Raw genomic sequence first — 1,143,617 nt, forward strand, 5'->3', positions numbered from 1 at the left:
TTTTATTGACTGGTTGACTACTCTTTTCCCTATTCTTGGTGGTCTGGCATTGACTTGATTTACTTCATATACAAAAGGAAGAAAAGTATTTATATGATTCAAATATTATAAATATTAGTGATTTGATTAATGTTTGCAAGTTAAATGTGCTGTTTTAATGCTTTGAAAAAGAAACCAAAAAATGCCTAAAACAACAAGATAATATACATTTTTTTCTAACTAAAAACACTTGCAATTTTCGATCCAGGACATAAAACAATATTCTTGTTCAAGTCAATCCAGAGGTTCAACAATTTTTTAAGGAGGCAGAAGTACAAGTGTTTAGGATACTATCCAGACATCAAGATGACTACTTAGACATCTTGAGGGCAAGCATTGTGGTGCAGCACACTGAGTTGCCACAAGGGGCACCTGCATTCCAAGTTTAAGTGCCTTTTTTGAATTCCAGATTATGTGCTTCAAAACCAGTTAGCTGCTAATTCATCTGGGATGCATCAGATGATGGCTCAAATATTTGAGACCATACACATCACTTTGGAGATCCACATGGGAATTTTTGTCCCTTGCATTCAATCTGCCCTGAGACTGTCATTTGGAAAATGAAACAGCATGTAAAAAATCTCACTCTCCTTCTCTTCCTCTCTCTCTCTCTTTTCTCACTTTTCCTCTCTTTCCCATCTTCCTATACTTCTCTCTCACGCTCTCTCTCCCTCTACTTTCCGAACAAAATTATTTAACCAAAAAAAAAAGGCAATTCCATTAGTCTATTGCCTTCCCTTAAATCTTGTATATTAGATTTCATGCAGTCTGATCTGAAGCCAACCTTCAACTGCTTGCAATAGTGTTGACTTTCATCCCCCTCACCATTTACTGTCTTTCATTTGGCTTTCTGAAACTCAATGAAGGGCTTATTCTATCTACATTGAATAAGTAATTGATTAGTGTATAGTAGAATGGGTATTGGTGAGTAATTAAAAAGCATTCACACCATTTCTACCCCTAAATAAATATAATATATAAATATATTTATATAAAGGATAGATATCCTTCATTAATATATGAAATTTCATAACAGTACTAAGGTATGCAGAATTTATAGGGACCTTTATGTATTCCTAAGCTATTATACATAAATCATATTCTCCACAAAAGGAGCCAATCCAAAAAGTTTCAAAGAACTATGCATATACAGTGTGCACAGAGTCCTCAGGGATCTCATACGTTCATTAGCAGATCCTTTCCATGAGTTTTTTTTTTGAGTGATAGTACTTGAATAAATGTTTTCCAATATTTACACTAATCCCTAGTGGTCATCACACAAACATTAGCTCATGTCTAGAGATAGGAAGCAGCACAGAGACCCTTATACATATTATTATAAGACAACAAAAATGAATGACTCTGCCCTTACAATGTAGTGACATATATGTTCACTGAATCTGAAAGTTTTTCAAGTATTTCTTTTGGGAGAATTTCCCTTGTTTGTTCTTCTTCACAGCCATAACTGGAACAGGCATAGGTAAATTTTTTATGGGAATTAGAATGACTTAGTAACCATCCTTTTCAGAGAATTCTAGAGCCTACAGGTTTGCATAATCATCCAGCTTCTTATCATTCCTACTTAAAGATACACTAGCAATGTGATATGCTATCATAGGCTATTATTTTCCCATTTCTTCGTCCTTTTATCCATGCCATTTCTCATGTATCTGCAGTTCTTTTTGTGGATTATGTTCTCATAAACATGGTACTGCCATGTAATTTCATTGAATTTTGTTGGCCAGTGATGTATTGGTGTATACAACCTACAACCTGGACAGAAGATTAGAACATCTGTGCCTGTTTGAGCTTTTTTTTTAATGCATTCTTGAACTTCATAAAAAGATTGTGTCCCAAAAAGGCTACTAATCACAGAAGAATAACTGAAAGAGAAAGCTGTGGCTTGAAGGCAACTTAATTGAGCCCAGTTTATGATGTCATAAGCCATTGATATGTGAATGAGAAATAAAAGGTAGTTTGGCCATTTCTATGAATACAAGTAGAGCATAGTGCTTTGGGGTCTAGTTCAACCAGGAAAAGGATATGAGTCAAAGAATCAGATGTAAGTGATTTACCAAGGCAGTGCTTCCACGATAAAGTGGCAATGGATTATAGGAAGCTCAGAGTGAACTGGACTAGCAAGACTCAGACACAAACAGAAACCATGAAGAGACCTTTACATATAACAGCATTTCATTTTTTTATGTAACAGAATAAGTTACCTTAGTTTTCCATATCTTTGAAGTTTGAGACAATCTATTATACCAAATCATCTTAGATAAATTTGTTGATATATGTACTTCAAAATTTTGTAGTATTAGGTATTAGTTTTATGTTGTAATACCCTGTCAATGCCAAAGTTCATATTTGTTTATTTTCCCTGAATCTCCTACTAGTAACTTTCATTATTCAGACAGTCCTACATTCATTTTAATCTTCAATGAAGCATTTCAAGGAAATACAGTATTACAGATAAATATAGACAATTGTATTGTCCTAGATATTAATTTCTGCCACTTGTATTGTCCTATTCTATGTTTCCATTTTTCCTGCTTAGGCAGAGACTGCTCTAACCCTACTTACACCAGAAATCTGGGCTTGAGGCCAGGTACTTATTTTGGCTCTCAACACTGAGAACGCTCTTAGTGCTGTTAGAAAACGCTGCTTAGTGTGAGTCTAAATACACTTCTTTATTTAACAATCTAACATTTCACTGAAATCTAAATGAAATTAACCCCAAAACTTAATATTCTGAATTTTTTTGATTTCTGGTTGCTATGGGATCATATAATGCATCAAAACACAGTTTGTGATATTTTTACATCCTACAAGTTATCATTGTTACATCTATGTACTGGTCCATCAAATACATCATTTAATATATTTATGATATTTGATTTGCTCAATATCAGAATTTTAAGTCATGTGGCAAATTTTGAATATTATAATTCAAATATCAAGTTCTGGTGATATGTAATAGGATTATAAATATGTCAGTAGTGCTAATTAATGTGATTCTGCATTTATTTTAAAAAATAGTATAGACATGGTATACTAATTGATACGATATAAAAGAAAAGACACATGTATTCCTTTTTTTCCTCTTTTTCCAACAAGAAAGGAGTTTCCATAAACTGAGACAGAAAAGATTTAAGAAGAAACAAGTTTGATGGGGAATAAAAAATAGCTCTCTTTTAAATTCGAGAAAATCTGTAAGAAGAAACATCAAAAGTAGGTAGAAATGGAATTAAAAGGTAAGTTTATGTTTTAAATCCACACACACATGAAATCTTCATGGGAAAAAAGTTTATAGAAATTTCTATTATATAAAAGTTATACATGCATTTCAAAATTTCTGCAACAAATTAATGTTGTGTCTTAAATCTATTTTCACAAGCTTTTGAAGTAGCTGACATGCTTTCAAAAAAGATGATGAATACATAACAATCTGAAAGGGCAAACACTAAGGAAACAAAAAGTTTGCAATAGTTTGCATGAAATTAATTTTGATCATACTTGTAAGTATTTTGGCATTTAAAACCAGTCATTTTGGGTCAGCAATGATCTCAGTCATATCAAAATTTGCTAAGTTGTAGTTGTTGGTCAAATAATCCAAGATGATTTAGTTTAAGGAAAATGTTTTTTCCATGTCAAGACAAAACCCTAGTTGAGATTACTCTAAGTCTTCAATAAGGGAGGGTTAGTATCATCAGAACATTGATATAAAAAGCTTCTGGCAATTTATAAGTTGTCTCTGAAAAAAAACAAAATCAGTGCCTAGGAAACAGCAAGTCTATCAAAATTGATCACCCTAAGATCTCTTTAATATGTATTATCTTTCATAAAGTGAACTTCAAGAAGCATTGATTTTTCCTTAAATTCTTTGATGCTCTGCTTATGCATTCTAAACACAATGACTCCTTTTAGAGTAGATAAAATATCAATAGTTTAAGCTGTCATTTTAATAAAAATTTCAACTGAGCTTGAAGGATTTGCAGTTTCATACCCTGAAAACTATGATCACTCTGTAATTTTTAAACTAGATCTGAACAGCTCTCATTTTATTACATTTTCACATATCAAAGAGCAGGAAATAACCTGAACTTCTAATTGTATCAGTAAAACCCCAAACTTCTTAAGTAGTTTAGATATCAAATAGATCAATAATATTATAGCCAATTCATATAGCCCTTCTGAGCCAAAATAAAATATTCAATAAAGTATTGATTAAGTATCTCTAAAACAGTCTTAACCGTGTAGAAGTTTTGAAACATAGGGACAGAAACTTTCATTTTTGGCAGTTGTCTTCAAGGTCTTCATGACCTTGAGGTCTTCAAGACAATTGTTCTCAACATCTTCAATTTTCTTTATGAACCTGAAACTACTATGGTATTTATTAGGATATTACATTTAGCATATATTCAGCAGCTGAAACTTTAGGTGTCTAATGGCGAATTGTATTTTGGAAGCATATAATCAACATAAAATTACAAACCCAATAGCTGACAGAAGTCATACTTTTAAAGTCTTATTTATTTATTTGAAACGGTAAGTTACAATGATAGGCATAAAGAGAGATCTTCAATCATCTGATCCATTCCCCAGATGACCTGGAAATGATTTGGATCATAAGTGGAGCCACTAGGATTCACACTGGTGTCCATATGAGATGCTGACAACACACATGGAGGCTCAGCCTTCTAAAACCACTGTGCCAGTGCCAGAAAGTCATCTTTTAATACAGCCATCTATTCTTCATACTGAAATTCAGATATACAAAGAGTCAAGACTAAGTGAATGCGTACATAAGTAGAAATACAGCTACAAATATATAGATATGCTAATTTGTTAATATAATAGTTTAATCATAGTCAAAGCTTAGGTTATGATGACTTCATAAAGAAGAACCTTTCTGTGCCTGGCACAACGGCTCGGTGGCTAAATCCTCATCTTGAATGTGCTGGAATCTTACACAGGCACCAGTACATGTCTCGGCGGCTGTTCCACTTCCCATCAAGCTCCCTGGTTTGTGACCTGGGAAAGCAGCAGAGAATGGTCAAAGGCCTTGGGACCCTGCACACATGTGGGATACCTGAAAGAAGCTCCTGGCTCCTGGTTTCAGATTGGCTCAGCACCAGCTTGGAGCTGACGCTTAGGTACTGGGGCACAGCATGGAGACTTCTTAGAGATGTTTAAGCAGATCTTCTATATGACCCAGTCATCCCACTTCTGGGAATACACTCAAGTGAAATGAAAATCAGCAAATGATAGAGTCATCTGTACCTCCACATATTTGCAGTGCAATTTAGAATAGCTAAGATATGGAATCAACCCATATGTAAATGAATGGAGGCCTGAATAAAGAAAACATGCTATTTATGCATTATCTCAAATTGCTCAGTAATAGGAAGGAATGAAATCTTGTCTTTTGCAACTAATGCATACAACTGTAATCCATTTTGCTCAGTAAATAAACCAGTCCCATAAGACAAATATATATTGCACCAGGCCTGTAGTAATCAATGCACAGAGTAAAAAAAAAATGTAATAGATGTGAACAAGAGTGATATTTTGAGATGTGATTGCTATTTACACCTCTTTTTCATTCTCTTTGAGAATTGTTTTTTTTTTTTTCCTATTTGATATATATTGAGATCTTTACTAGTGGAGCTGCAAGTTTGTCATTATAAAGTGAAATGATAGTATGTTATTTTTTTAAATCCTGTAAAAATAGAAAAAAGAAATAAAAAAGAGGAGTAAGCACATGGAAATGCAAGCAGGAGGGAGGGTAGAGTGGAAAGTATTGCTGTGCTCTATGTCCATATTATACATATTATATATTATACATGAAATTGATCCACTTTATGTAAATAAAGAACGAACGAAATTGTCAGCATGTGAATCTACTAGCAGAACTCATTTATTTAGAAATTGGTGTAAGCAAATCAAAAAGAAAGAAATAAAGGAAGAAAAGAAAAGAAAAAGAAAAGAAAAGAAAAGAAAAGAGAAGAGAAGAAAAGAAAAGAAAGAAGGAAGGAAGGATTGATTGATTTTACTGGGGCCAGTATAGGGACACAGAAAGTTAAGGCACATTTTAAGATGCTGACATCCCCTATGGGTGCATGGATTCAAGTTTCATCTGTCCTGTTCCTTATTAAATCTCCTGCTAATCCATCTGGAGAGGAAACTGAAGATGATCAGCATGCCTTGACCCCCATCACTAATGTGAGTTCCCTAATGAAGTTAGTGGACGGAAGATATATGTCTGTGCAGTGGACAGCATGCCCAGATGCACACAGAAGACATGACAGCCAGATGATCTAGGCCAATGGAGTTGAGTGTCTTGACAGAGAATGGAAAACAGAACAAGTTGGACAACATTCCTTGCCAAGCTTTGCAGCAAGTGTTGGAGTCTGTGGACACAATAAGGTAGATTTGTCAGCTAACAGATCTGGGAAAGATTTTCTCAACCCTGATGCGACAAAGCTTACAATATCCCAGAACTATCAAGATCACTCAAATAACACCCTCAGAATATTCTTTCCCACACTGCAGACTGTAAGGTATCATTAAATGACCATCTCACACCCCCAGGTGCCAATGCAGTTTGGTAGCAAAGAAAGGACCACTTCCTCTGCTCTTCCTTTGTACACAGAAGGAAAAAAAGAGGAAAAAAGAACTGAAACATTTGTGCCATCCATCTTGCTTCATACCTCGATCCTTCCTCCCCTAATTGGAGGTCAATATAGATATGCATATCTGTCAACTATGTAACCTATATACAAGATAAAAATTTAAGAAAAGAAATAGTACACATTTTCTGTCAAAAGTCTCTAAATTTAGGAATGGGTGTTTAGCCTGGTGTTTAAGAAGCCAAAATGTCACATTGCAATGCCTCAGTTCAATGCCTAGCCCTGAAACCTAATTCCAGTTTTTCAACCAATATGGATCCTGAGCAGTAATAGCTCAATTAATTGGGCTTTTTCCCACACAAATTTGAATGGTGTTCCTGGCAAATGGTGCTGATCCTGGTGCAAACCCAGCTATTGCAACCATTAGAGAGTGAACTAGAGAATGAAAGTTCTTTATCCCTGTATTTTCCTTCTTAATCATCCTCTTCCTTTCAAATAAATATATGTGTAAAAAGACTCAAATCACTCCCTAAATTCTTGGCATATATTAGAAAAAAATTTAAACCTAAAAACCTTTGTAAGAAAACAAGAATATAATCTTGATATAGATAAATAGTACAAAATTCATGATTGACACATATGAAATAGAAATTAAAAGTAACAGTGATTGACATGAAACACTCTGAGGTTTCATGTTTCCTGTAGATAAAAGAAGCAAGAGCGGTCACATTTTGGACTGATCAAAGGGGATGGGAACTGTGGAAATGGAAATGAGTAGTTCCAATACGCATTAAACATCTGGCACAAAGTAGAAACAAATTATCTCTAGCATAATCAACGCTGACAGCATGGGATAAAACCTTTGGTCTTGGAACAGGGTAGTGTGATTTTGGCCAAAATCAAATCTAAAACCAATAATTTTGACATCAGCAACATGATGGACAAAGGCCACACCATTTTCCTTTCTTGTACAATTTTCTAGGGCTGGTAGCTGTGCACATACTGGCTAGGCATTAAAGTATTCTAACAAGACAAATTTCAATGAAGTTTTATAGCACTTGTATAGCTGAAAATTAAAGTTTTAATGTTTATAAGAGCAATTTATGAATACAGTTTTTGTAATATCAGGCAGTTGATCAGCTAGGTATCTATTAAGTTCAAGTTGAGAAAGATACTTTTCCTAAGAAATGCATTAAAATGCATATAATTTGATTAACTTAGAAAGCTTATCTAAAACATCTGAACATTTTACAAGACAGTACTCTTCACAAGACTTCTTCATGTTCTCTTATTAAATAATTATTTTATAAGGAAAAGCATTTTATCTCCACCAATACCATGAGATAGTCATGAAATGATTCCTGTCTTGATTTTATAAAGGATTATTTTTTAATTCTATAACTGATCAAAATTTGGCAATTAGACATAATGCTTCTATTTTGCACCCAAAAAACTTGCATCAAAAAAATTGAAAGCTATACAACATACATATTATAAATGTTAGTTTTAAAGTGTATTTGGCAAATCTCATCATAGTCATTACAATAGAAATATCTTAAACATAACATATGCGAGTATAATAGGATCTCTTAAAATATTACAAAACTAGGCCACCTTCATTGCTATCTCACAAAAAAGGAAAAAAGAATGTACCCAGATGCACATGAAAGGCGAGAAAATCAGATCCTCTAACCCAAGAAAAGACCTCAAGTATTCACTACCGCCTTTGCACTCCTCCACCTTCCCCTAGGTACCCCTCCCAAAGCAGGTTTAACTCTTCCACCCCTTCTCTCTTCCCAACCCTCTCCATCCCTACAAGAGGCTCACATATGTCTGTAATACTCATCCTCTCACCTCTGTAACAAAAATATTTTTAATTAATGGTTTTGTTATGAAAAAAGTAAAACTAAAAAAGATTTAGATGTATAAACTGAAAAAACTAGTCTAATACCTACATATTTTTATAGTTTACATAAACTATTATTCTATAAATATTAAGACCAAGTCATACAGACTGACAATGTTCCAGGATGCTAATAGAGATCGCAGGAGACAAGTCTAGGATGTATTAAGGAGTCTTTATTAACCAAACTTGGTGATAACAGAGCCCACTAGAAATTAGCAAATTAAAATTCACCACGGTAATCCAGTCTGGATTAAAACCCGAACAGGAACAAATGGTCATTACTCTGAAATCTGTCCGTGAAACTGAAAACCCAGCAATATGAATTCTCCTAAAAGACATGCAGCAAACAAGCTGGATACATTTCCAAAGCTGAAAATGTCACCTTTTCCTGGCTTCTTTGTCTACATTGTTTACTACTAGGCCTCGCCTCTCCTGGAACTCTTGAAAGTACAAAACTTAAAAATACAAAGCATTGGTATTTTCAACTTCACTGACGTGCCCAAGCAGTGAACAGAGGGTAAGCAACATGGACATCCGTGGGCCATGTCCACGGGCTACATCTGTCCTAGGATTCTGCCCATAAGAAACTCACAGCAAGTGAGAACATGGGAGGCCTAGAGTTAGAGTGCAAATATGATCGAAGCACAAAACTTTGAGAACTAGCCCCTCCATATCATGGGACTTTGATAGGGGCTTGTCAAAACAGCAGTTATGCAACAAAACAATACTGTGCCACTGCCTCAGCAAATAGAAAACCCATAACAACAAAACAAACAAACTAGTTAAGAAATGGGCAAAGGAAATGAGCAGACATTTTTCAAAGGAACGAATCCAAATAGCTAATAGACATATGAAAAAAATGCTCATGCTCTTTAGAAATAAAGGGAATTCAAATAAAAACAACACTGAAGTTCCACTTAAATCCAATGAGAATACCCTACATACAGAAAACTGCCAACAGCACAGACTGGCAAGGATATAGAGGAAAAGGAACCCTACTCCAATGCTGGTAGGACTGCAGGCTGATATAGCCACTAGAAGTATGTGGTATGGAGAATACTCAAGCAACTGAAAATTCACCTACTATATGACCCAGCAATCCAACTTTTGGAAATATATCCAAAATATCTGATGCATATACATAAAAAAGCAACTTGTTCCCCTGTATTCATTACAGCACAATCAACAATTGCAAAAACATAGAAACAACCTAGATTCACACTGAAAGAGTGGTGGATAAAGAAACTATGGCATATCTATGCTATGGAATACTACTCAGCTATTAAAAAGAATGAAATTCTGGGCATGGGACAGTAGCCTTGCTGCTAAAGTCCTTGCCTTGCAAGCTCCAGGATCCCATATGGGCATTAGTTCGTGTTCCAGCAGCCCTGCTTCCCATCCTGCTCCCTGCTTGTGACCTGGGAAAGCAGTCGTGGACGGCCCAAAGCCTTAGTATCCTGCACCAAGGGGAGATCCGGAAGAAGATCTTGGCCCCTGTCTTCAGATTAGCACAGTCCTGGCCATTGCAGCCACCTGGGGAGTGAATCATCAGAAGATTTTTCTCTTTATCTCTCCTCCTCTCTGTATATCTGACTTTCCAAAACTAAATGAATAAATCTTAAAAAAAAAAAAAAAAGCAGAATGAAATTCTATCACTTACATCCAAATGGGTTCAACTGAATACCATTATGCTAAGTGAAAAGAGCCGTTCTCAAAAGGACATACATTATATTTTCAATCTAATATAAGGCAACTTCCATTGAAAATACAAAACAGAAAAAATAAAAGTGAGTAAATACACACATATAACCCCACAAATGAAGGATATAATGGAGACAATAGTACCAGGAATCAAAGAAAATCAAGAAAATGCATCTCTATCAAGCAATGAAGGTAGACTCCCAATGAAACTTCCAAATATATCTAGACCACAAAAAATTAGAATCATTACTATTGCCATGCCAACAGTGTCATGACCCACATAAAGAGCAGTAAGTTGGAACCATTTCTCTTTCATCTATTTTAAGGGGTTGTTCTCTCAAGATGCTCTTTGGTAGTATGACTGAGGAGTTCTTTGCTCCTCTTCTTAGAGAATGACTGTTTCTTGTTTCAATTTTTAGTCGTAGTTTCAAATCCAATTATTTTTGCTGTGAGTTTTACCTTTTCATACTTCCTATTCCTCAGCGTCTTTTTCAATACGTCATTATGATTCATTAATGGATCATTTATGTGAGACATGTTGATCGTAAGCACTTGATGTTGTACATGTCCCTTTCAACATTCCTTTTGATACATCTCATGGACATTGATATTCTTATTTTTATTGTTATTTCTTAAAAGCAAATTTCTCTTAGCGATTTCTTCAGTGCCAAATGGCTCATGCAGTAGTGTTTTTTTATTTAAGAAGGTTTGGATTGGTCATTCTGTAGCATGTTGTTTAACTTCATGTTGATGTAAATTTTCTGTTTTTCTCCCTGTCGTGGACTATGTTTTCTGGCTTTGTATTTAAGGGGATGTATAATAGCACAGACTGACGTGTACAGATGTAGAGACATAGGGCAATATGCATCTCTGCATCCAGACCAAAGATGGACTCCTAATGAAACTGCTGAATATATCCTGGAGCTAGGATGCTGACTCTCTGCCATTGTCTGTACCTATAACATTGGGAAACATTTCAATAGCAGAATGATGGACTTGTGACTGCTCATGATGGGCTATCCATTGTAATACTACAAGGGAAATCAGTGGCAGGAGGAGGGGTAAAGGACAAGGGGAGGATATGAGGAAAGCCAAGAACCTATGGAATTTATTATCATAAAATAAACATTAAAATGAAAAATAATAAAGGTAGTTTGTTCCAAAAAATTTGGATCACTACAATGCTTTTTCTCTATAGAAATAAGAAAATTTTTCTTGAGGCAGATGCTAAAACTCAAGTCATGTTCTACAAAGAAAAAAAATCCTTAAGAAACTTATTCTTAACAGTAGGGAGCTAATGTTACATTCTTTTATATGACATTACCCAAGTTCAAAGATTGTTGTAAATGTCAATAATCAAATCCACAAAGGAAGTCTCAGAGGATGGGATTAGGAAGTAAATCCATCATGAAGTCAAATGTTAACTTCACAGTGTATCTCTCCACACACCAGAAAAATATCAAGGAGATTAAAAAGAAGAAGAAAAAAACCACACTAATTGATAACTTACTAACAAAGGTTATCCACAGTGAGTAATTAAATCTGCATATAGTACCCAGAAGGCCTAATTCTCCCCTTGTGTCATAATATTGAGGAAAAAGATGCTCTGGAAGATCTTGCCTCCTTGTGAATTAGTGGTACCTACTATTTGTTATAATATGGAAATGTGGAAGATTGACAAAAGCAAGCACTAGCACTTTTAAGCTATGGTCAGAGTTAAAATTACAACTTGATGGCACAATCAGATTGGTACAGGTAAAACCAAGTGACTCAGTTGGAGAAACGAATTCTCAGTTTATGTCCTCAGTCACATAATTGTGGGACAAAATACTAAAACAAACAAGCTTGGGCACTGAGCAACAAGAATAACCTGTAGTGTTAGAAGTTGAGAATATGTCCCCCAACTCCTCTTATGCCCATCACCTATGGCACATCTCTTCTGAAGGTCTAATCTAGCATGTTGTGATTACCAATTTCTTTAGAAACAGTCTGACTTTGGGAAGCACAATATTTGGTCTTCAAGCATAGGGTTTTCATAAGTTTATAACTTCTGAGGTGACATTTAAATTTGAAAATTGCTTACTTTCCTCACATATCTGGGCATTAGGAATTTAGTAGTGCCTACACAGTGTGCTTTAATTGGCCTTCATGTGTTTGCATTTCAGTGAAGCAGTATAGATCTTTGCACTTCTTTTATTTGTCTATCCCAAGACAATTGACAAAGACCTACAATGCAGCAAGAATGTTACTGTCTATATTTTAGGAAAACAAATATAAATAAGAAGAGTCCCACATTTAAGAGCTGAGATTTTAGAAAATATTGAGAGTTGGAAGGAGATTATAGCAAAGCATTTCAAGATGTACTTATGAGTGTATTAAGGCATTGGAGATCTGTGCCTTTAAAGATTACACAGGGTTTCAGGGTTCTTTTCATCATCTGAGGACACAGTAAGAAGGTAATTTAGGCCTGTTAGGAAGTTGGTACTCACCAGATTCATGATCTTGAAAATGAATTGTGAAAAATAAATTCCTGGGGGTTGGCATTGTAGCATAGCCTATTAAATTGGAACCCGTTATGCTGGCATTTAATATAGGAACCAGTTCATGGCCCAGCTGATCCACTTCAAAGTCAACTACATACTAATGGTCTATAGGGGGGTGGTGAAAAGCAAAAGACGGCTTAAGGAGTTGGATTCCTTGCACTCATATGCAAGATTCGGATAAAACTCCTGGGTCCTGGGGCAGGCCTCTCCATTGTTGCTATCTGGGACAATGAACTAGGAAATTCCATGCACTCTCTCTGTGTTTCTATTCCTTTCAAATAAACAAATCCATAAAAATAAATCTCTGTTGTTTATAAACAAACCAGCTTATTTTATTCTGTTATGGAAGTCCAAACAGTCTAAGACGCTGATAATGCTATCTATATTCAGAGAAATCTGTTTTGAAGAGTAAAAATGAAAATTAAGTCTTGATTAGATGGCATTCATTTTATTAAATAGTGTAAAATTGTATCTCTAGCATCAAAGTGGGCCTCAAACATAAAAGGAAACTATACATTTGGCCTTAAGGTAAAACTGTCATCATTGATTGGTATTCAAACTTACCCCTTTTAAGAAAACCATTCTTTTTGATGAGGGGTGTATGCCTAAGATCAGCATGATCATAATCACAAGTTACTCAAGCATCTTTCAATCATTTGATTCAACCAAAGACGACATCAATACATAATTATTGGAATTTTACATGATACCCTTTTTTACTGATACCCTCTTATGGAAGACAAAGAATTTTATGTTTTTTCAGCAGCATTTCACTCAAATTTTAAAATATTGCCTCATGTCACTTATTTTGCATAGCTGATATTTGTAATAAGTCATAGTGCTATTTTAAAGTAGCCTTTCCAAAAGAACATCCATTTTTCAAACTATCAATACATTTAACTAAATAGAAATAATCTGACAGGAGATATTTGGACAGGGTTAAAATTATAAAAATGGTGTGAAAAAGATTGGAATGTGGGAAATAAAATTGGAAGTCCAGGTAAATAAAGTTAAGTTATTATTTATTGTGATACATAAGGCAGAAAACAAGACCTTGACCTGGTTTTAGGATAAAGAGTGTCTGCAAAGTGGTGTACAAGGCTCACAGTCAGGATTATAAATTCCATTCCTTCTACCTGCACAACTCATACTGCTTGCCCAAATAACCAGCTCATTACCTTCACTCTTTTTAAAAAATTCTTCTTCTTTTTTTAAAAATTCTGAATTACTTGCTTATTCTAATCTACAAAATCTGTAGGCTTTTTACTTCTGATTGTCTTTCCAGGTTTGTTTTGTGGCCATTCTGTCACTGGTAACAGCACATTCCTATTTGCTTCTGCGCTCCAAGTTTACCCAGATGAATTTCCACAGTTTTGTCTGACTTTGAATTAATTTTCTCCATTAATTCATATAGCTCCTGGGTTTCTGAAAATACACCATTCTTCATGGTTTGAGCTCTTGGACCTACATTTATAAAGTTGCAACACAGGACAACAACTCTATTTTTCTGTATTTCCTTCCCTTTCAGTAATGAATTGGCCTGAGGCTAATAAAGTATAAGTAATCAATGGTGAATCATTTATTCAAGGTCATATATCAAGTTAATTTCCATAATTTTATATTCTTTGTCTATAAGAGAAACTGAAAAATTATGTAACATTTGGATCTCAGAGAATGTAGAAAACATTGGTTTCAACTATAAAAATAATTCAGTCATGGTAGAAAAATATTTGTAAGGAAATATAGATATGCAAATTAATACAGTCATCATGAAAAACAATATATGGATAGCTCCATAATTTTTTCTAAATCTAAATCATATTTTTTTCTAAATCTTGATCATAATTTCTAAATGAGTGACGCAACTATCCCACTTCTGAGAATATATTCAAAGGAGAAAAGTCAGCAAATGAGATACTCACGGTTGTCACCACCACTCTGGCTGCGGCGACACTAAAAACGCCAAGTCATACTCTTGGAGGTCCGTGGAAAGCTGGCAAAAGCGGCTGCACTTTAAAACCTTTTCTCTGCTGCGCCTGCACAGTTTGTCTAAGCTTTCCTACCCACTTCTTCGACACTCTTCCTCCCGTTTTTCACCACCCTTCTTCCCAATTCTTCCCGTTTCTGTATTCCTCGTTAAGGGCCACCAGAATGTCACGAGCCAAAAGAGAGAGCGAACCAAAAGAGAGATTATTGCTGAAAGCAGACTGCTTATATCCAGTTCTTTCACCAATCACTTCTGCATGTGGTCCACGGGGCGCTATCTGACAGGCCAGCAATCAGCGAGGGAGAATTAGCCTATCCTTGCGACTTCCTGCCTGCCCACTGGCGGGACAAGTCCCGCCTCCTGGCACTCGGCCAGCCGCCATCTTGAAGCCCCTCATCCATGTGAGGTCGGCCGCTCCCCACACACGGTACCATGTTTATTAAAGCCAAATGCACAATTGCGAAGACCGAGAATCAACCTGGATATCCACCAAAAGGTAAATAGGTAAAACAAATTTTATATATATGTATATATATATATACACACACACATATGAAACAAATTATATATTAATAATTATATAGGTGAAACAAATTTTATACACACACACACACACACACACATATTAAACAGAATTTTACTCAGCCGTCAAAACTGTCCAGCACAGCTTTGATGGGGGTTGATGAGAGGACAACAAGAAATGATAAAGAAAAGCCAGACAGAATTTTTTTTTAAAGATTTATTCATTTTATTACAGCCAGATATACACAGAGGAGGAGAGACAGAGAGGAAGATCTTCTGTCCGATGATTCACTCCCCAAGTGAGCCGCAACGGGCCAATGCGCACGCCGATCCGAAGCCGGGAACCTGGAACCTCTTCCGGGTCTCCCACGTGGGTGCAGGGTCCCAAAGCATTGGGCCATCCTCAACTGCTTTCCCAGGCCACAAGCAGGGAGCTGGATGGGAAGTGGAGCTGCCGGGATTAGAACCGGCGTCCATATGGGATCCCGGGGCTTTCAAGGTGAGGACTTTAGCCGCCTAGGCCACGCCGCCAGGCCCCAGACAGAATTTTTGAATGAAGCTTAAGAAAGGGGAGCAACTAAATGCTTGCTCCAGCAGTTTTCATTCACTTGAGGAAACCTGTTGCATGCTGACTTGATTTGCCAGGGGGCAAATTCCCTCTTTTACTGACTCATCACTATTCCAGCCTGGAGGTCCTCAGGAGGATCATCTCATTCCCAGGAATGAGAAGAGTAGCATCTTTGCCCTTCCCAGGCTTTCCCTGGTGAATAACCTGTGGCATTTTAAGAACCACACCTGTACCTGAGGGCTTCTGCTTTTCGCCAAACACACAGAGAACACCCTAGAAGAGTCTGTTTAAAAATGCTCAGTTCAGCCTGTCTCATTCCTTCTCATTCTGTCCCAAACTGGGTAGTTCTTTTTCTCCATAGTTCAACTTCCACCAATCATGCCATGTTCCATAATAGTTCTTACTCAATCTTAATTGATCTTTTCCATTGTTCTTTTCTCGCCCACATTAAAATATTCACATTAAAAATATTCACATTAAAATAAACATTAAATTTTCAATAAAAGTTGAATCTTGGTTTTCATTTCCAATGCCTTTCTTAAATTTCTGTTGAGGTAATTTTTATCCAACTGTTAAAAATAGTAAACTCATAACTCATAACTATCTTACTAACAGATAATACTGAGGAAATATTGAAAGCCAGTATGTAACAACTTATAAGCCCTTTTACATATCTACATACCTAAAAATCAATCCGTTGCAAACTTCTCTAGATTATGATCACACTCAAAAATTAAGAGGCTATCAGATTCCAAGCTCTACTTTTTGTTGTTTGTCTATTTATTTTAGGTTTTTTTAGTTTGTATGATTGTTTGCTATGAGGGGTTTTCGGAGCGATCCCGATGGTCATTGCGAGGTAGGGTGGGGGTCCAGAGGTGGAGCCAGGCTCGGACCAGAGAAAGCTCTCCTCCCTGGTCCCGAAGGACGTTTATTGTTCTTCTGTTTCTGCAGACCGCTCAGGGCTTCTGGTTGTCTTTCCGATGACGTTGGTTTCTGCATGGTAGTGTTTGGACTTCTTCCATCCCCAGCGGAAGCTCCGGTTGGGGGTGGGTGACCTCAGAGTACTCGGCCTCCGAGGGCATCCAATTCCCTGTGGCCTCCTTGAGCTTGGAATCTGACAGGAAAGAGCTGGCATGGATTTGCTCATGCCTCGCTGGGTGGGACACGAAGATTAGTCACTCTTCACCGTGGTGTTGGGGACTTTCCTGCACACCCCCCCCCCCAAAAAAAAATGTTCTGCACCTTAATTGTTGACAAATGTCTTGTTAGAGTTACAAACCAGTCTAGATTATCCTAAAATCTGCCAAGATCAGTAAAATTATACTTTAACACAACAAATGGCTAAATACTAAAATGAAATAGACACGAGACAGCTGAATGGTACCTTATAGGCATTTTAAGGTATATAGCAGCCGGTCCTGTATACAAACTAAAATTGAAATGTCAATGAGCAAATCATAGGTTGTGGTTAAGAACTTGTTTTTTGTTTTTTTTTTAACATACTGGTTACGCAAAACCATGTCAATTCCATAATGTTACAAATTGCTGTTAATGTTATATTGGGACTCTTAATTTACTGGGATGATATTCTACCAGCTCTAACTTTGGACCAGAAATGGTCTCCCCAAGAAATTGTTCAACCCACCTGGACAATAAGTAGCTGGACTCTATGTTTGTTATATGTTTGCAAGGAAAGAATCTTGATTGAATTTGAACTGTAATACTGCACCAAGGTGGAGGAATCCACCAGGGGGGAGGGGCGTGGGGAGGGGTGGGGGGATTCCCAGAGCCTATGAAACTGTCACATAATGCATAATAATTAATAAAAAAAGTCAAAAAAAACAAAAAAAAAATAAGAGGCTATCATTTGGTAACATGTCAACAAATGAGTCCATCACAATGATGTTCATAGTTATCTTCATTAATTTTATCTCAAAACTTTAATAATATTTCAGACTCTGATGCTTAAACACTGAATCTGAAGGGTTTTTTTTTACAAGCAATATTTAGTCATCTTTTATGGGAAATAAGTGGAGTAGAGTGAATTCTTACAGCTGATTATATGTAGAATTTACTTTACTTTAACCAGATTTTAATAAGAAAATTTAACCACCAAGTCTTATTTCAAAAGACAGGAGAAACATCCAAGCAAAGAATGGCCCGTACTCTATTTTTTAAAAAAATCATTCAATGTATTTCATAGTATTTGTGATAATTTCTGATTTATCTATCAATTGCAGCACTAAAGCAAGACACTGAATGGGCAGAGATTTTGATCTGCATGAGAGAAAAGATAGCATGACAATACTGCAAACATAGCTACTATTTGAGAATATTCACCCATCTTTTTTTTCCACTGAGGTAAGCAGACCACCTCCACACACATTTGCTGTAATAATCACACACCCAACATGTCCTTTCTCCATTCTGTTGCCCCTGATATTCGTTCACAGTGATTTCATTTGTATAACAATGTGTTTGATAATAACGTGGAAAGGGAACACAGAGGATGAATGAATATGATGTACTCACAGAACAAGGACCTGTATTCAACTGTGATGGACTGTGATAGTAATAGATTTAGTAATGGCTTCTATTTGTGGAATTTGCTTTCAAGATTAGAAGTAACATATTGCCAGAAAAGTAGGAAGAAACTAGAGATAAAAGGCAAGGATTAATTCATTGGGACAAAATGAGGAATGTGTAGGTTTTCAGGTCAGGTCAAGAATTATGTCTTGAGTGCTCTATCAGCAGCAATTTTTGACTTAACCATTTATTTCTGATTTTTTCTGAAAAAAGAAATGTAATCTTTGTTTAAAGAAACTTGGTTATAGGATACAAAAGCAGTAGTATATTTTCCGTTATTGTTCTGTAGTATTCCTGCCTGACAGCCTACAATGACAATAAGCAGTCTAAAAGAGAAATAAATAATAATTCCATCTGCAATAATGTCAAAGACAAATAATACTTAAGAGTAAAAGTAGGCAAGGAAAAATTACAGAAAAACCTGTAATTTTCAACAACATGACTGAACCTTGATGACATTAATATTAAGTGAAATAAGCCAGACAAAGAGAAACAAATACACCTTATGTCATTTCTGTGGAATCTGAAAATGTTCAACTCCTAGAAGTGGTGAGTTGGATGGCAATTACACGAGATAGGACAGTAATCTGTGTGGACAGCAAAAGGGAAGTTGTTTGGCAACGAGCAACAAAGGCAGAATTAGGTAGTAGGGGGTCCCTGAATGACAGGTTATTTAGTGCAATGATGCATATGTTAAAATGGCTGAAAGATAATTTTATGTGTTCTCATCTCAAGTAATAAGTATTTGAGGTCAATATATATTAATTATCCGTGTTACAAACTGAACAGCATACATCTGATGAAATACCATGCTTTATTATCACAGCTAAAAATAAAATTTACAAAAAGGAAATGGCCAGGCATAACAGCCAACTGGCTGAATCCACACCTTGCATCTGCCAGAATCTCAAATGGGCACCAGTTTCTGTCCCAGCTGCTCCACTCCCCTTCCAGCTTCCTACTTGTGGCCTGGGAAAAGCAGTACAGGATGGTCCAAAGCCTTAGGACCTTGTACATGCATGGGAGACCCGAAAGGAGCTCCTGACTTCTGGCTTCAGATCAGGTCAGCACCAGCCATTGTGGCCACTTGGGAAGTGAACCAGCCGACAGAGATCTTTCTCTCTGTCTTTTCTTCTTTCCATATATTTCTTTCCAATAAAGATTGAAATAAAATAAAATTTAAAAATGGAAATAGAATTCTTTATAGCAAAATTCTAAAATAAAAAGTAAAAATAATCTGTAATATTCCCCAAAAGGGTAAAATATAGAGGGAAGTGATCTTTCTGGAATTTTCAAGAGAAATATGGTATATATTTAGTGAATATACCCACAGATTGCTATAATGATATTACACAATAATTATAATCAATGTGAAATGTCAGGTGAAGAATATTAATATAAATTACATGCTGCTATGTCAGTGTTTTTAGTAATTCTAAACCTTGCTTTTATATGAGTTTGTAAAGCCTATCTCAGCAAAGTAGTCTGTTTAAATTGAAAGTTTTTCCTCCTCTAGAAGATGACATGCAACTTGTTCAGAAGTTACATTGTGTGGCCCCCACACAGTTGCTTAGTGGCTAAAGTCCTCACCTTGAACAAACTGGGATCCCATATGGGTGCCAGATCTAATCCCAGATGCTCTGCTTCCCATCCAGCTCCCTGCTTGTGGCCTGGGAAAGCAGTGAAGGGCAGTCCAAAACCTTGGGACCCTGCACCCGCATGGGAGACCCAAAAGAACCTCCTGGCTCCTGGCTTCGGATTGGCTCAACTCCAGGGGCTGTGGTCACTTGAAAAGCGAATCATCAGATGGAAGATCTTCCTTTCTGTCTCTCCTCCTCTCTGTATATCTGACTTCCCAATAAATAAATAAATCTTAAAAAAATAAGTTATACTGTGGTATCCTTTCTGTTAGCAAAGAATGTGTGTGGCATCACTAGCATCTGAGAAAATGGATGCTGTTGGGTTACGATTTACAGTCTAAGAACCACTTACTCATTGTTTCCACTGGAGTCCACGTTAGACCATAGGGGAGGAAAAGTACAACTAAGATTATATATTCTCTGAGATGTTAACTCATTTCTGGAGAGATTAGGTCATTTCTGTAACAATAATAATAATAATAATAATTCTCTCCTGTTTAAATGACAGATGTGAAATTGTTACTTTTCTTTTAGGAAATTCATTAAGGTAAGAAAAAAATATAGTCCCACTTCCTAGAGCAAGGACAATAATTCAAATTAAAAAAAATAACTCTTTGGCAATCACATGTCTATTTTAAGTGCATTAATCAATTTCATTCTTTCAATATCTTATTTGGAAAGCATCAACTACAAGAGAACCCTCTTGATAAATTTCAAAGGAATAATATAGGAAAAATAGAACAAATTATCAGTCAGATCTCAATTCTATGCAAAGTAGAAATAGATCCTGACATGCTGATTTGTCCAGCACAACGCAAGTGAGATTGTTACCAACTTGGGAAGAAACTCAACTTATGTTTCTGCTGCTGGCTATAGCACCACAGTATGACTTAACAATTTCTCATATTCTGCCACTTTGATTTCAATGTACATGACTGTTACTTAAAGGTACATAGCAGTTGAGCAGTAGACTGGATGTCCACCTTTTCTAGGTCTCCAAAGAGTTTCCACTATGCTATTAACAAACAGCAGTAGCCTAGTGTCTTAAACTCTGGCCTTGCATGCTTCAGGATCCCATATATGTGCCAGTTTGTATCCCAGCAGCTCCATTTGCTGCGGGTAGATCATTCTCTCTGTCCCTCATCCTCTCTGCAAATCTGACTTTACAATAAAATATAAATAATATTTAAAAACCACAAAAGCATTCATGATAGCTCTTTTCAGAAATGTCTGAATAGACTACATGCAGCTGAGTGACAATTAATTGATCCAATCAATAATCACCTAGAAAAGCATGTGTTAATGATTATGGTTCCAGTCAAAAATACTCTTCCACAAAAATTGGTGTGGTGTCATTTTTTCTTTCCAGACCATATATGACCAAAAAAAGCAAGAACGTAATTTTTCTTTCACTTTCTTAAACAAATAAATTCATTTTTCTTAGCAGAAATGCACTGTATGCATCAGAAATAAAAAATGATTTCTCTGAAGCAATGCACAACAGATTCACTTGACCTTAAGAACAGAATCATTCATTCTTCACATATCTGATGTTGTTAAACCAACAGGAGATTTTGAATGTCTTAAGAAAGATGTTCTATCTGCCTTGCTGTCCTAAGATCTTCAAAGGTCTGGACAGCCATTAGTTTATCTCCTCTGATGTGCTGAGTAACAATGAGTTCCTATGGTGGCTAATATGTGCTAGCTGGAATTATTCTTGTGTGTGATTCCACTGTGTTTGAAAAACATAAGTAAATAAAGAAAACAATTGCAATTTCAAAACAGTGTAGGATAGAAAGAGCCATCTCACAGGAAGTGGAACTGATGGAAATGGCAGATGAGATAAACAGAGTTACGTGATCTGCGAAGAAAATCAAGCATAAAGTAACTGGGGAAAGCCAGAAGAAAACAAAGTTTTTGGTTTTGTAAAGTTAAACTAAGAGTGAAAAATTATAGCAGAGAGTTCAACTGACCAGAAAGATACTGAAAGAAGCACAAACCACAGAGGAAACAGGATAACTGTTGCCAATCACTAGTGCAAAGATGCATTATTGAGAGCAGAGGTAGGAGAGTGTTCATGTGTGTTAAAGGATATACTGAAATAAAATAAAGGAAGTGATAAAGGAAAGATAATGTTTAAGCAAATAAAGAAAATTTCTTTTATTTGGAGAAGGATGTGTGCCTTAAGATTGACAAGATTCTCTAAGCAGTTTGGAGTCTGTGGAGAGGATTAATAAAAAAAAAAAAAAGGTCATTTACTTAGATACCCTGGTGAAATTTTAAATTCCATCAGCTTCTATAAGAGCACATAACTTTCAAAGGCAGGAAAAATCTAACTCCTACCTGACTTATTCATAATATTAAAGCTTAGCAATCAATAAAGTATTATTGACTGAGGCAGAAAGAAAAAGACTCAAGGTACAAGTTCCATGTCAGAGAAGAGGAATTTTTTTTTTCAGATATACGTAAATGCCATGTTTTCTGAAAAAAAAAATTCTTTAAAATACAATATTCAAATGATTAATTAGAACTAATATATTGTAAACTATCAGGATCATACTGAAAAAAGACTGGTAATGACTTCTAATTAACGTGATTATCTCTAAGTGAAATTATATTATGATTGGGAATTTTGATCTTGCTGCAAAATTGTTCTTAAAATAAATTTACTTAGAAATGAGCCAAACTGTGAGGGTAAATTTAAAATAGTCTCAACAAAATCCAGAAGTTTGAAGTTACAACGAATGGAAAAATGAGTAAAAGTATTTAATATGTCACCACCAAGAGGATAGGATGTAGCAGAAACTGTTAATAAATATACATATCTATTTCATTTCATTTCTTAAGTAATATTTCATTTTTTATCACAACACAGCATTAAATGAAGCATAATATTTTATGCTCTGTCTTGCAGATGATCATGTGACCATGCATTAGGCAATGTGGAGGTTTTTCATGGTATGAATGGAAAGTTATGAAATACTGCTACTTGGTTCAAGAGGTGTGTCTAACATGCATTTTTATTTCTTTGCATTGGTGCCTGGGATGTTAACTTTTTTTTAAGATTTATTTATTTTTATTGCAAAGGCGGATATACAAAAAGGAGGAGAAACAGAGGGGAAGCTCTCCCATCCGATGGTTCACTCCCCATGCGGCCACAACGGCTGGTGCTGCGCCAATCCAAAGCCAGGAGCCAGAAACTTTCTCCAGGTCTCCCATGCGAGTGCAGGGTCCCAAGGCTTTGGGCTGACCTCAACTGCTTTCCCAGGTCACAGGCAGGAAGCTGGATGGGAAGTGGGGCTACCGGGATTAGAACCGGTGCCCATCTGGGATTCTGGCGCGTCCAAGGTGAGGAGTTTAACCACTATGCTATTGCACAAGGCCCCGGGATATTAACTTAATGGCTGGAAGTCCATGAGACAATGCAGTAAGTTAAATGAAAAAGATAAGCAAAATTAAAATAGAAGAAATTAATAAAGTCTAATGCTGAAGAATATCTTAACAGAAAGCTGGATAGACAGACACCATTTTTTTTTTTTATTTAAAAATCAGCAACAAGGGGCCAGCAGTGTCATGGGCAAAGCTGCCACCTGCAGTGCCAGGATCCCATATTGGTACTATTTGGAGTCTTATCCACTTCACTTCTGATCTAGCTTCCTGCTAATGTGCCTAGAAGAGCAATGGAGAAAGTTCCCAAGTACTTGAACCCCTGCAACTTAGCTGAAATTCCTTGTTCATGGGTTCAGTCTGGTCCTACACTGGCCACTGCAGCCATCTGGGGAATGAACCAGGTAATGAAAGACCTCTCTCTCCATTTTTTCTCCCTCTGTCTCTTCATTTTTTTCTGTCTGTAATTCTTTCTAGTAGATAATAAATTGTAAAAGCTTTAACAACAAATAATTTTCTAGCACGTTGATGAAAGGAAAGAAAATTCACATGTACACAAATGCCCTCTTGTATGTATTGTGTGTTTGCATGAGAACATAGAAGGAGAAAGGAGATATTACTGGTATATGGAACAGTAGCTTGTATAGATCATGAAACAATAAATCAAATCATTCTTAGTCACAAAGAAGAGAACCTGGGCCAGGCATTCATTGCAGTGGCTCAGATGCCAATTGGGATGCCTACAGCCCTTGGTTAAGCCCTGATTCTGCTTCTAATCCAACTTTATACTAATGCAAACTCCACAAGTCAGTACATGACGTCTCATGTACTTTGACCTCTGCCATCAACGTAAAGGACTTGAACTGGGTGGGGCCTTGCACAGTAGCTCAACTGGCTATTCCTACCCTTGCAAAAGACCAAGATATCATATGGGCTCCACTTTGTGTCCTGGTTGCTTCACTTTCAATCCAGCTTCCTGATTATATCCTGGGAAAGCAAGAGAGGTATGGCTCAAAGCCTTGGACTTTGCATCTGTGTGGCAGACTCAAAAGAGATTCCAGGCTCCTCGATTCAGCCCGGCTCAGCTCTGACCATTGCAGTCATTTGGGAAGTGAACCAGCAGGTGGAAGATCTCTCTTGTCTGTCCTTCTCTCTATAAATCTGCCTTTCCAATAAAAATAAATTAATTTTTAAAATCAATAAATAAGAGCCACAGATTGAGTGTCTTATTCCTGACTTCACCGGGGCCTAAAACCTGGTTGTTTGGATATTAGGAAATTAAACCAGAGGATTTCCCTTTTCTCTCTCTCTCCCTCTCTCTTTCAAATTGACAAAATATGGCATAAACATTGTAAAGGAGTCTCTTTTCTGACCAAAAAAAAACCTTTGTATAATACACTCTATAGAAAAATTGTTTTCTTAATGCATTATATATTCCAAGTTTATGGAAGTATACTTGATAATTAATTATTGCATATATTTAAGGTATACAACATGATTTAGTCAATATTTGTAGTCAAATGAAGGAGGAACAACCTAAATGGCATGAAACTCATCCCACATAATGAAATTTGTGTGTGTGTATGTGATTAGAATACATAAGCCCAACTATGTTGGCTAATTTTGTCTACACATTCTCATTAACTATAGTCTCCAAACCGAGCATTGAGTCTCCGGAATTTTATTCATTTTTGAATAACATCTCCCATTTCTCTAACCCCATGATTAGTTCTAGCCCTTCTTCTGTTTTTCTGACATTTTTGGATTCCACATACAGGTGAGAACATGTGTTTTATCTATGTCCAGCTGGTTACTGTCCACTTGTCCTCCAGAGTCATTGATATTGTCACAGATAATAGAATTTTTTTAAAAACCTAATTGATGTTCCATTACATATATATATGTATATATAGTACGTATGTATATATATGTGTATATATATATATAATATTTCTCCATATTCATTCGTTGTTGAGGAACTAAAAGGTTTGTTAAGGTAGATAGATAGCTGTTAGCCTAAATGTAAGAGGGACGGTAAAATAGGAGGAAAATGACAATTTTTAAAGAAATTAAATATATTGTAATGGAACAAGGAAACAAGTAGACAAACATGCATACCTAAAGTAAATGCTCTTGGTCTACAATTCTGTTAAATTAATTTCATCCTACTGCCCAGGGACAGCTCAGAGATAACACCACTCCACCCCACCTGCAACATGGCAAGAAGCTGGGATAAAATTCTGGGAGGATTTTTGGGAACTGAAATTGGGTGCCGTACTTGTGTCTATAGAATCTCCAGTCTGAGTGCAGACTGGACTCTCGGCTCTTCCCTGACAATTCTAACTTGCCAGTCAGGTGTTCTCAGCTTATTGCTTGCTTTTATTGAACTTGGCTAGCTATCTTGGCTGATAGTTCTGAGTTAAACATATAAACACGGATATTTCTCCAGCATACTGGATTAATGTATAGAGTATAAATATCAAGTAAAATGACTGCTAGAGGAAAAAGTAGCTCTATTTTTAATTCATGAGGAAACTATAAAGTTTCTCATAATGGTGTCAATTACCTGAAAAGAAGTCTGTTAAAGGGAGATGAATAAATGCAAGAAAATAGTTTTTATCCATTTATCTATGAGATGCTGAAATACTAAATCTGGAAAGTATTGCTGGTGTTTTCACTATAATACATTTTCCTTACATATTTCTTACTGATGCTTCTGAAAGACACTTCTGATAATACAAGTCCCCCTAGTGGCATCTGATGTGAACTTTGCAACATAAATGAAAACTTCATTTTTTCTTACTTCTTAGAGAACACTTTGATACATTTAAAATGTACAAAAACAAAATTGATGTTCAGCTGTAAAAATATGTATACATTCTAGTACATAATATGTGCGGCATATTAGTGGTATACTTTATAATTTCTGAATAAGTATAAATTTTTCAACTTTAAAAAGACAATTTGATAGTAAGAGAGATGGTTTCTAAAGAAGTTCTAATTTATGTGAGTTTTTTTAAAGAATTTTACTTTTATTGGAAAGTCAGATTTTACAAAGAGCAGAAGAGACAGAAAGATCTTCTGTCCACTGGTTTACTCCCCAGGTTGGCACAATGGCTACATCTAAGCCAATTGAAGCCAGGAGCTAGGAACCAAGTGCAAGAAGCATCCTCCGGGTTTCCCACGGGAGTGCCAGGTTCCAAAAGCCATCCTCGAATGCTTTCCCAGGCCACAAGCAGGGAGCTAAAAGGGGAGTGGAGCAGCTGGGACAGAAATCTCTGCCCATATAGGATCCTAGTGTGTGGAAGGTGAGGACTTAGCCACTAGGCTACCATGCCAGGCCCCTATGTTATGTGTTTTATCAGTAATTACTTCAATGTGATAAACCACAGAATTTCAAGCGGATACTATAATTTGAAAAAACCTAAGAAGATTATAAAACTCTCTAAATCACATGTCTAATTCATGACAAAGCAAATGATTTATACACAGAAAACTGAATATATTAGCCTGTTTTACCGCACATTTCACAAAACAGTTTAAATTGAAGAATGAGACTGCTTAAAAAAAAAGAAATAAATAATTATCATATGACTGTCCTGATAGATTCAGAAAAAGCATTTGACAAAGTACATCAGTTAATGATTAAAAAAAAAATTAAGCGCCAGGCACGATGGCCAAGCGACTAAAAGTCCTCGCTTTGAACACACCAAGATCCCATATGGGCGCCAGTTCTAATCCCTGTGGCCTGCTTCCCATTCAGCTCTCTGCTTGTGGCCTGGGAAAGCAGTCAAGAACGGCCCAAAGCCTTGGCACCTGAACCCACGTTGGAGACCCGGAAGAGCTCCTGGCTCCTGGCTTCAGACTGGCGCAGCACCAGCCATTGCATCACTTGGAAAGTGAATCATTGGATGGAAGATCTTCCTCTCTGTCTCTCCTCCTCTAGATGGATAGATAGATAGATAGATATCTGATATATAGATATATATATAGGTATCTCTCCTCTACTTCCTCTCTGTCTCTCTGTCTTTGTCTCTCTATATATATCTAACTTTGCAATAAAAATAAATAAATCTTTTAAAAAACTTAAGTAAGCTGGGTACAGAAGGAATATACCTGAACACAATCAAACCGATATATGACTATCCCACAGCCAGCATCAGATTCATAAGGAAAAGTTTGAAGCATTTCCACTAACACCACAACCAGAGAATGAGGTCCATTCTAACTGATCACGTAGTATAATTCTGAAAGTTTTAGCCAGAGGTATTAGGCAAGAAAAAAATAAATCAAAGGTAAACAAATCAAAAAGGAGGTAACCAGTTATAGCAGTTAAACCAGATGCACATAGGAGAACCACAAGACCCTTCTAAGAGATTATTGGAAGTTGACAAAGTTGTAGGATACAAAAATCAATGCACAGATGTCAGTAGTCAGTAATGCTATTGCTGAGAAAGAACTTGTAAGATCAGTATCATTCACGATAGCTACAAAAATATAAATACTTTGGAGAACAAAAGACATACAAGATCTTTACAAAGAACATTAGAAAACATAAAGGCAAGAAATAGAAGAAAGCACTAACATTGGAAAAATCTACCATGTTCATGGATTGAATGAACTAGTATACCAACATGTCCATACTTTTCAAAGTAACTTGCAGATTCAATGCACTCCAAATCAAAATTCCAGAGATATGCTTCTCTGTTGTAGAAAATAACACTGAAATACATGTGGAATCACAACAGACTCTGAATAACTAAGGTGATCGTAAGCCATAAAATCAAAGCTGCAGGCATCACAATACCAGATGCCATGACACAGTACAAGGGCAACGATAATCAAAGCAGCTTAGTACTGGCACAAGAATAACATGTCAACATCAATTAAACAGATTAGAGATCCCAGAAATTATTTTACGCATCAACAAATAACTAATTTATGACAAAAATATTAAACTATGAACTAAACTAAGCTAAACTAAACTAAAATCTGTCCCTGAAAAAGGACAGTGTTATCTGTTATCTGGATAATCTGCCTGCAGAAATATAAAACAAGATGGTGACCTTACAGCCTATACAAAAATCAAGTAACAGTGAGTCAGGGTTCTAGAGCTAAGGTCTAAAACCATTGAAGTACCAGAGAAAAATATAGGTGAAACCCTGTAAAACATTGGCACAGGCAAAGACTTCTTTGATAAGACCCCAGAAGCAGAGGTAATAAATGCAAAAACAGACAATTGGGATTATATCAAGCTAAGAAGCTTCTACACAGAAAGGAAATACTTAAACTAAGGATCCAACTACTAGAAAAGGAAAAAGTATTTGCCAATGAGACCTTTGATAAAGGATTAATATTGAGAATTTGTAGCAGCTCAAAGACTCAGCAACAAAAATAACAATCCAGTTAAACGATGGACTAAAGATATGAACAGAGTTTTTTCAAATGGCCAAAGAACGCACGAGTACAGGGTCACCAGTCACTGGTGAAATGCAAGTATAAGTCATGATGTCTCAGCTCACCTGTTAGATTGATTTCATTCGAAGGTTCAAAACACAGCAAATGCTGGCATGTGTAGAAACAGGCCTTTACGTATTGTTGGTAGTAATGTAAACTGAAACAACTATTATAGAAGAAAGTGTGGAGAATTCACAAAAATCTGAAAAAAGATCTGCCATATAGCCTGCCCATTCTACTCCTGGGAGTTTATTCAAAATAAATAAGCCAGCATATGAATGAGTTATCTTTACCTGTGTTACAGCCATTCAAACTGTGATAGCTAAAACATAAAATCATTCTAGATGTCCATCAGCTGATAACTGAATGAAGAGTTGTGGTATTTATACACTAAATGATAATACTACTTAGCCATAAAAAGAAATGAATTTTGTGTTTTGCAACCAAAGAAAATGGAGACCATTGTGATTACTGAAAAAGGCAGTCCCCAAAAGACTAATGTCATTTTCCCTGATTTGTGGAAATCAATACACAGAGTGACAAAAAGAGTCATCTATGTGCACTAAATTGACATTCTGAGATTATTCTTTATAGTCCTTGTCTGTATTCTTGAGGAGCAATAGTTTCTCTATTTCTTGATTTTTTATTTATTGAAGAGTTAAACTTGTGAGTATAAAGTTAACTGAAAGAATAATAAATATATAAATGAACTTAGTTAATGGTTTAAAATAATGTTAATGGGACAAATGTTTGTGATTGCATTCTATGTTGCAAGTTTAGTATGTTGATTTTTTTTAATTCATTAATTACATTGTATTATGTGACACAGTTTCATAGGTACTTGGGTTCTCCCCACCCTTCCCCAAACCCTCCCACCATGGTGGATTCCTCCACCTTGTTGCATAACCACAGTTCAAGTTCAGTTGAGATTCCCCCATTGCAAGCATATGCCAAACATAGACTCCAGCATCTTATTGTCCAGTCAAGTTCAACGGCTTCTTAGGTAGACCCTCTCTGGTCTGAAGACAGAGCCAGCAGAGTATCATCCCGATCAATTAAAAGCTCCAACATACCATCAGCAAAATTTACATCATTATGGAATTAATTGACATAGTAATGAGTAACCTATATGTTAAAAGTAAATGCGAGTTCTTAACCACCTTCTGTGACCACCTCATTGACATTTCATTTGACATCCTTATGAAAACATTTTTTTTTCCTTTCAAAGACTTACATTTCAGGGAATTCATACTACCTTCTGAAAAGTAGAGGTACCTCTTCCCCCCATGCCAGAGACACAGGCTTATTAATAGCCGGTCCAACACAGACTTTGGCTGCCATCCACTCTCTCAGCTGGACACCCATGGAGCAGTGTACATCTACACAAAGCTTTAAAGCTGAAAAAATTCTAATATAGTTGGGAATACAGACATGGAATGAATAAACAGAAACTTTGGATATATTGTTGAAGACACTTTACTGCACTGTAACTGGAGAGTCAAATGAATTCCATGAATGCAGAAGAAACATCAATATGAATATGTGTATAATTTAACATGATGTTTAAAATTTTATCAACTATAGGCAAGTATAAAGGCAATTATACTCATTTCAATTGTTGCTAAAAATTGAATTCTGGTATATTTGGCTTAAATTACATGAACATACTTTCCCAAGCATTAAGAAACTTATTGACAGATCTGCCTAGTTAAATATTCTATACCCATTATCTATAAGGGATTTGTTTACTCCACTAATGAGCACAGAGTGCCAACAGATGTCTAGAATCAATTTGGCAACTTCTAAACTGTACATCCATATTCCAAGAATCCATTAGTTCAAAATAAGTTTTAGAAATTTAAATGTCAGAACTATACCAATACTTCATGAGCAAATCTAGAATTAAAGCATCATGTTGCAATATATTTTCCCCTAAATATACTGGCTAATCACTATCTGAAATATTTGTGTAGTATCATCTGTATTAAAGATAAAACCTTTACCTTTAATCATCATTCCTAAATTTTAAGTATTAAAGATTTCAGCTAGGCCCATATCTTCCAGTGGCTGAGGCAGAATATGCTGCAAAGGATGACTGGAAAATACATAATATTGTTTGTAGACTTTATCATTGTTTTCTACAGAAGCTGCTGTTTAACTACCTATGGCCAATAAATGACACTGATCTTTAACTTACTGTTTGTAATCCAAATTTATCTTAACCCAGTATTTTTAAAGTGCTCTTTAAATTATTTTCCTAGGAAAAACTCTGCTTTAAGAGTTCTTCTGATCCAAAATGATAAAGATAGGTATTCATGAGCCTGGCGCGGTAGCCTAGTGGCTAAAGCCTTTGCTTCGCATGCCCAGCATCTCATATGGGTGCCGGTTCATATCCCAATTGTTCCACTTCCCTTCCAGCTCTTGGCTTGTAGCCTGGGAAAGCAGTAGAGGATGGTCCAAAGCATTGGGACTCTATACCTCCGTGGGAAACCCAGAAGAAGCTCCTGGCTCCTAGCTCCTGGCTTCTGTTTGGCTCAGCATTGACTGTTGTGGCTACTTGGGGAGTGAACCAATGGATGGAAAATCTTTCTCTCTGTCTCTCATTCACTCTGTATATCTGACTTTCCAATAAAAATAAATAAACCCTTTTTTAGAAGATAGGTATTCATTCAAGAAATAATATAACCCAGGCTCCCAAGTTCAGGTAAGATTTTAACACCTAATTTTGAGTTACAGTCAAGGATGTAAACTATCAATCTCCAATTACTAGCGTCAACTATAGCATTAGACATATTGAAATTCTGTACTTGTTCTAAATTAATGACTCATTCGTTATTGGGAAAATGATCTTAAGGAGATATAATATATATATGTATGTATATATATGTATATATATATATAATCATATTGTGATAGATTTTTCATACAGTCACTAAATTAGCCAGCTCCAAACCACTACCTGACTATATTACCTGACAGACATAACGCTCCTAAATTGCAATTAATTATATAGATTTGGTGCCATTTGTGCTGTGAAATAAGAACTACCTAGTCACACATTGGTTCTGTACATCTTAAGTCTGCAAAAACTTACCGAGAACCTATACAATGCTCCATATATCATACAAAGGTGAATAATAAAATTTCAAATACAATTCCAGATGAGTTATATCTCCAAATTTAAACTCGGATAAATGCATACATAAAATGCAAGTATATATGGTAATTATAAAAGTGGGCTTAGTCTTAATATGTGCCATTTCCATAGGGCTGTGAAAGTGAAGAGAAGGTTAAATATTTATACTTTCAATAATTTTATTCAGTATCACTAAGTTAAGAAATTCTAATTATGCTGCAAAGTTTATTTCCATAGAGAAGTTTTAAATTTCTTCTGTTGTATTACGAGAACTGGATAAATGAAAGTAGTTTTCCCTTTCATTCTGACTAGTTCATTGAAATAAGTAACTCATATTAAGAACCTGATAATACATTTTTTATATCTTTTCCAAATTAGTTTCTGATGTTTACCTTATAATTGTCTTGTCTCAAATGTGTTTTGGATTGTCTAATTTTAAAGCAGCAACCACTAGAAAGATAATCTTTTTTAATCCCTGAAAGATTCAGAGGGATTAATTTAGACCTTAAAATTGTAAATGATCTAAGATGACATATCTAGTCAACCTCCAAAATTTAGATTAGAAACCAATTCAGCTGAATTCCACTACTTTATTTGATATTTAAAATTGTTCTAAGAGATGAAATAGAGATGGTAATGAATCAATAAAATAGAAAAGACTGGATAGAAAAAAATAAAGGAAAGGGAGGGAAAATCATGTGGGTAATTCAGAAGGTTTTAAAATGAAGATTTCCTGGACCCAGCCTAGTGGCCTAGTGCCTAAGGTCCTCACCTTGCACAAGCTGGGGTCCCATATGGTCACCAGTTCTAACCCCGGATGCCTCACTTCCCATCCAGCTCCCTGCTTGTGGTCTGGGAAAGCAGTCACGGATTGCCCAAAGGCTTGGGACCCTGCACCCATGTGGGAGACCTGGAAGAGGATTCGTGCTCCTGGCTTTGGATCAGAGCAGCTCTGGCCATTGTGACTGTTTGGGGAGTGAATCAACGGATGGAAGATCTTCCTCTCTGTCTCTCCTCTTCTTTGTATATGTGACTTTCCAATAAAAAATAATAATAATGATAAAATAACTCTTTAAAAAGTATAGATTTCCTGAAGTTTATATGTATAATTCTAAATAATATAATGGGAAAAGCCTTACCTTACAGTGAAACTATTACCCTTTTGGAAAATTTCTTCAGATGAATAACCATAACTCCAAAATAAAAAACAAAAAGTTTAAAATGCAACAACATATATCTTTCTTCAGGATGATTTACGATAGATATATTTTAAGTTATAAAGAAAAATAAATTGATTTGTTCAGACACTGGAAGAACAATGAAAATTTTGTTCCTGCATTTTTAAAAAGCCATTTATTTTTGTTGGAAAGTCAGATAAACAGAGAGGAGGAGTGATAGAGAGGAAGATCTTCCATCTGGTGATTCAGTCCCCAAGAGGTCGCAATGGCCAAGGCTATGCTGATTCAAAGCCAGGAGCCCAGAGCCTCTTCCAGGTTTCCCATGTGTGTGCAGTGTCTGAAGGATTTGGGCCATCCTAGATTGCTTTCCCAGGCTACAGGCAGGGAGCTGGATGGGAAGCAGCGCAGCCGGGATTAGAACTGGCGCCCATCTGGGATCCTGGTGCGTTCAAGGTGAGCACTTTAGCTACTAGGCTACCGCACTGGACCCACTTCTGCATTTTTACTGTGTTTTATGAATGGACTCATGTGTTAAGAATTAAGTATGATTATCAAAGTCAGAGCATCCACACAAGCAATTCTACTAATGTCTAACAGTATGTGTGCTTAAGACATGACAGCTCTTTTATTAATAACTGTGATTTTATTGTGTTCCTCAAATATCCATAAACTTTAACTGTGTGCTTTTTTCTGTGATCTGAAAAACTACCAAAACAGCATTATTTTCTCATACCCGACTAGTATTGAACTTGCAACTCATCATATTTGTTTGCTAAGAAACATCTCAATTTTATATCCATTTTTAAGACCAAAATCACAGGTCATAGCCACAAAGCAATTCTCACAGAAAATTGTTCCTGTTTTGCATTGCTGCTTAACAAATCACCAGATATTAGTGACTTAAATCAACATTTCTCAATGTGAAGCTATCACATGACTAGCCGAACAACATGCTTAGTCCATTCATACAGCAGGTCCTGCTGTTAATTCAGAGTTTAGCTAGAGCCATCCACAGAGCACCTGCAAAGGTTTCTGCCTGCGGTCTAACTTGGAACATGCTTAGGAGCTAAGAAGCCCAACTGTAAGGATTCTAAGGTTACTAGGCCAAAACTTAGAATATGCTGTGTGAAAAAGTTCCCCCAGATGAAAACTTATCCTACAGTTTCATGAATAGGAGTGTCAGGGTGCAAATCAAATCAAAATATTTTCAAGACATAATTTGAATCTGTTTAAGTATACAAACAAAATCATGATTCAGATATAGCACCACTTAGAAATTTTTGCCTATTAAATTCCATATATAAAGGTTCATTATTATACCTTACAAATCAATTATTACAGGCCACTTAGTTTCACTTAACATGTCTCAATACACTTTTTTTTTTTATAAAATTGGAATGAAACTTCAACTAATCACTATTTTTGTTCTGTTGTTACATTTTTTTAAATCATCTTTTCCTTTCACTACTCACAGGTTATTCTCAATTAAAATAAGTTTCTCAAGAAAATTATTAGGGGCTATAACTTTTTCATTGAACAGTATTTGGACACCAGTTTTGAAATCTGCATCTTGTATCAGGGAGCCTGAGTTCTAATCCTGGTTCCACCCCAAACTCCAGTTTCCTACTTATGGGCACCCTAGGAGTTGACGGAAACCTGGGAGGCAGTGAGGGTGGATAAAGTACATGGGACACTGCCACCTAGAGAAAGAATCACAGGAAGTCCCTCCCCATCTTTTTGACCTGGCCAAAGCCTGTCGCTCCAGGCATTTGGGAAGTGAACTGGTGGAGCTTCACTGTCTCCAACTACCTGTAATTCTTGCTCTTGCTTCGCGTTTCTAGTAACTAAATATACTTTAATAAAACTGCAGAATAGTCTGACTCTAGATATTCCTTTGTCTCTATTTTAGGTTTAAGTGTTTAAAATTTCTTCAGTGAAGGAAATATTCCAATTTACTGGGTATAAAGTTGGGTATATTCCATGACCAGTCTGTTCAGAGAATGGCTACTCAACCTAATAATGATAAGCTTAATTTGGAGTAAAAAAAACCTATCAAAATATTAAGCATTATTCCATAGGCATAATTTCTTTTAAAATATAATTATTGTAACTCTATTTAGCTCTAAACCCCGAAAGAGGTTATCATCACTTAGTTTTAGGCAAATGTGTGATCTTGCTTCTTTTTTCTTATTCATGCCTCCTAGGTGGTTTTGTCCATGAGATAAAGAAGAGCCTAGTGCCTAAGTCCTCACCTCACATGCACAAGGATTCCACATGGGTGCAGCGCTTGTCCTGGCTGCTCCACTTGCTGTCCAGCTCCCTGCTTGTCACCTGGGATAGCAGAAGAGGATGGTCCAAGGTCCTGGGACCATGCACCCATGTGGGAGACCAGAAAGAAGCTCCTGGCTGATTTTGGTTTGGCTTAGCTCCGGCATTGCAGCCACTTGGGGAGTGACTTGGCAGATGGAAGATCATTCTGTCTCTTCTCTCTGAATATCTGCCTTTCCAGTAAAAATAAAGTCTTTCAAAGAAACAATAAAAAAAATAACCCATTTTCTTTCTTGAACAGTTGTCATAAATGTTTCATGCTTTTGTCTCTGGCCATCTTTCTTAGACTGTTTCCATGAACTGAGAAAGGGTATTTTTACTTAATGGACCCAAAGGACTCATTCCATATTCCCCACAGATTCTTCCTTTGTTTTTCCTGGTGGATTTTTTCAGACTTTTGGCATCCCTAGAGTTTATCTGAAAATGATCTAGTTGAAATTCTTTCTCATGTGTGTCACTCATTTCCTGTCTTCCTAAGGCTCACCTTTCCAGATACATATCTTTGCTATTGTTATCATTGCATTGTGAGCAGTTGACAGAATGCTGCTGCCTAAATGGTTCAGCTCCTATTACATCTGTTTCGTGTAACCTAAAGAAAAATATTCTTGGGGGCTGGTGCCACCGAATAGTAGGTTAAGCTTCTCCCTGTGATGTCAGCATCCTTTTGAGTGCCAGTTTGAGTCTTGGCTGTTCCATTTCCAACTCAGCTCTTTGCTAATGTACCTGACAAAGCAACAGATGGCCCAAGTTTTTGGGACCATGCACCTATGTGAGAAACTCAATGGAAGCCCCTGGCTCCTGGTTTCAGACTGGCTCAGCTTTGGCTATTGCAGCCATTTGGGGAATGAAATAATAGATGGAGTATTTTCTCTCTCTCTGTCTTTCTCTTTCTCCCTGTAAATTGTCACTTCATATAAAAGCACACCTTAAAAAAAGTCACAAAAATTCATTTCAATAGTTTATCATGTCGTTGTCCACCCTACAATTGGCTGTTAGCTGTCTTTCTGCTTTCAGGAATTGTACTTAAAATAAACTATTTCCACCAATTTTTGAGTTTTTATCTCTTAAAACCCTCCCACCCTGACCACTTAGCAGGAAGTTTCTGTGTTAATACATCTGTTTACTCACTGAAACTGTCTACATGAAAATTCTTTCATATGAGAAAAGACCTGGGGCTTCCTCTGTCCTTCGTGTCAATTTCCCTGTAACTCTATTATATATATTGCTAATATTGAAGCATTTTTGGCTTACAAAAATTCTATTTGGCCTCTAACATTTGGATCATTGTTCTAAAATCGATGTTTTCCTTTACAGCTTTGTCGTAGCCTTTTACCTATTTCACATGCTAAGAACGTCTGTAAAATAAAGTACCTGATACCGTTTAAACTCTAGTAGTAGAAAAATTGAAATTTAATATAAATTGGAGGACATGATATAGTTTCATTCCAAGCAAATATATATACATATATATTTGATTAGAATATATGTGTGCATTATGTATATATATGCACACACATATACACATATATATATTCACACAAGGTTATATTAAGATGTCTGAAATGCAATATACTAAAATAATAACAGGGATAATTTTAGAACAGTACAATAAAAAAGCATTTATTTTCCTTTTCAGTTTTCCACAGACTCCATGATATTGTTATGCTACTTTTAAATTTAAAAGGATAACCTAAAGAGAAAATAGGTTCTAAATTTGGAACACAGTGTGTCAACCTACAGATTTTCAGGAAACGCATCATTTTTATAATGGCAAGAGAGTAAAACTAATAAGTATTTTGTCTGGGTGTTTTATTTTTAAAGCTTGTTAGCTATATACAGTATATTTGTGGAAAAGATTTTATATTCACACACACAGCGGTAAGCATTTCAGTATAATCCTTCGGCTTGTTCTCTCTGGCTGAGAAATTTTTCATTCAAGTACCTTATTTTTGGTCCTGTATTAATTATACTGTATATAGACCATTTAGTCTAGACCTAATTGAGAAACATGAGAAATTCAATTCAGCCTTTAAACATGATTATTCTTTAATAAGAGAGTAGATATTTCCCCAAATGGACACAATTAGATGGAAAATATGTTTTCACTACTCTTACAAGATAAATGACTAGGTTGTATAAAGTTCAAAGTTAATTTTCCTACTTTAATGAAAATAAAACCTATACTCTATTTCTTGAGTTTCAAAATTTATTATGGCTCTGTTATAGGACAAAGAACAAACTGATACTTCCTCAATTTAAGGATTCTGAATGATTTGAGTTGATTTTCTATAAATTTATTTTACCTTTTTGAAAGATGCAGGCACAGCGCCTGAGGAGCATAGAGCAGACAGGAAGAGAGAGATAAACTTCCGCCCACTGGTTAACTCTTCCAAGGGCCTCAGTGTCTGGGGCTGCACCAGGTAAAAGACAGAAGTCAGGAGCCTTTGCCTGTTCTCCTATATTGGTGTAGAGGTTCAAGCACTTGAGCCATTTTCTACTGCTTTCCCAGGCAAATTAGCAAGGAGTTGTATTTGTAGTGAAGTAGCCGGGAAACAAACCTACACCCACATGCAATGGTAATGTTATAGGTGACAGTTTTGTATGCTATACCATAACAGTATCATTGAGATGAGTTGATTTTAACAAAAAGAAGATTAGAAACAGAATTCAAGTATTCTGATTTGCAAGTAAATAAGACAGCCTTCCCTTCTGAAATTAAGTATTTTCAAAATTAGAAATGTTGCTTCAACACCCTCACAATGTCTCAAATGTATGATTCGAGCAGACTTTTCTTTATTTTTTCTGTAAGATACATTAATTTTTTTATTAAAAAAAGGCAATTTTCCAGAGAGAAAGAGAGACAGAAAGAAAGATTTTCCATTTGCTGGTTCATGCCCCAAATTACTGCAATGGATGGAGCTGAGTTAATCTGAAGCCAGGAGAAAGAAGCCTCTTCCAGTTCTCTCACGTGAATGTAAGGTCCCAAAGATTTGGACTGTCCTCTAGCATTTTCCCAGCCCACAAGCAGAGAGCTGAATGGGAGGCTGGGTGGCTTGGACATGAACCGGCGTCCATATGCAATGCTGACACTTGCAGGTGGAGGATTAGTCCATTAAGCCACAGTGCTGGTTCTTTACAGAGGGTTTTTAAAAACATAATTTGTTGGGGCCAGCATAGCTAATCCCCCTCCCTGTGGCACAAATATTCCACAGGGCACTGGTTTCTGTCCCAGCTGTTACATTCATTATTAGCTCATTTCAGAATGTTCCCCAAACTTCCCTGTTTCCTCTCTTTGGTTATATACTTCCCGACTTACAAATAGAGAAGGTTTTCAACACAAGAGTGACTGCTCTGCCCCATCAGTAGATAATCTAAATGCTTTGGTTTCATGTTCTGTGAAACAAGCACAACAAATGTACTTACCTCATAAGGCTATGAATATTATGTAAGCCAGCATGTACAATGCACTTGTAACAGTGTTGCAGTGAGGTGGGCAGCTAATTTAGGGTCACGGGTTTGGAAGCCACTCCACCCCCACCACCTGGTTGTTCCCTCCTGCCCACTTGTGTATTGCACTGTTGTGTAACCATGCCCCTCACAATCCCCTTTAAGTCCATTGATAAGGAGGGGCTTGCTCTCTTGGTCATGTGCTTCCATCTCTCTGGCACTCTGACTCTTGCCCTCCCAAGTACCTGCTTGATCTCTGGCTTGTTGTGGACAGACTCTGAGGGCAGGTATCCCTTCAGCATGGGCCCTATATGTCTGTATTCCTCACCCTACATTTACTGTCTGGGCAGGACAGTAAAGCTGTTAATGCTAAGATGCTTTGTGTTTCTTATATGAGTACTTTCTAGGGTTCCAGGAGATGTGAAGCCTAGCAGTAATGGAATGTGGGCAGAGAAGCCAGGGAAGGTGAATATCTGCAGCTTTGTAAATGTGCGCAGGTTATTCATTGCCATGTCTCTTAGTATAATGTGTATTGTTAGGGAAGCCGGGACATAGGTCTTCAGCAAAACAGATGGACTTCAAGGTAATGACCATTTGTTCCTCTTGGGGTTTCAATGGACTGGATTGCTATATGGATTTGTGATTTGCTATTTCTAGTGGACCCTGTTATCACCAAACTTGGTTAAAAAACATCCTGCAACAGCGACTATATCATCAGCACTTCATATATATTAATCTCCAAATGTAAGTGCTAAGTGAGCAGGCCTTTATCTGTTATTTCACCACTTCAATATGGTGTATCTTTAAAGTGCTATCTGGAACACAAAATGTAAAAGATGAATAAATATGAGCTACTTACTTAAGGAGACAGATATAATTTAAAAAAATAATTTTAAGGACATGAAAGAGTTCCCTACAAGAATCATGATTGTGTGAATGTTAGAGAGAAAGAAGAGTAAGGTCATTTGAAAACCTTAGGTACAATTTATAGCACGTTTATTGAAAATAGGCCACACTTTGTTTAATTCCTTAGAATTACAATTAATTATCTATCTACCTACCAAGAAATAAGTCCAAATGTGTTCGCTGTCCAACAGCGATGGATTAAGGTGCACAGAGTTGATCATAACAGGCATGAACCACTAACTGACGGTCAATGGCTGAAGTTCATTAGTGGCATCAGACATTTTGAAGGAAGGTGGTCATGCAGGCACCCAGGAGCAAGGTTTGAGGAATTCACATTTCATCAGCCAGAAGGAGTCTCCTTTCCTTGGTCTGTTAATTTCTGTTCCCCTGCCTGGGGCGGTGGGGGTGGGGAGACACCTTTATTTGTTTTGCATATCCAATCAAGAGCTCTCATACAAATGATATCCAGACTATTGTCCTCTTACACAAATGTATTTTGGTGTAAAAAGGTTTCCATGAACACATTTGGCAGAGGTCTTCAAAAAGTTGGTGGAAAATGTTGTGAAAACTAGAGATAAATTTCAAAAATGTTTATACCAAAGTAAACTTACATTTTGATTCCACTTTCTCAAAGGCTTTTTGAAGCATCATATATCTCCACGCTTGTATACATTTATGTGACCATTTCAGGGATCTGAGCCGGCAGGATAGTAATGAAAAGCATACTATGCAGCCAAACTTCCTGTAGTTTTACCATTTAGTGACTGGATGACTGTGTTTCAGCTTTCTAAATAATGTAAATAATAGCAACTACTTCAGAGTTCAGTTTTGAGGATTAATTGAATTCATATTTGTACTGTAATTATTTGTAATTAGGATCTGAAATTCATATTTTGCTGAGAACAACGTCAGCCACACAGTAAGTAAAAATCATTTGCTAAATAATATAAAAGCATTTTGAAAATAAGTTAGTACATGTTAGCAAGTGGCATTTTTATTGAATTCTGTTGTTATTGCTGACTTTGGTATTTGTGACAAACTACAGACACTGAAGGGTATTATAAGATTCGTCCACCACCAGGGAAGGAACACATCAGCTGCATATTGAAAATAATTTAGAAGGCCTTTATTCCAGGGAACCACAGTCACAGATTTTCCTTCCCCACGTAGCAGAAAGACAGATGTGAAGCAGGGAGCTACAGAGGAAAGAAAAAAGCCAGGAAGAGAAGTGCAAGGGAGGTTTAAAACCTCCTTAACAAGGAAGCTGAAGTTGAAGCAGAGGTCACTTCAGCCGGTTTTTTGGTGGAGAATATTGGTCCACCACTGGTGCAGCGGTGACCTGCCGGATGACCCTGTTGCCTGAGGGTATACCTGAGGTTAGAGCTAGGAGCAAGTCAAACAAAGAAATAATGCCAAATGCTAGCATTTAAATGGAAGCTTTATACTGCTTCTTTAAGTGTCTCTCAAGAAGTATAGTAACATTGGAAAACTTCACTACTGTTATTGAGTCACTTCATGTACTATAGTTTAGGGGGTGCCCAGAGCAGTGCAACAGACATAACAGGTAGAGCAGAGATGAGCTGCCTCCTGAACAGTTTTTAAAAAGTGTAACAAGCATTCGGCCTAATGGTTAAGATGCTGTTTGGGCCATGGAGCTGAGCTCAGGTCCTGCTCTTCAGGCTAAGTGTTGTAAATATGCACCATGGGAGGTGCATGTATGGTTCAAGTATCTGGGTCTCTCATCTATGTGAAAGATCTGGATGGAGTTTCCAGTTCTTAACTTTGGTTTGGCTCTCCCCTGGATTTTGAGGACATCGGGGTAGTGAACCAGCATTTAAAAACAGGTATATTAGGCAAGTACTTGTATTTATAATTGAATTTGTTCTTAAAGGTTAATGAATAGCTAGCAGTGTGGATCTATTAATGTCTTCTGAGCAATTCATAAAATATGCAAAGAATATATCAAATTAGTGTTGATGACATTGTGAACACACATGGTAACATTACTGTGTGTGTTCATGATGAGTATTGAATATGATCAGCATTGAGTATGCATTACTGTTTGTGTTCAATATGAGTATTGAAATTTCTGTGTGACAGAATTTCTGCATTAAGAATTAGCCGTTCTTTTAAAAATCACTGTGTATTTTTAATATTTACAGTTTTCAAATCCATTTGCTATTTTCCCCATTATAAACTTAATGTTTTATTTGAAAATTATACATATTTCCAAAAATCAAGAAACTTAAATTTCCCCACTATATGAAAAAATTTTAAAATATACATGAATAAACTTCCTATCCTTTATGTAATTCAAACCATAATACAAAGTCAGGAGCAAACAAATATTGAGCACTCTTAGCTGTAAGTCCATAAATAAACAAAATAAATATCAGTACATAGCACATAAATTTATAAATTTATAACTCTTTATTATTTTTCATCACTTACTTAGAGCATGTTATTTTCATTTAGAAAAGCTGCAAAGAAGTCACAGCCTAATTCCGAATACTGTGAACTTACATGTACTTGTAATATAATGACCTAGGAGTGGAATTTGACAATGAAACACAAAGTGAATCTCACATAAGTTCTATAATTGGATTTAGTTTGGTAAGTAGGCAAAGAACATTTTCAGTACAAGTCAGCTTAGGTACAAGTGATCTGCAACACATTCCTGAACTCACAAAGCTATATCAGAGCAAATATTAGTTATAGAAATGTTGAGTAATTTTTTTAAGAAGAAGGAATTGCATATTTTTAGCTTACATGTGTTACTAGTAATTTGCCCTTCATGAAAAAAATAAAGATGGACACTTTGAGAATAAGGTAAGAGTAACTGTAAAAACACATTTTCACTTAGCAAACACATTAAGTCTTGTGATAATTACAATTTGCTATTGATAAATGTTTCTTTTTCCTAAAAACATTTTTACAGTCACAGCAAAAGAAAAAGTTCCATGATTAAATTGTTACAGAATCCCTTACAATAAAAGGTAAATATTGGGCATATTAAGTTTATATTGACTTGTCAGAGATCATTTAGAATATAATCAGGTGTCTCTCAGGATTTGCTCTTTAAAGTTTAATATACAACAAAAACACAGAATCTCAAAAAGACAAACATAGTTACCTGATTTTAAATTAAACTGAAACATAAGAAATATTTTATAAAAAATTTCACCTACATAAGTCCCACTTTAATGAGTGATGTCTCCTCCTGTGACACTTTGAATCTACTCCAGTCTGAGTAAAAAAGCAAGCTTTGCATTATTGATATTAAGTGACTAAAAATGTTAAACTGATATTATTACTCACATGTATAGCATTTCTAATAAATGTATCATTTGACTATTTAACATACCCAAGGGATCTTCTGTAAAATCTAGCTTTGTCTTTTCCTGAAGTAGGACATAAAGTGTTTTCATGCAAACATAATGAAAGAAAAATGTGAAGTGTATTTGGAGTAGACTTTTGAATATTTGAGAAAATAATAGTATTCATGTGATATTTATTATGAAAATAATGATATTTTAATATAGCACTTACAAAGGTAGTATTAATTCCACCGTAGATTGTTGACTGATATTTAGATATGCTATGCTCTTCAATGGCATTTATTATAATTCAATGAAATAAAATAAAGTTGTTTTGAAAAAGTGGTCATTCCGTGTCAAAAGATAAACTGAAGCATATGTTTTTAATAAATCTTTAATAAAGTTTTTATTAAAAGGTCCTGCTTATAGGTAGAAATATTTTTGGGGGGAGTACCTGATGCCACATATGCTATTCATTAACAATGGAAGTTACATTAATCTAGCTATATTCTTTGGCCATTGTGCATGACCTTTAGTGTTGTATTTTATATTAATAAAATTCATGCATTGGCCTTCAGATTATGAACCAATCTAAACTAAAATCTAACCCAAGCTAAAGCAGCAACAGTACAAACTATATCTTCAAAGGTTAGGATACAGTTCCTTTTTCATACACAACGATAGTTTGAAACTTTCATAAGATCACACAAATGATCTGCAATGCAGTGATCTGTATTATACTATACAATGCAACAGAGGAATAATGCAACCTGAGACAGAGGAATAATAAGAACCAAGTAATATCTGTACCGTTGCTCTATCGTTCAACAAAATGCATATGCAAATTTTGCTTGGTAAAGTGTCTGTAATTTTAAAAGTACTAGAGAGAAAGTTTTCATTGAATTATATAAATACACACACAGGCACATACATGCACACACCTACATCCATATATATGCTATAAATACATACTCATGCATCTATGATGATACATTTTCCAAACCTTAACAATGCATTTCCATAAGATATGCAAGATTTGAAATGCTAACAATAAAATGATCTGTTGAACATTATTTTGAATGCCCTCTTTCACAAAAAATACTACTTATGACCTAATATCAAAGCAAAATTTCTGAAATATATACACGTTTCTCCTAATTGCACATTTTCTAAAAGAAAAGATTCTAAAAATTTTATTTAACTTAATGGAGTTTTTCTTTTCGCATAAAAGTTAATCACTTACTTTTAAGGGTAACGACATGACAGTATTAATACCTCAAGTATTTCTCTTAATTTTATGTTATCCATAAAAACATAAGCAATTGTTTCGATTCAAAATATTAACTAAATCTTTTAAGACCATTTTTTCAAACTATTACTATTTAAGTCTCTTGTACTTTTGCCTACAGAATGCAAAGTAATCAGCAGATGACTTAGTCTACACTTCTACCACCATAACACACGTAAGACTTTCTCAAGGCATAGGATATATGCTGAGTGTTAATCATTACAGCACTGTCTATTCCCAAAAAAATTAACTACAGACTAAGTCTCTATTCCTAAATAAACTCTTATTTTTTTCAATACTACGAGTTTTATTTTAAAGGCAAACTTGGGGTACTTTGTAGTTCATACTTTACTTACCTGAATTCAGATCATATATACAAAATGAAGAACAACAGTCTGAAAGTACACAAAAGAATCCTGAACAATGAGACAGGAAATTTTTTTTGAATATGGGTATTATTTAAACAGCAAGTGTAGATAAGTCTGCGTGAATATTGCACATGGTTCATTGAGTGGCTTATAATTTTGAAACTATGACATGTCAGCAAATACATCAATATTTCTAGAAGAATGGCTGTTAAGTATAAATTGCTTCTGGCTCACAAAATATAATGACTATTTTTTAAAGTAAAATGTTAGCTTTATAATTTTTAACTCATATAAAAGAATTTATTATTATCTTTTTTAGTGAAGAGAATTAAACATAAAGAACCCAAGAAATATTTTAGATGAGATGGAACACACATATGCATACTTTGTATATATGTATTATACATGAACAAATTTTTGTATGGTACAAGTGGTCAAATGACCTGTTAATTCCTTTTCAATGTTTTGAAACTAGTAAATCATGTCAAACTTATGAAATATTGCCAATTATTCAAAGGCACATGACAATTCCTAAATACATCGAAAAATACCTAAACATATAAAGTGTTTTAATGAGAAAAAATCTTTAATTATTTTTCTTATGGTTCCGGCTTCACTATCACTTACTTAAACAAAAATGGCGACTTGCAGGTGGGTGACCCTTAGATATTCTGGGTAATTCAAGCTGCTGTTGTTATTTGGATGTAACAGCACACATTTGAGGCATATGCTATGATTTGTAGCTAAACATGAGTTTGGGAAATGAACCTTAGCTTTTATTTTCCACTTTCTCCCTTTCTTTTAGTCCTTCCAGTGCTCGCTTCATTATAACATTCTTTTTTTATAACATTCTTAATTAGCCTAATTTTGAGGGAAATGTTTTATACTTGGTGTTCCATAGACACAATATATTCTCCCACAAGAAAAACATAACTTTAGAGTTTGATTTAAAAATGTGTTTCACGCAAAGAATTATTTTGAAATAACTCAATTTTGGTTATCTCTCATTAAAATGTGCCAATTGTAGTTGATTTGAAAAATAAGGTTCACAAATTAACATGGTTCACAGTTTTAAATTTATATTACCAATTCCTCAGACTAACATGGCATATTTTAGGCATTTACAAAATAAGCACCTTGACGAATAACTTTTTCTGAGTTTTTAAAAAACTTTCATAATTATTACAAAAAAAATTTAAAAGAAACGTTTAACTGCAAAAATGCCAAGGAAATATATGCTTTGACAGTATATCAAACAATTTACGTCAAAACATCAAAATAACGAATCATGAAATATTTCTAAAACGTTACTTATTGAAGCGTAAGTGTTTATATCATAATGATCAAAACAAAGACTTTTTTCTTCGTCTGTAAACTGAATTTGCTTATGCCCATGTGGATCTATCTATCGGTAAGGATGGTAAAGTGAATTGCAAAATTGGGTTTTATTCTTGATTCCTATACACAAGCTCCTCCGTGTAGGGTTATCTTGTTATAGGTGATTTGCATGCATTTAAAATGGCTGTGGGAGAAGAGAGAGAGAGGGAGGGGGAGAGAGAGAGATTGAATCCATAACGGGAGGGAGAATACTGTCGCCAATCAGAAAGCTTCCTCATGCTCTCGAAACCACTTGGATTTCACGTTCCTCTCCACGCAATGGGTTTTAGACGCGGGGTTCTCTCGCTCCCCGTTTCCCTCCAATGGCATATTAATGCGTTAGAGAGAGTGCTTCAATTACAGAGCATGACAAACATCAAAACGCGTCCCGCCAGAGCTTCCCTCACTCCCACAATTGTGTTAACACCAAAGGCTGGATGACCCTTTGTTTCAGCTTTACTCTTCAGCGGTTCCCGCCACCTTGAACCTTCCATAGTCTTCTACCCACCTTTAAATACCATCCACCCTTTGCACGACCCCTGCGTGCTCCTCTCAGTTTACTTTTCTACATGACCATAAACATTCTTAAAGACGTTATATGCGCTTGTGGTGGCTCTAATGTGACGCCCTAAATCCCCTGAAGAGAGGGAGTGATAAAGAGCACCGCCACCGCGTTCCAGTAACCCCGACACAGCTCCTCCCGCGCTCCTCGCAGGGCGTTCTAAGTTTAGCCAGAGAACATTCCACCCGCCCTTCAGTTCCTTTCACGGACCGCGGCTTCCACCGCGCGTGGCGGAGGGATTTTTATTGTCGAATAACCCCCTCTAGCGCCGAGCTGGTGGCATCCGAACCGCCGCTGCCGGGCGGGGAGAACGCAGGGCTTAGTGGAGCTGTGTAGCGCTCGCGGCTGCGGCCGTGCCCTCTGCGCCCACCTCGACCACCGCGGGGCGAGGGAGCGGGGACAGGGGACCCCAAGAACCCCTCGCGCTCCGCCGCCGCGTCGACCCGGTCCTCAGGGGGAGGCCTCCGTGTCCCACCAAGTAGCTCTCTCGGCTTCGCGGCTTCCAGCGACCCGAGCCCTGGGAGGGGGCGGGCGCTGAGAGGGGGCGGCGCGGGCGGGCGGGGGCGAGCAGTCCGCCTGAGCGCCGCCGTGGATGTGGCCCCGAGCGAGCGGCCCGACGACGCCGTCACGCCGCGGGCGCTCGGGGCCCGGGAATCGCAGCGCCACGGCTGCGACGATGCTCGTGACCTCCGCCGCCAAGTCACCGCCTCACGGCGCCGCCGAGACCTCGGCGAGCCTAGGCGCCGGGTACCCGCCCGCTTCCAGCTGGATGTGACTCCTTCGCTGCCGCTTCCTGCCTCTTTCCGCTCTCGGGACTCAAAGCAGCCGAGGCGGCCGCCGAGCTTGAACCTTTCGCCCCAGTGGGCAAGTTTGGACGACCCGCGCTGAGGAGCCGCTGGGTGGACGGCCGCCGGCCCTCAGCACGCACCCCTCCGGCAGCGGAAATGTGAAGTGGGCGGGTGGCGATGTCGGGAACTGACTGGTCTTAGGACGGCGGGCTCTGCAGCCGTGCAGTGGGGGGGCTAAGTGCTTGGGGGACTAAGTGAGACCTCAGAGATGTCCGGGCAGCGGCTAGCACGGTTGGGATACGGCGCGGACGCGGCCGACGTGGATGTGTCTTCGGTGCAAGCCGCTGCCGACGCCACTCCGCCGAGGGGCTGAGGGCTCGGACCGCAGCTCCTGGGGACCGCTGCACCCTCAGACTGCTCGAGGCCGCCCCAAATCGCCTCGTGCGCCCCCGCCCCCCGCTTTCACGCAACCGGTCGGAGGAAAGTTGCGGTGGTCTCCCCAAGCCGGGTCACAGCTGCCGCGCCTCCCCCGCTTTGGGACGCCCCGAACTGCCCGCCCCACCTGGCGCTCCCTCCTCCCGTCGCCGCCGAGCGGCGCCCTCCCCCGGCCCCTCCCCCGCGCCCCAGCCCGAGCTCGCTCCTGTGCGCGCGCTCTCTCCCGGGCCCAAGTGAATAGTCCTCGCGCGAGCGGGACACGGTGGTGGATGCAATTCCGCTCGCCTCCAGCCGCCAGGAGCTTCCCGGCGCTGCGGGCGGCGGCGGCGGCATCGTCCTCCCAAGCAGCTGCACCTGTACCTGGGCAGCCTGGACTCTCGTGCCCTGTGCTGGGGGCCTGGCACGGGGGCAGCCCCGGGACACCCCCTGCGGGCCGGGTGGAGGAGGAGGCGGAGGAGGAGGAAGAAGACGTGGCCCAGGACCCCCACGCCCGTCCACAACGCCTGGTTGCGCGGCTGCCACTTCTTTCCGAGGAGGGAGAAGAGAGCCCCAGAGCGCCATGGGGGGCTGTGAGGTCCGGGAATTCCTCGTGCAGTTTGGTCTCTTCTTGCCTCTGCTGACCGCTTGGCCGAGCGACTGCAGTCACGTCTCCAACAACCAGGGTAAGGCAAGGGACACGCAAGGAGGGGGCGTGAAGGGGAGCGAGGGCTGGAGACTGGTCGCCTCCTGCGGGCAACTTTCTGCCTAGGTCGTTTTCTCAGGTCTCCTCGCGGGAGAGCGTCCTGAGTGTCCCCTCTTTAGTGCCCCCAGTGTGCGTCGTTTGGGACGGGTGGCCCTGCAAGTGATGGTTCCTTTTACGTCTAGAATTCTTGAGCACCCACCGCACGTGGGTCCCACTGCCGGTGGCCGCCAGAGTGCTCCCTCCTTCGCTCTTTCTCCGAAGGTCAGGCTCCATGACACAGACTTAGTGGAAAATTCGGGCAGTCACTCGCGGGGTAAAGCGTGGATTTTCCCACATGCCTTGGGAGGCAGAGCACTCCGGCAGTGTCGTTTTACATAGCAGCCTTTCAGGTTGGGTAACTGTGCCCCCCTGCCCTGCCCTTGCTTTAGCTTCAGCCTCAGCATCCGTACCACACAGACAACTTCCTGTAGATTTGTTCAGAATTTTTGTTAGAGTTGATGGCCCGCAGGTCTGTGCGGTGGTTCCTTTTCAGCTTGCAGTCAGGACATAGATGAGCCTGACGTGTGACTTTCCAAGTTGTGACTGTTTTCTGAAGTCAACTCACTGACAGATTTTTGGAATTCAGTTTTGGTAGGTAGGTGAGCACAAAGTGAGTGGTTTGTGAAGCGTTGAAAAGCACTTAGAATATTTGAGTATCCCCCCCTCCCCCTTTTTACTCAGTCTTTGTAAAACAGAATTTCTGGTACAAAACAGGAATTTCTGATCTGCAATATATCCCTCGCATATTCTAAATCTTACTAAACTGTGGTGAATAGGCATAAAAGTTTTAGGGCAGTGCACCTGGTTGGATGCTGTTGCTGGTGCTGTGAAGACCATCAGCCTGTCCCCGGTTAAATCACATGGTTAAAACCTCAAATACGAAATAAAAACTGAATTTAACATGATTCAAACCTCAAACATAAAACCTCAAGTATAAAACCTCAAATATGAAACCTCAAGTATTAGCAGGGTTAATTGTCGTTACTGTTTAATATGTAGGATTTGTTTCAGGATCTTGAAATAATTTGCAGATAGAAAAACGGAGGTGAGGTGACTTGAAAGTAAATATTTTGTGTGTGAGAATGTTAAAAGAGAAAACAAGTAGATGGTATAGAGCTTTTTTGTCATAATCACATGATGTTTTAGAAATATAACTATTCAGGATTAGCATTTAAGTGTTCTCAGACAACTGATAATTTCAGCAGGTTTTCCTAATAGTAATTGTATTTGACCCAGCAGAGTGTAATCACAAATGCATATGTGAATTTGGAAACCATGTGCAACCCTAATGACTTTGAAGCATTATCACATGAGAAATGACAGCTGTAGTGCTCTACGTCCTTATGACCATGTAGCCATCACATCACATCCCTCATTTGTTTTCAAAACTAAGCTTTGAAATATCAAAGAGTTAGTTACTTTACATTTGTGAATATAGAGTAGTTGTTTAAAAGTGGTTTTTCATTGTAAGGTGAGAACAGAGTTTTAATAATGGGGAAGATAAACTGTGCTTTATCTTCACACCTAAAGATGCTAAAAAGAAGTATGTACCTTGAGGGACAAGTTTACTGCAAGTTTCCAACACTTATTCCCAAGTAGTCGTTTTCCTAAATCATTATTTATTTTTAATTTTTGTGGTACAACCACTTCTATAAGCTCTATAAACATTAACATATAAGACACACATGTGAATATCTAAAGAATTGAAGTAATATGCTACAGAATGTATTGTGTTAGCTTGATTTCTCAAATCTTACATTTGAGAACACAGGTGTATTTGTTAGCTTCTTGCAATAATTTTTATTTGCTTAGCAATTTTAAAGAGCTTATAGTATTGAGAAATGTTTTATGTGAAACAATAAGTACATGGCTTATTATTTTTTTCAGTTAACACAGTTATGTTAGTTAATAAGTATTGCCCAGTTTACTATCAGTGAAATAGTAGTGTCTATTAAAATATGAATACATGGTAATATATGAGGACATCTTCAAAAAATCATGGGATATATATCATTAAAACCTATACCTGGAGTTGAAAACATTTTATAGCAAAATAAATTTATTTTTAAATTCTATTTTCCATAAACTTTTTGAAATGCCATGTTAATAAAAATGTAGACTGTGTCTAATAATATACTCAGATATAAGAGTACCTAAAAGTTTAAATTGAGTGTGATGGGGGGGAGCCTTTTAAACAAGATTATGGAGAAAATATGATCAGGTTTATTATTATCAGAAATGAATGAATAATTGCATATTAAATACTTTTACACCATAAAGTTGCAGTGATTATAATTTTCCCAGTAATAAGTTGCAGTAATTTTTAAAATTCTGAAATCATTACACTGAAGAATGTTTTAGCGTTATTTTAATTTATAGTTTTATGGATAGATAATATAAATAGAAACATTTTGTCAGGTTTGAACATTGAAAACATAGACCATGACTTGAGTGTCTATGCAATCTATGGAAAGATTAGTATGAAGTATAAATGTGATTTTTATATGCATAAAAATAAATATCAGAATATGACTAATGTTTAGCTTTCAAGAGATTTAGTAATTTTAACTTAAGGGAAGAAAGGATTATTGCTTTATTTTTGGAACTTGTTATTTTATAGGGAATCAAATTTCCTCTTTACATAACTTAAGTATGATCACAATATTTTTAATGCTATGTATCTAGCTTGACTGAATTATATTAAATCCTGCTAGCCCCATCATCGGTTTATTGTAAACAGGAACAGTTTAAAATGGGAATAATGACAAAAGGATTTTTCTCTTGCCTTTTTAACTGACTATAAAGGTGAGCTCTCTAAAAACAGCATAAATCTGTTTCATTCCATATTCTTATTTCCAGACCACCTTGAATTCACCAATAAAGTAAAGATACTTCCTAGATCACTTTATCTGATTAAGTATTTGGAAATATTTTTTTGTGTTCAAATTCTATCAAACTCCACCAATTTTCCCTGTTTTAGAATCACGGTGTAGGTTAGATGCTGGTAAATGGTGTTTTAGATGCCATGCTTTATGTTTGTATGGAGTACAAGTTTTCATTCCTGTGCTAAACATTCACTGGAATTTTAAAAAGTGGATTTGCTTCATATACAAGTTAAATGTGTGTGTGTGTGTGTGAGAGAGAGAGAGTGTGTGTGTGTGCGCGAGTGCATGTCCGTGTGTGTATGTCTGTGTGTGTGTATTTGTAGCCACCAGGGTTCTGTTTGCTCCAGCAATTCTCTACTTTAGCAAATAGTTTGTAGCCTGAATGAGTCAATACATCTCTCAGGGTGGGGCTCAAGTTTCTATAAAGAATTACTGGCATACTCAGGTAATTCATTAAGTTTAGGCATATAGTTTAGGCATATGTGTCTGGTAAACTTATTCCAGTACTGAAACTGTGTGAATTGGTTTTTTGCAGGCAATTATGGATAAATGAAATAAACAATAATAGCATGCTTTGTTTCACTGAAATTATTAAATGCTTTTAAAAAAATCCATTGAGTCATAAGTAAATATCAGAAGTAATATAAATCAAGCAGAAAAATGACTGCTTACCAGTTATCCCCTAAAATAATTGAACTGCCATAAGTATTGTTCACAAACTAAAAAATTGAATTTTTTAATTGTTTTAGATATGGAGAAAATGAGGAAGCTTCTTGGAATATTAGGTGAACTTTTACCAAATTGTGAATTTTTACCAAATTAACTTATATTTACCAAAATGTACTATATATATACATAAATATAACTTATATTTACGAAAATGTAAGTGAACTTTTATCAAAATAGTAATATAATATGAAGTTGGAAAACTGGAAGATTAGTTAAAATATTTCAGTACCATTGATTTAGAAAATTACTTTCTAGAGATAAAAAAAATCATGACTCTATGTAAAATAAATTGTTATATTAATTTTATGAAAAGTATAATTTTATTATACATTTACAAGTTTAAGTAAGTCACTGCATACTTAATTATGAACAGCATCAAAAGCAAAAAAGTAAAATTTTGTGCGGATTTAGTAGTGACTATTTAAAAATTTCTTGTGCTCGAGTTGGAATTAGACTATCTAAACCATTTTCCTGCGCAGAAATTAATTATACCATGGTTGTTAAGGATCTTTTTCTTCACACTTAAAGTTGCTTAGAAGAATATCATGAAAACTAATGTACTATATATTTACAAATCACATTCATATGGATTTCATGAGGGAGGAAAATATGTTATATATAACAATAAAGAGAATTTATATATTTATACTGTTGAGTGACTGTTTAAAATATTAGGACACAAAGCCATACTTTCTTTGATTTTTCAGTATTCATTGCTAGTATAAATACCTAACTACAAGCATAAAATGCGTCATTGATTTGTCATATTTCCCTCTAACTACCATCATAACATATCACATAATCTCAATGTTATTTTTTTCTTCCCTCTTCTTCCTTTTCGTAAGTATAAGTATTTCATACTGTATGCTCCATTTGTCCCAAATGGTGAAATAATAGATTCTACTTCACATTGTGTATCTACTCAATCTCAACAGGAACAGACAGTTTTGAATCCTTGAATGAACATTTCATGAGATTAAAAACAGGGAGATCGATCTAAGTAATCCAAATAGTTTTACTTTTTTCTATGTGCATTTTCAACTGTATTATCAAAGTTACAGAAGAAATAACTTAATGCAATTCCATTATCCTTAAAATATGTATTTAAAATTTGGAAGTAAAGTATTTCTGCTCTTGCGTTATTGTATTGAGTTTGTTCCCTGGAATCTAAAATGCGATAATGGAATGAAAAGGGTAAGTTAAGGCTGTCATTAATCTATGATTTGTGGAGCTTGATTGAGTAAATAATATTTTCCTTGTGCAGGAAGCCATGAAAGCTCTGAGGTAGAAAAAAACTAGAAAAGATACGTTATTCTATAGAATTTTAAAACCTTTATTTGGATGACAGAAAGATCTCCCGTTTGCTTATTAACTCCCTAAATGCCTGCACCGGGCTGAAGCCAGGAGCTGCAAGTTCTCTCATCTTTGCGATGGGGACTCCCTGCTGCAAACTTTTATCTCCAACTGTGTACATTAGCAGCAAGCTGAAATCAGGAGTGGAGTTGGAATTCCAGGCAGGCCTTCCCATAGAAGATGTGGGCGTGCCAAGCAGTATCTTAGCTGTTGTGCCAAATTCTAGGCTGTAGCTGTGCTTTTAGAAACAGGAAGGTTTGAAAAGCCTATCTGTAAAAGTGACATTTAAGCTCCATTTTTATAAAGGATAAATAGCTAATTCTACAGAGTAGGAAGAAGCATCTTGTAAGAGATCTGTGAGAGCATGGCCTTGATGGAAAGTGAGCTTGACACATGTGAAGGCTGATTCCAGTGTGACTGAAACTTACCTAGTAAAAGGGAGAGTATTGTTCGGAGGGAGATTTGAAAGTCAGTAATGAGTTCTATGGACTAGAAACCATGGAATAGAAAACAAGCCATGGTAAAAACTGAGGTTTTGTTTATTGTAATGAAATATTTCATGTATTTCATATAATTTTAAGAACATAATGATCCTTCCCACCATCACTCCTCCTTTCTTTGTTGTTTTTCTGTTTTTACAATGACATACTTCCCACTTACGTTATAATCACTGGCTTAATACTCCACTGAATAAAGAGTGAAATGAGTAGTGAGTAGGTAAAACCACTGTTGCTCAGGGGTACAGATAGCATCTGTACACAGTCATGCATTTCACTCAGATACAGTATACTTTTGTCTTCATATTTTACTTAGCACAGATCAGAGAAACATGTTTTTTGTCTTTTGTGGACTGACTTATTTCATTACACATAATAGTCTCCAAAGGAGGTTTTTATATTATCCCAGGTAAAATGTAAGATTTTAACAGAGCAAAGTAAACTGAGTTAGAGTTTAAGAATACTATTGCTAATGAACAGAGGTACAATCAGATGTGGAGGCCAACACTGTGTTGTAGTGTGTGAAGGTGTTGCCTATGCTCACCATCCCATGTGGCACTGGTTTGAGTAGCTGTTCTGCTTCTGATCCAGTTTTCTGCTTCCAATGCCAGGGAAAGCTGTAGCAGATGGTTCAAGTTCAACTTAGGCTCCTGCTCCCTCATGGCAGATCTGTAGGAAGCTCCTGACTTCTGACTGACCCAACTTTGGCCATTGAGACCATTTTGAGAGTGAACTAGTAGATACAAAATCTCTTTGTCTCTCCCCCTCTTTGTAACTCTGCCTTTCGAATAAAAAAAAATCTTAAAAACGAAATAAAATAAAAAACAAATCTGAAGATGGCAAGATGTAGATTTAGGGCTCTGTTGCTTGTAGTCCAGGATAAGAGTTATAATGGCCTGGCTTAGAGTTCTGGCAAAAGATGCAGAGAAGACAATAGATTTTAGAAGTATTTTGGAGTGGAATTTATGGCACCATTTTGTCTTTACACAGTATCAGAAGTAGATATTCAGTGTTGTTATTGTATTTTAAAGGACTCCAGATAAATGCTCACTTACCTGCATTAACATGACCTTGCTATATAATTATCAATCAGTGACAAGCTAATAAGGAACAAGGGGATAATTTAGAGAACAAAATAGTAAGGATACAATGCCAGTTTAACTTTGTAAGTGTTAAACTGTGATTGAAAATATCCTAATATTCCAATTTTGTTCTTTCAAACCTTTATACATAAAGTTTATTCATGTTAGACCAACATACTGTTTTAGAATGCAATTTTGACATACATGTTATATGTAGTTTTTGTTGTTGTTAGACTGGGTGATGGCATAGGTAGGTAGAGGGTAGAGGAATTTTTAAAAATTAGATTTATTTTTATTAGAAAGGTAGATTTGTGAAAGATCTCCCATTTGTTGTTTCATTCCCCAAATGGCTTCCATGGCCTCAATAGCAGGAGTGTATCTGATCTGAAGGTGGGAGCCAGGAGCTTCTTCCTGATTGCCCATGTGAGTGCAGAGTCCCAAGGCTTTGTGCCATCCTCCACTGCTTTCCCTGTTGGTAAAAAGGAAGCTGGATGGGAAGCGTAGCAGCTAGGACTTGAATCAGTGCCTACGGGATTCCAGTGTTGCAAGGTAAAAGATTAGCTAATTGAATTATTGCACTGATCACGTAGGTAGAGACATCTTTACAGGACAATACAGAAATATAAGGTAGTCTAGTTTTTAGTGAATATTAAAGAGTGTTTTGTGTTTGACACACATATATATATAGTTTTATTCATATCTGTTATGATCAGATTATTCTTATTGAAAACAGAAACCTAAGAGATGCTGTATATAAGATTAGGATGCTTTAAAATGTCACATCTTTTTTCCTCTTCGAACTTTGTTTTAATTGGTCTCAACATTCTGTGACAGATTTTTGGTCAAGTTATATTTTCACTAAAAAGTATTGATTTGAAAAAGTAGTAACTTGAAACTGCCCTCCCCAGACAGACACACACACACACACACACACACACAACCAAATGGTCCACAAAACATTCTTCTTTGCTTCGGCAGGTTTTATGATGCATTGTTTTTCTTAAAGATGTATTTTATTTTTTTTTATTGCAAAGTCAGATATACAGAGAGGAGGAGAGACAGAGAGGTAGATCTTCTGTCCATTGATTCACTCCCAAGCGGCCACAGTGGCTGAAGAGGAGCCAGTCTGAAGCCAGGAGCCCAGAGCCTCTTCCAGGTCTCCCACGTGTGTGCAGGGACCCAAGACTTTGGGTCGTCCTCAACTGCTTTCTCAGGTCACAGGCAGGGAGTTGAATGGGCAGTGGGGCCGCCGGGATCAGAACAATGGCCCGTATGGGATTCCGGTGTGTTCAAGGCGAGGACCTTAGCCGCTAGGCTACTGCGCGGGGTCCTCATGATACATTCTTATCATTAGCCAGTCTTTTACTGTTAAATTTAAATGGCCAATTGAGACAAACGTTATGACTACTCTTCCACCACTGATTAAGTCTGGGTGGTATTACGGATAATATTCATTTAGCCTCTGAGCTTTCTGAGCAGACTTGGTGATCTTGCCAGCTCCAGCAGCCTTTCTTATCCACTTTCATGATCTCCACAGCAACTGTCTGTTCCGGATTTCAGGACTTTAGGGCCATCATTCAGTTTCTTTTTAGATGAAGATCAATCTTTCCTTCAGCTCAGCAATCTTGCAAGCAACGTGAGCTGTGTGACAATTCAACACACGGGTATACCTAGCACTGACCTGACCTGGATGGTTCAGGATGATCACCAGCAGCTTCCATCGATGGGTCATTTTTGCTGTCACTAGCAACGTTGCCACGATGACATCTTTGACACGTTCTTTACATTGAAGCTCCCATTGTCACTAGGGGAGTTTTCACTCAAAGCTTTATGGGTGCATTTCAGTGCACTTAACTTTAGTTGTGATGTTGGTAGGAGCAAAAGGCTGTCACCATGCCAGATTTCAGAACACCAGTTCCACTCAGTCAATAATGTCAATAATGTAGACATGTCAGGGTGTCAGTCGGGATGTCAACAATGCAGACATCCTGCAGGGGCAGACACAGAGGCACTTCAGTTGGTCGGAGGATGCCATCCGGGGCTTCCAGGAGTGTGGTTCCACTGGCATTGCTGTCTTGCAGGTGACTTTGCATCCCTTGAGCCATGGCATATTAGCACTTTGCTCTGACATGTTGTTAACCTTTCTAACCAGAAATTGATACAAATGTTACTGTGTTAGGGTTGTAGCCAATTTTCTTAATATAGGTGATTACTTCCTTAACAATTTCCTCATATCTCGTCTGGCAATAGGGTGGTTTAGTGGAATCTGTTTTGTTAATGCCCACCATTAATTGTTTAACACCAGGGTGTTAGCCAGAAGGGCATTCTTACACATCTGCCCATTCTTGGAGATACCAGCTTCAAATTCTCTGACATCAGGAGCAACAATCAGGACAGCACAGTCAGCTTGGGATGTGCCAATAATCATGTTGTTAATGAGATCTTTGTGTCCTGGATCACCAATGATTGTCACATAATACTTACTGCTCTCAAATTTCCACAGAGATGTCAATGGTGATACCCTGCTCATACTAGGCTTTCAGTTTATCCAGGACTCAGGCATACTGGAAGGAGCCCTTTCCCATCTCAGCAGTCTCCTTCTGGAATTTCTCAGTGGTTCTTTTGCAGTGCCACCACAGTGTACATCAGATGGCCAGTAGTGGTGCACTTGCCCAAACTGACATGTCCAGTGATGATGATGATGATATTGATGTGGGTCTTTTCCTTTCCCATTTTAGCTTTAATTTAGTGGTAGTTTTCACGGTGTCTGTGTTCTGGGTGCAAACCTATTGCAAAAAAGGCTAAAATATCACATTTTAATCATTAATTTGATCTCAGTTTTAAAAAATGACATGTTGAACTTTAAGAGTGCTTAAAGACATAAGACATATGATAGTTTAGGGTATTAATAAATGAAAGCTTAGGATATTCTTGGGAATAGGTGCAAGGGATGTAACAGTTAAAATTTCAACTAAATGACCGTAAATTTCACATACTTAAAATTATTTTCTGGGCAGTCTCCTATTATTTTGAATTGCCTTTTAATAGTGCTGAGTATAACTATCAAATATGTGGAATTATGAAAATTTGTAAACAACATTCCTGTATATTTGAAGTACATTTAGAAAATATATAGTCTAGAGATGCTTCATGTAAATGTTTGTGAATGTTTTAAAATGAATTTTCAAATATAGTAAATCTTAAATTTTGCTTTAGTACTTCTGAATGTGCTGATAATACTATCTTTTATATTCAGTTTCCATTATGGTCTTTATTGAAGTTTGCAATTTTAAGTTTTTAGTTATAAATATTGTAAGACTAGATAATTCTTAAAACAGTTTCAGAAAGCCTGCTATATGTTATGCATTGCACTTGCCCTGTGTAAGAAGGTTTACAAAGAGCTTCTCTGGATTATGTGATTAGCATAGAATTTCCAGTCTGCTTTTATGATGCTGCAGGAAGTATTTCTGCTTTCTAAAAATTAAATACACCATCAAGAAGAGAAACCTTAAAAATGTTTGTTACATGTTAATGTGCCAGCAGATCGTAAGATCAGCCCTTAAAATATTCATTAACTATTTGTTTGGAGGCATATCTATTGTTTTACTGCATTTCATGTGAAAATTAACAAAATAAATCACTTAGAAGCTATACAATAGCATTGGTCATCCTAAGTAGGTACTGAGGCTGTGACAATTTTGCATAGTCCGTTTCTGGAGGCTTGGTCTTCTGCTGATTTGGATTATATCACTTATGAATATTTATCTTTTAATTACTTGAAGACTTCTATAGGACGACAAATTTTGGAGGAGATTTTTGAAAATTTGTTTGTAAGTCAGAGTTACAGAGAGTGAGCAAGAGACGGAGAGATCTTCCACTGGTGTATTCACCAGATGGCCACAATAGCCAGTGCTGGACCAAGCCAAAGACAGGAGCTGCATTGTGGTCCCCTGTAGAGTGACATTGTGAATCTTCTCCCATGCAAAACCACAGCTCCGGGCAGTTCCTCCAGAAGGCGCCCGGAGCAGTCCATATGGAGATGAATGGACAGGAAACCTCCTGGATCACAGGTTTAGATAAAGTACCTGCTAGATAAACAAGTTGTTTTTTGGGGAACTGTCTTTTGCTGCTGAAATGTAAATTTCTCAAGCTCCCACCCTGGATGCCTACCTGGCAACCTTTTTTTTAAAAGTCTGGTGCTATTAATATATTTTGGCCATTGACCATCAGTCAGTAGTCCACACACGTTATTTCAGGCTCTATGCACCAAGTCCATCACTGCAGGACAGCAAACAGTCCCCCAGATGGGCATAGTGGCATAAGTACTTGGGCTGTCTCCAGCTGCTTTCCCAGATGCGTTAGCAGGGAGATAAGTTAGAAGTGAAGCAGTTGGACCCTTCACAGTGGCTCAGTGGCTGAGGTCCTTGCCCTGCATTCACCCAGAACACATATGGGCCTCAGTTCTAATTCTGGCTGCCCTGCTTCCAGTCCAGCTCCGTGCTTGTGGCCTTGGAAAGCAATTGAGGATGGTTTAAGGCTTTGGGACCCTGCACCCACATGGGAGACCTGGAGGAGGCTTCTGGCTCCTGGCTTTGGATCAGCTTAGCTCTGGCCATTGCAGCTGCTTGGAGAGTAAATCATAGGATGGAAAATCTTCTCTCTTCTCCTTTCCTGTATATCTGAATTTGCAATAAAAATAAATAAGTCTTTAAAAAAAGTGGAGCGATCAGGACACAAACAAGAATCCATGTAGAATGCTGAAATTGCAGGTGCTGATTTTACCCACTGAATCACAACAGCGACTCTGAAGAATTTGACAGTCAAAGAAATTATGTGGGAAAAAAAATCAAAGAGAGTAAATCAATACTACTGCTTTTTAAAATATATTTGATTTGGGCCCGGCAGCGTGGCCTAGCAGCTAAAGTCCTTGCCTTGAATGCCCCGGGATCCCATATGGGCGCTGGTTCTGATCCCGGCGGCTCCACTTCCCATCCAGCTCCCTGCCTGTGGCCTGGGAAAGCAGTTGAGGACGGCCCAATGCATTGGGACCCTGCACCTGCGTGGGAGACCCGGAAGAGGTTCCAGGTTCCCGGCTTTGGCTCGGCGCGCAGTACCAGCCCGTTGCGGCTCACTTGGGGAGTGAATCATCGGATGGAAAATCTTCCTCTCTGTCTCTCCTCCTCTGTGTATATCTGGCTGTAATAAAATGAATAAATCTTTAAAAAAAAATATGTTTGATTTGTAAATATGAATATAAATTTGTAGTACAAATGCAGATTTGTAATACAAATCCAAGAATTTCTCGATACAATTAATTACGTTAAAATAAACATGAATCTACATTTTGTAAACTGGTTTGTGGGGTCAAAATTAAATAGTTCACATATTTAATGACTGGATAGATTTGTAATGAAATTTTTAAGCACATTAAAACGTTTATTATTGATTTAAAGTCAGACTTAGAGAAGGAGAGAAAAAGAAAGACACCTTCGAAAGTGAAGTAGCCAGGACTCAATTTAAGCCCATATGGGATGTTGACACACATGATGTTTTAATCCGTTACGCCATTGCATTGACCCATTTTCAGAAAACTTTAGACTGACCTATTCTGATATGTATATAGTTTAGGAAGATTAGTTATTAAAAATTGAAATTCATGATGAAGATTTTGTTTCTGATTTTAAGTAACTGAGCACATTTTTAAATTAGTCTTTGAAACAAGAATTGGGATGAGAGTTTACATTTTTAGTCCATGTCCTAAAAAATATATTCAGATGCTTTCCCATGATACTGCTGCTTTATTTAGCTGTTGTCCTATTTGGTGACTTGTAGCTGGTCAATATAATTAAAAACATGTTATCTATTTCATTTTAGAACTTCCTGTTTCATTTAGAACTAAATGTAACATTAAACATTTTGATCATAGATACAAGATAATACTTTCTTACAAAATTATGAATTAAGGTGTCTGGAACTGAGAAAAAGTAAGATCTCTATCTCTATATATATCACTTAGATATATACACTTATATATGTGTGTATATATGTGCATATATATTATATGTATTTTCCAGATAAGAATTTCCCAAGAATACTTGCAATGATTGCTATCTAATTGGATTGCATTTTCTTAATTGGACCAAAATTTTTAAAGGACACACTTCCCCATACGTTGCTTTAAGGTGATATGTTAATGTTGCTGAAGATAATTGAAGTTAAATGTGTGATGAGAGAATTCTGTGTAGAGGCCAATAGTTATTTAAGAATTGATAGTTCTGGGCCCGGCAGCGTGGCCTAGCGGCTAAGGTCCTCTCTTTGAACGCCCCGGGATCCCATATGGGCACAGGTTCTAATCCCGGAAGCTCCACTTCCCATTCAGCTCCCTGCTTGTGGCCTGGGAAAGCAGTCGAGGACAGCCCAAAGCTTTGGGACTCTGCACCCGCATGGGAGACCTGGAAGAGGTTGCTGGTTCCTGGCTTCGGATTGGCGCAGCACCGGCCCGTTGCACTCACTTGGGGACTGAATCATCAGATGGAAGATGTTCCTCTCTGTCTCTCCTCCTCTCTGTATATCCGGCTTTCCAACAATAATAAATCTTAAAAAAAAAAAAATAATTGATAGTTCCCACATCTTAAATTGATTTTTTTAAGATTTATTTGTTTGGTTTTGAAAGTCCAATTTACAGAGAGAGAAGAGATGGAAAGGGGTATTTTCCATCCTCTGGTTCACTCCTCAAATGGCCACAGTGACCAGAGCTGGTCTGGTCCAAAGCTGGGAGCCTGGAGCTTTTTGTAGGTTTCCTACAAGTGTGCAGGGGATCGAGGACTCGAGCCATCGGCACCCCGCTTTCCTAAGTGCATTAGCAGGAAGCCTGATTGAAAGTGGAGCAGCCAGGACTCATACTGGCACCTGTATGGTATCTGGCACCGTACCATACGCAGGTGCTAAGCCTTAGATTTATTTTTAAACCTGGATATGAAATACCTAAGTATCACTCAACGTACCAACGATGAAAGGAAAGTGAAAGTAGAAAAAAAATACTGGTCATTAGTTTAAAACTTCATTTGTGAAAATCTCTAGTTATGTGTATTTAATAATCACTTAAGTCTTTGATCCTCTTTACATATAGAAGTGCTGATGATAACCTTGGCAAATACTTTTTGAAATATGAGAATTTATTTTACCATTTCTGTAGCTAAAGTATACTTCAGTAATAGTTATCTTTTGAATACAAGTGAAAATAATTATCAGTCATCATTAAATGTGCCAAGAAATAATTGAATAGATTGTTGGATTTCATTGCACAAAATAATACAGCAAATGGTATCAATTTCTGAAATAAAATTAAACCTCTATTATAGGCATTTTGTTAGCAATCAGCACAGTTCTTCAACAACAAAACAAAGACATACACCAAGGAAATATTTAGAGTACTGAAGCATTTAGTGAGAGGAATTCATTGTAACCCTGGTTATGCTGTTTGTATAGTTTAATGAGGAAGTAGTTGGAAAGAGAGCTTAATTTTTTTTTTATTACAAAGTCAGATATACAGAGAGGAGGAGAGACAGAGAGGAAGATCTTCCATCCGATGATTCACTCCCCAAGTGAGCACAATGGCCAGTGCTGTGCCTATCCGGAGCCAGGAGCCAGGAGCTTCCTCCAGGTCTCCCATGCGGGTGCAGGGTCCCAAGACCTTGGGCCGCCTTTGACTGCTTTCCCAGGCCACAAGCACGGAGCTGGATGTGAATCGGAGCAGCTGGGATTAGAACCTGTGCCTGTATGGTATCCAAAGGCGAGAACTTTAGCAGCTAGGCCACGCTGCCAGGCCCAAGAGAACTTAATTTTTATCTTTGGAAAAAAACAAAGCCTTTGGAAATGTATACTGTTGAAGCATATTGCTTAACGTGGCTTAGAAATAAATAAACGTGCTTTAATTTTATTGTTATTTTTATGGCATCAAAGTAAGAAGGTACTTAGAGCAAAACTTATTGTCTTGTGTAGTGTTACAATAACTTCCTTTTATGGAATAGAAAAAGTGTAGTTCATCCAGGTTATTAAAATAATGGTTTGCTGGCCTATTTAATAAAAATTACATAAAAGCTTGTGTAATCTCATTTATGACCAAAGACCTATTAACGCTAACATTTTTTTTAAGATTTTGTAAGAACCTTAATTATTGAATAGGATAAAGTTTAAGAATTTATTTTAAGGATTTGTATTCTAGAGATGATTGTTTTTACTAGCAGTTAAGTCACTCTTTGGAATGCCTGTATCCCATATGGGGGTGCCTAGGTTTGAGTGTCAGCTCTGCTTCTGATTCCAGCTTTCTGCTAATGTGCGCTGTAGAAAACAGCAGGAAATGGCTCAAAGAGTAAGATCCCTGGTGCCCAAGGGAATCGAGTTCTGGACCCTGAATCTATACTGGCCCAGGCTAGCTGGTGCAGGCATCTGAAGGATGAATCAGGAGATGGGAAATACCTCCTCCTGTCTCTTCACCTCAAATTAATGAACTTTTTTAAAATGTAGCTTCTAACGTTTAGTAGGCCTTTTGAAGCAAAACGATGTTTTTCTAATATTTACCAAGCCTTGAAATCAGATAAAATGATACTGTTTTTTAATTATAGCATATTATTCTCATTTATCACAATGCATGGAGGGTTTATTTATTCTTTCATATTATCACTTAAAAATCAAAACCTAAATTTTTAAGTTCTGTTTTTCCAAAATTCTCAAATTAGTTCTACAATAAGCTTAAGAGAACTCTTGAAAGTTTGTGAATACATGGACTTAAAGCACTTTTTTGTTAATGCATTGTATACATAGTTTTGTCACAGTGCTAATTATCCATTGAAATTTTTTTAGGTACTTTCATTGTTAATCCAATTTTAAAATATATTTACACAAGTTATATTTTCCATGGGGCTGGAAATAAGTGATACATAGACACATTAGTGCCTTCAGCTTCTGAAAGTTTTATGGTTTGGCCAGTGAGGCTATTTATACATCAATAAACTATTTAAAAATAAATTATATGTCAACATGTGTTTTACCCTTGTATAGATTTTTAATCTATGAAGCATTGTTTAAAGATATATTGTTATTGAAAGGAGGCATTACAGAGAGAAGGAGAGATAGAGAAGGAGAGAGAGACATAGCATGCTGTTTCATCTGCTAATTCACTCCTCTAATGGCCTTTGTGGCCAGAGCTGAGCCCAATGAAGTCAGGACCCAGGAGCTTCCTGTTGGTTGCCTACCTCAGACATGAGGTATTGAGCCATGTGTTGCTTTCCCAGACCAAATACAAGGAACTGGAATGGAAGTGAAGTAACTTGGACTTTCAACTGCTGCAAGTAAAAGCTTATCCTTCTGTGGCATTGGGGTCAGCCCTTAATTTGTTATTTTTGAAGATCTGTTTATTTTGAAAAAGTTGCAGAGAGGCAGAGATAATGATCTTTCATGTGCTGATTCACTCTTCAGATGGCCACAGAGGCTTGCAGCATGCCAGGTGAAAGCTGGGAGCCAGAAGCTCCATCCAGATCTTCCACAGGTTGGGAGGGGAAGGCTTTTTCCTAGAAGGAAACTTTTAGATCCGAAGTTGAGCAGCTGGTACTGGAAATGGTGCCACGATGGAATACTGATGTCACAGGTGTTGGCATAACTGCTGTGCCCAGTGCTGATCCCCAGCACTCAGAATTCTAAAACAAAATAACAATAGTAAATTATCCTTTGATAACTGTTGACATTTACATTTATACATCTGGAATATCAAAAATATGGAAAACTACTAGTTTAGTTTCTAAATTATAATATTCCTTTTTCAAAATTGCATGAATCTCCCCATATAAAGAATATATCAAAGAATAGCATTGTTTGGATATAATAAATTGCTGGTACTATGATAAGCTTGATGAACTTTAAATTCATTTTTAAAATATGGATTTTTTCGATAAGCTGATGTATTGGTCATCAGCTTGCATGTATTCAGGTTTGTTATCTTCAATATCCTAGAGCAGATATTATTTCCTAGTTATGAAAATAAATGTTTTGTAAGGTAATGTTAATAATATTCTTTTTCTGTAATCATTATTCAGTATGTGGTTATTTGTTGCTGTTTTCTAAAAATTGTTTTAATTCTATACTGGAGTATGCATATCATAACTTTTTAGAAAGTGTTGTTTTCTAATGTTAGATTATTTGCCCGTCTGAATCTGATTTATAATGAGACTATAGAATTGAAGATATATTCAGAATTTTAGTTCTAAGAGTTTATAATTTGACATGTTCTCTGTGTACATAACACTCATTAAAATATGAAGCTCCTTTTCCAAGTGCACCATGTGCTTGATTAGAAGTTTTCCTGTTGATGTGGCCTCAGAATCCTGGGGTCATCAGTGGCACTGGTTATCAGTCTAAGGAATACTCGCTGGTCTCCACTGTACTCGTGTTTCTCAGGGATTTGTCTATTGTCCAGGTGCAAGACTATACTATTAAATGGAGGTGTTTTCAATTTCTAATTAAAAAAGATTAATACCATGAAGATAGGAAATGTTTTATGTCAACTGGCTATTTTTTAAATATATATGCTCGTCTTAAATGAGAGTGAATATAGTTTTTGCTTTTATTAGATCTAAATTCTTCATATCCTGTCTGTATGTATCATGTTCATTTCAGACATTGTCCCCAGGTTGTCTTTTATGTATTGTTTGCATCAATTTTTGTTTGGTTTTATTCATCAGTTTTTTTCCTGGTACTTGCATATGAAGACTCAAACACTCACTGATCAATAGGCAGCTGAGAAATGAAACATCCATTTATCCGTGATTAGGCAAGTGCTTCATGTATTGATAATAACCTTCTGGGCAAAAAGTCAGTCGAAGAATTACAGTTAATAGAACTTATCCTTAATTGTGGTTTGTTATGTTCCAATTTAAATCTAATCAACTCAAACCAGTTTAATAGCCATAGGAGCAAGAAGATCTGACCTGTTAATTTAAAGGTGAAAAATGGAGATTGAGAAATTTAGGCTTAAGCCTTGGAAGCGTGTTGTTACACAGAGTGAGGCCAACACAAAAACTGATAAAAGTGGCTTTCCACAGGTGTGCACTGATTTTTATATAATATATAAAATACGTAACATATATCATATTCATGATCAAGACTATTATTTACATCTGAAAAAGTTCTTGAAAAGGAAAAGCTATAAAGCATTTCCAGCCAGCTCTTCCCTCTCTCTCCGGGTTGCTTTTCTTTCCCACCCCAGTTTATTTTTGCTGCCCTCCACCCCACCCCCACCTCAGAAGCCATTTTATGAACTGTCATGTGCCACCTGAGCCTCCAGTAAAACAAAAACAGGCAAAAAAAAAAAAAAAAAAAAAAAGGCTTCCTTTGGACTTCCTGCTAGGCTCCAGCCTGGACTCAACCTCTCCACAAACTAAAAGTATCAAGCCGAATTTCATGACCATTCCAAGGAAGCTACTGCCATGATCTTCACTCATGATGAGCCCAGGCACTGATGGACCACATTGCTTCCCTAGTAACCCTTGGCTGCATGGTACTGACTGTACAGTCTCCAGGATCATCCAGAAGGACTTCAGCTCAGAAATCTATGAAAATATATCACCACATAAACTGGGAAAGAGTTCTACTCTGTAAGGTTTGATCATCAAGAAGCACAAGTGAAACTGGTACAGAGATGAAGACTAACAGGAAGCAACAAAATTACCAAGAACTTTAAGCAATAATTTAGTAGACAATGATTTAAACCATTTTCTAATCGATTTTTTAAAAATATTTTTCTTCTTGAAACAATTTATAAGCCTTATAAAACTATTTCAGTTTGGCCTATACGGTGCTACCTGATTGCACCTCTTAGCCTTCACATGGAAACCCAGAATGCAGTGCCTGGTTCCTGCCTTCCATCTGACCTACTCTTAGCTCATTGCAGCTATCTGTAGTGAACCAATATGTGGCAGGTGTAGCTCTCACTGCCTCCCTGCCTCCCTCCTCTCTGTCATTTTGCCTTTCAAATAAATAAATTAAAAAAAAAAAAAATTAGATTAAGAATTTAGGTTGGGCCCGGCACGGTGGTCTAGCTGCTAAAGTCCTCGCCCTGAATGTGTCAGGATCCCGAATGGGCGCTGGTTCTAATCCTGGCAGCCCCACTTCCCATCCAGCTCCCTACTTGTAGCCTGGGAAAGCAGTCGAGGGCAGCCCAAAGCCTTGGGACTCTGCACCCGAGTGGGAGACCTGGAGGAAGCTCCAGGCTGTTGGCTTCAGATTGGCTCAGCTCCAGCTGCTGTGGTCACCTGGGGAGTGGATCCTCAGAAGGAAGATCTTCCTCTGTTTCTCCTTTCTATATATCTGATGTTGCAATAAAAATAAATAAATCTTAAAAGAATTTAGGATGATTTTGCATGTGAAAATATGAAAGTTTTCTAGATCTTATTTTTTTTAACTCAGTCGCAGGAGTCTAGAGTTTTTTTTTTTTCAAGATTTATTTATTATTATTAGAAAGTCAGATATACAGAGAGGAGGAGAGACAGAGAAGATCTTTGTGTGCTGATTCACTCCCCAAGCAGCCGCAGTGGCCAGAACTGAGCCGATCCTGGTGAATGCAAGGAGAAGACTATAGCTGCTAGGCTATGGGTCCGGGCCCAGGAGTTTAGAGTTTCATGCTGATATGCATATTGGTATTTTCCCCATGTAATATTATTTTTTTTCATTATTTTTCAAAATTTTGCACATTCCTTTTAGGTGTATTGTGGCATGAGAGTAGTATTTTGTGTTTCAATGGAATCTGATAGGAAATACTTCATTCTTATATATTCAGTATTCTAGAAAGCCGTTAAGCATTATGTTGAAAATTTTAAGTTTATTTCATTAATTCCACTTTTATGAATTTAAATTCACGGAGTATTGTTGGGGAAAAATGGGCTAAGACTTCCATACACTGCCTCACTAATGCTTGTGTCTTGCAGAGTGCTTACTGTGTTTTCCTCTAATAGTTTGATGACTTAAAAAAAAAATAGAGGTTAGAATCAAAGTAAGTATGGGTAAATAGAGTGATCTTACAGAAGTAATTTCTTATCTGCAAAAAATATTGAATGTATTGTACAAATCAATGAGTCCTAGACTTTTCTGTATGAGTTAGTTGGACACTTTTGTTTAAAGCATAAGAATATGACAATAACAGACTCCCCAGAGTAATAAGCCGATGAAAATTCTAGAATTATTTTAAAACATTTGAGAGGCTGAGAAAGATTTAGAGAAAACTCCTCCTCCTGTTGTGCATTCTCCATATGCTTCCAGTAGCTGTGGAAGGGTTCTGAAGTGGCTGGAATGAATATAATTAATTGAGCCATTACTGCCACCAGGCAAGAAGCAAGTCAGGAGGAACTGAAACTGGATGTCAGAGCCATGTGCTCCGATATGACATGCAGGCATCTGAACAGCTAAGCAGTATGACTACCCAGGGAACCTTTTTTGAGAACCTTCAGTGACTGGGCTGTTAATTTGTGTCCCGAGCAACTTCAGCTTGAAAATTTCACTAGTCTGTGGGAATGTGCAAAAAACGAATATAGATTCTGAGGAGAGAATGATTATTAGCATGTTTAGAGCAATTGGGGGATGAAAAGAAGAGAAGGAAGAGGGTGAAAAAAGGAAAGCAAAATAAGAAAACTGAAAGAAAAAACATCTTGGTGATATCTGAGCTTAGGTAAGTGCAGTTGCACACATAGTGGGCCCTGTCCTTATTAACTGCTCAGAATGACAGCTACATTAGAAATTCTGTTCCTATCTGTACCTTTCTACTTTCCTAATTCCTTTAGAAGAGGTAACATAAATTCACTTAACATGACATCATCCCCACAGAATATTTACAAAGGACAGAGAACTTACAAAAGCAAAGCCACATGTATCCACTGCATGTGCTCTGTGTCACTTAACAGGAAACATGGATCAAATGTAGCTGTAGATTTTACACATTAAAAAAAGTAAGCTTAACAGTATGAAACTGTTTCATATGCATCAGACACACTTGATTTTACTTTATTGTTAAGAATGCACTGAAAAACTTATACATGTGTCCTTTGCTCCGTGAAAGATCCCTGAAGTCAGGGACTTGACTGCTGCTGTGAAAGTGAAAAGAGAAATATAGTGTTGGCCAAAATGAAGGATTGATACCTTCAAAAGGAAAGAAACCTACCTCAAGCTCCATTTTCCTGAATAATTGACACTGTGTTATTCCCCAACACCTCCATGTTTCCAACTTGTTGAACTTACCAATATATTTTATAGTAACAGCTACTGGTTCTAGACTCTCCTTGCTGCCTAGACTATCCTAGCTTGGAACCCAATCACAACTGATTTTTAGCAAGCATAGATTTGATTAAAATCACAGCTTTGAGATCTGTATATACAAAGAATAGTAAGTTGGTTGTGGTCAGAGGTCAAGAAATAGACCCCTAGATCATTACATTGTAAAACAAACAAACAAACAAACAAACAAACAAAACAAAGCTCCAGATTCAAGATTGCATTTATCCTCTCTGTTTTGGAGGTAGGGATCTCCTAGGGCAGTTCTGTGCTAATTGTAGAAGTGGGCACCCTGTGGCATGCAGACCAAGCGTTATGTGCTTCACTGTAGACCGATGAGTGTCAGACTTATTCAATATGTCTGCCTGAAAAATGTAAGATTATTTTGTAAAAATTGATAAGGTTGGAGGAGGAATCACTGACTTTATTGCTGGTAAACTTGCAAAAATATAATTCCTCCATATATTACATAAGAGAGGTATGCAGTTAAATGCAATTGGTGTTTTCTGCATATGCAGCTGAAGTATAGAGAGTAAGTCATTGCTGAAGGGCCACATAGTCAGAAATGGAGTCAGGATTTCAACTCTAGGCAGTTAAATTTCTATCAGATATTTGAAGCATTAAGCCTTTGATGATAATTCAAATGAAAAATGTTGTTTTAAAAATGAAAAATGAGGGAGGGAAGAAGAGAATATCATATTTTAGAATTGTAACTATGAACTGAATTGTTCTTGTATTAATATCAATATGAGAAGTATCAGACGGTACCATATTTTTTAAAAGTGTTTTCAACCACATATATAATATCACTCTTTCACTATTGGTTGCTGGGTAATCAGTATATACTTTTTGTAGGGTTAATTTAACTTCATTTTAAATTATTTTCCTTTATTATTTTACATGATGCAATTTTGTAGGTATAGGGATTCTCCTTTCTCTGTCTCTGTTTTCCACTCCCATATTATCACAGTATTTATTTCCATCTCTCATATTATCATAGTAGAATAGTTCTTTAGTAACAGTTACAAGTTTATTTAACTGTTTCATTTAGAGTCTAACTTTTAATCAGGAATAGGGATGTGTATTGCAATGTATCTTCACTTCCTGTTTTTCATAAGAAATGCCTGATTTGGAGTCCTAGTCTTGCTCCCAATTATAGCTTGTTTTCAAGGCACCTCCTGGGACACAGAAGGTGATGGCTCTATTAAGTGGCTTCCTGCCACCCTTGTAGGAGTTCCAGGTTGGGTTCCTGGCTCCTTACTTTCACACATCCATCCCTGGATATTGGTTACTTGTGGGGAGTGAACCAGGAGACAGAAGACCTCTATCCTTCTTTGACTTGCTAATGCCTTTCAAAAAATTCTTAAAATCTGTATTGAATGTTTGTGTCATATTTAACACATAGGGATACATTTTAAATACATTTTTCTGTTAAGCTAGGGTTACTGAATTTTCAGAATTTCAAAATTAAAATTTTATTAACTAAATCATAATGGCTGCTGTAAGTATAATAACCTTTCAGGCAGTTGTTTACTGTATCAGTATTGGCTGCCTCTGTGTGTGTGTGTGTGTGTGCATACACACACATATGCACGTTCATTCTCTGCAGTGTTGTGTTATTTTCTTTATGAGCTTTAGCTTTTTCTTCACCAGGGTGCAATGGTTCATAGAATCCTCAGTATCTGTTTGAAGTGTTATAATGAAACAGCTATACATTTAAAGCATGTGTGCATTTTTACATTTCGGAGTATTTCAGGTCATATTACATTAAGATTTCTAAATATAACTTGTTTTAAGCTATATTTATTAGGTAATAAATTCTAATTTAAGTTCAAAATAAATGGATAATGTTGTGCTCATGTGGTCTTTGTGCTCACGGAAGATATTTCTCTCAAAGTCATGAATATATTTTATACTCAGCAGTCTCTCCCATTAAATGCATATGTGAAATGTATCTCCATTAATGTAGGATTTGACACACTAGGAAAAATAAAGAAAAGACTAAATTATTTTCAACAGTGTGAATTAATTTAATTATATCACTTTGTCTTTTTTTATTCTACTTCTCTAAGGTAAATAAATAGCATAAATTACTGTACTTATTTTACTAATGGAATTTATATAGATGTTAAGTTACTCAGATAAGATGACAGGGCAAATTAGTTACCACAGAGGCAAAAGAAAAAAGATTTATATTCTATTAGATTTTGTACATTCTAAATAGGAAGAATTTAAAGCAACTCCTGGAATAATAAAATGCAAAAGTTTTATATTCAAACTTTATTTCTGTGTGTCTTGAAGACAATCTTGTATCTCTTAAGATTGACATCTCTTTTAAAAAAATATATACAAATTCTTTGAAAAATACTATATAGAATTGATTTCACTTGGATTGTTCTTTGTTTTATTTAAAATCAAAAGTTAATAGTAGTTAATATTACACTTTTCAAGTCTCACTTTCCTTTTTAAAAGTTAATACAATTTTAAATTGTTACTAATATTTGACAGATTAGATACAATTCTGAAATCACTGTATATTCCCTAGCACCTCTTCCATTTTTTTAAACAGTTATGGTACCATACCCTAGACTTATGCTATAGTTAAAGGAGTAATGCTTCACCAAATAAGAAGTTTAAAAGTAAAATAAAAAAAGACCTTTCCATTTATTGGGAACACAGACAATGGATATACACAATTTAATACAAAAGTAACCACCTCCCTCATAGAAATTATAAAACATTCATATCATTAAAATTGTAAAAGTATAGCATACTTAATAATTGGTTTAACAGAGATATAAAACATGATCTTATAAAGCAGTATTTGCAGTGATACTGATACAGGCATTTCTTTTTTCTTATTTTTTTTTAATCTTAACTCTCACATAAAAGAAAATATAATAGCTGTCTTTCTGGGTCAGGCTTATTTCACTCAATATGTTTTTCAATTCATTTCATTTTGCTACAAATGGCAAGTAGAATTTCATTCTTTTTTAATAAAAATTGTATATATACATATATGTATAAATATGGCGCATATATATATATATATATGTGTATATATATATATATGCGCCACATTTTCCCTTATTCATTCATCTGATGATGGATACCTTGATTGGTTCCAGATTTGGCTATTGTGAACACTATTCGTACAAACATGATAGTTAAGGCAACTGTTTGATTCATTGTGTTTTTTTCAAATCCCTTGGGTATATATCCAGTAGTGGAATTGCTGGATGATAGGGCAAACCTTTTTCTAGGTCTTAAAGAAATATCCACACTGTTTTCCACTGTGACTGTGCTAATTTACATAGTGTAAGTGTTCCACTTTGTGTATGTACTAACCACCATTTGTTACTTTGTAACAAATTTGATTTAGTTCCATTTTCCTAATTTTAATGTTGCTGGCTGTGCTTTGGGGGCGTTATCCAACATTAGTGTCTTAGAGAGTTTTCTTTGTATTTTCTTTTTACAGCTTCATAGGTCCAGTTCTAGATTTAGGTTTTTGATCCATCTTGAGTTGATTCTTACATATTACGAGAGAGATGATGTAATTTTGTTCTTCTACATCTGTATATTCAGTTTTTTTTTTCCAGCACAATCCTTCAGTGTATTACATGAACACTTTTTAAAAGACAGCTGGCTGTGTGTGGATCAAATGCTTGGCTCTGTATTGTGTTTAACTAATCCATGTGTTGGCTTTTATGCTAGTATCATTCTGTTTTAATTACTGTAGCTTTGTTGTGTGCTTTGAAGTCAGGTATTGTGATGCCTCCAGCCTGACCTTTCTTGTTCAGGATTACTTTGGCTATTCTGGTCCTTTTGTGATTCCATGTTAATTTTTAAACTACTTGTTTTTAATTCTGTAAAGGATGTCTTTGGTATTTTGGTAGGGATTGCATTGAACCTGTGGTTTGGTTTAGGTAGTATATCCATTTTAATGATATTGATTCTTCCACTTAATGAGCAAGGAATATCTGTCTTAATTGTGTCCTTGATGATTTCTTTCACCAATGTTTGATAATTTTCAGCATAGAGACTTTTCACTACTTTGGTTAAAGTTTTTCCTAAATATTTGATTTTCAGCAGGAGGTAAGAAATAATAAGAATCAGAACATACATAAATGAAATTGAAACTTGAAAATGTACAAAACATCAACAAAACAAAAAGTGGGGTCTTATTGAAAGGATAAATGAAATAAAACTCTAGGCAGACTAACAAAAAGAAAAAAATACATGCAATTAAAGATGGAAAAGAAAGCATGACAATACCACTGAAATAAAAATGATCATAAGTAACTATTTTAAAGAACTATAATAAATTGGAAATCCTTGAGGAAATGAAAAAAGCCTAGATTTATATAACCTACCAAGATTAGATCAAGGAGATATTTGACAGCCTGAACAGCCCCTCAGCAAACAGTGAAAATTAAGTAATAATTATAAAATCTTCCATCATGGAAAAAAATACTTGACCTCATGGCTTTACTGCTGAATTCTATAAAGCATTTAAAGAAGTAACTCCAAACTCTTCCAGCTATTCAGGATGGAACTTTGTAAATTTGTTTATCAAGCCATTGTTATTTGATACCAAAAATCAACAACATGACATGAAAAGAAAACTACAGAACCCTGTCCCTAGTGAACACAGACACAGAGATTCGTGTCAAGATGCTAGGAAATCAGACCCAGAAGCACACAAAAAATATACATTATACATTATGATCAGTTAATTTATCACAGAAACATAAGGGTAGTTCAACATTCAAAAATCATAAATTGCATCAATAGAATGAAGAACAAAAAATATGGTCATTTCAGTAGATGCAGAAAGTGTTGTGTAAGTTTCAATACCCTTCTATAATGAAATCCTTTACAAATTAGGTATAGAAGAAACATGGCTCAAATCAAAAAGGCTCTCCACCACAAAACAAAAACCAATATACCAAATGGGGGAAAAGTTGGGAGTATTTCCTCTCAGATCTGGAACAATACAAGGATACCCATTTTCTCTTGTTAAATGTAGTATTAAAATTTTAACGAGAGTGATTAGGGAGGAGAAAGAAAGGGAATCAAATTTGGAAAAGAGAAAGATTATCCATGTTTGTATATTAAATTATGGAAAAAAATGAAACATTCCCCCCAAAAGCTATTGGAATTGATAAGTCATTTTCATACATTTTCAAGTTACCAAATAAATTTACAACTTTTTGTATGCTAAAGGTAAACTCATAGAAAATATCCAATTTATAATACTTAGCTCTCATTTTCTTTAAATACCATTCTTATGCCCCCTGGCCATTTAGCATGTGCTTTTCTTCTCTATGATTGCCTGTTTACTGATTTGTCAAAGATATATTTAAACAATCTAATCTTAGTATCTGTAAGAATTGTTGCTGAGCTTTTTCAAATGCCAGATTCTTTCTTTTTTTCCTCTTGAAAGAGTTAGAGAGAGAGGGAGAGACAGAGAAATCTTTCATGTTTTCCATCAACTGATTAACTCTTCAGAGCTGAGCAGCTGCAAAACTTCTGGGTCTCATACATGGATGCAGGGGCCCAAGGCTTTGGGACATCCTCTACTACTTTCCCATTAATAGGGAGCTGGATCAGAAGTGGAGTAGTTGGCACTCCCCAACTTACGTCCAAATGAGTTCTCCTGGTACAGATAGATTAGCTTACTAAGGCACCATGCCAGTCCCTAGACCAACTCCAGTTGGATTAAGTGTATCTGACATTAGTATTGTTCATTTTTTTAAATATTTATTTTTATTGGAAAGTCAGATATACAGATAGGAGGGAAGATGGAGAGAAAGATCTTTCAATCCTCTGATGCACTCTCCAGGGGGCTGCAACGGCTGGAGCTTAGCTGATCTGAAGTCAGGAGACCTAAGCCTCTTCCATGTCTCCAATGCGGGTACAGGGTCCCAAGGCTTTGAGCTGTTCTTGACTGCTTTCCCAGGCCACAAGCAGGGAGCTGGACGGGAAGTGGGGCTGCTGGGATACAAACCAGCACCCATATGGGATCCTGGTGATTGCAAGGCAGGCACTGTAGCTACTAGACTACCATGTTAGGCCCAGTATTATTCATTTTTAATAACCCTTTTACATGATTTACAGACTAGTAACTTGAGAAACCCTGACTTGGACATCCATCTATATTCAGTTCTTTGCAAGCAGTAGCAGTTGAAGCTGGTTTATATAAATAGAAAAATTCACTTGTAAGATATTGGATATTCCACAGAATTAAAATGAATTTTATTCTCAAGAATCAACTGCAGAAAGGAAGTAAGCCAATGAAGGACCTGTGATCTAGGCATTACAATATGACTAGTAATCACATTGGTTTGGTTTTTATCAATTTGGAGTTGCTCAACTAGAAATCACAGTCTTTCAATGGAAATGTCTGATTGGATCATGAATCCCTGTATCATATAAAAAATGGGGCTCCTAGAATGACGTCCGTATACTCACTGTATTCTATATGAAACAATAATTTACTAGAAATGCTGTCAGTGCAGTATTACGAGTAGAATGGTTGGTAGCCAAAACCTAGTCCTTATCAAATTGCTGGTTGTGTAATGTAATCATGAAAATAGCTATTAATGTTTTAGTCTTTCTCTTAAAACCTCAAGACCTGAATATGAGTTTTGCCTAATTAAGGATATGGAATTTTCCAGTTCAATTTAATAGTTAGGCATCTTTTTGCTATTACCACAATGAAAAATCAATGACTAGGATGCTTATTATAGTAGTGGAATCATCAAATCAATTTTCCATAGAAGTAACATGTATTTAGTTTTCCCTGATGATTATCTGAAACATTCTTTTTTAAAAGATTTATTTTATTATATTTTTATCAAAGGCAAAGTTACAGAGATAAAATGAGAGACAGATTTTTAATCTGCTGGTTCACTCTCCAAATGGTGCAGTGGCTGGAGCTGGGCTACTCCAAAGCCAGGAACCCGCTTCCAGGTCTTCCATGTGAGTGCAGTGGCCCAAGAAATTGAACCATTCTCCACTGCTTTCACCGACCGTTAGCATGGGGCTGGATCAGAAGTATAACAGCCAGGACACCACCACGGATGAAGACCTAGGTGATTTTGCCAGCTGCTGTACTAATTCCTGAAACATTCTTTGTAATGATACAATTCATATTTTCTTGTGTAGAGGATGACCTCAACTACTAACCTTCATTTTAAAGAAACTTGACTTTTAACTGATATCTTATGCTATATCTAAAATTTCAGCACAGTCAAAATAGTGTGCAGTAATCTGGTTATTACCATTTACCAACTTACACGAGAAAATTTGTGCCAGAAAACATGTTGTCCGAACTGACTCAACTTCCATAGACAATTATTACTTAAAATATAGTTCTGAGGTATAGAACAAAATATCCTTCTACGCCTTATATTTTAAAATATCCGGTGACATTTTAAGGGGTACTTTAGAGGACATTTTATGATTTTCCATATTTTTTCCAAAAAAAAATCTTTTAAGGATTTCTATAATCAAGACTTGAGAATGAAAAACATTTTATTATTTTTTCTGGAGCTTGATTGAATTTTGTACACAAATGGTATTTATCCATCTGGGAATTTATCCAAATGAAATGAAATTATCATATGAAAGAGTTATCTGTACCCCCTGTGTTTATTGAAGTTCATTTTATGATAGCTAAGATATGGGGACAACAAAGATGTCAATCAACTGGTGAGTGGAGAAAGAAAGTGTGATACATATATGCAGTGCGGAATACTACTCAGCCATAAAAGGAATGACATACTGTGTGTACCAATTGCAAAGCCAGTCTCAGAAGCACACTTTTCCTGACATATAATAACTAATGCCTAGAGTACAAACATGTAATTTATGTGAGATTGACATCCTGGGATTTGATTGTTTATTATCTTTGTATTGATGAGGAAAAGTAGATTGTGTTTTTTTTCCTACTTATGTTACATTGACAATTTTACATAATGGAGTGGAAAGCCTGTGATTACAAAGTGACATGAATATATACCATTGTAAAAGTTGGGAAAAAAAGAAATAGCAAAGAAGGCTGAGTGGTGGGTAATGCAGACAGTGGGGAAGGTAGCATGGGAGATATTACTGTGCTCCTAAATCTGTATCATGAAATAGAAATTTGTTCCCTTTATATATTTTTTCAAAAGAGGAGAAAAAGCAAAAATAAAAACAGAGACTAATTATATTTAACAAGGTATACTTGGAGAAGGAAAAGGCAGCAGAACTGGACGGTATCCCAGACCAAAACGGTTTACAGTACCTTTTTCTCTCCCTGTGTGATGAGCTACTTTTATAAATACAAAGAACAAAATTCCATCTGTGATAGCCTGAATGGTGAAATCTACATCTCCTGTTTTTGAACATAGTTTGGAAGCCTTCAACCTCTGTTTAGCTGAAAATCCAGTTGTTACGATTGGCTGAAACTCATTTGCTTGGTTATAAGGACATACTAGATTACAGTCTGTTTATGCAGCTAAGTTATAGTTCACTATATAAGGTTGTCCTTTTGGGCCAAATCATTGTTCAAATATGGAGGCTGCTTTAGCCAACAAATTTCATTTCAAAACTGCTTACCAAATGGCAACAAATGAATAAAGTAACTAAAAATATGATATGAAAAATTGAAATTTGAGAGTTTTACTAGCAACTATAAATATGTGTAATCGCTTTATTTAGATGTCATAAAAATGTATCCCTTAAAAAAAACTGTAGGAGGATGAAAATCGTAGGGAAGATCTCTGTGGCTTCTATTTGGATGATAACTTTACATAAGCCTGAATTCACAGAGGAAGTGACGCTTTTCATTAACCCAAAGCTACAGTGGTAAAGCATTAAATGGAAAAAAAAAAAAATGGAAGGCCATTTCAACAGTGGCCTTAATGGAGAGTCTTCCTGGCCTTCTGTCTTTGGCTTTTTGTTTTTCAGATGGACAGCAGTAGAATAAAGGAAAAGTCATTTGTAACCTAAGACTGTTCAGTAATAAAGTGAAAGATAGAATAAGAAAGGAGAAGTACAAAGTATGCACCAGGTATATTGGCAGCACAACTCCAACTACCAGAAGCAATAATGAAAGGCTGAAGATGTCATAATTCCTCTAAGTTGTCAATAACCAAGAGGTAAATGTTTAGTCATCCAGAATTTTACCTTTAGAATCGAGTAAAGTGAGATAAGGCGACTTTTCTGCTTAGACTGACTAGAAGAGATGGTGATTTATTTAGTTGTGTTACCTAAGTTTGGTCATAAGGGACTTGAATTGAATCTTCTTACATTTCTTTATATTGCTCTTCTGTTCAGAGATGTATAATCAAGTAGGCCTGGGACTGAATTCCAGTCCTGTGCTTTATTAAGAATTAGTTTCTTGGAAAAAAAAAAAAGAATTAGTTTCTTGGAAAACGACTTAATATCTGGGCCTCATTTTAAATATCTATAAAATAGAAAATGACATTTGCTTTTGTTTTGAGGATTTATAGATTGAGTGCATGTGGCTACACAATGAGAGTCACAAAGATAAAAATAAATGCTGCTCAAGTTATATAGTGTTTTCAGCTGTTAGTGTGCTATTTCATGGAATCCTTTTGTTGGAATTAAAAAGGTGAACTATATATTTATTCTGTTTCAACAACTAAAAAAATTTAAGCTGTAGATACATTGAGTAATTTACTCAGATGTAGATTGGAGATTAGATCCGGGCCATAATGTATCAAATTAACTACACAAAGCATTTATTAAATATAGTAATATTGTTCATAGAATGTGATCACACATGAGTGAATTTTTCTTATGTTCTCTAAAATGGGATTATCAGGAGAGACAGTTAAAAGGGTAGATATGGCTGCTATGGGTGCAATGATGTACAGGCTACCACAAGTTGCAAAAAAGAGCCATTTTCATTTGTTTAGGCACGCATACGCAAGTGTATAGAAAAAGATTTTTGATTGCTAAGCCCTAAATATGACATATAATTCCTAACCATTAAGAAAAAAAATAGTCAAATACAGAGAATAGGGATAGATGTTTGGCATGGCTGGTGTGGTGCCACACGGGACACAGACATCCCATATTGGAGTTACTTGTTTAAGTGAAGATATTTCCACGTCCATTCTAGTTTATTATTAATGTGTACCCTGAGAGGGAACAAATGATGTTTCAAGGAGTTGGGTCTCTGCCAATCATGTGGGAAGCCCAAAATGATTTCTTGGCTCTTGCCTTTGGCCTACCACAGCTGTGGCAATAGCACTTGCGGAGTGAACCAGCAGATTGAAGATATTTATTAATTTCTCCCTCTCCCCTTTCCCTCACCTCTGTTTCTCGCCTCCTTATCTCTTTTTCTGCCTTGTAAATAAAAATTAAGTTTTATAAAACATAGGCATCTGAACACATATAATAGCATTATTGTGGGGGACTGGTTAGAAGTTGGGAATAGTTAGAGAATGTATGAAAAAGTGAGGTCAAACATGAAGGAAGAGACCAGCATATGAACAGTGTTTTATGTTTATTACAAGTAGCTACAAGTCCTCAACTCTGCATGCATGTCAAAATCACTTGGGCAATTTTTAGAAGACTTTGAATCTTCTTTGCCATGAATTTTTAAACATCTTTCTGAGAATCTTAAATATTTGGGATGAAGTACTCACAGTAAACATTAATTAGCTCCTGTTTGCTCCAGTAATGATCCCAGAATTTCATTTATATCAGTGATGTGAAGATGAACATTTCTAATTATTAAAATATTACATTTTTTGAGGAGCCTCAGTTCTCCCAAAATGTCAGATATGTTGATACTTTTATTCATGATTTACTGATAAATGTCCACAGAATGCATTACTTGATGAGCCGCACAACTGTATGTTTTTCTGTTTCTACATGTCAGCTTTAATGTTAAGCATTCCTACTTTATTTTTCCAGAACTGTATTCCTGACAGTATAGTTGTTTTGCTATTTCAGCTTCTAATATAGAATAGACTATATTTTTATTTATTTTCTATGTTTTTTATGCTTCATGTTGATTTTAGACATATTATTTTTGAAATGCAGACAAGAATGAAATGAACTAAAATAACTTTCTGGAATAATTTAAGATTTCAAATTACATGTTCCTTTTTTATATACATCTATTTTATTTTTGATGATGTTTGTGGGGAGCGGGGTGCTAAAGCTGCTCCTGGGACTGGGAAGGGCTGTTGCAAGATGGCGGCTGGCCCAGGGCCAGGAGGTGGAGCTGGTCTCGCAGGTAAACAGGACAGGCTAGTTCCCTCCCCCACTCCCTCCTGTGATTACTGGCCTATCACGTAGCGCCAAGTGGACCCATGGGGGGAAGTGATTGGTGGAGAACTATATAAAAGTAGCAGGTAAAAGCTAGTGGCAGGACAGATGGATGAAGACGGACAGAGGACAGATGGACGGACGGATGGAACAGATGATGACGACGAAGAAAGACTGGGGGGCGATGAGGAGACAGACTGGGGGATGACAAGAAGACTGGGGAATGAAGCCGAGAGTAAGGGAAGAAATGTGGGAAGAAGGGTGGCAGAAAACGGGAGGAAGGGTGGTGAAAGAAGTGGGTAGGAAAGCTTAGACCAATGGGTACAGGCTCAGTGGAGAGAAGGTTTTAAACGCAGCCGCTTTTGGCAGTGAGAGGTCCGGTTGCCAGCTTTTCCTGGACCCTGAAGAGTTTGTTGCGTCCTTTTAGTGTCCCCGCTGCTGTGTGGTGGTGACAGATGTTTACATAGTTGAGAAGGACGTATGCCCATGTGGACCACTGATCTTTGTGGGACGGTTCGAGGCATAGGGGAAAGTGGATGAGACAATGGCTTCCAATTTTTTTTTCTTCCTGTGTCTGGAAGAAAGGGGATGGGGAGAAGAGATGGCCACTCCAAGCAGCCTAATAGTATCAGCACCCAGTAATGGAAGATGGTCACTCGATGTTTTCCTAGGATCCCCAATGTGGGGTATGTTCCAAGGGTATTGATTAAATGGTTTTGGTAGTTCTAAGATGCTATTACTTTCATCGCTCCAAGGTTGAGGAAATCCCTCCAAAGCCCATTGTCTGACATAGTCCATGTTAGAATCTCCACTCATCCAGATACTTGCTGTCAAAGCCTGGCTGGGAGGGCTGTCCAATTGGTTCTTTCCTCTATCTTCTGCCGTGGTACTAGACATCTGCTTGCTGCCTACGTGATCTGGCATGTTCCATGTGTATTTGGGCATGCTGTCTACTTCACCAGCTTCAGCAACCAAGAATGCTCAGTTCTGACACATACACTCCATGGTCAGAGCATAGATCCTGTGGTTTTCCCCATGGCTGGAGTTTTGAGTCCAATTGTCCAGTTGAGGTAGGGAGGTCCGCAAAGAAATCTCCCCTGAGGTAACCGCAGACCTGACTCGTGTGTGCCAGCTAGTGCAGGGTCTGGCTTAAACCATCACCTGTATCAGCTAGCAGACACACTGGTGGTTGCAGTCACCCAGGCAGTTCTGTCTCCAGCTGCACCTCATACACAAACTGTTGGAGATTTTGGCCCAGGCTAGCCCTGCACACCACACACTCAACCCTTACCAACACCAGTTGAAACTGCAACCTGGTCAGAATAATGGTCAGTAACCCTCACCATGCCCATTCCCAGTCCCAGTTCCTGCACATGCTGGTACAACAGACTGGTTCATTCTATCCTGCATCCCATTCAGCTCTTATATACATGGTTGGGTACTGAAGCCTAGCTCAACCCAAATGACCCCAGTATCCAGCCCACACATATGCCAGTGGATGATAATGCCTGTCTAGCCAGGCCCATCTCCATCCCTGGTTCTTAGACTCACTGTTAGGAGCTACAGCCCATCAGAAGGATGCCCACAGTTTCTCTACTAGGTCCACTCTCAGCTCTGCTTCTTGCACTTTCCATTTGGTACTGTGGTCTAGCCTGATAGGTCTTGCTTCCTGTCTTAGCACTTGCCAGTTGATACTGCAGCAAAACCTGACCATCCTGCACTTCGCACGTACTGGCGGATATGGTCACTTAGCCTAGCCATGCTATCCCCCTAATTCAACTCACATGTAGCCAGTGGTTGTTGTAGCCCTGCACGATCTGGTCTGCCCCAAGTCCCAGCTGTCACATTCACCAGCAGGAACAGTGGCACAGCAATGCAGCCCCCACAGTCCTGTTCCAGGATCTTCCCCTGCCCCCTTGGGGTCTTTTGTGTGTTGGTGGGTGTTACAGTCCAGTGTGCCCTTGCCCGCCTCACCTTGGCATTCACCAGCAGGTACTATTGCCTGGCTCAGCCTGGCCCAGCCTGGTCTGCCCCCAGTTCCAGCTCACGCTGACAGGAGCTACGATCTGCCCAACCCACCAAGCATCTATTCCTGGCACTTTATGTGGACTGGCTGGTGCTGGCAGCCCAAACTGGCCTGTCCCACAGCACGTCCTTGTTCTCACACCTGCCAGTGGGTGCTGTGAACTGGCCCAGCCTGACTTTCACATAAGCCAGTCAGTACTGTAGTCTGGACTGATGTGAGTTTCTCCCATACTTGTGCTCACCTGCAGGGACTGCATGCTGACAGGAGCATTCCCCAAGCTCCTCTGTCAGGCCACCTCTCAGTTGCAGAGCTTGTGCATGCTGGTGGGTATTTCGCCCAGTCTGACTTGCCCTACCTCCTGTCCTGGCATTTGCCAGGTATAGCAGCCTTGCTTGACCCACCCACATCCATTGCAGCTCTTAGTGGTGTGTGCTCCAGACCAGCTTTCCCAGGCCTACCCCAGTCTTGGTTCATCAAGTGTCAAAGCCTAATTACCCGTCTGATTCTCATGAACACCAGTGGGTAATGGGTGTTAGCACAGTTGGCCACACCTCACACCCAGTCCACACCCATGCTGAGTGCTGCTGTGGCCATGTCCAGCCCATTTTGTCTCCCTTGCACTCATCAATAGGAAGCATAGCCTAGCAGGGCTGTCCCTTTTTGTTCCCTAACCAGGCCCACTGCCAGATACAGGTCTTGCACGTTCTGGTTTGCCACCAGTTGCTTCAGCCTGGCCTGTCCCAGCCCGCCCCATCTCCTGTGCCAACATTTGGTGGTGAGTACTGCAGCAAGACTTTTCATGATCATGAAGGATCAGGTGCCTGATGGGCCAGCACACCCTGAGTAGATTACAGTAAGCAAACTGCTTCCTAGTGAACTGGTCCCTCCCTAGTTCTTCTATGAGTAATAAAAGGGTTACTGTTTTACCACAATTTGCTCCAGCTATTCTGGCCACTAGCATTACTTTTACCTACCATTACTTTTACCTAAATGTCATGCTGGCTAGTTGTCTCCTCACAGCTGAACATATTACTTTGAAAATGAACCAAATATTTTGTTTCCTTTAGCACAGACATGCTAATTTGGAATATATTTGTATTTTAATTTTTACTAAAAAGCATTTCTGAGTCAGAGTTTGGATTTAATTTAAAACTTTTAGTGTTAAAATATGAAAGTTATAACATTTACTTCTATAGATAAGTTTTAAAATTTTATTTATTTTATGATACAGTTCTGTAGACTTAGGGATTTCCCCTCCTCCCTCCAATTCCTCTCCTCCGCAGTATTTCTCCTATATTGTTACAATAATATAGTCTTTCAAAAGCAGTCGTAAGTACATCATCCTGCTATTTAATTGTATACTGACACAGTAGGTACAAACAATGGCAGAAAATCCAACATTCTATTGTCAAGATACATTTAACAGTTTCATTGAGAGTCCATCTTTGATTGGGAAGTAGAGATGCATACTGCATTGTATCTCTACATCTCGATATGATAGTCTCTTTTATATCATTTCACTGGATAACTGTGTGTATATGCATGTATATGTATGTATATTAGGCATGTATTTTGCATGAAGGTTACCAGTTAATAACACCTGTTGGCATGGATGTGGGGAGAAATATGGGCGATTACCCCTAGATCTCTGCCTGCTTAGTCTGTGTGGGAGGTCATAGGTTCATGGTACACTGTGTCTTCGGGGGAACCCCCTGACAATGGTTTTAGCTAATTGAGACCTCAGCCAGGTCTGTTCACTGGTTGCGCAGGTGAGAGTGGTGGGCTGCACCTTAGTCTCTCTTCTCTGTCCTTGGATGAGTTGTGCTGGGACTTAGAAACAGCTGGAAGAAGTCAAATGCAACCCACAGCTAGCCACACATGGTGCATGTGACCTGAGGCATACCTTCCAGCCTATGCATTGTATATGACTCCCTGTCTGCCTGCCTGTGACCTGAAGGCATACCTGCCAGCCATGCATGTTGAACATGACCAGTGACTTGATTGGACAGTCCAGGGAGATTGGCATGCCTTCTAGCCAGTTACAGTGTTGTTGTTGGGTGGGAGGACCATCAGGAAATGCCTTCCTACCTTTCCCTTTCCTAGTCTATATAAGTTTGTGCTCATTTTACAATAAATAGACATGCTCGATCAGACTTTCCAGTGATTATTGCAGCTGCAGAATACTGTTGCCTTGTCCCCTCGGTGGTGGTTTCAGGGGCCTGCAGGCAGGAAAATCCCTAAGAGAGAAAGGTACCCTATTTCATTGTTGGTGGATGTGTAAGCTAGTACAGCCACTATGAAAGAATTTGGAGAGTGCTAAGAGAAAGAGATATTCACCTACTGTGTGACCCAGCTATCCCACTGCTGGGAATATATCCAGAGGAAATGAAAACTGCATAGGAGAAAAAGATCTGCAATCCTGCATTTAGAGCAGCACAATCTGTAATGGTGAAGACATGGAAAGAACCCAGATGCCCATCAAAAGAGGAGTATGGTGCATCTACTGTATGGAATACTACTCAGTTTTTTAGAATAAAATTCTACCATCTGCAGCAAAATTGTCCCAATTAGAGACCAATAAGCCAATCCCAAAAGGACAGATATCATGTATTCTCTCTGATATTTCTGCAGATTTTTTTTAAAAAATTTACTTTTTGATATTTTTTCTGGAAAGGTGAAATTAGGGGAATTTGGTATGTATCATCTGAATGTGGAAGTAGCGTAAAGCCATAAATTATCAGAAGAACTCAAATTTTTAATTGAAATGAAATATAAACATTAAATTTATTTTCAAATCACTTATCTGTTGCTTTGAAAACAAATGATTTCTGCCACACACTTTTATATAATTTCATTTGTCTATATTGCAAATCCACCTATGATAGAAAATTGATTTTCATTAAAGTCAATGAATTTGTTTATTTTTGCAATTAATGACCATGGGAAAATCACTGAGCACTTCTTGGTCTTATTTTTCTTCACGTATGTGGTTAAAGAAATAATTTCTAAATACAGAAGCGTAATAATGAACATTGATAAAAAACCATGATATTGCCGTGGGGCTAGTATTGTGACACATAATGTCATTTCCTGTGATATTAGCATCCCATTTGTGAAGGCTTGTTTGAATCCAGGGTACTGTGAATTCCATCCAACTTCTTGTGAATATACCTGAGAAAGCAACATAAAATGATACAAATAGTTGGTTCCCTGCCATGCATGTGGGGTATCTGGATGGTATTCTAGGTTTCTGGCTTTAGCATTGTATGGCTATGGCTGTTATGGTCATTTAGGGAATGAACCACTTTTTGGAGGATGTCTCTTTGTTTCTCTTTCTCTGTTATTTGGCCTATAAAATAACAACTGGATAAATAAATCAGAAGGAACAAAGCAAGAAGCAAGCAAACAATAGCGAGGATATTGCCATAAATTCCACATTATTGGGGATAATCATGGTCATTGTTCCTCACATTTGTATGAACTACATCTTATGATCTGTGGGGTAAAATAATTTACAGAGGAAGAAATGAAAGTATAATCTAAAGATAAACTGTTACTGAGTTAAGCAACACTTGACAAATAACATTCATTTTTTGAATTTTTTATAATGAGGGTACTTCTGTATTCCTTTCTGTTATCTCTTCATATCACAAATCACATTGTTCAGTCATGGCATTGATGCATGAAATCATTTAGGACATTAATATTTAACACTAGTTTTCCTAATTTATTGAAATCGTGGGAAACATGAAAAAGCTTAGATTAGTAATAACATTTTTCTGAGGTAGGAACCAGGCAGACTAATTAGGTTGGCTGGCTGACACTGGTCTTTTAGTAGTGGCCTCTGGCAAATATTTTAGATAGTTTGAGCCACAGTTTCCTCCTTGGTTCTTAATATTCCTTGAAGATTCTATTTATAGAGTTGTTTTAGCAGTGGAATATTGTTTGATAAAATGTCTTGAAATTGTAACCTGCCACAAAATTGTTATTCTGTTTATTTCACAGCAATGATAGGCTATCTTTAAATGCTGTTGACAAATACCTTTCATCACTCATTCTACATTTATTGCACCAACATTAATTGAATTCTATAATCTTCGAGACATGGTTATATTTAACAGATGAACAGCGCTACTTCCTTCTGGAGTACAAAAGGAAAAAAGAATGGGAGACCAAAGACAGGCCAAGCAGAAGTGTCAAAGTACTCCTGTGATTGTGCACAGTGCAGCTGCATCATCAGTGTGCCTTGGTCTGGCCCGCCAAGAGAAGTGGTCTGGTCTTGTGTTATCAAATTAAATGAAATAGGGCAGAAAGAGAAAAAGGAAGTTTGTATTTGCATAGATTACTTAATTCCCTTTCCAGTTTTGGGAGATATATACTGTTATTATGACCCATTTTACAAGTGGATAAATGAAAGAATGGAGAAGTTAAGTAACTTGCACAAGAACATATGGCTTGGGCTCGGCAGCGTGGCCTAGTGGCTAAGATCCTCACCTTGATCCCATATGGCCGCTGGTTCTAATCCCGGCAGCTCCACCTCCTCTCTATCTCTCCTCCTCTTAGTATATCTGACTTTGTAATAAAAATAAAATAAATCTTTAAAAAAAAAGATGTATTTAAAAAAGAAAAGAACATATGGCTAGGACAAAAGAATAAAATCTCAGTGTTGTGATTCTATCTGTACTATACATTAAATTGAGGAAGCCAAGAATAGCCACAGCATAATCTGGAGATAACTGTCTCATTCATTGCCATGTAGAAACTTGTAGTAAGTTAGAAAATTATAGTGTTGTTCTGGAAACATGTAACTGGCTCCTCAGTCAAGCCAATTTGATGTTGTTAGGCACTTACTAAGCATGTATTAGTGCATCAGTTATGACTGCTTTGTGAGGCACGGGGTGGGTGGGTGGATATCAGGATTGATTAATCTAATTTATTTTTTGTAATTATTAGTCAAGTCCCAGTATTAATCATAGATAGCAGAAGAAGTTGATAATGGGAGACCAATTAGATATTATTGTTTTTATTTGTGGAAAAAACTAGAGTGATAAGCCCTGGTTAGTATTAATGAGTACGGAAAAAGTGACTATAATGGACAAATTCCTTCACTGTCCCTTAAATGTTGTAGTTTGAGAGTGACATGTAACACCTATTCACAACTTGCTCTCTAGAGTTGATCGCATGCCTGAGCCCAAACACAGAGATTAGAGTTAGATCAGTAAGTTTGTAGTTGAAGCGTGGTATATGTTACCTGTAATACTAGTAGTGTGTATTCTGTGATGACCAGCAGTGATTAGGTTGGTGGCTCCTCATTCAGCCCAGAGAGGAGAGAGAGTTTTTAAGAAAGAAGTCAGTATTTTTTTAAGCCAGTGCATTATTTTTGCTATGACATACTTTGAATATTTATGTGTATCTAATGACAGCATATATTTGCAAACCTTAAAAAAAGAAGAGTTATGTAGATGAAAGGCAGAGCATCAGTTAAAAGAGGGAGATCTCCCATCCATTGGTTCACTTTTCAAATGGATGCAGATCAGGTCTGCAGCAGGCCAATATCCAGAGCCAAGAATACTGTCCTGGTCTCTCATAAAGCATACAGAAGCCCAGATACATGAAACATCCTTCATGACCTTTCTGAGTATGTTAGCAGGAATATGGATCAGAAACACAGAGCAAGAGGGCCTTGAACTGATTGATAAAAGTCTTCCAGCGTTGTAACTAGCAGTTTTACTGACCATGCCACAGCAGTAGCACCTATTTCCCAAATTTTGATGTTTTTAGTATTATAGGTTAAAGTTAGCATTAGAATTAGTTAATTTGAATTTCTTTATGAGGAATGTTTGGCACTGGACTCTGGCAACACTGGAATTAGAACCCTGAAGGCATTGCTTTTGCTGCCACCCTTGAGATCAATTTTATCTGTGCTATTACCAGTACTCCAGATTAAAAGTTTTAGGCTAGGCATTCTCTTGAGCACTGTTACATAACCTATCTTTATCATAGCTACTGAGAAGCGGAGAGAGAAATATCTGCCTTCCTTTAGATTCTGCTGTGTGAGATGGCTTTCTGTGCATCTTATGATACCTTCCTAAAGGAACATAAGAGTTAGCTGAGGTTACTGCCCCAGGTCTGAGGTCATGGGCATGAAAATGTCATCTCTGAAAAATCTGTTTTCTGAATTTTTGTTTTTAATAGACAATATTTAAAATAATTATAAAATATAAAGTTATGCTTGCATACACACATGTTGTAAGGTCATCAAACCAGGCTAATTAGCATAGCACTAAAATATTTGTCTTTTTTTTCCTGTGGGTGAGAACACTAAAATACTGTTAGCTATTTTCAAACATAAGCTGCATTGTTAACTATAAACACTTATTCTATAGCTGATATGTCATACCTTTTTAAACAATTGTCTCCTCTTGTTTTCTGAACTTGGAAATCACCCTTCTGCTCTATTTCTCTCAGTTCAGACTTCTGATTCCACATAAGAGCACACCCATTAATTGTTCTTCGGTGCCTGGCTTGTTTCAGAAGCATAATAATCTTTATGTTCATCAGTGTTGTCACAAAATACAAGATTTTCTGTTTCTTAAGGATGAATTATATACCATTGTGTAAAGATGCCATGCTTTAAAATCTGTTAATCAGTGTATAAACATGAATTGTTTGCATATTTTGACTGTTGTGAGTAATGCTGCAATGAATATGAGAATTCAGGAATGTTTTAGATATGCATGTTTCAGTTTCTTGTGGTGTATCTCCAATTAGTGGGATGGCGGCAAATCCTCGTGGACGCATGGTAGAGAAAAAGCTGCATACAGAAAAACAGGAAACCTGAGCCCAGGCCTTATCATGGTTTGCACTGGCAAGAATCAGGATGGTGCCTCTTAAACTGATGGTGTTAACTGTCCTTTGGGTGGTCTTTTACAAAGTTTTTCAGAAAGTTATGGAAAGCTATATATTATGAAAAAAACGCAAGGGTTTCAAAAATTGTGTGAAAATAAACTTATCACTTAATTTCTTTTGTACAAATATCTGAGTACACTCATGTTTGTGGTTGGCATGGGAGTACAAGTAATGGAGCTGTCTTTTATAATGAGAGAAATTATCGGTGATATTAATCTCCTGGTGATTATATCTGAAAGGCTTGGTTCCTGCAAAGTATTACCCCCCTCCATAACCTCTAATTATTTCTTTTCTACTACATTTTAACTCCAATCTTATGAGAGGTTTTAGGTTGGATTCATAATAAAACGCATCATAAATTTTCAGCTTCCTGTTAACATTTTCCAAGTAAGTGATCCAATTTCTTTGGTGACAAATATTAAGGCTGTTAGTGCCAGATATAAAATGGATCACTGGGGGTTTATTATAACTTAACTAGTTTTACTTTTTACCCTTAGAAAATTATTTCTAACACAGGCAGGAAATATAAATATCCTTTCAACATAAATATCTTTTCATGATATAAATATCTTTTCAACATAAATGAGAAAAATTCTGCAAGAAGTGAAATCTGGAACATCAGCTTATTGAGGTTGGAATGCTTTAGTGCAAATATTTTTGTTTATTGTCTTGGGTGAAGAATAAGTGGTATGAGGTGAATATTTATTCTTGATATGTATCTAAAATATTTTTTGTTTTCTCTCCACATTGCAATTTTCAACTCAATGTCTAAAAATTTATACAATCAGAAAATTTATAGTGATATTCTATTACAGTGCCAGTTTAGAAAAAAATACAAGTTCTTTCATCATAGTAGAATGTAGCTTTCACCAAGGATTTGTGTATATTGATATCCACATTGCCAGTTGTTTAAGAGTGTTGGAGTAAAGGTGTTAGTTACCATGCATTATTATTGGCCTTATAAACTTGTTGATAGAACTGCAGCCTAGAGGTTTAATTTGAATTAGATACAGTTTTTTTTTTCTTATTAACAAGTTAAGTCAGCAAGGGTGATTCTTTTTAAAGATTTGTTTATTTATTTTTACTGGAAAAGCAGATTTAGAGAGACAGAGAAAGATCTTCCATCTGTAGATTCACTTCCCAAATGGCTGCAATGGCCAGAGCTCATCCAATCCAAAGCCAGGAACCAAGAGCTTCTTCTGGGTCTCCTGCTTGGGTGAAGGGTCCAAAGACTTTGGACCATCCTCGACTGCTTCCCCAGCCAAAATCAGGGATATGATGGCAAGTAGAGCAGTTGGATATGAGCTGACATTCATATGGGTTTCCATATTTTTCCAGATGGAGGATTAGCCAGTTAAGCCAATAGAATAGTCTCAGATAAAGTGTTTTTAATTGAGCTGCTCACTCTATTAACTGGATAATTTTATTTTGCTTTGTTTTAAATCATGGAAGAATAACAATTCAAAATTGGATTTCAGCAGAAAACAAATTTGGATAAAAGCCTGTTGAGATTTGATGACTAAGAGAGAATGTAAAGACATATGAAAACATATTACAATATATATTGTTTGAAATGCATGCTTATTTGAATAATACTCTTAAAGATTGATAATATTTCTAGAACTCTATAAAATTTTATTATTATTGTTATTATTTTCCATGATACAATAACAAGCTTAACTTTATACTATTTTTTTTAAAGATTTATTTATTTTATTACAAAGTCAGATATACAGAGAGGAGGAGAGATAGATAGGAAGATCTTCTGTCCAATGATTCACTCCCCAAGTGAGCCGCAACGGGCCGGTGCGTGCCGAGCCGATGCTGGGAACCAGGAATCTCTTCCAGGTCTTCCAGCAGGTGCAGGGTCCCAAATCTTTGGGCCGTCCTCGACTGCTTTCCCAGGCCACAAGCAGGGAGCTGGATGGGAAGTGGGGCAGCTGGGATTAGAACCGGCGCCCATATGGGATCCCGGGGCGTTCAAGGCGAGGACTTCAGCCGCTAGGCTACGCCGCTGGGCCCAACTTTATACTATTGAAGTGTTTCATGGTGTTGTAGGTATAGACAAAGGTAGAACTTCTAGTATCATATTACCAAGGTATATTTAACTGTTTCATTGGGAGTTCTCCTTTTATTTGGGAGTAGAGACATATAATGTAACTTGTCTTCATTTCCCAATTAGCTAGTCTCCATTATACAGTTCATAATGAGAATATATGTGTAGGCCTGATTACTTGTGTATATTTGTTTTGTATATTGTGGATAGTCATCCCTGGATCCGGGTCTTCCTGGCCTGTTGTGGAGGTAAAGAGGGTGCAGCGCACTGCGCCTTGCAAAACCGGCAGGTGGCATGACAAAGTGAGACCCCGCTTTGACCTGATGCTGACAGGTGGCCCGTGTCCGGATGTACATATCCTGTTTTCCTCTTCTTTGAAGGTCCCCACCTTGCAGTGGGGAAATGAGGGAACAAATTAAGGGCTGCTGTGGTCATGTCAGGTTTGCAGATTGCTCTTGTCTGGAGGGTTGTATCTAAAACTGACTTTTAAGTTGATTGGTGGCTGTGGAGTGTGGGGAAGCCAGTCAGGTTAGTGTTGTAATGCTCTAGCCTTCTTGTTTATCACCCTGTGTATAAGCTTCACTATTGGACTCAATGAATGGCTAGGATGGTTGACTCCTAGTTGTCTCCTTTCTGCAGTGGTCTTCCTCAGGGCCTCCATTGCCTCACCTTGGGATCTTCCAGGAGGACTGTGGAAAGAAGCCTCAGTACTCAGCGTGAAGAGTATCAGACAGAACATAAGCTATTTGTCTTTTTTTTGAACTGGCTTATTCCTAAGCAGAATGGTCTTCAGTTGGGATCAGTTTGTTGCAAATTGCAGCCCAATCTTCCACAGTCTGTTCAAAAGAATAGAAAGGAAGGCAATCTTTCCAAACTCTATGACCCCAACATCACCTTAACACCCAAACCATGTAGAGACCCAGCAGAGAAAGAGAACTGCGAAACAGTGTCCCTGATGAATTTAGATGCAAAAATCTTCTGTAGAACTCTCTAAATCAGTCAGCTTTAGTTTAGGTTAGTTGGGAAGAGAAGTTTTTTGTGAATTTTATAAGACTAGTCTTTTGAAAGACCTTGAGATGGCAGTGAATAGGTAGTCATCAGAGACATGAAATTAAGTATTAGTCTTAGTAATTCATAAAATGCTTTTCCTAACAAGAGTAATTCAGCTGTATTCAGAATAGAGGGAGGTTTTAGACTGAGGAGCAATGAATGCTGCTGAGTATAATTGTCACTTTAACCAACAACCAAAATTAGGATAATCTGAGGGCATGGGGATTAATGGTGTGACCATGCCCTGGAACACTCATTGTTTATACAATACCTTAAAATAAAGTTTATTTAAACAATGCTAATGTATAACAATAATAAAAACTTTTATTGTCTAATTGTGTTATCTTTTGTAATTTAAAAAAAAGACTTGTTTGAAAGGCAAGGAGAGTGGAGAACAGGTGCAGAAAGATGGAGCTCTTCCACTCTCTGAAGTTTGAAAGAGGTAGTGATGGGATGGACCAAAGTCAAGAGTATGAAAAACTCAATCTGCGTGTCCCGTGTAAATGGCAGTAACGCAGAAACTTTAACCATTATCTGCTGCCTCCCAGGATATATGATAATAAGAAGTGAAGTTGTCATCTCTTTCCAGAACCTGGATACTCCAATAAGATCATCCTAAGAGGCTTCTTTACCACAGCTCCAAATGCTCAAGGGGGTCTTTACTTTAAAACTACCACAGAGAGCATTGATTTTCCAGTGATTATATGAGGTTGACCTTGTATTTCATTCTAATCTGTGGGTTTTCTGTCATTTTCCTAATAGCAAATATTAGGAATTTCCTCAGACCCTCTGCCTGACTCTTTAATTTGACTCTCTGTAAACTTCATTGCAAATCACCTGCATTAATGGAGTTTTTTGTCTACTTCAATTTCCAGTGCTTGTCATCTGCTCAAACATTCCACTGTCTCTTTTTGCGCTTCCAAGTTGTTTGTGTTTCAGATATGATTATTCTCTGGTTGTGTGTGCTCTCTCTAACCATACTCTGATCTTCATTCTTCAGTCCCTGAAACTAAAGGTATTCTGGTGTCAGGTTTCTTACAGAGATGTTAAATGTGATGAGGCATTTATGAGATTATGCAGATTAAATTTGTGGCTAATCAAAATGTGTGTAGAAAAAAATCTTCGAAAACTTTTGCTTAATGAGTTAAATTTGTTGAAATACTCATTCTCAATACTCATTCTGAGTAATCCTGACGTGTCAGTATTTAAAGCTATTTTGTGTTACTTTTTTCAATTTTTTTATTTTTAAAAGATTTACTTATTTTTTTTTTTAGATTTAAAACAATTTATTTTTGTTGAAAAGTCAGATATACGAAAAGGAGGAGAGACAGAGAGGAAGATCTTCTGTCCGATGATTCACTCCCCAAATGGCTGCAATGGCCAGTGCTGTACCGATCCGAAGTCCAGGAGCCAGGAACTTCCTCCTGGTCTCCCAAGTGGATGCAGGGTCCCAAGGTTTTGGGCCATCCTGGACTCTTTTCCCAGGCCACAAGCAGGGAGCTGGTTGGAAAGCAGGACTGCTGAGATCCTGGTACATGCAAGGTGAAGACTTTAGCTGCTAGGCTACTATGCTGGGCCCTCACTTTTACATTTTAGAGTTTAAATATGTAGCATGTTTGAGTTTGGTCTTGCTAAGATAGAGTTGTGGCATACTTTTTTTGAGAACAGTGAAATTTTTATGAATTATAAGAATGCCAGATCACCTGGTGAACAATTAGTAAGAGTGAATATTTTTTATAATCAGTTGTGGGATATAACAATTTCCAAAGAACTAGACTTGTAAAGAATCAGGACACAAAAACAGGGTAGTACTTGGGGGGGGGGGGAAGTAGAGAAGGTTACTGAGAATAAAGGAATATGAGAGGAAATAAAAATCCCTACTTTATGTGCCCGGTAGACATAATCACTTTGAGAAGCAGATTCCCTATTTCTTCTAGTTGTGGGAGACCAAATAATCAAATAAGATGTAAGAAATAGGCTAATTAAGCCCAACTTTAAATGGATGCTGGTAAAAAATTAAAACATGCTATGCATTTTATGAAGGTACATTTATTTGTGAAAGTCACTGTTGTCACCCCAGAACACAGATTAATATGCATATAGCTTTTGGGGGGATTTGTGGGTGTGTTTTTCACCCCTTAATGAGAAAAGAATGGCTTTAAGAAAAAAATTTTTGTGAACAAAGAAAAAAAAATATTTGCCAATTCTGATGGATTTTCCCTCTTTGAATTGTAAATTACCACATAAAAACAGTAAGTTTGTCTGTAAAAGTATGGTAGGGACTTTAACAGTTATATGTGTCTTGATCAGTTGTGATGCAGTTAGATTCATCCTGTGCCTTATTAACTGTCAGGCAAAATAGATTGCTAAGGGAGTTTTTTTCTTATTGCTTCCCTATTGTTCTGAATGCTTTAATTTTGTGGCAGACATCAGTAAGTTCCAATGATGAATTTATGATCTTATTCTGAATGAAGGCAAAAATACTAAATCATCACTTTATCAGGTCTTCTTTGAGTTACTAAGTGCAGGGAACCTGGCATATTTCTGTATCCTCATTAGAACATGTTAGGGAATGTGTTGGGAAGAGGATTAATTGATTTTGTAGCATCTATCCTATGGATTTAGAAATGGCTCAAGTCTGCAGTTATGTATTCAATATATATTTTGATATACAATGATTGCAATTGTATCAGAAGCAGAGTAAAGGCTTTTGTTAGAATATCTGCTTAAACTAAGAGTGATAGATTTATAAAACCTTTTGTGATATTTGAGACTTAACAATATAGAAGGTACTAGACCAATGAGTACTTGTAAAGACATAATCAGAAGCTTATATAACCTTTGTTGTCATTGTTGAAGCATTCATTGTTAGAATTATACATTATCAAATAAAGACATCTGTTTACTTCACACAGCACACTGTGGAACCACCTGTAGGACTTTATACACACTTGTACTCTTTAGGGTTTTAAGGCCTTGTTCATTGGGATAACAATTGTGACTAGTAATGCAACAAGATCATTAGACTTTAGTGACATTTTGACATTTGTGCCAATAGCAGGCTGTTATGTTAACATTTCATTATTATAACATAAAGTTTGTACCATTACATCTTGATAGTATCTTTTAATAGAAATTTTTGAGTTTTTAAATGACTCTCAAGAATGCCAAGTAGACTTAAAATATTTGGTTGGAATAGACATAATATAGATAAATTAATTGTTGACACAGAGATCATTCAGATACTTCCAGTGAGTATACAACTTTGGCTGTTTTTAAACAAAGAGAACGCAATGAAAGATACAAGAACTCAATGAAAGACACAAAAATTACCTCAATAGAACAAATGTCACTAAAACAAACAAAAACACTTGGTTTAGAGCTGGCACGTGGTTTGTCTCAACCTTGAAGCAACTTAACAGTCAGAGTTAAAACTTACTGGAATGGGCTAACAGATTTAGTCACCAATAAGATGAAAATAACTTAAAAGTGGATGTTAAAAAACTGTTGTTTTGCCAATGAATCATTTTTTTAAAGATTTATTTATTTTAATTGCAAAGTTAGGTATACAGAGAGGAGGAGAGACAGGGAAGAAGGTCTTACATCCAATGTTTCACTCCCTAGGCGGCCACAATGGCTGGAGCTGAGCCAATCCAAAGCCAGCAGCCTAGAGTCTCTTCCAGGTCTCCCAAGTGGGTGCAGCATCTCAAGGCTTTGGGCCGTCCTCCACTGCTTTCCCAGGCCACAAGCAGGGAGCTGGATGGGAAGCAGGGCCGCTGGGATTAGAACCGAAACCCATTTGGGATCTTGGCACATTCAAGGTGAAGACTTCAGCCCCTAGGCCACCGCACTGGACCCCAAATGGATCAGATTTAAATTCCATTGTACCAAAGATAAATGTTTAGAAAATGCTGTACAAAATATGATCAATTATACCACACATCCTTTAAACATTTGCTGTCTTGCTGTAAGACAAAATCTCACACACAGTGCTTGTTGCAAATAAGAACACAAGTAATCCACAGTGCAAGAACACAATGATCTCACAACTTGGAACAACTTCACACTTAGAAGACATCTTGACCAATAAACATAAGCACCAGTACACATTAGCCACTTTTGAAACTTTACCAAAAGTCTTTGTAACCATATAAATTCATTCACTCTGATAGAACATACAGACTCACATGCAGAATTTGCTTCTCTTTGTAACACAGCTCTAGGTATTCATAGTGACACCAGGGCAACAAATCTGGCATATTTTTATAACCTCACAGTGTACTTTGCATGGCCTAAATTATCCAAAGTGACAATCATGACATCTAAGTTGTGTCTCATTCTTTGAGAGTTCCAGGGATCCTGATGGAAGTGTCGGTGTCAGGAGACTTGGTTCAGAACTTTGAAAAATTCAGAGGTCCAAATGATTTGATCAAAAAAAGTACATTTAGCACGCTAACAAACACTGTAGGCAGATCTGATCTGGATAACATTCGAAGCGGGTGGATAGTTAAATTTGAAGACCAAACAGCAACAAGAAAATGAACAAAAACAGAGAGCATTGCAAGAAACCCAAGAGCTCATCACTGAAGCCAGTTATAGTAACACAGAAAAACCTTGATTCAGCACATGAACCCATCCTTTATAACAGTGAAGTACACTGTGAAACAAAAAAATGCGTAGAATCACATACTCCTAGTTGGGGTCAGAGGGAACTGCAGCAAAGAGAAAAAATCTCCCAGGCTAGAAAGAGTTAATGAATTTAGGCCTCTGCCCAGTTGGGGTGGGGAATCATCTCTATGCAGAGTGTCCTCTAGTCTAATTCTCTCCATTCTAAAGCTCAAGGCAGGCAGCCTGGCTGTGGTGTAGGGAAAAAAGGAAGACACTTTTCTCTAAGTTCTGGTGCTCAGAAGAATGCTAGTATCTAAGGTGGCACTCCAAGGGGGGGTCTCTGTTTAGCCCCTCATTTCCTGTGCCATTCTAGTTCTGGGATTCCTGGCAGTGCAGATATGTCCTGGTTTGTACTGGGACATACACATCAGAATAGCATGTGCTGGGAATGTTGTAGGGTTTTTTTGACCCCGAATATGGCAGCAACCTCAATTCTTGTCTCGCAGGAAAGAAGAAGTTTTGTGTGGACACAGTTTAGTTTTAAAGCCAGATTTTTTAGAAAAGTTGAGAAAGGAGATTCCCGTTCTAGTGTCGGGAGGGGGCTCTGAAATAGAAAGGACCCTTACCCCCTGCCATTGTGGCAGGAGAAGTGGAAAAAAAAGAGACCCAGGTCCTCTGTCCTAGTGGCAGGAGGAAAAGCAAGAGAGAAAAACCCTTATTAATAATGGGGAAAGCACCTTTTAAAGGTTTACTTCAAAGGGGGACAAAAGGAATTCCTGGTCCCCCTGGCATCTGGCTTTGGGGCAAAAGACCAGACAGGTGTCAGACATTGGATATTCCTGGCCTTGGGAATATGAGTTCAGTCCCCTTATTCAATGATAAGGAGATCAGCCTGAGGCCCTCCCACACAATGGCTGGAGATAATGGTAGATACTTCAGGTGGGGAATTGATATGTTAATGTCGGCCTTGTCTCTTGGGGAAGAGTGTTCCTCTTCCCCAATGTTAAAATATGCACTTGTCTTGGAAGAGAAGTGCTCTGGTGAATCCAAGACATGGTGGGAAAATACCCCTTTTTATTAGAGAAAAAAAATGATGACTTGGGGACCCAGAGTACCCTAACTGCCTACTACCCAGTCTAACTCCTCTCTCAGGAACACTGAAATGAGGATAAAAACAGAAGCGTCCTCAGTTCCAATCCCTCCTGAGTTTAAGATGTATCTTAAGACTCCTGTGGCCAGCCTGTGGCATCCAGATGTGCACTGAAGCCCACAGGGTAGGGAGGAAGGTGAGAGTGAGATCAGTGTCACTCACGGTTGCTCAGCCTTCCTGCCTTTGGGATGTCTGGGTTAGGATAGCCTGTGCCAGGAGTGAGTGATCTGCTCCTGTTCCCTGTGCCATGCTAGACCCAGGCCTTTGCCTGATCAGATATGTTCCAGTTTTGTTCTGGATGTCATACAAGTCAAACAGTATGTTCTAGAAATATATCCATCTCCTGCACCATGCTGGATCTGGTACTGCTGCCATACATAAATATGCTCTTTCTTTGCCTCTGAAATTTGTTCTAAGCTTGAATTGACAAGCCTGATTGCAATGAAAGAGAAAAGTAAGGGTTAATGCTTTTTCTGCTTCTGTATCCTGCTTGGCGAGATCAGATTAAAGGTAGAGGAATGGCCATGCTGGGCCTGACAATGGGAAGAGGGCCTAAGTTTCTATCTCCTGATAAGTAAATTCCTTAGTCCGGGGAAATGAGGCTGGAGGGCCCTGAGCTGGTGCCAGACTAAGGTCATAAAATTTGTAACAAACCCAGCAAGTGTGCTGAGCTCGCAGTATAAAATGCCTGTACCCCTGGACATCGGGGCTTCTTCTCCTTGCGGAGTGGGAGCCGGTTCGCGAACGTCAATAAAATCCCTCTTGCTTTTGCAGCCTCTGACCTGGTTATTGGGAGCTTTCCGGCGGCGACTCCTGGGGCCCATACCTGTTAAACCCCCGCGGTTTAACAGCAACAATGGGCCTGGTTCTATAAGTCTGCACAATGATGTTCTGATTGGAGCTGCAGAGTGTGTTGACCCTGGCTGTCTGCTTATATTAGTGACTACACCTGGTAGAAGGAATTGAAGGGCATAACAAGATAACCCCATAAACTAGCTCATCAAAGAAAACCTAAGAGAAACCTATGCAGGAAAGGGGACAATAAGAACCTTACTGGAGGGCCTGTCTCTGCCGCATGGATCTCATTTATGGTGGGGCGGAGAGAAAAACGCTGCATGCCTTTTTCCTTTTCCCTATCATAGACCCAATATTTAGCAGTGTTGGCCAGGAAAGAAAAACCAAAAGTTGAATCCATAGAAATTGAGGAGATTTAGTTAGAAACTGCTTTTAGAAGTACTTAACAGAGAAAAAGCAGCAGAGGACTTGTCAGTTTCTGGGGCAGTTTGGGAATTGAGGCTCGCAATACAGGGTTTGTGGCCTTGCTGTGGGTTGCGCCCATTCTTACTGAAAAATGGATCTTCCCACAAAGGAAGGGCAGAGTGCAGATTTTAGCCCAACATGCGGACAGGTTGTCAGAGTCTTGGATTTAGTCAAGGAACCTTCTGAAAACGCCAGGAAGTAGCCCTGGCCTGAATATCTGAAGCTGTCCAAGACCACCTGCCAGCCTCACACAGTGGGCTTAGTTCACAACGGGAAACTGAGTTTGAACAAGACCAACATTCCTGGAGCTCAGAAGAGAAATATGAAAGGTCGGAAGGAGAGGTACTGAGCACCCGAAGTCCAAGACTCAGGTGCCATTCCCTGTAGGAAATGTTTTTGAGGAACCTCAGAATTAGGATCCCAACCATTTGCCGTTTGCTCCTTGCTAACTGTGGTGTTTTCTGCTTTTGTGGTTTCTGCTGTGCTTGCTTGGCTAAGAGGCTATGTGAGGCTGCAGGCCTGACAGCCAACGTGACATGTGGGCAGGTCACATAGGCAGAACATTCCTCAGGAAGGAGGCTCCTTGTGTGCTTTTTAGATAAGACTTGCTCACTACCCCATGGTCCGCCAGTTTGTACTATTTGAAAGTTGCTTGCTTCAAACCACCAATAGAAACCTGCCAACTTGCTCTTTTTAAAAGTTAATATTTAAACTAACCAGTCATGACTGTGGAATTGTGTGGAATTGGCCTGAAGTTTATAAAAACCCTGTGCTGTCCAACTTTGCGGCTGCTCAGTCCCAACTTGCTGTGCAGAGGACGGCTGGGATCCCAGGCTAGCCTGAATAAACCTCCCTTAAGCGTTTGCATCGACTTCAGACTCCTAATGATTTCTGAGGATCTCAAAATCTGGGTTTAACACTTCATAGCCCTCTGCCCATGTGTGCTTGTGAGGGACTGGGTCCAGTTGAGAGACATTAAGAAAATGCCAAGGAATGCCCTGGCCATATCCCCTACTCATCCCAGCCTTCTCCCACGTCCTTCACAAAAGGCCAGTCCACCAGAGCGGCGTTTCACAGCGCCTTGCCTACCATGCAGTTTTGGGGACCGGGGTCAGCCAAAGGCCTTTCGAGAAGGACCAGGGAGTGCCCTGGCCAGAATCTCTACTGGTCAAGGCCTCCTCCCTGTCCTTCCAAAGGCACTGATCCACCGAAGCAAATGAAGTGTTTCATAGCACCTTGCCTACTGCGCATTTTGGTGGGTTAGGGTTTCTCTGTTATTCCCAAGGTGCTGATCCATGGGAGGAGAGAAGATCAGATAAGTGCCCCAGCTCCAGGGGATTAATCTAGTTGAACCCAGAAAGCCAGCTCCTAAATCTTAAAGACTTGCAGCCGCTAGCCCCATTTAACTGGCTGAAAGGAGTTGTGTTTCTTTTTACAAGAGTTACTAATTGTGGAGAACTTGTGTCTGCAAAAAACAGAAGATGGAGAGAATAGTCCACGGGGCTCACTGATGAGATGGTAATGGGCTACAATCTAGCACCTGGTCCAGAATCAAAGCCTGAGGCTGGTAGCTGTGGGGCTGGTAGCTTCCTGCTCTCATTCTGATGGTAAAAGAAGCTTATATTACTCAAACAGTGTCTTTTTTCTTTAGATTGTTAGCACATGGAAATTCATTCTGAAATGAATTCTGAAATGAAATGGAATGGGAGATATGTTGCCTTAGGAAATCTTGCTTAATATTATTTATTTAGCTTTCAGAGCTTCCTTTTTTTTAAGATTTATTATTTATTTTTATTGGAAAGTCAGATACACAGGAAGGAGGAGAGACAGGAAGATCTTCTGTCCGCTGATTAACTCCCCAAGTGACTGCAAAAGTCAGAGCTGAGCTGATCCAAAGCCAGAAGCCAGGAGGTTCTTCCTGGTCTTCCTTGCAGGTGCAGGGTCCCAAGGTTTTGGGCCGTCCTTTACTGTTTTCCCAGGACACAAGCATGGAGCTGGATGGAAGTGGAGTAACCGGGATTAGAATTCGCGCCCATATGGGATCCAAGAACTTTAGCTGATAGGCTACCACGCTGGACCCTATTTTCTGCTTTTTAAAAAATTTGTTCTTAATGTATTTTGAGATTGTGTGTAGTTAACGATGTTGAAAACCACTGACGAATAACAGTAATTCTCTAAATGTATTTCAGATAAAGATTTCCTGAAATGCTTGTTTCTGCATAAGTAAATTAGTTGAAAAGGAAAACTGTATATTGTCTGTCTCTATTCTGTGAGATGCTGACCTAAGAAGACTGATAGAAGGCCAGGAACACACTCCATTAACAGATATCCCTGATGATTCGATTATGGGACTTATTTATATGTCATGTTATAAAAACTAGTTTCTCTTAAAAATACAGGAAATACACAGCAACTTCGCTATCTAAAAGTAATGGAAAATACACTCTCTATTGTTTACTCAGGGAGAGATTAAATGTCATCAATGTAGACTTTTCAAGTTGCTTCAAACAAAAATTTGAACATTAGAAAAAATGAAATTAAGGTTACTTATTGAACACTAAGAATGAAATTATACTAGTAGTTCTAGTAACATAATATTTTGTTCCATATCTTTTAATGGTACCAGTGGACATTCTAGACAGAAATCAGGAAATGTGTACTTGCCCCTAAAACTGCTAGCCAGCATCAATGAAGCAGGATTGTGACAATACAGATGAAACAAACCATATTGAATATGCTGTCTCAAAAACCAAAAAAGAAAAATGTATCGTTATAATCCTAGAATTACATCTACAAACTTTATATCTAGTTTTTCTAGTAATATCATATTAAAATGAAAATTCATGAGAAACAAGTTGCTAATTTAAAAATAAGGAAAGAAATCGTATTCATCAAGTAGAAAAAAGAAAAACATTACTGAAAAAAGCAAAAATATAATAGACTTCCACTGAACTTGGTTTCACCTCTAAGAAATATAGCTTGATTCTCATTTGTGTCCCCAATCCCAACTATTACAGCGAAGGTCTATTTTCATTTTGCTTCTGCTACAAGGGTACTTTACAAAGTATGTGGAAAATGGAAGTAGAATATTCATTTATTTTGGTGTAAATTTTTTGAAATTCATGCATTAAAGTTGGTTTCAAAAGTTCCTAAAATGCATATAATTAAAAACTATAAATGGATTTCAGAATTGTGCACAAAAATATAGTTTTAAGTATGTTCTGTTCCTGATATTTTATGCCATTGTTTTTTCTCATTTAAGAAAACAGTACTTGAACCTGTTGATAAATAAAATTTAATTCTAACAAGATTGCATAAATCAAAAAGTGATTTTATTCTATTTTAGGAATACTCGGGTTAATTCCTAAGTTGTCAGTAATTTCAGTTTTTAAACTTATTCATTTTTATCTGCTTGAAAGGCAGAGAGGAAGAAAGGGAGGGAGGGAGGAGGAAGAGAGCAAAGAGGAGGGACCTGAAGAGGCGGAGATGTCTTCATCTGCTGTATCACTCCCCAAATGCCTGGGAAGCTGGGACTGGGCTAGGCCAAATCTAGGTGTTTGAAACTTGCTCTCAGTCTCCTATAGTCATGACAGGGGCACAAGTAGTTCAGCCAGTATATGATGCCTTCCAGGACACAAGACTAGGAAGGTGAATTGGAAGCAGAACCAGGGTTTTGCTTAGGTACTCCAGTAAGAGAAATGGATACTCCCAGTGGTGAGTTAATCTACCTCATAACAACAGCAACCACAGTAATTTCTAATATGTGTTATCCCTCACATCCTGATCCTTAAGAGAGATAATAATAAAATAATGTTGTACAGTCTTCAAAATAAATTTGACATGTTAGTTTTTCTCTTTTCCAAATTAATCCAGTGATATAAAAGACCTCTAAAGGATCCCATAGAACAAAGGCACTATTTAATATTTTTCATTAGTGTTTTACAAATTAGAATAATACTTCTGTTAAGAAGAAAGAGAATATAATTCTTTTTAAAAGATTTGTTTGTTTATTTCATTGAAAAGTCGGATTTACCAAGAAAGAGACAGACAGAAGGATCCTGCATCCACTGGCTCACTCTGCCAGTAGCCGCAATGGCCATAGTTGAGCTGTTCTGAAGCCAAGAGCCAGCATGCTCTTCCAGATCTTCTGTGTGAATGCGGGTTCCCAAGTCTTTGTGCCATCCTTAGCTGCTTTCCCAGGCAACAAGCAGCGAGATGCATCGGAAACAGAGCAGCCTGACTCCAACTGGTGCCCATATGGGATCCTGGTTCATGCAAGGTGTCAACTTTAGCCGCTATGCTACCATGCCATGCCCTAGAATACAACTCTTAGGGAATCATTTAGACATGCCATGCTTAAATAAATAGATATATAAATCTGAATTGTTATTCATGCAATAACGACATGCTTAAACAAAATATTCTTGAAATCATAATCCTACAATCTTTAAGGAGAGAATTCTGTAAAAAAGTTATTTTTACTAAATAAATTCATGGATAAATTAGATGGAAAAAAGGAATTACTTGTATACTTTAGAATAACTAAGAATTGTATAATCTTGTGAAAAGCCAGCATTCACCCCCCTTCTTGAGATACATGTTAAACTCATCACTCTGTATCTCTCTCACGTTTTTTTTCTTGTTTGGTTGGTAATGCAGGTTTAGATAGAGTAAAAAGGATAATGTTTGTCCTTATACCATAAAGTCAATGTTACAAAGGGGGAAATTTTTTGTTATGTTTTCTAATATAGCTCAGTTTTCTTGGACATAGCAAATAGTAGTTTCATATAGTACTATTATCAGTGAGAAATGCCTTTATCAGATGAACATGTAATGAAAGGAAAACTATCAGGATGGTTTTGTGTTTACATGAGTATGGGGACGCATTTGTATTGGCAAGGTGAAGATTTAGCCACTAAGCTATCACACTTGGCCCTGGTCAATTTTTTTCTAAGAAAACTCAAGAAACATTAAGAACTTACTAAAAGAAATAGAACTTTTGAAAAGTACTTGTGAGCAGAAATCATGATAAAATACTGAAGCATTAATATTTTATGAAAAATTTTGAAAAAAAATTCAGTATATGGTAGTCAGTCATTCTTATAATTGTTCAAGAATTCCTTGGGCCCCGCATGGTAGTGTAGTGGCTAAACCTTGCGTTGCAACCACTGGGATTCATTATGAGTTCCAGGTCATGTCCTGGTTGCTCTATTTCCCATCTAGCTCCCCTGCTTGTGGCTTAGGAAAGCAATAGAGGATGGCCCAAAGCGTTGGGACACTGCACCCGTGCAGGAGACCTGGAAGAAGCACTTGGCTCCTGCTTTCAGATCAGCTTGGGTCTGACCATTGTGGCCACTTAGGGAAAGAACCAGAGGATGGAAGATCTATCTGCCTCTTCCTCTCTCTCTAAATCTGCCCTTCCACTTAAAAAAAAATAATCTTTTAAAAAATAAGAAAGAAAATTCCTTGACACACGATAAATTGGCCTTGTCCATGCACTTAAAAATAAAATTTATTTCATTATTGCTCTAGGTTTACATTCAATATCCTTAGTTTTGTATATAATTTTATAAAAATGTCTAAGGGTTGTAATGAAAATACAGGGGCCAATAAATTCTTTAGTAGCATAGCTGTACTTTTTACCTGTTATTATACACAGCATACAGTAACCATATTTCCCAGAGCAATTTTTAAAAAATGTCCTAAGGGAAAATGTGTGCTTATCAAAAATTTGGAGCTGTCTTCTTCAGCAGTCTTCAAAGATGAGTAAGACATGAATTTGAGCTCCCCAGCCAACTTTAATTCAGAAATCACTGAATACAAATGTCCGAAGCCCTATATCATAGATATATTTAATATTTTGGTCATGTTGAGTGTATTTGCTGTGAAATGTTATAAAATTTGAAAGTAATAGCTTAAAAAGATGCCAGATAATATGCTGTGTTGCTCAATAAAAATAGGGGTGATTATGGTTAAGTATTTATTTCTTGCTATGGAAGACTAGCAGCAGAACAACTTACAAAATCAGCTTAAGTCAAATTTTATGATATTTTTGTAGGAAACATCCTAAATATATAGTTATTTTTTGTTTGTATCATGTCCAAAAAGTATATAAAATCAGATAAAATCTTAAATCTTGTTATGTTGGTTTCTGATACATGCCTACTAGAAGCTTTTAATAATAATAATAAAAAACCAAGGGCATAGGCTCCCTCTATAATCTCACTATCATCTTACCTCTTAGAAACTGCCTTATTCTTTGCAGTGTTCTCACATTCTAAACTGCTGTACTTCCCACCCTCTTAAACTTTTCTATCCCCTTATCATTTTTAGACCTAGAAAGGCAGTCCCATGCATAACATTCAGAAGAGCTGAACCAGGGCCTGCACTGGCATGGGAGTTGTGGATTCCTGGGAAGGAGTTTTGGGGATGTGTAGAAATGGGGAACTGTTTAGGGAATAATTCCCATATATGGAATGACTCCTGGGGGATTCCATGGACTGGGTTATTGCACTCACAAATAATCACAGTGACTTGAGGGAGGAAACCTGAGGGCAAGTCAGTGTTAGACCACTGCACCTGCTTAGTTGGGAAACCTCCTGGGATGGGCTACATGGTATTGCTTGCTGGTCCCCACCCCTGTGAGCACAAAAGCCAGGGCTGGTGGGCCTTCCTGACAGGACTAAGCCACAGTGCATACCAGGAAATATTAGGGTGGGAGATGGGCCATGTCACCCACTTGTACTTGAGAGAACTGGGTTTGGGGGCATGTTCTGTAGGGGAATTGCCGGCTCACCCTTGTGTGTGCCATAGCTTCTAGTTTATGTGAGAGCTGGAGGTAGTTATGGGCTGAGCTATCGCAACACTCACTGACAGTCATACAAACTGGGATTGGGAACAGGGTGGACTACCTAGGTTGCAGCACCTATGGGCACACTGGAGAATTGGATCTTGGGATGGACCAGGCTGCAGCGTCCACCAGCATACACAAAGTTTGGGACTGTGGGAGGACTGTGCTGGCATGTGTGAGTTCCTGGTCTGGGAGCAGGCCTGATGGATGAACTTGGGGAAATTCACTACTAGGCCTCAGTTCTCTCTGGTTAGCATGAAAGCCAGAGTGGGGTATGAACAAGGCTAGGCAAAGCTGGACCACTTATTGGCATGTGTGTGGGCTAGCTTGGGCAGAGGGTAGGGGGGAGGCTGGGCAGGGTTGGACCAGATTACCCACTGCATATGCAGGAGCCAGGATGGGCTATGGACTACCATGGACTAGGCTACCATACCCACTGGTTCACATGGAGGTCAGGAATGTGGGCAGGTTATGCAAGCCTAGGCTGCAGCAACCACTGGCAAGAGTTGAGACTGTGGCAGGCCATTCCAGTTTGGGTCACAGCAACCACCACCATGCACAAGATCCAAGGCTAAGAGCAAGCCTAATGGAGGTAGGGGGATTCCCCAGCTAGGCTGCACTTCCCCCTGCTGTGCACGATACCCGGGCCTGGAGGCAGATGATTTTGAACACAGCTGCAGCATCCTTCAGCATATATGTTGGCTGCATCCAGGAACATGCCAAACTGGGCTAGGCTGCAGCGCTTACTGGAACTTATAAGAGCCAGAGTTCGTAGACTGGACTAGTTTGCAGCACCCACTGATCCACACGAGAGCTGGTCATGGGAGTGGGCCAGGTGAGGCTGGGCTGTAACACCTGCTTGTGAGAGCCACAATGGGTGTTGGATGACCAGGGAGGACCATAGTACCTTCTGGTGAATGCCAGCACTGGAGGCAGAACATGTAAGGCTGGGTTAAGCACACACCAGTGTGTCCAAGATTTGCAACTGTAAGCTCATTTCATAGGGGAACTCTGGATGCAGCTCCCATTGGTGAATGCGAAACCTGAGGTTGGAGGCAGCCCAGACTGGGTTACAGTACCTGTCGGGATATTTGTGGGCTGGCTCTGGAGGCAGACTAGGCTGGGCCATTACAGCAGTGGTAGGTAGGTGTTAGAACCAGGAAAGAGATGCAGGCCCGGGTGGGTTGGGCTGCAATATAAGGGCTGGGACTAGGGATTAGCCAAGCTGGACTGGGCCACCAGCATGTACAAGACAAAGGGTTGGGGGTCTGCCTGGTGGGGGTTGCTGAGGGATCACTTCTAGGCTGTAGTTCCTGCTGATGTCATAAGGTTTGTGGCAGGGACAGGGTTGGGCTAGGCTACGGGACCTGATAGTTTATGTAGGAGGTGGGATTGATAACAGAACTGACGAGGCAGTTACATTCACCAGTGTGTACATAGGCTGGTGCTGGTGACAGACTGAACCAGATTCTGCACTAGCTTGCACACACAAAAGTAAGGTCACTCCAGGTGAGATTACTTCTCACCTGAATCCAGAGACTCCCCAACTGAACTGCTGGCTCAAATTCTGGCCCTAGGGAAAATGGACAAAATGTCAGGTCTGACCCTGGAGTGCACGTATTGGTACTGGGCCTCCTCAGTTGCTTTTGCCTGTGCAGTAGATAGCCTGCTCAGATGCACATAGGGGATATGACAGCTGCCTCATTTAGCCCAACAGAAGGTGCCAATTGCCACCTCGGAGGATGGAAAGCAGAACAGGTTGGATAACTCTTCTGGCCATACTTTGGCAGCAAGGGTCTGGTGTGTGGATGCACTAAGGTGGACTTGGAAAGATTTTCTTAACCATGGTGCAAGGCAGCTGATGATGTCTCGGGATTATCAGAAACACTGAAGCGATACCCTTGGAACATTCTTCCGCACATCAGGGTCTCTAAGATGACATCAGGTGGCTATTCCACATCCCCAGGTGCTAGTGTAGTTTGGCATTAAAGAGCCTCCCCCTACCCTTCCAATGTCAACTCTCTCCCCATACAGATACAAGATAAGAAGAAAAAAATATTGAAAACATTCGTCCTACCCCACTACCCATTTTCTTCATGCCTTGACCCTTCCCACCCTAATCAGTGACCCACATGGGCATACATCCTTCTTAACTATGTAAGCAATATTTAGAAAGCTTTTTTTCTTCAAAAAACAAAGGCAAAACAGAAACCAGAGAGGTATTCAGCATAGATATTAGAAAGTTCATCTTTAAAGCAAAACCAGCTTGCATTAAATTTAACTTTACTTCCTGAAATGTCTTAATCTGTTAAAGGAATTTAAAAGTAATTTTCAAAGGAATTTTAAAGCAGAACTTTTAAAAGTAATTTCAAAATAAAATATAATTGAGGAATCACATTCATTCAAAACATGTTTAGCAAGGTACTTGATATACAGGAATCATTTAATACTGTCAGCTGTAATTACTATGTATTATAATTACTGTAATACTGATTTTCAAGATGATACTCTTAAATTCAGCTGAAATTACACACGCAAGAACAATATGTTAGTACCATCACTTACAGATCCGGAAGTGAGATATTGTACAGCTCATCATTAAAAGCCTTCAAAAATCTTATCAGACACTTCCAGTTCCAACTGCTGTGAGTGCTTGGCTGGGGATGTTGAAATGAATTGTTTTCTGTGGAGGAGAAGCGATGTTTTAGTTCAGGGAACAACTCAAAGGTTACTCTGTGTTTGTGTTATAAATTGGGTGGGGGGGCATCATAAAGGTGGTTAAAGAGACTGATTAGGTGCTTGAGGTGAATTGCTGGATGCAGAAGCAGGGCTGTGCTTGGCGGGAGTTCCGTAAACTTAGGAGTAAGGTGTGACCTGTTTCCCAACAAGTTTGTATTGTAAAGAAAGGAACTGCCGTAGAACCCTCTAGAAAGAGAAGTCTCAAGAGCCTAAGGAGCTTCTTGCTGGGATGATGTGATGATCTGGGACCTGATGACAAAGTTGAAAATAAGTAGCTGGAAGAGATAGTGTTTTATCAGCATGAAGACTTTGCCAACAAGAGAATTTTCTTTAAATTCCCATATGAGAAAGGGCCGTAGCTTTGGTTGTCTTAATTTCAGAGAGCACCCAAGCCACATCAAAACTAACTAGTCTTGAAAAATTCTATCCCTACATTTTTATCACTCACCCATCACCTTGATCTTGTTGAATTAGCAGCAATAGTCAGCAAATGGCGGATTATGACAAGATTCTAAGCTCATACTCATTCCACACTTTCAAGCTTCCAGACATTAAAAAAAATCAGATGTGGGGTAGATGTCACATTGTAGCAAGCTAATCTTCCACCTGCTGTGGGCATTGGTTTGAGTCCCAGCTGCAGCACTTCAGTCTAGCTAGCTGCTAATGTGCCTGTGAAAACAGCCAAAGGCAGGGAGGTGGAGGGCTGAGTTGTAGGTCCTGTACCCACCTGAGATTGCTGGAAGAAGCTCCTGGCTCCCAGCTTGAGACAAGCACAGCTCTGGTCACTGAGGCTATTTCTGTTGTGACCCAGTGGATGGAAGATATTCTCTCTCTCTCTCTCCTTTCTTCTAAAGAAAACTTTCAAATAAAAATAAATGAACATTTTTACAGATCAAATTCATGGGAAAGAAAAGAGGAAAATTGCATGAATTTTATTTACATTTCAACATTTAACATTGAACAGTTTTGGAATGTGACATTTTATGATGAAAAATGCAAAGTAGCTTCAGGTTCCTTTGGTAGATGGAATAAAAATAGTTCATAGAGATATTTTGAGAAAAAAGGCAGAAAAACACACTTTAAAATTACCTAAAATATATTATTGTTTTTTTTTAAAAGATTTTATTATTATTGGAAAGCCGGATATACGAGAGGAGGAGAGACAGAGAGGAAGATCTTCCATCCAATGTCTTACTCCCCAACTGAACTGCAACGGCCAGTGCGTGCCGAGCCGAAGCCGGGAACCAGGAACCTCTTCCGGGTCTCTCACGCGGGTGCAGGGTCCCAATGCATTGGGCCGTCCTCAACTGCTTTCCCAGGCCACAAGCAGGGAGCTGGATGGGAAGTGGAGCTGCCGGGATTAGAACCGGAGCCCATACGGGATCCCGGGGCTTTCAAGGTGAGGACTTTAGCTGCTAGGCCACGCTGCCGGGCCCTACATTATTGTTTTATATAAATAAAATAGAGCATTTCAGAAAGTCCCCATGGAAAAATGGAATTAAATGACAGGTTTCTGTTAGTCTTAAAAGATGAAGTTTATGCATATTTTTAATAATATACATTTTTGTGACCGTTTTGAAGACTCCATGCTAGTACATGGTTGCTACAGATGCCATCCCATGGTCAGAGTAACTTGTGTCTTGCTGATTTTCATCGTTGACTGCCCTTCTTAGCATATGACTCTTATTCCCATAATAATGTGAAATCGTGGATCTGTAGGTGCTTTCGTGTGTTTGTGTATTAACAGTTTATTCCTATAGGGCACAGAATGTTATAAAAATTTATTGTAGAGCAATAATAGGTCTGGATTTTTTTAATGTTTATCTTCTGATGTTTACGGCTAATCTCTAATAAAAATGACTTTACTGAAAGTTTGAAATTTATATAGAAATTCAGCCAAATAGGAGCTGTGAAAAGGTATCATTCTGGCCACTGCAAGATGAAAGTGTCAGACTGTAGGATCCCTATATTTAACTTGAAAGATTCTGTAGCTACTTCTATAGCTCTTTTTAAATATCATTCCATGTTCCTTTTGTTAGCTATTCTTTCACCTAGGTGGCCATAATGCATTGGCTATTATGTGTGCTGTACTTGTCACCTGATTTATTTTATTCTGGGTAGATGATCCACCTTATTCATACTTATTTTTCCCGTTTTTGAAATAGTCTTAAGGGGATTCTTTCGGACACATGTATCTCTAAGGCATTCCCATTGACATTTATTTTGCTTAAATTGTTGAACCTCCTGCATCAAGTAAGACTTTCTTTCAATAGCTCCTATGTACACACCTTACATTAGCTGAATTTCAAGATTGTTATTGTGGCTTTGCTCTAGTAATTTCCTTCGCCACAATCTCATACAGAAGTACAAGTTCTTTTACTATTTATTGCTGGATTTATAATCACAGTGCCTTAGTTTGCTCCCTTTCCAGTGTACTCTATAGTTTGCAGCTACTTAAATTATGCTGTATTTTCTATTTGTTTGTATACTCTAAGTTACAATTCTGTTTCACTTTTCCATTCTATTCAAGCATTCTTTTAAAAAGACACATTTTTTAATAGCAGTGTTAATTCAGAAGAGAATTGGGAAGCTATCCATTTTTTTAAGTTTGTTCATTTTTGAATTAAATTGGAAGATGAATCTTGGGCAAGAGAGTAGATTCAAACAATTGAGTTACTCCCCCAAATGCCAGGAGCGGGTTACTCTGAACCCACTACCCAGGTTGTCCTTCTAGGTCTCCCACCTGAGTGGCAGAGACTCAACTGCTGAAGTCATCATTGGTTGCTTTCCAGCTGCATTAGCAGAAAGCCGAATGGAAAGATGGAGTTAGGACTCAGTCTCAGTACTCAAAAGCATATGGGCATCCCAAGGGGCATTTTAACCTGCTGTACCATAACACTAACCCCTATTACTCATTTTTTCAGCCATCATGGTTAATAATATGTGGTTTGAAAAACACAGTTCTGACCCTCAAAGGATTTAGTCTATGGAAAATAAGTTGTCCTGAGTGAATACATCACAATAAAATAAGGTAATTACTGTTAGTGGAGCATGTACAAATTTCAATGAGTTACAAGAGTAAGAGGCCTCTGTAGTTGGAGGATGTGTAAATTAAGTAATGTTAAAAAATATATCACATTTTGCCAGAGGCACAAATCATGAATAAGATCTTGATTGAAAATCCAGTATATTTAGAGAATTCCAAGTACAAAGGAAAAGTGCAGGTGAAAATGGGAAAAAGTGAGAGAAAATGGTAAATTTGAAGATTTCAGATATATAAGAACAACATAGGGTGGGGGTGAAAGAGCTCATGATACAACAGAAAAGGAGGGAGATGGAATAGGAAGATGGCACCAAGGCAGAATCGTCTGGAATGAAATGCTAAGGAGTAGAGTGTAGCTGACCCTGCATGCACACAGGTTCTTTACCATACAGATCAATTGAGATTCAGCCATTTAAGATCTACTGACTGTGGCATGGTATGTGGGCTCCATTGTTAGGGCTTCCATTCGCTTCACTTTCAATCCAGCTTCCTGCTAATGGATCTGGCAGAGCAACTGAAGATAGCCTGAGTGCTTAGGTCCCTTCTGCTCACATGGGACACTGGCTAGTCTCTTGGTTTAGCAGCCTTTTGGTTTTCAGCTTGGCATCTGGGGTGAAGGTATCATTTGGACAGTGAACCAGAAGATGATGTCTAAATTGTCTTCTCACTCTGTAACTGCCTGTCAAGATTATATATATATATATATATTTTTTAAATATATATTTGTTAAGTATATATTTATATATAGTATATAGCACATTTATTATAATATATAATGTTTATAATTTATAATAGAAATATAATATATTTATAACATAATATAATATATATAAAAAAGCTAATATAAAAATATAATAAATATAATAAATATGTACTATATACTATGTACTATATACTATATACTATATATTTAACAAATATATATTTAAGTATATGTATTTAAAAGTAATAACCTAGAGGTGCTTTACAGTATGTTAGTAAAAGTACATAGGATGCAGACAAATCATAGACCATTATATATATGAGGATGAGCATCTGTGATTGTTCGATCCTTAGGGTACCTGGATGAATGAATACTCACCAATATCTAGGAACCACTGTATATCTTTTAAGACATTTTCTAAAACATATTCTCTTGTATGTTTTACTATAAAATGTTAGTGCACACAAAATGCAAACGAAGTTTTAGTGTTAAAAAATGAGGGGAGGACCTGGCTAGGTAGCATAGCAACTAAAGTTCTTGCCTTGCACGTACCAGGATTCCATATGGGCACTGGTTCTAATTCCAGCAGCCCCGCTTTCCATCCAGCTCCCTGCTTGTGGCCTGGAAAAGCAGTTGAAGACAACCCAAAGCCTTGGGACCCTGCACCTCTGGAGGAGGCTCCTGGTTCCTGGCTTTGGATTGGCATAGCTCCAGCTGTTGTGGCCGCTTGGGGAGTGAATTTTCAGACCGAAGATCCTCCTCTCAGTCTCTCCTCCTCACTGTATATCTGACTTTACAATAAAAATAAAATAAATCTTAAAAAAAATGAGGGGAGGGCCCAGCGGCGTGGCCTAGCAGCTAAAGTCCTCGCCTTGAAAGCCCCGGGATCCCATATGGGCGCCGGTTCTAATCCCAGCTGCCCCACTTCCCTACCAGCAACCTGCTTGTGGCCTGGGAAAGCAGTCGAGGACGGCCCAATGTATTGGGACCCTGCACCCGCGTGGGAGACCCGGAAGAGGTTCCAGGTTCCTGGCATCGGATCGGCGCGCATCGGCCCGTTGCGGCTCACTTGGGGAGTAAACCAGTGGACAAAAGATCCTCCTCTCTGTTTCCCTTCCTCGCTGTATATCTGAGTTTCTGATAAAAATAAGTAAATATTTAAAAAATCAAATCAAAAAAGAACATTAGAGAGGATACATAGTATAAAATAAATGTATAATTGCATATTATTAGTATAATGAATCTAATTTAACTCCATATTACTACGGCTGAGTTGAATTCTTTACATGCATAGTATGAATTGTATAATTGGGCAAAATGAAGAAACACATTTTTAACTCATTACTCCCCTCATTTTTTTTAAAGATTTATTCATTTTATTACAGCCAGATATACAGAGAGGAGGAGAGACAGAGAGGAAGATCTTCCGTCCGATGGTTCACTCCCCAAGTGGCTGCAAGGGCAGGAGCTGAGCTAATCCAAAGCCAGGAGCCCAGAGCTTCTTCTGGGTTTCCCATGCAGGTGCAGAGTCCCAAGCTGTTGGGCCATCCTTGACTGCTTTCCCAGTGCATAAGCAGGGAGTTGAATGGGAAGCAGGACTGCTGAGATTACAACTGGAGTCCATATGGGATCCTGATGCATGCAAGAGGAGAACTTTAGCTGCTGGACTACCATGATTGGCCATAATTTTTATATTTCACGATACATTCCATAGGCTCATGGATTTCCCCTTTTACTCTGCCCTCTTTATCTCATTTTTTATACCTTGAATAGGATGTTAGGGATTTATGTTGCTACTGATTTAAGTTTATACAAACCCGGGGGAAAATATGTAAAAATTGGTAGAAAATAATATATTTTATATGTCTATTTCAGTCTATCTGAAGGTATATACGTGTATGTCATGATAATAACATTGGGACATTTTTATAAATGACACAGAAGAATTTAGCAGATTTTGAATAGAGATGGAACAATTCTATTTTCTCTCAAGCAGATTACTAAAAGCTGTCTTGAATACTAAACGCTGTCTTGAATTTAAATAGAAGAACACAGTAAAAACTCCAGTCTAGATGAGAGAATATACAAAGGATATAAAAACTTGGATTTGAAGGTGATTTAGAAACAAATGCTGCTCTAACAACAACGACAAACAGAATTTTAGCAGGTTACAGACCAGTCTTCACAGTTGTGTAGAAGTTTGATGTTGGTCTCTTTTGGCTGAAATCAAGGTATCAATGGGAGTCTTCCTTTCTGGAGGCTGCAGAGGAACATCTGTTTCTGGCTGTTGGAGCCTGCCCCTGTTCCTGGGATCCTATCTCGCTTTTTATCTTCTAAGCCAGCAATGTTGCATTTCCCCATCTTTTCTCTGGAGTAGCATCTTACTGTAATTTTCAAGCTCTTTCTCTTTCACTGTATACAACTCTTGGTATTACAACATTTACCTATCTAGGTAATATAGGATAATCTCTCTATTTTAAGGTTGGCTGATTAACAATCTTAATTCTCTCTCCCATGGCAAATCTCCTGAGTGAGTGGTGAGTGGCGTTAGGACACACAGACTTTGAGGAACCATTATGGTGGAGAGGTTTGGCATGGGGTTTGCTCTTGAGCATTAAGATTTGGAGGAACTGGAAGATTTGCTAGAATCAGCACACAAGAAAATTCATTTTCTAAACTGCTACATTTTGACATGAACTATTCTTTTGTATTCACTTTTTAAAAGAAACAATGTGTACCAAAGTTCTAGATTTCAGTTTAAGTATCTTCAAATATTCCTCTTTTAGATGGATATATTTTTATTGTGGGTTCTATCTTAAGAGGTTGGAGTACAGTATTATGTTCCCTTGTAACTAAGAGGGTTTATTTAATTTGAATAAAGGATGATTTTTTTAAAATCTAGGATGGTGCTATGGTTTGAATCTGTTCTTTCCAAAATTCAGATCTTGCCAATGTGATAGTATTGAAATAGCACTTTTAAGTGGTAATTACTGTCATGATGGGGCTCTCCATCACGAATGAAGTGGAGTACTCTTTTGAAGGGAATTAACAGAGTGAGTTGTTTTTGACATGCCATTCTACAGTTTGTCATATGAAAATGCGAGAAGATGACCTTCACCAAATACCAGTTGGTCTTACACATCTAGCTTTCAGAACAGTTTGAAATAAATTTGTAATCTTTGTGACTTACCCAGTCTCCAGTACAGTGCTTTTGTAGTACAAAAAAGAATAACATGGATGAGATCCTGCTTTTAATTTGAGTATTTGTGAAATTGTGTGTGTCAGTAACTGAAATAGAAAAAGAATATAGTGTCTATATGAAGGAAAATAATGAGCTTAGCTGTGGACATTTTGAATTTTGAGTCTGAAACATAATGGAAAGAATTATGCTAGAAATTGACAGCATTGGATATTTTTAATCCCCAAACTGATAACTCTTCTCTGAAAATGATAAAGGTAGGGGAACATTAAAAATAGACCCTTCAAGAATGTCCATACTGGACATTTGCTTACTGCAAAATATGATATTAAAATGTTCGCTTTAATAGAAGTCATTGAAGTAAAAGTGAATTACAACTTAAAATTTTTAGCTTTAGGGCCCGGCGGCGTGGCCTGGCGGGTAAAGTCCTCGCCTTGAAAAGCCCCGGGATCCCATGTGGGCGCTGGTTCTGGTCCCGGCAGCTCCACTTCCCATCCAGCTCCCTGCTTGTGGCCTGGGAAAGCAGTTGAGGACGGCCCAAGGCTTTGGGACCCTGCACCCGCGTGGGAGACCCGGGGAGGTTCCAGGTTCCAGGCATCGGATCGGCGTGCGCCGGCCGTTGCGGCTCACTTGGGGTATGAATCATTGGACGGAGGGTCTTCCTCTCTGTCTCTCCTCCTCTCTGTATATCTGACTTTGTGATAAAATAAATAATCTTAAAAAAAATATCAAAATTTTTAGTTTTAGTTTTTAAGAGGTTTGATAATTGTCTGTTTCTGTATTCATATGCAGAAATTATGCAGATAATGTATTTGTTTATATTTGCGTATTATAACACTTAAAAATCAACATGGCTATTACATATTTATTTGGTTATAATCAATTCTCAAATTTTGTTTTATAAGGTAGAACTCATAATTGCTTCTCTTATACATAGTAAACTTTTAAAAATCTTGATTCAGGAATGAGAAACTACTTAAACTTTTTAAAACTTTTCTGCCTGAGTCATAAAATCAGAGAAGTGGGCCCGTGTTGTTTCATTGTGGGGTTAAGTGGTAACAGCATCTGATATTAGTGCTGGTTTGAATCTGCACTGCTGAATTTGCTGTTGAGTTCTTTGCTAATGTACCTGGGAAAACAGCAGCAGATGATCTGAGTCTCTGGTCCCCTGCACCATGTTGGAGGATCAAGTGGAGTGGTCCTGTCAGAATGATTCCCAAGAACCCCTACTGAGCTTCTCCCCAGACCTAGCTCTCCCATGTACAGTGGGTGGTGTAGCCAATCCATCTTAGCTGGTTCATCCCCAGATCCATTCTCCATGTAAGTTGGCAGGTGCTGTGGCCTAGTCAAGGAGGACCTCTAAGAGCATCAGCCAGAGCAGTGATCAGATCTGGCCCACACATGTACTTGTGGCTACTATGGCTTGGACTAGCCCTCTCGCAGACCTAGAGCTTGCTTCTACTTGAAAATAGTGAGACCTCGTCTCTGAGACCCCTAAAAACTCCTTCTAGGCCTGCCCCCATTTCTGGCTGTTATATGCACTGGGGATGGGTGCTGCAACCTGTCCTGGCCCAGCCCACCCCCAGCCCTAGATCTTGTTTGTATCTACAGGTTCTGTGAACTCATTAGGGAGATTCATATGAGTTCCCAGCTGTCTCAGCTTTTTCACTTGCCAGCAGGTGCTGCTGCCTAGCCCAGTCATGTTCACCCCCAAGACTCAGCTCTCGTGTATGCTGGCAGCTGCTACTGCCAAGTCCAGAAGACCTCCAAGAACCCCACCAGGCCTACCACAGATCTCACGTGGTTGATCCTGGCCTGCCCTTATCCCTAATGTTCATGAATGCCTGTGTTTATAACAACCTAGGCCATGAAGGTTTCCTCAAGTCTGCCTATCAGGCTTGCCATCAGACCCAGCCCTATCTGTGCGTGCAACTGCCCATCCTTCCCACAGTACCATTCCCATTGCTTCTTTCAGAGTACAGTGGTCTGGTCAGGGAGATGCTCAGACTGCTCCTCATACAAACTCTGCCCCAGCTATCTCTGTGCCCTACAGGTACACTGGCCTGGCATGTATATGCACTCTCCCCACATCCCCAGCATTCTTTGCTAATATTGCAAAAATAAGCCCTGGTGGCCTCCATTCCAGTCTATCCCCAGTCTAATGAGCTGTGGCCAGTGTTTCAGCAGGACTCCTGTGGATAGGCCGGGACTGACAGATCCTCTGATGATGGTCTGCCTTGTGCCTCGGATGAAAAACAATTTAAATAAAAAACCTTTCTGTGTTTCCTGAGTATTATTTAAAATTGAAACCTTTAAAATAGATAACAAAATTCATTATTCCTTACAAAAATATATATTTACAGCATTTTTTTCTTTGCTTTTAAGTAAAACAAGGTCATTCCTCTCCAGGACAATGCATGAAATATTTGGTTTATAATATGGTCTTTCAAGTGTACTTAATTTCATGGAAGGATATTCCCTAAGGAGATAAATCTTTAGTGAATAAATCACACTTCTCATTTATAAATTAGTAACCTATATGCTTGATTAGGAAGTAAATCAGTCTCCTAAAATCTGATCACTCCTCTTTGGAAGAATTGAAATTGAATTCATCTGCCATGCAAGCCAAGGACAAAATTTGAACCTCAATGACTTCATCAGAAGTGTCTCAACATTATGCATTTCTTACTGTAGTTCGTGTCTTGGGTAATCAGTAAATTAAGAAAATGAATCCATGTTTATAAAATATGCTTAATTATACTGATAAAACCCATGTTGAATAAAATATTCTCCTTTTGCCTAAGTGTTTGCCTGTATGTTTGCCTAAATGCTTTTATTGTTTCTATTATGTTTCCTTTATTGCATAAGATTACAGCATTAAACAGTTTGACGATAATACTTAATGACTTACTTTCCCTACATGGTGTTGATAATAATAATGTCTTTTTGAATTTTTCATGCCAACAGTAAAGCTTCCATCTGTCATTCTTTTCTATATTCTGAAGTCATGCTGCTCTTGGCATGGGTCAGATTTGTAAATGCTTCATTTATGCAGTATTCCTCTTTCCAGTTCTTCAGTGCAGAAATATGCTGGAAAAGATCAGCTGTCTTGTAGTCCATGTGCCTCTAAATCTGGTAAGACATTCACACCAACACCTCTAAATACTTTCCAGTAGGAAGTTTTGCTACATGATTCTTATGACCTTTTTTATTACATAATTCTTCTAAAGCTATTTAATTTGTAAATAGGTCAACAAACAACTGGTTGACTTAATATTGCATTTAATTCTCTACATTTTTTCTGCCCATTACTGTTTTTATAAACTACTGCAGAGGCAACATTACTGAATATTACATGGTTTAACTCAATGTAGTCAGTCAGAAGACAACATATATTCTTTGGCCACCAAGAATGCTTAATTATAGTTATGGACTTAACAATTACATCAATATCTAGATTAGGTTTGTATCCTCTTCTCTGTATCTTTTGTGAGCAGCTGACCTGGAAATCTAAGTGTGCATAAATAAATTTTAGTTAGCTGCTTTAGAAGAGTCTTTGGTATTACTTTTTGAATTTACCTTTTGTAGAGATGTAAGAAGCTGGGAGTATGGAAAATATGTTTGAAGCAAGCTGAACGGAGACAATGGTCAATGGAAAATCAAAAACAGTGTTGTTCTTGTATCTCTCATGAAGACTTCTTGAATGTTCAAGTAACAAGAGAAACCCAGTGGGTGAAGTGAGGCAGTTATGACCATGACATAAGTGAAGTTGTTTTTTTAATTTAATTTATTAGAAGGTCAGTGAGAGAAAGAGAGAGAATGAATTGTACATATGCTGCTTCCTTTCCCAAATGCCTGAAACTGGGATGCTGTGGCAGTATACCAGAACTCTGGAGTTTCCACATCCGCGTTGGTGACAAAACCCATTTACATGGCCCATAATTCATTACTTTCCCATTCAAATTAGCATTAATCTGGATCAGAAGTGGAGGAACTAAGGCTTGAATGAACACTCCAGTATGGATTGTGGACGGCCTAGCAGGGGCTTAACCCTACCTGCAACAACGCCCATTCACACCACTGCCTGCTATTCTTGTGTTTATATGTTAACCTGTGCTCTACTGAACCCACAGGGGCTTGAGAGCCACATTGTGGTGGATACTAAGCTTTAGAGAATGACATGGTTTAAGACAAAATAGATCTGATCAATGATAGGAATAAGAAATAAGGATAGGCTAGGAATAAGGAATAAGGGATTGGCTGAGAATAGATATGCATTCTGTACTACAAGGAATGATTGCACTTAGGAAGTCTCCTTCCTGATGACTACTAGGACATATTTCTACAATTTATTTAATCCTTGGCATTTCTATAGAAACTGAGATAAGTCGTCCAATTATGACAGTTTGATGGTGATGATGGTGATGTTCATGGTGTGATACTGAACATGTGCCCTTTTAGAATGGCAATTTAATTCTACATAGTCTGCTAAACAGCTGCACAATTTCCTTGCCTGCACCTTCTAAATAAGGAAATTTAATCTGTTTTGCTATTTGCTTGTTTGAATATACTGTGACATTGTTGACATAAAATCTTTCTAGTGTAGTGCTGAAAGACACCCAGTACTGCTTCAAGGTAGACACTGTATGTTACAGAATGCTTAATTTTTTGGCACTTAGTATGAAGTGTGTAATATAACAGATTTTGTAAACATTAAAATAGCAGGGGGATATATAAGCATAGGTAACATACAAGCATAGGTAAATCAAGTAACATTTTTACATGTCCATGTGTTTGTGTGAAAGAAGTAAATTACCTTACTGCACCATTATATCTCTGTATATATAATACCGGATTTTTAAAAAAAAGGTTATAAAAATTTCTTCCATTTTTTTTTAAAGATTTATTATTATTGGAAAGCCGGATATACAGAGAGGAGGAGAGACAGAGAGGAAGATCTTCGGTCCGATGGTTCACTCCCCAAGTGAGCCACAACGGCTGGTGCGCGCCAATCCGATGCCAGGAACCTGGAACCTCTTCCAGGTCTCCCACGCGGATGCAGGGTCCCAAGTGTTTGGGCCGCCCTCTACTGCTTTCCCAGGCCACAAGCAGGGAGCTGGATGGGAAGTGGAGCTGCCGGGATTAGAACCAGCGCCCATATGGGATCCCGGGGCGTTCAAGGTGAGGACTTTAGCTGCTAGGCCACGCCGCCGGGCCCATCATCACATATCTTAAAAGAAAAAAGGAGTAACAGCAGAGACAGCAGACACACAAAGTAAAGTTCTATAAACACACCTAACAAATGTTTATGTCAGGTTCTAGGTAAAAAATAGTTTATTTTTAAAATGGACAAATCCTGTTTGAAAGGTGTTGCATTAAAAATGGAATAATGTACAGAGGGACATGCTGGTGGTAGACAGTAATAATCCTGTGATTATTTAAGGCAATTTATTTTTAAATTAAATATTTATTCCAATCTGTTGTGGTAGATACTCATATTGTCATACTGATTCAGAAGTCAAAAAGTTTGGATTTTAATGAATCAGAAAAAACAAAGTTTTTGTCTATGTGGGATTTAATTTATTACCTGAATGACAGTTTGTAACAATAGTATGATATTCAAATAGAATTATTTCTAAAATTTAATGTATAAAAATTCATATTTGTTTACATGTCTGTAGTTTGAAATATCTATAATAATTTGTGCTCATGATGTCACAGTTATTTTCCTTGATTAATATTTCTGACATTATAGAAGACAATACATTGTTACTTTTAGGTATCCACAATATTATCATAAGCCTTTATTGCTTTGTTATTATCAAGTAGCTTATTAACTTATTTTACTGAGCTGTTAGGGTTCTGAATGGAATTACTCTAATTTAAACAAATGTTTTGCTTTCTTTTATATGCAATATGTTAGAGAAGGTTCTTAGACCTGTACATATGCATGAAATTTCAAAAATAGTGGCAAATGTTAGACCTCAACGTGTTTACCGTTATCTTGGATTTTACAAAAGCAAATATTTATTTGAAAGGCAGAGTCACAGAGAAGAGAGAGAGGAAGAGAGGAGAGATTAAGAAAGGAAAAAAAAATGGTGAAGAGAAAATAAGAGGTGAGGGGAGAGGAAGGGAAGAGAGCAGAGCATAAGACCATCCATCCATCTACCTATCAACCTACCCAGTTGGTACTGAGACTGGGCAAGGTTGAAACCAGGAACAAGAAACCCCATCAGTGTCTCCCCTGTGAGTGGTAGGAACTCAAGTACTTAAAACACCCTTTACTGCTTTGCTAGACACATTAGCACAGAGCTGGATTAGGTACAGGATCTAGAATTTGAACCAATACTCTGAAAAGGAATAAAGGCTTTCCCAGTGGTAATTTCACATGCTTCATTAAATCTCATCTGGAACTTTTATAATAAAGTTGCCCTAAAAGAATAAAGGTATCGGTTATTATAAGCAACAAATTATGACTCTCGTTATGAAGCTTACATAGTGTAGAGCGACTCCTGGTTTGGGTCGTTGATACTTTGTTTTTGAGCTAACTGACACATACCCTAAAAGTAGCAGATGATGGCTCAAATGCTTGGGTCCCAGCCACCCACTAGGGAGTTGGGATTTGAGATTTGAGTCTGAGGTTCTAGTTTCAGCCTGGGGCAGCAGTGGGTTTTGTAGGCATTTGGGGAGTGAACCAGCAGTCTATTATCTAAAAAAAAAAAAAGAATGACTACTTAAGGGGTTGATTTACCTCTTTCTTATTTAATTTTTTCAAAATTATATGTAAGTGAAATCTCATTTTTCATTATACTCTCTGAAGAAAGAAGGACATTCATGAAGTTTGTGAAATTATGCATGTATGGGAGAAGTTTATTTTGATGTAAAAATTTGAAATACTTGTGCATTACTTTCCATAATATGCATTTTTAATCAAATGTTTTAAACTTGTTTAAATAAACATGCTAATTATGTAAAAAGTAATATTCTTTAAATTTCCTAGAGGGACTATAATGTAAGACTTGATAAATTATACAAAGGCAAAAAACTAATATTGAGCTCTTTCATCTTGGGTATTCATTACTTCCATATTAAATTCACTACTGTTCTACTTGTCTTTATCACTTGAGCTTATTTTTTGCAACAATGAAATTTTCTTGAAATTTCCAAAAGTTGAATAAAGGAAATACTATCAAATTAAATGATTTTCAGAAAGAAAGATCTTGTTGCAATGTATAACTCAATTGAAATCTTAATTTTAGAGCTGTAAGTTATGTTACTTATTAAGCAAAATACATATTTTATAACTTCATATTCATGTCATCAGTCTTTTATTGTGATTTATCTAATTTCTCAAGAACTGACATGAATAATTATATATTCATTTGTATTATTTAAATAACTGTTAATGTTAATACTTAAGACATTGCTGTTAAATTCTAAATTAAAAAGTATTGACTTTTTACTGAAGTTAATGTTGATAATTTCCCCCTTTACTGGGTTTAACATGTTTTCTGACTGGTAACAACTGGATAACTTTTTTTGAAAACCAGCAGGAGGAGCTCTCACCTTGTCAGGTTCAATGCCAATTAGTGTATCCAGAAAATTTAAATTTGTAGGGTCTTTATGTGAAACAAATGGTAAGTTTAAACATTACAACATAAAACAGCATGAAACTCTCAGAAATCCTTTTTTATCTAATATTAATGTATCATTTTTCCTGTGTGAGATGCGAATTTGAAATTTTATTGTTCTTTAGAATTTGTAAGAGATACGATTGCAATTTAATGAACATAAGCCAATACAGTGAGTCTTGTTTCTCAGTTACTAAGACAAAAGAAACATAATTTGTAAATTTCTACATTGTTGCAATTGCATGCATATTTCCCTTTTTCAGTTATTTTCAAATGAACATGGATCAGAGTTCATCAATGTCCAAACAAAGTGAAGTGAATGTTTTAGAATAACACTTATATCAATTACATAATTGGCCACAATTTCTACATATAATTTATAAGAAGAAAATAAATATTGAACTTGATTAGGCACTTTTCCAAAGAAGACTTAAAACTAGCCAACAGAAATGGAAAAACCCCCAGCTATAGGCTCGTGTAGGTTGCCTCGTTACCTGTCTTGGCCAGTGTTACACTGCTGGAGCAAAGCAGCCAATAGCTGGTGGGCAGCGTGGGCCTGGTTAATGCCAAATTTGTGTTAACTTTACTAGTATTTCAGCATACTAGTTGCTTATTCTTTCTATTATTATTGTTACTGATACTATTATTATTTTTATTATTTAAAGATAGGTGGAGAAGCTGGGGAACTCTGGCTTCCAGGCCCGGGAGTGGGGAGGATGGGCTACAGATTGCCTGGGTAAGGGGTCAGGTACTATATTGGAATGGGTGCAGCTGAGGGCATGTAGAACAGGTATGCAAATGATTTCTGGGGTCTTTCAAAGACCAGACCACTGGACTTGCAGATAGGTGAGGAAGCTGAGATGGAGTGGTTTAGATGGGGAAACATGAGAACATGTCTGGGTCAGGCTGAGAAACTTGACTACATGGGGACCTAGGGTTGGCTAATAGCATCAGTTACTGTCTGCTGAAGCTCACGAAAGCTCTTTCTGGGAGACATGCCTGGCTGAGGTAGGCCACAGTAACTGCTGTGAGTGACAGAGCAAGGGGTAGGCTACATTGCACTGGGCCACAGCATCCAATGTGAGAGAACTGGATCTGGGGATAGATTGTGTAGGGGGCTGTGGCCTTGCCTCTGTGGGGCTATAGCACTGATTGGTAGGCCCAGAGAGTTGGGGGGTAGTGACATGCTAAGCAAGGCTAGACAACAGAACTCACCTGGCAGGAATTCACCTGACAACTCTCAGTAACCAGGGCTGGGAGAATGCCTTGGACAAGGTTGCAGCACCCATGCAAGTGCTGGGACTGAGTGCAGATCATGTTAAGCATTGCCGGTGTTCTCTTTGTCACACATGAAATCTGGGTTTGGAGCAGGGGAAATTGGACAACTCCCCCACTAGGCCACAGCTTCCTTTGATCTCGTGCATACCGGTGGGTCCTTGGCACAGACTGATTTAGTCCACCTCCTGTCCTATCCAGAGCAGTGGCCTTGCCTAACTGACCCACGCCTGTTCTGGTTCCTACTGCTGGTTGATACAGCCAGCCACACACAGACATAGCTCTTGCATGGTCCAGTGGGTGCCAAGACCTAGCTCAGCCCATCCTACACACAAGCACCAGTAGGCTCTTATAAGCATCAGTAGGCTCTTACAAGCACCACTAGGTGCTGCAGTCTAGCGCAGTCTGGTACACCCCACACCCAGTCTGCACTCATGTCTGGGGACACTGCAGTCATGTCACCACCACCCAGCTGGGTTGTCTCCTTAGCTCTCCAACCATGCCTGTTCACATCCATAGATCTTGTATGCGTCAGTGATTTCTCTGACCCAACTCAGCATAGCCCATTCCTTGTTTCTTAGCCTTTGCCACTGGATACTGCACCCTGACCTGTCCTGGCCTAACCCTGTCCAGTCTGCTCCCATCCCTGTCTCATGTAAAACAATAGGTGTGATATTTTTTCCCGTCATGACCCACACTCCAGCCTCGCTCCTACACGTGCTAGTCTGCTAAGGTTTGGCTTAGTTCTTTCAGGTCCACCTTGCTTCATAACCAGTATATGTACTTGCCGACAGGTATCGCTACCTTGCCTGGCCTGACCAACACTAAGGCCTGATTCACATGCTCACCAGTGGGAGTTACATCCAATCAGGGGCACTACATCCTATCAGGGGAGTTCCCACGTTTCCCCACCAGGCCACTTCCAGACTCAGATCTCACATGTGTCGGTGGGTACTAAGCTCTTACCCAACATACCCCACTCTGTCCCTGCTTTTGTATTAGGTGGGCCTACTTATACCCCACAGAATCTGCCCCCGGAAATGGTTCTCTCACATGCTGGCTAGTGTCATGGCCTAGCCTAACATTACCTATCCCTTGTTCGATCCTCACTGGCAGCTACTGTGATGTAGCCCTGCCAGGTAGACCCCAGCCCTATTTCAGTATGTGCTGGTGAGTGGTGGTTAACAATGATCCATGCTAAATAGCCCAGCTCGGGTCTCCCAAGTGAGTGAGTGCATTGATTTAACCCATAAAGGTCCTCCTCCTTCCCTCCTCCAAACAGCTTTTTTCTCAGTCCCTCACTTCCTTCAACTACAGTGGCCTTACTGATAGTAAGTCCCTCAGAAATTATTCCTCACCTGCAGCATACTCTCTCAGTTGTCCTCCCTCTCTCACATCCCCTTATCCTGATCTATCCGTAGTCCATGTTCCTGGGAACGCATGGATTCCCCAGCCCCACCTTCCAAAGCCTAGTCTTCTGATGGGGTGGTGTGCTGATCTGGAGCTCTGCCTTCTCACTGGGGTCCCATGTTCCTGGCTAATGTGCTGGCTTGGGGCTTTATCCCTCCACACACCCAAGATCAAGGCCCACTCAAAGTTACCCATGAGTGGTCCACCAGTACTCCAGGCCAGTATGCTAACTTAAGGTTGTCCCCTTCTCTCCCTGCACCCGCCTGGGACTAAGCATTTGGTGAAATCCCAGGCTCACTCCACCTGCCTGGACGTGAGCCCCCAGGTACCCACATGCCCCCACAGGTCCCATCCCCCAGGTCCCCTGCAAGCCTGCCTGGCAAGGTGCTGCCTCTGCAAAGCACAAAGGCCTTCTGGCGAGATTTCTTGGGGAACTCCACACATAGACTTCTAGTCTCAGACCCTGGTCACAAGAAAACCCACAGCGTGTATGGTCCGAACTTGGAGTACATGTGTTGGTACTGGTCCTTCTGCATCGCTGATGCCTGTGTAATGGACAGCATGTCCAAATGTGCACTGGGACATAATGGTCACCTTATCTATGACAGTAGGGATATCCATTGCCAATTCAGAGGATGCAGAGCAGAACAGGTTGGACAACTCTCCTGGCCAAGCTTTGGCAGCAAGTGTCTGGGTGTATGGATATGTGTGGACTTTGTCAAGGAATGGACCTTGAGAAGATTTTCTCAATCCTGAAATAATGAAACTGAAAATCTCTTGGGACTATGAAGACCATTCAGGTAACACCCTCAGAACACTCTTCCTCATACTGGAGGTCTCTGGGGCATCATCAATGAACATTTCCCATGTGTTCCACCCACAAACTTCCATACCTGGCCCTCTTCCCTCACTATGGCCTCAGGGGTGTTAATTCTGAGGATGTTAAATATCTTCTATTGTAGAAATTTACATACTATGCTTTTATTACTGTTTACATTTATGCCTTTTTGACAAGATGGTGAATTCCCTTCCATAAGGGAATACACATGAAGTTTTTATTTGGTTTTTCTCTTTTAGCAGTAAGTATGCTATTTTAATATGTAATGGTATAGACTTAACTTTGAGAGTAGTAGCTATTTAAAATAAATTATTCCATATTAATTAAAGAAACTTAATATAATAAAATATTAAAGGCATTATAACAGTGTTTTCTTTAATGTGACGTGAATATTGGGGGAAATGTTTTAAAATCAAACTGTACATTTAGCATAGTGGTTAAGATACTAAGTCCCATGTCAGAGTAAGTGAGTAGTAATCCCAGCTCTGATTCCTAATTCCTTCCTGCTAATGCCGACCCTTTAAGACATCAGTGGTTGAGCCTTGGCCAGTAAGCTACTGGCATGTGAATCAGTAAACCAAAGTTCTGTTGTCTTTCTCTGTTGCAAGTGAATGTATTTTTCTTAAATGACTTAGAAAATTCTGTTTTTCAGCTGTTTCATCTATCATTGTTGTACACAAATTATATTTTATGAAATTATTTTTGAATTGACCTTCATAATTCTTTTATTTGATTGTTTCATTTAGCAGTTACACACAATATCCTGCAGTTTTTATTTAATATTACTTAATGTTATAATTACATGTTCATATTAAGTATGAAAATAATTTTAAAATAATACTGTTAAAACTGTCATAGTGAATACCAGGTTGGACTACGTTTGTCTTAAATTGATATATGTTTGCATTAATTGAGATATTTATGCAAGTTATTTTATCTATTTAATTTCAGTTGTGTTACTTGATACAACAACTATTTTGGGAGAACTGGGGTGGAAGACGTATCCGTTAAATGGGGTAAGTTGAACACCTTGTTGCCCTACTTAGTGACATTTGTTTAGAAAATTTTATAGTAGTTAAGAGTGAATTTTTGCCTTCATTTGAAATGAATTTTGGTATACAACTTAAACCCTACGGACAAAATTAAATTTACTTAGAATTGGTAATCATTGAAAATTTTATTTAAATGCCCAGTAGTTATTTTTTAATAATGTATGCTGTTGTAACTTTAGATTACCTCAGTATTATTTTCTTTAGCAAAAAAGTTTGTATATGTAATGCCAAGACAGTTTATCTGTGTATGTTAAATGTAGCAGTATCAATGAATATTGTATATGAACTTTGGAATATCATAAATGATTCATACAAATATTCACCATTTTATTTTTGGTATAAAATGCTAAATCTAGTAAATTGGTATTTTGGATTTGTCAAAATGATACATTATGATTAGGCTTTTGTAATCTAGAAATAATTGCTTTTAAAGGATTATAAGTGTGCAATTCACAATTTTCTATGTATGGATATTTAACCATGGTTGTGCTTGGATTTTACATGGTTTTTATTTGTATTTTGTATTATTTTCGACGTTGTAGCATTATTTCTACTTTCATATGACAGTGAATAAAAAAGTTTGTGAAGCTATTAGATTTTTTTCTATCTAAAAAAAGTCAGATGTTTTCAGATTTAATGAGTTACCTTTTTAGTTTCTTAAAATCTGCATTTTTCTCATTCATTACATTCTTAGTTAATATTTGTAAATTAATTTTTGTTATAAATGCCACAGATTTAAGTCCCAAAAAGTTGTCTTAAGTGATTATTTATTTTTTAGAACCATTGGATACTGCTGTTTGAATTTGACATTTTTGTATTTATGTCTGAGGTTATTCATGAAACATATATTTCCAACCAAAAATCTTATAAATAGTTAAATCATCCCCTTTGCTTCATAACCTGCTTATTTCTGCAGGATTTAAACAATTTTTCTAATTTGGGTTTTCTTTTAATTCATTTTATTTTGCTAGAATTTTAACCAAATCATCAATTTTGAGAAAAACATATTTTAAAGTAAGTTTGTGCTTTTATCTTTGTTATCGTATATCCGTTGAAATGAATAGGCATCCATATTAATTCCATTAAGTGGGTAAAGCTTATTACACTTATTTCTAAGAAGTAAAACTTTTTAAAATTTCTCTTTCAGGTTATAAAATGTATAAAATGTGTCATATATATATATATATTTCCTCTCAGCATACAGAATAACTTGTAAGCATTTGTGAATAAGTTATTTAGAACTCCTTTATTTTCATTTTTTTGAAAAAGAATGTGGTGATTTTTTAGACCTATTATCAGTTGTCTCACACAGACATAGGTGAAGAGTCATGGAAAGAATGGAAAATGTTCTGTCCTGCTTTACTGATTTGGTTCAGTTTGATCACAGTGAATTTCAGTCAGCTGGAGACAAGCCGGGAGAGAGACAGAGTCACAAGTGTACTGACTGCTCTCTTGTGATGATTTTTTTCATGGATGTTATGAAATGGAGATTTTTTTCATAAATTTTTCTATTTGTTACTCAGAATAATATTAACTGAAAAATATTGCTTATCTCAGTTTTCTATTTTCTATTTTCCAGACTGTACATTGAATATTAGAATTATATTTTGTTATATTAGAATGTTATTTTAATGTATGTGTTACTTCTGTTTCCTAATTGTAGAGTCCTAAAGATGCCAATAGTTGTAAGTCAAAATAGACATAATTATTTCATTCAAACTAAGATATTTATAACTCTGAAGAATATTCTTTTTCCATATGTCTCTTTCTGTTTGCTGATGCCCAAACAGAATACCTTAGACTGGGTAATTTATTTGTAAAATAATGTATTGCTTACTGATACGGGGGCCAGAATGTCCAAAATCAAGACATCAGTGTCTGGTGTGTGTAAATCAGAAGGATAGGGCAGTGTGAGTGAGGGTATAAGAGAAGGCTGAATTTGCTCTTGAAAAGTGCTTATTCCTTCAGTAGCTACCTGTTCCCTTCGTAGCAACAGTCACTTCTTGTTGAGGTTATAGCTTCCATGATCTCTTAACATCCTATTAGATATTATCTCCCACCACTGTTACATTGGAAATTAAATTTCTAACCTATGGATGTAGAGTATTGTGTAAATAATATTCCTCTGTGACACTGCTAACAGGAGCATTGAAAACTTGATGGAAGGACAGTTACTTAAATTCAATATTTGCCTAGCAGACTCAGACTTATTCTCCCTAGTTGAAAATTATAATGTTGGACTAAGTTGTACATTTTGGAAACCAGACAAAAGTTGGTAAGAGGAAGCAAAGAAAGAATTAAGGAAACAGAATATGGTAGAAAATAGAATAAGGCAGAAAGGAAAAGTTCATTAAAATTTGTGGAACATTTACCACATACTAATCTCTCTAGACTTTACTGATTTCATTATATAGTTTATCTTTATTGATGGATGTGGATAAGATTCAGGTATAGTGTGTAACTTTTATTACAGAATCACAGAGTGTGGAACATAAGACAGCAAAAGTTCTAGGCCAAACATACCCTTATCTGGACACCTACAAAAGATCATTTCATAAATATTTACTTTTATTTGTTGGAAAATTCTACTATGTAAACATATAAGCTGATGACTAACATGTAGACTACATAGGGAAAAAGCAGTACTTGGATTCAGACATTAAAACTTAAATTGAATACTTACATCACAGTTGGTATGGATTTTATTTTTAGACTTGTTAGCAATGAAAAATGAGCATGTTAATTTTCTGAAACACTTGTCAGTTTTGCTCAACACTCAATGTACAGTATGTTTATTTTAGTGTTATCCAGAAGTCAGGTAAAAGAACTTATATTTTACATTTCATAGTTCCAAGTATTTTGTTACTCTGGTAAAGAGATTTGTCTCATACTTCACATAATTTATAAGATAAAACAAAAGCTCTTCACTCTCTTTGAGCAGTGTTTTTTGAAAGAATAGTAAAGGGGTGGATTCAATAATAAGAGTGATAAAAGGATGTTCATAGTGATAAGTGATTAATCAGTTCATTTTAATAAACTGAAATTGGTGATCTGAAAGAGGAGACAGACGATCCTTATTTTAAAAGGCAAATAGAACAACTTGAGCAAAGACTCAGATTATCGGAATTATGTATTCATTAAGTCTTAAGAATATTGAGAATCATATGAATGAAGTGTAGGTATTCAGGGGTATTTATTTATAGGGAATGCTGTGTTTTTGACATATAAAACTTATAATTCAGTTTCTTAGTTTATCAACATAGTGTATCTGTTCAAATAATTAAGAGTAATAATGAAAGCTTTCTGAATGTACTTGTACATACATTGATGAAGCTTTTTTGTTTAAGATGATAATATAGGTCTTTAAAAAGGAAAAACAGCATGAAAAGTTGAAAGAAATATGTGTCCAAATATAGATGGCATGGTATTATTGATTTATTGAGAATAGAGTGGAATTGAAAAATCATGTTTGTATAGAAGATGAAGTTTGGTGTCAGAAGAGATTGAATGCATTAGGGAATTTGGGAACCCATGGTTGTAATTCTTAACACTGTGCTCTCTCTGCTTAATAACAAAATTTTATGTCTACATAATTCAAAACTCATAACAACTTTATCCTGTAAGGATCCCCTCCATCTTTTATCTGTCAGTGTAATACACTAAGGTAATAAAATAGTGGTGATCTAGCAAAGCAGCTAACAGAGTGCCTTGGTAATCATTGGAAGAATGTAGAGGAAATAAAATGTTTTGTATGACACTGTGGATGTTGTAAGTGAATTACGAAGAAGTGTTTCATAAACATTAAGTGTTAGAGAGGCTGTGGCTTTTCTGTTTGCTATGAAAAACTTATCTCAGTCTTACTTTTTCAGAACTCATTTTAAATTCTGAAAATCTTAAAGAGATATCTGTTATTTAAGAAAGTATACATGTTAATGCTAATGAGACATGAAAAAGGAAAAATGCTGCTTAGGTTGTAACTTTGAACAACAAAAGGATGTTAAAAATGTGTATGTCCTGGGTTTATTGTCACTTTAGGGAAGAGAAATTATGTTTTTGTGAGATGGTGTAATATTTATTTCTTTCCTTTGATTTCTTTCCTTTGATTATTGCATTATTTAATTTATTTAAAACAATAACCAACATTGTAAATTAAGGGGAGTACAACTGTAATAAGAGAGCTTCTAATTAAATTTATTATTTAAAATATTTATACATGTAATTGGGTCCAATTCAGTACAACACAGCAGAATATGTGTCATTATTGAGACATCTTGGATTAATAGTAACTCACTACTAGTAACAGCTACTAATGAGAAAAATAAAAGGTTTTTCAAAGTATAAAATATAGAAAGTATAAAATTTCATGACTGAAAGCCTTGTCTGCCTTTGAACTTGAAATATGTATTATGTACTTATATTATTTAATAACTTTTATGTTTAAAAAGTTTTATGTTATAATTGAAAAGACAAATTATTTGTTTGAGTTACCATGTACTGATTATTAAAAATATTTACCTCTGAATAAAAATTGGTATTTAAAGTGTAGCATATCATAATGAAAATTTTATGAGCCATTATTTAATTTGTACTTAAAATATTGTATACTTAATTTGATTGAAATAGCTTGATTTTGAAGTACTCTGTGAACTTTATGAAATGGGGCATTCATCATATATTGTTTTAAGCAACACTTTGAGCAAGACATTGAAATGTTTTCAAGTGTTTGCTTTTTCTACACTTTTGCACACAATGAGGTGGTTAAATTTTAAAAGCCCATCTTTAATGTATATGTGGTAGATCAAATCCTTGATACAGGTGTACTGAATATAGAAATAGGCATTTTTAATATAAAAACATCAGATTTCTTTTTCAGCAATAGTGTAACCAGAGTTGAAATCAAGAAAAAGATGGAATGTTCAGAGAAAACACAGGATATTGAATATTAAGATGCATTTTTCTGATAATGCAAATTAGAGATAGGAAATATTATATTTCTCAGATATAAAATGCTGAATTAAATATGTATTTTTTGCATTTTGTGATTTAGATGACCATTGGGATCTGAATATATTATCTGTTATTTCCTCTTTTATAGGTATATATAACTGTATATGCATGTCTGTCTTGTTGGTTAAGTAAATATATATACATATATATATATATTTGCACATATACATATAAACATAAGCAAACCACAGTGAGATGAAAATTCATTATGGAAATTGGTTCACATGGTTATATAGCACAAGAATTTCCTTGATCTTCTGTCAGAAAAGTAGGAAATTAAAGAAACTGAAGGTATAGTTAAGTCGTATTCCAAAGGCCTGTGTCTTAGTTTAGGTCTGAGAGTGAGGTGAAGGTCTGGTCTGAGAATCTAACAACCATTGGGTACAATGTTTGAAGGCAAGAAAGAGTATGTAGAATTTATCTTTCCTCTACCTTTTGCTGTAGTTGAACCATCAATGTATTGATTGAGACACACATTGTCTTGAGGACTTTTTAAATTATTACTATTATTTTCCATTTTATTGTTTTGTAGTTACAGGGATTCCTCCCTCCCTCACCCTGTCTTCTCTTCCCATTTCCTCCTCCTGTCATTTTCTCCTATAACATCACATTACATAGTTCTTTAGTAACAATTGCAAGTTAAATATTCTGCCATTTAAACAAATGTATTAGAGCATTGTAGGACAAATCTTCTTTTTCATTCTACTGATGCAAATACTTGGCTCTTCAAAAACAGCCTTACATACAACCAGGAATGATTTGCTACTAGCTACCTTGGTATTCCTTAGCTCTGTCAAGATGATACATAAAATGAACCATAACATTTTCAAAAAGAAACATGTTATTCATGTCTCAATAAAAGCTATAAATGAAGCATGAATGTTGATTTTCATAGCAAAATAACCATAAGTTAAAATTAAACAGTATAGAAAGTTATTTTACTCAGTAAAGCAGAGCCCCAAATTCCCTAATATGATTGCTCCAAAAATTTAAAAAAATCATTATGGTATATGATGGGATATTTCCTGTTAAATATTTTACACATTTATATGATTTTCATATTTATATATTGAAGCTAATTTCATAGTGTAACATTTTAGTATTACATTTTTATTCATTCTATAAGACATTGAAATTATGCAGAATTACTATGTATACATGTATGTTAGTGGCATGTAAATATCAGTGGTAATCTTCATCATTAAAAATTGTTATTGTTTTCAAAACTGGTGTCTAAGGATTATTTCTTGTAAGAAACTTCACAGCATCTGTGGTGGTGTTCTAAATATCCATCATGCTAATTTCAGTTATACTGTTTGATATTTCAAATACATGTGTTAAGGTTTTTGAATTAATGATTAATTTTTAAATATGTATTTATTTAATAATGATTAGACATAAAACTTACATCTCCCTGTATGCTTTAAACTATCTCCAGATTACTTCTAAGAAAAGGTAAATTTTCATAAGTTATTTTCATAATGTATATCTTAGGAAATAATGACAAAAATATTCTGTACATGTTCAGTACAGCTACTGTTTTTTTCTGAACATTTTAAAATCAGAAGTTTAGTTGGACACATGGAGGCAGAATCCATGGATACAACTGGACAACTGTATATTTTGATTATATATGTAAATAAATTAGCCTCATAATCAAGGATTACCGAGTCAGCTAGTGAAGGTAATAACTTCAGGTGTTAAACTCCAGAGTGATAACAGCCACATAAAAGCTGCTGAGTTGAAACTACCTGAGAGTCTTGAGGCCAGTTTATTCATCTTCATGTGTTCCGTGAAAGCAGTCCCTAGGAAATAAAAGAGATCTGGGATGTTCACATGGAGTGGGTAGATGAACAAGGTGTGATATAATACCTGTATATTTGTTGACTCTCAAATATTTTAAAGGAGTGATATCAGAATCTCCCCTCCACCACACACAAAGCAATATCATGGTGAGTTCCCATGTTCTTATTAGAGAATAGAGGACTACAGTCTAAAAATCTAGTGTTTGTTCCTTGTGATCACTTCTTTCAGGCACTTGTCCCAGTTGAGGTTCCTGCCAGTGGAGAACTCTTGATTGCCTGGATTTCGTGTGGCCTCTCTAAGGAGGCAGAGAGCAACATATGGCAATCTAAGAGAGTAGGCCAGCTGTGTTCCCAGTGAGTGACTACTAAGGTTCCTCTGCACGATGGTATTCATTTTATGCAGACCCAAATTAATGACCTCTATAATTTGCTTTCTCTCTGAAGAACTTCTTTTGACATGTCTTACAAGTAATTTCTACTACTAACAAATTTGTGCAACTCTTGTTTGTATGAAAAAGGCTTTATTTATTGTCCATGTCCCTTCCCCCAATCACAGCCTTCTCTTCTGCTACATGGCTTTTCATCTCTGGTACTTAAAAATTCTTATGAGTTTTCATTTCCTGTGACTACTTCATTGACATTTGGATTTTAGTTTATATACAACCAGCTTCTATACATCTTAAAATGGCTATAGGGTACTATTCAGCTGTCTCGTGTCTATCCTTATTTTAGTATTTAGCAGTCCATAGCATTAAGGCATAATTCTACTGAACCTGGCAGATTTAAGAACTTGCATCTTGTAACATATTGATTACTCAACACCATGACAGTTAATTCCATAATGTTGTAAATTGTCGTTGATATTAAGTTGGGGCTTTTAATTGATCAGGATGATATTCTGCCGGCTCTACCTTCAGACCAGAGATGATCTCCCCAAGAAACCATTGAATGTACCTGGACAGTTAGATGCTGGACTCTTTGCTTGGTATATGCTTGCAATGAAAGAATCTCAACTGAATTTGATCTGTAATACTGCAACAAGGTGGAGGAATCAATCATGGGGGGAGGGCACAGGGAGGGGTTGGAGGAATCCCAGAGCCTATGAAACTGTGTCACATAATACAATGTAATTTTCATTTCCACATACCTTATCATCTGTTCTTATATGCCGTCTACTGTTCAAATTGAATTCTTGAGATTATTAACCATAGTAGTTTTTGTTTAAATTTTGATCTGATGATTTTAGTATCCCTGCAATTTCTGATTCTGATTTTGAAGTGTGAGTTACTTTTTATTTTGCTTTTGCCTTTTAGTATACCTGGACATTTTTTGCTCAAAGGTGTACCTTGTGTACTACTCCTGAAGAATTTTGATAAATCACCCATTAGACAGGTGTGGAGAAGGATGATGCTCTAGCATCCTGTGGGTAGCTCTCATTCTTGTGAGTCTGTACACCTAGACAGTGAATGTCACGTGTACTTCTGCTAACACTTGCCTTCTGTGGAGTATGACAGCTGGAGGGAATTGGGACTCAGTATTTTCTCTTCCCTCTTGTGGATAACTAGAACTGACCGGATTTGAGTATTTACCTTCCTGTAAGTCGGTTAGAATGTGACAAAATCTTGATTCTAGTGAAGTAGTGTTTTTCATTGTTTGTTTTTTCCGAGTGCAGCCCTTTGTTAAGAATAGGATGCTCTGGAATATTTCAGTTGGATCCGTTGGCCCTCTGTCTGCCAGAAATGGAAGGGGATTATGATTCCAGTGTTCGCTCTGAGGACCTGATAGAGGTCCTGCAGGGGAAGCTCATAAGACTGTAGAGGCTCCTCGGTTAGCTGCAGCTGTCTGTAGTTTTTAAATCTCAGAATTTTCCGTACTGATTCTGCCAGAACTCATTAGTTAATATGTTAATCTCTGCCCTGGGCTGGTCTCATGTGGGATAATACTGGTGGATTTCTGCTTTTTCAAGTTGTGATTCTCTGTGTTCACCTATATATCTCCTCAGTCTGGGGGCTGGTGGTTTGTGCTGTTACCCTATTTCTCTGATTGATCATTGAAGAGTTCATATTTTTCAGTCTAGAGACCAGCTTTTTACTTGTTAGAACTAGAGATGATAATTAAGCACTTACCTGCTGGAGTAGACAAGTACTAATATTCTTTAAACTTCTTTTTTTTTAAATTGGAAAGTCAGATATACAGAGCAGACTAATTTTTTTAAATGAGCTGTCTGAAGTTCTTTTGACTGCATCACCATTTCACTATCAGAAGCAATTGGCTTTATTTTTAAGTTCATTCAGTATAAAAATAAAATCAAATGTCTATATCTTAGTTCACTTGATGTTGTTGCTATTTACTTTTTTGTCTTTGTTTGCTTGATGTTTTTGCTGCCATTTTAAAAAATCCATAAAGGAAGACTTTAGATATGACTTTCCTGTGATATGCAGGTTGAGCAGTAAAGCTTGATGCTCTCAGGAATGCTTATAAATTTAATTCCACACATATGACTGTAGAAGATGAACCGTTTAAATATCTGCCCCCAAATATTCAAGTACTTATGTGATGAGTTTGCAAGAACTACATTTATGTATTTTATGTATTTTTTGCTTAATCCTAGTAATATCTGTGTGAAGTAAATATTTTTCAACACCATACTACAGATGGGAAGTTGAATCTGAAACAATAGAAGAAAGCAGCAGAATCAGAGACGAAGATATGAGTGAAGAGCGAGGAAGGATAGTGATTGCCAGCAGCTTAGAACTGTGTTCATGCTGCATTTCCATTTCCAGGTCTTAGTTAATCTGAATTCCCTTTAGTTGGGCTACCGTGATGTAACGCAATAGCTGGAAGATTGTAAACCCTGTAGTGACAATAGCAACAAGAGCAATGGAAGCAGTGAGACACTGGCACTGTTTTTGAGAGAGGCCAGGAAACATGAAAAGATCATAGGTTGGTAGAAGTTTTGTGAAATTGCAGGAACTTAGAACTACTAGCTTTCCTTGATCATGTCATGCATGGCGAAGTGAACTGTCCTCCCTGCAGGTGTTGTGGGCGGATAGGTGAAGGAACATGAGAGTCCTTAAATTGATTACTATTTAATACCTAAAGCAATTATGTGTCAGTTCTCTCTCCACTGTCTCAAAATTTTTCTTTCTCATATACCATGCTTTGTAAATAAAATGGATTATTTTTTACTGAAAGAATACATATTAGAGAATAATGAAACTAATTCTGTGACAAGGAATAGAGGTAATAGCAAAGCAGAGTACTGATGATTTAGAAGATGAGATGTGAAATGTTTAATATCTATGCTGGAAATATAATTAGCCTCATTCATTATCTGGGTAGCTAGAATATGTGTGGAATGTGTTTTTTTTCTTCCATATCTCCCGTGTTTTAGTGTATAGTTTTCATGATGTATTCTTATAAGTCTCTGTGTGTGTGTATTTTAAGGATGGACTTTATTAGTTTTCTGTTGCTATAACAAAATAAGACTGATCTCTTTATAAAGAATAACGATTGTTTGTATAATAGTGCTGTGGCCTGGGAAGTTAGGTGCATGTCATCAGCATCTGCTTGGCACCTGGAAATGCTGCCTTGTTCTATTATAACAACTCATAGGCATAACATACCAAGACTGGCGTGGTGGTCTTTTGCTCTTACAAAGCTGCTGGTACCACTGTGGGACACTCACCTTTCAGACCTCATCTAACTCTATTCCCAAAGGCCTACCCTCCAGATACCGTTAAAATATGAATTTGTTGATCAAGATTCCTGCCCAAGAACATTGGTGGACCTATTAATAATGTCTTTCTTTTTAAAAAATTGCATATTCATACTTATTCATGTTTATACACACAATACATATGCATATAAAATATGGGCTTCTTTATATCAAATTCCTTGTTCTGAATAGTTCTTTCTTACTAATTTTCCCATTGAAAACTTCAGTTCTATTCTTCTAACAGAAATTTCCAGTTTTTCTTTAATAATCCTGTGTTTTTAGAAATCTATTAAAGTTCCTTTTTTTAAGTTTTAATTCTTTCAATTAAGAACTAAACAAAAATACAATAAAATATTCATGAATCATTTACTTTATAAGTGAAAGGGTATATAAAGTGCAACACAACATTATCCAAAGGCAAATTTTCTTAAGAAACCTTAAGAGAATTAGTGTAAAATATTTAACAGTTGGCTGAAACATGCTAAACATTTTTATAATTTTTCTGCATTTTTAGTGACCAGTTTGCCCTTGGAGCCATAACCTACTACCAGATCCTGTTTATTTTACCTAATAAACTACTTTAAACCAGTCTGTGTCATCCTGCCCTCAGTTTGACTCACAAATTTCCAAGATTAGTGTTAGCTTCTCTCACTTCGGGATTTCTCAGTTTCCACTTCTAATGAATGCTTTGTCATATTACCAGAAATCACATTCTGAATTGAAGATCTAATCATGTCCTTGGTCTTAACCATATTAAAAAAGACACTCTTTCCCCTACCTGTTCTTTAGTCTGTCTTTGTCTTCTAACAGCCACCATCTTCCAGCTTTTTCCTAACAGGCTTTTTTGGTGTTTTCTTCTATGTGGTTTGATTCCTTTCATCTTTGTATTATGAACCTATGTGATTTAGTCCGTCTGGAAAGTTTTTTTTTTCCTCTCATTTCCTGCCCCACACTCTATCTTGCCACTGCCTAGTGGTCTTTTAAAAAATGTTTATTCAAGGGCCCGGCGGTGTGGCCTAGCGGCTAAAGTCCTCGCCTTGAAAGCCCCGGGATCCCATATGGGCGCCGGTTCTAATCCCGGCAGCTCCACTTCCCATCCAGCTCCCTGCTTGTGGCCTGGGAAAGCAGTTGAGGATGGCCCAATGCATTGGGACACTGCACCTGCGTGGGAGACCCGGAAGAGGTTCCAGGTTCCAGGCTTCAGATCGGCGTGCACCGGCCTGTTGCAGCTCACTTGGGGAGTGAATCATCGGATGGAAGATCTTCCTCTCTGTCTCTCCTCCTCTGTGTATATCTGGCTGTAATAAAATCAATAAATCTTTTAAAAAAATGTTTATTCATTTATGTATATGAAAGAGTTTCAGGAGGACAGTGGGAGAGAGACAAAGAGAGAAAGAGAGAAAAGATTTCTATCAACTGGTTCAGTACCCAAATGACCACAATTGCCATGACTGGACCAGGTGAAAACCAGGAACCAAGAGTGTCATCTGGCTCTGCCATGTAAGTGCAGGGGCCAAAATACCTGTGCGTCATCCATTGCTTTCTCAGACAAATAGCAAGGACTGGTAGTGGAGTAGCCAGGACTTATATTGGAACCCATATGGGATGCTGATCTGCTAATGTTAGCTTAACCTCTGTCCTGCAGTACTGGCTGTACTGATGGGCTTTGGAGTCACAAAACATCCTCCGTATTTTCTGGAAGACTTGCACTGTTTGGACTGAATTAGAAAATCTCTTTTTCCTGGATGTCTGCAAATTAGTACATGCTGTCATTAATTTCACGATATTTATGCATCCTTATTAGTTCCAAACTATTGATATAATACATTGGACGTTGTGTTCCATTTTTATGTAAGTTGGCAACATAGTGGCTGTCAAAAATACATATTTGACTAAAGTTTGTTAAATAACTGAATAAGCAAGCAACAAATTGTTTTAGATACTGGTAAAGCGCTGGCTGTATTTTGAAGTTGTCCTTTGTAATGAAATCATATGGGGAATAAATTTAGGAAGTTCAGCTGTGGAAAAAAAAAGACTAAATGTGAAAATAGAACCGTGATATATTTCATCACATAAGTATCCAGTACAGGTAGAAAAATTATATAATTGTTTTTGTGTTTTAGACCATTTATTTCATCTTCTTATTGCCTTTTGAACTGAAATAGAAGTTTAAAGGTGAATTAGACTATTAAAATGCTCATAAGCTATTTATGCAACACCAATCAGGACATAATACACTTTCAAAGAATTAATGAGCAATTTAGAACGTTTGATGAACTAAATCACATCTGGTAAATATTAACCCAAGGTGGTTGTTAATCCTGCACCTCGTTATTAAGATGAGAATAAAAAGCAAATCATATGGATTTTTAATGTCTGATAGCTGGTCTGCAAATTTTAGAAAATTTTTACAAAATGGTCAAGCTTTTGAAAAGCATGGTTCAGCATTAATTGTAAATAGGTTTTTGTAATCTGTATTCCATGAAATTAGTATTTTGAATTAATGTACCATAATAACAAGTGAGATAGGTTTCTAAATGGTTTGACTTTTTAAAATTTTAGCACTGAAAACTTATTGGCGTTACACTTAACTTATTCCTCATTAGCCCCATAATCATGAAACTATACATACAGAAGTATTTAATTAAAATCGTCTTTCAAGTGAAAGCATGAAATTAGAATGTGTTGTATATGTATATGTGTGTGTTTACCTTTTGTCTTTGAATATTTGTGCATCTTCCAGACTGAAGGTATCTTTAAATAAAAATTAAGCTTATTTTGATGGCTCAATTTAATAACCTTAATAGCCTAAAAAATTATGTGCTTACTTTGAATGTAATACTTTCTGGTTCATGATAGAAGGGATTTCTTTATGGTTATCAGTGAGAATTATTTAAGACTTTTGCACATTGTAAATTTATACTGAAGAAATATATATAAATATTTTACATTTAGTTATTTTTATTTTTTTATCTATTTGATAAAGACTGTCAACTATATACAGTAATATATCATTTGGATGACCATTAGTGCTGAGTTGGCTGGAACACGTAGCTTTTATTTCTGTTGTCCTGAAATAATTATTTATGGTGTTACCTTCATTTTTAAATTGTTGTATTTTATAGGATAAATTCTTTGATTCCTCTGTTAGTTCAGGTGATGCTAACTGCAAGTATAAATAAGCTCCGAATGTATAAAAATTCAAGCATGATAGAGAATTAGCTTTATTCCCATAACAATTGATTTTTTTTTTTTTACTGTTGACAGTAGCATGTTTTGCTCTTACAGAGATATTAGCCTTCTAATACTTCTGCAACTGTTAAACACGCTGCGTGTCACTTATATCACTACACTAGACCATCTGGAAGGCTGAAAAACATAAAATAACCTGAGAAGATAAAACAGATTATATTTCAATAGAAGAAATTACTAGATGTCAGCCTGAACTAATTACCCCTTTTTCTCTTATTAGTGAAACTTTAATAGCAACTTTTAAAAAAAGAACAGCATTGAATCAAATATGGATATCTAATCTTTCTTTCTAAAATGAAGAAGGTAGAACAAAGAAAGGTGAAAAAAGCAAAGCTACTTTTTGGGAATGTTTTCCTTGGGGCAGGTGTTGTGGTGTAGTGGGTTAATCCACTAGAACATGGAATGCCTGCATCCCATATCAGGTTGCTTGGGATTGACCCCGTCTCCATTTATGATCCAACTTTATTGATGCACCTTGAAGTAAACAGATGAAGGGCTAAGAACCTGGGTCCCAATCATACATACAGGAAATCTGGATTAAGAGGCTCCTTGATTTGGTTTGATCTTACGCTGGCCATTGTGGGCATTTGGGGAGTGAATCAGTCTTTATCACTTTGCCTTTAATATAAGAATGTAAATGAATCATTTTTAAAAAGGGTTTTTATTTGGTTCATTCTTATTTATATTTTCTATTTTTTTCATAACCATCTATAGTAGTTATATTTTAATTATTACCATGTAATCTATCATATGTTTACGTAATGAAGAAGATTGTGGCTTTATAAATACATGAGATAATTCCTGTAAGTTCCAAAAAATCCTGAAGTAGGCAGGTTTTATTTCAAATGTGGAATTGTATTTCTAAGAGTCAGTATTTCTTGTTATTCGTATAATCAGATACATTAATTGGTCCTTTTTGTATTTATCCAATCTTGCCTTCCTCTCATTCATTTAGCAATTATTTATTAAAAGTCAATGCTCTTTTTTTATGATTTACTTCTTTTTCTTTTGAAAAGTAGATTTGCAGAGGGAGAAGGAAAGATAGGAGCAAAGCCAGGACTGGGGCTAGAGCTTCTTCTGGGTCTTCTGTGCTTTCCTGTATAGGTTAGAAGAAGGCTGCAATTTTCCATTCACTTTTGAAGACTCCTCACATGTTTCAATTTCAGAATTTTTACAGAAAATTAGCTTATCATTTATTTCTATTTCCTTTGAATTTGTTCATACCACTTTTTTTCTTTTTTATTTGCACATTAGAACCAGTTGACATACTAGGTAACATTGCTTACATTCTAGTGGTGCTGTTATGCCCATGAGTCTGAGTTCTCCAAGTGAATCATCATGAGTCTGACGTCCATACAAGTGCACAAAGGTGGTTTATTCAAGCTTGACATGCCAAAACCTGGGTCCCAACTGTCATTGTCATGAAGTGATTCTAGGCTGAGACCCTGAGACAATGTACCGCAGGGTTTTTATACAATTCAGGGGATTCCTCACAGTTACACTGTCAACTGTCAAAAAGTACAAGTTGGCAGGTTTCTATTGGTGCAGCAAACAGATTTCAAACAAGCAAATTGGCAGGTTAAGTAAAGTGAAGGGCAATGGCTATGGGGCACCCAAGTCATCTTTATAAGGCACACTATGAGTAAGTAAGTCTTATTTAAAAGACACACTAGGGACCTTGCTTTGAGGAATGTTCTGTCGTTGTGACTCGCCATGTCACTTAGGCTGCTAGGTTTGTGAGCTTACAGTTTGTTAGCTAAGGAAGCAAAAACAGAAGTGCAAAAACAGAAAATATTCTAATTAGCAATGAGCAAACGGTTGGGATTCTGATTTTGAGGTTCTTCACTGCCTGTTCAATGACCAGGTCATGTATGATTGAAAAAATCACATAATGATCGTTGCATTCCCTACAGACTGTCCCACTGTACATTTTCTAAAGGAGAGGACAGGACAGAGCGTGGAACACGGGAAGAGGGGGAATGAGGCCAGGAGAGCAGCACATAGGGAGAAGGGGAGGAAACATATTGGTTTTCTTCCTCCAGCTTCTGGGTTGGAAAATACCGGGTATTTCAAAATGAGAAAATAGATGACACAGTTGAGGTAGAAAGCTGCCTCAGCTAACTTCATCATCATTCATCTAAAGTATGATTAGCTTCTCGAAAATGTAAGTATTTTATTTCTTCCTAAAATTTACTAAGATTTACTCTTTTTGTAAAATGTAAAGAATGGACTGGTATCATGGGCACATTGGCACTTACAAAACCAGACAGTAAGAGAGACATAAGCACAGCTAACACAATTTTCCAGGATACACAGTGAAAAGTTAAACATGTGCAAGGTATGTTGCCTTGTTGCAGGACCTTTTGACACAAATCGTGGCAGCAACCTCAATTCTTGTCTCGCAGGAAATAAGACTTTTTTGTGGACAAAGTTTAGTTTTAAAGCAAGATTTATTTGAAGAAAGGAGGAAAGTAGCTCCCATCCTACTGACAGGAGGGAGCTTCAAGAGAGAAGAGACCTTAGGCCTCCTGCCATAGTGGCAGGAGGAAGAAAGGAAAACCCAAGTTAATGGTGTGGATAATGTCTTTTTAAAACTTCACTTCAAAAGAGTTTCTCCATAAATAAAGGAAAAATCCTGGTTTCCCTGGTACCTGGTTCTGAGACAGAAAGCTCAGAAAGGTATTATGGGTTAACTTCCTCAGCCCCTTTTTAGTGATAAATGGACCAGTCAGACACTACTGCCTTGGCGATGGCCCAGAGATGAAATAGGATGCTTTAGGTGGGGAGCTGGTATGTTAATTTTGCCCTTGTCTCTTGGGGGAAACATGTTCTGGTGAATGAGACATGGAAGATAAAATGCCATTTTTATATTTGAGAAAAATGACTTGGGGACCCAGAAAACTCTTAACTGCCTACTATCCCATATGACTCCTCCACAGTCTTACATGCTGTTTACCGTAAGGATTTTCACACACATTTAGAGTTCACACAGTAAAAATCTAACAGTAAGGGCAACCACTTCCTTGGGAAAGCATAGAAAATGAGTGTGAGATAGTTCAGTTAAAAAATGAGATTATTTTATAAGCCATTGTGAGACTAGAATATTGTGCAAAACTAATATACGGGTAAAATTTCTCATACATTTCAGTAACTAAGAGAATCGAAACCTGAAATGGCCAGAGATTGTTACTCTTACTAGACTCTCCTTAATAGGACTTAACCATGAGCAGTTGACCCTGGGTCTTTGCTTGCTACCTGGTGGGCATGGCTTACAGTTTACCAGCAGGTGACCTGAGGCACAGCTTCCAGCCTTGCCTGGGGAATGTGATCTCTGACATGACTGGAGTGTCAAGGGGAATAGACAATAGATGTATCCTGTAGCCAATTACAGTGTCATTGTTGTTGGGGAAAGTGAGGAGAGTATGTGAGAAGACAGCCTCCTGCCCTCCCCTTCCTTAACCTTTATGAATTTGAAGTTTGCTGAATACAAAGACATCCCTTTCTAGTTATTCTCCACTGGTTCTGTGGCCTCACCCTTGGTGGGCTGGGGCCTGCTGGCAGGAATAAACCCTGAGGTTTAACCAAGAGCAGTTAGTTTGAAATTAATAAGGACTTTTGTTTTCTAATCTTAACCCAAACAACACCTTTCTGCTTTACATCCTCACCTTTCTTGCTGTTAAGGAAAAAATTGTTTTCTTTGATTCAGGAAAAACCTAAGGAAGATCAGTAGAAACAGTATGCACTGAAATGCAACAGGTAATGGAGGGGTAGCTTTGAAGAGGCCTGCTAGGCACAGCATGGTGGTGTGTGGAATGAGACGCTTATCATGGACACAGGATTCCATACATCTACTCCTCAGCAAGGGTGTGACTAACAGAATCACAAACAAAATGCACCAGTATTGTTGAAAGCAGACTGTGTTTTTACCTGGGAAACATTGTGTAATGTTTCACTGTGCCTAGCCAACGGCGAAATCAAGTCCTCGTTTGTCTAACAGATTATGGCCAACAGAGTAACCAAGTCTTAACTGTCACCATGAGCCCACTGTGGTGGCCTGGTGCTCACACTAGTGAGACACTGCTATCCCTGTTGTCTTTGTAGATCACACAGCAGGATTAGCAAAGAACACAACAACAAGAAGGTTTGTTGCTTGAGGTACACACAAGCTTCTCTGTATTCAGGGCTGTGTGGTAGCCTTTTCATTCAAAAGGTGGGCATTTCACTTAGGATTTTTTGAAACACACATTAACAGTTTGAAAGTATCACTATATATTATTCACATTTTTTATTGTGATTTCAAGAAATACCTCAGCTGTTTTTTCATTGTTTTTCCCATTTTCTAAAATAATTTAGGTATGACTGACATAAATGAAATCTAATATTCTAGGAGGTCAGTGGCTTATCCATTAGGTCATTGGGGTTTCTAAATTTAATATTTTAAAGTGAACATTTCAGTCACATTTAATACATTCACCATATTGTATAATCACCATCCCTGTCTGGTTCTCAAGTGTTTTTATTACTTCAATGGGAAACCCTGAACCCAGTAAATAGTCATTTCCAAGTATCCCTTTTTACTAGAATCTGACAATGACGAATTTATTTTCTATATGTAGGAATGCACATATATCTTAAGTAGCATATTATTCAGCTTTTTATTATTACAACAGTTACTTGAGGATCTGTTTATGAAGTGGTAAGATGTATTAAACTGACGTTTATGGAGGTTCAAGCTTGAGTTTGAGAAGTGTGGTCATATAAAGAACCACATGGTCAACTGAGAAGCATAGTGAAGGTGTGGTGTTGTGAGGGGGGAAAAGCTGGATTCTACTCAGAATTGCTTTGCAAGGTCATGACCCATTGACCTGAGTACTGCCCACTAGATCTAGGCAGTGTAATTGGATTGACTTTCTCTTCTAGTATCATTAGATTAAGACTTTGGGATGTAAATATCTGCATGAGTTTGGAGCCAAATGTCACATTTCAGCCATAGCAAATGAAATCATGTGGCATGTGACCCTTTGTCTCTAGTGCCTTTAATTTTCACTCATTTATAGAATCTATCAAATGACATTCTGTTTCTTAAGTAGATACATTTGTTTTATTTAAAAGGTAGAGTTACAGATAGGAAAGAGGAAGGATGGAGAGAGTGAGAGCTAGGAAGAGTGAGAGGGAGGAAAAAAGAGAGATTTTCGATTTGGTGATTCATTCCTCAATGTGATCAGGGTTGGGTCAGACTAAAATCAAGAGCCAGAACCTACGGTCTCCTTTTCATGCTTTCCTAGGAGAATCAACAGGGAGCTGCATTTGAAGTGGAGCAGTCAGTAATCCAATGGCTGCCCACATATGGGATGCTTCCATTGTAGGTAATGGCTTAACCTATTATGCCACAGTGCCAGCCCTCAATTGTTTATGTATATGTATAGACCACACTTTTACTCATTAATGTTTTGATGGACATTTGGGTTGTTTGTACCATTTGTTTACTGTTAATAGTGTTGCTGTGAACGTACAAGTGTATTACTTGTTTGATAACCTGTTTTCAATTCTGTTGATTATATGCTTACATGCAATACATATAATTCTATGTTTATTTTTGTATAGCCACAAAATTGTCTTATAGTTTACAGTTTCACTAGCAAAATGTGAGGGTTTCAGCCCTATCTCATGCTTGTTGTTTTGTGTTTAAACTTTGTGTATATAGCAAATTTTTAGTGAAGTCTAAAATTTGACACACTTTCAAAGAATAGCCAAGGAAATACAGAAAAAAGAACAATAGTGATGTATTTATACCACAGAATATTCTACCGCTATAATGATTAACACAGTATAATACTTGTACAAGAGTGGACAGGTCAGCTATTAAAGAAGACTATAGAATTTAATAACCGATTTTTTAGGTGACCTTATTTACAACAAAATTGTATTATAATGTGAAAAATTACTTTTTCTAGTAACTGTTTATGCAGCAAGCAGTAATCTCTGTAACAAGTAGATCATGATCCCTAACCCATACACAAAAATTTATGGCAAACAGATCCACTGTAATTGCTTAATAAAAAATTATAAAACTTTCAAAGAAGCCTTTGTTAATTTCAAATAGACTAGTAATTATTAAGTAGTATTTTTAAAATAGAAAGGAACAAGCAAAAACCATATATCTATATTTAACCACTTATAGTAATTATTTTCTTGTGTTAAGTTTTGTTTTTGAAAGAGATGCACAGAAAAAACAAGGGATATGCAAAAAGATGAACAGATATCAGTTTTTCATCCACTAATTCACTCCCTAAATGGTCATAACAGCCAAGGCTAGAACATGTCAAAGCCAGAAGTCTAGAGTGTCCTTGTCTCCTATGTGGTTGGCACTTGGGCCATCTGCTGCTTTTTCTAGGCCATTAACTAGAAGCTAGATTGGAAGCAGAGTAGCCAGGATTCCCAACTTCCGTATAGGATACCAGTGTTACAGGCAACAATTTTACCTGCTGTGGCCCAAACTAGGTCATATATTAAGTATTTTCAGTTACTGAAAGAAACTATTTTCTCTGAAAAAAGGTTCTTATGCACAATGTATAAAAAAATCCTGAAAACCAACAAGAAGACATGACAAAATATAGAGGGAGGGGAAAAACAAAAAGACTGTTATTAAAGAAATGAAGATAGCCAAATGGTCAACTGACATTTGAAAATGAAACCCAACTCATTTCCAATGAATCAAATACCAAATCTGATTATTGAACAAAGCATTTACACATATTTGATATTTTTAAAATAGTAGAGTGTTACAGTAACCAGTTATGCAGTTGATTATACATTGTTTGAGTTCATGTTTCAAATTTTACAATTTTTTACAGAATAGCTGAAATAAAAATAGAAGATACTAAGTTTCAAACAGAATATAGATCAAATAGTGCCAGTTTATACAACTACCTTGGGGAATGAGTAATATCTAGTAAATCTTAGCACATACATTCCCTACCACCAGCAAGTTTACCTGTCTATAATATAAGCATAAGTATATAAATTGACCAAGAGAAAAATGCCAATCAGCAGGAAAATAGAAACAAGTAATACAAGTATAAGAACAAATGCATCTAAAAAAAGCAAATAAATTTAAAAGATATTTTTTAGAATGGTAGATGTATTGTGTAAACATAATGTTGAACAAAATAATTGAAACTGCAAGGAGAACATGCCGCATATCTCATTCAAAATAGGATGGAGAGTTTACCCTAATGATCAAGACATTGGTAAAGACGTCAGTGTTCCATAGTAGGTTCAATACTCCGTATCTGGCTTCTGAATCCGGCTTCTAGCTTTTTGCAGAATGGCAGGAAGTAGTGATGCCATTAATAGTTGCATTCTTACAATCCGTGTTGGAGATTGTGTTTAAGATTTTTTACATGCTGCTTTGACTTATCTCAGCCTTGGCTGACAAAATTATTTATGGAATAAACCGGAGAATGGGAGTACTTTTCTATCTCTTCCTCACTCTTGATCTCTTTAACTGTCAAATTTTTAAAAAACATTCACTATTACAATATCTGTAAGATTAAAATCCACGGTATTAATGGCTTGAAAAGAACACCCAGTAGGGCCTCTTTTTTGTTTTTGTTTATTTTTATTGGAAAGTCATATTCACAGAGAGGAGAGACAAGAGAGAAATATCTTCTATCTGCTGGGTCTCTCCCCACGTGACTGCAATGGCCAGAGCTGAATGGAGCTGATTAGAACCCAGAAGTCAGAGCTTCGTCTGGGTCTCCCTCATGGGTGTGGGGTCCCAAGGTTTTGGGATGTCCTCGACTTCTTTCCCAGGCCACAAGAAGGGAACTGGAAGAGATATGGTGCAGCCAGGATACGAACTGATACCTATATGGGATCTTGACACATGCAGGGTGAGGACTTTAGCCACCAAGATGTTTTGCCAGGCCCCAGTAGGATTTCTAACACACTGGTCGTATGCTGGTTTTGGTGTAAATGATGGTCACCCAATTCTATTCCTTGATCTTTATATCTATCCATACAATTGTTCTGTTCTCTGGGTTGTGTGGTGGGGGTGGGTGTCTTTGTGTGTGTGTGTGTGTGTGTGTGTGTGTGTGTGTGTATTTTGACTTCTGCTTATGACTAGGAGAAAAGTTCTTCTCAAATATAACCATACTTGAGATAGATATGAAAGAAAGGGAGAGTTATTTTTATGAGATCATACAGTTTATAACTCGCATAGAGTTGAAAATATTTGCAGCACAATATAAATTTTGTCTCAAGTTTCATTTTGCTCAGTACCTTGTGTGTTTTAGTATCATTTCATTTACATACATGTACACAGTTTAGTATCCGATCAGTGTACATGTATATTTATCCCTTTAAACATTTAGTTTTCTTTATATGCATCTACTTATTTTGTATTTGCGTGAATATTGTCATATCAGAGAGAACTTATACTTGTTCTTTTGGGATTGGCTTATTTCATTGAGCAATATAGTCTCTAATGGGGACATTTTGTTGCAAATGGTAGAATTTCATTCTTATAAGTTGCTGAGTAGTGTATCAAGGAGTAGGTGTACCACTATTATTTTATCCATTCCTCTTTTGGCAAGCATCTGGGTTGTTTCCATGTCTTTGCTTTTGTGGCGTGTGATACTATAAATATAGGGTTGTATATGAAGATTTTTACATATGTAGATTTCATGGATTTTTCACATACGCGAATTTCATTTCTTTTGGATATATTCCCAGGAATAGGATAGTTGTGTCATAGGTAGAGGTCTATTTTCAGTTGTCTTAGCACTTTCCATAGTGACTTTCATAGAGACTGTACTAGCTGACATGTAACCAACAGTGGAGTAGTGCACTTTCCCCCCATGTCCATGTCAGCAGGTGTTAATAGATTTCATAGTGGAACTAAATCTCACTGGAGTTAGGTGGAATCTATGTGGTTTTAACTTATGTTTCCATGATAACAAGGAAGCTGAGCATTTTTTTTCATAGTCTATTTGCCATTTACCTTTGTTCTTTTGAGGAATACCTGTTCCTTTTCCTCTCTCTTATTTTTGCTGTTATTGAGTTTCTGAAGCTCTTTGTAATCCTGGCTGTTAGCTGTCTGTTGTGTAGTGTGCAAAGATTTTCTCCCATTCTGTTGGTTGGTTGTTCACTTTCTGATCATTTCATTTGCTGTACAAAAGCTTCTTAGCTTGATGTACTCCCATGTGTTTATTTTTGTTTTTACTGCCTGTGCTTTTAGTGACTTTTCTAGGAAGTCTTTACCAATGTCTTTATCTTGTGCAGTATTTCTATGTTTTCCTCTAATGGTTTGATAGTTTCTGGATACATATTTAGATCCCTGACCTATTTAGAGATGAATTTTGTAATGAAACATTCTGGGGTCTTGTTTCTCACTTCTGCAGGCTGCTCTCTAGTTGTCCCAACAGTAGTTGTTGAAGATACCAATTTTTTCCATGGGTAATTTTTAATTCTCTTGTCGAAGTTTAGTTGGCTGTACATGTGTGGGCTCACTTCTGGGACTTCTATTCTGTTCCATTGACATTCCTGTCTATTTTTTTGTCAGTAGCAGACTGTTTTAATTACCCCTGCAGATAAACAGGTAGGAGCTAGAAAAACAGCAGCAAAATAATCCCAGTAATAACAGAAAAAAGAAAGAAGGGAGTACATAAACCAAATAGAGAACAAAAGAACAATACATTAGATCAACAAATCAAAGAGCTGGTTCTTTGAGAAAATCAGCAAAATAGATTCCCAGTAGCCCAACCAATTAAAAATAAAAAAGGAGAGAATCAGTAGAATAAGAGACCAAAAGGAAATGTAACAACCAATAGCTCAGATATACATAGAATGATCAAAAACTACAAGTGACTATACACCAACAAATCTGAAGACCTAGGCATAATGCATAGATTTATGGACACATACAATCTATCAAAACTGAATCATGAGGCAATTAAAATCTCCATATACCTTTAGCCAGGACAAAGATTGAATCCATAATTAAATTCTTCCCAACAAAGAAAGAGCCAGGACTAAATGGCTTCACTATTGAATCCTACCAAATGTTTCAATAATTTATCTCAATCTTCCAAAAGCTAAACAAAGTAATAATGGAGGCAGTTCTTCCAAATTGTTTCTCATGAAGCCAATATTACGTTAATACCAAAGCCAGAGAGAAACCAAACAATTATTTACACATGATTTTTTTAAAAGATTTATTGCAAAGTCAGATACACAGAGAGGAGGAGAGACAGAGAGGAAGATCTTCGATGACTCACTCCCCAAGTGACCACAACAGTTGGTGCTGCACCAGTTCGAAGCCAGGAGCAAAGAACTTCCTCCAGGTTTCCCATGTGGGTGCAGGGTCCCAAGGCATTGGGCCGTCCTCGACTGCTTTCCCAGGCCACAAGCAGGGAGCTGAATGGGAAGCGGGGCTGCCGGTGTTAGAACTGTCGCCCATATGGGATCCCAGTTCCTTCAAGGCGAGGACTTTAACCACTAGGCTAGGCCACTGCGCTGGGCCCTACACATGATTTTATTTGCTTGGTTGGTTTTAGCATTGTACACCGTGGATAAAGACCTAAGCCAAGCCACTTTTCTGTTCTAGCTCTTTAGGTTTACTGTGTGAGACAAGAACATGTTATTTAGTCCTGAATGCAGCTTTATGTATTCACTTCCTTGTGTTGATTTTTGTTCACTGTTTACAATCTACATTGAATAGATGTTAAAAATTTGAGCAAGCTCTAATGAAGTTACCTTTTGAGAGAAAACAGCAAAATACAGCGAATGCAGTGTTAATTTACATTAACCTAACTATTCAGTTACTTTGTCATGTGAAACATTTCCTATAAAATTCCCAAAATTCAAAAGTACTTGCAATGTAATCTTTGATAGTATTAATGATGCAGTGGAAATTTTTACAGTTATTGCAGAGGTCTCAGGATGTATGACTTCATTAATTTCTACCTTGATCTTGAAAGAACAGCAATTAGAAATGATCTAGTTCTTACTGGAAAACTAGTTCATACTACTGTTTAGTTCCATGAAAAGCAAGCATTTTATCCCTCAGCTTAATATTTTAAATCCTAAATCTTAAACCTTTTGCATCTAAATGGAATAGGAATGGAAGTATTGATTTTACATATATTTTAAATTACTTGAATTTTAAGAAATAAATGTTGTAGCAGACCTCTTTTGAAATACATATTTCTAACCAAGAAAGAAGACATTTGTTGAAACTAATGCTGCATAGTTGAAACTTAACCACTAATTGGAGCAATAACTAAAAAAGAAAATACACCTTAATGTTAATTTTATAATTTAGTATTCATTACTCAAAGTATATTAAACATACTGAAGCAATGAACTCTTCCTATATATTTGTTTTGCTATTTACATAGTTACTTGAGTATTTTATGAAGAGTCAAGCTAACAGTAAGAAATAGATTAAAACAGGGAAATAGTTGATCAAAGAAATCTGTTTTGGATATGTATTATAGTTTTGAAATTCCACAATATCCTCCTGCCTTTATTCTCACAACTGTTTACCACATTTGTGGAGTCATGAGTTTTCTCAGCATTACTGAGAATTCTTCTGTTCCATATACTTTCCCATTCATACCTAGCTTTAATAATATATGTGGTCTCTGTGTGCATGTGTAAGAAATCTGTTTTTAGTTACATCGTTCTATTTTTTGCCTTTATCTTCTTGTGGCCATCTTTAAGTTTCTCTGTGTCTTCCTATTGTCTTCTTGTAGGGACACCTGTCATTGAATTTGGGGCCGTTCTAATTCGTGAAGATTTGGTATTTGGTTAGTTACATCTGCAAAAGCCCTTTCGTGCACCTGAAATTTGAGGGATGTGGGTGGCTATTCAACTGCTGTATGTCAGCATGTTGGTTTTGATAATGATATAAGATTTACAGCCATGATTTAAATTAAGAACAATGTGACATTTATTGATTTATGTGAAGTCTCTACTTTTGTGCAATGACTGTCTCCTTCAGGGACAGCACTTGACATTCTGATTGAGCTTATTTTCTTTAAGGAGTACTTTCAGAACCAAGAGGAGTTAATCGTGCAAACATTAATAAAGAATTTTTGATTGTTATATTCTGGCAAAAAACCTCATGGATCTGCATCTTCTGTTCTTGTATTTCATTATTAACTGTAGTACAGTTGTGTGGAACATGATACTTTTATGCAATGAAAGTGATTTGTGAAATTTATTCCTTTTCTCTTCTAATTTAGGGAAGTCGTTTAAATTCATAATTTAAGTGTGGCATGTAGTATGCCTTCATGTAAATTCTACTAATGTTTTGAAATTATAAAAGATACAAGTATTTTCTGTTAATTCCAAGTGGTATGATGGGAGCTTCCCGCTGTGATACTCTATCTGTTCTAACCTGGGAATGATGGAAAAGTTCTTAGACTTCTACCACTTGCCAAAACTTAGCCCAGAGGCAACAAACGACCTGAACAAACCCATAACTGAAGTAGAGATTGAATCAGTGATTAAAGACCTCCCAACAAGGAAAAGCCCAGGCCCAGACGGCTTCACTCCAGAATTCTACAAAACATTCCGAACAGAGCTGACCCCAATCCTCTACAAACTCTTCAAAACAATAGAAAAAGAGGCAACCCTTCCAAACTCATTCTATGAAGCCAACATTACCTTAATCCCAAAACCAGACAGAGAACTAACAGAGAAGGAAAACTACAGACCTATCTCTTTGATGAACATTGATGCTAAGATTCTCAACAAAATCCTAGCCAACAGAATTCAAAAACACATCAGACAGATCATTCATCCAGATCAAGTAGGATTCATCCCTGGAATGCAGGGATGGTTCAACTTTCGAAAATCTATAAATGTGATACACCACATCCAAAAACTGAAAAACAAGAATCACATGATAGTATCAATAGATGCAGAAAAAGCTTTCGACAAAATCCAACATCACTTCCTACTAAAAACCCTAACCAAGGTAGGCATAGATGGAAAAATCCACAACATAATTAAAGCCATATATGAAAAACCCAACGCCAGCATCATACTGAATGGAGAAAAGCTGGAACCCTTCCCACTGAGATCTGGAACAAAACAGGGATGTCCACTTTCTCCACTACTATTCAACATAGTCCTAGAGGTACTCGCTGAGGCCATAAGACAAGAAAAAGAAATCAGAGGAATCCAAATGGGAAACGAAGAAGTTAAACTCTCACTATACGCAGATGATATGATTCTTTATGTAGAAGAGCCAAGAGACTCAATACAGAGACTGCTAGAACTTGTACGAGAGTTTGGTAGAGTGGCAGGGTACAAAATTAATGAACAAAAATCAACAGCCATAGTGTATGCGAACAGCCCCAAGATGGAAAAAGACTTAACCAGCAAGATACCATTCAAAATAACAGAGAAAAGTATGAAATATCTGGGAATAAATCTAACCAAAAATGTAGAAGACTTATTTGAAAAAAACTACAAACTACTTAAAAAAGAAATTGAACAAGACCTCAAAAGATGGAGTAACATCCCATGCTCCTGGATAGGTAAAATCAATATCATTAAAATGTCTATACTGCCAAAAGCAATATATACATTCAACGCAATCCCAATCAAATTGCCCAAAACATTCTTCATGGAACTGGAAACAATGATCCAAAGGTTCATCTGGAAGCACAAAAAACCACGGATAGCTAGAACTATCCTGAAGAACAGGAAGTTAGCAGGGGGAATCACAGTTCCGGACCTCTGGACATACTATAGGGCAGTGGTTATCAAAACAGCGTGGTACTGGCACAAAGATAGAGAGGAAGATCAATGGAGCAGAATAGAAACGCCAGAAGGAAACCCACACAGATACAGCCAAATAATCTTTGACAAAAAGACAAACAACAACCCAGGCAAATGGGAAGGTCTGTTCAATAAATGCTGTTGGGACAACTGGTTGATAGCCTGCAGAAACAAAAAAATAGATCCACATCTCTCACCATACACTAAGATCAGATCTAAATGGATAACAGATCTAAACCTACATCCAGAAACCTTCAAACTTTTGGAAGAAAATGTTGGAAACACACTGGAACACTTAGGGGTAGGCCCTCACTTCCTAAAAAAGACTCCAGATGCAGTAGAAATCAAGACCAAAATAAACAATTGGGACCTCATCAAACTAAGAAGCTTCTGTACAGCTAGAGAAACAATCAACAAAGTAAAAAGGCAACCCACAGAATGGGAGAAGATCTTCGCACACGACATAGGTGATAGAGGGCTGATCTCCAGAATATACAAAGAGCTACAAAACAACCAAAATGTCAAAACAAACAAGCCACTCAAGAAATGGGCACGGGAAATGGGCAAACACTTCACAAAGGAACAAACCCAAATGGCAAATAAACATATGAAAAAATGCTCAAGTTCCCTGGCAATAAGGGAAATCCAAATTAAAACATCAATGAGGTACCACCTAACGCCAGTAAGACTGGCCCACATGAATAAAAGCACCAACGACACTTGTTGGCGAGGTTGCGGGAAAAGGGAACCCTACTCCACTGCTGGTGGGGCTGCAGGCTGGTACAGCCTCTATGGAAATCAGTATGGAGAATATTCAAACAACTCAAATTCAACATACCGTATGATCCAGCAATAGCACTCCTAGGAATATATCCAGAACACTTGTTCTATGAGAAACCAACATGCACTCCTATGTTCATAGCAGCACAATCAGTAATTGCAAAAACATGGAAACAACCAAAATGCCCATCAACAGAGGATTGGATAAGAAAGCTATGGTTCATCTACTCCATGGAATACTACTCAGGTATTAAAAAAAACAAAATGCAGTTCTTTGTGGCCAAATGGGCCAAACTGGAAACCGTAATGCTAAGGGAAATGAGCCAATCCCAAAAGGTTAAATACCACATGTTTGCCTTAATTTAAGATGATATGATGTTATGTATAACATGTTATGTTTTGAATGTTATATGTTGTGTATAAACTAAAATTGAAGTATAGGTGAGGTGGTCACAGAAGGTGGCTGGGAACTCGCATTTACTTTTAACATATTGGTTACTCATTACTATGTCAATTAATTCCACAATGATGTAAATTTTTGCTGATGGTATGTTGGAGCTTTCAATTGACTGGGATGATACTCTGCTGGCTCTGTCTTCAGACCAGAGAGGGTATACCTAAGAAGCCGTTGAACCTGACGGGACAATAAGATGCTGGACTCTATGTTTGGTATACGCTTGCAATGGGGAAATCTCAACTGAACTTGAGCTGTGGTTATACAACAAGGTGGAGGAATCCACCATGGTGGGAGGGTTTGGGGAGGGGTGGGAGAACCCAAGTATCTATGTAACTGTGTCACATAATACAATGTAATTACTGAAGTTAAATAATAAATAATTAAAAAAAAACCAAGCTGTTACACAATATAGTTACTTTTTGTGAATGTCCAGAATATTGCAAGTAATAAATTAGGGACAGTAGATATAAACAGGGCATTTATGCTGCAATTTTATAAACTAATTTGTCTTTCTGTGGGTCATGGGAATGATTGTGCTTCTCACATGCCTCAACAGAAAAACATAGTCATCAGATATAACTTCTCAGTTGTAGTCATGTTTTGTAGTCATTGAACTAAGATGAAAGAACTTCTGATTGAGTGGGATGCCTGTGTAAACTGGTGTTACATGTTTTGGAAAGTATCAGAGAGATGGAGAAACTGCATATGTGATTTGGGTGGAAATGGAAAGGTATTGCTTGTTAAATGTAAAATTCATATTTTTATGAATTTAATTTTATTGTTACATTTTCCATATTCTCCCAGTTGTGTAGATGTCCACAGATAAAATTCACTTATTCTGAAAATATTGGAAGCATTCTCAAAAAAGATTTTCTTTTTTAAAAAAAGTTCATTTTCAGAACCAACATTTTGGCATGGGGGATTAAGCATGTGCCTGACATATTGGCATTACATATCAGATTGCTGGTTCAAATCCTGCTGCTCCATTTTCAGTCAAACTCCCTACTAATCCACCTGGGTAAGCAGCAATTATTCAATTGTTTGTACCCCTGCCATGCAAGTGGGAGACCATGATGAAACTTTAGGCTCTTGGATTTGGCCTTCCTTAGCTCCAACCATTGTGACCTTTTTGGAGTGTCCCAGAGGATGGAGGTTCTTGTTCCTCTCTTCTATCATGCCTGCCGTATGAATAATTTTTTTTAAAAATAAAGCAAACATTTATTAAAGTATAATTAAAAACATTCCATCAAATTACAAAACCTGAGCAAGAAAAACAAACGGCACATGCTTAACTGTAGTTGACGTTCAAATAAAATTTGCATTCGCAAAATATTATACAGTAATTAGAAAATACCAGCCAAAGTAATATTAGGATACTTTTACGTGCGATCTCAACAAATTTGAACAGAAGCAAATTTTAACAAATGTAAATTTTACAGTGAAACATAGCAGTAGATTAAGGATCTTAACATGTTTATTTTACTGTTATTTGACACTATGATACAAAAATAAGAGGATTTACTTGGCATTTTTAATAAATATCTCATGGACTGTTGAGTGCCTTACTGGTGAAAAGGTTTAACTGGCTAATCTCATCAGTCCATTTTGTACATTTAGTAAGCATCATCTCTGCCCTACATAACTCTTAATGCAATTCACAGCACACAAATGGTTATCATATTAAATACATAATCAACTCGGACTTCTCAACAACGAGGAAATTAGTAAACCATCAAATGGAGTGCTTACCATATATTTTCCTCATAATTAAATAACACAAAAAAATAAAAATAAGATTTGTCATCACTCTAAACTATTGCCAGCAACTGACGGAAACTGCCAATTTGCCATATTCATGTTCACAACATGCTAAATATACTCTGCTGTTACTTCATCCATGGAATGCCTACATGCCTAGAACAGAGAATTTTCACCTTCTCTTGCCGTGGGACCTGACTTGCAGCAATCTATATTTAGATCAGAACTCCATGGGCACTTGATGAACTCCACCTTTCCATGTTGGCTTCCTTATATGAGAGAGAATATATGGTATTTATTCTTTTGTGATTGACTCATTTCGCTGAGCATAATAGTTTCTAGTTGGGACCACCTGGTTTTGAATAGAATAATATCGCTCTTCTTGACAGCTGAATAATATTCCATTGAATAGATGTACCACAGTTTTTTTAACCATTCTTCCTTAGACGCACATCTGGTTTGTTTCCATGATATTGTTATTGTGGATTGTGCTGCTGTGAATATAGGATTACAGATCCCCTTCTCGTATGCAGATTTCACTTCTGTTGGGTATATTCCTAAGAGCGGGATTGCTGGGTCATATGGCAGGTTTATTTGCAATTTTCCAAGCACTCTCCATATGGATTTCCACAATGATTGTACTAGCCTACACTCCCACCAGCAGTGAAGGAGGGTACCTTTTTCCCCACATCCACGCCAGCATGTGTTGTTTTTCGAATTCTGAATGTAGGCCAGTCTCACAGGAGTTAGGTGGTACCTCAAGGTGGTTTTCGTTTGTATCTCTCTGATGGCTAGAGAGACTGAGCATCTTTTCATATGTTTATTAGCTATTTGTATCTGTTCTTTTGAGAAACGTCTGTTCATTTCCTTTGCCCATTTTGCTACAGGGTTTATTTTTTCACTATCCTTGGGTTTCTGAAGCGCTTTGTAGATCCTAGATATTGGTCCCCTGTCACTTGTGTAGAATGCAAAAATTTTTTCCCATTCTGTAGGTTGTTTCTTCGCTTTTTTAATTGTTTCTTTTGCTGTACAGAAACTTTTTAGTTTGATATAGTCCCATTTGTTCATTTTGGATTTGATCGCCGTTGCTTTAGGCCTCTTTTCTAAAAAGTCTTTCCCTGTTCCTATATCTTGGAGTGTGCTTCCTATGTTTTCCTTTAGTAGTTTAATGGTTTCTGGGTGTAGATTTAAATCCTTGAGCCAATTAGAGCTGATTTTTGTATAGTGTGACAGGTACGGGTCCTGCTTCTTTATTCTGCAAGCTGCTATCCAGTTGTCCCAACAGCTTTTATTGAATAGACCAGGTTTTTTACCTGGATTGTTTTCTGTTTTTCTGTTTTTCACTTTAATACCAAAGCCAGAGAGAGAAACAACAGAAAAAGAGAACTACAGACCGATATCCTTGATGAACATAGATGCAAAGATCTTCAATAAAATATTAGCTAACAGGATCCAACAATACATTAGGCAGATTATTCACCCGGACCAGGTGGGATTCATCCCAGGTATGCAAGGATGGTTCAACATTCGCAAAACAATAAATGTGATACATCACATCAACAAGTTGACTCATAAAAACCATATGATGCTCTCAATAGATGCAGAGAAGGCATTTGATAAAATCCAACACCACTTCATGTTAAAAACCCTAAATAAGATAGGCATAGAAGGAACATTCTACAACATAATCAAAGCAATTTATGATAAACCCAGTGCCAATATCATACTAAATGGGGAAAGACTAGAAGCCTTCCCGTTAAAATCTGGAACTAGACAGGGATGTCCACTCTCACCGCTACTCTTCAATATAGTTTTGGAAGTTCTTGCCAGAGCTATTAGACAAGAAAAAGCAATTAAAGGAATACAAATTGGAAATGAGGAATTGAAATTATCGCTATTCGCAGATGACATGATTCTCTATATAGGAGAACCAAAAGACTCAGTCAAAAGACTATTGGAACTCATAAGAGACTTTGGCAAAGTAGCAGGATACAAAATTAATGATCACAAATCAATGGCATTCGTGTATACAAATAATTCCCCCACTGAGGAAGAAATTGTAAATACAGTTCCCTTTAAAATAGAGGAAAGGAATCTTAAATACCTAGGAATTAAGTTAACTAAAGATGTGAAAGACCTCTACGATGAAAACTATAAGTCATTTAAAAAAGAAATAGAAGATCTTGAAAAATGGAGAACCTTACCATGTTCTTGGATCGGCAGGACCAACATTATCAAAATGGCCATATTACCGAAAGCAATATATAGATTCAACGCAATCCCAATCAAAATCCCAGCAATATTCTTCTCAGAAATAGAAAAGATGATACAGAAGTTCATCTGGAACCACAAAAGACCACGAATAGCTAAAGCTGTCTTGAAAAATAGAAATCAAACCAGAGGAATCACAATTCCAGACCTCAAGACATACTATAGAGCAGTGGTTATCAAAACAGTCTGGTACTGGTACAGAAACAGAGAAGAAGATCAGTGGAACAGAATAGAAACACCAGAAGGCGATCCACACATGTATAGTCAACTAATTTTTGACAAGAAAACAAAAAAACAATCCAGGCCATATGAATAATTTTTAAAAAGTTTATTAAATATTGCTGACACCTTTTTGAGAGAAAAATGTCATCATTTTCTTTTTAAGAATTTTAATTGCAGAAATACAAATTTAGTTTCATAGAATGAACCATTGAGTCTTGTATGTAATAAAGGATGTATGGAGATATAAATATTTAACAAATATGCTTTCCAGTCTTCATTAATGGAAAAGTGGAAAAAAAGCCCAAATAGAGAAGGAAGAAGTGAATACAGTGAATTAAAAAGAAAATTGGAAAGAAATGAGAGTGGCTCTTGAGGATCTGAGGATATGGTTGTGACAGAAGCCATAGAAAGAGATGCTTTATTTTGGAAATTCATCAGTATTTACAGAGTGTTACTAAATAAGAAGTTTTACATAGAGTTTTGTGCCACAGAAATAGGCCCTGGCATATGTGGATGCGATTAAGGATTCTATTTATATCTGTCAGTCATAGCCCTTGACTGATTTCAGAGAATTGCTTGTTATGAGAAGGGGGGCATTAGGAAACATTTGAAAGAACAGATGATTAATGGCATCATTACTGAATGCTGTAGATATTATGCAAGCTCTGCAGTGTGTGAAAAAATGGAAACAATTGGAATACCCATAAATGGCCTTATTCTGACGCATTGACCCCAAATCTATTACTATAACAGGCCAAACGTGGTAGATAAACTTGAGTTGCTCACCAGAAAGGAAGTGTGCTGATCACTGTTGTTCAGAGCTACACATTTCACTGCAGTGGTAGCAGACAGTTGAGCATGCTAATGCGGAAACAGTACCTTTACTGGCTGTCAAAACGAGGAAAATGAGGTAGTTACTTGCGCAGGTTTGTGAGATTAGCAATGATAGATGAGTGCATATATGTATCTACATGAAAAAAATTGTTTCCAAACTGCATTTCTAGCGTAACCTTGTTTTTATAAAAATAATACCAGTAAATATTATTGGACCTTATGTATGTCTAACATACATGCAATCATAGAATATATGATTACATCTGTATTATGGTAATCCTGAATTCAGGGTTAGATTTGAACTGTAAATGAAGATGATTTTTATTTTTTAATTGTATTTTTAATTGTAATCTTAAAAGCAGTAATAAAGTTTTATAAAGGACATATATATTCATGTACACCAATAAACATAGGATTATCAAAATCTTTTTGCCTTAACAGGAAAAAAAGGAAATTTTGCCTAAAGTAGTAAAATGACTGGAGAACTACATAAAAAACAGCAAATATAAATAAAATGGTTTATTGCAGGGAGCCACTTTCATCCTCTAGGGCTGGAATGGCAAAAGGAACATGATTACCCAGAGACTAGTATGGAAATGCTACAGTGAATGCTTCTGATGTTGTAATTGTCGACTCTCCATTTTTCAGCAAACCAGGAGCCATACTCCTAAGGATTTGGTGATAATTTTGGAGCCTACTACTGACTATAACTCTTAGACATATTTAAGCCATTTCTGGAATCCATATTTTGCTTACTGTATGAACATTATGATTCCAAGATTGCAGTAGTACTCCTGCTTCTGCTGGCAGAGCCAAAATCGGTCTTTTCCTATTTCTCTCAATACTGTCTCTTGCTCGCAGGAACTAACTGGAAGTTAGCACTGAGCTCTTTAAAATTCTAGCTACCAATTTTATGTATTTGTGTGTTTATCTGCAGTTCATTTTAAGCTTTGGAAACTCAAAGTGAACAAAACAGAAAAAAGCTTCTGCCTCTGTGGTACTGATACTCCAGAAGTGAGATAAAGGCAATAATTATATATTTATAAATTGTTATATAGTGATAATCAATAAGATATAAGGAAATAAGAGAGATTGGCTAATGATGAAATGTTGCTGAAGTTGGTGGAAATAATGCTGATAGGGTAACATTTATGCTGAACTACCAAAAATAATAAATGGTTGCCAACCCATGTGTGTATTTGCAGAAGAGTATTCTTGTGAGAGTGATCACTTTAGTTAAAACCCCTCAAATCCAGATGATTGGCAAGTGTAAGAGAAAACATGTAATCCAATATGGCTTATGTATAAGGAGTAAGGGTAAGAAATGATTAAGTTTGGGACAGAGATGTCATGTCTCTTCCTGTGAACTGGGAAGTAATTTAATTTTTTTATGGGTGACTTTACTTACAATGTTAATAATTCTTATTGGAAAATTTTTCTTAAAACATACTTTTTATTTCAAATAAATTAATTAGTATTTGATGGTTGATGCTGATTTAAATATCAGAAAAGTTATTCTGAATTTCAGTGCTTAGAATATTTTAAAATAGTAAAATTTATGTATTTTACAGTAATGAAAAAATCTTCAAAATGTGATAAAGTTTATGTTATATATCTGACAAGAGGTTAATTATCAGAATATATAAGAAACTCAGTTAAGTAGCAGAAAAACAATTTAAAAATGAGTAATAGAGGTGAATATTTTTCAAGAGGAAACACGCATATAGGCAACAAGTAAGCAAAAAAATGCCCAACAATACCAAGTAGCAGGATGACATAATTTTATATACAAGTAACCCCTCCTTCTAGTTAGATTGGCTGCTTTCAAAAAGACACAAACTATATATATATATATATATATATATATATATATATATATATATATATATATATATATATATGTAAAGGGAGTACTTGCACACTTTTGGGATACAAATTAATTCAGCCATTGTGTAAAGCAGTATGGGTTGTTTGTAAGAAAAGCACTGCTATAAACCACTACATGATCCAGCAAACCCATTACTGTTTATGCATATATATGTATATATACCGAAACACACACACGTATATATGTATCTCCAGGGAAAATGAAGTCACTGTTGATGAGAAATGTATTCTTCCATATTTATTGCAGCACTATTCCCAATAGCTAAGAATGGAAATAATCTAATTGTCAATTGGCTGATGAGTAGACAAAGAAAATGTCTGTACATATATCATTGACTATAGTCCAGCTACAAAAATGATGCAGTCTTGTCGTTTGTAATGACATGAATAGAACCTAGATATAAATATGTTAAGTGAAATGTCATATGCATAAAAAAATTACTGTTTAATGTAACTGACTCAGACTGTCATGGAAATTAAGTATAAAATGATGATTATCAGGCGGGGAAGGGGAGTGTTAAAAGAATGGAAAAGGTTGAATTAATTGATGCTAAGTTGAAATTTGATAAAGGTAAGAATTTCTATTTTGTTACACAGAAGATTGATTTTTAAAATTTTAGCTATATGTCTCTGTGAAAAACAACCTGGAATAAATAATTTTATATATTTTCAACATAAATGCTTAATGTTTGAAAAGTTAGATTTTGTTAACCTCAGTATTATACAATGTATATCAACATTACATGGTTACCCATAAGTGAGTACAATTTATACATGTCAGTGTAAAATTTGAGATTCTTAAACAAAAGATAAATGCAATTTTGAGAGAAATTTGTTTACTTAATTTTTGCTATGGCAAATAAATTAGGAAATGTTTTCTCTTAGCAAGTGTATTTTCAGAAATTAACTCTGAATATGTCTAAAAGCCTTTTTTATAATTCTAAAAAATATAAAACATGTATTAAATTTTCATAATTCTTTTTAGTATTATATCATTTTCTTATATTAACTTTGTTAAATTATTTATATGGTTTCAACATAATAATCCCTCTGTGATAAGAGAAATTTCAGATTTTTTGAAAAATAGAGATTTCCTGTACAGTTTATTATTCATACATCCAAAATGGGGCACTTTAAATTTGTAAGGAAAAAAAAAATCTTTGGTTTACAACAAAGTGCCCCAGGAGTATTTGGAGATAAGTATTTGTAATGCATACTTTTTTTAATAAACAGATATCAATTCATTTTGTACATGCAGGTAATTATCTCACATGGAAGACAGAATGTAGCCAATGAGCAAGCTTCTCTAGCATTTGGGAGAATCATGCAATGTGTATAATTAGGAAAAATAATATATAACTTTACTGTCTGCTATAATAGGAGACTTGGGAAACAAAACTTTAAACTGATCCCTCAAGAGAATCGACAGTTTGGCTTAAATGGAGCAAACAGTACAGTTTATGGGCATACAAAATTTTCTCTTAGGGTAAGCCATATGAAAAGCTAGACATAAATTTAAGGGACCAACTTAATAACAACCCTTTATAAAAATCCTATAGATTTCTCTTTTAAAAATACCATTTTAAAGGTATAGCAGATATTTCTTAGAACTATCAAAACCACTTAAACAGTATCCTCAGAACATGCTCCACACTGGGGACCCTGGAATGACACTGGGTGACCTTCACTCATTTCTGGATACTGATGCGGTTGGGCTGCTGGAAGCAGCCCTCTCCCCTTCTCCCTTCACTTTTTTCTAGATATCAGAAGAAAAAATCAGACTGGAGACAGCTTCTCATCCAGTTTCCCCCATTACTCAGTCCTCACCACCCTAATTGGTGGTCCATATAGGCATGCATCCCTTTCAACTATGTAAGCATCATCAAAAAGAAAGTGAATTATTACTTTTTAAAAAGATATAGCAGATGTTTGTGAGTGGCCAAACATTTTTTCAGGACTTCTAAATTAGATATAGTAAATTATATGCATGAAGTATCAACAAATAAGACATATTGAAGAAATGAAACATTTCAATTGTCCAATTAAAATTGTAATCAGAGAGTACTGACAAAAAATATTCATCTAATATCCTTGTTCGTGGACTTAACCATTATACATATTGGGAAGCAAATTATACCCTAGAAATGCTAAAACTAACGATAGTAGCCATTACTGTTTAGCACAGTTTTACCAAGAAATGTAAAAGCGCTTTAATATATCAGTTGATGAAAGAGAACAAAATGGCAGCTATGGTAAGATGCCCCAGTGTTCATCTCTCCAAAGAGACACCAATGAACTAAAGAATCTAGATGAGAGATTTTGCTGAGTTTTAACATAACAGTAACAAGAAAAATTACATGGAAGAGGACAGGAAGAAGTTGTCAACATCACCCCTGCACAGCTTCAAGTAGTGCAGTCGGGGAAGAGAAGCTTAGTCTCCTGCTTTGGAGAGGAAGAAGGAGATTAAGTCCAGACTGCAAACTGGCTTCATACTGCTTGGTCTGCTGTTGTGAAACCTAGAGCTGAACAGCGCCCTCTGCTCCTGCCTTCAGATCAGCACCTGCAGATCAGACTGGTCCTTATTAGCTAGACTAGTGGATTATCTCCAGTATCCTTCCCAAATTGGACACACAGTACAGCAGGATGCTGACTGTTGAGCAGTTGGGTGAGAAGATAAGTGTAGAGTTTTGCCTTGACATTTGGGTTAGACCTGCTGTAATGAAACCCAGTGTTTTTCTCTTGATGCCTGTCCACTATTACCAGGCCTGTGGTCACAGATGCAGTTACTAGAGCTATGCTGGTGTTAAACGGAGACCTGTGTCTTTGTGTAATGCATTGACTTTGGCATTTAACATTGCCAACTTCTTGCATGCCTGGAATGCATGTCCATGATTTAGCAGAGCCCAGCATATGTGAAACTCAGTGTACAGCCCAGAAATAGCACTCTGAGCAGCCAAGTACTACCTTCAGCAGCCCTCATTATTGGGAAGATATTGAGGACTAAAATACTGAGGTGAAATAATGCAGAAAAATGAGCTTCAAACTTTGTAGTGCAGTAATAGCCCTGTTTCTGTAAGACCCAATGCCAAATAGACCACACATACCTCTTCTGTAGCCAGAAGTCACAGAGATTGCCTGCCCTGGCATCAGAGGAGAACCTACTCCAGCATGAAATGAGTGTTTCAGCTTGTGTCACTTCCACCTTTCTGTGGCCGTGGTTTGCATCTTCAAGAGAGCTCAAAACTCAGCACTTGTAGCTGCAGAACTCAGGTAGAACTCAGCTAGTTCATCCTGGGCATCTGTGGACTTGCCTTCATTACCCCCACTCTATCCAGAGGCAGACAACGAGCAGCAAGACTAACCTCCGGTGTGTAGGATGACAGAGTGAAACTGGTAAAATGCTACTTAGAAGATACCAATAGTTCCTGTATAGGAGCATACCTACTTACCTCTGGACTTGTTCCAGTCCCAAGCAGAGACCTCTGGTTCAGGTCAGTTGGACTTGAACTCTGGCTAGTATATCTACCTCACCAGCATGTACCGTACAGCCAGCAGGGCCTTGTACCCTGTTCTGTAGTGATCTTTGCAGTGTGTGGAATCCATATGTCACCCTGAATTGTGATGTAGGTAGGCAGAACATCCCTTTATTTTTCTTCCATAACCCAGGAAGCATAACACAAAGGTGAAGAACCCACAAATCCCTAATCTTTTGACTGGACTATCCCTTGACCCAAAATGTTACTGCCGCACCCATTGGTTACAGAGAAAGAAGGTAGAGGAACAGTACGCTAAAGCATCCCAGCTTGAGCAAAAGCTAAAATAGCCTACCAACAAAAGACTGGAAGCCTTCTTTAGGAATAAATCTTCTTTCATGAAACTGTCTGTTAAAATATAAACAGCTGTAACAGAGACACCCAGGAATTATAAGAACGAAACAGGATATGGTACCCTTAAAGGAATACAATCATACCTTAGTAATAGACGCCAAAGAAAAGGAGACTGATGAAAAGCTTAGTCAAGAGCTCAAAAGAATGACTTTTAAGGATGCTAAACCAGTTACAAGGGAATGCAAATACGCAGCGGTATTGTGATGTAGTGCTTAATGCCTTTGCTAGCCACACAGGCATACCACTTGGGCACCTGTTCATGTTCCAGCTGCTCTACTTCTGCTCCATTTCTCTGCTGAGAACAGCAACAGAAGATGCCACAGGTGTTTGGACCCTGTCATTCACATGGGAGACCTGGATGAAATTCATGCTTTCTGCCTTGCCCAAGAATGGCCAATAGATCTGGGGAGTGAAGCAATGGATTCTTGTCTCTAGCTATCTATGACTCTAACTCTTTCAAATAAATAAATCTTTTATTTTAGAAAAGGATATACAGACAATTGACTGAAACAGAGAAAATAATACACACTACAAATGAGGAATTCAGCAAAGATACAGATTTTGAATATAAGCAAATTATGAAATAAAAAATGTAAGGAAGTTGCAAATTTCAGTGGTTTATTAGATGAAGCAAAGATGGAATATCTTAATTTGAAGATAACATCTTTTAAAATATCCCAATCAAAAAGTAGAGATTATATAGGCAGACTCCAAGAACATTGGGTCTTGAACAATATTCAAATTGTGGGAATGCCCAAGGGAGGAGAGATAGTGAAAATGTAGAAATCCTATGCCAAGAAATAACAGGTGAAGATTTTCTCAGTCTTCAGAAACAGGCATTCTAGTGCAGGAGACTTAGAGGTCCTAAAATAAGCAAAATTACAAAAGAGTTAGGGCCCAGCCCCTTGGTGTAGCCAAGTTGTGCCAGGATCCTATATGGGTACAGGTTCATATCCCAGTTGCTCAGCTCTCTGCGTAAGGCCTGGCAAAGTAGGAAAAGATGGCCCATGTCCTTGGTCCATGCACCCATGTGTTAGACCTCCTGGCTCCTGGCTTTGGAGCAAGTTACCTCAAGCCTTTATGGCTGTTTGGAGAGTGAACCAGCAGATGAAAGATCTCTTTCTCTGTTTCTTGTCTCTGTGACTCTGCCTTTCAAACGAACTAATATATATTTATACACACGTATTTTTATGCACACTCTATAGACGCACACAGACACACACATACACACACGTATATATTTTTCTAGGATTCCCTTCCCTTCTCCCCAAATCCCTGCCCTCACACTTATTTCCCCCATGTCATTACAAAAGTTTAGTCCTTCACAGTCATGAGTCTATTACTATGCTATTTAAGTGTATATATTATTTGAAGAATTTGAAGAGCAGACTTATTATTATATCAGTTTATACTGCATATATACGTTGAGATATCACATGGTGTAAAATGTCAGATGTTGCACATTAATAACAAATTGTTAAAATATGAAAGAAAATGTATTAATTGGCCAAGTTTCTAGCCAAACTGAGAATTTATTTAAAATTCAGAGTACACACTTCATGTAATAGATTTAAGATGCTACAAACAGAGTGTCACTCAATTATTTATGTTTTCTGGTATGGATCTATTATAAGCTGAAAGTTCTTAAGTTTTACTGTTCTGAATAAATGTTTGATTTTATATACATATTTTATGATTATGTTAAATAAGATGTAAGATGTTATTCCTTAGGCTATTACTGGTCATAATTTTAATGTTTAAATTATTTTGACACTTGGCTTAATCATCCAGCATCCTGGATTTCTCTAATTACATGCAAAAATACATATAGTTTTGGATAATATTTATATTTTATGCAATAAAATTAATACAATTAATATAAAAGCTATAGGTATTTTGTATAATAAACTAAATATTTCATAATTCCATAACACCAACTTCTGGAATGGCAAATATGCTTGAATAGAGATAGTTCATGGGAGATAGGTATATATACACCTGAGATAAATCATTTGTGGAAAAAAATTTAATTTTTAGGAAACCATAGTAATTTTAGGGTAGTTTACTTATTGCCAAAAGTAACAATGTGTTAAACTGCTGGAGCAAGAGATACTAGTATTAATTTACCAAATATAGTTCTTTTAAACTTTGCAAATTTATAAGCTAGTAGTGAATTTTCTCATTGACTTCGTATACTTCCCAGCCTCTCATAATTTGTGATCTTTGCAGTGAAGTTCTTTTTAAAGTACATAGTATAAAATGTAAGAATGTGTGAATGCACACATGTGCCATCATTTAAATATATGAATTTCTATTTCAGAACTCCAAACAACTTTATCTTTAAAAATTATCTTGTGTTTATAAAATCTGAATAGGATATGTCTCAGTATAGATCACTTAGAAATCACTGGAAATTTCAGCGAAGTTAAAAAAAATTTTGAAAACCAGAAATATCTGTATTTGATTTATCAGGATATCAAAAGTATACTTGGAAGAGAGAGGTGATAGTCAAGATAATTTCCATCCCCTCTTCTGTCCCTTTCTCTCTCTCCTGTCTCTCTGTCTCTCTTACTTTCTCTCCCTCCCTCTCTCTGTTTTTACTTGTCTTTCTGCAGATCCTGAAGTCTCAGATTTCTACTCTGTTCTGAGACCAACTATGTATGTGAATTTGGTGAATTATCAGCCAGCTTTGGTAAGTTTCATTTAAGACCAGGCTTTTGCCCTCCTTGATTTTTAGTTTTCTTTTCCCCTGTAATTCTATTCACTTTGTTTTGATATGTAGTACACAATGCTTCAGGAAGCTCATCTCACTTGAGTTTCTGGAGCACTTTGCCAATAAGGGAACACATTATGTCATAACTTTTTTTCCATTTAAGATATCTTGATATTTTAACTGCCCTTGTGCCCTATCATATGCTAAAATAATTTTGTGCAAATATAGGATTACAGATCTGCTTCTCCATATGCAGATTTCATTTCAATTGGGTATATTACTAGGAGCGGGATAACTGGGTCACATGGCAGAATTATTTGCAGTTCTACAAGCACTCTCCATACTGATTTCCACAGTGGTTGTACTATGCCATAATCCCACCAGCAGTGAAGGAGGGTAACTTTGTCCCCACATCCATGCCAGCAAGTGGTGTTAGATGAGTTCTGAATTAGGCTAGTCTCACTCGAGTTAGGTGGTACCTCAATGTGGTTTTCATTTGTGTCTTTGATGGCTAGGGAGCCTCAGCATCTTTTCATACGTCTGTCAGCCATTTGAATCTGTTCTTTGAAAAAATGTTCACTTCTGTTGCCCATTTTGTTACAGGTTTTTTTTAAAAATTAATTAATTAATTAATTAATTAATTTGCTGTCCCTGGGTTTCTCAAGATCTTTGTAAATCCTGGTTATTAGTCCCCTATCACTTGTGCAGTGTGTAAAGATTTTCTTCCATTCTGTTGGTTGCTTTTTCACTTTGTTAATTGTTTCCTTTGCTGTACAAAAGCTTTTTAGTTTGATATAGTCCCATTTGTTTATTTTAGCTTTGGTTGCCCTGGCTTTTGGCATCTTTAAGTCTTTCCCTGTTCCTATATCTTGGAGTGTGTTTCCTATGTTTTTCTTTAATAGTTTGATGGTTTCTGGGTATAGATTTAAGTCCTTGATACATTTAAAGCTGATTTTCGTATACTGTGACAGGTGTGGGTGTTGCTTCTTAATTCTGGAAGCTGCTATCCAGTTGTCACAACAGCATCTGCTGAATAAACCAGGATTTTTGCCCGGATTGTTTTCAGTTTTCTTGTCTAAGATTAGTTGACTATACATGTGTGGGCTCCCTTCTGGTGTTTCTATTCTGTTCCACTGATCTTATTCTCTGTTTCTGTACCAGTACCAGACTGTTTTGATAACCACTGCTCTGTAGTGTGTCTTGAGGTCTGGAATTGTAATTCCTCCAGCTTGATTTGAAATGAAATCTGCATATGAGAAGGGGATCTGTAATCCTGTATTTGCAGCAGCACAATCTACGATAGCAAAGACATGGAAACAATCCAGATGTGCATCCAAAGAAGAGTGGTTAAAGAAGCCATGGTACATCTACTCCATGGAATATTATTCAGCTATTAAGAACGAAAATGTGCTATGTACAACTGGGTGGTCCCAACTAGAGACCATTATGCTCAGTGAAATGAGTCAATCACAAAAGAACAAATGCCATATGTTCTCTCTTGTATAAGAAAATCAGCATGGAAAGAGTAACTTCAACAATCCGATCCGTGCGTTTTTTTGGGGGGGGAGAGAGGGAGGGCTGCATCCCACGTGTTTTGATGTTTTTTATCTCAGGTTTATTTATTCCAAAGACTTTATTTTCTCTTGTTGAATTCCTTGCTGGATCATGGATTACTTGGTGACATCATTTTTCCCAAGAGACTTTAGTGTTTCCTTTTTGTCACTCATGTGTTGGTTACTCAGTGGCGCGTTTTTCCATGGTGCTGTAATTTGTTGTTGTTGTTGATGATGTTGTTGCGGTTGTTCTAACTCATACCAGTTGTTGACCTTGTTTCATGGCTTCTCAATTATGGGAATGTATATAGTAGTGGAGTACTGGGTTCCACCATATCCAGATGTGGGGGTATAATGCTACATTCATTCCTGCTTCCAAAAAATGAATTCCCAATGAAACTGTTGGAAATCTGTAGACAATGGGATGCAGGACTGTCTGACATCGTCTGTACCAGCAGTGTTGGGGTACACTTAAATAAGAGACTGATGGAATTGTGATTCCTTATGAAGGACTATACCATTGTAGTAAAATGGGGAAAATCTGTCAGGGGATGGGAGTTTGAGGGGGAATCCCAGTCTATACCAAATTGTACCACATAATCCAAAAATTATATATATATATAAATAATACATATATAAATAATATATAATATGTATAAATAACATATATCAATTATATATATATATATGTATATATATATATATATATATATATATATATATATATATATAGTTCTGTGCCATTGCACCTTTTGCCACAACTTCCACTCTCATGATTTTTGTTTCTTTGACTTAATTTAATGTGTTTCTTGTTTCTTGTTGTGTCCATGAGAGTACATAGCATCAGCTGAATCCAATACAAGGTACTTTACAGCAGTCATTGAAATAAGACATAAAACATTTTCAAGATCATCACCTTATTCTCGTAAGACTATTAAAGATAGTACAATATTTGAGTTACTGGAAATAAGTAGAATCAAGATATGGGGAAAATGGAGACAGAGGAGGGAATACAAAGTTTTGTAGGGAAAATATTATTGAGCTGAGGTTTCTAATCACTGATTTCCAGATAAATGACATCTGGAATCTGAGAAGCAGTGACTAAGAAGAAAGGAATTGGGTACAAATAAAATATAAATGGCCCAGAGTTGACCCTAAGTTGGTATCTATTAAATATGAATTTCTGCAGCTTATCCTACTCCCCTGATGAGATACTGTGGAGGACTATAATGACAGGGCCTGCAGAGAGTTTTAAAAATTTTAAGTAATTGGCATTATTTTGATTAATATAGAGTTCAATAAGACAGGTTTAGCACTTTCTTAAAATTTTCATTAAAATATGAATAAATTATTTGCTGGAATGTAAGCATATTAAAAGAGGTTATATTAAGAGAGGTTTCGCCTCCTGTCCTAGCAGGAACAGTGGCTTTTCTTTGCTGGCTTTCAACCCATTCTGGTTCTTGCTGTTGGATGTTTCAGCCCGGCCATGGCTTGTAGGGCTGGCTCTTGGACCCCTTGGCATGCGCAAAATCTGGCATTGGGAGGGTTTCTGATGGAGGATCCTGGGCAACTCCTCTGACAGGACACAGTACCTGCAGGTAAGCGCAAGAAGTATGATAGGAAACAGCCCAGAATAGGCCATGGAAAGTTTCCCACTGGCAGACATTTGGCATGGGTCGGGGGCAGACCAGGCTGAATCAGTTCATGTCATCCACTGGCAAATCTGCACACCAGAACAGAGTGTGGGGTCGAGCCAGGTTTGGTTGCAACAAAAACCAGTGCACAATATGGAATGCCAGGGTGAGGTTGCGTGTACTGGATGTGACTGCAGCACCCAACCAGCACGTGTGAGAACCAGGAAGGGAGGGGGTAGAGCTGGCAGGGGGAACAAGAGGCTGGTCCCCTCACCGGACAGCTACTCCCACTGGAGAGCGTGGGCTGGGATGGGGACAGACCAGACTAAGCAGGGCTACAACACCTTTGCGCCTAATGTGGACTAGATCAGGGAAAAGCCAGGCTGGGCGTATTATTCCTACTGGTGCAAGCATAAATTAGAGTGGGTGAGGGTTGTTTAGGCTTAGCCACAGCATCAGCTGGCAGAAGCTGGCACTGGGAGCTAATTCTGTCAAGTCAAACCACAGAACCACCCGAAGAGTGCATAAACTGGGATTGAGAGAGACCTGGGAGGGAAATAGTGGGCTCCTCCCTCTTGGGTTACTACTTCCGCGGGAGGGCATGAAAACTAGGACAGGGGCAGGGGTGGCTAGACAGAGAGGCACTCAACAACATCCATGAGGGCTGGATGGCTGAGCTGGTTAGATGGAACTAAGCTTCAATACCTATTGACATGTATGAGAGCCAAATGGGATGTGGGACAGACTGGACTGGTCTGCTACACATACTGGCAAACCAGGGTAGGGGGCGGGCCTGGTGGGGGTTATTGTGGGTCGCCCCAACTAGGCTGCAGCTCCCACTAGTTTATGTGAGGGCCGAGTATGTGCTGGGCAGAACCAGGCTGGACTGCAACACCCATTGGTTCCAGTGGAAGTTGGGACTGAAAACAGAACCAACCCAGCAATTGCAACCACCAGCTGATTGTGGCAATGGACTGTGCCGAGTCCTGTGCTTGTTAGAACATACATGAACCTGGTCTGGGAACACCTCAAAGTTTCTTTGGTGATCTACCCAATCAAAATGGTGGACTCAGAACCCTAGCCAAGAAAAGAGAGAAGAACAAACAAGTCAAGCAAGCACCTCAGCTATATGTTGGCAGCGAAATACTGGGCAAATGGAGACTCTATGATGGACTATGTCAATCAGTGGATTCTTCAACGACTTCATCGTACCTGGAGTGGTAAAAGTGGCAGTGATTTGTAGCTGGTGAACATTCAGAACCACTTGAGCAAGGATCTCAGAGTGTGCCCTACATCTGGGACTTGGGGTGGGTGGGAAACTGTGTGGGGCTTCTCCCTTAATATCCCCTTTTACCTCAGATATATGAAGGAAACAATAGGGAAAGAATAGTCTTACCCACTTCCCTATAGCCTTTGACCCTTTTTACCATAATTAACTATGTAAAGATTGTCAGCAATATAATAAAAAAAAGTAAAGTAAAAAAAATGGTTTCATATTTCTCACGCTTAATTTTCAGGGAACTCTCAAAACTTTCATCATATAATCCTGTGGAATAAAAGCTTACCTTTGTTTTTGTTATTGTGTTTGTTCACTAGATTCAAGGCTTTTAAGTTTTGGTGTCTTTTTAGCTATTTCTAGATCTTAATCTGTTGATGATCTGGAAAAATATACTTTATTGTTTCTCTTATTTTATAATTGTCATAGTCTTTCACTTTTTGTCTTTTGTATGAGTTTTGGTTTACATGAATGCTCTTACTGTTGGTTTCCTTTCTGTTTAATAAAGGTTGTCACATTATAAAAATGGTTTAGGGAAATTCTTATTTTTAATTTCAGTGTCTGTAAACTCATGGATATTTAATGATTGACTTTAAGTTATCCAGTAATTCACCACAATTCATGTTATATTTACTTAAACCTAACACCTTGAAATATTACCAGAGTTCATGGTAACATTCATACAAATGGATTTAAATCTACTTTTTGGTACATTGTCTGATTTATGATCTAATACTTGTGCTTATATGTAGTTTTACTTGACGAATCCATATAATCCTGCTTTTTCAATTGCTTTCTTTCTTTTTTGTTAGACTTATGGGAATAAAACTGAATAACTACAGAGTTTTGAAAAATGTTGCAGATATTTCACCATACATTTGCCCTCTCATTGATAGTCATGTATGATAAAATGGAAATACTGAATTCTGTATCTTTTCCTAAGCATAAATTTTGTATTGTTCATTTCTCATTTTAAAGGTTGGATGGTTCATTATTCTCAACTGATCTCAGTAGGGTAAAATAATATTTCTTTGTTCTTTTAAAATTTCATATTTTAGTAATTTTTATTTCATATTCCAAGATGTCTTCTATGCAGTGAGCAATATCTGGCTGTTGTACTGAAGCATTCAGTGAGTTGCAGTGGAATCTAAGGACAACTGAGTGTGACAGTTGGTTCGCTATAAAGAAAGTTATGTACTTTATCTCCTTCTAAGAATCTTCAATAAAGAAAGTAATTTCCTCCATGTTCCTGTTATTGAAAACTGTTGAGACTTTAAAAGCAAAAGCTGCTTGGATTTATTTGGAGGTACTGTGAGTGTAGTCATCCTAATCTGGTTTTAAGTGGGTGGCTTTGTTGGAGCTAATCTACGATCTTGAAATAGTTTTCAAAGATTTGTGAAGTAATTGAAGTGATTGGGAAAACAAAATAAAGAATAGGAACAAAAAGTTTTCTTCGCTTTTCATCGATTTCATTAGAATTAAAGTATTTAGGCTTACAACAATAGATGTGGAGAGATTTAACACAAAGAAGTTTGAGGGAACATATGTTTCTTCATGTTAATGTGATCGATTGTTTTGGTTGTATCCTTATCTTGAAAATAAAATGGCTTGGAGAGATTTCTTAAGCCAGAGGTAAGTGTTAGTTCTTTGTAAAATTAGTTTTCCAACTCATGTTTAGAGTAGCAGAGGATTATTACAAAGATTATTAGCTTAAATTAGTCCAGTGGTTCCATAACTTTATAGATTGTTGAAAATGAATACCGATAATTTCGGGCATAAATTAATAACTTTGAGCTTTGTTTCACTAATGTCTTAATATTACCTGATTGATTTTGGTTTTGTTGCCTTTTTTCTTGTTTACATTTGATAGTGAAAATACTCATGTGAAATTTTAGATTGACTTATAATATGTTCATGTTCACAGACAGGAAAGTCAGCTGGCCTGTAGTTGCTCAGCCTGTACCTTACTGGTCAGGCTCCTGACTTGGCGTTTCTTAGACCTCACTAAGTAGGATACAGAGTACAGTTATTCCTCACTTGCTAAGTTATTGGAGATTTCTCTGCACATCCACCTAAGACTGTTCTAATCTTCAATCGTTAATATATGGCTTGTTAGAATTATAATTCTGTTTTGAGTATCCTAAAATGAATGAAGTTCTGGAAAATATCACTTGAATACCATAAAGTGCTAAAAGTAAATATAATTTAAAATGTGTTCATGTTAATAATATCACCATACATGTAGTGGTTTACTTAGTAGGTTTTATCTATTTGAAAATTGTCATATAACTAATCATAACATTGTGTATATGATAACTTATACTATGAAAATTGTCAACTGATCATAATATTGCATTTTATTTATTAAATAAAATATTTGTTATATGAGTTAATAAAATGTGAAAAATTTCAGTAAGTTACGTACCTCTACAGTCACATAAGCCACTAGAAAATCTTTCTCTGAAACGTTAACTTTTTAAAAAGATTTAATTATTTTTATTGGAAAATCAGAGTTACAGAGAGAGAGAGAGAGAAGCAAAGATCTTCTATTCACTGGTACACTCATGGCTGCATGGCCATACACTCAGTGGCTGCACGGCCAGGAGCTTCTTCTAGGTCTCCCACCAAAGTACAGGGTCTCAAGGCTTTGTGCTTTCCTTCCACTTTGTTTCTGTGTATCTTTGTTGATGAGATATGTCTCCTGTAGGAAACATACAGATGGATCCTGTTTTTTATCCAGTCCTCTATTCTGTGTCTTTTGATTGAGGACCATTTTTATTCGTGGTTAGATTCAACAGGTAGTGATTTGGTCCTGTCATTTTGGCCATTGGTTTCTCATTGTTTGATTTAGTTTTGGGTTGTTTCATTGAAATTTTTCCATGTTTGGCTTTGGATTGGCTATTCAATAGATGCTATTCTTTTTCCTTATTTGTGGTACATCTTTATTCAACATTTGTAGGGTAGATCTATTGAGGCATTTGTTGAAGTATTTTGCACTTTCAAAGACTAAAGCAACATTTGCTGGATATGTAATTCTGGGTTTAGAATTTTTATTTATTTATTTATGACTTTAATATCTGGAATATGTCACTTCATTTTCTTGTGGACTGTAAGATTTCCGCTGAGAGGTCAGCTATTAGTCTGATTGGGGTTCCTCTATAGATCAGCTGACTTTTCTGATGAACATATTTAAGTGTCTTTATGTCCAGCTAAAATTTACTTGAGTATGATATCTCATGGAAAAAATTACTTTTGGAATAGAGACACAAACATTCTCAAAAAATACTAGCCAGCAGAATCCAATACATCAGACAGATCATTCAAGTGGACCAAGCACCAATGGTTTAATATACACATATCAATAAATGTACACCACATCACCAAATTAAAAAATAAAAATCATATCTCCAAAGATGCACAGAAGGAATTTCATAAAGTTGAACATCACTTCATGCTAAAAACCCTAAGCTATAAAGGCATAGAAGGAACATTCTGCAAGACAATCAAAACCATAAATGGAAAAACCAAGGGGTGGCATCATTCTGAATGGGAAAGCCTAAATTTTTTTACCACTAAGATCTGGAACTAGACAAGGATTTCCACTTTCACAAGTGGTATTCAACATAATAATAGAAGTCCTCACTAGAGATATTAAGCAAGAAAAAGAAAATAAATTGGTTTGAATTGGAAACTAGGGATTAAAATATCTCTGTTCCGAGATAATAGAGGTGATCCTGCACATTGGAGAAACAAGAGACTCAATAAAGAAACTGTTAGAATTCATTACAGAGTTTGGCAGTGTAACACACTACAGAATTAATGAATATAAATTGCTCCCTCCCCCAAATTAAAAAAAAATGATTTGATGCCCCTATTATACACAAGTAGCTCCATGGATGTGATAAAACTTGTAAGTACAGACCGATTTTAAATAGTAAAGAATTTTAAATACTTTGGAATAAACTTAACTAAGAAACGGAAGCCCTCTATAATGAGAATTAGAAAACATCAGAAAAGCCAGGCACTCAACAACATCCATGAGGGCTGGATGGCTGAGCTGGTTAGATGGAACTAAGCCCTTCGACATTTATGAGAGCCAAATGGGATATGGGGCAGCCTGGACTGGTCTGCTACACATACTGGCAAACCAGGGTAGGGGGCGGGCCTGGTGGGGGTTATTGTGGGTCGCCCCGACTAGGCTGCAGCCACTGGTTTATGTGAGGGCCGAGTATGTGCTGGGCAGAACCAGGCTGGACTGCAACACCCATTGGTTCCAGTGGAGGTCGGGGCTGAGAACAGAACCAACCCAGCAATTGCAACCACCAGCTGATTGTGGTGATGAACTGTGGCGGGACCTGTGCTTGCTAGAACATATAGGAATCTGGTCTGGGAACACCTCAAAGTTTCTTTGGTGATCTACCCAATCAAAATGGTGGACTCAGACCCTAGCCAAGAAAAGAGAGAAGAACAAACAAGTCAAGCAAGCACCACAGCTATATGTTGGCAGCGAAATACTGGGCAAATGGAGACTCTATGATGGACTATGTCAATCAGTGGATTCTTCAACGACCTCATCGTACCTGGAGTGGTAAAAGTGGCAGTGATTTGTAGCTGGTGAACATTCAGAACCACTTGAGCAAGGATCTCAGAGTGTGCCCTACATCCGGGACTTGGGGTGGGTGGGAGACTGTGTGGGGCTTCTCCCTTAATATCCCCTTTACCTCAGATATATGAAGGAAACAATAGGGAAACAGTGGACTTACCCACTTTCCCATAGCCCTTGTACCACTTTACCCTAATTAACAATGTAAAGATTGCCAAAATATAATAATAAAAAAGAGCGAGAGACTTACCATATTCCCAATTGGAATTAACATCATCAGACTATCTACATTACCAGAAGTTATAGATTCATTGCAATTCCAATGAAAATCCCAACAACATTCTTCTCCTAGCTGGAAAAGATATAAAAGAAATTTGTCTGGAAACACAAGAGAACACAAATAGCCAAAAGCTATGCTGAAGAATAACAGTAAAGCTGGAAGAATCGTAATTCCTGAATTAAAGACATACAGACTACAGGGCAGTGGTCATCAAAAATGTCAAGTTCTAATACAGAAACAGAGAAAATCAGTAGAATAGGATAGAACCCCAAAAGGGATCCAACACATGCAAAGCCAAATAATCTTCAAAAAGAGAACTGAAAATAACTCAAGGGAAAAGGTTGGTCCTTTTGAACAAATATCTTAGAAAAATTGGATAGCAACCTACCAAAGTAAGAAGCAAGGTTTCCACCTGTCAGCTTATACAAAAGTCAGCTCTAAAAATGGATCAGTGACCTAAATGTGCTCCAAGAAACCACCACAGCATTAGAGGATAGAATAATGGATAAAGAAACAGTGGCATATCTACTTTGTAGAATAGTAATTGACCATTAAAAATAATGAAACCCTGCCATTTGCCAACAAAATGGTCCCAACTGCAGACAATTATGCTTAATGAAATAAGCCATTTCCAAAAGGACAAATATAGTTCGTTCTTATATAAGGCAGCCTCCATGCAAAATACAAGATACATAGGTAAATATGAATGTAATATATTCTCATAAATGAACTGTATAATGGAGATTAACATACCAGGAAAAGAAGATACATTGCAATATGTATTTCTACTGAATAAAAGAACTCCCAATAAAACTGCTAAAATACCTTAACAATAGAAAACTAGGCTATCTGCCATTCTCTGTTCCTACAGTGCCATGATGCACTAAATAGCAGAATGTTGGATAATAATGTTTCTGAAGTACTATGCTATTTTAATGAAATCAGTTGGTGGGGAAGTGGGGAATGGAAGTGGGAATTCCTGTGACTGTGGAACTGTATCAAGAAAATAATGAAAAAAATAATAAAGACGTACAGAAATTAGTGATGAGAGTAATAACCTGTATTGTAGAAGGCACTGTTTTATGGCTAACTTATTTTTCTAGCAACATGGAAACTATGCGAGTAAATGCTTAGCCAACAAATCTTGTGGTCAGCCTTGATTACTGTCTGAGCGTGAATATAACTTCAGTTTGAGTATTCCTAACATCTTAGCCACTGATATGTTGGTTCTGTCTTAATATTGAGCTAATTCGTTTTTTTTCTTTTTCTGTTTCTTGTCCTACAGTCCTGTTGTAGCTGCAGTTTTCCTTTAAAATTAGATTGGTTACATTGCTGGTTTGCTTAAACTTGTTTTTCTTAACTCTTCGATTAGTAATTCCGGGAAGCATCCAAAGTGATTAGGTCTAGCCTCCCTCTCCAGTCCCATTGTCAGTTATTCGTTGCTTTGTTCCCATCGTATTAATCTTCTATTCTTTGATTTCCTTTAAACTAGTTATTTTCTTTGCTTTAAATGTTTTCTCTTAAGTTTGGCATGCGGGTCTTTCTTGTGTCATTTGATTTTTTTTGTTCAAGTGTCAACTTTTCAGGAAACGTACATAGCCTGACTAAAAAAGACCCTTTATAATCTCTTTCTTTCTTGTGCTTGTATTTGAACTAGGATGGTTTAGTTGCTTAGCACCCCATAACAATGTAAGCATTATGAAGGTTACTACTGTAAAATTGCTTGGCCAAATTTAAGAACTTAAAAATGATTTCCAATGGAAACATTTTTATCCTTCTCTTAAACAGTGTTCTATTTCCATTGTGTTTTTGGTAAGTTGTGCTTCTGAATGCTTATAAATTGTTTCACTTCAGTGTGCTTGCTTAAAATGTAGTAATCATGTTGTGACCTTACCTTAAATTGAAGATGTATGTAAAAGAAAATGGTACTGGCTATTATATTAAATTATTAGCCTGATACACATTGGACATATATAGTTTGAAATATTATATATTAACTGTAACATACAAGTTTTTAAAATATATCCAGTGAATTTATGGTCATCATGAAAAGCAATCAGATGAATTATCTTATTAAAACTCATATGATTATAAATTAGAAAATGAATACTGTTTCTGTTCATTCAAATTAAATGTTTTTATTCAAGAGCATTAACATGTGATCATCATATTTTTCAAGTTAATCTCACTTTAATGAAATCATGAGTTTTTAAAATGTAGATGGTTTTAACTTCTTGAGAAAACTTACTGAACTGAAAAAATTACACATATATTTAGTAAAATATTAAAAAATACAGATAAACTTTAAAATATCAGTTCATGACCTTTAGTGGTATTTGTAAAATTTATTATTTGAAGCAAAAAATACAGAATTAATAAAATCAAAGTTTAACATTTACTCAAACATAGCACTTAGAAATAAGTTTTGCTTTATATTACTACTTAAGCACTTTGATGTATTTTAAAACTCTTCATCAAAAAGCTGATATTCTAAAAATAAGATGCTTGATAATACCATGTCATTTTAATCAGTCTTTTGCTTTGTAATTGTTGGCTTTATATGTTACTTGAATTGATTTTGTTAAGACAATTGCATTTTTAAAAACTTAATAAAATAATTTGTTTTAATTTAGATTTAGGTTCCATTTTCACTTTTATTAATTTTTAATGTATGTACATAAAATTAATACATTTTATGTGTTTCACAATACATATTTAGGAAAATAATGATGCTTCTCACTCTTCTGCCAATCTTCCCTACACACCCACCTGCTTTCTTATTTAGGTCTTTTTTAAAAAAAAACGACCATGACATCCATCCATTTCACATTCCATCAGGTAAATTAATCAAGTATAGAGTAGAAAAAAACAAAACGAAACAATAACTGCTGTTCCTCGGGAGTGCAGGCAAAGTCTGTGAACAGTAATGTAATTTCAGAATGTCAGTCGTGTTCATATAGATTGCATCTTTTTTTGTTTGGTACCTATCTGTTAGTTACCACAAATCATAGAAAACATACGACGTTTGTATTTTTCGAACTGGTTTATTTGACTAAGCATTGTGGTTTCCAGTTTACATTCATTTTGTTGTAGAATACAGGATGTTGTTCTTTATGGCTTTTTTACTTTCTTTTATCTTTTTCTAAAATCATATTTTTCCACCTTCTGTTATCTTTCTTTAGTGAACATGGGTGTCACAATTTGATTATGAATGAGGGAAGATAGGTAATCTGTTATTTTTTAAAAAGATTTATTTGTTTTTATTGCAAAGTCAGATTATATATAGAGGAGGAGAGACAGAGAGGAAGGTCTTCTGTCTGATGATTCACCCCCCCAAGTGACTGCAGCGACTGGAGCTGAGCCTATCCGAAGCCAGGACTCAGAAGCTTTTTTATGTCTCCCACGTGGGTGCAGGGTCCCAAGGCTTTGGACTGTCCTCGACTGACTTCCCAGGCCACAAGCAGGGTGCTGTATGGGAAGCGGGGCTACGAGGGTTAGAACTAGCGCCCATATGGGATCTTGGCGCATTCAAGGCGAGGACTTTAGCCAGTAGGCCACTGAGCTGGGCCCAGTAATCTGTTATTGAACACCCCTCTCTGAAGTAAAGTGAAATAATTTGGGAGATGGGGATTGAAATAAAGCAGTGAACTGCATTTGTAAAAAAAAGTTCATTTTCTAAAAAAATTTTTTTAACTGCAACATTGCTGTCAGTAATATCAATGTTTTCTGAAGATTGTTTCTCCTGACCTTAGTGCAGGTGTGCACACACAGACTCCCTCCCTCCCTCCCTCTCTGTGTTTGTGTGTATCTATATCTATATCTATATCTATATAGATATAGATATGAATAAAATGCTATATGTATGAGCTAAAATTTGATCATTCTAGTAGATTCCTGTCAGATGGGAGTGAATGTTATGAGTGTAGTGGAAGTTTGATATCAGGAATCATTTGTTCATTAATGGTGAAAGTAAAAGTTACATCAGCATGAAATCTGCACTGAGAATATTTTTAAAATAATTAGTTCTATTATCAGATATACACAGTGATGTCAAAATACTGGGCATTGAGAAATATAAATGCCAGCATCTCTACCAAATATAGAGATTAAAATCTTTGTAGGTGTCATCCAATCACTAAGTTCTGGGATTTGCCTGCCCCTCTGTCCAAGTCCCTTCCCCACTGATTTCTCCTGTGTTATTACAATAGTATAATCCTTCATAAGCAGTCATAAATCCATCATTCTGCTGTTCAAGTGTATTCTGACATTGTGGGTATGCACAGTTGTGCAGAGTCCAGCATCCTATTGTTCAAGATAAGTTTAACAGTTTCATTGCGAGTCCATTTTGGATTTGGAAGTAGAGACACATACTGCATTGTATCTTCACATCTGGATTTGATAGTTTTGTTGCACAGTTCCTATACATTCTCTTAAATGAAAAGCCATGTATACTTGATTTAGCATTTGTAATTTGTTCTTTTTTTTTAAAAAAAGATTTTATTTATTTTTTATTGGAATGGCAGATATACAGAGAAGAGGAGAGACAGAAAGGAAGATTTTCTGTCCAATGATTCACTCTCCAAATGACCACAACAGCTGAAGCTGAGCCAATCTGAAGCCAGGAGCCAGGAGCTTCTTCCTGGTCTCCCAGGTGGATGCAGGGTCCCAAGGCTTTGGGCCGTCCTCGACTGCTTTCCTAGGCCACAAGCAGGGAGCTGGATGGGAAGTGGGGCTGCCAGGATTAGAACCGGCACCCATATGGGATCCCAGCACTTTCAAGGCGAGGGCTTTTACCGCTATGCTATTGCGCTGGGCCCTATTTTTTCTTTTTAAAAGTTGTTGTTGTTGTTTTTTAAAGCCGAATAATAGAGAAGGAAGTATGGGGACAGAAGGTTAGAAGAAAAAAGGGATGAGAGAGGGATAGAGGGTCAGAGAGAAAGGCAGAAAGACAGATATTGATCTTCCATGTGCTGGTTCACTCCCCAAGAGACTGCGACAGGTGCAATTTGTCAGGATGAAGCTAATAACCTAGAGTCCCTTCCAAAGTGGGAGCAGTCTGACTTAAACTGGTTCTTGGATATGGAATGTTGCAATTGGTAGTAGAAGTAGAGCTCACTGTCCTGTAACATTGGCATCTGTAGATTGCTTTTCGAAACAAGGGGAAACCATGTAATTTAGAGCCAGAGAATATCCAAGAGGAAAAGAATGTGGATTTTACTCTAGGGACTAGATATGCTCCTGTTTATTTTTAAGAGAGATCTCTCTGGTTTTTTTTTTTTTTAAGATTTATTTTATTTTTATTACAAAGTCAGATGTACTGAGAGGAGGAGAGATAGAGAGGAAGTGATGCTGCCGGGATTAGAACCAGCGGCCATATGGGATCAAGGCGAGGACCTTAGCCACTAGACCACACTGCCGAGCCCAAGAGATCTCTCTGGTTTTAGACCCAGGCTCATATTACTGTAATTTTCAACACTGTAATTTTTTTATCAGAGATATCACCAACTTTCCAAAACATGGTCATATGCTATATTTCACTTTCAAATGTTTGTTGTGATTATAATAAAATAATAAATCATGAGCTTAGATGATCAATGACAGTTCCAACTTGTTCAACAAAATCTGCAATGTAGTAGAAGCCAAGCTGCCTGGTTGATTACTATATTGTTAATAAGCAACTGATTGCCGTTATATACTAGATGCTCCGTGTGTATGTACTGAATGAATACTCTATAAAGGTCTAAGTATTATAAACAAGATGGGTTTCAAGATTGAGTATTAATTTTTAAGTATAGATTAAACTATTTAATTTTAAGCCCTTCTAAGTCTCATTTTCGCTCCATGAATATAATGAACAAATGTGTATTCTCTTTCTATGCCCGGTATGATGATAAGTAATTTTATATTGACGGTAATTGCTCTTCACTGTGGTTTAAGCAAAGCGCAATGAGCAATACCAAACGTGCATCTAAAGATATTTCTTAATTGCAACTTTTAAAACATATTTTATGGATCCCTACTTCTATAGCTGTACTTCAGCTTTCAAAAGCTTTTTATAGTGCCATCACATCAATAATTGTGTTCCCTAATTTTTTACTGTATTACTGCAGATCACTGTTGATGATTTCTTAGAGTAGATAAAATAGTGTGCACAAAGATTAGTACTGAATGAATCTTCAGAGAGTTTGCATTTTTGCTGTTCTTAAATATCTACAAATTTTTTGCACTAGTTATAAGCAACTACTTCTTTATTTAAGAAACTCTTAAGTCATTAACTGAATTGTGTTTTAGATGCAGGCATAGATACTATTTAGTGAAATATTAGTAGTCATTTAAATTAAAAAAAAAACCAACAATTTTGTAGAGGATTTTTTTTCTTCCTGTTGGTAACTCCGGGTTCCATATCAGGGTGCCTGAGTTTGGCACTCAGCTTTAGCTCTTAACTCCAGCCTCCTGAAAATGCACACCCTGGAAGGTAGCAATGGTGACTCCCGTAGTGGGGTTCTTGCCACCCTAATGCAAGACCTATATTGAGTTTAGAGCTCTGGTTGTCATAGAGATTTGGGAAGTGAAGCAGGTTACAGGCCCTCACACTGTCTTAACAGTAGAAGTAGCAGCAGTAACAACAACAACAACAACAACAACAACAACAACAATAATAAATGCCATTCTAATCAGAATAAAATCTAGAAATGGGCTCTAGAAATCTAGAAATTTAACTCTTTGATAGAGCTAAATTATGACATGGCAGCATTAGTCAGAAAACAAAACTGTAAAATTCTTATTTATTTTAAAAAGTTAAAGATGTGTCCATATTTTAAAGCACAAATGTTTACTTAGATTTTTTTTTTTTTTTTTTTTTTTTTTTATTGTTAATTATTTTGCATTATGTGACAGTTTCATAGGCTCTGGGAATCCCCCCCTCCCTCCCCCTCCCCTCCCCCCGGTGGATTCCTCCACCTTGATGCAGTATTACAGTTCAAATTCAATCAAGATTCTTTCATTGCAAACATATACCAAGCATAGAGTCCAGCTACTTATTGTCCAGATTGGTTGAACAGTTTCTTGGGGAGACCTTTTCTGGTCTGAAGTTTGAGCTGGCAGAATATCATCACAGTCAATTAAGAGTCCCAATATAACATCAACAGCAATTTGCAATGTTATGGAATTGACATGGTTTTGAGTAACCAGTGTATTAAAAAGAAAAAAAAAAAAAATAAGGAAAACAAGTCCTAGCCACAACCTATGATTAGCTCATTGACATTTATGCTTTTTGCTTTAAAAGGAATTAAGGGTGCCACAGAGGTTATTTATATGTTTTTTCTGAGAGAAGAAGAAGACTGTGAGATAAAAAATAAAATTTTACCTGGTACTAATAAGAATCAAAATTTGGAAAATTAGTTTTTGTACCAGCAGTATCTAAATATTAAAGACAGGCAGTAAGAATCTGCCAGCTTGTTAAAAATTGTGAGCATAGTGAGGCATGGGCAGTTAAAAAAATGAAAGTACTGTGATCAAATACAATGTAATCTTTCACAGAAAATAACGGAAAGTAAATTAAAGTGAAAATAAAAATACCTAACAGTAAAAGTTTCATGCAAGGAAAATTTATTTCTTTAAGTTTTTAATTCCTGTTTTCATATGTATTAATTATTCACAGTTTAATTTTGATAACAGATTTTATTTCTGTAAATGTTCCATAAGGTAGTCTAGGTTATTCATTTGTATCTGAAAAAAATCATGTTTCCTTAATGGAATCTATAGAATACTGATATAATACATAAAAATGGTTAAGATTGCTGTTACTTGGCTTGAATGCAAGGTGATAAGCAAAGTAAATAACCTATATATATTTTGACATTTTTATAGAATTATGCCATTTATTTATTATAATTTTCACTTTATAAATAATAAAGCTTATGAAATGAGAGAAATTATTTTTGCATTACTGATATTTTTATTTGAGTGAATCAGCACTGAAATAATTTTTTTCCATTGGGGTTAGTATGGCTGAAGACATAGGAGTTTGTCCTTCCTTTTAAGCAGCACACTGAATTATTGTGGGAAATATTTTAGGCTTCTGAAACAGGAGTACAAGTTCAGAATACCACAAAGGCCAAAGGCCTCATTTGGATAATTAGATTAATGAAATTTGCAGAATGAGAAATGAGTGTGCTTAATGAACTGACTTGAATCCTAAAACCTAATAATCTCCAACAGCGTAAGAGTTGGTATTTATGAATGATTGAAGAGTTTTCAGTAGTTTTACATTTTATAATCGCAGCTAATGAAATTTGTTTCCTGTAGAATTCTTTCATTCCTCACTATAGTATTTTTTTAGTTTTTAGCCCATATGCAAAATATTGTTGATAACCAAGCATACATGTATGCACATACAAACACATAAAACACATAGAAACACACTTATACATTTTAATTTTTAAAATAAGGCTCACCTTTTTATGTAAGGTTTCCATTTTTCTAGTCTCTTCTCTTTTCTAATCCATATCTTGGAGGTCATGTGGAACTACATTATTTTGATGACAAAATCACTGTTGATATTTATAATGCATGGAGATTAAACTACCAGTGTTTAAGTTTATGAATAATTATTACTAAATGTGTGCACATACTATAGTTAAGTATATTTTTGAAGGGAGAAAGCAACTAATGACATAGTTTTCCAGCTAGAAAAAAATGTATTTTAAATATTTGTAGTCCATAGTTACTGAAATATAAAATTATAAAACCTGCAAGATTTATACAACTTTTCTATGATACATTATGAAAAGTTTTAGTATCCAGGATATCAAATATGCAAAGACATCCTTTTATGGCTAAAATTGCTTCATGTATATAGAACCAATGGACATAAATTCTCACCATGTAATTTCATTTCTATTAGGAAAAATATTTACAGCCATAAAGCTTTAATATCTTATTACATTATGAAGACTTTTCTGTTTCTTTAAATATATAGCAGTGAAAGCAGAAAATTCAATATTTTGATCTGAAAGTTATGATTGTGTATTTTAGAGTGGTAAGCATAAGTTGTCTCAATTTTATGAAAGGATACTTTCAAATGTATGTGCTGTTTTCACATATGTATAAATTTGATCAGTTTGCCAATTTTTGTCTTAACTATGTACGTAGACAACTGGTAATATTTCTTTTTTAAATATATCGACATTGCAGATTAACTTATGAAGGATGACAAAAATAAATATTTTAGTCATTCAAAAGCATCATGTATGACTTTTGAGTCACTATTTAAAATTCTTACATGCTGTAGTTTCTGAGAGATAAAATGATTGAATTTAATGTGTTCCTGAATCAGTTTCTTAAGTAAATCTAAACACAGAAATAAATAATTACTTTCATGAAATATTCATGTCATAATTTCTTAATATAAAAGAATTGTTATAGTTACCATAAAACAAAATCTTACTGTTTGGCACAACATTTTTCAGAAATAAAATATGGGCAACAATAGAATATAACAATTTTAATGACTGTGAAATTGTAAAAGTCCTTAGTTGAAGAATGGAATACATTTTTTTTCAACATTAAGAGCAGTAAGTTATATCACTCAATAGAAGATCACTGTGCAAATCAGGGAATATGTAAAATATCATGAGCTAATGTTTTTGGGAATAGCAAATCAGTGGTTCAGGTTTGATAGAAAGGATTAAATTTATATATGTACATAAATATATAATGAAAGAAGGCTTAGGAAGAATTCAATTAAATCTGGTGACATGGTAAATGATTGAATAAAAATTCTTAAAAGTACAATAATTTTTAAGTAAGGAATGTCATAACTTACATAAAATTGGCTCTTTTGGCTACTTCATTTAATTTAGCTTTAGGAGGTTTGTAAAATATTTATGCCTGTGTCTGGTAGAGAAACCTATTTTTTTAGTCTGCAGAGGCAGGAATTATAATTGAGCGTAATAACTTTTTGATATTGGATACTATTTAAAGTTTCATAGATATAAAAATGTATGCCTTTGGCCAAAGTAAAAGTATATGTCCATCTCTAATAATACTTTTCTTAATAGTTCTTCATTTGAAAAATAAGTTTGCTGTAAGCTTTTTGTGTTAATAAGTGCACTTTCAATTTCTTTTTCTACCAATATGATCCAAGCATTATCTTTTTTGACTTTATAGAAGATAAAAAGAAGTACATAAAATTTATAGTACATTTTTAAAAAAGATTATTTAGTTTCATTGGAAAGACAGATCTACAGAGAAGGAGAGATAGAAAGAAAGATCTTCCATCCACTAGTTCACTGCCTAAGCAGCCACAGTGCCAGAACTGAGCTGATCTAAACGAGGAACCAGAATTTTCCTCCAGGTCTGCAGTGCAGTTGCAGGGTCCCAAGGCTTGGGAGCAACCTCCTCTTTCTCAAGCTAGAAGCAGGGAACTGGAATGGAAGTGGAGCAGCCTGGATATGAACCGCTGCCTATAGGGATCCTGGGACATGCAAGGCAAGGATTTAGCCACTGAGTCCTTTTGCTGGGCCTGTAGTTCATTCTTGACAGTTTGTTGGGAAACTATGATATTCTCCTTTGGTAATTGCCTACCTATTTCACTGAAATGGTCATTTGGCAACCAATTTTGTGGCTGAACACTTTAACCTGCCCCTTGCAGTACTATAATGGTGTACCAGTTCAAGTTTTACCTTCGCCACTTGCAATCCAAATCCTTACTAACCTTCTGGGAAAATATCAAACACTGTTAAGTACTAGGACTCCTGCCTTCATGTAGGAGACCAAGATTACTTTGGCGCAGGATCCAGTTGGAGAGTCATTCGCAACTGATGACTCTTTATATTACTGTTCTTTTCTCCCTAGTATGCAGCCTTTTGAAAAACTCTTTAAAAAATAGTTTTCAAGTAATAAAATAAAACATAAAGCCATCTAGTAGCTTGGAGATTTTAAGACAATAGGGAGAATACAGGACATTAAAACAGGTGAAAAAATTTTAGTTCTACTCAAAATATTGACAGTCTAGGTCAAGTTAAATAAACAGGGAAAAGGCAACCTAACTCAAAGTTAGTTTGTGTTTCTTGCCATGATAAATTATTGATTTGGTATAATATTAAAGATATTAAATAAAATTCTTTAAAACTTAAACAGGTTTTGTCAGTATCATCTCTTACAAAAAAATAAAGCTTAATTTTATAATCTGATCAAATTAAAAGAAAAATCAAGTAATAGAAAGCCAAAAGAATTTAACATAATCCTATATATCTTTCAGACAAATTTGCTCTTATCACATTGTACTGAAGAAATAAGAGCCAAAAATATTTAACAAAATGCAAATTTGCCTTGGTTTCGTCATTCACCATGTATTTGCTGAATGTGTACCTACTGGCAGAGAACTGGTTTCCAGAGGTTCTTATAAGGTAGTATTGAATTTCAGATGCTAGATAAGTTATATTTTCCAATGTAGAACTCTACCAAAAGGTTAGTGCAACAATAGAATTAAGCAAAGTTTCACGATACAATATCAACAAATAAAAATCAGTAACATTTTATAGTTCAGCAGTGGTACTTCTGAGAAATGACCTTTAAGAACAATCCTTGCTCTTAAAAACTATATAAATTAAATACTTTGGGATAAGCTTAAGTAAGCATGTAAATGATTTTACAATGAAAATTACAAAACGCAGAAGAAACAAAGAAACAAAAAAGATATCCCCCACTTCTACGTTAATGGATTGGGAGAATATTACAAGATATTTCTTTTACTCAAACCAGTTTACAGATTCAAAATAATCCCACAAAAACTGATAATATTCTCTACTGAATTAGAAAAAGCAATCCAGAATTCACAGGGAAATTCAAAAGAGTATAAGTATCAAATATGAACTTGAAAAATAAAAACAAATATTCAGTTACCACAATGCAGATTTTAAGACATTCTGTAAAGGGGCTGGTACAACCCAGTAACTTAATAAAACCAATAATTAGACCCTAGACTGATGAACAGAATACAAAGTTAAATAAAAAGGCATGTTTCTACAACTAATTTACCCTTGATGAAAGTGCTTAGAAATATTTTTGGAGGAAGTACAATCTCTTTAATAAACAGTAATGGGGAAAAATGTTTCAAAATAAAGTTGATAACTCCTCCAACCTTATACCTAGACAAAAAAAATCAACTCAAAATTGATCAAGTATCTAAATTTAACACCTAAAACTCTGGAACTCCCAGATAACAACAACAAAATGTGAGCCAGGACATTGGCATAGGCAAAATATTTCAAATAAAACCCCGAAAGCACAATTATAGAATTTATCCAACTGAGAAGTTTCTGCATAGCAGAGGAAACAGTGTATAGAGAACAGAGGTCATTGATAGAATAGAACAAAAATTTCCTAAGTATGCATCTGATAAAGGATTAATATTTAGAATATACACTGCAAATTCAACAACAGTACAATCTAAGAAATGGGTAAAGGATCTGAACAGAAATTTTTCAAAAGAAGAAATACAATGCTAAACAAAGTTTTAAAATGCTCAGTACTAGCAGTTGTCAAGGAAAAGCACATAAAGGCATAGTGAGGTACGATTTCATTCTAGTTAGAATAGCTGTTTTCAAAAGTAAAAAGGAATTACAGTAGGCTGAGAATGTGATACAGCAGGCTAAACTCCAAGTGCTATGCTGGTATCCATTGTTGAAGTGCTGATATATGTCCCAGCTTTTGGCAGTAACTGTTAACTTGAGAGGAAGAGAAGTAGAAGTTAGCCCAAGTGGTTGAGTCCATGCCACCCATGCAGTTAACACTATACAATTTATAATACAATTAATAAATCATTTACATGCTTGCTTAAGCTTACCCCAGAGTATTTAATTTATATAGTTTTTAAGAGCAGGATTGTTCTTAAAGGTCATTTCTCCGAAACACCACTGCTGAACTATATAGGTTTCCGATGACACTATGTTTAGACATACTGGGTTTCATTACCATATCCATAAAAATAAAAACAGAAGGATTGAGTTAGTCAGAGGGAGAGTGAAGGATTTATGGTTTTCTTCTTAGAACCATGAAATACTGGGACTATTTTCTGTTTTATTAATAAAAGAATAAAGATAATTTATAAAATTATTTAAAAACTGTTCAAAAATATATTCAGCTATGACAGTGTTATATATACTTTTCTTTTTTCCTTCTTGATAAAGTGACAGAACTCAGTTTTGCAAAACTGTATTTTCAGCAATACTGATATGCACAGGCTCTTTTTCTCTTTTTTTTCAAACATGTATGAAAGAGAATATTCAATATTTATCTTTGTATGTTCAGTCAGCCAGTTCTTAAGAATGTTATACTGGGGCCAGACAAGATATAGCCAAGTGGCTAAAATCCTTGCCTTGCACACCCAGGATCCCTTCTGGGCACAGATTTGTGTCCATGCTGCTCCACTTCCCATCCATCTCCTCGCTTGTGGCCAGGGAAAGCAGTTGAGGACAGCCCCAAGCCTTGGGAAACTGCACCCACATGGAGGCCCAGAGTAAGTTCCTGACTCCTAGCTTCCAATAAGCTCGGCTCTGGTCATTGAGGCCACTTGGGGGAGTGAACCAACAGATGGAAGATGTTTCTGTTTGTGTCTCTTTCTCTCTTTTTATCTTCCTTTCCAATGAAAATAAATAAATCTTTTTTTAAAGTTATATTACTATTGTCATAATCATCTGTGATTACTTTAAAATTCACTGTATATGAGTGAATGATCTGCTTTCTTTTCCAGTATTGTTTTTGGCAGTTTGTTTTCCCACTAATCTAAGGTCTTCTGCTTCTTACCTGTTAAAGTTCTTGGTTGTATATAGTGAAGTATTAAGCTGCTTTACTGTAATGTAAATTTAAAATATGATCCCAAAAGATAAAGGCAAAACGTGATAAAAAAGGAGGCTGAGAGACAGAGGGGGAGGAATCATGGGAGGAAGGGAACATTGTGTTTTTATTATATCTACATCGCTTCTTGGGTATCATTTTACATTTGATCTTAGCCAAAAGGCCGAGATCAAGTGTAGAATGATATCTACAAACTGTTTTGACTCTTAAAGCTAGTTAAAAGCAAATAAACAATAGATTAAAATCGTGATATTTGAAAAATCAGTACTTCTTTTTCTTTTCTATTCTGTATACAGAATGTAAAGATCACGTCCTAATGACATTTGAATCATTTTGTGTTTACTTTTTCTGTTTTATTAATATTCTTTGAACAGCGTTTTTAATCTGTCACTTGCAGTACCTGCATGCAATTCTTGCATTCTCTATTAGAGCTCCGGATACTGTGCTTATGATCCAGTTCCCTGCTAATGTGCATGAGAAACACTGGGTAAAGGCTGTAGTATACATATTTAAAGAATGATATAAAAAGGAAACACAAAGAGCAATCTTCCAACTACTGGATGGAATGTATCTGGGTCTTCCAAATGGGTGGCAGGATCCCAAGTAATGTGCAGGATCTTCTGCTCATCACATGCATTAGCAGGAATCTGGATTGGAGGCACAGAGAAGAGTTTATTTGAATCAGGCATCCCCATTTGGGATAAGGTGTAACAAGTGCCAGATTAACCCACTACACCTGTTCCTATACACGTACAGTGTCTCTAATGGAAAAATAAAATTCCACATGGATATGTTGTCCCTGATATAATGGGAGCATAACTAACTAACTAACTAAATAAATAAATAAAGCCCATATTTGTCAGTGTTACTGTAAACACTTCATTTTCTCAAACTTTATTAAACAAATTGGTAAAATTCTATACAATGTTGTTGTAATGATTTTGTAGTTATTTTAATATTAGTGAAGTTAAACTTCATTTTTTATTATTATTTATAGCCCCTACCTATTTTCCTAGTGGACTGTGATCTTTTAGCATTTTATTTGTTGAACTGTTTTTAGTAGAGCTAATGTCTATAACATAAATTTAAAATGTGTTACCTCAAAATAAAATAAATAAAATATGAAAAAGTCAATCAAGTTTGGGCCAGGGTTGTGGTATACCAGGATAAGCAGTTGCTTGTGACTCTGACATTCCATATTAGATTGCTAGTTCAAGCCCTGGCTGTTCTGCTTCTAATTTAGTTCCCTACTAATGTGCCTGAAAGGCAGCAAGAGATGATCAAATAGCCGGGACCCTGACACTCAAGCATATGGGAGACCAGAATGGAGTTTCTGTCTTCTGGCTTTGACATGGTTCAGCCCTGGGTATTGGTGACATTGGGAAGGGAAACAAGGAATTTAAGATTGCTTTCTCTTTGTGTTTCCCTCTCTTTGTCAGTCTGACAAAATAATAAAACTTTTCAAAAAGTTATCCGGAAAATTGAATTTATCTGTTGAACATAATATATTTTAATGATTGCTTTTTCTTGTTAATTATGCTATGAAAATATTCATTATTGTAATGAATTAGCAATAACATGTCTATGCATTCATAATATTTGAGGAGTACCCAATAAATTAATGTTCAGATGTGGTTTTGAAATTCATTTACAAGTCATGACTTGCAGTGCTCTGTTTATTTGTGATAGCAAGAAGTCAGATTTATAATCCTTCTATCAGCCAGACTTTGATAATTTAAACATTGAAATGAAGGGGAACTGAATGAATGGCATATTAAAACTCACGATTCTATCTTGATGTTCAGAAGCAAGGAGGAAAAGGAGGAAGAAATCAGAACAAAGGCCATATTTCTTAAAGTTGACTATTACAAAAAATTTTTACCCTGATTACTTTTTATTAACGTAAATAATTAACTGTGCTTGCTTATTTTCTAGTAGGTGTTCTTTTGTATCCCAATCATTCCAATTGATGAAGGACAAGCTTTTCATTATAAAAGGATTCCCATTATAAATGCAGAATGAATGGATATTATGATTCACTAATTTTTACTGATTAATGAATTGGTTAAAATAGCAATTAAAATATGATATCACTAGTTGAAATATTTTTGGAAGAGAAATATTTTGATTTTTTAAAAAAGATGGTCAGACATTTAGCCTACTAGCTAATCTTCATGTATCTGAGTATATTATGTACATATGTTATATAATGTTACATATACATACATGTGCATATATTATTTATATGTGTGTATATATGCACACATATGTATGCATATGTGTAACAGCATTAGTTACTTGCCTGTAACTCCTGGCTTTAGCTTCTTACCAGTGCAAACCCTCAAAGGTAGAATAGGTGGATAAAATAACTGGGTTTCTGATATCTTATTTAACACATATTTTGCATTCCAGAACTCTACTGCTGGACTCATTCCTCCCAGTTACCTATATTTAGGTAGTTAACCAGCCAATGAGTTTGCTGGCTGTGTCGCAATGTCATTCTCTGTCTCTTCTCTGTTTATTTAAGATATATATGTATATATATGAATATATGAAATATATATTTAAGTGCAGATAGATATAACCAAATGTAAGACATATACTTCAGTTTGTTATGAAGATTCATTGTTTTACTAGATACTAAAATCATGATTATCTAGGATTTTTCAAAAAGACTAAGGTATTTCAAGTTGAAATATTATATCTAAAATTTATAAAAACTTTAAATTGTGAAAACATGATGTATTTATAACTGTTCACTATCTAATCAATGCAGTTTGTGTTTAAGATTTCTTTCTTTTTTATTGCAAAGTCAAATATACAGAGAAAGAGAGACAGGAAGATCTTCCATCCTATGATTCACTCCCCAAGTGACTGCAATGGCTGGACCGGAGCCAATGCGAAGTCAGGAGCCTGGAACCTCCTCTAGGTCTCCCACGCAGGTGCAGGGTCCCAAGGCCTTGGGCCGTGAATGCCTTCCCAGGGCACGAAGAAGGGAGCTGGTTGGGAGGTGGAGCTGCCGGGTTTAGAACCAGCGCCCATATGCGATCCTGGTGCATTCAAGGCGAGGACTTTAGTTGCTATGCCGCTGCACTGGGCCCAGCAATGCAGTTCTTTTAGCTTTATGTTCTGCATCTTAATATTTGGGGAAAAAGTTTCAAGGTAAAATATTGCAGAACACTACTATATTGTTGATAGAATGTATTCAATTATCCCACTTACCTTTAACAGTGTTTTTTTATTGTTTGAAAAGCAGCTATGAAAAGGTAACCTTCTAACTAGTATTTAACATACTTTTATGTTACTTAAGCCACACAAATTAAAATAATGAAGAAGATCAATGCTCACTGAAAAGAATATTTGTTTTTTAGAATTCCTTATAATAATTAATTTCTGAATTCCATAGTGTGGACCTTTTCTTTTACTCACCAGGTATGATTTTTTTTCTAGCAAAATGTTTTTTAAATCCTTAGGGAAAATACTTTCATTTTTTGAGAATATAGCCCTTGCCATGGGCATATGTCTAGAAAACAAGTAGCTCTTAAGATAGCCCTGAAACTGCAGTTGCCTTCTGCTAATGAAATTAGTTATTCAAAAAACTCTAGTAACTGGCCTGTTTTATTAACTTCGTGTAAGATGTGGGAAAGTAGGATTGAGAATGAAGGTGTAAAGTGGTGTGAAAGTATAAAGCAACTTAGCACTCATACAGTTTCTTAGAGTAGGAAAAATTGATGATGACTTTTTAGGGTAATCAAGTAAGTTTAAGAGTATACATTTTGGGGCTGATGTGTTGGTGTAACAGGTTAATTCTCTACATGCTGGTGGCATCCTCTGTGGGTGCCAGTTCATGATCCAACTGCCTGCTTGTGGCCTGGGAAAGGAGCAAAGTATATTCCAAGTCCTTGAGCCCCTGAACCCGTGTGGGAGACCTGGGATCAGTCTTCCGGCTCCCATATTCAATTGTCCCAGCTTTGGCCATTATAGTCATCTGGGGAGTGAACCAATAGATGGAAGACCTCTCTCACTGTTTTTCTCTCTCTAATTCTGACTTTCCAAGTAAAAATAAGTATTTTAAAATGTATGTGTTTTATTCTGACATAGCAGCAATGTTGAGTATAGGAAACAAAATCAGTTGTTAGTTCAAAGAGTCAAAAAGGATGAGTATAGATATTTGCAGTGCTTTGGGTGCCATAATAACACTGTGATGTTCATACTATCTGGCAAAAAGGAAATGTTCAGAAAATGGCTCTAATTTTTATAAGAAAGATCTTTGTTACTATCATGTTTCATAACACAAAAAGGCAGCAATCAGTGACAATTCTGAAGTCATTTAAGATAATGTATTATTTTAAAGCACAAATAGCTTAAAGTTTACTTCCTCAAAAATCATTTTTACTTCCTAATATTTTGACAAATATCTCAAAATTACGACATTTTCTTTCCCAAATATCCCAACATGGACACACACACACACATACACACACACACAATCATGTAGACATAAACCTTGCCTAATAGTTTGGTGTTATTGAAGCAGCAGGATCAGTGTAAGTAATTTTTTTTTTAAGACCTGACTTTTGTAAAAAAAAAAAAAAAGACTATCTGTGATAGCCACATAAACTCTGTAACAATTATAATTACAACAGATTTCTCAATAAGTCTTATTTACGATTAAGTAATTTGCTAATTGTAAACTTTTGTTCCAAGATCCTGGCAAAAATAAGTTACATAGGGCTGAGGGTTTTTTGTTCTGCTTTCAGTACACACTGACCCAAAATTACTTTACCAATAATGAACATGAAATTAATAGCGATATGAATACTTCCAACAACAACAACATTGTACTGTGGAAATAGTAGTACTTTTATTTTAGTAGTATGAAATCCTTCACTAGATTGCTTGAAATAATATGCATAGTAGCCATTTGAGGAATGTTTCCCATTGTATGCAGAAAGTACTCTGTTAATATGATAAATATGTCAATGATATATCTCCACATTTCACTTCATAAAATTTTAATACCTTGCTATTATCATATTATATGATACAACTCCATAAGCACGGGGATTCCCCCTGCTATCCTCTTCATCCCCCCACAGTTTTCCCCATATTATTACAATAGGATAGCCCTTCAGCAAGGGTCACAAGTTCATTCTTCTGCTCTTTAACTGTAATAAATTGTATGTGTAGGCAATGGTAGAAAGTTTATTATCCTGTTATATGTACATAACTGTTTTATTTGGAATCCTCATTTTTTCAGGAGTGCAGATTCATACTGTAACATATCTTCCTTTCCCAGTGTTCTAGTGTCCAGTGTTTCCTGTGTCTCACTGTTCTAGTCTCCATTAAACAATTCATTCATGAGAATATATATATATATCATGAAGATTCCCTTGTATCATTGAGAAAATGTGAGTTTTGCTCTTTGGTGATTGGCCTATTTCATTGAGCATAATGGTCTCTTACGTTAGCTAATATTGCAGGCTAGCAGATAAGTTGTTAGTTGATAATTGTAATTTATCTTTGGTGTTTTTTTTCCGTAAGATTTATGACATAGTTTTTATTGATTTTCAAACCTTCTCAGGAATCTTTACCTTTTGGATGTTTCTCATGTGGTTTTGAATTTCAGTATTTATATTTGATTATCTTAAGCTTTCTAAAATTTGTTTCATGAAGGTATTTTTCTCATTTACTTTTCTTGCGCTAAATTATTCTCTAGCCACTATTAAGTTCAGTTTGGTTTCAGTCCCTTCTTGTGTTGATGTTTCCCTTCTTAGCAGATGTTGTTTATTGAATCTTTTTGGTCCTCCACTCTTGCTTAGAACGCTTAAGTATCTTTTTGTTAAAAAAATTTTTGTTACTCTATTTTATTTTATAGTAACTTTATATTTAATAGTGCTCATGAGATTATTATATTTCTCTTCATTTGCTTATTCACATTTATACTTGAAAATCCAGGATAGTTAGAAAATTCTGCCTTCCTTTTTTTAAAACATAAAATCATATTTTCATAGGCTGATGCCTTATATCGTGTAAAGTCAATATATAATATATTCTGAGATATGTTATATATCACAATATGTAAATTGTTTACATACCATGCACTATGTATGAAATGTATAACAAAGTATGTATTAACAAATATATAATCAAGGTGTATGTTGATTTCAATACACATCAAGATATATATCAATTTGCTATATAAAATTTAAATATTTGCTAGTATTGATATATACATATATGTGTCATATCTATATAATTGATGTAATATCGAAATCAAAAGATAATATGATAATAGTCCATTTTCTATTCTTCGAACTCTAGATTTTTGTCTACTAGACCAGGTTAATACTGCTATAAAATGGCTGGTTTATAAATTGCAGGAATTTATTCCTCATTGTCAGAGAAACTTGAATTTAAGGTCAAATCATTGATAAATTGAATATCTTATGAGGGCCTAGTTCATGATGGTTGTTTTTACACTTTGTCCTTGTGTTGTGCAAAAGGCAAGGGAATTTCTGGAGTCTACATTGTACGCACAATAATTCCACCCATGAGAGTTCTGTCTTTCTAATATAATTACCTTCCAAGAGGCCTATCTGCAAAATATTGTATTTCGGTTTGAATCAACATACAATGTTTGTGGAAAGACAGACTTTCGGTCCTTTGTGGTATCTTCAGCTTATGGAACCTATAGTGAAAGACTAGTTCATGGAAAATGGAATTTTGACCAATTTTAGCTGTAGAATATACTTGGTTTATCCATAATCTCTCTCCAAAAGTTTCTGGTGAACTGTACTTTTGTTCAGCAATGTTTTTCTAGCTTTCCCTCTTACCCCAACCTTCAAAATTCTGCTCTTTCCAGTCTTAAATTTTACTTCCTTGTGAATGGTGATACTTTGATAAGAAAATTATGAGACTTTGTATATAAAATCACAATACTATTTTTTGTTGTTTATTTAACTTCGAGCAAACACTGAGTCCTTTATGAAGTTTGTAACTATATTTGAAAAACTTTCATTTATTCATATTACAACAGCTATTTACATGTTACCTTCAATTCCCAGATGTTTTGTTACCACCACCTATCTCTTTCAAGGCATCAAATTTTCTGATTGTTCAATGCTAGATTCTTCTCTTCTCTTTAAAAAACAAACAAGCAAAAACCCAAATATACGTATATTAAAATGTCAAGTTTCAGAGAGAGAAGGAGAGAGAGATCTGCCATTCCCATGGTTAACTCTCCAAATGGCCGCAATGGCCAGAGCTGGGTAGGTCTCACGTTGGGAACCAGGAGTTTCTATGGGTCTCCCACAATGGGTGCAGGGATCCAAACACTTGTCCATCTTCTACTGCTTCCTAGGCACATTAACGGGAGCTGGATGGCAGTGGAGCAGCTGAGGCTTGAACTGGTGTCCATAAGGGACACTAGCCACAATGAGAAAATCAGCCTATGAAACCATGGTGCTGGTCCCTAGATTATTTTCTTTAATTTCTGCATAGAACATTCATGAGGAATTTCAACTTAGAAGCTTCTGTTGCTATACCATAGCATTTGCCCCCATAATATTGTGTTATCTATATTAGAATAAACTGTTAATATAGTTTTCTCCCAAATGTGCAATCTGTTTTTCTGTCTTAATAATTTTTACATTAGAGAAGAAATAAATTTGCATCTGTTTAATCACGAAGAAGGTTGCTTGTTTAGATAATTTGACTTTGAGTGTTCCACTTTGTTTTTAATGGCCCTGAGTTAGTGTTAATTTCTATTAAATGTTCCTTCATTGTGGCTTAAACATTCATTTGTGTTTTGAAAGTTATTTTAAAGATTTATTTATTTTTATTTGAAATGCAAAGTTACACAGGGAGAAGGAGAAGCAGAAAGAGATCTTCCATATGTTGGTTCAGTCCCCAAATGGACAAAAAGGCTAGAGTTGCGCTGGTCTGAGGCCAGAAACCAGGATCTTCTGGCTCCCCTCCTGCTACCTTCCAAGGGAAAAGAAGGTAGCTGAGCTGGAAGTGGAGCCTGGAGCCACCAGGACTCAAGCTGGTGCCAGTGTGGGATGCTGGATCTCCAAATGGAGTCCTAGTATGCTACGCCATGGCAGTGGACCTGAAGATTTGTTGTTAATTTTCAATTCTGGTTTAATTTTACTCTTCCATCATTAGTGCAGAAATTGCGCTAACACCTTTGAAATTTCTAATTGTTGTAGTTTATTATCACTTCCGTAAGTGATAATTCATTTTTCAAAATTAAGTTTCAAAATACCTGATCATTTTGTTAACTCTGACTTTTAAGTCATCAAATATAGAATAATCAGGCAAAATATATTAAACAGAAAAAATTTTCAACTGGTTTTATGTTTGTTCAACATATTGAGTACTTCTAACTTTACTGTTTATAATTTTGTCAAAATCATTTGATGAATGTATGAACATTTGCAAAGTTTGTCTTATTTTATATTTTCCAATATGAGTGAAGTTTACATAAAATTATAAATAATTAGAGAATATTAGTAAGCAAATAGAGATAAATATTATCAAATTAAGTACCTTAAAATCATAACATTGACTGTTCTTTTCTTAAATATGAAAAGGTACATAAGCGAAAAATGTCTGTTAAGCATGGTAGGTTTACATATTAACTGGTAGAATCACAAAATTTAGCATTTTTATTTTCACAAAGTAGCACCAGAAAGAATTGGGGAAGCAATATCAATTGTGCTTTATATATACTTTCAATCATAACATAAAGATTTAGCTAACATTGGTTCTCTGTGTCTGTTAATGCCGCCTACAAGTTCGAATGATCTAGCACTAGGAGCGTTTAGATTGCTGGTGACCACTTTAGCAACCTCTCCTTTTAACATTTCTTATTGTGAGTGTTTTCAGTAAGCTTGCAGACATTATTCATACTAACAGTATTTTTATGTGCTTTAGAAAACAAAATAAAATATTCAGTAGTTAGGAGAAAATCTAGATAGCACTTTATAATGCAATCTGTCACACTGATCATTTGGTTAAATTATGGGTGATGTGCAGTCCCCAAATACACTATTACCTTTTTCATTCAGGGTTAAACTTTGTTAAAGATATTATAATTTTTGGCTGAGATTTACATAGATGTAACTGTACTGTATATATTTTTGTATATGTGACATATACAGTTATTCTATGTATATATACTAAAGTAATTCTTGTTAGACAATGTATTTCATAATTTAATGTTACATAAGAGTATATGTTATTTGAATATTTTTGAAAATGCATAATAGGACATACGAAATGTCCCGTATTGTCCTGAAACATATTTTATTTTGTATGTGGAAGCATTCTAATAATTTTCATGTAAGTATATATACTTCTGATGTAAGGCATACATGCATATTTTCAAATATATCCTAACCTGTGTTAATGCAATGCATTTGTATTTATGTAGAGGTTATTATCAGTTTGACATGGGAGGATTCATTCTGAAAAATGATTATTTAATATCAAACCTAATAGCACTTTCTCTGTACAAAGTTGCTAAGCAATGTGGGAAAAAAAACCTCCTAAGGAAAATTTGATATAGCTTTCCTATGCTTTTCCAGACCTATTTCCAACACTGCTAAAAGGGGGGAAAATTCAAGAAGGCACTGAAGAGACCTCCTCACCAGACCCCGCTGTTACTGCTGCTCTGGAAGTACATGCTGCAGCTCCATATGAGCCAGGTTGGGAAAGTTTCCAGGAAAAGAACATGTGCATTTATAACATGTTTTTAAAGTAGAAATAATCTTTTTCTATAGAAGTTTGAGTTTTTTGGCCCCACAAGAAAACAGTAAAAATTCTACATTTAACATTGAATTCATTTTTAAATGTTTTTTTTTTTTAATATAACTGACCAGCATATCTTTCATTTTATGGAACTACATTTGAAACGTAATAGTTTTAAATCATGAAAAAAATGGAAATATGTATATATTTTATATAAACTTTAAAATAATCCATTTTGAAATCCATTATAATGATAGAGTATGACGTTAAATTATAAAAAATATATATTGGACATGGGCAGTTAGCCTGGTGATTATGGTGTTCACATCCTGCTTCTGAGTACCTGACCTCAATTGCCGGCACCAGCTCCTGAATCCCGGCCTTGGCCCTAATCCGGGCCTTGCCATTGTGGGCCTCTGAGAGTCAACAAAGATGGGAGTTCTTTCTGTGTATGTCTGTGTCCCTTTTTTAAAAAGTCTGCACTATCTATTTACATCAAAATATGAAAACATGTATGTACATGGCAATGAGTGATCTCTGTAATAATCTTGTTTTTACATACGTGAAAATTGATAATATCATTGCTTATAAGTAAAAATTATAAAATACTAAGTTTTCATATAATGTTCATTTCCTGATCAGGGAAGTTTCTGGAAACATAGGCCAGGGATTTAGTCAAATACCTAGAAAGGTTATTTTTCCTCCATGATTAATCTTAAATTTAAATTATAGATCTTATATACCTTTCTTTTTTTTTTATTTTATTTATTTATTTATTTATTTATTTTTTTTCAGATTTAAAACTGCTTTAATTGACAAGTAAAATGGAATGTATTTTTCTTTCTTTTTTTTTTTAAATTTTATTTTAAATTCATTAATTACATTGTATTATGTGACACAGTTTCATAGGTACTGGGATTCTCCCCACCCCTCCCCAAACCCTCCCACCATGGTGGACTCCTCCACCCTGCTGCATAACCACAGTTCAAGTTCAGCTGAGATTCCCCCATTGCAAGCATATACCAAACATAGAGTCCAGCATCTTATTGTCTAGTCAAGTTCAACGGCTTCTTAGGTATACCCTCTCTGGTCTGAAGACAGAGCCAGCAGAGTATCATCCCGATCAATTAAAAGCTCCAACATACCATCAGCAAAAATTTACATCATTATGGAATTAATTGACATAGTAATGAGTAACCAATATGGTAAAAGTAAATGCGATTTCTTATCCACCTTCTGTGACCACCTCATTGACATTTCAATTTTGGTTTATACACAACATATAACATTCATAACATAACTTGTTATACATAACATCATATCAAATTAAGGCAAACATGTGGTATTTAACCTTTTGGGATCTTATATACCTTTCAAAGTGTAAAATTTTTATTCATAGATTTGAAATGCATTGCAGTGATGAGAGGAACAGTCTGAGGTCAGGAGGTAATTTAGCTGAATTCTATAATTTAAAGTTTTACCCATATCGATAGATATGCAAATAAATGTATGTCTACGCAAATTTATGTATGTGCACACTCAGAGATGAGATACATGCACATAATATAGTAAATGAGTATATTATGATATTAAAATTATAGATGTACAGCTTAGCAACTCATTTTTGCAGCAAAAGAAGCAAAAAAGTTATCTATGATATGAAATTAAGGGTGAAGAGCAAATTTTAGATTTTAAAGAATTTTGGAATGCAAAAAATGAATTATGCAGAGATATATTCTGACTTTAGTTCTGTTATTTGAATTCAGATTTTTTGTAACATCAACTTATAAACATGCTATAATGTATTTGTCTCTTTCCTGTTACCACACCTTTGTAAAACTTGTTGAAAATGTATCTCTATGTTGTCTTTACTACCATGAAAGAACTATCTATTCACAGTGTTCTCTCAAAAATTAGACTTCTGTCTAACTTCTGTGCCTCAGAGATTCAAGACAACCTTTAAGGCTCAATTGTAAAATTCAGAATTCAATTTTTAGCTATTGATTTGGTTTATGGGCATCCTTGATTGCATACAATAACTACCTCTTTTTTAAAGATATCAATTGGTTACTCTCAAGAGTATTTTGTTTCTCTTCCTTTTTAATTTATTTTCCTTGTTTTTCCAGGGATGAGAACTCTCTTCTATTACCTTTTTTGCTCACTATGCTCTAATTCTAAAGAGTTCAAAATGTTTAAATAAGTTATTGAATTCTGAATTTACACTCCTACCCTAGAATTCTCTGAGCTCAGAGATGAATATCCAAATTTGTACTTGTTTAGATGTCTGTTACACAACTTAGCCAACACATTCAAACCTGAATTATCTACCTCCTTCAGTGTCTTCTTTGCATGCTACCTACTGTTGACTAAGTGGAAGTTTTAACATCCAGTTACTCTAGAGAAAAATTTGATGCATTCTCTGAATGAAAAAGTCTTCAGTGAACCTGTTCTTTGAGTTTAATAGGTAGGAAAATTAATGATTATATCATATGTATATGACCAAAGTACTATTTTTTAGTAATTTTATTGGTATTACTATAGGATCGTGCCTCTCAGGACCACTCACGGGTACAATGGTTCAAGCATTGAGTCCTCTGAATCCCTACTAGACTGTTCCCCAGGTCTGGTTCCTGTGCATTCTGGCAAGTGCTGCCACTTGGCCTGCCCCCAGTCCCAGTTTTTTGTTCACTAATGGATGCTGTGGTCAGATCCTTCCCACCCCCAGTCCTGGGTTTGGTGCTTGACAGCAGGTATAGCTGTCTAGTTAGGTGAATCCTTGCCAACCCCTTTTAGGCAAGTCTCCAGGCTTCGTTCTTAAGTGCATGGCAGTTGCAGGGTTGAATGCCTCATGTCCCCATCCTCATCCCAGTTTTCACTTATACCAGTGGGTACAGCAGCAAGGCCTGGTCCAGCAAGGCCTGGTCCCCAGACACAGCTCTTAAACTGGCAAGTACTTTTGTGTGGAAAGGGTGGATCTGCAGAATCCTTGTTATGCTGGCTTCCTAATTTGGCAGTTTGTGCTGCATCCTGGGATGGCCACTCTCTTACATGCATATTCAGTAGCCTGTTCTGTGAAGATGCATAGCAGGGTTTTTAGCTACCTGACGTAGCCCTCAATGCTCTGGCTTATCCCAATTTTGTTGCACAGCTATAAAGGCAGAAAGGAGAGCTTGGGGACCCTTCACAGCCCTTAGTCCTTACCCTGTAACATGCCCAGCTACAGCAGGTTCCCCTGTTCCTGCCTGCACAATGCAAAGGATGTACATAGAATTTTAAAGATGGAAGCCTCAACAGACATTTTGTATTTTTTTTTTAGCCATTTTTAAGTAGGTATAAGGGATTTTTGGATTTTTGGATTTTTGTTTTTATTTTTATTTTTATTTTGGTGAAATTCATCTTTGTATGGCTATTAAAATGAATAGATTACTTATTTTAGGATAAACTCTTTTATAGATAAGTTATACTTAATAGTGCTATACATGTTACAAATATTTCAAAAATACATTCTAGTATTCTGAGGAGAATCAAGATGGCGGAATAGGGTAACGATACATTTAAATGGGTGGAGAAACATTTAATCAGGATGAAGCAGAGAGGACACATTTCAGGAAATAGGAGAGGACAGAACAACAGCAGAGGGGTACCTGGAAACTGACAGACATAGGAAAGCAGCGGACACAATGGTGAGGTGTTGCAGTGACTGATACTCCAGCAGCATTCAGCAAACAGCGATCTGAACTCCACCAGCACCCGGAACTCCACCAACAACTAAGTGGGAAAGGACTTTCACTGGGAGCTTGGGAGGTAAACCCAGATAAACAACTGTCCTTCCTGCTGGTCCGTTTGATTTGACCAAGAGCAGAGACAGAGCAGCAGATCCCAGACAGGCAGTGTGAGAACAGGGTAGATTTCACAGCCCAGTCAGCCCCCTGGAGCTGAATTGGACGCCATTTTGCATAAGGAGGCAAAAGTAAGGAAAAGGACTAAGCATACTCTGAGCTAGGAATGAACTCATTTCTGACTCAGTGAACTGCATCAACGTGGCATTCTACAGGTTCCACCCAAGACAGGTCTGGGTAGCCTCAGAGCTGATGGCCAGCAGATCAAGGACTCTAGTAATGGTATATCAGGTGCCATTTTGTACACTGTGGCAAAACCTTCAGGACCACAGGGGGCAACAGTGAACTGTGCATGTTCTGAGCTCATGAGAATTTACTGAGGTCCATGGATTGCACTGGTCCCACAGGAAAATAATACCGACTGTGGCATCATATGGGTCAAAATAGGTCCGTGTGGCACCCAGACCTAATGTCCAATAGGTTCCAGAAAGATCAGCACCAACAACAACCTAGCTATATAGGACACCTGGTGTCTCCCTAATCCTGGGACCTGCTCCAACCAGAAGTGGGAGAAAGGTTGCAGAGACAACAATGCAGCCTCAGCATGGTATCACAGGAGGTAGAGATTGGTGAGCCAGGAGCTGGGGCTACATAGACCATGGTTGAAATCTAACAGAAGAACCCAGACCTGGAACTTGCTGGAGGATGTGGCACAATTGGCTGCAAGCAAAGAGTTGTGTACCAATTGCATTAAGTAAAATTGCATTGTAGCCCTGTGGGTGACACAGCTTAGAAACCTGCCCCAAGGAGAAGACTCCTAACCAGAAGTCCAATGATCAAGAACAAAAGAAGAGACAAAGACACAATGAATATTGCTGAAAACTCCCCTGCAAAGGAGCAAAACTCTTTGCCAACCTCAGAGTTAACTGAGGAAGACATCGAGAGTATGGGGGACACAGAATTCAGAAAACTCATTTTAAAGCTTCTGATCAACAATGAGAAGCACAAACAAGAGTTAAAAGAACTAAAGGAATATTTTGCACAAGCAATAGCAGCAATAAAGCAAATCATGGCTGGTCTATCAGAAATTAAGAACACAGTAGAGCAAATTAAAAGTACAATGGAGAGTCTCCAAAGTAGAATGAAGCAAGCAGAAGAAAGAATCTCAGAATTGGAAGATATTTTCTGTCATCAGGGGGAAACAAACAAAAATATGGAATCAGAGCATGATCAGGACAAGAAAAGTATTCAAGAATTGAAAGACACTATTAGAAGGCTGACTGTAAGAGTTATGGGAGTCCCAGAAGGTGCAGAAAGAGAAACTAGTTTTACAAATATATTTAATGAAATAATAAAGGAAAATTTCCCTAAGCTAGAGAAAGAATTGGGAAACAAGATCCAGGAGGTACACCGAACTCCCAACAGGCCTGATCAAAGGCGATCTTCACCAAGACACATGATCATCAAGCTTTCTTCAGTTGAACATAAGGAAAAGATCCTTAAATGAGCACATGAAAAAAATCAATTGACATAAAAAGGAATGCGAATTAAACTAACAAGAGATCTCTCACAGGAAACTCTACAGGCAAGAAGAGAATGGAGTGACATATTCCAGATTCTAAAAGAAAAATATTGTCGGCCTAGGGTAGCATATCCAGCAAAGTTTTCTTTCGTCTTTGAAAATGAAATGAAATTCTTCCACAGTAAAGAAAAGTTACAAGAATTTGCCTCCCAAATTTAACTTACAAATGATACTTCAAGATGTTCTCTTCACAGAGAAAAGGAATAGCACCCACCAAAACCAAAGGCAAATGGGAGGAACATCCCAGTAAAATGACAACAGAAGACTAAACCAATGAACAACCCATTCCTAGAATGACAGGACCACAGTACCATCCATACATATTAACCCTGAATGTAAATGGCTAAAGCTCAATCAAACATCATAGATTAGTAGACTGGATTAAAAAACAAAGCCCATCCATTTGTTGTCTAGAAGAGACACACTTCACCAACAAAAATCAGCGGAAACTATATAGCATGAGTTTTTTGTTTTCTGTTTCATCTCTCCAAAACACTTCTGATTAAATTCTTCAGTGACTCATAGATCATAGAGTAGCATCATTTTCTGCAAGAAGGTTCTTGATTTTCATTTCTTTAGTTAAACGTCAGTCATTTGGTTGCATGTTATTTAACTTCATGGTGTTGTTAATTTCTTTTTTCTTCCTGATGTTGATTTTGTTTTGTGGCTTTTCATTTAAGGGGATGTGTAGTAGGTGTGTAATGGAGACGGTCATATCCAGTAACGTGTTATTTACCTTCATGGCATTGTAAACTCCTATTTTTCTTTCTATTGTTGACTTTGTATTATGACTTTTCATTTGAGGGGATGTACAGTAGCTGTGGAATAGAGACTGACATATCCAGATGTGCTGATACAATTTCTACTTCCAGACAAAGATGGACTTACATTGAAACTGTTCACTGTATCTTGACAATAGGATTCTGGACCCTCTGCCATTGTCCATGTCCGCAATGATGGACATATGACTATGTATGAGGAACTATACTTTAGTAATTATATGGAGGAACTAGGTGGGGGGGGGATTGGGGCAGGTATAAGAGTAATCCCACAGCCTATGGAACTGTATCATAAAATGATAATAATAATAATAACTTCAAAAATATATTCTAGTATTTTTGTGAACTACCACTAAAGTTCTGTGATTTGCTTAAATCATTCGGTTATAGTTCAAACCTAACTATGCTGTAATTTTGGAAAGTTTACATTTAAACATATAGATCAGTGCCTTATCTATAATGTAAGAAAATGTCATAGTAAATCTTATGTATGCAACTTTGTTTCTTGAAAGTTAGACAGTGAAATTTCAGGTACATTTGAATAAAAATGAGTACTCTTCATATGATAGATTTATGATGGGAGGAAAGTGTTAAGATATAATCTTTCATTTGTATAAGAGATATGATATTCTGTGAATTCAAGACATTTTGATTGTGTTTCAAATCAGCGAAAGAAAAATCTGACAGGTTATCTTTATTGACTCAAATGTGGGACCTTATTTATCGATGGTTTGCTAAGTAATAATTGGCCCGTATGAAGGTAGCAGAGAATTGAGATGGAATGTTTAGGGGTTCCAGGGAAAGTGGGTTTACCTGAGTTGAAGTTGTCTTCTCTGTATCTGCATTCCCTCTTTGTGTACATGAGATCTTGGTGAATGGAAAATTTGATGTCATATCCCATATTGAGGTCTATTACCACTCAAGACATTTTGATGTATATCTTTTGTCCCTTTTTCTTGCACTTGATCTTAGCCAAAAGGCCGCAAAACAATGTCCCTTTTTCTTAATACTAAATAAGCATCACACCAGATGAAGTCACTTCCTTTGCTGTTGAACTTCATTACTAAATCAAAACCAACAACTGATAGGTGTACAGCAAGTCCAAGAACAATGTGAATCTTGCTCATTTACTCAGTGATATAATAGGGACCATAAAAAGTGTTTTTTCTTTCTGCTGAATTGTTTGGCATTACAGATAGAGAATGAAATTAATAAATTGGAAATGATAACGCGGAAGCAAATAATGCTAATGCACAGAATAGAAAAGAAATACAATGTAGTCATTAAGAAACTGTGTTGAGATTAAACTCTTTGCTTTATTATTTATTAGCTCTGCAATTTTGAACATATTACCTAACTACTCAACAGTTTTAGTTCTTTTTAATATTACATTAGTAATAATTAGTGAGTTAATAAGATTGTTTTAAGTATTAAGTGGTTTATTCTATGAAAAGTGTAGAAAATGTAATGACATGTAAGGTTATCTAATAGCATGCAAAATTAACTTCTATAATTAGTAGTAACTGCAAACAAATAATAAACAATTAAATATATAGTGATTTCACTGAATAGAAAATATGAGGAAGAGGAGAAAAGAAATATGGGAAAGGTATTTTGTTGCTGAAATATGCATTCCTGAAAATTTTAAATATAATTTTAAATATAACTAAATCATTTATTCCTTGTTTGTCAATGCTTATTTCATTTTCTCTAGTATTTTTCATCTACTGTTTAAAGTTAGTGTCTTTGACATCGCATGTATCGTTATCTTACTCATAGACAAGTAAATGTTTATTAAAATGTTTTCTATTACTATTTTTCATGATACGTTTCCATAGGCATGGGGCTTTCCCCTTTGCCTCATTCCTTCTCCCAAATGGTTTTTCCCGGTGTTATTGAAATAGTATAATCCTTCAACAACAGTCAGATGCAACATTCTGCTATTCCAATGTATCATGGCATTACTGGTATAAACAATGCTAGAAAATGTGGAATCCTATTATCAAGGTATATTTAACAATAACTGGGATTTCTCCTTTTATGTTAAGTAGAGATGCATGCTGCAACAAATCTTTACTTCCTAGTATGCTAGACTTCATTATATAGTTCATCTGTGAGAATATAGGCATATGAATATTTACCCATATATCTATTTAATTTATATTTTGCATGAAGGTTATTTTAATCAGCGAGAATAATTTTTCTTTTCCATTTTGCATTGGTCTCCAGCTAGGACCATTTTGTTGTAAATGCTAGGATTTCTTTCCTTCTTTCTTTCTTTTTCTTTCTTTCTTTCTTTCTTTTTCCTTTTTTTTTTTTTAAGTGTCTGAGTAGCATTCCATAGAGTAAGTATACCACAGTGTTTTATTCATTCCTCTTTGAACAGGCATCCAGGTTTTTTCCATGCCTTCAGTATTGTGGATTGTGCTGCTATAAATATAGAGAAACAGGTCACTGTCATATACAAATTTTGCTTCCTTTGGATATATTTCCAGGAGTGGGGATAGCTGGTTCATACGGTAGACTCAATAAAGAGACTTGTACAACTCATCAGATATGGTCTTTATTAGTAATTCCGTAATAGCTGGGGAGGATGAGCATTTTTTCATGTCAGCCATTTGAATTTGTTCTTCTGAGGAATGTTTGCTGATTTTCTTCACAGGTTTTTTCTAAATTGCAGTTTCTTAAACTTTGTAAATCATGAATATTAGTTACCTATCTCACGTAGTGTGCAAAGATTTTCTCCAGTACTGTTTATTACTTCCTCATTTTGTTGAACATTTCCTTGGCTGTTCAAAAGCTTCCTAGTTTGTAGCCCCACTTGTTTATTTTGGCTTTGACTGCCTGTGCTATTGGCGATTAAAATTTAGTCTTCATTAATGCTTATCTTTTAGAGTGATTCCTAAATTTTCCACAAAAATTTTGACGGTTTCTGGGTGCAGATTCAGGTCACTGATCCATGTAGAGCTGACTTTGGAATCAGGTGACATGATAGAGGTCTTGATTCTTGCTTCTGTGGGCTGCTATCCCGTTGTCCTAACAGCATTTGTTGGAGAGATCAAACTCTTTCCCTGGGTTATGTTTAGTTCCATTGTTGAAAATAGTTGATTATACATTTGTGGGCAAATTTCTGGGGTTTGTATTCTGTTCCATTGATCTTCTCTATTCCTGTACCAACTGATCCAAGAACTTGGTAGGTTTTTCTAACTTTTAATGTCTCCTATTTCTTTTTAAATGTTTTTTTTTAATTCTCATCATAGAAATCTTTAACATCTCTGGTTAGGTTTATTCCAACATATTTAAGAGTCTTTTAAAGGGTCTTGTTCTTGCAAGTTCTTCCTCAGTCATGGAGTCATTTATGTATACTAGAGATACTAATTTATGTTCATTATGCTACCCTACAAAACTCTCCAGTGAGTTGTAGCGGACTCTTTATTGAGTCTTTTGGTTTTCCTATGTGTAGAATCATATAATCTGTGAACAGAGGTAATTTTAATTCATCATTTCCAGTTTGAATGTCTTTCATTTCTTTTTCTCACCTAATAGCTCCAAGAGAGGGCTTCAAATACTGTGCTAGAGAGCAGTAGTAAACACGGACATCCTCTCTTAGTTCCAGATCTTAGCAGAAAATATTTCAGCCTTAGCCTGTACAGTATGATGCTGGTATAGGGTTTTTTATATTTTGCGTTGATTGTATTGAAGAATGTTCTTTCTATTCCTATTCCTATCTTGCTTTGGATTTTTAGCATGAAGTGGTGTTGGATTTTCTTAAATTCCTTCTGTGTCTACTGATATGATCGCATGTTTTTTATTCTTCAGTTTGTTTATGTGAAATATCACATGTAATAATTTTTATATGTTAAACTGTCCCTGTATGTAAAGGATAAATTCCACCTGGTCCAGGTAAATGACCAGTTTCATTCTTTTGGCTAGTAACTTGTTTCGTCTGTTTATCAGGGATCTCAGTCTGCAGTTCTATTTTTCTTTTGTATCTCTATCTGGGCTTGGGATTAAGGTGATAATGTCTTCATAGAAAGGGCTGGGAAATATTGCCTCCTTTTCTATTGGTTTGAATAGCATGTGGAGGATTGATGTAAATTCTTGAAAGGTTTGGTAGAATTTAGCAGTGAAGCTTTCTAGTCCAGGGCTTTTCTTAGGGGAGATATAGTTCCTATTTTTATCTCTCTCCTGGTTATCTATTGAGATTTGTAATTACCTCTTGATTCAGTTTGGTAAATGGTATGTGTCCAGAAATCTATCCATTTCTTCTAAGTCTTCTGATTTCATGGCATATAGTTGCTCATAAGGGCTAATGGTTATTTTATGTATGCCTGACATTTTGCTTGTTCCATTCCCATTTTCCCATTTTTTTTGTCTGAGTCCATTGATTTTTTTTGGGGGGGGGGCTTTTGGAGAATAAATTTTGTTGATTTTCTCAAAGAAGCTGCTTTTTGATTCATTGATCTTCGGTATCATTCTTTTGTTCTCTATTTGGTATTTCCTCCCTTACTTTATTTCTTTTTTTCTACCAATCTTTGGATTATTTTGCTGTTGTTTTTCTAGCCATATATAGTTTCTTGACATGGGTATTAATTGAAATTTTCTTTCCTCTTAATTGACTGTGTCTCATAAAATTTGATATATTGTGTTGATTCCTTCATTCAATCCAAGCATTTTTTTCCTTTCCTCTTTGATTTCTTCTGTGATCCACTGTTCTTTTATCAGCATGTAGTGCAGTATCCAAGTATTTGTCAGTTTCTGGAGTATATTGACATGTTCGTCTCGTGTTTCAATCCATGATGGTCTGAGAAGATGGATGGTATGATTTCATTTTTTTTTTTAATTTGCTGATCGTTGTTCTGTGGACTATGATGTGGACAGTCCTGGAAAAGGTTCCATGTACTGATTTTTAAAAAAGGGGTACTCTGGGTCTATAGGACGAAAAGTTCTATAGATATGAAGTTAATCCGTTTGTTCTGTTGTCTGGGTGAACTCTGTTTTCTTGATGAGTTTCTGTCTGTGAATATGCCTATAGAAGTTAGTTATATGTTAAGGTTCCCCAATATTGTTGTATTGGAGTCTATTTCTTCCTTTAAATTCATTCATATTTGTTTCATGTTACTGGGGGCTCTGGAATTTGGTGCTTTTACATTTATTTTTCTGGTTTATTATTGGTGATTGAATCTCTAGATAATTATGTGGTATCCTTCTTCATGTAATTTAATCTTTTTCATACTGAAGTCTATATTACCTGATATTAAAATGGCTACATCAATCAGCTAATTTTTCTTTTTATTTGCCTGAAATATCCTTTGACTTTCAGTTTTTGTGCATCTTTGTCAGCGAGATGTGTCTCTTTTAGGCAACAGATAAATGGGTCCCATTTTTTTATTTAGTTCTATAATCCATATCTTTATTTTTTTATTTTTTAAAAATTATTTATTAATTACGTTGTATTATGTGACACAGCCTTATAGGTACTGGGATTCCCCAAACCCTCCCCCCTGGTGGATTCCTCCACCTTGTTGCATAACCACAATTCAAGTTCAGTTGAGATTCCTTCACTGCAAGCATATACCAAGGATAGAGTCCAGCATCTTATAGTCCAGATAAGTTCAATGGCTTCTTGGGGAGACCATTTCTGGTCTGAAGGTGGAGCCAGCAGAGTATCATCCCGATCAATTAAAAGCTCGAACATACCATCAGCAACAATTATAGCATTATGGAGTTAATTAACATAGTATTGAGTAACCAATATGTTAAAAGTAAATGCAAGTTCTTAACCACATCCTGTGCTACTTCATTGATATTTCAATTTTAGTTTATATACAACAGGCTCTGTACATCTTAAAATAGCTAGAGATTATTGCTCAGCTGTCTTGTGTCTATTTTCATTATAATATTTAGCCTTTTATAGCATTGAAGCATAATTTTGCTGAACCTGGCTGTTTTTTTTTTTTTCGGGTAGTCTAGATTGGCTTATAGCTCCAACAAGACATATGTCAACAGTTTAGGTGCTGAACAGTTTTAGGAGGGGTGTGCAGAGAAATCCTCAATACCCTAGTGAGGAGTAACTAATATTTCATGTCTCCCTCACACCTTCTAGGGAGATGAAAGATTTCTCCGCTCTTCCACCCCCTTACGGAATAACATACGGTATTAAAAGTATATTAGGTTTTACAATTCTTTGATTAGATCATAAGCAGTCTAACTCACATTTATTGTTGGTTCCTTGGTTGCTTCACAATATCTGATTGCATGTGAGATAGACTGAGGTTGAGATAATACTACATTTTACAGGTGCTATTTTTCATATTGACATCATTTCATCTTAAATTAAGGCAAACAAGTGGTATCTAACCTTTTGGGATTGGCTCATTTCCCTTAGCATTTTGGTTTCCAGTTGGGCCCATTTGGCCACAAAGAACTGCATTTTATTTTTTTTAATAGCTGAGTAGTATTCCATGGAGTAGATGAACCGTAGCTTTCTTATCCAGTCTTTTGCTGATGGGCATTTTGGTTGTTTCCAAGTTTTTGCAATTACTGATTGTGCTGCTATGAACATAGGGGTGCATGTTGGTTTCTCGTGAAACAGGTGTTTTGGATATATTCCTAGGAGTGCTATGGTATGCAGATTTTGAGTTGTTTGAGTGTTCTGCATACTGATTTCCATAGAGGCTGTACCAGCCTGCAGCCCCACCAGCAGTGAAGTAGGGTTCCCTTTTCCCCGCAACCTCGCCAGCAAGTGTTGTTGGTGCTTTTTTTCATGTGGACCTGTCTTACCGGCGTCAGGTGGTACCTCATCGATGGCTTAATTTGGATTTCCCTTACTGCCAGGGAACTTGAGCATTTTTTTCATATGTTTATTTGCCATTTGGGTTTGTTCCTTTGTTAAATGTCTGCCCATTTCCCGTGCCCATTTCTTTTTGATTGATGTGTTTAAGCCATTTTCATTCAGGGTTAAAACTGAGATATAGTACTTTGTTCTTATAATTTTAATAATGAATTTCTCATTGTTGATTTAGATTTCTTTTGTGCTTTTACTAAAATGTTCATATTTGCCTTTGGATTTGTTAAGTACTGTTCAGTTTCTCTGTTTATACATCAGCATTTGTTGGGCAACTCTGTTAGAGGCAGTCTTTCAGCATTTTTTGCTTTGGAAGTATTTTACTTCATTTTCAAATACAAAGCTGGATGTGTTGTTCTGGAGTGCCTTTTTCTTTCTTTTTTAACTTGGCTCACAGGGCTGTTAGTGTTACCTATTGTGTGAATTTTTACTTTTTTTTTTTCCTCTTCTTGCCAGAACCTTCTGTCAATTAGGTTTTTGGACATTGCGGACCTATTTTTGGATGGTTCCCTCAAGATGCCTAGCTAGTATTATTTTCCCAGTGGGACTAGTGAAATGCATTGGACTCTCCTCTGGCTTAGTACTTGTGCAGCTCTGGTTGTCCCCCCAAGACCTTCTGTCATTGAACGCAAATGGTGCTTATTGTGGCACTGGTGGTCTGGGCCTCAAAAGCCACTCTGTTCCCACACCAGTACACTGGAGCTCTGTCACTCTGCTTCTGCTGTTGGTCTGATTAAATCAGCAAGCCCCACAGTTTTATGGCTGGATACACCTCCTAAGTTCCTGCTGCTCTCCCCTTCTCACCTCACTTCGGGTGGAGTTCCTGTTGCTGCTGGTTTTTCTGTTCACTGAAGCGTTGCTGTGCAATTTCTGTTGCTTTCCCGTGTCCAAACATCTCCAAGTACCCCTCTGCCATTGGCCTGTCATCTCCTACATCCCGAGATTGTGCCCGCACTGCTTCTCTTCAGCAAATCTGCCTCTGTTTTATTCTGTCCTTACTCTATCACACCATCTTGCTCTCTCTGTACCACATTTTCTTTTTTTTTTTTTTTAAGATTTTATTATTATTGGAAAGCTGATATACAGAGAGGAGGAGAGACAGAGAGGAAGATCTTCCATCCGATGTTTCACTCCCCAAGTGAGCCGCAACGGGCCAGTGCGTGCCGATCCAAAGCCGGGACCAGGAACCTCTTCTGGGTCTCCCACGCGGGTGCAGTGTCCCAAAGCTTTGGGCCGTCCTCGACTGCTTTCCTAGGACACAAGCAGGGAGCTGGATGGGAAGTGGAGCTGCTGGGATTAGAACCGGCGCCCATATGGGATCCCGGGGCTTTCAAGGTGAGGACTTTGGCCTCTAGGCCAAGCTGCCGGGCCCCACATTTTCTTTTTTGTTTCTTTCTTTTTTTTTTTAAAGATTTATTCATTTTTTTTTTATTACAGCCAGATATACACAGAGGAGGAAAGACAGAGAGGAAGATCTTCCATCCGATGATTCACTCCCCAAGTGAGGGCAACCGGCCGGTACGCGCCAATCCAAAGCCGGGAACCAGGAAACTCTTCCGGGTCTCCCACGCGGGTGCAGTGTGCCAATGCATTGGGCCGTCCTCAACTGCTTTCCCAGGCCACAAGCAGGGAGCTGGATGGGAAGTGGAGCTGCTGGGATTAGAACCGGCGCCCATATGGGATCCCGGGACGTTCAAGGCGAGGACTTTAGCTGCTAGGCCACGCCGCTGGGCCCCCCACATTTTCTTTATCAAGTCAACATTTGTTGGGCATGCTGTGAAGATTCAACAAGAAAATGGTTGTTTTAAAAAAAAGGAAGTAAGTCCTAACCAGAGGCTGGATATGGCAGCTCCTTCACTTTGAATTTTTGAGCCTTCAAAATTCTTTCCACATTGACCCTTTGCATACCACTGTGTGGCACCTGGGGTCCAGTCTAGAGTTCTACCAAGCACTATAGGACCTGTCATTGGGGAGTTATCTCAAAACAAAATTACAACTACGGTTATTATTTCTTATGTGTTCTTCTCATACTTTTATGAATTTTCTCATCTTCTAGTGTCTGGTCTTAGAAAAATTGTTCATCCTGTTGGGCCTGGTGCAGTAGCCTAGCAGCTAACGTCCTCGCTTTGCAAGCACCAGGATCCCATATTGGAACCGGTTCTAATCCTAGCAGCCCCGCATCCCGACCAGCTCCCTACTTCTGGCCTGGGAAAGCAGTTGAGGACGGCCCAAACCCTTGAGACCCAGTACCTGTGTGGGAGACCTGGAGGAAGTTCCTGGCTCCTGGCTTCAGATTGGTGCAGCTTTGGCTGTTGCAGCCACATGGCAGGTGAATCAGTGAATGGAAGTTCTTCTTATCTGTCTTTCCCTCTCTGAATGTCTGACTCAAATAAAAATGAATAAATCTTTTAAAAAAAAGTTCATCCTGTAGTTCAAATAGGGAAGACATGCTGTCATTTGTGGAGCCAGGATTCCTAAATAATAGCTCACTGTTTTCCCTGAGCTCCTGTAGCACCCGTGCATAATGCTGATCACATTTTTGCCTTATGTGCCAAGGTCTGAGAACTTGTGACTCTTGTCATTTGTGAGATTGTCACTTTGTAAAGTCAATGGAGGTGTCTTTTTTTCTCAAATTTAATGTATTAGTTCATGGAAAAATTGCTGTGGTAATTAGATTTTTAAAATTAAAATGACTGAATAGTGGACTTTAATAACAAATCATCATTATTCATAAAAAGTAATCTTCTGAAAATACCCTTACTACTTAATAACTATTTGTCAATTCTTGAATGTCTCTTCATTCTGTACTATAATTTTTGAGTATTAATTGTTTTAGCATATATATACCAAGTTCAGCTTTATGCATGTTTAATTATGATAGATTTCTGACAGATAGATATCCATTATTAAACATTAAAATAACTTCTGGTAGAATTATGTGTTTAAGAGATGTGATAATAGCTAAAAAGAATTATGTAATAATTTAGCCAGGCTTATTTTAAGAATAATTTATGGGCCTGGCACGATAGCTTCCGGGTTCAAGTCCTTGCCTTGAATGGGCCGGGATCCCATATGGGTGCCGAGTCTTGTACTGTCAGCCTTGCTTTCTATCCAGCTCCCTGCTTGTGGCCTGGGGAAGCAGTGGAAGACGGCCCAAGGCCTTGGGACCTTGCACCCACATGGGAGACCCAGAAGAGCTCCTGGCTCCTGGCTTCAGATTGGCTCCTCTCCAGCCGTTGTGGTCACTTGGGGAGTGAAACATCAGATGGAAGATCTTCCTCTCTGTCTCTCCTCCTCTCTGTATATCTGACTTTGCAATAAAAAAAAATAAATGTAAAAAAAATAATTTATGTTAACTGTTATGACATATTTTTTTAAAAGATTTATTTTATTTTTATTACAAAGTCAGATATACTGAGAGGAGGAGAGATAGAGAGGAAGTGGAGCTGCTGGGATTAGAACCAGCAGCCATATGGGATCAAGGCGAGGACCTTAGCCACTAGGCCACACTGCCGAGCCCCATGACATATTTTTAATTTACATTGTATTTCAAGGCTTGTTTGCCCCATTAAATAACAAGCTCATCAAATTGAAAATTTTAAGACCATAGTATAGCAGGAAAATAAACAAGAACTATAAACAACAATCAAAGTAAAGTATGTTCATCTAGAGTTGTCCTCTGACCTGAGATAAAAATGATCTCATGCCGAGGGAGACAGCAGCTGTGTCCTGCCCAGACCATACCCCCATTCCAGCCCCTGTGCTCACCAGTGAGAACCACAAGCTATCTTGGATGTCTTCTTATCTCCCCAAGTAAGCCTGTTGCCAGCAGATTCTATGCATGTCAGCAAAGATTGCAGTTCCACAGGGGTGAGCACACAACTTCGAGCCTCCCAACAGGCTCTGCCCCCAGATCTGATTCTCTCACGTGCTGGTCAGTGTCATGGGCCAGCCTGACATTATCCATCCCCTGCTTTAAACCTCACCTGTGGTTACTGTGATCTAACTCACCAGGTAGGCCCCGGCCCTAGCTTTGGTGTGTACCAGTGAGTGGTAATCAGGGGTGATCAGTGCTAATTAGCTTAGCTTAAGGTTCCAATGAGTACTGGTGCTTTGGTCTGACCTTTAAATGTCCTCTCAATCCCTCTTTCAAACCACTCAATTTCAATCCCCTCACCTGCAAATACAATGGCCTTGTCTATGAATGTCCCTCAGTAGTTAATCCTCTCATGGATCTGTACCCCCAGGTCCTTCTCACCCCAACTTGCGCCATCCCCAGCCCTCCTGTAAACCTATCCTCCAAGTTTGCCAGAGCATGCCACCAGGTAGCTTAAGGAATTCGCCCAACATATTGGCACCTGGGTTGCAAAAGCACTCCACTCCCCTGGAGAGTTACACTACAAAGCTGCCAGCACCTATGACAGTCCAAAAAGTACCCAGAACTCTCCTCATGTACCTGACAATCTTAAATGGTTTCCTCTTCTTTTAAAGCCTTTGTACCAGATTTTTTTTGTGGTTTCCACTCAAGTAGGCATCAAATATCACTAAACCAAAGACATGTTCCATGATTATCTTATATAGACTACCTTTCTCATTAACTTACTCACCATACCTGTTAGCTGTCTTGCAGCCGTTTGGTGCACGGAGACGATTATAACATGGGTGGACTACTGACTGATAGTCAATAGCCAATGTTTATTAGTGGCATCAGACTTTTATAGACCGAGGGTCACATAGAATAAGGGAGGAGGTATTGAACTTACCTACGGAACCCATCAATTGTTTCTATACCCTTTTATTTAGGATTTATTTTATTTTTATTGTAAAACCAGATATACAGAAAGGAAGAGAGACAGAGAGGAATATCTTCGGTCTGTCAATTCACTCCCCAGGTGACTGCAATGGCTGGTGCTGTGCCAGTCCGAAGCTAGGAACCAGGAACTTCTTTCAGGTCTCTCATGTGGGTGCAGGGTCCCGAGGTTTTGGGCTGTCACTGACTACTTTCCCAGGCCAGAAGCAGGGAGTTGAATGGGGAGTGGGTCTGCCGGGATTTGAACCAGTGGCCATATGGGATCCCAGTGTGTTCAAGGCGAGGACTTTAGCTGCTAGGCTACCTTGCAGGGTATATTCTATATTCTTGATTGGAACGTTTTTCTTTTGTATGTCCCACCAAGTGTTCGCATTCACATGCTATCCACTCAGTTGTTCTCATATAAATGATATCCATCTAGTTATAAATTGGTATCCATTTAGTTGTTCTCATACAAATGATATCCAATGAGTTATAAAAAAGTCTCCCAAATAGAAATGTTATCTTATCAGTTGCAATCCAATGCTCGCTGACCTTCTAGAGTCACAATATCCTTCTACAAGCACCTTTATGTTCTGCGTAACTGTATCAATTATGCTTTGTTCATATTTATTTTGTTTTAAAGAAGCTTTTACCAAATAAAAATTCCCTGTTAGAGAATTTGTCTTCTGTTTTCAGTAATATACAGTTGTATTCTAGAACATTTCTAAAGAACTACTGCTTAGTAATTATTAACTGAATTAATTACAAAACTGTCTGAATGATTACTAAGCTGCTTTAATATATGTATCTGTTAACAAAATGGTATAATTTACCTGTTCACATTTTCTATGTATTTATTTTCTAATTTTTCAGTTGTAATAACTTTACAGAAAATTCTTGTAACATTTCTGTAGAAGATATTTCCAAAGATTAGAAGAAATTGAAACTTGGTATGCTCTGACAGGATAGCCTCAAAAAGAAGGGTCTTTCTATATAATAGTTACTATTTTCATTCATGGGCATGTTTTTATCTTTTATTTATTTAGACTTTTATGTCATTTAATATGAACTATGTGTATATGTATAGACATGCCATACATTTGCACTGCTTATGACTTTTCCATTGTCCTATTACTATTTATAGTACTCAGTGCATATCTTTTAAAAAAACATTTATTTGGAATGCAGAGTGTGAGGGAGTGAGATCAGAAGAAAGAGAGAGAGGGAGAGAGAGAAAGTAGATCTTCTATTACTGGTCACTCCCCCATATAATTGTGGCAGAGTGGGTCAGACCAAAGCAAGAATTCCGTTCCAGTCTCCCACAGAGGTGGCAGGAGCCTGATGACACTGGTCTTCTGTTGCTCTCCCAGGCATTTCATCAGGGAGCATTGCCAGTGGAGCAGGTAGGACATGAACTCCCGTAGGGAATGCCTGGGTCATAGCTGGTAGATTGGCTTGCTATGTCACAACACAATCCCAACTTATGTATATCTTTCACAGAAGCAAAAGAAAAAAACCAGTTTTGGTACGTAACAAACTTCTGCTACAGTTAATGGAAGTTAGGTTTTTTGTTGTTGTTGTTGTTGCTGTTGTTGTTCAATGCTTGTGTCATTACTTCTGTAACATTCTTTTCTGATACATGTTATTATTTGCAAAGAAAATGTATGACCTTAGAAAGATATTGTCTTAACATATTACAGACGTGAACAAAAATATTTTTAAGAAATAAGGAATTGAGATGGATACTTTTCAATGAATTTTTAAATTTTTATCACATAGAATCTAATGATTTAAAATATGAACAAAAACTTATTTTCCACCTTCTCATGTATTATGCTAATGATTTTTCAGATGAATGCAGTTTAATTAAAAAACAATTGTCAGTGGAGAAGCATTACTCAAGTAGGATCAAATGCAAATCATGATCCGTGTAGTATAAAAAATGTTTTCAAAAAATCTGCTGAAGAATCATTTGCTCCAGCTAGGAGAGATATATATGTTTAAGATGTATGTTTTTTTCACTAGTAATGAGAATCGGTATTCAGTAGGAAATAGAATAAACCTACCCTCTGCATTCCTTATCAAGTATTCGACAGGCTGGTGTCAAAAGGTTGCTGAATTGAAAACTCTTTCCTATATAAAAGAACATAAATAGAAATTTTAGAACATTATTCACTAAACATGAGTCTGTTCGCAAGCATCTTCCCATGGCTTCTGCAGAAGTTAAATTTCACACACAGGAGAAGGGATTTAGAGATGAATAATTGGAAGAAAATCCTCTCTTTACATTTTACCTTGTCTCCAAAACTTCTTGACAAATCTTTAGTAAGGCATACATAGGTGAGACTGACTAGCCAGTCCTGATTAATTATGACCCACTAAACTGACTGAAATTGTATAACTCTTCCCAATGTTGGAATATAGCCAGGAGTTTTATTGAGTTTGAGTGGGAAAAATGCTGGAATCAGTGAGCACTTTCTTCCACTTTAATTAAAGGTTCCAACTTTGAAATTAAGGAGAGTTGATGTAAACAACACATTATAGAGCTTAGAATTCTGTAATTACTTGTCTGTGGCAAGTAGACGAAACATTTAAAATAAATTATTTGGAAGGAAAACTGTACTTTTTAAAAGGAGAATATTAAAAGAATGTAATAAAAAGGTAAGGAAAAGTTGTCTAGCTACAAAACTCCAAAACAGGAGAGAAGAAAAACAAATAAAAAGTCTGAATTACGAATAGAAAGTCTGAATTACATTGAAGAGAAAAATAAAATTTTAAAAAATGGATAAAATAGAAATACCTATGGAATTTGCCATGAGCGCATTGACCAGAGAAGCAGTAATGTGCAGACTAGGAAATATTTAACAATGAATGAGAAGGACACATTAGAAGAAATTTAATGACATATAAAAAAAAGATATCAGTGAATCCAAATATGATGCCCAAGTGAGGGAAATGACTGTAGGTCCCAGCATGGTGGCTCCTCGCCATGCATGCACTGGGATCCCATATGGGCGTCAGTTCTAATCCCGGCACCCCGCTTCCCATCCAGCTCCCTGCTTGTGGCCTGAGAAAGCAGTGGAGGATGGTCCAAAGCCTTGGGACCCTGCACCTGTGTGGGAGATCTGGAGGAAGTTCCTGGCTCCTGGCTTTGGAATGGCACAGGCTCCAGCCATTATGGTCACTTTGGGAGTGAATCATTAGATGGAAGATCTTCCTCTCTGTCTCTCCTTCTCTATATATGTCTAACTTTGCAATAAAAATAAATCTTTAAAAAATCGTTTGATTAAATAAAACAAGTGTTGACAATATAGATGGCTAATGATATTCCAATGTTATACCCAAAGGTAAAATTTGGAAATGAGAAATTAAGTGATTATATAACATACAAGTAGTATCTGAAAATCCTTTCCTGTATATATAAGCCCTAATTTTCTTAGTTTTGATAAAATTCCCATTTTTTACCATAACATAGAGAATTGATATAAATACAGCAAATGCTTTTGTAACTGAAAAGTACAATGGGAATGACCAAATTTAGTTAGCTGTTCTTAGCCACATTACACTTAGTGGTATGAAAAGAATGGAATAATTGTAAAGTAAACAAATTACATTGGGATTCTGAGAGGTCAATAAAATGAAAGGCCTGGAATAAATAATAATTTATTTCTGTTAAGTTAATAATCACAAGTGCTTGTCCTGTCGTTTATATTCTTTCACAATGCTTTGGTGTGATTCCAGCTAAGGTCTTCCCCACACATTTTCGGTGTTTTATCTTTTGCAGTTAAGTTTTTTCCTCTTCCATTATATTCTTATGCTTTTTCTTCCCTTAGTTCTGACAGAGACAATTAATAAACGAATGCCCTCACGTACCTGCAAGCTTTCTCATCTCTTCCTTTGCACATTCCTTGATGTGTACTGAAGACTGACTTCCAAACAAACAAAAAAAGTCACTTCATTATATTGATAGAGGTTCTGTTTCCCTCCTTCTCTCCCTCCATCCCTCCTCCCTCTTTCACACTCTCTCTCATCCCTCCTCCCTCCCTCTCTTCTCCTTTTCCCTCCTGCTCCCCCTCTGTTTGTTAAGTTCAAATTTCTGGGAAAAGGGTTTTTCACATTCATTTCATTCAAAACATGTCTCTCATAGTCGGTGTATTTTGAGGCTTGAATAGCAGGAAGATATTTGCAGTTCTCTGGTGTGATTTAATTTCTATAGCATTTGAGTGTCCATACAGATAAAATCTGTGTAACAACATTGCCTCATGGGATTTCTATGGTAAATCACAGTGATATTGCATATGATTCGTTAGCATACTAGTCCTAATTATCCAGTAAATACCATTAATAATATTTATCAGGGGCAATGTCTGTGTTCAGTGAGTTAAGAAATTGCTTGGGATAGCTGCATTCCATATTGGAGTGTTGCTTTTATTGTTTATTTGTTTGAAATACAAGCTGATAGAGGGGAAACTAAGAGAATGATCTTCTATCTGTTCACTCCACAAATGCCAGTGCCAATGAGGTCTGTGCCAGGCTGAAGCCAAAGGTCAGGAACTCCATCTTGTTTTCCCACCTGAGTGGCCAAAGCCCAGTGCTTGGGCTATCTTCTGCTGCCTTCCTATACAGACTAGCGGGGAAATGCTAAAATTCTCTGGAAGCAGAGTCACCAGTACCTAATCCAACTCTCAAATATGGGATGATGGCATCCTAAGTGGTGGTTTAATTTGTATCAATGAAACTTCCAGAAGGCTAGTTTAAGTTTGGCTGCACTGATAATGATCATGATAATGCATTTGGGAGACAGCAGATAAAAGCTCAAGTGCTTGAGTCCCTGCCATGTGCGTGGATCACCAAGATGAAATTCCTGGCTCCTGGCTTCCGGCTATCTCAGTAGCCACTGAGTGAGTTAAACAGTGGGTGGAAGCTCTTTTCTCACTCTCCCCACCTCTCTTTCTTTGCCATTAATATCACTTAATATAATGTATTGATGAGACTTATTAACAATACTAACAGTATTTATTGAACAGTCTCAGGTTTTGCACTGGCTTTTTTTGCATCCCATTCTTTTTTTTTTGGAAAGAGAGCTAGATGGCAGTGATCCATTGCTGTGAAATATGTTTGTTGATTGTTCTTTTTGCTAAAAATCATATTTATCTTACTGTGAGTCTTTTCCATTAATTGTGTTAAGATTAACTTTCTTTTAATTTTAGTTTTCTGGGAATTTTAGGAACCCCCTGCATGTTTAACGGTCACTTTTGTTTTATTACGATTGTTAATTGAATTATGAGGCAGTAAGAGACAAACTAAGAGAATACTTGGATAACAACAGAATGATACAAGTAACACAGAATGATTGAATAAATTATTAACTACTTAAGTTAATAGCACATGATGAATATGGTCAGGAAATAAAGCTTAACATGATTAACTATTAATTATTTCTTACACATGAGAGAGAAACCATGAAGGAAAATTTATAGTTTATTTGATAGCCCTTTGCCTTGGCTTTCTGGTAGATTTACTAAGAAAGGTAAACTTAGCAAAGAAGGGCCTGGTGCAGTAGCCTAGCAGCTAACGTACTCGCCTTGCATGCACTAGGATCCCACATGGGTACTGGTTCAAGTCATGACAGCCTGGCTTCCCATCCAGCTCCCTGTTTGGGAAGGCTGTTGAGAACAGTCGAAATACTTGGGACCCTGCACCTGCATAGGAGACCTGGAAGAAGCTTCTGGCTTGGGATCAGCTCCGCTCCAGATGTTGCGGCTACTGGGGGAGTGAAGCAGCAGACCGAACATCTTCCTGTTTGTCTCTCCTTGTCTCTGTATATTTGAGTTTCCAATAAAAATAAGTAAACATTTAAAAAAGATTAGCAAAGAAGCAGAAATATAGAGAGAAAGACTCTAGAATTCTGTTTAAGCCACATTTGGTGATTTGTTTATACAATGCAGTTCCACATATGGTAAGGGAAATAAAAGTCAAAAAAAAAAAAAAGGTGTTTGACACACTGGAAAAGTCACTAGTTCGGGTATTCACGTGTCTTGTTGGAATTCCTGGATTCAGGTGTTAGTGCTGCTTTTGATTCTAGCTTCCTGCTAATGCATACCTTGAGAGGCAACAGATAGTGCAGAAATTGGGTCCTTGCCATTGGGACACAGGGGTTTAGTTCTAGGCTCCTGATGTTGGTGTGGCCCAGCCCTGTGGGTTTTTTTTTTTTTCAAACTTGTGACTGAATATTTCTGTTAGTATATTTTCAAGATTTATCCATCAGAAGATGGATTCTTTTTTATTGCCATATAGTATTCTATTGTGTGATCATATCATGGTATTTACCCATTCATCAGTCCTTGGCTATTTGATTTTTTTCTTATCTAAACATTAATGAACAATTTTTTTTGAAAATGCATTCTAATTCCCTTGATGATGTTATAGGAGATGGAGGATTTCTGGTTACAGAATGTATTTTATATTGTGAAAAATTGTTAAAAATGTCTAAAGCCATCACAGAGGTTTATATTCCTACCAGCACTCTCTGAGTGTTGCAGTTTGCCTGTGTCTCTGCACATATGTGATATTGTGTGTCATTTTATTTGTGGTATTTAGTTGGTGTGGAGTGATTTCAGCTTAATTTTTTGATTTGTCTTTTCCTACTTACTGGCTGATGATGTGTAGAGCTAATTATATGATTATTGTCTGTCTGTTTATTTTCACTGGAAAAATGTCTGTTCAAGACCTTTATTTTTTTCCAGTTGTTTTATTTGTCATTTTGTTTTCAGGTTTCAAGAATGCTTAAATATTTGGAATACAGTTCTCTTGTTAGATATATGCCTTGCAAACACTTCCTTTCTTTCTGTACATTGCTGCTCTGCTTGTGGTATCATTGTAGTATAGAAGCTTCTAATTTTGAATGTCAATTTTTTTCTTCTCAGATTTGTGTCTTTTTGGTGTCATATGTAAGAATATATTGGCTGCTAGCCGCAAACATTTACTGTTGAATTTTCTTTTAATATTTCTCTAAATTTAGCTCTGAACATTTTAACTCAGAGCTGTTTTGTCTTAGTATTATGTATGATGTGTCAAAGTGGTACATTTTAGTTTTTATGGCTATTCAGTTTTGTATTTCAGTTATAAATACATTGATCATTATGCAGAAAAACAGAAGTAGCCACAGTAATCAGAGCACTTTTACTTGATGGGATTGGGCAAGAGTTGTCTAGTGTGTGGTATTTGAGGGCCTGGCATGGAGGCCAAGCAGGTAAAGTCCTCGCTTTGCACTGTGATCCCATAATGGCGCCTGTTCAAATCCTGGCAGCTCTGCTTCCCACCCAGTTCCCTGCTTGTTGCCTGGGAAAGCATTCATGGATGGCCCAAATCCTTGGGACCCTGCACCCATGTGGGAAACCTGGAAAAGGCTTCAGATCAGTGCAGCTCCAGCCATTGTGGCCATTTGAAGAGTGAATCAGCGGATGGAAGATCTTCCTCTCTGTCCCTCCTGCTCTGTGTCTGTGACTTTCCAGTAAAAAATAAGATAAATAAAAATCTTTTAATGTATGGTAGTTACGAGATTACTAACATGTAAAGAGAATTTGATGGATATAGATGGAAAAGAAGATATAGCAAAAGAAGTTAGAATAATGATTTCATATCAGCTGTAACAGGCTTAGCAGAGAACCAGAAACCTAGTGCCGATGAAGATTTATAAGACAGTCATTCGGAGACTCATGCTGTTCCACCCTTGAGTCAAACAATCTGTCATGTCTGAGACAATTCTCTAGTGTCCCTTCACCAAGGGATATTTTGAAATATGTCTTAATTCATCTAGGCGACTTGACCTCCTCTTCAGTTGTTGGATTAGGAGTTGAAGATATGACATGATGAAGAAAATAGAATAAGAAAGCATTTTTTAGTTGTCATAGATAAGAACCTCATCTTGAAATCCTTTGGCTTCTTAGGTTCAGGAGTACCCTTACTGTCTTCCCATTTATCAAATTTCTGTGAATGTCAGGTTTATTAAGGTTACAGATCCAGGAGTTAGCGCCCCCTGGTTTCCATTCAAGCAGAGTGGCTAGTGCAATATGTATATTCCATTTCGCTCCTTCTGGTTAGTTTTGTACTCTTGTCTGTGATGTTAAAGCCCTGTGATTACTATAAACTAGGGAAGCAATTTTACAAGACAACTCACAGTGCAACCTTTATATCTGATCTATGAAAAAGAAAATGAGAACTTAGTTTTTCAGGATGTGGATGTTCCTATTGGCACACACCTTTTTTTTTTTTTTTCTTGACAAAATGGTTTGTTTTTAAGGCATTACAAAAGCATAGTTAGCTGGTAGGTTCTCCAGGATTAATTAATAAATTTCTTAGTTTTAAAAATTCAGTTGTTTCAAGATCATTCCCAATATGTTTTCAGAGTCCTTGCCTGTATACATTATCTAGATTCCATAGTTCTCTTAATAAACAACACCTTTCATTTTCATTAAGGGAAAATGCACATATAGTGATATTATATTGAGAACTGATCATAGTAGTTAGACTAAACATCTTAACTGGTGAGGAAAAGGAGAGCTTTAGGAGAGCAGGCTTCATCTTGCACAGTATCTTACTGAGGTGAGTGTTAGGCTTGTCCTCCAGGCAAACTCTCTGCAAGGATAAGTGATTTTTGCAGGCTCACAGGCTTGAGAGAAAACGTGGGTTGCAGGCTTTCTAATGTATCTATATGCATCCATTCTAAAATCTAGATAATTCCCTTTCTGTCCTTGACCTTAATATAAGATAGGCAGTGGGTAGTTTGAGTGCTTGCATACAAAGATCCCGATCTCAATCTGCATGACTTTCTATCTTGGCCTTTTTCTACTCAGAATGAATGTCTTCTAACTATTGTTATAAATCTGTTATTTTTCAAAGTATTTTCTGACCTAGAGGCTAACTGGTTTTGAGTATGTCTTTTTCCCCCTTTTATGCATTGATACTGTTTAACAATAGCTTCTATTCTTTTTTTAAAGATGTATTTGTTTTTATTTCAAAGACAGAGTTAGAAAGAGTAGGGAAGACAGGGTTAGAATTCACATCTGTAATTCGCTTCCCAAATTGCCACAATTGCCAGAGCTGAGCTGAGAGTAGGAAGCAGGAACTTCTGAGTCTCCCACGTGGCCGGGGCCCAAGGACCTGAGCCAGTCTCTACTGCTTTCAAAGGCCATAGCAAGGAAGCTGGATTGGTAGTGGAGCAGCTGGGATAAATCAGCAGCCATATGGGATGCCGGCACTGCAGGAAGATGCTTAGTTTACTATGCCATCATTATATTCCCACCACCCCCAGGTATTATTCTTACAATTTCGTATGCTATGTATTTGTAGTTTTTAAACTCTGAAAGTATTTCATCATGAAGTGAAATCCCATCTACCTAGTCTCCGCTAGAGACTGTTATGCTCAGTGAAGTAAGCTAATCCCAAAAGGAAAAATCTCATACATTCTCTGATATAAAGAAACCTTCTTGAAAAATAAAAAATAAGTAGATATGTAGCTAAGCAAGCATATGCATATAATCTCACAGATGAATAGCAAAATGGAGACTAGCATTCCAGGAAGTGAGATATGACTCTCTACTAAGAAATCACAGGAAAAATGCTAGTGAAACTTTTAAATGTGTCTTGACAATAATGTACTAGACTTTCTACGGTTGTCTGTACCTACAATACCACGATACGCTTAAATAACAGAATGTCAGACTTGTGACTGTTGCCAAGGGACTATACCATTGTAATAATATAAAATATGGAAGAGAACAGTTAGGGTCAAAGAATGGGAGAATGGAAAGGGGAATCCCTGTACATTTAGAATTGTATCATGAAAAATATATAAAATATTTAAATAGACTTTAAATATGATCATATTTTTGAGCAAAATATTTTTAAATAGATGTATCCATGCATAGATGTTATGTTAAATGCGTTTTCCATTATCAGATCTTCAAACTATTTCACTTACCACCAGCAGTGGAGTCTTGTTTCCGTTTGGGAGAGTTTTTCTTTCCTAGAATCATTTTAGTACAAACTTTCTTAGTTGCAGTTTTCTTATATGATTATACCGAGTAAAGAATTTGTGAATAGTTATTAGGGAGATGTTGTAAGCATGTGTTAGGAAAGGCAAGTATACAAAAGAAGGATGGCAGGGACTTGTGGGGTAGCAGGTAAGTCACTTACTTGCAACTCTGGTATCACATGTGAATGCTGAATAATGGCTGATATACTTATAGTCCAACTCCATGGTATTGTGCCTGAGAAAGCAACAGAAGATATTCCAAGTTCTTGTATCCACATGGGAGACCTGGAAGAAACTCCTGGTCCTAGATTTGATCCATGCCTACTCTCTCTCTGTAACTTTGACTTCAAATAAATAAACAAATTTTTAAAGAATACCAGAAAACATTATTTATCAAGTTACTTACTAGCATGAATATCTGGAAACAGAATAAGACATAACTCACATGCTAAATTCCTTGAGTTATTTGATGAGGACTCTACCATAGGGATGTTTATTCCTGTGTTCCTTGCCATTATTGAGCTGACATGCAAATATGCAGAGAAGTCTTCTTCAGCATAAAAAAAGTAAAAATTAAAAAAGCCTTCATCCACAGCTTTTGAATTAAGGCATTTTGAAAGATTTTTAGGAATTGGAGAGAGAGCTATGACAACATGTGCTGTAATGAAGAAGTAAAAATTAAAGTTAAGTGATATTAGACCATGGAGAACATTGAATGGCAGTATTTGACTTTAACAATGACAATTCTGCTTCAGGAAAGTTACACTAAAGAGGTATATATGATATACCGGAGGAAAGAGATTGAATAGAAAAAAAACATAATGAATGATCATTCTTACATTTTCAGTTCTAACTGGAACTTGCTCCCAGTCCTAATGTGAGAGATACTTTCAGAAGGCTTTACTAGATAGGATTGAACATATTTTTGTAATAATATTTCAGATAAAGAAAGAAATGTTACTTTCTTGAGAATTGAAAACTTGTCAGAATGGGGAGGTATGTTGGGGGTTACTTTTGTCTATTGTGAAGAATCAAGAAAAATTTCAGCCTCTCATTTAAATTCAAATGTGTGTATTCTTACAGTCATTTAGCTGTATTAAGCATGAAGGAACACCGACCTTGCCTGCATGCCCTAGTCTAGTTCAGTGTCCTCTCTGTGTCCTTTGAATACCGCATAGTAATTCATCATTTAGGGTTGTGGGTTACCAAAGACAAAAGGATAGAAATTAGATGAATAAGAGAAGAGCAGTGATAAAAGAAGCACTGAGGAACATACCTTCTCAATAATCTAAAAGTAAATTAGAAGAAGAATAAAAACTAAGGAAATAATTTTTAAAATATATTCAGCAGTAATCTAGTAAAGCTACTCTATTTTGTCCTTCCCACACACAGAATCAAAAAGCAAATTTCAAATTAGGATTACTCAGCTCTTTATATCCTGAAATAATCTTTAATCCCTTGCAAATCCGCAACCATTTTCAACTCATTTGGTGAAGTACAGTCAAAAATCCCTTTCTTTTCCCAAGTTTCCAATCTTGAAGAATTTGCTGTTGTGTCAACTTGAGTAGACTGTCATCTTTTTTTGCAGAAAACGTGTCTAGCAGTATTTATATTGTATTGTAGCACAACCTAGGGTTAAGAAGTCTGCCGAGCACTACATTTAGCCTTATCTGCAAGGGTACTTCTGAAGTAAACTTGAGTACATTTCCAGAAAATACATCATCTTTCATGCAGCTTGAGTTCTTTCAATAGCATGTTGTAGTACTGAGAAGTACTATGATCTCTACTGTGCAGGTTTCTATGGTTAAAAACAACTGATGCAGTAATTAGTATACTCAGAACTCTGGTCTTGGGTACTATTATACCTTTCTACCTTTAGGATATTTTATTTAAAAGTTGGCAGTGAGAACCAGTTTTAGCTATTTCTGGAAAAGAGATGTTCCCTGAATCTGGAAGACCCTGTTCTGTTTGCCTCTCAATGCTGGGTACCTAATCCAACACCATGTCAACTCCATAGGTTATGTTGCTTATATAAAAATTGACTTACTCAAAGTATTTAATTATTCCTTCAATATTAGTTTTTATAGTAACCCATTCAGAAATATCAGTTTCTCTCAGGTTTTGTGAGTCATTTGAGTTTACTAGGAGATTTGGAATATTTGTTTATCTCCCCCTACACTATTCCCCCGCATATTATTGCAATGGTATATATAGTCCTTCAACAGCAGTAGATATGCATACTGCAATGTATCTTCAGTTCCTGGTATGCTAATCTCCATTCTGCAGTTCATCTGTGAGAATATACACATATACAGATATATACACACATACAGATTTTATATGTTATGTATTTTTCATGAAGCTTGCTTTATGTCAGATAGGACATATGATATTTGTTCCTTTTGGATTGACTTATTTCACTGAGCATAATGGTCTCTAGCTGGGAGCATTTTATTGCAAATGGTAGAAAACCCTAATTTGTGGTAACACTACTTAGATTTTCTTGGTAGCACATTAGATTAGTGAGTGCATAAATAATTAAATTCCTGTTATGATTAATAAAATTCTGTCTTGAAGCAGAAAATTATTTGTTAATATAAACTTTGTGCTTGGAGAATTCATGTTTTTATCTCTTAGTTAATTGAAATACACAGAAACACATTTTCATGTATTTCAAGAATGTCTTCGTAAAAAAGCTATTTCAGTACTATGGTGCACTACTGGATGGGGTTCTTGCCTCATAGCTCAGTGTTTCAGTCTCTTCTTCTCCACCTCCCTCTTCCTGTGTTGTTCTTTCTTTTAAATAAAGAAGTGCATGGGGTAAAATGATATATTAGTAAGAATTAAAAGATATGTTGGTTCAGTATAATGCATTTCAGAGCTGAAGGATTTATATTCCTGGAATGACCTTAAAATTTTGTGTGATGAATCATAAGGATTTTCACTGCTATACTAATAGCAGTTTTATTCTGTTAAATATAACGCGAAATACTCGAGGATAACTTTTTTCCTCGGCTTGCAGACTCTGAATAATGAGCATTGATATTTAACCATTCCTATTCCGTTAGCCTCAAATATATACATATATAGATTTGCCTGTAAGAAAAGATTAATGAAGCTTTTTCTGTAGGTTATTTAAGATAACAAAATATGTTTATAATTTTGTCTGGTTTATTGCACAGTGATGGTGTTTCCTATTCAATATAAAGGCGTAGAATACTTATTAACAATTTGCAGACAGAATAAGATATGTCTAAACTGCTCAACTACACTCAAGGTACTTAATAATTTGTGAGTTTACAAAAAGGGTAAGAGAAAACCTCATGTTTGGTCAGCTTTGTGAAACTTATGTTGTAGTTTTAGTAATTTGATATTCTTGTTTTTTTAAAATTATTTATTTATGTACAACTTACTTATTTGTTTGAAAGGCAGAGTGACAGAGAGGATGAGACAGATATACAGATTTTCCATCTGCTGCTTTATTTCCCAAATGCCCACAGGAACCTGGGTTGGGCTGGATTGAATCAGGGAGCCTTGGACTCCACCGTGTTTTGTTTGTGGGAATTAGGAGATTAAGCCGTTGGCCATCTTTCATTGTTTTCCCAGGTGTGTTAAACGGAAGGTGGAAAAATTATGTAGGAAAAAAAAGGGAGGTGGACCTGGCTCAGAAGGACAGCAGTTGGTGCTTGAGCCAGTGTTCATGTGGGATACTACTATCAAAATGGTAGCTTTTTCTTTGCTTTTAATTTATTTAGTTTTATTGGAAAGGCAAATTTACTGAGAAAAGGAGAGACAGGGTAGGAAAGATGTTCCATTCTTTGGTTTATTTCCGAAATGGCTATAACAGCTAGACCTGAGGCCTTCCAATGCCCAGAGTCAGAGTTTTTTTCTGATTCTCCTACATGGGTGTAAGGTCCAAAGGCTTTGCACCGTCCTCCATTGTTTTCACAGAGAGCTGACTTAGAAGTGGAACATTCAGAACATGAACCAGTGCCTATATGGGATGGCAACACATGCAGGTGGAGAATTAGCATGTTAAGCCATGGCAGTGACACCACAAAATTGTAGCTTAACTTGCTGTGCCATAACACCAGAGCCATAACATACATACTTTTTAAAAAATGATTGGAAATGTACACCCCAGAATTATTTAAAGGATAGCTATCATCTCTTCACAATTTTCTAATAATATACATTGAGCTATGTTCTAGAGTTACTGAATAGAAGTACAGTATACTAAATTAGTTTAACCTGTCTTTTTTTTTTTTTTTTACTTTACACTTTCATATTTGGCACATAAGATTTCCGTCTTTAATTAATGGAGACATACTGCAATTGAAGCCATTGAAGTGGCTGATGAACATTTAAATAGTTTTAAGGATTTTTATATCAAGCATTTAAAAATAGAGTCTTAAATCATCCGTCTTATGAATTCATTTAGTTTTCTGAAAAGCATTGTTACAGAGAAAGAGAGAAATCTTCCACCCACTCTTTAACTCCTCAGATAAGTAAAGCATCTGGGATGGGCAGGCAGGCCAGGGTTTGCAGCAGCTTCCTGATGTAGGTTGTTGGTATTGCAGGGGTGCCTTGCAGTGCTATGCCACAAAGCAGGACCCATAATCATATTCTACTGTGATCTGCATAGACAATATTCTACTTGCATTAACATGTATAGTTTGAATGTTTGTATAATATCTTATGTTTACAAGAATTATAAATATATAAGTTAATAAGCATAAATATGCTTATTGAAATAATTATTCAGAGCAGGAACTATAGATTTTTGTTAGTAATTAGAACAAAAATAGATAATTTGAGTGTATCTGTAAATAGTCATTTTTTGTTATTAATATTTTTTCTACTAAGGCCTTTATAAGCATTCTGAGTATTATATCACATGCTAAGTTTATTGTTTTTCTTGATGCATACACATATTTTAAAAAGCAGTTTCCTCTCCTCCTCCTCTTTTTTTTGAGAGAGAGAGAGAGAGAGAGAGAGAGAGAGAGAGAGAGAGACAGAGCGAGCGCAGAAAACCTGTTAGTTCTAAACGAGAGTTCTGATCCTTGCTTATAATTTTGAGCACTAGGAAAATCCTGGTGACTCTTCCAGTGTTTTTAGATTTTAGTTTAGTAATCTGGTAGATGTGTGTTCAGCTAATGATAAGGTGACACCTCTGAAATAGAATCCTTCATTTACTGCAGAGTTTTAAGTTGAAACTTTTCACAGGCAGAGCTGCTGAGATAGAGGAAAAGAGGGGAAAACAGAGTAAGAGGGATCTTAAATCTGCTGTTTCACCCAAAATGATCTCAGGTTAAGGCAAGGTGTCAGGAACTCCATCCTGGCTTCCACATTGGGGTCAGGGACCCAGTACTTGATCTACATTCCACTGAATTAGAAAGGAGCTGGTTCAGAACTGAAACAGCCAGTACTCCAACGAGCCTGGCAGGCATTGGTTTAACTCACTGTGCTACAACTTTGACCCCTTTGCATCTTTTTGTTTTTAAGATTTATTATTTTTTTTTATTGCAAAGTCAGATATAGAGAGTAGGTGAGACAGAGAGGAAGATCTTCCATCTGATGATTCACTCCCCAAGTGACCACAACGGCCAGAGTTGAGCCACACCAAAGCCAGGAGCCAGGAACTTCCTCCAGGTCTCCCACGCAGGTGCAGGATCCCAAGGCCTTGGGGCCATCCTCCACTGCTTTCCCAGGCCACAAGCAGGGAGCTGGATTGGAAGCAGGATCTCGGGTATTAGAATCGGTGCCCATCTGGGATCCCAGCGCATTTAAGATAAGGATGTTAGCCGCCAGGCCATGGCTCTGGGACTCCTCCCCCACCCTTTGCATTTCTTAATAATATGTGGTGTGAAAAGCCTGACTTTAGGAGTAGTAGTTCTCCCATTAGTGAAGACAATGAGAATTGTTTTAGCTAGAAGTCAAGTCTTTTATTATGTATTTATATGAATGAAATATACACTGTATATTATATATAAGTGTGTGTGTGTATGTATAAATATCAAGTATTTCAAACTTGATGTTCTACTCACTCTACAAAGATAGAGACCAAGCCCCTGGCCTCACAGAGTTTGATTTCTACTTAAATTTATTTTAGACCAAATGCTTGCTATGGAATACTGTAATGTTTCATATACTTGTGCTGATGTGTCATGTGAATCTGATTATCTTTAAGTCAGTTTCTCACAATGCTTGAGCAATATGTTTTATCCTTGCCAAAGTACAATATGTAAAATAAATTCAGTTTACAAGATCATTTTTGTATGGATTTCCATTTTCAAAGTCCTAAGGAAACTGGCTCAGAAATCATGTTGTTGAAGATAATATTAGTGTGCTTAAGATGGGTACTTCCCATCTTTGTATTGTAGATGTCTTGTAAATATTCTCATTTGATATTTTTAACATTTATTGCTTGTGTTAAAAAATTCCAAAATTTTTACGTTATTGATTAAGGTCTTTGAAGTCACTAAAGATTTATTCTTAAGATTTATTCTTAAGACTATTCTTCGTGAATATACGAAGTTTTTATGAGACAACTGATTCTGTCTTAGTCAAAATTATCCTATAATGTTACAGTCATGTTAATAGGACAAATCTGCCCGCTTTAATAAATTTATTTGTAAAATTTACTTAGTCTCAGTACTTATATTTCATTTATGCTCCTGAATTCTTACTTTTTTTATTAAGTATTTTTATAGTGCTAATAAAAAAGTTTTATGTCTGCTCAACCTGAAATAGAAATGTATCCACAATGATGCATTTCTTTCATGTTTTATTCTCTAAGTCTTGTTACCATTTAAATGCAGAGCCTTCACTTTTCTGCTGCAAAAACAGATTTATGTTATTAACTACATGCCTAGCAGCAAAATTCAGGGCACTAATTTTCTAACTTTATGTCAGTATATTGACTTAAATTGAATATTTAAGCGGTTCTGAGGAAAATACCACATTAGAATAAGAAGATTCTTTAAGAAGCTTTTCTTTATAGAATCCATCAAATGCATATGCTTTAAAAATTAAACCACTACAGAGTTAACACAATGAGATTGTTGTGTACGACTTTAATCTATTGGCCTTATGAAAGGTAAGAGGAAAAAATGTTTGGAACACATTAAACATGTGCAGTTTTACCAAATGAATGCATCTCTTCACTGTCAATCTTGATTTATCATTCTTAGAATGAAGTTAGAAATTTTCTTCCTTTCTTTGGCTCATTTCTACCATTGACACATACTAGAAAACACTTGAAAATAAGCTATGCAGAAAGCCTCACTAGAAATTATAGAATTATCCTTAGTGTTTGTTGTCTCATTACTGAAGAAAATAATAGGAGTAATTATGCAATGTCTCATAGTTATATTAATCACCTATGTAATGCTAGGTATGCATTTGGTCTTTTTGAGTCTTTTAAATGATCATGTTACCTTCCATCTTCTTTAGTGTTTATTTCTTTTTATTCATTTACCATAGCTGTATTTTGAAGGAAAAATGAAAGTATCACCCCTCATTTTCTCTTCCTTCTAGCTGATGCCTGAAATCTGTTACAAATGAAGACAGGTGTAAATTTGTAACTTAATAAATGTAACATGTTTACAAGTTGGGAAAAGAGGTTACACATGCACATACATGCAAACTTAGGAAGCATAGGTAGAGGTGGAAATAAATTTCTGCACTGTCTAGTTCTTCAACATTATCAAAATGGTCCTTCCCTCTTCTCTGCTATGAGTTTACTTCTCAGTTGTTTTTAACTGCCTAATGCCAGCCTAGAAGCTGTTTAGGTTTTTAATGTATCTGGGATGAGGTTTCCTCATCTTTTTTCTCTATGGGGATGTAAAGATGAGGCTGTTTAGGCAGCAGGGTACTATTTTCTTTGGTTATGTACTTTGAGTAAACTATCAGCACATGTTATCAATACACTTTTAAAATATAATCAGATTTTCTGACAGTACGCCGAGGAAGCTAATATTTTATTTTTAAAGTTCAAAGTTTATTTTGGAAGTACAAGTTTATATTGAATTCTAAAGTTTCTCAGAGGGAAGAAAGTGTAACTTGAGAGGTTTATGTTAGAACTTTGGATGTATGGATCAATTCACCAGCATATTATTTGAATATTCTTTGCCTACAAAGGGTATTTGATTGCCTTATTTTGTTCCCTGAGGAAATAAAGGAATCTGATTCTTCAATGACTGCCAGTTCCTTTAAAAATTAATTTACTTGTTCTAACTTCCTCTGCTCAAAGGAATTCAGTTTTTTTGGCCTACTTGTTTTGCTTGCTAAGGAAATGAAAATTGTTCCGTGAGTTGTGAGTGGATTGTAGAGAAGCCTCAGGCATAAATTGTATTTCCCTTCACTTCTAGCAACCATTCAGTTCAAATAGGAATGTCCAAGAAATTATCATGAGAGAAATATTCTTAGATTCTGTGAATCACAAAGCTGTATGCACTCATGAGGGCAACTTTAAACTGTACCATGTATATCTAGAGGGTGAAAGCTCTTGTCTTCTTTAGAATGAATATTTGTAATTTATTCTCCAGCCATGTAACATTTAGATGTGCATAAACCTGATAATAATATATAGGATGAAAATAATTAAACATATCATTAGTTTTGCTATTATATTCATTCTGTCAACTGGTTGAACCAAATATCTCTGTTCTCTGCTTTACGTTTTTCATTTCACTGATTTTTTTTCTTAGAGCACTTGAAATATAAATATATAAAATAATTTCTAATGTACAATGTCATAATGAGCTCAGTAAAGCAAAAATCAAATCATCCCTGCTAGTGAGAGTAGAATATTTTGTAACTTCTTTTCTTATTAACTGAATTAATAAAATGACTAATTTCTGTGTGGTCCTGAGTTCTTTTCTTTGGATACATGAGGTGATATGATGGTGTTAATGTATGAGGAGTGGAAGTTTTGTGACTTCACATTTATTGTTCAATGAAATATTTTGGTTAATCAAGAATCATTTATTCTTCAAAGTATTGCCAGGTAGGGAGTCTCAAAACCAATGCAGCGTTTATTCTTAGAATGCACAGGCTGCTTGTGCTATAATCAAATGGGTGTGGTCACAGGAGGAAATAGTGAGGTTTGCAAAAAGTCCGGAAAAAAACAAAGACCAAAAAACCAAGCATGCCATACATGACCACAGAAGCACCAGGTTTTCATCAAGTGCAGGAAGACTATTCCTTTATCATGATTTCTACTAGACAGAGTACACACTTTAGGATTGAGTGGCTGGCGTGAGTAATTCCTGTGGATTCCACGTGGTATAGGATTGCCTACCAGGAGAATTTGGTAAAGATTTTTGGGTGACAATTTATCTGATTTTTGGTGGGTTTGCATACGAAAGGTTTCTCCAGGCTCAGGATCTCTAACAATGATGAGCTAGCCTTGAGAATTGCAGCCACTCCACACCCATCTTCTTGCCAGCCTTTTTATAATGTCCTCAAGGTATTATAGAACCCATAAAAGAAAGTTAGTAGGCCTTAATCTATGTATCATGGGGCAATCACTTCAACTCATATGTCTTAGACTCCTTATTAATATAGTGAAAATGAAACTAGCTATTATACTTTGGGCTGATGAAGACCACATGTGTGAACATCTACGGAAAAAGCTTTGATGCACATAAATTCAGTAAAATAGTTGTTGTATCAGGTTACCCTGCGGTTCAGGAAGAAAAGACTCTTTAAAATACAAACTTAAAACCTCTGAGCTGGACACTTCAAGTTTCTAAACTTCCCCATCTACCATGTAATTCATCTAGCAATACCTTGATCCAAAGAAAGAGCTCATGAAGTGATCCTGAGAGAGAAGCAGCTCTGTGTTCTGCTTAACCAGGTTCTAAAAACAAAGTTGGCAAAATTTTGTCCTCACTCAAAGTATATTATAATTTCATTTGACTTACTGAGCTCATTTCTACATAATAACTTAATGAATTGTTATTTATTACTATTTTAATACTTACATAAAATAATTTTTCAAACAGACAGGATGTTGATGTTGGATAGTTTGGAGTAGTTGTTAGTTTGTGGTGAGTGGAAGTGAGTCCACAGCCCTGGAAAACTCAAACCCGTACTCCATGTAGAAATGTTTGGAAGGCAGGATCAACCTAAGCTTCTCCCTAAGCAAAAGGTCAACACCCACCATGATTGGCGCCTGCTACAAAATACCTACATGTGTAAACTAAGGAGCTGCTGCTTCTCCCATCCCTCATGCCTGGTATGTATAAAAACTAATGTTGTATTCCCTGGGTAGCCATTTCCCTCAAGTGGTTAAATTGCCACTTGGAAGTGGTCATGGGCCATCTCCCATCAGGCAGTGAGCGATCCATCAGACTCTCTCCTTTGACTAATATTACTGCATGAACTTAAAGCTTCTCTCGTTCACTCTCAGTGGCTCCACAAAATCTCAGTCTGTCTTCACAATCTATCCCAACAATGGTCAGAGGCAAACTCTTAGAAACTCAGGAGTCTATTCACCAGCTGGCGCTGACTGGTGGACTGTCCTGTTGCATCACACATGGAAGGGAGGAGCAGCTCCAATCAGCCTGATCAGGAGTTCTTAAGCAAGGATTATCCAGTAAACGGAGAGCACTGGCACGTGATACAAACCGATCAGTCAACCAAACTTACATCATTGAACAATGAACAACACAAATGATCCAATCAACTGCAGTGGCAACACAGATACCCAGTTTAAGCATCATGCATTTTAAACTATCCAGTCAACAAGAGTCACATCCCAAGTAATAATGAACAGCAGAACCAGGCAAACAGGAACTTTCCATTCTGTTTGCAGAAAATAATTTGGGTCAGGAAGATTACTGCTTACTGCCTCAACAGTAAAAGAAAAGCAAGATCTCAACCTGAATGAGATAAGTGCTCTTACTTCTCTTCCGGGACTTTCCAGAAACCCAAGGCTATGGCAGAGGTCAGGTTATGGACATGTCCCAGAGGTGCTTCCGGAGAGCTACCCTTACTGTCAGCATTTTCTGTTGTCTGGGCTCTCACAAGATGTGACCAAGGTAATAACCAAATTAAAGACAAGTTTGCTAACATTTTTATTCCATTATTTCTGTATTTACGAAATTACAAACACTGATTTACTTCATAACTGAAAAATAAATTATATTTTTGTTTTAAATGGAATTCAGAACTTTGATCTACGGAGTATATGTTATATATGACTAGATTGCCTTAAATAAGTGCATGTAACTTAGTTGTTTATATTTATTTCTAGTCCATTTTCTGCTGCTGCCTTATTGATTCTTTGAAATTTTTATGCAAGTGCTTCTTTCTTGTTGAAGCCCTCCAAACATCTTTAATTCATAAATGTTTCTGTCCTCTGAATATTTGCTATCTTTATTATATACACTCTTAAATCATAACTCATGAATAAATATGTGCTATTAGTTTTTCATAATATTTGAATATTATAACACTTAACATATTAAGTATAGTAGAGTATTATACTTAGCATGAAAGCAAACCTTCTGTCTTCATCCTTTATTTTCCTTTTGCAACTTAAAATAATATATAAATTCCTCAGATAATGTTGATTGCTTATTTATACATGAACTGGTAAGATTTAAAAGATACAATAAAGTCAATTTGAAGTAAATGTTTATGAAAATAACCCAGTTGTGAGTTAGAACATAGATTTTTCAGAATATAATTAGTTCAACTTGAATTGCAAAGAGAAAAAAGGAGAGAGACAGACAGAACTTTTAATCTTGAGTTCCGCACAACAGCTGCTATTGGGCTGTGCTAAAGCCAGGAACCTGGAATTCCTTTCAGGTCTCCTCAGCGTGTGACAGGGAGACATCTCGTACAATAAGAAGTCGGATGCATGTTCATATTTTAGGTTAGAATCTGAATTGAAAATAGCTGGAGTGAAATGCTGGCACTCTGATAGTGGATGCAAGCAACTCAAGCAGCGCCAATTGTTGCACCCAATACAGATGCTTAGAATTTTCTGTGTACCGCTTTGCTATCCAAGAGTAATTGTGATGTTTTACACTCCAAATTTGATTATTAGAAACCATTGCCTTCTTAAGGAGGAGGAAAGAAAGGACTGCTCTGTTCCAGTGGGCCATGTCTGTTGACTCTGTGTGAAATTAACACCATTAGGGCTAAGGGGATGACCTTTTAGGTCATATGCTTCCTATTTCATTCTGTGGATACCGAATGCTCCAGAAATTCTTGCTCACATAGCTCCATATGAACTTTTAGAAACTATTTCTTGTAAGCATAAACAGCATATGTCTGAGACTGATATGCTGTGACTGGAGGACTGAAGTTAGCAGCTTTTGTGTAGCAAGGGAGGGAAACAGCTTGTACTTGGGGGCTGGCATGCTCATCTATAGTACATATGTAAAGCTTAACAGGGCAGGGGCTAAATTCAGGAAAAGAAATTCAAGTGGGGGCCAGGCATGATAGCATAGTGGTTAAAGTCCTCACCTTGCACGTACCAGGATCCTATATGGGCGCCGGTTCTAATCCCAGCAGTCCCACTTCCCATCCAGCTCCCTGCTTGTGGCCTGGGAATGCATTGGATGATCACCCTAAGCCTTGGGACCCTGCACCCGTGTGGGAGACCTGGAAGAGCTCCTGGCTCCTGGCTCCGGATTGGCTCCACTCCGGCCATTGCGGCTTCTTGGGGAATGAAACATCGGATGGAAGATCTTTCTCTCTGTCTCTCTTCCTCTCTGTATATCTGCCTTTCCAATAAAAATAAATAAATCTTAAAAATAAAAAGAAATTGAAGTGGGATTGACTAAGGTTTGGGGTTGGCTTTGTGTTGATCATTCCATGGTCCCTGGAATTCAGACTTCACATATTTTAAATGTTAGCCATGCCTCCTAGGTTGCTATGAAGTTATCTTTACAGAGTAGACAAACCATTTAAATGAACTCATATTTAAATAATGATTTATCATGTTAAGATATTTAGGAATGGGTATGTGAATTCATATTTTTGTCTTGGATTTCTGATTTTTATGCCCTATTTAATACTTGAAAATTATAACTAGCAGTTATCTAACAATCCCAAACAGTATATGCGGTAGCTATTCTTGTTGGAAGCTACTATGAAATTCAGGTCCTTTTGATTAAGTGACTCTATAGCCAATTTCAAGGGGAACTACAAAAAGATTATGCTAAATAATCTTATTAGAATCAGTGAAGTACAAAATTAAGTAGAATATATTTACCATTTTTTTGTCACTTGCAGAATAACACATTATGTTGTATGTAATATTAGATGTGTAAATACTGATTATATCAAGTGACTTCAAAACAATTAAGGTATTTGGCTGTGAGTAGAAGTCAAACTGTTTAACATAATTGAAAAATTGTTTGGCCCTTGACTGTCTCTCCTTATTAGCTCATGTTACTTCCAGTGCCACCTGGGTTGTTCCTAAAATGTACTTGTAGCCTCTTGCCCAAGGGTTTTATGTTTACTGCTTCCTCTTTGTATGATTCATGGGAAAGCCTGCTAACCACCCTAATTATAATTGTAATCCTTTTTTTTGTTTGTTTTTGTTTTTTTTAATTAAATTTATTCATTAATTACATTGTGTTATAATTACATAGAATCTGGTATTCTCCCCCCACTCTCCCCCCATGGTGGGTTCCTCCACCTTGTTGCAAAACCATAGTTCAAGTTCAGTTGAAATTCCCTCTTTGCAAGTATATGCCAAGCATAGAGTCCAACATCTTATAGTCCAGTCAAGTCCAACTACTTATTGGGTAGACCCTCTCTGGTCTGAGGGCAGAGACAGCAGAGTATCATCCCAGTCAAATAAAAGCACTAACATACCATCTGCAACAATTAACATCGTTATGGAATTAATTGACATAGTATTGAGCAGTCAACATGTAAAAATAAATGCGATTTCTTTAATAGCTGAGTAGTATTCCACAGAGTAGATGAACCATAGCTTTCTTATCCAATCCTCTGCTGATGGGCATTTCGGCTGCTTCCATGTTTTTGCAATTACTGATTGTGCTACTATGAACATAGATGTGTATGTTGGTTTCTCATAAAACAAGTGTTCTGGATATATTCCTAGGAGTGCTATTGCTGGATCATACGGTATGTTGAATTTGAGTTGTTTGAATATTCTCCATACAGTTCTTTGTGGCCAAATGGGCCAAACTGGAAACCATAATGCTAAGGGAAATGAGCCAATCCCAAAAGGTTAAATACCACATGTTTGCGTTAATTTAAGATGATATGATGTTATGTATAACATGTAATGTTATGTATGTTATATGTTGTGTATAAACTAAAATTGAAATGTCAATGAGGTGGTCACAGAAGGTGGTTAAGAACTCACATTTACTTTTAACATATTGGTTACTCATTACTATGTCAATTAATTCCATAATGATGCAAATTTTTGCTGATGGTATGTTGGAGCTTTTAATTGATCGGGATGATAGTCTGCTGGTTCTTTCTTCAGCCAGAGAGGGTATACCTAAGAAGTCGTTGAACTTGACTGGACAATAAGATGCTGGACTCTATGTTTGGTATAAGCTTGCAGTGAAAGAATCTCAACTGAACTTGAACTGTGGTTATGCAACAAGGTGGAGGAATCCACATGGTGGGAGGGTTTGGGGAGGGGTGGAGAGAACCCAAGTACCTATGAAACTGTGTCACATAATACAATGTAATTAATGAATTAAAAAAAATAAAAAAATAAATGCGATTTCTTAACCACTTTCTGTGACCCCCATTCACATTTCAATTTTAGTTTATATATGACATATGACATAACATCCATAATATAACATGTTATATATAACATCATATCATCTTTGGGGCCCGGCGGCATGGCCTAGCCGCTAAAGTCCTCACCTTGAAAGCTCCGGGATCCCATATGGGCGCCGGTTCTAATCCCGGCAGCTCCACTTCCCATCCAGCTCCCTGCTTGTGGCCTGGGAAAGCAGTCGAGGACGGCCCAAAGCTTTGGGACCCTGCACTCGCATGGGAGACCTGGAGGAAGAGGTTCCAGGTTCCCGGCATCGGATCGGCGCGCACCGGCCCGTTGCGGCTCACTTGGGGAGTGAATCATCGGATGGAAGATCTTCCTCTCTGTCTCTCCTCCTCTGTGTATATCTGACTTTGTAATAAATAAATAAATCTTTAAAAAAAAAACATCATATCATCTTAAATTAAGGCAAACATGTGGTATCTAACCTTTTGGGATTGGTTCATTTCCCTTAGCATTATGTTTTCTAGTTTGGCCCATTTGGCCACAAAGGACTGCATTTTGTTTTTTTCAGTAGCTGAGTAGTATTCCTTGGAGTAGATGAACCATAGCTTTCTTATCCAGTCCTCTACTGATGGGCATTTTGGTTGTTTCCATGTTTTTGCAATTACTGATTGTGCTGCTATGAACATAGGAGTACATGTTGGTTTCTCGTAAAACAAGTTTTTTGGATATATTCCTAGGAGTGCTATTGCTGGGTCGATTTTGAGTTGTTTGAATATTCTCCATACTGATTTCTATAGAGGCTGTACCAATCTGCAGCCCCACTAGCAATGGAGTAGGGTTCCCTTTTCCCCGCATCCTAGCCAGCACGTGTTGTTGGTGCTTTTTTTCATGTGGGCACTCTTACTGGCGTTAGGTGGTATCTCATTGATGTTTTAATTTGGATTTCCCTTATTGCCAGGAGCTTGAGCATTTTTTCATATGTTTATTTGCTATTTGGGTTTGTTCCTTTGTGAAGTGTTTGCCCATTTCCCATGCCCATTTCTTGAGTGGCTTATTTGTTTTGGTATTTTGGTTGTTTTGTAGTTCTTTGTATATTCTGGAGATTAGTCCTCTATCCTCTATGTAGTGCGCAAAGATCTTCTCCCATTCTGTGGGCTGCTTTTTTACTTTGTTGATTATTTCCCTTGCTGTACAGAAGCTTCTTAGTTTGATGAGGTCCCATTTGTTTATTCTGGTCTTGATTGCCATTTCTTTTGGTGTCCTTCTTAGGAAGTAGGGACCTACCCCTAGATCTTGCAGAGTATTTTCAACATTTTCTTCCAAAAGTTTGAAGGTTTCTGGATGTAGGTTTAGATCTTTTATCCATTTAGATTTGATCTTAGTGTATGGTGAGAGATGTGGGTCTATCTTTTGGTTTCTACAGGCTATCAACCAGTTGTCCCAACAGCATTTATATAATTGTAATCCTTTACTTCACTTTCTTCCTGTCTTGTGTTCCCCATAGTGCTTTCCATTTTATTCACTTTTTCTATTTAATGGCTTTTATTATCTCTCCTTACTCTAAGGTAAGTTCCAAAAAGGCAGTGAGGTTTGGTTCAGCTGGCTAACTGTTGAATTCTGCCTGGTTAATGTTTCTTGAATACACCTAAAGCTTTATCTATCTGCTGCTTTTTATGTGAAAGTAGCCATGTCATTATGGGATACTTGTAAACACATCTCAATGTGGCAAATCAGATATGAGGACAGATGACTGGATTTGTCAGGGGTTTAGCAATCTTAATGTAGGCCAAGAACTACTTCTAAGTGCTTTGCAGGTTTTGATTTGTACCGTAAGACTAACTTATCAAATAGGTGCTATTAACAGTTCTGTTTTACAGAAGAAACAAGGTTAAATAAATTTATGCTTGTTTATACTAGTCAATTAACGTTCAGGAAGGCAAGCTTCGTACCAAGACAGCTGATTCTAGAACACATGTTCTTAACCAGAGGTTTACAGTTTATGCTCCTGTATTGGAATAGCTTCACTTGTATTCTTTATAATCATTATTCATTCTGTAAGACAGTAATTTGAAAGTAATGATTTTTATTTTGCTACTGTGGTTTTATAACAGTTATTTTTTTCTTTCTTTTTTTCCAGTGGGATGCCATCACTGAAATGGATGAACACAATAGACCCATTCACACGTACCAAGTATGTAATGTAATGGAACCAAATCAAAACAACTGGCTTCGTACAAACTGGATTTCCCGTGATGCAGCTCAGAAAATTTATGTGGAAATGAAGTTCACACTGAGGGATTGTAATAGCATCCCATGGGTCTTGGGGACTTGTAAAGAAACATTCAATTTGTATTATATGGAATCTGATGAGTCCCATGGAGTTAAATTCAGGCCAAACCAGTATACAAAGATTGATACAATTGCTGCTGATGAGAGTTTTACCCAGATGGATTTGGGTGATCGCATCCTCAAACTCAACACTGAAATTCGTGAAGTAGGGCCTATAGAAAGGAAAGGATTTTATCTGGCTTTTCAAGACATCGGTGCATGTATTGCCCTGGTCTCAGTCCGCGTTTTTTATAAAAAGTGTCCCTTCACTGTTCGAAACTTGGCCATGTTTCCTGACACCATTCCAAGGGTTGATTCTTCATCCTTGGTTGAAGTAAGGGGCTCTTGTGTGAAGAGTGCTGAAGAGCGTGACACTCCTAAACTGTATTGTGGAGCTGATGGCGATTGGCTGGTTCCTCTTGGAAGGTGTATCTGCAGTACAGGATATGAAGAAATTGAAGGTTCTTGCCATGGTAAGAAACATTTAAGTAATTTAACTTGTATTTAGCATATGATTTTAAAAAGTCAATGGGTTTTGCATTTATTTTCAAATAATAAATCTTTGAAAGATAGTACTGACAATCATGGAAAAACTGGGTTTCAGTAGCTTAAGAAAATTTGTACATATGATAGTTTTTTTTTCCTGGGAAAGATATATAAAAACATGCCATGTTACTTTTAACAAAATAATTAAGTGGCATGAAATGTTGTATTCAAGAGCCTGTGGAGACTATAACAATGTATTAAAATAAGTGAAATGCATTTAGTAATCATTTAACTTTTACATATCTTAAACTAGGTAGATACCAACCAGAAATAGGTAATAATGATAAAGTTACAAAATTATTAAAGAGTAATTTAATAATCTAAGGATTTATATTAGCCATTGCTAAGTGTTTTATTTAAGAAATAAGTTTGATAGCTAGATTATTTTTGCTTGATGTGTGAAATTTTGTTGCCATTGGTGTACCTTTGGCAAAAATGGTTTTGGATGCATGATTGATAACATAAGTTTTACTTTGGAATTTTTGCTTGTCTGGTTTTATGGATTGTTATACCTGATTGCAACAAGATGAAAGAGTAGCTTCATTATAAGTGTTACAAATATGTATGTAGTAGATGGTAGAAATTAGAATAATTACACTTGAAGTCTGTGTTTGTGGTTTAGTAACTTTGACACCATTTTTGGAGCGGTTTCTCTAAATAATACTTATGATCAGCTAAAGATACAGTAGATGTAATGCCATTGCAAATAAGTGAATTTGATTAGATGCAGGAAGTTACTGTTTACAAACAGAAAAATATGGTGGATGTGAGGACCTCATTTTCACATATCAATATCTTGAATTATTCTCCACTTTACAGTACTCATTTATATTTGTGCTTCATGCTTAATGTTGCCCCTTCCTTTTCTGTGGTTGTTTTTTGTTGCCTAAGTTGTCATCTGTCAAGAACTTATCTCATAACCCAGTCTCTATATTACATATTTATACAGCCTAAATGCAAAATTAATTGAAATTTACATGAATTAACCATAGCGCATTTAGCAGTATGTCTACATAGTTAATTAGAAAATAAGAAAACAGTGTCAGTAAGTCAGCGTTTTCATATCTTCCAAACTTAAAAATCTAATTTAAACTATAGAACTGTCTAATCACCAATTATTTCTTGAATATGGTAGATGATAGAGATAAATGTAAATAAGGAATATGTTTGTTAATAATATGAGATAAAATGACTGAAAACTTCTTATTCTCATAAAACCACAAAGTTTTATTATTTATTCTGGCTCACTGAAGTGTTTCTTCTATTATTGTTAAATGAACATGGGTCAGTCATGTAGCTGTATTCTACTGGCAACGTGAATGGAGTTGGAATTTAAATATGAGATATAGTCCCCTAGTGCCTCTTGTTCTGTGGCCTCTAGTCATTTATGAGTGAAACCAGCATTTTCTACAATATAGTGACTGCATTAAAATGATATTTTTTTGTCTACTCAGGTATAAGATCAGGGGCTGCATTTGAAATGTTGCATTTGAGATTGTACTTTTAAGTGGCGTTTTTAGAGGGGATTCCCCCTGGCAAAGTATATCATAGTCCATTCTCTGGATTTTGCTGATTAATATCCCACTATCATAAATGAAATCTCATTCTCCCGAAAACTTAGCCCAAATCATGTGTAAATACAAAATAGTACCATTGAAGTCAGTTGCAGATGAGAATGAAGACTCACAGCAAAAACCCTTCTTGAAGTAGCTAATTTCTGAACTCTTTTATACACACACACACACACACACACACACACACACCCCTAAACTATTTTAAATACATACAAACACACACTCCCACCCTTCCACCTCCCAAGAGTCTTCCATTCCAAAAGACAGGGAAGCTAGCAATTCCTAGTCTGTTGTGATTTTGAAATTCAACTGGGTTTTGTTAGGATCCATTACCACAGAGGACAAGAAAGCGTCTCTAATTAAGGCCAATTTATTTTGCCTGAGAGTTTTTTCTCTGGCCTTGGCTCCATCACTCGTTTTATGACTACCTTTTGAGTTTTCAGCCTCGCTCACAATAATTGCACATGTGCCAGTTGCTAGTTTCTCAACAGCTCTCCGGAAACCTAAATTTGATCAACATTAGAAAGATCTTTTTCCTTGTGTTCTAGTTTTGTTTTTATTTTTCCCTCTGTTACAAGTGATAACAGATAATAATCTCACCAGTAGTGCCCTTGATTAATTTTCCTTATTGTGAATGGCATTTCTTTACTGATATTCTAACCTCTGGACTTAGACTTCTTGGTATCCATTTATTCTCTATAATCTGTTCTGTCCAAAAGGAGAAGGGACAGAATTTAACCTCTGTAACAGCACAACCTCATGTTTGCTGTAAGTGTTTTACTTAACGATTTCTGCACTCTGGAAACCTGAACTGAATTCACCAGGTGGTTCCTCTCTGGTCCTATCTCATGAAGTTGTGATTCTTTGGAGGGTTAACACATTTGAATATGTAAGATTTCACTTGGTTCATGGAACATCTGAGGCCATGATTGCTTACTGTCTAAATCCCCATAACAGTATTAGTTACTTCACCTCAAGAAGTCATCTCTCCCTGCCTCTCTTCCTTCCCAGCTCCTATTGTTAGATTTTTCCTTCTTTTCTTTCTTACTCTCTGCCTTCTTCACCACTGCGTTCACAGCTTGTTCTGTAAGTTATTTTTTTTTTTTAAGATTTATTATTATTGGAAAGCCGGATATACAGAGAGGAGGAGAGACAGAGAGGAAGATCTTCCATCCGATGATTCACTCCCCAAGTGAGTGCAACGGGCCGGTGCACGCCGATCAGAAGCCGGGAACCAGGAACCTCTTCCAGGTTTCCCACACGGGTGCAGGGTCCCAAAGGTTTGGGCCGTCCTCGACTGCTTTCCCAGGCCACAAGCAGGGAGCTGGATGGGAAGTGGAGCTGCCGGGTTTAGAACCGGTGCCCATATGGGATCCCGGTGCGTTCAAGGCGAGGACTTTAGCCACTAGGCCACGCCACCGGGCCCTCTGTAAGTTATTTTTTAATCATGACAATTTTTCTGCTGTTCCAGCTTTTAAAGAATAATTTATAATAACCCATGTGCTTGTAATATTTCTTAATTTATTCATTTTCTAGGAGTTTGGTACCCCTCTGTGTTCTTTTTTCCATAACCAAATATTATTCATCCATCAGGATCATATATATATATACACACACACACACACATATGCATATATATAAATGATTCCTCATAAAGTTAATCACACTGTTTTTAATCTTCAATAATTAATACAATTTGTACTAATTATTTATCTGTTTCAATGTGACTTTCATATAATAGAAGAGAAATGCAAAATTCTCATGTAATAAAGAGTAAGAAATGTACAGACATGACTGATCCCAGGACCCCGAAAATTGAATATATGGAGTAAAGGTAAAGCCTAATGGAGCTTCTGTGCAGTGCTGTTACTTGTCTTTTCTGTAAAACAGGAATGTTTTTCCTTAGTGAATATTGCATAATGTTTTAATGTTAGATAGGGAAGACCTTAGAAAAACTCTCATCTGGCACTTTATGATTCAGAACAATAAATCACTAATAACAGAATTTAATATTCCATTGTCACACACTACTCAGTATCTAATATTAGATATATACCTAAAGCTCAGTTTCTCTCCTCTCCTCTCCTCTCCTCTCCTCTCTTCCCTTCCTCCTTCCCTCCCTGGCTGCCTTCCTTCCTTCTCTCTCTCTTTCTCTCTTTTTCTCTGTGTTTAAAGATTGTTTGCGAGATGGAACACCAGAGAAAGAGAGAGAGAAAAGCAGAATGAGAGAGAGAGAGAGAGATCTTACCTACTGATTTGCTCCGCAAATGACTACAACAGACTGGTCTTCATTAGGTTGAAGCCAGGAGCCAAAAAAATCCACCCTGTTGTCCCATACATTCTATTGTCTTTCCTGATCCATTGGCAGGAAGCTGGATCAGAAGCAGAGTAGCAGATACTTGAAGCCACATTCTGGTATGAGATGCTAACTTCACAAGGGCAGCTTAACCAACTGTATTCCAACTCTCAAATCCAGGTTGTTTCTTAATCTGGCTTTTGTGTATAATGCTCCCTCCTCTCTTCCTTTCTATCTGCCCCTTTTTTCTCTCCTCGACGTCTTCCTTCCAGGCATTTATGCCCTTACCCTGATATTGTAACTTTTTCTGTCTGTGAAACCCAAAAAGAGGAGACCTAAATTCATCAGTAGTATTTAGGTCCTTTTTGCCATACATTTATTTTCTGGAGTTTGAAAGGAACACTGTTTGAACAAGATTTACATTTTTGAGCTTTGCATGGTAGTCTAAAGGCTAACATCCTCGACTTGGCACGCACCACGATCCCATATGGGCACTGGTTCTAGTCATAGTGGCCCGGCTTCCCACCCAGCTCCTTGCTTGTAGACTGGGAAAGCAGTTGAGGACAAAACAAAGCCTTGGAACCCTGTGCCCTAGGGGAGACCTTGAGGGGTATCCTGGCTTCTGGCTTTGGATTGGCTCATTTCTAGCCATTTTGTCTGCTTGGGAGATGAATCAGCGGACAGAATACCTTCCTCCCTGTCTCTCCTCTCTGTGTATCTGACTTTGCAATGACAACAACAAAAAATAAATCTTTAAAAAAGAAAAGAGTTACATTTCTGCTCTGAAATTCAGACTCTGCAGAATGATGGGAAACAATGGTAATTTTATCTGAAACTTAAGCTATGAAACTTAAAAGTTAAAGCTTTAGGGATATGCATAATTGACTATTGAATTTGAGAATATCTGGTTAACTATTCAGAAAAGACCATTAAGTTGGTTGAAAATAGAATAAATTCACATCTGTTCGTATATCCAATGGATAATGAATATTTGTTCATAATTTATGATATTGTCTGCTGAAAGTTATATTACTGAACGATTGAGTTCGGGATGCTTTTCTTCATCATACTGTAAATGCTTATCTAAATCACATTCTTTTTATTTTCTATATCAAACACGTTTTAAAATTTGATTTATTAAGCGTATATGCAACAATTAAAAACCAAATGCAAACAATGTAGGTTACTCAATTATGCGCAATAACAAATACTTATTCATTTTTCATGACTATTTTATTTTATGGGATTGTAATTGAATCTTTTACACTGCATTTGTTGATATTACAAATTAAATTTTTATTTTGTTCTTTTTTTCTCCCTATTCTTGCTTTTTTAATCAACTAAGATATAACATTGATTTTAAAAAATATCGATTTACAACAAATAGCCCTTCACATTATATAACTGAGATTATTTTAACACTGTTGAAGAAATAATTGGAAGCAATTAACATGAAAAATTGGATGCAGTTTTTGTTCAGTTGTATAAATTCTGAAGCGACCATGAATCCCTAGTAAGTTCCCCTTAACATTAATTTAGACTAAATCTCATTAAGATAATTGCAGGTATTCTAGTTTTTGTTTCTTTTGCTTTACAGTTTTAGAACTACTATTGCTTCTCAGCCTTTTGGCTAAGATTAAGTGTAGAACTGCTAGAGATAGGGCCTAATGTGGTAGCCTTGTAGCTAAAGTCCTCCCCTTGCTTGCACTGGGATTCTACATGGACATTGGTTCATGTCCTGATTGCCCTGCTTCCCATCCAGCTTCTCCTTGTGGCCTGGGAAAGCAGTCAAGGACGGCCCAAAGCCTTGGGACTCTGCACCCATAGGGAGACCTGGAAGACGTTCCTGGATCCTGGCTTTGGATACATTCAGCTCTGGCCATTGCGACCACTTGGGAAGTGAGCCAGCAGATGGAGGATCTTCCTCTCTGTCTTTCTTCCTCTCTGTAAATCTTACTTTCCAATAAAAATAAATAAAGCTTAAAAAGAAAAAGAACTACTAGGGATAGGTACATGTCTATGACACTTTCTTTTTTTTATTATTAATTACATTGCATTATGTGACACAGTTTTATAGGTACTGGGATTCCCCCCCACCCTGCCGGAGTCCAGCTCCAGCCGAGAGTTCGGAGCTCGAGAAGGGTGCGTGAGATAGGCGTAGAAAGAAGAAGAGAGAAAGAAAGGAGAGACGGACCACTAGGATTCCTTGACCATTGTGGACCTCGCGAGAAAGCTGTCCGCTTTATTTATACAGAAGCAGTACAAAGTTTTCTTTTAGGGGCATTTTGACATAGCTTCAAGGGGGCACAATTTACAACTTCTTGAGAAATGATTGAGGAAGGATTCCACATTCCTTGCTTATCTTGGTTTTCCAGTCTTCATCCGCTCTCCTCAGGTCTGGGCTCTAACCTTGGCGCCATCTGTGACAACCAGGCCCCTACCTTGAATTATGTATGGGTTAGTAAGTCCGGGGTCTTGGTCTATGGGGATTATGGGCCATTGGCACTAAAGGCCATTAGGTCAGCAAGCTCACAGTTTGTTAATTGAACAAGTAAAGCAAGAGTTATAGCGGCGGAAAGAATTGTAATTAGCAATGAGCCAAGTTTACTCCATTTAAGTTTCAATTCTGCAATGGACAAGTGAGTGTTTCCAAAGACAATTCTGCAAATTGTTTCACCTCAAGACAGGGCATTATCCATTCCAACGTTGCAGCCAAGAATTTCTCAGTAGACAACACATCTTATTCAGTAATACACTCTTACTACAATTCTTATTCTACAACTATCCATCACTTAATGTGAGGAATACATCAAAAGAGAAAAAAACAAAGATCTAAGAGAAAAGGTTCCAACATTAAGTTCCTCTACAACTGCAGGTTCTACAACCTCATAAATGATCAAATAATAATCAAAAGTATATCTTTGTGATGTTAGTGAAATCAGCCTATATTTCCTCTAGTTAGAAATTATGAAAGCAGCTAAAGCAACTACATTTTCTATGTTCTAAAGAGTTGCAAGGACAGGCTAACCCTTAAGGTCACAGTAACTATATTTTTTGCTTTAGCAGGATAGCCTTTAGGGTCCCAGTAACAGGATAGCCTTTAGGGTCACAGTAACAAAATAACTTTTAGGGTCCCAGTAACAAGATAGCTTTTAGGGTCCCAGTAGCTATATTTTTTGTCCTGACAGTCTTAACCCATACTCCCATTATTTCCATTAGTTTGTAAAATTCTTATCAAGCCATTTCCCAGGAAGCATGCTAAATGTCCAGGCCAGATTTTATGGCAATGGGTAGGTACACAATAAGGTGTCTGGAGACAGCATGGGCTTGATTGTACTCCTGTGTGCAGTTAAAGGCCCGCTCACCAAGACATTATCAGTAACATTAACTCTTTTTTTTTTTTAATTATTTAACTTCATTAATTACATTGTATTATGTGACACAATTACATAGATACTTGGGTTCTCCCCACCCCTCCCCAAACCCTCCCACCATGGTGGATTCCTCCACCTTGTTGCATAACCACAGCTCAAGTTCAGTTGAGATTCCCCCATTGCAAGAGTATACCAAACATAGAGTCCAGCATCTTATTGTCCAGTCAAGTTCAACGGCTTCTTAGGTATACCCTCTCTGATCTGAAGACAGAGCCAGCAGAGTATCATCCCAGTCAATTGAAAGCTCCAACATACCATCAGCAAAAATTTACATCATTATGGAATTAATTGACATAGTAATGAGTAACCAATATGTTAAAAGTAAATGCGGGTTCCCAGTCACCTTCTGTGACCACCTCATTGACATTTCAATTTTAGTTTATACACAACATATAACATTAAAACATAACATGTTATACATAACATCATATCATCTTAAATTAAGGCAAACATGTGGTATTTAACCTTTTGGGATTGGCTCATTTCCCTTAGCATTATGGTTTCCAGTTTGGCCCATTTGGCCACAAAGAACTGCATTTTGTTTTTTTTAATAGCTGAGTAGTATTCCATGGAGTAGATGAACCATAGCTTTCTTATCCAATCCTCTGTTGATGGGCATTTTGGTTGCTTCCATGTTTTTGCAATTACTGATTGTGCTGCTATGAGCATAGGAGTGCATGTTGGTTTCTCATAAAACAAGTGTTCTGGATATATTCCTAGGAGTGCTATTGCTGGATCATACGGTATGTTGAATTTGAGTTGTTTGAATATTCTCCATACTGATTTCCATAGAGGCTGTACCAGCCTGCAGCCCCACCAGCAGTGGAGTAGGGTTCCCTTTTCCCCGCAACCTCGCCAACAAGTGTTGTTGGTGCTTTTATTCATGTGGGCCAGTCTTACTGGCGTTAGGTGGTACCTCATTGATGTTTTAATTTGGATTTCCCTTATTGCCAGGGAACTTGAGCATTTTTTCATGTGTTTGCTTGCCATTTGGGTTTGTTCCTTTGTGAAGTGTTTGCCCATTTCCCGTGCCCATTTCTTGAGTGGCTTGTTTGTTTTGACATTTTGGTTGTTTTGTAGCTCTGTGTATATTCTGGAGATCAGCCCTCTATCACCTATGTCGTGTGCGAAGATCTCCCATTCTGTGGGTTGCCTTTTTACTTTGTTGATTGTTTCTCTAGCTGTACAGAAGCTTCTTAGTTTGATGAGGTCCCAATTGTTTATTTTGGTCTCGATTTCTACTGCATTTGGAGTCTTTTTTAGGAAGTGAGGGCCATAAGACAAGAAAAAGAAATCAGAGGAATCCAAATGGGAAACGAAGAAGTTAAACTCTCACTATACGCAGATGATATGATTCTTTATGTAGAAGAGCCAAGAGACTCAATACAGAGACTGCTAGAACTTGTACGAGAGTTTGGTAGAGTGGCAGGGTACAAAATTAATGAACAAAAATCAACAGCCATAGTGTATGCGAACAGCCCCAAGATGGAAAAAGACTTAACCAGCAAGATACCATTCAAAATAACAGAGAAAAGTATGAAATATCTGGGAATAAATTTAACCAAAAATGTAGGAGACTTATTTGAAGAAAACTACAAACTACTTAAAAAAGAAATTGAACAAGACCTCAAAAGATGGAGTAACATCCCATGCTCCTGGATAGGTAAAATCAATATCATTAAAATGTCTATACTGCCAAAAGCAATATATACATTCAACGCAATCCCAATCAAATTGCCCAAAACATTCTTCATGGAACTGGAAACAATGATCCAAAGGTTCATCTGGAAGCACAAAAAACCACGGATAGCTAGAACCATCCTGAAGAACAGGAAGTTAGCAGGGGGAATCACAGTTCCGGACCTCTGGACATACTATAGGGCAGTGGTTATCAAAACAGCGTGGTACTGGCACAAAGATAGAGAGGAAGATCAATGGAGCAGAATAGAAACACCAGAAGGAAACCCACACAGATACAGCCAAATAATCTTTGACAAAAAGACAAACGACAACCCAGGCAAATGGGAAGGTCTGTTCAATAAATGCTGTTGGGACAACTGGTTGATAGCCTGCAGAAACAAAAAAATAGATCCACATCTCTCACCATACACTAAGATCAGATCTAAATGGATAACAGATCTAAACCTACATCCAGAAACCTTCAAACTTTTGGAAGAAAATGTTGGAAACACACAGTAACATTAACTCTTAAGCTCATGTTGGTTGTAAAAGCCATCTCACAGGGGCAGACAATGCCTCAATACAAAATTCTTAGTGGGGTGATTGAGTGCCCATTGGAAAGAGGGTGAAAACTGCGTCAAGGTGGTCAGAGATGAATCCGCTAGGCCCTGCCAAGTAGCTGGAAGCTCCGTGGGCCCTGCCATGCAGGGAGCTGTTCTCTTCACACCTCTGTGTCATTCACACCTACTGCACGGACCCTGGCACCACCCCTTCTTAAAACCTTCCCCCATGGTGGATTCCTCCACCTTGTTGCATTACCACAGTTCAAGTTAAGTTGAGATTCTTTCATTGCAAGTATATACCAAGCATAGAGTCCAGCATCTTATTGTCCAGATAAGTTCAACGACTTCCTGGGGAGACCATCTCTGGTCTGAAGGTAGAGCCAGCAGAGTATTCGTCCCGATCAATTATAAGCCCCAACATAACAGCAGCAACAATTTATAACATTATGGAGTTAATTAACATAGTATTGAGTAACCAATATGTTAAAAAAAATGCAAGTTCTTAATATGACACTTTCTTTAAGCTCGTTAAATATCATACGATAATTGCCAAAATGGCATTTGGCTGTAGATATGGAAAGTTCTGAAACATTGTGAATTTTTAAAAATAAAAGTTTTCTGGACACATTTTTATGTATTTGTTTATATAAAACTGCTTTATAGTTCAGGAGGAATGGATGGTGACAACTCTCAGACCATTGTATTATTGTTCACACGGTGAACGGCATGTACGAGGCTTTCAGTGACACAGCTATTGATTTGATCTGCTGAATAGTGTCATTATTAAGGCTTCATGGCTCCGTCCTCTACTGCTGTTCAGAAATATTGGCACTCTGTGTTTATAATCTTCTGTCTAATCATGTTATCAGAAATGGCTGTTGAAGCAGAAAGCACAAAGAAATTTCAAATGCCAGGTTTTGCTGGCATTAAATAAGGGGGTTTGAGGATGTAATGAAAAATAGAAAGGTGAGATTGGGATCAGAATAAAAGGAAAACATTATTGGTCCATGTAGCACTTTTCATTCTCTGAAGGTTCTTACTCAGAAAATATAAACTCTTACAATATAGCTTTCAGTTCACAACAAAGTTGCTTTTCCATGCAATTCTAGATTCATCCTGCTTGAAAAGAAAATTAAATCAAGAAGCTTGAAGGAGTTTGAAATATAAGTCGTTTCTAACCAGATAGAGTTGAATAGTTGAATTACAGTTTATTCTTTGTCTTTGTTTTAAAAAGTGTTTTGAAAATGATCATTTGTAATACATTGTTTTAATTTCATTAAATATCAATTTTAGTCTATTTTACTATCTTTGGCTGAAAACTTAGGAATATTTTATAGGGACTATCCTTAACAATTTTAGCTATCTTTCTTTTAACAGTCTCTACAAATTGTACATTTTTTTAGTGTTTTTGTTCTTTTAAGAAGTTTGACCTACTGTGCAAGATATTTCCTTTGAATATTGTCTATACTTTTAATCTACCATGTAAAGAAAAAGTGCTAATTGATTATAAATGTAATACCTAGATACATCTGATCTACTAATAGTTTTAGCACTTGCCATCTTTTCCATCATAGCTCCTTTCATAAATGTTTGAAAACTGAAGTGTTTTCCAGTGGTTGTTCTCTGAAGTTTCTGTTAAGCTCTTTATTTTAGGGATTGCTAATAATATTATTTTGTTTTCTTTCTTTGGTTATTGTTTATTAGGATATGGAATGCTAGGTAACTATTATTTTTCCTCAACACCTTGCAAATATTTTCTTTAAGTATTGTTGCTAATAATCTACTGACAATGTAATTGTCATTATTTGGGAGATTATCTTCAGTTTCATATTTTTGGTGTTCATTGACATAGTTATAGAGGTAAGAGAATATGAATAGTGCTTTGTTCTGTACATTCCGGAATTCTTATATATTTTTCTGTCTTTTGAACTGTGATTTTAATGAGTAGTTTAAATTAATAATTTAATTAATTTTAAAGCCAGAGAGGAAAGAGGGGAGGAGGGTTAGGGAAATAGAGGTTAATTTCAATTATTCTCCAAACAACCATAACACACAACAGCCAGAGCTGGGTGAATGCCTAATGGGGGAGTTACAACTCAATTAGATCCTTCATGTGGTTCGCATGTCAGTGTCCAGGGCTTGAGGTGTGTATCAGCTGATGCAAAACCATTTTAAATATTTTTTTTCATTTAATTCAAATATATGTGATTATTTCATGTAAGTAAAGTATTCTTGATTATGTTTATTATAATTACAATTTCCTGAGAATAATATAGACAAGAGATACACTCATTATGGTAAGATTAGAGAGCATTTTTAATGTTTTTCAGCCCTTTTCAATAATGGGTTACAATAAAATCTAAGAAAGTAACTGTAGGGTGGGCTCCAGGATGGGGCGTCCTGCTCGGATCCCGACACCAGCCACCATGTGCACATGGTGAGCTGGCCCCGGGCCTGCCTGGGTTTGGGGGCTGCTTCCTTCGGGGTGAGTACACCGAGGGGGGAAGTCTCCATGACTGGGTAGGTCCCACCCACCGCCCTCATTGGGCAGTGAATGGAATTAGGGAGGGACACGACCTTCGGCCTGGGGATTTAAACTTCCAGCAGCCGGGAGGCTGTTGGTGGGCTCCAGGATGGGGCGTCCTGCTCGGATCCCGACTCCAGCCACCATGTGCAGGTGGTGAGCTGGCCCTGGGCAGCCAGTGCACCATTTGGTGCCAGGCTCTGCCTGCTGTCTGCCCAGCTGGGTAGCTCTGGTGTATAGGTTTGAATCGCTGCTTAGGTAGCTCCAGGTTGATCCCACTGTGCTTCTGGGATCTGAGTCAATGCTAAAGAGTCCCAATGGCAGTAACTCTTCCTTTGAAGAACTTGTAATCACTTAACAATCCTCAGTGCTGAACACCAGTTCATACAAAAGCTTACGCTCGGGGCTTGTCCAACAGGATATCCTCTTACCTGACATGATGATGGATCAGGAGACTGGTCACATTAGGCAGGGCCATAACATTAACTAGCACTTGAGAACTGTATCCTGAGGTAGATTCTCTGGGGGGTGTGTGGGCCACACCCTGTGGAAATTCTAGCCCCACTGGTAAGCCCAAGAGTTTGGGTGGTTTTGGATTAAGGGGCCTGCCATCAATCACAGGTAAAGGAACCCGCAGCAGTCTGGACTTATCAAGGCAGCAGCACCCGAATGTGCATCCTGAATAGGGTGTGGAAATGGAAGGCCAGACTGCGCCGGACACTGGCCTAAAACACATTGGCATGTATGAGAACTGAGTCTGGGAGTGGATCAAGTGGAGGAACTTGGAAAACTCTCCGGGGGAGTGATAGCTCCCGCTGGTGAACATGTGGTCCAGCCCTGGGGGTCGGACAAGCTGGGCAAAGTAGCTCCAACAGTTGGCTAATGTGTGAATTGGTAATGGAACGGGATATACTAGGCAGGACTGATCAAACCTTAGCCTACAAGCGAAACTAGAAGCCAGGATGGAGCACAGGTTATGCCGAGCTAGGCTCTTACACCTACTGGTCTATGTGAGTCAAGCAAACTAAGCCACAGTGTCTAAGGCAGAGGCCAGGAAAAGTGAGGGACTGAGCCAAGCTGAGTCAGAGCAGCCACTGGCATGTGCGTGATCTATGGCTGGGAACAGGCCCAGTTGGGAAGGTAAGGGGACACCCTAACTGGGTTGAGGTTCCCACCAAGGGGCGGGTGTGCTGAAATGGGAGCTGTGTTCTAACTAGGAAATAGTTGTAGTCTCCCGCGGCACTAGTGTGGACTGGGATTGGATGCACCAGGCCAGCCAAACCCCAACACTGTCTGGTGTACTAGAGAACCAGGATAGATGTGGGACTGACTAGGCTAGGTCTCAACCACCTGCTGAGCCATGTGTGAGCTGTATGTGGGTATGGACGAGCCATGGCTGGGCTGAAACATCCAACAGCAAGAACCAGAATGGGTTGGAAGCCAGCCAGGAAAAGCCACTGTTTCTGCTAGGACAGGAGGTGAACTGAGTAGGGCTGGCTCATGGACCCCCTGGCATGCGCAAAATCTGGCACTGGGAGGGGTTCTGATGGAGGAGCCTGGGCAACTCCTCTGGCAGGACACAATCCCTGCAGGTAAGCGCAAGAAGCATGATATGATAGGCCATGGAAAGTGTCCCACTGGCATACATTTGGCATGGGTCGGGGGCAGAGCAGGTTGAATCAGTTCATGTCATCCACTGGCAAGTCTGAACACCAGAACAGAATGTGGGTCGAGCCAAGTTTGGTCACGACAAAACCAGTGCACAATATGGAATGCCAGGGTGAGGTTGCGTGTACTGGATGTGACTGCAGCACCCAACCAGCACGTGTGAGAACCAGGAAGGGACGGGGTAGAGCCGGCAGGGGGAACAAGGGGCTGGTCCCGTTGCCGGACAGCTACTCCCACTGGAGAGCGTGGGCTGGGATGGGGACAGACCAGACTAAGCAGGGCTACAACACCTGTGGACCGCACGTGGACTAGATAAGGGAAAAGCCAGGCTGGGCGTATTGTTCCTACTGGTGCAAGCATAAATTAGAGTGGGTGAGGGTTTTAGGGCTTAGCCACAGCATCAGCTGGCAGAAGCTGGCACTGGGAGCTAATTCTGTCAAGTCAAAACACAGAACCACCCGAAGAGTGCATAAACTGGGATTGAGAGAGACGGGAGGGAAATAGTGGGTTCCCCCCTCTTGGGTTACTTACTACTCCCGCGGGAGGGCATGAAAACTAGGATGGGGGCTGGAGTGGCTAGACAGAGAGGCACTCAACAACATCCATGAGGGCTGAATAGTTGAGCTGGTTAGTTGGAACTAAGCTTTAATACCCGTTGACAAGTACAAGAGCCAAATGGGATGTGGGACAGACTGGACTAGTCTGCTATACATATTGGCAAACCAGGGTCGGGGGCAGGCCTGGTGGGTCGCTCTGACTTGGCTGCGGCTCCCACTGGTTTATGTGAGGGCCGAGTATGTGCTGGGCAGAACCAGGCTGGACTGCAACACCCATTGGTTCCAGTGGAAGTTGGGACTGAAAACAGAACCAACCCAGCAATTGCAACCACCAGCGGATTGTGGAGATGAACTGAGCTGGGCCCTGTGCTTGCTAGAACATACAAGAATCTGGTCTGGGAATACCAAAACGTTTCTTTGGGGATCTCCCCAATCAAAATGGTGGACTCAGAACCCTAGCCAAGAAAAGACAGAAGAAAGAACAAGTCAATGAACCGCCTCAGCTATATGTTGGCAGCGAAATACTGGACAAATGGAGACTCTATGACGGACTATGTCAATCAGTGGATTCTTTAAAGACCTCACCAAGCTGGGAGTGGCGAAAATGGCAGCAATTCATAACTGGTGAACTATTTTTTTATTAATTATTTTGCATTATGTGACAGTTTCATAGGCTCTGGGAATCCCCCCACCTCTCCCCACGCCCCTCCCCCCTGGTGGATTCCTCCACCTTGATGCAGTATTACAGTTCAAATTCAATCAAGATTCTTTCCTTGCAAACGTAGACCAAGCATAGAGTCCAGCTACTTATTGTCCAGATGGGTTGAACAGTTTCTTGGGGAGACCATTTCTGGTCTGAAGTTAGAGCTGGTAGAATGTCATCCCAGTCAATTAAGAGTCCCAATATAACATCAACAGCAATTTGCAATATTATGGAATTGACATGGTTTTGAGTAATAGTCTTACCCACTTCCCTATACCCCTGAACCTTTTTACCGTAATTAACTATGTAAAGATTGTCAACAATATAATTAAAAAAATAATGAAAACAAACAAACAAACAAAAAAGAATGTAATTGTATACTCAGTTACACATGTGGTCTATTTAGAAATTATCTTTTGTATTTTATTGTTTTTCAGTACACAATAAAACAATTGAAATCTTTACTGCTATGCATGTTTCTCCATCATGATTCTGTGAGAAAATTAATTGTAATAGCTGCATACTATTTTCAGTCTGAGTTCAGTACTATTTTTAGAACGAGTCTAAATCAATATGTAGTATCATTGGAAATAGTAGTCTCAGTTTTGCAGAATTTTTAGAGTGGTGATAAATTTAGTTAAATGGAGATTTCTAGTTGTCACTCATGCTATACATGTAAGATCACCATATAAAGCAAGATGCAGTACCAACAATTGATGTTTACTTTGGTAGCATAAAAACAATTCTGATTTTTTTTTAACAGTAGACAAGGAATAAAGCCTTATTTATTTGCATTATTTGGAGATTGTCAGAAATAACTGGTATAAAAAAATCATGAAAATCTCTTGAAATACGCAAATCTTATTCTTTTGGGCATGGATAAACGGTAGTGGTCTTAAAATTCTTTAACTAGAATCACAATATTTTTGTTCTTATTTTGAAATGACTACTATCCTCTATTCATCGTTTTGTTACTATTTTTTTTGAAAACTTAATTACATTACAGATAGATTATTTTTTTCCTAACATCAGAGTGAAAAGCCTATTTTCTTTCTCTCTATGTAGACTATTTAAATATTTTAATAACTATAGAAATAAAATGAATTAATTTGTAATACTTTGAAATGGAAAAAGATGGATTATGCAAGAGCTTTTCTAAAGACTAATAATTTAATAATTACATTATGACCAAGGCATATCTTCTTATAATATAACTGTATGTAGGTGTATTCACCTATAATTATGGATTGCTAATGTGAATTAAATTGTCATGCATTATGAAATGGTATGCTTAATTATCTAATTTTCAAAATTACTATCATAAAATAAATAGTTCACATTACTTAGGTAAATATTTTATTCATGGTAGTTGTTATGCTTTTTCCGATGTTCTCTGCATGAATTGAGGTGACCAACAATTTTCCCTAGTTAGCCAATCATAAAACAGAATTGTTAATGTCCTTAGGTGTCTTTGATTCAACAAAATAATATTAATTGATCTTGATGGATTGTTTCATGTTGGGTGACTTATTTTTCTTAAATTTACTAAAAATTGAAATGATCAGGTTCTATTAAATGTGATAAATTGCAAATTTGACTTCATCACCATAAAGAATAGAATATTTATTCCAAAAGGACAAATATCATATGTTGTTTCTGATATAAGGCAACTATCATGCAAAATATGAGATCAGTAGAGCATTCATTATTGGTTTTGCTACTCAGGGGGTTTGCTGTTTTTGTTTTTATTTTCATTCATCCTAAACAGAACTTTTGTTTTTCTGATTAATTTTCTCACTGACTCATAGGTTATGTAATACCATAGTCTGCTTCAGGAAGGTCTTTGATTTTCTTTTTCATTTCTTCAATAACACATTGGTCATTTGGTAGGATGTTATTTAATTTCATGTTGTAAATTTTCAGTTTTGATTTATGGCTTTTCATTTAAGGGTAACTATGCTAACTATAGTAGACTATTGCATCCAGATGTGAAGAGTCAATGCAGTGTGCCTCTCCACTTCCAAGAGTTTTCCAATGATGCTGTGGAATATATCTTGACAACAGGGTGCTTGACCCTCTTTAATTGTTCATGCCTAAAATGTCAGGAGACACTTAAATAGCAGAATGATGGATTTATGACTGGTTTTGAAGGACTATACTATGGGGATGGGGAAATGGTGTTTTGGAGGGGAGGGTAAATCTCAGAGTCTACGGAACTATACCATGGAATAATAAAATAAATATAGAATATTTAGACAAGTGTACTGTATTCTTGGGCAAGAAGTTGAAATATGTGAAAGATATAAATGCTAATTTACAGTAAAGACTAAATCACATTTAAAGTTCTTACATTTTTTTACCACTTAGAATTCTTCAGAAGTGATACTAAATTTTACGTAACACGTACAAAGAAATATGGCTAAAAATTGAAAAGCAATAAAAGGATCCAATACAAAAGTTCTTAAAAAGGTCATGAAAATGCATGCTATGCAGAAACTGCATGGATTCCAATTTCTTCACCAAAATGAGCATATATTTTAAAACTATCTTTCACCAACTTTAAAAGCATCTTCATATCTTGCAGATATTTAAAACAGACATTTAAAACACTTAATAATAACTCCTAGCAACATGTACTTAGCAATGGTACTAAGTTGACTAAGGAAACATAGATTAACTAAATGAAACAAACTTTAATAAAATAGAAGCATTAATTAATGAGAAGCAAAGATGGAATGCTTAATACAGCAGTGTTTTCTACGGGAATTGAAAGTTGGGAGATGAAACAATGCTGATTTTGATGTAGGTGTAGCACTGCTATCTTTTGCTAATCTCATGGAATTATCTTCATAATTGTAGGCAACTTTCTATATATCAGTAGGACTGAGCATCTATTGCATTTCAGTTCAGGGATTATGTATAGGGAGTCAAATCAATTCCACAGAAAATTCCTTGTTGCAGCACAATGAAGTTGAGGCCAAAACTATAACAGAAATTTGCTGGCATGTGAAGTACAAATTGGTATTTTCATGGATATTTATATTATGTTTAATTAGAAATTTGGGAGATATAAAAGTAAAAGCAGAAGAAAAACATTTCTGAATGGCCGAAGGTTCTATTATATCTTTGTTTCTGTTTTTTATTTTATTAGGGGATTATAGATATTACATATAGATTCTTATAACTCAAAGGAAAATCTTACATTATTTTGTTGCATGGAAAATCTGTGGTGGGGGGAGGAATTTACAGAAGCCTGATTGCCAATTTTGTAAATGAAAGTTGTTTTGGAACACAGCCAGATCCTTTGTTGTTGTGGTTACTGATTTGTTTGTTGCTGTTTGTTCTTAACATTTTGTCCATCATTGCTATTAAGACATTGTAGCACAGTTGAATGGTTTTCTCAGAGATGGTATGACTCACACAGCCTAAAACATTTACTCCATGTTCCTTGATAAAAAATATTTCTTGGGCCCGGTGCAATAACATAGTGTTTAATGTCCTCCCCTTGCATGTCCGGGATCCCATATGGGCACCAGTTCTAATCCCAGCAACTCTACTTCCCATGCTGCTCCCTGCTTGTGGCCTGGGAAAGCAGTCGAGAAAGGCCCAAAGCCTTGGGACCCTGAACCCATGGGGAGACCTGGAAGAAGCTCCTGGATCCTGTCTTCGGATTGGCTCAGTTCCAGCCGTTGCGCCTGCTTGCGGTGTGGATCATCAGATGGAGGATCTTCCTCTCCGTCTTTCCTCCTCTCTGTATATCTGACTTTCCAATAAAAATAAATAAATCTTTAAAAAAATATTTTCCTACCCCTGTCATATAAGCAAATTATTTGTCTGAGAAAATATATAAATAAGATGAAAGTGGTAAATCTTGTCAAAATGATGCCATAAGTAGCTCTGTTAAATTTCCCAAGGATAAGTAAGTTAAGTGGAATATTACTAGTAATACACTTATTAGTAGAGAAGAAAATAATTATCAAATCACTGATTTATAACGCCAACATTTTTACTCCATTTTCATGGGAAATTGTAAATAAGATTTTGGAATAAATATGGTCAAAATACAGCAACATTATTCTTCAAGGGTATTAGAGAAGAAAGTCTTACTGGTTGTTAAAACCACACACACTATAGGAAATGCAATGGAAATGTGTATCTTATTGCAGAAATCAAAAGGAAAGTGTCATAACTTAAAATGACTTTTTCCACCTCTATCATTAATTAGAATCTGAAAACAACAACAGTTTAAACAGCTAGTTTGTTTTTGTAGAGAAAAATAATCAAGATATGTCTGGACTATCTTTTCAATGCCAAATAAAGATTTTCAGAATAAGAGTAAAAGATTTAGGAAGGGGAAAATAAAATCTGTAAAACTGTTTGTGGGGCAGTCATTTGACATGAGGATGCTAAGTTAATGCAATGGAAGATTTTTCTTTCTCTCTACTTTTGCAATAAATAATATTAAAACAATTGAAATGCTTTTCCCATATCTAGTTTCATGGTATAAGGGAAACATTTACATACATTATTTAAAACAAGATGTGTCTGTGAAGGGCTTTCATCATATAATAACAATCAAAAATGTGAAATTAAAATGTCCCAACCATTAAGGGATTGGGAGAGGACTGGATACACTGGTGAGCATGATGCTGGAGACCATGGCCCTGATAAAAGCTGGCACTACTTACTTTTCTTTGTTTTTAATTAGAATCAGGAAATCTTTACTGACATAAGGTGAGAGCTTGACATATTTCTTTTTTTTTGATGTTTAATATTTTATGAGAATATTTATTCTTCTTGGAGTCTTGTCATTATTTATTTTTTATCTTTTTTTTATTGGTTACATTGCATTATGTGACATAGTTTAATAGGCAGTGGGATTCCCCCCACCCCCCCAAACCCCCCAGCCCCCCCCATGGTGGACTCCTCCACCCCGCTGCGTTACCACAGTTCAAATTCAGCTGAGGTTCTCTCATTGGAAGCATCTACCAGGCATAAAGTCCAGCATCCTATTGTCCAGATAATTTCATCTGTTGAATGCCTGATTGTTAAGAATCAGCCACTTATTAACAAGGTTGTAGTTGCCTTTCTGTATCTTCATTTATTCATCTGCTCAAGTGGTTGTACTAGTTCTCCAGTTGTGAATCGCTGCCAATCTCGCCACTTTCAGCTCGATGAGGTCATTGAAGAATCCATTGATTGTCATAGACCATCATAGAGTCTTTATAAGCCCAGTATTTCGCTGCCAACATACAGTTGAAGTGGTTGATTGACTTGTTCTGTCCTCTGTCTTTTCTTGGTTAGGGTTCTGATTCCGGCATTTTGATTGCGGAGATCCCCAAAGAAACTTTGAGGTATTCCCAGATCAGATTCCCGTATGTTCTAGTAAGCACAGGGCCCGGCACAGTCCATCTCCATGATCAGCTGGTGGTTGCAGTTGCTGGGTTGGTTCTGCTCTCAGTCCCGACTTGCACTGGAACCAATGGGTGTTGCAGTCAAACATATTTCTTAGTTATCATAATTCACGTAGTAAACACAGTAAACTGACAGAAGATTCTGTGAATCCACTGATGCTGAATAAGCCACATTTCAACATGTGAATAAAGCATATTAGCATTACCAGTTTTGATAATTTATTTATATTGGGATCCTACCACCTTGTGTCTTCCATTTCTTTATTTAGTATGTATGCATCATTCTGTTTTGAAATACTGGAGCTCCCTTGCTACCTGTTCTCCAGCATCTCTGTTTTCCCTTCCTCTACTCTTCCTAACCTGTGCTAAGCACTGTTCACTTTAATAAAAATTCAATGAAAGAAAGTCCCTGAGCATAGACACCTAAAACTTGTGGTAAGTAATACTTTCTTCATTGTTGTCTGCAATTTCTGTAGATTCTATCTTCAATATTTATCTCAGATATGCCTCATTTTCTCACTGTTAGCTTCATAGACTAAGCCTGGACCAAACAGCCTAATGGTTCCACATTCCAACTGAAGCAGTTCATTTTGTAAGGAGCAATCAATCTTGTTGCTCATTGTCCATTGCCTTCATGTGATCTATGAAATGGAATCTGGTTGCATGGCTTAGTATGAATTCCCATACTAGCCTCACGCAGACTAGCCCTTGCCTGCCTCTGCAACTTCGACTACATCTGCCTCACATTCTGTGACTATACTCTTCGATATCTCAGTGTTTAGAATTCTTCAAACATGTTCCCTCTTTAGGGATTTTGCATTCATTTCTTTCTCTATCTTAAGTGTCTCTTCTGTATTAATCTGTTAGGGCTGCCATAGTAAAATGCTGTAGGATGTGTGGCCTCCACATATTTTCTCTGTGTTCACAAACTAGGAATCCCAAATCATAGTATCTGACAGCTACCTTTTCATTATGTATTCTCATGGCCTTTCCTTAGGTTTATACACTGGAATGTATCTTCCTGTTCTGAAGATTCTGTTAGACTTAGACCCTGTACTTATGATCACATTTATATTAATTACTTCCTTAAAGACTCATATCCTCTTCTTTCTTCCATTTTTAGATGCCAGCTCTGTCAGTGGGTTGACCAGAACATACAAAAAATCTTCTCTGACAATAATTAATATATATATATACAAATATATATACATATATATATGTATTTGAGTTATTGTTTCTCAGGCTAAAACTACAATTTTCTTTATGTGGCTGCTTTTCTCAATGCCTATATCTCTTCTGTGTAGTACTTATGTACTTTAATTTTAAAGTTATAATGGAAGTGAACCATTTAATGTATCACCAAAGAATCAGATCAAATCTCAACACCACTTATTTCTCTCTTTATTCTTCACTAAAAACCAGCTGGTATTTGATGTGGTAGGAACTTTTTTTCATAGTTACATACTTATATAAATACGAATACATTTTTTACTTAAATGTGCCATCTTAATCACATCCATCCTACCTCCACACATTGCATAGTCTTGCTGCATCAAATAGACACACACATTATTTACTAGAGCTTCCTATCCATGCAACTAAGGTTTTCATTTTGTTCATTGTTTTTCTCCTTGAGTAGTAATAACATTCTGTGTCTTTGTATTCAATGGCAAAGGCTCAACAGTTTTTAGGAGAAAAGATTTAATTTAAAAATTAGAGGAGATATTTCAGGCAATTCAAAATTTATGAGATATTAGCTTAACCAAACCTCTTTTAATGCTAACTGGAGTTCTTTTCTTTCTTTGTCATTATTGCTGTATTGACTGTGGGATTAAAACTGAAAAATTTAAAAGCCACTCCCTTGACGTAGCTGGTCCAAACTGGTAAAGTTTGTGAGCTAGGAATATGAAGTCCCAAAATATTTAAATTCAACTTTGGTCTTTGTTGCAATTTTCAGGTAATGACAAAATTCCTACTCACTATTCAATTATAGTTTCATTTTATGGCATAACATGTTAGAGTATATGAAATGAGCATTTTATACGAAAACATTTTCTATCTATTTTTTTTACTATTCTTACTTAACTAGTACTTTGTTATTTGTATTTTCAAGTGTTGTGAAACTTTCATAACTTTTTTCTAATTTTTGTATTATTTTCAAGTATTTTAGTTTACACTATGTTTTTTATTTTGTGGTTGCTATTTTTTCATTTTGAATTTCTTTTCCACAAATGGTGCCACCTAACTGGAACCCAACTCAGGTTTTGTTATTTACTTATGTGCTTGTCCGTTTATTTATATTTTAATTTGAGAGTGAGGTAGAGAGAGGTTGTGTGTGTGTGTGTGCCTTGTGTATTTATATATATATATATATGGAGACAAAGCATATACATATATGCATACATACATATATATGGAGAGAAAACATATGTTTATACGTGGTATATATGTATACATATATACATACACATATATGATATATATATACATATATATGGAGATAGAGAGAGAGAGAAAGAGAGAGAAATTCCTTTCATTGATGCACGCTTTATGTGCCTCTAAAGATTGGGGCTGTGCTGAGCAATCATGTCCTCTTGAAGATGTCAAGAATTCAGTTACTGGAGCTATGCTCACTGACTCTAAGGGTATTGGTTTGTAGGAAGATGTGGTTCATGGACATCACAACCTCATATTTAAAATCTGCCCCCACCTTATTTTAATATTACTTATTTTAGTCACTATAGTTGATCTCTGCAATTTATTTTACATATTATAATTTTACTTATATGTACACTTTTTGGGTGACTTATGTATCAGCTGTATAATAAAAACTAAGTTATTTTTAGTGTGAAATATTAGATGTAAGCAGTAAAGGCTCAAATATTTTTAGGGTAAATACTTTTACACTTTTATGTTACAGAAAATTAGAAGAAAAAATAGCTTATTTTTGACTAATTTTAGTGTTTTCCTTAGTTATTTTCTAGTTTTTATGCATTTATATATAGATAGTCAAAAAGGAAATTATTGCATTTTCTCTGTTAAGCAGTTACAAAAGCAGTTCTACGTGAAGATAAATATCTCCCTCAGTAAAGAATCATCTGTAAGATTAGCACAATCAATCTATTGCGACATTTATACTTCATACCCTAACTTGATCTTTTTATGTTTTCAAGTGGAATCAATATTTTTCATTTGCACAAGTAGCATCTGAAAGTAAAATATCAATGTTTATCCTTGTTAAGAGTTCACAAGTCTGTCTCTTATTCTTGTCAGAGGAATTATAAAACTTGGTGATCAATTAATTTATCCTACTTTTAGACAAATAATTTGCATATAGAGTCCAGATATAACTAAACATGGTTTATGGTTATTTCATCAGGTCTGATTTTATTGCAAACCAGTACAGGGATAGAGTTGTAGTCTAGACAAATACCTTTGGCTCATCAATATATGCTGGTTTATATCAAGTGACAGTGTTTACCATCATTTGCCATGGTTTTATGTAGTTACTTATTTGAAACTATGAATGCAAAAAATTTTTTTCTCAGTCATGAGAAAGAGGTGGTAAGGTGTGATTAACAGTTCCTTATTGCAGCTGGTTATGATTTTACATGAAGCACATTGTCATTTTATGACCATTCATGCGAAGCCTCAAGAATGCAAAATTTTTCAAGTTTTAAGGTTAGCATGAAGACTCTTAATCTTCAATATCTAATTGACTTGAAAGAAATTCTAAAAATAGTCAAATAGCATGCCTTCTCCTAATGAAGAAGTTGAAAAGAACGTGAACTAACACCGGTATGTGTATTATTTAATTTGTCTTTGAGAAGCTAAAATTTGTAATCTAAAACATAAAGGAAAGTCTAGTCCAAAGTTTCAACATCAGTAAATGAATGATCTTTTTTTCATTAATCATAACTCATGTCTTGTAGCACCCTATTTGTATTCAGACACTATACTGAGTGTAGCACAGTCTGCCTGTCAATAGTGCAGCACATCGGGACATGCTGCATTCTCAGTGTGGCCTCTGCAAGGATAGCACTCTGTCCAGTGGTTTAGGTACCCAACAGGGGCAAGGAAAATCAGGCCTACACTCCATTCCTGCATCTCATGGAGATCTCACTCCTCTTAGCTTGTGTCCCTACACAGGATTAGTGGATCCCATGGTACTCTGTATCACGAAATGTCATTCGCTGTTCAGGTGATTGCCCCTCCCTGTCACAGGTAGTGAGGTGTCGGATCCCACAGGTTTGGGCCATACTCCGATTGCTTTCCCTTTGTATCATTCCCCTGATACAAGGAGATAGTTGAATGGGAAATTCAGTGAGCACCCAGCACATCAGTCAGCACCCATATGGGATCCTTATGCGTACAAGGTGGAGGATTAGCCACTTGAACTTTTGTGTTGGTCCCTAAGTATCTTTTCTTTATTTTGAACCAAGGACAGCTTGGTTATGATATCTCATGGCATTTGACCTTTGTTCAAATCTATTTGTAATTCTGTGTGCCTTCTGTATTTTGTTTCACAATTCTTTCTCCATGTTAGGAAATTCTTAATTATTATTTCATTGAATATTCCTTTTGACCTAGCTTCTGTTAGCATACCTTTAAGAACTCCCATAACTCATATGTGTGACTTTTTGATTGTGTTCCTTGATTTTTCCAAGCTTTACATAGCTTGACTCGTTCCTCTTCCAGGTTTTTTATTGTTTCAGCATTATTGAATGAGGCATCTTCCAATCCGGAGAGCCTGTCTTCTGCCTCGCTCATTCTGTTATTGAGGTTTTTCAATGAGTTTTAAATTTTTCAGTATTGTGTTTTTATTTCTAATAATTTGGCTTGATTTTGTTTCTGTGTAATGAATTACTTTGATTGGAAGTTCTTTGGGATACTGTATGTGCTTTTTATTTGTTTTAGCAGCTTTATAACCATTTTTGTAATTCTTTGTCCAGCAGTTAGTTCCTCAGTATCTTCCTCAGTTAACCCTGAGGTTGACATATGCTTTTGCTCCTTGTGGGTAAGCATAAGTAACCTCAATCATTTTGCCTATGCATCTTCTTTTGCCTTTGGCCATTACAACTCTGATTAGCAGATTCTTCCTCTTGGGGCTGGTTGTTAAGCTGTGTTTTCCACAGTCTACAGGTCAACTTTTCTAATCCTGTTCAGTGTCTGATTCTTCATATGCTGTCATTTGTGCCACTTTCTCAAATGCATTTTAGCCCTGTGCTCCCATGCTGTGCTTTTTCCACAGCCTCCGCAGCCCCAGTTAGTGGGTCACCGGTCTCCACACACACCTTGCGATCCCATGTGATGAACACACCATTGGCTACTCAGCCTTTCTCCTACTCTTGGTTCCAGCAGTACCTTGGATTAGTGAGACACTGAGCTGTCTGTGGTACCTTCTGCATGGATTTTATTTTTCTTTCTTCTTCTTTCCAGCCTGCTGACCAATAGGTATATTTTGTTTGGAACATGTTAGATGCCAGAAGTAAGTTCTCCCCTGGCTTATTGCATGTGAGGTTCACTGTTGTCCTGCAGAGCTTTCGCCTCAAGACAGAATGGCAGTGGTGTGGGTCTGGGCCATGAAAAATACAGTTCCCTCACCTGACCATTAAGGCCCTGCCGCTCTATTTTTGCTTGATTGAAAAAAAATATCAGGACCCATAATTCTGTGGATGGGTTCTCCTCCTGAGTTCCTGGTGAACTCCTTCCCTCCTGGCTGCTGGTGGCGTGCTCATTGCCACTGGATTTTCTGTTGACTGCATCACTGCTCAACCGTCTGCTGTTTTCCCATGTCTGTGTGTCTGCAGCAGTCCCTGCCATTAGTCTTTCCTTTCATATTTGTCAGCATCACACCTTCTCTGCTTCTCTTTAGCTAATCCTTCTATGTCAGTTTTAGTATTTCTCAGCCTATTCCACCACCTTTCATTCTATCTGGTATCAGTTTTATGTATTGTTTTTTTCCCAAAAAGTCAGTTCTTCAATTCAGGGATCATTTTTAACATTTTTTTTGCTTTTTTATTATTTTATATATTTCTTCTAAATTTTAACTATTTGTTTCTACTAGCTCAGGATTCACTTCTTGTTCTTCTAAATTTATTTCTTGCCTTTTTTGGTATAGTCACTAGTAGTTGCTATGAACTGATCTCTTGATACTGCTTTCATTGTATCCCTTAAATTTTGATATATTGTCCGGTCATCTTCATTACTTGGTAGAAATTTTTGATTTCCCTTTTAATTTCTGCTTGACCCACATTTCTTTCAGTATTGTATTGTACATTTACCCCACGTGTTTTCACATTTTATAGTTATGGACAAGTGTACTTATTCCCTTATGATGATTATTGATATTGATATCAGTGATATAGATGACATCAATATTGATAATAATGCATTACTTTGCTCTGCCAACCCGTGGGGAAGCCATAGCCACTGACATGATGTTTTAAAAGACCTGACATCTTCACTGCACGAAGGCAAATCTCCATGGATTATTTTTCTCCCATAGTTTCTCCTGGGGTACACCTAAAGCTAGACTCTTTACTTAGACCATGTCCTGTTTACCTTCTCTGCCCTATCTTAATTTTTTTTCATTTTCTTTTAAAAATATTCTTACTATCTGAATTCTGTATTGGGCTTCATTTCTGAAACAGACATATATTTAGATATATGTGAAGTGGGTTTGCTACAAGAAAATGTTTTATGTAAGTAACATAGATCTTAAATCATCAAATAGTTTTAATTAATACCTGTAACATTGAGATTTTTAGCTTATTTTTTTTACAATTTTTAAATGTTTATTTTTATCAGAAAGTCAGATTTTTTAAAGATTTATTTTTCTATTACAAAGTCAGTTAGATATATATACAGGAGAAGAGACAGAGAGGAAGGTCTTCTGTCCGATGATTCACTCCCCAAGTGGCCCACAATGGCTGAAGATGCGCCGATCCAAACCTAGGAGTCAGGAGCTCTTCTGGGTCTCCCACGCAGGTGCAGGTCCCAAGCTTTTGGGCTGTCCTCCACTGCTTTCCCAGGTTACAAGCAGGGAGCTGGATGGGAAGTGGAGGTGCCGGGATTAGAACCGGTACCCATATGGTATCCTGGCGCATTTCAAAATTGAAACAGGTGACTGAGAGATAATAGATTCTTAACTGCATGAGACATTAGCAAAAAGTATAGAGACTTACAGTGGGATCCAAGAGCAACCCTGACAGCCTCTTTACAGGAGGTCATATGCACAGAACAGGAGGGGATCCCAGAGTGGAGCAGGAGGATAAGAGGAGGTCTGTGTCCTAGTCCTGGAGACCCCTGGAGGTCTCCCAAGTGCTTTCACCACAGAAGCAGTAGCTACTTCTTCAAGGATGGTCAGTATGGGCACCAAAGACTGTAACCTGACTGGCAATGATAACACAGGGAATTTGAATGCCCTCGTAGGACGAGAACTCTGAGGTCAGTCATTTCCTATTGCATTTCCCACATTGGATTGAAGCAGCCCAGAATTCTCCTCATGGGGTCTGGTGACATCAGAACAACATCCAGGAGCCCTAGATGGTCCTCAGAGATCAAAGAATTTGTAAGTTTCCTTCTGGAGTCAGGAGCGGAACTTTCTCTGGTTCTTTCTCAGTTCCAAATTTGGCTCCCCATCCTCTTTGCACTGACCATCAGGGTCGCTCAGGACCCCCAAAATTAACTCAGAAAGACAGAGAGAGACTAATATAGAAAAATTTGAACAGACAGGAAAAAGTCAGCTGGCGTATAATTGCTCAGCCTGTACCTTACTTGTCATGCTCCCAATTTGGCTTTTCCTAGAACTCACTAGATAGCATGCACAGTTGTTATTCCTCACTTGCTAAGTTATTAGGGATTTCTCTCCCCACCTGCCTAAGACTGTTATACTCTTCAATTGTTAATATATGGCTTGTTAGAGTTATAAGTCTGTTTTGGATGCCCTAAATGCACAAAATTCTGTAAAATCTTGCTTAAATACTATAACCTGCTAAATTTAAATATAGTAATAATAAAAAAATATGTTGAAATTGGGCCTGGCACAGTAGCCTAGTGGCTAAATCCTCATCTTGCACGTGCTGGGATCCTATATAGGGACCAATTCATATCCCAGCTGCTCCACTTCACATCCAGCTCCTTCCTTGTAGCATGGGAAAGCAGAAGAGGCTATCCCAAAGCCTTGGGATTCTGCACCCATGTTGGAGACCTAGAAGAAGCCCCTGGCTCCTTTCTTTGAATCAGCTCAGCTCTTGTCATTGTAGCCACTTGAGAAGTGAACCGGCAGACACAAGATCTTTCTGTTTCTTTCGTAAAATCTGACGTTCCAGGCCTGGCTCAGTGACCTAGTGGCTAAAGTCTTCACCTAGCTTATGTTTTTAATTGACATGTAAAAAATGCATGTTACTTGGTATTGAGTGAAATTTTAAAATATGTATATATTACAGACTGGCTAAATTAACCTGATTTACATAGATATTATTTTACTAATTTTGTAAATTGTCCTTTTGTTTGAAAGAGGGAGAGGGATAGAGTTTCTCCCTCTACTGGCTCACTCTCTAGGACCAGGTTTCAATGTGGTCTCCCATGGGTGTGAGGGAACGCCAGCTGCACCATCTCCTGCTTCCTCCCAGTATACACATTAATAGGATGCTGAAATTGTAATAGTTACCAATACTTAAGCCCAAGCAGATGAGTATGAGACTGGGATATTCCAGAAGTAACTTAATTGATGTGTCAGGGTCTCACCTGTTATCTTTATTATTGATGATAACATTTAATATGTGTTTTTTAACCATTTTAATAATGCTAACTAGACAAAATATTTGTTAATGAGAAATTAAAACTGAAACAGAATTTAAAGAATAGAAGAGAGATAAGAGAAGCGAGAAGAGACAAGACTACAAAAGTCAATGAAGTGGGACTATCAGAAAAATAAAGTCAACTGAAACACTCAAAATGTGATCCATAAACTTGTTATTAAGTAAGTGCTATAGACTCTTAGAAAGAATGCTATTTATGATAATGATATTAATTGAATAATAGTTCTATTAAAAATGTGTAAATTTATTTTTTAATTATTAAATCTCCGTTTTGAGTAGAAGATTTAGACATTCTACATACTGCTAATTTTTTAAGCAGTTTTAAAATACTGTCTTTTTGAGTCTCATGTCTCATTATGGGAAAATTTGATCTGTGTGCAGGCCAAGCCAGGCCACAGCATCCATCAGTATGTACTACAGTTGGGTTTGGGGACAAGCCTGATAGGTGGTCTGGAAGGTCACCTTGATCTGGCCCACACATTGGTGGGCATGAGAGTTCGGTCTGGGGGCAACCCATATTGGGCCTTTGCACCCACTTGTGCACATGAGAGCTTGGTTTGGGGAACATCGTAGCTTGGATCGGGGGTCATCCCAACTGGGCCACTGTGCCTTTTGGTATATACGAGACACAGAGCAGGGTATAAATTAAGTTAGACCTTGTCATCTTCCAGCACTTGGGAACTCAGGCTCTGGGCTTCAGTGGTAAGAATTTTCAACTTCCCTCGCTATACTAGGTTGATACCTACAGATATGTGCAGGATATAGGGCAAATGGCATTCCATACCAGGATGCAGCACTGGCCAATCAGTTAGTGTTGACCTAGTTGGTAGTTAACCTGTTGAACTGCATGAGTACATTAGAGCAATAAGATCCCATGGAGGCATATTCTGACTACAGAGCACACATGTTGGAACCAGGCAACCCCAGTTGGTGATTCCAGAGAAGGAATGTAGCACACACCCAGTTGCATATAAAAGACAAGACAATGAGATCCACTAATCCAAAAGCACACCTCAAGTATTTCTTCAAAGGATGGAAAGAAGAGCAAGTTTCACAACATTTCAGATCACTGAAGTTTGTTTTTTTTTTTTTTTTAATTGGAAAGGCAGATATACAGAGAGGAGGAGAGACAGAAAGAGAGGAAGATCTTCCATCCGATGGCTCACTCCCCAAGTGACTTCAGTGACTGGTGCTGCCAATCTCTGCCAGGAGCCAGGAGCTCTTCTGGGTCTCCCACGCGGGTGCAGGGTCCCAAGGCTTTGGGCCGTCCTCGACTGCTTTCCCAGGCTACCAGCAGGGAGCTTGATAGGAAGCAGGGCTGTCTGGATTAGATCGGTGCCCATATGGGATCCCGGCACGTGCAAGGTGAGGACATTAACCACTACACTATTGCGCCAGGACCAGACCACTGAAGTTTTGTGGAAAATGTCTAGGTCTATGGACTAGGGAAAGAAGGAAAACCAACAGACCTTAGAATTTATACAGAAAGAACAATGAAGAGTCTCTCTGAGGGAAGATGGAGTAGGTCACCTCTCACATCATGATCACTCAAGTAACAACCTCAGAACGGCAGAAGATGCCTCAAGTGCTTAGGTCCCTGCACTCAAATGGGAGAGCTGGAAGAAGCTCCAGGTTCCTGGCTTCAGATCAGTCCAGCTGTGACTTCACTGTCAATGGAGAGGGAACCCAGAAGATGAAAAAATCTCTCAGATTTGCTCTCACTCTGACTCTTGCTCTCAGTCTCTCTCTTAATCTCTCTCTTCTCTCTTTCTTTTTCCTTGCTTTTTGCTTCCCTCCCTCCTTCATTCCCTCGTGCCTCTATAACTGCCTACTCTGATCTACTGAGAAGTCACTAGATTGTTCGTACTACCACTCTTGTAAGATATTACTTAATTCTACTGGAAGCCCAGTTCTTGCAAGAAGTCTTCCCTGCCCTGCCCTCTGGTTTTAATTTGCCAAATTCTCTCCCTTAGTGCTCTCATCAGATTCTAAATGTTAGCACCATGGTTTTGAACCTGCAAAAGTGTGCAATTAATGCCCTGCCTCAAGCATTTTGTTATAACAATTGAAATGGACTGTTATAGCATCCATCTTGCAAAGAAACAAGCTTTAATGGTCCTAAAACATTAAATAATTTTCACCTAGGGTATAATCATGTAAGATATAAGTCATTTTTTTGAGTTGTGTATTCATTGTTCTACTTTTCAGGAATTCTTAATATTATGTACCACTTCTACCCACCATTGAAGAGTTTACCTGTTGCTGTAACTTGCTAAACATCTGTATTTGTCAGAGTACTCTGTATGACTAGAAAACTAGCATTATGTACTTGCTTCCCATTAATGTAAGCCTGATTCTGTCCCTCAGAAAATTCACCGGCTTGCAAGCATGCAAGGTTACTCTGCATTAAAGAGTATGGACTTTTCATATCTTAAACTAGGTTCTCAATAGAAAAATGCACTGTTAGCTACATCCAAATCACAGTGATAAGATCAGGTGTACTTCCTGGTATACAATCAGATCAAATTAAAATCTGGACAACCCCTCTTACCACTTACAATCTCTGCAGCAGGCGGTCTAGGGCCTAGTATGATGACTTTATCTAGCAAAGTGAAGCTCCCTGCCAGCTCTATCTCAGCAGGTAAGCCCTTACAGAAGATAGGTGGTAGCAATAATAGTGGAGTGGCAAAGTGATGTAACTTCACATATGTACCACTGTGACCGTCTTTCATCTTATTTTTGTTTAATCTCATAATTCAACTCCCATTCTCCAGGAAAGTCAAACTGGACTTTTACTTTTTCTGAAATTCCCAAATATGTGGAATTGAACCAATAATTTTAGCTTCTATGATTTATGAACCTAGTTGTGTAAAGGTTTTAATCATAATGCAGGATTGGATTGTAATATGAATGGTAATATCTTATAGCAGCTCCACAGACATTCTGTACCTTGGCTAGGACAGCTAGTCAGCTTAATGTACCCAAGCCAGAGCAATTTGTTCTTCCCTTTTGGAATTGTGTTAACTCATATGTGCTAGAGGAATATCTATCCTCTGAACTGAACTATAGCAGATAATTGCAAAACATAACCAGCTCATTCTATGCATCAGTAATCTTGGAAAACCTTTCCAAGAACACGGGTATCTTAGTTTTTATAACATCATATTTTTTATTATTTTCCACAATAAAACTTTTAAATATAACTAAAATATGATACTAAGTTTTCTACTTTTTTCTGTACTTATATCATGGTATATTTAAATGTCAGAAAGTTAAACTTGTAGTAAGGTACTGTATTATTATGAATATATGAGCACTACGAGTGTATTTTTATGCTTATCATTTTCAGGAATTTTAAGATAACATTAAATGATGAGAAAAAACTCAGAAATTATAGTGTGATGTTCCTTTTCAAAACAGGCTACACTGCTAAAACACTTCAGTTCTGCACTCCAACCCAGAATTAGTTAGTTAATCATTTATTACAACTTTTTACTTTTTTGACTCCTCATTGAAAATTGTTTTTTTTCCCCCCAATATCTAGTTTGGGTATGAAGCATCTGAACTTTTACAGGCATAAAATCAAAATATTCTCTTCCTGTATGCATGCATATAGGAAATTGATATGTGTTTTCTTTTTCTTTTTGTTGTGGGTGTGACTCACTGTCCCCCCAACCCTGAATGTCTAAAAGGGCTCCAGCCCAGGCCAGCCTTGGCACCAAAGACAAGTGATATAAAGCCATTTTTGGTCTCCACATGATAGCAGGAGCCCAGCAATTTCAGCTATCTCTATTGCTTAGGAAGGTCTACATCCAAGCTGGGATCAGAACTCAATCTCAACTGCTCATGATTAATCAGTTTCTGCATCCTAAATGTAATGCTTTTTATTTTAAAGCACATGATTTCATGTAACTCTCTAAGTTGTGTAAGTCAGTCTCAAAATCATTGGTGGGTAACAAAGTAGATATTTAGAATTATCTAGGTCTTGGTTGGGGGGTTCTTCTATCCAGAAGGCCTAGAGACCACTGGGAGGTGAGGCTACAGTGCTTCTCTGCAGCAGAAACACCAGAGACAAACTGGTGATGAGGGATGTCTGTTTTTTTAAAAGAAGTCACGAGCTTATATAGGGTAAGAAAACTGGGCAGGCACAAGGACAGTCCTGACAACAGTGCTTCCACCCAACAACATTTTGTGGCTGGCTAGTAGGTATGTCTGTCCCTCTGGACTCTCCAATCATGTTATGGATCATGAAGTACAGGAAGCATAGGAAGCTGTGTCTCCGGGCAAACTTGTTACTTGCTGAGAAACAGGATGAATGTTAACATTTGACTTCCTAGAATTGTTTACTGAGGAAGTCCTAGCATAGCTCATTAAAGAGGCAGAGAAGAGAGATTAGGTAGAAGCCCACCACTCTTGCTGCATGCCCGATGTACAGGCCACACTGGGGTCTCAGCTGAGACTCCCTTCAGGGGTTCCCCTGGGAACATGGTATGCCTTGTGCCAATGGTCTCTCACATAGGTTGGGCAGAGAGAGATCCAAGGGTGTTCTCCCATATCTGGGAAGTGGTAAAGAATGATTTATATGCTGCTCTGACTTCCCTAGCTGCATCCTTCTCTCACGAGCTCATTCTTTTTGAAATTTATTTTAGCATGAAGATAAGATACTTATAATAATGTTTAATAAATGAAAGGAGGAGGAAATAGAAGAACAGAGATAGAATGAAGACATGAGTGAAAGAGTAAAATAAGAAAGGGCTAATTTAACCAAATAAATTACATCCTGCAGGAAAAGTCATTGCATTTATAAATTGGCTTTTGACTTTCAGATAATCATCAGGCTATACATTAGAGATTAGAGGTGTAATAGAAAAAGGGAGTAAACTATAAAAATTTGATTTTCCTCTTTTTAAACTTAAATATTAAACTCCAGAATCTTTGTCTATTTCAAATGAGAATTAGTGCTTACTTTTTCTTCTATGAAAAACAAGCATATAGTTGTTGATGTCTTAATATCCAGTGTCCCGTGAATCACCTTTTCTTGGTGTTGTAGTTAAATTTGGATTTAATAAATCATACTTTTAGAAGAGGAGACTGGAGAGCATATGTGGGTCAAGCCAAGGCAGCCACCCACATGGGAGAACTGGACTGGGCTAAATAGCATCACCTACCCCCAACCAGCACATGCAAGAGCTGTGACTGCGGGCATGCTTGGTTAAGCTAAGATATAATAACCACCCACAAGTGTTAGAGCAGGGGATGGACCATGGAATGCAAGAGAACTTGATTTGGGGACAGATTCTGGGGGGAATTGTGGGCTTGCCTCCATGGAACTGCAGTACTTGCTGGTTTATGCATGAGTTTGGAGTGGTTACAGGCTGGAGCAAGCTTGACCATGGAACTCACCTGAAAGAAACCCACTGACACTCATAGGAACTGCAGCTAGAAGGTGGTAGACTGAGCCAGGCTGTAGCACCTGCTGGCACATACAAAGACTGGTACAAGCAAAGTGTGCCAGGCAAGACTGCAGCATATAGTGGCATTCGTAAGATCCAGAAATGGGAGCAAGCATAGTAAGAGAACTTGGGAAACTCACTAGACCACAGTTCCTACTGGGGAGCACAGGACCTGAGCTGTGGATGAGCCAGACAAGGCTGAAATACTCTTCAGCATCAGTATGTACTGGGTCTGGAGACAGACCAGGTTGGGCCAGACTGTAGCACCTTCCAGTGAGGGCTGAGAATGCATATGGGCTGTGTTTGAAGCACTTAAAAGCATGCCCAAGATCCAGGGTTGAGAAAGGGCCTGATAGGGGAACTTTGGGTTCTCTCTTGCAGGGCTTCAACTCCCGCTGGTGAGGGTGAGAGCCAGGGTTGTGGATAAGAGCTGCTGGATAAGGCTGTAGCACATACCAGCATATATGAAAGCTAGGTCTGTGTGCAGGCCAGACTGGGATAGCTTCCAGCACCTGTTGGTGCTGATGAGAGCCAGAATGAGTGTAGGCTGGTGAGGCTAGGCCCCAGACCTGCTGGTGAGTACTAGGACTGGGAGTTAGCCATGCCATGCTGGGTTGTAGCACTGTCGACACTCAGGAGATTTGGGGCTGTGGCAGACCTGATAGAGAAACGTAGATAGCTCCCTGGCTAGGCTGCAAATCCCACTGGTAAGTGTGAGAGACAATGGCTAGGGGCAGGTCAGCACAGGCCTGGCTACAGTGCCCATCAGCCTATGTATGACCAATGTCTGAGGGTAGGTCAGGCTGTGGGAGTTCACAGCATATATGTGAGAGCCAGAATGGGGTGCAGATTGGGAGAAAAACAGGCTGAATCAGGTTGCAGCACCTGCTGGCGAATGTCAAGACTTGGGGCAGGACATCTCAAAGGGCCACAGTAGCTACTGACACATAAATGACGCAGGGTTGGGAGCATGCACGAAAACCTGGGATTGGTGGCATGCCTGGTGGGGGTTATTGAGGATCACCTTGACTAAACCATGGCACCCACTGGTGTGTTTAATGACCAGTTTGGCCTGGGTTAGGCCTGAACACCTATTAGTTCATGTGAGAGTTCGGGCTGGAGATAAAATTGACGAGGCATTGACAGTCACTGATGTGTGCCTTGGCTGGTGCAGACAACAGCCCAAAGTAGTCATTGCACGTCTGAAGTCTCCAGAGGGGGGGTTTCTTGGGAAAGTCCATGCCAGAAGCACTGTACTCAGACCTTGGCCACAGAGAAAAATCACAGGATGTATGGTTTGACCTTGGAGTACATGTATTGGGACTAGGCCTCCTCAGTTGCTGATGCTAGCATGGTGCACAGCATACCCAGATGCTTATGGGGGACATGAAAGCCAGCTCATCTAGGCCAGCAAAGCATTTCGACCACCCCATCAGAGAAAGGAAAACAGAACATTTTCGGTAACTCTCCTGGTCAAGCTTTGCACTGGATGCACTGAGGTGGACTTGAAAATATTTTTTCAACCCTAGTGGAACAAAGCTGATCATGTCTCAGAACTCTGAAAACTACTCAGGTAACATCCTTAGAATGCCCTTCTCCACATCAGGGTCTCTAAGGTATCATCAAATGACCATCTGTTCCTCATTACCAGTTCGCATGTAGCTTGACAGTAAGCCTTCCTCCCCTCCTCTCTATCAGACCAGGAGATTAAAAAGAACTGAAACAGTTGTCTCACATAACCTGACCCTCTCCAATCCTAATCAGAAGTCCCCATAGCCCTCTATCCCTCTCTATTATGTAAATGCTATTAAAAATAAACTGAAAAATAAATTATTCTGGTTTAAAAATCGCAAGAAATGTTAGGCTTCCTGCAGTGCAGATAAAATTCGATAGTCTGTGATTTAAAAAGTGCATTCTCTTTCTCAAACGCCATATTTTATACAAAAATATCTGATGTTAATATTTCATATCATAGAGTTAAATCGAGATTATTTTGTAACATATGACAACATGAAGCTACTTTTAGTTTGGTACTAAGGTTTGAGATGTCATACAAAATGATAAATTACCACAGATAGTATCACAGAGTAAAAATGCTATAGTCAACTTTCGTCTGATAATCTTTGAAATTTTTGTTAATTATTCATTTTACTCGAAAGACAGAAGTACAAAGAGAAACAGAAAGAAGATGAAAATAATTTTGTCTGCTGGCTCATTCCCAGTTAGGGCTGCCTTTCAAGGTGTGCATTAGTGTGAAGTTGGATCAGAAGTGGGGAACCCAGGACCCAAATTAACCCCTGTCATCTCCAAGTGCTGACTTTAATACAGCATTGAAAAAAAAAAGATAATAGAATGCTGCTTTGAATATTTGGTTCTAACGCAGACTCTTTATGAGAGGTACAAACACTAATATACTTTGTAAATTTCATTTTTTTAACTTTTTAGAGTCATAATTTTTAGTTTAAACTTAATTCTTCACTCCATTTATAATATAGTATGGTACATTTAAAATCATTTCAGTAAAAATTCCTTTAATATATCTGTCACTTCACACAGGTGTCATTTTTTTGTGTGTGATTAATGCACGAAAGAAATGTTCCTTTCCAAATAGTAAGGCTCTTCAAAAATGTCATGGAAAATGAAACATCTATTCATACTTTTAAAAAATGCTCCCAAACAGATACTATTTAATTTTATATTCTCACAAAGGCTCTGTTTTCTTTTTAAAAAAAATTTATTTTGACTGGAAAGCAAGAAGAAGATATGAAGAGAATGTTCTTCTCTCCACTGGTTCACTTCCCAAGTGTCCACAATGGTCAAGGTTGAGCTGATCCAAAGCCAAGAGCTTCTTCTGAGTCTCCCATGTTGGTACAGTGTCCCATGGCTTTGGGCCATCCTCTACTGCTTTCCCTGGCCAGAGGCAGGGAATTGGATGGGAAATGTAATAGCTGGGACATGAACCAGCACCCATCTGTGATCCCAGTGCAAGGCAAGAATTTAGCCACTGAGCTGTCATGCCCAGACCCCCACAAATGTTTTGAAGTAGTACCATTTAAGTCTTATTTTCTTTATCCATTCAATCACTGATTAACACCTAACATTATTTTCATGTCATTTTGTTGTCATTTAGCGTTACATCATAACATGGTTAAAACTGGAGCCTTAATAGATTTAGAAGTAATAAAGAAAAACTGGAACCCAAAGGACCGTAGACTATTTCAGGCAGATGGAAAGGAGGAGTTTTCTCCTGAGCTAAAGAATTTTCTGGTGTTTAAGATAAAGCACAAACCAGATACTGTATGTGCCAGTGACATAGCAAGTAAAGCCACTGCCTGTGTCAGCATCTTATATAAGTGGTATAGATTCCAGATTGTGTCCTAGTTGTTCCATTTCTGATCCAGCTGTTTAATAATGGCCTGGAAAGAGCAGAGGAAATGGTTTCAAGTGTTTGGTCCCTTGCCACAAAACTGGGAAATCCAAACGAAGATTCTATCTTCTGGCCTCAGCCTGAACCAGTACTGGCCATAGTAGCCATCTAGTGGATGGAAGATCTTTTTGTCTCCCTCTGTTACATAATAGGTAAATCTTAAAACGCACACGCACACATATATCATGATGCATTAGAACTTAACGACATTTGGCAACAATATTCTTGAACAATATTCTTCTTTTTTTCATTTATTTTAATTTTTAAGGAGAAATGCAGTGATACAGAGGGGAGACTGTGTGTGTGTGTGTATGCGTGTTTGAGTGTCATAGAGCGACAGAGAGAGAAATGTCTTCCATTCACTGTTTCTTTTTTCTTTCTTTCTTTTGGTGAAAAATATGTATTTGGAGTTAAAAAGTTGCATGCAGTTTACATGATCCCAATTTTGTTGGCAAAGTCCTGAGAGTCACAACCAGGAGCCAGCTACATGTATGCCTTTTTTCTCCATCAGGTCTTATCAAGGATTTGACTTTGGCCACATCAATGTCTTACAGCTTCTTCACAGCTTGTTTTGTCTGAGCCTCTTCAAAACAGCTTGTTTCATCTGGTGCCTGTTGGCCTTGACATCCACAATGAACACAAGTGTTTCATTAGGTTCTGTTTCTTCATAGCAGACTGTGTGGTCAGTGGATACTTGATGACCTACTAGTCAAGCTTGATTTTCCTGGGGGCTCTCTGGCGGGTATTGAGCTGCAGCCTCAGGCTTTGTGTCTAGAGCCGCGGGAAGGTGGGTGGCATATGGATCTTCTTATGCCTTTCAGCATCATATCTTTAGCCTTCAGAACCTTTGCTTTGGCTTTGACAGAGAAAGGAGCTTTGTTCTCCTCAATCTGGAACCATCTTAATGAGAAGGATTTCTCCCATTTACTGTTTCATTGCCCACATAGTCACAGTGGCTAGACTACGCTAATCTGGAACAAGGAGAGTCTTCCAGTCAAAAGAGATTCTCCCACATGGGTTCAGGGTCCCAAGACCTTAAAGTCATCTACTGTTTTCCCAGGGCACAAGCAGGCAGCTGGGTAGGAACTGGAGCAGCCACAATAAAAATTGGCACCTATAGGGCCTGGCATGGTGGCCTCGTGGCTAAAGGCCTCACCTTGCATGCACCGGGATCCCATATGGGCACTGTTTCTAATCATGGCTGCCCTGTTTCTCATCCAGCTCCCTGCCTGTGGCCTGGGAAAGTGGTTGGGGATGGTTCAAAGCCTTGGGACCCTGAACATGCATAGGAGACCCTGAAGAGGCTCCAGGCCCCTGACTTTGGATCAGTGCAGCTCTGGTTGTTATGGCTACTTGGGGAGTGAATCAGTGGATGAAAGATCTTTGTCTCTGTCTCACCTCTCTGTATATCTGCCCTTCCAATTAAAAAAAAAATGGCACCCATATGGGATCCTGGCAGTAGATGCAAGACAAGGATTTCGCCACTAAGGTGTCGCACCAGCCCCTCAGATACATTTTTCTTCATCAGGTCTCTGGGCAAAGATTGCATGCTACAACCATGCATTTTAGGTTTCATTCCTTTGTTGTTGCTGTTGTTCACTATCTTTGCTTTCTGAAATCTCACAAAAATGTTAGTGTAAAGAATATTCTAGGGCCCGGCGGCGTGGCTAGCAGCTAAAGTCCTCGCCTTGAAAGCCCCGGGATTCCATATGGGTGCCAGTTCTAATCCCGGAAGCTCCACTTCCCATCCAGCTCCCTGCTTGTGGCCTGGGAAAACAGTTGAGGACGGCCCAATGCATTGGGACCCTGCACCCACGTGGGAGACCCAGAAGAGGTTCCAGGTTCCCAGCTTCGGATCGGCACGCACTGGCCCGTTGCGGCTCACTTGGGGAGTGAATCATCGGATGGAAGATCTTCCTCTCTGTCTCTCCTCCTCTGTGTATATCTGGCTGTAATAAAATGAATAAATCTTTAAAAAAAAAAGAATATTCTAAAAGGATCACAAACCATAGAAAAATTTAATCTGAAATTCTAAAATATCTACCTTCAATATTTTCAACCTTAAAAATAATATCTAAGCCTTCTATAAATTTAATTAAGCATAATTTAAAAACATTACCCCAAAAACATTACCCCTTGTCCTAGCACACAGTGTGCTTTGTCTATTTGTGGAAGAGTTATACTTTTTAAATTGCCATATTTTTGTCAGCACTTTTTTCTCGAAACTGGTGCAGACGCAGGTGTGTGGGCATTTGAGATGATGGGAGACTGTGAGTATTCTCTTTTGATTGATTTCACCTTCAGAAAACAATAAGAAACTCGGAGCAAGGAAACTAGCTTTAGGCGATAGAAAGTAGAAAATAGAGACTCTAAAACAAGATGGGAATGATTGAACTGGGAAAGCACCATGTCATTTGTGTTAATCATTAAAATCTCCCTGACATAGACAGATTTTACTTTATGTATGCTTCTCCACTAATTAGGAAAAGAGTGAGTTTTCCAAACTTACATAGTCAATATAACTTTAATGCCACATCTACCATGGGTAGTATAAAAAAAAAAAAAGAGAAAAGTCACAAAGAACAAAGAATCTACAGTCTGAGTACAATGGTGTCAAAGTGTATCATGACAAAGTTGTACAATGATGTTAAAATGTATGGCCAAGTTGTAGAATGATATTAAAAGGTAACATGACAAAGTTTGTTTTATCTCCAGGATTCAAGGGTATTTTATCATATCTATTAACATGATTCATTACCTTATCAGATTAAAGGAATAACATCTCAATAGGAATTACATTGATAAGTTTCAATATCTATTCATGATAAAGATTGCCAGCAAGATGGAAGTAGAATGGATTACTCTTTTTATTTAAGCTTATACTTTATTTTCCATTTTATTTTGAAAACAGGGAAAGGGGGGGATGAAATGGAGAGGAGAGCTTTTATTTGTTAATTCACTCCCACAGTGCCCACAGCAGCCAAGGCTGAGCCTAGCCAAAGGCAGAATCCCAGAACTCAGTCTGACAAGCACTCTGGTACATACAGTTTTCTCAGAATGCACATTATTAGAAAGCTGCTTTGCAGTCGCACACCCAGGATGCAAATCAGGCATTGCAATATGGGGTTGTGGTTTAATAGTTGTGTTAAATGTTGCTCCCAGAATGGATTATTCTGAATAGTGGATGATTTCTACAAATTTACACACACGTGCACGCACAGACACACATCACACACAGAGTAGAAGTTTGGCTGAATCAAGGGTCTTGACAAAATACCCACTATTATTACATTGTTAAACATTTTCAGTAATCTCATTCTAAGGCTACACAACTTTATAATGGAAAGGTTATGAAATTCTCATTCTGAGATGATATTCATATACAAATTCAAAGAAAATCAACCATAAGCTGTATAAGTCAATGTGACAGATTATTGTTATTAACTGAGTATAATGAATTTACAAAAGCCAGTAGTATTTCTACCTACCAATGATAGGAAACAATTTGATATTTTATATTCTTTCTTTAACCAAAAAGATACAAAATATATTTTATATCTTTATCCATGATATCAAACAAAGCTATGATAATGTTAAGAGTATACTCTATAACCTACATTAGATAATTCTGGTTAAGCAGGCATAAATCTCATTATTTGACAGTAGTAGGGGCTAATTTATTGATAGTTTTGTTGTGAATTACGTAGTTTAGAGCCTTCAATATGCAAAATGTGTCTATATAAAAAATTTTGTTGACAAACTGACATGCTAAATCTATGTGGATATTTTAAAATTTGTATTTATAAGTCCCGTGCTCTGTTTTGTTGGAGAAATCCATATGTAACCCATGCTCATAGATAATTCTATTTCTTTAAGTGTTCTTACATATTTCATATTGGGTTTTAAAATTTTTTATTCCAAAAGTAATAAAGTTTATGTATTTCACAGCATTCTATCAATTTGGCTGTGAATTTATACATGTTATAGTAGGGTACATATGGGTTTATGAATTTCTTTTTTTGTTTTTAGAACTCTCTCTTGACTTTCTTCCAAGAGTTTTATTGCTTTAAGTTTTTTTTATTTTTATTTTTTTATTAATTATTTTGCATTATGTGACAGTTTCATAGGCTCTGGGAATCCCCCACCCCTCCCCACGCCCCTCCCCCCTGGTGGATTCCTCCACCTTGATGCAGTATTATAGTTCAAATTCAATCAAGATTCTTTCCTTGCAAACGTAGACCAAGCATAGAGTCCAGCTACTTATTGTCCAGATGGGTTGAACAGTTTCTTGGGGAGACCATTTCTGGTCCGAAGTTAGAGCTGGTAGAATATCATCCCAGTCAATTAAGAGTCCCAATATAACATCAACAGCAATTTGCAACATTATGGAATTGACATGGTTTTGAGCAACCAGTATGTTAAAAAAAAAAAAAAAGCAAGTTCTTAACCACAACCTCTGATTAGCTCATTGACATTTCAATTTTAGTTTATATACAGGACCGGCTGCTACATACCTTAAAATGGCTATAAGGTACCATTCAGCTGTCTCGTGTCTATTTCATTTTAGTATTTAGCCATTTGTTGTGTTGAAGTATAATTTTGCTGATCTTGGCAGCTTTTATATAATCTAGACTGGCTTGTAACTCTAAGACGACATTTGTCGACAATTAAGGTGTAGAACATTTTTTTTGGGCGGGGGTGTGCAGGAAAATCCTCAACACTATGGTGAAGAGTGACTAATCTTTGTTTGCTACCCAGCGAGGCATGAGCCAATCCATGCCAGCCCTTTCCTGTCAGATTCCAAGCTCTACTTTTTGTTGTTTGTCTATTTATTTTATGTTTTTTTTAGTTTATATGATTGATTGTTTGCTATGAGGGGTTTTCGGAGCGATCCCGATGGTCATTGCGAGGGAGAGTGGGGGTCCAGATGTGAGCCAGGCTTGGACCAGAGAAAGCTCTCCTCCCTGGTCCCGAAGGACGTTTATTGTTCTTCTGTTTCTGCGGACCGCTCAGGGCTTCTGGTTGTCTTTCCGATGATGTTGGTTTCTGTACAGTAGTGTTTGGACTTCTTCCATCCCTAGCGGAAGCTCCAGTTGGGGGTGGGTGACCTCAGAGTACTCGGCCTCCGAGGGCATCCAATTCCCTGTGGCCTCCTTGGCAGTTGGGATATAGTCCTTGTTGCTCGTATTAATAGTTTGTGGTGAAGGTCTGGGAGTCTTCATGGTTGGGATCCAAGCTTCCTCCTTACCACCTGCTCCACTCTGGAGTGCCCCCTGCTCCACGCACATGACCTCCTGTTAAGAGGTTGTCAGGATAGCACCCGATTCTCCCCTCATGCATTGGTATAGTGATTTTACTATTGTTTGGTGCCGCTTTGAGTCTGTTGTCTATGAAATACCAGATTTGATCTTGATAGGCTATATTGTACTTTTTCCTCACTCTTTTTATGGTCCTGAAAGACTTCCCTGCACTCCCTCCCCATTACGGATTAACATAGTGTATTGAGGGTATAGTAGGTTTTACAGTTTTTCGATGTAGATCTTGAGTATTCTGACATTAATTGTTGGTTTATAGATTATATCGCATTATCTTATTGCATTGAATACAGGTTGTTAGAGATTGCATTAATATTACAATATACAGGTACTATCTTCCAAGTTGTCATCTTTTCCTCTCAGATTAAGGCAAACATGTGGTATTTAACCTTTTGGGATTGGTTCATTTCTCTTAGCATGATGGATTCCAGTCGGGCCCATTTGACCACAAAGAACTGCATTTTGTTTTTTTTAATAGCTGAGTAGTATTCCATAGAGTAGATGAACCATAGCTTTCTTATCCAGTCTTCTATTGATGGGCATTTTGGTTGCTTCCGGGTTTTTGTGATTGTAGATTGTGCTGCTATGAACATAGGCGTGCATGTTGGTTTCTTGTGTAGGAGATGTTTTGGATATATTCCTAGGAGTGCTATTGCTGGATCATATGGTATGTTGATTTTCAGTTGTTTGTTTGAGTATTCGCCAAACTAATTGTTTTATATTTACATCTTTAATCCATTTTGAGTTGACATTTGCATATGATAATAAAATTAAATGCCAATGTTATTGTTTGCATGTAGCTATCAGATTTTCTGAACATGAGTTATTGAAGGGAAACTTTCCCCCTTAGTAAAATATGATGGATTGTAAACATGATCTTCTGAGACAAATTCACAAAAATACTTAATACATTGACTTGGTTTATTTCAAAATACTATAAGATGTAATCAGATAAAAAAATTGTCCACATTCTGATTTAAGTAATTTATAGCACATATTTTTTAACCAAAATCTAGATATATCACAACTGTATAAATTAAAAAAAAAACTCTGCAGGGCCGTGTGCTTGAAATTGGATGTTTTAATAGTACTTGTAGGATGGATTATATAATAATTGGTTTGCATAGCTTGAGCTAGATGAAATCAAACAGGGTATCGGGAGCATAATTTCATCAAAACAAACCTTATGAAGGTTGATTTTTCCTTCTGAAGGAGTTAAAAAAGGCAGTAGTTTATTGTCAATTTTAGTAATACGTTTGGCCGTCATTCACGATGCTATTATTGACACATGACCCTCCGGGATTTTTGAATTACAAACCAATGTCTGTTTTAATGGAATTATCTGATGCAGATTATAGAGCTGTACTCAGAAATATCATACTTTTGCTTGATAGATATGGTTAATACAAATATATTTTTCTTAAAATCCAGAATACAAATATAAGACAAAAAACATAAGTAAGCAAATTGGTTGACTGTGTAAGATGAGAATTTATTTTCACATTGTTGAGAGCTTATAAACTAATAGGAGAAGTATGCATGCAAATCTAGCTATAGTATGGTCAAATATTGTAAGAAGAGAAAATGACTTTTGGCTAGGAGAATAACTCACTGAAGTGCAATAATTGAGTAAAAGCTTGATGGAGGGGTAGAATTTAATAAGGAAAAATTGTAAGAGAGCTGAAGGTGGAAGAAGTGAGGCAGAGGCAGGGAAATGAGAAATTGTAAGACCTTCATAAACAACTGGAATGGGACATCTAGGACTGATATTTTAAAAAAATGTTGAATGTAATGTGATCAATTTTGGCCTTTTTTTGTTAAACAATGGCATTGGATGTAATTGAAAATATTAAAGATTAAGGAGAGACTTCACAAGGAAGGTAGCGTTTCCAGTAAAATGTATTATTCCATCTGTGACATTAGTATCGGATGGCATTTAAGGAAACAAGCAAACCTGTACAGATCAGATCATTAGTACTCTAATATTTGTCCATAAAAGAATACTAAGTTTGATGAATATCCATTCTTCACTGGGTACTGGAGATAAAACAATGAATGGAATTGTTCAAAGAAGGCTTACTGTATAGGAGCTGGCTTGTACTAGAACAGAGAAACAGAAGAAGCAAAGTGGAAGCAGGAAGGAGGCCCCTAAAGGAAGTGGCTGGGAACAGTGCAACACTGTCCTGGTGGTTTAATCCACAGCAAACATGGCTGAGGTTACATATGAAAATTAGAAAAAATAGCAAATTTGTGATAAAGGTAATTAATCTTCTATTAGATCATATTGAATTTTAACAGTGTTTTTGAGTGAATTTAATAATCTAGGTTTACAAGTATTTTGCATCGAGAGTTTTTATGCTAATATAAAAATGTTTGATATGTCAAAGGAATTAAAATAGTGTTGGAAATAAAAAAGGATAACTATTCTTAATCAGTCGAATATTTTGACAAAAGAGAAATTAAATGTTTTCTTCTGCTAATGCCCCATGCACTGACCAGTCCTGTAAGATACTGGAGTCAGCTATAGGTGATGTTGTATGCAGGTCTCCTTGTCACATTTGGTTCCTGGCATCACTAAGATGTTCAAATGGAGAACTCCCTCAAAGAAGTGTTAGGTCTAAATGAGACCAGAAAGAAAGAAACCCTAGACATAAATATAAATATTTTATCCCATGAATTTTGGGAGAATATTTGAAAAATCAAGAGGAGAAACTGGCATGCCAGCAATAAGTAAGCTACAGGATAGTTGAGCGACCCAGTGGCTTATTTATATGGTGCTGAGCTGCATGTTACTATTAGGCTGACAAATGTGTCAGAAGGCACAGCCAGGTATAAGTATAATAGAAATTTCGAAATTTCAGTTGCCTTCTTGGAATGGCATGTTTCCCAAAAATGGATGTACTGTTCTGAGAGGCATTAAAATTTTCTGATGAGCTAAAATGGAAAGATTTTTCTTTTTAAGTGAATAAACAAAGGAAATAGTTTTTGATCTTTATTTTATTCCTTGATTCTAAAAATGTGTGATTATGTTCCCACTATTTCTTGTATTGAGCACAAAGAAACTCTTTGAAATAATGCTCCTACTTTTACATTACTCCCTTTATTTATTTGTTCTTAACTTTGCATAGACATGGAGAAGAAACTAAAAGATTGCTGTTTATTTGTTGACTACTACCCTTACATGGAACTTTAATATGAAAGCATCAACACCCCATAGTTTAGTCTGTTTTTTTTTTAGGATTAAAAAGACTTAAAAGTGTGATTCTCAGCATAACCTTAAAATTTACTGAATGGATTTATGTGCTATTACAGGACTTGAATTTACTTACTGCCGGTATGAAGAATCCTTTCAAGTGATGCTTCTATTGATTGAAAATATGGATCTTGTCAGAAAGAATAAGTTTATATAGAAAACATGTCCTATGATACTGCTTCAGACAGGCTTGTCAGGGCCCTCAGAGAATGTGAAAATTGAGGGTGACAATACCTACTAGAGATGGTCTGTGAGACAATTTATAAACTATGTATCACTCATTTGTTTCTTACTAAAAATATTGTTTCTTACTAAATATTAAACAGTCTTATTTCTGCTTGTAGAATAATTTAAAAACAACCACTAGGACATACAGTTTGAAAGTGTAACAGAGCCCCTTTTGTTTTCTAATAACTACATAAAGAAACATTATTAAATCTCAGAAAGGAACTATTATAAATATGTTTATGCTAAATATAGGATTTCTCATGCTTAAGATATAGTTCCTGCCTATTTTAGATTGAACATAAAAATATTATTAAGTAATCATAATGAAAGATACTGTATGCTACATGTCACGTGAAATATATGCAATACTATGGCTTTTATTTACATAAAATAACTTTGAATACTATGTAAAATTACATTCCAACAAAAAACTACATATCCATATTTCTTGATGCTACCTGATGTAGAGGAATCAAACTATAGACCTTATGAATAGATTCAGAAGTCTATTTTAAAAGCTTATTTGATATCAATTATATATGTACATGGCAAGTGCCACAGAAGTTTCTAGGAAGATGATGATCTTTTACTAATTCAGTGGTCTCAATTTCAACTCACAATAAAATTAACTGGAAAGATTTGTTGGCATTTAGGTCTCTTACAGATTCTGATACACATTCTAAACTACAGTCTGTGCATTAGGATTATTAACAATGAAATATAAATAACATATCACAAATTATATTCATGATACCATAATCTAGTTCTCTATCAACCAGCCACAGTACACTACTTGCAGGCACAAATATAATGATTATTATAAATAAAATATCAATAAGCCCTTACTTGTGCCAAAATATAAACTTGTTTAATCCTCATGAAAGATCTGTAATGTTAATGTTATTGGTATTCCCACTTTATAAAATAATAGAACTAAAGTGATTTTTCTAAGAGTGCAGGGCCAGTATATTGCAAAATTGGGGTTTAGATCCAATTATTCCAGCCCTTTAGTATTTACTGTGACATTGTCTCAACTACACATATGCTATGTCCTCTATGTCCCCTTTATATCATTCTCTTGTGCTATATTTGCAGGTGACTAGGTTAAAATACCTTCTTCCAACCTCTTGTGTAGTGAATTTTTACCCATTTTCTATTAACTGCTAAAATGTCACCTCCTTACAGAAAAGTTGTCCTACTTCCCTGCTCCTGGAAGCAATGTTTCCATCATTAAAAGTTATCGAAGACTTTTTGATATGGTTTGGTGTGAGTTTTTTGAGGGACGTCCTTGTGCTGCATTGATTTTTATATCTATATTAATGATGTCTGCAATTTACTACCCACTCAGAATATGTTAACTAAATGAATAATTAATGGAAGAATGTATCACTGAATGTACTCAGTGATAAAAGTAAAGATGTGTTTTACTTTTCTAAGGAAATTGATTTTGTTGATTAACAGTTAAAGTCAAAAACATTTCAGAAGCCATTGTAACACTGCTTCAATTCCAAACAAGTGTTTTGATTTCCCTTGGCACTAGTAAGTGTTAATGAAGATTTTAAATAAAGAAGCCATGGAATACATCCTATTTTCATCAGTAGGATTTAGTGTACTGAAGGAGAATCCTTGGGAAATACTAGAAACACGTTTTCAGAAACCAAACTATCACAGATTCAATGCATCTCTTTCCAGGGAGGTCTGCTTGCATCTAGCCAAAGACACACTGTGAACTGTGGAGAGGCTAGCAAATTAGGAAGCTGTGTGGGATGAAAGAGTGGCTGTACCTGAATAAGTGAAAGATGAGATAGACATGTATTGAATTATAAATAAGGCAGCCAAAAAAAATCTGTGTGTGTGTGTGTGTGTGTGTGTGTGTGATAAGTGTATTCAGGCTGGAAGCTGATAAAACTGCCCAGGAAGGTGATCCTTTCTAGAAGATACAGGGTGGATAGTTAGAGAATAATATCTGGAAGTTTAAAGAATCGCTTGTAAAAAAGAGAACAGTGTTTTCAGAGGTAAGCCTAGCAGCAGTGTGCAAGAGAACATGGAGTAAGCGTTGGCAAACTGAAAAGCTAATAATGATGTGAAAACTTTTAAAAGGCTGGGGGAAATGTCATGATATCTGACTAATTTGAAGTTACACAAAGTCAAAACTTAAGTACCTCTAAATAAGAATTTTGAATTCAATCATTCTTATCCATGAACTATTGTTTAAGGTTCTTTTCATTTTGTGGCAATAGCAGGGATGGGAATTGCAATAAAGACATATGGAGTCTGAAAACATTACATGTTATCTGGCCCCTTACAGAAGTAATTTGACAAGAATGAAGAAATTAAAAGCGTAGGAATTAATTATAAGCCTTACAAAGGGCACAATAATTTCTGAATCTAGTATTAGAGTTATTTCATCATGAAATATTTTAAGTTGAATTTGTCAAAGTTAATGTCATCTCAGGGAGTAAGCCACAAGGGATATGAAACACAAATGAAGAAAAAAAAATGGATTGTTGTAACCAGGGCAAAGGTTCTAAAAGAACACCCAGGTGGAGAATCCCATCTGCAGGATTAGCAAGCTGAATTTGAGTAGAGCTTTGGGACCAAAACTGGAAGTGGGAACATGTGCTGGTGTAAAGGTAGCAACAGCGAGTGAAATGGACAGAATGGCTGTTGACAATGGGCACTTAATAAATGGTGACTACGTTGAATATACTAGAACTAACAGAGCAATCAAGTAACGTCAAAGCAACCACAGAGGATTAGGAACAAGATCTCCACATGTCTTTGCAATAATGGACACACAGCCTGGGTTCAGGGTAGTGGCAGCACTCACCCTTAAAATATGCCACTATCACTTAAGCAGCTTTTATTTGCAAGTCAGTGAATACATTTCCTCAGTTTTTAAAATGTAGAGCTCTTGCACAAATGTGATAATACGGGTTTATTAGGCTTTTTTTGCCATTTGTTTGTGTTTATCAGATTGCTGCATCATGAATACCATTCCAGAATCTGATTTACCACATAGCTCATAAAACCGAAGCCCCAGGCTCCCATATTTTATAAGATCCTTACAAGGCCTTTTATCTCTATCTTAAAGAAGGCACCACAGGGCAGGTGTTTAACACAGTGTTTAAATTGCAGCTTTGGATGTCCGCATCCCTTATTAAAGTGTCTGGTTCTAGTCCTGTCTACTCTGTTTTGATTCAGCTTTCTGATAATGCATACCCTGCACGGTCATGGATGATGCCTCAAAGGACATCGCGCCCTGCCAATGTCTGTGGGAGACTGAGATAGAATTCTGGGCCCCTGCTGTTGGCTTGGCTCAACTCAGGCTATTGCTGACATTTGAAAACTGAACCAACAGATGACAGCTCTATTCCTTTCCTTTTGTCTATATGCTTTTCAAATGAAAATGAAAATGATGACCAGCAAAAACTTAACTCTTTGTTTCACATTGTAGGAATTGAATGGGGCTGGAACTTCAAACCATTAGTGTTTTTATTTCACCACCAAGTACACTGGATAAAGCATACAACTAATTCTTATAGATTTTATTGTATAAATAAGTTGAATAAGTTAAATCCAGGTGGCAGAAGGAAAAATTATATGGACAAAAGGAGCAGCATTCATGATATAAATAATTAACAAAAACAGATTAGGAAAAGTGTGTGAGTATGAAAAATGAACACTGCATCAAGACCTGAAACTTTTTTTAAAAAAATTTATTTATTTTTATTGGAAAGTCAGATATATAGAAAGGAGGAGAGACAGAGAGGAAAATCTTCCATATGGTGATTCACTGTCCAAGTGACCACATCGGCCAGAACTGAGCCGATCTGAAGCCAGGAGCCTCTTCTGAGTCCCACATGGGTGCAGGGTCCCAAGGCTTTGGGCCGTCCTCAACTGCTTTCCCAGGCCACAAGCAGGGAGCTGGATGGGAAGCAGGGCCGCTGAGATAAGAACGGGCACCCATATGGGATACCAGTGTGTTCAAGGCTAGGTTATCATGCAGGGCCTAGAATACACATTTTTAAAATATTCCCACATGATTCTTACATCAAATTTTGTGGACATGGGCTTAAATATAGACTACTTTTTATAACTTTTAGAAGTTAAAATGAAAAAAAAAAAGTGAGTATTTAAGGTTTTGAGTAGAAATGATTTGTTTACCAGAGAGTTTTGCATGGGTTGCTGATTTTTAGGATTAGTATTCTTTCATGCATTAGTTTCATCTGGAAATGCACAAAGGTTTCCTGACTGACAGTAACATGATCAGCTGAATGCTTGAGTATGTTAAGAGACGTTCAGAAACAGAATGGTTGTTAGAAAAAAATGTAATGTTGGGGAAAAACTATCCTCTAGGCAACTGGTTCCTGATAAAGCACTTGATATGTTCTTTGTGGCCAAATGGGCCAAACTGGAAACCATAATGCTAAGGGAAATGAGCCAATCCCAAAAGGTTAAATACCACATGTTTGCCTTAATTTAAGATGATATGATGTTATGTATAACATGTTATGTTTTGAATGTTATATGTTGTGTATAAACTAAAATTGAAGTATAGGTGAGGTGGTCACAGAAGGTGGCTGGGAACCCGCATTTACTTTTAACATATTGGTCACTCATTACTATGTCAATTAATTCCATAATGATGTAAATTTTTGCTGATGGTATGTTGGAGCTTTCAATTGACTGGGATGATACTCTGCTGGCTCTGTCATCAGACCAGAGAGGGTATACCTAAGAAGCCGTTGAACTTGACTGGACAATAAGATGCTGGACTCTATGTTTGGTATACGCTTGCAATGGGGAAATCTCAACTGAACTTGAGCTGTGGTTATGCAACAAGGTGGAGGAATCCACCATGGTGGGAGGGTTTGGGGAGGGGTGGGGAGAACCCAAGTATCTATGTAACTGTGTCACATAATACAATGTAATTACTGAAGTTAAATAATAAATAATTAAAAAAAAAAAAGTAAAATATATTTCATAAAGGATGTAATGATGGAATGTCTGCTAAAATATAGCAAAGTTATTGAAAACAAAGGCTTTGATTTTTAACTTGGGAAGGTTTTAAGTTGATATAATAAAATGCCACATTTTAATTTTGCAATATTTAATTTCCTATGCAACTTAAAATGTAGTTTATACGTTTATATTGCATGCATGTCATTTATTTTCATGTTATATACTTGTTACATGCTTTCTTTTGTATAACATTGGGTATTACTATAACCAGAATACCAACATTCAAGAATGCCATTTAGAGAAAATTGATAATGGATTATTACATTATTCTTCACATGTTGAGTGACATTCCCAGTGGCGTAGGCAAAGCAGCATCACAAACCAATCCCCAGTGTCGTGGAGGTCACAACACTCATGGAAAATGCATACGTTTTATGTATTTAGTTAAAAACAGTGCATGTATTTCAAATGCTTTTACTAAAATAAATAATATTTTTTAACTCTATGAAGTATCTTCATTTAATACAATGTTACTGAGATAGTCACAATTTGTAACTTTTGTCCCAATATGCTATAGACATAATTATATTATAAATAGTACATATTGTAAATGTTATATATATATGCAGATAGATAGATATATTAACTTTCACTCTTCAGAATCTTGGCTTAGATAACAAACTATGTGCTGAATTTAAATTTGAAAACTTTAGGTTCTTGAAAATACAACCCATTCTCTACTTTAAGTATTTTCCCAGCTGTTTCTTCTACCACCATCTTGTGACATGTAGCAGAAGCACTATCACAGAACACAGGATGTATGAACGTTCCAGTTACATCACATCTTCTCTCAGATGTCTGTGCTCACAGTTCTCCTCAGCTCCTGTTTGTGGTTAGCTTTGTGTGTTGTCTAAAATTGTCTCTGAAGTTGAAAAGGATCTAGATAGCTCTGTGCTTCCACCTTCTTGGAAAGGGAGTGTTGCTTGTGTCTGAACCCATTATTTAGAGCCCTCTATCAATAAAGATGCATATTAAATGGTCAGAATCTTTTGGGTACGGTGGTTGAGACCTTAGCATATAATATTTGCAACCTGAAATGCTCATCAAACACAGAATAGCTTATGAAATGGGCATATTGAATGTTGTTTGTTTCTTTTTCTGTGAGCTTGTGGTGAATTATGAGTGAGTCACGGTGTATTTCACATTTTAACTATGCTCTAAATGGTTTCACCCCAGTACAACTACTGGTGCCACTACTGTTGCTTCTAAAGCAACAATACATTTGGGGGGAAAAAAAGTCATTTTAGTACCTGTGAATCGATTCTACTGGTTTAAAGAATTGTCTAATAGAGGTAAGTCTTCTGTAGGACTTCTGTTATCTCAGTGAGATTGTCTTTATATTTTCATATATGAAATGGTTATTCAAAAACACAAAAAGCTCAGAATAATGCTGAAGTAGAAATGTCTTTCCAAGAGCTGAAAGCTCACCTCAGGTTTGCCTGTTTCTCTCTGTAACTGCTGTGGCAGTAGTAGGGGAGATTATCTGACAAATCAGTAGAGCCTTTAGATCAAACATAAACAACAGGAGATAAGGAAAATACAAGCTTTAAGTAAAATGTATAAAGAAAATCAAATTGGGAATAAGACATCTTTGTTTTCATGGCTGTAGGTGCAAAAAGAGTAGCCCCTGAAGAAAGGAAAGCATATCTAGATACCTGATCTTCAGAGTCATTGAATCTGATATCTCAGCATCAGATTTTTTCTTTTCCAATGACTTTTCTGTATAATAGTAGCATATACAAAACAAAAGCAACTGTCTCACAGGACAACATTTCTTGCATTCCAAATGCTTCAGTTGAAAAGCAAATTTCAAACCTCTTAGGCCAGTTCTATCTCGTATGAAAGATAAGCATTGAAAGATTTCATTAGTGTAAAACAGGTCACTTTTCATATAGATGGTTGACTATTATGGGGTTTTATGTTCCCCATCATTAAGATGAATAAAAATATCTCAGATATTTTCTCATCAGGAGAATTTTTATGTTGGACACAGGAGTATCTCATTTTTTTACTTCATGCATTTGTGGTAAGTATAAAATAAATTAGGGTATGTGAAAAGGGGCTTTTATTTTTGCCCAACAGTGCAATGGTCATTTATTCCAGGTAAAGAATGTAGCACTAATTCATTAAAAATGTAAGAAAAATCTATAATAGAATTATAGTAAAATAAGTATTAACAATTATCAATTCTCTTGTCAAACGCCAGTAATTAATGATATATATTGGCCATATCCATTGCTGAATAACAAGGACTAATATTTTTTGAACCCTTTCTACATTTACAATATTACTTCTAGTGTTCTCATTGAAACTTTTCATCCTCTACTGGATATTATTATCCCATTATAGACAAGAAAGATGAAATAACCGGTTTGACATTTATAAGAATACTTGAATTACGGAGTCTGTTCATCTCATTATACACTGTGACTAAAATTTAAGGAAGTAAGATATTAAAGAATTATTGTCTCTATGACTTCTTGGCTTTTTTGGCTAAAATCAAATGTAGAATATACTGACTGTATTGGGATTTAAAAAAGGAAAGAATGACTAACAGGGAGTAAAGAGAACTACAAATAATAAATGAACAGCAAAAGGTATAGCCACTACCCTTGAGTTTAAGACAGATCTCTTTGCCTCTCATACCTCCTATACTGTTGATGCTAAGGTCCAGATCATGCTGGAAGAGGGACGTCTGTGATCACTACATTGCAGATGTGTGAGTTGCTTAACTTCTCAAACTTGGCAGAATTTGTCTACACAATGCGCCACACGCTACCACCAGAGATTACACAACTATCCAGAGGTCTCTGGAGTGGCAAGGAGAATTGTGGAAGATCCTGTATGCTACTGGCCATTGTGTGCTGTGAAACCAGTTGCTAGAAAATTCTGCATAAGTATTTGGAACTAGAATATCCACTGGTGCTGCAGGAACCAAATACCAGGCAAAAACCCTGCCACATTCATAGCCAGTGCTTGAGCAGGTGCTGGATAAACTGTACACTTTAAAGGAAAGCCAGCCTAGTTCTCTAGACCAGGATAATCCTCTCCCTTTCTCTGACTCTACAGCGCCCTCTAGTCACAATACTTAGCCACATGCCCATTGATTTGTGCTGATTGGTCAATCAATAAAGGTTTCTTAGTATCAGGCTTTCAAAGCTTATCATTATTCAACAATGCTAAAATGATTCATTTTTTGCAATTTTTTTTCAGAATCAGCTTTTATTTCCTTTTTTAGCACTCATCTAAAATTGTAGTGATTTTAATGTATAATATTTGATTAAACTTTTATTTTCCACTAAATACTTCAAAATGGATAGACTACTTCTGCACTGTGTTATTTTCTGATTATATGTCCCATTACCAGGCACATAGTAATATATCAATAATACATTTCTTCTGAAGGAACAGCTGAACAAATCATTTTAGATTTTGCTAGGATGGTCTTCATATCCCAGAAGATGAGCTCTCTCTTGGTGTCACTCACCGTGTTTATTTATCTGTTTTAAGTCAAGAATCCTTCAGATACCTACAAATCCTGCTTGTCAACAGTTACCTAATTTATATTTTCTAATTACTTATTAGACACCCTTGCCCATTTTCCTCAGGATTGCTATAACGGAAACTGTAGAAATGCACAGACTCATTTTCCTGTTTGTTTTTACCATTATGGTTGTTTTAGGGTTCCTTCTTTACTGATGGCTTCCCTCTCGAGAAGCAAAAAAAATGGGAAGAAAAAAAACCTGATGAAATATTTCATGTTTCTTTGCTACTCTAACCTATTCAAAATGTATATACTTACAATTTAGAAAGGCATAATTTAGTTTTGAAAAAAATGTTGCTAATACAAATATGTTTCTGGTATGGAAATTAATACCTTGAGCTTTGACTGTCAAAATGCTTTGAATTAATATGCCTTTAAAATGGGGTACATTATACAGAGTAGTTTAAAGCATGCAAACAATGCTTAGGTAGATTCATAAAGCTGTAAAATTTTTCTAAGCCAGGACGAAATTTTCCTGATCCTTAAAGGGATTTAGCTATTAATTTTTAAATACTGAACATAGTTGACATTTCAAATTGAATTGTTACTAAAGTAATCACATTGAATCTCTTGGTTAAATGTTTAAAGCTGAGCCTATGAAATATGCATGTTTCAAAACCAAAGCAAAGTGACTTCCTTTGGAATGCATGATTTTGTTTGGATAAAATGTTAGATGTCTTTTGTTTGCAAAATAATATCTGTTAGTAGGAATGTGTATTTTTCAAAGAAGGTTGGGCTCTGTACAATTTCAGGGATTTTTGCCGTGTGTTCTATAACTGAACTTTGTGTATATTCAATGTAAGAATATTATATTAAAACTTAATACTCAGTTTCTGATGACAAGATAATTCATCTCTGATAGTAGGCGTATGGAAAGTGCTTTATTATAAAGTAGGATGACACACCATAAATATTTCCCAAAACCAAATCTCCTGAAGTGTTTTATTCATACCTTTGCAGTTATACTGATTGAGTTTGCGATACTTGGGCCAGCATTTTTTATTTTCATTTATTTTATTTTCATTTTCATTTTGTATGGCTTATTTCCAGATTAATCTGGAAATAATACAGTTCTTTTTAGTAACTCATTAAAGTTTACATTTAAACCTATCACAGCTCATAAATGTAGCTTTATTTTTAAAATAGCAGTACATATGGAACATAGATGTCCAAGATTGCAAAATGATTATCATGTGACCAGTAGTTTAAAAACAATTTTAAACTTCGTTTAAATTCCAGTTTGTTAGTGCTCTTCTTTGTGCTGACATCACCTTCATGCTAAGTATTATAAAAGTTCCTGATAGAAACTGAGACATTTATTGAACAAAGTAATTATGTATTTAGAACTTTGTAGTTTCAATAAATAATATCAAGTAGGGGACACCTCTAGTGGCTTTGCTTTTCTAGTTAACTGTTTCAAATAGGTTTCTAGTTGAGAGAGTTTTTTCTGTCTGCCGTAGGAGTATTGGGAATGCTCGTTTTTCACATAACTTGTATTCTACAATAAATCAACCTTATAGAATCTTTAGAATAAAACATAACATTTCAAATTAATCCCTACATGAGAAATTTTTTTCAGTGGAAACTAGACAAAAGGATAGAAAGCCATAAATTAAACATGCATTTTATATAGTTGAATTTAAAATTTATTTATAATATGGAATTAAGTTATAAAATAATTCTGAAAGGTCTAAGTTTTAGGAAATTTAAGGTAGGGAAGTGTTTCATGAAATATGTCCTGATGATTTTTGAAGGATATACAAGTTGAGTGACAAATAGTATTTTGTAAAAGACGATGGAAGTAATGCAAATGGATCTGAAAGGGCACAGAGAATATAAAGGCAGAAACCTGGTTTAACAATCAATAGGTCAAGAGAGGAAATTAGCTTTTTTCTTTGTTGCTCTCAGAATCTAATTTTACATAATGCATTCTCTAGTATGAAGATTATTAATTTTTTTAGTCTCTAGTGCATTTCTCCCCCGCCCCCCTTTTTTTAAATCATTAGTAGAGACCTTGATTTTAATTCAACAAGCTGGCACACAAACGGGCCCCTATATGGAATGCTGGAGACTCAGGTATACCATCTTAACCCACTGATTCCTATTTAATTATAGTTTTATAAAAATGTTTGTTATGTAGTTTTTATGTCTAGTGAAACATAAATGTCATAATTTACATGATGAATATATATCATGTAGATTACTAAATTATTCTTTGATATTAATGTTGTTCAGATATGTTTCCATGCTTATCATCCTGTAGACTATATTGTATTGCATTAGGAATATGAACCTGAGCAAGGAGCAATCTGTGGCCTGCAGAATTTTAAATTCAGGAGAAGAAACTGAGGTGAAAATATGTAAATTGTAACTGATAAGTGAAAATTAGGTAACTGGATGTGATCCTGAAGAAAAGATAAATTTATAGTCAAAGTAGAAAGTGTGAAGTTAGTAGGATCAAGGAAATTGTTTCAGAAATGATTAAGGTGAGAAAGTCCAAGCCAAATGACAGAAGCAAGCCAAAAGAGGATAGCAAATAGTAATGCAGTAACAGGCATTTCCAGGAAGCAAGAGGTAAAGTACTATGAAGACTGGGAATAAGACATTAGCATAATGAACTAATTGAATTAATCATCTGGACAATTATTTCTATAGGAAGGGGGTGGGTTGTGGAATGCAAAAAGTCTGTCTGAAATGACTCAAAAATAAAGAGATAAGTGATACTAGCTCAGCAAATCAGCATAAAGAAATGCATTTTCCTTTGTCTCTTAAGTGGTAGACAATTATACACAAGTATTTTTATGACCTGATGGACAAATTCTAATGAAAAGAAGACTTTGAAAATCCTAGCAAAAAGGTCCCAAGAATTTTGGGAGAGGAACTAGAACATAGGTAGAGATGTGTGTTGTTAAAAGGAATGTGAATATCTTTCTGTGAGACCAGAGACAACTTTTAAAGTTTGGTGTTACTGGTGACTTCAGAGAACTGAGAACGTTCTGTATATGACAGGGAGTGAACCACAATATAGTTCCAGAAAGACCTGAAGATTTGAAGTACAGCTATAAGAATAGAAAATCCAGAAAGCTAGAGTTAATGCCTTTCCTAAAAGTATTTAGCTGTATTTATTCCTGTAATTAAATTTACATGTAAAAATAAATACCCATTGCTTGAAAATAGAACAGCCAGGGCAGAACCAGGCTTGACTGCAACACCCATTGGTTCCAGTGGAAGTCGGGCCTAAAAACAGAACCAATCCAGCAATTGCAACCACCAGCTGATTGGAGCAATGGACTATTGTGGGCCCTGTGCTTGCTAATACATATAAGAATCTGGTCTGGGAACACCTCGGACAAAGTTTCTTTGGGAATCTCCCCTATTGAAATGGCAGACTCAGAACCCTAACCATGAAAAGACAGAAGACAGAACAAGTCAATCAACCACCTCAGATATATGTTGGCAATGAAAATACTGGGCAAATGGAGACTCTATGATGGACTATGTCAATCAGTGGATTCTCCAACGACCTCACCGTGCTTGGAGTGGTGAGAGTGGCAGCAATTCATAACTGTTGAACTATCAAAACCACCTAAGCAAGTATCTCAGAGCATGCCCCACATCTGGGACCTGGGGTGGGTGGGAAACTGGATGGGGCTTCTCCCTCAAAATCCGCTTTACCTCAGATATATGATGGAAACAATATGGAAATAATAGTCTTACCCAGTTTCCTATAGCCCTTGTACCTTTTTACCCTAATTAACTATGTAAAGATTGTCAAAAATATAATAAAAGACAAAACAGAAAAAGAAAATAGAACAGTCAAAAGTTCTTAGAAATATGTAATCACATCCACCCCCTACCCCCACACACATACACAAACATACACATAATGAGTGACTGGATGCTTTTTCCCTTTACTGCAATTAATTTATTGAAATCCCAACCCCCAATATTGTAGCATTAGTAGCTGGTGCCTGGGCCTGTGAAACATTCATGATGCCATCTGGTTTTCCTATAAAAGGAAAACCAGAGAGTTCTCATGCACTGTCCACCTTTTGTTAAGATAAGAAGTCTGTAGTCCAGAAGAGGATCTTCATCAGTGTCTAATTTCAGTTAACTCAGACTTCCATGCTTCTGAAATGTAAGCAAGAAGCTTTTATTTATTAGCCGCAGAGACTATGGTATTTTGTTACAGTGGCCTGAACATGTCAAGACACATATGCACACAGATGGATTCCATGTTATTACTCTGATGAATCATTATAATTCAGAAAACTTAACAGCCCTTCTGAAGTTGGAGGAAATCTACATCTAGGAATTTTGTTACCCTGGTGGCAAAGGGGATTCCAACTCTTCTTCAGGGAATAGTTCTTAACGATTTCCTAGACAACATCTATTTGCAGTCTAGTGACAAACTAGTCATAAACTGATGAATTAGCACAGTAAAATACAATATTCTTTATTTTATCATTGGTAACATACTTAGCTGTCAGGATTAAATCATCGAATTTTCCTCAAATGAGGAATTGGAGAAAAGAGCCGATTAAGGCTAGTAATAATACTCATAGTCTTTCAACCGGAGTAACTCTTTCAGGATAACTCAAACATTCATGGAACATTGAAATAGAAACGTGATTATTTGGATACAAAGATATTGAAAATCATGCAGTTTTTCTCATAATGCACGTTGTGTATAGTCTTTTAAGACCCCTCATATTCCTTTTTCAGTTTGCTCTTCTTTCACTCCCTGCCACTCTTCACTCCTACCATAAAAATAATTGAAGCTAACTTATAGGAGTGCCTTTTTAAACCTCAGCATTTAGAGACAATTGTAAGTTAAATGGTGTACCACCCTGCCGGGTCCAGATCCAGCTGAGTTTGGAGCTCGAGAAGGGTGCATGAAATAGACATAGAAAGGAGACGGACCATTACAAATCCAAGATCATTGTGGACAATGCAAGAAAGCTGTCTGCTTTGTTTATACAGAAGCAGTACATGATTTTTTTTAGGGGCAATTTGACACAGCTTCAAGGGGGGCACAGTTTACAACAACTTGAGAGGTGAGTGAGGAAGGATTCCACATTCCTTGCTTATCTCAGCTTGCCAGCCCACACCTGCTCTCTTCAAGTCTGGGTTCTGTCCTTGGCAAACCTGTGACAAACAGACCCCTATCTTGAATTATGTACAGGTTAGTAAATCTGGGGTTTTGGTTTATGGGGATTAGGGGCCATTGGCACTAAAGGCCATTAGGCCTGCAAGCTCACACAGTTTGATAACTAAACAAGTAAAGCAAGAGTTGTAACAGCGGAAAGAATTGCAGTTAGCAATGAGCCATGTTTACTCTGTTTAAGTTTCAACTCTACAATGGACAAGTGAATGTTTCCAAAGACAATTCTACAAATTGTTTCACCTTAAGACAGGGCATTATCCATTCTGACATTGCAACCAAGAATTTCTCAGTAGACAACACATCTTATTCAGTAATACACTCCTACTACAATTCTTTTTCTACAACTTATCCATCACTTAATGGGAGAAATACATCAAAAGAGGAAAAACATAAAGATCTAAGGCAAAGGTTTTAAACATTAAGTTCCTCTACAACTGCAGGTTCTACAACCTCATAAATGATCAAATAATAATCAAAAGTACATCTTTATGATGTTAGTAAAATCACCCTATATTTCCTCAAGTTAAAAAATTATGAAAGCAGCTAAAGCAACTACATTTTCTATGTTCTAAAGAGTTGCAAGGACAGGCTAACCTTTAAGGTCACAGTAACTATATCTCTTGCCTTAGCAGGATAGCCTTTAGGGCCACAGTAGCTATGTTTTTTTGTCATAGCAGGATGGCCTTTAGGGTCACAGTAACTGTAACAGGATAGCTTTTAGGGTCCCAGTAACAGGATAACTTTTAGGGTCCCAGTAGCTATATTTTTTGTCCTGACAGTCTTAACCCATACTCCCATTATTTCCATTAGTTTGTAAAATTCTTATCAAGCCATTTCCCAGAAAGCATGCTAAATGTCTGGGCCAGATTTTATGGCAATGGGTAGGCACACAATAAGGTATCTAGAAACAGCATGGGCTTAATTGTACTCTTGTGCGCAGTTAAAGGCCCGCTCACCAAGACATTATCAGTAACATTAACTCTTTTTTAATTATTATTATTAATTATTTTGCATTATGTGACAGTTTCATAGGCTCTGGGAATCCCCCCCCTCCCCACGCCCCTCCCCCCTGGTGGATTCCTCCACCTTGATGCAGTATTATAGTTCAAATTCAATCAAGATTCTTTCCTTGCATATGTATACCAAGCATAGAGTCCAGCTACTTGTTGTCCAGATGGGTTGAACAGTTTCTTGGGGAGACCATTTCTGGTCCGAAGTTAGAGCTGATAGAATATCATCCCAGTCAATTAAGAGTCCCAATATAACATCAACAGCAATTTGCAACATTATGGAATTGACATGGTTTTGAGTAACCAGTATCTTAAAAAAAAAAGAAAAGCAAGTTCTTAACCACAACCTCTGATTAGCTCATTGACATTTCAATTTTAGTTTATATACAGGACCGGCTGCTATATACCTTAAAATGGCTATAAGGTACCATTCAGCTGTCTCGTGTCTATTTCATTTTAGTATTTAGCCATTTGTTGTGTTGAAGTATAATTTTGCTGATCTTGGCAGATTTTAGGGTAATCCAGACTGGCTTGTAGCTCTAACAAGACATTTGTCGACAATTAAGGTGCAGAACATTTTTTTTGGGCGGGGGTGTGCAGGAAAATCCTCAACACCATGGTGAGGAGTGACTAATTTTTGTGTCCCACCCAGCGAGGCATGAGCCAATCCACGCCAGCTCTTTCCTAGTAACATTAACTCTTAAGCTCATGTTGGTTGTAAAAGCCATCTCACAGGGGCCAACAATGCCTCAATAGATGACAAAATTCTTAGTGGGGTGGTGGAGTGTCCATGCGAAAGGTGGTGAAACTGCATCAAGGTGGTCAGAGAGAAATCCACTGGGCCCTGCCAAGCAGGGAGCTGTTCTCTTCACACCTTCGTGTTATTCACACCTACTGCATGGACCCCAGCATCACAAAAGTTTTGAGATCTGAATGCCCTACACTTGTGAAAGTGACAGAATTTGGAAAAAGGCTTTTGCAGATGACTCAATATGGGTCATCAACATGTGCTTTTATGCTGAATGACTGGTGTCCTTACTGAAAATGGAAGTTTAAGCACAGACACATGTAGGCAGTGGGGAGATAGTGTAAACACAATGGAAGAGCACAATGTATAGAACAAAGAGGGAGGTATAGACACAGTCCTATGCAAAGCCCTTGGTAGCAGTAACTCTGCTAATAGCTTGACTGTAAACTTCTTGACTCATAAGCATTGTGTGACATTAAAATTCTGTTGGCTAAGCTATGCTGCTTGTTGGGCTTTTGTTTGTTTCTTACAAAAGCCTTAGAAAATTAATACAAGAACATAAATATTTAAGAATCATGCGTTAGATAGTAATGGATAGGAATAATTAAACAGTTGTTTGTTATTAGGATGTTAAATGAAACTGGATATCTTAATTATTAAAATAATTTTCAAACCATATATTCCTGTATATATCACTATAGACGGTGTTGATAAGAATTCCAAAAAAATGTAACTTGCCAACTAACAGTGCCAAGCTTTTGCCTGAATGTCAACTGGTATCAAGCGCTTCTTAACATGACCTTTGGTTTTCCAACTGGGCATGGTACCAGTCACCCCTTAAATTAACTATGAATTTTACTGAGGTTTAAGAGACTCCTGAGAAGTGTGTGTTATTCATAGCGTGTGGGTCTTCCATTCCAGTTTCCGATTGTCTTGGACGTTAAAGCTCTGTAACTGCTTGGAGCACAGTAGCGCCAACTGCCCTCGTCAGTCTATCCTATCTGCTGTTATCTGTTTTTGTATTTCAGTATCCACTGACATCTGTGCAAACAACTCTTGCATTTCAGTTTTATGTCATGCATATCTGATATTGAATTCAGATTTTTCTGTCTAGTTGCAGAGATTTTTGTATAAAACGTTATCCTTTCTGAGTCTTATTTTACAAACTGTGGATGACATTTCCATATGCTTTTTGAAGTGAGCCAGTCTGAAGAAGACAAAAATCAAATGTTTGCTCTAGAATGTGCAAACTAATATAGAATACAAGAGCTGTGTAGGACTGAAATGGTCACTTTGCAATATGATTATTGTTTTTGATCAAGTTTATGCTACAGTAGAAATGTGATCCTATCATCTTATTTTTATTTGTTGAATAGTATGAATAGTGGCAAATTAAGTCTGTGAATATACAATGGATTAAAATTATGTCTGTGCAAAAGATAATGAACAGAGGGAAGGGAGAATGGGGTATTGGTGGAGAGCAGGGGAAAGAGGGAAGTGTGAATATCTTAGAACTGTATCTGGAAACACATAAAATCTGCTCTTTATATTAATAATTTTGAAAAAAGAATACAATGTATATTATTACTTGATCTCCTCTCTTTAGCAGTGAAGTAAGTGCCTGTAAGAAAAGAGGTTGTGAGAGCGAGTGGCAGCAATGGCTAGTTGGTCACCTCAGTGTGACCAGAATGGCACCAGTGTATGATAAAATAGCAAGATGGAAAATGCTTGGGCCCCCTCATTGTTTGCTGTGTTAATCCTAGTTGACTTATATTCAGACTCTGATAAGAAATTTGCTGTAATTACCTAGTTTGTATCAAATGAATACAAAATTGATAACACAGAGCAGGTCTTCAGTAAATGATAGGTGGATTTTTAAATTTATGGCACAACTTTGAAAATACTTTTTAGCATTATGAATTAAACGTGTTGCTTTAGTCAAATATAAATAATAAATGTTGGAGAATATTGAATAAATGGGATCTTATACATTGCTGGTAGGATCAAAACATGGTATATCCACTTTTCTTAAATAGCTGAATATTTCTCAAAATGTTAAGTACAGATTTACAATATCAACGGAATTTCTGAAATTAGCATCCACAAACTGGTGAGTGGATAGAGCCTTTTATTAAAGTCATACAATGAATACTGTTTGGGAATAAGAAGAATTACAGTACTAACCATGCTGCAACATGCATAGAACTCAGACATTCTAGAAATGGTCAAACACAAAGATAATTTATTACATGATTCTGTTTATATGTAATTATAAGAAAACTAGAGACAGAAAGTAAATGAGCTGATTATTTAGTACCTCATATATTTACCATTTTTGTACTAACAAAATCTGTCTCATCAATTTCAAATTATTGCATATTTCATGCATTCTCTATTATAATCTCCAAACATAAATATTTATTCATCTGAGTAATAGAAAAATGTGAAACATTATCACCAATGTACTTTAGGCATCACATAGGGATTTCACACATACAGAAAAAAGTTCTGATATAGCTTGGCTTTTTTCTCTTCATTTTTGTTTTGCTTATGCATAATGATGTAGCAAATTGTAACACTTAATACTATAAAAACATACTGCTTTTGCTTTTTTCAAAATGACATAAATAACTATCATTTATATAATGGCACATTTCAGTAGATGTATACATTAATGCTCAAATCATGGTAAGAATGTCATCTCTGTAAACTGGTCATTTCTTTGTCATATGAATATTTTAAATTTTTCATCTTTTTTAATATTTATTTATTTTTTCCAATCTTGACATAATTAGGGTAAAAAGGTTCAAGCACTACAGTAAGATGGGCAAGACAATTAGTTCCATAGTGTTTCCATCATATATCTGATGTAAAAGAGGATTTTAAGGGAGAAGCCCCACCCAGTTTCCCACCCACCCCAGGTCCCAGATGTGGGGCATGCTCTGAGATACTTGCTTAGGTGGTTTTGATAGTTCAACAGTTATGAATTGCTGCCACTCTCACCACTCCAAGCACGGTGAGGTCGTTGGAGAATCCACTGATTGACATAGTCCATCATAGAGTCTCCATTTGCCCAGTATTTTCGTTGCCAACTTATATCTGAGGTGGTTGATTGACTTGTTCTGTCTTCTGTCTTTTCATGGTTAGGGTTCTGAGTCTGCCATTTCAATAGGGGAGATTCCCAAAGAAACTTTGTCCAAGGTGTTCCCAAACCAGATTCTTATATGTACTAGCAATAGCTAGCACAGGGTCCGGCAGAGTCCATTGCCCCAATCAGCTGGTGGTTGCAGTTGCTGGATTGGTTCTGTTTCCATCCCTGTCTTCCTCTAGAACCAATGGGTGTTTGCAGTCCAGCCTGGTTCTGCCCTGGCACATACTGGGCCCTCACATAAACCAGTGGGAGCTGCAGCCTAGTCGGAGCGACCCACAATGACTCCCACCAGGCACGCCCCCTACCCTGGTTTGCCAATATGTGTGGCTGACTAGTCCAGTCTGCCCCACATCCCCTTCTGCTCTCAAACATGTCAATTGGTATTAAAACCTTGTTCCATCTAACCAGCTCAACTATCCAGCCTTCACTGATGTTGTTGGGTATCTCTCTGTCTAGCCACCCCAGTCCCTGTCCTAGTTTTCGTGCCCTTTGGTGGGGGTGGTAACCCAAGAGGGAGGAGCCCACTATTTCCCTACCAGGCCACTCCCACTCCCAGATTATGCACTCTTCAGGTGGTTCTGTGGTTTAACTTGACAGAACTAGCCCCCAGTGCCAGCTTCTGCCAGCTGATGCTGTGGCTAAGCCCAAACAACCCTTACCCACTCTAATTGTAGATTGCACCAGTAAGAATAATACGCCCAGTCTAATTTTTCCCTGATCTGGTTCACATGAGGCGCACAGGTGTTGTAGCCCTGCCTAATCTGGTCTACCTCCATCCCAGCTCACACTCTCCAGTGGGAGTAGCTGTCCGGCAAGGGAACCACCCCTTATTCCCCTGCTGTCTCCGCCCCTCCCTTTCTGGTTCTCACATGTGCTGGTTGGGTGCTGTGGTCACATCTGGCACAGGCAACCTCACCTTGGCATTCCGTGTTGAGTACTGCTTTTGTCGCGACCAAACCTGGCTCGACCCACACTCTGTTCTGGTGTTCAGACTTGCCAGTGGATGACGTGAACTGATTCAGCCTGTTCTGCCCCCGACCCATGCCAAATGTATGCCAGTGGATGACGTGAACTGATTCAGCCTGTTCTGCCCCCGACCCATGCCAAATGTATGCCAGTGGGACACTTTCCATGACCTCTTGGCTGTTTCCTTTCATGCTTCTTGCGCTTAGCTGCAGGGTCTGTGTCCTGCCAGAGGAGTTGCTCAGGCTCCTCCATCAGAACCCCTCCCAGTGCCAGATTTCGCGCATGCCAGGGGGTCCAAGAGCCAGCCCTACTCAGTTCACCTCCTGTCCTAGCAGAAACAGTGGCTTTTCCTGGCTGGCTTCCAACCCATTCTGGTTCTTGTTGTTGGATGTTTCAGCCCAGCCACGGCTTGTCCATACCCACATATAGCTCATATATGGCTCAGTTGTGGTTGAGACCTAGCCTAGTTCGTCCCACATCTACCATGGTCCTTCAGAACACCAGAAGGTGTTGCAGTCTGGCCCGGCCTGGTGCATCTAGTCCCAGTGCACACTTGTGCCGCGGGAGACTACAACTGATTCCTGACCAGAACGCAGCCCCATTCCAGCTTGTATGCCCCTTGGTGGGAACCTCAACCCATCTAGGGTGTCCCCTTAGCTCCCCAACTGGGCCTGTTCCCAGCCACTGTTCAGCATGCCAGTGGTTGCTCTGACTCAGCTTGGCATAGCCCATCACCTGTTGCGACCCCTGCCTTAGACACTGTGGCTCAGCATCTGTAACTCACAGATTTAAATTTTTTATCTTTGACTTTTAAAAATATATAACACAGTGTCACTATTTATAGTTATTCTTCTTTGCAGTAGAATACCAGAATGTACTTCTACCTAATTGTAAATTATACGTTTCAACCAAATGCTCCCAACCCTTCCCTGTCCTTTGAGTATCCCCAGCCTGCAATAACCAACATTGCACTCAGTCTGCTATGAGAAAAAGTTTTCTTTGTTCAGTTGGCTTTTCTCTTTTTACTATTAAGTTTACTTTTTAAAAAATTATTTATTATTTTTAATTCAGGAATTACGTTGTATTATGTGACACAGTTTCATAGGTACTTGGGTTCTCCCCACCCCTCCCCAAACCCTCCCACCATGGTGGATTCCTCCACCTTGTTGCATAACCACAGCTCAAGTTCAGTTGAGATTCCCCCATTGCAAGCGTATACCAAACATAGAGTCCAGCATCTTACTGTCCAGTCAAGTTCAACGGCTTCTTAGGTATACCCTTTCTGGTCTGAAGACAGAGCCAGCAGAGTATCATCCCAGTCAATTGAAAGCTCCAATATACCATCAGCAAAAATTTACATCATTATGGAATTAATTGACATAGTAATGAGTAACCAGTATGTTAAAAGTAAATGCGAGTTCCTAGCCACCTTCTGTGACCACCTCATTGACATTTCAATTTTAGTTTATACACAACTTATAACATACATAACATAACATGTTATACATAACATCATATCATCTTAAATTAACGCAAACATGTGGTATTTAATCTTTTGGGATTGGCTCATTTCCCTTAGCATTGTGGTTTCCCGTTTGGCCCATTTGGCCACAAAGAACTGCATTTTGTTTTTTTTTAATAGCTGAGTAGTATTCCATGGAGTAGATGAATCATAGCTTTCTTATCCAATCCTCTGTTGATGGGCATTTTGGCTGCTTCAGTGTTTTTGCAATTACTGATTGTGCTGCTATGAACATAGGAGTGCATGTTGGTTTCTCATAAAACAATTGTTCTGGATATATTCCTAGGAGTGCTATTGCTGGATCGTACCGTATGTTGATTTAAAGTTCTTCTGGAAACACAAAAAACCACGGATAGCTAGAACCATCCTGAAGAACAGGAAATTAGCAGAGGGAATCACAGTTCCGGACCTCTGGACATACTATAGGGCAGTGGTTATCAAAACAGCCTGGTACTGGCACAAAGATAGAGAGGAAGATCAATGGAGCAGAATAGAAACACCAGAAGGGAACCCAAACAGGTACAGCCAAATAATCTTTGACAAAAAGACAAACGGCAATCCAGGCAAATGGGAAGGTCTGTTCAATAAATGCTGTTGGGACAACTGGTTAATAGCCTGCAGAAACAAAAAGATCCACATCTCTCACCATACACTAAGATCGGATCTAAATGGATAACAGATCTAAACCTACATCCAGAAACCTTCAAACTTTTGGAAGAAAATGTTGGAAATACTCTGCAAGATCTAGGGGTAGGTTCCTACTTCCTCGAAAGGACACCAAAGGCAATAGCAATCAAGACCAGAATAAACAAATGGGACCTCATCAAACTAAGAAGCTTCTGTACAGCTAGAGAAACAATCAACAAAGTAAAAAGGCAACCCACAGAATGGGAGAAGATCTTCGCACATCACATAGGCGATAGAGGGCTAATCTCCAGAATATACAAAGAGCTACAAAACAACCAAAATGTCAAAACAAACAAGCCACTCAAGAAATGGGCACGGGAAATGGGCAAACACTTCACAAAGGAACAAACCCAAATGGCAAATAAACATATGAAAAAATGCTCAAGTTCCCTGGCAATAAGGGAAATCCAAATTAAAACATCAATGCCAGTAAGACTGGCCCACATGAATAAAACCACCAAAAACACATGTTGGCAAGGTTGTGTAGAAAAGGGAACCCTACTCCACTGCTGGTGGGGCTGCAGGTTGGTACAGCCTCTATGGAAATCAGTATGGAGAACATTCAAACAACTTAAAATCAACATACCGTATGATCCAGCAATAGCACTCCTAGGAATATATTATCCAAATCACCTGTTTTATGAGAAACCAACATGTATCCCAATGTTCATAGCAGCACAATCAGTAATTGCAAAAACATGGAAGCTTCCAAAATGCCCATCAACAGAGGATTGGATAAGAAAGCTATGGTTCATCTACTCCATGGAATACTACTCAGCTATTAAAAAAAACAAAATGCAGTTCTTTGTAGCCAAATGGGCCAAACGGGAAACCATAATGCTAAGGGAAATGAGCCAATCCCAAAAGATTAGATACCACATGTTTGCGTTAATTTAAGATGATATGATGTTATGTAAAACATGTAATGCTATGTATGTTATGTTATAAGTTGTGTATAAACTAAAATTGAAATGTCAATGAGGTGGTCACAGAATGTGGTTAAGTACTGGCATTTATTTTTAACATATTGGTAACTCATTACTATGCCAACTAATTCCATAATGATGTAAATTTTTGCTGATGGTATATGGGAAGGGTCTCCCTAAAAGCGGTTGAACTAGGCCGGACAGCAAGATGCTGGACTCTGTGTTTGGTATATGCTTGCAGTGCGGGAATCTCAACTGAGCTTGAACTGTGGTTATGTAACAAGGTGGAGTAACCCAACATGTGGGGAGGATGTGGGGAGCGGTGGGGGTATCCCATTACCTATGAAACTGTGTCACATAATACAATGTAATTAAAGAAAATAAAAAAAATGAAAAAAAAAAAGAATGGTTTGTAACAAAAAATATAGTTTACCTATATCAAATCCATTAATAAGGTACTGAAATTGTTGTTTTTGTAGTTTATTTTTCCATTGATGTCATAATGTATCTTTGTGGAAATAAAAAAAATGCACCTGTTTTGAAGCCTGCATATCCTTATTCTCATGCTGTGGTACATCTCTTCATGAAACATAAATGATATGAATCCCATGCAAAATAGTGGCCCCTTGGTATCTCTCCAGAAATGTGAAGAATTCTAGTCTCAGAAGATTATAATCTTTTTACTTCTTTATGTTGTTTTCAAATGGATCTGCCTCCCAAAATTAAAATCAAACTGTCTAGGTTTGTTCTCTGAAACTGTCATTAGCTTCAAACTGTGATATGTAAATTACAATAAAATCTTATGTTACTATTCATATGGCTCCATAGCAAAGTGAAATGCTGCCCTTAGACTCTCTGCAGAAGAAAAAGTGTAATTCTACACCATGTGCTAAAGCTATCAAAATATCATCATTAAGAGAGTTGACTAGTTCAAATATTATCTATTTAACTTCAAAAGAAATAGAAAAATAATGCAAAGCTGGCTCATGTGAAGACATATAAGGAGGTGTTTGCATTGCTTCCTAAAAAAAGAAAGAGAGGAATACAAATTATACTGAAATTTCACTTGTGTGTTTAATTGCTGCGAAAGACACAGTGCAAATAATAGTCTGAGTATTAATTATTTTAATGAAATTGTTTCATTATTATAATTTCTGTTCATACATTGTATCCCAACAGGGAGACAACAAAGGTTACAATCACAAAATTATTATATGTTCTCATACTGGAAAACAGAATTGGGGATTCACTTAAAGTTAGTTGCAATAATCTAGCTGTTGTTTCAGTTATTTCAAAATGAAATAAGTTACTATTTCTAGTTTGAGATAGATATTTTTGAAGGGATATTCCATAGCAAAAGCTGTAAAACCTTTGAAATTAGGGGAAAAAAGTAGATTTTTTTGTATATGGATTATGTCTTTATACATTTCAGGCATTTACTTCTAGATTACAAGGTAAATTCAGATGTTTGTAGAGCATCGTGGCATAAAAAGGTGACTAGACATTCTACTAGACGTGACTTTTTTTTTTAAAGATTTATTTATTTTATTACAAAGTCAGATATACAGAGAGGAGGAGAGACAGAGAGGAAGATCTTCCGTCCGATGTTTCACTCCCCAAGTGAGCCACAATGGCCGGTGCTGCGCCGATCCGAAGCCGGGAACCAGGAACCTCCTCCGGGTCTCCCACGCGGGTGCAGGGTCCCAAAGCTTTGGGCCGTCCTCGACTATTTTCCCAGGCCACAAGCAGGGAGCTGGATGGGCAGTGGAGCTGCCGGGATTAGAACCGGCGCCCATATGGGATCCCGGGGCATTCAAGGCGAGGACTCTAGCCGCTAGGCCACGCCGCCGGGCCCTAGAGGTGACTTTTTAAAATTCCTGTTTTTAAGTGGCAATATAGTCATCTGGTTAAATGCATAAATTATCTTACATAGAAGATTTTAAATGAGAGGAATAGAAGGAAAATGGAACTGTACATTATTAAACAAATTTAACTTATTACCTCATATGATCCAAGTTTAGTTTGTTTAAATTTTCAAGGAAAATATCTATTTGCCATGTACTCTTTGATATAGTGCATATAAAGATCTTTTAGGTTGGATAATGTAGTCATTGTAGAAAGGCACCCGCCAGGGTGTGTGTGGGCTGGATAGTAGGTTGGTTGAGTTGAACTAGACTTCAATGCCCACTGATATGTACGAGAGCTAAATGGGTTGTGGGAGAGACCGAGCAAGTCTGCGGTATATACTGGAAGGCATGGGAACCAGGGTAGGGAGCAGGCCTTGTGAGGGTCATGGGGAGTTGCCCCGACTAGGCTGCATCTCCCACTGGTTTGTTTGAGGACCGAGTATGAAGTGGACAGGATCAGGCTGGACTACAACATCCATCGGTTCACGTGGAAGGGGGCTGGAAACAGAATTGACCCAGCAATTGCAACCACAAGCATATGCATGATCTGATTGAGGCTATGGACTGTGCCAGACCCTGTACTGGCAAGCACACAGAACAATCAGGTCTGGGATTGCCTCAGACAAAGTTTCTTTGGAGATCCCTCCAACTGAACTGCTGAGCTCAGAACCCCAAGCATGAAGAGACTATGTCAGCCAGTAGATTCTGAATAGATTTCATTGTATTGGAATGGTGAGATTGTCAGTATTTCAGAACTGGTGAACTATCAAAACTGCCTGGCCAGGACTCTTGGAGAGTGCCTCACAATGGGGACCTGGGATGGGTGGGAGGCTGGGTGGGGCTTTTCCTTTTGTTTCTCCCCTGACCCCAGATATGGGGGGGGAATGATGATATTAGTGTGGTAACAATGGTATTACCCACTAAAAAAATTACCTCAACTGTACACTTTCTGTACCTAGAATCAAAATTCATGATGAACTCATTGGCCAAACAAAACTTCCCACAAGTAAAAATAATTCCTTGAAACATAAATACTTCAAGCATTAAAAAAATATTTCTTTTGCTACTTTGAGAAATAAAGTATGTAGTATATAGTATTATACCTGTAGAACTAAGAAAAATGAGGAAACTAAGAAAAACTAAGCAACAGATGATGGTCTGCATGCTACCGTTCTTGCCACACACATGGGAAACCTATATTGTTAGCCATGGCTGCTGTAGGGATTTCTGGAGAAAAACAGTTATTGGAAGATATTTTTCTCTCTCACTGTCACCCACTGTGTGTTTAAAATAATAAATAAGTCATTTAAAAAATTTGTGGGCCTGATGTGATAGCTTAGTGGCTAAATTCTTGCCTTGCAATCTGATGGGATCCCAAATGGGTGCCAGTTTATGTCTAAGCTGTTCCACTTCCCCTCTAGCTCCCTGCTTATGGCCTGGGAAAGCAGTAGAGGATAGCCCAAAGCCTTGGGACCCTCCACCTACATGGGAGACCTAGAAGCTCCAGGCTTTAGCTCTGATCAGCTGTGTCCATCACTGCCACTTGGGGACTAAAGCAGTGAATGGAAAATCTTTCTCTCTGTTTCTTCTTTTCTCTGCATGTCTGCCTTTCCAATAAAAAAATATAAATAAGTAAAATCATGCAACTATGTACTTTTGTTGCTTTCTTTCAAGATCATTCTGTATCTGGGCAATACTTGTTTGAGCCATTTTTCATGCAACTCACTTGATTTTTAAAATAATTGTAATGGCTGCTATGATTGTTATATAAAGCTTTTTAAATATGAAAATTATTAGAACCCTGGTGATAAATTTCCAGAAGTTAAAACAAAGTATTCAGTATTCTCACCACAATATCAAAAGTAGACAGTAACTTTTAATCCCATTCCATTCTCATTAGATTTCTTGTCAAAAATTTCTTAGCAAAAATTTTTTCCTCAGTTTTTCAGCAGGAGAGGATGAAAACAACAATTTCATGCTATTGTCTCTTAAAATTTATGTTGTCACATTAGCTTAACTGCAAAGCAAAGTATTAAAGTTTTAATTGTGAGCATATATTGAGCCTGTTTTCCATATGCATGCATACCTATTGTAACGTATAACTTAACATTCACAATAGGAGACAACTAACAATAATTAGATCGAAAAACTACGAAAAGGTACTTCAATCAGTTACCAGCATGGCTACTTTTGTGCTTGGGGTCATTAATTAAAATAAGGAATAGTTAAATAGAAGTCTAAAATACTGAGGTAATCGATAGACATGAATCCTGTAAGTGACATGAGGGGGTGGCTCTGGCACAGCTGTTTTACAGAAAGGAGGTTCACATGCTGAGTGTGATGGAACAGGGAAATAGAAGCTTTCATCTGGCCACTCAGAAGAACCCGTAAGATAAACCTTTAAATTATTGTTTAAACATTTTCAGGTGTTTTACTAATATAGGAGAGAGAGAGAGAGAGAAAGAGAAAGAGAAAATGTGTGTGTACGTGTTTTCCTGTCTTTTTTTTTTTTATTTTCCAATGCCCACAAAGCCTGGTACTGGGAACTCAGTTTTGGTCTCCCACAAGAGTAGGAAAGACCCAAATATTTGAGCCATCACTACTAACTTCTGGCTCCTGCATTAACAGGAAGATGAAATTAGAAACTTGATCAAAGAATTGAACTCTAGTATTACTATATTGGATGCAGATGGCATAACCAGTATCTTATAGTGTATTTGGGGGATTTGACTTAAGGAGATGTAGTTGAATATTCAGTTTTTCATGACACTTTAAGTTTGGATTAGTTTGGAAGTGTATTATTATATGCAAATGTATTTTTAAAGCTACTGCATTTCTTAATAATATATATAAACATGTCGAAGGACAATGATTTATTATGAGATGTACTAGCTTTGTATGTATTGAAAACACTTGGCCTTCAACTTCATACAACACATTATTTTCAAACCACTAATTGTAACTCAGAAAAATGTAAATTGTTATTGGTTATGCTGAATTGGACGTTTAAATTTCAGAACATAATAGAGTTGATAAATTCTGATATTTCTTACTGAAGGATAAAATAATTTGAAAATTCTGGAGATTTATACTGAGTCATAATTATTAAAGATTGAATAACAAGTAGTAACTTTAACAATAAAAATTCACATTTTTAAAAAAACTGATGAGTACTTAAGTATAAAATTATAGGATGAGCTTTTGATTTTATATTAAAATTAAGTCTTTTTTGGATAAAATAGATATGTCAAGGACTTTGTTACTTATTAACAAGCTTTCCAAATTATAGTTACTCAAATGCCATATTTTATGGTGTTTTTCTTCATTGTAATTCCTTAAAAATATCTAAAGGCAAGGAAATCACAAATTAAAAAAAAAGCTTTATATTTGGAAAACTTCGTTTTAGGGAAGAGGCACAAATCTGGTGCATCAAGTGTTGGAAAAGAGGCATATAACAGAGGAGAAACAGGGACAGAGCACAAAGAAAATTGAATTTGTCAAAGATCAGTAAATTCACAGAGGTGGCCAGCTACTGGAGGTGCAGACAGCAGGAACTGAGAATGGCCATTGGCCTGCAGGTAGATGGCAAGTCCAGTGTCTCAACAGGCTGGGGTTTTTATAGTTTGGGTCTTGAATTGTTTAGAGGGATGTGGGAGTTCAGAGGGAAGGGATAGTGTGAGGAGATTGGCATAGCTTAACAGAGGCCTTTTAATCCTGGAAGACTTGCTCCAAGGGTTTTTGGCAGGGAATGCAGAGAATAGGAATAAAACAAATGACCACGTTAATCTTTTAAAATGTAGTGAAAATGTCCCTGAAGAGATAGGCTGTATTCACTGTTTGGGAGTTCTAATGCCCGCTCCCACCACCACCATGATAAATTGATTTGTTTCCTTGCCCCCTCACTCAGAATCCAAATTCAAATTCATCATTTAAATATGCAAATTGTGGCATTCCACTAATATTTCTGTTTAAAATAGTGACATTTTGGTATGAAACTTTTTGTTAGGAATTGTAGCTTAAAATATTTTTAAAATATAGATATTGAGTATTTTAAGTTATATATGTATTCTGCAGAGCATCAGCTAATTAGAAAACATAAAAAATATGGAAGGAAAATATGAAGAAATGTACACTTTATCAAATACTGAAATATGTGATAAAATTCAAATATTGGGTACAGTGCAACAGTTCAGTGGTTAAATCCTCGCCTTCTATTGCCAATATCCCGTATGGGTGCTACGTTGCTCTGCTTCACTTCTGGCTCCCTGCTTGTGGCCGGTGAAACCAATAGAGGATAGCCTTTGGGACCTTGACTAATGTGAGAGAGCTGGAAGAAGCTCCTGGCCCCTCGCTTTGGATTGGCTCAGCTTCAGTCATTGTAGCCATTTGGCGAGTGTACCAGTCTCTCTTCTCTCAAAAAAAGAAAAAATCTGTCTTTCCAATAACAGCAAATAAAATTTTAAAAATGAAAATATTGTATTGTCTCTCATTTGAGGCAGCGATACACAGAGTACAAAAATCTTGTTATATATGAGAAAATTTGGTTTTTGGATTTTGCTGTTATTTATAGCCGTGTGAGTGTGTGTGTGTGTGTGTGTGTGTGTGTGTGTGTGTGTATTTGAGGAATGATCTTTCTATTTTGAATTTATAAAACTAGTAAAGCTTGAAGTCTGTGATTATATATAAAGTAAATTAATCCAAGACATTTGAGAATTATATAGATCAGAAGCCCTGATGTTCATAGATGCAAACTTCTTCAACAAAATACTGGTTAATCGAATCCAACAACACATCAGAAAGATCATTCACCCAGACTAAATGAGATTTATCCCTGATATATAATGATGTTTCAGGTATGCACACATCAGTACTGTGATGCGTGCCAGTAATGCATTGAACAATAAAAAAAAAAGATTATCTCAAAAGATTTTAAAAATCATTCAATAAGAATCAGTGTCATTTCATGAAAAAAATAATAGTTAAGCACATTGGGTATAGAAGGAACGTTCCTATACATAGTCAAGGTTATATATGATAAACACAAATCCACTATCATATTCAATGGGGAAAAGTTGGAGGCATTTCCACTAAGATCCATACCAGAGATGGATGCTCAGTCTCATCATTGCTATTCAGTTTAGTCCTCAAAGTCTTAGCCAGATCTGGTAGGCCAGAAAAAGAAATCCAAGGGATTAAAACTGAACAGGAGGAATTCAAGCTATCCCTATTTGCAGATGACGTGAATCTGTCCATAGTAGAATGAGGGGACTCTGCCTAGAGATGTTTCATCTTATAGCAGAGTTTGGTAAAATTTCAGGTAACAAAATCAACACAGAAGTCAAGGCTTTTATACAGAAATAAACCCATCACTGAGAAAGAACTTATAATTTCAATCCCATTTACAATAACTGAAAATTTTATATAATTTGGAACAAATTTAACTGAAGATGTGAAGGATCTTTACAATAAAAATTTTGAAAAGCATTAAGGAAATGAGAATACAGAAAATAGAAAAATCTTGCAGGTTCAGTGATTGGTAGAATTAATATCAAATTGTCAGTATTGCTCAAATAAGTTTACAGATTCAGTGCAATCTATTGTGATTTGGAAGTCACAATAATCATATTTTTCTCTGATCTAGATAGAAGATGCTAAAATTCATATGGAAACAAACACAAGAGACCCCAAATAGCAAAAGATTTCTTAAACAACAAAACAAACCTAGAAGTATCACAGTATCATTCATCATGATGTTCTACAGGGTAGTTATAATTAAAACAGTCTGACAGCAGCACTAAAAGAGACGTGAAGAGCAATTGAACAGAATTGAAATCCCAGATATGAACCATACATCTACATCCAACTAAAATTTGACTTTGTTTAGAACTTTTAATGTTGTAAACTCAAGTCAGGAGAACAGGAAAACATAATAATGCTCATAGTTTTTACAGTATAGTGAGCACTGTTCTAATTGTTTACTGCAGTGCAGTTAATATAGTTCTCATGTATTTTTGAAGTAGTTCCATTAATGCCCTCATTTTGTGAATAATGACACTGAAGCACAGGAGATAAAAGTTACCTAACAAGTACCTAACCAGAGATTAAAATACATCTGATTGCTGGGTGCATGCTATAATCACATCATTAGGCCAGATGACTAAAATATCTAAACACTTCTTTTTTCTTATTGTATTTGATTACTTCAAGTTATTTGGTTGTTACTTTCTTAGAAATATTGAATGCAATCAGCTGAAAGTGCTGATTTAACTTTTGATTTTATGTATGATTTAAAACTCCCTGCTTTTCTGTATGGCTTTTCTAATGCATTTGGTCCTTGTATGCAATGCAGTTCATGGGAGAAGCCAAAATAATGTCAGGCAAATTATGCAAAGATAAATTAGATCAGAGAGGTCTGAATATATTTTAAATATGCACTAGTTAATGCCTTATGACCAAGATTCGTAGCTTATGTTGTATAAAATACATTTTCCTAAGCTATGATTAAAAATAATTGTCTCTAAACTGTTTCTACTATCCTTACATCAAGGAAATCACTGATTTGTTTTGGAATGACGGGAAAAGCTAACCTTGTTTGCTGTACATCAATCCAAATGGACAGAGGTCATTTGGATACTTCTGGTATACCTATGGTTTAATCTAGTGTATATGTCAGGGGGAAAAAGTACAGTTGTTAGACTACTTATCCATCACTGATGAATTTGTTTGCTTGTTTGATGATTGCAAACAAATTGGTGGTTTTTGTCAATGTTATTGTCAAAGTACAGTTTCCATTACATTCTCAATAAGAGTATGCACAATTAACGTAAGAAAATAGTTTCAGTAATAATTGATGGGATTCTTTGCAATTAAGCATGTATCAATATGGACAGATTTCTTTTTTAATTAAAATATATTTGCAGAAGTAGTCAGTGACCTAAGACTCAAACAGATGATTTCTTGCTTGTTGATATGTTAATGTGAAGTAATTATTCCAGTGAATTGAAGCTGAAAGTCAACATGTATATTCATTAATTTAATTTAACATTCCTTATTGTTAATCACAGTTGGGTTATCTATTTTTAACAGACTGATCCACAATTTCCCATCATGCTTTGCCAACCATAAAATCTAAACATTTTTCCTGTCAACTTTCTAATTAGAAAATGACTTTTTGATCATTGAAAATCCTAAGTACTGTATGTCCTGAAAATTAGGACTGAGTTTATGGGAATATGCTTAATATCATATGAAAATCATTTTTCATATTCATAAATATTTCATAGCATTTTTCTGTAAGCATGCTCACTTTTTAAATGATTGCTTAGTAAGTATTTATTACTAATCTATAGTTTATATCAGAATCCATGCTATGTACTCATCAAATCTGCCCTGTTTGTTACCCAGCTATAGGAAATTTCTCAGCCTACCCTACATTTAAGTGGAACATAATGCTTAACTCTTACCAATAGTGTTGAATAAAGCAATATAAGCCATTTCTGGACCTCTAACACATTGATGATGATAATTAATGGAAAATTTCAACGTTTTTGTGTTATAGCAAAGTAAAGGATGGAAATAGCCTAATTCCTTTAAAGATCATTTGGAACAGTGTCCCAGTACCTACTAATTTTGATTATACAATAAATGAGAACTAAACCAGTGAGATTGGGGTAATTTTTGCTATAGCCATTGATCTATGTCAGCTAATATCTTACGTGTGAGATTGGTAAGCAGTTTGATGTTTGATAAAATTAAGACCAAGTGGATTATTTAACATGTATATGTACAGATTTGTATTTGTGGCAAGGTCAAAGTCATATAGGACTTTAACTCCGTGAGATTTTATTGTTTTGACCAAATAATTTGTTCTTTTAATAAAGCAAGAACTAATGAGTCAAAAATTAATCAATAAAAGCCATTTTATAATTACTTATCTCTCACCTCTAATAGAAAATTACAGTCCTATCAAGGTCATAGCACAGAATAAATGTAGATAACACCTTTTTGTATAGCTAGTCATACTTAACATGTAGTCAAGATGAACACAAGTGATTGTAAATAGAAGAGGTTTTGTTTTTGTTTTATGTCTTTTTTTCTAAATCTATAGTTACAGAATGAGCTCTCATCCATCTGATAGTTCATTCCTCAAGTAGCTACAACAGCCTGGGCTGGGAAAGGATGAATCAGGAAGCAGGAGCTTCTTCCAGGTGTCCCACTTGGATGACAGGAACCCAAGTGCTTTGTCTATCCTCTGCTGCTTCCCTGAGCACATTAAAAGGAAATTAGATCCCAAGTAGAGCATTTGGGAATTGAACTGGTACCTATATGGGATCCCAATGTTGTGGCTTAACACAGCACAAGCTCCAAGAGCTCAAATTTGTAGCGAGATATTATAGACCTCTTTGTGAGTATGGCCAAAACAAAGTTAGAGAGGTTAGGTAACTTGCACAAGTAACACATTTCTTAACCTATAAATGTTTCATTGACAGAACCAAACTATTCTAGAACCAGTCATTGTTTAAGAAGGAAAAGGCTGTAAATAAGTAGGAACAAGGAGAATAACTAAATATAACCAAGACATGTGCTCAAATTATTTCCCTTTAGTTGAAAAAAATGTTACTTATTACTTTCAACTTGAAATTAGATGGCAAGTATTGCTTATTATTTTCTTCTTTTGAGCTGAAATCTTGTTTTGACAAATTTTCTATTATTTTTCTTCCTATTTTGTTCCAGTATTATTAATCTCTTCCTGTGATTGTTTTACAGAATATGGTACAACTTTAAAATAGTCAGTACTGGAAAATAGATCATGAAAACATCACTTGTGTTATAGAATGACATGTAGCATTAATAAATGTGATCTGTGCCTGATAATGAGATTATCTGATTTTAAAGGTGTTTTATAACATAATGCAGTTGATATTTTAACTTTATATCTTATCTAATTTGTAATTCCATACTGTAGTAATAAACTATCATTTCTATATTTTCATTTGTAAGAATGTTCCTTTAAAATTTTAGTGTTGCAGCAAAACGGGCTGATATAGCCTGACTGCATTATTGAACTAAGGCATCTCGTTTGTTGAGTGGTTGCATTTGCACCCTATGTAACCACTGCTGCAGCCAAAAGCTAACCTGGGCCCTTGTCCCCACTGCTTACCACCAATGTTTATGTGAGGCTTCTCTTAACATTCAATAAAAATACTTAGTGCTGAGATAAACTAAGCATATTTCTATTTTCTCTTGTCATTTTGTCAGCATTAAAATATGAGTACTATCACCAGTAAAGATTTTAGTTATGTTATCCTGATACCTGCACATTTTCCTGTTCTTTATCTCTTTTACAACCTACTGGTGGATTCATTTTGCTGAAAAAATGCAACATAAACTTTTTTTGAATCCTTCATATGCACACTTCAGTGTATGAAAAATCCATCATTGTTAAAAGTTAGGATAATATGAGGTCTCTATTAAATAATTCAAGACTCTGAAATAGAGACCTGAAAGTTTTAAACTATACAGAAAAACAGAGAAAATGATCAGCATTATGAAAGAATGTGAGGACAGAATTCTCATAGTGAAAGAATACAGGGGAATCAAAACAAGAAAAAGCAATATTTATGGAAAATATTATGGAAAATGGCAGAACCATGTCCTTATCCACAGTGGCCTTGAATAGCAATGTATAGGATTCTCCAATTTAAAAATATTGACTTGAGGAAGAGATTAAAAAACAAAATCGATCTTCCTACATGAAGTATACCTCTCCAACAACGATATACACAGATTTAAAATGAAAAGCTGCTAGGAACAACCCTGTCCCCATCTTTGCTCCCCCTCCTTCAGATACAGGAAGAAAAAAAAGTAGAAATTATGTCTCATCCACTTTCCTATACCTTCACCCTTCCCTCCCTAATTAGTGGTCCACATAGGCATACATCCTTCCCAACTATGTAACAACATCAAAACTTAAGTAACAAATAAGAGTAATTATCCTCATTTGCAGAAGTAATTGGCTCTAAATTAAAAAGTAAGTGTTGGCCTGGCAGAGTACCGGGATCCCATATGGGCACTGGTTCTAATACCAGAACCCAGCTTCCCATTCAGCTTCCTGTGTGGCCTGGGAAAACAGCCCAGGACAGCCCAAAGCCTTGGGGCCCTGTGCTCTCGTGGGAGACCTGGAGGAGGTTCCAGGTTCCTGGCCTTGGATGGGCATCGCTCTGGCCTTGTCGGCTGCTGGGGGAGTGAATCAGTGCATGGAAGATCATCCTTTCTGTGTCTCCTCCTTTCTGTATATCTGAATTTCCAATAAAACTGAAATAAATCTTTAAAAAAGTGTTAAAAGAGCCAAAGAAGTTCATTATGTTGTTAATTAAAGGACCAGTTCAGCAAGAAGTTTTGACTATAGTAAATGTATATGTGCCCAATGCTAGGGCACACTGTCATTTCAAAAAAATCGAAGTGAATCTAATACAGTCATAGTGTGGGATTTCAATAGCTCATGATCATTTTGGGGTAGATAAGCCAAGCAAAAAAAATCAACAAAAATGAATCTATTTGATATCTATAGAACATTCCATGCTGCAAGTGTATAATGCACATTCCTTTTCCCCCAAATTTTTATTATGATTTTTCATGATACAATTTTGTAGGAATAGGGATTTCTCCTCCTTTCTCCAACCCTATTCTCTCCTTTCACCATTTCTTCCCATATTATTACAGTGTTGTAGTTCTGTAGTAACTTATAAGCTTAACATTCTGTTAGTTAAGTACATGTTAGCATTGTAGCTATACGCAATGAAAGAAAATTTTATATCATATTGTTAATGTTTATGTGACTGTTATATTGGGAGTCCTCTTTTTATTTGAAAGTAGTGATTCATACTGAAAAGTAGAATTGCATCATTTCCCGGTATGCTAGCCTCCATTATGCAGTTCATCTGTGAGAATATATTTACATACTTGTTCTTGTCATCAAAGCATGGAATCGTATCAAACATACATCATATTGTGGCCCATAAAGCAATCTCAACAAACTAAACAAAAGAAAGTTAAAATTATACTATGGATCTTTGCTGGCCACGAAGAAATGAAGCTGAAGATTAGCCAAGAAACAAGAAAATATACAAAAACATGCCTCTGAATGAACAGAAAATACAGGCACAAAATAAACAATATAAATCAATGTAACAGAACAGAAGTTGCAGAAAATAATTTGTGCATGTACAACCAAATAATCATTGAATAATGAGCTAATTCATTCCCTGGAGAAGGAAGTTTTTTTTCATTTGCATGGAATATCTTTTTACACATTTTCATTTTCAACTGATAACTAAGAAATAAAATGAGGTGTGTATATTTGTTTATATATGTAAGATTCCATCATATACGTGAGATGGAACATTGCTCAGCTCTAAAAAGAATGAAGGTCTGTGTTTTGCATCACATATTGTATTACTTGAGGCCGTTATGCGTACTGAAATATGATCCCAAAAGACAAATATTACATATCTCTTATTTGTAGTAACTGACATGTAGAGGACTAAAATATATGTAAGTAAAATTGAGTTGCAGGGATTGGAGAATGTTTTTTAGTCCTTATGAATATGCAGAACATAGTTTTTCTATATGTTATTTCCTCAAATAGATGGTGAGTTCCTTTATCCTAAGCTTCTCATTCTTAGTGGATTATTGCATTTAATGGAAAAATATACATTGTATATTTTAAGCATTTTATTTTAAAGCTTCTATTCTTGGGTTTTCAAATAAAACTACATGATACTTTTCTAAGTGTCAGCACTGTTGTTGTACATAGGAGGCCTATGTCTCCCTCACTTAATTTGGCCTCATTCAAAACCTAGCAGGATACTTTTTTTTCCTCTTAAACCTTTATAATTTAGTGGGTACTTCCCATGTCGTGCAGTGCAAAACTAAGTAAATTGCATGGTAGGAAAAGCTGCCATGTTGTTGCCCACTGCAGGAAGTAGTAGGAAAAGAGTGTTAGTGGAATATCTGTGGAGAGCTCAGCAGGAAAAGTAACGCGTGAAAATAATATGCTGGTTATTGTCAATAGTTAGAATTAAATGGATAGCAGTGTTCCCACTTAAAATCGATTGAATGCCAAAATAGCTTAGTCAGTATGAGTCATTGATTTTTGTAGATTTAAACTCTGCTATGAGATTGAAGAGGAACCAGCACTGAGAGGGTTTCAGGAAATGGTAAAATTCTTCGCTGAGTATATAGATCCGTTATGTCTATTTTGTCAAAATAAGATCACATTGACAGGATAAAAGAATGGGACATTGGCAAAAATCTTGTCTCAAAATGCCTGTAAAATGGTTCAGGATTCTGCCATGGCATTCTTGACTTATGAGTTGTGTTTTGTTTTAGTGATCTACAGAATCCTTTTACCTCTAGTAGACGATGCTGCTTCAAAGAATATAAGCAGAGAATTGTATATAGTGTCTAATCCCATTTTGTAGTAGTTCTGGTGTTGGACACTAGAAAAATATTACTATGCTGAGAAATTATTGGTACTTGCTTTCAGCTTCTTTGGAATCTTCTTTCAAATACTTTCGAATAGTTCTAGAAAATTGGCAGTAATGTATTTTGAAGATTCTCGCATAGCTATAATATTGCAACCAACATTCTTCTTTCTTATCTGGCCTCTGTGTTCATCTCAACTGGCTGTGATGGAAAACATAAAATATTAGAGCTATTCCAGTAGCACTTGTAAAACCCAGAGAACAACTAGAGTGACAAATGATAGGCCATACTCATAAAAGCTTTTTTTTGTCCTGTTAGCCTTCACAAACATCTCTTTAATTATTGATTTATTGTACAACTTCTGTTAGATAGAAGACATTTGAAAGCAAGAACCATGTTTTGTTTCATCTGCATGCTTCTAAGTATATATCCTCAGCCAAATTTATGTATTCACTTTTTCTTTATAGGAGCTCTTTTGCAAGAGAAGGTTGTCATATCAAACATATAATTAGACCTGTTTGGGTCTAAAAACACACATTTACAACTCAAATACATGATGATGTTCATGTATCATTAAGGGCTGTCTCCAATGCACCTAGTTAAACCCAGTGGAAATAGATAAAATAAAACTTCTCTTGCCCAGAAAAGCAAACATGTTGAATTCTTTCAATTTAAATTCTTTTCAAGATTAGGAAAAGTGACTATCAATACCTCCATTGTTTATGGTTGGAAAAAAAACAGTAAAGATGCTAAAAATTACTCACTCCTTTTGTGTTTTTGTGAAGAACAATTTTTTGTTTGTTTTTCTGATGGCGGGGGGAAATTAGGAACAAATTTATAAGAAACAGGACCTGGAGATATGTCAAAAAGTTTAAAGCATATATTCTCTAAACTATGAAATACTTATTGACTTAGAAAAGGTGTTATGATAAGTGCTGACAGCAATGAACTAGATTTTCAGTGCTTCTGACTTTTGCCCAATACAGAACAAATGAAAAATTAGTTGCTCAACTCATTATGATAACTGTGATAAATATGAATATATTAATTTCATATCCTAACTGTTTTAGGCTAAATACTCACTGAAACCGAAAGGCTGGTGTAAAGTTGAGATATTATTTCAGGAAGCATTTTACATAAATAGAATACAAAATTCTTAGAGATATTAAGGAATATTGAAATTTTTTACTATATTTTTTACTTCTTTGACACTAAAAGTCAAAACTACCCACTGTTTTTTAAAAGTCTTTAATCCTGTGATTTGTATATTTTGTGTATTTACTGCCTGTTAATACAGTATGATGAAAAAGGGGAAAGTATATCCTTCCTATGGAAAAAGTCACTAAAACAGATTGAGGTGACTGATGGACACAAACTATATATAGATGAAAAGGATAGTACCTAAAGAAGATGCTTTGTGTTTACACTACCAACTATTAGGAGAAATGTCAAAGACTGTTGCACAGTCCCGAGTTTAAATGTCAATCAGAAGTTAAACTCAACTGAGATGATTTTGTGTGATTTTCTCTTTAAAAATTACTTTCCTCCTTAAATCATGTTGTTTGTATGGATATCGCTGATTACTTTTTTTTTTTTTAAGTTTAGAAAGTATAATGTTGGCTCACTAAAGGCAATTTGTCCATTTTCAATACAAGGGAATTGGAATTTACAGACATAATGAGCCTTACTGGTTCAGGAGCTTGAAACTCTACCATCATGCTTTGAAAGAATGCAAGTGCATGACCTATAATGGACCTCCTTGCAGGATTGCATCACCAGGAAGCTGGATCAGAGGCGGAATAGCCAGAACTCGAATCACACACTATGATATGGGACTTAGACATTCTAAATGGTGATGTCATCTATGCTGCTGTAACACCTGCTCCTAGACAAATGACTTGCTAACTAATAAGAAAGCAGTATTTTCTCTAGAAATTTTATTATTGAAGTTATTTAGAAAAAAAAGGTGGGGTAGTGGGGAGAACTGTTGTTTGAAGGCAGATTTACATATGAAAATGATACCGCCAAATGAGCATGTGTAACTCTCAGAGAAAAACATCCTTAAACTCAACCTCGACATGAAACCTTGATTTATACACCTAGGGATTTTCATTATGGAAAGACGTGGAGGTTATTTTCAGCAGCAGCAATGTTTCATTTACAAATGTAGAATTTTCATGGTAAAACCATTTGGTGTTATTCATGAATTTCTTCTTTGCAGATTATAAAATACATCCTGTGAATTGAGTTTTCCAGATCTATTATTGTGGTGCTCATTTATTGTGAATGAATTTTTTTAAAATTCTATTTGACATGTACCTAGTTAAGTACTTGTTTTCAGCTTTTATCATAATAAGCAATATGTGCTATCATAGCTTCAATTTTCCTGCCAAGTAGAGAGTGACAGCTGTGTGGCAATATGTAATGCATATTTTCATCTACAGATAAATTGGAAGGAAGGAAAAACAGCTTCTGGGTGGGCAGGTCACCATCATTTAAATGAATCATTAGAATTATATTTTTCCCTAGAAACAAAAATGTAATTGCTTTTCTGGTTAGATACTTTCTGAAAGGCCTTGTTTATATTACTGCAACATATTTTCTCTCAATTTACATCTTTCCCAATATCTTTAAAAATACTTTTACCTTGTATATTACTCTTTTCCGTTCAGCAATGTGCATTTATTTCTTGGGAAAGCTTCATGATTTCTGTGTAAATTTATCCCTGAGGGACAGAATCACTCAGTCTGTATCATTGTAAGTCAGACCCTGTTCCTCCACATCCATTTGATTGGCAAGGAGGGAATTGAAGCACTAAGTAGGTTGCCTCTTGAAGTAAGTCCTCACGCTCACCTTGATTGAGGAAAGTTTATAGTTTTAGGCTCAGGATTTTAAATGTTTTATTTTAATTTAATTTCAAAGTAACATATGAAATAACCATTTTAGTACACTTTTCCATTTTACAGTTCTGTATTTTACCACCAGTTATAATACATTTGCCTGTCTCCGATATATTACTAATTATCCATTGAGTATATTTCAAAATTGTGCTTTATTTTTGCTGATGGAACCTTAAAATCCCTTTGATCAACACTTCATTTAATAATATGTGGTTATAATATTCATGTAAGGACTTGAATGACTAACAAAAAACTCTATTTTCTTCTTATTCTGGATTCATTTGCATGTAAGTAATACTTTGATCATTTGTATGCCAGCATATCTTTATTTTGAAACTTCCAGCATGTAGAATATGATGATTTATGTTAAAGATGTCACTTACTAAAATAAAACAGTTGTTCGTCAGATTTTTGATACTTTGGGAAAATTTAATTTTACTTTATATTTAGATAATCTTTTTGATAAATAATTATCTCTAGTGATCATTACTTTAATATTTAATCTTCTAGGACTAATAATAGCAGTAGACATTAGAGAAATGAAACTGTTATTACTCCATATTATAATACAGATTTGAAAATTTTATTGCTTCAAAGTGATCGTTATTTATAAGGGATTTAATTTTCTATCTATACTTTAATCAACATAGTTTTTCTGTGCAAACCAGTGCACTATGAGAATGCTTCTAGGCTACTATGTGGATTAAATAAACAATTTGGATCTTTTTTGGTCTGGCAGTATTTCATAGATTTTTGTTCTGAGAATTCCAGTGTGAATCTAGCTCTTTTTTTTTGTCCTGCCCCCTACCTTATTTTTTTTTAATTAATTACACTGCATTATGTGACACAGTTTTATAGGTACTGGGATTCCCCCTCTCCCCCAAACCCTCCCCCCATAGTGGATTCCTCCACCTTGTTGCATTACCACAGTTCAAGTTCAGTTGAGATTCTTTCATTGCAAGCATATACCAAGCATATTATTGTCCAGATACATTCAACAGTTTCTTGGGGAGACCATCTCTGGTCTGAAGGTAGAGCTGGCAGAGTATCATCCTGATCAATTAAAAGCCCCACATAACATCAGCAACAATTTATAACGTTATGGAGTTAATTGACATAGTATTGAGTAATCAATATGTTAAAAAAAATGCAAGTTCTTAACCACATCCTGTGACTACTTCATTGACATTTCAATTTTAGTATATACAACCGGCTACTATACACCTTAAAATGGCTATAGATTATTATTCAGCTGTCTCGTGTGTATTTTCATTTTAGTATTTAGCAGTTTATAGTGTTGAAGCATAATTTTGCTGAACTTGTCAGATTTTAGGATAGTCTATACTGGGTTATAACTCTAACAAGACATATGTCAACAGTTTAGGTGCAGAACCGTTTTAGGAGGGGTGTGCAGAGAAACCTTCGATACCTTAGTGAGGAGTAACTAATCTTTGTGTCCCACTTATTAAGGTGTAAGTGAATCCACACTGACCGTTTCCTGTCTAACTCTAAGCTTTGCTTGTTGTTCTCTATCTATTCTAAAGTTTTTGAATCTAGCTCTTTTATAAGTATCTTGTAATGAGCCTCCGTGTGTGTGTGTGTGTGTGTGTGTGTGTGTGTGTTTCCTCCTTTTGCAGTTTGCCACATAAAGCCTAAATTTATGTCTCCTCCCAACTATTGTCAGGACAGTAACTGACGAAATATCTCCAAAGTTCCTCAATAACTCACAATGAGATCATGTTCCTTCTTTTCATCCTAAAGTATCATTCAGAACTCAGAGATCTCTTTTTTCCCCTTAGATTACCATCCTTCTGCTTCCAAAAATACTTGAGTTACTTTTAATTATTCATTCTGTGATAGCTTTCAGTGTTGGTCTCTGACATGTGTCACACCTTCAGGCTATTTCTGTTTTCTTCAGAATTATTTCTGTGTTATAGTATTCAAAATGCTTTTACTTAAAATTACCAGTATCACTATGGTTTGATTTGGTTTTACCTATGAATTTTAGGTCAGAGTTCCTGGGAAACACGTAGCTGCATTGTTATCCCAGGGTAATGAGAGACTTGTACCCAAGGAAAGTGAGAAGTTGGGAATTTCTCTAATTTCTCTGAAGTTAAAATAACCATTCAGAAGTGTCTGTGCCAGAATTTCAGGGATCCTCATGATCTCCTTCATTGACAAGCTATACGCATGAGCTACATTCTCCATTATGTGCAAAAAGCCCTCATTATCACAGGAAAATGTTTAGCTATGCTCTGTCTGCGGACAACTCTTGGCAACTGAGCTATCTAAGATCTTGTTTCCGCAAAAAGGATCCGAGTGGTACACCCCATGATGTGTTTCATCCCTGAGAAGTATCTTCCTTGTTTTCCTTTTTGGTCCTGGAAGTTTTCTCTTTTCCTCCCAACCTCTATATTCTCTCCTTCAATATTCTTTCCTAAAATTTGTAACAATAAGAAGCTAAGAAATTTATACCTGACGCTGTACTGATTACAACTTACTAAACACATATGAAATGAAAAATGACCCCTAGACTCATTCTTCAATTTTAAATCATAAAGAACAAACAATATATATATCTAATTCTGAGAGATAATGAGAAATTTGAATAAGCATTTTATTTTTAGATTAATTAAAGACATTCTCTAATGGGAAACAGTGTGAATGTTTATCACTTTTTGCTTTATGTGTCTTGGAGCAGTTTCTGATAACCGTGAGGAAGTCATTACTAACTCTGTCATCACATCTGGTGCTATTATGCTGTTCATTCCAAATATGAATTTAGAATTTAAATGTAGCAAAAGTATACCACAGAGGAGCTTCTTGGTCGACAAGGTCCCATCTCCACACTTTTAGTCAGACCATTTTAAAATTTAGCCATGAATTAGGAGGGCTTTCCATATCAATTGCTTCTACTAATTAAGCTTAGTTTACATAAAAATAAATATGAAAATTCTCATACAAAACTTCTACTACCAACAAGTGAGCATTGTTTTTTCAGATTTTTTGAAAGCAAAGCTACAGAGGATTAAATCCAAATAGCTTTATTTTCCAGAACTGTGCTGTTCAAATGCAGGAGCTAGTGTTCTCTGGGGTTTCCCTTGCAGACACAGGGGTCCAAGTACTTGGGCCATCTTTCACTTTCGGAAGCCGGCTTAGAAATGGGACAGCTGCCCATATATGATGGTAACTTCTCAGGCCACCACACCATGATTCTATCAGATGTTATGGGCAACTTATATTTAAGGATTTTTAAATCACCAGTGTGCATAATTAAGTTGTTTTAATATCAGAATTGCATGATTAATCCCTCCTCAATGTTATACCACTGTAAAATTTTATCATATTTAAGAACATCTGCTTGCTTTATCATCATTATTCCTATTACTTACAATTTTAGAATTTTATTTAGATAATCTGATATAACTTCACTTACTTAAAAATACTATTTTTTTTTTTTTGTTTGAAAGGCAGAGTGACAACAAGAGAGGGAATAACCAGACTGGAGAGGTCACAGCCCCCTACGGGGGCAGTGGTTCAGATATCTGGACCATTTTCTTCTTGCTGATCATGTACATTATCACAATGCAGAAGATAGATACAGTAGTGGAACAGCATAAATTTGAAATGACACTTGATATAGGCTGCTAGCATTGCTAGAAGCTTAACCTGTTATATCACAATGCTGGTCTTTGTACTTTATCTTTTGTAATTATTATATTTATTTGAACTGCACAAATAAGCGGGGAGAAGAGAGACAGCAGACGGGGAGAATTATTGATTTCCTACCTTCTGGTTCAGTTGCCAGTACCCACTACAATTAGAGCTGGACCAGGCCAAAGTCAAAAGTGTATGCAGGTCGACCATGTCGAAGGCAGCAGTCCAACTACTAAAACCATTACATATAGATTATTCCTAAGAACTCTGTAATCTGTTTTGAATCTCTACATCAAGGTTGTATTCAAACGAGCAAACAAAAGTAATTATTAGCTTTGAATTTACCCATTGATTCAAAACCTACTTTGAAGTTCCTTTTGTGGACATAGGAGATATAAGTATGAATAAACATGTTGCCTCTTTTCTCTCAAAATTCTCATAAATATAACTGGAGATATTATCTGTAAGCAAAGTTAATATAATTGGGTAAATGATCTCTGATAGTATAAACAGTGATATTAAAAGTTATGAAAACAGTTCATCATTGATACACGATTTGTTGAAGGAATTGTATTTGAGATGCTCCTTGACATATGAGCCTCATTTCTGATCTGCCTTGTGAGTAGACTTGGGGAAGGCACCCATTGTAATTGGAAGATAATTTATATAGTAAATAACAGGGTATGATGAGGACCAATCTTAAAGTCACATATAAAAAATAAGCTTACTGTATATTTAAAATATATATAATTAAGAATTATTAGTATTATTTTTTATTAGAAAGTCAGATATACAGAGTAGAGGACAGAAAGAGAGGAAGATTGTCTGTCGTCGATTCACTCCCCAGCAGCTGCAATGGCTGGAGCTGAGCCTATTCAAAGTCAGGTGCCAGAAACCCCTCCTGGTCTCTCACGCTAGTGCAGGGTCCTAAGGCTTTTGGGCAGTCCTTGACTGCTTTCTCAGGCCACAAGGGGAGCTGGATGGGAAGTGGCGCCGCCGAAATTATAAGTGGTGCCCATATGGGATCCCGGTGCATGCAAGGTGAGGACCTTAGCCACTAGGTTACTTTACTGGGTCTGGTTTTTTGTTTGTTTGTTTGTGCTTGTTTGTTTGTTGTTTGAGAGGGATGGGCAAGCACAGTGGCTCAATGCCAAATCCTTACCTTGCATGCATCAGGATCTTGGCTGTTTCATTTCCAGTCTAGCTCCATGCTTATGATCTGGGAATGCAGTAAAGAATGGCCCCAAAGGCTTGGAACACTGCATCTACTTGGAAACCATGAAGAGGCTCCTGGCTTCGGATTGGCTCATTCTCTATGACTGTGGCCATGTGGAGAGTGAACCAATGGATGGAAGAGCTTTCTCTCTGTTTTGCCTTCTCTCCATATATCTGATCTACCTTTTTAATTAAGCAAATTTTCAGGGTCTGGTGCAGTAGCCTACTGGCTAGAGTGCTAGCCTTGAATGTTCTGGGATCCCATATGAGTATCGGCTGGCCAACTTTCCATCCCGCTCCCTCCTTTTGGCCTGGGAAAGAGTCCAGGATGGTCCAAAGCCTTGGAACCCTGCATCTTGTGGAAGATCCATAAGAAGCTCCTGGCTCCTGCCTTTAGATGAACTCAACTCCAGCCATTGCAGTCACTTGGGGTGTGAATCAGCAGACAGAAGATCTTTCTCTATCTCTATCTCCTCCTCTCTGTAAATCTGACTTTCCAATAAAAAATTTAAGTAAGTAAATGAATCTTTAAAGTATTTTTTAAAATTTTAAAACATGACTTTTTCTTTAGTTCAAAAAGTTAAGTTTTGTTCACATTTATAGAGGATAAACTCTCTACAGAATCCTAAATGAGAGCCTAAATTATGCAGTGATGAAAGGGTTGAACTCAGAATGGAATCAGGGAAAACCATGCTCAATAAAAATATCATGTGGATGAAAAATGCAGAAGAGAAGAGGCAGAGAATCATGGGAGTGAATGGTAATGAAGAAGTGATTGAGAGAGACAAGATGTATTAATTCACAACAGTGAAATTATTGTAATCTTCCCTGTGACTTTGACAAAGCCAGGCTTATTTGTTCTACATAAAGTTGGAAATTTTATTAAATGTTTAGGCTTTACCTAAAATTAAGTGGATCAGAATACTAAGAGAAAAGAACGAGAGAGAAAAGACAAATGAGCACAGAGAGAGAGCAAAACAAATAAAAATTAAAAAGTTGAGATTCACTGTATCATGTTCTTGCTTGCATTCCTTATTCAGTTTCAGTCATTGAATCACACCACTTAATGTTATACTCTAATTATTTTCCTCTTTTGTTACAGAAGTAAAACCTTTTAGGATATTATAATAAAATATATTTTAAGGAAGCAACTTACTTAGTTTGCTATTTAAGAATCTAAATGTTATGCAAAAGGGATTTTTAGGTTTAAGTATTATTTTACTGAATTCTTTGAAAGTATCATATTTTTAAAGGTCCCAACATATGATGATCATATAAAAAATTTTTGAGGTTTGGCCCAAAGATAAAGACATTATGAATCAGCATTTACACTTACAGTGAGAATGTATTAAAGAAAAAGGGAAACGTTTGGGGGTTTGGGCAGCACAGTGGTATAAATTGTCGTAAGGATTTGCAAATGCTAATAATTATAAATATTTTTATTCCAACAAGTATGTTTGTTTTTTTCCAATTCGGAATTACTGATGTGTATAGTTCCCAAGTAGAAAAATGTATTTTGTGGACTGCCCTGTGGCACAAGTGGTTAAGCCTCTGTCTGCAGCTGGAATCCCACATGGGCACCACTTCCAGTTCCAGCTGCTCTGCTTCCAGCTCCCTGCGGATGTGCCCCTTCATCCCTCTGGTAGTCCTGGATGATGCTCCAGCTCCTGTCTGCTCTGGCTGTGCTCTGGCCAGGTTGACCTTTCAGAGTGAACCAGCAGGTGAAAGAGTCTCAGTCCATTTTTCTCGAGAGTCTCTCTTTGTCTCCTCTCTCTCTCTCCCGCTCCTCTCCTCCCTCGTTCTACCTTCTTCTCTATAACTCTGAATTTCAAAATAATACGTACATAAATCATTTGAAAATACATACTTTGAGCTTGATATGATGGCTCAATGGCTAAATCCTCGCCTTGCCTGCACTGACATCACATATGGATACCATTTTGTGTCCTAGCTATTCCAACTCCCATCAGCAACATACTTTTGGCCTGGGAAAGCAGTACAGTATGCCCCAAAGCCTTGGGACTCTGCACCCATGTGGGAGACAGAAGAAATTCCTGGATCCTGGCTTTGAATTGGTTAACTTCAGGCCATTGAGGCTACTTGGAAAACAAACCATTGGATAAAAGATCTTTTTCGCTCTCTCTTTTCTTTATAAAATACGTCTTCATATATGTATGTGTATGTATGTGTATGTATATATTTTTTTCAAGCCTTATATTATACATCATAAATATATGGTATATAATTTTTCTTTGTGAAACCATTACAAGAATCAAGTTAATTGACTCATTCATTACCTCCAAGAAGTATTGTTGTTCATGCCAATGTGTGTATGTACCAAAAATTGTTTAAGTTGTTTATTCCTCTTTCAGAGATCAGTTATTGATTATTATAAATTTTTCTGTTTGTGCTGCTTTTGCTGTATTTCACAGTTTTCATATGCATTATCAAACAGCAATAAAAACAGTACAATATTGAAATAAAAACAGATCTATAGACTATTGATCTTTGAGAAACATACTAGGAAAATGTATTGGAAAAAGGCTATTTTCAATAAATAGTGATGGGAAAATTGGATGTTCACAGGCAGAATCATGAAGTCACACTTTTTTTCATTGTATATTATGCTATGTGAAATGTAAAACTCAAAACTTTAAAACTACTAGCAAATAATATTTCAAGACTTTGGGATAGACAATCATTTTTCTGAATCAGACCTCTGAAGCATAGGAAACAAAAGCAAGAACAGTTAAATGAGATTTCTTCAAGTGTTGGGTGTTGTGATGCATTGGGTTAAGCCAGATTGGGATGCATACTTCCCGCATCATCATGCTACTGCTTAGGCCCCTTCTCTACTTCTGATTCATATTCCTACTGTTAAACCATCCTGGGAGAAGTAGAAAATAGTTGCAAGCACTTGGGTCCCTGCTTTCCATGTGGGGTGACTGCAGTGCAGTTCCTGGATTCTAGCTTTTGCTTGGTGCAACTCCAATCTTGCAGGCACTGGAAGAGTAAATCACCAGATAGAAGATAACTTTCCCTTGTTCATCTATCCATTCATTCATTCACTCATTCATTCACTCATTCATTCATTCTCTCTCTCCCCCCTTGTGTGTCTCTTTCCATCTCTTTATTTCCGCTTCCTCCTTTCCTCTCTTCCTCCCTCTTTGGTTCTCTCGCTCTCTCTCCTTCTTCCTCTGTTTTCCCCTTTCTTCTCTTCCTTCATCCATCCTTTTTCATTCTTGTTCCTCTCTCCCACTCTCTTTTTCTGTCAATCTGCTTTTCAAATAAATAAAGCTATATAAGTAAACAATTTTAAAGACACAGTTTCTTTTTTTAATATATATATTTTTTATTAATTTCATTGCATTATGTGACACAGTTTCATAGGCTCTGGGATTCCCCCAACCCCTCCCCGTACCCTCTCCCCCCATGGTGGATTCCTCCACCTTGTTGCTGTATTACATTTCAAATTCAATCAAGATTCTTTCATTGCAAGCATATACCAAGCACAGAGTCCAGCATCTTATTGTCCAGTTAAATTCAACAGTTTCTTGGAGAGACCATATCTGGTCTGAAGGCAGAGCTGGCAGAATATCATCCCGATCAATTTAAAGCCACAAAATAACATCAACGGCAATTTACAACATTATGGAATTAATTGACATAGTATTGAGTAACCAATACGTTAAAAAAAATGCAAGTTCTTAACCACATCCTATGACTACTTCACTGACATTTCAATTTTAGTTAATACACAGAACCAGCTTCTCTACACCTTAAAATGGCTATAGGGTACTATTCAGCTGTCTCATGTCTATTTTCATTTTAGTATTTATCAGTTTATAGTGTTGAAGCATAATTTTGCTGAACTTGTCAGACTTTAGGATAGTCTATACTGGGTTATAACTCTAACAAGGCATATGTCAACAATTGAGGTGCAGAACAGTTTTAGGAGGGGTGTGCAGAGTAATGAGGAGTAATTAATATTTGAAGATACAGTTTCTTCAAGCTAAAGAGTTTTTATACACCACAGGAAAGAATCACCAGGTTGAAGAAACACTTAACAGAACAGGAAAAAAGAAATATCTCAAGTTGTATATCTTTCAGTGACTTAATATCCTGAACATATAAGCAACTCAATTTATCACTAAGAACACAAGTAATCCAATTAAAATGAGTAATGGAGCTAAATAAATATTTCTGTTAATGAGATCATACGAATGGGCATGAGGTACATGTAATTAATATTCCATATCACTATTCATAAAGAAAATTCAAACCTCAGTGATCTGCATAACCTCAGATTGGCTATTATCAAAATTACAAAGGATAAGAAGTATTGATGGGGATGTGGAAAAAAGGGAATCCTTCTGCACTTTTGGTGAGAACATAAAGCAGTACAGATGCGGAAAAAGTTATAGAGGTCCCTTAAAAATTAAAAATAGAGACAACATATAATCGAGCAATTCTAGTGCTGCATACATTTATCTGAAAGGCATGAAATTAGTCTGTTTAAAGTGCCATCTGTGCCATCATTCTTATCACAGTATCATTCTAAACAGCCAACATTTGGTAATAGTCTAAGCTGCCATCTACTGAAAGATGGATGAAGATAAGTGGTGCATATTAAAATTGAATATTGCTCAGCCATGTAAAAGATGATATCCTGTCATTTGCGGTAAAATGTGTGGGACTGGAGGTTGTTTTAAGTGAAATAGTTTGAATAAGAGAATTAAATTATTATACTCTATTAAGGTTTATTGTTTACTTATTGGGACTGGACCAATTTTATGCACAAACGATCACCTTACAGTTCTCTGGGTTTTTGGAAACTGAGTTCAGAGAAGCTGTCAAGTTCTGATTCTGAATTCTGTACAGCTTCTGTCTGTGTATTACCGAGACAATGCACCAGGATATTGCTTATTTTCTTTACATTTGATTTCTCTTTCAGTTATAGAATATTTCCCATCAAAATTCTACAATCAGAGCATATTTAGTTGAAAAATACCTTAAAAGCCATGTTGTCCAGTAAACTGCTTACTCACAGTGAGCTTGGCTGATGTGCATTTATCCTGTGCGTCATCTTTCAGACTCTAAATTTGATGCGTCCTAACAAAGATCTCGTGTAACATAGATATTTTCTTCTTTAGTTTCACACATGACTTAATTTTCCATTTCTTTTGGCAAGTGATTTTAAGTTTCCTCTTTATATTTACTTCGATTTAAGTACTGCAAGGTTCCATATTTATAGGATAAAATAGTTGTGTTTTAGAATCGCATGGGCACATATCAGAGTTATTTTCTGTCATATAGTGCACATAAGTTGGAAAAAACTTCTCACTTATTTTTATCTGTACTACTAACATCTTTAAAATTATGAAAAATGAATAAAAAGTTTATGACATATTCCATATAGAACCTTACTCATTACTCATATAATGCATGTTCATTTTATTCTCTGACGCTCCCTGGTTACTGGCAGATAAATGCCTTTCCTTAAGTATTCTATTACCAGAATACAGGAATTTCAATAGTTTTTTTTGTAACTTCTTTTTCTTTTTTGCTTCCATGAAATATCAAGAAAAAATTAGATCATTTTTGTACAAGAGATACTAACCTTATATTAACATCACAATGCTTATTTTTCAATTCTCAGTGTTACGTTACTTCATTTAGATCTGCCAATGGTGTGAAATGTTCTGTAGTGGGATGAGCTGCAGTGTCAGCAACATATTTCAGAGTGCTAGTCAGGGTCTTGGTTGCTCCTCTTCCAGTGCAACTTCTTGCTTGTGTGCCTGGGAAGGCAAGAAAAATGGCACAAATACCTATGCCCATACAACCTGTGGCAGACATCAGGATGGAGTATATAATTCTTGGATTCAATCAGAACAGCCCAACATATTGTGTGTGACCCTTACGGAGAAAATGAATAGAGTCTAAATGGATTCTCTTTCTGTCTGTCTCTCTCTTTGCCTTGCTCTTTTTCTCTTTTTGCCTTTCAAGTACTTGAAAAGAAAAAATCTGCTCAAGGCTTCAGGATTTTAAGCCATCCTTTGCAAGTTTATGCAGTTGTCCAATGTATTAATTATGCTCCAGAAATTACATTTGCTAATATTACAATTTCCATTTGCTAATATGATATTGTCTCTAAATCAGTCAAAAAGCTTAAAGTAGGAGGGGAACATCCCCACGCAATATGTAAACTCTGCAATGTTCATTGATACTTTACTTCGAACTCATTTTACCTCTCAAGATCTGACATTTCTCTAACTGCATGTTATCTACCAAGTTATTATGAAGGACAAAAGTATCAAATGCTTTGCAGAAGAAGATATTGAGATATTAATTCAGCATGTTCATGCCTTGGCGCACCAACCAGTTGGCTAGTAAGACAGGACAGTGTTTCAGGGAAGAATAGAAGCAACACAAAGCTGAGCTCAGATTAGGTTTTGATATGGTATCAAAAGTCAGAGCCACGGATATTTAATTTAAAAACTTCAAGAGAAAGGACATGGTGTAAAGAAAACTTCAGTAACCACAAGTAAATGGAATTAAATTGGAAAGAATTGAGAAGGAAAAATAGAAAAGATTTTGGGTGCTCATATAAATGGAGATAGCAGAATATTTTTGCTTTCCTTATATTAGTGTATCTAAACTTAAAAAGAAGAAATAAGATGAAACTACATTCAGTTATCCATCTTTTGCATTACCTAAGGTTTTAATCTAACTTCTAAAGGTGCAAGGAGATGCTTCATCTATTAAATGCTTTGTAGTCAACTCATTTGGGTTCTTGTTATTACATTCTTTTTAGAAACTCTTAAATATTCATTTATAATGTCTAATTTCATTTAATATCAACATAAAAATTGTCTTAAAAATTGAACTCTTTCTCTCTTGGCTTGCTGAAGTACATTTCTTTACTTTGTGTTTTCAGCTTTGTTTCTAATCTTGTTTCCCAAATATAATTGATGAAATCATTGGCTATCACACAGTTAGACTTGTTTCACTGGGATGCAACTCGTCTTTGTAAAGAAATTTGAACCAGTGTAGCTAGATGGCTCCATAGGATGTCTTACTCATTTGGAGCTCAATTATTTTTTGTCTGTTATCTGTTTGGATCAAAAATTATTGTTTCTACTGATAAACATTTTGGCCTACTAGAAAAAAAATATTCCTATGATGAAGCAGTTGTTCTATTTTTAATTTAAATCTTGCATATTTTATAAATGATAATATAGCTTTTTTCATAGAAATAATAATTGTTCATAAAAACTGAGGATAAATGAGTTTATGAACTTGGAATCACCTGCTGTGATACTGGCCTTTTCACATGGAGGACAGGCTACTCTTGCTTCTGATCTGGCTTCTTGCTCCCTCCCAAAAAGCAGCCAAAGGTGGCCCACATGCTTGGGCCCTTGCTGCCCTTGTAGACCAATATGGAACTTCAGGATTCTGTCTTCCATTCTTCTCCATCCTGGCCATTGTGGTCATCCAGGTATTAAACCCACAGATGGAAAATTAATTTAAAAAACTTGGTTGTAAAAATATTGCATGCTTTCATTAAAAAATAATATAAACTTTTAATTATGTTTGCATGTTTAAGAAAGTAGAGAAGTTTAAAAATAAATTTCCTGGCATTTTAGGAAGACAACAACATGAACTGACTCAAATCTGCTGCACAGGTGGCAATTTAAGAGAAAATATTTGTTTTTCCTAAAGAACAGATTCTATAAGAACCAAGTATATTGATTAGAAAGCCATGTTTGTTTACTGAAGAGTATTACTTTTTGATATGTTTATGTGCAAAAAACTGCTGGATCTTATTTGTGAGTGTGTGTGTGTGTGTGTGTGTGTGTGTGTGTGTTTCATGCCTTATCATTAAGCTAATCTCAGAAAATTCAAATATGCTTAAAAAATGTGATTTTCTAGACCATAACACTGTGACTGTTGTGGTCTTCTGGGATGTATGAATGCATTTATTAATATTTTCTTTCATGAATTAACTGAATAGGGACTTTTAATATTCAGAGCATAAAAGGAAGAGTAAATATATGACACATAATGGCCCAAAATAATGTCATAGTATCAACTTGAAAAATTGACTTCTTGGTAGCATACAGTATGTGAAATATAGACTTAATCTAATATTGACATGATAAAATACCTCTTTCTTAAATGTTTATTAGTTTGAAATTTTACTCAAATCTGTATTCAGAAATAGTATGTTTCAACAAGATTACAGAGCTGTTTGAAGATGTTTTGATGTAATAAACTGCTTCAGATGGAAGATGAAACTCTTCCCCTATTACTACTGCCCATTAAAGTGTGAAGCTGGTTGGTATGTCGGATCCTCACAGTATCATAGAGAAGTAATATCAGAACTCAAATGTGAACTGGTTTTACATCCCTGCTTGGCCCCTTGACTGCATGCCTTTGTTAGTGCATCATGGAGACCCTGCTTGATGGCAGCCTTTCAGCAGGAAGCATGAAGCCTTAGTTTGCACAGGGATGGCAACAAGGTCCAAAGACTATGCAAATGTAGGGCTATAATGCAGGACAAAAGGTAAAAGATGAGTGTTGCTGCTGGTGTCCCTCCCCTTATTTCCCCTCATTCCCACAAAGCAAAGTGCTCTGCTATTGCTTTCCAATAATGCTGGTCAGATATATTGAGCATATATCGAAGAACAATAAATCACAAGCATATGAGCTTTAACACTATCTGAGATGATGTTTTGGTTTGCTATTGCCACATGCAGTAAATATTTTTGTTCTATTCTCAGGGAATTTTTAAACACTTGATGCTTAGAGATGTGTATTTGCTGTTAGAAATTAAGCCTATTGAAAACTATGTACTCCAATAGAATGACTTGAATATTTGGTGGAAGTGGAATCAGATTATAATGTAGAAATTATTACATAATTCAATGAAGTCTTATATTTGGAAAAAAAAAATCAGAGTAGAAGCTTCACTTTGCTCTCATTTGAGTTATTCTCACTTGTGTCTCTGACCTTACCAAATATTTTGCTTGATGGAGAATCAGTTTGATTTTTTTTCTATATACTTAACCGTTTCATCTCTTTGACACACAGTCGTAAAATGGAATGCCTGTGGCCTTCGATCAAATTTATATGTATTTTTGGAAACAAGATTATTTTTTAAGTATTTCAGAATCACCTGCTGTTGTAAAACATGATGGTTTGATAGGCATAGAAATCTATTGATTTTGTGTGTTCCAGTTTTCTACTGAGTGGTTAATCCTTTTATAAAACACAGTCCATTCCAGTTTGCAGAAAGAAAACATTGCAAAGGTCTGAGAGTTATAAAATTTTCATGACATCAGAGAAATTGGATGATTCATTATAAGCTTATTCACATTTCATCACTGAATACATAGCAATAAAAATTCAGAAATTATAAAAGAGTATGTCATCCAGGTAGAGAATACGTATTTTTTGTCACCAAAAACCTTAAAGAACACTTATATACAGTGTTAACTGTGTGAAATTTTCATATATGTAAACTATGAAATTAAAAAATCTATAATCATCTGATTAATTTATAACATAACTATGCATGTGGGTAAATATTGAATGATATGTTGATACAGCAGGTGTTGATATTTTATTATAAATGAAAGAAAACAGTGTTATTTGCTATTGTATTGTTTGGAAAATATATTTCTGGTAGGTAACACTGTACTGTTTACATTTCTTTATATGCTAACCATTGTCATTAACAATGTACAACCATCCACCCCAATACTTATTTTATACTATGTAGAAATAATTATAACCTATGATATATTTGATTTTACTACAAAGAACATTGATATATGTGACTATTTAGATCATCTATCCAATGACAAATGAAAATAGCAAATTACAAATACATAATATTTTTGATAGTTACAAATGTAGCACATGTAGCTCATTTTGTTGAAATGTTTTGGGGTTGTATTGAATTCTTCTACTCTCTAAAATGTCAGTGATGTATATAAAATTTCACATGTCCTGTGTTAATTATTCATGTTTCGATAGCCTGGCTTCTCATCTCTTTTCTATTGCCTGATACAGTAGTACTGCAATAATCTCAGCCTGCTATTAGCTGTATTCTAGCTTTGACTGTGTAATGCTGAACTGTATTACCTTCAGCACCTATTTCTTAAATTTTGGCATAATATGAAGGCCACGATAAGTGAATAAAATGCCTCCTTGGAAAATTGACATTAGGAGCATAAAAATTTTGCTAAGATGTATATGAGTTTTGTAAACATTGGATCATATAGTGATGGAGCTTAAACAGCCATTTTCAGGTATTCCAATGATGCCTAAGTAGAGAGAGTATCCTTTAAAGAGAAGAAAAAGGATACATTGAACATGCAGAGAGAGAGGACAAATGGACCATTCCTGTCCTTGAGCAATAGTGTACTAGAGTCATCTTGTACTTCACAAAAAACTTTACTTAAGTTTCAGGAAAGTTTGTATATGGTTTGATCTCAAGTAATAATTTGAAAGTAGCCACAATGATTTACTTGTATCGTCAACTTGGGCAACACTACAAATAAGGACTTCCCTATTTTTAAGAGCTAATTTTTACACTTTTAGCAGCACCTACAGCCAAAGAGATGGAGATCTCCTGGATAGTTCTTTACATTCCTAACTGCTTCCCACTTCTCTAAATTAGAGAGAACCAACAATAACTGAAACTATGAAATACTTTCATAGCCTTCTCATAAACTGCTTTTTAACCTCCCTTTCTTTAGCTATGACAAGGGACTAATATCCATAATACTAACAAATAGAATTAGTAGATACAGAAATTGAGAGTGATGAGTTTTCATATTCATGTGAAGTGTCATATGTGCATGTTTAGGTCTATGTTTTGTCATTGAACTATAATTTAAATTCTGTCTCAATAACACTGAATGCCACTTATTTTGACATCACACCAGATATGTTTTTGTTTTATGCTTAGGTGTTGATAATGTCAGTAATGAGAATATTTAAAGAGAATAAAGATAGTAAATTCAATATTTTAAAAGAAATTTGAATATTTTGTCAAGGATTTGTATTTTTAAATACACAGCAGTAGCCCCTTATATTACAATCATAAGGAGAAATTGAATTTGATTAATTAGACAGGCAGCCTTAAAAAGAGAAAAAGGGCCCAGTGGCGTGGCCTAGTGGCTAAAGTCCTCACCCTGAACGCCCTGGAATCCCATATGGGTGCTGGTTCTAATCCCGGCAGCTCCACTTCCCATCCAGCTCCCTGCTTGTGGCCTGGGAAAGCAGTCGAGGACGGCCCAAAGCCTTGGGGCCCTGTACCCGCGTGGGAGACCCGGAAGAGGTTCCTGGTTCCAGGCATCGGATCGGCGCAGCACCAGCCCGTTGCGGCTCACTTGGGGAGTGAATCATCAGACGGAAGATCTTCCTCTCTGTCTGTCCTCTTCGCTGTGTATCTGACTTTGTAATGAAAATAAATAAATCTTAAAAAATAAAAAAAGAGGGAAAAGATTGCCATTCTGGATCTTTCCTAGTGTTAATTTTCCATATCATGTAATATCTTTTATAGTGAAATTAAGTAATATCTTCTTGCAAATTAATTTCAGTAGACTCACTTTTTTGGGTATTATTTTGAAATATGGTTGTCAGCTCCCATTTTTTCTGTTCTGTTCAGTAAAGTTTCTGAATACAGAAATAATGAACTCTCAGTGATACTGAGAAAGTCCCACTGATCATGGAAAGACATTTTCAGAAATGTGTACTTAACCCTAAGGTTCAATAACTGCTACAGGGTCTACTTTGGCCTATCTTTGTTGACCTCAGAAATGTTAAGATTAGATATTAAACACCAGCAAGGGACATGAACAGTTCCAGGTCTATCTTTTGACTTGCTGGAAACATTTTACTGAGCTGCAGTGACTGATCCACTTTTTAAAGGCTTTACAAATCTTAAATGGAAGCAATTTGACCACCCCAAACCCCAGATGCAAAAGGCAAAGATAGGATTTTTGTCTCATTTGAAGTCATTTGGCAGTATTACTTAGAGAAATGTAGTATATCATAAAGAACTCTTGCAAAATGATATGCCTTTTGGCTATCAGACATAGATAGAAGAAACCAAGGCCCTGATTGTTTCATTCTTGTTTAGAAATGCCTCCAGAAGAGACTGTTGTATTCTTCCCTGAACCAAAATTTTAGTGATATTTCATAGCAATTGTTAAACATTAGCTGACAAAATATTTATTTCTGAATATATTTTAAAACATATTTATGTTGTTTAGGGCACATTGCATAAAGAATGGAACATGGACAGGATCTGAACAAATTCAACAAGGCTTTTTTTCCCCCAATTTTACTAATATTAATTGAAATGTCCTATCATGAATGAGTTAAAAATATATCTGGAAAATTTAAGATTACATTGATTATCACTGTATATATTTTGCATTTCCTTTTTCTTATAAATACAAAACTAATGACACATATTTGTTGGAATAAAGATGCAGTTATATCATTTGTCTTATGGCTTGTGAATCGGAATTTTAAGCAAGTTATTTATTTTGGCATCTTAATTTTTCTAGTGTTGGAATATGTACCAGACTCTTCTCCCCTCCAAAAGAAATAGATTAATGACTTATAAAATCTTTACAATTATGTAGATAACTACATAAATGATTAAGGTAAAATAAATATTTTCAGAAAGTAGTATTAAAACATGTAAGTGGTTAAGTTTTAATTATTTGATGAATTCAAAGTCCACTGAGCAAATAATCCAGAAATTGGTCTCAGACATACAAGAACTCACACAGGCCTCTCTTTCACTGAAATTCAAACGCAGTAGTAAGTGCTTTCAGATTATTATAGTGTATTCATTTCCACAGTAATAAGGATGTAAGTCAAGGCCATTTATGTGGTAAGTCTTTGTAGAAGATAGAAGTGGCTTCAGTCAGAGGAACACATCCCACTGTGCTTTGGTGTGGTGAATGGATTACAAAATGAGAGTTATTCAAGATCAAATGGCAAACCGACTTGCATCCGAAGCCTGCGATTTCATGTAGGGATGGGGATTCCTGCTACTTTAAAAGACAACTCTTTCCCCCTCCACCCCTTTTGATCACAGTCTTGCTGGGCTCTTAAACTTTTGAGAAGATCACATTTCGGGAAGAAACTGCAGAGTCTTTCTTTAATCCAGTTTTGAGGTTTACTAATTCAAGCCAGGTGGTCACATTAACGAATTATTATCCTCATCTGATAAAGGACCTCAGCATTGTAGTTCTCTTGTCTGAGAATCCACAATGTGGGAAAGACAGCTTGCAGCAGAGCCTAGGAAAACTAACTCCAGGTGTTGGGAGGATTCAGCCCATGTTTTCTAGTACAGAAGAAAACAATAATCTTCCCACTTTTCTGAAGAGCTGTTTTAATCTGAAAACAAACAAAATAAAAATATAGAGATTCATTCAAGATGGCTTTATTTTGATGGTTAGCAGAACTGACACTAAAACATGGTAAAACTACCACCACATAATTACATAAAGGGACATTTATCATTGGATAATTCTAGCCCAGGGATTTAGAAATGCCACATACAAAGATGGAAAATAACTCCCCATTATATGCAAATAACTGCAGCTAGATTCTTGTTAATGTACACATCTGTTCTTCTTTGTACTCCATACTCAGAAATGAAGGATTTTCAGGGTCTTCACTGGTGTCAAAAATATATATTTGAAAGAATATGGAATAATCTAAAAAAACCATAAAACCAGATTATAACTTTAGTTCTATAAATGAGTAATACTAAATAATTTGAAATTACCTTGGCGGGGCCCGGCATGATAACGTAGTGGTTAAGGCCCTTGCCTTGAATGTGCCGGGATCCCATGTTGGCGCTGGTTCTGATCCCGGCAGCTCCACTTCCTATCCAGCTCCCTGCTTATGGCCTGGGAAAGCAGTCGAGGATGGCCCAAAGTTTTGGGACCATGCACCTGTGTAGGAGACCCAGAAAGAAGTTCTTGGCTCCTGGCTTTGGATTGGCTCGGTTGTTGCGGTCACATGGGGAATGAATCATTGGACGAAAGATCTTCCTCTCTGTCTCCTCTCTTCTCTGTACATCTGCCTTTCCTTTAACAATAAATAAATCTTAAAAAATAAAAAATAAAATGACCTTAGTAGAAACATAAAGAAGAAATTGGGCCAATGGGAATGGTGATATTATTGGGAAATGAGAAATAAAAGAATAATAACCATAATATAATACACAAAGAAAAATAAATTTGTATAAGGGGAAACATCTTTCGTTCATCTGTCTCTGGTTCAGTTCTGACTTAATAAAAGATTAAAATGAAAAGGAGGCAAATTTATGAAATAATGTGACAAGACTCAGCTTTATAAAGAAGCAAAGATCTCAATAAATAAACATCTGTGTTTTACGCAAAATTTGATCCGGAAGGGGTGGGTGGGCACATGGGCAGGAGAGATAGTAGGGTGGAAAGTATCGCTGTATGCCTAAAACTGTATGGTGAAATGTTTACTTCATATGAATTAGTTATAAAAGATCACATTTTGTGGAGGTGAAAAAATTCTGAATAGTCATGGAGCAATAGAATTGGACAAATTAGATATGATTTAAAGTTACTAAACTGGAGGAAAATTAACAAAATCTATTTGCTTTTCTCTTTCCTCATATCTTTAGATACACAAGCATGTTGCTTTTCTCTAGGCACAAAGAGATGGTCACAGAATGGTTACTAGGATTTTTTGATTTGCTTCAGGAGAGCCAAGGATGACCTTTATTTCTATTTTTCAAATTCTTTCAGCTTAAAATATGCAACATGCCAACATGTAATACTTAGTGGTAGCAAGCCTTGATGCAGTAGAACCCTTTGTAATCTTAATGACAGGATTGAGTAGTACAATGTAATATACCTCTGTGCCAATCTGTTATAATACTTGAAAACTAGCTTGTTTGACAAAGAAACGTTTTAAACGCCAAACACTGGAAAATTATATTTTTATTTAGATATTTTGTTTTCTTGTATTATCTGAATTTTTAGGTCCCATTCAAATCACTTGATTTCATTCAGAAATCATTTCCTTTGTATGCCAGATGCAGTAATAAATTCTGTGTTATTTATGTGCAGTGTTGCTAAAGTTTATTAACATGATCCTGACAACTGTGGAAACCAGGAAGGCAGATTTTATTTTGGATCATAGAAATGGATGATGGACCATTGCAATAGGTTGTGCTACTAGAAGGAAAGATGTGACTTAGCTCTGAATATAGCAAATAATTGGAGTTTTAAATTCTGAACAAGGATAATGGCTGGGGATTTACTAATCAGTGAAGGTGATTTATGCTAAATAGACTCAACAGTATCTATGCTGAGGGCAGATCAGAGTAGTTAGATGTTATCAGGGAGATAGTGAGGCAAGATAGACTAGGTTGAATATTTAGGGAGACCACATACCTAAGGGTTTATACTATGGCTAAACTGATTTGACCAGATTCTTAAACCTGGACTCTTGAAGGCATGGTATATGATGGGGCCTACATGGGGTCTCCGTAGGGCTTAGATAGGACCTAGATGGGGCCGAGGAGACTTACTAGACAAGTCAAGGGGCTAGTCTTTGTCAACACAAACCAAAATGCAGCATAAAAAGTGTTTGCTTTTAAAAAAATACTTTCCAGTTTTCTGCATTTAAACTTCATTAAGACAGCAAAGGCCACTCTACCACATAGCCTATTGGAAGTAAACTCAAAATTTGGAAAAAGGTGTGATTTTCTGTTTCTAATCTCATCTTCTTTATGGCATTGAGCTTTTATAATGGCTATAAAAGTTGTTGTGCTTCAGTTACATAACTTCCTCATGCTACAAGTTATTGTAATCCAATTAAAATAAATTATTAGGTAAAAATTATGTGGAAGATGTTGATTATCCTTGGCATTCAAGAAAAACATAGCTAGAAATATAAGCCAAATATGTCAGTATCATGTTAAAACGTTGAGTAAACAAACCTTTAAAATCAAAATCCGTCTTTATCTATCCTCCCAGGCAACATATGCCTTCCTGAAGTTTCGCTAGTGTTACGGAAATTAACTGCAGGTGACACCATAGCCCCCTGTGCAAAAGAAGCAGCCTTTACTCCAGGGGACACTAGGACTAGTACATTATTGTTTTAGTATATTGCTATTTCTTTGGCAACATGTGTGAATATTATTAATATTATATGGGATATATGTATCACTTCAGATCAATCTTACTCCCAAATATCTTCAGAGTACCTCAAGTTTTTTTCTGTCAATTTGATAATAGATCGATTCTAGGAGTTGTCATTTTGATACAGTGGGTAAGACCTCTGCCTGGAATGCCAGCCTCCCAAATGGGTGTTGTGTCCTGGTTATTTTAATGCCTGTATAACTCCCTGCTATTTATCTGAGAAAAGCAACAGAAGATGACCCTGTGTTTGGGCCCTTAGCAAATGTGAGTCCATCTTATGCTGCCTTCCCAGGCACATTACCAGGGAGCTGGATAAGAAATGAAGCAGCTGGCACAACCCATATGGGATTCTGGGATTCCATGTGATAATAACCTGATAGGCCATAGTGACAACTCCCAAACTGTACTTTTAAACATAATTGCACTCTTGATCTCAAGGAATAAGCCTTTGGTTAAAGATGACATACTAAAAGGTATGTTTGCTTACTATCCTTCCAAAAATTCTGACTATAATTACAGCTAGTTAATATTTCTAAAAAATGCTCAAACAGCGTAAGAGAATTTTAAGATCCACCTGTATGGTCGAGACAAAAATTACTAAGTGACTGCCGAAGTGAATTTGTTTATGAAATAAATTCTGCTTTTCTTTAGTGCTGGTGGTACCTGGGAATTATCACTCATTTCCTAAAGCATATATGTTACTTTCTTTCACAGATTTCTTACACATATACATATAGCTGTCATGCTCTTTGCACAATTCCTGCATTCTCAGCATCTGTTTTCATTTGTTGTTTCTTCACTTGTTCCATATTTTTTATCTATTAAACTGGGTTTGAGAATTCTACACATGGATGCTCAAATCCAGCTGGCCTGTTTTGTAAATTACCTTTGTCATAATCCATATGTGGTCCAATTTTTATGTTATCAGACTTTGTTAATATCTATTATATTATACTGGTATTTCTGATGAAGTGATTTTTTTTCTGATTGTCTTAAAAAAAGAATTTTAATAAATGAATTCCCTAATATGTGCCTTGCTTAATTCTTAGACACATATAAAACAAAAATACCCAAAATCTTCCCTATGACTATATACTTGCATATATAAATATATATGATATTCATAAGTGCATGTATTAATATTATAAATATTATATTTATAGTATATTATATAAATTAAATAATATTTGAATTATACAAATATAATTTATATTATATAAATCCATGCTTATATTTATAATTATATATATGTACATATATATATACCCACACATATATACACACACACAGATATGTATAAATGTATTGGAGACTTTAGAAATATGAATGCGCCCAGCACAGTAGCCTAGCGGCAAAAGTCCTCACCTTGCTTGTGCCAGGATCCCATATGGGCGCAGGTTCTAGTCCTGGAGGCACCATTTCCCATCCAGTTCCCTGCCTGTGGCCTGGGAGGGCAGTTGAGGACGGCTGAGGGCTTTGGGACCCTGCGCCCATGTGGGAGGCCCTCGGGTGGGTCTTGGTTCCTGGCTTCAGATTGGCGCAGCTCTGGCCATTGCAACCACTTGGGGATTGAATCAGTGGACGGAGGACCTTTCTCTCTGTCTCTCCTTCTCTCTGTATACCTGACTTTTATTATAAAAATGAAAAAAGCAAATCTTACAAAAAAGAAATATGAATGAAAATAGTAATATATAAGAGGTTACTTCAGAACACTTATGGAAGCCCCAGCGCAATGGCTGAATGACTAAAACCTCCCTTCAGAAGCACTGGGATCCCGTAAGAGCATTGCAGCTGCTCTACTTCCCATTCAACTCTTTGCTTATGGCTTGGGAAAGCAGTGGAGGATAGCCCAAAGCCTTGGACCCTGCACCTACATGGGAGACCCAGAAGACACTCCTGGCTCCTTGCTTCAAATAAGCTCATCTCTGACAATTGCAGCTGTTTAGGGGAGTGAATCAGCAGCTAGAAGATCTTTCTGTCTCTCATCTCTGTAAATCTGATCTACCTTTCCAATAAAAAGACATACATGTTTGGAAAAAAAAATTCATGAAAATGTATATTGTGAAAAATGTCTGTGAATGAGTTGCAAACCTGATTTCGTCAATCTTTTAATCTCTTTTTTTTTGGTGTGAATTTTGTTTGAAGTAACATCATATATATATATGTAGATATAGAGCCAGAGATAGGTAGATGGATAAATAGAAAGAAAAGCTGGGCAGCAGGATGCTGGCCTGAGGCGGGGAGAGGGGAAGTCCGTGATGGATCATCCTGGCCTTATTTCATCAGGTCTTCGATGTCCTACAGGAACCACCCAGACCCTGTCTCAGCACACCAGGATCAGTACCCTGTGCTATAGGTCCCATTAATGCGCAGACAGAGCTGCTGCGTTCTCCTGTCCCCCATGCCTAACATGTAAACTCCAGTGCTGTAGATCCTAGGTCTTATTTCCCTCATGAGCTTACTCCATCATGTAGAAGTGGTCCTGGGCTCCCATCAGACCCTGTTCCATGACTAATACATTTTTTTCTGGTACTAAAAAACTCTCTTTCTCTCTCTCAAGCTTTATCTGGGCACCTGTGAAATATATATACACACATACATATACATACATATATATATGTATATATATATATATATATAAAGGAAGATATTTGATTAAAGTAGATGGTAGCATAAATGCATTAATACCTAGATATATAAGTAGATAACATACCCTAGATTTATGGATTATGTGAAATTAGAAATAGATCCAGTCATACTTAAAATATTTTATAGACATAGTGATTATATTGATCTGTTATAATAAAAATTATGTGCCAGTTGAAAGGAGGAGCAACATAAGCATTGTGCATTAAGCCCTAGGCATGGTAGAGAAACTCCTACCAGGGGCTCATACTGCATTTCGTAATACCAGTCTAACCTGTCTCCCACCTTGCTCTGCATTTCCTTCCAACTACCTTACAACCAGACATCAACGTCTACCAAGGTGAAACTGCTCATCAAAAACTGAACTGGTTCTTGCCCAGCAACTGAGCTGATCCTATTCGAAGCCAGGGACCAGGAGCTTCTCCTTTGTTTCCCACATGGGTGTAGTGTTCTAAGGGTTTTTGCCTTCCTCTACTGCTCTCCCAGGCCACAAGCAGGGAGCTGGATGGGATGTGTATCAGCCAGGACATGAACCAGCGCCCATATGGGATCCCAGTGCATGAACTTTAGCCGCTAAGCCATTGTGCTGGACCCATCTTCCTCTTTTCTAACACCATTTTTTAAAATCATATAAATAAAATAGGAGAAAATGTTAGAACAATCCTGTAACTTTAATTTTTGCATATTTCCACAGAAAGTTCCTTATGCTACCAAAATGACAATTACTTACAAATGATCTAATTTGTAAAGGAACTACTAAAACTGAGCCAACTAGATCCTGGTGTATCTTCTAGGAAACCAACCAGGATACTGGCAACAAACTGAGTAAAACATAGTTATTTCTAAATTTCTCAAGTGTAATTTGATTGCATATGCTTTGTGATCTTTTCCTAGAGAAAATTTTAATTTGTAAAAATCTTCAAAATATGTTAGAAGAAATATAAGTAGCAAAATCTTTAGGAATTACTGAATAGTATAAATGCTTACATTTAAGTGTTAAGAGTCAAAATTAAAATGATTATCAAACAACCTGTTGTCTAATGCTAAAATATAATCATAATGTGTTTTTGTAAAATATGTCTGAATATACAGGATAAAAAAATAGAAATTGTATTGATGTTTTCTGTTCCTGTAGAGATCTAATGCTGTCCCTTTGGAACTATTAAAATGTTAATAATTAACTTTATAACAGTATAAAAGAGTTGAGAATTCAAATATGAATTCCTAAAGTACATATGTAATCAAAGGGGTCAACATTCCTCTAAAAATAAATTTAGTTCGTTCTTACAAAGTGATTCTAATTTTTATCCTTTTAACAATACCAAAATAATTCAAGCTGTTGATTGCATTGTATATTAATGATGCTGAGAATGGTATGTGAAAATCTATTAGCAGCTCAGAGGGTGATTTTGACAAGTAAGGTTAGATTTGAGCATACAAAAATTGCTTTTGGCTTTATTTGATATCATAAAATAAAAATAACTTGCGGCAGAAAATGGCTAATCCATGCAAGATATTAGTAAAAACTAATGAAATTGATTTGATGTAGGTTCATACTTCAAATGCATATATTCTAGCTAAATGAAGTTCTTCTACTATAATTAGTGTTTTGTCAACCTAGGAAAATAAGAATTCTTTCAGTGTATTATTTATGAAATATATATTTAGATAATTTCTTTGCTGTAGTTTTTGTAAAGTTATTCTTGAGAATTTTAAAAGTTCTTCAGCAACAGTCATAATTCCATATTTTTATAGCATAGGGGAAAATATTTTCAGGGATAAGGGCAATTGGAAGGTGGAAGGGGAAGTTCCTGAGCCTTTGGAACTATATCATGAAAAATACAAGTTAATAAATATAAACATAACATTTAACTAAATGTTTAAAAATTAAAAATGTCTCAAAGATAAAAAAGGGAGGAAAGTAAAAAAATTTCCCAGCTCTAGATAAATATTTTAATCATATAGGATGCCTTTAAAGTTCGGAACTTCCATAAAGTAAAATCAGTACCCAACATCCTGTCTGTATTCTTTAGTACAAGGTGACCCTGTCTGCCCTATACAAAAAAAAATTCAGTGACTTTAGGGAGTGATAGAGTTGATCTTGCAAGGTTCTAATCCCCAGACTCAAGTAGTCATTTTCTTCCACAGTAGATATAGTCTTTCAGTGTTATGGGGTATGGGAATTCCAGTTCCAGGCCTAAGGTAACTACCACATTTACATAACCCCAGACCAATCTGGAGCCCACCTGACCATCATAAATTCCCTAAAGAGCATGGCATCACTGACCAATCAGTGGAAGATCGTGAGCTCCACTGAACAACAAGGAAGTTAGATACAAGCTAGATCACTAACCTCTAAGCCCCAATTTCAATCTATGAGAACCTATACTTGTAACTTCTTTGGGAGCCTGGGAATTAAGCAATAGCTCCACTGGGTTCTTCTCTGCACTTAGCAATACATAACCTACTGTTTTTCCAAGGCCCTGGTGATAGTGATTGATTTTCTGTGCATTGGGTGAACAGACCAAGTTTGGGAGCTCTGCACTAATGCCTGCAAACCAGTTTTGATGTTGTTTAGCAACAACTTGCCCTCAAAAGATTCTAAGATAATTGCCCTCATGAGTATTTGAGAAAGGGGTATGTTTACGTTTCTGCCCAGTACAGATAGGTTTGAAAATATGGAGAAAAATCAGATATCATGTATTTACCAATATCTCTAAGATAGCAATATTGGATTTTATTTCAAACCAGGTAACCAGAGAAAATCTCTGTTATCAGAAGTATAACCCTTTATTTATACTATTATCTTAATTGGTTGTGATTAGAATTTTAAGAATTAATTACATATCAAAATAAAAAAATAAAAAATAAAATTTGAAAAATTAGTAAGTATATTTTAAGTTTTGAAAAATCACATGAGCAGCAATTGTATTTATGGGCTTTTCCAAATTGTATTTGAATTAACTCCTGTTTGTCAGTCTTTCTGGCTTTTAACCATGTTACTAAAATAAAAATCATCATTTCATTTTAATTATGTGTGGACTAGGTCTAGTTTACCCAAAAATATATTTGTTGATCTATTTATAAATATGCTTTTAAAGTAAGTAAAAAATGTTGACTATGTTCTTGCATTTCATAAGAAATTGTAATTTGTTTTTCCCTGTACCAGAGCAGAAAGATAAAGGGAAGGAAAAACTTTAGTTATCCTCTTAGGATAGGTAGCTATGTCTGTGAAATAAAGCAAAACAAACAAATTTGCAACAGCAAAAAAGATAAATAAATGTATTAATTATAATTGTGTACATGGGGAATCATAAGAGAAAAGGGAATACCAGAAACTGTTAAGATTTGAGACCCTGTATCACACATAATAAGATGTAGGGAGAGGGAGGCAGATTGAGAGAAGTAAATTATTTTTAAGAAGGATGAATGAGCCCTTAAAGAATAAATGGGAGCCATAACAGGTAATGACAGTGTGTTTCAGGTTACAGTGTTGCCTTCACCTCTTCTGACGTAGGAATCATTGTTCCTTGGTTGCTGAAACTCCTGGAAGGAGATTGATGACAGTTGACTCCATTTGAAGGATCCGTTTTAAGGAACTAGAGTTCAGAGAAACTTTCTCCCTGCATTTGTGGCTTTCTGTTAGATCAAAACAACCGATATACTGCAGTGATAAATTTTGTGGTCACATATTTTGCTTTCCTCCAGAAGTGATCCCAAGATAGCGCCTACAAACTTGACAATACACGTACTTGAGTTATAAACCCAACACCCAAAGACATGGTGGCACAAAGCTTTGCCTTTTCAGTAACAAAATGCAGTAACCTTGAGAGCCCAAAGCCTTACTGACTATGTGCATACTCATACCGTTTCAATTCCACATTTGAAAAAAATGAAACAAATAATTTTTTGAAGATTTATTTGCTTATTTGTATATTTTAAAAGATTCATTTGTTTTTGTTGGAGCAGCAGAAACATTTTCCATTTATGTTTATGGAGAGAAAGAATATTTCCCATTCAATAGTTCACTCCTGAAATAGCCACAATGTTGGGAAGTGAGAGAATCTGATCCAAGAGCCAGGAGCTTCTTCCAGGATCACAAGGCTTTGGGCCATCCTCTACTGCTTTCCCAGGCCTTAAGCAGGGAGCTGGAAGGGACGTAGAGCAGGCATGACATGAACTGGTGCTCATATGGCATTCAGGTGCTTCCAATTAGGATTTGACCATTGTGTTGGGGCCCAAGATTTATTTATTTTTAATTCAGAGTTAGGTTTTGCAAGAGGAGAGACAGGTCTGCCATGCACTGGTTCATGCTCCAAAGGCTACAATGACTGGAGCTGAGGTAATTCAAAACTTGGAACTGGTAGTTTCTTTCAGGTTTCCCTTATGAGTACAGGTTCCCAAGGATTTGGGTCATGATCTGTTGCTCTCCAAGTCATAAGCAGACAGTTTGGAAGTGGAGGAGCCAGGACTCAAAACCAGTTTGCATATGGGATGCTAGTGCTACAGGCAGAGGGTTGTCTTGTAATGTCACCAGGCCGGGTCCAAAATCATTTTTAGTTTTAAAAATTTTACTGACCTTCAGACATTATATTGAAAGTAAATACTAATCATTAAAAATATATTAGCATATAACTAAACATCACTCTTAATTCTTTCTTCAGGCAGATAACATTTTTTTTTCTTTTAAAGATTTGTTTTTTTTTATTTGAGAAATTTACAGAAAGAAGGATTCACTTTCTAAATGTCAGAGTTTAGCAGGATTAATACAAAGCCAAAGGCTTCACTCAGGTGTCTCATATGTATTCAGGGGCGCAAGAACTTGCTTTACCAGGCCACTGGATAAGTGGAGTGGCTGTGCCAAGAAGCAGACATAGACAGCGATAGAGAGATGGGAATCCACAGAAGTATATATTCCATCAATGATGCATTACCATATTGTTTATTGGATTTATATGCAACAGCTTAACCCACCAAAACAAATTTTAATGTCAGTAGTTGTTCACTAGTGGAATTAATAATGGTGTTTTCACAAATATGACCAATCACATTAGAGAATATAACCTAAATAATGAAAAAAAATTAAAACAGCAATCTTAGAATTCTATGTACTTAAAATATCCTCAGAATAATTCCTTTTTGATGGAAACCAAATAATCCCAGGATGTACAAAACCTTACTACTGGGGGGGGGAAATAAATTGAAAGGTTTTATTTTGGTGCAAAACAAATTTGAAGTTCATTTAAGGTTCTTTCATAATACTTTCCACTGCCTTGATTAGGGACCCTGATACGTATTTTTTTTTAATTTCGTTTTACGACACCGTTTCATAGGCTCTGGGGATTCCCCCAACCCCTCCCCATGCCCTCACCACATATTGGATTCCTCCACATTGTTACAGTAGTACAGTTCATATCCAGTCATGATTCCTTCATTGTGAGCATGTACCATGCATAGAGTACAGCCTCTTATTGTCCAGATAAATTCAACAGATTCCTTGGGAGACCATCTCTGGTCTGAAAGGAGAGCTGGCAGAATATCATCCCCTCCAATGGAAAGACACAACATAACAACAATTTACAACATTATGGAGTTAATTGATATTGTATTGATTGACCATTATGTAAGAAAATGCAAGTTCTTAACCACATCCTATGACTACTTCATCGACATTTCAATTTTTATACACAATTGGCTGCTATACACCTTAAAATGGTTATAGGATACTATTCAGCTGTCTAGTGTCTATTTTCATTTTTACATTTAGCAACTTATAGTATTGAAGCATGATTTTTACTGAACCTGGCGAATTTTAGGATAGTCCAAACAGGTTTATAACTCTAACAAGGCATATGTTAACAATTGAGGTGCAAAACAGTTTTAGGAGGGGTGTGCAGAGAAATTTTCAATACCTTAATGAGGAGTAACTAATCTTTGTGTCCTACCTAGTAAGGTATATGTGAGTCCAAGCTGACTTTTTCCTGTCTGTTCTAAACTTTCCTTATTGGTCTCTGTCCATCTAATCTAATTTGGGGAGGGGGCTGGGGTCCAGAGTGATCCTGATGGTCATTGCAAAGTTGGAATTAAGTAAGGACCAGAGAAAGCTCCCCTCCCGAGTCCCGAAGAAAGTTTACTATTCTGTTTCTGAGGACCACTCAGGGCTCCTGTCTGTTGTTCCAATGACAGTAGATCCTGTGAGGAAGGATCCAGGCTTCTTTCATCACATGTGGGAGATCCGAAAGGGAGTGGATGACCTTAAAGTTCTTGGCCTACGCGGGCACTCCAATTCTCAGTGGTCTGCTTGGCAATTGGGATATAGCCTTTAGTGCCCGTACTGATAGTCCTAGGTGAGGATCCAGGAGTTTCAAGGATTGGGATACAAGCCTCCTCCTGGCCTCCTTCTCCACTCTGGGTCTGCTCCCCCATCCCCTGCTCTGTGTATATGACCTTACTATTTTCAAGCAAAATAAAACAGTTACAACTTTAAAACAAAATTAACAGTGTATAAAAGTAATTTAAGGCAGGCAGTGTTGTCACACAGTGGGTTAAACTACACCCCATCCCATATCTGAGCACTGGTTTAAGTCCCAGCTGCTCCTCTTCGTATCTTGCCCCTGCTCATGTGCCTGCAAAAGCTGCAAAATATATCCCAAGTACTTGGGCCCATGACATGGATGGAGTTTCAGGTTCCTGGCTTCAGGTTCCAGCCTCATCCAGTCCTGGCCATTGCAGCCACCTGGGGAGTGAATCAGTGGATGAAAGATGTCTTTCTGTCTCTTCCCCTTTCTGCATTTCAAATAACAATTAATCCTCTCACAAAAATAATTAAATATTTTACATATTTTAGCTTAATCCCAGTTAAAATTCAATGTGGAGACAGGTGGTAGATTTCTTCCATCTTTCAAAACTGCTGTAGTGCTGCAATTTGAAATGTGTTCCTCACTGTCTTTTGCATGTGTTCAGACAGTTCAATCTTGTTCTCTCTCCTGGGCCTTAATTTTTTTCAGTTCTTAGTATCTTGCTACCAGAATAATTTTTTATAATCGTCAAAAAAATCCAAAAGGTGTTGATTAAAATATCTTCTCCAGCAACAATAACACCTTAGCTTACTTTGCCTGTACCTGGATTTGCTCTACCACTTTGTTGTAGTAAAACAACTTCTACAGCATTTGTCTTGGTTATTACCTCTTTCCTGATAGAAGGACGTGCAAGAATTACATATAGAGCACCGGTAATGCGATATGTTTAGGCGCACTGAATTTTTTTTACGGTCCTGGATGACTATTTGAGTATTTTAATTCAGATGTACTTCTGACATTAGTCTCCAACCATGACATTTGCTTGATTTTCTCCTTTCTCGACTTTATCCCTTGAGTAAATCGTATATTTATTTCTGTTTTTTCCTATACAGCAGAATGTCAGACAAAACATTGGTATGCAGCACATAGTACTCATTTAATGGAATGTTCTGATTACTTTTAATTAATACTTCAAATTTATTTATTTGACTTGAAAGACAGATGGATAAGTCAATATCTCCCATTTTACAGTTCATTGTAGAAATGTCTCTCTCACGGTTGGACCAGCCTGTACCAGCTCAGAGCTCAAAGCCAAATTTCCTTTATCAATGGCAGAGGCCTAGCAGGTAGCTGAAATGTGGAATAAAATTAGGACTCAAACCAAGGCACCCCAGTACTGTGATGTGTCATCCTAAGTACTAACATAATCATATACATTTATTTTTCTTGCTACAAAACTGTTTAACTCTTACAGAGGACATTATTAAGTTTTTTCTGGAAGTAAATCTTCCTTTTCTTAGTAAATAACATGTTTTTATTTATCTGTGTACATATTAATTATGCAACCATTATATGTTGGGAAAGCTATAAAATATTGATCATATTCAAAAGTATTTGTGATCTGTGGCTGGCAGCAATTCTTTAAGTATTTCAATATATGTAGACTAGAGAATTTTTCAGTGTTTCCAGCACAAAGAAATGATAAATGTTTCATGTGATAGATTAGTCACTTACCCTAATCCAGTCATTGCAAATTGTACACATTTAAAAAAATGCCACCATGTACTCCCTGTACACCATGTACACTCCCTGTACACCATGTACAATCACTATGACAATTTAAAATTTTTTAAACTTAAAAAAATGAATGTACCTAGAATAACTTTGGATTAACTTGTTAAAACTGAACATAATATTTTATGTAAGCAAATACCAATTAACTACTTTAAAAGTAATAACCATTAAATTCCATTATCAACAAAATAATTGTATACACCCATATTAAAGACATTCCATAGGACAGTTTGGCCAGCATTCCACATGATACTCATTGTTGTAAAAATCAAGGAAAGATAAAAAAAACTGTCAAGAGGCAGAGATGGCAAAACAATTAAATATAATATTGTACCTTAGGTTCAACTCCAGAGAAAGAACTGTTGGAAAACTAGTGCAATGCAGGTGAAATGTAGAATTTAACACTAATGTCTTAATGTCAGTTTTTTTTGTTTTGAAAATTATTATGGTGATATAAAGTGCTGGCAGTGTGAGAAACTGCATATATTATTTGCAGCATTTTATACGTCCAAAGTTATTTGAATTTCAAAAGTTTATTTATGAAAATATAATTTTGATGTAACAATAATTTATGATCTAAAACAGCATGTTGTCAGACTTTCTTTTAAATAGTACACATACTCAGAAACAATTTCAAAGAAACATTCTTTAAATGTAAAAATGCATATTTTTTATAAAGTTGATAAAATTTATAATAGCTATTTAAATGCAGATTTCCTTTTATTATATACTACCTGATGTAATATCGATTTTTATTGAGACCCTCTGAACAATTTCATGATCACATATTATTATGTTAATGCTCTGTTTTACATCAGTATCTGATAAACTTTTTACATAATTTTATAAATAAAATTTTAGTAAAACTTTGACCTTGAAATCAATACAACTTCACTTTTTCTACTTGAATATTATGAACCATTTTCAATTTTGTATTTTTAAAATCCCTTCCAGCAAAATATGTTTTAGAATTGATCTTTTTTTCTAATACAGAAATGAAACATTCTGCTTCATAGTGTCAGGAGATGTTTTTGAGGGGTGGGCAAGCACACATTTGTTTTTTGCCTTTATTAGTGTTTTACTGGAGGGCAAGTATCACCATAGCCACTTTCATTTTTTTTACCCCTCTTGCTGAAGGCTCCTGTAGGGAAATTCAGTACATGGATTTCTTTGATGATTCTTTTCATTTTTATCTCCCACTGCGACTTTGACAGTCAGACTGGCAGTAGGAGACAGAAATAAAAGAAGAAGGCTTTAAAAATGTTATAGCTTCATGCTGTGAATTTAGAAGATGACAGGGCTTTTTGGCTTGCTTCCTTTGGCCCATGACTAAAAGAAGAACTGTCACCAGGTTACAGTGCTAAGGGGAAGTAATGAGAACATATTTTCTCATGCATGCTACCTAGAGGACTTTGATGCACATAGCCCGCCCAAGTCAATCTGAAACTCTGAAGCTGAAAATTGCTATGGCTGGATCTAAAACCACATGGTTAGAAAAGAAGCTGAGCGAACTTTGTGCAGTTTTCACATATTGGACTTATAATAAGCATTCTTTAATGATAATGGCATGTAAATTTTCCTTTCACACAGTGACATTAAGAGTCTATAATCTGTCAGTGTGTCTGTCACTACTGTAGCTGCTAATGTAGTGAAAAGAAATGATGAAATCAGTGTGGAGACTTTGACCTTCTCATTTTCCTCTAGCTGTTTCCAGATCTTTGTTAAGCAGTCAGGGAATAAATTTTCTGTAATGAGGATCCTTGGGCTATGTAGTAACCAGTAATATTTCTAATTGGGAATTGCCTGAGAAAAGACTGCAGTGTGAGAGTCGTTAAGTTTTTGATAAATCTTAAGTAATCTGTTAGAATAAAATAATTTAGAGTAGAAATGAGAAATATGCAGGTTACTCGTGGTTTTAAAATATCCAAATTTATGATCCTTTTTAATCAGTACCTACTTATAGTATTTTTTACTTTGTACAAATTGAGAAAATTTCATGTATTTAACAATGCATATTTTAAAAGGTAGTGATATTTTCCACCATTCATTGGTTTGGTATTTGGTTTGGAATTTCATGGAATCTGTAAAGTGCTTTCAGTAGATTGGGCAATTTGATTGTATTGATTCTCCCAATCCACAACCAGAGAAGGTTTTCCAATTTTTGCATGTCTTCTTTCTTTCTTTAATGTTTTGTAATTTTCATGACAGATAGTTCTTATATTCTTTGTTAAATTTATTTTCAAGATTTTCCAACTTTTTCAGCTATTGTAAACGATACTGATCTCAGTTCCTTTCTCAGCTTTGTAATAGTGTATACTTGCCTAATGTCTTGGATAAACCTTACAGGACTATATTGAGTAGTGCTATTGAAATTGGACATCTTTGTCTGGTTTGATTTAGTGAAAATGTCTCCAACTTTTCACCATTGAATATAATACTGGCTTTGAGTTTATCATATATTGTTTTGATTGGGTTGAGTTATGTTTCTTCTATACCCCATGTGCATACAGTTTTTATCATGAAAGAATAATGTATTTTAAAAGATTCTTTCTCTGAGCGTACTCAGATAGTCATATGTCTTATATTCTTTGGTTTAGTCAGTGTTATGTGTCACGTGTATTGTTTTGCCCATGTTGAATCATTCCTGCATGCCAGATAAATCTCAGTTGGTCTCAGTGTGTGACCTTTCTGATGTGTTAGATTCAGTTAGCTAGTATTTTCTTGAAACATTTTGCATGAGTGTTCACAAGGGATATTGATCTATAGTTATCTTTCTTTGCTGTTTCTGGTTTTGAAATTAAGGTGATTCCGGCCTCATAGAAAAAGATTGGGAGTATCCCCTCCCTTGCCATTGTTTTGTATAGTTTGGAAAGCATTGGTATCAGTTCTTGAAAACTTCAGTAGAATTCAGCATTGAAGCCATCTGACCCTATGCTTTTCTTTGATTCAATCACTATCTTAATTATTTGTCTATTTAGGCTTTCTGTGTCATGACTCAATTTAGGTATATTGTAGTATGCATTCAGAAATCTACCCATTTCTCTCATGTTCCAAATTGTTGTAATAAAGCTGTTTATTATAATAATTTCTTATGATTCTTTGTATGTCTGTGGTGTTCATTGTTATATTTTCTTTTTATAACTGATTTTATTGGTTATCATTGCTTCTTTGTTTTGGAGGGGGAATAGTTGGACCAATGACATGTCAATTTTGTTTATTTTTTTTCAAGAGAATCAGCTCTTCAGTTCACTGATCTTACATATTTTTTCATTATATTTCTTCTCTAATTTTAATTTTTGTTATGATTATTGTTCTAGTAATTTGGGGTTTGTTTTGTTGTTTTTTAGGTCCTTGAGTTCAATTAACTGATCATTTATTTGAAGCCTTTATGATGTTTTTGCTATAGGCATGAATTGCTATGAACTTCCTTCTTAACACTTCCTTTTCTATATCACATTAAGTTTTGATATGTTTTACTCTCAACTTCATTCATCCAGGAATTTTATATCCCGTTTGATTTCTGCTATGCTATTTCTATAGCATATTGTTCACTCTCTACATATTTGTAATTTTTTTAAATTATTTATTATTTGACTTCATTAATTACATTGTATTATGTGACACAGTTACATAGATACTTGGGTTCTCCCACCCCTCCCCAAACCCTCCCACCATGGTGGACTCCTCCACCTTGTTGCATAACCACAGCTCAAGTTCAGTTGAGATTCCCCCATTGCAAGCGTATACCAAACATAGAGTCCAGCATCTTATTGTCCGGTCAAGTTCAACGGCTTCTTAGGTATACCCTCTCTGGTCTGAAGACAGAGCCAGCAGAGTATCATCCCAGTCAATTGAAAGCTCCAACATACCATCAGCAAAAATTTACATCATTATGGAATTAATTGACATAGTAATGAGTAACCAATATGTTAAAAGTAAATGCGAGTTCCCAGCCACCTTCTGTGACCACCTCACCTATACTTCAATTTAGTTTATACACAACATATAACATTCAAAACATAACATGTTATACATAACATCATATCATCTTAAATTAAGGCAAACATGTGGTATTTAACCTTTTGGGATTGGCTCATTTCCCTTAGCATTATGGTTTCCAGTTTGTTTTTTAGAAACATGAGCATGTATACTCATATCCATTTTTGGCTCTTGAACTGTAATAGCATATGCCTTTGCCCTGCCCACTCCTGAAGAAACCCATTACCCTGGATGTACAAAGTCTGTCTCATTTCCAGTCCTCTCTGAGTAACTTGAGCGTCTTCTTTTCGCGTTCAAGGGAGCTTTCAGCACAAATTGGCTATTACCTAAGCAGTCCACTATCAAAACAAAGCTCACACACTGAAAGGTCTTCTTTCCAGCTGCCTCCAGTTGATCTTTTTGCAGTTATTGTTGTTTTACCTGTGCTTTTACCACTATCTGTCCTTAAACATCGAGACTTGCACTGTGTCAGCATTATACCGCTCTTCCTTAGGTGAAATTCAAAAAACAAAAACCTCCAAACTGAGCAGCACTTCAGAGGCATGAAATAATCACAACAGGCTGTAAGTGGCCAACTTGCAGGCCACCACCCCCAAGTAGAGGCAGATAGACAGTCTGGCATTTCCCTTGTGATTGTTTCTTGTCCCTTGTCCATATCCTTGTCCTCCTGCTGTTTCATCAGTTACTTTGAAAACCCCCTGTGAGAGAATGAAATTGGCTGCCAAATGGTGCAGAGAACCAAAAGGCAGACTAAAGATGACAAATCCAAAATGACACAATGTATAATTTATTGGGAGAATTTACAGACAGAAACATGTTCTTAGACACCAGGCCACGGATCACTGCTGCCATATATGTATCACAAGAGTATGCTTTGTGCTCTTAACAAGTTCACTCTTGGCACCTAAAATTCTATTTTTTTTTTCTGGTGTTTTTTCTTGCCACGTACAGGATTCATATGTAAGTCTATCAATATTTGGTGGCATTTATGTATGGAATATGTCATTTGAAAACAGGGAAAATTTGACTTCTTCCCTTCTAATTATTTTTAATCTCCCTACCCCTGCTCTTTCTTTTACCTAAATGTACTGGTTAAAGTTCTGATTCTATGTAGGATAAGAGTCACGAAAGTAGACATACTTATCTTGTTCCACATTGTACAAGGAGTATTTCCAGTTTTTCCACAGTGTGATGTTGAGGGTTTGTCATATATATCCTTTCTTATTGTCTATTCCTTCTGTGCATAAGAAAGCTCATGGGTTTAATCAGGAGGCATTGCCAAATTTCCTTGAATTCCTACATCATTTGATGTGATCATATGGTTTTCATCCTTGCTTGATTACAGATTACATTTGCTGCTTTGCAGATGCTGAATCATCCTTGCATTCCTGGGATGTGTCTCACTTGATCATGGTGAACAACATTCCTCAGGTGCTGCTGGATTCAGTTTATTAGTATTCTGATGAGAATTCTTACATCTGTGCTTAAAGACATTTACCTAAACCTTTTATTGGCTATTGTTTCCTCATTTGGTTTTGATATCAAGATAGTAATAAATGTGCAGAATGAATTTGAAAGAATTCTCTGTTTATAACTTTCTAATATAGTTTTAGAAGAATCTGTGTTAGTTCTTTAAAATTTTGATAGAATTTAACAGTTCAACTTTCTAGTCCTACACTTTCCATTATTGGAAGACATTTTATTACCGATTCAATCATGTTATACACTGACCAGTTTCGGTTTTCTTTGCCTTTGTAATTCAACTTTGGTAGCTTGTGTATGTCCATTACTTGCACACTCTACAGTTCACAAAGTGTAACTACTTGTAATAGTTCCTAATGATTCCTTGTATCATAGCAATTATAATGCTTTTTGTTATTTTGTTTTGGTTTAGTTTCTTATTTCTTCTTTGTGTATCTTGTTCTTTTCTTAACTTGTTTAGCAGCAAACATCAATTATTTTACTTCCAAAAGACAACTCTTTGTTTTATTAATTCTTTTTAAAATTACGATTTCTGAAAAGCAGAGAAAGAGACACACACACACGCGCGCGTGTGCGCGCGCGCACACACACACACACACACAAACACACACACAAGAACAAGAGTGAAAAAGTCTTTAGCTTTGCTAGTTAATCCCCCCACATGCTTTCTTACAATGGCTGGGCTGAGGCTGGAAGTAGCAACCAGGGACTAGATGCAAATCTATAAATGTGGTTGGCAGGAACCAGCTAGTTGAAACATCACCACTGCTCTGCGTCAGCGAGAAGCTCATGTCAGGAGCTATGCCAATGAATAAAACCTATACACTCTGATGTGGGTTACAGGGACAGTATATACCACGTGCTGCATTTTTACTGTTTGTTTTTCTCTTTTTTAGCTGTCATAATTTATTTGAAATGTTTCTACTCTTTTAGTGTAAGGACTTATGACAGTAGATTGCTGCACTAGTGCTTCTTTGTTGTGTCTCATGAGTTTCATTATGTTTTATTTTATTTTAATTCATTTCCAGGAAGAATGTTTTTGTTTTTCTTTTGATTTGTTCAGTTATCTGTTTTCTTAATAACCTGTGCATGTCTTCATTTATATACAATGCCTAAAATTTTTGTCATTGCTCTTTGGTTTTATTGCCTTGTTGTCATAGAGGATATATAAAATGATTTTGATATTCTTAATATATCTAGAGTTGTATTAGGGCCAGAATATGATCTGTTCTAGAGATCACAAAGAATGTAGCAAATGCTGATGAAAAGAATGCATATTGTGCCCAGATATTACATTATATGACCTATAAATGACTGAACATTTGGTCTGTAGTATAATCTAAGTCAAGTGTGTCTAATGTTGATTTTGTGTGTGTGTATAACCTATCCATGCTGAAAGTGTATTCTCCTAGTTTATTGTACTGGAGTCTATTTCATCATTTAGAAATTTTGTTTCATAAAATTGGTTTTCTGGATAAAGGTATATGTACATTCATATAATTGCTACATTCGTTTATTTGGTAAATATCTTGATCATTCTATGCACCCTATTTTCTCTCTCCATTCATCTGTTCATGGACATCTGGATTGCTTCCATGTGTTTTCTGTTGTGAATTACATTGTTATAAACAAGGTTAAAGGTACCTCTCTTGCATGTGTATTTCATTTCATTTGGATATATTCACAGGTATGGGATGGCAGAGTCATATAGTAGATCTGTTTTAATTTTTTTAAGTGCTTTCCATACGAACTTGAATAGTGGTTATAATGGTTTACACTCCAAGAAAGAGGACTAGGGTACTTTTCTCTTCCACATCTTCACCAGCAATTATTTCTTCTTGATTTGTCAGGAGGTCATTCTCACCAGATTTAGGGAAAATATCATAGTGGTTGTTACTTGTGTTTCCTTGTTTGCTAGAGGACCTGAGCATTTTTTATGTGTCTTTGTACTATTTGAATTTCATTGTTTTGAGAAATAACACTGCTTCACCCATTTCTTAATTGGGTTACTTGTTTTAGTGTTAAGTTTCTAGAGTTTTTGTAAATCCTAGACATCAGTCTGCTATTGTATGATTTGCAAATATTCTCTTCCAATTTGTTGGTTGTCTCTTAACTTTATTGACTATTTCTCTTCCAGTACAAAAGCTTCTTAGCTTGATGTAATCCATTTGTTTATACTTTATTTGCCTGTGACTTGGGGGTATTTTCTGTGGAGTTATTACCTATACCTATGTCTTAATATAATGCATCATTTCCAAGATATTTGTTTGGTAGTTTTTCATATCTGTCTTCACTGAATTTCTCCTTTATTCTGTGAATTGCTTTGCTAATTTCATTAACTTCTGTAACCGCGTTTTGCTGTTTCTCATCATATTTCCTAAGAATTATACTATTTTTTTCCTACCATTTCAGTTTTGATTTCTTTGAGGTCTGCTGCTAGAGTATTGTATTCCTTTGCAGACAATGTTTTACCTTGATATTTCATGATACTTTGCCTCTATGTTAGTATGTATACACCTGATTAATTTGTCATCTCTGCCAGCTTTATTGTATAAATTTACTAAAAAAAAAAGTCCATCTGAGAATGTGACTTAGAGTTTTAGTGAGGTGGACTTCACTGACTTTGGTTCTAGTTGAATACTGTAGTATACTTACTTTATAGATTGTTAGCTGTAATAGATGAATTCAAGGACACTGTATCTAAGTAGCTGGATCAAAGGGTCTATTTCCATGGTTACCACATGGCTGGGGACATTGTAGTAGGCCAGGTGCAAATGGTGTACAAAGCAGTGTGAATGAAGTGCCAGCTGTGTAAATGTTCCAATAGATCCAGGCAGGTACGGCGCAGAGTACATGCACAGCATTGGTTATGTGCCTGTCGGTATCTGCAGGCCATGCAATGATTGTGCCGCTTCAGTGTGGCTAAGCATGTAGAAGGCTTTACATTTAGTTGTATGATATTAGTCATTCACTGTGACCCATGTAATGAAAAACTCCAGAGAAATTTGTGCAGTTTGTGTACCATGGGATCATGGTGCCTGTATTTTACAGGGCATGTATATACCAGTCTTTGGGAGCTAAGAGTAAGTAAGATTTCTCCAGTGTGCCCAGAAAGGTAAGACACAGCTGGCACGAAAAGGGGGCAGAATTCCTGTGTGATATAGCATGGATCTCTCAGTCTTTGAGGCCATATATGTGTGGAATCGCTCCAGTTGTGGTGCATACTATCTGACAACACCTCAGCTAGCCCACAAGGGCTGCAATGTTTGCCTGCCAGCATTGGTACCAGTAACATATTCAGAGTGATAAAGTGGGATATTTAGTGTCTCTGATTACCTGTTTCTTTTATGAAAGCTCTTTCTCAGTTTCCATCTGTGAGACAGGCAATTGATATAAAGCAGTGTGTTACCTTGTGTACTAGACCATTCAGAATCTCTGTGTACTAGAAACCTCCCCAAAATACGAATTTTATGATTTCTGCTTTGCTTTTTGTCTTTTCTCTTATATTTTTACTGTTATTATTTCTGTGGTAATTTGTAGTGATACCTCCTTCTGCATTCTCTCCATTTTCCCCCATCCACCACCATTTCCCCCCAAACTATTACAGTAATATAGTCCTTCAACAACAGTCACAATTCCAACATTGCCTTGTAAGTATAGGCAATGTTAGAAAATCTAGATTATATTGTCAAAGGATAATTAACAGTTTCATTGGGAGTTCTTTTATTAAACAGTAGTGATGTATACCATCACTTCGCAGATGCTAGTCATCATTATACATTTCATCTATGTGTATATATATATATATGAATACATAAGTTAATTGTGATATATATATATATATATATATATATATATATATATATATATATATATATATCAACTTTTCCCAGCTGGAGACCATCTTATTCACTGAAATAAGCCAATCCCAAAATGAAAAATATCATACATTTCTACCTTTTTTCTTGATTTATTTATTTGAAAAGCAGAGTAACATAGATGCCAGGAGATACAGAGTGAAAGATCCGGTATTTCCCTGGTCTGTTCCCCAAATGGTCACAACATGCAGGCCTAGACCAGGGCTGATGCTAAGAACCAGGATCCAGAGATTTCATCCAGGTCTCTCACATGGGTACATAGTCCCAAGGTCCTAGGCCATCTATTGCTGCTTTCCCAAACACTTTAGCGGGGACTTAGATCCAAAGTAGATCTGCCAGCACTCAAATCAGTGCCTGTATCAGATGCTAACATTGGAGGCAAAGTCTTGGCGCATTATACTATAACCCCAGATCTTGTGCTTTGCTTTTGAACTACCTCTCTGAAGGAATTTCCAGTGCTACTAGTTGGTCACATCCTATGCAAACGCAGTGTTACACATGGACTGTACGTAGCTTGCAAAACAAAACCATGCCCGTGCCCTCCTGAAGCCTTCCGATACACACACAGTTCTATCTCCTGATTTTCCCTTTGTAGTCTTTTTATTATTAATCAGTAAAATTTGCTGAGAACTGTTATATGCTCCATGTTCTACAAACTCCAACTAATACTAAGAAATGGATGTAATTATTTTTGTGTATAATATGGGAGGAGAAATTAATATTCAAGTGCATTAAGTAATTGCATGAGGACACAAGTAACCTTGAAGATTAAACAATGAATTGACAGGGCTTATAATCAGGCTATATATGATGAAAGATAATGTATGACAAGAGAAGCAAAGAAAAGTGTATGTTAACACATTCTGGTGGTTTTTCCAAAGATATTTAAAATCAAGGAATGACAGAAATAATGCAGCATTTACTAATAAAATAAAATTTTAATTGATGAAATTCAACACTGTCTGGGTCCATTTAGTATTTTATAATATAAATAAAGGTTAAAATTAACTTGATTGAGATAAAACTATTTCCATAAATTACAAACTATGAGTAGTTTGGAAAATAAAAAAATATTTTAAAATATTTAAATGAATAATTTTGAATACTTGAATACAAAGTAAAAATACTACAGAAATAATATTAAAATGTGCAGAAATGAAAAATTAAGTTGTTTTCTTTAGGTTTGACTAAGTAAATTAATGTGTATATATATATATATGCATATGTGTAATAAAAATGTAAAATTAGAATTTTTGTATTACCTTGAGTAATGACATAATATTTACTCTTTATACTGTTACAATTTACTCCAGTTTATACATCTAATAAATTCTTAAAGCTAACAATGGAATTTTTTATTCCATTATAATTATTTTATTTCCCACTTTGTCCTTCTATAATAAAAGTGCAATAAGGGTTTGGAAAGCCAATTTACTGACTTCTCCTCAAGCGAGACAAAGGCAGAACAAATTAGGATTGAGATTCAAAATCATTCTCCCAGGTTTTATTCTCTTCTGCTGATTGTTCATTTACCTTGTGTTTTTCATGACAATAACCAGATGGTTTGCTAATTTATTTATCATTCTCAATTGATAATGGAATACCAGCATGCATATCCAACCTCCTGTCTTCTTGGGTCATAGAAAATCCATTCATGAGAGAACAGTTCAGGTTTTCTGGGTAATTGGTAGTATTTCTTTAAGCTAAGTGTCTTATGTAAATTCCAGAAGTAGATCAGGAACTATTTCTGTAAAGGAGAGTAGTTATATCTAGAATATAGTTGTACTAGTTGCCGCATTTCCCCCCAGGAATGTGATACCAGTTTCTATTTACTGTTTTTGTGTGTAGTAAAATTATAATTGTCTTTCTCACCACAATAGGCCTCACTTCATGGATCAGAGAGGTTTGTAGCTGTTCTGCCAGGGCTGAGTTTCATCTGTTTCACTTATGCATTCTAGAACTGCGGAGGTAGCCATAGTATACACTTTAACGATCCACTCAATACCTCAAGAGTCAAACCTGCACTAAAACTCTTGATTACCTGATCTGTGTAATCAGGTAGTCTGACTTTAGGACCACAATATTTTGGGTCTCCTGGAGTCAGTGCTGGTTGAAAGCCAGTATCTACAAATTCCAAGAATTTGTTTTAGCCTCAAAACATAGCTACTGTGGTTATTAATCATACAAGTTTCTGACAGTATGCTGGAGTTCTACATCAGGGGATTGTAGATTTGTAAACAATCCCAATATTGAGAAGTGCGAGGACATGACTCTGATTTTATCATTAGGATGCTATTTTGTTCAGCTTAGCAAGGGTGGTTCTGCTAATATAAATCAAGTGAGAATTTACTAATATTCCTATCTGTGCCTCTTTCAGGAGTACCATGATAACTGGTGAGCAAGATGGGTCTTGAATCAAACTGATTGTTCCTTTGCAGTGATGCTCTTCACCTTGCTTTTGGCAGTTGAATATCTTTATTTGGTCCCTGGTCCTAGTTTTATTAGTTCAGTAGTTACACTTCCAATACTAGGAATTGGTGTTCAGAAAAGAGTAACTATTGAGTTTTTCAAAGATACCAGGCTCCCTCATACGTTTATTTCTGATAGTTCTAGTGAAAGAGATGCCTACTATGTGTTGTTACGGTTTCCACTTATGTAATATGAAGATCTACTTAAATGACAAATGTACTTTAATTTTCCTGAACTTTTGAATCCCTTTATTTATATACATTAAACTAAAACAGTTCCAGTATTTACTGTTTACTTATCTGTTGTTCCATATTGAACCCAACCAAAGCGTTAGAGCTGTCTCAAACTCATAAGCCACATTATGAAATGCAGATATTGAGTCTATATAAGTTTAACCTGATTCAACTTTATTACAGGGTGAGATTTTGTATTTGAATTTCAGCAATCTCAGCCCTGTGCCTATAGGAGATTAAGGTCTCCTATAAGGCTCACATAGAAGCTTATTTGATGCTTCTATTAGAATTCTAATTATTGAACTTTCCCATCTCAACTTTACACAGTGACAGTAGGGGCCATTGGCCAATCTTATTATAGTCATTAGTTTTTAGTATTATCCATAAATATTACAAATTCTTTCATCCAGACCTTTGTTTATTATAAATGGTTGATTACGGAATGTCTATAATAGTTTGATATGTTGAGTAACTTTGACTATCCATGATATTTTTTGTAGCTCTGTTGCCAGATCATACCATAGACTGTTAGTGCTCTCTTCAGTACTGGAAGAGCATCGTTAGCATCTTTAATAAGATCGTTGTCTGTGCTTGAGTATACCCAGAGATGGTTATTTTGAACGGTATCAGTCATTGGTTTAAGTAAACAGTAATTCTTATGAATCTCTTTTGATTTCTTACATATTTCATGTTGACTTATTAATGCTTGATCTGTTTTTCGTATGGGATTTCTTATTTTCTTCGCTGCTGCATTTTATTCATGTTTCCTATAATATTAAACTAAAAATACAGACTTTTTAGAAACCTTATTTAAAAGCAAAAATTGGAAATACTGAGTATTTGATGATACATGAAGGTATATTGTATTCATATTATATAAATGATTCCCACTTGGCGTATGTTATTTTGAGAAAAAAAATCTTTGCTACATGATTAAGAAATTAAGTGCATCCTGTGGTCTCACCTCTCAACTAAGTAGTTGTCATATCTTACTGACTTTGCTTTCATGATGCCATTCACATCTCTTAATTCCTGTTACAGTCATACTACTGAAGGTCCTTTTTAATGTTTCTGAAAATTTGGTTAATTGGTCTTTATTTCTTCAGTCTTTTCTACCACCAGGTAAAATGAATTCAACTGATTCTTGGCAAGAGGTGATTTTTTTTCTTTCAGTGCTCCCTACTAAATTGAATGCAAAATCTTCACAGTGGCCTCTCCCCCAAGTTCAAGCAAAACTGTTCCTGATATTCTACATTTACAACAGTAGAGCAAAGCTGACCTATTATTGTTAATTGAATAATGTGTTTATTTTTACATTTACATATCTTTGCCCTGTTACTCTTGGCTATACTTCATTATTCTTTTTCTAAGATACCCATCTATGTACAGAGTTCTCGGATGTTTTCTCACTGTCCAACAGAGTTTAGTCCTCTTCTTTTCTATCATCTCATGTTGGCCTAAATTTCATGCCAGGAATTTGAGATGTGTTAAAAATGTCCAATGTCTGATTAAGCATATATTTTGAAACCAGTGTGTTTTCTTCATGGTCTGTGTATTATTTGATACTTAGTATGTTAAAAGCCTTTTTAAAATTGATTAGTTGGTTTATTTGTTTGCAATGAGACAGTGAAACAATGGAAATCAAATCAAGCTTATGTACAGTATCTGGCTATAAGGAGATATGGAATGTTTGTGAGCCTGGTAATGAGCAGGAAAGAGTAAAGGTGTCCAGACTGAAGTGAGAAAAACTAGAAGCAATTGTTATTACTTGTGATTATTATGACTCTGCCAGTTGCTTTTTGCAGAAGGGAATAAAGCTTTCACTAGCACCAGTGAGCACCATTGTATGGATCAAATCATCTAGAAAGTAATAAGTAAAGATCTTTATATTGAGACTTGACATGTTGTTATCTCGCAGTGATTCATGATTTCTTTGCAAGACTGTTTTAAGTGTTCAATATAATTTGCCATGTTTGTTATATTTATAGAGAGAGCCACGCTGCAATGTAGCGTTACAATTTACAGATACTGCTAGTTTCAATTTAAAACAAAACTACATACCTGCCTTACTGCACACATATAAAATATGTAGAATCATATCTTCCATTCAGAATAGGTTTGCCTTCTAAGGGACCTCTGTTTCTTTAATACTGAATTGGGGTGGTTATGTTATTGTTGAAAGCAATTACTCTCCTAAAGGAAGCTTTAAATTTAATAGAATAAGCATTTGGTAATACCAGCTGCTGTTACTGTGTGCAAATATGCAAGTGCTGCTCTGAAGGACATTTGAAAATTTCCTGAATTCTGGGTATTTATACATTATAAACATTACTTAATTAGAAAAATAGCTACGTATTAAAAGTACCTGCTGTGGGGACCACTGCTATGTTGTATACAGTAAATTAAACCTCTACCTGCAGTGCCTGCTTCACATATAGGTACCATTTCTAGTTCCGGCTGGTGCTAGTTCCAGCTCCCTGCTTGTGTCAATGTCCCTGTGAAAGTAGCAGAATCTGTCCCCAAACCTTGAGCCCCTACACTCATGTGGGAGATCCAGAAGATTATCCAGGCTCCTAACTTTGGACGATCCTGCCTCTGAGCACTAGGGCCCTTTGGGTAGTGAGTCATAAGATTGAAGATCTCTCTGTTTCTTGTTCTCTCTCTGTAAATCTGCCTTCCAAATAAAAACAAGTAATTAAAAAGCTGTTACAATGAAGAAGCAATTATATTTTCACTGTTGTTATGAAGCTAAATGCACGTGTTTTTTTGTTTTTAGAGAAGCTAAATGCAGTTTTTTTTGTAGTAAAGTGACAAGCTTTTATTTTGTAAATCTAAATGCATTTATGTTGAAAGATCATCCTTTGGACATTATTATTTTTTCATTTTTTATTCTTTATGTCCATTAAAGATGCCTCCTTACTTTTTCTTTTAAGCAAAATGACAGTATAAAATAGGGTGCTTTTAATTAGTATCAATCCCTTTTGTTTTTAAACTTTCTATATGAAAATACTTTTAAACCATACAGAAATCTTGTATTGGTAAGAATACCACAAAACTTATCTATATACCATTTACCCAGATTCATTTATAAAACTTTTACCTTTTGTTTTCTCATTCACTTATTTATTTGTACCTCTACCCTTCTTAAATCTCCTTTTTTGTGTACCATTTCTATGGTCACTCTTGCATTATATGGAATTCACATAGTTTTGAAGAAAAGACTCCTGTTCCCCTTTCCCACTTTAATAGAATGTTCTGCAGTGTGGATAACCTCAGGATTATATTCAGATTATATTCAGAACATGTTGTTATCTTAGAATGTCATTATATGAGTTCTCAATATACAGTGTACATTTTCAGTGATGATGTTCATTTTCTTCACCTGAGCAAGATTATGTTCACTTTCTCTGTTATAGAGTCTCTATGCTTTATAACTAATATATATGAAACCTTTCTTGTGAATGTTGGTCTTTATCCTGTGTGGGAGTAGAAGGACAATATCTTATTTCTATATATCTTCAATGTTGTCCTTTAATTTTGAGTGGAAAATCAAATTAGGATAAAAATTTTAAATGTTCTGTCATTATTTACAAAGTTCATTCATTTTAAAAGCATTTGTTTATTTTCAATTTATTTGGGAAAAGTGGGTAAGAGAGGAATCTCATGTGCTGATTTACTTTGCAAATGATCATAATAGCCAAATACGTGCTTGTCTGAAGTGGGAACCAGGACCTCCATCTTTATCTTCCATATGGGCGACATAATCCATCTGATTGAGCTACCATTGCTGCTTTAGAAGGATGTATTGCAAACAGAGCAACCTGGAATTGAAGCAGGCATTAAGGTATGTGATAGGGGTATCCCAAGATGCAGCTTAACCACTGTGCTAGACTCTCCCTGTAAGGTTATTTTTAAGGATTTTCTGACTGAATGTGGGTGTGCCAAGGTTGCCATGCACAGTTGACCAGGCTGAAGACTGCAGGAATCCAAGTGTTTGTGTTCTTTAGGATTGACCAGGTATCAAATGGCAGCCCTAAATATCCCATAAATCAGATCTGATTATCAAAAGTTTTTATTTCTTTCTCATAGTATATATCAGCTATACTTTTACTGTTACTTATTAGCTGTTCTGCTGTAGTCTGATCTCCAGGAAAACCTGCCAGCAGGCCCTGAGGCCACCAAGTTGTGAGGAAGGGTAAGGAGAGGTGAGACCGTAAGAACACCAGGGAACAATGTGGTGGAAGTTCTCCATTTATTGTGAAAAAAAATACAAACTGAAATAGATTAGCAATGAGGAGGGCATGAGGGCATCCCCCAATGGTTTCTTCACTCAACAGTGACGCTGTAATTGGCTATAAGGCCTGCCTTATCCATTTAGAACCAGGTCATGGTCTGCAGGCACAGTTGGAAGCTATGCCTCAGGTCACAGGCAGGGAGGCCATGAGTCATGCCCACCAGGTGGCAGGGAGAGATCCAGGGATGATCTCCTGCAGTCTGAAAGAGAAGTGATATCTTGTAATATGAATTTCTAGTCAAAATTAAAAGAAAATTAAGCATGCTGAAGCATATCCAGATTCCTTAAGTTTCCATGCAGAAATTATACAAAATTTTTCTTATATTTTATTGGATACAGTATCTCAAATACTCTATTATTCACTGACCCACAGGTGAGTATTCACTAATATACAGGAAATTTTAGCAAACCACAACATAATCTTCCAAGACATTATTCCTATACAAAACATAAATGATGCTGTCTAGTTACATGTAAGTAGTTGTTATACATTCTGTATTTACATTTGTGGTAAAGCAGCACAATATATTATCTGCTTCATTGAATTAAGAGAAAATTTCAGACAATGGAAAAAATATTTTAATGGAAATATAAATTCATGGGTCACCCATTCCCTATTTCTGAGGATCATTTCTCTTTCACATTCATCCCAAAGTAGAACAGGAAGAGAAATGGCTACAGGTGGGGACTGATCACCTTCTGTCCCTTTCAGAAAATACAGATAGTCTCTGCCTCACAATGAAGCCTCACTGGTTTTTAAGTTTGGAGCCACCATATGTTTTGATTTTATTTTATATTTTATCATTATTATATATTGAAGAATGTGTATTTGGGTTTTGACACTTTTATTTCAAGGTGATTTGTATAAATTTGACCTAGCCATTGAGCCACTAATTGAGATACTTACGTATTAGTTCCATAATTATGTATCAGTTCCATACCTATATATCAGTTGCAAGGTTCAAGTTCTGGCTCCCCTCAGCATTCTGCTTTCTTACTAATATGCATGCTGTGAGGCAGCAGAGGATGGCTCGAATGGTTGGGTCTCAGCCAATGTTATGAGAGACTTGGATTGAGGACTGTCTCTATTCATCTATCTGATTTGCTCTTTCTCCTTCTCCTTATCTGAATCATCTAGAAAATTGAATTGGGTGTGTAATTGATTTTGAGATTCAAAGCTCTGGTAGTAAAGCCAGTGGAAAAGAACGTAATAAAGCTAGCCAGATAATAACTATGTGCTCTAAGATATAGGGGTTCTAAATGACTACTTCTATTCTTTTTGAGAGATTAATGTTAAATAATAAATAGTATTCATGATGTTGCTTTGCATCAACACTGTAATTTATCCAATTCATATCAGCATAAAAGCTATTTAGAATCAAATTACTTTTCAATAGATACTAAGTCCTGAAAATTATATTCTGAAGCCAAAAAATTCCTTAAATAAGATAGCTCACCAGTTTCATTATTTGTCCCATAGCATTGGTTTCAAGGCTGTGCAGTTCACTTACTTATTTGAATACCATAGAAATTAAGAATTTTAGATTACTATTCTTCCTTGATTTTAGTATTGACAATATTTAAGTAATAGTTGGAGATTTTAATATACTTCATTTCTGAATGGATTTAGTAAAGAGAATCTGCTTTAGATTCATTCATTTCATTTTTACATGTTTAAAAAATACTTAAATAATTCAGCTTATTTCTTTTGAGAGAATTGGAGATATTAGTAAGAATAAAACACTATCAAATAATTCACAATGTTTTTGCTGTGCCTCAAAATGTTATTTGTAATTTCTTTCATTCCATATTCCATTTTCACCAAAAACTCTAATTTTGATCTTTATTCTAAGATACCTTCATCTGGTATACATTGATTGGGTGGTATCTTACATTTATTTATTCTATAAAGGAACATTCACATGTCCAGCTCTGTCTTTTACTCTAAAGCATTCAACAGAATTTTCCCTACAGCATTAAGAGTGTGTTGTTTCTTTGTTTGACCTCCAGATGGAATTATTCTTTTTATAGTGTCCAGTAAATCACTACTTTAGTGTATAGTTGTGTAAATTGCAAACATCTTCCTGTTCAAATCACATTCAATGTGGAATAACATGTGTCGAGGTCAAGAGTTGTAATTTGGCTAAGACACACAATAAAATAGTAGGTTCTCCTAGTTAATGTTTGAAATAATTTATTTCAGTGATGTGGATTTGGATTCAGGGTGGAGTTAACTTTTGTGTTTAAGTAGTTAACCTCTACCCTACCACTCTATATTCTTTTTCCTCTCATCTACTTAGAATATCACTGGAATCTTTTTTTGCCTGATGTTAAAACATTGTGTTCTTAGTTAGGTGCTTAGAATAGCCTTTGTTTTACAGTCCTATTCTCTAAAATATCTTCATCTTTCATTTACAGATACATATGGTCATTAGCAACCTAATATATGTTCTCACATACATATTCATACACTACTGCTTAAAAATACACCTATTTTTATATTAATCCCCTTCTATAGTAACTCTTTCATTTTAGCCACACCTTAGAATCACTCCTACCAAAAATAAAATCTATTGCTATTTTAACCCCTTTTGAATTTACCTAAACTGGATTTCATATGAAATACAGAGTGTGAACTCTGACAAAGTTAAAACAGAGCTACAGTAGAAGAAAACATTCATTGACCTGAGAAAAAAGGGTGGGTCCCCTATTTGGGATGGGACTGCAAGAAAGAACTAGAATTTCAACTTTTAACAGCTGAAGGCACTGAGTAAGTGAAAATTGTTATAACTTTATTTTCATAATTGAATAATAAAAACAATGTTACATAGATTGCAAAGCTGCTATAATAAGACTTGTTCTATAATTTTGAATATAATCTACAGTAATTAGCCCTCTGTAAGGTATAAAGATGGATAGAGTTAATAGCTTGAAGTTTTATGCTTAAAAGAGAATAAAATAGATGTTCTGGTTGCTTTTCATATTTTATAGAAGAGTAGGAGAAAGGTAACAGTATCTATGCTAAATGCTAAGAAGTTGCACACAGGCACTCTGCATGTTGCTGATTGGAAATCCACAGAATCCTAATTTTTTTCCCTTGGGTATAAAGTAAAGAAGTTAAAATTTGTCTTACCTAGAGAAAAAAATGAGGAAAAATTAAAAAATTTGGCAGCACCTATGGATTTATAAAAATGGAAATCATTACTTTTATGTAGTGTAGAGACAAAAATGTTAAGTATCCATTGAATGAAAAATTGCATTTAATGAAAATATAAGTATTTATTCTAAAATTACAGGGAGAGATTGTCTGCCATTTCATGAATGAAAAGCCACAGGAAAAAATAAAACTTGATATTTTTCTCCCATCATACAAGACAAAACTAGGAGTATTAAGGAATAGGGTGGTCTTATCACTGGGTAGAATCTGGCAGGGAAGAAAGTGACCAGGAGCGCATCAGCTGTATTGAAAAGTAATCATTATAGGATTCATGGGAATAAAGAAGATAAACATATAAAAGATAAAGTCTGCAGACTTTGGAACTGTCTCGGCAAGTCTGGAGCCATACTGTGAGTTACTGCGAGAATAGTGGTGTTGTGACAAGACTTATACAAATGAGGAAAGGAAGAAATGTTAAAAAAAATGTGTAAGTTAGTGAGGAGAGGGAACAGGATTCAATTTAGAATATAATGAGTTTAAATAACTACCAAGTAAGATTTCCAAAAAGTGGTTTAAACTAAGACTTGCCAGGTTGTCAGAGACGGAAATTATGAAAATCATCAAAACACAACTGGCACAGAAAGAGAAATTGGACCAGAAGAAACCTCGGGAGTCCGAAGATTAAAATTTAAGTATGGCTACATAAGAAAGACAAGAAAGCTTTATTATTACATGTCAGGAAAGAAGAATATCCAATAATACATAGTGTAATAGTGAGGTAGAGAATAAAGAAAAGCAGCTAGTACATTATTGAAATATATGATTTTCCTGGTAGCCAGGGTTGGGTTGAGGAAATGATGTGGGTGTAACATGAATGTGAAAGATATGATCGATATTTGTAAAGTTTACAGTAAGGTGGATTTGAATGTATAGTAAGCTAAAAGTGATAAGAGGTTCAAGAGATATGAAATATGCAGGGATGGTTACTGTGTGCTAGCTATTTTGTATCTCCTGTGGAGTTTCACACAGTTTCTGCCAGAGAAAAGTCGCTTAACAAATATGCTCTGAATTAATGAATAAATGAACAACAAGACCAGCTGGGGAACTGTTTACTTCCCTGTCCTGAATCTTAAAACCCTCAGCCTTGCAACTATTTCACAAATAGATGGCTTAAGCAGAACTACCTAATTGCCCTGTGTTTTTTACTCGTTCTAAAATCCCTGACTTGTACTTATGCATAGAGAAAATATGAAATGCTGAGAGATGATATTAAACAAGTGAAAACCAAACAGTCTCAATGCTAAATAGCTTTATTTTATTTTATTTTTTTTTTTTGGACTGAATTAGATTCATTTGAAGTGTCATTTCTGACCCATGAATATTTATCTGTGGATTTGTGTGTATTTGCTTTAATCGTAACATTCCTAAAATAAAGGAATAACTGAAACACTTAAAGTTGCACTTGCTGTTTTGTATTATCTGTCAATATCTCAATTGATTTGCTTTGAATAATTACATCATCAATCGTCTTTCCAGTTGCTCCTATAAGCAATTACATAGTGCAAGCAAACTGTTGTAGTTTCGGGGAATCGGGAATATTTACATTTTTATTGTGCAAACAGCTTACTATTCATGGCTTTGACCTTGTGTTACTGATGAAATAAAAAGCAACTCTTGGTCAGCAATAACAAAATTGTTTCATGGGTATACAGATTTCCTTAGGATGTGACATTTTGCATTCATCTAACGTGCACTATTTTATCATTTTCTATTACTCTTCATGCTATCAAGCATATTTCAGAACGGTTATGGAAGTGAGATTAAGCATTAAGTTGATTTTGATATAAAATAATTCAAATACATGCAACAACACTTAGGTACATGATTTTTTTTTCCTTTTGTAAATTAAGAATTGGTCCCTGTGATTAAGAAGGCTGTGAAAACCTGAAACATGCCATCTGCAGTCTGTTGATGCACGGATGTTGTTAGCATAGTTCACTTCCAACCCAAAGGCCTAGCAAAACACTGAGTTCTTTAAACTTGGCAACACATTGGATGAAGTGCCTTGTCCAAGGGCAGGAGAGAAAGAGCATATTTCAACCCCAGCAGTGAGAAAGACAAATTCCACCTGCCACTATTTATCCAATTTGGTTTCCAACTATTTGCACTAGGGCTTTTCAACTGAAGGACAGGTCATCACTATTGGATTAATTCATTATCACATCCCAGTCTTCTCTGGAAACATCCTTACATGTATTTCCAAAATTAATACCTTAGAACTTTTCTAAATACTCTTTAATCAATATGACCCCTAAAATTGACCACCAGTAGTATAAAAAATGATTTAGCAGCATAGTTTGAATATAATGTTTGTATTAAATGTTTAGAATAATATACACTGATTAAAGAATACTTAGAAAATATGTGTTCTGTAACATATCTCCATTTCTCAGTATGCTACACTGCATTATGTAGTTTATCTATGAGAATGTGTGTGTGTGTGTATATACTATATATAATATAGATATATACACATAGACATTAACAGTTTATATATATAACTATTATATGTATATATGTATAACTGTTTACCTATATGTTTGTTTATATTGTACTTTGATTCTGCATGAAGTTTGTCCTATATCAGAGAGAAAATATGATATTTGTCCTTTTGGGATTGACTTACTTCACTGAGCATAATGGTCTCATGTTTAGAACCATTTTGTTGCAAAAGTAGAATTTCTCTTTCTTTCTTTCGTTCTTTCTTTTTCTCTTTCTTTTCTTTCTTTCCTTCGACTGAGTCATATTCTGTATTCAATGGCATTGATGTATTTCAGTGGGCGTCTAGGTTGCTCTCATGTCTTTGCTATTGCTATAAATAGAGCAGCTATAAATAGAGGGTTCCAGATCACTTCCTAATATGAAGATTTTACTTCCTTTGGATATATTTCTAGAGTGGGATAACTGTGCCATATATTAAATCCATTTTTTTGTTGTCTGAGCACTCTCCATACTGACATTCATAGTGCATGCACCAGCCATATTTGCCACTAACAGTGGAGTAGGGTACATTTTTTTTCTCACATCCATGCCAATAGATATTGTTAGTAGATTTCCAATTACAGGAAAACATAAAAAACATTCTACAAGGTATAGGCAGTGGCAAAGTTTTCTTAGATAACTCATCAAACACACATGCAGTCAAAGCCAAAATAAGTAATAAATAAATGGGACTATATTTAACTAAGAAACTCTGTACAGTATAGGAATTAGTCAACAAAGTGAAGAAGCAACCAATAGAATGGGAGAAAACCTTTGCACACTACACAGCAGATAGGAGACTAATATCCAGCATTTACAAACAGCTTCATAAACTCAACAATGGCAAAACAAATAACCCTGTGAAGAAATGGATTAAGGAGTAGGCATTTATCAAAATAACGAATCTATTTGTTAATAGGCATATGAAAAGAAGTGCTCACGCTCCCTGTTAGAAAAATACAAATAAAAACCACGTGGAATTTCCACCTAAATCTAGGAAGATTAGACACATGATTTTTTATTACCAGAACAGACTATTTTCATATTTATGTATTTATTTATATTTTATTTTGCAGTTTTCAGTTTTGTAGGTATAGGGCTTTCCCCTTTTGCCCCTCGTTCCTTCTTATTCCTTGTTATCACACCATTGTCTCTTGTGTTTTAAAATAATATAGCCTCCAGCTATAGTCTGGACTTCAGCATTCTGCTCTTTATGAATCTCATGACATTACAGGTATAAGCAATATTCAAACTGGTTTGGCTCCTGTATTTGTGACCATTTGGATGATAAATAGGCTGCTGAAAGATGTCTCTTTCTCTCTCTCTCTTTCTCTCTTGTATATTAATCTGCCTTTTCAATAAAAATAAATAAATATCTTTCAGAAAAACAAACAAAAAAGAATTTCTGTTAAAACAGTAAAAAATGGGAAGAATTCAAAGCATAAGAAGAAATTAGATAAGATAATATTTAAATTTAACATATTTTTAAAATATTAATGATTCCATAACTATCTAGTAAGCATAGAAATATCTCATATTTATATAAGTATTTATCTAGATAAATACTTCAAAGAAATATATTAAATGTTAGCAGAAGATATTTTATTAGTCTGAATTAGGAAAATGGATTATCTCTACTGTCTGTATATCCTGCAATGAATTTGAATTTGATTTATTGATAAAAAATTTATTTCATTGCATTTATTTAATGCATTATTTGTTATATGAGGTTTTGTGAAGAGTGACAATAAGGCATTTCTGAATATCTTACATGGAGTAAAGTGAGTAAAAATCTCATATCAATAAATGATAATTAACATAATTTCAATTATAGAAGACTAGACAAAATATTACACTGATTATATCACTGTTCAGTTGTACTTTCTGATATGACTATGTATTTTATGAGTTAACACAGAATAGCATCATAATGAATCCAAAAACCTGTCTGCTGTACCTTTTGAGTCTAAAATATTTTCTAAACGTTATGCCATGTTCTTTACTAATTCATGTAGAAGCAAGTGGATTATTTGACATAGGGTTTAATTTGTCAATACTTGTGTTTCTTTAATCGAATCAATTGTACTATATCTTAGAGATTTTAGTGGTTAGTAGCAGTGTTGATCCTGTGTGTATGTGGTATGTGTGTGCACACATGCACTTATGTGTATGGTTTTATGGCTGTAATTTCAGGTAAGATCTTGTCAGCACTGTAAATTGGTTCAGACTCTGAATGTTTCTTTTCATTAAATTAAGCAATCAGTGCCCAAGGAGATCAATACATTGTGCAGCAGCTGACAGGCCTTCACCAGCACTGCAGTTTCAGGAGTACTCAGTTTCATGTTAAAATTTGACTTCACTGTTTAACTGAAGATACCAAAATTTGTATTTAAAGTAATATATAGTGATGTATAATTTTATAAATTTCATTATGAAAATACACATTTGAAATAATTTTGTATATCATTATGTGGAATAGTGAGTTATGATTTTTTTTCACGTGAGAAACCCTCATCCCATATCATAGTGCTTGGATTTAACATATGGCTCCCATTCCTGATCCAAGTTCCTGCTAATGCGAAATCCTGGGAGCTAGCAATTAACTGAGTAATTAATTGAGTAATTAATTTAATCAATTGAGTTGTTCCTACTTCTTGGGTGACCTGGATTGAGATTCTTGCTCATGGCTTCAGCCTGTCCCCAACCACAAACCTTGCAAGCATTTGAGAAGAGATCAGTGGATAAGGTCTCTCTTACTCTCTGTCTCTCTCTCTCTCTGCCTCTCAGAATCTTTCTCTGCGCTCAACATACAATAAATAAATAATAACTTAAACATTATTTCTAGAGGGGGTAGCACTGTGACTTATCAGGCTAATCCTCTGCCTGCAATGCCAGCGTCCAATATGAGCACCAGTTCGCGTCCCAACTGCCCTGCTTCTGATACAACTTCCTCTCAATGGCCTGTGAAAGGAGTGGAGAATGGCCCAAGGTGTTGGAGCTATGCATCCCTGTGAGAGCCCTGAAAGAAGTTCCTGGCCCCCAGCATCAGGCTGGTTTAGTTCTGGCTGTTGCAGCTATTTAGGAGAGTGAATCAACAGATGGAAAATCATTCTCTCTCTCTCTTTCTCTCTCCCTTCCTCCCTCTCTCTCTCTCTCCGCCCCCATTTCTGTCTCTTTCAAGTAAAATAAATCTTTGAAAAAATCTTTCCTAGAAGAACAAGAGATTATGAAGATTTACTTTAAAGCAGTGGCAAACAGTACATGTATTAAGTCCTCAGAAATAAGGATTTTTCTAAGTTCGTAGGTCTGCTCCTTGGAAATTGTCTTCAGTTTCCTGTTTGCAAAGCTCCTGATTTCATCTTCCTGGAGATATAAATTTTTCTAGAATGGTTCTTATATGAATCTGAAAGGACACGTTAAGAAATATACCTTCCTCACTAGCTAAATAATCCTTTTAGGCTGGTGCCTAGCTACAACATGTTGAACCAAAGGTTACTTTTAAGTTTTTTAAACCACCAGACCTAGAGTGCTATCTTTCTTATAAGTTCAGCTCACAGTTCTCAAAGTTACTTGTGTCTAAATCCCCTTAATCCTTTCCATGTGCAGTATAAAAACTCAGATTTCTAGTACTTTGACTATCCTATATATCCATAAGTACATAAAACAATCTAGAAAAAAGAAATAAATCTGTTCCTGTGTCCAGATGGTACTATCACATTTATAACTGTCATATCTATGATTCTTGATTCTTAGCTTTCATTGCTATTATGCTTTCTGTTCAAACTAATTCCTTCTGAATTCTAACCCAATAACTACATAATGCCCTGTCCCCCTCGGCTTCATTTTCTTTCAGGTCTACAAGAGGATGTAGTATAACTAGAACTCTGGGTTGCTTTGCAGCTTCCTAAGAGAACTGAAGAGATAAGTTGTACCAGTGAGCAATTCTGTTGTCTATGGGAACCAAAACAAAAGTATATTTAGTGATGAAAAATCTAAGTTAGCAAAAAGGAGATTCTCATATTATTTCTTATCTTTACCTATTGTTATTCTTGAAACAAATAGAAGACATAATGAAATGCCTTTAGAGCAAACACTTAATAATGAAAGGAGTAAGATAAAAAATGGAGGAAATAAAATGTTCCACTGCCCTGAAAATTACTGTGTATGTATATGAAGTCATCTTCCTCTTGACTGACGTGATGAAGGATCTGGCATTTTCTCATCCTGGTCTCAGAGCTCAATCTTCCCTGTTGACCAAGCAAATCATGCCATACAGAGCACTGAGGGTATCAGTATTGTTGGCACAAGTATATATGAGACTAAAAGGGAAGAAGTGTGGGTTCTCTTAGAGCCCCTTCCACCATAGCAGGTAACATGTGTTTGTATGAACAGATTAACAAAAATGAATTTAGTTTTGAATCATGTTGTAAAACTGCAGTTGGCCCAAACTAAATCTATGCTGCCTATTCACAGAATGGGGAATAGAAGATGATAATCAGGCAATTATCTGAGTATTGTTTTTCTTCATTCATTCCTAAAGGTGAGAAGCTTATATGAAATATGTGTGCACTACCATGGGCCTCTTATCTTTGGATATACATTAGAATAACCCAGGGTAATTGATAAACCTCTCTTACCTTTTCCAGAAATTGTGATTTAATTGCTCTCTGATAGCATAACCATGGTGTTAGGAGTTTCCAGAGTTCCTCAAGTGATTCTCCTGTGTCCTGGAGATGAGCACTTGTAAAGAGTCTGGAACGCGGAGTATGGGGAATAAAAAGCAATTTACGGTGAGCACATTGATTGACAGAATAGACAAGAAGTTATGAAGGATGCTGACATGAAATGGCAAATAGTATTAAATATGAAACACGCATAGAATAATAACAGTAGAAGTTTGACAGTAATATCAAACAATATTGCATTTTACAATTTAAGAAATGTTCAAGTGCTCCACATGCTTCTTCCTGGGTCGGCACTACAGGGAGTTTTTTATTGGCAAAATCAGAAATCAAACTGCAGTCTGAAAACAGAATCCGAGAGGTGTTTGTTAAGCATCACACCCTATCTCCTCAGACTTTTCATGTGTAGTGTAATAAAACAATCCTCTCTTGTCATAGATTTGCTGATGAATTGAAATGGTACATGTATGTTTTTGCATTGCATGCTTGACCCATATTAAGTGCTCAGTAAATTAAACGTTTCTGTCCTACAGTGCTTGTCTTGTGGCAGTCTCTGCACCTCTGTCTCCGCCAGTAAGAGAAACATGCGGATTCAGCACTTTCACCCGTGCTGCTTAGTTACACCCTGACTGGCAGCCTCCATTACCCAGATGCTTAGTGTAATTTCATAGTCTTCTCATTTAATTTAATCCAATAGATAGTTACTGAAAGCCTGCTAGTGCTCAGCAGAGCATGTAGGAGACCTTATATTAAGTGTAAGAAAATTCAGAGATGAGTGTGTCATACTATCTGCATTTTAGTGGCCTGCTGTCCAATAGTGGAATTACATATATTCATAAATATCCAGTCCAAGGCCAGTGTGGATGTAGCTTTGATTGTTGCCGGAGGCAGAGATAGCACGGATGTGAAGTCTGATGCAGTGCAATTTTGAATTAGGCTTAAATATAATAGCTGGTTTAAGTTATAAGCATTTGGCAAAAAGCCTACGTTGTTTTGGTTCAGATATTACATATGAATGATAGTAAAACTACAACTTGAGAAATAGAGGAAAATGTGTGTAATTGCTCAGGTTATGAAGTTTATTTATGTGGCAGTAATCATGCAAAACAAAATCCAATTTATCAGTTGGTCAATTGTACTGCGTTTCAATGTGGGTGTATTATCTAACATATCACAATGTATTAAAGAATCCAGTAAATGAAAATTTTATTTCCTCCAATAAATTACCAAGCCATAAGCCTTGTCAATTACTCTGAATTTTCTTAAATTACTGAAGTAGTTTACTCATCAAAAACATCTATAAAAAATGACAACACTGAAAAATTGTCTTGAGGAATCTTTTAGGTAGCACTGGTTTCTTCAATTTTAAATTATTTTTGGTGATTTTTGTTTTTTTCCATATAGTGATAATGAAGATTGAAAATTACCAGAAGCCTAAAATATAATAGTTTTCATAAAATTTGAATTTTTAACTTGAATGCTTTTGGCCTGTGGCTAGTTTGTAAAAACTACCCATTCATGTGAATTTCTGTATTAGAGAAATTAGACAGTCAACCTTTATTTATTTGGAAAGAAAAATAAGCATTTCTACAAATTACTATCATTGTTTAGAAAATAAACTTGGAAAGAAAACGCAGTTAACAGATATTATATTATGGTTTGTTTTTTGTTTTGTTTTATTTTTTCAGTCATCAAGTAGTCATTTACTCAAGTTAAAGGAATAGACATATCACTGTTATATAACACGAGGATATTTTGATTAAACTGCTGTAATGTTTTATCATAATGCCTTGCCTCAGTGTTCTGTTTAGTAGCATAGTAATGCATATTGAGTAAAGTCAAGTCTGGCTTCCAGCTTAATTAAGAAATTGCTGTTACAGGCAACAGTACCTACACCTTACATTTCCCAATGCTCAGTGAAAGCATAAATTTCTCACTGCCTGAATTAATACACACAAGCACATAAGGACCAGAATCTTCATCGCCAGCTCATTATTTTTGATTGCTCATCATTGAAAAAGTGCTCTAACTAGGTACTCTAATGGGTATGTATGGATAGAATCAAATGTGCTGATGGTGTGGCATTTACATTTGGGGCTCCATGTTACAAAACAAGCCTTAAGGAGATGACAAAGTAATGAAGTGGATGGAAGTTTTTGAAGTAGTAAATTGCTGAAAGATTAGAGTCATAAATGAGTGTTGTACCTCAGAACTCATATATATGCTCTGCATACCAGAAATTCTTTTATGATACTCAAGAAAAGTGGCTCTTTATAGGAGAACAAGCATGTTTATAATAGAACTGTGAAGTTAATTGGTAACACTCTGGAAAACTTTGGCCTCCAAGCTTTGGCAGGTGCATTCTGAGGGTATCTTGTAGAAAGAGTATTAAGGTAAATGTCTTCTCCAGTCAATAAAAATAGCAGTTTACTGATAACTAAGCTAGAAGAGAATAGAAAGCCCTTGTGAATCATAAGATACATTCTGAGTAATGCAGCAGTTATTTATTGAACAAATTTCTATTACCCAATACTATTCCAGGCATGAACGATCAAGAGTTGTCCTTCACACATCCTTTACTGGGACCTAAGCACCAAGACAAACATTCTACGTAAAGAACATTATGCATTATCTTAAGGGGGGAGAACCATTCTCGTCTTTATTTTACTAAAGAATAAATTTAAATTTCAGAAGCTAAATAATATGCCTTCACAATGTATTTTCAACCAACTGAATTTGAATACAGAATTTCTGCATCAAAAATTGTGAAGCTTATCTATAATGATATAGCCAACATAATTAAAATATTAAACATATATAATGATTTTTTTTCTAAAGTTTACTGAAAGTATATCTTATACTTTGCCTTCAATCTACTTAACATTATTTAAAAAAAATAATTCCTAATGGCTGATGTTGTGGTGTTGTGGCACAGCAAGTTAATCTACCACTTGTGCTGTTTGAAGTCCTTGATGTTCTACTTCCCATGCAATTTTCTGTTGATGTTAGTTCCTGTGATGGCAGTATAGACTGGTACTTATGTTTGGGCCCCTGTACCCATGTGGAGACCAACTTCATGGACCTGGATGGGAAGTGGAGCAGCTGGAACACAAACCTGCACCCATATGGGATTACAGTACATTCAAGGTGAGGATATAGCCACTAGGCTATTGTGCTGGGCCCAGTTGATAAATATTTCTAAAGTGAATCAATTACCTAGTCTCCTTCTTGTCTCATACCTATTAAATAAATCTGGAATAATAGTCATCAAATTTAACTTTGTGTAATTTTTTTATTCTTGTTCAAAAGCTTCTATATCCTTTAATATATTATTGATATTGATGCCCCAATTAACTATTCATTAATCTTTTGTCCATTGTCAACTCCCCATTTTAACTATACTGATATCCCCTTTGTATATAGGAAGTTGTACTAATATAAATTTCCATAAGTTTTTGACTCCTTCCAATTTTCAACAGAAAAAACAAACATGCTACATCTGTCTGCTGAAAAGCAAGTTTTAGCTACTAGATTTCAGTTTATGTTGAATTTACTATTGAAGTATTTATTACCTATGCCATTCAGAACATATATTATCATACAACTTGGGGTTTATACTCACTGCTTTTTCAACAACTTATTCTCAAACATCGTGTGCCCTCTATCTATTTTGTGCTGAACTATAGTCAATTGTACATTTGCCAAACTTATTCTTTTTGAGAATAATCAAAGATGATTCTGCTATTAGCTAAAAAGTTCTTGTAACAGCACTATTGAATTCTATTAATTCTGAAGGTGTAAATGTGCAAAAAAGAGAAATATGTATTCAAATTAAAATATGCAAGCATGAGAGCTGAATATAATCATCAATGCAACAATTTAAGAAAAAACCTCTAAAATTGCAGACTTTCATATGTATGTTACAATTCATTCAAATATCTTTGTAAATTGTCAGTTTTTGATATTGGATGCAGAAAAAGCCATGATAAATTCAGGTATCTTTTTGAAGTTTCTTACTCATTTGAAGAGCTTGCACCCAAATATAACTTAACAATGGTGAGTACTTATTTTTTAGTTAAGACAATATAAAAACTACCAATTTATTTTTTTTATGTAACAAATATTTGTCACTTGATATATACTCAGCCCTGTCTTAGAAGTTGAGAACCTTAATACAAATTCAGTTTCTTGTCACAAGTACTCACATTTCTAGTGTTGAGATACTAGGCAATGAAACCTCTTTAAAAAACCCAACTACCTGTTTAATGGAAGCATGTGCAATTTGCAGCTAGAATGGAATATATTAAAAAAAAAGGACTACGGTATGCTGATAGTGAAGTTGTTTTGGTCTATTAGCTTATTTTACGTTGGTAATAACCATATATCCTATTTTTAGGTCATCTTATAGACAGATGTATAAAATAATGAGAATGCTTGAAGTTATATAAGAGTCTAATCATTTCTGTTTTAAAATATTTATCCTTGAATCAAAATATCTAAAAACTATTTTCATAAAATTTTGCATGCATGTTACTTAGGATTAATGCGATGGATTTGTGGCTCTATAATAGAATATGTTCTCTATAATTCCAGGATTTTCAATATAAATACTAAGTGTTCATGAAACATCATGGATGATTTTACAGAACAGTTCCTTACTATCCAACTAGAACTTGCCTGGAATATAAATTAGTCATTGTTTGTTAGTATGTAGGATGACTAAATATACACCTGCGGAACTGGAAATGGTCAAAATCAAGTGATTGCATTCTGTGCAGACACATCTGTTAAACCTGCGTGTCCTAGTTTCTGCTGATTGTACAGCCATATAGAACTACTGCAAAAAAAATGTATTGGAAGTTCAGAATCTTGAGTGTCTGTGGTTTGTGCAAGTTGAATTCATCCTTGAGTGTGCTCTTTTGATCCATGAAAATCTATTGTATCCAAACTATGCTGGATCAATATAAATATACTACCTATATTTGATGAAGTATGCTGTTCATGTTAACTTGGCTTCAATATTTATAAGGCATTTCCATCAAGTTTATATCAAGGTTTTGATAAGCTACTTGGAATTATTAATAATGAAAATAAATTAATTTTTAATAATACAAATTAAACATAAAATTGTGATAATTAATACAAAGTAAGAATGGAAGAATTTAAAATTCAAACACTGCAGTATTACTGTAAATTAGAACTTTACTCATGGCACAACCATGTATGGGAATCAGTAATTTATATTCCAACCAAAGATGAGCAATTATTTGAAACTTGTATGATAAATACAAATATCTCTTACTTAAAAACTTGCAAACAGAAAAAAATGGATCCAATGAAAATGTTAAGAAACTTTAACGTTGCGTTCATTATTATTACAGTTTTTTTTAATTAAGTCTTACTAGAAACAGAAATTCTGTCTCTGTAACTCTGACTTATCAAATGAATAGGTCTTTAAAAAAATGGTGCAAGGTGCCAGTGTTATGGTGTAGTGTGTAAAGTACCACTTGTAATACCAGCATGCCAAATGAATGCTGGTTTGTGTCCCCTCTGCTCCGGTACCTATTCAGCTCCTTGCTGATAGTATGGGCAAGCGATGGAAAGTGACCCAAGTGTTTTGGTTCCTGCTATACATATGGGAGACTTGGATGCAGTCACTGGGTCTTGGCTTTGTCTTGACTCAGCCCTAGCATTTGCAAATGGACCATACCTCTCAATCCCTCTCTGCCTCTCCATCCTTCTCAAATTGAAACTCTGAATTTCCAGGATAAATAAAATAATGAAAAAATGAAAAGCACTAGTTTATACTGGAAAATAAAGTATAATTATTATACTGATTACTAATATAATACATATTTTTATAAAAACAATTTGTGCATGCCAGCTCAACAAAAATATTGTAATGTATAATTTAGTGAGGTTTACATTATTTCTCTATACTATTCAGCTATAGAAAAGCCAGAAATACGTGACAGTGGGGCATTCTCAATTGTCAGATTGAAGAATGGATGTGTATTGCTAATCTAGCTGAAGATAATGGTTGTAAAATGTTATTGAGGTATAAAAATATGTGATACTTTGAGTGGTGATGAGTGAGCTTGGTCAAAATATTCAAATTAAGCCTACAATCCATTTTATGAAGAGTGTATTCCTCAATTTTATGCCCAAGGATAGAATAGTATGCTGACTTTTTTCATACTTGCTACCCTACAAAAATAATGTGGCTGAAATAATGTAAAACAATTAACTACCAATCGGGAATTTATCGTAGTTGTTAACAAGCTGGTTATTAAAGTAGTTAACAAGCAGCCCACATAGAAATGCCCGAGTTGTACTGGATCTACTCTGGATTCTAGCTTCTTGTAATGTACACCTGGCAGACATCAGGTAACAACTCAGCTAGCTGAGTCTCTGACAACAGTGTGGGAGACCTGGATTACATTCTGAGTTCCTGAATTTTCAACCTGGCCTAGTCTCAGACCTTGCAAGAATTTGGAAGGTGAACTTACCGACATTGAAAGAATTTGAAAAGTGAACTACTGAGTGAAGTATGCTCTGTCTTTTCTAGTGCTCTCAAAATAAATTTAAAATTTTATAATGCTTAAATAATATATACCAATTAAATTCCCCAGAAGTTAAAAATTTTAACTTAAAAAACAGGGCCCAGTATGATAGCCTAGTGGCTAAATCCTCACCTTGCATGCACTGGGACCCTATATGGGTGCAGGTTTGTGTCTTGGATGCTCCACCTCCCATCCAGCTCCCTGCTTCTGGCTTGGGAAAGCAGTAGAGAGGATGGCCCAAAGCCATGGGATGCTGCACTCATGTGGGAAACAAGGAAAAAGCTCCTGGCTTCCAGTCGGCTCAGCATTAGTCATTGTAGTTACTTGGGGAGCTAACCAACAGGTGGAAGATCTGTTTCTTTCCTCTCTCTGTAAATCTGCCCTTCAATAAAAAATAAATATAATTTATTAAAAAATTAAGACAATCACCTAGTATCCTTTAAAGACTATGGTTCATTCTATCCCTACTCTAGATTGCAGAATAAGCTCTTTTCCAGATACAATAGGTAATTTAGCTACTATTTAATGAGAACTCAGCTGATGCATTAAAATGCAGTCAGATACTTAAAATGACAGCAGTAATTTATTTTGCCCATAAATCCGTAGTTTTATTAATGTTCTGCAAAGGCAGCTTATCTCTGCCCTATGTAGCATCAATGAAGATTGGCTGAACCAATGATTGTACTGAATGATGTCTGTTCCACATAGTTCACTCACATGGCTGATAACTTGCTACTGGCCATCGGCAGGTAGCTAAGCCACAAAAGTTTGCAGTGAACCTGGGTTTTTCACATGGTCCTGTTGACGAATACTGACCTCCATGCTGAAATGATGACTAGTTTTTAAAAACAAGAATCTCGGGCCTAGCACTGTAGTGTAGCAGTTAAAGACCTCACCTTGAAAATTCCAGGATTCCAAATGGCCGCCAGTTCTAATCCTGGCAGCCCCACTTCCCATCCAGCTTGCTGCTTGTGGCATGGGAAAGCAGTTGAGGACTGCCCAAAGCCTTTTGACCCTGCACTCACTTGGGAGACCCAGAAGAAGCTCCTGGCTCCTAACTTCAGATTGGCTCAGCTCCAGCCATTGTGGCTGCTTGAAGAGTGAACCATCGGACTGAAGATATTCCTCTCAGTCTCTTCTCCTCTCTGTATATCCGACTTTCCAATAAAAATAAAATAAATCTTAAAACAAAAAAGCAAGATCTCATACTCAGAAGGAAGCTCTGTCACCTTTTTGAACCAGCCTAGGAAGTCTCATTGAATCACTTCTTGTTATAAGTGTACCAGATTCAGGAGAAGTGAACAAAGATATAATCTGTGGAAAGTAACCATGAAACATTGTGTGAAAAATATGAGGTTTCAAAATATCATTGAAGTCCTGTTGGAAAACACAATCTGCCACAGCATATCAGGTCATATCCCTTAGCTTCAGCTTTTTCTGGGTAAATAGTAAAATGTCACACATACTTTGATCACTTTATATTTATGACATTTATTCAGTCTCCCCAACACTACCAAATTTTTTGCAAATTTATTTTCTTAGTCCTTTTGAGATGCTAAGACAAATTACCACAGACTGTCAAATTACATATATGCATTTTTCACAGTTGCAGTTGCTGGGATTTGAAGATCAAGTCTGTGGCAGATCTAGTATGTTTGGTAAGGGTACTTTTCCTGGATTATAATTGGTCATCTTCTCACAGTATTCTTACATGCAAAGAAAAAAAAAACAGAGATACCTTTCAGCTTATTGCCAGACAACACCCCAAACTGTCTGGAAGCATTGTTGTAGAACCCCAAAACTGGGCCTACCCGTCCAGCGTGCCAGAAAGCCAATCACTGACATCAGGGTGGTGGAAGCAAGTAGGTATTTACTGCAAAGCACAGAGCATGAGAGATACAGCTATTGTTTAATTCCCAGGATTCAGGAGGAGTTGGAGATAAAGATTCTTACATAATGGAATTGGGACTAAACACACATGAGCAGCTGACTAACTCATTTCAGTGGAGGTTTTGGCTTACTTTTGACTTTTTTTTTGTTTTTTTGATTGGTCAGTGATTCCATGCTAGTAAAAGAATCTGTAATGCAATGGTCTTCAGTTGGTTCCTGGGTTACATAGAATGCAGCAGTTACATTCTGCCCTGAGTTGGAATTCCAATTCCCAAATCACTTCAGGACAGTACTAACCACTTAGGTTCCTATCTATTGGTGAAGCAAATGACTCCTTGACTCTGGTGATTGGAATTCTGTAAACCCAGCTGGATGAATCCCTTAAGTCAATAAACTCCATTTGATCTAGGGCAGGCAGGGATGCCTTATGCTAAGGGAGAAAAATAGGAAGTTGAGATGTGCTTTTACGTTTTGAGAATTCTATTTCAATCTCTTTAGAGTACAAATACTATTCATAATGGCTATATCCTCTCCGAGTATACTCACCTCAAATAGTTTCGTCTTGGGGATTTTGACATTAACACATGAATTTTGAGTAGAGACAAATGTTCAGTTCATAACATATTTTACAGATAAGAACACTGATATGCAGAAAAATAACTTGCCTAAGATGACAGCTAATAAAATACAGAACTCAAACACGTCATGTGGCTTCAAAGCTCATATTTTATATTTTTCTTTATAGTTCATTTTATACAAATATAAAAAAAAGGTTCTATACAGCATTTAGCACAGTATGTGGTGTATTTGGAATGCTCAAAAATGAGAAACAGTTTTTGCTCTAGCTATAATTATGAACATGTCTGACAGGGATACATTAATTGTTTTCTCTTTGAGAATTGTTATTCTTAAAAGCAAATTTAGTCACAGTTAGAATATCCAAAAAAGGAATATTGAAAGGAAAAATGAGAATCAGTACCAGTTGTCTAGAAAAACAGTAAAATAGGAAGAAGAATCATTCATTGCAAGTTTAATAATATCTTGTTTCTTTTAACTTTACTGTAGAATTTTGTTTCATTTTCAATAACAAAGGAAAGCTTAGCAGGGTATGTTATCTTGGGCTGACTTTTTTTTTTTTTTTTGCTTTAAAATCTGGAATATGTCACCCCATTCTCTTCTGGGCTATAGAGTCCTGTGAGAGGTCTGCCATGAGTCTGATTGGCATTCCTCTATACATCAATTGATTTTTTTTACGTGCACATCTAAGGATCATTTTCTTATGTTTGATTAAAGAGGGCTTGATTCCTGCCCTACAAATGATACTTAAGGATGTTCTCTTGACATAGAAGAGAAAAAGCACACATCAAAACCAAAGGCAAATGTGAACATCCCAGTAAAATAACAAAAGACTAAATCAATGAACAACCCATTGCAAAAATGACAGGACCAAATTACCACCCATTCATATCAACCCTAAAGGTAAATGGGTTAAACTCATCAATCAAATGTCATAGATTAGTAGACTGGATTGAAAAGCAAAACCCATCTGTTGCCTGCAGGAGACATATGTCACCAACAAAGATCAGCAGAAAACTATATCTCATGGATTTTGATTTTTTGTTTTAGTTTCATCTCTTCAAAACACTTTCTTTCTCATTGACTCATAGACCATACAGTAGCATCATTTTCTTCAAGAAGGTTCTTGATTTTTGTTTCTTCAGCGACACAGTCATTCAGTAGCATGTTATTAACTTCACAGCCTTTTTAATTTCTTTTTTTCTTCCTGTTGTTGATTTTGTTTTGTGGCTTTTCATTTCTGGGATTTACAATAACTGTATAATGAAGACTATATCTTCAGTAGCATTTTATTTAACTTCATAGCATTGTCAATTTCTATTTTTCTTGCTGTTGGTTTTGTATTGTGGCTTTTCATTTTTAAGGGACTGCATAGCAACTGTAATGGAGACTATCACATGCAGATGTGAGGATACAATGCAGTATGCATCTCTACTTCCAGATCAAACATAGACTCCCAATGAAACTGCTCACTAGATCTTGACAATAGAATGCTGGATTCTCTGCCGTTTTCCATGCCCACAATGCTCCATCATTGGAGCAAATGACAGTTTATGAAGAACTATGCTATAGTAATAATATAGGGGAACTTAGTGGGGGGAGGAATTAGAGAGTTGGATAGGGAAATCCCAGGGCCTATGGAACTGTGTCATAAAATGATAATAATTAAAAACTGATTTTTAAATATCTTGTTTCAAGATACTTGGGCAATGATGAGAGATTTAACAAGTGCATTTTTAAAATATTTTTTTTTATTTTATTGGAAAGGCAGATATACAGAAAAGAAGAGAGACAGAGCGGAAGATCTTCCGTCCATTGATTCACTCCCCAAGTGGCTGCAATGGCCAGAGCTGAGCTGATCTGAAGCCAGGAGCCCAGAACCTCTTTGGCATCTTCCAAATAGATACAGGGTACCAAGGCTTTGGGTGGTCCTCAACTACAAGTAGGGAGTTATATGGGGAAAAAAGGCCACCGGGATTCGAACCGGTGCCCTTATGGGATTCTGGTGCATTTAAGGTGAGGACTTTAGCTACTAGGCTACTGTGCCAGGCCAGCAAGTGCATTTTTTAAGAGCTGTGCTTTAGTGAGTACAGAGGAAGGTTTACCTCTTAAAACGTTTTTTTAAAGATTTATTTAGAAAGGCACGTTTATTTCAGGGTGATGCCATTTACTGGCCACCACCACTCTGTTTTCCTGGGAGCTGAGCAGAAGACAACAGGGCAGAACAGAGGGACGGGGAACCTACATTGTCTCCGAACTCTGATGTTCATCGCTAGCTTCAAAATGAGCAGGCTTGCCCTGAAGCTCTGACTGTAACCTGGCGCCCACTTCAGGTTTCCAGTATGTTCTATCAGGTGGGTTAGGGGTGGGATAGAGGGAAGAAGGGAAAAGAATAATGATAAACATTAGCCGCACATGAAAAAATCTCTAATTTGCATATGTTTTAGTTGCTTTTCGGAGCTCTCAAATTGCTGTGCAATGTGATGGCCAAACTCTATAGTTCAGCACCCTGAAGAGGCTGCACTTGGCTGCACAGGCCCGTCCTCTACCCTTTAGAATTAAAACCATCAAATATGAAGTGTATTTTTATATATCTGAAAATTTTCCCACCTGCTTATTCAAGAAGAATATTAAGTAATCTTTTTGTTGCAGTAAGAAACTAGAAACAATAGCACGGCCTTTTTCACATGCATTAGATCTGGTATATTTATAGTAGCTCTCATCCCCAAGGAAGTATAGTTTTAATTTTTTTCAAAGGAGCTTTTTTCGTTTTATAAACTTGTATTTTGTGACTATAAGATATTTCTTAGATTGTCAATTGTTACTATTATTTTATTCTGAAGAAGCAAAAATATTAATGCTTACTTATCCTAAAGTTTTATTTTTCCTGTGTCTAAATTTCTTAATCTTTCCTACTTAATATTTTCTACTTACATAACAGTGAGATTTAATTGCACAACAACATCTAGGAAAATAAAAATACTACTATTAAGGTGCGTTTATCAAATTTCTTTCATAAATTTCCTAAAAGAATGATGTAAATCACATATTTTAACAATAAAACATTTCAATTTATATATGCAATAGAGTAATGACCAAATTCAATTGTAATATGGGTTTCTATCACAAAAAATGCAATTCAGTGTTTCATCATATGGTGAAAATTACAAACTCCAGTATTCCAACAATGATTCCTTATGGCTGCTAGTCTTCTAGTTCTCTGACAATAAGACTAAGCCTAAGAAATATTTCTAGCAATATATAACCTATATATGTATTAGATTTTCTAGATCCACCTTTCGCAAGTCTTTTTGATGCTATATTCTTCTAGCATTCTTTCTGCTTTTATTAGAGAGTACAATATAACAAAATCAAAGGATCATTTAAAAATATTTCGTAAACAGTAGCTAATTTATTGTTAACTTTCTGACATATCTATAAATTTGGAGAATGTAAAAGGTGATGGTTTGCTGACTAGTTTTTTAGAGTAGCATAGTATGGTTGTCCCTGCTATTTAAGAATGTAGTAATTGTTGAGTGGATTGGATAAGGGAGTAAAATAGAGGCAGGCAGTCTCAAGATGAATTCAGCAATCTAAGTAACACAGGTTTAAATAATATATTTTTACAGAAGGGAGCTAAAAACTAGGTAATGGGAGTTAAAATGTAGTCTATCTGAATAAGAATTTGTGTGTATGTGTGTGTGTGTGTGTGAGTGTGTAAGGAGTGACCTGATACTGATACAATAGATAACCTTTAACTTTCCAATATCATTCTGTAGTGTAAGTGACTTGTTGAGAAACATTCGTATCAAGGAACCAATATTTTTGCTTTTCTTTATTCTTTGGAAATAAGAAGTCTCCATGTTTTATAAACAGAGAAAAGAAACTGGTACAAAAATCAGGTTAAAACTCAACACAGGAGCTGAGTGGCTAAAGTTCTCATCTTGAATGCATTTGGATTCTACATGGGTGCCAGTTTCTATCCTGGCTTTTCCACTTCATTTTCATCTCCCTTCTTTTGGCCTGGGAAGGCAGTTGAGGACAACCTAAAGCCTTGGTGGACTCTGTACCTGCTTGGGAGACTCTGAAGAAGCTTCTGGCTCCTGGCTTGGGGTCTGCTCAGCTCTGGACATTGCGGCCACTTGGGGAGTAAACCAGTGGATGGAGGATCTTTCTGTTATCTCTCCTTTTCTCTGTTATTCTCTGTTTCCAATAATAAATAAATAAATAGATAAATAAATAAATAAATCTTTAAAACAAAAATAAAGTATTTAAAATTAATAGTATATAAGTACTCATAATTCATTTTAATAAGATTCTGAACAAAAGTTAAACCACAAATCCAATAGTTTATACAGAATGCCCACTTCATCTGGAGTCCCAATAAGTTCATATTAAACATTAGTGAGTAAGTCATTGAATCATTCATTTACTCAATTTTTCAACTTTTCTATAAGCTGTATGTATAATTGAAACATACTAGCACTCTTGTTAGAGTGGTTAGATCCATTCTAGCAGTCACTAGAAGTAGAGGTCACAGCTGTGATAAAAGAGAAATAATCTACTGTATTATAACCTAGAGAAATATATATGCTATTAAATTGAGCTATATAAAAAAACACATTTAGTACTTGATAGTATTTTTCTAATATTTTCAGTACCAGAATCCTTTATTTTATGAAACAGAGTAGTAAGCCCTCATATGGAAATAAACTAATATGTTAATAATCCATATACGTGACTACAAACTTGTAATGTTTTCAAAGATGATTTTAATATAAACAGACACTTGAGATCAGGTATAAAGTTGAAGTATCAAATTAGCAGTATCAATTTTGAAGATATTAACTGTATTCCTTATAATAAAAAAATACCAACAACCAAAAAACTGAATTCAAGGAAAGATAAATCATGCCATGATCAGAGCATTCATTTTGTAGAAATGAGTGATGATCTGCATAAATTTAATTAGCAGAGTACTCACACACTGTCCAATTCAATTAAACAACTATGTGTTGAACACCTACTTTATAAGAGGTACTGAACACTCTGGATGTATTCTTTGTTACTGAAAGCCATTAAACAAGTATTCGTCAAAGGATAACTAATGTGTAAAATGTACAGATGCTCTGAGGAACTACATTAGTCACATAAGTCAGGAACTGCTTTCTGAAAGCAGTGAGATGATGGCTGTGAATTTGCAAGATTATCCTTTGAAGAAGAAGAAAAAGCATGGCAAATTCATGGAAATTAATGGAGTTCTTTGGCTTTTCACTCAGCTGTCAATTGCTCACTTAGGACCTAAAAGGTTTTAAGGGGCAATGAAAAGGGGGAGAGTAATTTGTAATGTAATAATGGGATATAACAGGAGTTGGAATTTTAAAACAGAAATCCAGAAAGACTTCATTGTTAAAGCTGATATTTGATGAAAGAGCTGATGTGAATAAAAGCATGTGGGTTGCTGGATAAGAGAAAGTGTGAAAAGTTCTATGGCAAAGTGAGTTCTAAGTGTTTAATATTCAGAAGGGAGTCCATGCGACTAGAACAGAGGATCACCACTCTCTCTATTGATATTAATGTTGACTAATAAACTTTAGTAGTAATTTTAACATGCACAATTGATAAAAAATGTTTCTCTTAAATTATGGGACCATTTATTAAAGAATCATCACATTAAATATAAATTATGATACAGTTGTAGTATGCATAAATGATCTTTTAGCAACTTAGAATTTAAAGACATGCCAGGATAACTTAACACATACTTTAAAAATTAGCAATCTCTGGGCCCCAGTGCAGTAGCCTAGTGGCTAAAGTCCTCGCCTTGTAAGTAACAGGATCCCATATGGACACGGTAGGAATGCTTCACTTCACATGCAGCTTCCTGTCCTGGGAAAGCAGTTGAGGACAGCCCAGTGCCCTGGGACCCTGCACCGTGTGGGAGACCTGGAAGAAACTCCTGGTTCCTGGCTTTGGGTCAATTTATCTCCGGCCATTGCAGTCACTTGGGGAGTGAACCAGTGGATAGAAGATCTTTATGTTTCTCCTCTGTGAATTTGCCTTTCCGATAAAAATAAATAAATCTTTAAAAAAATAGCAATCTCCTCTAAAATGTGATACCTCAGTTTTATTAGTGACTTTGAGTAGCTAATTTCATTTACTAATATACATTGACTTTCTGTGTATGTGTGACACTGAACACTTGGATGCTAAGTAGATATAAAATCAAATGAGTTGTATGTGTACAGATGAAAGAATTCTAACAATAATAACTGTTTGAAAATGTTGTGTTTCTTGTTTTAAAGCTTGCAGACCAGGATTCTATAAAGCATTTGCCGGAAACACAAAGTGTTCTAAATGCCCTCCACACAGTTTGACCTACAAGGAAGCAACTTCCGTCTGTCAGTGTGAAAAGGGCTATTTTCGGGCTGAAAAAGACCCACCTTCCATGGCATGCACCAGTAAGTCTGCATGTTCTGCATTTGAAATTCCTTTCCTAATAGGTAAATAAACAAAATCCTGTCATCACCAGTGCTGTTTGCTTTTGGTAACGGTCACAGAAAAGTTTCTGTGTGTGCTCCTTGTAAAGAATATCTTTACTCCTCAAGATGATTTTTATTCTTTGCGAACCTGCAAATTTTCCAAAACTATTCTGTTCTTAGAAAATTTGGCATCTAAATACCATATGAGATGTTATAAGCAAAACATCTGGTTTTTACTTCAACTTTTGAGCATTTTGATGGGTGTCAATTTAGGAACACAAAGCTTAACGTGTGGAAGGGGATCCAGGGAAAACTTCTGAAGTCCTAGTACTACTATGATACAGAAAAGTTATAGTTCGCTTGACATTTGTCTTCAAAAAAAGATGGTTCTGACTTTGTCTCTATTTTACCTGCCACTTTTTCTGCAATTTTGAGGCTGAATGCTGAATTTAAATGTGACAGTCATGCTATTGCATGTATTATAATTTTGAATTATTTGCAATCTATTAGTAAAGTATTGTAAAGTATCTGCTTGTTTAAAAATAAAAGTGAATATATTGATTTATTGCCAAGCTGTGTGAAATGGAATATGCAAAATTAAAATATCACCCCTTAGATCATTATAAAAGTCCTGGTAAATATATAAATAACGTAGTATGATGAACATTTGCCACACTGGGTAATGCAATTCCATGGAAGCGAAAAGCCTTGGGACGTTGCACCCAAATGGGAGACCCAGAAGAAGCCCCTGGCCCCTTGCTTCAGGTTGGCTCAGTTCTGGCCTTTGCAGCCACTTGGGGAGTGAATCAGCGTACAGAAGATCTTCCTCTCTGTCTCTCTTGCTCTCTGTATATCTGACCGTTCAATGAAAATAAATAAATCTCTTTTAAAAAGTGAAGAAAGCTCCTGGCATAGCGACAGGAGGAGGCTCCAAAAACGGAAAGAGCCAAGGAGACGGTGGAGGTGGTGTCTTCTATACACCATCTCAGGGAGGGGCACCGAGGGGCGAGAGAGGAAAGAAAAAAGGGGAACGTGTTTGCCTTGGACAACAGAACTGTATCATAAAATAAAGTCATTCGTTTATCTTTTTCTTAAGAAGAGGCAATTTTAACAAAGTGTTATTGAAAAGTAAGGAGATAGCAGTGGACATCTCATTAAAGGATTGAGAATACAAATTCTATTCAGATTGAAGATTTATGAATAATAGTTTGGTCCCTCATTTCTTCTCCCTCCTTCTCAGAAAGTGTGGGTGGGAAGTTCTCAAGGTGGAATTTCTCCCAGAACTTCTCGATAGTTGACTTGATGAAGGGCAGATGAGATTCCACTGACACGCTAGGACGTGGCGGAAAGCCAGCTAACAGGGTTATAAGACATACCTTAGGCATGGAATTCCTTTAAACAAATGTGTCTGGACAAAATTGACCATCAAGACCTTATATTGGAGAAGCAAATAACTACTTCTGTCCAGTGATCAGAACCTTGTTAAGCCAGGTGTATTGCTCCTCCAAGTCAGTGAATCCCTTTTAATAAATGACAAGCAAGGACACTTTGGGCAAAGAGACAGAAAATAGAATGTTTTTAGGACTTGTTTCCTTATTCCATTGCACATACGTTATTTGCTTTCTCCAGCCTTGTCAAATATATAGGTTGATATCTACCCAGATGCCTTAACAATTGTATTAAATTTAGTTGGGCAGGTACTTGTAAAAAAAAAAAAAAAAAACAGATTAACAAGAAAAAGGCAAAAAGCATTTTTTTTTAACGTAAACCGCATGTTTATGTGGGGAAATATCTACGGAGATGATTAAATCTCTGAGAGATTTCTTTGGGTTCAGACAACTAGCTTTCTTTAAAACAAAGAAAAATGTTGGGAAAATGCTTGTGGAAAAGTTACTAGAAAAAGCATTTCTTTTGAGAGTGAGCAATAATTTCTTCTAACAAAGTGGGTCACCCTTACAAATCTGTTTTTTAAAAAAAACTCCACTGATTTTGAAAAATGAAAACAAATGGGGATTTTATTTGTAGCCATAAATTAGACACAAATATGAATGTCTCTTACAGAAGAATCCCGTTAGCTCCTTTCTCTTGGTTTCCCCTTAATCTGCTACTTTCAGAAACAATTGGCTTTATAATCAGCTAAATAACTTTTAGGTCAAGGAGGCATGTCTAGGAGTGGCATATAATATTTTCTTGCAATAATATTTTCAGATAACACATTTGGTCTCCTACATTGTCATCAGATATAAAAATAGAAGAACCACCAAGGGTGAAATGGAAAGTTGTTCTCAGGTTTATTTACTCCAACCACTATTCCTCTCAAGGCTTCTTGCTGTTATGTTTTTGAAAACTTCTTTGTTTGGTCTATCAAAGACTCTGAGTTGTGTACTAGAAAGTGCACCATCTTTAAAACTTCGAGACACCTGATTTTAGAATGAATCTCGTTGCCTCATAGCCATATAAGGCAAGAATATTTCTCTTTTATTAGGTCATCTAGCCATTTGTGATAATATACTTAATCCTGTTGTCATGATAAACAATTTACTGTTTGAGATGTATTATAAATAGTACCTTAGTCGTAATAAACACTACATAAAAGTTGGTTATATAAACGTATTTTCTTAACATACAAGAATTTCTGGGAAGTCCTCATCCCAACTACTGAATACTTCATCTCTTCAACAAGTGTTGTTGAGTCAATTAGATAAGCAAACTGCAGAAGTAAGAAGCAAGAGCCCCATCTCTCCTATGAAAATTTAGCACTAAATTGATCAGGGACCTTTATCTGCATCCATCAAACAATGAGATTAAAACATTGGAAGCACTCCACAAGAAACAGGCATTGTGTGGGCTGGATTATAGGGCAGGTTGGGTTGAACTAGGCTTCAATGCCCATTGACATGTATGAGAGCTTAATGGGATGTGGGACAGAATGAACAAGGCTGAGGTACATACTGGCAAGCTTTGGAACCAGGGTAGGGAACAGGCCTAGTGCGGGTTATGGGGAGTCGCCCCAACTAGGCTGCAGCCCCAACTGGTTTGTGTGAGGGCCGAATATGAAGTGGGCAGGATTGGGCTGGACTGCAACACCCATTGGTTCATGTGAAGACAGGGCTAGAAACAGAATTGACCCAGCAATTGCAACCACCAGCATATGCATGAACTGATTGGGGCGATGGACTGTGCCAGACCCTGTACTGGCAAGCACACATAAGAATCAGGTCTGGGGTGGCCTCAGACGAAGTTTCTCTGGGGATCCCTCTAACTGAACTGCTGATCTCAGAACCCCAAGCATGAAGAGACTATGTCAGCCAGTGGATTCTGAAGAGATTTCATGGCGCTTGGAGCAGCGAGATTGGCAGTAATTCAGAATTGTAGAGCTATCAAAACTGCATGAGCAGGACCCTTGGAGCATGCCTCACATTGGGAATCTGGGATGGGTGGGAGGCTGGGAGGGGCTTTTCCCTTTATCTCTTACCAAGGATACAGAAAAAAATATTAATGTCAAAACAATGGTCTTACCCACTTTCCTGTAACCCTTAACCCTTTATTCTCTAATGAACTATGTAAAGATTACCAAAATAAAAGAATTTTAGAAAAGGGAGCCTTTTAAAATTTATAATCCTAACACATTTATGACTTATTCACAAGAAGATCTTTTGATGATTCAAGTGTCTGTCATCAAAAAATTTTCATAAGTGAAGTTGATCATAGTAATTTCAGGAAATGAACTGATTCTTTAGATTTGCTTAGATTGGTTACTGATTATTCCTTCGTATGACTTTTTTTTTTCATATGACTTTTTGATTTAACTTTTTCCTTACTGTTTATATATTAAAATTTGAATATCTAAAAATGTTTCTAGTACAGTTTTTCTCCTCTCTCATACATACACCTTAGAAAAGCAATGTCCATTGACTCGGGCTATTTTTCATTTCTCATTTGCTGTTCACTCTATAATTAATTTTTTCTATTGCTTCAATAAATTATTATGAGAAACATTTTGCAGTGATGTCCATTGGCATTTTGCATCATTTTGTATTAGATATATTTTCATTCTGTCATTCATGACATTTAGTTCTCTTTGTCAGTCTGTTTTCTTGAACTTGCTTTTTCCTGTTCAATTCAGGATATTGCAATTTCTGCCTTATACTTCTAATTTGCTGATCATTTTATGTGCTGCCACTCATGATTTCCTTTCTTTTGCTTGCCTGTGAAATGTTAACTTTTCTCCATTTTGTGGTCTTATTTTTTCACGTTTTCATAGTTATGTGTTTACATAGCTTTAAATATCACCCATACATAAATAATGCCATATTTTTATACATATTTCAGTGTTCTCTTTATGCTCCAACTTTTTTAGCCAACTTATTATGGGTTCCAAAAAACTATAACCTATGAAAACTTTACTTTCTGACATTATCTTATACTGCTGTTTCTTGGATTCAATATCCTACATTTTAGCAATGCTGAATTTGTTCTCATACTTGGTGATAGCAATTTTCTCTATTTAAATTGTGATCACTTACTCAAAAACAACATCCTTTTCAGTTTAATATTTAATGTCTTTCTGGATTATATCATTCTTTGAAAATACCTAGGTGGTTTATGAAGTTGCTTCCTTGCTTGTTCCCATTCTTTTAAAAAACATATGCTTATTTTTCTTGAGTGTCAGAGTTGCAGAGAGAATGGGAGAGATCTTGCATCCCTTGGTTCATGCTCCACATGGCTACAATGAACGGAGCTGGGATTCATCCACAGCTGCAACCCAGGAGCATTTTCCAGATCTCAGATCTCCCACTTGAGTGTCGGGGGACCAAGTTCCTGGGGCATCCTCTGCTGCTACTTTCTAAAGTCTTCAGCTGGGAACTAGATCAGAAGTGGAGCACCCAGGATTCACACCAGTACCCACGTGAGATGCTAGTGCCACAGAGGATTAGCTTGCTATGCCACTATGCTGACTCCCGTAATTTTACCCAGGCATAGGATCATCAAAAAATTTCAAACTCATCCTGCCAAAGTTCATTTTATGACTTTCCACATTATGCTGCTCATGCACTTTGGTGTTTTTTTTTTTTTTTTTGCATATGCTGAGGATTTGCTATGTACCCATGCATTAAAGCCTTTATGGAGGTTAAAACTAACATCCTAACCCCCAACATCCAACATGTGTTAAAAACTCTGCTTTTTTGTGTCTGTGTGTGTGTGTCTTCTTTCTATTTCTTCTCATCAATTCTTGGCCCTGTTGTTAGTTAAGGTCCTCAATTCTGCAGTGGGCTAATTTTATAATCTCCTGGCAAATTTCCTCCATTTAGTCTTTCAAACTTCCCCAGTATTGTTCCACACCATTAGAAATAACTATTTCTAAAACAAAAATCATCCTTGATGTTATTCCCAATTCTGCTTAAGTCCTTTGAGAACCAAACTGTGGCTTGTAAAAATTGTAAGTCAATCCAAGGACATCAGAGGTTCAGAGCTGTCCACTCATTCCCTCTCCAACTTTAACTGTATCAGTATTGCTCCAACAGTTCTAATATCCACTTACAACAGTAACATATTTGCAAGTTTGGACCTACTTGGTATTAAATAATTCATTTTGTTATTTTTGCATGAACTGCAAAATATAAAAGAAATCAGGAGTAAGAAATTCAAAATGAAATGCTGAATTTTTTTTTCTTGTATTAATCTGTTTCATACTGTCTTAACTTTATTTCTCGGGCGACTCATTAAAGCATGTTCTGTACTTTAAAGAATGAGCGGTGGAGGACACTGTGCAGCATCAGGCCTTGGTCAATTAGGGCTGCTGCTGAGCGTGTTTCAGAGCGCAGGAGACCTTGCTGCCTGCCAAGAAGCCTGTTATCAAAATAACTGTCTAAGGCCTTTCCAAGCCAAAAGGGAAAAACACTCACCGAGGATGGAGAAACAAAGTAGGAAATTAGCAGCTACTAAAAAAGTACTTGTCAAGCAGAAATGGCAGAGCATGATGGGAGGCAGAGAAATAAAGAAAAACATAATTTATAGGTGAATGAGGTAATAGAGAAATATAATCCCATGATCTTAGCATTTCCATTTTGATTTTTCTCCTGTGCTTAAGTCAATCAAAGTGATGTTCTTAAAGTTAAAGAACAGATGCTAGGAGAGTAACACACATTAATCCAACACTGATGTTATTTATTATCAAAGTTTGAATATAAAATATGAACCATTCAAAAAGATAATTTTAATGCATACAAATGATTTGTTTGGTTTTGTTTTGACTGCCTAAATATATAACCACATACCTTTGAGTAGAAATGGGTTTTCCAACTCCATTCTCAATATAAAAGTAATTACTGTGTCTTTGTTCTTGAAGTACATGGACAAAAAAATGAAATACATGCACAGTGCTTGGGGAGAAAAGCATGAAACTTAGATTTACTTTTGTTGTAAGTCTGACATACCGCATGGCTGCTATGTTCAAAGCTGAAGTAGTTGGGCATCGTCTTTCACTCTTATTTTCAGTAAACACAACAGCAGTTGAGAACCAATAGGAATGGTATCCTTTCTTCTTTTTAGATACTCTAGGCAGATCGCTGATTTCAGACAGGTACAGGGTGCAAACAATCTTTGTACCCCTGCTTTTCTTGTTACCCCTTCTTAGTTCCCTATGTTCTATATTTTTTTTCTGTGTTTCTTAAATTCTAGTTTTGTGTCAAGGAAAGCTTTCTGGTTCCTGCTTTTACATCTAATAAATGAAGTACAACTGATTGCTTGGATGACTCATCATAATCGCAAGGTTATATCTGTAGGAAGAAGGTGTATTAGGATGAATTTTTATTACATCCAGCTAGCTGTATTATGTTTTTGACAGGCCTTGTCATAGAAAATATCTTTATAAACATCCCAGCACTATCTTGAAATTCCATATATTTTTTCCTTTTTTAATTTATTATTTTTAATACATTAATTACATTGTATTATGTGACACAGTTTCATAGGTACTTGGGTTCTCCCACCCCTCCCCAAACCCTCCCACCATGGTGGATTCCTCCACCTTGCTGCATAACCACAGCTCAAGTTCAGTTGAGATTTCCCCATTGCAAGCGTATACCAAACATAGAGTCCAGCATCTTATTGTCCAGTCAAGTTCAACGGCTTCTTAGGTATACCCTCTCTGGTCTGAAGACAGAGCCAGCAGAGTATCATCCCAGTCAATTGAAAGCTCCAACATACCATCAGCAAAAATTTACATCATTATGGAATTAATTGACATAGTAATGAGTAACCAATATGTTAAAAGTAAATGCGAGTTCTTAACCACCTTCTGTGACCACCTCATTGACATTTGAATTTTAGTTTATACACAACATATAACATACATAACATAACATGTTATACATAACATCATATCATCTTAAATTAAGGCAAACATGTGGTATTTAAGCTTTTGGGATTGGCTCATTTCCCTTAGCATTATGGTTTCCAGTTTGGCCCATTTGGCCACAAAGAACTGCATTTTGTTTTTTTTAATAGCTGAGTAGTATTCCATGGAGTAGATGAACCATAGCTTTCTTATCCAATCCTCTGTTGATGGGCATTTTGGTTGCTTCCATGTTTTTGCAGTTACTGATTGTGCTGCTATGAGCATAGGAGTGCATGTTGGTTTCTCATAAAACAATTGTTCTGGATATATTCCTAGGAGTGTTATTGCTGGATCATACGGTATGTTGATTTTGAGTTGTTCGAATATTCTCCATACTGATTTCCATAGAGACTGTACCAGCCTGCAGCCCCACCTGCAGTGGAGTAGGGTTCCCTTTTCCCTGCAACCTCGCCAACAAGTGTTGTTGGTGCTTTTATTCATGTGGGCCAGTCTTACTGGCGTTAGGTGGTACCTCATTGATGTTTTAATTTGGATTTCCCTTATTGCCAGGGAACTTGAGCATTTTTTCATATGTTTATTTGCCATTTGGGTTTGTTCCTTTGTGAAGTGTTTGCCCATTTCCCGTGCCCATTTCTTGAGTGGCTTGTTTGTTTTGACATTTTGGTTGTTTTGTAGCTCTTTGTATATTCTGGAGATTAGCCCTCTATCGCCTATGTCGTGTGTGAAGATCTTCTCACATTCTGTGGGTTGCCTTTTTACTTTGTTGATTGTTTCTCTAGCTGTACAGAAGCTTCTTAGTTTGATGAGGTCCCAGTTGTTTATTTTGGTCTTGATTTCTACTGCATTTGGAGTCTTTTTTAGGAAGTGAGGGCCTACCCCTAAGTGTTGCAGTGTGTTTCCAACATTTTCTTCCAAAAGTTTGAAGGTTTCTGGATGTAGGTTTAGTTCTGTTATCCATTTAGATCTGATCTTAGTGTATGATGAGAGATGTGGATCTATCTTTTTGTTTCTGCAGGCTATTAACCAGTTGTCCCAACAGCATTTATTGAACAGACCTTCCCATTTGCCTGGATTGTCGTTTGTCTTTTTGTCAAAGATTATTTGGCTGTACCTGTTTGGGTTCCCTTCTGGTGTTTCTATTCTGCTCCATTGATCTTCCTCTCTATCTTTGTGCCAGTACCACACTGTTTTGATAACCACTGCCCTATAGTATGTCCAGAGGTCTGGGACTGTGATTCCCCCTGCTAACTTCCTGTTCTTCAGGATGGTTCTAGCTATCCGTGGTTTTTTGTGTTTCCAGATGAACCTTTGGATCATTGTTTCCAGTTCCATGAAGAATGTTTTGGGCAATTTGATTGGGATTGCATTGAATGTATATATTGCTTTTGGCAGTATAAATTCCATATATTTTTTAAAGATTTATTTTACTTTTGTTGGAAAATCAGATATAGAAAGGAGGAGAGACAGAGTAGATCTTCCACCTGATGATTCACTCCCCAAGCAGCTGCAACAGCTGGTGCTGAGCCAATCTGAAGCCAGGAACCAGGAGTTTCTTCCAGGTCTCCCACTTGGATATAGGGTCCCAAGGCCTTGGGAGCTGTCCTCAACTGCTTTCCCAGGCCACAAGCAGGGAGCTGAATGAGAAGCAGGGCTGCTGGGACACGGACTGGTACCCATATGGGATCTTGGTGTGTACAAGGTGAGAACTTTAGCCACTAGGCTACTAATACATACCCCAAATTCCATATTTTAAAAATTAAAATGAAATTTAACTACAGCCAACTTTCAGCAGTTTCACCGGTATAATCTGCAAATACAAAAATATTTTTGCAGTCTTCTAAATATGGATCCTTCAGTTTTATTACAGCAGAAGTTCTTTTACCAGATTAGCTGAGAAAGGATCCCCTGTAAGAAGAAATATAGCAGGCTGCTCTGCTTACTTGTTGCCACTGTGAAACTACTTCTTCCCCCTAATGTTTGGACTCAGACTTTTCTTACTGACATCTTATTTGTTCACAGCTGATGAATGACCAAGTCAGCATCCACAATTTGAAAGAAAGTATCTGTAGTAATCCCTATAATATTATGCATTATTAGGCATATTTGGTAGACTGCTTGAATCTATTCATTCATGTTTTTTTATTTAATTTCCCCCACAATGCTTATTTTTTTAAATTTCTATTTTTAATGGATGATTGTTTTCACATAATTTACTAAAACACAGTGAAGACTATTTGTAGATGGGCATGATTTTTCTTACGATATCAAGGAATTTGAATAATATTTAACTCAAGACCTAATGCCAGTTGCTCACTATTCTATTATTTTGTTTGTTTAAAATATTTAGCTTAAAGGTAGAGCAAGTGACGAAAAGATGCTCCCTTTGCTAATTCATGCTTTAAATGCCCTCAGCAGTCAGGTCTGAAGCATGCAATATTCAGGAGGCGGGCATTGTATCCTGCTCTCCCAGAGCCCATTACTTGGGCAAGCTTCCACTGCCTTCCGTGGCACATTAGCAGAAAGCTGCATTGGAAGCAGAACTGCCAAACAAAGATTCCAACTGTTGATGCCAACATTGAGTGTGGCAGCTTAACTAATTGTGTCGCACCACCAACCCCTCTTTTATTATTTTTGTGTGTTCTCTTTATCGTACGTGTGACTTACTCATTACTCTTAATTGATGCTATTACATCCGTTGGTATTAGGTAATAAGGGAGTTTTTTCTGTATTGGTAGGGACAGTTTTAACTATAATTTATCTAGAATTATGTCCATTTGGGATGCAAATATTTACTCTTCTAGATTTCAAGTGTGCAAGGAAGCATGGTTTGAATTGTTGTGAATCCCTCCTAGGACTAAAGGGTAGAGAGATGATAGCTGTCTATTTTACTGTGGGTCTTCGTTAGTTCATCTCAGTTTTAATAAGAACATTCTGTTACACTTCACCTGATTTAATGCCATGTGCATCTGTCATTTGATGTCATTTGTTTACTTTTAAAAGCAATTTTGAAATCATGTATTCATTTGGAAGACAAATAGAAAAGGAACACAAATATTTCAGTATGATATATATGTTACTTGCGAAGTAGCAGTATTCATTTCTGTGGTATGGAGACATTAATAACATAGGGTTATTGGGATGTTTAAATGGAGTAAATAAGAAAATTTTATTTAGAGTTAACTATTTGTTTTATTACATGCCTGAAATAAATAAAGATGGTCATGCATGAAGGTAAACAAAATCAACCCATGGAATGCATGATTTGATATACTAATGCTGATAAACTGTTACCGATATTGTGTCAGTAGAATTTCTGTATTTAAAAAGTCTTGATTCTCTGATCTAGAATTATTTTAGGTAGCTGTTGTAGGAGGTTAATAATTGCTCACCTATTAGTATGTTTTGAAGATTTATAAAAATCTTTTAAAAATCTTTAAAAATATTTAAAAAATATTTACTGATTTATTTGAAAAGATGAGTTTTATAACAGAGAGAGAGTGAGTGAGTGGTGGGAGGCAGGGAGAGAGTACAGGGAGTGACAGACAGAGATCTTCCACCACAAATCACTTCCCAGATGACTATAGCTAGAGCTTGGCCAACCTGAAGCTAGGAGCTAGGATCTTACTGCGGGCCGCCTGCATGGGAACAAGGGCCCAAGTACCTAGGCCCTTTTTTGCTGTTTTCTCAGCACATTGGCTGGGAACTGGATGAGAATTTGAGAGCCAGAACACACCCCTGAACTCCTAGCAGATACTAAGGTTGCAGGCAGTGATGTAACACACTACAGCACAGCACTGGCCCTATTCGATAATATTAAGATGAAAAAACTATAGGGAGTTGGTACCATATAAATAAATTAATAAGTTTATTTTTGTTAAATTTAGAGCCCCAGTGTTATAATTGTCCCCTGTTTCCAAATAGGTAAGTATCTATTGTTTTTTACTATCTAATGTTTTAAAAGTATAAAAACAACATAGAGAAATAGAACAAATAAACAAAATATATAGTTTTGTTTATAGATGCTCCTGTTAAACACATTTTAGGCAATTATATAAGAAAACCAATAGATTGGTACTGTTGATATTATTAAAAGTCAAGGACAAAATGTAAAATACAATGTGATTTTTTTAAAAAGATTTATTTATTTTTATTACGAAGTCAGATATACATAGAGGAGGAGAGACAGAGAGGAAGGTCTTCCGTCCGATGATTCACTCCCCAAGTGAGCCTCAACGGGCCAGTGCGCGCCGATCCGAAGCCGGGAACCTGGAACCTCTTCTGGGTCTCCCACGCAGGTGCAGGGTCCCAATGCATTGGGCCGTCCTCAACTGTTTTCCCAGGCCACAAGTAGGGAGCTGGATGGGAAGTGGAGCTGCCGGGATTAGGACCGGCGCCTATATGGGATCCCGGCGTGTTCAAGGCGAGGACTTTAGCCACTAGGCCACGCTGCCGGGCCCTATAATGTGATTTTGGAATCACATTGTTTCTATATGTAAATCTGATCATTTGTATTGCTAATATAGCTCTAGTCTAGGGATATGCTTTTTCATCTATGACTGTATGTTTTTCATTGTAAAGTGCTGTGCTCTTACTGATTTGCAAAATCATTTACTTAAATAAACATCTACAAATGATTCAATGTGTTCTTTAAATATTTTTGACAGAGATTAATATAGATTTTCCCTCTCATCCAAAAACTCATTATTATAAATATCTTCCCTTTTTATAATGAAGGTACAAATATAAGAAGTGGTAAAATATGGCTTAATAGACAGTAGTATTAGTGACTTGATATTCTCGGATATTTTGATCATAATTTTGTTGTTCTTAAGTTGAAAAAATGCATGTGTAAGGAGCAATTTGCTACAGAGGTAAAATTAATAGTTACTCCTCAGTCAGTGTGGAAAATCTCAATTTGTTTAGTTTGTAAGTTATTGAAGTTATCATTGCAAGCCTTAAATATTATGTGTTAATTGATATGGTATAAATATGTAAATATGATTCTCAACCTGTTTTTATCCTTTGTTTGTATTTTAAAAGTGTCTGCAGAATACTAGTATCGCCCTGTATCGTTCTTGAAAAATAAGATCCTATTAACAAATTTTGGGAAAATGTGAGATTCCAGAAGTGATGTGTGTTATGTTACTTACTTCAGCATGAAATTGCCAAAAGTCTTATTTGAGTGCTGATCTCAGTGTGTTAATCTCATGTGACAAGTGATATTGTGTGGAACATATTTTGAGCAACAGTTATATTTAAAAACAATTTTATTGAAAACATTTTAAATTATATAAAAGAAAATAAATATGATAGTATATTGATTCCTTTGGCATTGAAAAGAAAATAATGGTCTATTCGGTCAGTTGATATTCTGGGAAGGGAAGACACAGTTACTGCAAGTTTCTTGTAAGTTTCACTGTTACAGCATTCCTTCATTCTTAAAGAGTAAGAAATGGAAGGCCATATTGAAGCCAAAAAATGTTTCTAATGGAAACAAAGGTAGAAAATAAAGTGGAAGGTAAACTTACAGAAATAAAATTGCAGTTTTATGCAACAATTTCTTCCATAAAAGCTTGAAACATTGCAAGCTTCACAACAGAATGACTAGCCTTTTCTGTGCAGTCTCTTGGGGAGGAGATTGCTTTTCTTCTCTGTGATTTGTTTCCTTAAAAAGAAAATTCAATGTAAAGAAATCCCTGAGAGTTTTCAATACAGATGTCTCCAAAATCATTATTGCTGCCAAGTTATTTTTTTCTGTGTGTCATCTAATCTTTGTATAATTTATAAATGATAACAAAGCAATCAGGCCACATTCATAAAAAGCCCAGTGACACATAATTTACTTGAATCTGAGTATTAGAATTAATTGCCTCTCTTTGTTCCAAGTTTTAAATCTTAGTAAATGATTCACTGCATGTCATTACAGCTTAATATTTGCATGAAATCACAGTTTAGCTGGCATAATTTAACAGCAATTAAAAAGCTATTTAATTGTCATGCAAATTGGTGTGAGGGCCCTTGAGTAAGAAGGGTGTTGGCTTTGTTTCTTATGAAGTACATACAGGCGGACAGCAAGATAGTTGTAGACACCCATAACATAATTAGTAGCATTCTTCCTAGTCATGGAAATATAAAAGGAAAATACTTCATATATTTCCTTATAAATAATAAAAAAGCAGAACCATATGAATATGTCATTCTTAGGACAACATCATTACAATTATGATAACGAATCTTTATCACTCAGGCATTAGTTTAGTTTGAAGGTAAAAAGCATATATTTTCTTCTGTATCCAGTTATAATTCACTGCATATTTTTCTTTTGGAAGGCAGACATTTATGCACACAGTCAGCAGACTAAGTATCATGAAACAAAATGCGCAGTAACTTCTTACAAAATTTACCCATTGAGTTTTTGTTTCTGGATGTAGGTGATAAAGTATGGGGTCTTCAAAAAGTTCATGGAAATTACATATTATAAAAATTAAAATGCATGGATTTCAGATTTTATTGTACCTAAAGAAATCCATCCTTTATATATACTTTTCTATGACCCTTTTGAGGTACCCCTTAGGTAAGTGTCTGATGTCTCTGCCTTACTAGTTGCTAAAGCCACGATCTGATAGATACACAAAACAAGTGGGAATGTATAACGCATCATATCTCATGCCTATTATACAGTCATGCTGGTTCTGAGTCATGTTATGTTAGATCTCACTGCTCTTTTCTTGTGCCATTCACCACATTGCAGCCAGATCTTTTTAGAATACATCATGTACATACGTAAGACCTGTCAGTTTCTTACTAAAATATATAGAACAAAACCTAGATTCAGTGCAAATAAACTTAGCAATTTTTCATGATCCAGACTTTTCCTATTTCTTCAAACTCAATCCACGTATTCTCCATTTTACATTCTAGCTCTGGGGATTTTCTGCTCTCACTGTTCCAAGACTTTTCTTGATAACAAGAACTGTTTAGTTTGATGACTAATAGTCTTTCCACTCCTCTACACGTATCATTTGGCTTCTCTACAAAGCTTTCTCAAAAATCTCAACAAGTATCTTTGTTTCAGCTCCTGTCTTTTTTTTCCCTAAGATTTATTTATTTATTAAAATGTCGAAGTTACACACAGAGAGAGGGAGACACACGCTCACATTCACACACCCACACACGGACCAGGGAGGGGAAAGATCGTCATCTACTAGTTAATCTCCCAGATGACCATAATAGTCAGGGCTGGTCAGGCTGGGGCCAAGAACCAGGAACTCCAGGTTGGTCTCCCTCATGGTTGGCAGGGACCCAAGCCTTAACCCTCAGGCCATTTTCTGTTACCTTTCCAAGGCCATTAACAGCTTGTTGCATGCAAAGTGGAACATCCAGACTTGACCCAGAGTCTGCATGAGATATAAATATTGCAGATAGCACTGTTACCTGCTAAGTCACACCAGCTCCTCCTATCTTTAAATTATGTAATTTCACTTACTGTAATTTGAATTCTATTTACATGTATTGTGTTTATCATTTCTGGTAAAATATAAATAAGCAGGGATTGCATACCATGGGGTGCCCAAGATCTCACAGAGTGTCTGCCACATTGAAGTCCCCAGTGAGATACTTATTTAGTGAATTAGTAACAATAATGTGAAATTTAGCAGAAACATATCAAATCTTGTTTTTTTTCTCTGGAAATAATGTTGCGCGAAAATTCTTTCTTGTTATTAAAGTGATGTTCTTTTATGTTTTAAAATACAGTTTTCTAAAAATATTGCTTGAATTTTTTGAATCAAGTCTCCCGTAAGTTTTAGATTCAGTAGCGTGTCACATTAGTATAGCATCTGACACGTAGTAGGCCTTCAAGCAAATTTTATTCAATAATGATACAAAAGTAAGGATTTCTCTTCCCCTTCCAAATTTTTTTCCCCTCTTAAATTTGTGGCCATCTATTCTCAACTTTTGGAAAACAAATGCTTAGTGATTTCAAGTATAAAGAGTGTGAGGTTTATCTACTCAATGATCAAAATATGAAGACAAAAGGACTGAATTAAATGTGTTTTGTGTGTTAACCATGGTGGTATAATTAATAAAGTGTAATTAAAGATGTCATGTAATTTAAATAGTTTGTGTTACATATTTTTCAGTCAGAAAATTAAAAATATAATTACCATGTTTGTTAAATATGTACTGATGGTTTTATGTAAGATTGTAATTCATACACAAAATATTAGAATATATATGTATAAATTTTATGTCCAATTAGTCTAAATACATTGATCCTCTCAAGTACTTAACATCCAAAATCCTAGTTTTAGAAATATACATATTATTATCTATAATCATCCTAGAACCCTAAAAATTACTTACTCCTTTCTGGGTTTAAGCTAGAACTTGTCAATTTTACCCCGACTCTCTCTCCCCGCTTTTCATATTTCTTTATAAAGTTTTCCAATTAGTACTGTGCTTGATTATCCTATACATGTACATTTGTTTTTTAATTGCTTTTCTCTAGGACCACCTTCAGCTCCTAGGAATGTGGTTTTTAACATCAACGAAACAGCCCTTATTTTGGAATGGAGCCCACCAAGTGACACAGGAGGGAGAAAAGATCTCACATACAGTATAATCTGTAAGAAATGTGGCTTAGACAGCAGTCAATGTGAGGACTGTGGTGGAGGCCTCCGCTTCATCCCAAGACACACTGGCCTGATCAACAATTCTGTGATAGTGCTTGACTTTGTGTCTCACGTGAATTACACCTTCGAAATTGAAGCCATGAATGGAGTTTCTGAATTGAGTTTTTCTCCCAAGCCATTCACAGCAATTACAGTGACCACAGATCAAGATGGTAAGTTATAATACTTTTCTGTCAAAACAGACCCGTAAGTCCTTTTGATGCATAATGTCCTTCATGAATTGATATTCACTTGAGATGAGATGTTTTCTGATATATAGAGTAGATTTTCTGGCGGTTTTCCATGTCCTTTTCGAAGTTGCAGAAAGATGTTTTTAATAATGCTTTCTATCAGTATTAGTTAATAAGATAAAAAATGTTTCTTTCTAATGTGTATCTGTTTGCTGTAGCTCTATTTCCTAATGAGTAAGTCCATATTACTTATCAAGCGGATGTGATACACATAAAATATTGCTAAATGAATTGAATTTCAATTGCCCCACTTGTGGTGCCATCTGATTTCCACATCAAATAAGGCAAATGGTAAGAATTTATTTCAATTGTAACTCATGTCTGTATCATAAAAGCATCACAGCTAACTTAGTTAACTCTGATTCACTCTAAAAAAGAAACAGCAAATATGTATGTGGAGTATGTCAAAAGTATTTAACTCATATTTTCAAGGTTTGATAAATTCATTTAAATTTTCTTTTTGTAGAACTATAGAATATTTTACTGCAATGTATTAAGGCACAAACACTGATAATTTTCATAAGTATATAGTCCCTTTAATTCCTCCAAGCTGTAATTATATTGCCTGCAGAAAATGCTGTAAAAATTTAAAATAGACTCCTTTAGAGAAGTGTTCATAATTACATTTATACGTGAGTGATTGCCTTATAAAGAAAGTATTCAAATGAACACATATTAATGAGCCTCAATTATATAAATAAAATTATTCTTATCCAATGTTTTAGGTTGCTAGGGACAGCCATTACAGATACCAAAGATTATATGGCTTAAAAACATTGATTATCTTGGAGCACTGGAGGCTAGAATTCTATGTCGACAAATTTGATTCACATTGAGGCCTCTGTTCTTGTCTTACAAATGGCCATTTTGGATTGTATCTTCTTTGGGAGGTTGCTCTTCTTCTGTGTCTAATCTCATTATCTCTTATAATATGTAAGTCAGTCTTACATGCTGAGTGTCTACTAACATGATCCCCTTTTGTCTCAATTCCTTGGTAATGACTCAACTTCCAAATTTCTGTATGGGGGTTAGGACTCTGATGTATGAATTTGGGACGAAGGGGACAATTCAGCTTAGAACATGTAGACTGAGACAGCATTTGGTAGTATTTAAAAGTACATTAAATATATTTAAATACTGTTTAGCAATATAAATGGAGAGTCTATTGATACACAATACACACAACCTGGAGGAAGCTCAGAGACACTAGGCTGAGTTAAAAAGCCCATCTCAGAAGGAGACATATACCATGATTATACATACATATCTTTCTTGAAATAGCATGATTATACAAATGGAGAATAAGTGGACGGTTTCCATTGGTTAGAGATTTGGGGAGAGGCCAGTGTCACTGGGAATCATAGATAAGTCCTGTGTTGATGATAGGAAACAGTGTATGTGATAAATTGCACAATATTGCACATACACACAGACCATGTGGATTGTGCCAATGTTTTCCTGGTTTTCTTGTTTGAAACTGTGAATATGTTAATATTTAGAAACTCTTCTACAGGTATACTGGACATCCCTGTATTTTTTCTTTTGGCAAATTTCTATGTGCCTTACCTACATCAAAGTGCAGAATTAGTAACATTATATTCCTATGAACTACAAGAAAAAAAACTAATATTCTAGTAAAAATATTCAATTCATGTGAACACTTTATTCAAAATGTTATTTATTCAGTTTGCCAGTACTCCTCAGAAATGCCTCTAGTAACTAAAGCCAAGCAAATAGTATTCACAATCACAGTCTGTGTATTTACTATACAATTTTCCCCTTCATTTAGCAAATAGCTCTACATCATAGAATTTTCTTTCTTGCTGATTGTTGTGAATCCTTATTTCCTTATTCCTTATGCTGTTTTCTTTTGTGTTGAAAAACTCTGTCTAATATATTGTTAGAATAAAGCAAACTAAGGTGCTTTATACCTCTATGCTTTAGCAGCTTGTCTTTACCATTTATTTACTATTTATTTACCTTTTTCTACACAAAAGACAAAAGAAGAGAAATGTCTTTTTAGAAAAGATTTATTTATTTTAATTTGGAAGACAAATTACGAAGAGGAGAGACAGGAAGATCTTCCATCTGCTGATAAATTCCCCAAATGACCATAACAGCCAGAGATGAATTGAACATAGGACAGGAGCCAAGAGCTTTATTAGGGTCTCCCACATGGGTGTAGGGGCCCAAAGACCAGAGCTATCTTCTGCTTTCCCAGTCCATAATCAGGGAGCTGGATCAGAACTGTATCCAGTATTCAAACCTACAAACGGGCACCCATGTAGGATGCAAACACTGCCAGCAAAGCATTGGCTTGCAACAGCCCTCAAAAAGGTACTCCGTCTTCTTTTTCACCCCCAGCTAATGACCACAACAGTCAGGATTGGTTCCGGCTATATCCAGGAACCCAGAAGTTAATGTCCGTCTTCAGTTTGGGGTAGCAGTGGCAAGAGCCGTTGAACCACCATGTGCCTCCAAGATTGCATTAGTAGAAAATAGGAATCAGAAGCCAAGTAGGCCAGACTGAAAACAGGATTCTGACATGGCACCGTGTCGGAGGTCCTGGGGGTAAGGGGACTCATGAGTCTTCTTAAATTTCTCTGTCACAATGCTCAGCTCAGCATGTTCATCTAAGATATTTATTGCTGTTACTTGATCAAGAAACACAACCCAGTATTACCATCCTTAACTATAGGACAAAACAATTAAATAGGAGGCAAAATTTATGTATCACTTTAAATATTTGTGGAATGGTGAGCATTATAATGTATTGGGTTAAGCGACTGTCTGGGATACTCAAATCCTATACTTGAATTCCTGCTCTATTTCCTGACACTCCACACTTCCCATTCAGCTTCCTGCTAAATGTCTTTGGGTGGCAGCAAATGCCACTTACTTGGAAAATGTTGCTGTGGTTTGACTTGACCCAGTTGGACTGTTGCAGGCATTTGGGAAGTCAATCACCAAATGGAAGATCTTGCTCTGCCTCTCCCTACAATTTCCCTGTCTCTCAAACTTTTAAATAAGTAAAAATGTTTATCAATATGGCAATACATATCATAACATCATATTTACATATATCGATCTTTCATGCTAGAATTGCAAGAGTTCATTTAGTCTATTTTACACATATTAGCAAGAATATAAATTATTTTTCATATTTTAAAAAGGTGGTTGATTATATACTGTTATATGCAAAAGAATGTTTTAAATGTGAAATGATGAAGGGATCATATTAAAACTATTATGGAAGGATGATATCATTAAGCAATTCTCAACAAATCTGTTGAAGAATATTTTTATTATAATTAACTCAGTTGGACTTTGTTGGATACAACATGAGATAGACAAAGAGAAATTTACCATATGCTTGTCTACTCAAGACTGGACCATTCCAAAGCCAGAAGAGTAGAGTTCCATCCGCATTTCCCATGTAAGTGGTTGGGGTCCACGTACTTGAGTTAGTCATCTTCATTGCTTCCCCAGAAATAATTTAGCAGGAAGCAGGAATGGGAGTGGAGCACTAGCACAGGGACCTGCACTCATATAGCATGAAAGTTTCTCAAGGTTAGGGGCACAACACTCTACATACATACTGACCCCATGAAATAATTTTGGGTGATGCCAAGAAGGCATCAATGGAAATCACATAAATGAGACCACGAATATTCCAGGAAAATGTAATATGTGGATTTGTAAGTTATTCTTTCCAAAGGAACCAGAGCCTGGAGTTGAATTTTAACAAGTTTATAGAAAATTTTTAATATAGTCTAAAATTTTGGCTCAGAACCAAATTGCATTGTATGTTAACCTTTTATAAGATCATTTTACTACTAGAAACAGAGGTATGATTTCTTATAGTTCCACTTAATGTGACTTTGGGAATTTTATTTCAAATAGCTTGAGAGGTACTTTCCAAATTTATCTAATAGCACTATGGAACTGAGAAGATGAAACTAATGTTTTCCTTATCTGTAGTTTATATATCTCAAAGTGGAAAAGTTATCCATGCACTGTGGATTTATCTGAAAGTCTGGTAGGGAGGCAAATAATAATAAATAATTTTGCATCTATATATTTGCAATCATGATTAGTTAGGATAACTTTGACAACTCTGAGACCTTGTGTTCTTCAGATCTGAGGACAAGGATTGGTTTTCCAGATGAAATAGCATGTCAAATGTGTGAATTTGGAGAATGAGCTGAGAGTTTGCCTAAAAGTTGAAAACTTGAGTAGAAATCAAAAGGCAGTTGGGGAAACTAAGAGAAACTGCTATTTAACAAAAGAGTCTGATACTTTACCAGACCTATATGTTGAAAGAAAAAAAATCATTAGGACATTAACATTGCTCAGGTAGCACATGTGTGAGTGTGGAAATAAAATATTATAGGTCAATAGTATGGAAACTGGCTTGAATTATGTTCTTATTACTCTATGTATATACAATTTAAAACATGAAAATAGAAGGATTGTGTTGATTTATCCTCTTTGATGTACCTGACTGTATTTTTTCTCACATTTGGGAGCCCTTAAGGCTATCAGATTAAACAACCATGAATTATTTGATGTATGCTTACAATTGAACAAATGTAAAAAAATCATTTTCACAAATTAGAGTATTAGAAATATAAATTTCACAGTTAGGTGCATTGCAATAAATCTTTATTAACTTCAACAATTCATCAGTGCTATATAAGCAACCTTCTGTCACCATAGTTTATTTAAATGTTCTTGAATGGTGTTTCATGTAAAGAACAGAGCAAGAAAGCAACACATAGAAAATATTTAATTTTAATCTTTGGTTCATGATAGAGAAAGCTAGGGTGTGTAGTTTAGTCAAAAGTAATTATTCAAGAAAAAGACAGCAAAGGAGTATGTTAAGCATGGGTAATCAACCTGGAACAAATTGTGTTTGTAGGTATTCTGACACGTGAAAAAATCTTGAAGGACCATGTTCAAAGTGAAATATGGGCCAAATTACAAACCGATTTTGCTGATATTTGCTAAAGGTTCTCCAACGACATTATTGTCAAAAGCAGATTGTCCAATGCATTGTTTTTTCAAAATATGCATTCAAATCCCTGTCTCAACCTTTGAGTGATGATTCTGCATAGGCCTGCCTTACATTCAGATTTTAATTATACATTTTGTATATTTATTTTGGCAGCAATAGTTTATTGAACTGACATAGAAAATAAATTTAAGTCTCCATGTATTTATAAACTAGAGAGGTCTATCTGATTTACAGTTAATGGCATTTTGGAAATACATCCTATTTCAAATGCCAACCGTTTTTGCATACTGCTACAGTAGGCAATTAGAGATACAGGAAACATTCCTTCCTGTTCATTTCTGTGTTTCAGTATGTTTTATCTGTGAATAGCTTTCACAATCCTCACTGGATTTCAAAACCATTTATACAATACATATTCAAAATCTACTCTGTGTTAAAGTATGAAATTTTCCCACCTCAGGAAGAGTGTAATTCCCCTCAAAATGCACTGAATATTTTATTCATGGAAGATAATTGAAATATCAGTTACTACTGAATAATTTTATTTCCCAGCCAAATATTAAATTATGATAGAATTTGTGTTTTAACTTATGTGTTTAATCTGGAGCAATAAAAATTAATCTCAAGTCTAGCATATTTTTATGATGCAGATCTTTTGATAATGGAAAATATCTTATACCTTGGTGAATGATCTACTAAGAACTTGTTAGTGACACAACTCCTCATCCACAGAAGTAGATATTGAACAACTCTTTCTAGACAGGTGTGTACAACACTACACACGTTATTATCTCACTGACCTATAGTCATTATTTTAACAATTTATCTTTCTAGTCAATACACAGACTTTCTGAAAGAAAGAGTGATGCTGTTTGACTAAGAATAGCCTTCATTTATTTTGTTTGCAACTTAATCTCACTTGATTGTATTAATTTCTGGAAGATCTCTCTTTTATTCAAAAATATTTTTAAGTAAATAATTACTATATGCAAGGAATTTTTCAATGTTCTGTATCAATAGAGATACAGCAGAAAAAGAATAAAAATTGTTAGCAGTGTTCCTACTTTCATAGACATATTTTAATGTCAAATACTGAAATGTCCTGTGCCGAACTAAGCAGACTTGTATTTCTTCTTTTGAGAACTGTTTAAGTACTTTGTCTATTTCTGAACTGGATTGGTTGATTTCTCTTGAGCTTTTGAGGTGCTGATATATTCTGGATCTTAATCCTTTGTTATATAAATAGCTTGCATAAATCTATTCTGTCAGATGTGTCTTCATCATAGTTCCTTTGCTCTACAGAAGTCTCTGAGTTTGATAGAATCCTGTTCATCTTGTTTTGTTTTTGTTGCCTGCACTTTTCAGGCTTTATACAAGAAATCACCACCTACACTTATATCCTGAATTGTTTCCCCTGTTTTATTCCAGCAATTTCATAGTTTCATGACTTACCTCTTATATCTTTGATCCATATTTAACTAATTGTATGTACCACTAAAAAAGCTCAGTATCATTAGCAGCAAAAAAAAAAAAGCAATTCAAAACCACAAGGACATATTATCTTACCGCTACCAGATGCCTATTATCAAAAAGAAAATAGCAAACATTGCCAAAGATGTGGAGAATGAATTCTTACACTCTGTTGGTAAAAATGCAAATTAATGAGTTCACTATGGAAAACACTATGAAGATTTCCTTTAAAATCTAGAAGTAAAACTGCCATTTGATCTGGTAATCCTACTACTGGATTGATAGATAGATAGACAGATAGATAGATAGATAGATAGATATTAGATATAAATATAGATAGATAGATATAGGTATGAATCATTGTATCCTTTCCACAGTCCCCAGCAAAAATTCCAAACATGTTGTTTGTAATCCCCAAGAAAACTTAAAAGAAAGCTGTCATATTGTCTGGAGCTCTTAATATTCTACAAATATAGGAGGAGGGTGTCCTCAGATTCATTGGAGGAGGAATGCACATAGGTGGCAATAATATTGACTTCCAAATGGAACAGTACCTCTGTAAAAGGAAGAGTGACATCTACATCATTAATCTGAAGAGGACCTGGAAGAAGCCTCTTTGGAAGCAGGTTCCATTGTTTCCATTGAAAACTCTTGGTATCAGAGTCATATATTCTGGGAGCACTTACCAGAGAGCTGTGCTTCTGTCACTGGAGCCACATCTGTTGCTAACCAATGTAAATCTGGAACCTTCACCAGCCAGATCTAGAGTTTTCTGGGAGCCAATTTTCTGGTAGTTAATGAAGCCGGGGTTGACCGCCAAACTCTGACAAAGGAATTTCATGTGAACCTGGGTGTCCTAGCTCTGCGTTCCTATTTTCCAGTGTGCCATACAGACATTGCCATTGCGTGCCACAACCAGGGACTTCCCTGTGTGGGTCAGACACGATGGGCGTTGATCCAGGAAGTTCTGCGCGTGTATGCTCCAGTCCATGCCTGACCTTTGCTTCCACAGAGATCATAAAGAGACTGAAAAGGAAGAAGAGGACACTGCCCTGACCTGCCATGATCGGGAAGGGATTGCACAATGAATATACTGCCCCAGCTCCTGACTTTACTGCTGGGATGTGCACGTGACATTTGTGCCTATTCAGTAGTTCCCTGAAATGTGGAGTGCCCAGGTCACTAATGAAGACTGCTCAGCAGCTTCCCATTGTCCAGGCCACTGGATCTGTGGGACACCACTGGTTGGTTTTAAGCTGCTCTTCACATGCTGTACAACAAAATGTGAAAGAAGTCAACAAACAGTAAATACCATTTTCGAAGAAAGGAAGGTAGGAAAGAAAGGAGAGGAAGGGAAGTGAAGGAAGGATAGGAGAAAGAGAAAGAAAATAGAAAAAAGAAAACAAGTAATCATTTTATCAGATACCTGGTCCACCATGTTTACTGCAGCACTGTTCAAAATAGCCCAAACAGGATCAACCAAAATATTTTTCATCAGCTGAATGTGGGTTTTTTTTTTTGTAATTTGTTGTCCTCCTTTATTGTGTTTTATAACTGTGCAATTTGTAATTTTGAAGAGAATATTTATTTACTTGAAAGGCAAAATGGGGTCGGCATTATAGCATAGCAGTTCAGGTCATGGCCTTGAAGTGCCAGGATCCCATATGGGTGTCGGTTCTAGTCCCAGTGGTCCTGCTTTCCATCCAGCTCCCTACCTGTGGCCTTGGAATGCAATTGAGGATGGTCCAAAGAATTGGGACCCTGCACCCACATGGGAGACCCAGAAGAAGCTCCTGGCTCCTGGCTTCAGATTGGCTCAGCCCCAGCCGTTGCAGCCGCTTGGGGAGTAAACCACTGGATGGAAGACCTTCCTCTGTGTCTCCTCCCCTCCTCTCTGTATATCTGCCTTTCCAATAAAAGTAAATAAATCTTTAAAAAAAAGAAAGGCAAAATGACAGAAAGTTAAACTGGGACAGATAGGTAAAGTAGCTGTTGCATCTACTGCTTCACTCCCCAAACAGCCGTAGCAGCTTGTGGCTGGCCAAGCCGAAGCCAGGAGACAGACTCTTTTCCTGGTCTTCCACATGGTGGCAGGGCTCCAAAGTACTGGGACCGTTCTTTGCTATTTTCCCAGGTGTATCAGCGGTAAGCTAGACTGCAAGTGGGGCAACCAGGACTTGAACCAGTGCTCATATGAGGTGTCATGAAGTGTTATTTGCTTACATTTATTTTATTTTTATTTCATAGCCTTCATTAGTATTATTATTATCATTTTATGATACAGTTCCATAGGCTCTGGGATTTCCCACACCTCCTCCCCACTCCTCTCCCCCCCCCCACTGAGTTCCCCTATATTACTATACTATAGTTCTTCATAAATGGTCATATGTCCATCATTGCAGGCATGTACAATGGCATAGTCCAGGTTCCTATTGTCAAGACATAATAACCAGTTTCATTAGGAGTCCATCTTTGGTCTAGAAGTAGAGATGCATACTGCATGGTATCCTCACATTGGCTACGACAGTCTCCATTAAACAGTTACTATACATCCCCTTAAATGAAAAATCACAATACAAAATCAACACTAGGAAGAAAAATAGAAAATTACAATGCTATGAAGTTGAATAACATGCTACTAGATACGATAGTCTCCATTACAGAGTTACTGTACATCCCCTTAAATGAAAAGCCACAAAACAAAAGCAACAACAGGAAGAAAAAAGAAAGTAACAATGCCATAAAGTTAAATAACATGCTACTCAATTACTAACGTGTTGCTGAAGAAATGAAAAAGAAAATCAAGAACCGTCTTGAAGAAATGATGCTACTCTATGATCAATAGATGAAACAAAAAAAAAGTCAAAATCCATGAACTACAGTTTCTGCTAATCTTTGTTGGTGAGATATATCTTTTGTAGGCAACAAATAGATGGGTTTTAGTTTAGTTTAGTTTTTTTTTTTTAAATCCAGTTCACTAATCTATGACATTTAATTGATGAGTTTAAGCCATTTATATTCAGGGGTAATGTAAATGGGTATTAATTTGGTCCTGTCATTTTAACAATGAACCATGTGTTCATTGATTTAGTCTTCTGTTGTTATTTTACTGGGACGTTTTTCACATTTGCCTTTTCTCTGTGAACATCTTTAAGTATCATTTTCAGGTCTCATTTGAAAGAGGCATATTATTTAAACTTTCCTTTACTGTGGACAAATTTTATTTCATTTTCAAAGACAAAAGAATGTTTTGCTGTGTACCTTACCCTGGGCCGACAATTTTTTGCTTTTAGAATCTGAAATATGTCACTTCATTCTCTTCTGGTTTGTAGAGTTTCCTGTGAGAAGTCTCCTGTGAGTTTAATTGGCATTCCTTTATATGTGAGTTGATTTTTTTCAAGTGCACTTTTAAGGATCTTTTCCTTATGTTGGATTGAAGAGAGCTTAATTATCATGTGTGGTGGTGAAGATTGCTTTTTGTCAAGTCTGTTGGGAGTTCTGTGCCGCTCCTGGATCTTGTTTCCCCATTCTTACTCTAGATTAGGGAAATTTTCCCTTATTATTTCATTGAATACATTTTTTTCTCTTTCTGCACCTTCTGGGATTCCCATAACTCTTATATTTGGCCTTTTAATAGTGTTTTTCAATTCTTGAATACTTTTTTTTTTTTAGCTTGACCCAGCTCTGCTTCCAGCTTTTTCTTTGTTTCCCCCTGGTGACAGGAAATATCTTCTAATTCTGAGATTCTTTCTTCTGCCTCCTTCATTCTATTTTGGAGACTCTCCACTGTACTTTTAATTTGCTCTACTGTATTCTTCGTTTCTGATATATCAGCTTTCCTTTGACTCACTGCTATTATTTACTGTGTAAAAGATTCCTCGAATTCCTTGACTGCCTGCTTTATGTACTTCTCATTGTTGATAAGAAGTTTTATAACAAGGGTTTTAAATTCTGTATCCCCCATTTTCTCGACGTCATCCTCAGTTAACTCTTAGGTTGGCAAAGTTGCTTGCTCCTTTGCAGGGGAGTCTTCAGTAATAGTCATCAGAGTCTTCTCCTTGGGGCAGGTTTTTAAGCTGTGTCACCCATAGATATACAGTTCAATTTTACTTGTTGCAGTTGGTACAAGGTTCTTCTTTCACTTGTGCCACTCCCTCTAGTGAGTTCCAGGTCTGGGTTCTTATGTTAGATTTCCACCATGGTCTCCGTAGCCCCAGCTCCTGGCTCACCAGTCTCCACCTCCTGTGTTACCATGCTGAGGCTGTACCATTGTCTGGACACTTCCAGTTGGAGCAGGTCCCAGGATTAGGGAGACACCAGGTGTCCTATACAGCTTTCAACTCTCACACGTTTCAGTGGGCACTGAAGCCAAGCTCAACCCAACCTATCCCACTATCCAATCCACATTCATGCTGGTGGGTGCCACTGCCTATCTAGTCAGGTCATCGCCCAATGCTGTTTCTCTTGTTTACCAGTTTGAGTGGCAACCAGTAGTTTCCCTACTGGGCCCACTCCCAATCTCAGATCTTGAACTCTCCAGGTGGTTCTGCAATCTACCTTGACAGGATTTGTCCCCAGTCCCTGCACTTGTCAGCTGATGCTGCAGCAAAGCCCATACAACCTGCACTCACTCTGGCTCATGCATGCATCAGTTGGTGCAGTAGATTAACCCAGCCTAGCTCTCCCCCTAACCCAGTTCACATGCAGGCCAATTGGTTTTGTAACCCAGCCAAGCCTGGTCTGCCCTCAGTCCCAGTTCTAACCCTTGCCAGTTGGAGCAATGGCCCAGCAGGGGAGTCCGCTACAGCCCCCCTACCAGGCGCACACCCCCCCAACCTAAGTCTCACATGTGCTGGTAGGCGCTGTGGCCCAGTCTAGCATGGCCCATGCCACGCTGACATTGTAGCCTGGCCCAGTGCAGTCTTTCCCCAGTTCCAGCTCATTCTGTCTAGGACTGCAGCCTACCTCAGCTGAGGCAGCCCCCAGTCCCAGCCTTAAAGTGAACTGGCTGGTGTTGCAGCCCAACCTGGCCTGTCCTTCATCCCATCCTGGTTCTCAGATCTGGCTGAGCTGGCCCAGCCTGGTACATCCCCAGACCTGATGTATACATATGCCCACAGGTACCGAAACCTGGCCTAGTGGGACTCAAGTTCCTCTCTTTGATGCCCTAGAAAGGGTTGCACTTCATTTACATTTTACAAGACCAGGGTATTAGTTATTGTATGAGGGCCTTCATTTAAGTAGTTTATTCTCAATCAGGCTGCAGATTGGTATTAAGGTGAAAATTAGCAGGAAACAGAGAATAGATGCTAGTTGACCGATGACAATAAATGGGCATTCAACTGGTTGTCATCCAATTCATGTGAGAGTAAGTAAATCCAAGCCTTGATTCTTGTGCTCACCTACAGGGACTGCGTCCTGACAGAGGAATGCCCCAACCTTCTCTCCTAGGTCTTCTCCCAGCAGCAGATCTCATGCACACCAGTGGGTCCTTGCCCCAGACTGACATAATCCACCTCTTGTCTTGGCAAGAATAGTGACCTTGCCGAACAGACCCACCTCCATTCTGGTTCTTGCTATTGGATGCTACAGCCCAGCCACGCCTGATCCATACCCACTCTCAGCTCTTGAGTGGTTCATCATGTTACTGAGACCTAGCCCAGCCCATTCTACACCCTCCCTGGCTTTCATGAGCACCAGCAGATGCTAGAGTCTAGCCCAGTATGTCACATCACTGACCCGATTCACACCCATGCTCAGAAACACTGCAGTTATATCCAGCCCAGACTGCCGCTCCTGTTCCAGCTCTCACACTTACCAATGAGGAGCACATTCTAGCTGGATTTTCCCCTTGGCTGCTCAACCAGGCTCTTTTCCAGCCACAGATCTGATGCATGTCAGTGGTTGCTCTGACCCAGCTCGGCATAGTGCATCCCCCATTTTGGCTGTTGCCATTGGATGCTGCAACCTGGCCTGGTGCCAGAAGCCTCTTCTGGTTTCCCATGAGGGAACTGCACTGCTTTACCAGGACATGGAAAAGGAGTTGGATCAAAGCAGAGGAGCTGGAAAATTAACCAGTGCCCATGTGGGATGCCAGAGCTTGCAGGCAGAGGATTAGCTAATTGAGGCACTGCACTGGCCCCTTAATGGAACATTTCTGTGTGAGAGTCCATGTTAAAAAGTTGCTTTATACAAATGGAACAGCAATATGTTTTTCAATTATGTGATGCCATTATCTTGGAAATTGATGCCATTTTCAATACATAACACAAATGCATTGGATGTCTAGAAAGTATTATTGAAACTTTTAGTACTTGAGGCAAAAAACATTTTAAGTTAATATTTCTTCAACAATAATAACTGCACATTATTTAGGACAATGCTGTTACTTTCACTTGTCCTCCATTTTCTGAATGCTCGTTGGAGGATTGTTATTGTCAGAATGTTTATGGTGGCTGCAGTAAAGATTTGGAAAAGTTGTCAGTATTTTAATACATTGGGTTAAGAAAAGCAGCAGATGGTGCTTGGTCTCTGCATTCACATAGGAAACCTGATGGAGTTCCAAGATCCTGGCTTCTTCCTGGCACACAAAGTTGATACATTCAAGCACTTTAAATAAATTAGTGAATTGGGTATATGTGTATGTGTTTACATGTATATTAACACAGAGGCATACACAAACAGAGATATTTTTTTCTATCATACTCAAAGTGGAGCCTTTTTAGTTTTATTACCACAGTACTTTGGCCTCTTGATCTGTAAGTGCTTGCTAAAGACATCAACAGTAAGCATTCTAATCATAGACTCATCATCCTGAACAGACCTGCAGAAGGCAAGGTGCTCAGTGTGTAAACCTAAGCAGGAAAGCTCTGCGAATATGCAAAGGTGATAATTGTCTATTTGGTTTTATGGCTCTCTGGTGCTCCAAATTTCCTGTTCTGTGTACATAGTTTTGTCTGCTATTTACCATCTGCATACTCATGGGTTTATACTCATTATGCCATTTTTAAAAAAGAAATGTTCAGTATTTTAGTTATATATACAGGCTGGAAACACTGGTCAGATTTGGATCGCTTGTGAGTTTTTTCCCTAAACTACTACTATCCAGCTGTGTTGTATAAAACCAATAGTTATTTTATCTTTCTGAACCTCAGATTCTTCATCTATAAAGTGACTATATTACATCAAATAATCATGTTAATATTCAATGCTTTCATATATAGTCTTTTCATATTTAAAATTAGTATTCTAGATAATTCTAAAGACTTGACCTAATAAGAATAAGGAAATGACAATTTGTTACCATGGAAAATAGTTTTCTAACGAACGCTTTTAAAGGATGGTTATCCTAAAGTCCTACTTCAAGTTTTCATGCATACATTCCCTGCTGCTGGCCTAAAATAAGTATTTTGAAATATTCTTGGAAGTTTGTCAATATACTTCATTGTATCATTTTTATGTTTTGTAAGTAAGGGAGTATCTCAATGATATTTACTCCCATGTTTAAGTTCATGTCTTTTAATTATCACTAAGAAGAACTTAACATTCTTGTGGTTTTAAAAATCAAAAATAAACTACCTTAAAAATATACCTTTTTAGGGCCACCATGGGGGTATGCAGGCCAAACCTTCACCCTGTGGGGCCAGCATTTCATATGGGTTCTAGTCCTGGCTGCTCAACTTCCAGTCCATCTTCCTGCTAATGGGCTGAGAAAACAGTGGAGGATAGCCTAAGGTATTGGGCCGCTACACCTATATGGAAGACTCCGAAGAAACAAAGGGCAGTCCAGCTTTGGAAGTTGAGGCCACTTATGGGTGAACCAGAAGGTGGAGAGTTCTGTTTCTGTCTTATCCTCTCTGTCTGGAACTTACAGGTAAAATAAAAATAAATCTTTTTAAAAAGCCTCCATTGTTTCTTGGCCTTTTGGCTAAGATCAAGTGTAAAAGCTTCCTATTAAATGAATTAATTATTTAGTATGGCAGTAAGAATGTTTACTCCTTTCCTTTTTTTCATACAGTTTTTTTAAAAGTTGCGTTTTTTGGCTTTCTATTTTTTAAATATGCATACTACCCAAGATTAACCCTCTTGAGAATAATTTGTGCATTTTTTTTTGTTGTTTTGCCACTTCCATACCCAATGCAATACTTTTCCAAATGTAATTCATTCTGTCAACAATAGAATGTAAACATGTAAGAGCTGTACTTTCACAGTGTATTTAATTGTTTTATTCTCTGTACTCCTAGATCCATAAAAACACCACACACAAAGCATCTACTCAGTAAATATGTACTTAGTAAGTGAATAAGTAAACATTTATAAAACCTTAAGGAGGAAATACTACATCTCCTTGCATGTTATAAATGAGAATTATGGCAGGAGTGGTCTATTTAAAAGACCATATTTATCTCTAGTTGGAGAAGCAAGGTTAACAAATCAAAAAGCTGGCAAAAAATAAGAGGATGAGTATTTTGCTTATGCATTAAATTAAATGGATTAGGAGCTGGCATTGTGGTGTTGTGAGCTAAGCCAATACCTGAAGTTCTGGCATCCCATATCAGAACACTGGTTCAAATCCTGGCTGTTGTACTTTTAATCTAGTTCCCTGTTAATTGCCTGGGAAAGCAACAGAACATGACCCAAGTATGGGGCACTACTACCAATGTGATAGATCTACATGAAGCTCTAGCATCCTGGCTTCAGCCAGGACCAGCACCTGCCATTTGTAGACTTTAGGGAATGAAGCAACAGATGCATGATTCTCTCCCCTGATATCTCTCTCTCTTCCCCACTTTCTCTATTTCTGTGTGTGTGTGTGTGTTAGAGAAAGAGAGACTGTCAAATAAATAAAGTTTTAAATATGTACATATTAATAACATTTTAGTTCAGAGGAGGAGAGCTTAATTGAATTGCAATACTTTTCAGATGTGTTTTAGACTAAAGGACAATAACATTTAGGGAATGTTGAGTTTTGGGATTACCAAGACAAAGTAGAAAGAACAAATACCACAATTGATTTTTATCAGGCTTTTAGAAAATCACCTTCTTCATGTCTATAAGTTCACTGAGTGAAGATTTACACCCTAGTCAACCTTTGAAAGAAAAATTGTAGTTTATGCTCATACCACTTAAGAAACGGCTTCAATGCAGTGTTATAGACTCGGTTTTCATAGCAATGCATTTTGCTTCCTCATACATGAAAATGCAGAATAAAGAGTTTTGAATATCAAAGCTGAGATTTACCAAAAGGAAAGTGTTACTTCAGACGATTGTTCATTAAGGAAGACAGCAGAAGATAGTCTCCACCCGGGAGCAGATTTACATGGCACTATTAGGAGATGCACAGTCTTGATAGTGATTTATACGCAGCCATTAGGGTGGAATACTGGTTGTATTCCCACAGAAACATCTCTGAGCACTAAGCACTTTTTGATCAACCCCTAAGATTTAACTGAAGGTTGTTCAATTAGGAGACTGGTTTTCATCGATCCAAGCTGTTGAGTTCCTAACTGTAGCTTATTTTCAGTTTGATTTTGAAATCCATAAATAGCAGTCACAGCATTTAGGAAATAAAATCATTGGCACAGGAATTTAAATGAAGAGTGATAAATCAAGACTGCCAGTGGCTACTGCCTCAGCCAGAAGCAAGCACCACAACCACAGTTTCTAATAGCCCTGCTTGCCTAATTTTAAATTAAGTGTGACAGATTCCGTAGGAAGTTAATTACTCTGTCTTTGCAAAAAATAGTCTGATGTTGATTGGAAAGGGCATCATAAAGCTATGTTTTACCTTAATAGAATACCCAACAGTAACATTAGAGAATAGATATGTCCCAGTAACGATTAGCTCAAGTCATAAAGGAAAAGCTGCAAAGAGGTGACATTTGCTATGAATCTAGTTGGGTGAAGCCAAATATATGGACAAGGGACTGCCCCTTATAATGATTCTCCTCATCTAAAAAATAAGGAGATCAGTTGAAGATATGTCAGCACTTTGTACGCCGATGGTGGATTAGAGAGAAAGGCTCAGATACATACATCTCTGCCACTGATGGACACGTATCAGAATGGTGTCAACTCTTCTCATGGCAGAAGTGCTAGAACAATTGTACTTCAGTGAATGTAAATTTAAAAAACCTTGGAATGTGATAAATGACAAAAGTGTGAAAAAACTATCCTGCTTGTTTTTCTGTATCTACACTCGTGTACTCTGTTGCCTTTAAACAGTAACTGGAAAACAGCTCTTTCAAATGACTTGCTACTTGACTTGATGATTTTCTTAATGGTGTTTTAGAAAATATTTCAAGGAGGAATCTGATTTTGGAGTTCAAATCCGTAACAAAAATGACAGTTCACTCCTCATTACCAGGATAAAATTATAAAGCACTTAGTGTGTCAGATACTGTTCAAAGCATTTTACTTGAAACGTAAAACAAATGAACCCAAGGAGATATTACAATTGCTGTTTTCCTGATGAAGGATTGGAAAGAGACAAGTAAAATGTCACAAATTACTCAGTTTAAACCCATTACAGAGAACAATAGTTCTTAGTTAATAAAACAAACCATTTAGTCATCCACACCAGCCTTGCTGTTTCTCTACCACAAACCAGAGACATTTCCTCATCAGCAATAGAAGGCAGGGAGCAGGCATTTATTTACCTGGTGATTAAGAGGCACACCTTGGTGTAACTCCCCACTCCAGCTGTGTGCGGGGCAGATGTTCAAAGGCAGAAGTGGTGGTTCAAGGATTTGAGTTCTTGTCTTCCACAGGGGCAACCTGGATGATATTTGTGCATGGCAGCATGCTTCTCTCTCTTTCCCTCTCTGTCTCTTTTTCTGCTTCTCATAGAAGATATTTAGAAAAGCAAATATCAAACATAGAAATTGAAATAGCTTTAAACAAGTTTTACAGAAAGTATGGTGAGCAGGCACAGTAAATTTATCAATTCCAGCCAGCTAGCCTATGAGCTGTCCTTGGAGTGCCTGGTCATTGTTTGCCTCTTGGAAGAACTTATGTATATATTCTTTTATTTTTAAAATTTTCTTTATATTTTTAAACATAGCATGTTGAAACTCAAAATTATCCTTCTATGCACATAAAAAGTCATTAATCCCTTTATTTTTTACACTGATCTTAAAATATATACTTTTGTTATTAATTATTTCCCATATCTATGAAATATTTTACACATTTTAAGGAAAATGTCTAGTAAAAGGATAAAATTTAATAAGAAATATCTCAAATTTAAGGTTCTCATATTACTTGACTTTTGTCTCACTATGTTTTTCCAATTGTAAAAGAACATATTTCTTAACATATGTTGTGCATGTACATGCATTGGTTCTGTATGTTCTGGGATGTTTTTTCACATCCACTGAAAAAGAGAGGTGTACTTTAGGATTTTTTCATAATGTCTGTCAGAGTCCAGTTCCTATTAAAATAATAATTTAAGATTAATAGAAACAAAGGAAGCAAAGAAAACACACATATGATTCATCATGTCTTTACTTAGTTTATGCTGTGTGTCATGAAATAGACTTTCAAAATAAAAAATTTAGACTAAGCATATGAATTAGAGAAAAATATGTATTTATAGATATTGTATTTCAATTTTTCAATGTTAAGTTTCTTGCTTTAGCTTGAGTATTATGTTTTGTGTTCTTTTCCTGACCCAGTTGGAAGGAAATGTATTAGAATCTAAAACCTGCCAAATGTATAAGCACAGAGTTAAGTTTAGTTCGTTGGAAATCTCTGCTCAAGAGGGCTGCATTAGTTTTCACTATTTACTCTTTGTAAAAATATTTATTTTTATTGGAAAGCCAGATTTACAGAGAAGGAGAGACAGATCTTCCCTCCGCTGGTTCCCTCCCCAAGTTGCCTCAACATCCTGAACTGAGCTGATCCGAAGTCAGGAGCCAGGAACTTGGTCTCCCATGCGGGTGCAGGGCCCCAAAGCTTTGGGCCGCTCTGGACTGCTTTCCCAGGTCACAAGCAGGGAGCTGAATGGGAAGTGGAGCAGCTGAAATACAAACCCATATGGGAACCCAGCACATGCAAAGCAAGGATTTTAGCCACTAGGCTACTCTGCTGCTCCCTATTTACTGTTAGTGGATATAAAATTTCCTGTCATTGTTTGTTTTCTGAGCAGCAAACAGATTCCCAAGGAGGTATGAATGAAAATGTTTAGAATAAAGAGTAACTAACCCTATTAGTTGGCAGTACAGTTGGATAAAAGCAATAGAAAAAACTAGTTAGGAGTTTCTGAAGCAAAGAAGAATATACTTCTTCTCATGTATCAAGAACAGTAGTAGAACCTTGCTGGAGGGGGTTAACCAACTCATTGGTAATTAGTTGAGTGGAGATTTCTCTGTATGTCAACTTTAATAGATAGTTCATGTTGGTTCCTTTCTCCTGGTTGCAGAACTGTCTGCTGCACCTCCAGGCAGGAACTGCTTTCAAGTCAAACCAATCAAGCACAACATAGTGGAAGTATCTGCAGTTCTTTCTATTTTCATTGGTAAAAAAAGCTTTTGTCAAATATTAGCTAAGATACTTCTACTTAGATTTTATTAGTCAGAATTTGGCCTCAACTTATCCCAAATGAATGAATATTGATAAGTGTAATGTAATTTAATCACTATACACATAGAGAAATCCATTGATGTGGATATTTAAATTATAAACAGTATTTAGAACATAGTTATATTTTTAATATGAAAAGACAAGTAGGAGGCTATAGCAAATTTAGGAGTAATTATTTAGAGAATGTGAAATGGTAGCTCCTTTTTATTTGTGTTGTAGAACACTTTACAATAAAATACTTTAGTACTGTTAAAGGATGAAGAATGATTATTAAGAAAATATGATGCTGGAGATGTTAGTACTTTCTTCATACTTTAATCTGTACTAAAGAAATAGCTCTGTTTCATAAAATGTTGGAGATATATTAAACCGTACTCTGCGATTAGGAGTGCTACCATAAAATAACCAAAAGGAGAATAAAATGGCCTGTCTCCAAAATGTGGCTCTGATTGGGTGTATCTTTATATATATTTTTTAATCTGCTACAGATAAAATGCAGAGTTAGGTTCAAACCTAACTCAAATTACATCCTAAGGAAATTATGTACATTTTGGGGGGGGTACCAAGATACATGTATATTTTAACTCCATTTTCCTTCTACTTTTTTAATTATTTATATGTATATGTGCGTGAGTTACTCGTGTAATACCCAATGGTGAAATTCTTTATTTTTCAGGGCTGGAGTGGTAGCCTAGCTAATAAAATCTTCGCCTTGCATGCACCAGGATCCCATATGGGCGCCGGTTCTCATCCTGGCAGCCCTGCTTCCCATCCAGCTCCCTGCTTGTGGCCTGGGAAAGCAGTCAAAGAAGGCCCCAAACCTTGGGAGCCTGCACCCACGTGGGAGACCTGGAAGAGGCTCCTGGCTCCTGGCTTTGGATTGGCTCAGCTCTAACCATTGTGGCCACTTGGGGAATGAAACATCAGACAGAATATCTTCCTCTCTGTTTTTCCTCCACTCTGTATATCTGAATTTCCAATAAAAATAAATCTTAAAAAAAATAGTGTTCATATGAACCGAATTGAAGAATTTTAGAGGATGTAGGTTTTGTTGGATATGCAAGTAATAGAATATTAATAATCCTAAAAACAATATAGTTTTCCAGAACAGTATCATACACTACATGTATATACACAAAATAATGCAATGTACATAAAATTCAAATATTTAAAAGTCAGAATTTTTTTTAAGATTTATTTATTTTCATTACAAAGTCAGATATACACAGAGGAGGAGAGACAGAGAGGAAGATCTTCCGTCCGATGATTCACTCCCAAGTGAGCGCAATGGCCGGTGCTGCGCCAATCCGATGCTGGGAACCAGGAACCTCTTCCAGGCTCCCACGCAGGTACAGGGTCCCAAGTCTTTGGGCTGTCCTCGACTGCTTTCCCGGGCCACAAGCAGGGAGCTGGATGGGAAGTGGAGCTGCCGGGATTAGAACCGGTACCCATATGGGATCCCGGCACGTTCAAGGCGAGGACTTTAGCCACTAGGCCATGCCGCCGGGCCCCAAAAGTCAGAATTTTTATAAGAATAAAACTGAGTAAATTTTACTTAAATATGTATCAACCTATAAATATCAATTACTTTTAAAAGCACTAAAATTACCATTTTAATGTATTGAAACAGTTTTTCAAAAAGGAAACCAAACGAGATTTTATTAAAGTAGTTGTTTTTATTAATGTGCAAAAAATACAATGAGGTATGAACACTCAATGCTTAATGTTACTTTTGAATATTTTTATGCTATCATGAAAGATTTTTATTTTCTTTTTCTGAAAACGGGCAGTTAAAACTTTTACATGGATAAAAATAAGATTTTTTAAGTCATGAGTTTCTAATTATAAGTTGCTAATGATATGGGAGAGGACTCTCTCTAGGATATTCCTGAAGTGACCTTACCCCTTTTAGTCTTATTAAGTGCTTTTGTACAGTAATCAAAACTCCAAGGATCATGTCCTGGGAGATTTACTGAATCTAAAGGACCTGCCACTTTCCACCTGAACCAGTCATTCCTTATTTTAGCTACAACTAAGCCACTTGACAGAAAATATTTAGAAGTTCATTTACTGCAAAGGATCAATGGTCATTGCACAGTGTCTACTTGCTTAGTCTTTTTCCCCTGTTGCGTAAATTTTTCTTTGCTCTTTATCTTGCTAAGTTTTTCCTCTTTTTTTTCCACTTATCAATCACTATAGCAGAGATTTATTTGATCTCTAAAGTGCCCTCTCCCCCTTTTTCTCACAAGTTCTATGCTATAGTTCTAACGTTCACATACATATGAATGAACTTGGACTCCGTAATATGCACATTGTTTTTCTTTTGTCCTGGAAAAGGGTTTGAGATTCTTCATTTCTAAAAATACACACACACACACACACACACACACACACAAACAAGGTGTTGCTAATGTAACCTTGACTGCAATTAGAATTATGTCTCTCTTTAAAAATGGCCACTGTTGCAAAACAACACCAAACCTGGTTACAGGCGTTGTTGTAGAACCCCTAAACTATGTCTGCTTGCCTAACATGCAGAAACTTATGTTAGAGTGATCATTGAAGAAAGTAGATATTTATTGCTAAGCTCAAGGCAGGGGAACCAGAGCTACTGCTTAACTCCCCAGGCTACTCAAAGAGGAATACAGGTTCTAGGGTGAAATTGGGCTGAGTGGTATGTGATCATCATATATCCAAGTTCTTGGTTGGCCACTGGAGCTGTGCTCCTTAGGGAATTTATGATATTCATTTGGGCTCCAGTGGCTCCGAGGTTATATGAATGCAGCAGTTACATTCAGTCCAGGTTATAGTCTGCCCAGACCTGTAATCTCCTTACCCAAATCACTCCAGGATAATGCTGGCAATTGAGGTTCTTATCCATTCCAGACTCCAACTCCTTGAATCCAGGGATTAGAACCTTGTAAAGTCAGCTGGATCACTCTGTATGCCAGTAAATTCCTTTTGATAAAAGGTAGGTAAAGATACCTTGTGCTAAGGGAGACAGGCAGAATGCTGGGTTCTGCTTTTACGTGTGGGAGTTTGGTTTCAACACCAATCCCTTGGGCTCTGCCCCTGAGGTTGTGATTTAGTACAACCAAGGTATATCCTGGAGTGTTAGTTTTTCTTGATACTTCCCATGGACATTCATGCCCATGGTGTTCTTCCACCAAAGTCTAAATATGCTAAAGTGAGAACAGTGTTATTTTGTACAGTTGTTTCTTTCAAAATTCCGTCAACTGAATCATGGACTGTTTCTAAGAGGAAAATCCAGAGACTATTGCTTATGTGGTTGGGTAGAGGAAGCTAACTGAACTATTAATTCATGAATAACTGAAGGACCATTTATTTTTATAATGTGATTTGAATTGTTTTGAAATTATCTTTCACTTATTAAAACACTTAGCAATGAAGATTTATAGGTCTTTAAAAACAATGATAATTTCAGAATCTGATATTTCATGCACATTCAATACACTCTAATGCCTCAGTGCCATGAGTTTGGGCATGTAGTTATTTTATCAATAGAAATATATTTTCCAAACATGACTGAAAATGGTAGAATTAAAAATTGTCAGTATTTAGTTTGACGTCACAACTGAAGAAAACAAAAGCACTACAAAGTGAACTTTTTGAAATAGTGCAAGTATTTTGCAAAGGCTTTATTCCTTCTGAATCTTGCAAGTGTGGAATTACTGCTTGTGCCTCTCAAATTCTAGAATATGAAAGAGGTGCCTCAGAGTATATTCAGCAGAGTTTTCTATCCTTCAAGTCTTTACTTTCATCATTTTCCCACTGCAGATTAAGAAATCCCTTTATCCTCCAAAGGTGCTCTTCTGGGTTTAAACCATGCTAAAAATCTTGCCAAGAATTAATGACACATGTAGTCTTGGCTCACTATGTGGCATATTGTTGCATTTAAAATTTTTCCTACTAGAAGTGAATACGCTTCCTCTCGTTAAGCAAGTCAGATTTGCCTTAGACAACACAATTCTCTGAGCAATTCTATTCTGCCTTCTTGACAAATATGCATTCAGAGCTTCACAGCCCAACTGAATTAAGCCATATTCCTAAGACCAAAACAAGCCAGCAATGCATAACGATTCACTGCTTTCATTCAGTTTTCCTAATAACTTTAAAGTCAGTAAGAGAGGTGGACAGTTTTAGAGCATCTTTAGAATATTCTTCAGTGTGGAAACCATGAAAGATGTCTCTAGTGCAAGCCCCGAATGCTTTTTCTTTTTTTTCTTATTAACTTCTTCAGATAAAAGCTGCATAATATTATTAATATATGCAGTGCATATTACTGTGCATCAGAAAACCCATTGGGCTTTCCCCAGATTCTCTGAATCAAAATATAGCCTATGGCTAATCGTTTAGTTTGCCTCAACTCTACTGGTGCCTAACTGTAGAAAACAGGCAATTCTAAGGAAATAGTGTTAGAGGCAAAGGTGATTGAGTGAGAGAAAGAGAGGTTTTTAGTTCAGGCAAAGGGTTGTATTAAGGGAGAGAATCTTACAGACCCCTCCCTAGTGGGAAAAAGCCCAGGATCACTTCCACATGGTGGGGTGACTGTGTGAGGGAAATAGCTACCCAGGATGCACAATATTGGACGTGTATATATTTTGGGCATGGAGGGGTGAGAAAATATGGCAGCTCCTCAGTTTGCACATGCGAGGAGTGACCTGTAGCAAAGGTATTCTTCATGGTGGGTTAAGACAAGCTCTGGGTTGGTTCTTGTAGAGCATTCTAAAATTCGTGAGGAGAAAAGGCCTGGGTGTACTATCTTGGACTCACTCTCATTCTACCTCAGGCCAGCACTCTGCTCTGCCGAACTAACACATATATGGTCTCTCCAGGTTAATTCAAGGACTGCTTAATATATTTACCTGTGGTAAGGAGAGGGTGATGGCCAGAAGACGAGTGATCTAGGTTTAAATGACCAAAATAATTTACCACGTCTGTTCTCAATTCAACTGAAGCATTCTGGAGAGCTGTCTCTAGGTACCATCCAGGATTGTCTAATTGTTTTGGCTTTCCTCCACTCAGGATATGCACCTAGTTGAAATGACAGGAACAGAACAGAACAAAACAAAACAGGAGGATAACACTAGAATACCCAGTTGGGCAGTCATTGCTGATATTTACCTGGAAATATCCCACCAAAGAGTAGCCTTAGCCAACGATTTGTAGACCCCCACCAGTCTTCACACCAGGCCTTCACAGTCTACTTCTTAAAAGGAGGAATATAGCCTGGAAAAAAAAGAAAAGAGAGAAGATAAGCAGTGGGTAGAGATTTCGCCCTGTAAGGTAAACAGCTTGGCTATTAGCTTGGCTGGAAGCTCTCGCAAGTGGTACAAGGTCCCATGGGAACCACTCAGCAGTCACCCCATCATCCTTACTCACTGTAAGGGGAAAAAGAATTCAAAGAAAAAAGGAGAAACAGCTCTTACACAGATGAAGTAAGAGTGGCTGGCTTGAGCAGGAGGCCAATTTCTTGTACCCTACTTCACATGGGGCACCACATGTTAGAAAAGAGGCACAGGATAGAGAGAAAGACAGGACAGGAACTCACAGTCAAATTGAATTTATTAAAAAAATTAATTTTCCATGGATGGCCAATTGCTGGCGTGTAGACAGAAAGAAAATGTGATAGTGGTTTAAGTTTAAATTATTTTAAAGATATTTACATTTTAAGGATTTATTTTATTTTTATCTGAAAGGCAGAGTTATGGAGAGAGGGAAAGAGAGACGTCATCCAACATTAGACATAAAGATGTACGCAAGACAAAAAAATGAGTCATATTGATTAATAACTTATGTTTTACAGGTAGTTCTTTCATTTTTATAAGGATCCCTGAAAATATATTTTAAATTTATAAATTAAACAGTTATTAAGTCATTTCCCTAGCACTAAAAAATATTGTGAAACACTTGAGTTACTTTTTCAGACATTGGTTTATTTGAGCCAAATCCAGTCTAGACAAATAGGTGAAAAATACTGCTATCTTATCAGAAAAAGAAGGAAGGCAAACTACCAGTCAGCTGTAAGAACTGTTAAAGTAGTTGGTGTCTGGGTACCTTCACTTCTGCATATTGTAACACAATGCACAGATGAAAACTCAAATAGCCCAGCTCCTAATCCTCAGATGGAGGGTTCTGCTACTCATTAAGTCCATGAGCTAGGATGAAGAAGCGCATCTATTCTTTCTGCTATAAAAGAAATCTTCTGATCATTTTCAGAATTATTGTACTTACCTACCTCTTGGTGGTGAGAGCACTTAATCACAATGAGAGAAGATAAGTAAAACCCAGAAGAATGATACCCACTAGTTCTTGCCATTATAAATTCCTGACTTTCAGGAACTTCTGGTGGGGGAAAAATGTGAAACTCTTCCATTTTAGATTGCCAGTGCTATCTATAGGCATGCAATCAACATTTTCTTGTTTGAAAAAGATGGCTAAAACTATTATAAACTCTAACTTCCTGGGGTCAGGGAACGACTGCTAACTCGTATTGCAGTTAGGCCTAAAAATACTCCTCATCCACATTTTCATCACCATTTAGTCTTTGTTTCCAGCCTGAGTCACTGCCTACCTAGTAATTAGGAGTTAAGATAATGGTTTAGCCTGCATAGACTTGGTATATTTTGCTGATTTAACCTTTCTGCTTTTTTGGTACAATACCTTATCACTTTAATTTGGGCAAACAAATTCAGAAGAGTGGTTTGTCGGCCTTGGCGAGATAATGTAGTGGGTTAAGGTCCTCGTCTTGAACGCCCCGGGATCCCATATGGGCGCCAGTTCTAATTCCTGCAGCTCCACTTCCCATCCACTTCCCTGCTTGTGGCCTGGGAAAGCGCGAGAGGACGGCCCAGAGCCTTGGTACCCTGCACCCTCATGGGAGACCTGGAGGAGGTTCCTGACTCCTGGCTTCAGATAGGCGCAGCACTGCTGTTGTGGCCACTTGGGGAGTGAATCACCGACGTAAGATCTTCCTCTCTGCCTCTCCTCCTCGCTGTATATCTGACTTTCCAATAAAAATAAATTTAAAAAAACTTTAAAAAAAAAAGAGTGGTTTATCCCTAGAGGATAGTCCTCAACAAAAAACCCCAAGCACCTTCAAAGATGAGTCTGGGGAAACTGTGGAAATAGAGCTGGTAAGAGTTCCACTTAAGAATGTATCTTCTCAGAGCTGGATCTGTAGTGCAGCATGGTAAGCACTGTATGGAGTGCTGGCATTGCCATATGAATACCCGATTGTGTCTCTGGTGCTCCACTACCAACCCAGGTCCCTGCTAATTCACCTGGGAAAGTACTGGGGTCACTGCACCCATGTGCATGACCCAGAAGAAGCTCTTGGATATTGGCTTAACCCTAGCCCAGTCCCAGCTATTGTGGCCATTGTGGACTGAACCAGTGGCTGGAAGGTCTTTCGCTACCTCTCCCTCTATAACTCTGCCTTTCAAATAAATAAATATATGTTTAAAAAGAATGAATTTTTTCTAGCTTGATTTTTGTCTTCCCTGAAATATTAACATATTTAGGAGTAGATATATATGTACTTTTTTTCAAAAAGTTCACAAGAAAGTATCTATATGCAGGACTTGTTGAAACAACAAAATATGAATCTTTTAATTCTATTTTCCACAGACTTTTGGAGTACCCTTATATGCAGTAACAGGTGTTGTCAGTTACACAAATAGTCTCCTGTTCTGTTAGCAGATAATCAAAAGATTTTCAATTATTTATCAACTTTTGGTTATTTGTCATACCTTCTGGTGTCTCCAGGTCTTAAGTAACTCTGACAGTATGTAATTTTGTAGTGGCAATTTACACAAATGCCTGTTGACTCCAAATTCCCACTCAGCATGCTCCAACTGAGGATAGCAGGTACTAGCCCAGTATTACTCTATGGAAAAACTTGTATCCTGGGACAACATGTATCATTACTCTTAAAAGTAATAGAATTTCTAGATAATTTTACACATCTTGATTAATCATGGTTAACCGTTGTCTGGTTTAACAGTGGGATTAGGTATGGGCTAAATTTGTACTATGTGTGAAATGTCATGTATCACTGATAACTTTTTAAAAAAGATTTATTTATTTTTATTGGAAAGTTAGATTTACAGAAAGGAGAGATGGAGAGAAAGATTTTCCATCCGTTGTTTCACTTCCCAAGTGACTGCAGTGGCTGGAGCTGAGCAAGGCGAGGACTTTAGCCACTAAGCTATTGTGCTGGGCCCCCACTGATAAATTTAAAAACCTATCTCTGACTTTTTGTCTGTGTTTTAGATAAATCTCATTCATTGAGATCCCTGTCATATTGCAGTAGGTCAAACATGAGCTATATACAGAGTAGAGTTGGAGAAGAGAGGGGTGATTAGTATTCTGAATGCAGGGTTAACAGATCTAACAAGATTTCGGATCTCATCTGATCACTACCACTGTGCTGATTTTCACTGTAGCATTGTCACTGAAGGTGCCACTAGACATCCTAAAGAAACACACAGGAGAAAAATGTGTTTCCCTATCATCAGATTAATTTCATGATGTCTGCATTTGGGGATGTTCTTCTCTTTTGATATCAAAATTAGGTTCAGCTGCTAGACATCTGCTTCTCCAGAATGTGAGTTGATACAAGGGAACAGGTTTATATTAGAGGACAGGTTCTTTGGGGAAGAGCAAGTATCTTTGCTCTCAAAGGAGCTTTTCCCAATTTGCATGGTAGCAGGAGGACTTTCACACGCAAAAGTCAGCTTTAGAAAGTTTTCATAATGGTTTATAAGGTCTGTTCTGGTGGTTTTCTTGAGGCCTTGAGGTTCCACTTCTTTCCATCTAAAAGTTTTAGGTCAGCATCTGTTGACCAATTATATGATCAGTAGCAAGATTAATGGTTATTTATGTTAATTATAATGCGAGAAGGAAAGAAGCTGTACTTTCTTACAATTACAGATGTGTGGCTAGTCACAACATAAGAATGTTAAAGGGAAAGATTTATTCAGTTGTTTACACCATTACTTGGCATGCTTATTATCTAAGTATTGCACGTTTGTCTGTTGCAGTCCTAAGGCTACCTTCTTGGTGTGTCCATTGCTCTATTGCTTAACCTTTGGGCCTCATTCAGTCTCATAAGAGAGATTACATCCTGTATAAATCCAACATGTGCCTTCTCCAGAGAGACTCTAATTCATTGCTATTCCTTGTTCCTTTTGCAGTCCCATGGTAGATAGCTTTTAGAGAAAGAATCACCTCCTGATTAGAGTCATGGGATGTTTTCAAGGTAATATGGTGACCACAGCAAGCATTTTCAGGATGCTTTGTATAAAGGAAAAAAATGGGAGTGGTGGTTGGATATATTGAGTTTGGGATTTTTGCAGATACAACCTAATCAGCTACCTGGTATATCTCTGCATCTCCTCCAACTTGTTTTCCAGCATGCACTGCAGTACCCAGATTACCTCACATTGGAGAGCAGTTTTAGTGTTGGCACCGACCTAATCAGATGAGGATGCCTCCCATGGCAGACTGTTTTTGGTGTCTTTCAGTTAATTTTGAGTCAGTTGTTGTGTTATTCATTCATTCTGTTGGCCATTGGGCAATAGTAGGCATAGAAATTCCACTTCATTTCATATATTTCTCAGAAAAATATTCCTTGGTCAGAGTGAAGTCATACTGTCTAAAATTCCTTTTATCAAGGGTGGCAATGCCTGTGTTCACACATCAAAATAGAATGACAATATCATGTACTAATGGCTTAGGGCCAGAGTTCCAATGCTATCAATCTCATAGACCTATGATTCCCATCCCAACCCGTGGTTATGTGTCCTGGTTCTCATCTTAGAATGATATGTATGCCTTTACAATAATCATGCAATTGTGCTGTTCCTGTAGTCTTGAAATCATTTTAAGTGATCCTGGAAGATCAGTTTGGCCCATTTTTGAATCTTTGGTAGACATCTGTGGCCATTTACTGATATGGTTATTATGCAATAGACATAAGTTTGGTTGTCATGAGAATTCCATTTATTTGATTTTGAAAGGTCATTTGTTATAAGTATCCACTTGAATGACTCATGTTTTCATTCTTAGGAAACAAGCTGCTGACATAGTCCTTATTGCTGCATAGAGACTTACCTGGAGAGTCCTATTATTCAGTTGCTATTATTCAGTTGCTATTTTCCTGATTCTGTGGGTAGACCATTGGCAATAGTCCATTAGTTTGTTGTCAATAAAAATATCAACAGTATGGTGGCAAGAGTACATTACATGGCAATTATCACTGTACATAATTTGGCTCATTGATAAGAATGATCATCTCGAATCTCAGTTAAAAGATAACCATTTTCTAGCCAGATGGTATTGTGACTCAGCAGACATCAATTGTCCTAAGTTTAATAGAGCAGTTACTAAATAACACCATGCCAATGGTAGACACATCTTTGAATCTTGAGCCTTAAAAGGCAGAGGAGGAAACACAGCATCCCCTACATCTTGCTCAGTCACTTTGAGTAAGCTGTTCATGCTGTCCCATTTGAACCCATCTTGGATTTTGAACATTTGGTGATTGAATTCTGTGGTGTCTATCCAACTATATTGATAGAATTCATAAGCACCTGAGTGAGAATGGACAGTTCAGGACAAATTCACTTCCACAGAGATAGAACATTCCAAAAGTAACATCAATAGTTCTTAAACCATAGCTGTGTTTTGCTTTTGGTTTGTCTTTTGTTTTTATTCATTGATATGCAGAGCACTACAGAGAACCAGACACATAGTTCTTTTGCACATTAGTTTATTCCACAAATAGCCATAGTTTCTGGGGTTTGTCTAGGCCACAGTTGGGAATCTGGAACTCCACCTGGGTCTCCCACCTGGATTCAGGGATCCAAGTACATCAACTGTCTTCCACTGCTTTGATAGGCACACTAGAACGGAGCATAGTTGGTAGAGGCACTGGGATTTGATCGTGGTAGGATCCAGCATTACAGGTGGCAACATAACCGACTATGCCACATGTGAGCGTTACGATTGCTGTTTGAATGAATTTTCAGTCTGCTTTTTTTTTTTGCACTGTGTATTTTTTTAGCCTTTCAACATATTTCTTTTTTAATTAATTACATTGCATTATGTGACACAGTTGTAAATTGCTGTTGATGTCAATCTGCTTTTTAAAGGCCCTGTCTTAACACTGTTTGCATTACAGGTATCATGATGATACATGCCAAGAGAACACCAAGGTAGAATATATGCTGTAACCACCAAAGAGGCCTTCTAGTTACTCTCTAGTTATTTGCAAGTGTTAGGACCATAGTTTCTGTTTGATTGTATCTGGATTTTTTAATAATTTAAATTTCATTGGAAACACAAATTTATATGGAGATAGTTAGGCAGAGAGGGAAATACGTTGCATCCACTGGTTCACTTCCCAAAAGAATAGAGTAGCTGGAACTGAACCGATACAAAGCCAGAAATCGGGCCCGGCGGCGTGGCCTAGAGGCTAAAGTCCTCGCCTTGAACGCCCCAGGATCCCATATGGGTGCCGGTTCTAATCCCGGCAGCTCCACTTCCCATCCAGCTCCCTGCTTGTGGCCTGGGAAAGCAGTCGAGGACAGCCCAAAGCCTTGGTACCCTGCACACGTGTGGGAGACCCGGAAGAGGTTCCTGGTTCCCGGCATTGGATCGGCGCAGCACCAGCCCGTTGTGGCTCACTTGCGGAGTGAATCATCAGACGGAGGATCTTCCTCTCTGTCTCTCCTCCTCTCTGTATATCTGACTTTGTAATAAAAATAAATCTTTAAAAAAAAAAAAAAAACAAAGCCAGAAATCAAGAGCTGCTTTTACATCACCCCCATGGGTGCGAAGTTCCGAGGGATTTTTGCCATATTCTGCTGCTTTTCCATGACATAAGAAGGGATCTAGATGGTAAGTGGAGCAGTCAGGACACAAACCAGTACCCATATGGGTTGCCTGCACTTGGAGGTGGAGGACTAGCCAGTTGCTCCAACACTGTCCCTCTGGGTTTATCTTTTTGTACTTCCTACTGGAGAGCTTGTGCCTGAACTTTATGAGTTAAAATCCAGTAGTTGTAGTCATTACATTGATGTCGATGTGCAGTTCCACACACCCGCTTGCTTTCCGTTGTATTCTGCTATCTGGATATCACTGAAGTAAGAGGTTACTATAACTTCTAGGGGAACTTGGGTTTGATGATGGTGAGTCCTCTTCACCTATGACATGTTAGAGAGGAATTCTTATATTCCAACAGAAGCACAATGAGAATGAACACATGCAGTTTCATGTGAATATGTTTTGGTCCTAACTCTCATTGCGTAAAAAGAATGAGGTAAAACTGACTAAGGCATGGGTTTTCACCCCCTCAGTGATGATGATTTCTCATCAGTGATTTGATATTCCACTACACATTCTCCTGAACAGCTAACTGAATATGCACAATTTTGTAGGCCATGGAGGATGCACCACAATAGCTTGAATGTGTCTTTGTTGCAGTACATAACCTCTTGTGGCAATAATGATGTTCAATACTGAATGTAGACTTTAAAGATGCAGAAACCAAGCACTGGCTCCAGGGTGGTACTGAGGACTTCATCCATAATCATACATAATTATCATTAGTAACAGTGCCTTCCCCCATAACACACAAAACCACTTACTCTCCTGTACAAGCTCCCACAATAAGTCCTTGTGTGCATATGTCTAATAATCTATAAATGGGCCCAGCACTGTGGCTTAGCGGCTAAAGTCCTCGCCTTGAACGCCCCGGGATCCCATATGGGCACCGATTCTAATCCCGGCAGCTCCACTTCCCATCCAGCTCCCTGCTTGTGGCCTGGGAAAGCAGTCGAGGACGGTCCAATGCTTTGGGACCCTGCACCTGTGTGGGAGACCCGGGAGAGATTCCTGGTTCCCAGCTTCGGATCGGCGCAACACCAGCCATTGCAGTCACTTGGGGAGTGAATCATCGGACGAAAGATCTTCCTCTCTGTCTCTCCTCCCCTCTGTATATCTGCCTTTCCAATGAAAATAAATAAATCTTTAAAAAAATAATCTATAAATACCTGTACCCTTTCCTGTTGTCCGTCTACTGGCATTGAGTAAAAGAGCTGTTGGAGCTCTCCACAGATTTGAAGACTCTGGCCTCAACTCTAGTCATTTTATCTTAGCAGGAATGAAGTTAGAGTAAAAGTTAAGAGATTTCTTCTCCTTATTTCATTATCCAGAGTTATAATCGGGCCTATCACCCGCTTCATCATCTGAGCTCAGGTAGAGAAATATTTTTGCAAATCGACATTTTCCTTGCTTTGAGCTGTGTACCAAGTCTTATGGGCAATGTAAGACCCTTTTCTTTCAGATTTGCAGCCTCTCTTGTTTTTAATGCACATATCAAAACCTTGACCCCCCTTTTCTAGGAGCTTCTTTATCTGTTCCACATGGTTGGCAAAGTGGCCAGTGGATATTTAATTTTTCTGTATAATCTATAACGTGTTAGAACAACCAGGTGCATTAGAGTAAAGTGGGTTCTTTCTCTTTGGGTTAGTCTCCTGTATTGGAGTTTTTACTTATCAGGTCCTCCTCTTCTTGCTGAGGCTGAGACCACTGTTAGCATTTCCGAGGGTTGTTGCAGTAGAGCTTTCCCACTGCCTCACTGTCATACTGGGCTTGATTTGGAAAGACAAAGAGATCATCCACTGAGTCCTCCCTACCCCCCATATGAAATTTTCTACCGCAGTTTGGACAGGTTAATTTCATCTCTGTCCTGTCCAGAGACACAGTCATGTGGCCAAATATGTACATCCTCAGTTTAGGAGGTCCAGTAGTCTCCATTATAACTATACAGGGAGCTTAAACTAGGAAAGTCTTGTATTGTGTCTTATAATGCCTTGAAAGATTTGTTTTTATTTTTATTGTAAAGTCATATATACAGAGAGGAGGAGAGACAAAGAGGAAGATCTTCCATCCAATGATTCACTCCCCAAGTAACCACAGCGGTTGGTGCTGCGTGGATCCGAAGCCAGGAGTAAGGAGATTCCTCCAGGTCTCCCACGAGGGTGCAGGAACCCAAGGCTTTGGGCTGTCCTCTACTGCTTTCCCAAACCACAAGCAGGGAGCTGGATGGGAGGCAGGGCTGCTGGGATTAGAACTGGCACCCATATGGGATCTTGGCGCTTTCAAGGAGGACTTTAGCCACTAGGCCATGATGCTGGGCTCCTGTAATGCCTTTAATTCCAGCCACTCAGACCAGTAGTGGCATCAGTTTGTTTTTGTGTTGGTTCTTTGATTGTCCTGTTTATTGCAGCAAAAATTGTAGTGTGTAGCAATGAGGAGTCAGTGGTTAGATTTCCTAAACTACATAATTGTACTCAAGGCTTCTTCATCACCAAACTGGCACCATTCCAGCAGCATAAAACTCACAAGGTTTTTGTCCATATATGTCTCAACGTTTTGATTCTCCCTCAGAACCTCAGAATGATCTCATTTCAACAAATTTTCAGTGTTGCATGCAAGGGGCTTTCATTTGGAGCCTGCAATTCACCAGACTTGGGAAAACCTCCCTGTATAGCACCTTTATTCTTCATTCCAACATCATCTTCGGCCTCTAGGATATCATGGGAGTTCTTGGACTGCGAGACTGCGAGACTGGAAAGGTAGCTAAGAATCACTATTCTTATTAGACTTTAACCCTTACATCTTGGTCCTTTCCCATTGTGCCGGCTAATTCCCATTTCAGTTTTTTGTTTTTTTGGTTTTGGTTTTGGTTTTGGTTTTTAACATGTAGTTTTACTCCATGGAGCCAAAGTAAGGCCAACTTCTCAATCAGCCCCTTACAGCTCTTAGAGCCAGTTCCATCCTGAGGAAAATAGGAATCCTGAGGAAATAGGAATGACAAGTCTTTGGTTTTCCAACATCCCACAGTATGTACCATTAGTGACCCTGATCGTGGCACCAAAATGTTTAACAAAACAGGTATAAGTTGTCAGCTCCAAAGAATGATTCAATTCCATGAAGAAAGACAAAGAGTTCATTATGCCAACTCCCAGAAGCATAAGCCCATACCATACACTCTGGTCACTGCAGTCTGGTAACAGTGTCATTAAGAAAAGTACAACTCAATAACACTGTTAGTAGAATAACACTTTATTTACATACTTTAGAAACAGAGCAAGTTCACATGTCCAGTGAAGTCTTCCTGGTAACTGTCACAGTGCAACTGGCTTTCATATGTATAGCAGCTTCCTGGGTTGTTGTAGAAGGACCTAGACTCTTGTTTTATCCAGATAAAGCTAAAATACTGAAACTTGGGATGTGCTGAGGGCCATGCATGAACACACTTAGCAGAACATATTGTTTTAAGCAAGGTATAAATTCTTAAGCAAGGCCTTAACTGGCATAGATGGTGCAGTTTCTTTAGACATTGGTAAGTAAGTAGCCCAGTCCTAAGATAAATGTCCTTCTATAGCCTATAAATGGTGAAAGACTGCATGTATCAAAACATATACACACTGTCTCAATAGATTTTTAGGCATTAAGATATTTTTTTTTAAATAACAGAGAACCCATTCCTGATTTTACCTTTATCCCCCAATGAATTCTAATATTTGTTTCTAAAGGGGAATAAATAAATTATTTTAATGCATGTGTAATTTTTTATAATTAATAAAGTTTTCTTACTGTGGGCATTAGTAAAAAGTAACAAATTTTTTAAATCCTACTTACTTAGACTCCTCCCAAAATAAGCAATGGTATTTTATATGAACATGTTAACTATTGTAACTAACTAGTAGCTATGTTGAATGAAAGGAGTCATCATCAGTATCTTTATAGTATTAGATTGTGAAGAGAATGCAGAACCTATAAAGCAATCCAGGTAAGGTTTAAGCAAAATGAAACAGTTGAAAAGGAAGTCCAAATGAAGTTACACAATACATAAGAGGCAGGAAGCCAAGCAAAGAATCAATGTAAACTGGCTCTGCTCAAGGTGAATTCAAGGATGCATGAAAATAGAAAGAAGTAAATGGACTTGAGATGTGAGCACAATGATGACTCCCAAATTTTCATTATACGTCTCCAGAAATTTTAAAACAAGCAAAATCTATTTATTGGTGCTATTAAAGGGTAGAAATAAGCATGAATTATGTTTCCAATATTATTTCAATTATCTTGAAATAATTTAAAGAAGAAATTGTAAAGTGTTGGTTTATATATTGGAACAGTCATGTTACTGCTAGATTGGCTTTCCTGTGAAATAAGGATATTTGGTTATAATATTGCTTTTGAAGGATTGAAAAGATTAAATGCAGTTACATAAATAAAAGACTTACAACAGTTCCTGATACATAATATGGACTCAAATAATATTGGCTTGCAGTATTGTCCATCTGTGTTAGTAGACTTGGAAAATCATAAAATTATGTATTATCTAAATAAGGAAAAAGCTTGAAGCACAATAAATATAAGAAGACTGGATACTTGCGTCTTAGCCTCTCCCCGCCATCTGAACGGTCATTGTTCTGAGCTTGCATTCTTCACTGAGAAAGCAGAGATGGAACTGGGTCATCTCTGTGTTCTCTTCTAACGCATATATACTTTTTAGAATGCAGGACAATTGAGCATTTTAATAGGGTTGATAATTTCTGTTTTTGTCTCTTCATCAGATTCTTGCTTTAATACATTGTTTATACATGGGGAAAAGCCTTAATATAAAACAAAATTCTAATATTCATCTCAAAAAAATCTCGAGTTAGGTCAGTATTTCCCTGTGATGTGTAACTCTGACCGTGTAAAAATGTCCCACAACACACATGTTATAACACTATTTCCCCATCTCATAAAAATCAAATAGTTGATAGAGTTAATATTTCCATTGGTCCTCAGAATATTGAAGTTTTCTCATTTACCAATATACTTTTATTGCCATAATTCAGATATGTGGGAGGTTTTATGCTGTTTTAAAATTGTATAATCGTCTTTGGTAAGTGGTTTCCAAAGGAGGAAGAAGATAGGTGTTTTCAGATGGCACTCGGGAGGAATAATTTAAAAACACAAGAATTTTGCTCATAGTTTTGTACGGATATTTTCTGAATTACAATAGTTGATTCAGAGAGAAAGTTGTAACTGTGTGCATCATAAGGTATTGCTTTATTAAATTTACCCATTTAAATATGATTAGCTTATCACTTCTCTGTGGCAAAAGGAAGAACTTGTGCCAAAGAGAAGGATAGAGTCCATTTGAATTTGTACTTTCATTTGAATTCATTTAATATTTGTTTATATGTTTGTTTCTCTGTCTATGAATAAAGTGAGAAGTTTTTCATACAGGAAAATTTTAATTCCCTAATCAAGTGCATGGACTACAAACTGAGTCTTCTTGTTTCCTTCAATTTCACTTCAAACTGTAGAAAATTACATAGAGTAAAAGAATCCTAAAGGAGTAAAATTATAAGGCAAATTAAATCAACTGAAGTTGTATTACCAATGATAGTATTAATATTATCATTAGTGAATGTTAAGTTTATTCAGCACTTTAAAAATACAAGGTGCTTCCTTGGGGATTTATTAACTTACACAGTCCTTACAGCATGAGTGAGTGTAACAGTAGTCACTACTTTCGGTTCATAGATGAATAGATTAAGGTAGAAATTGTTTTTTAAAGATTTATTTAGTTTTATTGGAAAAGCAGGTAGAGAGGGTGAGAGACAGAGAGGAAAATCTTTCATCCCATGGTTCACTCCCCAAGCAACCACAATGGCTGGAGCTGAGCCAATCTGAAGCCAGGAGCCAGGAGCTTCTTCTGGGTTTCCCACATGGATGCAGGGTCCCATGGCTTTGGGTTGTCCTCAACTGTTTTCCCAGGCTACAAGCAGGGAGCTGGATGGGAAGTGGGACTTCCAGGATTAGAACCAGGCCCAGATGGGATCCCAGTGTATGCAAGGCAAGGACTTTAGCCACTAGGCTATTGATCTAGGCCCACAAGAGAATTTTTGATACAGATTGTTATCCTTATTTTATAGATGAAAAATTGAGGCACAAGAAAATTTTAAATCAGCCTGCTCTCTGGCAACAACCAGATAGCACACAGAAAAGGAGGTTAACTGAAAAAAATGTAATGAAGGGACATCTTAAGAATTCAACATACCGTATGATCCAGCAATAGCACTCCTAGGAATATATCCAGAACACTTGTTTTATGAGAAACCAACATGCACTCCTATGCTCATAGCAGCACAATCAGTAATTGCAAAAACATGGAAGCAACCAAAATGCCCATCAACAGAGGATTGGATAAGAAAGCTATGGTTCATCTACTCCATGGAATACTACTCACCTATTAAAAAAAACAAAATGCAGTTCTTTGTGGCCAAATGGGCCAAACTGGAAACCATAATGCTAAGGGAAATGAGCCAATCACAAAAGGTTAAATACCACGTGTTTGCCTTACTTTAAGATGATATGATCTTATGTATAACATGTTATGTTTTGAATGTTATATGTTGTGTATAAACTAAAATTGAAATGTCAATAAGGTGGTCAATAAGAAAGTTAGTTTACAATGGCTCTACAAATACATCTAATAAAACCAGAAACTAATGAAAAATTTGGAAAGTCACCATAGTGCATATCTGGTGAGTAGGAATGATTTGCTAGGAAGCAAGATGACTGCTTGTTTTTGAACAACAGTCTTAAAAATAACCCATTAATTAAGAAAATCACAAGTGTAAAATGCATAAACTATAAAACACTGTAACAAATACATCATGATCAGTTGGGACAAATGGACATCATTAAAGGAACAGCCAATAATTATTTCAGGAATCAAATAAAAGTTGAAAAAAGCTAGAAAAATAACTAGGGGAAAAAACCCCTATATATATATATAAAGACGGAATTAACCAGGACTTTAAAAAGCCAACACACAGGAAACAAAAGAACAGTGACATCAATTCCGTGGCTGATTTTGAAGAAAAACATAGAATGGGCAATGTGTCACAGCTATTAATCCACAACTGGAGGTTCCTGAATCGCACAACAGTGCCGTTGTGTGCTGACCAATACACTGGCAATCCAGTTTCCTGCAAAGGCCCCTGGGAAGTGGTGGGTGATGACTTCAGTAATTTAGTTCCTTCCATTCATATGGGAGACAGAGAGAGTGCTTGGCTCCTGACTTCAGCCTGAATCAGTCCTCGCTTTTCTGGCCATTTGGGGAACAAACCAGTGGGTGTAAGTCTCTCTTTCACTGTTGCTCTATCAATAAGAAAAGATTAAAAACTGAAAATTGAAAATAAAGTTAGGAATTATGCATGAAAGAATAGAGATTATAATGATCATTTGTAGAGTACATTTTAATAATTACATGCTCAGAAGTTGAAAACCCAAGGGAAGGGGAAACCTTAAGGATTTCAGAGAAAATTGATCCCTGCGCGATGGCATAGCGGTTAAGGTCCTCACCTTGCACGTGCCAGGATCCCATCTGGGTGCCGGTTCTAATCCTGGTGCCCCCGCTTCCCATCCAGCTCCCTACTTGTGGCCTGGGAAAGTAGTCGGGGACAGCCCAAAGCCTTGGGACCCTGCACCTGCATGGGAGACCCAGAAGAGCTCCTGGCTCCTGGCTTCGGATTGGCTCAGCTCCAGCCAATGCGGCTGCTTGGGGGAGTGAACCATTGGACAGAAGATCTTGCCCTCTGTCTCTCCTCCTCTCTGTATATCTGCCTTTCCAATAAAAACAAATAAATCTTTTTAAAAAAGGATTTAAGAGAAAATCTAAATTTTTCCAATGCAGGGAGAGGTTAAAAATAGACAAATAAGGTTGTATGAACGTGACAACTTAATCAAAGATCTAGACAGAGTTAAACTCTTTTGAACATTTCATCAAAAAATTATTCTTTGTGATTTATGCATCACAGATGGGAAAAAAATTCATCCATAGTTTTTCAGCTCAGTTATTATATGAAGCTCACAAAAGTGGCAGATAGGCAGCCACTGCAGTGCAGCCTGTCATGCTACTTCCTTGGCCACCTGCATCTCATATGGTGAGTATGGGATGGAGTCCCACCTCACTTCCTATTCAGATTTCTGTTGTCGTTTTGCTGTCACTCATCTTGAAGTTGCAGATGGGGTTCTTGGCTCCTATCTTTGGCCTGTCCAGCATTGGCTCTTGCATGTGCTTGGAGCGTGAACCAGGAGATGGGACATCTCTCATACTCTGTCTCTCTGCTCTTCCTCTGTCAGTGTATCTTGAAAACAAATAAGTAAATGAATAAATAGGTAAATAAGATGCAAAAAGGAATATTTAAAGAATCATGTTCATCAGCATCAGTGGTAATATCATAGATAAAACATGTGCTTCAACTTAGTAATACAAAATTATCTCATTATATAATCTAATATAAATTCAAAGGAGAGAAAAATATGACAGTGTTGAATGATGCTCCAACGTTAGCAGAAAGAGTTCAGCTGGGATCCAGATGGGCAAACACAAAATTGGAAATTCATTGAGACATTATTGATAACATTCAATATGTCAAACCTCCACAAAGAAGCACAATGTGCTCTATTAAATTAAAAATTCAAGAAAAAGACCTTTTATTTTGAATTTTTGTGTGAATTTTTAATGAATTTTTTCAATTTTTTCATTTTTCAATGAATCTCTATTCTAGAAAATAGAATGTAGGATATGGCTGCTTCAGATTTCCAAAATAGTACATAGTTTTGTAGTTTCTTCCAATATCCTATGACAACCAAGGAAAGTTAGCACATTGAACAGTTCAATAAACATTTGCCATCACAATTACAAATCTTAAAATAATTACAGACCCAGAAATCATGTATTTTATCAAGCTTTTTATAATGAGATATGTAAACACTGTTGGTGTTAGCCAATACTCACCCAGTCAGCCATTACATAAACAGTGAATACTATAGGAAGATTAATTTAAATATCAAGTTAAGATATCATAACAAAACCAAACTGCTTTGGTGGGCATTTTATTCTCTATTAGTGAATTCTAATATGAAATTCCTACACTAACAACCATAATATTTTTAATTTTCATTGTTTTAATGATTCACAATATTTTTGAAAAAGCATGCAGATATATGAAACTACTTTTATAATTTTGTACATTATGTAGGAAAGTGACAAGTCAAGATAACTTTTGAAAATATTGTTTTCTGCTTTTATAGCTGAATTCTGTGAGCCCAGGACATTAGGTTGTATGCATTAAAAGAAATAAACTGTTTCATAACTTATGGCAGTTCTTCATCGAATAATGTAATCATATCAAGCTTTATCTTAATTTATGTTTGCACAGACAAAATAATAGGATTCAGCCTTTAGGGCAATCTTTAGAAATGATTATATGTTAAAAGTGGGCAGGCAATGTATGATTATATGTTGAAAATACTGTAATATAATGTGCCGGAGTCCAGCTCCAGCCAAGTTTGGAGCTCAGGAAGGGTGCATGGAGTCGGCTATAAAGAAAGACACAGACACTGACACTTGGTGCGTTCTCACAACAGCCCAAGAAAAAGCTGTCCTTTTTATTTGCTCAGACACCTCACAAGCTTCTGCAGAAGCGACTAATTGTTCTATTTTTTACTTCAAGATTAAGGGGGCATGTACAGACATTCGGTCATTCCGTCTGCACTTCAGGGCTAAGCAGGTGCCCCTAAAGATAATTCTTGAAAATACTGTATTCATATTCTTCAAAGCAAGCCATTATTCATTCTTCAACAGTAGCCATGGAGCAACAGCCAGGACTCCAAGGCCGAGGCACATGCGATTACCTGCTAATCAGTAGTACATTCCTACCACATTTCTATTTCTACAATTTGCCCATTATTTAATGGGAAAATAGGTTACAAGGGAAAAAATATAAAATCTAAAAACGAAAGTTTCAAATGTTAAATCCCCCTACAACTATAGACTCTACAACCCCATAAACAATGAAACAATAATCAAAAGCATTTTTCTTTAATAAAAGCATCCTTAATTCCTCTAGCTAAAAATTATAAAAGCTGCTAAAACAGTTACATTTTCTATGCTCAAAAAATTGCAAAGACAGGCTAGCCTTTGAGATAACAATAACTATATTTATTGCCATAGCAGTTTCAGCTCTCACTCCCATCACTTGCATTAATATTTAGGATATTTTCAAGCCCCCTCCCAGAAGGAGTGCTACATGTCTGGACCAAATTCTGAGGCAATGGTTAAGTACCCAATAAGGTGTCCAAAAATGGCATGGGCTTAATTGTACTCCTGTGCGCAGTTAAAGGCCCACTCACCAAGACATTATCAATAACATTAACTCTCAAGCTCACGTTGGTGGCAAAAGCCATCTCACAGGGGCAAACAATGCCTCAATAGATCACAGAATTCTTAGTGGGCTGCTTGAGTTTCCATGTAAAAAGGTGGTGAGACTGTGTCAAGGTGGTCAGAGAGAAATCCGCCGGGCCCTGCCAAACAGCTGGAAGCTCCCCCGGGCCCTTCCAAGCAGGGGAGCTGTTCTCTTCACACCTTCGTGCCATCCACACCGACTGCACGGACCCCAGCAATAATGACATTTGGATATACTGTTTATAATTATTTTTAATTGGCAAATATTAGGCAAATTTTAAACCATAGAAAAGCCCCAGATCTTAATTTGTTCAACTAATGACAACAAATGAGGTGCATTAATTTGTTTCTAGTTTAAGATTATAATCTAAAGTGTAATTTTTACCTAGAAATGCAGTGAGCATCATAGCACTGTTTTTCAAGATTTACTTGTTTGTATTGGAAAGGTAGATTTACAGAGAGGACAGAGAGCAAGATCTTCTGTCTGCTGACTCATTCTCCAAATGGTGATAACAGCCTAAGCTGAGCCTATTGGAAGGCTGGAGCCAGGAGCTCCTTGCAGGCTCACAAGATTTTGGACCATCCTCTATTGCTGTCCAAAGCCAAAAGCAGGAAGCTGGATTGCAGACCTGAGCTGCAGTAGAAGGGACACAAACCAGCACCTATACGACAGGCTGTCATTTGCAGGAGGATTAGAAAATTGCACCATTGTACCAGACTTGAATTTCATAATCTTATACTTCTAGTATTGCAAGTACAATTTTTTTATGAGTCATTGAAGGATTTAATGAGAGTTTTGAAGAGATGAAACAAAAAAATCCATGAGATACACTTTCTGCTGATTTTTGTTGCTGAGATGTGTCTACTTAGGCAACAAATAGATAGGTTTTACATTTTTAATCCAGTCTACTAATCTATGACGTTTGATGAGTTTAAGCAATTTACATTCAGAGTTAATATGAATGTGTGGTAATTTAGTCCTGTCATTTTACCAATGGGTTATTAACAGATTTAGTCTTCTGTTGTTATTTTAACTCCCAACAATTTTGACCAAAAGCGATCTTCACCAGGACACATGATAATCAAGCTCTCTTCAATCGAACATAAGCAAAAAAATCTTAATAGTGCACAGAAAAAAAATCAATTGACATATAAAGGAATGCCAATTAAACTCACAGGAGACCTCTCACAGGAAACTCCACAGGGCAGAAGAGAATGGAGCGACATATGCCAGATTTTAAAAGCAAAAAATTGTCAGTCCAGGATAGTGTACCCAGCAAAACTTTTCTTTGACTTTGAAAGTGAAATAAAATTCTTCCAAGGTGAAAGAAAATTAAAAGAATATGCCTCTTTCAAACCTGCCCTGCAAAGGATAAAGATGTTCTCTTGACAGAGGAGAGGAATAGCACCCACTAAAACCAAAGGCAAATATGAAGAAAGTACAAATTTTTAAGGAGTTCTGATGATGCATTTTTGTTACTTATTGCTTAACTCGGTACATTATTTTTAATAGATAACACATGCATGAATGCATAATTCCTATATCCAAATTTTTATTCCTACAATTTTAAATACGACTTTTTAGTGTTTACTCATCATGCCATTGCATTAAAAATAAATTCAGTATATGCTTCCAAATTCTGTATTTAAGATTTACTTTACTGGTTTTAAAATATATTCCCTTTATTTATGAATTTTTTAAAAAAATTCTTACTTCTTTCGCAGGGAGAGACACACTTGTTAATTTAAGGATAGTAATCTCACAGTTGTATTCCAACTTCTAATATTCTTCTATCTTACTTTTCCGTCTCCATTTGGTTCTGTTTACCCCTTTAGATGTTTTACATCTTTTCTCCTATTTATTTTACTTGTAGATTTCAATTTGTATAATTTGGTTATTACTTCTATCCCTATGCTGACTTGTTTTTCTGAAAACAACTCCAAATATGGCACTGCTGATTCTATATACAAAGTAGACACTACTTTTGAAGTGTCAATTCAGCAGTGTTCAGTAGAAGTCTGGAGTGCCAGGAAATTTTTAAAAAGTAGCTCATGATTTCACCCCATAGGTAGAATAATGATTAATTAACTTGCTGCTACCTTGGGGAAAAAGAATATATATACACTAAAGGATGATTGTTTCTTTCCTCAATGAATAAAACTATATCAATTTAATAATCTGGAATCTGGGGCAGAAATTTGAAGACTTAATAACCATATGTGGTAAATATAAATTATTAAAAATAAACCGCTTTTGTTCCACTTGATAAATATGTATTAATTACACAATTGTCACCATTTATTTTAACAATGTTGTGACGAAGGTACTTAGTATAAAACTGGTGTTAGAAAATTTGAGAAGTTTTTACAACATACATGTTAATAATGTTTCCAACTTATAGAATATTTCCAAGTGCTGGCATAAGACACTGCAGATGGGCATTGATGTAGTCACACAGCTGAAATGTGGAGCATAAAGTAGTCTTTAGAAAAGTAATATTGAGACATAATGATAGTTAAATACTTATATATTGTATAATATTTAATTTTTAAGGGTAAATATAATTATATAATTAAGAATTTTTCAGTGAACAACATTAACTTGGCGGGGGTGCCTGTTTTGGGCATCATTTGCAGCTGTGATGTAAGAGTAACTGGGGCTGAAGCTATGGCTTCATGGGTTAAGCCATCGCTTGCTGTGTGGGCATATCATATGGGCACCAGTGCACCAGGTTCCCCACTTCCGATCCTGCTCTCTCCTAATGACCTGGGAAAGAAATCAAAGATGGCTTAGGTGCTTGGGTCCCTGAGTGCATGTGGGAGACTCAGGAGAAGCTCCTGACCCCTGGCTTCAGGCCGTGCCAATACTGGCTGTTATGACCATTTGGGAAATGAAACAGCAGGTAGAAGATTTCTCTGTCTCTTCGGACCAGAAATGGTCTCCCCAAGAAACTGTTCAACCCATCTGGACAATAAGTAGCTGGACTCTATGCTGGGTATATGTTTGCAAGGAAAGAATCTTGATTGAATTTGAACTGTAATGCTGCATCAAGGTGGAGGAATCCACCAGGGGGGAGGGGAGGGGCGTGGGGAGGGGTGGGGGGATTCCCAGAGCCTATGAAACTGTCACATAATGCAAAATAATTAATAAAAATATATATATAAAAAAATAAAAAAAGAAATAATAAAAAAATATAAAAAAAGAATTTACATGTATGTATTGAAATATTTCAGGGTTAATTTGCTCTTACTCTCTTCAGTTTTTCACCAAAGCTCCATAAACGTGAGTTTATCCACACAATACTTTGTTTTCAATGTCCAGAAAATCTTGTATCTCCCAACAAGCACAGAATATTGTTGCAAATTTTAATTTTTTTATATGTTATTTTTTTTTATTCATTGTTTACATTGTATTATGTGATACAGTTTCGTTGGAAATAACTTTGGGAAATCACTACATCTTCTGCCTAACAATCCTGTTGATTAATTGATTGGCTTTTTAAAAGGTTTACTTATTTTATTGGAAAGATAGATTTTTATAGATGGAGGAAGAGACAGAAAGAAAGTTCTCTCTGCTGCTTCGCTCCCCAAGTGGCTGCATTGGCTAAAGCTGAGCGCATCTCCTATTGCTTTCCCAGGCCACAAGCAGGAAGCTAGATGCAAAGTGGAGCAACCTGGACACAAGCTGGTGCCCATATGGGATCCAGTTGGTGCAAGGCAAGGAATTTAGCCACTAAGCTAACATGCTGGACCCCTATTGATTTATTTAAGACACAGTTTTTAATGCTGTCATCAGATCTTGTAGTTATTTTTCTCAATACTTACAGAGTACAGTATTCCTTATCATATGCAATAGAATCTGATTTTATTATTGTAAGACAGAAACGTGGTATATAATCAGCCAATGCAGCTTCTTTTAAACTAAAATCTTTTATCCCTCTTTGCCTGTACTGTTTTCCACAGCTGGATATGATACAAATGTGTGTTTATGTATATTTGTATATTGGTGTTCTTCTTTAGACCCTAAATTTTTCTATTCAATCCCATCTTTCAATCATTAAGTTAGCTGTCCCTATAAAAATTCAAATTAGAACAAAATAGCCTTTTTGGCTGGAGCCTGATGGGAAAACATTGCTTTCCCAAGAAGGAAACAAAAGGTTTTAAATGAGGGAGATTTGTGTACTTCTGAGATGAAAACTTCTTTTTTTATTACAAACCTACTCAGAGACTTGATTCACCTATTTCAGAAGAATAAATTAATATATTTTTCTTGTTTATTTTTGCCAAAAATATTTTAAGAGTAAAAAGTATCTCACAGCATTAGACTGATTATAGGAGGAACACCAGAGATGATAAAGAATATAGAATATATTTGATTATATATAGTTTAAAGTCATGTGTGTATGTGTTTCTTGTTAAAATAGAAATTTATCTTAAGAATTCTTTCTCTTCTTAATAAATTACTGAATTACTAAGCCAAGAATAAAAATTATCATTTAACTCTTTTAAGATTGTGAATATAATACAAAGAGAAAGCATTTGTTCAAAATGTTTTAAGAGGAACACATGGCCTTTAGGGAATAGCATAACTGGACTGAAGCTAGTCAGTAATAGATTGCATATCCCTGTTTAATTTATTAGCCACCTGTTCCATTCTTACAGTGTAATAGAAAACATTAGGATCCGATCACTGTGCAAAATTTTATAAGGAATATTTCAAATCAGATAAATTCTTAAATTGAGAATTAATAGTCATTAATAATGTTGGAGAATATTAGGTATACATTTCATCTTTGACACAGTCCTTTAGTATTCTTTCTATCATAACAGCCCTATATTCCAAAATCAAAAACAAATGAAAAAAATTATCAGATCAAGTTGCCTTAACATTTACTGTTAATTGAGGGCCAAAGTGCATTCCAACAATAATTATAATTTGAATGAGGACAAAAAAGTTCTATGGGCATCCTACATAAAGATGAATATCTTTGCCAACCCTTACTGGTGTCATTCAAAACAGTGTTTATACCAGCTGTGTTTCATTTTCCTCCCACAACGACTGACACTTTATCATATGCCTGTTAGCAAGCAATGGATCAACCTTGATAAATCATGACTAGAACTGTGGTGAATTATGAAATAAGTAGTAGGTGTGTGCCTAGAGCTTCTGATATCCCATTTCAAAGTTTTTAGTAACAGCAGACTTTTAGTCTTATCTTAGAACTAAAATATTCTATGATGTGTACTCTCGTGTGAATTTGCATTAGCCTGGCCTATAAAAAGATCAGGGCTCATAGTAGGAGGGTGAGTATACTTGAGAATGGTTTAAAATTCAGAGCTTTCCACTAACAGACTTGAAACATGACCTGAGCTTTCAAGGCAAAACAAAAGGAAATTAAAAACAAAACACAACTAGCAGTCCCAGCTCTGCAAATTTACCCTGACATTTGGATTTGCCTTATGTGATTCTCAGTAAGGTGCAATCCTGTGAGGCCCTGAAATGGTGGGATGCCATTGCATTTGAACACCCTAGCCATCCTAATTAATGTCTCTGTGTGCACCCAACTGGGCCAGCCTTGAACATCATGGTACAAATTTCTGTTGGTCCAAATAGCATTTTTACAAACAGCTTCCAGTCCTGTAAATGTCCAATTGACTATCTTGTTCCATATTTTTTAACAGGGAATGAAAAATAGTAGCTAGAAAGCACATTTTAACTTATCTTCCATATTTTCTGTTTATTCCATAATCCAAACTGTTGCTCCCTGCTGTTTCTCACAAGTCTTCATGTCCTCCAGAATTCAGTTGAAAGATCACCATGCATTCTGCATACTAACAAGATTTAATTATTACTTCCTTGATTATTTAATGTTCATCAATTTATTTAGCAAACACATTACCATCAACATTTGACAATTTTAAATTGCTTTTTAAATATAGACTCATTTATTTCTCATAGCAAGGCTGTGAAATGCTTATTATTTTTCATATAAATAAGGGAACAAAAGCAGAGAAAGAATAGCCTGTCTGTCACAGAAAAGCAGCTTATAAATGTTGGAACTGAGTTTCTAAAAACCAGGCATCCTGACTCCCAACGCTGTGCTGTAGCTGATTTGGTCTGCTTTTATTATCACTCTATTTTAATCTGACAATTTGTTCGCTTCTTTTTCACTGAAAAGTGAGACATGACTAACATAATTTTATTAGATAAATCAAAGCTTTTATGAGAGAGAATTTTTGCTTAAATGACAGAATATTTTACTTTAAAACACTGGCAAAACTAATCATAAAAGACTTTGATTAATGGTTACTTTATGCCAGGAATCTGATATTTCTCTTATAATTATCAAACTTTCCCTCAGACATTGAGCAGTCTAGTAGCTTGCTTCAACCATGTTTGGAGCCGCCTAATCTAACAGAGAAAGTACACAGGGGCTATGATAAATGCTAATGGCCAGAACTAGTACTTGCATAGCCACAATCCTATTTTGCTACTTTTACTTCTTTTGCCAACTAATGCATTTTAAAAAGATACTTGACACAAATTTCTTTTTGCTTTAACGTTCATTTCAAAAATTGATGTGATAATGCAGCTTATGTGCGCTGAGCTTCTGTCTCCGGCAGGCTGCAGTTCCCGGAGCTGGGTTTGATGTGGCGACCGAGAAGTCAGGTCTGGTGCTTAATCACCTCTCGGAGTGCCTAGGCTCAGAGGCATACAGATTGTGCTCTGGGTTTGATCTTCATGCAGCTATACACCCTGACAGGCAGCAAGTAATTGGGCTCCTGCTGCTCACACCAGAATCTTAAATTGAATTTGAATCTTTTGGATTCAACCTGCCCCATGCCCAGCTGTTGTGGGCATTTGGGGAGAAGTGTGTTGGCTGCGAGATCTCTTTATAACTTTACTGAATCTCCACCATTGAAATGAGGAGATGTTTTCAAAAATATATATTTCATTTCTGTGTGGTATTTCAGAATAAGGCTTTTAAATATGTCAGGGCTATTTTTGTCAATGACATGTAAAATTTAATGATACTCTTCCCAAAGATATTTTGATATTCTTTTTAAATTTATTTCGTTCCATGGATCATTTTGAAAGTCAGGAAAATGAACAGCTCTTGTCATAATAAAATATTATAAAAAGAATAACACTCATTCCTAAAACACAGTATATTATTATGTCTACAGAGGTTTTTCTAAACACTGAGATTTTTCTTACATAAAATTTCTTAAGAAATTATATTTTTAGCCATGGCAGCTCCTCTTAGTCACTGTAAAAATTGAAAACTACTTTTAAATGAAGTATATTGTCTTTGCAAATGAAATCATCTCATTTAGTGACTTCTGATGTTACTTATAAGTATCAAAACTTTAGAAATAATATATCAGACATGGAATCACCTAGTTTTCTTCCACAGTATGTTTGACTGATGGACAGTTTGATCTTTGCCTGAGAAAGTAAAAAAATTCAGTCATCCGGGCCTGGTGCAATATCCTAGCGGCTAAAGTCCTTGCCTTCAATGCACCAGGATCCCATATGGGCGCCAGTTCTAATCCCATCGGCCCCATTTCCCATCCAGCTCCCTGCTTGTGGCCTGGGAAAGCAGTTGAGGTCGGCCCAAAATCTTGGGACCCTGCACCCACGTGTGAGAGACTGGGAAGAGGCTCCAGGCTCCAGGGTTCGGAAGGGCTCAGCTCCAGCCGTTGTTGTCAAGTGAATCATCGGACAGATCTTCCTCTCTGTCTCCTCTCTGTTTATCTGACTTTCCAATAAAAATAAAATAAACCTTAAAAACACAGAAATGTGGAGCAGCCATATCTCAAACTGTTGCCCATATGAGATGCTGGCATTAAAGGCAACAGCTTTACTGTTGTGTCATGATGATTCCTGAAATGTTTTCTACATATCATTTTTACATGCAGACCTCAACCTAATCATCTGTTTCTAACCATGTGAATATCCGGTATTTTAGAACTATGACCTCATCACACCATTTTTTTCTGTTAATTTGTTATTTTCCTTGGCTTTAGCCCACTCTTATAAAGGTGAGAGGGGAGGGGTCTTAATGGGGTTTCAGGTCATGAAATTCCATAAAACAGATTGGAGATAGTTACCCTGTAGTCAGTTTCTGACCTCATCCATAAGTATGCTATAGAAGCCTTTTGTGTTGCTTTGAACTAAATGTGGCTGAAGGATCATTATAGGAATCAATTATGATGAAGACAGTAGATACAGAAATTTGTTATTCATTTGCTTTTTATTGTAGGTACTGAACTTGTCAGCTCCTCATTGTCTAAAAAACATGCTTTTGTGGTTTTGTTTCATTGCATAACTTCCCATTTTTGTGGACTAGCCCAATGCCTTCTTGCTGTCCTGATTTGCTTGACAACATGGAACATAACAGTGCTGAGTACGTAGGTCTGAATATCATCCACAGGTTATCTAAAGCCACCTTATCAAAAGTCACACCATGTGATTTTGAAGCCAAGAACATGAGGATTAATTTGAAAGAAGTTTTACACAAAGTCTTGTTTGAATTTTTTTTTTCATGATTGTGAAATTCTCAGAACTCCAAAAAGCCTTCTCCACTCTGGTGTGAAAACCTTAGCCCTCTTCCAAGTAAATATTATAACTGAATTCCACACCACTAATGTTGCAGCTAATATTGTGAATTTGGTTTATACCAAATTTATATCAGTTCACCACGTTGACTTCTTGGAATTGTAACATAGCTCCACAAAATTCATACTTTGAAGCCCTCCTGCCCCCCCTCCCCACTTAGGACCGCTTCTAAGGAACCACCACAGTTAAAATAGGTTTCAACACAGTCCTTACCCTGGTGTAACTGGAGTCCTGAGAAGAAAATATCAGGATTTGGTGGACACCTGCAGGAAAAACATTTTGAGGACACAGTCAGGATGTGGCCACTTGAAAGCCAATAACTTAATGTTATAAATAGATTGGGGTATTCATTTTAGGCCCACCCATAGTAGCTGCATAATCTTCTCCAATTCATTTCATGCTTTGAGTTCAATATGAGAATTGTAATACTCTGGCTTGCCTTACAAAATGATTGTCAAGAGTAAATAAAGGAAAATAAGATGCTGCTTTGAAAATTCTGTGGAGTGTGGTCATACGGAATCAGAGCAACTGAAGCTCAAATTCTCTATTGTGCATCAGGGAATCCTGCCAGCTGTGTTAATATGTCTCAACCTGTTTCTCTCACAAAGCTCCGAACATAAATGTTAAAGTCCTCATGCGAAAGTATATTCGTTATAGACACCATCAGTTCAACAAGCGCTGAATACAATTTTGTGTCTCTGTCCCTGACTTCTCCTTTTTATCATTATTCTCCTTTGGTATACCTTTTCTTGTTTGCTTTCTCCATAGTGTCTGAGAACCAGAAATTTGGAGTACTCCTTTAACTCCTTTTATTCCTTCTTGTTACCAGCAACTGTTCTGCTATCAGTGATTTTACAAATTGTACTTGCTTCTGCCTTTTCGCTTTTTAATGCCATATAGGTCATTATTTCAAGACATAATCATTTTTAATTTGTTAGCTATAATATTCATCTGTTGCATATTTCCAGTCCTTCCATTCCCCACACCAACTGTCCCCAAAATTATGTATATGAAATCATAATCTTATAACTGTGTTCTTCAGAATCTCTCCTCAGAAACTCATACAATTACTATGCTTTCTATGGTAACCAAATATTACCCATCTACCACTAAAATCATCCCTTATTTTTAACTTACTGCTAAGACTGTTATGTATGTTGTTACTTTGCTGTTTCATGCATATGATCGCTTTGCATAGAATCCTTTATCTATCTTATGCCTCTCTGAACTTTTATTTCTCCAATTACAACTCAAGTTTGACTACTTCGTTATTATTTTCATGAATCTGCATATGCAAAGAAAATATTCCCTGTCTGTACCCTGCTTTCATATAAATAAGCCATTACTACATAACATATTTCACAGTTCTGTAATTAGTATATCAGAAGCCTAACCCACTACAATACTAATAATTTATATACTTAGTGACTGTTGTTATCTGAGTATTACAGTCTAGCCAAGTGCTTGGTGTATCATGGGCATTATTGAATAACAGGCTCTTATTCTAGAATGAACTGAAAAACACAGTGGTTTAATCTCTTCCAACTCAGAAAGTAAAATAACTGCAATTTTTCTCAATACATGTGAGATTAAATCAGTATGAAAAATGTATTGCTCGGCGCGTTGCAGTGGCCTAGCGGTTGAAGTGTTTGCCCTGTGCATGCCGGGATCTCATATGGGCAATGGTTCTAACATTGGCAGCCCTGCTTCCTATCCAGCTCCCTGCTTGTGGCCTGGGAAAGCAGTTGAGGATGGCTCAAAGTGTTGGGATCCTGCACCCATGTGGGAGACCTGGAAGAAGTTGCTGGCTTCGGATTGGTGCTGCTTCAGCCATTGTGGTCACTTGGGGGGTGAATCATCGGACAGAAGATCTTCCTCTCTGTCTCTCCTCTTCTCTGGATATCTGACCTTCCAATAAAAATTTTAAAAAATCTTTTTTAAAAATGTATCTCATTTATCCTTTTCACATTTTGCTTTTGTTGTTTTGTATGAGGGAGTTAAAAGCAAAACTTTTGGGTCTGGAGCGATAGTGTCGTGGTTAAAGTCCTCACCTTGCACGCCAGGGATCCCATATGGGCACCAGTTCTAATCCCGGCAGCCCATCCAGCTCCCTGTTTATGGCCTGGGAAAGCAGTCAAGGACGGCCTAAAGCTTTGGGACCCTGTACCCACGTGGGAGACCTGGAAGATATTCCTGGATCCTGGCTTCGGATCGGCACAGCTCTGGCCATTGCGGCCACTTGAGGAGTGAACCACTGGACGGAAGATCTTCCTCTCTGTTTCTCCTCCTCTCTGTATATATGTATGACTTTCCAATAAAAATAAATAAAATCTTTAAAAAATAAAAAACTTCTGCATAATACCAAGAGCAACATAGTCCCTGAATTTTTTACTTATAATTGTGATCGTTATTTTATTTTAAGTATACTGTAAGAAGTCTTATGAATTTAATTAAGAAACTACAAAACTATAGTATAAAAATAATTTGTGGGCTTAGCATAGCAGCCTAGCAGCTAAAGTGCTTGTTCCACGAGCCGGGATCCCATATGACCATGGTTCTAATCCCGAAGGCTCCATTTCCCATCCAGGTCCCTGCTTCTAGCTGGGGAAAGTAGTAGAGGGAGGACGGCCCAAAGCCTTGGGACCCTGCACCACCTGAGAGATCTCCGGGCTCCTGCATTCGCATTGGCTCAGCTCCAGCTGTTGGGGCTGCTGGTAGAATGAATAAGAGGATAGAAAATCTTCCTCTCTGTCTCTCCTCCTCCCCACATATCTGACTTTCTAGTAAAAAAAAAATGTTTTTAAATTGCTTGTTATATTTAGAAAAATATTGCATATAGCAAAAACACAAAAAACAGTTACTGGATTAATTTAGTTAATTAACTTAATTCTAGTTTACTAGTAGAATGTCAAAGTATTTACAATGATTTAATTATTGGTTGATGTCTTTCTTTCCCAGAGCTACTCAACTGATTAGAAGAAAAATTCAGTAAAATCTCAATAATACAATGTATAAGCACTCAGAAAAATGTGTAATCACCAAGTATAATTTGATAGAATGAAACCCTGGGAGGAATGTACAATAAATGTATGATGAGCAAACAACAACTTCTTTAGTAACTTAAAAATAATAAGATAAAAACATTAAAAGATGACCTTTTTTTCTTTGGTTTCACTTTCTATATTAATAGTAACTCCACAATTCACTTTTTAACAAAAAGTTTGTGAATTTTTATTGAAAAGGCAAATTTACAGAGAGAAGGAGAGACAGGAAGAAAGATTTTCTGTCCACTGGTTCATTTCCCAAGTAGTCACAATGGCCGGAGCTGAGCCAATGCGAAGCCAGGAGCTGCTTCTAGGAATCCCACATGGGTGTAGAGTCCCAAGGCTTTGGGCCATTCTCTACTGCTTTCCCAGGCCACAGGCAGGGAACTGAATGAGAAGTGAACAGCCAGGACCCTAACCATTGCCCATATGGGATCCTGGTGCATGCAACGTGAGGATTTAGGCTCTCAACCATCAGGCTAAGCCGCACAAGTCACTTTTGAAAATCATACTTTATTGTAAGACTTAGGAAGTTTTCAAAAAATAAACAGTGTATGTTACTTTTTTGTTCAAAATATGTCTATGACTCTTTTGTGCTTTGTAGTGTCCATACTTCCACCATATTATGTTGGCTGGCAGTGTTTATGTTGCCAGTGTCAGAAAATTGAACCCTAATCAGTTTATTTTTAAAAAAGACCACTTGTCACAGTGGGTGGCTAATAGATACATATCACTTGGAAAGGGAAACCCTATCATTTTGGAAAAAGTGAACCACAACTGATCACTCGCCATCAAGAAACATTAAAAAGCCTGAGAAAAATGCTGAGATCAGAATAAGCTCTGAAATATATTCAAGTCTTAAATATCCTGCAGGTTCAGGGTGAACACGATTGCTCACTTCTTATGGAAGCATAAAAACAGAATTGCAATGTGATAATCATGACAGTTCTAAATACTGGTAGTCAATTAAAAACTATAATTTGAAGGAATCATCAAATTATAGTATAGAGAAAGAAGAGAGAGAAGAGGATGGGAAGGAGTTGCTTAAGGAATACAAAGTCACAGCCTGATGAAAGGAGTGAAGCTGGGGTTCTGTCGCACAGAAGGTGGATATATGTAATTATGTTACTTAATCCAAAATTACTTTAGGAGAAGTCTTTGTTCTCATCACAAAGAAAAGATGAGCATTTGAGATGATGGATAACCTAAGTATCCTAATCAGTACATATCATATAAATATATCCCAGAATGATATACAGTTGCTTTCAATAAAAAACTTTACCATGAATCCAGTGTATAAAATGTTACAATAATAAATTAAAAATATAGAAAAAATTATAAGTGCATAATTGTCTGATCATATAACCGTGTCTGTTGCTGAGAACTTTGAAGTCAATATCTCAAAGGAATGGAAGGGTATTGGAATACCCTATCATATTAAACGTAATAGTTTTTCAACAAATGCTAATCCTCAGAGATGAAATGTTAATGTATCCTCACCAATTCAAATTACAACTTTATTTTCCTACAAAGTATTCATGAAATACTAATCATATCATAAATCTTTAACTATTTGTATTTGAGGTAAATAGCCACTCAATCTCTCTCTAAATTCATGTGTAAAAATGATCAAAATAAAACCATGTTGTATGTACAGCTAACACTAATATTGTGTGTATGTGAAATATCCCCTTTCTAATAGAATGTGTCTGGAGATCCTTTTACTGTTAGTAACATATTGATCAACCTGGTGAACCAAGATTGTCCTGATTTTATAATTCTTTGTTGACAATTTTGACACTTTGAAAATACCATTTTTTATTTTCTACCTTCAGTATTTCCTGATGTCAAGTCAGCCCTCAAACTATTATTGTTTCTCATGTGGGTATTTTTTTAACCCCTTTTCAGGATTTTCTATGTAACAATTTGTCAAGATCATGCGTGCATGGGCCTAGAGTTTCTTACTATTTATCATGCTTAAAGACTTTAACTGTCTTAAAACTATAGAATTTTGAAAAAAAATTATTGGCTATTATATGTTCTTCCATATATCTTCTGCTGGATTTGCTCACCTTTTCTTTACTGAGCTTCAATTAAGCATGGATTAGTTGGTGTCTACTAATGCTCTGTGCTGAGTATTATACTTTCTTTTCTTTATTTAATGTTCTGTCAGATATAGTAACTCTCCATTTCATAGTTTACAGTTTTTGTCCAATTTCATTTCCAATGAACATGTCTCTAGTACAGTGTGTCTCCACCAACACACGACACTCATACACACTATTTATATTTACATACATTTGTTTTCCTTCAAATTTTGTAACATATTTAACATCACTATTTCTATAAATTTTTATGAAGATTTGAACATTTGAGCCATTCCTCATTTGCTTTCACCTCATTTATTTCTTGATTATGGGTCACAGTTTTCTGTTTCTTGTATCTTGTCATTCTTAATTACATGTAAAATGTTTCATTTTAAACTGGTTATTATTTAATGTGCTATTTTAATATTTTATTTTAATATTAACAATGTGAGGGATTAACACAATTATTTCTATAATTTAAAAAAATCATGAGACAGAGAAATATAAACAAAGAGAAAGGAACTGAGAGACCTCCCATCCACCAATTCCCCCCGCCCCCATCTCTCCTCCCCAAATGCCTGCAGGAACTGGGGCTGTGTCAGAATGAAGCTGGGAGCCAGAAACTTCATCCTGGTCTCCTCTGGGGGTGGCAGGGACCTAACTAATTTATCTTGTGCCACCTTCTACATATTAGCAGAAAGCTGGTGCAGACAAAAAGACTCAAACACAGGCACTCCAATATGATGCACACACATCGCAACTAGCTTAACTGCTGATGCTTAGCATTTGCTCCATAGCCTTTTTTAAAATAATTTTTATTGTTTTTTGATACAATTTAGTTGGCGGTAGGCTCTCTCCTCCCTCTTCCCAAATTCCTTCCCCTCCCATCTGTTCTCCTCTCTAGAATCATAATGTGTGTCTATCATGAATTTTCCAAAGTCCATCATGCTTCCACTGGAGTATCTCCCAGCCATGTAGGAGAATAACTTTTCATTGTAGGTTAATTCTTGTATCCTGGGGCCCTAATATAGGTACAGTGAGGATTAGGCCTTTGTTGTTTATGGGCCGTACCAATAACAGTTATATGTGGACACTGACAATCACAGGTGGTTATAAACAATAATGAATTACATCGCACGTTCTTGTTATATTAGGTACAAGTAAGTATGAAGTAACATTGATTTACACAGAGTAAGATTCACATGATATTTCTAGATTTGACATCATATTATATTAGAGCAAACATTTATTATCTGACCTTTTGGGATTGGCTCATTTCCCTTAGCATTATGGTCTCTAGTTTGTCCCATTTGATCACAAAGTAATGTATTTCATTTTTTTTTAATCACCAAGTAGTATTCTATAGTGTAAATTAACCACCGAGGCAGAAATTGAATCAGTAATCAAAACCCTACCAACAAAGAAAAGTCCAGGCTCAGATGGTTTCACTGCAGAATTTTACAAAGCATTTGAAGAAAAACTGACCCCAATCCTTCATAAACTCTTCAAATCAATAGAAGGGGAAGCAATCCTTCCAAACTCATTCTATGAAGTCAATATTACCTTAATACCAAACCCGGATAGAAATCTGAAAGAGAAAGAAAACTACAGACCAATATCCCTGATGAACATCGATGCTAAAATCCTCAACAAAATATTAGTCAACAGAGCACAAAAACACATTAGACAGATCCTTTACCTGGACAAAGTGGGATTCATTCTGGGCATGCAGGAATGGTTCAATATATATAAAGTTGTAAACGTGATACACCATACCAAATAAAACTCAAGAACAAGAATCATATGATAGTCTCAATAGATGCAGAAAAAGCTTTTGACAAAATCCAACGCTACTTCATGTTAAAAACACCAAATAAAGTAGGCATAGAAGGTACAATCCATAACATAATTAAAGCAATATATGAAAAACCCATGGCCAACATCATATTGAATGGGGAAAGACTGGAAGCCTTTCCAATAAGATCTGGAACCAGACAAGTCTGTCCAGTATCGCCCCAAATCCTTTTAAAGGTTACTCTGGCTAGGTCCTAAGATTTGAAATGAGTCCTAGTACTCCCTCAGCAAGGTTTTTTGCACCTAAGCAATCTGAAATGAGGTCTGTTCTAGGCATGTTACCTTTTACTGACTCAGCAGAAGTCCATGGGAAAAATGGACAAACAAAGCAATCTAGCTTAGTTTATAAGGCTCTCCTAGATTTCACTCTTTCATGTCAGCTCCTAAGTTGCTGTTCAAAGGATGCTTGTTTCCTCTATCAGCCACAGTTCCTCTTTTGGTAGCCGGCTTACGTCACTGGGTTCTCCTCACCCTGAAGGACTTGTGCTCTTACAGAACGCATTTTATTCTGGACTAACACTGCAGAATGTGTGCTATGAAAAATATGATTTCCTTGTTCAGCTTGAGTTCTCTCCATGTTAATAGTGAAAGCAATGGACTTTTTTGACTTCCTGTATCTGATTTCAAATGGACGTATGTGCCTTCAGGATGATTTTATGTAGCTGGAATAACATTTGGTCAATATTTTGTACATGATGGCAATATCCATTCTTTGATCACACACCGTCATGTACACTAGTATTTCAAGTTCTTCTATTTTAATACCAGTAATCACCAATTCTAGGTTTCCAGTTGAATACAGTACTTTACCTTATCATTCTATGCTCCTCATGTTTTGTTTTCAGGATTTTCAATAAACTAAAATAAAGAAGTGTAAAAACTTTATTCACACACAAAATAATCCCTATTTATACATTTAATTACAACACATGCATTGTATATATTAGAAGCTTCCAACCTTAATTATTTGTGTATGTTGCAATACTTTTTTGATGGAGGCCATGCAGTAGGTGTGTATAACACGAAGGTGTGAAGAGAACAGCTCCCTGACTGGCAGGGCCCGGGGAGCTACCAGCTGCTTAGCAGGGCTAAGTGGATTCATCTCTGACCACCTTGACGCAGTTTTCACTCCCCCTCGCATGGACTCTCAACCACCCCACTATGTAATCTATTGAGGCATTGTCTGCCCCTGTGAGATGGCTTTTACAACCAATGTGAGCTTAAGAGTTAATGTTACTGAGGATGTCCTGGTGAGTGGGCCTTTAACTACACACAGGAGTATAATTAAGTCTGTGCTGTTTACCCATTGCCATAAAATCTGGCCCAGATATTTATCATGCTTTCCGGGGAATGGCTTGATAAGAGGAACTCTAAAAGTTATCCTGTTACTGTGACCCTAAAGGTCATTCTGCTATGACAAAGAATATAGTTACTATGACCCTAAAGGCCATACTGCTATGACGAAGAATATAGCTACTGTAACCCTGAAGCCTATCCTGCTAAGGCAAAAAATATAGTTACTGTGGTCTTAAAGGTTAGCCTGTCCTTGCAATTCTTTAGAATATAGAAAATGTAGCTGTTTTAGTTGTTTTCATAAATTTTTAGCTAGAGGAAATACAGGGTGATTTCACTAACATCATAAAGAGATATTTTTGATTATTGTTTGATCACTTATGAAGTTGTAAAGCCTGCAGTTGTGGAGGAATGTAATGTTTATAACTTTTTGTCTTAGATCTTCATGTTTTTTCTCTCTTGATGTATTTCTCCCATTTAGTGATAGATAAGTTGTAGAACAAGAATTGTATTAGGAGTGTATTACTGCATAAGATGTGTTGTCTACTGAGAAACTCTTGGTTGCAACGTTGGAATGGATAATGCCTTGTCTAATACTGAAACAATTTGTAGAATTGTCTTTGGAAACACTCACTCATCCATTGTAGAGTTGAAACTTAAATAGAGTAACTTAGCTCATTGCTAACTGCAATTCTTTCCGCCGTTTTTACCCTTGCTTTACTTGTTTGGTTAACAAACTGTGAGCTTACAGACCTATGGCCAACTAATGTCAATAATCCTGATCCCCATAGAACAAGGCCCCAGTCCTTTTAACTCATACAAGATAGGGGTCTGGTTGATGCAGATGGCGCCTAGGTTATAGCCCAGACCTGAGGAGAGCAGATGAAGACTGGCAAGCCAAGATAAGCAAGGAATGTGGAATCCTTCCTCAATCCTTCCTCAGGAAGTTGTAAATTGTGCCCCCCTGAAGCTGTGTCAATATGCCCCTAAGAAAACACTTTGTACTGCTTCTGTATAAATAAAGCAGACAGCTTTCTCGTTTTGTCCACTACGATCAAGGAATCTGGTGGTCCGTCTCCTTCTTTCTCTCTTCACGCCTCATCCACGCACCCTTCCCGAGTTCCGAACCTCGGCTGGAGCTGGACTCCGGCACTTTTTCCTTTGATATCTAATAACCTTTTCTAACACTAAGTGGCAACAACTCTATGAAATGTTTCTTGGTGCCATGCACTGTTTAAAAGACAAAAAAGTGTTAGAAGCAGTACTTAACTCAGATCCACTTAGTTCACATTAGATGTTCTTTCCTTCATCATTTACAGATTTCTATCTTTATGAATTTTTGAAAAAATTTTTGAAAAAAACGCTGCTAATATGCAGTGTTTCATTTTTTATTTACTCTGTTAGGAAGAATGTTGGGCCCGGTGCGGTAGCCTAGTGGTTAAAGTCCTTGTCTTGCATGCGCCATAGTCTCATCTGGGTGCCGGTTTGTGTCCAGGTAGCCCCACTTCCTACCCAGCTCCCTGCTTGAGGCCTGGGAAAGCAGCAGAGAGGATTGCCCAAAGCCTTGGAATCCTGCACCTGCATGGGAGACCTGGAAGAGGCTCTGGGCTCCTGGCTTTGGATTAGTGCAGCTCTGGCTGTTGTGGCTGCTTGGGAGTGAATCATCAGAAGGAAGATCTTTCTCTTGGTATCCCCTCCTCTATATATATCTGACTTCCAATAAAAATAAATAAATCTTACTAAATACAAAAAAAAAAAACTGATTCTGCCTTAAAAATGCTATGAAAATTTGTTTGCTCAAATACATACCTAATGAAATAAATGCAATTAATATTTCTTAAATATCATTTACAATGCTTAAATTATCAAGTTTTATACTGTAAATGATTTAAAAATGTCGAGTGCTACAATGATTGACTAAGTTCTGTTGGATACGTTTCCCTCAAGATACGGAAAACATTAAGCTGTCTTTCTAGCTGGATATTTCCTGTAAACCAAATCTGACATATTAAATTACCCAAAATTTGGCCAAATAATTACAGGTTTGCGAAATGTTTTGTAAAAATATACTATGACTTGATTTAACGTCCTAACATTAAAGCAAAAACTGTTTCTGATTATATATTATACATGTATCTCATTATGTCTTTTACATATTACATGTATCTCATTATGTCTTTTACACCCAGGAACATCCATCAAGAAGAAATGTTAAAACACAATGTTTCATTCATAAGGAAAGCCCTAACAAATATGGTATTTTTTCCAGGATTGTTGTGTTTTCTAATACAGGTGGTTTTTTTTTAAAGATTTATTTATTTTTATTGCAAAGTCAGATATACAGAGAGGAGGAGAGAAAGAGAAAAAGATCTTCTGTCCGATCATTCACTCCCCAAGTGACCGCAATGGCCAGACCTGCACTGATCCGAAGCCGGGAACCAGGAACCTCTTCTGGGTCTCCCACGCAGGTGCAGGGTCCCAAGGCAGGGTCCCGAGGCTTTGGGCCTTCCTCGACTGCTTTCCCAGGCCACAAGCAGGGAGCTGGATGGGAAGTGAAGCCGCCGGGACTAGAACCGGCGCCCATATGGGATCCCGGAGTGTTCAAGGCGAGAATTTTAGCCGCTAGGCCACGCCGCAGGGCCCAGGATTGTTGTGTTTTCTAAAGTCGGGGGAGTCCACCATTCCTTACAGTCAGTCTTTATCATATGATATTACCTTAGAGACCGTGATGAGAGGAAGAATGTTTCAAGGGTGTTGCTTGAGCAGCCTTGATTGTTCTGAGAAATTGTTGCCTTCCTTGCACCAGAGGTGAGAGATTCTTTCTATAGGCCCCTTAGTTTTCTGGTTCTTCATTGGTGTGTCCACAGACATAGGTGTGTGCTTTAAAGCCTGCCATGGACTGTTCAACCTGTCATTCTTTTCATCCTTTGAAGAGCTACTTAGGATCCTTAATTGACTTACATTAGCTGCTTCTTGTTTTGTGTGCCTCTAAGTATATTCTGTGGCGTGGGACCATCAACAACTGATGAGGCCAGCTCTTCAACATGTACTCCAGAGTGAGACCACATGTCTGATTTTTCGGAGACTGGGGATTGAAAACAGTGGTTCAGTTGGGAATCCCCTGAGAAACCTCACCTGGGAGGTCCTCAGACCTGGCTCTCAAGTGCACTAGCTGGAGTAGGTGGCCAACTGGCTGGACATCCCCATTGATATTAACTCTGAATCTTATACCAGCTAGTGAGTGTTGCTTAGCTCTGTGCAGCCTGCCACCAAGTTCTCTCTTGTCCGTATCAGCAGGTCTGTGGCCTAGTCAGGATGACCCTGAATAAGTGCTATGGCCTAGTCAGGGAGACCCACAACCAGGCCCTCTGCTAGCCCTTGGTTTCACACATGCCAGCAGATGCTGCAACAAAGCCTCATATGAGCCTTCTTCAATCCCAGCTCTTACATGCATAGGCGGGTGCTGCAGCCTAGGCCGACACAGCCCACCCATAGTTGTAACACGGACTGGCAGGTGCTATAGCCTAGCCTGGCCTGGACCAACCCAGTCTCTGGTTTTGTGTGCATTGCAGGGTGCTATGGCCTAATCCAGTTCTGCCTGACTCCATGCCCAATTCTCACATGCACTGGTGGGTGCTGAAGCCTAGCCTAGTTTGGTCAGTTCCCGTTCCCAGCAATGAGTAGATGTTTTGGCCTAGCCCAGCCCGTCCAACGCTGGCCCCTGTTTTCCTTGACAGGTGCTGCAGCCTAGTAGGAGTGATTCAATATAACCCTTACCAGGCCTCCTCCCAGCCTACTACTTGTATGTGTCAGCAGGTAGTGTGGCTCAGACAGGCATGGCCTGCCAACAGCCTGGTGTGTTGTGTATGCTGGCAGGTATTGTGGCCTAGCGCAGCCTGTTATGCTCCCGGCGTCAGCTTTTGTGCACAGTAGTATGTGCCTTGGTCTAACCCAAGGGAGGCTCTCCAGTTTGCCTCATCCAATCCAACCCATCCCATCTCTTCCAGTTCCTGCTGGTACAGTAGTCTTGCCTTTAGATGGCCCCAGAAATTATCCAAAATATGTCAAAAAATAAAAAAGCCTCAGTGGTCCCCATTCTGATTTGACCCCAGACCCTCTTCCCTGGTATGGCCTGTTACACGGTGTGTGCCTGCTGGGCATGGTGGTGGATCAGGCCAGCATGGCCCTTTTGTGGTGAGCCAGGCATGCTGCCCTCGTGTTTCTTTTTAGAGCTCTCATTGTACAGAGAAGTTTCTTTATAATTTATGCCCCTAGGAAAAATAAATTCTATAATAAATGTAGCTATTCCTATTGCATAGAGTTTGACATTCATCCAAATACTCCTTTAGGACAAATAGAAGCAGGTGGTAGTTGTGGGAGATGAGATAATTAGGCAGGAACTGATGGCTCTGTGATGATTCTGGCGTTCGCATGGTGTTAGATGCTCCCCAGGCCCGAGGAGGAGGAGGCTGACAAGGGACAGGCAACACGGAATCCCAGGAACATTCAGAAGCTGGAGAAGAACTGTTCATTGTACTCAGAGTTGAAGTGGAAACATGAGCAGGGGTTTGCTTTCGGTTTGACAGAAAGATTTAAAGTCAACACTTGATGAAAGTTATCCTGAAAATTAACTCCCGTTTCTTGCAAAAAAAAAAAAAAATCGGGGAGAGGTATTAGATCTCAATAGTCATAGGATAAATGATTGAGAATTTAGAACACTGAGGAAGTGAGATTTGTTGTGGGGAATACATAAATCAACAGAGAAAAGCAGACATCAGTTGCAACAAAATGACACCATTATGGAACATGATACTTGGAAAGTGCAGAGAAGTTTTAAAACCCGAAATATAAGGATTGCAAATGTAGGAAGACAAGAAACATGACAGGTCCTAACAAACTAACTGGAAGTGCTACTATTTCCCCTTTTTTGACCATAACACCCTTTATTAAGCAACACAAAATTAATAACAAATACAGTTTAGATAAGTGTAGAAAGCTGTTATTTTGGATATTCATATGTGGGAAAAATAAACAGGAAAATTCGAACTGTCAAAGCTTCAACAGCTTTGTAAAACACTCGAGTTTTGAAGTTTATTTCTAGTTTAGGTTACCCCAACAACTTGATTACTCATCAAGTAATTGCACATATCTAAATAACCTCTTTTTAAAATTTTTATTTTAAAGTTTGAATTTTATGGTACAGTTCTACATATTCTGGGATTTCTTCCCCCAGCTCTGACCCCACGACTGATTTTGCCCATATTGTCACCACAGTACATTTCTTCGTAAGGAATTACAAGTCCATCAGTCTGCTATTTAATTGTGCCCCCACATTGCTGATACAGACAGTGTCAGAGTCCAGTATCCCATTGTCTAGACATGTTCAACAGTTTCCTTGGGAGTCCATCTTTAATTTGGAATTAGGGATGCGTGGTGCATTGTGTCTTCACATCTGGATATGGTAGTCTCCATTACTCCATCTGAATAACCTCTTGATAATATAAATTTGAGGTTCTATTCTTTGAACCTGTTGGTTAATAGCATTTATTTTATTTATTTATTTGTTTATTAACCATGTATTTATTATTTATTTATTCTATTAACTACTACCCAGGTGGCCACAATGGCCAGAGTTGGGTCAATCCAAAGCCAGGAGAAAGGAGAAAACAGTGTGTGTTCCTTTATATTATAACGATAGTTTAGTACCTCAACAATAGGCACGAGTCCATCATTCTGCTATTTAGGTGTATCCTGATATTATAGCTAGAGAAAATGACGTAAAGTCCAACATTCTTTTAAATTTTTTTTGAGATTTCTTTTATTTATTTATTTATTTATTTGGAAATGCAGATTTACAGAGAAAAGGCGAAACAGAAAGATCTTCTGTACACTGGTTCACTCCCGAAGTGGCCACCATTGCCAGAGCAAAGATGCTCCAAAGCCAGGAGACAGGAGTTTCTTCCATCTCTCTCACATGGGTGCAGGGTCCCAAAGCTTTGGGCTGTATTCAAGCACTTTCACAGCCAACAGGCAGGGAGTTGGATGGGAACTGGAACATCTAGGATAGACAGGTCCCTATATGAGATCCCGGGTGTGCAAGGCAAGGATTTAGCCAGTAGGTCATCTCACCAAACCTGCAATGATTTACTTTCAAAGCAAATATAAGCTATGATTCTACTAATTATGTGAAAATTTCAGGGATAATTTAGAACATGAAATAAGCATTTGAAAATATTTGAAAACATGTGATGACACACCGTCACAAAGCCTCATTTTAAAATGTCTCTAAACTCAGGAAAATCAAAATTTCCTTAGCCCTCTCTCCGCATACCTTTTCTTCTGTAGTTTTTTTGCTGCATCAACATTACTTTCAGCATTACTATTGATTATCTCAATCAACACACTTGGGGAATAAAAGTTTATCTTCTTTGAGCTAGAGAATACTGAAACAATTTTTTTTTCAGCACACTAATTATTCACACTAAAACTTATTTTAAAGATTTTTATTCTCCATGTTATCCTGATATTGTATAAACAGGTGCCTTTTAAATAATAGAAATGTTATACTTCTATTTTTTCTGCCATTTTTCAGTGGTATAAAAATGTATGTTGATTAAATAGTAGAGTCTGAAATATACTAATGTATTAATCTGCTAGACAATCTGTGCCGTATTCTCTGCAGTGAAGGTTTCAATTTTTCCCATAGGGAATGAGAAAACTGGTACAACCTCCCTTCCTCTTTTTAAAGACAGGGAAATGAAAAGTTCTTCTCATTCAAAATGTGTATTTATTTCCAGCTAGTTAGACACCCAAAGATGTATGTTTTGGGAGGTTTGGAAGAAGACCTAGAACAGACTATGATTCTACTAGGACGTAGCAGAGAATTGGATTGAGAGAAATGACACTTGTTTTTACCAAACTAATGCTTTGCTTTTTGGACTTAAACACCTAACATATTTCTGACCTTGAAGAGGTAGGTTATTTGCTACATCATTCTGTGTTCTCAGGTGGGGGAAAAGTGTAATTTTAACTATATCCTTGTCAATAGATAATTTCATCTCAAAAAATAATTTTCATTGCTCTAGAGTTACTGGATATTAAACAAATATTGTCACACGCACAAAACATGGGTGGCCTGTCACAAGCATTATGAGACTATTGACCTTACATAGCTTCATCTGCACAACCATTGATTGTTTTCTGTCTTCATTTTGGCATTCATATGATTTCATCTAAGATTCATCACTGTGGAAATGTCAAGTTTAAGGATGTGCTTGTATTGCTGGGGAAGAGCAATCTTAGAAGTGGTTTACTACTTATCTATTAGAGGCAGTAGGCTGGATTCATCCTTGTTGAAATGATTCAGCATGAAGTTATCATACTTAATTTACCATAAACTTCCAGATTGCTTCATTTTTCCTCTCCAAGAAATGAATTGAAATATCACTCCGGATGTTAGGTGTCAGCTTTTTTAATGCATCTTTAATAAAAATAAATACTTTTATGAGAATTACTGTATTTTCAAAAAACAATTACTGTGGTTTTCAGTTCGAGCATATCTGTAGAACTCATATCTCTAGAAATCAATAATTTATGCAAGTTTATCATTGGAATATTTTGTTTTCTTCAAAATTTGTGAGCCATGGCCTTTATATTATCTTCCTCCTTCTTCCCGTTACAACGAGAGACAGAGCACTTCAAAAGCTTCCGAATAGGTCTATACCTAAACATCATCTGAAAATATATGTCTCTTTTTGCTTCATTAGCTTTTCTAAAGTGACATTTATAGTGTATTAAAAAACTGATTACTTCAACTGAATAGTGAATAATTTATGTGTAAATAGATGACTTTTGTTGGTATAAATATTGGAGAGTCAACAAATCTTTTGTGTTACTGTAGACTAGTTCTAAACAGCATGTAAATATTTGTAGGCAAGATAGATTATATAATTTTCAGAGCTCTATGCAAAATTAAAGTATGAGTTTTTACTCAAAGGTTTTATGATTTATACATAATGACTACAAATAAAAAATGCAAGGCCTCTGTGTCAATACATAGGCCACTAGTTTGTGTAGCTAGTCCAGCTTTCAGGTCCTAGCCATGCAAATTTTAACTTTCTAATTCCTTTGGCTAATGAGAAAGAATTGATCTCCTTCTACTACTGTTTAAAGAAAGCAAGTTCAAGTTTAGACAATGCATATAAGTATTCACTAAAATACCATTAGCTAACTTTTTCTAAAATAATAACTCATAGAGACTATCTCTTTCTTGACTATTCTTAAGTGTTTATTTTTACTTATTAATTTTGCTTATGAGGCAGCAATGACGAGATAAAGTACCCATCCACTAATTTGCTTCATAATTGACCAGAAGGACTGAAGGGTGCTAGGGCAGGCCAGAGTTGGGGGCTGGAAAGGCAATCCAGGGCTCCTACACTGGTAGCAGGAACTAAATTTTTTTTTTTTTTTTTTAATCTTAGGAGGTTTATTCCATCGGGGCAGGAACAGGGTAGAGGTGGTGAAGATCAGGAAAGAAGCGGAGAGAGGAGAGAGAGGAAAGAGAGAGGGAGAGACCAGAGAGACCAGAGAGGGAGGGATAAGAGAGACCAGAGATCGGGCCACACCTGGGGGGGGAGGGGGGCTTTTTGTCTGCCAGGTGTAGGGAGCGGGGATTGGGAGGGATTGAGGCCAGGCCCCCAGGGAGCAGGAACTAAATTACCTGAGCCACCAGTACTACTTGTCAAAAGCTGCACTGACAGGAAGACAGAATTGAGAGCCAGAGCCCAGAATCAAACCCAGCTCCCCCGGTAAGGGACACAGGCTGAACTGCCAGGCTTTTGCTTCCCTATTTGATTTTAAATCTTCAGCATTACAGGAATGTTTTGAATTTGTAATATTAAAATAAAAACATAACAACAGGCAGTCAAGATCACCTAATCATTCTTACGCTAACATTTCCTGTTAGTGATAGGCAAACAGAAGCTTTAAGTATCTCACCATCTGTTCGCTGAAAATTGTACTGATAATGAAGATGGCGTTACACATAGATGACCTTTAGAGGTCATCCGAGGTTCCAGGAACAATACTAATTTCCATGACAAATAAGAAGCTATGATTATTGCTATCAATACAATAACTGTATGAACGGAACGGAAGCATTGCCTCATGATTTGTAGCTCTTTTGTTAATGAAATATTTTTTCTATTGGCTGAAAAATGTTACCAGCAGCAATATTAAGCTTTAAGATACATTGGTAAATTCATTCCATATGATTCTTGAGTTCTAAATATTTGCAATGATTTAAACTAAGTCACCATACATGTCAGTGTCTTTTTTTCTTTATCTGATAGCAAAACTAGGATTTTTTTTTAAATCTCTAATTTTTTAATTATGATATTTGATTCAGTGAAGAACAATCCTCCTGATGAGAGCTGGCCTCCATAATGACATTGTTAAGTGTATTATTTAATCACATTTTTTGTTCAGTCCCAGAACTAACTTCTTTATTTTATATATTCACATCAAGTACTCTTATACTAGCATGTGTATTAATGTTAATTGAAGTTATTCAAGTGGATGACAAAGAAAATTAGACCCCTCAGGGTATCATCTTCCCTTGCAGTTAAAAAAAAAAGGAGCTTTCAAGAACTGCGTCTATAAATTTGAACAAAATTCCCTGCTCCACATGCCATGGTAGATATTGCAAGTATTTGATCACACTACTGAAGATGTCTCAGACAATATATATGCCTCATAAAAAGAGTTCAAATAATGAATGGGGTTTTAAGATGAAATTTGGCATAATTTTTATTGTAATTTTGACCATAAAATTTTATTAGAAATATTTTTCTAAGCTTATTCATTTTGATGAGCATATTTGTATTCTGTTCCAAAAAGGAAGTAGAGAAGTAGAGGATAAGTAAAAAGTATAAGCAGGTGAGGGGAAACTCTAAATAAACATATTAATGAAAACTATTATTGACAGACTGGTGCTAGCTACATTATATTTGGTTGGACCTAAGAATAAGGATATAAGAATAATGGGGGAAGGAAAAATTCATTGGTTTAATGTATCAAATGACTGTGTTTCTTTAACTCAACTGCTAGATCTGTTTTTGTTTAGACACATTAAAAGAAAAGTATTAAGCTCATGAAACTTGTGAACTATTTAAAATCATTTTGGAGCAGGTGTTAGGCACATGGTGAAGCCAATGCCTGGGGCACTTTCATCGCGTCCTGTATCAGTGCTTGGCTCCAGCCCCTAACTCCACTTCTGATTCCAACTCCCTGCTAATGTGTTCCCTGGGAGGCAGCAGGTGATTGTTCAAATAATTGGGTCTCTGCCACTCACATGAGAGAACTAGACTGTGTTCCATGCCTTTGGCTTCCGCCTGGTTCACCACTCACTGTCGAGAGCATTTGTAGAGGGAACCAGTGGATATGGAATGTCTGTTTCTATGACTTCAAATAAAATAAAAATAAATTTAATTTTTTAAACAAATTTTTGTACTCTTCAGGTTACAAAACTTGAGAAATCTGTCCTCTAAAGCACATACTTAATCCTATATTCAAGCCCCGCCCCAAAAAATAGAAAATCAAAACACAAAAACAAAATGCTTAAGAGATCTGATAAAGTTGGAAAACATAAATGGTCTCTATTGACTTTAGGCAAAGTGAAACTGGAAAGAAAATAAAATTTTACCCTCAATCGTACCACAGGGAAAATGAAACACAATTTGAAAGCACAAGCGAAATTACAGATAGTAATATTTTAGTGGAAATATAAAAAGCTGAAACAGAATCGAGAAATAGCATAGCAACTGAAAATTACTTCTCAAAGTAATTGGGTTCAATAAAATACTGATGGAAACGTAAATCTGAAGTCACTTCTCATTTGCTTTGACTGTGAACTGCAGCAGCTTTACTCTTTAGAAAAAGAATGGAAAAAAAAGAGAGAGAAAAGGCAAGTGTTGTTCCTTTAGTGACCCTCCGTGACAAGCTGAAAACTTCAGGAGTTCCTAAGAATTTCTAATGCACTTCAATTGCAAGCTTCCAGACCATACTCTCTGGGCTGTCCCCATTTTACGACATCGCCCCTCTTGCCTTACCTAAAATGCCGTTTTCATCTTGACAAATTCCAGCTTTACAGATTCTGAGATAAAATTCACATGTCACCTCCAATTCCAATAGTCTTCTGAACTTCTCGTAGCAACATGACCTCTTTGCCTTTGACTATTCAGTCACAATGTTCACTCTTTAGAGATCTCTCTCTTCTAACCTGCTTCGTTATACATATCTTTTCCCATTGCTGCTAGTTTATATTTTTTTGAAAAGAACAGTTTGATGAAATTGCTTTGATATGTAAATGTCATTTTCTCATAGATACCTAAATAATATGATTGCAATAGTTTTAACGCTTCAGTGATTCCTCATCTGATCCTCCACATTCTGAATGATATCAATCATAGTTAAACTAGTATAGTCCTGTATCCTAGAGACGTGCTGCCTGGGTTTGGTTTCAAGCTTTGAGGCTCACTGAAGTGTGATCTCAAACGAGTTATCTATACCTCAGCTTCTCCACCTGTAAAATGGAATAATACAGGAATCATGTGAAGCATCTTAGATGCACCATTCTGTCGGTTTGCTAGGACTGCCATAATCAAACACCATAGATGGGTGCTTTCAATCTGATACTTACCTTTCACAGTTTAGACACCGGAAGTTCAAGATGAAGCACCTGAGAGGGTTGTTTGCTGTGAGACATTCCCTTGGTCTGCAAAAGACTGCCTTTTCAGCATATGCACATATCTGGGGTTTTTCCCTCCTATTTATGCCTGTAAGTACAACAGTCAGATTTTATTAGCACCCACGGCAAGGACCTCACTTTAATCATTCATTTAAATGTAATGTCTTCAAAGTGCAATCATACTCTGAGGGGCCAGGGAGAGGGCTTCAACATAGAATTCTGGTGGGACATGGTGAAGTCCATAGCATCATGTCATATGCACAAAAGGGTATTTGGTAGGAAATGCTTGGAGTATTCTGTGCTCCATAGTAGTGTAGGTGTTAATTCTGCCAGGTCAGCCTTGTTTCCTTAGGCTTCTGGTAAGTTGTGGTATCCTTGTCTTACTTTACCAACGAACATTTTCTGTTATAATTAGAATGTAATTTCAAATTCAGATTCTTTTGACCACCGTCCCAATGCCTGTTTATCCTTAAAAAAAAACAAAACATTTTCTCCCTAAAGATTGAATATAAAAGAGTATATTTTGTTATCCTATCACATCTAGTTGAAGTTTATTTTAGAAGGAGAGAGAGATGAAGAGAGGGCATTCCAGCTGCTGTTTTACTGCCCACGTACCCACACAGCTGTGTCTGGTCCTGGTCTAAAGCTAGGAGGAAAGAACTCACATCTTACTGCCCATCCGCTGGAGCAGTCACTGCTGTTTCCAGGAGTCTGTTAATATTACAAGGAAGCTGGAATCAGGATCTGGATTTAGCAGACAGATCAGGCAACTCCAAAGTAGGATGCAGGAATCCTAATCAGTATCATCAGAAAGAGGCTAGAGACCTACTCTTTAAAAGTTTTACATTCTGGAGTATCCCATTTCCTCAATTCTGCTTGTCAAAAATTGCATGTCATTCAAATTACAAAAAATTTTCCATTGCCATCAAATAATTTAAGAAACAAAAATAATTGGAATGTGAATGATTACTTTTTTCAAGGAGACATATACAAAATATCATATAAATTATATGCACATTACACAGTTTGAGAATGAAAACTATAAAGTATAAGAGTCAAATACTTTATTTTACCCAAGCATCACTTTATTCAGGAAATTTTTGTTATTATTTGAGAATTGCTAATGGCACTAAAACGGAAAAAAGTCAATGTATATGAAAATTGCAATATAAAAATATTCTTACAGAATTTCCTTCAGTTAGAATACCAGTGTCAATAACTGAGCTTGTTTAATGAATAGAAAGAGAAAAGCAGCCCCTGCTGATAACTCCTTGCAGAACTGCATACAATATTAGAATAGTTCAGATTGAAGCTATAAATCAGTTACTTTTCTACCTTTTTCACCATATTATATTAAACAATATGAATCGTACATTCTTATTCTGAGTGGTGAACAAGGAAGGAAAACAAAGATCTACTCAGACAATTTGACCAGGTTGTGAAAATTACTCCATCTACAAAGATTAGCTTCCCAGAGCCCATTCTTGAGGAAAACTGAATTAAGGGTTCTCCCTTAGAAACCACTTAGAACTTAAGGAGCTTAAACTTATATAACTTGAGGCAAAATTGTGTGCTGTTTACAGAAGTTTCAGCTTTTTAGTCTTCAGTGAAGCTAACAGTCTTGGCAGAAATTGTAATCACACATCGTGAAAGAGTAAAAACCTTTCCAACAGCAAGGGACAAAATGATTTAAAACAAAATATTGAACTGTTGGAATCGTAGGAGATGGCACCAGAAATCCAATGAAATTTCTAAAAATTACATTTGCCTCATTACAGATCCTCTGAAATTAAATGTGAGAAATGTCTCGATTTGCATGAAAACTACCTAACCAATCCACTGGTGCTCTTCAGCTCAATGTTACGCAGCTGAGTTGTATGAATTCTGACAAGAGCTTATATCAATAACTTCTCTATTATAGAGATGCTGCTCCATCGTGGGTGTGGAGTTCAGTATTCTAAACACAAGCCACTAATCTTGTGCCAGCAAAACTGTCAGCTTTTGTTTTATGAAGAAAATTTGAACTTGGAAAATGTCTTCTAGTTTTTAAATTCAGGCATATTTTGACTGGGAAAGAAACATTGATCACCAAGGTAATAAGCAATAAATCACGTAATAAAATAGAAAGCTACATTGGGACACAGCTCGACATCCTCATTTTTATATGTTTTAAATGCATGTTTATATATATGTGGATACTTCAAAATTTTATGGAAAAATAGAATGAAAAAATGTTTGTCTTGTTCAAAACATTTTGAAATCTATGCACCTATTTTTCAAATATGTACTCCTATGGAAATCTGAATACTTCACATGTGCATTTTTTCGGAAGTTTTGTACCAAGATAAACTTATTCTTTAAGTTCAGTTCCACAAAATGTTAGAAGTATTAGGTGTTCTTAAACAAAATTCTTCTTTACCTTTATAGAAAAAATGATTCAGCCATTGTTTCTTTGAAATGTCATTCTAGGTTCATTTGGCATCTATTCGTGTAAGTAAGCATCCTGTTTTAATAAAACGTTTTTATTTTGCCTTGTGAACATAAAGTAAAAATGAAAATGGATGTGAGTTGCTTCACAGCCTACATGCCACACACCTTGACAAAAACAGAAAAGAAAGTAATGGACAAGAATATTCTCTAGCCCAGCATTGTGGCTCAGTAAGCTAAATCCTCATCTTAAACACCGGGATCCCATATATCCAAGTTTATTTTTAAATATTTATTAATCCACCTACTGGTTAAATAATTAATGTGCAAATGTAGTCTTGATTTTTTTAGTCAACACATTTATCATGACATTTACACATTCACATTCAATTCTGGAAACTAATGCAGAGAGAGCTTGTACATAGTGGTTGTGTAAACTTCGTGGAGAATGGAATTAAGATAGCTGTGTTTTAGGAAAAAATAATTTGCAAATTCCTACATGTGAGACATCTCCAAAAATTTACGAAAAGTGTAAATTATAAAACTATTGCATGAAATTCAACTCAATTTTTCTTTTAAAATCTTTGTGAAGTACCCTTTCATATTTTGTCCAGTAATCCACTTACATATAGCATTATGAAATTGTATGGTAAAATAACACAACCAAAATTTTCATATTGATATATTTTACTAGATTTATTCAGACTTCACACTTTATTTGTCCACAAGTGTGTGTATGTAAACTTCTGAAAAAAATTTTAATACTCTATATTTGAATAAAAAACACAGTGAATAATTCCAATACCATAAGGATCCTTTTGTTGCCCTTTCAAAACCATATTCACCTCTCTTCGTCTCCTCTGTCTTGTTTCCACAGCTAGAAAACATGAATCTCTTCTTTTTCTGAAGTATTATCATTTAAAAATATTATGTAAATGTAATCATGGAGAATACAATCTTTTGAGATTTGCCTTTTTCACTAAGCGTGATTCCCTGGAGGTCCCTCCATGTGGTATAATTATTTGATGGTTGATTGTTGAGAAGTGTTCACTTGTTTATGTGTACTCCATTTGTTTATCACTTTGTCAATAAAATAAATTGAGCAACACTGTTTATTAGTTAGGACACATAAAACTAACTACATTTATGTAAAAATTTTCTACAGTTTTTTTTAATTCTCTGGGACAAATATCCAGAGGGAAATTATCAGGTCCTATGATAATTGCTATATAAAAATCTGTCAAACAGAGTTCTAGAGTGCCTGTACCATTTTACATTCCTATAAGCAAAGCATAAATGATCTGTATTACCTTCATCCTTGTCACCGTTTGGTACCGTCACTGGTTTTTATTTTAGCTGTTATATTAGGTGTGTCTCATGTTTTTATTTTTCAATCTCCTGAATGCTAAAGATACTGATATCTTTTTAAAAAGATTTATTATTTTTAGTGGAAAGGCAGACCTTCTACAGAGAGAAGGAAAGATAGGAGGAGGAAGAGCCTCTCTTAGTACCACCTCATTTCACTTCAGCAAATGTTTATACAGTGCCATGTGCTCTTTTAATTTAACAAACTGTTATGTAAATAATTTTCACTAACAGAGAGAAAGATCTTCCACCTGTTGGTTCATGCCCCAAATGGCTGCAATGGTTGGAGCTGAGCTGATCTGAAGATTGGAGCCAGGAGGCTCCTCAGGGTCCTTTTGCCGTTTTTTTCTTTTCTTTTCTTTTCTTTCTTTTTTTTTTTTTTTTTTTTTGTCTTTTCATATGCTTTTTACATTTTCTAATGATTTGTTTTCATTTGATTTTAAAAACAAATTTATTTATTTGAAAGTTACAGAGACAGAAGGAGGGAGTGTGGGGGGGAGAGAGAGAGAGAGAGAGAGAGAGAGAGAGATTGATTTTCCATCTGTTGGTTCACTTTCCAAAATTTCCAAATAGCTACAATGGCTGGTGCTAGAAAAAGCCCAAACCTGGAACCTGGAATCATCTCTGACGTAGGTACAGAGAACAAGGACTTGAGTCGTCCTTTGCTACTTTCTCGGATGCATTAGCAAACATCTGGATCAGAAGTGTAGCAGCCAGGACACGAACCAGCATTTCCCCTGTGGGATACCTGCATCCCAGGAATTTTATTTTATTTTGGTTTTATTTCTTTATTGTCGAGTTTTGACGGTTCTTTATTCAAGAAACTTCAGATTTCATTGCTGAGCCATGGATGCTAAAAGTTTTCACCTATCTATTTTCCAGAAGTTTTTAGGTCTACACTTAAGTATATTTTCATGCACATTAAGTATGTAATTCACTTGGAATTGGTAATAATTAGATGTTGAGCTCTGCCTTGTTTCCCTATAAATGCATATTTGTTCTTAAATCATTCATTGAAAAATGCACTGTTATACCTCCTAGGATGAATTGCTTTTGAACTTCTGTCAAAAATGAACAAATTTGAATGGTCTATTTTCATTTGTTTTGTGCTATTTCATTGATTTTTAAAGTCTAAATTTTCTGTAATACATAACACATAATACAAAGTGCATGGCCTTAGTAACAGGTACATTGTATTTCCCATTTTATTTTGCCAAGATTATTCATCTCAAGATCTGTGCCTTCCCATATATATTTAAATATTTTTTGCTGGGACCCAACCTCTTGAGATGTGATGCACATTAGTAGGAGGCTGGATTGGAACTGGAGGAGCCAGGACCTAAATCAAGCAATGCCGTAAGTCATATGGTTGCAGGCATCCCAAATGACCTGCGGCATTGTGCCATGCACTCATTCCTCTGGAATCAATTTACAATAATTTTGTCTGTGTCTACAAATGACTTCTGTGGAATTTTCATAGGGATAAGCACCAAGCTAGGGAGAATTGACATCAGTTTGTTGAGTTTTCCTATCCATGAACAATGTGTAACTAGGTCAACTCCTATATTTCCAGATTTATAGCTCTAGGGGTAGCATTTTTTTCCACTGTAAAGCTGCTGCTTATGATGATTGCATCACATATCAGAGTGCTGATTGAGTCCTAGCTGTTCCATTTCCAATGCAGCTCCCTGTTAATGCTCCTGGGAAAACAGCAGATGATGGCCCAAATACTTCAGTCCCCATGCTTCAGCCTCATCTCTTTAGTTCCGTAGAATCATGCCCACACCTGGGCATCTGTTGAGGTGGTAGTCTTTCTTGTCAATACTGAAGGGTTGTACATTTCTCCCCTGCATCAGACAAATTTTGTCCTATTTTCCAAGTGATAATGATTTAAGAATTGCCTTTGGAGTCTTTTTTCTTTCTTAAGTATGGAGTACAATGAGACTGCCAAATGTCTGTCATCCATCTGTGGAACCCAGGAAGTGTGACAGACTTCCTTCATTTATCATACTTTCTCTATCCGTTTTAGGTCAAACTCAGTACTCTTTTGCTGATATAATCTCATCTCGCTTTTTCACTGAAATGGCTGATAACGTTCACAAGCCACATCCATGATTTCTTTGTGAACAGAATTTCAGCCAGAATCCTCCTGAGTTTTTCATCACTGCTCTATTTTGTAATTTGAATGGGCTAAAAATTTTCCATATTTCCAAGTTCTGGTAACTGTATTTTGTCTTCACTTATATCAGTAGTCAGATGAACCAAAAAATATCTGGAGTTTTGATTGAAATTTTTATTTAAATGTATAATTTCATCCTTCACATGGTTTACCTTCCACAAAGCACTAGGAAATGAACACAGTAACACCAAGTTCTTTGCCATTTTACCTTCTACCTTCCTTTCAATTTCTAGAAAAATATTGCTATTTCTGTTTAAGGCTTGGCTGAAGTGGACTTGGCTGAAGCCTTTTCCACTATGTTTCTACTGCTGTGGTTTTGAATTGTGTCCTCTGTAAAGTGTATATGTTACTGATGTAATGATGTGAGGATTTACCATGTAATTAAATTCTGAGGTTTTCTCCTTTGTTCCTGGAATTAAGATCCTTATAAGAGAAGCTTCATTCAACTTTTCAGTGATTTATTTTCCCTGATTTGTTAGGATAACGCATTTCCTTCTTACCTTTTTGGCCTTCTCCTGAGAGAAGATAGCAACTATGCCCTTTTGAGAAAACAACTGATAGGTAGTGGCTATTGGACTTCTCAACCTCCAGATCTTGAGAAAATGAATTTCTGTTTTGTAAGCTACTCAATATCATATATATTTTTTAAGATTTATTTATCTTTATTGGAAGGGCAGGTTAGATTTATGAAGAGAAGGAGAGACAAAGATCTTCCATCTGTTGGTTTACTCACCAAATGGCTGTATGGATGAAGCAGAGCCAGTCTGAAGCCAGCTTCCCAGAACTTCCTCTGGTATCTCACGTGGGTGCTGGGTCCCAAAGCTTTGGATCATCCTCTATTGCTTTCCCATGTAACAAACAGGAAGCTGGTGGGAAGTGGAGTCTCCAGGACAGGAACCAACACCCACATGGGATCCCACCCATTCAAGGCGAAGAACCTTTGTGCCAAGCCGGAGAATCATACAGTATGTATATAAGCACAACTGGTCTGTGTAAGAATCTGGTACCTTAGGATGTTGCTCTATCAAATGCAATGTTGCTATACCAAAATCTTAAAAATGTGAAAGTGCCTTTGGAACTGGTTATTGTTGGAGACTAGAAATTTTTTTTAAGTAGTTGCTGGGAAAAGCATGTGTTGCCATGAACAGGAATAAGGGATGAATCTGATGAGGGCTCTGGAGAGAAGAAAGACTGTGAAAAGAGCTCCACTTTTCTGAGACATTTTCTAAGATGTTGCGTGACAGTGAAGACTTTCCTCTTGAGATCTATGTGGAGATGAGTAATATCTTACTGAAAACAAGGAGAAATGAAATCCTTATTACAAAGTCACAGAGAATTTGACTAATTATGTGCATGATCCAGGAATTTCTGGAGTGATAAACTAAGACATGGCTCTAGCTCCTTACAATAAAACATGAGGAGAGAAACAGTTAATGACAGAAATAAAATAGGAGAGGAACATAAATATTTGGAAAACCCTCATTCTAATTATGTGAAAAGTAAACCAGAGATGGAGCCAACAAACCATTTGCTAAGGAGATTAGTGTGGCTAGAAGGAAGACAGGTGCTGTTCATGAAGACAGTAGAATGAGATTAACGTCATTTGGAACTTTTTTTTAAAGATTTATTTGTTTTTATTGGAAAGTCAGATATTCAGAGAAGAAGAGAGACAGAGAGATAGATCTTTCTTCCATCCAATGATTCATTCCCCAAGGAGCCGCAATGATTAGAGCTGAGCTGAACAGGAGCCAGGAGCCTCCTCTGGGTCTCCCACGTGGGTACAGTCCCAAGGCTTTGGGCTGTCCTTGACTGCTTTCTCAGGCCACAAGCAGGGAGCTGGATGGGAAGTGGGGCTGCCGGGATTAGAACCAGAGTCCATATGGGATCCCAGTGTACTCAAGGCGAGGACTTCAGCCACTAGGCCATTGCTCTAGGCCTTGGAAAATTTTTAATGCTAGCATACCCATCACAGCTTCAGAGCTCTCGGGCTTTGGGGGCAGAACCATTAAGGAGAGGGATTCAGAGCCCCTGTGGAACTTCCAGAGCTCACAGCAAAGAGCTGACTCAAGTCTCTGTTCAAATTCCAACACACTGCTCCTGGGCCGCCACTACTGATGTCGAAACAGGCTGATGTGTTTCTCAGCTTGCTGCTCTGGAGAGTTACAGTGGCACGTCTGAGCAAATATACCTGGTGCTAACGCTGTAGTCTCTCTAAGAGCAGGAACCATCTCCATTTCACAGGATGTCTGAGATTTAGGAGGCCTAGGCGGAGACCTCCCCCAGAAGCAGAGCCACTTCTGAAAGCCTAAACCTATCAGAAGCACTAGAATGTAATGCCAAATTCATAGAGTTTCAGACACCCAACTTCAGTTTCTGAAAGCTAAAACAGGTGGCGCTCAGCAAAGCCCATGGTGCTGTGGAGGCTTGGATACTGAACCCTTGCTCCTGTGTGACCACAGGTGGGGTTGGTAACAACAATATTTATCTTCTCACCTTGGGATTTAATATTGTTCTGTGTTTGTGCTGAAAACTTTGTTCTGCTGTTGCTGACAACAGCCAACGAAGATACTCTAGTAATCATCTCCCCACAGAGACATGAATTTAAACTATTCCTCATCTTCAAAAAGCAAGGGATTCCAAGTAAAAGATCAAAATGTCTAGTTTTGGTATAATAATAATAAAAATCACATTAAATAGAGCATTAAGGAAAGAGCTGCCCTTATAAAGCCTGTATGCCAGCTAGAAGTTGTACAACATACACACTTCCAGTGGTGATACCTCACTCCCAGTTTGGAAGCTTAAAAGATATATACCCAGATTTTATACTGCAATCCAGCTTGCAGGCCTATTATAATTTCAAAAAAAAAAAGACCTAGACTGAGCCCCATAAGCCCTGCAGGAGTTTGAGCTTTTAGTGTGTGAGGCACTGTCTCCATTACCCATCTTCCAACCACTTACCACCACTTACCAGTCAGTGGAGCAAAGGCTTTAGAATGAAGCCTCTGGACCCGCTGTGGTGCCAAATGGGGACCCGTGGCTGGTGGGTCACTTTTCTATCACAGGCAGCATTATTTGTGGCTGGTAGCAGTGATCTGGGCCTCTGAGTCCAATTCAGTTGTAGGTAAACCACAGAAATATGGGCTTTGTTCTTACCTCTGTGCTGTATTGTTCTTGGCAGACTGTGGGATTGGATGTGATCTAGAGTTCTCAGATTGGTGGCTATAAATTGTGGTGTCTGGGCCTAAGTCAGCCATAAGAAGAGACTTAGAGGGAGTAGACTGCCCCCTCTTTTTCTTCTGACATGTCTAGTTCATTCTGCATAGTAACAACTGTGAATTCTGACAAACTGAGCCAGCAGTTTTCTCTAGGAAATTCTTTCTCTCTCTCTCTCTCTCTCTCTCTCTCTCTCTCTCTCTCTCTCATATGGAACCAGAGCCATGAGATGATTTAAAGAATGAAAATAAACATTTAATGAAACGTTTCATTATACAATGTCCTCTTTACATCTTACACCTTAAAAATTCCAGAATATCTCAACACTTAAACATTTTTCTGGGGGGCTAATGTTAGGACGCAGTGGATTAAGCCATTACCGGAGGAGCCTGAGGAAATCTCAGACAGTAGTTGAGATGTGCCGCTAACAATCAACAATGCAAAACTTACCAGTCTTTGAATGTCTGTCTGCTAAGTTCCTCTACTCAAGCAACCCTGATACATTGTAACATTGTAATTGACCTCTTCAGACTGTATCTTATGCCTGTCAAAATCAAACCTGGATCATGATCACACATCTGATCACGGCAAGTGTGCAGTTAAACTTGTTGAATGAAGCCATGCAGTATATCTTTTCTGTTTGAAGCCTGATGTCTGTTATGCCTAAAGTGAACCTCCTAGCTTCTGTGAGGTCTTTGAACAACATCCTTGCCCCAGTCACTCTTTGAGTGTCTACCAAGATAAATCACTGCGTTCTTGTCTATTTGAACTCCAAAAATGTTCAGCAGTGATCTTAGGCTGGAGGACACAAGACTTCTATTATAACTCAAATGAATCATTCTCTGAATCTCAGAAATCCCATTATAGCAGACTCCAATATCACCACAGCACTACAGCCTACAAACTCCAGGAGGCTCCAAGCACATATATCAAATACTGAGATGTTGTCACTTGCCAAGTACAAATTTATCATATCACTTAGAAAACTGTGGTTTGAGGTCAGAGGCCAGAGGGAAAAAAAATGGTATCTGACCATCCTCTCTGTTGTATAAAGATTTACAATAGCAATAAATTGAGGCTTTAACAATGGACTTTGGGGCCAGAATAATCTGAATTCACATCCTGATGCTTCCACTTATCTTCTTAATAACCTCAAGCGAGTTCATGCCTCTGTAAAACAGGGATGACAATATCTGTTTTAGGCTAAATCACAGGATTTAAGGCAAAATCAACTCTGTATTTGTATGTGTTTAGGCTGTAGAAAAGTAGTATGAATTGCAAAAATTGTAGAAGCACATAGCAACTCTCAGCTTCTTGGGCACCTCACAGTACATCCTGAACATAGTGACAGGACTGTGAGTTCAACAGGCAACCTTCACTGACACCACAGAAGGGCATACAACAGATTGTAGCTCTGGTAACATAACTGCCATTAAGATGTTCAAGAACAGAACTTAGTTCTGCCAAGAATTATTATAACTTGGGCTAAAGCCAGCTGGCTGGTACCAGCACTTGGGCTATGTTTGAACCAGTGACAATCCAAATATTTTTCCAAATGAAATTTTAAAATAGATAAAATATTTATGAGATACATAGTCTACTAAGAACAAGTGCTATAGAATGTAAAGTGCTTATTCCAAACATTGTAGCCTGAAGGGCTTAAGCTAAATAAGGAGATCTTTCTTACAGTCAAGAGGATCAATTAGGGTATCCTTGATTAAAGATCTTTTTTATATACATAAGGTCCCTGTAGTTTTTGTACTCCTCCACACACCCACAGTTGAAATCATCACTGTCATCATTTTTGGAGTTCTGTCAGTAAGATGTAAGCCAGTAGAAATCTGTCAAAGCAGTGACAAGTGAGGTGGCTGGAAAGAGAGAAGTATGATTCTTTTCTCTCCAATATTCTCAGCCTGTTGGCTTTTGCCCTGGAGCTTTTTTCTCTCCATAAACTCAAGAAAAGTGCAAAAGCTTCAGCTTCAGTTGTCACATTTTCACATAGGTATGTCTATAGCCTGGAAGGGGAAAGCAAGTATTTTCCTGTTTAAGTTTTCTTGGGCTGCCTTGACAAAAAGCACTGTCAGGGTGGCTTACACAGCAAACATTTATGTTCCCATAGTTGTGGAATCTTAAAGACCATGTTCAGATGCCAGAAAACTCAGTTCCTGATTTATACAGTCACCATTTTGATGTGTTCTCACACGGCCTTTCTTTGGTGTTACAGCAGAATGAAAGGTATTATATCTCTTCCACTTCTTAAAGTTACTAGACTATTGGATTAGATCCCCAAACTTATGATCTCGTTTAACCTATATTGCCACTTCATAGGCACTACTCTAAGTATAGTCACATCCTAGTATGACTTCAACTGTGTGGTTATGGCTTCAATATATTAATGAGATTAGGGGCAGTTCAGTTCATAACATCTTATTCATTTCCCTTGTAAAGTTCAAGTGAAATCTTTCCCAGTATGGGCCCTGTGCCCCAAAGGATCAGCCACTGCCAGTGACACCAGCATCTTGCATGGGTGCAAACTGATTCCCAGTTGTTTTATTTCCAATTTAGCTCCTTGCTAAAAGGGTGGGAAAAACAGCCCAAATATTTGGGCTCATACCACACATTTAGGAAGCCTTGATGAAGTTCCTGGCTTCTGGTTTCTGCCTAGCCACCATTTGTTGATAGAAAATATCTCTGTTTCCTCCCTTACATTTGTAACTATGCCTTCAAATATAAATAAATAAATGAATAAATAAATAATCAGTTTTTTAAAAGAAAAACAGAATACATTTCCCCAAAGCACCAAGTCAACTTCTAAATTTAAATCATGCAAAACAAGATTTATTTTTTTATTGAAAAGACAGATTTACACAGAGAAGAGACAGAGAGAAAGATGTTTTGTCCACTGGCTTACTCCCCAAATGGGCGCAACAGCCAGAAATGAGCCGATCAGAAGCCAAAAACTCTAGAGTTTCTGTTCTGTTTCCCTCAAGGGTGCAGGTTACCCATGCCTTCCAGGCCAGAAACAGGGAGGTGCATGGGAAATGGAGCAGCTGGGACATGAACCAACACACAAATGGGATGTCAGCACTTGCAGGTATAATATTAGTCAACTGAGCCATCACACTGGTCCCTAAGCCCAGCTTCACTTTAAAAACCTGAACATCCAAAAACTGGATGAACTGTGCCTTTATTAGCAATGCAAAAGGAGAAAATGTATGCATGAGGAACTTTAACTCATAAATACAGTGTGGGTGTTCTGTGGTGTGGTGTGTCTGCTGTGTGAGGATACAACTAGAATATAGCCATCTGCAAGCCAGGAAAAGGGCCCTATAGACAATAAATGTGTGGGTATAGTGATCTCAGGCTTCTAGCTCCCAAGACTGCTGCATGATCTCACATGAATCAAGACAGAAATTGGTTCTGAGTTGTGGGGGTACTTCTATAGCAAATAATTAAAAGTGTGGAAGCCACTTTGGAACTAGACAACATATAGAATTAGGAGAGTTTTGCAGCGTGTGCTAGAAAAATAATAGCATTGTTGTGGGAAAAGGTTTGTAGAAGAAATTCTAGTGATGGCTAAGAAGGAAGAAAGAAAAGCTTTGGAGCAAGCACCTGTGGTGAGAATACATAATCATGTGCAGGATATAGATTGGAAGATAGTTGGTAAAGGATATTCTGATGAGGTCTCAGGCAAAAATGGGAAAACTGGAGGAAAGGCAATCTTGTAAATTGGCAAGGCACTCAGCTGAATTGTGTGCGTGCTCTAGTGTTCTGTAAAAGGTAGAATTTGCAAAGGATGAAATTGAATATTTAAGATTTCTAATCAAACTATTTAAAGAGTGTCTGGATTTCTCTTGGCTATGTGTAGTAAAATGCACAATCTTTGAATAGATAAGCAAATTGAAGATAGGCAAAAAACACATCTCAAAATTTTAAGAGTTGAAAGTATTCAGCCTGCTTGTATTATAAATAAAAAAGTAATTAGAGGACTAAAGGTATGGCAGATTGACCTTTGAAAAGATCAGTGTGGGTGTGAACCACAGACTTAATCAGAAACCTATCAGAAGCCAAATACAGAGAGGATATTGTGCCAGCAGAAATACAGCCAGATGGGAGGGACTAAAAGGAACAGACAAAAAAAAGGAGGGATGGCCTAACTAACTTTAAAATGGCAACCAGTCTCCCTTGGAAACAAAGAGTTAGTTCACTTGTTAGATTTCTGAGCCCTCCACAGGTGTGACATACATAGGTGACATTGTCTTTAGAGAACTACCCTACCAAGCCTTTGAAGGATGTGGTCCGGACAACCCACAGGGCCCAGAAGGCACACACTGAGCAAGTAAGTTTATTTTGAGACTTACTAGTCTTTGCCATTTTTCACATTTCAAATAGAACTTTCTAATACCATTCCAATTTGGAAGCACTTGTTTTTATTTAGAGGTACACATAGGGGGGTACACTTTGCTTCAGGGTGAATTGCACCTTGAATCATTCACTGATACCTGATTTAGATGATATTAGGTCAGACTTTGAACCTCATGATCCCTCTTGGATTGAGTTAAAATTTGTAGGTTGCTGAGATAAAATGTTGGCATTTTGTATATGATAAACACATGAATTTTCAGGTGCCAGGTTGTGTAATGCTCTATACTGAATTGTGTTTTCCCCTAAAAAGAAATAGATGTTGAGGCCTAACCCCTCCTATGCTGATATTTAGAGATAACTAGATCATAAGAACAAAGTGCTCATGAATCATATTTCTGTCCTAAAAAGAAGAGACATCTGAAAGAATTCCCCACCCTACTCTCTCCTCCCCACTATGTGAGACTACAGTTCATTGATGTGCAAACTAGGAAGAAAGTTCATCCAGAACATCCGATTTGTCAATGAGCTTATCTCAGATGTCTAGTCTGTAGAACAATGAAAAATAAACTGCCAGGTTGTTTGGGTTGCTGTGCCATTTTTGCATTCTAAGTAGCAGTAAATGAAAATTCTAGATTTTGCATGTAATTGTCCAAAGCTCATGTCTTTTCTTTACATTTTAACCATTCCAGTAGCTGTATAGCAATGTCTCCTTGTCATTTTAATGATGTCATAGTGACCTTTTAAAAACAAGATATTGAAAGAATATAATGAATTCTATGAAAAAGTAGAATGGGGAAAGAAAAGTGGAAGAGGAGAAGAGAAAGGAAGGGGAGGGAAGCAGATGAGAGAGGATGGAAGCAGAGAGGTAATGAGGAAACAGGGAAAGGAAGAGGAAGGAAGGGAGAAAGGAAGGCTAGAAGGAGGAAGAAAGGTTTGGACTTGTAACTTTGGAGTAAACTTTGAAAGTCTGAGCAAGAATATAATTTCTGGAAGTTAAACAGAAGAATCAGGGAGAGTAAAGAGAGAAACCAAATGTGTGGAGAAAAGTTGAAAGTGAGTTATGTACTATTAGTAAAATATATTCCTTTTACAAAGGAGCAAGGATATGTAAAATAGGGCAATAAATGCATGTACAGAAGGTAACATTGATTTTGACAACATAGTACTTAGAATACAACTTAGAAGACATTTTACAAACTTCAGAGGTCAAAAAACTATTTAAAAGTTGACATACATCTTAGATCAGAACCTAATCATGGAAAACGAAGATAGAGGCCGAAGATACAGGGTAGGAGTAGGAAGGACAGCAGCAAGAGTGATTCATGCCCATGTTACTTTCCTAAGACTCATTTAATCCAATCTCATGCTTCCTTTCCTGTTTTGACAAAATGCCTGACACATAAAAGGAAGCCATGAAAATGAATCAATGACAATTCTGTACTTATAATTGGATTTCATTTTAGGGCTAAGTGGATCCAGTATTCTGAAGGAATTATGTTATTCAATAATATGCTGCTATCAGATATACTAGACTATTGGTTACTGATAAGATGGTGACTAGATAACATTCCAGCATCCTGGTGAATGTATCATTACTAATTTGTAAAACTAAATATGGTATATTTATTTTGCGAATAGCATTATGTATCTTGAAGTCTAAAAATATGTATACAAATGCCATAGCCCTTATCCACAAAATATGAATAATTTAAGTGAAATTAAAGCATGTAAAATAATATATAAAATGTAAATATATGTAAAAATAAATATTTTTGTAGCTGACGAAGTAACTGCTTGGAATGTTGAATAACTAAAGAAAAATTAGGGTGATATGTTTCTCAAATTATTGATAGGTTTATTGATATTCCAATACTTAGTGATGTTATGAGAATAAGTTTTCATTTGTCTCAAAGCATCTTGAAGAAATTGCCATTTTATTATTAAATCTTGATCAAGAAGAGAATATAGAGACCTCAAAAAAGCAGTTAAAAGATAAGTATTAGATGAAAAACTAGAAATGTATGAATTGTTTTTCCATAAGTTGCATAATTTCTGCAAACTTTCTGAAGATACCTTCTATAAAAATTTTATCCTCTTGTTTCATTGTAAATATGTGTATTGAGTTATAAAGATCAAGGCTTTTTGACTTTTTCCTTTTGTTTCCAGGGGCTATGGAGAATTTTATCCCACTCTTTCATAATTCAGTTCATCAATCAGTTATGATTTTATTTACGTTCCCGAGCAGAGGAGCTTATGTATTAAACACCACAAGATATGCAATTCTTATACAGAAGACTGAGAGATAAGGCCCCTTTCAAGAGAGTCATTAGCATTCAGGAAGCTTCTATAGGAATGCACATTTTAGAATGTTTGCCAGGAAATCAGAAGTTTAAACAAAGTTACCAATAAAATAAAACCCAGGTGTAGCAGTATCAGTGAGGTTTATTTTTTCTGTCTGATTTGCCCAGTAAAAATGAGATGATTTCAGAGTGCCGAGGACGTTCCTTTTTTGTTTTTCCTGTAATTCTTGTGGTATCTTTCTATGTATCCAAAATGGCTGCTCAAGCTCCTGCAATTCAATCCATATTCTGTTAATTTGTAAGGAAAAAGAACAGGTGAAATCCACAAGACATGTTTTGCAAATATTATCTACCTTGCACATATCTAATTTGTTCATACTTCTTTGGCCAAACTCTAGGCACATAGCTGTATACAGCCTCAAAGAAAACTGGGAAATATGGTTTTTAGATGGAATACCAATTATCTATCACATTACCATTATTTCTCTATTGGTAGAACAAGTTGTTCCTGCAATGTACTCTTCAGTTGTATAAATTAAATATTTACAAGTTGTCTCTAATGCTTCCACTTACTTTCCTAAAGATTCAAGCCATCACACAATCCTGTAGTTTGTATCTCATCTAAGCTTTATTTTCTTGTCTCTGCCTATGCTATTCATTCTAATTCAATCTGCTATTGCTTCTTGCCCAGATCTATAAAATACTTTCATTATTTATTCCTCCATGACCACTTTGGCCCCTTGACAGTCATTTATTTTCACAGAGAATTGCCTTTTCAAAGTTAAGACATATTCATGTTGTCAAATTGATGCTAATTTTGCTTAAATAAAATGAAATAAGGTTACAAACATCAGTAGGGTAATTGCTATTTTTCTTTTGTTCATCATCATATCACCAGTGCACAGCACAGAATGATTGTAGAAAAATTGTTGAATGAATAAATCAAGTCATTCAGTGGATATTTTGTATTGTTACTTTGGGGGAAGGAAGAATGTACTCACAGAGTAATTAAGGCTAACACAGCATTTGCAAGTGACTCCCATACCAATGGGCATGCATATTAAGCGATTACAATAATAATGTAATTTTACTGAATGGAAAATTATCCCAAATAATTATATTACCCTACAAAAATGTTAAACCATTTTAACATTTTTCTTATACTTCCCAATAATGATCTTTATGTATTACCTGTAAACAATTTTATATTTTCTCACTCTTATGTAGTACCTTTATGAATACTGAGAGACATTTATCGTCAATGCTTTGTGCATCCTAAATGTGTACTTGATTGTAAGTTTCCAAGCATTATTGAAATCCAATATTGCTTTATTTAATACAAAGTTCTGGGGTTTAAACTTCAGCAGCCGAGAGGCTGCTGTGGGCTGCAGGAGGGAGCGTCTAGCTCGGATCCCGATCCCAGCCACCATGTGCTCATGGTGATCTGGGCCTGGGCCGGGGAGCTCTGGGGTATTGGTTGTCTGAATCGTTGCTTAGGTAGCTCCAGGCTGACCGCACTGTCTCTGGGATCTGAGTCAATTCTAAAGATACCCAATGCCAGTAACTCTTCCTTTGAAGAACTTTTAATCACTTAACAATGCTGAGCTATGAAATTGGTAATGGAACGGAATGTACTGTGCAGGACTAAGCAAACCTTAGCCTACAAGCAAAACTAGAAACCAGCATGGAGCACAGGTCATGCCGAGCTAGGCTCTTGCACCTACTGGTCCTCAGAGCAACCACAGGCAGGTGTGCGATTTACAGCTAGGAACAGGCCCAAATGGGGAGATAAGGGGACACCCTAACTGGGGTGAGGTTCCCACCAAGGGGTGCGTGTGCTGGAATGGGGGCTGTGCTCTATCTAGGAAACAGTTGTAGTCACCAAGGCACTAGTGTGGGCTGGGATTGGATGCGCCAGGCTGGTTCAGATCGCAACACCATCTAGTGTCATGGAGAACCAGGGTAGATGTGGGACTGACTAGGCTGGGTCTCAACCCCCTACTAAGTCATGTGTGGGCTGTATGTGGGTATGGACGAACCATGGGTGGGCTGAAACATCCAACAACAAGAACCAGAATGGGGTGAAAGCCAGCCAGGAAAAGCCACTGTTCCTGCTAGGACAGGAGGTGAACTGAGTAGGGTTGGCTCAAGGACCCTCTGGTATGCGCAAAATCTGACATTGGGAGGGGTTCTGATGGAGGAGCCTGGGCAACTCCTCTGGCAGGACACAGTCCCTGCAGGTTAGCGCAAGAAGCATGATAGGAAACAGCCCAGAATAGGCCATGGAAAGTTTCCCACTGGCACACATTCAGCATGGGTCAGGGGCAGACCAGGCTGAATCAGTTCATGTCATTCACTGGCAAATCCGATCACCAGAACAGAGTGTGGGTCGAGCCAGGTTTGGTCGTGACAAAACCAGTACACAATATGGAATGCCAGGGCGTGGTTGCCTGTACTGGATTTGACTGCAGCACCCAACCAGCACACGTGAGATCCAGGAAGGGAGGGGCAGAACTGGCAGGGGGATTAAGAGGCTGGTCCCCTCACCGGACAACTACTCCCACTGGAGAGCAAGGGCTGGGATAGACAGACCAGACTAAGCAAGGCTGCAACACCTGTGCACTGCATGTGGACTAGATCAGGGAAAAGCCAGGCTGGGCTGATTATTCCTGCTGGTGCAAGCATAAATTAGAGTGGGTGAGGGATGTTTGGGCTTAGCCGCAGCATCAGCTGGCACTGGGGACAAATTCTGTCAAGTCAAAACACAGAACCACCTAAAGAGTGCATAAACCGGGATTGAGAGAGACCTGGGAGGGAGAAAGTGGGTTCCCCCTTCTTGGGTCACTACTCCCGCGGGAGGGCATGAAAACTAGGACGGGGGCTGGGGTGGCTAGACAGAGAGGCACTCAACAACATCCGTGAGGGCTGGATGGTTGAGTTGGTTAGATGGAACTAAGCTTTAATACCCATTGACAAGTACCAGAGCCAAATGGGATGGGGAACAGACTGGTCTACTGCTACACATACTGGCAAACCAGGGTAGGGGGTGGGCCTGGTGGGGGTTATTGTGGGTCGCCCCGACTAGGCTGCAGCTCCCACTGGTTGATGTAAGGGCCGAGTATGTGCTGGGCAGAACCAGACTGGACTGCAATACCCATTGGTTCCAGTGCAAGTCGGGACTGAAAACAGAACCAACCCAGCAATTGAAACCACCAGCTGATCAGGGTGATGGACTGTGCTGGGCCCTGTGCTTTCTAGAACATACAAGAATCTGGTCTGGGAATACCTCAAAGTTTCTTTGGAGATCTCCCCAATCGAACTGCTGGACTCAGAACTCTAATCAAGAAAAGAAGACAGAACAGGTCATTCATTCATCTCAGCTGTATATTGTTGGCAGCGAAATGTGGGGCAAACGGAGACTTTATGATGGACCATATCAATCAGTGGACGACCTCATCGAGCAAAACTGGCAGCGATTCATAACTGCAGAACTATTAAAACCACTTGAGCAAATATCTCAGAGCATGCCCCACATCCGGGACTTGGGGTGGGTGGGAAACCAGGTGAGGCTTCTCCCTCACTATTCCCCTTTACCTCGGATACATGATGGAAACAATATGGACATAATAATATTACCCACTTCCCTATACCCCCAAACCTTTTTTTTTAACCGTAATTAACTATGTAACCATTGTCAACAACAATACAATAAAATAAATTTAAAAAAAATAAAGTTCCATTTTGTTCTTTGTAATGCTTTTAAATTTTATATAAAGAGTAAATTCCGTGTGTTTCATATATCCAGTTTTAAGAGCAAAAATTCTACTTTCCACTCCATTTTTCCTATCCTTCATTCCCACTTAATCAAGAATCACAGCAAGGAATTGTACAAAGGGAATTCTGATGTGAGTCCCAGGGATCATACTAAGCATGTTAGTCACTAGGTTTACTATGTTCCCTATGACATTACTTCCTAATTACAGTTTTATAGTATTTCTATCCTGATTTGTCGTGAAACATATTATATGTGATCGTGAGCTATATTATCCCATTGTACTGTGTTACACTAGGAATGTATTCCTTCTATCAAATGGTGCTTTGGTATCCATTAAGCAATCTCCCCTTTTCCTCACTCCCTCTTCCCTAGCCTCTGACAGTCATTATTCAGTGTTCAAGTTGACTTTGTACAACTTCCACATATTAGTGTAAGATTGTCTTGTTTATCTTTGTGTGTCAGCCTTATTTCATTTAATATAATGTGTTCTAGTTTTATACATTTTTTTCTGCAAATGACAGAATTTCATTTAATTTCATGACTGAATAATATTTCACCATGTGTTTTAGGGGAGTGGGTATGTATGCATGCCACTTCTTTATTCATTCATCTGCCCATGGTCATCACTGTTGATTCATATCAAGGCTACTGTCAGTACTGCTCCAAAACACAAGGTTATATAAGCTTTTTAAATACAGTACGTTTATCTATGTTGGAAATATATGTAGTGAAGGATTACAGCTTCATTTAACACTTCTATCTCTTGATTTTTAAGGAATAGTTATATTGTTTTCTATGACTCTACTAATATACATTCCAAGCAGTAATATGAAAGAAGTTACCTTTTTAGAAAAGAGAATTTTTTTTTTAATTTATTTGAAGGGCATGGTGTTGTACAGAGAAGGGAAGAGGGAGCAGAGAATCATTCATCTGCTGGCTCCTTTTCAAATGGCCAAATTAAAGCTGTATCTCAGCCACACTGAAGCCGGAAGCTAGGATCTCCATCTGTGTCTCCATAACAGAAGCCCAAGTATTTGGTGCATCAGCCAATTCTTTCCCAGATGCGTTATCAGGGAACTGAATCCAAACATGAGCAGCCAGAACTTGAACAAGCATCCTGAAATAGGAAGCCAGTGTCTCAGGCATCAGCTTAGCAACTGAGCCACAAGGTTGTCCCAAAGAGTTCCTTTTAATATGCATCCTTTATAGTATGTGTTGCTTTCCGTTGTTTTGGTAACGGCCATTTTACTGGGTTGAGTTGATATTTCATTGTAGTTTTACTTTGCATTTCCCTACTGACCAGAGATATTGGGCACAAATCTTTTTCCCATTTTACCCTTGTAAAGATTGTTTTAGCTGAAGTAAAGAATGTAGGCTTTAGTCTTGTATTGGACATGATTTTGGTTTTGAAAATATTCACATCCTGTTATTGGAAGGGGAGATTCAAATTTCAAGCTATTGAGATAAGTTGATTTCAGGTATGTGAGTAATGCTTGATAATTATAATCACCAGGTATAATTGCATTTCTCTTCAGCATAATCAGCAACCCTTCACACATGCAATTGTTACCATTATCAACCTATGTTTATTTTGACAGAAATACAGAGCATTGTACAAAGCAAAAGCAAGTTAACATGACATGTAACATCTATGTAGACATTTCGCTATGGTTTTAGAATTATGTAAAAACATCAAAGTTCCTCAAAGTGCATGGAAATTAGTATTATGAGAAAATGATGCAAGGATTTTACAGAGTTTTATACCAAAATAAGCATCTTTTGGTTCTATATTTCCAGGAATGTTTTGAAGTGCCCTCATAAAGGAATCATGAACAGAACGTTCAGAATTATGGCCCATGCAATTCTTTACCTGCCATAGAACTTTTGTTTCTTTAGCATCATAAGTCCTGTTTTGTACAGGCAGCAGTGGGCTCAGCACCAACAAACTGAGTCATTCTTGAATTATTACTTTCAGTTAGACTTTACAACAGCAAGTCTTCACTGAGTAAGAGTTTTGTGTTTACTTTAGGCACCCAAAACTAAGTAAAACATTATGGCTTAGACAAGATGAAAAATTTTTTAAAATGCACTTTTTAATTTTATATGTACTTGTTCTATTTGAAAGAAAGAAATAACACAGAGAAAGGAAGAGACAGAGACAATGAAATCTTCAATTCACCAGCTTAGTCCCCAAAAGATTGTCGACACCTGGGGCACTTCACTGAAGCCAGGAACTAGAATTTCCGTCAGTGTCTACTCCTGCATGGCTAGGGACCAAGTACTTGAAACTGTTTTTCCAGGCATATTAGCAAAGACAGGGATTAAAAGCTTAAGAGTAGGTACTCCAGTGCCTTGATTTGGGATGCTGGTGATGCAAGAAGCAGTAACCCCCAGCATCACAGTATCGGCATCTTTGGGAGCACTACTTTTGGCTGAGATGCAATGTTTTAAATTCATCATAGTCATCATTTCCTCTTTTGCCACTGCTTGGTATGAGAGAAGTCACACAACCTAGCTCTCATTAATGATAGATGCAGGAGCAATTCTCATGGCTGACTTCTGTGAAATGCTTTATTTCATGACAGAAAACACAAGCATTGGATATCCTTGAGAAAGAAGGAAGTCCTGAGACACCCAGACAACATGAGTTTTAAAAAACTCTCACAGTGAAAATCATGGAATTGTTAGCATGTTAGTAAGCTATATAAAGGCTTTACTGTTTGAAATGTAATTGACAAGATTATCAGTTATTTCAAACTAACCTTTTGCAGAATCACTTAAAAGGTCTATCCAATGCATTTATTGTATTGAATATTTGGTTACAGATATCATTTTTATATTATTTTACAAATACAGTGATCTTAAAAGAATATTGTAGGATAGTACAATAAAAAGGAAATAAACCAAATCTATTTTGGAGGGTGCTGGCATTGTATTGCAGTTGGTTAATCAAAGACGTGCAATATGGGCATCTCATATTGGAATGTATTTATTAGAGTCCCCATAGCTCCACTCCTGATCGAGCTTACCCTAATACACGTGGGAAACCGGGAATAATGCAAGTGCTTGATACCCTGCCACCCACAGTAGTGACCTGGATGGAGTTTCTGATTTCTGGCTTAAGAATGGCTCAGCCCTGGCTGTGTGACCTTTGGAGGAATGAACCAGTGGATGAAAGGTATGACTGTGGGTCTACTTCTTTCTCTATGTCAGTCTTTCAAATAAACACACAATCTTTTAAAAATTTAAATGTTTCATAAAATTGATCTTTTTGTAGAAAATCAATGCAATCTGGGGACACCTCAGCATATGTCCATTCTAGTCTCCAACATTAATAATCTTGGTAAATGGTGGAACGTCAGAGCAAACACTTCTATGACAGAACTTAATTACCTCCAAGTTGCCCTATTTCATCTTTGGATTTTTTTATTATTAGAAAATGTGTCTCATATCAATTCCAAATCAGGCTCCCTGCACTGCTTCCATGTTTAAAGCCCTAAAGCCAAAATGTAATCTGTTTTCATAACAGGTTATAATTAGTTAAGGTTCATAAATGGAAAAAAATACCATGTATAGGGTGAAACAGATGTAAGAAATCAAGGAACTCTAACCTAGCTTATTTAGCCTTTACTTAATGGCATTGCACAGCTGCTAAACCTATTAGGTCTTTAGCTAACCATCCATTCTTTTGCTTTTTAAGTACAATTAGACTTATCTCTTAACATGATCAACACTCTGCAGATATTTATAGCTTTTTTACTAGAGAACAAAAAGGTGGAAAATACCCATCTTTCTGTTCATGCCAAAGTGGAATTTGTCAAATTTGAAAGATGATAGTTGATACAGTGGTAACGGGCTGCAAAAAGTCATTTGGCATGTCACATAGCTATTACACAGTGATTCCAAATTTCAGAAATACATTGTGGCTGACTCTCATCTCAGTGGTGATTTGAATTAGGTTGTCCAGTGCTTTTGAAACACAGACTGTTACATATAGCCTTGTTTTCCAGCTGAAAAGATTTCTAGCCTTTCTCTTTGCTTTCTTTTGTTTCTTATTGTGGAAAATTACTAGAAAATCCAGAATAATACATTTCAGATTAAGTTAATTTTAAGTTTCATCATGTAAAAATTTTAAACAAAGATGGAAGTGAAATATTAAATTATTAGTAAAAACAAATCTATACAAAACCATTTCCTCCATTCCTGGAATGTCTCATACTTTTCTATATCAAATAGAGGCAACTTATTCTGATTAATTTAAAATTATAACTAGAGGTGAATCCTCATTTTGAAATAATTGAACTAGCTATTCTAAAATTATGAATAACTCATAGTCATTAGAGAGTTATTATAAATGATACAAAATGACTTTTTTCTTGAAATGAATACTATCCTGTAAGAGAAAGTATTTGCTTTTTCTTCCTATTTGGGAGTCTGAGTTGTGTAAGTGTGGTGTAGAAGATAGGAGCAAACATTAGCCCTACTTATACACAAGTGGAAATTGGAATTAGTTATCTTGTACCCATTTTATAGCAATTAGAGACAATCAAATTTAAAAGAAATGTTGACAGTAAATGTGACCCCATTATTAATGGAACTATTTCAAGTATGTTTCATGAAAACAAAATTGACAAGAAGGAATGGCATAAAACAATATTCTAGATTCAGATGCCCATCCAAAAAAGAAGTGTTTAAAGAAACTGTGGTACACCTACTCCATGGAATATTACTCAGCCATTAAAAATAATGAAATTATAGCATTTGCAACTAGATGGTCCAAACTAGAGACCATTATGCTCATTGAAATAAGTCATTCCTGAAAGACAAATAACATATGTTCTGTGTAGTATAAGGAAACCATCATGCAAATTAGAATGTGTAGTGATGGAATAGTGGAGACGACCATATCCAGTTGTAGAGATGCAATGCAACATGCATCCCTACTTACAAGTCGGGGGTGGACTCCCTGTAAAAGTGTCAGACGTATCTAGACAATGGGATGATGGACTGTCTGACATTGTTTGTATCAGCAGTTTCAGGGCACACTTAAATAACAGACTGATGGAATTATAACTCCTTATAAAGGACTATGTTTTGTGATGATATGGGGAAAATCAGTCATGGGTGAGAATTGGGGGCAGGGGATTCTCAGACTCTACAGAATTATACCATAAAATTCAAAATAAAAATTAAAATTTTAAAAACTTTCCACACTGATTGGTCTTTCAACCTTGTCAAAACCACTTAACCATGTGTGAGAGTTTTGTTTCTGAACTATCTGTGATATTCAGTCAGTAAACTTGTCTTAGTTTCAGTATCATGCTGTTTTGATTTATTTAGCTTTGCACCAAGTTCTGCAAGCAGGAGGTGTGATTTAGTCTTTGCCAAGATTTTTCTGATGACTTGGGGATTCTGTGTGTTTACAAACGAATTTTAAGATAGGTTTTTCTCTTTCTAAAAATCAAATCCTGAAATTTTGATGGAATCTGAACTGCATCAATAGATTCCTACAGTTATGGAATATTTACATCTTAAAAATATTAAATGTCTCAATTTGTGAACCTAAGTTACTTTCCATGTATGTATGTGTTCTTTATTTCAGCAATATCTTATCGTTTGCATTGGATATTTTTGTATCATTTTGTTAAAATTAATTCCTAAATAACTTTTGATGCTAGTGTAGAAGCAGTTGTTTTTATTTTTTGCAAGTTTATTAATTTTAATATAAGTAAATGTAACAGATTTTTGTTTGCTAACAAAGTGTCCTGCTGTTGCTGAACTCATCAATGATCTAATAAATTAGTTTTAACTCTGCATGTGTGTGCATGTGTGTGTATGTGTGTGTGTGTTTGTGGAATCTTTAACAGTTTGTACATATAAGATCCTGTTTTCTGTAAATAACAATTTTATTACTTCTTCCTTGCTAATTTAAGTGCCTTTCATTCTTTTTCAAACCTAACTGTCCTGTATAGAACTTCCAATACGATGTGGAATGAAAGTGGCAAAGGCAGCATCCTTGCCTTAATCTTGAGCTTACAGAAAAAGCATTCATTTCCTTACTGTTCAATATGATGTTCACTGTGGGATTTTCTACATAACTGTTATTATTTTAACGTAGATCCTTTGCGGAGTGATTGTTAAGTATTTTTTTAACCATTAGTGTACTAAAGTTTGTTACCAATTGAGCTAATTATGTATCACCCACCCAATTCTGTTTATATGGTGGATTACATTGATGAATTATTTTGAAACATCCTTAAATTCTAGGAGTAAATTCCACAGAGTCATATATATAATTTTTAATGTGTTCTTGAATTTGACTTTTATTTTGCTCTTATTTACTAATTGTTAAACTATATTGAAGAGTTTTTCCATAAATTAAAAACGTACTAATTTAACAAGAACATATTTTACAGATGCAACACTAGGTTAACATGCTTTCTTCCCTTCGTCGTCTCATTCCTTTTTCCTTTTCTTTAATTTTTCAATGATATACTTGTAGTGTTTTTAAATCACATGTTAATGCATCATTGATCATAATGTTCAACAAGTAAAAAGTTGAAATATCACAATTCCACAGGAATATAGACAGGGTTTAAAAACAGTAATCAAATCATAAGCAGTCACTTTGATTCTTATATATTGTGGGGTTTTTTCTTCTACATTCTACACTAATAAAATATATTATAGAAAATATTTTTGGGTTTTTTGGTATTTATATCTCTCACTAGGCATAATGATCTATTTAACCTATTTTGTTTCAAAAGACACATTTGTTTAATATTTTTTCATTTATGTCTATCCTGTCCATAAAGGACAATGCTGCATAGTTTTCTTTCTTACAGTGTCTTTATCTAACTTCGATGTCAGTGCTGATGGCATTACAAAATGCGGAAATGTTGAAACCTTTTTTCCCTTAAAAGCTTAATAGAATTTACCTGTATATCGTGTGGTACAAGGTTTTTCTTTGTCAGGCAATTGTTTATTTTTTATAATTGATTCCACATTTTTATGAGTTTTAGATACATTCTGATTTTTCATTTGTTCATGACTTGTCATTTGGTAAGTTTCATCAAATTAGCTCCCACAAGCTAGCTGTGAAGTGCTCTGGAACAAGTACACAGTTGTATGTCACTGGTCTAAGGGCTTATGATAAGTAGCTGCTAGTTTACCTTGAGTTGAAATAGACTGAAATTAATTGCATTTTAACATCCAGACTTTCTAACATTGTAAGCCATCGATATACTTTAGAATTTCACATTAATGACCTCCGTCAGATTCTGTCAGTATTGTCATGTAGATGATAATGCTGCCTCCTTATGATTTCTGTTCCATCATCATCATAGCATCCACTATATCCTAGTAAAATTTTGATATCTTCCTTACAGGGTTGATAAATTATAGTTTGTTCATCAGTTTTGAAATTTTTTCAAATATTGTCACTAAACTTCACCTAATATTTTGGATCACATCACCTTATATTTTAAAAGAGTGTGTTTAGTTTGAATTATCTTTCTTTTTCTAAAATTTGGTATGTGGTTTGGACAGAGGGTAACACCATGTATCTCACATTCTGACTCTAGTAAGCTTATAACTGCGAATTTCCCTATGCATTATTTAACTTAAGCTGCATTTGGCTAACAGAATTTCAGAAGGTAAAATTTATTTAAAAGAATGTTTGTATACCTACATGAAATTATGGGAATCAGATATACAGGTCATAATCTCAATAGTGCAAAGTATAGAATAAGGAGAAGAGTATTTTGTGGGTGAGTGAATACATTTAACTTGTTTGTCCATTTATCTCTCTCCAAAATTTCTGTCTGTAGCTCCTCAGCTGGTATCCACACCAAAGTGTTTCTGTGAATATTTATTCTGGTCCCTTTTCCCCGTTGCAGCTCCCTAAGCTGTTCCCATAGGAAACATTACATAGCTCCTGTACATCATTAAGATGTGCCCATTTGAGTTCTTCCCCCAGTACCGTGATTATGATGTACCTATCCTAACCACATGTAATAGCAGCAAGGATCATTTTGTTGTTATCCTAGGGATAAAAATCTCATTATCTTCTATATAAAAATTTTCTTATGTATGCATCATTTGTGGCAAAAAAAGTAGTTGCCTCATTAATGTGGACATCTAGGGTTGTTGGGTTATAATGGTCAGAAAGAAAGTATATGTAATAAGTTGCCTACTTTTTAGCATGCTACACTATAATAGCATCCCCAAAGTAATCTTGACGTAATAGCTTGAGTTTCTGCAAAGACGATCAAGTGATCAATTTGGTTTAGCATTAAGGGGAAACATCAGCAAAGTGTACGATGCCATGTGCAGTAACAGCTGCATTGAATAGCAGCAGAAATTTATTATGAGTCATGCAATGTGGTTTGAATATCCACTCACAGATTTTTTTCAAATCATTATACTAGGTCAGAGAAAAATGAGGCAGTGGGGCTAAAGGAACTTAGAAAGTTAACTTAAAGTATGTTTGTAGTCATTGAGAAAATACTTTTTAGCAAATATGTGCCAGGCTCTGCTAAGAACTGTAGATAAAACAATAAATAAGGTTATTATAAAGAAATCACAAAGGGTCTCCATAAATTTTAAAGCCATTACATTGTTTATCCATTTTATTAAAACATAAAAGAAGTACATTATATAATTTATATTTTTCACAAAATATGATGTAATTGAATATTTTCATGTACAATGCAGACAAAAAGCTTAGAGATTTATATCTCTCAGCTCCAAAAAAATCAATGGTTCTAAATTACTTGCAACTGTGTTTGGTAGAGACACAGATGCAATTTTGTTATTCAGTATTGCCCATTAGTATATATATTAAGAATGCCCATATGTAATTGGATAATTTGTTTAAACTGTATACATATATATGTGTATATAATTATTTATAAAATAAATTTTAATATGGTACAGAAACCTATGTTATTTTAAATTAAAGTTTTTAAATTCATTAATTAGAAACATACTCAGCAAATGAAAACTGAAGTTTCTGTAGTACTTAATTTTTTCATGTTTATTACTTACTTTACAAATTTTAGGCCAAGTAGTGATCTAAGAATAAAATTTGCATATGTTTATAGGCTTATAAAACAAGAACTTCCATTTGCCTTTCCTGAATTGTTACTTCAATTTTGTATCCTTTAATATTTATATTATTTATTTAAAAGAAACAGTCATAGACAAAAAAAAAGTAGAAACAGAGAAAAATATTCTTGATCTGCTGGTTCGCTTCCCAGATAGTTAAAATGGCCAAGACTAAGCCTGATACAATTACAAGTCAGGAACTTCTTCCTGGTGTTTTCTGTGTGTACCAGGGATCAAAGACTTGGGCCATCTTCCACTACTTTCTCAGGCCCAGTAGTAAGGAACTGGATTGGAAGTGGAGCACTTTGGACTTAAACAGGCACACTCATGGAATGCCAACCTCATAGGCAGTGGCTTTACTGACTGTGCTACAAAGGTGACCCCATCAACTTTGTAACCTGATTACATTGTGTTAATGGCACTTAGATGTACCTTTCTTCATGCTATTTTAGGAAAAATACAGCAACAAAAGCCTTTTGAGTTCATTAAGCCCACAATCAAGTATTCACACAATGATTACCTTGATGAAAAGTCCATTGAAGAATGCAGTCTACTGTTTCAAGGTGTCAATTTCATTTTTTTTTTATAATCCATTTTATTGTATTGTTGTTGACAATCTTTACATAGTTAACTATAGTTGAAGGAAAAACAAGAAAGAGAAAAAAAAAAAGGTTCAGGGGGATAGGGAGGTAGGCAATGCTATTATGTCCATATTGTTTCCATCATGTATCTGAGGTAAAAGGGGATATTGAGGGAGAAGCCCCACCTGGTTTCCCGCCCACCCCAAGTCCCGGATGTGGGGCATGCTCTGAGATATGTGCTCAAGTGGAGTTAATAGTTCTCCAGTTATGAGTCACTGCCAGTTTCGCTCGATGAGGTGGTCCACTGATTGATATGGTCCATCATGAAGTCTCCATTTGTCCCATATTTCGCTGCCAACATGTAGCTGAGATGAATGATTGTCCTATTCTGTCTTCTGTCTTTTCTTGGTTAGAATTCTGAGTCCAGCAGTTCAAGTGGGGAGATCTCCAAAGATACTTTGAGGTATTCCCAGATTAGTTGCTTGTATGTTCTAGCAAGCACAGGGCCCAGCACAGTCCATCACCCTGATCAGCTGGTGGTTGCAATTGCTGTGTTGGTTCTGTTTTCAGTCCCGAGTTGCACTGGAACCAATGGGTGTTGCAGTCCAGTCTGGTTCGGCCCTTACATCAACCAGTGGGAGCTGTAGCCTAGTTGGGGCGACCCACAATAACCCCCACCAGACCGCCCCCTACCCTGGTTTGCCAGTATGTGTAGCAATTTCATTTTTTATAATGAATTACATCGCAAGATCTTATTACAAAAGATACAAATACCTAGGAAGTGCAAAATGGTAAAATTCACAGGTAAAGTCCTTGGATTTGACATCATTTTACTTTAAATTAAAGTAGGAAAGCACCATTCCTTGAGATGATGTGCAAAACTTGCCCTAGCCATGGTAGCAGTGAGCCTCATCAAGGCACAATTTCTTACCATTAGATATATTAGATATATGTCTACCTGCATTTTTTGCAGAAATGCATTCTCTTGATTTTCCTTGATTCCTGGAATTCTGTTCTGTTTTACATCCTTTGATTGTGGGGTTGTCTGTGCTTATTTGTTCTCCTCTTTCTTGTTGTTTTGTATTTTAAGCAGTTGTTATATTACAGCAAATACATGATATCTGACCTTTGGGGATTGGCTTATGTCCCTTAGCATGATGGTCTCCAGTTCAGCCCATTGGCCATAAACAGTTGTATTTTGTTTTTGTTGTTGTTGTTTGTAATTCTTTATTTATGACATGGTTTAATAGGCATTGTGGCTTCCCCTCTCCTTTTTCCCTCCCCCCTGTTGCTCCTCTTCAATCTTTCATGAGGTGTCTTCTGAGAGCCCTCAGAAGTCTGTTAAACTGCCATTGTGGTGTCTCCCAACAATGTAGGGACTTACCTTTTGTGTCACTGTGAATCCATCCTTGTATTGTAAGTACGGGGATATACTTCTCTCTGTTTCTGCCTATGGACATATTTATTCCTGCTGCGCTTCCATTTTACCTTACCTTAAGTACAGTGCCCCTTGAGTTGAGAGGAAAAAAAGAAGGGAAAAAAATTAAGTAAAATGAACTAGTAAGCCATCATCTCCATGTTGTTGTCAAACTCGAAGCAGGGGTATCGTTGTGATGGTAGGGTGGCACAAAAGAGTATCCATTATCTTCCTGTAGAAATTAATGCTAGTGTTGTAATCTGTGAATCAATAATTAGAGACAACTTGCGTATAATCACCTGAGATTGTTACTATCCCTCTTATCGTAGTTACTACTACTACCCAAGGGTAAAGATGATGAAGTCCGTTCTGTACTGCCATCTGAACCACACAGGTAATTTTTTTTTTTTTAACAATGGAGTAGCATTCCATAGAGTAGATGAACCAGTTTCTCTTTCCATTCCTCTGTTAATGGGTTTTTAGGTTGCTTCCATTTTTTTGCGATTATTGATTGTGCTACAATGTACATGGGATGCACATTGTTTTCTCATGTACCAGGTATTTTGGATAGATTCTTTGTTTTCTTTTTCTTTTCTTTTAAAAAATTTTACCTCGTTTTATTATTATCATTTTATGATACAGTTCCATAGGCTCTTGGTATTTCCCTTATCCCTGTCCCAATTGCCTCCACCCTCACTGAGTTCCCCTATATCATTACTGTAGTATAGTTCTTCATAAACAGTCATATGTTCATCATTGCGGGCATATGTCCATGGACAATGGCAGAGAATACAGCATCCTATTGTCAAAATATAGTAAACAGTTTCACTGGGAGTCCATCTTTGTGTGGAAGTAGAGATGCATACTGCATTGTATCTTCACATCTGGATATGATAGTCTCCATTTCACAGTTACCATACATCCCCTTAAATGAAAAGCCACAATGCAAAATTAACAACAGGAAGAAAATAAATGAACAACACCATGAGGTTAAATAACATGCTACTGAATGACTAATGTGTCGCTGAAGAAATGGAAAATTAAGAACCTTCTTACTCATTACTATGTCAATTAATTCCATAATGATGTAAATTTTTGCTGATGGTATGTTGGAGCTTTCAATTGACTGGGATGATGCTCTGCTGGCTCTGTCATCAGACCAGAGAGGGTATACCTAAGAAGCCGTTGAACTTGACGGGACAATAAGATGCTGGACTCTATGTTTGGTATACGCTTGCAATGGGGAAATCTCAACTGAACTTGAGCTGTGGTTATGCAACAAGGTGGAGGAATCCACCATGGTGGGAAGGTTTGGGGAGGGGTGGGGAGAACCCAAGTATCTATGTAATTGTGTCACATAATACAATGTAATTACTGAAGTTAAACAATAAATAATTAAAAAAAAAATAAAAAAAAAATAAAAATAATAAAAAAAAAAGAAAATAATGCTACTGTATGATCTATGAGTCATTAAAGAATTTAATCAGAAGAAAGTGTTTTGAAGAGATGAAAATAAATTCAAAAATAAAAATCCGTGAAATATAGTTTCTGCTGATCTTTGTAGGTGAAATGTGTCTCCTGTAGGCAACAGATAGATGGGTTTTGTTTTTTAATTCAGCCTACAAATGTGTGACGTTTGATTGATGTTTTAAGCCATTTACATTCAGGGTTAATATAAATGGGTGATAATTTGGTCCTGTCATTTTAGCAATGGGTTGTTCATTGATTTAGTCTTCTGTTGTTATTTTACTGGGATGTTCTTCACCTTTGCCTTTGGTTTTGGCGAGTGCTATTCCTTATATCTGTCAATAGAACATTTTTAAGTATTCTTTGTAGGGCAGGTTTGAAAGAGGGGTATTCTTTTAACCTTACTGTGGAATATCTTTATTTCATTTTCAAAGACAAAGGAAAGCTTTGCTGGGTACGTTATCCTGGGCCAACAATTTTTTGCTTTTAGAATCTGAAATATGTTACTCCATTCTTTTCTGGCCTGTAGAGTTTCCTATGAGAGGTCTCCTGTGAGTTTGATTGGAATTCCTTTATATGTCAGTTGATATTTTTATGTGCATAATAAAGAATCTTTCACTTATGTTCGATTGAAGAGGGCTTGATTATCATGTGTTGTGGAGAAGATTGCTTTTGGTCAAGTCTGTTGGGAGTTCTGTGCCCCTCCTGGATGTTGTTTCCCAATTCTTTCTCTAGGTTAGGGAAATTTTCCCTTATTATTTCATTGAATGCACCTTTAATCCCAGCTTCTCTTTCTGCACCTTCTGCAACTCCCATAACTCTTAAATTCGGCCTTAATAATGTCTTTCAATTCTTTTTTTTCCAGACCTTTTTTTAAATTATTCATTACATTGCATTATGTGACACAGTTTTATAAGCTCTAGGATTCCCCCAACCCCTCCCCTTAACATCCCCCCATGGTGGATTCCTCCACCTTGCTGCAGTATTACATTTCAAATTCAGTCAAGATTCTTTCATTGCAAGCACATACCAAGCATAGAGTCCAGCAGATAATTTATTGTCCAGATAAATTCAACAGTTTCTTGGGGAGACCATCTCTGGTCTGAAGGCAGAGCTGGCAGAATGTCATCCCGATCAATTTAAAGCCACAACATAATATCAACAACAATTTACAACATTATGGAATTAATTGACATAGTATTGAGTAACAAATATGTTTAAAAATGCAAGTTCTTAACCACATCCTGTGACTACTTCATTAACATTTCAATTTTAGTTTATATACAACCGGGTTCTCTACACCTTAAAATGGCTATAGGATACTATTCAGCTGTCTCATGTCTATTTTCATTTTAGTATTTAGCAGTTTATAGTGTTGAAGCATAATTTTGCTGAACGTGGCAGCTTTTAGGATAGTCTAAACTGGCTTATAACTCTAATAAGGCATATGTCAGCAGTTGAGGTACAGAACAGTTTTAGGAGGGGTGTGCAGAGAAATCTTCAATACCTTAGTGAGGAGTAACTAATCTTTGTGTCCTACCTAGTAAGGTATGTGTGCGTCCAAGCTGACTTTTTCCTGTCTGGTTCACTCCTAACTTCATCATAACAGAGATCTGACCATTGCTGTCATTTGGGATGTGAACCAATCTCTTCCTTCTTTTCCTATCTCCCTCTATGTCTTCCCATTGCTATTGCTCTGCCTGTCCAATACATTAAAGAAAAAAAAAAACTTTAAAAAATGCTGGAACCAGTGTTTGGGCTAGTGGTTAGGGTGCCAATTAATACACCTGCATGCTATATTGGTGTAGCTACTTTATAGTCCCCACTTCAGTTTCTGCCCCCACTGCAGACACTGGCCCCATTATACTGCTAATGCAAATCATGGGAGGTAGCATATGATAGTCCAAGGACTTGCATTCCTGATTCTCACATGGGAGGTCTAAATTGACTTCCCAGCTGCCAAGTTTGGCCTAATCCAGCCTTGTTTGTTGTAGGCATTTGGGCCATGAACCAGTGAATAGCATTTCTATCTCTTTTATAGTATCTTAATTAAACAATAAAATTTTAACACACTTTTGTCATGGACAGTTTGAAGTCTCCTTATATACTCAAAAGAATTGAAAGCAAAGACTCAAATTATGTTCATAACAGTAACCAAAAAAAAAAAACTAATGCAATTGCCCACCAATGGACTACTGTATAAACAAAGTGCATTATTATACATGCAATGAAGTATTAAAAAGGAAGGCTATTTTAACATCTGCTACCATGGCTGAACATTGTGGACATTTCGGTAACTATAATAAACCAGTGTAAAAGGACCCAGAGTATGAACTCATTGATATGAGGCACTGAGAATAGTTAAAACTGTTAGGTAAAATGATAGTTGTCTATGTTTGGGAGGAGAAATGAAAGGCTATTTTAATGGCCACAATTTTACTTTGCAAAAACATAGAGAATTCTGGAGGCAGACGGTGATGTTTTCATAGGAATCTGATGGTACTTAATGTCACTGTACCTTTTTAAATGCTTAAAATAATACACTTCTATTACACTTCTGTTACCTTGGCGGAAAAATGATCTGAGTTCATGAGAAAATTTGTGGGCAAACTACATGGACACAGAAAAAGCCAGATTGGAATCCACCATCCAGCAACTGTTGTTTTTTTTAACCCTGATAGATATTTCAGGACACATCAAGAAATCAGGTAGATTTCATATGTAGTCACGAATAGAGCAGGGTCTATTTTTCAAGTGAACGGATCCTTTAGGATCATATCACACAGGCAAAATAGTGAGGAAATAACCTAATCCTCATGATTAGAATAATGATTTAATAGAAATAAGTCCAAAACAGATTAAATATAAAACTATAATTTATTTCAGCTCATCTCTGGAACCTTGAGTTTATGTGAATAGTAATTAATATAATAGTAATTATTTGCCATTATCAAAATCAAAAGGCACTGATCTCCCCCCAGGAAGAATCCCTTCTGTATAATGTATATTTTGTTTTGGAATTTGCTTGGTGTTTAATATTTAAAGTAGAGACCTGATTTCCTCGGAAGTCATTTTCAGAGATTAAGGAAATTAAATTGAAGACTTGAATTTGGAATGTCCTTCCAAAATGACCATGAACACTTTTTTCATTCCAAGAAAATAACTATTCACCTGTTTATGGAGGCTTTAAAAAGAAGGGAAAGTTTAAGATTGAAAGACAAAAAGAGGAATTGTATGATACAAGAAAAGATGTTATCGACTATTTGGTAACTAAGGCTACTGCACAACCATCTTGCTATACATATGAAATGCACTCATGGGAAATTTAAGATGTGTGTATAATCATCTTTCAGTAATTCAAAAGACAAACAACTCAAAGTTTGCATTGAAATTATATTCATGACCATGTTTACTTAGAACAGCCACCACATGAAGTTGAGAGTACTTAGAGACATCATTTCATTTGGACCCTTCCCTAGCGGAGATGGTCGTCCTGTTGGACTGAGCATGCAGCTTTGGGAGGAATACACATGGAGCGGTGAGGGAGGAAGGGGACACTGGCCTAGCCAGCCAGATCAGCCGAATCAACCCTGGCGCGCAGTAGGGTGATTGATATCACAGCCAGATCTACCTCACATCCCGTTGTTTTATTTGGATACAGGTAATACAAAGGGATTGGAATAGTCCAGCAGCAGATGAGCCTCTGCTTCTACATCTTTTATTTTATTTCATCTAAATATTAGCCTACAGCCACCTCTAATGAATTGCTTAATATATCATGAAAGCCAAAGTCCTTAATAATTCCAACAGATTGTTTCATTCCTGCATTTACTATCATGTTTATTTATTTTACTTATGATACAGAAATTCAGAGAATGCTGTATGCACTGGTTCATGTCCAAATGCCAACAATAGCTACAGCTGCGCCGGGCTAAAGCTGAAAGCTCATACCCTGATCCATGTCTCCTGTGTAAGCCATTATCTGCTACCTCTCAGGGTACACATCAACAGGAAGCTAGAACTGTGGACAGAGTCAGATTTGGAACTTAGGCTCTATGGGGATGACCGTGTTTCAATGACATCGCATTTACCAACATCAAGTTGCCTTCATGCCTTTCTAACTATAGAATTGCCACATTGTGAGTTTTATCTCTTCGACTTTATATTTAACTCTAACTATTCCTCTTTCATTGGCCTAAAGCATTGCAGGCAGCTACTACTCTCATATATTGATAAAAGCAGTAGACACAGCACTTTTATTAATTAGTTAAGTTAGCAAATAATTATTCAGTTCCTCGTGTACAGGCAGCATTCATACCGCTTCTTCATGCACTGAATAAGTTGGATAAGCAACATTCTAAAGTTTACAATTTTTGGAATATCTAAAATGCTAGATTCTTCTTCTAAATGTAGTAATAGATTGAAACATTTAAATAAATAATGAAAGTTTTATATGTACGTGTGTGGAAATGATATATCTGAATACATTTTTGAAGGTTTTTTTATGGGAAAGTCAGATATACAGAGAGGAGGAGAGACAAAGATGTTTCATCTGATGATTCACTCACCAAGTGGCCGCAATGGCTGGAGCTAACCTAAGGCTTTAGCCACTGGAATAGCACACCAGGTCCCTGAATGCATTTTTAACAGAGTAATAGATCTTAGACTGGAATTAATAACGTAAGAGTGTAAAAGACAATATGTGATTACTTTTTTTTTTTAAAGATTTTATTATTATTGGAAAGCCGGATATACAGAGAGGAGGAGAGACAGAGAGGAAGATCTTCCATCCGTTGTTTCACTCCCCAAGTGAGCCGCAACGGGCCGGTGCTGTGCCGATCCGAAGCTGGGAACCAGGAACCTCTTCCGGGTCTCCCACGCGGGTGCAGGGTCCCAATACATTGGGCCGTCCTCGACTGCTTTCCCAGGCCACAAGCAGGGAGCTGGATGGGAAGTGGAGCTGCCGGGATTAGAACCGGCGCCCATATGGGATCCCGGGGCTTTCAAGGCAAGGACTTTAGCAGCTAGGCCATGCCGCCGGGCCCAAATATGTGATTACTTTTTAACAAAGCCATCCTGTGGAGCCCGATGCAATAGCCTTGCACATTCTGGGATCCCATATGGGTGCTGAATCCAATCCAAGCAGCCTCACTTCCCATCCTACTCCTTGCTTGAGGCCTGGGAAGGCAGTTGAGGACAGCCAAAAGACTTGGGACCCTGTACCCACATGGGAGACCCAGAGGAAGCTCCTGGCTCCTGGCTCCTGGCTTCAGATCAGCACAGCTCTGGCCGTTGTGGCCACTTGGGGAGTGAATCATTGGATGGAAGATCTTCCTCTCTGTCTCTCCTCCTTTCTGTAAATCTAACTTTACAATAAAAATAAATGAATCTTAAAAAGTCCTGTGAAAAATAGAAAAGTGAAGGTAAGCAACAGTAGGACATGATTGAGAGCAAAGTAAAAAAGTATGTATTTGGAAAAACTAGAGAAAACAAACTATCAAATATGATTATATAATTGTATAGAGTATAAAAAGCACTGTATTCCAGATAAGATAGCTGGGGTCATATGCCACTTTTTGTCATTGTTGAAAAATTTTACAGCCTTAAAAACCTTGACTTCATTAAACTTCATTTCTGTCCTTGTGTGGTATAAATATGAGTTGGTATTTACTAAATAAGAGTTGCCAAGAATGATATTCTGTGTATTAAATTTATTATTTCAATAAATGCTAACCACATCCCAGGAAGGGATAGTAGTGCTATAATTTTCTAAAAAATTGATTGAAAGTTTAAGTGTACAAAGAGACAGGGCTGCAAAAATAGATGTTCCATCCATAGGTTCACTCCTGAAATGGCTAATGGCCAGAGCTTGACTGCTCTGAAAGCAGGAGCCAGAAACTTCTTCCAGGACACCCATGTAAGTGCAGGGTTCAAGGACTTGGACTGTCTTCTACTGCCTCTCTAGGTTCCTTAGCAAGGGACTCTGTAGGAAATGGAGCAGCCAGGACACAAACCAGTGTGCAAATGGGATGCCAACACCACAGACAGAGGTATGTGAAGCACCTGCAGCAGCTGTATGTGCTATGCTGCAGCCTGGTCCCTACTGTGTGTTTGCAAATGAAGAAATAGTGGCATATAAATTAGGAATGTGAACATATTTTTAAAATAAGAAAGGATAAAGTGACCTTCCCAGTCAGCCCCAACATAGGACCATATTGGAGGGCAGTGAGGAGAAGGTAGCATGGCAATGGTTTTTTCCAGCTTCTATTTCTGGCAGATGTGTATCTGCATATGAGGGCAACTCCTAAGACTCTTCCATTTCATTCTGGTTCATTGCTAATTTTTTTTCACAAAATCCTGAAAGCATTATTAATCGTATATGAGGGCTTGTTTTTAATGTTGTGTTTGGCTTGATTTGCTTTGATTCAGATCTTTACCTTTTTTATATCAGGGGTTCCACACTTTTTCTACATCTTTGTCATAAGTCCCTTTTTAAACCTTTCCTAAAATATTTCAACTGAAAGCTATCATCCACTTCCCAGTGTAACGCAAGTGGGACGGTATAGAGTACATGCTCTCACAGGGCATTTTTAAAGCATGAAAGACCTTTGTTTTTGAAGATAACCTTTCAGGTTAATGCAACTAGTTAGAATATCCATGTAAAATAAGAAGGTGAGCAATTAAAATATTCCAGTCAAAAATTGGTCTCCAGTTCATTTAAAGTCTTAGAAAAATTGTATTTGAAATACAGAAGGCCAAAATTGAAATGAACATAACATACATAAACAGGGCCTTATTGTATTTTAGCCTTTCTTACTTTCTTATGTAATATAGCATTACTCTCACACTTCTTAAATAATTCATATATGCTTTCACAAGTTCAATTTGCTAACTTCAAAAGCTCAAAATGTACATGTTTTTTATTTGATATCAGAACCATATGTTGATAAGCATTGAACCCATCTGGAATATTTCAAGCCTCCCTCTAATTATATTATTCATAATCAAATACCAAAAATGACCTATTTTTCTGAGACTATTGTCAGTAAATCTCAATGTAAAAACTTTCAATTTCTATAACCTTCATTGTATTTTATTATTTAAAGAAGACTAGTATGTACTGACAATAAAACAGGAGATTGTATATCACTTTGGTTTCTACTAAAATATTGTGTGGGATAATTTTGAAACATATTTGATGAGTTATGGAGAAAGGTAAAATGATTATGTAGATGGAATATAGGATTCCCGTGAGATACTTTTAAGTTTAAGAACAACAAAAAAACAAAAAGCAATGAAGGTGTTCAAAAGAAATAACATTAATGAGACTGCCAAACGACCCAGCAAGGAATGTTGAAAAAAGATCAAGTTTAAAGGAAAAGAAGAGTTAGAACATCAGTTTGCCAAGAGAAAAAGATGGGTTGAAGTGGTATGGCAGGATTTAAGATAAATAAAGTGACTACTCTGAAGTGTTTGTAAAGCATATCTGACATGACATTGCTGACAATGACTTGGAGATGAATGAAGGATAATGCAGGCATCATGGTTAACTGACAAGTGTTTGGATTTAACAGCTGGATACATGGTGGTTTCAGTTACTGATCTGAGCATGACGTAGGCGTAACTGTCCTGGCGTCAACTTCTGGTCTAAAATATAATATGATTCTCCTCCGCACATCCATCCTATGTTCCTTGAGATTGTTATTTTTTGTGTGACCTATGAATCTTACTGACTGATACAGTATAACATTTCATGGCTGTACCATTATTTCTCTAGTTTCTTTCAACATTTACATGTAAATGATCAATTGTTTTACTCTATTTTATAAGCTGTATATAGACCTACAGTTTCAGTTACTTGCCATACTTGAGAGAAGGTCACATTTATTTTCAGGATGCTACCATATAACAACAATCTGTTACACAAAAAAAAGAAAAATTCAATCTTGCGCTATTTCCATAAAGGCTATGCTTTATGAAAGCATGTACCAGATATAATTTTTAGTTCCAGCAGTGCCTAACAGAGTAAGAAACAAATAACTTTTGTTTATTTAGAATTTGAAACTGATTTAAAAAAGAGAAATTGTTTGACTCCCACTCCCTCCACCAAACTCTCTCTTTTTAGTAATGAGGCATGGTATGGTAACAAATGCAGGCAAATTGAGGCTTGGGACATCTGATTGATGACCTTTGGTAACTGACTGGAGTGGAGGTAAGCTACTGCTTCTATTTGTGAAGGTGATTTGACTTCCATCTCCGCTCCACTCCCTACTTTTCTCCTCCTTTAAATGGGATTGCTTTTTATAGGCTAAATCTAGCAAGTTAGCTGTAATCTAAAGCTCACACAAAATATAAGCTAAAATTGTATATGAAATTTAAATTTAAAGTCATGTTTATTTTCCAATGTAAATACCATGACATCTATAAGAGAATGAAGATAGTGGCTACTACATCCTAAAACTTTTTGTTTCATTTTATTAGCTTTCATTTGCCCAATTCCACCTATGATGAGTCATGAACATTTTCTAGTTTTTAGTTTAGACTCATAATTATGCTATGTAAATATTATTTTCTCATTTATATATTCAGATAGTATTTAAGTGTGAAATTACAATCATGATTTTTTCAGAGGAGATGCTAAGAGTTTGACTAAGTTGTACAGGATCATATAACTAACAAGATGATGTGGGAATATAAGGCGAATATGTGTGCCTCCAGACTACAATCAGTCTTCTACTTTATATTCTCTCTTGGGTACTATAGAATTCTTATTACTTTAATTTTGGAGATCATGAATGAAGAGTTGAAGACATTGCTGGACCTTTCTATAACTGAGTTTTGCTACACCAAAATACATTGATTTATGCAAGAATATAGACATTTATATGAAGTCCCTAGTAGTACCTTTACACAATGAGTATTTTAGCCAATATGTTTTATGTAAAAGGTACAATAAGTTCAAACTATGTGCCGTTTTTAAATTTGCTTTTAAAAGTAAGCATATAGACAAAGATGTAGGGGAAAGCAAACTGTTGATAGGGAGCATAGCAACTGGTGTGATCACTTTGCAGAACTAATTGGTATTGAAATGTGTGTGCCTTTCATGCAGTGCAACAGTTCTTTCAAATACACTGCAATGCACAACAATCTTCAGTATTTCACTGGTCTTTGTGACAGTAATTTTAAAATGGCTTATATTTTAAAGAAATATGTACATAATTTTTGTTATGATTATGCAATGAAATATTAATAAAATGAGAAATGAATGAACCAGAAGAACAGAGAAATCTCAGGTATAGAAAATGTAGCAATGAATGAAATTCTTAATATACAAAATGTAATTCATTTAAAATAAAGCTTAATATCCTCCAAGTGACATTTTACCATGTAAGATGTGATATGTACTGTATTTTTACATAAACAATAGAATATTTATTATTTGTTATTTAGTTGATACATGTAGATGTGCTTATAGAAAATGTGCAAAAAATACGAACTCCAGTCTAGGTAAATGGTTACTTTTAGATTTGAAAATAACATGGTGTAATTAATGAGGTTGTGAAAGGTACTCTTTTATCTGTGAAGTTGTGTTTCTAACTGCACAAGATCAAATACAGATCCAAGTCTTCCCGTGTTCTCTGTTGTTCATTTAGTGGTGACATGTGGCTCTTCCTTACGCTATTATGCTTTTCTGTTGCTGTACAAAATTTGATAAACATAAGACTTATTCTTGAAATTCTCTTCTTAAAAACATTTTTTATGATTTATATTATGAGACAAATATGCCTCTCCATTTTTGTTAGTAATTCACTTTTGTGAATGTAATATTTAAATGAAAAGCATATTCGCAATCCCTCTAAAATATATGCTTTCACATGTAATGGCTATAATGAAATTAGGCAGAAACATTTTGGGTGACATGCAGTTTTTCATCTCTTTCACAATTTAAATATTATACTATGTCTATGATCTCACATTTCTGAAATTAAATCTTATGATAGCAGCTTAGTCATAAAATATCAATCACAACAACAGTCTGTGAGAATAAACTGGTGACATTACTTTTCTGATGAGTCAAGTGGTTGAAAATTTTTAAGTTCTTAGCAAATGTGATCATATCCATTTCTTTGTTAACAAGGAAAGTAAGTCAATTTATTAGATAAGGTAAAATTAGAATATTATTTCACAAGTCATTTACTTTGGAAGACAGAAAATTGATCCAAGAATGACTTGTTATTTGGATTCATCAGCCATTAAGCCATAGCTATTCAGGGTACAAAGAAATTGTATTGGTAATAAAAAAATATTGCTTTGGAGGGATGATAATGTGATTTGAAAGAGAAATCATTTTTAAATGAAGATACCAGTTAATTCTTAATTTATCTTTTATTGTTATCTTGATATATATTGCTAGGACCTCATATATTGTAGTAACTTTTTAAAAGCATGAACTAACTGGCTCGTTCTATACCCTTGCACAGCACCGACTTTCTGTTCATTTGCAAAATTCCTTTGCCTACTTTTAAAAACAAATTATTTATGTTTTTTATTTATGAGCCTCTTACCACATAGCCCATCTTGTTTTTTTACACCTTCTTCCCTTTTTTGTCCAAGCTCATGTTGCCTAAGCCTTGAGTTATCACTTTCGTCTTCTACATGGTTTCTGTGCCTTTTTCTCCTCATCTTTATAATTTATTCTAAACATTACTATTCTTTTCCATACATTTTACTACTTGATGTAAATATTTATTTCTTCTCCAGTTACACGGACATCCTCTAGTTGGCAAGACTTTTGGTGTCAGCAATACAGTTTAGATCCAATGATTTCATATCACACAATGTTTACTGAGAATCTAAGTTGTCCTGTGTAGACACTTGAACAAAGCACAAGTATTTCTTATTGCACCACCTTCTTTTTGTTCTGTTATTTCACAAAGCAAAAGTTATGTCTCACTCTCCACAAATAAAACCTGCCAGCTCAGGAAATCTAGAAAACAAAACCATCCTTTCTGTGCACGATGATAATCTGGTTATACTGCTCTTTGTTTTTGGACAGTAAGAGCCATGTTTTTTAAATGCCTTAAAAATTGAATTATTCCCTCTTATTTCTCTTGTGTCTGATATAAGAGTAATCTCTTTCATATCACAGGGAAAATAATGTGTCGGTAAATACTGACTTTACAACATTGTCCACCCCTCCTTTCTTTGGTCAGGGTAAGTTGGACGATAGGACAAAACCTAACAAGCGTAATTTATTCTGTAAAATAAGTGACATTTTCTTCCTTATTTGTCCTTTTATTGATTTATTATCTTATTGGCTTATGGGATGAATTAATCCTTTTTTGAGGACAAAGAGGAGAAATGACATAGATTATGAAAATAAGGGTCAGTGAATATCCTAGGTGATATATCTTTGTTTAATTTCCTGAGAAATTTCAGGTATCATGTTAATAAGTAGAGCTACTTTAAATATTTGAATCGATACTACACTTGTAAAATTTATGCTCGAAAATATTAATAATGAAATATATGCAGTTTCTAAAAGGACTAAATGAATAACATGCACCAAAGTGAATGAATCACACTTTATAATGCTAAAGGAAGCTCAATGCAAAGAAATGAGTGCATACTATAGGGTTCATTTACATAAAATTCTAAACAAATTCCAACTAACTTTTAGTGAAAGTGAGCATATCAGTATTATATCTACTGTCTAACAATAACAGTCAAGGAGGAATGTATGGCAAATAGGGAAAGAGTTAATTGTGATTGTAGTACTGTCTTCACAGATGTAAACACATCAAATTCATCAAATTGTACAATTCAAAATTAGAGTTTATCAGATATAAAGAATACTTTAAAATAGAAACATTTTAATAATTCACACTAATAATGGAAATATATTAATTCAAATAGCCTGTTTTTCCCCAAATTTAATAAGGTTAATAAAATTTAATCATTGAGTCTTCTTAAGTTAAAATGACCTGTTTATAGCAGCATTCAAAATGACACAAACAGGATTCTTATTCAAAGTAATCTAGCTGGAAAACTGGTTGTCCATAGGTTTCAGCTTCCCTTAAAATATCTATAAAGCATACATTAAAACAAGATTGTAAAAAAATGTATATGGAATTCATCCAATAAGGGATATAGTTAGTAGACTGAAAAAATCTAAAAATTCTTGGGACATATAAGGCAGTAAGAAAAAGATTGAGTAATTTTATTGATGATTTCTGTTTTGGAAAGAAAAGAGCATGTTCTATCTTACCCAATTACTTGTTTTAATTCAGAAGTTAAAAGTCTAAAAGTGAATGTTAGCTATGCATTTCCACATTGGCGGATGCTACTTTATTGAGACAGCAAGACTCTGCCCTTTTGGTACTTCCCACAATCACTGCGGTAGTCTGTGTCCTACAGAACCCTGACAAGCAAGGAGCGTAGTATGAAGAAGTCATCAGTCGTGCTTCAGGTGAAGTTGAGGAGTCAAGAAGAGAAAGTAATAATTCATGATGTAATGATACAGTCTTCACAATTTCTTAATACTAATCACTCACAGGAATATGAGAATATTTAGTAGAACTACATCTCATAAAAACTTACCAGAATTTTAAGTTGTACAGTATAGACCTACATGAACAAGAGTGATTTTTCCGCACTTGTATTGGTGCTCATTTGAAAGATTGTTAGCAGCCACAAAAACCATTACACATACATTAAAAATACATGAACTCAGAGAAAACATAATAAATAATTATGAAACAATTCATACCTGTAAAAGCATGTTTTAGAAACCAGAGACAAACATTAGGAGAATGTTCATTTTTTAAAAACAATATGCTTTGAACTTGGGGATACACGATTAAGAAAATGTTTGAACATAAGATGTGAGATATGTGAAATAATTTAAAACATCACAAAGCAATATTGGATAAATAATAAAAACATGAGAGGAAATAACATATAAAAGTGAAGTAGCAGAGTGAAAAATTTGCAGAGCTCGTACAGCATTTGTAGGTATGGGCAAATGATTAAAGCAGTGAGATAAAAGTTCATGGGACCATGAAGAACTACTCCACAGCAGAGGTCTTCAGGAAACTTTAGGAGAGTAAGAAGAAGCTGTTCTTGAAAAGCGCATCTCAAATAATCATGTTGACCTTCAACACCTGATCGGCTTGCGGAATAAGATGGCCTCCTCATTTAGATTGGCACAGATATAATCTGGAAACATGCTCTGTTTGGTGGGTGTATATGCATACATATACCTAAGTCTTTTTGTGTATCTTTAAGTTTTGTCACAGGAAAAAGTTGATGAAACAAAGATAAAGAGACTGATATTTCCTCTTTATAGACATTTTTCTTTGCCAAAAGTCATCAACCATTTCAAGAAATGTATATGCTCATAAAGTTTGGGCAGAAAATTATGCCTGCAAGATGAGATGATTCATAATTTTCTTGAAATATACTCTGGGTGTAAGTGAACTTGCAACCTTTCTAGCAATGAGTCTGAGGGATGGTAGTGAAGTTTGTATCTCTTTCTTTCTCTTACTTCCTATCACCCCTCCTCGCATTTCTACTATTCTTTGGAGAATCTTTGAACTTTGGATCCTTCTATTGATCCTTCAAGTACACTAGATCTCGGCATGGGTAATATTATAACATACGAACTTTATCCCCAGACCAATTGCATTTCTTTTTTTAACTTTGCATTTTAAAAACGATTTATTTATTTTTATTGAAAGATCTACAGAGAGGAGAGATAGAAAGATCTTCCGTTTGCTGCTTCAATTCCTAACTGACAATGACTGGAGCTGGGAGGATCCAAATTTAGGAGCCTGGAGCCTCCTTCAGGTCCCTCACAGGGTCACAGGGGCACAGGGTCCCAAGGTGTTGGGCCATCCTCTGCTGCTTTCTGAGTCCAAAAGCAGTGAACTCGACGGGAAGTGGAGCAGCTGGGACATGAACCAGCGCCATATGGAATGCTGGCACTTAGAGGTGGAGGATTAGCCAATTAAGTCTTAGCACCAGCCCTAAGTTGAGTTGCTAATGTGAAGAAATGAAACGCTATGACTTGCACAGTGGATACTCTTCCATTCTTACTTGGCGGGGAGGGGAAGCTATTCCTGTTATTATAGCCATGAAGTGAATTGATTTTAAAAACCCAAATGGAGCAAATATTTGGTGCATCAGTAAGATATTACTTGGAATGCCCGCATTCCTGAATGGCATACTTGAGTTCAATTTCTGACCCCACTCACTACTCAGCTCCCTGGGAGGAATCAGATAATGACTGCGATATTTGGGTACTTGATGCCTATTTGGGAATCTCATATCAAGTACCTGGCTTCTGGAATTGCAGTGACCTGGCCTTGGTTACTGCAAGCACTGAGAGTACACAAGTAGAAGGAAGACAGATCATTTATCCCTCTCCTTCTCTCTCTCTCTGTCTCCTTTGCAAATAAATAATTATATATTGTTAAAAACTGAAATAAAGTCACAGAATGTTTAGTGTACAATATGGCTAATCATCCATTATAAGGAATTGATTTATTTTGGTTTAAATAGAAAAGCCATCTTAATAATATTATGATGGTGAAATTTGAAATTTCCTTTTTTAATATGTTGATGTTTGAAACTTCTAATCATTAAAGCACCATACAGTTTGTTACATCACAATTTTGAGGATTACAAACTATCATGTAATAGCTTTGGCTTATTCATAATTTTAGATGACTTGCCCTGTGCCTATAAATACTTTTTGTTTCACTCTAATCAATTGAGCTTTCAACGTTGGTACATTTTCTTCGTGATCTTTAGATGATGTCAGCTTTAATATAGCATAAGAATCTTTAAAACCTTCAATCCCCCTGTAATGCAAATGTTTTAGTTGATTATATAAGAGCAAAATCTTCTCGTAATATAACTATTGCATGCAGTTTCTTAAAAGAATACATATGGTATTTGTCCTTTTTGTATTAACGAAGTTAACTGGCCATATGTTCTGTCTGATATAAAACAACCTTCATGCAAAATGCAAGATCAATACTTATATCAGTAAAAGTGCATGTACATATACTCATTTAGAGGAACTGTATAATAGAAACTATCATATCAAGATGTGATTACACCCTGCAGTATGCATGACTACTTTCAAATCAAAGATGGACTCCCAGTGAAGCTGTTAAATGTATCTTGATAATAGGAAGCCGGACTCTGCCATTCTGCATACCTATAATGTCAGGATACACTTAAATAGCAGAATGTTGGACTTAGCTATTTTCTGAAGGACTATATTATTGTGATAAAATAAGGGGAATCAGTGGTGGGATAAGGAGAGGGGAAGTCCCATAGCCTATGGAACTATATCATAAAATAAATAAATTTATTTTGAAAAGGAAAGATTAGGTAGCATAACAAAGTTTATTATTTATTCGCTTATTATTATTCCCTTTGGCATTCTGAACACTGAACTAGTTACCTTACATGGATTATCTCTAAATTCCCCTTAACCCTATTTGGAACATACTGTCAGAACATCTGATTTATACATAGAAAATGACATCTAGGAAGAAGAGTAAAACTGTTGAGCCATAGTTCAAAATCAAGAAAATTCCAAATTTAGTTCTGTAAGATTTGATATTGTACTCTCCTGGTGTCTCACTTGTATCAAAGTCAAAGTAAAGAGACAGATGCCCTAGGTGCACTAGATTGTTCCGTCTCCCTGGGCACATTCACATGAACAATCAAGGTAACTTCTGATTCTTAGCAAATGATAATACTAGTAGGTTTAGAACTTTTGCTGATGTGTGTATTATATGCAAACGCAGCATTTTCTGAATACCTGGAGATGTTAGAGTTATTCTGAGACATCAAAGAATCAAGGCTAATTGAAGAAAGAAACATCAGCAGTTTGTGAGTTGTGACTATTTCTTGGTAGACTCAAGTATGATATTGTCACCATTTAGGTAACAAAACACAACGTAAAACTTCACGTAAACATTGATAGCTTTTAATAAAGCAATGATTTTCCTTTCATGCCAAAAGAGAATTAGCTTTCTATTTTATTTTTATTACAGACTCTCAAATTTGTATCAGAATGAAAATACTGTTTATTTACAAATTAAACAATGCGTACTTTGCTTTTACATAATCAAAAGCTCTATAATGCTTAATATTTAGAGATGCAGTATTATATGAATGATAGGCATATTTTAAATGAAAGTCTGATAAGTGTATAAGCAAATATTTATATTACAGTAACTGATTTTGACATCCACAGTAAATGCCAAGAAACATAGCTTTTACAGGAGGTTCATGGAAATGTTCAGATAAAATATTCATGACTTCTCTACTGAAAAAAAAAGCCTCCTATGGTCTTGTTTGACAGAAGATGACCTTTGCTTCAATGAATTCCCATCTTTGCTGTAACTTAGTGTTTAGATGCCCTGCTTAGATGAATAAAACATAGCATTTTATTCTTTGTATTTTTTTAGCATACGTGATAATTAATACAAAAGAAGACTTTGAAGTTTTAAAATGAAGTAAATGGTTTGAAAAAAAAAGGCTTAAGGAATCTTTGAAGATCAATTTCCCAGCAGGATATTTGTCAAAGCAATTAGGACCCACCCTGACTGGAGCATACCCAGTAGTGCTCAATTGATGTTCTCCTTAAAATAACTAAGGTGTTTTTCAGTTTACTGATCTGCACTAATCATATAGGCAACCACTTGATGGTTCATGCAGTGATGGACCAACAATTCAGTCAAAAAGAAAATGACTATGAGGACAAAACAAGTCCTGTAATTTTTCAATATCATGAAAAAAGGGAACAAAGACATGCAAAATGAATATTTTCAAGTAAGTGTACTATGTGTATGTAATTCAATTTTTATTTTATTTTTATTTTAGTTTTAGTTCTATTTCTGAGGAAGGGAGATGGTAGTATATACCACTTAAGTACATTCAGGTAGTAATACTGATTGAGATAAACAGGAAGTTGTTAGTTCCTGAAGATTTAAAATGATACATGTGGAGTCATGCATCCCTTCAGCCACATCCTTTAGCTAACAAGGAGTCATATGGGTCAAATGAAAGTGCATTAATTTTGGGGGGTTCATAGGACACCACTGATGCATTTAAGCAATGATCTACTTAATAGCCTGACCCAGAGGTAGAAGTTTATTCTATAGTATTCAAAGATTAATTAGGAGCTGGATGTATTGCTTTAGGGTATAAACTTTGGAGTCATTAATATTTTTATATTCTCTTTATCTCAAGCCTTCTGAAAATTTACTTTAATAGAAATACTGACATTGTATGTCCCTGAACCAAGAATAATTATACCCCTGTCATAGGAAGTAGATCTATCTTCTGTTGAAACTCCCTGATATATATTGGACTCAGCCAGAAACATTGTTAAAAGGGCATTATCCATATTTATTTAATATATATTTTCAAATTAAACTAAATGCCAAATCATAGAGTTGATACAAGTTTTTAAAAAAAAAAACTCCGAAAATTAGGTTTTTATGTGTTCACATTGTTTCTAGTGTTTTCATTAATTAGGTACCAGCAAATGGCATGACATTTGTGTATATTACTATATTAATATGATGTGGGGAATTCCAAAAGTTTAGCTTGAAAATATGTTTGAATTTTCCAAACTTACTTTCCAAATTAGCATTTCCCAAAGTGTTTCTAAAGAACATTGGTCTTGTGACATGCTTTTCCATTAAGCTAAGTAAATGTCCACATTAATTGCTAATCTTCAGCACTTGTAAAGCAAAGTATCATATTAAAAGCTCCAAAACTGAAAAGTGGAGTAGATGAAGAAGCTGTCATACATTTATCCTATGGAACACTACACAGCCATTCAAAAGAATGAAACTATCAATTTCAACAAAATGTTCCCAACTGGAGACCATTATGCTCAGAGAAACAACCCAGTCACAAAAAGAAAAATATCATATGCTCTTACTGACATAATGCAACATTCATACAAAATACAAAACAAATAGATATATGAGTAAACACATATATACATATTTTCTCGTGGGTGAACTATGTAACAGAGACTAATATGTGGGGAAGTGCAGATATGTTGTAGTAGGCATTTGTACTCCCTAGTAAAGAAGACTCCCAGTGAAACCACTATGATACTAAATTTTCTTTTTCTATACCTACAGTGCCATGATATACTTAAGTAGCAGAATATTAAACTTGTAACTGTTTTATGAAGAACTATCCTACTACTATAACATGGAGAGAAATGATAGAATGAAAAATTGGGAGGGAGAAAGGGGAGGGCAAGGATGAGATTCCTCATACCTGGAAAATAATAAAAATAATTTTTAAATATAAGCTCTAATACAGTATAAGTAGGGAAAGTGATTTGACTTTTTTTCATCTAGTGTTTCCAAATTATACATATCTGTAAAAACCTTTACCTGTGGTCACCCAGTTCCCCATTAGCTCCCTGGACCAGGCTTGAATCTGTGGGTACTGTGGAATTCTCCCTCAAATCCACCATGAGAAGCCACCTTTTCCCCAGCTGGTTCTAGCAAGATGGTGCTTCTCCATTAGCAGTCATCACTGTGGGTGCCGAGGTGGCTGGCAGCACAGCAGGAAGGTTTGACCTCTTCTCCGGGATGCCCCATGGAATCTCTGCGTCACCACTGAAAGTGTCAGACCCTCTAGGAATGTGATCCTTCCTTTGTTTTTCTGCTTTCTGTGATGGAGGCCAGGGCAGCTTCTCACGATTCAGCCATCTTGGATCACTTTTCCAATGCATATACTTTTCACGCATGCTATAAAAGTAACCTGCTATGTTCATTCTAAGAAAATAAGTATTTTTTGATTACAAATTACCTTGCAAATGTATAGACCAAAAACGTTAAATAAATCAACTTTGTCTAGAAATATAATTTTTTTATTAATTATTTTGTGTTATGTGACAGTTTCATAGGCTCTGGGGTTCCCCCAACCCCTCCCCATGCCCCTCCCCCACGGTGGACCCCCCCCCACCCCATTGCAGCATTACAGTTCAAATTCAATCAAGATTCTTCCCTTGCAAACAGATGCTAAGCACATAGTCCAGCTGCTCATTGTCCAGATGGAATGTACAGCTTCTTGGGGAGACTATTTACCTGCGATCAATCCCTAGTGGTTTTAATATTTCTCTAGATATGAATCACTGCCAGTCTCGCCACTCCCATTTTGATGAGGTCGTTGTAGAGTTCACTGGTTGACACTGTCCATCATAGAGTATTCATTTGCCCGGTTTTCGCTGCCAACATATGTCTGAGATGGTTGATTGACCTATTCTGTCCTCTGTCTTTTCTTGGCTAGGGTTCTGAGTCCAGCTGGTCATCGCCACAATCAGCTTGTAGGTGCAATTCCTGGGCTGGTTTGTTTTCGGACTGGAGTTGTAGGGCTGCAACACCTGTGTGCCGCATGGGAACTAGACCAGGGAAAAGTCAAACTGAGCAAATTATCCCATACTGGGGCAAGCATAGATTAGAATGGATGAGGGGTGTAAGGACTTGGCCGCTGCACTGGCTGGCGGAAGCTGGCTCTGGGGACTGATTCTGTCAAGTCAAATCGCGGAACCACCCGAAAAATGCATAAACCAGGACAGTGAATGACCCAGGAGGGAAACAATGGGTTCCCCCCTCCTGGGTCACTGCTCCCGCGGGAGGACATGATAACTTGGAGGGGGACTAGGGGGGCTAGACAGAGAGGAACTCAACATCTGTGGGGGCTGGATGGCCGAGCTGCTTAGTCAGAACTAAGCTTTGAAACCCAGGGACAAGTGCAAGAACTAGATGGGATGTGGGACAGACTGGACTAGTCTGCTATACACACAGGCGGACCAGGATAGGGGGTGGGCCTGGTGGGAGTTATTGTGGGTCGCCCCAACTAGGCCGCAGCCCCCACTGGCTGATGCAAGTGCCGAGTACGTGCTGGGCAGAACCAACCTAGTCTGCAGCACCCACTGGTTCTAGAAACATAATTTTAAAAACAAAATTATATATCATAATATGCTGCACTTTAAGTACAGTGTAAAATGTGGCAAAGATATGCAATATCATTACTAGAACATTTTATTTTTTAAAAGTCTTTGTAACCCCACCAATTTCTGCAACAAATAAGGAGCAATTCTATTTGACTTCTCGATAAAGAAGTCGTAAGAATTAAAAAAAATTAAAAAAATAGCATATGCACTGACTGCCTTTGAAGCAATTGTGAGGACGTGAAGCAGAAATTATGAGCTAGCAGCCAATATGAGCAAATACAAGTTTCCTCTCTGTGTGCAGTCAATGACTTGTAAACTACAATTACTAACCAGAGAAAATGAGAAGAAAACGCAGGGCTCAGCCAGGTGTTGCTTCACTTCAGTGATTTACTCTACTATTTGATCAATGATGAGAACAAAATCACCCAGATCCTCCGAAAGTCATGAATGTTTCCAAGCAGCTGGAGAGCAGCTGGCTACTTGTCCTACACAAAGACTCCTGCCATCCAGAATGACTCAAGATTTATCCCTCCCAGCTTGAGCAGCAGCAATGCCAAGGAGGATCCTGTCCTTGCATTGCATTGTTTCTTTAATGAGAGAACCAAAGCAGTTTTGAGGTCCCTTTGCTGGTGAGTTGAAACGAATACTTGCATCTCTAAATCAATGTGACAGAATCATCCAATGTGGTCTCCAGTGACTAACAAGCAATATGAGTACTTCACCTTATTTGTATTGTGTAAATGTGTTCCACTACCAAAAATAGATAAAAGCATGAAAATGTAGTTTTTTAAAAAGAAGAAACATTACATACTTAAACTAAAACCTATGAAATTCAGCAGACTCTCTGTGTAGGGTAGCAATCTATGGAATGCAGCATAATCTTACCAGTCAAAATTTCAGTAACAAGGTTGTTAAACCACAATGAAGGAAAGCAGATCACAGCTTCTGTGAGAGAGACAGTACGGGGATGAACAGCATGGATTTAGAAATAGAGAAAAACCAATCAATATTGTCAATATTGTTCACAAATACTTAAGTCACAAATACTCCAATAACCTTTTGCCTTCCCTTAAAAAAAAGATTCATTTATTTGAAAACCAGAGGGACATAAAAGGGGAAAGGGAGACAAAAAGATATTTTCCACCTGCGATTCAATTTTCAAATGACCACAACCGCCAGATCTGGGTCAGACTGAAGCCAGGCACCTGGAACTCCATTTGAGTCTTCCATGTGGGTGGCAAGGATTAGAAGACCGGGTCTCTTTTGCTACTTTCACCAGCACATTAGCAGGGAGCTAGATCAGGAGTACAGCAGCTGGGACTCAAACCAGTGAAGCAATATAACATAATGCCTACATTACAGTGGCAACTTAGGCAGCTGCACAGCCACACCAGCCCTATTTTATTTTCACTTCAAGAATTTTTCACGTGAAACTTCAGAGTATGGAAAATATGTCCAATTCAACAAACTGATTCAACGAGGATTTTAATATTATACAAATGATTTATAGCATAAATTTTCAAAAAGACTTATTTATTTATATGTAAGTCACAGTTAGAAGGAGAGAAGGATCAATCATTCATTCACTGATTCAGTCCCCAAAAATATGCAGTATCTGGGGACATGATATGCCAGGCCCAACGCAGGATGCCGTATTTCTATCTGGGTATCCCACATGATTGTCAGTGACCCAACTACTTGTTCCATCTTCCTCTGTATTCCCACACATTAGCAGGAAACAGGATCCGAAAGCACAGCTGGGACTGAACCAGCACTCACGTGGTATGCCAGCATCATACGTGGTTGTTTAACCTGCATGACTTAGTACCCAACATAGCATATTTTTTAATCAACACTGTATGTTCAAATGTGTGGCATTGACACAAATGTTGTTTTTCATGGTTTGCTGTTTGATTGCTGCTTTTCTGTACTAATGTTTCTCTCATAAAATGGCTGCCAACTACATGAAATTGACAGAGCAATTAAACAGTACTCACACAGTCGTAGATGTTGATAGGAACAGAAGCATTATGGGCAGGACAATGGTCTTATAACCCTTGAAATAAGTTTTAAATGTTTTGAATAAAGTAGTACCTAATGAGTTTGTGTGATACTATTTACTGAGCCATAGAGGAGTTTCAAAACTTTTTTTGCAATGATTGTTATAGTATAGTTTGCAAATGCTTGACTTGAGAGTTTGGAGTCTGTCCTTGAAGTACTTCATATCCAGCCTAATACTTCCTCATCTGTAAAATGAAAACAACTGTGCTTACAAAATCACCATGTAAATTACATGACATCTCATAGGGATCTGCAAAATGTTAATTAAAAATGGTTGTGATGAAAAAATTCTGCATTGATTTTTACATTTTCACCAAAACGCATTTCTTTTTAATCTTCCCATGAACTTCTAAAACTTCCCTCATGTGTGAAGGAGGATTGGAAGCTAAAAAAATGCAGGTGAATGTATTTTTGTATCTTCTGTAAAGAGGAATAGCAAGCATTTCAGATAAAGACAGTCAATTGCTGAATGTCATTAGGCATATAGACAAGAAGTGTTCTCAGAGTTCAGTCATCAAAATCAATTCCGTTTGAAGTGATCAAAGAAGCCATAAGTTGGTTTGGTCTTGTATCTTAAAAGAAAAACGGGTAATTGCTGCTATTTTATTTCATTGTGTGAATTCAAGTCATTAAATATGGATCTTCCAAAATGTCTAATGTTATGTGCAGCCCCAAAATGTAACTGAAATTTTCTTGTCTTTATGCACCTTGGAAGTCTGAACACTGATTTTTTTCTTCCTCAAACTGTCCAAAAAATAAAACCATAACACTTACAAGTATAAGTCTAATTTTCATAAAACTTCCTGATTTCAAATATTTCTAAGGCCAATGGTTTTTCCACTGGCTTTTACAATAATTTTGTTCCATCATAATTTAAGAGACAGAAAAATACGAAGTGAAACTAAAACTCAGTAACTCTTTCAAAACCCACATGTATATTATGTTAGTTTCTGCACTATAACCTGTGTGTGCTTATGTATAGCTTATGATCATTATTAGCATTTCATACCAAAGATTAGTTATAATTAGGCTTTCCTTGCAACAAAAGTATGTATCTTTTTTTTTAAAGATTTATTTTTTTTATTACAAAGTCAGATATACAGGGAGGAGGAGAGAGAGGAAGTGGAGCTGCCGGGATTAGAACCATCGCCCATATGGGATCCCGGTGTGTTCAAGGCGAGGACCTTAGCCACTAGGCCACACCGCCGGGCCCAAAAGTATGTATCTTTATGTTGTATTTTGTATGTTGGATTAATTCAATCTTATATACACTTTATGGTGTACAGTAACAGTATCTCAACACTTAGACACATAATCAGCTGATCTTACCCATGAATAGGCCCTTCCATTTCCTTATCTTTTGTGTTGGGAACCTCTCAGCTCCTCTCTCCCTGTTCTTTATATAGTATATAATAGACTGGTGTGAACTGTCGTCACCTCACTATATTGCAAGAAACCAGAAAATACAATTATGTGTTGTTATTTCAGGCAACTTCTTCCACATCCCCTTCCCCTCTGAGATAAACAAAATCTGCAGATGACAAAGTTTTTAACATAAAATGTGCATACAACTCACAAATATCCTCGCTTATACTGATTAAAAGGTAGTTTACTTATAATTTCTATCACAATGTGAATGTCATGTATTCACACATAAGTTTGTTCTACTGTGGTATTTAATAAATAATGGCTGGTAAAATAATTTGCACATGTTCAGTGCACATGCGATTGTTTTCCAAATATTTTTCACCATTGAATGTTAGAACGTTGGGGTAGGGATGCAAAACTCCTGAATTGAGAGGTCAACTGGACAAGATTAGAACATGTCTCTGTGTCTGTGTCTCTCTCTCTTTATCACTGTCCCTTTCAAATAAATACTCAGTGACAAAAATGATACATAACAATTTGCTGACATAATTTTAAAATAAATGTGCATTGGACAATTATTTGGTTTGCTCTTGTTACATCAAGTTTTACTTGGCTTACCTGGTAAACACTAAGTTTGGTGCAAATCTATTTACACACGTGTGAATCTAAACAAATATAAAATTTGAGAATACTCCTATTTGCCCCCCAAATTAAAATGATGGCATTTTGGGGAACTTAATTTTATCACTGCACAGATCATATCTGTTTCCCAGTGTTTGTATCTAATTTATAAAGTATACAAATTTCTTTTGAATATCTAAACAGAACTTTCATGTCTAAACTTTAAAAACTTGAATTATGAATTTGTGTATATGATTTTAATCACTCATGTTAAAATATTTTAAATAATTACATTTCTGCAAGATTCATTTAGAGCTTTTTCATTTCCATTTATTAACACGATCTTAACCATTTCCCTGTAACTAACTTTCTGACAATTTTAGTAAAATATTTCCCCCTTTACTGTCCTGTTTAAGTTAGATCATTTTTGTAAGATTCCTGAAACATGATGCCAAAATTTTTGAAGAAAAAATGTTCTAGAAGTGATCATTATTTTACTAGCCATTATTTATTAAATTTAAATGTGACTAGAATATTTTAAATATATTATATAATATAACTTACTTAATTGTGTAGTTCAAGTAATAATATTTTTGCTAGAAGAATTTCCAGAAAATAATGCCCTTGCTTTTATTATGATGACATATTATAGATACAGAATTTGTTTAATGCTAAGATGGAAAAAGGCAAATTCTTTAGTTTTCTCTGTGTCCAGATCAACTTTTAAATTTGAGGGACAAATTCATGTTAAATTCATAGAATATTTTAGTCAGCAGAATCTCAGACTGATCTAATTCGATAATAATTTTCCCTCATATTTCAAAGCACATTGTATAGCATCTATAATGTAAACTTTCATGAACTTCTCTGGAACTAAATAAGAATAATCAGTAGAAGCGCCTGGTGTAAGAAAGACATGCTTAATAGTGAACATATTAAATCAGCTAGCCCAAACACCAGTAAAAGAAGCTGAAGATCTCAGACTACATTCAAAGAATTTTGGAAATAACTCATGAGGTATGACTCCATATAATTAAGAACTGACAGTGCTGTCTCATTTTCCACTCATGATTACTAAGGTGATCCTATCACTGTGGCCCCCACAAGCCGGGCCAGTTTTCTCAGCAGTTGTTTCCACACATTTTTTCACTAATGGTTTGTGCAGCTAGCCTCAGACTGGTATGGGCAAAAAAATAGTAACAAAGGTGAAAAAGCCTTATATTTTATACTGTTAACCTTTCAGTGAGAAGAATTTTTTAAATTCAAAGGCAAAGTCTTTCTCAAAATAAAAAATCAGAACGCCATTAGCTTTGAGAAGAAGTCTGGAAAAAATGAGGACTGTATACTGCCTATAACATAGGCTGATATAATCAGAAAAGAGATTATGAAAAAAAGAAAAAGAAGATGGAAAACAGAGAAACCTTTGACTTGTAGATTAGAAAAAATTATAGATCAAGAATATCAAAAATATTTAAAAAGAAATAAATGCTTTTTAAAAAAGATTTACTATTATTATTTATTGGAAAGACAGATGACCTAGAAAAGGAGACAACAATCTTCTGATGGCTAATTCACTCCCTTTGTGGCCTCAACGACTTCAGCTGAGCTAACCTGAAATCAGGAGCTTCCTCCTGGTTTCCCATGTGAGTGCAGGGTCCCAAGGCTTTGCAGGAAGCTTGATGGGAAGTGGGGCAGCCAGGACACAAACCACCACCCATATGGAATCCCAGCACATAGCAAGAGAAGGAATTTAATCACTAAGCTGCTGCACCGGAGCCACAAGCTGAATATATTTAGAAAAGCGATAAATATGTAAAATGAGCTAGACTAGTAAATAGGAATCTCTATTATTGCTTGATAGCCCTATTATTTAAAATTTACCTGCTTTCCCTGATTGAACCACAAATGCATCCAAAATTAAAGCCTTTAAAAATTAATAGAACTGGACTCAGCGTGGTGGTTTGGCAGCTGGGATCCTCGCCTTGCATGTGCCAGGATCCCATGTGGGCCCTTATTCTAATCCCGGCAGCCCCGTTTCCCATCCAGCTCCCTGCTGGTGGACAGGGAGGGCAGTTGAGGATGACCCAACACCTTGGGACCCTGTGATCCTGTGGGGGACCCGGAAGAGGCTTTGTTATCTAATCATTCATGCAGACAGAGTTATATAGAAAATAAAGATTCTCTCTCTGTCTCTCTCTCTCTCTCTCACACACACACAGTCTTTCTAAAAACAAACACAGAGAAGATAGAAAAAGGAGAATGAAATGGATGCAGCAAAAAGCGAAGAAAATGTAAATGAGAAAACACAAATAAAAGGAAAGAAGGAATGAGGCAGATATGGAGAGAGATGAGAGGAGAAAAGAAAAAGAATGCTTTGTGAGAGTAGGTAGAAGAGTAATTTCTGTTTTTGCTAAATATCAGAACTAGGACCTACCTGAAATTATATAGTCAGTGACTCCATATGGGAACTTCTTAATAGTAGAGGTTCACAAAAGAAGCAGAGCTTTGCCAAGTAGAGTGACTCTTTGTGCTAATGCAGGATGAGGATAATCAACGCAGCACTAGATACCTTCTAAAGTCTATCCTAATACTAACATTCTCTAGGAAGATTTACGTTGTGTAAGACTGCCTTTTTGTACAGTGCATTAAGCCACCAGCTGTGAAAGCAGTATCCCACAGAAACATCATGCCTCACTTCTGATCCAGCTCGCTGCTCATGAGCCTGAAAATGCAGCAGCAGAAGGTGTTGTCCCCCACATGGGAGAATTTGTTCAAGTTCTTGTCTCCTGCATTCTGCCTACCAAGCTGTTCCCATTGCAAGCTTTTGGAGAGTGAATCAGCAGATGGAATATCTCTCTGTTCTCTCTTTTTCTCCTCTCAAACATACATATACACACAAGAATTCTATAACTCTGCTCCTAAAATAATTTTTAAAAACATAAACCTATGTTTTTAATAATCTTCAGTATGATTTTAAGAAACAGTATTAGAAAAAATTTCAAAACACACTCAAAGATCAAAAAGGTATTTGTAACATTGTTTCATCATTAGCTTCTGTTTTTTTCTTTTTTTATTTTTTACAAGAAGAAATTTATCTTTTTCATTTTTTTTTGATATTTTATGAAACAGTTCCATATGGTTTTAAAAATTTTTTTACACCCTCCTCAAATCTCCTCACCAACCACATTGATTTCCCTTATATTATTAAAATAGTATAGTTCTTCATAAACAGTTGCAAGTCCATCACAGCTATGGACAATGGCAGAGGTTCCAACATCCTATTGTCAAGATATATTTAAGATTCATTGGGAGTCCATCTTTGATCTGGAAGTAGAGATGCACTGCATTGTAGCCTCACATCTGGATATGATAGTCTCTAGTACACAGTTACTATACATCCCCTTAAATGAAAAGCCACAATGCAAAATCAACAACAGGAAGAAAATAAATTAACAACACCGTGAGGTTAAATAACATGCTACTGAATGACTAATGTGTCACTGAAGATACAAAAGAAAATCAAGAACCATCTTAAATAAAATGATGCTGCAGTATGACCTATGAGTCAGTGAAGAATTTGAGGAAAAAAAGCTATTCTGAAGAAATGAAAATAAAAACAAAAACATCAAAATCCATGAGATCTAGTTTCCACAGATTTTTGTTGGTAAGATGTGACTCCCATAGGCAACAAATAGATGAGTTTTGTTTTTTGAAGCCAGTCTATTAATCTATGATGTATAATGGGTTTAAGTCATTTACATTCAGGGGCAATATGAATAGGTGGTAACTTGATCCTGTCATGTTATCAGTGGGTTGTTCATTGTTTGATTAGATCTTCTGTTGTTATTTTACTGAGATATTTTTCACTTTTGCCTTTGGTTTTGGTAGATGATATTTCTTTTTTCTGTCAAGAGAACATCTTTAAGTATCACTTGTAGGGCAGGTCTACAAGAGGCATATTCCTTTAATTTTTCTTTATTGTGGAAGAATTTTATTTCATTTTCAAAGAAAAGGAAATTTTTGCTAGGTATGTTATTCTGGGCTAACAATTTTTTGCTTTTTTCACCATTCTCTTCTGGCCTGTATGTTTCCTGTGAGAGGTCAACTATGAGTCTGATTGCCATTCCTCTATAGGTCAATTGATTTTTTTCTTCTTCTTTTTAAAATTAATTACATTGCATTATGTGACACAGATACGTAGGCTCTGGGATTCCCCCATCCCTTCCCCAGGTCATTGATTTTTTTCACTTGCGTATTTAAGGATCGTTACATTGTGTGCAATTGAAGAGAGCTTGATTATCATGTGTCCTGGTGAAGACAACTTTTGGTAAACCCTTTTTTTTTTTTTTGACATTCTTTTTTTTTTAATTCATTAATTACATTGTATTATGTGACACAGTTTCATAGGTACTTGGGTCCTCCCTACCCCTCCCCAAACCCTCCCACCATGGTGGATTCCTCCACCTTATTGCATAACCACAGTTCAAGTTCAGTTGAGATTCCCCCATTGCAAGCATATACCAAACATAGAGTCCAGCATCTTATTGTCCAGTCAAGTTCAACGGCTTCTTAGGTATACCCTCTCTGGTCTGAAGACAGAGCCAGCAGAGTATCATCCCGATCAATTAAAAGCTCCAACATACCATCAGCAAAAATTTACATCATTATGGAATTAATTGACATAGTAATGAGTAACCAATATGTTAAAAGTAAATGCGAGTTCTTAACCACCTTCTGTGACCACCTCATTGACATTTCAATTTTAGTTTATACACAACATATAACATACATAACATAACATGTTATAGATAACATCATATCATCTTAAATTAAGGCAAACATGTGGTATTTAACCTTTTGGGATTGGCTCATTTCCCTTAGCATTATGGTTTCCAGTTTGGCCACAAAGAACTGCATTTTGTTTTTTTTAATAGCTGAGTAGTATTCCATGGAGTAGATGAACCATAGCTTTCTTATCCAATCCTCTGTTGATGGGCATTTTGGCTGCTTCCATGTTTTTGCAATTACTGAGTTCCGTGCCCTTCCTGTATTCTGTTTCCCAATTCTTCCTCCAGATTAGGGTAGTTCTCCTTTATTATTTCATTGAATGCAGCCCTAAACCCGGCTTCTCTTTCTGCATCTTATGGAACTCCTGTAACTGCTATATTTGGCCTTTTAATAGTGTCTCTTAATTCTTGAATAACTTGTTTAGCTTGACCCAGCTCTGCTTCCAGCTTTTTTGGTTGTTTAAGCATTGTGACAAGAAATATCTCCCAATTCTGAGATTCTTGCTTCTGCCTCATTCATTCTATCATTGGGTCTTTCCACTGAATTTTAACTTCTCTATTGCATTTTTCACTTCCAATAATTTGGCTTGATTTTGTTTCAGGGTTGCTATTTCCTGTGTGACATATTTCTTAAATTCCTTGAACACCTGCACATGCTTCTCATTGTTGATAAGAAGCTTTATAAGGAGTATTCTGAATTCTGTATAACCCTTTTCCTTTGTGTATTTTTCAGTTTAACTCTGAGGTTGGGAAAGGCTTTTGCTCCTTTGCAGGGGAGTCGTAAGTAATATTCACTGTGCTTCTGTCTCTTCTGCTCTTCGTCATTGTAATTCTGGTTAGCAGATTCTTCTTACGGCATGTTTCTAAGCTGTGTCATCTACAGGTCTACAATTCAATTTTACTTACTGTGATTGGTACCCAGTTCTTTGCAGTCTTGTGCCACTCCCTCCAGTGAATTTCAGGTCTTGGCTCTTGTTTTAGGCTTCCAACACTCTGTCCATTCCCCACCTTCTAGCTCACCACTCTCCACCTCCTGTAATCCTGTGCTGTGGCTGCACCGTTGTCGATACACCCTTTCTCCTCCTGGTTTGAGCAGCTCTTAGGATTAGGAGACACCAAATATCCCAAATAACTAGGTTGTTGGTGGTGCTGGTCTTGCCAGAATCTACTAGCTGTTAAGTCTGAGGGCCACCTGGACCTATTTTGACCCGTAGGATGCCAAAGTCAGCATTATTTTCCCTGTGGGACCAATGCAATGCACTAAGTGGAAGTGAGTTCACTCTGAGCTCAGCACATGTGCAGCTCACTGTTGCCCCTCCAATTTCAGCTTTTGCCACACCGTACAAAATGACATCTAACGTGTCACCAGCAGAGTTCTCTTGGTTGTTAGGTTGGGGGGATACCCAGACTTTTTTGTGTGGAACCTGTAGGATGCCACATTGATGCAATGTATTAGGCCAGAAATGAGTTTGCTCACAGCTTACTGCATGTGCTGTCCCATTCCAAAGTCCTTGCCTTCCTACACAAATGGTGCCTAATGTGGCTCTGGTGGAGATATGGGCTGTGAGATCCACCCTGTTCCCGTGCAGGCCATGTAGGATCTGATGCTGTCTCTGCTCCTGGCCAATCCAAACAAGGTGAGCAGTTCTTTATTTCATTTTACCTCCTGTGCTCCCAGTGAACTCTTCCTTCCCCTCTGTCTGCTGCTGGAGCTGTGGCAGCCAGTGGAGCTCCGATGGCTGCTCTACCACTGAAGTATCTGGTCCTTGCAACACCACACCATTGTCTTTGCTGTTTTGTTGTTTCCTTCAGTCTCCAGGTGCTCCTCTTCCATCGGCCCGTCCTCTCTTATATCCTGGAATGTGCCTTCTCTATTTTATCCTGGCTAATGATTCTCCATCTGCTTAGACATGTCCTTACCCTATTCTGCCATCTTGATTGTCCTAGTTTCTAGTTTTGACTGTAGATTTTAATTTTGAACTATTAGAGCTCTGAGTTAGAATTAATTTTAAGTGGAAATGCAACCAAAAGGTTAATTTTCCTATTTCTTTTTGACATTTAAGAAAATGTTGAAGTTCACTTCACATCTCTCATTAAACAACTCATCACTCCTCTGTACTTTAGCTTCCTTTTTCTTGAAAAGGGAGTTAGTCTCCAACACATACATTGAGATTAAAGTAAGGTAATATACTTGGTAAACAGGAAAAGTCATAATTATGATATAGTGTTAGATATAGTTCCAGAGATGTTATACTGAATGAGATATCTCAAATGAAGCATTTCTCAGAAATTATAATATGCTTATTTTTAACATTAAAAAGTTCATGTATTTGTGTAATTGTGGCTTAGGGTTTTGAAGTTTGTGCCAATTGGCATTCTAGCCAATTAGCATATGGACCACTCTTGAATGAGACTGATTTTACCTTTGTCTTAATCGGTTATTAAATATTCTCTGAATTTAAATTAAAACATGCTATCCTAAAATTAAGATAACTATGTAGACATGGAGTGTTTTAAAAAATCTTTGCATCATAGAAACTGATATTGAATTTGAACAGGAGTTTTTATATAATTTGACTTATTTCTTAATATTTGTTAATATTTTATGAAATGGTATGTTTAATATACAAGAATGGAATTCTTGTATAAGCAACTATGGGAGACCTAGGAATTGGCTTTGGATTTCAAATATTCTTACAAACCTTGTTAATAAAAATTACAACTCTAAATTTAGAAAAAATTGAAATGAATCTTAATTAAAAGCCAAATAATTTATTATTTCTTCTGTTATTTCAATATAAGCATAAGAAAATGGCTCTCATTTAATAGTGAAAATGATCTTTTATTAACTAATTTTCTTGTTACTTCCCCTAATGTTTTTTTTAAATATAGTCTTTGGTAAATTATGTGATATTTGGAAAATGTAGTAATCAGAAAAATATGTATTAAAATAATTTTTGAAGAATGTGGTTATCTATTTAATAATCACTTTCTGGAGGTCATAACCAAGTTGCAAGAGATTATGAAGTGATATGTATCAGAAATGCAGTCCTATAGAAAGCTACACTCAATACATAATTCTTGCTCAGGACACATTGCTTGTGTCCCCAGGAAGTTCACTCAGCCTCTGATGTGACCACTCCAGAGGATATTATTACCCTATTTCTTGCCTTCTCCAATCTTTTAGAGTCAGAAGTGAAAAATCAATAGTGCTGGATCCTAAAATCAATTTTTCTAATGTGGGAGAATAAAATGTATAACATTATTTTCTGCTTTATATTCCCTTGTATATTGTTTTCACAATATGTCAGATTCAGATGTTGTATAAACCTGAGTTATTAAAAATTCATGAAATATATTTAAAATAAATGCTTGAGGTTTCCTATATTGAAAGAGAATTCTTAAAATGAAATTCTGCATGCAGTTGGCTTCAGCGAAAAGAGAGAATGCAGTATTTGTAGGTGTATATTGAATTCTTAATTGTTTTTACACCCTTTGCTTTGATGTATTAATTGTTTAAAATGTTACCTAATGTATATAGACACAACTTTTTTCATTTATTTCAAATTATGTATTTATTCATTTATTTGGAAGACAGTGTTATACAGAGAGAGAGAGAGAAAGTGGAAGAGACAATACAAAATCTTCATCTACTGATTCACTTTTCAGATGATCCAACAACCCGGGCTGGACCAGTCCAAGAACAGGAACATGGAATTTCATCTGGTTCTCCCACATGGCTGCAGGGACCTAAGTACTTAAGCCATCTTCCACTGCCTTTCAAGGCATGTTAGCAGGGAGCTGAATTGAAAGGGGACAGCCAGGACTCAAAGTGGCAAGAATATGGGATGCCAGCATCATAAGACAGCATTTTAACCCGCCAGGACATAGCACTGTCTCAGATATAGTTCTTTGTAGAGAAAAAATGCTAGTATACAGTATGGCTGTGAAATTCCGTATTTACAGGACACACTTTTCTCATTAAGAAAATTAACAAAATCAAAAGATTGTGCATAAATCCCCAGAAATGTAAAGATAGTATTGGGAATTTCAGTGTTCTACATTATATGACTGAATTGCTAGAAATCAACATCACTAAATATTTTAGCCATTAAAATAATAATTATAGAAGTTGCTTGAAAATGTAGAATAAGGCTTAGGATATATTGTTTCAAGTATTTAGAACTGTTTCAAATTATGTGTTATTTTACAATTGTGTAAGCTATGAATATTTACATATGAAAGGAAAGTGGAAGATGAGAAAAATGTTTCTGCATTTCCTTGAACCCAGGTTTCCATGTTTAAATTAACATATGTGCATTAGTGTGATGGTTAAATCCTCACCTTCATGCACCAGCATCCCATATGGGCACCAGCTCATGTCCCGGCTGCGCCGCTTCCCATCCAGCTTCCTTCTTAAGGCCTGGAAAAGCAGCAGAGAATGGTCAAAAAACCTTGGGACCCTGGCAGACCTGGAATAAATTCCTGGCTTCTGGCTCCTGGCTCCTGGCTTCAGATTGGCTCAGTCCTGGCCCTTCTGAGCCTGCAAATAGAAGGTCTTCCTCTGTGTCTCTCCTTCTTTCTGCAAATCTTTGTGGGAGCCCTGGAAGAAGCTCCTGACTCCTTGCTTCAGATCAGCTTGCCACTGGCCACTGTGGCCACTTGTGGAGTGAAGCAGAGAATGGAAAATCTTTCTGTTTCTCCTTCTCTCTGTAGATCTGACTTTCCAATAAACAGAAACAAATCTCAGAAAAAAGAACATATGCAATTAGACACTAGATTTTTTTGTTTTGTTTTTTTTTCATGAAAGTATAAGATAGAACAAGAAATTTAGGTGATGTTGCTGTGCAATTAACTGACCAACAGCGAATTGAAAATTAAAAGTAGTATTCATATTTTACCTGGTAGTGATTGTACTATGTTATTTCTGTAACTGGATTTCTTTTATGTTCTAGAAGGATTGTATGATTGAGTGCTAAGTAATTATGATGCAAACTATAGTTCTGCTTTATATTTTACATTAAATAGGAAATTAACCATTTGTTACTATATGTAAAAGAGATTTTCAAAATGAATTGGTTGCTTAAATCAGCTTCTAATCTACATGATTCACTTTAAATTTACGAATTACCTGTTTAGCATCATTTAGAAATGCTATTATAGTTTACAGTGGGATTAAAGTGGTAGTTTGTTATCTTTTAACATTTATTTTTATTATTTGATAGCAGATTTCTTTCACACTCTGTTTTATTCTCCAAATGCCCACAACACTTGGGTTGTGGGCTGACCAAAGAGAGGATCATGGATCCCTGTCTGGGTTTCCTACATGGTAACAAAGATGCAGCAGCACCTGCTATTTCCCAGTGTGTGCCTCAGCCGGGCGCAGGAAATAAAGCCTATGTTCAAACACATGCACTCCTATAAGAGATGTGAACATCACGAATGGTGTCTTCAAACCGCTTCGCCAAAAACCACTCCTCAGTATCTTTTCTTTTTTTACCTTCTTTTCTCAATTAAAAAATAATTGTAGGGCCCGGCGGCGTGGCCTAGCGGCTAAAGTCCTCACCTTGAAAGCCCCAGGATCCCATATGGGCCCCGGTTCTAATCCCGGCAGCTCCACTTCCCATCCAGCTCCCTGCTTGTGGCCTGGGAAAGCAGTTGAGGACAGCCCAGTGCATTGGGACACTGCACCCGCGTGGGAGACCCGGAAGAGGTTCCAGGTTCCTGGCTTCGGATCAGCGCACACCGGCCCGTTGCGCCTCACTTGGGGAGTGAATCATCGGACGGAAAATCTTCCTCTGTCTCTCCTCCTCTGTGTATATCTGGCTGTAATAAAATGAAGAAATCTTTAAAAAAAAAAAAGTCTGCCTCCAGCTAATATTTAAAAAATAATAATAATAATTGTATCTTTCTGGTAGGCCACAACACAATTTGCCAACATCTGTATAGAGCATAAAATGATCAAACCCAGTGACTAGAATTTACATTTCCTTACCAAAAGGAAATTTCTACCATAAGCAGAAATTAAGTGTTTTGAAGACAGACTCTGCTGAGGCATTGTGCGTGCGAGGCAGTAGATGGCCAAAGGCTGAACACGGGTGTTAGCCGTAAGACTCAGGTGTAAGAGGTAATTTGGGAAGGTCATCAGCTGCCAGAGAAGCCAAGACAGACCAGTGCCAGGTGTGTGAGAACGGAGGCTATCTAAGAAATACTGCATTGACACAGTCCAGCGGTTGGCAGGACCAGAACCTTAGGTAGCATACATTCCTAAGGTAACTGGCCACATAATCTGCTTGCCTCTCTCTGGGCATGCAGTTGTCCACCTGAAGACCTTCTGGTTGAGATTAGTCAGTAAACAAAAGAACCACAGGTGAATTAAGTTTATATGAAATGTGGCTCCCGGAGTGAATAAAAGCCACTGGGACAGGCACTGAGTTGTTGTCCTCTATGAAGAACGCTCTGGCCTGCTGCTTTCAAAATTTAGTTTTATGTTTCTTTCTTTCTTTACGTGTTGCCCCTGCTTCAAACCATGGTTCATTATGCACAGGTAACACAGCTTACCATTTCCTTTGCATTTAATTTTGTCGTGTAACAGTAAAAACTGTAGTATGTAATACATTGTAAACAGTAGTCATTCCACTTTGCCTTTAAACGTCAAACCTTTATTATTTCTGTGAAATTGTGGTTTGGTACCTGGTTTCCAGCCTTCTGTTTTCCTTCTCCATCTGTCAATCCTAACATCTACTAATCACTTTTTTAAATTAAAATGGACTCTTCATAAGCTTACACATATGAGAGCATACATTTGCTATTTGTCTTTCTGTAATTTTATTTCACTTAACACAGTAGCCTTGAGTTTATCCATTTTCTGCAAGTGACAGTTTCATTCTTTTGTTTTAAATAACTGAATGTATTCTGCATGTATACCATGTTTTCTTTACCCATTCATCCATTGATGGACACTTTGAATGTGAAGTCAGACTTGTGAATATTCCTGCAGTGAAAATGAGCATGCACATATCTTTGCTATGGTGATCTCATTTCTATCATATATGTATACCAGGGTGAGGCAGGTGGATAATATGGTTAATTGGTTTTTACTTTTTAGAAGAATCTTGCTGTTTCCTAAATGGCTATAATAATTTGTGATTCCATAAGAAGTATATTGGGTTCTTATTTCCCAATATACTTACAAGCATTTACTACTTTTTCTCTTTTTAGTTATAGACATTGTAAGTGGAATTAGGTGATTTCACGTTATGGTTTTGATTTTCATCACCCAACGGCTATTGATACTGAACACATTCCCGTATTTGTTGAATGTTTTCACTTCTCTTCAGATATTCAAGAACATATAAAATTAATTATTTGTTCATTTAATGTTATCTCAGATGTTTCAGAGGCTGTTGACATTTTGGTTTAGTTTTCATTTGACTTTCATAGTTCCAAAGACCCGTGTTCAAGTTCAGGTTTTCTTTCTTCTTGATCTAGTTCGTCTCTGAGTCTTTGAACTATTTGATTGACTTAGTTTTCCATTTTCAAGATTTCTGTCTACTTCATTTTCAAGATCTCTGACTCTGTTGGATTTATTAAATATGAAAGCTTGTGTTATGCATTGTCTTGGATTGACTCCAAAATGCAACAGTATGAACAAATCCAAAATTTACCTCAAATTGTTGCTTTTCCCATCAAAAAATTTTGTTTCCCACTTACATTTCAAAGCACTTTTTATCCACAGTCAATAGATTTTGTTAAAACTTTTATTTTTTCTATTTTGATGGATATGAAATTAATGTGAACTTCTTGTGTGAGTTTTAACTTTTTTGTCAAATGCTGCTTTTAAGAATTGGAATACTTAAAAATGAGATGGGACTTGTAAAATTTACAAAGAAATGGTATAATATACACACTTTAGCTAAATATTGGATGCTTATCACAAGACTAAGTAGGATTACATTACTTACATATATTTTTTTACTTTTTTATTATTTATTATTTTTAATTCATTAATTACATTGCATTATATGACACAGTTTCATAGTTCTTACATATATTTCTTAACAAAATTAGATATGATTCTGAATATAAACTTCCAAAGTTAAATATTTCCATTTCCTTCAGATGTCACAGACCATAAAGAGATAATCTTCATGCTCATCATCAAGAATTTGTTGTAACTATTAAGTTGATCATTAGAAATGTTGTTAAATGTGCAATGACAGCTTCAAGAATTATTAGAGATTTTTTTCTATATAATGTTTATATTTGATAAAATATAGGAACCAAATGTGTTTGACTTACGCACTTACATCAGTATCAAAGCTTACTTAAATATATGTTCTAATTAGACCAAAGAAAGTGGATTCTACCCTTATTCTTGGAATAACTAAGTTTTTCCCCATGCCATCTAAAATGTTGCTAAATATACTTTAGAACCTTGGTATTGAGTAGAGTAAAATATAAGCAAAGCTGATCCTAAAACTATTTTGTTAATTAAGCACCAATTTCAGTGGCCTGTCCAATAAGAATTACTTTTTACTTGGTAGAGAAAATATTAAAGGTTTGTGGAAAATGATTTCTACCAATTAATTCTTAGTTATTTCCTTTCTTTTCAGCACCTTCTCTGATAGGTATGGTAAGGAAGGACTGGGCATCCCAGAATAGCATTGCCCTATCATGGCAAGCCCCCGCTTTTTCCAATGGAGCAATTCTGGACTACGAGATCAAGTACTATGAAAAAGTAGGTTCTATTTGGAGCTTCCTATACAACATTTTATAAATATATTACCATATATATATATATAGAGAGAGAGAGAGAGAGAATGTTGTTATGATACATTACTTTAGTTTAAATCTATTTCCTTCAATCTTCCCTGAAAACTTCTCTTTTCACCCCCTCTATTACTATTGCATGTATAATTTCTTAATTTGTTTTATATCACATTAATGTAAAAGATGCCAGACGTTCATCTCTGTGATGGCCTATTCTATAGAGTTTTATAATAGAGTAAGAAGTAGTCATATAATAGAGTAATTCTTCAACATTTAGTTTAGTTGTCATAGCATTTTGCTAAAATTCAACTTTGAAAATTATAAAGTTGACAATAAACTAAGAAGGATTTGTGTAGCAAATTATTGTGAATTAAACTTATATGTCACTATGATTTGGAAAGAATGATTCAAGGCATAGAAATAGTGAATTAAATATTTTTATGTTCACTGTAGCTATTTTACTCTAAAAGATGCTATCAAGAGAAATTTAATTGATAAACCAACTGTTAATTTTCTCTTTTTTGCATTTAATGCTATTCTCAATATTCTGTTCTCTTAGTTGTATTCTCCTTTACCCTTTGTCTTTCCTTCATGTTTCCAATCATTATGGTATTCTTGGTAGAGATATTAAACCAAATAGTTAATTCTGATATGTCTCACTGTACTGATAGTAACTCTTGAATGTTGAAAAAGGAAGCATGAAATTTTAAAAATTCTGGGAAAAATGTATAATTTCCTATTGTTTACTACAATAACAAAGAATGTTATGCATTTATCTAACTTGCTAGAATATATAAAGGAGTCAAACTTACCCTGGAGGTTTGATAGCTCAATCTGTTGAAATAAAACGTTTCAGGAGAACAGACATATGAAAGTATTAATATGCAAACTCAGAGGCCATTTATTTGAAGCTTAAATACTCTCTTCCTGGGGGAAAGGAAAGGAGGAAATAGGCAGTTTCAGAGTGGGCATAAATGATTTTTAGAATAAATTAGTAGGTCCAAAGACAATTGTGTGGGATAGATTTGCTCTGGGCTGTAGGTGTGATGCGAGATTACTCTTCCTCTGTAGTGTGAGTACCGTCTTTTTGGGTTAATGAAATCTAAGAGGGCTGAAAGCAATTGAGTTCCTCTCTGGTGAATCTGGCCTTTAAGGGCACTTCAGGGAAACAATTTCCTGCATTTGCTGCTTCACAAGGACTCTCAGCTTTCTAAGTCTAAAGGCACATATTTGGGGTATAGGTTTCTGAGCTTCAACAGGAATATAACAAATCAGTTTGGGCTTCCTCTGAGGAAATACAAGGGAAAAGGGAAATGGAACCCTACTTTTTCTTGTTCTACTACTTAGTAAACATAATTTTATTTAAGGGAGAGTAATACATGATTGAATCCACTTTGGGCACTCTGGTGACTTCATTATTATGTAGTCAACAGAAATATTAAATTATTTGGGTAGAAACACAACCTAATGAAAAAAGAGCTTACTGAGTTAAACTGAATTGAAAATTCCCCATATTGACCAAATCAGCATATAATTAGAAATTTGTTGCATGTACCTTTCAAATGTCACAACCTATGTCACACGATATTATGTATTTTATATTTACTGGCTTAAAATCATCTTTATGTGCTAAAAATTTCTGATTATTGCAGCATACAAATACAAATATAAATTTATGAAACTATTGTTTCATAAGGGTTATATTTATAATGTAAAAATCACTGACTCATTCTATAATGTTTTATACTTCATATCTTTGGAGATGAAAAACAGTATTCTCAAGTAGTCACAAATCATGCATATTTAATAAGGAAGCTATCATAAGCTAATCAAAATTTTAGATTAAAATTCTAAAAAATAATAACTAATATATTCATGTTTACTCCTAGATGCACAACACTTGGCTTTATTCTGTAAGATTTTTTAATGATAGTCTATCTAATGTCATGAATGAAATTATTATGTTAGAAAACAAAAATTATCAATACTAATGAATTGAAAATATGGTTAGACAAAGAGTTCAAGATCAAGATGCAAGAAGAATATGTGTTTGCTTTCTGATTCACACAAAGCTGTGCTCTCACATGGCGAAAGCCAGGTAGCTCTCTGGGTTCACTTCTTTCAGGACACAGTAGCCATCCATAAGGACTGTACTCTCTAATCGCTTCCAATTACCCTGCTTCTTATATACCTTTGTAGGCTATTAATTCAGTGTGAGAATTGAAGAGTTAAAAAATAAACATTCAGACTATAGAAATTATTTTGTCAAAATTAATCTTGTTTATTTATATGTGTATCTGATTTCTAAATATTTGTATGTTCCTGAAGAAAAGGAGATCATTTCTTGTCAGTGTCACACAAGCTACAATCAATGTGGGATGCAGCTAGGCTTTTCCTTAATGACTTTCTAACTGAATTAACAACATTCTCTCTTTGTTAAGAATTCATGTGCAGGAGCCTAAAAAGTCAGCAACCACTATAAAATTGCCTCCAACAGTTAAAAGAGAGAGAGTGAATAAACATGTGAAGAAAGCTGATAAGGATGTATGCCTTTATTTGTTCATTAAAAAATCTTATTAGGGAGGAGAAAGGTTACATAATGCACCATAGAATTCACAAACCAGATATACATAAAGGTTATTAGAAGAATAAGATTTATTAGCAAAGCAAAAATATACATTCAGGGTGGATGCAGACGTATGTTAGACTGCAACACACAGGTTTGGTGTTACCGTTTTGTGTCATCTGGAGACTTAAAAGGGTAGTACTGTGGGTGAAGTTTTCCAAGCAAGGCTAGGGATTTTTAGGAATTTGGTGACTACCCATTTTCTGGCCTTTTCAGGAGGTCTCAGAAATGTCATGGCTTCAGACACATTTTGGGAATAGGAATGTCAGTCTTGATAATATTTCTGTAAAGGTATCCTGAGCCGTGGGTCATAGTGTGGATATAATTAGTAGCCATGTTGGATATTTTCAGTCACTACTAATTCCAGTACCCCAATATTGCTATTATAGCAACTTTAGGTTACTGGAAACCATGTGGGGGAGTTTTGAAGGCTGCCCTAGAGGAGTGCATCGTTATATATATTCTCCAGCTTGTTTTGATCTCTCCTTATCCATGACAAATCCATACACAGCTACACTTCATCTTAGAGAAGATTCTAATGTTCATTGGAGTATTTCTTTTGTCCAATTGTATATTCTTAGCACTCAGAAAGCACATAACTAATAACTGGTTGACAAAAATTGTTTACCAGTTGTATGCTGCTACATTTAAAAATGTTGTATGCATTAAGTAGTTAATGCTAATAACACTGCTTTGAAGTAAGTACTATTATTATTCCCAATTTATAGACAATAGACTAAGGTATAAAGAATCTGAGTAACTTGAACAAGATTCACACTATCAGGAAGTGGTTGTTAAAACTGGTTTTCATCACAATAGATGTTTTTAGAAAAGCCAACCTTTCTGCTGATGCTGATTTTCTAGTTGCCTTGAGGCCGAGCACTTCATTACTCTCTGATGCCCTGTTTGCAACAATAAAATGACAGCCATAAAACATACCTATCTCACCAGGGTGTTGTGTGACTCCACTAAATGCCAACTGGTAACTCATTTTACAAACATGAATACCCCATAACAGTTCATTATTCTGCATCCAGTATTTAAAGACTGACTGGTGAAGTCGTTTTCTTTAAAGTAATCTTATAAAGTTTTAGCACAGTCAGCATGTTTAGGATTCTGTTTAAGAAAACTGATCCTGAAAAAAGGAATCATTTCTTATATCCAGATGGTCAAAATTTAATCTGTAATACAGAATCAATGTAACTTGACATCACCTAAACTCACATTTTTTACAGTAGAATCTATAAAATTTGACTACAGTTTCTAATTTTGTGACACTAAAAATGCATTATTAGTAAAGGAAAGAGATTTTTAAAAGGCTTTTCAATATAAGAATTTTTTTTAGCAACAATCAGTGATGATTTAAAGTAATCTCTTTGAAGAGAGATTTGAAGTCGTGGTGTCCTTCCTAAAGTCATTTATTCCACTTTATGTAGCAACATCCTTCAGATTGGTTCAGCTTTACAGAAAAGAGATTTTTGTTGGCTAATAATTCTGAGGGTCCACCTGATGATGTTCTTCTTACTGACAGATGCATGTGGCATGTAGGACATCTACATGACAAGAAACTTGTGTCTCATTCCTTCTTGTGAAGCCATCTATCCATTGAGACTCAACCCTGATGAACTGTTCTGATTCTAATCACCTCCAATAGGCCACCATGTCTAAATACCATAGTCCCTAAAGTCTCCATGTGCTGAAGTCAGACAGTAGGTACAAAACTCCAACGTGTCACACTCGTGTCACATGCATTTACTGATTTTTTTCAAAGGTGATAATTTATTATCTCTCATTTCTCTGAAAACATACAATCAGGTGATACGCACCTATGTATAAAAAAAGAAACAATTATATAGCAGTAATCAGCAAAAGAGTGAAAAAATCCTGCCTTCTTACAAGATAATCAAAAGACATTCTTCAAATTCCTTTGCTTGCTTCTTTTGTTGCATTTTCCCACTTTTGTTCTTTGCTCACTTCTCGGAATGGTACTCTTACCTCCATCCATTATTTAGGCATAGAACACATCTCCTTTGTTCTTTACAACTTCCCTCCCCATAACAATCGAACTTGTGTATTTTGCAAACCTTAATTTACACTGTCATGTGAACTGAGAAGTGGTTACTGTACAGAAAACTAAGAAAAAGTGTGAAGCCTGTGGAAAACTGCATGAGTTCTTATAAATAATACGTGAATTTTGATGAAATACAGGTTATGAATCGATTGAGTAGGGAGGTTGGGGACATTAGGATGAGATTTTGTATTGTAAACAACTGAGGGTGATGTTGCGGTGCAGATCCATAGACCAAACCTGGGGTGTTTCTAGAGGCCTAGCTTCTCAATTCATTTAATCAGTTGTGGATAATTGATCTCACCTCTTTAACTTGCATGTAAACTTCTATTACTATATCTGTATAACTGGCTAGCACTTCTCTGTGTTACATTATTGTTGTAGGGTTTTTGACCCTGAGTACGGCAGCAACCTCAATTTTTGTCTCGCAGGAAAGAAGAATTTTCATGTGGACACAGTTTAGTTTTAAAGCAAGATTTATTAGAAAAAGTTGAGAGAGGAGACTCCCATCCTAGTGATGGGAGGGGGTCTCGAGATCCTCTGCCATAGTGGCAGGAAGAAAAGCAAGAGAGAAAAACCCCTATTAATGGTGGGGAATGCACCTTTTAAAGGTTTACTTCCAAGGGGCTCCCCAAGGACAAAAGGAAATTCCTGGTCCCCCTGGTATTTGGCTTTGGGGCAAGAGACCAGAGAGGTGCCAGACAAGGGACATTCCAGGCCAGGCCTTAGGCATGTGTATTGCCTCTTCCTGCCCTCCTTTCAATGATAAGGAGATCAGCCTGTGGCCCTCCCACCCAATGGCTGGAGGAAATGGCTGGTGCTTCAGGTGGGGAATTGATATGCTAATAACACCCTTGTCCCTTGGAAGAGAAGTGCTCTGGTGAATCCAAGACATGGTAGGGAAAATACCCCTTTATATTTGAGAAAAACATGGCTTGGGGACCCAGAAAACCCTAACTGCCTACTACCCAGTCTAACTCCTCTCACATTATTTATGTGATAGTAGAATCTAAAATTTTTATCTAAAGCAAAAATCAGTAAATGAAGAACAGTCAGTTTTGGATTTAGATCAGTGTTTCTGATACAATCAGCGAATTCCTGTGCTGGTAAATGTAGTTTTTATGTTTCTGTATTTTTATTACAATGTCCACATAGAGAAAGTAAACATGAACATTTGGTACTAATTAAAACAACATTACCTGAAAGAAAAAAATAGATGACAGGGACTTTACTGATACAAGCATTCATTACAGAGATTTCACACCCAATTGTGAATATCTGTCTGTTTTACTGAGCACAGAGAGCCCCATGGTACCCAGAGCAGAGATTCTTGTGGTAGCAAGGCTGGGACTGATGCCAACAGTTCAACAACAGCAGCCCCCATACAGTGAAATAGAAATAATTAATGAGTACAATATTCCATCAAGAATAGAATCTTCATAGCCTTGAAAATTATCAATATCTACTAACTACTCTAGTGTTGAAATTCATTATATTTTGTAGAAGTTATTCTGTATTTGATTTTAAGAATGGATTTGCTTGAAACATAGAAACTAGACAGAGTATATGCCAAAAAAGAAAAGCAGAAACAGCAGTAGGGAAACAAAGTACTCTGAATAAACATCTCCCAAAACTTTGAAATTCACTATAGGAGAAGAACAGTACCTGTCACATCCCTAGGCTTACAACTGAGGCCCCTGTAACAAATAAGAAAGGACCATACAAAAATTGATTTAATATGAATTTTGCATGACAGAGCCTTAATGTAATGAAGACCCAGAGAAACAGGGAAGTATTTATCTGTGGGTTGGATGAAGAATGGACAGTCATACTGAAGAGGCATACATGCTAATTGCAATCATTTGGGAAGAACTTAGCAAGGCCTGTTAGTTTAGATTGCTCTCTTTCAGAGATAAGGCTATTTCATCAAGATTCAAGCATATAAGACCAAAATAAAGACTGTAAATACCACGCATATCAAAAGCTTATATTCTGGTTTCTAGTACCCTGTACACTGTTGCTTAAAGCTTCTGAGATTCTCTTGGTTGTAGGAAATCACCAGAATAGCATTCCTAGCCCTGATGTTCTGTGTATGCCAATATGAAATTGCACATTAATTATACTTCTACTAATATACTTAATATATTCCAGTTAGCTCTAAATTCTGTTTGTTGATTTACTTTCATATCCTAAAGTCTGAATCAGTTGTGTTTCTATTTCCAAATTGCTTTTCCTTCACTTTCCTGATTTCATGTCTTTCTCTCCTTTTTGATGGTGTTGGGTTAAATAGATAAGTTGTTTTCCTCGCAACATCTAAAATTACAGAACTTGATTATCTTTATTGAGTCTCACTTTACTGCCCAAAGGCATAGGAATAATTAAGAATAAAGTAAGAATGAAAGATTTTATATTTCTATTAAAAATAAGATGCAAAATTTAACATAGACATGTATAAAAATTCACACATAGACATGTGCATAAGCAACAGAAGATTGAAACATTAGCAGTTTTGTAACAAGGAAGTCTATGTATTTTATCATCAAGTTTTTATATCTAAAAAGGAAAAATGTATAAGGCTATTGAAACATAATAAATTTTGTAAGTCCCACTTTCTTCTGAAGAACATTTATTTAAAGAAAATGATGCAATAGCATATAGTTTTGGGGAGACCTGATTATACCCCCTTCAGTATTAAATTATTAGAGAATCACAATGTTCCTTACAAGACAGGTCATGCAGAGAAGAGGAAAAAACACTAAAAAATGTTCAAGGTGAGATTTTGGGCTAATACCAAGAACCAGTATGCTGTAGAGTATATATAAATCAAAGCTTTTTATTATCTTTCATTTCTTTAAAAAAATCCTTGTGAGGAGTAATTGGCACACAAATTTAAGCTTCTTCTTAATATATGATGTAATATGGTAGAAATCAATCAAACAAAAACTCCAGAGAGACACCACATTTTTAATGTAACATTGTTAATAGTTCAATGTGAAATCAGCTTTAAAAGGACTATCATCAAAGGAAAACGTAACCTGGGTGCTATTGAAAGCAAAATATGTAATGGATATATTTATCTTTTAATCCTAAAATGGTGAAAGAGTAAATGCTAATTTATAATACCTACAAATACATATTATCAGATTTTCTAATATGAATTTCAAGAACTGCAACTGAGAAATACAACCATGATTTTTACCTCTTCCTCAGACAATTATTGTTCAGGACTACCCATACAAACATAACTAACAATTCATAAATTTGCTCTTCTGATACTCCAGAGCTTCCTAGACAAGGAAATCCATAAAATCAATTAAAACACCTTATTTCTTCTGATTGTATGAAGACCATGTGATGTTTGCTGTGAGATTTTCTTAAAAAGACTAGGCGGCTGTACATCTTATCTGTACTTTCTTGTTCAAGGATTTATTAGGAATCCTAATAGAAAAATAGAAGCCACACTGAGGGAAAGGCAGAGCCAAACTCTCCTTGGAGTCGGTCAGAAAATTTAGTTTGTCTTTTCGATAATATCCCCCTTTCAGTAAAACCTTTTATGAAAGGTTTGTTTTTAACTGTGCATTTTAAGCATAATTTTGATTAGGCATATCACTTTCAAAATATTAAAACCATAAAAGGAAAATGCAACTATTGATAAAAATCTTCCTGAATAAACTTATTAGCAGCTTTATGCCTTTAGTTGTATGGCTTGATTTGCAGATTTTTGTCTTCCAGAGGCGAGCTCTAGCATCCTAGGTTTGTAGCGTGTCCATGTTTAAGAAACTGTCCTGTTGAAGCAAAACAACCCGTATTTACTACAAGGCAAATTCCAGTTTTGTTGAATAAATTGTTATAGATTTCTCTGAAGTAAAACAACTTTGTATTTGTAATACTGAAAGCACTTTTCTGATCGTGAATGAAGATGGAGAAAAATCTTGGTGTTAATATAAAAATTGGATTATGCAGAAGACAGAAGTATTACAAATAGTAACTGAATGCATTTCACCCCCATCAATTCATTTTAAGATGAGGTAATTACATGCTTGCTAATTGAGATACAATTGCTTACTTAGACTTTAACCATCATTGATTGATATTAAAAGTGACTGTACTGTAGCTCAACTTTCTACTGCACCTTGTTTAATTGGGAATGAGTTACTAATCATTTCACAATAATATTTATGAAATAAGGGAAAAAGCACATGACAGCAAAAGTATACTATGATTTAAAATATAAACCTTTCAAGTAAAGTAGGAGCAAATAGTTCTACTATAATCTCTGCCTAACTTGATACAGATCTTAAACCAACCTTTACATTTCTTTCTGCTTCAGTTTGTCAGCCAAATTACAAATGGTCATAACACATTATTTTTAAGCTCCTTGAAAAGGGAGTAATTATCTGTTCAGAAAGGTTTTTGATAGTCCTGGGCCAGGATGTCAGACTTTGCTAATCATTAACTGTTTGATAAAATATAACTAAAATTTTCTTTTCTTTTCTTTTCTTTTTTTAACTAAACCTTACGTTACTACTCTATTAGAGAATTGGGACCATTATAAGATGCTATGATGAATATATCAAATGAAACTTTTAAATGTAAATTATTTTTAAAGGTTTATTTATTTCACTGGAAAGACAAATTTTATACAGAGAAGGAAATAGAGAAGGCTCTTCCATCCATGGGTTTATTCCCCAAGTGGCCATGGTGGCCAGAGCTGAGCTGATTTGAAGCCAAGAGCCAGGAGTTTTTTCCAGGTGTCACATGTGTGGGGCCTATGGCCCTGGCCCATCCTCTACTGCCTTCCCAGAATGCAACCAGGGAGCTTGATGGGAAGTGAAGCAGCTAGGACACGTTCCAGCACCCATATGGGATCCCTGTGCATTCAGGGTGAGGATTTACTTATTGAGCCATCATGCTGGACCCAAATACAAGTCATTTAACTTCCGAGTGGAACGCAGTAATAGGCATGTCATATATGTAATCTGCCAATATTAGTATCAGTATCAACAGCCATTCCAGCTTTACTTTGTGTGGTTCTAGTCCAAACAGAAGTCCATCACGTTTGTTTCCCACATAAGACATCTTACCTAAGCTACAAGCATAATCAGAATAATTATTGCTGTTTTATAGGTTATGTAGCAATAAATCAAATAGATATGAAAATAGTCATAGCATGTAAACTGCAGAACAGAGAACTAAAATGGAAATTACCATAAATATCAAGCCTTTTTGCCCTTGCTCTAACCCCATAATTTTCTTTTCTTTTTCATCTGTCTTCATGCTCCTCAGAAACCAAAGGGGATAATACAGAGAATATATGCCAGTCAAATATTGCTGTTTAGTCATCTGTCATCTATGCATTTAATGCCTATGATGAACACATTTAATGCCTTTGTTATTTAATCATTCATGAAGACAGAGTTGTATAGAAAATATTCTCTCTTTCTCTCTCTCTCTCTCTCACACACACACAGAATAATTTTGGCTTATGACTGGCCACATAAAATCCTAGCACACATATTTGTATGATCCCTCTTTTGTTCAGATAAGTTATTTTTGTTTTTCGATCTCCAAACTAAAAGAAACATAAGCGCCCTAATTAAATCTCCAAGTAAAAACTTCAGCATATCCAGCATACCATCATAATGTTAAACACTAAAATGAAAAGCTTGGCTTAACATTTAAAAAAAATAATAATAATATTTGGCCACATACTCCACTCAGAGGAGTTATGCTGTTTTAACTCTTGTAATCTTGATTTTTTTGGTAATTAAAGTAGACCAGATCCTAGGAAATAAAATTCTGCAGTTTTACAGAGGGATAAAACAATATTTGTAAACAAAAAGAATATTCTGTCTGTGCACAGGAATTTCTAAACAGTCATAAAAATATATGTTCTGGTAAAACGTCATGGATTTAGGAAATTTTCTATAACAAATTAAACTTACGTTATTCCACTTTTTCACAAATTTTTGAAATTTCAAGCATAATTATTCATAGATATTAATGCTAAATAGTTTTTAATGTGAAAATAATGAAAAATTTAACCTATAAAGCAGATTGCTAGGTTTGAGTATATTAATCAACAAAATGCCTTCTTAAATTCCAAAAATTTTAAATATTTGACGTTTTCCTGAATCAGTATTAGTTACAATATTGAACACAAGTACTATGCCATAGACCTGTGTAAGGAGCAATGGGAAGATAAACAGGCTAACTCATACTATGGCAAAATTCTCCAACATGTAGCATTAGAATATCTGTGTTAGAATATGTGTGTATCATTGCATGCATTGAAGACAGGTGAGAAAAGCAGAAAAATATTTAAGTGTTCAAACATACAAGCCCAAATCCTTTTTTATTCTAATTCATGGTGTAGTTAATGGCAAGTTTTGAAAAAAAAATTCAATCAAGAAAGAGCATTTAAGTAGAAACATCTGTTTGGTTTTGCACTACACAATTCATTCAAATAACTTAAATAGAGGCATGGCTAACTAATAAAGTATTTCCTTCTTCAACCAGCTCTTGAATTCTGAGATACTAGGCACATCTTTTCTAATTGTTAATCAGCACATCACCTTAAAAGATTTCTTTTAGAACATGGGTTACTTTCTTGATTTAGGAAAGTATTTAACATCCTCAAAAAACACATCAGACCTTCAAAATTTAGGGGAAAAAAAAAACATAATTACTACTGAAGTGGTCTGGGAGTTAAACTGTTGCAACCAAACTCTTTTAGCTTATTCCCGCATAGTAAGCGTGTGTAGTAAGCTGCTTCATTTCCCGGCTCTGCTATTATTATCCTCATTCCCCAGGGGAAGGCTTAAGTGTCTCAGATTCAGAAATGAAGGAGAACAAACCTAAGTCTGTATTCTGCTTCAAACCAGTAGGAATAATTATGAGGCTTCTTTGACCAAGTATAATTTTTGTCTTGAAAAGTAAAGCAGAGACCATTGCAGCAGCCATTATTAATGACATTGATACAATTACTATTTGAAATAAAAGGGAAATTTGCCCAGAAAAATCAATTAGAAACCACCAAATGTTCCTTGGACTTTTCAAAGACGTTCTATGCCTATTGTCCCTCGTGACCTCTCCGTTAAGAGACTGGTTGGCTATACTCCTAATGGTTGCCTTCAATTATTTAAAGGTGATTTCTAAGTCTTTGTATTTCATATTAAAATGGCCTAGAGAGCATTTCCTGATGAAACAAAGTAAGCTAGATAGCTTTGCTTTAAAAATGGTAACCAGAACTTTGTGCCATTTGCCATCTTGTGCCCTTTGTCACAGAAACATTAGTTCTCATACAATGAAACAAAATCTGTTGTCACTGAAATACTCTAGAAAAAATAATCCTTTACAAAGTCATTAACAACAGTCATCACTAATGTAAGACAGCCTGGTTTGAGCTTCTACATCTGTCGACTCTTTTGCTTTTATGTTGCCATAATATATTGGGAACTTATTCACTCATTCATTAGTTTTGTGAGGTGTGTGGCATATTATGAATTGGTCTTTCTATTCCTTTGATACACTCAAGTAGATAAAATTTACTTGAAAGATGCAATTGAAGATAAATAATTTTAAAGTAGCAGAGTTTAGCCCGACTAAATTAGGATATGATTTTGTGGATGGACCAAAGCAAACTTAAATTGATTCTGCATGGTGGTCACCAGTTCGATTGCCTATAGCCTTTGGGATCTAAAAAAAAAAAAGAAAAAGAAAAGAAAAGAAAAAAAGAAAATCTTACCTCACTTTTGACAAAGTAACAAAGAAATAATTTACTTGGCTACTTTGAAAGAACTTATTAACGAAGTTGTCTTAAGCTGAAGAACTTGTAGGATATTTATTTAAAAAATTTATTTTAAACACACCTCAAAATGGGCATTTTACTATATCCTAAAAATTTCTAACCTTTCATGCTGACATAACATCTTCATGCCTTCAAAATAGTATATAATTTCAATGGATAGAAAAGTGCACAGACCAAATATTTTTTTAAATAATCATATTCCCCACAAGTTCTTGTCAGTTTTCTGCCTTCCAGTATGCATTGACATGTAGCCAGAATCTGGAGTGGAGTTGGAAGTTTAACCCAGGCACTCTGATGAGGGTTCACAGGGGGCTGAAACTATTATTTAATGTCTACTCCTCTGCCCCCATTATCTCTTACTATTCCTATCTCCTTACACTTGCTTGGCTGTCCACTTGGGACAAAAGTGACTATCACTTTTACCAATAATGGAGTGAAAAAAAATGAGGAATAATTGATTATGAGAATGAATGATTTGTTACTCTTCATTTTTTTCTCTTGCATATTTTTGTTTTGTTTTAATTGAGTGTAAGTATACCATAGCAGAAAATGATTTGTTGGATTCTAGAGTCATACTAAACTAAGTATTTCCTTTTCAAAACAACTAGGTATGGGAACTAGCCTTGCGTTCTGTTGCTTAAGGTGTGGCTTGAGATGTCATCATCCCGTATCTGAGTGCTGGTTGCAGTTCCCACTTCCCATCCAAATATATGCTAACACAACCTAGGAGGCAGAAGATAATATCCCAAATACTTGGTCACTTACCATCCTAATGAGATACCTGGGTGCAGGTCCTGGTTCCAGGTTTCAACCTGTCCCAGCCCAGCTGTTGTGAACATTTGAGAAGTAAATCAGCAGATGGAAGATACTTCTCTTTTTCTGTGCCTCTTTCCTTCTGTAGCTTCAAATAAATAATTTTGCTTAAAAATTGAAACCAAAACCTAGATAGGGGCAGGCACACGCTAGAAGGCAGTGTAACTCCCAAACTTAAGAAGAATTTCAAGGATTTACTTTTCGTGTCTTGGAAAAAAGAAAGAACACTAGCAAGCTTCAAGTTGGAGGAGTAGCACAGCAGTGAGTATCAGCTTGTGAGCTTGCTTGAACAGCAGACACTTGGTGACCTGTGATCTCTACTGTCAGAATAAATATCTTGAACAATCAGTAAGGAAGGAAAACTGACGTTAGGATTTCTGTGCTAAAGCAAAGCAGAAGAGGAGCCTTCCAAGCAACCCCAGACTTGATGCAAACACAAAAGTGCATCTTTTCTAAAGAAAGGGTTCCAATGCAGGACAGAAATACAGCAGTGATTATGTTCAGGCAGCTTCATCATAATCAAATACCACCAAGCCCAGGAAAGTAGGTCAAAAACAATCAGCAACAGATTTACAGTCCCAAGAGCTGCATAGAGCAGAATCACACATAGAACAGCCATGTGCAATTTTCCAGTAATTCATAAAAGCTGTCATTAAAATGAGGAGATAAGAATGAGATGGTTACAGAGAAATAGAACTTCTGGATAAATAGAATTATTATAATAAACTCAACAAAATTATATCTACATATATATACTTATTGCTACTTCTTAAAGATTATTGATCAAGACCAATAAAAATTCAGTAAATTTAATATGTATCTGAAGGTATTTCTCAGAATTTAGCATAGAGACATGTAAAAGAAAATGCAAAGGAGAAATGAAGAAATTTTGAAGATGGAATAAAAAGGGACAATAGGGCCCAGCACAGTAGCCTAGTGGCTAAAGCCCTAGCCTTACACGTACCAGGATTTCAGACAGGTGCAGTTCATGTCCCAGCTGCTGCACATCCCATCCAGCTCCCTGCTTGTGGCCTGGGAAAGCTGTAGAGGATGGCCCAGAGCCTTGGGACCCTGCAACCATGTGGAAGTCCCGGAGGAGGCTCTGGGCTCCTGGCTTTAGATCGCCTCAGCTCTGGCCATTGTGGCAACTTGGGGAGTGAATCAGCAGATGAAGATCTTCCTCTCTGTCTTTCTTCCTCTCTGTATATCTGACTTTCCAATAAAAAATAAAAAAATAAATCTTAAAAAAAGGGGGTGGCAAATATCTACTAGACTGCAATCTAAAAAAAAAGAAGACAAAATGTGTATTGAATCTTGGCTGTATATTTCTAGAAGTAATGACTCCACAATGGACTTGTACAAAACATTTAACTTGAAAAATAAGAATTCCTACATAGATGCATTTTATCAGAATTGAAGAATAAAGGATATAGGGAAAAGGAATGACTTTAACTAGACATATGGGGGTACTTAAAAAATTTTGGAAACATATTTCACTGAGCAGAATGGTCTCTAGTTGGGACCATTTGGTTGTAAATGGTAGAATTTCATTGTTTTTAATGTCTGAGTAGCATTCCATAGAGTAGATACACCACAGTTTATTTATCTACTCATCTTTCAAAGGACATCTAAGTTGTTTCCATGTATTTGCTGTTGCAGATTGTACTACTGTAAATATAGGATTATGGATCATTTTCTCATATGCAGAATTCATTTCCTTTGCATATATCATATTTCTATCTGATATAAGGCAACCTTCCTGCATAATCCAATATTAGTAAATCTATTTTAGATGTAAGCATATATATATACATATATTTATCTAGAGGATCTGTATATTGATAAGCATACTCATATACATGTGTTTATTGAGCAGATCTGTATATTGGAAACTAGCATGTCAAGAAGTGAAGATACATTGTAGTTTGCATCTCTACTTCAAAACAAAAGGTGGATTCCCAATGAAATTGCTAAATGTATTTTGACAATAGGATGCTGGACTTTCTACCATTGTCTATACCTACTCTGTTGTGATACACTTAAACAGCAGAATGATGGACTTGGGACTGCTGCTGAAGGAACAATACTATTGTAACAATATAGAGGGAAACAGTGGGGGTAAGGGACAATGTGTAAGGTAGAGGAGAAATCCCTGAGTTTATTGTAATGTATCATGAAAAATAATTTTTAAAAGTTTGTAGAAAGTGGAATTCATAAGTTTATACAAAATGAAATTCATATATACAGAAGATCCTTGAAAAGTTCATAAATTCATATTATTAAAAAACTATGCTTACACTTAAAATATTTTGCATCAAAGTAAACTCTTGCAAGTTTCTTTTCCTTCCTTCCTTCCTTCCTTCCTTCCTTCCTTCCTTCCTTCCTTCCTTCCTTTCTTCCTTCTTCCTTCTTCCTTCATTCCCCTCCCTTTCTTCCTTACTTCTTTCCTCTTGCAATATTATTTTCAGCAGCTCCTAATGTTAGCTCCCTTGTCTCTAAGAAACCATTTAAAGGAATGGCAGTTAGTTGCAGAAGACTCAGCCATCAAGAAAGTGACCACTGAAACATTTTACTTTCAAATGTTTCAATAGTAAACATTTGTCACCCCAGAATAATTTCAGCCAGAGCATACTATTGATGTTATGTGTTGATGTTACATCCTGCAAGCTTGCCAATTCTCTTATAAGTTCTAATAGTTTCTTAGTGAAGGCTTCTGATTCCCCCTTGTAAAGAATCATATCCTGTACAGCCAGGGATAATTTGACTTCCTTCTTTGCAATATATATCCCTTTTATTTTGTTTTCTTGCCTAATGTCTCTGACTATAACTTTCAGAACTGTACTGAACGATAGTGGCAAGAATGGGAATCCTTGTTTGTTTCTTGATCTTAGTAGAAATACTTCCAAGTTTTCTTCAGTCAGTGTGATCTGTGAGTTCCTTATTTCATTAGATTGTTTCTTTGACTTTTTTTAAAGAAATGTTTGAGTTAATATAAAGAGAGCATATTTCATTTATTTCATACATACAGATCCAGGAACATGATGGAAATTCGCTTCTTCCTTCTCTCCTTCTCACCCCCTTCCTTATTTTTTTCCCAATAACATACTTTAAATTCACTGTATAAGCAAGCATTAATGCACCACTATACAATGACATACCTTAAATTTACCACATAAACAAGGGTTAATGCATCACTACAAGCAAAATGTAGAAAGACTACTGTTCCTCAGGAATATAATCAAGGGTTACAAACAATAATCTAACCATAAAATGTCAGTTTAATCCTTGGATCATTTCTTGGCCTTTTCTAAGATCAAGTGCAATTTCATTATTAAACATGCAGGGATTTTTTTCACTTTTTATGCCACAAACTAGAGGAAATATATATTTGTCTTTTGGGATCTGGCTAATTTCACTCAGCATAATGGTCTCTGGTTGCAGTCATTTTGTTGCAACTCGTCAGCACTTCATTCTTTTATGGATAAATAGTATTCTGTTCTATATATAGAACACATTTATATTATATATTTTATATGGAATATATGTTTTAATATATTACAGTATTCATCAGAAGAGCGGCATCTGGGTTATTGGGTTATTAAATATCTTTCCCAATTTTTATATAGTGAATTATTTTATTTATATAAGGCAAACAAGTTTCGTGTATTTCACAACACAGGTTCGGAGCCTAGTGATATTTTCCACACCAACTTTCTTTTTTAATAGTTTTGACAGTGGCATACTTTCAGCTCACTCCACAATCACAGGATTATCTGTCAGATTTAAAAATTTTAACAAATAATTGGAAATAAAAAGTTGAGTTTCTGAAAGGTGAAAGCTGTTAAAGTGATAAATTGTCTCAAATTGTCAGTTTTGCTAATATGGATTGCATTTTTGCACTCTGTACTTTAGGTACCAGAAGTCTGGGGAAACATGTTTGTCTTTTGGGAACTGACTTATTAAGAATAATAGTTTCCACTTGCATCAATTTTGTTACAAAAAGGATGTAATTTTTTATGACATAGTAATATTCCAGTATATATGTGGTATATATATTATCTATAATATTCCATTACATTTGTAACTTATATACATAACTATGTAGATAATAGGTTACTTCCTTGTTCATTCCATATATATAGTTTGCTTTTGAACTGAGCTGCTGTAAATATGGGGCACAGATAATTCTGTCGTAATTCCATTTCCTCCATAAATGGGTTACTTGGGTTATATGGCAGATTTATTTTGAGATTTCTGAGGAATCCCCCTTCTTTCTTTTATAATGGTGATACTAGTTTACATCCCACATCGTACTGTAATCTTCTCCACATTCTAACCACTATTTTTACCTTAAGAGGTTTGGATGATAGCCATTTGTAAGATAACACCTCATGGTGGTTTTTAAGATAACACCTCATGGTGGTTTTTACTTTAATTTCCATTTTGGTTAGTGATCATGAGCATTTTTTTCATGTGTCTGCTGAGCATTTGCATTTCATCTTGTGAAAAATGCATGTTCATGTCCTTTATGCATATCTTAACTTTATTGGTTATTTTGTTTTTGAGTTTCTTGTACTCCTTATACATTCAGAATACTAAACTTTTATCAGATGCATAGTTCACAATTATTTTCTCCCGTTCTGCTGGTTGCCCTTCATTTGGCTTAGTGTTTCTTTTGTGGGTCAGAAACTTCTTCTCTAGATGTTACATGTTCATTTTTGCTTTCATTGCCTGCATTTCTTGGGTTTTCTCCAAGAAGCCTTTATTTATGCATTGTGTTGTAGTGTTTCGTCTGTTTTCTTCTACTAATTTGATGGTCTCAGATCTTAGGGTCAAAAGCCTGATCTACTGGAGATTTTTTATAGAGTGCCTGTTAGGTGTCATGTTTCACACTTCTGTATGTGCTGGATATAATTTTTCCAACAGTATTGGTTGTACTGATCTTTCTCCAATGGGTGATCTTAGCTTGTTTGTCACAGATTAGTTGATGGTAGATGGGTGGATTAGTTACTTTATGATCATTCTTTTGAATTCTTTTTCAGACATTTCAGCAGGGCCCTCCTCTTCATATTCTAATATTAATGAATTATTGTATCTCTTTGCATGAGTCGTATTACCATCAATGTAAATTGTTTTTTTACGCATCTAGGAGTGGTCCTGTTACTATCCCACCTGGAGAGTTTTCTTTTTATTAATTGAAGGTATTATTCCTGAAAATGTGCCTCTGGCAATCAGAGGCATGTGTAAGGCTTACAGAATTTCCGGGGGTATATATTTGATGGTTTCAAGGATCTTTGACCATCATTTGTCAGTGGACCTAGAATCCAGAGTGACACCCATGGTGAGTTTAGTGGACTACCTCTGGCTGCAGTCTGTGAGGAGGAAAACATTTCTGTGTTCAAGGTCCCAGTTCTTTGTACCTGGTTGAATCTCTTGATTCACACCCTAGAGTGAACTCATAGAGCAAAAGTACCTCACCATATTGGTTAAAAACAACTGCAAACACCCCAAGTCAGTAGCCATGAATTCCATTCTGGTCTCCCATAGAGATGGCAAGTACACAAGTACCTGGCCCATCTTCTGTTTCTTTGTCAGGCATGGTAGCAGGAAGCTGGATGGGAAGCAGACCAGTTTGCATTCAAAATGGTGTTCAACTGGGATATCTATATGTATCTTGAAGGAAGCACCAAAATGCTAGCTTCTGTTCTCTTTCATTGTGCTGGGATTAGTTGGCTAATATTTATGTAAGTGTTCTAATCTACGCGTCAGAGAGAAATTTCCCTCATTATTCTGCCTGCCATCCTGCTCCAGTTATCAGGTTATTATAGAACTCAAGGAATATACTTCAGAAAATTCTTCTTCTGCCTGTTCCTTGGTTTTGCACAATTTGAGATGACAGGTCCCTTAACTGCTTAGAAATTGACTTATGAAATCATGAAAGCCATAACTTTCTAATTTCAGAGAAATTTTTGTCCATAGATCCAGGTAGTAGTAAAAAGCAAATATATCAGTTTTTGTTTCTTCCATTGTTAGATTTAGTAAATAATATTTTCACGAAGTTTTGGCAATTCATGCACGATATAAATGTGCTTACAAAAAGCTGATTTGAGTAAATTCACCAATATTTTTGATTCTTATAATATTTCTATTATGCCTGGATTTTTATTCTAAATAATTCTTTTTGCTCATTCCCTACAAGGCTTACATAGTTAATTAGCTTTCTGACTTTTTGGTTTTCTTAACTTCTACCTTTGCTTCTATTTTCCTATGTTTGTTCTCTTGGTAATTATTTCTTTCTTATTCTGTTTTGTGTAGTCTTTGTTATAGCAGTAACGCTAAACCTGAGGCTTTGTTATTTATACAGAACAGAGATTTAGATTTATCTTTTTGAATTGTCGAAGCAGCAACATTCAAAGTTGAGTGGCCAGCATCTCATGAGTGCCTTCTTTTTGTATCATTTGTGGTGAAATATTGAAGAGTAAGAGAAGACACATACATGTATGTATGTGTGTACATATGTATGTGTGTATAAGGAGATAAGGGAAGAAGCAGATTGAATTCACTCATTTATCATGAACCCAAACCATGCAGTACAACAAATAATCTCTTCCTGAGATATCACATTAACCTTTCATTAAGCACAGAGTCCTCATGAGTTTAACACTTTATAAAGGTCACATCTTTCAACACTATTGCCTTGATTGGATTTTTAATATATAGAGAAGCCAAGATGGTAGAATAATGAGAAATTGTACTTAGTACTTACCTCCATCACAGAAAGATACTGGAATTATAAAGAAAAGGATCATATCTCCGAAGGACTAACTAAGAGAAACAGGAGGAATAGAACAGAGAAACCATGGAACAGTGAGGAGACATGAAAGATACCCATTTACGAGGCAGTCATGGGGAGAGTCTTCATAGCTGTAAACTCTCTGTAAGATCCTAGCCTGGAACCAGGGCTGTCTTCCTAAATGAAGGAATCATCTACAATGCCTGGCCAACAAGTTGGAATGTCTTTAGAGGCAATTTTTACTACCTGCTACTTTGGTACCTCTCACTTTTTATGATTGATTGTCATTCATTGTGGTCTGAAGGTGTTCCTTGCCTGCTCTTCATTTTTCATCCCTATGATTTGCACACTTGTTTCTTCAAAAACTGTTTTCACTTTCAAAATGATTTTAAGTCTGAACCCCAGATTACTCAAATATATTGCTTAAGCGATAATGTTATGCATTTCTTGGAAATAGTAGTCTATGGAAGCTCATTGGAAAACAATATATTAATCCAAATTATGGGATTGTAACTAAATCATAGTTGAATGAGTTAGTTCATTTTTATACTGGGAAAGTGTCATTTTAAAATTACTCATCTATCCAGTGTTAGCTTTTTCTTTAATTTCAGAATAAGAATTATACAAGGTTCACACTCAAAAGTAAATCATGCTAATATCTTTATACTAAATAACTCCCATTGCAATTTTTAATTTATTCCACTACTATCCAATTCAAGGCAAGTTTTCTAAAGAAGAAAAATGCCAAGGTAAATATGTTTAAAGGTAAACAAGGTAAATATTATCAACTTTAATTATTATATCTTATATCTAAATAAAATTAAAACTAATCTAATTGTTACAAAATTGACAGCATAGAGATATTTCTTTGGGATGTTACAAAATATTCCATGCTTCACAATCTATAACTAGAAAAATGTTTTCAGGAGACGTGAGGAAATTAACAGATTTAAGGCCAGTGTCACAGATGCTGAAATAATTTGCCAGAGCAGAAATACAGGGAGCAGTGAAATCCACTGAATATACAGCAGGGAGCAGGGGGCACGCAGGACAGCTTGAAGCTGACTACTGCTGCCACAGAAATGCATGTGAGGCACATTGCCCTTAGCCAGGAAAGCCCAACCACCAGGAACTTTGCCATTGCCAAGGACTTCCTTTTTGGCAGATCCTTGCCCATCATTAGTGACTGCCTTATTACCAAGTATTCAGATGACCTCCACATTTTAGGGGGTTCCCATTCTTTTAAAAAATTTAAATGTTTTAACAAGCATTAGTTAAACTAATATAATCAAAGTGTCTGACTTTTCATAAAAACATGGACGTTTTCCCGTAAGAGTCAAATCACAATTCTTTTAAGGCAACTAAAATGTCACACATTATAAAATGAATCAGGAAATCATTCATCCATTTATTTATGGAAATACACTTGTTAACCACTTAGATGGCAGATATCTATGCTAAGCATTACGAATTTTCATTAAAATAAGCTTCAAATCCTGGAAACTGCAAAAATGACCTGAGTAAGAATTTCTTCTTAATCTTTTTTATGACTAGAACATATTTAGTTTCAAAACTGCAAATTTGTGCTTTTGCACAAAATAGTTCATTCTTTTAGCTGAATAAATTTAAATCAAGAAGACTAAATTCATTATGTTAATGAGATCAAGCTTATATGAATCCCTCCACATAACTGTTCATATCGGATGCGTTTGAAAATGCATCTGTCTTAATGGCTTCAAAATGTCCTTCCTCAGGACTCTTGTAAAGGAGGCTGAGTTAACAGCCTATTATTATGTACTCCTTACTGAGCTGTTAATGGCTTTACCACCTTTCAAAGAATACACCTGCTGCTCATAAAAACGTTTATGTTGCTCCAGGATTTGGCTGTGTTTTAATATCATGTATTTTCTTTTGACCTTGTCGAATCCATACTGATCCAAATTTTTAGGTAAAAATACAAAAATAAAAAACATGTATTTATTTACTTGAATAAACTACTAGAAAAAATGGAAAATAGTTTAAAATGGTTTGATTATCAAGAGGATTTTGATGTTTGGAAAGTTAATTTGCATTGATAGTGTCACCTTCCTAGGTAATGTTTAACATTTGAACTTTTTTCGATATTTCATTTTTTAAAACAAGGTCTCCAATTTATAGGTGTTAAAGAATGAGTTCATGTTTACATATATGCATATTTTAATTAGAAATTGACCCCAGAAATACTATTAGAAGTGATTCTCTAAAGAATATTTTCAAAAACTGAGAATGGAATTTACATCTCCCTTACGCTTTCAGCAATTGAGACTCATGTCTCTAATGAGAAAATGTAAAATTTTAGTTGTGGTAGTATTCTGCAATTCTTCATGTTTGAATGAAGTAGAAATTGGTTTTGGTTAAATTTCAGTTGGGAAAGGAAAATTGCTCCCAGAACCTGTGTTTAATCCTCCCACCTCACACAAGGATATTTAAAGAAGGGAGTCAATGCAACCATTACTTTCATGTGTACCTTGACTGTTGTGATTTTGTGGGTAAACCACAACAGGTGGATAAATGAAATACTTTCCTGCATTTTAGTTGTGTATGAGTATGGATAGCTACAACAGTTTATGTTATCCTCCTTATCAAGCTTTCTTCTATTTAGTAAATAACACATTTTAAGATTTTTATTTTAGCATATTTATCAGCTGCATTAAAAATGGGGGGTTGCACACTATTTGGGGACAAGATCTTGACCTAGTGGTAAAGACACTGCTTAGTATGTCCACATCCCACATCATAATGTCTAGGCTCAGGTCTCATCTGCACTTACATTATGGGTGCTTTGTCGGGAATTAACAGATGATGCTGCAAGTAATTGTCTCTGTCACCAGCATGAAGATCCTGAGTTGTGTCCATGGCTCCCAGGTTACTCTTTGCCCAACCCAAACTATAGTGGGTATCTGGGAAGTAACCAGCAATGGGAAATCTCTCTCATTCTCCCTCCTTTCTCTCTCCTGTCTCTCTCTTCCCTCCCCCCTTCCTTTTTTCTGTCTCACTCCTCTCTCACTCTTCCTCTTACTTTTCCTCCTCCTCTCACTTCTTTTCCCTCTCTCTGCCTCTCCTTGTTCCTGTCTCACTTTCCCTTCCCTTGTCCCATTTTCCCTCTTCCTCCCTCTGAAATACACAATATTTTAAAAATATGCAAAGGTCCATCACATGTGAATAGTCTACCTGATGGCTTACTTCAATTGTTGGTTAGCAGAAAAGTGAAGTTGTTTATTGCTGATCATCTTCAGCATGTCAAATGCACTTAGATTCCAGGTATATGGTCCTTTTTAGCTCCTGAAGCAATTTTCAAGAAATTTTTCCCAAACAGTAATTTTATTCTTATCTCAGAATGTGTTGTACCAGTGAGAGCTACATTAACAATTAGTCATTTGGACATGCCTATAACAAAAGTAACTGACTTGAGACCCAAATGTAACTGACTTTGCGTGATAACCTGCCAGTTGAAGAAAATTGTGGACACTATGGTTTAGGCAACGTACAGATATCAGGGGGACACTTAAACACCTAAGGTGTCTGATCTGTGGGTATTTGGTTGACTTTTCTAACTTTCCAGACATGAAATTAAAATGTGAAACTTCATGTGTTTTGGGGAGATTTGCTGAATGACCAACAGATCAATTAGCTCAACCATTGACTAACTCAAAATATTGTGTTATTAAAGTATATTTTATCTTTCTAACAATATAGACATTGGTTTAATTGGACTAACAACAGCAGCAATAATTCAAATATCTATAGAGGATCTTCTAGGTGAGATGTATAATAAGCCAACAGAAAATAAACAACTCCTCGTTTCTCATCTGAATTGTTAATTTATGCAAACTATTGTCAAATTGTTATATCAATCCTTAATAATTTAACTGTCAAACTTGCAGAGCAATTAATAATATTTTATCCAGTAACTTAGATAAAACATCATTACCACCTATAATTTTCTAGGCACATGCAGTGGATTTATAAAGGTTAGCAGGCATGCAAAACACCAACAAGGAAATTTTAGAAAACCTCTGATAGTATTTCAAAACGTGATTACCTTGAGGGCACACTTATCATTTGCTGGATTGCATGCACTATCTGTTGATGCTAAAAGAATTAGCAATGCCAAATTACAGTCTTCTAAAACTCTCACATATTACTGTGCTTTATCCTCACAACAAACCTGACCCTCTGAGATAAACTAACAACTAGGAACTCTACTGGCCTGATCCTAACACCAATATTTTCTATATGTTTTCTAAATAATCTGGCCATTTTCTGTAACATTAAATTTAACCACTATTTCAAAAATTTAATTATCTATATACAGATTATGTTCCTTGAAAATAACGATGAATGCTGGATTCCATATGAATGTCTGTACTTTCAGCTGTACTTCTTTGCCATCTTCTACTATTTCTCAATATTTAATATTCAGAGAATGTGTTTAATTTTCATTTTAAGCGAACAAGATATATAACAGAAGTAATATATGATGAAAAGTCATGAATGCATTTCAGAGTGATTCGGGGTTATCTCCTATTTTGGATTACTGGAGATAATCAAGAGTTGATTGTGGTAAATTATAGCTGTGGTAGACTAAATGGCACTTCTCCAAAAGTGCAGTCAAAAGTATTTGTGTACTTATAATAACTACTTCTACATTTTTCTTTTGCTTATGCAAATTTTGTGACTTTGTCACATCAATGGGTAATTTTTACCTAAGGAAAACATTTCAGAATACTCTACCCACTAGTTTAGAATGCCATACCAATGTAGTACTTAACTCCTTTTGTCCCCATGTTAGAAGCCTGGATCTTGAGCGTTTCCATGAATGTAAGAAAAAAAGCAACTGTCTTGATTACAGCATCAGAATCTAACTATGATTATTTCAGGTGAAAATGAAGACACAGAGAAAGATAAAAACATCTGTGTCTCAGTAAAGCACAAATCATGAAGGCTGAGATTTTTTAACTGCATTGCAAGTCTTTATATAGCTGCCTTTCAAGTTTGAGTTACCTAGGAAAAGTCTTTAATCATTCTGGTTTGGGCAGTCGGAAAACTGGTAGGATGCATAGAGATGTGTTCACAGGAAGTTCAGTGTCAGCTGGAAACTACCCCTAAACATGCCCCTATTCTGAAACGGTTACCAAACATTTACTAAACACTCCTTTGTTTTGTCTACCTTGTTTTTTTCTTTTTCCTTTTTCTTTTTTCTTTTTTAAAGGAACTATGTATTTTATTTTGGGACAAATACAGTCTACTTGCAATAAGTATGGGCATGCAATTAAAGAATACAGAAGGAAACAAAAAGTGTAAAATTGAGTACCTGATGCTGGTTAGCATCAAGAAATGTAGAGATCAATTTGTTTACTATACCTAGATTTTTACTGTATAATATATTCATATTTCTAAAATATATTTGGACAATATTACTATTTCAAAATTAAGAAATACGCAATACCAGAAAATTACAAAAATACCTAACAGAAGCTAACAAAAGGAGAATTTTCTAGGTGATCAGGTCCTTCAGTGGATACCGAATATTAATCCCCAAATTTTGGAACATTCATTTATCGTCAAGTACTTACATAGCATTCATACTTTATACACATTGATAATGCACTAGGCAAAATAAATTTCAACCAATTCTGCAGCAAAACTCATGCTTTGAAAATTAACAAAAGCCAGATAAGTTTAAGAATATAAACTCCTGTACCCACCCACAAAACTGTTCCTTTGGAAGTTTGGGGTTTTAATTTAAAAAATACTTTTTTGGTTGAAAGACAATATTACTGAGAGATAGGAAGGGGCAGAAAGATACAGACCAGGTCATCGGCATGAAATTGGATCAGAAGTGGAACAGCCAGGACTCAGCCTCGTGTCTGCTTTAGTTCTAAGAGTCACAGTCGGCACCCTAAATAGCTGTGTCACAATGTTGGCCCACATTTGAAATTTTAAACATTATCTTATGCAATTTATATTGGAGTTTTATAGACATAAATTATGTTTTTAATTCAATGTAAGCATAATGGATATATGTCCCATACTGGAAGATGAACAATAGGGAAAAAAAACAAAATAGAAACATTGCATGATCAAAATTAATTAGATAGAGTAAATATATTTAACTTTAAAGTCAATTGCCATTGTTTAAAACTGATCCATTAAAGAAGCTTGCCTAGGAATAATATTAGGAAATATTATTTATGAAATAAATTTGTAATTATAGAACAAGATAAGATATAAATTTGTGTCAATAATTATTAAACAGGTTTAATGATTTTCTGGTAATTATCAAAAGTGAAGTCTTAGAACTGGATACATTAATTTTTAAAAAGAATCAAATACATACCACTAGTATTTTTGCTTTAAAGTAAATTTTCAGTACGCTAAATAATTTTAAATTTTAGAACATAAAATGTTATATAACAAAGGGATTGATAGCAGAGAAAAAGTGAAGAAACAAAAAAGTAAGCAAAGTCATACATAATTATATTTAACAATGACATGATTAGAAGTTCTTCTATTAAAGAAAATAAGCAAAATACAGTTTCCACTTTTCCTGCAATTCTTCAATATTTTACTGAAGAACTCAACAGTGTAATAGGATAACCAAATAAATAACAAATTCATTTTTGGTTCTCACAGTAAAATGTTATAGACTTAGACAATAGACTTGGCACATTTTCTGGTTATATGTTTGCATATTATAAGGTTTCTGTTGCTCTAATGAATGAAATAGTTTAAAGCAGTTTTAACTGGTCATGTTTAGTTTGTAGGAAAACCACTGACAATTATATTTTGGCCATACAGCTCATTTCATTATTTACTGCTAGTGTTTTTCAGTTAATTCTCTAAAACTTTCTTAGTTTCCTAATTAAGAGATAAATAGTGATTAGTTTTAGCTGAGACTTTCCTACATGATTTAAAAACTCTTAAGTCTCAATAAGTTGTGCTTGAGAAGGAACCTTTTATGTATACTGTATGTTGTACCAATGGTACAAAAAGACTATCTTCAAAGACTTACAAAAAAGAAATGGATTCACACTTAGGAATAATCGATTCAACTAATACAAGAATGGAAATTGATGGCTATTTATAAGTATAGGCTATATTCATGATTATGTCGGTTTTATGGAGAAGCATAGTTTCAAATTCTGGACTCACATAATTCATTTTGGTACTGCTTTTGGCAGCTATTAGACTCAAGGACACACAAGGATGACAACTCTCCCAGGGATAAATTCCATGTTTTATTAGCATGTTCACCACTGTCTTCATTAGGCCAATGACAAAAAAGAGCATACAACATTGAGTTTTATCATAGACTATGATATAAATGCCAATAACATTTCCAACTATTCCACGTAGTTTCAAATTGTTCTCACGTGAAGCCAATTAGCTACCATTATATATTAAAACTTTTTAAAAGAATGTTTTTTAAATTTATCCAACTTTGTTCCCAGGTCAAAACTTGTATTACTGACTCAGTTTCAAATCCCCTGTTTTACATGGAAGCTGGCTACAAGGCATAATGTCAAAATGAAATAAAGATAAGCGTAGCATGGATAGATATGTTAGCCTTAGCAGAACATAATTTATCTTGGAACTATCTAATTAAAACCTTTGATGCTGAGAATTGGAGGACTATAGTATTCACTTATACAGGCTCTAATTCATAGCCAACCAATGATCATCATCTGATTCAATAGCCGTGTTATGTTTAAGGCGACTTCTAATGACTAGATGATCAAGAATGTAAACTGTGGGGAGAAATGTGATAAGAGTAAGCAGAATAGCACTAGAAGTACACATGTATGCTATTGAGGCACTTACTGCTGGAAACACTGCAATTCAATATGTACCCTCCGCCCATTTTGAGGAGCTTCTGAAACATCAGTTTACTACATTGTCTCAGAGAAAGAGTTCACCCCATGAAGTACCCACTGGCATTCCCAATCTTTTCTGCACTGAACCGTTTGAGAACTCACCCACGCGGAGTCTGGTGAAACAACACCTCTAGGAACTCAGCCCTGTGAACTTGTCGGGAGGTTCCTGCTTCCTCTACCATGGGCTGGAAGCTCTTGATTAGAGTACCATGAGCAGCTTGGACTGCAAAGGCTTCCAGAAACAATCGCAGCCCCACTAACATTTCTGCTATCACAGAAGCAGTCAGGCACCAGTACACTCATTCAGGCAGACAGAAGTGGACAAGGAACTCCTTTTACTCACTCATGACCCAAACAGCCCATCAGCCTTTTCTGAATGTGTGGGCCTGCTATAGTCGCAGAAAAACTACCAGGCATCCATCCTATTCCTCGCCAGCTTTAAAAGGACTTGAACGACTCATTCTCAGTAATTCAGCTTATTGATGCCTTTAGTAGCAGAAGTTTGACCTTGCTCATTTACCTTTGGCTATATAGATGCTGGTTTATGCCCTGACTAATCCACTTCTGATGCAGCTACCTAGTAATATTCTGGGGAGATAGCTCAAGTGCTTGGGCCCTTGTCAACCGAGTAGGAATCCTAGGTGAAACTCCAAGCTCCTGCTTTAGGCCTAGTCCAGCCCTGGCATTGCAACCATATGATACATGAAACAATAGATGGTAGCTGCCCCTTCATTTGCCTGTCCTTTTCTCTCCCTTGTACTAACTTTCAAATAAATAAATGAATGTTTAGATATGCATATGTAAGATACATATTGGGCCCAATATGGTGGCCTAGTGACTTAAGTCCTCAACTTGCCCACGCCGGGATCCCATATGGGCATCGGTTCTAATCCCAGCAGCCCCACTTCCCATCCAGCTCCCTGCTTGTGCCTAGGAAAGCAGTCAAGGAGGACCCAAAACTTTGGGACCCTGCACCAGCATGGGAGACCTGGAAGAGTTCATGGCTCCCGGCTTCGGATTGGCGCAGCTGACCGTTGCGGTCATTTGGGGAGTGAGTCATTGGATTGAAGATCTTCCTCTCTGTCTCTCTTCCTCTCTCTGTACATCTGACTTTGCAATAAAGATATAGATTATGTGTGTATTTTCGGAAATGATACACATGATAAAATATTTAACTTTGTTCCTGAAAGTTATTTCCCTTAGTTGGAAGCTATTTACTATGCTCATCAAAGGAGAGGTGGCATAAACTATTTATTATTTTTTAAGAGTTTTTTATTGGAAAGGCAAATTTACAGAGAGAAGGAGAGATGGAGAAGAAGATTTTCCATCCACAGATTCACTCCTCCAATGGTTGCAAGGGCCAGAGCTGAGCCAATCTGAAGGTAGGAGTCAGAAGCTTCTGCTGAGTCTCTCACATGGGAACAAGGTCCGAAGCCATCCTCTGCTGCTTTCCAATGCCGTAAAGAGGGTGGTGGGTTGGAAGTGGAGCAGCCAGGACACAAACTGGTGCCCACATGGGATGCTGGCTCTTGTAGGTGAAGAATTAGCCAGTTGAGCCATTACACCAGCCCAACAAGCTGTTTATTTATTTTTTTAAACATTTATTTTCATTGCATTTCCTTTTTTTTAAACTAATTACATTGCATTATGTGATACATTTTTTTATGCACTGGGATTCCCCCCGCCCCTCCCAAAACCTTCCCCCCACGATGGATTGCTTATTCCAAGGAGTATACTATGTACAATCCACAATTCGATCAGGTTTGCAATCCATGGAAATGCGCATTTGAAGTGTCACTTTTTTTTTTATTAAATTTATTCATTAATTACATTGTGTTGTAATTACATAGAATCTGGGATTCTCCCCCCCACCCTCCCTCCATGGTGGGTTCCTCCACCTTGTTGCATAACCATAGTTCAAGTTCGGTTGAAATTCCCTCCTGCAAGTATTTGCCAAGCATAGAGTCCAACATCTTATAGTCCAGTCAAGTCCAACTACTTATTGGGTAGACCCTACCATTCATTTAATACTGCTTTACTTCTTGTTTTGTGCTGTCAAACTTTGAAAGTGATAATCTTGAATCTGCCACAAAGATTTTTTTAATGTTTTTGTTTTTAAATTAGTAAATACTTAGAACTGATTGATGATACATTTTGAAATATTTCATTAAAGAGTGAAATTTGTAAACCTAAATTATATATTCAATAAGTATTGCAGCAAGAATAAAACTTGTAAAATTAATTATATACTTACATTTGAAATCACATGATAATTTTAATATCAAACTTAAAACATGAGAGTATTGGTTGCAGGATAAACTAGCACAAGCTATAAACAAGGAAATCATTTGTTAATAGATTTTAAATGTAATTGAAAATAAATAGGGGCATGGAAAGCAAAGCAAAAACTGATAGAAACCTCTGGAAAGTTTAATTATGAAGAATAAGGCAACACAAAATCAAATAACATTACATTTTAAAGAGAGATTTTACTGCGGATTCTGCAGAGATGAAGAACATGACAGAATTTCATGAACAATGGAATGGAATCCTAGAAAAGTTGAAGACGTACCTATGACACAGCTAACAATTGCTTTGTGATACAAGCTTGTATAAATTCCAGAAAAGCAAGTGTACACACTCTATTCATGGATATTCAGAATTCAACCTGCTAGGATATGAAGAAGAGAGAAAGAGTTCTTTGTGCAAAACATGGTCTCTATCTGCTGATAGCTGCTTTGAGTTGGAGCTGATGTGTCAGTAGAAAGGCAGTTAGTTTCAGGACATTTGTGCCCATTACTTGTCATGGATACAAGTAAACTTGGTTTCCGTAGAGCTTAAAACTCTGAGAGCAAAGAGTATTGCCGTGGTTGGTGAACATTCTTCTTCAGCATGTTGGCAGGTGGCATGATGTTAAAACAGGACAATAGCAGCCATCATGCTGGTGGGGAGTGAGCCAGCTAAGGAGACAACTGAGCACTCTCTACCTGCGGGTTGTTAGTTCAGAATTGTAGCTATGGATGTATTTGTATGTGAAGACAATTCTGACTGCTTCCTGTCTAGTTAATTTCTCTAGTTTTACTAAATAGGAGATTACTAGTGCATTATGTTCTGGTGTAACAGCAAAAGTATTCTGTGAAACTATTATGGGGGTCATCCTAAAAGTAAACTTTTGAATACATTATCATATCTCTTTGGGGCTAGGCTTTAAAAATCTTCTCTGAAACATCATTTCACATTGTGAAAAGCACTCAAGATTGAATACAATACCCCTTACATTGCAGAAAAATCTTTGAAGCATGGAATATTCTCCTTTGGTGTGTGAGAATTAAAAATGTGGACTAATAAATTTCCAACAGAAACATTATTTCTTCCAATAGTCCAATGTTTAACTCCATAATATTGATTTTAAACCCCCTAAATTTAAAGGCTTTGGCATTAGCAGGCTCTTAGTTTTCATGCTTAGCAGATAATATTATAGCCAGAAGTGATTTATATACTTTCCTTTATTTCTTGGATTTTATGCCAGATGGGTAAATATTTACTTTCTATTCTCAAAATTACCTAGAGATAAATGTAAGTCACAATTTTCCCACTTTATCTCTTTCACTTAAATTATTGCCATAGTTAAGTCATTCTTTTCCTTGTACTTTGTATTTAATAAACTGTTGTACTATTTGGAATATAGATGACAAATTCAATTCCTCAGCTAGACACAGAAAAATCATACAGCATATAAACTTTTGACAAATGCGGCCATAAAGTTTAAAAATGTTCCTTAAGAATCTTTTCCCCAAAAGTAACTTAAAGGAGATGATTTTCATAGTTCTGAAGCTTAGAGCATCACCAGCAAATAAATGAAGCTTGGCAATTCTACATATGTGTAGATTTTGATAACTTCATTTGTCAATCTGGAAGGTCTACTGAACAGCCGAGACTGCCAGGCAAATGCTAAATATAATCTTCATTGGAATATTATAGCTAAAATTGAAGCTTCAAATCGATGATTTCATTAATGACTTTGAAATTCGCTTGCTTACCTGAGAATTTTTATCTTTAGATTTCTGAAGAGAGTAGCATAAATTAAGTAAATATTGACCTAGTTTAGTTTAATGTGGATTAAAGAGTTGCTCATACAAGTTGCATATCTCTTATCTGAAATATCTGTACAAGAAATGTTTCAGATTTCAAATTTTTTTAGTGTTTTTGGAATGTTTGCATATGCATAAGGTGATACCTCAAGGATACAACCAGAGTCTCAACACAAAATCCACTTTTTGTTTCACATCCACTTTATGCACATCAACCTAAGGTGATACGGTCTTAGTGTACTTGTGTTTTGACGTGACCTGTCATGTGAGATCCTGTGTGGAATCTTCCACTTGTGGCATCTTATAGGATGCCAGAAAGATTTTTTTCTTTTTTTATTTTGTAGCATTTCAGATTTCTACTGGAAAGATGCTCTATCTGTACAAGCTTTTTTTCTTTCTCAGATGTCCTACTTAAGTTAACGTGATAATGTTATGTTGTATAACACTCTTCAAAACCTGTGTTGAGCTGAATTTGCCCCCACTACCAGCAAGAACAGATCAAATATTTGGTGGCAGTAGAGAAGCAAGCTCATGTAGCAGACTATTACTGAGTGGATCCACATTGAGACTGCCCTGGGAAAGCCATTTCTTAATGAGGTAAAGATGTTTGGCAGTTAGTGCAAGAGACTGAGGCCCAATTCTCCAGCACTGCTGGTTCTACAGGTGTGAGAACCTTATTAAATCATTGCTCTGTCATCAGTACCCCTCCATGAAGAGATGGTTTTTAAATCTACCACATAGTCACTATGTAACTTGCAGTTGTGTAGCAATACTTGTGAGTAAATCATTGAATTACCCAGGAGAGGAATCAATTCTCCCTGATAGAAAAAAACATCATTTGATTTCTTCAAGTTAACTCAACTTCATTTTTTACTACTGGGAAATCACTGAGCTGTAAATCAAAACAATTGATTTCTGGATACAATACTTCAAACTTTAAAAATCAATTAATTTATTTTTCCTTTCACCCACAGGTCTACCCACGGATAGCGCCGGCATTTTGGCACTACCTGCGGGTAGAAGTGAGTAGCGGGTCCTTGAATCCTCCCACTTTTGCTGCTTGCACTCTGCTAGTGTGTTCTGATCTGACGTGCCAATTTTTTCTCAAGATGTAACTATCATTCTGTGTAACCGTGCTTCACATCACCACCATTCCTTAGTCCCAGGTCAGAAATCTAAATTTCCAACAACGTGAGTGCAGTACACATAAGAATAATCATTTTGCTTACTAAAACTCCGAATCAGGACCATATCATGTGCATCACAATGATAAACAACTAACTACTAAATTATAGAAAACCATGCTTACATTTCTTGTATTCAGTACCTTCAGTGTTCAGAGCACAGGTCCTCTCTATGATTTTGGAATACCTCACAGAAATGGTAGGGTCATGCTGCTTTATTTCCTTTCTCCTCTGTTCTGTCCCCTAGGAGCATGAGCAGCTTACCTATTCTTCCACGAGATCCAAGGCCCCCAGTGCCATCATCACTGGTCTCAAGCCAGCCACCACGTACATATTTCATATCCGAGTGAGGACTGCAACAGGATACAGTGGCTACAGCCAGAAGTTTGAATTTGAAACAGGAGATGAAAGTAAGTTTCATGCAAGCATATAAAGTAAGATGTTACTTTAGTACCTTGACCTGAACCAGGTGTCCCACATTTTAATAGCTTTTTTCAGTGGGACGCTTTTCATGGCAATGTACACACAGTTGTTTCAGCTAATGTTCTGATTCTGTCTTTAAGCACTTCTGTGAATTGCCTCGCTCCATCACAGTTATGATGTGGCCCAAATATTCCTCTTTATCCTGAGTTCATCACTCATGCCATTAAACAGAGTCTCAGTGGATGATGTTAGCCTGGTTGTTTGCCAATCCTGGCATCACAATATGTATGATAATAATATAAAGTTGAAAAGAGTAAGAATAATTGATTTCAGCTATGAGTTCAAAATCGGGAAGCTTTGTGGGTTTTTCAAAATTAAATCAATAAAAACTTCTCAGACATATACACTGTAACTTTAAATACAGGTTTAATGGATCTTTTCATTAATCCTATAGCTTCAATATGCTGAAAACCAAAATGGAACATGAAAAGTGAGACGTTACATTATCATGTAACACAGACTTTGAAATTTCTTATTCTAAATCCAGCTTTACCATGAATTCCTTTTGCCTTTCAAAATCTCATTTTAGGGGCAAGTGTGTGGCATATTGGGTTAAAGTGCTGATAGGGATGCCAGCATCCTGTGTCAGAGTGCTTTCAGCATAGTTTCCTGCTAGTTCAGCCTAAGAGGGCATAGAGACTCGGTGCTTTGGTCCCTACTGCTCATGTGGCAGTCCCAGATAGTGCCCCTAGCTCATAGCCTCATCCTGATGCAGTCCCACCTATTGTAGGAATTTTGGAGAATAAACCAGTGGATAGGAGAAAGCTCTCTCTGTGTCTCCTTCTCTCTCTCTGCCCTTTAAACAGATAAGCATTTTAAATTTTGAAAAATTACTTCAAAAATTATTTTGTGGATAATAGGCTTCTTTTGTATAAATGTCAATGGAAAGTTTCAAATATATCAGTGTAATAAAAATGTCTTCCCATTGTTGGTAAACCACTACCTCGAGATAATAATACAATAAGAGAAAACTTACTGTAGTAACTTCTTACAGGTTAAAATGTACAATTTAGGGAGAACTTATTAATGCCTGTAATGATGTGGATTATTTTGCATGTATTCTGTCATTCAAACCTTACAACATCAGTAACCAAATTTTCTTTTCCTAATGTTACTTGTAAGGAAACAGAAGAAAAAAAGGAAGCTTTTCCAAATCCATGCATCTTGTAAGAATCTGTGCTAAAATTTGAAACCAATAGCTTTTTCCAAGACTCTGTTCTACTCTATTATTCTGAGTGCTGAGATCTATAATTTTAATTAGTGTGAAGTGTTAGTCATGAGACCATGAAATAAGCCACTATTTTTCCAGTTTATCACTCCCTTGAAGTGAAGCTACTTGGGTCTCAAGTTCTAAGACAGAAATAATATGCTGTTTTTACATTGCTAAGCAATATCGATTTGTAACAACTTATTTCTTGTAAATATTTCTAACTAGAACATAGAAACGCTCTGACATATTAAAGTAAGAAGGAACAAGACTCAGGGAGACAAAGTAAAGTAATGGTAAAAAAAAAAAAAAAAAACACTTAGGTCCTGGATTTTTAATGTCAGTGACAGTCATTTATAATCTTATTATAGGCTATCGACTGCTCAAACAAGACATTAAATTATTGGGACTAGAGTACAATAATTACTAATCACAAATCCAGAATTAAATCAATATTAAAATATCCAAAGGACTGTACCTACTGTGCTGTAATATTTTTCCTGCTAATGTTAAGTCCTACCTAGATATAAAACCAAAATCCAAGGAAAAATTAGCCCAAGAAAGAGTTGAGTCATTGCCTTTTTCAAGTAGTGTTCATTGTTGTTACTAGCAAAGCTCAGTAGGTTCTCAGAACTGGTTATGGACAGGGAAGAAATTTTATTTGTAAGGTGCACAAGTGAACATGAAACGAAGAGGAAAGAGGAAAGCACCTCCCAGAAGGTGTCCGGGAGATACGGTGCCTCCTGAAAGTACAGAGGGAGAGACACTAAGATGCTAGGAATTATCCTGGGTTTTTAAGGATTTCCTGATTCCTCGTTTTGTCATTCAGCTGAGCAGGGGTCCCTCTGATACCCACCTGTGCGGGCCTGCAGATTTTCTCCATTGGTAGTCCCTGATTAATTTGGAAATGGCTGTACAATGCCTATGCTGCTCACTTGAAGGTATTATTTCTCTGGCTACCTGGTGAGTGACAAATGTTGGACTTCCTGACAAATGGCAAGTTTCCCTGCTTAGCGAGGTGTCGGATTCTCGGTATTTAAACGATATCCTGTGAGCCAATATTGTCAGTATGTTCAGATATGGGGCAGTGAAATGATTGGCCTAAGGAAAATGACTTCACAAGCTTACACTCAGACCTGATACAAGATTTTAGGGAGCTTGGGCAGTCTAAGTTGCTCTCTCAGAAAAAAAAAAAAATCATCAAACAAAATCCAAATAGGTCTTTCTGTTCATCTGGGCTTTCTACAGAAAGTAATCTAACTCCAATCTTATAAGTCCCTTTTGGTCTAAATATTAGAAATATCATTTGGCCTTAATTCTAAAGTTTAATTGCTCACATTTCATTGCAATAATTTTTCAGATGTTACCCAAAAAAAGGTATCTCCTTAGTAGAAAGGCTACATACTTAACAACAGTCTATTATAATATTTATTTGCGCAAGATATGAACCAGTTTAATATATGTCTTAGTCTGTGTAAAGCCCTAGAGATTAAAATAGTACTGTCTGATGAGTGTGATAGTCTTTACATTCCAACAACTTATAGTGCATAGGGCTAGAGAAAAATATTTTAATTTAATACAGGAATGGTGACAAATACTGTCAAAGATATGTGAAAGAGACAGGGCACATAGAAAAGAGATCATACTTGAGCCTAAATGGATTCTGGAAGGCACAGAGTGAAGAAGCAACTGGGCCTCATGCTTGACAGAGGTGTAGTCAAGGGACCAAGTTCAGACACTGAGGCCGGGACAGCATGAAAACATAAAACAAGTGATTCCTGTTACTACAATGAGAAGACATGAGTGTAAAATGGTAGAAGAGAAAGGTAGAGAGTTATATAAAAGCCCATAGATGCTTTTTTGGCCAGGTGAGGGGTGTTGGCCTGCACCCTGAATATAATTGAAGATCCTTTAGAGGGTTTGCCATAGGGATCACATCACTAACAACATGTTCATGACACCAGAATGAGCAGGTTGAATGCTTTAATTCTTACAAGACTAAACCTTCAATTTTTAAAATTATATGTATTTTATTCAAAAGTCCTGACAGACACAGAAACACAAAGAGCAGGAAATCTCCTGTTTCCTGATTCACTTCATAAATGCAAGCAACAGTTTGGGTTGGGCAGAGGCGAAGCCAAGAGCAGGAACTGATTCCAGGTCTCCCACACAGCAGTCACTCATCTGAGTCAGTACTCACTGCTTCCACTGTGTATGAGAGCTGGAGCCAGGAATGGAGCCAGACCTCAACGCCAGGCTCTCTGACGTGGGGCGCAACCATCAAGGCAGCCTCTTTGCTGCTGAACCAATTGCCTTTTATTATTATTTTTAGAAACTTATGTTACCTCACCAAAATCTGGCAACTGCTAAGTGGAGAAACAAAATTAGAATCCTAGAACCATCTGATAATGGCAGCAGAAGAAATGAAATCTTTGATCTAAATTTCTAATTGTGAATGACATGAAAGTGACTTTGATCAAAACAAGATTGAGAAGAGTCTCAAAAATATTGTCTAACTCCTGTTTGGGTGGAAAGAATAGGTGTTAAGTAAATTATGAAAAACATTAAGTAAATTTTCTGAAAAATAATTATAAAAATAGTTTTGTCTGATTATTTAAATTGCAATTTTTATCCAAGCAAGCTATTCAAATCCAATAGAGAGTTTAAATGAAACATAGCATGGAGAGTGAGTGTACATTTACTATAAATTTTTTTTTTAATTTCTGAAATCTCTGAAATTTTTTCCTAATATACACCTTTTCTTTGACTTTTTAAAAAAATTTTATTCTTCATGATTCAGTTCCATAGTCACAAGAATTTCCTCTTCAACACTCCCTGTCTGCCCCCTAATGTTTTCTCCCATTTTGTTACAGTAGCATAGTCCTTCAGCAAGTCACAGTTCCAACATTCTGCTATATAAGTGTATCTTGGCATTGTAGGTATAGACAATGATAGATAAGTCCAGCATCCTATTGTCAAGAAACAGTTAAGTTTCATCTACTTATCTATTTATTTGGAAATTAGAGACACATACTACAATGTATCTTCAATCCCAGTATTCTAGTCTCCATTATACAGTTCATCTATGAGAATATATGTATATACATGTTTACCTATATATCTACTTATTTTGAGTTTTGCATGATAGTTGTCTTATGTCAAACAGAACATATACTTTTTGCCCTTCTGGGTTTGACTTATTTCACTGAGAACAACAGTCTTAATTGGAATCATTTTGTTACAATGGTAGAATTTAATTTTTAAAAAGTTAAATAGTATTCCATGGAGTAGATGCATTACAGATTCTTTATCCATTCCTCTTTTGACAGGCATCTGGGTTGTTTCCATGTCTTTACTATTGTAATTGTGCTGCTATAAATACAGGAGTACAAGTTAATTTATCATATGCAGATTTCATTTCCTTCGATATATTCCCAGAAGTAGGATAGCTGGTTCATAAATTGAATTTTTAGTTGTCTTACAATTCTCCATACTGACTTCCATAATGGCTACTGTAGTCTGCACTCCCACCAACAGTGGAGTAAAGTGCCACACCAGATGGTGTTACTGCTAGCTCTCTGAATGTAAGCTAGTTTCACTGGAGTTAGGTAGAACCTCAATATTTTTATTTATATTTCCCTGACAGCTAAGGAGCCTAAACGTTTTCTCATGTGTCAATCAGGTATTTGAATTAGGGTTTTTTTTTTTCCAAATGCTTGCTTATTTCCTTCACCATTTCTTCACAGGAGTATTTGCTTTGCTGTCCTTAATTTTCTGAAGTTCTTTGTGAATCATGGATATTAGCCCCCTATCTGTTGTGTAGTGTGCAGAAACTTTCTCCCATTCTATTGGTTGCTTCTTTACTTTGTTGATTTTTACCTTTTACCGTGCAAAAGCTTCTTAGTTTAACATAGTCCCAAAACCCATGCTTGATTCCTCCACTTCATTCAAGGATATTTAAAGAAGGTAATCAGTGCATTAATTACTCACATATGCCCCTCGATTGTTGTGATTTTGTGGGTAAATCAGAGCAGGTAGATGAATGGAACACTTTTCTGCATCATGCTGTGCCTGAGTGAGTATGTGTAGCAACTATACTTAAGCACTGTTTCTTCCTTTTTGTAAATTAACAAGCTGTAACTGGTTTATGTCATGTTAAAACATGATATATGTGATTTGAATCACAAATACATTGTTAATTTTAAAATCCGGGCTCATTTAGGTAGAAAAAAATAATGCTTTCATTGTTAACTTTTCCTCTTTTTTTAAGATTTATTTACTTTTATTGCAAAGTCAGATATACAGAGAGGAGGAGAGACAGAGAGGAAGATCTTCTGTCCGATGATTCACTCCCCAAGTAACCACAACGGCTAGAGCTGGGCTGATCTGAAGCCAGGAGCCTATTCCGGGTCTGCCACGCTGGTGCAGGGTCCCAAAGCTTTAGGCCGTCCTCAACTGCTTTCCCAGGCCGCAGGCAGGGAGCTGGATGGGAAGCAGGGCTGCTCAGATTATAAATGGTGCCCATATAGGATCCTGGCACATGCAAGGCGAGGACTTTAGCCACTAGGCCACATGCTGGGCCCAATAACTTTTTCCTCTTTTAAACACTTTTCTTAAATCTGTTATATTTGATCCACTCTGTTGGTTGAAGCACAATCTACACTGCTTCAAATACTTAGGATGAAATTAGCTGCATCATTATTAGCAATAGCTAGAAATTTTGGAATGATTATTAATGGTGGAGCATAAAGCAGAAAGAGTACCAGCTGACTCTTGTGGAGTAATAAAAAAGTTATCAAATAGGAGGTATAATTTATATTTATGAATCTGTCCAGAGTTGGACAAATTTTGGTACATGAGACTCTAGTTTAAAGTATTCTTTTTAAAATTTTTTCATGTGAAATATTTTTATTTTTTAACATATTTTATTTTTAATTCTTAATTTTTCATGTGTCCCTAAGGTTTAGGGGTTTCCCTTTCCATCCTCCCTCAATCCTCATTTCCCCCTATATTGTAACAATACTTTAGTTCCTCAATAATGGTCACAAATTCATCAATCTGTAATTTAAGTTTATGTTGACATTGTAGTTATAGAGAATGGTATAAAGTCCAGCACTCCTATCAAGAGATAGTTAACAGTTTCATTGGGCTATTCTTTAATCAAGAGTACAACTTCAATGTTAGTAGCCATACTTATCAAGATGCAAACATCAATGGAGAATAAGAATTTTCTAGCAGTTAGATTATCTGAATATAAAGTAGCCTATTTTGGAAACAATGATTTTCTTTTTTTTTATTAAATTTATTCATTAATTACATTGTGTTGTAATTACATAGAATCTGGGATTCTCCCCCCCACCCTCCCTCCATGGTGGGTTTCTCCACCTTGTTGCATAACCATAGTTCAAGTTCAGTTGAAATTCCCTCCCTGCAAGTATTTGCCAAGCATAGAGTCCAACATCTTATAGTCCAGTCAAGTCCAACTACTTATTGGGTAGACCCTCTCTGGTCTGAAGGCAGAGTCAGCAGAGTATCATTCCCGTCAAATAAAAGCACTAATATACCATCTGCACCAATTAACATCGTTATGGAATTAATTGACATGGTATTGAGCAGTCAACATGTTAAAAATAAATGCGATTTCTTAACCACTTTCTGTGACCCCCCCCATTCACAGTTCAATTTTAGTTTGTATACTACATATGACATAATATCCATAACATAACATGATATGCTTAACATCATATCATCTTAAATTAAGTCAAACATGTGGTATCTAACCTTTTGGGATTGGTTCATTTCCCTTAGCATTATGATTTCCAGTTTGGCCCATTTGGCCACAAAGAACTGCATTTTGTTTTTTTTTAATAGCTGAGTAGTATTCCATGGAGTAGATGAGCCATAGCTTTCTTATCCAGTCCTCTGCTGATGGGCATTTTGGTTGTTTTCATGTTTTTGCAATTACTGATTGTGCTGCTATGAGCATAGGAGTGCATGTTGGTTTCTCATAAAACAAGTGTTGTGGATATATTCCTAGGAGTGCTATAGCTGGGTGGAAACAATGATTTTCACTAGTAATAGGAATTTATACTGAAGCTAACTGCTTAGCTGTTCAGCATGTTATAAACGAAAGTCCTCTTCTGTTAAGGAGTTGAGATACATGTTTAAAATAACTTCTTACATTGAGATTAACTATTGAGATTAACTAACATGGTAATATTTATTGAGCTCTAATTATGTCCCAAATGGTTTTCGTCTTTCCGTCTGCTAACACCTTTGATGTGGGGAGTATTATGTCCATTTGACAGAAGTGAAAAGCCTCTTAGTAACTTGCCTGCAATTTACGACTTGCAGGTAGTAAGTGTTGGCATGAGAAATAGTATATCATGAGGCCTCTAATTTATTTTTATTTTACTTTTTGTTTTATTTTAAAGACAAAAAGAGCTAGAGAGACAGGGAGCTACCTTCCACCCACTGCCCAAATGTGCGCAACAAGCAGGGCTGGACCAGAGCTAAGCCGGAAGTCTGGAATTCCATTCTGGTCCAAGTGATTGAGACATCAACTACTGCCTCTAATTCTGTACCATCCTTTAAATAATTACATCCTTCCTTTTACTACTGCATCTTGAATGTGATAATTTTCTTCAGATCAGTATAATTATTTATATATCACTACGCATCAAGTTCAGATAGCTACACAGTGTTTAAGTACATATTTCTGAATTAACATGCACATAGAACAAGTATAATGCTCCAAGAGATCAAAATGATGTAGTTAGTATGATTTATTTAAACACACAGGATCTTGGTGAAGCATAATTATTTATATTGGAAATGGAACTCTTATGCTGAGAGAATCTGTGTTGACAGAAATGATATTTTGTTCCAATTTTGTCTGGATCAAAAAAGGATTTTAAATTATGGGAGCAGGATTATGTACCATGAGACAGATTGAAGACCCTAATATGAAAAATATTAAAGATCACAAGTTTGCCAAATGGCCTGGAAAGAAAATCATTAGCTATTAACAGGTACTTAGAAATTGTAAAATGTGCACATCAAAGTGCAATGTTACATTTGGCTCATTTCCGAAATGGAAGTAACAAACAGAAGCTGATCCATTTCTTAATACAGAAGATAAGTTTATTACAAGTCAATAACATACACCTGCATTTATAATATATGAATTTTTTGTACATAAGCCATCACCATTTGGCTATTTTATGAAAACAACCCATGTTTTTAAATTTTGTTTTTTATATTAACTACAAGGTTGATCAGGGTGGGAAGGATTGAACTTTAGGGAAAACTGGGTGAACACATTGTTTAAAATTTTACTATTTTTTCTTGTTTCTAGGGGAAGGGTGGAGACAAAGGGGGAAGCCACTCACAACTTTGCAAAGATCCCAGTACCCAGGGATGAGGAACCACCACCTCATATCAACCCACAGTCTCAATGTGTACATATTCCAAGTGTTCTGCCCAAGTGGTTTGGACAGTTCTTGCGTGCTGTTGATTTCACTGATTCAAGGATAGTGACACCCTCCCAATCTCCATTGGCTGATATAGTAATCCTCAAGTCTCCATTCACCAAGAATGTTTGCTGTCATCATTTGAATGGGGTGGTTTTCCAGTTTGTTCTGTTCTTCTACTATGACACCAAATGAGCTTCCATAATCTCCTTTTACAACAGGGCCTTTGTCCACTGTTCCACCTTTTTTACTAAGTAGTACGTGTTCTTACAGGTGAGCCCAAGGACCCAGGCCACATGACCCAATACCCATCAGATTCCCCTATCCCTGGGTCTCACGGACCCAACACCCACCTTGCAGGCAGGGTCCAGGATTCAGGAAAGGCAACCAGATCCCCACCATATTCCCTGCCACTGGGCTCACACACCAACATCCACTTCACAGGCAGGTCCCAGGACCTGGATTGGGTGCCCCAAGTCCTGCAAGATCCGCTGCTCCTGGGGTTCATGAACCCAGCCACCACCATTCATGTTGGCCCTAGCACCAGAGCCAAACTACCTGATCCCTGAAAGATCCCCCATCCCTGGGACACATGAACCCAGCCCCCACTGGGTCCAGACTGGCATAGCTTGCCTCACCTTAGCATCCACTTATTGTGCAGCCTGGCCTTGTATAGCCTGTCCCCTGTTCCAGTTCCTGCAGCCAATTTCAGCCCAGCCTGATGCTGTCCTGGACCTAATGTGAACTGGCTGATGTTGATGCCTGAACTGACTGCTGCTTCCCCCTGTATTGGTTCTCAAATCTACCAGAGGATGTTATGAACTGGCCCAGACTTGTCTGTCCCCAGACCTGATCCATAGGTATGCTGGCGGGTACTGCAACCTGGTGTTGTCTGGGCTGCTCCCTAACTTCTTTCTTTCATTCACCTGTAAGGACTGCATCCCAATGCAAAAGTTTCCCAAGCACCTCCATCAGGTCTCTTCCCAGTGGCAGTTCTTGTGCATACCAGGAGATCACTGGCCCTGGTTGACTTTGTCCGCCTCCTGTCCTGCCAATAACAGTGTCCATGCTCAACTGGCCTACATACATACTGGTTCTTGCTGTTGGGTGTTGCAGCTCAGTGATACCTGGTCTGTGCCGATACACAGCTATCACGTGTTTCAGCAGAAGTCAAGACAGACCTGGCCCAGTCTGTTGTATATCCAATCTGTCTCTCACCAAGTACCAGTTGGGGCTGGAGTCTAGCCCAATCTGTCACTCCCCAGACCTACTCACACTGGTTGAAACCATGTCCAGCCCAGATTCGTGCCCCCAATCCTACTCTCATCCTCACCAGTGGGAACACCATCCCAGCTGGGGGTCCCCTTAGCTCCCCAGCCAATCCTGTTCCCACATGCAGACCTTGGGTGAGCCATCAGAGATTGCAGTTTTGCAGGGGTGAGCCCACATTTCCTCCACAGATTCTGTTATCAGACCCAAATCTCTCACTCATTCTTTCTTCCAAATCAAGAACCCATTTTTCTTTCTCCTCTCCTTTTTTGTTTCTCTTAATGTATGTGTTATAAAGTGATATTAATTGACTTTTTTTCGAAAAAAAAGATTTCTATATTTTTATTGGAAAGACATTTCCAGAGAAAAGAGGAGACAGAGGAAGATCTTCCATCCACTGGTTCATTCCCCAACAGGTCACAATAGCCAGAGATGAGCTTATCCAAAGCCAGGAGCTGGAGCTCCTTCCAGGTCTCTACTGCTTCCCTGGATAGACAGGGAGCTAAATGGAAAGCAGAGCAGCCAGGAAGCAAACTGGTGCCTAAATAGGATCACAAAGCATATGATGCAAGGACTTGGCCCCTGAGCCATCGTATCAGGCCTTGAATTTACTTTGTTAACAGATTTCAAGCAAACATCCCAATATAGTCAGCTGTAGTCACTGTGCTATGACCTCACTCATCTCAACATTGAAAGGATGTACTCTTGCCCAAAATTTCTTGATCTTTTTCATATTGCTTTGCGTATTCTTGCAAATATAAGATATTCAATGCATATCAGATACAATGCTGTTAGTTGATAAATACTCAGTGACCTTATGTCTATTGTTTCAAAGCTTATCTGCATTGAAATGTACATATCTTCAGTACACTTTGTATATTTTGTGGATAAATTAATATCAGGTGATATCTAAAATGCTGTGGATACAGATAAAGTAATGTGTGGTAGCTGTCTTCTAGAAATTCACGATAGAATTAGTAATAGTTTCATATTTCTGTCATTCCCAGTGACTGGTTTTAATTTGACTTGGTTTCAAATGTATTTTTTCTATCAGCTATCATACAAATTGCCTAAACTTTTATGTCAAACTAACTTTACAACCTTGAATGCTTCTCAAAGGCGAAAAAAAAAATTCTTAGACATTTCAAATTGCTGTTAATCTCAAACATATATATATATATATATATATATATATATATATATTTAATGTATCTATGTTGTTAATATATTTTCTAGGAACTATTTGAAGATTTAGTTAGTGTTTGGACTAGAAAAATCACTTTTCTTGCCTCAGATCTTTAAGTGACTTCTATCATTTCATATTTTAGGTTATAGAAAAGCATTAAAGCAAAGTGGAGAATACCTAAGTTCTCATTCTTACCCAAATGGGGCAATGAATTTGTCTTAATGCTTAAAGGGGCAGTGCTTTTTGTGACTGATTTTGTTGCATGATCATTTGCTAAACCTCAAGAAAAGAGCAGAAATACTGCTGTGGAAGTAGGTTCTTAGGGAATGTAGAAGCTCTAACTAGTCTACAGATATAAGATGATCATACACAGATGTGGTTCTTATCAGAAGGTTAAAAATATATGGTTAGGATGCATTTGTTCTACAGGAAGTTGTTGACTGGAAGAATTAAATGGCACAGATTTGGTTCCGTTATTTCCCCCATTGAATTCCATATACATTTTCAAGCCATCGTTTTTCAAAGCTGAAAAGATTTGGTTTGAATGAGAGTTTTGATGTCCAAGAATGGCTAGAGACATTTTTTGTAAAATATGTAAATAATAAATATGATGTATACCTGTCAAAATATAAAGACATCGCTGGAAAAGATTAAATTTGTACAGCAGTGATATATGGTAAAATAATAATTTATAATCATCCAAACATCTGTAACTTTATATTAACACAATAGAAAGCATTAATTTTCCTTTACCTCACCATAAGGCCACAATATCAAATTGGCTGATATTTATAAAATAAACACAAGCATCTCTACCAAGGCCTGTGTGAAGAATTAAGTGCAGCCCAACTGCTTACATTACACTCTCCTTGTTCAAAGGAAACAGTAGTTCTGTGAGTTTCAATTGAGTAATGAGAATTTTTGGCAAAATCTCAGGAGCCCTGTAAGAGATTTAGCTGTGTGTGCACAAGCCCAAGCATGACATGTGTGAGCATGTCACTGTATGATAAAGATAAGCAGAGTTGCAGAATATGGCAAGCTTACCAACAGAAGTAAAAATAGCTGATATATGAAAAATATTATTTCATATATCTTACACTTGTGGAAAACTGAATCTCCACTTAAAATATGCTGTTGCCCTATAGCTTATACATATATGTTTTAATTAACTATCTTGCATTTGCTGGAAATATAACCAGAAAGTAGATTAAATTTTCAATGATCAATTTCAGTATCTCTGTAAACAATGAACATTGCAGTTTTACTGAAGTTTGTATTTATATGTACTCTGCACCAACGCACATTCCTATTTTTGTTTTTGGAGATATATAAGTAAAATAAGTAATTTTTATTTTAAACATTTCTTTTTTTAAAGACTGATTTATTTTTACTGGAAAGGCAGATATACAGAGAGAAGGAGGTATGAAGAGAAAGACCTGTCCACTTGTTCATTCCACAACTGGCCCAAAGGCTGGAGCCAATCTGATCCAAAGCCAGGACGTTCTTCAGGTCTCCTGCATGGGTGCAGAGTCCAAGGCTTTAGGCCCTCCTTTCCCAGGGCACAAGCAGGGGGCTAGATGGAAAGTGGACCAGCTGCGATAGGAATTCATGCCCATATGGAATTCCAGCAGATGCAAGGTGAGGATTTAACCGCCAAGTTATAACACTGGACCTTAAATTTTATTTAGTTTTAAATGTTTGTTATATAGGTGAGTTAATTTCAAGCCTATGCTGATTCCTGAGTGAAATGGGAGGGAATTGAAGGGAGTAAAGTGGGTGAGATAAAAGACCCCCCTCCCCCAAACCCCATGACTGTGGGAAGGATCGGGAGGGCAAAGGAGAGATGTTGTGCGACTCCTTACTGCCAGATCACATTAGTGCCAAGATGGAGATGGTCCCTTTATTTAGTCCCAGGGACCCTGTGGTGGTGGACGAATGTCCTGACTGTGGTGCTTGAATGATCTCCACTGTTCTGAGATGGTATTGCCTTCCTTATGCAAGATATGAGATATCACTTCCCAAACTTGCTGGGATGTTCATGTCTGTTTCAGTGTATCCATAGCCTCAGGAGTTCAGTGAAGAAGTTGACCTGTAGTGTTATTCAACCTGCTTTTCTTTTCATCTGTTGGTGAGGCACTGAGGGTCTTTGGTTGAATTAAAGAGGTCAGCTTCCTTGTCTTTCTTGTGGTTCCCAGTGTGTTGTCTTTCCTTGAACAGAGCTCAGTGCCAAAATATGTGTTCTGGGTTCAAACCAGACATCCCTGTGGTGCTGGGGATCAGATGGAGGTTGTGGATGAGGTGGAGTGTACAACTCCTATTGAACTGGACACAAATATAGCTCTTACGTGCCAGCAGGCACTGTGGTCTAGCCTAGCATGGCCTACCCTCACATAAATCCTTGCATGTACCAGCAAGTGCTACAGCCTAGTCAGGCTCATCCCTGCAAACCCCCACCAGACCCAAACACAGACCCAGCCCCAATGCTTGCCAGACTGACTGCTGCTTATACTGGCAGGTGCTGCAACCTAGTTGGAAGACCCCTGAGGACTCCTACAAGGCCCTCACTGAGACTTGACTATAATGGGTACTGGCGAGTACTGTGGTCGGTTGGACCCAGACCCACCTCTCAAAATAGATTATGTTTTAAATATTGCTAAATGGTTATCCTTGGAAATGAAAATAATTTATTTCAAATTCTGAATTAGTATTTTTCTCTAAATTTAATACATGAAAGAGTGTGTGAAGGGCACTGTAAAAGAAGCAATAAGAGCTGAAGCGACAGAAAAAATATTTGTTGACTGTATCCATTCATTCCTTCATTCAACCAAAAGACATTAATGGATGCACCAAATATGGAGGTCAGAATTGATAATTCAAAAACAGAAAATGATAAACATGTTCTTTTTTTCTTTACAGCTGATGAGAGTCTCAGAATATGAAATTAAGATTATAATATGTGGTAGTGATGTGATGTTATAGGGGAACAAAGTGAAAAAAACACGCAAAAACTGTGTTAAAAAGAAAGGCTCCCCAAATATTATCATAAAGGAGACGTAACATTCGTGAAACCTGGCCCTGACTATGAAGTGGAGGAAAGAGTGGAAATGGAATGAGAGCATTTGGAAGTTTCTGTTCTCCGCCGTACCGATAATAATGTACCAGCAGCAAGATCAAGCACTGCATAAAGCATTCAGTATGGCTTGAAATCACATTTTCAAAATGTGGGCCCTGTAGCATGGACATCATCAATGCCGACAGCGGGGAACACAGTAGTAGTTTTAAGTTGTAGATCTCATGCTAGACCTGTGTCTCAACCCATCCTCTGTGGTTAATAAGACAACACCCTGAATTGAGTAACTTCTGAAGTTGTTTGGTTTTGGCTTACAGTTCTGATCCTTGGTCAAGAGGCAGCATTTGGTGGTGGCCTTCTTGGCAGTCTGGGGAAGCAAAGGACATCACGTGGTGAGAGGCAGGAAACTCAGTAATTCTCACCAAACTGGTTTCTATGGCAGACTAAGGCTTGGGAAACATACATTCACGCCGGCAAAGCTCTGTTGACCTCAGAATCTCTCATAGCAGGAATTGAGTTGCAATGTTTTCAAAAAGGACACAGCTTTAGCAGGTTACTAAAACTCTGAGGGTAGCACCCAGTATTTTGTATTGAAAAGCCTTCCGAGTGACCAGAAGTTTCATCCTTGAGTACAAGGTTAAGGATAAGAAATGTTGGGCATGTTGATCTTAGTACAAGCAATACAGCATGAAACGCTGGTGGTTGCTGCAGAATGTCACTTCTTATCTTGCCAGTGATGCTCAAAGTTGCTGAGTTTGTTTTCTGTCCAGCTATCAACAGTTTTGGAAACAGGCAAACCAATCATAATGAGTTTCTCATAACTTATTTCCCTAGGCTATTGTTAACACACCTAGTTACTTTCTCTCCTTCAGTTTGTTGTGGCCCTCATACTCCACCTTCCGGTGATTCCAGAATTTTGAGTATTGTCTACATAAATTCAAATGTGGGGTTTCTCTTGTTGAACATGCAAACTTGAATAATTCTTTATGGTTCATATTTTGTCTCTGGAGTTTTAAGATACAATGAAGTATATAACCTGGGCATCAAAGCCTCCGGAGACTGCTTTTGATAAATCATCCCATTAACAGACTTTCACAGAAAGATTAGTTTCACAAATTCTGAACAATAAGTTACCTGAAGAGCTTCCTAGATCTAGTCAGCATAGAGGAAGAGATAATCTTTTGGCATACATGAGTCAGACACCAAGACTAACATGCCACAGAAAGCTGTTACTGATTGTCTCAGGTTAGATTACATGGTGGGGTATTTTAATTGGTACAGGCAAAACAAACCCTTCAGTTAGCTAACATGAGATTTAGTCTCATGCTTTATAGGGGTCTTCTTCTCTAAATCTTTATTCTTCATCAATAAATTTTTTAAAATGTATTAGATAAGGTCCTTTCTCCAAATATGAGAAGCTCCCTAGTGATACTGAAACAGCCTGTAAGCTCCTATTCTTAGATCCTGCAAAAGACAGTTGAGTAAGTTACAGCTTTAATTTCCTCATGAGGAAACTAGAGATTTATTTGTTTGTGCAATCATTCATTAGCAAACATTACATCCTACTTGCAGTTCTACATGCTGGGGACATTGCAGAAACAGTCTAAAATCTAGGGATCTGCTCCTCAGTGTGTCCCCGGTGAGCTCTTTCCAGTGATCAAGCCATTGCACGGAAAGCTCTATTTTCAAAAATCTGTGTTCAAAGAAGGTTGTTTAAAATAGATGATGAGAGGTGATCTGGAGAAGAGTAAACCTAAAAAGGAGAGTAAGGAGTTTCTGCTTCCTAATTTAACAAAAGTGTCTGACATGCATAACCAATGATTTAATGTTAACTCTCACTATAATTCTAGTTGTCACTGCAAACTAGATAGCTGGCGGAAATATCAGGAAGGAGGGATTTGCCTGGGCCTTGGAAACACCTAGACAGGATATAAATAAGCAGAAAGAAGCAGTGTAATGATGGAAGCTGATCCACGCTATTTAGATCAATTGCTAAGCTAGTTCAAATAGGAATGTTGGGGAAAGCTCAGCTTTGTACTTAACCCTAAACTTAAATATTGACTTTATAACTTCGTAAATGTGAGTATCACATTGAGCACATCATTCTCCAAACTATAGCTATGTGTCTATTTCTGAAAATGGGTTAAAAATACCACCTACTTTCCAGTGTTCAATGTGCAGTGATCCAATACCTATAAAGTACTGGTTGAAGTTCAATGAATATTGATGATGAATATTGACATCATTATTCATTTCCAATCCTAAAAGTCCATTCTAAAACCACAAAATTGTATTTACAAAACAATATTCTTTGTTCTCTCCTTGCAAGCAGTTACTCCATAGAAGCAACCAAGTTGGTTTTTTTTTTTTAATTCTCTTTGATATTTGTGTTGCATACATACTAGCACACTCTTAAGACTACTTGGCTAATCTTGGTGTTAGTTTTGTTCAATATTATAGGTGACAGATGAGGATGTCAGACTCATCAAAACGTGTGACCCATCAGAAACTTAAGTGGAGTCAAGGAGATCCTGCATTTGAACATATGGGGTATCTGCTCTTCATGGGCACACTTGACAAGTCAGGCAGCCTCTATCAGGACAATTGCAGGAATATCACATTGTAGACATAGAAACACTCTCCTTTCAGGCAATAAGATAGTCAAATATTACTGGATTATTATATTTGGAATGTTAGGCATAAGATGTCTCGATGGTGTAGAAATATGGCATAGTGCTTAGAAGCTCAAACTCTGGGGCCTGTTGTGGTAGCCTAGTAGCTAAAGTCCTCTCCTCTGGTATCCCATATGGGCACCAGTTCATGTTCCTACAGTCCCACTTCCCATCCTGCTCCCTATTTGTGACCTGGGAAAGCCGTGGAGGATGGCCCAAAACCTTGTGACCCTGCACCAGTGTGGGAGACCAGGAAGAGGATCCGGGTTCCTGGCTCTGGCTGTTGCGGCTGCTTATTGAGTGATTCAGTGGACGGAAGATCTTCCCTCTCTGTCTATCTTCCTTTCTGTATATCTGACTTTCCAATAAAAAATAAACAAATCTTTTTTTAAAAGTTTTTGAAAGATTTTTTTTTTGAATGGCGAATCTATAAGAAAAAAAGAGACAGAAAGATCTTCTGCCCACTGGTTCACTCACAAAGTGCCACATTGGCCAAAACTGCCCATCTGAAGCCGGGGGCAGGAGCTTCTTCTGGATCTCCTCTGCAGGTGCAGGGTCCCAAGACTTTAGGCCATCCTCAGTTGCTTTCTAGGCCCCAAGCGGGAACTGGAAGGGAAGTGGAGCAACCGGGATACGAACCTGGGCCCATATGGAATCCCAACACATGCAAGGCAAGGAGTTTACCACTAGTCAATTGTGCTTGGCCCTGCGTAATCTTTTTTTTTTTTTTAATAAATAATTCTTTAAAAAAGAGCAAGAGAGAGAAGCTCAAACACTGAAAGTCAACTTCCTGTAAGTTCTGGTTTTACAATTTGTATGACTATGGACAAGTTAAGTGATTCCTCTGTACTTTGCTTTGTCCGCTGACAAAATGGAGAGACTGATGTTACTATCTCACAGTTGTTGTAGAGGCTATTTATGTTAACACATGTAAAGTGTTTAGAACTGTGAGTGGCACATGTAAGCACACTGCAAGTATCCATTATCACATTAACTTGTGCTTTTCTTCTAAGAGCCTCCTTCACTTAGACTAACATAATTTTTGACAATATGCTGTGCCTTGAATCAGCTGTTACTCATCTTCATAAAGACTAAAGGAAATAATTAAAAATAAGAATATAATTCTAGAAAGAGACTCCTGTTAGAGTATACCTTTTGTGGAATCTCCTGTAATTTTTACATGTTTGTCTTACAAATGTCTCTATGTCCTTTTTGTGCTGTTGTTGCTTTGGCTAAATGAGACTGGATCATTTTTAAAGAATGAAAGCTTATCGGCTCACTGTCCTGAAGGCTTGGTAATTCAAGATTATAGCACCAACATCTGTTCAGCTCCTCATGAGTGCTTCTTGCTACATCATGACATGCCAGGGAGCACTACACAGTGACCCAAAGCAAGCATGTTAGTTTATATCTGTTTTTCTCTTCTGGAAGTTGGTAATGCCACTCTGGAGGCTCTGTCCTTATGACCACAGCTAACCCTCAGCAATTCCCAATGGCCCACCTCCAGATATTATCTAGATATGAATTTGAGTATTATGTTCCCAGTACATGAACTTTTGGAGGACACATTTAAAACATAGTGCTACTGCTAGATATCCGCCCAACCATGAAGTCTTAAAAATTAAATAATCACTTAACTGATTCACTTGCCTAGATATAAAGGAATTCAAAGGAAAAAAATTACATATTAAAAATATGTTCTGGCTTAGATATTAACTATGCTATTACTTAATTATGCTATTATTTTAAGGAAAAATTTCACTGTTTCATATTACCACAAATGCATTTTGGTAATATTGTATTTTTATAAAATCATGTTTATGGATTGCATAATGTAGAATATTCAGTTTTTCTCCAAATTAGTCCAGAATTCCTACTAGGCAAGCAGAGCACCAAATGGGAAAATACCGGCGACTTGAGGTTAGTCAATTACTTTTAACACATTTTTTTCTTTTTTTCTATGTTCTTGATGGATGCTCAAAATGCCTTTTGTCTAAATGCTTTGAAATTGTTGGCAGCTGGTTCTTGTCCATTAGAGACTCAGTTCTCGCTGTTGATATGTATTCCTCTTAGCAGATGCATCTTTTTGTAACTAGCTACCTGTCTTCTTGTCATTTTCTCTCTCATCCTGTTCACTGGGATGATAGATTTCAAGTTTTCTCAAACAAAAGCATGCAGTTAAGAGATCCAATTTAGTGCCTATGGTGATTAAAAAGAAAAACAAATAGGAAGTAAAATTATGTACCTTTACATTTGCTTCCACCTTGAACTCAGAAGTAGTTCTAAGGACTGTAAAAGTGTATCATTTATGATCAGATTTTACCCTGTTTTTGAAACTATTGATAGAAGTAGACAAAATGAGTCTATTAAACTTCTGTATAGGAAAAGCACATCTATACCTGAAATTGTCTATAATATAATGTTCCCAAATCCCCCAGCTGCTCCAGATAAAAGGGGAAATATTTTACTAGTGTGTCAAAAATAATATTTAAAAAATAGGTGGAGGCTGTTGTACCTTTGCATTGATAAAGGACTTCTAGAAGCCTCTACTGTTACCAAACTTTACATAGGTAAGGAGTGACAGATCAGTCCTATTTGAATCATAGCTTAGAAACTGCTTTCTTAGTGTAAGATTTTTATTAGTATATTTCCTGGGAACTGAGAAATTGGGACAAGTGAGGACTAAAAATCTCAGTTTGGAAAATCAAAAAAACAATGAAAAATACCTTTTGGCAATTTTCAAAAGATGACCAATGTAAAAATGCTTGTTTGAAACTATTTATATGTTCCTCCATTACTAGGGGAAAGAAAGAAATGAAAAAAAAAAACTTTGGACCCAGCACAGTAGCCCAATGGTTAAGTCCTCACCTTGCATGTGTCAGGATCCAGTGTGGGTGCTGATTCAGGTCCTGGCTCCTCCTCTCCCAGTCCAGCTCCCTGCTTGTGGCCAGGGAAATCAATACAGGAAGGCCCAAGGTCTTTTGAATCTGTGTCCAGGTGCGAAACCCAGAGGAGGCTCCTGGCTCCTGGCTTCAGTTCCACTCAGCTTCAGCCTTTGCAGCCACTTGGGGAGTGAACCAGCACATGGAAAATCTTTCTGTCTCCTTCTCTCTCTAAATCTGACTTTTCAAGAAAAATAGATACATCTTTTAAAAAACACAACGAACTAATAAGCATAAGGAATTTAAATCTTTTTCTTATCTTTTAAGAGGAGCTAAAAATTACCTGCTATATCTTTTGTCAGTGACCCAGAATTTTTTAACAGAATATTGTCAAACACATATTTACATGTAACTTAAGTCATTTACATTACTTATTAGGAAATGGGGACAAAGTTCATGTTCTATAGAGAATTCCAGTATTCTAAGCAATAACAAATACAACTTTCTCCCTCCATGGGCTACCATATTTAAAATTTGCCATAATTTTGCATAAAGATATTTTGTCAGAAAGTTTAAGCAAGCAAATAAATGTGTATTTTTTCTTAGCTTTGACTTCTCCCGAAGAATGCTTGAGTTTAAAATACATTAGGACTAGAAATAGAAAATCAGGTAGATTTCAACAAGACAAAATGAAGAGTCATTTTGATAACTGTTATCGAAGAGGCATGATGGTGTGCGCCACCTTTACTGATGAGATTTTTGGTAGTAGCCAGAAAATAAATTATGACACATCCATTAAGCCCAGATTCTTTTGGAAACCTATGAAGGGAACACTAAGAATAAAGGCCTAAAGTAGCTTTTTCAAGAAAGAGAGTTTCATGTTTGTTTCATTGTGTGATGTTCTGACCACAAACCTTGACTGTTCCAAGGTTAAGTATTGCTAACTGGAGATACTTTCTTGATGGTGGTGTGCATGGAAGGTCACTGAATCAATTCCATGTATAATTATTTCCAAAGAGAAACTATAAATAGGAAGTGAATGAAAAAAGCATTGCTACAGATATCTTCTCTAAACATTCTATCTATTCACTGTTTAAAATTTAAAAAGCCTGATTCTACACACTTAATGCAGGCATCAAATATTACAGGAGCTAAGATAAGCAGAGGGTAGTGCAAAACGTCCCACACTCAACTTCAAAAAGTACTTTAACAAAAAACTAGAAAACACAAAAACAAAGGCAGACAATTTCTTCCTTAACCCATGGATCCAGTTTCCTGTATTTTACCCTATAAAAATTAGTTACACTTGTATCTATGTTGGCTTAGAAAAAAGATGTGGATTTCCTCACATTTCCTTTAGTTTCAGTTGTTCACTCAAACTGTCAGTCTATGAATCCTAATTCTAAATTCCTGAGACAGAAAGAGTAAATTACATTGGTCCAGTTGTGATCAGCTCTTTTAAGTCCACTCAGGTGACTATTAGAAAGCAGTTCTTCATAATCCTGCTATATAAATACAGGACTGAACAGATCCCACTGAGGATTTAGAATTTCAAAGTTAGTCTTTGATGGGTATACAATAATGAACTTATTAGTGTGTAACTTATGTGAACTTATTGTGTGTAAAGATAAGTTGAAATAATTATTTTTGCCGTAAGAATTGAGCAGTCTTATTTAAAAAATGAAATATAATTCTTTGTGGCCAAATGGACCCAACTGGAAACCATTATGCTAAGGAAAATGAGCCAATCCCAAAAGGTTAGATACCACATTTGCCTTAATTTAAGATGAAATTATATCAATCCAAAAAATAGTACCTATAAATTGTAATATCATTTCAACCACAAACAGCCTGTATCACATGCAATAAGATATTGTGATATAACCAATGAACCAACAATCAATGTGAGTCAGACTGCTTATGACCTACATCAAAGAACTGAAAACTCTAATATGCTTTTAATACCCTGTGTTATTCAGTAAAGGGTCGGGAGAGCAGAGAAATCTTCCACCTTCTTACAATGTGTGAGAAAGATGTTAAGTATGACCTATCAGGAATATAACAGGTAACTTACAGAAAGCAGATTCGAATCTGCATTAGACATTAGCAAAACTATAAAGACATACAGGGGGAATCAAGAGCAATCCTGACATCCTCTAAACAAGAAGTCATATTCACAGAGCAGGGGGGGACCCCAGTGTGGAGCAGGTGGACAGGAGGAGACTTGTATCCCAGCCTTTGAGACTCCCAGATTCTCACCTAGGACTATCAGTACAAGCACCAAGGGCTATATCCCAACAGTAAGGAGACCACGGGGAATTGAAGTGCCCTCATAGGCCAAGAACTCTGAAGTCATCCACTCCCTTTCGGATCTCCCACATGGGATGGAAGAAGCCCAGGTCCTTCCTCACAGGATCTAATGTCATTGGAACAACAGCCAGGGACCCTGAGCGGTCCTCAGAAACAGAAGAACAGCACACTTCCTTTGGGACTCGGGAGGGGAACTTTTCTCTGGTCCTTACTTAGTTCCAATTTTGGATCCCCACCCTCTCTTGCAATGACCATCAGGGTCGCTCCGGAGCATCCCCCCACAAAAAATAGATTAGATAGGCAGAGACCAATAGGGAGAGCTTAGAACAGACAGGAAACGGTCAGCGTGGATTCACATATGCCTTACTAGGCAGGACACAAAGATTAGGTACTCCTCACTAAGGTATTGAAGATTTCCCTGCACACCCCTCCTAAAACTGTCCTGTGCCTCAGTTGTAAACATAGGCCTTCTTAGAGTTACAACCCTGTTTTGACTATCCTAAAGTGTGCCAAGTTCAGTAAAAATCATGTTCCAATACTATACACTGCTAAATATAAAAATGAAAATTGACACGAGACAGTTGAATAGTACCCTATAACCATTTTAAGGTGTATAGCAGCCGGTTGTGTATAAACTAAAATTGAAAAGTCAATGAAGTAGTCACAGGATGTGGTTCAGAACTTGCATTGTCTAACATATCAGTCACTCAATACCATGTCAATTAACTCCATAATGTTGTAAAAAAAAAAAAAGAAGAAGAAGAAAGAAAAAGAAAAAAAAAAGGGATTGAGCAGTCCAACCAGTGATTTTTTCCAGGAAGGGAAAAAAACCCTCCCTTTATTTATAGTGAAACAGACCACGAGCAAAGCAAAGATTGTTTTTAGGGAATAGATTTGAATGTGCTCTGACAATTAAACACACTCTGGTTGGAAAGCTCAGAGTCCCACGCCATCGGATATCTTGGAAAAAAAAATGACTCTGGCCTGGAAATTTTCCAAGCAGGTGTTCAGAGTCATCAAAAAGAAACCCTAGGAGTAATGTTCCTATGAAAGAAATTTTACTCAGCAGCACAACTCTATAGCATGCTTTCTTGGGTAAGTGATAGAAAAATATGCTTGTATAAAGCAGAAATAGCTTGTCTCATTGCGTAGGGTTTTGATCAATTGCCTTTTGTCTGCCAAAGAAAATGATTTTAGTTTTGATAAGGTTCATGATGCTCAATTCTTTCTGGCACCAAAAGGAAAGCAGCATTATTTGTAGCCTGAAATCAATTCCAGCTGTTGAAAATTAAACCCCTATCATCAGCATCTAGGAAGAGGCTTATTTTTTGTCTACTGTGATGGCAAGCACCTAATTTGCCCAAAATCAGCATTACATTGTGAAGCTACTCCTTTAAAAATAAATAAATAAAGCACAGTATTATTTTATATCATATGGTATGATTAATGGACAGATCAGGAAATTGTGTCCTTTTAGTTCAACTCAAAAAATAAAGATACATTCATTTTTTTTTGAAAGGCACAGTGATAGAAAAGAATGAGATGGAGACAGAGCTCTCCCATTTGTTGATTCATTCTCCAAATGCATAACAACCAAGGTTGGGCCAGGTTGAAGTCAGAAGCAAAATCCATCACGGGTTTTCAGGTGAGTAGCAGAGACCATAGCTGGGCCATTATCGCTCCTTCCCAGTCATGCTAGCAGGAAGGTGAATTGGAAGTTGATTAGCCATGTCTCCAACTCAGACTCTCCGATATAAGATGTGAGCATCCCAAGCAGTAGCTCAACTCATTGCTTCACAACATCCACCTGCAGTTCAGTTTTAAGGGGCATTTACTTCCATATTTGCAGATCATTAAACTTCAATTTCTACTTAACTTGATTTCCCAGGTAATGAAGTAAAATTCTAGTGAAAGATCAATACAAATAACCATATTATTTTCTTGATAATAAGAGTAGTGAGTATCAGGATAATGTGCTAATTTTGCTTATAGTACAGAGTAGGTAACTTGAAGACTTCAAACACATAATTGAAGGGAAACAGAATAAATAATTGAAGGGACCCTGAGTAAGTGATGGAGTCATAATTTTCTGGTACTATAGGATTTAAAAATAGTGACTCTCTTTGACTCTGTCCAGAATCAGCCCTGATGATGGCTTAGAGGCTGTTAAAGTAAATATTTTTGGTGTTACCTGGAACAGGTCTCTAACAATGATCCCAAGTCTTTCCTTAGCATGTGCTAAGTTTTCATGAGATAATCGAATATTTTGTCATAAACCCATGCTGATTACTGCTGTATGCCTAGAATGTAAAATGTTTGAGGAAATATACTTGGATCAGTTAAGAGAAATCAAACCCCAACATTAATAGCTATCTGTATATCCATAATTTTTTTTCTAAAGTTGTATACAATGCAATCGCAGCCTCAAATAAGTGGTTATCATCAACTGTGAAAATTAAATAAAAGCCTTGCATGGGCTTTAATTTATTTAGCTCCAGTAGTTTGATGGTAATGGGTTTATAATTAGATAGTTTTAGATTAGAGAGATTCTCCCACATTCTGACTTTAACACATTGTTTTGCTAAATTTGCCAAAAATATCTGATCATTTGATATTATTTTGGGTTTTGTTTGCTTATTTGTTATCTCTGAAACAAGCCACTTCTATTAAGTCCTGTGTGAGATTCATGAACCATAGAACTGACAGGGATGAATTCCTATATGCAACTCTCAGCCTATTTTAGAAAAAAACATGTCACAACTCTTCCCACCAACAAAGCGTTGGATATTCTTTGTATAGCCTACCAGTGTCTCCGAATGTTAAAAATCGACTCAAGTTCGTCGTATCTTTCTGATCCTGTCCTTGCAGTCATAAAACAGACTGAGGAAATTTTGTCATGAAAATGAAAAAGAAAACAGTGATGTTAGTAAATATTCTCCTCAGGTAGCATAGCAAAAAATAGGTGATTGAGTTTAGAAAAATTAAGACCTATTTGTCCTCGACTTCCCTTCTTCATTATATTAGGAAGTTATAATACTTAACAGGCTCATAGGAAACAAACTTAAAAGATTACTTTGGTACAATTTTTTTATATTCATGCAGAGGTCTTTTAAGCATTGTTATTTAAATATATTTTAAAAATTTTAAAATGACTAGTTTATTTCTTACATATTATATTTTAGCTTTAAAATGTAAAATTTTTAATATTTACCATATCAACTTGCATACATAGACATATACTAATTTTTTTGAGTTAAGATAGTAATATCACAAAATGAGGGCGACATTGCAATGATCCAATGTGAAGAAAGATGTACATATTGTTATTGACATGGTATAATTCAGTGAATCATATTTTTATGTGCCAAATGATATGATATCCACACAATTTTATACCCTCTGTTAACCACTTCAAATAAGAGAAAATGTGATATTTGTCTTTCTGTATCTGACTTATTTAACCATATGAATCTCCAGTTGTGAATGTCAGAATTTCATCCATTTTTATGAGTAAAGTTTCATCATTTCTTTATGTATCAACTTTAATTTATCCAGTTAATTAATACACATATAGGTAGATTCCATGTTTTTGCTATTGTGAATTGAGTTGCTATGAACATTAGAATGCAGGTATCTTATTCATATGCTGATTTCACTTGCTTCACATATACCCCCAGGAGTGGTATAGCTGGGCAGTACAGTAGGTTTATTTTCAGAGGGATCACTATAATGGTTTTCCATAATGGTTGTAACAAACTGCATTTCCACCAACAGAGTATAAGGATACTCTTTGATTTTTGGATAATACTCATTCTGACTAGGGTGAGGGCAGGCCTCACTTGGTATTTTATTTACATTTTACTGATGGCTAGTTAGCCTGAATGCCTATTTGTGCATCTGACTTTTTCTGTTTCTTTGAAAAATGAGTGTCCATATGTGTTCTTTTCATAATTGGATTGTTGGCATTGTTGTTGATTTTCTTGAGCTCCTTATATTTTCTGGATGTTAATCCTTAACCTGAAGGATAGTTTGTGAATATTTTCTCCCATTCTTTTGATTGTCCCTTCACACTAATGCTTAACAATTTGTTAATTGTTTTCTTTGCTGCACAGAGCTTCTTAGATTGATGTAGTAGCATTTGTCTACTTTTGTTTTTATTGATGCTGCTTTCTACCAAAGAAGTCTTTCCCTGGGTTAATGTTTCATAGCATTTCCTCTATGTTTTCCCCCATATTTTAATGGTTTCGGGCTTTAAGTTTATGTACTTGATTAGTTAATAATTGATTCTTCTTAGATTGTAAGGGGGTTATTTCTCATTTCTACATATGGAAATTGGTATTCCAAAATCATTTATTGAAGATATTATCTTTTTGCCAGAGTGATTTTAGGTCCTTTATGAAAGATTAGTTGATTGCAAGTACACAAGTTAATTTCTTGGAATTCTGTACTGTTCCTTGGTCTACATGCCTATTTATATTTCAACAACAAGCTCTTTTAAAATTATCTAGTTTGTTTCTAAATTTGATATGGTATTGTTTCAGGTCTTTCAAAGTTTAAGATCTTTTTGACTATTTGGAATCTTTTGTTTTTATATGAATTTTTGTATGTTTTTATACAGTCTGTGAAGGAGGTCCTTGGAATTTTAATTCTGATTGTATTGAATTTGTAAATTGCTTTGAGTAATTTTTACACATATGCTATTGATTATTCCAGTCTGTGAATAAGGAAAGTATCTAAATATTTCTATAACTTATATTTACTTATCTACCAGTAAAAATATAAAATAATCACAAACATTTACAAATTAAACACCTGGCATTTAGAATGTTGAGAATAGTTCCAATAGCTTAAATGTTGCAGTCACTCTTCATTATTATTTGCAATTTGTTGCATAAAGTCTGTGGCAAGCCATCTTGACTGCTGATTAATGAATAGGAGAATGCATTTCAAAAAAGAAGTGTTTCATCATGCTGTACTACCTGCCTCCACTCTTGCCTCTATCAAAATGTACCAGACTCAAATTTTCCAATTATCCCTGTGCCCGTTGGCATTTTTATCTGATAGGTGAATTGAGATCATCAGAAACAATGAACCTGAATACCTTTACTTTCCCAGGGTAGCTGCTCCGTGAACTACAGAGTTGCATTTTGGAGAAGGGACAGAGCAGAACAGCGCACAGCTGTGAAACCATTTTCCGAAAAACATACAATTCCTGCTAATCCCCCGCTTGAACAGAAACAATTATCAGCTGTGTTTCCATGCAGCAGAGAATTCACTAAGCAGAGTTGAAAGAAGACTCTCTTGCAATTCTCTATTTCATTTCTGTTCTTGCAAGTATTTTTCCTATTGGTAAATAACATCAAGCATTGAATGAATGTTAATAAAGAGTTTTTAGTGCAATACCATGCTGATAATTTTTTATTATTTACCTCTTTGTGTCTCTCCATCTCTGTGTGAGAGACACACAAACATATATACCCATAAATAAACACACACTCACACACATAAGTGAAAGGTTATATAAAACATGAAAAAAATGACTCTAAAGCTGTAGAAAAAAAGAGGCAAAATAAGAAATGATACCATGCTTTCAAAACAAGTAAGCCGAAATAATGCTATCTAAGGTGCTGTAAGATAATATTTGTTTAGGAGAAACATTTTCTTACCCTTGTCTTTGTATCTCAAACTCTTCTCTTTGAGCATATGCTGCTGCAGTTATTCACAGTAATTACTCTCCATTAATATTGCTGTGTGTGTGCATCTCTGTGTGAATACACTTCATTCTCATAAGGTTAAACCAATCTTGGCTATAATAAATAATCTGAACAGGGAGTTTTCCTGTACTAGCTACCAGTAAATCTTAAAATTATTTTGCTGTCTGCTGCCAACCATTATTTGGTTGAGATATATGTTGTGCAAAAAGAATCATTTTGATGAAAAGATGAAGACAGTTTACATCAATGGGAAGCATTTTTGGAAAAAAAAATCATGTAACTGCTGTCTTAATAACTTTAGAAAGATGTTCAAAACAGAAAAAAACAGAAAAGAGTTAACATTAAAGGAATCACACAGAATACAAATAACAGATTTTACTTTGAATGTAAATATAAACTGAAATAATCTTGATTACAGAGACACAAAATCATATGCTTCCATAGAAGAAAAAGCTTTAGTTAAAAATAGTCAAATTGCTTTTCTCTCACACTTTCCTAAGACATGAAATCTATTTTTTAAGTGTTTGGATTCCAAGTAAAAAGCCTTACATTTTCCTTTTTTTAAGATAGAAAAAGCTAAAGCAAACCTCACTGCATAATGTCATCCCAGCTGATGCCAAACCCTGGCTGGGTGCTGAATTCTAGCTCAGTAACTTTGCAACTCTTTGGATAATTGCTTTCTCTGAAGGAAGTGTACGTATCTCTGACAATAAAATGAAATGTTTTACTTTAATACACTATTTTTTCGAAGTATACAATCCCATCCCATTATACAAGGAACAGTTTCAATCAGCTAAGCACAAATGTATTTTTTATCAGGAGTTTTATTTTGGTCCTTTTTATATTCCTACATTTTATTTTGAATTTTATGGTACAAATCCATAGGATTTCCCTATCACCTTCTCAAATTTCCCACAACCTGAATGATTTTCCCCATCTTACTGCAACAGTATAGTCTTACAAGTTTGTGCCATATACCTGCTACTTACATGAATAAGTAATAGATTGTCTTCCTCAAAACTGATTAAAACTAAGTTTCTCTGGATGGAAAAGGAATGATTAATACCACAGATAAGCCTATATCACAGAAACCTGTAACTATTCATTATGTATTTTCACAGCATCGCAGCATCCATTTGGTAGAGAACATATATTATCAAAATGTCCAAATAAACCAAGTAAGTTTAGGCTTTTGCAAAGAACATGTATCTCTTTCTTTCTACCTCCTTTTTCCAGCATTTTTTATCTTATACTTTCTAAACTTCCTTGTCAGCTGACATATTGCTACTGGTGCTTTTTATTGTCTTCCAATGTCTTGCAATTTCCCTTTTATAACAATTATATTCATAATTTTTAATCAACATATGTCTTCCTGACTTGACTGGTTATAAATCCCTCAGCATAGTAACTGTGTCTCTTTCATTCATCACTATAATCCCCAATGTCCACCTGAGTGCCTGACACATAGCAGTTGCTCAATAAATATTTATTGAATGAAACATTAAGTTCTTAGCCTTAGACCCATATTTCCAATCTGAGTCTACTCAACCTGATAAAATATAGAAGTCTGAATTTCCTATCAGCTCTCATGTTCTAGGAAGCATTGTCTTTCAGTGAACAGAATAATTGGATTCATCTGATCATGGAGACATGCTAGAGCCACTTTAGAGAGCCTTGTCAACAAAGGCATTGAAGAAATCAAGTGATGGACCAACGCTAACATGAAAAAATGACAAATATTGTTGTTTTCAGTACCGGGAACTGTAGCCCACATTCTGATCATCCCTCTTATTTCCATATGGAATATCTTATTTTAGTCCGAATGAGTTTATAACATAAAAATTGTCTCCGAAATATTTCCTTTTGTGCGCATAGCATGGTATATTTAAGTCAAAAACATCCCACCACGACAGTCAGGCAGGGCCTGCGAGAGAAGATGGGAAGAATATTTACCTCAAAATTCTCATATTACAAATATGAAATTAAACACTAGCTTTTGTAAGATAGCCAAAGAGCTGGGTCTGTTGTGTTCTTCTGACAGTAAATATGACAGTCCAACATAGAGTACAGTGTAGGCTTGAAATTGAGCAAGTGGGAGTTGGCTACTTAGCTTTGCTGTGTGTGTGCATTAACTTTGACCAGTAATACAGCACAAATTAAAAATAATAGCACTTACCCATGAAGACTATTATCAAAAAATTTAAAAATGAATTTGAGGGCCCGGCTAAAGTCCTTACCTTGCACGTGCTAGGATCCCATATGGGCGCCAGTACATGTCCCGGCAGCACCGCATCCCATCCAGCTCCCTGCTTGTGGCCTGGGAAAGCAGTGGAGGACGGCCCAAGGCCTTGAGATCCTGCACTCGCACAGGAGACCTGAAAAAAGCTCAGTCTCCTGGCTTCGCATCAGCTCAACACCAACCATTCCAGCCACTTGGGGAGTGAACCAAATGATGGAAGATCTTCCTCTCTGTCTCTCCTTCACTCTGTAAATCTGACTTCCAATAAAAATAAATACATTTTTTAAGAAATGGATTTGAACCTGTGTACATGCACCAGGCAGAGCTTGCTATTAGCTGCATAATGGGTGTAACTGATGAAGATAATCATGTGCTGTAAGTTTCTATTATGGCACCAGTCTATTATTCATAACATTTTATTCTCAGTAATATATTGTGCCTCACTAGATAGTATTTGACTATTTATTTTTATTGGAAAGGCAGATTTACAAAGAAAAGGAAAAACAGAAAAATCTTCCATTTGCTGGTTCACTCCCCACACTGCTGCAGTGGCAGGAACTGAACCAATGCAAAATCAGGATTCTTCCCAGTCTCCCACATGCGTATAGTGTCCCAAGGCTTTGGACCATGCTCCACTGCATTCCCAGGCTACAGGCAGAAATGGGAAGTGGAGCAGCCAAGACACAAACAGGTGCCCATATGGATGCCTTGCAGGTGAAAAATTGGCCATTTGAACCAATACACCAGGTTTCATGAAGTAGTATTTTTAAATGACTTGCATATTTATGTATTTTATTCACCAAGGAAAAATATTTGGATTCCTCATATAGAGGTTAAATAATTTTACACTAATACACATTTTAAAGTGTCACAACTTAATATTCTAACATCCATTTAAAATCATAAAGTTCATAAATCAGTAAAAAATAGGCATATAAGAAAATAGATATTAGTAAAGCTGTCATTTTACTAATTGTTTATTATATTTCATTTAATCTGATTATCAAAAGATATTTAATTTCATCTTTTCCTCATTTCAACTTTAAATACATCTCTCAATAAATTGCTGCCCATGTATGTACTGTGCAATTATATGTTCTGTGTTCTTAACTCTTAAAATATATATTTATAAATCAGGCAATTATCAATAAATATTGTTTTATTTTCTCTTTATTGTCAAAAAGTTAATGTTATCTTCCATATCTATTTTTTACAATTTGTTTTTTTAATAATTTTCAATGAGGAAATATGACATTTCCATATCAGTGCTATTTTAAAGATTAGAAAATTCAGACAAGATCAAATAAAAAGCTTCTGTACATCATTTATTGGGAAAATGCAGTTATTTAACTTGTCTCTGCACAGATTATGAACTGAAACTTGGCACTATAATAGATTGCCTGAAAATATCTTGATCAAATCATAGTGAGAAGAATCTAATTCCAGGGTATAATAAATCTAATTCCAGGGTATAATAAATTTCTCTTGCTGAAAGCTGAACATAAATGACTTTTATTTTGATATAAATTTATATTTCTTGAAAAGTATCTTTAATGCAGTGACTAATTTTTTTACTATGAACAACAGCATTTCAGCTGCGTGTATTCTCTAAAAGCTATGCCGTCTGAGAAGGATGCTATTACTCTGTATAGTATACTGCATACTTTGTTCCCAGAAAAAACTTACTTCTATATGAGCATTTGAGCATTCAAGTTTAATAAATCATTAGAATGAAATTTATGCATTTAGTTATTTACTCTATTTGATTCACTATGCTTCCTATAACAGATAAGATTGATGTTTAAAGTAATTAAAATAAAAATTGAGTTTTATTAATGTTAAGTAATTCTAAACAGATCAATTGAAATAATTGTTAGAATATTAATGTTTAAGTGAATTATTAAGAGTTGTAATGTAAGAAAAAGCAATGAAACAAAACCCAGAAACCTAAATTCTGGTCACAGCTCTATGAGAGCATAAGCAAAGTTCCTCAACTTGTGCATTTTGTATTTTGTTGTTTGTTTTTCTTTACCTCTATTGTTAAACAAAGTTCGATCTCTTGTAACAAAAAAAGTTTCTGATGAAACAGAGTATGAGGCATGCTAATGACTTACTTGAAATTAAATAAAATTTAATTTATGTTTTCTTTCTTTAAAAGCAAAGCATGCAATCCTAGCATTTTAAAGATACAGTTTTTGTCAAAGAATCATGTTGTTGCTATGTTATCTGGTTTTGTCTCTTAAAAAACAGGGTGAGGGAAGTTTTTAAATATCAGTTTTCCAATTACTGATAAGAAAACATCTAACCACCTACCATGTATATTGACAAAATGGGAAATTGTAACTTTAATACTTGAGTTAAGGTCTATGAAACACAAAGAATGTCACTCTTAAAAGGAATCAATAGGACCCAGCACGGTAATCTAGTGGCTAAAATCTTGCACACACCGGGAATCCATATGGGCACTGGTTCTAATCTTAGTGGCCCCATCTCCCATCCAGCTGCCTGCCTGCGGCCTGGGAAAGCAGTAGAGGACAGCCTAAGACCTTGGGACCATGCACCTGCATGGGAGACCCAGAAGAAGCTCCTGGCTTCGAATTGGCTTAGCTCTGGCCATTGCTGTTGGAGTAAATCAGCAGATGGAAGATGGGAAGTAAATCAGTGGATGAAAGATCTTCCTCTCTGTCTCTCCCCTTCTCTGTATATCTGACTTTCCAATAAAAAAAGAAGAAAAATTGAGTATTTATTTTAAAATAAAGGAATTTCCAAGTAGTGTTTTGTGGATATAAACATCAAAATAATTTGTAAAGCCTGAGCTATCAGTCAATTTTAAAAGGGAAAAAAAATGAACAAGTGTGCATTTGCAGCAAAATGTGTTAGTCCATCTATTGATGGATTCTGTATCACACATTTAATCTTTAATTGTCAGATATAAGAATGCATCTACTTTATGATATTTCAGCAGAAATAAGAAAGGTTTCTATCATAGGTTATTATCTAAACTCTGTGACCTTAAGCAATGTTCATTTATTTTAGGTTTGTATTCTGTATCCCAAAATATGAATCACAGGTCAAATATGTTAAGCTTGGTATCTGTTACTCTCCTTTCAGGTGTAAGAAGTTGCTTTTAAATGTTCATAGAAACTGTGATTTGAAAAATGTTTATTGTGCAAATCCTTTAACAATCACACATAGTTTTTGCTTAATATACACATATGTGAACTTCCTGAAGACACCTTAACTACTAAGTTATAGCAGAAATGTGATATGGCAGTTTCACAATAGCTGAGTCTAATGGCATTGGGTCTGTGTTTCAGCTTCAGACATGGCAGCAGAACAAGGGCAGATTCTCGTGATAGCCACAGCAGCTGTTGGGGGATTCACCCTCCTTGTCATCCTCACCTTATTCTTCTTGATCACTGGAAGGTAACTACAACATACCCGTTTATTGCTTATATTTATGGATAACCATACTTAATATTCACTGTGTATTGAAATATTTTTGGTGCACCAAAACACACCTAAAATAGATAGGAATCTCGGCAGATTCTGCTTTGATAGTGAACGTCATACCATAGCATAACCACCAGCACTAGTTCCTTGTATGAACAGGTTCCCACCTGCGGATGCTTGCAAAGACTGGATAAAAGCATTTTGAAAGCTGTGAGGATAAGTTCATATTCAATAAGTTACTTGAAATTTTCATTTACTATGATAATAATATACCTTGTAAATTTTTTTCTTTAGTAATAATAATACTATACTTTGAAAGATTATTTTTCCTGGAAAATAGATGGTTTAATGGAAATAGATAACACTTTCTATAAAAACTTGTAAACATGCTATCATATAAGTGTGCTTTTTTAATCAATTAAATAGTGAAATTCCATATTAGAATTGCATCGTTGGCTTTTCAAGACAAGTTTTTCTTCATCTTGGAGTAATATGGATGGAAATGTTAAGTATTAATGAACTTAGCATGTGAAAGATTGACACTTGAGCAGCTGGTCAATGTGCTTCATCCATCTAAATAGTAATTTTCTCTGTTTTTTGTGTAGATTTAGAAAGATTATATATATTATAATCAGCTATTCATTTTAATGCAATTATATCCAATGATAAAAGGAAGGTACAAGTAATACCAAAATTTAATTGACTTTTATATGTTTGAAATTATTTAAAAGAGTGTGTCAATTTTCTGTGTGTTTGTATATCTACACAACTTTGGTAAGGCATCACAAATATGTACTTATAATTCCTATGGACAGAAAATGATTTTTTCTAAATAACAGTCACACAAAGATTTCATGAGTTTTCTTGATAATCTGAAACATACATATGTTGCAAAATAAAAATTCCATGATTTAAAATTTCAGTAAGATTGTCTCCATACTGTCTCCAACTCAGATACACAACCACCACCAAAAAATCACTGATTTATGATAAGCAGAAATAATAAACATTTGCCTTCAAGCACAGTGGTTCAGTGAACTGTGAACATCCTTTGTTCTGTTTTTAAATCTTGCAAAACACTTCTATTTTATTCAAATCCATTTATAAATTCCATAGGATAGGCATATAAAAATACTCTATTTTGACAGCAAATTTAAAGCTATATATGTGTGTATATGTATATGTATGTGTGTATATACATACATATATTTATAATACATCAATTTATATTAATACATTGATACATTCTTGAATGGCAGTTAATTCTGAGTCACTGAAAAAATACAGCTGCTGTCTGAAAGAATGTAGTAGTTTTACTAGTCACAGAGTTACATATCATGCCAGTTAGCATTAAAATGGAAAATAATTGTCTACGTTTCTGAGATTCTGATTCAATAGAATCTGGGATTCTGATTTTGAATTTTTTTGACCAAAAAAAACTGACATAAGAAAGTAACACTATCAAAAGTGACACAAAAGATGTCAAGTTTATGTATTCTGAGTCCTGTAGCTTAGAGGAACCTGCCAGAATCCTTCTATAGCACATTTTCACATGTTATAAAAATATTATTAAAGTTATGTTTATGAAAAAATTGTCTATGGATGAAGTATATTTTAATTGATTTTGGTTCTGCTCCTGCACAGTTCTAAAAAATTTCTGCTTACCTTTTTAAAGGTGTCAGTGGTACATAAAAGCCAAAATGAAGTCAGAAGAGAAGAGAAGAAACCAGTTGCAGAATGGGCATTGTAAGTAGTGCTATGACTGCCTCCTACTAACTTGTATTGTTTCCTGGAACTTAAGGACTTACTTTTAAACTTGTAACCCTAGAGTGTCAAAAGAAAAAAAAGGAACACTCCAAATTTTCAACATTAAAAATTTCCAAATGTTTCTAGGTTTGTTGGTGGAAATTGCACCTGGTTCTCATTAAATGACATTACCTTTTCCCAGTTCTGCCTTTGAAAACCACAACAGACTGAATTTGCTAAATATACAAAGTTATAGCTGATTATTTCTAGGTATTTACCACTCAGAATGGCCCTAATACATGACTCAGTTTTATTTAACGGAGCATTGAACATAGAAATAACAAGGAATCATTTTCTTCTTTTTAATTTTTTTTTCATGATGCAGTACCATAGGCTCAAAGAATTTCCCCTTCCACCTTACACATTCCCTCTTGCCCCAACTGTTTTGCCCTGTATTGTTACAATAGTATTGTTCCTTCAGCAACCATCACAAGTCCATCATTCTGCTATTTAAGTGTATCATGACATTGTAGAAACGGAAAATGGAAGAAATTTCAGCATCCTATTGTAAAGATATATTTAACAGCTTCATTAAAGGTCCATATTTTATTCAGGAGTAGAGATGCACACTTCAACGTATCTTCACTCCTTGCAATGCTAATCTCCATTATACAACTGGTTCCTCTGGATGAGGTATATACATATTCGTCTATATATCTATTTTTCTTATAATTTGCATGATGTTTGCTTTATATCAGAGAAAGCATACGATATTTGCATTTTTTGCATCGGTTTATTTCACTGAGGATAATGATCTCTGGTTGGGACCATTTTGTCACAACTTGTACCATTTTTTTTAATGGCTGAGTGGTATTCCATGGAGTAGTGTGCTGTTGTAAATATAGGATTGCAGGTCACTCTTTCCTATGCAGATTTCATTTCCTTCGGCTCTTTTCCCAGAAATGAGATGGCTGGGTCATAAGGTAGACCAAATTTCAATCGTCTTAACATTCTCCCTACTGACTTGAATAGTGGCTATATTAGCCTAAGCTTTCACCAATATTAAAGTAGAGAATCTTTCTCCCCACAGCTACTCCAGTAGGTATTGGTAGTAGATTTCCGTATGTAGGCCAATCTTACTGAAGTTAGGCGGACCCTCAATACGGTTTTTTATTTATATTTTCCCTGATAGCTAGGGAGCCTGAGCTTTGTTTCACATGACAATTAGTCATTTGAATTTTTTTCTTTTATAATATGCTTGCTCATTTCCTTTGCCCATTTCTTCACAGGGTCATTTGTTTGCTGTGTTTGAATTTCTGAAAATCTTTGTAAGTCCTAGATACTAGTCCCTTATCTGTTGTGTAGTGTGCAAAGATTTTCTCCCACTCTGTTGTTTGATTTTTTTGCTTTGCTAATCACTTCCTTTGCTGTATAGAAGTTTATTAGTTTGATGCTGTCCCATTTGTTCATTTTGGCTTTGATTGCCTATGCTTTTGGTGACATTTTGAAGAATTGTTTACTAATGCCTACATCTTGCATAGGACTTCCTACATTTTTTTCTGAAAGTTTGATGGTTTCTGAGTGCAGATTTGAGTCGTTGGTCCATTTAGAGCTGATTTTTATACAAGGTGGCAAATGAGGATGTTATTTATTACTTTTGCAGCCTGCTATCCAATTGTCCAATTTGAGAAAGAAGCCAGGCTTTACCCCTGAATTATTTTCAGTTCCTTTGTGAAAGATTAGTTGGCTGTACATGTGTGTGCTCCCTTCTGGGATTTCTGTTCTTTTCCATTGATCTCTGTTTCTGTACCAGTACCAGACAATTTTGACTACCACTGCTGTATAGTATGTATTAAGTCCTAGAACTATGTTCCCTCCAGCTTGATTTTTATTCTTCAGGATAGCTTTGTTATCTGTGTTTTCTGGATGAATATATGTATCAGCTTATCTATTGTTGAGAAGAATGTTGGGGTTTTGATTTTCACTGCATGGAATCTATATATTATTTCAGTAATGTGGATTTCTGATTATGTTAATTCTATCAATCCAAGGAACCTGGTAAATTTCTCTGTCTTTCACTGTCTTGTTTCATTTCTTTTTAAAATATATATTAATATTTAATATATCAATATATTTCTAATTTTCATCATAGAGGTCTTCCACATCTTTAGTTAGGTTTGTTCCAAGATGTTTAAGATTCTTCTCCACTATTTTAAAGTGGACTGTACTTTCAAGTTCTTTCTCACTCATGGAATTATTTGAGTATACTACAGCCATTGATTTATGTTCATTGATATTGTGTACTACTACCCTGCAAAACTCTTATGAGTTCTAGTACTCCACAAACAGGAATATTTTTAATTGTTTCTTTCTGAGTTGTAATTCCTTTTACTTCTTTTTCTTTCCTAATAGCTCTGGTGGGGACTTCCAGTGCTATGTTAAAAATTAGTAGTGAAAATGTACATCCTTGTCTAATTCCAGATCATGTGGAAAAGCTTCCAGTTTTTCACCATTCAAAATGAAAGACCATTAAATTATTCATATATTGTTTTGATTGTGTTATGGAATATTCCTTGAATACCTATCTTGCTTAGGGTTTTCAGCATAAAGTCGTGTTGGATTTTATCAAATGGTTTCTCTTGTTATTTTTGAGATCATATAGTTTCTATTCTTCAGTTTGTTAAAGTGATAAATAATATTTATTGATTTGCATTCTGTTGAACCGTCCCTGCATGCCAGGGATAAATCCTGATTGGTTTGTGTGAATGATCTGTCTGATGTATTGTTGGATTCTGTTACATACTGCTTTGTTGAGGATTTTTGCAGCTATGTTAATCACGGATGTTGGTCTGAATATCTATTTCTTGTGTCCATTTGGGCTTTGGCATTAAAGTGATGTTGGCTTTATGAAAGAATTTGGAAGGACTATCTCCTTTTATATTGTTTTTTTTGAAAAGCTTGTGGAAGATTGGGGTACGTGCTTTCTGAATTTTTTGGCAAAATTCAGCAGTATTGCATCCAGACCAAGACTCTCCTTTGTTGGGAAAAATTTAATTGCTGGTTCGGTCTGTGTCCTGGTAACATGTTTATTTACATTGTTAATTGCCTCATGATTCAGTTTTCATAAATTATATGTGTCTGAAAATCTATCCATCTCTTCTAGTTCTTCTGATTTGTACACATGTAGTTGTTTGTAGTACTTTGTGATTATTCTGTGTACGCCAGAGGTATCTGTTTTAGATTTCCTTTTTTGCCACTGATTTTATAAATTTGTATTTTCTCCCTCCTTTTTCTTTTTTTGACTAGTTGGGCTAGTGGGAAATCTATCTGGAGTCCGAAGGAACTAGCTCTTTGATCTGCCGGTCTTCTGTATTATTCTTTTGATCTCTATTTGTTTTTTTTCCTCTCTGTTTTTGATCATTTACTTATGTCTGCTAATATTGGGATTATTTTGCTGTTGTTTTTCTGGATCCTTCAGACATATGACTAGCCCATTTACCCTGGGGCCTTTCTGGTTTCTTGACATTGGCACTAATTGACATGAAGTTTCCTTTTGACACTGCCTTGATTGTGCCCACGATTTGTGGTATGTTGTACTGATGCCTCCATTTATTTCAAGAATTGTTTTATTTCCTTTTTTATTTGTTCTATAACCAATTGTTCATTTAACAACAAACTGCTCAGTTTCCAAATATTTACTGTATTTTTCAATATCTTCTTTTTTTTTTTTTACTTGTTAGTTAGTTTTCAGCTTAACTCCATGATGGTCAGAGAAGCATGGTATGGTTCCAATTTTTTTTTTAATTTGCTGAAAATTGTTTTATACCCTATAGTATGAATAATGCTGAAGAAGGTTCCATGTACTGATAAAAAAGTGTATTTATAAGATGAAAGGTTCAGTAGATAATGATTCAGTCCATTTATTGTATTGTTTGCGTGAGCTCTATTTTTTCATTGCTCAGTTTGTCTCATTGATCTACCCATTGAGGTTTCTGGATTATTGAAATCCCCCATTATTGTACTTGAGTTTATCACTCCCTTCAAACCCAGTAATGTCTGTTTTATGCAGCTAGGAACACTGGCATTTGGTGTGTGTACATTTATTATGGTGACTTCTTCTTGCTGAGTGGATCCCATGATTATTATACAATATCGTTATCTCTTTTAATGTTTTTTTACATCAAGGTCTATAATATCTGATATAAGAATGGCTACATTAGCTCATTTTTCATTTCCATTATCCTGGACTATCTTTTTCCATTCTTTCACTTTCGGTTTTCGTATATCTTTGTTGGTTAGATTTGTCTATTATAAGAAACAGATAGATGCATTCAGTTTTATCATCTAATCTGATAATCTGTGTCATCTGATTGATGAGTTTAAGCCATTTACATTTCAGAGTTAACATCAGTAGATAGTGATTTGATCCTACCATTTTAGCAATGGGTTGTTCACTGTTTGATTTACTCTTCTTTTGTTATATGATTGGGATATATTCCATGTTTGGTTGTGGTAGGTTCTATTCCTTTTCTCTGTATCTAGAACATTTTTAAGTAATATTTGTAGGGCAAGTCTAGTAGAGACAGAATCTTTCAACTTTTGATTGCCTTGGAAATATTTTTTTCATTTTCAATGTCAAAAAACTTTGTTAGATAAGTTATTATAGCCTGACATTTTTTTTTCTTTTAGAATCTGGAATATGTCACTCTGTTCTCTTCTGGCCTGTGACATTTCCCCTGAGAGGTCAGCAGTGAGTCTGATTGGGATTCCTCTATAAGTTAATTAATTTTTTACATGTATATTTAAGTATCTTTTCTTTATGTTCAATTGAAGAGAGCTTGATTATGCTGTATTGTGGTGGGGGTTAGTTTTGGTCAATCCTGTTGGGAGTCCTGTGACCCACCTGTATTTTGTCTCCCAATTCTTTCTTCATATTAGGGAAGATTTAATTTATTATTTCATTGACTACATCTTTAAACCTATATTCTCTTTCTGTAACTTCTGGGACTCACATAACTCTATGGTTGGTATTTTAATGGTGACCCTTAATTCCTGAATGCTTTTCTTAGCTTGACACAATTCCCCTTCCAGCTTTGTGACTGTTTCAGTATTATTGCAGATGTCTTCCAATTCTGAGGTTCTTTCTTCTGCTTCACTCATTCTCTTATTGAGGCTTTCTGATGAATTTCAATTTGCTGTATTTTATTCTTCATTTTTAATAATTTGGCTTGATTTTGTTTCAGTGTTGCTATTTCCTGTGTAACATAATCTTAGATTCTTTGAACTCCTGTATGTGTTTCTTGGTATTTTTATGAACTTTAAATTTCTTGGTATTTTTAATGAACTTTAAATTTTTTTAAAAAAATTCTTTATCCCTCAGTTAACTCTAAAGTTAACATCGACTTTTGCTCCTTTTCTGTGGAGGTATTAAGTAACCTTATCATTGGGCCTATGTCTCATCTTTTGCGCTTTGTCATTGCAATTCTAACTTATCAAATCTTCTCCTCACACCTTGTTCTTAAGCTGTGTTGTTCAAAATTCTACAGGTTGGCTTTACTGATCCCATTCAGTGCCTGGTTCTTCATTTGCCATCACTCTTACCACCTCCCATAGTGAGTTTCAGTCCCAGGTACTATGCTTCTACCGTGGTCTCTGCAGCACTAGCTCCCATCTCACCACTCTTCACTCCTGTTATCCTGTGCTGTGGCTGCACCATTTCCTGCTGAGCCTTTTTTCTGCTCCTATTCCCAGTAATACCTGGGATTAGAGATACCAACTGTGACTATAATATAGCACACAGGGTTGTCAGTAGTCCCATTGACTGGATTTTTGTTGTTGTTTCCTCTTCTTCTTGAACCTGCTTGGCAATTAAGTCTGGGGATGGAACCCATAGAATGCCAAGTTAGTATTGTTTTCCCAGTGGGACCAGTGCAATACATTGAGCTGGAAATGAGTTCTCTTTTGATTTAGCACATGCACAGCTCACTCTTGTTCCTCCCTAGAGCCTTTGCCACAGTACAAAAAAGAGCCCAATATAGCATTTGTGGGTGTATAGGCTGTGAAATTCACCTTTTTCCCACATCTGATTGTTCAGTCACTCTGTTTCTGCTCTTGATTGGATTAAAGAAATCAGTAGGACATTTATTTCTATGGATGGGTTCATCTCCTGAGTTCACAATGAACTCCTGTTTCCCACTTGGCTGCCAGTGGAGCTCCAACCACTGCTGGGAAATCTGTTCACTATAGCATCATACTTCTGTCTCTATTGCTCCCCCCATGGCCCTGGGTATCCATCCAGGCATCTGACATTGGCCTGTCCTCTCTAATCTCTGGGACTGCACCGTGTCTGCTTCACCTCAGCTAATCCTTCTCCATCTGTTTAAGCCTGTACTCACCCTATTCTGCTATCTTGAAAACTTAGCACTATTCTCCATTATTCCGTATTGTAGGGCTGTCATTTAAACATACAACAAATCAATTTACAATTCATTAACTCATAAAAAAGTGTAACAGCTCTTAACTGTTAGAATATTTATGAAATCCTTGGGCTGACTGCAAGGTTATCTTCATTTGAAGGATATCTTCACAAGCAAGCTGTAATTACCATTATAGTCAGTTTGATAATTTCAGCTCTCTCCTCAGCATTGCCCACATCCACCTTCATCTCCAAATTGTAAACTACTTGTCAATACAAATGCTATACTGTGACACACTGAATTAACAATAACAGGATGTTTCCTAATTCATTGAAGTATAGAGATAATGAACAATGTAATTTTTTGGCTATTTAAATCACTTTTATTTAAAATTAAACAAACAAAATAAAGGACTTTTGAAATTGCATCATCCTCAAAGGAGGAAAAAGGACATAGAACTATTACTAGTCAGTAATATTCTTTGAAGTTTTTTCTAAGGCTCACAAGTTATCCCAGGAATTGGTTAAGTAGCATCTACATTAGAAATACTACCCTCAGGCTCCAAGATTCTTTCTTACTTCTTCATTGACCCAGACATAATTCACATTTAGCAAACTCTCCCAGATTCTGCTTTTATACAGCTAAGTTTGATCTTATTGAACTTCCATAGCCGAGAGAATTCAACATCTGACATGTGATGGCATGAAAATACCTTAGACAGATTTCAGAAACCTGGGTCCATACACCAGGACAGAGGACTCAGGCTGGGCAACCTTAAGATTCACTATGGGGAGAACCCAAGTATCTATGTAACTGTGTCACATAATACAATGTAATTACTGAAGTTAAATAATAAATAATTTAAAAATAAATAAATAAATAAATAAAAAAAAAAAAAAAAAAAAGATTCACTATGGGACATTTGGTCTTGAGATGCAGAGAGAAAATGTGCCATTAAAGTATTTACTATCCATTATCTAAGCAGTAGTTTAGCATAAACCAAACCAGATGGGCTTAGCAAGAAGCAATGGAAAGAACTTGAGGCAGACAAGGAGACAATATAGATAAAAAGCTTATGTTTAAGAAAACAGGGATAAGCTTAAATTAGTAACCAAATATACGAAGTGGAAACTCAGTTTGGTTGATTATTTTCTTATACTGCATTTACAAGAAAAAAATATTAGCTAGTTAATTTATCTTGTAGAGATATGCATCACCTTATATAATTTGCTTAAACATTCAAACCCTGTAGTGGTTTATAACTGATACTCACTGTGTCTCAATTAATGACTACACACACACACACACACACACACACACACAAACTTGATACATATATAATATATATATTTATAAATATACTTACATATTATATGTAATTATATGTTACATAATATATATTATATAATTATTATGTATTATATATTAAATATATTATGAAAAAATAGTATATTTATTTTTATATTTATATAAAATATTTATAAATGTATTTATTTATATATACTATATATAATTTATATATTTATATATATAAAGTGTGTGTAGAGAGATTATATATAACTTGACTATATATCCAGTTATTATATATATATGTGTGTAATGTAAGTTACTACCAAATCTAGATTTGAGTATTTTCCAGATACCAGTCTTAAAGCATATATCTTATTTAAGTTAGAAAATAATACATGAAATGTGAGATAACTCTCTGTTATCACTCCCCCAGCCCCTAAATTTTGGGAAGTGTGGAAGAACACAGCATTTCAGAATTAGTTTTAGGTACTATGTACTTGGAGATATACTTTTCTGGTGCTGTTTTGAGAAATGAGTTTTCTCATTGCTGCATATCAAGCAAGAGGTTAAGTATAATAAATGAAATCAATGGGATAGAAAAACTAATGAACCAAGTCATTAGTAATACTGGGCATTTGATAACCTTATCTAAACCTCACCAAATTTTCATTTCCTTTACTGTTTTCTTGGAGCAGCATTGCAGCACAGCTGGTTATATTGCTGACTATATCCCACATTGAAGTTCTGGTACTTGGAAGTTCTGGAAGTTCTGGAAGTTCTTGGCTACTCCTCTTCCAGTCCAGCTCCCTATTACTGTGACTGCTGAGCAAGTGGAAGATGGTCTGAGTACTTCCACCTCTGCCATCCATAAGGGACACCAAGATGGAATTCCTGCATCCTATGTTCAGTCTGGTTCATTCCCTGGCTGTTATGTACATTTAAAAAGTGAATCTTTCCCCCACCTACCTACCTACTTACCTAGTTTCCTTCCTTCCTTCTCTCCTTCCTTCCTTCCTTCCTTCCTTCCTTCCTTCCTTTCTTCTTCTTCTTCTTCTTCTTCTTCTTCTTCTTCCTCTCTCTCTCTCTCTCTCTCTCTCTCTCTCTCTCTCTTCTTCTCTCCCTCCATTCCTGCCTCTCAGATTTTTTTTTAAAGATTTATTTATTTTTATTGGAAAGTCAGATATACAGACAGGAGGAGAGATAGAGAGGAAGATCTTCCATCTGATGATTCACTCCCCAAGTGACTGCAACGGCCAGTGCTGTGCCGATCTGAAGCCAGGAGCCAGGAGCTTTTCCGGGTCTCCCACATGGGTGCAGGGTTCCAAGGCTTTGGGCTGTCCTCAACTGCTTTCCCAGGCCACAAGCAGGGAGCTGGATGGGAAGTGGAGCGGCTGGGATTAGAACTGGCGCCGATATGGGATCCTGGTGTGTTCAAGGCGAGGACTTTAGCCACTAGGCCACCACGCCAGCCCCTCCTCTCAGATTTTTAAATAAATAAAATAAATCCTTTCAAAAAGCTATTCTTCTAAGCGTATGTTTCTAAGGAGTCTTGGACAATAATTAATTGATTATGACGTGGCAACAAAACCAAGTATTATCTGTTCTGCCAAAAAATTAACATTGATATTTTTTAATCCCTAACAATCTATGTGTAGTAAAGCTTATTGCATGCTTATTACCTGTAAAACTATACTTGACATTTTAAAAATGATACAAAGACGGGCCCGGTGGCGTGACCTAGCGGCTAAAGTCCTTGCCTTGAAAGCCCTGGGATCCCATATGGGCGCCGGTTCTAATCCCAACAGCTCCACTTCCCATCCAGCTCCCTGTTTGTGGCCTGGGAAAGCAGTTGAGGACGGCCCAATGCCTTGGGAACCTGCACCGGTGTGGGAGACCCAGAAGAAGTTCCAGGTTCCCGGCATCGGATCGGCGCGTATCGGCCCATTGCGGCTCACTTGGGGAGTGAATCATCAGATGGAAGATCTTCCTCTCTGTCTCTCCTCCTCTCTGTATATCTGGCTGTATGAAATGAATAAATCTTTAAAAAAATGATACGAAGATACGTAAAAATCATGTCATACATCCCAGGAGCTATCAGTCTAAGGTGAAAAACAGATATCAGTAAGCAAAATGGAGAGATATAGAAAGGCAATTCATAACTACATCCCATTCTCAAAGATGAAGATAAAGTCATGAATTCATATTTTCCATACATGCCTATTTAATATCCCACTACCTGTGAACTACAAATACTTGCTTTCCAAGCAAACCCCCGGCTAAATGCCCAGTGACCTTCAATCTTTGATTCCTGTTCTTTTCATCATGGCAATGAATCCTTTAGGGGCGATTAACTGTCCAGCTATGGGATTAACTATATAAACATTAAAAAATGCTGTTTATACTGATCTTCCCTGTCATTGGGCCATGAATTCTGCTCTTCACTGCCTAAAAAATCCCTGGAATAGTAAAGACCACAGCCTTGGAAGAGGTCCAGAAAATCCTGGTTCCGTACAGTGGAAGTCCAGGAGAGGCTTGGAAAGGATTTGTTTTGAAGAAGGACTATGCCTCATTTCCCCTATGTCTTAAGTTAAATGTAATATGAGATGTAAGGAGCTTTACGTGGATGACTTAGATGATTAAACTTTCTACAGAAACATAAAGATGTATTTTCTAGAAGTTATTTTCTTCTCTATGAAATCACCAAGGCATTTTACATGAACAGCTTTGTAAATAAAATTTGATTCCAAGTAGTACAAGATCTGGTGGGGCAATGAGAGGGGAAAAAAGGGAGAATTTAAATAACATATAAGGCTGATTAACTCAGTATGTCTTTTTTTTTATATAATTCACTTACTTGTTTGAAAGTCAGAGGAGGACAAAGAGAGAGAGAGAGAAAGATCTTTCATCTTTTTTTTTTTTCACTCCAGGTGGCCACAATGACTACAGTTTGGCCAGCCCAGAGCCAGGAGCTGCTTCCTTGTCTCCCACAAGGTTGACAGGGTCCTAAGTACATGAACCATATTCTGATTTCTTTCCCAGGCCGTCAGAAGGGAGCCGATTTGGAAATTGAGCAGCCAGAAACAACTGTCCCCCGTAGGATATGCTGATATTGCAGGTGGCAGCTTTGCCCACTCTCTCACAATTCCATGTTGCTCTGCATTTTAAATATGCACAAGAGATAGGACTACTAAATACCTTTGAACTAAGTCAAATGATTTTTTTTGTATGTTTCAGTACGCTTCCCAGGAGTTAAAACTTACATTGACCCTGATACGTATGAAGACCCATCCCTCGCAGTCCATGAATTTGCAAAGGAGATTGATCCTTCAAGAATTCGCATTGAGAGAGTCATTGGAGCAGGTAAATGTCAAATCTATGCTTTTGATCATACGATTCCTTAACAGCTTCATAACTAACTGTTTTATCAGCATCATATTTTAAATCACAGCAGTTTTAGTCACTCAAATTTCAAGATGAGAAGTAAAATGACATTTGCTATGTCATTTCAAAGAAGCACAGCAATCATCCACATGTCATTCTCAATGAGAACATTCACAAAAGTGAGTTTTAGCATCCTATAGTCTTCTTTCGTAATGAAGACTGATTATATTTAGCTATAATGCTTCACAAATTTGTTTTGAAAATGAAAATTTTAAAAGATTAATATAGATTAAGTTAAGCCCCAATTTTAATGGATATATGTTATAATTAATATTTATAATGATGACCTTGCATCTCTGTAATACCTAAGGAGTGTTCTGAAAGCCACTGAAGATACAGTTTGACTCAAAATAGCTTTATTACACTTTAATGCAAATTAAAAATCCCTCCTATGTAGAATTTCCTGATGCTCAGATTCTTTTACTATGCAACGATTCTGGAAAAATACAAACTTCTTATAAAATGGGATACAAGGATTATATAGTCCATGCTGGCATAGGCGCTGCCATTCAAAAGCTTTTCATAAGGCTCCAGCTTCTTTCTGCTCTGTGCTCTGTCTTCCCCTAGTGTCTGCCTCTGGATTTTCAAATCTAGGATGCCAGCACTTGGGTCTTTCAGTCTATGAGAAGACAAAGGAAAGAGTTGACGTTGTTTTTGTCTTTGTCAAGGCAATAACCTGGATATTACAAACACTAGTATTCCCATCTCATAAAGCATCTAAATGTCATATCAGAGTATAGTATTTCCCTCACTCCACCCCTAAACTGAAAAGGAAGACTAATACTGATGAATGAACAAAGGAACTCAATGTAAACAAGGATTTATCAGGGCAACATATATCCAGGATTCTAAGCTGAGTGAATACATGATGTGGTCACAGAACAGTAGCAAGATTTTTCTGCACAAAGCAACAGTGAGGGAAAGATTTTATACATTTGCCAGTCTGATAGGGATATGAGGTACAAGCTTGCTTTTACAGTATCCCTTTACGTTGTCTATAGTAGTTAACCTCTCGGGTATTCTGCTGGTTTCCTTAAAGTTATGGGGAAGACTTGCGATAGTGTTTAAGCTTATAATCCTCAGGATGAAGCCATTAAGACCAACAAGTGCTTATTCTACCTCTCAGGTAGAGATGCCCATAAGAATGGAAAGGCAAGACTCGAGGGCATTACTATGATTTTCAATCACATAATCATCAAAATAGAATAAAATGTTCACAATTGTGAATGAGTTTGGAAATATAATTGCTATCAGGGCAGCCATGTTTGCAGTTAAAATGCGGAAGAGAACTACTGGATCCTGACATGGGTATAGGTTTCTTTGAAGTGTTGAGTAGGGTGTGTATATTTTCGAGAGAACACAGCAGATGCAGGCACAACCATTGCAGCCGTGTGCCTGTTGTCTTTGCAAAGGAATAAGAATGCAGTTGATTACCCTCCATCTCTTAAAACTACTCTTTCCCTGAGAGGATAGATTATAAAATATTCAAGGTTCTGTACCAAAGGACAGTGTAAGCTTTCTTATTTAATAGTTAAGAATTTTAAAATGGCAGAACATTAAATCAACTTCATGGCTCAGCTAAACTCAAAAATGTACATGAGTGCACAGATCCCATGTACATGAAGCCTAAAGTATTCTCCCAAGTACACATAAAACTACTTCAAGATTTCTGGGAACCTGAAGGAGTCCTCCCTAATTTGATTCATTCCTAATGCACAATAATTATCTAATCCAGTCACCCATAGCATGTCCTCCTTGAAATTTGATGCAAGGATCCTCTATACCTAACTATAATGCTCTCAGCCAAATATACTGACTTGAAATACTGAAGAACCTGGAATGGAACCAGATTCCCTGTCCTTCCCTGTTGAACACAAAGTACTTCTGCATTCATATCTGAGAAGAGTGATTGCATGGTATTTGGTTTTACAGTCCTTTACATAAGGCAGCAGAGCAATCTAGATGCAAGGAGGTTGAATGAGCTCAATTGCATACTACATTTGGCTCTCTCCTGGCCCAAGAGAGAAGAGGGATGTGTTCTGTTATGCTACATTACTCAATACTAACAACATAAAAAGTATTCCTATGATCGTCATCTGTGTATAACTTGAATATTAGTGTCTGAAATCATAATTTTAATAAATAAAATCAAGTAAGCAATGAAGTATACACAATTAAAAGAAACTAAATTTCCTTTAGTTTTTGTGGGTTTTTTTTTTTTTCAGCTGACATGTAAATTTTCCCTTTAAAAAATACAATAAAGATGGCCAAAACAAACAGTACTCTTGAAGAAACTATTTTAATATCATTTCATCTATTATGGCAGAAATCTAATTAGTCATACTGAGGTTTCTTTCACGATCAAAGGAGAGCTAAGCCTGTGTAGCAGTCAGTTCTATACACCTGTAAAACTTTATTTATCTTTGACTATGTTCCAAATTACACGTTGAATTTTCTTTTATTATCCATCTCTTTGAGATACAGTTGTACACTAGTCTTCCCCTTTTCATGCTTTTTGCCAGTTTGCTCTATTAATTAACTTTTTAAAATCACGTTTCTAAAATTCAATTTGTATACGGAAAAACTGATAAAAATAATTTCCCACTAAATTAGCTTAGAAAAAAAATTTGTTCAGAAAATTGTGAAACAGCTATTAGTTATGTAACATCTGTTACATATTTGCGTAATTAGTTATTTGTGCTGCTTTAAATTCTGAAAACTTCGAGTGTTCCATGTTTTCTCTCCCATTCCCCACTTATTGACTGATTTTTTTTTTCTCAAATTCCATTTCCTCATCGTTTTCATGTATCAGGAAGTCCTCTTTGAAACATAAGCATAACTTAGGACTACATAGGCAGTGTAAAGCTAAGCCAAGGGTCGTACTGGTGAGCTGCAGGAGATGGAAGAGCCCATACACAAGGTGTGACAGTTGTCAGGTAGAGTTCAAATAGGATTAAATACTGACAGTGGAAATGGAGAAGAGTGCAGAAATTTTCAACTCATTGCTAGGAAAAATTGGGAATGTTTTCCAACTTTCTAACTGGGAGGTACAATATATAATTATTAACTATTTCTTACTATTCTCAGAAAGAAAGGAACCAGTGATTTCATGCCATCTCTCACCCTTAACATCCTTCTCATTGAAGAACGATTTTTTTAGACGATTAATATTAACTTATAAAAGGTGATATACAAATTAGCCTTTTTATGCGTCATGTTACTGTTTATCAAAGCTGAATTCAGCTGACCTACAGTCTCTGCCATGAAAAAGCCCTTACTAGAAAACTTAATTTATCTGTCTGTATATTCTTAATATTCCCTGTCTTGCATCATAAATTCCACTGGTTTTTATATGAGTTTTTCAAGTCATTTTTTTGTATTTCACTATCCTGTTTAATAGTGGCAGCTTATCTTTGTTCATCAATACAGGTCTGGATTTCCATGAAAATGCACATTTCCATTTAAATGAGGCGAGCAGCTCAGTTGCACAGGAGGCTATCAAGATCATCTATTTCCTTTGACTTTTTTTTGCATCATAAAATGAAATACTGTGGGCAGAGGACTGTTAAACAGAAATTCCCAGGCTAAATAGCCAATCCAGATTAAAGAAGAGTCATTATTTTGTGCATATCGTAAGAGATAATGAGAAAATTGGTAAACTAAAATTTCAGTAATGATCTGGAAAAGGTCATTGAAAGGCTGTCCCGTTTTCAGGACAGTACTGAACCATAACTATTATAACAGAAATTTTCCTAGCAGAGTTTCTATAATTTTGAAACATTATTCCTTTAAAAAAAAAATCATTCTTGTGTCTGTACGCCCATCGGGCATCTTTCTCAGATTCAACTTTTCCCTATTCCCCTAGTTACAGTGGAAATGTGTAATATCTTCCTGTCATTCATATTCTATCCCTTTATCTGTACAAAACTCATTATTTCCTCCACTATCAGCCTTTTCTTCTCCTAGCTTAGTGTCACCATATATATATATTTATCTCTTACTAGAATAGCTAGGAAATTTTTAACTGTTGGTTTCTCAACCATGTCCTGCAAGTAAAACAAAGTAAAAAAGACAACAAAATATATATATAAAGTGTTTATCAACACAGTGATTTATTCAGCTTAAAACTTTCAGCTGATATTACCATCTGCTAAAGCTTGATTTGCCTTGATATGTAAAAGGCAAATGATAACTTTCTGTGCCCCTCTTCATTACCCTGGATCCCTCAACCCCACCAGTCAATTCTTTCTACCCTAGAAGCTACTCTCTCAAAGAGATTTTCTTAAACTATATTAAAGAAATTTTTTTTCATTCCCCTTTACTGTTTCTGTTCCTCTTTTGTATTGAATTATAGAAACATACTTTGAAAAAAGTTCACAAAAAATATAATTAAAAAACAAGTTTCCTAGTGCAAAAAAAAACCCCACTTGATTTCAGTGGATTCTTTTCATAATAAAATGATTCAAGAACTTTTTGAAGATTCCAAGCTTTCTTACAACATAACAATGAGAAATTTAGGCAGAAATCTATTTGGGGCTTCACAGTTGTCTTTTAATTTTTTTTTTTCCTTTGGCCTGGCGTGGTGGCCTAGTAGCTAAAGCCCTCACCTCGAACGCGCCGGGATCCCGCCAGTTCTAATCTCGGCAGCTCCACTTCCCATCCAGCTCCCTGTTTGTGCCTTGGGAAAGTAGTCAAACACGGCTCAAAGCTTTGGGACCCTGCACCCGCATGGGAAACCTGGAGGAAGCTCCTGGTTCATGGCACCTGGCTTCGGATCAGCATAGCACAGGCTATTGCAGTCACTTGGGGAGTGAATCATTGGACAGAAGATCTTCTGCTCAGTCTCTCCTCCTCTCTGTACATCTGACTTTGCAATAAAATAAAATAAATCTTCAAAAAAATTGAAAATCAGAATTTACAGAGAGAAGAGACATAGAAAAAGTATCTTCCACCGGTTAATTCACTCCACAAGGAGCCACAATGGGCAGAGCTGATCCGATCCAAAGCCAGGAGCCAGGAGCTTCTTCCCTGTCTTCCACACAGGTACAGGGTCCAAGGGTTTGGGCCATCCTCTATTGGTTTCCTAGGCCACAAGCAGGGAGCTAGATGGGAACCAGGCAGTCGAGACATGAACTGGTACCCATGTGAGATCGCCGTGCATTCAAGGACTTGGCTGCCAGGCTCCTGTGCTGGGCCGCACAGTTCTCTTTTTACAAGAAACTTTGGTTTGTAGCCCATTTTCTTTGTACTTGTATTATGTCATCTTCTAAGATACAAGTTTTGATAACAACTCATAAAGGATTAAAGATAGGGATCATATATCTTTTGTAATCTTGAAAATTTTGTTGAATAACTAATAGAGTGATATGAAAAACAATAGATCTGGCAAGACTTTTGTGCCTGCTGTTTAAAAAGTCCATAGCTTTCTATAGCACATGATAAAATACTGTTTTTTTATTCTCCACGGGTATTTATGATACGAATAAAAATGCCTCAGATTGAAGCTAGACAGATTCAGATTTGAATCATAGCTACTCACACACTGTGACATTCAGCAACTTAATAATCATTTAGAAATTTTGTTTGCTCACCTATAAATTGATTTATAATGACACCCATCTTGTCGTATTAACGGAAGGATTAGAGATGACATATGTTGAGGATCTGTCGCATGTTAGACATCCAATCAAAAAATGGAAATGTACTATTACATTAAAACTAAATATTGTTGATACATGTAGTTTTGATGGCTGAGTCAGATGACACTCATTGACCAGCACTCAAAATATCTCAGGACACTGAGTATCTGGATACAAGCAGTTTGACAGTGAGGTAAATGGGAAAATATTTATAATTTTTAGAGTTAGCTAAATATTGGAAAATAAGGTAAAATTTCAGCTTTTGAGGAATCTATTAATACTTTATTCTCAGACCCACAGTAAAAACATGATAATACAACTGAATTCTCATCTTTCATGTGATATTAACTAAGAGAACAAACCCAGTGTAGTTCTTAGATAAATTTCTAAGATATTCTAATAATACTTCCTTTCTAAACTCCTTCTCACCTTCTTTCTTTCCTTTCTTTGTTGAGAACATTTTTATTTTACACTGTAGTCAAAATCTTAATGCTTCATTAAATAAAAAGTTTAAGTTAAAAATTCAGCAGGCAAGAATTAGAAACAATAATCAAATGAAAAGATGATCATTTCTATTATACCATTTATAAACGATGTTCTGACAAATATATATAAAAGTGTGGCACTAAAGCTACATTTTCAGCAGTACTGTTGTCATAGAGAAGGTGTAATGCTCAGGTGTGGCCAACCCATGCTTCTGAATGACACAAATGTATGCTTTGTGAGGTATTTGAGTGTACTCCTATCTAATGTTATTCTGATCCCACCAGAAATCTCTTAATAGACAATAAGTTTCAAAACTTAAAGATCATTTGGAATTTTAGGTTTGTTATGAGCATTTTTAAAAGATTTACTTATTTATTTTTTTTTAAAGCAGATTCTATTTAGTTTATTTTTTTTTCATTTTTTTTTATTATTTAACTTCATTAATTACATTGTATTATGTGACACAGTTACATAGATACTTGGGTTCTCCCACCCCTCCCCAAACCCTCCCACCATGGTGGATTCCTCCACCTTGTTGCATAACCACAGCTCAAGTTCAGTTGAGATTCCCCCATTGCAAGCATACACCAAACATAGAGTCCAGCATCTTATTGTCCAGTCAAGTTCAACGTCTTCTTAGGTATACCCTCTCTGGTCTGAAGACAGAGCTAGCAGAGTATTATCCCAGTCAATTGAAAGCTCCATCATACCATCAGCAAAAATTTACATCATTATGGAATTAATTGACATAGTAATGAGTAACCAACATGTTGAAAGTAAATGCGAGTTCCCAGCCACCTTCTGTGACCACCTCACCTATACTTCAATTTAGTTTATACACAACATATAACATTCAAAACATAACATGTTATACATAACATCATATCATCTTAAATTAAGGCAAACATGTGGTATTTAACCTTTTGTGATTGGCTCATTTCCCTTAGCATTATGGTTTCCAGTTTGGCCCATTTGGCCACAAAGAACTGCATTTTGCTTTTTTTAATAGCTGAGTAGTATTCCATGGAGTAGATGAACCATAGCTTTCTTATCCAATCCTCTGTTGATGGGCATTTTGGTTGCTTCCATGTTTTTGCAATTACTGATTGTGCTGCTATGAACATAGGAGTGCATGTTGGTTTCTCATAAAACAATTGTTCTGGATATATTCCTAGGAGTGCTATTGCTGGATCATACGGTATGTCGAATTTGAGTTGTTTGAATATTCTCCATACTGATTTCCATAGAGGATGTACCAGCCTGCAGCCCCACCAGCAGTGGAGTAGGGATCCCTTTTCCCCGCAACCTCGCCAACAAGTGTTGTTGGTGCTTTTATTCATGTGGGCCAGTCTTACTGGCGTTAGGTGGTACCTCATTGATGTTTTAATTTGGATTTCCCTTATTGCCAGGGAACTTGAGCATTTTTTCATATGTTTATTTGCCATTTGGGTTTGTTCCTTTGTGAAGTGTTTGCCCATTTCCTGTGCCCATTTCTTGAGTGGCTTGCTTGTTTTGACATTTTGGTTGTTTTGTAGCTCTTTGTATATTCTGGAGATCAGCCCTCTATCACCTATGTCGTGTGCGAAGATCTTCTCCCATTCTGTGGGTTGCCTTTTTACTTTGTTGATTGTTTCTCTAGCTGTACAGAAGCTTCTTAGTTTGATGAGGTCCCAATTGTTTATTTTGGTCTTGATTTCTACTGCATCTGGAGTCTTTTTTAGGAAGTGAGGGCCTACCCCTAAGTGTTCCAGTGTGTTTCCAACATTTTCTTCCAAAAGTTTGAAGGTTTCTGGATGTAGGTTTAGATCTGTTATCCATTTAGATCTGATCTTAGTGTATGGTGAGAGATGTGGATTTACAGACCTATCTCTTTGATGAACATTGATGCTAAGATTCTCAACAAAATCCTAGCCAACAGAATTCAAAAACACATCAGACAGATCGTTCATCCAGATCAAGTAGGATTCATCCCTGGAATGCAGGGATGGTTCAACATTCGAAAATCCATAAATGTGATACACTACATCCAAAAACTGAAAAACAAGAATCACATGATAGTATCAATAGATGCAGAAAAAGCTTTCGACAAAATCCAACACCACTTCCTACTAAAAACCCTAACCAAGGTAGGCATAGATGGAAAAATGCACAACATAATTAAAGCCATATATGAAGATTTACTTATTTTTATTGGAAAGGCAGATGTATAGAGAGGAAATACAGAAACAAAGATATTCTATCCGCTGATTCAATCCCCAAGTGGCTACAACTGCTGGAGCTGACCCAACCTAAAGCTAGGAGACAGGAGCTGCTTAAGGGTCTCCTACATAGGTACAGGGTCCCAAGGCTTTGGTGATCTTCCATTGCTTTCCCACAAGCTGGGAGCTGGATGGGAAGTGGAGCAGCCAGGGTTAGAACCATGCCCATATGGGATCTCAGCATGTGCAAGGCGAGGACTTGAGCTGTTAGGCTACCGCACTGGGGTCTGTTGTGAGCATTTTAAAGATATAAGGCTCTTATTCATAATAAAATTTGGACATAAGCATACATTAATAATTGCGTGCAGTTGTAAATTTTTTTCCTTGAAGTAGAACAATAGTATTGCCTGGGAGATGTGTATTTTGCCATGGACATTGCTGCGGGGAAAGATGTGAATTAAGGCCATAAATCAATTTGTAGAATTTGCTTATGACTTGGTCTCTTACATGGGTTAATTAATTGATCACTCCCATGGTGATAGCTGTGTTCTTAATCTAATTGTCTATGTATTTGACTTATGATTTCTGCTTTTACAGCCTGTCCAAGTAGGGTATTGCTATGTTCAAGAGTTTTTCAAAAACTAAATAGCCTCAAAAATGATGTACTTTACTCATAATTCTATGGATGAACAATTCAGACTGAGCTGAGATAGAGCTGAGGGCATTTGACACCAGACTTGCCTGAGGTTACTCATTTCAATGGTTGACACAGCTGGCTGTTGCTATATACCAGGTGGTAGGTTGGTTTGGACATCAGGGCACCTCTATGTCATCTCTTTGACTCACTGTTGCTTAATGCAGCTTCTGTCCTCCCAGAAGCACTGGCCCAAGGTGGTACTCTAAGCATCAGCCAGGGAGTTTCAAGACCACGTGAGGCTTTGGAGACCGTGGTTCGGAATGTCTACAGTGCAATGCTGATACAAAAATTTGATCAAAGCAAATCCCAGGGCCAGTTCAAATGTCATGAGGTGGTTTTTAATTTTATGACATTTGCACTTTATTGTACCTAATCTGCATTAAAACATAAACTTTTCCTTTCTCATCATGGAAACAAATCTAGCACTGTATCATGGCTAATTAGGAATAATTACTTTTTAGTTGGATGATTTTTAGCTTAAAATGATGGCAATGTTTAAATTGATTAAAGGAAAAGAGATGTTCTTTACTTTGAAAATAAATGAAAATGTTATATGTGCAATTATTTTTGTATGTACATATATGTGTGTACATTACTCTGCTATAATAAAACTCTATAGACAGAGTAGCATAAACAGAAATTCCTTTTTTTTAGAGTTCTGGATGCCAGAGCTTGAAGTGCAGATGCTGACGTAGTTGTATCTATAGTTCACAGAAGACTGCCTTCTCATTGAGTCTTCACCTGGCAGAAACAAAGGAAAGAGCGAGCGGGTTTGGGGCAAAATAAGACTTGCAACATTAAGTTTTAACAGCTTGGGGTCCTATTCAAAGGATCTCTGAAAACCTTAATTATCTCCTAATAGATTTATCATCTGATATAGTGGCCCTTCAATTTATAGCTTCAACATAAAAATTTGGCAGAATACATTTATCTATACTACCATAGTAAAATATATGTGTTTGGGTATATGTGTGTATGTACATAAAGACATGCACATGTATGGATAAAGAAAGCAAGAATGATCTGATGTGAAATTCATTCACTATTATCCAGTTATCTGCATTGGTAAATTTCAAATAAAACAAAACAAAAATAGGAAGTTCAGAAAGTGTTTATATTCCTGGGGGAACTCTGGACTTACAGCTGGACTTGAGACAGAGGCATGATGAGGCATTTCCTGGAGACCAGTGTGTTCAGACTGCTAGAACTACAGGGAAAGAAAGACCAGTGGAAGTCCTCTGAGAACAGTCTACAGAGGTAATGCATTTTTTTTTTTACTTCCTAGTAAATGCTAAGATTGCTAGTAATACCAATACAAAGATATCCTAAAATTGGTGTGGAAGCTGAAATCAAGCTGTTCACTCTGCAACTGTGGCTTTAGTGTTCACACCAGATTGTATCTATGTAACTTTTACCTTTTTAGGGAGTACTCTCAACAGATGTTAGATTTTTTTTCTTAAACAGTATTTTTCATTTTGTCAAAATACACCCCATGTTCCTGGTATTCCTTGATTACTGTGGAGAAGATATTGAAGTTTAGCAGGAAGTAGCATTTATGTTAAAAATAGGAAGAATTTATTCTCAAAAGTTTTATTCCACAATAACTAATATTAGGAATTTTTATAACTATCCCTTTACAGAGAGTGAAACTTTCTGAACTGAGTCTCGTCCATGCAATTTGAGTTCATTAAACACTTGTCCTTCAAACTTCTTGGACGCTGGGAAGAAAGATCAGTCTAAATTTCAAACTATTAAGTTAAATTCACAAACACCAGTCAGTTTAATTCTGAGCTTTGATTGTCTTACCTGTGAGATAAAAACAAAGTATCTGTGATCTTTCATGATTACTGTGGAAAAGCAGATAACAATCTGTAATTTTTTAGCCTTATTTTTATAAGGAGAACAAATTTCATGTATTTCATAATACAGATTTAGGAGCAAAGTGATTACTTCCTTCCTCTCCATGATCCTCCCTACTCTTTCCTTATTTTTTTATTTTTGAAATACTATGCCTTCAGTTCCTATTATAAGCTTAATTCTGCATTAGGCAAACAGTTCAACAAATAGCAAAATGAAAAAAAAACACTATGACTCAACAGTATAGAGTATGAGTGTAAAAAACTAATGAAATATCAAAATGTGAATTCTATTTATTTGTTACATTTTTATAGTCTATATTTTAGATAATAATAGATCAGGGAAAACATGTAATATATGTCTTTTGGCTTATTTCACTTGGAAAATGTTTCAGGTTGCATCCATTTTGTTGCATAAATCAGAATTTTATTCCTATTTATCACTGAGTAGTATTTCATAGTGTCTACCCACCATTTTTCTTTTCTTTTCTTTTCTTTTTTTTTTTTTTGGTATATTAAGAGGTTTATTCCAACGGAGCAGGAACAGGGTGGAGGGGAAGGGAAGAGGAAAGGAGGCCAGAGGAAGAGGGGAGAGCAAAGAAGAGCAAGAGAGAGAAGAGAGAGAGAAGAGACCAGAGAGAGAGAGAGACCAGAGAGACCAGAGAGGGAGGGATTAGAGAGTCGCACCTGGGGGGGCCTTTTTGTCTGCCAGGTGTAGGGGGTGGGGATTGGGAGGGATTGAGGCCAGGCCCCCAGGGGATTGGTGCCTGCAGGTGAATGCCTAGGGATGATTGGTGAGTGGGCGGAGTCGGGGAAGGGGCTGGAAGATTGGGGTGGGATTCTCAGGTGGAATACCAGGTTACATCCGATTGACCCACCATTTTTCTTTATCCAATCAGCATTTGATGGATACCTGAGTTGATTCTATATCTTAACCATTGTGAATTAAGCTGCAGTAAAAACATGTATGTATCAATATTTCTGCTCTATGCGGATTTCATTTCTTTTGGGTAAATTCCCAGGAGTGGGATGGCTGGTTCAAATGGTAGGTTTATTTTCAGATCTCTGCAGAAATCCCCATACTGTCTTCTTTAATTGTTTTCCTACTTTACATTCTCACCAAAGATGGATCAGCATATGTTTTTTTTTCCCACTTTATCCACAGCATTTGTTGTGTTTTTGGTTACCAGATGATAGTCATTTCTAACTAAAGTCAGGTAAAATCTCATTGTGGATTTTCTTTGAATTTCCCTGATGACTAGTGAACCTGAGCATTTTCTCATGTGTCTGTTGGCCATTTGTGTTTTATCCTTGAAAACTGCCTGTTCATTTCCTCTGCCATTTCTCAATTATTTTTTGTTGTTATTGAATTTCTTGAGTTTTCTATATATCCTGGCTACTATTCCTCTTTCAGTTGCATCATTTGTAACCATTGGTTACCACTTCACTTGGTGGTTTCCTTTGCAGTGCAGAAGCATCTAAATTAATGTAATCCCACTTGTTTGTTTTGCCTTAATTGCCTGTGTTTCAGGATTTATTTACAAAAAATTTTTGGCTACTGCCATTGCCTTCACCAATATTCTGTCCTAGTAATTTGATGGCATCAGGATGTTGACTTACCCTGATGTATTAAGAGTTGATTTTTATATGGCAACTAAGATAGGGTTCTTGTTTTATGGCCCTTAGTCTATCCTAGATTAAGTTCCATGCAGGTTGATGAAATTTTATGTAGATATCAATTAGATCCTTTAGATCCATAGTGTAGATTATCTCTGCTGTTTATTTGTTAATTTCCTATCTACTTGGCGTCTCCATTCATGAGAGAGGGACGTTGAATTCCTCCAGTATCACTGTTGGAATGTTGTCAGCCTTTAGGTTTTTATAACATTTGTTCTGAATAGCCGGATAACCTGGTACTGGGAGCATTTACATTTACAATGGTCTCATGATTTATTGAATTGATCCCTGAATCATTATGTAATGCCCTTCTTTGTCTCTTTAATTTTTTTGTATTCAAGTTTATTGTGTCTGATATTATGGTGGCTACACCTCATTTTTCGTTTCTATTGGCATGGAATATTTTTCTCTGTTCTTTCACTTTGAATATATGTATATTCTGTTGCTGAGTTGTGTTTCTTTCAAGCAACAAATAGCTGTGTCTTTTTTTTTAATCCATTCACCCAGTGTGTATATTTTGATTCAAGACTTTAGGCCATTTACATTCAAGGGTATTATCGAAAGGTAAAGACTGTCTCCTAAGGTTTTTCCATAAATATTCCCATTATTTACCTTGAGTGTCCTTTACACCTTCACATTCTATCATTATTGTAATTATCATTCTTTGTTTCTGGGTGTTACACAGCCTTCCTTAGGGCTAGAAGGTTGGTGACAGATTCTTTCAATTCTTGTTTAGTTTGGAAGGACTTTATCCTGCCTTAACTTATAAATGAGAGCTTTCCTGGGGATAAATTGTGGGTTTGAAATTTCTTTCTTCTAGGACCTGAACTATGCCTCTCCTTTATCTCAGCTGCTTGTACAATTGTGGATCCTGTGAAAGTAACCTGGCATTTCTCAGGCATATTTTAGGAACTTTTGTTTTGTTTTATTTTTACTGGAAATGTTTGCGCATAGCATTTCATGGAAAAGAACATTGTTAATCATGCTTATTACAGTTCTGTGTGCTTCCTGTACTTGGATGTCCCTTTCTTTCTCCACAATAGGGAAATTACAGCTGTCATTTCCTGGAATAGTTCTTTTAATTCATATATTTTGTCTACACCTTCAGGAACTCCTAAGATACATATCCTTGACCACTTGATACTTCTCATGTGCTATTTTCAGTTTTTCTAACTTTCCCCTTTTTTTAATGAGATATTTATAAGACTTTATTTCCTAAAAAAAAAGAGTAGACTATTCTAAAGTCGAAGCTGCATGAAAAAAACAAGCTTAGATACATAACATCATTTGTATAAATATTTACAATACCAGAAATAGAGCTTGCTTATGTATATGCATATATATGTATATATATATATATATACACACATATATATGCATGTAGAGGTATACAAAGTAGACAGAAAAGGCATCATTAAACTCAATTCCTTGGGTAGGAAGAAGAAATAGGAAAAGTGAAAGTTTATCAGTTTCATTTATATTATTTTCTTTTGTTAAAAAAAGAATTTATCTCCTAGCTAGGATATTTTTTCTTATCCCTCACAAAGCCTGTTCTTAGACGTTCCACAGTATTTCATATTTAGCATATTGAATTGCTCACTTCTAATATTTCAGTTTGAGTTCTTTTCAATATCTCAATATCTTGGAGAAAGCTTTCATCCATACCATGTATGGATTTCTTTATCTCAATAGTTTGTTTCTGGGTGCTTTTGAATAGTGCCATGATCATTGTTTTTTCATTTCTTTTCAGATACTTTATCATTTTCTTCATTTTTGCATTCTAATAATGAAGATCTGCATAGTAACTTTTAGAGAGCCACAATGTCTTCCTTGTTATTGTTTCCTGCATTTCTATATGTGTTTTCTACATTTGTGTGAACACTTGGTTTTCTCCTTTGGTGTTTTGTCTTTAAACTATATGTCTGTGACTTAATGGAGGGATTGGTCCTTCAGTGGAAATCCTGAGGTATGTACAGGGTGGAGCTGGGGTACTCTGGCCAGTGCTGAAGGGAGGGGTGAGAGTCCAGGATGTCGTGCAAGTTGGGTATGGTAGATCTCATCATTTGTCAGCAAGGGACTGTTAGTGCAATCATCACCTCATCTCCCTTTCAAGATGATCACTGCCTGGGGTTAGCTCACAATGGCTTCACCCATACCACACATGAAATAAACAGAGGATCTCTGTGGTTCTATGTGTACACACAAAATCTTGTGGTTTTTCATCTTGAGCAATCTATAATTTCTAGCCTCTGATGTCAGACACATCAAGTGCTTAGATCCCCAATTACACATCACACCCTATTGTGTGGTCACAGAATTGGCAGTCTTTGCACCTAACACTACCACAGTCATTGCTTACTGAGGATCCATTGAGCCTCATGAGTCTGCCTAGAACACAGAAAGAACAGAGGCATTCCCAGCACCAGCTGCCTATGAGTGCTCTGTCCTAATAGTTTGCACCCCAAAATCTATAGCAGGGTGAGAGAGTGTGTGTCCCTAAGTCCCAGTAGGTACACAACCCCCTAACAAGCTACTAGCATGGACACAAATTCAATGGGAAATGCAGATATATGTCTTTGAAAATCTCCTAGTTGTGCTCACATATAGATACAAGCTCATGGTACAGCTGTCACCACATCCACTAATCTAAATGTGGCATTAACCCCTGGTTAGTACAGTTGTCCATATGAAGGAATAGAGGGATAGAAGTGGGCTCTTCTCACAGAGTAATTTTTTTAACATCCTTTCCCTTCCCTGGTTACAATCTGAATCCAAAGTCGCTATATTGTGCACAAGATTGCATATCAGGCACATTGAGTTTCGTGGTGAGTACATACCAAACCCACTGACACCTCTACTGACTTGAAAATGGTTCTAACTCCCCATTGATCTGGATATTTGTGTAGAGGCACCACAGAAAGTGATATTATCCTCCTCTCTATTAACTAGAGATACCCTGCCTTCCACTGTAGCACCAATGCAAACCCCAAATTGTTGTTATCCACAAGATTGTTGGACAGCATCTCCAGTGACCCTGGATGTAATGGTCTGATCCTACTCTGTCGCAGGAAGCTGTAGTCTCCTCCAGCCCCAGGCTGTGGGAGCCAAGGGTGATGTTCCTGTCCACCACTGTGTAACTGTGCTGTCCATGCTTCTCATGGTGTTTCTCTGCTGTCTGTATTGTTTCCCTTGCAAATGTCTCTCAGACTGCCCTCTTGGATTGCGCTTCCTTTGTCTCTCCTCCACTAAATTCCCCTGATCAAAGTCAGCATGTCTTTTCTCTATTTAGCCATCTTGATAAGGTGAATGCTGATAATTTAGCATTAAAATATCCATAGAAATGTTCAAATTCGCACAACAGCCTATTCTGTTGAGAACGGGTCCAAAAAATTGGGGCTCTTTGTGAGTAAAGCTGTGCTTTCTTCTAACACTGAATATAATCTCATAGTACTGCCCGTGGTACTAGTTCTGCAAAATTGAAATATACAAGGTAAATCTAATCTGTTTCAAAACCACACTATAATCCTTCCCATATTTGAAGACAATATGTGAACCTCATTTATGTTCCTCTTCCCAATCTAAATTGACTAGATCTCTCAAACATTTCAATCATACATGACTGCTGGGTAATTCATTACTCTGATCACCTTTCTTTGGAGACTTAGAGTTTTGCTGTATGTCTCTTTTAAATCAAATTCAGTATTCTAAATATTTTTAATTGAATTATGAAACACAAGGCAAGTATGTTTCCTGCTGTGTTTATGCTGGGGCAGAGTGAGTTTGCACTTACTTTTTACACAGCTGCCATTCACTGTTAGCCATAGGGAGAGTTTGCGACAACCTCATTCCCAATGGTCTTTCTCAGATAAACTGCTACTAAATCAGACCAAATGACTTTATTGTGCTGAGTACAATGTTGTATTTTACTTATATGTCCACAATATATACTTATATAAATCATATTTTTCTCTAAAAATAGTTATCTATTATGCTGAGTTACTGTATTTTTATTTGTATACCCACAGTATATCCAAATAAATCATATATTGTCATATTATTCCCTATCTATACATGTTTATTTTCTGTTCCTTACATTGCTATTTCATAAATGTTCCTATAGCATTTCAGCATATCACATTGATAAATTTGTCTGGCCTTCTATCATTTTTTTAAAAATGAAAAAAACTATGAAGAATAACAAATTTTTACCATTTTCTCTTCTCTGCCTGCAATATTACATATCCACAAAATATTTGTATGTTTCTTAAAAGTTTCTGTTTTGAAGTCATGGTATCACAAATGCATTTATCTTTACTTTTGTTTTCCTACTTTCTTGGTGAATTTAATTCTTTACGTTTTTCCATTGACTGTTGAGTACAGAATACCATGAATTAAATTTGAAAAACACTTGAAATTTATAATTTAAGAAATACCAGTTGTATTTTGAGCTGTGAATTTCATTAACAGGATTGTTTATGTAATTTTAGCAGATATTCTTACACAGCTCAAATAGTAGGTAACTCTGTTATATTTCCTTTCATTTACATTTTTTATCTTATTTATTAGAGCAACAGAGACAGAACTCTCATCAGCTAGTTTACTCCCCAAAGGCTGGCAGCAATCAGGGCTGAGTCCAGGTTCGATTTGGACCAAGCCAGAGGCTTGTTCAAGCCATTTATACCTATGTGAATGGCAGTTACCCAACTAGCTGACACATGTGCGCTCTCAGGATGTGCATTAACAAGAAACCAGCCCAGAACTGGGACTGAGCCCCTACTCTCTGATATGGGAGGTTGGCATCCTAGGTATTTGTTTGACAACTCAGGTAAATGCTCACATCACAAATTTTCATTTTGGATATGATAATAAGTGGGACAAAATTTTGGATGGCTACATTTATACATGTCTAATATGAAAACCCAAGAGCAAAATTGAATTTATAATTTCATGTTCCTTTCCAAAGATATAGACCTTGTATTAAAAGTTAACAGTGTGCTTCAGAAACTTTTTCCTAGAAAATCATTTAGATAAGAATTTTCAATATTTGTATTCTGCATATTATTTTACTTCCTTAAGGACATCAAGATTATCATATTAGATGAAAGCAATAATTCAGCCACAAATGAAAGCTGTAGCAATACCCGTTATTAGCAAGACTATCTTTGTCCCCTTCTGAGATTCCAAATATATGAATGTTTTCTAGACATCTCTGAATTAATTAATTCTGTGTAACTCATCCTAATTAATTCTATCACTGGCTCCTCAACTTAAATAAACATGAAGGTCCTATTTTTTATTTTTAAGAATTGTTTATGTCAATAACATTCTTATCAAAATAGTTAATTTTAAAATTCACTTAAAATGCTGCCTAATATCCATTTACCTGGAATTATTTTCATATAATAGGAGACAGTAAAGAAAGTGTATTATGAAGTAACAGTTTCCCCCAGTTTTGAAAGTCCTGTAGTCAAACTCAAAAGGTTACCTGTACTATTTATGTAACACTTTCATAATTTCTAAGGCAACATGCAGAATTAAGGATAAGATTTTTAGATTGAGTGTTTGGCACAACAGTCACAACTTGAAAACAGCTAGAGCACAGGACAAAATGTCTGGCTTTGCTCCCTGTTCCAGCTTTCTGAAGCACAGACTAGGAGCAGCAGGTGATGTTCGAGGATGTGGGTGCCTGCCACCTGTGTGGAAGTTCCAGACTGAGTTCTTGCACCCAGTTTCAGCCTGTCCCAGCCCAGTCTGTTTTGGGCATTAAGAACTAGCTGATGGAATATCTTCTATGTCTCTTTCTGCCTTTTAAATAAAAAAAAAGAGTTAAAAGTATAAAGTTCTCATTTTAGCTTCTCTCTCTCTTAATGTGGAATGTTATAATACATTAAAAAAAAAAAGGAAAGAAAGTATTACAGTAGTTGTACATGAAAAAAGAGAAAAACAACAACAGCAAAAAATCTTCCAGCATGGCAGGAGTTTCTGTTGCAATATATTAAACACTGATAGATGGAGTAGAAAGAAAATTAGTAAGACCAGAGCAAATGAATCACATAATTTACAAATACCATTTGATGAATATATAGGATGAGTAGTAAGTCCACATTTGTAGAATCAAATTCCCTTCAAGGACACCCAAAATATTTTTGAAAACTGGCCATGTCCTAGGATATAAATCAATTTGCAATAAATTTTAAAGATTAAATTTTTATGACATGTTTCTAAATATAGCCCAAATTTAAATAAATAACAAAGATAAATGTTAGAGAGAATTTTTCAGTGCAATTATTTACTTAATAACTCACTAGCTAATGGAAAACCATTTAGAAAGCTTCTAGAACTAAGCAATAATTTAAAAATTGAATCTTGAAATTGATAATACCAACAGATGTACTATTTTATAGTTAAATTCATAAATTAAGTATTAAACAAAGTAGAAAAATAGAAATAAAGTTGTTACAGACAAAATAACACCAAAGTACTGAAGAACCAAACTGTGAATATAAAACACAGTAACAAATTCAGAAGTTATTTCTTTAAAAACAAAAATGAAATTTTAAAACTCTCACAAAAATACAGGAAAGTGTGAAATATGCCAGTCCCAGAAGCCAAATTTCATATTTTTCATGATTTGTGGTAACCAATAGAGTACAGAAAAAGTAATGTGTATGAACTAAATTTACACTTTGAGACTTGATTATTGTTTGCAGTCTATCTGTATTCTTGAGGAGCAGTGGGTTTTCTACTTGTTGCTTGTTGAAATCTTTGTCTAGTGGAGGACTGAGTTTGTGGTAACAAAGTAAATTAAATGGCCAGGTGCAATAACCTAATGGCTCAATCCTTGCCTTGAATGCAGTAGGATCAGGTAGGGGCACTGGTTTGTGTCCCAGCTGCTCCATTCCCCATCCAGCTCCCTGCTTGTGGCTTGGAAAAGCAGCAGAGGATGACCAAATGCCTTGGAACCCTTCACCTGCATAAGGAGACCAGGAAGAAGCTCCTGGCTCCTGGCTTCGAATCAGCTCAGTTCCAGCGGTGACTGCTTGGGGAGTGAACCAGCAGACAGAAGATCCTCTCTGTCTCTCCTTTTATCTTTTTTCCAGAAAAAAAAAAGTAGAAGTATATCATTGCAAAAAAAATTTTTTCTTTTAAGGAGAGTAAGGGATGGGGGTGGGTAAGGTAGGGAGTATCACATTCTTAAAGCTGCATTACATGAAATTCATCATGTTTATTTTCTCTATATAAATGTTAAAAACTCAAACAAATTTAAAAATATAAAGGAAGAATCCAATGTGTAAATAAACAATAAAAATGGAGGTATAATTGCTAATAAAATTGATAGTTAAAAATAATGCTTATAAGCAACTTCATGATGAGAGATGGAACAATTCAATAAAAGAAATTATTTTCTAGAAAATTAAAAATTGGATATGAGAAATCATAATAGTATTTAACTTTTTCCTCTTTTATGAAATTTCTAGATTTTGAGGGTTTTTCCTCTTTTTTTTCAGCAGACAAGTCCAAAAACTAGATCCTCTAATTTCACACAGATTTGTTCAAAGAATAGTAAAATTTTAATTTCCAGTAAAGACACATGATTTGAAAGAAATTTGTTTTACTTATATTCTCCCTACTGAAGTATGAATGTTTATCTAAATGCTCCTTATGCATTTGCTTAGTGGGGAAAAAGCCTTCCCTCCAAACTCCTGCCGAAACACAAAGTATAGACCAGGGCTGAAAATCCCTGGGAAATTCCTGCTACTGCACAGTCAGGGTGCTCCTACAGCGAAGTATTAACTTCTAATGAAGATATGACAGTATGCGGTGACAAACTCAAAGAGCATGCAAAAGATCTCCTTTGACATTCAAACAAGTATGAAACATGAGTTTTGTTGTGAGTCCTAACCTATTTCTTAAAAAAAAAAACTTATAACAAAATTCAGAAACTTTATTATATTTGTGTTTCTTAGTATTCTGAAATTTTATCACCTTTGTTATTACTGTCTACCATGACAATGAGAAGACTTTATTTTGATATGCACAGAGAAACTTCAAGGCTCCAGAATACTGGGAAATGAAATCTGTAAATAATTGTGTTCCATAGCCTAATTGGTTATTGCTTCAATACTTAGGTCTTTAAATAAATTATACAGTTCTTTCTAAAATGCATTAGTCACCTGCCATAAACTATTAAAACACTGGATTTATCTTTTTCTAATACACCAGAAATATTTAAAATAGCGAAAACTGAATTGATGATAGGAAATCACTCTTGGGCCAACTAACTGATATATAACCTCATGTGTGTGTACATCCTTCTAATCTATTTTATAAGCATAAAACTTATGTTTTGTTTTCATAAAGTTGTAATCACAGAATAAAATAGCTGCAAATAGGTAAGGTAATTTATATTTATTAATATAGCAGCTGCTGGTTAATATGTATATATTTTATATAGAAGATTTGAAATAAGTATTAATTTTTGTTTTTTAAAGATTTATTTATTTATTTTATTGGGAAAGCAGATTTACAAGGAAAAGGAATGACAGAGTAAGATTTTCCATCCACTGGTTCACTGCCCAGATGGCTGATAGCCAGAGCTGAGCCAATCTGAAGCCAGGAGCATCCTCTGATATTGTCACATGAGCAAAAAGTTTCAAGGACTTAGACTATCCTCCTATGGTTTCACATGCCACAAGTTGGGAGCTGAATGGGAAGTAGCAGGGACACGAACCAGTGCCCATATGAGATGCCAGTGCTCAGAGACAGAGGATTAGCCCATTGAGTTATTGTGCCCACCCCAGTTTTTCTACACTAAAAATATGATTTTACTGTTGAATGCCATATTAGTCATTGTAGGGTAACATATTTGCAATTTAAAATTTTTTGAAATCTTAATTATATAGTAACAGAACAATAAGCACTTGGCAATATTCTTGCTGATACAAAGCCGAAAGAAGTGATGAAATGACTTTTATCCACTGGTATAACTAACTTAATAAATGTCCACAGCATATTTATTTGATCCCACAATGTATTTTCCCCTGATTCTGAATTCATTGAATTTGTGTTACTTCTTAAAAGTGATAGCATTTGCAGTTTAATTGGGAACATTATCTCCTTCCTACAAGAATATGTAATAGTGATATATTTTATAATTTAAGACTCTGAAAATCCATGCTTTTAAAAATACCCTAAGTAATATAGCACATGTATTTAAAAATGTTAAGAATGTCTTCTGGGAAACAGACTGAGTGAATGAAATTTTACTTACTATATTAAAGTTTACATTACTGAAAATAGAGCCATAATGTGAAAATAAGCATGTTTATTGTTATTATACTAATAGAATATCTGCCTATTATTATCCTTGGAGAATGAATGAAAACACATTAAACTGTCTACTATTCTGAGTCATGGTTTAATTTACAGTTGTATTCATGATTATCCATGCATATTTTCTTTAAGGTAAAATGTAACAACAAACTTTTATTTATAAACCATTAGTATTTTAAAGTTACAAAATGTGTATTATTACTGAAGAATCCTATAATGGGATTTTAATAGTTTTTCATCAGATTTTTAACAAAAATGATTATATTTTTGGAAAGATACTTCTCTCCTGTTTTGGGAAGCCTTTTAACTACTACAGCTGACAATCCACTAGCTTCTCTTGTTTGTGCCTGTGTTAAAATCAGCCCTGCACTGCAAATACTGCTCATTTTCATTACCTGTCTGAATTCCAGAATGCTCTATTTGTGCTATAGCAGGGATTTTCATATTCTGAAGTAACCAATAATCTCTTGAGGTTTCCTTCTCAAGTAACTCCCAGAAATGTGTGTACTTCCACGTGGAGTTAAGAACTGGTACAGGTGTCTGTGCTGAAGCTGTCAGCCCAATCAAGCATGCCGTTACATTCTTGACCAATGGTGCTCCACCACAGTAGACACTAGAGGATGAAAAGAGCATAAAATCTTTGTACTTGGGACAAAATGAATAGAAAATAGCAATTATTGAGGAAAAATTCTGTTGATATCAAAATGTAAGAGGTGACATGAAACTGCTTTGTGAAATCATGCTTCAAGGAAAGATTTTATTTCGCCTAAATTGAAATAGTTCTCTGTCAGTTCACTCTGTGCTGAGCCCTGTTTTAAGTATCATCCATCTATTACCACAAATAAACGACTTTCTGAAAAAACAAAAATTTGCTATTTTTACTTTTCTTGAGGCCTTAATTCAATATCAGTCTTACTGCGCTAACATCGGTATTGGCAGGACTGACACTTCTGAAGGGCTTCAAGAAAAAATCTGTGTCCTTGCTTATCCCTTTTTTTAAAGGTCATTTGCTTTCCTGGATTGGTGGCTCATTCTCTGTCATCAAAGCCAAAAATATAGCACCTGCAAATCCCTCTCTGACCTTTCACTGTGCTTCCATCATCCCCTCTCCTCTCTGTCTTTCCTGCTCGCCTTTTATCGAAACCCTTGTGATTACATTGGGCCCACCGGAAAACCCAACATAATCTCCAGCCCCTCCCGGTCATCAACTTAACACAGGTGTCTCTTTTGCTTACCAAAGCAATGCAGTCACAGCTTTTGAGGATTAGAATGTAGGCATCTTTGTGAAGGACAACATAGCTACTAAGTACATCGAACAACGAAGAGAGAGGAAATGTGTTTAAGGAGACACAGGGACTGAATTGTGCCACCCCAGAATTTCTGCTTGGAAGCTCTTAACTATGACCGAATTTGTAGACATAACTCTTAGGAGGTAAGTAAACTTAAATGGGGTGAATATGGTAACAGGCTAAACAAACAGGATTGGCAGTCTTAAAGAGGAAGACATTCTCTCCTCTCTCTCTCGCTCTCTTTCTCCCTCCTTCCCTCCTTTCTTTTCCCCCCATACACAAGAAGGGAAGTCTATGTGAAGACCCTCGGAGAGGCAGTTGTTTTCAAGCTGAGAGTTCTACTAGGAAATATGGGACCAGCACACAGGCCTTGTACTTAACAGTGTTCAGAAGTGTGAGAAGATAAATTGCCTTTGTTACCGCCACCCAGTCCATGAGACTTTGTTAGTGCCACCTGAACAAATTCAGGAGATGATGATATGATCCCTAAGAGATATCCTGGTGCTTGTACAAGTACATAGTCCAAGAGGAAAGTCTGAGCTTGAAATGTGTATTTGCAACTTAGCCTGAAGGCAGTAGTTTGTGGTAAAGACGTTAGCTTGAGATAGTACACTGAAAAAGAAACATGGCTAATAATAGAACTTTTACATTTCATGTAAAAGTGCTATCCAGTTCTCTGAGAGATCAACAGATGGTGGAATAGGTCCTAAATTTTTCATTTCTATGTGTGGCTGAAGGGCAAGTGGCAATGATGGGCACAATAGTAAAAGCTACTAGAGACAGTGCAGGGGTTTTATGTACCTTTCTGTAAGTCTACAAATAGAAACCAAGTCTCAAGGATTTTGGGTAGATTTATCTGGGACACAGATTATTTTATTAGATTTGATTGCTAGTATGACTCATCTGAACACAGAAGTTTTGAAATGCAAGTAATAGCAATATCAGTAATAATAATAATGGATTGGCCATGCTAAAGAAGAGGTCTCTGGATATCCCTGGAGGCAAAAGAAGCAGGTTGACAGATAAGGCCATCTGGTAGAGACTCATATAGTTGATTCAAATGGTGTTCTAGGGCTATAAGCATCAGAAAGCTTGAGAAGTGAAATATTGTGAATAAGAGTATCCAATTAGAAAATAATACACTGGACTTAGTGATTCCAGAAATGGGGGAATTTTAATGTCCTTTGAGATCAGAGGGGAGCATGTTTCAGCAGCAAAGAGTAAAAAACTTACACCCAAACATAAGAAAAAAGCAGCTGTTTTAATGTTTCAAGTATGATATAGAAACATACTAATAATATGTTAATTCATTAACTCACTAAAGGAATCCTTAGCCATTTGTTAGTTAAGAATTTAAAAACTCATCCTTAGTTTGTAAAAAGAAAATCATTTTGGTCTAAACTTACCAGAAGTTTCTGTATCTCGCAAGAAATAAATATCAAAACAGGAAAAAGTAAATTTGCTCTAAACCAGAAATAAAGGAGTAGCAATGGTAAAGGTGGAAGCCCTTACTTCTAAGAGTTGGTCATGCCCCAGTTACTCAGGTCCTCTAATTGATAATACTTCTTTTTCGGTTGGTTGGTTGGTTGGTGTGTGTGTGTGTGTGTAAGAAGATTTATTTTTTAAATGGAAAGGCAGATATACAGAGAGAAGACAACAAAGAGAGAAAGATCTTACATCCGCTAGTTCATGCCTCCAGTAGCTGCAATAGCCAGAGGTGAGTGGATCCAAAGTCAGAAGCTTCTGGGTCTCCCACATGGGTGCAGGGTCCCAAGGCTTTGGACCATCTGCTGCTTTCCCAGGCCATAACCAGGGACCTGGATGGGAAGTGGAGCAGCCAGGATACAAAGTGGCACCCAAATGGGATCCCAGGAGATGCAATGTGAGGATTTAGCCACTAGGCTAACACGCCAGGGCAGACAATACTTCTTCTTCTTTTTTTTTAAGGTTTATTTATTTTATTGGAAAGGCAAGTGTACAGAGAGGAGGAGAGACAGAGGAACCTCTTTCCGGGTCTCCCACGCGAGTGCAGAGGCCCAAGTCTTTGGGCCGTCCTCGACTGCATTCCTAGGCCACAAGCAGGGAGCTGGATGGGAAGCAGGGCCGCTGGGATTAGAACTGGCGACCATACAGGATCCCAGCGAGTGCAAGGTGAAGACCTTAATCATTACCCTATTGTGCTGGGCCCCAGACAATACTTCTTAATCAAGAAATATCTTGTAAGATAGTGAATTTTCCTTTGAGTTTGGGTCAGAAGTGTTCAGATATCAATTTAACAGATGCTGAATTATAAATATTCTTTAAAATAATCTTTCACATGCAGAATGTTGTGAAATTATCAGAATTGGTCATAAAAATATTGGTATTTCACCCTGAAATGAAAGACTGTGAGTTAATATGTGTGCCTAGGTTACTCTCCTGATAATACTAATAATGGGATGTACCCTAAGACCTCAAGAAGGTAATGCAAGTCTTTAAAACTAGACATTTAATGCTCTTTTTTCCCTCTGCCTCTTCATTTTTTGTTCCTTTGTATTACATGTGAAAATATTTTCCTAATTGCCTTTGCACTAAGAATATCCTAAGCATTTTCAGAATATCCTAAGGGATAGGTAGTCAAGCCCATCCCAGGTGTGCACACGTACTGACCACTCATCATTTCTCTTCTGTAGAGCTTGCTTCCAGGCAACTGGGATGTGTTAGAGCTCAGGTTCAAAGCCCTGTGAGCAAGCAATCCTGCCCAGAAAATCCCCCTCCAACCAAACTACTTGTGTGGGCTATTTGAGTTCCTCCCAGGGTTCTTCAGATAGTGGCAAACCATAAAATCTGGGGCTTTCATTTCAAGACCTATATTCATAGTATCCTAATGAATTTTAGCTTTAGAGAAGGAAGATTAGAACGAAAACGCTATAGGTCAAATAAAAAGTACTACGTATTTTAGTGAAGAGATGGGAGAACTTTGGTATTTGTTGAGCATTTGTAACCTTGCCTTTTCTCTGGGCTTAAAAAAAAATCGAACGAACCTGCTCTGTCCCATTTTATCATAATCTCAAAGTAGCCCAGTTTGAGGTTAGTATTATATCTGATAGGAGAATAAAATAGCCTAGCTCTGAGTCCGGCTGCTTTTCAAATGTCAGAACTATGATTATTATTATTTTTTTTTTACATTTAAAAGGACCTGTTGGAAGTGTAAAGCTAAATTAGAAGGGTCAGTCAAGGGGAAGTTTTCTGAAGCAGTGACATCAAAAGTTGGCCCTGACTCCTAAGAGGGGATTGAGAAGGGTGTACACAGAGGAAAAAGGGGGCCAGCTTCTGCTCAGGAGCATTCCTTTTAGAGAGGAGCAGCCAGTGTGAGGAAAGAAACATCCCGGCACCTCTAAGAGAGAGCAACCATCAAGAATGGGATTGTTAGCATCAAGAGCTGGAGCAGGGAGAATGTCAGAACTTCCAAATGCAGGGAGCCAAAGTGGGAAGCTATGAGTGTGATGTTACACTTCTCTAAGATAGATGGCCCCTCGCTGCCTACACCATCCCCTCCCAGTCTTAGCTCAATTATGTAAAATTTGTGTAGAAAAAAAACCCAGTGTAAATTGGTATATTAATATGACCCTGGATATTATGCAATTAAATTGCTTGTGCAGAAAGTTTTACAAATGTCCAGGATGATAGACGAGGTTGTTAGCTATTGAATGAGTTGTGGGTGGCAGAAAATCAACTATCCTGGAAATGATTTTCTTTGTTCTTTGAAACTACATGGACCAAAGTGATTCTACCAGACTAACCAACATACAACATTTGTAAGGCTTCGTGTGCATTTGATGATGAAAGATTAAGACATGCTATTACTGTTTTATTTACCTTTATCCAATTGAATGCTATATCAGTTTTAGTTCAAAGACACCATTGTTACCAATGGAGAGCTCAGTATGGTAATACAGGAAAATATTCAACATGATACTCAGAGAGTAGAGAATAATGGTTACAACCACCAAGAGCATTTAAATGGATCCAAGAGTGGATTTAAATGGCAGCCCTACCACTTTCTGGTTGTGTCGGCTTGGACAAGTGACTTATTTACTCTAGTGTCCTCATCTGTAAAACAGAATACTGGTCCCAACTATAAAGAACTACTGTAAAAATTAAACTGTATGTCAAGTTATTCAACCTGTAATATTTTAAGTATTATAATAAAAATTGGCACCATTGTCTGAGAAACAAAAAACAGATCACCATATTCTTTCCATAAATAAATAGCCAACTAACAAGCATGTATAAGTGTTCACAGCTATTACCAAGAAGTATGTTTTCTAGTGCTTATATACTAAATCACCGCCCCTGCTACAAAAACAACCTCATAATAAATCAATCTTCGATAATATGTGAAATTATGCATATAATTTAAAGTATATTTTATGTCTCCCTAACATGTCTGGTATATGCAGACCTTATTGTGGAGATGGACTTAAGTCTGTGACTGAGATTTTTGGAGTTTGCCTGACGAAAGTGTGAGGAGTCTCAGATCTTTAATTGAGGCATCCATATTTAGTGACACTGAAATAAGTGTGATAACAGCTTCATCATGCAGAGCTTGACATGAAGCAAACACCTGCCTGGTGTTAATAAGACACATGAATTTTAGAAAACAAGATTCAAAGAAAATTATCACTATGTCTGTCTTTATGAAATACTAGCATAGTTCTCATTTATTTCATTATATTCCAAAATTAATTTGGATTCCTATGAAATGTGAACAGAAAATCACATGTAGACTCATGGCAGGTGAAGGATTTTAAAATACAGCTTAATATCCGTAAGGCAAAATTCATTAAGGCACAGTGTGTAAAAATGAATACTTATTTGTTTCTGAATAGTTATTAGAACAAACCAGTTATCTGAGGATGAACTTCAAGTATCTTAGTAGGCATACCTCTATGAGATATTCGTAATTAACGTATCTTCATATTATTCCTCAAAAGAAATTGTTACAGGAAATTATTAAAAATTGCTAAAATTTTCCAGTTGTTTTTGAACATATGGCAAAGTTATTTAAAAGTAGAGGCTTATTATAAGCAGAGCACCAAAAGCTTTATAAAATATCTATCCCCACAGTTGATTGAGCATTGTTTGTTTTATTTTACTTATTTCTATTTCTGATGCCAGGTTTTTGTAAGATTGATGAAACTCTAACGTTGTTCATATGCACTGAATGTTCTAAAGACAGCATTTTGCTTGCTTCTGTTAGCACACAGTGTATAAAACAAGATCTTATTAGACTCATTTGTGTTTTCATTGGGTATATGTACAATTTTTACAAAGAGAAGTTTTGCCTTGTTTACTTTCTACTTCTCTTTTACTTGAAAAGTTAGCATTTACTCAGAAATAATTAATATTCATTTATGGTTGTTATTTAGTTGATAGTGATGAATTAGTCCCGATAAAGTATGGCTAATTGAAATCTATGGAGCTGCTAATTGAAATCTATGGCATTGTAAACATTTACTTTGGTCTTCTTCACTTAAGCTTATTTTGCACTCAACCTTTGTCCAGAGCTGCCAACTAATAGATCAAATGAAAATATTTTTCTTTACTTTCATCATCTCAGACATCAAAATAAAATGAAGTGTTTTTGAATAGGTTTTATAGAAATACTTTCATGTATATTCATTCTTTGTTGATAGTAACGATATCACTTAGGGAAAGGATTCCATATAAATATAGATTTTATTATGCTCATTTAGAGATGATGAATAAATTCAAGATTAAATGTCATACTCTGAAGTAAATGTAGGTAATCAGACCTAGAAAAAAACATTTAGAATATTAGTCTTTTTTGAATATGTTATATTACTTTAAGTAATGTATACTCTTTCTAACAACATTCACTCTTAATCTCCTTGCTACCCTTTGTCCATTTAATTTTATTTATTTTTAATATTATTAATTTGCTTGAAAGACAAAACTGTATTTGCAAGGATTGGTTTATAAATTCTTAATTGTTTCATTTTTATCTAAATCCTCTTGCTGGACTATAGGCTTCTGAAAATGCAGACTAAATCTTATATTTGTTTGGAACTCATATCAATCAACACTGAGTACATATGTAGTAAATGCTTGATTAACATTGATTATTCTTAATATACCCAGTGGAGCAATGCTGAACCATAACTTACATCACAGTATATGTATTCCCATCCATGTGGCTTGTAATTTAGCCTGCACAGTCACTAAATAGAGTTGAGTACAGTGTAGTTTTTAAAATATGCCTGTACATCAGTTGACCCTAGCATTGATTTTTATTGGCCAGTGAAGCAAAGGCACATAGCTTGTGGGATCAAATCAACTATACTTACCTGAATAAAGCAAGCATTTGCCCATGTGTCAGAACTGAGACCAGAAACATTAGGCAGCGACTGCTTTTCTATGAAATTACATTAGCATCACCATCCTCTTTATCAAAATTTCTCAGCATTTCCTGGATGTCTATTACTGGTAGTTCCTGTGGTACAGCTTATGAAAGTGCATTCCATTAGTCATGATCAATGCTGTTGATCAAGTGTACTGTTCTTTTTTTTATAATTTATTTTTATTGGAAAGTCAGAAATACAGAGAGGAGGAGAGACAGAGGAAGATCTTCCATCTGATGATTCACTCCCCAAGTGACCGCAGTGGCCGGTACTGCACCAATCTGAAGCCAGGACCCAGGAGCTCTTCCGGGTCTCCCACGCGGGTGCAAGGTCCCAAGGCTTTGGGCTGTCCTCGACTTCATTCCCAGGCCACAAGCAGGGAGCTGGATGGGAAGTGGGGCCGCCGGGATTAGAACCAGCGCCCATATGGGATCCTGGTACATTCGAGGCAAGGACTTGAGCCGCTAGGCCAACACGCCAGGCACAAGTGTATTGTTCTTATAATTTTAAGAAAGTGATCTTCATGTGAAAATCACGTCACTGAAAATAGAGAAAGAATGACACTGTATGCACATTTGATTTCTCTAAAATATAAATATGCTGCTTAAACTGTCAATCGCCTTTGTTCCTATTTTAAGGTGAATTTGGAGAAGTCTGTAGTGGGCGTTTGAAGACACCAGGTAAAAGAGAGATTCCAGTTGCCATCAAAACGTTGAAGGGTGGCCACATGGATCGGCAAAGGAGAGATTTTCTAAGAGAAGCTAGTATCATGGGTCAGTTTGATCATCCAAATATCATTCGCCTGGAAGGCGTTGTCACAAAAAGTAAGTTATTCATGTTCTGCATCATTCTTTCATGCATTTATGTAAGTTCCTTTATAAGGAAATGAATAAAGTATGCAGTCATTAATGTACAACTTCTTCAGATATATCATTCCTTGGAGTCTTGATAGTAGGATATGACATTATCAGAGTTTGCATTGGTCACGAAACAGCTTTGAAGTGATATGAACTTTAAATCACTGCTAATTTAATTTGAAGTAATGAATCAAGAGTAAAGATACATAAATATATATATTTCTTTTTCTAAATGTCAGTATTAATGGAAGAAACAACTTCAGTATTTCAGAACATTAAGTCAAAGTAATGAACTTAACAAGTAAAGTTCATGAACAATTATAGAATGTTTCATCTGGAAACACTTTTAAATTGAAAGTTCTGTATGGAATCTGTGTTAATGGCATTGGAAATACATGTATATAAAAATGAAGATGAAAAATTACGTAAAATGAAGGTTGCAACTTCTGAAGTAAAAGTCTTGCTTTTGCAAAAATGATCATATCAAGTCCATTCCTCTGTGAGAAAATGACAAAACATCCAAATTGGTATTGCATTCAAATAAATATATTTCCACGTATTTGTTTTTATTTGAATAGTGATAAAGATAAAATATAACAGCTTCTCTATTTTATTCGCCAGTGAATAATATAAATTCACCCAACACAGGTGGTATTTAACTTTTCATAAGAATAGCCTAAATGTTTGCGAGATACTTTTCTTTTGTAAAACTAAAATTTGTTAAAATCCTTTAAATGAAATGAAAACTTTCTTGTTTTTAGAAGCAGAAGAGAATAAAAACTCACTCAAAACATATAACTGTATCTAAAACTGAATCCTTCTCGGGAGGCATTAGTACCACACTGCCCCAAAGGAACAGGAAGGTGCCGACAGCCACAGTACTGCGGAGGGCTGGAAAACAAGCAGGGAGTAGGGTTGAGGACCGGTGCTGGGTTTTACTGTTGCCTTAGTGCTTTACTGACAGATCGTGGAACCCTTCCCTCTCCGTCTCTTTGTGTCGCTCCCCTCGACACTGCCATAGTCGTTTCCCTATGGCACAGGAGAAAGCATTTGTAAGTGAAGGCATGTTCTGTGTTTGCATTGTTGGCGCTTGTCCTCTTTCAACATTCCCCTCTGGATCCCAGCCTCTGTGATTCACAAAGCAGATCCCTTTATGGAGGCCACAGCAGCACCACAACATGGAGAGCTGGGGAGCATCTGTTCACAGTCACGGCTGCACTTCCAGTGGCCAACACTAAATGGCTACCATGTGAGGGAACCCACCGCCCGCAGCATCACTGTCTCCCACCAGATCCCCAGAGCTCTACCCTAACTGCACTGTAGTCACAGTCTTGCACAGCAAAGGAAACGTGCAGCTCAGTGCCATCAGCAAGTGAAAGTACCAAGAGAATGAAATGGTTAAATTTTTAATTAACTAATGTTTACCACTAAGTTTTGAATCATTTGTTACTTAGCAAGACAGCCAGACAACTAGAACTCTTCTGCTTCAGATTTATGTAATTGGAGTATATTAATATCTCTGTCCTTTACTTCCACATCGGTATAATGGAGCTACAACAGCCCCTACTCTATAGAAATGCTGCAAAAATTAAATTTCTAAATATATAATGACTTTAGTATATTTATACTTACAGTAAGCCACATTTTAAGAATAACCACTAATGGTCCTACGTGTGCCAAACACTTTACACAGAATTAACCATTTTATGCTCACAGAAATTCAAATAAGTATCATTACCCCTATTTTATGGATGTAGTTCATATGGGTTAATTAACTATATATGGACCATAGTATGTGGCGTCATTGGTGTTTAAACAGAAATGTGTCTTATTCTGAAGTCAATACTTTTATTTTTATTTGTTTCCTGTGTTTTTTTTCTATATCCAAATGAATAAGTCAGGGTTTAAGTATTTTAATTGTCCTGTCAGAATTGACTGGTTTAAATAATCTGAATTCAATTACATAATCCTACTTTTCATAATAGAAAAATTATTTGGGTAACATGATATAAAACCACTGTAGCATATAATATTTTGGAAAAGCCAGTTATGCCACGATGCCTAGTAAAGTTTACAAGCTAGAAGAGAGAAATCAAGGGACTGAAGAAATAACATGTGAATTATTTCTTTTATATTTTGTGACCTTTTGGTCTTAATCTAGCATGACCATTTTTAAGTTTTGGTCTCTTATACATCCTGGCAAGCAAAATATAAAATCTTTACGATGTTTGAAATATTTACTTGTGACAATTTATAAAATACAGCATTTATGATATTCAAGTCCTGTCTATATATGGAATATCTTAAAACAAGTGTCCAGCAATGTATTAAAAGAATAAAAGTATCAGATCTTTATTTTCTGCCTTTGCTGAGTCAAATTATCTTTTTCATATATTCCTATGTGTTTTATTAACATGCTGTCATTAATATATGTAAATCAATAGAATTTAGGAAAAGAAAAAACATTATATCTTATAAAATAATGGGAATTAGTTATCCCAGGTCAGCCAAATCAATTTAACAAAATAATTTGCCAACTTGAAATAGTTAATTTCACATAAACCTACAGACAACCACCAGATGATTACATCTCTAACAGTCTCATCTACATGCAGAACCATTCCTCAACTCAGCCAAATTTGTGTAATTGTCCCATTGCCTAAAAAATTTCCATTTCTGTTATAAGAAAACTTGTTGAGAAAGGATAAATGTAGTATGATCCTGAAGGGTTAGCAGAATTATAATTCTTCCATAAAAGTAAGTCCCAGATAATGGTGATGTGGTGCTGATGAGGCACATGGTGGGTGTGGAAAGAACAATTCCCACAAAGATGAGAGGGATAGTTATCATCTTGACTCAAGTGCTATGGGATTGTTAGCAGTAAGGCAATAAATAAATGAATGCCTCATTCCCATAAATACATGGCAATTGTTCCAAGATTGCCCTTAAGTAGCTACGAGATAGCTAGCAATTAATGCTCCCTAAAGACTACCTTATTGCATAAACAATAATACTGATGAAGATAAAGATGCTCTATAGGTTTGTAGGGACATGTATGTAGAGTATCCTGGAATTTCACAGACAAATGCAGACGCCCAGCATAAATTAATACAAAATTAAAGATCAAAATCTTCATCAGATAGTTTTATAAATCCTTAATTACATTATTTTCTTTTGTATAGGTTTTACCTCACAAGTGTGTGTTAAATTCTTGGGAGTACTTTTGCTGTTTTTTTTTTGTTTGGACATAGAGCTGATTTATTTTAAACTCAAAAGTTAAGTAATTAAAAACCTTATGATACAAAAGGGTTCATGATAAAAACAATCCATTTATTTGATACACATCACAATTTCATTCAATTTCATTGACCTATTAAGATAGAATTGATGTGAAAAGAGAATTATCAGCCTTTAACCATATGCCTAACACATAGCTCTCTTCTCCAGAAAGCCAATGGAACCTGTTAGTAGGAAGACAGACAGTAGCCGTGAGTAGCATGATGAAAGTGAACAGTGTACATTACACATCAGTGGGATTAGCTATGACAGTAAAAGAGAAAACCTACCCAGCATCCAGGCAAAGATAAGAATTACAATTCTCTCTCTCTCTCTCTCTCTGTCTCTCTGTCTCTCTGTCTCTCTCTCAAATCCCTTCCCATCTCCCCCTTTCCATCATGTTAAAATAAATAAGTATTAAAAACATATATAGCAGGGCCCGGCGGCGTGGCCTAGCGGCTAAGGTCCTCGCCTTGGGCGCCCCGGGATCCCATGTGGGCGCCGGTTCTGATCCCGGCAGCTCCAATTCCCATCCAGCTCCCTGCTTGTGGCCTGGGAGGGCAGTCGAGGACAGCCCGAAGCTTTGGGACCCTGCACCCATGTGGGAGACCCGGGGGAGGCTCCTGGTTCCCAGCCTCGGATCGGCGCAGCACCGGCCCAAGTGGCTCACTTGGGGAGTGAAGCATCGGATGGAGGATCTTCCTCTCTGTCTCTCCTCCTCCGTGTACATCCGGCTTTCCAATAATAATAAAATCTTTAAAAAAAACATATATAGCAGACAAATCCCCACACATAATTTCATTTAGTAAAAGGACTTCTTAAAGTTTTCATAGGACAATATTTAATCTATAACAGAAAGTATTCATATAAATGCTTAAGAATATTTTGGATTCCTTTCAGAGCATTTTGATGAGTCTACATGCAGTTTAAGAGAGTAGTTTCTCCATTTTTAATTTTGAATTTTATGGTACAATTCCATAGGATCTGGGATTTCCCTGCTCCCTCCCCAAATTCCCACAGCCTGACTAATTTCCCCCATATTATTACAGTGGTATATTCCTTCATAAGCAGTCATAAATCCATCGGTCTGTTATTTAAGTGTGCCTTGACTTTGCTTTTACAGACAATATCAGATAGTCCAGCATCTCATTGTCTAGATATGTCCAACAGTTTCATTGGGAGTCCATCTTTGATTTGGAAGAGATGCATAGTGCATTGTATCTTCACATCTGGATATAATAGTCTCTATTACGCTGTCACTATACATTCCTATAAAAAAGAATGCATGAAACAGATTCTCCACTTCTGATACAGTTGCATGTTATTGTATCTGGGAAATCAACCAAAGATGGCCCAAGTGTATAAAGCCCTGCTACTGTGTGGAAAATCTGGAAGAATAATAAGCCCTGCCAGGTATGGCCATTGAGCAAATGACTCAGTGGATAAAATATCTCATTGTGTGTGTGTGTGTGTGTGTGTGTGTGTGTGTTTGAAAGTCTGCCTTTTAAATAAATAATAAATCTCAGAGAGAGAGAAAATTCCAGCTTGTCAAATATATGGTAGTGCATGCACAAGAATTGCCTCTTTGGTCAAATAATTCTATTTTGCCATACCATTCGTTTTCTCAAGATCTCTATCATTACTGTTGCAAGTGAAATGTTGTCTGCTTATCTGCCTGGTTATGTGTGTGCAAAGTCATATAGCCTGTTCAGACCTCAATTGTTTTCCTCTGCACAGAAGATTGAAAAGTGCAGGTTAGCCTAGAAAACAATAAATGAATCACTAAAATGTTCTGACCCCATTCCTTTGCCAAAATGAGAGAATCACAAGATGACAGTAAGGAAATATGACAGTGATAACTTATCAACACCATTCAGCTTTATTATAATGTCAGGTTCATACTGATGATTCAAAATGAAGATAGATTCAAGAAGAAACAGGCAAAAGAACAAGTAACATTAATGAAGTTTAAAATTTAGAATCTGTAAAGTCAAAATGTTGCACTTAAAATTTTCCTGTAGGGAAAAAAAATCCAGGTTTGGACCCAATAATGTACTCATTGTAGGAAGTTATTAAAGACGTATAAATCTGACTGCAATAATAAGCGTTACAATGCTCATGAATGATTCAGCTGCTCTGCTAGGTAAGGTGGATTGTTAGATTTCTGTTTATTTGTTTGGTTTTTTTGTTTTGTTTTGTTTTTCTTTTCCAAGAAACATTTACTGAGCAACAGCAGAAGACAGGCTCTGTTGCTGATTCAAACCCCAGGATGTAGAGAAGAACGGCTCCTGAGCAAGAAGCTCATTGTTGCTCATGGCCCGCAGGGAACAATAAATAAGGGAGCCATTATTTCCCGAAGCGCGGTGGTATGTGCTGATTTGGATATAATTATTTGCTAATGTATTCGCTCAGTTCATATTTATTGAGTGCCCATTCTTGTAGCCACTATTTATGTAATAGCAATAATGAGCAATCTGCAGAGACACAGAAAGAGATTTGAATACATACATATAATTTTAGGCAAAGAAAAATGACTTGAATGAGGTGAGGGAGAAAATCATGCTTAATTGTTATAGGAGAACACTCCAAGTAGGGAGAGGAATCAATTCTGAACTCTTGTGCAAGGAAACAATTTGGCATGTCAGGGGAGTAGCAGAAATGGCTAGAACAAAATAATAGCAGCATAGATTACATAATGACAGGAAAACCCATGGGTGACCCAAATAGTAAGGAGGCAAGCACAGCAACACAACTGACAAAAGTATAGAGAAAATACATTAAAGTAAAAATAAGGGAGTCAAATATCTATGTGTTTCCAAAGTTGAATTTAAGAAACTTGGTAAGTGATAGCTTGGTTATATAGGAGGAATGAGGGACATAAGATACATAGTTTCAAAAAATCATGATAAAAATCCTAGAAAAATATTTACAGGGAAAACAATTCTAATTTGGGTATGTCACATGTTAAGTATTATGCATTATAACTAAAAATATGTAAGGACTTCCATGAGGTCTTTGGAAGGTGGATGGGACTCAGCAGATGGGCGATTGCTCATCAAATCATAGGGTGGATGGAATTTCCCCAGAAGTTTGAAGAGAGCAAGCAGTGAGAGGAAAGCTAAAGACGAGAAGCAACTTGAAGAGGAAAAACCAGCTTCAAAGAATGAGAAAGATCAATGGAATAAAAGGATATGGGAAGTCAGGTACAGTAAGGATTGTTTAGCATCTCCTGATAGGAAAAGAGGACACAGTGCATTAAGACATACAGTGAGGACAAGGCAGGGTTTGGGGTGCAAATCGCAATGAACTGTAGTGAGAGCATGACTCCCTGCAAGAAGATTGAGAATTTTGACAGTGTAAGTGAAATTGTATTGTAATCTTAAATCCATGTTTACCATTCTTTAAGTTGTTCATTCATTGAAATGCTATTTATAATATTGTACACCTAGTACTAATATACCATGCATCTGTCAAATTATTAAGCATTTAGCAAAGTGCCTGCCCGTTTGAGTCAGGTTGCCAAACCTACACTATCTGGTTACATTCTTCTTGAATTTTAGATTGCATTCATGTTGAATAACTAAGGCATAGCCAAGTTTGCTCTTATTTCTCCCATGTTTCCCTTTCTTTTATAACCCCCTGAGGATATGAGAGAAGTACCACCACACTGTCCTTAACTGTGCACAGTAGCAGATAACTAAGGTGTGAATCGGCCATGGTTTCTAGAAAGCTCAACTTTCTCTGGGCTACCAGCCACCCTTTTACTCAATGATTTAGTAAGGGTGACTGTTTGCTGAGGCAGTAAATAGAAAGCTGGGAGACTGGCGAAAGTTTGAAGTAGTTGTCATAACAATGTGAAAGAAGGGAAAGGGGCTTAGGATAAAGATGGAGAGAAATCCCTCCCCACCCCCCCCCCCCAAGGAAAAAAGCAACGGAGAGAAGAAATCAGAAACAAATGCTGATTTTCTAACATTCTTCTACTGTCCCTAACTATGGACTCTGCTGTTGCTCAATGTAGTGATGAATTATCGTGCGGTTTCTGGAATCTCAGGGCTGCAGAGTGCTTGTCCCTTGGGATTATGATGTATACATACTGATACACAGAAAACAGGCCCAATTTGACCATAACAAATAGGAACAAGATGACTTTGCTGATGGCCATGGAATCATACCCTGGCCTAGGAATAATTGGATGACCAACTTGTTTACGTTCTACCAAAACAAACCTCTCTCCACGGAAGAGATTTGTTTTCAGAAGGAATTTATTTTTGTCCATTCAGTGGCTAGGTTAGTGGGTTTTCTCAAGGTGATTCATTTTAATAACCTCATAGATCTACTCCTAACCTACTGTCTTCCTCGTTCTTTCCTCGTTTTCAAACTGTTCTGTTAATTGCTGGGTAGAATGTGATGTGTAATAATAACTTAATCTAGTAACAGGTTGTTGAGTGTGACACTGTAAGTGCTCAGAGCTGAGAAAGAGGAAATAAGTAAAATGTGATGCATTCATAGTACCTCCTTTTCTATATCTCCAAATAAATTTGAATGGAACTATCTGGGAGGGGGGGTAAAGTCGTACTCATTTTCAAAAGTAAAAATTTCCCCTCAAATCATTCATGATGGTATTTGTGCAGTGTAAATCGTTTGAGAAATCCAAATTTAGGAAAAATAATGTTACTAAACTAAACCTTTTCCTTCAAATGTTCTTGTCCTATTGTCATTGTTCCAAGATCTTATCTAGGATCCCTCATTGGGTTCACTTATCATGTCCTTGTAGAGATTCTTCCAGCCAGTGACCATTCTTCAGCCTCTTTGTGTCATTCTTGACCCTGGTAGATTTTCAGGCATACTGATCTGTTTTGTAGAATATACCTCTATTTGGGTGTGTCTGTTGTGACCCTGGTAGATTTTCAGGCATACTGATCTGTTATTTTGTAGAATATCCTTCAGTTTGAATGTGTCTGTTGTTCTCCTGTGAATGCATTGTTATTATGCATTTTTACATTATGATCACAGAAATTTCCTATCACTTCTCGGTACATTATTCCCGGGGTGTATTATCTCTGTATGTCAACCTTGAGGTTGTTAAATTTCATTGCTTAGTTAAGGATGTATCTTCTACATTTACTTCCAGAAAATCATTTATATATATTTAGGGAAAGTTTATTCAGCAAATATCCTGTTCCTTTTCAAACTTTGACCCACTCATTTATCATCCATTGAGTAGATCTTGCTGGCAAAAAGTATTTCTGTTGCAACTTAATGCTACTATTTTGATTTTTCTTCCTTCTGCATTAATTAGCATAGTTTAGCAAGGGCTGTACTTCATTGTGTTCTATAAAGGTGATTATGTAATATATTGCCTTTGGTGTTTGCTTCATTCACTTAGCAGAAAGTGCATGAGACTAATCCACTTCAGTTATTGAACAGTATTCCCTTGTACTCGTACATGTGTCATATTTTGTCTTTACATATAGTGATTGAACAAAATATGTGGCATTTACAGTTTGATCATTTATAAGTAAAATTGTGAACATTCCTGTGCACTTTTGATTTTTATGTAAATATTTACAATTGTCCCAGGTAAATACATAAATGTAGATATATGAGAATTTCAGCTGCTTTGCCTTTTTGAAAACATTTGGTATTATAATTATATGCAAAAAAGTTACCATCCTAGTGAATGTACATGGTTATATTGTCATTTCTACTTTTACTTCTCAAATGACATGATTTTCAGCATGTTTTTGTATGTTTACAATGTAAGTATTTTCTTTAATGAGCTATGTCTTCAAGTTTTGCACGTTTCTTTAAAATTGAGTTGTTTCTTTATTTGCTTAACATGGAGGGTTTTTAAGCTTTATTTTTATTGGAAAGGCAGATTTACAGAGAAGAGAGACAGAGAAAAAGATCTTCCATCCTCTGGTTCACTCCCCAAGTGACCACAATGACTGGAGCTGAGCCAATCTGAAGATAAGAGACAGGAGTTTCTTTAAGGTCTCCTACATAGGTGCAGGGTTCCAAGGCTTTGGGCCATTCGCCATTGCTTTCCTAGTCCACAGCAAGGAGCTAGATGGCAAGTGGAGCACCTGGTATGTAAAATGGCACCTTTGTGGAATCCCAACTCTTGCAAGGCAAGGATTTATCCCCTGAGCCATTGGGCCAAGTCCTTAATATTAAGTTTTTAAATTTAAGTTAGTATGTCCTGGATACACTTTTTGCTCAATAACGTGATTTCTTTAAAGCTTGTTGCATATATTTTCAGAATATTGCCTTTTGCAGAAAGAGTTGTTAAAATGTCTTCAAAATCCAATGTAAGGAGATTTTGTTTAAAAATGAATTATGGCTTTGATATGGTATATAAAAATTGTTTACCAACCCAAGCCTTTTTCTCTTTTTCTGGAAGCTCTATACTTTATATATTCATCTCTGATCCTCTTATGAGTAAATTTTTGCATAAAATGTGAGGGATAAGTCATAATTCAATTATGTATATATAGGGATAATGTCCGCACTAATTGTTGATGCAATTTTTAAAATAGGAAGTGCTTGTTTACTAATTTTGAAGTTTTTGCTTTGCCAAAATCTCCCCAGTGACTTTTTTCAGGTAAAATTTAAGCTACTAAATATAAATATATGGAGCATGACTGGCCCATGCTCAGAATTTAACTTTGATTTTCTGCCTTCTCTACTTTGAGTTTATTCTGTTAACAGCAAATCAGTAATAGCTTCCTCAAGCCACGCTATTTCTTGCACAAATATTGCATTGTAGTTGGTCGTCTTAGAAAATTCTTTCAACTTTCTCAGTACCCTTAACTAAGCCAGTAAACTCTACCTAAGGCATGGCTTAGACTGTGTGAAACATTGTTTCCTCCTGTGTGTGCTGAGTCAGATATCAAAATTGCACTTCATGCTGTGGACTATAACCACACTTGCATATATGACCCAAGCAGAATCTTAGACATTCAGCAGTTTTTTTCAGAAGATCCTCAGATTTTTTTTTCTTGGACAGTCTGCCTCTTCCCCAGCCTGTTAGCTGAAATAGTACAGCATCTGCACTGTGCTTGTCCCCTGCCAGCACTCCAACTTTTCCATAAACTGCTTGTCACTGCCCATGTAGAGGCCCATCCAACTCAGCTTCCAATACATAGCCAAAAGTTATCGCTGTCATTTGTGTTATTATCCTAGGTCTTTAGGGATGAGAGAGTGAGGAGGTAGATCTTCCCAGTCAGTTTGTTTTAGTTTGGAACTCAAGTAACACAGAATAGCTAAAGTATCTCTTGAACACTTTCATTTGGTTTATGATGGACCTGTTATAAAACTCTAAATTCAGCGTACTGGCCATCTGATTTTCTCCACTGATCATTTTCTCACCTACTTCAAACAGTCCTTCCCCAAATCTCTAATATAAACCCTTGATATGTATTTTAAATTAATTTTTTTATAGAGAAGGAAATTCTGCCCAGTGTTTGTACAGGAACTTGAAGAGGAAAAGATCCTTTGCAAACATGCTCGATGTGATTTATTGTGCTGCCTAGTATATTGCTAAGCACATATGAAACACTAACTATTGATAGATGAATGAAAATGGAGGAAAGAGAAAAGGCAACAGAAGTTAGAACAGTAAAAAGTAAAAAGGAAATGCAGATCTAACTTTTCAAGGACTTCAAGCCCAGTTATAAATTTTAACAGTCCAATGGCAGTGACATCCACATGAAATTAGCACATGTTCTAACTGCCCTTCTCTGATTTTTACAGTATCTCCTATCTTTAAATAGCCTTAATAGTGGAGGTATACTTATCCTGAGAAATGTTAACTGTGTACACATTAGAATTATATAGGCTCCTGCCTTTTTCAAACACAGGTCAAAATCATTTTGAAATTAGGATGAGGACAGATTTGTTTTTTTATTTATAACATTAGAGAAGCTTATATATATTATGGCACTCAATCCCAAATATGGAATGGATATAGGGATTTGGTGGTTTTTCCAAGCTTCAGAAATGGAAATAGTATTTGAGTAAGCTTTGTGTTACTACAACAAAATTCTTGAAACATTAAACAAAGAGAAGTTTGTTTACTTTACAGTTTTAGAGACTCAAAGACATGGCACCTCTATAGGCACAGTTCTAGTGAGGACCGCATGGCAAATGGTAGATGATGATAATTGGAGCCCATACCAACTGAGCAATCACATCTGGAACAAGAGCAGAGAGAGTAGGCTAAACTTGAACTGATAAAAAAAATTGTTTCATGAGAACTCAAGGGGTCGTGGGAGAACTACAAAGGAGCTGCATGAGTAATACCTCAGGTCCCAAGAGATCTCTTGTTCTCCCACCGAACTGTATCCCAAAGTTTCCACCACCTCTCAGTAGCACCTTGAGGAAACAAGCCTTTAGTGCAAGGACCTTTGAAGAAAGTTCGAGCCAATATTCATGCCATAGGAAGTAGACCTACTCTAGTCCACTCATGATTTAGATAAAGCAACAGAAAGATGTAAATTTATTGATATTTTTATTGGGTTACATTAGTCACACTGAATGCACTTGTTCATCACAAATGTCAAGCAAAGACACTGATTCTTTTCATGCTTTTCATTCTGATACAATGGCTATTTAGGATTCTTCTTCCCGAATGTAATGCATTGATCTTTCCCCTAACCATTAATAAGAACAGTTCTCTTGAAATAAGTTCCGTTTTCATTTTGGCATTGCCATGTATTATATGGGGCATGCAATTTATGGGGCATAAATATAGCAAGCTATAGCACCTCTGTTACTTTGTCACTATTTTTTACACCTGATAACTGAAGTATTCCATTACAGTGAAATGAAAGTATACTGAAATGTGCTCCATTAGTTAGTTTCTATGCTTTAATGATTTATTTAATATAGATTATATCCCTTTGCAAGAAATTGTAGGAGACTCCCTAGAGAAGACAGGTCTGGGCAGGAAACACAAGGTGACTGGAAGGAATTAAACAGAGATGATATTCAGACAGAATGGTAAGCCTACTGAGAATGCTTGATTTGTCCCCAAAACAAAAGAAACTGCATGCTTTCCTAAAAGAGAATTTATAAGAAGAAGTGATTATCTCTTACATGTTATCTGAATAAATTTGCTGAAGCAAAAGCAAGCGCTTCCCTCATGTCAGCACTAATGGTCATAATGCTACTAATCAGTAGCAGAGTCACAGAATAAGTCACACAAACTACATTCAACTAGAAAATCTAGAAGACCATGTTTATTCAAAGATAAATGTTGTAATTCTACAACCTGTACAGCTTAGAATTATTCTTTTCAAATGGAATGAAGGACAGAACTTCTATAACTAAAATATTGGCATTAGTCCTAGGGTATATTCCACAAACATGTAGTTGCAAAACAGGGCTACCTTTAAATTTATTTAAGGGGTCTACTCTAGTCAGTAATTTGGAAGTGAAGACTTGGTGAGGAAAGCAGAAATAAAAATATTAGTCAGAATTCTGACATGAATAGAGTAAACCCCTAAATAAATCCAGATTGAATTCACTCATGGTTGAAAAGTACCAAGAACTAGTGCTCAGCACATACAGTACTGTAGTTCACTGCACTGCTTGACTTCCTAGGTTAATGGTGCACATATGTTCTGAAGTGTTGCATTGCACCCTATAACAATGTGTAAATATTAAATGCCAATCAAAAATTTTAGATAATAATTTGTTTAAAACAACTTGGTTGTAAGTGTGATGCAATTATGAAATATTTTTGTTGCACTAAAATATGTTCCTTACGCTTGGAAAAAGCCATTTTTTTAAAATAATAATTTACTATATAGGGTCATTGTGAGCAAAGCCATACCACAGTTTAGAACTTAATTAGTTAATCATGGAAGGACAAACATACTTTAGGTGCTAACATCATTTGCTTAGAGGTAAGTAGGTGGGTATTGTTTCTAAATTTTATCCATAAAGCTCCTCTTCATTGCTGTCTGAATACTAAATGAATGTTATCTAGTTGTAGATAGTTTATATTCTGATTTTTTAAGATTTATTTTTATTTGAAAGACAGATATACAGAGAGGAGGAGAAAGATCTTCAGTGTGCTGATTCACTCCCTAAGTGACCGCAGTGACTGCAGACAAGCCAGTCCAAAGCCAGGAGCTTCTTCTGGGTATACCAGGCTGGTGCAGGGTCCAAGGCTTTGGGCCATCTTTGACTGCTTTCCGAGGCCACAAGCAGAGAGCTGGATGGGAAGCAGGGCTGCAGGACATGAATCAGTGCCCATATGGGTTCCCAGTGTGTGCAAGGCGAGGATTTAACCGCTAAATCCTTGCACCAGACCTATATTCTGATTTTTTAAAGCTGCAGATTTTTAGTTTTGCTTTAAATACCTGATAATTTTTTTTGCTTGAATTGATTCGTGCCCTACAAAATATTGGTCACAATAGTCAGCTTAGCTCAATTATGTAAACAGGTCAGGGAATCCCAGAGTCTGCTTTAAGACTAATACCATTATCACCATAGAAAACTTTTCAGGACTGATGAAATTCTTCATAATTGGGCCCGGCGCGGTGGCTTAGCGGCTGAAGTCTTTGCCTTGAACTCGCCGGGATCCTAGCACCAGTTCTAATCATGGCAGCCCCGCTTCCCATCCAGCTCCCTGCTTGTGGTCTGGGAAAGCAGTCGAGGGCGGCTCAAGGCCTTGGGACCCTGCACCTGTGTGGGAGACCTGGAAGAGCTCCTGGCTTCTGGCTTTGGATCGGCTCAGCTCTAGCCGTTGCGGCCGCTTGGGGAGTGAACCATCGGGTGGAAGATCTTCCTCTCTGTCTCTCCTCCTCTCTGTGTATCTGACTTTGTAAGAAAATAAATAAATCTTAAAAAAAAACCTAACACTTAAAATTCTTCATAATCGTGCACCTGCTTTCATTCTTGCCCTCATCATAACTCATTCTTCGTTCTTATCCAGAATGATCATTGTAAAATAAAAAGGGAAAATTGCCGACTAGTAAGGAAAAACAAAATCCCCTAGTCTTTACTTTGGCCAGCACGCTGCTGAGACACACCATCCTTCTCCGATCCTTGGCCTTTTGCCTGACTCCGTTGTGCTTCAGAATAGCTGTGCCACTCCCACTACTGCCACATGTTCTGTTCACCGCCAGGACGTTCCCACACCAGCTCTCAAAGCTGGCTTGTGGGAATATTGTCTGCAAATCGCAAAAATCCTACCTAGCTCTGAAGGAGCCCACCTGCCCACTCAGCATCCTATATGCATGTGTCTTTTATTAAGTAGCTTTCCCAAATGGCAAACATATTAGCAGTCTGATACTTGTCAATTCAATATAAATGTCTAATCTATTTTTCTTCTCTCTCAAAAAGATAATAGTGTTTAACACTAGGTTATAATTTTGGAGTAGCTTTTGTCTTTTTTATGTTTTGTACTTTTACATATCATCCCTGTGTCCTCTGCTATATAATATCGTGTTGATATTTTATTTCTAGCATTTGATGAAATACTTCTGTTGAATGCAGTAATCTTATGAAATTGCCACTTTTAAGTCAAAAAAATGTGGAATGTAGGATATTTCTTATAGTTTGCCCTAAGAGTTAAGTTTCATTTCTAAGACATGAAATTCACAGTTGAGTCAACCACTGAAAATGGAATCTGCTACATGCATATGCATACCTTTGTTATAGCTGAGTCCTTGAAACAACTGGGAGAAACATCTTGCCAATAAAATAGTTAATCAATGACATAAATCCTGCTCCTAATATTTTAAGGAACAGCAAAAGTGATACCTTGCATCACATAGTAACAAAATCTGTCAGTAATCATGGAAGACTTAGCGCCAGGGGTTTCAGTGATAGTAAGATCTCTCTGTCTCTCTGTCTCTCTCTCTCACACACACACACACACGTTTGGCGTGGCCTTTGTTACTTTTTACAATTTTCCCTAGCTTCCTTTTCTGGCGGACTCCTTCCATTTGTTAGGAAAGATGGTTCTTTCTAGATCTAATGACTAAATTGTAGCTAAGTGGACCACATGCCTATATTTGAGGCAATCATTTTGTCAGTGAATGGGATGATCTGACCAGTTTCACAGACCTCTCTCTATTGATGGAACGACTAACAAAAATAATAGAAGCAGCAAAGGAACATTTTTCTAAAGGAAAGATAAAAGGTCCTCTAGAAAATGCTGTTTTAGATTGGATAGTTAGAATCATCACTATTTGCCATATACATTTCATAAGATAGCAGAGAATGGGAAGAAAGTAAAATATTTTAACGAAGTAAATATGTTATTAGCTAGTAATGTAGCCATAATTGAAGATTTCATTAGCTGTAATTTATGTTTCCTTTCAGTATTATTTTATAAGAGGCTCAGAATATAACAGGACATTTTCTTTTTAAATTCATATTTCAACAAACTAAAATGTGAAGTGAAAATAAATCAAACTTCGAATTAAAAATTATCATTAAATGTAAGAGGATATTATCCTTTTACCGTCTCATCTTAATCCCTGCAGTTGACTCCTATTAATAATCCATGCCCAGGCTTCCTATATTTTCCACAAATGTCTAGAGACACATACATGTCAGCACTTATCTGTATATTGTTTTACAAGTAGAATTGTGTTATTTAAGTTATATTTTTAAGTTTAGCAATGATTTATAAGATTTAACTGTAAGTAACTAACAACTACAATCATGACAGTTTAAAACAGGAAACATAATTTGTTCTCACCTAAGTATCTAGGAGGGAGTTACTGACACGTAATTGTTGGATGGTTCTCTGGTCACGTGGGATCCGGAGTCCTCCTGCTGCTGCTTCTCTGCTCATCTCCACGTGAGACTTCAGCCTCCTAGTGGAATTTATGTGATTGTGCTGCCTATCCTATCCAGCTTCCAGCCAGCAAGAAAAACACTTCTCCCTGACTACATTCCATTAAGAATACACCCTGAAAGCTGCAATTAGACTGTTGCAAGAGAGATGGAAAATGATGTTTAGCTTAGTAGTTCTGTGTCCATACTAGTTCATGCCTTTTTGTTGTCTGTTGTTTGGACATGGGGGATAAGCTGATTTTGGAAAGATTGCCCTCTGAGGACTCTCTGACTCCCGCAGACAGCAAAAAACTCAGTGGCAAGTATATCTTTCTTACGCAGAGCTATCAATCCAAAGCAGTCTCTACCAGCTTTCTTTATTGACCTATCACAGGTCAAGCTATTATTCCCCAGGCATGATCATCCTAAGAAAGAAACCAAAGGGCTGGAGGCAATGTCTGCACCTCAGAACCTGCTGAAATGATTCAAGCCACCCAATTCTAAACTGGTTAGCTGTATTACCCTGCCTTACCCATTCTTTCCTGTAAAAACCAGAGTAAAGAACCTTGCCTGCATTTTGTCTTCACTCCTGCTGCCTCCTGACCAACTTGGGCACTTCCTATAGAGACCAGTCAGCATTAGAGCTTCTTCCTGCATTGGCTGATTTCAGGTCAGTACCTTGTTGTAACAGAATAAAGTTATGTCCTAGATCATTTTCACCCATCTCCAGATAGTGGTTTTGGTTGCACAACTATGAATATGCAGCAAGTCAAGAGCTAAAAACCCTTTAAGATACCAAATTTATGGTGTAAGAATTATACTCAATGACAACAACAAAAATGGGGCCCAGCACAATAGCCTAGTGGTTGAAGTCCTCACCTTGCATGCCCAGGATCCCATATGGGCATTGGTTCTAGTCCCAGCAGACCTGCTTCCCATCCAGTCCCCTGCTTGTGGCCTGGGAATGCAGTCAGGGGCAGCCCAAAGCTTTGGGACCCTGCACCAGCATGGGAGACCTGGAGGAAATTCCTGGCTCCTGGCTCCAGATTGGCACAGCACCAGCCATTGCAGTCACTTGAGGAGTGAATCATCAGACGGAAGATCTTCTTCTCTGTCTCTCCTCCTCTCTGTATATCTGACTTTGCAATAAAAATAAATCTTTAAAAAAATAGGTTCTGTTACAGTAGAAAAATAAAATAATGTATATAACAGGATTATAGCCAGTTCTATAACACTTTTCTTTCCCAGATTAATATACACAAATATCCTCCTTCTACTTTTGTATCTGCCATATATTATTATGGTATATTACATTTTGTGTAACATTTTACTGTGAAATAAACTATCTCATAATGTAGGTATAGGTCATGCTTTTATTATTTTTGGGCTATTCTAGAAGTATAATTCTTAAATGAAAAGCAATATGATTTTCTTTTAAAATATTATACATTATTTCTACATGTACCAGTTGTAATTACCTCAAAAAATGAAAATCCATCGATTGTATTTAGTTCTATCAGCTATTTTTTCCATTTTATAGCAATAGATTGTAAAATCATTTCAGTATTATAATTTTCATAATCCTTGATTGTATTAGATATTTTGTAGTATTCTGTAAGTAATTGCCATTTCATCTGTTTTTTGACCATTACTTATTCATGTTCCTAAATCTTTATTCATGTGGAACATGTAGCTTACTATCTACCAGAAAGATTAGGACAAACATTGTCTTGTTTTCTCTGTTAGCAAATATATTAGCTATTCTCTTCATCAGACATATTTTCAATATGCATTTAAGAATGTCTCTTTTACATTAAACTTGACTGGTTTTCTGTATGTCCTTAGCAAATGAAAGTTATTTTTTTTCTTTCCTTTTCAGGTAAGTTTTCTCCAGTTATTTCTTTGAAAATCATTTCTTAGTTCTTTTTTTAAAAAAATTTCTACTTGTCTCAAAATATGCACAATATTTAGCCTACATTTTGTATATTCTGTCTCTTAAGATTTTCCATTTCCATGTGATTAAGATCATAATTTTTAAATCAGCGTTGAGTCTTCAGTAGCATTATTTTTATGTTTTTAGCCTTTTCTTTTAATATCGTTTAATGACTCTGATTGAAGAGTTTTAATAACGTTTCCACTCATCAGCTAGAGTTGCCTATAGCAGAACTTCCTTTGTCCTGTAACTGAACCTGCTCAGCAGGGGTTCCGTAGATACCCTTAGATTGGCAGTAATCAGGTTCTGCTAGAGAAAGGACCTTCTACCAGGCCCCTGCTCATCTCTTTCACACTTACAAAGTATAACTTTTTGTACATATTTGGACAGTTTTCTCCTTGTGTTTCTTACATCCTGGCTCTTCCTGTGCCAGTGTACTTCCTCTCTTCCTCTCTGTCCCCTCTTTGACCTTTCTGCTATACTACCATTGCTACATGTATACCTATTTGTACAAATACACATCGATCAAACAATGTTATTAAATTTTAGAAGGAAAAATGAGTGAAATAATACTTTCAAAGCCTTTGTTACATAGGTTTGAACATTTAGGCTTTTAGGAAGCAGCAAAACATTTTAATACATGTTGTTGCATATACTTTATGCTTGAAGAAAAGCAAGTATCATGTTCAGTTTTATCCCTGGATTTACAAAGAATATCAAAAGCTAAAATGCAGATATTTTTAAAATTATCATATAATACCAATTAAAAGGATTATTACAGAACAAATCGAATAAAAGCAAATTATCAGTGTTACTGTATTTATAATGCATTTATGTTCCAGGCTATCCATGCCAGCATTTCATAGTAGAGTGCTGGTTCAGGTCAGATTCTCCACTTCCCATCCAGCTAATACACCCTGGAAGGCAGCAGAAGGTGCCCAATTATTTGAATCCCTGTCACATTGTGTGGCAGTCTGGGATGTGGTTCCTGAATGCTGACTTTGGCCTGGCCCAGACCTGACTATTGTAGCCACATGTGAAGTGAACCAGTAGATGGAAGATTCTGTCTCTCTGTCTCACTCTTTCCCACCCCCCTCTTTCTCTTAGTTTCTCTCACTCTATCATTTTACTTCTCAAATGAATCAATCAGTGCTTTTTTAAAAAAAAAATGTTCAGTCATACAAGGAATAAGATATGCTCACCTTCTAAAACTACTATTGTAAACACACACACAAAATCTATGGAATAGACTGCGATTCCTTAAAAAATGTGGTACCTAGACATAAAGAAAGGAAAATAGCTGTGCACAATACTTAAAGGACAACTAATTTCCATCAGTGAGAAACTCTACTGTTTCAAGGAGTCATTTAAATAAAACAATGGTGAAATTTTGTTCAAACAATACTGTGATGTATAGCTGGAGTATTTAAAGTAGCTACTAGGCACAGGTGCATAGTGGCAGTTAAATTTAAATTAAATAACATGTATAATGTGATTCCTCATTGATACTAACCACATTTCCAGTGTTCAGTAGTCACATGTGGCTAATGACCTCTGTTTGAACAACAGAGATGTTTAAGTTCCATCATTGTGAAAAATTCTACTGAAAACCTTTGCTCTTGGTGATTTGGTGAATGCATTTCTTCATTCTTTATCAAATATTCATTGAGTACACTTTAAAGGAGAGCATCCATATGGAGACAGGAAAAGCCTTTTTCTGATAGGGCCTTGCAGTTTAACTCACAGAAACAAATAATCTTCTGTGAATGGTTGATAGTTATTAAAAGGCAAATAGAGCTTAAAGAGCAGAGATGGATGAGAGGAGACTATTTGAAGCAGAGCTTCAATAACGGCTCCTGTGGGAATCTGTGATTTAAAGAAAGTGAGGTTAAAAAGTCTCATGAAAATCTATAAAAGCATATTTCTGGTAAAGGGAAAACCAGCTCAAAAAAAAAAAAAAACCCTCTGAGGTGAACAACTTTATCCACAGAACAGCAAGAGGATCAGACTGGCAGAAGCATTCAACCAACAGGGCAGCAGTGTGAAGCAGCCAAAGAGGGAAGCACTAGATAGATTTTATGAGAAGTTATAAGCAAGTCATGGTATTTTATTTTAGGGGTAATGAAAAACTTGGGGAGCAACTAAAATATCAGGTTTCCATGCTCAAAACATCACTTTAGTTGCTGAGTGGCTAATTAATTATAGGATTAAAAGAGAAGAAGTGAAATCAATCTAACTATGTCAGAAAAACTAAAAATAATTGCCAGAAAGCTCCTGGTCCAAATATAAGCAAACGCAAAATATCCAACTGATTCTTTTAAAACTTACTGCATATAAGTGAAACTAACATGTTTTCATTTGATTACCATTTATGGCTCTTGCCTGTATTCTTTATGAATAATGATCTTTTTTTACTTTTTACTTGTTGAACTCTTTGGTGGAACATTAGCCTTTGAATGCAACGTAAATTAAAAATATGTTTTAAAAGTAAGTTATGAGAATTAAGCATTCATTTAACTTTTATGCTTGAAATATTCTTTTTCAATGGAGTAGTTCAGCAACAGAGTCCTTCTCTATAATCTCAGTAGTAGATTTTGCAAAAAATTGTAACTTGTGCTGAGTTTTTAAAACCCGTGTTATATAAATCATGACAAGAATTGCCATCCAAACTTTTCTTTTCCCAAAAGGTAAATAATTCATACATAATGGATTGCATACAAAGTGGGAAAAAGAATTGTAACATTTTTTAGAATCAATCAATATAGAGATTTACTGTTAAACACCAAAGAACTCTTAATCTAATGTTAAATCAGCAAAAAACTGTCAGCAGCTATTATGCCCTTTCTGAATATTTGCTAAATAATGTGAAATCATCAGAGAATGCAAGCTTAGCTATGTTCCAAATAACTGGTGGCATGTTGAGATGGAGACAGGGAAAAAACTTGAAAAAAATATTATTCTCAAGATCAAAAGAAAGTTGATCATGAAGGGGAAAGGTGAATCACTGGCTTGGCGGTGAAGTCCAGGTTGCAAACCTATTAACCGAGGGAAAGGTGCTTTACTGAGAAGTATCAAGCACCACAAGGGAACCTAAGGGTTTTCTACCAAAATTTGTAAAAGACAACTTAATTTCCCAAGCGCATGAGTGACTAAAAATCAAAAGGTGTCTAAGCAGTCTAAAACAGCACCTTGAAAGCTGTGGGTAACCAGCTGCCATGACTTTCAAAGCGTAAGCTACACATATTCAAGGAAAATTAGAAGAGAAAAAAATTGTGTATTTGAAATAATATCTCTAGCCCTATTATTAGATGATAACTAAAATCTGTGATTACAGTTTTGAAGACAGAATTTATGCAAAAATAAGTATGTATATGATTTTAAAATTCTGCAAAGTAATTTTCTATATTCTACACCCAAAATAACCAAATAACAAGTCAGAATCAATCAATGCTGATGGGAATAAATATCAAAATGTGCCTTGAATGGCTTAGATTTTAATGTAATTTAAAATATAAGAATTTATAAATTATAAATGTACATGAATATTATGTGGCATTTTTAAATATTCAACTTCATTACATCAGTAAACTCCGCAAAGAAATATGAGTCTTAATGGAATTTATCATGTGCCTTAATCCATATATATTCTTATAACAAAATACCTTGGACTGGATAATTTAAAGAAAACAGAAGTTTCTTTTAGCAAAGCACAGGAGGCCAAGAAGTTTACAGTCAAGGTTGCAACATCAGGTGGGGGCCATCTTGGCACATTAGTACATGGTGACAGGTGAAAAGGCAGAGAGACAATGAGCGCAAGGATTAGAGGAGAGCAGCAACAATCACCAACAAAAGCGAGTTAGGTTTTTCTTTTAAAAGCAAACCACTCCTAAAGCATTAATCCATTCAGCAGAGTGGTGTTTCCATGACCCAAACACTTACCATTCATTTCCATTTCCCACTGTTTGTGAATCAGGTTTTTCAGACATGAGCCTTGAGGAACATAGTCAAGCTACAGCACCAAGTAAATGGTGGAAGACAGTCTTATTACACATCCTATGTATTCATACCCCTTTCATTTCAGTGAGAAACCTCAGACTCTAAAAGATTCTGCTCAACACCCATACACTTAAGTATTGTGAAAACTACGAATATATGAAAAGCATTGCTTTAGAATCCATAATGATGACTTGAAGTCAGTTGTATATATTGATTCTTCAGATTGTTTCCCCACTATCTTCTACTTACATACATTATTAAAGAAATTATTCATGAACCTTATTGTAAAAATAGAAAGGCACATTTTATTTAATGAGGAACACAGCAATAGGAATGGGAACCTGTGCAATGAGTCATGTAGTGAGAAGAAATTCTACTCAACTCTAACAAGGGAAAGTAGGGATTTATATCCTGGCTGTGAATAAGCTCAGTGTATGGAAAACTACTAAAAGGAACTGTGAAATCCAAGGGGGTTGTAGCTAAATTAACAATAGAAAAGTTGCTGAAGGAAGGTCAGTATAGTGAGATATGAGGGTGGGGAGATAAAATACCAATGGTGGGAGATTTAGCTAAACTGACTTAGCAGCATTCTTGTCCAAATCAGATTCTTCATAAGCTCAGAGGACATCTCAAAAGCCTGGGCTAGTCAGAACAGACTGGGGAGTCTACCTAAAGCTTGAGTGTAAGGAGAGAGCCTGTGTAACTATCACAGCACCAGGAACACTGTGTTCTTACTCCCAAACTGTCTCATGAAGGCAGAGATTCTCCATTCAAAAATGTAAGCAGTGTTCTGATACTGCCTTTCTCAGTTGGTGGATAATGAAGAAAATAATGTAACAAATGAATAAATAAATGCAAGTGTAAATTTTGAATGAGCCTAACTGTACCCTCCAGAAAGTATTTCACTTGAAAATCTTGAAGTGATCCTTACACATTGACACTAGTTAATGAAACAGACTGAATTAATGCTCAGTCACTTTTTCAGTTGACTTTGGACTATTTATTTCTTTACATAAATGGGAATTTAATAGTTATTTCTTCATTGAGTTATTAAGAAAACAATGGAAACCTAAATGAGAATATTAAGATGGCTTAAGAATGTAGTAATTGTTATATATATTAATTGCTGTATATGTTTGCTAAAAATTCAGTGACAAAATTTAGAGGCAAAATGTGCTTCTGTTTTTTTTTATTTTTTTAAGATTTATTTGTTTTAGTTTTTTTAAAGATTTATTCTCATTACAAAGTCAGATATACAGAGAGGAGGAGAGACAGAGAGGAAGATCTTCGTCCGATGATTCACTCCCCAAGTGAGCCGCAACAGGCCAGTGCTGCGCCGATCCGATGCCGGGAACCAGGAACCTCTTCCAGGTCTCCCACGCGGGTGCAGGGTCCCAAATCTTTGGGCCGTCCTTGACTGCTTCCCCAGGCCACAAACAGGGAGCTGGATGGGAAGTGGAGCTGCTGGGATTAGAACCGGCACCCATGTGGGATCCCGGGGCGTTCAAGGCGAGCACTTTAGCTGCTAGGCCACGCCGCCGGGCCCTGTGCTTCTGTTTTAATTCAAGGGAATTCCTACTTTTTCTGTCTATAAATGTTGAAACCTGTGAGCTTCAATTATGACTAGTGTTTAGCTCTGGTACTTGCATTTCCATCATACAGGTAAAAATTCTTGCATTCATTTATAATAATAATTTTTTTTCTGGTGCATGTAGGCCAAAAAGTTGCTTCAATCAGTTTTTGTTTTCATGGATTTTTCTCTCTGTACTGGGATTCATGACAAGAAATGGATTGTATAAAACATTATGAGTTTTGTTGACTCAAACCTTGATGAATTCTATCTGTAAAAAGAGGTCTCGGGTGCAGAATCCCTTGGCCCCACTGCTAAGTTGTACTGCTAATTTTTAATTTTTCACTATTTTATTTTTACTTCATTTGCTTTCAGTGATTTTAATGGCTTAACTAAATAGGTTCACAATAAATAGAATGAAAACCACATAAGGTTGTGATATGAATATAAATGTGAGGGATTCATAGAAGTGAGGGCCAAGGAAATGTTAAGGAGAAAAAGCAGGGCATGAATTTTTAAGTTGAATGCCAGGGATTTGAACAGCCCAGAAGATAGGATGGCAAGAATCTAGGCAAAGGATACAGCGTGACCACAAGTCCAAAGGCAAGACCATTCCTGTACTTTAGAGATCTGGGCCGTCTCAGTTTGGTTTAAGCATTATGTTTATATGGAGAGAAATTAGGAAATTACATTATAATTGAAAAGATGTGTTGGTATGTATTATAAAAAGCCTTAAATGCCAAATTATGACTAACTATATAAAATGTAATAAAAAGTTTTGAAGGCTTTTAAGACAACATTGTCCTGGTAGAGGGTGGTATACAGAATTACTTGGATAAATCAGTTATTAGGTGCAGGTCAGACTTCAGGAAAATAATCACTTTCCATCAGCTACTATAGAATCTCCACCATCAGAATATGGTATGGGAGAAGTTGTTTTCAGATTGTGTGAAGAACAAAAGGGCAGTAAAAGAAAGGTTAAAATGAAAGAAAACAATTTTGTTATTCTTAATAATTTCTTCACTGATTCATAGGTCACACAGCAGCATCATTTGCTTCAGGAAGGACTTTGATTTTCATTTCTTCAGCAACACATTGGTCATTCAGTAGCATGTTTTTGAGCTTGATGCTGTTGTAAATTTTCTGTTTTCTCTCGTTGATTTTGTTTTATGAATTTTCATTTAAGAAGATGTATGGTAACTGTATAGTAGAGACCATCACATATAAATATGAAGATATAATGCAGTGTGCAGCTGTACTTCCAAATTGAAAATGAACTCCCAATTAAACTGTTGAATGCATCTTGGCTCTCTGCCATTGTCCATACCTGCAATGTCGGGATACACTTAAATAGCAGAATGATGGACATATGACTGATCTTGAAGAACTGTACTATTGTAATGACTTAGGGATCATTAGTGCACGGTGGGTGTAGAGAGGCAGGAATTTGAGAAGGGGGTTAGAGAAATCCCAAAGCCTATAGAACTGTATCATGGAATAATAAATTTTTTTTAAAGTTGGCAAGTAGAGTAAGAGAAGAAAGAGTGTAACTTGGAAGCCTAAGTTAAAGAGCAATCTCTGACTAACGGAAATGGGTACCTGGTTATGTTATTGCACATAGGCATAGGCACATAAGCTTCTGTCATGGTTGGCCCTTGTCATTTTGGGGCAGCTATGTCACTTGTTCCAAAATATCACAGCAAGAGTGTCCCAGAAACTCAATAAAGCTAATTGGAAAAGAACAGAAGCAGTGGGACCAATTAGCAGACTGTTGCAGTAGCGAAAATGAAGGCTCATCAGGGCCAGAGTTGAGACAGTACAAACGAGATTATAGGGGTTAACTCCAAGAAATTCAAGATAGAAATATTTCCTTTTTAAAAAGCTTTAAAATCCCCCCAAACCCTTTTATTTAAAGCAATTTCAGATGTCAGGCAATTTATCCAAAATTTTAGTGCTAATTGATAGATTCTAAGCAGGCTTGCATGCTAAATTCTTACTCCTTTAGAAAAGTCATTCTCTCAGTGACCTGGCTACTACTTTATCATCTCAAATTTCATTTTTTTCTTCATTATTTCATTATGTTGTAACCTTCAAAGGATAAAATTACATGTAAGTTGTAAATCTTATTTCCCCAAGACCAAAAGAAATTCTGCTGTGAAATTCCTAATGAAACTCTTTCCTGTATTTCACATCGCATGACTGACACACATTAGACCCAAATTTATCCGTTCCTCTGACTTGCCATGAATTTACTACTGAATAGATTTTAATTGAGATCAGACATTAAGGACCTGCAAAGAAGTGAATTCTCAGTTCACACACAAGACCAATTGCCAAGCCCTGCAGCATTTATAAACATCAAGGTCAACCTGGAAGGTGGAAGGTCATCGGAACTTGCTGGCAAAGGAGTTCTGGACTTAGAAGCGCCATTGTTAGGTGTAGCACAGTAGCAGTGTCTGAGTGTACCCTGCTGCCACTTTCCATTTGCAACACCATAATGTTATTTTGTTTCATATTCATTTTCTGTACTTCATATTTCTTTTCTATATTTCAGTTGCACATTGGCTTTTTTTATCTTCACAATTTATTTAAAATAGAGTTTTTCTTGGACCAGAAAGAACCTGTGTTGTTCTGATTGTTGCATCTGTCACCATTAAAACTTGTACCTTAGTAGTTCCTTTTTTCTGTTTTCTGAGTTTGTTTATGCTGATATATTCATGTTTGTTGGGTTATGAGGCCCTGTGGTAACGAAACCTTAGCCAGGCAATAGAGTGTGAGCATAGTAAATTACACTCCATATAGATCTTGGCCTTCTGAGTTCCAGAGTTAAAGGCTCAGGAAAGTACACAATAGTGACATATTTTTATTGTAGCATTCTTCTCTGCTGCGGCATACCTGTATCAGGACAGACCAACTTTCCTGAGGTGATTGCCCTCTTGTTTACTCATTGCTAATGTTAGAGTCCAGGCCAAAGCCCCCGGACGTCAGGGTGCGAGCTAGACAACCCCTAGAGAATGACAAAGAGTCTCGCTGTTAATGCAAACAGCAGAGTTTATTGCGCCAGCATGCTGGGGCCAGACTGCACTTGGGGCACGCAGGCCAGCCAAGCCGGGCGGTCGGACCCCGAACAAGCCCAAGACAGAAGCTTATATAGGCCCTTTTGGGCTGGGAAATACATCAAAAGTAGCAACCTTAGACATATGGCCTTCAGGCACAGGCAGCCTGTTCTGTTCCCATACCCTTTATCTTTATGGCTCATCCCATTCTCACACTCTTTTTTTTAAATAAAGATTTTATTCATTTTTTATTACAGCCAGATATACAGAGAGGAGGAGAGACAGAGAGGAAAATATTCCATCCTATGATTCACTCCCCAAGTGAGCCGCAACGGGCCGGTGCTGCGCCGATCTGAAGCCGGGAACCTGGAACCTCTTCCAGGTCTCCCACGCGGATGCAGGGTCCCAAAGCATTAGGCCATCCTCGACTGCTTTCCCAGGCCACAAGCAGGGAACTGGATGGGAAGTGGAGCTGCCGGGATTAGAACTGGCGCCCATATGAGATCCCGGGCTTTCAAGGCGAGGACTTTAGCTGCTAAGCCACGCCGCTGGGCCCTATTCTCACACTCTTATCTTTCTCCTGTTTTTAGGACCGGAGAAGAACTGTGCCCTTGCCTTCACAAAGTTGCAAGGCAGCAAAGAACAGATTTATTGCTAAAGCAGAATCCTCCCAAAGTCCAGGCACCTCCTGGCCTAGCAAAGTAGAAGTTGTTCAGTACAAAGGAATCTCACACTGCCCAACAATAACGTTTTACCCACACTCTAACACTGTCTGCTTATAATGTGCTAGATAGTATATTAAATACTTTTCATACTAGTTTCATTACTGCTCAGAAAAGTACAGAGGAAATTATTATTATGGTTTAAACGTGATGTGACACTTTAACTCATGTAAATTTTAAACCCTAGGATGAAAAGTCAATGATAGTAAGAGTAGAACTGATGCAGTTAAGCCATGTGGGAGGTCCTATGGTCATTGACAAGATGCTAACACGAGGGAATTCTTGCAGGAAGGTTGGTTTTAAAGCCTGATTGAGGCCCAGCCTCTGTCTGCCTTCTGGTGCCAGCTTGTGATAATTTCTGTGTCCATGTTCTGATATTTTCTGGTATGCTCATGTGCTGGAGTCCTATCAGAGGCCAGCTGTTGCTCTTGGGCTGAATTCTCCAAAACTATGTTCATAAGAAGCTTGTTTCAAGTGTTTAGCTGTGATAATAGCATGCTGATAATGTATTATGTCTTTTCCTGTTTCACGATCAAGGAAATTTAATTCATGAATTTCAAATGACAGATTCAGTACCACACAAGTAGTTAGTGACAAGTTGAATGAATACATGACTTGCTGACTTAAATGTTGATATTTTTCATGTTAGTTTGATTTTTTCACATTCTTCACACATCTTTATATTAGAATCTTTATACCTCTTTTTTAATATTTATTTATTTTTATTGCAAAGTCAGATATACAGAGAGGAGGATAGACAGAGAGGAAGATCTTCTGTCCAATGATTCACTCCCCAAGTGAGCGCAACGGCCAGTGCTGTGCTGATCCGAAGCCAGGAGCCAGGAACTTTCTTCCAGGTCCCCCACATGGGTGCAGGGTCCCAAATCTTTGGGCCATCCTCGACTGCTTTCCCAGGCCTCAAGCAGGGAGCTGGATAGGAAGCAGAGCTGCCGGGATTAGAACCGGCGCCCATATGGGATCCCGGGGCGTTCAAGGCGAGGACTTTAGCTGATAGGTCACCACGCCGGGCCCAAAATCTTTATTCCTCTTATTGTACCATTGTATGTGTAACACTGTTAAATTTAGCAAAAAGAAGAAAAATTATCATTTTGTAGCAAATAAGATCAAACTTTTATTACAACTTTTAGTATCTTTATTGAACAATGGTGCCTCCCAATAAGTTTTTTAGTAACTATTGGATTATTTAAGGCAAAAAAAAAAGATTCCAGTGGAGTTCTCTGTGTGCTACTTTCTTGTATTCAAAGAATTTGATGTATCTAATTAGAGCCAAGAAAGTAATATAAATTTAAAAGAAAAATATAAAGTAGTGAGATTTAAGAGTATATGAAATAGAGCCAGGTGTGAATCCAGGTAAACTAAAAAGCATCAATCGATTTTGGTTAGCCACAAGTTCAATAATAGATAGTGGTGTGAGATGGCTAGTACCAAAATAGCAAATGGCATTTTATATTGCATTAATATTTAGAGGACCATTTTAAGTGATGTAGAGCCCATATATAGACTGCTGGATCCAATGTATAATGACCCATTCCTGATGGTACATTTTAAGTATAACATTGGTAAAGTGTAATACATCTAAAAATAAGGTAGCCAGATGGTAAAGTATTTAAAATAAGTATCTGATATATCAAACTATGTTGAGACTGCAGTTAGAATTATAGGTAGAAAATTTGTCATATGAAAAGTTAGCAGAATTAAGACCAAATAATGAAAGACAAGATTATATTTCATGAAGAAAAAGATTTATTTATTTTTATTGGAAAGACAGGGTTACAGAGAGAAGGGAAGACAGAAAGATCCTCCAACCACTGGTTTATTCCCCAAGCGGCTACAATGGCCAGAGCTGAGCTGACCCAAACCCAGGAATTCTTTCAGGTCTCTCATGTGGGTACAGGATCCCAAGGCTTTGATTCATCTTCTCTCGCTTCCCCAGGCCACAAGCAGGGAACTGGATGGGAAGTGGAGCAGCCAATAAACAAAGTAGTGCCCATATGGGATCCTGGCACATGTAAGACAAGGATTTAGCCACTGATTCATTGTGCCAGGCCCAAAGAAAAATTTTGTATTGCTTTAACATTCATTGGATTACTTTGAGAAAAATACTGTGTGTTCCCTATATGTTCCTGTTGGAAAAACTAAAAATTTAATATCAAGTGCAGAAACGGTTTTCACAATCTATCCTAAAAATTGACCTTGGAGAATTAACACTCAGGAAATATATATTGGACAGATGAAACATGTCAATACTACAAATAGAGCTCAGTCTCTAAAGCCAAAGGACTGTGAATCCTATAGAAGTTGTCTGTTAAATCCCAGCATAGAATAGTAAACATGTGACATGTGAATTAATGAGGATAAGTGTAAATACCTAATATCTGTTTAAAGAGGAATGAGACTCAAAATTTTTAGAGAAAGTAAATAACATTAAGCAGAGTCTTAAGAATAAATAATTTGTTTTGGTTAGAAAAAGGAAAGTGTATATTATTAACAGAGAAAGCATAATAGAAGAACATAAAAAGAATTGAAACAGCTCTCTGAGGTCTACAGAATGTAAACATTTTCTAATTGTTGGAGCAAAGATTGTGTAAAGTCAGATTGGGGAAATGTGGCCTTTGAAATTGAAAAGTTGAAAGCCATGTAGTAAACAGAAAAATTACAACATATTTTAAAGATTATTTTAAATGAGTTCTCTGTTATAAAGATTTATTTATTTTTATTTGAGAGGAAATTTTTACAGAGAAAGCAGGACACATAGAGAGGTCTTCCATCCATTGGTTCTCCCTAATTGGTCACAATAGCTACAGCTGAGCTGATGCAAAATAGGGAGCCAGGAGATTCTTCTGGAGCTTTTGCTTGAATGCAGGGTCCCAAGACCTTCCATCCCAGGTGCTTTCCCAAATTATTAGTAAGGATCTGGATTGGAAGTGGTTCAACTGGGATATAATCTGACACCAATATGGGATGCCAGCAATAACAGGTGGAGGATTGGGCTGCTAGTTCACCATGCTGGCCTCTACAAATGAATTTTTACAATTTTTTTCTTTTGTCATTTCCACTGCTGAGCAGGAAAGTTGAAATGATGGCAGTGAACTGGGCTGGACATGGCTACAGTATGCCTTGGCATAGATGTGGATGGGGTCTGGCTTGTACCAGACTAGTAGGCTACGCTTCAGATCCCACTGTTGCTTTCAAGAGTCAGGATGGGTGTACGACGGGCTGGGATGGGTTTTAGCATCCGCTGAACCATAAGAGAGCTGAATCTGGAGATGGTCCAGGTGTGGCTGGACTGTGCACCCAACAGTAAGAGCTAGAATAGGTGTTGGCCAGTCAGGCGAGGCAACTGTTTCTGTCAGGACAGGAGATGGGTTGAGTCAGGCTGTCCAAGGACTCATCAGTGTGTGCAAGATCTGCCACCAAAAGGTGACCTGATAGAGGAGCTTGGCAAACTCCTCTCTCAGGATGCAGTCCCTGCAGATGAGTACAAGTATCAAGACTGGAAGCAGTCCAGGCCAGGCTAAGTTACAGTACCCATCAGCATACATGTGGGTCAGGTCTGGGGGCAGGCCAGGTTGGGGCACAACACCAACCCGTTCACATTAGAGTCAGGATGGGGGATGGCTGAATTGGGCAAGGTTGTATCACCTGCCAACATGAGCTGGAACTGGGAGCCAGGCTACAGCATCTGCTGGCAAATGACGAAGTATGGCAGACTAGTCTGTATCACCCACCAGCACACACAAGACCCGGAAAGGGAGACACAAGTCCGATAGGGGAACAGTGAGGACTACCCTGCTGGGCCTTTGCCCACACTAGAGAACATGAGAACTGAGGCCAGGGGCAGGCCAGGCTAGGCAGAGCTACAATACCTGTTAGCCTGCATGTGAGCTAGATTGAGGGAGAGCCAAGCTGGGCTGACTGACTATATCCACTGATGCATGCATGAGTCAGAGTACATGCAGGCTAGTCAGGCTTTGCCTCAGCATCAGCTGGCAAGTGCTGGGAATGGGAGCAAATATTGTCAAGCTAAACTGAAGAACCACCTGGAAAGTGCAAGATTCAGGGCTGGGAGTAGGCCTATTGGGGAAAACATGGACACCTCTCGAAAGGCTACAGCTCCCACCAGTGAGCCCAAGAACCAGGGCGGGGGTAGACCTGACTGAACTGACAGTAGCACCCACCAGCCAAATTGTGGACCAAATAATAGGGTCAGTTGGCTACAGCACCCATTAGTTTGCACAATAGCCAAACGGGATGCAGGACAGACTGGACCAGTCTGCTGCATATAACCAGGGCCAGGGGCAGACGTGTTGGGTGTTACTGGGGATTGTTACAACTGGGCTATAGTTCCCACTGGTGTACATCAGCACAGTGTGGTAGGCAGGATTGGGATGAGTCACAGTATCCATTGGTTCATTTAACAGATGGGGCTGGAGATGAAACTGACCCAGTAACTACAACTACCAGTGTGCGTGGAGCTGACTTGAGTGATGGACTAAGCCAAAACAAATACTGGCTAGCACACACAGGAGTCAGGTCTGGGTCATGAGGTTTATTGGGGAGTCCTCCAACTGAACCAATGGACTCAGAACTCCAACCATGGAGAGAGTCAGAGAATGTGTGGTCTGACTGTGGATTGCATGTGTCAGAACTGGGCCTTCTCTGTTGCTGAAGACAGTGCAGTGGACAGCATGCTCAAATGCACGTGGAGGGGGGAGCGGGTATGGCAGTCCATTGGGGGTTGCAGAGGACATTCAATACCATTACAGAGGATAAAGGGCAGAACAAATTGGACAACTCTCCCAGGCAAACATTGATAGCAAGTGTCTGGGCCAGTAGAGACTCTAGAGTGCAGTATGTTAGCAAATGGACCTTGACAGGATTTCCTTATCCTTGAATCAATGAAATCAACAGCATTTCAGAACTATTGAAACCACTTGAGCAGTACTCTTGAAGTATGCTCTACCTCGGAGACCCTGGGATGTCATCAGGTGGCTCTTCCCCACCCCCAGATAGTGATATGGTTAGGGTCCTGGGTACAGTTTCTCCTCTCCTCTCCTTTTCCCTCAGAATCAGGAAGAAGAAAAAGAAAATTGGAAACAAAGGTCTCATTCACTTTCCCCTATTCCTCAGCCCTTCCTACCCCATTCAGATAAGATTAAGAAATCAAGAAAAATTACAGTAGTATTAACAGTTGTTCAGCATACTTAGAATATGTTTGTCATTCACTATTAGCAAGAATATAAATTGATCAAGACATCTGAACATTTGGAGGTATCCCATTTTTTAAATACATATGCCATTTCAAGATTTTTCATCTATGAACTATTACAGATTTTTATATTGCAATATAAATGCCTACCAGGAAGAAAAAATTAAATAAGTTATTATATATCTGACCTAGTGAATGCTACAGTGCACTGTAAAAAAGATTGATGTCATCAGTGGTCTTTAAAACATGTAAGAGGTTCAAGGCTAGGCATTGTGTCACAACAGGTAAAGTTACTTCTCAAATGGCAGTGTCTACTATCAGAGTACCAGTTAGAATCCTAGCTGATTCTTTTCCTATCCAGCTTCTTGTTAATATTTCTGGGAAGGCAACGAAGATGGCACAGGAATGGGCCCTGCTGCCCACGTGAGAGACTGGGAGGGAGTTCCTAGATCCTCGCTCTAGCCTAGCTCTGGCCTTACTTGCTTCCATTTGGGTTGTAAAACAGATTGAAAGATCTCTTTTCATCTCTCTCTCTCTCCCTTTCTCTCTCTATGATTAAACTACAAATTTTATTAAAGGCATTAGATAGAATACATACATAAAGTGTAATGTCATTTATTTTAAAATTCACAAAACAAAATACTTTTGTCTGTGTCTATTCATATACATGATGTACTCAAATTTGTACATGAGTATATATTAAGATGACAATAGTATAAGCTGGGACTAGAGGAAGATGAAAAGAAATTTCATTATTCTAAATTGTTTAAATTTTAATAAGAGTACTTGATGCATTACAACCTAATGGAAGTTGTAACCATTGTTCTGAAACCTATGGGGAACCTTTGAGGCACTTTAGGCAGAGAATTCATAAACAAGCTCATTTACATGTTAGGAATATCATTCTACCAGCTGAATATAAGAGAGATGTGGAGACATTAATCTGAAGACGGAAGAGTCCATGAAAATTGATGGAAGTAATTCAGAGTAAAATACAAGGTGGATTTAAATAAGGTTGTATAACCATACTGAAAATGAAAAGAGGCTGATAAATTAAAAAGTGATTTCTGGGGCCCAGCGCAGTAGCCTAGTGGCTAAAGTCCTTGCTTTGCATTCCCTGGGATCCCATATGGGTGACGGTTCCTATCCCACCTGCTCCACTTCCCATCTAGCTCCCTGCTTGTAGCTTGGGAAAGCAGTAGAGAATGGCCCAAAGCCTTGGGACCCTGTACCCACATGGGAGAACCTGAAGAAGTTCCTGGCTCCTGGCTTTGGATCGGCTCAGCTCCATCTCTTGAGACCACTTGGGGAGTGAACCAGTGGACTGAAGATCTTTCTCTCTGTAAATCTGACTTTCCAATAAAAAAAAATCAATCTTTTTTTAAAGTGATTTTCTATTGTGCATAAAATCCATGGCTTACTGCCCCTTTGTTGCAAAGTTGATCATTAGACACCCTTTACACCTTAACAGTTGGTCAGGTCCTTTTATGAAAAGAATGAATTGGATGGAAAAGAGAGGGTAAATTATAAGAATTGCAGTTCTTAGTCCCATGCTGAGGGATTTTGCAATTTTAGTTGGAGAACTATCTCTAAACACTTGCCTTCCTTTAATGTTTAATTAGTTTTTACAGGTTCAATATAGCTGTGGATAAAGAATATAATGATGTATTTCTATCCTCCTTCCCTCTCTATTTCCCTCTCATCCTCTTCCCATCTACCCTCTGCCTTTGTTTGTTTTTACAGATAACATATTTTAAGTTTTTGTTACAATAAAAGGCTTAATATTCAACAAATAGGAAGTTTAACAAATAAAAAGCATAAAGAACCTAATTAGAAAATAGGCAGTGGCAATGAGCAATAATTGAATCGAAAAAATGACTATTTCACCCATATACTATACATTTCAGGTAATCACAGATCATTAAAACTATAGTAGGTAACATTTTTGATTTTTAATTTTTCTTTCTAATAATGGTTACATGGTTGAGAGGAATGCACACACATGTGGGCCTCTGATTAGGATGGGGAGAGTCAGGTATGGACGAATGTGGATGGGACGGATGTTTCATTTTTTTTCCTTCTGTGTCTGCAGGGGTGGGGGTGTTCCTACAAGTCAAACTGCATCAATACCAAGCAGTCAGGGGTGGCCCTCTGATGATGCCTTGGAGATCGCGATGTGGGGAAGATGTTCCAAGGGCGTTACTTGAGCAGATTTTCATAGTTCTGGGAAGCTGTTGGTTTCATTGCTCCAGGGATGAGAAAAATCTTTCCAAGGACTATTGCTTCTCAAAGTTCATCTTAATGTATCTACACACCCAGAAACATTATGCAAAGTTTGACCAAAAGAATTGTCCAGCCTCTTCTGTTTTCTGTCCTCTGACAAGGCAGTCAACATCCCTGCTGTCCTAGATGAGCTGGCTCTCACCTTCCCATTGTGCATCTGAGCATTCTGTCTACTCAGCAGTCGGCAGTGGAGGAGACACAGTCTTAATACATGCACTCCAAGGTCAGACCACACAACTTGTGATTTTGTGGGATAGCAGGAGTCTGAGTCCAGTGGTCTAATTGGAGAATCCTCCAAGAAACCTCACCTGGGATAGTCTCAGACTTGTCTCTTGTGTTTACCAGCCATAGTCAGGCTCAGATTCAGTCTGTCACCTGCACCTGCCAATGCACGTAGCTGCCTGATCAGTTCCCATATCCAGCTCCATACCTCATACAAATTGACAGGTGCTGAAGGCCTGCCCAGCCAGCCTTCCACAGATTCAGTCCTCATGCATGCTAGTGGGTACCAGAGCCTAGTCAGAACGACCACCCAATACCCCACCAGACCAGCCTTCTCTGCAACCAAGCCCAGCCTGTATCTAATCTGGCTGTTGTGCACACACATGGGTGCTGCAGGTTAGCTCAGTCTAACCCATTCCCCAGATGAAGCCCTTACATACGCTAACAGGTGCCGCTGCTTTGTCCAACCTGGCCTGCCTCCAGTCCTGGTTCTTTTGCTTACCAGCATTGGTACAGTTTAGCAGAAGTGTATCCACAGTTCCCCTGCCAGGCATGTTCCCAGTCTTAGATCTTGCACCTGCCAGGGTATACTGCAGTCCAGCCTGACAAGACTCACACTCAGACTCAGCACCTAACAACTGGTGCTACTGCCTAGCACAGCTGACCCAGACCCATGCTGGTTCTGTGTGTGCCAGTAGGTACAACAGCCTAACCCAGCCTGGACTAGCCCCAGACTGGTCAGCCCACAGACCTATCTCTCATGCTCGCCAGTGTTAGCAGTAGCCAAACAAGGGAGCCACACAAGCCTGCTCCCAGCCCTGGATCTCACACATGACAATAGGGGCAGCAGACCTGCTTGACATGGTCTGCCCTCAGTCCTGGCCTTTGCTTGTGCAAGTGGGTGCTACAGCTTGGCCCTGCCCAGCTTCCTCCCAGTTTCAGCTCCCACAAGTTTCAGGTGAGTTCCTATCAAGTGAGTTCTGTGGTCCAGCCTGGCTAAGCCCATTACCACCCCAGTTCTGTGCATAAAGCAGCAGGCGCTATAGTCCCACAGAGGCAAGTCCACAATTCTACAGGATATGACGCCCCCCGCCCCCACCAGATCTGGTTCTCTCACATTCTGGTGGGTGCTATTGCCCAGCTGGACATGGCCTACCCCCTATTCCAACACTTGTTGACAGGTATTGCTGCCTAGCCTAGCCAGGAATTTTTGCCAGCCCCAAATTTGGCTAGCACCAGTGGACAGTAAGTGATGCTGTTTAGCCCAGTCCAGATCTCCCATGTGGGTGGGTGCTTTGGCTTGACCCTACATGCCCTCCAGTTTCCCCCTTCTAAACCATTCCATTTCAGCTTCCTTGCCTACCTGTTCATGCAGTGATCCAATCTGTGGAAGACCCCAGAAGTCATTCCTTCCCTGTCAAACATGCCCTCTGCCACTCCCAATCCAGTATATCTTATATTCCCTTCCCCAGACAATCAGCAGCCTTCCAGTCTGGGGAATTGCTGGATCATATGGCAAGATTATTTACAGTTTTTCAGAAACCTCTTACTGTTTTCCATAGTAGCTACCATGGTTTGCACTCTTATTTTCCCAGGAAAAAGGAAATCTCATTCTTTATAATAGTCAATAGCAAATGTGTTCCACGTAAATATACTACACTTGTTTTAAGATTATTTATTTGAATGTCAATTATAAAGAGGAAGGGACAGAGATCATCCATCTGCTGCTTTACTCCCAGAGGGCCCCAAAGATCAGGGTTGAGACAAGCCAAAGCCAGAAACCAGGAGCAGCGCCCTCTGGAACTCCCTTGTGGGTGGCAGGGGCACATCTTCAATTGCTTTTTCCAGTCATGAGCAGGAAGCTCTATCAGAAATGGAGCAGCCAGACATGAACCAGTGCCTAAGTGGGATGCTGGAGTTGCAGTCTAGGACTTACCCAGTCTGCCAAAATGTATTAGATATATTAGACTTTCTTTTGTATTATTTAGGGAACAGCTATATATATACATATATATATATACACACACACATATGTACATATATATATATGTACATACACACATGCTAACACCTGCCACAGGTCTATCATCACTGTGAAAGAACTGTCAAACTCAATCACCAAAGTATTGTACCCTTTCCACCTTCCATACACCCCACTCACTAATCACCTTGATCTGTTAACATTCAGATTCTCACCCAAAACTTTGGGTGTGTGTTGTTCTGTCAGAATGGCCTAAATACGCAATGACACAAAAGTCTTGATAAGCTTTTGCTCCTTTGATAAGTAATATTTTTTGTCCTGGAGTGGCTCTCAAGGTTCCAGAACTTACATGAAATAAATACAGTCAGGCAGATCACTTGTTTTTATAAATTAAAAGCATACTATTTTAATTTAATCTATATTCTGTTTTACTGTTGAAAGCTGAAAAGAAAATCTCACTCATGTGTAATACTGTGACATTAAAATTAGATTGCAAGTGACCCCCAGAATGTTTAGACTTAGTAATCAGAATTTATTTTTGTCAAAAGTAGAAGGTTTTAGTAGATAATAATAGGAGATATAAGATAAAGATTCACTTGGTCATTCCTCAGTGTTTTAAGTGCCAAAGAAACAGAGAACAGGCTCACTTGACATTGGCCTTCATTGGTCACAACTGACTAGTAGAGGTGATGGCAAAATCCGGGGTATTGTGATGGCATTTTTCATTCATCCTGTGATTCAGTGACAGAATGAGGACAATCCCGGCAGGGGACCGAGAGAAAATGTCTGTATTGGGGAAGGACTCTGAAATAATTGCCCAGAAGCAGGAGGGTACTCTGAAACAGCCTCAGTGATAACCATAAAAGCTGTTTCAAGATCAAAGTATGAAATGAATTATTATAGGATATTGACATAATTAATTTACGGGGTAGGATATTAAGGAAGGAGCAATTGAGCTGTCAGTTTGGGGTTAGATTCTTGTAGTGAGTGACAGAAACCTCAAGTAACAGTGGCTTTAAAAAGATTCTTTTTCTCACATGTAAGCAATATTTAGGAGTGAACAATTTATAGCCAATGGCTTCCTGATTCTCAAACCGCAGCCCTGAGGCACACACTTCAGGCAGCTCTCCTCAGCACACTGTCCAGCAAAGTTTACTTAAACTGCCGTGCTTAACGGCCAGAGGGGCACACACAGTCATGTGTTCTCCTGGGAACACTTCTTCCTAGTTGCAACCATCAGCTCTGCTTCCACGCACACCTCAGAATTTAATCACAAAGCTTCGTCTGGATGCACACAGAATCTGGAGTCTGGTCTTGGTTCTGGTCAGCTGCGGGCTAACTTAAAAGCAGGGGTTCTGAAATCAGGAAGAAAGAAGCGGTCATCTCTGCCCCAGTGAATTCACATGCTGGTTAGAGGCAAAGAACTTTCTCCATTGTCTACATGAACTAAGGTTGTTTTTTTTTTTCTTTTGTGAAATATTCCACATGTGCTTTAAGGGCAAATCTAGTCTTTGTAACAATTTTTTCAGACTGAATATTTTCAAATAATGAAGATTATGTTGAGTATTTTTATAAGATACAGTTTAGGTCAAGTAAAAAACTTCAGAAGAATAATACAACATGCAACTTTGCATGACCATTTTTATTTGATCTCTGTGATTTGCCCATAAGTCTGACTATCTTCATTGTTTATTTTTTGCCATTCCTCTTCCACCATCCAATATTTATCTTTATAAGCCATTCATGTTCATAAACACACTTTACTAGATTATAGTTAAATCTATACTCCTGGATAAATTGTGGAACTTCCTCCAACTCAGTGTGTGATTACAGTTAAGCAATAATGTTATCACTTTCTTTTTCCTTTTCTTGAAAAAAAAAATCTCCTTAGGTTCCTGCCACTCAGTGCTGTGAAGATGTAATTTGAACAACAAGTTTAAATGGGACTGTCTAACTAGGCCACACTTATTTCAATCTTCCCAACTCTGTACCTTGGGTTACTACAGTTATTTGCATGCAATTAAAGAACATTCGCTTTGAGATCTGTATGCCTTTGAGTATGAATGGATAACTCTCAATAATTGAGTTTGAGCCAACTGCTCGTTCAGCTGAAGTGAATTAAGTATTCTAGGGCACCAGAGTCCCATTTGGTAGACTATCTCATTGAATACACTCAATTTGCCTCACATGGGTGAACAGCTTCCTTTTGGAGGATAGTTTGGTCTCCTCTATTCTCTGTGGCTCGACTTTCCTGATGCTACAGAATGATTCATATGACACAAGGTTTCCCCACAGCATGAAATAATCAGACTAAACTGTGGTCCGCTCCATTTAAGAATTCGTGTGCCAAGAAGGAAGAGGTAAATGAGAGAGGCATTAGCTTAAACTTTCTTTTTCCAAGTCAGAAACCAAAGTATCTCACCATCCTCTAAACATTACAACTGTATTATATGGTGATTAGTTCATCAAGTAAAAGAGTAAAATGATTTCGTTCCTTAAACATATCAATAAACAAGCATTTTTTCTTTATTAACACACCATGTCCATAAAGTGTGCCTGTTTAAAGAGGCATAAAATTGAAGGCAGTACTGTAAAATCAGTTTGTGTTTATTTTTTCACTTGAAAAATATCGATGTTCCTTTAATTTTAGTTCACTCCTGTTATTCTCTGAGATGTTACAACTTCAGGCATTTATTGGTTCCTCTTTTGAAAACTAACATCCAGGGTATAAAATAGTTTTTGTGGTGCCAAAATTTGTTAGATAATGCTGTGAAAGTGGCTCAATGCCCAAAGACTCCATGCAGAAATAAAATATACTCAAACTGCTTCCAAATATTTTCTTCTCCACATATGTCATGTCACAAGCTCTCATTTCTTTCATGCTGTCATAATCAAAAAGCGATAATACATTCAACACCCCTAGTGGAACATTTTCCCAAACTACTCATATTTATACCCAGGCCAAATGAAAGAATGTATGTTAGTGAATCAGTAATCGAATTATACAGGAGTCTTTAATTGTCTTTATTCAGCCTCTGAAGTCAAGTCATGTTCAACAGTAGCAACACCCAGCAACTCCTTCTATTTCTCTCTCTCTTTCCCCCTCTCCCCACCTCTCTCCATCCCTTCTTCCCTCCCACCCTTTTTCTTTTTCCTCCTTATAAAATCCTCAAGTTTCCTTTAACAACATACTTGTGAAGCAGTTCGTACTCTGATCCTCCTTTTGAAATCAGTCTAATGGCCTTTCAAGGATAGCCAAATGGACGTTATTGCCACAATATCCACAAGCCTAGTTAATGTGACCTCAGAGTTCTAGAAATCATGCCTCTTGAATCTATTTCCCTATTTCAGATCATATATGAAAATTAAATTAACATAAGCCCCAACAGTATCAAGCTTAGAAAAAAAAACATAGCTTCCGTAAAAATTAAAAGATGTATTAAACTGTATAATACCTGGATCATTTCAAGTCCATTTCACAGTTGTACTCGTATTTGAAACTAGAGCCCAGTACAGCGTTACTATCCTGCTTTAAAGTCACCGTGGGCTTGAACTGGGCAAGCTCACAGCCAGGAGAGTGAGGTCCACAGAAAATAATCTTGATTCACCATTTCCCCCCATAACACAGGACTTCTAGCTCAGTGTCAGTTTTTCCTCTCAGGCTCTGAGTCTACTCCCTCTGTCCCTTAACTACATAGGTAAGAGGCTGCATATGAAAAACTGTGACAAATGTAAGGGGATATATGAAAATGGAAATTAAAGATGTTTATTTCTGTGCCTGAAAATTTTGAAATCCTTTTGTATGAGAAGTCTTCAGAAAATCCAGAGATGATATATATTATGAAAAAGCTAATGGGATTTCCAAAAATTGGCATCAAAATAAATACATCTTTTGATTATATTTTCCTCAAATGGCATAAAATACCTTTGTGTCAGAACACAGCCAAGGTAGACTCGCAGCCTTCTACTTGTGGAAGCTCTGAATCTGGCTGTTGGTGTAATTCAGTTTTCATTTATTTCGGAAAGAAACAATATATGAGATTGTGAGGATGTCTTTATGTATCATAGAATTTTTAGAATTCTAACAATATTTTTAATTAACTTCCTAAGCCATATATATTAATTTTATCATTTCACCTTCACAAATTATCAAACTATCAAATAACATAGTAAAAAAATAAGGAAAAACATATTTTCTCTTTTAAATTGCCTTCACATTGACCCCCCAATGACAACATACCACATCAAGTTCAGTAGCAAATATGATTTGAGAAACTACTTTGAAGAGCTTATACTAAGATATGTCTTGAAAAGAAACAACTAAACTATAAGAAAAGTAATATGACAAAAATAACAAAGCCTCAAAAGGAATTCAGGCATCTTTGTCTTAATTGGGAAGTATTTGTTATGTATTAACACTTTGGTTAGTGGATAATGCTACCAAAGGTCTTGTGATTATATCCATGAGTGAAAACAAAGCCAGAACCTACTTTTTCAGCTTTATGTTAGAGAAAATACCAATCTGGTCAATGTACCAGCAGTATACTTACCAGCAGCAAATGACCAGTTTGGGCTGTAGGCATCTTTGGAAAATTACAAAGAGGCAGGTGCAGCCCACTTCAGGACCTCTTCAGTTAATGTGCTATAGGGGCAGACCTCAGTTTAATAACATGACAGACACACAATCAGTTCATAAATAATAAATTTATAGCATACTTTGACTATGAAATTTAATAGATCTAACTCCCATAGCTGTTGATAAATGCTGCTTAACAACTCCTTAGCTGACTCTGTGACACCTGAGGTATGAAACATCTCTTAAATAAACAAGTCTAAGCCCAGACAGAAACCATCGGGTACGAATCTATGCACCAGGTTAAGATTTACAGGGAGGCCCAGCTGGAAAAATGACATCGTTTTCAAGTGAAGCTCACTCCTTTATCATTTCTTAGGTAGAATTTTAGAACTTTTATAATTTTAATCTGTACCTAAGCATTGGCCTTTCATATTTAAAGTGGGAAGTCATATATCACATTGATAATTAAAGCATTTGTTCTATTAGAGTAGACATGATTTTGAATGTTTTAATATCAAAAATTTCAGCAATTTATATAAATATGTAAAGCAATTTTAGCAATTTATGTAAATAGGTAAAGACGATTTTAACTGAGCTTTATAAATATTACCTTAAGCTTGTACTACATGCGAATTCTGGGATTTGGCATGTGGAGCAGACTAATAGAGGAGTGACTTTCACCTGGCCTTAAAAGTTCAACCATTATGAAAAAGACCAACATGTAATCCAGAAGACATCAGGTGGCAGCCCACGGCCTGAAGTCATCCAACAGATGTGCTGTATTTGATCTCTACAGTGATTTGTAAAACATTTGAATTTGTTGTCTTTAGACAGATATTCACCTTTCACTTCCACTGAAGGCCGCTGTCACTTATTTTGATATATTTATTTTCTGCCACTGGTTGGCTCCTAAAGACATTTGGCTTTGATACTATTAAATTGTAAACAAGTAAATATTGTGCTCACACTGAGAGACGATGGAGAGCAAGTTGTCCCCAAGTGCTTCAGAAATGTTTTGGCAAAATGATCCCTGCCACCTCTGAAAGGCCTTCCAAGCAGAGGGACTGTCACAAAGACATGAACACGTGAAAGAATAGTTTAAGAAACAAAGGAGTGAGAGGAGAAAGTTTCAAATACTGTTGGCCACTAATAATTTACTGTATGATTTACAGTAAGACAATGTGTGCATTAATCACCATATTTTTCAAATGAAGAGACTGTCACAGAAGGTAAATTTATTTTATCCAAGGCAATCAGTTAGTGAATGGTAGAATGAGTATTCAAAGTTCTGCCTAGCCTCAAATCTAAGCATTTTCACTATTGAGTCTGATGGATATACTAGCAGATTGTAAATTTATTCAGGAAACCTTTTTAATAAGATTTCAAGTCGACCAACTAGAATATAAACATAGGCAAAACTCACTGGAATAAAGGTCATCTAGGGAAAACAAAGTCTTCAGTGTAGCAAATGAATAAAAAATGTTTAAATGGATTTCTGAACTTTAAAAAACTTTAGGAAAATTTAAGAGCAACTTTATCATCATACAGATATGGATATTCATGAATCAGAATTTTTAAAAAAATTAAAAATTTTGCTTTTACACATAAACTTAAATGTATTTTTCAAGAACTGTTTCATCCTTAATTAGCTTCGAGGTATTTCCACTTTCCTTTTTAATGCTGCTGTTTTAAAAAATAATTTATACTCACCATAATGTTATTGTGCATATCCTACAAGGTCTGAAAGATTAAAAATGACTCTAGGAAAGCTAAGATTTTTTTTGAAAACCCTGAAGAAAACTCATAAAAACCTTGCCATGAAACTGACCTTTTTCCTTCAATGCTTTTATTATGATTTCTCAAAAACAATAATATAAAAATCTATAAAATTAATATTGTGGTGACCTGGATTATAAAAATAAAATGTAGAAATAGTAATTGTTACATGATCTTTAACTGTGTTTGTGCTGAAGGATAAGAGTTAAGATTAACTGTGCAAGAAAGAAAGAAAATAGTACATTAATTGTAGGACTGTTTCTATTCATAGGAATTTAAAAGTGGATAAAAGTTGTGTGATTATATCTGGCTTATAATATTTTATGAAACTAAAAATATCAAAAATTTTCTTATTTTTCTAATAGAACATATATATAATAAGTAAGAACTACAAGATCCTTCAAAAATATTTACTGAATGAATGAAAAAGTCAATGAATTGAAAAAATAAATGAGTTGTTCATGTAGAACTGTCCTTTACAGTCTAAACCTAATTGAAAAATTCGTTCTTTTCCACCCATAGAAAGTTGCTACTGGCCTAGAAGAAATTGAATAGGTAGAATACTTCTTTAGATTCTAGCAAGATATTTGCCTAAGGAGAAATTTGTCGTGTTTTATTTGATCACTTTTGTACCCACTTATTTAATTTGAGTTTTTTGAACTCTTATATCTTCTGATCACATCAAGAGAGACTACATGAACTCCCAGTTGGCATGACCCATGCATTCCAATGAGTTGGTAATCCTTTCTTTACTAACACAGAACAGTTTAATCTTTCCTATATACGTGTTACCACTTTAAAGGAACAACAATAAAGATCTTCTGACGACAAGTATTTCCAGTGTTTTGAAGGAAAGCATCTTTTCTTAACTTGTTCTTGTGTTCCTCACTGGTGATGTAAATTTATTGAGTCTGAGGCCTTATCAGTCATCACAGAAAACTAAGAAGCAACATTCACACATAACAGGTTTGTGGTTTCCTTCTTTACTGCTCTTAGTGGTAGAGGAATATATAACACTATAAATTATTGTAGCAAGAAAAGGAGAAGCACATAGGGCCGTAGCTTGATTTACAAGGGATATATGGAGATACACAATCTGAAAAGTCAGGACAAGTGGAATTAGATGGAAGATACATAGATGATACCCAGATAGACACAGAGATAAGGAGAAGTTGTTCTTGCTTTAGCTCTGAGGTGCAACATTATCCCAGTCCAGGTATAGAGTCAGAGTGTACCAGTAGAAAGGACTTCTTCCACTGGGAGTCTGTTTGAACCTGAAGCAAGAAGGAGTTCCACATTGGAATTTTCACCAATTGTTATTTCCTGAAAAGCAAATTTAAAGTTTTTCTCTAAAAAAGAAAGAAAGAAAGTAAATAGGCTTATATTTATGACCATTTAGTTTCTATTTGATCTTCACAGAGTTGCCCCTAGGAAATAGAATCACTTTCGTTTCACAGAGAAATTGAACCATTATTGAGTTTGAGGTCATGGTTTAGTTTTTTCTTATGCAAATTCTTAATGTAAAGTTATTTCAGATAGATTGTTGTAATAATGAATTAGGAGTAGAGCTTAATCATTAAATACATCTTATTATTTGGAACTTCGTTACTCCTAAAGGCTAGACTGCATCCAGATCAAATAAGTCATCAGAAGACCCGCTGACTTATCAAGCCAGATGTCAGACTGCAGGCCTGGTCAACTTTTGCTTTTAGACACTGTTGTGTCATTAAAAAGGCCTATTTACTAGCAACCATCATTATTTTATGATTCTTTCCTCTTGCACAGTATTTTTCAGTGGGTGTTGCTAGCATGTGGAAAATGAATTATCCTCTTTGCCAAGTGTATCCCACTCATTGCAACTGCTCCAGCTTTCTATCCACAGAATGAATACCAGTAACACCTTTCCCCTCATAATGTGTGATGTTCGCTAAACAAGTAACTACTATCATAGTTGAGAATCATTGTGCTAATCAGATACTTGAGACCATTAGCACACTAGAAACTCAAGTATTACAGTTTTTGGAAAGCATACAATCAGTAACATATTTTCTATCCCAAATTAGTAATGGCTAGATGCATATTCTCCCTACATATGAAATCTAATTTATGTGAAATATTCTAATAGATGTAGCTAAAAACAAAATACTTAGGAAGCAAACATGCCAAAGGATTTAATATCAAATCTCAAAATTTAATCTCTCATGGGTTAAAAGATAAGGAAATTTGTAACAGAAAAATTTGACGTTTTCCCAAATGACTTGTGAAAAATCAGGTTTCTAATGTTTCATATAATCTTTATTGTCATGACTGAACTTAAGGAGAAAAATCATAAGGCATAATTATGCCATGATAATCACCTGAGTATTTATTTAGAAACTTGATTTTTCTGATTCAAATTTTCAGCTGTTAAAAAAAAAGAAAAAAAGTCAATTCCTAAAGGAAGAGATGCCACATACATGAAAAGTCTCTTATCTGTGGCAAAGAAATATAACAAAGCAAGTATGAATGGTGCAGCCAGTTTAGAAAAATGGAAACTGCTATTAAGTATGACAAGTTGTCACAACAATAACCACAGTCATCAATGTAATCCTAACAATAAAATAGTATTTGTGCTTAGTTTATTTCAAGGAATTAAGTGATAATTTTTTCTTAATCAAATTTTGAAAAATGATGGGAAGAATATCAAAACCCAGGGAAAAAATTCTCCAAATATGTAGTGTATTCACGTTCTTTAGAGTCATTGCTCCCCATGTCTCTTTCTCTTCAATGGTTTTTAATAATATCTCTTCTTTTATATCTCTTTTCCTTTGCTATGCAGGAGTCTGTTATACTTTTTCTTTATGACCTAATATGCTTGACCTGTACTTCCTATTTCTTGGCTTCAGTAAATCCATAGTCAGCTAAAATTGCTCTATTTTAGTTTTTCATAGCACATGACAAAACTTGCATTTCCTATGATTATTTTACCTATTGTAACAATACCATTCCTTTGATAACTTTAAGTAGTGTCTTGTATAAATATATAATTACTTCCACCTGGTTTTCAGTGAAATGCCTTCACCCTAATTATTTTCACAGACAATGATGAAGCACTGAAGTGCAGAAAATGTCTTATGCAGGAAATATACGCATATTACCTCTGTTTTTAATGATAAATATTCCATGCAGTTGTAAAGGAGAGATGAACTTCACTGTTCCTGGAAGTCACCTCTGGTCATTCACTTGGTACCTTTGCCACAGGCTCAGGGCTTAATGGACCAGTTTATTAAGGACTCATAAAATAAATAATAAAATTAGTTGATCCAACTATGCACAGCTTTCTGCATTTCTTTGTTCTTTATCTTTTTTTAATTTCAAAAGCAGCATTACAAAGAGGGTGAAACAGAGAGAAACCTCCCAGCATTGGTTTTTTTCCCCAAATAGCCACAACGGCCAGGTTCATTCCTGCCAGGCCAAAGCCAGGAGCCCAGAATATCTTCATGGTCTCCCCTGTGTCTTCATGGACCCAAGCAATTAAAGCAACTTCCACTGCTTTCCCGAGCACATTCGCAAGAGTTGGCACCCATAAGGGATGTTAGCATCTCAGATGGCATCTTAATGTGCTATGCCATGATGTTGCTCTTGCAATTTTCTTTTGAAACTTTCCTTAATCCAACACAAAATAGAAGAGTGTCACCCACTAAAATACACATTGTAACAGAGAAATAGAGATGGAGATAGTGAAACAGAGACTAAGACAGAAATAGGGACAGAGATCTTTCATCTGCTGGCCCGCTCTTGAAATGACTACAACAGCTGGATCAGAGTCAGGCCAAAGCCAGGATCCTGGAACTCAATCCAGGGGCACAAGCACACGGACCATCTTCCACTGCCTTCCCTGGAACAATAGAGAGCTCAGTCAGAAGCGTAATAGCCAGGACTTCAATCTTGATGGGAGGCTAAGCTTTTGTGGCAGAACTCCAGGTCTTCCTCACTAACAACTTTATCAAAAGAAGGAAGAAATATAAAGGATGTTTTCTAAGGTCCTTTTAATTCTAACTTCTCAGGGTTTAAGCCTGCCAACAGGCCCTGAGTGAGGTCACCAGGGTGAGGAAACAGTGTTCTTTGGCAGTAAGAACCACCAGAGACAAGATGGTGAGGAATGTCCACTTTATAATACACAAGTTACAGGTTGTAAAGGTTAAGAGAGGGGAGGGCAGGAGGGTATCTACTGGCAGGCCCACCACGCACCAAAGACACTGTAATTGGCTATATGACATGTCTATTTCCCTTGACGTCCAATCATGTCACAGGTCATGTTTCACAAATAATCCCTTTCACTCTATGTTTGGTATACGCTTGCAATGGGGTAATCTCAACTGAACTTGAGCTGTGGTTATGCAACAAGGTGGAGGAATCCACCATGGTGGGAGGGTTTTGGGAGGGATGGGGAGAACCCAAGTACCTATGAAACTGTATCACATAATACAATGTAATTAATGAATTAAAAATAACAAATAATAAAAAAAAAGAAAAAAACAAATAATCCCTTTCACCTTCTGTTCGTGTCAGAGGTCACACTTCACATGTAGTCCTGGAAGCTGTGCCTCAGGTCATGAGTAGGTAAGCACTAAGCAACACCCACCAGGTAGCTGGCAGAGACCCAAGTTTTAACTCAGATTTCATGGAACATTTTTGTCCAAGAAACAGTGAATTTTTTTCACAAGCATGTGACTTAGCACCAAATTTAAGTGCTCACCTGTGGATTCAACATGCAAAGCTGCTTGGCCTGATGGGAGTTTCAGATGGCCCAGATGAACCACTTCCCTTACAACCATCAATGGGATTTGCTTTCAGGGTGCCACTTTGATTTCATCTGAGTTTTGCTGTAGCAATAACCACTGATACTGTGTATATATGAATTTTTAATCTGAGTGATATTATGTATTTCCCATTCATTGAGGGTCCCAATTGCAATATTACTTTGATAGAGGGTTTAAAATTTGCATTCAGAAGCTAGCAATCTCTCCAATAGGATTTAGCTCATTATTTATTTTTATTCTCTAGTGTAAAGAATTTGTCTTTTTACTCTACCAATGGGGTGGCATCACTTCCCCTCTGCTGAGTTTGTTGTGCTCTGAAATGAGATTCCGAATGGCTAATCTCTAAAGTGCTTTCCAGTGCTGATATTCTTTTATTCTCTGATTCATTATATAACAACGTTACTGAGACTTTACAAGCAGTTTCTCTTTTTCACTTCATTCTTAAAATTGAAAAGCATGTGGTTCTACCATTGCAAACTCTCATGTCTTGTCCAAAACAAAAAGTATAGCAAATTAAGAATTGTGCACATTAATTTTCATGACTCTGTTTCAAAAACTTGCATAGTTAGTGTTTGCATCGACATTTTCCCCCCATTTTAAGCTAATATTCATAGCCTAAAATAAAGCCCGACTTTTTTTGAGGGACACAGAACACTCCGCACATCCTACTGTGCTACTTTCTGCATGTCTGTACTTGTGTGGGTGTGATTTCTGCAAAGAAATGTCAATGACTGGCATTTACATCCAATTTGTCATGGCGCAGCACAAGAATGTTCTAAATGCAGGTTTAGAATTTTTATCTTAGCATTCTGATGCTCCTAAACTCCCTTTGATTGTAGCAAGAGGAGCTTTCTTTTCAGGAATATAGATTGATTTTATAAATATGTGAGTAAGATGCATCCCACTTTTTTCACATCCTAACTTCTTTGTAAGATTTGACAGCTTTGTTGACTTTAGGTTTTGTTCCAAATAATTGACAACAACTTTTCCATACAGATTTTGATTAATGTCACTTTTTATCTCTTAAAAGGGTCCTTCCCAGCCTTTGGGGTGGAGACGTTTTGCCCCAGCTTCCTGAGGGCAGGGTTTTTAAATAGCATCCAGGCCCCGCATCCAGTACCAGGGGGAGGATCTCTACCCCCCAGGATTCCTGCCGGTAGGTATTTCAAGTGAAATTTTCTGTCACCACCTCTATAATTGTAGTCACAGTTGACAGATCCACAGCACAAGCCTGAGTATTTGTAAGATACATTATTTAGAAAAAATGCAAGTGACTTTTGAAAATCTGGGAACCAAATATGTGATATATAAGTATGTAAAAATAGCATAAGTGCATAAAGATCTGAACCCCAAGCACTCAATTGATAGTGCTGCTTCACCTCTGAGAAGGTTTTTGCATAAGTAAGAACTAGAGCCCCAGATCCCTAATTTGAAACTCAAGAATATGAAATTCAGAAATGCCTTGAATTGCCTAGAAAAGAGAATTATAAACAAAGTGTTCTTGACAGAAAGAGTAATTCCACATTTATATGAGCTGATAGAGATTAAATTCCCATGTTGCTGCAGAAAAATTATTTAAAGGTATGCCAGAAAGTAATGAATTTAGGTAAATTTTTTGTGTGTGTAAGCAAAGCAGAATGTATTAATTTACAAAACTACTGCTTCAGCCATCATAGGGGGAAGGAGAGGAAGACCTGAAAAATATGGCTGAAGTGGAGTTTGTTAAGCACAGATTTAGGAGTGGAGGTGGGGGACAGAATAGCAACAGTCAGAGTGGGGATATGAAATTTAAAACACAACAAGCCTAATTCTTTCTAGCTTGTGCAAAACAAAAAGCCTTCTGAGAGGTGTGATGGGTAACTTCTTTCCATTCTCATGAAAAACCTCACAAGGATAGTGATACTGCTTTTCAGCTATTCTCATGTGAAACCTAGAAACTCAGGATCAGGACTGGTATTCCAATAAGGGTTCCACCTAGCTGTCCATTGCTATTCTTATGATATAATTGGAAACTCAGGAATAAAATTAGCATGTTCCTTTGCTAAATGCAGCTTTTGAAACTAGCATCTTTTAAAGAAACCTCCACTTTTCATTCCAACAAGGATATGGCCCTTTCAGTCTATCTTTTAGTTTATCTAACCTCTTATGCTCCCTTCCCCAGAAGAATGAAGCCCAACAGCTGTTAGGAAGATGGGGTCAATGACTGCTCCAGCTGATTCTTGCTGAAAGAGGCATCTCTGAGGGACAGCGACGAGGCTTTCCTCTAAGGGGAGTCCTTGGCCATCTTAAGCCCCTTTCCCCTATTTTAATGAATGGTCAATCCATGCAAGAAATGGAGATTAAAGCAGTGTCTGCTGCAGCCTGGTTAGCAAGACTGATTCCTGAATTTTAAGATGGACCATCATTCTATTTGCTTTTGAACTGGGTGACAGGAGCCCTGTGTTTCTGAGAAAGTTACTAATGGAGGAGCATGAGAGTCACCAGAAAAGCAGAGCTCATTTGTTCACCTGTTCAGTGAGACAATCTCTTGCTGACTGGAGTCAAATTCCAAATGGATCCAAGCTGTATTGGAGTTCAGACCCAAGCTGTGTCAGGAAAGTCAGTGCAAAGAATGGAAGCAACTTCAGTTCTTGCCTCATGCAAAAGAAGAATTTTCATGCAGACCATTTCAGTGAACAAGGCAAGATTTATTAGAAATGTATTTATTAGAAACATCTTGCTGAAGTTGTCAGCAGGGGGACTCTGTGAGAGGAGGACCTCTAGGTAAAATTTTTGAGAAAGAAAATGTATATCCAGTCCTACCTAAAAATATGTATTTGACCAAAATCATATTTGCTTAGAAAAAAACATAGGATGTTGAGCATATGAAATGCATTTTCAAGCTTAGCCAAACACTCTGTGAATTATCTATAATATTGCAATCACACATTGCCTCTTCTCTGTCATTTAGTATAATATCCAGCTGCCCCCTCCATTTGTACCTGAAGATTTAAAACCTAGTGTTTTATATATAAGTTAGCAAGATAGAAGTGGTGCCCATTCTAATTGAAAACTTCAGTTAAAGTTTTTACCGTAACTTGTGTATTTTTAGCATGATTAATGATAGTGCAACAAGCTATAGTAATAAATTCATTGTGTCCAAGAGGCCTGGTCTACCCAGCAATATAATGGAAATGTTTGAAAAGGATGGGAAGAGCCTCTCACAATAGCCTGGTGGCTAAGATCTTCACCTTGCAAGCTCCAGGATCCCAAAGGAGCGCTGGTTTGTGCCCTGGCTGCTCCACTTCCCATCTAGCTCCCTACTTATGGCCTGGGAGGGCAATAGAGGAAGCTTAAACCATTGGGACCTTATACCCACGTGAGAGATCCAGAAGAGGCTCCTGCCTTCTGGCTTTAAATCAACACAGCTCCAGCCGCTGTGACCACAAGGCGGGGAGGGGGATTGACCAGCGGATAGAGGATCATCCCTTCTGTCTCTCCTCTCTGCACATTTGACTTTCCAATAAAATAAATAAATAAAACATTTTTGTTAAACTTAAAATTATGTGAAACCCAGTTCAAACAAAATTCCAACATTCTGAGTATTGTGTTTAATATACTTTATTAACAAAACTTAGGATTATAATTCAGATTTTTTTCTGTTTTCTAGTACCCTTCTCCACTTAAATTAACCATATTTAAAAAGCAGCAAATTTTGATGTTTATTATTGTGTAATTCACTTACATGATTAGAGGTTTTATAGTCTTAAGGAGCCAAGGTTAAGTGAAATTAAAATTATGGATATCATACCACCTTCTTTATGGCTAGAAACAGAAGTGATACCAGTTGAATAGTAATTTTATGAATTTTTTGCCGTTCTTGCAAAGAATCAGGAAGAAAAATCTATGCAAGCTGAGCTTTTACTGCAGTAAGAAAATGTATCTTTCATATACATAATTAATAGCTCAGTGATTGGAATTGAGATGAACAGATGCTTTGTATTTTAGTGACTTAACCCTTAATTCTAAATTAAAAATATGGAGAATTTAGATGTGATGTGTTTAGAAAAAAATGACATGAAGTTCAGCAGTGACTTTAATTATGAGCACCATGGATAAAAAATACTAATAACCCTGTCACTTAGGCACTGGTAGTAAGATAAGAAAGATGATCTTTCTACAACACAGATTGTTTTCCAGAGAAGTTATTGAAAGAAACTTCTAGCACTGTAGGCTTCTAGGCTTTAAACCAAATGACCTCTGGAAATCGTGGGAGATACACACACACAGAAAACAAACCTGAGTTGTTTTCATGAGTTACATACAAATTAGAAGTAACGAAACTGCTTCATTAAAAATTTATAAATCTAAGCTTTTGTTCCTCAAAGTACATCAGTTCAACTCACTTTACCTGGATTATATCATTCTGATAAGTAATCCCCAGACACTTCGATAGTGTTGAATGAAAACTGCTGTGAATCCAAAGATAATTTGTATCTACCCCTGTTCCATGCTTGCTTATTTCTCCAGAATTTCCTTTATAGGCTTGTATAAAGAGAAATCAAACGATAATATGAAAAGTTTTTACTGTTTCAAATATGAAAGACACTAAAGAATCTCTGTGCTATCTAATGACTGAACTATTGATTCTTCAGATTTAGGACATCAATTTGAGGGGAAGAAGCAGTTCTTCCCATTGCCTACCTCATGACACTTTAAATGTCTGGCAGAAGCTTAATGTCTACTAGGAAAAAATTAGTTTTCCACTGATTGATTATATGTCAGAGTGTTTACTTGGTCTCATCAGACATTTGCTGTGTCATTCAAGGAACTGCAAACCCTGTTCTAGTATGTTTCTAATTTGATTCTTAATTCTCATCTTCGTAGAGTTTAAATAAGTGACTATGTCTCATAAAAAATTGTTTCATGTTACACTGTGCTATCAAACATTATTTCTGTGATATTTCATTTCGCCCTAATGTTAGTAATTGGAGAACCACTAAATCATGACAGGTAGAAAGAAGAAAATACTGAAATCTGTATTTATGTAGTATGAGAGACACAGGTTTATAAAATTTCTCAATTCCAGAAAGGTCACAGTAAAGAGTTATTATCACTGATTTCAGATGGAGGTAAGCATCAAGAATTATTAGCTCAAGTTGAAATGTGTAGGGTGAAATACCTTTTCTACAGTAGTCACCCAATGAAACAATAAATTTTCAGGAAAGGAGAGAAAAGAATATGGAGAAAGAAGATTCAAATGGAGAGAGTAAATTAGAATGACATAAAGGTGAAATTTTATGTTTTTTTTAAATTTCTTTTTTTAAATTTCTTTTTTTTTTATTAATTATTTTGCATTATGTGACAGTTTCATAGGCTCTGGGAATCCCCCCACCCCTGAAATTTTATGTTTTGAAGTAGTCTTTTCTCACTGTATGAAAATCAAATTATATTCCTTGAAAAGAATTAGTGTCCCTTTATGAACTAATTAACTTGTTCACTTTATTCCCGTTAGTTATTGTTTTTAATTCTATGGTCATACAATATGTGCTTATTTACAGAGTCTTGACCTAGTATGTTACCTTAGGATAGACTCCCACCTCTGGTTTTATATGCTTCCCATATTCAGCTGAAAGCAAAATAATAAAGATACTGAGAATGCAACGATACACTAGTAGTGTTGAACCAATGTATAAAAGCTTCATTGTTTTATTGTCATTTCACTTCAGTAACTGATATCATGAAATATCTTCAATTTATGGGAGGTCCAACCATTCAAGGTGTCTTAGAACCCAAGCTTCCTTAAAACACATCAATCTTTATTCTTTACCTGCTAATTACTCTGAAAATAATCTTATTACTTGAATGTGATTGGATCACAGAATTTGAACTTACAATGTTCCATCAGTTGTGGATTTTATAATATGTTTAATCATGAAATAGCATGTATACAGCTTAGACTATACCAAATTCAAGTATGTACTTTAGACCAAACGTTTTCCCATTTTAAGCAAGTCAGTGAAAGATGACAGATTAGGGAATCTAGAAATAGATATGGTCTAGGAAAAATTATTCTGAAGTTCTTAATATTTCCTTTGGGGTGTCTTGGAATCTCTTTAGCTAAATGAATGTTCTTCTGAACACTCTCCAGTTTGCCTGCCTGTGTGTAAACACATGTGGCATAAATAACCCTGAATGTCCCTTCATTTTATGACTTATGTCATGCTCAAAGGAAATGGCAAAGATTGAGTGAGACTCCCTCCCTGCCTTTTCTGAGTCAAACAATAGGGATCATTTAAACATGTGGGTATTCAAAACCCATATTTGGCATTACTGACTATATAATTAATAATAAAGTTTAATATTATATACTTGTAAGTTTATCCGTTTTGGGAAAAGATTAGAAGAGCCACATACTGAAATAGCTAAGCCTTTTTATATTCTGACTAATACCCTGTAAATGTCCATGTTAGGAACTTGATTCACCCGTTTTCCATAAGCCAATAACACATCTAACTAGATGATTTCTACAGCAAAGTACTTGCCAACCTGACCCAATATAAAAATGTCTTCACTGTCCATAACGATTATCAATAGTTTACCTCTCATATTTCATGTGAAATCCGATCTGATAAGAAGGCAGGGCAAGCATTGCCTGCACAATCCAGTTAGAAATTTGTTTGTACTCAGAAGGCATATAGTTTAGATGTTTAAAATGAGCCAAGAATGATAAGTAAGACTGAAGCTTCAGAAAATCTAGGATCCAGAAACTGTAATATTATCAGGTTTTGATTCATATAGAGAACTGCAGAAAAAGCATTAATGCAGGTCCATAAGATTAGGTGGCAGATGTTGAAGGAATATACAATGAGTTCAGAAACATTGGTGTTAACTCAAGATACCAAAGAAAATCTACAGTGCAAGGGTATTGCGTATTTTAGAAATAACCACATTGATACTGAGAGCAAAGCATTTTGTATTTTCAAAGAACATAAAGAAGTCAATAACTTTTAGACCCATCATCTGACATTTCAAAATTAATGACTTTGAGCAAAGCAATTTTTATTGGCTGTGGTTCTTAATTATGGGGATTATTTGAATATTTTTCTGTGGCATATATAGCAATTTACATTATTTTATCTTAATCAGAATATCGTTCTAGTAAATATACATAGGATAAAATGCAATCATTTGTTTTTATGTAAGAAATCTTCAAGGAAGAAAAAAAAACCTCTTCCTTAATTAATGTGTGTATATTTTACACATTCCTCCTGGAAGAGATGTTATGAGTACACCTACTTAAGCCAAAAGCTAGTTATGAAGGAAACAACAACAACAAAAATAGATTGAATGTGAAAAGTATAAGCCTAAAAAATCATTCAAACTGTAACCTGCAGTAAAAAGAATATCCTTCTTCTGAATTACTATCTCTTATTTTTTATTCCTCCCCCTTTATATGATTTTAATGCCTGACACAGGCCCTTCTCAAAACCTCCCCTAGAGAACAACTCTCCCTAGAGAAATTCCTTCTTTTAAGGTGTGCCAAGCCACAGGCTTTAAAAAGAAACCCTGCCAAACAGCTACTATTTAAAAATGGACGTGGGGGCTATGAGGCAGATACTGAGAGAGAACATGATGACTGCTATTCTGGGAATACGGAGAAGCTCTGGGATTACACGTTTGACAAGCAGAACACATACAGCCAGAACAGGACAAGGAGAATGAAGTCTGGTTGTAGTCATACAACTCCAAACAGTCCCTCTAAAACATTTGTGGCACTGTTGATGTCTGGTTAGAGGGTTATTTGAAAACACCTGCTTGAATTTTATCACTATATAAGCGACTGGCCAGGCAACATGAAGATTGACTTTAGTAAGCTTTCTATTGCAGAACTTAATGACTTTAAGGGCTCCTACGAATACACAATCCTAGTACAGGGTGTTAAGTCTTGGACTCAGATTTATTATGGACTACATTTTGCTTCCTGATCAAAAACGAGACTCCTTAGTATCTAAAGGACTAGATGAAAATGTGGCAATTTTATAAACTCCCTTCCCAGCCATTACTTTAAAAATCCAGTGAGGCTATAGACTCCTTTCCCCTGAAAAATAGGCATGTGCTTTTATGTGTAAATATTCACTTCAATTTCAGGAGGTGTTGGGACTCCTTGGAATCTGTAAATGAAGAATTCCACATTCTTAAGAACTCAATGTCCAATTTATAAAATCATGCTTACTGATATAAGTGAACACCATCATTTTTATGTAACACTAACAATACATTTTTTAAAAAATAGACGATACATTTGGTATCAAGTTCTTGAACATTTACAAACGGATTTTCTAATTAAATCCTGTCATAAATACATAAAAATTTTGAGAGACTTTAAATAATCTCCAGATTCTTTGCTTCTCCATTTTTACTTCTCTATTCAGATTCTTTAAAGAGTTTTGGCCTTAACCTTAGTTAACCCTTGTTTTAGCATAAATGTTTCTTTTATCTTAATGTCATTTTAATAAATTTGACTCTAAGAAATATAGATTTAATGAGAATCTTTTCAAGTTCTCAATTGAGAATTTTTCCACCCCTTGAGATCTTTGTATTATTATCAGGTGTGTGATTTATTTTGGACCTATTCAAAGAAGCTACCAAAAATTTTTAGGTATTTATCTAAGAATCATTTCCTTTTCATAAACATTCTGAAACACCTTACACAGTTTGCTAATTTAATGTGAATCAGCATTGAGTCTTTATGTTGATTATGGCTTTGTCCGTGTGTTTTCACTGTAATTGAGAACATGTTAAAGAAGAAAGCACCTTAAATCTTCTACCTCTCCAGAGAACTATGTAGATTCCCACAGCATGGCTTCATGGGCTTCCTGGGCTTCCCAAATAAAGGTAAAACAACTCTGTTTTAAAACATGTCTAATCTCAGCATTCATTCTTTCATTTTGTAGGACAAAGCAAGGTAGGAGCTGCCCTATGATACAATGTTGGCTTTTCATAATTCTGTTCACATGGGTCTTACAGAAAATGCATTTAGAAGAACTGGAACTTGAAAAAAACATTAAATATTTTTCAAAAATTATAGAATAGATTCAAAAAATAAGCAGTAAGTTATCTATGCAGGACAAAAAGAGTAGTCAGTGATTTAATTATATCATATGTAAGTAGACAATGCTTCATCCACTATAATTAAATATAATGAATAACTTACATAGTTAGGATACTACAATAAATTCATCCTGTGTATAATTTTAGTTTTAAAATTTCTATAGTTTCTTTTGACCCTGAATGGTACACAAGTCTTGAATGGTACATAGTGCACTGCTTACATAACAGTAACACTCTATAGAAGGCAGAACCAAAAAATAGCATACTGGAAAATTTCATCTTTTCTATGACAAACTAACTCCTTTTCTGTAGCTTACAGCAGCACAATGCATTCCTTAAAATTCTGTAAATGAGACATTCAGTCAGAGTAGGCAGGCTTCTCTGCTCAGTTTTCTGAAACTGAAATCAAGTAGAATTCTGTGGAAGACTCCTTGAAAATATCCATGCTATAATCTCTTGTTTTGGAAAATACACTACCTTACATGGCTAAAGACTCTTGCAATATTTAAGATTCCAAGTTCTTCAATGTCTTCTGCAGAGGTCTTATAAGAACATATAACATTGCTGCTTTTGAATCTCATATAAAACCCTTGACAACTGTGATTCCAACTGCAAGGACTTGTCATTTAAAGCCTTATGCAAGACCATAGTTTCAAATAGAGTGATTTATAATTGACTCATAAAATAATTATCATAAACTGATGTTTGGAAGATAGGGAAATCAAAACAGGTTTGTGAGCCTTCAAACTCCTAGAACATTTTTTGCTTCGTTTTAAGATTTATTTATTTGCTGGAAATGCAAAACAACAGAGAGAGGAGAAACAGAGACAGAGATCTTCATTCCACCAGTTCCCTCCCCAAAATGATCACGTTGGCTGAGATCTGGCTAGGCTTAAACCAGGAACCAGAAGCTCCATTTGAGCCCTTCACATAGGTGATTTCCCTGTTGCAAGCAAAACCTTAACATCCTGAGCCACAACACCAGCTCAAAACCCTAGAACTTCTTGTCAGAACACAGCTAATAGCAGATCAGTGTTTAGTACAAAAAGCTATGACACTGTGTTGCTACAATAGGACACAGATATTCAGAGAGACTCTTCCAAATTTCTGGAAAATCCAAGAGTAATTTTGTGATCTAACAAAAGGTTAAGCATTCCAGTTCTGAAGCCAGATTGGCAGGATGTGAGCCCTGACTCTGCTAGTTTTTCATTGTGTTTCTTTGGCCAAGCTACTTAATCATTCACTATATTTAATAATATCATCTATTAAATTAAGCTAATAATTGCAATCACTGCAAGGGTTAAATGAAGGTTGGCACGTGTTAGTACATGTAATGTCCATAGAAGAATGCCTAACCTATGGAAGAACTCTTTAGAAGGTAAGTATTATTAACCACGTGCTGATCTAGTTAGTTTCATTTTTATATTATCTGTACAAGAGAATTTTATGGAAGGAAAGAATTTTTAAAACTTAAGCAACAGGCCTAGCACAATAGCCTAGAGGCTAAATCCTCGCCTTGAATGTGCCACGATCCCATATGGGTACCGGTTCTAATCCCAGCAACCCCGCTTTCCATCCAGCTCCCTGCTTGTGGCCTGGGAAAGCAGTCGTGGATGGCCCAAGGCCTTGGGACCCTGCACCTACATGGGTGACATGGAGTAGGCTCAGGGCTCCTGGCTTCAGATTGGCTCAGCTCCAGCTGTTGCAGCCACTTGGGGAGTGAATCATTGGACAGATCTTCCTCTCTGCCTCTCTGTATATCTGCCTTTCCAATAAAAATAAATACATCTTTACAAAAAATTACAGCAACATTCAACTATTTATTTAGCAGATGGTTTGACTTGTTTGTGAACTTAGACATGATTCAACATTTCAAGGCAGGAAAAGTCTCTGATATACTTTGTTCAGTCAAGGCAACAATCAAACTATTAGTTATTTTATAATCATTTCTTTCACAATAATTGGAAAGCAGAAAGTCATATGGCATCATGAAACATAAGCTTTTTTTTTAAAGATGTATTTATTTTTATTATGAAGTCCGATATACAGAGAGGAGAGACAGACAGGAAGATCTTCTGTCTGATGATTCACTCCCCAAGTGAGCGCATTGGCCGGTGCTGTGCCGATCGGAAGCCGGGAACCTGGAACCTCTTCCAGGTCTCCCACGCGGGTGCAGGGTCCTAAGGCTTTGTGCCGTCCTTGACTGCCTTCCCAGGCCACAAGCAGGGAGCTGGATGGGAAGTGGAGCTGCCAGGATTAGAACCGGCGCCCATATGGGATCCCGGCGTGTTCAAGGCAAGGACTTAAGCCGCTCGGCCACGCCGCTGGGCCCAAACATAAGCTTTTAATATAATCATCATTGCATTGCTTTTCTGAATTTGCACATAATACAAAATCAAGAAAGCTATTCTTAAAAATTCATGTTACTAAAATTTTGCAATATGATTGTTGTCCTGCAAGGAAAATAGTCTAACTTCAGGCATAACTTTCATTATCAACGAGATACTTTAAGTCACTGAAATATTATTTTTTTGCCCATATGGTAATTTGCAGTACAAAGAAGGCATTATTGAGTATTATGGCAGTTAATTGATGCAGATGGTGTGCCATTTCTCTCTTTAAATGGCAAAAAAAAATCATGTTTCTTTAGGCTCATACTTTTCATTCACTCTAAAACAGTCTGGATTAAGAAGCATTCCTATATTCATAAATATAGATCACGCTTCCTAATTTCTATGCAGGTATTTTATCACACCACAGAATATTTCATTCTTCAGTATTTCTCTAAGGAAATTTGTATTACCTTAAATGTGAAAAGAGAAAGAAATAAGAGAGAAAATCAGAACCAAATCAAATTAATGATTACACAATTCCTGGATTTCGAATACTCAAAGGTTGAAATCGCTAGCTTCAAAATATTCATAGGACAAATCATTTCAGGTACAAATTTGTAAATGGAGAATGGAAGATATAACATAGCTAGTTAGATGGGAATAGGAATTAACTTTCAACAAAAGCTATTTTTAAGGGACTAATATATTAAGAAATGGTTTGTAAATATATTAGTATGTTAATTTTAAGAAGGAAAATAATCATTTGTTACTTTACTCAACTCTCAAAGAAATCATCTTGTTCATTAAAGCAATGTGAAAACTGTCGACTTCCATTGTGTAGGATTTAAATTGATCTTTGAGATCATTCTGAAGTTCCTAACATACTGATTTTAGTCATTTTCAATAATGAAACTTTATAGCTCTTAGAACCATTTCTTAAGATTCAACATCTAGTCAATAAAGTTCAATATAAGAGTTAACATGCATTTAGCCATTTTTTTAAACTGCTATTGGGTAGTGATTCAATATTTAACATGAGATCGTAGTAAGTTATTTCAAAAATAGAAAAGAAGCAAATTTCTCCAAATTTCTTCAGTGAAGCCTGATACCCAAATCAGACAAGGAGAAGCCAATAACTATAATCAACTTAAATGCAGAAATTCTTAATAAAACACTATCAAATAAAATACAACAGTATAGTGAAAAGACAATTTGCCATGATAAGTAAGATTCATCCAAAGACTCAAAAATGGTTCAAATAGCAAATCAATAAGTATGTACTACATCAACAAAGAAGGGACAAAATTGTACAGTGTTTAGAAAAGGTATTTGATAAAATTCAGCATGATTTTATGATAAAATGTTGGCCAAATTAAGTACAGAACGAATATACCTCAACATCATAAAGATATATACAACAAGCCAATAGCTGATACCATACTGGACTGGGAAAACCTGAAGTTTTCCTAAGAACTGCAAAAAGAAAAGGACATAAACTTTCATCAGTTTTATACAACACAGTACTTGAAGTCCTAGCTAGAGCAATTATCAAAAAGAAAGAAATAATGGGCATCCAGGTATGAGATGAAGAATTCAAACTGCCATCATTTACAGATGACATGATTTTACATACACAGAAACTAAAAACCAAAAATTTGTTGGAACTAAGAAACAGTGCAGCAAAGTCAAACACTATGAAATCAATGTACAAAGATAACAAATCATCTGAAAAAAATAACAATAAAGCAATCTCATCTCCAGTAGCCACAAAACAACAAAATACTCAGCAATAAATTTAATCAAAGAAGTGAAGATCTCTATATAGAAAACAATAATCACTGATAGAAGATATTGAAGAGGGCAATGGAAAGTTATTCCATGTCCATGGATTGGAAGAATGCATATTGTTAAAATGTTCATACTACCCAAAACAATTTACAGATAAATGAAATCATTTTCAATATCTCAATGACATTTTTAACAGAAATAGAAAAAGATATTACTAAAATTTATGCAGAACCACAAAAGACCAAAAAAAAATCCAAAACAATCTTGAAAGAACAAGACATTTTCACAAAACTCCCAGCTGGAGCTGGAAATGGGCGAAGCTGGGAAAGGCTGCTGTAGTGGATGGTGAGAGCTAGACTAGAAGCAGGCTGGGCTGAGCCAGGCTACAGTACCTGCTGCCAAATACCAAGCCTGGAGGTAGTCCATCTCGGACTGGGCCACAGCACACACTGACACATAAGACCCAAGGTTAAGTACAAGCCTAGAAGGGAAACCTCCTGGATGCCTCTGCTGAGCTGCTGCTTCCACAGACCAGAAATTGGGACTGTGGCAGGCCAGACTTGGCTTAGCAGCTGCACTTGCTGGAACACACGAGAACTAGATGAGTGTGGACAGGCCAAGCTAGGCTGCACCAGCTGGCACGTGCCAGGACTGGATGTAAGTCATGTAAGGTTTAACCATAGTACCATCTCGCAGTGGAAGATCCAGAATTGGGGGCATAATCTGGCAGGGATACTGTGGACATTCACCTGCTAGGCTATAGCTACTGCTTGTAAGCATGAGAACAAGGGCTGGAGGAAGACCAAGCTAGACAAGGTTGCAGCACCTTTTTTGCATATGGAGTGCTAGATCTGGGGTCAGGTCTGGCTGAGCTAAGCCACAAGCACCCATGGGTGTGCATAAGAGCTGGATGGGATGTGGGTGGGGCCAGGGTAGACAGAAGCAGAGGTTGCCACATGCAAAAACCAGAGCTGAGGGCAGGCCTTGTGGCTACTGTGGATTGCCCCAACTAGTCTAGCACTTGCTGATATGTGAGGACAGGATCTGTGGTTGGTTGTCTGGGCTGGCCAACAATACCCATCAGTTTGCATGAGGTATGGGGCTGGAACAGAAATGACCAGATTGCTGCATTCACTGGTGCAGGTGACAGACTGAAATTGACACTGCACTAGCTGGTGCACACAACAGTAAAGTATGAGATCAACCCAGACAGTGTTTCTTGGAGGATTCCCCAGCTAGAGTGCTGGACTCAGACCCAGGCAACAGTTTAAAATCACAGGATATGTTGTTTGACCTTAGAGTGCGCACATTAGGTCTAGGCCTCCTAAGTTGCTGTGCAGTGAACATAATGCCCAGATTCACACAGAGGAGATTCTGGCCAGCTCATCTAAGCCAGCAGAAAACATCAGTTGCCTTGTCAGTGGATGGAAAGCAGATCAGGTTGGACAACTCTCCTGGACAAGCTTTGCAGCATGTTCCTAGGTGTGTGGGTGCACTAAGGTGAATTTTGTCAACCTATAGTTCTTGAGAAGATTTTCTCATCCCTGGAGCAATGAAACCAATAACTTCTAGTTAAGTGGAATAAGCTAGAAAGTAAGAGACATATCATCACCTCCCTCACAAGTGGAGTCTAAAAGAAAGAGGTGATATCGGGGGAGTTAAAAATATAATCATGGTTACCAAGGGAGGAGGAGGAAAGTGAGAAAACAACATTTAGGAAAGGTTGATTCAAGGGTACTAGGTTAGACCTAGACTGGAGGAATATTTCTATTGTATATTGCTCTAATAAAAAATATGGATGATTGGATTTTTGGATGTCTGTTAAACGCTTGAAAAGATAAATTTATTCTGAGTAGACATTAACTATACATATAGCGATGCATCCCACAATATTCATTTGATCTTCCTGTTAAATTTCTTTAAATGAAAAATTTTTAAAAATTATTGAAAGATTATGAGGAAATCTGATTACCAAGAACTTTTAGATTTTAATCCTGTAGCAAATAATACTTTAAGTAACAGTCCTAAAATAGGGGTTTAAAACACTAGTCCGTTGCAATAATAAACTGTTGACTTCTTTTTTTATACTATTAATTTTGTTTTTGATGATGTTTACATAGTTAATTAGGGGAAAGTGGATTAGATAATTGATTCCAGATTTTATTTTTCTTCTTGCTGTAACTGGGGGAAGAGAGGGAGATAAGGGGAGAAGCTGCACCCAGCCTCCCAACTGCTTCAATACTCAGGGATGCGGAATGGCCACCTGATGCCATCCAAGGGTCCCCAATGTGGAGCATGCTCCAAGGATCCTGCTCACATGGTTTTGATAGTTCTGAAATGCTGTCAATCTTGCACTCCAAGAATAAGGAAATCCTTTCAAGGTCCACCTTAGAGTCTCCAATGGCTGAGATATTTGCTGGCAACACCTGGCTGGGATAGTTGACCAATTCGTTCTGCCCTCCATCCTCTGCACTGGTACCATATGTCCTCTGCAGGTCCCAGTGAACCGCCATATCCTCCATATGTGCTGAGTATGCCATCCACTGCTCTGTCTTAGCCACTGAGGAGGCCCAGTTCTGACACAGGTATTGCATGGTCAGAAAGTACAGTGGCCTTGTCGATGGAAGTCCCTCAGAAGCCATTTGTCACCTGCAACATATTCCTTCAGTGGTCCTCTCTTCGACATATTGCCTTGCCCTTTACCCTGGTCAATCCATAGTCCATGTGCCCAGGAGTGCATGGGGTGCCCAGCACCAAATGGCACTCATGCAGGTCAGTGTGATCGAGGCTGGGGGCATATGACACCAACCACTTCCCCCACGTGTCTTTTTAAAAATTAAGTTAAATTTAAAAAATAAAAAATAGACTAGGCAGTTATGCTGTCATACTTGTATAGTTAACACAGATTTGGCATTCACCAAGCCCAGGATGCTTACCAGCTATTGGCTGCTTTTCTCTCAGCTGTGTAATGCTTGGATAGGGACAAGGCAAGGCAACCTAGGCCAATGACTGCAGCTGGAGCCGCTGATTTACTTCTATCCCATTTCCAATATACACTAATGAGTGTGGGGATTTTATATTGGTTAATACTGTATCTCCAACTCACAGAAGAGTACTAGATTCATATAAAGGATTTTTTTGTAAAATATTACATGTATCCTATTTCCAAAATACATACAACAGATTCATTGGGAGTCCGTTTTTGATTGGAAAGTAGCAATGCACACTGCATTGTATCTTCACATCTGGATATGATAGTCTCTACTACACAGTTACTATATATTCCCTTAAATGAAAATCCATAAAAGAAAATCAACAGTAGGAATAAAGTTAAAAATTTTTACAACACCATGAAGTTAAATAACATGTGACTGAATAACCAATATGTCAACTAAGAAAGGAAAAAGAAAACAAAAAAAACTTCTTGGAGAAAATGATGCTACTGTATGATCTATGCTGGACTGCCTGACATTGTCTGTATTCACAATGTCAGGATATATTTAAATAGCAGAATGATGATCTTATGCCTGCTTATGAATGTCTATACTATTGCAATAATATGGGGGGTAATCAGCTTACGGAAGGAAGTATGGGAAGCGGTAAACAAATCCTTGAGCCTATGGAATTGTATCTTAAAATTAAAAATAAATAGAAGGGAAAAATTACTTGATAAATCACTAAATACTCAAATATAATTATGGTAAAAAGATCAACATACAGAAGCAATAAAATATTTTTGTGATACATGTAGCTAGTGAAAATAAGGCAGAATGCAGTTTATGACTATATTTTTTGTAGAATGACTAAAACTTAATAGCAAATGGGTGAGCACAGATTTGACAAAATGAGTTCAAGATAATGATAAGGTTTCAGATCCTGGTAACAAGAAAGATAGTAGTGCTTTATTTTAAAAAGAATTAGATGAAGAAGAAAAAGTGCCAGAAAAATGTTAAAAGCTCAAAATCGCTAAGAGTAAGATATGTTTGGTTCATGATCTGAAAACAGTGAAGCAATAATATAAAATAAAATGATTTCCCAACTTTAATATTTACCATGTGAATAAAAACAATCACATAATACATTATAATTGTGTTCAAATTTACATTATCCATATTTTTGAATGCCTTGGACAAGAAAACTATTATCAGTTTCATTGAGACTATAATCATGATTCAATATCTCTACAACAGAAAGAAGGAAGATAGAAACAGATTAAATTACTGCCTCAATCTTGAATTCCATCTTTGAGGAATAATACAGGCACTCTACGAATCCAAACGACCACTACAAATTTTATTATCAGGCAGACAAAAACATAGATGTGACAGAATGTTAGATAAAGTAACATGATTTAAACCTGTAAAAGAGTTTTGAGATTAGTTACACATAAATGAGAAATTTCTGTAATTCCCTTTGACAAGCCTTTTACTGAGGCAAAGGCAAAAAATAAGAAAAGCTATTTTGTGGTATAAATAGAACTCTTTTCTAAGAGTTCTATGAGACATTTGAAAAATGTTTTTATTTTTTCCACAACAGCATGAGTAATAGTCCTATGACTACATAGTATCTCCACACTATGTTAAAAATTGTTAGTATTAGCAAGTGTTTGAAAAATATATATTAGCCAATAATTCTTAAAATTCTGAATAAAGAAGATAATTCTTCCTTATAATATAAAAGGATGATAAGAAATGTCATGTTTTTTGTCTGAGCTTTAAATACCTGAGAATGTTGATTTTAATGCAATTTAAAATATCCATAACCATTTCTGGGTTATTTATGAAGATACTTCATGCAACCTGTAGGGTTTTCTTTAAAATATCTCAGATTAAACCAGTAAGACTTCAAAAAAACCCTGGAGATTTTGAGGATTGACTAACACTCCAGAATCCCATAGTATATCCACACACTTTATATAGTACAAATACTAAGGTGATTCTGAAATAAGAGGCATGTGAATGACTGATTAAAATTGCACCAAAATAAACAAGCTCTAATGTTTTTAAAATTTAGAGATTGTTTCCCAAATGTATTTTTCCAGAGAGATAATGAAATATGTAATTCTTCATATTATAAAAATAAAACAGAAATCAATGCTTCCAACACTTCTTTCACCTAAAACATTTAAAGAACATCTACTGGGACCAGCCTTGTGGCTTAGTGAGGTAAGTCACTGACTGATCACAGTGTTCTACACGGATGTAGATTTGAATCCCAGCTGCTCCACTTCTGATGCAGCTGCTTGCTAATGTTCCTGGGGAAGCAGCAGAGGATGGCCCAAGTACTTGAACCCCTGTGTCATCCCTCTGGAAATCTAGGAAAAAGCTCTTAGCTTCATCCAGGGTGACTTTGTCCCAGGTGTTGGCAGCCATTTGAAGGACTAAACCAGCAGATAGAAACTCTCTCTCTCTCTCTCTCTCTTTCTCCCCCTCCCTCTCTCTCCTCATCCTCCTCCTCCCCTCCCCTTTTTCTCTATTTCTCTGTTTTCTGCCTTTCAAATACTATAAATAAATATTTTTTAAATCCTTGCTTTCATTTATGCTTATCAAATCTCATTCAAATTTATCCATTCTCCCTCTTAAGCAATGGAATAATGGAATATGAAGTTGCTCACAATGTTCATAATATCACTGACTGCACAACAAAGTAAATTACAGGTTATGTGCTAGCAGTAGTCTTACAGACAACCAAGTTCAATCAGCAGCTGCTCTGTTAATGCAACTGCACAAAACGTGAAAGATGAACTTAAATGTGAGTCTTCAATTTAACAATAAACTAAAGGAGCCTTCACCTTATTCTTGTATTAGTCTTAATGAGAAAGATGAAACTTGCCTTTGAAGAATTTTAAGACTGCCTACATTATCCACCAATGTATTATACTACAGATAGAACGAATTTTAAAGTACTACCGATTCACAAAGGTTAGGATCTTGCAGAAAAATACTTTATGGTTACAGTTTTCCAAATTCTGAAATGCATAATTTATTTTATAAAGCACCTATTATGCTTAGTTCTATGGAAGTGACTTGAGAAACCAGTGAAGGATGTAAAAAATATGTTCAACAGGAAATTAAAGAAAAGCAACCTTATATAAAACCAGACATATGTTCATACCACATACCATTGATGTGATGGAAATAAAGCTAGCAAAAATTTCACTGTAAGATATTTTCAAGAAAAAACTACAGTGTAAAAATTGAGATTTAAAGATTGTTCAGTGATGTCAGTGAGATGAGTACTTAGCATATAATCCTGGCAGGTAGGTACACACAATGAAGGCAGAAGGATTCAGGACTAAAAAATCGTTAACCATAATGACAACTGATAGAGCAGTAGGTGCTCAGGCTAGTTACAATAGGTGAGGTCCATTATTGAAGGGAATTGGCTAACAGGGTGAAACTTAGAGATTTTGTCCGTACATATTGAATATTTTCTTAGGACCACCGATAGCATAATTTTTAGATTAAAAGTTCTGAGGCATGCTGCCTGATATAATGTCACTTGCTAGCTTTTGACTTTGAGTAAGTTTTTTAATTTTCTGTTCCTTAATTTTTTTGTTGTAGAAACTAATGATGATATGTAGTCATGTAAGTGACTTTTCATTTTAGTAATATTAGTATTCCTGAGGGAGGGATAAATGGTAAAGGAACAAAACAGACAAAATAACTTTAAGTGTTCCCTTATCAACATTGTGAAAACTGATTCAAGGGTGTGAGGTTACCATTAGGATATCTTAGACAGCAATCATCATAGAGACTAAACTTTTGCCCCTTAACTTCCATAATCCATTCTCTTTCATACTGGAATGTTTAAGCCATTTTATATTTTTATGAAAAAAGGACCTTTTATTTTGCCACCATGGTTCATTATTATGTCAGTTTTTTTTTTCACCAACTTCCCTTCATGTTAGTCTTTAAACTCCAATTTTCTGAAGCTGTTGAAATAAAATATTGCATGATCAGTTTCCAGGGTAAAACCTGGAACTTCTAGATCCATTCCCACAAGAGTGCTGACAGTTCATTTGACCTCAAAATTGCTGATAAAGTTCTTCATATTGAGATAAAATTGATGACTTGAAGTAACCTAAAATATGTTAATATTCACTACAAATGAGAAGCTTCTTTGGGTTTTAATTCTATGCATAATAAATTGGGTACTTTATTACTACATTTAACCTTTGGCACATCATTCTTTAAAATATAGATTCAACTGTAAAGTCTAGTATTTGCATACATTGTGCTGGTTTGTGATGGTCACTGTTTCTAAGCTACAGTTCTAAAAGGGATGTGAATTACAATGAGATCTAATATTTCTATCATTGGTGCAGATATTCTTTCAAGATATATATATTCATAAAGAAAAATAGTACATAGTACAAATTGAATTGTTAAAAATTCCAATGAGAAATAAGGACTATACAAGTAAAAAGTAAATATGTATACATGTTTATTTCAGGTAAATATTATTTGCCTTCCTCTGAAATGTGTTTATCATTTAAACTTGTGCAATTGAGCTGAACAAATGTATTCTATTCTTTGAAACAAATCAAAGTTATTTACATAAATATGCTAATAGAGGCATATTGGAACTGTAACTAGATGTGGTTAAGAAAACAAGTAAATGATAGTCAGCTTCTAATCCCAGCTTCTACACTAGACTGAAAAACATAGTTACTTATTTTCCATGTGCTATCATAATTGGTCTATTTGATCAAATCTATGTTCAATAAAAGATGACTGAAAACTATTACAAATCCTACCAACTTTGTAGTATCATCATCTATTTAGGTTCCCCTGCTTAAAAGTCCTTAAAAGGAGACTGTGAGTGATGGTTTATAATGTTTTAAAGAGTATTTATGAATTTCTCCTTTTTGCTTTGCCTTAGGAATATGTCAGACATGCCACTCTGAGTTAGCAGGAATTGTTACACAGCTGTGAACCTTGTAGCCCAAATGCAAAAGTACCCATGGTAACTGTTTAACCCCTTACTTCAGCTTGTTAATTGTCTTTGAAGGAACAGCTAGAGGACCAAAAGAACACACTCTAAACAAATAATTGTGGGGCCAAGGGAATGAAATACTCCATTCCTTTGTAAATCCATTGTAATTCTTATTACAAGTCTCTTTTTAAAGTCTAAAGAAAATAATGATATAAAGAAAAGAAGATGCAATGTATAGTGCAAATGCTTTTGTAGAAGCAGGTTGGAAAATGAAGTTCCCAATAATAAAATGCAAATAATTTAGCTGCCACAGCTGGAAGTCTCTTACTGCAGCTCATATATTGGTAAGTGCTCTAATCCTTATATGTTCTCTTGCTCTTTTGCAGGCAGACCAGTAATGATTGTAGTGGAATACATGGAGAATGGATCCCTAGACTCCTTTTTGAGGGTGAGATGGTCTTTTCTGATGGCATTTAAATAAGCTATTTTTGAGTTCTAGATTTGAATCATTTATCATAAATTAATTTTTGCATAATTTTATTCATGAATTTTTTGTGGAGAGTGGCAGCATTTGCTCTAGGGTGCATGTCTCTGATACTGTCATCAATTACAGAGTTACTAAGAGGCAAGGATGTATACTTAATAATAAAATTGATTTTTCCTATAAATTCACATGCCATATTAATCTGTAAGTGTATTCCAAATGATACTATCATGAAGAGACAAAATAAACTTTGTTGCCTCATACGGCCATTTATTTAGCTTTATCATGTTTAACTATTTAGTGTATTTTATCCATTATCTAAAATGCTGAATTCCTTAAATTGATGAATGTTTTCCAGCAATAACTCAACTACATTTCACAAAATTCCTTTGTCCACCTTAAGTCCATTTGGCTGAATACTGAAGACACAAGAAACAAAATGAAGCATCTTCAGTCGAGATTTGTTTTAGATCACAGCTTTTTAAACCACAATTTTAAAGCGATATAGTCTTGCAAGTGTGGTGTATATAATAAATCATTAGCTTTATATACAGTAATTCCAAGAAACAAAGATTAGAAGGCACCAAGAAGTATTATTTCAAAGTATATTTATAAGGTGTTTTTAAGGTTTCACAAACTATCGTGTGCTGTGAAAATATTCATTGATAGGAAAATCAAAATGTAAAAAAAAAGCAACCACTAAATATTTTCAGCTGCAGTGTAGGTCACATGTCTGCATGATGCTATATTCCTTAATAGATATCTATTTACAGAGACATGTCCATTTTTCTTGTTTACAAAATAGCTGGACACCTGCCATTTGCCATGTATTGTATTATTTTTCTTGCTTATTTTCATGTGAAAATAGAGCATTCTTCCATCACTCCATTTTTTGCCCCATTTTGTTTGGACAAGTTCTATTTGTAGCTCACCTTTCTCTCTTGATCTCATTTTCCTTGATGTCATGCTCTCTTCTTGATATATTTACACTGTGACTGGGCTTGATGTCCACATTCAAGACCAGAAGCTGAATTCAGCAAAATCTCCAAGGTTTTTATAGAGCAATATTTTTCATGCAGTGCATCTCTCAACCAAATGTGCTCTTAAAAGGCAAAATGAAATACATAGGCGTTTGTGACATGAACTGTTGTTTTCCGTAGTCATTCTCAGAAAATGTTGTTTTATAACTTTTATTTATTTCTTCGTATAAATATTCCAAATTATTATAAATAACTTATCAGGAAAGTCTATGATTCTTGAAATGCAGGTAGCCTTATACTCCCCCTTTGTGTTTACTGAAAACTCACTTGTATAAGACACATACCAATTGCTTTTCTTTTTCTTTTATTTTATCCTTTCTGCTTTGTTTTATTTATATATGACCTGAACTCTAGAGCAGAACAAGATGGCAAACAATGTAGCAGATAATTTAAATTCCTGCTGAATTTTGGATCAAATGACTATCACGAGCAATATATATGAGAAATATCAGCATGAAATATACTTTATATTCTGCTGGATCATTAATCAGCTAAAATAAAGTATAAAAATAATAATCTAGTATAAGATTTACTTATAAACATTATATATTTAATAACAAATGTTTTAAAATACTGTTTTTGCCTCTTAATATGCACCATGTTTAAGACATTTCCAGAGCTACTTGGAAACAGTAAATAATTAATTAGCGGTAGCTGCCACCAGCACTTCCATGAAGATCTCAGCACCTGTGCCAACTAATCTTGGCTTGGCCCTTACTGGCTTTGTGACCTTGAGTGCGTTACGTCCTCTAAACTTTGTTTACTCATCTGCAAAAGGAAAATATTAAGAAAATTTACCTTATTCAATTGTTAGAATGGCTTAGTTGATCAGTTATAAAGGTTATAAAACAATGTGTAACGCGTCATAAGTGGCAGATCAGGCATTGAAACCTAAATCAATGGCTCAAATAGCTAATCTCTCATGTCCTATAAATTCTTGTTATCAAGTTGTCTACTATTTTCCCTTTTAAATCAACCCCACCATGTGGGATATGTCCCATTCCCATCTGCACATAGGGTTTCTGCAAAAATAAATTTCATAAGATTAAAATGCAAATGATAATGTGGTATATGAGTAGAAAAATAATAGGGTCTCTATTCCCATACTACTGTTCTTTAATATTCTTACTCTCCTTTGTAATCATATCCCAACTCCCCCAGAAGCTTAAAGTGCTTTATAAACTTTATGTCAATAGTAGGCACTCAACTCCCATGCCAAGCAGAAATAAAATATATAAATGTATATAGCCCATAAATTCTCAAAAGCAAAGTCATTTTTCAAACTGCTGCTTTGGAATTTGATAATCACAGCTTCTGTGAGCACAGTAAAGAAGGAAGTGACTAAATGCGCTGCATTGTAGGGGAGCCGTTCGTGGCTCATTAATAGCCTTCTGTGCTTACTGGAAGCAGAAAAGATTTCCCTTTGGTCTCCCACACTATTTGAAAATCACTTCAATTTGCTATTTTATTGTGAAGGAGTGGTAGCACAACTAAGTACAAGATTACAGTCTCATGCCAATGCTTTTGGCTGGCTAGCTGTGATATTGTACTGGATTCATAAATCTCAAACTGTTTGGAATTCTTGTGGACAACTTGCGATGTATATTGGTAGCAGGGAGGTGTCGTCAAGTATGTCAGTAAGCGTGGTGGTATACACGCATGCGCATAGAAAAGTGTGTGGGTGTAGATGTAATTGAATGCACCAAAATATATTATGACTTAGCAGTCAAAACACCAGCCTTCCTGCCTGCCTGACCAGAAGATATGCATCAGTGTTATACACTTTTCCAACCTTACCAAGGATATATACGGGGTGAATTCATTGTAGCCTTAGCCATGATTCCTGTACTCTCCAACAATACATGTGAATACATAAATACTTTGTATGTCACTTGCCTAGAAACTGCCTGCCGCTCTATCATTTTACTAAAGATTTATTGTTTTTATTCAAAGGCAAAGTGACCACAGGAGAGAGAGGCAAAGAGAGAAATTTTGCGTTTTCTGGTTCACTCCTCAAATGATTATCAACAACTGGACCTGAACCACGCTGAAGCTAGGGGTTAGAGACTTCCATCTGTATCTCTCATGTGGGTGACAGGAAATCAAGCACTTGATCCATCTTCCCCTTAATTGCCAGTAGGAAGCTGAAAAATAATTTGAGAAATCAGAATGTGCACCAGTGCTCTGATATGTAAAGCATGTTTAAAAAATGTGGGCTTAAGCCACTATGTAGAACTCTATTTTGATAACAATATTACCTAGAAAGTCAAAAATAATTATAAAATATTTTAATAACTAAAATTATATAATATTTGGTACGTTGAAATACCAAATGCTAGCTACAGATTATTCTAGTATCTTACATGTGTTGACTATGACTTTATCCTACCACAAAGTTCAGTTACATCAAAATAAAATAACATTTCTTTTAGTTGTAGATGATATAGTTTTCATGCTGTAGACTCTTGCTTATACCTCAAATCCTTTGGCATGAGGAAAAAAGGAGATCTTACATCCACTGATTCTCTCCCCAAATGCCTGCAACAGCCTCTGGTTCAGACTAAACTTGGGAGCCAGGAATTCCATCCAGATCTCCCACAAAGGTAGCTAGGTGGTGGTACATGGACCACCACCAATTTTCCCCCAGGATAATTAACAGGCAACTAGATTGGATGTGAGACACTTTGAAAAAGAATACTAGCTGAGCCACAATGCCTGTCCAAGTAGTAAATATATGTATGTGTGTGTGTATAATACATATATTTATTTTATATATAAATTATATTATGTTAGAGTCATTATACAGTTTGTTCAGTCTGAAATTCAAACAAATGCATTTTCTACCTCAATTGAGATGATGGTGTGGTGGGGCTTTTTCATTTCATCATATTCATGTAGTGTATTAGAATTATTAATTCTCGTATTTAAACCATACTAACATTCTGTGACTAAATTCCACTTGGTCATGGTGCATAATCCACTTAATGTGTCATAGTCCATTTAATGTTTCACTGAATTTGGTTTTGCTGGTATTTAAAGTTTTTTGCAACATTCTTTATAAGGAATATTGATACTGTTTTCTTGTACTGTCTGGTTAGCTTATAGGACTATTGTAATTCTGGTTCGCAAAATGAATAAAAGGGTTCCTCCTATTCAACATTTTGGAAGAGATTAAGAATTGTTAGTACATTAAATGGTTCATAGAGTTAAATCATCAGAATTTTGATTATTAATTATTTCTCCATACTAGTCTAGGAATATTCACATTTTTTCTCTACTCATGATTTAGTCTTGATAGGTTTTATTTTTCAAAGAATATTTCTCTATCAGGTTTTTCAGTTATTTAATTATTCATAGTATTTTTATATCTTTTCGGTTTCTATAGAATTCTGAAAAAAATGTCTCTAATTTCACATTTTAATAATTTGGAAAGGCTCAATTTTTCCTGGATGATTTAGAGAATACATTGTCAATGTGGTTTATTTTTTAAAACTAACTTTTGGTTTTCTTCATAGTTTCTGCTATCCTTTTGCTCTCCACTGCATCTAATTTGTTCTGTTTTATAGTATTTTTCTGCTTTATACCAACTTTGAACTTAGTTTGTCCTTTTTTTTCATTGACAGCCAAAGTTAGGTTGTTGACATGAAATCTTTTTTTTTCTTTTATAACAAAAGAATTCAACTTTATCAAATCCCAAGATTACACTTATTTTCCTGTGTCCTGTAAATTTTGATATGCTGTATTTTTAATTATTTGTCTCTAAAAGTTATGTAATCTTGTGATTTTAGTTTCACCAATTGTTTAAGAATTCATAGCATACTTATTCAGTAATCTATGGATTTTTCCTGGTTTTTCTTGTTACTGTTTTCCAACTTCATCTATTGTGATCTGAGAAGGTATTTTGTATGAGATACATTTTTCAAAAACAGTTGATTCTTAAATCATGGTCTGACATGTGGTCTGCCCTGGAAACTGTTCCACATACGGTTAAGAAACACATTTCTACTCTTTTCAAGTAAAGCAGTTTTGTCTGTTGGATTTAGTTAGCTTATCGATTTGCTTGTGTCATTTTCATCTTTATGTATCTCTCTGGCTGCTCTATCCAGTATTGAGAATACTATCTTGTATTTCCCTGTTTTCTTATAGAACTTTCTATTTCTCTTTGATTTTATCATTTTTATTTGGATATTTTACAGGCTTTTATTAGTTGCATAAATGTTTACAGTATTACAATCAAGGGCATTTTTTAAGATTTCACGGAATTTAAATAATTTGTATACTGAAGGGAAGTAAGAATAATTAAAGAAAATAGGTTGGTGAGACAATGTAGTTCAGGAGATGGAAAGGAAATAAAGTAAGGACCTTTGTGGACAATTCTTTGGGCACCAAAAACCTCAGATCTTCCAAGAGTAGAAGGACCCTATGTATTGGACATGGGAAGATTTTGAGGAAGAAGCCCTTATTGAAGGAAATTATAGCTGGTGTTCTTATATTTCATGCATTTGGGGCAGGTTTTATGCTACGGCTTCAGGCAATCCTTCATTTAAGACATATGTTGGTAATAGTTGCTAATGTTTAAAAAGAAAAGCAGATGATCACTTAAAAACTGTCCATAAAGAGCAGGTTTAACTCCAGGGACAGGTTTTTTTTTTTTCAGTCAGCAAGTAATTGTAACCCATGAATGCAAGTCATAAAAGGAAGAATCTTCTGGCCCGTAGGTCGTATTATTTGTCTTGGTTGCATATGTTCTTTATCTACACCACGTAGTCCATATCTTTGACACTTGAGAAATTAAACAATGAAGTTCATGTGGAACATCCAACTGGTTCTGGCAAATGGAATGTATACTTAACCATCAACTCCCCAAATATAAAAGTAGAAATAGTAGATATGCTATTTCATAGAGTAGGTATCACAGTAAAATATGAATACAAAAATGATATTTCACTTGACAATGAGAAGGTGTTTCAGGTCAGAAACAAGTGAATCCCTGCTATGAAAAGGATGCAGAGGCTGACAGGATAGAAATAAAGAAAACTATAGTAGTTTTACTATTGTTTAGTGCCGCTTTGAATCTGTTGTCTATGAATTACCAGATTTGATCTTGATAGGCTATATTGTACTTTTTCCTCACTCTTTTTATGGTCCTGAAAGACTTCCCTGCACTCCCCCCCATTACAGATTAACATAGCGTATTGAGGGTATAGTAGGTTTTACAGTTTTTCGATGTAGATCTGAAGTATTCTGACATTAATTGTTGGTTTATAGATTATATCGCATTATCTTATTGTATTGGATACAGGTTGTTAGAGATTGCAGATCCTGACAACCTCTTAACAGGAGGTCATGTGCGTGGAGCAGGGGGGCACTCCAGGGTGGAGCAGGTGGCAAGGAGAAAGCCTGGATCCCAACCATGAAGACTCCCAGACCTTCACCACAAACTATTAATACGAGCAACAAGGACTATATCCCAACTGCCAAGGAGGCCACAGGGAATTGGATGCCCTCGGAGGCCGAGTACTCTGAGGTTACCCACCCCCAACTGGAGCTCCCGCTAGGGATGGTTGAAGTCCAAACACTACCGCTCAGAAACCAACATCATCGGAAAGACAACCAGAAGCCCTGAGCGGTCCGCAGACACAGAAGAACAATAAATGTCCTTTGGGACCAGGGAGGAGAGCTTTCTCTGGTCTGAGCCTGGCTCCACCTCTGGACCCCCGCCCTCCCTCGCAGTGACCATCGGGATCGCTTCGAAAACCCCTCATAGCAAACAAACAATCATACAAACTAAAAAAACCTAAAATAAATAGACAAACAACAAAAAATAGAGCTTGGAATCTGACAGGAAAGAGCTGGCATGGATTTGCTCATGCCTTGCTGGGTGGGACACAAAGATTAGTCACTCTTCACCGTGGTGTTGGGGACTTTCCTGCACCCCCCCCCCAAAAAAATGTTCTGCACCTTAATTGTTGACAAATGTCTTGTTAGAGTTACAAGCCAGTCTAGATTATCCTAAAATCTGCCAATATCAGTAAAATTATACTTCAACACAACAAATGGCTAAATACTAAAATGAAATAGACACGAGACAGCTGAATGGTACCTAATAGCCATTTTAAGGTATATAGCAGCCGGTCCTGTATACAAACTAAAATTGAAATGTCAATGAGCAAATCATAGGTTGTGGTTAAGAGCTTGTTTTTTGTTTTTTTTTTTTAACATACTGGTTACGCAAAACCATGTCAATTCCATAATGTTACAAATTGCTGTTAATGTTATATTGGGACTCTTAATTGACTGGGATGATATTCTACCAGCTCTAACTTTGGACCAGAAATGGTCTCCCCAAGAAACTGTTCAACCCATCTGGACAATACGTAGCTGGACTCTATGTTTGGTATATGTTTGCAAGGAAAGAATCTTGATTGAATTTGAACTGTAATACTGCACCAAGGTGGAGGACTCCACCAGGGGGGAGGGGCGTGGGGAGGGGTAGGGGGATTCCCAGAGCCTATGAAACTGTCACATAATGCATAATAATTAATAAAAAAAAGTCAAAAAAAAAAAGAAATAAAGAAAACTACTCTGGGATAGATATGTTCATTGGACGGAAGAGGAAGTACCACAGTAATGTCTTATTCAGGATTTGGATTGCATGGCTTTAGATGCCCACAAACTTCAGTTTGAAATATGAATTGGAAAATTCTAAAAGTCAGTAATTCAAATGTATTGCATTAAACATCATTCTGAGCAATACAGTGATAACTCGCACTGACCTATTTCATCAGGCCCAGAATATTAGTCTTTCTTTTGTCTAGCTTAGCCACACCGTATACTCTATTTTCATTCTAGTTGATGCTTTGGGGCATGTGGTGTAGCTAAGTGCAATGTCCACGATGATCCCAAGTACTCTCAAAACAAAATTACCTGCTTATATTTCCCCCCAAATCATAAAGTATAGGTGACAATGATCCTTATGGAATAATCCCACCAGTGTTTCATTTTAGAATTAAAAAAATACTTGCAATAGGAAAAGTTATTATATAAAGTCCCATTAACAGGTAACATTGGCCCTCCTGAATCTGCCATGAAAACAAAAAGATAATACTGAATTTTTTACCTCCAAATGCAACCCTCTTTCCTCTGTCTCTTGGCCACAGCATTATTAGGTTTGTCATAGCCACGTACACCCAGCTTGTATTGAGCACATCTAATTATTGATCAGCTCAGACATTAACCATAATATACTGCTTAAATTTATGTGCTATTGCTGATATAATAATATTTATTAAATATACAATGGGTAAATTAATGTCAGAAACTGTATATGCTTGTTGAATCTTATAGAATAAAGTTATGAATGATTTTCAAGGCTTTTGGGAATTACTGGAGAAATTAGGAGTACAAGTTGATGAAGAAAGATTGGCCAACATGCTTTTAATCAAGAAAAAGAAGGACATATTGAAAACTGTCAAGGAATATTAACAAACAAGGAATTTAAACAACTTGTTCAGTCATCTCAAGAGGAAAGTGAAGATGGAGAAGAAATTGAAGCAAGACCAGAACCACTGTGATGGCTTATTGGCTAATCCTCCACCTCTAAGCACCGAAATCCCATTTGGTTGCCAGTTCATGTTCTAGTTGGTCCGTTTCCCACCAAGATCCCTACTTCTGGCCTAAGAAAGCAGTGGTGGATGGCCAAAAGCCTTGGGGTCTTGGACCCACCTGGAAGACACTGAGGAGGCTCCTGGCTCTTGGCTTCAGATCTGCTTAGCTCTGGAAATTATGGCCATCTGAGGATTGAGGCAGTGGATGGAAGACTATTCTGTCCTCCTTTCTGTAAATCAGCCTTTCCAATAAAAATAAATATTTTTTTAAATTTTAAAAAGGAATTTAAACATGACCAGCATTGTTAATGTTATCCAGATTTGCCAAAGTGCTTCAAGTTGTACAGACATTAACAGACACAATTAAGAAATACAATCCTCATATTAGATACAGCAAAAAATTCACCCACATGAATGCTGAAATGTCACAGTCTCTAGCAGCACTCTGATTAGTTGAGAAGAGATATCACCATACCAAACTTCAAGATATTCTATAGGGAATTTATGATGAAAACACTTAAAAAGCCTGTTACTGACACAAAAACAAACATGAAAATCAGTAAAACAAAATGGAAATACCAGAAATTAACCCACACATCTTAAGCCAACTAATTTTTTACAAGTGAACTGAAGTCAATACAGGGGAATGAACAGTTTCTTCAACAAATGGTGCTTGGACAATTAGATACAGAATTTTTACCTTATACCTCATACAAAAATCAATTCAAAAAGGATCAAAGATCTAAATCTATGATCTGATAACATTAGGTTACTAGAGAGAAGCATTGGGGAAATTCTGCAAGTCAAAGGCATAGGTGATGACTCATATGGAAGACCCCAGAAGCACAGTCAAATAAAACAAAAATAAATAAATAGGATTACATCAAGCTAAAAATTTTCTGCTCTATAAAGGACACTGTAAACAAAGTGAAAAAGAAGCCAGAAGAATGGGAAAAAATATTTTCAAATTATATAACTGGCAGAGGATCAACATCCAGGATCTATAAGAAGCACAAGAAACTCAACAGCCATGAAACAATCCAGCTATGAAATGGGTAAAAGATATGTGCAGGCAATTTTCAAAAGATGAAATTCAAATGGCTGATAGACATACAGAAATTACAAATAAAATGAAAAGGAGATTCCACCTTAACCTGTTGAGAATGTCTATCATACAGAAATCAGGAAATAATAAATGCTGGCAAAGATGTGGTATGAAGGGTATCCATAACCACTGTTGGTTGGAATGTAAACTAAGTTGGAATGTAAATCTTCATTAGGGAAGATGGGTCTCAGATTCCTCATGGATTGAAAATGAATGTAACACGTGAACCCAACATCCCATTCCTGAGAAATTACCCAAAAGCAATGAAATCAGCATGTGATACAGTTACTTGTATATGCATGTTTATTGCAACTAAATTCTTTTATAGATATGAAATTAAATGTTCATCAATGGATGACTGGATAAAGCAAATATGATGGAATACTACTCAGCCATTGAAAAAGAATGAAATCTTATCTTTGGTAATAAAGTGAATGCAACTAGAAACCACTATGTATAGTGAAATAAGCCAGTCTCCAAAAAGACAAGTATTGTATGTTTATCCTGATTTGTAGTAATTGATACACAGAGTACAAAAATGCAATCTGTATGACTGAGATTGGCGTTTTGGATTTGATGACTGATTACAGCCTTTGTTCTATGCTCTTAAGGAATATTACGTTTTTTAAAAAATTCTATACTTGATATGTGTTGATATTTTTAATTAATTAATAACACTAAGCCTGTGATTGTTAAGTGAAATGATAGTGTGCCATTGCAAAAAAAAAAAATGTTTTTAAAAGAACGAGGAAACACGGAGGGTGGATGGGGAGGGTCAGAAGATAGGGTGGGAAATATCACTATGTTCCTAAATCCATGTTGTTAAATATGTGAAATTTGTTCACTTTACATATATTAAAAAATTATTTTAAAAAGGAGATTGAAAATCAAGATGGCAGAATAGGGTAAGGACACATTTAAACAGAGAGATATCAGCCAATGTGAACCAGAGAGGGCACATTCCAGGAAATAGGACAGAACAACAGCAGAGGGGTATCTGGAGACTGACAGACACAGGAAAGCAGCTGACTCAATGGTGTGGAGTTGCAGTGATTGATACCCCAGCAGCATTCAGCCTGTGGCAATCTGGACTCCACCAGCAACCAGAACTACACCTGCCACAAGGTGGGAAGGGAAGTTCACCAGGAGCTCCGAAGAACACAGACAAAGAATTGCCCTTCCTGCTGGTCTGTTTGGTTTGACCAGGAGCAGAGACAGAGTGTGGCAGGTCAGATGGGTGGTGCGGGAACAGGGTGGATTTCATAGCCCAGTCTGCCTCCTAGAGCTGTATCAGGCACCATTTTGTTTAAGGAGGCAAGGACTATGAGGGCAGGGCTGTGCATGCATGGAGCTGAGAGTAAACTCATTCCTGACACAATGAATTGCAACAACGTGGCATCCTACAGGTTCCACAAAAGATAGGTCCAGGTAGCCCTCAGAACTGAAGGTCAGAAGATCAAGAACTCTAGTAGTAGCACATCAGGTGCAATTTTGTATGGTGTGGCAAAGGCTTTAAGATGTCATGAATTAGTAGACTGCATTAAAAAACAAAATCCATCTATTCATTGCCTACAGGAGACATATCTCACCAACAAATATCAGCAGAAACTATATCTCATGGATTTTTATTTTTTTGTTAGTTTTATCTCTTCAAAACACTTTCTTCTGATTAAATTCTTCAGTGACTCACAGATCATACAGTAGCGTCATTTTCAAGAAGGTTCTTGATTTTCTTTTTTATTTCTTCAGCGACACATTAGTCATTAAGTAGTATGTTATTTAACTTCATGTCATTGTAAATTTCTATTTTTCTTCCTGTTGCTGTTTTCGTATTGTGGCTTTTCATTTAACGGGATATACAGTAACTGTGTAATGGAGACTATCATATCCAGATGTGAGGATACAATGCAGTATGCATCTCTACTTCCAAAGATGGACTCCCAATGAAACTGTTTAATATATCTTGACAATAGGATGCTGAACTCTCTGCCATTGTCCATGCCCACAATGATGGACATATGACTGTGTGAAGAACTATACTATATTAATTATATAGCGGAATTCAGTGAGGGAGGAGGGAATTGGGGCAGGGATAAGGGATTCCCAGGGCCTTTGGAACTGTATCATCAAATGATAATGATAAAAAGAAATAATTTTTTTAAAAAAGTAAAAAGAGACAGCCTTCAATTATATTTGAAAAAAAAAATCCATGCACACAGACACACATACACACCAAAACAAACAAAAAATACCTTCATCCAGCATGATTTCCATCTTGTGCCTTGTCTTCTCACTATGTTAAACTACTGACGTTGTGATGGTTTAGTGATCCTGCATCATCCTAACACTATGTCAGAATGCCTGTATTGTTCATCTCACTACATCTCATCACATGGGCACTGGGTCATCATACGTCATCACAAAAAGTACGGGTGAGTGAAGCATACTAAATTATGTTTACTTTTGTGACTATATTTTGTTGCTAATACTGTAGCTAGTTATGAGTTAAACTATCAAAATATATGTGTATGTATTAGTAACAACGTAGTTTATGCAAGAGTCAGTACTCTCTTAGTTTCAAGCATCCACTGACGTCGTAGAACATGTAACCCATGAATAAGAGGAAGAACAAACAAATAATTATTTATGAGAGTAAGAGAACTAAGTAAAAGACAAATATGGCTGGAAGTAGGATCTTGGCAGCTGGATGATACAGACATTTTGCAAGAGATGATTTAGTCAGGAATTTTGTTAGCTGTTGTGCTGCTGACAGTTTTATATTGACCATGATGGGAGTATATACAGCATAGGAGTGAATAAATGCTACAGATTTGTTCTGTGTTTCTCAGAGGAGCAAGGTTACCAACACAACACTAGACAGGTCTATATTTCTGATGTGAGGCAGTCCAGTGTCCACCTGGGAGCCAGTAGCTAAAGCAAAAAATTAAGAGACATATTATAAATTAAGTTGCCTAACACATTTGCATACATTTCCTTTGAGTCGGGAATTGTTCTAATTTCCTGCATTAACTCCTCCATTGTTTACAACCCTGTGAAGTATGGTCTAATCTTCATTTTACCAGGAGGGAAATAGAGACAACTTGCCAGCATCATTTTTTACACAAATATGTATGAAGATATTTTAGCAGACAAGCTACTAGTCCAGAACTTTGATTATAGAAGAGGAAAGAATACAAAATAAGAATATAATGCAAAGAAAAATGAATGTTCAAGAAAAGATATGATAAATCAGATGCTGTTATGCTGTGGAGAAAAAGCAGAAATGAGAATGGATTTTGTTATTAAATTGAGCTGGTGGAGAAGGTCTCACTGAAAACTGACATTTGTGTACAGAAGAAAAACTGGGGGGCCTGACTTGGTAGCCTAGCAGCTAATTTCCTTGCCTTGCTTGTGTCTGGGATCCGAAATGGGCACCGGTCCTAATCTCAGTAACTACGCGTCCCATCCAGCTCCCTGCTTGTGACCTGGGGAAACAGTCCAGGACAGCCAAAAGCCTTGGGACCCTGCACCCAAGTAGGAGACCCAGAAGAGGCTCCTTCCTAGCTCCTGACTCTGGCTTGGCACAACTCTGGCAGCTGCAGCCACTTGGGAAGTGAATCAGCAGAATGAAGATCTTCCTCTCTGTGTCTCTTCTTTGTGTATCTGACTTTCCAATTAAAAAAATAAATCTTAAAAAAACTGAGAGGAAGCAATATTGATACCTAGGCCAACACAGGAGCATATTTTGATTAACAGTGATTTTTAATATTGGCTGCACATTAAAAGCATTTAATTTGGAGATCTTTTAACAGTTTTAATAGTTTTAACCTACTATACCCTCAATACGCTATGTTAATCCGTAATGGGGGGGAGTGCAGGGAAGCCTTTCAGGACCATAAAAAGAGTGAGGAAAAAGTATAATATAGCCTATCATGATCAAATCTGGTAATTCATAGACAACAGACTCAAAGCAGCACTAAACAATAGTAAAACTACTATACCAATGCATGAGGGGGGAATCGGGTGCGATCCTGACAACCTCTTAACAGGAGGTCATGTGCGTGGAGCAGGGGGGCACTCCAGGGTAGAGCAGATGGCAAGGAGAAAGCCTGGATTCCAACCATGAAGACTCCCAGACCTTCACCACAAACTGTTAATACGAGCAACAAGGACTATATCCCAACTGCCAAGGAGGCCACAGGGAATTGGATGCCCTCGGAGGCCGAGTACTCTGAGGTCACGCACCCCTAACCGGAGCTCCCGCAGGGGATGGTTGAAGTCCAAACACTACCGCGCAGAAACCAACGTCATCGGAAAGACAACCAGAAGCCCTGAGCGGTCCGCAGAAACAGAAGAACAATAAACGTCCTTCTGCACCAGGGAGGCGAGCTTTCTCTGGTTCGAGCCTGGCTCCACCTCTGGACCCCCACCCTCCCTCGCAATGACCATTGGGATCGCTCTGAAAACCCCTCATAGCAAACAATCATACAAACTAAAAAAACCTAAAATAAATAGACAAACAACAAAAAGTAGAGCTTGGAATCTGACAGGAAAGAGCTGGCATGGATTGGCTAATGCCTCGCTGGGTAGGACACAAAGATTAGTCACTCCTTACCATGGTGTTGGGGACTTTCCTGCACACCCCCCCCCAAAAAAAAAATGTTCTGCACCTTAACTGCTGACAAATGTCTTGTTAGAGTTACAAGCCAGTCCAGATTATCCTAAAATCTGCCAAGATCAGCAAAATTATACTTCAACACAACAAATGGCTAAATACTAAAATGAAATAGACACGAGACAGCTGAATGGTACCTTATACCCATTTTAAGGTATATAGCAGCTGGTGCTGTGTATGAACTAAAATTGAAATGTCAATGAGATAATCATAGGTTGTGGTTAAGAACTTGCTTCTTTTTTTTTTTTTTTTTTATTTTGTTTTTTTTAACATACTGGTTACGCAAAACCTTGTCAATTCCATAATGTTACAAATTGCTGTTAATGTTATATTGAGAGTCTTAATTGACTGGGATGATATGCTACCAGCTCTGACTTTGGACCAGAAATGGTCTCCCCAACAAACTGTTCAACCCATCTGGACAATGAGTAGCTGGACTCTATGCTGGGTATATGTTTGCAAGGAAAGAATCTTGATGGAATTTGAACTGTAATACTGCATCAAGGTGGAGGAATCCACCAGGGGGGAGGGGTGTGGGGAGGGGTGTGGGGATTCCCAGAGCATATGAAACTGTCACATAATGCATAATAATTAATAAAAAAAAAAAACTGAGAGGAAGCAATATTGATACCCAGGCCAACACAGGAGCATATTTTGATTAACAGTGATTTTTAATATTGGCTGCACATTAAAAGCATTTAATTTGGAGATCTTTTAACAGTTGTCAAGTTCTAGGCCGTACCTCTGACCAATTAAATTAGTCTCTTGGGATGGGATATCTGCATCAATATTTGTTTAAAATTTCTGTTAAATTCCGTATGTAGCCAAAGTTGGAAAACCTCTTAAGTGTGACCTTATGGACCATTGTGATGATGCTGACATTTTTGTGGGAATTATGGGGAGCTATTGTAGGGTCTGTCATATAGTAACAGCTTGATTGACTAACCATATTTGAAAATAATCATTCTGGGTTTTTTATTGAGAAGAAATTGCAGTGGAACACATATAAATGCAGGTAAATGAGGATGTTTTTTCAATGATCCAACAAGATGATAATGACTTTGATAAACATACTTGAAATAGGGTTAATAGGAGGATGTGAAATTTTGTGAATTATTTTGATAATTGAGGTAACAGGATTTTCTGATGAGTTGGATAAATATGTAAAAAAAGGTTCATGGGCAAGTTATAAAATTAACATATAACATGTTATTAATATATAACAACTGCTATTAAAGTTATTGTATTGTAGTATTAATGTATGCAGTAAACATAAATCACTTAGGATAGCATTGGGTAACAGTGAATTACCTATAATGTCATCTCTTAATATTACTAGAGTATAACTCAGAAGATATCAGTTAAGTGTTTTAAAATTGCTTTTCTGTTACTTCTGAGTCTGTTTATTCATATAGCTAAAAATATTTGTGTTTTTCACCACTTACGTCAGGAATATGAGTTTTTAAATAATAGATACAAGTTCATGTTAGCATTTCAAAAGCAATGTGAATCATTTGAAGAGTTTCCTTGAACAAACACAAAGCAAATATTAATTTAAAAAATTAAAGGACTCTTTTAAATATTTATGTACTCAAAGTATAAATCTAGTAAAGATAGCATTTTACCTTATGCTGCTTATTTATTAATAATGAGAACTGTATTATATTAGCATACTTTTCTTATAAATTGTATATGCATGGTTACATTCTTGCTAAAGTATAAGAGTGGAATGAATTGGTATCACATTCATTTTATGTTTGACAGAAAAAATATAAAACGCATTTATTCACGAACAGATCTTCATTTTATTAATGTTTCCTTACTTATTCTTATTTATTTAAAAGGCAGAAACACAGAGAGATATAGCACAAAAGAGGGCATCCTCCTTTAATTCACTCCCCAAATGCCATCATCAGGTGAAGCTGATTATCTTGGTCTCGCACATGTTTGACAGGAACCCCGGTACCCATACCATCCTCTTATTCTACTATTTCCCAAGATGAATTACCAGGATACTGGGTTGGAAGAGTACTAACCCCTGTACAAACTAGAACTCTGACATGGTATGTGGGTATCCCAAGCAGTGCCTAAATTCATTGTACCCTCACATTCACAATAGTTGTTTTTTAAGCCTTAAGAATTATGATAGACTCTCATTGAAGAGAAAAATATGTATGATTTTATACAGAAGAATTTTATCATTTACCGTGCCAAATACTGCTTTGAAGTTATGAGACATTAAGCATCTGGCTATATAAATACATCATGCAGCCAGAATTAAGTGCATGAATTCCTGGACTTCCATTTTTCAATTAAGAGTTAGAACATCACAATCCAATAACCTAAATTTATCTCCTGAAGCATTTTAATGATGTGATGTTCAATGTCATTTGTGAATACTATGTTTTAAATTTACCAGATTAATTCTCCTTTTAAATATAAGACTTCCCATTGATTTTTATGGGTTTGTAACTTATAATTATACTGATATCTGAATCCCTCTATTCCTACCTTGCCATTCCTATCTACCTGTTTGGATCATGCGGGTGGTTTTGAATTTACGGAAGTGAACATTCAACTCAACACTTGAGTTTCTCAACCATTCTTGGAAGTCAGATTTACCTTCCTAGAAAGATTTTTATAAGAGACACTCTTCAAAATCTTCTAATGGGTAATTAAAATATCATTTAAGTGATGCTTCACCAAGTTGATAGCATGTATGGCATGCTGCTCCAAATGCCAGACAAGGCAACTTTATTTTCTTGACTTTGTACAATCGCAGTAGGCAGTAGCAAGTATAAAATACCATCTCAAAAACCTGAACAAAGTGGGTTTTTTTAAAGCAAATTTAGTAGTAAGCTTTGAAATTAAAACTAGCGCTGTATTATTTTTTTTATCGTTTCATTTTCTTTTTTTTAATCTATTTTATTGTATTGTTGTTGATAATCTTTACATAGTTAATTACGGTTAAAGAACAACAACAAAAAAAAGGTTCAGGGGGATAGGGAAGTGGGTAATACTATTATGTCCATATTGTTTCCATCATGTATCTGAGGTAAAGGGGGATATTGAGGGAGAAGCCCCACCCGGTTTCCCGCCCACCCCAAGTCCCGGATGTGGGGCATGCTCTGAGATATGTGCTTGAGTGGTGTTAATAGTTCTCCGGTTATGAATCGCTGCCAGTTCCGCTCGATGAGGTTGTCCACTGATTGATATGGTCCATTATAAAGTCTCCGTTTGCCCCATATTTCGCTGCCAACATATAGCTGAGATGAATGATTGATCTGCTCTGTCTTCTGTCTTTTCTTGATTAGAGTTCTGAGTCCAGCAGTTCGATTGGGGAGATCTCCAAAGAAACTTTGAGGTATTCCCAGACTAGTTTCTTGTATGTTCTAGCAAGCACAGGGCCCGGCACAGTCCATCACCCCGATCAGCTGGTGGTTTCAATTGCTGGATTGGTTCTGTTTTCGGTCCAGAGTTGCACTGGAACCAATGGGTGTTGCAGTCCAGTCTGGTTCGGCCCTTACATCAACCAGTGGGAGCTGCAGCCTAGTCAGGGCGACCCACAATAATCCCCACCAGGCCCGCCCCCTACCCTGGTTTGCCAGTATGTGTAGCAGAAGACCAGTCTGTCCCCCATCCCATTTGGCTCTGGTACTTGTCAATGGGTATTAAAGCTTAGTTCCATCTAACCAACTCAACCATCCAGCCCTCACGGGTGTTGTTGAGTGCCTCTCTATCTAGCCGTCCCAGCCCCCGTCCTAGTTTTCATGCCCTCCCACGGGAATAGTGACCCAAGAAGGGGGAACCCACTTTTTTAAGCCCTTAAAATGTAATTCTGAAATGCAGCTACCATGTTTCACAAATCCCTGTGTCTTCCTTTTCTTCCTAGATTTTGTATGTATGTTAGAAATTATATTTTAAGTGTCTTTATGTGTAAAATTTCTGATTTAATTCATGGTGGCTTTTTCTATCAATGTCTAAAAAAAATAGCTCCACCTCACTTAGTTTTAAAAGCAAGGATGACTACAAGAGAAAGATTGAACGATTTAATAAGTATTCTTCTGGAAGTTTTAAAAATTTTCCATTAGGGAGACCACAAAACCAAGATGATTTTCAATAAAACAGATGTACTGACACGAATTCAATTGTTATTTTTAAAAGAGCACTTTAATATTTTTGAATATATGAACAACTGTAGCCATTTCTTTTTCAAATTCAAGAACATTTTTTAAAGTCACAATATGATAACTTTTTAGAAACATATAAAAACTGAATCTTATCCTTAAATTTCAATTACACATGAAATCCTGCAAGGACTGTTTTCAGCAGTCTATTATGAATCATTTGCTCAGAACTCAGAATGCATTTTTTCCATCAGTATTTCTCTAAAGACACTACTTTAGTACCTAGACAGATCCATGAAAGTTTTTGTAACACAGACTACAACTGAAGGATGTAATTTCCAACATGGAAGAACTGGAGTTTCCTTCAAAAGAAGGAAAAGTGTGTTTCCTCCTCTCTACATGACTTGCCCTAGGCAAAAAGGAAAAAATTAAAGACAATGTTTCTAATTTATCTACTTCCTTCTTCTTGTCCTCTTAACAGATGGTAAAATATTCAACTTTTACACGTATGCGTGTGAACCCCACATGATAATAATGCATCTTCACCATCTCCTGATTCCCCAGGCTAGGTTTTTTTTAAAAAACTTGATGGAAACCTAAACTCTCACCACACCCTGATATTTTTAATTAAATTTTTTCATGTTCACCGATTTATTCAAAAGGCAAAGCGAGACACAGAGAGGTATACAGATAAACACAGAGATCTTTCATCAGCTAGTTCATTCGCCAGCATTCTTGGCTGGGCAGGAGAAAGCTGGAAACCTTGAAATCAACCCAGATTTTCCATGTGGGTGACAAGGACCCAAGTCCCTGACATTACTACTGAGGTCCAAGATACTAACAGAAAGCTGGACTTGGAAGAGTAGTTCTGACTTTGAGTTCAGCCAGTCCTTAATTGAGTCTTTTGTTTTGTTTTGAAAAGATTTATTTATTTTACATTTTTCTCAGATTCATTTCTTTTTTTATTAATTTCATTGCATTATGTGACACATTTTTTTATGCACTGGGATTCCCCCCGCCCCTCCCCAAACCACCCCCCCATGGCGGATTGCTCCACCTTGTTGCATTTCCATAGTTCAAATTCAGTTGAGATTCCTTCACTGGAGGTTTTGACCAATCATAAAGTCCAGCATCTTATCGTCCCGGTATGTTCAATGGCTTCTTGGTGAGATCATCCCTAGTCCGAAGGCAGAACCAGCAGAGCATCATCCCGATCAAGCAAAAAACCCAACATAATATTTACAACCATTTACAACATCATGGCATTAATTGACATGGTATTGATTAACCAATATGTTACCTAGGGAAATGCAGGTTCTCAACCACAACCTGTGACTTCCTCATAGACATTTCAATTTTGGTTTATATTCAACCATGTTCTATATACCTTAAAATGGCTATAGATTGCTATTCAGCTGTCTTAACTACTTCAGCAAATAACTAATCTTATCTCTCATTGGCTCAGCTTTAAATTGAATATTAAATTAAACTATACCATACAAATATGTGACTCATAAATATTATTCTAATTCCTCCAGATGAATTTCCATCTGTTACATACATTTCTGGGCCAAATAGAATTTTGACTGTGGGCCCGGCATAGTAGTCTAGCAGCTAAAGTAATCATGTGGGTGCAGGGTCCCAAGGCTTTGGGCCATCCTCGACTGCTTTCCCAGGCCACAGGCAAGGAGCTGGATGGGAAACAGGGCACGCATATGGGATCCTGGCATGTTCAGGGCAAGAACTTAAGCCACTAAGGCTATCACGCTGGGCCCTGCTTCTTCTATTTTTGTCAGTCTGCTTTGAAAAGCTCATGTTGTTTCTTGTAACTTAAGGTTAGTGAACCATGAAAGTCTTTTGACATACCTATGAACCAAAGTTTCATTGTTTTGTTTTAAACTGTCATAAGGAGTCTTTGAAAGTTGATTTATTTTTTCCACATTATCAGAGCACTACTTCATGAGCTGGGTTGTCTGTACATATTTGTGAATAATTTGTATAGGTATAGGTGATAGGCACTCTTTAAACTCAAGTATAACCGCTTACAAATGTACTGCATGCAATATTTATCACTCTTACTCCATGTTTTTAGGACATTGCATGGAATTACATGATGTATATGAAGCGTTGCACATTTTTCAGCAGCAAAATTGGACAGCAGTGATTTGCTCTATATTCCATGGACCTTTGAAAGTCTCTGAGACTGGTTGGTGGACTTGACATGATCATGATTCTCCAATGAAGATCTAAAAAGAAACATAAAGGAGATATATGAAAGGCATTTAGTTCCATTTCCTCACTCTGCAGCAAAAAATATAAGAATCTGGTATTCACAGAGAGTCTGGAATTGAAAAGTAGGGATGACTGCAAGTGTAGTTAATTCTTCAGTATTTCTCATTTGCTCCTGATCTGCTCAGAATCTGAAAATCATTCCACAAAAAAATTCCAAGAAAATGTCTTATAACTTAACAGTTCCACTCATTTAAAAGAAAAATAGGGAAATTCATGTCATAAAAATAAGATTAAATCAGTTCAATTCAGCAAATACTTTTGAGTACTTGATGTATCTTTGCAGATGATTATGTCAAGGATGATAAGCATGAACAAAACAGGGTATACTCATTGCTCTAGATGAGATAATTTCTCAAACCAGTGGAAAACAGAGACACACACAAATATGTTTTAGCCATGTAGGTGTAGACAGAGTACTTTGAATGCAATAAATAAACTTGATCCAACTTTATTCCTCTACTTTCCTGACAGTTCCTCTGTTTATTCCCTTCATTTATGGGTCTCAGTTATGGAACTGATGTGGCACCAGTCACCATTACCACTCTTCTGAATTACTCTACTGGCTTTCAGAATGCCTTCATTCTCTGAGTTCAAATCATAGCATATCACTAAAATAACTCATCCTTGAGATTTCAGTGGCCCTCAAATCTGACCTGATTTTACTTCTGCCTAATTTTCTACTATTCCTGTTATTCTCTCACTCAACAAGTAACCAAGGTCATTGGCCTCTACTTCCCAAGCATGCGAACCATATCCCCAGCTTGAGCTGTTTGCACATGTTGCAGTTTTAGTTCCATCATTTCTTTCTCTTTGTAGCACTCAATTTTATTTATGGATCATTAATATTTGACATCATTTTGTGTTTTTTTTTACCTATCCTGTCTCCTGCATCCAGTTAAATATAGGTACAACATGAGCAGGCACCTTTCTCTTTTGCTCCCATGTTGACCAGTGACATCCGAAATAACATCTGTGGAGATCCTCAAGGGCCTCCAATAGCAGATGATATTTGTCATGAAAAAACCCCACATGTGAAACTGGAATAATGTTCCCAGAAAAGGAAACTATTTAAATAAAAAAAAAATCATGTGGTGAGGTGAATTGTACATAGCAGTCTTATTAAAAAGTAAGAATGTGGTACTAGGCTAAACATATAAGCAAAGGTTAGGTCTTTCTGTTCACCCTAAAAGCAATGAACTTTATTTTGTCATTAAAAATCACTAAAGGATATTATGTGAGTGACAGGAGAAGATTGTGTTTTCATAGGATCTAAATACTTTTTTTTTAGAGAAACCAACTTTCTAGACAATAATATCATGGTTTCAGGACATCATGGAACTCAGCCTACATTTGTCCTCAGCTCAGACCAAATACTTGAGCCCAGCTTAAGACAAATGGATGCTGAGAGGCTTAAGTGTCTGTGAGTGCAACCCATGTGTCATGGCCTGGAAAACCAGTGGGCCGAGCTTGTACTGCAGCAGAGATGATGTGACAGCCTAGTGACTGCTCCGATCTGGTGGATGCTGTGCTTGAGGCACTGACTGAGTGTCCAATAGAGTTCTACTGCTTTCAGAAACAGCAAATCTTTTTATGTATAGCTTTCAGAAACCCCTTCCAATCAGGCTCCGGCATTCTGTCACATTCAGGCTAAACTGTTTATCAGCAGTCAGGTTGAGAGAGCAAAGGAAGAGAAGAATGAAATTAAAGTGAATCGTAGCTACTAAGTTCTGAGACACAGTGTGTAAATATGCCACATTTAGTCTCTTTCATTTGAATCTGCCTTCCTGGGAAGAAACCATATGTCATAAAAAAATTCATAGTTTCTTTTTGATTAATCTCCAGTAGGAAGCCCAAAGATATTAAATCTTGGTGCTCTCACATTTTTCTTCTCCTCTCATAAACAATTCAATTCAATTTGAATTAATATTTATCAAGCATAGACACATTGCATGGCAGCACAGTGGATGCTGTAATAGAACTGCGACATAAAAGGTATAAAAACCATCCCTAAGAAAAGAAAACATTCTATTTTATTCAAGACAATAAGAATAATATAGCAAGAGCAACCACTGTACCACAAGATAATATCAAAGGTTATTTAATTCAGTCAGCATTTATTATTAACCATCTTCCATAGTCAAAGAAAACAGAATGTTTTAAACCAAAGCAGAAGAAGCTATGTTGACAAAGACTTGGAAAAGTAATATATTTCGTCTGAAGAAGGAAGTTTGAACATTTGTAGAGAAATAAATGCATGCAGTGCCTCATGTATGAATAAACTGGGGTTATTTCTCTTAGCTAGACATAGATAAATGAAACTTCATTTGTTAATGTTTGTTTTGGTTTAATGGTCCTAAATGTCTTTTAGAACTTGCTTTAGTGGGCCAAAGTTTGCTGCTCAATCCAGTCAGGATGAGATAATCTTGGAACAGATCTTTTTTTTTGAGGGGAAAAAAAAGCAATTAAAGATAAGGATGCAGGCACTGTAATTGGATTATCTGTGTTCAAATCCTGACTCCATCACATACTAGATTATGAAATCTCTTTTTCCTTCAATTTGACCATCCAAATGATGTAGTTTCACCTAGGATTAAATCAAGAAACTTGCAAAGAGATTAGACTGATGAGTTTGTGGTATTTAATGAATGTTAATTTTTTAAATTTTTTGCCCAGAATAACATGAGAGCAATTAAGATATTTATTCCCAAATAATATAACAATATTTTGGAATCTTCTGTCTTCAGGACCACATTTTGTAAACAAGAAACAAGCAGATAGGTAGAAATATGATATTAAAGTTATGTTAAATAACAACTGTCACTATACGTAAGTCAGGAGATGAGCTATGTTTTAGATTTGATTCTCCCTACAATCTAAGTTAAATGATGCCAGCCCCATTGTACATATAAAGAAACTGAGGCTGTTTTAAGTTTTCAGATGATCCGTTAATATGTTTTACTAGTTAGTCTGTCACTTACAGCAAAATGAATGGACATGGCGGACATCCAGTTAAATAATATCAGACAGACCCAGAAAGACATGTTTCCCCTAATAAGTGGGAGATAAAATTAAAACTCTGTATGAACACAGAATAATTCAAGAGGTTTGGAGGAGTGGGAAGTTTAGAAGCAGTTTGGATTTAAAATGTAGAGTCATCGGCGTACAGCATTAATTGTGCCAAATATATTAACAATATGAATAATAATACTAATAAAGAAGCTGGTTATAGGGCATATGAAAGCTATTTGCACTATTTAACAATTTTTGTTTTATAAAATTAAAAATCATTGTGACTTATACAGTTTATTTAAGCAAAAAGTCCTTGACATGAATTGTGATGGGAGGTAATTTCATTTTTTAATATCTGCAAGAGTAACTTTTTAAAATTTAGTTTAATCCTTTTTTATGCTTTAATTTTACTCATGGGTATTGAGATTCCTAATAGAGGGAGGTAGGCTACATGATAGAAGAGGCAGATTTCATCTAATAGTGCACTGTCTAAGAAGATGGATTAAGAACATAAAGAGCTAATAACACCAAAGATTTTCTTTGCTGGGTTATCTTTTATACATTAATTATACAGAAGAGCCTGCTTAAATGGATACTCCTTCTGTAAAGAGTGTTTCTTTTAGAGAAGGATCTTTTTGCTTGTTCTTTTGTTAAGAGATATTATCATAGAGCTATCAGAGAGATAGGTTGATAAAATATGACAAAGTATAAGTTTATCTCATTTTAGTGTAAACCATTTTCTGTAACTGATTGATGGGTTATTCTTGTATGAAAAACTGTGTGACTATGATACATGCAGTCAAATCATTCTTGGGTATGGTGTTAAATCTCCATGAAAACAATTTTAAATTGAAAAAAATTAAGATGCCTTTATTTGTGTTTGTTGTATACAGTGTGTGATAATATAAACTTGTAGTCTCTTCCAAGGTATTCATTTTTAGTATCATTCATAAAAACATCCTGCTGTATAAGAACATTGAACATTTTTGTTTTTCACTGCACTCATTATGAACAATTATCTAAATAACAGCAGAAAAATAAGCATTACTTTTTCAGATTTGAAATATTGTTATTTTCATTTCAGATTTACATCTGGTCTTGGTGGATCCATCTTGCACAGAAAACAATTTGGTGTATTTCACTCACTCAAAACTGTTATTTCTAATTGAACTTGTCACTTCAACCCATCTTTAAGTGTACATTTCAGTAGTCTTAAATATATTCCCATTGTCATATAACCAATCTCCAGAATGTTTTCATCTTGCAAATCAAGCCTCAGTCCTGTTCCCTTCTGCCCTCATCATCTCAGTAACAACCATTCTGCTTTCTGTTTCTGTAGCTCTGACTACTTTAAATGCCTCAATTTGGTAGACTTATACACTCTTTACTTTTGTGTAATAGCCTTGTTTCACTTAGCGTGATGTCCTAAATATTCACTCATGTTGTAGCATGTAATACGAGCTCTTTTGTTTTAAATACCTGAATAATTTTGCATATTATGTATTTTTAAATGTTATTTCTAAACCAAGTGGAAGGAATAAGATGGAATTAGCTACAATGCATCCGTAATTTCTGGATTATTATTTATGTTACAATATTTAATCCTCCCCAAATGGGAACTAAAGTAGTCCCATTTTCTGTCAATTACCAATCCCTTTTCTATTTTCCACACTGACAAAAAAAATAGTTGAGTCATTTTGTTTGCTTGTGTTTTTCTTTCTATTCCAAGTTCCAAGGGTGGGAAACACCTGGCTTTCAAAGCCCTTGAAATCATATAGTTTGGACCTGCTAAGGCAACTATGGTGGGGGAGAGAGAAATCAAACTTCAGTTATCTATTGCAGGTTAATTTTTAGGTTGATAATTTTGTATGGTCCCATGACAGATACCATAAATATCTAACTGGTCCTTGACAGAAAAAGCAGGTTCCTCAGTTTTTCTTATTCCTGAACCTGACCTATCATTTTTCACCATTTTTCCAGTTATTATACAAGTTGATCCTTGCAAAGTTCCCGACCAACATTATGCTATTTAAAAGTTCATAGCTATGCATTATGTGACAGTTTCATAGGCTCTGGGAATCCCCCCACCCCTCCCCACGCCCCTCCCCCCTGGTGGAGTCCTCCACCTTGGTGCAGTATTACAGTTCAAATTCAATCAAGATTCTTTCCTTGCAAACATATACCAAACATAGAGTCCAGCTACTTATTGTCCAGATGGGTTGAACAGTTTCTTGGGGAGACCATCTCTGGTCCAATGTTAGAGCTGGTAGAATATCATCCCAGTCAATTAAGAGTCCCAATATAACATTAACAGCAATTTGTAACATTATGGAATTGACATGGTTTTGAGTAACCAGTATGTTAAAAAAAAAAAAAAAAAACAAAAAACAAGTTCTTAACCACAACCTATGATTTGCTCATTGACATTTCAATTTTAGTTTGTATACAGGACCGGCTGCTATATACCTAATAATTAATAAAAAAAGTCAAAAAAAAAAGAAAAAGAAAAAGAAAATAGATCCTACTTGGCTAATTCACAGTCCATGTTAGCTTGTGGAATACTGTTAAACTTTTAATTATTTTGAAATAGCTTGATTGCCGAAGTGTGAATACTGAGATATTAAAAAAATTCAGATTTAAAAAAAAAAAAGTTCATAGCTATAGAATGAAGATTCTGTTTGCTTTGTGGCCTTGACTCTTATTTTATTTGGCTTACTTGATTTATTAAAGCTTTTGAAATGATTTTTTGAAAGATAAGTTTATTTCCTTCTCTTCTTTTTTTGAGCTCTTATTTATCACTTCCCACTACATTTTCCCTTTCCATTAAATATCAAGCAAACATGTTCCTTTATGAACACTATGAATGGTTGAAAACTTAATGTTCTCCTTCATTGTAACTAGGGAGGTAAATTTAATTGTTTTATGTCATGTGTATACACAGTGCATAAAAATAAATCAGCTTACACAATGGTTATTCTTTTGCAGAAACACGATGGTCATTTCACAGTCATCCAGCTAGTCGGGATGCTCCGAGGCATTGCATCAGGCATGAAATATCTTTCTGACATGGGCTATGTGCATCGGGACCTGGCAGCAAGAAATATATTGGTCAACAGCAACTTAGTATGCAAAGTTTCCGATTTTGGTCTCTCTCGTGTGCTGGAAGATGATCCAGAAGCTGCTTATACAACAACAGTAAGTTGATATGCCTTTTGCCAACTATTTGTTGACTTTTAATACTGCTGTTGGAATAATTCCTGGTTTGTTTCTTAATACTGCTTTAATTTGTCATTTTCCTAATTCACCAAAATTATTTAAGTAAGAAGCATTTTTCCAAGTCTGAGTGCCAGTTAAGAAAGCAAAACCAGCTTTATTTACTTGATCATTTTCCCTTTTATTGAGCTGGGACTCTAACATCATGTTTGAGGTCTTAGTCGTGATTTTCCTCATTGCAGATCTGCTTTGCCTAAGACATTTGTATCTTCTTTAACTAGAGTTCTGGGTAGGCCCATAGTGCACAGTTAGTAACTCAGTGATCATGAAGAACCACTACTACTCAAATGACATTTTTAAAATGCATGTAATGATTTGATCATACTTAAACAATCTAACTTTATTTGAAGACATAATTACTGTAAGCCCTTTTCTAAATAATATTTGATAAAAAATATGAACAGAAGCAGAAAGATGTAACATTAGAACTCTACTGTCATCTGCAAATTATACCAGCCCAATGTGACCTGTGAGTAGTTTAGATATTTCTAACAGATCCCTTACCAATTTATTTGCTTTTTTGGTTTCTTTGGTTTATTTCTTTAAGGAATTCAGTATCATTGTCTCTGTTTGGCTAGGTTAAAGATCCTAGAATTTAAAATTACACTACATTTGTTTAGCTTTTAATTTTCACAATTGATTCATTGACAGCTTCAATGAAAAAATGTCAGAAAACCACTGAAAACATGTATGATTTGTTCTTTTTATCCAAATTTAAGCATTTGGTAACCCGCAATTTTATTATGCAATTCCACTTTGCATATATTTCATTTTGTAAGATTTTTTATTTCACTGGCATTAAATTACTCCAGAATGAAGGCAAGTTTATTGTGATTGAAATACTTTATACCATTAGTATGTTTGCTTTACAGAAAAGTTCTATACTATGTTGTCAATAATAATTCCCCAATATGTTCGCAAAATATACTGTTCTAATGAACATTAATTGATTTCTGAACCTGATAAATAGAGTGGCAGTGTTTATGCATCTTTAAATTCAAACAGAAAAGCTCATTAAAAGCAAAATTCCAATAAGTCTGAAATAAGTTGTTCATTTTAGGAAAGCAGTATTTTCAACTTCATGTTCTAATTGAAAAATATTATAATTGTTTTCATTTTTAACATGTTTATTTTCTTCATTTTTGCGAAAGTATAACTTGAAGCAAATGTTAAGGGTATACAACAATGCACAAATTTTTTTATATTAAGCATATTATTTCTAACTCAGAGATATTGTTCAAATGTTATATATATATTGCAAAATATATTTATATAATTTGCAACAAATACAATCTACTCAAAGAATAAAATAAGGAAATATCTATTGGATTCTGACTGTAGGTCTATGTAAATAGGCTTGTAACACTTTTAACTATTGTTTAATAAGAGAAACTCATAACTGAATTTAAGATGCTAATAAAATCGACAGCTACCCAAAACTGGATGAATATATAGGCTTTACTGGATCAAATTTAAAATACTATCTTTAGAAATTTCTGTCTTATGTGGCTATAGAGACTAAGAAGTCTATAAAATTGCTTTTAAAATTTAGGTCAGGCATTAGAGTTAACAACAAGTTAGGTAAACAGAATATTTTTTAATTAATTACATTGCATTATATGACACAGTTTTATAGGTACTGGGATTTCCCCCACCCCTCCCCAAACCCTCCCCCCATGGTAGATTCCTCCACTTTGTTGCATAGCCACAGTTCAAGTTCAGTTGAGATTCTTTCATTTCAAGCATACACCAAGCATAGAGTCCAACATCTTATTGTCCAGATAAGTTCAACAGCTTGTTGGGGAGACCTTCTGTGGTCTGAAGGTAGAGCCAGCAGAGTATCATCCCCGATCAATTAAAAGCCCCAACATAACATCAGCAACAATTTATAACATTATGGAATTAATTGACATAGTATTGAGTAACCAATATGCCAAAAAAAAAAAATGCAAGTTCTGAACCACATCCTGTGACTACTTCATTGACATTTCAGTTTTGGTTTATATACAACTGGGTTCTATACACCTTAAAATGGCTATGGATTACTATTCAGCTGTCTTGTATCTATTTTCATTATAATATTTAGCATTTTATAGCGTTGAAGCATAATTTTGCTGAACCTGGCTGTTTTTTCGAGTAGTCTAGACTGACTTATAGCTCTAACAAGACATATGTCAACAGTTTAGGTGCAGAACAGTTTTAGGAGGGGTGTGCAGAGAAATCCTCAATATCTTAGTGAGGAGTAACTAGTCTTTGTGTCCCACCTAGTAAGGTATAAGTGAATCCACGCTGACCATTTCCTGTCTGATTCTGAGTTTCCTTGTTGTTCTCTACCTATTCTAGTTTTTTGTTTATTTGTTTGTTGGTTTGTTTGTTTTGAGGGGTTTCTGGAGCCATCCTGATGGTCACTGCCAGAGAGGGTGGGGACCCAAAGTTGGAACCAAGCAAGGACTAGAGAAAGCTCCCCTCCCTAGTCCCGAAGGAAGTTTACTGTTCTTCTGTTTCTGCGGACTGCTCCAGGCTCCTGGCTGTTGTTCTGATGCCCTTGGATCCTGTGAGGAAGGATTTGGACTTCTTCCATCCCATGTGGTAGATCCAAGTGGGAGTGGATGACCTCAGAGTTCTTGGCCTCCGAAGGCACTCCAATTCCCCGTGGTCTCCTTGGCAGTTGGGATGTAGTCCTTGGTGCTCGTACTGATAGTCCATGGTGAGGATCCGAGTCTTCAGGGTTGGGATACAGCCTCCTCCTATCCCCCTGCTCCCCTCTGGGTGCCCCCTGCTCTGCGCATATGACCTCCTGTTAAAAGGTTGTCAGGATCGCTCCTGATTCCCCCTGTATGTCTTTGTAGTTTAACTATTGTCTAATGCTGATTCGAGTCTGTTGTCTATGAGTTACCAATTATGATCCTGGTAGGGGTAAGCAGAATATTAACACTCCAAATAGTGCCTCTGAAAAGCTATAGATTATGTCTAAACAGAGAAATATTAGTCTCTGAATTTTAGGTTATCAATTAAATGGCAAATACTGCAATTTTGTTCTTTTTTTAAAAGTGTTGTAACTACTTGTTGAGAAGATTTTAAGGTACAAAATATCATAGACTTTTTACATAATATATACAGACATTTGATACTCTTATTTTGAGCTCTTACCTTCAAGAGTTCTTGCTCTGACAGATAGGATTCGAACTTCTACAATAGTTCACTGCAATTCTGTGAGTTGTTTTCACTGAGATTAACAAAGAAATAAGTACAGAACAGCAAAGTTCTGAAGAATGCTTAACAAAAAGTTAAACTTGAACCGATAACGAATCCATCACCTAAACAGGTGGAGGAAAGGAGCGTGTTGATGGAAATGTGGACACCTGGACCAGAGGCCAGGAGCCAGGCAGGATTCTCTTAGGAATAATTGTGGTAGTGACTGGGCAGCACTATAAGAAACTTGAAGGTTTTTATATGGTGATAGATGTACATTGGTCTATCCAAATAGGTGAATGGGAAAATAGAAGCATGTCTTAGAAAGCATGTTCACAGCCATGTAAAGAAAAGAAGGAAATATTGAAGGGCTGGAGCTTGGCTTTGGGTGACAGGGAGACCAGTTAGGCAGACCAAGAAGGCCATAAGGCTCTAATTGGGGTAATGGCCATTGGAGCGAAGATGAAGGGAAAGAATAGGGACTCATTCTAAACATGCACTGTACAGGATTCCACAGTAATTAGATATAAATTGTAATGAAGGATGGGGGTGTAAGGATGACTCCAGTGTTTTCTAGATGAGGGAACTGGTTGAGTAGTCATGCTGTTAATCAAGATGCAGACTCCCTGTGATTGATGTCCTGGCAGGCGGCATTGCCTTGCCAGCAGCAGTAGAAACAGAAGGTCACAGATGTCATCTCAGGGTAATCAAGATAATGCCAGCCAGCACTGGCATTTGGCTTCAACTTTGTATAAAACTTAGCACTGTGTATGAATGTACTTGCCCCGCCCCAAATGTTTTTTATTGCTAATTAAAAGACGTAAGATCGTTAGGAAACTTGCCTGCCTAATGAAGATATGCCTGGGTTCAAACAGGCCCTGGCTAATAAAATGCAGAGAAACAATGATCATTTATACAAAAGCACTTTTTGCTTTATGAAACATGTTTCTGAAAGTAACTGTAAGGTATAAATTTCTTTGACCCATTGGTGTATGCGTTTGGTTTTTCAAGAGATTGATTGTTATCTATGAATATATGTTTACCTTAGATGATTTTTATTTTTTTCTCTTGCTGTGTAAACATAATTGTTATTTCCTGGGTATCTGTAAAACTTTCAGTACTCTCCACAGGAAGGGGACAATGAGGAGTTTAGAAATAATAAGTCATCATGACTAAGGATTGAGGTTTTTTTTTTTTTTTCCTTTTATTATAAAGAAATCACTCCTGAAGACAGTAATCTGTTAGGAATCAGTAACCTAGACATTTTTCATTAACAGGATTTTCCTAACTTGGAGATTCATATTTCAAAGCAAAGACAGGCAGGAAAGCCAGAATGACCAGTGTGAGCCCAGTGCTGGCCACACTGCTAAACTGGTTCACAATTGGCAGATACATAGACTGGCCATAGAGACAAAAAGAACTGTGACAAGGATACCCTGCCCACAATGAATGAATTCTTTTGCAACTTATTTAAGAGAAAAAAAAATGAATTGGAGTTAAAGATAAGCAGAAATTCTAATTTTTCTTGAAATGTGAATTTTCTGCATACCTTGTTTGGGTTCTAAGATCCGTTCGTTCATTGGGTACATTACACAGTTCATTATGATCCTGTTCTTTTGAGAGCCAACTGCAAAAAAGTTTCATTAATTATTTTTTTTAAAGATTTTATTATTATTGGAAAGCCGGATATACACAGAGGAGGAGAGACAGAGAGGAAGATCTTCCATCCGATGTTTCACTCCCCAAGTGAGCCGCAACAGCCGGTGCGCGCCGATCCGAAGCCGGGAACCAGGAACCTCTTCCAGGTCTCCCACACGGGTGCAGGGTCCCAAAGCCTTGGGCCGTCCTCGACTGCTTTCCCAGGCCACAAGCAGGGAGCTGGATGGGAAGTGGAGCTGCCGGGACTAGAACCGGCACCCATATGGCATCCCGGGGCTTTCAAGGCGAGGACTCTAGCCCCTAGGCCACGCCACCGGGCCCTCATTAATTATTAATCCCAGAAATGATTATCCAGCAAAGATCACTACAACATCAGTCACCAGAAACAGGAGTCCTTATGCTTGTGCCCTTTGTATCCTGAGCTACTGATGAGATCCACAATGCACATGGCACACTTTATCACAGGAGCTGTGGGCGACAGGTTTATTACTTACTCACAGGCAGCAAGGGAACAAGGAAGTCACAGCTCTCAAAGTAAAGGATGGTGCCCAGGGCAGATGGAATTTTGACTGTGTCTTACTTTGCACCCAGCTGAGGAACTCAAAAAGCAGTCTGCCCCAGGATGTACAAGAGTACTTCACAAAGTTAGTGGGACCTTGATCCATTTAGAACTGGTTTTTATGTAAGGTGAAAGATGGGGTCTTATGCATTACGTCTACAAGAAGATATCTAATTATCCCAACAGCATTTGTTGAAGAAACTATCCTTTCTCCCTGGGTTATTTCCTGTTCTCTTGTAGGTTAGTTGGCTAGAGATGTATTGTCTCACTTCTGTGGTTTTATTCTGTTCCACTGAGCTGCTTCTCTGTTTTTGTGCTAGTACCAGATTGTTTTGATTGCCACTGACATGTAGTCCATCTTGAAATCTGGTATTGTGATTGCTCCAGGTTTGTTCTTATTGTTCAGTATAGTTTTAAGTATTCTTAGTTTCTTTTGTATCTATATGAATTTTTGCATCTTCTTTCCTATCTCTGGAAGAATGTTGTTAGGATTTTTGATTGGGATCACACCGAATCTGCAGATTACTAGATTATGCATAGAAAAGTAAGCCACTATCCTCTCCTCACAAAAAATCCAAATGTCGTATGTTCTCTTTGATTTAAGATGACCTTTATGCAAAGTAAAAAAATAGATATATAATTTAGTAAATATATGTATATTCTCATAGATGAACTGTACAACAGTGACTAGCATAGTGAAAAGCAAAGAAATTTTGCAATTCGGATCTCTACTTTTAAATAAAAGTAGGACTGCCAGTGAAACATTTGAATTTGCCTTTATAGTACATTAAATTTTCGACTACCTACCATGCCATCATACACTTAAGTAACAAAAACTTAAATTTGTAATGGTTACCAAAAGACTATATTCTATTATGATAATATGGAGGGAAATGTTAGCAAGGGGAAACGAGGAGGAGAGAGAGGAGATAGAGGGAAAAACCCCCATACTACAAAACTGTGTGTGGAAAATAATAAAGAGATAGAAGATGTTTATAGAGAAATGTGGTTGCTTGACCTAATGGCTGTAGCATGGGTGAGATACCCACGTTTCCTATCACAGTACCTCAGTCCTATCTTTGGCTTTAGTTATAACTGCAGCAATGTACACTGTGAAAGGGAACAATTGACGATTCAAGTTGTTGACTCCCAGCCACCCACCTGAGAGTCCTGAAATGAGTGCCCACCTCCTCCTGGCTTCAAAGTGGCCCAATCCTAGTCAATATGAGCACTCTTTACCTCAGCCCCAACCTTCCTCCCATGCCAAAATTTTTATACATCATGTGTATGTGAGTCTTCATGCATGGAATGAAAAAGCAATGTGTGGATTTCATTAATTTTTGATACCAAAATATATTCATCTTTTCATTCCATTTTCCATGAACTTTCTGAAGTATCCTCATCTACCTGACACACTGGGAAAAGCAATGAAGACATCCCACTTTCAGAAGAGATAGGAATACAGTCCAGGCCATCCTGAACAGTTCCTCCCTAACCTAAGATGTTATAGTTCAGGCAAGCATTGTGACTCAGTGGGTTGAGCCATAATTTGGAATGCCATCATCCCATATCAAAGTGAATATGATTGAATCATGCTTCTGCTTGCAGCCTAGTTTACAGTTAATGCACCTTACAGGCTGTAGATGGCAGCCCTAGCACTTAGACCCTAGTCAAGTACATGGGAGACTTAGATGGAATTTCAGACTGCTGACTGCAGCCTGCCTGTCTGTTGTGGTCTTTTAGGGAGTGAATTAGCAGATGGAAAACCTCTCTCTCCTCATTCCTCATTTCCTCCATGTGTTCATCTTTCTGTCTTCTCTCTGTGTGTTTCTCTGCCTCTCATTTTTATTTATGAGGGGGAAATGATGTTATATTCACACAGAGGAATAAGAACAAGGTTCAGACAATGTCAGACATTTCTTCCCTAAGGAGCTGTTGCATTCCCAGGCTATTCTACATTGAGAATGACAAACAAAAAACTGGAAATCTGGCTTGGCCCAAAGATGGCTGAGGACAGATAAATGGCTACACAGAGAAAGGATTAAAAGTAACCAAATACAACACTTGAGATACCACTAGTGGACAGTAAGCATGAGAGGCAACAAAAGTAGTCATAAAAGATTTTTTACCTTCAGCATTTAAAGCCATGTGTTAAAATACATCAAGCTTTTGTAAATGGACCTTCACACATTGTGTTCCATTTTCCTGTGTGTAGAAAAATCTCCAAAAACTTCAATAGAGTTAATATATCACTTATGATAACTTTGAAGTAAATATTATATTGCTAAAATATTCCTAGAATTGAAAATACGGCACTTATACTTAAAAAGGGCAATATCATGAAAATAAGGTGTATGTTGAAGAAAACAAATCAGAGGAAAAAAATCACAAAACAGAATATATATGAAAATTGAAGTCTTGCTTTAATTTGCCAGCTCTAAAAAGAGCTTCCAAGGCACCTGGGAGAGACTGGTGAATGGTTATGACCCACACCTAGCAATCTACATTTAATCAGTGTCATGTGGCTACATTAATCTAGGTAAAAGTTACTGGCAGTTTGGATTATTTTCATTCAATTACTCAGTCTCTTGTCTGGTTATAATTTAGATGCTTAGAAATCATTTCCTTTTCTGAATCGTCATGACACGTATTAACATGGACAACTGTTTTATATCCAGTTCCTGAGGAAGGACTCTCATTTGAATATTGCTAAGCAACCCAGTCTTAAACTTGCATTGAAAATGCTAAGCCTCTTTTCTCTCAATTATGGAAATGAGGCCCTATTTACCTAAAAAAAAAATTGAAAGATATATTATGGCTCATACTCTTCTGTTTTAAGAGATAAGTTTTATTTGAAACATAATGACACCTGACTTTCAGATTGCTAAATATCAGGATGAAAAACTTTTTTATAGTTTCAAGATTAAAAAAAAAAGGAAAGAATCATTTTATCAGCATACCTTCTAAAAATCACCTGGCTCTTTGATTTTAACTTTAATTTGTCCTCGTGTTATATTACCCACTGCAAAATTTGTGTCACTTTTTTCTTTGACAGTCAGCAGCAATTCCACATAAATACGTTTCTTGTTGAAATGTAGGGCTCCCCATACATAATCTGACAACACATATTTATCTACATAATAAGGTAATCTGCATAATCACAATTCTGTTAACATCTTAATTCCATTTACTTTGCATTCATGGTACCAATTCCAAATTCCAGCACTTATCCTCCTCTCTTATTCATAAAATGTAAGAAAAGTCAAGCCTCAAATCAGTGTAAGAAGTGTGGCCTGTATCCAACATGGAGATAATTATAGCACAAGTTGGAGCAACATGAAAGAAACATATTTATAAGTGTATTTTGAATTTCAAGATCTGAACAACCTTCCTCCTTCATTTAAATAAGGTGTTAATGAATTGGCTTGGCTTTCTGAAGTGATTTTTTTAGATCTTGAGATATGTATAGTTCAAGAATAAATATTTTCATTGTGGTGAAACAAAAATTATTCTAGACCCTTTATTCTTCCTCTAAACATTTTAATTTAACATGAGTACCTGAGGTGTGCCTGGTGTTCACGCTTAACCTCCTAGTAGAATACATTCAATTTTCACTCATTTGTCTCTTAAAGAGTTGCTGTAAAATGTTATGCAGTGAGTAAAGACACTTTAATACCTTCAGCTAAAATAATATAATATTCAATGTACCAAGTGAAAGAACTCGTACTGAAAAATGTTTCTGACTTCTTGGGTTATATAGAATAAAATTTTATACTTTGAAATTCAACTCAAGTTATGGATGGTGGTACTGATACTGTGTTAAGACACAATGTGGGATAAAATGGATCTTGTTCTAAGTCCACACAAGTTCAACTAGGGCCAAGACTTTCCATTAGATTTTTCATTACAGCTTAGCTGTGGTAAAAATAGAGGGATCATGAAAGCTTTAGTTACAAAGACAGATTCTTAGGTAGAAGACCAAGAAATATACTGGCCCACAAAAAAAGCTACCAATAGCAATAAACAAAATATAAAGACAGACTCCTAGACCAAATTTCAGTCAGAGAAAATGGCTGTTTCTTTTGGCAAAGGTAAATTCTGCAGTGTGAGTATAAGGGAAAGAAGACAAATAGTGATATTATCCGAAAGCTATATTGTGAACTACTAAGTGACTTTCTGTTCAGTAAAACGGTGATGAGTAATAAACCTTGGGAGAGTGGAAAACTAAAAATTAGTGTGTATGAACCAAATTGATCATCAAAAAAAAAAAGAGCTATGGGAAAAACAGTAAAATAACTTTCCTCAAAGAGTTGTTATTCAACAGACACAATGTTAGCAGTTAATCAAAATCAGTCAAATATGCACATGAAGAGGAACAAAACGTATCCAATACCATGCTTCCTAATTCAAAGGGTGAGAGTTGATCCAGCAAGTGCGTGATTGACTAATTCATTAAGAGAACATCTGATTTTTTCACAATTTTTGTTATAAATATTCTAAAAAAGAAACTGAAATAATCAGATATATAAAGCTTTAGGCTTGGAAATTAATGATCTCCACAGCTTGAGCCCAAAAGCCAAAGAAGGGGTCTGCAACAGTGGAGCTGAAAGGGTCAGAGTTTTATTTCTAACCAGAGAGGACAGGAATTGAATACAGGTTAAAGTCTCTACCATTGACTTTTGGAGAAATGATTGTCACCTACACTGGCATGGATCCTAGGTTGAGACACAGTATGTTTTTATTTGCTCCAGTTTCACAACCAGAGATCCAGAGACAGAGAGAGAGAATTCCCATCTACTAGTGAACTCTGCAAAGGCTGCCTGGCTGATAATGGCACCCATGTGGATAACAGGATCTCGGTTACTTTTTTTTATATGATTCATCTGTTTATTTGAAAAGCAATTTTCCAAAGAGGTAGTGGAAGGGAGTAACAAATTGAGATATCTTTAATCCACTGTTTCAGTCCCAAAATAATTGCAATAGTCATGAGTCAAGAGCTGCTTCTGAGTCTCCCACAGGGATGGGTGGCCCAAATATCTTGGCCATAATTTGCTGCTTTCCCGGGTACATTAACAGGGAGTTGTATCTGAAATGGAGCCTCTAGGACTCAAACCAACACCAATAAGGGATCAGGTGCTTTCAGCAGCAACTTTACCTGCCATGCAACAACATACGACCCTGAGCCCAATTACTTGAAACATTGCCATTATCTCCCTGTGTTGGCCATTAGTAGGAAGGTGAAGTCAGGAGCTGGAGATAAATATGGAACTCAAACTCCTTAATGTGAAACACAAGTTACTTAAGCAAGAGCTTCAACCACGAGGCCAAAAGGACTTGTTGAAAGTCTTAATGGTAATTGCTTGGAATGGATTGTATCAGAAGGATATTACAGGCCTTGAGAATGTATTACATGGATAAACTGAAAACAGCAGATCTTTAAAAAGATAATTTATTTTTATTGGAAGGAAGATCATATTTATAGAGAGAAGGAGAGACAAAGAGAAAGGTTTCTTGTCCATTTGTTCACTCCCCAAAGGGCCGTAATGGCCAGAGCTGAGCTGATCCAAAGCCAGGAGCCAGAAGCTTCTTCCAGGTCAGCCATGTAGGTGGAGAGTCCCAAGGCTTTTGGTCATCCTCCACTGCCTTCCCAGACCATAAGCAGGGAAATGGATGTGGAGTAGGGCAGACAGGTCACAAAGTGGTATCCATACAGGAACGATAGTGCTTGCAAGCTGAGGATTTAGCCATTGAGCCAATGCACTGGATCCACAAAGGCAGATCTTAAGCGTAAGATGAAAATTGGAGGCATACATTGTGATACAACGTAATAAGCCACTGCAACATGTTGGCATTGTAGTGCTACATGTTAAGCCACTGCTTACCATTTAGGATTACCTAGGGTAGAGTTCTGTTTCCAACTGAGCTGCCTGTGATTGAACTAGGATTCCTGACACCCATGTGGGAGACCTAGATGGAGATCCTGGATCCTGGCTCTAGCCTAGCCCAGTCCCATATATTACCAGCATTTAGGAATTGAAGTGGTAGATGGGAGATCTGTCACTCTATTCCTCCAATAAAACTTAGAAAAAGAGGAAAATGGAAATAGAATCAAGAGAGTACTTACAGGGCCTGTTCCTGCAAAGCTCTTCTCTTTGAAGCTTAGGAAACAGTTTACTGTAATAACAGAACTCTTGATACTAAAACAAGTGAAAATGTTTCGAAGGGCACTGCACACAGAAGAAAACTGACAAGCAAAAGCAGCAGGGATGATGGCCCAGTTACCTGGGCTCCTGACACCCACCTGGGTGACTGGGAGTTCCCGGCTCCTGGCTTCAAGTTGGTCTAGCTTTTAGTATTGAGACCCTTTGGGCGCTTGCTTGCTCCCTTTCTCTCCTCCCTACTTCAAATAAATTAATTAATAAACATTTTTTAAGAGTCAAACCATGTTTTCAAAATAATCTTTCTTTCACGTACTAAATAAATAAGCCTTCCTAAGTGTAGTCTTTTGTCTCTCCAATATACATTTTAAAGAAAAGGATCTTGAAGCTTTAGACCTAGGAAGGTATTATTTTGGACTGGGTACTGCTTTGACCTTTACCCAGTTCAGCATTCTGGATTTGGTATGTGAGTTACAAGTAGAAGGTTTCTTTTGTCTTATTTGTGTCCTAAATTAATATATCCCTTTACACTTGTGGAAAGCTCTAAGGAGTGAGAGATTTAACTTGTGCATATTTGAAAGCTTTCCATCAGTTACAATTACATACTATTTAGTGGTTGTTTAATTGTTAACAATTAGACCAAAAAGAAATATAAAGTGATTGAACCCATAAAAGCACTCTCTTCAGTGAAATAATATTCATTTCCTTGATATCACTATTAACATACCTAGTAAATAAGGACAAAACAATCTTTAGTTTGCAAAACACGAGAAATCTGCAATTAAAAGCAACTACTAGAAAAGATTTTGATGCAAAGTGTTATAATGTTCACAGGCAAAGGAGAAAATTCTGTTTAGAAATCTCTGAAAGCATTTTTCCAAATGCTTTGTACACAAACGGATGCCTTCAAAATGGGCAAGACCTAAGTCTAATGGTTCATAAAAATCACAGGACTTACAATATTTTGATACCCATATACATCTGAGGTGCAGTTTCTCTACAGTAAATATTAATCAGTGAGTGAGGCATAATCAAATAGTAGCCACGGTTTCCAAGATGTGTAACATATATGTTGATGATTAACCATATACCACAGGAAATACCAAATGCTTTTGGTTTTGTGTTAGCAACATTCAACACTCTGACTCAGAGACTCTTCTTGCTCCCAGTGATTTCAGAACAAACGCAGTGGAGATTGATTCACTGAGAAAGATCAATCAGCCGATGCTCAGCAAGCAGAAAGCATAATGCTCACTGGCCTAACTTGCTTGTGCAGGAAAAAAGACAAAGTGTGAGAGCATACACACACCTGCTGACTTAGACCTAGTGTTTCAAAGGTACCAACAGAGGAAGCAAAAGTATCACTAATGGCTAATTGTCAGTTTCATCTCTGATGTGAAAAAGAATACTTTTCTGCTGTGACAATAAAAACTGCAGAGGAAAAAAAACAGCTTCACATTGATGCAAAAAAAAAAAAAAACCTGAAAATGACTATCAACTACTTATGCTACTTGTGACAGGCAGTGTTAGCTGTCTTGCAATTTGAATATTTGCAGTAAGTTCAGGTTCACGAAAAACATCATGATGTATGTGTCAATTATAGCACCCTCCTTTGAGACTTGCATTTTATACCTGATGATGTAAATATAATGGGAAGTAGGATGAAGAACTTCTGGTGCAGTTTTTTTACTGGGACATGTCAGGAATAGATTTTGGTAGAGGGCATTCAAGTATTGGCATGCTGGATTGTCTTAAATGGGATTTTGGAAACAAAAGAAGCTTGGGTTTGGAACTGCCGTCTTGGCTGTCCTGAAGCAACAAGCATCGGAAGTACCAAGGATGAGGATGTTCAAGCAGAACAAAGGGGCAAGGATCCCAGGTGAAAGTGTCAAGCTTCCCTAGCAGTTTAGAAACCACTCACTACCCCTTGGTGGTGGTTGTTGTTGAATGAAATCCCTTACTTGCTCAAGCCTCTAACAATTGGGGCCTGTATGGCTTCATGATTTACATCTGATAATATTTTGATACAATAACAAATAAAATCATCAAAGAATAAAATTATAACTAGAAAAATAATAAAATGGAATGTTTAAACAGAGTATCATGACAGGGCTAGTACTGTGGCACAGTGGATTAAAATTCCACTCGTGATGCAGGTGTCATATGAGTGCTGCTCCACTTCCCATCTGGTGTGCCCAGGTAAGCAGGGAAAGCTGAACGACTGCTTGGGCCCCTGCCACCCGAGTGGGAGACTCAGATGGAATTCCAGACTCCTGACTTCAGTGGGGTCCAGCCCCAACTGTTGTTGCCATTTGGAGAATGAACCAGCAGACAGAACATTTCTTTCTTTCTCTGTCTCTGCTCCTCTACCTTCTCCTCTCCCCCGTAAGTCCCACCACTCTTCCTCCCCTAATTTTTTTCCCACAGTGAATTCTCTTTTATTATCTGCAAACTCTTTCTCTGACCTCTGAGACCCCTATAAAAGATGATGGAAACCAGCATTTGAATCTTTGATAGCTGAAAAGCAAGAAGAATGGCCTCTTAGTCTTTGGTGTTATTCATTGCAAAGGCAACATCCAGCTTTTTATTTTGCTTACTAAACTATATTATTCTACAATGATTGTTTTACTTCTATGATAAAGAAAATAAGTATGTTATGAAAACAGGGAAATAGCTCTTGGAAGAGTGCCAAGCTAGCTTTCTGATGAGCACATTTGTCAGTAACTGTGCAGTATGTCTGTCTTCGTGCTTTAACGTACTTCTCTAATCAAAATGATTGTGGGCGGTCATTTCACTGGGAAACATTTATTTTTTAAAATGGAAGATAAACAGGTTCAGGAAAGGAACATTGCTGTTTCTGATTTTTTTTAATGGAATTCTGGGCAAAATTCCAAGCAACCTCAAATTCTTCCACAGAGTTTCAAATTTAATAATCATTTCTCATTGTCGCTGCCAGGTCTACCATTAGGCCGCCAAATCAACAACTTTTCCGGGCCTTTAGACAAATATTTAGAGAGCCAAGAGTAAAGAGAATAATATATAATCTTGAAATGGGCTTTTTAACAATAAGAAAGCTTAAAATATTATGAAACCCCATCTGCATCCTTGTTAAAAGTGAATATTTTCCTATAGCCCACTGCATTTTCCCACTTGGCTTTCCCTTGGTTGGTTTCTGAGAGTTACCTACCATCGGGTTTTTCAGGTTTAAATATTTACAATAATAGTTCGTAACAGGAAAACAAACAGGTGACTGTGAGGTCCTTTTCCAAACTCTGTCTGGGTCCTAGTCTCGAAAAAGAACATCTCTGAAGCACACCTGATCCATCCATATGTTCATTGATCATTCATGTTTATAAATATTCAGATTGTGCCCTTTTCTCATGAACAAACAGTTTCACTCTGCCTGGGTTTACTTCTTTAAATTTGCCCCAAGGAAGTGTATTGTTGCTACATGAAGCACACCCATTATTTAGTTGTTTAACCAGGTTCTTAATCACTGTATAATATGTCTCACAAGTGGTAGGTGCTAAATGAATTATACATAAAGATAATGTTTTCTAGATTACTCCTGCCTGGATATATTGCATAATTTAGGTCCTAACAATCAGGTCCTTAATTCTATTCTTTTTATAGAAACTGAAGCATTACTTTGTCCTTTTTTGTGACTCAAATGTTTGTTTTCTATATATGCTATTAAAGTAAAACATTTTAAAGGGAAGGCAACATTTTAACTTTAAATGTTTACAAAATATTTTAATCTAAAAATGCATGTTTCTTTTTTTGTTTTGTTTTTAGTAGTATTCTGGCTTTGGTTCTTGGATGGAAATGCATTTGCTTTTTAAAATAATTTTTACTAGGAGAAAAGTAAAAATTCAGAAGGCTAGGTTGTATTCCCATATAAAGCAGTAAATAAAAAGAAGTCCAGGAGAAAGCTGTAACACCCTCCTTTCTTCCCTCCTTTCTTAACCAAAGCTGAATAAGGAGCCAATATGTAATCGAGACGAACGACACTATAAAGATATTATGGTAGACGAAATAGTGGGTTAGAACTTGAAGGCCTGATTTTAATCTCAATCCGCTATTTATCAAGTACTGGTAGGAATCGGCAAGATACTAAATAAGATAAAGGTGAGGCATAGCCACTATTTGAGACAAAGAACATAAGAATCACCTAGGACACTTAGTTAAACAAAATTATAACTCTCAGTTTCAGCCCCATAGACTGTTCATTCTGCATCTCTAAGGAACAGCAAAGTCTTTTCTGGAAATATGAACTTTTTATGGACACCCAGATGTCAGGAAAGCAAGTTATGTCAAGCCCCCCATCTTGATTAACTGCTGTATTACCATCCAATCATATATGCAGTTATTCCTGCCTCTGGCCATACTCTTCAGTAAATAAGACACAAGTCACATAGAGCTAAAAGATTAGTTAATACACTGGGAGAGAAGATAAGTGAGGTGGGGCAGAAAATCAAGAGTGAAAGAAAGCCATGATCTGCTTATAAGCGGAGCATACCACACAACCAAAAGTAATATCTCTGACTTTATTCTTATCATGTTAGTCCATTTAGCCTCCATTTTATTTTAGTTTCTATCATAAAGTAATTTTTAATATAAAACATTCTTCATAGTAAAAAGAGGAAATGACAGCATGATTATTATTACATCTGATGGATTTATTGTTCTCTGTTCTGCTGCCTCCAACTTGCAGTTTTTTTTTTTATTTTTGTAAGATATCTCTGAAGATCATTTTTCCCCAAACAGTCTAATGTAAAAATATGCGTCCTTCTCCTGGCACTTATTGAAGATCTGTAAAATTTTGTGAAAATAATTCAAACTGTGTTATAACAAAAACTTATGACCACAACATAAAAAACTTTCCAGAGGTAGCAAAGTTCTTGAAGTTGCCACAGATACTGAATTACTGAATTTATTTCATCCCAGCATCTTAAAACACACACACACACTTCCAGTTATGCTGTTGAACATTCAGTATTTCTAACGTGGATGGTGTTTCAAAGTATTGAAAATAATTCAGTTTTGCTTGAACTCCAATATGTCCTGTGGGAAATAGAAGAAACTGTCATAATTATGATTTATCGAGTTTAAATGTTGAATTTTCCTTCTGCTTCTAAAGTAAAGTTCATTCTCCACATGCAACATTAGAAACTATCATATTCTTAGGGGCACTTTACAAAACTGTACGTGCGGGGGGAAAGAACTGACGTAAAACATGATAAACAAAACCTTTAAAAATCATCACAGGTTGTTGTCAAAGGGTCAGGATTATTAATATTGGTATGCCCTCTTGTGGTGAATGAGTGGGACACAGGACACTGAAGAGGGTTCTGGAAATCTCAGGAGTGTTTGTCTCACTACTCTTAGAAGTACATTTCAGTAAGAAATGCAAGTAAGACACATGGATTTGACTTGTGTATGTTTTTGGTAGAGCTTAGTAACATGAATACTAGTCAAGAGAGGCTGCAAGAGAGGAAACTTTCCCCTGCTCTGAAGTTTCCCAGATGAGCTGGATTACAATAAATAGTTAAATTAAATTGATGCAGTCAGTATTAAAGTATGGAAAAAAGCTTGTATTACAAATAGGTCCGGTGGCAAAAAGAAAAGGAGTCAAGAAAAATTACAAGGAAAAGAATATAACACAAGCTGACTTTAAAAAATGTATTTGCTTACTTATGTATCTATTTATCTGGGAGGCAGAGTGACAAAAAAAGAGATCTCCATCTGCTGGTTCATCCCAAATAGTCTAGTATCCCAGGCTGGACCATGGGAAGCCAAAAACCAAGACTTTCATCCACAAGGATGGTGGAAGCTCAAGGACTTGAGCCATCACCTTCACCTTTTCCAGACACATTAGCAGGGACCTGGATTGGGTGGATACAAAGCAGCCAGGATTCAGACCTGCACTTTGAAATGGGATGACAGCCTTGCAATCAGCAGTTCACCCTCCTGCACTACAATGCTAGTTGCAGTGACAGTTTTAATGCCATGGATTTGAATGAAACTCATAATTTTGAGAACATTTAGGAGATTAGAAACTGTTGAACCTGGCAATTGAACTGTTAAACTGATTTTAGAAAGAGGAGAGGCGAAACAATGAGAGAATCTATAGATCCAGGCTCAGTATTTCACATTAAATGTTCTATACTATAATCTGATACATAGAGGTAAGAAACAGATTAAATTCACAGAAGCTTCATAAAACCCTAATAAATGACGAGAGATAAAGTCAAGAGTTAATACCTTATGGGAATATTAAAATAAAATGGGCTATCCTTGTTGCACAGCCGGATGCTGCTTGCAATGCTAGTATCCCATAGTAGAGCCCAGATGCCCTGCTTCTGGGTCAGCTTCCTGTTAACATACCTGAGAAGGCCATGGATGTGCTTATGCCCATGCCACCCATGTGGAAAATCAGGATGGATTTCTTGGCCCTGGGTTCAGTCTGACCTAGACCTTGGTGTTACACCCATTTGGGGAGTGCATCACTGGGTAGAAGACCTCTCTCTCTCTCTCTTTCTCTCCCCCTGTCAATGTATAATTAGTTCTACCTTCCACAGTTAATTAATTAATACTTTTTTAAAATACAGAAACCATATAAACTTACATGGTGGAATTTCTAGGCTGCTGGGAAATTAGCAGAAATGAAAATAACAATTATAGGAACTTCTTTGAAAAATAAATGGTACTTGTCTTTGCTTAACAAAGTAAAGTATTTGCAACATATAAAGATGGCTATAGTTGAAGGTATTTTGAATAAATAATTTTAATTGTTTTTGATAACACAGATTGTATTTCAATTTGTGTCATCAGAGAATTTAGGCAATACTCTCTAATAGCTCTTCCCATCCTACCCTCAACATTACAGTTTATTTCAGTACTAGAAATGGCCCAGGAAAATATGATATCTTAGTGCCTTATAAGAGCATCCAGAAAGGTGTTGGTTGGTGGCCATTTTTCTTAGCCTGAATCAGAGGAATAAAAGCAAGTATTAAAAGCAGAGCAATACATTTTCTGTGATACATCATGTCTGATTTTTAGCCACATATTTCTTCTAGAAAATTTTTCCTTGACAGCTTGTACTACAATGACAGGAAGAGGATTATAATAACAATCATATACAATACCACCCATTATGTTCCCTTTAACATTTTGCTCTATTGTCTTGATTTTTGTAATGATGTTATATATTCATTTTTACTAGTTTCTACTTTTCAATTTCTGAGGTAAATCTAGGTCACATTTCTAACAATACAGTTTCTACTAAAAGTTTTTAAAATTTCACCATGTTCTAATAATCTCTAAGTTCACACTGACAAGAAACAAGCACAGATGAATAAGAACATTGTAATTTTGAAAGATACTGAGACCAGATTTTTAAAGGCCCTTTTCCTTCACTGAATGTAGCCTAAACTTCACCTGCTCAGAACAATGCAATGTACAAGAGAGAGTAAGTAGACTAGGCCACAATTTACAAAATGTGAATGAATAAAAATTAAGAAAACCAAAAATAATGAGGCAAAGTCCCATAAAAATAGCATGATTTTTAAATCTGATTCTTTGTTTTGGCTACACTGGGCCCAAGAACTTAGTTCTCATAATAAGACAGCTACCAGCAATAAAAATCTTGATAGATGACAATTCTGAATAATATCTTCAGATCTGGATTTGTTGGGATAATAAATGAAGTTCATTAAGTGGCCTGAATCCGTATTATTACTAAAATGCACTTTAGGATGTATTAAGGCAGCCATAGGTGCACTCGGGACACAAAGCAGTGGCAGCTTACAATTAAGCTCAAACTTTTTCTGAATAAAAATCTGCAGAAGTAGCTAAGACAGGTAGTCCCGTTTTCATTTACTCTAAATTCTTCCAGATTTCAATGACTTGACTGTATGTCATCATTTTTATCAATGTATTTTCTCAAAATGAACATTATTCTTTTTTAACTGGATTTTTAAGATAAATTGCTTCCTGTGATAAAGCGGAAAATACTAGCTCCTTGTTATCGAGTTCCTTGTTATCTGGTTCCTTGCTCTACTGTTAAAGGAGATCAGGCTGTGTTTTTTGTCTAGGGGTTGTATGTTAATCGGTTATTCTCAGATTGGTTCATTGAAAGGAAAATTCTAATACTTAAATAAAAGTTGTTGCAAAGTGTGCTTTCCCTTGGGAAGCCCGCTGTTAGCACTAACTTCCTCTCACAAACTTCTGAATTTATCTTCTGAGTTTACGCAAGTGTACACAAGATTGAGGGCTAAACATTTGGATTTCCTCTCATGGATGTCTTTGTAGATTTGTGTACACAGTGCATGACCTGCATAGACGAATCAACATTCCTCTGAAGCTGCACCTTATAAAATCTGTGAAGCATCCGTTGCTCTGTTAGTGGAAAAGTAGGTCTCTTTCCTCAGTATGTAATAAAATGTCAGCAGCATTGTTTACATATGATTTAGTCTTGAAGACCATCTGTAGCACAAATAAAAAATCAAAGTCTTTACCGTGTCTCACAGTCTGAGAGCCGGAAAACCAGCAATGAGCACCAAGCCTCATTTGCTTTTGGCTTGGAAGTCACCCTCTTTCATCTTGCAAATGTCTCCCAATTCCCACTGCGGTATATATGTATAAATATACATTTGTTGGGATGACAAATGAAGTTCATTAAATAAATATACATATGCATTAAATATATATGTTATTACTTAAATATGCAATCCAAGAAAGGGACCATAAAGGTAAAATACAAATTTCAAAATATTGAATACAACAACCAATCATTAAGCAAGACTGAAAGGGGCTTGAAAGCATGGTGAGACTGTGTTAAAGTCACAGGCCCTATCCCTAACGTCAGCAAGGAGCCTTCATCTGCAGCATTGACAACTGTAGCATCAAGCAACCCAGCCTCCATGAGAACATGTGCTGGCTGCATTCTGACAGCCCAAAATGAGTGTCCTGCGCTTCATCTAATTTCCCATAGAAATAAATTTTGTAAGAAACATTGCTTCTTAAATCATAAAATAAAACAAACCAGTAGGAAATGTTTGAGGATGACTGTCTTTTGTGGAATAGCTGTGACATGTGTTGTTACAAACTGGAATAATGCTCACTTAATCAAATGTCTACCAACAAGAAAATAGTGTCATTTACCAGGTGATGAAACGTGGAGCAGTCTTGACAGTATGTTGTCAATAGGTCTTCATCTCACATTGCCATTTTTATGTACACAGGCCCCTGACACACCAGCAGGCAGTTCCCAAGGTCTTGTCAGAAGCCTACCATAAAACTGCTAGCAACCACTTTGCCTGCAGGCAAAAGGTCTGGGAAGAAACTTGGACGTGACCTCCCATAAGAGATAGCCTTTAACCAGTGACTGGTTGGGAGAGAAGTCTAAAGACTAGCCCTCTTACCTCTGGACAACTTTGAGAGGAAATACAAAAAGGAATGCAAATAATATAAACACCTTAATCAGAATAGTATCGTGGGAAGGGAGTCAAGGGGAGAAATGAGATCCAGAAGGGAATCTCTGAGCTTCCACTGTATTAGACCTTATATTTTTAAGGCCAAATGGTGGAGAAACAGCTACTCATCATGTGATTGTTCATGTGACTTTTATGTGTTGGAAGTATTGTATGGTATTTTCAAAAAGAACATTTTTAGAAAGACTAACATAGTAAAAATTACATGCTTTGCACTAGAATTTAAAACATGTGTTTTCTTATTAAAAATATTACAGAAGTCTAGCTTCCTCACCTTTATCTTGATAAAGGCACATTTACACAAATCTAGACCAAAAAAAACAGTACATACTTTTAAAAACAAAATTTCATGCTGCCTGTTCTCTCCCTGTAGCCACTGATCCTACTTTTCCTATTTTTAATCTCGCTTGTCTGTTGCAACATAGCCTTCTACATGGTCCTCCCTCACTTTTCTTCTGGCCTGAATCCCACGGTCCCTGTTTGACTAAGACATTAATGTTTTTTTTTTTTTTTTTTTTTTTTTTTTTTTTTTTTTTTTTTTGTAACTCAGATGCATTTAATAGTAGTAACAACAAAACAGTCAGCAATGAAATGAGGATCCATGTAATGAAAAGACACCAGCAGCAACAATAAAGCAAAACATAAATAAATGTTGGGCATTCGTTGTTTTTACCCATACGTATGCCTCATGCTAGTATATAATTGTGGGTTTTTTTAAGAATTCATAGAAGGGGTCAAAACTGGGATTTTAAAAAAGACCTAATGACACAGAAATCCGTGTTAGCTCACTCTTAGCTATTAATTGAGCATCATTTATGTGCATTGTCCTGTGCTATATATATATTTTTTTTTTAATTTTTTTATTAATTATTATGCATTATGTGACAGTTTCATATGCTCTGGGAATCCCCCCACCCCTCCCCACACCCCTCCCCCCTGGTGGATTCCTCCACCTTGATGCAGTATTACAGTTCAAATTCCATCAAGATTCTTTCCTTGCAAACATATACCCAGCATAGAGTCCAGCTACTCATTGTCCAGATGGGTTGAACAGTTTGTTGGGGAGACCATTTCTGGTCCAAAGTCAGAGCTGGTAGAGTATCATCCCAGTCAATTAAGAGTCTCAATATAACATTAACAGCAATTTGTAACATTATGGAATTGACAAGGTTTTGCGTAACCAGTATGTTAAAAAAAACAAAACAAAACAAAACAAAACAAAACAAAAAAGAAGCAAGTTCTTAACCACAACCTATGATTAGCTCATTGACATTTCAATTTTAGTTCATATACAGGACCAGCTGCTATATACCTTAAAATGGCTATAAGGTACCATTCAGCTGTCTCGTGTCTGTTTCATTTTAGTATTTAGCCATTTGTTGTGTTGAAGTCTAATTTTACTGATCTTGGCAGATTTTAGGATAATCTAGACTGGCTTGTAACTCTAACAAGACATTTGTCAGCAGTTAAGGTGCAGAACATTTTTTTTGGGGGGGGGGGGTGTGCAGGAAAGTCCCCAACACCATGGTAAGGAGTGACTAATCTTTGTGTCCTACCCAGCGAGGCATTAGCCAATCCATGCCAGCTCTTTCCTGTCGGATTTCAAGCTCTACTTTTTGTTGTTTGTCTATTTATTTTAGGTTTTTTTTAGTTTGTATGATTGTTTGTTTGCTGTGAGGGGTTTTCGGAGCGATCCTGATGGTCATTGTAAGGGAGGGTGGGGGTCCAGAGGTGGAGCCAGGCTCGGTCCAGAGAAAGCTCTCCTCCCTGGTCCCGAGGGACGTTTATTGTTCTTCTGTTTCTGCGGACCGCTCAGGGCTTCTGGTTGTCATTCCAATGACGTTGGTTTCTGCACGGTAGTGTTTGGACTTCTTCCATCCCCTGCGGGAGCTCCGGTTAGGGGTGGGTGACCTCAGAGTACTCGGCCTCCAAGGGCATCCAATTCCCTGTGGCCTCCTTGGCAGTTGGGATATAGTCCTTGTTGCTCGTATTAGTAGTTTGTGGTGAAGGTCTGGGAGTCTTCATGGTTGGGATCCAGGCTTTCTCCTTGCCATCTGCTCTACCCTGGAGTGCCCCCCTGCTCCACGCACATGACCTCCTGTTAAGAGGTTGTCAGGATCGCACCCGATTCCCCCCTCATGCATTGGTATAGTAGTTTTACTATTGTTTAGTGCTGCTTTGAGTCTGTTGTCTATGAATTACCAGATTTGATCATGATAGGCTATATTATACTTTTTCCTCACTCTTTTTATGGTCCTGAAAGGCTTCCCTGCACTCCCCCCCATTACGGATTAACATAACGTATTGAGGGTATAGTAGGTTTTACAGTTTTTCGATGTAGATCTTAAGTATTCTGACATTAATTGTTGGTTTATAGATTATATCACATTATCTTATTGTATTGGATACAGGTTGTTAGAGATTGCAATAATATTACAATATACAGGTACTATCAGGTTGTCATCTTTTCATCTCAGATTAAGGAAAACATGTGGTATTTAACCTTTTGGGATTGGTTCATTTCTCTTAGCATGATGGATTCCAGTCGGGCCCATTTGTCCACAAAGAACTGCATTTCGTTTTTTTTAATAGCTGAGTAGTATTCCATAGAGTAGATGAACCATAGCTTCCTTATCCAGTCTTCTATTGATGGGCATTTTGGCTGCTTCCAGGTTTTTGCGATTGTAGATTGTGCTGCTATGAACATTGACGTGCATGTTGGTTTCTTGAGTAGGAGATGTTTTGGATATATCCCTAGGAGTGCTATTGCTGGATCATATGGCATGTTGATTTTCAGTTGCTTGAGTATTCGCCAAACTGATTCCCATAGAGGCTGTACCAATCTGCAGTCCCACCAGCAGTGGAGAAGGGTTCCCTTTTCCCCACATCCTCGCCAACAAGTGTTGGTGGTATTACGTATGTGTGCCATCCTTACTGGAGTTAGGTGGTACCTCAAGGTTGTCTTCATTTGGATTTCCCTTATTGCCAGGGAGCTTGAGCATTTTTTCATATGCTTGTTTGCCATTTGGGTTTGTTCCTTTGTGAAATGTCTGCCCATTTCCTGTGCCCATTTCTTGAGTGGCTTGTTTGTTTTGACATTTTGGTTGTTTTGTAGTTCTTTGTATATTCTGGAAATTAGCCCTCTGTCACCTATGTCGTGCGCAAAGATCTTCTCCCATTCTGTGGGTTGCTTTTTTACTTTGTTGATTGTTTCTCTAGCTGTACAGAAGCTTCTTAGTTTGATGAGGTCCCAATTGTTTATTTTGGTCTCGATTTCTACTGCATTTGGAGTCTTTTTTAGGAAGTGAGGGCCTACTCCTAAGTGTTGCAGTGTGTTTCCAACATTTTCTTCCAAAAGTTTGAAGGTTTCTGGATGTAGGTTTAGATCTTTTATCCATTTAGATTTGATCTTAGTGTATGGTGAGAGATGTGGGTCTATCTTTTTGTTTCTGCAGGCTATCAACCAGTTGTCCCAACAGCATTTATTGAACAGACCTTCCCATTTGCTTGGATTGTTGTCTGTCTTTTTGTCAAAGATTAATTGACTGTATCTATGTGGATTACTGTCTGGTGATTCTATTCTGCTCCATTGATCTTCCTCTCTATCTTTGTGCCAGTACCACGCTGTTTTGATAACCACTGCCCTATAGTATGTCCAGAGGTCTGGAACTGTGATTCCCCCTGCTAACTTCCTGTTCTTCAGGATGGTTCTGGCTATTCGTGGTTTTTTGTGCTTCCAGATGAACTTTTGGATCATTGTTTCCAGTTCCATGAAGAATGTTTTGGGCAGTTTGATTGGAATTGCGTTGAATGTATATATCGCCTTTGGCAATATAGACATTTTAATGATATTGATTTTACCTATCCAGGAGCATGGGATGTTACTCCATCTTTTGAGGTCTTCTTCAATTTCTTTTTTAAGTGGTTTGTAGTTTTCCTCAAATAGGTCTCCTACATTTTTGGTTAGGTTAATTCCCAGATACTTCATAGTTTTCTCTGTTATTTTGAATGGTATTTTGCTGCTTAGATCTTTTTCCAACTTGGGGTTGTTTGCATACACTATGGCTGTTGATTTCTGTTCATTAATTTTGTACCCTGCCACACTCCCAAACTCTCGTATAAGTTCTAGGAGTCTCTGTGTTGAGCCTCTTGGCTCTTCTATGTAAAGAATCATGTCATCTGCGTATAGTGAAAGTTTGACTTCTTCATTTCCAATTTGGATTCCTTTGATTTCTTTTTCTTGTCTTATGGCCTCAGCGAGTACCTCTAGGACTATGTTGAATAGCAGTGGAGAAAGTGGACATCCCTGTCTTGTTCCAGTTCTTAGTGGGAAGGGTTCCAGTTTTTCTCCATTCAGTATGATGCTGGCGTTGGGTTTTTCATATATTGCTTTGATTATGTTGTGGATTTTTCCATCTATGCCTACTTTGGTTAGGGTTTTTAGCAGGAAGTGGTGTTGGATTTTGTCAAAAGCTTTTTCAGCGTCTATTGATACTATCATGTGATTCTTGTTTTTCAGTTTTTGGATGTGGTGTATCACATTTATGGATTTGCGAATGTTGAACCATCCCTGCATTCCAGGGATGAATCCTACTTGATCCGGATGAATGATCTGTCGGATGATTTTTTGAATTCTATTGGCTAGGATTTTGTTGAGTATCTTAGCATCAATGTTCATCAGAGAGATAGGTCTGTAGTTTTCTTTCTCTGTAGGATCTCTGTCTGGTTTTGGGATTAAGGTAATGTTGGCTTCATAGAATGAGTTTGGAAGGGTCGCTTCCTTTTCTATTATATTGAAGAGTTTGTAGAGGATTGGGGTTAGTTCTGTTCGGAATGTTTTGTAGAATTCTGTAGTGAAGCCGTCTGGACCTGGGCTTTTCTTTGTTGGGAGTTCTTTAATCACTGATTCAATCTCTGCTTCAGTTATGGGCTTGTTCAGGTCGTTTGTTGCCTCTGGGCTAAGTTTTGGCAGGTTGTATAAATCTAAGAACTTTTCCATTTCTTGATGGTCATCTGATTTGTTGGAGTACAGTGCTTTGTAGTAATTTCTAATTATGTTCTTAATGGTTGCAATGTCTGTTGTTATGTTGCCTTTTTCATCTTTGATGCTGTTAATTCTTGCTTTCTCTTGTTTTTTTTTTGTCAGTCGGGCCAGCGGGGTGTCTATTTTGTTTATCTTTTCAAAAAACCAGCTTTTTGATTCATTGATTTTGTGTATGGTTTTTTTTATTTCTATATGGTTGATTTCCTCCCTTGTTTTGATGATTTCTTGTTTCTTGTTGTGTGTGGGGCTCATCTGCTGTTGCTTCTCCAATTCCTGGAGGTGTGTGTTTAGTTCCTGTATTTGGCGCCTCGCTTGGGCCTTGACATGAGCTCCAATTGCGATGAATTTACCCCGTAGCACTGCTTTGGCTGTGTCCCACAAGTTTTGGAATGTTGTGTCAGAGTTTTCATTGGTTTCCATAAATTTTTTGATCTCATCTTTAATTTCTTCTCTGACCCATTGTTCGTTCAATAGCATATTGTTCAACCTCCAAGAATTTCTGTATTTCCTTGGGCATTTTGAATTGCTGATTTCCAGTTTCATTCCATGGTGGTCTGAGAGGGTACATTGTATGATTCCTATCTTTTTGAAGTTACTTAGATTTGCTTTGTGTCCTATCATGTGGTCGATCCTGGAGAAGGTGCCATGTACTGCTGAAAAAAATGTATAATCTGTGGCTTTAGGATAAAAAGTTCTATAAATGTCAACCAAGTCCAGTTGTTCTATTGTTTGTATTAGTTCTGTTGTTTCTTTGTTGAGTTTTTGTTTTGTTGATCTGTCTATTGTTGTTAGTGGGGTGTTAAGGTCACCCACTACTATTGTGTGCATATCTATGTCTCCCCTTAAGTCTGTAAGTAATTGCTTCACGTAGCTAGGCGCATTGGGATTTGGTGCATATATGTTCACGATGGTAATTGCTTCCTGATGGATCAATCCTTTCACCAATATATAATGTCCTTCTCTGTCCTTTTTGATGTCTGTAAGCTTGAAGTCTATATCATCTGAAATTAGGACAGCTACCCCAGCCCTTTTTTCTCGTCCATTGGCGTGAAATATCTGTTTCCATCCCTTCACTTTAAATTTCTTAGAGGCTTTTCTGGTTAGATGTGTCTCTTGTAGGCAACAGATAGTTGGATCTTGTTTGATGATCCATTCCGTTAATCTGTGCCTTTTGATTGGTGAGTTCAGGCCATTTGTGTTAAGAGTCAATATTGAGATGCTGCGATTTTGCCCTGCCATACATATGTGTCTTTGTGGGTGTTGTTATCTGTGTAATTACCCCTCCTTGTGTGGGCTTTAGTGGGGAGATCTTCCTGTTTGCCATCTTTGCTTGTGGTTTGCCCCTGTTTTTTCTGTGTTTAGCACATTTCTAAGGAGATTTTGAAGAGTTGGTTTTGTGCTGGCATATTCTTCAAGTTTCTCTTTGCTATGGAAGTATCTGATTTCGTTCTCGAATATAAATGAGATCTTTGCTGGGTACATTAATCTTGGTTGACAGTTGTTCTGTTTCAGGATTTGGAAGATCTTTGTCCATTCTCTCCTTGCTTGTAGGGTCTCTTCAGAGAAGTCAGCCGTGATCCTGATTGGTTTTCCCCGGAATGTGATCTTTTCTCTGCTTCGTACTTGTCTTAGGATTCTTTCTTTGTCTTCGTTGGAGTGGAACTTGAGCACCATATGTCTGGGTGAAGATCGCTTTGGGTCATATCTGCTGGGAGTCCTCTGACCATCCTGGATTTGGGCTGGGTTCATGTTCCAAGTGTTTTGGAAGTTTTCCTGTATAATTTCGTTGGCACCGTTTGCATTCCTGATTCTCTTTCTGCTCCTTCGGGCAGTCCCATAATTCTGATATTAGATTTTCTTAGGTTGTCTTTCATCTCCTGAATGGTCTTATTGGCTTTGTTCAGGCTTGTTTCTAGCTGTTTAATGAGCTGGGTGTGTTCATTTTGTGTGTCTTCTGTTTCAGAGATCCTCTCTTCTGCTGTATTTATTCTGTTAGTTAGGCTCTCAAGTTTGTGCTCTAAGTCAAGGATTTTGTTTTTGACTTGCTGTATTTCTGTGACTATGTGGTTCTTGAATTCCTTGAAGTCTTCCCAGTTCTTCTCATTGTCTCTGACAGCTTTTAACATTATTTTTTTAAATTCCTTGTCTGGTAGAGCTTCCATGTCTTCTTCTCGTATCTCCGAAATAGATATTGGCTTTTGGTCTTTTTTTGGTGAGGTACTGGCTCTCTCGTCTGGATCATTCCCTTTTCTGAAGTTTCTTCTCATTGCGTTATTGTTTCTTGTTGATTTCAGGGATGTATTCTCTGATTTGTTTATCTACAGTTTCTGGTCTTTGTGCAGTAGTTTGGAGTAGGTGTGAGTTCGCTGCTTCCTTTAGGTTTACTTTTGAAGGAGAATTTCTTTGAGTTCTATTGGAGATGTTTGGTGCGGGGGGATAGCTATATCAACCCCTGAATGTCTATAACCCTCTGTAGCTTGGTTTCTGTAAGGTCTGTTGGTTAGACCTTTCGTCCTGTGTGTGTTTTCAGGGGTAGGGCTTAGTAGCAGTATTTTGTAGCTTCAGGGCTCCTTGTCTGTAGTTTTGGGGTGGATTTGGAAGACCCTTAGCGCCCCTCAGGCCTGCAGTTGTGGAGCTGCCCAACCCTGGCCTGATGTGAAACTCAGATGCTGGTGTGCTGAGGGGTTTGCCCAGAGGGATTCCTCAGAGGACTGCTGTTGTTGTGCTGGGGCAGTTTTCCTAGGGGGATCCCTCAGAGGAACCGAAGCAGCACTCCCGCCGCAGGCGCGCACTGCTGGGGACCTCCTCTGTGGGGCCTCGGGGATTCAGCAGTGAGAAGCTGCAGGCGCGCACACCAGAAGTTGCTGTTGCACCGAGTGGTTTTACTGAGGCAGCTCCCTCAGAGGAACTGAAGCAGCACTCCCCGTTGCAGGCGCTCGCTGCTGGCGCCCGCCGCTGGTGCCCGCCTTTGTGAGGCCACAGGCATTCAGCAGTGAGAAGCTGTGCTGGCGCACACCAGAAGTTGTTGCTGCACCAAGGGGTTTTACCGAGGCAGATCCCTCAGAGGAACTGAAGCAGCACTCCCTGCCGCAAGTGCTCGCTGCTGGCGCCCGCCGCCGGTGCCCGCCTTTGTGAGGCCACAGGCATTCAGCAGTGAGAAGCTGTGCTGGCTTGCACCCCAGTTGCTGTTGTTGTGCTGGGGCAGTTTTCCTAGGGGGATCCCTCAGAGGACCCAAAGCAGCACTCCCTGCCGCAGGCGCGCACTGCTGGCGGCCTCCTCTGTGGGGCCTCAGGCATTCAGCAGTGAGAAGCTGCAGGCGCGCACACCAGAAGTTGCTGCTGCACCAAGGGGTTTTACCGAGGCAGATCCCTCAGAGGAACTGAAGCAGCACTCCCCGTTGCAGGCGCTCGCTGCTGGCGCCCGCCGCTGGTGCCCGCCTTTGTGAGGCCACGGGCTTTCAGCAGTGAGAGGCTGTGCTGGCGCACCCCAGAAGTTGTTGTACTATGTGGTCTGCCCAACGATGTCCAGTAGAGAGAGTTAAGCTGCGCAAGTCTCCTGCACCTTACCACTGGGGGACCTGTAGGAACTCTCCGCCCTGGCTCCCACACAAGTTGGAACGTTCAATTCTCGCACAGCCTCAGACTGGGAGAATTCTGGGGGACAGGGGGCACTGAACAGGGACAGTCTCAGTATAGTTCTCTCAGGGAGCGAAAAGCCCGAAAATAGTTTTTTTTTTTTTTTCACCTCTGGCGCACTCCACCTCTCTGGGTTCCTGTGTGTCCCAGCGCCACAAAGTCGCCAAGCTAGGTGCCTCCAGGGGCCAGTGTTGCTGTCTCCAGCTGCCCTGGGTCCTCTGGGCTTCCCGCTGTTGCACCCCCTTCCCGGGATGACTCACCACGTTTTAACTGGGTCTTTGTGTTTCCTGCGTTCCTTCTCTGGATTTCTTCCGAACCATGTGTTTCTTCTTGGATGCTCGATGTCCAGGGAGCTTCTGGCACTCCTTCCTGTGGTTCCTCAGTCCGCAGATCTCTCTCCAGCCGCGCCCTGTCTCTCCTTCAGCGCCTCCCTTTCTATGCCCGTCCTCCCAGGTCGGCCATCTTCTCTCTCTCCCAAGACATTAATGTTTTGAACAATCTTCCCCATGCATCTTGAGTGTCTTGAAAGTTCTGTCCTAGGTTATACACATTCTGTTTTTATCTGATTCTCTTTCCAGATTCTTGAATGTTCATGTACCAACACTCTACCAATAAAATTCTCTACAGGATTGTACTATGGGTCAACTGTTTGTAAACACTTTGAGGAGACAGACCGTCCCACTTGTTTTTTCTGTCCCTGTATTAGTTTGCTAAACTGCCATAACCAAGAACCATCAAGTGAATAACTGTCCTCAGACTTTATTTGCTCATACTTCTGAAGCTAGAAGTCTAAGACAAGGGGCCTACAAGCTGGTTCCTTTGGAGAGTTAAAGAATAATCTTTTTAAAAAATAATGTTTTTGTCTTTCTCCTAGCTTCTGGTGATTTTCTGTCATCTTCTATGTCCCTTGGCTTATGGAATTGTCATCCCACTTCTACTTTCATTTTCACAGACTGTTCCTCAGTGTCTCAGGGTCCAAATTTCCTGTTTTCATAAGGACACAAATTGTAATGGATTAGTAGGCCTACCCCATACAAGGAGGACCTCATCTTACATTAACTAATGGCATCTGCAGTGATTTTATTTCCAAGTAGGGCCATATTCTGCTACAGGGGAGGTTAACACCTTCAGCACAGAAATTTGGGAAGACAAAATTCAACCCTTAATAATCTGCTATGTCTGCAATCAGAAGCAATGAGAGATTACCTTTCCTTGATCTAACAACAACCTTCTGGAAAAGAGGCTTTAGGCTTTTTGCTCTATAAATCTTCCTGGAACTCAATGGCAAAGAATTGGAAACATTGTCATTTCTCTTTTGACTAAAGCCTTTTATTTCCATTAATGTCCTGTTGTCATATGCAATGTTCCAAGTAGTTTTTCTCCTCAATATTCTCTCACCTTCCTCTTTCTATTAAAATGGAGAGCATTATTTTTCCATACAATGTAGCCTTGAATCACAACTACATTAGTTTCCTTAATGGGGTCTTCTGACTTATAAATGCTGGTTTATTTTGGATTGCATAGGAAGTTTGATTGCATGCATTTCATAATTGAGTTTCCCTTTTGATATATTAATCAGAACTATCATAGCTCAAGATGATAATTAACTGGCAAGTTGTGGCAAACATATACAGTTATTTATAGATATCTCCCACTTTCTGCATGTTAACATTGTCTAATAAATCACATAACTGTGTAAGTGACAGAATAACCAGACAAAATATCTTACATTTATTGAGAGTATGACATTTTAGAGTAACATTCTTAAACATTCACAGAGCCTAAGGTGTGATTAATCTGCTGCTCCATAAATTGACTCAAACATTTTGACATTACCTCACAGATATTTTTATCATTTAACATAGAAAAGTGTTGGTTTATATGTTCTGGATTTATTTTATGCAATTAACCTCAGAAAAGATATTTCTATCGATATATGGAAACATCCACTTTTCTATTTATAGTTTTACCTTATACTGTAAAGACACAAATTATCATGCAACAAATTTGGACATTTACATAGACAAGTGCCTGCATATAAATAAATATAAAATGTATTAACTGATTTGACTTATTTTCTAGGCAGATACATTGGAAGCATTTGGGGATTTCAAAATATTTAAACAAGAAAACTTGGAGAACATAAAACTAGAGCTTTCTGATTAGCTTTTAAATCTTTCTTTTTTTTAACCAGCAGTTACTTGGGGATTTATCAGAGAAGGATTGAGAATAAAAATAGGTAAAAAAGTAGCTTTTGTAGAAAACAGTCTTCAAAGGCCCTTGAATAAAAAGAAAGAATGACTCATTGGAAATCACAGCAGACCAGTGTTTGAAAGGCCGAGTGAAGTCTATACATTTCTCCTAATTGATTTTTTTAATGGGACAAATCACAGAAGTGGATAACCTAGCAGAAGCTGTCTTTGTTAGGAAACGACTTCTTTAAAAATTGCTTTCCAGTTGTTATTTTTTATTTTGTCATTTATATAAGATGAATAAATTTCATGTATTTTAAATGTGCAGATTTAGAATACCAATGACACTCACCATTACACCTACTCCTGTACATGTTCCCACATTCTCTCCTCCCACCTTTCTTTACCTTTAATTTTTATAATGAAATGATGTTTATTTTATAACCACAAGATTAGCCCTCCACTATGTGAATGATCCAACAAACAGTAAGTAGCAAAAAAAAGTGTTCCTTAATGCTATAGTCAATAGCTAACACAATAATCAAATCTCAAAATGTCAATTTTGCTCATGTATACCTTGTGTGCCCTACATTAGTCACCTCAAATCAGGGGAAAACACAAAATGTGTCCTTTCAGGACTGGCTTACTTCATCAAACATAATGGTATCCAGTTGTGTCCATTGTGTTGCAAAAGCAGGATTTCAGCCTTTTCATAGCTGAGTAACACTCCATAGTGGAAATACACTACATTTTCATTAGCCAGTCACCAGTTGGCAAACATCTAAGTTGATTCCTTATCTTAGAAATTGTGAATTGAGTTGCTCTAAAGGTGAGGATGCAGATGACTCTCTGATATGCTGATTTGACTTTGTTTGTATAAAATCTCAGAAGTGGGATGGCTGGCTTGTTTCATCAAACATAATGGTTTGTGTCCATTTTGTTCCAAAGGCAGGATTTCATTCTTTTCATGGCTGAATAGCATTCTTTTAATTGGAGAGTTTAGAGCACATATGTTCAAGGTTATTATTGATAAGTAATGAGTTGGCCCTGCCATTTTTCCAAGATATTATATTCCTGTTGTTTGATTTGAGCTTCATTTGTGCTTTTACTAGGATTTTCTATCTTCACATTCTTTCATAGTGAGGAATATATTTCTACGTTTCTGTATGAAGCACATCCTTAAACATCATTTGTAAGACTGAACAATTGGTAACAAATTCCTTCAGTCTGTTTGGTTTCACAGATCTGTATTTCACTTTCATTCATACATGACAACTTTACAGGTTGCAGTCTTCCCCATTTTCTCCTAGCCTGTAGATTTTCTGGTAACATGATTTTTATCTCATGCACAGTTTAGTATCTTTTCTGTATGTTTCACTGTTGAAAGGTTGACTATCCTGTTTCATAATGAAAATCTTTTCCGATCCTCTCTATTAGGAGGTCTGTGTGCTTCTTGCACTTGGATGTCACTATCCTTCTCCACATTAGGAAGGTTTTCTGTTATTATTTCATATAATAGGACTTCTAGTCCCTTCTCTCTCTCCATACATGTTTAAGATAAAGCTTTGAGCTCAGACACTCTTTCTCTGCCTCATCAATATTCATCAATCCTTTGTTAAGGCTTAACATTGTGTATTTTGTCAAATGCTTTATTTCTAATATTTTGATTTGATTTCTCTTCAATATCTGTATCTCATGGAAAATCTTATCCATGTTGTGTATGGATTTCCTTAGCTCATGAATTTGCTTCTCCCGGTTTTTGAGTAATCTTGTGATTATTTTTAGATTCCTTTAAAGGCATTTCATTGATCATTTTCATAATTACATTCTAATATTGAATATTTATTGTGCTCTTTTGCAGGGGACATATTATCTTCCTGTGCATGTCTTTTGTGTTTCTAGGCGTTTGTGAAGCCACTTGTTGGTTTTCTCCTCTGATGGCTTGTATCTTTGAAATATGCCTAAGTGTCTAAGTGCAGTATCTGTTCCTTTAATGGATATTCAAAGGTGTATGCAAGTTCAGATCATGGAGCTCTTGTCAGTGCTCGGATATGCTGCTAGAATGCAGGTGACACCTACACTGGGCATGATAGATCTCTTATCAGCAAAGGGAAGGCTATGGTCACCTCAGCCAGTGTGTTCCCTGCCTCACAGTCATCTGCCATGGTGGTCAGTGTCCCAGGAGAGCCTGCTCCTCACCCAGCACAAAGCAACTGTGCAGTCCTCAGTGTGAGCCCATAGCCCTTGGCAGTAACCCACACCAGGCATGCAGGGAGCTCCAAGGCCAGACACAGTGATTACGCAGAGACAGCTACACTTCATGTGCTATCAGTCAGTCACAGAATTCCCATAGTCACATCATGCAGGGCTCCCACAATCACAGACAGCAGGGGATTCACTCAGTCCTGTGAGGATGCTGTATCCAGAGAGAAAGCCAAAGTGCTCCCAGAGCCACCTGCCTGCCTGCCACCTGCCTGCCCTAGCAGATTGAGTACCGGCAAGAGCCAGACTCAGAGTCAGTGGGGTCCATGGATTTATCCCTCAGATACAATCCCCTTCTCACGTGCCTGCATGCTGTCACAGCTTGTTCTTGCTTTGTTAAATTGAAGCTTCCTCCCTGTTTTTGCCTGAGGGCTCTTGTGGGGGAATGATAAGCAGGTAATATGCTCTGGCTTCACAGGATTGCTTGGTCACTTCCACGCCACCTGGACTCCTGCAGAGTCCTTGTGGTTTTCAGGGCGCTGTCCCAGTCTCCTCTTGTTTTCTCTGTAAAAAGATAGTGTCTCCTCTTAATGCTGATTCTGTTAGCTACGTGAAGCAGCTTCAATCCAAGTCCCTGTTGACTCCTTCACATCTTCTTGGAACAAAAAGAGCAGAACACTAAGATATACTTGCTTAGGAAGCATACTTGCTTGCCTCCCCAAGCAAGTATATCGCTAACATAGATAAGTGATAGAACACTAGATAAACTGAAACGTGTGTTATAGTTATTTTTTCCCCTCATGACAGAAAGCTTATCAAGAGGAAAGCACAAAATTTCCCTCGTAGCTCAACTTTTGTTTGGTAGTTTGTTGGTATTTATGTTAAAATCTTGTCTATATTGATTAGGTTGCAACTACTCAAAATCCCTTGGGTTGGTAACTGTAGCCAACAAAGCACTTGAAAAGATCACAACTTAGCAGCTACCCTCATCTTGCTTCAAAGTTAAGTCAGACAAATTCTGCCTCATAAGATCATTTATTACACAAATAAATTATACATAATTATCAATAAGTAGGCACAAAAACCTTCATAGCATTTATTCTTCAAATAAATGCAGTCCCAAATAGCCAATCTTAAAGGGAATTCTCAAACATCTTATCATTAAAAAAAATCCAGGAAGCTTAAACAGAATCCAGGGCCACAAATCTGTAGTCATATTATCCAGGCAGTCAGAAATCCCCAGATCTGCTACCACTAGGCATTACTGAGGGATCAGAACCAATCCCCCAGATGATGGATGGCGGCAGCCATACTCTGTAAGAAAGAAGAAAATGTCCCAAAAATTAGCCAGTCCACATATATTGAACATTACTGATTCTACCATTAAGGATGTCTTCCTAACATCCATTAAGTTGGTAAAAATCCACTGATTTACCTAATATCACACCTTCCTTGATGTTCATGTTGCTAATTATTAATGTTTGTGATATTTATCCAGTACAAATAGCTGAAGTAGTTGTATCAACTCCCACTAGGGCTTGGACTTCCAAGTATTAAGAGTCATCTCAGGTGCAGAATCTCAATTTGAGTAGCAGTTCACAATAAAAGTCTAACTTAACACTGACTATGGATCCTGAACTGTCAGTGAATTACAGGCATCACAGCATTCATCACTAAGCTAGTAAACACTTTTGTGATGCCCATTATTCTATTATCTATTCTCCTTTTCCTTTTGTTCTTTTATGCCTGTGCAATCATTTATGCTAATAAACATTCTTTTTTGGCTCCTTCTCTTTAACTTATAAGTGTCTCTGACATTTATTTTTAAGTATTTTCTGTCAGTATTTAATGTGATATTTCCTCCAAAGTAGTACTTAGACCACCTGCTTAGGAATAATCTGGTATAAATTGTTACAAGTGAGGAGTCTGGAGGTGCATATGTTGGGTTGCTCTAGAAACCAGCAATTTTAGTCAACAAACCCACGCCCCCACCATGATTCTTAGACTCATAAACTCTTTAAAACACATTTTTGTGTGTATTGCAGTTAAATAGTGAGGTGTCTATTAAACATGCTCTTTGTTTTATTTGGAATTTCTCCTCAGTGCATCTACTTTTCAGCACCTTGCAAAACCTTCATAAATATTCAGTAAGTGTAAAGCAAATTCTCAATTATTCAGGTGTGATTTAACTAGCTGATGGATTATCCAGCTCTCAGCTTCTGCCTACTTCTAATGTATTTGGCTGTTTCTCTGGAGGACACATCACTCATCTTCTGTAACTTGTTAGCAAGTTTGATGAAAGGCCCAGTTTCTATGCATTTTGAAAAGTGGCTGGAGATTTTCTGTGCAATGTATGTCCTACCTGGAAGGACCATCCCTTACAAGATAAGGAATGGTTAGCAACCATATCCACTAATCAAAGAGTATCCCAAAAGACTACTGTTCTGGTTGCTGTGAAAAAATATAACATTTAATTAGGTTTGTAAGTTATAACTTACATAAACTAAATATCAATATGAAACATCACAAACGCAGTACATTATTGGGTCCCTATAAGATTGAAAAATTGACTTTTCAAAGGGGCTTGAAAATAGTATTAGTATTCTTAGTCAAATTTGGGCAGAACCCCCTTTTCTCAAATATACCCACAGAAATATAAATGTAGAAATAGACTATTTGACCATCTCTAATATCCAGGTCAAAAAAAGCCTTAATTGTTTCATCGTGTTTTCTATCTCTGTGTCATCTGTAGGCTTTTTCTCCTAAGATATTTTTGCCAAATCCTGGCTGACCTGTTGGTAATAGACCCATGAAGTCACCAAGCATTAGGATTATTCTTAGTTAATGGTTATCTTGTGTGGTAACCACTGTCTGCTCATGCGGTACACAGGGTCTAAATCATCTACCCTCAAGTAATTTATAAACAAACTATGGGGATTCATAAAACCTTTAAGCATAAAAACTCTAGTTTGAACAATATCTAATATTTTAATAAGTGTTTTCACATATGGCATCCCACCCTACTCCAATCTACCCATTGTCTCCTAAAGTCCTTGTAAGTCACTGGCACTACTACACACATCTCTAGCTATTCCTTTGAAACAAATATTATGATATTTTTCTATAATTTATCACTGGAACACTGCTATTTATGTGTTCAGGATTCCTAAGCCCTCCACAATGGAACCTTCTTTCATCAGATGAAGGAAGCTATCGGGTGGCAAGAACCTCTAGCAACAGCCATTCAAAAATTCTATAGATGTTCTAGAGAATCTAGGTTAGTTTCCATCAGGAGCCATATGTGCGTTGCTGACTACACATTATGTCCTCCAGAATCTCAATTGTCCCACCCATAAAAATATGACATTTCATCTCATTGTTGAAGCACAGTCTAAACCTGACCTGTCAGTGTCATAAATAGCTTCCTATGTGAAGAGAGTTGACCGAGACCATGAGACAATCACACTCTGTTCAGTCTTCCTCCCTCAATTCTGTCATTTCAGAAAGGCTGGTGCAAGTTGAGGTAGGAGAGGAAGGAAGAGATAACAGCATATGACTAAACATGTAAGAAGATACAGTATGTTCATATGGAAATAGCAATTGGGATTCATTCTTACCAGTCTCTGTGATATTTTATTTTTTAAAAAAATTATATCTATATATTTTTTTATATTAAAGGCTGATTTACAGAGAAAGAGATTGTTCCATTTACTGGTTCACTCCCTAAAAGACCTCAATGGCTGGACTTAGGCCAGGCCAAATCCAGGAACCAGGGGCCTCCTCCAGGTCTCCCACATGGGAGTTCCCAAGAACTTCAGCCATCCTCCACTGCCTTGCTAGTCCATAAAGGGGGGCCTGGTTTGGAAGTGGAACAGCAGGGACACAGACAAGTGCCGCTATGGGATGTCAACAGTGTAGGTGAAGGATTAGCTAGCTACACTATCATGCCAACCCCATTTGTAATAGTTTCTAATAGAGCCTATTCTGATCTTTTGCTTTCATCTGGAGTGAAATATGAGAGCTAAGTGTTGCAGTCGGGGAGTTGGTGAACACATTCCATTGGATTACACAAATGACATAATCCTTGATAGAATTCAAACATTATGATTAATTCACACACATTGCCTTATTGTTCTATACTATCAAATCACCCTGTTATAAACTTTGTATTTTTTACATGGAAAATACTGATTTAAAACCTTTGTCTTTGCATAGACTCAATCCAAATAATGCAGTGCCATAAATGTAAGCAAGTTAAGTAACAACTGCAGGAGTCTTGGGGAAAAATAAGAAATCTCAGAATCGATTTTCAATGTCAAAAAGAGAAAAAAGTTAGAAATGAAAGGTAAAGTTATTATTTTCTATCCAAAAGGTTTAACCTCCTTTCCTATGCACGTTAGAGAGCTGTTTAGATTCTCATTTCAGCCTGATGCCTTTGGCTGTGCTGCTGTGGCTGCTCAGAACTTGATTGAGGATATACTTTGCACTATTGGATTATGCAGTGCATCACTGCTCCTGAAAGGAGGAGCACTTTGTGCTTTCCAGGTGAAAAATGGGGGTGTTTCAAACAATCTAGTTAAATCCCAATTAAATTGAGATCCAAAATTGTATTCTTCCTTTCTTGGCCAAAAGAACTAAATTATATAATAAGTCTTTTTCAATAGCAATTTCAAGATCTGCTTCTAACCTATTAAATCACCAAAAGTGCTTTTCAAGGTCCACCAAATAATACCCCAAATTCCAAATCTGCCACTTTCTGCTGTATAATTTTGTGCCTTGATAAAGATAATCCAGTGCTTATCTCTCAGAGCAATGTTTTGCCATAATTAGTCCTTTTTCCACTGTACTCTTCTTTCCAAAAATATGGTGGTTTTGTTAAAATTTAAGACCCAATATTTACTTATTGTGACTCTTTTCATTTGTCCTAAGAGTAGAGGATATTTGAAGGAACAATAAATAGAAAAGAGGTGTTGTTAATGAAAACAACAAGAGAAGCTCACCTGACAGCCAAGTGGCAAAATGTACAATGGAGAGTGAGAGTTAAGGGCAGCCTTCCTGCCAGACTGTTCTTCAGTTTTGAAAGAAAAGGAGGTGGTGCAAGCAGGAGACAGGAAAAAGGAATGTTTTAAAAAGATTTATTTCATTTTTATTGCAAAGTCAGACATACAGAGAGGAGGAAAGAGAGGAAGATTTTCCGTCTGCTGATTCAGTCCCCAAGTGACCCCAACGGCCAGAGCTGCACTGATTCAAAGCCAGGAGCTTCCTTCAGGTCTCCCACGTGGGTGCAGGGCCCCAGGACTTTGGGCTGTCCTCAACTGTTTTCCCAGGCTACATTCAGGGAGCTGAATGGGAAGTGGGACCTCCAGGGTTAGAACCAGTGCCCATATGGGATCCTGGCTCATGTAAGGCAAGAATTTTAGCCACTAGGCTGCCGTGCTAGGCCCGGAAAAGGGAATTTTTAAGAAAAGTCACAAGAGTTAGAAGGAGAAAGGAAGGGGAAAAATACTTTTGAACATGTCAAAATGAGTCCTCCTTAAATCATAGTGAGATAGAATTTAGTAGTATGATTTGCGTAACCACTCAGTGTCTTGTGAGAGGAGAGGCATTCCTTGCTCTAAAAAACTAAACGATGTTTTTTCCTAAAAATTGATTTTTTTTTCTGAAATGGGATTTTTTATATCAAAGTCTCTACTTCGATACATTAGCATTCCAACGTGAAAATGATTGCAGCCGTGAGAGAAGATGGAAACTTGCCCAGGTAAAGCTTCTCCCCACCTTACAGTAGCAGTGTGCAGAATTGAATCTGTAAATCAAATTTCTGTACCTCTCCTCCATACACAACATCCCTAGGGGAGAGCTATAGAGAGAACCCTGTGGATAATTCTCTTTTTAAATGAAGAAACTTCTTTGAAGGAAAATTATCCTCATATCACTTACCTACCACTAGTTTCTGTTTCTTTTCTTCAAAGACTTGCAAAAAATTCTTTTCTCAGATGTAATTTCAATAAACTCAATGTGAAGAAACTTCAAGGGAAGCATAAAGGCATAAAAAGGGAAGTAGAGAAGAAGAAGCAATTGGTGTTGCCCAGGAAGAATAGTGGCATGAATATTCCAGCAAATCCCACACAATAAAACAAAGAAAAACACCAAGATTATTGCTTGGATTGGAGAAATATATCCATTCATATTTCACTAATGCAAGATAAGATGAATTAGCAGTTATTAGAATATGGACCCCCTGTGTGATTGCTTAGCCAAGTAATAGAATGTCTAGCCAACAGCAGTGTGATCGAACATGCCCAAAAGGATCAAGCTAGGCCATTAACCCCTTATGAGAAAAATTAGTTTTACTGAAATGTATGGATTTCACAAGAACTCTCCCAGAAGTTCCCAAAACCAACGTGAACATTACTGCAAAACCCTCTATAAACTGGAACCCTTAACCAAGTCTGTCTGTGTTGAAGCCCTTTCACTCAGGATTTAACACATTTCTGACCACACTAAGGAGCAATGAGCTAAATCTTAGCTCTGCAGATTGAGGCCAGCATAGCAAGAATTAGCCTGATAGCATTTGAGCATCCCAACAAAAACTTCCTGTAATGATTTTTGAAGTTATCACTTCATCTACCACTAGTAAGATTTTTATTTTACAGACTCGGGTTGTAGCACAACAGGTAAAACCACCACTTCTACCACCAGATAAGATTATTGGTTCAAGTCCCAGCCACTTAACTTCCAATTCAGCTTGGAAATGCAACAGATAATGTCCCAAGTCCTTCTACCCCCACCACCCATACAGGAAACTAGAATTGAATTCATGGCTCCTGGCTTTATCTTGGCTCTAATCTGACTATTGGAAGCCATGTAAGGAATAATGCCATTGAGGAGTAATCAGATCTTTTTTTGTTGTACCTTTCAAATAAATCAGTAAATTCTTAAAACAGGAATTTATTTTATCCTTGGTTTATGCAAGTTAAATAGTAATGTAGTATAAACCCTTTCCAGGGGGGAAAAAACTCTTTAACGTATTTCAGAGGGAAAAGGTAGCATCTAATGAGACAGAGTTATGCTTAAAATTATGTGTATGCAGAACAGAGAAACCTAAAAGTTAAATGCAAAACCACACCAAGAAAAATAAAAACATAGATTGTTAGATAGTGACTCATTGCCCTAGAAGTAACGTCTATGTAATGAAAGGTTATGAACAACATGATTTCTTTTCTTAGTAAGTGAAACTACATTCCGAGCAAGTATCATTACTGCCTCAATTCTATTTCTCACTATTCCCCTTCACACATAAGGATTTTAAGAAGATTACATGGATCTACACCTACTTGCATACTAATGCTTCTATTGCATTTGGGCAAAAACAATGATGTACTTTTTAGCAAATCATTTTTCTTTTTTCTGTAAGTATATAGTTTTTAAGAATTTTGGAAATATGGCCTACAAGAAATAATTTCCTATTGAGGCAATAAAACAGCTGACTAGTCATCTTTTTCATTAATTGGAGCTATATTCTGCAATTTCAACCTAAATGAGGTAAAAATAAATTTTCTCCAGACACAACTAGTTGTCTGCTTGTTTCTGACAGCATTGTAGCCCTGTGACTGGGAGGAATCAAGAGAATTCAATTACTGTGTTTGAATAAAGCCTTTGAAATATACAGTACAATGGCTTCTGCTTATTGCAACCACTTTAGGAAATGGTTATTTGAGTCAAATAACTGGCTGATTCAATTAGAAGGAGACAGGAAAACCATTTGCTGAAACAAGCATTGTGTTTGTTATTCACTGCTGTCGTCTAAAGCACATCTTGAAAACCACAGCTCTGTTCGCCAGGGTTCTCCATCGTTTCTAATCCCATTCTACTTGAAGGCTGTGGCGCAACCCATTTTTTAATCACTTCATCAGGAATTCTCATCCATTAAGTGGATTGTACACGGGAATTTGGGAGAGTTGACATGGCAATTAGAATCTTGCAAGATTGCAATGTATCAAGACACAGGGCCATAAGAGAAATCTTGTTCTGAATCAATTGAAAGTAAGTCTCTGGGGCCTGTGCTTTGCAGGAGAAATAACAATCCACTGTTCATCTTTTAATCTCCAAGGAAAATGAGAAAAAAAGCAATTAGAACCCTGTTACATTTCTAGTTTTATAGGTAAATCATAGGCCATGGATGAGAAGTTTAAAGAGCATCAAAAACCGAAGTGACATCACAAATAATCTACAAAGCACCAGTCTTGGTTTGGACTCTAGGGAACCTAAACCTAATTTGGTTAACTTCGGTATTACTTTGATGATCTGAGGAGCAATAAGTCTTACTGAAACATTTGTTCTGCATTAGCTCTGCATATATATTTATATATTTTAGAAGTTCAAAATCAATTTTTGCATCACATCTTTTCATTGAACTTCAAGAATGCTTACAGAGATAGAATCTAACATTGAAATTAGGCTATTAATAAAATTGGTGTCAACCTGTTTTTTTTTTTTAAGGTTTATTTTTATTGCAAAGTCTGATATACAGAGAGGAGGAGAGACAGAGAGGAAGACTTTTCCAATGATTCAGTCCCCAAGTGACCGCAACGGCCAGTGCTGTGATGATCAGAAGCCAGGACCAGCAATTTCTTCCAGGTCTCCCACGTGGAGGTAGGGTCCCAAGGCTTTGGGCTGTCCTCGACTGCTTTCCCAGGCTACAAGCCGGGAACAGGATGGGAAACAAAGCCACCAGGATTAGAACTGGCGCCCATATGGAATCCCGGCATGTTCAAGGCAAGGACTTTAGCCACTAGGCCACTGCACCAGGTCCCAACCTGTAGTCTTTTAATTTAAAGGAATGAATGTCTTCTACAAATTCTAATATGTATGCAGGCATTTGAAAAATTGGAGAAAATTGTCACCTTTTAAAATATTTATATATTTTTATTGCAAAGTCAGATACACAGAGAGGCAGAGAGACAGAGAGGAAGATCTTCTATCCATTGAATCACTCCCCAATTGATGGCAGTGGCCAGAGCTGAGCCGATCTGAAGCTAGGAGCTAGTAGCTCTTCCGGGTCTCCCACCTGGGTACTGTGTGCCAAGGCTATGGGCCAAGCTCAACTGGTTTCCCAGGTCATAAGCAGGGAGCTAAATGGGAAGTGGGGCCACCAGGATAGAACTGGTGCCCATATGGGATCCCTGCGCATACAAGGCAAGGACTTTAGCTGCTAGGCCACCACGCTGAGCCTGATTATCATCTTCTAGATGCATTCCCAAGGTAGAACCAATAGCATTTCAATTGCATGGGATATGAGGGGAAAAAATTATATATTCCTACATATATATAGGAATTAAAGAAAATTTAAAGGCATAGAGGAAGATTCATAGAAGGAAAGAAATTGCTCATTTTTGAATATGGTTGAATAGTTAAATGTTCTAGATGGAGATTTTAAGTATGTATGTGTATGAGATAAGGAGACAGACAGACACCAGAGCTGGGAGTCCAGGGAAGAGGCCCAGAAGAGCGAAAAACTCTGCAGTCACTGAGATTAAAGGTCTGTGGTTTTTTTTTTTTTTAAGATTTATTTTATTTGTTTATTTTTGAATTTTTTAATTTTGTCATACCCCAAGACGGCGTTAGGTTGCCAAGGGAGTGAGAAGAGAGAACACAGGGGCAATCTGAGCTGAGAAGTTGAAAAGGTAAGAAGGAAAATGTCAAGAAGGAATGACTACAGGGGCAGGAAAATGTAGGCAGACGGCAAAGGCAGGAACAGGCCAAGAAGGAGTGTGTTCTAGAATCCAAGTGAAGGAAGTATTTGGAGGAAAGAGTTTTCAAAACAAATGAGGATGTACAAAATTTTATAGCTGCCAATTTTCTTTTTTTCAATTTTCTTTTTTGCTTTTAAATACACCTAATTTCATTTCTGTTTTGATTATATGGAAATACTTTTATACAGTCTTTTATATTTGATCTTAGTGGATCTTCTTTGCTTTGATATATGTTTTATAAATAGCGTATTATTAGATGAATGTTGGTTATTTGTGTACATGAAACTCAATGTAAGAGGGTATATCTTTTAATTAGCTTAATTCATCTCTATTGTACCAACCGATAAGCTTTATGTTACTTCTACCCTCTTAGTTTTATCATTTTTCTTTCTCAATTCCCTAATTATGCCATGTTTGTCAAAAATACACATACTACTGTTCATTTCTGATTTAGAAGTTGTATGTGGCAAATTTTTTATACCAGTGGTTACTTTTAAACTGATTGGTTAACAAATCTATCTCTATAATTTCTGGGAATGGAATATGTCTAGCCATTACTTCTCTTTCCCTGCTTTTTACAAAATTATAGAAAGTAAATTTGAATATGACAAAGCCCTTCCCCTCATTTTAGTGGGTTTCAGGAGGGTAGAGAGGACTTAGTAAAATGTAGACAGATTGTTTTCCTAAACTAGGAGATAATCATGAAGTTGTATTGTAACAACTTAATTTTGGCATTGGTTCCCCAAAGTGTTTAAGCCAATGAATCATTCTCTCTAATACAAGTACATTCTGTGGTACTGGTGGGTGTGATAAACAAGGTTTCAAGAAGCTATTTAAAAGTAACTTTTAAGTGTCTTGTGCCTGATTGATGTTCTGTAATATGGCACATGCTTAATGAAAGAGTCATTAAGTAGAATATAATTAGATGCTTAATTCAGTTCCTAGCCAATAATTTGCTTTTAAATATACCTAAGTAAATAGCCTCAGATATTTCACCATTTTCTTGTCCAGAATTTAAATAGACAGGTGGTATGTACCAAAGTTACCAGATCCCCTCGAAATACCACAGCATTTTATTCCTGAAAAATAACAACAGCAAAAATCTTAGGACACCACGTGCAGGGTTCTGCATGTAAGTTGACTTGTTTCTTGTGATTTACCACAGCACACCAAGAAAGGTTCTTAGAAGACTTGTTTAACACTTTGTGATCCAAAGTTACTTGACCATGAAACCTTTTGCTTGCCTTACTCTTATTCTCAATGGAAAATAGTTTGGGAAATACTGCTAAGTGATGCTCTGTTATCAAATAGTTAAGCCAGTCAATTTTCCTCCTTTAAATGTATCCTGGATTACAGGACTCCCTAAGCTCTTCTATATCTTTAATGTCTTCAGTGTTTTAATGGAAATCCCTGTCAATTTTGACTTTTTGCTTTTCCTGTCCTCTTCTTTTGCTTAGGTCTGAAAAGACTCAAATAAAAAAATCAATGATACGAATGGACCAAGGAATTGTAACAAGAAATATCTAAGATATTTGATATCTAAAAACTAGATAACATATCTCTGTGCCTCACGTCTTCCTGTGGAAGTCTGAGACAGTTACAATGTCTGGAAGGCCTGGCCAGGGGATCTGTGACTCTCTGGTTAGACTCTCACTTCCTTGTGGAAAGTGTCTAGTATCACACCTATTTTTTTTTCTCTAATGTTTGCCATATAAGGATACAAATATTACTGAATGAATGAATCACAAAAAAATATGAAATGTGAAAATGGTGGAGGGTTCAGCAATTTTAAATTTAAGCATATGACCTAGAAATTAACTGACATAGCTATTTGAGTCCCTTAGTCTAGGGGCAATTTTTTGTTAAAATTTATAAATTTACTTATTTGAAAGACAGAGTTACAGAAACAGAGAGATTGCTTCATTTGCTCTTTCACTTCCTAAATGGACACGACAGCCAGAGCTGGCCCAGCCTGAAGCCAGAAGCACTGCATGGCTAGTACTTGAGCTATTCTGTATCTGAGACTGTAACTGGTTCCTTTATGGGATGCTGCCATCACAGGCAAAGAATTAATCCATCACACCACAACACTGGCCCCTTTTGGCAACAAATTGATGGCAAGGATCTTCAATGGTGAGCCCAACTTTTGGCACACATTTAAAATCTTTTTTTTTTTTACTATTTCCTATTAATTTATTTTTTTCTTTTTTTTTAATTTCATTTTAGGACACAGTTTCATAGGCTCTGGGATTCCCCAACCCCTCCCATGCGCTCCCCCCATGCTGGATTCCTCCACATTGTTGCAGTAGTACAGTTCATATCCAGTCACAATTCCTTCATTGTGACCATGTATCATGCATAGAGTCCAGCCTCATATTGTCCAGATAAACTTAATAGTTTCCTTGGGAGACATTCCCTGGTCTAAAAGTAGAGCTAGCAGAATATCATCCCCTCCAATGAAAAGGCTACAATATAACATCAACAACAATTTACAACATCATGGAGTTAATTGACATGGTATTGAGTGACCCATATGTTAGACAATGCAAGTTTTTAACCATGTCCTGTGACTACTTCATTGACATTTCAATTTTAGTTTATACACAACCAGCTACTATACACGTTAAAATGGTTATAGGGCACAAGTCACCTGTCTCATGACTAATTTCATTTTTATATTTAGCAGCTTATAGTATTGAAGCATGACTTTTACTGAACTTGGTGAATTTTAGGATAGTCCAAACAAGCTTATAACTCTAAGAAGGCCTATGTTAACAATTGAGGCACAGGACAATTTTAGTAGGGATGTGCAGAGAAATCTTCAATACGTTAGTGAGGAGTACCTAATCTTTGTGTCCTATTTAGTAAGGTATATGTGAGTCCCCGCTGACTGTTTCCTATCTGTTCTAAGCTTTCTTTATTAGTCTCTGTCGATCTAATCTAATTTTTTGGAGGGTGGGGGCTCCAGAGCAACCCTAAGGGTCATTGCAAGAGAGGGTGGTGAGCCAAAGATGAAACTAGGTAAGGACTAGAGAAAGCTCCTCTCCTGAGTCCCAAAGGATGTTTACTGTCCTTCTGTCTCCAAAAATAAAAACACATGGGACTACATCAAACTAAGAAGCTTCTGTACAGCCAAGGAAACAATCAACAAAGTAAAAAGCAAGCCACAGAATGGGAGCATATCTTTGCACACTACATAGGTGATAGGGGGCTAATCTCCAGAATATACAAAAGATCTCAAGAACAACCAAAACACCAGAACAAACAAACCACTCAAGAAATGGGCATGGGAAATGGGCATACACTTCACAAAGGAACAAACCCAAATGGCAAGCAAACATATGAAAAAATGCTCAAGTTCTCTGGCAATAAGGGAAATCCAAACTATGACATCAATGAGGTACCACCTAACGCCAGTAAGAATTACTCACATACAAAAAACCACCACCAACACTTGCTGGTGAGGATGCGGGGAAAAGGGAAGCCTACTCCACTGCTGGCAGGGCTGCAGATTGGAACAGCCTCTATGGAAATCAGTATGGAGAACACTCAAACAACTCAAAATCTGCATACCATATGATCCAACAATAGCACTCCTAGAAATATATCCAAAACACCTGTTACACGAGAAACCAACATGCACCCCTATGTTCATAGCAGCACAATCAGTAATTGCAAAAACATGGAAGCAACCGAAATGCCCATCAGCAGAAGACTGGATAAGAAAGCTATGGTTCATCTACTCCATGCAATACTACTCAGCTATTAAAAAAAATAAAATGCAGTTCTTTGTGGCCAAGTGGGCCCAACTGGAAACCATTATGCTAAGGGAAATGAGCCAATCCCAAAAGGTTAGATACCACATGTTTGCCTTAATTTAAGATGAAATGATGTCAATATGAAAAATAGTACCTGTAAATTGTAATATCATTTCAACCTCAAACAGCCTGTATCAAATGCAATAAGATATTGTGAAGTAACCAATGAACCAACAGTCAAGGTGAGTCAGACTGCTTATGATCCACATCAAAGAACTGAAAAAGCTAATATGCTTTTAATACCCTATGTTATTCCGTAAAAGGTCAGGAGAGCAGAGAATTCTTTCACTTTCTTAGAATGTGTAAGGAAGATAAAGTATAACCTATCAAAAACATAACTGGTAACTTACAGAAAGCAGACTTGAATCTGCATTAGACATAAGCAAAAACTATAAAGACATACAGTGGGAGCCAAGAGCGATCCTGACAGCCTCTTAACAGAAAGTCATACGCACAGAGCGGTGGGGACCCCAGAGGGGAGCAGGAGGCCAGGAGGAGACTTGTATCCCAACCCTGGTAACTCCCGGATCCTCACCTAGGACTATCAGTATGGGCACCAAGGACTACATCCCAACAGTAAGGAGACCACGGGGAATTGGAGTGCCCTCGTAGGCCAAGAACTCTGAGGTCATCCACTCCCTTTCGGATCTCCCACATGGGATGGAAGAAGCCCAGCTCCTTCCTCACAGGATCTAATCTCATCGGAACAACAGCCAGGAGCCCTGAACGGTCCTCAGAAACATTTTAAATAAATCAATGAATGAATGAATGAAGAACAAAATGGTCTTGAACTTAGACATTCTCTCTTTTCCAGTCAAATATTTGACAAACTGAGGTGTTTTAGATTAAATGAAACATGAAATGAAAAGTACTTTTATGGGGCCCGGCGCCATAGCATAGCGGCTAAAGTCCTCACTTTGAACGCACCAGGATCCCATATGGGTGCCGGTTCTAATCCCAGCAGCTCCACTTCCCATCCAGCTCCCTGCTTGTGGCCTGGGAAAGCAGTCGAGGACGGCCCAGAGCCTTGGGACCCTGCACCCGCGTGGGAGACCCAGATAGAAGTTCCTGACTCCTGGTTTCGGATTGGCACAGCACCAGCCATTGTGGTCACTTGGAGAGTGGGTCTTCGGATGGAAGATCTTCCTCTCTGTCTCTTCTCCTCTCTGTGCATCTGCCTTTCCAATAACAATAAATAAATCTTAAAAAGAAATAAATAAAAGGTACTTTTTACAAAAATAAACAAGTAAAAAGTCTTTGTACTTTTGTGAGTTTTACTTTTAATTAAAAATCTAGCAAGCACATTTTTAGACTTTTGCCACATCTAAATATAGCAAAACATATAATTAGCACTGAGATTAACAAACGATGAAGATAAATACATAAATACAAATACCATTAGACAATAGATCAATGAATCAATGAAGGAAAAAACTATATATAAGTAGGCGAAGTTAAACGTGGATGAGGAATTCACAAAAGTGAAAATGACAGTAATTTTATGAAAAACCTGTAACTTCACCAGCAATCAGAGAAATGCAAATTAAAACTAGATAATGTTTTGAACCATAAAACTGGCAAAATTAGAAATATTTGTAGGGCCCGGCTGCGTGGCCTAGCGGCTAAAGTCCTCGCCTTGAACATTCCGGGATCCCATATGGGCGCCAGTTCTAATCCCGGCAGCTCCACTTCCCATCCAGCTCCCTGCTTGTGGCCTGGGAAAGCAATCGAGGACGGCCCAATGCATTGGGACACTGCACCCGCGTGGGAGACCTGGAAGAGGTTCCAGGTTCCCGGCTTCGAATTGGCGCAGCACCGGCCTGTTGCTGCTCACTTGGGGAGTGAATCATTGGATGGAAGATCTTCCTCTCTGTCTCTCCTCCTCTGTGTATATCTGGCTGTAGTAAAATGAATAAATCTTTATATAAAAAAAAGAAGTATTTGTAATATCCAGAACAAGCAATAACAAATGCATATAAGATCTTCCGTGTGTTGCAGTGGAGTGTGAATTAATGATCTTGCTTCAAAGAACTGTGGCCATATCTCAAATGTTCACTGTGCACCTTTTGGCCTACTCTGTTCATCTTCTGTAGAAACACTTTCGTGTAAAAACAGTTATTTAAAAGATATGGATAGTTGCCTGGCACCACGGCCTAGTGGCTAAATCCTTGCCTTGAAAGTGCTGGGATCCCTGTCACATAATACAATGTAATTAATGAAGTAAAAATAATAAATAATTTAAAAAAAAACAAAGAAAGTGCTGGGATCCCACATGGGCACTGGTTCTAATCCCGGCAGCTCCACTTCCCATCTGGCTCCCTGTTTGTGGCCTGGGAAAGCAGTCGAAGACAACCCAAAAGATATTGATAGTGGTACTTCATGATAGAGAAAAATTGGAATTATCATTCAATAGTTATGTAGGAATTTTAAATTACTCTACATTCACGCTAATACTTAATGCAAACTGACTTGCAAAAATCTCTAAAGCATTGTTAAATTTTTAAAATATTATATTGGAGATTAAATTTTTTGAATACTGTTATTATAAATTGCATATATTTATTAAATGAATAAATTGTAGCATGGATAATTTAAGCTATCTTAATAACTGGTAAATTAATTGATTTTGAATGAAATTCTACATTAAAAAAACAACATTTCACGTACGAAAACACTGTTGATCCAATACTAAGCTCAACAGTGAATGCTGATTCGAGCAGAGATGAAGGGGATCTCTTTTTTACTGTATGTATTCTGCATCTGTTGTAACAAATTTTTTACAATGATAATTTCAAAAATATATTTCCCTCTAGTAACCATAAAAATTATTATAGCCATTATATAAAGCCTGTTCAAATTAATACTTATACTCTGAGTACTTGTAAATTTGTAGCTAATTATAAGAAATATGAATGTAATACATTTTTAGAAGCTATAGTCAAATTGTCCCTTAAATAGTGAATAACACAACAAATTCAATAACTGAAATTAATTATATCTATGGTTGGGTATGAAGCAGTAACAAATTCTTATATAAAACTTGCACCTGTTCGTGGAAAGTAATGATGTGGTGAAAATCATCATGACTTGAAGTAGGTTCAGGATGGGTGGAGACAGTGATAAAATGTTTCAACTCTGACCCCTCAATAGATTATTTTTCAGAGCCCCCACAGAAGTCAAAAATAAAATTATTTAAGGCAAGTAAATAATTCCTATGGGTTAATAAAGATTTTTAGAAGTGTTACTGTTGGTCACTCACTTGGAGCATTTCTCTTTCTTTATTGACCTTCAGCTCATTGACATAAAGAATACATAATGTCTAAACAGCTATTGTAATTCCAAGCAAGTAATATCTCAATTTCCTCCATCGATGTTGATTTCTCACTACTCATCTTGAAAATCCTTTTGCAGAAGTAATGATCTCCCTATTAAACTGTGGTTGAATCACTTGTGCTCAGTAGAGGATGCACGGAGTTCAAGCATTACATTTTCCAGCAGTATGAACACTAACACAGAAAGCTACTGTGCATGCTGCACATGTCTCATAGTTATTTTTTTTTACTGAAGGACACTGAAAACTAAGCACTCATTTTCCTCTCTTGATGTGTCATCTGTATACTCTATGGACAGTTCATCCATTTCAACTCTGTTGTTCAAAGCAGAATGTAGTCTCACACATTGGATTGTAAGTGTTGCTAAATGGGGAGACTCTCCTAGTTACAGTTGAAGTGTAACAAATGTCAGCAACTTGCTGTGACCTGGCTACTTATTTATGGCAAACATCACCAACAGCCAAAGTCCCTCCTCTTTTGTGTGCATTTATAGAAGATTTGCAGGCATTTTTAGAATGTGTATAGTGCTTGCCCAGAATTTTGATCTGATTGGCTATATCTGCATTTTTTAGTTTCATTTTTAATGATAAATTAAAAGTAAGTCACATCTGTTCATGCTGTAGTAGAGTGAGAAAATATGGATTTTTTTCTTTTAAGCATTTCTTTAGATTTTATTTGTGATGATGTTTGCCTATCTTTTTGATTCATGCTCCTGTGGACCACTGGTTAGCATGGGAAGGGTCAAAGAATAGGGGAAAGTGAATGAGATGGTTGTTTGCAGTTTTTGTTCTCTTCTTCCTGTATGTTGGGGAATGGGAGAGAGGAGTGGAGAAGCTGTACCCTGCACCCTAACTGGATCAGTACCCAGGGATGGGGGACAACCACCTGATATCAGCCCAGAGTCCCCAGTGCAAAGCATGCTCTTGAGAGTATTGCTCAAGTTGTTTCAGTAGTTCTGAAATGCTGTTGATCTCATTGATCCAAGGATGAGGAAATCTTTTCAAGGCCCATTGGCTGACATAGTTCACCCTAGAATCTCTACTCACCCAGATACTTGCTGTCAATGCTTCAATGGGATAGTTGTCCAACTTGTTCTGCCCTCCATCCTCTGCGGGCTCTAATGGACTACCGTATGCCTTATCTGTGCATGCCGCTGCCTGAACCATCTCCAGCAACTGAGGAGACACAGTTCTGACACATGTACTTCACAGTCACCACAGATCCTGCAATTTTACAAATGGTTGGAGTTCAGAATCCAGTGATTCAGTTGGGGGAATGTCCAAAGAAACCTCATCTGAGGTGACCCCAGACCTGACTCCTGTGTGTCTTGCCAGTATGGGGTCTGACTCAGTCCATCACCACATCAGCCTGTACACTGACACTGGTGGTTGCAATTGCTGGGTCAGTTCTATCTCTAGCTCCATCTCTTATGAAAACCATAAGAGTGATTTAATGGATGCTGAGGTCCAGCCCAACCCTGCCCACCACACACTCGGCCCTTATATACACTGATAGGAACTTCAGCCCAGTCAGGGCAACCCATAATAACCCCCACCAGACCTGCCTCAAGCCATGCTTCCTCTGTATGCCAGTATGTGAAGCAGTCTGGTCCAATCTGTCCCATATTCCATTTCGTGCTACACACACTAGGTGCTGCGGCCTAGCTCAGCCCAAATCACCCCACTGCCCAGTCCACACTTATGCTGGAGAGTGCTACCACCATTCCAGCCAGGTCTACCCCCAGCCCTGGTTCTCATGCTCACCAGTGGGATCTGAAGCCCATCAGAGAGGTGCTGAAAAAATTCCTAGTGGGCTCACTCCCAGGCCCAGATCTTGCACTTTCCAGGTTGTTCTGCAGATTAGCTTGACAGGATTTGCCCCCATTCCTAGCACTTGCTAGCAGATGTTGTGGAAAAGCTTGACCAGCCTGCTGTTATTATGGTTCATGCATGCACCAGAGGATACAGTTTCTCAGCCCATCCTGGCTCTCTCCCTAACTTAGTTCACATGTAAGTGAACAGGTGTGTTGTAGCCCTGCTTACTATGGTCTACCCCTGAAACCAGTTCTCACACTCATGAATGGGAGCAGTGGCCCAGGAAGGCAGTCCTCACTGCCCATTACCAGGCTCACCCCCACTCTCCCAGTTCTCACATGCATTGGTGGGTGCAGCAGCCCAATTGGCATGACCGCCCACTTCAGCATTTGCTGGCAGATGCTGTAGCCCAGCCCAACCCTCTCACAGTACCAGCTCATGATGGTGGGTGCTACAACATAGCCCAGCCCAGCCCAGCCCAGCCAAGCTGCTAATCCCAGACCTAATGTGAACCGGCTAATGTCACTGGTGATTCCCCCTATATGTCTTTGTAGTTTAACTATTTTCTAATGCTGATTCAAGTCTGATGTCTATGAGTTACCAGTTATAATCCTGGTAGGTTGTATTTCATGTCTTCCTCACACATTCTAGGGAGATGGAAGATTTCTCTGCTCTCCCGCTCCGTTACAGAATAACATAGGGTATTAAAAGTATATTAGGTTTTACAGTTCTTTGATGTGGTTCATAAGCAGTCTGACTCACATTGATTGTTGGTTCATTGGTTACTTCACAATATCTTATTGCATTTGATACAGGCTGTTTGAGGTTGAGATAATATTACATTTTACAGGTACTATTTTTCATATTGACATCATTTCATCTTAAATTAAGGCAAACATGTGGTATCTAACCTTTTGGGATTGGCTCATTTCCCTTAGCATAATGGTTTCCAGTTGGGCCCATTTGGCCACAAAGAACTGCATTTTGTTTTTTTTAATAGCTGAGTAGTATTGCGTGGAGTAGATGAACCATAGCTTTCTTATCCAATCCTCTGCTGATGGGCATTTCGGTTGCTTCCATGTTTTTGCAATTACTGATTGTGCTGCTATGAACATAGGGGTGCATGTTGGTTTCTCATGTAACAGGTGTTTTGGATATATTTCTAGGAGTGCTATTGCTGGATCATATGGTATGCAGATTTTGAGTTGTTTGAGTGTTCTCCATACTGATTTCCATAGAGGCTGTTCCAATCTGCAGCCCTGCCAGCAGTGGAGTAGGCTTCCCTTTTCCCCGCATCCTCACCAGCAAGTGTTGGTGGTGGTTTTTTGTATGTGGCCAGTCTTGATGTCATAGTTTGGATTTCCTTTATTTCCAGAGAGCTATGGAGTGAAATACAGATGGAAGATCTCTCTCTCCCCATCTCTTGCTGTAACTCTGACTTTTAAATAAATGAATAAATCTAAAAAAAAAAAAAAAAACCAGGTTCTGCTTTGAAAGAATAGGTTGCTGAGTGTTAACTGAGTAGATATTAACAATATTTGCTACTTTCTAAATTTACTGCTTGTTATCGGTGTGTGTACCTGGCCATACAAGTAGATGCTCCCTGAAAATGAATGCTGATATATAGGTGCTCTTGTGGGCACTAAATTCTTAGTCATGTTCATTGCATGTTAAGCATATAAAATGGATAGAAGAATGAATATAACAATAAATGCTTAATCGTAAGTATAGAAACAAATTTACAATGAAGGTACAAAATTTAACAAGGTCTTTGGGCCTATGAAAAATTTAAGAATGTGTTCATTTGATAATCCATTAAAATTTTGGAAGAGTGGGCTATTTTAACTGTAATTGGTTAAAATTGCTGACTTCAATTTGACTGACAGTCTCTATAACATTTCTGCCTGCATCCAACAACCCATGAGCTATTCCGGAATTGTTATGATTTACAAACTGCCTGGTATAGAAAGTGTTTCAAGAAAACATCTCACTGCCCACCATATAGAATTACTTCAAGATAATAAAAAGTTACAATACTAGAGGTGTTACGATTGAACAGGGCATGGTACCCAGACTCCAAAGAATGATAATGGTGAGGGAGAAACCAGATTGAAATGGAGGGAATCAGAAACCAGTATTTACAAAATTTTGTCAATCATTAGATACATAAAATTAAAAATAGAGAATTCCATTCTTTCCTTTTAAAAAAGATTTATTTTATTTGAAAGGCAAAGTGGCACAGGAAGGAGTAGACAAGAGGGAATTCTCTGGGCTGCTGGCTTAATACCCCAGTGCTATAATGGTTAAGGCTGGACCTGACTGAAGCCTGAAGCACAAAACTCCACTTGGATTTCCTACCTGGGCAGCATAGCCCAACATGCTTGGTTCATCTTTCACTTTCTGAGCCATGGATGCTAGCACTGCAAGCATCTACTTAGTGCACTGTACCACAACACCAACTGCGAGGATAACATTTTTAACAATGTCTAATCAAAGCAAAAGCTTTCCCATATCTTGGCTATTTTTGATGATGAAATGTGAATCAAATTTTTAAATCACCAAACTTTTTTTCACAAACGTTTTGTTTTTTTGTTTCACAAACTCTTTTAATGGGTACATTAAATTTGGTGTTGCATCAAATAAAATTCATTTGGATTCCTGTGTTTGAAGAAGAAATATCTGTAGTCGCACCAGAAACCTATAGAAGCTAATGTATTAAAGCAATAAAGCAAAATCATAGGTTTGTCCAGATTTAGCAGCCATGATAGAAATATATGTGGCATCACTTATAAAACAGTAAAAATTTTCAGAATTACTTACATAAAAACCTAATATGACCAACGATATCAGGGGAAAGGCTGACTTGCCCTTGTATTCCCTTTATAAACTTATAAAACTGGTATCAAATGAACAAGGAAGCAAAGTATATGCAATCAAACATGCAATTTCAATGCAATAACATCCTTTAAAAAAGAATAAGAACTGATTCCTACTTAATATTAAGTGAAAAAGTTACTGTATCCGCAGAATAGATTAGATTATGCCAAAGTGTCATATAATCCCCAGAACCCAGTGTTCATATTGACTGTTTATTCCTTGTTCATTTTTCAGACTTGAGGTTGGAAAGGTGTCCTACATGTCTGCCACAGGGAGACAGGTTGACAAAGCCTCCAGCTTCTGGAATAACTCCAATCACTGTAACAGAGAAAAGGGATGACTATTAATACACTCCCTCTTAGAACCTTCAAATGATTACTGTAGGTGTTACTATCACTGGTTTAAATGTAATGAAGCTGAATCATGGAGAAACAGCCAACAATTACACAAATTACAACATGCAAATGTAATATTTCAATACAGGCTCAAATCCAGATGCTGAACCACTACTTTTCTACCTCTTTTGAGGTAAATTTCTTTTTTGTTGAGTCCCCATGTGCTGAAATAGCAACTGACACAACCCTAAATGTTATAGACTTACTGAGAAATTATGACAAACAGCACAGCAAGAGGCACAATTTCTCCAGTTAGATGGGAACTATAGCTTAACGCTTTGCTCATTATATTCATTCAACAAATATTTCTAAAACACATCCAGAAATGATAAAAAGATATAACTATCCATTCATGATGTGCTGTTACATCAGTTTCATGGAGAAAGATAAGAGGAGGAAAATTCCCTAACACTGCCAGGATGTAAGTACTCTCTAGAGATTAAAGAGTCTGTCTAATCTGGTGGATGTCTGACAACTAGAATGGCTCATTTCATGTTTGATTTCTTTTGGCCAATCACAATCGTAAATGAGGTGCATAAATGCAATATAAGATTCAATCAGACACATTGAAAATCTTCCAAAACTCAAAGCTCAAACTCCTCATAAATTCTTGATTTCATAGGGCAGGGCCAGACTGTAATTTCACAAGATATGTTTATTGCCACTTTTAGCCTGTGAATTTATTAACATCCTCTCTAATGCACGAGACTTCCCGGTTTCATTTGCTGATATGTTTACAGCTGACGTGTACTCTTTTCTGACTTTTGTACCCATATTTGTTTACACCGACACATGGTGCAATGGCTCTGTGCCTAGATAAGATTTTGAGTGTTTTCACTGAAATCACTTGGAATTAGTGTACAGAGATGCAGCTCTAGCCATCAGGGAACCCTGGGCTTTGACAGCTGTATTCTCTTTGGCATCTGCTAGTAAATATTTTACCACCTTCACCAGCCTTTCATGTACATTGTTTGCCTGTTGTACAGCAAACAAATACCGCCTATATTTTGTGGGGGGATACTCTGGCTCTCATGACTCAGAGTTGTTTACAACCACCTGGCAGAAAGTCTTACTTGTGCTTCAGCTGCCATGATTTGTGGATTCAGGCTTTTTCTCTCTCATGGTGCATGAAGAGGACAAATGAAAGTCCTTTCCCCTGCAGTCTCTCCTGTGCTCATAAAGTCACTTTGGCAAACTTTAATTACTGGCTTGATAGCCCATCTTCATTCTCGATGTCAGAAGTCTGATTTTGCCCTCTGCTCTTCATGTGTTTTCCCAGTGCTTTATAGGTTTTAGTCTGCCATAGAATGTTCATTTATAAAAGCAATCAAAGATAACATTGATGCTATGTTACAGCAACTGACTAGAGTTTATCTGTGTTCAGTTTTCTCTACAGCAGGACAGGTAATTGTATGTTTGCTAAAATATCCTTGGACACTCTAGCAGCAATGCGTTTTAAAATACTAGCATCTTGCAAAAAGTTCAAAAGGGAAGTTTTTTTTTTTTTGCTGTTGTTGATGTTACAGGTTGTCAGAAATTGTAATATTATGTGGAGACTATAACAGCTGTATTAAACACACTCTATATTCCAGAATGAGAGTCTAAGGAGTTGTGAAGAAGGATCCTGAATTAAGCTACATTGTACTGTACTTTCTGTTCTGGGCAAGAGGTGCATCTTTCCATATCATTTTGTTTATAGCAGATGCTGTCTAATTTTGTTGAAACCATTAGCACCGTTAGCATTATAGAAAGATTGGGGATAGAAAAAAAAACAAATAAAAAAGAGCTGTTTCTGCAGTAATGCTACAGAATAAACAACTCCTGAAAAATCTCAGAAGTTGACGAGAAACCATTTCTCACTCCTGAGCCTGCAGGCTGCGGCTGCTCTGCTTGAAATGCCAGCTACCTCAGCTTTGCACCGATTTCTTACCCAAGTTGAAGGAGCAGCAACTCTGCAGAGTATGCCCTCCTCCAGCTGCAGGATGGGAACTCTAAGATGACAGCCAGACATGGCAAACACATAAAAGCCCTAGTTAGGTGGAGCAAATGTCACTCACACGTGAGCTGTGAGTCAGCCTAGTCTGCTTTGCCCGATGCCAGTGAGGCAGGGAGAGTATGCTGCACTCCCAGGGGAACATGACCAGGGCAGAAAGGAAACTGCCAATTAGGACTCTGTCTTCCCCTCTGAATTTGGGTAAAGACTGCGCCCCAGACCTGTACACTCAAGCAAGTGAGAGGCCAAGGCTTGTTGGAAGCCTTAGAGGTTGGGCAAGAGGAGGGGTTTGGTTGTTACACAACAATATTTTCTTATTTTTAAATTGTTTGCTTTGTTTTCTGAAACTTTGTGCAACACTGCAAATGTTAATGATTTCGATGAACTTACAAAGCATCTGCCATAATGGGTAACATGGGTATTAGGATATTTGTTAAATACCAATGGAAAGATCTAGTCATGCAAATCAATGTACTTCAGGAAAAAAATTGCCTTTCTTTCTTAGAGTATAATTATTCTGTTATTCAATATGTAATTTTCTACTTCTATGAGTCTGTCATACCTTCAGCCTAAGTCAAGGAACACCATATGTTTCTACTGTTGTTCATTAGGATTCGTATAAAACCACCAAGCAATAGGATTCTTTTCTAAATTATTTTTAAAGTAATATGTACTTTTACTGATTTCTTTCTTAAATAAGATTATAACTTTTTAAAAATTACCCTTTCACCCAAATTCTAAATATAAAAGGGACATAATTATTTAACTGAAAAGTAAGGTCCTTTTTCATCCACAATGGAATTATTAATCAACTGTCCTAAATAGATATCTAAAAATATTTTCTATTCATTTAAATTTTATTATTACTTGAGTAAATTAAAGCATGTTACCTTTATTTCTTTGAAGTTCTCTTTCTCAATGAGTCCTGGCATCATCATACTTGCTATAATATTTTGTCACTTTTATTAATCAATGGTTTTTAAATGTTTGATTTAGTTTACACATATTAAACTTGTAACACAGACGTGATGTGAAACAAATACATTTTGGCAAATGGCAACATCTGCAGATAATGGGAGTTTATGACGTCATATCAAAGTTCATGAATCTTTGTATTAGCCACTGGCCAAATGATGTATGTTCGTCTAAACATCTGTCATGCCTGGTTTACAGACAAGTCCCAGGAAATATACACAGGCAAAAATGCATCCTGTAGTACAATATTGAGGGTAATAGCAATGTATATGTTCAATTCCACCAAAATAGATGATGTTCTAGTTTGGAAGAAATAAACAAAAATTATTTTTGTTTATAAAGATGCTTTCCCTGCCTTACCAGCTATAAGAGGGAGGGCTTGCAATTGAGGTGGCAAGATTCTCCCCAGCCCTAACTCCAGGTGAAACCTCCAGAGCCCCTCCTGGTTCACCACGCTGGACTGTGGCCTGAGCCGCTGAAAATCCTACAAGCTGCACATTCTGAGGACATGCACCTTCCTCCTTGCTCTCTTGTTTTTAGTAACTTTCTGAAGGCATAAGTTACATAAAACAAAGTTCACTTGTCATTATGCCAATATCATATCTTTTTGATGACACCATTATGTAAGGTTTAAAATCTAATCATGCAAGCATACTAACTATTCTTAAATCCTAAAATTACTTTAGTCATTGTGGACCCCTTGCAACTTGGTTTAATTCTTTTAAGATTTTTTTTTTTGAAAGCCAGAAGTACACTGTGAGATGGAAAGATCTTCTATTCATTAGTGTATTCTCCAGATGTGCAGCAGCCAGGGCTGAGCAAGGCTGAAACCAGGAACTTTTTCCAAGTCTCCCATGTGGTAGCAGGAGCAAAAGCAGGGCCATCTTCCACTGCCTTTCCCAGGCCACTCTGAGGGAGCTGGATCTGCAGTAAAGAAGCCAGGATACAAACCAATGCTCACCAGGATGTTGGCATTGCAGGAGGTAGTTTATCCGTTCTGCCACAATGCCAGACCCAACTTGGCTTAAGTTTTAAAACCAATATATAAAGTTCATTTTAGCCTGTTCTCTTCTTTTGTTGGTTTGTTTGTTTGTTTGCCTGAATTAAATATAGATGAGTAGATGAACTCACAAAATGAATAATGTGGATTGATTGAGGGAAAGATAATTGACTTTTAATATTTGGAAGAGTTATAGAGAGGGAGGAAGAGAGAGGTAAAGGGAAAGAGATCAGTCTTCAACCCATAATTTGCTCTCCAAAGGGCCATAGAGACTGGCTGTTCTGGGCCAAGCTGGAGTCTCCCCCAGAGGGGCAGGACTTTAAGTACTTGGGCTGAGCTCTGCTGCTTGCTCAGGCCATCATCAGGGAGCTGGAAGAGAAGTAGAACATCCAGGACTTGAACCAACACCTATATGTGCTGCCAGCAATGCAAGCAGTGACTTAATATGAGTAGCCACAAGCCCAGCCCCAGAAGGAAAAAATTGACTTTTATAGATATATATTAAGATATATTCAAATTTTAAATATCATGTAATTATTTCATGAGGAAAAGTACATATGTGAATTTTATACTTATATAACCCTAACAGTCAATCAAATAGCAGCCTATCTTATTACACTAAAATGTACAATGAAGCAATAATTGTAACGCAACAGCAGTGTGAACGTAGCTGAGTTTGGAGAGCAAAATCATATGACATCTTTAGCACAAAACGGGGAAAAATCTGTTTCTAGCTCTTTCTAATATTCTTGTTGTGAACTTCTAACTATAAAAATGTATTTGGTGAACAAAAATGACCACTTCCTTCAAAACCTAGAGGAGCTGTCATAAACATTCACAGAATTGGGGAAATGGTTGCCGATTTCATCCTTTGCCACCCAATCACATTCTTTCCTCAGACCCGAGTTTATTTGGGCACTAAGTTATTTCCACTAAGATGCTCACCTCTCCATCTCCAAAGCTGGAGAGTTTACACTGTAACACACGAAATCCATTATCAGTACCTCTTAGTTCATGGAAATCTGCTGCTTATTTAGATTGTGTCCTACTGTGAGATTTGTTAAAACAGCTTTGCTTGTATCCATCTTTCCATTCCCTGTTCTTAATACCTAGGCAAAACTGTATTGGTTGAATATAGTTAACTCCTTTCTTCTTTCTGTGAGTCTTTTTCAATGATGGATTATTAAGAACTCCTCATCCCTCTGCAAAGAGTAATAAATCTTATTCAAGTAAGCCATGTTTGGTCAGAATTTAAGATGAAACTTGTAACGCATTTTAAAAACAATGCTTTGTTTGTATGTTTTTTGACTCAGGCTTCTTTTTATGTTACAGTTGCCAGAAATGCCATAAATCTCAAAAAGATCAGTCTTGTCCAGAACCAGTTGACCTTCCAGTGCTGAATCCTCATCTAGCTCAGGCCTTCTGCTGGACCTCACTGTCACTTTGTGAATAATTTATGTGATTTACAGTGTCTTGTAAAAAGCACTGAAACATCTCTGTGTGTGACTTATTTGCTTTTGATTTACAATGACATGTTTCTGTAGTAGTGGAAAGTTGCAGAAAAACTTTCCTGAAACATTATGGTTTCCCATTCATACTTGGATGACTGTGGCTCAGTTATCAGTGACCTCAATTTTCTGCCCTGTTGTTTTCAAATTAAAAAATACATATGGGCTGCCTCTTCACAAAGTCACACATTAAATAGCCTTCCCCAATAGATCATTATCCTGTATGCGCTCTGCCATCCCCACTGTTTAGCTGACCTTTAGAATCGAGGGCAACGTTCTGAGCATCTATTGAGAGATTGAAAGCTGTAATGTGACTTATGCTTCTGGGGGTCAGCTGGAATGTTTACGCTGCAGCTATGATGGTAACCCAGAGAGTGGCATGTGAGGTTAGTCAGTGGCCCTTGTCAGGGCTTGATGATGGCCTGATGATAATAAAGAAAGTAAATGAGGAAAATGCTGTCTGCTTCAATGAAGTATGTGTTTGTAAGGAAGACTGAGCACATGGGAAGTATTCTGCCTTACCCAGAAGTGAGGGAGATGCAGAGGCACTGCTGGTGTGGGTGCCTCATCATTATGTTAGGCAGCCACAGAAAATGCTGAGGAGTACCAGCCCAACACAGGCAAGCACATAAGTCATTAGCAGAGAAGTTGGGATGTATGTGATCAGCAGTGCCAGTGCACATTTAAATAATAAAGGTATTTTCTTATCTGAACCTGAAACAAATCCAGTTAAATTGAGGGACAGTTGTTTCTACAATTTGGAGAATATATTAAGGGTTTTTTTGTGTGTGAATACATTTATAAGCAAAAAGAGTGAAGATTGGCAGTAATTCAGAACTGTTGAACTCTTGAAACCTCATAAATAGGACCCTGAGAGCTTGCCCCACATCGGGGACCCTGGGGTGTTGTCAGGTGGCTGTCCTCCATCCCACGGTTGCAGAGGCATCTGGGAGGCTGGGTGTGGCTCTCTCCTTGTCTCCCTCCTTCCCCCAAATACGGGAAGGAAAAAAGAGATTGTGGAAATGGCGATCTCACCCACCTTCCTGTAGCCCTTGACTGTAATCAACTATGTAAAAATCATCAAAACTAAAAATAATCAACATTTTTTTAAAAAAATGGAATAGTGAACTTTATGTTTTTCAATGTTGTTGAACAAGGATGTTACACGGAAGAAGAGATGATGTTGGTAAGATTGTGTGTACTAATTTGAAACCATTGTTTTTCTGGAATCCATGTCTTAGAGCAAGTGTTTAGACAAATTGAAAAAAAATAAGGCAATATTTGTAAAATGTCTGGCACACTGTCTAGTAGGCACTCAAATGATATCTGTTTTTCTATCATCATCATCATTCTTATTTTCCTTTAGTAAATGACTATAATTGTAGTCCATACATTGATTTGCATGAGGCTCTGCATCAAAGGTAATACAAATAAAGAACTCCTTTGTACTCATATAATACCCATAGTTGCACCCTGTTCTAGCTATTTAAATCACAAATGGTCTGCAGTTGTCTTTGATTCTGTTGTAATAAGCACAAGAGCAATTGTAAGAAAATGCAGCTTCCATTCTTATTCTGTGATTCACTGTCCTGTGACCTAAAGTAAGTCTTATTCTTTCGGATCCATCGTTAGAGGAAAGGATATCTATGAACCCCTTTTATATTTAACATTCTACGAGGTAGTTCCAGGGGGCAGAAGTGCAAGAAAGGTATTATAATATATTACATTCACTTTGAATTTGTCCTGGGAAGGCACCTCACTTCTGCCCCAAGCAAGCTCCACATCTTGTTTAAGAGTGTCATTTCGCTGAGTTGTACTGCGGGCTGCAGAAGCTGCCACAGCATGGTGTCAGTGCTCTGGATATTAAATATTTACTAAGGATAAAAACCTGCCTTGCCCAACTAGGAAATAAAAAGGAACTTTCAGAAACTATTACATAACAGACAGATGCTGTTGTCTTCCAACTGTCTTTTGCTATTTGTAGTACCTTTGACCTTCATGCAAATTCTATAGCAAAGGAAGTCAAATTTATTTCAACTGTTTATCCCTGGGCAGTACCATCTGATATGAGTAGTATTCCATCAAAATGCATTTTTTCCTGTGAAGTCTTGCTGTAATACATCATCAGAATGACAGCCACTATATTATATATTACAATAAAACATCCCCAGAGCAAAGGTACATGTGATGATGAATTATGCTAATATGTTATTGTCATTATGTTATCAGCACTCTGCGAGTGATTTAGTGAGATACATTATCAGTGAGAGATTATCTGATTTCATATTACTCAAAAAATGACACCATCATGAAAAAGCACAAGCAGATTCAGTTGATTAATAGGGTTGGTGATATTCTAGTGCCAGAACTCATGTATAGTGGTATATTAAAATGTCCTTTGAAACTAAAAACAAGTTTAAGAAAGATGAGTCCATGAGGTGAGCTTGTAAAAGCACTGTCAATTTAAACACTATTACTGGAGACAGAGTGGAAAGTTAAGTATACACCAAAAGTCGCCCTTTGTCCTTTATTCAAACATTTGACAGAGATTTACCTCCCCTTAATTATCTTTAAGATGGCTGAGAACTTCTTACAAGAAGCCATCTATTGTAAGACCACAGGTGATCTTAGAAATCCAGTTTACAGGTGAGACTTTGTAATGATAAATGCATTATACTCCAAATCCCTGGACTAGCCAGAACTATCACTTCACATTATTGCTGAGTGACAACCCTGACAGAACTTCAAAAGGTTCACTAAAAAAATGCACTTAAAAGGTAAATTGATTTTTGGTGCAAAAAAAAAAAAATGAAATCCAGGCTTTTTTTTTCACAATATACATTTCCCATAAAATTTTTGGAAAAATCTTGTATGCATGTATTTTAAGAAATTGTTTATACTGCCTTGAACTCGCCTTATAATTGCATTTTCTATAAGCTTTTTGAAGTACTGTAGCAATCCATTCAGCATATAAGCTAATCACTTTTGTTCGGTCATCTCATTTTGTACATAATATGCATGCAAAAAGTACATGCTAAACTAAATTGATGATTTTTCAAATAACTTTCACCATTTGAAAGAACATAACAAGTCTAACACCAAACTGTTAGATTAGGAGAGAGAAAACAGCTTCCACAGTGCTTGTTCAGTTGCAATACCAAGAGTTAATACCTTGCTTCTTCCCCATAGCTTTCTCTCTAAGGTCTCTGACCCATTCAGAGGCAGATGTGCCATGGCAAAAAGCGGTAGGCAGCAGGATAGGTCTCATTCAATCAGTCCTCTCTTGATCTGGAGTTGATGGACTCTGAACCTACAGGTAATTAAAACTGACTTTTTCTCTCAAAGAATACTTCTGTAAATCTTTAGGGACCTCTCCAAATCATTACACATCTCTTTGCTGCAGCTTTGGAGCTCTTACATCTTATATCATTAATCTCTTTTCCAGCTGGTCCTCTATGTTGGCACCACCCTAATGGACATCTTACACTTTTGGGGGGAAAAAGTCCCTTGTAAAAAAGAACACACTTGTTGGCCCCATCCTACAAGACTCACATCTGACCCACAGAGATATATCCCTCTGCCTTATTGTCAGTGAGAATACAACTGACATGAGTATAATTATATTAACTAACATTTACTGATTCTGTACCATGGTCCAGAAATTACTAAACTTATTAAACTTCCCAAAACAGAGGAAGATAGTGTTCTTATGTTTATTTTACAGAGGAAGAATCTGAGATATGAAGAGATTAATTTTCCCAATGTTATGAGACCCAGAATTCAAAGAGTCAAGCCTCAAGTGTTGGCAGCAATAAGTTCAATGCGCATGCTGTTAACTACAAAGTTAGTCTTTTAGGTTTAATGCTGAATGCTAGATTTAGTTTTAGAACAATATCCTATTGTTCTTCCCTTAGAATAGCTACTAACCAACCAGTGTCTCACTCTTAAACTTTTCCAGGCATGGATTTAAACTAAATACTTTGCACTTCCCCAAACTTCAATAGCAAATAAGACACCTGGGTCCTAACAAGAGCCTTCACTGAGCATGAGGTAGGAAGTGCCATAACCCTCCAAGCACATACTCAGAACAACTATTTTCACACTAGTCTCTTGTATCTCAGTGATCTGAGGACACAGCAACTGATCAAAATGCCAAAAAAAAATTGTTCTTTTGTTTTTAAATCTCCTTCAAGCCCTTGGGATAAATTAGGGCAGCTTTGTAATGCTGGATAGTTACTAAATATTTTTTTTTCTCCTTGGCCTCTTGGGGCCACATCAAAAATTGAGACAGAAAAGAGCCCTAGTTTAACATCCTTTACAAAAATTAAGGCCATTTTCAGTAACCTAAAAGGCAAAGATAAGAGACTGTAAGGCTTCTAGGAACAAATGGGTAGGTCTCTTCTTCAGCAGTAGTAAAAGCCTTAAAAGATGAATGTGTCCCCAACCTCAAGAAATGTTTCAGGGTCATGAAAGGAGTTTTTACTACACCTGATTTATGTGAGCAATTTCAATAGGACTACCTGTCCTACGGTGCTTCCAGGGATCCACTGGTTAGACCATGATGAAGCTAGCATCAAGCTGTCAGTGTTCAATTTGGCTTGGAGGTGAGATATCAATTTCCACGGCAGCTAATATACTTGGCTAGGGCTCTGCGTCCCAGGCATCATTTTACACCAATCCATCCCACAGGTTAATGGTGTTACAAACCCTCCCCGAAACCCCCAAGTTGAAAACTTGCCCAGAACATCCCCGAGGTAACTGGACTAAGTGTTCCCTCCTTTGCTTGCTATGCTTCTCCTTAGTTTCATTAGCATGTGAAGTGAAATATGAGTAAATTTTAAAGATAAAATCAAATCGCTTGAAATAACTAGTGTTTTGTTTATCCATTCACTAGTAAATATTTATTTTCTTGAAAAAAATTAGTGACTATCTTCCTGCTGCACAATTTTATCCTTGATTTAAAAGTTTTTGTTTTGTTTTGTTTTGTTTAGTAAAGCTGTGTTTTGGTACCCACAAATTCCTCATTTGGGGAAGTTTGCCTCAACTTGATTTTGATTTTAAAGATTGATACAAATTTTACTGCTTAGCAAAATGAAGGAATAATTTTTGAGTTTAAAAAATTAGTTAATACATAAGTTACTTATGGAAGAATTTTATGCATAGTATTTGGATTTTGATAAAAGAAGATCAGTATTATATAATGGAAGAGACACGGGTTTGAAGGCAGAGACCTGCAGCTAAACCTTGGGTCCTGCACCTACCAGCCTTATGGCCACCAGACAATTGACCTGCCATTCCTGGACTTCATTTTCTTTCTCTGGTGACCACTGTTTTACTAACTGTAAGGAAACTGAGCATAGGATCTCTTATCTCATTTATCTGTAGGTTTTATAGGTTCCATTCCAGTTCCGAGCAGTGAAAGCTTTGTAATAAGTAAGTCTGTGAGAAATCATTATCTTTCATTTTAACAATGAGCAGACTAAACCTCAAGAAACTTAACAACCTAGTGTGACATAGCCAGCAGTGGAACTGTAATGGTTGCTTGTAAGAATAGGGTCAAATTCTAGAAATTTTCACACATGGAGTTCAAATAAGAAATACTAGTCAATCCAGAAAGGATTTTCCAGCTGTATGGAGACAAATTTCAGAAGCAAAAATACTCCTTGGTGTTCCACTGTGAAAACCATTGTTTCCTAGAGATAGTTACAGTTAGCAACAAATGCTATTTGATGCAGCACCTCTTAAAGAATACAGAGTTGGCCTATTACATCATTTTAAATGTTTAAATGACATAATTTTCTGCCTGAAAGTATTCAACACAGTATTCAGCACAAAGACTAATATGTAAAGAAGTAAAATTAGTAATTACTCAGACGAGCTCAGAAATTATGTAAGCATTTTAGATGTATTCTCTTTATTCACACAACATGCTTATAAGGTATTGCTGCTTCCTTTACTTTGCAGATGATAAAACGGAAGCATGAAGAGGTAAGGAAATTTACCAAGGACTGATCTCATCAATTGCTGAGTCAGGATTCAAATCTAAACAGAAAACCCTAAGATCCTGAACTCCTAACCGCTGCCATTTACTGCACAGTATAGCACACACATAAACACAAAGTTTCTATGCAACTCCCAAATCCAACGTAAGTAAAATGTAAAATTCAGAAAGAATACCAGATTCACATTAAAGACCAAGAAGTATATAGAAAATAAATAGAAATTAATTCCTTTTACTGTTATTTCCCTTTTGATAAGATTTGCTATGACACATATATATTTGAGTTCAGCTGAGTATATTCTGTCTGAATTTGCATATTGCTTGAATAAGTACCTTGAATTTTCAAGGGATGGCAGAAATCCCGATTCTATGACAGGTGTCTTGCTTCAGATTGCCCACAAAGCGGAGGCTCGGAAAACAATTTTAAATGCTGGTACATATTTTGGAAAGACAGAATAGTTAGATGAAGGGAAAATACAAGAGAGAGAAGGAAGAATATGAGGCAATCTGATAACATATTATTGGGCTTCTTCATAGGATCCACAAAAAGGCTCAGTAATTAGGAAATGTGTCCACTAATAATGTGCAATATTTCCAAATAGACTGTGTGGAGAAACTGTGCTGAAAACCTATTCATGAGAGTAGGAGGAGGCATTTTCCTGTACAACATTTTCATGTGTCCTGATTCCCACTGATCTCTGAACTGTGTTGTTAATTAACTCCTCCATATTTCTGAGTTGTGTGAATGGACAACCTCAGTGACCACATGGATGCCAGGTTTCACATTCTTCAGTGCATTGTATTAAGTCCAGAAGTGGTAGAAATCACAAATTTTGAGACTTTAGTTGATGGATCTGGCATCAGCTAAGTGCAAATTATTGAAGAGCCTCAAGGTTGGAAGCATGGCCCAAGAGCCAGAGGAGTATGACGGGAACTGAGGCATTCCCTTATTGGTAATAGTTTTAAGAAACCATTTTCATCAGTTCTACTACCTCCTTTAGCTTTAGTTTTACTTTTAGTATCTCTTTCAAGGAAAAAAGGCATGTGGAGTGTGGTATGTGGAAGAAAAAGAAATAAAACACACACACACACACACCACATATATAAAATAACACACACACAGGCCAGTTGTTACCAAAATAGTTGCAGAGATAGAGTTCTGAAAAGATGCAGTTTTATGTAAGAGTCAACTTTCTCTTGCTGGTAAGACCAGGGCGGAACAGCTCTTGACATAGCAAAAGAAAGAATGCAAAGGGTATTAGTGGGACATCAGGCAAGATTACACAGACAAAAGCCAGAATGAAACAGATGAATTCTGTCTGAGGGAAAAGAAAAGTTTCCCTGTCAGGCAGGATTTAGTACCCAGAACATTTGGCAGCAAGCAATGAGTGGTAGCCTAGGCAGAAAAACCTTTTTTCTGGGAAACATACTCAATAGATTTTAGGGTCAAGATTTCCAGTGTCAGTTCATTTTTATGAGACCTGTAGCCCAGACTGAGGTAGAACAAGTGCCCAGGTATGAGAACAGCATAGGCAACAGACAAGAACACCCCCATGATAGTTTTAGGGGTTCCCTGTTTAGGGATGTCAAAGATGTCTGGATTTTTCCTCTTGGAAAGCTCAGATGGATGTGGAGGCAGGAAGCTGGATTGAACTGCCAGACAATAAATTTCATTACCAGTTTTCCTGTCACAGACTTTCAACAAGGATCTGTGAAATCTTGATTATAGCAAATAATTAATACATATTTTGGAACAGGAATAAATATGACACTATATTTTGATATGTATTTAATATCTAACATAGTCTCAATCATGAAATTTACTTCTGTGTACATATATATATATATATAAAATTTCACTTATAATACTAAAATTTACAGTAGTTCTATTTACATTTCTCTAATAATGATATCCCACCTTTCTGACTTTCAAATACTCTAACTCATACTTATCACTTGACATTCAGCTTCACCTGTAATCTCTTCTTACTTACCATCCCCCATGTAGCATAATGCAATCAATTCCTTCAAGCCCTGGTGCTAGGAATAATATATAGTGATACCTAGCCATTTCCTCAAATTCAAAAATTCAATGGCAAGATGAAAATATTGTCAAGTAGCTATATTCCTAATCCAATCTTCCCTGAGGTACCCCGTCCAGACAGTTGGCAAGAGGACCCAGCTCTGACAGTCTGACCCTGATACTCCAATTAAATATAAAAGCAGAAATGAATCTTTTCACCCAGTTGTACTGTCAAGGCTAACATAACATGACTGTCATATAAAGCTCTTTAAATCAGCCTACCAAGAAAATATGATTGTAGTGCAGAATTTAGCATTCAAAAATATTCACTCCCCTTTCACTTACATGGATTTTGAGGGTCAAAGCTATGCATTTTTATCGGATATTTTATTATTTTTCAACCTTTGTGAAGATCAATGTATTAGGATGGAGAAAATTTTTTTTCATGTTTAATGCTGAAGTGATTTGGTTTAACAGAGCTACTAATGGCAATTTTTGTTACTTATTTTAAGTTCTCATTTGACAAAGTGAGGACATTTTATGTAAAAAGATAGATTCAATGTTTAGTTCTATAGTACTTTTGTAAACTACACATCTAATCAAAATAGATGAGCATTTAGAAAAGCCCTAAGTGTGGATTTTTGAATTAAAAAAAAAAAACATGATGTTTCCCAGAGGCACTGCAGCATGGTTCAGCAAAATTTAAAGACGAAGAACCCTGACTTATAAATCTAGGCACAGCAGGAACTTTTAGAAGCAGATTTTTCCACTTATTTAAACTGTTGTTTAGTTCTTGCTATAATGTCAAAAATTTTTAGCCCTTTTCTGTCAAGTAATGGTATAGCAGAGCAATCACTGTTTCTCTTATGTTGTGATCCCGATGGTTATGCTTTAGAAAATAACATGTAGTTTATTCTAGTTTCAATCCACATAAATTGATTGAATAATATTTTTAACAAGTTAGATCATGAATAACACCATTAGTTGAATGACAAATTAAAATGTTTGGGACTTGCTATTAAAATGAGAAAAATAAAATGGGGCCCGGCATGATAGCCTAGTGGCTAAATCCTCACCTTGCAAATGCCAGGATCCCATAAGGGCACCAGTCCATGTCCCAGCTGCTCCACTTCCCATCCAGCTCCCTGCTTGTAGCCAGGGAAAGCAATAGAGGACGGCCCAAAGACATGGAGCCTGCACCCGTGCTGGAGGCCTGGTAGAAGTTCCTGCTTCCTGGCTTTGGATCAGCTTAGCTCTGGTCATTACGACCACTTGAGGGGTGAAGCAGTGGACAGATTTTTCTCTGTATCTCCTTCTCTCTTTCTGTAGATCTGCCTTTCCAACTAAAATAAATAATTTTTTTTTAAAAAATGAGCAAAAATTGTAAAGAAACTCAAGTTGAAGAGAATTAAGCTATAATTCCCATTTTATCATCAATAATATGAGCACCTATTGTGCTAAACGTAAGAACCCTCTTTTTTCCTGAATTTCAAAAGTTAATCTTGCCTTTCTACAAGATACCTAGGGAAGGAAGGGCAGGATCATTTTAGAGCTTACGAAAGAGAAAGATGGATAGGCTTGGTTGAACTCAGGCAGAAAGCAGCTTACCCTTGGGAAGCATTTCTGACAGCCACGCTAATGCACTACAATGCTGACACGAAGCTTCCTCTAGATTCCAGAAAGAGGCTGTTTGGCAAGGGCCTGCCGGTAATATAAACCTGGCCCAAATAATGCTGGTAGTGGACTGCTAGCAAATGTCTAGCAAAGACTAATTGGAGATGACGAGGCTCGTGTTTCCAATAAAAACTCTGAGCACAACCATTCTCAAATGAAGAAACTTTCCCAAAAGATGAGGATGTTATTGTTCACAATAGCCTATTGGGTATAACATCTCGGGGTTTTTTCCACACATAGATTTTTTTTCTTCTGAATTATCAGGGCTGTTTTAAGTACAGTTTTGTGTACCAGAAAGAAATAAGAACAAGTTTAATTGTGTGAAAAATATTTACTTAGAGCCATAATATGACAAGTAGTGCTAAAGTACGGTGCAACTAATGTATCATATAAAATTTTCCAGGCAACATTGGCCATAAAATCATCAGTGAACTGATACATAAATGTGTGTCTGTGTGTGTGTGTGTGTGTGTGTGTGTGTAAAATACAAAAGCATATAGGTGAAAATTACTACATCACAAACAGCATCTTAGTTCCTGTTTTATACTTAAAAAGTAGATAAAACTCATGGTGATCATAACTACTACTTTGATTCTTCATATTGCTTTAGCTACTTGACTTTGGGTCCATTTCTCTGGTGTGTAACTTTGAGCTCATTGAAATCTTTTGCCTTGAACAAGTTTATGGCTGGGAGGAAGGAGTATGGAATAAGTTGATCCTGCAAAATTTAATACATTAGTACACTGAATAAACAACCATTTGAGTGAATTTTATTCATTAGACCTAATATATATATAATGTATATGAAAATCAAAACAAAAATACAAGTTGGATATCTGACTGCATCTTCTGCAGGTAAGCTACTTACAGCAGAAATGCAGTGTAGACTATGATCACAGGAAATGGATTAAATACATGGGGAAAGCAAGATTGTTTTTTAAACAGTTTTTTAAGCATTGCATTTATCTTAAGTATATATAGGAAATCTTTCTAATCTAATTAGTCTCATTCTGGAGATGTGCTGGTTTATTTTACTTGCCAACTTGCCTGGCCTAGGGGATGCCCAAATATCCGGTAAGACATTATGTCTGAGTGTGGCTATAAGGATGTTTCTGGAAGAAATTAGCATCTGATTAAGTAAGCGGTAAAGGAGATCTCTCACCAGCATGAGTGGTACATCTATCTATGCTTAGACATGAGAGTTCCTTGTTCTCAGGCCTTCATGATGCAGGGACCTACTCACCCACGATTTCCCCTTAGTCTGATCATCAGGTGTTCAGCTTCAGACAAGAATCACATCGGGGACTTCATGGCCCTCAGACAAGAATCACACCGGGGACTTCATGGCTCTCAGACCCTCAGGCTCAGGGTCAGTGTTACCACCGGCTTTCCAGAATCTTCATTTTTCTAATGGTGCATCATGAGGCTTCTTCCATTCCTCCATTGCATAAGCCATTTCCTTAAATAATGTCCTTTATTTATTTCTTTATTGGGCATCTGTGTGCTCTTTCTCTGGAAAACCCTTACTAATACAAAAGACTTACTTTAATATATTACTTAAGCCACATGTAAATGTTACTTCAACAATGTGTTACCATGCCTGAAAAAAGAATTTTCCAAAATTTTAAACATTTCTCCCTTGACTTTGTTTATATGTGATTTTATTATCTCTTTAGATTATGTTAAGGAGAGTGTCCTCCAATTCTTCTCTGTAGTATGAGAAAACATCTACCTGTAGGAATAGTATCTTTAATAGCTAAAGCTGAGAAGTCATGTATGGCAATTATAGTCTTGAAATAATGACAGTAGATATTGCTAGACCTGGCATGGTTTTCCTGGCCTCTACTCTTCCCTGTTTTCTGCTAATGTTCCATCACCAATCCATAGTGTACCCAAGTGATCTAAAAATGTAGCAAGCAAAACACATACCATGATTTTGCCATCTGCTTGAAGGCTTTTTATGGGTATCTTTCCATTGACACAATATGAGATCCAATTTCTTTAAATGACTTGAATCTTGTCATCAACTCTCCTGTTCTTAGTTCTCCTGCTTCCACTCTCCTTGCACTCCTATCTCTCCCTCTGCTTTCCATTGCACTGAACTACAAATCAGCTGCACTCTTTCTTCTGTGTAAACGTGTCTCCCTTCTCCCATCCACTGTTCTTCACACTTATTTTGTATGTCTAACTCCAATGTTTTATATGGTCCCAGCCTAATTTTCAGTTTCTTACATGCTGTTTCTGATCTACCATCATGGTGCACCTAGCATATTTCATGGCATGGTTTAGTGTGTGTCACATTGCCATTAGGTGATTGACACTGTGATGATCTTATGCTGCATCTCCATCATACACCTAACTGATAATGTGTGATTATTTAGTATGCCCAAGCTAATTTGTAGGCACCAAATAAACAGCAAAAAAAATCAGGCAAAGGCCCTGACCTCAAGGAATTTATCGTCTATAGTCAGGAAGGCTGTTACAAGCAAAAATAAAATGAAAGAAAACAGAGGCATGGAGATCAAAAAGGAACACATAAAGAAGAAAGTAAAGAGCCAAAAAAAAAAAAAAAAAAAAAAAGACAGGAAACGCTCAAGGTGAAATGGAAAGGGCTCTAAAAAAAAAAAAATTCAGGTTGATCTTTCTAAAACTCCCAGCCTGCAACTGGCTAAATCCTTTGCCACTGGCTTGCAGTATCATTGGAAGAAGATAAAAATTATTTCTTCATTCTACTTGCAGCCAAGTATAGGCAGCACTTGTCCAGAGATGTCTCCAGAACCATCTGCTGTCCACAGTGAGCAAAGCTTTGGAACACAAATGATGTTCTTAAAGCTGAACAAAATGGACTACAAGCTTGTTGCTGAAAGCATCTCTTTTCCAAATGGTATTCACTGGGAAAATCTGCTCCAAAAAGGTGAATGCATTATGCAAGTGAGTTTAGACCTTAAACCTGCTTGGTATGATGCATGATGGCACACACTAACTGCAGGCGATTCTGCCAGAATCAAAGTTATTTTATTTTTTTATTTCACATTTGGTGCAAAAAGTCGTAAGAGAGATTTAGGATTCCTGCTATCCTTTTATACTTAAAAAAAACTTGTTTACACCACTGCTTACTTCCAGTTGGAGATCTTTAAGCCACAACAAAACCAGTACACATTAAATGAACAAAGAAAGCAACCAAATTGGGTATGATTTTGCATGTAGAAATAAGGACAGATGAACCCAAATTGTAAAAGCCATCTTTCTAGAACACATTTGGAATGATGATGACATTGTGAAATCTTGTGACCTGTAAGTATTTACAGAAACCTTCAATGGCATGGCCACTGCTGATATTGCCAACTTTGCAGCCATCAGTTTGTTCCTTTGACTCAAGCAGTAGCAACTTAAAATATCCTGCAGCTCCTTGGATACATGGCATTGTTTCACTCTGTGCTACTAAGCTCAATAATGTTTCTAAAGTGATGGTCTGGCCTTCTTATCTTGGTAGGCCAACTCTTACTTTTCCATTCTACCTAACACATTTACCTCTTTTTGAAAAACTTTTTTCTCTCTCTCTCCACACTTCTCACTTCTTTATCTCACTCTGCAGCAGTCCAAAAGCGATGATCACCTCCCCTCACTTTTTTTCTTTTTTGCCACCAGCGCAATCTGGTAGACTTTTGCTGGAGGCCTCACTCTGTGCTGCCATTATTGATTTACACCATTGTCTTTTCTGCTGTGCTATAATCTTTCTGAGGACAGGGATTCCTGTGACTCTTGCACCTGGCATAGGACATGTGTTCTAAACATCTGTGATCAATCAGTCAATGAATAAATGAGTAAACGAATGCTATCAGTAATTTTCAGGGTCCCTCTGGTAATGCCCTATAGGAACTGAAAATTCAGTCTGAGACATTCTCCATTTTTTTCTTTTCCTTGTCATTACCCAAGTTTATGACCAAGAAGGAATGGAGACATGAAATGTGAATTCCTTTTACACAGTATGGTTCTGAGACCGCTTTTCATTTTACATCATTTGCCTAATTCATCCCATCCAATCATCCCCTCAGGAAAAAAATCATTAAATTCCTATTACACTCATAACACCATGCTAAATACTGTAAAGAAGATTATAAAGAATAAAATACCTTCCTAGGTTTTTATAACCTTTCTGGAGAGACATAACCCCAACCCTTATCCACAGGGTACACTGAGAGCCCCAGTGGGATCCTTAAAACCACAGATAGATAGTGCTGACCTCTATTTTTCCTAAGTATACATGCCTTATAGAGCTCAATTTGTAAATCTGACATAAGAGATTAAAATACCTTATTCTGTAATGCAACAATTACAACATACTCTAAGAAAATTGCAATCAATCACCACTCTATTATTCTGAAGCAATATTAAGTAAAATAAGATGTACTTGAACACAAACACTGTAACACCATGATAGCTGGTCTCATAATTATGATGGCTACCATAAGACTTACAGGAGGGTTGCTTACACAACACAGATACACTCAACAAAGTGAAGAGTCATGAGTCACATGATAGCTGATGAGTCTTGCAAGAAGGCACAAGAAGAGCAGGTACTTGACTCATGAGGAAATTAAAATGAAGAGTGAATTGGCTTTGGAGAGGGGAACAGTTGAGAAACAACATTCCAGGTTGGAATAATGGGATGAACGAAAGTTTAGCTATAAATGTGCTCAACTATGAATGCAAAGATAAGAAAACTGTCATCCACAGTTTAATCCTTTTACACCAGCTGTAAAGCCTATTCAAAGTATTAGCTTTTTAATAACTCAGCCAAAGTCACTTGAAATAGGTTTCTCTTTAAATTGAAAATCTCTTTGCTATTTCTAGGTCTATTTATTTCCAAATCTTTTTGTTTGGTTGTTTTTTTTTAATATTTCGGTACATGTTTGACTGTGTGTTTCTAAAATCTGCCCTTCTATAGAGTAATTCTTTCTCTGTTTTTCAGAAAGTGGTATTCTCTCCTCTGTTGAATGTTCAGCCTCAGTCACCGGTCCCTAGAGGTTGACAGCCCATAATGATGTCATTGTGTCTGACAATGAGTTCCACTCTGAACTCATGTATCATAATATTACATGTGACCACTGCAGGAGACCTGATTCTCAGATATGCCCAGTCAAAACACTGTGGATCTGTCAAGAACAGTGTGACCAAATGTGAAAAGTGCTTATAAGGATAACAGGGACACACACACAAACTGCAGACACAACTAAGTTCTCCACTAAGCTTTCTTTATTTCCTTAGAGTGAAGGTTTGTTCTTGTGCTTTAACTCATCAGGGTAATATTGTGTGTATATACAAACCATACAATATTAAACCTTCAGATGAATTGTAGTTCAATTCAGTCCAATCTCGATTTAGAGAAAAATCTGTAACATGCGCAAAATGACATAACAACTAGTGAGAAAGGAGAATTGAGAAGCCAGGAATTTAGCTCTGCAATTGCATTCCTTCTCTACTTTGCATACTGTTTCCTCAAAATAAGCACCCTGGGATTTTAGAGAGCAATTCCTGCATTACCACAAGACCTATCTGCTTTCCCTCTGTTTGATCTTTGAAATTTTTGACAATTCTGTCTTCAAAAAGGTTTGCTGACAATGTTAGCCTAGTGTGCCCTTCATATACTTGGAGTTGACATTTGAATATTCAACTAACTGGGAATCAAAAATATTCAGGAAAAAGATGCATCTATGCTAAACATGTACATACTTTTCTTCCCATTCTGAGTATTCTCTCATTGCATTATATTAAATACTGTAAATCTAGAGATGATTTATAATATGCAAGAGAACATTGCATGGTTTATGCTCAAACACGGTGTCACAGTGTGTAAAGGACTTGAGTGCCCATGGACTTCGGAATTTTGGAGGGGGGGGGGGGTCCTAGAATCAATCTCACTCAAAAACTGAGGGATGTGGGCCCGGCAGCGTGGCCTAGCGGCTAAAGTCCTCGCCTTGAAAGCCCCGGGATCCCATATGGGAGCCAGTTCTAGTCCCGGCAGCTCCACTTCCCATCCAGCTCCCTGCTTGTAGCCTGGGAAAGCAGTCAAGGACGGCCCAAAGCTTTGGGACACTGCACCCGCGTGGGAGACCCGGAAGAGGTTCCAGGTTCCCGGCTTCGGATCGGCGCGTACCGGCCCGTTGCAGCTCACTTGGGGAGTGAATCATCGGACGGAAGATCTTCCTCTCTGTCTCTCCTCCTCTGTGTATATCTGGCTGTAATAAAAATGAATAAATCTTTAAAAAAGAAAAAAAACTGAGGGATGATTGTATGAATGCCTATATTCATGCAATTCATTTTCCTAATGCTTGCATCTGAGTTGTTTAGAAACTCCAAGATAGTGTATTCATCTGTGTTAGTCTGGGAACTCACAGAAATAGACAGTAGGGTATATGCAGATGTATAAGGGATTTTGTTATGGGAATTAACCCCTGCACTTATGGAAGCTGAGAAGTGCCATGTTCTACCATCTACAAGATTAAAAACCAGGAGAGCTGCTGGGGCAACTCCATGTAAGTTTGAAGGCCTGAGAATGTGGAAGAAGATGGATGGCAGGGGGACACTGAAGTAAATCCCAGAGTCCAAAAACCCAGGAACTGAAGATCACATGTCCCAGAGCAGAAGATGAATATCACTGCTCCATAAAAGAGAACAAATTCACACCCGCCCCTGGTCATTTGTTCTGTTAGACCCTCAGCATATTGAGTGGCAAACATTGTGGCCAAGTTTCTTCACTCAGCTTACTATTCAGTCTCACCCTCTAGCAACATCTTCACAACAACACCCAAAAGCACTGTTTCTTCCAGTTCTCTGGGTATTCTTCAAGTTGACACATAATAATCAGCCATCAGAGATAGTATAAACATTAATTACTGCTTTCTATTAGTATTATTCTCCCAGTGACCTGACAAGAAAACAAAGTATTTGCTATTTAGTATTACACATCAATTTGAGGTTAGATTTAAAGATTTTGTAAATACTCAAAAGTTATATACCTGAAGAATTATCACTAAAGATTCAATATTAACAAAAACATTATCTAAAACAATTAAACCCCAACTTCCTTGTATGATTTGTATTCTACATTTTAGAAAACCATATAACTTTTGTGCTGATCTCCATAGGTCTTTTCTCAACAGCAGGCAAATGCCTAGGTTGACTTGTATCTAGGCATGTGTTACCACTTCTGGGAGAGAAGCAGCCAGTAGTTGGCAGACCTTCTGGGCCTGGTTAATGCCAAATATATGGTAACTACAATAGTGTGCCAGCATAGTTGTCTATTCTATTTTACTTTATTTTTTTAAGATTTATTTATTTTTATTACAAAATCAGATATACAGAGAGGAGGAGAGACAGAGAGGAAGATCTTCCATCCGATGTTTCACTCCCCAAGTGAGCTGCAACAGCCAGTGCCACGCCGATCCGAAGCCAGGAAGCAGGAAGCTCTTCTGGGTCTCCCATGTGGGTGCAGGGTTTCAAGGCCTTGGGCCGTCTTCAACTGCTTCCCCAGGCCACAAGCTGGGAGCTGGATGGGAAGTGGAGTTGCCGGGACTAGAACCGGCGCCCATATGGGATCCCGGGGCTTTCAAGGCGAGAACTTTAGCTGCTAGGTCACGCCGCCGGGCCCTCTATTTTGCTTTTTAAGATAGTGGGTGAAGGTAGGGAATATTGGTCAAGGACATGCCATCCTGGCCCCCATGTGAGGGTACTACAGATAGCCTGAGAAAGGGGTTTAGAGACATCTTGGAGTAGGAGCAACTGAGGGCATGGTTGACAGGTAAGCAGTGTCTTCTGGGGGCTTCCACAGCAAGCCATTGTACTAGCAGATAGCAAGTGAGCTGAGATGGGTTGGTATACAGGGAGGAAAATGGAGAGCATGTCTGGGTCAGATCAAGACTCCCACCTGTGTGGGACACCTGAGCTGGGCTAAGAGACATGACCTGCTACCCACTGCCCCCAGCGCATATAAAAGCTGGGGCTGAAGGGCATGCCTGCTGGCTCAGCCACACTGCCCACCCACAATTGTAGGGTGTGGACCATATCAGGCTTGGCAGCAGCACTCACCTGAAAGCCAGAGAACCGCATCTAGGGGCAGATTCTGTAGGGGATGCATGGGCTTGCCAATGTGGGACTACAGCAACTGCTGATTTGTGTAAGAGCTGGGGGTGGCAGGACTGATCCTGTCTGGACCACCAAACTTACCTGACATTGGCAGGAGCTGGGGAGAGGAAGAAGCCAGGTTGGACCAGGCTACAGCACCGGCTGACACATACAAAGGCTGGGACTGGGGGTAGACCATTCCAACCAGGGCCATGATCCCTGAGAATACCCATAAGATCCAGGGCTTTAGAGCAGGTCTTGTAGGAGAACTTAGGGAGCTCCCCCTGCTGGACTGCAGCTCCCACCAGGTAGCACAAGAGTCAGGTCTGGGGCAGGGTCAAGCCCAGCAGTCAGGGCAGCAGCTTTCATCAGCATGTGAGCATGGGCCAGGTCTAGGCCAGCTTACAGTACCTGCTGGCACATATAAAAGCCTAGACAGGTATGTGCTACACTGGGTTGTGCTACACTGGGTTGGGCTAGGCGGCAGCACCCACTAGTAACTGCTGAAACTGGGGACCAGCCAGTTGAAGCACCCACCAGCACATGCAAGATTCAGGGCTGGAACTGGGACAAGGAAAGGAACTTGTGGGACACCCCTACTAAGCTACAGCTCCCACTGGTGAGCATAAGAGCTAGAGTTGGGGTGGACTGGGCTCGACAAGGCTGAAGCACCTATTAACATATGTGTGAGCTTGGTCTGGGGTAGGCCAGATTGGGATAGGCCCTGGCTCCCACTGGCACTCCTGAAAGTCAAAATGCATGCCGGATGGGTTAAGTTAAACTGTGGCACCACCTTTTTACATAAGAGCTGAATCTGGCGGTAGGTCAGCCTATGTTAAGCTGTAGCACCCACTGACTAGTGTCAGAATGGATATGGACCAGTTGTGCTAAGCCACAGTACATGCCAGTGAGTGCCAGTACTGGAAATGGGCCACATCAGACTGGGATGCAGAACTCCCTGGCGTAAGATCTGTGCCTGGAAGAAGGCCTGGCAGGAAAACTTGGGAAATTGCCCTTCTAGGCCACAGATCTCAATGATGAGCCTGAGAGCCAGGACTGAGGGCAAGGCCGATTGGCCAATAAGCAGCACTTTCTGGCATGAACAACAGCCAGGACAGGATACAGGCCAGACCAGGTTGGACTGCAACACACACCAATTCACATAAAGGCCAGGACTTGGGGTGGGCAAGGCTGAGCCAAGCTCTGGCAGCTGTCAAGACTAAGGGTAGATCAGGCCAGACTGGCCATAGGGTATGTACAAAGCCAGGGGCTGGGAATAGGCATGGTAGGACATCACTGGGGATTCCTCTGCTAGGCTGCTGATTCCACTGGTGAGCAGGAGAGCTGGGACTGGTGGTGGGCTGGTCCAAGCAGTGCTGTAGCACCTATTGGCAAGTACTGTATGAGGCATGTCAGGCTGGATCACAGTACTGCCTGTCAAGCATAGGATTCAGGTCGGGGAGTGGGCCTGGTAGAAGAATTGTAGGAACTTTCCTACTAGACTGCATCTCCTGCTGATGATCACAAGAGCCAGGACTGGGGATGAATCTGGCTGGACAAGGTGTCTGTATCCAAAGTCATGTGTGTGGGCCAGATCTAGGGGGTGGTTTTAGGTGAGCTAAGCCACGGCAGTCAGGGTATGCAGGAGAACCAGATGGGATGGGCCAGGCTAGACCATAGTACATGCCAGCATGCACAAAAACCTGGGGCTGATGGAAGGGTTTGTTGGGAATTACTTGGGCTTACCCTGACGAGGCACCAGCACCTACCCATAGGAGTACATGGAGACCAGAGCTGTGGTGAGCTGACCTGGGTTAGTCCACAGCACCTGCCAGTTCAAATGAGATAGCACTGAGAGCAGAACTAACCAGACAATTGCACATCTACCAATACATGGTATGTGCATTAGCTAGTGCAGGTGACTTACCACACATGACCCTGTACTAGGTGTCCCATACAAGAGTCAGCTATGAGGTCACTCCAACAAGGTTTTGGAGCCCCCAGACTACATTGCCAGACTCAAACTCTGGCCTTTCCTTCCTTTAATGAAGCCCTTGACATCCTCTGCTGGTCTATATATGAATAATATTAAAAATAAAATTATAAATGATAAAAAATTAAAATCTTAATAGAGCATAACCATATATTTACTATTAATGAGATATTTTAAAATCTTTAAAATACACCGGAGAGGGAGAGCTAGAGTAGCCCATCTTCTGCAGAGCTGGACTAAAAAGAGAATATAATGAGAGAAAGAGAGAGAGACTGAGCAGCTCAGAAAATGTGCTGCTGTCCAGAGAAGAATGGGAATAGTATTTTTGACTCCAGTATTGTCAGCTGTCCCCGAGACGTTACCATTCTGTACATTTGCAGAACTAGAATGAGAGATAGGTTGTTTTAAAATCCTCACCTATACTGTTAGCAGTGTTGTAGGCAGATACAACGGCAGTCCTTATAATAATGTATATGTTTAATTTTCCCATATTACTGTAGCATTGTGCTCTACATTATCTACCTTACAGAATAGAACAGAAAGTCTAATTTAACAGATATCTTCCAGAATAGTGTTATTCACATCATGAGGTAGCACCTATGTTCCCACTGAAATTGAGGACTGAGAAATAAATGGCAAAAAAATTTTTTTCAGGAGCAATTTGGGAAGAAGACGATGAAAGGTATCCTAATTCTTGAGACCTTGAATATATGCACTGTTTTATTAGGGGAACAAAAAAAATAGCACTCACTAAGCTGTTGATACATTTAAACAAGGCATAAAAACGTAGTGTAATCTCAGTTACGTAATGTGAGGACAAGAAAATGAGAAAGTCTACTGTAGTTAAAAATGTTCTTAGCAAAGAAACATGGACTAATGATTTAGCTGTTTACTTGAAATCATTTCTCATCTGTTCCTATTCTCTGAGGAAATGCCTTCTAAAATAAAGTAGATAGTTACTTAATTCATATTTGGACATGGAGTTGAGTTAGAAGAGACGTGGATGGGACAGCAATGCCTGCGGAACCACGAAGACAATGGAAATAGCTCTATTGTTATCTGATGAAAGACTGAATGAGAAGTGAAGCAGTGAGGACCTACATAGCTCATGTCCTATCTAAAGACATTTAAGACTCACTTATTTTTTTTTTAAATCATAGTCCTGAAAATATTATGTGTGTGTATTTCAGTAAAAAGCAAAACAGTTGGTGAATCCTGAGTTCATAAAACCCAACACCCTCAAACTTCAGTGAACACCCATAGAATTGTCTTCATTGTAGGTGATGAAGGTCTGGGACCAGGGACAAATGTCAGCAAGTCTTTGTGTCACATAAAATTATTTTAAAAGGTCACTTCCATGTTTGTTACCTAAAACATTTCTGTTTGCAACATAGTTCTGTAATGAATACCATCCTATGAAGTAGCTGTAGTCTTAATCCATTTGTTGATGCTACAGCAGAGTAGCTGAGACTAGTTAATTTATGAAGAACAGAGATTTAATCTTTGTAGGAGAGACACCTGCTGACCAGAGAGTCTTCTCTTAGAGTTGTGAAGGCTGGGAAGTCCAAAGTTGAAGACCCATGTTTAGCAAGAATCTTTATGTTGCTCCTCTGATCACATGACAGAAGAGTAAGACAACATGAGAGACGAAGAGGAAGGGGACCTACCTCATGCTTTTATTAAGAACTCCCTTGATAATTAATTCATTGCACAAATTTGAACACAAATTAAGAACGTAAGTAATAGTACCTAAGTACCTACCATGTGCCAGCCTAGGAGTACTCAGTGTATACCAAATTGTTTAATAAATGTCATCTAGAACCCAGATTATGTCAATTTCTTCCTCCGAATTAATCCCATCATTAATCCTCAGGTTTTTCTTCAAGTGAGGACAGATCCTATCATATTATAGAAAATCCTCAGTGACTGCCATAAAAATTACCCCAGATTAGTAAATTTCAATGAGAGGGGTGTGCGTACCTCTCTCTGAAAGGGGAAAGAGAGTAATTTTAAGTGGCACAGGCAACATAGCCTCATTCTTCACTGAAATTACTTGTTTAGGGAATACAAACCAGGAAGATATGCTTCAGACTTGGACTTAGTTTTCATGATCAGTGATTCTCAAGAGAAAGATGAATATGCCTTTAGTGAAGATTGTCTACAAGACCAGTGTTTATGAATTTCTTCTTGTGAATCATTGTGTTTTCCTGGGACACACAGTGAATTAAGCAGAAGGCCCAGTAATGCTGTCCGCCTCCACCAATGTTTGCAACACCATATTGCTTCTCACAGATAATCCCATTGAAATGAAATTGTAATTTAAGGAACTCCTTCACATTAATTCCTTCTTCTGTCACCAGTACGATTCTATATTAAAACTTTTCCAAATAGAAAATCAATTAGAGTAAAAAGAAAAGAGTATAAAATCAGTATCTTGCCTTTGTATTTTTCTAAGATGTATTATTCATGCAACTGCCTTCTTTAAAAAGGGTGTTTATGTTACTTTATCTCCGGGTACCCACTTGGAGTGATCCTCATGACCACAAATTATTGGCCTAGGATGTAATCCAAGAGAATATCATCGTCTTTTGCCTGCCATCAATCAGGCTGTCAGCTTACACAGTCAAGGAGCCATCATGGACTGTGTGGCCCATCTCCTTACAATTTATTGGGAAGTGAGAAACTGAACACATAGTAAAACACATTAGTTTATTGTTTTGTGGTGATTGATTCAAATCCCTTCATTTTACAAATCTGAAATCCAAGATCTGAAATGTTAAGATCTACCCACAACTTTACAAAAAATAATACACTTTCATCTCACTCGCGTTTTTTAGCTCATAAAAAGCATACTATTTATTCAAAATTGCTCTCAGAAATTCCTTTACTATACTTTACTGATTGAACTTTGAATACTACAAACTTAGATTAAAGATATAACAAAAGGAAAGTTTTCAGGCAAATTATTATTTATTGAAACCATTTGTCTTTCGGTTATTTTTATTTTTAAAAAATGTGTTTCTTTATGAGAAAGGCATCATGATATAGAGAGAAGGAGAGACATTTCCATCACTGACTCACTGCGCAGTTGCAGTAAGAGCCAGATATGGGCCTGGCCACAGCTAGGAGGCAGGAACTGCATTTAGTCTCCCACCTGACAGGCAGGGGCCTAGGCACTCAGACCATACTCCACTCATTTTGCAGGTGCGTTAACAAGGAGCTGTGTTGCAAGTGAAGCAGCTAGGACTAAAACTGATGTTAATATGGGATGCTGGCCACATTAGCAGCAGTTTAACAGGCTGTGCCACAATGCTGGTCCCTGCCATTTACCTAAGATAGCTAACAAAGCCAGTAAATGAAATTGGGCAGAGGCCTTGAAAATGTTTCTTGCTTATCTGTGGAATTTTTCCACTTGGGTTCATTATAAAGCCTCCATGACCTTAATATGTATCAATTCATTTATCATTGCTCTGAAAATACAGGGTTGGGTCTTAAAATTATTTGACAAGATTTCTTCTATGATTGCTACCCAAAATATGACTATTTGTCACATTTCTATAATGCATATCATCCTACAAAAATTGTATGATCTCAATCTATTTGGCTTTGCTATAACAGAGTACTTGAAACTAGTAAATTTTTTTTTAAGTTTTAATTTTTATTCTGTTTGAGAGACACAAAGACAAATAGACAGTATAATATGATTTCTCTCTAGTATATATGATACACAAGGGCACATATAATATTGTTGACACTCCCACATATTTTCAGCTACAACCAGCTAATCATTTATTAGATAACAAACTCTACATGTGTTTTGAAAAACAGTGGAGGAAAAAAAAAAGGCTTACTAATAACTGATCCAGTAATGGTCTAGTTTGTTTACTTCCTATTTCTCTTTTGTTCTCTAAGTAAGTTTGCTAGAGAGGGGAGGCGTTGTTACATGAGATGGGTCCCTTGAATTACATTTAATCATTTCAATTAGCATCTTTGGTAATTTTTTCCTTCATAGCCATACATAAAGCAACACGTAGTGTTCCATGATTGCAATTTCAAAATGGAAATGCTATTTGTTCATTCTAGAAACCTGAAATGAACATCTGGTAGAGATATTGAGGGGAAAAAAGTACCCCTGTACATTATTCTGTGTGTGATTCAAGATCATAGGCAAAAACCATGCAGATGGCATTAAGCCAAAAAGTACAAGTTTGTATACTCAGTTAAGAAGGACTAGACTTGTCCATGAAGGAAACAGACACAACATGGTAGCTTTAAGGGCCTCTTCCTTTGTTCCTCATCTTGGATTAAATATAAAACTGTATTTATCCATACCCTTGGAAAGAGTTTAGATTGAATGCTTCCTTATTTCTGTCACACGTGTGCTCAAAATTGCCACTGTGTGCACCATTTCAAATTCATGCTATTATGCATTTTGTTTGTTAGAATCGTGTTTCCTACTCCCAATTTTGGTTCCACTTTTCTTCCTTTTTTTTTTTTCATTCTTACTCCCACTTTTCATTTCAAGATAAAATTTCGCAATGTTCATTTTAACAAAATACTTTGAAAAACATACTGTTTTCTTACAGGGGTAGCAAATATTTTTCTAGAGTTTCCGTAAGAAAATACCATAGACTGGGTGGCACCATCAACCTTGCTCACAGTTCTGGAAGCTGGAAGTGCAGGATCAAGGTGTCAGCACCTTGCTCACAGTTCTGGAAGCTGGAAGTGCAGGATCAAGGTGTCAGCACCTTGCTCACAGTTCTGGAAGCTGGAAGTGCAGGATCAAGGTGTCAGCACCTGTGGCCTCTTGGTGGCTGCCAGCTGAGTGCCTGCAGGGGCTCTGCTCTGATGGCCTCAGCTCTGCACCCGCACACCTCCCTCCATCTTCTTCTAAGGACTCCAGTCATATTGGTTTATAGACACTCCCTTAAGGCTTTATTTGACCTTAATTACCTTAAAAAAAAAGAAGCCTTATGTCAAAATTTAGCCACACTGGAGGATAGGGCTTCACATTTAGGAGGAATGAAATCCAGGTCACAACACTTGTGAAGGAGAGTGATAAAATTATCATTAACATTGGTATCAAGTTACTTGAAAGATGATTTTATGTGACTCAGTCACATGAAATAGGAGATACCATTTGCAAGGGAATGAGTGAATGAACATAAAATAATCACTAACTCTGGGTTTTGGCCTATATTAATAGAGTTCACAAAGATTTACCAACAGTACACCTGTCAGAATTGCAGTTCAAACTTCCACATGTTGTTTGTGCCACAACAAACAAAAATCCATGGTCAAAAAGCTACATGAGACCGAAACTCTTGCATGTATTCTGAGGTCTTTAATCCTGGAAGTATGGCTTCCATATTTCAAACAACTCTGAGCCTAAGTGACATCAATACACTGAGTCACAGATTGAGGTACCTTAGCCAAAAGCAAATAATAAAATTAAAGGTGCTATAGTATTGGTGTGCAGACACAAGCAGGAATGGCCTCACTGCCTCATATTTATTTAGATAATTTACAGTGTTCTATATTCTGATTTTTTTAATGCTTTGGATTAGGGCTGTCAAATGTAGCAATTAATAATATAGGCTGCCCAATTGGATTTCAATTAAATATTTGCTAGTATCAAAAAAACCAATTCAACATTTGACACCTATTTACTATATAAAGTAACTTCTTTATGGAGTATGTGTGTTCTGAAAAGTTGTTTGTTATTTGTGCAAGTTCAGGAATGAATCTCACCGCAGGCATTTAGTACGTACTTCAGATACCACTTATATACCCTCATCCCATATCAGAGTTCCTGGGCTCAGCCCTGGCTCCACTTTTTTTTTTTTTTTTTTTTTTTTAAGGTACATGGCACTGAAGTTTCTTTCTTTCTTTTTTTTTATTTTTGCATTTCATTTTTTTAATTAATTACATTGCATTATGTGATACATTTTTTATGCACTGGGATTCCCCCCACCCCTCCCCACACCCTCCCCCCACGGCGGATTGCTCCACCTTGTTGCATTACCATAGTTCAAATTCAGTTGACATTCTTTCATTGGAGGTATTTACCAAGCATAAAGTCCAGCATCTTATTGTCTTGGTAAGTTCAGTGGTTTCTTGGTAAGACCATCTCTGGTCTGAAGGTAGAGCCTGGCTCCACTTTCAATCCCAGCTTTCTGTTACTGCACTCCCTGGGAAGCAAAGATAATATCTCAAGAATTTAGGTTGCTGCCTGCCAGGAGGGAGAGTCCACCTGAGTTCCAGCCTCCTGACTTGAGTCTGGCCCAGCCCTAGCAGTACCATGCCATTGGAGGAAGCAAGCAGATTGAAGAATCTCTCTGCCTCTCCACCTTTCAAACAAAAATAAACCTTTTTAAAACTCGTAGCCTTGAGGATCCCTTCCATTTTGCTCCTGTGATATGATGATAAGTCATATGTATCAAAGAACTATAATTAGTTTTGCTAAACTTTTCACCCACTTTGTGCAAATGCCCATACTGCTACTATGATAGCATGAAATTTTAGGTACCTGAAGAGGTGAAGATGGTTAACTTCTACATCTCTCAATCCTAGATTCACTCAGCTCACCTGTCAAATCAAGGCACCAGATTCAGTTTTTCCCCAAGTGCTCCCTTACAACTCCATGCTCCAAGGCTTTAAAATGAGGGTTCCGTGGATGCTCTCATCTGCTCTGTAAAACTAAGCTGTTCCTTTTTCTGATGATTCCCTTTATTAAAATAAGCAGTCTTTCAATTACTAAATGAGTGATGATTAGATTACTGACAGCTTTGCTTTTAAAGGTGTTTGTTTAACCTCAATTCCTCAAGGACCACGCACTTTATTTCTTTCCTCTCCCACTAATATTAGCACTGGAATTTACACACAGTGGGTGATCAGGTAATGTGATAATGAAAATGCTGATAATGTTAAAATAATTCGATCCTAGTGGGTTCTGAATAATTTTGTCAGACTCCGGCTTTGAGAGGAGGCTGGTTTGGGAGCGGCTGCTTGTTCTCTTGCACCATCTAGTGGCTGGAAGGTCACGCTTGTCCTCTGAACTTGCACTTCCAAGCTGCAAAGATTATAAAGATTATAAATCCAGGGGATAGATAGTTTTCTTCTTGTCGTAGCAGTAAAAAAGGGATTTATAGAGTGTTTCAACAGATAAAATGTAATAAATGTTAATAAAAAGTTAAGTATAACAAAATGGCAGACTCTAATACTTGAACTGCATAGATTAAATGCATGCAATTTAATCTCTTTAATATGTTTAAATGTTAACTTGAGCACTGAAGAACAAAAATATAAACTAGCCTGCAGTATTTGAAAGAAAGATTACCCTTCTCAGGTGTCCTTTGCATAGTGTTAAAGAGCTTAAATGAATGCAGTCGTAGCAGATGAAAAGAAAAGGAAATGCTGATAAAAAGTGAGTTTGTAGAACGTCTCAGTTCTGTATTTAACTACTTGTCTTCAATTAGGTTAGTCCTTATTCTCATTATTATTTATAATGCAATACAATGTTTAATGAGTGTTGAATGATGCTTAGTTTTAATGTCCCATAATCAGAAACTTTCTTCAAATGGGATAATAGTGGGTTTAATTGTGTGGGTCTAAAGTAAAAATAAATTTCCCTAATGAATGAAATTATTTCTGAAGTGTGACTTATTTCCCATTAAAGTGTTTTCACTGAATAACCATCAGAAGAAAAATATCTCTGAGTTTTTAACAGAATTCTGCTTTTCTTTTTTATTTTAACATGAAATGCCAATGCTATGATGAAATACTCGCACCTTTCTGACAACAGAGATTTAATTGAAATATAACTTTTACTTGGTAGACTTGTGAGCCAGCTTAGAAATCCTCAATTTGCTTTCCAGGGTGGAAAAATCCCTATACGATGGACAGCCCCAGAAGCTATCGCCTACAGAAAATTCTCCTCAGCAAGTGACGCGTGGAGCTATGGCATTGTGATGTGGGAGGTCATGTCCTACGGAGAGAGACCCTACTGGGAAATGTCCAACCAAGACGTAAGTGCTGTGGTAGCTACAATTGCCTTTGGGGATGTGAACACAGGAGCTCTGAGGGGAACCAGGCCTGTTGTCTCCACTCAGACCAGCCTTATTTTCCTGCAAGTTGCTTACTGTCATTGGGTATCTCTGAGAAGCTGAAGAATTCTTCACTCTAAGCTGTGTTTGGTATCTTAGGGGCCTGCTGAGGGGTTTGGTGAGGTAAGTGTCAGATCTATATCCTACACTGGAGACTTCCACACTTGTTCTAATGTGGCACGATCGCTTTAGCAATAGCCTGGATGCACAAGTGAAATCCAAGAGTGAAGTTTATCATGTCTTCCTTTGTACATTTCAAGGCACCATGGTAAAGAACAAATTACCTGGGACTCATTATTGATTTGTGGAAAAAAAATGAATGCTTTCAGGCAGTATATTTCCACTATGTGTCAACCGAAATACATCTTTGGAGATACATGACCCTTTATGTAATGTTCTAAATTTGTATTCGTATTTTACCTATAAACATCACTTCAGTGGCTGGTAATATTATAGAACAGTAAGACCAATGTGTAACTGCCATGATGTTTCCACAGTGATAGAAGCAGCAGTCAGAAGACGGGTGTACCCTGGCAGCGCGAATATGCACTGTTTTCCTTCCTCATCTCGGAATTCAAGTTTGCTATACTCACTTGCCTTCCTCAAAGCATTTGGTGGTTTTGAAGACAAAGATAGTGGGAACTTATCAGTGACAATATTCTGAATGTTCATATGCACAAACATACATTAGGTATCTACAAATAATCCCTGAGCACGCACACAGTGTACAACTGTTGCCACATCTCATTCCTTTTTCTCAGTTCAGCCCTTGAGAAACTCCACAAGCTTCAATTTACTGTGCCATCTTAACCTCAGATTCTCTGAGCAGTATAGGGCTCTTCTCAGAAAGTGTATACATTCCCAAGACTGAAGTTTAACCAGCTAGCCAAAGTTTTTGTTTCTGCCTACCAAATGGCATTGCTTTAGAAACTCATTCCCGTTTAATCCCATATCTATTGACAGTGTTGGAAATGCTTGATCCAGAAACCTACACAGCAGCAGGTTTGAGGTCATGCATGCCGTCCAGCCTTGATTTCCGAAACATCCTATCAAAAGATAAAGTCAGCGTGGTTGGGTCTTGTAGAATTTGGCTATAAGTTAAGAAATGCACCTTTCTAGCCGCCTTTGTACCACTGTCAGTTTGGGAGCCAGGGCATTTACCTGAAGACAGATATTCTGCATGGAATTCTAGTGGAAGGGTTTAATGCTGTTCCCTGTCACAGGGCCTGTTTGGAGCAGTTCCTCACCACTTTCCCAGCTTGTTCTAAAACTGAATTCCATAAGCAGAAATTTCATTCTCGAAAGGAATCCATGTTTCGTTTCTGTTTTTTAATAATATCTGCTCCCTTTCCCTGTTTTGAATAAAATTTGCGGCTTAAGTCAGTCTCCCAAATGAAAAAAATCCCTTCCCACAGTGAAAGTTCTTTCTTGTTGCGCAGCACGTACTATGTTCAAGTGCCCTCCACAGCTGGTACCATACTCTGTCTTAACAAGTTCCCTGATACACTTAAATTTTTAAATTTTCTAAGTTCTAAATTTAAAAAGTGAAATACCCATATGAGTAAAAAGTGCCCGAGTTTTCACAGATGATGTAGGTTAATATTCACATTACATGTGATACTGTACAAAAAATCCCTATGAAAATATATACCACATGCACTTCAGATGCTACAAATATGGGAGGGAACTAGTGTTACACTCTCAAAGCACTGGGAAGATTATGTCGTGCAATCCATTTGTTTATGGTCACAAGATTGAAACATCTCTGTGCTTCATGGCATGATTTCCATAGAATTGTATAAGAAGTATTTGTCAGTGCTCTTAGAAGATAATTCTAACCAACTTCTAAATCCAACTTCCCTCTAGGCAAGGAAAAGATGAATTAATTGTGTCTGCCCTGGTAGTGTGATAGGCTTGCCCTCATGGAGCTAACATCTTAAGGGGAGGGAAACTGACCATAAATGAAATAAGTAAGTGAAATATTGATATGGTAATCAAAGTTATGGGGGAGAAGCCCTACAGGAGGATAAAGAGTGCTGGGTGTTTGATTTATACACACGCACACATGCACACGTACATTGTGTGTGTGCATATTGCAAAATATATTCATAAAAGCCATCATTTCATGGTCATAAAAGTCATAATAAGTCATTCTTATTAGAGACCTGTTTATAATTATTCTTATAATAGGATTTGGCAAGTAATTCTTTAGCTTTTCCTCCTACCTAGATTATCTTAGCATCTGAAGTACATTGTACCCCACCAATTCATTAACTATGACAGTGGTTATGCAGACTGCACTTCAACTGTGAAAATCACTTGGTCTTTCAAATTTCTTGACTGAAAAATATAATAAAGGGACTGAGTTAGATCGTTTTATTGCTCCTTTTAAGAGTACCATGCTATGAATCTATAATGTCCGAAGAACTAGTCATACACTTTTCTCAGCAAATGAATGATTCATGTTGTTCCTTTTGGAAGTTTAAGACTTTGCTGAGTCTCTGTGGAGGTGCAGGAGTGAGATAAAACTTCCACAATGCAGAGAAGCAAAAGTGAAGGCACCAGACAACAAGAGCACTTTTAGGAGGGCAGCTTCTGCAGGAATATATCCAGCGGTGCCGTTCTCAGCCTAAACTGCTCTGTCAACTGTTCTGAATTGTTACCTGCAGTGGTTCAAATGCTGTCGTCAGCCTCGATCCCATTCCGGCCATTAACTCGAGGATCTGTGTCCCAGATGACCATTTAGAGAATGATTTTGTCTATTACACCTCATTTGGCCACAGAGACTGTATCTGGAGGCAGGAGAAGCTGCAGTCAGCCAGGCAGAGACTCCACCATGAAGCCCGTTCCCACTCATGCAGGACTGCCAGTGTTCACAGCACAAGGGTAAACTCTTCATCCAACCTGAGCTTGCTAAGGTTCTTCCAGATCCAGGGCCCAAGCTGATTCATTTTCTTGGTCTTTGTGTGTTCAAGAAAGAATCTGGGAATAGGAAGAACCCCCAAAAAATGATGTGCAGAGAAAAAAGCCAAACCTCAAAGTCCTTCGATTCACCCAAGACTAAATCAAAACAGTAGAACTAAATGAAAGTAGTAGATCTTTCATCTGTCTCATAATATTTTTTTTGCTGTTGCAGTGAAGAAAGCTGAAATTCTATTTAACTTAACATATTGGAAGTCAACATATATGTGACAGATCCTGTAGCCAGAATTTGTTTGGAAGCAGAAACAGCTGAATCAAAATTTCCCCAGCTGCTCTTTCCAGCTAGTTCTGTTGGTCCTTCATTTCTCATTCATTTCATTAAAGTATAATCTTGCTTATTACCTATCTCCCGCCAAGATGCAGTTTAAATAAGGGAAATAATGTGATTGCAAAAATTCTACTGTATTCTGTTTGGATATTTTATACATATTTTACTACATTTTGGTGTGTTTAATAAAGCTAAGAACAAGATCAAATGAATGCTACCAGGCTTTATAATTTTTACAGGAGTTAAATTTTGGTGCAATAGTGCCTACATTCTGTAGACTATGGTTAATATTTTGTTACAGTGAACAATTCTGAGTATGCTCTAGAATCTGCTTTAGTGAATAATATGATGAATTTCCCAAAGGTCACTGCTATTGTACCAGAAGAAAAGGAAATGAAGAAAAGTGCACCGCAAAAACTAGTACAAAAAGAACAATGGCAATTGACATCCAGCGAGCCCCTCCCCAGCTCTTCGTCAGCCTTGTCACAGTCACTGGGCCAAGTGTGCGTGTGAGGCAATGACAAGGAATTTGGAACGCGAAGTCCTCTTTGCTGATACACTATTTTTTCTAGATTTCTTTTTATTTGTAAGCTATACTTACAGATAAAGATGAAGAGTCAGAGATCTTCTATGCACTAGTTTACTCCCCAAATGGTCACAAGGTCCATTTGGGCCAGTCCAAAGTAGGGAATGTGGAACTTCATTCAGATTTCCCCCAAGAGTGCAGGGGCCAAGTAGTTGGGACATCCTCCGCTGCTTTCCATGGCACATTAGCAGGGCACTGAATGGAAAGTAGAGCAGCTGGAAAATTGGCCAGGGGCTCACAGGAATACATACACTGCAGACAGAGGGGTAATCTATAATGCCATGGCCCCTGTCAATATCCTGTTTAGATGAAAAGATGAAATTCTGGCATTTGCAAGCCTGAATGCCTGCTTCCCCAACCCCACTCCCACTTATCAAGGAGAAATGCTTGCCTTCTATATATCTATTTCTAATCTATATTTAGATTGTGCATTTGAACACAAAAAAAACACAAGTTAAATATATATGTATATACAACAAACTATTATTTAGGATTCTTTTTTCTTTGAAAATTATTTTGCAAGATAGTTTTGTAGGTATAAGGATTCCTCCTTCAACCTTCCCTATTCTCCCCACCCCCACCATTTTCCCTCATATTATTATAATAGCATAGTCCTTCAGGAATAGTCACAGATCCAACATTCTGCTATTTAAGTGTGTGACGATATTGATGATATAGGCAATGGTAGAAAATCTAGTGTCATTTTGATGAAATATATTTCATTATTTCAGTTGGAATCCTTTTATTCGTGAGTAGAGATGCATACTGCAACATATTTTCACTTCCTGATATGGCAATCTCCATTATACAGTTCTTCTATGAGAATATACGTACATATGTATTTATATGTACATCTATTTGTTCTGTATCTTGCATGAATATTGACTTATATCTGAGAAAACATATATGATATTTATCCTTTTGGAAATGGCTTATTTCACTGAGCATGATGGTCTCCAGTTGCAACTATTTTGTTGCAAATGGTAGAATTTCATTCTTTTTAGTGGCTGAGTATTATTCCATGGAGTAGATGTACTACTGTTTCTTTATCCATTCCTCTTTCAATGGGCATCTGGGTTGTTTTCATATCTTCCCTATTGTGGATTGTGCTGCTACAAATATAGGGTTGCAGGTTGCTTTTCATATGCAGAATTCACTTCCTTCAGAAATATTCCCACAAGTGGAATAACTGGGTCATACAGTAGATCTTTTTTCATTTGTCTCAGCAATCTCTGTGACTTCAGTAATTGCTATGCTAATCCACACTTGTACCATCAGTGGAGTAGGGTACCTTTCTCCCCACATCCACACCAGCAGATATAAGTAGATTTCCAAATTTAGACCAATCTCACTGCAGTTAGATAGAACCTCAGTGTGGTTTTTATTTATACTTCCCTAATAGCTAGAGAGCCTGAGCGTGTTTGGTGTGTCAAATACCCATTTGAATTTGTTCTTTTGAGGAATGCCTGCTCATTTCCTTCACCTATTTCTTCACAGGGTTGTTTGTTTTGCTGTCACTGAGTTTCTGAAACCCTGGGTTTTTGTAAATCCCAGATATTAGTCCCTTATCTGTTACGTAGTGTGCAAAGATTTTCTCCCAATCTGTTGGCTGCTTCTTGACTTTGTTGATCATTTCCCTTGCTGTACAGAAACTTCTTGGTTTGATGTAGTCATATTTGTTTATTTTGGTTTTGACTGCCTGTGCTTTTGGTGACTTTTCTAAAAAGTCTTTACCAATGCCTATGTTCATTGATTTTTTACCCTACTACCTTGCCAACTTTCTTATGCATTCCAATAGTCCTTTATTGAGTCTTTTGGTTCTCCTTTGTATAGAATTATGGCATCTTTCAACAGGGATAATTTTAATTCTTCATTTCTTATTTGAATTCCTTTCATTATTCTTCTTGTCTAATAGCTATATCAAGGACTTACAATACTGTGTTGAATGGCAGTGGTGAAAGTGGACATCCTTCTCCAGTTTCAGATCTTAGTGGAAAGGAGTTCAGTCTTTTTCTGTTTTGTATGATGCTAGCATTGGGTTTTTCATATATTGTTTTGATTGTGTTGTAGAATGTTCCTTGTATGCCTGTCTTGCTTAGGGGCTTTAACATGAAGTGATATAAAGCTCCATTTCTGTAGTGTATTGGTTATCACGTTCGCCTCACACATGAAGTGATATTAGATTTTATCAAATGCTTTCTCGGCATCTATTGAGATGATCATATTGTTTTTATACATCAGTGTGTTGATATCACATTCATTGATTTGTGTATGTCAAACCACCTGGTACGGGTGAATGGTCTGTGTGAAGTATTGGATTATATTGTCTAGTGTTTTGGTGAAGACTTTTGCATCTATGTTCATCAGGGATATTGGTCTGTAGTCTCTTTCTTTGTTGTGTCTCTGTCTGACTTTGGTATTAAGGTGATGCTGACTTCATAGAAAGAGTTCAGAAAGATTTCCTTCTTTTCTGTTGTTCTGAGTAGTTTGTGGAGGATTTGGATAAGTTATTCTTCAACCATTTAGAGAAACTCAGCAGTGAAGCTATCTAGTCCGGACTTTCTTTTTTGGGAGGGATTTAATCACTAATTCAATTTCCATCCTGGTTATAAGTCTATTTATATTTTTAATGATCTCATGACTCAATTTTGGTAAATTGTATGTGTCCATAAATATATCCCTTTCTTCTAAGTCTTTAATTCTTTATGTGGCAGTTCCTTGATGCCTTCCTCTGTTAATTCTGGGGTTGAAACAGTCTTTTGCTCCTTTGAAGCACTCATCATGCCTGTGTCTTTCCTTTTGCCATTAGCATTGCAATTCTGATCAGTGGATTCGTCTTGGAGCTGGTCTTTAGACTGTGTTGTCCATGAGTCTAGAGATTGACATTACTGATCCATTCATTGCCCAGTTCTGTGCATTACTCATTTCATCCCACCCAGTAAATTTTAGTCCTGGGCTCTCGGCTACACTTCTGCCACAGCCTCCACAGCTAGGACTCCTGGGTCACCACTCTATTCAACTGTGATCCTGTGTTTTGGCTACACTATTGTCTGCTCAGCCTTTCTCCCACTTTCAGTTCCAGCAATACCTGGGATTAGGGAGACACCAGCTGTGACTTTAAACTAGATCATAGGGCTGTCAGGAACACCCATGCAGAAGCTGGAACCTTCTGGCAGTTAAGTCTGGGAGCAACCTGGGCCTAATTTCAATAGAACTCATGGTTTGCCACGTTGGTATTTTTTTTCTGCAGTGTGACCAGTGCAATGTGTTGTGCCAGAGGTGAGTTTTACCCTGGCTTACCACATACACAACTGGCTTTTACTCCTCAACCACCCACCCACCTCTGCCACAAAGTAGCTTTGCCACAAAAGTCAAAATGGCATCTCTTGTAATTGAAAATACAATAGAAAAAGAGAGGGAGAAATTGAAAATGAGAGAGGGAGGGAAAGAAGGAGGGAGGAAAAAATCAATTTTCCATCCACTGGTTCACTCCCAAATAAAACAACTAGAACTGGGAAAAGCCAAATCAGAAGCCCAAAACTCCATCTGGGTCTCCAACACAAATGGCAGAGACCCAAGTTCTTCAGTCATTGCCTGTATTTTCCCTTTCCTTAACAGAAACCTAATTCAAAAGCAGAATATGGACTTGAACAAAGTCACTCCAGTTTGGGATTGACACAACCCAAAGAGTGCCTTAACCAGTGCCTTAACAAATGTCTGTGCCTATTCAAACCTTTTTGATTACAAATAGAAGAAATCCAACCTAAACTAACTTAAGCAAAAATACATAGTTTAGGGACTGGCACCATGGTGTAGTAAGTTAAGCCTCTGTGTAGTAGCTAAGCCTCTGCCTGCAGGCTCCAGCGTCCCATATGGACACTGGTTCATGCTGCAGGTGTTCCCTTCTAATCCAGCTCCCTGTTTGTGACCTGGGAGAACAAAAGAGGATGGCTAAAGTCCTTGGGCCCCTACAACCACATGAGAGACCTGGAGGGGACTCCTGGCTCCTACATTTGGATTGACTGACCTGACCATTGCAGCCAACTGAGGCGTGAACCAGTAGTTGTAAGGTCTCTCTCTTTCTTTCCTTTTTCTCCTCTATGTAACTCTGCATTTTAAGAAAAAATAAATCTAAAAAAAGTTTAGCATGCAGGATGCTTTCATAGATTTGTTGACTTCATTTTCTCCTATTCACATTTTGGGTCAGATACATGTTTTTGTAGAATTTTTAGTGGGATCCCCAACTTCTACATATTAGTTTCCAGTAGCACTCTCCCAGTTGTGACAACTAAAAATGTCTCCAGATGTTGCTCAGTTGAAAACAAGAATAAAATCACCCTCAATTAAAAAAACACTACATTGTAACTAGAAATATCTAGGTTCATATCCCAGCTCCACAAGCCACTAACCACATTAGTTTCTGGGGTTCGACTTCAAAGGTGAACCTTTGGCCTAGCAATTAAGGAAACAGTTGTGACACACCCATTTCCCACATCACGGTACCTGGTATCACTTTGCTGCTCTGACTCCAGGTTCCTGCTCATGCAGACCCTGGGATGCAGTGGTGATGGCCCAAACATTTGGGTTCCTGCCACCCACAAGAGAGACCTAAATTTCATTACCAGCTGCTGACCTTAGTGCGAGTCTGACTATTGAAATCATTTAGAGTCAGTAAGTGGATTAGAACCCTTTATCTGTCTGGTATTCTACCTCAGAAATTTTAAAAAATATTTAAATGGATAAATAAAACTCAATTGCAGTATTTAAAAGATTTCAAGACAATATATGTAAAGTTCCTGATACTTAAAAGATGTTTCACTAATAATGGTAATAATACCTTGCATTTGGGCATATTATGAGCAAAGTATTTTAGGTTGTTAACTCATTGATCTTCACAATAATTCTTTAAGGTAGATACTAGTATTATTCTCGTGTCCAGATAATAGAGCTGGGATTTAGAAAGAGTCATTAACATATTCAAGGTTGCAAAGCTGGTGAATGCTGAAAATACAATTCAAGCTCCTGCCCAAGTATATGCTTTTACCACCAGACTCTATGGTAAAAGGCTAATTTCCAAATCAATCTCTACGCCACAAAAATCTACTTAATGAGACCCAAGCATTTTCACACATACCACTGTATTTCAAGAGAAATGTGTTCATTGCTTCCAGTTAGCAGAATGTAGATTGACTCATAGTTGTTTAGAAATGAAAATATTTTTGTAGTATTTTGTGATATAAAATGTGCAATATTATTGCACTTTTTAAAATATTTAATTGAATTGTAACAATTGAGATGCATATCCATTACTGGAAGCCTTTTATGGATATAATTGTAGGTGTACAGTTCTTTGCTATTTTCTAGCATATGAAGAAGGGTTTTTCTTTTCCGTTTTTATAAGGTGTTTCAGCATAATGTTTTGTGTTATTTTTATCTAGGTTCTAAATAATTGTTGTTTACTACATAATGGGAACATATTGTAATGCCAGAGCCGCAGATGTCCAAGGATGACACCAAGGACACTACAGCTCTTCCCTCAAGCACTTACACCATACAATGTGCCTCGCAGAAGAAAGTGGAAACAAAACATGAACAGCAGGCAACGTTAAATAACCAAATCCCCACAGAGCTAACATGTAGGGAAGAAACCAGCAGCACTTACATGAGAAGCAACTTAGCTCGAGCTAATGATCTGAATGCAAGACTGAAGTCTTGGGGTTTGTTTTGCCTTTTTTCCCTCTGACCTGATGATTTTAAAAATAAATCATCTAGGAGCAGTTTGAAATCCAAATGCCTTCCGGATATGCCATCATTTAGGCATGTACTCCTAAGCCGGTTCAGTTTCCACAGGAGCGCCTCAATCAGGAAGTATGTTAGATGTGGCTCATTGCAGAGCATCGTGCTGCTTCAGTATTTCTGTTTTCAAGGATGCTTTTCCTCCTTGTACTCCAAAACCTTTCATATAATAATGAATTTTGCTTTAGATTGCTTTCTAAAGCTTGCTTGCAATGGAAAGGGTAGGGGAGAGTTTAACTTTTTAGGGTTCTATTTTTATAGGTGATGTGGTTGGTAACCACCTTGTGACCTCAACTGAACGGATTTCATATTCTTTTCTAAATTTAAAAAGAATGAAAAATAACCTTTTTACCCTATTTTTTGTTTGTCCTCATAATTCTGTAACCTCTCTCATTTATGGGTTAGTGCTTTAGCCAAGAACAGTGGATATGTAGAATTCGCTTGCCTAGAAATACATTGTAATTTTATGACTCAGAGAGTCCAGTCATTTCCAATTTTTGTCTCTGATTAGATTTTCCAAACTCTCCTTGTGTAATGATCTGTATAAGATACAGTAAATTGCTAAAAGCCCATTCTTACTATTTCAGCCTTCCATATTACAGAAGAAATTTTTGCATTTATTTGAATATGTGTTCTACCAAAGTAATATTCAAAACGGCCTTCCTCTTCTCAATTTTTTGGTAATTATTACCAGGAGTATGTATACAAAAGCAGCATTTTAATTAAATATATACTAATTACACTGGCATGATGTATATCTATTACCAAGGCAAGAGTAATAAGGAATATTACAAAGTATGATCAATTACCACTGTAAATAATTCAAAGAACAATATCCCAAGTACAAGAAACCAATAGTCATTTAACCAAATGAACACAAAACTAGAATATGTATCCATACCAGCAATGTTGCATAAAAATTATTTAATTATGCCTTCATGTTCTATTTAGAAGAAATATATTTATTATCCCTAGCATTTATGATTTTTATTCATTTCTGTTTTCTTTGGAGCACTTATAAAGATGGCATTTTAAATCTCCCTTTCCTTTGAATGCGTAAGCTATTTTTCTATAGCTTTTAGATACTGTTAGTGAACCTGGAATTGTATTATTTGTCTAATATCTTTCTAAAGTAAAAATGATGAATCTTTGAAGAACTACTTGGTGATTGTTTTTTATTCCCCAAGAGAATACTTGGAAAAATGGTCCAGAGTTTTAAGAACACTAACTTCTTAAAGATAGAATGGTTTCAAAAAACAGATTTGGAATGTATCTTTAGTTTCTAAAAAACTGTAATTATTAAAGGAAACTGAGTGTGAAAGAAATAATTATACTACCCAAATCATACTGTTTTCATGTACAGCATTTTAAGTTTACATAGTCCTGTCTGGGTTTTTTAAGGTATGTTTATTGCTTTTATAAAAAGCAAAGTAACGGGCAAAGATTAAGAGAAGGGAAGGGAGTGGATTTTTTCCATTTGTTCATTCTTTAAATAATTGCAGCAGCCAGGACTGGCACAAGCAGAAGCCAGGAACCTGAAACTACGTCCGGCTCTACAATGAGGGTGGCAGAGGCCCAAGGGCTGCAGTCATCATCTGCTGCCTCCAGAAATGCATTATCAGAGAGACGGATCAGAAACAGAACAGCCAGGACTTGAACTGGCTTCATATGAGATGCAGGCATCCCCAAGAGCAGCATCGCCTGCTGCACTGTGAGCCCACTCCCTATCACCATCGGCAGTGTTGTCTCCCACAGAGCTCGCTCCAAGACCTGGGAGCTGCTGGGAAACGGTGCTTGAAGGGAGGCCAAAAAATTTTTTTTTATGATTCATTATTGTTAATTTGAAATTTAGATGGAGGGGGAGTGAGAGAAAGAGAAAGAAACGCATAGTAAGCAAGAAAGAATCTGTCATCTGCTGGTTCACTTCCCATATGGCCACAATGGCCCGAGCTGGTCCAAGCTGAGGCCAGGCGCCTGGAATTCCATCCAGGTCTCCCACATAGGTGGCAGAAATCCAAATACTTGGGCAGTCTAACACACCAGCAGGGAGGCAGATCAGACAGTCATATAGCACTGGAACTAGCACTTAGGTGGGATGCAGACGTTCATTGCAAGTTCTGTATCACAGTACCAATCAAATCATGAATTAAATTTATGGAGCTCAAACCTAGAACTGTCACCAACATTTCAACAGATTGTTGTCTGTTTTAGTGAGTAAAAATATGGCTTTTTGAGGTGAAAGGCACAACTTCAGGCGGAGTCCAGGCCCCAGTCCTTAGTAAGAAGACACAACCCCTGAGCCCAGAGCAATGACTCAATAGCTGAATCCTCACCTTGCAAGCTCCAGGATGCCATATGGACACCATTTCGTGTCCCAGCTGCCTGACTTCCCATCTAGATCTCTGCTTGTGGCCTGAGAAAACAATTGGGGAATGGCACAAGGCCTTGGGACCTTGCGCCCATGTGGGAGACCAGGACAAGCTCATGGTTCCTGGCTTCAGATCAGCTCAGCTCTGTTCATTGCGGCCACTTGAGGAGTGGACCAAAGGATGAAAAATCTTTTTCTCTCTCCATAAATATGACCTGCCTTTCCAGTAAAAAATAAATAAATCTTTAAAAAGAAAAGAAGACACAGAGCTTTTTCTCAATGACAGAACTTGTCAGTGAGAGCTTAGAATTTCTGTGCAATTGAGAGAACTCCATCACAAATATTTCTTTCTAATGACTTATAAACTGAACCATCCTTGTATAAAAGAAGAGCTGTTAGTCATCTCCGTCCCAAGAAGTATGACTTTCAACTGCTGGGGACAAAGACGGATCCAAATAATAAATCATTTTGCCAACAAGCTTTAACCTAGAAAAGTCCTATAACATCTGGTTCTCCATTTGTCCATGCTTTCAACAATATGAAAGGTGATGATCTACCAAGGAACAAGCCCTCAACATTTTATACAGCCCCTTGACATTGTTTTGTGACTTCTCAAAAACAAGGGAGTGTCAGGTGTCTTTGTTTTTTTTTTTTTCGATGTTTTTTAATGTTTTAAAAGATTTATTTATTTTTATTGCAAAGTCAGATATACAGAGAGGAAGATCTTTCATCTGCTGATTCATTCCCCAAGTGGCTGCAACAGCTGGTGCTGTGCTGATCCGAAGCCAGGAGCCAGGAGCTGCTTCTGGGTCTCCTATGTGGGTGCAGGGTCCCAAGGCTTTGGGCCGTCCTTGACTGCTTTTCCAATCACAAGCAGGGAGCTGGGTGGAAAGCAGGTCTGCGGGAGTTGGAATCAGCACCCATATGGGATCCTGGTGCGTTCAAGGCAAGGCCTTTAGCTGCTAGACCACCACACCGGGCCCTAATACTTTTTAATTTTTCTAAAGATTTATTTTATTATTGGAAAGGCAGATATACAGAGAGAAGGAGAGACAGAGAAATACTCCTACCAGGTGAGCCAGTAACGTGGACAGGGAGAGGGTCTGGGGATGAAGCACTGACAAGAGACCAGTGATGGCAGAAGTGTCTCCCAAGTATCCCTTTATTACTCCTTTTATACTCTTCCCCCCAAGTCCTTTAGCCAAACAATAGGATGCTGCTGAGTCCAATTAGTCTAGGTGTTTTTAGCCCATTTCATGTTATTGCTCAGCTTAATAAGCACTAATTAACTCCTTAGCCTACAACAGAGAAATATCTTCCATCCACTGGTCCACTCCCCAAATGACCACAGTGCTAGAGCTGAGCCAACTCAAAGCCAGGAGCCCAGAGCTTCTTCTGGGTGCAGGGTCCCTAGGCTTTGGGCCATCCTCTACTGCCTTCTCAGACCACAAGCAGGGAGTTGGATGGGAAGTGGAGAAGCCGGGACTTGAACCGGTTGCCCACATGGGATCCCAGAAGATCCAAGGTGAGGATTTAGCCACTAGAATATTGCACGTGGCCCTATTTATTTATTTTTAATTGTTGTTATTACTTCACATGATATGGTTTTATAGGTATAGGGATTACCACCTTTTGTTCCCCTTTCTCCCTTCCCATTTCCTCCTCCCACCATTATTTTCCCATATTATCACAGTGGTATAGTCCTTTATTAAGTTAAAAGTTTAACATTCTGCTATTTATCATGGCATTGTAGGTATAGCCAATGGTAGAAAATCCAATACACTGTCAAGGTGTATTTAACTGATTCATTGAGAATCCTCCTAATCAGCAGTAGAGGTACATACTGTAACATATATTCACTTTTCAGTATCCCACTCTCAATTATGCAGTTAATATATGAAAATATATGTATATAATTGTTACCTATATATCTATTTGGTTTGTATGTTTTATGAAGGTTGTCTTATTTCAGAGAGAACCTATGATGTTTGTCCTTTGAGACTGGCTTGTTTCAATGAGCATAATCGTCTCCAGTTGAAACCATTTTGTTACAATATCATTAAGTAGATACACCATCTTTTTTTATCCATTTCTCTTTTGATAGGCATCTAGATTGTTTCCACGACTTTGCTATGTGGATTATGCTGCTATAAATACAGGGCTGCAGGTTGCTTTCTCACATGTTGAGTTCACTTCATTTGGATATTTTCCCAGAAATGTCAGGTTTTAAGAAAAGTACTTTAAAAAGAAATTTTAAACTAAATAACAAATAAGGTTTTGATAGTTTTCATAGTATATCTCAATAACACCCTATCTCCCCTTTGCCATCAATTTTGTTCATCAGTACATGATGTCATTTGAGTCTTGATTCCTTTTAATTTTATCATAAATTCTTAATGTTAAAAATATGGAATGAAGACAGTATAAGTTTTTATTACTTTTCTCTCCCTCCCTCTCTCTCTCTCTCTCTCTTTCTTTCTCTGTCCTTGCACCCCCACATAAACTCAAAATTTTTATTTCACATCAGTAAAATACATTGTTAGTGTTTTCCATGTTATTGTTAATCTCAACATTCTACTCTGTATAACTAATCATCGTCACAAAGGGAAAGGGCTTAGTGTGAATTTTGCTTCACCTTCCCCCTTACGTCTGAAATTGGAGTTTTTCCACAAGCCATGATAAATGTTTCCAGGCAGGATAATACTAATTTCACATTCCATTTACTTGTGTATGTTTCTGACACTGCTAAATTTTTGAGAGAGCTTATTTAAAAAAAAAAGAATAGAAATTCATTTTGCTTCTATTTTGGAAATATTTATCAGTCTTATAAAATTGTGATACCCCAAACAACCTAAACAATTCTTGTTCATAGCTCTTGTTCAGGATATATCAGCATCTTCATATTGACTATCTAATATTTGTTTGCTTTAATTAATAAAAGATGCATTATACCATCTTTAATTCAGAAACCATCAACACAATTGGAAAACTCATCGTATTTAGCAAGAGCAGAGCAGTCAGCTACGTGCCCTAGCTGAGCCTTATGTTGATTATGGGCTGTTAAAAATCACAGTGCTGATCACAATGAACGAGGGTGCTCTATTTTAAATAACCACCCAAATTTTCTATGATAATTTCTGACAGAATCAAGTTCCTCTAACCTCTACATAAAAATTCTTGTTGTATCCAATTTCATATTTTATCGCTTTATTTTCATTTTCTTCCTACATTTTGCAACAAGGGTATAACCTTGTATAATTCTTCTCCCAAAGGATGACAGCCTACGAATATCATAAATCCAAGCTGTTACAAAATTCTCTCTAGTTAATTATCACCCCTTCATCTCCTAAAACAACAAACCTCAATTAGTCTGTTAGACAAGACACCCCCTGTACTATTTCTTGACAGTCCTTAATTAAGGAGTCACAAAGCACCTATAAAGCAAAACTTTTCACAAAGGAAATATTTATGAAAATGAAATTTAATATACTTTTTCCAAGCCATTCCTAAAATAAGAGGATACTTCAAAAAGTTCACAGAAATGGAATTAAAAGGTAAGTCTGTTTATTGGTGCAAAAAGATTTTTGAACTGCATGCATAGCTTTTTCAAAACATGCATTTTCCACAAACTTCTTGAGGTTCCCCATGCATATTTCATAAGTCACTATCTGGCAAATGGAGCTCCTTCCTTTCTTTGACAAAGCCTTATTCTGCTTGAACAGAATACGTGGCAAAAGGAACAGTCTCTGATCTTGCAGAGATAAGCTCACCCAGTTGAGACACTGGAAGTATTTGGTAATGGCCAGTGCAAAGGACAAAATGGGACAGAGCCAGAAGTGAGGATGTAAAACAGCAGATGTGGGAGGAACATGATCAGCATCCCTGTCCACTAAGACAGTTCCTCATGAACTGTGATAAGTGGAGGAAGGAGGGAAAGCAAGACCAGGAGACCAGTGAGAGGGTCATCACAGTCATTAAAATGACAATTGCAGCTAAATGAAAAATATATCAAAGTGGGATGTAATTAATTTTGAATAACAGGAAAGGCAGAGACTTGAATGTGGACCGCAATCCCTGATTTGACTCACTGGAAGAATGAAGGTTCTCTTTGATGGTCAGAAATCCCAAAGCAAGAGGAAGTTTAATTTTTCAAAAAATGATTAAAAGAAAGCTATGAAATTATAAGTCTCCTAGGTTATGAAAGCAGAACCCTATATAGAAAGCTGAGCTACTACTGCAGATAGAGGCATCATAACGAGATAGGTGGTGGTGAGTGCATGGCATATGTGAGAACACGAAGGCAGGCTCAGGAACTAAATCTAGGTGAGTTAGTGGGGAGTGACCCAAGACTCAGGATTTATTTTCTCTATCACTGCTGTGATTCAGAGGCTGTCATGAGGACAACATTGTTTCCAGGAAATTGTTTGTTTCATAATGTTTTAAACAAATTTATATATTTAAAAGGCAGAGGGACAGAGAGATGGAAATAGAGAAAGAGGGAAAGATTTTTGTTTCTTTTTTTTTTTTTAATTATTTATTATTTAACTTCAGTAATTACATTGTATTATGTGACACAGTTACATAGATACTTGGGTTCTCCCCACCCCTCCCCAAACCCTTCCACCATGGTGGATTCCTCCACCTTGTTGCATAACCACAGCTCAAGTTCAGTTGAGATTTCCCCATTGCAAGCGTATACCAAACATAGAGTCCAGCATCTTATTGTCCCGTCAAGTTCAACGGCTTCTTAGGTATACCCTCTCTGGTCTGATGACAGAGCCAGCAGAGTATCATCCCAGTCAATTGAAAGCTCCAACATACCATCAGCAAAAATTTACATCATTATGGAATTAATTGACATAGTAATGAGTAACCAATATGTTAAAAGTAAATGTGGGTTCCCAGCCACCTTCTGTGACCACCTCACCTATACTTCAATTTTAGTTTATACACAACATATAACATTCAAAACATAACATGTTATACATAACATCATATCATCTTAAATTAAGGCAAACATGTGGTAATTAACCTTTTGGGATTGGCTCATTTCCCTTAGCATTATGGTTTCCAGTTTGGCCCATTTGGCCACAAAGAACTGCATTTTGTTTTTTTTAATAGCTGAGTAGTATTCCATGGAGTAGATGAACCATAGCTTTCTTATCCAATCCTCTGTTGATGGGCATTTTGGTTGTTTCCATGTTTTTGCAATTACTGATTGTGCTGCTATGAACATAGGAGTGCATGTTGGTTTCTCATAGAACAAGTGTTCTGGATATATTCCTAGGAGTGCTATTGCTGGATCATACGGTATGTTGAATTTGAGTTGTTTGAATATTCTCCATACTGATTTCCATAGAGGCTGTACCAGCCTGCAGCCCTGCCAGCAGTGGAGTAGGGTTCCCTTTTCCCCGCAACCTCGCCAACAAGTGTCGTTGGTGCTTTTATTCATGTGGGCCAGTCTTACTGGCGTTAGGTGGTACCTCATTGATGTTTTAATTTGGATTTCCCTTATTGCCAGGGAACTTGAGCATTTTTTCATATGTTTATTTGCCATTTGGGTTTGTTCCTTTGTGAAGTGTCTGCCCATTTCCCGTGCCCATTTCTTGAGTGGGTTGCTTGTTTTGACATTTTGGTTGTTTTGTAGCTCTTTGTATATTCTGGATATTAGCCCTCTATCACCTATGTCGTGTGCGAAGATCTTCTCCCATTCTGTGGGTTGCCTTTTTACTTTGTTGATTGTTTCTCTAGCTGTACAGAAGCTTCTTAGTTTGATGAGGTCCCAATTGTTTATTTTGGTCTTGATTTCTACTGCATCTGGAGTCTTTTTTAGGAAGTGAGGGCCTACCCCTAAGTGTTCCAGTGTGTTTCCAACATTTTCTTCCAAAAGTTTGAAGGTTTCTGGATGTAGGTTTAGATCTGTTATCCATTTAGATCTGATCTTAGTGTATGGTGAGAGATGTGGATCTATTTTTTTGTTTCTGCAGGCTATCAACCAGTTGTCCCAACAGCATTTATTGAACAGACCTTCCCATTTGCCTGGGTTGTCGTTTGTCTTTTTGTCAAAGATTATTTGGCTGTATCTGTGTGGGTTTCCTTCTGGCGTTTCTATTCTGCTCCATTGATCTTCCTCTCTATCTTTTTGCCAGTACCACGCTGTTTTGATAACCACTGCCCTATAGTATGTCCAGAGGTCCGGAACTGTGATTCCCCCTGCTAACTTCCTGTTCTTCAGGATAGTTCTAGCTATCCGTGGTTTTTTGTGCTTCCAGATGAACCTTTGGATCATTGTTTCCAGTTCCATGAAGAATGTTTTGGGCAATTTGATTGGGATTGCGTTGAATGTATATATTGCTTTTGGCAGTATAGACATTTTAATGATATTGATTTTACCTATCCAGGAGCATGGGATGTTACTCCATCTTTTGAGGTCTTGTTCAATTTCTTTTTTAAGCAGTTTGTAGTTTTCTTCAAATAAGTCTTCTACATTTTTGGTTAGATTTATTCCCAGATATTTCATACTTTTCTCTGTTATTTTGAATGGTATCTTGCTGGTTAAGTCTTTTTCCATCTTGGGGCTGTTCGCATACACTATGGCTGTTGATTTTTGTTCATTAATTTTGTACCCTGCCACTCTACCAAACTCTCGTACAAGTTCTAGCAGTCTCTGTATTGAGTCTCTTGGCTCTTCTACATAAAGAATCATATCATCTGCGTATAGTGAGAGCTTGACTTCTTCGTTTCCCATTTGGATTCCTCTGATTTCTTTTTCTTGTCTTATGGCCTCAGCGAGTACCTCTAGGACTATGTTGAATAGTAGCGGAGAAAGTGGACATCCCTGTCTTGTTCCAGATCTCAGTGGGAAGGGTTCCAGCTTTTCTCCATTCAGTATGATGCTGGCGTTGGGTTTTTCATATATGGCTTTAATTATGTTGTGGATTTTTCCATCTATGCCTACCTTGGTTAGGGTTTTTAGTAGGAAGTGATGTTGGATTTTGTCGAAAGCTTTTTCTGCATCTATTGATACTATCATGTGATTCTTGTTTTTCAGTTTTTGGATGTGGTGTATCACATTTATAGATTTTCGAATGTTGAACCATCCCTGCATTCCAGGGATGAATCCTACTTGATCTGGATGAATGATCTGTCTGATGTGTTTTTGAATTCTGTTGGCTAGGATTTTGTTGAGAATCTTAGCATCAATGTTCATCAAAGAGATAGGTCTGTAGTTTTCCTTCTCTGTTAGTTCTCTGTCTGGTTTTGGGATTAAGGTAATGTTGGCTTCATAGAATGAGTTTGGAAGGGTTGCCTCTTTTTCTATTGTTTTGAAGAGTTTGTAGAGGATTGGGGTCAGCTCTGTTCGGAATGTTTTGTAGAATTCTGGAGTGAAGCCGTCTGGGCCTGGGCTTTTCCTTGTTGGGAGGTCTTTAATCACTGATTCAATCTCTACTTCAGTTATGGGTTTGTTCAGGTCGTTTGTTGCCTCTGGGCTAAGTTTTGGCAAGTGGTAGAAGTCTAAGAACTTTTCCATTTCTTGGTGATCTTCTGATTTGTTGGAGTACAGTGCTTTGTGGTAATTTCTAATTATGGCCTTAATGGATGCGGTGTCTGTTGTTATGTTGCCTTTTTCATCTTTGATGCTGGTAATTCTTGCCTTCTCTTGTTTTTTCTTTGTCAGTCGGGCCAGTGGAGTGTCTATCTTGTTTATCTTCTCAAAAAACCAGCTTTTTGATTCATTGATTTTGTGTATGGTTTTTTTTATTTCTATCTGGTTGATTTCCTCCCTTGTTTTGATGATTTCTTGTTTCCTATTGTGTGTGGGGCTCTTCTGCTGTTGTTTTTCCAGTTCCTGGAGGTGTGTGTTTAGTTCCTGTATTTGGCGCCTCTCTTGGGCCTTGACTTGAGCTCCAATTGCGATGAGTTTACCCCGTAGCACTGCTTTGGCAGTGTCCCACCAATTTTGGAATGTTGTGTCAGAGTTTTCATTGGTTTCCATAAATTTTTTGATCTCATCTTTAATTTCTTCTCTGATCCATTGTTCGTTTAGTAGCATATTGTTCAGCCTCCAAGAGTTTCTGTATTTCCTGGGGCATTTTGAATTGCTGATTTCCAGCTTCATTCCGTGGTGGTCTGAGAGGGTACATGGTATGATTCCTATCTTTTTGAAGTTATTTAGGTTTGCTTTGTGTCCTATCATGTGGTCAATCCTGGAGAAGGTGCCATGCACTGCTGAAAAAAATGTATAATCTGTGGCCTTAGGGTAAAAAATTCTATAAATGTCAACCAAGTCCAGTTGTTCTATTGTTTGTATGAGTTCTGTTGTTTCTTTGTTGAGTTTTTGTTTTGTTGATCTGTCTATAGTTGTTAGTGGGGTGTTAAGATCACCCACTATTATTGTGTGCATATCTATGTCTCCCCTTAAGTCCGTGAGTAATTGCTTCACGTAGCTAGGTGCGTTTGAATTTGGTGCATATATGTTCACAATGGTAATTACTTCCTGATGGATCAGTCCCTTCACCAATATATAATGTCCTTCCCTGTCCTTTTTGATGTGTGTCAGATTGAAGCCCACATCATCTGAAATTAAGACAGCTACCCCAGCCTTTTTTTCTCGTCCATTGGCATGAAATATCTGTTTCCAACCTTTCACTTTCAGCTTCTTCGAATCTCTTCTGGTTAGATGTGTCTCTTGTAGGCAACAGATAGTTGGGTGCTGTTTGATAATCCATTCTGTTAATCTATGCCTTTTGACTGGTGAGTTCAGGCCATTTGTGTTGAGAGTTAAAATTGAGAGGTTGTGATTTTGCCCTGCCATACTTGTTTTTGTGGGTGTTGATATCTGTGTAATTGCCCTTCCTTGTGTGGACTTTAGTGGGGAGACCTTCCTGTTTGCCATCTTTGCTTATGATTCACCTCCTTTTTTTCTGGAATTAGTGCATTTCTAAGGAGATTTTGTAGAGCTGGTTTTGTGCTGGCATATTCTTCTAATTTCTCTTTGCTGTGGAAGTATTTGATTTCGTTCTCAAATACGAATGAGATCTTTGCTGGGTACAATAGTCTTGATTGACAGTTGTTCTGATTCAGGATTTGGAAGATCTTTGTCCATTCTCTTCTTGCTTGTAAGGTCTCTTCAGAAAAGTCAGCCGTGATCCTGATTGGTTTTCCCCGGTATGTGATCTTTTCTCTGCTTCGTACTTGTCTCAGGATTCTTTCTTTGTCTTCGTTGGAGTGGAACTTGAGCACCATATGTCTGGGTGAAGATCTCTTTGGGTCATATCTGCTGGGAGTCCTCTGACCGTCCTGGATTTGAGCTGGATTCATGTTCCAAGTGTTTTGAAAGTTTTCCTGTATAATTTCGTCGAGCACCATTTGCATTCCTGATTATTTTTCCGCTCCTTCAGGAAGGCCAATAATCCTAATATTTGATTTTCTGAGGTTGTCTTTCATTTCTTGTATGGTCTTACTGGCTTTGTTCAGACTTGTCTCCAGCTGTTTCATGAACTGGGTGTGTTCGTTTTGTGTGTCTTCCGTTTCAGAGATCCTCTCTTCTGCTGTATTTGTTCTGTTGGTTAGGCTCTCAATTTTGTGCTCTAAGTCAAGGATTTTACTTTTCATTTGTTGTATTTCTGAGGCTATGTGGTTCTTGAATTCCTTGAAGTCCTCCCAATTCTTCTCATTGTCTCTGACATATTTTAACATTATTTTTTTGAATTCCTTATCTGGTAGATCTTCTATGTCTTCATCTCGCATCTCTGAAATAGACATTGGCTTTCGATCCTTTATTGGTAGGGTGTTGGCACTCTCATCTGGATCATTACCTTTTCTGGTATTTCTTCCCATTGTGTTAGTGTTTCTTTTTTGAGAGACCTAGGCACCAGTGTGCTGAGGGGTCTCCAAGCACTATCCTGTAGAGATCGGAGTCTGCAGGCATGGAGTAGCAGGGTGTGGGAATTTTCAAGGCACTTTTGGTGCGTCTCCAGAACACTGGACCTCAGGGCGCCACTTCCAGGGCCCAGAGGATTCAAAGCGCACTCTCAGCTCGTCCCCTACAGGTATGCTACCACAGGGCGTGGGGGAGTGAAGGCACTCTCTGTGTGCGCCCCCTGTGCACTGGATCACAGGGCTCGGAGCAAGGGACTATAGGGCGTGGGGTGTTCCAGGTGCTCTCTGGAAACGCCTCCTGCGCAGGCCCGCCCACCCCAGCACTTGCAGGGGACCGACCGCCCCGGCGCTAGCAGGAAACTGCCCAGCCCAGAGGCGTGCTTGGGTTCCTGTGGGATAGCACCGCCCAGCTGAGTGCCAGACCGCAAAGGCACAGGGGAGTATCCAGTGTGCCTTTTGCCTTTCTCCCAGACACAGTTTTGGCAGTTTCAAGGCACTCGCCCTGTGTCTCTAGAGGCTGGAGTCTGGGGGGGGGGAAGAGGGGCGGGGAGACGAGCACCAATTGTGTTCAGGCTCTGTCCGTGCCCCTGGGGGGCCAACTCCCGAAGCCTCCAACCCACCACTGTCCCCACCCAACTCACTCAAACCTCAGGTTCTTGCAGTCTGCCTCTTCCTCTGGTGGGAATCCTGGCCGCTGGTGCGTCTCCCGACTGCTGCGTCTGTTGCTGGTCTCCGCGGGTCGCGATGGAGCCTGGAGGCTGCCGCTGGTGCAGGTCCCGGGGGTTGGCGACCAGGGTGGGCAGATGCTGGCGGGTCCCGGTGATTCAGGGTCCTGGTGTCCGCAGTGGGGCAGGTCCTGGCGAGTCCTGGTGACCAGGGTGAGCAGATGCCAGCGGGTCCCAATCACCGCCGGTCCTCACGGCCACAGCGTCTGCGGGTCGGTCTTTGGGTGGGTCGGCGGCTTTCAGCATCTGCACTCAGAGGTGACTCAGCAGGTCAGGAGCGGAAAGTCGTCTTCCCTGTCCTTTGCTTTGTTTTTCCCTGGTTGCTCTTCCGAGTTGTGTGGATTTTTTTGGCTCCACACTGTCCAGGGAACTTCACGTTCTTCTCCCTGTAGTTCTATGCTGCTCCACTTACGCTTTTGTCGCGTTCTAGCCCTCTCTGTCTGTGAGCTCTCTCACAGTCTTCCTCCTATGTCGGCCATCTTGAAGTCCTCAGATTTTTGTTTCTACTAGTTCATTCCCCTTATGCCTGCAAACCAGGGCAGGCCAAAGCTAGAAGCCCAAAACCAGGAACTCCATCTGGGTTTCTCATGTGAGTTGCAGCAAACCAACAATTGGGCCATCATCCACTGCCTTCCTAGTTGCATTAGCCAGAAGCTGATCTGGAAGTAGAGAAACAGGGTCTTGAGAAAGCACTCCAATGTGGGATTTCAAGTGCAGCTTAAAGCACTGGGCCACATGGCTGTCCTCGCTTATGTGATCTTGATAGAATTGGTTCATTTGAGCTTCAATTTTCTTACATAAGAAATGTGTAAAACCATACCCACCTAATGGGATACTTCATGACCTAAATAAGCTAGGCTGTGGTAAATCAATGATGTATATTTTGTATGTATCTGAAACCAGAAAGCTCATAGAAAATTAAACTTCTATGCCTTGTTATTACCAGGAGACTAAGGCAAAACCTAAAAGTTATTCTTTTCTTCTCTACTGCCACATCTAAGTTCACTATAGTCCTATGTTTTGGTCAAATAGTTCATCTTTTGTGTACCACAACCAATGCTTCACCCTGGGTCCATCTTGATCTATGGCCTGGATCAGCACTGAGGCCCTTGTCCATCTGAAGTGCCCTCCACACCACAGCCAACTTGATAGTTCCTAAATGGCAAATCTAATGTCATATGTTGACCAGCTAAAATCCTTTCCCGTTCTACATTCTGTGGTTATACTATGCAAAATTATTTACAATATCAAAAAATATACCCTTTTGCTTAACGCTTTTGCCTCAGTTCTTCTTTTTGAAGACTTTAGCCATAGGAATATGACTTCTTCCAAATAAATGTCTTCAGTCCAGTCACTTGAGCCTGCTAACTTCCACATGCCTTTTAAGCTTCAATTCACTTCCTCACAGAAGCTTTCCTGAGAGAGTTAGGTCTTCCAAAATGTTCCCTTGGTAACCCATTCTATGTGAAACTCATCATATTCATAATTACTACATTTTATAAAGACCTGTCTGAAAGATGGAGATGTGTCAGACTAATTATATTATCTCCTATACATAAAATGATGAATAATTTTCTTCATGTGATTAATATCTATTAAAATAAATTGATTAAAATTTGTTTAAAACATACACTACATATAAATATAATGTAAGCAATTTTTATATATTATACTGCTTAGACTACCATTCAAGTGCTGTCTCTCAAATCCAAAACTTTCTTCTGATAAATTTTTTAAACTCAGCATCATTCATTAATGTACCATGCAATGTACAAAATGATGAGAATGCAAAATATAGGGGCTTTTTATATGTGCTTTTAAGTATACATAGCTTTACAGGAAAGGTAAATGAACAACTATCACAAAATAAATGATGCAAGAATAGAAATTCATACAAAACTCAGAAGCATTCCTAAACGACTATTCTATTGAAGATTACATTTTGCAGACTATGTAGTAAACATATTTCAGGTTTATCTGGATTATTAAACTCAGTATCCAGATGAATGGACTGAAGTCCATTAACATGTGCTATAACAAAAGTTGACATTGACAGTCACTGTTAAAATTATGTGATATAAAATCGGAGAGGAAGATGTTGTTCATGAGACCAGGAAAGCTTTTCTAGGGGATGGGCAGAGGGAATTTTTAATAATACTAGATTTATTTTATTTTTGATAATGTTTACATACTTAACAAAGATGCATGCCCATGTGGTCCACTGATTAAGGTGGGGAAGGTTGAAAAATGAAGGAAAGTGGCTGAGACAACTGCCTCCTATTTCATTTTTTCTTTCTGTATCTTGAGAAAGTGGGGAAGAAGGGGAGAGGGCTGCTCACGGCACCCGACTGCATCAGCACCCCGAGGATGGGGAACAGTCACCCAATGTCATACCAGGGTTCCAATGTGAAGCATGTGCGAAGGGTACTGCTTAAATGGTTTTGATAGTTCTAAGATGCTCTTGATTTAATTGCTCTGTGGTTGAGGAAATCCTTCCAAGGTCCATTGGCTGACATGGTCTACCTTAGAGTCTCCATTCACCCAAATATTTGCTGTCAAAGCTTGGACGGGTGAGTTGTCCCATTTGTTCTGTCCTCCTTGGTACCTGACATCCTTGACATCCTCTGCAGTCCCCAATGAACTGGTTGTCATGTCCTACATGTGCGTCTATGCATGCTGTTAACTGCACAGGCTTCAACAACTGAGGACACTCATTTCTGACACTTGCACTTCATGGTCAGGCAACAGGTCCTGTGATTTTACTCATGGTAAAGTTGGAGTTCTCAGTCCAATGGTCCAACCAGGGGCTCCCCAAAGAAACCTTAACAAAGGTGACTCTAGACCTGAATCCTGTGTGTGCCAGTTGGTGTGGAGTCCAGCTCAGTTCATCACCCATATCGGCCTATGCACACACACTTGTGGTTGCAGTCACCTGGTCAGTTCTGTCCCCAGCCCCATTTCATGTGCAAACTAATGGATGCTGCACACAGCCCATCATTACCCACCATACATTTGGCCATTATGCACACTGCTGGAAACTGTAGTCTAATTGAGGCCACTCTTAGTAACCCTCCCTGCCAGCCCTGGTTCCTTGCATGCTGGTGTTTGCAGCAGACTGGTCCAGTCAGTACAAATGGAATTTTTTTTAAGTTAAAAGGAACTAAGTTCAAATCCCAGCTCTGTCACATTCCATATAGGTGAATCAAGGAAATTTCCTAATCTATTATTTTAAGAGTTACCACTCTTAAGGGACTAAATTAATATAAATAATTGGGACCACCGTTGTGGTGCAAGGGGTTAAGCTGCAGCCCATGGTGTTGGCATTCCATATGAATACCAGCTGTTTGGCTTCTGAACCAACTCGCTGCTATTGCACCTGGGGAAACAGTAGAAGATGACACAAGTACTTGAGCCCCTGACATCCATGTGGGAGACTCAGAAGAAGCTCCTAGCTCCTAGCTTTGCCAGTTGGAGAGCCACTGCAGCCATTTGGAAAGTGAACCAATGGACGAGATATCTCTCTGCCTCTATCTCCTTCTCTCTGTATGACTCTTTCAAATAAATAAACAAATCTTTTAAAATTGTATATATGGATCACTCACTGATTCATGTATATAAGCAAGTGTTTGCTTTCTCAGAATAAAAGAAGACTTCAAAAGCTTCATGAAAAACACAGTATCTTATAACTCCATTTTTTCATGAACTTTTTGAAGTACCCCCATAGAACCTCCTGTGCTGCCTGTTGTATTTCATATACCTATAATTAGGGGATTGTGACAAAATCAGCACTTCTAAGCTGGAATTTCAGAGTTGTTCTCTAATATAATTCTATGTTGTTTTTCCCAGCTGCTTTTCTAAAAAGCTATCTGCAGTCATTTTGATGTATGACTAGTGGTATAAGCATTTTTACACAATCCTGTTTGACTAATACATTTAAAAAATTGTGCAAAGCCTAAGCTTCATAGGGGACAAAGGTAGTTTGAAAACAGAAGCCAGTGACTCTGTGGGTTAAGCTGCCACATGGAAAGCCAACATCCCATTTGGAATGCTGATTTCAGTCATAGCTGCTCAGCTTGCAATCTAGCTTCCTTCTAATATACCTGGGAAGGCAGTAGAAGATGGCCCAAGTAATTAAATGGCTGCTGTCCATGTGGGAGACCAGGATGAGGCTCCTGCTCGTTGCTTTGGCCTAGCACAGATGTATCTGTTTTGGCCATCTGGGGAGTGAACCAGCAAAGAAAAATTCATTCATTCATTCATTCATTCTCTCTCTCTCTTTTCCCTCTCCCCCTCACTTTCTCCCTCTCCCTCTTCCCCTCCCCCTCCTTCTCCTTCTTCCCCTCCCTCTCCCTCCCTCCATCCCTTCTTTCTCCCTCCCTCTCCCTCCCTCTCCCTTTCTCTCTCTCCTCCACTTCCCTACCTTCCTGCCTTTTCTTTCTTCCTCTCTTTCCCCACTTCCCTGTCCTGCTGTCTCCCTTTTTTTCACTTTCCATTTCAAAATAGCTTTTTTAAAAAGTAATTTTTAAAAGTAAAATGTTCCAGTAAATAGATCCCTGAAACACCTGCTTCCAGTACCTGAGTGCCTGAGTTCAGTTCCCAGCTCTGTCCCACATCGCAGTCTGTCTGAGGCACACCCGGGGGAACAGCCAGTGCTTGCTTATGCAGTTAGGTTTCTGTCTGTTGCATGGGAGATTTTGAGTTCCTTGTTTGCAGCTTTAGCCTGACCTGGCTCTGACGTTGTGGATGTTTAGGAAGTGAATCAAATGGAAGGTCTCTGTCTGCTTCTCTCTTTTTTTCTCTCACCTTCTTTTTCTCTTTTTCTCTCTGTCTCTCCCTCTCCCTTGTCAGCAAACTTATTTTTAAACATGAGAAACATTTACATTGAATAGTGGAATATGAAACGAATAGGAAGAACTCTGACAGGTTAAAATGTTCTATTCAAAAAGACAGTGAAGAGATTGTGAGAAATTCTATAATACTGAAACAACTAAACTAAGCAACTAACAGGGTCCTAAAGATATATTAGTGATCCTTTTGTGTTTGTTTGTTTACAGTGCATCTAACATAAATTCAGAATATTTGAAACATGTTAAATAGTATCTATTGGGAAAAAAATTAAAGTTAAAAACAAAAAGTACAGAAAATGCTTAGATGGTGCTGCAATAGAGTTTCTCCTGAATGATGCTGATATTTGCCTTTTTATGTTTCTCTTGCCAGAATAGGGTGGGAATAGGACTAAATTATGCCTATCTTAATATCACTTTGTTCCTGTTTTCCTACTTGAAATATGATGTATAAACCCCTTCGTTTGATTATTTCCCAGAGATGTATGAAAAATATTGACTTGAGTATCTTTGAATAGCTCACAAAAAAATACAACTACATAAATTCTGGGTCAATTTATTATATGTTTAGGAAATTTACAGTAAAGTCATACATTGAAGAGATGAATGACATGCCTGATCTTGTGTGTGATTTCCTAAGTACTAAATACTCACTGTCATCTTTTTGTTACTCTTAACTATTTTTCCCAGAACTACACAGTCTCAAAGAGTAGACATTAGCCTCATGTGGCTATTTAAAATTAAAGTTTAATGATTTGGGGCCAATACCATGGTGTAGTATGCTAAGCTTCCACCTGCGGTGCCAGTATCCCGTGTGGCAGCTGGTTTGAGTCCTGGCCGTTCCACTTGCAATCCAGTTCCCTGCTGATGAGCTGGGAGGGCATCAGAAGATGGCCCAGATCCTGGGATTCCTGCACACAAGTGCGAGATCCAGAAGAAGCTCCTGGCTCCTGGCTTCAGGTTGGCTCAGCTCCAACCATTGCGGATATCTGCGGAATATGCCAGTGAATGGAGGCTCTCTCTCTGTCTCTGTAAAAACTGCCTTTCAAGTAAAAATAATCTTTAAAAGCATGTAAATGGCCTAGCGGCTAAAGTCCTCACCTTGAATGCCCCGGGATCCCATATGGGCACCGGTTCTAATCCCGGCAGCTCCACTTCCCATCCAGCTCCCTGCTTGTGGCCTGGGAAAGCAGTCGAGGACAGCCCAATGCATTGGGACCCTGCACCCGCGTCTGAGACCCGGAAGAGGTTCCTGGTTCCCAGCATCGGATCAGCGCGCACTGGCCCGTTGCGGCTCACTTGGGGAGTGAATCATCGGACGGAAGATCTTCCTCTCTGTCTCTCCTCCTCTCTGTATATCCGGCTTTCCAATTAAAAAAAAATTAATAAATCTTTAAAAAAAAGCACATAAATAAGTCTTAATGAGTTAAAACTGACTAAAATGCAAAAGTCTGGCCTTTGATTCCCCAAGCCACATTTCAAGTACTCAGTAGCCACATATGAATAGTTACTACCGTATCATAAGAGAGAAAACTTTCGGTCATCAGAGAAAATGCTGTTGGATACTGAGGCTGAATTCTGTTTCTCTATGGCCCTAAAGCACCCATTGACAGAATTTCAAGAATTAACTGACCTTGGAAGTTATGAGAAGATGACTTCATAATCAGGTCAGTGTCAGATTGAAGGACAGCTAGAAGTAAGTGAAGAGGAACTAAATATGCAATCGAGAAGATGGGATGGCAGTTAAAAAAAGAATCCACACTGACATTCTTTGGAGAGGATAAAAAAATGGTTTAGGAAATCAAGCTTCAACAGAATTTTACTTGAATTTTACTTGCAGGCATTCATCGCATGTAGTTTGCACCAAATGCATCAATCTGTCCTGACTTTCAGCTGTTCTAATTGAGTTTGAGGTGTTCTAGTTAAATCACACAATAACTGCTTCTTGAGATTATGATGTCACTTACCCTACCTTCTGTATAGCAGTAGCACCTGTTAAAAATGTTTTCTTCCCACAGGCATCAGAAGCTGCTGCAGAGCTACTTAGAATTCTGTCCAGAGCTTTTATATTTATCCTACCTGAGACTATGTGTTCAGTCAGCTTTCATGCTTCCAAATATTTTGGTTTCTACTGCTTGCATAAAAAATGATTACTTGGCATAGGTGTTATTATCCCTCAAAGTAAGAATATAAAATGTATATGTTTGCCTCCAGGTCATTCTGTCCATTGAAGAAGGTTACAGACTTCCGGCTCCCATGGGCTGCCCTGCCTCTCTACACCAACTGATGCTCCACTGCTGGCAGAAGGAGAGAAACCACAGACCAAAATTTACTGACATTGTCAGCTTCCTTGACAAACTGATCCGCAATCCCAGTGCCCTTCACACCCTGGTGGAGGACATCCTTGTGTAAGATGCATAATGTTGTGATTTTTTTTCTCTTGACAATCATAATTCCTTTCAAGCTACAGACAAAAATAACAGGTAGAGCGGTGAGACTGCCTTGGTGGCCGTCTACTTGTCAACTTTATATAAAGCTTGTTTCATTTATCAGCTGAAAAGAAAAACTGGTAACATTTTAAAACTGGATCTTTTTAAAGAAAAAAAAAATTCCCCTTCTATTTTCCCTGCATCTATTCTTTTTTAATACCTTTGTTTATATTTTTCCTGTGTGGGTTTTGATATTTATATATCCTTTCTTTATTTTCTGGTCCATCCTTACTTTTATAAACTGTGTGTGTGTGTGTCTGTGTGTGTGTGTGTGTGTGTATGCGTGCGCGTGCACACATGCACAGACAAGAACAGACAACAAAACAATTTGTGAATCAGCCAGAAGCAAGGATGCTTCCTGCTGATGTGATCACGTCTAGCTGATGTTACTTCTATTCCTAAAGCCAGAAAAGGGCAGATGACAAGAAAATGAAAGCATTCATCATATACCATTTTATAAAAGTCTGTAGGGTTAAGAAGATCCACTACCCCTCTCGGAAAAGCAATTATAAGAGGAAAAGTCAGAAAAGCAATTATAAGAGGAAAAGTCAAGGAAAATAAGGCTATCACCTGTGTTCCTAAATGTTACATTTAAAATATCATTATGTTGAAAAAGCAGTTATTTAGACCAAATAGGACTTACAAATAACCAAAGCCTTTCCAATTGTTGTCCCGACTCAAGAGATGCTCGAAAGTATAGACGTTTAACTAGAAGTCACAGGTTCAAGTCCGTGAGGATTTGAGTGACAATAAGGCCGAAGCTCTTCAAGGACTGTTTAAAACAGGCCTCAGTTCACAGCAAAGCATAGAAAAGTTCGCCTGTAAATCACTAATTGGCAGCCTCAGTAAAGTGAAGCCAAGCATGAAATAGCTAGAGATTAAACTATTACTCTAGCCCATCTTCCCTAAAGCAGTCCAACTCAGGAAGCAGGAAGGGGGTGGGGGAGGAGTGGAGACACTTTGGGTTTTGTCATTCAAGCATCGGACAGTCATGAAGGAATTTAAAAGAGCAAAAAAAAAAAAACATGATCATATTTGCATTTCTGACTGTCCACTCTAGGGATGACTCAAACTTCAAGTGTAAAATAGGGAACAAGGCTGAATACAAAGAAAGCTGTATGGTTTCATCAATCCAAACCAGAAAAGGCAGTGTGGCCTTACATGTAAAATGGAAATTAGCTGTTGATCAGGACATAAAATATTATATTTATTATCAGGCAAGGACAACGCCAGGGACTTGCCCACTCTTTGAATATGGAAGGAAGGGGAGAAAATGAATCAAGGATATTTATGAAACTTCTTTTTTTGACAAGTTGGCTAATGATGCTACTACTGAGAAGAAGGGAGTAAGATTTTACAACAGAAAGGAGCCCATTTTGAGCATACACGTCAGAGATGTTGTAGCATATCTAAGCGGAGATGATCAATAATTAATTGTTCAGAAGTTGAACATCAGATGAAAAACCTGGACTAGAGGTACAGATTTGAAGATTAGCAACATGTCGATTGTAAGTGAAGCTTTAGGTGTCATTAAGATAACCCACAGGGAATCTGAAGAATACAAATTAACAGAGGAACGCTTTATAACATTGTATAACATCAAAATTTAAGGCATGAACTGATGACAGGAAGCATGCTGAGAAAGAACAGCCCAACAGGTAATGAGGGAAACGGAGAAGGAGTCATTTCCTAAAAGGTAAAAGAAAAGAATTTCAAGGAGTCGAATATCTAAGGCTTTGCCAAGCTTCAGTCAAATAAAAAGTGAAGTGTCTGTTGCATTGAGTAATGAGGTGTCAGTTGTTCGCGGACAGCTTTGACGAGTGTTTTCCGTGAAGTTGCATGAGACAGCAGAGGAAGCATGCATATGCCATCCGAGAGACGAGCAATGTGCACTGCTAATTTCATCTTCCAGAAACCTGTCTCTGATGGGAAAAGGGAGACAGAGGAAAGTTTTCTTGGTTTTGTTGCTGTTGTTGTTGTTGTTGTTGTTTTATATGTTTTGTTAAAGGAGACATGGGAATAGTTTACAATTGAGGGACAGTAGCTAGAAGAAGGGAACCATAAAGCAAACCTTTATTAATGAAAGAGGTTGTTGACATCAGTAAAGTGAAAGAATTAGATCTGGACTTCTCAAAGTAAAATGGGGCTATCAGACTTCACTATCGGTAGCATCAACAAGGCTAACTGTCCTATTGCTACAGAAGCAGGCAGGTGAGAGTCTCTGCCTTTTCAAGATTCTGAATAATCATTGTATCGGGAAGTGTAAGTGCAGAATTTAAGATAAAGAAAAGCCAAAGGATGCAGAGGTCATGTGAGGATGGAGGGTGGTGTGTACAGGCAACACGTGTGACTTCATGGGATGTGTGTAATCCTGCCTAGCTGATCAGGGAACCACAATTTTTGTGACTGCACTGCCACACACAGGCCAGGAGTTGGGTACTTTATATAAACTTGACACTTGATTTGATTCTAAAGTCTAATCTCTGGGAGACCAAATGGAAACTGTTGTGACTGATTTGCTATCCTTGTTTCTGACAAAGATGTATGTACTACTGCTGTTGCTCATAATACACTTTTGTTTGAGAGGGAGAAAAACAAGCCAAGTCCTCAGGGTAATCCGTGCCTGAGGACTTGTTGTGTTCTTAGCTCCAAAGTAGACCACCACCCTCCTCACCCCCCAGGACCTCCAATCGCCTGCTCCTGGTTCCAGAGAACGGGGAGTTTTGAAGAAACAAGATACGCAATAGATGAAAAGAGTAGCAAAGTTCACTGAAAAGGATCTGGTGTGTTCTGTTTGTAAAAATTTGACAGCTGTCCCTCCATCACCAGGTCCCAGAATCCAGCTGTGTGCTCCAGATGAGTTTGGATTACGGCAACATGACATGGTGTCGAGTTTCATGCTTTCCTCCCCTGTGTCTCTCAAACATGTGAAGGAGTGTGTGTGTGTGTGTGTGTGTGTGTGTGTAAAATCCACATCCCCTCTTACTGTCAAACTCTCCTTCCCTCTGGTTTTCCCACCTCTAGGGCTTCGTTCACACTTCTTTGCCGACATAGCCCTCTCATCTGCTAGATCCCTGTGGTTTTTATTCCAGTTTCATTGCGTTTTTTCTTGAGAATTCACCTGAGAAGTTTTTTTCCTTTCTCTTGACAGCAACGTAAGAGAAAAGGAAATGAAGGTGAAAAGGGGAGGGGATGGGAAATACTAAGAAACCCAGTTTAGTAATCTCAGACTGGCATATGAGAAATTTCATAGACCTGAGGTCTGTACTGTTTCTTTGCAAAACTCAGGGCACCTAATTGGAAGAATGTTGCTCAGAGAAGGCTTCGGGGATGCAGCAGCGGTTCTTACCTTTTTCTGCTGTCAACGTTATTGTTCCTGATACATTCCCACGGCAGTACTCAGCACTATGTGGTTCCCCACTCTGCCACGTTATTCTTTTGTTAAAAACACTATGTTCAAATGTCAGTGGATGTGATAGTTATTATAAATATAACTTTAACTCCAATTAAAAATTGTTAAACAACCATACTAGTATAAAATAGTCAGCTTTTCATATATGAAAAAACCTGGGCTCAGCACAGTAGCCTTGTGATTAAAATCCTCACCTTGCATGTGCCAGGATCCCATATGGGCGCCGGTTCTAATCCCGGCAGTCCTGCTTCCAATTCAGCTCCCTGCTTGTGGCCTGGGAAAGCAGTTGAGGCTGACCTTGGGACCCTGCATCTGCGTGGGAGACCTGGAAGAGGTTCCAGGCTCCTGGCTTCAGATTGGCACAGCTCTGGCCATTGCAGCTGCTTGAATCAGTGGACAGAAGATCTTCCTCTCTATCTCTTCTCCTGTTTGTACATTTGACTTTCCATTAAAAATAATAATTTTTTTAAAACCTATGTTTTAAAGACTTGTAACATACACAGAGTGAATCGTACTGCCTCCCTCCATTCAGTTAATAATGCAACCAGTAAGTCCATTTTATAAATGCATTGACTTTCAACAATTTGAACTAATTTTCTTAATACTTAATTCTTTTCATTGGAAAGACAGATATACAAAGAGAAAACAGAGAGAAAGATCTTGCATCTGCTGATTCACTCTCTAAGTTACCACAATGGCCAGAGCTAACCTTATCCAAAATCAGAAGCTTCTTCTAGGCCTCCCACATGGGTGCATCCCATGGGCCATCCTCTACTGCTTTCCCAGGCTATAAGCAGGGCGCTAAATGGGAAGTGGAGTAGCTGGGACAAGAACATGCACAAGGTAAGGATTTAGCCACTAGGCTATCGCACCAAGCCCCTGAAATAAAATTTTGAAGAAGTCTTGCTAAGTGCTGCCTAGATAATACATAATCAGCTCTTTGCTAAAAGGTTTATCTCCAGATGCCAAATAATGAACAAAAGGTTTAATTTGTTTCTAGTTTTAAAAGAATTCAGGTGAGATATTTTATCATCCAAAATTTCCCCCCTGGAAAACTTTCAGAAGTCTTTCACATATTATAGTCAGATGAGTGATTAGAAAGATGTAAATTTGAAGTTTTTGAGGCAAATGTTGCAACAGGGAGAAAAGCATGTGGGGAAAAAACAAGTTTTAAAGATAAAGCAGCTTCTTAGTCCTGGGAATCGGTGTATTAAGTGAAAAGGCTATGACTTACATCAGGAGACTATTATATGGCTTCCATCAAAGTTAAGCAAGCTTGTCTTTAATAAGAGGCATTTCTGTGGAAAGAAGACAAATTAAAAATAATAATAAAAGCAGTCTATAAATTGAGTCTGAAAGATAGCTAGTTGAGAATTCGAGATTTTGACTAAAAGCATTTTTAGTTGAAGTACACATAAGGTCATGACAGTATGACAGATGTTCCTGGATTGACGATTGTGGGATTTTTTGTTGTTAACACTTTTAATGATACTTTTCATGACCAAGAAATAAGTGTATCTAGACCAGGTTTTCAACTGAGTTATAAACAAGGCTTTTTTTTCTTATTTCATTTCCTGTTATGACACATTTCAGAGACTCTGGGATTCTCCCAAATCCTCCCTTTGCCTTCCCCTCATGGTGGATTCCTCCATCTTGTTGCAGTATTACAGTTCAAATTTAGTCATGATTTTTTTCATTGTAAGCATGTACCATGCATAAAGTCCAGCATCTTATTGTCCAGATCAGTTCAACAGGTTTCTTGGGGAGACCATCCCTGGTCTGAAAGCAGAGCTGGCAGAATATCATCCCGTCCAATGAAAAGCCACAACATATCAACAACAATTTACAACATTATGCAGTTAATTGACGTGGTATTGAGTGACCCATATGTTAGAAAATGCAAGTTCTTAACCACATTCTGTGACTCCTTCATTGACATTTCAAATTTAGTTTATACACAACTGACTGCTGGAAACAGATATGAAATATTGATCACAGAAGACATGAAACTTTGACTTGCTCCTTGGAAAATCTAAATTCAGTTCACGTGGACTACTGGCACATGGCAATGATTAAACTAATCTCAATACCAAGAACAATACTGATGCAAATTCTAATAGATATCCTATATTTTAATCTGTAATAAATGGTATACAATATATAATCAACACCAAGTAGCCCTGCCATTTGTTGAAAGCCTACCACATACTGGCTTTTATATAAGCTGCTTCTATCAGTTATACCATTTAGCACTGTTATTGTACTAATCACTCAGATGAGGAATTGGAGACTCAAAAAGCTAAGTTTCCCAATGATGTACAACAAGTAATGAGACCCACCAACTCTAAAGCACTGATTATTTCCACAACACAATATAGAATCATACAGAATAACAAGATATTTCTGTGTATATTTTTATTTCAGAACTATAAAAGGGTACAGTCTCACCTTTCCAGCTATTTTTTTCTCCTGGCTAATCTAACTTCATAGATGGAGAATACTAAAACTCCAAAAGATTTTTTTTTTAAGATTTATTTATCTGTTTGAATGTCAGTTACAGGGGCCCAGTGCAAAGGCTTAATGCCTAAATTCTCACCTTGTGCATGGCAGGATTCCATATGGGTGCCCATTGGGGTCCTGGCTGCTCCACTTCCCTTCCTGTTCCCTGTTTGTGGCATGGGAAAGCAATATAGGATGGTCCAAACCATAGGTACCTGTAGGAGACCCAGAAGAAACTCCTGGTTACTTGTTTTGGATCAGCTCAGCTCTGATTTACTTCCAAAATGGCCCCAATGGGCAGAACTGTGCAAATCCAGAAACCAGGAGCCAGGAGATTTTTTCCAGGTCTCCCATGTGGGTGCAAGAGCCAAAGCATTTCAGTCATCTTTCACTGCTTTCTAAGGTGCACTAATGGGGAGCCGGATCAGAAGTGGGATGTCTAGGACTCGCAGTGTTACCCATGTGGAACACTGGCACTACCGACTGCAGCTTTCCCCCTCTACACCACAGCGCTGATCCCTTAAAAAGAATTTTTAGTGGCTTAGAACATGTTAAAATTTGTTCCACTGTAAAAATACAGGAATTTAAAGTATATACTCTCACCCATGGGATGAAGCTGTAAACGCATGATCCTCGCATCCTCCAAGCATCCTCCAAGCATCCTCCTCCAAAGCCCAGCCACTTGAATACTATTTTTTAATAGAGAAAGCAGTGAGCACAATAATATAAAACACTGAGGAATATGTGGCAGAAATGAATTTGGAAAATTACACACTCAAGCATTTATATAGATTGAATTTTTCCAGTGTTGGAAAATCCATGGTTTCTTTCTTTCCCGTACTATGAGACATTACTACTCATGCTAACAACATTCTTTCCCCTCGAGCCCAAATGCTGTCTCGGTCTGTTTTTCATGACCACATTTTGATACCCATTGCCAATGCATTGAAGTTGGCACACGACATACAATCTTATTTTTTGACCCTAGGTTATTTTCTCATAAAAAAAAAAAAGGCTTTGTCTGAAGTGCAGTGAACTACTTTGAAAGTTATAGGAGGCTTGTATGGATATCCTACTCATATAAATGCTATATCTTTACCAAGCATTCTACTGCTATCTGTCTCTATCTCTCCCTACCCTAATGTTTAAGCCCAAGTGTAATATTAATTTTTTTTAATTTTAATTCATTCTTGCATATGTTTCATCAGTTATCAAGAATATTATGAGAATTAAATAGTCATTTTATAAAAATTGAAACTAAAATTAACCACTTGTTAAAAATATTTATTTTAGTTTCATTGCAAAGACAGATACATAGAAAGGATTCCTCCATCCATTGATCCATTCCCCAAGTGGCCACAACAGCTGAGCCAATCTGAAGCCAGGAGCCAGGTGCTTCTTCTGGGTCTCCCACACAGGTGCAGGGTCCGAAGGTCAGCCTCAACTGCTTTCCCAGGCCATAAGCAGGGAGCTGGATGGGAAGTGGAGCTGCCGGGATTAGAACCGGCGCCCATATGGGATCCCAGTGCATGCAAGGTGAGGACTTTAGCCACTAGGCTACCATACTGGGTCCAATAATAATCACTTTTAAAAACCTAAAGACATACTGAGACTTAAAGTCTGACAAAAAATTCACTCTTCCAATGTAGCGCTGCAGAGTCAGGCTGTTGGCAATAGAAAGATACTACCTGTGTTTGAAGTGTCTGCAAGATATTTGGCATATTTTATGCATTTGAAATTATAAGCATTTGAATAAAATTGTGCTTTAAAATTTTAAATATTGAGATTATCTCATTAATTTAACATTATTTTTAGGTGATTATTAGGTTTAATTATATAGAGGACAATAATTAATTGAATTTTTCCTTCAAAAGTTAGATGTATTCAGATTATTTTATAGATTAACTGAATCATGAAATATTCCCCGAAGAGCAGTGATAGTAAGATGAGCTTTGCTGTTGTCTAGGTTTTGTGATTATTGTATATGAATCATTAACCCTATGCTACCCAACTTGAGTGGTGACTGCCTCTTCTGAAACTTCCAAATGCAGACCAACAAATACTATAATGACATAAGAAACAAGCTAAATAAACAGCATCTTCCTGAATAGATTGATAGTCATTTAAATAAGTTCTAAATATTCTGAACTTTTTTTTAAAAAGATTTCATTTTATTTGAAAGTAGATTTACAGAGCAGCAGAAAGAGTGGGAGAAATCTTCCATCTACTGATTCACTTCCAATTGGCCACCACAGTTAGAGCTGACCTGATCTGATGGAAGATGTTGAAAGATTTCTCTGGCACTCTCATTTGGTTGCAGAGTCCCAAGGTCTTCAGTTATTCTGTACTGCTTTCTCAGGCCAAAAGCAGGGAGATTGAAAGGAAATGGGGCAGCCAGGACATGAAGCAGTGCCTGTATGTGATGCCAAAAGTAGAAGCTTAGCCTACTGCACCATGGCAGTAGCCCCAGTTTTGTTGTAATAATGGAATTAAATGGAAATAGACTATTTATCATGATTGACCATCATGTCATGATGTAAATTCTTTGTAGAGAATTTAAATTTCAAGGTGAAGTCATTAATGATTTGATGAATTCCCGTAGTACATTTCAGCATTTCTCCAGGTACTACAGAAAACAGAGAGACATAAGAGATATGTGTTCTGCCATCAGGGAGGAGTTTTAACCAAATTACATTAAAGGAATTCCCTGTCATATGGATTATTTCCCCTGAGGAAGTCATCCAACTAAGTCAAAAAGATACATGCATACCCTAGGACTACCCAACCACCTACAATAAAAGTAGGTTATTTGCAATCTAAGCCCAGCTTTAGGAAATTAACAAATTATAAAACATCAGCATAGAAAATATTCTATACTAATTAAAATATGAAGAATATTGAAACATAGAAAATTCACAAAAACATGTGAAACAAAAGCAAAACAAAGTAGAATAGATCCCAAGTGTACTTTTCTGTTAAGCATATATAAATGTAAGAATTATCAGAAAAAGGGCCCAGCAGCGTGGCCTAGCAGCTAAAGTCCTCGCCTTGAATGCCCCGGGATCCCATATGGGCGCCAGTTCTAATCCCAGCCGCTCCACTTCCCATCCAGGTCCCTGCTTGTGGCCTGGGAAAGCAGTCAAAGACGGCCCAATGCTTTGGGACCCTGCACCCACGTGGGAGATCCAGAAGAGGTTCCAGGTTCCTGGCTTTGGATCAGCGCAGCACCAGCCATTGCAGCTCACTTGGGAAGTTAATCATTGGACGGAAGATCTTCCTCTCTGTCTCTCCTCCTCTCTGTATATCTGACTTTGTAATAAAAAAATAAATAAATCTTTAAAAAATAATAAAAAAGAAGAATTATCAGAAAAATAAGTTAGAATATTATGGGAAAATTCTTAGTCATGTCATGGTTTGATATTAAAATGAAATCTTACCTTGCAATAGTATTCTTCAAAATATAACCTTTCTTGGCTCATTTTCAACAGTTCTAAAAGCTCTATTACTATTATAATTGCATGAGGAGTATAAAACACAGGACATTTAAGGGTTAAAAACCTTCCTGTTTTATAATGACAATATTGATATCTATTGACATCCTAAGGACCTTTTAAACAAGTACTACTATTATAAACTCAAAGAACTCGTTGAAATAGAAATGCCTTAGCTCAATCTAAGCAATAATTTTTTACATATTTAGATGTATGAAGAGCATAAAAGGGCTTTAAAATTTCTTGGAAATTGGAATAAAAAGGTAATGTAAATTTATCATGTACTTTTTGAAGTCATCTTGCATGTATTTATTGCATCTTAAAGTGTAGCATTACCATTTTAACAGTCATGTCTTTTATCCAAATTGACCCTAATTTACACCCAGAATTTTCCAATTCTAGCCCCTCCATACTTTTGGGAGGAAAAAAATGAGACCCTTGACCTTCAGACCATGATATGTGCTTTTTCAGTGTGAGCTGCTGGTTCTGCTGTAGAGTCATTTCTCAGGTGGGCAGAAACCACTAATCACCAAATAGCCTGCTCAGCAAATCACAGACTGAATTTATCATTGTACATGTTTGATAAGAAAAGACATTTATTGTTTAGTAGGTAATACTCCAGGGAATTCACATGCAAAAGATGGCCAGCCCTCAAAGTTAGAAAATAGAGGCATTTTTCAACTTCTTTTTAAATTGCGGTGAAATGAGACAAAAGTTATTGCACAGTGGCTGTGAACAATGAGGAGGCCGTGACCTTACTGAATCAACTGCCAGTGCAGTCGTATAAAGGCCAGAGAGTAACTAGGTTACTAAAGATGTGTAGAGAGAAAGGAAATTATAGAACTGAAACATTCTAAGAGCAAATGGGGAATGCCTAGAAACAGGAAAGTGGGCCATTTAAGCCATTTGCTATACAGAGTGTCCTCCCAGGACCTTTCCCTATTAAGGATATAAAATCAGTGAATTACAATTCCACTGACAAGTGATATGAAATTTTGTAAGCCCAAGAGTTACTCCAGGGCTATCTCATGAGAGAGAAATGGAAGTCGCCTGCCATTACATGTAAAGCAAGAATGGTAGAGGAATATGAAGGAAAAGTCTCTTCAAAATGTTCTTTTAATTTCATTCAGTTCCAACAAACTTATATGACTAACAAAAGAAAAAAGAGCTGTACTGTTTTAAAATAGGACAATTATTCAACGTGTGGTTCTGTTTCTATTAATACGCATTGAAAGTACCCTGTCCATTTTGATGTTTAAATATAGCCATATTTCTCAAAGTATATTTCATAGAAACTACTCAAGTAATTTAGGGAAATAATGCAAAAGATAACACACATTTTAGTGGAGACAGAGAAATGCTACAATTTAAAAACCTGTTTAATTGTTCTCCATGGAGATCTTTATTATTTTATTTCTTATCTATGAGTTTGTATAATGTCACCATCAATAACACCATCCCTAGAAAAATATTATGGATTTATTCACAATTCAACTATTTATTGGTAAGCGCTGTAACAGTTTTTCAATCACTGCACATGACTAATCTTTATATCAGGTAAAATCATGAATCATTCTCGTTTTGATTAAAATATACAGACCACAATTAACATCAAAGTTATTACAATAGCTGAAAAGATTGTAATTTAGAATCCCAAATAATAACGGTGGTAACAGAATTGAGTAGTGCTGAAAAGAATGGCTTAAGGGGGAACATGTGGGCAATGTTGCAGTCAAGCAAAGAAATTTTAGACCTTTATTAAAAACTCTGTCCCAAATTCCAAGAGATTTTGTTCAGAGTTCTTGGGAGTTGAGCCAACTTCCTAATACAACCTGATATCATAAATGACTTAGGTCCTAGTGACTTAAGAGAAGTTCAAGAGATTTTTCAGGGCAATTTTTAATGGTAGGATTTTTTTCGCATTCACCACAAGCTTTAGCCTTAAAACTTCACTCATTCCTATACATACTTAGTAGAGCGATACCAGAGTTATATATAGCAGGTATATGCTAATTGGGTTCACAGAGGAACAGCTCTTATTTCATGTTGGATGATCATGGGTGTTCATGTGTTATTATCTGCTTATTAAAACTTACATGATTCAAATGTGAAAGGCAAAGAGCATGACAAACTGTTTCAATTCATGGGCCTGGCACAGTAGCCTAGTCTCTGAAGTCCTCACCTTGCATGCACCAGGATCCCTATATGTTCTAATCCCGGCAGCCCCACTTCCCATCCAGCTCCCTGCTTGGGAAAGCAGTCCACATGGCCCAAAACCTTGAGACCCTTCATCTGCATGAGAGACCCAAAAGAGGCTCCTGGCTCCTGGCTCCTGGCTCCTGACTCCTGGCCTTGAATCGGCGCAGCACCGGCCATTGTGGCCACATGGGGAGTGAATCAGTGGATGGAAGATCTTCCTCTCTGTCCCTCCTCTTCTGTATATCTGACTTTTCAATAAAACTAAAAATAAATAAATCTTAAACTTCCAAATCAGAATGCTTAAAGCTACGGCTATTCTTAAGTCTCCGTGAATCCTTTCATTCTCTCACTTATAAAAAATTAAAAACAGAGTAAAAGGATCTTGGACAAACTCTTGATATTCTGATAAAATAAAGTAATCCACAATTCACTTCTGATAAGAAAATTTTCATTAATTAGAAAATAGTGTACTAACTGTACAGTATTTTCATTAATTAGAAAAATTGTACTACTTTTAAAAGATTGCGGGCCCAGCAGCGTGGCTTAGCAGCTAAAGTCCTCGCCTTGAACGCCCCAGGATCCCATATGGGCGCCGGTTCTAATCCCGGCAGCTCCACTTCCCATCCAGCTCCCTGCTTGTGGCCTGGGAAAGCAGTCGAGGACGGCCCAATGCATTTGGGACCCTGCACCCGCTTGGGAGACCCGGAAGAGGTTCCAGGTTCCCGGCTTCGGATCGGCACGCACTGGCCGTTGCGGTCACTGGGAGGGTGAATCATCGGACGGAAGATCTTCCTGTCTCTCCTCCTCTCTGTATATCTGAGTTGTAATAAAATAAATAAATATTTTTAAAAAAAGATTTATTGCTTTCCTAATTAATATGAACCCCAATCAAAAAATTTCAAATGAGATTTATTACCCTAGAGGGTATATAACACATAGATTTTAATAGAAGCACTTTACCAAATATTTTTAAGCATGCTAAATATTTTGAAATTAATTTTCATGTACTCTATGAGAATAATGCATTTTATTTCCTGAAAAACATAAACATACCATTGCTATTGTTATGCTAATTCTAATCTTAATTCCATTTTTTCTTGCCTTAAACTTTAGCTATTGTATCAGCTCATATATAACCATATCAACCTATTTGTTGAGTATGTAGAGTTGTAAATATGCACAATATATACCAACATCTTTTAAAAATATCAAATTTGGGGCCCAGCAGCGTGGCCTAGCGACTAAAGTCCTCGCCTTGAAAGCCCCGGGATCCCATATGGGCGCCAGTTCTAATCCCGGCAGCTCCACTTCCCATCCAGCTCCCTGCTTGTGGCCTGGGAAAGCAGTCGAGGATGGCCCAAAGCTTTGGGACCCTGCACCCGCGTGGGAGACCTGGAAGAGGTTCCTGGTCCCGGCTTCGGATCGGCGCTTACCGGCCCGTTGTGGCTCACTTGGGGAGTTAATCATTGGACAGAAGATCTTCCTCTCTGTCTCTCCTCCTCTCTGTATATCCGGCTTTCCAATAATAATAAATCTTTAAAAAAATATATCAAATTTGCATTTCTTTGTTTTCTTGGTAGACAATTGTAATTTATACTAAATTACAAAACTATTCACAATCTCAGTGCCCTTTGTATGAGGATGTAAATGTAAAGAAAAGGATTGTTGTATCACTGCCTTTGAGGTCTATGAAAGCTAGATTCCGTTTTCTTATTAATATGACCTGATGGTGACTTTTGCTTGTGTCTGTCTCAATCTCATGAAACTGAACTCTATCACAGCAGAACTTATTTCTTCACAAGTTATATATTCATGTTGAATGTTAGGACAAAAATAGAGGCTCAATCGATGATTTTACCATAAAAAGGAGGATCATTGCAGCCAAGATGGGGGCCAAAAAGGGACAGGGACTCAGTAGCAAGTTCGAAAGTGGACATTGGAGCAGTTGATGGTGACTTACTCTCCTTAGGGGTGGTGACAAGTAGGCTATCCCCAAATTTAATATGCAACCTTATGCAATACAAAGATAATTAAACAAAGATAGCCAGAATTGAACTTTCTCAAGATCTAACAAGTGTAACAGCCAGTAGTAGGAAAAGAGAGAAAAAGACAAAAGAAACTAAGAATATTGTTCCACCAGGGAGAAGTCGTTGATTAGACAAAAACATTTTGTTTAAAATCACTGGTTTGAATAAGATGGAAAATTAAAGATTATAAAGTAGAAGATAAAAATTAGAGCTGGCAAGATTATAAGAGCAAACAGAAAGCTGAGTGATTTTTAATTTTGTTTTAAATAATCTTTGTGGTTCTTTTCCTTCTAGAATGCCAGATTCCCCTGGTGAAGTTTCCGAATATCCTTTATTTCTTACAGTCGGTGACTGGCTGGATTCTATAAAGATGGGGCAATATAAAAATAACTTCATGGCAGCAGGATTTACAACTTTTGACCTGATTTCAAGAATGAACATTGAGTAAGTGATGTCAGGATTACTACTGTAACCACATATACCACAAAAAATGATTACATATTCAAATGTTATATCAAAAATACGTTCCCAATGGCTACTCTGTGATTTTCATACTCTTTCTTCCTGATAGCTTTCTAATAGAAAGTAGACATTACATGTTTAACTATTGTCTTTGAAAAATATATTTAATTCAAATAGCCATTTAAATAGTTTAATATTTTCTAAAATGCTTATTACTCCTGTTCCTATCATAGACTTTGCATCAACACAGTTGTATCACATATTAATATTCTGTGACTAATTCTCATTACCTACATCAAAATAATACAATATTACATTATTTCTTCTTTATATTGTAATGGTCAACCACTTTTTATTGTCTCAAAGATGATTCTTTGCCCAGGCACAATAAAAATGTCCATTGCGCATCTTTTAGACCAGATGCTAAGATGATTACATTGAATAATACGAAATTGCAGTTGCTTTTAGATCATGATAGAATTTGCAAATGGTTAAATTCAAAGAATTGTCTTCAGATTAAATGGAGTAGACATTATACCTTCTGCATCGTATGATCATCTTGCTAATATACTGTGTACTTAAATTATATAACCTTATGCATTTGAAATGCTTGAACATTACTTAGATATCTAGATATTAAATTTTTCTCATTTAGTTAAGTTTCAGATTAATGTATTCTGTGGATCCAGAGAAACAAAAAAGAGTAAATACTGAACTGCTCATTTTTATCTCAATAAGCTCCACAAATTTTGTCAAATGTAACATCGTGTATGTTTAGTAGATCTAAATGTTTACTTTCTGTCATACTTAGCAGCTCTCTGTCTCTCTCTCCTTCTCTCCCTCTCTCTCTTGCTCAGTGACATTAGGAGAATTGGAGTCATACTCATTGGACACCAGAGACGAATAGTCAGCAGTATACAGACTTTACGTTTACACATGATGCACATACAGGAGAAAGGATTTCACGTATGAAAGTACAACATGCACCTGTGTCTTGTGCCTCAGCATTTCTAAAATGAAGGATATCCTCTCTTCTACCTTTTCTTTGGATTCTCCAGACATCACTTCACAAACCATGCTCTCCTGCTCAGACTCTAAGCACATACTTTATGTTTATGCTTCAACCTGGATTTTAACATCGTGCTGCCATTGATCCTGTCTGAATAACTTGCAAATGAAACCCTGGCCCACTGCAGATTATCACTACCAATGATAAATAACTCAGCATGGATGTGTAATTTTGTACAGGCAGTATTGGTGTTGGGGATATATTCATGGACTTAACCAGAAGGAATTTGTCCAGGTGTGGCATCCTTAATGATGCATGTAGAGTTTGATGGTAGATGAGGAAGGAATAGTTGACTTTTCTTTCCTATTTTATGATCAAGTAGCTTCCAAATTGTCATAAATATATTTTAGATAATTGTATTCAGTCAACTCTATGGGTTGTTCTGTTGCTTTATTTTTCAATCGTTTAATTGTTGGTACCTGATGTTGTTAGAATTATTTGCAGTGATGATCACTGACTCCATGTAGTGAATTCTTGTTTGTTGTGACTATGGTGAGGAAAGGGTTTTTGGGAGGGAGAGGGTGAAAAATACTGTGCTTTTCAATCTTCCAAGGTTTGTCTATATTATTTTTAATTAACTTTATAGTGTTCTACATACTTCATAGTAGAATGTAGTTGAGAGGCTTTTCCCCTCTAATTTTTTACTTACTATAGTATATTTCTCTACTACCTTCTTAAGATCTCTCCTGGAAGGACTAGGAGTGACTCCCTTGCTCTGATGGCTTTCATAGAATGAAGCATGAAATAAACCCATGACTATTCTTTTGATTTACCATCATAAGTTTACATAAGTAATTGTCAAAGCACTGAGAAAATTCCTTGTTCTCAGCAGAACAGCTTAGAATAGAAGGTCTAAGATCATATCCTTGATATAAGGTAAAAAATAAAATATTTAATTGATTTACACAGAATTTGATCAAAGTGTTATGATGGTCCAAAAAAATAAACACATCTAGATGATTATCTGTCAGTATATTTGCAATTTTAAGAATTGTTATCCTTGTATGCAAAAATAAGTCCCAAAAACATGCTGAAGTGTTTCTTAAACACTTGAAAAAATAAATACAAATACTTCATAGATTCTACAAACAGATCTTACACTTGAGCATATGTATGTGTGTGCATATATAGACATATGAGCATATATACATATAGTGAGTATAAACTTAGGACACATAAAGCAGTTACATCAAAATGTGAACACAGCGAGGAAGTGTTATCATTATAATTTCAGAGACATGTAACAGAAACAAATATTTTTCCAGTAGATTAAGCAGAATCAGCTTATCAAAATAGTGCCATCTTAAGAATAAACAGAATTGTAAAGTCAGCTGATCCTTATACAATTACAAAAAGGACTGCTGTGCTAAGTGGAAAAATAAGGAGAATACATTAAGGGAGAAAAAATTCACAGCAAGTTGTCTACATATTCCAATTTAATAAATAGCTTTTCATTTGATTCAGAGATAAAACTGCCCTACTCATATCCTCAAACTGGTACCTAAATAACATGTTTTGTAATAGTAGCCTCCTACTAAGAGAATATCACTTTTTTCCTTTTTCTTACTCTAAGATTTTGTGGATTGTCCCTTTCTACTCTTTCCGCATATTTTCTTTTGCTGATTTGTCTCCTGGCTTTTGCCCACCATAGCTTGATTTTTTAATAGAAAATAATGTATAGAGATAGAAGGAACACTTCAGAGTATTTCTTAAAGTGAAAAAAAAACCCAGTGGGAAATCCATCACTTTTTAAGTGTGTCAGGAATAGCTAGCAACATTTCCTAGTCATCAACCTGCATGGTCATACATCTCTCATAGACTGTCTATAGTTGCTTGATACATTTACACAAATATGGATACAGTTAGAGGAAATATAAAATTTGCATATTTACCTGTCTTCAGATATATATTAAATGATGACATATGTAAAAGAGATTAAATTTATTAATCATATATTTATTTTTATAATATGACAAAAAGGTATTTAGAAAAATTAAGAATAGAATAATGTCCTCCATAGGATTCTACCAATGACATCTGTATAACTTGATGAAATAAATTCTGTTAAAGTATTTGAACTTCTGTGGGTTGGGCATTCTGTGATTACAAGGTTACATATGTCTGTTAAGAATATTTCTTTCAGAAAAGTCTGATGATTTTAATCTGACTAATTTTCACTTCTTTCTTTTCCTTTTCCACTATCTATACTATCATAAAACTCACTTTCACTGTCATCTCACACTGACTTCCAAATTTTCTCTTACTTACATTTCTATGTGTCTAAATTATAAGCATGATAATCTTTATTGTAATTTTGAACTTCATCTTGGTCAGAGCAAGGATAAAACATGTGCAAAATTAAACAAAAATATTAAAATATAAGAATATCTACTTCTTTTCTGCCTCCCAGTCATGGATCTATGATCCCAGGTATTATAATATCCAGAAATATTAACAGTCCAAATGGCAAAATCATTTAGAAATCTTGCAAAAAACATTGAGATTTACTGGCTCAATTAATTGAATCTATTTAGTATATAAAATTAGTGTAGATATAACTTTCAGGAAGAAAATAATTTCCATAAACCCCAAATATTCAAGAATAAATTTTGATAACTAAAATATGCATAGACATTCATGAATCTGCTTTATTTCGATTTTTCATAATGAAAGGTTTTAAAATTTGAAAGTCATAGAAGAAGCATTTTTTTACTTTATTTTGTGGATATTAATTTCCTGTCTGTTGCCAATTCATTTTCACATAAAATAAGTGAATTTGGAAATAATACCATGTACAGTCAGGAAGAAAAATGATACGTTTAAATTATCACCTAAAAAAGGTGATCAGAAACAGCAAAATTCTTAAGAATCAAAAATTTCCAGCACTTTTATTTCAAAAGTTGATTGATTTGAAAGTCAGAGTTAGAGAAAGACAAGGAGGGACAGAAGAGAGACATCTTCTAGCTTTTGTTTCCTCCCCGAGATGGCCAATCAGGGACTGGACCATGCAGAAACCAGAAACCAGGAACTCCACTTGGGTCTGCCATGTGGGTGCAGGGAGCCAAGCACATAGTCCTCTCCTGCTCGTTTCCACGGCCTTTAGCAGGGAGCTGCATTGGAAGTAGAGCAGCCAGACCTCAAACCAGCATCCATATGGGGTGCTAGCATCACAGTAGGCAGCTTTGGCCACTGTGCCCCAACACCGGCCCTGAATTTCAACATGCTTTTTCGCACATACAACTATTGATAGATAAGCTATGCATGTTATAATTTTAAAAGGCATGTGTTGTTTCACTCGGTATTATTCTTTAACATTTGTTAAGCCATCACCGAATTAAGCAGTCTTGTAGCTACCATTTTATTTATTTATTTTACTTCTACCAGCGTCTATCACTCCACTTCCTATCGCTATCAGCATTAAGAAGATAGAATAGCAAATCTAAAATATTTTACAAATCTCTTTATAAGAGGCTTAGAGAGGAAGTTGCGAAAATTGTCCTTCACTATTTGGGATTTTACTACATAAATGGGAATATTACCATGCAAAAATGGTATGGACTCTGTCTTGTCCTTAATAGCAACCAAGTGCATTAGAAAAGTATTTCAAATTGGTGATAATGATTCTTTTTACAGCTTTTGATGAGTAAGATTATTATTAATTAAAATCAAATTAGTATTTTAAGAATCAAAATTCATTACTGTTAATTTACAGGTGATGTTCATGCCTTGACACAACAAAGAAATTGAAAAGCAGATGCATCATTTCTGTGGTTACCCTAACCTTTTCAAGCTCAAATACCATGATATAGAGGACACACAAATTACTGCATATCCAATGTTAGGTTTTAAAGAATTCCATGTGAAAATTTTCAAATTTAGAGGAGTGCATGAAAGTAAAATTGAAAGAATTATTCCTTCAGAACAGTAGGCACTGAAATCACCTAACTTCTCGTTGTTCTGATTAACATATCCAACAATTTTTCAGTCTTCCTAATGTTCGGTGAAGCTAGTGTGAATTTTATGTAGCCCAGTTTAATGACAATGAATAAATCCTAAGTGCACAAATAAACAATGAGCATCACAGGAATGGCTTTGCCTTCCAGTATTTTCAGTTGAAGGTTAAAGGTTGGATTCTAATTTCTACATTTCCTCTGGTTGCCATGTCACTGACGGGGTTACAGCTTTTCATACTAAATAAATAAAAATAAATAAATAAATACTTGTCCAATGTGAATTTGCAATTCCCTACAGACAGAAATATTTTGGATCCAAAACTCTCAAAGAGTTGTTTTCAAACACCGTAGACTCCATTTGGTAGAGGGCAACATTTTTGTGGGTTCTCTAAAACAGGATTTCTTGCATAAACAATTGAATCTGATTAGGAGTCACAGATTTTTATTGTCTGGTACCAAACATCACAGATAGTATGCTAACTTGTTACCTCAAAGGTGCATACAATTAGAAACTATCAGAATTTTTTTCAAAAACAATTCTGGAATTAATTTCATGCACCCCAAGCTAATTCACTGTCTTTGCTAAATGTCATAATAATTATGAACTACAGGGATTGAATAAAACCCCTTTAAACATGACCCAGTTAACCAGGAAAAAAGATGACTGCTCATGACTAGCATTAGTATATAACTCACTGATATAAAGAAAAGAGAAATCTTATATTGTAAGGCCTAAAAGTAAATACCTTATAATTCTGTTCCCTAAAAAAAGCTCAAAATTACGTGTTTCAAAGATTTCTTAGAATAAAAACTCAGTTTTTTGTTATATAATAAACATGTGTTGTGGGGGGAACGACCAGAAGACTCAGAAAAGGGAGATTTCATTAAAATACAGTTTAACTAATTCTTTTTTCTTTATAGTTATATTCAAATTACCATTAGATCAAATTATTAAGAAAATATTGTACCTTAATTGAAAGCTTCTTTTCTACTTATGTAAAAGAATTTTTTGTTTGGTTAGCATTTGCTTTTTTAGAAGACTTTAGAATGTATCTGAAAAGTTTACTTTGATTTTACTAGTGTTGATTCAAAATTACTGTTTAAAATGAAAGAAAAAAATAAAGTAAAACTTTTTGTTGCTAAAGGAATTAAAGCACTACAAAATGAATAAACATCTTTTAGGAAAAAAATATGGCAACTATAAGTTTATCTCTTGATGATATTAAGTCACCTGTAGTTTATTGTATTTTTTCACTTTCTAGATGAGAGTCAAATTTTCTTCCAAAGTTAAGCATGACTTACAAGCTAGTTAATCAGAGTGTCAAATTTCCATTGAGAAAAGATTTTAGAGAGAAAATTTCAAAGGAGACTGCAACTACACTTAACACATAACTATTTTCAAGAATAACAAAGGCAAATAACAATAAAATGTGCAATGGCATAACAGGCTTATCCTTTGCCTGCAGCGATGTCATCAAATACGGGCAATGGTTCTAGTCCCAGCTCCCCGCGAAAGGCCTGGGAAAGCTTCAGATTGGCTCAGCTCTGGCCATATGGCCATTTAGAGAGTGAACCAGCAGATGAGAGATCTCTTTCTTTCTCTCTGTAACCATGACTATCAAGTAAAATGGATGACATGAAAATTCTTGAAGCATTCCCTAGTTTTAATCCAAAGCAAAATAAAAATAATAACAACAACAAAGTAATGAAGAAATGCTATCTAAGGGCAATTTAAGATATTTACATCCTCAATCTAATTACCTTGTTTAGCTACCTGGCTCCTGCCCCTGACTCCACCTTCTAGCTATTGCAGATCCTACAGGGCAGCATCCCTGCTAGTTCTGTGATAGACCTAATTGAGTTCCCAGTACCTGGTTTTGACTCAGTTCAGCCTGAGCCTGTGGACACTTAGGGAATGAGTCGTTGGATGGTCTCTTTCTCTCTCAAATATATACATAGTTAGATAGATATAGATACATCCTAGCAGATGAGGATGTAAGATAGTTTTTACATGTAATATAAAGATGCGGTTTCTACTTTCTTTTAAGATGTGTTTATTTTTATTTGAAAGAGGTACAGAGAGAGGAGAAGGAGATCTTCCATCTGCTGGTTCATTCCTTGAATGGCCCAAATGGCCAGAGCTGGGCTGACTGCAGCCAGGAGCTCTTCCGTGTTTCCCACATGGATGCAGAGGCCAAAGGACTTGAACTCTCCCCTGCTGCCTTTCCAGGCTAACAGCAGAGAACTGGATAGGAAATGGAACCCCTGGGAATTACACGGGTGCCCATTTGGGATACCAGCACTGCAGGCAGAGGCTTAGCCTCCTACATCACACTGCCAGTCCCAATTCCACTTTTTTTCTGAGAAACCAACAAGAGATAAAGCTCCCATCTACAGGTTCACTACCCAGATACCCACAATGGCCAGGCTTTTATACAATAAACTATCAACTCAAAAAATAAACAAGAATAACTGAGCTGTGGCTTTTGAGTTTTCTAATAAATGGTGAAATGAGGACAAGCTACTTCAGGATTCTTATATAGTTAATATCAAGAGTCTCTTCATCATTAGTGCTTGTTGAAGGGAAGACTACCTTTATCCCAGAATAATTTATTACTATTAAAAAAACTATAAAGAAAATTACTATAAAGAAAAAATTTATTACTATATGAAGAAAACTCAGAAAGCACAGAAGAATCATTTTAATATATCAAATTCAAATTTGATGTTTACACAATATTTGAGATAGCAGTCTTTTGTTTTAGAAAGACTCAGTATCATTAAATGTCTAAAATCACGATAATGGAAAAAATACTGCTAGTTTGAGAATGTGAGTGAAAATGAGTCTCAAGGTTTTCACTAAATTTAAAATGTTTTCTCTACTGATTTTATTATTGCATGTTTCTCTTCTATACTTTATTATTTGTGGAATGAACTATATACCTTGAGATACAAATTGCCTTTGTAAAATTTTCATTTAAATGTGTCTTGAGTCACTAAATCAGAAAAAAAAAAGCCAGACTATAATTGGATCCATTAACATTTTTTTCATACAGAGTATTAACTTTTTCTCTCTTTCAAATTCTAATCTACATAGTAATATCATTGTAAGGTCATAATGATGTTTTTATTTCACTATATGTGCTTTATTTATTGCCATGTGTTATTTTCATCTTTAAACTACATCTTCTTATGATAATCGTCTTTAGAGCTCTGACAAATCCATGGCCACTCTCTTGCTAACACACCTGGAACAGAACAAGCTGTTTTTCTGTCAGTATGATTGATGTGAACATTGTTAAGTCGAACTTGCTTCAGTATCCATTAGTATATTATCTAGAGCTATTATTGCCATATTCTCCAGGCATCTTTAAGACAATGCTGAATACCATACATGATATTATAATAAACAGTAGAGGTTTTAAAATTTTTTCTGCAGTGCATGGGAATTAAGGTTTAATATGTATGAATATAAGTCATTGACATTTTTAATTAATCTTGTCTTTCTTTCCAGACCGTATATATGCCTTCATAGGAAATTGTATTAACATATTCATACTATGCAAAAATGCATTTTATGCTTACAGAAGAATGGAGGCTTGATATAATTTCAAACTTTAACTCCTTCAATAGCTAAAAATTGGGGCAGAGGATTTTGGAGGTAGGCAGGATACAATAACATGAATAGTGTGAAGAAATATTAGAAACACTTAATTTTAAACATTACTGTATGTATTTGATTTATAGTATGTTATTAAGCATTTTGTGAATCACATCTATCTTTGACCATGAAAAAGTTAGTAAATGTCTTCAGGACATTTTTCATGATATACTTTATTCCAACTTCCTGAGCAGTGGCTGCTTTAAGAACTTCATTTTGAATTTTGAAGGAAAAATTGTTAACTAACAGTCTGTTTCTTATGCCTAAAATGAGAGACTGGCTATAAAAACTTCATTATTGAAAACATCAGAGAGAGCATGAATGTGGAGGACAGTAGCAGAGCAAGTTCTATTTAATTTGAGGAAAAGATACAAGTGTAATACAAAGAGGAATCTGTGTTTGAATTGTTACCTCATTGGAATAAAACAAAAATTTAGAAAAAAGTGAGTAAAACTTATGCCACATTATGTGTATCAGTAATGTTGAAACTAATATATAGAGAGAGCATGGAAATATTAACACTAATAAATCTAATAGTCATTAAAATATAGATTGATTCATGAAATCAGAAAGAAGCCTTATCAATGTATTAAAATTGAAAAGCTTAAGATTTAATAGACCCAATTATCATATTTCTTAACATTTACATAATACTGTTTTTTATTTCTGATATATGCAATAAAAATTTGCAAACAATGCACTGACTGAACATTGGAATCTCAGAGCCCTGTATTCCTATTAGTTATCCTATTAATAATTAACAGGTTTTTTTCTATTGAAAACAGAATAAGATGCAAAAAAGAGCTGAATTTAAAGGTTGTCTTTTAATAACAGCTTAAACTTTTAAACAGAGATTTATATGTTTGAAAGATACAGTAGCTGCATATTAATTTTATGTCATATCTTTTGATCTCTGTTATTTCAAGGAGATTGCTTTCTCTTTGTGATTGTTTTACGTAGTTAAAAGAAAGTCCCTGTATACTTTATAATTTCATTAAATCTCATAATGCTTACAACTTTGCAGTTCTGAAGTAGAAAGCAAACGCTGTGTTACTCTTTCTGCAGTTAGTCTTCTTTATCTAATATTGGTCAGACATCTTATACGGGTCTGCTGAAGAAAGACAACTCCTTTACTTTCTCATAAATGGAAACACTATAAGAAAATCCGCTGGGCCGCTGGGCATTGTGAATTCAAGATAGTGACCATAGATTTTTATAGTTATTTTGTGGTTTACAGTTGCTGCTGTATAGTTTTCACTGCTTCCTCTTTATTCAGTTCTTAAAATTTCACCAAAATGGCATGCTTCACACAAGAGTAAAAACCATTACAGTATAATATAAATTGCTTGTTGTCGGCAACGCCCACGTTACCATGTACCCTGAGCCAAGCGGAGGGACTAGGGTTACAAAAAAGACAGCACGCAGTGGGTCATTCTTGTAAAGGGAATGCTGTTTATTTGAACTTGGCCTGCCTTTTTATACTCTGCCTAGTTCCTCCCAGCATTTTTCCAATGCTCAAGCAACTCCTAAGATCCCCCGGGGGCATCTTGAAAAAGGGTAAGCAGGAAAGCGGGAACTTGCGGTCAAGCCAGGGGCTGAATATATCAGGCCAAGATTGCGCATCCTGTTACCCCTTGACAAACAAGCTAAGCTGTGGAGTTAACCCTTGGGAGACCAGGTCCTACAGCTTATTTTCTTCATAATTTCAAAACAAAATATTCTCTTTATAATCTTGCTCATTCTACCATTAAATGCAATAGTTACATATCTGTAATTTAACATAACAGCGAAAGTTATCATTTGACCTATCAAAACTCAGAGTTTGCCTCTTTTGAGTATGTAACAAATATTAAAACAAGTTAATAGAAGCCATGGCTATTACTAATCCAAAATTATATATCACTGTCTTTTAAAACAAGTGCATATATATTGACTTACCTCAAAATATATTGATCTGTAAATCCATTAATTTTTCTAACTAATGTTTACTGACCACCACTATGTACCAGTATCCTGTTGCAAGCCCTGGCCATGCACTGATTAAGACATATAAGGTCCCTCTATAAAAGAGTTGACCTTCAAGTGATGAAGAGACACAATAAAGAAACAATGATGTGTTGATTGTTAATTACACTACTAATGTTGTGTAGCATGGCTGTAGCTTTGCCATATTAGGTATTGAGGGAAATCCCAAAGGATGTGAATATCTCTCTGATATCTAATTGATACCTATAAAACATGAAGGAAGCAGTCATGAGAAGATTCAGGAAAACAGCATTCCAGGCAGAGGGAGCAGATAGGAAGTCGAAGTATCTGGGAGTAGAGAAGACAGTGTTTTGCACGATAAGAAGAAAACAGGAGGCCAAAAGAAGGTTAGGTGAAAGAACCTGAGTGAGATGAACAGAGTGTGGGTGAAGGATGAAGAGAGAAAAAGATACATTATTTTGACGATAAACAACTGATTCAACGATGTTAGAAAAGGAGTAGGTTAGGGGGTGGGAAATTCAGATTTATGTTTTAGAGACAAAATGCCTGAGATGTGTAAAGGTATTCAAATGGAGATATCAACCAGATAGTTGCATAAGGAGAGTTTCAAGGAGCCATCAGGAGGAAATGGCGCCTATATGTGATGCTGGGCTTCATAGGTGCAGGCTTTACCCACTGAAACACAACCTCGGCCCAGCAAATTGTTTTTGAAATCCATATGTAAAGGACCTTCAAAGAGTTTGTGGAAATTTCTATTATGAAAAAGTTATGCATTGATTTCAAAATTTTGCACCAAAATAAACATATCTGTCTTTAAATTTTGGCTTATTTTACTTTTTTGAAAGGCAGACAAAAAAAAAAAAAAAAGAACATACCTGTTTGTTCACTCCCTAAATAGCCACAACAGACAAGAGATGAACCAGACAGAAGTCAGGAGCCTGAAACTCCAACTAGCTCCCTGTTTGTGGCCTGGGAAAGCAGCAGAGGATGGCCCAGGTTCTTGGATCCCTGCACCTGTGTGGGAGACCAGGATGAGGTCTCCCATCTGGTTTCAGATCAGCTCAGCTCTTGCTGTTGCAGCCATTTGGGGAGTAGATCAATGGATAGATCTCTCTCTCTCTCTCTCTCTCTCTCTCTCTCTCTCCCTCCCTCTCTCTCTCTCTCTCTCTCTCTCTCTCTTTCCCTCTCTCTCTCTCTCCTCTATAAAATGTGCCTTTCAAATTAAATTTAAAACACAACCTTAACTGCTACAACAAACACCCACCCCAAAGCTATATATATTAAGTGCATTTTCCTGCAAATATGTTGACACACCCTTGTCTGTATCTGTATATCAATATATAAATGCACACATATATGTTAAACAAATTGTTGGAAGAATTGAAAGTTTCCCAAGGACTCTGAGGGAGTTTAATTTTCTATAATATAAAGCTTAATTGAAGACTTCTTAATGGTATAGGTACTACTCATGTTTTATTTTTGTCTATTGCAAAGCAAAAAGAAAATTTTTAGCCATTGTGTTATAATTCAAAGCCTATGAAAATCAGAATTAGTTTAATATTAAAATACATATACTATATATTCATTTATCAGTTTTATCAAGCACTATTTTGCAGGATTTTGCAGGATTTTGAAGTTTCCTCTTTAAAAACAAACAAAAAAACAGAAACTAATCTCTCTAATTTCATTTTGTTTATAAAGGAAAAACTTTTTTTTTGCTGCTCTAGCATAGCCAAAAATATAGACACGCACTTCCATTCTAGTCAGTAGTCACCTAACCACTGAAGATACCTACTTAAGATACTTAAATGACTGCCAAAGTTTATAAGGCAGATTAATTCTACAGCTGAAATACACTCAAAATAATACTTATAAAAATCTTTGTAGCTACAAATAATAAATATTTTATTAATTTAAAGCTAAATAGCACATTTATGTAGGTAACATTTGCCTCAACTGAGACATTTAATTCCCCACAGAGCCATGTTAGACTAATAAAACTGAAGCAATGGTTTTTCTATCTATAGGTATTTGATTTTTTTTAACAAAAACCAAGTATCTCTTTTTAAGTTGTCACAAAGCTGTTTTTTTTTTTTAAGCATTTAGCATTGGGGCCTGGTGCATAGTCCAGCGGCTGAAGTCTTTGCCTTGCACATGCTGGGATTCCACATAACTTCCGGTTCTAATCCCAGCAGCTCCACTTCCCATCCAGCTCCCTGCTTGTGGCCTGGGAAAGCAGTCAAGGACGCCCAAAGCCTTGGGACCCTGCACCCGCGTGGGAGAACCAGAAGAGGCTCCTGGCTCCTGGCTCCTGGCTTTGGATTGGCACAGTTTCGGCCATTGCAGCCACTTGGGGAGTGAATCATTGGACAGAAGATTTTCCTCTGTCTCTCCTCTTCTCTGTATATCTGGTTTTCCAATAAAAATAAAATAAATCTTAAAAAACAATAATTTAACATTTTACCCAAACAAAGGAAAGATTTGTTGGTAAAGCTAATAAAGTGCTATACTAAGTTCCCCCTCCTCTGGTATTGCATCAGCACTCAGAACTTCAACAGATGCCTCCCACTCAGTTCCCTTGCACAGCCTCAGTTCTCTTTTCTGGCTCTAATCACAGTATGATAGAGAGAAAAACACAACCAAAGGGGATTAATTGAGCTACAGTCCTACCAATTACCTATTATAGTGGTGAAGTAGTCCAGACTTATGTGAAAGAAGTATGATTTTCATTGTAAAAAAAATCTCTATTATACTGTTCCATGTGAATTTTCATGCTCTATAGAATGCTCAGCTCTCAGCATGAGGAATTTTATATGGTGAATTGCATTACATATGTCATCTATTTGCTGAAAGAATAAGGTGTTTAGCCAAACTACCTGCTGAGCAACATAATATGATTTTTGTACAAAGTACAAATGACTATTATGTTTTATTTTTCCATGAGCTCCTAAGAGGCATTATCAGGGTCTTACAGATAGAGTAGGCCTGCTTACTAAACTATCTACTAACAAATAAAAGTTGCAGTTCTGGTGGTTGCATTTGAGGCTCCTCTTGTGTTGTTATATTGCTATGTATTTAATATATCTTCTAGTCTATTAAATCTATGTGCTCTTTAGATAATGTACTAGTTAGCTTTTTACTATTATAGTGAAATGCCTAATTTACCAAACAGGCTAATTTTAGAGTTCATTTCAGCTCAAAATTTTGGAATTTCAAGGTCTAGGAGGCCTCATCTAGCTATGGCCTTATTGTGACAGAGAGCTGAGGCAATGCGGAGTCAACTGGGAGGAGGCAGGGATGTGGTGCCCCATTTACCACGGTGTCATCCTTGTACCACTCCTTATAAAGCCAGGCAGATTTCAACCAGAATAGCTGCTTAGCCTAACAACCTAAGTTAATCACTTGCTATGGGCACCGCCTCTAAATTTTCCACCCCCTTAGGATCATAAACAGAAGATTGTAGGGACCAATATACAAACCATAGTTAATACTTTGCTAATTCTGCATGCAAAATTACTAATCTCATTAAGGTCTAGATAAAATTTCAAAGTCACCATAAATAATTGCTACATATTTTGTAGTGATTTTATATTGGCAAAACATATGAGATTCAAGTGAACTAAATTGTTCATTGCAGAAGCAATACTGTATACAAGATACAGATGACTAAAAGGCAAACATTCAACAGTTCAAACAAAGCTTAAGATCATCAGTGTTAATCCCCAAAATATCCTGTAAACCTGGGATTTTTGCATACTGTTTTAAAGATTCCTATTAAGACAATACATTAAAAGTAAGCTAAATTAATTAGAATAATCACCATTTGATCAGTTTTCTATTGAAATTCTGAAAGCTAATATGAAATTTAAACTAACAATACCTAATATTCTTCTCTTACACGGTCAAAAGCGCCTTAAAAAATCACAAATCATTTCCAAAGCTTGTTACTCTCATAATAAAATGTAGTCAGACTAACTTCTTAAATCAAGTGGAACAACTTTATGTTGAGCCTGAGTGTACTCTACAGAGCAATTTCAGTTGGCAAAGCACCAAAACAGCAGATTGAATCATATGAAATATTTATGCTTTTTTAAGGTTGACATTTTCAAGACTGACATTTTCTACATTATTGAATACATAGTGGGCTTCATGAACTGATTTCATCTCTAATAATTATGAACCATAATACCAACTATTCTTGTGTGAGATAATTATTTACCCAGCTCTCTTTTTTTTTCCAAAGAATTGTCTGGCTTTGCAGGTGTTTGGTATGGCAGTTAAGGTAACACTTGGGACATTTGCATCACATTGCCTTGGTTGGAGTCAGAATGGCTTCTGATTCTAGCATCCTGCTAATGTCCTTAGGTGATGACTCAAAAGACTGGGTCCTTGAACTTGGTAGAAAACCCTGCTGAGTCCCCCACCTGCTGGGTTTGGCTTAGACCACCCCACTCGCAGCCCAGGTCTTGTAGGCACTTGGGGACATAAGGTCAAAAGATCTCTCTCTGGGTCGCTCACTTGCTCTATTTCTTTCTCCTTTCCTCCCTTTCAAATAGTCTGAATTATCTGGCTGTGTATGCTGAAAAGTTGGATCTATTATTTGAAAATTATGTATCCAGTTGACAACAAATGTTTTTGTGCGATGGGAAATAGATGAATTCCATATAGGAACAAAAAAATACTGCAAAGAGGAAGAATTGAGTCCACCCATGTAAAATAAAAAATTAGCTAGCTCCAAACAAATTTGCTCTCATCTCTTATCAAAGTGTGTCATAATAACCAAACACATAGAATATTAATGCTTCCTTGTAAATGTGTTTGGCCTCAGAAGTTAATGAGGCATCGTATTTAAAATTGAGACTATCTTATTCAAATAATAAAAATTTCAAGACAGACATGAAATTATTTATTGAACATCTATGATGTGCCAAGCATTTATACGTTATCTCTTCAATCCTCAAACTCACTGGATGAAATAATATAGCAATATCTTTATGATAAGTAGGAAGCTGAAGCACAGAGATGGTTTAATTGCTTAAGATACTACAGCAGATAAAGAACATTTCCCCATACTCCATTTTTATGAGGACATTATATGTCAACACTTCAGCATATGCAACTATAGGGGTTTGATTTTCCTTTTATAAAATATTTACTGAGGTATTTGAAAGAATGGTGGGGTCAGGAAGGGAGAGAGAGAAAAAAGGCAGGCAGGCAAGAAGGAAGGCAGGAAGGCGAAAAAAGAACAAATTTTCCAATCACTGGTTCACTCCCCATAGGGCTCCCACAGCCAGTAATGGACCAGGCTGAAGTCAGGAGCCAGATCCGCTGTTATCTCCGATGTGGGTGGCAGGGGCCAAGTGATGGTGCCATTATCCCCTACTGCGCAAAAAGTTTAGCATGGACCTGCCTCTAAAACCGAGCAGCCAGGATACAGGATGAGGCTATCCGAAGCTGCGCTTAGCTCATGGAACCTCAATTCTTTTCCTTTCACGTTGCCTTTCAACAGAATCGGCAGACCAGGCCACATTTATTTTTTTGTTTTGCTCACATCTGGAAATTTGAAAAGGTGATAAATAAACAAGCCCCTCATAATAGCATGTGCACCCCCTAATACTATTACTTTGACATTTTTCCCCAGTCTCCTCTTACTCCTCCCAGCCCATTTAATAAGTGAAATTGATAACTCAAAGAATAGGTAGGATAGGAAACATAACACTGGCTTAGCTGGAAACCCCATATCCTTGGCTAACAAGGGAAATAGAGAAATGAAATCTTTGAAAAATATTTCAGTCATGAAAGTAATTCTTGGGGGCGGGAAGGAAGGCTGCTGAGGCTGATAAATTGAAAGGTTGACAAAATTCCGTACAAGTCTGAAATGATTGCATCTATGCTCCGTCCACTGATAAACAACGGGGGGGGGGGAAAGTAGAACTGAGGGCCATTTGTTACTGTAGAACCCAAGCCTTTTAGCAAGGAGGCTAACTTTCGGTGTTGACTATTCGTGTTTCCCCTGACCACCAGCAGATCTGACTGGATAGTGTGTCATCTAATAGCAGATTATGCCTTCGGGAGTAGCGGCAGCAAGCACGGTCCGTTTCTTTCCTTCCCCTCCCTACTCAGAGCTTTCCTTTTACAGGATTCAGTCAGAACTGGAAGGGGGTCGATGCCACGGTAACGGTTAAGTCCTGCGCACATCTCATGGCGGGGCTCAGCCGAGGGCTGCGGTCGTTGCCATCCGCCGAGCCAGCGCCCCGCAGCGCCGTGGGGCCTCGGGCTTCCCGGACCCGCGTGGGGCCTCGGGCTTCGCAGAGCCAGCTGGGGCCCTCCCGGACCCGCGTGGGCCTCGGCCTTCGCGGAGCCACGTCCCACGCGGACCCAGCGGCTCGGGAACGGGGCCGCGCGGGGCGGACAGACGCACGGCGAACGCTGACGCCACACGCTTCCCGGCAGGCTGTTCGTCGCCTACAACTCCCGCCATGCCCCACCGAAGGCTGAAGGGCTCCTAGCAAGAAACTGGCGGGTAGCCCGACTTCCGCAGCGCCTATACTCTTCACTAAACCAGCTTTCTAATAATTGATCGGCGTGCTTCTGACCTTTCTCCCCCGCCCGGAGCTCTCAACCCCGGAGCCGACCCGCCGATGCCGCTCCGGAGAGGCGTGGCCTCGGAACCGGAAGGAGCCTCTGTTGCCAAGGAAACGCCGCGCGCTTGTGCTACTGTCCCACCTACTGATGCTCAGGCTCGGGCTGACGGTTCTTCCAACTTAGAAAGGCGGGCTTAGTCAGAACCAGCTGGCCTTTCCACGAAAGTGCTGCAACGGAGGTTGGGGGACCCCTGCTCGCTCCCCAGATTCCCAGCACGAAGGCGGAGCCGAGTGATTGCGTGGATCCTCGCCAGCTCCTGCGCCGGCCGGGCGAATCTCAAAAGACCAGGTATCTCCTCCCGGGAGGTTTGCAGCCCCTGCTCCTACCAGTCAGTTTTAGCATGCCTCGCTTCTCTCGGTCCTCTAGGGTTGGGACTCCTTTGGGGGTAGTTTCTAACACGTGAGAGCTGGAAAAGGCGTAGCGAGGCTCCGTGGTGAGTCCAAGGGACTGGAACAGATGCTTTGAAGTGCTTTGGGCAAGTTTGTTTCATTGACTCCTGATTAAAACTGCCCAACTTGGGCCTTTTTCTGGTGTGTGGAAAGTGTAGCTTACATTTTATCATCAAAATCTAAAAGTCGAAAAAGTATTTATTTGGGTAGTATGTTACAACAATTAATTCACTTGGCACACGCGTAGGAAATGTGATTCATAGTTTCTTTTCGCCCCACCATTAGCTTTCCCGAAGCACATCTTCCAAGCCATTAACTGTGGATAGCATCCTCCTTCTTCTGGACTTTTCTGTCATCCTGTAATCCTCGTTTCAGTATCACAGAGAGCATCGAAGAGCGTTTAGCTGATGCAAAAAAAGAAAGAACCCTTAGCAAGTGGGTAGATTTCACCTACATTGTCACGTAGCAATTGACGGTTTGGACTTGGTTCTGAAACTCAGTGATTCTCATCAGTGACTGCATATCAGAAACACCGCGTAATTTGTAGTTTGTTTATTTGAGAGACAGACAGGGAGCTGCCACTTCTCAGGTGCCCACAGAGCCTAAGCCTGGCAGAAGCCAGGAGCTGGAGCCTCCGTGCAGGTCTCTGCAAACCCACCGGTTTGTGGGAAGCTAGATTCTGGCACCATCGCCAGCGCGTGCACCAAGGTGGTCCAGTGTGGTCCACCAGTGCCCCACTGCGAGGCCAAGCCCCAGCTCCCTGTGTAACCTTTCCGGCAGAAGCTGTGATTCCACAGTGGATTCCAGAGAACCAGGATTGACGTTCCAGGCTGCTGTGATGTAAGGAGTTAGAGAATTCTCGGTTATATTGCTCACTGAATTTTGGATGCGGTAAAGAAATTTTGACCAACTTGCCTGCCTTTTCCTTCTTTATGAATACAGTAAAGTTCTAGAGGTAAACCAGTAACTAAAACCTGGGAGTGCACACAAGGCTGTATGATGTTTATAAGGCAATTTTAGTAAGTGTGATTACATTTTTAGAAAAATGACTTCTCTATTAGATTTTGTGTCCCTAAATATTTCAGTAATCATTTGATAATCCACGATAGAGGAAGTGGAAAGTTGCAACACCAGGTACTATGAAAGGTGAATGTACAAGCAGGGGTCTGTTGGCAGTCAGTGCATTAACATAGATTCCAAAGGGGAAAGTAAGAAATTATCATAATTTTAAAAATCTATTCAAAATTTTATGAAAAACGGAAAGAATACAAGCATTCATGTCGGTGTGTTTAGTGTAATCAATAAATGACAAACTTATTTCGAATTAAGATTGTCCATATAAATTATTTCATGGTATCAGAAGGCTAATTTAAAATAGTCTACAAATGCCAGTCAGTCCCTAATCTGAGAGTCTAAAAAATGGACTCTGGTCTACATGGTAGTTCTAAGCTTTAGCAGCATACTACACATGCAACTGTTGGCCTGGTATTGTTCTAAAGTTCCCAGAAATTCAGAGGTCTATTGATACTTGATGCTTTGAAGTGTGACAGCTGACTGACTTGAACATGTTATTGAGGCTCCCTGTGATTTCCTTTTAAACATTATTAGTTACACTGGCAAATGTCATTTCAAGGGCATTAATCTGTATTGCTAGGGGTCATAAGCTGCCAACCTGCATTTCTGATAAGTCTCCCTTCTGGTAATCAGCTTATCCTCTGTCTACTAATTGCAAAGCTGCATTGACAAGGTTCTCACCATATCATTACGTGCCTCTAAATTATTAAGAATGTTTTAAACATCACAGTCTTTAGCATGCTTAGATGCTTTTATGTATTAGAGTTTTTCTTTTTCTTACTTACAGTTGGTTTGTCGTATTTGAGTCTCATTATGGGATTGCTAGACCGACTTTCCGGCTTGCTTGGCCTAAAGAAGAAGGAGGTTCATGTTTTGTGCCTTGGGTTGGATAATAGTGGCAAAACCACAATCATAAACAAATTGAAACCTTCAAATGTAAGTATCACTGATACATGCTGCATATGTTTTCTTCTACTAGGCAAAGTTAAAACACAGAATTATTTGTTGTGATATTGTAATTTCGTATAATAGTGCTGTGAAACGTGTAACATTGTACCATCATATCAATTACAACTTGTAGTGTACTTCATGCAGAATATATGAAAATTTTGATGACTAAACTGGAATATTCTTTTCAAGTCTTTTTCCCCCCAAAATTTTGTCACACACTAAGTTCACTTTTAGATGACGTTGCTTTTTTCAGTCCCACTTTATAGGAGGAGCAAAACAAAAGGGAAAAAGATGAATTATCAAGGACAAGTAGGCAATTTTCCCCAAAGTGTGGTGTATAGATTGATAGTTGTAAGCACTATGCATTTAAACAATAAATGCATGAATGTATTGTTTTAGTGATTGAAAATGATACAGTATCATGCAACATCTAATACATAAGTTAGACATTCCCTCTGTACAGGTGCATATAGGGAAAAGTCACATGGAAGAATGCTTTTGGAATGCTTTGAATCGCTTCTTGAGTCCTAGTGTATAAGCACTGATCCTAAATCATTAGAAAAATTCATCTCCAAGTCCTGAGAGTAATATAATTTATTTTGCTTTTTTCCCCTTAACTTAGTAATAATAGTGAAGGGCCCACCTGAATCGGAGCCAAAGCCTCCCAGTCACCTAGGTATAGCTTATCATTTGGCTCCTTCGTACTTGGAATCCAAGAACTTACATCCACTATGAGGACATTGTTTTTACTGAAAAAAAAAGTGAGTTAATCATAGGAATCTACACTGATGTATTAGGAATTGCACAGCTTATTTTATGCACAGTTGTCTCATTGGTTTCTGTGGGTAAAGTCAGCATCAACATTGGGCATGTGTCTAGTAGTTAGGATGCCCTTTGAGATACGCATGTCCCATATCTAAATCCCTGGGTTCTGTTACCACTCTGGCTGCCAACTCCACCTTCTTGATGGTGCAGACACTGGGAGGCAGTGTAGAGGCCTCAAAGAATTGAATTTCTGTCATCCAGTTGCTTTAGAAATCTGGATGGAGTTGCCAGTTCCTGACTTCAGCCACCCTGCTGTTAGGCCTGTTTGGAGACTGATGGAAGTGTATCCGCTTGTGGGGTGTGTGTGTGTGTCCTTTTCTGCCTCTTGATATTTTTAAGCATCAGTTTCTAGATAACTGTATTTCCAAACTCACTTTTTTTTTAAGATTAATTTGTTGGGCCCAGCACAATAGCCTAGCGGCTAAAGTCCTTGCCTTGCATGTGCCAGGATCCCATGTGGGTGCCATTTCTAATCCCGGTGGCCCTGCCTCCCATCCAGCTTCCTGCTTGTGGCCTGGGAAAGCAGTCAAAGATGGCCCAAAGCCTTGGGATCCCGCACCTGCATGGGAGACCCAGAAGAGGCACAACTCCGGCCGTTGCAGCCACTTGGGGAGTGAATCATCGGACGGAAGATCTTCCTCTCTGTCTCTCCTCTTCTCTGTGTATCTGCCTTTCCAATAAAAATAAAATAAATCTTTAAAAAAGAAATTAATTTGTTAATTTTATAGGAAAAGTGACAGGCTGGAAGAGACAGAGTGAGCTGTTTTCTATCTGCTGGTTATTTCTCAACTGGCTAGTGTTGAGGGCTGAATGCAGAAACAAGGAACTCTGAACCTCCCATGAGTGTAGCAGGTGCTCAAATACTTGAGCCATCATCCACTGCTTTCCTGGGCACATTCACAGGGACCTGGGTCAGAAGTAGAGCAGCCAGGACACAAACCAGCATGCTAATAAGGCATGCTTGAGTTCCATGCAGCACATTAACGAGCTATACCACAAGGATAGCCAACCAACTGATTTTTAATGTCAACTTGTCCTAATGTTTATTGTTAATATTTTTATTAGCAAACTTAATGAATTGAAGCTATCCAAATAGTGTCTAAGAAATTTTGTTCTATTCCTATTAATGTTCGTGTATCCCTGGAGTTTCTAGGGTGGCTTGTTCCACTTCAATAATTCCTACACTCTTTGCTTGCTTTATACCATTCCCTATTCACTGTAGAGAATAAAAAATGCTTAAGGATGCTTAGAATGTTCATCAGAAAAATTAAAGTATGGGTTTATTTTGAGGCAAAATTATTGTAACCCATGCATAATTACTTCGTAGTATGTATTTGTAGGTACTTTTTGCAGTACCTACATATTTGTTTCTGAATAAAGCACAGGGCAGTCATTAATTTAGAAACTAGATTTTTGAATACTTCAAAGGAAAATTCTGGATTAGTTTGAATCCAGAAGCACCAACTCATGTAGCTTATTTTATGCTGATTAATTTTCAGAGCTTTGTTTTTCTTAACTGTTTTCCACTAGAATTTTTAACAGTGAGCAAAAGAAAAAAAAAAGTTGAGACTTTTATTCCTTTAAGAAAAATGACAATATAAAAGGGAATATTTATAGCATCTGAGTGATTGTGGCATAGAAATACCCTAATTCCAATTCAATGGAGAGTTTTTTTTCTGAGATTTCTTTATACTGTTAACATCTGTTTTTTCTTGTATAAATTTTGTTTTTGATAATTTTCACATATTTGATTAGGGTGCGAAGGGTCAAGGACTAGAGAAAAGTGGGAGATACCATTGTTTTCACATTCTCTTTTTTTCCTCGTAAACTGTTAGCATCTTCATGTTTTGTTATTATTATATATTTCTTCATAGTAATGGTTGATGACTATATCACAATTGACATATAAAATATATAACATAAACATCTCCCAGATATGACTTCTGTTTTCATGTAACAACAAGATGGATGGAAGGGGAATTTTTTTTTTTAAGTTTCTATACTTACGGCAGTATAGAAAATAAAATGGGAATAAGACAGATCAGGAAGAGTATAATATTGGCATGTATTTATTGCATACTCAGCAGGAACAGTATGTTGGATATTTTGTATTTATTAACTCATTTAATTCCGTAAGTTTGTGAAGCAGTAATTTATTTCACATTTGAGAAACCCAAATCTTACTGCAGCTGAACAACTTGTCTGAGTTAGTGCAGACAATTGGGAGCAGTTAGGAGCAACAGTAATTCAATGCATGAAACAATAAGAGCCTGAACTATAATACAGCATGCAGAATGATTACAATGTGGAATGTGAAAGAGGAGTCGATAGTAACTCCTAAATATCTGGAACAGAAGTGGGTGGGTTTTTGTGAAAGCTGAGAAATAGTTTTTTTTTTTTTTTTTTTTATAATCTATTTTATTGTGTTGTTGTTGACAATCTTTTCATAGTTAATTACAGTTAAAGAAAGAAAAAGAAAAAAAAAAGGTTCAGGGGGATAGGGAAGTGGGCAATACTATTATGTCCATATTGTTTCCATCTTGTATCTGAGGTAAAGGAGGATATTGAGGGAGAAGCCCCACCCGTTTCCCGCCCACCCGGAGTCCCGGATGGGGGGCATGCTCTGAGATATGTGCTCGAGTGGTGTTAATAGTTCTCCAGTTATGAATCGCTGCCAGTTTCGCTCGATGAGGTCGTCCACTGATTGATATGGTCCATCATAAAGTCTCCGTTTGCCCCATTTTTCGCTGCTAACATGTAGCTGAGATGAATGATTGATCTGCTCTGTCTTCTGTCTTTTCTTGATTAGAGTTCTGAGTCCAGCAGTTCAAGTGGGGAGATCTCCAAAGAAACTTTGAGGTATTCCCAGACTAGTTTCTTGCATGTTCTAGCAAGCACAGGGCCCGGCACAGTCCATCACCCCGATCAGCTGGTGGTTGCAATTGCTGGGTTGGTTCTGTTTTCAGTCCCGAGTTGCACTGGAACCAATGGGTGTTGCAGTCCAGTCTGGTTCTGCCCAGCACGTACTCGGCCCTCACACTAACCAGTGGGAGCTGCAGCCTAGTTGGGGCGACCCACGATAACCCTCACCAGGCCCGCCCCTGGTTTGCCAGTATGTGTAGCAGAAGACCAGTCTGTCCCCCATCCCATTTGGCTCTGGTACTTGTCAATGGGTATTAAAGCTTAGTTCTATCTAACCAACTCAACCATCCAGCCCTCACGGGTGTTGTTGAGTGCCTCTCTATCTAGCCATCCCAGCCCCTGTCCTAGTTTTCATGCCCTCCCACGGGACTAGTGACCCAAGAAGGGGGAACCCACTTTTTCCCTCCCAGGTCTCTCTGTCCCGGTTTATGCACTCTTTAGGTGGTTCTGTGATTTGACTTGACAGAATTAGTCCCCAGTGCCAGCTTCTGCGGCTATGCCCAAACATCCCTCACCCACTCTAATTTATGCTTGCACCAGCAGGAATAATCAGCCCAGCCTGGCTTTTCCCTGATCTATTCCACATGCAGCGCACAGGTATTGTAGCCTTGCATAGTCTAGTCTGTCTCTATCCCAGCCCACGCTCTCCTGTGGGAGTAGCTGTCCGGCGAGGGAACCAGCCCCTTAATCCCCCCGCCAGTTCTGCCCCTCCCTTCCTTCATGGATCTCACGTGTGCTGGTTGGGTGCTGCATTCATATCCAGTACAGGCAACCACGCCCTGGCATTCCATAATGTGTACTGGTTTTGTCGCGACCAAACCCAGCTCATCCCACACTCTGATCTGGTGATCGGATTTGCCAGTGGGTGATATGGACTGATTGAGCCTGGTCTGCTCCTGACCCATGCTGAATGTGTGCCAGTGGGAAACTTTCCATGGCCTATTCTGGACTGTTTCCTATCATGCTTCTTGCGCTTACCTGCAGGGACTGTGTCCTGCCAGAGGAGTTGCCCAGGCTCCTCCATCAGAACCCCTCCCAATGGCAGGTTTTGCGCATGCCAGGGGATCCTTGAGCCAACCCAACTCAGTTCACGTCCTGTCCTAGCAGGGACAGTGGCTTTTCCTGGCTGGCTTTCACCCCATTCTGGTTCTTGTTGTTGGATGTTTCAGCCCGGCCATGGCTCGTCCATACCCACATACAGCTCATGCATGGCTCAGTAGGGGGTTGAGACCCAGCCTAGTCAGTCCCACATCTACCCCCTGGTTCTCCATGACACCAGATGGTGTTGGGGTCTGAACTCGCCTGGTGCATCTAATCCCAGCCCACACTAGTGCCTCGGGTGACTGCAACTGTTTCCTAGATAGAACGCAGCCCCAATTCTAGCACATACGCCCCTTGGTGGGAACCTCAACCTAGTTAGGGTGTCCCGTTACCTCCCCGATTGGGCTTGTTCATAGCTGTAAATCATGCACCTGCCCGTGGTTGCTCTGAGGACCAGTAGGTGCAAGAGCCTAGCTCGGTATGACCTGTGTTCCATGCTGGTTTCTAGTTTTGCTTGTAAACAAAGGTTTGCTCAGTCCTGCCCAGTACATTATGTTCCATTACCAATTTACACATTTTGGAGCTACTATGCCCTGCTTGTCCGACCCCCAGATCTGGACGGCGTATTCACCAGCGAGAGCTATGACTCGCCAGGGGAGCTTCCCAAGTACCTCCACTTGATCCACTCCCAAACCCAGTTTACATACATGCCATTGGTTTTTAGGCCAGTACCCGGTGTACTCTGGCCTCCCATTTGGCCTTGTATGAGCTGGTGAATGTTGCAGCCCGGCCCACCCCACAACCTATTCAGGATGCACATTTGGGTGCTGCTGCCTTGCCCAGTCCAGTCTATGGCGGATCCCTTTACCTGTGATCGATGGCAGGCTCTTTGGTCACACCTAGCTTAGTCCATAACCACCTAAAATTTAGGTTTACCAGGGGGGCCAAACTTTCTACAGGGTGTGGCCCACACATCCTGCACAGAGTCCACCCCAGGATAAAGTTCTAGAGTGCTAGTTAAAATTATGGACCTGCCTAATGTGACCAGTCTCCTGAACCAACATCATGTCAGGCAAAAAAATATCCTGCTAGACAATCTGGGGGTTATCTTCTGCATTATAGGTGTTCAAAGCTCAGCATTATTGAGTGATTAGAAGTTCTCCAAAAGAAGAGCCACTGGCGTTGGGAATCTTTAGGATTGACTCAGAACCCAGAAACAGTGGGGTCACCCTAGAGCTATCTAAGCAGCAATTCGGACCTCCATTACCCAAGAGCTCCCCGGCCGGGCAGCCAGCAGGCAAAGCCTGGCACCACATGGTGCACTGGCCGCCCTGGATGAGGCCGAGGACTCGTTCACTGCCTTGCGGCAGTGTCTTTGGCGTGAGCCCCCAGCATTGGGTCCGACCCGGCAGGGGCACCCCCCACAGCCGCCACACTGTGAGGAGCGGCAGTTGCCCCCGAATCCCAAGGCCCGAACCCCTCCCAAACTCACCTAGCTGCCAGATATTGAGAAATAGTTTTGAAGCTATAGAAGTCGTACAGAACATTTGAAGAGGTAGGCTGTCCATGTAATGCATTTCGGCGGGGGGAGGGGACTGAATAATTTATTATTTTTAAATTTCTTAAAAAATGTATTTATTTTTTATTTTATTTTTGCTTTTGTTGCACAGTTCCAGAGGCTCTGGGATTTCCCTTATGCCCTCCCCATATTCCCTCCTCCCAGCTTATTTCCCCTGTATTATTACAGTAGCATAGTCCTCCATAAGCAGTTGTAAGTCCATCATTCTGTTGTTTAAGTGTGTCCTGACATCGCTGGTGCAGACAGTGGCAGAGTCCAGCGGGACATGGTGACAGGCCTCCAGCTGTCTCCTCCTGCTTTCATTCTCTGCACGTAGTGTTCAACACCCTACCTCACTCCACTTCAGCATGCCACTTAGAACCTACTCAATATGCTTTAGATTTTTAGACTTTATTCTTTTTCTGAGAAGCAAGGCCTTTCCTGCCTTACTGCCATGTTCCTTGCCAGCAATTTGTCAGCTCTTGATAGTGTCGCTTGACACTCTTGGCTCTAATGTCACCTCCTCAAAGAAACCTTTCCTGAGCACCTTTGTTTCATTCCATATTAGCCTCTCTCTGCCCCAGCGCTGCGCACTTGCAGTTTTCACTGCACTGATTGTACCTCTTTGTTACTTAATTATTTCTGTTTGCCACCTCTAGATTATAAACTCCTTGACAGCAGGGACTATCTTGATGTAAGGACAGTCCGTAACATAAATAGGCTCAAGTATGGCTTGAGAGAGTCAAAGTCCTATATTTGAACTCCGAGTAACTTACTAAACCATTTATAAAAACTTTAAATCCTTTGGAAACTTACGATATTTAAAATATTAACACATAAATGTGATGTAGAGTAATCATCAGTAAACCTTCAGCTTCAATAAAGAGTTTATACTCAGGGCCCGGCGGCATGGCCTAGAGGCTGAGGTCCTCTCCTTGAACGCCCCGGGATCCCATATGGGCGCCGGTTCTAATCCCGGCAGCTCCACTTCCCATCCAGCTCCCTGCTTGTGGCCTGGGAAAGCAGTCGAGGACGGCCCAAAGCTTTGGGACCCTGCACCCGCGTGGGAGACCTGGAAGAGGTTCCAGGTTTCCGGCTTCAGATCGGCGCGCATGGGTCCGTTGCGGCTCACTTGGGGAGTGAATCATCGGATGGAAGATCTTCCTCTCTGTCTCCTCCTCTCTGTATATCTGGCTGTAATAAAATGAATAAATCTTAAAAAAAAAAAAAGAGTTTATACTAAGTCTTCTTGTTGCAAAAAAAAATTTATTTTGTTTAATCTGGTTATCTCTTTAGTGGCAGACTTTGAGGAAAACTTCATTTTTGGTCATTGTCAATTCACAAAATCTTTTTTCTTCCAGGCGCAATCTCAAGATATAGTTCCAACAATAGGATTTAGCATAGAGAAATTCAAATCATCCAGGTAACCCCCTTCATCCCTATAATTAAAAACTGTTGCTGAAAAATAGCAGTGGTAGATCTGTGTGAGTATTCCTTCTACTCTCAAAAAAAAATGAAACAGTATTCCAAAACCCTGTAGATAGTAACATATTTGTATCACTACCTCTAGTTTATTTTTCATAATTTATATTTTAAGCAAGCTAATAAGCTGATAATCAAAGAAAACATTTTATAATGTCAGTCTTTGAAAATATCAGTTAACTTTATGGAGTTTTTCTTAAAAATTGGTGCACACAGAATACTGTATATCAAAGGTGATGTAATTAAAAATAATTTAAAATTTTAAGTAAAAGTTATGCTTTCGGTAATTATAACTTGCTTCTTTGTAGTTTGTCTTTCACAGTGTTTGACATGTCAGGCCAAGGAAGATACAGAAATCTCTGGGAACACTATTATAAGTAAGTATTTTTGTGAGTATTGTTTAGATAGATGGTTATATTTTAATAACACACAAATGCTTATAAATCCAAATGATTGTAAGACAAGGGTTGTAATGTTTACTTTTCATATAATTTAAGAATATTCAAAAGCTTACATTTCAAAAAACAGCTCAGTACTGTTTACATTAGTGTCTAATAGTTGTTGTCCTATTTATTCTGTGAGTCGTTTGAAACAAGACTTTCTACATATGCAAATCTAGTGCTCACTAATTACATCAGATTAACAACTGCCAAGTTACTGAACTCCCAGCTGCGTTATGCTTTCTCATGATTTGCATATAGTGTTAAATTCATTGATTTCTGCTACTGCTAAGATTCCTTCATCTGAATCAACGTGACTCATTTATGGAATCTGAACCTTAATAATATTGCGTGATTAACTTCTCTCTTCAAATTCTGACCTCTGAATTCCACCCTCTCCTTTTTCATCTCCCTCTCTGATTCTATAACTCTACCTTTGAAATAAATAAATAGATCTTTTTTAAAAGTTAACTTATTATGGGCCCAGTGCAGTAGCCTAGTGGCTAAAGTCCTCACTTAGCAGGAGCCAGCATCCCGTATGAGCACCGGTTCTAATCCTGGTGGCCCCACTTCCCATCCAGCTTCCTACTTCTGGCCTGGGAAAGCAGTTGAGGACAGCCTTGGGACCCGGCACCCCTGTGGGAGACCCAGAAGAAACTCCTGTCTCCTGGCTTCAGATCAGCTTAGCTGTGGCCATTTAGGGAGTGAACCAGCAGACAAAAGGTCCTGGTCTGTATCTCCTCCTCTCTGTAGACCTGCCTTTGCAATAAAAATAAATAAATCTTAAAAAAAAAAAAAATCTGGATCGTTTACTCTAGTGCTGCAGTAAACATGAAAGTGCAGGTTTCTCGGTAAAACTCTAATGTCATGCCCTGTATTCCAAACTGAAATACGCAAATCACATGATAAATACATTTTTACTTAAGAAGATTTATTTTTATTTATTTGAAAAAGCAAACTTGTACAGAGAGTAAAAGAGAGGGAGAAAGAGAGCGGGTCACCCCAGAGGACTGTCAGGAACTGCCTGTGGTTCTCCATGAGTGTAGGGGCCTAAGCACTTGAGCCATCTTCTGCTAGGGCTTGAACCGGTGCCCGTATGGGGTGTCTATGGCACTGGATGCCACTGAATTCGTTGTGCAGTAACTCCTGCGTCCTGTTTTTACCTTTTTGTGTGTAAATGGAAACTCTATAATGGCTACTTAATCCTATTTCTAGTAGCTGTATGTAAGAGTTCCCTTTCCTCCACATCCTTGACAGCCTTTGCTGTGTTGGTCTTTTTTAATTTGCATTTTGCTGATGGCTAATGATGCAGAACATATTTTCATGTTTTTGTTTGCCACTTGTATTATTTGCAGAAATAACTTTATACCTTTGAAAAAATAATTGTTTCTTTTATTTTCTTTTTAATGGAAAGATAGAGATGTCACACTCGCTCACTCATTCCCCAGATACCCATAAGAGCCAGGACTGAGCTAGGCCAAAGTCAGGCATCCAGAAGTCAATCTAGGTCTTCCAAGATCAGAAGCTGTGTAATAGCCACTCAGACCAGGCTATCCCAAACAGAATAGGGGTATCTGAAGCAACAGCTCATGTTGCTATGCCATATAACCCCTATTGACATTCTTTTCCCATTTCTTTTTTTTTTTAAGATTTATTTATTTTTATTACAAAGTCAGATATGCAGAGAGGAGGAGAGACAGAGAGGAAGATCTTCCATCCGATGATTCACTCCCCAAGTGAGCCGCAACGGGCCAGTGCACGCCGATCCGAAGCTGGGAACCAGGAACCTCTTCCGGGTCTCCCACGTGGGTGCAGGGTCCCAAAGCCTTGGGCCGTCCTCGACTGCTTTCCCAGGCCACGAGCAGGGAGCTGGATGGGAAGTGGAGTTGCTGGGATTAGAATTGGAGCCCATATGGGATCCCGGGGCGCATTCAAGGTGAGGGCTTTAGCCACTAGGCCACGCCGCCGGGCCCCTTTTCCCGTTTCTTGATTGTGTGTTGTTTTTCTTTCTTTTTTTTTTTTTTTTTTTAGTTTCTTATATATTCTGAGAATTAACCATATGTCAAATGCCCTTTACTTTGGTTGTCTTTGTCTGTAGTTATTTCCTTTGTGTAGAAGCTTCTTAGTTTTGTACAATCACTTTTGTCTGTTTTTGCTTTTGTTGCCTGTGCTTTTGGGCTGTCATATAAAAAACTTGTTCACGTTAATGTCTTAAAGTATTTCCCTTAATGTCTTAAAGTATTTCCCTTATGTTTCAAATCTTATATTTACTTTCATCTTTGATCCATTTTGAGTTAATTTTTGTGTAGGGAGAGCAGTTGGGGGGAAGAGGTGGTTTTCAGTTTTCTGCAGGTAGATACCCAGTTTTCATAGCGTCTTTAGTTGAAGGGGCTGATTCCTTGTTGTGTATGTTTGACACCTTATAGACAATCAGTTGATTAGGGATGTACTGGTTCATTTCTGGGATCTATATTGAGGTCTGTAGGGGCATATGTCTTTTTATGCTAGTACCATGTGTTTTGGCTACTGTAACTCTAGTATGTCTTTAAATAAGGTACTGTGATACCTTTATCTTTTTATTTTGGATTGTTTTGGTTATTTGGGGTCTTTTTGCTTTCATTTGAATTATGGGATTGCTGTTCCTAGATTGGTAAAGAACATCACTGGTATTTCTAAAGGGATTGCACAGAATCAGTAAATTGCTTTGGGCAGTATAGATATTTTAACAATAAATTTAATTCTTCAAATCTATGAATATGAGAGATCTTTCCTTTTTTAAAATTTTCTTCAATTTATTATTTTTTTTAAGAATATTTGTTTTTGAAAGGTAGAGTTACAGGGGATGGGGTGGGAGAGAGATCATCATCTATTCACTGGTTTACTCCCCAGATGGCTGCAATGCCTGGCCAAAGACCAGGCCAGACCAGGACCCAGGAGCTGCTTCCAGGGCATGCAGGGGCCCAGGCACTTAGCCATCCTCTGCTGAAAGGGGGCTCTTGCAAGAGCCCAGAGTAGGCTGTCTGGACCTTGCACTTCCATAATCATGAACTTAAAAATCCTCTTCTCTTTATAAAGTAACCCGTCTCAGGTAGTGTGATACTGTAGTAAGAGAAAATCTCTAATATGTGTTGTATAAAACTGCTACTGATTTCTGCATATTCATTTTTATATCCTGTAACTTTACTGAATTTATTAGGTCTGATAACCTTTTGGCATAATCTTTAGGTTTTTTGATAGATAGAATTGTATCATCTGCAAACAGGAATAGTTTGATTTCTTCCCCTCCTTTTTTGTATTCCTTTTATTGCTTTTCGTGTGCTTCTTGTTTATTGATTATTGCTCTGGCTTAGATTTCCAGCACTTGTTGAAATCAAGCAGTGATAGTCTACATTGTTGTATAGTTCTAGATCTTAAAGGAAAAGCTGAAAAATTTTGTGATGTTGGCTGTGAGTTTGTCATTCATGGCCTGCAGTATGTTCAGGCATGAGCCTTCTGTACTTTTTAAAAGTTTTTAATCATGAAATGGTTTGAATTCCTGCAAATGCTTTTTGAAATTTGATTGGACAACTATAACATTTTTGTCTTTCATTCTGTTGATATGATGTATTATATTCATTTATTTTTATATGTTCAACCATTCCTTTACCTCTGGGTTAAATCCCACGTGATTGTTATATTTGGTATAATGTTGGATTTGCTTTGCTTGTGTTTTGTTGAAAATTTTTGCATTTCCAAGGAAATGTTGTTGATGCACGAATAGATGTTTATTTGGTGACCTGACCATGCAGTAGAATATTAAATAATCATTAAAAAGATATAGAAGAAGCACTGATTTATCAAACGTTACATAGAAATTTCAGTAGATGAGGGTGATGGTGTAGTAGGCTAAGCTTGAGCCTGTGAGTGCTTGCATCCCATATGGGCTCTGGTCTAAGTTCCAGCTGCTCCATTTCTCCACTTCTGATCCAGCTACCTGCTTACAGCCTTGAAAAGCAGCAAAGGACGGTCCAAGGTGTTAGCTCCTGTATCCACTTTTGCGACCTGGAGGAAGCCCCAGGCTATGTCTTTGGATCAGCTCATTCTGGCCATTGTGGCCATCTAAGGAGTGAATCAGTGGGTAGGAAACTTCTCTGTCCCTGCTTTTCTCTCATTGTCTCTCCTCTCCGTAATTTCACCTTCCAAAAAATTTTTTTTAAAAACACTGAATATCTTGTTATAGGACAAAATAAAACATATTCTGAAGTATTTTGAGAAAAAATTATTTGAAATATACATCTGTTAGCAGATTTCAACATAAAATGTATTTTTCATTGTAGCTTGAGGTTAAAAAAATCTGGAAAACATTGGTCTGTGACTTAAGTGTATCATATAAAAGCAGTTCAAACTATCAGTTTTTTAAAATGAAATTTATATGTGTCAATGGGAACATAAGACGGATGAATTTCATTTTAATTACAGATGTGTGAGTTCATATGGGAATATGTAAAAAGTATCAGCTGATTTTTCCAGAAACGCAACTTATTATCTGTGTCATGAGGTTATGGTCTTTTCCCCATTTTATATGCAAATTTTTAAACAAAAATTAATTACTCATTTACCATCTTTTCATTACAGTGAAAAGATTTTTACATGCAATATGACAAATGGTAGATATTTAATTTGTCATATAAAGTGATAAGAGACAATACCAAAAATTCTAAAGATAACTGAACATGACCGTGAAGAGGAATATATGTTAGGAAATGCAGATGGACAATAAATTGGGTGATTTTTCTAAATGTATCTTTGAATTTTCTTTTTATATTGTTTAGAGAAGGACAAGCCATTATTTTTGTCATTGATAGTAGTGATAAATTAAGAATGGTGGTGGCCAAAGAAGAACTTGATACTCTTTTGAATCATCCAGGTAAGTGTCTTTAATCTGTAATATATGTGTACTTTGAGGTTCCTCTATTTATGATTTTTGATCATTGGTATCAGCAAAAAAGTGTTGCTTACTTTGTTAAATTTTGCTGTAAAGCTTTGAATTAAAAAACCTTTATGTCTAATTTATAACATTGTTACTAAGTGACCAATCTAAAAAAACAAAACAAAACTAAAGCATGAATATCAGAATTACAGAGAGGCAGGGGGAGAGATACCGAGTGATATCTTCCATCCCCTGGTTCACTTTTCCATGAAGCCACCATGGCCAGAGTTGTACGGGTCTAAAGCTGGGAGCCAGGAGCTTCTTCCAGGTTTCCCACATGAGTGCAGCGGCCCAAGGACCTGAGCTATCGTCCACTGATGGGCTGGATCTGAAATGGAGTAGCCAGGACCCAAGCCAGTGTCCATAAGGGCTGCCGCGCTATAGGTGGAGGATTAGTATGTGCTGTACTAGTCCAAACCAAATAACCAACTTTTTAATATTTCAAAATTTGTTTGCAGTTTCTGTTGCATAGTCAACATTTATTTCCTAAAACTAAAGTTGCTTTTCTTTCATATTATATACGTAAATGTGTGCTAATAGCACAGTAGCTTAGGGGTGGATGTCTGACCGGTTAAAATGTCAGAATGCCCCAGTTTGGTGCATTGCTCTGACTTCCTATGCCAGTTTCCTCCCAATGCAGGATCCTGGAAGGCAGCAGGGATGGCTTAAGTAATTGACTTTCTGTCACCCAAATGTGAGACCTTGATTTAGGTCCTGTCTCCAACTTTGGCCCACACCCAACCTTTTGGGGAGAGAGCCAGCAGATGAGAACTGTTTTTTCTGTGTCTCTGCATTTCAAGTCATAACAACAACAACAACAAGAACAATAAAGCAAAACTACATGTATTACAACATCCATTAGAATTGTTTGGGTTAAAATCTTTTTTTACATTGTTCTATGTGTGTTTTATGATAGTGTTTCTTAAATATATGTTGTAGGAATTCTTTCAAAATAACTTTGTATACAAAGAGTAAATAAATGGGACAGGTGTGGTAATGTATTAGGATAATACTCTACATACAGTGCCAGCATCCCATATGGGCACCAGTTCAAATCCTGACTTCTCCAGTTCCAACCCAACTCCCTGGTAATGGCCTGAGAAAGCAGCAGAGGATTGCCTAAGTGTGTTTGGGCCCCTGCACCCGTGTAGGAGATCCAGAAGAAGCTCCTGGCTCCCAGTTTCAGATCAGCCCAGTTCTGGCCATTGAGTCCATCCAGTGAATAGAAGGTCACTTTTTCTGTCTCTCCCTCTCTTTCTGTAACTCTGACTTTCAAGTAAAATAAATATTTTTTAAAGAGTAAATCTATCTATCTATCTATCTATATAAGTATATGTACATTAAAATCTGTGGGATAGAGTATTGGGCCTTTAGACTGTCATTGTCATTTATCAAAATGCAGTTACATTCCTTAACTTTTATGTATTTTCTGATTTTCAATCAAAACTGCATAGTGGAAATCCTTCCCAGTCAAATTGAATATACTTTTGTACACATTCCTTTTCATGGTGCGTGATAGACTGCTGTTCTGGCGTGTACTACATTCATCCAACCATTCACCTATTGGTAGATATTATTCTTTCTCTCTTCTCCCAATAAAAACAGTTCTCAAATAAGTACTGTGTAATTGCATTTCTAGCTTTACTCATTTCCAAAGGATTTTAAGTAGTTTCTATGCTACGGCTTTGAGTAAAGGATGGTGGCTTAAAAGATTAGATTTGTTAGAAATAAAGATGAAAGTAGTGTAGGTCTTTTAGACATTCTTAGTGTACATCCGTAGTAATTCTTTGTTTTTATCTAACACCCACAAATCAATTCAACTTTAAAAAATCCAGTATGTACCTTTTATATAACTTCTCTTTAAAAATTTATCAGCCTTGTATCTGTTGAGAATGTATTTTTGATTATGCATTCTCTTTGGTTAATCTTCATGCTCTTTCTAAAAAGTGTTGGATAGTTTCCCAATAAGATGAAATAGTTGCTATCAAATCTGCTTTGACTTTAATCGGAAACTTTATTTCTTCTAGTGCAGCTTTGTTCAGGAATCTTTAGGTTCTGATGTTTTTATTATATGGAATAAATTCTCAAGAGAGTGATCTCAAAACTGAAGTATATAAAGAACTTTTTATAAGAAAAAAAAGTGAAGGCCGTAAAAAATCTGAATAGAAAACTAGCCCCTGAACAGTCAAATGATAGGCAAGGGAAAATATTTGCAACTCATAACAATAGGGCTTATTTCTGAACTAGTTGTGTTGCCATGTATCAACAAGGAAATAAAATCGTAATAGAAAATGGAAAAGGATATAAGAAGACAATTCAACAACAACAAAGTAAATTTAAGAATCTTTTGGATATGTGGAAAGATTCTTGACCTTTTTCAGATAAATGCAAGTAAAAACATTGTGTTAATACTTTTTTGCCTCCGATAAGGAAAAGATCAGAAAGCTTAACACTATTTTGGCAAGAAGAATGAGCAAAGTGGAAACAGTCATTATTATATATGGCTTTTGAGGTGTAGATTGATGCATATTTTAATGAAAGTTCATTCCTAATCACTAATCTATCAAAATAGTAATGTACATGTCCTTTGACCCAGCAATTCCACTTCTTTAATTTTTTTTTAAGATTTATTTACTTTTATTGGAAAGGCGGATATACAGAGAGGAGGAGAGACAGAGAGGAAGATCTTTTGTCCGATGGTTCACTCCCCAAGCGGCCGCAACGGCTGGAGCTTAGCCAATCTGAAGCCAGGAGCCAGGAGCTCTTCCGAGTCTCCCACACGGGTGCAGGGTCCCAAGGCTTTGGGCCATCCTTGAATGCTTTCCCAGGCCACAAGCAGGGAGTAGATGGGAAGTGGAGCCGCCGGGATTAGAACCAGCGCCCATATGGGATCCTGGAGTGTTCAAGGTGAGGACTTTAACCTCTAGGCTTTTTCGCTGAGCTCCCACTTCTTTAATTTATCCCACAGACATTGCTTTTAGTTATAAAGATTCATCACAAATATGACTAAATATGCATTAGGTCCTGTCTAAATAAATTATGACACATTGTACTAAAAGAAATATATTCCAGAGCTCTTTTTTTTTCTTTAAAAAAAATGAAGAATGACACTACCAATTATGTTTGGAAATATATAAAATATTTCTACTAATATTTCTACCAGCTTATTTATGTTGAGGGGTTGCCTTTTCCATGGAGGGTGATTAAATAGCCCAGGACAAAGGTAGGAGGAAGGAGATTGTTTTTCTGTGTATCATTTTGTGTCTTTTAAAATCTAAACTGCTTAAAATGTATGATCTATTCGAAATAATGAAAAATGTTTCCAAATTGTAGTGAGACGAACATGTTAGTCTTATGAGACTAGCTTGCTTCTGTGAAAACCACAGTTAGGAAGCAGTTTTCCTCCTCCTACTTGAAGTTTTCCCTCTTTTTGTTCATATTAAAAATGGCATAAGTAAAATATTTGGCCCTTACATGTGCTGGTTTCTCCAGAATTTCACATTGAGTCTCCCTCTCCCACTCCAGCTTTAAAGCTCCTAGCTAGAGGGTAAATGGTCTGTAGGAAGGACTTTTTTTATTGCTCAAATGCATTTCCAAACGTATATATCATTAAATGCATATGTTTTTGCAATATAGAAAGAAGTGAGTGGAAAATAACTTGGTGGATTTTAATATATATGCTGCCCAAGCAAGCACAACTTGGTGGATTTTAGCTTTAACAATTTAGTGCAAAGTTACCCAAAACTGAAAGTGTGGTAAGAGTCTTATTTTCTCTTTTAGATATTAAACACCGTCGAATTCCCATCTTATTCTTTGCAAACAAAATGGATCTTAGAGATGCAGTGACTTCTGTGAAAGTGTCTCAATTGCTGTGTTTAGAGAACATCAAAGATAAGCCATGGCATATTTGGTAAAGTTTTATATTTACTTGAAAAATTCCAAGCATAGGAAGTTTGGTGTCTTTTTTTTTTTTCCTAGCTTCATTTTTTAAGTAATTGAACACAACAAGTAGACTAAAGATTTTGTTTTATAAAAATTATACCATTCTAGATTTACAGTAATACATCACTTTGAAACCTTTCAGTACTCTTGGGAGACAGAAAATCCAAATAACCCTCAAAGAATAACTTATATCAACCCCTTTACTCTCCTGGTCTTGCTGAATTTCCTTCTGCACGTGCAGTCGGCTGAGCTCCGTCTGTGCTGGTGTCCTCCCTGTCTGAACCATTTTCCAAAATCATTTTCCTAGCTTATTGTTGTACATTCTTCCGCAGACCTACTATCATGTGACATATTTATAAGATGTGTATGAAAAATGTGTATTTGTAATGTGTCTTCCTACATCAACGCATTAGCTCCTTAAGAGCCCGGGATTTTGTCAGTGTTGTTCACTTCTGTAACCCTGGCAATACTGACAATACCTGGTACATAATAGATAGACAGTAATTGTTTTTAAATGAGTAAATAGAAATTAAGTATGTTTTATTTGGAAATAGCCTTGAGATTAAAGTCATGATTCATTTTTTTATTTGGAAAAGCTTCTTAACTAGTGTTTTTAATTCCAACATTCCTTTCTACCAAAAAATTCCAACTATTTTAACTAAAGGTGACAACTGGAATTTAAGCTCCATTTTACCCATCTGTCCTTCTCAGCTATTATAGATGCTTCTTTTCTCAGAATCTTCCCCCTTTTTACAAGAAGGTAACAATGGGGGGAGTGGAAATCCACTCTCTCAGGACAGGCAATCAGAAGATAAGTAAGGAAGTAGGAGAGTTCACAAAAGGATTTTCAGAGCTGGAGTTGCTGCTTGAAAGAGTAATGGCGTAGCAAAGAGTTTGAGGAAGCCCTGACACTTCAAGGTTTCAAGCCAGGAATGAAACAATAAAGCATGCTTTGCTGTACAGTCAGAGGAAATCTCAGTATCAACAGTTCTAGAATTTGAGGTCCTGTTAGTTTATTGATAAGGAGATGTGAGATTTTGGATACAGAAATACCTTGTATTTCTCTAAAATATAAATATACTACTGCCTTTTAGAGTTACTTTACATAGACTACTTTTTGAAAAGTGTATTTACTTATTTAGGGCAGAGATAGAAGGGACAACAAAGGAGATCTATCCTCTAGTTCAATCCCTCAATGGCCAAAATGGCCAGGGCTGGGCCAGGCGGAAGCCTGGAGTGTGGAACTCCTTCAGGGACTTCCACCTGAGTGACAAGGGTCTCCAGTATTTGGCCCATCTTCCCAAGTACTTCTAGGCCCCTTAGAAGGGAGCTGCATCAGAAGTGGAGCAGCTGGAACTCAAAGTGTCTCAGTGAGATGCAGGTGCCAGTGTGTCACAAAGCCAACCCTCTGCACATCAGTTTTTTCATTGCTTAAGTATTGCAACCACTTAGAAAGTATAACACCCCAAAACATGGATCTGATTAGTAAAAGATGTTTCTACTTAAAACAGTTATTGATTGAGCTTCAAAAGATTCATTTATTCAAATGTGACACCTCAGCTTTTTTCTCTGAAAGAAAAGGTGATATCCCGATGCTTTAAGGATGTGTAAAATATTATATTGCCATTTTCAGGGTTTTCTGTATGACTTATAAAAGATTACCAAGGTTTTTTATAATTGTCTACAATTTTGACTTCTCTTTGATTCAAACTAGACACCTCTTCAATAAATTCAAATTAGGGTTTCATTTATTGGGATTTTTTAAAAATATTTTTTAAAGATTTATTCATTCTTATTACAAAATCAGATATATAGAGAGGAGGAGAGACAGAAAGGAAGAACTTCCGTCCGATGATTCACTCCCCAAGTGACCGCAATGGCCAGTTCTGTGCCGATCCGAAGCCAGGAGCCAGAAACTTCGTCCAGGTCTCCTACGCGGGTGCAGTATCCCAAAGCCTTGGGCCGTCCTCGACTGCTTTCCCAGGCCACAAGCAGGGAGCTGGATGGGAAGTGGAGCACCCGGGATTAGAACCAGTGCCCATATGGGATCCCAGCATGTTCAAGGCAAGGACGTCAGCCGCTAGGTTACACTGCCGGGCCCTTTGGGCAATATTTTTAAAAATGCATAAAGTTGAAAATACATCCTTTTCCAGTTTTAGAAATGAAGGTAAGGCTCAATGATAGAGATAACAGATTCCTAGTCTCATCCTTAGGTGCAGATGAAATACCTCGCAGTCAAGAAAAGGCCATGAAGAATGTAGTCTGGAAAATTCCAGGAAAGCTTTCCTGGTTGATGTTTTTCCACTGTCCTAAACATACAGTCAGCCCTGGATTTCAGGGTCTTGCTGCATTATTCTTGTATTTGACTCACTCTCTGATATATACGTGATTACTGATTTGTGATTTTGTGAGAGACACAAATAAATAAATGTCCTCGCATAATGAGTCAGCTATCAGTGCGACGAAACTAGAATAGGACAATAAGGAAAGGAATAAGAACTGCTCCATACCTGACACTAAATTGAAGCTAGGGGATAATTCATTTTTAAAAAGTTGGTAGGAATGGCAGTGCAGGTAGAGGCCAGCGAGGAAAAGCCCTTCTTAGTCCAAGAGCCTTGCTTGCCTGGTGTGTTCTAAGAACAGAAAGTCTAGGATGGCTTGAACAGAATGATGATCTAGAGGAAATTATAGGCAATACAGCTGCTGAGAAATAACCAGGATGATCACAGGACATTTGAAGAGCCAATGAAGACTCTGCATTTATTGTAGTTACAGTTCTGCTGGCTTATATGAGAGGGAAAGTATAATACAGATTTTTGAGACTTAGTAGGAAAAATTGCAGGGTTTTTGTCAGAGCAATGAAATCTCTTGGAGGGGGAGGATTTTTTCATTGTGTTACCTCCTTGAACTATAAGTATATAATAAAATCAATGCCTTGATTTTATTTAAATATTTCAGTTGCTATTGTTTTGCTATTGCTGTAAATAGTAATTTGCTTTAATTAGATTTATTTCACACTTTTTTCTTCCTTCCTACTTAAAAAAATTATAAGCTATATTCTTACTCTAATAAGAAATTGCCTGTAATTAATTTTTCCTTTGATTAGAATTAGGTTTTTTTTTTTTTTTTTTTTTTTTTAAAGATTTATTCATTTTATTACAGCCAGATATACACAGAGGAGGAGAGACAGAGAGGAAGATCTTCCGTCCGATGATTCACTCCCCAAGTGAGCCGCAACGGGCCGATGCGCGCCGATCCGAAGCCTGGAACCTGGAACCTCTTCCGGGTCTCCCACGCAGGTGCAGTGTCCCAAAGCATTGGGCCGTCCTCAACTGCTTTCCCAGGCCACAAGCAGGGAGCTGGATGGGAAGTGGAGCTGCCGGGATTAGAACCGGCGCCCATATGGGATCCCGGGGCTTTCAAGGCGAGGACTTTAGCCGCTAGACCACGCCGCCGGGCCCGAATTAGGTTAAGTTTTTACATATTTCACCACATTTTAAATTCTTGCTTTAGCAGAATAATAGGAACCCTAATGAATCAGAAAATCTGCTTTCATATACATGAATATATGTACTTAAGTTACTGCTATACAGTCATTGTATTTTGAAAAGGAATTACTATATATTAAGAGAAACTATCAGTCTAAAAAACATTATTTGATACTCAAGGTCTTGAACATTGTATTTTTGTTTGTATAATCAAATTATTATATAGAAATACCATAATATAACTTAAACTTAATCTTTTAAGACTGGAATGCCATGGAGGGCACTCTCTTAGGTGCTTTACACAAGCGCACACACACACACACACACACACACACAGAGCCCTCAAATTTGTAGTTCTCACAATAACCATACAAAACAATGATAGCATTTGCTGATTTTTTTTTTAAATGTCCCATGAACTTTATTTTTTTTTAATTATTTATTATTTAACTTCAGTAATTACATTGTATTATGTGACACAATTACATAGATACTTGGGTTCTCCCCACCCAGCATTTGCTGATTACACAGAAGCTAAAACAGAAACCAAAAGAAGTAAATAACTCAGCCAGTTCCTGCAGCTAATAAATGTAAAACTAGATTGAAATATTAGAGTTTTGCAGAGAATGATAGAGGGAAAAACACTAAATAAGAATTCTGGAATTTTCCTCAGGCATTTTATTTTTCTCTTAGGAAGGTAGGACAGAGAGGTTGTTTTTACTTAATGACATTTATTTATCCTGACCCAAAGTTCTAAATTAAAACAACTCACTGTATATGTAAAAAAAAAAAAAAAAGAAATATTAGAGTTTTGAAATATCAGATTTTTTATTTTATTCTATTAGCTTACCAAAAGTACAAATAATACTTTATGTCTTATATATGTCAAATTTCATGTCAGATAAAAAATTCATCCCGTGGATCTTTTACAACCTAAGTCAAGTATTTCCAACAAGTAAATGCCTTTTAATTATTGGGTCTGAGCAGAATATGACAATAGACTAAATTTTTTTACCACTGGAAAGATGAGTCAAAGGTATGTGTGTGTGTATATATATATAATTATATAATATAAATATATAAATGTCAATCTGTAAGTACTGTACTTAGAATAGTAACCTTTTAATGATGTACTTTTCAAGATGTCAGTATAAATTGTGAATAATTTTTTCATATCTCGCTCCTGGGCACACAGATTCTTATTCTTGTTCATATTCAATCTTGATACTTTATCAGTACATATTCCCAGAATGTAGTAATTTGTAACATGGTGAAATTTTAACTTTTCATTCCTATGACTGAAAGATGTAATGAAATGGCTGTGTTCTTGTTGATTTTATTTCAGTGCTAGTGATGCCATAAAAGGAGAAGGATTGCAGGAAGGTGTAGACTGGCTTCAAGGTACATCACAAAGCACTGTATATTTTTAGCCTTTGCTTCTTTCTACTAATATTATTTCCTTTTTTATATCTTATCATATGATTGCCTCTTTTCCTCTTGTTTCCATTTATTTCTGCTGTCAGAAAAAAGAGTACAGTAAGTATCCAATACCTTGCTGTGTTTACTACTAAGATTAGTTATATAAGATGTTTGTATCTTTGTACACTATATATGAAAAATCCAGAAAATACTTTTCATTTATGGCAAATGTTTCTGTCAGATCTAAGCAACAAAAGCACATTTTTGAAGTTTGGTGCAAGTGTTAGACTTTACGATCCATGACTAAATTAAAGCTGAAAGGCATGATCTTTTAAGAGTCTTACGGTAGTTCATACATAGCCCAGTGGCATGTTATGCAACTTTTAACTATTTAGTGCTATAAACACTGGTAATCTATTGATGATGTTTTGATGATCTGTTATTTGTCTAGTTATTATATTCATCCTTAAAATTGCTTTGTCTGGTGGCACATGAAGCAATAGATTGGGTTGAATGGTTCTTATTGCAGAATCTTAATGGCCAGATTAAAAATTTCTAGTTGGGAGAGGATCATTCTTATTCACCTTAACAAGGATGAATTACAATACATCAGCAGTTCTAACTTTTTCAAACTTTATAATGCCTGCTATGTGTGTGTATTTTTTTTCCTTTTGCGTGCTAGAACAATAGATCTAAGAATAGCTTTCTTGCCCATACTATAAAAGCTACAGTATTACTTTGATTAGGGGCACTAAGTGTGCATTTCATAAATATTTGGTTTTGTTATTAGTAAAATAAGATGTTTTAGTGAACTGTACAGGCCATTGTATTTTTATCTCTTGTATGCCGTCATGAAATTTAGTATCAAGCTGCAAAGAACATTCTAGACATATTTTATTTTTTTGCTTGAATTTTCTGTTTTCTTTTTTATTGTTTCCTTCATATATCTGATGTAAAAGGGGATTTTAAGGGAGAAACCCTACCCAGTCTCCCACCTATCCCAGGTCCAGGATGTGGAGCTTGCTCCGAGGGTCTTGCTCAAGTGGTCTTGATAGTTCAACAGTTATGAATTACTGCCAGTCTCGCTGCTCCAAGCACGATGAGGTCGTTGAAGAATCTACTGATTGACATAGTCCATCTTAGAGTCTCCATTTGCCCAGTTTTTCACTGCCAACATATAACTGAGGTGGTTGATTGACTACTTCTGTCCTCTGTCTTTTCATGGTTAGGGTTCTGAGTCCGGCAGTTCGATTGATGGGAGATCCCCAGAGAAACTTTGTCTGAGGTGTTCCCAGACCAGTTTCTTGTATGTACTAGCAAGCACAGGGCCATGCACAGTTCATCACCCCAATAGCTGGTGGTTGTAATTGCTGGGTTGGTTCTGTTTCCATCCCTGTCTTCCACTGGAACCAATGGGTGCTGCAGTCCAGCCCAGCGCATACTCGGCCCTCAAACAAACCAGTGTGGGCTGCAGCCTAGTTGGAGCGACCCACAATAACCCCCACCAGGCCCACCCCCTGCCCTGGTTTGCCAGTATGTGCAGCAGACTAGTTCAGTCTGTCCCACATCCCCTTCTGCTCATACATGTCAGTGGGTATTAAAGCCTTGTTCAATCTAACCAGCTCAACTATCCAGCCTTAACGGATGTTGCTGGATGTCTATCTAGCCACCCCAGCCCCTGTCCTAGTTTTTGTGCCCTTCCGTGGGGGTGGTAACCCAAGAGGGAGGAGCCCACTATTTCCCTCCCGGGCCACTCCCAGATTATGCACTCTCCAGGTGGTTCTGTGATTTAACTTGACAGAATTAGACCCCAGTGCCAGCTTCTGCCAGCTGATGCTGTGACTAAGCCCCAACAACCCTCACCCACTCTGTAGATTGCACCAGTAGGATCAATCAGCCCAGCCTGACTTTTCCCTGATATAGTCCACATGAGGCGCACAGGTGTTGTAGCCCTGCCTAGTCTGGTCTACCCCCATCCCAGCTCACGCTCTCCAGTGGGAGTAGCTGTCCAGCAAAGGAACCACCCCTTAATCCCCTGCTGTCTCTGCCCCCTCCCTTCCTGGTTCTTACGTGTGCTGTCGGGCGCTGCAGTCACATCTGGCACAGGCAACCTCACCTTGGCATTCCGTATTGTGTACTGCTTTTGTCACGACTCTAGACATATTTTATAATTAAGTACAAATTAAGAATCTGTAGTGGGTCTCAAAATAACTGGTAGGATTTTCCTGTAAACCCACCGTGCTCTTTCCTAAAACTGTAGAAAAGAAATGGCCAAAGAAACAAACAAAAACAAACAACAAAAAAAAAAGGCTATAGGATTCCCACCAGGGACAGACAGTAGGGCAGCAATCCAGAGAAGATACCTGCACGTGTTTTCAGCCCTGAGTGCTTGTTTTACAAGTGGTTGTGACTGCATTGAAGATAATAGCATATAAGGTCTATAAGACCATATAATGGAAAATCATTAAAACAAAAATGCAAAAACACATATGGGAAATCCTACTACTCACTCACAGTAAACTAATTCAGACCACAGGACTTACTGAAAATAGATGGATAATCGTATCAATTGTAAACTGGGTTTTTTTTCCTCCCCTTGATCTTGTCTGTAGCATTTGAGGCCCACTAGATGTCAGTAACAATCTAACATCCAAGTACCAATGGCCTATGGTAGTCTTCCTACCTTTAACTTTTCAGATTCATTATTTATGTTAACTCTGAAATCTTTATAAGGAGGACACAGTGTTGGAAATACTTTGTGTCCTTTTGTTGCCATGTTAGATTATGTGGGCTCACAGCAGTCTTTGCAGGGTAAGTGGTGGTATTCCTATAGTGTTAAGTAAGCTGCATAGAATAGCAGTAAAAGATCTTAGGCTTTGAGTACAGCTATTTTTCCTACTACTTATTTAACCTCCTCACATGTTAGTCGGCATTTCTTATTTTTGTGTGAAGAGAATTTTCTTCATCTGAAAATATATCAAGTTAGATATTGTAGATCTTAAAGTACTTCACTTAAGAAAGGACTTAATGCATTTTAAACTTACACTCTTACCTAACCTAATAATAGAAAAGGAAACTAGTGCATAAATAAAAGTTGTACCAGTTTAGTTTCAAGTAGGAGGTCCTTTGTTCAGATTTCCTGTATAATAGTAAATAGTTTACATTTTGATATTCCAAACTGTCTGGATTTGAAGAGATTAAAAAATGTCTTTCAAAGTAAGTAGCCATAAATACAGTAGACCAGGTACAGGACTACACCTAAAATTGCTAACTTGTTAACCAAAGGCATTATGTGTGTATAACTGTAAAAGATTTCCTGAACTTACGTCTATTCATTTTGCTTCAGGAATTCTGAAACTGCCTAGCATGTTTAAAGCAAAGAAAAGTGATTCTTGTTGGACTTATTTAATCTTACTATGTTAAGCTTAAAATCTTTTATTAAATGATTTTTTTTATTTGTAAGTTTTGATTTATTGTAAATTAATTGCAGAAGGGAAAGGTGTTCAAAATTCACAAATAATTGTTAAGACTATTTTTTGATATTTCAGTGCCCAAATTTGACTTCATATATATTAGAAAGTGGAAAGAAATAATCAAATTAATGACTTACACGAAAGTCATTCTCTTTCTTTGAGATACAAAGATAGGAAGGATCAAAATAGAGGTATTATCAAGGCTTGTGATAGTTGGGCTAAGAACACATAAAGAATTAACTCCTAAGGTAGCACATAGTTCATCATGTTGTGTTGTCTCCAGGACAATTTCTACTTGACAAACTTTGCTAACAGCTGTTTTCCCAACTCAGTTCTTTCTAGAGAAGACATTGGGTTTCTTAAATATTCCTTGCTTTTTTTGGTACTTTTTTTTTTATACACTTGACAGGTAAATTCATTTTATTCTCATATAATTGATCACATTTAAATTGCGAGTTAGAGATGTGATCATCGCTTCTGAGAGATGACACAATGACTCAGTGGCAGAATTCTCAGGATTTTAAATGTGAGTAAAAGGATGAAACCAGCAAAGTTCCTCATTGCCAAAAGAAATAGACCTCCCAGGCTCCAAAAATGGCTTTAAAGTGGGTTTATTCTAAACTGTAACTCCTGGCAAAAGTACCGAGTTTAAAAAAGGTTATTTTTGAAATGGGACAAGTCAGAGCTACTATGTAGGTCCTTAAGGTGTTTTAAGAACAACTGAACTCTATTTTGACTTTTTGGTCTCTTTAAAAAAAAAAATTTCTTTATTCCTTCATTTGGCAGAATTAGAAAGACTATGGCAATTAAATGACACGGTTTACTTCCCAAGACCAAGGTCAAGGCTGAGCCAGAGTGAAGCTAGGAGCCAGGAGCTTCAACCGGGTATCCCTCATGGGCGATAGGACCCAAATATACATTGGTATTTCTCCACTACCATTCCCAGGCTGTTGACAGGGAACTGGATTGGAAGTGGAGCAGCCAGCACACAAATTGGTGCTCATATTGGTTGTTGGTGTTGCAGCCACAGTATTGCCCACTATGCCACGCTACTGCCCCACTAAATGATGTTTTTAATATCATGATTCTTACCTCTCTTGGAAAGATTCTCCATTGTTGCACTGTGTAAATGACCCAAAGAGAAGAATCCTTCAGTAAACTATGAAGCACTTTTTAAACCACCAGAGAATATATAGAACCTAATTGGACAACTTCAGCTTTCTAGTTCTAAGTTTGCAAATTAAATTATTTTTGAAAGAAATCCTTCCACAAGCTAGTGAAACAGTAATTTTGCCACTTCTTCTGAATGGGAAAAGTTAATGCATCCAAATTTCATTAGTCCACTTTTATAAGCTGTACTTGTGGAATTTCCAGTGAAAAGCAGAAGTGTAAACACAGACAGTTAGTTTCAGTTCCTCCCTAAATCTCACTGATAGTAAAGAACTTCCTAAAAAGACATTGACTTTCATGGGCAGAAAGCAGGGAGTTAAGCAAAATGACAACCAGATTTTGGAAGCTGGATACTTGCTGAATGTTGAATAACTTAACAGACACAAGAAAACGAAATTCTCTGCTAGCACTGGCAAAAGCTGAATGTAGCCTAATTTACATTAAAGATCTCCTCAATGTTTCAGATATTGGTGGAAATTGTAAATACCAAAGAAGATGGGACTAAAAAAATATATAGCTATGCATCTTCCACCCCTTCTCCACCCCATGAAAAATTGAAGGTTACTTTTCTTTTTAAAAAATCAAGCAAAAAGTGCATTGTTGCACTGGAATGCACTAGACCCCACCGTGTGGGGTGGTACTGAAGTGAAAATGAAGACTGAGTGTTTTTATACTGAATATTGCAATCTTCCTCTGCCTTCTCCTGTCTCTCTTAGAAAGCATTGGCTGTCGGCAAGAGGTAGTAATATCCACTTTTGTAAAACCGGACCAGCCTAAGGGGCGAAAAAGGGGAACTTAGAGATTGCCAAGGAATGGCTTGGCCAGGCACACAAGAATGAAGACCACATATTTGACAAGCTCCCCCACGTTTCCAAATACAAGCGAACTTTAATGTGCACTGCTCCCTCTGAGCAGATGGCAAAGATCATCAAGCATTTCAGGATGGAAACATGAGAGATGGGGTGTGTAAGCACAGAAGCAAATGCATGTCAGGAAGTAGAATTTATGTAGGGAGAATATTTGTGAAAACTATTAGTTTTTTAAAACATTTCTCTGAAGGAAAGAAAGAATTTTTTGATTAATTAGATTGGACACTAGAATAGGAACAAGAACAAAAATATGAGCTACTAGAAAATAAATTATTGATAAGTAAATGTAAATGGAAGACTAATTTTTAAAAGTAAAACAGAGGCAATCTTCCAGAAAAATAAAAGAAAAAGACAAAATGTAAAAAAATTGAAAACAAAAACTAACAACTGAAATTTAAGAGGACCCCGTTGCAAATAATGATAGGATTTTCAGAAAGAGGACAAAGGAAACTGAGGATATTAAGTCATCAAATAGCAATTTTAAGAAATGAATGATGGGTTTTGGATTCAGAGACCTCTGGAGAGACCAAAGCAGTGGGCGCACACATTCCCACGCTTCAGTGCTACAGACAGTGGGAGACTGTACAACCTTTCTGGGATAGGAGCTTCATTCACAGGATAAGGAAACAGACAAGCAGCAGATTTCTCAGAAGTAAAAACTTATATGCTGTGGGCTAAGTGAAAAATGCCTACAAATAACCATAGAGAAAATAGAATTGTTTTACCAGGTTTCATCAACGTATTGTGGGGAAATCTCTCAAGAATTTTCTTGATGTCTTTTACTTTAGTGAACTCTGGGCTACTCAGAAACAAATGAATAGGAAAGCTTTGCTGGGTACATTAATCCGGGCCAACACTTTGTTCTTTTTAGAATCTGGAATATGTCGTTTCATTCTCTTCTGGCTGTAAAGTTTCTGAGGAGAGGTCAGCTGTGAGTCTGATTGCCATTCCTCTATATGCCAATTGATTTTTCAAGTGCACATTTTTTAACTTATTTATTTATTTTGATAATCTTACTTAGTTGATTAGGGTACAAAGGGTCAAAGGCTACAGGAAAGTGGGTAAGACCATTGTTTCCACACTAATATCATCACTTTTTTCCCCTATAATTGGGGTCAGGGGAGAAGCCTAACCCAGCCTCCCACCTATCCCAGGTCCCCGATGTGAGGCACGCTCCGAGGGTCCTGCTCAAGCAGTTTTGATAGTTCAACAGGTCTTGATTGCTGCCAGCCTCACCATTCCAGTCTCTATGAAATCTGTTCAGAATCCACTGGCTGACATAGTCTCTTCATGGTTGGGGTTCTGAGATCAGCAGTTCAGTTGGAGGGATCTCCAAAGAAACTTCGTCTGAGGTGATGCCAGACCTGATTCTTGTGTGTGTTTGCCAGTTCAAGTGCATATTTAAGGGTATTTTCCTTATGTTCGACTGAAGCAAGTGTGATTACCATGTGTCATGATGAAGATAGTTTTTATCAACCCTGCTGAGTGTTCTGTGCCCCTCTTGTATTCTGTTTCCCAGTTCTTTCTCCAGATTAGGGAAGTTTTTATTATTGTATTGAATGCAGGTTTAAACTGAGCTTCTCCTTCTGATCCTTCTATAACTCTCATAACTTTTATTATTTGACCTTTTATAGTGCCCTTTAATTCATGGATATTTTTCTTAGTTTGAGCTCCTATTCCAGGTTTTTTGATTGTTTCACCATTGTAGCAAGAAATATCTTCCAATTCTGAAATTCTTTCTTCCGTCTCATTCATTCTATTATTAAGACTTTCCACAGAATTTTTTAAAAAGATTTTTTTTAATTATTTATTATTTAACTTCATTAATTACATTGTATTATGTGACACAGTTACATAGATACTTGGGTTCTCCCACCCTTCCCCAAACCCTCCCACCATGGTGGATTCCTCCACCTTGTTGCATAACCAAAGATTTTTATTACAAGCTCAGATATACAGAGAGAAGGAGATACAGACAGGAACATCTTCTTTTTACTGGTTTACTCCGCATGCGGCTGCAACGGCCAGAGCTGATCTGAACTGAAGGCAGGAGCCAGGAGCTTCTGGTTCTCCCACATAGGTGCAGGGTCCCAAGGCTTTCCTCTGTTGCTTTCCCACGCTCTCCACCTCCTGTGGTCACATGCTGTGGTTGCACCATTGTCTGTGCAACCTTTCTCCCACTTCTGGTTTGAGCAGTTCCCATGATGAGGGAGATAACAGTTATGGTAAATAACTCGGTTGTTGGTGGTATTGATCTTGCCAGAACCTGTTGGCCATTAGGTCTGAGGGCCACCAAGACCGATTTTGACCCATAGTATGCCAAAGCCTGTATCATTTTCCCTGTGGTACTAGAGCAATGCACTGAGCCAGAAAGCTTTCCTTTATCTTTTTTTCCCACTTTTTTTTAAAGATTTATTTTCTTTTTATTGCAAAGTTAGGTATACAGAGAGAATGAGAGACAGAGAGGAAGATCTTCCATCCAATGATTCACTGCCCAAGTGACCTCAATGGCCGGTGCTGTGCTGATCAGAAGCCAAGAGCCAGGAACTTCCTCCAGGTCTCCCATACAGGTGCAGGGTCCCAAGACCTTGGGCCATCCTCGACTGCTTTCCCAGACTACACTCAGGGAGCTGGATGGGAAGTGGAGCTGCTGGGATTAGAACCAGCACCCATATGGGATTATATGGGATTATGGTCAAAGGAGATTTATATATTTATATATGTATATATTTAAAAGAATATAGCAGGCATGGGAAACGACTAATTGTCTTAGGCTGTATAGTTTAATAATACAATGGAAAGTTCTTCAAGAAAATGAAATTGATGAATTGTTGATATGCTTCATAGGCATAAAGTTTTAAACTGTGGGAGTATTAGGACTGAATTAATATTAAACACATTGGGCCCGGCGGCATGGCCTAATGGCTAAAGTCCTCGCCTTGAACACGCCTGGTTCCCAGCTTCGGGTTGGCACAGCACCGGCCGTTGCGGTCACTTGGGGAGTGAATCATCGGACGGAAGATCTTCCTCTCTGTCTCTCCTCCTCTCTGTATATCTGAGTTTGTAATAAAAATAAATAAATCTTTAAAAAAAATATTAAATACATTAACTGAATGGATGGATTGTATTGGGGCAGGAAGTAAAATTATTTACTCCAGGGAAAACAAAAATGGAGCAAAGATAGTGAACACTTGTATAATTACATGGTATTGTATTGATAATACATATGTTAGAAGAAAAATGAGATTATAAATGTTTTGAGGCTCACCCAGAAGCTGTCTGGAAATGTCAAAGAGGTTAAAGGACCTTGATGTTACATTGAAGGAGCTGATATATCAATGAGTAATAATTAAAAAAACATATTTAGAGATGCACAAATAATCACCTTGAAGGAGATTGGAAGTAATTGCCTTTGCAAGTACATAGAGACAGCTGTTTTTCATACAGTCCTGTAGAACTGATTATTTATGTACATGTACAACTTCAATAAAAAAATTGAAACTATTTTAAAAATAGTTGTATATATGTGATTCTACCATGCTACATAAATTTATCTTGGATTACTTTAGGAAATAATTTCTGAGATATAGAGACTAATCATTTTTTGTTTGTTTTTTGTTATTGTTGTCAGATCAGATCCAGGCTGTGAAGACTTGAAAGGATAGTATTTGGAAACCTTGGGAATTCTGAATTGAAGGAATATTCTAAGATCATCTGAACATCTTTAACATTTTGCATCCAAGAATATTTTATATTCTGCTTGCATTTATGGACTCTGAGCTTTTTAAGAACATAGAACTTGAGGTATGCTAATACGACTTATATAAAACCAAATCTTCCCTCAAAAAGATGGTATAGAATTACCAACTTCTTGTTTAAAATGTACATTTTATTATAATTAGAATTTTTAAAAGTCAGAATTAAAAGTCATCTCAATATTTCATCATGATTTATGATATCTTAATGTATTTTATCTTTTAATTGCATTCAAAAGTTGAATTTATGGAATAACTATGCAATATGAATTATGCGTATGAAAAATAAAGTATTTATGAGGGGCTATTGATAATTAATATATATTAAATTTTTACTGTGTGTCATTAATAAAACATACAATGAATTAGAATAACTGGTGTGTTTTGTTAAAGCTGAAAAGATTAATGTTTTGCTAAAAAGGTATTTGCTTGTTTACCATGAAGCATTCATAAATGATCCAAGACCAAGTTAAGCTAAGCTTATGTATTCAGTACATATTGAATATCTCTGTGCTAATCAGACTTGTCTTAGGCAATGATGGTCAAGACAGGTAAGTCACACCTTGTTTTCAGAGAAGTTAAAGTTTAATGAGGTATATTTGAGAACATTCTCAAACATAGTATCAAGTTTTATTTCATTGGCTGAGTGAAAATACAGTAACTTCAGATTAAGATGTGTAAAAGTAAATTGATGTTTATTATTACTGACTTCTCAATTTTTTTCTCTCAAAAGTCTCCAATTTGCTACTTTGCTGAAATGAACTATAACTCAAAATTTTTTCTAAGCATAAACTGCCACACAAAGGTTTTCTAAAGTATAGACATATCTCCAAGTTGTGTTAGTTGTCACAACTTTAAGACTATTTATAATTATGAATTCTAAATAGGTGCTTTCACTTCAATCACTGAGAAATAGTTTTTAGAGCAGTGATGCCAATACTGGCAAATATTTCTTATAAAGAAAACTATAATTTACAATGTGCTACATTTTAATAATCTTAGCTATGAAAATGATAAAAACAAGACAAAAAGGTAGGTAAATAATAGAGATGTGTTATATAGTAACTATACTAACAGTATGTTTTATACAAATGTTAATAAAATAATTTAAAAACTGTGGTTGTAGTTCTATAATCCAGGTTTTCCAAGATCAGAAGTATCAATAATTTGGCATTTGGCAAACTGAAAACTATCCATAACATTCCAGCCTCTATTAAGTTGTTGATAAGGTTGCAAACTGAAAATCTCATCAAGCTAAAATTACCTTAAATATAGAAAAGACATGATGAGAAAATTATTACTGTGGTTTTTTTCTTTTTTGCTTTTTTGCAGAATTGATGTGCTGTAACTGTTTTAGGAGGATAGAGAAAGGGTTGTTTGAAATCACCATCTGATCACAGTTTCATGGTCCAGGCATTAATTATAGACACAGCACTGTTTATCATTTGGCCCTCACAATAACATTATAAGTGGGTTCAATTTCTGTTTATAAATTAGAAACTGAAAGCTTTAAGGATTATTGAATTTGCCTAAGGTCAGTGCTAGTAAGTCTTGTTCTTAGCTTTCTGAACCAAGCCATATTATTTAAAATGAATATTTCAGGAAATAGGAACACTGCAGATATTATATTAAGGATGATCTGCCCAAATAACAACTAAAATTGTTAAAAAAAAAATCCTTTCTTTAACAAGGATATCAGATGTCGATGGTAGTGGGAAACTTAGAACTAAAGGACAGCTGTTTGATTTCATGGTTATTAATACTATTTAAATTTTGAACTTAATATAAATGACTGATTAAAGCCATTTCTACAACTTTTTGGTACTTAGTTAATTAGCACTTCACAAGTTGCAGTAATTCCTTCCTATCCAAGTATGTATTTTTGCATTTGTTTCCTTAATATTCAGGATACAATTTATAATTTATAAACAACTGTTCCTACTCTACATCTCCCTATAAAAATGATATAGAGGCAAGTGTGGCAATAGTATACTCACATTGTACCATATAAGCATGTATAAACTGAAATTATTACATTTGTATTTACATCCAATTAAGGTATATCATTAAAACTGAAACAAGTATTTTTTTATGTCTAGACATCATTGGGTTGTGAGGTTTAATTCCCTCAGCCCTATATTTAATTGTAACACCTTGTAAAATGTTCAAAATTTAATTGTTTTTTTTAAGTATTTGTATGTGGCCCTATCCAGCTTATGCCTAATAAATCACAAGACCTAAGGTGTTTAAAATGTTTGTTTGTTGCCATCTTTTTAAGAGGTAGAAAGCATGAAAGGTCTTCTGTCCAATAATGTACTTTCTGATGTCCAAAACAGCCAATTCAGGAACCCCAATCTCCCAGGTATATGGTAGAGGCCCTTGCACTTGAACCATTGTCTGCTGTCTCCAAGTATTCATTAAGTAGCTGAATGGGAAGCAGAGTGTCCATGATCAGACCAGCACTCCAGTATGGGAAGCAAAGTGTCCCTGATCAGACCAGCACTCCAGTATGGGAAGCAGAGTGTCCCTGATCAGACCAGCACTCCAGGATGGGAAGCAGAGTGTCCATGATCAGACCAGCACTCCAGGATGGGATGCAGCTTAACATGCTGCACCACAGTATTTTTCCCATGAAAGTTGAGTTTTAATCATTGGTTTTCATTCATAACTTGCCTACTAAGTATTACAAAATTTTGTCTTGGTTGAGATATTTCTTTCTCTGACATGTTTCACATGTTAATTCCATAAATACAAGAGTGCTTCAAAAATTTCAGGGAGAAGTGGAATTAAAAACAATTGTGTTTCAAGAAATTTTGAAATATATACATACTTTTTTCATCATATGCATTTTCCATGAGTATTTTTAAGAATTATTTGTATTTATTTATTTGAGGGATAGAAGCAGATAGAAAGCTGTTATCTGTTTCACTCCAGTTTTAGTATATGTGCTGCCCAAGTGAGTACAGCTCTTATCTGCTGGTTCACCACCAGGCCTGGGTCAGGCTGAAGCCAAGGAACTATAACCTCAATCCAAGTCCCACATGGACAGTGACCATGTGACCACTAGATCTGTCAACTGCAGGCTAGTGCACTAGCAGGAATTGAGAGCGGAGCTGAGACTTGAACCCAGTCACTCTATGTGGGTGGGTATCCCAGCCAGTTTTGTAACTGCTGCTTGTAATGCCAGCCCCGAAGGATCTTTGAAGACCTCTGAAATGCATAGATTTCAATGTTTTAAATACCAACATTACCTTTTAATTTCATTTTTCATGAAATCATTCTATATTCAATTGTTCTAAAGAACAGTTGTCTTAAACAGTTAAGGTTACTTTCAAACAACTGAGTTTGTAAGGTGGCTTACAAGTTGCCAGAATCTGTTTCTCACAGTTCTGGTGCCTGGAAGTCTGAGGTCAGGCCGCCAACACGATAGGGTTCTAGTAAGACCCCACATTGGAATGACAGACTGTTTTCTTGAAACTCATATGGCAGAAAGACAGTACAAGAACAACCCTGGGGTCCCTCTAACAGAAGCATGAATCCTGTTGCCTCCTCAAGTGACTCTACCTTTACGACTTGGTCACCTCCAAAAGCCCCTTCCTCCTAATGTCACCACATTAGGAGTTCAGATTTCAACAAGTGAATTTTGAGAGAATATAAATGGCTAGTACATTACTATACTGAAGGGGAAATTAGCATTTAACGTTTCTGCTGACTTTGTGCTTGTATTTTGCATTCTAGTTATTCCCTCTTATTCTCAGTTTAAAAAATAAGTGATATTATGAGTTCATCTAAATGAAGAAGTGTGTGTACTTGAGCAGAGAGAATAAGAATACCATATCATGATTGATGTGTTTAATTCAGTGTTTCAAGCAACTTGGCCCTTACATTTTCATAGTGAATTTTTTCAAAAAGGTTGCTCCTGTTCAGATTTCCAGAGGACTATATCAGAACCATCTTTTAATGTCCCTCTTTTCTATTTCAATACTACAGTTAGAGGCTGCATCAATTTGCTGTGCAGAATGTGTCTCCTGGCAATTTATGTTAAACAAGCAAAGACAAACCTTTCTCCAGATTTCAAATCACAGAGTTATAGAAGTCATCCAAGAATAGCAGGTGTCTTATAAATAAAATTTGGCTAGAAATATAGTGGCAACAATAAACACTTTTATAACTTTAATCATATGCCCATGCTTTGAAAGCATGTTACATACGTTGATTCATTTAATCATAACCCCGGGAAGTAAATGCTTTTATTTTCTCCATTATATGAATCAAGCATCAACAAACTACTGAGAAACTTTTTGTATAGCCCTTAAGCCAATAATGATTTTATATTTTCAAAGGGTTGTTAGGAAAGGAAAAAAAAAGGACCAACAGAGACTGTGTTACCCATAAAGCATAAAATATTTACTTTTGGGGCCTTTTACATAAACTGTTTGTTAGCCCCTGTTACACATGATGTAAGTGAGGCAAAAGAGGTTAAATAACTTGCCTACAGTTATATTGCAAATGAATGGAATAACTCAAATTTTGAGTCTGGAAGATCCGACTCTAGGCTGTACCCTAACCTCTATGTGACTTTTCAGTAAAGCTAAAGATTTTTGTAAATTGGAAGAATAACTTGAAAGTACTTTTTTGTTAAATAATTATATTAAAGATGAAAATTATATGCAAATGGCTGAAAAACAGTGCTCTTTGAATTTCTTTAATTTTCCTTCAAGAAAGAAAATTCAGGGAGTATTTATTTTACTTCCTTTTCCTAAGCATGTGGCAAGTGATATGGAAAATTCTGAAACATTAGACATGTTATACTTTTAAAATATAATTCAAAATACAGATTATGCCCATGGACCTGGCTGGACTTCCTTAGTTTTCCATGAGTTTTGACCAGTAGTTTGAAAAAATTATTGACGAGTGTTGGTAGTCTTCAACTATGTCGTAAAATGTAGAAACATTTATAACCCAACTCATTTTATGGATATTGACAATTTTAAGGTATACGACCACACATAATGACTATAGCTAAGAATGTTTTCTTACTTAAAAGCATTCATGGCTTTATCTGTTGGGTGTGTGCCTTTGTTGTATCAGGCCACTGTTTGGGGCCACACTGGAGCACAGTCACAGGAAGTGTGCAGCCAAGAGGGTCCTACAGCCCTCCTTTGTGGCTGAAGGCCATCAAAGGGAATCTCATAGAGCTGAAAAGCACTGTGACACTGTCAGGAGGAAACTGGGAAATCAACCTCATAAAGTTGTTTTACGAATCCTAGGCTTAACTTTCAATAAGAGTCTAAAATTGACTAAAATCTGAACGGCAGGATAGATTATGATTAAGCCCGAGATTGGCTACTTGGTGGCACAACATGTGGGCTAGATCTAAGGAAAATTACCCACATTTTGTGCACAACTTATATTAAAACTACAATTGATAAGGCCTGTTAGATCCTTTGGCCTGAACTCATTAAAAGGCTCTCTTTACAATTAAAGAAAAAATCAACTCTCATTCCAAATTGCTGAATATAATCCAAATTAATAAATACATAAAATCCAGAAAGGAAGAGAAGGGAAGACTTACTAATGAGAAGAGAATAAATAATATTACCAATATCTAGTCTACTATCCCTTGAAATTTGTGAAAATACAGAATTGCTGCCAAAATTTTGGATTAGGGTTAGGAAAAGGTACTTTAATCACTAATCATGAAGAATGACCATTGCCTTTCTGGAGTTCCCATTTGCATGCCAAAAACCTCACAACATTAAAAAAAAAAAAGTATTTACTTTTATTGGAAAGGCAGATTACAGAGAAAAGGAGAGACAGAGAGAAAGATCTCCCTTCCACTGATTCGTTCCCCAAATGGCCACAACAGCCAGAGCTGAGCTGATTCAAAGCCAGGACAAGAGCTTCTTCTGAGTCTCCCACACATGTACAGGGTCCCAAGGCTTTGGGCCATCTTTTACTGCTTTCCCAGGCCACAGGCAGGGAACTGGATGGGAAGGGTGGCAGCCAGGACATGAACCAGCACTGATATGGGATCTTGGCATTTGCAAGGTGAGGATTTAGCCATTAAGCCATTGTACCAGGCCCAACATGACAACTTTGAGATTGAATTCCAGGTATTAACTGGGAGAAAATCTTGCTAAATAGCTTTCAAAAGTGTTTGATTATTGTATGCACATAATTTTTATGCTAAATTGGGTATTTTGTCTATAGTAAGACTTATTTGGCCTGATTTACAGGTCTAACCTGTCTAAGGTAGTAATTGGCTACTGTAAACTCGAATTATGTGAGCCACACTGGGATCTGTACAGTTTTCCCACTTGCATATTTCATTCTTTATCGTTACTATTTACTTTTTAATTATACAATTATTTTAAAGGTCAAATGATTTTAGTAAAGAGTTCAATTAAAGGTGGTTTCATGTTAACATACCAAAGCCCTAGTGTTACACATCATATTTGATGATTCACAGTGTTGTAGCACCAATATACTGCCATATTTCCTCACTGAATCAGATAGTAAACAGATACAAAGTGCATTTCTATTATTGGCCTATTATTATGTACATTTCTTTGGTTCTTGATACTGCTTTTTGACCGTTGTGATATTCTTGACACAAATCTGTTCCCATCCAAGTTTTCTCTGGGTTCTGCTTAGAGGACTTTCTGATTCATGTTTATAGAGGTTTGATTTGTGAGCTAGATCCCTGATCCAAACCGTAGCCTACCATCTCATTCGTTTGGACACTGTCTGCTTTCTGGCTTATATGCTGGAGCTTGATTCCTGCTCTTAGCATTTCTCAGCACTGGCTTGTATTCGTGAATGCTGCTGAGTTGTATGTTTCACTCTCTTGAGGGTAAATCATGATGTTTATTCCTATTCCTAGACACAAGGCCTGGAAGTATTCAATAAATGATTATTGGAGGAATGGATGGCTATAAAATAACCTTAGAGTGTGATCCTGGTTTTGTTGTCTTGTTCTGTTTTTATTATACAGTCCTCCCACCAACTTTCCTAATTAAATTTGAAGCAGCTGATGGTAGAGGAATTAAAACTAGGTCTGATCTAGATTTTTCTTTTATCTATCTACATTTTTTTATTCCAGAAGCTTTAGTGCTTAATTTATTTTTTCAGAAACAGAATGAATGATTGACTCTTAAATAAGTGTTTAATTTTTCAAATTTATGTTTTAGTTCTCTTTCTATCCTGGTGAACTAAAGAACAGTTTGCCCACAGCTGATTATTAAATTTTCTTTGAAGATAGATGCATTATGTTCAATTGTTTGACTTAAATGACTGAAACTGAAAGGTGTCTACAGGTTATTCATGAAATAGTGGGAATCACTACAGTTAAAATCATGGAAAAATTTAGTAAATGCATTTCCCTTTCCCTCAGGCTGTATTTGGCTGATGCTCTAATAGGTGTAGCTCGCATCTTATGATATGTTCAGCTCCTTCCTTTAATGATGTACGTGACTGATCATTTGATGAAGAATTGCTGTTCAACCAGATTTTTTTTAGTTATTTAAAATTAATGCCAGCTATAAGGATTATAAAACCAATTTGTTCATTTAATTGTCTTTTAGATTTGATAATTCAAAGCAGTGACTGAATACATTTACCCACATAGGAAGTAAGCCAAGTGTCCCTGTATAGAAACTGTATATTTGAGAGGGTAGTGGAAAAAGTAAAATCAAACATGAAAATGAATTAAAGAATGATTTTTAATGTGAAATTCGTCATCATGAGAATTACCCTTTTACTTTGATAATTGAGTCAAAATATTTCTATTGAAAAATGTAGGGAAGCGTTTCTTTTGTTTCTTGTCTTGCTCAATAGAGTGCTTCTGAGCTGTCTTAATCAAATCCCACCACAACAGGGACTCAGATGGGCAATTACTGTCTCTGTCAGTCAAGTACTTCATACTCTTTCCAATAATTTTTTTTTTGTTATTTATTTATGTTATCTTAATTATTTCCAAGTGAGAAATAATTGTGAAAATGTGTATTAGTATGTTAAATAAGACTTATTATAGTTTTTCTTGTTGATGATAGCATACATATAATAAAACATATCGAACACATTTCAGTATCCCCTGCCTCATGCATTAAGTGTAACAGTGTGAAGTCATGAACGCAGTAAGGGGCAAGCCTAAACTAGAACCTAACTTCTTCTGTTTCACTTCTCTTCACGGGTTACTCCTTTGTTACTATACCAATGAGAAGTTTAATGGAAAAAGTGAGGAAGAAATTCAGTTGGTAAGAGACTGATGAAAATGATCTCTCTCTGCTTTTCAGTTTTTGCAAAACCAGTTAAATGACAGTGTGATGAATTTTTACAGATTTTTCAAAGTCAGAGTGGAATCACTGGATGATATGCTGGCCGCATTTCTAAAAAACCCAAAATTATCTCCTCTACAGGAGCACTTGGACTTTTGTTCCAAAATTAGCAATATTTTGAAATGATGTGTTCTGAAAAATTATTAGCAAAATTATCTGAAGGTGGAGTCTATAATATTTTCATAGATAAGTATGTCTAGTATATATTCAGCACTATATAGATTGTGTCTCCATTCTCATTGACAACAGAAGTGAATAGATGTTTAGTGCATGCAAAGAAAGCTCATATGAGAGAACTAATGTTAATCTCAATTTTAGATTAGGTAAAATCCCCATGTGAAAACTGCTTCATTTTATGTGACAACATGTAGCATTTCCAGCTGCTTTTTCTCTCTAATCAAAACATTTGCTCACAATAGCAGCTGCCTAACTGCCATGTTTTTAAACTATTTTGCAGCAAGTCAAACTGGGTACAAAGTGTCCATCGTCCATCATAACAGAGCTCAGGCTTCTGGAACATACGCAACTGTGTAACAAAATGTCAAAATATAATTTTTTTTCATGGAAACCTATTATAGAGAGTTTACCATTAACACGAATGTAGTGTAGTTTGGAAATATATACATAGTTATTCTTTACAGAATAGGTGTTGAAACTGCACTATCGCAGGGGCAGGCTTTAGTTGCCTATTGGGTAAAGTGCCTGTAATTCTGGAATCCCATATGGATGCAGCTCAAGTCTCCACTGTCCCACTTCTGATCCAGTTGCCTGCTAATTGTGAAGAAAAACAGTGGAAGATGGCCCAAGTGTTTGGGCCGCTGTTGCTCCGGTGGGAGACTTGGCTGAAGCACCTGGTTCCTAGCTTTGTCCTAGCTCAGGCCTGACTCACTCCTGACCATTGTGCCATCTGGGGGGTGAATAAGTAGATAGAAGATCTTTCTCTCTGTCTCTCTCTCTCTCTTCCTCCCCTTCCCACATGTGTTTGTGTGTGTAACTCTGAATTTCAAATAAGTAACTATTTTCTGTCTCTATAACTCTTTCAAATAAAATAATCTTTAAGACAACATTGCTGGGCTGGTGCCCTGAGTCTATAGGCTAATCCTCTACCTGCAAGTGCCAGCATCCCATATGGGCACCAGTTTGAGTCTCAGCTGCTCCACTTCCCATCCAGCTCCCTGCCTGTGGCTTGAGAAGGCAGCAGAGGATGGCCCAAGTCCTTGGGACCTTGTACCCACATGGGGAACTTGGAGGATGCTCCTAGCATTGGATCAGCTCAGCTCTAGCCACTGTGGCCTTTTGGGGAGTGAAGCAGCAGATGTTACATCTTTCTGTCTCTCTTTCTCTCTGAGAATCTGGCTTTTCAATAAAAATAAACTATTTAAAATAAAAATAAATAAAACAACATTGCATTAGAAGTGTATAATACAGTGCATGTCCTATTTACTAGGTAAGTATCTTGGGGAGAAATAATACAGGAGCAGAGTTTCTCATCTAATAAATTAATATTCTGATCCATTATGTATGGCACAAAACTGCATTAATGTAGCATTCTAATATAACTTTCTGTTTTCAGTAGAGTTTAATTCAGACAAAAAGACACATTAATTGATGTGACACCTATTGGGGAATAACTTTTATAATTTCTGTTTAGCAAAGACATTTTTCTTTCCGTTTATATACTTTCAAGTACAGTGTTTGAGTATTAGGATAGTTTACCTTGTTTGAAAAGTATGTGTTTAATCTTCAATATATAATGTTACATGTTGTTTCAAGGGTTCATTTCTCTTCCTTTGACAAAGGAAGAAGAGAGCAAATGTAATTTAGGTCTAACACACCTTATTTAAACATTAAAGGATATGTGTTTGAAAGATTTCAGTCTACAGATGATCTGCAAATAAAAGCCAAACAATACCATAAAACATCATGCACCCCATAGAAGTCTGAATAACTAATTACTTAAAAATGTCACCATCTGCTCTCATTGAAACAGCAAGACTGGGGCACTTCTCTGTGTTACAAACCATGTTAATCAGAATGAAAGAGTAAGAAATGCTGCTATCATCCCCCTCTCTTATTTACTGTGGTGAATCTTGAGTAAACAGATAAAGGAAAGGGAGGGGTATTCCCCTACCCCATCTACTAATTGCACTCTTATATCCAGTAATAGCTTTTTGATGCCCTGGGCAGCATGGCATTGCCTCATTTGGCCATGTACAGCTATTATTCTAGGAAGCAGCTAGCTAAGTGCCCCAATCCATCTGTCTGCTTTTTCATGGGCTGCTGCTTTCGTTGATGTTGACAGCTGTCTTCATATTCCTGGACCACCTGCCACTCAGTACTGTGCCGTGAGGTATACACAGAAGTTATCTCTCTGCTGGAGTGTTTGGAACAAAAAAAGCTTATTATTTCCAAATTACTTTTGCATCTCAGTTTAAATGCTTTCAAGGAATAGCACTTTCAGTCTAACTTCATACTTTGGAGGCGTATAGAACATGTGCTTTTAGAATAGCAATTTCCATAATACCGTGGTGAACTTCAGGTTTTCTCATATATCACATAAACTTGTGAAGTGTTGTCTTTTTGTAGAAGTCATGTGGTCTCAGGAAGCAGAGAAGCAGAGAGCCTTCCAGGAATCCTGTAAGCTGGGGATGCATCCTGTATAACAATATTGCTCATAACAATATTGCTCATCTTAGCCTCTTTACTCACGTGTTTCCCTGTCAGACTTGTTTTTTGAGGTGGAGCACTTGACCTTATCCATCACTGTTCCTAAGAATGAATAGGTATGTGACACATAGTGAGCACTCTACATATCTAAGTTTTATGAGACATGACGTTTCTACAATTCGAGATACTCTTTTTAAAGAAAAGCAGTTTAGCTAAGAATTAGTAGATACAAAACTAAATAATGATACTGAATGTAATTATATGGATCACTAATTTAAAAGGTTGATACTCTAAGTGTAACAAAGCCTATGAAAGCAATACATTGTTCTAACTTTCTGGGACCTCTCTACAACATCCCTTTTCTTGTATTTTGGTGGCATACATTTTGATAGTATTTCACATGACATAAGTTTCTAGGGGGCAGGTTGGCACAGTCATTCAGCTGCCACATTGGAGACTCATACCCAAATACCTGGGATTGGGCTTTCACTTCTGATTTCAACTGCTAATGTGCACCATAGAGGGTGGCAGGTGATTCCTCAAGTAGCTGGGGTCCTGTACCCACATGGGAGACCCAGGTTTTCTGGCCTTGCCCTGACGCAGTCTGGCTGCTCTGGACAACTGGGGAGTGAACCCTCAGGTGGAAGAGCTCTCCATATTTCCCTCTTCCATTCAAACAAATTTAATTCACAAAACTTTCTCATATTTTCTCTACATAATGGCAAAGTAATTTAATCTTGCCTCTTTTGATTGATCTTGTTATTGATAGAATAATGTGCAATTTGTAAACATGTAATGCCATACACAGAGATATTCACCGTGGTGTTACAGGTTTCTGTTTTATGAACAGGCATTCTGGTAAATACTCCTTCATATGATTCACATCAAAAGGGGAAAAATAGTATAGTGCATTTTGGGACTGAAAGATACTGTCGGGTTGAAATAACATCGGTCTAGAACGGTGAATACTGTGTGTCCCTGCTCATGTGTGGAAGCTGATAAAGTTGTTTTCACTGAAGTACAGAGTAGAACGGGGGGCAGTAGAAGTCAGAAAGGGTAAAGGGAGGTTTCAGAGGGGGACCTACGATTCAGCTACACGGGAGGAATCAGGTGATGTTTAATATTATACTAGGGTGATTATAGCTTCCAGTAATTCACTTTGTATCGTAAAAAGAATAAAGGGAGGAGCTCAAAGCTTCCTGACACAATAAAATGATAAATGTTTAAGGAGAGGGAAATGATTCCATCATCACTCATTGTATAGCTGCATCAAATTACCACAGTGTACTCTATAAATAATGTAATTAACATTTTCAATTTTAAAATTAAAATATATTTGCTGCATTATTGAAAACATGAGAGAACTTACCTCCATTAGAAGTAATTTTTCTCTTGCCTGGTGTAACTTTCCATGTGACGCTTACTGCTTTACATTTCAAAGCTTATTTCCCCTCTACGACCCGCATGCCTTTATTGTCAAGGGCCACAGGACATGTTCAGGGCTTGCTGGAACCAGTGGCCCTCTGTCTTGGTTTTAATGATTGGTGACCTGCACAACGGACAAACAAGTGTAAGCAGCGTAAGGCTGAGAATCATTTAAATATACCCCCACCAAACCCACACTGAATGTATTCACAGTTTAAATTCCCCAGCAGATTCCAACACACAATACCTCGGACACCACCCAACTCTTGGAAGAGTCTGCTGGAGGAAAAATCCCAAGGGAAATACATCATGGTCTCAGTCCACACAAGTTACAACATTTACTTTGGTAAATGTTACAGACGGGTGACCATGTGATCACATTGCTGAGCTGCCGGGGAAGAGACTGCCAGAGAGGCACCCTAAACCTGAGCTACATCAGCTTCCCCGTAGACACGCTGCTGTGGGTGCTTGGGCTGAGTGACTGGACGATTGCTGAATGCGTGAGTGCATGGATGCATGAAGTCAGGAGTGATAACTTCGCATCTCTGAGGTTTGTACAACTCTAAAATTTGACCTTTTTACTGGCTTCCTTGGTAATCTTAAATTCTTAGAAATTTGTTATGAGTTCAAAATACAAAGATGCAGGACATTTGGAACACCTATTTTCAACACTGGAAAAGCAGCTGGAGGAGAATTCAAGGGACTTTGAAGAACGGATTGAAGTGACTGCCTTGACAGAGGCGCGGCCGCATCAGAAACTCACCCTAGTGCACAGCCTGCCCAAGTGGAACTCAGCGGGCCCTTCAGGTGGGGGTGGTTTTCTCCTGAGCAGTCGCTCCTGCAGGGGGCCTCTACCATCTACAACATCTTACATCTCTGTAGGTTCATCAGGATTTACACCTGGTAACGCCTTCGCGCTAACCAAAGACATCAGCTATTGAGAAATATGTGGACTAACAACATTTTTCTTGAGAACTATTTTTAGGAGAAATATTATTTAAAATCATTGCCCTTAATAAACATTACTCTCTCCCACCCACTTTTATGCCCAGAAATGACTTCCTGAACAAGGAGCCCTCTAGGTGAGCGCTGGGGGAGTGAGGCGTGCTGCAGTCCCAGGACACATGCCAGCCTCATCTGGTAGTCGTTTAGCATTCCTTCCGCGAGATAATTATCTTCCCGGCCTTCCAGCTGAAGGGAACAGTTTGTTTCCTCTGTTGGTTTACATGTTTTCTTTGGGGCTTTCTGGTCTGTGAGCTTTCAGTTGACAGTCCATCCGAAAATAGGCTAGAATGAGGACCTTTTAATGCATCTGCTTTGCCTTTGCGATTTTCTCTGACTCATGCGGAAAAGAGAAAAGTGAAATCTAGGGGGAGAGTCTGCGGTGTCCAGGTAGACTTGGCTAGGCCCATTCCAGCCGCAGTGAGCACCGCCCTTAGTGGGAGCTGGGAAGGCTGCTGTGGGCGGCAGGCAGGCTCTGGACCAGAACCTGTGGCTGAACTGACCCAGGGATGTGGCCTGTATCATAACCAGCCTTCGCCTCCAGTGTTCAAAGCTGGAGCTGGGACTACCCCAAGCTTTCTCGGTCCCTGACAAACGGCTATGGACGTTTCACTTTTTATCTCCTTTACTTGTGTATAAACTATACTGAACAGACGCTGTATCACTTTCTGTGTGCTAAGGGCAGTTTGCTTTGACACAAAAAATCAAAACACCTGCGGTGCACGAGCCTCTCAAGGCCCTTCTGTCTTGCCTACTAGGCTATAAAACAGGAAGGTAAACCACACTGGCCGCCGTACTTAGACGTTAACTTTGAAGAGTCTTAAAAACCTTATCATTTTCAGATTTGGACGACGTCTGGGTACGGACTACCAAACACACTTACCTCGGCATTCACAACTCTGAATCACACTTTTGGTTTTGAACTGTGTCGTGTTTTAAAAGGGTTCGCGGAGTAAACGCGGAGAGAGAGAACTTTGAGGGTACGCTAGCACGGGAAAATCACTCCGTACTCGACCTGGAGAACAAGCAGCGAGTCCCCAGCACCGCCCCCTGTGTCCACGGGACTCGGGCAGACCGCGACCGCGGCGCAGGCGGATAAAGCAGAATTTGGGAGACGGCTGTTGGCGATTACCGTATACCGGTTGTGTTAACAGACCCAGGTTCGTCGACTTCAAACTTTGCAGGTGTGAGAACTTTCCGCGCCTCCACCATAGACAACTAAGCCGCACTTAAAAGCAAAGCCAAGTGGGCGCAGCCTGGCCTGCTTTGGGGCGGGAAGCCGAGGTGCCCGGCATCCTGAGCTGCTCCGGTCCTCTGGGGTTCTCAGGCTCTCACCCTGGGAACCCCTCTCCCCTCGGCTCGGGGCTCCGGGCGGTGCCGCGGCCGCTGACTTCTCCCGGGGGCGGGCCGCGCCGGGCGAGGGCGGGAGGAGGAGCGGCCGCCGCGGCGCGAGCAGCAGCTGCCGCGCGGGGAGCGCGTTGCGCCCGTGCCTCTCTCCCGCTCGGGATGCACTGAGCCGCGCTGGCGCCTCGCGCCCCGTCGGATCCCGCCCTCACCGGGTCCCGAGTCGTCGGGTCGGGCCGGGCCGGGCTCCAATCTGACGCACACTGTCCGGGGCCGAGAGCAGCGCCGGGGAGATGTCCGGCGGCCGGAGGAGGGGCAGCGCCCCCTGGCACAGCTTTTCTCGGTTCTTCGCTCCCCGAAGCCTTTCCCGGGACAAGGAAGAGGAAGAGGAGAAGCCAGGAACAGCCCAGCCGTCCGCTGCCGGTCGGGGCGCTGCCAGGTGGGAGCCGCGGGGACGTCGTGGGCGGTGGGGAAGGCGGATTCGCGGGGCGGGAGCTCACGACCTGACCGCGCGCTGCGAGCCGCTGTCCGGCCAGACAGCGCCTTGGCTCGCTACTTTCTGTTCTCTTTCCTCCATTGCAGAAGTTTCCTTCCCGTACCGCGCGCTCCCCTCTCCTGCGTGGGCTGGAATCCCGGAGAAGTTCTGTCCCCGCGGGCGGGAGGTGCGCTCTCCGTGCCCATCCTTCTCCCGGGACGGGAATCCCTCCCGCGTCCCGTGCGCACGCTGCCCTGCCAAGGTGCGGCCAGGGCGATCCCGGGTCCGCGGACTGCGGTGCGGGGCAGGGGGAGCCCGGGCGCGACCGAGGGCCGCTCGCGCAGAGCGGGTAAATACCGCGCTGGCGGCACGCCCTCGCCTGCGGTGTTGCCACTGTAATATGCATCTTGTCAATGCGATTTTTTTTTTAAGTGAGCATAAGTTCCCAAAACATCATTGGAAACAAAATTGTTACGCTCGTGGGCTGTCGACAACACGTTTATAGTGCCTACTTTTCTCTGCCGAGTCTCTTGCGTAGCATCTGCACCTGGAATGGGCTGTATTCGTTTCCGTCACTCAGACTTGCCCTACTCTGTCATCCTCCTCCCTGCAATCCCCTGGTTTTTTAACAACGTGTTTTAGGGTGCCCGGCTAGCTCAGTCGGTAGAGCATGAGACGTGTTTCCCTTAAACGTGTTTCCCTTAAAATGCCCTTTCCTTCTCTTTCTCCCACCTTGGGGCAGGAGTAGGGGGTTAAAGGAAATGCTCCTCATTGTTTTCAACATAAGATGGGAAGAGAGGCGTGTTAGACCCGCTCCTGCCTCTCCCGCAGCACACAGCAAGAATGTCACACACTTCACTAGATGTTTACTAAACACTTGGTCGTTGGTTCCAAGGCAAAGTAGATCCCAAACGGAAAACTGTGGCTGGGTCACTTGCGCTCAAGTTTTGTGATTTGCGTTTAGTCATGGGTGTTCCCACCCCCCCGTTTACCCTGCTTGGGAATCATTTCCATTAAGATCCTCAATTAAAACACACCCTTCCAAGAAAGTGGCTGGTGGATCCCACCGGCAATTCTCCTGGAAAGTCTGAGCTACTGTTGCCTCTGACCGCTGAGAGTTTACAATTCAAAGTTACACAGTGGCTAAAAATAGCCCTGAGATCTGACAGGTCTGCGGAGGGGGGATGCCAGATAGTTCTGCTGCAGTGGGCAGACAGCGTAGTGGCTGCCACCCCTGTATCAGTGCTAACCATTTTGCATAGTATCAAAGGAGGCTTGAAAAGAAATTCTAGCCAAACTGGGACAACACCAGGAAGTGGAGAGTGAGTGTAGGAAAGGCAGAAGCAGGGCGGTTTCAGGTTCATATAATCTGGCCTGCCTCCCTGCCTTATTTGGACCTTCAGTGACAAGTCTTCATTCTAATCTCTTGGAGCTGTGACCACTCTGGCAGCTGGTTCCTTATCTGCCACTTCTCTCATCTTTTCCAGCTAGACAAAGGCTGTGGCTTTTTGGCATTGAAAATTTTAATTGTGCTCCCAGAAACGCTTCTTTTGCCCTCATGTACTTTAGAATTTGCCAGATGTTAAGGGGATACCAGATAATCCCTTGCGTGGGCGTTGCACTGTTTCAAATGAGCTTAAATCTTTTCTTTTCAAGGATATAAACAAACACAAAGCCTTTATTGAAAGTTTAATGAAACAAATGGAAATGTCTTGTAGTACCAAATGTCCCAGTAACACAACACCCTGGTATTAACAAGATTGGAAGCAGTTGAAATTGTCGCTGTGATCTTACTTCAAAATCAAAGGGTGTTTTGACTGTTTTGTGGCAATAGAAACTTTTAGACTTAAAGAGAACAGCCTTTATCTTTTGCAGTAGTGATTTCAGATGTCCAGGAGTCCTCCTTTCAACTAGTATGCCCCCTGGGCTGAGGGAGATCCTTGAAAAGGGGCCCTTTCTCCTGGAGCTATGAGAAACTGAAAACACTTGAACAAAATAATGCTAATACCTGTCACCTGTGTAGCACCTGACAGTTTCGCAAGTGCTTTTAGTAACAACATTGTAGCGAACATGATTAGTTTCCTCGTTTGCAAAAAAAAAAAAAAAAAAAAAAAAAACCGCAAACAGGGTTATAGAGAAACACTTTTCGTTCAGTGAACATGTGTTAGACCCTGTGCTGTGCCTCCAACTCCCAGGTCTGTTAATAAGCATGGAGGATTAATGCCTGCCCTCTGGTTGGGCAGTGTACGTGAAATGCATTTACTCAAGTTTGTGTTGTTAGAAGTCTTCTTTTTCGGGTGTACAGTGAAGTTAAACAACTGACACATGTAAAACTACAAAATGATACAGATGTTCTCTCAGAACAGACTTCTAAAGTTTCCTAGCAGAGAATTCACTTTTTCCTGTTCTGGTGATGTACAAAAGCTGTGGTGCGAAGGTCTCTTGTGGGGTCGGGGGTGGGATATGTGGCATTAGGGTGGGTGTGCCACTACTACTTCGCATGATGTTCTAAAGCAGAGCTTGCTAAGTTTCCTTTGGGTATTACTAGTATTATTATTATTATTTTATGACAGTTTAATAGGCACTGGGATTTCCCAGGGTTTCCTTTGTTTTTGAGGTGAATTGGTCTTCCCTAGGTGTGAACACATCCTTTATGTATTGACTTTGCTGCTGCTCTGTTCTCTTTCGTCATTAGCAGTTAGAGAAGGCCTGTTGCTGTTAGCACTGTGTGCAGCCAGGCTCTCCTGTGGGCACTCACGTTGCTCAGTCATGCTCTCGACCTGGTTGGTAGACCAGACAGATTTAGGAAGTGTACATACACCCATGTATTTAAATTTTACATATGTACATGCCTAAAATATACATGTATATTATATATGATCTAAAGTATAAATATAAAAAAGTTCCAATTGAAGTTTTCCTAGGAAACTGGAGAATTCCCAGAGTCCACCTTGAGACTTACAGTGGTTGAGCTAAGGTCAGTTTATGAGCACTTCAAAATGAACTCTGTAGCAGAATTAGGGGAGACCAGGAAGGACTTCATGGTAGAGGTGATTTTAACTGAGGCTTCAAGGAACTGGTGATATTTCTTTAGGTGGAAAATTTTGCCAGGATCATAGATACAGAGAAGAGGTATTCTGGACTAGGCAAAGGCCTGCACATACTTGTTTTCTGTAAGGGACTGTATCCCTTAATGAGATAATGTGAAAGAGGCAGTGAGAAAATTAGGCTGCATCTGGGTCTCTGACGAGTTAGTGTTTAGCTGTTGATTTAAATGCAAAAGCTTATTGAACAGATATTGCTGAAATCTGAAACTGGAAGGGATACTTGCCTTCTTTTATTGGCTTTGAGGAAATGGTTGCTCAATTTTGTTTGCTGTATCATGCATGATAGACCTGTTTAGAATGAGCTGCCTGTAACACTTGGGAAGGAGATAGTCATGTGAGAAGGATATTTATCAAGAACTGTGCATTTACTCCTGGGCTGGGTACTTGCGCCATCTCAGCCCTTATACACAGCTTGAAAATTTCCTTTGCTTAATTGTCACCACGTGAAAGTTAAGGAAACTCAGAGTGGGAGAGTGCTTAGTGGTAGATGCTATAGGCATTTTGGGTGGAACAGTTCTTTGAACTGGGTTCTCCTGTCCTTAGCACAATTTGTTTGGCATCGTGACCCTGCCCACTAATTGCCAGTGGAATCTTCTGGTCATTGGTGTAACTCAGAACACCTCCATCCAGTTAGACAGGGGTCAGAGTGGTAACATGACATTGAATCATGAGAGGTGAGTTTCAGAGGTGGGAGTTGAACTCAGATCTGTCTAACTCAGGCTGGTTCTTGTCTACATACCTCCCTCTACAGCACCTCTAAACTGTGTTCCTTCAACTCAGGGGACAGTGTGCTTGAATGGGCCCTTCTTCACTTCTCTCTGGAGTGAATGGCATTGTGGCCCATTCCAGGTATAGTATATATATATTTTTTGCTGTTACTTTGGGTAATCAGATAGAGTGTCATTGATGGAAAGAAAGCAAAATAGGATCCCGAGACCCATGGGCAGGGCTGTATTTTACTTAAGTTGGCATCTGCTTTGTCCAGCTCAAGTGTGAAGTGAATCTGCTGTTGGTTGGAGCATCAAAAGCTTGATTTGGTTTACTCCACACCGTAAGTGGGCATTTAGGAACATGAGTTCATGGAGTGTGTGTTGTGTGCCTGGCTGAGAGTGCTGAATGGGAGGAGCCAGGATGCTGTGTGCAGGACAGAGTCCTTTAAAACAGTGTCAGTGGTGCTTCTGGTGACAAGTCAGAGGATGAAAGCACAGTGGCCTTCAAGTTAAACCACCAGTGTTGACCACAGCATCAGTTATGTGAGAAAAGGAAGCTTTGTTCTCGGAATTTTCTTGAGATAGTATTTTCATTGAACTGAAAACACTATTAAAATAATTGATAACTAGTTGAACAGGAGATCCCTGTGCTACATCAGCAGTTTATGAAAACTGTAGCGGGAAAAATCCCATAAGTCCTCAGGGGTGTGTATTTTGCGTCATTTGGGACTCCCAGGTTAACTCAGCCGAGGACGGGATGTTGGCTGTAGCACAGCAACCTGCATTGTCCTTCAGGTGTGACAGTCTCACCTTTTTTCAAGTGAGATTTTGATTTCTTAGCATGGTGTCTACCAGATAGCTTCTTTGGGGATTCTGTTTCATGCTGTAGATATTCCTCGAAAACTGACTCAGATAGTTTGGTTGTGTTAGAATTGCAAATGAATCACAGATTGGCTTCCATAGATATGTTATCTTTATAGAACCAGTGATAGCATTACTAGTTTTTTAATTTACTTAGTGGAAAATATGTGCAAAGAATAGCACATTTTGTAACAGGAAAGAGATAATATCCTTAGGACAAAAATACTTCATTTCCTACCCAGAGTTGTGATGGAATATACTAAAGACCAATATACCAGAAATGCTAATTAAACCATGGTGGCAAGAAACTGTTGGCTGCTTTAAATTTATGGAAAAGAATCCGGGTTATATGACAATGAGGGAGAATCAACATGAAAGAAATTAAAGTATACCTATTCTCTTTTTTAAAATTTTTTTTTACATTTTATTATTATTATTATCATTTTGTGATACAGTTCCATAGACTCCTGGCATTTCCCTTATCCCCTCCCCAATTCCCTCTCCCCACCTAGTTCCTCTATATCATTACTAAAATATAGTTCTTCATACATAGTCATATGTATGAGGGCATGGACAATGGCAGAGAGTCCAGCATCCTATTGTCAAGATAGAGTGAACAGTTTCATTGTAAGTCCATCTTTGTCTGAAAGTAGAGATGCATACTACATTGTATCCTCACATCTGGATGTTAGTCTCCATTTCACAGCTGCTGTACATCCCCTTAAATGAAAAGTCACAGTACAAAATCAGCAATAGAAAGAAAAATAGAAATTTACAATGCCATGAAGTTAAATGACATGTTACTAGATATGACAGTCTCCATTACACAGCTACTATACATCCCCTTAAATGAAGAGCCACAAAACAAAATCAACATCAGGGAGAACAAAGAAATTAACAACACCATGAAGTTAAACAACATGCTACTAAATGACTAATGTGTAGCTGAGGGAATGAAAATCAAGAACCTTCTTGCAGAAAATAATGCTACTGCATGATCTACGAGTCATTGAATGATTTAATCAGAAGAAAGTGTTTTGAAGAGATGAAACTAACAGCAAACAACAAAACCACTGCAATATAGTTTCTACTGATTTTTGTTGCTGAAGTGTCTCTTCTAGACAATAAATAGATGGGTTTTGTTTTTTAATCCAGTCTACTAATCCATGATGCTTGATTGAGCTTAATCCATTTACATTCAGAGTTTGATTTGTATGGGTGGTACGTTGGTCCTGTCATTTTAGCAATTGATTGTTCATTGGTTTAGTCTTCTGTTGTCATTTCACTGGGACGTTCTTCCCATTTGCCTTTGGTTTTGGTAGGTGCTAATCCTCTTCTCTGTCAAGAGAACTTCTTGAAGTATCATTTGTAGGGGCAGGTTTGGAAAAGGCAAATTCTTTCAACTTTTCTTTACTGTGGAAGAATTTTATTTCATTTTCAAAGACAAAAGAAAGCTTTGCTGGATATATTATCCTAGGCCGACAATTTGTTTCTTTTAGAATCTGAAATATGTCACTCCATTCTCTTCTTGCCTGTAGAGTTTCCTGTGAGAGATCTCCTGTGAGTTTAATTGGCATTCCTTTACATGTCAATTGATTTCTTTCACATGCACATTTAAGGATCTTTTCCTTATGTTCGATTGAAGAGAGCTTGATGATCATGTGTCTTGGTGAAGATCGCTTTTGATCAAGCCTGTTGGGAGTTCTGTGCCCCTCCTGGATGTTGTTTCCCAATTTTTTCTCCAGATTAGGGAGATTTTCCTTAATTATTTCATTAAATATATTTGTAAAACCAGTTTCTCTTTCTGCACCTCCTGGGACTCCCATAACTCTCATATTTGGCCTCTTAATAGTGTCTTTCAATTTTTCAATACTGTTTTTGGCCTGATCCAGCTCTGCTTCCAGCTTTTTGTTTGCTTACCCCTGATGACAGGAAATATCTTCCAATTCTGAGATTCTTTCTTCTGCTTGCTTCATTCTATTTTGGAGACTCTCCATTGTACTTTTAATTTGCTCTGCTGTGTTCTTAATTTCTGATATATCAGCCTTGATTTGCTTTATTGCTTTCTTAAATTGTTTGAACTCTTGCATGAGCTTCTCATTGCTGATCAGAAGCTTTAAAATGAGTCTTATGGATTCTGTGTCCCCTATTTTCTTGATGTCTTCCTCCGTTAACTCTGAGGTTGGCACAGGGTTTTGCTCCTTTGCAGGGGAGTTTTCGGTAATATTCATTGTGCCTTTGTCTTTTCTTTTGCTCTTGGTCATTGTGCTTCTGGTTAGGAGTCTTCTCCTTGGGGCAGGTTTCTAAGGTGTGTCACCCACAAGTCTACAATGCGATTTTACTTATTGCGGTTGGTACACAACTCTTGCTTGCAGCCACTTGTGCCACCCCCTCCAGCAAGTTCCAGGTCTGGGTTCTTATGTCAGGTTTCCACTGTGGTCTTCATAGCCCCAGCTCCTGGCTCACCAATCTCCACCTCCTCTGATACCGTGGTGAGGCTGCACCTTTATCCCACTTTCAGTTGGAGCAGGTCCCAGGATTATAGAGATACCAGGTGTCCTATATAGTTAGGTTATTGTTGGCACTGATCTTGTTGGAACCTGTTGGACATTAGGTTTGGGTGCCACAAGGACCTATTTTGACCCATATGATGCCACACAGTCAGTATTATTTTCCTGTAGGACCAGTGCAATCAGGGAACTCAGTGAGTTCTTGCAAGTTCAGCACATGCGCAGTCCACTATTGTCCCTGTAGTCCTAAAGCTATTGCCACAGTGTGCAAAATGACACCTGACGTACCACTACTAGAATTCTTGATCTGTTGGCCATCAGGTCTGAGGGCTACCCGGACCTGTCTTGGGTGGAACCTGTAGAATGCCACGTCTCTGCAGTTCACTGAGTCAGAAATGAGTTCATTCCCAGCTCAGCGTATGCTCAATCCTTTCCCTTGCCTCTGCCTCCTTACGCAAAATGGCGCCCAGTTCAGCTCCAGGGGCTGACTGGGCTCTGAAATCTACCCTGTTCTCACACTGCCTGTCTGGGATCTGCTGCTCCCGGTCAAATCAAATGAACCAGCAGGACGAACAGTTCTCTGTCTGGGTTCACCTCCCAAGCTCCCAGTGAAAGTCCCTTCCCACCTGGTTGCTGGTGGAGTTCAGATCACCGTTAGTTGAATGCTGCTGGAGTATCAGTCACTACAACACCACACCATTGTGTCTACTGCTTTGCTGTGTCTGTCAGTCTCCAGGTACCCCTCTGCTGTTGTTCTGTCCTTTCCTGTTTCCTGGAATGTGTCCTCTCTGCTTCATCCTGATTAAATGTTTCTCTGTCCGTTTAAATGTGTCCTTACCCTATTCCGCCATCTTGATTCTCCCCAAAGTATACTTATTCTTAATCTTCTCGATCTGTGTGGTAGAGTGAGTGCTTGGCCTCATCTATGGATCTGAGAATTGGAATACAAAGAGGAGTATGTGTATGTGCTCAGCTGGCCACGCAGTGCTCCTCCAGACATCTGCATACTCTTGCTTCTTAAATGTGACTGGATTGGTTCACAACACACTTTATATTTCGTGAATATCATATATCATGTGAAAGCCATGAAAAATACCATCTCACATTAGCTTTTCTTACAGCTTGTCTGTGATTTTAATGCTTGCTTACATATTTGAAAGACAAGAGTAACAGGGATGTGTCAACTCCTGGATCACTCCACTAGATGCCCACAATATCCAGGGCAAAGCCAGACAAAAGTAGAAGCCAAGAACTTTATCCAGGTCTGTTGTGTGAGGCAGGGACTCGGGTATTGAAGTTAACATCTGCTGCCTTTCCAGGTGGGTGAGCAGGAGGTGGATCTGAAAGCAGGTAGCGAGGATTGCACCTCTGCATGCTGAGGTGCAATGAAGGTGTTCCAGGAGGCAACTTTACCATGCTTCTGCACCGCTGACGCCCTTGGTTTTGCTCATCATTCTTTGCCAAGCCAGATGAATGGGGAGAAATGTGTCCTTGAAACCACAAGGTGGGTGGCGGTGCTTGGACTCTGTTGCTTTAGCTCCTCCTTTGTTTGCAGGCTGGGCGTGTCCTAGAAGGAAACAGCAAGGTGCCTCCTTTCAGAAATAAGATTTCCAGGTGACTGGTGATCCACACCGAAAATGGCTTGAAGTTGACAAAGAACAAGCTGAGGTTTACCGTCAGGAATAATTCGTTCTCAACACTCATGGCATTTCTGAGTGGCCAGATAGTTGTACATGACTAGCCCACATTGTTTAATTCCTAGAAGCATTTGACAGAAAATATCTCAAAGGGGGGGAAACAACCCTTTGGTAGCTGAGTGTTGTGGTTTTCCTTTCCTTCTTTGCCTGGCACATGAGTGATGTAACTGAACCACCCTTCACTGAAGCTCAGATCCAAGCCATGGAGCTGGAAGTATGTAAACACATTTAGTGCTCCAGGCAAACAGATGAGAGGTACGCTCACTCCATTTTACAGTTGTGTAATTTAAGGCTTCAGAGGGTTCAGTAGCTAATCAAAACTCTCATAGCGTTGGTAAATCAGGAGTGACTGGCCTTCGTGGAGTCAAAGCCTGGAGTATTATGTGACAGTTTCCGCTGCGTAACTTGGGGAGACCTGTAAAAGAAGGCTGACCTGAGAAAATGATTTTGTGTAGAAATAAAAGACAATGACGCAGAGTTTAAATCTCCCAAGATGTACCAGTTAGTATAGATGTTCATTAATTAAGAACGAATTGAAAAATTATGGTGAGCTTGTATGTTGTAACATTACGTAGCTGTACAAAAGAATGAAAGTTTTTTATATACTGATAAGGAAATGCCTCCAAGATGTGTTTAAAAAGCAAGATATAAAGTATTGTGTATAATAAACTTCCATTGCTATATAAAAAGGAAGGTATGATACACAATTTTTATAAGTGTTACATTCATTATTCCAGAAGAATGAGGACTGGATGCCTGGATGAGAAAAAGGAGAGATCCTTTTAACTTTACACCTGTTTTTGAACTTAAAAATGGTATGGATTACTTATTTTAGAAATTGAAAATAGATTTAAGGCCTAGTGAACATTTGTATATAAAGGAAGGGAGAAGCTGAGAATTTATGATCCTGTGTTTGCATAAATCTTCTCAAAAGAGAATAATACGTAAACTTTTTTTTAAAGATTTATTTATTTTTGTTACAAAATCAGATACACAGAGAGGAGGAGAGACAGAGAGGAAGATCTTCCGTCTGATGATTCACTCCCCAAGTGAGCGCAATGGCCGGAACTGTGCTGATCCAAAGTCAGGAGCCAGGAATCCACTCCAGATGTCCCACACGGGTGCAGGGTCCCAAAGCCTTGGGCCGTCCTGAACTGCTTTCCCAGGCCACAAACAGGGAGCTGGATGGAAAGTGGAGCTTCCGGGATTAGAACCGGCGCCCATATGGGATCCCGGGGCTTTCAAGGCGAGGACTTTAGCCTCTAGGCCACGCCACCAGGCCCTATTAACTTTTTTTAAGCTCAGGTTTAGGTTACAAATCAATGGAAGTAGAGTGTAAATTGTAGAATGATTTGGCATTTTTACTCTTCCTACAAGTATGGGTGAGGCTTGCCTATTATTAATCTATAATATGAAACTGGATGAGTTTGCCAGTAAGCCTCAAAAATATTAACTCGTTTTTGTTATTATCCTTCCCAGAGTCTGTAGTTGTTGTAGAAAGTTGTTCATTCTCATGTATAAAGTCTCCTCTGCCTTTAGCATACCAGCAACTCCTCTGGATAATAGATCAACACAAAATAACATGCCTTTGTAGATTAAGACAGTTATTTTTTTAAATTTGTTATTTCTGCACACAATCCTAACATTTTGGTCATTTGATTTGAGCAGTCCAGCTGTGCTCCATCGCTGTCCCCTCTCTTTCTTACACCCTTTCACATCACTTATTTCATGAAGCCAAAACAATTGGTGTAATTTGGAGATTAAATAAAAAGTCAATCTTTGGGCCCGGTGCAGCAGCCTAGTGGTTAAAGTCCTCACCTTGCATGCCCGGGATCCCATATGGGCGCCAGTTCTAGTCCTGGCAGCCCAGCTTCCCATCCAGCTCCCTGCTTGTAGCCTGGGAAAGCAGTCCAGGATGGCCCAAAGCCTGCGTGGGAGACCCGGAAGAAGCTCCTGGTTCCTGGCTTTGTTAGAGAGTGAATCATCGGACAGAAGATCTTCCTTTCTGTCTCTCCTCCTCTTTGTATATCTGAGTTTGCAATAAAATTTTTTTAAAACCCTTAAAAAAAGTCGGTCCTTAGGTGTATCTGTGAGTGTGTAGACATTAGTTTCTATGCAGCCAGTCTCGGTACTACGATTACATTTCTCTGTATGATCTTTCAGTTTTTCTGGAATAAATCACCTTGTCTTTCAGATCTTCTAGCTGTTTCTTCTAGGATGCTCAACTATGGTTGTAAAATTCCTTTCAGTGCTTTCTCGCTCCTACCGTTGCGTCGTTCTCTCAGTTCACTCCTTCACGCTCCGAGAGCTTTGTGGTAGCGTCTGAGCCTTACCCTGTTGGGTGTCACTTGTACTCGCTGAGCTCCCTACATTGATCTCTTCAACTGGTGCATTGGGAGTCCTGACTTTGGACCTCCTGTATTCATCGTTCTTGTCATCCCCCATGTTGTGTTGGAGTCTGTCCAACAGGAAAGAATATGTGTGAAACAACAGTCTTTACGCTTGTGAGAAGTGCTTTGCTCACGTGATAACTTGGGTCTAAGCTTAAAGGACACAGGTTATTCATCCTCAGCGTTTTGGAAGGCTTCTGTCTCTCATCTCTAATTCTGTTGCTGTTGGGAATGGGATCTAGACCTGTTCATTTAATTAATATATCCTGTTAGGATTTTGGCGCCTCGCATCCTGACTCCACGATGGCACAGTAGTAAGCTTTTCATAGCTCTGCTTTCATTCATTTGGTGGAACAGTTGCCAGGCTGTTCCATTTGAGAGACAGTATTTCTTCCCACATAGGACCCAGAGGTTTGCTTGGACTCCCTGGATGTGCTCCACACTTTGTGGACTTCCATTCCTCATATTCCAGAGCCTGGAACAGTAGTGTTTCCCAGCCTCCTGCCGGGCATCTGTCCTGGGCTTTGAGTGAATGTGAAGGTTAACAGTCAGGTAATGCCCATTTCTAGCCAAACGATGCATCCCCTAAGGCCTTCAGATCTCTCAAGATTGTGCTGGCGGTGGATCAGGATGTGCTGAAATGATGGTTTTTCTCTCCAGCATCCATTTACCTGAAGTCATTGTTTTGCTTTTTCTCTGTTAAAAGCTGTTACCCTTCTTCCTGTTACCTAGCAGCTTGCTTCTTATTTGCTTCTCTTCTGTCCTTTTAGTTGAACCTTTTGGTGGAACGCAGTTAAGCATGTGTTCCTTTATCCTGTTTTGCCATAACTGGCCAGAAAACCTAGGCAGATGTCATTGCTGCCAGACTTAGTCTTTGCATATAAATTGAACTCTGTAACCCAACCTGTCAGCAGAGGCTGTTGGAAAATAATTGCTAACACATGACAAAACAAAAGTTTCCAACACATTTGTAAAGGTAGATACCATTTAGAGTGCAACAGTATGAGGGCTGGAACAAAGATTTGACCTCTTGTGATAAAATACAAAGAATACAATAGAATACAAAGATGCTTGTAATCTATAAGCTGCATTATTGATTTTACAGTGTAATGTGCTTTTTAAGGACTGATTAATTTTTTAAGATTCATTTACTCATTTGAAATGTAGAGTTAGAGAAAGAAGGAAAGACTCAGAGAGATGATTCATCATTGATTTGCTCCCCCAGTGGCAGACACAGCCAAGAGTAGGCCAGGCAGAATCCAGCACCCTGGAACTCCATTGAGATTTACTATGTGTGTGACAGTAGTCCAGGTACTTGAGCTCTGCTTTTCTGCTTTCTCAGGTCCATCAGCAGGGAGCTGGACCATAAGAGCAGCAGCTAGGACTAAAACCAGCACTCTTGTGGGTTGTTAAGGTACAGACAGGAATTTAATCCACTGTGCCACAACACCTGTCCCTTAAGAATTGATTTTTATAATTTCTATGACATGCAGCGACAGTGACAGTGACAGAAGAGACACAATACTGATTTTTGAGTGCCTCACAAGTATTTACTTGATGTAATTTCTGGAAAATTCATGTAACAGGTTATTTTGTTAGGGGCTGACATTGAGATATACCCGATGGAGCTGTTGCGCGAGATCCTGGCATCCTGTATGAGTGCTGACTCAAATCCTGACTGCTGCACTTTCAACCCAGTGCCTGCCAAGGTGTCTGGGAGAGCAGCAGCAGGTGGCCTGAGTTCTTGGGCCCCTGCACTCACATGGGGGACCAGAGTAGGGTTCCAAGTTAGTTGTGGCTCTGCCCCTGCTGTTCCCAGCAACTGGAGAATGAACCAATGGATGAAAGTTCTCTCTCCCTCCTGTTCTCCCTCATCTTCTGTGTCTACATCTCCCTCTCTCTTGCTCTGCTTTTCAAATAAATAAAAATAAATCTCCAGAAATATAAAGTACTTCTTTCTGTATTAAAATTGATTTACTACCTCGGTGACTAATCATAGTTTTATATATCTGCTGTACTTCTCATAACAAACCATGAGATAGCTTATATTTTAGTAATACAATAGTTTGGCAATAATACAATTATAACCTAATAGTTTGGCACAGGTTGGATGAGATGTGAACTCTGCCTTTTATTGTCTTGTTTGATAAAGCGTCAGGGGTCTAATGCGACTGAAAGAGTGGCTTTGTGCTGTGGATGAATCCAAGCTGAAAGGTGAGCTGTCAGTGTTTGGATTATTTCATAGTTCCATGTGGGCAGATAGGATCTTATTTGGCAATATTATATATAATATGATTCAAAGACATCACCATGAGCCTGGTGCAGTAGCCTAGCGGTTAAAGTCCTCACCCTGCATGTGCTGGAATCCCATATGGATGCTGGTTCTAATCCTGACAGACCCGGTTCCCATCCAGCTCCCTGCTTGTGGCCTGGGAAAGCAGTCTAGGATGGCCCAAAGCCTTGGGACCCTGTACCTGAGTGGGAGACCCGCATGAAGCTCCTAGCTTCTTGCTTCGGATCGACTCAGCACCAGTGTTGAGGCCACTTGAGAAGTGAATCATCGGAGGGAAGATCTTCCTCTCTGTCTTTCCTCTTCTCTGTATATGCCTTTCAAAAATAAGTAAATCTAAAAAAAAAAGACATGAGCATTATGCATTAGTTGTAATATTGGTTTATTTGTATTTTTCTAAATCCGTTACTTAACATTTTTGTTACTAGTTGCCATTTTAAAAAATCCACTATAATCTTCATTTTTTGTCTTTCTGATGGAAATGTATGCTTTTATAAAAGTTACAAAGTTACAGAAAAATAAAGAGCATTCATAATTCTGCTCAGACAAATACCATTTTTCAGATTATTCCCTGTATAGCTACATGTATAAACATTTTTACAAGAATTTAAAAACACTTTAGTATTTGAAATTTGGGTTTGTTTTCATTCATGATAATGCTTTGATACTCTACAATGATCGATGTATTTATACAAGTGTACAAAGCATGTGAAATGTAATCCTTATGAAATTGTAGTTGTGTCTACGCTTCTCACGGTCTGCCTTGAACTTCTAAGTGGATCTTCACTTCATTTGCTGCTCTCTTGTTAGAACACAAAGTTTACAAATTAATATGTGCTTTCAAGTAAAAACAGAATGCAGTAAGAGGACAGGGCTAGACAAACGTGAAGAGTCCAAGGTGTAGGGCATAGATAGTGTGAAAAACCTCATTCTTGGTTAATGTTTGAGCAAAGACCTGGGTGAAATCTACAAGTGGGATGTGAATGAAATTGAGGGAAGAACTTTCTAGACAGAGGGACATCAGTTCCCGAGTCCTAGGGCAGATGCTGGGCCTGAAATGCCAGTGTGGATAGACAATGGCATGGAAGGAAGTGTAGACACAGAAAGCTATGGGCCAAAGGAGGTAGAACGTGGCAGGCTGCAGGAAACAGTTTGGTTGATGAGATTTGATTTTGATCTGTGAGTATCACAGAGATACGGTGCTCTGTGTGTATATTACACATAGATTTGACAGTCATTCAAAAAGTTAATGAAAAATGTAATTTAAAAGCGTATGTTATTCCATGAATTTTTGAGGTCCCCTTGTGTTTTCTGTGTCTGGTTGGATTTACCGAGGAGGAAAGAGTTGGAGTTTCTGGTGAGGGCAGCTGGGTTAGGCTCTGGGAAGGCTTCCTGTCTTGCCCACCAGTGACTCTCCCATGCTGCTTTCTGCAGGGCAGTTTGCTGAATGATGCCTGGGTGAACACCACATTTTCATAAGCTTGTGTCCTCACATCCTAGCAGAAGAGTTGGGTGTTGACTCCTGTGAGGTGGGCCACTAGTGTTCAAAAGCAGAAGGGTCTGAAGTGGATGGGGAACTCTGGGGAGAACAGAACTTCATGACGCATGCCTGCTAGGCAGCTCAAGGCCGCGTGGGACGTACCCCGCCCATAGCCTATGATTGAACAGTAATTACAGGTCTTGTTTTGAGGCACGCGATGGGGGACAGGAAATAAAGCAGCTTCAAGGTAGAAGCATAAATTATAGGAGAGGGCCACCATTATGGAGAGGAGAAGCATGAAGGCACCTGGACGCCAAGTCTGCAAGCCTCCTAATCACATCCATTACCTTTCTCCCTCCTCCCGATTCTCTCCATAGAGTTTTGAAATCATTCACATGCCAGATGTTTGAGCTAAAATACATGCTGTTTGACTGCCTTAAAATTGCAGCTTTTAGTTACCTTTTAATTTGAAACCCAGAAATAGTGCTATAACCACCTGTTTTATATTCAGTTAATGGTCATTAAAAAAGTGCAAGTACCACTCTGCTGGCAGTCACCATTTATGAATGGATGCTTTTCCAGATGGCTATCTGTGAGCCATTGGTATGGAACTGTTTTTTTCCACATAGAAGCAAAATTGGAGTGGCTGGTTAGGGGCTCCAGGCCAGTACACAGAGTCAATTTCATCTGTAATGTGCCTGAACTATAGTGTGCAGCTGAGACAACTGCAAAGCTTGACATATGAAGCTGTTTCTGCAAAACAAAAGCCCTCTGGGAAATGTAGGTAACCCTTGCTGTGTGAGCAGGATCCTTTGGGAGGATTTGGGGATTAAGTCCTGAGGGTATTTAAGGACCGGATGGTGGGGTGTAGCAGGGTCTTAGAGTAGTCTAAGGGAGCCCATTCCAAGCCTGAAGAAGTTTTATGAAATTGGAAACAGGCATCTCTGTCCCTTTGTTTCTGAGCTGGTCTAGTTTTTATTTTGAACTGTTTTTCTCATCATATTGTTTCTCTTCTTTTACCATAAAAGCCTTAGGTGTTAGTCTACCTGCTGCTTTTCCTACTCACCTGACAACATGGGTTTTTAGACCTGGCAGGGCTTTCTTGTGAGCTAATCTAAGCCTTTGTTTTCACACCCTTGCAAACTCAGATCCCAGCACGTTTTCACTGTTTGTGAAAGCACTTTATTCCCAAGGTGCTATCTCTGAAATAGACAAGGCCTAAAAGAAAAGGCTTACTTATCAGAAAGATAGTTGAAGAGAGATAGGAATGTCTTTCATCTGATGTTTCACTCCCAAAATGATTACATTGGGACCCTGCAGCTAAAGTCCTCTCCTTGAAAGCCCTGGGATCCCATATGGGCGCCGGTTCTAATCCCAGCAGCTCCACTTCCCATCCAGCTCCCTGCTTGTAGCCTGGGAAAGCAGTCGAGGACGGCCCAATTCTTTGGGACCCTGCAACTGCTTGGGAGATCCGGAGGAGGTTCCAGGTTCCCGGCCGTTGTGGCTCGCTTGGGGAGTGAATCATCGGAGGGAAGATCTTCCTCTCTGTCTCTCCTCCTCTCTGTATATCTGACTTTGTAATAAAAATAAATAAATCTCCAAAAAATAACCAAATGATTACATTGGCCGAGGCTGGGCCAGGCAGGAGTCAGGAGCTTCTTCCTCATCTCCCTCAAAGGTGCAGGGAACCAAGGACTTGGGCCATTTTCTGTGGAGCATTGGTGGGGAGCTGGATCGGAAGTATAGCAGCTGGGACTCCAGCTGGAGCCCAAATGGGATACTAGTGTGGCAAGCTGCAGGTTCACCACAGCTGTACCACAATGCTGCCCCCTGAAGGCGTTTTTCTACTGATGACATTGGCAGAGGGAGCTTGTGGGTAGAAGATCTGTTCTTGTTTCCTATTATTCTCCTGTTTGGTCTAAGCATGCCTGGTGGACCACATTGTGACTGGATCGCACTTAAGATGAAGGCCAGATGCTGGCAAATGGTGGGGTGTCATCGCAGCAGGTGATGGAGCTCCGTGGTGAGGTGCTGTGCAATGTGCCAGCAAGGAAAGGAACAGTGAAGTTGTGGTGGGAAGGGGAGATGCTGGTTAGCAGATCAGGCTCCTCCAGCCAGCCGTTTTATACCAGTGGGGAAAGAGAAAATGAAAGAATAGCCCTGATTCTCTCTCCCTGTGCTCAGCAACGTGGCTACCTCCTTTACTGCAGTGGCACTGTGTGCAGTGAATGTGAAAAATATACAGTGGGAAGAAAATTTGGGTTGAGTGGGACAGGGAGAGAAGAGAAGCAGAGTTTCAGTAGAGGACCCTGGGATGATGGAATGTCCCTGGGGATGGTGACTCAGGTTGTCCCCAAGTTGGAGAGTACCTTAGCTTATAAATGAGCTTGGGTTGAGACTTCCTCTTCGCTACTTACATTCATTGCCTTCTCCGGAAATGGAAAGGAGTCATCAAATCCAGTGTCCACACAGAAGTGGGTCATGCTTTCTTTGGAAAATGGTTACGGGGATTGACTTTGCTCAGGCAGTCACCACGATGATGTGTGAGATGAAAGGCATAGGATGGGGCCTGGTGCGGTTGCTTAGTGGCTAATGTCCGTGCCTTATACACACCGAAATCCTGTATGGGTACTGGTTCTTATCCTGGCAGCTCCACTTCCCGTCCCGCTCCTTGCTTGTGGTCTGGGAAAGCAGTGGAGGATGGCTCAAAGCCTTGGGACCCTGCACCTGCATGGGAGATCCAAAAGAGGCTCCTGGCACCTGGCTTCAGATCATCTCAGCATCAGCCGTTGCAGCCGCTTGGGAAGTGAATCATTGGATGGAAGATCTTCCTCTCTGTCTTTCCTCCTCCCTGTATGTCTGACTTTCCAATAAAAATAGAATAATCTTTTTAAAAAGGGGCATAGGATGAGTAGGAACCCAATGGATGTGTTACAGGAGAAGAAGCTCTTATAGTTTATCCATGCTCACACATTGTGCCTTCACTCCTTCTTTGCCAAGGAGTGGCATTCGAACTCGTGGGTCACTGCTTCTGGGAGACCCCAGGAGCATCTGCCAGGCTCCAGTCTGCAGTGCTGAAGGCAAGGGGGTGAGGGGTCTATCCTTATTGCTCACTCTGCCCTTGTGAGTAGAGAGGTCCTGAGATGACAATGTTAAGAATGTGGTCAGAGTGACTGGCATCAGAACAGCTTGGGGGGAAGAAGGAGGGTGTTAAAAGTATGGATTTCTGAGACCTCCACTGCAATGAATTATTTTCTATTCAGGATCAGAATGCTGCTTTTTTAGAAAGAGACTTGCCTCAAGTAATACTGAGGCATATAGTAGGCGTCTTCCAAAAGCGCCTGGAAAAAATTAGTATAATGAAAAAACTATGCATGGATTAAAAAAATTGCATCTAAATAAGCTTACATTTTAATTCTGTGATAGTGTAATGGGTAAGGTCCTCGCCTTGAACATGCCGGGATCCCATATGGGCGTTGGTTCAAATCCCTGCAGCTCCACTTCCCATCCCGCTCTCTGCTTGTGGCCTGGGAAAGTTGTGGAAGACGGCCCAAAGCCTTGGGACCCTATACCTGCATGAGAGACCCAAAAGAGGCTCCTGGCTCCTGGCATCAGATCAGCTAAGCACTGGCCGTTGCGGCCACTTGGAGTGAATCATTAGACCGAAGATCTTCCTCTCTGTCTCTCCCCCTCTCTGTACATCTGCCTTTCCAATAAAATAAATAAATCTTTAAAAAAAAGTTTTATTTACTTGATTATCACAGAGACAGAGAAACAGAAACGCAATCTTCCAATCACTAGTCCCCTCCATAAATGTCCAAAACAGTGAGACTTGGCCAAAACCAGGAGGGTGGGCTCCTCGGGGGTCTCCTACAGCGGTGCAGGGACCCAACTTTTTGAATGATCATCTGCTGCCTTCCAGGGTGTGCGTTAGCAGGAAGCTGGACCAGACGTGCGTGTGATGGAAACCATCTCTCCTGTGGGGTGCAGGCACGCGTAACAGCAACTTAATTCCGTTATGCCACCCACCCTTGCACAGTTTAAAATACCTTTTTAGCAGGAGGAACTGAATAGTGGGGCAGTGACCCTACCTGGTTTGTTCACTGCTTAACTGCTGGCAGTAAGAACAGTGCTTGGCACATACAAGCGTTGAGTAGGAGAGTGAATTCTTGGGTCCAGTTTTCTTATGAGGGAATGTTATAATTTAATGAAGTTAAGACTATTCAAAAACACCTACATGACAGATTGTGGTCTCTATCACTTATTTGAACTTTAGAATATTGACGTGATTTTTTTTTTTTAGCGGTGGGTGGTTTGTTTTATATCTGGCACAAAGTAATGCCTAATGGGTATACCTTGGATCCTGGATTTCCACTAGTGTCTCAGAAAGATTAGTTCAAATATCAGGATATTTTCTGTGCTACATTGACCTTCCTGTTTGGCCCTTTTTGAAGACTGTTTTCTGGGTTAGTGATGGCTAAGTGATGAGGTTATCTGGAAGCGGAGGGTGGTTTTATTTGTGCCTACATGTGATTATGATTTCTTCCCCTCACCGCCTGCTGTGAATAAACTGTGTGTGTTCTAAAAATACTGCTATTGAGATATCCCTGGGTCCCCAAGGGAATTAGGTTGTGAGCAAACAATAGGAACGGACTGCTGTCTTTCCTGGAGTTTGAGATCCCCTGGATTTGACTGTGTTTTTCTTAGCTTCGTAGTTTTAAGAGTCTGAACGTAATGCTTCAAACTTTTTGAATCTTCTCTGATACTTTTTCACCATATAGAGTATCCAGTGTTTGGAGTCTTCTTAGCTACTCTGTGTTCCAGTATTTTGTTTGTTTATAACACAGCGAAAATGACCTTTGTAGGTCATGTTTTTCCACCAGCCACTCTTTTTTTTCTTTAGGGAGGGATGATGCAAAACAGAATTGACTGGTATGTTCTTCCCTTTTTAATTTAATTTTATTTTCAATATTATTTACATGGATGATAGGGATGCACACCATGCGGTTCTCCGATTAGGGCTGGGGGAAGGCCCAGGTGGGGGAAGGTGGGCAGGACAAATGTTGCAGTTCTTTGGTTTTTTGCTGCGTCAGCAGGAGACAGGGAAGGAGGTCCTTCTTGTTGTCAAATACCATTAGTGCCCAGGGATGGGGGGAATGGTCATTTGATGATGCCTTTGAGACCACAATGTGGGGAATAATGTTCTGAGGGTGTTAACTGGAGTAGTTTTGATAGTTCTGAGATGTTGTTGGTTTTATTGCGTCAGGGTTGGGAAAATCTTTGTAAGGCCTATTGGCTAACCAAGTCCACTTTAGTGTAACTACAAACCCAGGCCCTTCCTGCAAAACTTGGCCAGAATTGTCCAGCCTGTTCTGATTTCCATCCTCTGATGAGGCACTCAGTGTCCTCTGTTGGCCTAGATGAGCTGGCTGTCATGTGCCCGATGTATATCTGGTCATGCTGTCCACAGAGTCCTGATACATGCACCTAAGCTTGGATTTTTACTGTGATATATTGTGATTTTTACTGTGGCTAGAGTTTAAATCCAACAGTCTTACTGGGAAATCCTCCAAGAAGACATGTCTGGAGTGATCTCAGACTTGACTCTTGGTGTTTATCAGCCAGTGCAGGGTTAGGTTTGGTCTAACACCTGCACCGGCCAACGCACATACCAGTGAATGCAGCTGCCCAGATCGCCGCAGGCCATTCTTAACACACACCAGTGGGTGCTATGGCCTGGTCAGAGTGACCCCCAGTAACCTCTACCAGGCCTGCCTCCAGCACCAGTTTTTATGTGTGCTGACATGTACTGCCTAGCCCAGTCCAGCCTGCATCCCATCAGGCTATCATGCGTAACCCTGGCTCTGGCAGCTTAGCTCAGCCTGCCCTACCCCAAGACCCAGCCCAAACATATAGTGATGAGTCCTGCCACCTTGTCCAGCTTGTCTAGCCCCTAGCCATGGCTGTTATGCTCAGGTAGCACGGGAGTGCCCACAGTTCCCCTACAGGGCCTGCTCCCAGCCCTAGATCTTGCAGCTGTGAGGGAGTAATGCAGTCCAGCCTGACATAACTTGCACCCAGCCCTAGCACTTGCCAGAAGGTGTTATGACCCAGTCCGGCCAACCCACATCCATTCTAGCTCTTGCATGAGTCACCTGGTGCAGCAGCCTAGTCCATCCTAGCCCACCTCCAGCCCCAACTTTCACACTCACCAGTGGAAGTCAGCAGTCTAACAGGGGAGTTCCTGAAGTTTCCATACCAAACCTGTGTCTCAGCCCTGGGTCTTGGGCATGTTGACAGGTGCTGCCACCCAGTCTGGCATGACCTACCTCTGGACTTAGCATTTTCTGGCAGGTGCTGCAGTCTGGCTCAGCTTAGCCCACCACTAGTCCCAACTCTTTGCAGTGGATATAGTACTCTAGCCAGCCAGGCCCACCCCCAACCCCAGCCCTCATGTGAACTTTTGGGTGTTGCTGCCGAATCTGGACTGTATTGCACCCTGACCTTGCTCTCATTTGTGCCCATATGTGTTGCATATTGGCCCAGCCTCACCTGCCCCCAGACCCAGCCCACATGTACGCTGAAGGATTCTGTAGCCGTGCCTAACCTGGCCTACCCCAGACCCAGCTCTCAGGCTCACCAGTGGGAGCCGCAGCCTAGCAGGGCAGTTCCTCAAGTTCCCCTAACAAGCCTGCTCCCACCCCCAGATCTCACATGTTTCAGTGGGTGCAGATGTTCAGCCTGACATGGGCTACCCCCAGCACTGGCAATTAGTAGGTACTGCTGCCTAGGCTGACTGGCTTGCACCCATTTCAGCTTTCACCAGCAGGTGCTGGAGCCTAGCTCAGCCTGATCTACTCCCCGACTTGACTTTGATTTGACCTAGCAGATGTTGCAGCCTATCCCAGCCCATCCCACACCCATTCTGGCTCTCATGAGGAACAGTATGTACTGGGCCTGTTGCAGTGTGACCCACCTGTAGCCCCAGCCCATGCATGCAGACAGCTGCCACAGACTTGCCTAGCCTGGCCCGCCCCTGGCCCCCCCGGCCCCTACCCCCAACTCTCCTGCTTACCATTAGAAATTGCAGTCTGGCAGGGGAATCCACAAAGTTCCCGTTTCACAAGCTGGTTTGCTCTGACCCAGTCTGGCATGGCCTCTCCCCAACCTCAGCTTTTGCCAGTTGGTGTTGTTGCATAGCCCAGCCCAGTGTGACCCATACCCTATCTTGATTCTCATATGTGTCAGCAGGTGCTGCGGCCTGGTCCAGCCTGGCCCGCCCCTGGCCTACACACATGCTAAGGTATGCTACAACATTTCCTGGCCTGTCCCACCCCCAGCCCTGGCTCTTGTACTCCCCAGCAGGAACTATGGCCTGGCAGGGGCATTCCCCAAATCCTTCTCCCGTGGACCTCACATATGTCAGTGGGTGCCTTGATTTGCTTGACATACTCTGCCCTCAATCCCATCACTTGCATGTATGTGTGGGTGCTGCAGCCTGGTTCAACTTGACCCCCTCCCAGCCTCAGCTGCAGGAAGTGTTGATGAGTTCTCTGGTCCTGCCTGGCTCAGCCCATCACAGCCCATCACAGCCCATCACTATCCCTAGCTCTCTGTCCAAACCAGAGGATGCTGCAGTCCTACAGAGCTGAGCACACAAATCCCCTATAGAATCTGTCTCCAGATCCAGTTCTCTAACTTTCTGGTGTTTACTGCAGTCAAGCCTGCCTTGGCCTACCACTACCCCAGCACTTGCAGGTGGGTAGTGCCGGCCTAGCCCACCAGCCATGACCCCTAGTCCCAGCTTTTGGGTGCACTGCCAGGCAGTGGGTAATGCTGCGTAGCCCAGCAGGTCTCCCATGTGGGCAGGTGGCTTGGCTTGACTCAGAAATATCTTCCAGTTTCCTCTCTCTCTCTAAACCATCCTGTTTCAGCTCCCTTGCCTACCTGCAAGTATAGTATACTGGTCCGTGGAATCCCCCAGAGTTACTCCTCCCTGTCAAACATGCCCTCAGTGGTCATACTCCAGTAAATTTTCCCTGGACAGCCTGCAGGCAGCCTCCTCACCCCCATCCCCATGTGATGCTGTGTGGCATTCCTTGGGGCCAGGGAGGTGTGTCCCCACATATGTCTATAAAAAATTAGAATGGGCAACTTGTGATGGCTCATTGATACACTTAACACAGATTTGGCATTAACCAGGCCCAGCACGCCTACCAGTTACTTGCTGCTTTTCTCTCTTCACAAGACAACCTAGGCAGTTGCCTACTGCTGAGCTGGTATTTTCTGTTAAGAGACTCATACTCTAATTAAGCAAAAACCTTATATATCTTATCACATTATTCCCAAGAGAATGATGTTTTGGGATTAAGGTAAGGAGGTACAAATGGATAACCTGTTAAAGGTTTTTATTATTGTACGCCTAGCAGTTGCTATGTGAGTGCTTCACAGCCCAGAGCACAATGCTTATTTTTCATTTATTTGAAAGAGAGGGAGGCACAGAGAGGGTGGAGCTCTTCAATTTCTGGTTCACTCCACAAGTGCTAGCAATATCCAGGGATAAAGCCAAGAGCCCAAAACTCCATCTTCGACTACCCCGTAGGTAGCAGCGACCCAAGCAGTTAAGCCGTTATCTGCCACCTCCTTGGTGTGCGTCAGTAGAGAGCTGGCTTGGAAATGAAGTCCTCGGGATTTGAACCAGACATTGCAGTATGGGATGGGACCCCAAGCAGCAGCTTAGCATGCCATGCCACAGCACCTGCCCCACATTTTCTGAATTTAGTAAGTTCATATCCTAATGGAGTAAAAGAGCAATTAGCCACTAAAATAGAGGTAAAAGCAAGGAAAAATATGGACAGAGTTAGTGGTAAACTGTAAAGCAATAAGAGTTGCGAAGGGTGGGGAAGGATGCTGTAGGCAGGGGGAGAAGGGGCTTTGCTGGCCTGTGAACTTGCCATGTTCTCACAGTGTGAAGTGAACCTGTGGACAGGTGTGTCTACAGCCCACTCATGGTTAGTTTTCTACATCTGACTTACAGATTCTTGATTTGATTCATTAACTGCTAGATTTTTTTTGCTGATGAATTTTTGAATAAGAGTGCCATGACCAGATTGATGACCACTTTGAAAACGTTGTGAACAATGGCTTGAAACAGAGCAGTCCTAGAGATACGAGAGAGTAAAAGGGACCCAATCTAGAGAAAAAAGATGTTAAAACAATGATTTAAGAAAAAAATCACTAAACCAAAAATTTCAAACACATTATTTGTTTTGAGACTGAACACATTTTGGCTTAGTAAGAAGAATTATGGAACTTAAACACAAAGTAGTATGTTTCTGGGAGGTTTGAGAAGTGTTGAATGATATTTATGGAGGGCTTTAAACTTGAAATTCTTTAGTTGTTTTCTAAGGACTTTCATGTTGATTTATTGCTGCTCTTCTGGTATTTTTCTGTTTGTAGTATTCACTTGGAAGTAATTAGTTGCTTGAAAAGACTTTCTGTCTCAATCACATGAGCTCAGACTTGTGAAGTTTTTTTTCAGAGTTTTGGTATTATTATTTTACCATTGGTCTTTACAGTCTTGTTAAAGTAACATGTTTACAGACAGTCCTGTAAATATTCTGAATGAGTAGGACTTCAGGATTCTTGAGGCAAGAAGAAGGTATCTAAAATAAAATGTGTTTGTATTGCTTTTAAAGTTGGTCACTTAAGATAGGTTGTAGTTAGAAAATCAATTTATAAAACCAGCACGGTCCTTATTGTTCCTAATTATGTATCAACTCCTTGTAACATGCCTTGCACATACATGTAGTTGCCTATGGGTTTTGTTTAAGTTGTACTTAAATACAGTAGCATCAAATCACATATGCTTTAAAAACAATAGCTTAAACCACTGTATGGCAAAAGACTGGGAAGATAGAACAGAGAGAGATAAGAACTCCCTCACCTTTTTTTTTTTTTTAAAGATTTATTCATTTTATTACAGCCAGATATACACAGAGGAGGAGAGACAGAGAGGAAGATCTTCCATCCGATGTTTCACTCCCCAAGTGAGCCGTAACAGGCCGGTGCGTGCCAATCCAAAGCCGGGAACCTGGAACCTCTTCCGGGTCTCCCACACGGGTGCAGTGTCCCAATGCATTGGGCCGTCCTCAACTGCTTTCCCAGGCCACAAGCAGGGAGCTGGATGGGAAGTGGAGCTGCTGGGATTAGAACTGGCGCCCATATGGGATCCCGGGGCGTGCAAGGCAAGGACCTTAGCCGCTAGGCCACGCCGCCGGGCCCGAACTCCCTCACCTTTAAAATAGTTATCATACCTATGAAACTGTGACACATAATACAATGTAATTAATGAATAAAAAAAAGAATGGAAAAAAATAGTTATCATGAGTCAGTCTTATTTTATACATTTACTTATTTATTCATACAAGTTATAATTCCTTATTGTCCAATATTTTATCCTTTGTCCCTTGATTTTTCTGTAGAATTTTCTGTGTTTATCACATATTCACATCTTACCTTCTTTACATGTTCTTTATTCCCTATCAACATGTAAAAGGTTTAAAGCTGGACTGTTTCTTGCTGGAGTATGTGTTTCTAAACAGTCTAGAACTTCATGAACCATAATTTTGATAATTTGTATCTTGTTTTTCTGTATTTTGACCACTACTATTTATTTGATCCTTGGATAATCTGCAAAATTGCCCTAGATTTTATTATAGAAATTTTTTTTTAGGATTTATTTTACATATTTGAAAGGCAGAGTTAGAGATCTTCTATCTGCTTTTTCACTCCCCAAATGGCTGCAGTAGCCAAAGCTGTGCCAGGTCAGAGCTGGAAGCCAGGAGCTTCCTCTGTGACTCCCACGTGGGTTCAGAGTCCAAGTACTCTGAACCAAGTACTCATTCTTCACTGCTTTCACAGGCCATTAGCAGGAAGCTGGACAGGAGGTGGAGCAGCCAGGAATCCTGCTGGCACCAGGGATGCTGCGACTGCAGGGGTGGCTTAACCTGCTACACCACTACTAAGTGGATTAATTCTTCTCTTTTCCACCATCCTGTCAGTTAGGGGATTGGCCCTTTTCTAATCTAAGTTATTGGTAACTCCTTCCCAGTCCCTCTGCCATGTGAGCAAGACCCCAGGTTTGACCTGTTGCCCGTTTTTCTGCTTTACCTTGTTCCCCACCTAACAGCTATGCATTGGCTTCTCTCCACATGTAAGACAAAGATAAAATTCTGTTACAAGTTGGGCCAGTTTGTCATACTCTGGACTCCACTCACCTCTGGTCACGTTCTCATCATCTGCTAGATTACTTTGTATGTTGCAAGCTCTGTGTTCCAGTATTAAAAACAAACAATACATGGTTTCCCAAAATGCTGTGTTCCTGCTAGTCCCTGCCTTTGTGGCTCCTCTTGGAGCATGCTTACTGACCAGGCACAGTTAATTGTTCTTGATTTCCTCTATGCTGCATAACATTTTGTTCATTTAGCATTTTTTTTTTTTTTATACCAAAACTGTGTTGTTGAAGTTTTGGCATCAGTTTCCACAACGAGGCTGAATTTTCAAAAGATGCTGAGACCTACTAGTTTTACATATTTTTTTTAAAAAAATTTATTTATTATAGAGAGATATCTGTTGATCTTTCATCCCCTGGTTTACTTCCAAAATAGCCGCAATGGCCAGGGCTGTATCAGGCCAAAGAAATCGGGAGCTTCATTCAGGTCTCCCACGTGGGTACATGGACCCTAGGATTTACACCCTCTTCCACTGCTTTTTCAGGTGCATTAGCAGGAGACGGGGTTGGAAGTGGAGCAGCCAGGGCATTAGCTGTTGCCCCCGTGGGAAACTGGCGTCAGAGACAATGTCTTGACTCACTACACACAGCACCAGTCCCTGTTGTATGTCTTTAAGGCCAGCCACGATTCTTGGCACATGATATATAATCATGAGGACATTTAAGCTGTGGCTGCTTGAGTTTGTCTAAGAGTTGGAAAGTATAAAAGTAAAATAATGTATAAGCACAGAGATATAAATATATTTTAAATGAGGGTACTTCTAAAAGTTCATGGAAAGAATGAAGTGATTAGGATATTTTGGTGCAAAATCTTTTGAAATCCATATGTTTTTATACATATTTTCTTTGAATATTTTGAAGATCCTACTTTGCATGCATTTCAGTTTTGTTTTTGCATGAAAATACACTTGACACCTTCATTTTGTAGTGCCTTGAGTGTGTGTGTGTGTGAGTGATCAGCACAGTTTATTGTGGCATAAGGTATTATTTAATTTTGATGATCTTTACATAGTTGATTAGGGCACAAAGGGTCAAGGGCTACAGAAAAGTGGGTAAGACCATTATTTCCACATTCTCGTTTCCTTCCTGTACCTGGGAGAAGAGGAGAGACAGAGAGAGAAGCCATACCCAGCCTCCCAACCATCCCAGGGTCCCCGATGTGGGGCATGCTCCGAGGGCACTGCTCAAGTGATTTCAGTAAGTCAACATTTCAGAATGGCTACCAATCTCACCATTCCAAGCACAATAAAATCTCTCCATAATCCACTGGCTGACATAGTCTACCTTAGAGTCTCCCCTTGTATCTAGACTGAGAAGGCGGGTGCAGAGGGTGGCTATGGAGGCAATGTTCTAGACCAAGACAATTGAAAAGGACTCTGGGAAGGCAGATTCTTAAAATGCCACTGGGGCTCATTTGGGTAAGCCTGCGTCTGTCTTTGAGGATTCTCAGAATCGTTTGATGAACATGTAGCTACGTGAGTTGCTAGATAGAAACAACACTGGAAAAAAAAAAGGAAAATAAAACAAGCAGCACAATTGATTGGGGTTTTCCACAAGATGAGGCTTTGAAGAATCTTAGAAGTAAAATGTTAGCATGTCTGCACTCTCCAAGGTTGTGCTAGCTGTACACAGCTGTTCTTTTTATGTGCATGATTAGTGTGATAGTAATGTGTGTACTGAACTCACAAAAATTTCCAGTGTGAATGAGTATTTGAGTGTTTTTCAAGTTTAGTGATTCAGATAAACATGTTCTTTATGTAACATTCTGTGAATGAATCTTTGAGCGTTGTGAATAAGCAACTGTTCTGTTTTTGGTTTTAAGTACAGAAGTTGTTGACCTTGTTTCATGGTTTCTCAATTATGGAAATGTATAGTGATGGATTACTGGGGCCTACCATATCCAGATGTGGGGGTATAATGCAACATGCATCCCTGCTTCCAGACTAAAGATGGAATTCCAATGAAACTGTTGGGCATGTGTAGACAATGGAATGCTGGACTGTCTAACATTATCTGTACCACCAGTTTCGGGGCACATTTAAATAAGAGACTGATAGAATTATGATTCCTTATGAAGGACTACACCATTGTAGTAAAATGGGGAGAATCTGTCGGGGGTGGGAGTTTGGGGGGCCGGGGAATCCCAGTCTACGAAATTGTACCACATAATTCAAAAATCAAAATACAAAATATTAAAATAAAAAAATACAAAAATTGCACAAATCTGTTTTAATTTCAAAAGAAACTCTGGTTTGTATTTTTCAGTACTGAAAATGAGCCCACGAGTGCAACTCAGAAAAAAGAAAATGTACTTTCATCAGAAGCAGTAAAGGTATCATTTAAAAATAATAATCTCTTCTTTCAAATAGGTATTTTAGCTTAATGCTAATTTTTCTTATAGATTGCAATTGTACATTTCAAAAAGAAAACCCCGTGTTATTTTATGAGTAAATCAACCCCAGCTGTGTTGTACACGTGGTATCCTGAGGTGGGGACAGGGTGCGGGGGTCCCAGGGAGAGGAGCATTGGGAAGGGTTTGCTCTCCTCTGCTGTTAGCCACCTGGATGGTCTTCAGCTGAATTAGGTTTTTCATTTCCTTACTTTGCTAATCTGTGTCAGATCAGATGGTTTCCCCATGATTTCTTCTCCTAGATGTCTGTTGTGTTTTTTTCAAAGTAATGCAGGCAACTGAAAGTGCATTTGTGGGTAAAAGCTGCTAACAAATCGATAGGACATTGCCACGTGGTAGAATTTCGTCAACTCACAGGTGAGCTAAAATCCAGTTTTAGTTTTTTCACAGTAGTCACTTTTTTTTGAATTTTTAAAATATCCCTCATATGCATTGACTTAAAAATTTTGCATCAAAATGAACATTTTTAAATTTTTCCATGAGCTTATCAAAACCTGCATATAAACTGACTTTCTTTGATTCTCAGAACAAGCACAAGAGAGCTTTAAAGTAAACACTTAACCACTTACCTCTGAGTGGTTGAAAATTCTTGAAACAAATCTCTGAGCATTCTGACTTTATGAATTTCTGGTGATTTCTCTGAAGATTAAGTGTGTCCAATCCCTGGGTGGGTTATCGCCTTTTGGTACACACTGGTGGCTTTTGCTCCCAAATGCTTTCTTTTCATGCAGTTTGTGGCCATTAGTCAAGGAAGAAGTGTGTGCTTTCCAGGGAATTCAGATAAATCAGCTTGATCAGTGGAAGGATCCAAAAGTCATCTGAAGTCTTCATTACTCACAGTCTCTTTTTCAAAATTCCGAAGTCCATGTCATGGTCCAAGTGCATTAAATATGAAATAGAAAAAAACTTGCTTTCATTTTATTCTTGCTTTCTCTATCATAGTGAAAAAAAAAAGAAAGAAAATGACAACATCTATTTTATTGAAAGAAAAATGCCAGGGTGGGTTTGGCTTCCCTTCCTTTACTGCTCTGTTGAGTGCTACCCTGAGGGTCCTGCTCCGGGTTTTATGACCTCCTTTACTCTTGCTTCTTCGCTAAGTCTTTGGGCAACTTTTTGATTTACTATTGTGTGGTCTCTAGTTTTCTTCCTCATCCCCACTTTTGATATGCCTCAAGTTGAACAGTCTCGATTGAAGACTTTGCATTTTGCAAATGGCATAATGCTTGCCTTTTGTTTTCTTTTTGTAATAGCTTTCTGAGCATAGGACTGCAATGCCATTGGCCATATGTCACCATTCTTGCATACTAATAACTTGGATATTACTATGTCGCCTGTAGGTATACAGAAAGGGAAAATGTACAGCAAATCAAATCATAAATACAAGATTTGTGTAATAAAATTATCCTTATATATGTCAACATTTTATGTTTGACTTTGAGAGTCCCAAGCACAAGGTCAAATATTGTTGGTTGTAGATGATTTTCATTAATCATATTTTAATCGATTAATCGGATTTTAGACATTTAATCATATTTTAAACATTTAGAGACCATGATGTCTTTGGATACCATTAAATTCTTGATGCTTAAAATACCACTTCTACACTATGCGAGTGCTGTTCCATGGATTTGGGTAGCTACTTTTAGCATTTGTACATACTCTTGTTGGGATATTAGCTTCTTAATATTAATTAGGTTTTTATACTCACTTTCTGCTTTCGTTTTATAGACTTTGATCCCTGCTGCCTTCACATTTACTTTATTTAGAAGAGAGAGAAGCATGATATTATGTCTTGCTATCTTCCACCCATTTCAGAGGGAGAGTTGCCCCCATTCCAAGGCTGCCCTCCCACTGTGGGATCCTTCCTTCTGCCTTCTCTTGCCTTACTTGACTGTTCCCTTCCCTGTGTCTTCACTGGGTCCTTTCCATTTGTTTCAAGTCTGTGTTTCTCTCTAAATTTATAAAATTATTATTTTTTCACTTTGTGAGTGTGATTTTCTTGTTTTCAGTCTTGTCATTTTATCTTACTCCTACCATTTTATCTAAAAATTTCATGTGAAAGTCTGGCTTAAGCACTGTTCAATTCTTAATGCTTCCTAGCATCACTTCTGTTTGGTATTCAGTATTAATGAATAAAAAGCTCCATGAAAGCAGTGTACTTAAAATCACCAGTGACCTCTTGTGACACTCAGTGGCCTTTTCTTTGTGCTTATAAAGCCACCTGGAACATTTGGTTTTCCAAGTTGTGCTCTCCTTAGAAATGTTCTTTGCTTCTCTTTTGCTTTTGTAGTATTGTTTTTGTTTTTCCTTCTGTTTCCTTCACTGGTTCCCTGGCTAAGTGATTTTTTATGTAGGTGCTCCTCTGAGTCCTCGGCACCTTTCACTGCATCCTCCAAAGTGAAGTCTTTGAGTCCAAAAGCTTCATCTTTTGGCTCCTACATGTCTACCTGGCATGCCTTCTTGACTTTCAGTGTTTGTTATCAGTGTTCCAGACATATCCATGAAGATTCCCCTTTCATATCCCGTATTGAGATTGCCCAAACATTTCAGTGTTTTCAGAAATGTTCTTTGATCCTAACATGTAAACTTTTTTTTTTTTTTTCCGAAGTGGTGGTGGTGTAAAAATCATTTGATGTTAGGATGAGAAAAGAACCCCAGGGCCAAGAGCTTCAAAGGGATCTTCAGGCAAGCCAGCAAACCTTTACTTGTTTTTGTTTGTTTTTAAAGATTTGTTTATTTTTATTGGAAAGGCAGAATTACAGAGAGAAGGAGAAAGAGAAAGATCTTTCATCTGCTTGTTCACTCCCCAAGTGGCTGCAGTGGCCGGAGCTGAGCCCATCTGACGCCAGGAGCTTCTTCTGGTCTGCCACATGGGCGCAGGGTTTCAAGGCAGTGGACCATCCTCTACCGTTTTCCCAGGTCACAATTAGGGATCTAGGTGGGAAATGGAGTAGCCAGTACGTGAACTAACGCCCATATGGGGTCCCCAGTGCTTGCAAGACAAGGATATAGCCACTGAGCCATCATGCCAGGCCCACTGTACCTTTCCTTGTGATGCCAAGTCTCACACTGCCTGAAGTGATACCTGGTGTTGCAGGTGCTGAGCTCTGCATTGCCTTCTGGGTTGTTTTCTTAGGGCCAGAGACCCCCTTGACAACATTGAGGTGGAAGCTGCTTCTGCTCAGTTCCCATCCCTCCATCTGTGCTTCCTTACCTTTTTTGGAAATTTCTTGTGCTATCTCTGTTCTCTTCTTTGCACATATAACCTCAGAAATTCATGGTATCATTTAACAGTGCTTTGTGCAAGAGAAGAAATTGATAAATGTGACCTGTCTGTGATGTTGACCAGATTTTTTTTTTATCCCTTTCTATGGTTGATGAAAGTGACTCTCAGATGATTCACTTGGCAAAGCTCACCCTGCTAGTGAAAGGAAAAAAAGAATTCTGAGGCAGTTCTGCACCCATAACTCTTCCTGTTCGTGCTGCAAAGTTATAAGCTGCATTCAGAAAGTGCATTTATCAAAAAAGAAATCCTATTAAAACTAAAAGTTCTACAGCATAAAAGGAATTAAGTCTTCTCAGAAATGAATCATGAGCCAAATAAAATGATTACATCTCGAGCACAGGTTATAAATTCCCCAGCTCAGGCCCTGAAAATTGATGATGATTTGGCATATTCTCCATAGTTTGGCATCTGCTTTATATAGAACCTAAAACTGGTCTCACTTTAGGGTTGGTACCCATAATTAATTATACAACTTTCAGGAAGCTTCTGGCATCTTTTCATAGGCAGCAATTGATATATTTCTCTTCTGTTCCTCTGGATAAAGAAGTAAATTCAAGGAAAAATCAGATATTAATACCAAGTATTTGTAATTCATTACACTTATTTTAAGTTGATTAGTTATTATAATGACTAAGGTTTTTTTTTCCTTTGGTCTGACACTGTTTATTACTTGGTATGTAGAAATAAAAAACAGTAGCCCAAGAATATCTTACTAAAAGTGTGATCGGGCCCAGTGTGGTGGCCTAGTGGCTAGAGTCCTTCCCTTGTGCATGCCCCGGGATCCGATATGGTCACTGGTTCTAATCCCGACAGCCTCGCTTCCCATCCAGCTCCCTGCTTGTGGCTTGGGAAGGCAGTGGAGGACGGTCCAAAGCTTTGGGACCCTGCACCCGTGTGGGACACCTGGAGTGGATTCCTGGTTCCCAGCTTTGGATCAGCACAGTTCTGGTCGTTGCGGTCACTGGAGAGTGAGTCATTGGATGGAAGATCTTCCTCTCTGTCTCCTCCTCCTCTCTGTATATCTTTGTGATAAAAGTAAGATAAATCTTAAGAAAGTGTGATTACTAAGTGTTCTTCACATTTATACCTAAGTTAGAATATACAACTTTGTAGTAAGGTTAGTATATTAAATTCATGTATCAGTTCATATTTTCATTTTTGTATAGCTCCTAATTCCTTATATTTCTTGTTTTAACTGTTTTAGCCAGAGATGAAATAGTAAAATTTAAGTGCGTTAAGTTTATTCTCACAAATTAATTATTGAACTAGTTCTAAAACATATTATAGCCTTAATAAATCCTTGGTGTCTCCCTCTTTTCCTCTCTCTCCCTGTCCCTGTCTCCCACTCCTCTCTCTCTCTCTCGTTTTCTTCCTCCTCTTCTCCCACCTCTTCTCCTCCTCCTCCTCTTCCTTCTTCTTCGTCTTCTTGTTCTCAGTAGTAAATATAGTAGTGGCACTGTCTTTACGATGTAACATGAAAACTTTCCAACAATTCTTTTTAAAGACCATGGATGCTTTTTTTGTATATACAGTCTTATGTGCAAATATCAATAGATTAAAGCCACACTCCCTTGCTGGTGGGAATGAGTTGCCTGGATCTTTTTAGTCAGCCACTGGTTTTCATTTCTGCCAACCATGATACCTTCCTTGGAAGAATTTTAAAATTAAATGTGTGATGACAGAAAGAACACAGACGTTGGAACCAGAGAAATCTAAGTTTAAAAAACATATCATAATGTGGTAGATTTACAAAAAACAAGATTTGTTCATTATTGTTGAAAAGGTAGATCAGATTCATTCTGATTAGGATAGGAAGATCTCCATCCGCTGGTTCACTCCTCAAGTGACCACAAAGGCCAGAGCTGAGCCAATCCGAAGCCAGGAGCAGGTGCCATGGCCCAGGCACCTGGACACCATCTCTGTCTTCTCTCCCATTCACATTAGTAGGGAGCTAGATGGAAAGCAGCTAGGACTTATCCTGGCACTCTGACTTGGCATACATGGGAGGCAAGCAGCAGCTTAACATGCAGCACTACAATTTTGAATCCTCATAGAAGTTTTTAGAATTAGCCAGGGTACATGTAATGTGCTGCACATTTCCTGACGCGAAGTGCTCAGCAAAACAGTTGCCTTCTTCCCATGTAAAGTCTCACTATAACTTAGAAATGAATATTTGCTTGTGAATGGTGATGTATTCTGAACAACATTTGAAGACAAGGCAGCTAAGAAGGCACACAGTATTGAATTTAGCTGGAAGTGAAAACCTTTGCCTTTGATTGCTTCTACAGTGACTGGATGCTGTCATGAAATAGAGATTGCACAGTGTGTCACTATGTTCCCCAGATGACCAGGCCTACCAGTATAGCTGGTGCTGCTCTGTGGCCTGGATTCATTCTTGGTTATTGAATGTATTGACCAGCAGCTTCAGTTTGTTGTCAACCTGGAATGGTCCGACACTTAAGTAAAATGGAGAACCAGATCTGCTAACCTCTGTTGACCTTGCAGGTTACCTTGCGGAAACTTGGGAGGGGAGTGACTGAAAGTGAACGAGTTGGACACACTCTGATGGCAACTGACAGTTTTTTCCAGGGTTCCAGTTTTTGTAAATTCAGCAAAATCGCTCAAATACAACTGAAACTCGGGTCACAAATGTAAGCAGGGAGTTCAAGGAAAGCTAACAAGGTACCTTGGTCAAAGCACTATTGAAATGGGGAATTGATAATGAGCACGGTCTGTCCTCGGTTAGCTGGCTAGGGAGAGCACAGATTTTCACCTTTAGTCAAGGAAAACACAAAAACACTTGTAAGGCTCACTGGAGGCAGCATGCACTCTGGGCAAGGGACCCCTTGCCTCCTCTTCCTGGTCCTCTTCTTAACAGGTTCCCACAGGTATCTGTTACCCCAGCTGTCTCACTGGATGCATTCTGACACAGATGAAAGTGAAACTGAGCAGGAAGGGTCTTGAAGATAGTCTAGATTGTTAGAACATTTGCTTCCAAAGGTTTCAGACACAGATTCCCGGGAGCCCTCCAAGGACTGAAAGCGTTTTATCATGGTCCCATGCTTTACTGAGGAAGTCCTTACACTGTAATTGGAAAAAATTACTTCTTCCCCATGTTCTATATTCTTGAAACCACACATGCTTCCTCCAGTTGAACATGTATTCCTGAGCTTTAGGGTGCTTAGAGCTGATTCTTTGGACCTTTCCTCCCAGATGTCACTGGCTATAAGATTTGATAAATCCGTACTTCCCTCTGTTTCTGTATACTCCATTCCCAATAAAAGGTGCCACCCAATTATCCACATTCATTCTTGACACCTGGGGATGGTTCTACCATTTGTCTTTTTCTGCCGTTGGCCCTAAATTCATCAAGAACTTTTGCTTCCAGTACATACCTATGATGGTCATGTAACTTGCTTGTCTTATGTAGACCATCAAATTTCACCCATAATTTTTCTCTGACACATACAAAAGATGACTTACGTGGCTATGGAGTTTAATCTGACAACCAACTGTAATGTAAATCCATTATGAAAAGTGTCAATGTGATTTTCAGTTAAAGTTTTTGTACCATCTAAATTGTAAGTTAAGGTGGCAGTAGAAGAACTGATAATGAAGTCTTTTCCTAGAAATTGAGATAATTTCGACTAAGACCAATATGCCAAGTAGTACATGGTAGCCACATGTCTTAATGGAATGCAAATTAGAGCTTTCTAAGCAGCAACTGGCTATAGTTTATGAATGCCACATTGTAGTAACTTAACAATATGATGAAAGCATATGAAATTGTTTGCCTTCACTCTGGTGAAAGGAAAGACATGAAATGTTAAGGATCACCACTGGAGGAAGATATATGCAGTTTTCACTCTGGGAAACTTCAGTAGTAGTGATAACTCTACAGACAAGGGGTACAAAAGATAATTGATTCCAGCAGTGGCAATAGCATTATACAAAGAGGAAGAGGGAGAGAATGCATGAGAACACGCATGGTTACATTAGGTGTTGCAGGCATTGTGAACGGCAAGAGATAGCGTTAGAGAGGGCCACAAGGGCTGTATACAGCAGGACTTTGAATGCCATGCCAGAGAGATTGGATTTTTTTCTTGAGGACAATACAGTCATTGGAGGGTTTCAAGAATGGGTTGACTTCTACAATATAGCTCTGGCTCCTTTTCTGGGGAGGGAGTAGTCTTGGGGGAAAAACAAGAGTGGAAGCAAGGAAACTGGTTAGATCACCATTGACACTATTCTTTGGAAGAGTTATGGTGCCCTATATCTTGTCTGACTTGAGCAAGCAGGGCTGTTATAGTTTACAGAAAATGAAAGAATGGAGACACAACATGTTCAAGCTCATTCTGGGGATGTATTGGGTATGATGTTACAGTAAAGGTTCAAGGTAGAGAGTCGTGTCTTCTTGATAGTTAAATATACAGGTTCATAACTCAGGAGCCTGGGCTGAGGATACAGATCTGGGAAGCATCTGGTTAATCGAATTTGTGGAAGGTAAAGTCCCATAAGAAGGGCCTGAAGGTAAAGCAGGCCCGGGCTGGAAATCAGAAGAACATGTTACATAATGGGTGTTTACCTAAAGGTAAACTTGAGGGAAATTCACTGAAGTGTCAGAGCAATGTTATGGAAACAAGGGAATAATGGTTTTTAGGAGGAAGTTCAGTGTGTGCCACCTGCTTGAGTCATGTCACGTAATATCAGGACAGAGAAAAAAGTCGCACTAATTAACAAGTGAGACAATGTCTCTGAGAGATCATGATCAGAGCATGATTGGGAAAAAGCTAGGCTGAAAGTGACTTTTAGGGAGTGATAGGGAAGCAAAAGGACAAAGGTGGTGTGGCTTAGTAACTCCATTTTAAGGTGGCTGATGTTGAGAAAAGAAGTCTCTGGACAGGCACTGTGTCCAGTGATGGGGGCAGATGAGCAGCTGAAGCTCCTGAAGAGACACCGGGGATTAGGAATTGTACATTGGAGGAATTCGCTTGTTAGATGGGTCCCTTCCTGCTTTTCTTGGGAGGACAAGTAAAGAAAACGGGCCAGAGGGTGTTGTTGTGCTGCAGGTAGAGGAGAAGCAAGTCAGGACAATGAGATGGTGTCCATGAAGGAGAAGGCAGAACCCTGTGCAGAGCAAGTGAGTGCCACAGTGGACGAGATGGCTTAAAGGCTGTGGAGATGGGCTGAAGTAGCTGCTGTGGAGAACGGGAGGGGGCGGGGGTTGCAGACTGAGTTCTGTCTGTGGGTAACCTGTAACCCGTTGATTTCTGAAGGAAGACTTGTTTACCTGGATGAAAAAGGTAAACTAGAGATTGGCTGAGGGGTGACCAAAGAACAAAAGAAGTCTTAAAGTTCTTGTCGTATTTGATAGCTGGAATCACAGGGACACAGTAAGAACCAGAGGACAAAAGATAAGAGTGAACACTGACAAGTGCCTGAAATTCAGAGTTAGAGAAGAAGGGGTTAGAAATAAGGACGAGGGCCAGGGTTAGCCAGAGGGGCAGGTGGCGTGGAAGTCAGGGTGCTGAAGAGCTGGGAGAAGGGCACACAGCATTCGGCAGAGCTGTCCTAGGAAGGGGGAACAATTCAAGCGCTCAGGGTAGTAAAGGAAGAGTCCCCTGGTCTGTCCTTGTTTTTCACCCAGGCTGTTTATTTGGTGACACTCTTTGTACTCTGCCAATCACTTGGCTGTCGTAGTACCATCCGCTCCAGGCTGGTGAGGAGGTGACAACATAATGCGGATAAGATCTACAAGAATCCCAGCATCACAGAAAGTAGGTCCAGCAAAATTCAGGGATTGTGCGTATTTCTTGACTTGTTATGCAAATACCTATGATACTATCTTGTTCCTTTATTGAACAAATACTTAAAGGTTTACACTGACTCTGCTATTTGACACAACTACTTTTAGCCTCTTCTAGTCTCTTCGTGATTGGAGGCTGCATTCCCCTAAACAGTCTTACTAAAGTTTTCGTTTTGGAGAGCCCCCATTCAGCTCATGTTCCTTTCTCCCAGTCTGCTGAGTTCAGAGCCACCTGTTAGACTTTTCTCGTTGTCTTCGCCACTGCCAGGATTGCTCAGGCTTTAGTCATTCCCCTTCCTGCTTGATTGGAACAAAAAATGTCCCAAACTCCTTTCAAAGATAATGCCTTTCTTTTGCTCTAGGGAGGAGAGTATATTGGCCTGTTTCTCTCGCCACCTTACGCTTTGCCTCCTGGATTTGTTATTTGTCTTAGAAGTTCTCACCTCCCTTTCCAGGAAGTGTAGACCTTGTCTTGGAACTTCAAATGTCATCTTTTCGCTTTCTTTCCTTGTAGTTAGAAATCTCTCAGGGGTTCTCTTCCATCCAGTGACCGTTTCTGCTTCCTTGCAGCCTTTTTACTGCCTAATAGCTGGCGTTGTGGATTCGACTCAAACTGCTGGGCTGTTGGGACTGTGTCTTTTGCATTCCTAGGGATTTTCCTTAGTCCTCCTTCCTTCATTTATTCCAACAAATACTTGAGCATCATTAATTGATATGTTTCTCTGTGCTAAGGACACTGCAATAAATAAAACAGAGAAAGCTCCCTACTCTTAATGGGTTTTACTTTCTAGAAGACACATGAAATATTCATGGAGCGTATGTGCTTAGTGCATATACATTTACTGGCAAGTGCGTGGGAAAAAAGAAAATAGAGGAACAGGCAGTTTCAGAGCAGAGGGGTTTGCTAAAGTAGTGAGAGCAGGATCTTTAAGTGAGGAGCTAGCTTTTAAGCGAAGGTTGCAGACAGTGAGAGGAGTAAAGACAAAGGAGCTATGGGGAGAACATTCTAAGCAGGACCAGAGTAAGTGAGCAGTTCCCAGAGTAGGGCTGCGCCTGATGTCTTAGAGCATCAGTGAGGAGGAAGGTTCATCTTCCTTGATCTTGCAGTGGCATTTGGCATTCTTTGCTCCCTTTTGCAAGTTTTTACAGTTTACCTTTAGAGACCAAGATTTTGGGAAAAAAACAGCTTACTCTGGTTTGGGCCTCCTCCATCTTTGTTGCTAACTTCTTTTCTTTGTGCTTGCTTTTCCATCTTGTTGCCCTTGGGTCTCTGTCCTTAAGTCTTGTTTTCCTTAGTGCCCTGTGGTTGATCTCCCATGTCCCTTGCCAAGTTTTTACATTGTGCACTTGATTGCTTACCATGCGTTTAAACTTGTGTAACACCAAGGTACTGAAATTCAACTTGGTTGATAGTGAAGTTTTTTTATTGCTTTCCTTCTTTTTCATGGTTTGCTAATTCATATATATATATATATATATATACATATATACATATATGTATATATAATATATACATTTGGCAGAACTATTCAAATTTAGGGAACTCAGTCAGCTGTGATCCTCTTATTTTCTTCTACTTTTCATTGATCTTATCACCCTTGCTTTCTGTCCTCCAGGCACTAACCTGCTTCAGCCACACCCCTGCTTCAGTAAATAAACATCAAAGTTCAGTGTCATGCACGTGATACCTGGCGTCTAGGATGCTCTCCTTGCCCTTCAGCAGCGGCACCAACAGTACCTCCTCCTCCATGTGATAGTTTTTCCCCATCCCACTCTAGTTAATTGGGTCCTGCATTACCTATATACCTACTTTTTCTTATGTTTTTGAAAATTTTACTTCTTATTATGATCATTATCATCATTTTATGAAACAGTTCTGTAGGCTCTGGAATTACCCTTATCCCCTCCCCAAATCCCTCCCCCCTCACTGAGTTCCCCTATATCATTAGTGTAGTATAGTTCTTTATACACAGTCATATGTCCATCATTGCGGGCATGGACAGTGGCAGAGAGTCCAGCATCCTGTATCAAGATATAGTAAACAGTTTCATTGGGAGTCCATCTTTGTTTGGAAGTAGAGCTGCTTACTGTATTTTATCCTCACATCTGGATATGACAGTCTCCATTACACTTGCTGTACATCAACTTAAATGAAAAGCCTTAAATCCATCAATAAAACGTCATAGATTAGTAGACTGGATTAAAAACAAAATCCATCTATTTGTTGCCTACAGGAGACACATTTTACCAACAAAGATCAGCAGAAACTATATCTCATGGATTTTGATTTTTTTTTTGTTTTACCTTTCTTATTAAATTCTTCAGTGGTTCATAGATCATACAGTAGCATCATTTTCTTCAAGAAGTTTTCTCATTTTGTTTTTCCTTTCTTCAGTGACACATTAGTCATTCAGTAGCATGTTATTTAACTTCATGGTGTAATTAATGTTTTTTTTTCTTCCTGTTGATTTTATTTTGTAGCTTTTCATTTAGGGGAGTGTATAGTAACTGTGTATGAAGACTATCATATCTAGCAGCATGTAATTTAACTTCATGACATTGTAAATTTCTACTTTTCTTCCTGTTGTTGATTTTGTATTGTGGCTTTTCATTTAAGGGGTATTATACCTACCTTTAAGTTGACTGTTTTGCTGGACTGTTAACTCCTTGAAGGGTGAGACTGAATCTTACTCATTGGTGTGCCTAATGATTCCTTGTATTGGACACATAGCAAAGAGGAATAAATACAAGGGTGAATTTGGGTAAGGGCCCTGCTTTGTAAGATCTGTAGTGTGAAGGGGAAAATGCAAACTTCTCAGATACATGTGTTTCAGCAGTGGCATGCGCACAGTGCACACAGTCCAGTTGGCTGGTGGATGGAGGCCCCACCTAGTGAGAGTCAGTGGCAGGCTCAACTTCATTGTTAACCAGGCTGAGGGTGAGGGACAGCTGCTTTAGATCAGAGTTAAACTCAATTCTGTAAAACTGGAGTTTATCTTATGTGTTTAATTTGAACGGCCATATTCTTTTCTGATAGTTTTTGTTTATACATTTAGAAACGTTTTTCTTACTATGTTCTTATTGATTACTAATTGAAACTTTTCGCAAGATTATGAGGGAGAAGGGATATAACTGAGACACTAGACAAATGCTCTGGGAAATTTACAGCTTTAGAATAGTGAAGCAGCTTGGAATTGAGAGTCAGGGGAAACAAGTGATTTTTAAATTAATGTATAACTAAAAAGTTTAAATGTGAAGGCTTCCTTTTGCCTCCTATCTGGAAAGAATCTGTTATGTTCTGAAAAATGCCAAGTGCAATATAATAGTTGATTTACTGAACACAAAACTACTTACGTTGGAAATTGTTTCAGGAATTTAATGATTTCAACAACTGTTATCTCTTTGTTTTCTTAATTTTCCTTTTTTTAGATGATTGTACCAAGTTTATAAAGCTTCTTTGAATCTCTAAAGCATCTTAATATTTATAATATGCTAATGAGCAGTCTAGTTCACTCTGTTGAAATGGCTATGCAAGGTGAACAGTCACTATTTACAGAAAACATTGTTTTATTCATGTCACAGTGGTCCTTTTTGACGTAGGGAGAAATGTCGTAGCTGGAAATCGTAACAAATTAAAAGTAATATATCGTTCATATGTTTAAGAATTTTAAAAATCAGTGAGTCTGTCATGTCACTGACAGATTGCTAATGCTGTTTGTGAGGAATGGTCTCGCCTAAGGAACTGAAGGTGGGCTGGGTAAGGTAGAGACTAGAAGGATCACATTATAGTTGAACCAGAAAAGGTGAGACTTGCAGGGGCTGGAGGCTGGTGGAACTCGAAATGTAGAGCCTCATTAAGATAAGGCATAAGAACATGCTCTTTGTTTACTTAGAAAATACCTTCTAACAGGTAAGGAGGGAACAAACTTAAAATACCAGTTGCATAAAATAAGTTTGCTGAGCTAATAGATCCTACATGTTTCTCAGTCTTTCATATGCTAAATTGCATTGGTGGTTAGTGGAATGCGCCTTTAACCTGTTTTGAACTCGGCTTAAAACATGGAATAAGAAGAATACATAACATGATGATTGACGCTCTTGTTTTCTTGAAAATCAGCATCTTACGAAACTTTGTCCTGTGAACCTGCAGTGCCCTAAGGTTGTTTTTCCTTGGTTTCTGATCTTTTATGACTCATACCTTGGCTTTTTTTTTTAGATAAGCATGACAGATAACAGGAACTGCTGATTATGTGTTGCTTTCATAAGTATGTGAGTGAGGAAGGCAAAGTGGGTTGGCCCACTAACTGAGAGTTTTCTGGAATACAGGACTGTGAGGTGGAACACCAGCGTACTCTGCAAGAGCAGCTCAGTTTTTCCTCTCACAAAGGACACATGAATCTGAGTTTGTCTCATCAGCACATTACTTACGAGTGGGTAGAATGGACACACACATTGAAACTATTGGATGTCTGGAGGAAAGAATGCCCAGGGCTGTATATGTTTTGTGTCAGTGCATTATGGGGATCCGATGTTTTACCAGTAAGGAGTCATGGTGGGCTTTTTCTCTGGATTGAAGCACTTGTTACTGTCTTGCCTCCTTGAGGAGCCATTTTACTGTATGTGACAGCTTCAGGGATTAACACAGTGCTGAAATGCATCTGTTTAGATGTTCGTGTATGAGGTACCAAGGGTGTGAAATGCTGACCATTAGCTCTGTTACAACAAAGGGCAACTTGAAGATATGTAAAAGAAGCCTTGGTACGTCCCTTAGCTCTGTGAACTTAGACCTTACTCTTCTCATTTTTGTTTCTGAGTATCTAGTCATAAGAAGCTGCTTTAAAAGCTGTTGCCTCCCTGAACACACCCACACATGAAGGAGTCATACTGTCATTTTTCAGGTCCTTGTCAGAGGTTGTACCGGTAACAGGAAGCATCTCTCTAGTTATGTCCTCACCTCCATCAACCCTGGATGAGGTACTCTGCTCCAGAACCTGCGCCATACACTTCTGCAGCATTTGCTCCACAGCTTGGTTAAAATTATACTGATGGTGCTTTTAGTAGGTTTTAGGCAAATTGCACAAAGAAACAGAAGCTGTAAGTCTAGTTCATAAATGTATCCCGGTGTGGAACACAGCATCTGTCTTACCTTTTAAATTGCTGCTTATTGTTCTCTATTTTGTTTCCAAAGATTTCCCAAAGTGAGGACAAAAGGAACCATGCTGAGAAACCAACTGGCCTTTCAACACAGGAAGATTCCAAAAAGACAAATGATTTTTCCAGTTCTACTTCAGAAACCAGAACAGGAGAAGGTGACAAACAGCCAAAAGAAAGCTTCTTTCAGTTTCTTGGTAACTTATTCAGTGTCTCAGGAAAGTCATCTCTTAGTGAAGCCAAACAATCTTCTTTCAAAGAGGACCATGATAAAATTGAGAAAGACTTACCAACCACCAGTGACCAACATAAAGAAGGGACCAGAAGGGAGAGGGAGTTTGCACGTGGTTCCCCGGGATCCCAGGCACTTCCAACAGAAGAACAAGAATCAAACTCCAGTGAGCTCTCAGATGCGGTTTCTTTGGATACCACACAAGACAGTGAGCAGGAAGCCAGTGATGGATCACAGTAAGTGAAATCATCTAAGTGTTTCATACAGGTTGTCTGAGGTCCTTTGAACAGTTATGTGGATGACATTACCTTCCAGGTATTAAATTTGCCACAATATAAGAATGAATTATTTTTTTTTCTATTCATTTATTCATTAATTACAGTGTATTACATGACACAATTTCATAGGTACTGGGATTCTCCCCCCTTCACCCCAAATCCCTCCCCCATGGTGAGTCCCCCCACCTTGATGCATAACCACAGCCCAAGTTCCACCGAGACTCCCTAATTAAAAGCTCACACCATACAGAGTCCAACATCCCACTTGTCCAGTCAAGTTCAACGGCCTCTTAGGGAGGCCCTCTCAGGTTTGAGGGCAGAGCCAGCAGAGCGTCACCTCGATCAATTAGATCAGCAACAATCCAGGTACGATGAGACTGGTGCAGAGTCCACTGATTGACATAGTCCATCTTAGAGTTTCCCCTTGTCCAGTTTTTCGCTGCAAACATATAGCTGAGCTGGTTGATTGATCTACTCCATCTTCTATCTTTTCTTGGTTAATGTTTTGATTCCTCCATTTTGTTCAGGGGAATCCCCAAAGAAACTTTGAGGTGTTCCCAGTTCAGGCTCCTAAATACACCTGCCACAGTCCATCACTCCAATCAGCTGGTGGTTGTAATCCCTGGGTTGGTTCTATTCTGAGCCCCGACCTCCATTGGAACCGATGAGTATTGCAGCTCTTCCCGGCTCTGCCCATTATACACTCGTCCCTCACCTAAATCAGTGGGAGGTGTGCTGGTTGGGTGTTGCATTCCCTATTGGCACAGGCCATTTCACCTTGGCATTTGGTGTTTTGTACTGTTGTTATCACAACCAAACCTGGCCAGGCCCCCTCACAGTTCCAGCACTCGGATTTGCCAGTGGATGACGTGAACCGACTCAGCCTGGTCTGCCCCCAACCTGAGCCAAATGTATGCCAGTAGGTCACTTTCCAAAGCCTCTTCTGGGTCGTTTACCTCCATACTTCCTGTGTTTATTTCTAGGGTCAGTGTCCTGTCAGAGGAACTGTTCAGATTCCTCCATCAGACCCCTTCCTGGTGTCAGGTTTCATGCATACCAGCAGGTCCTTTGGCCAGCACTGCTCTTCAACCCATTCTGGTACCTGCTGTTGAGAGTTTCAGCCCAGCCACGGCTCGTCCATACCCACATATAGCTCATATATGGCTCAGTTGGGGTTGAAACCTAGCCGAGTCCGTCCCACATCTACCCTGGTCCTCCAGAGCACCAAACTGTGTTGCGGTCTAACCCAGCATGGTGCATCAAGTCCGAATACATGTTTGTGCCAAGGGAGTACAACTGTGACCCAACCAGAACTCAGCCCCTTCCAGTTCCTGCGCCCCTTACTGATAACCTCCACCCAGCCAAGATTTATTATTTATCTGAAAGGCATAGTGACCAAGATGGGGAGACAGAGAGAGATGGAGACCTTCTGTCTGCTGGTCCATTTCCCAAAAGAACTACAGTGGAAAGATCTGGGCCAGGTTAAAATCGGGAACCATAGATTACCTTGGTCTCCCATATGGGTGACGTTCAAACCGATGCTCACATATGGGATACTGGCATTCCAGGCAGCAGGTTGACTTGCTGTTCCACACTGCTGACTACTCACAATCATTCTAATTTAAGAGTTGAATGGCAGAATTTTGTTACCTGAATTCCTCCTGTCTTAGGGCAAACCATGTGTTCAGTGTGTACATCATGGGAAACAAAATGATCCTAACATATTATTCCCATCCTGTCTGTTTTCTTTGTTTTATGTAGTTAAAAAGCCTGAAAAAAACATTCACATGGAATGTATTTGAAAATACCGTGTGAATGTAGTGGCTTTTCTGCAGCGCTAAGAAACCAAAATTTGACGTAACTTTAAGGAGTGTTTTGCCACCTTGTTTTCTTTCTTTGATGAGCAGACAGGTACTGTGTTTGCCCTTTATTCAAATGAGCTCAAAGGAATATTTTCTGCTCATGAATTGGTGTTAGAGGCACCGAGTACAGTAGACATCTCCAGTAACATGAGTGACAATGTTCGTTCCCAAATAGTTTAGTTGTATTTTTCTTGATTTTAATATAAGCCCTACTTGAAATATTATCATTTGAAAGAGTCCTCAATACTACTGTGATCAGATATGGATGATAACTTGTTTTTGTCGTTTTGGCGTATGTTGATGTGTATGTGGTCAGTTAATTCCTTACAAAGACAGGCTGATGAAATAGACACAGATCCATCAAACAGTCATGAGAACTGAAGCCCAAATACTGTCTTTTGATAATGGTGAGGTTTGCTCTTACAGATTAAAAAATGTACTGGTAAAGCTACAATAATTGATCAGTGGTATCATAACTAATACTGGGTTTGCCAGATATTTTGTTGGAACAGGATAGACTATTTAGAAATAGATCATCATATATTTGTGTTCTTAACCCTTGGTTGGCCACATTATATATTCTTGTGGAAAGTTGGTTAACAATTTGAAGAGAATCAGTTGTTTCTAATTTTTATAATTAAATAAATTAAGACAGAAGCAAATATTGCAAACAAATGAAAAGCTGATGTGTGTGAGTTATTTATTTTGCTTGGGAAGAGTTTACTAAGCATAATAGCAATAGAAGATACCAGAAAGAAAAGATCAATAGATTAGATAGATTAGATTGGTTTACTCTCTTTCAAACTCCCTTAAATCAAAGAGCACAAACATGGTGAACTTAAATGGCAAACAAGAAGACTATATTGCAGAAAATATAACAGAGAATACATTGTCTGATAAGCAGTTTAGAAATTGCCCAGTGGAAATAAAAGGGAAAGTCAAGCAATGGCAACAAATTACTCAGGAGAAATATAGGTAAATATTCAGTAGGTGGAACAAAGTTTATTTTCATAGGCAATCAAATAAATGCAAATGAAAATGAGAACTTTTCCCCTCTGCTTAGTTGATAACAGGAAGAATCAAAGCTTGAGCCAAGGTTGACAAGGGTGGCTATCAACACCTGCTGGGAGTGGGGACGTGGCTGGGCGGTATGTTTAGGAATTTGGTTGGCAAAAATCTATCAAGGACTGGAGAAAGCTTGTAAAGTATTTCTGCCGGTGTACAAAGAGGTTATTAAGATGTTGTTTATAATTAGATCCGGGGGATGGGGAGTAAGATGGGAACAGCTGTTCAGAAGCAGAAAAGCAGCTAAATTGTGCCAACTCCGTGATGCAGGGCTGTCTAGGGCAGTGCTGCAGTTGGCAGTTGGTCCTGGAGCAGCAGCAGCATGTAAAAGGGCATGTTGTTTGACACAGACCCACAAATCAGAGTCTCTGTGTGCGGGACCCAGAAGACTTCTGTCAACTTATCCAGGTGACTTTTTGCATGCATGTATTTGGGATCTAGAATTTTAAAGCAATTTGACATGATGGGGATGTTGTGGCTGTTATGTAAGTACTGGGAGAAATAGGAAGTGTGTGCTTTTTCTCTGTTGGTTATGATTACTTTGGTTAGTTTTATATCTTTGGAACTCAACAACAGAAAATGACAAAGGTACTTTGCATAATAAACTCCTTCACCCCTTCTTATTTTTAAAGATGTATTTATTTTCATTGGAAAGGCAGGTTTACAGAGAAAGATAGAAAGGTCTTCATCCACTAGTTCATTCCCCAAATGGCTGCAGTGGATGATGCTGAACGGATCCAAAACCAGGAGCCTCTTTCAGGTCCCAAGGCTCTGGGCCATCCTCTGCTGCTTTCCCAGGCCACAAGCAGGGAGCTACGTGGGAAGTAGAGCAGCCAGGACATGAACCATCATCCAAACTGGATGCCAGCACATGCCGGATGAGGATTACTCTATTGAGCCATCACGCCAGCCTCAGACCCCTTCTTAATAGTAGAATCTCTGAGGCAGTCCTCCAAAAAAAACCTCAGAAAAGAAATGTGCTTCTTAATGTGGGAGGAAAAGTAGACTAGACCTTAGTGTCGGTGAGTCCCAGGCTTCCTCCAAGCCTGGCTTCAGAAATCTCAGTCTATCAGGCTTAGAATCGCAAGGTTGGAAACTCCCTGCTGACAATTGCCCATTTAGTGAAAAATTATAATTTAAAATAGAACATCATTTTCATAATAGTTGATTTTGAAACAAATAGCTTTAGATATTATTTGAATAATATCTAATTGTAAAAATATTGGCTAATTTGAAATTCTAAATTTTAAGTATTAAGGTTTTTATTCTGTGATATGAACTAAAAGCAAAGATGTATTTAGATTGTGAATTTATTTCAAATATAAAATGTTTTTCTTAGATTTGAGAACCTATGCCTTTGAAATTACTACATTTTTTCACCTACAAAAATTCACTTTTTGTTTTGTCCTTAGAACTTGAACAACTTTATTGGGTGTGGTACAGTATTTCAAAACATGTAAACAAGTAAACAGATCCAATCAAGTAGGAAACTTGCTGGAGATTTTGCATTGCATTTCTCATGGAAAAATGTCCCTGTTTTTTTCTTACAGCTTTTAATAATTATTGTATGTGAAAAATGACTTAACTTAGGAAAAATAATGTGAATAATTTGTGTCTTATAGCACTGTGTACTAGTATATTACCAAGCATTTTTATATCATTAATACAGTTTCCAATTTAAACAAGTTATTTCCAGTTATTCAAAATGAGTCTTAAACAGTCCTCATTAAGACATTGTAAATAATTTCATCTTAACAACTATAAAGAAAAATAAGTTTCTCATCGTTATCTACAGTTGAATTCAGTTTTAGTATCTATAAAATCTTTCAGAACACTCTCTTGATAACATTTGGTAGATTGTTTTCCATACCTTAACTCTTGCTCATGGAATAATTAAGAGCTGCTTTGTTTTTTTTTTTTAAAGATTTATTTATTTTATTACAAAGTCAGATATACAGAGAGGAGGAGAGACAGAGAGGAAGATCTTCCATCCGATGTTTCACTCCCCAAGTGAGCCGCAACGGCCGGTGCTGAGCCGATCCAAAGCCGGGAACCAGGAGCTCTTCTGGGTCTCCCACGCGGTTGGGCCATCCTGGACTGCTTTCCCAGGCCACAAGCAGGGAACTGGATGGGAAGTGGAGCTGCCGGGATTAGAACCGGCGCCTATATGGGATCCCGGGGCGTTCAAGGCGAGGACTTTAGCAGCTAGGCCACACTGCCAGGCCCAAGCTGCTTTATTTTTGATCAGGTTAGATTTGATTATATTATGATGCCCTTTTGTGTTTTTTTTTTTTTTTTTGGCAGTTTCATATCTATCGTAATGAGGTACAAGACTACAAAAGCTGGTTTTGTAGCTTTTATTTACATGTAAAAATCAAAAGACATTCCAGTTTTAGAAGAAGATATATTTAACCATGTAATTTAAAAGGAAATAAAACTTACCACTGAAAAATGAGGACTAGTCATTTTTTCAGACCGCTGCTAGACAATTTGAAGAATGACACTCATCTTTGGCGGATCTTTGTCACATAGCATGTGTGTCAGATGTATCTGCAGTAGAGTACAGCCATATGCGCTGACTATAGGCTAGTGTACCTTCACATGGTGACTAGTCATGCCTTGGGCAGCAATCCTTAAAACATTTTCAGATTTTTGCTGTTTTTGCCTGTTTCTTAAACACTTAACAGTAGGTATTTTACTGTTGTTTGTGTTACATTCTTTAGGTAAATGAAATAAGTTCTGGATCCTAAGACAATTACATAATACTTGAAATCCATAATCCCTTTTCTGTGTTCAGCTTGTGAGAAAATATATACCTTCTTTTCTTTGTTTTTAAAAGTTCTATTCATCTGAAAACAAAAGAGAGACAGGGAGTTCTTCCATCTGCTGTCATCCCTCAGATGCCCACAGCGGCCAGGGCCAAGCCAGGAGCCACGAACTCCACCTGTTCCTCATCAGGGCAGCAGGACCCAAGCACCAAGGCCGTCACGTGCTGCTTCCCAGAGTGCAAGTTAGCAGGAAACTGGATGCGAGGTGGTGCTGCAGCAAGAATCTGGCCACGTCAATAGAAGGGATATCAGGAATCTCAAATGGCATCCTACCCAACTGTTTACAGTTGCCACCCCTCTAATATTCCAACTTTAATATTTTTCTTTTATTTGAAGATTTTTTTTTGAAAGTCACAGCTAGAGAGAGATAGAGACAGACTGAGCCTGAAAGAGACAGAGAAACAGAGGTATCTTCCATTCACTAGTTCACTGCCCAAGTGGCTGCAGTGGCCAGTACTGAGCAAGGCTGAAGCCAGGAGTCTGAGCTGGAGTTCCCATATGAGTGCAGGGGGCATCCTCCACTGCTTTCCCAGGCATATTACCAGGTCACTGGTAGGGCAGATGGGACACAAATTAGCACACATACGGGATATTGGCATCTTGGGCAGTGGCTTTATGTCCTATGCCGCAGTTCTGGCCCCTTCTTTATCTTGTTTTTGCATTTCCTGGTTCACTCCGCAAATGGCTACAGCAGCCATAGCTAAGTTGATCCAAAGGCAGGAGCCAGAAGCTTCTTGTAGGTCTTCCACAAGTACTTAAGCCATCTTCCACTGCTTTCCAAGTTCCTTAGCGGGAAGCTGGATCAGAAGTGGAGCAGGTGGGAATAGACCTAGTGCCCATATGGAATTTTGATGCTGGCATGTGTGGATTAGTCTATTGAACCACCACCCCAGCTGCAAGTTTACTTTTAAAGTTACATGTTTTTGTCATTTACACTATATTTATCAAGTGAAATTTGAAAAACGGAGCAATTTTTTGTTTTTGATATTATTCCGTTGTGGTAAGTGATTTGCAACCTGTGAACGAGTGATACAAAATATTTTTTTAAATTTATTCATTAGTTACATTGTACTGTGTGACAGTTTTATAGGTACTGGGTTTCTCCCCAACGCTCCCCGAAGCCTCCACCTTGTTGCATAACCACAGTTCAAGTTCAGTTGAGATTCCCTCATTGCAAGCATATACCAAGCATAGAGTCCAGCATCTGAGTAACACAAAATATTGACAATACTGACATGACTAACCTTTCAAAAAGTGGGCAGTGTACCTGAAGGGATTAATTATAGTACATGACGCTAACTTTGTAACTTTGATATTCAGTGCTTTAAACATAATGTAGGTGTTTAAAGAGTATGTCTTTATTTTAAAATGATTATATTCTATTAGTTAATGCATTTTAATTGTTTATTTGAGAAGCAGATACATAGAGACAACCAGACACAGGGAGATCCCATTTGTTGATTAGCTCCCCAGAGGCCCACAGTGGCTCCATGGAGGCTAAAGCAAGAAGCTAGAAACTCATGTAAGAGGAAGGGGCCTGACCCCTGGAACCAACATTGCTGCCTTCCAGGGTCTGAATTGCCAGGAAGCTGCAGTCAGAAGTTGAGCCCAGCAGTGAGTCCCAGCACTTCCATGTGGCAATCAGTATCTGAACTGCTAGGCCAAAGGTCCGACCCACAAATGGCCATTGTAGTTGCAAGTACAGAACATTTCCACTGAGAATACCGAAGGGGGTTAGCTAGTTAGAAACTTAAACCAGTGCATGTAAATCAGTTGAGTAATTTTCTTTATTATTTTTTCAGCCCCAAACAATGTAAAACATCAATCCCTTCCTACCAGAGGACTCCTGAGCTGGTAACAATTGAGTTGAGATCTGGAGGACTTTTCTTTGTGGTTTATTTTACTGGAAGTCCTTTAGATCAACATGGCTTTGTTGTATGAGTGTAGAATAAAATTGTTTGAGGGCGAGTTGAAAGTTGGTTGTAAGAGGACTTAAATTCAAACAAAATTGTGAATTTTAGCTTTAATTTCCTGTGGACATCTCACACTACTTTGGGTATTAATCTGTCCAGAATAATTTTGGTCATCTTTTGGGGAAAAAAAAACATTGCAGTCTGTTGGCACTAAATATTAGAATTTCCTAAGGAAAAAAAAAATGAAAAAAAAAACAGTGTCGTCTATTCAGAGTTCTGTGTCTTCATTTGCTGTTGTGAAAGGCTCTTGTATTTAAGGAATAATTCATTTGTTTGGATCTGATATTTTACCAATAACATTGATGCACTCCTAAGAACATTTCCCTTGTTGCACAAATGGACAGGTTGCCTTACCCAGTTTTTAACCTTTTTTCTTTTTTTTAAGTCTGTGAACCAAGACAAATCACATTTTCTAAAACAAATTTTTTTTCTAGTATGTTGCTTGTAGCTGCTTTATAATGGATGGTAAAAATGAATATGATGAACACCACTTTTTAAAGTTATGGCAGACCAGGCCAGTAGTTACATAACTTGAAATCAGTTAATTTAGCTAAAATTCAGTATGTATGTGAAAGGTACAATTGATACATGTTTGCAGTTTGGAAGATTTACTTCATTTATTGAAAGGTAGAATTAGAAGAAGAGGGAGAGAGGACTTACTATGCAAATGGCTACGATAGCCAGGGGCTGGAGGCAGGGATCAAACCCGGACACTCCATGTTGGGAACAGGGAGTCTTAACGACTGGGCTACATGCTTATTCCTTTCAAGTGTTTTAAGTTCTAAACTCTAGTTACGTTTTAATTTCCCGATTACAAATGGATGACAGAAGAATCTGTGTGGTCTACTTTTTCAAATGAAGCATGATTCTGCATGACTAACCAAGAAATAGAATTCCTAGTATCTGAAAAAACACATTTAAGCCCACAACTCTGAAGCAATAACATTGAGAACACCGGATTTGTACAAATGCTAACAACAGAGTGGCTGTAGCTTCTCAGCGGTGCAGACCCGGGAGGCAGCAATGATGGCTGAAGTAACTGGGCCCCTCCCAACCCTGCAGGAGACCCTGATTGCAATTCGGCATCCTGGCCCAAGTTCCGACTGTTGTAGGCATTTAGGAAATAATCCAGGGAATGAAGTCCCTCTGTCAGTCCCTCTGTCCTTTTGCCTTTCAAAATAATTAACAAATGTAAAAATCCACTTTGCTGTTCCCTAAGTATTGGGACAGTCATCTAAAATAAACTACTTAGTATTAAGCATCTTTGCTTTACTTTTTATTAATTTGCAGAAAAGGCATTAAACATGTCCCATTCACCAAATAATGTGTGGAGCAGTTAAAAATCCATAGGTGTCTGGGCCAGTGCTGTGAGTCTGTGGGTTAAGCCAGTGCTTGTGACACTGGTATACCATTCTGGAAAACTGATTCAGGTTCCTCCTGCTATGCTCAGTTAGCTTCCTGCTAATGTGCCTGGGAAAGACACATGATGGCTTAAGTGCTTGAACCTCTGCCATCCGGGTGGGAGGCCTTGATAGAGTTCCTGGTTCCTGGCTTTGGTCTGGCTCATCCCTGAGTTTCACAACCATTTTGGAGTGAACCAGTCAATGGGAGATAGAACTCTCACTCCTTCTTTCTCTGTTGCTCTGTCTTTCAAAAAAAATTTTTTTTGAGGCAAAGGTAATTAATGTAATCTTTTCCCATAAATTGCCACCAACTAGTAATGAACATCAATAGAAACATAGATCTTTAAAATTTTAATGCAGCACCTGCTAGTCTCTGTATCCACAGATAAGAGACTAACAGCCCAATTTTGTTATAACGGGTTGAACCTGCAGTAGAGATTATTTGAGCTGATTCTGGAGGTGTTAGGATTCCACTCTTAAATCCACAGTGGAATTAAAGGACAGATGTATGTGTGCGGTGCATGTGGCACAGCGTGAGAATTGCCAGTTACTGGTTGTTAAGTGCAGTTGGTTCTGAGGACATTAGAAACTTAAAGGCAGGGTTGCTTCTGTACTTGTTCTAGAAATCCTTTTTTTGGAGGTTTGAATTTGCCCAAGAAATTGAATACTTGGCATGCAAATTGAAAAGTGGAAACACATTTATTATGAAACAAATTTTAAAGGCAATTCTGCCATTTACTAGAAGTTAACAGTGTGAAGACCATTGAGATATAAAGTTTTGTCAGCCTTTGTTGTAAACACTTTGTCAAACACATTAAGAATTATATACCACGATGGTTTTAATGATTTTGTGATTAAAATTTATACGAATAAAGTTGAACATCTTGTCATTGTTCACAGCCATTGTCTGCTTTTCTGCTCAACTATGGTCTTACTCATTGAGCTCTGCATGTAGTCGAGCATTAAGCCTTTACTGTAATATAAAATAAAAATGTTATCTCAATAATAAATAATAAGTTGGAAAATTCATGAAAATGCATATTATGAAAAAAGCATGAATTTTAAAAATGTAACAAAATAAGCTCAACATTTTACTTTTCTTTTTCCCATTAATATTTTGACATATCTATCCTTTTAAGTACTGAATGCTTAATATTGGTTGGACATCTTGCCAACCTTTTTCTTTTAGAACTTCTCTAACATATTTAACTTACATTAAAAGCTAAAAATTGATGTTCAAAGTCACATTTAAGAGTGAAAGATTAGGAGCTCACTGTGATATGCAACAAGGAAATTTCAGTAATGGATCCATCAACTTGACCAATTATGAGCATAAGGACATTGTGATTCTTTAGAATTAGATGCTCCTTGAGGTCAGAACTTAGAGCCAAGCCTCATGTTTGTCAATTCATGTGTTCTCCTTTAGGCACTACCCTCAGAGACAGCTAGGTAAACAGGTAAGAAGGAATACTTCTAAGGAGTTCTAATAAATTAATGTTGCCTCGAGGTTCCTATGCTGCTTATCAGATTTTTATTCTTTTTCTGTTGTTAAGAGGCTTAATTATTTATTGGAAAGGTGGGGTTACAGAGAGAGGTGGTCGCAATGAGGAGGGGAGAGAGAGCGAGCCAGCACACTTCCATTTGCTGATTCATTTCCCAAATGATTGCATCAGCTAGGGCTGGGCCAAGCCAAGCCAGGAGGTCTACCATGTGGCGTCAGACTTGCTCATTTGGACCATCTTCCACTGTTTTGCCAGGTGTATTAGCCAGGAGCTGGACCAGAAGTGGAACAGCTGGAAATCAAACCAGTGCTCATTAGAGAATGCTGACATTCCAGGGGGTGGTTTGAACTGCTGTATCACAACACTGGCTCCAGATTTTTGTTTTAAAAAAGGATATTTTTATTTAAAACATTCTAGGGCCCGGCAGCATGGCCTAGCAGCTAAAGTCCTCGCCTTGAAAGCCCCGGGATCCCATATGGGCGCCGGTTCTAATCCCGGCAGCTCCACTTCCCATCCAGCTCCCTGCTTGTGGCCTGGGAAAGCAGTTGAGGACGGCCCAATGCATTGGGACACTGCACCCGCGTGGGAGACCCGGAAGAGGTTCCAGGTTCCCGGCATCGGATTGGCGCGTACCAGCCCGTTGCGGCTCACTTGGGGAGTGAATCATCGGACGGAAGATCTTCCTCTCTGTCTCTCCTCCTCTCTGTATATCTGACTTTGTAACAAAATAAATAAATCTTTAAAAAAAAAAACATTCTAGGATTTTTCTCCCCAAACTACTACATAGTTTCTGAGGTTACCATTAAATGTTATTAATGCAATTTCCTGATACTCCCATGCCATTTCTTTCTGCAGACAAATTGATGATCAACCCTTCAGTAGGCCTTCAGTAACATATGCAACTTATAGAGGCCCCCAACACATTAGGAAATATTTAAAACAACAGACTATATTGGAAACTGTGAATCCACTGGACAGGGAAAATGAAAGTTCTGACTCAAGTACAAACACGCGTGTTGGTGGTTGGAGTGAGACTGAAGCTGGGACGGCGCCATCACTGTCAACGAGCACAAGCATTTCTACAGAAGGATATTTGGAAGCCTCTACCTGTAGCAGGATAAGTGCCAATACAGAAAACCAGCTGACAAACAGTTTAGAACTGCAGGAAACTGTTTCTTCTAAGCATGTTTTAAATAAAAATGATCCCGGGAGACTTGAGAAACGTCAGGTACCTCCTTCTGCTGTGGCTAACTCCGGATGTGCTGTTGGAGAGTCTAACTCCCAGGGACTCCTAAGTTGTATATCCATTTCTCAGACTGACGGACAAAGTTCTACACAGCTTACAGGAAAAGAAAACAGCGAAGTCACTTGCAGTCCAGATTTTCAAGGGAAGACTACCATAGGAAATACGGTCAAGGAAACCAGCTCTCTGATGAGTGGTGGGACCTCAGAGAAGGGAGAACAGGTTGAGCCTCAGAAACCTGCTGTTTCTGATTTTTCCGGTAGTGAATTTCCTGGGAGCAATGCTGCCAAGCAAGGACATTCAGACTTGCCAAGTCCTAACAGATTAATGAGGCATGAAGATCTGCACTTGCCAGAGAGTAAGTGTTCCGACAAGCAACCTGTAGACAACTCATCAGAGCAAGCTGCCAATCACACCAGCCCCGTTGCTCCTCAGGGACATGCCGTGACAGACACAGAGCTTGTTGGTGAAGAAAAGACATTATCCTCCCAAGACTCAGAGAAAAATCTGGCTGTTACAGAAATCGGGCAAAAATCAGAAAGTGCCTCAGCTGGTGAACCCACAACTTCAAGTCATGCAAAAGTTCCAGAAGACAGAGTTAAATCATTTCCTGAAGGTCCTCCTCAGTTGTTTGAAGCAGAAGCCAAAAAGTCTGCTGTTAGGCCCTTGGGCAGCACTCCTCAGGTGAGAGCAAACCAAAAGGACCCTGCCTCTGTAAAATGCAGCACTGACTCAGAAAGTGTAGCATGCTTGGAAATAGTGCCTGAATTAGATTTAGGACCTAATAAAAATCACCTTTCAGAATCACCTCCTGACTCTGAGAGTCCCCAACAAACCAAAATATCACCTGATGTTAAGACATCTGTTTCCCTCAATCGTGGAGAATCAAAGGACACTACTTCACCCCCTACCTTTGTTTCTGGAGCTGATGTGCTGAACACATTGGCCGTCTCTGCTTTAAAGAATGAGCACGCTGAAACTGGAGGTGAAAACATTGCTGGTGTTTCCTGTCAGCCTAACAAGAATCGAGAGGAAAGCAAAGCAGATCATGTTGAGTTTGCAAACAAGAAAACATCTTTGGTTCTGGAATCCAAGGAAGTTCTTCGTGATGCATGCAGGCTTCCTCAGGGTCTCAAAGCTGGTGACACTCAATTACGGGAGGTGGATTCATTGAACCAACTTGAGTCTGGAAGCCTCCCTGGGCATCGCTGCTCTGTTTCACCTAAGAAAGCAGAATCAAAGCCTTCAGACACTAAAGCAATTCAGGGCATAACAGAGACCTCAGATTCCTTGGAAACCAAAAGTGATAATATTTCCAAAGTATTCTCAAAAGCTGAAGTTCAAGATCAGAACAGCATTCCTCTTGAGTCACATTCTGGAAGAGGAAAAACAGTAGCCTTGACTAAGATAGCTGTTTCTGAAACAGAGTCCAGGGACATTTTTCAGGGCAGGCTTCCTTTTTTTCCATTTGAAATTACAGATACGCCTGCAAAGCATAACTTATCAAAATTAACTTCTGCAGAGGCTGAACAGGAAAAAAGCCCTCAACCTGTGGATCCCAGGCTCGAAGAGAAATGTGCAGATGCTGACCTTAAAGAGAAGGACCACGCTGAAGAGTCTCCTGCCTCCAAACATCAAGGTGTGCAAGACATAGAGACAGACCCCTTAGGTGACCATCCTTCTGCTTGTGGGGAGAAAGTCACCAGGCGAATGGCCCAGAATCGTGAAGCCGACACTGGTGCGATTCATCAGGTTCTGGGTCTCAGCAGGGGTAAAAAGACATCGGGTCTGTCAGAAATGGCACATCTCAGCTCAGCGATTTCCTGCAAATTCCAAGAAACTGACAGCACCAAAGCAAATTCATTCTTTCTAAGTTCTGATGTGAAGTTGGAAAAAGATGTCTGTGCATGTGAGGATTCAGATCTTCCTAACGCCCCTTCTGTTCTGAGGTCAGAAAAGAGGGAGGACACTCGGTTTCTAAGTGAAGCCGTCAACAGTGTGTCTTCTTCCTCTCGTCACTGTGGAGGGGTTATCAAGGTGATGCATTCACATCATCCTCCAAATAATTTTGATTCTGGAAAAGCTTCCACAGACTTCACAGGGGAAAGTGCTGCCTTAACCAACCCGCTGCGCCCTGATAACACTCTTTTGGAACTTGAAACACCTGTCTCGATAGAAGCAGCAGTGACTCCATGTCAGGAACATTTGGGGATTTGTACTGGGGAAATATCCCTTGATTTTCCAAGCACTTCCCAGTTGGCTGGTCCTATGGAAGCGGAGCCTGGAGCAGTTGCTGGGGCTCCAGTGTCAGTTAACAGCCCAAGCCAGCCGTGTTCTGAAGCCTCCGCTGAGCATGTAGAAGCAGGGAGAAGAACATGTGACCGATTTTTGGAGAGTGCTTTACTCAAAAAGGCTGATACACTGATTGGTGAGGTTTTTAGTTCTGTCCGAGAAGAACTGAAATCCAAAACCTGCCAGCAGCATAAAGCCTTCAGTGGCACAATGAATACAGGTACCCTGACAGAAGACACCCCCGAGAACAATCCAGCAGGGGAGATGCTAGCAAGGGCACAGCGGGCAGAGTACTTGGAAGAACAGGGCATGGAAATCTTGTCAAATGTCCTGGAAGAAGAGGCAGCCCGTGTTTCACCTGCAGTTGGTGAGAGGAATCTCCTTCCTGGTTCAGATAGAACAGATACATCTTCTTTGTTAGAAGAGAGAGCCAGGGAGTTAGTCAATGAGGTTATTTTTGCAGCCAAAGAAAATTTGGCAAATGCTGCTTTTGAACAGGTTAAGGATGCCTGGGGTTCTGAACTTCAGGCTGACACTTCAAAAATTCTGAATAGTGATGGTGTTAAGCCACATGATCCAGTTAGGGAGTTCTTGATGTCCGGACAGGCAGCAAGTCAAAGCACACATGAAATTAGTGAAAATAAATTATTAAGTCAATTTTTTTCCGTGAGTAATTTAGTTAGTGGCTCAGAGTCAATAAAAGGAAGAGAAATTATTCTCTACCAAAAATCTCCATTTTCCAGAACTGGAGCTGGACAGTCTGGCAGTATAAATTTACAGGAGTCAGATACAGTTTCACCACCTGAAGATACGTCTCATAAAGGATTAGATGGTAGGGTAAAAACAAATGTGCTGCTCCGTGAGGACTATACAAAAACAGCAGAAATAGAGTGTGGGAATGATCACCAAACCTGGGCAGAAGATAGAACTCTTGTATTAACTTTTGAAGGGCCCTCACCAGCGAATGATGACATCCATGTACCTGGTACCTCCAAAGGCAGCTTATCTGATAGCCTTGTGTGTTTATCTGAGAACAGCCTGCCGGGATACAGTAAAGGCAAACCCCTCGCAATGTCAGGAACTGGGAAAGTGCCCAAAAAGGATAATGAAGTCAATATAGGAAGCCTCAAGCTTGCACCTTCCACGATAGCAATAGGGAACATTGACAAAAAGAATGCCGAGTTGGATATTATGAAATATGAAGCCATCCCTTCCATGTTAGAAATGGTACAAGAATGTAAAACAGATTCTGTAACAACAATCACAAACATGGAACCCAGAGCTGATATTTTTAAAATGGGAGAACTGAAAAATCAGAAGGATGCTGAAAGGTGTGTTGAAAAAACTGACGGAGTAACCGTCTCTTTAGCAATGGGAAAAGCAGGTATGACGGGGGATCCTGAAGGGGATGCTGGCAAAACGGAGGTGGTACCTGTTATGCCAGAAGTGAAAAATGCCCACCAAAAGGATGCTGAAGGGGACATTGCAAAAGCTGAGGTGACAGCTGTTACATTAGAAGTGGAAAGCATTTGCCAGAAGCATGCTGAAGGGGATGTGGGCAAGACTGCAGAGGTGGAAAACACCTGCCAGAGGGACAGTGTGGGGACTGAAAAGACCGAAGTGGCACCTGTTACGTTAGAAATGGAAGGCACTTACCAAAAGGGTGAGGAAGGAGAAATTGCCAAGACTGAAGTGGGACCTGTTGAATTAGAGGTGCAAAGTATCTACGCAAAGGATGTAGAAGGAGATGGTGATGAAATGGAAAGGAGACCCATTATGTTAGAAGCAGTGAATGCTTATCACAAAGATGCCAGAGGGATTTCTGCAAAGACAGACAGGCCTGTTTTGGAAGCTGTTTGCCAGAAGGAAGCTGAAGAGATGATTAGTAATGTTGAAATGGCACCTTTTGTGTCAGAAGTGAAAGAGGCTTACAAGAAGGCAGCACCTTCCACCTTACAAATGGAAAAGGCACACAAAAGGGATGCTAAGCAGACTCTTAGAACAGTCACATCCTTGCCTTCCATGATAGAAATGGAAAGAACATCCCCAAAAGATTCTGATGGAAATGCTGGCCAACATGAAGTATTTTCCACTGTTGTAGATACTAAAAAGGTCTTTGGAACAGCACTGGAAATGGCTATTCCACAAGTGGAAACCATGCCTCCTATGTTTGAAATTGCAGAAGAACCCCAAGTGTGTGCCAAAAGGAATGTTGGAGAAATAGAAGAAGAGGCCATTGAAAAAAAGGAAGGTTTCATAGTCCATGACCACAAAGTCGCTTCACATTTCAGGGGCTATGAGTCACCTACATTAAGTAAGGATTATGAGGGCTATCCTGCCTTGGCCATGCCAGCTTTTCAGCTTGAAGACACCACAGTGAGGCTAGACCAAAGCATGCCTGTTACTGTCGTATATGACCAATGTAGAGACCTGGGTTATAATGATAACAAAGAACAGTCAAATTTAGCCTTTGTTTCTCAAGATGAACAAGAAAATTCTTCGTTTACTATATTGTATGATGAGCCCCTTCAGGACGAAGACAGGTATGTCTGTGCGGAAGTGAGAGCACCGTCTTTCTTGTTTCCTGAGGAGTCACCTGGCAGAGGGCCTGTATTGACATGCGAGAGGTCAGAGAGCAGAACTGACCTTGTCCACCATTTTGAAAAAGGCACTAAATCGGATGAGAGGTCCGATAGTGATAGTTCAGAGGTATTCTTAGCTGTGGAGGCCAAAAGATACAAAATTTACCCTTTAGCTCTGTCTCCCATCTATGAGGATGACAGCTCCCAGGAGGAAATCTTGTCGAATGAGGTGTCACCTGGTCACCATGGCTCCTCAAAATCCAGAGAGAGTGCCAACCAGTCGTCCTCCGTGTTATCACTGCTCCAGTCGGTGTCCGAGCGACTGAAGATGAATTTTGATGAAGATGATGGCCAGCCAGCAGAGGAGGAGGAAGAAACATTGCATAAAGGAAGTCTGAGAACTGAAAGGAGGGAGCCAGTGACCTTGGAGTTACCAGATCCTTCCATCACGTTTTACTCTGATGATGATGACCAGGAAAGCAGCAGAATTCCCAAGAATTCATATATGTTACCAGATGAACCTACTACCTCCAATCTGCAAATTGGTTTGTGGCCAGAAAAGACTACATTTCTACAAAAATCTGACCTTACTTCTAAGCTACATTCTTCTTTAAAGAGTGCCTATCATCAGTATTTGCAGGCTTCCAAAACTCACTCCTCAGAAAAAGGAGCCAGATTCGGTGGGATATTACAGGAGCCAGTGTCAAAGTTTTTCCGTGTTCAAGACAGCCAAGGCAGATTGAACCCTTTCCTAGAGGTAAGTTATTTCAATTCCTAACTTTTTAAAGTTTTGGGTCATGGAATTACCTAAAAGCTTATTCAGAAATAAGTATTTTTGCGATTATGTCAAGTTCTACTTTTTAAAAAATAGGATTTGTTCGTTGGGTGCAACTGTACTGTTAAACGGAGAAAATAAAATTTGCCATACTTTAAAAGCTGTAAGAGAGAGGCAAGTCACCTCACAGTTCTCTGCTAATATATTTGAAATGAAGGCGCAGCATTCTGAATTCCTCAAGGTGCTATCTGGGGAAGTTATCACCTTCTATTAGTCTTGAGTCTCGTGAAAATGTTGCCATTGTGTAAAATTTATTTGTTTGACAGCCTCCTGTGGTTATCTTTGTTTTTATTCATACAAGGGAGAACATTAAAAACCCAAGAGCTGAGAAATACTATGACTTGAAAATGTTTTGAAATTCAGTTACATTTTTCTTTGACTTAGGTGTATGTAAATATCTAACATGGGATATTTGATGAACGTGGAACTTGTGTTTTGCGGATCACCAATATCATGAAAGTTTGTTGACCTTGAAAAGCCCAAGAAACAAGTCATAAATACTTTAACAATACTTAAAAACTCACCAGTATCTTGTAAGGCAATTATTTTAAAAACCAAGTGGAACTCTTCACTGTGTATTATAAAGCTCCTAAATTCTGTTTTTTTCCAACTTTATCTCGCCGAACTCTGGATAAAAACTTTGTATTTCTCTCTGCCATACTTTTTCTCAAAATGATCATTGATGGGATTATTTTGTTCCTGCTATCCTATCCATACTCCAGCCTCCCACATTATTTCACTCGTTGATGGGTACCAAATCAGAATTACATAAAAGAAATAAACTCCTAGTGTTACACAGCATTGTGGTGTGGGTTTAGTCCATAATAACCTAGCATGTGTTCTATGGGCACATAGAAGGATGCCCCAAGCCTCTAATCATGAGGTGGTGTCAAAGGGGAAATGTCGACCACCATGTTTTGGTCAGCACACGTTGTATCTATGTTTTGAAATGTGTAGTCCCTGATTGTGTACAGTTAAAGACTTTTCAGAAGTCCTGCTTTTCAAGATTCTCTCAATATTACTTTCTCTGAATAGCCTATTTTAAACCTCTTAAACTGGTGGTTCTCTTTCCATAACCTGGCAGCATTTTTTTTTTGTATCTGAACTGTATACCTAACTTAGTTCTTGCTTGGAAGAGTTGTTCAGCTCTAAGAATCCTCTTTCCTCTTCTGAACAGTGCACTCTGTGAGGACGGAGACAACATCTTGAATTCCCATTCGTGTACATCTATATCCCTTGTCTGTAAGGAAACACTTGACTCATAACATTCCCCAAGTAAATATGTGACAAATTGGAGTTACATCTAATCAGAATATGATGAATTTCCACTGCATCTTAAGGCTTACTTCTTCCATGTTTATTGTTTCAGAATGTTGACAAACAAGTTCTGAGATGTAACCCAAGACCTGGGAAGGTAAGCCTAACTTTCTTGGGTAGACTAACATACATAGCAATAATGAAATTGCTTTTCATAGGGTGTTTAAGTACTTTAACTGATTTAGAGGATTTATTCAAGGATTTAACAGTTAAAGTGAAATGAGTTGAATATCCCTTGTTGGGAGTACTTGGGAACAGAAGTGTTCCAATATCCAATTTTTTTTTTAAGATTTTAGATTATCTCCAAATTTATGAGATTATGTTAGAGAAGAGATTTGGATCCAAACAAAAAAATCACACGTTTTTCATATATGCCTTATATTTGATCTGAAAGTATATTAATACAGTGTTCTTGCTTCCTATTTTTTTATTCTGAGTCCAGGTATGAAATTGTCAACTTTTGCATCAATATCTGCTTCATTCAGATTAGGGATGGATGACCAACTTGTATTTGCTGTTATTTGCTTAGGATATTACATTTTCTATATTCTAAGACAGCTTACAACTCTAAATGTATCTTTAAAATGTGTTATTGTGTCGCCTTCGTGTCTGTTGCAGATGGTTATCTACGATCTCCATGGAAGTAAATACAAGCAAGAGATCTACTGTAATATTCCTGATGCTACATCTTGGTCCTTTCCAAATGGAGTACTCATAAAAGTTGTAAGAGGCTGGTGAGGAATCTCAAAACTTTAGAGCTTACTTCACGAAATCATATCTTCCTATTGCTTATGATTTTGTATTTTTTTTTATCAAAGTATAACCCCTTCTACCTTTTGACATTTTGAAATAGCACATTAAAACATGTTTTCTTACAATGGAAGAAAATATAGGCTTTTTTCAAAAAGATTTTTAATCTTACTTGAAATTCAGAGTTACAAAGAGAAAGGGAAGGATAAAGAAGCAGAGGTTTTCCATCCACTGGTTCACTCTCCAAATGGCCACAGCAACCAGAGCTGGGGTAGATTGAAATTGGGAGCCAAGAGCTTCCTCCAGGTCTCCCACATGAATGCCAGGAGCCAAGTCATGGGGCCATCCTCTGCTGTCCTCTAAGGCACATTAGCAGGGAACTGGACCAGAAGTGCAACAGTTGGTATTTGAGCCCATACCCATGTGGGTGCTGCAGACTGAGGATTAGCAAGCTACATCACCACTGGTCCTAGGCTGTTTTAAATGCTTGTGTTGTGACTTACTGTACAATCAGTATAAGCTATCCTAAAACTGAGCAATTAGGATAGGTTCAGCAAGTTGAATTGCATATCAAATGCTTCAGATGAATGGAAAAAAAAAAGCTTTGAAAATGAGTTCAGAAATTGTGGGATGCTAAGGAATGTGAGGACCACATAGTTCAAGTCATGTGTATAGCAGAAATGCTCAAAAAATGAAGGATTCTTTGTGTAGTGTAAATAGGAGGGGCCATATTGTTTGTTGCTATGGACCGTGTCCAATGGGCATTCTGGAGGCAGATTTCCTTTATTTAGTGTATAAATTACCCCCAGTCAGTGTTCATGTTGTAAGCAGTAGGGCATGGTGTTGTCATCACGTAGTAAAAACGGACATGTGCTCTGTATCATCCAGCAATGGGAATGTTAGGGTAGAAATGTAATTGAGAATTGTTAAATAATTATTTTTAGTACAAATGTATAACTTTGTGCCTATATTATCCACATTAAAATACATTATAAAGGTATTTTTATTTCTAACGTGTTAAAATCTTAATTTTACACTATTTGTTATTATGTAGCCTATGTCATTGTTTCAAAAATAGAATTATGTGTTAATAGTGGAAGATAGCCCAGCTTAAGATATTTAAGCAATTGAAATGATATGTGACTTTCTATTTTATGCTTCCTTTATTAAAAACTTTATTTGCTCATTGCATTCATATTTGTTTAGCTGGATTTTATATGAGAAACCACATTTTCAAGGTCAGAAATGTGTGTTGGAAGAAGGGGAAAAGGTATTAAATCATGACTGGATTCTCCAGAACAGAAAACATCCACAAAGAAATGTGTTGGGTTCGATCAGACGCGTCTTAAAGGTAACTCAATGTAGCTTTCCTCTGTAGTTTTCATTTTGTTTTACTTATTACACTTAGAAATGTTTGCTCTTAATAATTTCATTGCTTTTTGTTATTTTGATAAGCTGTTGAATTTACACATATGAAATATTAGAATAGTACTTTAAAGTATTTACACTGGCCTATGAAATCAGATATACCATATGTATTTTAACACTCTTGACTAAAATGATGCTCAAGAGTCTTCAGGAAAAAGAGCCAATATTTCCACGTTATCTTCCAGTGTAGTATTCTATCATATCAGTTACTCCTTAGCCTGAGGGCAGACATTCCAAGCTCCCAGAATATTTCTAAAACCCCTGACAGGTTTTAATAAACGCCATTTATTAGGACACATTTGAAGATTCCTGGGATTGAAAAGACGATTTCTGAAACCTTTGATTATTTTTTAAATAATACACCTTTTTCCATTAAATTTTTGAAAATATTTCATACTGTGTTCCTGTACTTGCATACCTGTTAGAAACTTTCGCCTTTTCTTTCTAAGAGGGTACTTTATATCATATTCCCCTTGGCATGCCTGAGTTGCTGGTACTGCTACTCTTATACATTGGGATCATTATCCAGTACACTGCAGTCACTTGAACATAAGTCCGGGATACCACAGGATTCAGTCTGATAAGCAGCCCCTCTGCTGAGTGACTGGAAGGCAGATAGGCAGCTTGGAGACTGTCATCAAAGAGTTGGTTCCCTTCCAAAGTAGGACAAGGCCTATTCATCTCCCTGTGCAAAATTTCACAAGATTTAAAACTTACAAATTATTTGTTTCTGAAAATTTCCATGTATTATTTTCAGACCACTGTTGGCCACAGGGACCTAATCTATGGAAACAAACTGCAGCTGAGAGAAGGATTGCTGTGTTTAATATTTAAACATATACGTGTGTGTAAGTGTGTGTGTGAGGGTATTAGGGGAAATGAGAGATAAAGGGAAGAGAAAGTGGTGCATTGTATTTTCTGTTTAGCAAATAACGTTTAGTGCTGAGGTGAGGGGGATTTTAGAGAAATAAAGCATGTTGGTTTAAGACTGATTTATTTGAAAGGCAGAGTTACAGAGAGAGAGAGAGAGAGTGACATCTTCCATCTACTGGTTCATACCAGAACTGGAGTAGTCCAAATCTAAGAGCCAGGAGTTTGTTCTTGGTATCCCACATTGGTTCCCCAGGCCCAAAGTCCTGTGTAGCATTTCCAGGCACATTAACAGGAAACTGGGTCAGAAATGGAGCAATTGGCTGGCCCAAACGAGTACTCTGTAGGCATGCTGGTGCCACAGGCAATGACTTTAGCTACAATCCCACAGTAGCAGCTCCAGCAAAGCATTTTGTAAGACAGTAAGTGATGATTTAGGAGGTGAGCTAGTGATTTAGGACAGCTCTCCGATAAGGACAGAATTTTCTCGTGTGAGGATGTGGTTACTTATATGGTAGTTCTGGGCAAGTTATTGGAATATATGTACTTAGAACATATTAAAGAATGATGATTTGGATCCGTGCTATCAAATTTCTGATAACTGTAGATACCATACATAAAAAGTGAAGGTAATACAGAAACGTAGTTATAAAGAGACCTTTGTATACATTTTATGTAAGTCAACACTTCCTATAAAACCGTAAACATATTTAACAAATATTTGCATTTGCTACTGGGCCCCATACTGTGGTGGGCAATGGGAGTAGAAAAGCAGGTGCAATGCGGCCCCTTAGTTAAAAAAAAAGAAACAGCTATCCCTGATCATGCGGCTTGAGAAGTGCCCGGTGAGGGGAGCGCACAGAAGAGGTGCCCCTTCTCCTGGGCAGAGGCATCTCACTGCAACTGGTGACAACTGACTGAAGTCCCGAATGAGTACCCCTCATGTCTGGCAGCCTGGGCCGTGTGGGTGAGCTCCTGAACACACGGCCAACTGCAGAGGTGAAGGTTGGTGTCTTGATTGCACTGCATGGAGATGGATCGCTGAAGTGGAGAAGGCAGCGGCCATTTTTATTGAAAGTTTTTATTGTGTCATTCTGCAAAAGACATTTCACTGTTCACCTAATTAGCTCACTAGAAATTCTTTGAAATTCATAATTCGTGTGTAGGTGGAATCTTCTAAGATCCCTACAGCTTGTGGTTTTGTGCCTTTCTTGGGACTATCAGGCAACAACATGCCATGCCCAGTTGTGGGATAAGGGGTGGAATAAATAAGGTACAGCAAAAAGCCTGTTCCTCAACCCCCTTAAGGTAAACAATGAAATGGAAACAGTCTGGATGTTTGAATGCATATTTCCATGTCCGTTATTTGCTCAGAATGTAAGAAAAAGTAAGTCATGCGTGCATTTTTAACTTCTACCATTGTTTGTGTTTTTCTAAGTGTTAATGTCCACATGTCTTAAACAGGTAGCAACTTTTAGTGGGAAAGGAAAATCAAGCTATTGGAAATTGAGTGGAAAAGTCATTAGCATTGTTCTAAATAGTAATAATCCAGCATCAGACAGCTTCCTTTTTCCAGCCCTGTCAAACTTTGTCTATTGATAGCTTTGTTTTCATGGCAGTTATTGCCATGTTTGTTTCATCATCTTAATTATAGTTGTACACATTTGAACAATCAAAACTTTAATGTCAGGGGTAGACATTTAACTTGGTGGGAAGATGCCTGTGTCCCATAACGGAGCCCTTGGGTTCTGCCTCTGATTCCAGCTACTCAGTAATGTAGACCGTGGGTGGCAGCGAGTTATGGCTGCAATTGTTGATGTATGCTGCTTACGGGGAAGACCTGGTTTGAGTTCCCAGCCTGAATCCTAACCTGGCCCTTTTCATTGCAGGCATTTGAGGAGTCAACCAGAACATAGAAGTACCCTCTCTTCCTCTGCTTCTTTTTCTCTGCCTCTCACTTGAAAAACAATAGCAAAATCTATAGTAATGCCCTCTTTATAAGATAATACTTTCAGGCCCGGAACAGTAGCCTAGCCTGCTTCCCATCCAGCCCCCTGCTTGTGGCCTGGGAAGGCAGTTGAGGATGGCCCAAGGCATTGGGACACTGCACCTGCATGGGAGACCTAGAAGAGGCTCCTGGCTCCTGGCTTCAGATCAGCGCAGCACTGGCCGTTGCTGTCCCTTGGGGAGTTAACCAACAGATGGAAGACCTTCCTCTCTGTCTCTCCTTCTCTCTGTATATCTGACTTTCCAATAAAAATAAGTCTTTTAAAAAAAGATAATACTTTCACACTCTGCTGTGAATAGAAACAGCAGTTCCCATCAATTCTCAACAACTATAAACTCTAGAAGTCATCTTTGCCTTCAAGTGAAATCAACTGAGGTTTCTCAGTTTATTTATTTCTCAGTTTATTAGAATGTATGAGAATAGAAAATTGTACTGTGTTTCCTGTATACTTAGTATTATTAAAGGTCTGACTTTATTTTGTTTCCCTTTGACCCTCAGTAAGGAACCAGGAGATCTGTTCTTAGATCAGGGATTGAATGTGTTTTATGTTAGGTGGAAAAAATACATTTCTTTCTCTATTTTTCTAATTGATTTTTGTTCTGTTTCACTTTTATGTTGCTGCTTTTAGAATTATATAAAATACTTCTAAAAACTTGTGGAAAATGGAGTTAAAATTACTTACATGCAGAAAGATTTTGTAATCCATACATACCAAGAGTCTACAAAAAGCCCAGGAAATTTTGCATTATGAAAAACTTACCTGAATTTCACAAATTTTTGTACAAAATTCACTTTGTTAAGATTTCTTTTTATCTTACTTGAAAGTTAGAGTTACAGAGAGAGACGGAGGGATACACAGAGAGAAGGCGCTCTTCCATCACCTGGATCACTCCTCAAATATTAGGCCACAACAGGCAGAGTTGGGTAGATCTACAGCCTGGAGTCAGGAACTTTGAGTCTCTCACACAGGTATTGGGACTGAAAACCTTGGACCATCCTCTGTTGGCTTCCCAGGCCGTTAGCAGAGTGTTAGACTGAAAGTGGAGCAGCCAGGACATGGACCAGCACCCATATAGGATGCAAACGCTAAACCACTATGCTGACGCCACAAAATTAACTTTTGATTCCATTTTTTTCATAAATATTTCAAGTTATCACTATAGTATAAGCTTACAAATTTCTCTGTGGTATATGTTTGTAAGTTACATATGCAGAAAAATCTGGGAAGAGGTGACAGAGTGAGCTAAAGAAGTCTTAAATGAAGCTGTTGACTTTTATTTTTATTTTTTTTTTAAAGATTTTATTATTGGAAAGCCGGATATACAGAGAGGAGGAGAGACAGAGAGGAAGATCTTCCTTCCGTCCGATGTTTCACTCCCCAAGTGAGCCGCAACGGGCTGGTACGCGCCAATCCGATGCCGGGAACCTGGAACCTCCCCTGGGTCTCCCACGCGGGTGCAGGGTCCCAAAACTTTGGGCCGTCCTCGACTGCTTTCCCAGGCCACAAGCAGAGAGCTGGATGGGAAGTGGAGCTGCCGGGATTAGAACCGGCGCCCATATGGGATCCCGGGGCTTTCAAGGCGAGGACTTTAGCTGCTAGGCCACGCTGCCGGGTGAAGCTGTTGACTTGCAAGGCTAGTATAAGGCTCCTGTTAGTTGCTGCTATTGATTGCCGTGGTCCGGGCAGAATTATCCAAATTTTCTCAAAGGTGCTATTGCTGTGAATAGCTACCTTGAAGAGATCAAAGCTTATCTGTGAAATATTTCTTAGTCTACTGGATCAACATTTGAGATTCTAGTAAAATAGATGAGGATGTATGCCTTCTTAAAGGTTTTAACTATTTTCATTTTTTCACAGTATGTGTTTGTTTTTAGGATCTTACCTTCTGTGTTGTCGAAGTCCTGAAGGCTTCTAAGATTTTTTCCCCTGAAACTACACCACCCAAACATTGTTTGTGCAACACAATGTAGAGGAAGCTTGTTTGTGTGGGACACTTAGTTATGTATTCTCTTACTCTAGCCCAGATCCCTAGGGGAACATTAACAGAGTGCTAGTTGGAATAATGTTAGTAGAACTCTGTTATTAATAGCATACAAAAGAGCCTTGAGGATTGATTGACATTGTTGTCTATTTTTGAAATGAAACTATAGAAGGAGGTATATTTTTTATTTACCTGAAAGAGAATTTTAAGCTACACATCTCAATGCAGTGTGTTTTGGAACTAATTTATCTGAGAATGAGACATAAATTTGCTTGCTTTTTACATATTAAGCATGTGAAGGAATTCAAGGAAAGGCTCACAAATCAGAAATTTTTGTGTATAGAATTTTACAACTTAAAAAGTAAACTTGGTCAATCTGTAATAAGTGCTGTCTCTGATTGCAATTGCATTTACCTATTTCATTAAGGCATGTTTATTTGAATTTCACAGTGCTGTGAGAATTATGCCATTGAAACTGGAAATTTCTGAGTGCTGAGACAAGAGTTTGCAGAGAAGCATGTCTCTCTTCTCGCAAACGGGGGAAGATTGTGGCTTTGCTCCTCTAAGAACGGACAAGATCTTTTAAAAAGTTAATACTTGACTGTTCTAAACGATTTGAAAGGATAATAAAATAGAGAATTTTCGTACTAGTTGAAACTGGAGAAACGACAGTTTCAAGGGCCCAGGGGTTTGGAGAGTGCACGGGGACTGGGGTGACTGCAGTTGTGGGGAGTTGGTGTTGCTCACCAGCACAGTGTCATGTTCCAAAGAAGAAACAAATATGGATGTGATGCCGATGGGTCTTGAGACAAGGAGTGTCATGGGGAAATTGGTGTTCTGATCAGTTCGGCTGAATAGAGGGCAAATGGAGCTTGGCTGGTGGCTTTGACTTGGTCCACAATCAGCCTGGGCCTGACAGTGGATTGTGGTTGTAGAGATAAACGATTGACACGAGAAATTCCTAAGGGAAGGTTTGGCAGGACAAGGTGACAGTGGGGACTGATTTTAAAGACCTGTTCTGGAGTATAGGGTCGAAATTCACAATGCCTTTCTTCAAAACAACTTGCCCTGAACAAAATAGAATTCCACAAGTAGGAAAACGGATTTCCTTTGCCTTCACCTCTGATTCCTACTTCTTTTGTCAGTGCAAATTAAATAAACACACTGAAGAGGTAGTTCCCTTCTATTATTTATTTTTTAATGTTCCCCCCACGAAATCAAAATTTTTAACTCTTTTTTCGTTTATGGGTTTGTTATGCTTCTAAGAAGGAAGACCTACAGACATTTGGCATTCAGATAGTTTGATAACTTTGAGCACTGCTTAATGGAGCAAGACTTTAAAAACAGCACAGGAAAGAAATCTAGGGCCTGGCGTGGTGGCCTAGTGGCTGGAGCCTAGTCTTGTGTGTGCCAGGGTGCCAATTCATGTACTGGCTGCCCCACTTCCCTTCCAGCTCCCTGCTTGTGGCCTGGGAGGGCAGTGGAGGAATGTCCCAAAGTCTTGGGTCCCTGCACCTGTGTGAGAGGCCCCAAGGGAGCTCCTGACTCCTGGCTTCAGATTGGCTCAGCTTTACCTGTTGTGGACACTTGGGGAGTGGGCCAGCAGATGGAGGATCTTTCTGTCTCTTTCTCTCTGTGGATCTGAGTTAAGATGGATAAATCTTAAAAAAAAAAAAAAAAAAAAAAAAAAAGAAAGGAAAAAATATATATATGAGAAGAAATCTAGAATAATTTTCTTGTCCAAGTTTATGATTTTCATGCTATTAACATATCACTTTAGAAAAACTTGTTTGAAAAAATAGAGGAGAAAAAATAATTCCTGTGTGTGTGTAAATATAAAGAAAATCAAACAGTAATTGTGACTTGTGTTGCAGAGTGTGGAGAGTGCTGGACTGTGTGTCTCCAGAGGTCTAAGCCTAAAAGCCAAATGTTTCTTTTCAGGATTGCAGCATTCCAGAGATAGAACTTTGTTCACAGTCTGACCCAGCATGCTGTCCTGTCTTCATCCAGCGAGCTGTCCCCAATTTGGAAGAATTAAATATCCCCAAATCCATGTCCTTCACTGTGAAGTCAGGAGTGTATGTATCAGTTTGGGTTTATTGTAGTGGTTGATGACCAACAAAGTTAGCTATATATTTCTGTGTCAATAGGGAACAAAAATGTTTCAGAAATTTTAGTTATATTTGTGATACACAAGAAATACAGTTTGTGGGAGTTAGAAGTGATTCTGCTTATGGATCCAATTAAGGCTTTGTGATATAGCTCACAAGAGCGATGTGAAATTCTCAGATTTCATTCTTGGTCAGTGGATCCACAGTCTTACCCCCTATGCCTGACCAAAAATTCTGGACCCTGAATTCCAACAATGTCTAAGTGTTAATATTTACAGAATTCATGTACAATGCCAGACACACATCCCTTTCTTGCTCATTATTCCTGATACATGTCCATTTTTGTTTATTATTGCTCTGTTTTTATTAAGCACATGGTATATTCTTATCTTCATAATAGAGATGAGAGTACGTAAGCACAACTTTGATGCTTCTCCGGTTCCAAAGCAGTCTGTGGAACCTAAGCCGTAGTTCAGCCCCAGACTGATGTAGATCATACGTGTCTGGATGGCTGGCTCAGGACAAATCTCTCTTCTCTCTTGTTCTTATCTGCTCCAGTGCTGGTTGATGCACAGCTTGGGAGTCAGTGTGGGACAGCTTTCTTTGACTCCACCAACTGTGAATTAGAACTCTTGGGGAGACCTGGTAATTGGCCCTATCCAGGAGAAATGTTTCTGGTTAGCCATTTTGGCTAGAAGATAGTTGGGTCTTTTGGGAATCTTCTTTAAAATACTGTTCCTGAAGCAACAAGTAGAACTGACATGAATGCTAATAATCTGGGTCAAAATGTAGAATGGCTAGTGAATCCCCATTCTAATTGCCCTGGTTTTAAAAAGTGGAATATATAAGGATGCTTTTGATTTTAAGTTGCATACTGCTTGAATTAAAGATGCCACATGCTTTAGGTGTTAGAAAATTCTGAGAAAAGTGATGCCTGACACTAGGTAAGCTTAGCAGGTTATTATGGATGCACAGTGTATGAGTGTAAACACCCAATGTCATCTCACTGCTGTTAGGGTGTGATATCACTTCAGCTGTGTGGTACCAGTGGCATTCTCTGAGGGAGGTTTCTTTCTTTTTTTTTAACTGTCTTTTTCTTAAGGAACCAGACTAAAATGTTATTGTTATATTTTTTAAACAACTATTTTTTTTCTTATTTAGTTGGCTTGCCTACCCAAATATTAATTTTAAGGGGCGAGCTACTGTTCTGGAAGAAAACTGTGGGCTTTTTGAGATTTCTGCCACCGATGTGAAATCATTACATCCTCTTCAAATGGTAAGTAGATTTTTTTTAAAGATTTATTCATTTTATTACAGCCAGATATACAGAGAGGAGGAGAGACAGAGAGGAAGATCTTCCGTCTGATGATTCACTCCCCAAGTGAGCCCCAATGGGCCGGTGTGCGCCAATCCGATGCCGGGAACCAGGAACCTCTTCCAGGTCTCCCACGCGGGTGCAAGGTCCCAAGGCCTTGGGCTGTCCTCAACTGCTTTCCCAGGCCACAAGAAGGGAGCTGGATGGGAAGTGGAGCTGCCGGGATTAGGCGAGGACTTTAGCTGCTAGGCCACACCTCCGGGCCCGGTAAGCAGATTTTAAACATGGCTTTACCAAAAGCCTATGACTCCACAAATAAATAACCTATAATTGCTCATTCTTGCAATCTAAAGAAACGAACATGTCAACAGCTGAATTGGGTAAGCTATATAGTGCTGTTTCTTTATATTGTAGACAATTTATGTGACAACGTTTCTGAATTTAGTTGGTCAAGTTAGTTACCACACATGCAGTTTCTTAACAAGCACTTTTCTGAAGATCATGCATGTTTAAATGAAGTTCAAATTTTTTATGCTTACTAGAAAATTGTAGTAAGTTATACTCTTCTACTACAGTAAATGAATGATAAGCTCAGCATTAATAATAAATAAGCATTCCTGTCAATAGTTACTTAAAGAATAACAAAGTACCTACCATCCTTGTGTCGCTGTTGCAAGCATTTCTTTTTCCAGCAGCAAACTCTGCTAGCTCTGTTAAAAACTCTGTTAGTCTTGTCAAAACCACTTTGGTTTTCCTGTGCCTTTAAAGAGGCAAAAATCAGGACAAACTAAAAATTTTAAGAAACTCGAACATGTTGAGTAGCATTTGAAACAAGAAAAATACGTAGTTCAGATTTTATTATAGGGAACATCTTATCTCTGAGTACAAATGTGAATTTATGAAAACATCAACTGTGACAAAAGGTGTTAAAAGGAGAAGTGAGGTCATCTCTATGCTCTCTCTAGATTAGAAAGCCCAGATAATTGTAGGAAAGATCACTGGAGGTCCACCCTGCCAAATGAGTTTATGAAGTGGGTTTGAAATTGTACTCTTCCTAAGATGCTGCACAGTGGGGTGAGATGAACTGGTTGCCTCTGCTGCAGGCCTTATGCCTGATTTCCTTCCTTGTAGTAGCTATAGTCTGCAAAGTATCTTTTTCAGATGGCTTGGCCTAGGTGTGCTGATAGAGAGTAGTCTGACTTGTATTTTGAATACTGTAGAGTCCTGTTACAATTTAAAATACACCACAAATTAAATTTGATATTTGATTTTTACTGATCAGATTTTAATCTACACGTCACATACTTTCAGATATTTTAAATATTTATATATCTAATAATATATCTTGTCATCTTCAGGGTGGACTAAAAGTGGAAATGCCTATGAACTTGAAGGTAAGTCTTGAATGACTTTTGTAGCAAGCTAAAAAAGGTGAGTATTAATCATTAACTGTTGTGCACTGTTTGAATATGTGATCAGACCTAATGAGTGGATGTTGGGTGGATGAAAGTGTATGAACAGAATGTGTGTGGGTGATCTGCATGTGGCTAGACATAGTGGGGTCAGTTTGAAATGATGGAGGTCTGTGCCAACAACCCAATCAAATCTCCACGTGTCTAAAACAGTGTGTAAAGTTGTTAGGTTCTGTTTGATTTTGGTAGAGGGAATGGGTTAGCATAGCATTTAGATGCTCAAGCTTTTATGTTTTGGGAATCATATGTATTAGAGTTTTAAACAGTAGTTATGCCTGAGTTCCTGGGTTTCACTCTCAGAATCACTATTCACACCTGGATCAGAAGAACTCAGAGCTTCGCAAATGATTCTGACATGCAGACAAAGTTGCAAACTACTGATCTGATAGTTTCAGTGCTCACTGTTACAGTCTTTAGCCTGATGAGTCACAGCTCTGGAGACCACCAGGCTGACTGTGACAAATTGGGGGGTGTATGAATGGGTTGGGTATCATACTTGGTCACAGTTTACAAGTTTTTAGATATTACCTCATGGCTTACTAATGAAAGAATTACTTCTTATTGTGAGTGTTGCCATAATGTATAATAAGGCTTTGATCATTTCAAACATAGCACCCTGGGAAAACATAGTATGTGGGAAACAGCAGGATTGATATTGTATATGTTTTTAGCCTATAAAAAGTCAGTTCTTAGAAATATAGAATCTCTAATTTGTTATGTGTGTTTAGCTAAGCCACGAGAAGGCTTGGAGAAGCAATGGTGGTGACCAGCTGGTGTGTGAGTGGTCTGACCCCACCCCATCGCACAACCCCATGCTGGGCCACACTCCTGTTGCCCGTAGCCCAGAGCCTGATCATTCCTGACAGAAAACTGGAAGATGGGGAAGAGGCAAATACATTCTTCAGAATTTCTGAAAACCAAGAACTTCTGCCTGTCCAAAGAGAACATAGGCAACAACAGTGTTTCTCCAAAGGAAGCATTAAAGCATTGGCTGGGATTCAACCATGCTCCTTCATCACCCCCACAGGCCTTGGCCTGTGGGCCAGATGATCCACAGCCATTGCTGGAAGGCAGGGGACCTGTTGGAGGTGATGGCAGAAGAGGAAGAAGAGAACAGGTGGAGAGGGACCTACTTGCCATCCACTGTGAAGCCAACCCCCACTGTTCAGGAGCCTCCCTGTGCCATGGACCGGCCTTGTCCTCTCAGGACTGGCTCAACCCAAGTCCCTTCCCCGGTGCGTGTTGAACAACCCTGACTAAAGGGTGTCTCCACCATCTGCAAATATAGCTCTGCAGCTCACTGAGAGGCGCGAGGAGAAACTGCAGATATGTTAAGTTCTGAAGCCCCATAGCATGGCAAGTGTAACCCGTGAAGAAAGTTAAATGAGACTCAGAACTTTTCTGGAAACAATTAACAGAAACAGAATGCTTGAGTGAAATTTAAGAAGCAACGATAGTCAAGGAGGAAGGCAACTTTCATGACCTGACGTCTCTGGGAGCAGAACATGGAGTTGAGGACCAAACAGGCTGGAAAGGCAAAAAATGACCTCACGGAATTAAAACAGGAAGTAAGCTTGCTGCAGGTGCTTCAGCACTTGGACTTGGCCAAGTAGGCCAGGCCAGGCTGTGTCACTCCGCCATTCTTACCATGGTGGAGCAGAACAGAGCTGGCCTTGCCCATCCCGTACATGGTCATGAGCAGTGCTTACTTATCCGTAAAACAACTGGCTTCTGGATTCAAGGCTTTGACACATGTGACTGAAACCAGTAAAGAGAATTTCAGAAATTAAGGATGAGAAGGAAACCTTTGAGAACCAACACCTGTATGGTCTCCATACCCACAGAGGGGGACCTGAAAGAAACTCTTGACTCCTGGCTTTGGTCTGGCCCAACCTTGGCTGTGTAGCAATTTGGGGAGAAAAATGAGCCACAGAAGATCTTTCTGTTTTTCCCTTCACTGCTGCCTCCTCCTCCTCCACCTTCTCTTCCTTTCCCCCTTTTCTCTCCCTTCTTTCTCCCTCTCCTACCATCAGCTATAATCCAATTTATCCCAAGAGGTGGTCCTCAAATTTTGGTGACCACAACAGTATAGTTATGCCAATAATTTGAGAGAAACATACCATTAAGATCTTTTACATTTATGGTGATTAAAAACATACATTTCTTGTTAGTATCAGATACTACTATAAGCACAAATATCGTGGTTGTTACTGTTGCTGGAGTAATATGTATGCTAAAATATGAACATGTTAGTTTTTTTATATTTTTCAGGTTATTATTTATGAAAAACCTCACTTCCATGGAAAATACAAAGAATTTAGTGAACACATAGATTCTGTCCCTAATTTTTTAAAAGATGATGACTTTCATGGAATTGGATCAATTCGTGTCATCGGTGGAGTGTGAGTGTTGTCTTTTCAATATTTTATTTAGTATATTTTTTAAGATAAGCAGAGAAAATATGCAATTGGTAGAACAAAAAAAGATCTTTTCAATCTAAAAATTTATATCCTTCCTGTAATTTAATAGGACATAAAAAATATTGGTTACTTTTGGCTTTCTCTGAACTCTTGTTGGGATCCAAGTGAGATAGATTGTGGAATAGTTTCTAAAGCTTCAACACTTAGTATTTCTAAGCACAATGTGGAACACACGAGTCACAGAATAAAGTTATTTTTTCACAGATTATGAGTGTAGGTGTCTAGCTTTTACCCTCTGTTCTGCTGATTTTAGTTAATTACATACTGAGGATCTCGGTGTAATAAGCCCTCCCTCATGCAAGGAGGATTCTGGGTTCTGTGTTTCCAAAGCCAAGGGCTTTTGACGTTGGTTGCCTTTTCTCCTCTACTGTTGTTGAAGAATGCTTTCCAGAATTCTGGGCATGAACATGCGTGTGATATCCTGCTACCCTTTGATGTCAGTCAGCACTAACTGGGGGCAGAAACCCTATAGAATCTGTAGTTCAGTTGGGATATGCCTTTGTATTCATATGCTGGAAGGTAAAAGTGCAGAGAAGAAACTTACCCCTTCTCTTAGCTAACTTAGTCAATCCGATGCTAGAATCCCCCTAGAAAAATACATTGTTTCATTGTTGATATGCTGCTTGTTTTTGGAAGTTTGGGTCACTGTATCCTAAGCATCACACTCTGTTGGTGTTTGCTGTTGCATTTTACAACTTGTTTAATCTATTCTGCCAAGGGCATTGCTAAAACTTAATATTCATGGATGTTGAATGATTTGCCTGAAGTCACTAAAGAGTCTGTATTTAGAACTCAGACTGGGCAGTGTGTGACAATAAATGATTTGATAGCTATGCCAGCATGAAGTTAAGAGACTATAGTATAATACATAAGCACATGACCTCAAAGACTGATCCAACATATTGGCAATCATTTAATTCATTGTCGTTGAATTTTAGAAAGAAAATATTTGGGAAACTAGAAGAAAAACCTGGTTTGAATAAACACATTTTTGTGTGTGTGTGTGTTTCATTCTCTGGTTTGTGGACACACATGCTTGTTGTTAACACTGTTGGAAAACATCTTTGCCTTTCGCTCTCCTTTGAGTGAAAAATGTTTTTCCTATTAACTGCATTCATTTAAAACTAGTCTTCTACTTCCCGGAAAATTGTCAGTTAACATTGAGTGTGATGCACATTGTTTTTCTCAAGATTCTTACAGCAATTTCATGTAAATCACAAGCAAATGTGATTTCACCGTAATATAGCACACACGGTTTTGGTTTTATGTGACAATAACAGGGAAAAATGTAATGAATGTAATGTCCCCATTTAGGAATGAATTGCTGGCTTCATTATATTTTTTTTTTTACCATTTCTACTATTTTTTATTTTGTTCACTGTTTCTTTTTTTCATCCCTTTCTCATTCTACAGATTCTGGGAAAAAGTGAAATTGATGTCTCTTAATTTTCCTCAAATAACATGTACATTTAAATATTCAAAGTTAATATATAAATTGAATCTTAATCAAAACTTAATCTATTAAGAATATCTTACAAGGCTTTTGAACTACCATTAAGTGATAGGTATATTAATTGTAATTTATCTTTTAAACATTAAATCATAATTGAAAGCATGTTTTAGGAACCACATTTTATGGAAGAAAGCTTAGAATTTTGTGAATTAGGGTAGGTGCAGTGGTTCAACAGGCTAATCTTCCTCGTGCAATGCCAGCATCTTGGCTTACAACCCAGCTGCTCCACCTCTGATCCAACTCCCTGCTTATGGCTTAGAAAAGCAACAGAGGATGGCCCAATTTCTCGGGTCCTTGCACTCATGTGCAAAACCCAGAAGAAGTTCCTGGCTTCAGATCAGTTCAGCTCTGGCTGTTGTGGTCATATGGAAAGTGAACCAGGGACATGGAAGACCTCTGTCTCCCCTCTCTATAAATCTATCTTTCTAGTAAATAAATAAATAAATAAATACATCTTTAAAATAAATCATTTTTTAAAATTTTGTGAATTGTGAATTTTATTTCCAACTAGCTTAATAAATAAATAGTGTTGGTTTCTTTACATATTACAAATGAATTAAGATGTTTTCTTAGTAGAAGGTTGATTCAATGCATGTGAACAGTTCACCCATACCCCTGACCCTACCATATATTTGCTTACAGAAAACTAGGAGAAGCTAGTGATTATTCTGCACCCTATAAGAGCAAATCTTTCGAACATTTTTGTATCTTTGCAACTCTGGTTAGGGTAGAGTGAGTAGAAACAATAGTAGGCATTCCTTGTAGGCTTCATTTCTGTCAAGCTTCTAGATAAGTCCCCAACTCTCGAGCTCAGAATAAGGATCCTTGGATGTCTAACTTGTTCAGCAATATGGTTGAGCCAGAGTTTACTAGATCAGTGTATTTTCTAAAGCATTTTGGGCCACATCTCATTAGATACTATGAATTACTTCACTAAAAAAATGGTGAATTGGGGCCCAATGTTGTGAGTAAAGCTGCCTCCTGTGATGCCAGCATCCCATTTGGGTTCCAGCTCATGGCCTGGCTGCTCCACTTCCCATCAGCTCTCTGTTACTGGCCTGGGAAAGCAGTGGAAGATATTCCAAAGATTTGAGCTTTTAAAAGAACTAGATGAAGCTCCTGGCTAAGGCTGGCAATTAGAGTCATCTGGGAAATGAACCAAAGGATGGAAGCTCTCTCTCCCTCTCTCTTGTTTTACTTTATTTTAAAATAAATCTTTCCTTAAAAATACGTTTCATGGAGGGGTTTAACAGCTAATGGTGTTCATCAGCATTCTGTACTGAGAGTTTTAGATTAAAAGTCAAGGAACTTTGTTCCTGGAAAACACCCAGCCACAATGCTTCCTGTTTCCATAAGCCCTGTTGATGGAATGGTGGGACCAGCGTTTCGACTCAGGAGTATTTGTCGACATCTTTGTGTACATTTAGGGTCCGGGGGCTGCCACCAGCTACGTCACATTGCCCAGTTGCTCTTCATTGTACTCTACTGTTCTTTGATCTGAAGCTTGATGAGAAGTTTGCTTGATTTAAACCCCAAATAGTTTTCAATACAGTAGTCATTTTGTGGTTCCGGAAACCTTAATCAGCGAAATGAGAATGATTATCTTTTGAGTCCCAATGTGGGCCTTAACTTTTCTCAATTTCAGTATGTACTTTCTGTTTTCTTTTTTCTTTACTTGGCAAACTATTCTCTGTGTACACTGGGATGTCTCAAGTCATTCCACAGACATGTAAGAACATTGTTCTGTTCCATTTCTGTAATTAAACTTTTGTTGAGTCTAGTTCAACTAAACTGTGAAAGTCATTGACCCATGAAGCATAAGCCCTTTGTACACCTGTCAGTAAGAAGGTAGTGATTAGGTTGCTTTTTTCAAAATACAGAGATGAATGACTCTGTGCTTTATCATGATTTTTTTCCTGTTAGCTTCTTGATTATAACTTTCTTGATGTTAACTGTAACTGATTAAATTGACTCTCCTCTATATTTCTAGGTGGGTTGCCTATGAAAAAGAACATTTTAAAGGGCAACAGTTCCTGCTCGAAGAAGGAGACTTTGAAGACAGTAGTACCTATGGGGCACTAAGCACTCCCATCATGTCTTTCCGGTACTTGCAAGCTGTGAGTTAGCTTCCATATCTTTAATTTTCTACCTGTGTTATCTGTTCATGAAAATTGGGCATGATTACTGGTGAAATATGAGAGCTTATAAGATATTTCTAATATTGGAGTGCCTACTCTCTGCTTCTGCCAGGGCTGGTGGAGTGGGCCTGGGGACATGTGCACTTGTTTGGGTCCCAGAGGGCAGAGGGAATAGGGTTCTAGGCTGGCATGCTGGTATGGTGTACTAGTGGACCGGATTCAATGACTCATGCACATGCTTGGGTCTTGGGCAGGACCCCAGGCCAGTGCACTGGCATGGGCCTGGGGACTCATGCACATATTTAGATCCTAAGCAGGTGAAGGGGTAGTGTCGCAGGCCAGGTTGCTGGCATGGCATGCTGATGAACTGGATCAGGGGGGACCCATCTATACACTTGGGTCCTGAGTGGATGGACAGAATTCGAGGTCAATATACCACCCTGTCTGAAGACCAGGCTGCGAAACCTGTCTGTTTGGGAGTATGGATGCTTTTAGAATGCTCAGAGAAGTGGGGATAAGTAGGAGTGGGGAACACTGGGGGAATATGTTACAGGTGAGAAATGACTTCTAGGGAAACTTACACTGATCAGGCCATTGTTCTTGCAGGTAAATGATGGGGCTGAGACCAAGTGGTTTGGAGGAGAGAAACTCAAGGGCTTTTCTGGGTCAGAACAGTGCACCAGCCACATGGGAGACCTGAGCTAGGCTAGGTAGCATTGACCACCACTGACCAATCTAGGGGCAGATTGCTGTGGGGGATATGTGAGCTCACCCATATTGGACTGCAATATCTTCTGGTTTGCTCAAAAGCTGGGTGTGGCAAAAGTGCAAACTAGTTATTACTATAGAACTCACCAGCACTCATTGGAACTGGGGTTGAGAACAGGCCAGGCTGATCCAACCTGCAACACCTACAGGTGCACCCAAGAATTAAATGTGGAGTGGGCCAAGCTGCAACATCCACCAGCACATACAAAGGCCAAGACTGGGGGTCAGGAAAGGGCCTAGCACATGCTAGTACTTGCAAGATCTGAGTCTGGGGGTGGGACTGTTGGGAGAACTTGAGAAATTCCCCTAGTGGCCAGCTCCCACTGGTGAGCACATGAGTCAGGCCTGGGTATTGGTCAGGCCAGGCAAGGCGGGTCCACTTGTTGGCAGGTGTGAAAGGTGGTTCAATGTGGGGCATACTGGCCAGAACCAAACCAAACCATGGGACACTGGCATGTGTAGGCCATGCTGAGCAGGGCTAGGCTATCACATCTACTGGTTTGCATGATAGCCAGGGATGAGGGAAGGCTGGGGATGGCTAGGCTGTAGCACCCAGGGGCAGGGAATGGGGACAGGCCAGACTAGGACAGACTGCAAGCATCCAGTAGCAAAGGCTAAGACAGCATGGTTATGTTTGGCTGTGCAGAGCAACCATTGGCCTGTGCGAAATCTGAGAGTAGGCCTGGTCAGGGAGCTAAGGGCATGCCCCTGCTGGGCTGTGGTTCCCACTGATTAGAGCTGGAATGGGGGCAATAGACTGACCATGGCTGCAGCATCCCTTGGCATGGGTGTGGACTGGACTGGATAAGTAAGGGAGTACCAGAGTGGGCCAGATTCCAGCACTCACTGGTGCCTGCAAGATCCAGAATGGGTGTAAGACAGACTGGGCTAGGTCTCAGCACCTGCTGTGAGAGCCAGGTCTAGGGGTGGGCCAGGTGAGACTGGGCTGTAGTAATCCTTGTTAAGAGTTGGGTTGGGTGTAGGACAGTGAATGCTGGCCCATGCCCATTCCGGCATATGAATGATTGTGAATGCCAGGACAGGGTGTGGGCCAAGTCAGGTTGGCTAAGCACCCTGATGTGAACAAGATCTGTGACTGGAAGGTAGCTTGATAGAGAGGCCTGGGAAATTCCTCTGTCAAGATATGGTTCCTTCTGGTATATGCAAAAACCAAGGCTGAGAACAACCCACATCAGGCCAGGTTATAATACCTGCTAGCATACAAGTGAGTCTGGGTGCAGGTCTGGCTGCAGGCTTGGCCAATTTACATTACCCAGTGAAAGATGTGAGAACCAGGACAGGGTGCAGGGCAGGGCAGGTTTGGCCACAATATCAATCAGTTCACATTAGGGCCAGGACTGGAGGCTAGCTAGGTTAAGCTAGGCTGTAGCACACACCAGCATGAGCTGTAACTGGAGGGCAGGCCAGGTAGAGCAAGGTTATAACACCCACTGATGGATGCCAAGGTGAGCTGAGCCATACCAGACTGGACCACATCACCAACCAGTACCCATCAGCACATATAAGACTCCAGGGGGGCATGCATTCATGCCCAGTAAGGGTGCTGTGGGGCCTCCCCTGCGGGACTACTATTCCCTCTGGTGAGCATGAGAGGTGGTACTTGGGGCAGACCAGGCTGGGCAGAATTGCAAAACCCATTGGCCTGCATGTGAGCAGGATCAGGGGAGAGCCAGGCTGGGTTAAGCAACCATATCCACTCTGGCATGAGGCAGACTAAGTACAGACTGGAGGCAAGTATTATTAGGCTAGACCACAATACCATCTGGAAAGTGCAAGATATGGGGCTAGGAGTGTGCCTAGTGGGGAAACTTTGGGAATCCCTCTGATGGACTGCAGTTCCTATGGGTTAGAATGAGAACAGGGCTGGGGGCAGGTCTGGCTGGGCAGGTGGTAGCACTTCCAGCATTAAATGTGAGCTCGATAGTGGGGTTGTTTGGGCTGAGCTAGGCTGCAGCACCCATCAGTGTGTACAAGAGCTGAATTGGATGCGGGACAGACTGACTGAGTCTGCTGCACATACTGATTTGTAGGAACCAGGGCTGGGCTGGGGGCAGGACAGGTAGTGGTTATTGGGGGTTGTTCCAATTAGGCTGTAGTTTTCACTGGTGTACATGAAGGCAGAGTATGTGGTAGGCAGGGTTAAGCTGGGCCACAGCATCATTGGTTTGCATTTGAGACAGGGCTGAGAACAAACCTGACCAGGTGACTACATCCGTGTGTGTGTAAAATCACAGGATCTATGGTCTGACTATGGAGTGCAGGTGTCAGAACTGGGGCTCCTCAGTTGCTGAAGCCAGTGCAGTGAACAGCATGCTCAGATGGGGCCATGACAGTTCATTGAGGCCTGCAGAGGATGTCTAGTGCCTTGGCAGAAGATGGAAGGAAAACAAATTGGACCTCTGTCCCAGCCAAGTTTGACAGCAAGTATCTGAGTGTCTGGGCAAATTGAGATTCTAGAGTGGACTATGTCAACCAGTTGACTCTGGAAGGATTTCCTCAACCTTGGAGCAATGAAATCAACAGCACCTCAGAATTATTAAAACCACTTAAGCAGTACCTTCAGAATATGCTTCACATCGGGAACCCCAGTATGACACCAAGTGGCAGTCCTCCATCCCAGGGTGCTGATGCAGTTAGGCTGTTGGGAGCAGCGCTCTCCTCATCTCTCCCCATTTCCAGCAGATGTGGGAAGGAAAAAAAAATGGAAACCATTGTTTCATCCACTTCCCCCCATTCTTCAATTATTCCCACCCTAATCAATGGTCCTTATGGACATACATCCTTCTCAACTGTGTAAACCATCAAAACTAAAATAGGTTTCTTTTAAAAAATGTTTCTAACATTTGAAAACATTAAACCTTATGGCTTATATAACTTGACATCATTGTTATATTCTGTACATTTTTGATCAGTTCTTCTATAATGAGCTGTTAGAAATGAAGTGGCCAGATAGTCTCAACATTTCAAGTTTGGTGTGCTTGGTTATGATTGGATTAAGTGCAAAGTGCTCACAGTGACCAGCAAACATTGTTAGCTGGTTATCCCTCTTGAAGTAGAGCGAGAGATTTAAGAGATGGAGTTTCAAGAAAAAGTTAACCAAGTGGAAAATTTCTAGGACAGGGTGAAAGGGAAAAGTAAGCACTTTTTAGAAAGAGATTAACACATGCTAATGTGTAAAGTAAACTTTGTAAGCCATTGGTTCTTAGAGGGGGAGGGCTATTAGAGGTTGATTTTATGCCTACAGGGGCAGTTGAATGTGTCTTGGGAAAGTTTAGATTGTCCTGTGGGAGTGGGTGGCAAGAGGGATGGAAATGATGGCTGGGTGGAGGTTGGAGTGACACACCTAGTGACTAGAGGGCATAGATGCTGTTAATCTCTACCATGGGACAGTTAGTTTCTAAAAGTAAGTATAATGTTCAAAATGTTAGTAGTGCAGAAATGGACAAACTTACCATGTCAGTGTAACAGTGCTATGTTTGGAGAAATGTAGCTAAGAAATAGTATTGGTGGGCGGTGGCGGGGGGACAGGGGCTCCAGAAACAGTCCGGAGTCACATAACGAGTGTCCCAGGATAAGTTGAAAGAGGTCAGAGTTTTTTCTTGACAGTAAGTCACTGATGGACTTAAACCTAGTGAACATGACTAAATCAGTGGCTTAGAAAGATCTCTTTAGTGACCGCATTGATATATGATAAAGTGAAGTAGATAAAGCTGACAGTGAAAGGACTCTGGAGGCATGATGTTCGAGAGTTCTGAAGACACGAGAGCTGGACCAGGTTGAAGCTGGAAGCCAGGAACTCAATCCAGGTTTCCCAAGCTGATACTGTGGATCCAGCCACTCGGGCCATCAGCTTCTGCCTCCCTGGGAGCCAGACCTGGGTCATGAACCCAGGTGCTCTGATGAGGGATGCAGAGTTCCCAACCAGCGTCTTCACTGCTGTTCAAATACTTTCCTTCCTAAGTTCCTACCCAGGGTGCTATCTCATTCTTAACCTTTCACCTCCCATTGTATCTCTCACTTGATGCCGCTGATGGATAGTCACCAAAAATAGCTAGCTAAGCCATTAGTCTGACCAGGTTCACTAGATCTCAAATCCATCAGTAGCTCACTGTTAACTAAAACAAACTAACAGCAGCAACAAACCTGAATCACTCCACATGGTATGTGGACATTCATTAGTGAATACTTAACATGCCCTGAACTTTTTAGATACTCCCTTATAGCAACTGGGGAACTGAGAGGTTAGGTACTGTGCATGTGTGGAACAGAGATCTGAGGATGGGTTTATTCTAGAACCCATGTTATTTTTAGCCATTTTTTTTTTTTTGGTTCCAATTGCCTATTGAACTGAAAAGCACCAAAGCAGGAAAAAACAATTTCATTTTGTCGCAGGCTTATTAGCATTTCATTTATAACTGTTAATGTAGGATCACATTGTTGACAGTACACAAATACACATATCTAAAATAAATACGTATGTGATTTTTCCACCTTACCTATTTATACTTTAAATATATGTTCATTGAAATATTTTCAGATACAATATAGTGAAAGTGATCTATATTTAAACAACATGAAATTCCTGTATGTTTGGGGAGTATGTAAACATTTGTGGGGCCAGCACTGTGGCACAGAAATTAAGCTGTTTTCAATGCCAGCTGCCCCTGTTGCAGGCATTTGGGAAGTGAACCAGAGGCTGCAGGATCACTTTTTCTCCCTCCCTCTCTGTAATTTTGTAATTAATACATAAAATAAGTATTTTTAAAGGTATTTTTTATTTTTTTTTAAATGGTAGGAAAATGTAAGTAGAAGATAAATTTATTTTAATGCCAAGAATTTTGAAATCCTTGTGTAGTTATTTCACACTACATATTTTCCACTAACTTTTTTGAGGATCCCTCTTACATATCGTGAAAATATTTTTAAATTTGCTTACAAAGTTATGCTTTGTAAAGTTAAATAAGCCCCAGACACAGCATGTAGTTGGAAAGTTCTTAAAGTATTGTGACTGTGAAATACCTGCTTAAGTTAATAGAGCTGATGTGGGCCATCTCCGTGATGTCCCCATATGGGTCTTTACTCTGGGAAAGAGTGAACAACACATCCATAATCTCCGTCAAAGTGTAATGTGAAACAAACAAGAGGACAGAAAGAAAAACCATACTGTAATGCAGTCCTAAAACATCCTGGCTTTAGTATACGGAACACTGTGAATATACTGAGGTCAAATACCGGCCATGTTCCTTGGGGAAAAAGTGATCTGAGTCCCAGAATGTTCTGGAGAGGACAACCAGAAATCCATTCCTATTTCCAAATGAGTCATTCAGATCTGTTGGCTTGATGACCCTTAAGAGAGAGAGAGAGGTTCGAAAAGAATATTTGGACTCCAGCAAATTTTTATTTCTTGGCGTCCTCAATAGAATTTTTTTGGTGTGCTTGCTTTTAATCAGTTTTATATCAGCTTACCTTTTGGAGTTGTTTTTGTTATGATTTTCAGTCTTTGATACCAGGGCTCTGACACCAGATGACCTGCAAGCAAGACCACCCATTCTCCTGTGTTACTGAGTGTACCAGACCCCCATCAGAGTTCCGTATCACACTGTCCTCTAGAGCTTGCAGTGCAGAGCTCAGGGGCCCAACCAACTGAGGCATTTTGTGAAATGTGAAAGTAATCAAATTATTGGTCCCTAAGACTTGTCTTTAGGCCTTCTAAAGCAGCTGCTCTTAGTTTTCTCTAAAATAGGATGTGCTGTACCTGAGACTGTGATAAGCTGTCAAAGAGCCTTAAAAAACATAAAGTTGAAATATAATTTTTGAAGTTACTACAGCATTTTTCATTCTTCTGAAGCAGTGGAGTTCCACGTTCGGGACTTTTCAGTGTTGAGGATGGCCACAACCTGGTAACCTCTTTGTGACTCTCAGGGCATGTTGTGGTCACTTCAGAGAAGGGAGGTGAAAATTTTTTTTTTGCTTTATAATATTTTTAATTTAGCATATTTAATGTTATTGTGTATGTGGCCTCTGGAGGCTTAATGCCATGTCACTGGACCTAGAGACCATCACATGATCCTGAACACATGAGCTGCCCCCTACTCCTGCAATCTTATCAGGGACTATTAGGTGGGGTAGGGGCTGGAGGGGAGAGAAAAAAATACAACTAGAGATAGACAATTCCCAAGTCCCAAGAGTGGTAGTGGAGATATCCCTGTCATTGAAACTGCTGAAGAACGCCTCCCCTTGTGGTTCCTCTGCAGGACTAGACAAGGCCCCACAACAAATCCTCACAGGAGCCCTGACCTGGTTAACTCTCCAGCACAGTGGCAGGGAGCAGAGGCAAGCCTCGATGCCTGGGATGTTGGAGGCTTGTCAGTATATAACCAGGTCAGCTGATGGGCACTCGGGTTGTACCCATCTCAATACTCCAGTTGGGAAGCTTATTCTGGGGCTTTTAGAGGACATACAGACTGTTAAACCTTGATTTCTTCATCTGGAAAATGGTATTATGAAATGAATATGTGTACGTGCATGTATGTGAAATAGCTTTTCACTGTTTTGAAGAATATATGCAATCTTTATGAATATAAATTGCTCAACCTTTAAGAAAGCTTTCTTAAAATGGGGCTTCAGTGTCAGGAAGAATGAGCAATATAACTCTTTTTCATATACTGCTAAATTACTTTCCAAAATAGTTACTCAATCTGTATTCCACCAGAAATGTCTTCTGATGAAACTGGATTATTTAGTTACTTTTAATTTTTAATTTTCTCCTTAATATTGTTTACATAGTTGAGAGAGATGCATGCCCATGTGGCCCTGATTAGGTGGGGAGGGTTCGAGGTATGGAGGAAGATGGAACGAATATTTTAGTCCTTTTTTTCCCTGTCTTTTATTCTGTGTCTTCTTGGGGACAAGGAGGAGGGAAGGAGGCCACCCCTTGCTGTCACATTACATCAGCACCCGGGGATGGGGATGGTCATTTGACAATGTTTTCGAGAACCCGTTGTGGGGAATAATGTTCCAAGGGTGATATTTGAGTTATTTTGGTAGTTCTGTGACATTGTTGGCTTTGCAACACTGGGGTTGAGAAAATCTTTGTAAGTTCTGTTGGCTGACAAAGTCTACCCTAGTGCATCCATTGACCTAGGCCCTTGCTGCAAAGCTTGGCCAGGAGAGTTGTCCATCCTGTTCTGATTTCTATCCTCTAATGAGGCACTTGACATCTTCTGCTGGCCTAGATTGGCTGGCTGTGTTAGGTGCTCTGTGTGCATCTGGGCATGCTATCCACAACACAATCTTCAGCAATTGAGGAGGTTCAGTGCTAATACATGCCCTCTTTGCTTGGACCACATATATTGTGACTATCACCTGTGGCCAAGACTTGATTCCAGAGGTCTGGTTAGTAAGTCTTCCAGGAAAACTCACCTGACCTCAGACTTGGACTCTTGTGTGCGCCAGCTTATGCAGGGTCAGATTTAGTCTGTCACCTACAGCAGCCAACTCACATACCGGTAAATACAGCTTCCTGCTCAGCTCCACCCCCAGCCCTCTCATGTGAACTAATGGGTGCTGCAACTTAACCCAGCCCAGCCCAGTCACCACAGGCCCAATCTTCATGGACGCCAGCGGGTGACATGGCCTAGTTGGAGTGATCCCAAACACACCCACCAGACCAGCTTCAGTCCCAACCCCAGTTTCTGCACATGCTCGGATGTGCTACAGCCTATCCCGGCCCATCCCAAAGCATCTGTCTCCCCTGCACAACTATGGATGTTGTGGTTTAGCTCATCCTTCCCCATCTTCAGACATATCCCACACATGCCACTTTGTCCATCCTGGTCCACCCCAATCCTAGCTCTCATGCTGAGCAGCAAGAGCTGCAGCCCAACTGGGGAATGCCTACAGTTCCCCTAACAGGTCCATTTCCATCCCCAGATCTAGAGGCTGCCAGAGGATACTGTGGTCCAGCCTGACACGATTTACACCCAGTCTCATTATTTAATAGTGCTGTGGCCTAGCCTGGCCAGCCTACACCCATTCTGCCTCTTGCATGTGCCAGCAGGTGTAACAGCCTGGCCCTGCCTGTCCTGTCCTGTCCCTAGATCCAGCTCACATGTCAGCTGATAGATGCTGTAGCTCTGCCTGAACTAGATCGCCTTCACTCCTAGTTCTCACATTGACCTATAGAAGCAGTGTCCTAACACAGGGGAGTCCCCAAAGTTCTTGTACCAGGCCCATTCCCAGGCTTTGGTCTTGCACATACTAGCAGGTACTGTGGTCCAGTCTCTCCCCATCTCAGCTCTTGCCAGTGGGTGTTGCAGTGTAGCCCACCCCCACCCTGGCTTTTGTGTGTCGGCATTTGCTGCACTGTAGCCTGCCCAGGCCTGCTCCCAAGCTGGTCCATTCATGTGCTGACAAGTGCTGCAGCCTTTCCTGGCCCACTCCCAGCCCCAACTCTTGTTCTCCTCAGAGAGAGCTGTGGCCTAGCAGGGGAGTTCCTCAAGCTCCCCCACTAGTCCAGCTCCAAGCCCCAGATCTTACCCATGCCAGTAGGTGCTGTGGCCCTGCTTTGGCATGGTTCTGTATCAGTCCTGACCTTTGCATGTACCAGCATGCGCTGCAGCCTAGACTTGCCTGGCCTCTTCCTAGCCTCAATTCCTGCGAGTGATAATGAGTTCCATGGTCTAACCTGGCTTGGCCTGTTGCCACCCCCAGCTCTTGTGCAAGCCAGCAGATGCTATAGTCCTACAGAAGAAAGTGCACAAATCCCCCACTGAATCTGCCACCTCGATGTTCTCTGGCTTTCGGGTGGATACTGCGGCCCAGCTTGACACAGCCCACTCCCCTGCCCCAACACCCGCGGGTAGGTGCTGAGACCTAGCCCAGCCAGGCATGCCTCCCAGTCCCAGCTCTCATGTGTGCCAGCTGGCTTCAGGTGATGCTGCTTAGTCCAACCCAGGTCTCTCACAGGACCTGACACTGACATGTCCTCCAGTATACTCTCTCTAAGCTACCCCATCTCAGCTGCCTCGCCTACTTGGCAAGTTCAGTGGTCCAGTCCATGAAACCCCCACAAGTCACTTCTCCCCTGTCAAACATGTACCTCAGCAGCCACCACTCCGACATATCCACAGACTCCCTTCCCTGGGGAGTCAGTAGCCCACTCATGGCACAGTGCTGCGTGGCATGCCCTGGTTGGTGTATCTTGGCCTCACTGCCCCTACCTTCTGCCGGGTCATAAGAGTAGCTAAGACACCAACCAGGCACTCTGATACGGGGTGCAGGTTTCCAGGTGCCTCCTGAACTGCATTGCCTGTCCCTAATAAACCATTTTCAAGTGAATTTTGTCTGGGTTTTACATTGTTTCAGCTTATAAGTTATCTCCTACATTGTCTGTCATACATTATTTAGTCACTTTTGTTTCATGTAAGATTTGATCTTATGCACAGGTGAGACTTCAGTTTTCTTTCCAAGTAGTATTACATGGGATAGCCAGTAAATCCCAGTGGTTTTCCAATTTTTGACCAGTTTTCACTTATAAAAATCACTTCCTGATTAAAGTGAATTCAGGCTAATTTTTTGGGAGGAGGTGATTAAACTATTTAGGATTGATGATTGAAATTATTTTGCCTACAACTTGAAACTTTTCTAGCATTATTTGTGTGAGAATTATCCCAGGACTGCGTTACCTTGTGTTCAAACATGGCAGTGCATAAAAGCAAAAGACATGTTCTCTTATACTTTTTCTCTTTTTAGAATTTTATAGAATCTTTCATCACACTGTTTGATTCTGACCTAGAAAGTGGGAAGTTTATTGACATTACAAATCAGGAAATTCCTGACTTAGAAGAAATTGGCTTTGGCAGTGAAACAAGATCCATTCATGTTAAAAGTGGAGTGTAAGTTGGCCTCTGCTCTAATAACCTTGAGAAACTGGTGTTTATAATTCTAATTGCTTGATTGTACCTCTGTTGTTTTTTCTCTACCCCCCACCTTCCCTGCAGATGGGTTGCCTACCAGCAGAAATTCTTTTGTGGAGAACAATACATTTTAGAGAAAGGCAAATATAAATGCTTTTTTGACTGGGGAGGATCAAGTAATACAATCATGTCAATACGACCTGTCCAGCTGGTGAGTGAAATATTAAGATAGCAAATATCTGTGACATGTAAGTGTGGAAGTGTGGAAGAGCTGTTTTGGAAGTAAAGGTGTTTAATCATGCATATATGTATAAAACAGACAGTTATCTTACAAACTTTTGTAGACTCCATAGAAGGGTAGTATGGATAATAACACATGAATGAAATGATACTGTAATTTATTCACTCAACAACTTTTATGTAGTGTTCTGATACATCAGCTATTCTGCTGATCACCGGAGATAAAAGAGAAGACTACCCTGATGAGTCTCATCTTGAGGGGAAGATAAATCTATATGCAATTAATGATGGTGTGGCTAATGAAAAGGAAGTGTGTAGGCAGAAATGTGGAGTCAGGGAAAGTGGTAGGACTGGGGAGCTGGGGAGAATCAGAATTTACTGAGTGATATTTTAAGGGTTTAAAAGGAATGTTTTCCAAGGAGAAAAGCCATTCCACAAGGAGAGGGTAATCTTGTGCAAAAAGTTACAAAGTTGTAGCAAATTTGGATAACTCGTTAGCTACAGAACAGTAAGGGTGCACATGAAATAGTGATCACAAATTCTGACTTTCAGCAGGGTCACTGAGGCACATTTTCTTTCAGCCACTATTCAAACTGAGTTACAAACACTAGAATTATTATAAGAAAATTCTGTTATTTTTTGAAGGGCAATAGTTCAGTACTTTGCTCAAAGCATTCAGAATTTACCTTTCAAAGGATTATTTTCAAAACATTTGAAAAGATAGCCAAGAGTATATGATGACAGTGTTTAAAGTATTTTAATGTATTTTGCAGGAACCACTTGGGATAAATGAACCTCCACATTTGGTATGTTGGAAATAGTTTTTACTTTATCATTTTTAAATGGTTTACTAAGAATGTTCATTCCCTTTCTCCCACATCTTTTCCTTTCCCTCGGATAGTTTTTATGGTAGATTGAGCACAAGAACGTCCACCTTTGTTACTACCACACAGTTCCTTTTGTGTTACCACGATGGAGCTGCACCTATGATCAATTAATATCATTTTGAAACTGTGCCACTCTTTCTGACAGACAACTCTTTTCTTTCTTTGATAGTACAGTTGCCTATGTCTGGAAGAGGAAATAGCATGGAGCAGTCAGTGACTTTATCTGGTTCTTTAACTGTGATTTCTAATACCTTCATCAAAATAAGTGCAGTTGGTGAAGTAGGAACCCTACTTTTTCACTTGCAGTGTGTTAGTAGTTTGAAGAGCAGCGAGCCTTCCTTGGAGCCTCATGTTTGTTTCTCCACTGAGGGCTAGATATTGTGCCTATTTTATGCTGCTAATCCTTCTGCATTGTCACTAATAATTCCATCTTTCAGTAAGTGCCATATTACACAGAGGTAGCAAAAATTAGACATTCTAGTGCTTGACATTAATTGACAAAATCAGATACTCAGGCTTTTTATTTTTAAAGATTTTATTGTTATTGGAAAGCCAGATATACAGAGAGGAGGAGAGACAGAGAGGAAGATCTTCCATCCGATGATTCACTCCCCAAGTGAGCCACAACGGGCCGGTGCTGCGCCGATCCGAAGCTGGGAACCAGGAACCTCTTCCGGGTCTCCCACGGGGGTGCAGGGTCCCAAAGGTTTGGGCCGTCCTTGACTGCTTTCCCAGGCCACAAGCAGGGAGCTGGATGGGAAGTGGAGCTGCCGGGACTAGAACCGGCGCCCATATGGGAAACCCCGGGGCTTTCAAGGCGAGGACTTTAGCCGCTAGGCCACGCCGCTGGGCCCGATACTCAGGCTTTTTAATCAAAGAAAGACAACTCATGTTATGAGCAGTAAAGCCATACCATGAAAAGGGAAGAGAAGACATTGCCTTTTCTAGTTCATTTTGAATAACACGTTCATAAAAATCACTGTCAGAAACCCAAGTATAGTGGTTAATTGTAAATATTTGGCACCTACTGCCTTTACATAACTGTCTTTTCTTTTTTCTGAATGTGTGTGTGTGTTTTCATACTCCTGTCAGTGTTTATGGTTCTCAGATCCACTGTGATTAACTGTGTTTCAATTCACAAGGCTTTGAGGTTTTAGTTTTGATTAGTTCAGGCCTGTTGGAAACATTTCCTTTCTGAATATAATTGAGTTGTTGTATTTAGAGATATTTCCTGCCAGATCTTTGTTTTGATTTTTGGAAACTCCCCACTGTGGATTTTTACAAGAACTTTGTAACATGTCTCAAAATAACAGGAGTAGATAAAAGAGTTAAAGGAGAATAATTTCAACTGCACATTTTCTGAGCTTTAAGCCCAGTTGAAATGTCCCATTCTTTTTAGCTCTGGTTCTCTGGGTCTCTGCCTCCTTCTTCCTGTTTTTTGATTTCCTTGTTTGGGGCAGATTGTGAAAGGATTTTCTTGATAGTATTTCCAGTCCAACTTGAAAGGGCAGGAAGCAGCAGTAAGACGCCCAGTAACAAGTCCCTGCCTCACTTTGCTGGATTTGCCTCATTTACTACCTTGTCACCTGCATGCTTCTGACAGGTTTATGATCAGTTGAAATTTAATTACAAATGTGGCACACCCTTTTAGTTTACCCAGTGTCAAGGCTCTTCTTATTTCCAGGGGACCTCACTTTGGGGAGTTCTTATTTGTACTTGGCTAAATGTAAGCAGAGGTGTGTTGGCAGATAGCCTGTTGTCCCATTCAGGAACTAGCAAGTGCTTTCTCCTTCTCAGGTAGCTGTGACAGCCCGACAGACTGCTTTACTCACATGGGGCGTTCATGTTCCCTTTGTGTGAAGAATAGGAGTTGAAGCCAGGAAGTTTGTATGCCGATGATTTTCGGGAGAACCCCCAGAGTGAAAAATCCAGAATATAGGTGTTTCAGTAAAGAAAATATTGCTGGTTATTCTATAAACAGCTTAGAAAAGTATGTCTTGCGATTCTGAAAGAACACAGCCCTTTGTCAAGGAGATGGTTTCTCTTCAAAACTAAAAATGTCACTAAGTCTCATTACCAACTCAGGATAGACTGGGTCTTTATAGATTTCATCATTAGCAGGTGGCAGCTTTTTAAAAACTTTTCCCCTCAGGCAAAACAGAAGATAGAAGGCGAATTGTCTTAATATTGTCGTCGTCATCATCATCATCATCATCATCATCTCTCTCTCATAATGAGTTTTGAACATTTACTAAACAGTTTTGGAAAAGTGAATTCAGTTTTCAGGGGAGATTTGAGTTAGGCAGTCTTCTCTGGAAATTCTGAGCAGTTCCCATCTTTGACCCAGTGAAGGTACCCCATGTAACTAGAATCCTTTTCAAATACATTTGCAAACATAATGGAAAACTTAGATTTCCTTAAGTGCTCAGACTCTCTTCCATTTTATATACAGTCTCAAGTAAGAGAAGCAAATGGCTCTTTTCTTATATTGGGTAATTTAGCCACTTTGAATTCTACAGTGATCAAAGGTGTGTGGTTACTGTTAACGTATGAGGTTAATAAAATTACTTTTAGGCAAAGGTTAGTAAGATCCAAGAGGAACAGAGAGAAAACACTTTGTTATGTGTGTGATACTGTGATCAGATCTGCAGTGTAGCATACAGAAATAGGAAGAACTGCTTAAGAAAGCCTTCTTTGATCAGAGAAATAAAATTATTGTTGGATTTGTAATTGCTGTGAAAAGTACATAATACTGCATTGTGAGGAAGGTGTGATGTAACAGGAAATGGAAACAAGGTCTTTCTTTGTTTAGCAACCCTCATTTTTGTATGGGAGACATCCAAAGAATTGGGAGAATGGGAAAGAAGGTTTTTCGTAGAAATTATTTTAGTATTGGGGTAAATAAAATCAGATAAAAATGATGGAATAAATTTTTGAACCCAGCTTGTGTAATTAAATTCTTGGCCTTTTAGATTTGTCATGTCAGATTAAAAACCCACAGTTACATTTCATTTCTGTTTAATGTAAATGAAAATTACACAGTAAAAAGCATTTGTACAATATCATTAGAAAGCTTATTTTGGCCTCAAAGGGAGATTCTAAGACACGTGAAAAGTTACATTACAAACTGCTTTGGGATTAAGTCACACAGGGGGGTGGATGCAGTTTGAAAACTATTCATTTCTTGTTCATTTGATTCTTTGCCTAGGCTCTCAGCAACCTGAGTTAATATGTATAATTTTTTTCTCCATTTAATATGGAAGGGAAAAATAGCATAATGATTTACCCGTTCCTCCAAAAGCGTAATTTTACCTAGGCACTGACATTTAATTTTATCCATAGTAAAAACCACAATGTAATAATTACTAAGAATAGGGTTGGTTTCTATGTGAACCATTCTCAGAACATTATTATGAAAATTGTTCTATCTTGATGCATTTACAAGGTTGTCAGAATGATGTGTTACTTTTGTGGGTGCTAATTTTGGGTGAACCATATACTGCATGTCACTTTGGAGTAAGCAGGTAGAAGTAAACTCAGATAAATTAATTGAAATCAGGTTTCTAAAGTTTGAACAAAGACTAACTCAGCAAATCAAATTCTTGTTTGCATATATGTGAATTTTAATGATTTCTGTATATGAAGACATACTAGAAGACATGGCCAGTTTATATACTTATGTGAGATAATGCTAAATCTGCATTGTCAGTGGTGCAGAATTGGGTGTTTTAGAGAAATGGTAAAATGTTGAAGTATAAATCTTAGACTCGCCTGTAAAAAATTAAGTAATTCAACCAAATGGGAGTACAAGCGTGAGAAAACAACTGTGGTCTATGTTCTGATATGGCCGTTCTTATTATTACTGTGAATTAAGATAACATTTACATACTCCAGATTTTGCTCCATTTGTAGAGGCTAGCAGTGATTAACTCTGTAGTTTCAGGTCTTTGAAACTTTCACGTCAGGACGTGTAATTCTGTCTGGATTCTGGACTGAGTCCTGCTGTCCTCTGCGTGCACCCATGGGGCTGTCACGGAGACTTCCTGGATCACATCTCCTGAAGGCAGAGTCCTTTGCTGTTGCAATGGACCAGCTACATAGAAGCCATGTTGCACAAGCCCGGCTGCTCAGGGGGGATCGAGTCTTTCACCTCTCTGGTTTTAGTTCATCTTTGATATCACGCCAAAGTCAGAGCAAAATGAGACAGTCAGGCAACAATTTTATCACTAAGACGACTTGGGGAACTGAAGGAGATGAACATCACTACTCACAAGCTTTGGTTGTTCTCAGTGACAGCCCTACCTCGGGCCAGAGCTGAAGCTCATTCACTGTGCGCTCTTAGCCACAGCGGGCCTGTCAGTGCAAGGTGGACCTGTGGGCCATGTTGTTTCAAGTCTGCATTGTAAAATGAAATGCTTAGGTGGGTAGTTAATTTTTTTCTATTAGAAGTTTCTTGTTCCCAAGGCCACTGGAGTTGTGCATTCTTATTTTACTAATCTAAAGGGAATTATGGTTGAGATTTTTCTGGATTTTTCTTGATAAGAAGGACTACAGTAGAACATGGCTGCGCATAACTGGAAGCCATACATTGAAGGTGTTGTTACCAGAAAGGTAAACTGAAGCCTGGAAGCTGAAAGACATGACACAGGCATGTTTCCCTCTCCATCAGAACCCTGCCTCTAATCCTGTTGTTAGGGTCTCCTCTACCACCTGCTGCTACTCTTACAGACCTGCATGCTCACTCACGGGCATGCACTCATACTTCTGTTCTCTGCTCCTAACTGGGGATCAGAAAGACTTAGGGACAGAAGAGTGACATCAGCTGTCCCCCAAACTAATCCAGATCTTTTTGGTATTTAGCACTAGATTGCTTTTTTCTTTATGCATCTCATTTCACCAGAGTGGATAAAATTTGACACAAAGGACAAGGGCCACATTCACTGGAAGAGTGATGCTGATTGGCTCTGATAGGTAGAATGATTTTGTGGGACTCTGTGTCCACAATGTGGTACAAGACCTGGATAAAAATGGTAAACAAATGGTGACCTCCTCTCTTGGAAAGAACAATATGACATTAAGAATAATTTTTGATAAGAGATGAAAACATAAGTTCAGTATTTTGCATGCCTGTGATGTCAAAAAAAAATTGATTTTTTTTTTTAAATAACCGTTGTGTCATTCCTGCAGCTCAAAGCATTCAGTAAACCAGGATTCCAAGGTGAATGCGTAGATGTTACAAATGAAATTTCTGATTTGACTTCATTCACACCGTGTTCTTTCAAAGTTCTTCGGGGTTGGTAAGTATGTTTAGTAAGTTTTGTACTGTTACATATTAACTAAATTTAAATTTACAGAGTCTTGTTTTTTATTTTTGCATACACAGTGAGTCTAAAAAATTCTGTCCATTGGCCAGTTACTAACTTGCCTCTTATTAATTTTGATGAATTTATATTTGATTCATGGAATACAGAAAAATGCAAGGCTGATTAACCAACTTTGGGATCATTTTGATGCTTTTGTTCTCATTGCTATCTTTGATTATTTTCTAAATATTTCGAATGTTCATATTTTATATCAGTATAGAAGGCCGTTAAGACTAACTGCTATTTTTGCACATGTAAAACATGCTACTTCTAAATTTTTAAAACTTTGTTTCAAGTACTCATTATCCCATTTCACAAAGGAGGAAATAAGGTTCATAGTTAGGACTTCCTATATTTACAAGCAAAATGTCAAAAAAAACCACGTTTTTTTGTTTTGTTTTACTTTAAATACTGTATTTTTACAACTATAACCATATACGGAATCTTTTTTTTACATGTATAGGCAATTGTATGAGATTCTGAAGACTAAACTATATACTATCATTTTTAAATTGCGGTAAACATAACAAAATTTACAAATTTAACAGTTTTTAAGTATGCATTTCTGTGGGTTAACTATGTATCAAATATAATAACCTAGCAAAATCTCCCTTTTTCCTTTGGAGTATCTTATTTAAGCCATCTCCTTGTTCTCTTGAATCAATAGATAATATGAACTCACGTTTTTCCACTTGGGGAACTTCAGGCTGCTGATTACTGTATAATTCCCAGTGTTTACCACAAAGCAATAATGGCCCATGTTTTGTCCCAACATGCAATGTAATACTTTTACTAATCTGCCATAATTTCTGCAGTCATTCTCTATTTCCAGTAGACCAAATTTAAACTCTTTCCTTTCAGCCTTTAGCATCAGCTCGTCTCACAGTCTTGTCCATTCTCTGTCTTTGTACTGTTGCTTGTTTTCCCCTCTGTCAATTGACTTTGTGTTTCTTCCCTATCTTCTACACTTTGCCATTGCGTCACAGAGCAGTCATAGATGATGAACAGGCATGACTGTGTTCCAGTAGCGCTTTATGGACTTTGAAATTCAAATTATATTTAATAGTTACATGTCATGAAATAGTCTTTTAAATTAAAAAAGGCATTTAAATATGTAAAAGCCACTCTTGACTTGGGCTGTATGGAAATGGGCAGTGAGGCCAGTTTGGCCCACCAGCGGTATTTTACTAACCTTGCTCTGTACCAAATATTGTAGATCTCTGCTAACTCTAACCAGCAATGCTATTTATTTTGACCTATGCACTACAGTAAAATAATTTTTGGTCAATACTTACGTGTAAGCTATATTTCAGAAGAATCTTTTTTACTTTATCCTTAAAAAACAAACTAGAGGATTTGAAGATTTGGAGAAGTATTTCATCTTTGGCGATCATTTCTGGTATGTGATAGATGGCAGATGTCCTCACCAGTGTATCACAACGGCCACTGTCCGCAGTCTGTGGGCTCTTCTGTTTTGAGCCTCTTTGTATTGCTTATTTTTATATTTTTATGAAAGAATATGATAATTTTGTGATATTAGCACGTATAAAATAAGTTAGATAGGTTATCTGCATCTCTTTAGAAAGAAGTAAAGAAAGTACCTAGGAACTGAAATAATTTTGTTAGTATTATTTAGCTGGATTTCTGTTCCACTAAAAGAAAATAGTTTATAAAATATTTTTTGTTGTTTTGTTTTTTTAAAAAAGAGAAACATTGAGTGTTTTCTGGAGGAGACACTTCCTGACCTGAAGTTTAGGACACATTAGTCATTAGTTCTTCATGTAAGAAGCATACAATGACAGTTGAATAAAGAATGTCAGAGTCCTAACGATTGTGTAAGTGCCTGGAAGGCTTCGGAGAGCCTAGTTTCCTCACTGGCTGTGTAACCTTGAGCAAATCAGGTCAACTCTGAGCCTCAGCTTCCTCCTCTGGAAAGAAGGAATAATAACAGTGCCTACCTCAAAGAATTATTAGAAGGACTAAGTAAAGAAAGACTTGACTCCCTGCCTGGCATATTGAAAATGCTTATTACACAGAAGAGGTGACAGGACATAATACATAATGTCACAGAGCATGTATGTCTCTGGTTATCCAGAGTTATCCTGAAGGGCTAGAACCTAAACACACCCAACATTTAAATAGCCAGTTCATTTCTCCCTTAGGACTTCTTTTCAGAAGGGCATGTCTTAACTGAGCCTTTGATGATTACTGTATTGAAGATAGCTTAGTTTTGAAGGTTACAAAAATTTCTATTAACAGTTGAACAAGTGATAGGTATACAAGTTGTATACCTGTGTGAGTTTATGAATGTAACCTCTCTGACCACCAAGCTGAATACAAACAAGTACTCATCAATCACCACAATTTGATCCTAGTACTAGAAGGAACTTGAATATCTCTAGTTAGAAGCAATGCCGTCTTATTTCAAATTTCATCTCTTTAGTTAACCTGTTAGGGGAACCTTGGACATCTAACTTTTCGGATTCTTAGCTTTGCTGCCCAAGAAATTAAGGATATGTTCAATCATAGCATTGCTCATGACATAGTGAAATAATACCAATCAGGTAATGACAGTCATAGCTTTAAAAAAAAAATGTGCTGCTAAGCACCATGGCCTCAATGTCCTATCCCTACCCAAATTCTACAGCATTGACCAATTTGCACTTGCTAGCTCAATGAAATTTACTGAGCATCACGTACTCATCTTGTAGTTGGATCCTGTATTACCAAGAGGACGTGTGTGATCATCAGTGTGTGTTGGAAGAAGGTCTCTATGCTGACCTTACCTCCTGCGGGTGCCCAACCTCAAAAGTCAAATCCCTCAAGCCCATTGACTACGTAAGTACATTGCTAATGAATATTTTTGACACCTTTTTTCTTGTCCAGTTTCACCATGGATGTCAGTGTGAAATTGGAAGAAGTGATACAAAATAAATAATCAGAATTTCAAAATATTAAAAAGAATAAATTTACTTGCTGGTTATAAAATTAAGGTTCACTCTTAAAATCTGACCAGAATGTAATAATTACATTTTGGTCTAAGGCAGGAGTGCATAACTCAGAACTAAGGCAACTTTGATTTGAGCTTATATGCTTGAAGTTTGATACTTAAACTAGTTTGGGTAACACTGACAAAACGAGTCGGTTTCCTCATGTGGAGCAAATAATAGTAAGGCTGCTCATTAATGTTAAATGATGTGATGCTTGTAAAATACCTAGTGCATGATGAATGCTGTATTCAATGTTAGCTATTAGTTCCATGGATGTTATTGTTTTAGCTACTTAAATATTAAAAATAGTGGCCTGGGGCTGACATTATAGCATTGAGTTAAGCCATCATGTGCAGTGCTGGCATCTCATGGGTGCTGGTTTGAGTCTCAGCTGCTCTGCTTCTGATCTATTCTCTGATGATACACCTGGGAAAGCAACAGAAGATGGCTCAGGTGCTTGGGCCCCTGCACCCACGTGGGTGATCTGGAAGAAGCTCTGGGTTCCTGGTTTTGGCCTGGCCAACCATGGTTGTGGTGGCCATTTAGGGAGTGAACTACTGAATACAAGATCTCTATCTCTCCCTTTCTCTGTGTAACTACATTTCAGATAAAATAAGTTTGAAAACAAAATAGTAGTAACCTGATCACCTTATTATTCTGTTAGGTAAGTCACATGTGATTTGCTACTGGGGTTTATGTGTTACTTTAAAGCATGGATTCCAGCTGAGGCTGAGTGATGAGGCTTTGAAGAACAAGGGCTTTTCTGCCTGTGTGTACACATTTATCTGGGTCAGTGCAGAGCCCACATTTACGGAGTAAATGGCCCTCTTTTGCAACAAATGTATTGAGAGTTTGAGTAACACAGGGATACAATTCTGGGGAATTAGTTCCAGGCCCCTGGTCGGTATATTTGAGGAAAGGGAAGTCGCGAGGATCCAGGATGTTTCTGAGATGCCCAGTTAGGCTGAATCTCGAAGGCCGTGCTTGGGCAAGGCTTAAACTGCATGCAGGGGAGTGACTCAGGCCTTTCAGCCAGAGCTGACTCCTGAGTCAATGGCCATCCTGAGGATCTTTGATCTCAGCCTCAGCAGTGTCATCCTGTTTCACAAGGCATTCCTGGAGAGAGTATTCTGGGCATCAGACTAAGAATAGAGTCTTGGCCCAAGAATAAGAATATTAATAGTCCCTGTCTCTGAGTGGCCCAGTGATTGCCAACTGGAAAGAATAAGTAGCTGGTGATGCTTTTTATCTACTAGGAAAACTGGTTTGAAAAAAGAGTGTGCTCTTGACAGTTTCTGCAGGTTTAGATAATACTAAAAAACAAAAAGCATAGAAAATTGTCTACATTTACCCGGAAATGAATTTTATTAGCAGGTTTTATTCATCAAATCATTAGGTAGGCACTTATTTGATATTAACTAACAGCAAATTATAGAGTTGTAAGCTATGAAATTACCATCTTGAAAGGATTTTTTTTGCTGAACTCTTAATTCAGAGAACTAAACCAACTAAATGTCTGGGGACAACATTATAGAAATGGGGTCAAAATTAATGAGTATTACTACTTTTCTTTGAAGAGTCACAGTTATTAAACATTCATGAGATGAAAAATGAATAATTAAAATTTAAATTAAAATGTACAGAGAAATATTTATGTTATTATGTGCGGTTGCATGTCTCTGGTCACATATCCAGGCACTGTACATTGAAGTGCCGGATGGGAAGCACTTTGCTCCTAGAACCTGCTGAAGTGTATATTCAGATTTGAAAGGCAGCATACTAATTTCCCTAATGCTTATCCTGGTATATACTTTAAATTGTTGAAAGCTCTTTAATGAAGATACCTTAGGGTGTCAAGTTGGTGTTGCAATGCAGTGTGAAATGAGGTTGGGTATCCAAGCAAAGTTCCATAGATTGACCAGTAAGGGGCCTTAGCAAGTAGTATGAACCTGGTGACACCTGCCAGACTTCACCCTGGGGGCCCTGAGGTCCTGAGCTGATCAGAGCTGGGACGGCTGATAATGTAAAACAGAAAGTCAACTTAGAGATTTGTATTAAATGGAGCCTAGCAATTGGAGAACTTTTCAGAATTTTTTTTCCTGCTTTTCTTGAAGAACATGAGCAACTGAATTAAATACCTTAAGATTTGGGTTAAATAAGATAGATGCCACGATGAGCTTACATAGACTAATGTTCTCACTGAAGAGATTCCTGCGAGTCCCCAGCTAATCGGTCACATCCTGCAGCATCTCCTGTTTATATACTGCGGACACTCTGCACCTGCTCTTCCCTAATTTTTGCATCCCTCTTCCTCCACCCCCATCACATAAATATACACACTGTATTCTTTCTTAGGGATTGATGCTTTTTTTTTCTGTAGATTTGTTGTTAATGCCACTGCCTATATCACAGTGCGGTGTGTTTCTGGATTCATTCTAAGAAACATTTCTGTCCAGCTAACTAATGCTTTGCTTTTGCCTTTACTAGTTAGAACCATATAGTTCTGAGTTCTTCGGCTGCAGTTGGGATTCCCAGACATGCCGTGACTTAGTGCTTCAGCATCATAATGATTTAACCTTCATCTTCAAACAAGATCAGTATGTTTTGTAAATGACAGTTTGCTCTGGGCTAACTTGTATTTCATGCAGAGGAGCACGGAGGCCTAATTTGCAGTGTTGCAACTATTTTAGAATGAAAGAAGCTTAGTTTATAGTTCTACTTCTAACTAATGTAACTCATAACATTTCACAGCCCCAGTTAACTCTTCTGAAAACAAATTGTTAACACATATTTTCAAATCTTTGACAGCCTTCAGTTCTTCTGCAAGTAAGTATTCGTATCTCTGATTACACATAAAGAAGAATCTCTCGGGCTTTGGGATTCTCGTGGTCAGGGAATGCGAACATTGATTACCTTTCCCAACAGTTCCCACAGTCCGAGGGCTGGTATCCTATATAGTGGGTATGGCTGCAGTCTGCAATGCCACGTCCATGATGGGCATTGGTTTGTGTCCCTGCTGCTCTAATGCACTTAAGAAAGCAGTGGAAGCTGGCCACATACATGCAGACCCAAATGCAGCTGTTGGCTCCTGACTTCAGGCTGGCCTATCTCTGGCTGAGGTGACCTTTGGGGACTGAATTAGAAAAAAAAATTCTCTGAGTCTCTGTGTCCTCTTGCTCTCTGTAACTCTACCTTTCAAAAAAAAAAAGCTACAGAAATAGTTCCCATAATCTCTGTGACTGATGCAACTTTAGGACAGTAGCATTTCGGGTTTAAACTGGGCTTAGGTACACTTTTAGTCCTTCCACATTGGCACTCGACTAGAGGAAGGACTTCTCACTGGAGAAATACCTAATTTTTTGATAGTGGAGGAGAGGGAATGAGACCCTGATCACAGAGGCATATCTGGAACTTCATGCTCTTGCCAAAAGTGTGTCATAAAACTAAGCTTGTTTCCATGGGATGGGGCTCAAGTGGACAGAGTAAATACATTTCAAAGACTAAATATACTCTCCCGCAAATGTATACAATCAAAGAGACATTCTCTGTAACAGACTTTAGATCAAATGAGGGCCAATATGATTTGAATAATTTTTTCTATGTTCTCTCTGCCATTGTAGCAAATTGAACTGATCTAGAAAAGTGATTGACACTGCTGTTCAGGGAAGGTGGTTTGTTGGCTGGCACACGCAGTGTGTGTAGATAAGCAAAGGAGCCTGTCTGAGTGTGGTCTCTAGCTCCCTCTCAGAATTCCAAGATCTGCAGTTAATTTAATGTCATAAAGTTTAACATAACCATGCCATGATGATTCTGTGCAAGCATTTGAGAAAAATACCAAATTAAGTGGCCTTGGGTAAATGAACTCTCTAAGGCCTGGGTTTTCATCAGGCTCTTCATGGCATGCAGTTGTATTTCTGGGGAAGTACTACATTTGGTAATACACGTAAATATCTTTCAACCCATGATGAATTGAGTGACTTTGGACTTGTTTCCCTTTAAAATGTTCACCAATTTTGGTTTGATAAGTGTTAAACAGTGATTATATGATGACCTTTAAGATGAAAGAGGTTTAGTGGAGCTCACTGTTTTCCTTTAGTCTGAAACCAGAAACCAAAGCCTCCTATATTTAGAATCATTATTCTGGGTGTGAAAGCACAACATGGTGACAGAAAGGCCAGAGGTGATGACTGGTGCATGAGTGTGATATGGTTCTTTGAATTAAAAAAGCAGGGCAGATTTGCAATTTGGGAGAAGAGGTTTAAAGATATTCTGTTTTTATTTGCTCAGAGGAGACTCCTAAGGTGGCTGAATTGTATAAATACTCCTGTTTTAAATACTCCTGTCATTGTGCCTCACAATGATAACATGGCTGAGTATACTTATATTGGCCTCAAGTGTTGAGTACCTGCTGTGTACCAAATATGAATATGATTTTTTTAAAGATTTATTTATTTTTATTGTAAAGTCAGATATACAGAAAGGAGAGACAGAGAGGAAGATCTTCCATCCACTGGTTCACTCCCCAAGTGACTGCAATGGCTGGTGCTACGCCAATCCCAAAGCCAGGAGCCAGGAACTTCCTCCAGGTCTCCCACACAGGTGCAGGGTCCCAAGGATTTGGGCTGTCCTCGATTGCTTTCCCAGGCCACAAGCAGGGAGCTGAATGGGAAGTGGAGCTGCCAGGATTTAGAACCAGCAGGAGCTGCCAGGATTTAGAACCGGCACCTATATGGGATCCCAGAGTGTTCAGGGTAAGGACTTTAGCCACTAGGCCAGCACGCCGGGTCCGAATATGATTTTTAAAAATAAGGATTAATGACACTGTAAGCTCATGTTATTACATCCAAATCTGCTTTCCTCTTGGTGACTCCAGTGTAGATGTTGTCCATAGATTTCCTTCTGGCCTTTCTCCTCTGTGGTTGGAAATATCTAGGATCATAACTTTGTCTCTCCCCTCTATGGAAGTGGATGGCTGCTAGATCTTCAGAGTAATCAGTAGCCCGTTACCCCTTGAGCTCCACCCGCAGATCCAGGTGGATCATCATAGGCAACCTTCTCAGTCTCGTTTCTTCCTCCCCATTTCCTTTCTTTTTTTAAAATTTTTTTAACTTTTATTTTAATGTTTATTACAAAGGTGAGGGGGTTGCAGACCCATGTAGCTCTCTGATTAGGATAGAGGGCCAGGGAGGTGGAAGGTATGTGAGGTAAATGATTCAGTTTTTCCCCCTTGTGTCCATGGCAAGGGCAGGGGAGGAAGCATGCTGCTCCGTTGCTGTCGCTCTAATCAGTGCCCAGTCATGGCAAGGGTCGTTTGTTGTTTCCTTTGAGGCCCTTATGTAGGGAGCAGTGTTCTGAGGGTGTGTGGCCTTGATTATTCTCGAGAAGCTCTCTGGTTCATTTCTTTCTTTCCAAGGTCTGTTTCATTTCATTCTTTCTAAGGTCTCTTGGCTGTCCTTGTCCACTTCAATGTGAACACAGCCATAGGTGCTTATTGCAAATCCTGGCCTGGAGTGTTGTTCAACCTGTCCTTCTTTACATCTTTTTATGAGGTGCTGCTGAATTCTTTGGTTGGCCTGGACGAGCTGGCCGTCTTTCATGTTCATCTGGGTATGCTCTCCACTGTTGCATGAGGGCCAGTCAGTCCTGCAGCATGTGTTCTGGGTCAGACCACGTCTGTGTGATTTCCCCTTAGGTCAGGGATTGAACGCAGCAGTCCACTTGGGGAGCCTCCTAAGGATTCTCCTCTGGGTGGTCTTTGATCTTTTTTTCATATGCTCCTCTGGTGCAGGGTGGGGCCCAGTTCACCGCCTACACCAGCCAATACGTGTACTAGTTGATGCAGCTGCCTGGTCAGTCCTGCCACAGTACCAACTCTCAAGTGAACCAGCAGGTGCTGCAGCCTCAGGCTTAGCATTTTCATGCACCACTGAGTGCTCTGGCCTAATTGGGGCAATCCTGAAAAATTCCTACCTGCCCCACCCACAGCTCTGGTTTTTCCATGTGCTGGCAGGTGCTGTGATCTAGCCTGACTCATCTCCCAGTCCTGGTCTAGTGTACCAATATGGCTTAATCCAGCCTGTGCCATCCCCAACCCTGACTCTTACATGCACTGGCAGGTACTGTAGTCTAGCCAAGGGTGTCTACAAAGATCCCCTACTGGTGGATGCTGCAGTCCGCCTGGAGTGGCCTTCCCCCAGCCCCAGTTCTCACACATGCCAGTGGATGTGCAGCCCAACCTGGCCCAGTCTGCTCCCAACCCTGGCTCTTGTGTATATGAACAAGGGCTTTGGCCTAACCCAAGGAGTCTCTCTGGATTCTGCCTTCTGAGCTACCCCATCTCAGCTCCCTCAGCTACCTGGAAGTGCAGTGGCCCTGTCCATGAAAGATGCCATAAATCATTTTAGATATGTCAAACAAGCCCTCAGTGGCCTCCAGTCCAACCTGTCCCCAGTTTCCTGGATCTAGCAATGTTCAGCCATCTATGTGCATGTGGTGGTGGTGATGGCAGCAGGTGGCTGGCATGCATCCACGGTAGCACATAGGTGCTTCTCCCCTTTCGCCTATATCTTTAAAATAAAATGGAATGGACCACTGCGCTGGCGTAATAGTATAGTTAACACAGAATTGGCATTAACCAGGCCCAGAATGCCAAACAGCTATTCTGTGCTTTTCTCCTAGTACAAGGCAGTCTAGGTAGTTGCCTCAACTGGGATTCTTTCTTCCTGTTTCAAAGACAGTATCATTACCCACGTCATTCTCACCATTTCCTGGTTTCTAACATCTAGTCTGCAGATAGGTGTCTGCTGTTCTACTTTTCAATGGGTCTAAAATGTTTCCTCTCTTCCTACTGCCGTGATTAAGTCCACAGGCTCATTCTCTCTTTCCCAACATGTTGGTATGGTCACTTAACTCATATTTCTTTGGCCTTTCCTTTTGCAACTTGGAGGGAATAAGCTGATAAATTCCAGACTCTACTTTTCCATGATAATTGCTGTATCTTCTTTGTGTATCTGATTCACAAAATTTCACCCTCCCCACCATCTCACCTCTGCCTAAATACCTTCCCTCCACTTTCTCTAGGTTAATTAGGTGGAGGCATAAAATGCACCTTCTCTTTCTGTGAAATACTTCAGGATCTGATTAAAGGACTTCAATTCTAAGAAGCCTTCAGTGACCCTTATGTCTTAAAGTATTTTTTTTTCTGCCTCAAATACCCTTTCATGTCAAGATGCTTTTCTCTTCCTACCTCACAAGTACTGAGCCTATGAGGTCATTAAGAACAGAGAAGTAGATTTATTGTGGCCTTTACCTGTTACACCTCTGTCCTCTCTGCTTAGTGCAGTGCTATAAAGATATTAATCTAATGTGTAATAAGTAGGTTAAATCTATTTGTGCCTTAAAATAAGTAGGTAATATTTATATAGCGATACTTTTCCATAAGGGATGGAAGTTTGGACATATCATAGAGTTGCGTCTTACCCACTTACAATGTTTTCATTGTAGCTGCAGACATGAGGAATTGGTAGGGAGAGACTTAAGGTAAAAAAAAAAAAAAAGAAAAAGTAGCACTTTTCAGCTGCTAGCTATGGAAGAAATGCTTTAAAGTCAGACAGTATATTTAAGAAAAAGACATGTACAGATGAGAGATGCATGAGCAACTGTTGATAGATCCAAGAAGGCTGTAACTGCCAAGTACCGTGTGGCGAAACCTGCTTTTTCTGCACTTGCATGGGAGCAGCAGTCTGTACATTGCCTCTGTAACGTTGCCATGGTGGCTTGGCATGAAAGTTTGGCCATCTTTGAAGTAAGAATCCATTCCTGGCAGTTGTAAACTGGCAAAGCCAAAGAAACCTTATAACAAAATGCAGAAAAGCTTCAAATAAAATTATGTCCGTGATGACATAAATGAGCAGAGGTGGAATAGGAATTGGCAAGGCAGTGACTCATTCTGTGAAAGAGAACTGAATTAGGTAGGCACACCTACAAATATTGGAACATGATAAACCCAGCTATGGAATGAGGGGAAGCAGTGAGTTTACAAAGTACGGAAGAATTTGGTTACTGCTGCACTTCAGAGCCTGATCCATAGTAGCTGTTGTGTATATTTTGAAAGTGAAGGCCAACAATTGTCACAGCAAACACCTTATTTATTTTACTTGAAAGTTAGAGTTACAGAGAATGAGAGAGGGAGGGACAGATCTTCCATCTACTGATTCTCTCCCCAAGTGGCCAGGTGGTCAAAGCTGAGCTAATCCGAAGCCAGGAGCTTCTTCCCCATCTCCCATGTGGGTGTAGGGTCCCAAGGACTTGAGCCATCCTCCCTGCTTTCCCAGGAGGGGATTGGATTTAGAGTGGAGCAGCTGGGACTGAAACCAGCATCTATATGAGATGCCAGTGCCATAAGCAGAGGATTAATATGATATGCCACGATATTGGCCCAGATAGCTTTGTAAAGAGATATTTGAAACATTTGTCTTTAGATTCGCGTACAAGACAAAGGGTCTCTACTGTCATCACTTACATTCAGTAGGACTCTGGAGTTCTAGCCAGTTTAAAAGGATTAAAACAACATCAATAAAATGTAAATTATGAGGTCCCAGTGCAGTGGTCTAGTGGCTAGTCCTCGCCTTGCATGCCTAGGATCCCATATGGGTACTGGTTCTAATCCCGGTGGCCCCACTTCCCATTCAGCTCCCTGCTTGTGGCCTGGGAAGGCAGTTGAGGACGGCCCAAAGCCTTGGGACCCTGCACCCGCGTGGGAGACCTGGAGGAAGCTCCTGCATCCTGGCTTCAGATCGGTACAGCTCCAGCCATTGCAGTCACTTAGGGAATGAATCATCAGACAAAAGTGGATCATCGGAAGCTTTCTGTCTCCTCCTGCTCTCTGTATAGCTGACTTTGCAATAGAAATAAAATAAATCTTTTTTAAAAATGTAAATTATGAGACTTAAAAGTTGCTGGATACAAGATAAGTAATAAACCACAGGCTACTTAGGAATAATGCTAACACAAAATAGCTTGTTACTTGAGGACATTTATAATTCAGGGACATAAAAGATGGAGAGAGATCATTTTGTTTAGACGAAAAGACTGTCATAAAAATGTGTTCCCCCATTTAAAACAATTACACATAAAATGTTCTTTTAAAAAAAAGTTTTATGTGCCCAGCGGTTTGGCCTAGCAGCTAAAGTCCTCGCCTTGAAAGCCCCGGGATCCCATATGGGCGCCGGTTCTAATCCCGGCAGCTCCACTTCCCATCCAGCTCCCTGCTTGTGGCCTGGGAAAGCAGTTGAGGACAGCCCAATGCCTTGGGACACTGCACCCATGTGGGAGACCCAGAAGAGGTTCCTGGTCCTGGCATCGGATTGGCACGTACCGGCCCGTTGCGGCTCACTTGGGGAGAGAATCATCGGATGGAAGATCTTCCTCTCTGTCTCTCCTCCTCTCTGTATATCTGGCTTTCCAACAAAAATAATAAAATCTTTAAAAAAAAAAGTTTTATTTATCTGGCATGTATTGAGAGGAAGAGGTATATCTTCCATCTGCTGGTTCATTCCCCAAATGGGACAAGTTAACTTTAGGCTTAGATACAGGCAAATGGTAAGTACTTTAAGAAACATCAGTACTATGAGAAAATTATATTGGTGGATGAAAGTACACCAGATTCTTCATTGAAGAGAATGCAACACTATAGTGTAATAAGCGGAGAACCCCAACTGTGTCTCAGCCATCAAACATATTAGGCAAGAAAAACAGACTTCTGGGGATGGCACAGTAAGATGCCAAAGGATGCACAACTATGAATGGAAATCTAACAATATGAGCTGGAAGGATTCTCTGCTTTCGTACAGTAGACACTGCGGGTGGAGGGATCGAGTGTGTTTGTACTTGGTATGTTTCATTTATTCTAAAAAGGTGATAACAACTGCAGTAAAATCACATGCAACTACTCCTGGGTGCTTGGGCATTTGGCCATCTAGTATGTTACGTATTCCCTTTGACATATGTTTTAATTTTTAAGGTAAAAAGACAGTAAGAAAGTTAGATCTATAATGAAGTTGACTTTTTAAATCCAGAATAAAGATCCTGTATGAGAAGGATTATAGTTTACTGGTGAAAAGTTTGATTTGCGCGTCTGACAGGACTTAATTCAAGTCCTGACTCGGGGCAAGCTTCCGACCACGGTAAGCCTAAGCTTTCTCGTCTCAAAGCATGAAGATCCAATGAGCAGGATCAGAAGTGTTAAGGACACATCAAGTGCTCAGTGGAGTTAAAACAGCTTAAAACCCACTGGATTTTAAACACTTAAAACTAAGTTGGTCTTAAAACTAACAATTGGACAATCATTAATTCCTGTTTTCTGTGCAACACTGAACCTTCGTAAGCTGCAAGTGTTTATGTGATTTTGTTAAGTAGGCCAATCCTAGAATATTCCACATTAAACTTATTATAGATTTATAAACTTTGAATTAAGTTTTTATTATTCAGAAAAGCCTTTTGCCAGCACTCTGGCATTTGTTTGGAGTTGAATGCTGTTTGATGTGTACGTTGTGGTTAATTTCCTTTCAGTCTCTCCAACTAAATTTACTTTTTCAGTCTTGATTCATTTGCCAAATATTGGGTGATAAGGTAAAATTGTTGCACTGTACAGTTCTGGCTGTTGTCAATGGCTGATGACAGTGTGTTTTAGAAATAAAATTATGTGTTATCTTCATGGCCTAACCAATTAATGGGACTCTAAGGTTCTATCAATACCTTTTCCATAGAAATAGTAGTTTGAAACTCAAAGAACTGTACACTGCCCAGATGCAACTCTTACTGTTTTTTGTATGTCATTAATTAGTAGTTACTTTCATTTTAAAAGTTTACCCAATGATATTGAAAATGTGTTGAAATAAATGTAGTCACTCTAGCAGAGTGCTTGTACTAGGACCTTAAAGCGTCAAATTACAATGGCACAGATGGTTGTGAAGGCTGTGGGATAGGTAAGAATACAGATGATAGACATCATGATGACCTGGTGAGCAAGATGGAGTGAGTACTGCTTGTAATTCTCTGCTTGCCACTCACATCTATTCTGTTATCGGACTGTTGGTACTTGGACCCTTCATCCGCCAAAGGGAGAAACTTACAGTACCCACGTGAAAGATAAGTAATAAGGAATAGATGAGTGAGTTCAATTCTGTCATCCCTAAGCTGAATGTGTTTGTGAATCTGCAACTTCCCCAGTTTTAAGTAGTAACAGGATTCATATGTAGCATATGGGGTAATTCTAGTAGGGTTCTGGAAGCGCTCATGGCTGCTTTACAATTAGAAATTTCTGTTTCTACAGTGAAATGTATGTGTAACCTTTTAAACAGGATAAATATGATAAACAGCCTTCTGTTATTCACATTGAGTCTTGCTGCCAAATCAATTCAGGATGTATTATTATGTTTCAAAAATTTGTTTTCTTGAAAGGAAAGAACCAAACACAGGTTTTCCATCTAAGAATGAAACAGAGAGAGCTTCCATCTGCTAGTTCGTTCCCCAATTCTGCAGTGGCCTGGTCTGATCCAGGCAAAGCTATTGGCCGGGGTGCGTCTGTTGCCTTCCTAGAAGTGTTGGTGGGAAGCTGGCTTAGAAGTGGAGGGGCCAGGAACCAGTGCCCTGATAAGGGGTGCCACTCTCATAATAGGCTTTCAGCCTAAATGAACCTCTCCAGGACATGAAACAGTTACATCATATGACCTGTACGAGTCTGTAATGTAGGGTTGCTTTCGATTTGTTGTCTAAGTTCTTAAAATGCTTAAATGTTTGAATTTTTGGCAGCCTAGGAAGTACCTAATCTTGCCTATTGGCTACTCCTAATTGCTTGTCTAGGACTGGATCTCTTGTTCTGCAATCAGAGGTGTTCGAAACCAATGTCCTTGGGCAGCCTTTTCAACCTGCTTGCTGTCTCACTGGACATAGTGACATGATTTTTCAGGGCCTCTAGTCCCTTCTTCAGCACTATTTAAATTTAGGCGAGAAATGAATTTAATCCCTTGTTCATACAAGCTGCCTTTCAAGTAAGTGTTCCTTGGCCATTTGTGGTTAGTGGCTACCATATTAGAAAGTTCAGAAATGTGACATTTTGTCATAGCAAAAAGTCTCATGGAATAGTTATTTTTAAGACCTCCTATGATCAGCCACCTTGGCTACAAAATGTGTACAGAAATGACTCGCTCATTTCCACATCTTAAATGGACATTTCTCAGCATCCTTTATCCATCTTTCCTTCTATTTCAGAGGGAGTTTGTATTTTCCAGTGTGATCCTTTCCCCCATGGTTAAATTCCAGGCAGAGAGAAACCATCAGAGGCAGCCTTAATTCCTTCCCCGGAAGCATCCCTTCTGCCTTGCATTAGGTTTTTTCTTAATTCCGTTCAGGCATCCACTATGACCACAGCATGCTGTTGGTCCCCTGCCCCACTTCCCTCTTTTGTTTCACCCAGTTTCTCTTTTAAAAGAGGACTCTGTGTGCTTCTCTGCAGTCTCTCAGTAGTCTTCACTGCTCATTTCAGGCATGTCCCTGAAATGCTTCTTGTGAAGGCTACCAGGGCATCCTGACTGACAAGAACACACAGTCTTGTCTCAGCCATTGTCTTCCTCCTCGGAGGAGTGTAAAGGGCTGTCTTTTTGACTGTCGCTTTCACAGGCCTGTCACCTGCTGTGAATGGCAACAGTTCTAGCCTCGTCCATATCCAGTTTCACTCCTGACTTCATGCCACTCGGAGTCTGTGAATTCCAGAAGTTACCTCTACACCTGCTCCTTCCCCAGATCAGAAGTGTAAGAGGCACTCTTGTTTAAAAATTTCCCCACCTCTATCTTCTCAACTTGAAAATTTTCAGTTTTGGACATGAGTTTGTAGCTACTAGACATGCATGAAGGCGCTTTAAGAGTTAAAAAAAAAAAAACCTGCATACACAGGGTCATGCCATGGTGTAGTAGGCTAAGCCCCCATCTGTGTTACTGGCACCCCATGTGGGAGCTGGTTCATGTCCTGGTTGCTCCACTTCCAATCCAGTTCCTTACTAATGGCCTTGGAAAGCAGCAGAGGATGGCCTGAGTGCTTGGGCCTCTGCTACCCACATGGGAGACCCAGAAGAAGCTTCTGGCTCCTGTGTTCAGACCAACCCAGTTCCAGCTGTTGTCACCATTTGGGAGTGAACCAGCAGACAGAAAATCTTTATCTTCATTTCTCTCTCTGTAACTCTGCCTTTCCAATAAAAACAAAACAATTCTTTAAAATAAAAACTGTATGCAAGCAAACATAATATACATGGTGTAAGCATTTGCATAAAACCTAAAGAAAAAATAAATTTCTCAATCAACATTCCCATAGTTTAAAAAGGCAAATTATCAAAAGGTGTTCAATGAAAATCTTTGTTCCCACTCCTCTTTTATCTCCTCAAATTCTATCTTCCCAGCAGGTAGTTATGGTATGGTTACTTAAAAAAAAACTTATTACTGTTAATATAGGCAGAAATTTATGAGTCAGTTTTCCTTTTCTACAAAATGCAGGCATATGAAATGAATTTTCCACTGTTATTTTTTTTTAAAGACTTATTTTTATTGGAAAGTCAGATATACAGAGAGGAGGAGAGATAAAGATCTTCCATCCGATGATTCACTCCCCAAGTGGCTGTAATGGCCAGAGCTGAGCTGCTTCTGGGTCTCCCACACGGGTGCAGGGTCCCAAGGATTTGGACTGTCCTCGGCTGCTTTCCCAGGCCACAAGCAGGGAGCTGGATGGGAAGCAGGGCCGCTGGGACATGAACCAGTGCCCATATGGGATCCTGGCACAGGCAAGTTGTGGACTTTAGCCACTAGGCTACTGAGCTGGGCCCCACTTACTTTATGTTCCTAATAATATGTGAGTACTTCGAAGTATTCATGAAATAATGGAATTTAAAATTTTATTTTGCTTCAAATATCCTTGCATAGTTTTTCAAAATATGAATTTTTCACATAATGTGATTTTAGCAATCTTTTAATTAAGAAGCTTTTAAAAATACAGTTTACATCTGTGTGCTGTTTCTCTAAGAATGACCATAACTTAGTGCCCTCTTGATAGGCATGTAAATCATTCAAACCTCTGGCTAGTCCAACTGCTATGAGGAGCAACTCTTTCATGAATCATTTTGCTCTTATGTAGGCTGTATTTGCAGGTCACTTCCAAGAGCCAGTTGGTTTTATTCATAATATCCTTTGACCATCTGTGGTCACTTGTGTTAGTACTCTGGATTCTTTTTTTTTTAAAGATTTATTTTTATTACAAAGTCAGATATACAGAGAGGAGGAGAGACAGAGAGGAAGATCTTCCATCCGATGATTCTCTCCCCAAGTGAGCCACAACGGGCCAGTACGCGCCAATCCGATGCCAGGAACCAGGAACCTCTTCTGGGTCTCCCACGTGGGTGCAGGGTCCCAATGCATTGGGCCGTCCTCAACTGCTTTCCCAGGCCACAAGCAGGGAGCTGGATGGGAAGTGGAGCTGCCGGGATTAGAACCGGCGCCCATATGGGATCCCGGGGCGTTCAAGGCGAGGACTTTAGCTGCTAGGCCACGCCGCCGGGTCCAGTACTCTGGATTCTGATGTTCTAACGGACATTGCAGCCCAGTCTTACCTCCTTAGCTGAAAAGCTTTTCAGAAACACCCCGTTGGTAATCCATCTCTCCAGCCTGGCAGGGTATGGGAAGCAGGCAGCTGGGTACACAGGAACCAACCGTGGGAGCACTCGATGCCGTCTTCTGTCAGACTCTGCTCTGGCACTCTACTAACATGTCCTGTTTGTGCCTTCCTTATTCTGTATGGAACCCCTTCCACCCGCATATCTGCCTCCTAGACTCCTTGTTGCATCTTTGAGGCTGAACTCACATGTTTCCACAGCCGTGAGACTCCCTCGGTTCCTGCTTCCTTCTGCTAAAAATAACCTTGCTTTCTGCTTGTACTCTGACAGAGCACGTCCATTTCCGCCACCAGTTGCATCACTATGTCTGTCCATTTCTCCTGATTAGCTATGAGCTAATAATGGCCCAAACACAAAGATGGTTTTTCTTTTGGTCTCTTACCCCCTAAACATCTTTTGGCATGGTGTCTTGCACATAACAAATGGAAAAGAACAATACTGCTTCTGCTCTTACCTGACATGATTGGTGAATATGCAGAAATCATCCTGTCCCTGGTCATGCCAGTTATTACTGTTATTTTAATTAAGAATGATTTGCTCTATTTCCTTCTAGGAATGTGTATGTGAGCTTGGAGCCTTAAAGTCTTGTTTTCCCAGGTCCATTCCTGTGACCTGCTAGGAAATAAAGGTGCTGTTCAGTTCATGTTTATTCTGTTGCCAGTCAAAAGTACTGGCAGGACCTATACATTTACACTGCAGCATGAGACTTGACATATAATTTTAAAGCAGGGACCCCCTTTCTTTAAAGATTCACTTGTTTGTTTGAATGGCAGAATTACAGAGCAAGATAGACAGAGGTCTTAAAACATCTGTTGATTCATTCTCCAAAAGGCCAGAAAAGCTGGGCCAGGTTGGAGCCAGGAGCTTCTTGTGGGTCTCTGGCATGGGTACAAGGGCCCAAGCACTTGGGTCACTTTCTGCTGCCTTCCCAAGCACACTAGCAGGGAGCTGAATCAGAAGTGAGCATCACTCAAGCTGGTGCCCAAATGGGATGCCAGAGTGGCAGGTGATGATACAACCTACTAGACCACAATGCCAGCCCCAACGAGGTGTCCCTTTTTTATTGGGAAATGGACTGCTTTTCAGAGAACTTCATGTTTAACTAAAAATGTGGATCAAAGTTACTAACAGAATCTAGTCTTCCTGGTACAGTTCTGACTATGTAATATCTTTAGAGGCCAAGGCACGTGGTGACTGTAATGTAGCCAGAGTGCCCTGTGTCCACACCGGCATGTCTGTGGTTGGCTACTCTGTAACAGTGCTTGCTCTTTTCTGTGCTGCTAGGTTTTTGAAGAGCCCTCCATCAGCCTCTTTGCACTGGAACATTGTGAAGGAAGAGAGTTACATCTCGAAGAGGCTGTGAATTCTGTCCTGAACAAAGACTTGCACTTCTACACCCAGTCTGTCTGGGTAAAAAGTGGGCTGTGAGTATGGGAGAAGGGCTTGGTCTACTTTGAGCACTGTGTTAGAGCAGCATTGCACAGTTGCCATTGTTGGGATCTAATGATACTTGTACACCTTTTCTCTGTTAGTGTACGAACAGTACTTAATATGTAAGTAAAAGACTGCCAACCCTGACTGGTAGGTATGTAGTACGCAGTGGCCCAGAAGACGAGCCATCTGGAGAGAGATGCTGTCTGTACCTGCTCGGGACCACTTTGCTTTCAGGAGAGTTCCTTAATGCATCGTTAAGGCTAGTTAAGACGATCGTCTACTTAAGGCTGTTGGGGACACGGGGTTTTGTGTTTTGACAGACTGCTCCCCTTACTGTGTCTCCTGCATGGCACTCATGGAGTACATCTGTCGATCTGCCTGCCAGAATTATTCCTACACTGAGGTTATCACTCAAGTAGAGTGACATGGTTAGAGGCCAGCCAGTGAACACCATGAAACAGAAGCTGTTTGCTTCCTGGAAATTCTGCTCTTTAGACGTTTCTGAAGAATGTGGTGGATATATCAACCCTTCCTTCCTGGTCAATTTAAAAATCAGCTATCAGTGGCTAATATAAAAATGGTTGCTTTTATTCAGGATGGCTTTTGTGAATGTGACCATTAACTGCTTGTTTAAATACCTGGGAGCTAATGTAAACTGCAAATAATCATCTATTAAAATATCTGCCTTTTACATTGTTCACATAAGAGTTCCTAGGGTTATTTCTGCAAAGGAATTCACATGGTTTGGTGTTTATTAAAACAAATTGATTTACTCTAGCTAAGTATAAGAATCTGGTGGTATTTCTCAACAAAGTCCATTTGATCCAACTTGTGCAGCCCCAAAATACTGGACTTTCACAACATTTTTGTACATTTTTCTTTATATTTTCAAATGAAACTGACACTTTACTCACCTCCAGAAATTTCTCATCTTCTCTCACTCAGTTCTCAAAAGCTGGTGCCATTTTACCCTGACAGTCTATCTCTTCTCTTCGGCTTATAATTTATCTCCTGGTCTAGATTCTCTTTCCAGAGAACTGGCATGCAGCTGAAGGAGCAGTAAAGACTCCAGGAACCCTCTTCGTAACCTCACTCCCCTAACCCTAGGAAGGGCTACAGATGGCTGGCAGGATGCTGCTTATTGTACAGATGGCTAACTCCAGGCCCAAATTGTATTTTCAATTCCCATGTTACGTCACTTCTTTGATCTGTGATATGTCCTGAGGGTCATACTTTAGTGCACCATCTCCTACAGCTTTTCTAGCTGGGGAATTCATTTAAATCAACATATGGATACATAGCTGAAATCTTGCTTAGATTTTATAACTGCACCTTCCCTTCCCATATAAAGAACCTGTGAAGTTAACTGGGCCTCTCTGGCCTTGCCGACCACCCTGGACCCATCGGGTGGTTCAGCTTTTTGTATACAAATAGGAGTACGGGGAAGGTCATCATTTGTTCATTTAGCCATAATTTGGCCATTCCTGATCTTCATTTTGGGTCACAGGGTAGAGTCTTCCTAGTGGTAATTTGTGTCAGTAATCACTACTTCTAGCTTTTAATATAGAAAACTTAGCACTTCTCCACTTAACTCTGTAGATGTTGTTCTTTTCCTGCATTTAGTGAGGTACATGCCCCAAGGAATACTGCCCTTTTTTCTTCTGTAAGTGGAAAATTGAGAGATCTGAGGCCGCTGCCCTGGCAGCACTGCAGGAGACCTTTGTAGCTTTTATCTTCAACCCTGGATCAGCCCGTTCCTGAAAGCTAGCATCTCTGAGTGGCACACTGTCTCAACTCCAACACTAGACATTCTTAGAGTCATGGCAGGGCAATTTCTGCTGCAGTTTCTGGTGCCTTGTCTAGAGCAAGCAGGGCAGCCCTTCTTGTAAAGCCATGTTTACAATGACCTTGAGTCCCTGAGAATTCCAGGTCTACTTGGTGATCTCAGCGTATTGTCCCTAAGCCTCTTGCTTATAACCACCTGAAGCAGGGGACCAGCATACTATTTCCTGTCAAGAGTCAGGCAACCCTTTCAGTCTGGGGGTGTGTCTGTCACAACTACTCAGCCCGCTGTGCTGATGCAGAAGCAGACGGAACCATTCTGTGAGGCAGTGGGCTTGACTGTTCTCTGAGTAAGCCTTAAGATGCCAGTTCAACTGGAGGGCGGGCCCGTGCACTTGGACACACTGGAACATAAGCAGAGTTGAAGGCAAGAGGATGGGGGACGATTTACAAAGAGGCTGGGCCCTAGGGTGACAATGAGAAGGGAGACTTCTGTGGATCACCACAAAAGCCCACAGGGCTGAGGGGAAATTGAGGGAGCTGTAGAAGCAAAGTCTTGTGGGGTCACCAGACTCCTGAGAGGCCCTAGAGGACAAGTGATGATGCCTCTAAGGGTAATAGAGTGGTACTGTATGGGTAATAATGGGGAGTTTTGGTTTATCATCGAATGTCAAAATGCTTAAAAAAAAAAAGTCTTAATATTATCAAAGGAATACACAGTTTCAGAACTGGATGGATCCTTGTGCCCACTTTGAAAGTAAGAGAATTGGGATCCTAATTGGAACTCAAATCTTCTAACTCCAGTCCAGTGGCCCCATTTTGTTTTGTTATAAGTGCATTTTTTTCTTGAATCTGCAAATGTAGACATTTGAAGCAGCAAATGCTAAAGTTATGATAGCAAGTGTTGATAAGCACCTCACTTCTCCCTACCCCCTCTTATAGATGGATAGCTTACGAAGGATCCAATTTCTTGGGAAGACAAATCCTACTTGAGCCTAATGAGATCCCAAACTGGACAGCATTCAGTGGATGGAAAACAATCGGTTCCCTGCGTCCTATGAAACAGGTAAGGAGAAAACACCCATAGGATCCAAAATTTCTGGATTTTCTGGTAGAAGTATGGTGAACCTCAACTTCTAGATGGCATTTAACTTAGTTTTCCATTTAAGTAGCAGGAGGATCATACTGTATTGGAGTCATCTTGTAGATTTTAACCAATTCATATAACTGTGTATAAATAAATCAGCATTGGATTTGAGTTTTGAGTCCAAAGTGTTACTGGCCACACTCCCTTCTCTTAGAAAAACAAGATATCTTAAGCTGTGGGACACACTGGGACCAGGAGTGAGCTTTAATACTACTCATTTGACTTCATAACTATTTGGATCTTTCTCCCCTACTTACGTAACTGAGGATGGATCCCAGCAATTGAATTAAAATAGTATGTATCACACACCTACTGCTTGTCACTCTCCTGTTCGAGCTTCCCACTGCAGCCGGGGTACAATCTACACTCGTCAGCATGGCCTATGTGATCTCACTCCCCCTTTCTCCAGCCTCATCTCTCCCTGCCCTCCTCCTCACTCACATGGACCTGTCACATGGACCAGAGTGCTTTCACACTCAGGCTTTAACATGGGCTACACCTGCTGCATACAGTGCTCTTCCCTCAGTGTTTGCCTGTAGGTCTTTCACCATCTCAGAATTCAGTAGTAGCCTCAGCTTCTCGTAGATGCCTCCCTCGCCCTGTCTCCCAGCCTAAGTTAGATCTTCAAAGACATGCCTCTTTTCTACAACACACACAGGCTTGTCCCTTGCTGTGCTGAGAACCTCACAGAGACAGGGACCTTGCACATTTTGCTTTTTGCTCCACTCCCAGTGCCTGCCACAATGTCTGGCATATTGTAGATACTGGATGAAGAAATTAATATGTGAATGAATATTTGATGTTATAATAAAGCTTACATTGTTTTATTAGGTGAAACATACCCAGTTCAGAGTGAGTGTTTGGCGTAACAGTTAAGATGTTTGGGATACATGCTTTTATCAGTGTGCCTGGGTTGGAGTACTGGGTCTGCTTTCTATTCCAGCTTCCTGCTAATGTACACCCTGAGGCAGGTGATGGTGCAGGAACTTGGGTCCCTGCCACCCTTGTGGGAGACACAAATTGGGAATACGGCTCCTGGCTTCTGTTTGACTCAAGCAAAGGATTGTGAGATCCTCTGTCTTTTGAGAATAAAGTACAAAGCATGTCCAACTCAAGGTAGTAGCGTAGAATGTTAAGTGATATGTCAGCACCAGAAGGCACAGGTAGTACATGGTTCAGTAAAGGCAGGGGCGGGGGCGGTCATGGAGAGTGGAAAGCCGGGTAAGGCTCTCCAGTGTGAGGCAAGCAAATTCACACTGGATTGGGGTAACAGTCCTTTGACATCACATACACACCCTCATCCCCACAATTCTTGGTTTCTGCGGGCTCTGCCGTGTAAAGCAATGTGACCTTGATGAATCACTTCATTTCTTGGTACCTTGAATTGCTCACTGCTGAAACCGTGGGTGCAGTGCATCTAGCTCACTGGTATGAGGATGAAGTAAGGCAGCGGCTGTCCAGGGTCTGAGGTAACAGCTGGCTTATTGTCCTGTGGCAATACATTTCTTTTAGAATTCATGGTACCACTTGAGAAAGAGGTGCTCTTCCAAGGGTTACTTAGTTCTTTGTGGCTTTCTCTGCACATGGTGTGCAGAATGGGATCCCACAACTTCTGCATCTTGCTTATTCTTCCCTTATCACCTGTGATGATGAATAATTCCACTGGAAATCCATAGAACCAAGGTGTAGAGATAAAAAATCTCGTTTATCTCTTACCAACAACATAGTAATGCAAATCTTACGTTACTAAAAACTTCTGTTGCCAAATTTAACACAGGAAGTATTTTCCTCAATTTTCAGTGATACTTTCTCCCTGGGGAAGGGGCCTAGCTGGTCAGGGGCCTCAGAAGACAAAGAACAGTTAACAACAGCCTCTACTTTCCTCGAAAATTTCAAGTTTATGTATTTTCTTGAAAGGCAGAGTAATGAAACTGAGATCGATTTTCCATTGACTGCTTCATTCCCAAATGGCCACAATAGCTTGGGCTGGATCAGTCCAGAACTAACAGCTCCATTTTCCCTTGTGGGTGGCAGGAAAGCAAGTATTTAGGACATCATCTGCTGCTTTCCCGGGTGCATGAGCAAGAAGCTGGACTGGAAATATGAGTAGCCAGGGCTTAACTTGGTACTCTCATATGGTATGTGAGTCCCACTCACTAAGCCACAACATCCACCCCTAGAAAATATTATTGTAGTGTGCTCTAATTTAATAACCACGGGATTCCTACCCCAATTAAACATGTATGTGCAAAATATTTCAATATATTTCACTGTTATTTAGGCCACAGCTCTGAAATTCAGCATAGGAACATTGTTGCCTTGATAAAGTGCTAGTTGGTAGATTACATTTTACTTTTGGATGGGAGTGTTGGTATGCTTTAGCTCATCTAATTTAGAAATTCGAGGATGATTAAAATCTAAGCCTCTTTCAGGCCAGGGATTTGTAAGTCACTAAGGTACTTATAATGGCTATCAGTGTTTTTTGGTGTAGTTACAGGAAGTCATACTACAAATGTGTAATAAGGGCAATTAATTAGTACCTTGGTGAGTTAATTGAATAAAACTCTGATGTTTGGTCCTGAAGCAATTAGAATTCTGTTATCTGTGAAGGTCATACTGTTTTCTTACATGTACAAGGTAATGAAATTATAATGAACACATACTTAAGATTCAAAAATTAATAGTGAGACCAAGCTGAATGATAGAAATTTAAGTACATTATTGAATTATGAACATGCAGGTGGTGTTCAGAAACATTTAAAACACTGTACCACATAAAAGTCTTATTCACCTGCTTCCAGTAACCAAGTTGCCATTCTCTTTGCTTAGGAGCTCAGAATGTATAGTCCTTAGAAAAGCAAAACAAGCCAGCAATTTACAAAAATTCAGCTGACACCATTATCTGAATTTCAAAAGCAAGCAGAATATTCACTGGTGGTCTTACCATAACACCAGGCTGAATTTACCTAAGCACTTAATATTTCCAAGTTTGACAGTAATGTCAGTAACATACTCTGTTACTACTTAGCCAAGGTTCTCACTGGGAGGCCAACACCTAACCCTAACCCAAGGTAGGGAAGTTGGGTGTCCTCTGTTTCACTGTCCTACTCTGCCATCTTTGGGACTGGTCTCTTATTCCCAGCATGAAGAAAGAAGTAGTGTAGAAGATCTGACTGCTCCCATCTGGTGGTTAACTTTTCAGTTACAGAGAGATGGGGAGTCAGGAGAAAGGGAGAGGAAGAGACTCTCTCATCCACTGGTCCACTCCCTGCATGATGGCCACAATATTAAGGGCTGGGCCAGGTTAAATACAGGAGTTCGCCCAGGTTCCCCACTTGGGTGGCAGGAGCCTTGGGACTTGAGCCATCTTCTCATGTTTTTCACAGACCAATAACAGGGATTTAGGTAGGGCCTAGAGCAGCCAGGACACATATGGTGCCTGTATGGGATGCTGGCATTGTAGGTTGTGGCTTTACTCGCTACATCATTGCCAAGTCGCTATTCTTAAAGGGTTATTCTGGTATTAATCTGGTATTAAAAATTCTGACATATAACAATAGCACAGAAATCATTTAGCATACAGACATATACTAGATGCTTAGCAATTATTAGCTATTATTATACTTAGGGGCAACTTCCAGATCAATATTTTAGAAATTCCTGCACATAATTAAGGCCAAGGGATGAAGTTCTAGGTTACCCAATGTTTGAATACTGGCATGAATAAACAGAGTCTTGTGCTCCAAAGAAATATGTAACTTCTAATGTAATTAGAAGTTGTTACTGCAGATAGATCTCCCAGCTCTCTGGGTTTTTCAGGGCTTTCCAAAATAGTACTAGGACATTAAACATAGCTCCAGACAGTATGCCTGATTAGTGTATGTGCTGTGTCTTTCTTGAATTCTGAGATCCTGGCAGTTACTATTTTTCTACACCCCTACCTTCCTGAGCCTGCTAGGACACTAGTTACTGAATAGGTTCTCACCAACTGGCCCTTTGATTCTCAGATTTCTGGTGGATGAAATTGTGCTTTTGACCTAAAGGCCTTTTCAGTGGGTACTTTTCAGAAAGCATAAAAGATGCGTGTACTCAGTAGTCTTAAGGATTTATCAATGAAGACATTAAATTGTATGTACTAGTGGGAGCAAAAGGAGACACAAATAAGTTAGTATACTCTCAGCCTTCCCTTGTGGGAAGGGCCGATTTGCAGAGTCAAAGGTTATCTCCAAATGGCCCTGTTTTCTCCCATCACAGCCTGCTGTGTACATCAGAATAAAGAACCGAGCCCAGGACGAGTATCTGACAGTCACTGGAACTATCTCTGACATGAGAGCAACATCTGTGTGCATTTCCCCCTACAGTGGAAAGAACACTCAGATCTGGCACTACTGTCGAGGACTCTTTAAATCCAAGGTAAATAATACCTCAGATGCATCAACCCCATTTTTTGGTCCTTGGTTCTTTTCGAAACTAAGTCTTGCTGAACCAAATGGCATATTACAGTAATCCAACTTTTTCCTGAAAACAGTTCATTGCGTGATTAAGACTGACATATATGAAAATGGAATTGTTTCTTGATCTGGATAATTAGTGTTAATGGAAACTAAGGTTATCATTTACTATGCCAAAATGATTTTTAAAGCTGATTATAAGACATTAGATCCAAGTAGGCGGTATACGCCTCTGTGAGACATCCCCGACTTGATGGCCCAAATAAATTCAGCCATGTGATTCTAAACATGTTGAAACCTTATTTTCAAAATATGCAAGGAAGCAGAAAAGCTGTAATTGGAGGAAGTCTTAGAAAACAGAAATCAGATTCTGTGGCTGCTGTGTTATGTTTGATGCCAGAGCAAATGGGGCACTAGTTTAAAACCGGTGAAACTACTGTATCACTCATAATGACTTCTCATGCTTCATAATCTAACATTTAGAAATGGGTGTCTTTAGCATGTCAACCCATTTTTATAAGAAAACCAAGCTCAAGGTGAAACATTTTGAACTAATAAGGATTTAACGTTTGATTTCAATTTGGCAAACCATTATTGAACAGCCAGTCAAATGCAGCTGTCCTTTTAAAAACAAGTACTATCTTTTTAGTAGGTTTTATTTCTGTGGAATCGCCTCTAAGCCAAAGAGAAGACACAAAGGATGGTTTGCTGAGATTATAGTCTGTTCTTTTTGGACGAGACACAGCCACTTAAGGTCTGTGATTTGATCACCTGGAAGAAAAGGGAACAGATCTAATTCATTTTAGCAAACACAGTACTGAGGATTTATTTCTGAACCCTCTTAGGCCAATGATACATGTCTTGATGTGATTGGTGGCCGGGACACACCTGGAGCTAAGGTGGCCTTATGGACTGAACATGGGCAGTTGAGGCAGAAGTGGAGACTGAACAAAGATGGAACCATCAGCTCTTATCTCAGTGATCAGCTGGTCCTTGATGTTAAAGGTGGGTCTCTGGTAACACCCAGTGCTATATAATATCTCTGAATATCAATTTAAGTTCCAAGCCTCTTGCTTCTTTTATTGTAGTTTTAAGAAGTTAGGATAGTTTCTCAAAAAATTTGCCATTTGGATCAAACAAGAAAAAGTCCAGAGAAAAATTTGTGCTCATTAATGCAAATGTTAAATGTTTATTTGCTACATATAGCTGAAGTATCAAACCATAAAATTAATGTCCTCTGAGAAACATCAACTTTTTTGCTGTGAGTTTTATGGCCCTCAAAAGCTGGGTTACAATTTATGGTAGGTATCAGTTAACCTTGTTTATGAATTCAGCAAAGATGTGACCAAACCACCATTATTCACAGCTGAGGTTTTACTTTGTTCAGGCACAGTCATTGTAGGTGTAGAAATGGAAACACCATATCTGACACTGAGCTGGAGTTTTTTCAGGGAACTTCATTTTCCAGAATTACTCTGTTAGGGCTCACTGCTTATGCGATCATTTTATACCTTGTTCCAATTTGAGACAAAAGGAGGAAAAAAATGGCTAAGCCTGGTCAAACTGTTTCCCAACTCAGACTATGATGTAAAGGATCTATTAATCTACACTGTAGACTGGGTAAAAGCTTGTAAAAATTGTGAAACTGCTCAGTGGCTGCATGAACAAATAATTTTTTTCTTTTCGAATTTCTATTGTAGTAGGAAATTATTGTGACAAGACTCATGTCATTGTAAACCAGTTCTTGGAGGGAGAAGCAACGCAGAAATGGGACATTGAAATCTTGTGAGAGAATCTCCACCGTTGTTAGGAGCAAAAGAAGGAAGCTCACCGCCCGTGCCATGTGCATCTGTGCAGGAAGCTGCTGTCTGCACTCTCCCACCAGGATCACCGAGCTGAATAAACTCACCCCATGCTCCAAGACTGTTGCTCTTAACCATGGAAAAGCTTCAGCTATCTTTGCCAGTTATTCAGTGTTCCTCTGAAGGAAATGTTGCAATTTCTGGGAAAGGTTCTCTTCCTGACTGATCTGCAGTTGTGGTGAGCAAAGTTCCTCGAGTCTAAATTTTCTCCCTGATCCACAAAAAGTGAGTTCTAGCCCTGCTGTTCCATTATAGGATACTGGTACTGTCACCTGGGTTAGTTATTAACCCCCTACTACATGCCTGTAGGGGTGCAAGGCAAAGGGAAACTAAAAGTCTTACTTTTGCAAAAAGATGAATAACTTAGCAGCGTTTATAAATGCACTTACCAAGCCTTCCTGTTAGGCCTGCTGCATTAAACCTTAACGTTTCTATATTGAGGCTTAATGATTGAAGCACCCCGTAAGTATTTATACATCTAACTGATCCCACAGAGGGACTTCAGATTTGCTAGGAAAAAAGCCCACTTTTATTGGAGTGTGTCCTGAGGCCATTCTTTCCTCCATCCTTCTAGCTACAAAAAAGTAGGAAGAATTTATGGCCAACTTTGCACTCTAATAATGGCTACCATTCTAGTACTAAATATCTGTCCCAGATTTTGCTAATTTGCTCTCAAGCAGAAGTGCCGAGTCACATTCTTTGCCCAAAGCAAAGGGAAATTTCAAATATTTAATGTAGTAGGAGTACTTTTTAGTATCTGAGTAGATTTTAAGCAAAAATGGAGTCAAATTCTTTTAGATAGAACAAGTTTTACAGTCTTTTACGATACCTTTCACTCAAGCAAAATCAGGAAAATCACCTTTTTCTTCCACTAATCACCACCACCTGTACCAGGCCCAGTTACAAGCATTCTTCCTTCCGGAGCTAATCTTACATTGAGCCAACAGTTCCTTCTGTCCTTACCTTTTGCCAGAAAACAAGAAAAATGCTCTATTTTTATACAGAAAAAGTAAACTCTGCAGATATTTTTAAAAATATCAACTTATATGCACTTTAGAATGTGAAATAACAATGAATAGTTTAAACTCAGACCCATTATTTTGAGTATTTTTATACATGTGGTATTATCCATGTAAATATTGGGTTTTTTCCCTTAAATCTCAGGCTCTGCTCTTGTCATCTTTTAAGCAGCATCTATAAAATTCCCTTTACCCACAGATGTTGACTTTCTCTCAGTGGTGTGGAAATGTTATTTAATGAGTCTTAAGTTACATGTGTGTATAGATAAAGGTATGATATTTTCATTGTAAAAACCAAGTTATAAATCTATCTTTGTGTTAACTGTTTAAAATTTTTTTAGAGCTGCGGAGCTCTTTAAAAAAAAAGTTATATCTTCCAAAGGACAAACAAGCCAGCATAAAACCTAATTCTAAATGATATCATTTATTGGAGTTGTGCCTTTTATACCACACTGGACTAAATAAACTTGATAAAAGGATTTTTTTTCACTTTGAGGAATATTCAGTAATTGTTCTTTCTTTCCTGTGTCCCAGTTAGTGCATATCACCAACTAACCACCTTCAACAGGTGAGTCTCAAGTTCACAGAAACAAGTAGGGAAAGCTCAATTCACGGTTTTCTCTGGCCCTTTGGATTCTTCAAAAAGTTTGTGGAAAATGTATTTATTAATAACCATTTACTGATCTCAAAGCAGTAAGGGCTACTTTTTATTTATCATGTGCATTTAAACAGAATTTGATTCTATGAAGGTGCTAGGCTACTTGGATTAAACATTCTGTCCAGAGGGATAAGACCAGGCTTTCCTTTTCTTCATCTGTTGCAAGTTTCAGGCTCTTGACAGAAACAGTCGTACTGTTCCAGATCTGCTTTAGTGCCTCCATATGCGACAAAGGAAAGCGAAGTCCATGAGCCTGAAAAAGGAGCAATAGGCAATGGTGGCACTGCCATATAAAATTCCCCAGTTCAACAGGTAACTTTGCAACTTGCAGAATTCCTATATTGGAAGCTCAGATTCCCACAAGAGACATTCTTTTTGTAGTAACACAACGCAACTGAAGTGCCTCACAATCTAAGAGGCCCCATGTCCCAGCTACTACTGAAGTGTATGAAGCACAAACCTGATAGTCATGGGGAGTGGGGTGAAGTCACTTTTATCAGCCATAAAAAGCAAACCTCTAAGTAAGAAATGGTTCTTTCCAGCCATGGTTCTTTCAGATACAAACCTCTGTTTCCTCCTCACTTCCCATCATGTGTGTCTCCCTCTTATTCTTTAAGGAATGATAGATGTAAATCATCTTTTCTTGAGCTTCATCCTTTAAAAGAAAAGTTTTAAGTCAAAAAGTATTAACAGCTTCAATAAAGAGTTTACAATATTTAATATTCTAATGCTGTTGATCTATTGGAAAAGAATCTTTGGCAAAAAGTTGTGGGAAATGTTTTGGCGTAAAAAAATTTAAGCTCATACATGAAAGGAGCGTTCAAAAAGTTTCTAGAATATGTAATTATGAAAAATAAGATTTCAAAATTTCACACTAAAATTCCACCATCCCATGAACTCAAATATTTTTGTATATGTGTTTATACACAATGCCTACTTCCTTGTAGCAATTAAGTCATTTTTTCTAAAAAAAAGCTAGAGAGCTACCTGTTAGAGCATCTCTAGGAACTAAATTAAATTAAAAAAAAAAAATTCACTTATAAAACTCAACTTTTTTCATATCTGTCCTATGTCCTGTCTTTCGGCATCACCATGATCTTGGTATTCCTTGCATAATCTGACAATTTATGAACACTGTCATTAATTTTTGAACACCAGCTGTTTGAGCTGTAAGAAATATTTCAGTTAATAGCCTCAAATAATTTCAGCTCTCCCCCATCTACTCCCTTTTCCTGCAATGCCATTAATCATTTCTTTCAGAATGTTTGTTCATGCTTGTCACCTCTCAGATAAGGGGTAGAGCCTGTGGTCTGACGGTATCTCAGACTAAGTATCTGGGGGTATTTCCTATGCTTTATATGTATCATACACCATGCCTACCCAGGAGGCTACCAGAAGACAATGTAAGTACCCTTCTCATCCTTCTTGATTATTCACAGTATGTCTCCCAAGAGTGATGCGCAGCGACAGAGTGAAGGCAAGGCCTGTGCGATCATGCCCGACATCCACAGAACTGTATCCAAGAACTTTTCATGAAACAAATGCAGTGTGTCTAACCAGAGGAACTCCAAGAATTTATCATTTTTTCTAGTAAGCTTCCCAGCTAACAATTCTATCAGTATGCCAAGTGGCATGGTCATAGAATACAGATTTTTGTTCAACATAAACCACATAATAAAGCTTTATCTGTGCAGTGCAGAGAACTAGGAATGGATAAGGCAGGACAACTCAAGTACAGGGTTTACAGCTGTCCCAGGAAGATCAGGATGGGAAGCAAATGGCAGGCAGGAAAATTTGGAGCTTGCACAGCAAAGGCTGTTTATTTTCTGGCCTAACATGATGGCATTGACTTGTGAACATGGCTGGATTTCTGAACCACAACAGGAATCTGGCTAGTGTGATAACTTAAGGCCTGTGATGGAAATTCCCTGAGAAAAGAGGACATTTCCTCTGCATACTCACAGATCGGTCCTGATCTGGCCCTACTGTGAGGATGATGTGGTCTTTAAACTGCAGCGTCACTGTGCTGTTCAACCTCGGTAACTCTCCACCTAGAAAACCTCAAAGACAGAGCCAGCCTTCAGAAAAGGAAACCAGCAGATTCAAGTGTGCTAGAAGGTGGGAAACACTGGCTACAAAGAGCACCTTCTCCAACACAAGTACTCTCTTGCTCCAACATTTAGTGTTTTAAAAATATAGTTTACATCCTGGAGTTCATTCTTACATTAAAAGCACACAAATATTTTATATAAATAAGCTAATACGTACCTGAAATAGTTATTACAAACAAGACCTTTGAGGTAGACAGTGATCACAAAAGAGAAAGCCATGGTACTTTCAGCATAGAACACTCCTACAGTTTCTGTCTTCTACACATTCTTATTCTATGTGTGCTCTGGAAAGGCTACCTGAATTCAGACGATGACCACCACGCCCATTACAAGTAGTGCAAATTCTTAGTGTGTGTAGATCAAGATACCTAGTAAGCTCACAGATAAGAATTTACTGTTTTCGAGCCCGGCGGCGTGGCCTAATGGCTAAAGTCCTCGCCTTGAACACGCCGGGATCCCATATGGGCGCCGGTTCTAATCCCGGCAGCTCCACTTCCCATCCAGCTCCCTGCTTGTGTGGCCTGGGAAAGCAGTCGAGGACGGCCCAAAGCTTTGGGACCCTGCACCCGCATGGGAGACCTGGAAGAGGTTCCTGGTTCCCGGCATCAGATTGGCGCAGTACCGGCCCGTTGCGGCTCACTTGGGGAGTGAATCATCGGATGGAAGATCTTCCTCTCTGTCTCTCCTCCTCTCTGTATATCTGGCTTTCCAATAATAATAAAAATAAAAATAAAAAAAAAAAGAATTTACTGTTTTCTAAACTGAATGTAGCTTTGTGAAAAAAAGCAGCCACTAAAACACAGCTATAGAGTATTAGCATGGAGAAAGAGGCTTGAAAGGTCCTAACTTTGTTGAATATACAGGGTCTTCAAAAACTTTATAGAAAATGTATATTGTGAGAAAAATGGATACTTTTTTTTTAATTTATTCAATGAAATAGTTTCATTTTCCATTTTTCTGCAAATTGAAGAAAAATTTGACTTGAGAGGTAGGGAGCAGTATATCCCATACACTGTTTACTTCCCAAATACACAGTGGGAGGTGGCTTAGAGCCAAGCCAGGACCCAGGAACTCCATGCAGGTCTTCCAAAAGGCGACAGGGACCCAGGCACCATGACTATCTCTACAGGAGGCTGTGACTGTAAGCACAACCGGGACTTGAACTCTGGCACCAGAGATGGACACAGACCTCCCATTCTGCGTAGTGCCCACATTAAAGTCCCTCATACAACAGCTAAGACAAGGGAAATGTCTTATTGCCCAGACAGGGTATTTAACAAATTTTATTCTGCTGAAGTCTAAAACCCAGCTGGTAAAACACTTCTGGTTTTGAATATGTCACTGAAATTTCTAGGGGTGAGCATCTGAGAGCATGCGTGGGTTCAAGCTCTGGCTTTGGTTCTCATTCCAGCTTCCTGGGAACGTAGCAGTAATGGCTCAAGTAACTGTGGTCCTACTGCAGTCACTTGGAGGAGTAAAACGTAGATGGAAAACGTCTGTCTGCCTTTTGAACCAAATGAAGTTCAAATAAAATTCCTTAACTTTCCAGAAAATAATAAAAGTATATACACAATGTCACAAGTGGCTGGGGCCACTACTGTGGCACTGCACATGAAACCACTGCTTGCAATGCCTGTATCCTGTACTTGAACGATGGTTCAAGTATCAATTGCTTGGTTCCAATTTAACTCCCTGCTAATGTGCCTCAAGTAGTAGTTCATGTTTCAAGTGCCTCCTACTTAGGAAATCTGAATGGAGTTCCAGGCTCCTGGCATTCGTCTTGCCAACCATTATGGGCCATTTAGGGCTTCACTTAGAGGATATAAGCTCTGCCTCTTCTGCTGCTCTTTCAGATAACTAAATCTTCATTATGACTGTATGCTTAAGTGATTCTGACCCAAAGACGACTTAAAAATACTCTTCTGAAGTCTCCCTGAGAAAGGAAGAAAAACAGCCCAAGAGTTGGCCTGGCAGTCACAGCCAAATCTTACCGTTCTGCCAAACATAGACAAGTACACCAAACACCACTGTATAATCATGACAGATCAAGACAGAATACCCGGGCCCATACGTCTGAACTCCAGCTAAAACAGGAACATCTACGATGCTTTAAATATGGCTTATCCCCATCAAAATTCATATTGAGTCTTGGCCTTCTGACAAACAGTTGGCAAGTAGGCCATTAAAACGGGAATACACAGGCTATTGCAAAGCCCGCCTGACACTTCCCCAATCACTGTGCTCCTTCCATGTGCACACCCTTCCCCTGTCCGCTTCTCACCAGGACAAGACACAGCACATGGCGCACCAGAAGCTGCGCAGATGCTGGCTTTGAGGCGTAAGAGGTAGCACAAACTATGTATCAAAATAAGCCTCTTTCCTTCACAAATCATCCAATCTTAGGTAGTTTGGTTTAACAACAGAAACTGAGCTAAAACATTCTCCAAACCACAACAACCAAACATCCTTTTCCCTAATCTCAATGAGCACTACTTCCATAACTGTAGCCTCGTATGGTTGCCTACCAAATGAGCTGCGAAGAGATAATCACAAAATTCCTTCTACTTTCTAATAGCATCAAACCAGGGCCACACCCTTCTTGATCCTTTGCCAGAATGACCCAATCAAACCCTAGATCACTTAAACACTTTCTGATGCCTTTTTACTGCACACCTCCACAGTTCCCAGTGGCACCAGTCTTCCCCACCGCAGCAAGTCAGTACATGCAATTCTGAAGTCAAGAGTGTGTTCTCAGTCGTCTTTACTACAGGACACTGACCTCACCCACTCAGCAGTGCATGCTGTCACTGGAAGTCATGCTAAGACAGCCAAAACCTGTCATGAAATTAGCCACTGACTTAAAGGTCACTGATAACTATGGGTACGCCTGTATTTCTCTGCCGATTCCTGCCTTAAATATAGGACTATTTAGAGTTTTGAAATTTTCTATAGATTGTGTATTTATGGGCACGCTGGAATTCATACTATTTCTCTTCCCAAAAGACCGGAATCTCATCTCATCATGCTGTGATACAAGTTCTTGTAAATGACTTACAAGATGTTACAGTTTAGGCAGCCCATCTAGTCCAGTAATACAGGCTAAAGGCACGCAGAAATCCACATTAATACCAATACCTCACACTTCCATCTAATCAAGAAGGAATCCACCCAGGAAAGCCTACATATCCCATATTTGCTCCTAATCACCTAGAAGGAAAGAACAAGTTTCACCTGGTGTTGTCAGTTCTGTTCCATCTCCCACATGGTATGGGGGCAACCTATGCATAATAAAATCCTTCTTCATGTCTGATGAAAGGAGTTCTTTGGTGCCTTCCAGCCTCTCTGCAAGCCTCCTCAGAAAACCACTTAGTCTCCTTGCTGCAACAGTTGTGGTTTCTGCCTGCTGGAAACAGAGAAGCTTAGTGGCACACTAGCCTCATGTTCCTTAGATGGCCACATGAGCACACAACATGGCATTCATTCTATCAGTTACACGGCTTGGCAGGCCAGCACATGAGATAACAGCAGCTCATCTGGGAAAAATGATCTTAGGGTGCCTACAAGGTAGGACTTCACTGCCACTGGCCTTTAAATATATATATACATATAAATATATAAATATAAACATATGAAAGGCAGAGTTACAGAGGCAGAGAGAGGAAGCTCTTTTACCTGTTGGTTCACTCCCAGTATTGCTGCAAGATCCAGGGTTATGCCAGGCTGAAGCTAGCAGCCAGAGCTTTATCTGGATCTCTCACATGGGTGCACTTGGGCCAGCCTCTGCTGCTTTCCGAGGCACATTAGCAGGGATATAGATCAAACACAGAACCACCAGATCTCAAACTGGCACACATATGGGATGCCAGCATCACAGGCAGCAGTTTACCTACCATGGTATACCACAATATACCAGCCCCACAACTGGCCTTTTCTCCTTACCAGAAGCAGCTGCCGGGGTATGCCAGCCCGCAATGTCACATCTTCCTTTGTAGCATCAAACACAAGCCCCGAAATGGTGTCCAAAAGGAAATCTCCCCATGAACTAGAGTATACAGCAACAGAAACACAGTACTGAATGCATATAAAATATCAATAAATTCATAAGCTAAGCACTTTGGGTTCAATTAATTTCACATTATTCAGCAAATAAATGTAAGGCCTCAGTCTCCCTCTTGCACATGCAGAGATTCATTTTGGAGAATTAAAGGTGGGAGCCTGGGTTTCATCCATGATTTCTTCTAAAGATAATTAACCTAATGCAGTCTTTAAAAAGGAAGATTAAAGGATCAAAAAATTTTAACACTCAATGTATATAGGCCTAAATAAATGTATGTGCAGAAAATCCAATACAAATACATGAAAAGTAACAGCAAGACTTCTGACCTGTGTAATTATCTGGACAGTCATACATGATTGTTTTCCTCTGCTAATAATAAAAGAGGGAAGCTGTCCATCAGTAAAATAGCCACTTTGGAAAAATGTCTGCAGCAGAATGAAGCCAGCAGCCAAAACTATGAAAGTAACTAAGAGCCAGTGTTCAATTACCTTGTTGTCAAGGTAATTGACAAGTTCCAGCTGGCTGCTGTCTGAATATGTGCTCACCTAGGACACATGCTCTGTAGAGTAACCTTCCCAAAATATTTCTTAGCCACTTAAGTCTTCCTGTGTCACCAGTGGACCCCAAATGGGCAGCATTTGCAAAATGAAAATTCACAGCGTGACATTACTTCTCATTCAGTAAGCAAAATTAACACTTCTATGCTTCCTTCCTAGAGAAGGAGCAAGAGACAAGTGTCACCTGAGAGCCATTTTCGCCAGGACTTCCTCTACCTGACCTCACTACTTTGTGACACACTGTGTCACTGACATCCTTTTATTGAACTTCAACGTGGAAGACACAGATTTCAGGGGCACAATTACGAGCTTCCTCCACAGATTCACGAGTGGAAGGCATGTCACTCCAGCATGGGGTGGTGTGGGGAAGGGAATTTAATAACCGTTGAACAGTGCTCTGTGATCTTAAGAGAAACAGGACAGATCTCAGGACTTCCCAAAGTTGAGAAATACCTTTGAGAGGTTTACTGTGTTAGATTATCAGGCTTCTGTCACTCACAACTGCTTCCAAATATTTCAATCCTGCTACCTTAACATGCATTAAAAAAGAGGCCCCAAATTCTCATCCAACTCTGGGAACATCAGGCTCAGGGCACAAAAATCTGTGGGAAGCAGGGGTCCTCGGGCCCCAATATCTTCAACCAAGACCCGCGCCCTTCCTCCAGTGTTCACCCACAGCCTGGTTAGCAACTTAGCGTAGAAAGAGCTTCCCCAGCCTCAGCAGACTAGGGAAGGGTGACTGGGATCTAGCAGTTCAGGAGGGAAAGCAGAGTACTTAGAGGCAAATGTTAATGGATTTGGGGCAGACACTGTGGCTCAATAGGCTTATCCTTTACCACAGGCATCCCGTTCAGGTTCGGTTCGTGTCCCGGCTGCTGCATTTCCAATTCGGCTCCCTGCTTATGGCCAAGGAAGGCACTGGAGGATGGCAAGTGCTTGGGACCCTGCACCCACATGGGAGATCTGAAAGAGGGTCCTGGATCCTGATTTTGACCTGGCTCAGCTCCAACTGTTGCAGCCATTTGGGGAGTGAACCAGCAGATGGAAAATCTTTACCTGTCTTTCCAATATAAATTAAATAAACCTTTAAAAATGCTAATGGATTTAGTGAGACAAAGGAAGGTCTACGAAGCATCAGGTGCTGATTAACAATGAAGCTACATCAAGAATACAGAGATGTTGAGGAAGTAAAAGGAGGCCACAAACACCAATCACCAGAAAACCAGTAGGCAGAAAGGGAGAAGAGACAGAGCCAAAGTATGGCAGGGAGCTGAGCAGTGCTAATCACTGGATATCAGAAGACGCAAGGTCATTCGCAGGACAGGTGTGGAGGCTGTCGAGGTCCAGGTGAACTCTAGCCCGTCACCCGGCCCTCTGATGGTTCTCAGGACTCCCTCAATTTTTTGCTCTTCCTGAGCTGGCTTCAGTGGCTTTCTGTTCCTCACCCTGCAAGTCAACCTAACTAATCATAGGCTTTTTTCTTTTTCCTTAAAGATCTATTTTTATTGGAAAGGCAGATTTATAGAGAAAGAGACAGAAAGATCTTTCACTATTTCACTCTCCAAGTGGCCACAGAGGCCAGAGCTGAGCCAATCTGGAGCCGAGAACTTCATCTAGGTCTCCCACATGGGTACAGGGTCCCACAACCTTGGGCCATCCTCTTCTGCTTTCCCAGGCCACAAACGGAGTTGGATGGGAAGTAGAGCAGCCCGGACACGAACCAGTACCTATATGGAATCCTGCCACTTGCAAGGGGAGGATTAGCCAACTGAGTCTTTGTGCCAGGCCCAACAAAGGCATTTTTCAAAAGGGAAGTTGAATGATACAGGTCTGGCCCTCTACTTCTGGGCACTGACAGAACTGACCTCAAGACCAGGCTCAACTAGTTCCTCCACTTAGTTTTCTAGGCACAGGAGTGAATTTCACAGGCATAGTCACATGAGGAAAGAGAGGTATGTTCACTAACTGGTTTTGCAAATTAGGGTTTTGAAGGCAGGGAGGGACTTGCTGTGCTTGGGCCTGGAATGTTCTCTCCTGCTCTGACCTTCTGAGCCACCCCTGCTGACTCACCTTAAGACTCACTCAGTTTTGGTGTCAAGTCATTTGTAAGCCTTCCCTGATGCCCTGCTAAGCCTAAACTCAGTGTATTCCTCTGTGCTCCAACAGCCTCCTTGCAAGCTTTGCACAGAATTCATCACACAGGCCCAGCACAGTAGCTTAGTGGTTAAAGGCCTCGCCTTGCATGCACCAAGATCCCACTGGGGTGCCGGTTCTTGTCCCAACTGCTTCACTTCCCATCCAGCTCCCTGCTTGTGGCCTGGGAAAGCAGATGATAGCTCAAAGTCTTAGGACCTTGCACCCACGTGGGAGACCCAGAAGAAGCTCCTGGCTCTTGGCTTCGGATTGGCTCAACTCCAGCTGTTGAGGCCACTTGGGGAGTGAACCAATGGAGAGATCTGTCTGTCTGTATTTCCTTCCTTCTGTGAATCTGCCTTTCCAAGAAAAATAACTAAATCTTAAAAAATAATTTATCACACTATTAGTTGACTGCCGACATGTCTTTTTCCCATTCTCCCATCACTTCCTACAGTCTCTTTAAGTCCCTTCCATGTGACCCTTGCATACCCAGCAATGACCAGTCTAGTGTGTGTCTGAATAAATGAATGATGACTCTGTTCTAAAGATTTGTTATTAGAAAAGTCAGATATATAGAAAGGAGAGACAGAGAGGGAGATCCTCCATCTGATGATTCACTCCCCAAGCAACGGCAACGGTCAGATATGAGCAGAACCAAAACCAGGAGCTCAGAGGCTCCTCTGGGTCTCCCACACGGGTGCAGGGTCCCAAGGCTTTGGGCCATCCTTGACTGCTTCTCTAGGCCACAAGCACGGAGCTGGATGGGAAGTGGGCCACCAGTACTAGAACCGCACGATGGCTGTTTTTAAATGTGATCTGGAGCAGTAATTTTTGGAAATAACGCATACAGTGCCACCATCACATACTTGCCATGTGACAAGGCATTTGTTGAAACAGAACATAACTTTAATGGAACATTGCATGTGCTTTTAGTTCCCAATGTTCAAACTTTAAGTTCATGAATTGTTAAAAGTAAAGAATGAGGTTAGCATGGTGGTAGAGCAATCCTCCACTTACGCTGCTGGCATCCCATATGGACACTATTTCATGTCCCAGCTGTTTGATCCAGCTCCCTGCTAATGGCCTGGGAAAGCAGCGGAGAACAGGTCAAAGCCTTGGGCCTTTGTGCCCAAGTAAGGAGTCCCAGAAGAAGTTCCTGGCTTTGGATCAGCACAGATGTGGCCACTGTGACCATTTGGGAAGTGAACCACAGAATAACCCCTTTATCTATTTGTCTCTCCCAGTCTCTTTGTAATTTTGACTTAAGTAAACCAAGGAATTCCTTAAAAAAAAAAAAAAACCTAGAAAAGAGATTTCCATGAGTCAGATCAGGATGTTTAGAAGTAGGCAGTGGTGGTGTTGCTCAGCAGCACAAATGTAATTAATATAAACAAACCTTACATTACAGAGTGTGAAATGTTATATTATAACCCACAATAAAATAAAAAAAAAACTATAAAAAGGGGAGAAATACTGCAAGGCCACCCTTATTTAACTAACACACCAGTATATCTACAACTAGCTGTTCTTTCTTTCCAAGCCAGGGAACTCTGTTTGGGTAACTCTCAGTGTCCTTAATAGAGGGACAGCCATGACTTGTTCAGGAGAAAGTCCAAATGGACCACTCAATACCTGATCACAAACATGGGAGACAGATGCCTGGGGTCTGAACTTGGGCTGGTGGCAGCTCCCTCCCTCCTGAATGAGACTGCTATGAGCCAACTCAGAGCAACCCTGGAATTCCAGGGAAAGAAGCAATGGGTTACCTGTTTTGGTAGGTGCTGATAGTCACATGAGTAGAGTGGGCCAGCCCCAGAGGAGTGTCTGCTTGGTGAATGGTCCCTCTGGGAAAGTACAACAAATCACCTGGCTGAAGGCGCAAAGAGCAGAGGTGGTTAATCAGAACCCCTCCTTCACAGTCCTCTTTACTGTAGAAAGGTAAATGACAGCTTTCAGGTGGAACAGCCAGACTTCTATCCGCTACGCGCATGGGATGCTGGTGCCACAGATGGTAGTTTTACCCACTATACCACAGTGCCTGCTTCTCCTTCCCCTTCAGTTTTTTCCTTAATACCTTCTCCTGCTGGTGCCTGGCTATGGTCCCATCCATGCCAACTAGTCAAAGACAGATTGTTTTGTCAGCAGCGAGAAGCCAAGGAGCCTCTACCCGGTCAAGGCATTTGGTTCCTCAGAGGAGGAATCCTCAAGTGCTTTCATAACTACTTCTCTTCTGATGACTACTGGCCGGGAATGCAGAGACAACTTCCTCATGCTCAGGAGGAAAATGGGTCATCCTGGAATTGTAGCAAGAGACACACTAAGGGAGTGCTAGCTGGCTCCGCATAAGCAACTTGCAGCCCCAGGCTGGCTGTCCCAGGCTGAGCCTTCCACTTCTACAACAGAGAAGTTGGTGGTTCACTGAATTCAATTCATCCCTGCTCATTTTGGCTCCTGCATGGAGACAAATTATTTCAAAATGAACACAATATACTCTGTTAAGTACAAACTATTGAGGCTCCTTCAGAAATCAAACAGGACACGACTGGCCCCAGTCCTGAGATCCAGACTTATTCCCATTGGCATCTTATGTGAACCTGAACCCATCCTAGCAACACAGAAAACCAACTCAGAGAGGTACCCATACCTTCAATGTGAACTCATGTGTCGGCCTGCCGATCCTATCCTCGGCTTCCACGCTGTACTCCCGCGCCAGGGGCACTGTTGGGTGGTAGAGGCGCCAATGTTTCTCTCCTTCTAGTTGCAGGATAAAAACCTACAAAGATCCACAACATCCAAGTATAAAACAACTTCCTGGCAACCTAGGAACAAAATGCTTCCAAAATACTGGCCTTCATAGCCAGTTTCAGATAAAAAATACAAATGAAACATCAAACATACAATCCACTAAGCAATAAAAGTACCACACTGGTTTTCACTGTTACTCATGAATACTAATACTAGCTCTTCATATTTTTGCCTTCTCAGGGCATTGCCTAGTTCTTTATATCACCCTATCTCACTCCTTTAAGTCAGACAGTTGAAAGCCTGTAATCTCTGATGGGAAAGCTGAGCTTCAGATATTACTAAATGGCCAAAATCCTGAATATTGAAAGGACTTTCACAGACAGGGAAACTTCAATATTTTTATTCTTTATACAACCAAAGTATACTTTAATGCTCTATTAGAAACATTTTTTAAAAACTTGTTTTGGGGGCAAGCACTATAATGTAGCAAGTTAAGCTGCTGTTTGCAGCGCTGGCATCTCACATGGATACCAGTCAGTGTGGCTGCTCTACTTCAAACCAATACCCTGCTAATGAGCCTGGGAAAAGCAGCAGAAAATGGCGCAAGTACTTGAGTCCTTTCACCCATGGGAGAGACCTAGAAGAAGCTCCTGGCTTGGCCCATTCCCAGCTACTGTGGGCATTTGGGAAGTGAACCAAAAGATAGAAAATTTCTCGCTCTGTCTCTGTAACTCCACCTTTCAAATAATCTTTTAAATAAAAAAAAAAAAACTTTTGGGGAAAACTTAGCAGTGTTATCAAATAGTTGATCAGTCTATGTTAGCTGAACTCTATGTTAGTAAGAAATAAACAGATGAAGCTACAACATCCCTAAGCTGAACTGTTAACTTTTTCTGGGAGCCACAGCAGAATGAAATCAACAGTTATCTTGGTGCCAGTGCTTAAATGAAACCAGGATCTTCATTCAAGCTGCTCCAAGATTTTTACAAATAGAATAAACATATTTTTGGCAGCAACTAAAGAACAAAATGAAAGCCCATGGGAAGATTTGTGACCCAACCTTATTAAAAAACAGAGTTCATGAGAATAATCTAATCTCACTTTCCTACAGATGAAGCCAACAAATACCTATTTCAAAGAAAACTTTGACCCCTTCTATTGGTGTGGAGAAGAACAATTTCTCCCTTGAGGAGCAGCAGGAAACCAGTCTGGTGGGATTTATTTTGGCCCAGCAGTCAGAAGAGATCAAGCAGAACCAGACCTGGCCTAAGAACAGGAGAGCAACAGGAGCTGCCTGACTACGACCGCTCCGGACTCACAGCTACGGGCTCCTCCCCCGCTCTTACCTCAACATCATCATAGTGCGGTGGGAGGCCCTGAGATCCGGCAGGGGTTATGTACACATTTGAGCCAACCAAGGAGCCAAAGTAACATTCCAACTTCTCCTGGATCCTCCACAGCTCATCCTGAATAAAAAAAGGGGCAGCAGAGAAAAGTGAGACATTTTAGAAGTAAGAGCAAAAATGGACATATTCTTGGTCATCATGAAGTTTTTAGTGCATGGCTATTGTAGGTCAGATACTCAGAATTAAGCAGGGAACAGGCTCCACAGCCCCACCCTCAGCAATTTTCCACTCCAGTGCAGAGATACTATGGAAGAGATGTGAGCAGACAAATAACAGACTGGAAAGACAGGCAACTGGAAGGCATGAAGGATTTTCAGAATAATCCAGGTTATCATCCCCTGTGGAGTCAGCACTGTGGCACTGCAGGTCAAGTTGCTGTCTGCAGTACAGGCATCCCTGATGGGTGCCAGTTTGAGCCCCAGCTACTCTACTTTCTACCAGCACCTGGGGAAGTAGTGGAAGATGACTAAAATGCTTGGACCCCTGCACTCACATGGGAGTAGGAAACCTCGAAGAAAGGGGAGTGAACCAGCAGAGAGAAGACTTTCTCTCTGCTGTATCTATAACTCTGCCATTCAAATAGATATTAAAAGAAAAAAAAAAAGCAGGAGATAACTCTGGGAGCTACTGAGGCAGCACTCAGGTAAGAGACAAGCAGGGTAGTGGGAAAGGAAGACAGAAAATAGAAAAGTCAGAATGCATTCTGAAAGCAGCATTCAGAGCACACACTAGATGAACAAAGAGGTACAAAAAAAGGAAAAAAAAAAACCAAACACATACTCCCAGGATTCTAGCTTGGGCTGTTAGCTTCTGGGTTGTACTTATTCATTTTTTAAAGTTTGCTGAAAAAGGACTGAAGACTTACATTGGGGAGTTACCTACAAACACTGATATTTACAGCAATGGGAGCAGAAATAATGACTCGGGGAAAAGGGTACAAGCAGAGAAGACAGAGAACTGAGCAAAGCAATGTCCCTCTCCAGGCACATGAGCTTACAGGGTTTCTGTCATAATGAAGGGCCTAGAAATAAACCACATATCCTTGTGAGAGAGAAAGAAATCTGATTTTCCCACATGAGAGGACAAGAGGTAGCAATTAGACTATGCAAATATTGGCACTTGCTAGGTGCCAAGCACTATTTCAAGTACAGCACATGATACAGCCCCAAATCAAACCCAGGCAGCCTGGCTCCAGGATTCATATCTTTACAAAACTCAAGGAAAGACAAATCACAAAGGACACTGAAGAAACCAAAGTTTTAAGTAGGTGAGTGCATAGTACCTGGCACACAAAGGCAGGACATCATAAAATATTTGCCAGGCAGGGAAGGACGGAGTGGCCTCGCGGCTAAGGTCCTCACTTTGAACGCCCCGGGATCCCATATGGGCGCCGGTTCTAATCCCAGCAGCTCCACTTCCCATCCAGCTCCCTGCTTGTGGCCTGGGAAAGCAGTTGAGGACGGCCCAAAGCTTTGGGACCCTGCGCCCGCATGGGAGACCCGGAAGAAGTTCCTGGTTCCCGGCTTCGGATTGGCGCAGCACCGGCTGTTGCAGTCACTTGGGGAGTGAATCATCGGAGGGAAGATCTTCTTCTTCTGTCTCTCCTCCTCTCTGCATATCTGACATAGTAATAATAAATAAGTCTTTAAAATATATATATGTATTTGCCAGGCAAACCAATGATAACAGCTTGGGGTCAGTTCTACCAAGGGACTGCAAAGACAACTATTATGTTTAAAATACCGGGCCTGGTGCGATAGCCTAGTGGCTAAAGTCCTTGCTTTGGACGCACCAGGATCCCATATGGGCCCTGCTTCCCATGCAGCTCCCTGACTGTGGCCTGGGAAAGCAGTCAAGGATGGCCCAAGGCCTTAGGACCCTGCACCTGTGTGGGAGATGCAGTCCTGGCTTTGAATCGATCGGCTCAGCTCCAGCCATTGTGGCGGCTTAGGCAGTGAATCATTGGAGGGAACATGTTCTTTTCTTTCTCTGTGTATCTGACTTTGCTATAAAAATAAATCTTTAAAAAAAATACCAAGTTAAGGGCCCAGCTCGGTGGCCTAGTGCCTAAAGTCCTCACCTTGCACGCATCAGGATCCCATATGGGCAACAATTCTAACCCTGGAGGCCCCGCTTCCCATCCAGCTTAATGCGTGTGGCCTGCAAAGCAGTCAAGCATAGGCCAAAGCCTTTGGACCCTGAACCCGAGTGGGAGACCTGCAAGAGGCTCCAGGCTCCTGGCTTTGGATCGGCACAGTTCTGGCCATTCCAGTCACTTGGGGAGTGATTCAACAGAACTCCCTCTCTGTATATCTGACTTTCCAACAAAAATAATTTTTTAAAATAAATCTTTAAAAAAAAATTCGTCCAAATTTCAATGAATATCTTTCAAAGCACAGCAGTAAAATGCTTTAACACTGGAATAAGAAATCCTTAGTTTTAAAAACTATGCAAAAGGGCACAGCATGGCTAATTCCTTACCTTGTTAAGCACCGGGATCCCATATGGGCACCAGTTTGTGTCCCAGCTGTCCCACTTCCCATTTAGCTCCCTACTTATGGCCTAGAAAAGCAGGCGAGGATGGCCCAAAGCCTTGGGACCCTGCACCCGTGTGATACACCAGGAGGAATCTCCTGGCTTTCAGATCAGCTCAGTTCTGATCTGCTTTTCCAATAAAAATAAATCTTAAAAAAACCTACTCAAAAATCACACCTGTGATTGCCAGTTTTTCTGTATATGAAGCAGAGACCACAAAAGCAGTTAATGCAAAGGAGAATGTGTGGTAAACTGTAACCTGCTCACTCAGCTTTCTTTATGGAGTAGCCAAAGGAGGTAGGAAAGTTTGTATGGCTCTCTGGCTATTTCCTTGATCATTTCAGATTTACTAGACTAATGGGGTATATACAGCCCAAGACCTGTAAACAAATTCTGAGTGTCTCAAACTGGGACTAAGGAAGTGTCTTTAGGCTTTCTCTAGTCTGATGTATATGTCCATTCCCGTGTACAAACAACACTGTCTCTCCTTCTACTAGGGAATGTACAACTCAGCATCTGGTGTGACAGGGCAAGTTTCCTCAGCTCATTGGCCTCCCAAGAGCTAATACTGAATGAGGGAACAAAGCAAGATGTGTCCCAGTCAGGTCTGGAGGGGGAATTTGGGCTGAGGAAGTTGCTCCTTCCTTCTCTGTTAAACTTGACCAAAGAGCAGAGTCAACACAGGGAATGAGTTCTTGGCCACCTGAAATCCTGGAGGAGCATGTGCTTAAATGAGCACAAAAAGGCTCCTCGTGTCAGCCAGGCCTCACTGCTGCTGCAGGCATTTGGAAAGTGAACCACAAGACAGAGGATCCCTCTCTGCTCTTCAGCTAGATAAACGCATTTGGAAGAAAAAATTAGTGTAATTCAGATGAAGAATCAAAGCCTATGTTACAATCATTTCATCCATAATGTCCCCGTTTCTTGAATTCAAATCATGATTTCATCTGGTAATTAATTTATAAATTGCTTTTAGATGTTATAGCCAAAAGCTCGCATTTTCAGGATGTTTTAACTTATGATTGCTTCAGATGGAGTAACAGAATCAGGACTTGTCTCAAGAGATCTTAGCATACTTTCATTTCATCCAAACTAGAAAGAAGGGCGCATCCACCACAGGACCTGCGGGGCTCTAACAAGGCAACTACTGAGTGAAATCATGGCAACTGATGACACAGCTTCATGAGCCAGCAACAGCAGGGGACTTCAAAAAGTCTACAGGATAATGGTATTAAGATCAGTTTATTCTGATACAAAAAAAAATTTGAGAACCATAAATAGCTTATACAAAATCTACAATTTCCCATGAACAGTACTAGAACCTATTCCTCATGACATTGTACCGCGGGAGCCCCTTTTGCCTCCCACACTGCCATTCTAATTCAGGGAGTTACACTCTGTTAAAACTTTTATCTAAAACTCAGAAGGCCAGTGTGATGGTATAACAGGCTAATCCTCTGTCCTCTGGCACCACCATCCAATTAGGGTACCAGTTCGTGTCTAGGCTACTCCACTTCTGATCCAGTCCACTGTGTATGACCCGAGAAAGCAGGGGGGCCCCTGCATCCATGTGGGAGACCCAGAAAGATGCTCCAGGTCAGCTTCAGCTGTTGTGGCCATTTGGGGAATGAACCAACAAATGAAGATCTGTCTCTTTCTCTCTGTATATCTGCCTTTCAACTAAAAATAAATCTTAAAAATAAAACTTAAGGGCCTGGCGGCGTGGCCTAGCGGCTAAAGTCCTCGCCTTGAACATGCCCCGGGATCCCATATGGGCGCCGGTTCTAATCCCGGCAGCTCCACTTCCCATCCAGCTCCCTGCTTGTGGCCTGGGAAAGCAGTTGAGGACGGCCCAAAGCTTTGGGACCCTGCACCCTTGTGGGAGACCCGGAAGAGGTTCCTGGTTCCCGGCATCGGATCGGCACAGCACCAGCCCGTTGCAGCTCACTTGGGGAGTGAAACATCGGACGGAAGGAAGATCTTCCTCTCTGTCTCTCCTCCTCTCTGTATATCCAGCTTTCCAATAATAAATCTTAAAAATAAATAAATAAAACTCAAAACCAAAAACAAAAAAACCCTCAGAACAGGTCCTCACCTGTAACGAACCATCTATCACGTAAGGATCTCAAATCTCTAGAAAAGCAGACTGGCTCATATTAAATTTATATTTTATAATTATGGAAACTGCGCACAGAGGATAGAACATTAACTAAAGCTAGTTAATTTACTCTGTATAAGTTTTCGAATTAAAATTTTATGGCTCAGCTAGAAGTTTAGTATAGCTGTTAAGACACTGCTTGGAACATTCCCTATCAGAATGTTGGGGTTCAAATCCCAGCTTTGCTCCCAATCCCATCTTCCTGTTGATGCACACTTGGGACGGCAGATGATGGTTCGAGACTTGGACCTCAGACACTCATTCACTGATTTGAGTGGGAAACTCAAGTTTCCAGCTGCAGCAGGGATTTGGAGAGTAACTCACCAGAATTGAAGATATCCTTTGCTGTGTCTGCCTCTCAAATAAATGTCCTAAAATATTTATAAAATTTTTAAAAATCTTAACTCAAAAACCAGGAGCCATTCAAGATCCTACCTGTCATTATCCCCAGTTCGGCCTTAATAAATCTTACGTTTCTTAAACCTGAACTTGGGAAGTGATCCTAAGCATCTGCTAACGCACCCAGGTGTAGGCAGTAAAGGGAGGCAACTTCAAGAAAAATAATCACTTTGATGCTATCATGTTAAATTATGACAGAAGAAACCAAAGTGTCTACCATACGCGTAACCATAAACCAGCCCACAAAACATGCTCCTGCAGGCCTAATGATGCTTCACTAACTTCAGGAACTCAGAGTGTAATTTAGTTTGTTTAGATCAACAATCTCCAAAAACATCCAATAGAGTTACCGGAGATTCTAACCAAAAACTATCATGGCATTTCCTAGGTCAGAATGTGCTTCAAGACAAAGAGGAGTTTTGAGCCTTTGCAGACTGGAAGGCAGCTCGCCATCATCACACCCCACCTCCACCCTTCAGAGCTGAAGCCAAATGTTAGCACTGTAACTTACACGCATGAGGAATTCTGTAAGGCAGAAACGTGTTACCTTAAATCTCTGAGGTTGATGAAACTGAATTGTTGCCCTTTTCTGGTCAAAATCTTTCCTCAGCTGAAGAAAGTGAGCTTTGCCTTCTTTATTTAAGACTTTCTTCTTCCCATTGACACACCGGCAAACATTCACGTCTCTTCCATAGTACATACCCTGGCTGCACAGATTTTTCAGATCTGTTAGCCTGAACAGGGATTGGTAATATGCAGTTGCTACAGGGTCATCTCTCTGGATGAGAAGGGGCTTCTGCTCCCAGAATTCCTTGAAAAAAGTGTCTGTCTTGACAGGTGAGATTAGACTTTCAAAGAGACTTTGGGGGCTGTCAAAGTTTAAAGCAGAAGGGCCATCAGCTGCCTCCACCTTCACCTGCTTAGTGGGAATGGGCCCCTCTTCCTTCCCATTTCCTGCAGGCCTTGCTTTCTTTGGCATCGCTGTATCTTCAAGACAATGCAGGGAGGAAATGAAAACCTAAAGGAACAAAATACAGGTGTTAGATTTACAAGTGCCGGTATCAACGTTAGTGGATCACACACACACAATGCACCTGACCACAATGGCTTCACAGCAACTCCTCGAAAGTCTGCGAGTCTTTAGCCAATGCTGTCTCTTCCAAGATACGACTCAGTTTCTATTTATTTTATTGGAAAGGCAGATGTAGAGAGAGGAGGAGAGACAGGAACATCTTCCGTCCCATGGTTCGCTCCCCAGGTGACCGCAATGGCCGAAGCTGAGTCATCCGAAGCCAGGAGCTTCAGGGTTCCAAGGCTCTGGACCGTCCTCGACTGCTCTCCCAGTTCACTAGCAGGGAGCTGGATGGGAGATGGAGCTGCCGGGATTAGAACCGGCGCTAATATGGGATCCCGGCGCGTTCAAGGCGAGGACCTTAACCATTACGCTATCGCCGGGCCCAATACGACTCAGTTTCAAACACCATTCAGATTACATACTTGCCAGATTACAAACATCTTTTCCTTGTACACAAGTACTAAGTCACAGAAATCATTATATATAAGGAGGTACAATTATCCCAAATTAAATCATTCAACTGTTGCAGCAAGACTCAGCCAGAGATTCAGCCTGCAGTCTTGGAGACAGCAAAGTCCAAAATCTTGGCTTTGGCTGCAATCAACACCTGATCCCAAACCTATTTACACGCCCTTAACCTACAATAGCTCACAGGTGCTCCTGCTAAAAGCCTTACCCAGCAGCTCAGGAGTACGCCAATAAGCCCTGGACCAGCAGTGTCACCTGCTGGCTGGAGGGAGAAGGTGTCTGCTCCAAGCCACTTTCTACATTGCTATTAGGTCCGGTATCCCTTCAGCTTTGGATAAGTGTTTCACATTCTGAACCATGACAAAATGCGACACATTACACATTCGAGTGTAAATTAGAAATCTGATACTGCATACATATCTTACATACACAGCCTGAAGGTAACTTCACTTTATTTTCAGTGTGCCTGTGCCTTGGATCTAACATATGGTGGTATGTGGGATTTTCTACTTTTCCTGTTAACACTCAAAAAAGTTGATTTGATTTTCAGTTTAGGGATGCTCAACCTGTACTTTTTTTCCTGAAAAGGGATTACTTCCACCACATTAAAGCAATCTCTAATCACAAAAAGGATCAAGAACCACTAATATGAACAATTTTCTCTTCTAAAAAACAGTGACTTATTTAGAAATACCCCGGTTTCCTATTTTCTATTATTTTGTTCTAGGTGGTATCTCAGTAACCTTGTGGACTGGACAGGATTACTGCTCTCATGTGGGAAGTAAACATGTTACATATTGCAGCAATTCATAGAAGGACTTTCAGAATACGAACAAAATTGAAGAACTTAGGAAGTGCAATAATCAAACTCTAATAGTCTTTTTATGTTCTAAATTATATACTCACAGATCACTCAATTCTTTCAAAGGACTATGGTAAACAAAAAATTAAATGAAGGGCCCGGCAGCGTGGCCTAGCTGCCAAAGTCCTCACCTTGAACGCCCCGGGATCCCATATGGGCGCCACTTCCCATCCAGCTCCGTGCTTGTGGCCTGGGAAAGCAGTCCAGGACGGACCAAAGCCTTGGGACCCTGGACTGCGTGGGAGACCCAGAAGAGGTTCCTGGTTCCCGGCTTCAGATCGGCACAGCATCGGCCTGTTGCGGCTCACTTGGGAGTGAATCATCGGAGGGAGGATCTTCCTCTCTCTCTCCTCCTCCTCTCTGTATATCTGACTTTGCAATAAAAATAAATCTTTTTAAAAAATTAAATGAATTAATACTAAAAGCTAAAGTACAGGGATAAGAGATCATGCCTTGAACACAACCCCGCCAAAAAAAAAAAAAAAACTCTTTGGTGTTTTAGGATTTGTATTCAGTGAGATATTTTCTGACATTCTTATTCCCTTTTAGTGAGACAGCCCAACTTGAATTCTCAGAGTCAAACCTTCAGAGACAAAGCTTTGCTAATATTTAGAATTCTGAAATGATACAGAAAATACAAAGAGATGCAGAAATACATTCAGCAAGGCATGCTTCCAACAGAAAAGGGCTAACCCAGCAAGCCCACCTGCCCCTTCAAGGCCAGCTTGTGGACGACCACTGTGAGCTTCAGTTTCACGGAGGTTCCATCCCCATCAAGCATGGCTCCTTGGATGGACACTGTACAGTCTGTCCTGAAAATGTCGGCTTTCCCTGAGCACAGTATGGGCCTGTGCCAGAGACTGCCTGTGTAACCAGCCCTAACAACCCCTGGACACCTGTGCTGGGCTTCCTGGTGGACAACACCTCACTCCCAAGGACACATCTAGTTGCTGCAGCAATTAAGCATATCCCCCGTGACTCCACTAGAAGACCAGCAGGCTTGTGTCCCGAGTACTGCCCTCCCTGCCTCTTCCCTTTGTTAACTGTACTTGGTACCCTTCCACCTTAACAAATCAAGAGTCCTCATTACAAACATGGGACTGCAATACACTGATACTTAATCTTTAAGATAATTTCTGGATTTGCTTATTAGGTTTGTACCAATAGCAGTACCCTAGAAAATTACTTTAACTTCAGACATATATCTTTTATCCCTCAAAATTGGTCAGTTTAAAATTTAAGAGATACAGGGCCTGTTGCAATGGTTCAGTGGCTAAATCCCTGCCTTGCAAGTGCTGGCATCCCAGGTGGGCACCAGTTCATGTTCCGGCAGCCCCGCCTCCCATCCAGCTCCCTGCCTGTGGCCTGGGAAAGCAGTGGACGGCCCAAAGCCTTGGGACTCTGCACCCGCGTGGAAGACTTGGAAGAAGCTCCTGGTTCCTGGCTTCGGATCAGTTCAGCTCCTACTGCTGCAGCCGCTTGGGGAGTGAACCAGCGGATGACCTTTCTCTCTGCCTCTTCTTCTCTCTGTAAATGTCTTTCCAACAAAAATAAATCCTTTAAAAAAAAGTAAGATTTAAGAGATGCAATTCACATGAAGAATGAAAACCTTGCTTTCTATCAGCATGATATACCAATGGAGAAAATGTGCGAAACAAAGTGCACCAAACACTTCAGCCCAAATACATTTCCAAAGGAATTTTTTCCAAACTGCCATCACAGACACAGTAAATTCCAGCACTGCATAAAAATGGTTTTGGTTAAAACCCAGAATTCATCTCTTACTGCCCAAAGTTACACCATTTATTGTTTCTCTATGTTCATGTTGAAAAGATCTGAGGCTCAGCTAATTGGAACCTAGTTCAGGGACTCTTAGACTATGTCTGTGAGTCCCACACGACTCATGTAAGTACTCCCTCCGACACATCCTGGAGGATGGAGAAGAAATGACACCCTAGCCCATTAAAAACACAAAAGTTCTAAGACACATCACAATTACAGAAACAATGGAAAAAATGCATGTCTAAGATGCCAAGAAATAAACAAAAGAAAGCTCAGAATTGCAGCCAACGCAATTCTGACTATAAATCTCACAGGCCACCCATATAGAAATTCATATAGTTCTATGAAGTCACAGAAGAAATGCCTTTGAAAACTAGTTTTTTTTGGGGGGGGGGGGCGGCGGCGTGGCATAGCAGCTAAAGTCCTCGCCTTGGACGCCCCCAGGATCCCATATGGGCACCGGTTCTAATCCGGGCACCTCCACTTCCCATCCAGCTCCCTGCTTGTGGCCTGGGAAAGCAGTTGAGGACAGCCCAAAGCTCTGGGACCCTGCATCCATGTGGTAGACCCAGAAGAGGTTCCAGGTTCCCGGCTTCGGATCGGCATGCACCAGCTCATTGCGGCTCACTTGGGGAGTGAATCATCGGAGGGAAGATCTTCCTCTCTGTCTCTCCTCCTCTCTGTATATCTGACTTTGTAATAAAATAAATAAATCTTAAAAAAAAAAAAAAGGAAACTAGTTGTTTTTGAGTTGACTGTCAGCATTAAAACTATACATATAGAAAAATTAAGCCCCCAGAATTGTCAGTTATACCTTGGTAACTGCCTGTCCCACAAACACTGCACAAGAAAGTCATTGTTGCTGCCCACACTACAGACACCAGAACTCAGTCTTAAGGTGTCCTATTTTTCTTCTAGAACATTAACCAACAGGAAGTCACACTGGCTTCTTGAAGGAACAGCTAGCTACACATTTCCAGGATTCAGCAAGCATGACACTAGTGAGAGTCTCAAAAAATATTTGCCGAATTTATCTTACCACCTTTTATGTGTACCCAATTGTAAATAGAGAGCTCCAAATTCGACACAAAAGAGCGCTGGAGAAAAACGACCATTCCTGCATGGGTCTTCTGACTGCTGCTCTCTGGATCTTCCACAGTGAAGGAATCCTCATAAGGCTCTGGAAACATACGAGGCAGGGCTCTCAGAGGCCAAGTGGGGCTCTCCACACCGAGCAGTGTGCCCAAGGGCAGTCCACAGCGTTACCAGCCAACGTTTCTTAACACACTGCTGGCTTCCACTTAAGCCTGGAGCACAAAACCGCACGTGCACAGAACAGGTTCTCACCATTAACAGTGACCACCTGTAGACCCTCAGCTAACACACACATCCAATAAAATTATCTACTGCTTTTAACAAGGTTAACCAGCTGAACCTGAAACAATTCTTCTAGGCCCACTGAAACGTTAGCAATTCTGTTGCCCTCAAACTGACTGTAGGGTAATCATCATTTTGGTCTTAGAGAAAACGAGCTGTGCCTTATTACCAAAGTATTTTGAGTGACCATGAAACAACGACGACCCCCAGAAGACAAAAACGCCCGCGTGAGGGTGGAACGAGCGCCTCCCGCACCAGCAGCGACCTCCTGGGGAAACCGGTGTTCCTGCTCCCCTAACACACTGGGGAAACCTGCTCTAACACAGCAGGAGGCGAGTTCTGAAGTAAAGGCTGGGACTGGACGAAAACCTTGTCCCGTCCCTCCTGCACCGCGTGGCCTCGGCCGGACCTGACCGGCGGGGCGCGGCCCACGTGTGGGCCACATCCCCGGGCAAGCTCGGCTCCCGGGCCGGCACGTGTTACTCTCAACCCAACACGTTCCGCGCAGTCCCAGGTCCGGGCGCGCCAGGCCGGCGTCCCCTCACAGGCTCGGACCACATCCCTGCTCCTGCAGCCACAGCGCCGCCCGCGGCCTGCGCCCCACAGCGGCTCCCATCCACACCCCGCTGAGACACGAACTTCCGACGGCGACAGTGCGGGCAAGGCCGCCAGGTCACCCAACTCACCCACACGGGCCAAGGCCCGCGGCCGCGTGTGACCCAGGGAACGCTGTCGCGCGGAGGGGCGGGGCGGCGTGCGCACGCCAGAGGGAAGTGCTCCCACAGGGCTCCGCCCACTCCCCGCGGAGCTCCCGCCCCCGCCCAGGACCACCCCCCACTTCTCGAGGCGCTCCCGCCCCCGTCCCGGACCACGCCGCCGCAGCCGCCGCCGCGGCCCCGCCTCCTGCAGGAGAAGCTCCACCCCTCTCCAGGGTCCCGCCCACTTCCTCCGTCCGGGGTCCCGCCTCCTGCCGGAGATGCTCCGCCCCCTGCGTGAGGGTCCCGCCCAGGGCTCCACCCCTTCCGCTTCCCTCCTCAGGTGAAAACCCAGCTCCAGAGGAGCTCCAGCTGGGGTCTTGAATCCCAGCTTAATCCTACACATGCAGTAGTTGCATGTTAAAGGAATTACATTTTGTGCTTTATGGAGAACCAGATAAGGCCGAAGGATTTGGGAAACTGCTTTAGCTTAGGCGGGACCTTTTATAAACAGGAAAACAGGGAACAGAGAAGAAAAGCTAAGAGTCCAAGATTGGGGGGCTGGTGGTTCAGGCTCTACCACTGTTTTTTAGGCTTTTTTGGGGCTTTTTTTTTTTAAGATTTATCTATTTTTTACTTGAAAGTTAGAGAAAAGGTAGACAGAGAAAGCTCTTCCATAGGCTAATTCACTCCCCGAAGGCCACAACCGTGGGAGCTAAGCTAATCTGAAGCCAGGAGCCAGGAATTCTTCTGGGTCTCCCAGGCGGGTGCATGGTCCCAAGACTTTGGGCTGTCCTGGACTGCTTTCCCAGGCCACAAGGAGGGAGCTGGACAGGAAGTGGAGCTCAAACTGGTTCATTCGCTAAATGTCGGCCAAGGGCTAGGCTAGGCCAAGCCTGCAGCTCCGTCTGCTGTGACACTAAATAACGAGGCACACTCTCGAGGGTCTGGAAAAACAGGAACCGCCACCACAACCTGAGCACATGACACAAGAACCTTTATTGCCAAAAGCCAGCTGCTTATATACAGCTCTCCACCAATCACTTCTCCCCTTGGGTCCACTGGGTGCTACCTGATAGGCCAGTAGCAATGACATCACAGCGGGGGCATTAGCCTATCCCTGTGACTTCCTGTTTGCCTACTGCCGGGACCAACCCGCATCCCTGGCCCTCAGCCAGCCGCCATCTTGTGATGGCCTATCCTACACGTGGGGTCGGCTCAGCACACCGCTCCCCACAATGGTCATTATCCTTAAGTTCATCCATTAAGCTGAAGACCTATGTCCCAGCTTCCCCAGCAATATAAGTTATCCTAAGAGACATGCAACAAATAACCTGGACACACTTACAAAGCTGCAGACATTCACCTTTCCCTGGCTTCTCTGCCCACATTCCACTACTGCTAGGACTCACCTCTCCTGGAACTCCTGACAGCACACAAACAAGAAACAACATTATTATATCCATTGTCCCGTCTAAGCAGTACACGGGGACCATGCTCAGGGGATTACCTGTCCTGGATCAGCCAAGAGTTGAGGTGCCAGAGTAACGGAAGCACCTAACCAGAAAGAGACAGAGAGCCCCCTGCTTCATGGGCCTTTTAAAGGGGCTTGTGAGGGGCTTGGTTACACAATAATGCAATACCGTCCCCTCTCAGTTGATAGGTGAGTCACAGGTGAGCAGGATCGAATACCTAAGTGTTTTGGGCTAAGGAGTTGATTAGTGCTCGTTCGGATGGGCTGGAACAGGAACTGGGCTTGTAGCTAAAACACTCAGTCTAATTGGACTCATCTGTATCCAGTATCGTGGCTAAATTAGGACATGGGGGGAGTGGTTGAGGATGAAATAATTATTCCATTGCTGTTAGGACCCACCTGCAGGACAGAGGGTAGGGGACACAGCCAAATTTCGATGGCCCACTGTCAATGGTGCTGGCTGTCACTGGCTGTACCCCATAACACATCTGAGTCTCACACATGGGTTGCAGGGGCCCATGCACTTGGACTATCTTCATTGCTTTCCTATGCATGTTATGAGAGAACCGGATTGAAAGTGGAGCAGCCAGGACTTACAATAGGACTCTGTCTGGGATGCCAGCATCACCTGTGGTGCCCTAACTAGCTGTGCCACATTGCTGGCCTCCAAAGGCTGTTAGATGGTTTTGATGATCCAGTACACCGGAGCCACTAGGAACATGGTACCCCCTGGTCCAATATTTGTTCAAAACTATTAATAATACCAAGCCTTGAATTCTTATTATCTGTAGGAACCAGGAAAAATGCTTCATAGACTCGCCTCATCCCCATCACAATCTTGTAATTACCTCCATTTTACAGTTGAGGGAACAAATCAGGGGATGTTAACTAGCAAAGGTCACACAGCTAGAAATTATATAAACAATATCATAAACAAGTCAGCCAACACTTCATCCCTTCTCATTGCATTACTGCTTGCCACAATCCCCATGAGGCAGAACAATCCTGGGTTCACATCAATTTTAGCTCTTGGACTGTGTGATGCTATGGTGCGATGCTGTGGGTTAAGCCCCTGCCTGCAACACTGGCATCCTAAATCATCAGAGAACCAGATTCTAATCCTGGCTGCTCTTCTTCCAATCCAGCCTCCTACTATTGGGTGTGGGAAATCAAGAGAAGATGACCCAATTTGTACTCCTGTCATCCATATGACAGTTCCAGGCTCCTGACTTTGGCCTGGTCCAGTGCTAGACTTTGTGCCCATTTGAGCAAAGAATGAGAAATAGGAAATCTCTATCTCTCCCTCTATCATTTCCTTTCAGATAAATAAGTCTTGAAATAATATAGAACAATATTGGTGTTATAGAAATATTTTATCTAAAAAAAAGTAGTTTGTGTCCATTATTAAAAAAAAAATCCTGGGGACAGCCTGGTGCAACAGCTTAAACTGCACCTGTGACATTGGTATCCCAGATCGCAGTGTATGACTAGAGTGACTTTGCTTTTGACCAGTTCTCAGCGAATGCACTGTTGGCTGTCCAACAGCGAGGGACTTGGTGCACAGAGCAATAATCATACACATGTACTACTGAGAGTCAGTAGCTGAAGTTCATGAACAGGAAAAGCCTTTTAAAGACTGAAGGTCTCATAGGTATGAGGGAGGAGGCAGGAGGCGGCTTATATGCTAGCAGCAAAGGGTGGCCAATCAGTAAACAATCTGTTCCAGCAGATACCTCTCTTTGATCTGGTAGCTAAGCTTGAGGATTAGGGAGTTATGTGCCTTCCGTGTATTTGCATTTCAGCTGCTCCAGGACCTTTGCCCTGACTTCTAGGAGCTTTCGCACAGGATTACAGCGGGTTATGGTTTTACACTGGCAAGGATTCCCATCCATCTTCCTGTCCTCCCACAATTCACCTGGGAAGGCACTTGGAATATCCCTCTCTGTCTCTATCACTCTGCCTTTGAAATACGGAATTTTTTTTTTAAAGCTTCCAATGTCAACACAATAGATCATCTTTCTAGCATATAGCATAGCCCTAGGGTGTCTATCAGTATGTTTCATATGGAAGTCACCTCTGCTAGGGAAAACCATGTAGCTGGTATAAGAGTTTTCTCTAATAATAATAATTTTTAAAAATAGCTTTCCAGTATGTTTTGACATTTTCATTTATAACCCAGTTCTCTTAGCATGGCCAACAAAAAGCCCGCGATGATCATTTTCCTCTTTAGACCTAACAGTACCTTGTCAGGCCTGTAAAGAAAAAAAATCAGAACAGTGAGAGCATAAGGGGAAAATGAGTTGGGCATACCCAATGATCTTCTTATCTTGACCTAGATGCTTCTAGATGCTATTGTTTTCTTAACGAACTGTGTGCACTGGTTAACATCTGGTACTTTGCTGACAATGGTTTGCTTTCCACTTTTGCTTTTAGTTCACTGAGTTTCAAAATTCTTGTGCTTGGTTGTGGAAGCCAGAGAGCACCATCACTGCTGACCTAGTTATCATTCTGCGTCTGGGAGTCACCGCCACTGCAGTGGCTGGCTGCAGGCACCGTCACCCAAGCAGCAGCCACCTCCCCACTCCAATCACCAGCACTATCACACGAAGCCTTACAACATGAGCAGCAGTGCAGGGAGCCATGGTGCCTGTCACAGCCACAAGGGACAAAAAAAGTTACTGCAACAAAGAGTTTGGAACAGTAAATAATTCAATGCAAGAAACAGATATGATTTCATCCACAGGAAGGTCACCAAAAACCAGGAGAATTTCCAGAACAGCGGGAGTGGGGAAAAGAGTGAGGGATCAGAGGACCAGGCCCAACTTCACAGCCCTAGGGCAGAATAGATGACCATGGGTGACGATCGGTATTTCAACCTTCCTGTGTAAGGAGATGTGATGGGGCAGTAATGGCTGCAATGAGGAGAACATGTACACAAGAAAAATTGAAAATGCATCAGGGTAAGGATTATACATGAAAACAAGAAAACACCAGGGCCCAGTGCGGTGGCCTTGGATGAGCTGGGATCCCATATGGGCGCCAGTTTAATTGTGGCAGCTCCACTTCCCATTCAGCTCCCTACTTGTGGCTTCGGAAAGCAGTCTAGGACAGCCCAAAGCCTTGGGACCCTGCACCCACATGGGAGAACTGGAGGAAGTTCCTGGCTCCTGGCTTCGGATTGGTGTAGCTCCAACTGTTGTGGTCACTTGAGGAGTGAATCATTAGATGGAGGATCTTCCTCTCTGTCTCTCCTCCTCTCTGTACATCTGGCTTTGCAATTAAAATAAATAATCTTTAAAAAAAAAAAAAAAGAAAAGAAAAGAAAACACTAAATCACAGGGTGCCAGATATGAAATCCCTTGAGAATTGGCCCCTGCCTCAGGCTGAGCAGTAAATGTTAACCATCATCTCTAGCATCATCAGGTTTAATCTTCACACAGGAGGAGTGAATATGAAATTCCAGCAGCAGGAAATCAACAATGAGGCTAATCCTGTGGCAAGGCTTCACTGGGCAAGGCTTCTGTGTGTGTTTCCAGCATTCATATGGGCACTGGTTTGTGTCCCAGACGCTCCACTTCCAATCTAGCTCCCTGCTTATGGCCTGGAAAGGCAGCAAGGACGGCCCAAGTTCTTGGGTCCCTGCACCCACGAGGGAGACCCAGAATAAACTCAGATCAGCTCAGCTCTGACGGTTGCAACCATTTAGGGTATGAACCAGAGAGTTATGGATATTTCTCTATCTCTCTTCTTTGTAACTCTGCCTTTGAAATAAAATGAATCTTCTTTTTTTAAAGAAGAAATCAACAAAAGATTGCAGCTGAAGCTCTTACATGCTGACTTTTTGCCCAATGACCAGATTGACCAGAACTGTCTGGTCATGGGGAGCATGGGGTTTTTATTTCAGTTAAAAGCACCTCTTTTTAGTAATGACAAAATTTTTAAAAAGGCTTTATTTTTCTCAATACACCCTTTAAATTTTTGTATTTGATAGTTTGTCAAGTTGAGATTGCCAACAAATTGATTTTTAATTTGCAGGAAAGTTTACAACTTGATTTTTTAAAAGTCAACAATCTGTGCACCTGTTAACAAAAGTCATAAATAATTATAATTTTTTCTTCCAGAGAACAAGAAGCAGACTTTTATTCACTTCTCCAACTTCCTTATTCCAAAGAGTCATTAAAAAGTCAGTTACTGTGTGTCTATAATTCATTTTCTCTTAAAAACAATGTCCCAAATTACTCAGCTCTCCTGATCTGCTCAGAAGAGCTGCACAAGCCTTCTAAGCTCCTCCCACCCAGACTCTAAATCAATATACTGGAGAACCTCTTGTGGATACTGGGAACCAGAAGTCAAGAAGCTAGAAGAAAGAAGAACATTCCCTCCATACCTTGTTTAGGACATATACCTTGAGATTGACTTGTCCATGATTCTTAGCAAAATAAGTTACACTTCTGCAGAGGTGCTTTATGCTCATACTCTTTGGGTTGCTTTGTTGAAAACCTCTTTTCAGAGCCTAGTTTGTCCTTCCCTTTTGTGACCTCCTAACCTGTTCTTGCTGCACAGCCTTTGGTTTTCAGCTGCTCCATTGTGGCTCCTAGCCAGGCCTGTCCAGCCTAGTTATCAAGTTACCAAAGTGCAACCCATTTTACCACCACATCTGATCAAGTGATACTGGACACAGAATCTAAGACTTGCAGTGTGTAAATGTACTTTTTATAGTTATGAGATCCAACTGGGGATTGAGGGCACATATATATTTGGACAATTTTCTTTCTTCATTAACACTGCTTCCTTACTTACAAAGCAACATTACACCAGATATTCTATGATGTCCCTTTTATCTTGTGTGGTGATTTCCACACTGTGAGAATAATCAGTCTGAAACCATTCATTCTATAAACAGCAAGAAGTTGGTAAACTTACTAATGTTTGTCTTTTTGTTTTAAAGTCTGATTTTATAATTCTACTGTGCTACATGACTCCAGAAAACATCCCTCGTGTTTTATACAATGTGTATGTCACTTGTTGTATTTATATTCATATTGATCCAAAAAGATTTAAGTCATTTCTTTCTTCTACATGATTCTACCATATCGTCATTAATTGCCATTTTTAGCATAACAAAATTGAAATAGTTAAGTTAAAAAAATTTTTCCTCAAAATTAAAGAACCATTGGCTACTAAACTGGCACTTAAATCAAAACCCCATTGTTTTCATCTGGATTGTTTTGACAATATACAATAGGGTGAGTGACTTAGAAACAAGGAAGTCCAAGATTAAGGCACTGGGGAATTCTGGACTTCTCTGTATCTGGTGTAGGCTCTCCTGGTGTAGGTTTATGGAGGACTTGAGGCAAGGCAGCTAGTCGTGTGGGGCCTCTGTTACAACAGTACTAGCAACATTCATGAAGGGGCCACCCTCATGATCTAAGCTCCCCTCTGAGTCTCATCTCTTCCCAGAGCCTTACTCCCACTCCCAATGATTCACTTTCAACATGTGAATTTTGGGAGGACATAAACATTCGTCATAGCACCCATGCTGCCTCTCACTTACTAGTTTCTTTGAAACTCTCTTCATCTGTAAAAGTAGGTAGCTTTACCTAACTCATAAAGTGGCCACAAACCTCAGGTAAAACAAAGCACATGGGAGAGTAAAAATTGCAAAATGCTAGTCACCTTAAGGAAATTATTGTTACATTCTATTGAACATAGTTCTACAGAATGAATAATGAACTTGAAACTTTTGCACACGTATGCTTTATTTATATGTCACTTTATTTGTGAAACTCATTTAGGCCTTTTCAAATCGATGCATTTATGTCAGCATGAATTTCATCTTGGACTTTTTGCAACTTTAGAAACACCAGATTTGTTTAAAACAAATCTTCCAAGATTATAATTACGATGTGTCTCACAGAACTGAGTAATATCTTGAAACAAGTATATCATCACTGTATGGGATTATCTTTTACATATTTTATACAACCATGACTTGCAGACTGGGTAGGGAAAGGAAATGTGCTTTCTCCAATTCTGAGAACCAGAACAGATTTTGGCCGAGTACTTACCAAACGTTCAAAAAATGCAATTGGGTGAGTAATCTGTTTCTTTTCTTGCTTACTACTTAGTTATTTTTAGAGATCATTCCTATAAGTTAACGTCAAACAGAATGATGGTTTTTATTGAATAACACCAGACTTCTTTTTCCTAACAGCTCTGCACCTGCAGAACATTTGTAGAAAATTATATTAAAATAAATTAAGACACAGCTTATTTTGATGAAAATTTTTTGAAAATTCATGTATGTAAGGAAGTCCTCAGAGATCATGAAATTGCATCTTATGAAAAATCTGTGGGAAAAGACCAGATTTTTTTTTTTTTTACCAAATACACTTATCTTTTCATTTCATTTTCCATAAGCCTTTGGATATATCCAATTTTCCAATGATTTTCTCCTTATAAAGACTTTTTATTAATATGATATCCATGTCTCTAAAATGGACCTGTCCATGGGTTTCATAAAATAACACTCCTGCAAAATACTTAAGAATGTTTATATTCGGGCCCAGCACAGTGGCTCAATGGCTAAATCTTCTACTTGGAAGTTCCGAGATCCACTATACGTACTGGTTCGTGTCCTGGGTGCTCCACTTGCCTTCCAGCTTCCTGTTTATGACCTAGGAAAGCAGTGGAGGATGGCCCAAATCTTTTGGACCCTATATTTACATGGGAGATGCAGAAGAAGCTCCTGACTCCTCGCTTTCAATCAGCTCAGCTCCAGCCGTTGTGGCCCTTTGGGGAGTGAAGCAGCAGACAGAAGACCTTTCTGTCTTTCCTTCTTTCCATAAATCTGGCCTGATTTTCCAATAAAAATAAATAAATCTTCAAAAAAAAGTTTATATTCTTTGGGTTGCTTTGCTAAAAGGTAAGTAAGCTCTTAGCAAAAATGTTTCCCAGGAGACTGACAAAATACAGAGATAGGTGAGAGAAACCAACATCATAATAGTACCTTTGTTGACTCATTTTCCTTTTAAAATCTAACGTGATGACTCAACAAGGATCAGTTAATTGGTCTCTCATGTGGTATTAGTATGGAACCAATGAGTGTACTAGTGAATTCTTTTAAACTTTCAAGAAAGGTAAAAATACATCTTTTTATTTCTGGCCTAAGCTGTAGCACTCTTCAGTGCGAGCCAGAATGTGTGGATCACTCAGGCTAACTGTAGCACCTACCAGTGAGTGCCAGGACCAGGGGCTTGCCATGTCAGTCTGGGCAGCAGCACCTGTTGGCATGCATGAGATCTGCGGCTGGGAGTGGGCCTGGTCGGGGAACTTGGGGCACTCGCCTGCTAGGCTGGAGCTCCTGCTGGTGAGTGTGGGAGCTGAGGCTCGTTGCAGTTCAGATTATTCCATTTTTACACATGGGTCAGCAATATAATAAATGTAAAAACCCAGGTTAACTAAGTGCACTCCCAAGGAATTCTATTAATACGACTCACTTCATAAAACTACTAAATTATACCACGACAGAATCAAGCAATGAAAATAACCTGAGTTATAGTAAAAGGGCTAAACGATTTCATGACAGAATCAAATAATGCAAATAAATTTAATAATTTGAAATGAGATGATTATTTCAGCCAAGATAGTATGTTATATTGATTACTTCGTGAGCAACATGCAATTGATTGCTCAAAGGTAGACAATCTTTTATACAAATGAGAGATAATCATCTGATTATATTAATTTAAATCAGGCCATTGTCCAACATAATCAAATATAATTGATTCTATGGTCAAATATAAATTATCCTCCAGGATGTACAATATAGAGCTTCAAGGAGGTCATTTTGCAAAGCAATCACATTTTCAGCCCTACTCATTCCTTTCCTTTGCCTTATTTTTAGTTTTTGCTTCTAATTCATATTCCCCTTATGAGTCATGCTTAATTATTAGAGTTTATTTTCACAAAACTTTTTTTTTCTCTAATGTCTGCCCAATTGCACATCTATTTAGAAGCTTTTTAATAGATCCTGAGGCTGGTTTCCCAATGATTCATACTTTAACCTAAATACGACTTCACCCAACTCATAACCTAATTAACAAAAAATATTTTTGGTTATTCTGGGGTGGTGTGGTTGATCTGAAAAATTTGCTTAACACTTAAGTTTGTTTTGATACCACTTTTCTGAAGTGTCAAATATTTCAAAGCAATTGCATTAAGGTTATCTGATGAAGTAAGAGAGGAAAACGAATGTGGCTGTAAGCACTTCTTTCCATTCTTAGGATGCCTTGTGAAGTTGGCTAATTTTGGAAATATTGGGACCTATATACCATTTTTAAGGGACACGGTCTTGTACTTTGAATCTCAGAAAAACTTAATATTTAATAGTGTATAATGTACTTAAAAAGAGTTGCTAATGACATTAGAACTTCATCTACTTTGATTGCCTAAGGTGGTCAACTAACAGTACAATTTTTTACAAATCTTTTGGAGCTTTCTTACGGAAGATGATTTCTGCAATGAATTGTATTGATTCTAGGAATAAAAGTTCTGTCACATCATTCAGATGGCCTAATTGGTACTGAGACATAGTTCAATGTTTTCTACATTCATTAAGTTAGTGTTTTGTCACTAAAAGCCCAACGCGCTATGCACTGAAGTACAGATGTGCCTAAGTTAGTATGTTGAAGAGCAAGCAGACATTTTTCTCTGAAACATTGCAAAATCTCTATTCTACACGTGGCTCCATCATCAACCAACAAGCATGATGATTCAGCAGCTTGGGGTAAAATGGAAGAACTGACTATGTTCTTACAGTGTTGAACTTGGAGTCCCCGTGTTATTAGATAGTGATAATCCTCAAACAATTTTGTATAATGAGGAGTGACTAACCCACCCTTAAATTTCACAAGATCTATTTCTATCATTCCTTAGTGAATGTAGTTCTCTTGTTTCCCTGCCTGTTTGAGATTCTTGACCCTTTTGGGCTTTTTTTTTTCCCAAGACATTCTTCATTAATGAATGTTCTTCCTATTATAATAGATGCAATAAAATTTTCCCTTTGACATTTAGTATTTTATCTTTCCCAGCTTTTTTTTCAGAAAAAAAAAAAACAATCTTTGAGCTCTTGGTTAAATATACAAGAATCAACTTGCAGTTGGAAAGTGATATTACATTGAAATTTTGCAGAACTTTGTAACATGATGGATTGTTTTAATGCAGTGTTTACAGAGAAGAAGCAGGTGGCTCCATTCCAAAAATGATGTAGTTATGGTGTAACCTTGACTGCTATGCTAAGGCCCTGTCAGGAAATAGCAGCAGCCCCAAGGGCAGAATTGTATTTGAGATAGCAATTTCCTTCCTACTTTTTTTTTGGAGGGTGTTCTTTGATCTAATTGAAATTTTTATCTTAGTAATTACAGAATTCAGTCTATTTATTTCCTTTCCTCATTAATCTTCATGCTAAAAATTATATAGAAGGGGTGGGTACTGTGGATAGGGTTAATCTTGGGATGCCTGCATCCCTACATCTATGTGTCTGGTTAGAGACCTGGTTCCTCCACTTCTGATTCAGCTTCCTCCTGAAGTCCTAAGGAGGCAGTAAATGATGGCTCATGGGCTTGGGATCCTGTTATTCATATGGGAGACCTTTATGGAGTTTCAGAACCCTGAGTGTGGCATGGCCCAGCTCTGGATATTGTAGGCATTTGGAATGTGAACCAATAAATGGAAGATTTTTTTTTCTCTCTCTAACGAAAGATTAAATAAACTTTTTTAAAGTATGTAATTGAGAATCCTGCATCCCATATCAAAGTGGCTGGGTTCAAATATTAGTTATCTCTTCATTCCAGCTTCCTGCAGTTCCCATGGAGAAAGCGGGTATTTGCACTCCATTACACATATGGGAAGCCTGGATAGAGTTGCTAGTTCCTGCGCATTTGGGGAGTGAATCAGTAACATGCTCACTTTTTCTAATTTATAAAAAATGCTTAAGTGGAAAATATGTATATATAAGAGTGTGTTGTGTGACTTAAAACAATTGAGAAGTGACATAATGAAGGCCAGCAGACATTACTCCTGAAGACTTACTCTCTTGCAAGGATTAAGACAACATTGGGCTAGTGTGGTAGCTCAACAGGCTAATCCTCTTGCAGTGCCAGCATGTCAAACAGGCACCAGTTCATGTCCCAACTACTCCACTTTCAATCTTGCTCCCTGTCTATGGTCTGGGAAAGCAGTGGAAGATGGCTCAATTCCTTGGGTTACTGCATCCATGTGGGATACCATGGATCTTGGCTTTGAATTGGTTCACTCTGGCCATTGAGGCTATTTGTGAGTGAACCAACAGATGGAAGATCTCTCTATTTCTCTGTCTTTCCATCTCTGTAAATATCTTTCAAATAAAAATAAATATATATATTTTTAAAAAGACATTATGGCCACAAATTATGATTTTTTGTGAACTTGTACACGACTATGTATAAACTTAGTTACTCCCCTGCTTAACAAAGACGGCAAAGGTTTGTAATGTCAAAGCAGTCACGGAAGGAAAGCAGAGTTTCAGAAAACCATGTTTTATGTAAGCGTTTTATACAGTGCTGAAACTTGCTTTATAAAGATGCAAGTTCAGTAGTTACATGCCTGAATGTTCTTCTTTAGGGGAGTAAGGGAATGATTTAAAACAAAAGGCTTCTTCAGTTACAGTTATCTACAGTCTAAGAGTTCCTAAGGAGAGAGATGTGTGACAGAGGTTTTAGTGGCAAACAGGAAATCTTATAAATGAAATACGTACTTAAATATGAGTATGGCTATGAATTTGTTTCTAAAATAAATTACTTCTAAATAATTGTACAATACTAATCACTACCCACTGTAGTAGCACACATGAAATAAGTTTAATACCCCACAGATGGAGATAAAGTAAATTATAATGTTCCCATTCCGTAGTCTACTCGTATCATATAAAACTTGGTTAGCAGGGAAAAAAGGCATACAAATTATTTATAGAGGCTCTGGCATTGTGGTGCAGCAGGTTAAGCCATGATCTGCAACACAGCACCCCATACGGGTGCCATTTTGGATCCTGGCAGTTCCACTTCCGATTCAGCTCCCAGCTGAATATGCCTGGGAACGTAGCATATGATGGTCCAAGTGCTTGGATCCCTGCACCCACATAGCAGGTCCAGATGGAGTTCTAGGCTTCTCTGGCTTCTGCCTGGGACAACCCCAGTCATTACGGCCATTCACGGAATGAGCCAGCAGATGGAAGATCTCTCTCTCTCTCTCCCTGTCTTTCTGTAACTCTACCTTTCAAATAATCAATAAGTATATCTTAAAATAAAAATGTTATTTATAATCCAGAGAAAGAGATTAAGCAACTCATGGTGTAATTTAAATCCCTTCCTCAGTAGGATACAAATTCAGCAAGTGCAGAGTACTCATCCATGAGTCATTATTATATTCCCAGCACACAGCACACTGCAACAATATAAGTGCTTAAATTAATAAGCTAAAAGTATACACGAAATAGTTCCACTAGAAAAAGTCATGTACAGAAGATCTCTAAGATGATAAAGTAAAATGTCAACCATTTAATGGAGAGAAAGATCTTCCTTCTGCTGGTTCACTCCCTAAGTGGCCACAATGGCTAGAGCTGAGCTGATCTGAAGCCAGAAGCCAGAAGCTTCTTCTGGGTCTCCTGAATGGGTGCAGTGTCCCAAGACCTTGGGTTGTCCTCCACTGCTTTCCCAGGCCACAAGGAAGGAGCTGGATGGGAAGTGGAGCAGCCAGGATACAAACTGGTGCCTATATGGGATACGGGGTGCATGCAAGGTGAGGACTTTAGCTACTAGGCTACTGCACTGGATTTATTTAATGATATTCTAAAAATTTAAATAAATATTTGTTTATTTGAATGGCTGGGGGAGGAAGAGAGAGAGAGAGAGAGAGAGAGAGAGAGAGAGAGAGAGAGAGAGAATGAATATCTTTCATTTGCTGGTTCACTCTCCAAATGGCTGCAATGATTTGTCTGAGCCAGGCCAAAGCCAGCAGCCTGGGCCTCCACCCAGGTCTCCCATGTGGATGGTTGGGATCCAAATACTTGGACTGTCTTCTGTTGCCTTCTCAGGTGCATTTACCAGGAGCTGGATAGAAAGCAGACAGCTAGGCCCAGTGCCATGGCTCAGTGGCTAAATCCTCACCTTGCATGCACTGGGATCTCATGGGCACTGGTTCATGTCCTGGCTGTTCCACTTCCCTTCCAGCTTGTGGCCTGGGAAAGTAGTAGAAGATACCCCAAAGTCTTGAGACCCTGCACCCACATGGAAGACCTGGAAGAAGCTCCTGGTTCCTGGTTTTGGATTGGCTCAGCGCTGGCTATTGTGGCCATATGGGGAGTGAACAAGTGGATGAAAGATCTTTCTGTCTCACCTTCTCTCTGTAAATCTGACTTTCCTATAAAAATAAAAAAAACCCTTTGAAAAAAAATATAAAGAAAGCAGACAGCCAGAACTCAAACTGGCCTTTCAGTAAGGGATGCTGGCACATCCCCTACTGTAAATAAACCTGTTGTGCCACAACATTGTTTCCATCAATGGCATTTCAGATTATTAATAACAATTTGTTTTCTTTTTAGAACAAAAGCAATTAAGCTAAGTTAAAGCATAGGTTTTTCAGAGTAGTCCCAGTTTACATAGCTGGTTGGATTTTTTTTATCTTAGAAAGCAGCTTATTTGCTGAAATCCTTGCCTTTTATCCAGGCTTATGCCTCCGTGAACAATCATGTACAATCTGTTCAGGATGCTCATGAGGAAATGAAGTCAAACTCAAAATGAGGTAACCATGGTATGTCTCTCAGCTATTGTCCAGGTAACTGTGGTTTTACACTTCTTAGAATTAGAACTGAAACAGAAGTCTTCTGACATTCTAGTGGAAATAAAAATAACACAACTAGCTCTCATATCATAAGCCACCAGTTTGAGAAGAAACCTGGCTAAAATCCTGGGAGCTCATTTGGAATACTGTACTAATTTCCTTGAGGCAGTAAATGGCTTTTATTTCTCAGGGTTAGACACTTATAACTTGTAAGTGCAATGCCTGCATTTCCCAACAGTAGCAAAAGTCACATTAATCCTCCTCAGGAGGGACGCTCTGTGTGTTTGTATATGTGTAGCATGATCAGAAGGGATGCTGTGTATGTATGTAATAAAATACAATAATGTGTTCCACTTAAAATAATGACATTAATATACTGATGGAAAGTATTAACATCTTCAATCTTACATCTCAAATGACTTGAGAAACATCTTTGTAGAAAAAGAGAACAAGAGACTGGAACAGGGTAAGTTCATTCTGTTCTTTTGTAGATAGGTTCTTTTTGCCTTTTTGGGTTTTTTTTACACCTCAGTTATATAGAGTTTGTCCACATCAAAAATGTAACTCAACCACAGTACTCTGCTAAATTATAGCTACAAATTCTCAGCCATGTAGGATATTAATCTGTGCTGTAGTTCGAAAATATAATCCTACCAAAATACTTTCCTATTAAATCAAGCCTAAAAGCCATTAAATAAGTAGTTGAAAAATTTGTTTACATTCTAACTACAATTAAATGGAGAAGCATTCAAATAAATTATATTAGCTGAGTATTGCACTGTGTCCTAGAAAAATAGAATCCTTTCAAAGTAAAAAAAAAAAAACACTTAAAGAACTATACAAAGAAAATGGTACCTCAGAATTAATCTGCCTAAGGGGGAAAAGTCAAACAGAGAAAGCATTTTTCTTTTAACCTTTTGAACCTAAAAGGAAGATAATTTTCTAAAACCTTTTGATTGACAATGTAATTCCAAAACCAATCGTGTTAGTAAATAAGCAGGAAGTTCTTTTTCTTTCCACCTTATGTAAAACAATTCAAATTGTTGTGGTTTGCTTCATGATGAAATAAAAAAGAAATACGCTAAATGTATATTTACTTCTTTTTTTTAAGGCTTATTTTGTTTGTATTGGAAAGGCAGACCAGATTTATGGAGAGAAGGAGAGATAGAAAGATCTTTCATTTGCTGCTTTGCTCCCCAAATGGCCACAACAACAAGGGCAGGGCCAGGCCAAAGCCAGCAGCCAGAAGCTTCTTCTGGGCCTCTCACATACATGCAGGGTCCCAAAGCTTTGAACCATCCTTTATGGCTTTTCCAGGCCAAAAAGGAGAGTTGAAAGGGAAGTGGAACAGCCAGGACACGAACCAGTGCCCATATGGTATCCCAGCACATGCAAAGTGAGGATTTAACCACTGAACCATGGCGCTAGGCCCAAGGAGTATTTACTTCATTATTCTTCTTAATCAAGCTCAGCAATCAAAATAGGAAGGGGAAATGGTTCTTGTTTCTTGACAAGGATTTGTCTCAAAATAAAATCTTGTGCACAAAATAACAAAAAGCATGCACATTGCTGACTTGCAAAAAAAAAATGCTGATCACCGGAAGCTTTTATGTTTAACACACATTTATTTAATTCCCACTTAACATAATTTATTGGTTTAACCATGGTTGTCAAAGATCCCTTTGGGATACATAGCTTTTTCTAAAATATTTATTTATTCATTTATTTTATTGGAAAATCAGATTTACAGAGAGGAGAGACAAAAAGATCTTCCATATGCTGGTTTATTCCCCAAGTGACCACAACAGTTGGAGCTGAGTTAATCCAAACCCAGGAGCCTCTTTTGGGTCTCCCAAGCAGGTACAGGGTCCCAAGCCTTTGGACCAACCTCAACTGCATTCCAGGTCACAAGGAGGGATCTGGAAAGGAAGTGGCGCAGCTGGGATATGAATTGGTGCCCATACGGGATCCGGGGTGCATGCAAGGCGAGGACTTTAGCCATTAGGCTACCATGTCAGACCTGGGATACACAAATTTAATTTTTTTTCCACCAGATAGCTGGAAGTCTCTTTAGGTACTTATAAACAGAAAGCTCATTTACCTTCATTGATAGCATTCTCTGTCTTTCAGATCACACATGGCACAGTGGTCATACTACATTTATTTAAAGATTTATTTTTACTGAGAGGCCTTGGGCCATCCTCCACTGATTTCCCAGGCTACAAGAAGAAAGCTATATGGGAAGTGGAGCAGCTGGGACTTGAACAGGCACTCATATGGAATCCTGAGCATGCAAGGTGAGGATTTTAGCCACTAGACCATTGCACCAAGCCCACATCCCGTATTGTTAACATCAATGTGTTTATTAAAGCTAACAGTGTACCATTTTTGCTAAATCATGCACCCAGCAATGCAGGAGTCTTATTTCATAGTCAAACTTTAGTACATTACACTTCGTAAAATACACTGCACAACTTGATAGTAAAAATTATTTGTTCAGTAATTAAATGTATCTAAAGAACTATGAAAGCTATATAATGTCTGCAAAGTACAATACACTATTACTAATGGTTAAAGTATTCATTTAACTTTAGGAATGAAGACCGAGAGAAGATTAGATCATTTCCCCCCTCAAACACAATACATTCTGAAACTTAATTGAGTAAGATCAAAGCCTTCATTGGAAATGGAGATGTACTTCCTAGGATCCTTGCCTGTTTGTGAAACATACCACCTTGATGTAGAGTTCTTCCCTAGGAAGATTCAGTTCTGATGCATAATCTGGCACTTTGTTGACACAAAGAAACAAGTATCTTTGATTTACTGTCATATTACAACTTAATCTCTAAAGAAAATTTTTATTAAGAAAGGATTCAGATGAAGTAGCTTAAAAATGCTTCCCTATGGAAAAAAAA

At 37.8% G+C, this 1,143,617-nt stretch overlaps 4 protein-coding genes and 1 pseudogene across 11 annotated transcripts; 3 read left to right on the top strand and 2 right to left on the bottom strand.

Moving 5' to 3' along the window:
• The first annotated feature begins 48,205 nt into the window (after positions 1–48,205).
• Positions 48,206–909,095, top strand: EPHA6 (EPH receptor A6). Its single transcript, XM_058661775.1, is given in 20 exon segments — positions 48,206–48,586; positions 48,588–48,655; positions 48,657–48,760; positions 128,669–128,733; positions 248,875–249,538; positions 410,468–410,623; positions 426,514–426,849; positions 566,655–566,779; positions 600,360–600,522; positions 633,934–634,042; positions 635,745–635,815; positions 646,756–646,881; positions 677,180–677,365; positions 726,650–726,775; positions 747,158–747,219; positions 774,096–774,305; positions 863,676–863,825; positions 893,569–893,762; positions 907,766–907,915; positions 908,791–909,095. Coding segments are annotated over 20 exon segments (3,399 nt in total). The 5' UTR covers positions 48,206–48,367; the 3' UTR covers positions 908,906–909,095.
• Positions 56,804–58,098, bottom strand: LOC105942416 (elongation factor 1-alpha 1-like; annotated as a pseudogene).
• A 16,266-nt stretch (positions 909,096–925,361) lies between the features above and the next one.
• ARL6 (ADP ribosylation factor like GTPase 6) lies at positions 925,362–959,024 on the top strand. 3 transcript variants are annotated; one of them, XM_004596559.3, is made up of 8 exons: positions 925,362–925,535; positions 927,498–927,646; positions 935,369–935,430; positions 935,798–935,866; positions 940,741–940,835; positions 944,679–944,808; positions 949,674–949,729; positions 958,891–959,024. In XM_004596559.3, exons 2-8 carry the CDS (start codon positions 927,524–927,526, stop codon positions 958,914–958,916), a joined length of 561 nt encoding a protein of 186 aa, XP_004596616.1. In that variant the 5' UTR covers positions 925,362–925,535; positions 927,498–927,523; the 3' UTR covers positions 958,917–959,024. The 3 variants fall into 3 exon arrangements, with proteins under 3 accessions (XP_004596616.1, XP_058517759.1, XP_058517760.1); XM_058661776.1 differs by having other exon boundaries at positions 958,896–959,024; XM_058661777.1 differs by lacking the exon at positions 949,674–949,729.
• A 14,860-nt stretch (positions 959,025–973,884) lies between these two features.
• CRYBG3 (crystallin beta-gamma domain containing 3) lies at positions 973,885–1,100,402 on the top strand. Its single transcript, XM_058661778.1, has 22 exons — positions 973,885–974,230; positions 1,002,870–1,002,936; positions 1,017,295–1,017,725; positions 1,029,256–1,035,274; positions 1,036,722–1,036,766; positions 1,037,288–1,037,403; positions 1,038,626–1,038,770; positions 1,045,649–1,045,785; positions 1,046,980–1,047,094; positions 1,048,492–1,048,527; positions 1,050,877–1,051,007; positions 1,054,589–1,054,715; positions 1,065,279–1,065,421; positions 1,065,527–1,065,653; positions 1,066,456–1,066,488; positions 1,071,757–1,071,866; positions 1,074,644–1,074,770; positions 1,090,921–1,091,060; positions 1,093,795–1,093,918; positions 1,098,254–1,098,412; positions 1,099,296–1,099,455; positions 1,100,151–1,100,402. Exons 1-22 carry the CDS (start codon positions 974,085–974,087, stop codon positions 1,100,237–1,100,239), a joined length of 8,727 nt encoding a protein of 2,908 aa, XP_058517761.1. The 5' UTR covers positions 973,885–974,084; the 3' UTR covers positions 1,100,240–1,100,402.
• A 1,632-nt stretch (positions 1,100,403–1,102,034) lies between these two features.
• On the bottom strand, positions 1,102,035–1,125,464 carry RIOX2 (ribosomal oxygenase 2). 6 transcript variants are annotated; one of them, XM_004596557.3, is made up of 10 exons: positions 1,125,336–1,125,461; positions 1,120,641–1,121,111; positions 1,114,942–1,115,061; positions 1,113,495–1,113,623; positions 1,112,617–1,112,720; positions 1,108,040–1,108,142; positions 1,107,332–1,107,500; positions 1,103,952–1,104,040; positions 1,102,555–1,102,644; positions 1,102,035–1,102,242 (listed from the first exon to the last, which is right to left on the bottom strand). In XM_004596557.3, the coding sequence occupies exons 1-10, from the start codon at positions 1,125,393–1,125,395 to the stop codon at positions 1,102,084–1,102,086; spliced, it is 1,494 nt and encodes a 497-aa protein (XP_004596614.2). In that variant the 5' UTR covers positions 1,125,396–1,125,461; the 3' UTR covers positions 1,102,035–1,102,083. The 6 variants fall into 6 exon arrangements, with proteins under 6 accessions (XP_004596614.2, XP_058517765.1, XP_004596613.2 ...); XM_058661782.1 differs by having other exon boundaries at positions 1,107,332–1,107,503; positions 1,125,336–1,125,458; XM_058661780.1 differs by having other exon boundaries at positions 1,102,048–1,102,242; positions 1,103,952–1,104,049; positions 1,125,336–1,125,464.
• Between the last annotated feature and the right edge of the window lie 18,153 nt (positions 1,125,465–1,143,617).

This window comes from Ochotona princeps, chromosome 3 (genome assembly GCF_030435755.1).
Source record: "Ochotona princeps isolate mOchPri1 chromosome 3, mOchPri1.hap1, whole genome shotgun sequence".
NCBI classification, from domain to species: Eukaryota; Metazoa; Chordata; class Mammalia; order Lagomorpha; family Ochotonidae; genus Ochotona; species Ochotona princeps.

Excerpts from the sequence above, each read along its gene's own strand:
- RIOX2 (XM_058661779.1), bottom strand. The coding sequence starts at position 1,125,395 with ATGGTCGTTTTTCTCCAGCGCTCTTTTGTGTCGAATTTGGAGCTCTCT. Across the intron at positions 1,112,721-1,113,494 it reads CACATGAGTTCACATTGAAG|CCAGGTGATTTGTTGTACTT; the intron begins GTATGGGTACCT and ends TTGCGCCTTCAG. Across the intron at positions 1,108,143-1,112,616 it reads ATCAGCACCTACCAAAACAG|TTCATGGGGAGATTTCCTTT; the intron begins GTAACCCATTGC and ends TGTATACTCTAG.
- CRYBG3 (XM_058661778.1), top strand. The coding sequence starts at position 974,085 with ATGTCCGGCGGCCGGAGGAGGGGCAGCGCCCCCTGGCACAGCTTTTCT. Across the intron at positions 1,037,404-1,038,625 it reads ATAAAAGTTGTAAGAGGCTG|CTGGATTTTATATGAGAAAC; the intron begins GTGAGGAATCTC and ends ATATTTGTTTAG. Across the intron at positions 1,047,095-1,048,491 it reads CATTACATCCTCTTCAAATG|GGTGGACTAAAAGTGGAAAT; the intron begins GTAAGTAGATTT and ends TGTCATCTTCAG.
- ARL6 (XM_058661776.1), top strand. The coding sequence starts at position 927,524 with ATGGGATTGCTAGACCGACTTTCCGGCTTGCTTGGCCTAAAGAAGAAG. Across the intron at positions 927,647-935,368 it reads ACAAATTGAAACCTTCAAAT|GCGCAATCTCAAGATATAGT; the intron begins GTAAGTATCACT and ends TTTTTCTTCCAG. Across the intron at positions 940,836-944,678 it reads TACTCTTTTGAATCATCCAG|ATATTAAACACCGTCGAATT; the intron begins GTAAGTGTCTTT and ends TTTCTCTTTTAG.